This window comes from Mustela putorius, unplaced genomic scaffold, assembly GCF_011764305.1.
Source record: "Mustela putorius furo isolate JIRA1106 unplaced genomic scaffold, ASM1176430v1.1 tig00000198_pilon_pilon_pilon, whole genome shotgun sequence".
Classification (NCBI taxonomy): Eukaryota; Metazoa; Chordata; class Mammalia; order Carnivora; family Mustelidae; genus Mustela; species Mustela putorius.
The window spans coordinates 3,595,506-4,723,536 of record NW_025421311.1 but is presented as its reverse complement, the minus strand read 5'-3'; the positions used below and the strand labels follow the sequence as shown (position 1 = coordinate 4,723,536).

The window sequence follows — 1,128,031 nt, the reverse complement described above, 5'->3', positions numbered from 1 at the left end:
GAAACCAATCAACCCACTACAGGGCCAAGTCCACGGGGTTCTCTGCCCTGTTCTCTCAGGGCGGCCCATCTCTGTGTCACTCCCTTAACATGCCAAGTGTCATTAGAATTGCTCTCTTCAGATTTGGAGCAGTTCTGTGCCTCTGGAGTAGACTTTGATGGGGACAAGGACTTTGTCTTTGTTGGTTTTGCATCCCACCCCCACCTCCAGCATCTAATACATGGACTTGAAACTCTTGAACTCAGCTGCAGATTCACTATCCTGTCCATTGCAACTATTGGAGAACAAAGCAGTGGAAATGACAATTGGAATCTAAAATTAATAATATTGTGTCACAAGTGAATGAGATTGCTCATCTGTAGGAATCTTTTCGGAAGGAGATGGTTTGGATGAGTATTTCTGATAAGACTAGGGAGCTCTTAGCTCCCAGCCAGGGACCTCAGGGGCTTCCCCAGGCCCCCCAAAGAAGCCATTAATTTAGAATGTGACTCACGAAAGATAGGCGGTTATCTTGGAAAGAGTGACATGCCTATCTGGAGGGTACCTTGTAGCGACAGAAGTCTTCGGCAGCTGCTAACGAACATGGAAAAAGCAAGTGTTTGGGAAGAATCTGTGATTGCTAATCTGTCACTGTCAGAAACCCAGGGACACCGTGTGTGGTGGACGTGCGTTTTCCACACACATTCAAGCCACCCTACCCGGCGGGCTCGGGGCAGCGTCCAGAACTTGGGCAGGTTTCTTTGTTTGGAATCACACCCTTCTGGCAACAAGTTGGTATCCCAGGTAACGTGACAGCTGGAGTTGAGGTGAGGGACAGGGGCGGAGGAAGAGCTGTGCCCTGAGCAGTGGGCGTGAGTGCACCAGTCACCAGGAAGGTCCACTTTCCATCCAAACGGAACTGGCCCTCATGGTGAGGTCTTGTGCCGGCGTGTGACTGACCTTAGGAGAGCACAGCGAGCAGAACTGGCCGCCCCGGGGACCAGATCCTCATCTCTCAATTGTCCCTCTGGGAGGAGGCCCAGCTCTGGGCATCCCACCTCCCTCCTGTCAGCCCCTAAGGTTTGTGGTTCAGGAGGCGGGGGGGGGGGGGCGCGGAGCAGGGCAGGGTTGGGGGAAGCAGCAGCCCTCGGGAAGGGTCTAGCTGGATGACAGACCCTGCTGCTGAGGAAAGCAGGCATCAGATGTGGCAGAAGGAAAGAGAAGCGCCTCGGGAACATGGACGCAGTGTTGTAAATAGAAGGATGTACGGAGCTAAGGTTTCTGATGTTGCTTGAATGACAGAACATTCCTTCCTACAAGCACACATGTCCTCCGCAGAAAAATCCAAACCAGAACGAGATGGCGACCCGGAGGCCAGACTCACAGATAAGCATAGAAGACGGCCTGATCGCCAGGACGGCTTGAATTTTCCTATGCTAGATGCCTTAGCTCTGCTGGGCCCTAGCAGCAATAAGGAAACGCTCCTAGGTTTACAGTTACATTTCATCCACTTAAAAAGCCTGGGAGGAACGTGAGGAGAAGGAAGGAAGACGCGCTGGGCTCCATTCCAGCCCCTCGCCCTGGAAGCAGATGCATGTTCGACTGCAGACTTTGTTTTTTCCCCCAATTAGTCTCCAAATGAGTAACTCACAATTTCCATTTGCATGGTTCATTTTGTTTCCCAGGGAAGTAAATGATTATTTCTTAGTTCCAAGAACGTCTTTTCAAGGACGCCAGAGACCAGTAGCATTCTCATCCATTAAAAGTGAAAAACTTGGGGCGCCTGGGTGGCTCAGTTGGTTGGACGACTGCCTTCGGCTCAGGTCATGATCCTGGAGTCCCGGGATCGAGTCCCGCATCGGGCTCCCCGCTCCATGGGGAGTCTGCTTCTCCCTCTGACCTTCTCCTCACTCATGTTCTCGCTCACTGTCTCTCTCTCAAATAAATAAATAAAATCTTTAAAAAAAAAAAAAGTGAAAAACTTTTGCTTACAGTAGTAAAACCAAAGCTTTTAGATTGGGATTCCAAGTCACTTGTCTTTCCCCTCCCAGCAGCCCTGGGGTGTATAGATAGGTTGGTCCCATGTCTCTTAGGAAGACAGGTGGGGCAGCCAAGGGTCCCCATCTCTGAGGACTTTTCACCCACGGGCTGTCACCCCACAGACCTGTGAGGGGGTCTGGTGTGCTGAGCTCTGCTCATCGAGGAAGAGGCCAGGCAAGGCATCTAGCATAGGAAATATACAGAGTGGAAGACCAGAAAGCCAGTTGGAAGGTGGAAAAAACCACGGGTGAAGAAGAGCTGAATTATGTTAGGGGCAAAGCATTGGCCTGAAGATTCAGGAGGGGCTGGGGGAACCGCATCCTTCATCCTAGACCATCTTCCGTATGTAGAGGCCAACAAGTCCTCCGCCTGAGGTCTCATCACTTCTCCTGGTCCCACCTGTCTAGGTCCATTCCTGTTGAAGAGCTCTGCATTCAAGGTTGTCCCTTGGGCTCTGATGGTCTTCGTATTTGTTCATTTGTAACCAAGAGTGGGATTTACCAGCCTGAGTACCCAGGGCGTTCATGGGCAGAACAGGTTCCGTGGAAGCTTTCAAAGAGCACAGGACTCTCTTCCTCCGTCTCTCCGCTCATGCCGTCCCTGGGGCCTCCTCTGCTGGCTGCCTTTATCCTCGCGCTGATGGCAGCATGGCTCCCTGGAGTTCCTGGGGGGCACGTGCTTCTGCTGGAGGGGATTTCCCTTTCCTCCAGTTGCTGAAATGAGTCCCTGGTGCTCATGCAGATTTGATAACTTGGGTCCTGGACCAGTCCCTGTGACTGGGGATGGGCCAGTCCCGCCTTCGCTCCCTGGGAATTGTGGTAACTTCTCTCTTTGCTCCGCTCCCATTCGTTGCAGGCTCTTACTAGCCTAACACCATCAGTGGAGTCTGGGGCAATGACAACAAATCGAAAGTTCTTCCTCTTGTCCTTGTGTGATCTGACCCATGCCGGTTTCCCGGGTCATGTCTTGGCCCTTGTCCCTCCCTTTGCGCTCTATCCACACTGACTTCAGTTCCTCCCAAGGTCTGAAATCTTTCCCACCTCAAGGGCATCACCCAGGCCCCTGGGTCACGGTCTGATTGGAACTTTGTTTACCCACTCTTGCCTCTAGCTATCAGTGACATAAAGTTACAATTGAAAACAAGGGCAGCGTTTGAAGGAAAAGAGGATGGAGGGAAAACAAGTGGGAGGGGACCTAATTTAGGTTGGAGAGGGGCAGGAAGGAGCTTTCAGAAAAGGCCCTTCTAAGCTGATAAATGAAGGGCGAGCACCTCCCATTCCTTCCATACCTGTTTCTCCTGCTCAGCCGTGCTCTGTGACAACAAGACCCACCCTTAGGTGGTTCACAGCCTTCCCTGTAGTGCACAGGACGCTGCTGGCTGGTGGGCATGCAAAGTGTGTGTATGGATTGCCTGATACTCTGAACACCTCCCGAGGTCAGTGTTGTTCCCATATATCAGTGAGAACAGCACAGAACGGTAAGGCTGCTGGCCCGGTGTCAGCTGGACTTTGGTCTAGGAGGTGGCCTGGCCAGGGTTAGAAGCAAGGCCAGGGCTCTTCCCTCCTCCCTCCGGGGTCCCCTATAGGGAAGCTAGGTGGGTCTGTGCTCTAGGTCAAAGAGGCTAAGAACACTCTGGCCTCCCATCAAACTGGACAATGTTCCCATCATGTCCTGAATGTTCCCACTCCCGCCTCTCTGCCCCGTTTTGTTCTACTGGACACTTCCCCTCTTGCTGCGTCTGTCCAGATCTTACTCACTGCTCAGAGCTGCCTCAGATATGCCTTTTAGGCTCTGTTGGCCCTTTTGCTGTGATGCTACCATCTACTTTGTGTTAGGGTTATTTATACCTGTCTCTCTCCTGTCTTAATTCCCTCCTTGAGAGGGGACATATCCTCTCTGTGTCTGCAATCCTTAGAGCACTTAGCATAGTGCCTTATGTACAGCCAGCACTCTTTACAAGTGATAAACCTTCTCAGATATGCCTTTTAGGCTCTGTTGGCCCTTTTGCTGTGATGCTACCATCTACTTTGTGTTAGGGTTATTTATACCTGTCTCTCTCCTGTCTTAATTCCCTCCTTGAGAGGGGACATATCCTCTCTGTGTCTGCAATCCTTAGAGCACTTAGCATAGTGCCTTATGTACAGCCAGCACTCTTTACAAGTGATAAACCTTGAGTCTGAAGCCTTCCATGGTGCTCTCTTCTGTAGATGCCTTTCTAAGACCATGTGCATCATGGCGCCTCCCTGCTTACGAATGTGAACTAGAAAACCCCACGTGACCTCCGGACGTGCCCCTCTGATGACCAGGCAAGTCATTTAAGCTCTCAAGGTTTCTTATTTTTGTTTTTAAATCTTGGAACCTATGAGATAGTATATGTAAATAGAAATATAAGGCTATTGTGAAGTTTGACCATTGCCTCTTGAGGGTCCTGGAGCTGTTGGCTCGTCAAACACGTTGATAAACCAAGTTCTTGTTCCCACTGGCTCCTCACAGTGTTTTCCTCGCTCCTGCTCTTCAGCATCTAAGTGAATGTGTGGCTAATGGTGAGATAAGTATGGGGGAAATAATAATAATAATAATAATAAAGAATTCCATTCTTTTTTTAAAATTTTATTTATTTATTTATTTGAGAGAGAGAGAGAGAGATCACAAGCAGGCAGAGAGGCAGGCAGAGAGAGAGGCGAAAGCGGGCTCCCCGCTGAGCAGAGAGCCTGATGCGGGGCTCGATCCCAGGACCCTGAGATCATGACCTGGGCCAAAGGCAGAGGCTCAACCCATTGAGCCACCCAGGCACCCCAAGAATTCCATTCTTAACACTATAATAATCTTATACCAAATTCTCTCATGATCCAATTATTCCATTCTTGGTCATTAGGTTATAAACCAAGAAGCCAGACTAGATGGAGCCAGACCACCCATTTCTCAAGCTTGTCTGTTGGCAGAAAGCCCACCACGCGTGCGCACACACACTCACACACACACACACCCATCATCACCATCATCATCAACAACATCGTTATCATCATTAGGAATGGTCCGTGTGAATTCCTTGGTGACCAGTTGCTCAGGAAGTAGGCTAGGGCTGCCGTGGCGGACTGTATTCTCTGTGGCTTTCTTCCTCTGGGGACCTCTGTGCCTCCGGGATGGCAAGGCTATGGCCCAGAAAGAGGCTTTCCTTTGCCTCTGCAAAAAGCAGTCTCCTTTCACTGGCCGCATGTGATGCCTGACTGGAAAGTGTCCTGACTGTAGTCACGTCATCATGCTGGAGGCAGCTGTGAACATCATCAACCCCATAAAGGCAGTGTGATGACATGTATCACACTGATGCCCCGTGGGGAACCATCTGACCAGTTCTATTCATGAACAGAAATAAAGCTGTGCAGATTACTGCCATTCATTTTACGGGCCTTTGTTGTACTTGGCCATCAGAAAAGAAAGAAATCCCAAGTGAAACTTCCTGTAATATTGAGTTGGAATGACTCATACCCTTGCCTAACTGTTATTAAGCTTTTTGGTGGAATTCTCTCTGGTCCTAATAGAAGTTTATAGAACCTTCACCCTCAAATGCAATAAACCTGTCACCAAGAGGGACGCACTTTGCCCCAGAGGGCACAGCCTGACGTTGGAACACTTGTAATACACATAGGACTGATATTCTACAGAAGAGGCAAGGGGCTGGGGTCATTCCAGTGTCCGCTCCGGCGAGCACAGAGGCCACTGTCTAAGGGGAGGCCTGGCCTACAGCGCAGTGAAGGACGGGGAGGGATGGAAGACAAGGCCACCCCACACCTGGAGGTGCCTGCAAACTGTTATGCACTCACTTATCCAGTCTGCCCTTTCCCCTGCGCCTCCCCCAGACTTGATCACCAATGGGCTGGATACCCCAAAGAACATTTTATTAGGGGAGTCTGGACAGATATACCCCTGGAAGCTAATAAATGGTAACTGTAAATCTTATCTCAAAAGTACTACCTACTCATTGTAGGACATTTATTTGATAGAGATAACCAAAAAGAAAAGAAATTAAAGTCATCTGGTGACTCTACCACCCATCAGAAACGCCGTCTGCATATCCGTTAGGTCCCCGCTCTGCACAGTCATATGATTTCTTTTCAAAACATAGGCAGATCCGATCCATATGGTTTTGAAACTGCTGTTCACATGATACAGCATGAACACATTTCCCATTACTTGGAATCATAAAAAATTGTAATGCATGCGAGAGTATTCCATTTTTAGCAATGCGTAACTGTGTACCTTGGAAACCTTCTATTATTAAGCAGTTAGGTTGTTTTAAACTTCCATGTAAGTAATGGAAATCATTATTTAAAACCTTTTCCAAGTTGGATCAGGATAGTAACATTTTTAAAATTTGAATTTATTTTAAACCATGAGATTGTACAGATTGTCATGTTTTTGTAGCCACTTAAATGTTTCTTTTGTGATTTCCCCATTTACTATATTTATATTGATGTGTTCATTTTTTTGAATTGATTTCTAGAGATTTATACTCTGATAAAGATATCTGTATTTTACACACAAACACACATATATTATACCTGCATACCGTAACTATTATAAATGTTGCAATTTATATTCTGTTATTTATTTATTAATATATATTGTATTATTTGTTTAAGGTCTGGGATTCATCAGTCTTACACAATTCACAATACTCTCCATTGCATATGCCCTCCCCAATGTCTGTCACTCATCCACCCTATCCCAAACCAAAAGAGATTTAGAGTCTCTTTTGGTTTGTCTCCCTCTCTGGTTTCATCTTGTTTCATTTTTCCCTCGCTTCTCCTATGATCTGTCTTGTTTCTCAAATTACTCATATCAGTGAGATCATATGATAATTGATTTGTTTCACTTAACATAATACCCTCTAGTTCCATCTGCCTTGTTGAAAATGGCAAGATTTCGGGTTATTTGATAGCTGCATAATATCACATTGTGTATATATATACCACATCTTCTTCATCCATTCATCTGTTTGTGGACATCTGGGCTCTTTCCATAGTTCGGCTATTGTGGACATTGCTGCTGTACACATCAGGGTGCAGGTGCCCCTTTGGATCACTACATTTGTATCTTTAGGGTAAATACCCAGTAGTGCAATTGCTGAGTCATAGGGTAGCTCTATTTTCAGCTTTTTGAGGAACATCCATGCTGTTTTCCAGAGTGGCTGCACCAGCTTGCATTCCCACCAACAGTGTAGGAGGGTTCCCCTTTCTCTGCATCCTCGCCAACACCTGTTGTTTCCTGACCAATTTTAGCCATTCTGACTGGTGTGAGGTGGTATCTCACTGTGGTTTTGATTTGTATTTCCCTGTGGCCGAGAGATGTTGAGCATTTTTTTCATGTGTCTATTGGCCATTTGGATGTCTTCTTTGGAGAAGTATCTGATCATGTCTTCTGCCCATTTCTTGATTGGATTATTTTTCTTTCGGTGTTGAGTTTGATAAGTTCTTTCTAGATTTTGGATACTAGCCCTTTATCTGATAAGTCATTTGTAAATATCTTCTCCCATTCTCTTGGTTGTCTTTTGTTTTTTTTTGACTGTTTCCTTTGCTGTGCAGAAACTTTTGATCTTGATAAACTCCCAATAGTTCATTTTCACTTTTGTTTCCCTTGCCTTTGGCGATGTTTCTAGGAAGAAGTTGGTGTGGCTGAGGTCGAAGAGGTTGCTGCCGGTGTTGTCCTCAAGGATTTTGATGGATTCCTGTCTCACATTGAGGTCTTTCATCCATTTGGAGTCTATTTTTGTGTGTGATGTAAGGAAATGGTCCAGTTTCATTCTTTAGCATGTGGCTATCCAATTTCCCCAACACCATTTGTTGAAGAGACTGTCTTTTTTCTATTGGACATTCTTTCCTGGTTTGTTGAAGATTAGTTGACCATTGAGTTAAAGGTCCATTTCTGGGCTCTCTATTCTACTCCATTGACCTATGTGTCTGTTTTGTGGCAGTATCATACCATTTTGATGATTACAGATTTGTAATAGAGCTTAAGTCTGGAATTGTGATGCCACCAACTTTGCTTTTCTTTCTCAACATTCCTCTAGCTATTTGGGGTCTTTTCTGGTTCCATATAGATTTTAAGATTATTTGTTCCATTTCTGTGGAAAAAAGCTGGTAGGGGTTGCATTAAACATGTAGATTGCTCTAGGTAGCGTAGACATTTTCACAATATTTGTTCTTCCAATCCATGAGCAGGGGAACATTTTTCCATTTCTTTGTGTCTTCTTCAATTTCTTTCATGAGTACTTTATAGTTTTCTGAGTACAGGTTCTTTGCCTCTTTGGTTAGTTTTATTCCTACGTATCTTATGGTTTTGGGTGCAGTTGGATATGGAATTGACTTCTTAATTTCTCTTTCTTTTGTCCTGCTGTTGGTGTATAGAAATGCAACCGATTTCTGTGCATTGATTTTATATCCTGACACTTTACTGAATTCCTGTATGAGTTCTAGCAGTTTTGGAGTGGAGTCTTTTGGGTTTTCCACATAAAGTATCATATCGTCTACAAAGAGTGAGAGTTTGACAACTTCTTTGCCAGTTCAGATGCCTTTTACTTCTTTTTGTCGTCCGATTGCTGAGGCTAGGACTTCTAGTACTATGTTGAATAGCAGTGGGGATAGTGGACAGCCCTGCCGTGTTCCTGACTTTAGAGGAAAAGCTCTCAGTATGTCCCCATTGAGAATGATATTCACTGTGGGTTTTTCATAGATGGCTTTGATGATATTGAGGTATGTATCTTCTATCCCTTGAAGAGTTATGATCAAGAATGGATGCTGTTCTTTGTCAAATGCTTTTCAGCATCTGTTGAGAGTATCATATGGTTCTTGTTTTTTCCTTTATTAATGTATTATTATACATTGATTGATTTGTGGATGTTGAACCAACCTTGCAGTCCAGGAATAAATCCCACTTAGTTGTGGCAAATAATCCTTTTAATATACTGTTGGATTCTATTGGCTAGCATTTTGGTGTTCTGTGTTCATTAGGGATATTGGTCCGTAATTCTCCTTTTTGATGGGGTCTTTGTCTGGTTTGGGGATCAAGGTAATGCTGCTCTCATAAAATGAGATTGGAAGTTTTCCTTCCATTTCTATTTTTTGGAAGGGAGAATAGTATTAATTCTTTTTTAAATGTATGGTAGAATTCCTCTGGAAGCCATCTGATCCAGGGCTCTCTTTTGTTGGGAGATTTTTGATGACTGCTTTAATCTCTTTACTGGTTATGGGTCTGTTCAGGTTTTCTATTTCTTCCTGGTTCAGTTTTGGTAGTTTATATGTCTCCAGGAATGCATCCATTTCTTCCCGATTGTCAAATTTGCTGGTGTATAGTTGCTCATAATATGTCCTTATAATTGTATTTCTTTGGTGTTGGTAGTGCTCTCTCCTCTTTCATTAATGTTTTTCTTTGTTTGGGTCTATTGTCCTTTCTTTTTGATAAGCCTGGCCAGGGGTTTATCAATCTTATTCATTCTTTCAAAGAACCAGCTCTTAGTTTTGTTGATCTGTTCTACTGTTCTTTTGGTTTCTATTTCATTGATTTCTGCTCTGATCTTTATTATATCTCTTCTCCTGCTGGGTTTAGGGTTTCTTTGCTGTTCTTTCTCCAGCTCCTTTAGGTGTGGAACGTTTGGTTGTGTTTTTGAGACCTTTCTTGTTTCTTTCTTTCTTCATTTCTTTCTTTCTTTCTTTTTTTTTTTTTTTCCTACCTTGTTTCTTGAGAAAGGCTTGTATTGCTATATATTCTTCTTAGGACCACCTTTGCTGTGTCCCATGGATTTTGATCAGTTGTGTTTTCATTTTCATTTATTTCCATGAATTTTTTCAATTCTTCTTTAATTTCCTGGTTGACCCATTCATTCTTTAGTAGGATGCTCTTTAGCCTCCAGGTATTTGAGTTCTTTCCAACTTTCCTCTTATGACTGAGCTCTACTTTCAAGGGATTGTGGTATCAAAATATGCAGGGAATGATCCCAACCTTTTGGTACTGGTTGAAACCTGATTTATGATCCAGGATGTGATCTATTCTGGAGAATGTTCCATGTGTACTAGAGAAGAATGCGTATTCTGTTGCTTTGGGATGAAATGTTCTGAATATATCTGTGATGTCCATCTGGTCCAGTGTATCATTTAAAGCCTTTATTTGTTGATCTTTTGCTTAGATGATCTCTCCATTTCAGTGAGGGGGGTGTTTAAGTTCCCTACTATTACTGTATTATTGTCAATGTGTTTCTTTGATTTTGTTTATAACTGGTTTATATAAAACCAGTAACATGGTTTTATATAATGTTATATTATATGTATATAAAAAATATATATATATTTTATATATATTACAAATTAGATTTTAAGCCAAAGACTATAATAAGATGAGGAAAGATACTAAATCATAGTTAAAGGGTCTGTCCAACAAGATCCAATAATTTTAAATATCTATGCCCATAACATGGGAGCAGCCATTATATAAAACATTTTTTATATATATGTAAATATTTTATATTTTATTATATATATATAATGTTTTATATAATGGCTGCTCCCATTTATATATAATGTTTTATAAAACATTTTATATGTATATATTTTTTATTTTATAATATATATATTTTACATATATATATACACATAATATCTATAGTGTGTGTGTGTATATATATATATATATAATGTTTTATATAATGGCTGCTCTCATGTTATGGGCATAGATATTTAAAATTATTAGATCTTGTTGGACAGACCCTTTAACTATGATTTAGTGTCTTTCCTCATCTTATTATAGTCTTTGGCTTAAAATCTAATTTTTCTGATATAAGGATTGCCATTCCAGCTTTCTTTTGATGCCCATTAGCATGATAAATTGTTTCCCATCCCCTCACTTTAAGTCTGGAGGTCTAAATGAGTTTCTTTCAGATAGCATATAGATGAGTCTTGTTTGTCTTGTTTTTTGTTTTGTTTTGTTTTGTTTTGTTTTAAAGATTTTATTTATTTATTTGACAGACAGAGATCACAAGTAGGCAGAGAGAGAGAGAGAGAGAGAGAAGCAGGCTTCCTGCGGAGCAGACAGCCCAATGCGGGGCTCGATCCCAGGACCCTGAGATCATGACCCGAGCCGAAGGCAGCAGCGCAAACCACTGAGCCACCCAGGCGCCCCTGTTTTGTTTTGTTTTTTTAATCCATTCTGATACATGTTATCTTTTGATTGGGGCATTTAGCCTATTTACATTTAAGGTAACTATTGAAAGATATGAGGTTAGTGCCACTTTATTGCCTGTAAGGTGACTGTTACTGTATATTGTCTCTGTTCATTTCTGTTCTGTTCTGTTCCTTTTAGGCTCTCTCTTTGCTTAGAGGACCCTTTCAATATTTCCTGTAGGGCTGGTTTGGTGTCTGCAAATTCTTTTAGTTCTTGTCTGTCCTGTAATCTTTTTTATCTCTCCTTCTATTTTCATTGACAGCCTAGCTGGATATATGGATATTTTTCTCATTTAGTACTCTGGATATATCATACCAGCCCCTTCTGGCCTGCCAGGTCTCTGTGAATAGATCTGCTGCCAATCTAATATTTCTACCATTTTATGCTATAGACCTCTTGTCCCAAGCTGCTTTCAGGATTTTCTCTTTGTCACTGAGACTTGTAAGTTTTACTATTAGATGACGGGTGTTGACCTATTTTTATTGATTTTTGAGGAGGTTCTCTGTGCCTCCTGGATTTTGATGTGTGTTCCCTTTGCCAAATTAGGGAAATTCTTCGCTATAATTTGCTCCAATATACCTTCTGCCCCTCTCTCTCTTTCTTCTTCTTCTTGGACCCCAATTATTCTAATATTGTTTAGTCTTATGGTATCACTTATCTCTTGAATTCTCACCTCATGTTCCAGTACATGTTTATCTCTCCTTTTCTCAGCTTCTTTATTCTCCATCATTTGGTCTTCTGTATCACTAATTCTCTCTTCTGCCTCATTTATCCTAGCTGTAAGAGCCTCCATTTTTTATTGCACTACATTAATGGCTTTTTAAATTTTCAACTTGGTTAGATTTTAGTTCTTTTATTTCTTCCATGCTTTTTTTGAGCAAGCTAGTACCTTTATTCATCATTCTAAACTCTAGTTCTGACATCTTACTAATGTCAGTATTGATTAGGTCCCTAGCAGTCAGTAGTGCCTCTTTTTTTTTTTTTTTTTTGAGGTGAGTTTTTCCACCTTGTCATTTTATCCAGAGAAGAATAGGTGAATGACAGAACAAAATGCTAAAAGAGTAGCAACAACCCCAGAAAAATATACACTAACAAAATCGGAAGAGACCTGAAACCAGGAGAGAAGAAAGGGAAAAAAAGTATTATTAGGCTGGTGACTAGAACAGAGCCACACACTTGAGTTTGGGTATAGTTTGGTCTGTTAGAAGAAACTGCCTCCAAAAATTTTAAAGAAAAACATATATATACAAAAATAAGAGTAAACACGATGAAGGGATGAAATATAACTGTAAAGATGAAAATTTTTAAAAAAGATTTTTAAAAAAGAAATTGATAAGAAGTTGGTGGAAAAAAAGAAAAAAAAAGGAGAGAATGTGATCAGACTGGAGACTAGAACAAAGCCATATGCTAGATTTAGGGTATATTTTAGCCTGTTAGAAGAAACTTTGTACCACAATTTTAAAGAAAGAAAAACTGATATGTGTACAAAAAAAAATAAGGTTAAATACAATGAAGGGATAGAATATAAGTATAATAATGAAAATTTTTAAAGTTTTTTAACCCACTGATCCACCCAGGCACCCCATTTTTAAAGATTTATGTAATGGCTATATACCTATAAAGGTATTTATAAGATAAAATAGTTAAAACAGGTTAAAATAGGAAAGAGGAAAAATTTAAAAAAATATGAAAATTGAAAAAATTTTACTTTGCAAGACTAGAGAGTCATGGGGGAAAAAGCCATGAATTCTATATGTTGCTGTCCCCTATCTCTGGAGTTCAGCAGTTCTATTGGTAAACTTGGTCTTGGCTGGATGTCCTTGCTGATCTTCTGCGGGAGGGAGTCTGTTCCTGTGATTCTCAAGTGTCTTTGCCTCAGGCGGAATTGCTCCGCCCTTGCCAGACCTCAGCTATGCAGTTTTGGTCTCGGGAGCTTTTGTTCCCTGATCGCTTTCTACCACTTTGGAGGCTGGGAATGAAGATGGCGGCCGCCCAGTGTCCTGTCAGAGGAGCAGAGAGCTCAGGCCCCACTCTTCAGTGCGCCCTCAGAGGAAAGCTGTCAGTCCCTCCGTCTCCCTGGTCTCCGGCCCACTCTGAGCTCACCCGGCCTGTGACCGAGCATTTCTGTCTCTGGCGCCCGGCCCGTTTGGAGTCTCCAAACCCAGCAGATCCCTGCCATGTGCTCCTTAAGGTGAGTCACCCGGATCTGCCACTTGTGAGGTCCCTGCTTGAAGAGCAGTGGTCTGAATGTGCCTCGGATCGTGGTTTAAGGGAACCCCGAGCGGAGAGCCCCCCTTGGCCCCGTCTCTGCAGCGGCTTCCCCACTCTGATCCCGGGAAGCTCTGCCACACTCAGGCACCCCCAGTCTTTCTGTGACCCCGCGGGTCCTGAGATCACACTGTCCCCGTGAGAGCTCCACCCCTGCTTAGCCTCTAGAGCGCCATCCCTCTGATGAGCGGACTTGTAGAAGTTCCCATTTCCTGCTCCGATGCTCCACCGTTTGCCGGGAGCCGGCCCCTCCCCCCATGGTCTCTCTTCCCGTCTGTCGCCTCAGAATCACGTCTCCGCACGTCCTCCCTTCCAGAGAGTGGTCGCTTTTCTGTTCCTAGAGTTGCTGCTCTTCTTCTCTTCGATCTCCATTCTTTTTGTGAGGACATGAGATGGCTAAGTGCCTGTGTGATGAGGTAAAGTGACATGAATGGTGCAGGCATCATGACATGGTGTTAGGCGGCTGTTGACCTAATAATTCATCCGAGAAAGGCTCATGTGCTTCTGGATTCCTGTTGACCTCAGGTACATTTTTTTTTTTCTGGTGAATTATGCTCAACCCGTATTATGCTGGGTGTCCACAGAATACAGATCCAGTAAAAGGCACCTGCTTCTTGGCCCAGATCCTTCCACAGGTCCGGCCTGAGACATCTGAGAGTAGAGCTATACTTTGTTTTTTAATTTTACTTTGGGAGATTAAGAAAGAGCTATTGAAAAATTTAAAAATTAGGTAAAACTATCAACCTTTCTTTTTTCGTCTTTCTTAAGGTATAATTGACAAAATTATAACATTTTCCTTATGTTGTTTTTTCCTTTTGTGAAATGCTTAGAAAGCCTTCAATAATCAAAATTATTTAAATATTCACCTTTAGTTTGTTCTTAGTTCAATTGAAGTTCGCTTTTTTAAAAATTTAATTCCATCTAGAATTTATTTAGTGATGTGTGTGGTAGGTTTTTTACTGCATTTTATTGCATTGCATCCTAGATGTTCCAACACTGTTAATTGCATAATTCTGCATTCTCCACATTATTTGAAATTCTTCATTTATCATATATTACATTTTATATACAAGTTTCTTTTTTATTTATTTATATACAAGTTCCATTTTACTTGTTATTTGTAGAACTGGTTGGTTGTTGCTAAGAGCCATGATACATTGAAGAGAAAAAACAATAAACCCAGCTCAATTAATTGCCAATTTAAGGCCCTATATGAAAGCCAGAGACCTCTGGGATAGCTTTTCACTATTTCCCTGCAACTGAGGCCAAGACAGCTCAAGTCCAGGCCTGAGACCTAATCGTAAAATGGGCAGAACTTCACAGAAGGCTGAATGTGCCCTAGCAAATTGTTCGCACCAAAGTCAAGGCTCTTGTCAGAAGGAGCCCCTGGGACTGGAATTGGGGTCCTCTGAGAACCAGAAACCCCCACGTTCTGGGAAACTTCCAGGCCAGCAGAAGTGGTCTCCCACCTTCCACTGAAGATGGCAGCTTTGCCCCGTTCCCTGTGACCAGAGCTGAGCCACAGCCAGGAACTGCGGACCATCCTTGGGGTCTGCACCCACCTCCCAGCTTAGCCACCGGACCTCACCTGGGGGTTGCCGGGGGAAAGCAGGGCCCTGCTTGTTTGGGAGAGAGATTATTCCCCAAAGGGGCAGCAAGATGAGCATGGCTAGAAGCAGGGAGTGCTAGAAAGCTGGATAAGAGAGAGTGTGGAAATGGGAATTCTTTGGTTATGGGCAGGGAATATCCCACTTGGAGGATGGACAGGCCCCTAGCTGACATGATGGCTCTTCACAAGCAGGAGGCGCTGACGACCTCGATGGCATGGTTTGAGCTAGTTTGAGTGATTTCGAGCTGGAAGCATCTAGAGAACAGCCCAGAGTAGGCCCTCAGACATGCTGACTCAGTTCTGATCCTCATACCCAGCAACACCAGGTCAGGTTGGGTAGCTTCCCCTTACAAAGCCAGACTCATCAGGAGCTCATGGGTTTGACTCTGTACTTGGCTGCTGACATTGGACCTCAGGCAAGGTCTTTGTTTCCTTTGAGTTTCTTCATCTGTAAAACAATAATAGCTGTTTCACAGAATCTTAATGAAGCTTATTATTGCTGTCAAAGGAAGGCGGAGATAAGATAGATGCTGTCTCTAGTGCAGCCTGCAGAGGTCCATGTCCTCTTAGCCTCAGTATTTTTAAAAGTGACTTTTTTTTTTTTTTGTCCAGAAAAGTAATAATTGCTTACTTAAAAATTCTAAAAACTATTGGAAAAGATAAGAATTACTAACAATCCCACTAGGCTGATCAAGCAACACATGGTTGGCCTTCTAGGGAAGTGGTGTCCCTAGAGCAGAGAACCAGAGCTGTTTGTCCAGCTCTGTCTTCATGACTTTTCCAACATTGAACCAGTCTCCTCATCTTCCTGAGCCGTGGGGAGTGCCGACTTCCACAGGAGGGAAGAGAGAGCCTCCTCCCTAATCATGGAGGGCAGGCATTTGGCAATTTCACATCCCTGGAGGCCTAAAGAGAGTTTTTTTCTGGAGTGTTTCCTGTAGACCAGTCCAGGGGAACAGTATCCCTTTTATGCAATTCAGAATAATTCATAGGTGTCCAAAGGCGACATTATAGGCTGGGGCTCACTGCATTAATTTTCAGGCAGGCAGATGAAGTAATCTTTTTTTTTTTTTTTTTTTGGCTAACTGATACGCCAGGAGAATGCAAGCAATGTCTCCTATTTAATTCTGTTGGAACAATCTGATGCAGGAGGACACACATCCTGACCCTGCATTGTCTGCCTCTGAATGAGAATCCTTGGTGATTTCAAAAGGCAATTCAATTAGAGGTTGTTCCAGATTTTTAAAGCATAGAAACCAGCAAGTGCAGATGCACGGGGAAGTCTTTCTGGAGGCAGATGACTGCTTCCATGAACGAGCTGAAGGATCTGTTATTTGCCAAGGGGGTCACAGCTCTAGTGAATGGATGGGGACCTTTTCCAGAGTAAAGACCTACTTACTCTGGAAAAGAGTTAGTACAGATCCAGCCCAAAGAGCCCAAGAAGTCTTACACCAGAACACTCTCCAAATCTCCATCTTCCTCGCATGCCTAGATGGCCCTCACTTGCACCAATGTTCCTTTTCCTTAGCAACCTTACAGAGCAGAAGTTAACACCCACACTCCCTGGGAACTTCTGTTCCTCCCACATGCTATTGTCACTGCTCTGCCCTGGAATGTTCTTCTTTCCCATCTTTACCTCCCCAGATCCTCCCTAGCATTCGAGCTTCATCTTCAGGGTGACGATCATGGGGTGGGGAGGCTGTCTAAAGCCCTTCAGATGAGGTCGGATCTTCTGGGTTTTTTGTTTATTTTTTTTTTAATTTAAATTCAATTAACCAACATAAAGTACATCATTTGTTTTTGATGTAGTGTTCAAGTTTTCATTAGTTGCATATAATACCCAGTGCTCATCACATCATGTGCCCTTCTTAATGCCCATCACCTCCTTATTCCATCCCCCTACCCCTTCCCTTCTGTAATCCTCAATCTGTTTCCCAGAGTCTAGAGTCTCTTGTGATTTGTCTCCCTCTCTGATTTCTTCCCATTCAGTTTTCCCTCCCTTCCCCTGTGGTCCTCATTCTATTCTTATGTTCCACTTATGAGTGAAATCATATGATAATTGACTTTCTCCTATTGATTTATTTCACTTAGCATAATCCCCTCCAGTTCCATCCATGTCGGTGTAAAGGACAGGTAGACATCCTTTCTGATGGCTGAGTAATATTCCATTGTGTATATGAACCACATCTTTATCCATTCATCTGTTGAAGAATATCTTGGCTTCTTCCACAGTTTGGCTATTGTGGACATTGCTGCTATGAACATTGAGGTGCGGGTGCCCCTTCTTTTCACTACATACATGTCTTTCAGGTAAATATCCAGTACTACAATTGTTTGGTTGTAGGGTTGGGTAGCTCTGTTTTTAACATCTTGGGGAACCTCCATGCTCTTTTCCAGAGTGGCTGCACCAGCTTGCATTCCTACAAACAGTGTAAGAGGGATCTCCTTTCTCTGCATCCTCACCAACATTTGTTGTTTCCTGACTTGTTAATTTTAGCCTTTCTGACTGGTGTAACCTGGTATCTCATTGTGATTTTGATTTGTATTTTCCTGATGCTGAGTGAAGCGGATCATTTTTTTCATGTGTCTGTTGGCCATTTGTATATCTTCTTTGGAGAAGTATGTCTTCATGTCTTCTGCCCATTTCTTGATGGATGATTTGTTTTTTTGGGTGTTGAGTTTGATACATTCTTTATAGATCTCAAATACCAACCTTTTATCTGTTGTGTCATTTGCAGATACCTTCTCCCATTCCATCTGTCAGTTGCCTTTTAGTTTTGTTGATGGATCTTCTGTTTTATACTAGCAGAACTTCCTCCTAAACTTCCTGTTTGGTAGCATGGTTATACATATCACGACCTCCCTCAGCAGGAGATTCTCTTTTTAAAAATGTACATACTCTAGGGAAGGACTCTGTAGCCCAGGAAGAACTGTTTTGAAATTTAAAGCAGAAACAATTGATGTTGAGCTGCAAGGTTTGGTTTTCTGCCATTAGCAAAAGTGGGATCTTGGAAACTAAGCAAAGTCCGACGATTAAAAAAAGAAAATAAGTTATATTTTTGCAGATCAAAGCCCATCATTATGTGAAAGTCATACTCAAAAAACCACTCCCTTTAAAATCTGCATATTTACATAAGTCTGATGTTGGGTATCCAGGAAATGGGTTCTTGTCTTGGCTTTGTTTTTCCTACAGGTGTGCAGAGGACTTTGACACTCAGTGAGAGAACTAGGTCAGGCTGCTTGTTCAGAGTGAATGCCAAGATTAAGTCAGAATTTGGCTTTTCTTTATCCTGAGGCTTTGGAAAGAGAGAGAGGCAATACTTTTTATGGGATTTAGAAACATGATATAAGAATTCTTTTCCTAGATATCTGTTGTATTCATCAGCTTTAACAAAACCTATTACACTAAAATAAAAGGAAAGAAAGAAAAAAAAGGCAGACTCTAATAGGAACCGAAGAAGGCAGAGGGTTTGCAATTTGAATTAGAAGATAATTCTTGACAGCACAAAATCAGTTCTTTTCTTTAAGTTCTCGTTTATGGATCATTAGCCACTTGGCAAGAGAGATTGGAGGAAGACAAACTAGCCGCTAAAGCACCAAGGACAAATAGGCATTTGAAGATCAATCACAAATGAGAGAGAGCCTCTCGGTAACTGCCGTCCATCAGGAAAATATAATTCAATTTACAAAGTTATTGATTTAAATTCTTCTTTTGGAGAGTGGCAGGAGGGTGACCTTCTAGTACAATCACATATTTCTTACTTTGAAATTTCACCCAAAAATGTAGGAAACGCTCTTTCTATGGTAGCCTAGGGATCTGGCACCGTCTCCCCGACTTGCTGCGTAACCATCCCGTGATTGGTGTCACCCTGGAGAATATGTGGTTATACGATGGTCAGATTTATTATAACCAAGGTTTTTGTTTCTGTTCTGGTTTTTTGTTTTTTGTTTTTCTCTCCATTGCTTTTCAGTAGTATTTATGCAGCTTGGAGCTTGTCACCTTCTTGGGTTTCAGCTCTGTCATCATGAATGTGATTCCTACCTGTCCCATGTTGGACACTGTTTTCTCTTTGCCCGGGGGGTTACAGTGAGGTGCAGCTTGTGTTAAAGTTGTGGTCTGATACCCAGTGGAACAGCATTTTACCCTAACAACCCAAGAGCTGCCTTGCTATGCACTCTCCCTTCCCTCTCCTCTGCCACACTCTCCCTACCCCCAAATGTTGACTAACCCCACTAAGCTCTAAGCATTCGTCTCTGCCCAGGAGATACACGCTCCCCTTGAGTGGCGTGGGGAGGGTGGGAGTTGGGGGAGCTCACGTAGAGACCTCAGTGTGTTTGGAAGCCAGAAGAAGGATCTTGAAGAAGGGAGAGACCAAAGGGAGAAGAAAGGAGGGTATTAGTGGGAAAAGGCTTGAAGGAGGGGATGGAGCCGGGAGAGGAAAGGGAGGGGACAGAAGTGTCTAGAACACAGATAACTGTGTTGCCTTTAAACAGGGGCGAGTTTTCCTTTGTGAGGAGGTAGTCGGATAAGAGGGTAGATGTTTGTCTGGCCATTTTAATACGGCCGGTCAGACATGGTGATTCTCACAAAGTTAGAAGACGTGTTGAGAAATCTCCAAGTGAGGGCCTCCCGTGGGGTTGGAGGTGGGCACGGGGCCATGCACTGGCCACCATTACTGCGTGAGCAGTACCGCTCCCACTGCCGCACGGGGACAGTGGAACTTGGGGCCTCAGCTTTAACACACGTAGTGTACAGGTGAGCCCCAAGCCAATGAAATGATTTGGGCTCTTTGTTCTGAGGCCATCTTTGAGGTTTACATGGTCTTACCTCACGTGGGAGGTAAAGAGTTTGAAGAAATAAAGGAAGTTTGAAATCTCATTTGGCAAAATGTAGCCAGTGAAATGTGACTCTTTTCAGTCCTAATTATTCCCACTCAGTGAAACTTCTCTGCGGAAGTTTGAGGAGGAGAATAAAGATGCTTCATTACATCGCTCACCAGGCACGCCGGCTCACGCGGCGCGCGGGTCCTCCGTGGGAAGAGGAAGCAGGTAGCACCAGACTTGCTAACCCAGCCGTGTAATGCATGTTGTGAATCCATCCAAGGCATGACAAAATGTGCCTACATTTTTCCCCCCTGGAGAAAAAACCAGAAGCTACTAAATGAGAAAAGCATGCAAATGCAGATAGATCTGAAAATCCAAACCACAGTGCTTGTCAAAGGCAAAACTCTGATGGTGGTGGTGTTTATTTTGGGGGTCTCTCCCATCTCCATTTTTGGTCCCTTTTTCCTTGCTGGGCCTTTCCCCCCAGCCTTACTCCACATCTCTTGTCCCGATACTGACACTTGCTGGCCCCGATCCAGACGCCATGATGGCCATGATGACATATTCTCCACAAAACTTACATCCCATGGTTTAACAAGAGATTTGCAAATGTGTTTATGTGACAGCCATACAAATTATAATTAATTCTAGAAAGAGTTGTAAATATATAAATTCTGATTCAAAATGACCTCTCGGGGCACCTGGGTGGCTCAGTGGGTTAAGCCTCTGCCTTAAGCTCAGGTCATGATCCCAGGGTCCTGGGATCGAGCCCCACAGCGGGCTTTCTGCTCAGCAGGGAGCCTGCTTCACCCTCTCTCTCTCTGCCTGTCTCTCTGCCTCCTTGTGACCTCTGTTTGTCAAATAAATAAATAAAATCTTAAAAACAAACAAAAAAACCAAAATGGCCTCCCTTCTCATCCCCCTCCCCCCAACCAGGGACATTCCTTCTCTTCAGGCCACTAGTCTCACCTAAAATTGACTTGATGAAATGATGTGCTCTTGAGTGGTCCTGGCTGAAATGCCTGTGTATATTAGTGGTTTTTGTGTTTGTGTGTGTTTGTCCAGAATCTGTTTGGTCTTTTGGAGCATCTTTCCTTTTAGTCACTCGCTTCTCTAGGCCCACAGTCACAAGAAATAGATGGGAGTATATTTTCTGATTATTCTACATGCCTGGTGATAGGTCCAGGGATCGGTTCTGGGATAAAACCTAATCTAAATGGGCCAGAGTCCTCTCCTAGGAAATTTTTTTTTTAACTATCAGGATAATAATAGCTCTTTCTTCTCTGATACATGGGGGTCAGAAGGTAGAAGGCAGTAACAGCCGGCATCCAGGTCTTTTCTTGTAGGGACTGTGGAAGATGAAAAGCTGCCTCAGTTAAAGAAGACAGTCCTGGGGCCGCCAAGCCTCTGCCTTGTTTTGTCATGGGCCGAGTTCGACCTTGCCCCCTTAGTTGGCTCTTACTAGTCAAGAAATACCTGCTCCTCCTTCTCCTCCTATGTTCTCCTCACTTTGTTCTTAGATATTGGAAACCGCTCTAATACCATTCTGTAATGAGTTAACTCCAGCTGAGGCCTCTCAACTTCTACCCACCCCCTCTACTGCCTCTCACCAAAAAGGCAACTTTTGCCTAAAATCTTTTTGGGCCCTGGCAGGTTCATGAGCTGGGCCGCAGTGTCCAGCCACTTCCTGCGTGCTCTGAAGGAACCTGGAAAGAGAGGAAGTGAACCCGCACGAGGCCGTGCTCCTCACAGGCTGCCCTGTGGTCTGGTCTCCCCAACACCCATGTGCCTGCTTTGGTGCCAAAACTCAAGTGACAGTCGCCTGGAAAAGATCCATGTGCTGTCAGAGAGGATGGGACTATGGGCCGGCCATGCCCCAGATTTCTTTAGAGCCAATGAAGCTTTTCAGCTGAGCGGAGTAATTTATTTTTTCTTTTCCCAAAAGGAACCTCAGCTGGCCAGTTGTCCAGAAAATTCTCAAGTTTGGAGCCAAGGTTCCTGGGAATCACAGAGTCCCTTTCTGCCTTGGTGTCATTGAAGCTGACCTCTGCAAGTTCCCAGCTTAGGTCCCGGAGTGGATGGCAGACAGCTCGCTGCTAAACAGATCCGCTCGGAGCCGTGGTTAAAATCGTGAAGAGAGTTGCTGAGTGTGCTCCTTGGTCTTCCCGCCTGATAGCCTATTGGCTGTGGCTGGCTTTGAAATGTCCTTAGGGAGTCTGTGGTGACAACAAGGGAAAGGATTTCTGCATTCTTTCATGGTGGGAACGAGCCTCATGGAGCATAATGAAGAGTCCCCAGAGCGTCCTCTGAAGCTCTCCGTCAAGAAGGATCATGGCTATGGTGATGTTCTCTAGAAGCAGTATAGGTGCGATCAGAGCTCTCTGTGGGTGTAAAGTGATCATGTCCCAGTATCCAGCATGGTGTTCCCAAGGGAATAACGGCAATGTGACTTTCCTGAGCACCTGTCACGTGCCCGGTGCTCCTCTAACCATGTCACATGTACTTACTTCATTTAACTGTCACACCAGGTCTATTGGTATGCACCCTTATCACCTCCACTTTATGGATGGAGAAAATGAAGCACAGAGAACTGAAATACACGCCCAAGGTTACGACAGTAGCTTGTCCCTGATGTCTTGACTCTTTCCTGGCTGCTGTGACTCGCTCTTGACCAACAAATGGGGCCCAAGTGAGGTCACATGAACTCCTGGGATAGTTTCTAAGTATCCTTACAGATTCTGTTCCATTTTGGGGGAACACTTGCTCCTGGGATCTCCCTTTTGTAACCATGAAAGCTAATAATAAAGAATGATTTTTTTCAATCGCAAAGTTTTAGGGTGGTTTATTATACAACAGTCAATAACCAGAACACTTATAGGGCAGGTGAATGGCAGAGCTGGGGTTGAAACCCAGGCAGATACAAGTGTATAAGTCAACATAGTGGATTTGTAGAGAAGACACACAGACAAACACACACACACACACACACACACACACATAGTGGAATGTTTTATGCATGGGATTTTGAGGCAGGTGGATATAAGTTTGAACCTCAGCTTCACCACCTTCTAGTTTTGTGACCTTGAACAAGTTCCCACCAGTTGAGGTCTGATGATGGTGAGGGTCAGGTCCTCAAGTCAGAGCATAGAGTCAGTCACATCTGAAAGCTCTTCCTGTTCTGTTAGCACAAACTCAGGTGTCTTTGGGTGGCCATGCACTCCTTCACACCAGATCTTTTCTTTTTGAGATACCGCTTAACATGTGAAACAAAGACTCAGTGAATGAGATGTCCGGAGCCATGGGCACTATTAAAAGTAAGTATTTTGTTTTATATCATGACTGAAGGTACACATAGTTGGATTCATTTAAGCTAAATGTGTTTAGGAAGAGCCTCCACCCTACTTTTCTGTGCCTCAGTTTCCTTATATAATATGGGGATTAAATGAACTGCACAGGGGTCATGCGGCATTAAATTGAGACATTGTAAGAAGAGTGTCTGACACTTGCTTAATTCAGGGTAGAGGATCACTTGGGTGCTTTCAAGGCCTGGCAGGCTGCCTCACCACTTACTAGGTTCCTGTGGGGAGAAACATAGACTAGTGATACCGAAACAGATTTTTAAGGGACTTAAGAAATCAGTTTACTTCACTAAACCTTAGGTCACTTTGTCTTTTGTACCTCAGAGATCGACACGTTCACATGTGCAGTGTTTCCTGCTGTCTGGTGGATGAATCAAGACTGTGAGATGATAATCGCATAAACCAAGACTGTACTTGTACACTAATCATGTAGGAAGTAGTGTGTTCCCTGAGGGTCCAATTGTAACAAAGGTGGTGGTATTTTTCAATGTTATGCTCGATGCTTTGTAATTAATCTGGAGAAAACTCTGTGACAGGAATCTCTGCAAACTCTCTTGTGTGAAAAAGCAGTGGAAAGAGGAGATGGGGGAAGTATGTATGTCTAAGGTCCTCATTCCAGATTGCCGTACCTCTGGTTGTCAGAGCACTTGTTTGCTAGAATCCATCTGTCGTGTCTTCTGCTGTGTAATAAACCACCCCATACGCTCCTAACTTAAAATAGCAATCATGCATTACCACTCATGGTTTCTGCGGTCAAGAATTCAGATGAAGTACAATGGGGATGACTCGCCCTGCTTCACGTGCCCGAGGACTCAGCTGGAATACTGGAAGGCTGGTAGAAGAGTCATCTGCGTCTCCGGCACTCAGATGTCTGACAGCAGATGCTGGCTGTTGACTGGGGTCCTAGCCAGAGCTGAAAGCTGTGTCAGCTGGATCACCTACGTGTGGCCTGTGGTTCCTCACAACATGGCGGCTGGGCCCCAAGGGCAAGCATCTGAGAGAAACAGAGACAGAGACACGGACAGATGAAAGTTATAACTGCCTCCTCAGATCTAACTTTAGAAGCCAAACAGCATCACTTCTGCCATATTTGATCAGTTCCGATCAGCCCAAATTCAAGGGGGATGGGCAGCGTGGTAGAGATCAATCCTGCTTCTCAATGAAGAGGTGCCAGTGTCACTGTGCAGGAAGAGTGCTTGGAATGGGATGTGTGTCTAGTCTTTGGAAAACACAGTCTCCCTCCCCAAATATGAAGTGAGATTTTTGGGAGGTCCCACAGAAGTACCCTCATGCCTTATCTGATCCAGGGTCTGTCCCGGAACTTTAGGGCTGGATGGCTAAATGGTTGAGGCCACAGTAGCTGAAGCGATGGAAGGGGCCAGGTCTCTCCAACCCTGAGCTTTAGCAACAAGTGGAATGTATGAAAGATCGTGTTCAACTCGGAACAGTACGTTCAGTATTCAGTACTCTGGAAGAGCATTTCAGTGGCCAAGAGCATTGGAAGACGCCCCCCACCCCTGGGTCTCTCACAACATCTGAGCTCCTGCTGTTTCAGGGCCACAGAAGATGCCTGACGGGATCACAATGCAGGAGAGGATCTAAATTTGGCCCATCCGAAAGCATGGGGAGGAGTCAAAGGACTCGCTCAGGTGGAAGTCAGACATGAAATATCATGAATTTCGCTTCGTTTTTATTTTCTGTTAGCGCTCACCCAAGGGTGCTGCTCACTTTCTAGCCACCTGTGCCTGAGAAGCGTGCTTTAGTGTTGTCATTAAACTCTCCTTAAAGGAAACTACCATTTTAAAAAATCAAGTGAGATTGTCTATAAGGTAAGGCAAAGAAAGGTAGGGTTGTGAGTCAAACAGAGACAGGTTTGAATCCTGACTCTGCTATGCATTATCTGTGTGATCTTGGGTTGGTTCTTTTTTTTTTTTTTTTTAAGATTTTATTTATTTATTTGACAGACAGAGATCACAAGTAGGCAGAGAGGCAGGCAGAGAGAGAGGGAGAAGCAGGCCCCCTGCTGAGCAGAGAGCCCAACGTGGGTCTCGATCCCAGGACCCTGGGATCATGACCTGAGCTGAAGGCAGAGGCTTTAACCCACTGACCCACCCAGGCACCCTGGGTTAGTTCTTTTTTTAAAAAAAGATTTATTTCTTTATCTCAAAGAGAAAGAGTGGGGCAGGGGTGGGTTGGGAAGGGGCAGAGGGAAAGGGAGAGGGAGGTGGGGAGACTGAGTGATGGAGAGCTTCCTGGGCACGTGGCTGGGGCTGAGCCCATGTAAACACACTTACTGTCTCACCCACTCACATTGTCTTGCCTCCTCTGGCTGTCAGCATCACTACGAAAAGGACCTCCTATCTGAAAGATGAGAGGGCTCTGTACCAGTTGGCTCGAGCTGTTAGCAGTTTTTAGCAGCCTGATCTTCACTGGGCATTGTCCCTGCTACTGCCTTAAGAGAGCGTTCCTTAAGGTGGTGGGATGTCGGGAAATCAGCGTGAACCAGCGTGAGTTTTGTAGTTCCTCAGTGCGATGCGTGTCACTTTATTTTCCCCAGTTAAATTTATTCCTGCTAGTCGTTTAGTTGTTCATGCATTTATGATGCTGAGAAAAATTATCCAAGAGTTGGAAGTGAGGAAGGAAACAAAGGAGCACCTGGCATTCGCAAGGTAGCCTGGTGTGTGCGGTGAGGCCACAGGACTCCTAGTAGGTATAACTGATCTCAGAATTTCAACTTTGGACAAGGTTGCTCATAGTTAAAGGAGACCAAGGTTACTCTGATAAAGTAAGACAAAACAAGACCTTTTTTTTTTTCTTTTAAAGCACTGTGCTACTCACAAAATAGCAAATTTATTTTATTTTATTTATTTATTTCGGCCAAAATGGGTGTCTGCTGCTTCTTTACCGATTACAACTCTATCCTTGTTCTAGTTTCCCTCCCTGTAGATAAGATGTGGTGAGACCCCCCAGTCACAGACTTGCCCCTGCTTTCTGAGAGCAACCAATCCAGGGCCAACCCCGACTTTCTTAGATTCTCATGCCTCAACCCAAGCCCAAATCCTGCAAAGGATTCTTTCTCATGTCCTCCTACTGGGACACCCCACCGTCCCCTGTGGTGAGCATTCTCCCTCGGTGCAACAAGAAATAAACCAGCTTGTTCAACTGTAGATGTGCTTTTGGTGGACTTCGGCTGAAGGGTCCTGATAGAATTGGGGCACAAAGATGACTGTGACGTGGATCTTTGAATATCTTTTGACTCTCTGGGAGAGTCAACTCTGCGCAATTCATCAAACAGTTCTACAAATTTAAGAACATGTGTCAATTTTAGATGATTTTTTCCCATTTCTCTGTAGAGAAAATAGCCCTGAAGGTTCCGGTTCTTTGTGCTGAAGGATATTGACCAGCTTTGTCGTTAACACAGCATGCTAATTTCCGCATCCCTTTCTTTTCACTTACAGTAACAATCTTAGCTTCTCAAATTCTCTTCGAATCAATGTTTTTATTGTCTTGGTAGAGGCATTCATGCTCACTCTCCGTTTGTATGAAAATGATGTTTCTAACATCTTGAGACATCTACTTTGAGAGTTTGGACAATAAAACGAAATGCTGAAATGTTGAGATCTCTTGGGGGTGCAAAACCCCACGTTTCTTGTGCCTCACCTATTAACACAGGCTGTGAGCAGAGGTGTGAAGTGGGGAGGGAAGGGGGCACTGAGGGTGGTGAAGCAGCGGAGTTGATTTTTGACGATTTTAAGTGCTCCCTGATCCCATGCAGCGACCCTACACCATCGTTCCTGTGTGCCCAGTCCGTAGGTCCTGCCTCCAGCACCAAGGCTGGATGTGTTACAGTCTGTTACTAAATCACACTTGGACTTTTCTTCTTTGCTCTGAATAATGTAGGAACTCATCAAATGTGGATCCACATTTACACATCTGGGACAGTGTGCTGAGGTTTTAAAAAATGATTATATAAATGATGTGACTCTCACAGTGATCCTTGACCAAAAGCAATAAAATTTGAGATGAATTGAGAATGAGACGACTTAGAGCTTTATTCCCAAAGGACAGGGTACCTTCCTGGCTTCTTAGTACGTAGAACAGCATTGAGAATAAAAGCGCCATGGTTTCCCAGCAGAAAGTAGATGAATGTACACGCGGAAAACAGAGCTTTGAGGCACATAAACATGTCCTAGAAAGGGTCATTTAAGAAATGTTTTATATCCAGTTACTGTGGTGAAACTAGCAATCCTGTGCTCAGGCTGACACGCAGACAAATGGTGTGGAGGTTGGTGTCCTGGTGACTGAGACTCCCTCTTCCTTTCCTGGGAGCGGCTCTTCTGAAACTCTTCCCCAGGGGTTAGCATTGTGGAATTTCAGAGCCAGACTTCTCATCGAGGAGCCTTCACGGTACTTAGGCCAGGAACCCGGAAGACTTGGGCCCTAGGTCTACCAAAAACAAGTTGAAGTTCTTTGTTTTGTGTGTGAGATCTTTTCTTCTTTTTTCCCTTGTTGCAGTGGGACTGGGACAGATGACCTCATTGTAAATCAGGCTGTAGCACTCTGTATCTTGTCTAATTTGCCTGAGTCCCGGAGGTAACCTAAGACCAGCTTCTGATAGCCATGAGAGACATTATTATTTGCCTTTTTGTTGATTTAACACGTGCTGTTTGGACCTTACTAAAGTATCAGGCTTTGGCCTAGGCAATGGGAACAGGCTGGTAACCGAGATCAGCGGTTTATGGCCCTCTCGGAGATGAGCGGGGAAATAACAAAATGGTCCAACGCATCAACCCAACTCTAGAGACAGGTTACCTGGGCTCATACACCAATTTCTCCCCCTCCTGTTTCATGACCTCCTGTTCTATCATGCCATCTGTGTGTGTTTTAGACCATTCGGGCCCCTATAACAGAATACCATATACCGGGTGACTTACAAACAACAGAAACATTTGTGTCTCACAGTTCTGCAGGCTGGGAAGTCCCAAATCAAGCCAGTAGCAGATGTGGTGCCTGGTGAGGACGCTCTGACTAGTTCATATACACAGTGTCGCCGCCTTCTCACTCTGTCGCCATCGGTGTAGGGGCAAGAGAACTCTCTGGGGTCTTTTTTATTAGAGCATTAATCCCTCTTTTATATATTCGTTAGCTGTCTTCTGCAGTTTTTATAAGGACTCCCCTCTCATGAGTTAACCACCCCCCCCAAGCCCCTCGCCCAGTACCACTGCATTGGGAGCTAGGATTTCACCCTGTGAATTTCGAGGTGACACAGCATTCAGCCCACAACGGTGTATGTGACGGGAGTGATGCGCGGATTGACGGGGAAAGGAGGCACAGCTACTGAAACTGCATAAAAGAAGGACATCTACTAGACTGGAGACAGAGGTTCAGGAAGGCTCTTTATCAGAGGTAACAGCTAGGCTGTGACCTCAAGTGGCCGAGCAGTATCCAGGCCGAGTGGCAGGAAAGACAGTGGAGGGGAGGCTGTTACCTCCTGGCATCCAGGCTCACATCCCTTCCCCATACTACCATCAAGCCAGAATCTGCCAGTTGTCCCCGGGTGCATTTTCCCTTTGTTCTTCAGTCACAGAATTGTGGGATTTTAGCCAGGCACACGGCTGCCCCAAACAGAAAGTGCAGCTCTGGGCCTCCCTGGCGGTTAGGTGCTGCCTGTCACATGGTGGGTGATAGGTAAGCATGTGCGGTGGGAGCTGCTGCCGGGATGTCCTCTTAGAGGAAAGGGATATGTGCTCCTCACCCTCATGTTTCTTTCCTCCTCGGTGCCATGCACTTGTGATGACCAGAGCTACAGCAACCATTTTAGATCCTGGAGTAAACTGAGGCATAGAGGCTGCCCAGCGCAGAACCACAAGCCCTGACTCCTTGCCACTGTGTTCACAGCAGCCCTAGCTGGTGACTGGAGTATGTGAGCAGGAAACAGATGAGCTCATGTAAGTCCTTGTCACCAGCAGCAAATTCAGTTCTCACCAAATTATAGGTAAAATAAAGGCATTTAGAAAACCTGAAGGTGAGTGACAGCATGGTGCCTGCCTTCTCAGAACCAAAACTACTCGAGAAGGTACAGGCCAGCCTAAACTGAGTGCAGGTGTCAGCACGGGCAGGACATGGCTCCAGAATGTCCTGTCTGCCTTGATGAGGAGTTCGGACCTTATTCGGAGAATGTAAGGGATTATGGATGAGGTGGAAGCTGGGAATAACCTGACTGTGGTTATGATATGGAAAAAACGCTTGATGGTAATATGGGGAAGGGATGTGAGCCTGGATGCCAGGAGAGTTGTTGAGGGGCATGCGGCATCATTGTGGGGGGCGGGGAGCGATGCTGCTGGCCTGGGTGGGGGGCGGGCCGGAGTGGTGGCACAGGTCCGGAAAATCGCCTGAGGTCTCTCTGCTCAAGTAAGACCCTTTCAATGGATCTTTCCTTTGCCCTCTGTAATGGCCTCTCCTTTCCCTCTCTTTCCAGTTAGAAGGGGCTACTTACAGACTTGGGAAGATCATTTCCGCCCCGCACGTGCTCCTCCCCCAGGCAGCAGATGCTCCGCGAGCTCACTTGTCCACAGACACCTCTGTATTGATTCAACGGTCTGATTAGCATCCTGTTCTTCAAGGTGGATTTTTAAGAACCACAACTAAAATATTTCATGGGAGTGTTCTTTGTTCATCAGTTTCTTTAACAAGGAGTTGTGATTATACAAGTTTTATTAAAAACACTTTAAGCAGAGCCAAATCAAGAGCAGGTCAAGGAGGCAATTGGCTGCCATCAATTTCTAAGGGAGACTAAAGTATCTCTACAAGTCGAGCAGACCACACAGGATGGTTGTTTATTCAGAACATTTTCCAGGTGCCTAGGGGACGCTGTGGGCAGTCATTCTTTGTTAAGCTGCGCGCTCGTGATGGTTAATTTTATGTGCTGACTTGACTGGGCCCATGGGTTGCCCAGATAGTGGGCCGAGTGTTGCTCTGTGTGTTTCTGTGGGGGTGTCTAGGGATGATGTTAACATTTAGACAATGGGTGGATGGTTGGTCTGACGCTGGCGCGAGTCCGCAGAGGACAGGGAGGGAATGAGGGCCACTGCGCCGGCCGGGTCGGCCCAGGTTTAAGCAGCCGGGCGCTTACTCCCAAGGCTCGTGTTGGGCAGCCGCAAGAGGCCCTAACCCTAACCCTAACCCTAACCCTAACCCGGAATCCGACAGTTGACAGAGGGCTTACCAGGATTCAGTCTCCTGTACTGCAGGGACGGTCTCAGCACAACCTCCCTCTCTCGAGGTGATTCCTTGACAAGGGCTCCAGCTGTGGGAATGGCGGGCAGAAGGTGCGTTCCAAGGATGGGGGCAGGTGAGGAGCCTCCGACTGCCCTGTTCTCTCCGGGGTCAGCCAGCGGTCATGCCCTCAACGACCTTCTCTCAAGTGCACGAGAGCACATTGCTCTCCCTATCAGCTGAAGGCCTGAGCATGGCAGGAAGGCCTTCCGTGAGTCAGACTGCTTCCCAGCCTCACGACCTTCACACTGGGGCACTGGCCTTTTTTCCTGCCTTTGTACTTGAACTGAAATGTTGACCCTTGCTGGGTCTCCAGCGTGCTGGCCTCTCTGTGGGAACTCAGCCATCAGCTCTCTGCTCCTCAGGCCTTTGGATTCAGACTGGAACTGAACCATCGGTCCTCCTGGGTGACTCATCCTGCTGACTCTCCTGTAGGTTTGAGACTTGTCGCCCAATAATCACGTGAGTCAATCCTGAACTCTCTCTGTCTGTATGCACATGTATATATGTCTCCCCCGAGAACCCTGGCCGAAGCAATGCTTGCTTGGCCGCAGGTGACAGAGCATCTTCCGAGGATGGGGGACCCCATGTGAGCTGGGGCCGGGCCAGGTGCTTGGTGGAACATGGGGAGGACAGGACTTCTTGCTCCACTTTTGTCAGTTCAGATGCCTTCGACGAAAGTTAGAGAAAGTTGTTCTCCAACTATGGTAACCAGTAATGAAGTCCCCTCACGTGGCCTGAAGTCCGGGACTGGGGCAGGCTTTGCAGCTGGTGGATTTAGTGGCACGGGTGTGGCGTCCAGAACCTGGATTATTTTCTACGTCTTCCATCCACCGTGCACAGACCTGGTGCCACTGTGAGCCAGTCCCAATGCAGTAGTAATAGGGGCCGCTAGTAACAGCGCAGGAAGGCTCTGTGCTTCCTCATTCAGAGAGCGAGAGGGTGGGTGTGTGGGAGAGAAAGGGGCAAAACAGACAAGCCACCATGATAGACAATCATTTTCTGGACCAATTTAGGCCACAAGCCTCCCCCTGGAGCTTTAGCTGATGCTGCAGAAGCTGATGGCTTCTGCATCATGAGCTGATGGCCTACGGCGACATTCCTGGGGTTACCGTGATCGGCATAGGCCCATGGTTTTCACAGAAGGGACACTGTTCACTTCAGGGGAACTTGGAGATGTGTAGTGAAGTCTTGCGGCTGCCCTGATGATTGGGGCGCTTTGGCATTTAGTAGGAAGATGGTAAACGATGACAAACACCCTGTAAGTTCGGGACTGTTTCTCACAGTAAAACCGTTTCCTATTCCAAGCGGTTTCAAATGTCCTGAAACACGCAGTCTACTCTAAATATAACTATTGGTGGTATTTTTAGTCCATGAGATGAGCAATTTTTAGTAAAAATTACTTGAAATATGAAAAAACCGCACAGGTTTTTATGGAAAGAGGATTAAATGACGTAAAACACCAGCTAGGATGGGGTGGCACGTGGCAGACAAATACTTTCACTGAGAACTGCTGAAAATGGTAAAAGGAAGGAAAACCATGTGTTCAGGGGCCCTGGAGAGTCATTGAGGAAGTGAGGCTCCAAAGTCTTGATCCCAGAGACCAGGTGGGCGGACGCTGTGCCGCCGCTTCCGCCCTCCCAGCATCTCCCGGCTCTCGGCCAGGGGGCCAGCGTCTGGGAGTCTGGGCAGAAGGTGAAGCCTCCATCATCACCGTTAAACAAGGACCTCTGGCTTCCCTTTGTAACCGTAGCTGGCACGGACGTGAGCCTGTCGTTTTCTTTTTCCTCAGGAGCACTCACGAGCCTCCCGCCAACCGCCTTCTGCTCCACGTGGCCGTGGGTGAACGGGACAGGTGACTGGGGGCACAGGCTGCTGCGGGACACTGGCTGCTGGGGGGCAGTGGCTGCTGTGACCCCCTTACCCTCTGACACACTAAACTTCCGGATTTGGTTCCCAGAGTGGGTCAGATGAAGCGTCCACATTGCAGAACTTCATCCCAGGGAGAGGTTGCGAAGAGGATGTGGCCGGTGCGTGAGGATTATCTCAGCAACGAGGGAGGAGCCGGGGTATTTCTGCATCAGCTCCCGTGTGCTGTTCATGGGGAGATACTTGTGGGGGTGATCATCTCCCATCCCTTCTAGACTGCCATGGGTACACGGGATCCTTCTGCCATTCCAGAAAAGCCCCTCACGCAGAGAGAAGGGGATGAAACCAGTTAGAAATTGTCTACACCATAGTGAAGTGGTACAGACAAGGTCTGCAATGCCTGGGGGGCTGGTGCGCAGTGGTCACTTGGGCTCTGACTGTAAGATTTGGGAGGAGGGGAAGAAAATGGTGAGAATAATCTGTAAACGTTTTTGGAGGGGAATAATGGCTTTAAAGTGGAATAAAGCTGCTTCCGTGCATTCTTCTCCTAGAAAAAGAACAAAAACAACACAAAATTCAAGGCAAATCAAGGATAACAAGAAATAGGAACATTGTATCTTCAAACCAGCCTATGAGGATGAGAGGCCGGTGGAGGGGCGGTTAAGGAGCTGGGAGGCGGGGCGGAAGTCAAACTCAGGTCCAGACAGAGAGGACACAGATGGGAATAAGCCAATCTACTCAGCTGATCCCCAGAAAGCCTCATCACTGGGTACGCCGGGGGCCAGAAATGTGGGAGGCTAAAGGTGGGAAATGAGTTAGAAGCGGTTCTTGGAAAGTTGTGCAGAGAATGAGGCTCCTCACTCTGCCTCTTCTTGCTTAGCCAAGCTCCAGGATTCCAGGCGGGCAGGGGCAAGGCGTCAGACCTAAAATTGAGGATTCTCAATTTTAAATGCAAGAACAGAAAGATAAGGCTCGAGCCTTTTTCCCTAGGCAACTCTGGAACATGAAGAACAAATTCCAAAAAAATAGTAAAAAAATAAAGAATAGAAGAAATGATAGGCTATAGCTATTCATAAGTACGTTTTAGGAAGAGATAACCAGAAACAGGAAAGAACTCTTAAAAATTAAAAAAGTAACGTGTAAAACTTGAACAGATCATTGAAAATGAGGTTTTCAGAGTCAAAGAATAGACAGTAAGGCAGAAGAGTTAAGGAAATTTAAGAAGCAATTCAACGTGGGACAAGTACGGGTCGCAGGAGGGAAAGAGAGTCACAGGGATAAGACCAGGAGACCTGAGAGTTTCCCAGAAAGAGGAGTAAAAGAAGAGGTGATAGCAAAGCTGAAGGATAAGCCCAGGTGCTCCAGCATCATCATGGGGGGTTCCAGAAGATGAGCCGGAGGGAAGAAAGGGGCCCATGTAGTCATATTAAAACTTCCGTAAAGCTGAAACACGGGAATTTGTCAGTGGGAAATGCCTGCCGAGTCCCCAGCATGATGAAAGCAGAGGTCTCACACGGGGGCCCAATGTCGTGCAATTTTACAATGTAGGAGATGAAAGGAGATTTCAGAAGCTTCCAGAGAGACAACAGGAGCACATACAGAGGACTGGGAGTCGGAATAGCAATGCTTGACACTGGAAGATGGTGGGAAAGGTTTTCAACGTTGGGAAGGAACATCATTGTTCAACATGGAACTCGTAACAGAGCAAAATGATTGGTCTGGTCCACAGTAGAATAAAAAGATTTCAGGCACATACGATTTCAAAAATATGTCTCCCAAGAGCTCTATTTCAAGAAGATCTTGGTAGAAGCGCTCTATTCCACGGAAGGCTAACATGAGAGAGAGGAGGACGATGGACCCTGGAAACAGAGAATCCAGCACAGGAAGAGGCAAGGAGGCGTCCAAGTGGACACAGGGCTTGGGGCCAGCCAGTCCAGACTAGATCCAGAAGAGGGAGGACTCCAGGAAGAACATCTCCAGAGAGGAAATGGACTCAGTAGATGACCTGACAGGTTTGAGCAAGAGGGAATTTGTATTGAGCAGTATTTTTATGGAGTTTTCAGAGGACGTGGAAAGAAAATTAAGAAATGAAGAAAATTAGAGATCATTATTAACCCTGGGGGTGGGGGGGGGACACTTTTACAAGAAAAGAACTGTAATTCTAGTTTGCTACTTGGCTCAGCATAAAGCAAATAGTGACTAAAATTGGTGACTCAGAAATACTGATGATGTAGCGAGAGGTCTAAAGTTCTCTCGTCCTGTCGGACAGAGCAAGTCAGGAGATGCTGCTTACAGTGCGAGAGCCCCGCAGTGCATCCGTTATGCAGGGCAGCGGAGGTTACAAGAGGGGTAAGAGTGATGGGGGTGATGGCGTCTGTGGGTGAGATCCTGCTGTCTTCAGCCCCGGGCCGGACTGCATTATTCACCCGCATTATTGCCTTCGTAGACGGAGGAGCGGATGATGAGTTCAGTCCAGACACAGAGAGCGCGGACCCGCCCCTGCGCGTGGAGACCAGCCTGAGGAGCAGGAGGGCAACAGCTGGAGGGGAGAGCAGAGGGGGGCGCAGGTAGTGAGGCGGCTGGGGCCGAGGCAGAAGCAACTCTCCGTCCGAGTCTTTGGGACACGGAAGAGAGCCTAACACATAGTTGAACAGATGGAAAGTCTCCCCGAATCTGAGGCATCTCTGTCCTCACGGCCCCTGGCGCTGGATGACGCGGGGTCCACGCGGTGGCAGGTGGAGGGGGTGCGGCCCTGTGGCGGGCTCTCCACCGCGAACCGCTCTTCACGGGGACATCGCTTCCCGGGGCGGGCCCTGCAATGAGGCTTCGGTGTCCTCCGAGCTGACTTAGCGTCTCCTAGCAGGTCTCCAGCAGGACAGGGATGCGGAGACGGGGTCTGGAATGAACCTGCTTGTCACGTTTATCTTAAAGGCATTGAAGGAATTATTTCTTTCCTGGGCACAGCATCCTTGGACATGGTTAGAAGATTCTGGAGGGAGGACCCATGTGAGGGCAGGAAAGGAAAGGGAGAAACTTGTTGCTTCCCAGCCTGTGTCCTCTGTCTGTCACACAGGGTTGTGTGGTCGTGTCCTGTGCTGTCCTTCCCCACTTTAGAAAAGGCAGAATCCTCTACCCCTTTACCTTCTCATGTGCTAGACAAGACTGATTCCTTGTTTGAGTAGAAGCATGCAAATGCTTAAGGGAAAGCAGCTTCTAATACATCAGACCTTGAATCCATGGCTAATAGACGAAGCACCAATAACAGGAAATTGGTATTTTCTTGCCATATATATATAAAAAATCCCCCCCACCATCTATAGGAGCAAAATCTTTTACCAAATCTATGCTGCTTTCTTTATTTCAAAGAATCTTGTGGCAGAAAGGGCTTTTGTTAGAGTCTAGTGAACCGGTTTGCTGGGGGATCACAGAAGGCCTCCTAAGCTCTTTGGACTTGAGACTGTTTATCTATAAATGAGGATGTTAGATACAAGTTGTCACTTAAGATTCCTTTTTTAAATTTAGTGATTTAATAACATGAAGATGCAGAGACTGATTTCTGTGGCATAAATTTTCCAAAGATTATGTTCTAAAGGCATGAACTTGAACTTCTAGGTGGGATAAATATAGTATGTTGCTTTTTCATCCTTGGCAAGCAGGGAAACAGAGTCAGTTATGCATTGGAGTTAACTGGTTTTCATGGCAAAATACTCAGCTCTACTTTGTTATAATTCCTGTGACCCAGACCTGGGCCCCGCTAACCTCATCCAAACATGGCTAAGAAATACTGCCCCTTAGTCCATGGGTTGAAAAGAGGGGCCTACAAATAAGAGAAAAAGAAAAGAGAGGCCTCTTCTCCCTTGACAGCAACTTACTTTGACGCTTGTGAACAATAAGAACTTTTATTAAAATTTTGGTTTTAAGTGTCAGTAGATATACTTATCCTAGTGGATGTAGATGCCTAGTTGAAGGATACTTTTCCTTCAGTCTTGAATATAATAAACATTGGTTAAACATCTGCTGTGTTCTGGGTGTCACTGTGAATTTCCAGAAGAGACTGAGTCTGCACCATCATCTTTTTTTTTTTTTTTTTTAAGATTTTATTTATTTATTTGACAGAGAGAAATCACAAGTAGATGGAGAGGCAGGCAGAGAGAAGAGAGAGGGAAGCAGGCTCCCTGCTGAGCAGAGAGCCCGATGTGGGACTCGATCCCAGGACCCTGAGATCATGACCTGAGCCGAAGGCAGCGGCTTAACCCACTGAGCCACCCAGGCGCCCCTGCGCCATCATCTTGAGACTACCTAGAAATATAGAGGACACATGCCAGGCAAGACACAGGGAAATTGAACACCCTTTTGCAGATTATCTAAAAATAGTTTATCAACTCACATGCAAGACAGTCCCCACGGCTCAGAGTGTCCACTTTACAAAAGCAAAGAGCCAATTACAAAAATCAGATATTCCCTTGAGAATTTTAAAGATGGCTGCTCACTCAATAAGCTAACTAGCCTTCATCAAATCCTTTTTTCCCTACCACCCTGGCACTTTCTCATTTCATCTTCAACCTGGATACAATTATTATTTCTACTTTACACATTAGGGAACCCAGATGTGTAACTGCTGTGTATCAAGGTTAAGTATCTGGTCCAAGACCACCCTCGTTAGTGGTGGAGCTGGGAGTTGAAGCTGGATCTTTTTTGCTGTCACACCAGCCTGGGTTTTGTCCCCAAGTCTCTGCTGGTTATCATCCATGCAGCTCAGTAGGATCGCAATGAACTGTTGTGGCCAACTGTCACCAGAAACAGAGGATGGTCTCTGGTACTCAAACAACTGTATGCACAACGATCCGTGTCCTTGTCAGCCGTGTCATCCGTTAATCAACAAATGACAGCTTGGGTGCTGCTCATTGCTTTTCACTGCCTGTCCTGAGCTTTCGTTATCCGCAAGAACCCCGTTCCCCCTCAGCGAACGCCGCAATCACTAGGTCCCCCCTTCACTTCGCAGGGGTAACCAGCTCCGGCTGAAGGATGCTTCAGTTGTATGGGGACTCTTTCTAGTCCTCAGATCTGTAGGCCTGTGGACCAGAGATAAGCTAAAAAAAAATGTGCAAACTACTTTGTCGTTAGGGTTAATGTCCAGCTGATACTCTTCTTTCCACAACTCCCTGTCTGTGTGATGCTCTCAAGACACTGCTATCCGAAGCAAAAAATCAGATGTGAGAGCACTGTTCTTTTGTTGTACCCAGACGGTTTCTAGTTTCCAAACACACAGCCAATAAGAATTAATATCGGTGCTAAAATTTGTATAGTTTTCCGTACGGCTTACTTTAGTAAATCATGAAATCATTACAAGTCCCCTCTGAGGTAGGGATCATCCCCAGTTTTTTGGAGATGAAACAAAGGCTCCGAGGAGTCACATAATTAATTATTTATTTATTTGGCAATCTGCAGAATTGCCCAGTGTCAGGATCACAGGACTTGGAAATAGACCAAGCTCTTAATTAAATTTCTGGCCAGTTTGCTAGCTATGTGATGCCTTCCAAGTTTTCTAGCCCCTGTGAAACTTCAGTTTTCCTATCTGTGCTTTGGGGCTGATCCAAGCACCCACTCATAGGAATGTGGTGAGAAATTAAATATGGTAATTCATGTAAAACATTGAACACGGTATTTGGAACGTAGTGTTGCTCAATAAAAATGGTGGCCGATGTTGTTGTTGTATTAGTATTGCTGCTTTTTCATCTGCATTCTGGGCATTGTGCTAGGAGCTGGAGATGGAACAGGAAAAGACATAGTCTAGTAAGCGTGCATAAATATTCACCGCTAGTAGGTAGAAGACACAAGATGATGTTTTCTGTTTCTTAATCCTTAACCCAATTTCTTAATTCTTAAACCAGTTTCATTTTAAGTGCATTAATCTCTTTGCAGTGAAGAAAAAGTGAAAAATTCAAAGAAATGCAAATAAAAGCTAGTTAAGAAAATGCTGCTATCTCATCAGCTGTTCAAGGTAAAAATGTTGTCCCTGGGTTCCGGGCAGAATCCCTTTTCCTTGAAGTGGAGGCCATCCTGATTTCCAGCATGTGAACCTGCGTGCCGTGGGGTTTGTTGGCCCTGCAGCTGGCTGAGCCTTCCCCCACAGAGTCATCACAGATTTCCAGTGTCCTCAGCAGATGTTGAAATCCTGATTGAAACAAATTTATCGATGATGATTGCAAAGACTATCATCCCAAGGAAGATACCATGTTGCAGAGGGGCTTGTTTAACAGGCTTCCAGAGTAGTTATGGTTTCCATAGAAACAAGCCTAAATCCTTCCTTTCATGCAATCCTGGAGGTCTCCATAGACCTGAAAAATATGTTCGGAACCGTCAAAGCGCTGCTGCTGCTGAGAGAGCAGCATTTGTGGTCCGTCAAGCTGTCCCCGCCTGGCCCCACGCACTGGAAAGTTCAGTTAGGTTTCCGACTCTGACAAAGGAAACCCATCTTCCTCAAATGTTCTACTTGACGTGTCACTGCGCGTTCAATAGGCCAGTAAGCCAAAGAGTTAAATCCGGACCTCTCTTCTACACGGGACACGCAGCTTCTAGAAGAGGAGGTCTCTGCAGATCCACCTGCCACAGGTTCCTCATCACTGACTTGTCAGTTTCATAGTAATTACACCGTGTCCTCACCCTGCAGGCCAGGTCCTATCACTCAGTTTTCATTTGCTGGAAAGATGGCAGACCCTGGAGAATTTTAACCATCACGCTCCCAGAAAGCTCTTGGACGCGATTCATTCAAAATTCTTTCATTGTGAATCAACATCAAGATATTGACTGACTTTTTTTCCCCCCTATTCAGAACTGGGCGGTTTCTCTATTGATATGAGCATATGCAAACCTGAGGGATCACTTCCATAAAAGGTGATTTGTGCCAGAAAGCTTCATGTGAAGCCTACCAGATCACAGTCCCAGCAGGTCTGTGACACAGATGAGTCACTCTGTATTCTAATAAGTGAAACACTGTAGTGATCCCAGGTCCTGATGGGTATACAGCTATCCGGTAGGGCCACTTCGCCTCCAAACTGAGAAAGTCAGCAGTCTGGGGGCAGTGCAACGGTACACTCTCAGGCTGACTGGGAAGAGGGACCTTAGCTAACAAAGGATCACTAGCCACTGAGCAAACAGTGACATTTAACAAGAGTAAACTTTTCCTACTGTCTTCTCCAGCTCCCAAAGGTATTCAGTGCGGCATGATTGTAAACGGGATCACTGCAGTGCTCCTGCCCACCATCGTCAGGACTTCCCGTTTCTTCCTCATCCCCACCCACCCTTTCCACTTTATGTACAATACGTTCACCGCCAACAACACAAATTATTTTTAAAAGGCGACGTGAAAATTCTGTAAACTGGACCCAGCTCCAAACACATTAGTACCGTGAGCCGTGCCTTCCCAAAACACATACCTGAGTTTAGCTGCTCAAGAAAGTTGACAGCCACTACTCCATTCTTAAAGATTCCATTTATTTATTTGAGAGACAGAGATCACAAGTAGGCAGAGAGGCAGGCAGAGAGAGAAAAGGAAGCAGGCTCCCTGCTGAGCAGAGAGCCCAATGTGGGGCTCGATCCCAAGACCCTAGGATCATGTCCTGAGCCGAAGGCAGAGTCTTTAACCCACTGAGCCACCCAGGTGCCCTGCCATCACCGATTCTTGACTCCCTCCCCCAAGTCGAAGATGGTTTTTCCTGAACAGGAGTCTCAGGACTTAGACAAGCCATTGCTATCTTCAGTTCGTTTGTGCTTGACGATCAGCCACCCAAGAGATCCCTGACCAAGGACTTTGAAAAGTGGTGTTAGGGTAAGGAATATATGTCTAGGGCTCGGGGAGTGGCTCTAGGTCTTAGATGGTGCGAACTCACACGCTGTGGAGGGGTGTGGTGGGGTAACAGGAATCGAGATGGGCAGGGATTGTTCCCCTAAATTCTCCATGGTCCTGTATTCATGTGCAGCTTTCTGTTTCCTGGGGGTTTCCTTCCTCCTCAGACTAGCTCTGATCGGGAGGAAGTGTTGGGGGTTTGTGTGGTGGCAATTCTCCCTGACGTTGCTGGGGCTGGGGTCTTTGGGATGAGGATTGTGGCTGCACTGAGTGCATTTGTGTTCCTGATGGTCTGTACGTTCCCAGGGAGGCTCTGAAATAGAGAAGTAAGTTCAAGGGATGAAAAAAAAAATCACGCTTCAGTATTGTTTTTAAACCAAGGTAGAATGGGCGGTCCATTGGAAATGTTCAATTCCTGTGGAGAAGCAATAGTAAATTCTTATGGTGTGATTATGGTGGTAAGCCCAGCTCTTAGGGTAACCAAAACAGACATATAAGGCACGTAGAGCAGTAATCAACTAGAGAAGGCAGAAATGTTAATATACTGTTGCCGTGTGATTTTCAAGTTTATTTGTGCAATAGCCACTTCTGGACTAGGCCAATGACCTATTTGTGAATCATTTTTCCCCTTTATTAATTTTTTCTCCTTATATTTGGCTGGTTGTTAGTGTCCCATCACTCGAATGTTATTCCTCCCCCTCTTTTTTTTCTTTCCCTGTTTATAAAGGCAACACATACTTCTTGCCAAAAGATGTAGTGAAATTCAGTAAGTTACAAAGAAGAAAGTAAAGGCTGCCCATAATCTGATTACTAAATGGCTGTTTACTTCTTTGGTGTGCATTTTCTCAAAACTTATATATATATATATATATATATTCATATAAATGGACACATTTTTTTAAAAGACAAAAACAAGGACCATACTTTTTTGCAACCATTTCTCACTTAATATCTAAGTGGGGTTTTATATCAGTGAGTAAGGGCATACATATTTCGATGGATAAATACTATTCCATTCATTTAGTCATTCACGTAACAAGTAATTATTGCGCCCCTGGGACAGTTCTGAGACACAGTGATGGACAAGAATAAAAAGTCTCTAACTCAGTTTAACTACTCTCTTAGCAGTGGCTGATCAGATCGTTCCACCATCTTTAAATGGACTTTTGTTCTTGCCTGGAACACTTGACAACCGGCAACAGAATTGAGGGGAAGGTAAATTTAATTTGGAAAGCTCATTCAGTATTTTAAGGTATTGAGCAAAACCTCTAGAAAAGCCTTTGCTACCGTTCAAAACATTCAAATAAAATCCTTCTTCTCTCTATCCATTCCAACAATAATAGCAACAGTAGGCACTTACTAAATGCAGCCTCAATTCATTCCACTGATAGCTTTAGCCCTCACAATAATGCTAGGAAGGAGACGAAATTACCAGTTGCATTATTATCCCCACTCCACAGCTGAAGGAAAAGCAGAGCAGTGGATGCCCGAGATCACAAAACAAATAAAGAGAAGGAAGGGGGTTTGAGTCTGATGGCCTGACTCCAGAAGCTTTCCTGTAAGCTCTTATTAACACTGAGCTCAGTGCCCAACTGTATTACTGAAGGATTGCTCGTGTGGTGGTTGTATTTCATGTCTGGCTCCTGGACAGGAGCGTGAGCTTCTTGGGGGCTGAGCCCATGCCGTCTGTCAGGGATGTTGAGTAAACTGAAGAATGCAGGAATGCGTGCGCGGGCACTGTCCTGCAAACGTAACATAACTCCAAAGGGGGTAAGATTGGGTTGGACACTAGGTGTTCAGAAAATCTAATGAAAGTGCAAGCTTCTCATCAAAGCAATCCGTTCCACGAATCAGAGGCATCTCTATTCCAGGATGAGATGTGACCAGTGTCACACATACCTTTCCACTCTGGTGTGTACAACTTGAGGAAAAAAATTCTAGATGCAGCATCATCTGGCTGTCTATATGTTCCGTGGGTGTCCATTGTCTAGATGTTTGATGAAAGGTCTGTATTTGGAAGTAGTCAATGTTTCATGTCATGCTGGCAGCCCAGTCTTTATGCATGAACTTTAACTTCTCATCCTGAGATTTTTCCCTTCACAATTAATGCTATTTTTTAAAAGATTTTATTTATTTATTTGACAGACAGAGATCACAAGAAGGCAGAGAGGCAGGCAGAGAGCGAGGGAAGTAGGCACCCTGCTGAGCAGAGCCCAATGTGGGGCTCCATCCCAGGACCCTGGGACCATGACCTGGGCCAAAAGTAGAGGCTTTAACCCACTGAGCCACCCAGGCGCCCAATTAACGCTATTTTTAAGACTTGTTCAGGGCTAACTGATGAGACCCGTTTAGAAGTTAGAGCAAAAGCCGCAGCTTTCGGGTGGTGTTGGGTGTCTTTTCTTTTGGGATGGGGCCTCTATCCAAAGATGGCAGAGAAACCTCAGCCCCAGCTCCTGTTCTGGGCAGCAGGCCAAGGAGACAGGTGCTTCTTCACAGAGCCCCAACCAAATCCGTGGGAGGACTTGGTTGCCCCAGACCTGGGGGGCTGCTGCTGGCATTGCAGAGATCTGAGCCACAGACGCTAGACAGTCTGCTCTGTATGGGAAGCTGGCACAGTAGAGATTTGTCCCAAGACCCATTTGATTTAAATATTATAAAGGTGTTATTTTGTTATATGTGACCCCTTTTATTCACCTTTGGATGGCATCTGTACATAGACTGTTTTCGAATTTTTTGCTTAGAGAGTTAAGGGGCTTTAGAGAATATTTGTTTTAAAAGGGGAGCATTGGGTCTCTAAGGGTCAGACCATACATCTCCAGAGTAAAAGTGTTCTGGACCATTGCAGGATTTCATTTCTCATAGAATACTATTTTTTAGAAATGGAATTCCAGGTGAAGTTTAGTAGGGCGAGATGTTTTGTAAATATCCAGAGAGGATTCTTGAGCTAATGCTTGGACTGAGTCTCACCCGTGTTGAGTCTCTGCTTCCCCATGGAAGCTCTCTCCCTAGTGAATGTGCAATGTGACAGCATTTGGGGAGGGAGGGTTTTCTAAATGCAACAAGAAGGACATGGATTGTGTAGCCAGAAGCCTCCTGGCCTTATGCCTGACGTGCTCAGATCTTTTCTTGAGGAAGATAAATCTGGCAGCAGGATTTTCAGATAAGAAAAATCACAGCTCCCACACTGGGTCACTCACTCTGGAGGCAAGCAAAATTAAATAACGTTCGTCTTGTTTCCTTATACTTACTGATCCTTCTTTTCCCCTCTCATGATGCTTCCTGATTCTCAGGACTCTTTCATCTGCTCTCCTGAGATCTCAGAGCAGAGGAATCCCCCACAGGGAGTCTGTGGGTGAAGCGGTTGAACAGGTGATTACCTAGAACTGCCCCGGTCTTGGTGTCCCCTCACCTTCTCAACCTGCCCTGGAAGGTGAAGGCAAGCTTGTGTCTTTGCTTTTGGGGCTAACTCCTCTTCGGAGTGTGACTTCTTGGTGTCTTGGAGTCTGAGTCTGGTGTCTTGGAGTCTGACTTCTTGGATAGCTCGTGATTTCAGGATCTTCCCTATTGCCCTATTAGACTCTTAGAAATCATTCTCATTCTGAGAAATTCAGTCTGAGCCTCACCTTAGAGCACCTATGCTCCTTTCCGTCCCGGAAAAGCCATGCATGTCCTATCTTCTGGGTGGAGGAAGCTGGGTTGATAAGGAACGGACTCCATCCGGCTCCCCGCCGTGGGATAGTTTCAGTAAGCGGTAAGCAGGGTGCGCTGGAGCCGGAGGGCGGGGCCCACGCGGGCTGCACCCCTGACTCACATCCGGGGCTGCGCTTCTCCACACGCTTTACAGTGTTTGATGCCTCCTTTGTCCCCTCATGTTTACGGGAAGGTACACTTCGTTTACAAACACGTTTCACATACGCGTTCCTGTGAATTTTTGCGGTAGCATTTGTATTTTTGCAAGCAGACGTGGAGGTGAGAACGTGATGATGGTGAGCACAGAGCCGGGGAGGAGAGGAGCCAGAGGGCCCCCGAGACAGCTGGGATTCCAGTGTGGAGGGAAACCCATGTCCCACTGATGTCCGCATGAGCTCTTCTGCCAGGCTAAAACAAATCTCAAGCGCCCCCCCAACCCCCCACCTCTTGTCCTTCAGGTTTCAAAGTGTTAGTGAGGTACGGTCTGGGAAAGGAAATTCAATAATATATTAAATCCATCACACCTTTGATCAGATTAGCTGTACCTTAAGAGACCTTTGGGAAAGGGCATTGGAGGAGGGAAGGAGGAAGAGACGGGAAAGGCGCACAGGTGAGCTCCGCTGGGTGGGGGGGGACTCCGCAGGAAATTACCTGAGGGCAAGACTCTGGGGATGGGGGGGCAGGGAGTCCTTGGAAGGTTGGAAGGCACTGGGAGGATGAGAGACAAAGGGGTCAGGGAGGGTGCAGGGGTCAACTTCTCCAGCAGGTGCACTGGCAAGCAGAGTACATAGAGCCAACGCAGCCAGTCCTGCAGATTCCTCTCTCTCTTTCCCATGCAGCTTCCTCTAAAACAGGCCCATCCTGGGGCCTCTGCAGCCTCTGGACTGGACTAACAGTGCTTTGTGCTCCCGGCCCTCCCGAAGGGGTCAACTCTAGGACTCATGGTGGTGTCAGCCCTACCACTGGGCAGCCCCCCGGCTGGGACCTCCAGCCAGGCCCGCACAGCCTGCTCCCTGCCCATGTGCCCCTGAGGGATGTCATCCTCCCGGCCCCTGCCTCTCCTTCCGCCAGTTCTTGTGTCAGAGCAAGAGACACACACTCTTTAGGATCGAGGCACAGAGCTCTGTACATACGATCTAAAGCCCGATTTTGCATCCAATTGTCTCAAGTATTCTCAGATTATTTCATCCTAAGTAACTCAGTCTTGCAAAAAGTGTCAAGTTTGAAGCTAGGATATTAAAAAAAAAAAAAAAATCTGTCTTCCTCAAGAAATGCAGCTTAGAATTTTTGCTTTGGGAGGATAATTTCCTAGTGGAAATTTCCTGCCCAGCCCTCTGTCCTAATTTCACTTCCTCAAGCTGTTTTTTCTCCTGTAGGCTACCAGCTCAGCAGGCGAGTTCGGGTCTCCCTGGTACATAAGAAACTTAAGATTCAAAGAATCTTTTGACAGTTGATGAGCAGAAGGTACGAATCCAGAAGAGTTCTAGTTCTGCATGTGGCCTAAACATTCTTGTGGGCCCTTGGGAAAATCAGTTCCTGTCTGAGGAACTGGAAATTGAGGCCAACAGTGCCTCTCTGATCCCGGAGGACCACGCAGGGAACAAGACCAGAAGTGTGCACTTAAGTGCCTGTTTGTGGGTGTGCTGCCCCAAGCCCAGGATGGGGACCCCGTTTTCTCATCTGGGTTAATGCACATTGGGAAAATGCAGGTTGTACTCGGATTGGGAAGTCTGTGCTCTCTGTGACCATGTCTTTGTCCTCTTGAGTTTTCTTTGCTTTTCACTCTCTCATTAACCTTCCTGTTGAGAAAATCCCAACTTGCCATGTTTCACTAGGCTAAGAGGAAAGGAATTTTTCTACTCGCATCTCCCAAGTCAGCTACAACCCACATTCTGAGAGATTCTTGGAGGCACCTGGAGGGTGCTCAGTTGGTGAAGTGTCTGCCTTCAGCTCAGGTCATGATCCCGGGGTCCTGGGGTTGAGCTCTCTGCTCAACGGGAGTCTGCTTCTCCCTCTCCCTCTGCCTCTCTCCGCCGTTCCCACTCTATCTCTGACTCACATAAATAAATCAAAAAAGAAAGAAATTCTTGCGATTCATTTAAAAACTCTTTTCTTGAGTGAGTGTTAAAGCAATTCTCTATTCCATTCTCCCCCCCCCCCACTGTCATTCCTCACCACCTTCTTACTCCTTTTTCTGGATTTGGGTTAGAATCACAGTCTACTCACCTTGGATAATCTCTTCATTGTAAAATGTAATGACCCCTTTGTAATGGAAAAACAAAATGGGAATATTCTGTGGGAGGTGGGGAAGGGCGATTTTCTCCCTAGTTTCTGCCACCCTGAAGAATGGTGTGCAGATAATTCGAGAACCTGTGGAGGTGGGCTTACACCCCTTCTTCTGAAGTCGGCGGACAAGATGGCACATTTCATTTCCCTTGGTGTTAGCATCCCAGCGGGACTAGAAAGCTCTGGTCATTAGCGAAGCGATTCTCTAGTGTCCTGCGGAAGCAGCTTCTCTTCTGTCATCAGTTTGTGATAATCCAGCGGTTGGGCAGACGGGATTTCTCGTGTCTGGTTTCGCTATACATTGCAGAAATGTTCCTCCCCCACTCTCATGATGTGGTGGATAGTTCCACACAGAACGAGTGGACAAGCGGTGGGCCACACTTCCCAAAATAGAACAGGAAGTCTGTTTACCGATAAGAGAGCAGTGAGAAAAGCTCCAGTTGGCTTTGTCCCATGTTCATGAAGAGACCTGGCATTGTCCCGACCTTCTCTGGGTCCCCCCTTTTTTTTTTTTTTTTTGATTTGCAAGAAATGGTGTGGAAAAGAAACCTGTGACACACACTCGCACAAGCAGTAGTAGGAAAGGCAAGAAAAATCCTGCTGGACAGAACAGCAAACCCCATGGGGTTCCGCATACCTGGCTTCAGGTTGGCAGAGTCTGTCGGCTCCCCTTCTGCCATATGTCACTGCTGTTTTGGTGACATTACGCAGCCCATGGTAGCCAGAGAGGCTGGTCGGATGTTACCTTGGGTGAGGCCAGAGGAGTTGGCCCAACCACTTGGGGCTTAGCGAGGTGCTTCTCGTTCTCGGGAGAACTCCCCCTTCCTGAGCAGAGCTCTGCGGGATTCCCTGGGAGGCCAGACTTTGTTTTTAAGCATTTTGGCTTCAGCCAGAGCAGCTCTCTTAGTCTATGTTTTATATAAACTGGCATCCGATAAAATATTTGGTTTGAAACCTGCTCATCTCCCACTGCTTTTAGGAATGAACGTATCTTTACAAACAGCCCAGAACTTAATTTGTTTTCTGAAAATCAAACACATTCTGGAAGGGAACTCGTTATTTCAAGATAACCTCTTTAATTTATTCTTCTGAGAAGCAGAGTCATTTTGTAAGTTTAATGATGATTGCTAATTTTTTGTTTCCCTAAAAATCCCGATCTTTCTTTCTACGTTAAATTTGCCCGAAGGCTGGTGTGTACATCCAGATAGAACAGAGCCATGATGCAAGTCTCCCGCTTCCGTCTCTCCCCTCAGTCTTCACATTTGTCTACAGCTCCAGGCTTTTCTGAAACACTGACATGTCGCCTCCATCTCCTCACGCCCACATTTCTGCAGGGTCCAGCTAGAAATCCGCATCTTTAATGAGTATCTCCCACTGATAGACATCTTTTCTTCCTTTGCCTCTTAAATTTTGTTTTACCGTGGGTAGTATGTATGTGAGTGGAAGCCCTGATTTGTGGCTCCTTGGATGCTGTGTCGTTATTTATTACCCAACATCTCCACCCACACAGGAGAGAGGACAACATCCTCCTCAGGGACAGGGGAGTTAGTCGTCAGCAAGCGCGGACCCTGCAGTCCCTCTCTGCCTTGAAAGACGACCTCCTTGGCTTACCAGCTGGTGGCTTTGGACAAGCTTCTCCCTGGGCGTTAGTTATTATTCTAGCTGCAACTTGGAGCTAATAATAACCTATTTGGTTGTCATGAGGATTAAATTCAATTATAGGTGTCAAAGACTTAGAGCCCTCGGCACAGTGTCAGCTCTCAAAAATATGTTAAATATTTTTATTACCCCAAAGCTCCACTCGGGGAGGTAGACATTGTCTCTGTTTTGCAGGGGAAAAGCCGGGAGCTGAAGGTTAAAGAAGTGGGCCACATTTACATTAATCGGTGGTAGGGTCGGCCGGGTGACACACATCTCTCATCCCAGAGCTTCAGCTAACGACATTGCTTCAAATTTATGTGGAATCACCTCTGCCCTCCTGCCTCCTCACATCCTTTCCGTACCGCCTATTAACAGCTCGCTTAGAGGCAGCGAATGGATAAAGGTCAGTAAATACATGTTAATTAAATGAAGTCGTGAATGTGAAAGCATCCGGCAAAGTGCTTGAATCTTTTTCTTTCAGACACTATGAAGCGCCCCGGCTGGGAAGGGCCACCCCAGCAGTGTGCACGGTCCGTGCTCCGCGCGCCCCCCACGGTTAGCAGTGTGGTGGGAACACTGTGTGATCTTCAGGGCAAGATCCGAGGCCAGAATGTCGAATTCAAGGGATAGGTGGGTCGGTGGTTTTCAAGTATTTTTTAATCATGGAATCTTGTTGTTCTTGTTGTTACATTACATCTGTCCTGTAAGTCCACTTAATAATACAATAGGTCAAGGTGAAGTTCTTCTGGTTGGAACTGAATGGAGGGGCCATGTCATCTCTGGCCTAGGTCTCCCACTTCATTCTCGGAGACACCACCACAGAATCTTCAGGGGTTTCCAGACTTAATTCTACTTTTTTTTTTTTTTCCTCTTTTACTGTGAGGTAAACAGGGTTAAGCGAGGTAAAGTTGTTGGTCCCGGGGAAATCATGTGCAAACTCAAGAACTTGATTCTCTTCTGTCGTTCTGCCTCAAGGAGACACGTGTCACCTCTTCTGCTTTTCCTTGTCTACATTCTTGTGACCATTTCTGACCGTTGGCTTAAATGGAAGACAAAAGCTACCTCTCTCATGACCCAAGTAAGAATTTACAAAGGCAGCCACCACCCACGCATGTCAGAAGACAAGCGCCTTGAATGGTGTGGAGGCAGCGAATTACCAGTACCAGTTATCAAAGGATACCATGTTCTTAAAGTTGTTCATTTGATTTTTTTTTTTTCCTTTTCAAATGACGAAGCATTCAAGGTCTTGAAACGTGAGCTTGTGGGAATAATAAGGAAGGTGACTGAAACACCCCAGTTTTTAGTGGTCGAGTTCTGAGGCTTGTACTTCTCATGAATTCCCTCTTTTTGGTGTCACAGCTGGGAGGGATTTACGGATACTCAGCATCTTGAAGGGGTACAATAGTGACATACCTTGGAGGTAGCTGGGGTTTATTTAGTTCTAGATCGCTACAATAGAGCAGCTAGTGCGGCAAAGTGAGTCGAATGAATGTGTTGTCCCGCTGCATGTAGAAGTTACTTGCTCCGGTACATGTCAGTAACATTATGTCTAAGAAAACCCCAATGTACATGCCTTAATTTAAAAATACTTTATTGAGGGGCACCTGGGTGGCTCCGTCAGTGAAGCGTCTGCCTCGGCTCTGCTCATGATCCCAGGGTCCTGGGATCGAGCCCCACATCAGTCTCGCTACTCAGTGGGGAATTGGCTTCTCCCTCTCCCTCTGCCCCTCACCCTGCTTGTGCTCTCTTTCTGTCAAATGAATAAATAAAATCTTAAAAAATAAAAATACTTAATTGCTAACCAAATGCTACCCAGGACCTGAGCTTTGAGTGAGTGGCAGTCTTCTTAATGAGGGAGGGCCCTGCCTCGAGGCCAGTGGCTGACTGATTAGAGTGGCTGTTGCCAAAGGTTGGGGGTAGCCGTGGCAATTTCTCAAAGTAAGACAGCAGTAACGTTTGCTCGTGGATCGACTCCCTTTCGTGAGTGATTGCCGTGTGCCACGTTATGCTATTTGATGGCATTTTACCCCACCATAGAGCTTCTTTCAAAGTTGGAATCAGCCCTCTCACACCCTGATGCTGCCTTGTCAACCAGCCTTGTTGTGTTCTAAATCCTTCTGCCTTGTCAACTGTGTTTGTTATGTTCTAAATCCTTCCTTGTCGTCTACAAAGAGCCTAGCATTGGGGATTTCACGATGAAGAGAATCACGCACCTTGCCCTGAAAGAGCCCCGTCTCAGGTGATCTCTGTGCTAATCTCCAAGTTTTGTACACTGGAGACTGGGTGTAGGGTCATGATTCGAGCAGACTAGGGTACAGGCTCTGAAGAGAGTACGTGGGCTCGAGCTGTGTTGGAGCCACTGTGAGAAGAAGAGGGATCTTCAGTCAGAGGACTGTGCTCATCCCTTACCGACTGCGTGACTTTGAGAAAGACCTAGCTCCTCTGGGCCTTAGTTTCATTGCCTGTAAAGTGGAACTAATGCTAATACTATTTTTATAAGGTACCCTGGAGACGATTCAGATTATGAATAGGAAAGTGCCTTCTAAACTATTTTAATTCGGATGCCAGGTGGGACTTTTTCAGCCTTTGCTTTCCAGCAGCTCCTCCAAGCTTCTCCAAGCTGTAGCACTGACTCAGATGTGTAATGAAATGTAACAGAATGCCTTTGTGAATTCCTCCCCAAAGAATTTACCAGCACCTGTGTTCCATGTGGTTACAGGGAAGGGTCGCATCACACCCTCAAAAACATCTGGCCATTTTATTGTTTTTTTGTCCTTCTGTCCTGGGTTTCTTCTAGGAGCTCCAATTCCTTTGACTTCTATTACACAAAACAACTTTTTTCATTTGGGGAAGCATGGGTACCATGCCAGCTCTAGGGTCCTGGGGTTCAGCTCTTTTCCCATGCGCTTTTCAGTAAGTTTTTCCAGCAAGGTGTCTTTCTTCCTTAGACGAATGCAACACTACAAAGTATTAGAACACATTTTAGTATCTTGTGCTATTATAATTTTTTCTTTTTTTTTTTTTAAAGATTTTATTTATTTGACAGAGAGAGAGAAATCACGAGTAGGCAGAGAAGCAGGCAGAGAGAGAGAGAGAGAGAGGGGAGGAAGCAGGCTCCCTGCAGAGCAGAGAGCCGGACGTGGGGCTCGATCCCAGGACCCTGGGATCATGACCTGAGCCAAAGGCAGAGGCTTTAACCCACTGAGTCACCCAGGTGCCCCTATTATAATTTTTAATGTAACAAAAACATAACATAAAATTTACCACCTTTACCATGTTCAGCAGTTTTGAGTATATTATTGTGAAACACATCGCCATAACTTTTCATCTTGCAGCAAAACTCTATACCCGTAAAACTATAACTCTTCTTTCCTCTCTCCCTACCACAATCATTTTAAAAAAATATTTCAGTACAAGAGCAACATTTGGAATTTCTTTTTAAATAAGAATGATGTGACCAAGCAGGTGTGTTAAATGAATTTGAGGAAGGTGGAAAAATGTGTCCAGTCATAATTTGGATGAACGCATGAGTACGCAGTGAAAGAAGCGTTTGATTACTCTCGGCTTGGTCAGTGCTGTGCCAAGGAGAAATGTAATCTGAGATCAAGTATATCCATTAACACAAGTAATCCTGAATGCATGAATTAAACCAGAACCAAATTTCCATCTTACATCCAACTTATAAGTGGAATTTCCAGGTTCATGTTTCTCTTTTTTCTAGAGGCAGGTGACCTCTTGCAGAAATCAAATGATCCTAGGATTGAGGGGATGATAATTTTCTTAGTTGCAAGACATAGAAGTTTACCTCAGTCTCTTAATTAAAAAGGAGAGCTTGAGTATTTCTGTGAAACAGCTAAGATGTGCTCTAGCGGCCGTACTTTACATGGCCTCTGAGGAGAGAAATTTCCTCTCGGCCCCTGTGAGTGTTCGTAGAGGATCACCACTGGCTATGCTGTGTCCTGCCCTGCGACAGTCATTATTTCCAGGAGTGACACTATAGTTGGACAGCCCGGGTCATGGTGGAAGGGACAGCCCTCCATGATGGTGAGGGAGACAGGGACAGTTGGTCTTCCTGTCAAGGGAGGACTAGGTAGTTCCTTAAATAAAAAGGAATAAAAAAAGGGAGGAGGTAATAATGTGTAGTGCAGTGGGAGCCTGTAAGATTTTTTTAAAAAATTTGAGTAATTCAGAGGGTTATAGAGGACACAGCCATGGCCCAAATCCTTGGAAATTACACTCATGTTCCCACTCTACGTGGCGTCCCTAGTTTGCTATGTGTGTGGAAGTCACATGGCCCTATGTGCGTTCTTTTCTTGTGTATGAGTTTTCAAAGATCATTATTTTTTTTTAAAGATTATTTATTTATTTATTTGACAGAGAGAGGCAGGCAGAGAGAGAGAGAGGAGGAAGCAGGCTCCCTGCCGAGCAGAGAGCCCGATGCAGGACTCAATCCCAGGACCCTGAGATCATGACCCGAGCTGAAGGCAGCGGCTTAATCCACTGAGCCACCCAGGCGCCCCAAAGATCATTATTTTAAAGGATGAGGGTAACAATTATTATTATCACTCACAGGATGACTTTTCTATTTCAAACACAGAATCTCTGGCAATGTTTCTTTCATTTGGGGAATCCCTGGTTCCGTGGTGTCCCGTTCAACGGAGATTTTAGTAGGTAAAATCATCCCCCAAGTCCTCTGCATCTGTGAGGGAGGTTCTCTAGATCTGGAAAGGAGAATACCTTTCGTTTGTGGCTACAGCCACATCCTGAAGAACTTCCTAAGATATCCCCAAGACCTCCCCATCAGGCCCAGTCTGATTCTGAGGTCGTGTTCGTGACCCCTCCCACCTGCCCCAAACCCAGCAGCCTGGGCAGTGGGAGCTATGGCGGGTATATTAAATTAGGCCCTATTAGGCTTTTGCCTCTCTGCTTGTTGATTGTGCTTTATATTGTCAGGCCCGACTCTGACAACTAAATTCAGCTCTGCAGTTCTCTCTGCTCCAGAGTGCCCATTAGAAATTGAAGATTAGTTACCTGAGGGACCAATTAATTCAATTTGGAGCTCCAAGCTGCTCAGGCCATTTGCATGTGGTTTCATCTAAAGTGAAGTGGTCATGGGCTGCTTCTAGCCGCCCAGATGCAGACCAGGGAAAGTCAATTTGGTAGCAAGCATGACAGGATACTGTGTATATCTGCCATGGTGAGTGGAAGAATGTATTCACTGGGTATGCTTGGGCACAATCACAAAGATACAAAAGGGAATTTTCACCAGAACATTGTTCTTAAAAGTCAAAGATTGGAAACAATTTAACAATTTAAATTTCCAATGGTAGAGGAGACGCTCCTTAAATTATTTATGGTCGTGTTCACCAGACAAAATCCTGAAAGCAATTAAGTAAAAAAGTAAAAATGAGGAAAATGTATATTTAAATATACATGAGTATAAAATGGGATTGAGTTATTGATCATTCATTGACATAGATAATAAGGTGCTATGCATGATACAACTTCGTTTTTGTGTACACGGTTTCTTGGTATAAATTGTTTAGAGGAATGAGGTGAGAATTTGGTGCTGCTGTACTGTTGTGGTCAGAGGTGCAGGAATTTCGGATTTCTCCTGTTCTGATGGTGTGTCTTTCTCAGGGGTTACCAACCAAGACAAGGCTACTCAAGGAGCAACAGGAGATGATATTGTTTCCTAATAACTGGATAAGCATTTCATCCACCCTGGGAACTCGGTGTTGAAAGATCGGGAGAAAATACTCCAATCCAGAGATCTTTAAATGAGGTTTTCTGGATGAAAGATGGCTAGGTCTGTAGAGCCTGTTTGGCCTTAATTTAGTTATAGATGGGACACACACACACACACACACACACACACGCATGACCTTCGTAATCCTTGGTGTTCTCATACAGAATCATAGAAGGAGGTGAGCCAAAAGGGAGAGCTTAGGGTCTGTAAGGCATGATAATTCAGCCCATTAGTTAAATATAGCACAATGGCTATATGTGTGTGTGTGTGTATGTAGATATATAGATATATATATATATTTTCAAACAGTCTCTTCCCTCTTCTAGCCTGTGAGATTCTTGGAGATAGGGGCATGACTTAGGGTTGTCTCTCTGGCAATTGCTCTACTGTCTGTCCACTAGCAAGTGTTCAGCCAACACTAGTGAGTGTTTCACTAGCTGGCTACAGCGGATGAAACTGCACAAATTGCAAAGCTCCACAGACTCACTAGTAGGAGCCGAAGCTATACCCAAGGGACAGGCAAGCTTCTTCCAGTGATGTGACTGTGTAGGCGAAGTGTCCTCTTCAGGAACTGGCTCACTGACTTGCTCAGATGGCATGGTCCTGGGCTTAGTTATATGGAGAAGTTTTCAGGTAAAATCTCTACTTTCTAAGAACTTATAGTCTGAGGAGCCAGAAATGAAATTGCCACCGCATGTTGTTTATAAAGGAGGAAGCAGTTTTGTTCTGGGTTGAATACCAAGCTTGGCATTTTTGTGGGCTAGAAGAGGAAATGAGAGAACATAACCCAAAGGTTAAAAAGCCATTATGATTATTAAGTAAAAACAAACCTTACATGCATTGCTTTGCTTTTTTTCTTTGTAATTCACTGCATTATACAGAAATAATTCTGGATTTTTGTGGTAACAACAATAATGATTATAGTTAGCAGTTGTTGTCAACGATTTTAATTATTTATTTATTTTTATTTAAGTGCATTACATATCTATAGGCTCCTGGGTGACTCAGTCGGTTAAATGACTGCCTCCATTCAGGTCATTACACCATGGTCCTGAGATCAAGTCCCATGTCAGGCTCTCTGCTTAGGGGGGAATCATGCTTCTCCCTCTCCCTCTGTGTGCCACTACCCCTGCTTGTACTCTCTCTCTGTCAAATAAACAAATAAATAAACAAATAAATAAAATCTAAGTGAATTACATGTCTTATCTTACTTAGTCCCCCCAGTAATACTGAGGCAAATACTGTAATTATCCCCATGTGATAGATGTGTCTCCAGAGTTTTCCAAACAATGCAATTCATTTATTTTAATTATTTTATATATTTATTTTTAAAAGATTTTATTTATTTATTTGAGAGAGAGAGAGAGCACAAGCAAGGGGAGTGGGAGAGGGAGAAGCAGGCTCCCCCTGAGCAGGGAGTCCGGTACGGAGCTATAACCCAAGACCCTGGTATCATGACCTGAGCTGAAGGGAGACCCTTAACCTACTGAGCTACCCAGGTGCCCCATTTTAATTGACAAAATATTAAAATCATATTTCAGAATTCTGCAAAAAAAAAGGATAAAATATCTCATTGTATTCCAAATCCAGCATATTAAAATACTATCACTAAGTGCTTTACTCAGTTTTTCTTTCTCCAGTTGAACAGTATGACCTTGTAGCTAAGCCCATGAGGAGTTCAGAAGGGGACATTTCTTGGAGGAGATGACATTAAGTCAGTCCTTGAAAGATTTTTTTAAAAGCCAAGCTAATGTTTCTTAAAAGACATTTGATTTTCAGCTTTAAAAGCAGTCTATAATTGTGCACTTCTTTGTTCCTCATTGCTAACTGCAGAGGGGCAAGGGGTTCTGTGCAGGGGGAGTGATTCCTGCATAGGCTGTAGTGTTTATTATTTCCCAGGGTTGTCCATCATCACTGAGAATCATCACTGAGAACATCATGGGGCATCAGTTCCACAAATAAGGATCTTTCTCACGAATCTTCCCTAATTCCTCTAATTACATACCTAAAAATAAAGGCAAAACAGGTAGGAAGTGTGTGTTTAGTTACTGTCAGGAGAAGGAAGTAAAAAAACCAACCAAACAACCCATTGAAATACATACTAATTCTATGACGAGTGATCAGTGGAAATTCTGACGCATTGTGGTGAAGTGCTATTTTCTCCAGACTTTCTTTTAAATTATTAAGGATGTACACATTTTTCAACAGCCTTGGAAATGAATGGGAAGAGTGTCGGGTAGTTTAGCATTTGAGGTGAGTTTATGAAATGAAAAACAGATTTGATTCAGTTGAGAAAAACTTCCCAAGGTTATGCATGCTGACCCTTTGCAGAGGCGGTTGTGTCTCATTTCGTGTCTTCTTCTAGCTCAGGTATGAAAGGGGTATGCTAGTCAGGCGGTTTATCCCCATACTACACAGGAAGTATTTTACCACTGTCCCTGTGTTTAACCCTCTCTAACCCTGGGTCTACTGCAGCTTCCAGGACACACCAGGGGAGAGGAAGAGGTGCGTTAATCCTTGCATCCTGGGATATGAATTCAATTATCTAACATGGACAGTCTAATAGCAAAGGAGAATATTTCAGCAGAGGCACAAGGGATAAATGCTTGCCATACCCCATAAATTGGATTAGGGATGTATTTGTTATGTTTCTAACTTTAGATTTGAAATAAACCATCTAATTTTCCAAATGTCCAAAGACGAGACACTTGAAGCCACACAGTTTACCATGTTTGTTGGCTACACTAGACTTCAGCAGATCCCAATTCAACCATGAATATAAAAAATAGGCCCAAAAAGCAAAATAATTAGGCTTATGAAATATTCTACAACATTAAAAAAGAAGGGATGTTAACCTGAAGGTTCAAAGGCAAGGAAAACGCCTCAGAATTGCTTATGATTAGAAATAGAAGAGTATCAGGGCACCTGTGTGGATTGGTTGGTTAATCATTTACCTTCAGTTCAGGTCATGATCCCAGGGTTCTGGGATTGAAACCTGGGTCTGGCTCCGCGCTCAGCAAGGACTCTGCTTCTCCCTCTCTCTCTCCCCCTTCCCCCAACTTGTGCGCGCTCTCTCTCTCAAATAAAGAAATAAAATCTTAAAAGTAGAGAAATAGAAGAATATTTAGATAATCTTCCCACCCCCTTTTTTGGGGGGAGTGACAGAGAAGGGTAGGGAGGGGCAAAGGGAGAGAGAGAGAGAGAATCTTAAGCACCTTCCACACTCAGTGAACCTGACACAGCACTTGATCTCACATCCCTGAGATCATGATCTGAGCTGAAATCAAGAGTTGGACCCTTACTGAGCCACCCAAGTGCCCCATAGATAATCTATTCAGTGCTCTCAATGAAAGGTCGGAAGTTACAATCTTTAAGAAGCATGAGTAACTAATAAAAGAAAATGATCTGGGATAAAGGACACCATGAAATGGAATGTGGTAGTTATGAGAAAAAGAATGCAAGGAGTTTCAATACATACAATCACAAACAAATGACCTGTAGGAAGCAGAATTAACACTCTAGAAAATTTAATCACTGAGGTGAAGAAAAACTTTCAAAGTTTCACAGACTATGGTAGAAAAGGAAATATAAAAGAAAAAAAAACAATAGCAGAAATTGATAAATGGAGAGATTAATAATTTTAAATGATACAAAATAAGATCAAGATATATAGATCACAAACATTAATACATATTAAAATAGATATGGGGTTTCCTGTTATATCTAAAGAGATAACTGTTTTATATGTAATATTAAAGGTAATATATTTATAATGAGGCATGATAGAAGAAGAAATTTTTAATGTCAAGAGTAATAATTAAAAAAAAAAAAACCATGACCATCAAAGTGAAAAAGAAAATCCATTTTTTTTGCAAAAGAACAGGAAGTAATTTTACTTCATACTTTTAAGATACTACCTGCCATTAAAAAAATGAGGCAGCATAAACAGAAAGTACCCTGTAGAACTTCCATTAGTGATCATATATTAAGGCAACAGATAGATTTTTAATTTAGTCAGAGCTTTAGAATATGCCAGTTATGTAAGCTGCATGAAAAATATTTACTCAAAGGCATTCTTCTATTGAAAGATTCTTAATTAGAGATGAGTTATTTAAAAACAAAAATTAAAAAACAATGAAAAATCCCCTATATTTACAATATAATTATAGAGGTTAGAATAAAAAATTTCAAATAGAGTAACAAAATCCAAATGCTAAAATTCTTGAAAAGAATAACTATAGAAATAAGCATATTATAATACTAATCTGAAATTTGAATACCATATTATAGGCATTTTTGGTCCCAGTCACATTGAATTATTTGGTATTAGATTTAATCTCCTGTAGTAAACAACTAGAAACTGGAAAATACATATGAAACAACATTTTTGGTCATTAAACAGTGGACTACATAGGGCCACTGTCTGAGATAATAGAAGCATATGAGGTGAGATCTACATTCACTCAGTCTTTCTTTCAGGGGGCATTTTCTAAAATGTAGCAGTAAAGTAGAGCCCAAGCAGAGAACATTAGCCTCTCTAGGCAAAAAGTCAAATATTGCAGTTTGTGGTTGTTAAAACAGCTGATTTCAAAGGGTGGAGTGCCAGAGAGGAAGAAGCTGCAGAGTATTCAGAAATTTGTGTAAGGATTTCTCTTGGTTACCTGACAAGTCCTATTTGTGCATAAGCAGGACAAGACTATACAGGGCTAGCAGAGAACAGATGCTAGGATAGAAGACAGGTCATATAGTGCTAAAGACACATTGGTGTTCTGACACAGCCAGAGCAGAGCGATCTTAGTGTACTTCCTGATTACGTTTAAGACTTTAGAAAGGTTCTGCTGTAGGAACAGGTACCACTTTCAAAGAGTATGTGTTATTTTAGTTTTGAACTTCATCCCAGACATTTAAGAGTAAGTTCAACACTAAATTGATCAACTCTAAAACACCTTAAAATTAAATATCTGTGGGATCAAAGGGATCCACCAATAATTTGTGGTCTGCCAGACAAAATAATAGCCTTCATTCAAGGAAGATAATACAATCTACAGTCTCCATAGTGTTTTATTTACAGTGTCCATTATACAATTAAAAAATCACTGGATATGCAAAAAGAAGGTAACTGTGGCCCATAATCAAGAGAAAAGCCTGTCAATAAAAGAAGATCCAGAGATGATTAGTGTTGAAATTTGCAAAGACTTTAAAACTACCCTTATAGAAACATTATTTATGTAAATATAATTGGGAACAAATAATAGGTAAATGTAATTGAACAGGTGTGGTATTTTAGTAGAGAAAGGAAACTCTAAAAAGAAGTAAATGAAAATTTTAGAACTAAAAAAAAATACAATATCCAAAATAAGCATAAAACACAAAAGACAGTATCTGAGATCTCTGGCACAGTATAAAATGGTTTAATATATGTGTATTTGGAATTCCCTAAGGTGAGATGAGATAGAATATAGCAGAATAAATGAATATAGTTTTCCTAAAATTGGTAAAAGATATCAAAATTCATATCCTAAGCAGGAGAAATACAAAGAAAGCTGCACACATATTGTTCTAGATAAACTGCTGAAAACCAAAGATAAATTCCAAAGGCAGCCAGAGAAAAGGAACACAGTGTATTTAATAAAACAACTGATTTATAATTAAAAATAAAAAGGAAGGGGGTGCTTGGGTGTCTCAGTTGGTTGGGCAACTGCCTTCGGCTCAAGTCATGGTCCTGGAGTCCCAGGATCATGTCCTGCATTGGGCTCCCAGCTCCATGGGGAGTCTGCTTCTCCCTCTGACCTTCTCCCCTCTCATGCTCTCTCACTCTCTCTCTCAAATAAATAAATAAAATATTTTAAAAAAGATAAATAAAAAGGAAGATGGAAGAATAGAATGTGATCTTTAAAATCCTGAGAGAAATTAATATCACCAGAAATTCTACTTCATGTCAATATGTCCCTTAAAAATAAAAATAAAATTTTAAAATTTTCAGATAGGAAAACTGGGATAGTTTACTGCTATCAGAAGAAAGCCACAAAAAATAGAAAAAGAAGTTCTTTAGGCTGGAAAGAAATGATCCCAGATGGAAGCAGAGCATTGGAAGGTAAATATGTGCATTAAAAAAGCTATCAAAATGTATAAGATTGTTGATTGTTTAAAATAGAAATAATAAGAACATATGGTAGACTGTATACTGTGTAGAGGTAAAATGTATATGACAAAAGTGACATAAAAGGCAAGGAAAATTAAAAAGAATTTTACTATTACTATCTCATATTTTATGTGAAGTGGAATGACCTTAATTCAGTATAGGCTATGATTGTGAAAGATTAAAAATTCATATTATAATCTTTAGAACAATTTTTGAAGAAAATACAAGGCTATGGTAAAAAGACTAATAAAAAAAGTTAAAATAGAATACTAAAAGTATTAATCAACCTACCTATATTAGTAATTACATTAAATGTAAATTAACACTCTGTATAAAAGACAAACTTTGTCAGACTATTTTTTTAAAAATACAACTATATTCTGTTTGCAAGAGGTATAATCTTAAATAAAAGGACACAGATAAGGTGAACATGAAAAAATGGAAAAAACAAAAAAATATATACATACAAATACTAATCTTAAAAATAGTAATATAGTTTTAGTAATCTCAGACAAATTGATTTTTACCAGATATAAAGATGGATTCTTCATAAAGATAATATATTAAATACTAATATTAGTATTTTAAAAGGTAATAAGGCAATCTCCAAATATTTGGAAATTTAACAACCTATGTCCTAAAAACCCATGGAAATTAGAAAATATTTGAACTCTAACCATAATGTGTGGTTAGCATTTCCAAATTTGTGGGATTAAGTAAATTACTGCCTAGAAGGAAATTTATAGCTTTAAATGTACATATTAGAAAGGAAAGAAATGTTTAAAATCAATGATGTGAGCTTTTACTTCAGGATACTAGGAAAAATAGGAAATTAAATAGACAGAAGAAGGAATCAAAGGAAAGGGCAAAAATCAAACAATAGGGAAAATTAATAAATTCATTTTTCAAAAGATTTGTAAAGTTGAAAGAGAAAGAGAGGAAATACAAATCAGTAATAAAAATAAGAATGCCATTGAAGTTTCTACAGCACTTATAAACAACTTTTAGCCATCTATGAAAAACCCACAGTGAATATCATTCTCAATGGGGAAAAACTGAGAGTTTTTCCCCTAAAGTCAGGAACAGGGCAGGGCTGTCCACTATCACCACTGCTATTCAACATAGTACTAGAAGTCCTAGCCTCAGCAATCAGACGATGAAAAGAAATAAAAGACATCCAAATTGGCAAAGAAGAAGTCAAACTCTCACTCTCTGCAGATGATATGATACTTTATGTGGAAAACCCAAAAGCCTCTACTCCAAAACTGCTAGAACTCATACAAGAATTCAGTAAAGTGTCAGGATATAAAATCAATGCACAGAAATCAGTTGCATTTCTCTACACCAACAGCAAGACAGAAGAAAGAGAAATTAAGGAATCAATCCCATATACAACTATACCCCAAACCATAAGATATCTAGGAATAAACTTAACCAAAGAGGCAAAGAATCTGTACTCAGAGAACTATAGAGTACTCATGAATGAAATTGAGGAAGACACAAAGAAATGGAAAAATGTTCCATGCTCATGGATTGGAAGAACAAATATTGTGAAAATGTCTATGCTACCTAGAGCAATCTACACGTTTAATGCAATTCCTACCAAAATACCATCAACTTTTCCCCACAGAAATATAATCCTAAAATCCATATGGAACCAGAAATGACCCCAAACAGCTAGAAGAATGTTGAGAAAGAAAAGCAAAGTTGGTGGCATCACAATTCCAGACTTAAGCTCTATTACAAATTTGTAATCATCAAGACAGTATGATACTGCCACAAAACAGACACATAGATCAATGGAATAGAATAGAGAGCCCAGAAATGGAGCCTCAACTCTATGGTCAACTAATCTTTGATGAAGCAGGGAAAAATGTCCAGTGGAGAAAAGACAGTCTTTTCAACAAATAGTGTTGGGAAAACTGGACAGCCACATGCTAAAGAATGAAACTGGACCATTTACTTATACCACACACAAAAATAGACTTGAAATGGATGAAAGACCTCAATGTGAGACGAATCCATCAGAATCCTTGAGGACAACACGGGCAGCAACCTCTTCAACCTCAGCCACAGCAACTTCTTCCTGGAAACATTGCCAAAGGCAAGGGAAGCAGGGCAAAAATGAACTATTGGGACTTCATCAAGATCTAAAGCTTTTGCACAGCAAAGGGAACAATCAACAAAAGCAAAAGACTATGGACAACATAGGAGAAGATATTTACAAATAACATGTCAGATAAAGGGCTAGTATCCAAAATCTAGAAAGAACTTATCACACTCAACACCCAAAAAACAAATAATCCAATCAAGAAATGGGGAATGCAAGTTGGTGTAGCCTCTTTGAAGAACAGTGTGGAGATTCCTCAGAAATTAAAAATAGAGCTTCCCTATGACCCTGCCATTGCACTACTGGGTATTTACCCCAAAGATAGAGATGTAGTGAAAAGAAGGGCCATCTGTACCCCAATGTTTATAGCAGCAATGGCCACGATCACCAAACTGTGGAAAGAACCAAGATGCCCTTCAACGGATGAGTGGATAAGGAAGATGTGGTCCATATACACTATGGAGTATTATGCCTCCATCAGAAAGGATGAATACCCAACTTTTGTAGCAACATGGATGGGACTAGAAGAGATTATGCTGAGTGAAATAAGAGAGTAAGTTATCATATGGTTTCACTTATTTGTGGAGCATAACAAATAACATGGAGGACATGGGGAGTTAGAGAGGAGAAGGGAGTTGGGGAAAATTGGAAGGGGAGGTGAACCATGAGAGACTATGGACTCTGAAAAACAATCTGAGGGTTTTGAAGTGGTGGGGGGTGGGAGGTTGGGGGAACCAGGTAGTGGGTATTAGAGAGGGCACAGATTGCATGGAGCACTGAGTATGGTGCAAAAATAATGAATACTGTTATGCTGAAAATAAATAAAAGAAAAAAAAGACAAAAAAAAAAAAAAGAAATGGGCAGAAGACATCAACAGACATTTCTGCAGAGAAGACATCCAAATGACCAACAGACACATGAAAAACTGCTCCACATCACTGGGCAACAGGGAAATACAAATCAAAACCACAGTGAGATACCACCTCACACCAGTCAGAATGGCTAAAATTAACAAGTCAGGAAAAGATAGGTGTTGGTGAGGATATGGACAAAGGGGACCCTCCTACACTGTTGGTGGGAATGCAAGCTGGTGCAGCCACTCTGGAAAACAGTATGGAGATTCCTCCAAAAGTTAAAATAGAGCTACTTATGACTCAGCAATTGCACTACTGGGTATATACCATATACAAAGATATGAATGTAGTGATCCAAAGGGGCACGTGCACCCCAATGTTTATAGCAACAATGTCCACAATAGGCAAACTGTGGAAAAAGCCTAGATGTCCATCAGTAGGTGAATGCATAAAGATGTGGTATATATGTAAATATACAAAGGAATACTATGCAGCCATCAAAAATGAAAATCTTGCCATTTCCAACAACATAGTTGGAACCAGAGGGTATCATTCTAAGCAAAATAAGTCAATGAGAGAGAGAGAATTATCATATGATCTCACTGATATGAGGAATTTGAGAGACAAGACACAGGATCATAGGGGAAGGGAGGGAAAAATGAAATGGCATGAAACCAGAGAGGGAGACAAACCTTAAGAGACTCTTGGTCTCAGGAAACAAACTGAGGATTGTTGGAGTGGAGAGGGGTTAGACGGATGGGGTAGCGGGAACATTGGGGAGAGTATGTGCTATGGAGAGTGTTGTGAATTGTGTAAGACTGATGATCCCAGACCTGTACCCCTGAAACAAGTAATACATTATATATTAATAAAAAATAAACTTTCAAGCCAATAATTTCAACATATTAAGAAATGAATACATTCCTTAAAAACCCACTTTTCCCAAACTAACACAACAAATATAAGATATGAACACCTATAGAGTTGTTAAGGAAATTGAATTTCTTTTTTTTTTTTTAAAGATTTATTTATTTATTTATTTGACAGAGAGATCACAAGTAGACAGAGAGGCAGGCAGAGAGAGAGAGAAGCAGGCTCCCTGCTGAGCAGAGAGCCCAACATGGGACTCGATCCCAGGACCCCGAGATCATGACCCGAGCCGAAGGCAGCGGCCCAACCCACTGAGCCATCCAGGCGCCCAGGAAATTGAATTTCTGATTAAAAACCTTCTCTAATCCCAGATTACTTTACTGGTAAATTCTCCCAGAGATTTAATAAGGACATAATATCAATCATACAAAATCTTTCAGAGAATAGACAGTAAGTGAATGGTTTCTAATTCATTTTATAGGACCAACAAAATATTGCTTCAATAATCTGACAATATACCAGATATAGAACCAGTATCTTTTATAAACATAGATGCAAAACCCTTATAAAAAGTATGTGTGTGTGTGTGTGTGTATATATATATATATATATTTATATTATTGATTTTCATTATTTATGCTAATTGTGTTCTATAAAGTCACTGTAAATACTGACCTAGCCAAAAACTGCATCATTCTTCCTAGGGGACATATAGGGATAGATTCCTATGAGTCGCTGGTCACAGTATTTTTATCTGTGACCAGCATAAGTGCATAACTTTTAAAAATCTGTACTCTGCTTAAAATTTGTATATAGGGTTATTGTATAAATATATGGCTATACATTTATACTTCATATATATGTAGTTATTATATATAATATATAAGTAAACATATATATATACATATATATATATTTAATTAACATTGAAATAGACCAAACAGTGTTTTAACTCATGACTAACTGAAGCTTATTTAACAAATGTATTTTCTCCATAAGATACCGTAGCCTCTTGTGCTTTGGAACATTTGACAGCATTTCATCACTATGGATGAGGGCCGTTTTAAACAGCAAAATCCCTGACAAAAAAGTGCAAAATTGAAAAAAAAATACTAAATAGCCATAAAAAGGACACTTATTTAGTTTGAGAACTGAAACAAGAGGACACAGCATCTCTTTCTTTGACCTCAGCTGGGAATGTGCCTCTTGGCACCTTCAAATCAATTTTTTTGCTGCTCTGCACATGCCTGCAAATGACAATGAGGACACTGTGAGTATTGTTTTGGGTATTATAAATAAAGTGTAGTGAGTAAGTGCATTTGCAAACTCAGAATCCATGAATAATGAGGATGAACTCGGTCTATTTGTCTATCTATCATTTATTTTCTTGGCAAAATCTCATCAGGAGATCAAAAGACTCTTATAAACATGTAAAATGAAGTTCAAAAAGAAACAAAATTAGGGATAAACTCTAAGAAAGATGAAATGTTAGAATTATATTACTTTACAGTGATACTTTTCATATCTTAAAGTAATTGATCATTTTCTGAAATTGACATGGTATAGCTGAATAACTGTGGTACAAATTGAAAGTGTTTCCAAAGGGTTACCTCTCTGAAGTTTTTAAAGCAAAGTAACTGTCAATGTCTGTATCGAAAAGTTTCATTCAATTTAATAACCATTTCTTATCCTAAAAATAAATTCTTCTAAATTGGGCATACATATTTTTGTGGTAAGATAACAAAGCCAACAATAGATTTAGTTATGAAATATTACAGGCATTTCTATGTAAGTGAGAAACAAACTAATAATGTTAATTGTTTCAACATATGCTAGAATGTTTTTGAATTTCTAGTTGGTTTAGGATGGCCTGGAACAGACTATACATATACACATATGAAAAGAGAAAACATAATTATTATAATTTCCAGACAATATTTGTGTATCTTATTTGGAAATCCAGAAAAATAAACCAAGAAATTATTGAACTGAAGAAGTTTATTAAGGTACTGATATATAAAGTAAATATTCAGAAATCCTTTAATTTTCTTATACCAGAAAAAAATTATGACAATATGTGAAAATGAAGCAATAAAAATGGAATCACATAAGAAAAATATGTGTGGTGAAAATGAAGAAAAATATAAAATTGTATTGAGTGACACACACAAAAAAATCCAAAGTAATCTAAGAGTTTAATGCAATAAGATTTTTTTAACTTTCTAAATTTTCTTCAGTTCATTTTGAAGAATAAACAAATTAGAATATCTAAATAATAATGAATCAATAATGAAAGTATTGATAGGGTACACTGGAATGAAAATAGACGATTACTAGCTGAGATTCCATTCCTCATATTAAATGGGTGAGTAGAACTTATGATAAAATGAGCCTCACAAATCAGTGGAGAAGGGAGAAATTATTCAAGAAATGATGCTGGACAATCAATACCAGTTTTCAACTTACACTTCATTTCATAATTTGAGATTTAGAACTAATTTTGAAAATTAAAAAATGATAGAAGACCAGAATGCAGGAAGAATGCTTATAATTTAATCATTTGGCAATAAGAAGACAACATGGTTTCTTTTTTTCAAAAACGGCAAAGTTATTTGAAAAGGCACTTCATGATGCAGACGTATGAATGGAAAATGAGCAAAGGAAGAGACACTCAACAACATTAATTATTTGGAAATGCAAATGTAAATGGCAGGGAGATAGCTCTACCTACACACGAATGAGCACTCAGTGGGAAGAGAAGGCAAGTCCGAGGACAGCAGGTGAAAGTGGGTGGGGCTGTACAGGCCACGTTTAGGAACATATTCAAGAAGGTGGTACTAAGATCCGTACATGCTCAGATCTCACAAACTAGTGTTTGGTAAACTGTGGGCCAAAGGAAAAATCTATCCCACAACCTTATTTTGAATGGTCTGCCGATGAAGCATTTTTATTTATTACATTTTTAAAGGATTGGAAAAGAAAAAAAATCACAGGTACGTAAAGAGTAGCATGTCACAGACCACATGTGGCCCAGAAAGCATACAATATTTATTACATAATCTTCTATTTAAAAAAGTGTACATATTTCTATTATAAACAGTGAAACTAACTATAATGAACACTCTTTACCCTAAGATCCCTTGCTGAGAGAAACCTGCAGAAAGTACAATCCAAATTGAGCAGAAGAACCCTCGTAACAAAAGCAAATGTCGGTTTAGATAAGACTGAAACAGGAGAACAGAGCCAGCAGATCTTTGAAAATGCAATGCATATGCATTTTGCAACACTTCTGGGACAACACAAAGGAGAGATCCAGAACCAAGAATCTAGGAAAGTTTTTCTGGCCCACTCTCTCATATTAAGATTGTGGAAAATTTGTCACCCTTAAATGTGAGACCAGAAGAATAGTGTCTTCATTACTATTTAAAGCCATAAAGTTATTACCAGACAAGTGAGGAACAGAGTTAAATTCTTTGAGACAATGCTTCTAAGAATAAAGGAAATTCTTCACTTAATGTTTCAAAGTGAGCTTAAAGGAATTAAGAAATCAATGCAGAGGCGACGGGGTGGCTCAGTCAGTTAAGTGTCTGCCTTCAGTTCAGGTCATGATCTCAAGGTCCTGGGCTTGAGCCCCTCACTGGGCTCCCAGCTTGGTGGGAAGCCTGCTTCTCCCTCTCCCACTCCCGTGCTTGTGTTCCCTCTCTCGCTATGTCTCTCTTTGTCAAATAAATAAATAAAATCTCAAAAAAAAAAAAAAGTCAGCAAACACTGGGGCACCTGAGTGGCTCAGTTGGTTAAGCGTGGGGCTCTTGATCTCCTCCCCGGTCCTGATCTCGGGGTCATGTGTTCAAGCCCCATGTTGGGCTCCACGCAGCATGGAGCCTACTTACAAAAAAAAAAAAAGGAAACTACGAAAGAATAGAAATACAAACTACAAAAAGATACAAGAATACAAAAGAAAACAATAAAAACTGAAAACTAAAAAAAAAAAAATCCAAAATGAAGACTAGAAGGAACCAAAGGTAAATATGCACAATGTATAACATCTGAAGTGCATATAAGGTTAAAAGAAAAGGAAAGGGGGCACCTGGGTGGCTCAGTTGGTTAAGTGACTGTCTTCAGCTCAGGTCATGATCCTGGAGTCTTGGGGTCTAGTCCCGCATGGGGCTCCCTGCTTGGCTCAGGGAGTCTGCTTCTCCCTCTGACCTCCCCCTTCTCATGCTCTTTCTCATTCTCTCTCTCTCTCAAGTAAATAAATAAAATCTTAAAAAAAAAAAAAGGAAAGTTTTTAGGGAAATTAGAAATGAAGAAAGATTGAATGTATTTGAGAGAAAGTAACAGATATAGAAGCAGGGAAAGATGATCCAAAGTTAGAATCGAAACACTGAAAAGTCAAAGGACTGAAGCAGGAGAAAAACCAAACCAAAACAAAACACGTGTGTCTGTGATTATAATAATCCAAGAAAATTTTCTGAAATAAAAGATTTTAAAAATTAACAAAATAAAGAAAAGATAAAGCAAAATGTTAAAAATTTAGATGTAAATTTAGACATAAATAGAAATAACAGCAAAAGACAATCATAATAGGTGAAATTACAAAATCAGCAAGTGTTTTATGAAAATAGTCTGAAAGCAGGGGAATTGATAATCTTCTAAAAATACACAGTCTCACAAAATTAAGTCTACTAGAACCAGAAAGTGAAATAGGCTCTTTATAACCAAATGATCTAGTATTAAATTTCCACAGACACAAAAATATCTGGCCGGATGTTTTCATAGGAAAATTAACAAATGTTCTTGTTTTTCATGACCTTGACAGTCTTGAGGAGTATTGGTCAGGTATTTTGTAGATGTGCTTCTATTGGAATTTGTCTGATGTTTTTCTCATGGTTAGAATGGAGTTACAGGTTTTGGGGAATAAGATCACAGAGATAAAGTGCCATTTTCATCACTTCACATCGGGGATACATACCATCACTTCCTGCTGCCGATGTTGACCTTGACCATCACTTGCCTGAAGTAGTGGTTCTAAAGCTGTTCTTTACCCCCCATTTCCATGGAATAGTCTTTGGAAGAAAATGGCTATACACAGGCCACTCTTAAGTAATTGGGATTTATGCTCCATTTTCCTAAAAGCAAAATTTCTACATAACTCTTTTGGAATTCTTCTGCATGAGGGATATGTCTCTTTCCCCCAATTTATTAATTTATCTACTCTTTATATCAGTATAGATGGATAGATATTTATTTTATATTTCGGGTTATAACCTAATCCTATGTCTTGTTGCTCAGATTGTTCCAGATTTTGCCATTGGGAGCTCTTTCACTGTGTCCCTTTGAGACTACCATAAACAGTGTTTTTTTTTTTTAATTTAATTACATTTGGCTCTGCAAGTGGCTCCCACCTCATTTTGCATATTTTCTGTTCTAATTTAGTCCTAGAATCAGCCATTTTCTAAGGAACCCTGGTTTCTTTTATTGGACAACAGTATTAGAAACCAAAATGTGGGCACTAATTGGGCTCACCGTTACTGATATATGACTCTTTTATGCTCTCTCAGTTGACCTAACAAGGAAATATATGTGTCTATACTAACATATGTATGTACACATATCTATGTATATTTTTAGATGTGACTATTCATATCTATATTAAGATAAATACAGATGAAATACCTGAATGTGAGACAGGGGTCCATCAAAATCCTTGAGAACACAGGCAGCAACCTCTTCGACTTCAGCCACAGCAACTTCTTCCTAGACACATCACCAAAGACAAGGGAAACAAGTGAAAATGAACTATTGGGACTTCATCATATAAAAAGCTTTTACCAGCAAAGGAAACAGTCAATAAAACCAAAAGACAATGGACAGAATAGGAGAAGATATTTGCAAATGACATATCAGATAAAGAGCTAGTATCCAAAATCTAGAAAGACCTTATCACACTCAACACCCAAAGAACAAATAATCCAGTCAAGAAATGGGCAGAAGACATCAACAGACATTTCTGCAAAGAAGACATCCAGATGGCCAACAGACAAATGAAAAAGTGCTCCACATCACTCGGCAACAGGGAAATACAAATCAAAACCACAGAGAGATATCACCTCACACCACCTCAGAATGGCTAAAATCAACCAGTCAGGGAAGGACAGATGCTGGCGAGGATGCTTAGAAAGGGGAATCTCCTACACTGTTGGTGGGAATGCAAGCTGGTGCAGCCACTCTGGAAAACAGCATGGAGGGTTTCAAAAAGTTGAAAATAGAGCTACTCATGACTCAGCAACTGCACTACTGGGTATTTGCCCTAAAAATACAGATGTAGTGATCTGAAGGGGCATGTGCACCCCAATGTTTATAGCAACAATGTCCACAATAGCCAAACTGTGGGAAAAGCCTAGATGTCCATCAATAGGTAGAATGGATGAAGAAGATGTGGTATATGTGTGTGTACACACACACACACACACACACACACACACACACACACACAGGAATATTATGCAGCCATCAAAAATGAAATCTTGCCATTTGCAACGAGGTGGATTGAACTAGAGGGTATTATGCTAAGTGAAATAAGTCAATCAGTGAAAGATAATTATCACATGATCTTGCTGATATGTGGAATTTGAAAAAGTGGGCAGAGGATCATGGGGGAAGAGAGGAAAAAATGAAATGGTACAAAACCAGAGAGGGAGACAAACCATAAGACACTCTTAAACTCAGGAAACAAACTGAGGCTTTCCGGAGTGGAGGGGGTGCAAGGTGATGGGGCGGCAGGTGATGGACACTGGGGATGTGTGTGCTATGGTGAGCACTGTGAATTGTGTAAGACTGATGAATCCCAGACCTGTACCCCTAAAACAAATAATACATTATATATTAATAAAATTAAGAGGTGAAAAATATGAATTTATTTTGCTGTCTCCAATTGTAATCCATTACTCTAGCTCCTTTCCTTGCTCTCTGTAAATTCCCAATCCAACAGTGGGAAAGCTGACTCCTCTCATGCATCCTCCATTTACTCGATGCCAGGATACCTTATAACAGTATCAGAATTGTAAAGCCATATCCCTGTGGAAAGTAACTTCATCAGTTAGAATCCAGTTCTTGTGTGCAGTTATTTTTGCCTTTAGTCTTTTAGGAACCCACTCAGTTACAAAGTTCCTTAGGTCAGCACCATTTCCCCATTCAGTGAGACTGATTTTTATATTGATTACACAGTTAAATTTGCTTGTCACAGCCTGCATGCCTTTCTAGGATCCTCTGACCTCCTAAATAATTTTTAAAAAATTTTGCATGCCTTAAGTTTCAAACTCTTTATGCTCTAAAGTTCTGTGGGCTTGATAAATGCATGTCATATATCTACCTTTACTGATAATTAGTAGGTAAATTATGATCTTACCTTTGAATAGACAGTTTTAATTTTTCTTCCTAATCAGTATGGAGGAAAAATCTAGAATAAAAAGTATTTTGCTGGAAATGGCAGGAACCATCTCTGCTCTTCTCATCAGATGAAATTTTTCTTTGGCTTTACCGTATGCAGTTGGTTTCCCTTTCCTGTGTCCCAAAAGCTTTAAATAGGAGATTTTTATTTTGTTTTGTATTTTAGTATAAAGGAGCTTTTGTTATAAAAGAAGACTGCTTGGAACAATAACATTTTCTTTTCGGATCCAGTATTTTAAAAGGGAAAAAAATCCCTTAAATCTCATTTTCTTGGTTCAGCCTCATAAGGTTGAGTAACAGGCATAATGCAATCCTGTGACAAAACTTGGGATTTCCAGGTGAAAAATTGACTAGTGTCATTGACGATTAATATACCACAGGAAAAGGGCACAGTCACCACCAGTAGGGTCTTTGTCTTTTATGAATGCAAGGATCAGTGAATACGTGCTTCCCGGTTTGTAAAGGGTGCTCTTTATCTCAGATGTTCTGCCCATGCAGAGGAGCAAAGAAGAAAGCTTCCTACCCAGGCAGAGCTTGGATTTGTCAGGTGTGATTTATGGCTATTTATTTTAGTTGCTATATGAGTAATCAATTTTTTTCCCCTTGACAGTCTATACTACTATTTGTTTTGCCAAGTTTTTAATAATGAAAAGAACTGGCTTTGAAAATTGAAATGCCTCCAGCAGTGTATGTGAATGTGCCTGGAAAGAAATAAAGGAGAGGAAAGGAGTTCTCTAGAGGAGGAAACTGTGTCTGTTTTGACTTTCTGTTTCCTAGCACTTGAGACATAATAAGTGCTGAAAAAATGCCATCAGGTAAGTGAAAAAGTACTTATTACCTGGTGTTGTCATTATAGAAAGGTAGTAATGCATTATAGAATGGTAGTAATGCAGCAAACATACCCATTGCAATTATTTGATAATTCACAAATGGGATCAGTGAAGGTCTGACAACTTTTCTACCCCTGGAATAGCTCTTCTGTCTGCAAACTCAGGTAAGAGGCAGAAACATATTCATTGCAGGGAAAATGGTAGATTGGTTACTGCTATGGACTGAATGTTTGTGTGCCCCCCCCCAAATTTATATATTGAAGCCATAAACCTCAATGGGACTGTATATGGAGGTAGAGTGTTTGTAAAAGTAGTGTGTCATAAGGGTACGGCTCTGATCTGGTAGGATGAGTGTCCCTTAAAGAAGAGAAAGAAAGACCAGAGTTCACCCTCTCTCCTTGCATGCACCGAGGAAAGACCACGTGAAGACCCAGCAAGCAGGCAGCTCTCAGGGCACGCTGGGAAGAGAGATATTACTAGAACCAGTTTGGCCAGCACCTTGATCTCAGACTTCCCTGGCTCTAGAACTGTGGGGAATAAATTTCTGTTGTTTTCAAGGCTCTCAGTCTATGACATTTTGTTATAGCTGCCCACACAGATGAATACAGTCACTGAGTAGCAAAAGTAATGGTGTAACTCACAGTCTTAAAGGAAGAGACGTAGGAAGTCTAGCCTCAGGGAAAGCCACCGAGACTTGCTCAGTCAGGCTCTCTCTTTGTGTGTGTGCTGGTGCCTGCTTGACTTACCCTATTGAGAGACTCTCCCTATGGTGGAAAAAAACCACTCACACTCAGATTTACATTCTATTCCAGCAATCCCAACAGAAAGTTCTGTTTCCCATGTCTGAAAATCAGCCCTCGAGAAGGACTCTGAATAGCCCTGCTTAGAATGGGGGCTCACACTTTAGAATAAATGTTTCTCATTGAGAGGGTAATTAGTTACTTACAAGGTTGCATGCCCATTGCTGTCACCATGTAGAGAAGAGCCAGGCACGACCCCATCAAAACTCTGCATAAGGGGTTAGTGGTGGTGTTAAAGGAAAGGAGGAATAAATATGAAAGGACGTGGTCCACTTCATAGAGGCTGGCAGCCATATCTGTGATTTGGGGCAATCGAAGCATCTCCAAATTAATGTTCAGGGACTCAGAATCAAGTCCTATTTTGACTATACAACTCTGATGGTGCTTCCCATTTTCAGAAACTAGGCTTTTGTCTAGTTCCTGAAATCAAGTTATCATCCTGTACTTGGGTTGTGAGTGTTTTAACACGTTTTATCCCCATTTCCAGAGGCTATGGCAGGAGCACGTTTCCAGTATTCCTAGGTCCTCTTGGCTTGAAATTTGTCAGGAAGTAGAATTCCATGGTTGGATCTACTCCTTTGAGATCAGTTTTCTGCCTTTTTGATTCCCGAGCATCCTTTCCTTCTGGATTCCATATTGCCATGCTATGTCTACAGTATGTTTATTATAAAAACCTGTTTTCCTCATGTTAGCCTCTGTGAAGTTGGCTGATCTCCTGGAGTAATACTTACTACAATATCTGACCACACTGGAGGAGGACTGCAGATCTGCAGTGTCGTTGAGGTTCACCTTTTGTAGGTGCATTGACTCCAGATTCCTCTCAGTCCTTCTCTGCCTGTAATAGATTTACCTGAGATAGAAGAAACACCATTTATAATTTTTACAGCATGTATGCCATAACTTTTGATATTCACATTTTATGTAGTTTCCTCTAATATTAATTCTGGGCTTTGGCCAATGGGACATGAACGAACATGACACAAGCAGAGCTGGAAAATCATTTGTAGGGGCACCTGGGTGGCTCAGTGGGTGAAAGCCTCTGCCTTCGGTTCGGGTCATGATCTCAGGGTCCTGGGATGGAGCCCCGCATCAGGCTCTCTGCTTGGCGGGGAGCCTGCTTCCCCTTCACTCTCTCTGCCTGCCTCTCTGCCTACTTGTGATCTCTCTGTGTGTGTGTGTGTCAAATAAATAAATAAGTAAATAAAATCTTTATAAAAAAAAAAGAAAATCATTTGTATACTGGGGTATTGTACTCTTGGGCTATTCAATCTTAGATTCCTGAGGCACTAAATAAAGATGTCTGGCTGTGCTCTTGGAGAGACTGTGTGTGTGTGTTACAGGGAGAGAGAGAGAGGGAGAGATGGAGGCTAGGACAACTGGAACAGTGCCACTGGTTCCATCCATCCTAACTAAAGTACCATACTGGCAAAAGAAGTTATCTTGGATAATCTAGCCCCAGAAGAAATGCCAACTAAAGACTACCTAGACTGCAGAATTGTGAGAAACAAGGAATCATTATTGTTTTAAGCCCCTAAATCTTGCAACGGTTTATCATACATGAGAGATAATGAAACACACTGGTTTTTGTCAAATTTGGGGATTCCAATCTTTTGTCTTTGCCCTGCCTTGGTTCCATTCCAGAAGTAAGGATGAGCACTCATTATGAGCAGACATTCCTGCCACGTTTCTTTCTTTTTTTAAGATTTTATTTATTTATTTGAGAGACAGAGATCACAAGTAGGCAGAGAGGCAGGCAGAGAGAAAGAGAGAGGGAAGCAGGTTCCCTGCTGAGCAGAGAGCCCGATGTGGGGCTCCATCCCAGGACCCTGAGATCATGACCTGAGCCAAAGGCAGAGGCTTTAACCCACTGAGCCACCCAGGCGCCCCTCCTGCCACATTTCCGATGCAGTGAGGAGGTAGCGTGTCAATGAACCAAGAACCTTCCCTCTGCAGTGGAACTGGGAAAACCCAAGTCTGTTTTCTGTCCAATGGTGGCGACGTCTTGTCTGTTTTGTAGGCTGTGAGGTGTTGTCTATTACCGCTTTAGTGCTTTCATACAGTGGTTGAGAGAATTTAATGCAGTGATGGATATGAAGCATCAGGCCAAGACTTGGTAATCTATCCATAGTGGCTGTCATGTTTATCAATCTTTCTTCTTTCGTCTCAGGTTTTATAGACTCTCGAATTTTCTCTGTGGCCCTCAGAATGCAGCTACCTGACTAGGGGTTTGCCATTGGGGTGAGCCTCCGTCTCCAGCTATCTGACTGGGGATTTCAGTCTTCTGAGTCTAACTTTGTAGGCGCAACCTTTCTAGAAGGATCTGTCCAGGAAGCTGCTGCTGTTGTTGTTGTTTTCAGCTAATTTCTCTCTACACTTCTGGAACCACACTCCCACCATGTTCTCCTAGATGAGCTCTTCCTTCAGGCTTCTGCTGCCTGTTCTGTAATCAAAGTGAATGCTGAATTCCCATGTCTGGACTTCATCTTTTATTAACCAACAAATCATTACCATATGGATTTGGCTATTTTCCCAGCTTTGGTGGTTTAACTATGGCCGTGACTCCCAGCCGTGTTGCAAGCTACTCATGGAAATTATTTATGTGATTCAATGGCCTCACTCTCATCTGAAATATGATTTTTGACTGATTCACCCATAGCTCTGAAATATGTTATGGAAAGATAATTGCCTAATGCCCATGTAATAGCTATCTCTTCTTTGGGGGATTAGGTATCGAGAATATTTGAAAGAAATGAGCTGGCTAATGCATAGTATGATTATTAAATTTTTCCAAAGGTTATACTAGTCGAATATGCAATCTCAAATAATATTTAATTAAAAGTTAGAATTTCTAGTCCATGGTGTTTGCAGCATCAGAATTTTTAATTAAACCTGTCTTTGCACTGGTAAATTTTCAAGGGTTATTAACCAACAACACAATTTTTTAAAAACCTGATTTTTTCAATCAAGCCACTAACTAACTTTGTGCCTTTAAGTAGGTCACTTAACTTCTCTGGGCTTCAACCTGATCACTTATGAAAGAAAATGTTATGTACACCAATAAATTTGGAAAAAATCCTAAAAACTTAAAACCTAAAAAGAAATAGAAAGCCTCAATACTTTTATAATCATTATGTTAGTCTGCTGAGGCTTCTATTAAGAAAAGAAAACCACAGTCTACCTGGCTTAAACAACAGGAATTTATTTTCTTAAAATTCTGGAGGTTGGGAAGTCTAAGATTAAGGTGCTGCTCCTGGTGAGAATCGTTCCTGGCTAATAGACAGCTGCCTTCCGACTGTACTTTGACATGGCAGGAAAAAAAAATTAGCTGTTTAACAGCTCTTACAAGTACACTAATCCCTTAGGAACAGAACTCTACCCTTATGACATGATTTAACCTTAATTACTTTCTTACGCCAGATACAGACACATTGATTGGTAGGCCTTCAACATGCATTTGGAGGGAACATAATTCAGTCCATAGCAATCACTAAATTGCTAGGAAAATATTAAGAAAACGCAAGGAAAATATAGTTTCTGTGAAACTTTAAATGAAAAGTTCATTTTATTTTTAAAGATTTATTTGTTGAGAGAGAGCACGAGTTGGGGGGAGGGCAGAGGAAAGGGGAGAAGCAGACTCCCCTCCGAGCATGGAGTCTTACATGGAGCTCAGTTCTAGGACTTTGGGATCATGACGTGAGCCAAAGTCAGGTGCTTAACCAACTGAGCCACCCAGGTGACTAAAAGGTCATTTAAGCTTACATGAACTCTTAGAACCCAGGAAAAGGGTGAATATTTCCCACATCATTTAATGGAGCTAAATGCAACCTTCATTGTAAAATCAAGTGAGAATAGCCTGAGAAAGAAAATTATCTAGAAATCTCCCTTGTGAATATAAATGTATAAATTATAAAAAAAAATTATTAGCAAACCATATCAAACACTACATAAAATGATAATATAAACAAATTTTTGAAAAAAGTTTATGTATTTATTTGTCAGAGAGAAAGAGAAAGAGAGCACAAGCAGGGGAGTGGCAGGCAGCAGGGAGCCTGCTGAGCAAGGAGCCCAATGCGGGATTTGATCCCAGGACACTGAGATCGTGACCTGAGATAAAGTTAGATGCTTAACCAACTGAGCCACCCAGGGCCCTTATAATAAACAAATTTAGTCTAATAGAGGAATCTGAGAGTGGTTTAATATAAAAAAAATCTGCAAATGTCACTTATTAACAGATGAATGTGGAAGGTAATATATAACCACCTGAAAAAAAATGCAGACCTTTTTTTAAACATTTAATTTTTTTAAAGATTTTATTTATTTATTTATTATTATTTTTTTATTTGACACACAGAGGTCACAAGTAGGCAGAGAGGCAGGCAGAGAGAGGGAGAGGAGGAAGCAGGCTCCCCGCTGAGCAGAGAGCCTGATGTGGGGCCCCATCCCAGGACCCTGGGATCATGACCTAAGCCGAAGGCAGAGGCTTAACCCACTGAGCCACGCAGTCACCCCCAGACTTTTTTTTTTTTTTTTAAATCAGCATCCTTTCATGAGAAACACTTTAGTGAAAAATGACTATAAAGAAATTTTCTTAACTTAAAGATACCTAACAAAAATTGAATGCAAATATCCTTCTTCATAAAGTATTTGAAACATCTATTTAGAAATTAGAAATTAGGAATAATTTAGAGTTTTAGAAATTAGGAATAAGATACCGATGCCCATGTCTCCTTTTCTGGAGGGCATAGCTAGGGTAAGAAAACATATTGGACAAAATGCCTAAGAATTGGAATTAACAAATCTGTCAATGACGAAGGCGCCATGATTGAATACATAGAAAATGCAAAAGAATCTATGGTGAAATTATTAAAAAAAATAAAGGTGTTCATCTAAAAGTGGAGTCTGAGAAAGGGACTGGGATGCGTGGCTTGTTTTGGGTGGTGACCTCAGGGAAGTTGCAGTGCAGTGGCTGGGAGAAGGGGACAGGAGTAAGAGAAGCCAGACACGGTGTGTTATCGAGTTAGCTGTGGCTGCCGACACCTGCATTCTCATCCCACTGATGACTCTCTGAAGGTCTGTGTCGACTGTGACTTAGAACTATCCCTCCAAATATGGGATGTTGGTGGAGAGTCTCCAAAGTGTATGTCTGAGGTAGGATACTGGCAGGATATACATCAAATTGCCCACCACTGTTGTGCTAAAATTGGAAGCGGGATGACAAAATGTGGTTGGTGCAGAGCCCCGAGCATCTGTTGCAGTGACTGGATATAAGACCACTATAAAAAATAAATTGGATTTCTACATACAAAAATAAACAGAACACACAATTAAAATAATTAAATAATATATAATGTTAAATTATATCTCATGTTATATATTATATATATATTATTAACAAATATTACATTATTATGTTAAATACTTAAAATAATTAAAAATATGTGCTAGACATGTATAGAGAAAGTTATAAAAATTATAAACTTCCTTGGACGTCCATGTATGGCTAAATGAGTAGAAAGATTTATCATTTTCATGGAAAATAAATCCACAGTGTAATGGTGTAAATTCCCCTCAAAGTGATCCATAGAAAGGCAGTCCTGTCAATATATCATCCAGTGTTTTAAAAAAATGCTTCCTATGGATCTGATTTTTTTTACTTCCCCCAAATAATGAATGTTAGGGGATTTATAACAAAGTAACTTGATAAGGTGGAAAGAATATATACTTTGGAATAAAACTAAACATTATTTTTAGTGCTGTTGCTAGAAAATACTTAACCTCAGAGAAATCATTCATTTTATGAAGGAAGGGGTAATGCCTAAATTCAAAGAATTATGAGGACTAAATGAAAACAGAACAAAGTGATTAAATGAGAACATAAAGAAAGTGCCTGGCACATACTAGGTGTTTAGGCAGTTTTATAGTTCTCAGTATTTCCATTCTGCAGTCAACAAACTCAAAAAATTAGAATAGATTTTTACCAGGTGTGAAACTTTTTGGAGAATAAAGATATCAAGGGAAGAAGCATGAGCTTGAAATGTCTGTGTTCCCTTGACAACTGGACCTCTTTTTCCTACTTTACTATCACGTAAATCCCTGTTGTCACTTTCTTTATGATGTTCTTTTAGACATTCTTCTTTTTTTAAAATCTGAATTCAATTTAGTTAACATATGGTGTATTATTAGTTTCAGGGGCAGAATTTGGTGATTCATCAACTGCATAGAACACCCAGTGCTCATTACCTCAAGTGCCCTGCTTAATGCTCAACCCACCCCACTTCTATGACCCTATCCCTGCTCACCTCCCCTCAGTTTGTTTCCTAGAGTTAAGAGTCTCTTATGGTTTGTCTCCCTCTGTGTGTGTTTTTTTTAAAGATTTTGTCTATTTATTTGACAGACAGAGATCACAAATAGGCAGAGAGAGAGGGGGAAGCAGGCTCCCTGCTGAGCAGAGAGCCCGATGTGGGGCTCGACCCCAGGACCCTGGGATCATGACCTGAGCCGAAGGCAGAGGCTTAACCCACTGAGCCACCCAAGGGCCCCTCCCTCTGTGTTTTTATCTTATTTTATTTTTCCTTCCTTTCCCCTAAGTTCATTTGTTTTGTTTCTTAAATTCGGTATCTGAGTGAAATCATACGGTATTTGTGTTTCTCTTACTGACATTTCACTTAGCATAATACCTTCTAGTTCCATCCATGTCATTGCAAGTGGAAAGATTTCATCCTTTTTGTTGACTGCGTAATACATTCTTGATTTTAAAGTAACCAGTTCTATCAATCTTTTTCTTACGCTTAGTGCTTTCTTGGGTCTTATTCAATAAAATATGTTAATTATGACAGCTTTATAATAAATCTTGATGTCCAGGAGAACAAGTCTCCTGTATTATTCTTCTCAAATATTCTTGGGCCTTGGATCATTCATGTTAATTTTAGAATCAATTTGTGAAGTTTCTCAACAAACTATGTTAAGATTTTGATTGATATTACAGTATTCTGTAGGTTAATTTAAGTTGAATTTACATTTTTTAGAATATTGGGCTTATCTATCTGTGAACATAGAACAAATCTAATTTATTCAGCCTTAATGTTTTTTAAAAAATGTTTTTTTTTTTTAAGTTGAGTGTTGAGTTCGTGGGTGTGAATTTTGGGGCTATGCTTCATAACTTAAAGATATGCATTATGTATCAAATATAATCTTTTTAAAAATGAGGAAATATGCCTTATGTGGAATATAGCCATTAAAATTGATGGTAAAGTTACTGATATGGAAAGATCCACAGCATCTTAATAAGGAAGAAATGCTTTTTTCATAATAGCATATGTTTTAGGTAAATGCCATTTATTAAATACAAGTGAAATGATGAGTGAAGAATAAAGAGAGAAATCTGAAATATATTGAACATGCAGAATTGAAATCAAGAGTCAGGTAGAGAAGCACTTTGAAAATGATGAAGGAAGAACATTTGACAATCCCTTCCTCCTTCCAGAAAAGCAACAAGAACACTGACGAAAATGGTCAAAATTAGAATGTACAGAACTCTGGAAATGACAGGATTGTAGCATGTGAGGAGCGTCTGTTCCAGAAAGTCAACTGGATCACGGTAAGAAAATTGAGCTTTATGGTATCTTAACTTGCACTCACCTCTCTCTTTTTTAGATTTGCAACAACTTTGAAAACTGACACCCTGACACCAGCAAACTAATGGCTAGTGAAGGGGGTGATACGGGTTTGGAACTCTCTAAAAGTCCTGTTCCTAGAAATTTGACATTATTTGTCCTCTCCGGTAGCTCACTAAAAATGTCCATTCCCATGGCTTGTCTTTATATGCCTTCAGGACTCACTCTACGTCAATAATTCTATCCCTGGAGCATTTGTCAAAAATAATCAACAGCAATTGTTTAACACTGGCCAAGGTGGTAAATAACCAGTTAGGGCTAAAAAATGTAGTGGACAGAACTTAAAGGAAAAAGCTGAGAATGAGATGTCCATGCGGCATGAGCATGGATGTGTGCAAGCCTTGGAAAGGCCAGAAAAGGCCCTTGTTTCTCTGACCTCAAGGCTAGGAAGGCTAAGGAAGAGTTGTACACCGCCTGCCAGAGCTCGGGAGGCTTGCCCCGATACATGCACAGAACCATCCAGCACAGACAGAGACACTTACTGGTTCAAGACATGTAAGGAAATCTCTTTCCAGTCTTTAGCTGACCATTAAGTTACTCAAGTAGAGACTTCAGTGGCCCCATGTAACAAAGGATACAAACTTCACAGGACTAATTTCACTGAACAGGCAACAGCAACAAACCTTGGGCAGGGAGGATCAGATTTTTATAAAAGTAAATAAGCATGTCTCTTAAAATACCTAGTTTTTAAAGAAAATTAAGAAACACGCATAGAAATAAGAAAGTATGGCCCATACACAGAAAAACATGCCATCACTAGACACTACCCCTAGGAAAACCAGACATTTTTACTACACCAAGATTTTATTTTATTTATTTAAATTTAAGTTAGTTAACATGTAGTGTATTATTAGTTTCAGGGGTAGAATTTAGTGATTCATCAGCTGCATATAGCAGCCAGTGCTCATTCTAGCACATGCCCTCTGTAATGTCCACCCCCCAGATCCCCCACCCACCTCCTCTCCAGCAACCCTCTGTTTGTTCCCTACTGTCAGGAGTCGTTTATGGTTTGCCTCTCCTTCCCTTCCCCTGTGTTGATCAGTTTTATTTCTTAAATTCCACATATGAGTGAAATCATATGGTATTTGTGTTTCTTTGACTGACTTATTTCACTTAGCATAATACTCTCCGGTTCCGTCTGTGCCTGCAAATGACAAGATTTCATTCTTTTTGATGGCTAAATCATTTATTTATTCACAAAAAAATAAGTTATTTTAAATATGATCAATGAGCCAAAGGTAACCATGTCTAAAAAACTAAAGGAAAAAATGAGAACGATGTCTTGCCAAATAATGAATATCAATAAAGAGAGAGAAATTATCTAAAGGAACTAAATTCTGCAGTTGAAAAGTACAATAAATAAAATGCTAAATTCACTAGACGGGCTCTGTAGCATATTGAACAGGAAAAAGGATAAGGCAGAGAACTTGAAGATAGATTGATAGAGGTTATGCAATCTTAGGAACGGAAAGTAGAAAAGAATGAAAAAAAAAAAAACAGAAATTCAGCGGTCTGTGTGATATCACTATAGGCATAATGGAAATCCCCGAAAGAAAGGAGAGAGAAAACGGAGAAGAAAGAGTATTTGAAGAAATAGTGATTAAAAACTGTCAGGTTTTGAAATCCCCCAGACAGAGAATCTTAAGAGCAATAAGAGAAAAGTGACTCATTACATACCAGGGATTATCAGTAACTATCAGCTGACTCTTCTCATCAGGAACCGTGGACATCAGGGGCGCTTGGGTGGCTCAGTTAAGCATCTGCCTTGGGCTCAGGTCATGATCCTGGAGTCCTGGGATGGGGCCTGATGTCATGCTCCCTGCTCAGTGGGGAGTCTGCTTCTCTCTCTGCCTTTGCCCCTTCCCCCACTCATGTTCACTGTCTCTTCTCTCTCTCTCTCAAAAAAAAAAAAAAAAAAAGAGTGGAACCACGGACACCAGAAAGCAGTAAAATGAAATATTTAAAGTGCTGAAAGAAAAAGACTATTAACCAAGATTTCAATATCCAGCAAAACTATGATTCAAAAATGAAGGATAAATTAAGACATTTCCAGATAAATAAAAGCTGGAAACACTAAAGATTGTACATCAGATGGAAACAAAAGGATAATAGATATTATAGGTAATATATATCATATTATATATAATAGGATATAATAATACTATGAATCAACAGGAAGATAAAATAATACTGGTAAAGATAACTATGTAGATAAGTATAAAAGAAAGTATAAGTGTATTTGTATCTGTAATTCTTTTTTTTCTCCTACTGAAAACTGCATAAGACAATAATTATAATATTGTGTCACTGGACTTACAGTGTATAAAGATGCAGGTTTTATAACAAGAGCACAAAGGAGGTGAGGTTAAAGCTGTATTGCAGCAAAGCTTTTGTATACTATGGACTATGTGCTTATCTAACTCGAAGATTGTAAGTTAAATTAATTTACTAATTACTCATATCACTCAAAAAATCATAAAAGAAACAAGAGAATTGAAACCGTATACTAGGAACATCCCTGTGACGCATAATAGCAACAATGACGGAGGAAAAGAGAAACAAAAAAGATACATACTTACAGGAAACACATAGCAAAATGACAGAAATGTATCTTGCCTTTTCAGTAAGTATATTAAATGTAAGTGGACTGAACACTCCAACCCAAAGTCACAGAAATGAATGAAATATATAATCCAACTACATTCTCTGTATAAGAGGCACACTTTGGATAGCAAGATCAAATAGGTTAAAAATAAGAGGATAACAAAAGATACCATGTAGACAATACCCAAAAGATGGCTGATATGGCTTTACTAATATCAGCAAAATAGATTTTAACAACAGAAGAATGTGACCAGAGAAAACAAGGCTATTGCCCTTTTTAAGTGGGTCGGTCCATCCCCAAATTATTAGAGTGCAGGAAAATCAATGCCTAGAGGGAAATTTATTGCTGTGGTTATAAATTTAGGGCTGAAAACTAATAAATAAGTTGGTAAGGTTGCAGCGTACAATATCAGCACAGAAAAATCAATCATATTTCTATACACTAGCAATGAATAATTCAAAATAAAATTAAGAAAGGCAATTAAGATATTAAGGAAATGAAGAAAACTCTATTTACAATGGAATGAAAAAGAATAAATTACTTAGGAATAAATTTAACAAAAGAACAAAATTTAAAAAATATATATTTTTCTTTTTTTTTAAATAAATATATGAGATGATGGATATTAACTTAGTGTGGTGATCATTTCACAATATAGGTAAGTCAAATGATTGTTCCAAACACCTTAACTTTACAGTGCTGTATGTCATTTATATCTCAATAAAAGTAGAAAAAAGAAGTATATACACTGAAAACCAACAGACTGTTTTAAGAAGTAATGGTAAGAATGTGGAGACACTGCAATCCTTATAATCGCTGATGGAAAGTTGTAGCTGCATTGAAGAATAGTCCGCAGTTCCTCAAGAAGTTAAACAGAATTACCGTATGACCCAGCAATTCTAAGTATACATCCAAGAGCACTGAAACATATCTATATGGAAACTCGCACACAAATGTTCATACCTGTGATGCACATAAGACTAAAACATGGAAACAACTCCTATAAATATAGAAATAAAATGTATTATATTCATATAATGGAATATTATTCAGCTGTACAAAAAATGGTGTCCAATTCAAGCTACAACACACATAAGCCCTGAAGCCATTATGCTAAGTGAAATAAGTCAGTCACCAAAAGCATGTTATATTGTATGTCATTGCTTAGTTCCCATCTATATGGAATGTCCAGAATATGCAAATTCTTACAGACAGAAGATACATTAGTTGTTCCATGGGCTGCCGAGGGAGGAGAATAGGGAATGACTGATAGGTATAGGGTTTCTTTGGGGGTTGATGGAAATTTTCTTGAATTAGTTTGTGGTGATGGTTGCACAACTCTGTGAATAGACTGAAAACCACTGACTCATACGTATTAAGAAGGTGAATTTGATCTTATGTATATTGTGTCTTAATAAAGCTGTGATTTAAAAAAAGATGCATTCCAAGGTCCTCTTCAGGTCTGATGCTTTCTTTTAAGGCACATAACCCAAACGTAACAGTTAGCTATAGCAAACCTAATTAATCGCAGAATTGTCCAGGAAAGGAGGCTTCAGATGTTCAATACCCACAGAGAATTTCTTGCAGGGATTTTGCGCATACAAAAGCTGCTTGAAAGTCCCTTGCTGCAAACCAGACCAAAGGAGTGACTGCAGTTGGTGCAGTTGGTGGGCCGGACTCATTGCACAGTCCCAGAACTGGAAAATCACTGCCTATTGCCTATTTTTAAAAAATGTACAGATTCTATGCTCCTCGTTATGCTCAACTTCATCTCTGCTCAGATGAAGAGTTTCCTGTGGTTGCATCTGGGCGTTTCTGGGCTCCAGGCTCTGTGACCTCTTAATAGGGAAGAGCTCTTACAGGATAGCATAATGAACTTAAGTGATACAATAGAAAATTGTACAGCCTTTCCCCCCCCAATGTATGCACATATATTTATTTATTTATTTAGATTTATTTTTTATTTATTTTCAGCATAACAGTATTCATTGTTTTTGTGCCACACCCAGTGCTCCATGCAATCCATGCCTTCTCTAATACCCACCACCTGGTTCCCCCAACTTTCCACTCCCCCGCCACTTAAAACCCCTCAGATTGTTTTTTAGAGTCCATAGTCTCTCATGATTCACCTCCCCTTCCAATTTCCCCCAACTCCCTTCTCCTAACTCCCCGTGTCCACCATGCTATTTGTTATGCTCCACAAATAAGTGAAACCATATGATAATTGACTCTCTCTGCTTGACTTATTCCATCAGAAAGGACGAATACCCAACTTTTGTAGCAACATGGACGGGACTGGAGGAGATTGTGCTGAGTGAAATTGTACAGGATTTTAAAACAGCAATTTATTATATTAAAATGCATGGTAAAAATAATATGTGCACTTTTAAAAATATTCAACAAGTACAGAAGAAGAGTCCTACTTTGTCACAAAAACTACATTTTTGTGTTACTCTGCTGGACATTTGCCTTTGTGCCCTCGGATCCTGTCTCTCCTCTGTTCTGTGTTTGCGGGGAGCTCACTTCCCACCCTCTGGTTTATCCTCAGGTTTCTGGGAAGGTTTTCCTGATGGAATGTGCTGGCGGGACCCTGAGTGGTACCCTCTTGGCTTCAGATGGCATTTCTAAGGCAGGTGCCTCTCCTCTGTGGTCCTGTACCCTCTCAGGAGCCCATCACGGTCCCGGCTTCTCCGTGGTGGCTCTGGCACCTGGGACCTGCCCTCGGGTCATTGCACCTCCCTGGGTTTTGCCGAACTCGGCAGCGTCTCACCCTGCACCATCAGCATCTGAGCTTTTCTCATCATCTGTTCTGCAGGTGTGTTCGGTTCTTCTGTTGGAAATAATCTGCAGTAGTTTGTTCTCTGTCTGATAAGGAACATTCTTCCAGAAGTTTTCTATGATTATATATTCATATAGATAAAGAGCCTTTTTGTGCAAATAAGTTAATAATAGCGATGAGCTGCCTTTCTGTCCTACGGTATAGCCTGGAGAGCTTTCCTGCTAGCCTGCATAGACTGACAGCTATCCATTTTTAAATAGCCGCATGTTACTCCATCGTAGGGACATACCGTAGTGTATTTAACTGGTGTTCTGTTGGTGGAGTTGAAGTCCCCTCCAGTTTCATGTTATTAATAACACTGATACATGTATCCCTCATTATATGTCCAGGAACATTTGGAAATCTGAGAGAAATTGCCACGTTGGTTTCTGAAGAGATGATCTGAATTTCTACTCCAAGTCAATGTAGAGGCGTACTTGTTTCCTCATATTCTTACTCATTCTGCGTGTTATCAAACCTTCAATTCTTTCCAGTCTGATGGAGGTAGAAAAGGCCAGATCTCATTTTTTTAAGAGCAGTTTTCAAATAATGGATGTGCTTAAGGGGACCCATGTCCTTATGTAGAGGAAGTCAGAGATCAAACAAAGCAGGGGCTGCCATTGCCCACGTGACATCCAGAAGCCAGAACCGGGGCCTGTGCAGAGTTTTGAGTTGCTCTCTCTTAAGAATGGGCCCAGAGTGAACCGATGTGGAGGACACATGCTTGTCTTGTGGAAGTGTGGTGTGTGGGGATGTGCGGGTGCAATGGCATCTTGCTTCTGGTATATGGGACTTAATGTTCACTCCCTAGATCATGAGGGTCAAAGCCCCCCTAGGCCTTCTTGCTGGAGATCTTCTGTGCCTTAAGTAGCTTAGACCTCCAGAAGTATTAACTGCTGAAGAGGAGTGCCAAGTGAGACTGTGGTTTTCAGGGACCCAGTCAGTAGGATTTTTCTTCATGGGATTGAAAGTCCCACACAGGAGGTTCAATGAAAGGGTTATTCTCTCAAAAGAGAGCCAGGAAAGGAGATCAAGCCTGGGTCTGTGCTGGCAGCCTGGGAGTCCAAGTGTTGTGGTGGAGGGTGCCTGTAAGGGTAGAGGAGCTTGGGATGCAGGGAAGAAGCTTCCAGAAGGACAGCCCAGACGGAGTTTTTGGGAAAGATTCTACTTGAGAGAGGCTGATCTGTGCAACCCCACCATGCATGGGGCCTTCTTTGTCCGTGGCGCCCCCCACCGCCACCCCCACCCCCACCATGTAGGTTGGCCAGCGGAGGGAGAGAACAGGAAAAGTGGGACGGGGATTTTCTGAAGTTCCCATTTACCCACCTCGTGAATGTACTCTAGCCCCTGCCCCAGGACCCATCCAAATCTACAGACTGAGTGTTTCTCCATTTTAGGGTTGAGGTTGTTTTTTTTAATATCTTAGCAGAGAGCTCATTTTTGGCCTTGTATGTGGTCTTCCAATTAGCTTAAATTGGGGAGGGCGAGGAGCCTAGCAGAAAAGACTGGAAAACAGAAGAGATCTGAGGTTGGGGTGGAAGGGGGAGGGGGAGAGGAGGAAGAGGAGGAGGATCTACTGCCGGAAGTAGGTCTCTTGCCGAAGGCCAACCCCCGTTGTTGGAATTTGTCTCCCTGCCGGTTTAAGTCCGGCAGATGAGGTCCCCTTTATTCCTCTGCCGCTGTTCTTCCTCAGCTGCCTCTGATTTTGAAGAGCAAAGCCCTTCTGTCCCTAGGGTTAGAAGTATGATTGCTTCTCCGTTGTCTACATAGGTGCAGCTCTTTCTGAATATCTAAAACCTGTTCAGTCAGAAATTGCTACTTTCCCAAGCACTCTCTCTCACCCGCTTAAGGAATTAAGTAACTAACTGTGAAAACTGCCCTGCTTTCTGAGAGGTGATTTTGCAGTGACCTCAGAGCCACCTCTTGGCCTTGACTCCACAGAGACCATCTTCCGGGGGGGAGAAATCCATGGCCTGCTCTGATGGAACAGGGTAAAACTGGAAAGGAAATAAATGATATTTTCCTGCTTTTAGGAGCCTATTACAAAAATAGAAGCTGAAAGTTAAAACAAAACAAAAAAACAAAGAAGATTCTCTGCTGTAATGTGATGCATAGATTGAAATATCCCTTAAGAATTTTGGGTTCAGGGGCACCTGTGTGGCTCAGTGGGTTAAAGCCTCTGCCTTTAGCTCAGGTCATGATCCCAGGGTCCTGGGATCAAGCCCCGCATCAGGCTCTCTGTTCAGCGGGGAGCCTGCTTCCTCCTCTCTCTGCCTGCCTCTCTGCCTACTTGTGATCTCTGTCTGTCAAATAAATAAATAAAATCTTAAAAAAAAAAAAAAAGAACTTTGGCTTCAGGTAAACCATCCTTGCAACTTTTCACAATATCCTGAGTATGAGATATTGAAATCCTTAATAAATACCATCTTTTAATTCAGGAGAGCTGAGTCAACAAATGTGACTGTCACTCTTGGTTTCCTCCTCCTTGCCATCTTGCAAGTAAGAGGACTTTTCAGTGAGGCCGCCTGCAGTCCTTCCTGGCTAACCCTCAGTGGCTTTGGCCTCTAGGCTCGATATTGCTTCACTGGATGGCGCGCCATTTCAAATATTTTGCATACTCGCCTACTAGTTATTTAAAAACCAAAGCAGGGGCGCCTGGGTGGCTCAGTGGGTTAAAGCCTCTGCCTTCGGCTCGGGTCATGATCCCAGAGTCCTGGGATCGAGCCCCACATCGGGCTCTCTGCTCGACAGGGAGCCTGCTTCCTCCCCTCTCTCTGCCTGCCTCTCTGCCTACTTGTGATCTCTGTCTGTCAAATAAATAAATAAACAAAATCTTTAAAAAAAAAATAAAAAAAATAAAAAATAAAAACCAAAGCAATCGAGGCAACCAACCTATGATCCCTGCTCTTGCAATGAGAAAACACAGCTGCTCTAGGAAGCCTGTGAATTTCCACTGATACCATTTTCATGGTTGCATGAAACAGTGCACTTCCTGCTGGAGCTGGGACAAGGCAGACACCAGGCAGCTTGACTGTGAGGGATTGAGAGGTAATAGGTTGGCTGAGAAGCAGGGCCACGCTCCTCATGCCGGGGGACTGTGTGCAGCTGGACTTAGCACACATCTGATGAGATGTCACACTTTCAAAAGCACTGGGGAGGCATTTAACTCGGGCCAGATCTCTGCTGCGTGAGCTCCCTTTCCTGTCTGCGGTGAGCACCGAATTTATAAAACACCACAGTGAGGCTGGCAGGCTGACAGCCCGTGGGAACGGGAAAGAGAGGAGGTGAGATTGTCTGTGTTGTTGGGACCTGGTGGAAGTGGGCTTGGCCTCATCTGTCTCTTGCATTAAGGTGATGCTTAGGGGGTACTTTGGACGTGAATTACTTAGGGAGCGTCCTGGCAGCTGGTTCTGAACAAAACGTAGAATGCAAAGATGCGAAAAAGCTACATGTCCCCGGATACCATGTTTTAACCGGGAGCTTGCAAAGATACTCTTTATAGCTTTGCTGCCCAGCCTGGAAAGTGACACACGCTAGAGGTTTCAGGCAAGGACAGACAGGGTACTAGACTCACGTCGAGGGAGACGACTGACCAGGCCCCCATGCTGTCATCCCTGTAGCATCCTCCGCCCTCTGCAGGACAGTCCCTTAGCGCCTGCCTTGAGTATTGCAAAAACCGTTAACCTCGGTCCTGTCTCGGGTTTTTTCTATTCCGTGCTTCTGGCTGCAAACACACCGGGCTCTGTGCTGGGGCTATGTGTAGAGAGGCCGTCTCTTCCCTTAAGGCTCTGTGGTGCGTGGGGAAATCACCAGGAAAGGGACAATTAACTGCAATTCTAGAAGAGTCGCCAAAGACAGGGAATAAAGTTGTGGGAGACTGTCAAGCATTTTTTTTTCTTCAGGAAGCCCCTTAAGGTTATTAACTATTGATTTTAAAATCAGAAAGGTAGCTTCTTGATTTGTAAAGAGCCTATTAGAGTCTTAGGAGAAGTGGGGTTTATGGTCACCCATAGGCAGTGGTAGATAAAAACAGTCATCTCTAATTTATAAACTGGGAGCAAGGCATTCAAGGCCATGCATCAAAAAGTATATAAGTATATAAACATATGTCACTTATCATAAGCACATACATTTCTAGAGCTTACCAGGGGAATTCTAACTTAAAATTTCTCTTAAGCCTCTCTACTTATATTAATATAACTCAAGACAACTCTTCCCTTGTACTCATGGTTCCCTTAAATTTAATACATATCTACTAAATACGTATTTCCATGCGAAAGTCCATGGCAGGCACCAGCAGTGAACTGAAGAGGCAAGGACCAGTAGCTACACAGCTCTGGCCAGGAAGACAGAACCTTAGTTTTGGGATGGACTGATTCTCATTCTAGCCTATTAGGATCTGATGAATCGTTTAAATACATTTTTCATTAGACGCCCAAATAACCAGAAGACATATGGTGCTACCGTTCCACTGGCATTTATGAACAGAAGCAGCTGGTAAGCAGATTGAAATCTTTAAAAAGGGAACAAGAGAGCCTAAGGGGATCGAAATTGTTATCAATCAGTCCTGAATTCTTCAGCCTTCATGCAGGTCTTGAACTGGCCAGAAGGGGTTGAAAGAGTCCGCAGAACTGGCTTTGCTTTGAAGAGTCTGGCTGGGAGGGTGTCACCTGTCACAGGGACAGATGGGATCCTCTTTGGGCCCAGGGGCCTCCATTATGGCAATATATATGAACAGATCCTGTTTCTAGAGGCAAAATGATGTTCAAGGGGCTGCAGGGAAGACGGGAGGATGCTCGTTGGCTGCGTGGGTCGTGGGAGGGGTTCGTGGAAGGTGGTGCGGATTGATGAAACTGCCCGTGTGTTGCTCTTTTAGTTCTCAGAAGCAGTTCACGTCTCGTTTTGTAAATTTCAAGCCATGGCCACTACACTGGCTCAAGCCCGATCAGCCAACTGGAATGATTCACACCGTCATTAGGATTTAATTTTTTTTTCCTCAAAAAACTAATTTTAAACTATTAGGCTCTGTTTTGCATTTACCATCCAATCTGAGTCTTGCCGAGGGAAGTAAGGCTCAAAGAGGGTAGACGAGATGCCATCAAGCAGCAGAACCAGGATTTTAATCCCAGTTTCTCTTACTCCAAAGCCATTCTCTGATTCTTGTCATTCAGTATTGGAGAAGTCATAACTGCTGAGGTTTTTCCAGGACCCCAGTGTGATCGTAGACAAAGATCACCAAAGCTTGTGGATTCAAATGCTGAAAAGGAAGAGGACTCATTTTATGAAGGATTGGGTAGCCCTCAAAGGATTCAACGTGAGCGTTAGACTGAATTTTGCATCTTTGTAGGGGAGAGAAATCAGGGTAGCGCTACCTTAGGGCTCCTGGAAGTTTGACTGCAGGGAACAGGGTGCAGAGATCAAGGCTTGCTTGGAGTACATTCTTTGACTTGAGTCCTACAGCTAAATGAAGAAACTACCGCCAAAGTTTCAACTCCTGCCAGCTCTGGAAAATGTTTCATTCTCCTCCAAAGCCAGGTTTTAAACACATAGTGAGCAATCCTAAAAATGAAGATACAGCAATCATTCTTTTGAAAGGAATGCAACTTTAACATCCCCTAACCCCCCCCCCCCAAAAAAGTGCTCCACTAATCCACTGAAATAAATAAAATGATCAGCTGGTATCTTTATAAATCGTCCAAGACAGTGTTGCTGGCCTCGTTCGTCTTCATCCGAAGGTCCAGACAGGCAGCTTCATTTCCTTAGCTCTCAGTCTTTCTAAGGAGAGGACACCATTAGGACTGGTGCCTAATGGGGACCGGAGAAAGAGTCCTACTCTCCCAAGCCCTGTCTCAAAACATGCAGGGATGGCCCTACAGTCCATGTTTTCTGCTGCTTGATTTTGAGAACAAGTCACTGCTGACAACAGCTGACACACTTTGTCTGTCGGTGCAAGTGATCCCAGGATTTTGTTCTTGCCGAGGGTCCCGCTTCCTCCAATGACTCATGTCTCACCCTTTTATCCTTCCAGGTCTTTAAATAGTTCCAAGCACACTCTCTCATTCAGTCCTCACACTGACTCCACGGGGTGGAGGTTATAATCCTCAGATGATGAGACGAAGGCTCAAGGTCATAGAGCTTGTAAGACACAGGGCAGGAATGCCAACTCAGGACTGTCTGGCCCCAGAGGCAGGGCGTCATAGCCATGACACAACCCCTGTCTTTTCCAGCCCTCCCCAGTGGGGCTCGGGAAGGTGTGGCAGCCCACGTGGCACAGAACCAGTAACAGGGCACACACTCAAACCTTGTTTTTCATTCCAATGCCCTGCTTTCAAAAAGAAGGTGATACTATTTATATTTATTTATTTATTCATTCCTTTTTAAAAATGAGTTTTACTTTTTATGACAGTTTTTAGGTATACAGAAAGAGTATAAAGATGGTAGAAAGAGTTCCACATACATGTCACCCAGTTTCCCCATCATTAACATTTTACGTGAGTCTGGAACATCTGTTACCATCGATGAGCAAGTATTGATGCATTAGCAAGAACTGATGCCTCTATTTTATTCAGGTTTCCTTGGTTTTTACCTAATGTCCTTTTTTTTTTGTTTCAGGATCCCATCCACGATACCACATTGCCTTCACTAACCATGACTCTTTGGGCTTCTCTCGGCTGTGACCATTTTCTAGACTTTCCTTTTGATGACCTGGACACTTTTGAGAAATGGCGGTCAGGTGCGCTATAGGACAGCTTCCTATTGGGATTTGTCTGATATTTTTCTCAGACTTGTCTGTTATGGGTTTATGGAGGGAAGGTCTCCGGAAGGAAACTGCCATTTTCATCAAGATCTTATCAGGGATAGATCCTATCAATATAAATCATTCCTGTGGAAATTGACTTTGATCGCCCGACTGAGGTGGTTTACAGCAGGTTTCTTCACTGTAAAGACCCCCCCCCCATTCTTTATTGTACTCTTTGGAAGGAAGTCATGGCACAGCCCATGTTTAAGGGGTGCGGAGTTAAGCTCCATTTCTTTGAAGGTGGAAGATCTACATAAATAATTCGACATTTTTCCGCACAGGGAATTTGTCTCTTCTGCTCATTCATTTATTCATTTATTTACATCAGCGCGGATCTGTGGACATTTATTTACATCAGCATGGATCTGTGGACATTTATTTATTTTTGACACAAAAGTTTATCTTGTCTACTGCAGTAATAAAGTAGTTTAGTACAGCTGTGACGAGCTCTAGTTACGTAGTGTAAGTTTCTGGTTATTCTGAAGAGACAGTAGAGCATCTAGAGGGCACGGTCTATCTGTGGGCTGTTTCCTGACTCACCAAGCTTGGTGCTGGAAAGTATACTTTATTTACCAACGAGGAAATGTAGTACCAGTATGACGATACCACTGGTCCAGTTCATCTCACACTTGCTCCATTTCCCCACAGGGCCCCCACCTGGCCAGATACCAAGGGAGCCTAGTGTGTCCATTCCTGAGCTCAGTTAAGGCAAGCAGTTTACACCTCCAAGCTCCTACCCCAACCAGGATGCTCTCAACTTCGCAACATAATGAGGACAAGTAAGCCATGATCTTTCCTTTTAAAAGATTGAGTGATTGGTTGATTGATTGATGTATTTGAGAAAGGGGGGTGGGGGGAGCAGTAGAGGGGAAGGGCAGAGGGAAAGAATCTCCAGTAGACTCTCCCCTGAACATGGAGTGTGATGTGGGGCTTGATCTCATGACCCTGAGATCATGACCTGAGCTGAAATCACCAGTGGCCCCATGATCTTTCCTTTTAAAGCACTGAGGCAAGAACCACGTAATCTTTGATTTCCTGAATCTCCTTGAGGGATGAGAAGGATGTGGTGTTCTTCTTTTCCCTTAAGTACCTACTGTGTTGTGTGAGGCCCATTTTGGTAAGAAGAACCAAATATATCTGGGCAGGAACACTTAGTGTGATTTGTGCAGACTTTCAAATTGAAATGGTAAAACCTTGGGATCTGTACCAGCCCAGCATGGGAGAAACCAATTAGTAAATCTTGGCAGCAAGAGTGAAACCTTATCCACCTACCCTTGCTGTCCATATTAATCATCTGTGCCACGTACTGTCGTGAGCGGCATCTCGTCAGTGTGTTCTAACACTTGCCAGCACAAGGTGGAGTGGAGCCCTTCCCTTCCCTCCTCCCCCAAGGCTTTGGTAGAGGAAAAAGAGCTTGTATGAGGAAACAGAGATTTTCATTTGGAAAATCTCCATGCAGGGAGCCTGGATGGTACAGTCGGTTGGGCATCTGCCCTCAGCTCAGGTCATGGTCTCAGGGTCCTGGGATCAAGCCCCGCATCAGGCTCCCTGCTCCCTCCCTATAGGAGTCTGCTTCTCCCACTCCCTCTGCCTGCTGCTCTGCCTACTTGTGCCCTCTCTCTCTCTAATAAAAAACCAAAAACAAAAAAAAAAAAAAGAAAATTTCCATATACATGTAATTCTTACAAGAATAGTCTTGCCTTTCAAGTGTCCTCATTTCAGTAAGCTTACTCTGCTGATCTTGGACTTCCCCAAGGTGTCAGGGATTGCTACCCGCATTCCCTTTCTTGTCTGGCATGCTCCAGGAATGAAAATTTTTCATATCTTTATTTAAATGACATATGCTGCTTTTCTGAGACACATAAACTGTGGTCTGGTCCAGTGATGCAGACAGTCCTTTAGGGGCAGAAAGCTGGCAGATAATACTTGGATGTATTGGTGGAAGGCTGACCTTCAAAGAATGACGTGGGGCACCTCGGTCAACTGCACATGGGGAGTGGAGGGTTCTATCTAACAGTGCTGTCGGGCGGTATCGACTAGTGGGGAACCACTAATACATAAGTGACAGAGATTAGAGTTGCAATACTGCTCTTTCCATTAGCAACCAAGTGACCTTGGGCAGATACTGAACCTCTGTGAATCTCTGTTTTGAAATGCCGACTTTGTGATTTCTGTATGGATTAAGTGAGACAAGGTGTATCAGATGCCGGAAGCGTAGGAGCGGGTCTCTGTATGGTGATTGCTGTCATTCTCCTCATCGAGTCGTTGGCATTATATTCTCTGTGATTACAGTGCCAAGATTCTGAAATCCACATGGTCTAGTCCAACTCCTCTCACTCTGGGCTGGCTTCAGTAAGGAATTAACAAAGGAAAGTGTCTCTTCTGACCTACTATCAGCGCACCATCATTCTGAATTATTTTCCATGGGAGGCTAATTTGTTCAGGCATATTCTCTCTCCCTCCTGATTTTATTTATGTACAGCAATGAACATTTATAAGATCAGTGACCCTGAAAGTGATGTATTCATGGCTCAAATAAAGAAATGGGTATTGCTACATTAGGATTGAAACCAGGACCATGACTTCACCACTTGGAGTAGAGCTAAATTATCCTAGCCGGTATCGGCTTGTGGTGGATGAATGTCTCTGAGCCTGTAGAAGTTTCACTCACTTTCACCCCTTGGCATGCTTCCTCTTCCTCAGTCTTCCCAGAAACAACACAAGCTCACTTGTTCTTTTTGATGTATAATCTCTATTGGATCAAGGTTAAAATTGCTTTAAGGTCTTACCTGATACACAACCACAGCCTCTCAAGGCTCGTAGAGAGCTCCCTAGTACTTCAGTCCTAACTATCCCTATAATAATTTGGGGGATCACACAGAGACAGCTGGTGTGTGTTTTTCATTTTCTGCTGGGTTGGGCTACTTGGCATGAAAATGTTTTTGACTTTTATGTAACATAACATTTCTTAGCAACTTCTCCATATTTAAGGCCAGGGGCCTTTTTGTCAGGACCTCTTTTGTTTGACCTCCAAGCGAGTAGATACTCTGACTGTTCACTCTTTTTTTTTTTTTTTAAAGATTTTATTTATTTATTTGACAGAGAGAGATCACAAGTAGGCAGAGAGGCAGGCAGAGAGAGAGGAGGAAGCAGGCTCCCCGCTGAGCAGAGAGCCCGATGCGGGGCTCGATTCCAGGATCCTGTGATCATGACCCGAGCTGAAGGCAGCGGCTTAACCCACTGAGCCACCCAGGCGAAGTATTTAGGAGATAAAATTAATAGGATTTGGGAACTAATTGGATGTGTGTGCATGAACAGCACAGAACTGGGAATCCAAGAAAAGCCCTGGAGTTTGGGTGGCCATTGCTGCGTGTCACGACGGTCCCATGCTTCCGAGGGTCCCATGCTTCCAAGGGTCCCATGCGTCCGCGGGTTCCGTCTCACAGCGAGCTCTTATTCCACAGTCAGAGTCTGTCTGGGCATCGGTCTGTTTTGCTCAGCACAAGGACAGAATGGTTGGAGGTGTTTTCTTCTCAAAAGAATATGAGGCAAACGTTTTTCATCTGAATTTTTCATTCCTTTTTAAAAATGAGGGTTGGGGGGAAATATAAGAAGAAAAAGAGTCCCTCTGTTTTTATGAAAAGAGACACATTAAAAATGTTTTGAATAGAATTATAGTCTCTCTGGAGTCAAAGTATTATGGATTAACGGCCCAGATCAGTTTTAACTTTGGATGGGAAGAATTAAATGTTGGCAAGCAAACTATCTGTTACCAAAGGCGTAATTTGAACGTCTAAGTAGGTAAAACCCAAGGTGGTTAATTAGACTGAGTACTGCTGGGGATGGCTCTCCTTCGGAGTATCGCCAGAAAGGATGATTAAAGATTTAGAAAAATTAATTTTGCATCCAGGGAAAGGTGAAAGACACCCAATGATTCATTCAGTGGCTGTTAAGGACGTTTTGGCATCTGAGCTATAAAACAAAACGCTGTCTTTGTGTGAATTACATTGCCCTGTGCTTCCCTGGTGGACACTGCTATGGGCAGGGCTCCCGTTTCCTTCCACAAGTTCTTTCAGTGTGTCGGGGGGAGGGGGTGGATTATGAATAAATGAGAAAGGATTGGAGCAGGGACGCCTGGGTGGCTCAGTTGGTTGGACGACTGCCTTCGGCTCAGGTCATGATCCCGGAGTCCTGGAATCGAGTCCCGCATCGGGCTCCCAGCTGCATAGGGAGTCTGCTTCTTCCTCTGACCTTCTCCTCGCTCATGCTCTCTCTCACTGTCTCTCTCTCAAATAAATAAATAAAATCTTAAAAAAAATTAAAAAAAATAAAGGATTGGAGCAGCTGTGCTTATTTTAGGACCCCTTTATAGGGTGACACCTCTTTTCTCCTTAATAATGGTTTACATCATCATGTGATCTCGTTCCTGGTATCTATTCATTTTCCTCCTTTTTACTTTCTCTTCTCTCCTCTGTCGCCTCCCCTCTCTTTTCATAAACTCAGATACTGTCCAGTAAACTCAACACGTCAAACAGTATAAAAACCAGTTTATTTCACTTATGCAAAGTAAAGGGGGCACCGTCTGGTAGTTTGGGGCTCAAGAGCCCCGTGTTCTTGGCTATGCACCTTTCAGCAAGGTGATTTTTCTCTCTTAAATTCAGGAGTACTGGTGATAGTTTTTTAAAGTAAACCTCAATGTCTATGTGGTTATGCTTATTATATATTAACTTGACAAAGATATTAAAAAGTCCCCTAGGGAGTAAACTCACATTGATACATTCTAACTGTAAAAGATGTAACATTTACCTATTCAAAGTTCTCATAATTTCAGAGTAATTTCTTTAAGCAAATGCAATTAGAAAATGGTACTAATATGTCAACAGGACAATAGGTCTTTGAGTTAAAAAAAAAAAAAACAAAAAACACCTGCAAGAGCACGATGGTTTCATTGTTCAGTTCACAAACATGCTTCCCGTGGCTCTGAATGCCAATTAGTATGATGTAGGAACTGGTGACGCAAATGAGGGGTGTAAATGTCAACATCATTAATTACCTCTAGCAGTTAATTAGACAGTAGAGGCATTGCTAGAAAAACTCAGAATGTCCTAAATCTGTTAAATGAATGTTAAATAAGCTTTCATGTCCCCATTTTGATTCAGCAATGGAACCGTCAGTGAAAAGACACAATGGTACATACGAACAGAAATTTTATTATTATGCTCTCTTTGGATCCAATTAGTCATTTTTCTTCTTTGGTTGACTAATACCCTTGTCCCTTACCTAAAAACATCCTAATTTACTTTTAGAAAATAACCTCATTTTCATGGGGTATAATTTGATTGTAATGCTAAATTTGTGCATTGACCTTTCTAGCCAGAAGACTGGGCATTTGACATTTAGGTCTGTGATCCATTTTGAGTTAATTTTTGTGGAGGATGTAAGGACATTTTCACGCAGATGTCCAGTTGTTCCAGTGCAGTTGGTAGACAAGATGGTCTTTTCTCTGTTGTATGGCCTTTGATCCTTTGTCGAAGATCGGCTGACCGTGGTTATGTGGGTCCACTCCTGGGCTCTCTGTTCTGTTCTACAGATCACCAGTTCTTTCATCAATATCTAGCTCATATCACTAGCATCTGGAACAATACTGACGTATAAAAGGCACTCAGTAAACAGTTGCTGCATGAATGCATGCACATTACACGATGGAATTTCACAATTATTTACCTATAACTATTATCTGCTGATACATATTTAGTCTTTTGCAATTGATATCCTTGCATCCAGATGTGCAAACCTGGTGTTAGGGACAATTCCTAAGGGATATGTGCACTGGAGATTTTGAAAGATATCACCAAATTTTCTTCAAAGAGGTTGCAACAATTACATTCCTCTAATAATATATGAAAATATTCAATTTCCCATACCTTAATCTACATAAGGTGATCTTTACAATTGATAGGTAAATAAAACTTATTTCAGGTAGTCCTTCTTTAATTAGATGTAAGGTTGGACATCTGCACATGCGTGTATTCTGACTGATTTCCCTGTGTGGGGTTGTTAGCACTTTCTCCACATTTATTCAGCAAAGGTTTTTGAGACAATGTTATATTTAGGCACTTTTTAAAGTGCTAAAAATATAGCAGAGAACAAAACAGACCAAAAAATTTTATCTTCACAAAGCTTACATTGTAGTAGTGAGGAATAGACATGGAAGTAAAATATGTACTGTGCCAGGTGAGGGAAAAGGAGGGAAGAAAGGAGGCGCTGGGAGTAGGGTACGATTTGTGATGCTAAATGAGGATAGTCAGGGAAGGTCTCACTCGAGGAGGAAGGCAGGCCTAAAGAAGGTGAGAGCACAGCCCAGAAGGTGTGTACAGGGACGGAACACCGGGCAGAGATAGCCAGTGCAGCAGTGACAGGTGGGTCAAGCTCACAAGCTCGCAGTTAGACCAGTGTGGCCGGAGTAGAGAGAGTGAAGGAAGTAGGGGTTAGGGAAGACCTATTGTGTAGGGACTTGAAACATCTTTTTATCCTGGAAAAAGATAGGAAAACCAATAGAATAGGAAACCTTTGGAGATGTGTAAGCAGAAGAGTAGGTTGACAGAGTTTTAACGGGATCTCTCATCAGCTGCTGTTTGAGAATAGTTTGAAAGGAAGCAAGGGCAGAGAGAGAGACACCGGCGGGGCGGGGTGGGGGCCGGGCGGTGGAAATCATCCAGGTAAGATGTGATGGTGACGGGACCCAGGAAGCACCACGCACGTGACGAGAAATGCTCATATTCTAGCTTTATGTTAGAATTAGAGACAACAGGGGTTGGTAACATGATTCGATGTGGAACTTGAGACTTATTTCTACAATAATAAAATCAAACCTTTGTTACATGTGTTGGATAATTTTTATAGTATGTCACTATAATTTCTTTTTTCACCATTTACACATTTCAATTATTATGTGGTCTGTTTGATCCATTTCCTCCTTTACAATTTTAGGTTATGTGTGCTCCCTGTAAAAGCTACCCTCTCTATTTCAAGCCACACAAAACATCCACTCCTTTATTTCCATCTGGAATTTATGAGAATGTTGGGAGTGAATACTGTATTTTTTAATCCCCCCAAAATGGTCGTCTCAACCAGCCACTGAACAATCATATGTTACCTAATTAAATGTTATTGCCTGGTTACAATTTTTTTTGTTGTTGTTGAGATTGCATTGAATCTGCAGATAAATTTAGGTATATTTTACACCCTTTCTTTTATCCAAGAACAAGTCATAGCTCTATATTCATCTAAGTCTTAGCTAATGTTCCAAAAAAATTCTACCTTCCGATTTTTAGGTATTCCATTTTTCTATTGCTACAGTAAGTAGGATCTTTTATCAACGTATTTTTTAACAGTTTTATTAAAGTAGAATTATGCCATTGAACATAAAACTTATTCATTATAAGTATACAGTTTGATGATTTTTAATAGGTTTATACTTTGTTCAGTCATGACCCAAAAATTTCTCCCATGCCGATCTGCGGTCCGTTCCTCATGACTGATACACTGTCTCCATGGTTTTGCCTTTTTAAAAAATTTCTTATAAGTGGAATCATATAATATGTAATCTTTTATTCTTGTTTATTTTCATTTTTATATATTAATATCTTCAGTACTTACTATTTTTAAGAAAGAGCTCTATTGTTTATTATGTGTTATATATAGTAGGATTCATTTTCAAGGCATTAATCTTTTATCTGTATTAGTTATTTTATTCTCTTTTTTGTTGGCTTTATTTTTTGTTACATTCCTAAGTTTTGAGAAGAACTATATATTTATTTACCATTATTCTGCCTTGCTTAGTAATTAAGCACTGTGGTCTATGGGTATCTCTCAAAACCTTTTAAATAATATTCCATGGTCCATTGTTATCAATTTAATTTCTGAACTTTCTGAAATTGGTTTGGATTTTTCTCTTTGGCTCACATTGTTTGAGAAAGAGAATTTTATATTTTCAGGTGGTCAAGAAGTAATTTCCTTCTTTTTAAAAAAATTAATTTCTAGCTTTTCTATTTTTTTTTTAAATAAGGTCTTGGAATACACTGTTTTGTGAGACTCATAGCAAAGTTGGCTGCAAGTGATCCTTTGATCACTGCGAAAGCCTTCTATATTGTTACTCATTTGTGTTATGTACTTAATTTTTTATGAGCTGCGAGAGATGAATGAAAACTATATTAATATTATTCTACTTTCTGTTATTGTTTCGGTTGGCATTTTTAATGATGACACTCTATTATTTAATACAAATTCATGCTTTATTTTTTATCAATTGCCCTTTTTTACTCATTTTGAAACTTGTTTGATATTAATGTCTAACTAATATAGTTTCCTTATGTGCAAGTGTCTGTGTACTTGTATTCTCCTAGTATGATTTTGCCTATTTTTTTTTTTTTTACAATCTTTTTAAATGACTTTGCTGCGAATCCATTTCTTATGGACAGAAAATATTGAATCTTTTTTGAACTCAGTCTTGACCATGTTTTCCCTTTAATAGCTCAGTTTTTCTCATTTTATTTTGACATATATGTGATCTTGGGCTGTCATATTTTGGAAAAATGAGAATTCGTGTTGGCTTTAGACTTGGAAATTGTCAGAAGTGCTTCTATTTAATTCAGCTTGTCATAAACAGCTACAGCAGAGATCACTAATTATAAAACTTATCTCAACTACCAGAAGTTACTCTGAATTTTTATAGGCATGTCAAACAGGGCTTAATCCAAGGTAAAAAGAGGAGAGAGGAAAAGAAAGAAAATTTGCAATGAATTCTCTTGCATTTGAAATGACCCACTATGTACATACTAATGAGTTATCAAAATATTATATATTAACTAAGTTTATAGAATTATCTAAAATGCGTTTAAAAAACCTTGAATGGCATATCCCAGAATACCACTCCTTTCTCAGACTTATACAGGCATGCTATTCCGATAGCCAGCATCTATTTAAAGCATACAATTTGATAAATTTTGACATATGAGATAGACCCAAAACCATGGGCACAGTCAAGTAAATGAATACATCCATTGCCCCTCAAATTTCCTCTTGTCTTTTTGTCAGTTCTTCCTTTCTGTGCCCCCATCCTCACCTGCCAGCATCTGCGGTCAACTACCCATCTGCTTCCTAGTGCTATAAGTTACGTAGCATTTTCTAGAATTTTAAATAAATTAAACAATTCATTAGATACCCATGTCTATTTCCTGTCATGCAGCACATAATTATTTGAGATTCATTTATGTACAAGTTTTCAATGTGTAGGTCTTACATAACTTTTGGAAAACTTAGTCATAAGTATTTGTATTTTGGATGATTTTTAAGTGGGCTTATTTATTTAATTTTGATTCTGATTATTTATTGTTAGTATATAGAAATACATTAGATTTTAGGGGCACCTGGGTGGCTCAGTTGTTAAGCCTTTGCCTTCAGCTCAGGCTGTGATTCTGGGGTCCTGGGATCGAGCCCCACGTCGGCGAGAAGCCTGCTTCTCCCTCTCCCGCTCCCCCTGCTTGTATTCCCTCTCTTGCTGTGTCTCTCTCTGTCAAATAAGTAAATAAAATCTTTAAAAAAATAAAAGAAATACATCAGATTTTGTATATTTGTCTTATATCCTGAAACCTTACTAAATTCACTTATTAATCCTATACTTCCTTTTTTAGATTCCATTGAATTTTCTACATAAACTTAACATGTCATCAGCAAATAAATAGTTTGCTAAATAGTTTGCTCCTTTCTTACCTGGATCCTTTTACTTTCTTTTTTTGCTTGATTGCACAACTAGGAACTCCAGTACAATGTTTTAATTAGAGTAGTGAGGGTGGCCATTCTTGTCTGTTTTGTGATCTCAAGGGGAAAGCATTTCATCTTTCACCGTGAAGTATGGTATAACCTGTTACTTATAGATAACCTTCATTAGGTTGATGAAGTTCCTTTATATTCCTAGTTTGCTAAGAGATTCTATGAGGGATAGATATAGGATGTTCTCAAATGCATTTTTTCTCCATCTATTGAGGTTATAATGAAGTTTTTACATTGGTTTTACATTTTATAGTTTTATATTACATTGATTAATTTTCTAACATGTAAGCCAACTCTACATTAGTTTAATATTTTGTAGGATTAGATTGCTAAAATTAAAAATTGTAGTTATATTCATAAGCTTATTGGTCTAGAGTATTTTCCGTGTTTTTGGTAATGTGTTTGGTTTTGATATCAGGTTAACATTGGACTCAAAGAATGAATGAGAAAGTTACCTCTTTTTTTCAACTTTCTGAAGAGTTTGTGAAAAATTGATATTCCCTATCATTTTTGTGTGTGTGCAATGTAGTTACCAGTGAAATCACTTGGACCTGGAGTTCTCTTTGTGGGAAAGCTTTTAATTACAAATGTAATTTCATTATGAGATAGAGGGCTATTCATGCTGTTTATTTCTTCTTAAGTGAGCTTTGTCTTTCAAAGAATTTGCCCATTTCATCTAAGTTTTTAAATGCTTAGACATGGCATTCCCTTATCCTTTTAATTTCTCTTGAACCTATAGTGGTGTTACCTTTCTCATTCTTGATATTGGTAGTTAATCTTTCTCTTTTTTTCCTGATCAGTAGGCCAGAAGTTTATCAATTTTACTTATCTTCTCAAAGGACCAACTATGGTTTTGGTGATTTCTTATAAAGTTTTTTTTTTTTTTTAGATTTTATTTATTTATAGAGAGAGTGATCAGGGGGAGAAGGGAGGAAGGGAGAGAAAGAATCTCAAGCAGACTCTGTCCTGAACCCCGAGATTATGATCTGAGTTGAACTCAGAGTCAGATGCTTAACTGACTGGACCACCCAGGTGCCCCTCTTACATAGTTTTTCTACTTTATATTTCATTCATTTCCACTATTACCTGTATTAATTTATTCTCCTTACTTTGGGTATAATTCACTCTTCTTTTATATCTCTCATGTCTCTTCTTAATTGTTTAAACTATTGAATAGAGTTGTAGTAACAGTTTAATGTATTTGTCTGCTAATTCTAACATCTGTGGCAGTGCCTTGTGAATTTTGATTAATTTTCCTCATTATGTATCATGTTTTACTGCCTTTTTGCATGCCTGGTAATATTCAATTAGAGGCCAAACATTGTGAATTTTATTTTGTTTGTTGATAGATATTTTTTATTCTTATAAATATTCTCAGTCTTTATTTAGTGATTCAGTTAACTTACTTGGAAACAATTTAATTCTTCTCTGTCTTTTTGAATGATGTGTTTGGTAAGTCTGGAACAGTACTTAAGCTAGGACTAATTATTCCCTGCTATTGAGGTAAGACCTTCCTGAGGATTCTACATAATAATACCTAATGAATTATGAGTTTTATCCAATCTTGCTTTGAAAAGTGGCACCATTCTTGGCCCCATATGCACAGAAAGCACTGTTCTCTAATCATATTTAGATATTTTTTTCTGGGCTTCAGGTAGTTTCCTTACACAAGTGCTCTATCCACGGTCTGCTGAATAATAGAGAGGGACTTTCTGGGGTTCTCTCTCTGTCTCCAACAGTTTCTTCTTTCATTCTTTGTCCTGTTTGTGCCAGTTGTCTTAATCTCCTGTACTCTCAGTCCCATCTCAACATAGGGCATTTTCTGGCTCCATCTGTGTTCCCCATCCTTGCACAGTGACCTGGACATTTTAGGTATTAAGCTGGGACAGTTGTAGGTGTTATTGCTTTTGTTTCTTTTTTTTCTCAGGTATTATAGCCCTTCATTTCTTGTTGTCCAGTGATATGAAATCTATTGTTTCATGTATTTTGTCTTTTTGCTTTTTTTCCCTGAAAAGGGAAACTAAATCCAGCCTCTCTTATTCTGTCTTGGGCAGAAGTAGATGTCCTCACCAATCCCTTTACATTGTTTTTCCATCCATATTTTGGATGGTTGGGATTTCATAATTAATTTAAAGAATACCTTATCACATTTCCCAAGTCCTGGAATATTATTGCCTTTAAAAAGGAAGTTTAGCTCATTGTAACAGAAGATTTAAAGATATTCTTTTCCAGTCCTCTTGCTTGTGTGTTGCTGAGAAGTCTCATGCCAATTAGGGTTGATTTTTTTTCTTTCTTTCTGAATAGTCTAAATATTACATTTTAATGTTGAATTCCAGTAATTTTCTTGACCCAGAAATATCTTTCTGTATACTTTTCTCTATAATATGCCCCTCCTACATTAGACATGGTATGTTCTTTCATTTTTTTTCTTTTTAAGATTTTATTTATTTATTTGACAGAGAGATCACAAGTAGGCAGAGAGGCAGGCAGAGAGAGGGGGAAGCTGAGTCTCTACTGAGCGGCTAGCCCAATATGGGGCTTGATCCCAGGACCCTGAGATCATGACCTGGGCCGAAGGCAGAGGCTTAACCCACTGAGTCACCCAGGTGCCCCTGGTATGTTCTTTCAATCGGCAGATTCAAGTTTTCATTTTTTCCAAAGTTTCCTGCTATTGTATCCTTGAATATTTTACTTTCTGTTCCATTTGTTTTATTCTTATCTTCAGGGGCACTCATTAGACTTTTTTGGCTTTTGTATGTATTTTATATTTGTTATATTTAATTCTATTTAACTCTGGTCTTTTAGTTTATTTCCACTTTTTAAATTTAAACTCAATTAGCCAATATACAGCACATCATTAGTTTCAGATGTAGAGTTCAGTAATTTCTCAGTTGCCTGTAACACCTGGTGCTCATCACTGTCTTTTTGAATGATGTGTTTGGTAAGTCTGGAATAGTACTTAAGCTAGGACTAATTATTCCCTGCTATTGAGGTAAGACCTTCCTGAGGATTCTACATAATAATACCTAATGCCCGTCATCCAACTCTGGTCTTCTCAATTTTATTTTCTTCTACTTTACAGTGCTGTCTACCATGTGCTGGGCCTAACTATATCTATTCTCCTTATTGTGGCTTTCAATTTAATTTCATCTTGGTAATTAATTATTTTTCTCTTATGTTTCTTATTTGAGTTCGCAGCATCTCACTTTGAATCTACTTTGATAGATTATTATCTCCTACCTCTTTGAAATCTTTTTTTTTTCCCCCAGAGGGATGATACTTTGTTTAGTTCATGGGGAGATTCAAAGTTTTTCCATCTTTCTAATACTTTTGTTTACTTTTTAGCTATTTGCTTTTATTTTCTTATACAATATATGCACTGTTTCTTTGTCTTTGTTTCAGACATCATTGATCTTTAAACCAGGGCCATTTTTTTTTCCATGCCTGATATTTAAAGAAAAGCAATGTAAGGGAAGGGTTAAGGTACCCAACTTTTGCATCCACATAGACGGGACTGGAGGAGATTATGCTGAGTGAAATAAGTCAAACAGAGAAAGTCAATTATCATATGGTTTCACTTATTTGTGGAACATAAGGAATATCATAGAGGACATTAGGAGAAGGGAAAAACGAAGGGGGAGCAATCGGAGTGGAAGATGAACCATGAGAGACTACAGACTCTGAAAACAAACTGAGGGTTATGGAAGGAAGTGGAATGAGAAGACAGGTGAGCCCGGTGGTGGGTATTAAAGAGGATACGGGTTGTGTGGAGCACTGGGTGATATATGCAAACAATGACTCATGGAGCACTACATCAAAAACTAATGATGTCCTGTATGGTAAATAATAACACAATAAAAAAAAGGTAACAAGCTGGAGCAGAAAGCAAGGCTAATTATTAGTTGTGTTGCTGATAGGGTCTCTCAGTTATATATCTGCTCTGACTGACCAGATTATGACCTGGTTAATGGTGAAACTATGCATCTCATCAGCCCTTAATATTTTAGACAGTCTGGCATGGGCTTCTCTACAGGTTGCAGGACTGATGGCCACTTACTCCTCTTCTATGCTGCCTCACTCACAGTGATTTCTCTGACAGCTGGTAAGTCTGAATGAGTCCTCCTTGTGCCTTGTTTCTTCTCCGGCATGGCTCAGGGAGCTTCCAGGTGCTTAAACTCCTAGATCTTGCTACTTCAAGTGGTGAATCATTGGTTTGTTACATCATTTTTGCCACCCACTTTGGGAGCATTTGGGGCACTACCAAAGTTGTACAGAGACATTTCTGCTCTCAGCATTTTTCCTGGATTTGGTTGAAATTGTACTGTATTTGAACATTATTTACCACAGATTATGACCCTGGAGGTATAGCTTTTTCTAGTTGTATCAGAGATGAAGCGGGTTTTTTGGTTTTCATGTATTTTTTTGCTTCTCATTTTATTTCTTTTACTAGTTTTGGTTTCCGAAGGGACATTGTAAAAGGACAAAGACCACAAAATAGAACCTTTATTACTCCACTTTAGTTAGCTTTAAGATGTTGACATCATCTTTCTCTCTTCCTGTCTGTGTCAGCGTATGTTTAAGGAGAAATACAAAAGCAAAGAGAAGGGGGAAAACTTCACCATGAAGAACTTTGCAAGAATCTCTGTTCTACAGAGCAGGCCTCAGACTACCTAGTAGGGACCTTCTCTGCATGGATCCCATTTGTGCTCTGCAAAGATCACAGAACACTGTGTTTTATTAAACAGCTTGTCTCTAAGCCATCTGAAATGAAAAGGACTACAAGCTCCCAGGAAAGGCACACACACAAAGTTACAACTGACTCCTCAGTTTTCAGGAACCGTCCTTTTTGCACGTATAATACACTAGTGTCTGTTGTCCATTTAGTGTAGGTCATTTCTGGCACTCATTCCTCAAGTCTCAATCCCGTTGGCATGCATCTGGTGCACGTTTGCTTTCCAGCAGTCCCCCTGAACACCAGCAATCTTTACACAGCGTATGAAGAAACTGAAGTTGAGAGAGGTTAAATGACATACTCAAAGACATCAATCAGACATTTCAGAGCTAAGATTAAAACCCATCTTTTTAGACCCCAGTTGCTCTTATTTTATTTTAAAAATCATCACCTCTAGAAACTGTCCTACGAGGATTTTATTATTTCTGTGGGAACCGAATCAGAGAATATAAGTCACTTGCCTCAGGCCATGTGGATAATGCTAGAGCTGAGCTGGGGCTCAGATCTTCTGCCCTAAATCCAGGGTGCTTTCCACTGCAAAAGGCTGCATTCTGATCATGCTGATAAATCAGTGTTTTCTTCCTCTCTCAATCCAATAGCTCGAATTACACTTCCCTGGTTATATCACTGTATTTTTAAGTCATGTATATGCTATATGCTTTCCTCCGATAGTTTCTTGAATTAGTCAAGATGGAGTAGTTTAGATTTTTTTTTTTTCCTCAATTATGTCTGCAGGCTCTGGAACATTGTGCCTGCTGCTAGCGAATATTTAAAACTCTTCAGTCCCTTTTGCTCATACTAAGGGAGTTTTAGACTTTGAGTGAAGCCAATGGGGAAAATCTGTGCTTATTTATAAATGCTTTATTGATACTGCTCTAAAAAATCATCAAGGAATGGCAATTTCCCACCATAAGCAGGATATGGTAATTATCTAGCTGTGAGATACTGAGTTAGAGGGTCTACAAGTTAATAGTCTTGTGTTGTAAAGACTGCAGTACTGACTTTAATTTTCTAATCTTGATTCAATTTTCACCCTACCTTGAGAAGGACAGTACTATTGAGATGGTAACATTTCCATGAATTATCAGAAGTACTGTGTTATGTCTGATAGGTAGGGAAATTATTCCTTGAGATCTCTCAAAGGTATCTTTGAAAGATGTCCACCTGCATTTGGAGATATTAATAAAGGATCATAATATTTTGTGAAAGTCAGCTGATCTGAGGTCAGTACATGGGACAGGTCTCACTGTAACTCAGGTTCTGAAGGATGTAGGCTGAGGGGTTTGAACAACTATCTTAAACCAAATTCTACCACATTTGGTTAGATAAATCTTGAATCATTCCTACCCAAAGCATCGTTATTTTTACATTCAAATTAATTTCAACCTTAAAAGAAGTATTATTGGTTTTTACTTTCACTTACAGTTATCGGATTACAATGCCATTTGAAAAGGGTATTATCTTTTTGCTTTTAAAAAGGAGCATAGATGTGGATAGTAACTAGTGAGTTTAAAAGCTGTAACATCTGAATTGTGAATCAGTTTGGCTAAATGTGCTCTTTCTATTCTTGTCTAAACAAGACTCATTTCCAAGAGGGTCTAACACTAGTGGCAATGCCAAAACACTAAGATTCATATCAGGTTTTGTGTTTTTGTTTTGTCAAAACATCATTGCCTGATTTAAATGTATTTCTGGCCTTTCTAGTGTTCTGGATTTTATCATGCAGGCTTTCCAGTAATTTCTAGTCTAGTAATGTTTAAAGAGCTTTAGCTATTTCTCCAAAACTGAGCACATATAAATGATAGTCAGTTGCCTGTGAATGGTATTTGACTGCCACAATGCCTGATATATGACTGTACCAGATTTTTTTCATTTTGGTTTTCATATTGGACAACCCATGGAATTGGAATTGTTTGCCATGTCACAATCCCTTTTTGAAAAAAATAACCCCAAGGAGTTGCTTCTTAAGAAATTATTAGGCTTTGGGACAAAGATTCTGTTATCTTGGCTATAACACATTTATTGGAGTATCTGTGCCTTAATCAAAATAAACATCTGAGTGATTCCTAGCCTGAGGTCTGCAAATGGATTTCAGGGACATTTGTGCAAATTTTTTTGAGAGCGTCTATAGTTTTATTGAATTTTTGAAGGCAGTATTTCTTAAAATGTAGCTAATGTACAACTCAGAATCCTTGTCACACTATAGAGTACTCAGCAGGCTTTTGGCAATTTCAGAAAAAAAATTCATACGAATACATTATACATTTGGAATATAAGATTGCTCATATTTTGTAGAGAAATACACTATTCTTTATTTTAATCATTATGTCCTTCAACACAGTGGATGATTTAGGACTGCATTCATCAGTCTTTTTAAATATTCAATAATCAAGGAGAACTTTAAAATGGCTAACCTACTTTTACATCATTTGTATGCTATTGTTATGCCTGCTGAATTTACCTTTTTGCTATTACATTATATGAATTGCCTTATATAAGCGATTCACAAAAGATAAATCTGTATCTCAAAATGACAGTAATTTAAATACTATAAAGAATATTCCAAATGTACATAGTGAACAAGGCTCGGCTGCCAAGAAAGAGTGTGAGGGTTTGTGAACTTGAATAATAGAATATAAAGTGTGATAACTTTCTTAAGGATTAGTATAAGAAAAAAGAGTACAGTGAGAGATTGTCTGAAACCATCTGGCCTAGACCTTTATCACAAAATTTTGAAAGACACGGCATGAACCCTGAGAGGTTTTCATGTCATTTTCAAACAAAGCATGGTGACCTCTCCAGTAAAATCAAATTTTTCCAAAATAAGCATAACATTTTGCTTCCAGTATGAAATTGATATATTTTGATATTAAAGACAGAGATGAAACCAGAACAAAACAATAGATCATAAATGAAGTTATACTCCACATACCGTGAAAAAGATATATGTTTTTTGTATGGCCAAGAAACCTAAAACAAGTTGCAAATTTAAGTGAGGTGATTTTCCCAACACAGCAGACTGAAGCCACATCCCATTATATGGGATTATCAGATAACTCCAGGTTTTTGAAAAGTAAACTGGAAAAAATACTTCTGCATACCATCCTTAGAACTTGAAATGTAAATTTGTTTTCATTCACCTCAAGAATCCAACAGAGGTAGAAAAAAGTCACCCTTAAGAAATCAACCCCCCCCAGCACCTATATTAAAGAGACTGTCTTTTCCACTGTATATTTTGTCCTACTTTGTCCAAGATTATTTGATCATAGTGTTGAGGATCCATATCTGGGCTCTCTACTCTGTTTCACTGGTCTATGTGTCTGTTTTTGTGCCAGTACCGTGGTGTCTTGGTGATCACAGCTTTGTAGTAAAGCTTGAAATCAGGTAACGTGATGCCCCCAGTTTTGTTTTTCTTTTTCAACATTTCCTTAGCAATTCGGGGTCTCTTCTGATTCCATACAAATTTTAGGATTGTTTGCTCCATCCAGCTTTTTGAAAAATGCTGGTGGAATTTTGATCGGAATGGCATTGAAAGAAAAGAGTGCTCTAGGCAGTATAGACATCTTAACAACGTTTATTCTTCTGATCCAAGAGCATGGAATGGTCTTCTATCTTTTTGTATCTTCTTCAATTTCTTTCATGAGTGTTCTGTAGTTCCTCAAGTAAAGATCCTTTACCTCTTTAGTTAGGTTTTTCCCAGGTATCGTATGGTTCTTGGTGCTATAGTAAATGAAATCAATTCTCTAATTTTCCTTTCTGTATTTTCATTGTTAGTGTATAAAAAACAACTGATTTATGTATATTGATTTTGTATCCTGCCACATTTCTGAATTGCTGAATGAGTTCTAGTAGTTTGTGGGTGGAGTCTTTTGGTTTTTCCATATAAAGTATGGTGGAGTGCATAAACAATGAATTTTGGAACACTGAAAAGAAATTTTAAAAATAAATAAATGAATAAAATCCCCCCCTCCAGCCCATGGAAGGCTCAGTTATAAGTATTACACATGCTGCAAGTATATGAAATTGAGAAATAATTAATATAAAACTTCTCTGAGGGGCACCTGGGTGGCTCAGTGGGTTAAGCCGCTGCCTTCTGCTCAGGTCATGATCTTGGGGTCCCGGGAACGAGTCCTGCATCAGGCGTTCTGCTCAGCAGGGAGCCTGCTTCCTCCTCTCTCTCTCTCTGCCTCTCTGCCTACTTTTGATCTCTGTCTGTCAAATAAATAAATAAATAAATTTAAAAAAACTTCTCTGAAAAAACTTTCTTCATTTGGCCAGGATGGAGTAACTAGGATGAGATTTACTCACCCTAGATGAAACTTCTGAAAACAGACACAGTATAAGAATCAAAGGTTTTCATAACATTGGGTATTAGGCAGTTAAGAATGTTGATTTTTTTGGAAATATTTTATTTATTTATTTGACAGAGATCACAAGTAGGCAGAGAGGCAGGCAGAGAGAGAGGAGAAAGCAGGCTTCCTGCGGAGCAGAGAGCCCGATGTGGGGCTTGATCCCAGGACTCTGGGATCATGACCTGAGCCAAAGGCAGAGGCTTTAACCCACTGAGCCACCCAGGTGCCCCAAGAATGTTAATCTTTAGATATGAGAAAGACATTAAGTGAGCCTTGTGATTGCCCCAGCTTATTGCCTGGACAAGGCTCAGTGAGGGGAGCCTCCTCCTCCCTTAGTTGAGGAGACAGATGTGGAATTGTGGAGAGGTTAAGACAGCTAGAGTTTGCAGGACAGAATAACATAGAGAAGAAAACTGCACAGAGAGAAAACTTCAGAAATCACCAGAGACTTTCTTTCAGATATGCAGTACAGTACTGATCAGTACCTGCCTGTGAAAAAATTACCCAAAATGTGTGGAAGAAATACTTCAAATGAGTAGAGGGAAGAGTTATCTAGAGCTCATATGTGACAGGGAATAGTGTTTATGGCCAAGAATCAGAGTTAAAAACTTAGTAACTAATGGGGTATCAGTTGTGGGAAAATTTAACTCTAGATTAAATATTGCTTTGTTCCCATGTAACAAAGTTCAAAAGTTATACCCAAAAGGATGAAATAGTTTTTTTTTTAAAGATTTTATGTATTTATTTGACAGAGAGAAATCACAAGTAGATGGAGAGGCAGGCAGAAAGAGAGAGGGAAGCAGGCTCCCTGCTGAGGAGAGAGCCTGATGCGGGACTCGATCCCAGGACCCTGAGATCATGACCTGAACCAAAGGCAGCGGCTTAACCCACTGAGCCACCCAGGCGCCCCATGGGATGAAATAGTTTTTAAATAACTATGTTCCAGAGCAATGCTCAAAACTATTTATAGGAATACAAATGTATATAGCACCCAACAAGATAGAAAACACAATATCTTGCTTCTAAGTGAAATTACCAGCCATCCAAAGAAATAGTAAAATTCAGTCCTTAATAAGAAGAAAAATCAATCAATGAAAACAAACGCAGAAATGACACAATTGGTAAACTTAGTAAAAAGGACAGTAAAAGATTAATCATGACTATATTTTATATGTTCTAAAAGCTGGAGGGAAGACTGAGCAAATAAGTCTTCAGAAGATAAAAATAATGAACTCTGAGGTCAAAAATACACTGAATAAGATAACCAGAAGATTAGATAATAAATCACAAAATTCATGTTAATAAACTTGACATAGCTACAGAAAATATCCATAATGAAACACGGAGAAAAAAATATTTAAAAGTGAAAAAGCATCAGTGAACCATGAGACAGATTTAAGCAGCTTAGTATACATTAATTTTTTTAAAAGATTTTATTTATTTATTTGACAGAGATCACAAGCAGGCAGAGAAGCAGCAGAGAGAGAGAGAGAGAGAAGCAGGCTTCCCGCTGAGTAGAGAGCCCGATGCGGGGCTCCAGGATCCCAGGACTCTAAGATCATGACCTGAGCTGAAGGCAGAGGCTTTAACCCACTGAGCCACCCAGGCACCCCTAGTATACATTAATTAGAGTCCCCTAAGAACAGGGTGGAGACGGGAGACTGAAAAAAAAATTTGAAGAAAAAGTAGCTAAAACATATCCAAATTTGGTGAAAATTACAAATATGTAGACCCAAAAGTTAAAAGAATCTTAAGTACAAGAAACATGAAGAAAATTATACCAGGTCACATGATAATCACATTGCTTAAACCAGTGATAAAATTCAAAATCACTTAGAAAATATATACCTATGTTCAGAAGAACAAAGGTATAGATTTCTCACTACTAACAATAGAAGAAAAAAATAAAAGTGCAATATCTTTAAAGTACCGAAAGAAAAAAAAAATCTATCAGCCTGCAATTACATATCCATCAAAGCTATTCTTCAGAAAAGAATATTGGGATACCAATTTTGACTATTCACGGACTTCATTTGCTGAGTGTCAAAGTAAAACCAAATGGGCAAACTATATTAACAGAGTTTTTCTTGTGCACGTATTGAGAGATTCCGTAGGGAACTTTCTCGTGAATGAAAGTTTGTATCAAAAGGAATTTCTTCACATGACTTCTGGAGAAGGGAGCGTTTGTCTCATTCATTCATTTGAACATTGCAGTTTCAAACCTGTAGTATATCATGGAATTAATTTGGACCAAGCTATAAGGGAACTTATAATATTTCTAAAACAAGATGTCTCTTTAAGGACCAGCCGGCACCACCATTCAGAATTTATAAATGTGATAAACTGAAGATAACTCATCAAGCACATAAATCAAAGGCAAATTAACTTGTGTTTGAAAAATGACAAAACCCTGTTAAAAGAAGGCAGCACTCTCAAAACTGTGAGAATCCCCACTGAAACTGAAATTGCATTCTTCTGTGAAGAGGATTCTGAGAACTGCAAGGCTAATCCCATTTCATCCTAGTGAAAACTTCATGTGCGCTTCCTTTTCTGTATCCCTGTATTAAACTCTTTATTCCAGCAGTGAGGTTTTTGAAATTAACAAACTTAAGGCAATGTTAAAAACTTGTTTTATAATATTACTTTTTTCATGCATCTATAAGTTGCAATAATTCTTCACAAAGACACCTGCCGTGTAAGACATGTTAGGAGAAGTCCTTCAAGAAGACGTAGATTATATTAGCTGGAAACCTGGATCTGCAAACAGAAAGAGAAAACAACAGAAACAGTAAATACATGGGTAAATATAGGGACTTTTCTTTTTCACTTTAAACACTTTTCTTTAAAAGGTGTTTAACTCTTAAAAAGTAAGAATGCATTATAACATACATAAATAAAATGTATGAAAAGAAAAGGTAGAAAGTTGTAAACTCAAACTTTTGTAAAAAAAATTCTGTAATTTTCTTATATTATAAAAGAAATGATAAAATATCACCTCGAAGCAAATTGTGATAATTTTTTGATAAAATTTTAAAAATTTTTTAGATTTGGGGCGCCTGGGTGGCTCAGTCGGTTAAGCCGCTGCCTTCGGCTCAGGTCATGATCCCAGTGTCCTGGGATCGAGTCCCACATCGGGCTCTCTGCTCAGCCTGAGGCCTGCTTCTCCCCCCCCCCCCTCTGCCTTCCTCTCTGCCTACCTGTAATCTCTGTGTCTGTCAAATAAATAAATAAATAAAATTTTTTTTAGATTTTTAAAATTTGTTATTGGAAAAGAAAAACAATTCTTTAAATTAATGATCTTAATTTTCATCTATTAAGAAGCTAGGTAGGGATGCCTGGGTGGCTCAGTTGGTTAAGCAACTGCCTTTGGCTTGGGTCATGATCCTGGGGTTCTGGGATCGAACTCCACATGGGCCCCCTGCTTGGTGGGGAGCCTGCTTCTCCCTCTCCCTTTGCTGTTCTGCGTGTTGTACCCTCTCGCTCTCTCTGTCAAATAAGTAAATAAAATCTTTTAAAAAAAGAAGCTAGGTAAAGAAAAGCAAATGAAAAGTAACTTAAGCTAAAGAAAGAAAATAATAAAGGTCAAAGAAGAAGTGAATAATAATGAAAACATAAACCAAATAGAGAAAATCATTGAAAGTAAATGTTGATTATTTGAGAAGATCATTGATAAACCTCTAGCCAGAGTAATCAGGAAGCAGAGAAGATGCAAATCATTAATATGAGTATTGAGTTAAGTGGCATAACTATAGATTCTACAGCTATTAAAGATATTAAGAGAATACGTAAAAAACCTAAAGACAATGAATATGACAAGTTAAGTGAACAAATTTCCTGAAAATACAAACTTTCACTGCTCACAACACACACACACACACACACACACACACCCCAGATAACCAGAATAACCCTATATCTATCGAATAAATTAAATTTTGGTTAAAACCTTTAGTTAACCTTTCCATAGACATCCAGTTTCCAGTCTGACATGTAATGAGTGTGGAACTTATCATTCGGATCCTCACAATGAGAAAAAGCCACACAAATGGAAAATTAAAAATGTTTCTTGGACCTCTTAGCAAGGGGAAGTCTTAGGGCAAACTGCCACCCCCAAATCTGGAGAGATGGACACACCCAGAGAGATAAAGAAATCAAAATCTGCTTTCCTGGAAAAGAAACCACTGGAGACTTCAACTCTGTAGGAACACTTGCATGGTAATTTGAATGGGTTGCTGAAGACTGTGTGGACTTGAGGAAGAGGGAGAAATTCTTGGGGCCAAAGCATTAGGGCTGCGTTTAAAGTTAGTTATTTGGGAAATGCAAATTAGAACCACAATGGGATACCATGATATAATTATTAGGCTGGCTAAAATGAAAAGATTGTTCATACTAAGTGTCAACAAGTATGTGGATGAATTGGAATCATCATACATGGTTAGCAAGAATGTAAAATTGTATAACCACTTTGGAAAAAGTTTAGAAAATTTTAAAAATGTAAATATATACCTTTCATATTACCCCAGCCCTTCATTCCTAATATTTTTCTACAAAAAATGAAAGCATATGTCTATACAGAGTCTTGTACAAGAATGTCCATAGCAGCTTTATTTGTAATAGCTCCAAACTGAAAAATGTCAAGTGCCCACAGCAGGTGAATTGACAGATTGTAGAACATTCATACAGTGTTATACTACTCAGAAATCACAAGAAAGCAAGTATTGATTTTTTAAAAAAATTTATTTATTTATTTGACAGAAATCACAAGTAGGCAAAGAGGCAGGCAGAGAGAGAGAGAGAGAGAGAGAGAGAGAGAAAGAAGCAGGCTCCCCACTGAGCAGAGAGCCTGATGTGGGGCTCGATCCCAGAACCCTGAGATCATGACCAGAGCCGAAGGCAGAGGCTTTAGCCCACTGAGCCATCCAGGTCCCCTGCAAGTATTGATTTAAAACAATTTTTTAAAAAGACCCAGTTTGATTGAATCTTCTGCAATTATAGCTCAGTGAAAGAAACAAATCAACAAAGACTACATAATTTATGATTCCATTCATATAAGCATCTAGAAAATGCAAACTTATCTATTGTGGTGGAAAGCAGCTTAGTGGTTACATTGGGGAGAGGGGATGGAATGGAGTGTGGGTCAGGAGAAATGGATTGCAAATGGCACCATAAACTCTTTTAGGTGATGAATATGTTAATGATTTTGATTACAATAATAATTTTGTGAGTACATAAATAAATCAAAATTTATCAAATTGTTTACTTTATTCATGTGGCTTTTATTTTTATGCCAGTTGTATTTAATACAATTCTTAAAAGATTATTGATCTAGGACTAGTGAAGGTTTTGTAGCTTTTGCTATAGAAGTGCAGAACTTTATAGAACCGACTTTTCTACAATTCAGAATACTTGGGACTGTCCAGGAAAAAAATAGCCCTAGAAGAACATGTCACAGTAACAAAACAATGATAAACACTCTGTGTGTTGTATGGAAGTGCTGAATCACTATATCATGTACCTGAAACTAGTATTACATGTATGTTAACTAACTGGAATTTAAATTAAAAAAAGAGTGAATGTATTAAGTAGTAAATTAGATATAATTAAACAGAATTAACAAGACAAAATTGGCACTGAAGCAAGCCATATAGAGAACAGAACAAAGTGACTGAAAGTATTAAAGAATGACTGAGAGACATGGAAAACATAAGAGATGGGGCACCTGGGTGGCTCAGTCAGTTGAGCAGATGACTCTTGATTTTGGTTCAGGTCATGATTGCAGGGTCCTGGGTTGGAACCCCACATGATGCGCCATACTTAGCAGGGAGTCTGCTTGAGATCCTTTCCCTCTGCCCCCCCATTTGCTCATGCATGCACATACGTGCTCTCTTTTTCAAATGAATAAATAAATCTTTTTAAGTAAATGAATAAATACAAGAGAGATAATATGGAAAGAAGTAATGGGTAAGAACTTTACAGAAATCAACAATTCATTAGATGAATGAAGATAAATAGAAACCTGGAGACATAGTGAACTCACAGTACCTCGAAGAACAAGATATACCTTTTAAAAAGCCACCAGAGGGGCACCTGGCTGGCTGAGTGGGTTAAAGCCTCTGCCTTCAGCTCAGGTCATGATCTCCGGATCCTGGGATCAAGCCCTGCATTGGGCTCTCTGCTCGGCAGGCAGCCTGCTTCCTCCTCTCTCTCTCTCTGCCTGCCTCTCTGCCTACTTGTGATCTGTCTGTCAAATAAATAAACAAAATCTTTAAAAAAATAAATAAAAAGCCACCAGAAAAGAAAGATCATCCGGAAGAAGTACCAATTAGATTGACACCCGAGTTCTTCTTTTTTTTTTTTTTTTTAATTAACATATAATGTATTATTTGTTTCAGGATACAGGTCTGTGATTCATCAGTTTTATACAATTCATGGTACTCACCATAGCACATACCCTCCCCAACGTCCATCACCCAGCTACCCCATCCCTCTCACCCCCATCCCCTCCAGCGGTCCTCAGTTTCTTTCCTGAGATTAAGAGTCTCTTATGGTTTGTCTCCCTCTCTGGTTTCATCTTGTTTCATTTTTCCCTCCTTTCCCCTATGATCCTCTGTTTTGCTTCTCAAATTCCTCCTTTCAGTGAGATCATATGATAATTATCTTTCTCTGACTTATTTCATTTAGCATAATATCCTCTAGTTCCATCCACATCATTGCAAATGGTTTGATTTTCTGATGGCTGCATAGTATTCCTGTGTGTGTGTACACATTATGTGTATATATAGGTATATATGTACACACATATGTGTGTGCATATATGTACATATATGTGTGTACATATATGTACACATATGTGTACACACACATACACACACACATCACATCTTTATCCATTCATCTTTTGATGAACATCTAAGCTCTTTCCACAGTTTGGCTGTTGTGGACATTGTTGCTTTAAACATTGGGGTACATGTGCCCCTTCGGATCACTACATTTGTATCTTTAGGGTAAATACCCAGTAGTGCGATTACTGGTCATAGGGTAGCTCTATTTTCAACTTTTTGAGGAACCTCCATACTGTTTTTCAGAGTGGCTGCACCAGCTTGCATTCCTACCAGAAGTGTAGGAGGTTCCCCTTTCTCCACATCCTCACTAACATCTGCCGTTTCCTGACTGGTTAATTTTAGCTATCCTGGTTAATTTTAGCTACGACTGGTGTGAGGTGGTATCTCATTGGGGTTTTCATTTGTATTTTCCTGATGCCGAGTAATGTGGAGCACTTTTTCATATTTGACACCAGGGTTTAAAAAAAAAAAAAATCATCGCATAATGGAACTAGGCAGAATTAGACATATTTAGGGCATAATAGGGGAGTTTATTGAAAATGCTGAGCAAAAAATAACTATCAACTGAGGATTCTATATATGTCTGTACTATGTTCAAGAATAATAGTAAAAAAAAAAAAAGAGACAAAGCTGAGAGCTTACTAATCACAGATTAATCCCCCCTGGAAAATCCATTAAAATTTATTTCAGGGGGCGCCTGGGTGGCTTAGTGGGCTAAAGCCTCTGCTTTCAGCTCAGGTCATGATCCCAGGGTCCTGGGATCAAGCCCCACATCAGGCTCTCTGCTCAGCAGGGAGCCTGCTTCCCCCTCTCTCTCTGCCTGCCTCTCTGCCTACTTGTGATCTCTCTCTCTGCCAAATAAATAAATGAAAACTTTTTTTTATTTAAAAAAAAGTTTATTTCAGGATGAAGAGAATTGAATCAAGAAAGGAATGCAAAAGTATCTGAGTAAAGAAATTAGCCAATAGAGAGTTAAAACTAAATTAACACTGACTGTGGAAAACAATCTTTAATACTGATTAATTTGAGAATTAAAAAAAATAAGGTAGAAATAAAATGTAGATGAAAATATCACATGGACTTTGTGGAGCAGCAAAGCAAGACTTCCAATGTCAGAAAAATCTGTTTATTTAGTTTTCCTAATTTAAACCTATAAAAAAAGAAAAAATATGACTGTTTCAGTGGGTATAATAAGACATTGCATAACAGTCTACGAGCCATTTGTGTGAAAAACCTGGGCATAGAGGGTGAGATCCTCAATTTGGTAAGGATAATCTGTATAAAACCAACAGGAAATATCACTTAAAATGATTAATATTGGGGATGCCTGGGTGGCTCAGTCAGTTAAATGTCTGCCTTCAGCTCAGGTCATGATCCCAAGGTCCTGGGATCAAGTCCCATGTTGGGCTCCCTTGCTCAGCAGGGAGCCTGCTTCTCCCTCTGCCTGCTACTACCCCTGCTTGTGGGCGCTCACACACTCACTCTCTCTCTCTCTGACAAACAAATAAATAAAACCTTTAAAATGATGGATTTTATGCTCTCATTAAAGTCAGCAACAAAACAAGAATCCTTCTTGTTATTACTCCTGATACTGACTCCAGCCATTGAAATAAGATATGAAAATGGTTACAATTTATAGTTAAAAACAATGAAACAAAATTGTCATTATTTGCAGACTCTAATGCCTACATAGAAACTCCAAGATAATTGGCACATCATTAGAGTGAAGAGAATACAGCAAAGTTTCTTTCTTTAACAAAGATTTATTTAGTTATTTTAGAGAGAGAGAGAGAGGTATGCATGGGCTGCTGTTGGGGGTGGGGAAGGGGATGCTCAGAGAAAGAGGGAGAAAGAGAGTCTCAAGCAGACTCTGAGCTGATTGTGGAGCCTGATTTGGGGCTTGATCTCATGACCCTAAGACCAAGACCTGACTCAGAGTTGGGCGCTTTATCGACTCTCCCACCCAGGTACTACTTCCTTTTTTTTTTTTTTTTAAATGAGGTGATCTCTGCACCCAATGTGGGGCTCAAACTCACAGTCCAAAGCTCAAGATTTGCATGCTTTACCAACTGAGACACTCTGTATTATAAAATAACCCTGTATTCTGATAGCCCAGAAAAATTAAAAATAATTTTAAAAGGTTGATGTCTACCATGACAATAAAACTATACTGTACTTCGGAAAAACTTAAAAAAGAGATGGACAGAATAGAGTAGAGGGCTTGGAACCAGCTCAGATATTTACTGAAACTTGATATAGGGAAGATGGCATCTGGAGAGTGATATCTGTGTGTTTAAATTACATGTGAGGGCAGAGGTTATCCAGGAGGAAGCAAAGTGAAATGGGTCAGTGTTTCTAGTGTACAGTAACAAGTGAGGGAACTGGCTAAGTAGAAGATGGCATATGTCCTGCTAGACCTGATTTGGTTCAGAGAAGCACAGGGGGCGGGGCTACACAAAGAACTCCACAGACAAGCTCTGTTTGCAGCAAATAGTCCAATATTTTACCTTTATCTGCAGTGTTAATGTTGATGTCAACCCCGTGCCTCTTCAAGCTGGGAAACGTTTGTCATATTTTTCTTGCATTATTCTGTATGTTTAAAATATAAAAACAAAACGAACTCAACCTTAATGACCATTATTACATTTGAATAGGAAGCCAAATGGAAGTATTGGCAAAATTCCCTCACATTGGCCCCATTGTGGAGCAGCAGTAACTAATATGTTTGCACACTAGCATATCCTTTAGTTTAGGGTTGATTGAATCCCACAGGTCTCAGATTATAAATTAGATACGGATATATAGAGGGTGCTTGTGTAGGAAGTATCAATGATTTTGGTTGTTCTCTTCTCTATGAAAATGCTCCAGGGGGAGAGTTTTTTGGTTGGGATGAAGAAATATTAGGTGAGTCATAATTAAGACTAAAGAAAATAACTATATTTGAAGTGAGATTGGATTTATGATATGAATAAGGGGGTGTAGCCAAATGTGTATTTATATACACCTTTTTCATTTGAAGAATAATTGGTGTCTCTACTGTATCTCTTATTCTTGGCTCACTATTGATGATGCTATGATTTGATATACTGCCAGACGCTGTGCCTGACTTCTTGTCATCTTATGCAATGTCAAATCCAGACATCAAGGAACCTCGAGCTTATGCAATTTGGCAACGCTCTTGAAGAAAAATAATATGAAATTACAAATGCACAATTCAAAACCAAACTTTAATATTTTCATCATCTACATATTCTTGGATATTGTGATTCTTTTTGTGATTTTGACTATCAGAGGTTTTAATTTTTCTTTAAAATTCAGTAAAAGAATTTACGACATTTTGAAGCTTCTGCCTGCCTACAGATCAACACTGATAATATAGTATTGGGCATATTTTAAAATAAAATCACATTCACATGCTGTAATAGAGCATGAAGAAATACTTTTCAGAAGTGAATGCAGCCAAAGGAATCCAATTACTTCCATCATCTCTAAAGTTAAAATATTCAGTCTTCTGGCATATGAACATCATTTTTTAAATCTCTTTAATACCTTCTGGAATCAGTAGTTTCTAAATCGACATTCCATCTTAAAAGACAAAGCTATCCGGAAAAGAAAGACACTACATACTTCCTGCTATTCCCAATATTATTTCGAGTTTAGATTTTTAATTTTGTATAAGGAAAAATTAAGAAAAGAACCTTCCTGGATAAGAACCTATGTCTCAAGCTCTCAGTGGTCTGTATAAAAACCTATGATCTTACCTCTTACTAAAACAAGTAGCATTGTTAGTAAAATATTAATATGTAAAATATATGCTTTTATGATTTAAATGTATTGTGAGTCTCATAAAATGTTTACCTACAATTGTCATTGGAAGCATAGATACAAATGCTCATCTAATCATCCAGAGATATTAGGATTTTGAGAAGCAATCTTTATGTTTCTTGGGACGCCTGAGGCAGTAAGAACTACTCGGCGGCAGATTGCATTAAAGGTCTGTGGGGCGTCTGTCTTGATGGAAGGGTTGTGCCCAGTAGGGTGTATCATCATGGGTGAAGACTTCTTACCCACTAAGAATCTCTCTTTGGGGAAGATAAAATCCACGCAGAGGAAAGGCACTAGGCCATATTAGATGCAGGGGTATTAGGTAGTAGAAGTGAGTATTCACAGAAAGAAAGGTAAATAGGACACAGACAAGGCAGAAACACCAGGGTCTGAAATAACAGCTTGTTTCTGAGAAATGACACATTTACAGGGGGCGGAGCTGCCGTAGGATCATTGGGGTGATTTAGGTGGTCTGAAGGATATTGAATGATGTTCTCTTCCCACCAGCCCTCCTCCATGTCCCCAGTCCCAGAGCATGAGTGCTGGGATGGCTTCCTGTCTGACCTGCTGTTGTGGCTTTGTTAAATTAACCTTTGTTTAATGGGGCCCCAATGCGTCAGGTGCATTTAACAAAGGACCACAGAGAAAGTAAAAGAGAGACGTTTATTACTCCCAGGTCTTGGAGGAGGTACAGGGTGGGCCTGGCGGGATCACGTGGGGAGGTCGAGGCAGCATGCAGGCCGTGAGTGCCCAGCAGGGTCTGGGGCACCTGCCTTTATTACAGTCCAAGGGTGAAGTGCTTTGGGGCTCCCTGGCTAAGGACAGGTCGGTCAATACAAACCAGAAAGTGCTGGGTTTTGGTGAGCTTTGCAGGGGTCTTCTCAAAGGGATGCACGAAGGGGAGGCCCCAGGAGACAGGGAGAATGCTTATCTCAAGGGCCCAAGGGACAGTCAGAGCAGGAGATCACATTTGCTTGTGACTCTTGGCTGTTATCTAGGGTGTGCTCTGGGGCTGGGGAGCGCGGCTCATGTCCATTCACCACCCCTACAGGCCCCTCGTCCCCACAGAATGGAGGCCAAGTGGCCATGGTATGGGGCTGTGTCGCTGAATTCTCAGCGTTGGATCCACCCCTTAACGCTCCAGTATTCTCACTCGTTCAGAGCGACTGCTCCTTGCAGTCAGAGAGAACTTATTTAACACAGACGAACTCTCATGAGTAAAGCAGTCCTCTTAAAGTTCCTTTTGTGATGACACATGCCATATTTATAATCTTCGTCTTCACATTCTTCCCATTTTTTCTTTCCGCATTAATAATATTCAGATTTTGCTTTTATCCAGTAAATCCAGTTGTCTTTCTAGTGAGTTAAGGAAGTACTAAATTTATCTAAAATTAAAAATTGTACTTTAAACTGAAAGCTGAGGGACCTGAATCCAAAGGAGCTTTTGTGGGTAAGAGTGCTGTGAATTTGCTGGTGTTAGATTAACAGCATGTGTGTGTAAAATGGCCCAGGGCCAAAGAAAGGCAGCCTTAAAGCATCGTGAGATAGTAAGACATTGCCATTTATACCAATTAATGGACATGTTATGTCCAGTTTGATATGGAAGGGATTGTACAGCAAGGCGCAGTTATCAAAACTGGTCTTTGATCAGGACATGAAAGCTAAAAGCAATTATTAAAAGCTACATACTTCCATCCCTTCCCTTTGTGAACTCAGATTAGAGATAATTTACAGACACATTACAACGTAAACAGCCTACAAAGGGTCCCTTTCCAGAGTAATTTGAGTTTCAGAGGAGAAATATTTTTTTTTCCCAACATGATTGCCAGAAATACTTTAAGCACAACAAAGCTACCCATTAGACTTTGATGCTATCCACAGATTGGGTTGTTTTGGAAAGAAGTAAAATGTTATCTTCTCACAGAAGTCACAAGTCAACACTTCTCACACATATTCACGGGGTCACCTCCTGGCCTTCTCATCACAGGAAAGCACTTAGGGACACCCCCATGCTGGACCAGAAGAGGATGGGAGCTAGAGGGAGCAGTGCGGGGAAATAACTCGGATAACGTGGACCATTCTGTCAGAGGGGCCTTTTTCATAGGAAACATAAAGAGAGCGATCTCGTCAAGCAAAACTTGTGTTTACCAAAGGCATGGGGAGAAATGTCATAGGTACATAAGAATTTAAGACTCATGTCTTGTGGGGGGAGAAGAGAACTCATATCTCTTGGTTACTTGCTACGATTCGGGCACTTTCTATAGCCTATCACATTTAACGTACGGTTTCTCTGTTTTCCCTATGAAGACAGGTGACAGTTTTGGCTTAGCTGCCCTCATGAAATGTTGCCTTCACAAAGCATCAAAGCCTTTCTGGAAGCCACCAATGATTTTGCTTATAACCATTTACCTATTCATCTCCTCTGCTACACTGTCAGCCGTCGGGGGTGATGGGCTTTCCCTGGGTTGTCTGTGTGTCAGACATGTACATTGTCTGAACAAACAGGAAAACAGTCGGGCTCTCCAGGTGGTGATGTATATTATCAGCCTATGGAACTATCCATACAGTGATCCCTCCTCTAGCAGGATATTTGGGTCTGTCGTTAGAAAAACCCAGATACTCATCACTCCAACAGCCTGTGAGGTGGTCATCATTATCTTTTATAGACGAAGAAGCCCAGGTGCATAAGGGTAAAGTCAGTTTGCCAAGGCGACTCCATCACCAGTCAGTGAGGTGGGATTCAATAGCAGATCTGTCTGGCACCAAAGCCTTCCCACACTCCTCTTCCATACCAAACTCCCAGGAAGGCTTCCATTTTATGCTTTGGCTTCTTGAGGTTTCAACTCATGGAGCTTCTCAAGGAAGCATTTTCCAAATTGGGAATGGGGTCTGGGGGAGCAGGCAGTGAGTGGTGTTTCTGTTGTGTGTCAGGATAAAGGCCACCAACATCTTTGGGACTTTTACTCTTCTCTGGGAAACACAAGTCCTCTCTAACTTATTTAGTTAATGGCCTTTGATCCAGATACAAGTTCTTTCTGGGACTCTCTACAGTTCTCATTTGCCAAGACAGAATACTCTAAAAGTTGCCCTCAGCTTCTGACTCCCAGCCCAGTGCTGGCTCCTCTCTGCCTCCACTCTGAGAGGTCCACGAGCCGAGCATTTCTGAGTTTCGTTCTCCTCCACAGCTGACTGCAAGCAGTCCCTTAGGCAGTCTCCTACCCACCACTCTCATCTCGGGAGTGTGAGAAGAAATATGCAGAATTGGGGGGCCTGAGTGGCTCAGTGGGTTAAGCATCCAACTTCTGATTTCAGCTCAGATCATGATCTCAGTGTCTTGAGACTGACCCTTCAATGAGCTTTGCACTCGGTGGGGAGTGTGCTTGGTAGTCTCTCTCTCCCCCTCTACCTCTCCCCCAGCTCATGTGGTCTCTTTCAAATAAATAAATAAATAAATCTTTTAAAAAATATGAAGAATTGTTCTATCAGCTCTGACAATTCTAGCTGCTTCTCTCCATTTCCCGGTCATGTAGGAGCTACTTCCCATATTTTGCTACCTCCATGATACCTTTGCTCACTTTTCTGCCTCTGCACTTCTACAGTGCCTTATTGGTAATTCTCTATGGAAAATTCTTTCTGTGGAAGTTACTGGTGTGGGTTTTGCCTCATGACTGAATATTGACTGATATAGGGTTCAGCAGCAGGAGATTATAGAGCTCTTTCTTTTTCATCTAAAGGAAAACCATCACATTTACTCAGAAATTTTGTGAATCTAAGTTTTATTTTTTCAAGTATTCAGGAAAGACTGATGGATGTGTATCAGGGGGTCTACTCTGGGATCAATCAAGTCTGATAAATGGGAAAGGGTCAGGTGGTTAAAACATTTTCAGTGGGACCTGGCCCCAGAGAAGGAGGAATTATGTGAAGGGGATCTACTATGTCATTGTGGTTTGGGGTAATTCAACAGTCTTAAGGGACTCAGCCTTCTGAATCACAAAAGGAAGAGAACAGTATTCCCTGCAGATTTAATATTAATGCTATTATAACATATTCTATTTTTTTAAAATTGATAACATATATAAGAACATAATCTAACTTGCCACTGATAGGAAGAAATAGAGAAAGAGGGGATTGGGGGAAAGGAAGAAGAAAGAGAGAGAGAGGGAATATGAAGAACAGAGTAGTTAAGAATAATTTGGTTTTTATGTTTTGGTTTGCATATTTTCAGGACTTAAAGAGCCATGAATAACTCATGGATTTTCCTCACCAAACAAGTATCTCTGCGAGCTCATACCCAGTCATACCCAATCTAGTTAGTTTGGTGGGGGAAACAGTTGTAGGAAGTCTTGGAATTCATTAGTTCAAAATCATAGAACTTAAGAGCTAGAAGGAATCTTATGATTTAGGTCAATTTGTTCATTTGGCAAATAGAAAAACTGAAATCTAAGGAAGTTAAATAGCTTCCTTAAGGCCATCCTGTATGCTGGTGGAGATTTGAGACTACATAGAATCTCATCAAAGGAAGCTGAACATTTGATATTTGTTTTGCTTTGTGCTGTATCTATTTCTTTAAAAACATTAATTAACCATCTTTCAAAAAATACATAAAAGCAGAGAGAATAGTATACTGAGCCCTTATGTGCCTGTCATCCACCAGGAATAAAAAAAGCTCATTTTAGCTAATCCATAAACAAACCCTTTATCTATTCTTTCTTGAGCTTTGGTAGTTGATATATTTCAAGGAATTCATCCTTTTCTTCTCTTACTATTCTTTGAATAAATGGAAGATCTGTAGTGATGTCCTGCTCTTATTCCTGATATTGGTAATGTCTGTTTTATTGATCTGTTCAAAATGAGAGTCCTCCAATTTTGTTCTTTTTCACTATTATTTGGTTATCCTGGGTCCCATGAATTTTAGGAAATATAAATTTTAGGATCAGCATTTTTGTTTTACGGAAGCTGCACAACTGATTTCTTTATGTTGGTTTTGTATCCTGCAACTTTACAGAATTTGTTGATTAGTTCTGACAGTTTTTGACAGAGTCTTTAGGATTTTGTAAATATGAGATCATAGCATCTACAAATAAAGATAGTTTTATTTCTAGCTTTCTGATTTGGATGTCTTATATTTCTTTTTCTTTCCTAATTGCTATAGCTGGGACTCCCAGTACTGTTTCAAACAGGAGTGGTGAGAGTGGGCACTCGTGTTTTGTTTTCTGATCTTAGAGGAAAAGCTCTCTACTCTTCACCATTAAGTATGTTAGCTGTGAGCTTGTCTTATGTGGCCTTTATTTTGTTGGGATATGTTCCTACACCCACTTTGTTGAGAATTTTTATCATGAAAGGATGTTGTATTTTGTCAAATGCTTTTTCTGCACCTGTTGAGATGATCATATGGTTTTTATCTTTCCTTCTATTAATGTGGTGAATCACCTTTATTGACTTATGTAAGTTGAAACCTTCTTGTATCCCAGTGATAAATCCTGCTTGATCGTGGTGTATGACCCCCTTAATGAACCGTTGAATTCAGTTTGCTAATATTGTGTTGAAGACTTTTACATCTGTGTTTATCAGAGTCATTGACTTATAGTTCTCTTTTCCTGTGATGTCCTTTTCTGGCTTTGATATTCGAGTAGTGATGGCCTCAAAAAATTGGATTTGTGAGTGTTCTCTCCTCTTAAAGTTTTTGGAAAAGTTTGAGAAGGCTTGGAGCTAACTCTTTAAATGTTAGGAACAAAATTTTTTAACAGTGGGGGAAAAAAAAACCTTGGGAAGACTGTTTAATTAGAATCAATCTTATAATAGGGCCTATGATAGTGATTGACCTTGGACCTTGCAGAGGAAGCATGAAGAGGAATGTTGGTCCCAAGGTCCCAAGGAGCCAAAGGGAGAACATGCAAAGGGATTTTGTGGGTATCCGTTCACTAACCTGACATATCTGTGTAACTGCCTATTCCATATTGCCCAATTTCTCCTTCTTTCTTGAATCTGATTTCCATCAACACTTTGTTTCTACCACTGTATGCAGGTATCGTCCAATTTTCCCTTCCATATGCACTTTCCACCCTGTCCTCGTCCCAGAATGCTGATCCATACCAATAGGCTTCCTAGTCCTTAAGTTTCAAGCTGAACTTTGCTGATGGAGAATTGCAGGTGTTGGGGGTTGAGTGGGGTGGTGAGGTTAGAGTATTTATTTCCCTGGTTCCCTCTCTTCAGGGTCACCTTGGGCTTGTTGCTTCCTCCTCAAATGATGAAAGGCCACAGTACCTTCCACAGGGCCTTCTCCACAGAATTCTGTCTCCAGGTTCTAGTTATATCCCCATCTCCTCACCATCATCATTCTGTGTGATTTCCCTGATGCCTGCTCAAACCTTTGTATATAGCCCCTTTGTTAAACTCTCCACAGATTCTCCCATTTCAGTGCGCCAGCTGTTTCCTGCTGGGACCCTGACTGATATAATCACCATGCTCACCATCTTGCTGTCTTCCTCACTCTATTATCCATTCTTTATTTGAAGGAAACAAAGGATGAATGCCTTTTCTTTGCAACAGCATATGTTTTAGTTAGATTTTTTTGTTGTTGTTGGCCTGCTTTCTTGTTTCTAAGTTTCAAGTAGCTGAGACACACTCATGCTGCCTTAAGTAATATGAGTTTATTATGAGGACATCAATAAGATAGTAATTTCTATCACAAAGTTAGCCTTAAAAAGAAGAGCTGATTTTGCACAAAGCTAGATCTCAAGGGAACTGGAAGGCAGTCTAGTTTTTTAAAGTCATAACCCTGACTGAGCACCAGGGAATTCCATACATATTTTTCTAGGTTCTCTCTTGACCTTAACCTCTCCTTGGGAGATCTAGAGATCATACTCGCAGGCTTTAGAACCAATAAATTCAAAGCCATATGCTTAGTGGCTAGGTGTTCTGGATCATACCATCTGGTATCCCTGGCTTGAATCTTTAGTGACTTTAGTAACTGGCTGTGTGCCTTTGGGCAAAGTACTTCATATTTTCTTAGACTTAGTTAGGCCACTTGTAAAATGGGAATCATGCCCAATTTTACTTGATTCTTGAGAAAAGTTCAACTTGAAAAAGATGGGCAGGGTAAAGAAGAAATGCTCAACAAAGAAAAGTAAAGTCCTGCTACTGTCATTTTCATTAGAAGCAAAATCCTTATGGCAAAGACTTGGAGGAAAATAAATCACTGAACCCCCCTTGAGCTAAGAGCCCAAGACAATAGACAAGCCTCTGGTGCTTACATGCTATGATCAAGGACTGTGTATAAAGCTGCTGAAATGGGCAGAACCAGGGTCAAGATCAACTGTTGTTAGGACACCTTGGGAGACCGGTTACAGCAGCCGCTAAATAGTGAATACTGGTAAACTTTGTGTCTCAGTTGCTAGATGGGGCTTCTTCGCTCCTCCGTGGAGCTGGGTTGGAGTAGCATCTCAGCTCTAGGGAGCAGGTGTTCTCATTTGTCTCTCACAGCAGGAATTCTACCCTTTCTTCCCCTCCTCACCCTGATCCTTACCCCCCCTCTCTTCCCCTCCCCTTCCCTCTCCTCCCCTCCCTTGCCCCTCGACCCTGTCCCTTTCCCACCACTCTCCTCTCTTCCTCTCCCTTCCCCCACCTTCCCTTTCCTCCCCTCCCCTGCTCTCCTGTCTTCTAACCTCATCCTATCCCTTTAGGGTGATAACAGCTTCTCACTTTGTCTCTGCTATATTCTGGGTGTTGTCGTTTAGCTTTAAGGTCTTCAATTTTCTATGTCTTCTGTTTGGACTCTCAGAGAAGTATATGATCAGTACGGGAGGTCAGCACCCTCCTTACTGGGCAGAGCTTCCTTGTTAACTCATCCCATGGGCCAAGGGATTCCTGTGGACTGACTGCCTTTGGGTCTGGAGTCCATTCCTTATTAAGTCAGCTTTTTTTTTTTAATTTTTTTAATGATTTTATTTATTATTTGAGAGAGAGAGAGAGAGAGAGAGCATGAGAGGAGAGAGATCAGTGGGAAAAGCAGACTCCCTGCTTGGCAGGGAGGGGCTCGATCCCAGGACTCCAGGATCATGATCTGAGCCGAAGGCAGTTGCTTAACCAACTGAGCCACCCAGGTACCCCAAGTCAGCTCTTTCATAATTGGAGGTGCAATGTGGCTGTGACAGGATATGAAAGGAGCTAAGAAGGAAATCCTAGGCAGGAGTCCCTTAGAAGGAGCTTTGCACGTAATAGGTGTTTCAGAGATTTGGCCAACCTAGTAAAGAATATAAATTGTACCACCCAAGTGAATTTTATGGCATGTAAATCATACCCAAATAAAACTCTTTATTGGGAGTGGAGCAGAAAAGACAAATGAAACTGAATAAAGTGTGTGTGATGACCATTGGGGCATCCTTAACACCAAATATGTATTAACATCTACCACAGGTCAAATACCATATTAGCTGTTGAATATAATATTTAAATAGATATATCCCATGCCCTTGTTGAAATAATACTTGCATATTATACTGGGGTATTAAACCTATATTTCCTTTCTTGGTAGAAATGCAATGCAGATGGCATTGTAGCCTAGATTTTCTCTGGGCATGTGATGAAAAGCTGTATTTCTATGTCTTGTCCATTAAGTACAACAATATTTATGGAGTGACACAGAGTGTGTCAAGGAAAATGATGTTTCAGATCAGGCAAACTTTCCCTCTATGCTATCACTTCAAATATTGAGTAGAATTATAATTTTGGTAACTCAATAGCTAACTGACAATATAAAGCCAACTCTACATACTTTTTCATTTCCTGGAGATGTCAAAAAATAGTTCTTGCCCTCATGACAATGAAAATAATTTTAAAGCTGCTGTCATAGGTATGTAATATATTATTCTCACGGTCTTGAAGCAATCTGTTTAACCTGCCGTTTCCAAGTCTCACTCTTTCTTTCCTTCTTCCCTGCCCCCCTCCCTCTCTCCTTCCCTCTCTTCCTTCTTTCCTTCAGATCCGAGTAGGAAATGGGTGAGAGAATATATAAGAAATGGCATTTTGTTTTCCTAAAGGACCATTTCCAGCTCCTCTGTCCAGCAAAGATAGTCCGTACCTCTTCTTCTTCATACGGGTGTACGTGTTGATACTTCACCGTATGTACACGTTGCTTAACACTTCTTCACTTAACTGTTAAGGAACAGCGTTAGTACTTTCTTTGTGTCAGGGTGTGTTTTTACTACTGGATGTAAAAACACAAATGATGGTCCTTTTACAAGAAGAAATTCCTGTCCGTTGAGTGAGGACCAGTGTCCTGAAGGTGGGCTTCCCTTTCAATTTTGTCAGTACTTATGTGGCACGGTGTCTCAGTACAGGGAAATAAAAATTTAAGTCACAAAATCGTTCAGGAGCTCTACCATCCCACAGTCAAAGAGTGTCCACTCTCCTAGGAAGTGTGTGTCACCCGCCATGAGCTTGGGCCGCACGAGACTTGGCTGGTAGCTCATTGGTCTACTTTAGATACGGAATCTCAGGGATGCCAAGTGCCAGACATAAACTTCGGTAGTTAGGTCAAATTCCCCTCAAAACTGCTGTAGTAACCTGTGTTCCTCCCTAGGATGTACAAAACTGCACTTCTCATAAACTTGCCAATCCGGCATCCTAGCAATTTAGTGTGACATTTTAAGCTAAGCTGTGTGTAGACTGGATGGAGGCTGAGTTGTAGTTGAGATGAGAACCTTGCTGGGGAGGGCCGCAGCCCTGTCTAGTTGGCTTCCCCTCTCCCTTCCCTGTGGGTCCTTTGTGGCATCTCTCAGGAATCTCAGAACTCCATTAACCATGGTTTGAAAATCATGGTTTACTAGTCTGCCTTCATGGCTGTAATTGGTCGGTTCCTCATCAGTAATAGCAATACATGTTTTCTGGCATTGAAGCAAAGGTATTTTAGCTTTCAGATTAACAGTGTGTTTCTTTTGTTGGTAATCTTTGATTTAAAGTGGTATTTAAATATTATTTCCAGTTCTCTAGACACAGAGTAAAAAGTCATTATATGCTTGTGCATTGTTTTAAAAAATCACTAACCAGGATCTTGGTAGGATACCAATATAAAAAGGGTTATTATCATCAGTGCTCAAGAGCCACCCTCATTATAAGTTAGGCCATGTATGTCACATTAACTCTTTTAGGTCACAAGAGAAACATTTGGCAAACTCCAAGGGTAACATCTCTAAATTTAATACATTAGTGTATTCCACTGTGGCCTGGAAGGCTTTCCAAAGGACTGAACTAATGTCTTCAGAAATATTCAAGCTTAGGTTGAAAGGCCTATAAATACCAGGACAGTCCAGAGAATGCACAGGGTTCTAACTACACTGTTTAGTTTGGCCAAGGGTGGAATGTGGAGAGATATGTCAGTGACAGTGAATCTTTTGGATCATGCCCCCCACTTACCTTTTCCATGAAAGCACACCCTGAAATTGCATGAAGTCAGCATTGGCTATAAGCATGGTCTGAGGCACTGTGGTGTATTTCCTGGGTATGAATTCTCCTAAAAGGGGGTGGGATTCCAGTTCCTCCACACTTGGAAGAAATGTGGAGGAGAGAGCCATGGTCCCATGCCAATTCAGGAACTCAATGAAGTGACATAGAGCCATGGTCCCATGCCAATTCAGGAACTCAACAAAATGACATAGAGCAGTCGGCTAGCCTTACTTTCTGACATAAATGATTGTGTCAATGACTACACTAGAGGTAGCCTCTAGTGACCCCCACTTCCAGGCGTTTATACCGCTGTGCCATTCCCACTCAGTGACTGTGGGCTAGACTGAGGGGCTTACTCATAGGGAACAGAGGATGGCAGATTGTGAGGTGTTATTTGTGAGATATGTTTGTAAAAATACTGCACTTCTACCTTGGGTTCTCTCTCACTCACTTAGATGGTTTGTGTTGGGGTGAGGCCCTCCTGGTGAGAAACCAAGCCTTCTCAACAACTAGATGAATGGGATTGGAAGTGGACCCTTCAGTCCTCCTTCCATCAAGCCTTCAGATGAGACCACAGCCCCAGTTTACTCTTTGAATGCAACCCCGTGAGAGACCCTGGGACAGAGGCTCCCAACTAAGCCCCGCCTGGAATCCCGGCTCAAAGAAATTGCTCTTTTGTTGTTATTTTTAGCTGTTAAATTTTGGGGCTAATTACACAAGCAATAGATAAACAAATAGACTGTTTGAAAAATACAGGTGTTTTCTACAACATTCTGAAGAAGGTAAAGGTAAAGAAAGGTCTAGGCCGGGTGGTCTTCTGTTAGTAAAACTTCAGGGACCTTATCTTTGATGATAGCTCACCCAACAGAGAAGCAGTTCACTTGGCTACTATGATGGCTAGCCCACATTCCAGCAGAGCCATCGTCACTGCTCTTCTTACACACCTTGGGTGAGACTGACCTGACGAATACTTGACTGACATTACTTGAGGTCTTGTTGAAGACTATGGTCCCAGGTCCCAGGAGGTCACCTAGAGACTGCAACTTCCTCTCGTTTAGAGTTTAGAGTTCAGTAACCCCATGCTAGGGACGTCCTATACACTAGTGTGTTTAATCTTCGCAGGAGCTCCATGAAATAAGTATGATCACCATTATGTTAAGATGTAAAGATAAATTCAGAGATGTTAAAGGAACTGTGGAGAGTTGTAGAGTTCAGGTGTGCCTGGCTCCAAAGCCAGTGCCCTTTCCACTTTGCTATTTTCCCCTCACGTGCTGGGTGGAAGGCTGAGGTGCGCAGCATGAGCATGGCAGAGGTTATTCGGGGTAGAGAGGACTTTGAAGAGGTGAGCACATGTGTTGGTGTGGGGACCCAGGAGGCCTTCTGGGGAGGGGAGCATGCACTTCCCGAGAGACAGGATGAAGACTGGAATTCCTCAGTGCAGCTGAGAATGAAAGGAAATCAACCTAATCCCATTTGCTCGTGTGATCTGACACAGCTCGGCCAGTTCTAAGACAAAATGAACTGCCAGCTACACCCCATTTGGCCTCTGACTGTTCCTAATTTATTGTTCCTGAAGACCGGCCCTGAAGTAGGAGGTTGTTACAAATCTTCAAAAAATGCATCATCTTTACCACAAATCCTTCATTTACATCAAATGCCCTTCCATGCAGGCTTCGGCCTGTTCTGTTTCGTTGCGTGTTGTGAGCCAAAATTATCAGTGACAGTTTTCATAATTATTTTCCTTTTTTTTTTTTCCCAAGCAGTTGCAATCTTTATGAAATTGAATTTAAATAATTACATCTTTCTGGGACTTCTTTTTTAAAAAAGCATCGTGTGTAAGGCTAAATTTGTGATGCTTCATTTAACATTGCTGAAGGAAAGAACAGATACTAAAATATTTTGAGCCAGAGCTTTACATAGACAAAGAGAAACTTCAAATACTGATTACTAATTACATTCCTATTTTGCACCACAAAAAAATCAGGAGGAGCTGAAGATACATTTGACAAGACTCAAACTATGACATTAAATCCCTTATGGAATTTTAAAAATTTGAAGCTGATTTTTTCTTTTCTTTTCTTTTCTTTCTTTCCTTTTTTTTGTGGGGGGGGTATTAAGAGTCCCAGAAGGTGAATCCTAATCTGAGTGGCCCCCTCAGGAGTCCTGGGAAAATAGGGTGATCTATTAAGAGCTTTGTTAAATGAGGATGTAGGGCAGGCGACATGGCTGAGGGAGGTCCTCTAAAACACTGAGGCTGAGGTTTTAAAACAAAGTGGTGGTGGGCGGTGGGAAGAGTCAGTGCTGTTAGCAACCAGTAAAGTCAAGTCCGCTGAGTTGTCCTTCCCAAGCTCCCTCTTGGCATCTTGGACTTGAATGTGATTGGCTGTTGTGTCCTTTAAATGGTAATGACTTCAGCCTAGCCCAAAGTGCTCTACAATTGAAGGGCCAGCCTACCCTTCTGGAAGCTTAGTGAGTCACCTCTTCCTCTTTGTCTGCGATCTGGTCCAAGTGGTTGAGCTGGAGAGGATGGATTTAGCATGTCCAGTTTTGATGGGTATTGCTGGGACAGGACCTCTGGTTGTCTGAGTCGATGTCATGGATATTTCACGAACTTCAAGACAGCCTTCAGGTTCTCTTTCTTGGTGTCACCAAGCCAAGCCAACAGATACTTGTGCTGTCCTTCCGTGCAGACCCTTCACCCACCGCTGTTGATGGCCCGTCTTGGTGTTTAGTTTACCCCCATCTCTCAGGGGCATCACTCCTATCTCCGCAGGAGGAGGGAGGGCGTTCTTTTACACTAGCACTTGACAGGAAAAAACCTGAAAGTGTAATTGCTTATTTCTTAGGGTCAAGTTAAAATATGGAGCTGTGTCTGTATCTGTGAGATATTCTGTGAGAACATCCCGTATCTGGAAGGCACAGCTACTAAGAAAAGGCTCTCATATGTCGGAGCACAGGGTGCAGACAGCAGAACCCAGAAAGCAAAACAGCTTCTCGGGGGAGTGAGTCACTGGGCCACACCTCTTTACCCCTCCCCCTCTTCCCTTACACCCTCCTCCATACTCCCCGTGGTAGGTGGATGCAGCCTGTGGTCCCTTATGGAGGCTGGGGGTGAAGACAGGAGGCGCAGAAGCAGCTAGCGTTTGTCAAACATGCCAGGAGCTGTGCGAGCTCTGTATCCTTCCCACTTAATCCTCCCAAAACCCCACCGCCTAGACAAACACAGACCTCATTCAGGAAGACTAGAAATGGAGAGGGAAAGTCAAAATGATTCCTTAGTTACTGCTTGAGCCTGGTTTGAACTTGGGTTCATCCAACTCATGGTATCATCTCAAAAATTTGTGAAGGGATGTTTCTGACCCCTGGAAATGTCTGGGCATCCTGGAATTTTAGGAATGACGGTCTCGTAGGCTACCTTTGTGTGTATGTGTGTGTTTGAATGCACGTGTGTCTAATAGGTTGGATAAATGAATGGAAGCCCAGGGGATTGTGGGAGGCTGAGTTATTTAACAAGATCGATCATGGCAGATATGGGACTAAATCTTTACTGATTTGTTATCTCTTCTGGCTGAGCTGTAGAAAATAAAATTGATTCTCATTAACTTAGTTATCATGACTTAAAGGGTAATTGGCACTATCTTTAACTGTGGTTCTGATTTCTGCTTTGACAAAAGTCCCGCTCTAAGTTAGAAATGTTTTCTTGAGGACTGATTGCATGGTATTATTTTTCAGTCAAGTGTGGTCAAGGGGCAATAATTAGAATTGAGGAGAATGATGGTTTGAGGCAGATCATATAGATTAGCTGGCTGAATTATATTGGAAGGCCAAGGCAAAAGGCAAATTGGAAGTCTTGCCACTGTTGTTTATGCGTAGAAAGAACAAGAAGCAACAGCAGGAAGGGAAGAGAGGAGGAGATCAGGAAACAACTTCTACAAACACATTCTAATACTCGCCATTTTTGACCTCTTTTTTTCTATCTGATCTTTAAGCTTCTCTTTCTAAAAATTTTTTTTTTTTTTTTTTTTTTGACAGAGATCACAAGTAGGCAGAGAGGCAGGCGGTGGAGGGGGGGAAGCAGGCTCCCTGCTGAGCAGGGAGCCCAATGCGGGGCTCGATCCCAGGACCCCGTGATCATGACCTGAGCTGAAGGCAGAGGCTTCACCCACTGAGCCACCCAGGCGCCCCAGCTTTTCATTATCAATAGTCATTCATGCAGTTTTCAAACTCTATTTTTAATAGGGGGTATACATTTCTGAGTTTATTAGGGTTCTCCTGTTTATACTTGTGACTGTGGAAAAAAATTTAATCTCTCCCTTTCTTTCCCAAAAGTATCCCTGCTTGGGGGCACCTGGGTGGCTCAGTCAGTTAAGGATCTGTCTTTGGCTCAGGTCATGATCCCGGGGTCCTGGCATCAAGTCCCGCATCAGCGGGGAGTCTGCTTCTCCCTCTCCCTCTGCTGCTCCCCTTGCTTGTGCACTCTCTCTCTCTCTCTGTGTCAAATAAATAAATAAATAAAATCTAAAAAAAAAACACCTACTATCTCCAGGTATATGAGAGTGCCTGTTTTCCTGCACCTTCCTAAATACTGGTTATCATTAAATATTTTTATTTTAAGTTTTGCCTGTTCGGTCAGTAGGAAATGCTATCTCACTGTCTTTGAAAAATGACTTTTTTTTTTTTTTTTGTGGAACCATGAATAGGATTGAGATTTTTCCTTATGTCTATTAGTCTTTAATATTTTTATGTTTTCTTTTTAACCGTGTTTCCGCTGGGTCATTCTTTTCAATGTTGATTTATAGGAGTTCTTTGTGAAATAATTAATTTGTAATTAAGGAAAGTATGCCTGATGGGGCACCTGGGGGACTCAGAGGGCTAAGCGTCTGCCTTCAGCTCAAGTTATATTCCTGTGTCCCGGGATCGAGCCCCGTGTCAGGCCTCTGCTCAGCAGGGAGCCTGCCTCTCCCTCTCCCTCAGCCTCTCCTCCATGCTCATTTTGTCTCTCTCTCAAATGAATAAATAAATTTTTTTTTTAAAGGAAAGTATGTCTGGAGATACGGTAACAAATATGTTTTCCTAGCTTGCTGTTTTGCAACCCAGAGTTTTGATTTCCAAACAGTCATATTTATCACATTGGTCTTTATGGTGCCCAGATTTAAACAATGATTAAAAGAACTTTTCCACTTCCAGATTATAAATAAGTTATAAATAAACTCAACTATATTTTAATCTGGAACCGTTATTTTGAATAGTTTCAAGCAAGGAGATGATATGGTTTGATTTGTATTTTAAGAGCTCATGCTCGGTTTTGTGTGGACGTGTGGACCTGCAGAGAGCAGGGGTGGATGTGGAGAGAGACACTCGCTGTGTGGCACGTGGGTGGAAGGAGGTGGCGACGGCTGGCTTAACGTGGTACCCAGGGAGCTCTAGGTCAGTGTACAGTGGCAAGATATCTTGGAGATTGTGTTGCTAGGACTTGCTAATGTCCTGGATGTGGGGGCCGCAGGACAGGGAAGAATCAGGACTGACTCCTAGGTGTTTTGTCTTCTGCCGTTGGCGGATGTCATGTTACTCACTGGAACGAAGACAGCTGGTGTTGGCAGCAGGGGTGCTCTGTGAGAGAAAATCTGGTTCTAGTTTAGACATGTAACTTGTGACATCTCTGGGAGACATCAGGTTGTAGCTGTTCACTGGTAGGTGGGTAACGGAGTGTATCAGGCAGGAGCTCAGACACAAGGTGTCACTTGGGTGGTGTTTTAGTCACTGAGATCAAGCAGGGAAGAATCAGAGTCAGAAACTCTGGCTTAGGTGGGGTTAAAAGAGAAAGAGCCAACAGAAGAGTGTGGGAAAGAACAGTTGGAAAGAAGAGAAAGTCCCAGATAGAATGATATTGCTGAATCTAAGAGAGCGGATTGTATGAAGGAGGCAGGGAGGAGTCAAGCCCACAAGGTGCTAGTGAGAGGAGGAGTGTGCGAGGACTGGATTTGGCCCATGAGCCTTGCTGGTGATCTTCATGGAAACTCCCAGTGGGATTTGGGGCAGAAGCTAGAGTGGATGGATTAAACTGGATGGTGAACACATGTTGATTACATTATTCCATGTTGTCCAACACTCGGCATGTCCTCACGGTACCCTGTCAGCTTCATTTACAGGAATAATCTCCTTCTGATCATTGCCATGTCTTGTCTTTATGAGGTCCCTGGTTCCCTCTTGTCTTCTCATTCCCACACCCAGATTCTCATAAGCACCTGTGTATCTCCTATTACATTCTCTCCTGTCTCCTCAACTCCTGAAATCCCTCCACTGTGCCCTCTCAAAATCACAGTCCCTTAATGGCCAACGTTTGAATATCTTAATCATTTCTCTGAACACCCCTCTCTCCTTCCTGCTGTCACTGAAATCTGGCCCTCTCCAGAGGGTCCTGATTTCCCTACAGGGACCCTCCCTGGTGCTAGTGTTCACCCCCATGACCCCCGCAGGCTTGGAGAAGGGAGGGGAGCCCCATGTGTCCTCCACTGCTGTGTTCAAACAACAGTCTCTCTTCCCCTTCTAAAAATGTCTGTCTCTGACTCTCACGGTCATGTTACCCAGCACCACTCATCGTTCCTGTTATCTTCCTCCCCTGAAGCCTTTTCCTTACGTCTCCCTCCACCCAACCATTCTAGCTCCTGCCAAATTGGAACGCTTTCATGTGGCTCATCAGAACTGTTGGTTTTTTCCATATTTTAAAAATACCTGCACGCTCATCCCTTGGGGTTGTCTTCTCCAAGGGTCTGGCCCTGTACTCAAGCAGCACATGTCTCTGGCACATAACCTGGATCTCTTAACAGCGGTCCCTGCAACCCGTCCGTCATCTCCCTTTCCACCTCATTGCTTCCTACTCCCAATTTCAGTTCGCTCCACTAGGGTCACCAATCTACTGCTGGACTTTTACCTCCTTTTCATTGATCTTCATCCCCGTGATGTCCTCCCTACCGCCATTCCCCAGCTGACATCTTATGCTTAGTTATTATAGTCACTCCTTGTATGGTCTTGAACTCCCTCAGCCCTTTTGTTAAACTCACATCCTTGAACCCCAAGCATTCTCTTAGTACGGCTTGACACTCTGTTTTCAGTCATTTTCACACCCTTTAGACAATTATTTCAGACCTTTTCTCTCCTTAAACATTCAATGTCACCTTCCCCAAACTACTCCAGCTTACGAAATTTTCCATTTCACTGAAAAATGAAAGTGCTCAGACAGGATTTTACACAGGTTACCATTCCCACGTCTCTCAGCTCAGCCTTTGTCTACATTCTCTGCTCTCTCTCTCGTACCTATTCATAGTCAGACTGAAGATCAGTCTTGCTGTTTGCTAACTGCTCTCTTCCCTCACCCTCTCGCATACTCAGAGGTGTCGCTCCAACAACTCACCTTCTCTCCTACGTGAGCAGCTGTGTCTCTGCATGGGGACGTTCTCAGCAGCATGCACACGTGTTATTTCTCCTTTCACAGAAACATAGAAAAGGAAATGAGACAAAACTCCCTTCCAGACTTATTTACTTACATCCCCTTTTCAGGAGCGCTTCACGACAACTGTTTGCTCTCATGATTTCCACTATTTTCGGTTATTCTCTTTGTCTCCTAAACCAATTTCAAGTATGCTTTCACCTTCGCTAGTTCACCTAAACTACTCTCGTCAGTGTCACCAGTGGCCTTCCTGTGGCTGATTTCAGTAGTCCATTCTCTGTTCTCGTCCTGGCTGAATTTTTATCAGCACTTGGAATTGCTCATTCTGTTCTGCTTTGTGTATTTTCTTCCTTTGGACTTCAGTACAGTGCGCTATCTTGGTTTTCTTCCTACTTCTTGAGTCGCTTCTTTATAGACTTTGGGGATCGTCCTTTTCTCCTTCACCTCCTGATGTTGAGCTATTCCATGCCTCTGTCCTTTGTTCTCTTTATTTTCCTGTATGTATAGACTCCTTTGGCGATCGCTTGATGACAATGATTTCCAACTGCATTTCTCCAGTCTAGACCTCCCAAGCTCCAAATGTATGTATCCAACTACCAACTTGCCATGTTCACTGAGAGACCGCCGATTCAGTATGTCCCCAAACTGAACTCATTGCCCTCCCAAAGCTGCTCCACCTACAACACTCCTCATTTCAGCTGGTGGCAACATTATTTTGTTCAGGCAGCTGCTCAGCCCAAGATACAGTTTTTTAATGATTCTTTCCCCCCACTTAGTCCCCATATCCAATCTCTCAGATCCAGTTCTATCTTCAAAATACATACAAGATCAGACCATATCTCACTATCCCTAGTGCTATTATCTTTGTGTTTCTGCAGAGCCTCCTAACAGATCTGTTTCCGGTCTTCCCGGCATCCCTTGGTCCATTCTGAACACAGAAACCAAAGTAACACTTAGCAATGTTAGTCAGATTGTGTCACTCCTATGCTCAAAGACAGGCAGTGACCCTTTCTGTCACCACTTTACCCAGATATAACTCTTATGTCTTCCAAGACCCTACACGATCTGGACACCCAACTACCCCTCTTCCTTTTTGTTGTCCTTTCTCTATTAATTGGCATTTAGCTCAGACAAGCTAAAATGGCTTCTCTGATGTTCCTTGAACTTCCAGACATGGCTAAATCTCTCACTTCCTTCATGTGTTTGTTTTAATGTCAATAAAGCCTACCACAACCACCCTATTAAAAATGACAACCCCCTCATCTTTTTCTTTTTCTTTCATTTATTTATTTTTAGCATAACAGTATCATTATTTTTTCACCACACCCAGTGCTCCATGCAATCCGTGGTACCCCGACCTCCTGGTACCCCAACCTCCCACCCCCCGCCACTTCAAACCCCTCAGATTGTTTTTCAGAGTCCAAAGTCTCTCATGGTTCACCTCCCCTTCCAATTTCCCCCAACTCCCTTCTCCTCTCCATCTCCCCATGTCCTCCATATTTGTTATGCTCCACAAGTAAGTGAAACCATATGGTAATTGACTCTCTCTGCTTGACTTATTTCACTCAGCATAATCTCTTCCAGTCCCATCCATGTTGCTACAAAAGTTGGGTATTTGTCCTTTCTGATGGAGGCATAATACTCCATAGTGTATATCCAACCCCCTCATCTTACTGTCCCTTTCATTATACTCTATGATTCCCCCCCATTACACTCAACACATTTTAACCTGCCACATATAGTTACTTACCTCTTCATTTTAACTATAATTTATTCTTTCTTCCTGTTAGAATATAACCTCCTAAAGCATTTTAGTTCTTTGTTGGATCTCAAGTAGGTAAATAGTGCCTAGAACATTGCCAGTACTCAATACATATTTTTGAATGATTGAATATTATTTTTGAATGAATGAAAAAATTGCTCCACAGTTACTAGTCAGTGGCACCGTCAGGGTCCCATCCTGGTAGTCAGGGACTGGAGGCCAAACTCTTTCTTAAGCAGCAAATTTCACTTCCTTTCAAAGCCTGCATGAGACAGAGTAGGTGTTGTATGTACAAAGGCAAAGGAAATTGGATCAGACATTTATTACTCTGTAAGACATGACCAAATGGTCCTACTTATCATTCATAAAATCTCTAAAATCTATTAGGTTCTCTGGGGTCTGTTTGCTGAGATCAATATTACAAGCCACATTATTAAAGAATTATGATGGCAAAATTGAAGGCTGGAGTGCTTTTGGTGTACCGCCAAAGATGTGGGCAAGTGAAGCCAAAAGAAGACTCACTGCCCCCTTTTAATCTTTGTGATTGGTTACATGTGATCAGTGAATGTGAGTTCTTCCTAAAATATTTTCTTAACTGGAAAGGGAGAAAAACACATAGTATCCAAGATTATGAATCTGTGATTAAACTCGCCCAAGTGGCTCAGGAAGGTTGTGTAGACTAGACAGTCCTTCTCTCTACTCTCCTTTAAAGTGGTGAGGCTGATGACAGTGATGATGAAAACTCATATACCGACAAAGGAACAATTCAGTTCTGCCTTTTAGTCAGATATCTAGATAAACTGGAATATTTAAGTATCTCTCAATGCCAAGAGAGACTGTTTTCTTTCACACTGTCCTTGTAGATTAGACAGTGATTTGTTATTTTAGAAACAAATTTAGCAACACTTTTGAAATGGAAAACTTTTTCAAGTCAATCCCTAAGGTTCTAATCCCTATTCTTCCACCAGCGTGGGTGTGTACCTCTGTGTGTGATGGAGAATGTGGCATGCGGGTGGGTGGTGTTCGTTGTGTGTCAGATACACTTGCTATCACCCCTTTCCCAAATGCCTTCATAATCCACTAATTAATATTTATGCATTTCTGTGTTCCCCTGTGGGTAAATTTTCTGTAGTCCTTCACAACATACTTACCTTTAATGAGATATTCACCTAGCTGAAGGGCTGGAAGGCTGTGTGTGTGTGTGTGTGTGTGTGTGTGTGTTGGGGTAGAGACATTGAAGCTCATGCTTGGAACTTACAACACTTCAGGGAGAGGAAATCTGGATGGAGCCCTATAAAAATCACACTGGAATTATCTGGTGGTGTTGGGGAGTGCCAGGGATGGAAGGTCTAGAGTTTGGGATGTGGGAAAGGAAGGAAGAAAATATATTTAATAAATATGTGTTGAATAAATAGATTGTGTATCAATAAAAGAATGTGTGATCAGATATTCTCTGAGTCCAGAGGATGATAACAAAATTATCTGGCACATTTCATAGGATGTTTGTGAGTGTATATTTCAGAGATCACTGGTAATCCGTGAATCTCTTTCTGGGAGTGAGCAGAGCATTTTCAAGAGAAGTGGTTTGGCCTCTATTTTTCACCCTCAAATCTACAGAAACTATTTTACTTGTTCTAATGGCTTTTCCCCTAAAAGAATTTCTCTTTGTTAATGTTTTCAGACTTTTCCTTCTTCCTGATTGTGAGTCAGAAAGATCAGATGGCCAAGACCTAATAATTTTAAGTTGACCTTCCTTGCAGGCAAAAGATAGAAAAGAAGATGACTTTTAAAGCTCCCCCCTCTCTAAGTTTTAGAGTTGTTCCTTTGATTCTTGATCAAAGGTGATCTGTGGCTCTGAAGCTAAAATATAGAATAAAGTAGTGGTCACTCCTTTCTTGATGTGGAAATTTTAAAAAGATGCTCCTAGTTGTTTATGTTTATTATGGGCTTTCTCTCTCTCTATGTATATATTTATTATATATTATAAGTACTATAATAATGTGATTTTAGAAAAGAGAGGGTAGCAAGGATATTCAATTCTCAATTGTATATATATAGTAATATATATTTATTATTCTTACATACAGTATATATTATATATAATAAAAATATATAGAGAGAGCATTTGATTATATATTTATATTATCAATTTTATATATATTATAACATATAATGTATAATTATAATACATATAATTATAGATAATAAATATATATAGAGAGAATATTATAATTATATATACTTATATATATTCTAAAATACCTCAAAATCCACTAATTAATATTTAAGAATTCACATATATTATGTATGTGTGTGTATGTATGAAATATGTATTTTTTAACCTTTGGTATTCTATTGGAATAGGCAGAGGGGATAAATTCTTAAGATTTGTTCCTGAAGAAAACAAAGGCCAGGGCTTAGTTTTTCACTTTGCAAACCTCCAAAGCTGAGGTTTATCTTAGAATATTCATGAGGGGGCGCCTGGGTGGCTCAATGGGTTAAAGCCTCTGCCTTTGGCTTAGGTCATGATCCCCAGTCCTGGGATCAAGCCTCACATAGGGCTCTCTGTTCAGCAGGGAGCCTGCTTCCTCTTCTCTCTCTCTCTCTCTCTCTCTGCTTGCCTCTCTGCCTATTTGTGATCTCTGTCTGTCAAAAAAAAAAAAAATCTTTAAAAACAAGAATATTCATGAGGTTGTGTCTGGTTATACCACATTTGAAATAATTTGAGGGTCTTGTTATGGGTAAAACTAAGGGGAAGACTTGCACCTGAACAGAACTCCATCAAATTCTGAGAACTCTACCATAGTTCTTTTTCAGAGCTGACTGCATTCAGAATTTTCCCGACTCCAGAACAGCAGAATCATATTTCAGTCTTAGATATTAATACCCCTGCTTCTTAAATAAGGCAGGTTTCAGTTTAAATTTGAAGATGTTTCAATCTGTTTTATGAAGCATCTTGACAAAAGGGTATATTAGGGTTTTCAGGGAAACAGAATCAATAGTGTGTGTGTGTGTGTGTGTGTGTGTGTGTGTGTGTGTCTAAAGAGATTTGTTTTAAAGAATTCACCCATGCCATTATAGAGGCTATTAAGTCCCAAGATCCACAGTTGGCAAGCTGAGACTCAGCAGAGCTGATGTGGTGTTTTGCTCTAAAATGGGCAAGTTTGAGACACAGGAAGAACAGATATCACATTTCAAGTCTGAAGGCAGAAAAAAACCCCAGTGTCCCAGCTGGAACACAGTCAGACAGGACGAATTCTCTCTTTGTTGAGGGGTAGGGGTGGGGGAGAAGGGTTAGCTGTTTGTTCTCTTCAGCCTTTCACCTGATTGGATGAGATCCACCTACATCAGGAAAGGCAATCTGCTTACTTAGTTCATCAATTTAAATGTTAACCTCATCCAAAAACACCTTTACAGAAACATTCAGAATAATGTTTGACCCAATACCTGGGCATTCAGTGGTCCCAATTTGGCACCCACACACCGCTTCTTAAGCCGTCTGTAATCTCCAGGTGCAGATAATAGCAAGGTTATAATTCTGCCTACCACAATACAACAGTCTTGCATATGGGCAGAATATTAGGGACTGAATGTGTGTGTGTCCCTCAAATTCATACACTAAATCCCAGATCTCCAGGGCAGCTACATTTGAAAATGGGACTTCGAAGGAAGTAATTAAGTTAAATGAGGTCCTACAGGTGGGGCCCTCATCCTATAGGATTAGTGTCTTTAGCAGGAGTGGTCCGGACTGCTGTCTTGAGCGCTCTCTCCCCCTGCGTGCACATACCAAAGAAAGGCTGTAAGAGCACACAGCAGGAAGGTTACCCTCCCCAAGCTAGGAAGCAGCCCTTGCTAGAAGCCAGAGGCCAAAACCTTGACCATGGACTTCCAGCCTCTGGAACTGTAAGAAAATAAATTTCTGTTTAAGCCACCTGGTCTCTGGTATTTTGTTATGGCAGCCTGAGCAGAAGACGACTCAGGGAAATTTGTGGACAGAGGAAATCTATTTCTTCAGCTTTCTTGAGATCAGAGATTTTTTTTTTTAAAGATCACATTCCCTGCCGGTTTTATGACACATTAGGAAATGATGAAAGTCATTACAGAACAGCAGTGAGGGATCAAGAAATCCTGAGCAAGTGTTGCCGTCTGTACTTTGAACAAAATAGTAAGTTACAGACACTTCTTGGGTAAATGAGTGAATCATTTGAAATGAATATTGAACATTTATAAATAAAGTAATTCACATAAAAGCATTAAAACTTATCTTCAGGGGTGCCTGGGTGGCTCAGTGGGTTAAAGTCTCTGCCTTCGGCTCAGGTCATGATCTCAGGGTCCTGGGATCGAGTCCCACATAGGGCTCGCTGCTCAGTGGGGAGCCTGCTTCCCCTTCTCTCTCTGCCTGCCTCTCTGCCTACTTGTGATCTCTGTCTGTCAAATAAATAAATAAATAAATTCTTTAAAAAAAAAAGTTATCTTCACATGGATATTTCTTACATTGCTCTAAATAAGAATACAGCAGAAATGACCTCAGTTGTCTACCAGAAGAGGGAAGTTACATAATTTATCATTCATCTTTTTGGTAGAATCTTAGGTGATAACCAGATATGATGATTACGAAACCCACTTGGAAAATGGTTATCCTATATATATTAAAGAATAACATAAAATGTATTCTGCTATACTATACTTACTTAAAATTATACATGCATATGGACAAGATCTCTATTTGCTTTATAGCAATTTTATATTAGCACTGTTTTTACAATAATGTTTAAAAGAATATTTATTTAATGACCAAAGGGCCTCTGAGCTGCCCAGGTCTGTCACACTGTACAGCCTGTCCTTTGTCACCTTTGCTGGGCTTATGGATCCTGATGCCTGATGGGTCAGACGGCGACCATCCCTCACAGAGAACTGGGCTTCCCATCCGTCAGAGTCACACTAAGTGTTTGGTTACCTGTTTTTCTTTCTGTAAATCATCCTTATTAAGTACTTTCTCTAAAGAGCACAGCTTTCCCTTTTCCCTTTGCGGAAGCACATGTTACACTGAAGAAGAAGGGATGAAGATTAAAGTGGTTAAGTTATCCAGCAGGGAGAAAACTTCAATAAGTTGAACTGACATTTGGAATCATCATCGTTGTTGTTGGAGGAACAATAGTCGACTTTAGCATTAGATTATTGCTTCTTCATCTTTTTCTTTTTCAAATATTTTATTTATTTATTTGACACAGAAAGGGAGAGCACAAGCAGGGGGAGCAACAGAGGGATAGGGAACAACAAAGGGAGAAGGAGTAGCAGAGGGAGAAGGAGAAGCAGGCTTCCCGCTGAGCAGGGAGCCTGACATGGGGCTTGATTGCAGAACCTTGGGATCATGACCTGAGCCAAAGGTAGACACTTAACCAACTGAGCCACCCAGGCGCCCCTAGATCATTGCTTCTTTGCACACTCTCCTTTCCTACTCAGGCAGTTTCATTTAAGTACTTCTAAATGGCTCAACAGGTTCTTTGAGTTTATAGACTGGAATATTTAAAAGTACCTGCCATATCTTTTATGGTCATTCCAGACCCTTCCTACATGACTTTTGTGACTATCTCACCCAGGAGGTGACTCGGTTCCTGACATTGGCTTCAGGCCACCAGGGCCACAGGGATCTGTGAGATAAAGTTTAGGGACGTGTGCTGGTCTGACGGGACGCAGGGCTGGGGTTGGAGGTTATGGAGGACAGGACTGGACAGGTAACATGAACGCAGATAGTGTAGTGTGCCAAGTACACTTGAAGATTAGAGTCTTTAATATTTGTTTTATGTCACCAGAAAATATTCCGTATGCCTAGCTAGGAGGCTGGAAAGTCCCCAAAGGAAAAGGACAAGAATTTTAGGTCTCAGCACTGCAGATTTTCATAATTTCCATAACATATTGGTCAGTTTCATAGGTTTTTACCTTTTTTTTTTTTCCTGCAAAATTTCCTAATTGGGAACAATCTCCTTCAGATAGTCTGACTTTTCTCTATCTGACATTAAGAAGATGGGGGAGGGAATTCTCTGATATTGATGTTTCCTGGACATCTGGGGCACCATAGCTTGCTCACTCAGTTGAACTTTCCCAGCATCCACTGAAGATCCCTGATAGATAGTCACCAGGTGCTAATAGAGGCCAGGAAGCAATGGATAAAAATCCCCCTTTTACTGGAGCATGGATTTCATAGATAATGAAATTTAATCCTCAAAACCGGCTCAGTAGGTTATCATTACTATCTATATTTTTCTAAATAGGAAACCAAGGCTATGAGAGGTTAAGGGCCCTGCAGCAAGCTCGTGTAATTGGGAGAGCCCGGAATCTGTCCCTCGTCAGCCTGAACTGGGCGGCATGGGGGAAGGGGGTTCTTTCCTGCAGTTGGCCTGCACAAGAGTTTCCAGTGCCCGAAATGGTGAAGACAGGTATGGATGGCCTTTCCCAAAGCAGCGAAAATAACAGACAAAAATCAATGGGCTCAGGCCTCAGTGCAAGGAGCCCCGCTGGAGTTGGGGACACAGCAGCGATGGACATGACAGAACTAGACGGCAGTGGGGCGGGCAAGATGCAGACAATAAGCAAATGAACACATGTGTGTTTTGCCATCATGTGTATAGCATGTATATATCATGTGTATGATATGTGATGGAATTTCAGATAGTGATGAAGGCTTACTAAAAAATAAGGAAGGTACAGGAACATTCATGGACATGGCAGGAGTGTTTTTAATGTGTGGTGGAAACAGAAGACCTCTCTAGGAAGGACGTATCTGGGCAGAGGCCTGGAGGAAGTATGAGGCAGGCTATGAAATTGGAGGGGCAGGGGGAAGGGCACCAGGTAGAAGGGATGAGGCTGTGAGGGGTGAACTAACTTCCCATGTTTAAGGACCAGCATGGAGGGGAGAGTTGCTTGAGAGCAGTGAGTAGGGATTTGGGGAGGACGATGGAGTTTACAGTGCCTTCCCTCTATCTTAGGCTGATCCTGACTCGTGCATTAGGAGCTTTGAGTTCTATTTTGAGTGTAAGCGCAATCCAAAACAGAGCTTTAAGCAGAAGAACTATGTTATTTATATCCTACAAAGGGATTTTCTAATGAAGGGATTTTTTCATCAGAAACCCTGACCAGTTCCAACTGGCTCCTTGCTAGATAACTGAGTATTGCTTCCTAGAATAATTTGGAGGCATCCAGTCTCAAAAGCTTTTTGAGGATTTGATAGAAGGAAACATGACTAAAGGATTGAACAAGAAACTTCCTGAAGAGGAAAGTTTGAAGACCTTTTTTTCCTGCTTTATTGTGACACAGTTGCCATATATCACTGTGAAAGTGTAAGGGATACATTGTGTTGATTGATACACTTGTAAGGGGCAAAATCTTACCACTGCAGCCTTAGCTAACATTTCCATGGCATCACATAATTACTCTTTTTTTTTTTGTGGTGAGAACACTGAAGATGTACCTCTTTGCAAGTAGATGACACAATACTACTAACTCTAATAGCCAGGCTGTACACTAGCTCCCCAGAACTTGTTAATCTTCAAACTGGTATGTTCTACCCCTTGTCCAGTATCCCTCTGTTTCCCTCCCTTCCCGGCGGCCGGTAGCCACCTCTCGGTTCTGTCTCTATGACTTTGGTTTTTTTAGACTCCACATAGAAGTGATGCCATATGGTGTTTTTTTCCTCTGTCTGACTTACTTCGTTGGCATAATCTACCCAAGGTCCACTGACTTATATGGTTGCAAATGGCAGGATTTCCTTGTTTCTTGTGTCTCTTGTCATATCACATCTTTATCCATTCATGTATTGATGGACAGGTCAATTGTTTCTGCAAATGTCTGTGAATAACCTTGCAAAGGCTTTATGTGTTTATTTCCCAATGAAAATGGAAGGAGGTTTCTGCAGGAGCAGCTGTGCACAGGCACGAAAGGGAGGCCAGAATGCGTGTGGGTTTGGCTCTGTGGTTGGACTCTTTGGAGAGAAAGCTCCAGGTAGATGCTACTGAAGCTCTTGTAGCAAAGGTCTCTGAGACATGAGGTTGTAAGCTGTGCTTCTGCCCAGATGGGCAGCCTTGGGACCTAGCTCTGGAGCACTTGGTGAACACAAGTGTGGACACTCTTAGGGCGCTCTCCAGAGGGCGGAGGCATTGCCAGACTTGGATGGGGCAATTTCTGATGACAATGATGATGATTCATGTGCTCTCACCTGGAGGCCAGCAGGTGGGTGAGACCTGGAAACTTTGAAGCATAAGTTAGATATAGCCTGCTTTCCACTTTAATTGTAAGGTGAGATGCTTAATAAATAAGACCTCTATCAGCAGGGTGTTAGGGAGGAGCCAGGCCACAGAGTTGCATTAGACAGCCACACCAGTTTTAAGAGCTATCCCAATGGCAGAGACTTGAAAATGTGGAAGCAAAAAAACCTTCCCTAGAACCAAGGAAATCAGATGTGTAAGATGGGCTATATTATGAGGTGGTATACCTAATATAATGGCATATTTTACTTCCATCACTTGTAACAAAAGCTGGGAGTCAAAGAGACCCAAGTTTGTCTCTTTGCTCTTCAATGGCCATAAGTTACTGGAGGATTTGGTTAAGCTCCCCGCACCTCGATTTCCTTTTTGGTAAACTGAGATAATAACGATTAATTGAGCATCAGAAGAGAGAATTCTTGTAAAGCACTTAGCGTACTAAATGGCACGCAGTAAGGGCCCTAGACTGTTGTGATTCATAACAAGAAATATTATGTGTGGTCTCCGTTTCTGGCACAGAGCACCTAAAACCTTTGGCATTTCCTAAGTAATGAGAGCAATAAAGATGTCTTTTGTTATGTTAATTAGGGGACTTTTGGACCCCCTCCCCACCTAAGGGTAGGGCTGGTTGCCAGGAAAACCAACCACAAGATTAGAGGGTTGGAATTTCCTGCCTCACCCCTCCTTCTGACCTCCAGATGGAATGGGGGAAGGTGGAATCCATTGATTTAATCTATCGTAGGTATGTAATGACTCGGTAAAAACTCCAAAGGGCTTGGTTGGGAGAGCTTTTGGGTGGATGAGCTTGCAGAACTTTGGAGGGAAGTGGTGTACCTGGGGATTCTCCTTTCTCCATACCCTGCTCTCTGCTCCTTTTTCCATACCCTGCTCTCCGCCTCTTACCTCTGACTGCTTCTGAGATAACAGCCTTTCAGTATGCACTGGTAACTGAGTGTTGAAGTAGAATGTTTCTCTGAGTTCTGTGAGCTGCTCTAGCAAGATAAATGAACCCAAGGAGGGGATGGTGAGAACTTCTGTCATACAGCCAATCTGCCGGTTAACAACCTAGACCAGCAGCTGGTATCTGAAGTCTGGGGTGGGGGTTGTGGGAACCCCCAGTCTACAGCCACGTGGTCAGAAGCGCGGGAGGCCAGGGTGGGCTTGGAACTGGTGTCTGAAGTGGCGGAGTGAGCCCTTCACCCGCGGAACCCACCGCTCTCTTTGCAGGTGGGTAATGTCAGAACGAGCTGCATTCTCCTTGAACGCCCTTCTGGTGTCCCGGCGTCGTTTGTTGGCATGATGGACACCTCGCCACCCCCTCCTCGTCCCCGCCCCCACACTGGAATCCGGTCCAGGACCCAAAAGAGGTAAAAAATGATAATTATCGTATTTTGTTTCTGTGGAGCAGACAAAGTTTTACTAAATACCAAATCATGATTTAGAAAGGACGTGAACATTTGTGGGAGGATAGCTAGGCTGGGGAGGATCTATTAACCTCATAATACGAACAAGCGCTGAGAAGTTCCGAGTAATTTGCTCTGACTAAAGCAGGACGTAGATGGGTGAAGAAAAAAGGCATAATTGGTAGTGGCAAAAGGTGAAGTATTGTCAAGTATATAAAGTGGGGAACAGATTTGTGGTGTTTAAAAAAAAAAGCCTCAATTTTTGCAGGGTAAGCATTTTCATGCCTCTAGGACTAGGAATTTTAAAAATGCACAGAACTTTCTACTTCCTTCCCCAGACCAGGCTTTGTTGGAATAGGTCTGGTCACCCCTGCTCTTTTGGACCGACCACACACATACTGCTTCTCCTTCCTCTTGCTCATTTTGGGCTTTGGTGTGTATTGCTTGGAGCAAGAGTGAGACTGTCTGAGGTCAATGCCTTGGAAATTTGAAACCGTCCTGAGATAAATAGGATTGGCTCCTGGGTTGTTGCAGTGGCTTTCCTCAAGCTTTTCTGTCGGGTCTTTTTTTCTGGGGATAGTTAATCGGGAGGAGGTTGAGGCTCCGGAAGAACACAGTGAGTCCTGGCCGAGACCAGCTGCGTTTTTGTGCTCGTAATTGCCACAAATAGAACCTGAGAAACTTCCTCTATTCCCTCACACTTCAAGCTCCTTATCTGTAGAAGACAGAATAGAACACCTCCTGTAGGAGAGTGGTTTTCAGTCAGGTCTTATCAGATTGACAGCGCGCTGGAGTGAGCGGCAGGGAGAGAGGCAGGACTGGAGCGGGGACACTATTGTGATGCCAAGATCATGGGTGTATTTCACGGGTCTCCCCGGGTAGGGGTATCCTTTGTGACCGATGGTGAACACAGCATCTTACCCCTTAGATGCCAGCCATGGCCCTGGCAGCCCAGAGATGCTCTGTGGCAGAGCGCCGACTTTGTCTGTCTCTTTAACAAGCCTGACCCAAATGTGGCATCAAGGGCTCTGTGTGAAACTGACCAAGAGTCGTTTTTTCATAGTGGATAGTCACGTATCTCCCTCCGTCACGTTAATGACTGCATTTGAAGCGTGAGTTGGTGTGTAAATGTTGGCGATTCTGGGACGGGAACCAGCTCCCAGGCTTAAGGAGCTTGCAGAACAAAAATGAGGGCAAACACAAAGGCAAGAGAGAGGCATCACCAGTTGGAGCCTGGGACCGGGAAGCTTCATTGTCATCTGTGCACTGTTTCTGCGCAGTGAGTTCCATTGCTTCGGGCAGGTAGGTTAGCCAGAGCGCAAGGATGAGCACGGTGCCCAAGGAGCTGAGGGTCATTTTCTATGAGCCAGATGGGAGTCTGTGATATGGTCTCCCCCGACTGCAGAAGCAACGGGCTTGCAATGTTCTTGAGCTACAGAAGCATCTCGTCGTTTCTATGTACAATTAATTACACGCCACCAGCTTATTGTTTGCTATAAATAGCCACAGATTTGTCTTCATTTACATTTTGGAAGGCTTACTCTGCCCAGCAAGGCCTCATTTTTCATCACAGCGTGTTGGAGAGATCTCTAAGGGAGATGTGGCAAAATCCTGGTGGGTCTCTGGCATTTTGAAACAGTAACTCTGGATTTTCCAGGCTTTCCTGTATTGTAATCATTAGGAATCTCTTTTATTTCTTATCTCCATCAAGCATACCATGTTTTGAAAATTGTGTGTATGAAAAGCTGTATGCATGAAGTAAAATTTCTTCCCATTTTAATTAATAACAGCAGCTGTAATTCACAAGTTCTGATCAGTGATTAAAATTATCTCTAAGAAAGAAAATAAGAGCTATGTTTTAGTTAGGGTTTTGTTGACATTTTAGAGACATAAAGTATCATTTCCATGAATTATTCATTAAAAATAGTGAAAAACAGCTCTCCAGCTTTTATTAATGCCTTCCTGGTCCCACTAGGAGTCCAGGAACCCTAGACTATATGCAACTGCGAATTACCAGTATTCTAGTATCACATAGCTATTATATGATTACTAATTATTAATGTTAATTACACTTAACTGTAAAGTTTTTTCCGGCGAGATAAACACAACACCAGGCAAAGTGGGTGCAAGGCAAGATTTATTAAAAACGCTCTCCGGCGAAGTTTCAGGGCTCAGGAGAAGGGGAGCCAGGAAAGTTGCGCCGGGAGGAGGTGGGCACCCTCGGGCGAGGTTCCGCCACTCTGGAAAGCAGAGTGGCGGAAGTCGCACCCAAGGCAGGGAGGAGGGGGCTTTTAAGGGGTCTCGGAGGAAGCTCAGGGGTCTTTTGGAAGTTTCCCTTATTTGGATATCCCGCCTGCTCATCGGGATCCCATTGGTCCACAGGAGCCCGGGGCGGGGGTCTCAGATTCCTGCTTGGGCCTTTGTTCTCCTGTCCGAGCTCAGGTCTTGTGGTGGGAACTTTCGCCATCTTTGGTAGCCCCCTTCCTGCCAGCCCAACATTAACAATTTATACTTTTATACAAAATTTTCTTGATTTATTTAAGTCATCAGAATAACTCCTTCAGGTAATTATTTTGTTCCCATAATAGGAAGAAACTGGGAGTCAGAGACTAGAACTGACTCGAGCAGTAGCACTTGGCTTTCCCCACACTGCAGCTCCAGAGTCAGGTGCAAGGCTCTCTTCAAACATTTTGCTCATGTACATTCTAAAAGTTTTGAACAGCTCTGCAACCCTTCATGCACGAAGTGGTTCTGTTAAATTTAAACAGATATATAGAACTTTTCATCACAAGTTTCAGGAGTTACAATTGAAAAGTTCCCAGCATATTTTAAATGTTTCCATTTTAGCTAGAAAGCCATTACATCGGTCTTCTGAATGCATCTGATAGTATCTGGTGCTTGTGATCAGTATCCATTTACAAAACACCTGGACAATAATAAAAAATAATCACAAATTATGGGGATGCCTGGGTGGCTCAGTTGGTTAAGCATCTACCTTTGGCTCAGGTCATGATCCCAGGGTCCTGGGATCAAACCCCACTTCAGGTTCCCGGCTCAGGAGGGAGCCTGATTCTCTTCTGCCTGCTATTCCCCCTGCATGTATGCTCTCTCTCTGACAAAAAGATAAACAAAATCTTTTTAAAAAATCACAAATTATACATCTTTCTTTCTTTTAATTTTTTAAAAGATTTTATTTATTTATTTGACACACAGAGAGAGATCACCAATAGGCAGAGAGGCAGGGAGAGGCAGGCAGAGAGAGGGGGAAGCGGGCTCTTTGCTCAGCAGATACAGGACTCGATCCCAGGACCCTGAGACCATGACCTGAGCTGAAGGCAGAGGCTTAACCCATTGAGCCACCCAGGCACCGAACATATCATTCTTTCTTTTTTTTTTTTTAAGACTTGTGTTTTTATTCCATTTACCCATAGAATTTTTTAAATTTAATTTTATTTTTTCAGTGTTCCAAGATTCATTGATTATGCACCATATCCAGTGCTCCATGCAATCCGTGCCCTCCTTAGTACCCACCACCAGGCTCACCCAACCCCCCAACCCCCTCCCCTCCAAAACTCTCAATTTGTTTCTCAGAGTCCACAGTCTCTCATGATCCCTCTCCCCCTCCGATTTCCCCCAACTCCCTTCTCCTCTCCATCTCTCCCTGTCCTCCGTGTTATTCCTTATGCTCCACAAATAAGTGAAACCATATGATAGTTGACTCTCTCTGCTTGACTTATTTCACTCAGCATAATCTCCTCCAGTCCCGTCCATGTTGATTCAAAAGTTGGGTATTCGTCCTTTCTGATGGAAGTATAATACTCCATTGTGTATATGGACCATATCTTCTTTATCCATTCATCCATTGAAGGACATCTTGGCTCTTTCCACAGTTTGGCAATTGTGGCCATTGCTGAACATTAGGGTACATGTGGCCCTTCTTTTCAATGCATCTGTATCTTTGGGGTCTATACCCAGTAGTGCAATTGCAGGGTCATAGGGAAGCTCTATTTTTAATTTCTTGAGGGATCTCCACACTGTTCTCCAAAGAGGCTGCACCAACTTGCATTCCCACCAACAGTGTAAGAGGGTTCCCCTTTCTCCATATCCTCTCCAACACACGTTGTTTCTTGTCTTGTTAATTTTAGCCATTCTGACTGGTGTAAGGTGGTATCTCAATGTGGTTTTGATTTGAATCTCCCTGGTGGATTATGATGATGAACATTTTTTCATATGTCTCTTAGCCATTTGTATGTCTTCTTTGGAGAAGTGTCTGTTCATGTCTTTTACTCATTTTTTGATGAGATTATCGGTTTTTTGGGTGTCAAGTTTAAGGAGTTCTTTATAGATCTTGGATATCAACCCTTTGTCTGTAGTGTCATTTGTGAATATCTTCTCCCATTCCTTGGGTTGCCTCTTTGTTTTGTTGACTGTTTCCTTTGCTGTGCAGAAGCTTTTTATTCTGATGAAATCCCAAAGGTCATTTTCGCTTTTGTTTCCTTTGCCTTTGGAGACATGCCTTGAAAAAAGTTGCTGTGGCCAATGTCAAAGAGGTTACTGCCTATGTTTTTCCTCTAGGATTTTGATAGACTCCTGCCTCACATTGAGGGTTTTTTTTTTTTTTAATCTATTTTGAGTTTATCTTTGTGTGTGATGTGAGAGAATGCTTGAGTTTCATTCTTCTACACATAGCTGTCCAACTTGCCCAGCACCATTTATTGAAGAGACTCTCTTTTTCCCACTGTATATTTTTTCCTGCTTTGCCCCAGATTATTTGATCATAGAGTTGCGGGTCCATATCTGGGCTCTCTACTCTGTTCCACTTGTCTATGTGTCTGTTTTTGTGCCAGTACCATGCTGTCTTGGTGATCACAGCTTTGTAGTAAAGCTTGAAATCAGCAATGTGATGCCCCAGGTTTGTTTTTCTTTTTCAACATTTCCTTAGCAATTCAGGGTCTCTTCTGGTTCCATACAAATTTTAGGGTATTTTGTTCCAGCACTTTGAAAAATACTGGTGGAATTTTGATCAGAATGGTATTGAAAGTGTAGATTGCTGTTGGCAGTATAGACATTTCAATAATTTTATTCTTCTGATCCATGAGCATGGGGTTCTTTTCTATCTTTTTGTGTCTTCTTCAATTTCTTTCATGAGTGTTCTGTAGTTCCTCAAGTACAGACCCTTTACCTCTTGGGTTAGGTTCATTCCCAGGTATCTTATAGTTCTTGGTGCTATAGTAAATGGAATTGATTCTCTCATTTCCCTTCCTATATTTTCATTGTTAGTGTATAAGAAAGCAACTGGTTTCTGTACATTGATTTTGTATCCTACCACATCACTGAATTGCTGTATGAGTTCTAGTAGTTTGGGGGTGGAGTCTTGGGTTTTCCACATAAAGTATCATGTGAGAGATTGAGAGAGAGAGATTGACTTCTTTGCCAATTTGAATGCATTTTATTTCTTTTGTTGTCTGATTGCTGTTGCCAGTAGGACTTCTAGTATATGTTGAACAACAGTGGTGAGAGTGGGCATCCTTGTTGTGTTCCTAATCTCAAAGGGAAGGCTGTCAGTTTTTCCCCATTGAGAATAATATATGCTGTGGGTTCTTCATTTTATGAAGTTGAAGAATGTTCCCTCTATCCCTATATTTTGAAGAGTTTTAATCAGGAATGGATGCTATATCTTGTCAAATGCTTTTTCTTCATGAATTAAAAGGACCATGTGGTTCTTCTCTCTTTTCTACTGATAAGTTCTATCACATTGATTGACTTGTGAATGTTGAACTACCCTTGCATCCCAGGGATGAATCCCACCTGGTCATGGTGGATAATCTTTTTAATGTACTGTTGGATCCTGTTAGCTAGGATCTTGTTGAGAATCTTGGCATTCATATTCATCAGGGATATTAGTCTGAAATTCTCCTTTTTGAAGGGGTCTTTACCTGGTTTGGGGATCAGGGTAATGCTGCCCTCTATGAAGGCAGATTTCATAGAAACAGTCTGTAAGTTTTCCTTCTGTTTCTATTTTTTGAAAGAGCTTCAGGAGAATAGGTGTTATTTCTTTTTTGAATGTTTGCTAGAATTCTCCAGGGAATCAGTCAGGTCCTGGACTTTTGTTTTTTGGGAGGGTTTTGATCACTGTTTCAATCTCATTACTAGATATTGGTCTATTCAGGTTGTTGATTTCTTCCTGTTTCAGTCTAAGAAGTTTATAGGTTTCCAGGAATGCATCCATTTCTTCTATGTTGATTAAATTATTGGCATATAGCTGTTAATAATTTCTGATAATTTTTTCTATTTCCTTAGTGTTAGTCATGATGTCTCTCCTTTTATTCATACTTTTATTAATTTGGGTCCTCTCTCTTTACTTTTGGATTAATTTGGCCAGTGGTTTATCAATATTATTAATTCTTTCAAAGAGCCAGCTCCTGCTTTCATTGATGTGTTCTACTGTATCTCTATTTTCTTTTTTAAATTTTTACTTATTTATTTGACAGAGAAAGATCACAAGTAGGCAGAGAGGCAGCCAGAGAGGAAGAGAGGAGGAAGCAGACTCCGTGCTGAGCAGAGAGCCGGATGCGGGACTCGATCCCAGGACCCTGAGATCATGACCTCAGCCGAAGGCAGCGGCTTAACCCACTGAGCCACCAGGCGTCCTTTTTTTTTTTTTAATTTTTTTTAAGATCTTATTTATTTATTTATTTATTTGACAGACAAAGATCACAAGTAGGCAGAGTGGCAGGCAGAGAGAGAGAAGAGGAAGCAGGCTCCCCACTGAGCAGAGAGCCCGATATAGGGCTCGATCCCATGACCTAAGCTGAAGGCAGAGGCTTTAACCCACTGAGCCACCCAGGTGCCCTATATCTCTATTTTCTAATTCATTGATCTCTAATCTTAATTATTTCCCTTCTTGTGCATGGGATAGGCTTAATTTGTTGTTGATTTTCCAATTTCTTAAGGTGTAAAGAGACTTGGTGTATTTGGAATTTTTAAATTTTTTTGAGTGAGGCTTGGATGGCTATGTATTTCCCCCTTAGGACCACCTTTGCCGTATCCCATAGGTTTTGGACTGAAATGTCTTCCTTCTCATGTTTTCCATGAATTCAGTTCTTCTTTGATTTCCTGGTTGATCCAAACATTCTTGAGCAGGATATTCTTTAGCTTCCAATGTGTGTTTTCCTTCCAAACTTTTTCTTATGGTTGAGCTCCAGTTTCAAAGCATTGTGACCTAAGAATATGCAGGGAATAATCTCAATCTTTTGGTATCAGTTGAGCCCTGATTTGTGACACAGTATGTGCTCTATTCTGGAGAAATTTCCATGTGCGCTCAAGAAGAATGAGTATTCAGTTGTTTTAGGGTGGAACGTTCTGTATATATATATGGGGGTATAAGTATTTATGATTGTTAGATCTTTGTGGATAAACTCTTTTTAAGAATGATGTAGTGTCCTTCTGTATCTCTCACTACAGTCTTTAGCTTAAAATCTAATTTATCTAATATGAGAATTGCTATACCAGTTTTCTTTTGAGGTCCATTGGCATGAAAGATGTTTCTCCGTCCCTTCACTTTCAGTCTGGATGTATCTTTAGGTTCCAAATGTGTCCCGTGTAGACTGCATATGATTGGGTCCTGTCATTGTATCCAGTCAGCAACCCTGTGCCATTTTATGGGAGCATTTAGGCTATTCACATTGAGGGTGATTATTGAAAGATAAGTTATTGATATCATATTGCCTGTGAAATCCTTGTTTCTAAAGATTGTCTCTGTAAATTTGTGTTCTGTGTCACTCTTGGGTTCTTTTCTTCCTTTATAGAAACCCCCTTAATATTTCTTGTAGTGCCAACTTGGTGGTCACATACTCTTTCAAACCTTGCTGGTCTTGGAAGCTCTTTATCTCTCCATGCATTTTGAATGTCAGCCTTGCTGGATAAAGTATTCTTGGCTGCATGTTCTTCTCATTTAGTGTCCTGGATATGTCTTGCCAGTCCTTTTTGGCTTGCCAGTTTCTGTGGACAGGTCTGGTGTTATTCTGATGGACCTTCCTCTGTACATAAGGAATCTCTTACCCCTAGCTTCCCTTAGGAACTCTAGTCCAAAATTATGATTTGTGAATTTCCCAATTAAGTGTCTGGAGGTCTTTCTAGATTCACTGATTTTGTGGGGTATCCCTTCTGCCTCTAGGACACAAATACTTGTTCCATTCCCTAGACTAGGGAAATTTTCATCTAGAATTTATTCAGCTATATCTTCTAGTCTCCACACCCTCAGGGTTCTCAGTAATTCTGAGGTTGGAATACTTCATGGTGTCATTTATTTCCCTAATTCTGTTTTCATGGCTTCTAAGCTGTTTGTTACAGGCCTCCTCCTGATCCTTCTTTTCTATCAGTTTGTCTTCCAGATCACTAATTCAGTTTTCTTCCTCAGTTACCCTAGCTGTTAGAGTGCTTAGATTAGATTGGATCTCATTGGTAGCATTTTTTAGTACTGCCAGATCAGCCCTCCCTTCCGCCCTTAGAGTTTCTGTGTTGCCACTAATGGTCTTCTCCAGCCTAGCCATTGCCTGGATTATTGTTAGCCTGAATTCCCTTTCAGACATACTGTTTATGTCCATAGCCAATAGCTCTGATGGAGAGGGCATAGTCTTCTGTTGGGTGTCCCTCCTCCTAGTCATTTTGGTGAGAGGTGGTTGAGGGGATGTGTAGCTGAATATATCAGCCAGAATCCAGGCAAGGTGCACCCTGGAATGTTTCAGAGCAACTGGCAGTCACCACCAAAAAGAAAGAAAAAAGAAAAAAGAGAGAGAGAAAGAGAAAAAGATAGATGAGCCCCCAAAGTAAGATTTATAAGGTACATAAACAAAAATGAACAATCAAAAAGACCAATGAAAGTAAAAGATAAAAAGAAGAAAGAAAGCTCCAGCCAAAATGAACTCCAAGAAGAAGGTTGTATAGTACAAAAACAAATACACTGAAGCACTAACAGAAGAAGAAGGTGGGAAGATGGTTATAAACCCTTGATGGGAGCGAGGAAAGTTATTTTGGTTCTTCCTGGGTGAATTTTGTTGTCTTTGTTAAAGGACTCAACTTTCCAGAGATATAGGGGAATTAAAACTGGTTTATATATAGGCATAGTATTGAATAAGGAGAATGTATTACTTGAAGCTTATATTTATATGCATAAAAGAAAGAAAGAAAAGAAAAAGAAACACAGGTATATGTACAAAAAAATTCAAGATAAAAAGTTATTATGGAATATGTATTAAACCTCTAGTTGTAATGGTAAGTAGGTTAAAAAAATTAAAAGAACAAGAATCATGAGAATGAATTTAGAAAAAAAAAAGAAAAGAAGAAGAAAGAAAAGTTGTCTCTATGAAATATACAGGTTTGGGGGCAATACTGGGAACTTATTTTCCCCTGATGTTGGGGTTTTACAGTATGGGGACCCTGTAGAGATTTTCCTCTTGTTCTTTTAGCTTGTCTTCTGGGGGAGGGGCCTGCTGCTTCCCCGCCCCCCCCCCCCCCAGTCTTGCTTGGGCTGAGTCGCCCTGCCCCCTCTTAAGGGGCTGGGCTCTGTGGAAATGGTTTTTTAGGCTTTTGTTCTCTGGAGGTTTCTGTTCTTTGACAGCTTTTTGTGGCTTTTTAGAGGTTTATTAGAAAGTAAGTTGTCCGCACCCAGACCTCTGTCTTGAAGAGAAGCCTCAGTCTGCTCCCCTCTGGGTGGTCCAGAACACAAAGACTCCCCCTCTGCCAACTCCTGCTGAGCACTGCAGCCTGCCTCAGGCAGTGCACATCCCCAGCCACCCGTCCCAGTGGTCGCCCAAGGCCCCCCGCTCTGCACCCCGTGCCACTAAAACCAGGAGCAGTATTGGTGAGCCCCATCCTGGGTGGCTGCTGCTGTCAGCACTGTGGTCTGGGGTCCAGGCCCATGCTGGGTGCGCTTAAGGTTCAGGTCCTGGAAGGCTTTGGGCTGAAGGACCCCCACCTGACACCACGCGGGGATCTCTCAGGGGTGGGCTGGGAGCATTCCGGCTGCACTCAGACCCCTCCGCCAGTCGGAGAAGGCCGCAGGTCCAGAGACCACTGGCCGGCGTCCACACCAGGTTCTCTCAGGCGGAGTTGGGAGTGCGCCCAGCTGAGCAGGGGTGCAAGCAGCGGAAAGCGGGGGGCACGGGGACCATGCACTGGAGGCCCCGCTGCACTCTCTCTGGCACGGGTGGTCGCCGGTGGTGACCGTCCCAGGACTGCGGGCTTAGGCCTGTGCCCATGACCACCGGATTCCCCCAGTTGCCCCTTAAGATCATTTGCTCTTTTTGAGTGCTCTTAACCAGACTCCAAATTATTGCTGGTCCCAACCACAGGGCACTTTCCTGCTGGGGTATTTCTTTCCAATAGTTTGCTTCTGGTGGCTCCCTCCCCCTTCTATTTATCCTCTGATATCAGTCCAATCGCTCCCAGTACACTTTACCTCTCACTGGTGTCTTCTGCCCCCGTAGAGATCCAGAAGTGTATAATCCTACATCTCAGGCTGATTTCATGGGTGTTCAGAGTGTTCTGGTAGATAATTAGCTCACTTTAGGAAACCGGTTGAAACAGGGTCTCCTACTTCTCTGCCATCTTGCCCCTTCTCCTACCCATAAAAATATTATCATGAAGTTTTTATACTCACATTTTATTAATCATAATGTTCTGTGTCTTTGCAAACAAAATATACTTGCTTCTCATTATTTGCTGCTTTTGTATTTGCAAATTCACCTCCTCGCTAGAATTTGTTTATAAGCCCCACACAAATACTTGGGGCACTTTTTGCTGTAACAGAGTAGTGAAATCTGAGTTCCTCTTGGGGCATGCTCCCAGATGAGGCTGAAGGAGATGGTGCTCTGCCTTCTTGTTTCTGCTCTCATGTTACAGGCAATGGTCTTTTTCTCGGTCTGTTCAGTTGCTACATTTTTCACATTTTTGTGCCTTTTTTTTTTTTTTGGCGATTTCCCTGTTTAAAATAGTTCCCAAGTGTAATGCTAAAGTGCTGCGTTGTGTTCCTAAATTCACAGACACTATGCTATGCCCTCCTGGGGAGTATAGATATGTCAATAGGCTTTATCCAGGCACGAGCTGGCTGTTGGCCATGAGTTCAATGTTACCGAATCAACAATATATATTAATATATTTTTAAACAAAAACAACCAAAAAAAGTTATATTTTGTTGAGTTGATGAAAATGTTGTGACCAGAGGCTCATAGGAACTTAACTGCAGATTTCTCCTGGGAGCAGTGGTTTAACATTTGCTGATTCACTATTCCTAGCAAATTTACAGACCATGGCTAACACGAATAATGAGAATTGACTATATAGATATAATTTTAAAGTCTTTAAGAAATACCTTATAATCAGAAGCTCTAAGTGTTAATATATTTTTTCTGTACTGAACTATCATTAAAATTATTTTTAATATGTAATTAACATACACATATATTGTACTTATTAAGTCAGTTTTATAGTGTGGGCAATTAAGTAGGTAACTATAGTTACCAGACTGTTCATTAACTCTCCAGAACAATCCTTAATCAATTGATTGATTGTTCTGTGGAAGTAAATGTCCAATATCGTTATTAGGGATAAATTTTAGTGATGAGAAGTTTATGGGAATTATATCACCCAGTGGAAAAGAAGTGTTAGAAGCTGTGCGACTTTGTGTTTATGATTTGTCTTGTTTTAAGAAATCCTGCAAAGGAAAAATACTGCATCAAGCTGGTAAAGAAGAACCTTTATGTTCCAAAATTATTCTTTCCTCAGTCAAGTTGATTTGGTGCATTCCTTTTAAAATATGGATGCTTAGTACATTTATACAGGAATTGTGATCAATTAGAAATAGAACCTCTGTGAAAATGTATGATTAAAGATGTCATTTAATTCACATGAAAATATCACCCAACCTACAAAGTAATTGGGTATATTTTAAGAACGTATTTTATTACGTTAAATGAAAGAGTCTCTGCTTCTCCCAGGTTGTGTCATTTGCATTTACCCACATATGTTTCCTTTTAAAGGTAAATGAAATGGGTCCTTGGACTGTGTGGTCTTATACCCTATCCACGGTACAGTAAATCACATGCTGGGCAATACTGAAACGTATTCGTAACTCATGTAATCCTCATGCTTGAATTTGCAGGCCACCTTGACACAGATGCAAATAGAAATGATTTTGTAAATTACTGAGGTACCTAATTCAATCACATTCAATTATATGGTCATGTATGAGTAAATCTCATCCTGATAATTATATATGAGTAATCATGGTATTCAGAATCATAGTGTAGTTAACTATCTAAATTAGATCGAAAGAAATATCTATTTTGGATTGCATAGAACAAGTTTCATCTAACATTGAAAGGTCAGGCTGAAGACATTTTTAAATGGCACTTCCAAAAACTGTAGTGCTTTTATTGCCAAAAGACAGTAAAAAAATGCACTTCTCCACATAATTTTGCATGCAAAAAAGGAAATCAAAGAAATAAATTTCAGTTTCATCTTTTAGCTGAATGTCAGTGATCAGCAGGAATCTTTGCCTCAGTGTGTCTTCCTTAATAGCTTTGCGAGATGGTAGACCCACACGCTTCTGGTCTTTCTGAATGTGTTAACTTTCCTTATCTAGTTCCCAGCGATGCCTTTGGCACTTTCTGACTTTTGGCTTGCTGAGCCCCCAAACCAAAAAGTTATGTGAACACTTGGTTTGAGACTGGTCTTCTGTGAAAACAGTTACCCTGTGAGAAGTGGTTTGTTCAAGGAATCCACGGTAGTTCCAGACCCCATGGAGGTCCTTATTGCCTGGTTCACTCACTGGTCATGTCTGTCTCTTAGCCCAGTTTCTTTTGGCCTAAGCATAACTAGGAATAGTATGACTTATGCCTACAGTTTCAAAAACACAATAGGATGGGGAGAGCCTTTAGCCACAGTTTGCTAGACGACCACAAGATGGGGCTAAATTATAAGTAAGCCGGCTAATTGGGGGCTCTGTGAGAGCAAGCAGTTACCTCATTTTATTTTTGCCCTTCGTGCTGAGGTTGGGGAGGGAGGCTGAGTTTTTAACAATGTAAAGCTTACACATTTTAACTAGCAATCGAAATATTTTGAAACCAACTCTGAAAGAAGTATTTCTTCTTTCCAAATGATCTTAATTTTAGTGGATGTAGATCATTTTTTTCTTGCCAAATGTGTGTGTCTGAGTTTTTGCATTTACTATATAGACACCTTAAATTATTGTACTGACTGATTATGCCTCCTCATGTATAGCATAAAATGGTACTTCTAAAGAGATTTTTTATAGTCTTCCTTAAGATAAAATACCTTGTCCTAGCTTTCTTTCCCCATTCCTTCCCCTCTTTTCTCCCTCTCCCTTCCTATCCCTCCTCCTCCTCCTCCTCCTTCTTTTTCTGTCTCCTTTTCCATCTGTCTCCCATTTTTACCAGATGACTAATATGCTAAGGGTGTTTTTTTTCATTTCCTATATCTCCTCCTACCACTGAACGCGAAGGCTCAGCTAGCCGTGCGCCGATGGAAATGAGGGGGTTCTGTGGGTCACAAGGAGCAGGCATTGGAAGGGTTTGGGGGGGGTCTGCTCTTATGTGCCCAGTGTCGATGAAAATTAAATTATATTGATAATCATTGATTAATCAACTATTCATTGAACACGACTCTGAGCTAGGTATTATCTTATATAAATGCATTCGTTTTTGAGTATGTGTTACTTAATTATAGCTATAAGTATACATTAAGTTAATAGGACAGACATGGGTTCTTTTATAATCCAGTTTTTATAAACACACAGATAAATATTCTGGAGAATATATTTGTCTGTGGGGCCAACATCCAAGTCCAGATATGGACATTTCATCCCCCGAGGAAGTCCTCTCGTGTCCCTTCTGTCTATTTCAAGGCTTTTCCCCCTGAGCGCCCCGTGCCTGCAGCAACTATCCTGATTTCTATCCGTATAGATTAGTTTAGCCTTTTCTTGAACGTCACAGACATAGAGTGTGCTTTTTAAATATGTGACTTACTTCACTCAGCATAGCATTTTTGCAGTTTATCCATATTGTTGGGTAAATCAATAATGTGATTTTTTATTGTAATATTCTGTTGTATAAGTATACCACAAATCGCTTGTGTATTCTACTGGGGGATACTTTAGTTACTTACGGTGTTTGGCTATCACCACTAAGGATGTTGTGAACATTCTTGTACACACATCTTTTGCAGATATATACCTTCATTTCTTGGGGATATATAACTGAACGTGGAATTGCTGGATTGTAGCATATGTGTGTCTCTAACTCTATAAGAAATTGCCAATAGACTTACAAGGTGTTTATACCATTTTATCCCCCAACAATAATATAACAAGTTTCCACTCCCTCCACATCCTCAGCAGCATTTAGGAGACCGCGTTGTAATTTTAGCCACATTAGGGGGTATAAAGTAGCATTTCACTGTCAAGTTGCAGAGGTAAGTCAAATGCTAGCGATACCAACTGTAGCCATGGAGGGCGTGGTGGGGAAACTTGGTCAAGAGTGAAAAGAGGAATCTCGTAGAGAAAAAACAAAGTAGCATCCGAATAAGATTATTGGTGAGAGGGGATAGATGATCCGAGTCCTTCACGGTGAGTAGCCAAGTAAGACAAGTAAGCCAAGTCATTAAAAGTGCAGGTGGGGGGCGCCTGGGTGGCTCGTGGGTTAAGCCACTGCCTTCGGCTCAGGTCATGATCTCAGGGTCCTCGGATCAAGTCCCACATAGGGTTCCCTCCTCAGCAGGGAGCTTGCTTCCCTCTCTCTCTCTCTGCCTGCCTCTCTGTCTACTTGTGATCTCTCTCTGTCAAATAAATAAATAAAATAAAAAAAAAAAGTGCAGGTGGGAGCAGGGAGAGGCAGCACCTATGCGGTGTACTTAGCTCTGTGTAGCCCAGTTGGTAGTTGGAATGTTCAAATTGATAGCCCAGAACCTCTTCTTTGTCTAATTCATATAGTACCTTAAACTGTTGGTTATACTCTGTTAGAGTCATTAACCCACTGAGCCACCCAGGCGCCCCTCTGTTAGAGTCATTAAACCTAGTTATAGAAGACATTTCATCCTGAAGAGTATATCCTAATATATACTTCGTCGTTTACACAGTCTCACTTACAGATGGGATATTCTCTTTTGAAATCATCTTTTAATTTTTTAATCTTTTTCTTCTCCTAGTAAGATAAACATAATATCTACTTAAAGTAAAATACAGAATTTATTGCAATCATAGATCATCAAAACATTTTTTTTAAAGATTGTTATTTATTTATTTGACAGAGATACAGAGAGAGCACAAGTAGACAGAGCAGCAGAGAACCAGGCTCCCCATAGAGCAGGGACCCCGATGAGGGGCTCTATCCCAGGGCCCTGGGATCATGACCTGATCTGAAGGCAGATGCTTAACTGACTGAGCCACCCAGGCGTCCCGGTCATCAAAACATTTTAGCGGACTTTTATTAGCCATAGATATGATCGGTTAATCTATTTAGATCTTGGCATTAAAAAATCTCTTATCACTGTACTTACATTTCACAATCTCAAATGTTAAATTCTGAATTTTAAAACTTGCCAATGAACTTTATAAAAACATAAACATTTGGGGTGCTTGGGTGGTGCAGTCGTTTGAGCGATTGACTCTTGACCTCAGCTCAGGTCTTGATCTCAGAGTTGTTCGTTCAGGCCCTGCATGGAGCCTACTTAAAAAACAATAAAATAAAATAAAAAAATAAACACTTACTTTGGGATAATTTTAGATTTATGGAAAAGTTATGAAGATAATACAAGGGTCCCATATATCCTTCACTCAGATTTCCCTAACGTTAAAAACTTACATAATCGTGCTATGATTTCTAAAACTAAGAAGTTACCATTGACACTTGACCACTACTAAACTTCAGACTTTATGTCAGACTGTTATGTTAGAGGGACTGTTGATCTTGGGGTAGAAGTTCAAGCCCCTTGTTGGATATAGAGATTACTTAAAAATAAAACTAAAAAAAAAAAAAATAAACTTAAGACTTTATTTGGATTTCACCAGTTTTCCCACCAATGTCCTTTTTTATTCCAGGATCCAATCCAGAATATCCTATTGCATTTAGCTGTCATGTATCCTCAGATCCCCCAGATCCGTGACAATTTCTTAGTCTTTTCTTATTTTCCATGATCTTGATAGTTTTGAAGAGTCCTAATCAAAGATTTTGTAGCATGTCTCTCAGTTTGGGTTGTGTGATGTTTTTCACATGGTCAGGCAGGGATTATGGTTTGAGGGAACAAATATCACAGAGGTTCAGTGTCCTCAAGTCATTTCAGAGGTAGATGGATCAATATGACTTATCACCGGTGATGTTGAGCTTGGTTACTTGGACAAGGTGGGATCTGTCCTATTTCTCCATGTGAACTTCCATTTTTCCTGTTTCATACTCTGTTCTTTGGAAGTGGGTCATTAAACTCAGTCCACACTCAACACATGTATCCTTGCGGTAGAGGTTGGGGAGGGTGGACATTAAGTTTCATCTAATGGAGTGAGCGAAGATCTACTTATGCTATTTAGAATTCTTCCATAAAGAAAATGTATTTTCCCCCATTTATTTGTTTATTCAATAATTCATATCATGGGATGCCTGGGTGGCTCAGTCAGTAAGTGTCTATCTTCAGCTCAGGTCATGATCCCAGGGTGCTGGGATCGAGTCCTGCATTGGGCTCGGCGGGAAGCCTGCTTCTCCCTCAGCCTCCTGCTCCCCCTACTTTTGCTCTCTCTAACAAATAAATAAATAAAATCTTAAAATAATAATAATATTAATAATAATAATATTAATAATAATTTGTATCAGTATGGACCAATAATGTTGTTCTTCAGATTCATCCAGTGTTGATCATTGGGAGCTCTTTTGGACTGGCTCCAGTGTTCTTTGACCTACATACCCTCTATTTATTTGTTTATTTTCCTTTTCAGTGGTTTTTAATTTTTTGGCATGGAAGATGCTCTGGGATCATTTTGGTTTTTTTCTCAGCAACAACCCTAGAATCAGCTATTTCTTTGAGGATCCCTGGTTCCATTATTGGAAAATTATATTTAGGACATCAAGGTCTAAGCACTGGGTGTGCTTATCAATACTGAGGGGTCACTACCTCTAGGCTCTTGCTAAGGACAGAGTTAGGAAATACCTGTGCATATACTCAAAATATATAAACACCTATCTATTATGTATGTATGTATGTATGTATGTATGTATCTTTTTTTTAATCCATGTAGGCGACCACCCAGAACATGGGTTTATACTGATGTCTCCAACTCTAATGAAGTACCTCAGCATTTATCCTAGACTACACCCCGCCAACTGCTATTTGTAATTTCTTTCTCTGATAGTGAGAAACCTAGATCCTATTTATCTAGCACTTATAAGCTTGTTTTTTTCAATCCTAGTAGACATAAAAAATAGTTTCAGAATGTTAACTGATACTCCTCTGAGAAGCAAATTCACTAAGTAGCTAGCGTGCTGTGTTTATGTGCAGTTTCTTTTTTTAAGATTTTATTTGTTTATTTGAGAGAGAGAGAAATCAAGAGAGAGAGCAGGCATAAGCAGGGGGAATGCCAGGCAGAGGGGGAGCGAGACGCAGACTCCCTCCTGAGCAAGGATCCTGATGTGGGACTCGATTTCAGGATGCTGGGATCATGACCTAAGCCAAGGGCAGATGCTTAACCAACTGAGCCACCCAGGCATCCCTGTAAAAATACTGTTTTGCTACTTAGGTAAACTCTCTTTACCTCCACTGCCTTCAGGGAGGTTATGTCATATGTTTTTATTATAAGTAATTCATTAAGGCCTTCATCTGTTGTATCCAGATACTCACTCTTTTCTCCGTTGCTCTTCTTTTGTTGAGTTCTACATGTGTTCTGGTGTATAGGTACTCTTTATGTTTTCAAGAGATTTTAGTAGCCAAAGTAGAGTGGTCCTGGGCAGAGTAGCTGGATATGAATCTGAGGACTGACTCACGTACTTAACCTTCTCAGTGGAATTTAAGGTTTAATATGGACTTTTCCCTCACAGAAGTAGAATGTTCTCAATGGCTTGGGAAACACCTGGGCTTGAAATACAGTGGGAAATGCCAGTGTTATGAAAGGCACAAGACTGATGGAAAATACATATCCTGTGTCAGACATTCCTCCTGGAGTTCTTCTTTTGGTGGACACAGGTGTTATAGGCTTGACAAATCATTGCTAGAGCATTGGACTAATTTTTCAAATGAATGAATATGAGTTTTTAGTCTGAAAACTATCTCCACCACAAGTACTTTTTTCCACTAATTCTTTAGACCATTCCTTTGATTATTTGCCATCTTTTATCTTTTTTTTTTTATGTTTCCACATTTGACTCTTTTTTCTTTACCTGTAGGTCCTAATATTTTCACCACTTAAAAAAAAAAAAAAAAGACATAAAAAAAGCTAGAAATAAAACCCAACTTACATACCCAAAGCTATTTTCCACTTTCCACCAGCAATCAATCCAGCTGGTTAAACCAGATTATAGTCCACTGATGTTACTCCAGTGATGGTTACTAATGTCAGGGTCTCTGAGGCATTTCTCCTTTCATAGTGAATTTTGGGCATCTGGGGTCTTACTCCCTGTCAGTTATTCTGTTGTTGTTACTGTGCCTGCCTGAATTTTTCTTTTTCTGTGCATTTTTCTATACTGTAGGGCTTTGTTCTTGCTTTTTTTTTTTCTTTCTTCTATAGATTTTCTTCCTTCACATGTTCCAATTCCTTGGCCATCCTGTAGTATTTGATGCATACCCAGGACCTTTATTGGTTGGCTGTCACTTGTCAGAATAGTTGGGGAATATACATTTGTCCATATAAAGAAGTTATTAGGGGCGCCTGGGTGGCTCAGTGGGTTAAAGCCTCTGCTTTCGGCTCAGGTCATGATCCCAGGGTCCTGGGATCGAGCCCCGCATCGGGCTCTCTGCTCCTCGGAGAGCCTGCTTCCTCCTCTCTCTCTGTCTGCCTCTCTGCCTGCTTATGATCTCTGTCTGTCAAATAAATAAATAAATCTTTAAAATAAAATAAAGAAGTTATTAGTAGACCACTCTGCCATGCTTGACTGTTTTCTCCTCCATTCCTAAAATTCTATGACTTGACATTCACTTAATTCTGTCTGGTCTTTGTCTGATCAGTTTTCCTCTTTCTCTTCTGCTCTTAAAATTGGGTGTTGCTCAGGTATTTTGTTTCTATTTTCCCAGTAGTCTCTCCCTGCCTTGGTTTCCTTATTGCTGATTTAACAAATTAACAAGTTACTTAAAGTTTCGTTAGTTACTTACAACTTAGTGACTTAAAATAGCACAGATGAGCCTGGGTGGCTTAGTTTATTAAGTGTCTGCCTTTGGCTCACTTCATGATTTCAAGGTCCTGGGGTCGAGCGTTCCCACCTTGGTGGGCTCCCTGTTCCGAGGGGGTCTGCTTCTCCCTCTCCTTTTGCCCTGCCCTCCCCACACTCTAGCTCATTATCTCTCTCTCTCTCTCTCTCTCTCTCAAATAACAAACAAACAAAACCCAGCACAGATTCTTTGGGCTGGGGCAGGGGCATTATTCAGCCTCCGGCAGTCTTATCAGTCGCCTTTATTCTTCTGGTGTTGATTAAAACCCAAATGTTAATGACTCCCACCTCTGCATCTCCTATCCAGCTTGCTCTCCTGCCTTCAAGATCCATATTATCTCCCTGCTTGCTCAACGTTTTCCTCTGAATCTATTTCCAATTCAATTATAAGAAAGAGACCTTATCATCTTCACCAGACCATATCCTCTTCCTGTGTTCTCTTCATCCGTAGACGGTCTCCAAAACTGAAACAGGGGGTCATTCTTAAATCTCAGCCCTCTCTCACTGCCTGTATTAAATCAGCTGCTGTGTCCTGCTAACTTAACTTCTCTGTACTCCTCTAATCTTTCCGCTCTAATTCATCCTTATATTCACTTATCAGTTTTCTCATTTGCAAAATGGAGTGACAGTGCGAAATCCTGTTTTTAAAAAAGATTTATTTATTTTATTTGAGAGAGGGGGGAAAAAAATTCAAGGTGGGGGAGGGCTAGAGGGGATGGGAGAGAGCACGTCAACCGGACTCCCTGCTGGGCGCAGAGCCCCACAGGGGGCTCGATCCCACGATCCCAAGATCCCAAGATCAAGACCTGAGCTGAAACTAAGCCTTAGTCTTAACAGCCTGAGCCAGGCAGGCACCCCTATGGCTGTCGTTCTTGTAGGCATTATTATGCCACCTTTACAGATGAAGAAATTGAAGTGTAGGGAGACGAGGACCTTGTGTAAGGTTACCTAGTGAGAGAACTGGGATTTAACCATGGGGTCCAGCTTCTTTGGCTCTGTTAAACTCCTCTTACCTTTTCTGGGTTACTCCAATAGCCTCTGAACTGTTTTCCTTGATAACAGTTTAGGCTCTTCAAGGTGGTTCTTCATGGAGTCATATGATCTTTTAAATATGCAAATGCGACTCCTCACTGAGATATACCAGGGCCCCTGAGATCAGGACCTCTCTTCCTCTCCTGCCCTCTCCTGCCAAGCCCTGCTTTTATTCCACACTTCCGCAACGTGGACCTCCTTGTATTTCTTGATGCATACCTGCTGTTCTCAAGTTTGTGGCTTTAATCTGGTTAGTCCATTGCCTAGAATACCCAGCCCTTAACAGCACCGCCTTCAAAGTCCTATTGGTTCTGTGAAATTCAGCCCAGACATCTTCACTCCAAGAAGGCATTTGAACTTCTTTTTCTTCTGTATTTGTATTAGGTACTTCTCTGTATCATATGTGTATCTCCATTACTAAACCTACCATTAAAAAATGTTTGTCATTTTGTGTGTGTATTTCTTCCAAGCTGTTTTTTGTTTTTGTTTTTAAACTTGATTTCTGGATCCTTGAAGAAAAGACTGTTATACTCCTTTTTCTTTATAACACCTAGTCTAGTCCCTGATACAAAATGTTTATGAATGCTTGTAGAGGAAAGAATGAATCAAAAGGTGTATGTTGGTTTTATTATTTATTTCTCAATAAAACCAGAAATAGTCCTTGTGTTTTCTGCATGGAACCATTATCTCTAAGTCTTTATTTTATTTATTTATTTAAGATTTTATTTATTTATTTGACAGACAGAGATCACAAGTAGGCAGAGAGGCAGGCAGAGACAGAGAGAGGGGGAAGCAGGCTCCCCGCTGAGCAGAGAGCCCGATGCGGGGCTCCATCCCAGGACCCCGGGATCATGACCCGAGCCAAAGGCAGAGCCTTTAACTCACTGAGCCACCCAGGCACCCCATCTCTAAGTCTTTAAATAATAATTGTAGTAAAGGCAATTACCATGCTGGAGAAAAGGAAACTTAATTCCATCCTTGATATGGATTCCTGTTTTTATAAGGAATTGTTTTACACAAAATAACAAAAACAAATCATGACATTAACATTAAATAAGAGGAACAATGCTTTTATTACCCTTAAGAAAGCATTTTCTATTTTTTCCTGTTTAAATAAGTTGAAGGTTTAATGCAGAGCAAATATAAAGAACCTCTTTTCACACAATTTAGATTCCTCACAACTAACTAATGGTAGAAGTGGAACGTTTTCCCGTTTGTATATGCATCCATTCAAGATGAAATTATCAATAACTTGTTCCAAATGATCAGTTTATGTAACCGAAATACGTCTCTTTTGTAGCTTAGGAGCCAGGTAGGAATAACTTAGAGAAAAAGAAGAGCTTGTTTTTCTCTGTGACAAAACGTATAACTTTGCTTTAGAACATTGGAACTTGCCACAGTAGAATGCCAGCTTGTCCCTGACTGCTGCATTTCAGGACACTTAGGTGATAATCTAACTTTGCCAGTGCTGATGTTTACTTCATTCTCAAGTGTATGAAGAATATTATGATCTATTTTATAAATTGACACTGTTTTTTTTTTTAGTGATGACTATTGACTTCCCTTTAAATCTGGCCAGATTGCACAGAAATTATATTATGTCATTTGTATAATAAGAATAAGGGTATTGGTTTTTATTATTTTATGGTTTTTTGCTAATGGAAAGCTACCAACGGAAAGTCAAAAGGAAAGGTGTTCGTTTTTGAAATAGGACACCAGAAAGAGCAGGGAGAACTGAGGAAGATATTCTGCTAAGACAACTGGAAATCAAGGACACTGAGCATCTATGAGCTCATCAGCCTGGAGACAATTAATTTTATTATGGTTCATTACATAACCTCCTGGAAAATACAAGTGCCGCGTAAACTAAGACAAATGAAGGAACGGTGGGAGCTCCGGATGGGGAGCAAGGTGAGCGTTTCCCTCCGGGAGCTGGGATGCTTTTGATTTTGAAAGTACTTTAATCACCCCATGGAAAGAACAGTTTAGAAGCAATTAATTGTGATATTGGATGGGACATTTGGATTTATTCTCGAATCAAATTATTTGAAGAACTTTTGGAGGCACTTCTGAACAGAGTAGCAAATGGTGGCTCCTGCCTTCTAAACATGGACCGTGTTTATAGGACATTTGGGGGATGACCTCTTTAAAAAAAAAGAAAGAAAGGTTTTATTTATTTATTTGAGAGAGAGAGAGAGAGCAGGAATGAGGGGGTAGAGGAAGAAGCAGAGGACTCCCCACTGAGCAGGGAGCCCACAAGGGGACTTGATCATCCCCAAGGCTCAGGTGGTGTCAGATCTCTGTCCCACTCCCCTTACTAGCCAGGCCACCCAGGCACCCCCTGAGATGACTCTTGATTTCACATCCATCTTTCCCTTGTTTTCACACGCACACGTAACGAGCACTCAGTTGTGCTGTCCCTGAGCAGAGATCCCACTTGTGAAAATGCTCATTGATGCCTTCAGGGGTGCTGCTCCCTGAGATATTCTGCGTGTTGAGCTCAGTTGGCAAACCTGACTAGTTCGCATCAGTTTTCCTCCCAGTCTGGTCATTTCAGACACAGTGTCTTCCCTCCCGTTGGCCGACGTTTGTTCTAGTCTTGTACTCATGCTGATCGCATGATATCCGCCCCCCACCAGTTACCTTACAGTCATCTTGACAATTCCCAATGTTTACAGGGCCATCTTTCTATCCCTGTCCTATCTTTCTATCCCTCTCTCCTCCTTTCTGACTCTAGGGCCTTCGGGACCTGGCTCATGATTGCTTTCCAAATATGATTTGCGCTTGCCTGCTAACTGAAAGGAATTCCTGGGAGCCAATCTTTTCAGCTTGTGTGGATGAACGTTCTAATGCAGCTGAGGAAACCAAAGGCAGCAAGCTCACACCCTTCCTCTGATAGGAAAGGGAAATGTATTAGATCGAATGTGAGAGCACAATGTATTCACTCTCAGTCAGTGCACATGATTTTTCTTGACCACTCTGGTTTTTTAGAATCGTTTTCACTGAGTCAATCACATGACTGTCTCAAGACACCAAATGAAGGGATTTTGTGTTTGTCTGGGAGGTACAAGACACATCGCTGACCCTAACACAGGAGTGGCACTTATTGAGTCTTTTGGGGGTTCCATTTTTTAGAACATGTTTTCTATAGAGGCTAGCTTTCCTCCTATTGGTTTATTAATGACCGGTGTGCTTTGAAAATTGGTCCTTTTAGACGATAGGAAGCTGAAATAGGAAGTGATGTATTTTATTGACTTGGATTATATTCTTGGATCATATCATAGGCAAATAACAGGTAGCAAGTGTGCCCCAAACTTAAGTGATACAGATGATGGTTGTCTGTATGCATTGTGCGTGTGTGTGTGTGTGTGTGTGTATTTGGAGGGGAGAGATCACGAAGAGATGACATACTGTAGTTTTAATCACATGCAGCTGATTTCTTGGACAACTGAGGCAGTCTGTTTTACTGATTTATGTTCTTGGAAATAATGGACTGTAGAGAGGAGTGGTTAGTTGTATAACACCATCTTAACATCACTTCCCAGGCAAAAAGTTTTTTTTCAGGGGTTGCCCGACAAAGTCCAGAGTAAAGCCTTTTCCAGTCTGGTCTTTGTTTTCTTGTTCCATTTCCCATGATCCCTCAGTATTTATTTTCTTCCCCTTTTTGGACGGTATACCCCAAATACTCTCCCCCATGTCTAGTTCATGCCCTTCCATTTTTTGTGATGTTCCCCATTCTTCAAAGGCCCATTCGGGTCTCATTCCATTCATATGGAAATGGAGTTCATCTTTCTTTCCTTTTTTTTTTTTTCTTAAATACTGGAACTTCTTTTCCATAGGACCTCAAATCTGGTCCTATTTTGTACAACCATTTAAGTTTTGATATTAAATTTTCGTTATGCTTTTTAGAGTGTAAGTTCTCCAAAGGTACGGACCATGTTTTGTCTTTTTAATGTCCACTGTGCTTTATTTATTTATTTATTTATTTATTTATTTATTTTTAAGGATTTTATTTATTTATTTGACAGAGAGCACAAGTAGGCAGAGAGAGAGAGAGAGAGAGAGAAGCAGGCTCTGCACTGAGCAGAGAGCCTGATGCGGGGCTCGATCCCAGGACCCTGGGATCATGACCTGGGCCGAAGGCAGAGGCTTTAACCTGCTGAGCCACCCAGGTCCCCTGTGCTTGGTTTAATAATGTACCTTAAGCTCTCATATGTTGAGTATGAATGGATATGAGTGAATTAACTTAGCCATAGCGGGCATGTGCAACTGGATTAATGCAACCTATTTTTACTAGCTGAGAAAACAGCTCAGATACCATTCTTTACAAATAATGAGCCAGCCTTTTTTTCCCCCTCCCCAAGGGAGTCTTTTTCAGAAACAGTCTTCTACAATAGAGCTATGAAATGAGATTTTGCAGTGCTAAGAGCTCTACCTGTGATTAACTATGTACTCTTGGACCACGGACAGGTCCCTCAATCTCAGAACACCTTCGTTTCTCTATCAACAAATGCAATAAAGTTCTTTCTTTCCCCGGCTTGACAGCAGATGTTATAGGGAATAATGAGCCCTACCTTTGCCTTTCTTGTTTTTTGTTTTTTTTTCAAACAAAGAAAATTTTCAAGATTTCAGGGTCTGTTTTTAAAGGAAAAACATAAACAAGTATTTCATGAGATAATATTGTTCTGCTAAACTATTCACATATACAGCCTTTGGTAAAAAAAAAATCATATGTATAAAAATGAAAAAAATATGTATAAGGAATATCAAAAGCAAATATTCTATATGTCTTTCCAGATTATTTTATTTCTTACTAGGTAGTCAAAGCTTTAGTTGATAGACAATTAGCAGGTTGAAGTATTATACATTTTCAAATCATAGAGTAATGCCCTATGCATAAATCAATCATTTAGGTAATATTCTGTACACATATTTATTATAGCAGAAAATGGCATTAAAATGCATAATTTTCATTTTACATTTGTAAGCTCTTCATGTCTATTAACTCAGTTAGTGTTTATAATCAAGATAAAAGGGAAGCTTTTTTTAAGAACTTTGGAAGGGCTGAGTAGACCGACTCCTAGTTCCCGAATGGGGCAACAACAGTTTCTCGCATGCTGTGGTGAACTCACAGGAGCATAGGGGCAGATAGTGGACATTTGAGGGAAACAGACCTTTACTTCACACCTGTTGGAAACTGACTGGACTATTAGTCTGAAGTCGGTGAGAATTTTAATACTGGATGGTGCTCCATTATTTCACTCACTTCATGCATTTGTGAAGCTGGGTTTTGGAAGTTGCTGCGATAAAAAGCAAAAGCCACAGGAAAATCAGTGTAGAACAGGAAGTGGGGATGACCTTGCTCGGTCTCATCCCAAGGCTGGAGAAGCTGTGCAGTCCTCAACTTCATTAATTAGTTAGTTTAAAAAATTAATGAAATAATTACTATTATTTAAGAATGAAATCATTTTTCCCCCACTTTACATGTATTTTTATGTTCTACCCAGCTGTTAGGCTGTGGATGCTTATTACACTTCTTGGGTGCAGCTACCTTATACATTGAATTGTCAGCTACTTGTTTTGGTCTAGGGTGCTGTTAAAATTATATAGACAACCTGAAAACCAAGAAAATTTAGGATTTTAAAAAAGATTTTATTTACTTATTTGACAGAGAGAGAGAGAAATCACAAGCAGGCAGAGAGGCAGGCAGAGGGGAGGGGAAGCAGGCTCTCCACTGAGCAGAGAGCCCGATGCGGGGCTCGATCCCGGGACCCTGGGATCATGACCTGGGCCGAAGGCAGAGGCTTTAACCCACTGAGCCAGCCAGGCGCCTCTAGGATTTTTCTTGTCTGAGATGAAAGAGCCAATCTGGGGTGCCTGGGTGGGTCAGTTGATTAAGCATCTGCCTTTAGCTCAGGTCCTGATCTCCAGGTCCTGAAATCAAGCCCTGCCTTGGGTTGCCTGCTAAGCAGGGAGTCTGCTTCTCTTTCTCTCTCTCTCCCTCGACCCCCTCCCACTGCCTGTTCTCTCTCTCTCTAATTCAAATGAATAGAAAAAAATCTTAAAAAAAAAAAAAAGAAAGAAAAGAAAGAAAGTGCAGAAGCTTTTGGATTGAGCAGGGATAAGTACAGTTTATGTCTGCGTAATCTGGACAGAGACACAGAGTCACCTATGGGGCCTTGGTGCAGAGGACGTAGGCTTTGGATTTCCTGTCAGAAATCCTGTCTGCCTGGTTACATGATGCTTGTTCAGAAGTGAGGTCTCTGCTTCTATGGCCTTGATGAGACCTTACTGTGAAGTAGAGAAATGGAGCATTTTCTAGTTCACTGCGGTGGTACACACATCCATCTTTTTGGGTCCACCAAAAAAGAGGAATTAATGCCCATTTTTCTCTCTCTAAGGAGAACTGTCAGAAATGATGAAACATATGTTTATTTTAAAAGTTTCACATTTTTTGGTAGGGAAATGCTTTACAGTTGTTTTTTTTTTTTTTGCTTCAGAGTTATTTTAACCACTTTTTATGCTTGAAGTGATCTGTTCACTGCTGAGGTCACTCATTTCAATCTCGACCTTGAAACACTTTGCAGAAATGATTACAACAAGAGTACAAATTGTGATTTCTTAATTTCTTAAATAATTTTCTTCTATTAATTATTGTAAGGGATCTGAGTACATTACCAATTAATCATTAGTAGGAATGTTTATTTTATATCTAGTGACAAGGCACAACATTTGAATCTTAATGCTAAAACTTTTGAGAATTCTAGTATTTATATTAAAATTGAATTTTAAAAATAGATTCATTGTTTTAAGATGATGATTAAGTAACAGACTGCATAGTCATGACAAACTGGGCATATTTAAGTAAATGTCTGTTAACATTAACAAGGTTATATCAAGATAGTCTTACTGATAATTCATACTTATTATTGCTAGCTGTCAAGCTTAATAAGTTGCAGACAGGAAGATATGATTCCTTTCTATAATATAATAAAGCAGACAGAAGAATTAGGTTATGAAAAGACAGGGAGATGGTGAACATCTAACCAAATACAATTGAGTTGAAATCTTTTTTTTATCCATTTAATTCTATGGACCATGTTCATGGCAGCTTTGAGTCAGGAGAAGGTCTTAGGCAGTAAAGGAAGGGTCTGCAGAGGAACTGTGTTCCCAGAAAGGGTAAGATAGGGAGGAAGAGAAGCTGACCTTACGATGTGTGTGGGGGTGAGGGAAGTTTTTGAGGCACAAGGTACATCAGGAGTGAAAATGAGTAACAACAGAAATAGAAAAATTATAAAATCTTGGGGATTGATCATACTCTGGAGATTTTGGTTTAGAGGTGAGGGGTCTAGTCACGGAGAAGTTAAGCAACTTGCTTTTGGTCACCCCAGCTGGTTATTAGCAGAGCAGCTGCTAGAGAGCAGAGCTTCCACACACATCAGTGGTTTTCCATGATATTTTGTGCCAGGGAATAATTCCAACATGTTAATTGTGTATGCAGTATTTATTTGTAATGCCACAAACCACTCACATTGTGATTTTAATTCATCATATTTGTTTTTCTCTGTGTTTTTAGGACATTTGAGGATACTTAACAAGAGGGAGGCAGGAAACGTGTTTCAGTGGGCAAAGCATAGGCTCGGGACTCAGGACTGGAATGATGACTCGTGTTTATCACTCCATGACCCCCGCGAAGATGTTTGAAATCTCTGTGCAAGAATGTTCACATCTGTCATATCAGGATAATATGTCCAGTGGTGGCATTGAAAAGATTAAATGAAGCGAACGAACAGATCCTGGTCCATAGTAGGTTCTTGACAAATTTCAGTTCACCTTGGCTTACATAGATTTGGAAGGTGGTGGTCTGGAAATAATTTAGAATGTAAAAGGTTTGGGTAAAAGGGGGAGAGAGGTAGTTAGCAACGTGAGAAAAGGCGGGTAGACCACAACTGAATCATTTACTGACAAAATACTGCTCTTATTAGACTTCTAAGGACAATTTTGTGGTCTACAAAAACATGTAGAAAGCGGCACAATGATTTTGAAATGTAGTCTGCACTTAGTATGTGAAAAAGAATCGTAACTTAAGTCAAGTGTGTAGAGAACTAATGATGTTGAGGACAAAATGGCTGGGTATCATAGGAGGCATTGACTTCTAGGGTCTTTTAGAGGAGGATTGATTTCTGCACGGCATGATGGAGAAGAGCCATATAGAGCCACTTAAGAAAGAGAGGGTTGTCTATCAGAGGCACCAAAAGACACAGAATACTTTTCCCTTTCTCTTACTTTCTTGCCTATAGTAGCATCCACAAGAAGCAACCATCCCATTCATAACTCATAAGGATCTTTCTGGAACAAATTCTACTGAGTGTTGCATTAACTTTATTATTTTCCTTTCAGCACTAAGCCCCTTTGCGTTTTCTTGTTTTGAGTGACAAGTACTTCATTGTTTCAGCATGGTTTTATGATGGCGTAGAACCAGAGGATGGAGGTCTGCATTGTCTCCCATGTGTCCTTTCACATATGAACAAAGCAGACGGTTCTTCGCAAGTTGTTATGATCCTTAATATCTAGTTTCACTTACAAAATTATACAAAAACATGAAGCATAGTATCTTCACTCTTATTTGTTCACAGACTTTCACCAAAGAGGTGTGTTTGCCCTCTTTTCAGCAAGACAATGTGAGAAAGTGAGAGGTATAGACAGATCTCATTCAGGGAAATGTGTCTGTGGAGTTAAACTGCTGGTGAAGGGTGTGTGTGTGTGTGTGTGTGTGTGTGTGTGTGTGTAATTTTCTAGGTTAGGGATCCAGAAAAACTTGCCCTATTTAAGCATTCACCAGCTACTACATTTCATTAGAGAACTTGCTTTAATGTTACATGTACAGTTCCTGGGAGGAACCAGATTTATGTAAAGGCTGACTATAGGGAGAGATCTCCTCAGGTTTCTGATATCAGGAGGAGCTCTGCTCCAAGGAACACTTACACAGATGTTGCAAGTTTTCTTGCCGGAGACTTAGATGGATGAAAAGAAATTAGGAAAGAGTTTGAAGCTCTGAAATGCAAAGAATTGGGGGAGTGAGGACTGCCTGTAGTTTTTATTTGAATTTGATAGAGGTTGATTTTTTTTTTTTTTAACTATTCTGGGAAGGATGAACATCAAATTAAATGAGAAATGTAAATGACAGGAGTTTACAAATAATGGTGTTGTAGAGGAAGGTAAGGCACACACAACAGTGTTATGTTTAAAGGGGGCATAGTTACCATCTTAATTAAGGTGGAGAATCTGTTTGCTTTTTAAAAAATATTTTGGAGGGGCACCTGGGTGGCTCAGTGGGTTAAGCCTCTGCCTTCAGCTCAGGTCATGATCCCAGGGTCCTGGGATCGAGCCCCACATCGGGCTCTCTGCGCTGCAGGGAGCCTGCTTCCTCCTCTCTCTCTGCCTGCCTCTCTGCCTACTTGTGATCTCTGTCAGATAAATAAAGAAAAAATCTTAAAAAAATATTTTGGAGCATTCCTTCCTTTTTTATTGGTGCAAAATTGGTGTATAACATTATATTCATTTCGGGAGTACAGCCTAATGATTTGGTTTTTGTATATGCTACAAAGTGATTATTACCGTGAATCTAATGATCATCCATCACTACGCCGTTGACCCCCTTCACCCATTTTACCTACTCCCTCCTATCTCCCCCTCTGATAACGGCCAGTCTGTTCTCTGTATCAATGAGATTTGTTTAATTTCTTCCTTTGCTTCATTTTTCAAATTTTTGCATTTAAGTGAAGTCATATAGTATTTCTCTTTCTCTGTAGGAGTTATTTCACTTAGCATAATATCCTCAAGGTCCATCCATGTTGTTGTAAATGGCAAGATTTCATTCTTTTTTATGGCTGAGTAGTATTCAACTATATATATAACTATCTAACATCTTTATCCACTCCTCCTTTGGCGGACACTTAGGTTGGTTCCATATTGGCTATTCTAATAACACTGCAATTGAACATAGGGATACGTGTATATTTTTAGATTAGCGGTGGGTGGTTTTTTTTTTTTTTTTAAGATTTTGTTTGTTTGACAGAGAGAGAGAGAGAGAGAGCGTGAACACAAGCAGGGGCAGTGGGAGAGGGAGAAGCAGGCTTTCTCCTGAGCAGGGAGCCCGATGCAGGACTTGACTGCAGAATCCCAGGGTCATGACCTGAGCTGAAGACACACACTTAACTGACCAAGCCACCCAGGCACCCCTACATGAGTGTTTTTATTTTCTTTGGATAAGTACCCAGAAGTAGATTAGCTGGATCATATGGTAATTCCATTTTTACTTTTTTGTGGGACCTCCAGCCCTTTTCCATAGTGGCTGTACCAATTTACATTCCCACCAGCAGTGCTCAAAGGTTCTCCTCCAAATCCTCTCCAACACTTGCTGTTTCTTCTCTTTTTTGATAATAGCCATTTTAACAGTTACGAGGTGACAACTCACCACGGTCCTTATTTGCATTTCCCTAATAATGAGTGATGTTGAGCATCTTTTCATGTGTCTGTTGGCCATCTGTAGGTCTTCCTTGGGAAAATATTTAGATCCTCTGCCCACTTTTTTTTTAAATTTTTTATTTTTTATAAACATATATTTTTAGTCCCCAGGGGTACAGGTCTGTGAATCACCAGGTTTACACACTTCACAGCACTCACCAAAGCACATACCCTCCCCAATGTCCATAATCCCACCCCCTTCTCCCAAACCCCCTCCCCAGCAACCCTCAGTTTGTTTTGTGAGATTAAGAGTCACTTATGGTTTGTCTCCCTCCCATTCCCATCTTGTTTCATTTATTCTTCTCCTACCCACTTAAGCCCCCATGTTGCATCACCACTTCCTCATATCAGGGAGATCATATGATAGTTGTCTTTCTCTGCTTGACTTATTTCGCTAAGCATGATGCGCTCTAGTTCCATCCATGTTGTCGCAAATGGCAAGATTTCATTTCTTTTGATGGCTGCATAGTATTCCATTGTGTATATATACCACATCTTCTTGGTCCATTCATCTTTTGATGGACATCTAGGTTCTTTCCATAGTTTGGCTATTGTGGACATTGCTGCTATAAACATTCGGGTGCACGTGCCCCTTTGGATCACTACGTTTGTATCTTTAGGGTAAATACCCAATAGTGCAATTGCTGGGTCATAGGGCAGTTCTATTTTCAACATTTTGAGGAACCTCCATGCTGTTTTCCAGAGTGGCTGCACCAGCTTGCATTCCCACCAACAGTGTAGGAGGGTTCCCCTTTCTCCCTCTGCCCACTTTTTAATTGGGTTGTTTTGTTTTTGTTTTTGCTATTGAGTTGTTGGAGTACTTTATGTATTTTGGGTATTAATCCCTTATCAGATATATGATTTCCAAATATTTTCTCCCATTTAGTAGGTTGCCTTTTCATTTTGTTGATAGTTTGCTATGCAAAAGCTTTCCTATTTGAAGTTGTCTTGTTTGTTTTGGGTGTTGTTGCCTTTGTTTCTATTTTTTTTTTTAAGGTTTTTATTAATTTGAGATAGAGAAAGTACACGACTGCACAAGCAGGGGGAGCAGCAGAGGGAGAGGAACAAGTAGAATCCCTGATGAACCGGGAACCTGATATGGGGCTCGATCCCAGGACCTTGGTATCATGACCTAAGCCCAAGGCAGATGCTTAACCAACTGAGCCACCTAGGGCACCCCTTTTGCCTTTACTTTTAGTTAGAACCAAACATTCATTGCTAAGATGTCAAGGAGCTCACTATGTTTTCTTCTAAAAATTTTATGGTTTCAGGTCTCCTATTCACATCTAACTCATTTAGAGCTAATTTTTGTGTGTGGTGTAAGATGATGATCTTGTTTCGTTCCGTTCATGTGACTGTCCAGTTATCCCAACACCATTGAAATGTTCATTCGCATTGTGTATTCTTGGCTCCTCGGTCATAAATTAATTAACCGTGAGACTGTTTTCTTATTAAGGAATCCTTTCCAGTGCTTGATCAATCTGCAGTGAGTCCTCAGGTGCCCTCACCAGCCTCATTAACAAACCAACTACATTCCTGTATTTTCTTTCTCCAGTAGGAGACTGGGCTTTAAGGAATTTATTGAAGCATGATACGTCTAGCAGGACTAGACTTGTGGGCATAAGTCTGTGCAAGTTTCTTTTCCTAAAATCAGAACACAAACTCTTCCTTATAAGGCTTTTTTTTTTTTTTTAAATTATGAGAATAGTTTGCATTTCTTTTTGAGTATAGAACATAGCATTCTTCATACTGGGAGCTTTTGAACCCTAGTCCTGCACAGAAATACAAAGGAAACTCTTGAAAGTAATACAGATGATCTACTGTCTATATTTAGACCTCCATTTGTTTATAGTTTAAAAATCACTGGGAAAACCGTGATGAAAGGCAGGGTAATTTATACAGAAAATTGTGAGACTGCTTCATCTGGTACGTTCTGTAAGAGTCTTTGATGCAAATGGTTCACATAAAGCAAAAATGTCCCAGCGGTTCAGAGTTCTTTCTGGCGGTAAACTTCCAGTGTAAACAGGAAGACTTCTCAGGCCTCTTGTGGATTTTACAAACAAACGATGCTCATTGCTGTTGTACTCAGTCATTTTCACTGTGAGGCAAGAGGTGGAATGTTTAGGAAATGTTCTGATTTTAAGTTCAGCGTACAGGTATTTACCGTCACCGTGAAAGAACTTGTGCGCTCATGTGTGCGCTCAAGCAGAAGTTCAGAAGAGTGTGAAGGGCGTAGGTTACTTAGTATCCTTAGTAGAAGCTATGAAAGGCCATGACAGAAGAACTGACCAATTACATCATCATTATAAAGAAGCGAACTAAGAACCACCATTCACGCTGTGACGGATATTGCACAGCGAGATTATTGAACAGTTTCTCCCAAGTTAGAATAATGGAATTTTCAAAAGAACCATCCATTGTATTTCAGGGGAAAAAAGGGACCAGAGAAACTTTTTTTTGCAAAATTGATGACTATTCTTTATGATAAGAAGTATAACTTTTGTCTAATTTTCAGTGGAAACAAATACATATAGAGTTAAAGAAAGTAATGGGAAAATCAACAGGAGATATACTGCACAGTCAAAATAATCATAGTAATAATAATTATTATTATACATAATTATGTATAATAGTAACTGTAATTATAATAAACATTATTTTAAAAGAAAACGAGGCCTGAATTTCCAGTGCTAAGAGAACCTATGCAGTTAGTGATTTATTCAGTACGTTGAGAAAGAATATATATATTTTTGAAGGGACGTATGTGAGAGCACACACTTTTTATAACTTTAATGTCTATTTAAAATCTGAGAATAAGGGGTGTCTCTAAATTAACTGAGTGGATGTTTTCCAAAATATAAAAGGAAACCTCGAATAGCATTTCTATTTATTTGGGTCCTCATAAACAACTGGGAAGAATTAGAGTTTAAAAGCAAACGAGTTGGGTATAGAGCAAAGGTGTCTTTTGTGTGTGTGTGTGTGTGTGTGAGAGAGAGAGAGAGAGAGAGAGAGAGAGAGAGTAAATACACTCAGTAAACTTCATCTGCTTTCACCTTGGAAGGACTAGTTCTTTAAAAAACAAAACAAAACAAAACAAAACAAAACAAAACAAAAAACGCTTTGGCTTCTGTATCCTTGAGCAACTGAAGCTGGAGCCCCTGAACTTTTCTTTCCAGAGGAGTGGAGAAGGTCCTCATCTGCTTTGCTGCCAGGGGAAGCACAGTCTGGGACCCGTCTTGGCGACACCCTTATTTGCGCCTTCTTCCCATCCCTTTCCCTAATGTCAGAACAAATCCGAGGCTTTTCTGGAGCTAAATAAGCAGGCGCAGTGGGGCCGGGCGCTGAGAGCGGCTGCTGGTTTGCCAGGAGGCAAGCTTTGTGGAATGAAGCAGCCTCACCGCAAACTGGCGGCAAGAGATGAGCTCGCGCGGTGGCGAGTCCCTTCCCGAGCTTGGAAAAGCCTTTCTCCCCGTTCTCCTTAAGCTTTCGGAGCAGCACTGGGCAGCCAAGTGCAAACGGATCGCGTGTTCGGCGCACAGAGCAGGGAGAATGAGAGAGGGATGGAATCACTTCCTGGTGCTCCCCCGTCCGGGTCTTAGGTAGTGGAGGCTGCGGAGGAACTGTCCCCAGCCCGCGACGCCGGCCCACGCGGCTGCAGGTGGCACGCGGAGCTGTCCAGCACTCGTGCGGTGCCGGCGGGAGCCCCCAGCCCCGCGCTCCCAGCGCGCCGGTGCTCAGCAACAGGGCTTTCGCCCAGCAGATGCTGTCCTCATTCGCTGCCTCCCGGCCCTGGGCTCGCTCCGAGCCCACGCGGCCTCGACCCAGGCGAACGCTCAGCCCCCGGAGCTGCTACCGCAGGATGGGTGCCAACCCGTTGCCCCTTCACATCCCTGGGAAGCGTCTCCTCCGGAATGGGCGGGCTAGACCCACTGGCCTTTCTCCTTGCCACAGAACTTAAATAAACTCGGAGGAGGGCAGGAAAGGACAGCCATGAACCTGAACTCCCCCACTTCGCGCCCCCAGGCTTCCCAGAGGTGGCTCCGGAGGGAGGTCTTCCGCCGTCGCCCCGCGCCCCTCTCCCGCACGGCGCCCAGCGCGGCCGGACCGCTCCCGGCTGCCGCTCCCGCGGACCAGGGCTGGGGCATTTGGCGTTGGGGGCCCTTTGGACTGATCCAAGCCACCGTGCGCTCCTCCTCGGAGGAGGGAAAGGTGGGAGCGGGGAGGGCGCACAGAGGACGGCAACCAAGTGTCCTCGTTGCTCCTGAAACGTGGCGACAGGCGAGGCAGAGACTCGCAATGAGTATGATGGCGACACGTGATACCGGCGGAGGGAGCGCATGGGGGGGGGCGGGGGGGACGATAAAGGGAGAAGGAGGGAGGCGGGCAGCGAGGGGAGAGAGGCGGGAGGCGAGGGGCGGGAGGAGAGCGGGGAAGGGGGGCGCGATCGGCGCGCGGGCGGCAGAAGCTCTGCCTCCCAGACCGCACGGGCCGCAGCCCCGCCGCCCGGCCGCCCGCGGTCGCACGCTCGCAGCCTCCCCGCGACCGGAGCGCGGCGCACTGCCCGGCGCCCAGGCGAGCGCAGAGGCGGCGCCGCGCGAGCAGCAGCGGAGGCGGCGGCGGCCCCGAGCCCAGCCCGCTGCCCGCCACCCGCCGCCGCGCCCGGGCCCCAAGTTCCCGCCATGAGCAGCCGCCTCTGCGGGCTCCGCGGCTCCGGGGACTCCCTCCCGGCCGGGCGCCACCGCACAGCCCCGCGGCCCCGACGCGCCTAACGACGCCGCCCGCCGGTCCCCCTGCCGCCGCCGCCCGCGCCCCCGCCGCCGCCTCGGCCGCCGCAGCGCCGCCCGCAGCATGTCTCGGAGGAAGATCTCGTCCGAGTCCTTCAGCTCGCTGGGCTCCGACTACCTGGAGACCAGCCCCGAGGACGACGGGGAGTGCCCCCTGTCCAGGCTCTGCTGGAACGGCAGCCGCAGCCCGCCCGGGCCGCCCGAGCCCCGCGCGGCCGCCGCCGTCGCCCCGGCCCCGGCCGCCGCCGCCGCCGCCGCCGCCGCCGCCGCCGCCACGGCCGGGGCCAGGAGGGCGCAGCGCCGGAGGCGGGTCAACCTGGACTCGCTGGGCGAGAGCATCAGCCGCCTCACGGCGCCCTCGGTGAGCGGGGGGCCGGAGCCCCGGGGTCGGGAAAGTTGGCGCGGGGAGCGCGGGGGCGTGCACGCAGAGCCCGGCCGCTGGGGGGCGAGCCGGCCGCGCCCCGGGCCTCGGTGCCCCGCGGATCCCCGGCCTCCCCGGACCCCTGCGCCCGGCCGGAGGGGGGCGTGAGAGCGCGGCGGGCGCGGGAGGGGAGAATCACTCTGCCGGGGGTCCTCATTGGGGGCCCTGGACGCCCACCCCTAAAAAGCCGTGCGCTCGGCTTGGTGTGGGTCACCCCGGCGGCCCCGGAGCTCCTCCACACCCACCTGTTCTCTTTCCCCCAAACTTTCCCAGGCACTGTGTTCTGCACTTGCCCTTTCTGGGTCTTTCATCTCTGTTCTGCAGGATCCCAAAGGAGCCCCTACCCCTTCCAGGAAACTCTTCCGCTCTTTTTTCCCACACTCTCTTGGTCTTCGTGTGACCTTCTCTGACATCTCCGCATTCCACAGGCTCTCTGCCTTCTGTGTCGCATCCCCTTTCTCAAGAATCTTCAGGAACTGGCTGTCAGATACTTTTTTTTTTTTGAGTTGCTTTCAGATGATGAAACCTCTGGCCTCTTGTTTTCTCCCCACCCCACTGCCTTTTCTCCCCCCCGCCCCCCCTGAGCATTTACTGGCTCAACTTTCTTCTCTGGGCAAAGCCGGTGCCTGCTTTGCTAAACCCGTCTGGTGTTTCTTGCCCCCCTACCTCCTCCTTCACTTCCTTTTCCCTGGGCCTTTCAGTGCCCCCCCCCCTCATTTTGTCGTGGCTACCTTCTGTTAGACCCTTTATAACTATCTGTTCAATGAATCGCTGTCTCCCCAGCCCTCTCTAAACTTGTGTTCATTCGGGGTGTCTGTAGCAGCAGTTTGAGGTGTACTCCCGGCTCCCCCGCGTTCTAGACATTTTTCCGGAGCGCTTCTGCCTTTCCCTGCCTGGGTTATTGGGCTGCCCTTGACTTTTACCAATTCAGGGATGCCAGACCTCCGTTTTGGTCTTTCTGGGACCGATGGGCACTGTTTGGAAGGAATCCACTGCACTGCAGACAGAATCTTAAGGAGACGGACTGTCAAAGCTCCATTCACCTTTTATTCTCATGCCGGTCTCGGGTCCAAGGGCTTCAGTTCCTGACAGAACTTCTACCTATGCGCCCCTGGGACTCTTCTTACTTTCTCCCAGTTACCAAAAGTGAATGGGAACATTGATCTTGTTTGACTTCTCTGGAGTCTCACTTTTCAAAGCGCTCTTGCAGTCGAGGGTAGGAGGGACCTGAGAAACCTGGGGTTTCCGGGTCTGCAGGGACAGGGTATTAGTACCAGGCAGTCCTACGAATATCTCCATGGCTCTTGCATTAATGAAGAATGACCTTTTCTTTCTTTTAGCAGTGAATCATCTTATTTACTTGTGCATTTTCTCTTCAACGTATCTTTTTCCACCTCTTTCACTGATAACCTAGTAACAAAACTGGGATGGGATTCCCTACTCTTCCCTACTCTTCGCTCTTCTTTACTGCAAATATTTCCCAAGAAAGATGATCTTAGGAACTATTGGATGTGGCCAGCTGTTGAAATTATATGCCTTTAGGAAAGCAGGACAAGTCATCCTGCACGTCTGTGGTTTTGTGTTAGTATCTAAAGCAACATTTGTGCAATGTAGTAATTCGTCAGTACAACAGATTCGTATCTGATACTGTGATTTCACTAAAGATAATGAGGAGTTTGGGGAGGTTGTTTTTATAATCTTTGAGTTTTCCTTTTGCCTGCAAATCAGAATTTACAGATCTCCATGGCATGTACCCCTGGTAGTACCTGTATAATTGGAGATTCTTTTCAACAACTTATGTGAGAGGTGGATAGACTAAACTGAATCCCAGTATTTGCTGTCAGAGTAAGAAGGAGGAAATCGTTTCTGGCTTTTACCTTTACAAGTCAAATTTGAATGACGCTAGCTTTTTGATGGATAAAAAGCCTGTTCCCACATAACGGTTATGGTAACATAAGGATCAGAGGCTGTAGCTAGAATGCTATAACATACAGGTAAATAGAGTGTAAATCTTTTCAGTCTTAGAAGGTGTGGCTAAGAAATTTTGCATTGGCTAACTATATCACCTATGGACTTGGTAACACAAAGATGACAGCAAGGTTCTATTTCAGAGCAGTGGCTTATTTCTGGGATCTCCACCCCTGTGTTTTTATTTGGCGATCTAGAACACTGCTTCAAGAAGTTTCAGTAGAATCATTTTCCTACGTGGTCAGCATTCTGAACTTCTCTGGAAGCACTCAGGGAAACAAATGATGTCTTCTCCATTCTCTTTCATTAGAGCCGAATGGCTATTTTTTAAAGAAGTAATTTCATAAAGAATAGTTATAATTCAGCAACAACAAAAAAATAGCTGCAATTCAGAGGTGGGAATTTCGGGCTGTTTTGAGTGTTGGGAATCTTTCTACATTCTGTCACAGTATGCTTCGGGTGCAACTGTCCTTGCTGGGCAAGTTCCTGCCTTCTTAGTGGCCTCATCGTGGAAGGTTGTGTCAGTCACTGGAGATTGGTCCTTTGTTCAGAATAATCTGGAAGGAGGAAATTTAATAAACACGAGGATATTGCCAAGCAGTTAAGCTAGTCGTTTGATCATTGGAAAATCCTAACTCAGGTTTATGACGTTTTTGACAGTCATTTTCAGATGTATTGGGTATAAATATTGTAATACTTTCCACCATTTTAATGATAAAAGTAAAATGAATTGTAAACCTGGTGATTCACAGACCTGTACCCCTGGGGATAAAAATATAAAAAAAAATAAAAAATAAAAAAAAAAAAAAAAGTAAAATGAATTGATGAAACTGAAAAAATTCCAGAATTTGGGAGGCCTGGTCCTCTCATTCCATGTGCCTTGGATGGCTAGCTACTTTCATACCTCTGTGCACCTGACTTTCACATTTTAGAAGCCTTCTTGTCCATAAGGTGTTATAATTACGATCCTTCCCTACTCTCGCATTCTGTGAAGACATGTTTTTCAAGCTTTTGATAAACTGTTATAAGGGCATATAAAAGAAAAGCCTGCACCTATCAGTTTTAAAGCTTCTCACAGAATATATTACTTTCCTAAGTAGGGACATCAAGGTTCTATTAATTCCATGCAATTATTACAAAATATTTGTGGCTCTACTGAGTGGCAAATATTGTGCAAAGCTCTGGTAATACAAATTCCAAACAAAACATTCCCAGTCTTCGACCTCATGGCACTTCTTTAATTATAGCCTTTATTTTAAGGAAGCTGTATTGAAGGAAAACGGAAGAACTCCGATGGTCTTGGAGCTGTCTGGGGGGAAGTTCATTTATCATTCATTTTGGATAATTTTGTTCCCTCTGAATCTCTGGGGCACAGCCATAACAATAAAAATAAACCCTAACAACCTGGCTGAAGATACATAAATCGCTTATTACATTATTTATTTTGAAATCATTTACTTGGGAACACATATGGAGAAACAGCTGGGATTTTACATCAAGGGGGAATTTAGTAACTCATTTATTTCTATTTTGTTCTTATAAATGGGAGTTGCTGAGAACCCTATCACTCAGACCCCTGTTACTTATTGGTTTGGGGTTTGCTAATGTGAGCCTATCAGTGAAGATATTCCAGAAGCTCAATTTAAGATCACGGCTTCCCTAGTTTGCTCGTCAGGGAGCTATGGGTTGTTCAGCCGTGCAGGTGGCTCTGAAGACTCCAGAGGCCACGGGGAGGAGAATGACAGGAAGAAAACTCACAAGACTGGAAGGGTGGCACGTAAGGGGGGAAAAAACCACTGATGGAGAATAATCCAGGAAACTGAGAGAACAGTGTGGAAAGAAAATGGAAGGGAAGCCTGGTCTAAGTAGCAAAAAAGCCAGACATTGTTTCATTATTGGTGGAAAGGAAATGATGTTGATACATGCTTAGGAAAAGGACATAAAAAAAATTACATATTTAGCTTCCCCTGATACTAAATAAAGTGAATTCTCTGGATAAACCCTTCAAAAAAACCACAAAAAACAAAAAACAAAAAACCCCTTAGAATGTGACTGCGTTACTAACATGTAAATAATGAAAACTGAAGTATATTTGGGAGCTACGATGTTTCATCAATTTACATATCTTACTGAAATTTTTAATGATTAGGGGCTCAATTTGGCTGATAAAGTTCTGAGCAACACATTCATTAGAATTAAAAAGTCAGACAAGAACTATTCTAGTAGCTCTATGTTTTCATATTTGTAGAAATTAAATACTGCGATCTGACATCAGAACTTAACGGCCATCTAGGGCTCTTCCAGACCTCCTCCCTGGTCATTGGCAAACAGTGTGGCAGAGCTGAAGGACTGGGAATTTGATAGCTGTGGGTTTGAATAACTCTCTGATGAGCCCCTGACTAAGTGTGAGACCCTGCAAAGGCAACTCCTACCTTCTTAGAGCCTTAGCTTCATGTTCTGTGGTATATGGATAATAATTACCTTGTACATTTGTTGTGAAAGAGGAGCACTGTTCTTTGTGAGACGCCTTCAACTAGTCAAATGTTAGTTTCAGACCAAGGTCTATTAATTTCAGTCGAAGTTGAATGTCTCCAAATGATCTAAAAATTTTCCTTCTTCTGTTCATTCATTCTTTCTTCTTGTCCTTGTCCTTGTTCTTGTTGTTCTTCTGTTTCTCCTTATTTTTCTATAATTTACCTGGTAGTAACCTTATGGAAAGAGTTTGTGGGTTACCTGGTGTCATATACTTAAAAAAAAAAAAAGTGATAAGGAGGATTTTATAGTGTTGGCATTGCGCAGCCAACCCATTAAAAAAATTAAAACTGGAGTCCCATTTCGGTTCCCTGGCTAGCACTCCTGTGTGCGCACAAGCATCTGCAATCATTGCGGATCCAGATTTTTCCAGCAAACTGCTGAATGCTTATGTGGCAAAATGAAAACCACTCCTGTAAATTCTTTAAAAATACAAGGACATAGATATTTGGTGGAATGGGGGTATTTCACAATAAACCACTCCAATATTACAGAGAAAATAAGGAGGTGACAGAGAAACTGCTTATTTTATTTGCTGAGAATTTCAAGGGTTCCCCATCCATTGCATTCAAACTAGTTCGTATGTGTGTTCAGGGATTTAGGCAACTGTGAGGTGTGGCAGTTACCCCGGGAATGACATTGGTGTTTGGTGGACAGCGCTCGATTCTTGTTTGGCTGCTGGCTCAGTTGTTAAGCCTTTATTCTGAAGACAAATTTTGACAATGAAAAATGCCATCGTTGGCGATTATTAGTTTGTAGGCAGAGGTGATAAGTGAATATATATCCCTTCTTAGTATGTAATTTATCTACCTTGAAATACTGGGAGATGTGTGGGGAGAGTACTCTCACGTGTTTCCCTCTACGTCTTCATCCCTCTCGCCATTCTCCTTTATTTTGTCTCGTTCCCTGTATCATATGGAGCTGAAGGTAAAAATTGAAAAAAAACCCCACCATATTTCTTTGAGTATGATAGTAAAATAAATGCATTGTCTCTAGGTGTACACGGCATTGGCTGTGAGTGAGCAAGAGGATAGAATGATCTCTTTTGGAATTTCAGACCTATCTCGGAAGAAAAAAAATTAGGGGACGTAAGCAAGAGAATATTTGTGAGGGCTCTCCAGTGACTGAGTTTCTCGCAAGACCTTCTTTGATGCATGAGCTAGAGAGTTAGCTCAAAATTTAAAGTTCCGCTTTCTGAATTCTCGTACCTCATTGCTCTTATGTTTATCCCATATTTAGCACAGTGCCCAGTACCCGATGACTGTTCCGTAAGATGCTAGAACAAATGAATGGAAGCTCTTTGTTTACTTGTCCAATTACTTTATTTCTATTGTGTTTGATGTTTCTTGTGTTGTATTTGGTTCCACCGAAACAAAATATCTCGATTTTGTGCCCAGATACTTTCAAGTATGGAAACCTGTTGGAATTTTACCTACACCTACCACGTAAAGCAAAACTTCAGAATGCAGTCGTGTTCACAGAGAGCAGATGGAAGAATTTCCTCCTCCTGGAACTTGTTGAGTGGCCCTTTTGTATTTTAGGAAGTTAGGTAAATGTGATGACTCTCTTCCACTTTCCTTATATTTTCTGCTCAGACTTTTTGTACAGTTCTCTCCCCAATGAAAGAAAAATGTTTGTCAGCAAGTGGGCTACTGTTGCCAAAAATGCACTCTTAGGGGATGGAATGACATAATCTTATTCCTCAAATATTGCTTTGGGACAGGATCTGAAGACCCAGAAGTATGTGCTGTGAGCTCAGAGCACCTCATAAAACTGAAAATTCCAGACGCGAGTGACTTAGGAAGTAGGGGAGCTGGAAATATCTCCAAAGCCTGGAGATTTGTTGGGCTGTGGTGGGGAATTGAGAAACAGTGAACATTCCTATAAATAGAACAGTGAGAAGTCACTTTCTGTACAGGCTTTATTTGAGGCTTATTAAACCACACTTCCTTGAAGCTAGTGGTTGTCAAACCTCTGTGAACATAAGGAATCCCTGAAGAAAGGTATGAAAATGCAGATTCCTGGGCCTTTTCCTCAGGAGGACTGGTTTGTAGCTCTAGGGAGGGCCTGGGACTTTCAGTTTTAAACCATACTCCAGGTGATTTAGGCACACCAAAGTTGTGCCAAAAGGAGACTGAATTCTCTACCTTTGGGGTCATCAATCTGGGTTTGGTGAGCTCTTCAGACTGAGTTGGTATTTTTGTTTTGTTTTGTTTTGTTTTTGGAAGGAATGAATCTGGAAATAACTCCTTTGGGATGAATATGTCCCAGGCAATTACTGTTCTAAGAGGAACAGAATACAGGTGGTCACTTCGAGCCACCTCTCATGTTGTATCATTTGGGTTCAAAATAATCTTGTTGGTCGTGTGGTAGAAAGTCTCTGAAGTTTCGCTGTTTGTGGTATCGATTGTGACTCTCTCCCTGTTCTTCCCAAGGATGCTTTGTTAGCTACTTCAGGTTCCTGTTCAGTAGGTCACGTGTCAATGCTGTCAGTGTCCTGTGTTCTCTGGTTTCAGGATACAGAAACAGCTATTCAACACTGCCGGGGACGGTAGAGGAGAAGGGAGGAGAAGGGTTGTTCCAAGGGTCCACTTGACGTTACACTCAGCATCTGGTTTTCAGAGTGAGACTGACATGGCATTTCTTAAATGTTCCATCTACTGGTTCCTTTTGGAGCAATGACTTGTTTGTACGCCTGTACATTTTCTTTTTTAAAGGTGAAAGGAGAAAGAAACAGATCTGGAAGTCAGAAAAAATTTTTTTTCCTAGAAAAGAAGCAATTCAGATAGCAGACATAAAGAACCACCCTTCCAACCCTACCAAAACATGGAAGCTACAATAATGCTTGCTAATTTCTACATCTGTAGCTGATTAGTCTTCCTCTTTCATTCAGGGACTAAATTGGGTAGGAGTTCAGTTGAACTCTCCAAACACATGGTGATCCAACATTTCAAGAAATTTGCATTTGCAGAGAACTCTAGAACCAATCTGTCATGAGAGGAGGCTGTCTGTGTGGAAATCCTGATGTTATTTTAATTATAAGTCCTTGAAGTCACCTTGACTGCTTTTCCTTTCATGGCACTATGTTTGTTATGTGTGAGTCGGCTGTGTCCTGTGGAGGAAATAAAAATACATGCTTTCATTTCTTGTTGCTTTATGCCCGTTGCTCCTTCATGCATGAACCCTCCAATGTAATGTTGGGAGAGAACGGTTTTTCTAATTAGTCTCATGCACACACAACCACAGATAGAGCCACACCCATCTTGTTTCTTGTCACTGCAGTATTTTCCCTGTGGAGCGCTAAGTTACTGCTCACATCTCTGTAATAGGACTTACAGTGTTGTAATGGGATTCTGGTTTATTCTGCCTCTTCGAGACAGAGATCTATATATATGTTCCTGCCTAGCAGAAAGTCTGATTTATAAAGACACTCAATAAATGTTCACAGAATGAATAAATGTTGAATAAATCCTTACAGACTTTGTGGTGTATCCAGTAATGCTTTGTAGGTTACCATGATTTTGTGCTGCTGTATTTTATTATTATTATTTTTAAAGATTTTATTTATTCATTTGACAGAGAGAGAGTATACACAGGGGAGGGGCAGAGGGAGAGGGAGAAGCAGGCTCCTCGATGAGCAGGGAACCCAATGTGGGACTTGATCCCAGGACCCTGGGATCATGACCTGAGCTAAAGGCAGACGCTTAACCGACTGAGCCACCCAGGCGCCCCTTGCACTGCCATATTTTAGCTGATTATTTTAAATGTTCTGTTGGTAATTTTTGTTTAGTTACAAAGAAGAGTAAATATGGTATCAAAAACTAATGTCCCTCCATGTTGGCTAATTGAATTTTAAAAAAGGGTAGCTATAGGTATCACATATTTTAGAGTGCTTTAATATTTTCAGAGCCCTCCTGTATTGTGTGTTTTATTGTAGCTTCATAATAATCTATAGATTTTACACTAGTGAGTTATGCCAGTGAGTATGATTATGTTAAATTATCTTAAATTCCTAAACACACACGAACTGTTTGGTGGAGCATATGTGCTCTCACTTATAGGCGTTTGCGTATTTTCTGTTAGAGATGTGGATCTCTATAAGATACAAAGATAGTATCTCCACTGTGCTATTTTATTTATTATTATTTAAATGGATAAGAAATCCTGTATTCTCATAGATTCTATTAAATAAAAATCTTCACAACCAGCCGATCCCTGTACAGTAACTACTATAGGCAAATAATGGCACAGGGGGTCCCTGGGTGTCTCAGTTGGTTAAGTGTCAGACTCTTGATTTCCAGGTCATGCTCTCAGCATCGCTCCTTCTCCTCGTGTCCCTCCCCATGTTTATGTTTTCTCTCTTTCTGTCTCTAAAATAAATACATCAGTCTCTCCCTCTCTCTCTCTCTCTCTCTCTCTCTTTCAGCCCTGGAGAGATAGAGTCCTCGGGAAACTGATAAAGCTAGAAATTGTTGATAGAAGGAATGGAGAAGAAAACTGACCAGGATCTGGTAGAGATATTATTGGGTATTTTTTGAAGGCCCAGCTAAGGTTAGGGATAATGAATTTGTAGCTTAAACTGGATGGTGAGTATGACTTGGAGAGGTATGAAATGGTGAAGGTATGCATTGTATATTAGAAGGCCTATATCTCAGATTAAGTTTGAGGCGATTGGGGGCAGTCATTAAAGTGGAGGTTTTTGGTTTGTTTATTTGTTTTATCTTGGGAAATAATGAGAATGAATGCCAAATGGGGAAAGGCATTTCTAGCCATCTGATATCAAGCTTATTTAATTTATATCTGGGTCTTATTCTTTCCCTAGTGAATTGATTCTGTTAGAATAGTTGATTGGCCCCCAGGTCTCCTCCTCTCCCTCCAAAAAAAATCCCTCAGAATCAGGAACTCGTATCAAGTTAGTGATTGAGAAACTCAGTTCTAATTGCTTGATTAGAATTTACATGATGTTTTCAGTATTAGAATTAATCCTTGAAACACAGAAGAACATTCAGTTACATCATTCATTGCATTATTGATGGGTTCCTAGTTGCTACACAGTAAGGTTTCCGTCCACTCAGACTTGGTATGTGAGTAAGACAGCCTGTAGAATATAGAGTAATGGTGGCCACCAATACATCTCCTGTTACACTGGAGAAAACCGTATTTTTCCCCTCCATCCATCCCTCCCTCCGTCTCTCTCTCTTTCTCTTTTTCTTTTACCAGCAGACATTTTCTTACCTGAAAAGGTGAAAAATTATTTTTGGTCAACCAAACATTCTAAGCAAACTGTTAACATCTGCAGTAGCAATTTGTGAATAGATGAAATTCAATAAAATATCTTAAGGGTTATGCAATTCTTGTTGTGTTCATCAGCCTTTGAAAATCCCAGAGCCTGTCTTGAGGGTTTCAGTGCCTCACAGTCATCGTGATGCATTGTAATAACCGTCTTGCTGTAGGTGTGTGGACATTCTGGTGAGTGGAATATCCTCGATGATCAGATGCTTATTAACAGGACATTTCTTCCTCATGGGGGTCCCGGAGAGCTCCATGGTGCTTGTGGTCTCTGAGTTTCTCACACTCCAGTAGTGTCTCTTCAGCAAGGGGAGACAAAAGATGGGTAGAGTTTGAAAGAAGTTTTTAATTAGAGTTCTCTGTATCATTTGGCTAATGTGCCTGTCTTGTTTTGTTGAAATATGCCTGTGTGTGTGTGTGTGTGTGTGTGTGTGTGTGTGTAAACTACAATTCAATGAATGCTGCATTCTGATTTTTGTTTTAATTTGACTTTGGGGAAATAACTTCCGTCTCTGTTTTCCATCTCTAAAATCATAGGTACTAATGCGAACCTCTTACTTTAGGGTAAATATGTAAGAAAATTCAAGTAGTGAGTTGGAGACATTGTGTTGAACTATTATGAATTACATCATTGTGCTGCTACGCCGATTTTTTTGAGGAGCAAGACTTTGTTTAGATTCTTTTACTCCCTGCATTCTGGGGAAAAAAAACAGGTTTTGGAGTCAGACACGAACTGTGGTCATTATTTTGTGCATTCTTGGATAAGCCTCTAGGGGACTCAGCTTCTTATCTATGAAGTGATGGTAACCAGTGGCTGATTAGCTCAGTTGGTTAGAAAATGGTGCTGATAAAATGAAGGTAATACTTTATTGGATTATGAAGATGAGAAGGATAATGATAGAGTATTTTGAATACTGTAAATCATCAATGTTGCCGCCTTTCTCCAGCCCCCGCTTACCGGCTCTTTCCCAGTCTTCCTATTGTTAATCACATCTCCTGATGCCTTCAGTTACCTTCAGCCACGGTTTTTAGCAAAATGTCCAGATGCTCCCTTTCATCATAGGGAGTATCTTGTTCAGCATTCTTGTGCTCTTTATGGGAAATATTTTCAACATTTTTGGGGATGCAGCCTTTCAGGGTTATAAAATCTTCCAGGAATTCTGTTCTAGAAATCTGAAAACCAAACGGGATCTCCTTGGGCTCCTGTTCATTCATGCATTCCCTGACCTCTCACATTCATTCACTCAGAGAGCACGTATTTGGCAAATGAGCACTTAGTGATTCATTCAGCATGTGCGCGGTGTGCGGTAAACCACATGCATGAAGTAGGACATTCCGACAGAAATTCCATATGGCCCTTTTGGATTAAGAGAAAACATAAAACCACATTTTAAAAATTACCAAATAATGTCCATAGCTGTTCCTTTGGCCCCTCCCTCTGTATTTCCCTTTCATCGAACCCCAGTCTCTCCTTATTTGGCTTGATACCAAGGGTGGGTGGACCAGGGGAGGGTCTGTAGGTGAAAAGACCATTAGAAGCTACACTGATGATGATGGTGGTAGTAATAATGTGTTGACTCATCAAGCCCTTACCACACGCCGGGTGTCGCACTGAGCGCTGTGTACATTTTGTTTAATTAGATGCCCATACCCGTTCTGCAGGAGCCATGCCTCACCGTGGTCTAAAGGACATCAAAGAGCCGACCTTTCTGACCTCTAGCAGAGTCTGGGTTTAGAGAGGAACAATAGCTTTATTGCTTTGCAGGGGCAAAGGAGGCTGTAGCAGCTAAGGTGTTTAGACCTGCAAGCCTGGCCCCTGGGGATTTATCGGGAAATACAGGATCTGGTTGGTTTCTTTCTTTTCTTTTTTTAAAAAGATTTTATTTATTTGACAGGGAGAGAGAGCACGAGCAGGGGAACACAGGCAGGAGGGAGAGGGAGAAGCAGACTCCTTGCCCACCAGGGAGCCTGATGTGGGGCTCGATCCCAGGATCCTGGGGTCATGACCTGAGCCAAGGGCAGACGCTTAACTGACTTGAGCCGCCCAGGCGTCCCCAGGTCTAGTTGGTTTCGACAGGAATTGTGTATGTGCTGCATTGGTCATGTTTTCAGGGTGGTACCAGATTCCTGAAAGAGAAGGGTGAGGAGGGTGGAGGGGAGGTTGGGGGAAGAGAGAGGAAAAGGTTAGTTTGAAATGGAGCTTCCCTGAAGCGGCTACTTTGCTTTTCCTTCATCTTTCTGCTCTGAGGCCTGTCCGCAGACAGCAGCCCTCCCCACCAAGCTCCCCCACCTCCCTTTATTTTCATCAGGGCACTCTCCGTCAGAAGTAACCCTCTCCATTTACCCGTGTGCACATGTGTTCTCTGTCACTGAAGGCCGGCCCCGGGCAGAGGCGTCCACTGGGTTGCTCCCGGAGGGGTCAGTGGTCTTTGCAGTGCCTTGGAGGATCCTGGCTGGCGGGGGGGTGGGGGGGTGGGTTCCAGGGGCCTCTTGATGGACTGAATGAGCAAGTGTCATTTTAAAAGAAGTCATAACACTTGGAAGAGAAAGAACATAGTTAAGAAAACAAAACCAAACCCACTAAACTTCTAGGGTGGGGGGAAGAGAATTAACGAGTGTCAGGAGTTTTAAGTTTTCCTAATGTGCGTCTGTGAACTTGTAAAATAGTCTCATCAGAGATTCAGAGAAACGGAGTGACTTGCCTGGGACAGCAGTGAATGACGGACTTAGATTAGATTAGAATCTTGGCATGTTTGCCTCCGAGCTCTGTGTTCCTTGGGCTGTGTGGAGTGTTTTGAGCCTCTGCGAGCGTGGTGGACATTGTGATGAAGCAGATGCCCCTTTCGAAACCAAGGGCTTCTTCCCCTCGATGCCAGCCGTGCTGCTGACAGGCTCCCTCCGCTGTCAGCCGCCCCCCCCCCCCCCCCCGTGCACTGCGTGGACTGAAGACAGCTGCTGTGGCCACGGTCATGGCCCATTCCGGTGGCTGCAGAGCAGGGGGGCTCCGAAGGCTCCATCCTTCCATCCTGCTGGGCCAGCTCTGAAGGGGGAGCTCCATGGAGCGACCCCGGAGGCCTCCCTGGAGCCTGCATCACAGTCCAGCTCCTCCCTCTTTCCTACTCCGCCTCCTTCTGCGCTCTTCCTTGGGTATTGATCCCAGGTCACCCCCTCATAAGCATTCTTCCTGCTGATCTTCTCAGAGCTCGCTTCCCAGGGGGCCCAGCCCGCAGCCGTGGGTTTGAGAACCCCGAGAGCTCGCATGAAAGCTCCACCGTCAGCAACGGGGAGGTGGTATTTGGGAGGACCGTAATGATGACCTTGGATTTGGATTGTATTTTTGGAATTGAGGCCCAGTTGCTTGGCTCTCTCGTGCGAGTTCTTTGAGGGCACTTGGCGCTCCCAGATCACCCAGGGCCTGTCATGGGGTGAGCAAGCCGTTCAGTAAACCGACCTAGAGGTTTGGGATTGGGTTTTGGTAAAAACTCATGGAGGTAGTAGTTCATATCATGAAATCTGACAAGCTCTCTGACTGAAAGAGGCAGAAACACAATAATAGAGCACTGAGAAGAGCTAAACAAAGAGAACCGGCAGCATGTAGGTGCCCAGAAGCTTTTCTGCTTGCTTGCGGGCGTGGGAGGTGGGCTGGGGGCAGCGGGGAGCGAGGGCTGCAGCGGTTGACGTCGGAAGCCGTGAGAATTTAAGGATGGTATTTTCAAGTCCAGACCGAGACCGCTGGGGGCCTTAGAAGAACGACGTCCATCCTGCCTCCGAGATAGAAACCTCCTTAAAGAGGGAATCTGGTGAATACACAAAGGATTTCATAAGCGTGTTTCTCACCCAAGACTTTGGCAATACAAGGGAAAGGAGAGAAAGAGTTGGCAGGGCCTGTGAGGCCAAATCGAAGTGTATGAAAGAAGTGGAGACTCGTGTTTGAACACGATAGTCAAAACCTGTTGGAGGCGGATGAGAGAGATGAGCTTTGGGAGAGGGTGGGATTGATCCCGCGACGTTCGCGAGCCTCTTTGCCAAGCGCGAGGATCCTTTCTACCCAAGGGGAAAGCAAGACGGCGGGCGCACCATGGGGCAAAGGCAGTGGGCGGACTTTGGTTTTCCATACATCCGCTTTATTACAGTCTCGTCCTGAGTTTGTGACTCCGTGATCGGCCGGGAGTTTTCTTTATACCTAATTAGTGTTGAATTTAAATTGTCATACTATTTGCAGTTCTCCAGGTATATCTTAACTGTGGGGACTGCATTGATTCTGGGGCGTCGAATGAGGCCAGAAAGGCCACTCGTTCACCCCTCAGAAATTTTGTACTCAGATCATAAAGTACCTTTTTTTCATTTGTGTATTCTACTTCATATAACTTTTGGGTTGTTTCATCAATCTGAAAACGTCTGACTTCTCTTAATACATTTAGGGATCAGATTTTATAAGTCAAATAGCTTGTGGCAGGAACTGTTTCTTTCATCTGTGCTTGTATTAGTGTGTTCTCTTTCAGTTTTAAAGGTAATTTGAGATATATATGTGTGTATATATATATATAGTCTCTATTCTTCGCCTCGCCATGTCTGATATGACTTTGTTTAGTGTTAGAGCTCTTCTTGACCTTGATGGAAAGGTCACTCTTTCTTGATGGAAGGAACTCTCTGGGGATTAGGAGACAAGTGAATAGGACTCTGCTTTGTTGTTTTATCAAATGTATTTCACACAGTTGAGAGGCCGTGTGGAAGGTAAAATAAGGCCAGCCAGGGCACACACACGATCCGATGTAGCTTATTGGCTCTCTCCTTTTCCTCTTCTGGATGAATTTTGCTCAATTTCATCAAACAAGGATTTTTGTCTATTTTATATATGGCCATATTTGCAGTTTGCCAGCACCTGGCACATCGTAGCTGATCAATAAATATTTGTTACATGAATACATTTAGAGTGAATGTGAGAATATTTATTCTCACTGTACCGTACAAATGTTGTGAGAAATAAATGCGTTGATAAGTAGTGCACTTCAGGATTAAAACCAGGAGCCGTAAAAAACAAAAACAAAATAAGGCAGATTATACAGATGTAATTATTATGTCCTATTGTTTTTATTCCTTCACCCCGTGTTTACTATTTGTGCACTGTACATGCTCGACTTTTTTGAGTCATGAGCCAAAATAGAAGATCTATGGAGGAGAAAGTGTTGCTGGTGATCTTCAGAGTTCAAAATCACATAGTGTTGGGTTTTCCTAAGTCTGCTTACACGGGGGCCTGAGGAAGGAATAAATTTTTTCTACACGATCAAACCGTCTTCAAAGAAAAAAGAATTCAACACTACTTCATAAATAGGTATTTGTTGTTGGCTCTTTCTGTGCCAGAAACCAGAGATGTCTTAGTTCCATGGGAAGAGCGCTTGTAATCCCCCCTGCCCCATTTCTCTTGTGATTCTGTTGCAAACATTTCAGGATTGAAGCTTCAGAAAGATTTTATCTTTCTTCCAACCAATTTCTTGAGTAAAGTCTTCCCAAGGGAAAGCAAGAACTTTTGGAAGAAAAATTCACATTACCCCAACAGCAAATTTAAGGAGAACCTGCTGTTGTGCTAGTGAGAAGCCTGTCATTCCTGGAGACCACAACTAACCAAGAAAGTATCTTGTTTAGACGCCTGTGGACCGAATTCTCCCAGGACAGGGTTACCCTGTCTTCCAAATGCACGTTTTCCTTGTGTGATCGTTTTAATTTGTGTATGAGAGAGAGAGATGTCTTGATTTTTGAACGTTGGCTTATGAAATATTTGGTTTTTAATTTAAGGAATTTGTTTGTTTATTTGCTTTCCATGAAGGAGAAGATGCAGGGATTGTTTCAGATTGTATGTTCATTATGGTATGTTCATTATGTTCATTAAGATAGGAACTTAAAGTTATTTGAAGGGCACTTTTGATGTTTACCTATTTATCTCTACGTATCTCCGTTACAAAGGTATGTATGTATGTGAGTTCACAGGTGTGGATCTGGGCAGCTGTGTATCTCCTATTGATTATGTAGGGCAGAGGAGAGATGGCTCTGTCTTTGGATTCTGAATTTAAAAATGCCATTCAGTAGGAATCCGGAGTAGCTATAAATACCATCATTGTATCTTTTAAAAATTTGCCAGGAATAGTGAAAATGTCTTTTACCTCCTTAACAAAAGAATCTGCCTCTAAAGGCATTTATTGTAAGGGGTGATGATGATGAGATAATTGTGTTGTAATGGAACACAGCCTGAGGGAAAGAGTAAATGTTAGCGACTGACTGTTGTAATCCCATCTGAAGCTTCAGACACATAGGAGGGAGTTTCTGGCGTGGATGCTGGAGACAGAGGTTTATTATTCCCTCCTGAGACAAGGATCAATAAACACTCTTGGACCTGACAGTGTTTGCAAGCTATGAAGCCTCCTCTCTTCCCCCTCTCTCTTGTGTAAACTTACTGCCATTCTAAACACATTTCAAAGAAAACCAGTCTTTCCTTTTGTTCTGAATTAAATCCTCTCTCTAAAAGTGTGCTTGCAAAGCAGGAACCTAACTTGGGTGCTGAAGAAGAATGGATAGGATTTGGCCACAGCTTCCGAGGAGCCAACTGTGCAAAGTCTGATGTATGAGGCTGCTGCCTGCTGTTATTTTAAGCACTTGGGCACTTCAGTCCTTACTCAGCTGTGTTCTAGGGATGGGAGTCCGGGGAAGATGGAGGAAATCAAATACTGAGTTAAGTCCCAAGTTTGATTTTCCATTGTCAGTCTTGCATTCTTGACTGTTGAGAAAAATCTAGGTATCTAGTTAACACAGATATCCAATTATTCTGATTATAGCAATGGCATTAATGATGACAGTAATGAAAGAAATGACCAATTCCCTTAGATATATAATTGGAAATGGCATTTTACTACAAGTCACCTCAAGAGACATAATAATTTTTCAAAAAATACATATTAGTAAGTCACTTTCAAGTATGGGTCAACAAAAACATTAACCGTTTTTATGGTAAAACTATAAAATAGGAGGCTAAAGATGTGAATCTAAAAATAAGATCAGACTGACAGTTCTTGGCCATTAAATAAAGTATTCAGCTACTTTCTGTGATTTATATATCAAATCAAGATATGCCTGCCTGGAAACATCTTGAAAACCCAAGATAACAAAGTTCATTGTTTTGTTCTTCCGGAGTACCCAACAGAAATGAAAGTGAGGGCATATCAAAGTAGAGCGTATCCAAGTTTCTGCCTTGGTGTTTTGTAGTACTTTAAACCTGATATGTTAGGAGTTAAAGTTGGGAAAAATTGTAAAGTAGGGACATTTATTTCTGGTTGTCCCTATTCTTAACCTCTCTCTTATCAAAACCTCACTCCATAAAAATCTGCCATGAGTATCTCCCAGCAGACATGTTAGGCCATGTGTATTTTAAATATCTTACATCAAATTATTAGTTGAAAAATACCTCCCTTGATTTTTAAGCACCTTAAAGGAGTGGAATCTAAGTTTGGGGTAGAGAGGACTGGGAATGGATATGCTGGAGATCGCGCTCTTGGTACCCCCCCACCCCCCCGCCAATCCTCAGATCAGACCTGGCTGTCTGGTCCCACCACGCTCCAGTATGTATTGTTGGCTATGGGAGTGACGCCTGCCTGCTTCTTGGGCGGCCATCCGGAGACCTCCTAAAGCTATAAATTATCAGATATTCTTGGGCTGTAGAAATCAAGTAGGATACTGGGAGATATACACACAGACACACATATATATACAATTTTTGATTACATGGTACTATACTTATTAATTTGGTATCATACACTCTTGTGTGTATTTTATAGAGCTATTGCTGCTATGTCAGGGTTTGTTTGGAATAAAGCTCATATGGCCAAATGAGGCAGATGGTGTCCTTAGGTTTTATAATGCTTAGAGATTCTGGAGACTCTGTACCTTAAAGGAGTAAATTATGGACTGATATATGTCGTGCCCATTACGGAGGCCACTGCACTGGGGTGGCCTTGGAAATTGCTGTGAAAAGCCCTTCTTCACACGAGGAAATTAAAGGGTTTTTGAAGCTGGGAAGTACTGCCCGCTCTCCCGTCATACCTTGCTCCTAAGCATCGTATCAGTAAAATTCTGTGTTGTTTGGGGTGAATGTGTAGACATGACTTGTGCGGGTCAACATCTGAATGATGTTTGTAAAGCTGAATGGCAGAGGAAGACATTTAAACCTCGTGTAGTATTCTAGGAAGAAATTGAAGAAATAATACTCTGCCAGAAACATTTCTCTTCTTCTCTAGGCAGCTGTTCCCAATATCCCCTTCTTACTCACATCCTTTTGCCCCCCTCCTCCCTTTCCCAGTTACCAGTTTACTTTTCGGTAATGAGACAAACAAACGGCCAAGAACGACCACATAGCTAAAAGTTTGGTTCTCATGTGAGCAAGTTTTGATGTCTTTTGTTGATGTTCTTCTAAAATGGCCACAAAAATTCTTATTATGGTGCCTGTTTTTGTGATAAATGGCTTATCTTGGGGCACCTGGGTGGCTCAGTGGGTTAAGGCCTCTGTTTTCGGCTCGGGTCATGATCCCGAGGTCCTGGGATCGAGCCCCGCATCGGGCTCTCTGCTGGGCAGGGAGCCTGCTTCCTCCTCTCTCTCTGCCTGCCTCTCTGCCTACTTGTGATCTCTGTCTGTCAAATGAATAAATAAAATCTTTAAAAAAAAAAGGCTTATCTTATTAGTTTTTAGGGTAAGCCGACTTGAGGAGAGTTTTGAAAAATCAGGGGCTCTCACTGACTGTAATTTTTTTTAATGCCCAAGAATACAAGCGTTAGTGACATTTTTTTTCCTTCTTAATTTTCCGCACTTCAGGACCATGACGAATGATGGGCTGACCGACACTTTCCACGCCAAAAAGCCACTAGCAATGAGTGCGTCTGTTCAGAGTTTACAGAGTAGGTTTTGTTTTGTTTTTAAAGATTTATTTATTTATTTGACAGAGACCGAAGGAACACAAGCAGGGGGAGTGGGAGAGGGAGAAGCAGACTCCCCCTCCACCCCCAGCAGGGAGCTGGATGTGGGGCTCGATCCCAGGACCCTGGAATCATGACCTGAGCTGAAGGCAGATGCCCAACAACTGGGCCAGCCAGGTGCCCCGTCACAGAGCATGTTTTTAACGCACATTTTCCCCGGGGTTCATGCAGGGAGTGAATGAGATGGGCAGGGCAAGGATTATTATTAACTCCGATTTAAGGACAAGGAAACGGAAATTCAGAGAGGAGCAGCGACTTGCCCGAAGTGCAGAAGCCGGTGACCACATGCATTTTAGGGTCCAGTTCTCTTGTGTCTAGCTCCTTCCACCATGATGTGTCTGTCCACGTGCCCCCGCGTTGTCCCTTCCTCAACACACCACGTGCGCGCAGTGCAGCAGAGACTCTCTGTTTCGCGCCTCGTGTGCTCCTACTTGTGACTCGTGAAGGGATGGCCGGTAGGGACTTCCTGTTGGTCTTCCTGAACCTGAACTCGCCCCTCACCGCTTGTGGAGTTCCTGAGCGCACGGAGTCCTGCAGAGACCTGCGTTAGAGACCCCGGGGGCTCTTTCTAGCTCAGCGCTTTGCCCCCAGGCTGACCTCTCGGCCTGTGCAGGTGCGCTCCAGGCTCCCGGGGTGAAGCAGCTGTGAACGCAGTGACAGAAGCCACCGTCACGGCTCTGCCTTTGCCCCAGAGTCTGCCAAGAGTGATGGTGTCACTTTGTTTGGTTTCTGGGATGTGAAGGGAGGCGTGAGTACCCTAGAAATCGTTACCCTAATGAGGGAATGTATGTCCTTCACAGATTGCATATTGTTGTGCGTAACCCCGCACACACATGTCTTGGTGTCACTGAGTACTTGCTAGAAGGCATGGGGAAGCCGTGTAATAGTTATTATATAATGGAGTGATCCCTAGATTTAAAAAATGTGCTCATGTAGAGTTTAATGAAAAAATGTCAGGCTTTGCACATCACACTGTATTAGCGTTCTCATGCCTTCCTGTTTTTTCCAGAGTGACATGTGATGATTTTGTCCTCTGCTCGGAAATCTAGTGCATCATAAACACTGATGACGTCACCCTCATTATCCGCAGAGTCAGCACGTTTCATATCCGTTTGGATCATTGGATTGTAGTTAACACCAGATCTGATGATCTTCGCTGAGTTTTATCTTCCCGAGAGGTTGAGGCAGCAGCGCTGGGCAGGACCCCCGCGGGGTGGTGTTTGGATGGTTCTGCTTGGTTTGGCATCTGAGATTTTCAAACTCCAAGGACCTGCTCTTGTCAGTGTCCCGAAATCATCAGACTCACAGCCTCTGACTGGGTAAACAAAAGTGCCCCATGTCACTTGGGTTGGCATTTGCACGACAGTTCACTTATTTACAGTGAGCTGGGAACTGGGAGATGAGGCTGATTACTAAGTCTGTATGATCAGCACGTTCCTTACCTGTTCAGGCTCCATGACAAGCCAAGTCATCATTAAAAGTTTGCTTTAATGCACTTGGAGTCAAATCAAAATGAGTTTCATGCCGAATCCTTCCGTCGGGTGTAAAAGGAGCTAGCTCTCAGGTTGTAGGATTCAGCCTTGCTAGAGAGACCTGATAGTCCACTGCCCTTTTTAAGAGTCCCTTTTAGTTAAGATGGTTGGAGAATTTCTTTAGTTTGGGAATAATCTTCCTCAGTGTGACAGAGGGCCAGTATACCCCTGGACAGTGTTGAGTATAATGTTTCATAAACTATTCCCCTCCTTTCTCTTTCCTCTGGGGCCCTCTCTGACTTTGCCTTCTTCCCCAGGCCCTGTTTTTGGCCCCTTTACAAATGTTGCTTTGGAGGCTGGGTGGCCCACTTTTCCCAGGGCTGCACCTTGGGCTGGATGATTGGAGAGAACTCTCTGTTACTCCTTAATGAATTATTGTTGAAGCTGGTGCATTTAAGGTTGACAAAACAGTTCCTTGTTTTGTGTGTAAATTTTGTGATTTAACTGTCAGGCAGGAAATATTCCTTCTCTTATTTTCCAGGCTTTTGTTGGGAAAATACCATACTGTGGCTCCCAGCACTGGAAACAATAGGGAATTCTTTGGAAATACACAGGGGAGCTTGCAAAGAGCCTCTAAAGGGCTGGAAATGATTTCCTGACGGGAGGACCATTGCTGTCCAGTAGGGTGTTTAGGAACCAAAATGGCACTAATTAGCTTTGCAGCATCTAATTGGCATCTCTGGGCCGTGAGGCATGCCTGGCAACTGTCCTAGATGTTAGACACAGGCAGTTTAGTTCAATTTAGCAATTTTTTGACTACTTACTCATCAAGAGATTTTTTTTTTTTATAGAATCATCATATAGCCCATATACATATCATACTTTGTAGTTTTATCTCATTTTGACTTCAAACAACCCTGAGCAATAGTTATGCTAGAAGTTTCTCTATTTTATCAGAAAGGAAACTGAGGTTTAGGGGGAAAAAAAAAGGCTGTGTTCAAAATCACACCATCTAGCGAATAGTTAATCCCTTTCAACCGTAACCTTTTCTGCCTTGAAGACAGAAGACGGTATTTTAGTTCAGAAAAGCAGATGAAAAGCTTGGCTTTTTGGAGGCAGGCATAGAGAGATGAGACACATATGTAGACTTAGACACTACCTACGGGACTTTGGGCACGTTTTTTAACTTGTCTGGGATGAGTTTCTTCCACATTTATAGCATTGGGGTAATACTTCTTCCTCTCTTACAGGATTTTTGTGGGGACTGAATGAGGTATTACATGGAACATGCTCTCTTAGTGTTTCACAGCAGTCAACAACGTGTTTAATCCAGAAAGCCTAGCATTTGGAGGACAGCACGACCCGTTGCCTGAAAAGGTGTCTAGAACCAGGACCCTCTGTCTCAGGATTTTTGTTTGGCCATTGTTTTTATTCAGATGGCCAGGGGGACCAAGATGTGACCTGGAAAGCAGGTTTCTCCTGAAGTTACCTGATAAAGAAGTTAACGACCATACCAGAACTATTTAAATAACAGTAACTTTTGTGAATTTGGGAAAACAATACATTGTTTTCAGATCCATTGAAAACAAATAAAAGGAAACAAGGGACTTGGGAAAGATGCATGGAAGGCCATTTTAGTAGTCAGCAGAGCCCAGTAGGTTACTCATGCGGGAAGATGCAGAGGAAAGTCACGGGAGACCCAACTCTTTGCCTTGTTGGTGGCTCTTTCCAGTCCTGTCCCGAGGCAAAACTCACTTTCACCTCCCTGGACCTCCCTGTTTTCATCTGTAGAGTGTGGATAATTCTATCTGAGACTCACAAGGTGGTTGTGAACTTCTAATGAGCGGAAAGGAAAGAAAGTGATTGGTAAACTGTGAAGTGTTCTCCATACTGAAGGTGGTGGTGTTATTTGTTGAAAACACCCCAGATTCTTGGATAACTTAAATGTGCTCTTGCTGGAAGGTAGGGGACACACTGAATACATCATCCTTCGGCGCTCTTTCAGTTTGAGGAATGTGCTTTTTCAGCTTAAATGGGTATTCAGCTTAATGGGTATTAGTTCTTGTACATCAAATTGAAATTCAGTGGCTATTTTTGGAAAGGGGTTAAAATAACAAAGGGGGAAGTACTTGGAAAGCAAACATACTTTATATAGGAAGACTTAACTATACCATCCATTATATGGTAAGTATATTCAGCTATAATCCGTAATTACAATGATGATAACCATTGCACTTCGCTAATTAGAACATGCTTCTAATAAGGCCAAGGTCATCAGTTTGAATCCTTGTATGGGTCAATTAGCATAATGTCAACCTTTACCCTAAGTTCTCATGGGGTCACTCAATTGTATATTGTGTTCATAAGGAGAATAAAGTGGAGATTGAAGGAAATCATGCAGATTTTCAACCCGTGTGGGTAGGAAGAACTCTACGTTATTGTGTGTCTCTAGCTTTCATTTTTTTTTCCTTTAGCACACTTACTACTTTTGCTTTTTGTGATTAATTATCTGGACCACTGGTTTTATTTAGCAAATTACTAGCATCATTCACTTGAAATGGTACTGCCCGGCTTCCTGAGAGATGGCGGACTCTCCAGTGTGATTTGACCCTGTTTTCAAGTGCTTAACTTTGCAATGGTTTTCTTCAAAATGACCCTGAGAACTACGAACTTCTTACTAGCATTTTTCAGATGGGAAAATAGAGGCATTTTCCCCCCCAAGGTTTCCTACTCCCAGGTGAAGAGATGTTGGCTAATTTTATAAAAAGGTCAGTAGCACAGCTGGGCTTGAAATACAGAGGTCCTGACTCAAAGTTCTATATTTAATTTGCCATCTATTTTTTTTTTTCTTTTTTCGGGTTTATATGTAGTAAGTTTAGTCAGAGGCTGGGAAAGTGAATATTTTGTCTGCATATTTAGCAAGATGGATGATTACTGCAATTGCATCTCTTTCAGAAGTAGTTAAACCACTTGCCGGAAGTGACTTATTGTTGATGGACTAATTTTATTAAGGAACACCAATCATATCATTTGATTCATTGGTGTCTACAGGCTTAGCCATAAAGACAGGATAGCTAATTACAATTTTGGTCACATTCAGTGACGGAATTTGGCATATCATGTCCTAATATGAGAAATGCTCTCACGTCCTGGAGAATGTGGTCGTTCTGGTAGTGTGACCTAGAGGATGAGAAGTGCATCTCCCCACCATCCCCCCCAACCCCTTAACTCTCACTGAGAAGCCTGTTTACCGCAGTGCCGCTGTTAGTGGTTCAGACCATGTTTTATCATGGAGGGATGTTCATTTTTTACCATCATTTACCTTAGGACTAGAGATTGCATTTTTGAGGAAATGGAGGTATGACTCCTTCTGAGCACCCTCTGAGATCAGGATACTAAAGGGATTGAGAATTTTGATGAGAAAAGGAAGGGAAATATGCAATGGTGATTTCTGGACATCTGTTTTGGGAGTGTAGGTGATGGTGGTGGGGAGTTTGGCCCATCAGAACACAGCATCCGTATGGTAGATGCCCGGCTGCTGGGAAAGGGAAGGGGTGAGCCAGAGCAGGAGAAGCTGAGGGAGGGGAAGGGCGAGCATGCGTTAGACTTGGCGATTTTGCCTGCGCTTTCTTTGTGTGTGGAGGTTTGGTGGACAGAATGTTCCGTGTGTTCTCAAGAAGCAGACAACTAATTTGAATCCATGTGTTTCTTTAATTGTATGTTGACATTAAAAAAATGCTATCTGAGGACAGTTTCCGAAGGGAAGAGATGATTTTCTTTGCAAGGCAGGACTTGTCATGTCTCTAACTTTGGTTCTTTTTCCGTCAGATGGTGATCATGGCACCAGGCTGACTATTTGACTGGACTGATGCAAGGATCAGTTGTGATAACACGGATTAGAAACTGCCAACCGGAAAGTGCTCAACCCAGTACAGTTTTAAACGTTACATACGGTATAGGTTGGAGATGATGTGCTTGGATTCTGGAGCAGGTTACCTGAGACTCAACCCTGGTGTTGTCTCTTTTTACCTGTGTGGCCCAGGGCAACTCAAATACTGTGTGTCTCGCCTTTCTTAGCTGTAAAGTAATAACACCCATGAAGACGTGAAGGCTCACATGGAGGCAGTGTCACACGAGCCGTTATGTTGTGTATGCGAGCCTGCGCTAAATCGAATACCGACGTAAGCGCCTGGGAGTGAATTACATAGGAATTGAAAAAACCCTATATTTATGCCTCAAGCCACGTAGCTCTTTGTTTATCTAAGAAATTCATACTTGATTATAAGCCATTAGTGACAGTTAAGGAACAAACGCTTGAATCTGACAGTTGGGTGCGTCCACCTCCCAGAAGCTTCCTTCTCCTGATGCTTGAATAAAGAAACTGTTCTCATGAATGCTGACTTACTTGGTTCAAGTAAGGTTTCTGGAGGATTACTGGTCTTGATTATCATGTTTATACCTTAAACGAAAGGTTTTCAACCCTGACTGCCCACTGGAAGCAACCGGGTCTCCCAGACCGGTGGAATTGGAAAATTTGGAGGTGGAGCTCAGGCACTGGTGTTTTTTAGAAGGTCCCCAAGGTGATTTTAATGTGCAGAGAGAATAGAAATCCACTGGCTTAGAGCATTAGTAATTAAATGTATACCACTATTATTTAGTTTCTGGATATTTAATTTTCCCATGTTTAGGTAAATAAAATGATGTGGCTAGTTACAGGTATTTGTTTAAAGGAGAATGGATGTATGGTTTCCATTAATTGTGTAGCCTACCGGTCTGTGCTGTAAAGCAGAAATGAGAAGTTTGTTTTTAAGCTATCTGTGAAGTTGTGTCTATTTTTGGCACGATGAAGTGCTGTCAGTATTAAGGTAGAATCCCAGGATGTTCAAGGTCAGAGGGACCCTCCAGGCATCTAGCAGAAACAGGGTACACTCTGAAGCCAGTCCTGGCCTGCAGTGGTTTATTCACTCACTGGTTTTGTGATGCCGGGATACTTACTTAACCAGTCTGAGCCTCAGCTTCTTGATCTCTAAAATTGAGGTGAACGTGTGCCATCTATCTGGGGACAGGGGTTCCCATGCTCACATGTGCACAGGCGCGCACACTGGCGGCCTGGCTCCTCGCCTCCTGCTGGATCCTGGATCCATCTGGTGTGGGTCTGCAGAGCAGGGACTGTGCCCCAGGCTCCGCTTGCCGTCTGAGCCTGCAGGGCCAGCTGCTGGGAACGGCTTCCTCCCACTCCTCAGGGACCACTTCTCTGGCTCTGCTGGGACCGTTTCATGGCTGGCTGTTTGGATCCCATGACCTTCTGTGAGCATCACATTTAGTCTGCGGGGTCAGCACTGCTGGCCAAGCAGGGGGAAGCTATTCTGAGACCAGAGATGAAGATGGTTCCTGGTGGCTCCGTGATGGCAGCTTCTGAGTACCTTCTGTTTAACCCCATAGTATCCATGGTGGGACACAGACGGCCGCCTTGTCTGTCTGGCTGTCTCCCTGTTCAGTGCTCCTTGGTGTTGAGCAGGGATGGTAGGAGACCCCATCTCTATCTTAGTTTGGGGCGAGCAGAGAAGAATCACAGATCTGTCTTTTTGTTTTTTTTGTTTTTTTTTTTTAAAGATTTTATTTATTTATTCGACAGAGAGAGATCACAAGTAGGCAGAGAGGAAGGCAGAGAGAGAGGAGGAAGCAGGCTCCCTGCTGAGCAGAGAGCCCGATGCGGGACTCGATCCCAGGACCCTGAGATCATGACCTGAGCCGAAGGCAGCGGCTTAACCCACTGAGCCACCCAGGCGCCCAGATCTGTCTTTTTGTGAAAGGAAGAGTGCCTTTTTCTTTTTCCCCACCCGTGTCTCTCAGATCCTCCAGCCTCTGGCTATGAAGTTATAAGGCCACCTGGTTCTTCTGTTGCCCACTCTTTGTGTCCTGGGAAGGAGGCTCATGGCTTGTTTCTTATTTCTTATAAAGCTTAATGCCTGGGCTCCTTATCTCAGCTGTGGTGCCTCAGGGTCCTTTCCACATGCAAGCCTGCTTTCTAGATCTGTCCCCAATCTTCATTTTCAGAATTCTGCTTTTATTGCCATCTCTGGACTGATCTGAAGTTTTCATTGGAAATATTTATATGTTCTGCTACCATTTTTCTTTAATTGTTTCTTCTGTCTCCTGGATTCGGCACCCTCTTACGAGGGGAGGTCATGCTAGCTCTGTTGATTTTTTTGGGTGGTAAGGATCTCGAAGCATTACACTTAAGGGGCGGATGCTCTATGCTGTCCTCCACTGGACTATGAAATGCTCGGGGGTGGAAGCTGTGTTTTGCAGCTGAGCATGGTCATAACTATACGTTACTAGGTACCACCTGTGCACCAGAGACTGCTTTATTTCAATTAATTTCCATGAAAAGTAATGTCTACATAAGGAATCGTATCTCAGAGAGCTTAAGTGAACCACCCCGGCTCCTCTAGCTCATGAGTCACAGAGCTGGATTTTGAACTCACTTTGATATTAAATCTTCTTTTCTAAAATCATGTTTCTAAACTCCTTCTTAAAGGAGGGGACAGATACAGAGGAGGAAGGGAATCTTGGCCTGCGGAACTGTTGAGTGGGGGCCATGTGTAGAGTTACATTCTTAAAGAAGAGAAGGTCTGCCCATCTTCAGAACCCCTGTGTTTCCCACTCACACACTGGCTTGTGTCACTGATGTAATGTGGACACTCAGAAGTGTACTCAGACAGGCAGAAGTCACCCCTGTGGATGGCTGTGACCCCCATGTGGGTCTTCATGCTGTTGTATTCAGGGCAGAGAGACCCAGAGATTTCGTGAAGATGTCTCTCACTGATAAGAGCCATTGGTTGAGCAATCAGGCAGACTCTGAAGAAGGTTCATGAGTCCATGGCAATGAGATGTCCTGGGGAGTCAGGTGTGTGGGCAAGTCTGCCGTGGCTTGCTCTGCCCTCAGCTTCCATACTCCTCGTTTAGACCCTCAGAATGTGCCCACTGTCTTCGGCAGGCCACAGGAAGTGTATAAATGCTTTCCCAAGTTGAAGGCTGGTCAACTATGGCCAGAGAACATTTTCTTTTTAATGTATTTGGAAACTATAAATTTAACTCCCGCTGGGGAAGAAAAGTAATTGCTTTACAGAAGAAAAAAAAATCAGCTCTTTAAAAGGCTCAACTCCTCTTGCAAACATGTGCTTTTTAATGACTGGGAAATTCCTGGTGCAGGGAAAAAATGTCCCTTTGTACAAATGAGGTCATTCTGGTCTTTACTGGCTGGCCCTGTGCACTGGAGTTCCTGCTTTCTGTTCCATGTGTTGAGACCAGAGGTTACTGGAAGGTAATCCCGCTGTGCATATTCACTGCTTTTAGGGCGTGCGGCCAAAGAGAAAGTTGTCCTAGCTCACCAACTGCCAAGCCAGTGCAAGGGGCCCCGGTCCCAGGGGTCCTGAGCCCGTGACTGATAATGACTTGGTTTGTGTTGGCCGTGGGTCGAGTTTTGAAAGCAACTTTTCCTGCACACTAGGACTGCTGTGTCTGCTTCGTCCCCCTGAGATTTCTCAACAGCTCCACTGCTCTTGGCTCAGACGTGATGTTTTCCTTTCCTTAGGTACATTCTATTCACTCTGCTTTGATTCTGAGGTATCTGTGCAGGTTCGAAGCCTCACGTTCATCTTTTTAACGTAGTGCAAATGAAACCCGGCTGTTGAAAGCATTCGCCCTGTATCTATTTCCTTCAACACGGGGAGGCTGATTCCTCCTAAAATTAATTTCTGATTGCTTTGGCTTAAGGGAAGCCTTAGATTTGCTCAGTGAAAGGGCTTTCCTCAATGGTAGCGTAGAACAGATTGCAGGGGATGCCCTTGATTTAATCGAAGTTCACTTTCCTCTTGCTTTCGAATCAAATAACCCTTTCCTGTCAAGAAGGAGGCTGAAACTTGGAAGAGTCTTGGGTAAGGAGGCTGCTACCTCTGTCCTGGACATTTTCATAGAGAGGTGAACAGGGGAGGGGAGCAAGGGAACCTGGACGACCACCTCTGTCTGTAGCCTTTTTTAAAAAATTGCCTGTTTTTAAGACGGTGAGCTTTCTCGACCTCACCCAGATTTGTGTGGTTAATCAGGGGCAGAGCCATGAGATTGCCAACTGCCTGCTGCCTCCCATCTCGAGAAGAGAATGTCAAAGTCCTTATGTTCCTCTTAAAATTCATCCGTCGCTGTAATGAACCCATCTTTTGATAAGCCTGTGGAAGATTATTCTCTGTGCCTGAATGACTCTGCGTTTTTATATTTTAAAAAAAATTCACACTCTTGCCCCTGAAAAATTAGGTTCTTACCATAATTTCTTAATTAAATCTATGTTCTGGGATCTTCCCATCTCCCTCAGTCAGAAACTCCAAACTCAGGCTCTGTTGCCCAAGTTAGTCTAAGAAAAAATGTCTTGATCTGGAATTAAGAAACTCTATCTTCAGCTGTCATGGAGATGAAAGAATTCTACTGTTTGGTCAGGAATGACTTAGGTATTTGCCACACACCCCCTCCCTTGCCCATGAGGGAACCCTTGCTTGGAATCTCTTGGGTCCTTGAAGAAATCAGGTTTGACCTGGGCACAGCCACATTTCCTTTAGTACACCTCCCCTCCACTGCCCCCCATACCTTGGTTTATCGCCTGCAGATGTTTTGTTGAACCTAAGAGCCGGTATGGAAGAATTGGAAAAAATACAGCCAGGAAATGCTATCCTACTTGAAACCGAGAAATTCTGGGTAATTGCTGAGGGCCTTGTATTAGTTCCTGCGGGGAAAATACATGGCAGAATGTGTAATGGGTTAATATTGTAAAGCAAAAATGCATACGAGATCAGTCAGAAGGTGCATCTCTGCGTCTGATGCTCAGAATGAGAATGGCACTGATCGCTGATAATATATTTTGTTGTTGTTATTATTCTCCAGCCTCAAACAATACAGCAGACTCTCAAGAGGACCCTGCAGTATTACGAGCACCAAGTTATTGGGTAAGTAAAACAGATTTTGGTTATTATTTGGGGCAAATTAAAGATAATTACTCAAACATAGATGTTGAGCCTGTGGTTTTCTGCCACCCAGGCAGGTCTTATTTCAAACTGGCTCCCAGGGTGGGCTGGGGGCTCAGTGGGACCCCTGCAGGTTTTTCCTTGGGCCTATTTGTGTTTCATGCTTTTACATGAAATTCCCTTCTGGTATCCCCTTTTCTTTTTGTTTTTTCTTCCTGTGTTCTTACCCCCTTTTCCCATCCACTGAATCTGATGATTTTGCCCTGGGAATGTGGTAAGGTTTAATGACACCAATGGAGGGGCTTTATATGGGATTTCAGAATCCTTAGTTAAAGTCTCTTCAAAGTCATCACAAGCCTAACGTTTCAGTGAGGGGCACTGCTTTAGTTAGAGTCCTCATGCTACCTAGTTTTCTTTAATCTTCCCTTTCTGGACATTGTAAGAAGACAAGTTGAAGAAATGGGAGCTCACAGCCTCACCAGCACATAGAACTTTAAAGTAACTTTAAGTGTTTTGCAAAGGGTGATGATAATGGTGACGACTAATCCAGGATTAGACGCCGTGGGTGCATGAGGTCATCTCAGTGAGCGAATTCTGTACACAGAAAGCTCCAAATAAGAGTGAGGTATACTTTCAATTGGCTTGGGAGGAAGTGGTTGAAAATATAGAAGCCTAAATTCTGCTTTCTGTTGGAATCTAGCTTGAAATGAAGGAAGCAGATTCATTGACATGAGAGGTATTGCATATTTTTAATTCACATCGTTAACATTCTGTACGCACTATCGTGATTTATTTGTGTAAGAACTTTGTGGGGGTTAAGATTCAGACCCTGGTACCTCTTAAAATGCTGTCGAACATCATCTAACATTTGGGAATAATAGTCAATGCCATGGGGATCAGGATGCATTTTTGGTTATTGGGATATAGTGTAATTTAAAAAGAAAAAAACAGAAGAAAAGAAAAATTGGCGGAAAAATAATCTTGGTATCCAGTACAATGCCGTATAGTATAAGTGCTTGGTGATTATGTTAATTGTCATTTCAAAGGGAATTGCTTTGAAACATTGTCACATCAATTCTCCAAAGTGCAGTACTAGGAAAAGCATATTATTTAAACTCATGAGATGGCTTTTAGTTTGAGGCCATTAGTGATTTTAAATGGTTTATCCTAACGGAGGTAAATGATGTCAAATTAATCTCTCTCCACATATTCTAAAATAAAACTTAATCACTCTCATTGGATCTGCTGCTTCCACAGTGTGATGTTTGGATTAAATTAGTCAATAGACTTGGAACAGTTTCTTGCATATGGTGAACACTACATGTTTGCTTGCTCTTCTTATTTTTAATATTTTAAAGACACTACCAGTAATCTAATGCAGGCGTTTCCTGGAACAGTGAATGCCCTGTCTGTTTTGAAATGAAATCGTAACTGGTCCACGTCTCATTTGTGAACGAAGCTATGTCTTCACGGCAAATTGGGAGTCTTAGAACTATGTTCAGAAGAGGTAATTAAGCTATATTATCGGAATCAGAAAATTCTTTTTTCCATTAGTAACGTGTGATGTAGGAAAAGACATTAGGGTTTGAAGCTGATGGCCAAGAAAGAATTCTTGAGATGTCTCTGGTGCAAGAAGGTGGTTTTCTTAAAATATTGCCCCCCCCACCCCCCCAGGGGCAGAAAGAGCTGAACCGGGGTCAGGAGGTGTGGGCTACCCATGTGCGTCTAAGTTGGGAGGGGGTGAGGGATGATGGGGGTGAGGGGGTGAGGGGGTGAGGGACTTCTCTAAGGAAGTCAGGAAGCAAGGCTTCAGATGTTAGGGGCTAGCTGTGAGGGAGGCGTTTACCATCCCCTCATAAAACGAGTCAGGAGGCCCTTCAGGTGTCTGTCGGTGGGTCCCGTGCTTGGGAAGGACTGCCAGCAAGTATCGTGGCGGGTAGAGATGTTTATGTTAACATAGACTTCCAGGATCCCGGTGCTTGAGCTCGGAGTGCCTGTGGCCTTCAGCAGAGCTTTGACACGGAGGCAGCGGGGTCCCTACAGGACTGTCACTCTGCCTGTTTCAGCGACTTGCCAGTGGGCTGCAGATAGCAAGGAAATTTAGTAACTCGTCTTCTGCCTTTGTTTCCCACATCAAGACGGGGTTCTCTTTTATGGAAACCACGGCCTCCGGTCCCGTTCGCTCTGTATAGACTGAGCCTGGGGAGGTTCACGGCCCCAGAGGGTCTTTTCGAGTCCCGCTTCCTGCAGACGCGGGGGAGAGAAAACGGTGCACACGACCGGGATATGAAGAGGTGTCATGACGTCCGGCCGCTTCCAAAGAGACCTGTGAACGGACGTTCCCCCGGGCGCGGGCTGCTTCTGAGGACTCGAAGCGGGGTGCGCACTGCGGTTCCTCCTGCGTGTGCGCATGAAGGGAAAACCTGCGGGCGCAGCATTGTGACGTGTGCAGCGTTGTGACGTGTGCAGCGTTGTGACGTGTGCAGCGTTGTGACGTGTGCAGCGTTGTGACGTGTGCAGCGTTGTGACGTGTGCAGCATTGTGACGTGTGCTTTTCCTGACGGTGTCTTCCTCTTCCGTCAGTCCTGGCCTCCCTGTCCCCCTGCCCCTGTCCCAGCCGTTGAATTAAGTATTCGCACCTGTGCTCTGTTTGTCTTAGGGAGACGCAGCTAAGGGCTCTTTATCCCTAACTAGAGAGGAGCATGTTTCCTCCAGTTGAAGGGATTTCAGGCAATTGATAAGAAGTGCTGAGTATTCGTTACCTAGTTCTGGGGGCGGGGGGGGGGGCACGTGCCTTTCCAAACCCCTGAAATAAGGCTGTGCCTAAGGGTTGCCTTGAAGTCCTTCAGCTTTTAGGTGCCTTAGGCTGGGAGGACGAATCAGGTTGGGTAACAAGGAGTATAAGCTAGCCCTCCTGGTTTTTGGTTTTGGGTTTTTTTTTTTTTTAATATTTAAAAAAATTTAACTTTTTTAATTTAAGAATTTATTTCTTACAAAAAATTAAATTTTATTTTTTAAAGAAAAAGTGTAGATTCTAGTTGGCAGAGTAGTATCAGTTTGAGGTGTACAGTGCAGCGATTCGGCACTTTCCGGGCCGCCCGGCGCACCTGCTCCCGCCCCCCACCCACCGCCCCTGTTTTCTCGGTTTTCCGAGTCGTTTCTCGGTTTGTCTGTCTTCGCTTCCGACTCCCTCGTTTCGTGTCTGCGGTTCCGCACAGGCGTGAAATCATGTGGCGTGTCTCCTGCTGACTCAGGTCCCTGAGCCCGGCGTCCCCGGCTCCCTCCGCGTCCAGAAGGGCCCTGACCCTGTTTCCAGTCCGGAGCTCAGCCTCTCCTCGCGGCCTCCCAGCGCCCCTTCCTCTCCCCCGAAACCGCCGTGGGCCTCTCTGTCTCTCAGAGCCTCGGGGTCGCCCGCGCATCCCGCAGCGGAGGCGTCGGTCCCCGCAGTGGAGGCGTCGGTCCCCGCGAGGCCGCGAGCGCGGGGAGCAGCGGGGCGGCGGAGGTCGGGGAGCGAGTCCCCGCGGACCCCTCGGGGCGACGCAGCCTCCCTGCGCCCACGAAGTTCGTCTTTCAACATTTGTTCTGTTCCTCGACTTGTCCAGCCCCTTGTCCGCTCGTAGAGACCCTTCCGGTGGCTCCACGGTCACCGCGGCCTCTAGAGCCACCGCGACCCCGTGCTGGGGCTTCCCCTGCCCCGCGAGCTGGTCGGTCCAGGCCCGTCACGGGACCACCAGGTTAGACGGTGCCGCGGGTTCGCAGGTGCAGGCGTGCGGAGAATCCCCTGCAGCCCTGCTGAAGCTCGAGGGCTGGAAACCGCCCCGGGGCTTCTGACCCCATATATCCTGGGCGCTCAGAGGGCGGCGTTTCTGACCGGTTCGCGGGGGACCTGCCGACTGCCCCCGTGGCTCAGGTGTTACGCTGTGACATCCCTGCTTTCAGCCCTGTGGTGACTTACTGTCCTAGACCCAAATCTGAGCTGTTGCTGGGCTCTGCCTCCGCTCTCCTCTCTGGCTGTAACCCCTCCGCTTCCCCTTTCTACTCCCTGCCTGCCTGGCCAGGCGTCTGGGCTTTTCCCAACTGCTGCTTAGCCTCAGGGTCTCAGCTCGTCCCAACTCCATTTTCCTGGAATGCTCTATCCCCACATGTGCATGGGTCACCTTTTTTTATTTTTATTTTTTAAAATACGTTAATGTCTCTGTTGAAATGTCACTATCTTCAGAAAAACGTACTCTGGCCACTCATTCTAGGGAAACCCTCCATCCCCTGCTTCTACCTCCCGCCCCTATCATTTTGTGTTGTGTCCCTCTCTGATACTGCTTTTGGTAGAGCTTATCATAGCTTCTGTTGTTGACTTACCTGATGGATTTACCTTTATGCTCCTATGCCTTCATAATTGCTCAGTTCGTAGGAGGGACTAACCTTTTCTTGGGGGTGGGTGAGTAAATGAAGGATATGCACCTGGAGGTCTGTATATACGTGGAGGGGTATGCACCGTGGATGAAAGAGTAGATTGAGCTTGCAAGGGGCATAAGAGGTGGGCTTGAGACACTGCCCAGGCTCTAGTACAGTTCTAATGCCAAGAGCATACATTTTACTGACTTATGGGCTTAATTTCTTATTTATGTTTCATGTTCTGATGCTGTGTGTCAGATTGACTTGGTGTAAGCTTCTCATATTTTTAATTCCTTTTCTCCCCCTCGTAAATTGCATGAGCGCGTGCAGCTGGTCTTCTTGCCTCGGTGTAAAATGAGAACAGGGGTGCTGAGTGTACTTCTTCCTGCTTGTCTCTGTAACTCACCCTTCTAGGGGATGAGCTCACTTCTTGGATGGTGTGGCTGGGAAAGAACAGGGGGAACAAGAGGTGCAAGTAGGAGGCAGGCTGGGTTCACCTTCAGAATTCACAGGCACCGGGATTGAGGAAAGTCTGGTTTATGAGGGCTCTTTTCCTCTGCTGTCATTTTTATCATTATGCCCGGTGCCTCCTTGTCTCTGGGCATCTTGTCCCACGGTTTAGAACCGAGGGCAAATGAGCCGAGAAAATGTGCCTCGGGAGCAAAGCTACCATGTGGCAGATTTACTAGAGTTAAAGTCAGTCTCTGCCTTTGAATGACTTAGGGCACCTGACCTAACCTCCCTGAGGCTCTGTTTTCTCATGTTTAAGATGCTAGTAATAGCAGGGTTGGTTGGGCTGACGTTCAGTAAAAGTATAACGATAACATCAGGTCACAGAATCATGGAAAATACTACAGTGCTCGGTATACAAAACTTGTCAGTGTGTTCACTGAGTCATTATTATTATTCTTGCCACTCTTAGTCTCTGACTCCTCTGCACATCAGTGTTTGGTTGTCTGTCCGTTCACCCTCCCACTGCATTATTGCTCTGTCCACCCTGAGTTGCTAGAATTTTGGAATCTTCTTTACCGTTAGGAGCCAAACATGCTGAATTCGTCCTCTGGCTGTAACTTCTTGTACCTGGGAGGTAGCTTTTTTTTTTTTTTCTTCATCCAAATTTCTACCTCTAGAGTGCCTCACCGGCCACTCTGACTCATGTTTACACTATGTGACTCCTACTGGTCCGTAGCTGCTGGGCACAGATTAGCAGGACAGTGCAGACAAAGCAGAGATGTTTTTAAAATCACAATTGGAAAACACACGATAATCTGGCTTCCTGGGATGTGATGTTCCATCATTATATATTTTAAAAACTGAAGTATAAGAAATAGGTATTCAGACTCTTGCCACTCGTTTTGTACTTTTTTTTTCCCCCCAAGAATAAGCATCATTCTTCTCCTATCACAAGTGGGCCTGCTTGCCAACCTCCTATTAGTTTGGGACAACATTTCCTATAGTCATCTGAAATTAAATTGTTATTCCAATTATCACCATGGGCTCCGTGTTTGTTTTGTACACCCAAGCTTCTGTTCCTTTTTTCTTTAGACAGCTGAATAGGGTTAAGCTACAATGATTTCCATAGAACAAGAGAAGTGGGTAAACCCAGATTATTCTGGGAAATAAACTTGAATGATACTGCTTTTGCTGTTAGGGTCAGATTTGGGGGCTATCCAGTATTTTATCTAAAAAGTGATCAAGCTTCTTTTTGGTATATTTACATAGAGTATCTGAATGAATGAAAACAGTGAGATAAAAGCTACTATCCATCGATCGATTCAGTGTTTTTGAGGCAATGTACTGGGCACGTTAGGTCTCTTATGTTTTATGTAATGCTGACCATCTATTTCATAAGATCATTGTGTGAAGCTCATTTTACAAATAAGGAAATTGAGGCTATGAGAAAAAATACTTTGTCTAGGGGTCATTCCAGTTAAAACGTGGGAGCCTGATTTTACAAGTAAGCCTGTATTTGTCTGTTTTTAATAACTGCCTTCCCCATTCCACCTTTTATCAAGTGTCCTGCATTCAGGAAACTGTAGTATTTTGCCAGCCTGGTTTATTGGGGTCTGATCTCAGTGAGGTCTGCAGACCTGAGGCCATGTTATTTTTTCTCTTTGGTTATTTCAAACATGCGAGGATGGGTTTCCTTTGATGCTAGCTCAGGCAGATCGCCCGATTTCAGGGAATTTCCAGGAAGTACCAAGTCCACTCCAGGCGAGTCCACATCTTCAGCCCCCTGCCCAGTCTCACCCTTCCACCGCTGCGTCGGGCCTCGGTCTGAGCGACTGGGAATACAGCTTAGAGGGGGTATCCTGTGTTTTTTCACTCCTGGGGTCTAGGCTGCCCCCTTCTGGGTTCTTCTCTCTTCTGATGTATTTTTTTTTTTTTTTAAGATTTATTTATTTATTTGACAGACTGAGACCACAAGTAGGCAGAGAGGCAGGCAGAGAGAGAGGAGGAAGCAGGCTCCCCACTGAGCAGAGAGCCCAATGCGGGATTCGATCCCAGGACTCTGGGATCATGATCTGAACTGAAGGCAGAGGCTTTAAGCCACTGAGCCACCAGGCACCCCTCTTCTGATGTATTGTATCAGGCAGGAATGAAATGGAAAATGGCAGAAGCTTTTTCAGATTCACTGGTGGTTGGAACAGTCCTGTCCAACTGGTGCCCTCAGTCGGGTCCATGTACGGGTTGTACCTGGACAGTTTGAGAGGGCCCTCCTCCTGGCTCTGAGGACCGCACTCCAGTCTTGCCGGTGGGATCCATCTCCTGCTGGATGGGGAGGGTGGTCAGCAGGGACCACGAATGCTCCCCTCTCTTTCCTGGTATCTCCTCACCCATGGGCAACTCCTGTTTGCCAAATGGAGGTATGGTGCTGCTCCCATTGGCTTCTTGTCCTTTTCCCTGTTAGTAGCTCTTTCTGGAACTTCCCTCCTCTTAGGAATTATGCCACTTCAGCAGACGTTCATGGTGGATCGCGATACCCAGCCCCCAGTCTTAATCGGGGTGGACCCTCTTTCCCCAGCTGGGCTTCTGCAGGAAGCATGTCCTTTCTCTTTCTCTTGGAGAGGGGAGGGGTAAGAACAGCGCTGTCTCCCAGGCCACTTCCTCGCTCTTCTGAGGATTGCCTTTCAGATTTGTTTCATTCCTTGGTTTCTGTAACCTGGCAGAAGCAGGGACTCGAGTCCTTTCTTAAGTTCTGGTGGAAATGGCTACTCTAGGGGGGAACGTGGGAGCCTTAGGTCCCTATTATCTTGAGCGTTGGTGCCTTGGCTCCAATCCAGAGGCGACTGGAGAAGATCCAGGCGACACCTGATGACCCAGGCATTTCGTCATTCTGTCCTCGCAAGAACTTGGGCCTGGGGGTGGGGGGGTCTCATTTTATGAGGGGGGCAGGTTACACCCACGGACGTGAGTTCACTTCCCCACGTCTCACAGATGACGGGAAGACCAAAAGACTCCAGATGCTTGCTTCGCGAATTTGTACCATGAGTCAGGCTTTGTGCTCGACGTCTTCCTTGTAGGACCAGGTGACCCACCGGGGCGAAGCGCTCGGACAAGGAAGCCATCTCGGTATCGGCTGCGGACGGGCCGGTGTTTTCACCCGGCGCTGCCGTGTTGATTCCGGCCCCGGGTTCCCGGTCCACGCTGCGAACGCTCACGTTTGCAGCCACTTTTGCCAGAAACGGTGTCTAAAAGCTGCCATTATTTTAGAATGTGGCTACACCAGGGCACAGACGGCGTGTGCTCGTGTGTACGCATACTCGCGCGTGGTTTAAAAGTGGCCTCCGTGTGCTAATTCTGTTTTCTTCTTAGTTACAGGGATGCAGAAAGGAATTTCCACAGTATCTCTAACAGATGGTCCTATGCAGACCATTCCAGCAAAGAGGAAGTCGAAGACGTCTCAGGAATCCTTCAGTGCACCGCTAACATGCTCGGTACATTAACTCTGTATTCCTGTGGGGGACACGGCAGGAGGGGAAGGGGGCAGACGGTATAAACGTTTCATTTTCTGCTAATGGGAGGACTAGAGGTGAAGACAAAGGAAGGCGAAGACCTTGTCTTCAAGTGATTTAATGTCGACACTCCTGGAGATGTTTAAGTGCAAATTACGTGCCTGCCATTTACTTGGAGGGTGAAAAACACAATAATAATACTCGCCTTCCAGGAAAACCTGGAATTTGTATGTTGGGACTCGCCTCCTGTGATCCTTATTTTTCTGGCTCTGAACCTCGACTGAAGTTGGGGATCTTCCTGTCTGAGCCTGTGATTGTCCAGTCTCTAATAATTTCAGTATTGTTATCACTGTTGTTTGTGAGAGGCCGCGGCTGGAGCGGGAGGGCGGCTCACACGTCCTCCCAGGGGCGCAAGGACTCAGCAGTGAGGCAGGTCGTCTCCTGAGGTGTTTGTCTGTGTGTGCGTGTGTGTGTCCATCTTGAAGATCCCAGTGTTCGTGACGGCAGGACTGTTGTTGGATGCTCCCAGCATGGCTAGGGGGTGAAGTGAGCTGTACCGAATCATGCTGTCTTAAGGCACCCGGAGTGAGCTGTGCTATCTTACTGTCTGGTGTTGGTGGTGTGTGAGAGCTGCATTGTATTATATGTCACGTGGATACCATAGCAGGGATATTTTTTGCCCCAAAGTCTTACATGGGTTTTTAATTAAAAAAAAATATATCAAATTTTGGGGGAGCCCTCCCTTTTCCTTATTACTCAGACAGGGACCTGTGGAATGTTGGTAGGGAACAACCAGTCTTAGTGACTAACTCCGTATAGAACTCAGAATCCCCTTTCCCTCAGGGTCCGATCGTGAGGACTGGGACAAACTTGTTTGCCTGACTCTCTTTACCCCTTAGAGTAAGTGCTTTCATGGGAGACCTTGGGGTGCCTCCTACCACAGATTCCAGGTGACTTCAAACCACGAGTCTACCAGATTTTTCTAAACATACTGACTGCCAGAGGTAGCTCTGGCTTTTGTACGCTGGAGCCTTGATGACGTCTACCCGTTGATAACATTTTCATTCCGGGTAAACCCAGAATGTTCTGTGAAGAACTTGGACATTTTGTGAGGAATGGTTTGTCTATAATATAAGCAAGGGAGTGAGGGACAGTGAAAAGGAAGCCCACGGGTTCCCAGGGGGACTTAACCTTAGTCTCCCTTAATGTATATAGGGGCAGGGATGTCCTTCTACCCCAGGGAACTTAGTTATTGCAGAAGAGAAGGGATAAGAACAAATGGGGGCCAGGGCTTGGCGTGACCCAGACTATTTATAGTTTTGTCCGTTAGTTTAAAAAAAAAAAAAAAAGGAGCAAGTAAGGTTGCTAACTTGGAAAGGCAAGGGTAATTTGTTAAATGGATCATGTTTTTAATGCCACCATTATATAGAAGAAAGGACATCTTAACTCTCCCCCCAATAGGCCTAACCTCCAATAAAAGATGGGCATTTAAATAGAATAAACTTAGTTCAATGACCAAGAAAGAAAAGAAGTAAGGAAGGGAAGGAGGAAGCCTGAGCTCTGTCATCAACCTTCATTTCTCTGGAGACTTGGTGGGCTAAGATGGTGCCCCATGAAGGGATGCATGAGAATCTTGGCAGAGGGATGTTTACTATTTGGAAAAGCGGTTCTTGATTTGAGCAGTTCGTAAATATTTCCCTGCCCCTCACCATCTCCTTGCCTTGTGCTCCCCGCCTGGCCAGCGGGAGGGCGTGAAGTGTCCAGGGTAAAGCTGTGGGGGTGCTGAAGGTCTCTGCACCCGCTTGCTCTTGGGGCCGGCAGTTGGGCGAGTAACCACCAGGGGACGCTGTTGGCCCAGCACCGCGTCGTTGTCTGGCGTGTCCTGGAGCTGCAGATCCCCTCGTCAGAGGGAAGTCTCCCGAAAGTGCTACCTGATATTAGGGAAAGAGTGGTTTTAGTAGACTAGAGCAATTAGACTTTTTTCTTTTCTTTTATTTTTTTAAAAGATTTGATTTATTTATTTGACAGAGAGAGACCCAGCGAGAGAGGGAACACAAGCAGGGGGAGTGGAAGAGGGAGAAGCAGGCTTCCCGTGGAGCAGGGAGCCCGATGCGGGGCTCGATCCTAGGACCCTGGGATCATGACCCAAGCTGAAGGCAGGCACTTAACAACTGAGCCACCCAGGCAACCCCATTAGATAAAAAAAAAAATTATTTAAAAATATATTTATATATATATTTATTTATTTAATTTATATAAAAATTTTAATTTTTATATATTTAAAAAATATTAAAAAATTTTATTTATTGATTAGAGAACAAGAGCCAGGGGGAGGAGGAGCAGAGAAAGAAACAGACTTCCCACTCAGCAGGGAGCCCAGTGATGTGGGGCTCGATTCTCAGACCCAAGGATCATGACCTGAGCCCAAGGTAGACACTTAACTAACTGAGCCATCCAGGTGCCCTGAGTGATGAGATTTTATTTACCCCTTAGTAATAATGGTAATTTTTAAAATGTGCAATAATGGTAATTAGTAAAAATAATGGTAGAAAGGAGCCGTCTTTGGAGTGAGGGAGTTTGGCACAGAAATAGAGAGTCTTGGCCAGGTTCAGAGAATCCTTCTAGATGGGTACCTGTGGGAGATTTTCCAACAGTACGATACACATTCATCACCTTTGGGTGGCATGGTTAGAATATGGTGTATTTGGACAGGGAGTACATACTTCTCTTGTCTACTTCGTCAACCAGGAGCTAGTAGTAGAGACGAGAAATGGGTGTTGAGTTATCTGTGTGTTGCTTCACTTATTATCAAGAAAGACTAAAAGTCCTTAGGTCAGAAAATAGGACTAGGGAAGCCAGTTTTGCTTCTTGCAAAATGACCTTATCTGTCAGCTTAGTATGTATTCCTCTAGAGGGTTTGATCATGTGCTGGCTTTTTAGGTTGAAGTTTGAGTCGAGTGGTTGGCCTGCAATGAAAGGACCTGCAGAGTGGGAGAAATCTTGCTGCAGAAAACAGGCTTGGCCTCTGTCCCGTATTTGTTCTGTTGCTTCCTTCCTAGGACTCTCTGGAAACACATGTGTGGTGGAGTGGGTCATCCCTTTCCTAGTAATGGGACGGAATTGTTTCCAGATCAACATTTTGCCATTTATTTCTCTCTCTCTCTTTTTGGCTTCGAAACTGGTAGTTGCTATTTTTCGTCTCATCATTTACAAATTAGGGATATTAAGGACAGACTGCTCAGAGTCTATTATTCGCCTCCTTTTGGTGCTCTGGCCGTCCCCGTGGTAATGCGGGACCTCTCCAAAGAGGCTTTTAAACTCTGGGAAAGGCTATACAGAGAAAGATCGCTGTGAACTCTGCCCTCCCCGCTGGAGGCTTTCTGTGTGAAATTTACTGCTTTATTTGGAATAGATCTTCTGCTCACCAAAATGATCTAATTTTAGTTGCCTGAAAAATTATGGCTTTTCCAGTCATAATTTGCAAAACCCATTTTTAGCTCCAATTAAAAGTAGTACAATGTATTTATATTCTTAGGTGCAACATTGAGTATTTTCTTGGATATGGAAATGCTTCAGTGGTACAAAGGAGTGTCTATGAGAAAGTGCTGAAGGATCAGTATCATGTATCTGTGTTTGTTGCTGAAGTGTTAGCACCTGGTCTTGTGGTCTGGACTTAGGTAATGCTGGGGGACAGGGATAGAGGAGGGAGAGTTAAGGAAAAAAGATACCAAGTAGCTAGCTTCCTTACGTAATGCAACGCAGAATAAATGAGGGTTTTGGCTATTTCAGTCGTTTGTTTTCTTTGGGCTTTTTCTTACCAACCCAGGCAGAGTCTGGGACATTCCAGGATATGCGGGACAACAGAAGGATGGATAGCTAACTACTTGGGTGTGCCCCTTTGTTTTCCTTGCAACAAAGTAACCCTCTCTGTTCAGAAAAGCATCAGAGGACTATCGTCCTAAATAGGCAGGATAACAAGGCCTTAATCACCTTGGAGCAGTGCCTTTCCACATCCCCCTTTTAGCCTTGGAGATAGAAAGCAAGATGTTAAAGTGGCGTTAGGTTTGGTCCTATACTCTGGCAGGGCCGTCTCAGTCCTGGCCCGTTTGACTTCTGCAGAAGGGGTTGTGGGTGTGGCGTTTGGAGAACGTCTGGTGCTGTAGGATGGAGGAGGTGCGGAGGAAAAAGGTCCTTGCACAACCAGATACCTGGCATCTGGTTTCTGGTAGAAATCAGAAGTGAGCGCTTCATCCCAGCAAGGGGATGAAGCGCGAACTCGGGGCTGCTGGTTTGGTAGGAGCAGGTATGTATTGAGTATGAGCGAGTGTAGCCACCTGCTGCTTTCGCTACATGCATTTTCTCTCCAAAGAATCAAAGACCTGAAGGGTGGAAGAACGGCCATCCAAGTGTTCTCTCTCTTAAAAAAGAAGGTCTTCTGGGAGAGTGAGGCTTTATGGCCTGCAAAAACCCAGCATGTCTCAAGTCAGAATCAGGAGCAATGTCATGGGGATATTGATTGGGAAAGGGCTGGTGAGGAAGACGGAGGACCTGGCCTGTGGGGCGCAGAGCTCACGGCTTCTTCCTGGCGGCAGGGACTCTGAGACCCTCTGAAGGCAGAGCACTCTGTCCAGTGCCACCCATTCCAGAATCCTTAGCCGACAGAGAGTTTTATTTTGTTTTGCTTTATGAGCAATAATTTGTTGTTTATAGGTTAACTTGTCTGTGCTTTTTGGTTTATATCATGATGGGGAATGTGCACTTTGCAGCCTTCTAAATGACCATAAAACTGTGAAGGATTAGTCAGCCTACTTAGGGTTAAGCTTACTTTGGGGGTTTTCTTGGAATAAATCTAACGCATGCTCCAGTTCACTAAAGAATTACACGATTAACGTCTTTAGAGTCTTGGAGAACGAGTTGGTGCGATAACCACTTAATATTTTCATTGAAGAATTAGGATCAATGGCAGCAGATACATTCTACTGATATAATTCTTGTTACAGTAACTTGGTAACTGATAATTTTTCCTTTTTACTAAAAGTAAATCATGTCAGTATCTTTATAAAATGAATTAGAGTTAGTGTTTGGAGGAGACTTAATTTCTTAATTGATTTAATAATGGCATTATAATATACTAGTGGTTCAGAGCAAAAATGAGCCAGATTATTGAGGCTGAATTTGAAGTTTAGCTACTTAGTGGCTGTATGGATTTGAACGAGTTACTTCATCTTTCCCATACTTTACGTTTCTCATTTTGTAAGATGGTTATAATATAACTACTTACCTCCCACAGTCATTAGGAAGATGAAATAATTTAATTTATACAAAGTACTTAAAGCTGCCTGAGAAATAAGAAATGCTACACAAGCATTTGCTCTGAGTATTGGATATTCTCAGAATAAAATTTGCATCAGCCCTGGGAGGTCTGTATCGCTCACTTCTATGGCTGAGGAAGTGGGTACTTTGTTAACTTGTTAGGTTTCCTTGTCAGGGACAAGGAGCCACAGAAGCAGAATTTATACCCAGGTCAGTCTGATTCCCAACCTCTTGTTCTTTCCAGTGCTTTCTGCTGCCTTCTAGAGTTGTTGGATTGAGGCGGACTTTCTATCACTTCTCTTTTGCTAATTGCACAAGTCTTTCTGGGTCTGTGAACTGTGACTGTTTTACTTAGTTCATTCCTGTTCCAAAGTGTACCTGGGATATTTGCTTATATGTAGTAAGTAGTACCCAAAACATTTCTCCCTGGTCCTGAGGAGAGCACTTTTCTTTTTTTTTTTCATAATTTGGATCCTTTTCAGTTCAGAGATAGTATTTTCCTTTAGATTTCATGTGTTGACAATGCCAGTGAGGGGTGATGTGTTTGTACTCATGACACAAACAGGTTTCTCAGTTGAGCCTTTATAAAGATACACCAGTTCTGTTGGCTAAGATTTCAAGCTTATCTTGGCATTTACCTGGCTTAACATGTTAGACCTCACGGGTGGGGCACAAAGCCTCAAAAGGTGGTACTTCTCATAACATTGATTTTTTTTTTTTTTTAATGGATGTTGCCTTTTAAAGTTTAGGAACACTGTCATGGTATCTCATTAGGAAAGTCATTATAATATCTCATTGAATAACACAGATTAATAACATAATTTAATTCCTAACCAAGGTCTTGAGGAGCAGGTCTAGGTAAATTGGGAAGAACTCTGTTTTCTGTTCTCTGCTCACATACTTTGCCCGAAGTGCTTAGATAGGGCACGTGGGTCTAAGAAGGAATGAGACCACTCTGGGGGACACTAACTCCAATATGTGTCAAGTAAATACTGGAATAAAAATGGAATCTTCACTCCTGCATATCCGTTTCAGAAGATAGAAATAAGTTGAACAGAAATGTGAAATGCTTTCTCTCCTCCCAGAGACACTTTCTTATTTTAGGAGTATTTTCTTCTGACTCTTTCGACCAGCCTTTTCCCATTTGTCCTTTTTATTACTTTTTTTTTTCTTTCTTTTTTGTCTTCTCTGTTTATCTCTATTGCATTGTCTTCTGCCACTATTGACTTCATCTGGCGCTTCTCTGTATGGGAGGGCAACTTCTCACATCCTACATTCCTCACACTGTTACTCTCTTTCTGAATTCTTCAGGAGATAGGATTTTGTTTTTCTTTTCCCCTTAAATTTTAAAAAAATGATTAATTTCAGTATAGTTTTAGATTTATAGAAAAGCCATGAAGATAGTTTATAAATTTCTCATATATCCCACGTTCCTTTCTTCTGTTATTGATACCTGACATTACTGTGGTACTTGGGTCCCAGTTAGTGAGCAAGTATTCCTGTATTGTTACTGACTAAATTCCATGCTTTATTCAGGTATCTTTGGTTTTTATCTGTTTTCCGTTCCAGGATCTCACTTAAGATACCATAATACATTTGGTGGTCTTATCTTGCTAGACCCTCTTGTTTGTGACAGTTGCTCAGATTTTCCTTATTTTCAATGAACTTGATGGTTCTGAGGGGTACTGGTTGGTCTTGCAGTTGTCTGTTGGGGGCTCTGACGTGTGTGTGCGTGTGTGTGTGTGTGTGCGTGCGTGTGTGTGTGTGTGCGTGCGTGTGTGTGTGTGTATAACATTTCCTCCCTTTCTAACACTACAAGATGCCCCAGGCTCGTCTTGTGTATTTTCTGCCCCAGCCCTAGATTCAGCTGTCTATCCCAAGAGTCGTGGTTCCTTTCACTGGAGAATGGTGTTAGAAACCAAAATCTGGGTGCTAGGAGTACAGTTGCTACTGGTGTATTCTTGTTTCCAAGCCGTCGCAGATGACGGAGCAGGGAAATATGTCTGTGTCGATAACTCATGAATATATGCTTATCTGTGACTATTTCTGTAGGTGCTCCTCCGTATCTGTATTGCGCTAAATATGCGTCCATAGTGCTCCAACCGTGGGCGTCATTCTGACCCTTCCGCCTTGCTTGTCTGTAACCTCCTACTGCCCCAGTGGGAAACTTGGCTCTTACTGGCCATCCCTTCAGTCTGCTCAGTCGTAGGATTGCTGTATGCACGGACAGTTGTTCCAGAGAATACGTACACCCATGGGAGAAGGTGGTATCAGCCACAAGTGGAGTGTTAGTGTCCATTTTTGGAGTATGAAGCTACGTGTTGAGTTTTAGGGACTCCACTCATATCCAGTGTTAGGGCAGCAGCTTTCTCCTCCACCACCTCCAGCAAGGTGTTTCTCATACAATTATAAAATAGTAACATCCTTTTATCACACTCTTAATTCTGTCCTGTGATTCTGTGATAGCCTACAAAATAGAAAAAAATCTGTTACATGATAATATATAATATACAAATGTATTTCTCTATATATAATATATAATTTATGGGCGCCTGGGTGGCTCAGTGGGTTAAGCCGCTGCCTTCGGCTCAGGTCATGATCTCAGGGTCCTGGGATCGAGTCCCGCATTGGGTTCTCTGCTCCGCGGGGAGCCTGCTTCCTCCTCTCTCTCTCTCTACCTGCCTCTCTGCCTACTTGTGATCTCTCTGTGTCAAATGAATAAATAAAATCTTTAAAAATATATATATATAATTTATATTAATATAAAAGATAAAAATCTATTTAACTTGCGTATTAAGGTTTACATTCTGTGCTGGAAAATTCTGAGTATTGATAAATGCATAGTTTCATGTATCTATCATTAAAGTATCCTGTGGAGTCTTTGAACTGTCCTAAAAAAAAAAGTCCCCTACGCTTCACCCATTCAAACCTGACCTCCTCTCTGCATCAGACCCCTGGCAACTACAGATCTGTTTGTCCTTCTGTAGTTTTGTCTTTTTCAGAATGTCCTATAAATGGAATCACACAATACTTAAACTTTTTACATTTTTTTAATACTACATCAATAAATTATAGAAGTATACTTTTTTTCCTGTGGCTTAGCAGTAGGCATTTAGGATTAATACACAACTTTGTGTGGCTTGATGGTCGATTCCTTTTTAATCTCAGGATAGTATTTCATCCCACATGAAGGACCCCACTCTTGGCTTCTGCATTCACCTCTTGAAGGGCAGGCAGCCTGGTTGTTTCTGTTTTTGGCAACTATGAGTAAACCTGCAGTAAACATTCAACCGCAGGTTTTTATGTAGCCTGAGGTTTCATTTGGCCAATGTCTAGGAATAGGATTGCCACGTTTTGTTTGTTAGCTTTGTAAGAAACTGCTAAGATGCCTTCTCCAGTGGCTGTGCCATTTCTTGCTCCTCCTATCCAGAAATGGGTATTGTCAAGTTTTGTTTGGTCTGTTTTTAAAATTTTTGTCCTTCTAATTGACGGGCCTTTTCCCTTGACATTTCATAAACAGCACCTGCTGTCTTCTTAATAATTTCAATGTATACCAAGGAGAGTTAAGTATTTTGTTTTCCTGCTTTATCATCCTTTTTCAAGGTCTTAGGACTGAGTGGACACACCGCTTGAAAAATTCTGAATCGGGGCAGAGATTGTCCATGGTACTACTAGGTAGAATCTTTATCTTTGGTTTAGTAAAAATAAGTCCCGGAACAGAGTTAGTTAGAAATGTTAGGATTTGGATGTAAATTTAAGTGACATTAAGCCCACAAACAGTCCTGACGTCTTCTGTGCCCCCGGCCTGCAGAGTAATTCCTGAACTAACCTCCTAGTACTCAGGCCATTCTCAGAAGCGGGTTTCTCAAGCCTCTTCCACAATCCCTGTTACTCTTCTCAGGCAGTTGTATCTCTTGCATTTAGGATCTGCCGCGTTCCTACCAGGGGAACAAGTTAGGTGTGACTCAGAGCAGAGTGCGGGCAGGTCGGGCTGCTCACAGAGGGTCACCCCGTTAGCGCGTGGGGCGGCCGCGAGACCGTGAGGCTCCCACGTGAGAGGCTGCGGCATTGTCTGCAGAGCCCTCCACTGCCTCTGTGAGAAGAGAGTCATGGCTGTTTCCGTTTTTCCTCTGAGTTGGAAGGAAGCTTATTCTTCCGTTACTGTATGGGAGAGAGGAGTGGGAGCCCATAGCATTGCCTGGGTCAGACTCCAAGCCCATTTTTGTTGCCATCCTCGAACCCATGACCCATTTCATAGTGATCTGGCACGGTTCCTCTTTTAATCTAAACACCGTGTTTGGAGCCTTTTCACTCAAATGAACACCCCACCTCCCCTTCTGCCTTCGCTTTTTCCTTTTTATGTGACGACTTTTATTCGTCAGATAAATCATTTCTGTGTGGAGGTCTACTTTTAAAAAAATTTTTGGTACCTTATGTTCTGTTTTCATGGTGCTTTGCTACAGAGCTCGGACTGTGGGACTGCTATACATTTTAATAACTTGCCATGTAGTTATCCTGAGAATTAATGAAAAGTAAGATTAGAGTGAAATACAAACATCTTGGGTTGTGTGCTAGATGAATTGTCACTTTTACTGCCTTGAGTTCAGGTCTCGAGTCAGTGTTGAGTGTTCCTGACAGTATTTCTATGAGCTATTTATTTACATTGGTGAGTAGAGTTTTAGGAGTTAAATAAAAATGCTCCCCGAATTAAGGCTTTCTATGTGTGGTACATTCCTCTATTATCTCACTGTGAGTCTATTTTTAAAAAGCGAGAGTCTTCATCTCTTTTGATTTGTTGTTTGAGAGCCTGCCCAGTAAAAGATGCTCATATGTTTTATTTGCCATGCGGAGATCTGGGGAGATCTAGGGAGGATAAAACGTGGCCACCGAGGGAGGATTCTGGATCATGGATGATCTTTATAGGTGCTTTAGATTTTTGCCTATTTCTGTTACCCCTAATGATAGCTTGAGTGTTAGGAGACCCATTTCTGATGTAGCATGATTGAACCCCGAATTCCAGTTTCTGGCCTATCCTGTTTTTTTCCTATATTTCGATGCACTTGGGTCTTAACTTTGAAATAAGAAATGGTAATTTCCCTGTGTGGAGAGAGAAGCTGTAGACCTGAACATACTGGCTCCCTGTGCTATAAATGAATTTTATTGTAGCCCTTGTGCGCTGTGTGTACACTGATGGCCACCAAAGTTACCATCCAGATCTGGTTGGGGTAGGTTCTCCTTGGGGGAGAAATGGCTGGGGACTGGGGGCTTGGGCTTCACTTAGCACATTGAAAATGGGAGTGAGTAGAACCACAGTGGTGGGTCCCCCATGGAAAGGATGAAGCGGGGATGGGGTGTAGAGACTATGTTACTTGAAGGAAGGGGAGTGTTCGTGACAGATGCAAAGAGACCAATAGAGTGCTATTAGCAGTCAGTTGAAGAAAAAGCAGATGCGATGTTCATAAGCAAGGGCGCTGAGTTAATTCCTGCCTCCTACACACTGGCCAATATTGAACATTGTCCAGAGCTAATGAGGAAAAAAAAAAAAAGAGGAAAAGCCAGCTCCGAAAGTACCTATTTTTATTTTAACATTGATGAATGTATGCTTTGGTTTTTGCTAGGGAGATGTGTTTTGCATTATTGATTTGAATCCTAATCCCAGAATAATTATTTATAGTCTAGAGTCTAAAACAGTGGATTCCTCTAGTGAGGGTACAGTAGGAGCATCCGGAGACATTAATTAAAAAAAACAACAAAAGCAAAAAACACAGCAAAGGGTCCAGCCTGCAGACAGTATATATCCTGTAAACTCTCTACTCTGTAAATACCAAATAGTCTGATTCATCTAGGATTGGAACCAAGAATTTGTATATTTAAAAATGAGCTCCCCTGAGGGTTCTGGGGTGTGGGCATGTCTTGATCCCTTAATTCCAAGGCTAACCCTGCTCTTGGGCAAGTGTGCTTATTAGGACACTTCGCCGAATTCGTAGGGAATCTGATACCCAGTTAAATTTCTGTTAGTTGAGGTTCTAGAATCTCCGATGGTAGTTGCTGCCTTGTACACCACTTGGTTCTGTTCCTTACTCTGCTTCTCTTCAGGACTTGCAATTCTGCTTCTGAACCCCAAACAGGAATGGGGCCCCTGATTCCATCCTCTGTCCTTTGCCTTCCAGATAAAGGTTTAGTGTCTCTGGCTAGATGCTGTCTTCTCTAGTCAAGCTTTCTTCTTTTTTCCCTTTATCTCTTCGCCACATCTCTTTGATGCTGAGGACTGCTGGCTTTCACTGCCTCATTTGTATCCTACATTCATGATACCATGTTTTTTCCTGATTGTTCTCCTGTGTCTGCACCAATGGGCCTGTGAGTTAAGGGTCAGTTCTCCCTTTCTTCATCCTACAGAATTAGCTTTGCGAAGACATGTGGTAGGTGGTTCATCCAATGTTAGAAATTGTAGGTTTAGTAAAATGCCGGCTTTAGTAACCTTTTTTCTCTCTCATCATCCCAGCACCAGAAATCCTAATAATCATCTGAGGACAGAGTTGGCCTAGGGGGAGATAAAGTGGGCCGGAGAGTGAGTTCGCAGCTGCCGTGGGAAGCAGAAATGTATTCTTGTGTGCGAGCTTTCGTGGAGCAGAGTCATTGTACGATCTTTACAAAGGCGAGGGCAGGAGGGATTTCAGCCTCAGAACAAACAGAGCAGTGACAAATGATCCTGATTCTTCGGAGTTACTGTGCTGAGGAACTGGTGCCCAGAAACTTTTTCACTGAAGATACCCCTGATTGCCCTCAATTTTCGACTTTTCCTTCTGTTTTTCCTGAGTCTGTGTACTTCATGGAATGTCTCACACCCCGACTTCTCTGTGCACATCTGTACCTCTCACTGTTCCTTTCTCTGTTTGTGTTCACAACCTTTCTTCATTATCCCACTTCTCGGTCCTACCTATTAACGAAGCGAACAGTGCAAACCTGCCAAGCATTTAAAAATTGGGTTCTCTTAATTTGTCATTATTCTCTGTTTTTGTGTCCTATTTAAGCTTATTGTTTTAGATGGCAAATTAATCAGGAGACTCTAACTTGTTGCAAATCTAATAAAACTTGTTAACGTTCTCCATGATCTTTGGGATTGGAGCTGGGCCACACTGGATCAATGTTGAACTACAGGAAAAGGTTTACTAATCCCGAGATGTGTACGTGACGTTGTAGAGCATGTTTGTCTTCTGTAAGAGTTTGCAAGTATTTTGTTGCATCAGCGTGAACATTTAGGTGCCATTCTAGGCGCTGGTGATTCAGGGAGGAAAAGTAAGTGGGGAGGCTGACCAGAAACACACAAATAACAAAAACAGCAGCCTCAGAGAGATACATGCTGTGGAGAGAAACAAGACCATGGAATGTACAAGAGGGTAGGAAGGGCTTAAATAATGAATGTGTTCATAATAATTTTTAATTAATTTAAATAATTGTAATGGAATTTCTGTTTGACCAGAGTGTTTCAGTAGTATTTCTGGATTCAGAGTTTCAGGAATGATTTTTTTTTTTTTTTTAACCCTATGCCTTGGGGTGCAGGAGGTTGATGGAAGTTCAGGCTTCTCCTCTCTCGTCTCGGTAGCCATCACCTCGAGAAGGTGGCTGCAGTGCTGTGTCCTAGTATTTCGGGCAGGAAACGGTTCCAGCCGCTCTTAACAATCACACACGTACTTGGTGGGTGCTCTCTCTGTGCCAGGCCTGTGTGGCTTCTAGAGATCGGACAGTGAGGAAGGCAGACCTAATCTCTGCTCCCCTGGACCGTCCGTCTTAGGAAGCTTGCGGCAAGACCGATGACGTTAGGAATAGAACCTCACTGCTTAGTGCGCAAAGTGGAAGGTGCTGACGTGTGGCCGTTGGGAGACAGCCATTCCAGGAGAAGCGGGAACATCGCCCCCCAGAAAGGCTGAGAAATTTGGGATTCAGAACTCTTCTGTGTGATAATAGGGAGAACCCCAGTAGAAACAAAAATCCCAAGTCAAATCCATCCTTAGGCTTTCTCCTACACATTCCTGTAGTTGACCAATATCATTCTGTTCTACAGATGAAATCCTTAAAGCCCACATTGGAAGTGACTTACCCAAGATCACTTAGCTAATAAATGATGGAGGTTGGATTTGAACAGAGCTTTGATAACTATAAAAGAAGAAACCTGTTCTTCGTACCATGTCACATTTTTTGTTTCTGAAAATAGTAACTATAACACATCTCCTATTTAAAAGAACCATCCGTTTCTTAAAACAAAAACAAATCCCAAATCACCATGTGTGTGCACACACATGTATTACTGTAAACTGCCGTCTAGTACCCTACAGTACTTCAGTCAACACCTTGAACTAAAAAGCGTCTTATAAATAACCTTTGCTAATGATGATTCTGGCCATGGAAGTATTTTCCTATTGAGGTGGGGGGTGGGGGGAGGCACCCAGAGAGAAAGGGTTTTGAATTGCTAAAAATGGGAGGAATCCAGCTTCTCCTTCTACCTTAGCATGGTTCTTGGTGTGTTTCCTTATCATCTATTCATCTTTCTCTTCCCCTGTCCTGTGGGTACGTGGTACTTAGATGCTGTGTTTAATTCTTTGTAAGCACCCCAACAAGCCAGAGGGCCTGGAAGGGTAGGTGTCTGAGAAATGCTGCTTGAAGGACAAAGACTGAGGAGCTCTTCCAGAGGAAGGAAAACTAAGGACAGAACACAAATTCCATGAATAGTCCTGGGTTGGATCCTATACTGGGAAGTGGCTATGGAGAGAACATTATTGGGACAATGACCAAAACTGGAATATGGACTGTGGGTTAAATAATACTGTACCAGAGTTAAATTTCCTCATTTTAGAATTGTACTGTGGTGGGTTGCCTGGTGGCTCTCATTTGGTTCAGTGTCTCCCCTCGGCTCAGGTCATGATCCTGGGATTCTGGGATCGAGTCTTGGCTCAGGCTGCTGCTCAGTGGGGAGCCTGCTTCTTCCTCTCCCTCTGCCCCTTCCCCCGAAGTACATGTGCTCTCTCTCATCTTAAAAAAAATTAAATGTTATTGCGGTTATGTACAGGGGCTTCCCTATTAGGAAATACACACTGAAGTATTTAGGGGAAAAGGGGTGGGATGTGTGCCATTTAGTCTCAAATTGGGGGGAGGGTGGGGGTAGGGTGGGGGTAGGGAGAGAATGAGAATATAAACAGATGGGATAAACTGTTAACACGTTGGTGAATCTTGGTAAAAGACTACGCGAGTTTTTGGGACCATTCTTGCAGTTTTTCTCTAAGTTTGAAATCCTATCAAAATAAAATATTTCCAAAAGCTGTTGAATAAAATTATAATTAAGTAAGTCCAGAGGAAGTTTCTATTTCTATTTGGTTATAGTTCCAATTTAAAAAAATTCAAACTTAAACTAAAACCCATGAATGAGTTTCACTGTGTTTTATTTCTTCTAATTCCAACCATGGAAGCACCAAGTTTTACATGTAAAATCAGTGTCCAGATTGGAGCCCATTTATGGAGTGCATTTCCTCAGGTTTTGTGGTCTGACTTACTAACCTGATGCAGTGATAAGGACCTGGAGGATGAAATTAGAATAGTTTTCAGAACATAATCCCACTCTGTTTATCTAATATTGCAAAGAATTGATAGCACAATGGGTGATTCATTCCCCCGTCTCCCAGATCGTTTTACTGTTTTCCCACATAGACAAATACTCCAGAACGGGAGCTTCCATTTCCACACGATGCAGAGGCTCAAACCTCCATCTGCTCGTACTGCCTGTGGGCGCCCTGGCCGGGTGCTCTAGCAGATGACCCCTGCACCAGGACCCCCTCCTTTCTTCTCGTCATCCTTTTACTCCTAGCACATGTCTGGGCTTCCCAAATACTTTTGCCGATTTCAAAGGCCTCATCAGTCATTGACATAATCTCTTTTGTAGACTGTGATTTTTTTGGATTGCTTCCCTGACATTTTAAATACCCAGGGTAAATTATTTTCACAGTCCGTCTTCAGTCATTAGATGCTGTTGCTGTGGGCTCTACAAGTGTTTCCGTATTTAGCAGCAGTGCTTTCTGCCTCTCTCTCTAGTGGTGGGATGGTGAACCAGAGCGCTCATCCGAAGGGGATGTCACACAAAGTAGTTGTTGAACGTTTAAGTTCAGCGAATAGAAGTGTAAAGTGAACTATTTAGAAGGTGGTGGAAAATCCCGTGATGACCATTCTCTACGGTTACAATGACCGTAACAGGACACTTGTTCAAATTCATGACCGGTCAGAACATTGAGCACATGCTAGATGCTCATTTTCTTTCTTTTTGGGCACATGGAATACTTTCGGAAGACTGTATCCATATTAAATATCTATTTAATTCTTTAAAATCTTAATTGTTGCATAGAAATGGATTCTTGTCAAACGTAGTAAATTATACTCAAGTGTGAAACTTGGTCAGGATCGTAAGCAGCCTGTGAGGCAGAGACATGTCATTTCATGTCTTCTTGGGTCTTCTTAACCACCCCCCCCCGTCACCATCCCCACACACATTTTCATGTTGTTATGTACACCTTGGAATCTTGATCCTTACGGGGCACAGGTTTTAGTTAAGCGACGGGCTGATGCGAGGTGGAAGTCCAGGTAACAGTGGTCCTCAGAAACCAGTGTCTCTGTTCCCCCTTGCGGATGGTGAGCAAATGGGGGGGATCAGTGAGGCAGAGTAACCCCAGAGGAGCTGGCCTGCTCTTGGCTTCCTCCCTGTCTTATTTACCCAAGTGTTTGGGTAGTTCTGGTGAGTGAAATGGGGATGTGAACAAGTTCTCCTGCAGCATCGGTGCTGGGGACCACAGATGCTAAGTCTGTCGCTTAACTCTTTAAGAGAAGGTCTCCTGTGTTGTGAGATTCGCACTTACAACCAGGTCACCATAGTCACAAAGCTTAAAAAAAAAAAAAAGAAAAATCTATTTGCCTTTGACAGAACCAGGCCAACCACTCCATTGTCAGGGGGATAGAAAAAACAAACCATGTTGACCGTTGACCCCCTTCCGGACGCTGGAAAGGAAATAGAAGCATTTTGGCAAGTCCTGGGAATGGGCTGGAGAGAGAAGAGCCAGTGTTGGTTTTTGTATTTTTGTTTTTTCCTTTTGATTATGACTTTTTCTACAATGCACTCAACAAATGCTTTGAAAACTATGTGACATCTTTCGTTGATGATGAATTTGAGGTCTTACAGCTTGGTAATATCTTCTTCCTGTGAATTCCTCGATTTGGTTGACCTTTGGATGATGCATTTTTGTTTGCTTTCAAATATTAAAGATTTCTCATATAACCTTTTGTTTTCTTTAGGAGTTAAGGAGTGGTAGGGAAGTGATAAACATTTATGGGAAAAAGCAGGGCTCTGAATTCATACGTTTTTGTGTTACATCTCCTTTGGGTCAAATAGTTCCTAAACTGCTTATTAAGATATCTGTAAGAGTAAGCGAAGCCTTTGCTGCTCTTTTCTTCCTCCTGTGCCTCCTGCCTCATGTGGTTTTTCCTCCCTCCCCTCCCCGAGAAGTTGCGTGTCCTCCTCTTTGTCCTCCTCTGCTCTCTTTTGGTGTCCCCGGGGACAGGGCATGGGTTGGGTGAGCAGGACACGCTCATCAGGCACAGATGAGACCTACCTGATTGGAGAAATGATTCTTGCTGGGACAGTTTAATAAGAGACTAGATCACAGTGTTTGTAGGATCTGCTTTTGCATTTCCGTGGAAGTACCATGTTCAGCGTCACCTCTTTGTTCCTCATCTTCCCCAAACACAGTGATTGTGATTTTCAATAAAATCTTCCAGTCTCCGGCCCTCCGTCCCATGCATTTGTGGTATGTGACCTATTGTGGTCATAACAAATGTGGCTTACTGTGGCTGAGTGCTTTTATTATCTATTTATTATCTATTATTTTACTTCATTCCTTCTTAAATTTTCCTCTTCGGTCCCTCTGCTAGTTGCTACGTAGAAGAGGATTTAAAATATACCTACATGGGCTGTCACTGTTGCTGCCACCATCACTTTGGCTTTGGGGTTGTAACAATTAAAGAACTTGAAGGCAAAGACTTGTTAATATACAGTCCATGCTTTCTGCGTTACCTGCATCTCCCTATTGATGAGCCCCTTTATATTTCAGTTAACATTTAAAGCAACCTAAATATTCATTTTTTCATTCATACATTTATTCAACAAATATTCATTGCTCACTGGGCCCATTGTGTAGATTTTGATTTGCTCGGCCAAGTAGATGGAATGCTGTGTAGTTAATTGTAGACCATTCTGTTCTCTTCTTCTCTTTGGGCCTCTGAAGCATCCTTTTCTGAGTCTCAGGTCAAGAGGCTGTAATACAGAGAAGAGTCTGCCCTAGTTCCTTAGTGTATCTTACTGTTAGACTAGGCATCCGATATTATAATCTGTAAAGCTTTCGTATCAGTAGACAGGTCTTCTTAGTAATGCCCATGCTGGAGATTTTTGCAAAGAAAGAATTCAAAACAAGAAAAAGAAACCTTAAATAATGGCTTGGCGGTGTTTACTGAATGCTCTTCATAATGGCAAAATATTGGCAACAACCCGCGGTCAGACTATGAAGAAATGGTGAATTAAGAGACGATAAGTCTGCTTTCAAGCACATGACACAGCTGTTGTATCATGAGTGAGAGTGATGTGGCAAGAGGACGCTGTAGCCTGGGGGAATGTTGGTGATGTCGTAGCTCTGGTTCCCCAGAAAGAGACTCTGGTGAAGATTTGTGCTCAGGATCCCTCACTATCAATGGCCCAACCAGGCCAAAGTCATTAGGTTTCAAGTCCTGAGAATACCGTGAGCTCACGGCCTCCCCTCCAGTTGTTGTCCTTTCTGAGTGTTGGGTAGCGTGGGTTGGGTTGGCACCTTCCACATCTCACCAGACCACTTCCTTGTGAGGCTGGGAAGAAAACAGGATGGGTGCTGGGGGCACTGGGCCGGTGGGCGTGTGCAGTCACAGCCAGTCACAGCAAGGATCTTGGCTCAACTTTTCAGACTCGCCTTCCAGGAGGCGAGGAAGAGACTACCCTTGTATTCCAGCTCACCTCCAGCACCGGCCGCCTGGGGGTGCTCGCTGCCCTGGGGAGGGGACAGGACACCTGCCCAGGGAGCTTTCTTCAGCTGGAGGCAATTTCCAGAGCAAGACTCTGATGAGAGCTGACTGCTGTGACTACCTCCAGTGTGTGCTAGAGAGAAAATATTACATGAAAAGTGGCAAAAGCAGAGTGTTTTGGTGTACGTGATAAACCCAGCTGTGTAGAGAATGTGTGGGCGTATAGCAATCTGAGGGACACAGAGAACGGACATGGCTGTGTCATAAGAGGGAGAGAAGTCGAGAGAACATAACCGTCTCCCCAAATAAACCATGAATCCAAACAGAGTGTAGGTTTGCTTGTGATAACAGGAGATCTCTGGCGCATATGGTCTCCTCCTCTCTTGATTCAAGAAGATAACCGTTTCCATCAGTTCTTGCAGGGGTCAGGTTCTCCCTCGTGTGCTGCTCGTGGAACACGATGAACAGAGCTCAGGGTTCCTGTCAGATTCACGTCCAGATGGTAACAGCCACGAATAGTTGCTGTGCTCGAGATGTTTCCGTCATCCCTTCCTGGGGGACCTCCCCCCACAGAAGAGCCAGTGGTCATGGGTTCAGTCCCTACCTGGGCTGGTGGCACTGCCCCGCTCCCCACCCTGCCCCACAGCCCTGAATTGCTTCCCTACCCAGCCTAACTTCTCATCTACGCACGATCCAAAGATGTGGATGGAGCAGGGCGAATAAATCAAATACAGTCTGGAGCGTGTGCTCTAGTGAGGAGGAGTAAGTACAGACCCCCACTTCCCCGCGTCACAGCTCACACACGCACAGGAGTGCAAGCCCTGAGGAAAGGCCTCTCCCGTGGGCTCCCCGACCCGAAGCAGACCTCTTGTGTCTCTGCTGCCCGCCTGTCTCCTTCCACGTCACGACTCGCAGCGTCCTTCCCCATCACACCTGCCGTTATTTCTCCCGTGCGCTTGCCTTTCCTACCTACTCACAACGGCTCTCGTGAGCTGCCTTTAATGTGTTTTGAATTCGTTCTCTGAAAACAAGATGGGAAGGCGGAGGAGAGCCTGTGAGCTATTTTCAGGCGCCTTAAAGGGTTTCTGTGGGGGAGAGCAGAGGCTGTCCTAGAACCAGTGGACTCAAGTTGCAGGAATAGATTTTGCCTCAGTGGAAGAAGGAAAGAACTCTGTGACTCGTAGGGATGCTGTTGGGAGAGCAAGTTTCAGGAGCTCCTCCTGGGGAGGTGTGGGGAGTAGAGAAGGGGGACTATGTGTGAGGACCATTGGGTTTTCATGGAGGCTGGACGGCGCCAGTACAACTCCAGTGTGCCTGGTGACCCCGTGTGCTGATCTTCTGTGAAACCGTATCACTAGAAATTCTCTTTAAACAAACATAGACGTAATCTCATGCTGTTATCCTCCAGAAATATAAAACCATTAGGATTGCTTCTTTGGGAATCCTATGAAGTCTGCCATATGTTACTGTGAAAGTCACATTCGGATGTACGGTGCACTACTTTCTGTCACCCTTAAAATCTGATGCTATTTGGCTTAGGAGACACATATTTTTGCCTTTGGCTAACTTTTTATTACCTAATTCGTTTGGAAAGTTGTAAACATTTTCAGATTCCCATCGACTTTATTTCTTTACTACAACACCGCTTTCATTCCAGAAATGAATCCTTTCTGTACAAATTGGACAGAAGCACAGCTCCCAAGACCAGGTTGGAGCCATGGAGGAGGGTGAATCACAATTTAGCGATTGTAGAAGCATTAGGTATGATTAGCCCCTTTGATTCTGCCCTCTGCCCATCCATCTGGTGGAACTGAGGCTCTCCGGCTGCCGCTGTGGTGGCCTCCTTTGTGAGCAGGGCCGGTCACCACCCAGAGAAGCCGCAGTCCATGCACGTGCATCATAACCTCCTCCTCCACCTTCGTAGCCATCAGGGAAGGAGGAGTAGAGTGTGGGTATGAGAGAGGACGAGTACTTCTCTGCAGGGAGATTCCAAAGCCTGCAAGCCACTGCCGTATTCTTGCAGAAGCGGGGTGCCGGTGTGAATACTGGGCAGAGACTGGTGTGTGCCCAGCTCCTCTGGGAATTAGCGTGTGTGGGTGTTTCTCTGAATCTGCACCACCCTGCTGCTGGGCTTCGGGCTTACTGTCTTCCACTGCCGGGCGCTGGAATGCTTGGGAGGGAAGCCTGGAAAATGTGAGAAGCCCTTTGTCACCAGCCAGGTGGCCAGCTTGTGACAGCAAACATAGCGCAGAGCTCTGATAAGGTTGCCTGATGGCCCTGTGCTGACCTGAGTCTGTGCCCTCCCGGGTTCTCACCTGTGGCTGGCTGCTGGCAAAGGAACAAGCACTCCCGGTAAGCGCTCAAGCGCGCACACTTATCGCATCGCTCCTGCCGCAGCCCTTTGACACGCCCGTGCAGAAGGGCCTGCCGGCAGGTGGCAACACCACAAGAAAGCAACGGAAAAATTATACAAAGTAGTACAGTATAGTTTTTACATGTGTTATGTAATGTGCTCCTTATTTATTTTATGTATAAGTCTTGTGACACATGGTTGCATTTATTTATTATTTATTCTTTTATCTGTTAATTAAAAAAAAAAATCCACTATGGGCAAGCCAGTGTGCGAGTAATGAGCGTTCCAACACTGGTCTTCGCTTTGCTTCTCTGAAACTCCGTGTGAGTTTCTCTTCCAGGAACTTGGTGTCATGTTCTTTTTGTCTGGAATGGTTTCCTTGCTTTCTGTTTCTTCTGGGTTGCCTAGATGACTTATTTATCCCTCAGGTGTGTCACTTTTAAAGGACACTTTCTTTGACCCAGTGGACTGTACTGGGTCCCTGGTACGTGCTTTCAGGTGCTGTGCCCCTTACCATGACACTCACCATGTGGGTTCTGGATCATTGCTGGAGTGTACCTTCCCCTTCGGGATTGGTCCATCTTTCACGTAGCTCAGAAAAGGGAAGATCCTGGTCTGTGCTGGTCTCTGTAGTACTCCCAGTACTCAGCACTGAGACGGACACTGACCAGGTGTCCAGGTGACCAGGTGACCAGGTGTCTCTTATACAAATGAAAGAATAAATGTTGAATAGGATGTAACTCTTGTCTTCAGAGAGGTCAGGTCTGGTGGAGGAGTGGACAGACATGCAAATGTTGTGTGATAGATGCTAGAGGGTAATCACAATGTGCCGCAGAGGCCGCTATCTCAGGGTGAGTGTCAGGGAAAGCATGCTGGAGGAGCGGAGGTGCGAGGGTCTGTAAGGTGAGTCTTAGCAGACAGCTAGCTAAGTGGGTTAGGAGAACAGCATTCCGTTAGGGAAACAAAATAAAAAGCTAGCACATACAGGAGCCCATGTGGGAGACAAGGGTTGCTGGGCATGTTAGGAAAGTTCCCAGTGGTTCTTGGTGGTTGTGCGAGGATGTGAATTGGGCAAATTGGGGGAGATAAGGATCGGCCCAGAGAAAAGGCTGGGTCGAACTTTGCTGAGCTTGTATTTTATTCTAACGGCTGTGGATAATCCTGGGAGGGCTTAATGCAGAGAAATGACATGTAAGATTTATGATCCTGAAGAATGTATGGAGAATGGATTGCAGAGAGTTTGGAAAGCAGAAAAGTTAATTACGGGGCTGTTGAAATAATTCTAGTCTGTGGATCACAGTGACCTGAACAAAGTGTATGCACACATACACACACTCACATGTTTTTTTTTTTTTTAAAGATTTTTTATTTTTTATTTGAGAGAGACGACAAGTAGGCAGAGAGGCAGACAGAGAGAGAGGCGGGGAAGCAGGCTCCCCGCTGAGCAGAGAGCCCGATGCGGGGCTCGATCCCAGGACCCTGGGATCATGACCTGAGCCGAAGGCAGAGGCTTTAGCCCACTGAGCCACCCCGGTGCCCCCACCCACATTTTTATTAAAATAAAATTGTACTCTAAACATTATTCTGACAGTTTTAATTTAGCTTTGTATCTTACCAACTCAAATACATCTTTATGTCTTTTCCTGTGTTGGTTTGCCACTTTTAATTAAAGAATGCATGTACTCTCTTAGATTTTCATCTAGGTCTTGGTCTTTTACATCTTAACCTTCTAATTGATCTTAAATTTTGATTTTGTTTGTGATGTGAGATGGGATTTAATTTTGTTTTCCACATGGCTGGTGCCATTTATTAGGTAAACCATTCTTTCCCCATTGAATTAAAGTGCTATTTTGTGCTACATTAAAACTTCTCATATATACAGATTTACTTCTGAATTCTGTATTCTGACTCAGTGTCTTTGTTTATTCCTGTGGACATAACAAAGGTAGTTGGAGTGCATTTCATTTATTCTAGTATCTGGTTCCTCAAAGGAATCTTTCTATTTAAACATTTTGCAGCTATTCTAAGCATTTGTTCTTACATATGAATCTTAAAATGATTGTACTGGTTAGAAGCCTTGTTGAGACTATAATAAGAAATGCATTAAATTTATACATTAATTTTGGGAGAATTGGTAGTTTTATAATAGAAGGTCTTCATATTCTAAAATATGGAACATTTTCCCATTTGTTGGGTTTTGTTTGCTGTGTTAAGATTTTATAGTTTTCTTAATATAAGTTCTATGCCTTTCTCATGAAATATAGGACTTCAATGTTTTTATTTCTACTTTGAATATTTTCCCATTTCTACTTGTAGATTCTTACTGCTAATACGGAGAAAAGCTATTGATTCTATATTTCATATTCCGCTACTTTACTACAGTTTTAAAATTCTAGTGGTTTTCTTTCTCTAGAAAATGTGTTATAAATGTTTTGAGCACCTAAGGGGAGAGGAAAGAAAGCAAGTAAACAAGAGAAAGCCTCCAAATTAGAAGTATTTTAGTACAGTGTTTTTCATTATCAAAAAAATAATTTTACTCTTCAGTGTTATTATTTATTTACATATCTCCTAGAACTTGCTGGAAACTGCAACATAATATTGGATAATGGTGACAGGAAACACATCGATCTCATCTCTGATTTTAGTTGAAACATTTCTAGTGTTTTACCCTTAAAAGAAGCTTTGCTTCTGATTTTTGGAAAGCAACATTTATTATATTTAAGCAGTTTCTTTATATCCTTACTTTATTCAAAAACTTTTTAAAAAATTTTATTTTTTTCAGTGTTCAAAATTCATTGTTTATGCAGCACACCCAGTGCTCCATGCAATACGTGCCCTCCTGATACCCACCACCAGGCTCACACCCCCGCCCCCCCAAACCCTCAGGTGGTCTCTCAAGAGTTTTTTGGACGTTTCAAAAACTACTGATAAAATCATTTTCTCAATTTTTTGAATGTGATAATTTTTGCTGATAGATTTTCTGATATAGAACTATCTCTTTCTTTCTTTCTTTCTTTTTTTTTAAGTTTTTAAAAAAGTAATCTCTGTACTCAATGTAGTGGTTGACCCACGACCCCAAGATCGAGAGCTGCATTTTCCCCCGGACTGTGCCAGCCAGGCACACCATATACCTTTTCATTTCTGATATAAACAGTATTTGGTCAGAATGTATTTATCTATAAGTTTATAGATTCTATTTGCTACTGCTTCAGCAAAGACTGATAAGAGAAATTGGTTTTAGCATACTACATCAAGTTTTGGCATTAAAATTATGTGGCCTTAATAAAAATAATTGAGTAGTGGGCGCCTGGGTGGCTCAGTGGGTTAAAGCCTCTGCCTTTGGCTCAGGTCATGATCTCAGGATCCTGGGATCAAGTCCCGCATTGGGCACTCTGCTCAGCAGGGAGCCTGTTTCCCCCTCTCTCTCTCTCTGCCTGCCTCTCTGCCTACTTATGATCTCTCTCTGTCAAATAAATAAATAAAATCTTAAAAAAAAATAATTGAGTAGTTAAAATTTTTTTCTATGGCCTGCAAATATTTAAATAAGTTTCTAATTATTTATTTTAAAGACCAGGCAAAACTCAGATTGTCCATTTCTTGGTGAATTTTGGTCATTTATATTTTGCCTTAAAATTATCTATTTAACATTACATTTATATGTTTGATGGCAAAATGTGATTTTTTTGATTTCTCTATTTCTTCTTTGTAAGTACCTATGTCATCTTTCTCATTCCTAATTTAGTATATTTTTCTCTCAATTTCAACTTTTACCTATAAATTTTTTAAAAACTCAACACAGCTTTCTTAATTTGAAAGCTTTTTTTAAAAAATTAACATATAGTGTAGTGTTTGTTGCAGGGGTACAGGTCTGTGATTCATCAGGCTTACAGGATTCACAGCACTCACCATAGCACACACCCTCCGCAGTGGCCATCACCAGCCACCCTATCCCTCCAGCAACCCTCAGTTTGGAAGCTTTTTATTTGCTTTTTGCTGAAAACATTGATGACATAATCTTTGTTTTGAATACAGTTTTTGCTGTCAGGATTTGTATGAAGTAGTCTTTTCATTGATTTCTTAGAAGTTATCATTCCAATTTTGATTTTCTCTTTAATTCAAGAGAGAATTAAATTTCTCTTTAATTCAAGATGATTTTTGGTCATCTTTTTGTTATTTGTAAATATTTATTATTTTTATTACTATTAGAAAATGTGATCTACAAAATCTTTACTTAAAATATATTATGGAAATTTTCTGGCCCAGTTTTTGAGGAATTTTTGTAATTCTTCATATGTATACAAAGATATATATGCAAGTACACAGATTAGTACATTGTATACCTATACATATGTGTTTGAATTTTGCTTGTTAATAATTTTAATCTCATTTTTTCCTGTTTTGACTTTCTTATTAGTTTTTGCTTTTTATTGTTAATATGTATTCAATTAATCAATGACTTTGTTTTTTTAATCTCTGATCGTTTTGGTTCTGGAAAAGGCACATTCAGGTTTTCCAGTATAATTTTATTTTTTTAAATTTATTTATTGTTATGTTTTATGTATTTTTATTTACCTTCTCTATGATTTTGCTTTTTTGTCTATTAGAGCGATGGGGTCCTGAGAGATGTGTATTAAAGTTCCCCCAAGTAATTGTATAGAGTTCCTTTATTCTTAATTTTTTAAGTACATAAGTGCTTTACTGAAATATAAATCACATACCTTACAGTTCACCCATTTAAAGTGTATGCTTCAGGGTTTTTAGTATATTCATGAAGTTGTACAACCATCACTAAAGCAACTTGAGAACATATTTATCGCTCCATAAAAACCATGTATACATTAGCAATCAGTTCCTAATTGTTTTTGCTTTGTGTATTTATCTACAGTGTTGATTGGCTTATGCAGGTTTGTATCTCTGAGGTCTTTATAAATTGTGATTTTGTTATATAATGTCTCTCTTTATCCTGATTCACATTTTTAACTTTAATTCTACCTTGTTTGATATTAGTACCGCTCCTCGCTTGTAGTTTCTTGGAATTCTTTGCTACTGCCCACCTTTTATTTTTTAAATTGCTTCCTGTAAGTGGTACTCCTATGGGAGAAGTGAGATTTCCTGCCCCTGGATGGGAGGATTTGTTTACATTTACATAAGTATGTAATTTACTTGATTTTCTTTCTTCCATCTTGATTTCTGATTATTTATTTTACATCATTTTCCGTTATTTTTTCCCTCCATTGATGAAGCTGAATCAACATATGTATATATTTTTTTACCTTCATAATTTGAAAGTTTGCCTCTGCTTTCCCATTATTGGTTATCTTCCTTCTGCTGTTATTCAAATTAGACCCACATGTTTTCTCATTATTTTAAAACAATTTATTACTTATTTTCCTCCTAAGACTATATTTTGTCCCTACTCACCCAAATGCCATTGAAAAGAGACTTTCAGAATGCTCCTACTTCCTTCCTTTCAACTACTTCCTCTGTTTCCCTCCAGCTTCCCAGCCCCGGGATTTTACTGAGATGGTTTAGTTCCAAAGTATAGATAAAATGTACCCAACAGGAGTCAGTTCAGTAACTTTTATTTAACATTCATATTATAAATTTAAAGATAATCTGTCAGTGTCCTGTGTGTGTGTGTGTGTGTGTGTGTGTAGTGCATTTATCAATCCATATGATGTTCTAATTTTTAGATTTGGTTTCTGGGTGAAAAACATATTCAGTTTGGCTTCATCTGCATTGTGTGATGTTTCCCACTATTAAAATTTATATGCTATGCATATTTTAAAGCCTATCTTCGCATATTCTCAAAATTAAAAACTTGAGACTTAACCATCATAAATATTTTGGTCCCTAAAGCACTTAATATGCATCTGATAATGCCTCTTCCTTTGGGTATTCAAGGATTAATGTAAAATCTGTTAGAGGCTCCCCTGTTGTAATTCTTAGCAAATTCTTTAATAGCTCAAAGATATTAAAACCCTGTTTTTTTAAGAATCCGAGTGTATGTCCTGTTTTCTTTAAGTATATCATAAACTTTAAAACCATTAACTAATTTTAGTTCACTTAGACTTAAAAACAAATACGTAACATAAGTTGTGTTCTTTTTTGGAGGGGGACAGAGATGTCACAGAGTCATCAAAAGGAGAATGACATGTCTCCAAAATAGTAGAAAAGGATTGTTTAACTCTTCATAGATTGAGACCAAAATTGGTAGGGTCATTCCTTGCATTATTATCCTAGCATTTTTACTTCCTTAAGGACAGAGTACTCTGAAACTACAGAGGTTTGATATCACTCCAACAGAGATTCAAATGAAACTGTATTGATGGATCAGATTAAGAACAATTTTCTTAAAATTAGAATTTGGGCGCTAGGATTTGTTGAGAGCCTTTCTCCTTTGTTATTGTCTAGACCTATATGTATAATATTGACTGTTAAATATCCTCTGGGTGGAGATCAGCTTCAGTCATTTCTTTGTAGATCGGCATGATATTCGAATAATAGTTTCATAGAAGTGTCCTCAAATTAGCTGACAAAAACCTTAGGGGCTAGCTAGATAAAAAAGTTGTTTCTGGACAAGTGCCATATGCTATCACTTATGTATGTGGAATCTAAAAACGCCAAACTCTGAGAATGGTGGTCACCAGGGATTGGGAGATAGAGGAATTGGGGAGATGTCAGTCAAAGGGTACAAACTTCCAGTTAGAAGATGAGTAAGTTTTTTGGGAACTGATTGTACAACTTTGTGATTATTGTTAACAATAATGTATTACATACTTGAATGTCGTTAAAAGAGTGGATCATAAATGTTCTCACTACAAAAAAAAAAAAAAAGGGAATTAAGTGACCTGATGAAGGTGTTAGCTAACACAACAAGGGTAATCATTTTGCAACATAAATGTATCCAAAGAACACACTGCATGCCTGAAAGTTATACAGTGTTATGTGTCAGTTATAGCTGAGTAGAGGTGAAAAAAATTGTTTCTCTAAAAAGATAATTATCTCCTTAATATGTAGTGAAATCTCTTTATAAAGTTTGGACTTAAGATGTAGTTGTGCTTGAGTTACATTATTTAGATATTAGGTTGATGAGGCCTAAATAATTTAAAAAAAATTATGGGGTGTCTGCCAGTCACAGAAGCATGTAATTGCCAGGCACTTCCCATCCTCGGTTGAACTTTATGTTGCTTAAGGATACCCCTGTTGCTTTGGTGTTTCTCTGTGTTAGTGGAGACCAGTGTCCTTGTTGGGTGATAAGGATCTGGACTTAAAAACCTTCCTTTATTGATAGAGCTTCCCCTGAAGGAGCCAAGATCCTAGCCTGTGCTGTATCTTTGGTGCCTTCTCTTGCTATTTACTTGGTTCTCAATGAAAGCACCATTTTCCAAGTCTAGAGGTAGATTTATTATAGTTTTACAAAGTAAGTAATTTTATTATCCTAGCAATATTAATTCACATTCTGAATACTATTTGTTTATCTGCCACCCACTCCTTAACCCCTTACACCCTGTATTCTGCCCTTTCCCCTCCACTGTTATTGCTGTCCAAGGTCCCCAAAGTGCTGACCCATCCAATTTACAGTTTTCTGTCCTTACCTTACTTGACATTGCTGTGGCATTTGATAACTGTTGACTCTTCCTCATAACTCTTCTGTTGACTTCATTGATGCATTAGTTCATTCAACATCTAGTTAATATTTATTGAGCACCTACTAAAGGTCACACAGAATGCTGGGCGTTGATCATACAATGTTGAGCAAGACATGCATTTCCCACCTCCCACGCAGAGGTTTTTCTCTTTCGACACTGCGCTTATTTCACAAGGTGTAGTATTAGACAATCTTCACCTTGAGACCAACTTGGGCACCTTGAGAGAACTTGGGAAAAAATCTCTTAACATTTTTCATGTGTAAAATGAGGACAATCAAAAATACCTACCTGATAAGAATTTTTTAAGGTGTAAAGACATCTTTGAAAATGTTCGGGACATCGCTTAACATTCCTTTCACTGGGACTTCTCTAATTCCTATAATCTTTTAAAGACATTGCAGCCTCCCTCTGGGTGGTGTCTTTGATTCTGGTCTTGGCTCCCTTCAGTCCAGCCTCTACATTGCTCATGAGGTAACAACTCATCCCCTTACTCCTGTTCCCTGGATGTTACCCACTTACTGTTTGCCCTTCCCTGATCACGCCGGACTCTTCCATTTCTCTTGCTCATCTGTATTCCATTAGTGTCCATCCATTAATGTGATTGTTCCTTCATTACTGGGTTTTTGAACACCTGCTTTTTCTATCAGTCTCTGTCAGACATTATCTCTCACAGGAGAGAGTCAGACATTCTTGTCTGCATACTTTCATAGTATTCCCATGTGCCTCTGTTACAGCCTAACCCCACTGTGATTTAATTATCTGTAGAGTCTCATATCAGAAAAGAATGTGTCTAGTCATCTAGGTATCCTTAAACGTGACACACTGGAGCTTTAAAAGCTTGATTAAATTTTCAAACAAACACTGAGAGGCAAGCTTAGTTTCTATGAATGAAATCTTAGTGTCTGTGTGCCAGACATTATGTTAGTGATGGGTATGCAGACAGAAAGGGGATGATGTCCTTGTCCTTAAGATGTGCACAGTGTGAAGTCAGACGGAGAGCAGATGAGGGACAAAAGATTCATATCATCAGTGAATAGATTATTTCCAGCTAAAGGATGTCACGTTCAGGCTTTTCATTTTTCTAAAGAGGTGGATTAACAGTAATTTACAATTCCAACTTCTAACTTACTTGTTCTTGAAAGCAGTTTTTTTGGTAAGTTTTGCCCCTAGAGGATTGTATTCTTATAGACCCAAATGTCAGGCTGTCATAGCATTTTCTGGTGGGAGAAGATGAGCGTTGTCTATATGTGTCAAGTGAGTTACTGTAAGGAGGGTATTTGCAAGGTTTGAAATGTAAGTTCTGGCTATTGATTTATAGCATGTTTGCAAGAGTAACAGCGAATGTGTGCTAGATTTCCATGTTTCCAACTGGAAGTTTTTTCTTCTTTTATGATCTTGTACAGTTCCATAATAATTGTGAGAACAAAATTCTTTGTTAGTTAATCAAGGATTGTGATTTTATAGAAACGCCATGTATAGGATTTGAGTGTAATATTCAATATATTTCAGCTTCTCTTTATTGATTCAAGTCTCTCTAGCATCCTCCTAGGTCTTGGCGTCATCACTGAAGAATTCCTTGTACCGAAGTGCTTTGTAAGACAGTGAGGATTTCTAGCTGGTGGAATGCTGTACTCAGAGTAGTTTTTACTTTGTGCCCCTGGTGGATTTACTTGTTATTTTCTGGATGATTTGGGGGGATTCTGGCATTGGAAATAGAACATAAGCTTACCGTATTATGTTTATATATACATGTCCTTTAATAATTCTGAGGACATTTTCAGTGTTATGAAAAAAGCAAGTTAGAAGAAATTCTCTTTTCCTTTTCTATGCATAAAGACCCTGAATCCTTTTAAGATCAAACTCTTCAAAGAATAGAAGCAATCCATTAAATGTTTTTAGTGGCACATTGGATTATGTAGTTCATCAAGTATAGTCAGCTTAGAGGAATTTTTATTTGTTTGGAATTTAGTCTTTTTTTTTTTTTAAAGATTTTAATTTATTTATTTGACAGAGATCACAAGTAGGCAGAGAGGCGGGCAGAGAGAGAGGAGGAAGCAGGCTCCCTGCTGAGCAGAGAGCCCGATGCGGGACTCGATCCCAGGACCCTGGGATCATGACCTGAGCCGAAGGCAGAGGCTTTAACCCACTGAGCCACCCAGGCTTCCCTGGAATTTAGTCTTAATTAGACTTTTTTTTTTGTAAGGAAAACACTTAATAGCAACCAAGAACATAGTCTTTGAAGAGCTATCCATTTAATTTGTATTAGAACTTTTTAGTTATGCAGTGATGATGATACCAGGATTTGGCATAGGAAGATACTTTTGGAAGGAATTTTCAGACAGTCATCAAACCAAGAGAGCATGGTTTTAGAAGCCTAGAGAGAAGGGTGGCTTAGGACGATGAGATGATCAGTAGAGTCAAATTAAAAGAAAAACAACAAACATGGTAAACTAAGGTAGGGATTGAACAGCATGTATTGGCTGAAGCATTTATAAAAGTAGATTCATCAGAGCAGTTGGAACAGAAGCCAAATTGCAGTGAGAGTCAACCACCTGGCTTTTTTCCTTCTACACTGGAGGACTGGACAGAAGAACCCTATTATTATCAGTCTGGGCTGGCATTACTGTTAGGGAACTCAGCACAGCTGAAGGGCAGTCTTGTCCCATGACCACGTAGGATGTGTGGTCGTATTTTTATCCCAATGGGTGACTTTCTCAGCTGGACTTGCATGTCAGATCTATGAAACCAAAATTTAATGTGAAATTCTTCTTAATAAAAGACCTCTTTCTTACTTAGATTTTCTACTGCTTTCGTTTCACATTGCTTTTAAGGACTTTTTTGTCAAACTGACTTCTTCACTTGGCTTTCACAATGTTTATACTCTGTAGTACTCTCTCAAAAAATATTTGATGTGTTTGACTATTTTTCAAGGGTTATTGTTGACTGATTTGTCCCCAATTTCTGTGGGGAGAACCCCTAGAAATGACAAAGTAGGAACAGCAAACCAAGCCATAGGCAACCCAGACTGCTCTGCACTTGAACAGGATGCTAGCAAGGTGACCTGTGTCTTTTCCCAATCCTGCCCTAGCTTTAGGACCTCCTCATAAGATGCAGTAGACGAGGCAAGAAAATATGAATATGTGAACTTAGATGTATTGATTTCAGCCAACGTCCGAGGAGAAGCCGTAGCATGACTCCATGTGGAGGATTCCTTTGCCTACACAGTCAACTTTTGTATATGCACTGTAGACTTCCTCTTCGGGCCATAAATTCCCTCCATCTTTTTTCCTCAGGTGATCTTTAAGGGTGGATCATGTGTGACTGTTCTAATTTCTGCATGAAGCATTGTGTGTGTGTGTTTTGTTATAATTCCATTGCTATAACATAGAATTCCTTTGGCCATGATATGTGGAAGTATGAACTGAGAAAACAAAAGCTCTTAACTCTTCCTGGGGAGATTACTGCTCTCCTCTTGGCTACTCTCATTTTTGTGGGTAGAAGAATGCAACTCAGCCCACAGACCTGCCATTTTTAGTTCCTTGTTGGGTCTCTCTCACCGGGGCCCGACTTAATTCCTTCTCTTGACACTGGACAATCTGACGCCTTTCCACACTCAGGTACCATAAGTTCCTTCTCTGAATGATATATTCTACTTAACAAATGAACTTTGATAAGCAAGATAGTAATAGCACATGGGCACAATAGAGAAACAGTGCTCTAGTTGCTTCTGAAAAGTTGCTTTAACGAAGACGGAGATCGTTCAGATGGTCTTATTCATGCCAGTTATAACAAATGCTTCATGGTATTGGGAAGAAGAGTGAGCAGCTCGATGAGCAACGTGTGGACAGTTTGTGCTGTAGAGGTGGAGGGGAGGGACACGTGAGTCCGCAGAGCACAGAGGATTTCTAGAGCAGCAAAACTACTTTGTCTGATGCTCTCATGGTAGACACAGATCATGACACATTTATCCAAACCCAAGGGTGTGCACCACCAAGAGTCAACCCTAATGTAGACTGTGGACTCTGGGAGACGATACTGGGTCACTGTAGGTTCATGGATGGTAACAAAGGTACCACAGGGGCCTAGGACCAATAGCGGGGGAGGGGGAAGTTGTGTGTTTGTGAGGAGAGGGTTCTCTGGAAAATATCCATACTTTTTTGTTCAGATTTGCTGTGAATCCAAATCTGCTCTAAAAAGATGAGACTATTGAAAAATGAACAAAAAGACTCCGAAGTTTATGCGCCTTTCCATCTTAGAAGCCTCCAGAAGATGAAATGAAATTTACTTTCTCTAATTCAAACTGAAGTCATCACTTTGGGAATCTGTAGGCCCAAGGGCAATACTTCTCACTCGTTATCTCCTTTGATAAGCATTAAAAAAGCTATAAATTCGATAATTCTCTTCGACTTCCCTAACATTGCCTTCCTGTTTACCTCCAGGTTTGAAGTTTGAGGAAATCCAAGAGAGATTTGGTGAGGAGTTCTTCACTGTATGCTTCGATGAGAATGAGCGAGTCCTTCGAGCTGTGGGTGGCACCTTGCAGGATTTCTTTAACGGCTTCGACGCCTTGTTGGAACACATTAGAACTTCCTGCGGAAGACAGGCCACGCTGGAGTCGCCGTCGTTCCTGTGCAGGGAGCTCCCCGACCGTGCCCTGATGCTGCACTATTTCCACCCCCACCACACCGTGGGGTTCGCGATGCTGGGGATGATCAAGGCCGCAGCCAAGAAGATCTACCGGCTGGACGTGGCCGTGGAGCGGGTGGCCGCTGAGAAGCTGGGCTCCGACGCTTCGACCCCTGGCAACTGCAGCTGTCTTACTTTCCTTATCAAAGAACGGGAAAACACCAACGTCCCGAAGAACCTTCCCCAGGGTTCCTCCCACGTGCCCGCGGACCTCAGAATCAGCATCAGCACCTTCTGCAGAGCTTTCCCGTTCCACCTGATGTTTGATCCGCACATGTCCGTCCTCCAGCTGGGGGAAGGCCTGCGGAAACAGCTGCGGTGCGACACTCATAAAATGCTCCAGTTCCAGGACTGCTTCGAGATCGTGTCCCCGCGGGTGCAGGCCGCCTTCGACAGGGTCCTGCTGCGCCTGTCCACCCCCTTCGTGATCAGGACCAAGCCCGAGGCTTGTGGCACTGAGAACAAAGATAAGGTAAGTGGCCATGGGCTGGAACTGGGTGACGGGAGCTGGAAGAGTGCGTAATTATTCCAGTAAATTACGTGCTGGCTGGCTGTCCTGCTAATTATTTAGGCAAGAGAGCTTAAAGTGCCATTTCGGAAGTCACTAGTGGCTGGATATATGTAGAAAGGTTTGGCCTCCTTCCCAGCCATTTTGCATAGTGTCTGCCTCTTCCATTAATTTATTTCTGCATATAAAAAGAAGACACTTATTAATACCAGCCATAGTAATTACAGAAATGATAGGACTCCCTAAAAACCTGGTACTGTAAGCCCATGACTAGTTCACCGATTTTGAAGTCAACTTAAAAAGACAGATGGTAAAACCAAATCCCACATCCTGGGTCCTGCTTGTCTTCTCCTAAAAGAAATGGGGGTGAAAAGCTAGCTCCACTTCGAATGTGCTCTGCTTGAAATTTCATAATCGCGGAACATCTGATTTATATCCTATTTTTGGGTCAGTTTGCCAAAGAATGGATTTTCTAAAAGTTGGGAAACTAAGGGACGATCTCAAGCCTTCTTTTCTAAGTAGAGTTTTGTATTGAAACAGAAACTCCTTCCTTTAGAACATGACTGCTATGTGGAGAACACAGTGACCACTAAATTATTGTGAATTTCTTGGAAGCCCCTTTTTGGAAAGTCTGGGTTATAAATTATAAAGAAATGAAAAGCTAAAAGGTGAATCTTAAATCCGTTTACACAAATGTGTTCCTTCAGGTGAATTTTTATTTTAGGAGAAGTCAGCATTAAAATAATGAAATGTAAAGAAAAGTTAATCATTACTCTTTGAAATACAGTAGTAAACAATAAAGATGCTACTGTTCTGGAGTAGACGCATGCATGTATGTGAGTTCAGCTTCCCGTGGAGCCGGTCAGTATTTTGTATTGAGGACAGTAAAGCTCCTGTAGGTGATTCAGCGTCTTCCCAAGCATTCTGGGGGAAACCGTTGGCTTTTGGAAATGAACAGGCTGGTTTGGGCTAAAAGGGAGAGTTGTAGAGATGATTACAATGAATATTAAAATGAATGAATGAAAAATCCCATTTTCCAGAACACCTGCCATCAGAAGTAAACAAGGGAAAAGCCTCCTGGAAGCAGACCCAAGACATTTCTGAGGATTTTATATAGCATTCATGTTACAACTGATTTTTATCATTTTGAAATTAGTGGAAAAATTTTCAACAAAATGCTTGCAAGCTAGGGAACAATGCCCATTTCTTCAGGGTGACCGGGTCCTGTGATTTCTCATTTTTCATTATTTATGTTCAGTGATTTCAGAACACCTGCGGTTAAACCTGAAATTCCAGCTAGGCACATTTGGATATTTTAGTCTGAATGAATTGTTATTTTTTTCTATGTGATGACACAAGTTTTAAATCACATGTGCATATTTTTCTATACATTTACGTGTTTAGCGATTGCTACCCACTTTTGAAGCTGTTTAGAAAAGAGGAAAGCTGTTAAGTGTGTGTTTTTGCCCATAGTTGCAGTTGATTTAGAAGGGGAACTATTCTATCTTTATAATTTAGAGAATATTAAAGCTGTCTGTTCTGTTTTACAGAAGTGAAGTGTTTGGTTAGAAGGGTTTGAGCAGTTTTGGCCTTTGATGTCAAAGTTAATATTTTTGAAAATGTGCCCGAGGCGGATGGTATTATTACCCATGTTAATTGCTCTGTATATTTTGTAGAGTTGAGAAAAATTAATTCAGTTTAAAGGGATGGTTTCAGATTTTTCCCTCTATATTTCATCTGGCTTGTATTTCTGTTTAATTTGTATACCAGGGTAAGGGATCGGCATCGTGAAATGATGACTCAAATGTCAAGGCCCCTGCCAGTTCCAATAATAAGGCACAGTTCTTCTCATTGAGAAGGTGCAGTTATAACTTAAACATGGCTGTGGCAGTTGAGAAAGAAAGCAGTAGGCTGGGGTTTTAGTTAGAATGAAGGCGGCAGTCCTCTCATCCCTGTGTTTCCGCTTCTGTCCATTCACCTGGCTTCGCCACGTGGGACATTTGGGAAGCTGTTGTTGGCCCAAACTGAAGCTGTGGTCCATAAAGTTAGGACACGGAGTCTTAGCCAGATGGGAAACATTTTTGAATTACTGTTTCCAAATCCCAGATTTGCATTTTCTGAACACATGGAAAGAGGAAAGAGAATCAAGGTTAAAAGTTACGGATCTGTTGATAAATTTGACCTTGATATTCATTGCTTTACCCATAAGAGCTCTTGTTAATAAGTAACTCCATGTTGTCTGAAGCTTCTAACTGTTGACTGGGCCTTGATAAGAAAGGACAATTTTTAAAATGATTTAGGACGCCTGGGTGGCTCAGTTGGTTGGACGACTGCCTTCGGCTCAGGTCATGATCCTGGAGTCCTGGGACCGAGTCCCCCATCGGGCTCCCAGCTCCACGGGGAGTCTGCTTCTCCCTCTGACCTTCTCCTTGCTCATGCTCTCTCTCACTGTCTCTCTCTCAAATAAATAAATAAAATCTTTAAAAAAATGTTTTAGGATATTCCTTGGTCTAAAATGAAGGCTTTCAAGATAATTTTAACTATTTTGGCTATGCCCTTAATACCAATGAACTACCACTCCTGCAGTCAAAAAAAAACAAAACAAAAAACAAACAAACAAACAAAAAAAGCCCACAACACCCACACCCCAGAAAATGAAAACCTAGAAGCTACTCATGTAGTTGAGTGGCAGTGATTCATTTGCAGAATGAACTGTAAAGTGTTTGCTAAACCACGATCTTCGCCAGTCTGTGCGGTCAGTCATTGGTTAACTGTAGACTAGAGAGGCACAACATGCTTGTGAGCAGTTTCGTGATCCAGGAATGAAACAGAAAGCCAGCATCCTGGTTCCAGAGGATTCACATCTCGATTGTGCACTGATGAGTTACAAAGTCAGAACGGTTGGTTGCCAGAAGGGAGAATGTCACTGAGAGACATCTGACGCAGTCATCAGTGCAGGCTGCGACTCAACGGAGTTCCGAGAGCAGGAGGGACTCTTCTAGATGGACTGGCCGAGCTTTGGATCCCATCATTTGGCTCCCTGTGTGTCTTCTAAGCCATCACCCAGGCCTTCCATCATCTTCTCTCTCTTTTCTTGTCCTCCCACATGGCGTGGCTGTGTTTTTATCTTTCCTTAAAGCTCAACTTTTCATCATCTTCCCTTATCACATGTGAAGCATTACAGATGAATGAATTTGTTCATTATTTTAAAAAGTACAGATTCAGCATTGGGAATTAATGTTGTATTGTCCATCTACTTTAAGATTTTTTTTTTTTTTTTTTTTTTAAGAGAGAGAGAGCATGAGAGGGGAGAGGGCCAGAGGGAGAAGCGGACTCTCCGCTGAGCAGGGAGCCCAGCCTGATGCGGGACTTGATCCTGGGATTCCAGGATCATGGCCTGGGCGGAAAGCAGTTGCTTAACCAAAGTGAGCCACCCAGGCGCCCTGTCAATCTATTTTAATTTGTGCTGTGCCTCATTAGGTCATTCCGATCTCACCATTGTTCTGAAAATTTGGAAGTTTGTTACCTAAATCTTTTGAGGCATCATGGTGTGTTTAAGAAGAAATTTGTTGGAGTCTGAAGTGCACTTTGAGGGTTCCCGTCTAGTCCTATAAATCAAACATTGACATAGATTCCAAAGCCTGGTTGTGTGGAGGAGGCTGTGTTTGTAAATAGGGCTGTTAGACACTGGAGGAGTGGCACCCAGCCTCCTCCTCTGCTTTGTAAGGTGATGGTGTGTGAGGGGAGTGGCAGCAGCCTGGGGGAGGGGCGTCTCTACACCCGTGGTTTTGGCAAGTCCATATAATCTGAGCCTCAGATGAATACATATGGAAATTAAGGAACCTAGATGAATAATTACTATTTTTACCCCTTTACAAGTCATCTTGAACATGTGTACATTTATAGGAAGTCATTGGGTCATGAAACATCCATCATCCCTTGGATTGAATGAATTCAGGTACATTTCAAAGAGAAGCAGAGGGGATTCTGACTTCTCAACCATGAAGACCTCATCCTATTATCAGGACTAGGTTAAAGTAATTCTCTGACAGCTTAGGCTGCCTCCCTCAAATACTTATTTGGGAGGTTTAAATGACAGTCCATGTCACAGTTTTCTCTCTTCAGCCCCAGCGTGCATCACTGAATATTTGTTGATCATCACTTCTGCCATTATTGTCGTTCTGCACCCTTGCAGCCTTGGTCCTATCTGTTCTCCGCACTTACTGCCTTAGAGGAGAAACCACGACATCAGTAGCTTTAATGATTTTAGAGAAATAGCAAGCCTACCTCGTAGCATCTCCCTAAAATACAACTTGGGGATCTGCTTCTTTATAGACTGTTAGTTGTTTCACAATCACTGGTCTCCTTTTCAGATCCACTGAAGTTTGGAATCAAGTTTTTATTACCTGTGGTGGTGCCAGTAGGTTCCAAAGTAAAATGGGCTGGTTTGCCTAGGTGCAAACTGAAATAGCAGCAGGTTCGAGAAACAATAAACAACATGAGTTCTTTTGACATTTTTTTCTTAGTAGCAACGCTTCAGAGAACTTTAATAACGTTGTGGAGGGAGCCAGCTTCTGAAGCGCATCAGCCCTACAGTGGTGCCATGGCCTTGTTACTCCTCTTACCTTTGTTCTCAGGATGGGAACTGGGGAAAGGCATTAACCACAACACATTTCTTTGTCAATCCCTAGAAATAGTGTCATATTTGTCTTACTAATTAGAAGCTGCAAAACAAATGCTTGGAAATAGTTTCAAAGAATAAAGGAGGAATTAACCTCTGATTTTCTGTGGTCAGCTCAGGTTCCGAACTAGTCCTTTCTCTTTCCTGGACACGGCCCATCTTCTGACACGGTGATTGAAACATTGAAAATGTTTTTGTGAATCTTACCATACCATAATGACACCATTGGAAGACAGAGTTCACCTGGCTGTGAAGAGTACATATTTGAGGGGCACCTGGGTGGCTCAGTGGGTTAAGGCTCTGCCTTCGGCTCAGGTCATGATCTCAGGGTCCTGGGATCAAGCCCCGCATCAGGCTCTCTGTTCAGCGGGGAGCCTACTTCCTTCTCTCTCTCTCTCTCTCTCTTTTTCTCTGCCTGCCTCTCTGCCTACTTGTGATCTGTGTCTGTCAAATAAATAAAAAAAAAATACATATTTGACTTCAATGTAAACTTAATTTGGGAAAAGGTAAGCATTTCTCCTCTTTTCATGTCAAAACATTCTGCTACAGAATTTCAAATCTTGAACAATAATTTTCATGATGGACAAAATGCCATTGGGACTTTCTCTATAAATTAGTATTAGAGAACATAGACATCACTTCATGCAGAATTATTTGGAGTTTGCTTTGCTTTTGTAATTACAATTCAGGTCTTTACTTTTTGTTTGTTTGCTTATTTATTTTTCTCTGGAATTGCTCCCTGACCATAAGCTGCCTTTTCAAGTAGGTTGGACAAATACAGATTCTGAGGCAGGTGTTGCTGAAGTTCATCCTGGTTCTTTCAGTTTAAAATACCTATAATGTTAAAATCCCTGTACAGTGCTTGGTTACCGTATAGTTACTGAATTCTGTGTAGTCAGAGGACAAGGTCGATGTTACCTGGTGAATTATATATTCCCTGCGGTGATCTTCATGCTTCAAGTGCCCTTTTTATGTGTTTTTATTTTTGTTATCAGGAAAGATTGCACCCTTGAACTTACAAAGGAGCTGCCTTGTACCATAGATCAGACATTGCTGAGTTCTAGTATGGTATCTTCTGGGTGGGGAGGCCTGGCCCCTTTAGGCACAAATTGTTCAGAATCTTTAATTGCTCCTTTGGTTTTTAACTTAGAATCATTTCATTTTAGCTGATATCTTTCAGTCTCAGGAAATTAAAAGCTGAAAAGCTGTTTTGAATTCATTGCCTGCCTTCTCATTTTTAATGTGCTCTCTTGATTCACATGCATGTTTTTCATAAGTCTATGGTGCAGTGATTTTTAGTAAAGGTATGTCATTGTGCAACTCTCACAGTACAATCTTAGAACATTTTATCACCCTCCAGAGTTTCCTGTGCACATCTGTGCTCAGTCCTCGCTTGCACTCCTGACCCTAAGCGACCACTGGTCTGTTTGCATCTGTATACGTTTCTTAAAAATATAATCACACAAATATGTCATCTTTTCTTATCTGGCATAAGAATGTTTTTGAGGTTTATTCATGTCGTACGCATGAATAACTGTTCCTTTTTAGTGCAGTGTTCTGGTGCACAAACGTACTGCAGTTCTTTTTTGTTTTTTAACCCACTCACCAGTGGACGGACACTGGATTGTTTTCCGATTTGGGTTGGTAGGGATAATATTGCAGTGAACATGTGCATGGGAGTGTTTCTGTTGGATACATTTCCATTTCTCCTAGACCTGTTCCTAACAGAGGGATTGCTGTGTCATGCTAAGTTTAACTTTTTAAAGGAATTGCCTCACAGTCGGACAAAGAGGTTTTGCCGTTTCGCATCTGACCAACATAGGCAGGTTCAAGTTTCTTCACGTTCTCACCAATACAGGGTATTAGTACTCTTCTGGACCATGACTGTCCTGGTAAATATGAAGTAGAATCTTGGGTTTTAATTTACCTTTGCCCCGTGACTAATGATGTGAAGCATCTTTTCCTGTGCATATTAGCCATTGGTAGAATTTCTTTGATTAAATGTCTAATCAAATGTTTTGCCTATCTCTGTGTTGTTTGTCTTCCTATTGAATTATATATATTTTTAATCTATACATGCTGGATATTACATTGACTTCAAAAGTAACTAGATATTGACTTCAAAAGTAACTGTCTTTTGAAGCACAAAGGTGTTATGATGGTACTATTATTTGTTTTTGATCTGATAGCTAACAAGTCTTAGTCTAACTCAAGGCCATAGAGATTTTCCCCTTTGTTTTCTTCTAGATAGTTTATAATTTTAACTCTTATAATTAGATTTGTGATTCATTTTGAGGCATGCATTGTGTATACCACGAGGGTCCGAGATTTTGTTTTTATTTTTTAATTTTTTTGCACATGGACTTCCAGTTGTCCCAGCAGTTTTTGAGAAAAATGTTTTCACCATTGAATTGGCTTTGCAACCTTTTCAAGAATCAATTGTGACCAGACATTTTTTTCTAGCCTTTCTGTTTGTCTCCATTTTTAAAAAAATAGCTAACTGTATGGTGATAACACAGTGGGTCTTTTTTGTTTTTGTTTTTTTGTTTTTTAAGGATTTTATTTATTTATTTGACAGAGAGCACAAGTAGGCAGAGAGGCAGGCAGAGAGAGGGGGATGCAGGCTCCCCGCTGAGCAGAGAGCCTGATGGGGGGCTCAATCCCAGGACCCTGAGATCATGACCCGAGCCGAAGGCAGAGGCTTGACCCACTGAGCCACCCAGGCACCCAGTTATATATGTTCTTAATCAGGTTGAGCAAATTTCTTTCTGTTTCTAATTTGTTGAGACTTTTGATCATGAGTAGGTTTTAGATTGTGTCTAGTCTATTTTCTCTATCTATTAAAATGGTCTTATGGCTTTGCCCTTAATTCTTTTAATAGGACATATGATATTAACAATTTCCAGATGTTGAACTAAAAATAAAACCTTGGGATAAATTCCCCTTGGTCATGTTTACATGTTATAAACCTTTTTATATGTTGCTGAATTGGGGTTGCTAATATTTTGTTAAGGATTTTTGCATCTTTGTTCATGAGAGCTATTGGTATATAGACTTTATCATTTCTTTTAAAATTTTTTCCTGTGCCTATATGGGAACAGGGCTGCTGCACTTGAACCCTAAGGCCAACAGCGCCTTTGGATTTCCCTTTTTTCTCTGAGCAGCAGCTGAGTTAGGGACCGGTGGAGGACTCCAAGATCATTAGACAAACATTACTGCATGTCAGAGTTGTTACAGCCACACCACAGGATACATCCCCTAAGAGAACACACAACAGTTGTTGCAGTAAACTTGACCCCGTACTCCTCAAAGGAGGACCCCAGAGCCTGCTGATCTTGCTGTCACTTGTGTGGTAGGAAGACAGCTCGGGTGGTGCAGATAACGGCTGTCTTCCTGAAGACTGTGGAGGCCTGGCAACACAATAAACTGGATTGTCTTTCCTCCTTCAGACACATTTGTCTGTACTCCTCAAGGATTCTGGGATTTCTCGTTACTGAGTTCCACAACACCCATCGCAGCCTAGTTCTTGATTGCGGTAGCAACTTGTAAGTTGTTCTTTAAGCTATGTTGTCTTTCTTTTTTTCAAGTGGATTTTTTTTTTTTCAAGTGGATTTCATGACCGTGTATAATTATTCTGATTCTGATTGGAAGAGTTAGCTTTACACATGTCTTGGTTGGGCCTCTTCCTTGAGCAAGCGCCGAATGGGTGTGGAGAGGCAGTATTGTGTGTGGTTAAGATTGGAGGCTCCAGGACAGAACTTCCCAAGCTCAAACACTGTCTCTGTCATTCCCTAGTGGGATGACCTTGAGCAATGTAACTTTTAAAAAAACTTGTGTATCTTGCCAGCCTCACGGCCCTGGCTGGTGGACCTTTCTTGTCCGCTCTCATTTTCTTTGCAGCAACTATCACATTCTTCTGATGTTTACAAGTAACTTTACCACTTGTTTCCATTTTACCAATAAACTTACTTAATGTTTCCTTGGCGGTTTTCTGTATCATTAAATCTTGGTTTTGATGTAGCATACATTGGCTAATTGAATTAAGAGAAGTTGTGGTTTTGATTAAGCCCTACTCTCGTTCTTAAATTTGACTGTTATTCATTCTTAATGTGGTTTAATATTTAAAGTGTGTGTGTGTGTGTATTTATGCAAATCATTCAAACCATACTGGGATACTAAAAGATATTAAATGCCTTGTGTGAAAATACTCATAAGGTTGTGGAAACTGCCTTCAAATATTTGAAGAGCTATCACATAGAAGACGGATACTATTTATTCTGCTTTATTTCAGAAGGCAAAACCAGGATTGAATTGTAGGTGATAAGGGAGTAGATTTGGTTTAGGATTAAGGGGAACCTTTCCAACAATTAGATATATTTAAAGCAAAGTGAGTTGCCTTGTGAGATAGTCAGCTCTGCAGAGCTTGGGAGTTCCAAAATATCTTAAATGACGACCTCTTAGAGATATTTTATTGCAGATTCAGAGAAGGCACCCCAGGATCTTCATAGGTAAATAATACCATATTATTTTTATAATGCTGTTTTAGGAAGTGAGAGTAGTACCTGTCTTTTTCTTTTTCTTTTTGTCTATCAGTCACATCAGCTGACGTTTACTGTGCTTACCACTCGACAGGGAGCACTGTGCTCAGTTTTATGTTTTTAATTTTTTTTTTTTTTGTCTGAGTATAGTCAACACACAATATTACATTAGTTTCGGGTGTACAGTGTGATGATACAACAAGCTTGAACATGACCCTAGCTCACCAAAAGGGCAGCTACCATTACTCTGGACACTGCATCCCCCCTCCCCCCTGCTCGCTTTGCCTTCTCCCCTCCCCTCTGGCATCCTATAGTCTGCTCTCAGGGTTTACGTGTCTGTTCTCACTTTATGTTTGTGGATGTGTTTGTTTTTGCTTCTTGAGATCCCACATATGAGAGAGATCATACCATAGTTGTCTTTCTCAGTCTTTCTCAGTCTGACTGGCTTCACTTACAGGCGTTCTATGCTGTTACGAGGATCAACTTGGATACCGTTTTCTTTTCACTGAGGATATGATTTCACCTGGAGAACTCATGACTTTGTGAGATAGACAGTTTTGCAAAAGCTGTAATTCTACTGATCAGTCCTTGTTCTCTTAGAATGTAGTACGTGGTGCCCTGGAAAATTCAACTCACTAACGTAACTTTGACATGCCCCTTTGTTTGGCAGTCAGTTTCCACTCCTCAGAATGCAATGAAAATCTGATTTCCATGACCTGTTAGGGATAGGAAAATGTAGTAAAAGCTGCCTTTTTCAACTTACAGGTGTACTTTGTAAGAAAGTTATTTATTTATGCTTTTTAGTATCTGTGAAGTTGAGCCTTAGGCAATCTTGAAATAAGTCATTAGGAGACTTTCATAAGTTTATTGAGTCCTATTTGTTAGAAAATAACAATTTTCAGTTTCTAGTTTGTTGGTGGTTAAAGACTGATTTTTATTAGGTTGGTCTGTTTCTGTGGAACTTTTGAAAAATAAGATGGGGAACCCTTTGCTGTGTTTCACAGTGTTTCCTTGTTTTGTGAGAGAGGGAGTTGGAGTTCACCACATTGTGTTTTTCTGGAATGAATCACAGTATTTGTGTTTAAATCACATGGTTGTCTTGGTTTGTTTTTACTTTTCCTTTATGATGGTGTGTGTATTTTTCATGGAGGTTCAGAGGAGTCAAAATGTGATCTTAGCTCCAGAGACAAGCAGATAAAAGAAAATCCCTTAACTCTCTCCCTTGAAGGAGAGATCAAGAGCTGTACCTTGTTAGGACAGACTCATCTGTGGTGTTAATGATGGTGAATATCGAGAATGCTTATGACAACACCTACAACTCCTTAAAATGATTGAGATGTCAAGTTTTGTGTCTCAAAATAAGTGAGTGAGTGAATGGAATAGTGCTCTGTTGATCACTGAATGCCAGCTTCAGAAATACTACCACTTATTAATTATGTCCTAGAATCTATCTCCATCTACATACACAGAGAATTACACTAGGATCTGTGGTACCTCACATTTTCCCATTTTTCTAATTTAGAGATTACTAGAAATGCAACACATGTACCTCTAATACTAGAATTTGAGTAAACAAGTGTTAGAAAATTTTATAAGCTTTTTACATCGAAAGGATTGTTTGCTACTCAGGTGCATTTCCTAGGTAGGTTATACATTATTCTTATCTTATGATCTTTCTGAGACTAGTTACGGCAACTGTTTTTAGTGATTTAATTACCTCTCAAGTCTGCTCTGTAGTTTTTTTCCATACTATGAGTTTATTATTCTGTGAAATAGTTTGTATATTATTTTATACATAATATTTACATTTTATATAAACTGAAAAGGAAATAAAGTTTTGTGCAGTTAGAGCCCTTATTCGTAACCCCCCATTTACAGATAGAAATAATATCTAATAAATTATTGATGGATTCTGTTTTTGGTTTCTCTCTAATCCTTTTGATATATGTGACTGTATATTTCTTAGATTTTACATGTCTGTCAGTTTTTCCACTCATAAGTAGATACTTTTTAAAAATTTTATTGTGGTAAGAACATTTAACATAAGATGTACTCTTTAAAGGGTTTTTAAGTGTATGATACAATTTTTTAAGTTAACATAATGTATTATTTGCTTCAGGGGTACAGGTTTGTGAGTCATCAGTCTTACACAATTCACAGCGTAGTGAATGATACAATATTCTTAACCACAGGGCAATGTACAGCAGACCTTGAGAACTTAGTCCTCTTGCATTACTGAAACTTTATTCCCATGGCTCTGGCTTTTTAAACTCGAACCCATATTACTGAATTACAGAAGAGAATGAATAATTTTGTCTGTATGAGAAAAAGGATCCCAATGTTCTATTCCTGAGAAGGATCATTGGGCTCTATAAGAATTTGTTTGATTTTCTTAAAGAACATTATCCTGGAGACTTTACATCTCGTTTGGTCTCTTGAGCTTTCCCCAGACATTTCTTTGAAGAGAACTGCTGTCCTGCAGTGTGATCTCACAAGTGCCACCGATATTCAATTTCTATGGCTGCTTCTCACCACTATCCTATAACAATTTAAATTAATTTAATTTAAAAAATATGTTTTGAGAGTCTTCTTAACATCTAAATATAGAGTATATGTACATCTGCTTTGTTTCCCTTAACCACTAATTTAATAATTCCAAGGGGAAGAAATTATTAAGTGGGTCTGGTATGAAATGTTCTTTATAATTTGGACAAAGATCTGGTGTCATGTTTCCTGGAGCAAAGAATTTCTCAGAAATTTTGAAATGCTTCTGTTACGTGTACAAAAATTGGCTTAAGTACTTTATTATTTTCCTGTTTTTATCCTAATAGTTTTTGAGTTACAATACCTTAATTACATTTACTTTTAGCTATTATAGTATCAAAGGTATGAGGATTTTGTGGGTTAACTTTGGATTATATCCCCTTCACTCCTTATCTTAACAGTAATTGCCATCAACAAAATTTATGCTTTATTTTAAAATTTTAAAATTTATTTTGAGATATTCCACTCGCCAATTTGATCTGTCTCCTTTTCTGTTGTTTGTATTCAGTGTTTGGGTTGGTTTTCTTGGTTTGGCATAGCTGGGTTGACTATGACACCACTTTTACATATTGTAAATTTGAGTCAATTTTTCAAAAGCTCACTTTATGATTGAGAAGCCTTATAGTGTTCGTAGCACAGATGCCAAAAAGTCAGTCATTAGACTAGACATTGATTTATTATTAGACTAGACATTGATTTACAACATGTGTTGTAGTGTAGAAGGTATTTTTCTTTATGTTTAGTGTGAAATGTCAAAAATCATTTCATTTGCCTTGTCAAAAATTAGGGTAGAAAATTGTCTCTTCTATTTATTTTTCCCACGAGAATTAATCAAAACATTAAAAAATCTATTTTTATTTAACTTAAAGTGAGGCCTACAACTCCTAATACCATTTACCCTTCCAGAAGTAAGGATAATTTACAGTAGGTCTCAAACCTCTTGAAATAGAGTTGGCTCACAATAGGAGAAATAAGAATGGTCTCTAAAGTTCTATTACTAATGGTGCAGGAATTATTTATTGAAAGAGCGAGAGAGAGCACGAGCAGGGGGAGGGGCGCAGGGAGGGAGAGAAGCAGACTCCCGACTGAGCAGGGAACCCGATGCAGGGCTCCATCCCAGGACCCTGAGATCATGACCGGAGCTGATGGCAGATGCTTAACAACTGAGCCTCCAGGTGCCGTGGTTACTGTGAAGGATTAATGAAGTTAACCGAAGTTTAAAACTAATATGAATTTCTTTAGAATTAGTGACTTCCAGTTTCTCATCCAAAATCTTACTATATTAAAAAACAAACAAAACTCGATCTTTGGGACTAAGCCTTTTGAAAACTTTCTCAGGATTTTAATGTACTTTGGGAAAATAGCTTGTAATAGCCTGATGGATACATCATAGTTTTTTGCTACCCTTTTGAGGCTGATGTGACATATCACATGTCGCAATTGTGCCCTCTTCTCAACATTTTCTGTGTATGATCCCGTTTAGTTCTCGTAACAACTCTGTGCCGTAGGGGCTATTGCGAAGGGCCACTTCATAGACAGGTAAAGTGAAGTACAGGGATGCTGAGATCCTTGCCACGACTCCAGAGCTAGTTCCGGGCAAAGCCAGTATTCGAACCTGAACAGTCAGGTTCAGTGCTTCTCCTACAGTGTATGCCTCCGAATGGACTTCATCAGTGTAGTCTGCTGAAGGCTTATCAAAACAGCAGGTATTTTTTTAGCATTTACTGCAAAAGGGACTGTTTCAGGCACTTATACAGTTTGTATTCCCATACATCAACTTGGGAAATAAATATTTGTGAAGATTATAATTAATACAAAAGATACAAAGAAGTTACTGACTAACTTAATGTCAACGTGAGCTTATCATATTTTTTTGAGAGATGCTAAGTTTTTAAATATCGCATTTAAGTGATTCTTCTGATTGTCCTCTGAGCATGACTATGAATGATAACAAAGTAACCATATTGTCATCATCATCTTCATTACTATTGTTATTTTGTGGTATGAGCAAACTGTGTGTGCCGATTCAACTTTCTTATCTGTAATAAAATCACGTAGGAAATTCTAATAGTATCTTGATGGCTTTATAGGATATCCTTAACATCTTATGTCTACCATCCTCCTCTCTGTTTTATTCAGTAGAATTTTGATACGTTGTTACTACTCCCATTTCATATTTGATTATTTGTTAAAAGCAAAATTTTAAAGTCATTTCCAATGCATCTTTTTGTTGCATGTTTTTTTTAAAAAGTTCCCATAAGACCGGATTTTTCTGCCCATGATTCATGTTTTTTGACAATAGCGTGTTTAGGGCAATATGAGTTTGGGCTTTCCCGAGAAGCGCTGGCATGTGAGTTCATCCGAGCCAGTCACGTGTGTATAACCGGGCATCACGCTTTGTCTTCCCTTCACGTTAGAGTCAGACCTGCCAGTGTCTGTCCATCACGCCACCCCTGACAGTGAGCCCTTGTCTGGCATACAGCAGGCACTCAGGAAATGTCTGCTAAGGGAGGGAGTGAACAATTTTGTAATTCCTTCTGTTTTGTTAAGGCCAAAGTGTGAGGATACATGTCATGGCATTTTGTAAAGTGCTGTTGAAATAGGAAGTATTATTAGATAAAATTAATTCACTCTTTAATCAATGGTCTTATTTAAACTTTCACTGTTAATGGAAAATAATTAGACTACTTAAACAGTATTTCTGTAATTTTCTTGTCATCACAATCTGCCCGGCATAAAATGAAAAGGCCAAAAAAGGGTCACAAGTAAAATCCTAATAAAGGAATTTTCTGGTAATAGGTCCCCATTTATAGATTATTAGTCCAATTTCAGTCATTCCTTAAAACATAAGTAATTCAGTCTCACTACTACATACTTTTTCATCATCTGTCATGTTTCCACAGTGGATATTCCAAATTTTGACCTCCTGTCCCTTGTCCTGTTTATCTCCCTCCTTCCCTTACATCATGGCCTGTACCTATTTGCTCACTATGCAGGACAAGAACTCTCAGTCAACACTTACTTCATTTCCAGCCTGTGGGAATACACATCTGGATATGACACAGTTCCAGCCCTAAGGACTCTCTTATCGCTCATTACCCATATTGCATATATTTTTTATTGTTATTGTTTGTTCCTGTGTGTTTCCCTCATTAACTTGTGAGAGTAAGAACACAGACTCTATCTTACCCACCTGTATTTCTTCAGTACCCCCCATCACTGATGGAATGAATAAACTCACTGAGGCTTCATCCTTTATCGGGAGGGCACATGTAAAACCATTTCCTGCATAAAGCTCAGCACAGATTCTTCTTTCTCCGTCATGTCTGAAAGAGGGTAGGTATTTGTTACCACTGTTTTATTGTGGAAGAAATAGAGGGGCCCATGGTTGAAATGATTAACCTCATGTTGTGCTGATCCCAGAATCATTTCCACGAGGAAAGCAGCCTAAGCAAAGGCTAATTGTTCAGAACTGTTATAGGACGAATACTTTTTTTTGGAGTTGAACTGATGTGCTCCTGATGACCAGATTCTAACTGGAAAAAGAAATGAGCTTCTTCAGTTCAGTAACTGTACTATTCTTGAGAAGGTGCTTTGTACGAGTCACCAGCTTGTGCTCAATGGGAAGGACGTGTGATGAAGGAGCTGTCTGCCGCTAATGAGTCTCCGTCCCGGAGAAGGGCAGGACCACATTCGTGGTGGAAAATACCTAGTCCATTGTGGTAGTCCTTACATGGAAGGGGGTGTTTGTTCTGGCTTGTCTCCTTAGTTACTGTTCGTCAGGTGCTACCATGAGCAAGGCCTTGACCTGGACACATGGTTTCATTTAATTGTCCCAACAGCCCTCTAAGGTCAAACCACTATGCCCATTTCACAGTTAAGAAAATAGATTATGTGAATATTATTTTGTGAGATTATCAAAGACTGAGTAATAGGTTCTTTTTTTTTTTTAAGATTTTATTTATTTATTTGACAGAGATCACAGGTAGGCAGAGAGGCAGGCAGAGAGAGAGGGAGAAGCAGGCTCCCCGCTGAGCAGAGAGCCCAATGTGGGACTCAATCCCAGGACGCCGGGATCATGACCTGAGCTGAAGGCAGAGGCTGAACCCATTGAGCCATCCAGGTGCCCCATGGTAATAAGTTCTTAACAGAGGAATTAGAGAAGGAAATTGGGAATACAAGGAAGACATTATAATACTGCTCAAGGAAGAACCCTGAGAGATTAACTGAAAGCATATTCTTGGGGCACCTGGGGGGCTCAGTCGGTTAAATATCCAACTCTTGGCTTCGGCTCAGGTCATGATCTCAGAATCCTGAGATAGTCTTGCACTGGGCTCCATGCTCAGCTGGGAGTCTGCTTAAAGATTCTCTCCCTCTGCCCCTTCCTGCACTGGTGTTCTCTCTCTCCCGCTCAAATAAACAAATAAATAAATAAATCTACCAAAGAAAAAAAAGCAAGCAAGCAAGCATTTTCTTAATATGTGGCAGTATTACACCAGAATTACTCTAGTCTTTTAATCATCTTTGAAGCCGTGTTTGGATCCCAGTTTGTCTTAAGGATCGCGTTTCTGGCTTGCATCCCTGGGAACTTGAGGAAAGGCCATCTTAGAATGTTCCAGTTGGCTGAAAGTGTGGAAACATCTGAGGGATTTTTCTGGTCAGGTCCAGAAGGAACAGAAATCATACTCCAAGTTCTGGTCTTGGAGCATTTCAGGATATGGGAAATTGAGTTCAGTGAACATGGAAATAATGATGAGAAATCCATAAACAAGATTTAAAAATAGGTGACTTCCAAGCCCTGTCCCTGGCTTTTTCCCATGGTGTCCTGCAATCACATCACATGGCACATGGACCGTGTGAGACAGGGTAGATGCAGTTGGCCTTAGAACGTGCTACCTTTCCCTAGCTTCAGGATGTATTACATAAATAGATAATAAAAGACGAAAAGAAAAATCAAAACTAGACTCATCATAGGATTCAATGTAGTGCAAATTTCAGAGAAAGTAGAGGTTTCATGTCCATGCCTTCAGTAGTTAATGAAGCACTGAAATGTCATTATTTGAGCATAATTGCAATAAGGACAGTCTGAAGAAGGGGACTCATGAAATGGAGATGTTTTTAAAAAGAAGTGCAATTTTCTGACCCCCAACTTCATTCAGCATCGTGAAAGAAACCAACAGGTTAATTTTCTGCTACTCACTTGAGCTGTTAACAAAGTGTCAGTGAGAAGCAGCTTGTAGGACTTGCTCTCACGGCTATAAAATTGTCCTGTGTCATTATATTCCACGAATGGCGAACCATTGGAAATGGCGAAGCCATTAAACATGGTTGAGTCTCTTTTAATAGATTAAAATTGCCTGGAAACAGCAATCTTGCTTACACTTTTAATGAGATTTAATAAATTTACACTTCACCCACACTGATACAGTATACATTTTGAATGGATGGAATGTGATTTAATGACTTTTTCATTTATTTCCAGTGATAGACTTATAGCATTTAATCTGCATTTTTTTGGCGTGCTAATTAATTCAGTTCTGCTCTAATCCTGGTTATATCTGTCTGTCTTCAGTGTGTCGCCTTATGCTGGGTAAATATAGATAGCCTGACCTATTAAGTTACTTTTTGAAAGATCATGAAAATGCCGTAACTCTAAATCATTTTGGTGGGGGGTGGGGGAACTAAGAATTATAGATTTCTTAAGATCTTGCTCCTGTGATAGGGTTTTAAGAGGTTGCTTTATCCAGCCTGCTTCATCAACGGACGGGCTCTCATTTTATCCTGAAATGAATGCCATAGTCTAGATGTAGTCTGGGTTGGAAGGGTTGGGAACGCTTGACGTGGAAATCAGGGTTCTTCCATTAATGAACCTACTACTTCCTCCCGGGAAACGTATGCTTTGGGCTCCTGTTGGATTGGTAGTCAGTTTCTATGCCTAGACGTAAACTGTTTTAAAATCAAATCATCTGTTCGCCTTTGAATTTTGTCATTGTGTGAATTTTGTCATTGTGTGAATTATCACTGTGAAATCTCATCTTCTTAGTTTTAGCTTATTGTCTAGTTATTGGAATGTTTTTGAACATGATTCTGTCATTACTATATTAGAAATTCCTTGTGGAAGGGTGCATTTTGTCATATCTTCAAGAAGGGAAGAGAAACAGGGGAAAATGTAATAGGGAAATCCTATCAGAAACCTATCCAGTGATGGCATTGTGAAGGTTTGAAGAGTAATTGTGTAAATTGTGTATTACATAGTGTTTACTTCCCATTTCCAACAAGGTAAAAATCTCCATTCATATTTATACGTGCTCTCAGAGGTAATTACTAGTAATAATGCATCATAATTACATGATACATCTGTTCCAAGCATATACAACATCCTTGCTAAATATTTTTCTTTTCTACCGGCTAACCTATATTCCCTACTTTATTTATAAATATTTTTAACTGAATTTAGTAAAGGCGTTTCTGTGATTGTTGCCATGATTGACAGCTGAAAGCTCTTTTCCGTAATTACATTAGCGATGGCTTTCACAGCGCTTTTAATTCTCTTCACAAAATGCCATAAATTGCCAGTAGTAAGCAATAAATCAACCTCATTTCTCTGTAGTCTCTGGTTATGTACCCTTTGATCCTTCTTATTTTTTTTAATCTCCTGTAATTTAGTCCCTAGGGCTTTAATGTCTGCTTCCAGAAAAGATGTAAATAGATTATTGGATTATGCCCTGCCTCACCGGACCACATAGTGGGGAACCGCTAGCTGTCGTTCCGTGTTCGGGCGATGCCTCCCACCCCGTGGAGCTTTTCCTGACTCGGGTAAATTTGAACAACCACTCTGTCCTTAAATCTGCTCAATGCCACCCACATTTCTCACAGAGTACCTCTGTAATACTCAATGATACTCCCTACGTAGTCTCGTTATACAGCAGCGTAGAAACACCCTTGCATCTGTTTGTGCATCATCGGTCCAGTGTTACTTCCCCGGGTGATGGGCCACACCCTCGTCCTCTCTCTGTGCCGGTGCCCAGTCTAGTACCAGGTGCGCAGAAACACCCAGGACGTGACGTGAGTGAAGGGCCCTTCCCCTGCTCTCAGGTCTCTGCTCTAGGGCCCCACTGACATGGACTTACTCTGTTCTACATGTTTCTCATTTTTCACCTCCTGTTAATTCAGTTTTACCTCATTTTTCAATAGGAGAAATTTATTCTTGTTTTTTCTTGATAAATGTGAATCAGAAAAAAATAGAGTAATTCTTGGGTGGCTTTTTTGGGGAGGGGTCATGAAAAAAGCTTCTGTTTTTTCTCAAAAGGTTTACATTTGCTTTAAAATGTCACTGGGTCGTGAAGTTGGCTAAGAGGTACTTGTGGGCTTGTGCTGGTGACGATTAGGTTACTCTTACCAGCTGTTGCCTGAAAAAAATCAGTGCATGGCTGGCTAGGAGGGAGATTCCTACGTCTCTCTCTCTCTCTCTCATCTTTAGTATTTTAATATAAAGCACTTTTTCACCTTTAAAATAATGTCAGCCTCTTACACTTTAAAAAAATAAACATGTTGTACTCTAGTGTTAAGGAAGGTTTTTACAGTTTTCAGGAGGAGGAACGGAGGACTTCTCGGTGGGGGTGAACAGACTAGGGGGCCGGCCAGCTGGCAGACTGCGTGGGCTGAGCGGCTGCGGGCCTTGCTTTCTAAGGCCCACGTTGGCCCACATCGGCTGGGCAGGCTCTTGGCTGGGAGAAATGACCCCTAACATGTTGCAGATTTTCGCAAATAGATATAAAACTGCTATCGGTACAGTTCAGCAGCCCTATGGTGAGCAGGTGCGGCAAACAGGCAATTTTCAGGGAGCTGTAAAGACTCAGCCTGAGGCCTTGTGGGGCTGGTCCCCAGGAGAAGGTTATGAGTGACCAGTGGAAGTGTGTGTTATCTCTTCCTGCTGAGGACACTCACCAGCTATGCCTTTGGATCAACTTTCTGACCAGAAGTAGGTAAGGGACGGATGTGGGCTACGTAGAGAGAAAGGGACGGAGGGAAGCCTGCTTAAAGGACTGTCGCCCTCCAGGCCCTTCACCGATTCAGCATGCACTAAGTCAATCCTGTGGGTCAAGACATGGTGGCTAGACAGAATGTGGCTAATTTAATTCTTACCATATGGCTATGAGGCTTGATTTTTTTTTTCCTTTGTGACCGAGAACATTGGAACTCAATGAACTAAAGTGATTTCCGCAGGGCTCTGAAGACTACCGACTGTAGAGTTGGCTCTTTGGGCCCCAGTGCTGGAGCCCCCCTCACAGACATGCACAAGGATTTATAAGTGCTTACGTTTGTGGGGAATCTTTTCCTAAATTCGACATGGAAAAGGTACCTTCAGCATAAATGCTTTCTTTCTAAGAGCCGTGGACGTAGTCAGAGTCCTGGCTTGGAAGACTCCGAAGTGAATGTTTTCCTAAGATCTGTCCATACCACCAGACTGCCGACAGTCCTCATTGTTCAAGGGAACTAACTAGCAGTTACAGAAAAGAAAGACCCCAAATATATTGAGAGCTACTGTTTCTTGTGCCAACTGAAGGTGAATCCTTGACAAAGAGAGAGGAAGAAGTGTGAGCAGAAGAATCAAGTGTAATTGACAGTGCTAAGACCACTGTTGTTCTACACACTGTGGGTCATGACATCCGGGGTTACTGTTGTAGGAAGGAAGATGGTGCACATCTCAAAGACGCCAATGAGTGTGTGTAATAGCCCACTAAATGGCCTAACCAAAAGGTTTTTTTTTTTTTTTTTAAAAGATTTTATTTTTTTATCTGAGAGAAAGAGACACAGAGTAAGTGCACAACTCAGGGCTCCATTCCAGGACTCTGGGATAATTACCTGAGTCAAAGGCAGACACTTAGCCCACTGAGCCACCGAGGTGCCCCCAAGAAGTCTTTAACTGAATTTAAAGTGGTAATTAATGTAAAGCTTAGACGTGTCTTGGAAAATCAGGGGTCAGAAGGCAGGGGAAGAAGGATGCCTTTGTATAATAACTGACAGGAGAAAGCAGGGAAGAGGCGTCAAGAACAAGATTCACAGTTTCTGAGGGATGCACAGCGGTACGCATTTGGTGGGTCGTCGTAAATTGAAATAGGAAGCATGATACATCACAGTCCCGTGACTAGTTTTAACCAATAACTGGATTGTTACTCCATCGAAAGGTAAATTTTGTTTTAGGAGCCAGAAATAAGAGACACAGATGGACAAAGAAGTAGATGTCTATGTAAACCTATTAGGTAAAACATGGAAGCCTTACCCATACAGTTAGAGAGGAACTGAAGTGGTGATTTGATGGGGGGATACACTAAGCAGAAGATGGCCAGAAGATGTGACTGACACGTCCCCAGTGGAAATTGTTCGATGAACATCCAGCTCATTTCCATGCAGGCACCTCCGTTTTGCCAGTTTGGGCAGTGGCGGAAAGCACGGTGCATGGTGGAAGTCGTTTTACCTGCTTTGGTGAAAACTCACTCTTTTAGGATATGGGTATGAAAATACAGGAATGGGTGGATAGGTTCTTAGTCCTGTTTCTTGCTAGCAAGGAATGGCGGGTTATGGAAAGGAAAATGGTAAGAATCTTAGAAGAACCTGATCATATCCTTAAATTCGTAACAGAGAAGAAAACTGGGTAGAGCAGGAAAATACAAACCAGAAGTTCTGGAAAAGGTGAAAGAATAATTTCATGAAATAGGGTTCTAAAATACTATTTTATGGAAGACTGTCTCTCTCTTCCTCTCCCTCTCACGGTTTAGCCCACAGATACATATGGCCCCTCTTAGTGTTTAGGAAGACTGGAGTTAATGGGAACACTAAACAGTGAATAAAAAGAAAAAATGATCAAAAATCATTTGAAAAGTCCATATATACACTTTTATAGTTACTGAAGCTCATTCATGAATTTTTTCAGTATTCACTCATAAATTATAGAGCACCTATTACGTGTCAGGCATATAAAAATTAAGATGTTCATCTTTTAAAAGTATTTATTAAATAATCAGTTATGAATTGCTTTTAATCTGTTCCTTTTAGCTTCCCCAAACTATTGCTAATTTGGGATTTAAGGAGTCAGTTTAATTTAAAAATACATATTAAAATTAAGTTTTAGCAGTTATTAACATACTCTCTTTAAACTGAAGAATTATTTGGGAACTTTGAATTCATTTCCTTTATTTGTGTGAGTATTTGCCCTTTGTCTAGAAGTGGGAGTCACTGGATTGATTTTATAAAACTCCCCCAGCTTTAAAATAATCTGTATGATTTCAGTGTTAAATCTGGGCTAGATGGACCAAAATGTTAGTGTGAGGGATAGATTTTCTCTGAATACTTAAATGCCACCAAATACCAGTAAAAGTTTTCTTTTTTTTATACTAAGTAATTTTTAGTAAATGATATTCTATACAGACAGAAGAATATAATATGTAACATTAATGCCAGTTATGAAGAATAAAGGCAAGATGAAGGCCTGTGAATCTACCCCTTAATGTGACAACTAGAATGTTTCTGGTTTTCTACAAGGCAGCTTGCTGAGTCTGCTCTCCTGGCCCCGCCCTCTGAGCCCACATCACTCCACCTGCAAGGATATGATCGGTCCTCCTGGGTTCATGGTCAGCAGTCCTGGAAGTTTGGGTTTTGTTTTTAATGGCCTTCTAATAATATAAATATTATACTCGTATGGGTTTATATGTGTATATTTATCTCCTTAGTGTATAGTATTTCAGAGCCTTATTAGAATGTAATCACATCAGAGATTTTTGAGTTTAGGAATTAACTAGTTTACCATTCTCTAAGGAGGAATGAAACTGACGTCTTAAAATCACTTCTGTAAATATAATTGCTAATGATCGAGAGGGTACATTACGATCCTGGCCCAGGGCTCGATGCTTTAATTGATTACATTTAATAGTACAGCAGAATGAGAACGGTGTATATCTCTATTTCACCAATGGGGGATTAGAGAGTCAGTAAATTATAGTATTTATTTTGCATATACAGACTGATAACTTTGCAAGAATGAGATTTTTAAGATTTAGTTTTGGCTAAACAGATATCTTTTCCTGTGTAACTAAAATGGATCATGAACAGGGTTGATGTAACAGCAGCTGTCATTTGTGATGTATGAGGTAGTCTAAATTTAATATTTAACTTAAAAAGCAATTTATGTGTTTGACTAAGCTGTCAAATGAATCTTTTGTCTTTTAAGCTTTAATGAAAGGAGTACTTTTTGTGACCAGTGTTTGGAAAGCTGATTTCAGAAACAAAGTCACAGCTCTATGTGCTGATCTTGGTATATTTTGATCATGTTCCTTATGTATCTTAATTTCCCAAGAGCGTTTATTCCCCTTTATGTATTTTTGCAGTGAGAGTGGTGTCAACCATGAAAGATTAAATATTCTGTGTATGTAGAAGCTCCTCTGTTTCAGGGTAGGTTCCAGAAGGCTTCCCCGTCCCTGTCCAGTGTCGTTAAATAGATTTCAGCTTGTAAAGCTTAAATGTATTTCTCACAAACACGTGTGAGATTTCAAATGTACAAATAGTAGGAAATCTTAAAATCAGGCATAGTCTTCTTTTTTCCCTTGGTTTACATGGTTTATCTGTATTGAAATTGAGTTGAAGCACCAAGTCCCCTTTTTGGTGATCTCCAGAGGCGACTCAGAAATGCTTCAGTGGCTCCGGAGTCCCCAGCAAGACTGTCACCGAATTTCCTTCATGTTCAGGAATACGTGTTTACCTTACCCGGGATTAACATAAGAACCCTGCAATAAGCAATACTGTAGTCACGCTTGTAAAGATTTATTTATTTACTTTAGAAACCGAGAGATTGATGGTGGCAGTGGAGGAGGGCAGAGGGAGAGAGAGAGAAACCTCAGCAGGCTCTTTGCCCAGCAGGAAGCCCGATCTGCGGCTCGATCCCAGGACCCTGAGATCGTGACCTGAGCCAGAATCAAGAGTCCACTGCCCAACCAACTGAGCCACCAGGTGCTCCTTTTAGTCACACTTTTAAGTTTTTTTTTTCATGACAAATTGCTGATTACGTAAACATGACACTTGTCACATTTGTTGTGACTTCATCTTAGCGATTGCTTCCGATTTTGCGATACATGTTTACAATTAATTTTAAGTCCCCTTTCAAATAACACTATAGTCCTACACTTAGCACAGATAATTTATAGCCTTGTAACACTGTTGTCACTCATTGCACTTACCCATGTGCTGTATTCAGACAATACACCATTACTATTACTGTTTTGAATAAAGTTACCTGTTAGGTCAATTAGGAACAAGAAAAATCATTTTACATTTATTTATTATTTATCCAGCACTCTTATTTTCTTCAAAGGAATCCAAGTTTCTGACCTATATCATTTTGCTCCTCCATGAAGAACATCTTTTAACATTTTTCCTGTGGGGCAGGCGTGCTGGTAATGAATTCCCTCAGCCTTTGTTGTTCTGACAAAGTGTTAATGTCTCCTTTACTTTTGGAGGATGGCTGGATATAGAATTCTAGGTTGATTTTTTAAAAAAAATTTGATACTAAATATTTCACCCTCTTCTCTTCTTATTTGCATTATTTGATCCAAGAAAAGTTGTTGATTTTCAGTTTGTTGAGGTTTTTTTCTTGTTGGAAGGTGGGATGATTACTTCTGGACTCTTTACGTTCACAAAATTGAAGTCCCCTTGTGACTTACTCTTTTTCCTTCAACACACTTTTTACTGTTGGAAAATTCCAAACCTCATACAACAGTCTTAGTTTTCAGTAAAGTAAATCTTTATTTAATCCCCTGGTACTGATTTCTCTTTTTATTGGCACTTTTAATATTGTCACTGTATTTGCACTTAATGGACATGTCTAGTAATATTTTCAAAATGTCTCAAAATCAATCACAGAAACGACATGCCACTGGAGACTGTTGACTGTGTTAGTCGCCTTGTGTTAGTTGACTAGGGCAACTAACCAATGATTCCCATGTCTGTTAGCACCATTTGCTAATGGCACCAGAGTCACTCTGCAGTTAAATTTTATCTCTATAAAAATTTGAAATAGGGTCAATATCCCATTAATTATGTTGATCATAGTGGAGCTGTGGATGGATATTTCCTGAGAAGACCTGTGGGTTGGTGTGGTCTAGTAAGTTCAAGGGCATGTCTCTGGAAGTCTGTCTGTCTAGGCACTGATGCTCTCACAGTAAGTTAAGAGCTCCTACTGTATGCTTCCCTAGTGTTGGGCATATTTTTACTGTGCTGTATTTGCTTGTTTGACCTGCCAGTTTCCTGTGCTGACAGTTGTATTGCCCTTTCCCCATATCTGATATGGATCGACAATTTGACAAACATGAGGATTCTTCTGGTCTTTAGCCAAATGATACACAATAGACAGTACTCAATCAGGTTTAGTACATTTTCTATGTTGTGGCTAAGGGATATTTCGGCCCTCACATACAGAGTATTCTTACAGGAAATCCTATTTGAAATTTAAGAATAATTTACTGGGCTAAACTTCACGATTTTATTTAAATGATTTTGAGATTTGAGATAAAGCAGGTCATGACTAAATTTGTGTAGTACAATAGCTCTGCACATGTGTGGCGACTGGATTCATATTTTAAAGAACTGCATTTTGATGTGTTTCATAGAGGATACAAACGGTGTTGTAACATTCGCTTTTAGATATGATTCTATTAAAAAAAAATTCTGTAGCATAAGCCGAGTATCAATTTCCTTCTGTAACTGTGTGTAGAATGCTGTGTCTAAAGCCAGTACATTTCCCAGGGTTTGGCAAACATCTTCACAGTGGGTTTGCCAAATGCAAATAGATTGTATCTATATGATGCAAAAATATTCAGTTGTTAGGATGAATGTAAGGGCAGCAGTCGGTGTAGGAAGCAAGCCGACCCGGCTCCTAGCTGACTGTTTTTCCCTGCGCAGATGGTTCTGTGCTGTGCGGACAGAACTTCGCTCACCCAGGGAAACAACAGGTATCATTAGGGGGCACAGTTAACAATTTTTTTTTTCCCTCTCTTCAAAGGTTGGTATTTTATCTGCATCGTTTTAGTATCCTAGTGCTGTTTGGGCTTGGAGAGATCATTTAATCTATTCTTTTTTTTTTTTTTTTAAAGATTTTATTTATTTACTTGACAGAGACTCAGCGAGAGAGGGAACACAAGCCAGGGGTGTGGGAGAGGGAGAAGCAGGATTCCTGTTAAGCAGGGAGCCTGATGTGGGACTTGATCCCAGGACCCTGTGATCATGACCTGAGCTAAAGGCCGATGCTTAACAACTGAGCCACCCAGGTGTCCCATTAATTCATTTTTTAAAAAAATTAATTATTATTTTTTTTATTAATTTAAAAAATTTTTAATAAACATATAATGTATTTTTATCCCCAGGGGTACAGGTCTGTGAATCACCAGGTTTACATATTTCACAGCACTCAATCATAGCACATACCCTCCCCAATGTCCATAACCCAACCACCCTCTCCCGACTCCCTCCCCACAGCAACCCTCAGCCTGTTTTGTGAGATTGAGTCTTTCATGGTTTTTCTCCCTCCCGATCCCATCTTCTTTCATTTTTTCTTTTCCTACTCCCCAAACCCCCACATTGCATCTCCACTTCCTCATATCATGGAGATCATATGATAGTTGTCTTTCTCCAATTGACTTATTTCGCTAAGCGTAATACCCTCTAGTTCCATCCACGTTGTCGCAAATGGCAAGATTTCATTTCTTTTGATGGCTGCATAGTATTCCATTGTATATATATACCACATCTTCTTTATCCATTCATCTGTTGATGGGCATCTAGGTTCTTTCCATAGTTTGGCTATTGTAGACATTGCTGCTATAAATATTCGGGTGCACATGCCCCTTTGGAGCACCACCTTTGTATCTTTAGGGTAAATACCCAGTAGTGCAATTGCTGGGTTATAGGGTAGCTCTATTTTCAGCTTTTTGAGGAACTTCTATGCTGTTTTCCAGAGTGGTTGCACCAGGTTGCATTCCCACCAACAGTGGAGGAGGGTTCCCCTTTCTCCACATCCTTCCCAGCATCTGTCATTTCCTCACCTGTTAATTTTAGCTGTTCTGACTGGTGTGAGGTGGTATCTCATTGTGGTTTTTTTTTTTTTTTTTTTTTTAATTTTTTTATTTTTATAAACATATATTTTTATCCCCAGGGGTACAGGTCTGTGAATCACCAGGTTTACACACTTCACAGCACTCACCAAATCACATACCCTCCCCAATGTCCATAATCCCACCCCCTTCTCCCAAACCCCCTCCCCCCGGCAACCCTCAGTTTGTTTTGTGAGATTAAGAGTCACTTATGGTTTGTCTCCCTCCCAATCCCATCTTGTTTCATTTATTCTTCTACCCACTTAAGCCTCCATGTTGCATCACCACTTCCTCATATCAGGGAGATCATATGATAGTTGTCTTTCTCTGCTTGACTTATTTCGCTAAGCATGATACGCTCTAGTTCCATCCATGTTGTTGCAAATGGCAAGATTTCATTTCTTTTGATGGCTGCATAGTATTCCATTGTGTATATATACCACATCTTCTTGATCCATTCATCTGTTGATGGACATCTAGGTTCTTTCCATAGTTTGGCTATTGTGGACATTGCTGCTATAAACATTCGGGTGCATGTGTCCCTTTGGATCACTACATTTGTATCTTTAGGGTAAATACCCAATAGTGCAATTGCTGGGTCATAGGGCAGTTCTATTTTCAACATTTTGAGGAACCTCCATGCTGTTTTCCAGAGTGGCTGGACCAGCTTGCATTCCCACCAACAGTGGAGGAGGGTTCCCCTTTCTCCGCATCCTCGCCAGCATCTGTCATTTCCTGACTTGTTGATTTTAGCCATTCTGACTGGTGTGAGGTGATATCTCATTGTGGTTTTGATTTGTATTTCCCTGATGCCGAGTGATATGGAGCACTTTTTCATGTGTCTGTTGGCCATCTGGATGTCTTCTTTGCAGAAATGTCTGTTCATGTCTTCTGCCCATTTCTTGATTGGATTATTTGTTCTTTGGGTGTTGAGTTTGCTAAGTTCTTTATAGATTCTGGACACTAGTCCTTTATCTGATATGTCGTTTGCAAATATCTTCTCCCATTCTGTCAGTTGTCTTTTGATTTTGTTAACTGTTTCCTTTGCTGTGCAAAAGCTTTTGATCTTGATGAAATCCCAGTAGTTCATTTTTTCCCTTGCTTCCCTTGCCTTTTGCGTTGTTCCTAGGAGGATGTTGCTGCGGCAGAGGTCGAAGAGGTTGCTGCCCGTGTTCTCAAGGATTTTGATGGATTCCTTTCGTACATTGAGGTCCTTCATCCATTTTGAGTCTATTTTTGTGTGTGGTGTAAGGAAATGGTCCAATTTCATTTTTCTGCATGTGGCTGTCCAATTTTCCCAGCACCATTTATTGAAAAGGCTGTCTTTTTTCCATTGGACATTCTTTCCTGCTTTGTCGAAGATTAGTTGACCATAGATTTGAGGGTCTATTTCTGGGCTCTCTATTCTGTTCCATTGATCTATGTGTCTGTTTTTGTGCCAGTACCATGCTGTCTTGATGATGACAGCTTTGTAATAGAGCTTGAAGTCCGGAATTGTGATGCCACCAACGTTGGCTTTCTTTTTCAATATCCCTTTGGCTATTCGAGGTCTTTTCTGGTTCCATATAAATTTTAGAATTATTTGTTCCATTTCTTTGAAAAAGATGGATGGTACTTTGATAGGAATTGCATTAAATGCGTAGATTGCTTTAGGTAGCATAGACATTTTCACAATATTTATTCTTCCAATCCAGGAGCATGGAACATTTTTCCATTTCTTTGTGTCTTCCTCAATTTCTTTCATGAGTACTTTATAGTTTTCTGAGTATAGATTCTGTGTCTCTTTGGTTAGGTTTATTCCTAGGTATCTTATGGTTTTGGATGCAATTGTAAATGGGATTGACTCCTTAATATCTCTTTCTTCTGTCTTGCTGTTGGTGTAGAGAAATGCAACTGATTTCTGTGCATTGATTTTATATCCTGACACTTTACTGAATTCCTGTATAAGTTCTAGCAGTTTTGGAGTGCATTCTTTTGGGTTTTCCACATATAGTATCATATCATCTGCGAAGAGTGATAATTTGACTTCTTCTTTGCCGATTTGGATGCCTTTAATTTCCTTTTGTTGTCTGATTGCTGAGGCTAGGACCTCTAGTACAATGTTGAATAGCAGTGGTGATAATGGACATCCCTGCCGTGTTCCTGACCTTAGCGGAAAAGCTTTCAGTTTTTCTCCATTGAGAATGATATTTGCGGTGGGTTTTTCATAGATGGCTTTGATGATATTGAGGTATGTGCCCTCTATCCCTACACTTTGAAGAGTTTTGATCAGGAAGGGATGTTGTACTTTGTCAAATGCTTTTTCAGCATCTATTGAGAGTATCATATGGTTCTTGTTCTTTCTTTTATTGATGTGTTGTATCACATTGACTGATTTGCGGATGTTGAACCAACCTTGCAGCCCTGGAATAAATCCCACTTGGTCGTGGTGAATAATCTTTTTAATGTACTGTTGAATCCTATTGGCTAGTATTTTGTTGAGTATTTTCGCATCTGTGTTCATCAAGGATATCGGTCTATAGCTCTCTTTTTTGGTGGGATCCTTGTCTGGTTTGGGGATCAAGGTGATGCTGGCCTCATAAAATGAGTTTGGAAGTTTTCCTTCCATTTCTATTTTTTGGAACAGTTTCAGGAGAATAGGAATTAGTTCTTCTTTAAATGTTTGGTAGAATTCCCCCGGAAAGCCGTCTGGCCCTGGGCTTTTGTTTGTTTGGAGATTTTTAATGACTGTTTCAATCTCCTTACTGGTTATGGGTCTGTTCAGGCTTTCTATTTCTTCCTGGTTCAGTTGTGGTAGTTTATATGTTTCTAGGAATGCATCCATTTCTTCCAGATTGTCAAATTTATTGCCGTAGAGTTGCTCATAGTATGTTCTTATAATAGTTTGTATTTCTTTGGTGTTAGTTGTGATCTCTCCTCTTTCATTCATGATTTTATTTATTTGGGTCCTTTCTCTTTTCTTTTTGATAAGTCGGGCCAGGGGTTTATCAATTTTATTAATTCTTTCAAAGAACCAGCTCCTAGTTTCGTTGATTTGTTCTATTGTTTTTTTGGTTTCTATTTCATTGATTTCTGCTCTGATCTTTATGATTTCTCTTCTCCTGCTGGGCTTAGGGTTTCTTTCTTGTTCTTTCTCCAGCTCCTTTAGGTGTAGGGTTAGGTTGTGTACCTGAGACCTTTCTTGTTTCTTGAGAAAGGCTTGTACCGCTATATATTTTCCTCTCAGGACTGCCTTTGTTGTGTCCCACAGATTTTGAACCGTTGTGTTTTCATTATCATTTGTTTCCATGATTTTTTTCAATTCTTCTTTAATTTCCCGGTTGACCCATTCATTCTTTAGAAGGATACTGTTTAGTCTCCATGTATTTGGGTTCTTTCCAAACTTCCTTTTGTGGTTGAGTTCTAGCTTTAGAGCATTGTGGTCTGAAAATATGCAGGGAATGATCCCAATCTTTTGATACCGGTTGAGTCCTGATTTAGGACCGAGGATGTGATCTATTCTGGAGAATGTTCCATGTGCACTAGAGAAGAATGTGTATTCTGTTGCTTTGGGATGAAATATTCTGAATATATCTGTGATGTCCATCTGGTCCAGTGTGTCATTTAAGGCCTTTATATCCTTGCTGATCTTTTGCTTGGATGACCTGTCCATTTCAGTGAGGGGAGTGTTAAAGTCCCCTACTATCATTGTATTATTGTTGATGTGTTTCTTTGATTTTGTTATTAATTGGTTTATATAGTTGGCTGCTCCCACATTGGGGGCATAGATATTTAAAATTGTTAAATCTTCTTGTTGGACAGACCCTTTGAGTATGATATAGTGTCCTTCCTCATCTCTTATTATAGTCTTTGGCTTAAAATCTAATTGATCTGATATAAGGATTGCCACTCCTGCTTTCTTCTGATGTCCATTAGCATGGTAAATTCTTTTCCACCCCCTCACTTTAAATCTGGAGGTGTCTTCGGGCTTAAAATGTGTTTCTTGGAGGCAACATATAGATGGGTTTTGTTTTTTTATCCATTCTGATACCCTGTGTCTTTTGACAGGGGCATTTAGCCCATTCACATTCAGGGTAACTATTGAGAGATATGAATTTAGTGCCATTGTATTGCCTGTAAGGTGACTGTTACTGTATATGGTCTCTGTTCCTTTCTGATCTACCACTTGTAGGCTCTCTCTTTGCTTAGAGGACCCCTTTCAAGATTTCCTGTAGAGCTGGTTTGGTATTTGCAAATTCTTTCAGTTGTTGTTTGTCCTGGAAGCTTTTAATCTCTCCTTCTATTTTCAATGATAGCCTAGCTGGATTGAGCTGGCATGATATTTTCAGAGCACTAAACGAGAAAAACATGGAGCCAAGAATACTATATCATTGTGGTTTTGATTTGTATTTCCCTGATGCCGAGTGATGTGGAGCACTTTTTCATGTGTCTGTTGGCCATCTGTATGTCTTCTCTGCAGAAATGTCTGTTCAAGTCCTCTGCCCATTTCTTGATTGGATTATTTGTTCTTTGGGTATTGAGTTTATTAAGTTCATTATAGATTTTAGATACTAGCCCTTTATCTGATGTGTCGTTTGTGAATATCTTCTCCCATTCTGTCAGTTGTCTTTTGATTTTGTTAACTGTTTCCTTTGCTGTGCAAAAGCTTTTGATCTTGGTGAAATCCAGTAGTTCGTTTTTGCCCTTGCTTCCCTCACCTTCGGCGATGTTCCTAGGAAGATGTTGCTGCGGCTGAGGTCAAAGAGGTTGCTGCTTGTGTTCTCCTCAAGGATTTTGATGGATTCCTTTCTCACATTGAAGTCCTTCATCCACTTTGAGTCTATTTTCATGTGTGGTGTAAGGAAGTGGTCTAATTTCATTTTTCTGCATGTGGCTGTCCAATTTTCCCAACACCATTTATTGAAGAGGCTGTCTTTTTTCCATTGGACATTCTTTCCTGCTTTGTCGAAGATGAGTTGACCATAGAGTTGAGGGTCTATTTCTGGGCTCTCTGTTCTGTTCCATTGATCTGTATGTCTCTTTTTGTGCCAGTACCATACTGTCTTCATGATGACAGCTTTGTAAAAGAGCTTGAAGTCTGGAATTGTGATGCCACCAACTTTGGCTTTCTTTTTCAATATTCCTTTGGCTACTCGAGGTTTTTTCTGATTCCATATAAATTTTAGGATTATTTGTTCCATTTCTTTGAAAAAAATGGATGGGATTTTGATAGGGATTGCATTAAATGTGTAGATTGCTTTAGGTAGCATAGACATTTTCACAATATTTGTTCTTCCAATCCATGAGCATGGAGCATTTTTCCATTTCTTTGTGTCTTCCTCAATTTCTTTCATGAGTACTTTATAGTTTTCTGAGTATAGATTCTTAGCCTCTTTAGTTAGGTTTATTCCTAGGTATCTTATGGTTTTGGGTGCAATTGTAAATGGGATCGAGTCCTTAATTTCTCTTTCTTCTGTCTTGATGTTGGTGTAAAGAAATGCAACTGATTTCTGTGCATTGATTTTATATGCTGACACTTTACTGAATTCCTGTACAAGTTCTAGCAGTTTTGGAGTGGAGCCTTCTGGGTTTTCCACATATAGTATCATATCATCTGCAAAGAGTGATAGTTTGACTTCTTCTTTGATGATTTGGATGCCTTTTATTTCTTTTTGTTGTCTGATTGCTGAGGCCAAGACGTCTAGTACTATGTTGAATAGCAGTGGTGATAATGGACATCCTTGCCATGTTCCTGACCTTAGTGGTCATTTAATCTACCCTGCCGACAGGATTGTGCTGAGCCCCTTCACAAGCCTTCACTGTGATGGAAGATAGAGAATCACAGAGTCAAACCCAACCTTTACTGCAGTTATCTCAACTCAAAGAGGAATATTTAGTTTGTGTGTGTGTATAGGTAGAAAACAGGAATAGAGGTTTACCTTGTTCCCTATCCTTCAGGGATATCACTGATAGGGTTCAGGAGGGAATATTTTTTTAAATACAAACAATATCTGGGTTGCAGGGGAAGGCTTGGGTTTAATTCCTAGAGGAATTTTTTTTTTTTCCATGTCAAACCAAGGGCATAGTCAAGTATCTGTCTCTGGGTGGAACGAGCTGACTGGTTTCAGTGCAGGTAGAACCCTCTTCCTGCAGAGTCGGTGTATTAGCTAGGTTAAGCTATTGCTCTAACAACTGTCACCAATATAGGGTAGCTCAAGAAAAGTTGAAGTCCTTCTCCATTAACAGTGCCTTGCAAATGCTCCAGATCAGGAGAATGGGGATTTGCTCTTACTCATCACTGAGGGACCCAGATGGAGGCAAAGGCGTTTGGGTGTTTGCCACATCAGCCCACGTAAGAGGGCCGAAAGCACCGGGTGCTGTGCAGGAGAGGTTTATGGAGCAGACCTGGGACAGGGTACATAATTTCCCTATACATTTTATATTCACATATGCACACTAAGTGCAAGAAAAATATAAATGGAATCCAGTTCATTACCTAGAAAGAAGTGAGAAGTGGATTTTGATCTACAATTAAGGGTCCTGACCACATTCATGAATGACCATCTTGAGCCAGAACTTATCAGTAGCTTTCACAAAGATATGCTCTATGGTAACTAATTTTCGACTTAAAACTCTTAAAATGTAATTTCTGACCTTTGCATTCCCTAATTATAAAATATGCTCCTTCTCTTTGTAGATTTACTAATTACACACACACACACACACACACACACACACAGAATAGAGGACAAGTGGGGAAATCAGAACAAGATCGTTGGTGTGGACTGTATTAATGGCAATATTCAGTTTTTGCTAGTAAAGTTCTGCAAGATGTCGTCATTGAGGAAGCTGGACAAAGGGCATCTGAGATCTCTATTATTTCTTACAACTACATATTACTCTACAGTCATTTCAAAACAGTTTTCTCAAAAGCAATAATGTGTGCAAATTTATTGGGTAGCTTTAAAAGTTCTGTTGTTTGAGGTCTATTAAGCTTTTTTGTAGTTGTAATTAGGAAATTGTGCCTTTCTCAATCACTCCCTACTCTTCCTAGCTAGTAGTTAAACATTCAAAATACAGACAAGCCCTTTTATTCTTTCTTGTTCCCATAGTCTTACTTTTTAGCATTTTTTTTCCTACTATACTTGCAATCCCAAAAAAGAGTTCCTCATCCTCTAGCCCTGTTGTTTGGATATACGGTCATGAATCTTTCACTGACATTAGGGTAGCTCTGATCTCAGCCTGATTTTTGAAATCGGTGTTTTTGTTTTCTTTAGATATAGAGTAATTGCCAAGGGACTTCTGCAACGGTCCTGATTGTCTTAGTGCATAATGAACGCTCTGTACCTACAGATATGCTCTAGGTGAATAAGTTATGCTGTCAGGAGTGCTCCTTTATCAAAATAGAATCTTATTTCATTCACTTTTTTGTTTTACCAGTGGTTCTACACAGGAGAACTGAATTAATGATACTCCTTACATCGTCAGCTTTTAACCCTTTTGTGATCAGTCTGTGCAGAGCCCTTCTTTTCATTCTTTATTCATTTGATTATCATTTCTTCTTCATCACTGGCTCTGGCTCCCAGACTCCACATCCCACAGTCAGTTTTCTGCTTCAGGTACGGATGGGTTCTTACAGATGTAAGAATCTCTCGTGTGTTTTGTGTGTTCCAGAAGTTGTTACTGTGCCATATGTCTTATATCTGTTCACACGACGTCATTATTTTGGCGTCTCTCTTATTTCATCTAAATCTGAGTAAATTTGTTGAGTCCTTTAAAATAGTTATGTAGAAATATGGTTAGGGTTGCATGGAATTTTTAGATTAATTTGAGACAAATTGAGTTTATCCCTCTATTTGGTATATGCCTCCTACGGAAAGGTCTAAATGAGAGACAGTACACTTGATAATGTCTCTTTTGTAACAAGTGAGCCCAGTGTCATTTGCCTAATGTCTTTTTGATGGTGCTTTTAGTATCCAAGACTGATTTATTTTTACTGCATTTGGGGTGCATTTTACTGTACATACGCTAACATTTAGATAATTATTGTAATAGTTATATATAGGTTTCTGTTAAAATGCTTGTAAATGTTCCCTTATTATTGTTTTATAATAAATTTTAATTATGGCAGTCTCTCCAAAGGATCTTAAACTCTGTGTTTTCTTGAAATTGCTTGGGTAAGCTTCCTTGCATGACAATAACTGCTGCTGTGTTGTAACTCTAGTTAGAACCGTCCTGGGCAAATGGATTGTGGCTTATTTGGATGTCTTTTCTTTTTATACCAGTGATGTGTGGTGGTCTCAGTTCTCCAAGTGCCACAGACTGAATTATGTTGTCCCCCGCCCCCAAATTCATATGTTGAAGACCTACCCCCCTTCCTTGTGACTGTGTTGGAGAGAGAGCCTTTCAGTAGGTGATTTCCCAAGTCATGAGAGCAGAGTCCTGGTCCTACATGACCAGTGCAGCAGTAAGAACCAGACACCAGACCTCTCTGTGCCCTGTGAGCGCACAGTGAGGAGGAAGCCATCTGCAAGCCAGAAAGAGACCCCTCCGTAGGTCTCACCAACCACCTTACCATGCTGGCACCCAGATCTCAGACTTCTAGCCTCCAGAACTGGGGAAAAAAATAATAACTTCCTGTTGTTTACGCCACCCAGTCTATGGTATTTTGCAATGGCAGTTTGAGCTAACACACGAAGTCTGACATCCAAATGATGCCATATTAATTAATGCTCTGGCAGATAGAGTAATGAGTCAGCTTTCCATTAGAAATCATTTTATTAGAGTCTATTTTTGTTCTGTCGTGTTTAGGCGTTAAAGAAAATAAATGAGCCATGGGTTATATCTGTCCCTGTTCGCTGACTCCTGATGAACTACGTGAAATGGCAACGATGTTTTCTAGCCCCGTCTTGTGCCTCGTCTCGTGGTACGGCTCTCTGCATCGTTGCCTGGCTTTCCCGACACTCCAGCTATGAAATTATTTTGCTGTCTAATTTCTGTAGGTCACCTGAGACCCTGAGTAACCTAAGCTTCTGAAGTGCAAAACAGTAATGCTTCTACGTGTTTGTTTGTTTTTTTCCCCAGAATAGGGGCCATTTCAGAGTCAGAGCTACCTAGAACATTAGATCATTGCACTTTTATTGTTTTTGATAGCAATTGGTATTGTACCAATTTTTCCTCAAGGGACTATGTCGTAACAATCTGATGTTTTTCTCATATCTATTTTGAGACCTCACTTTCTGATTGAATATATTAAATCAGTAGTAGATTTGGGATTTAAATAAACCATGGGCTTGGAGTGCCTGGGTGGCACAGTTAGTTAAGCTTCTGCCTTTGGCTCAGGTCATGATCCCAGGGTCCTGGGACTGAGTTCCACATCTGGCTCCTTGAGCTGCTTCTTCCTCTGCCTGCAGCTCCCCGTGCTTGTGTGCTCTCTCTGACAAATAAATAAGTAAAATCTTAAACAAACAAACAAAAAAACATGGGCTTTGTCATAAGACGGTATAGAAATTTTGTCTTTATTTAGCTTTCTTTAACACCTTTTCCCATGCTTAAAATGTGTCAGGACAGTAGGTCGATGGTTATTTGTTATACATATAAAACAACTTAAAAAAAAAACTTTTCATATCAAAATTAATCTGTGTAAGAATTTATAGTATTCTGACTTTGAAGTGCTTCTCACAGAATAATAGTTATGGTAACTTCTCCAAAGAGGTTTGTGAAACCTTCTGAGTTATTAGGATAGAGATGTTTATTAACAAAATAATTGATGATTCCATATTCTAAACATCTAATCGACATAATGCAATATTGAGATGTTAAAGGAATTGAAAAGGTAAGGAAAGCAGGTGAGAAAACTTGTGATAAACACTTTCCAGGAGATTACTCGTCTCCATGTTGGATACGACACAGAGGAGGTCTGGAGAAGTACCCCAGATCTGCCCTCCATGCTGTGGGAAAGTGACCACAGCTTTACCCCCGAGGACAGCGTGCAGGTCAAGGGGAATAGTTTGTTTAGTGTTTTTGTTTGATTGTTTGGAGACTCAATGTTAGTAACTCTGGCTTTGTCTTGCTATCCAGTAAGTTTGATTGCTTAGAAAGAATCTTAGGTTCAGTCAACCACAATAGCCATAAGTGACTTGAAAGTTTTCTGCCTTGTGTAGTTAGTTTGTGATACAAAAAAGGGCTTTGAAGCTGGGATGGAAAAATGCTGCTTATCCTGCGTGAACATGTTCTACAATAGCTGTTTCATTTTTATATTATTACCTGGGAATTAAGAGGTACTTATTCCCCTTGTGAGTGTACTTACAAGAAGGCTTGCCAGCAATTACAGACAGTTCTACCCAAGTGTGACCATGCTATAGTTTGATGGTACATTAAGAGGTAATACTTCACAGAAAACCCTTGGTTTTTTTCTAGCATTTTCCCTGCCCTAGGGGATTTTGTTTCCTTTGCTATTTAGTTGATGATAGATTTTAGAATTTTTATTGAAAAAAAAATCCTACTCTCGTTCGTTGCCGGCAGGAGTGCAAAATGGTACAGACCTTTGGAAGACAGTTTGGTGATTTTGTACACAACTAAATGTAATCTCAGTGTGTGCTTGTTCCAGCAATCACACTCCTTGGTACTCAGAAGAGGTAGAACTTAAGTCCACACAAAAGCTTGCACGCAGTTGCTTACAGCGGCTTTATTCACACTTGACAAATTTGGAAACAACCAAGATGTCCTTTAGTAGGTGAGTGGGTAGATAAACTTGGGTACATCCAGACAATGGGATATTTTTCAGTGCTAAGAAGAAATGAACTATCAAGCCATGGCAAGACATGGAAGAAGCTTAAAGGCATAGTACTAAGAGAGGAGCTACTCTGAAAAGGCCACATAGTGTATACTTCCAGCTCAATGACTTTTTGAAAAAAGCAAAACCATGGAGACAATAAAAGGATCGGTGGTTGTCGGCGGTTTGGGAGGACAGGGGGGAGGAAAAGGCGAAGCATGGAGGATTTTTAGGGTCATGAAGCTACTCCGTATGATACCTTAATAAGAGATATACAGTAAGAATTGCCATAATAGGTACATATATCACTATGTATTTGTCGAAACCTGTAGAATTTGTGGCACCAAGTGTGAATGGTACTATAAGCTATGACTTGAGGTGATTATGGTGTCCCTGGAGGTTCATTAGTCATAACAGATCGATCACTTTGTTGGGGGGGGGCAAAATTAATAATGGGAGAGGCTGTAGATGTGTGAAGGCAAGGGGTATATGGAAAACCAAATATACCTTCCACTCACTATTGCTGTGAACCTAAAACAGTCCTACAAAGATGTTTTAAAGAAAATCCTGAATTTACATTTGAGTCGGTATCCAGCAGTTCCAAACTAGGTGGCTGGTGAAAAGCTGGCTTACCTTGGGGTTGGTGAGCTACGGATCCCATCAGTGCTGAGGACTATGAATATTAAAAATGAACCCTGACCAAACCATTCATGGTTTTGTCTGAAAAAGAAGTTCGGTTCTGGTTAAGTTGAAATTTATTGTGGGAAATTTATGGGAAACAAATACTTCTTTGGTATGGTAAACTGAAGTTAACTGGCCTCCAGGGGAAATTCTGTAAGATTCCCAGAGGCCTTGCTTTTGTGCCGTGGTGCATTATAAAGCCATCATGGGTCATGCAAAGATGAGATGTAATACAAAGAAATTCCGTATCTTTGTTTCTTTAGAGACAGTTCAGTTAAGATCAAATTTAGATTTGATCAAGATAGGGAAGTGGGGTGTTAGAATTTTCAAAACTGGATACAGGCAGGCAACAGTAGAATGAAGTGGAGTCATACAAAGCTTGAGAACTTGGTAATGAAAATTCTTTTTTAAAATAATCTCAATGGATATAATCACTGTTAAATACATTTATTTAAGACTCTTCAGTGTTTGGAACTTTCTACTTAATGTTATTCAGCTTTTATTTTTGTCCTTTGAAAGTTTCTTTCTAAAGAATGAAATCAGAATTTGAGGGACTCCTGGGTGACTGAGTCGGTTAAGCGTCTGCCTTCGGCTTGGGTCACGATCCGGGGGTTCTGGAATCGAGCCCCACATCGGGCTTCCTGCTCTGTGGGTAGCCTACTTCTCCCTCTCCCTCTGCCTGCAGCTCCCTCTGCTTGTGTGTGCTCTCTCTCTCTCTGTGTCAAACAAATAAATAAAAGTCTTTAAAAAATTTAAAAAAACAATTTGAGGATAGGTCACTGGACATGTGTTGGAGGTTGGGTTAAAACATGTGTATGTGAACAGACTTTGCAGGATTTCCCTTCGTAATTAAGATACATGTGAATGCTTTCATGACTGTAGTGGAAAATGGGCACTCCTGCACATCTGGTACAGTCACCACTGCCTTGATTTGTGTTAAGGTGACAGCAGTTTTTTCCATCACTGTTCCTTCACTATCTGTGAAAATGTCAACACTGCAAGTAAGGCACATAATGTCTCGATATTACTTTGAAAACAAGTTTTACCTATGGATGTCCTGAAGTTACTTCTAAAAATTTTGGAGGTCTGAGACTCACATTTTAAGTACGGAAGTTGTAGGTCTAGGATATCCAAAGAGAGGGGAAGGCATATTGTTTCTTTTTAGCTGTTCCTTCTGTTTGATTTTGAAAGTACAGCTCTCTTGTTTGAAAAGTCCCTAAATTCCATAGCCTCAGGATTGTTTATTTTCCTTAATGCCTAAATTTCCAGTTTTCTTCTTTAGAAGAATGACAGCTTTTTGGAAAAATAATATGTGTGCAGTGTTTTTGATTAAGTGTAAGACTCAACAGTGTTTTTTTTTTTTTGATTGGTGATGAAAATAAGTTTTATATATTTTCTTAAAACATACTGCATTTATATAGGCATCTCATGGGAGATTATAGCATAACCTGAAAATACAGATGTCCTAGGAAAAAAAGTGCCTTATCCTTAGAAAAATCAAGATTCTTCTTCAGATTTCCTATAGGTATTACGTGTTTATTTGAGTATAAATATTTTATTGTTAGTTTTTTCTAAATTGAGCCTTCCAATTATTTATGGCTAACAGATTCATAATTATGCATGTTTGGTTAAAATATGATAGCAGTTACCAAAAATCATACATTGACTGCATATATCATAGGTTCTTAATGAAAGACATATGGATATATTTTAGGAACTCATGGATTATTGATATGCAAAATTTGGTATATAACTTTATGAGGGGAAGGTCCATCTGATTATCAACATTTTCTTGTAAACACATAGTCCTGGCTTTTTAGTATTGAAGGAAGTGGCAACATATACCCTAAAGCAATTCTTTGGGGAAGAAAATGTGATTTTTAAAACAGAATAGATTAAAAAGCTGGTGGCTTGAATTTTCTCCCTATAACAGTTGTTTGGCGTTTTGCAGACAAAGTGCAAGTCCTTTAATTGTGTCTGAATTAATTTACAATACATGAAATTCACCCACACTTGTTCTATTTATTGCTCCATGGAAACCACATGCTTTGAGTTGCTACTAAATTTCCCACATGCAGGACATTTCCACTTTTATATTTAAAACTATGTTCTTCTAGAATACATTGTTTCATTTCAACTCTTTCTGGAGTTGCAGTAAAGCTTAATTATCTTTTTAAAAAATACATTCTGAATGACTCAGATTTTCATTGTGTGGATTGATTTCCCTGTCATACCATATTCCACTATTTTTTGCTGTCATGATATTTCTTGGTATCTTTTCCTTGAAAAAAATTCCCATTTGGGGACTTAAATGTTTTCTATGTACATATTTTATGATGCATTTTTATTGGAATAAACTTATTTATTGAAATATAACTTACATACAGCAACATGCCCAAATTTTAACTATGTGTTCTATGCATTAACTCAGTAGCCTGTTTTTAAGACAAATTTTAGGTTCATAGCAAAACCAAGTGGGAGGTACAGATATTTCCCATCCACTCTTTATATCTATACCTGTCCAGCCTTCTCCATCAACAGCATCCCCACCCAAGTGGTAGTTGTTATAAATGATGAACCCACATAGACACATAATAGTCACTCAAAGTCCATAGTTTACATTACCACTCATACTTGGTATTGTACATTCTATAGGTTTTGACAAATGTGTAGTAACATGCTTCCCCCACTATAACATCACACAGAGGGGTGTCACTGTCCTAAAAATGATCAGTGCTCTGCTTACCCATCCCTCCATTGTCCTCCATCCGTTAGCACCCACTGATCTCACTGTCTCCATAGCTTTGCCTATGAGGTGCCAAATAACTGGAAATATACAATAGCCTTTTCAGATTGGCTCCGTTCACTTGGTAATATGCCTTTATTCCTCTTGTCTCCTATTCCTTATTGTCTTGTCATGGCTTGATAGCGCACTGCTTTTATAGCACTGAATGGTATTCCATTGTCTGAAGGTACTGAAGTTTATTAGTCCATTCACCTACTGAGGGGCATCGTGATTGCTTCCAAGTGTGTCCGCTGGACATAAAACTGCTGTAAACTTTCATGTGCAGCTTTTGTGTGGACGTAAGTTCTCTACTCCTTTGAGTAAGTACCAAGGAGTACGATTGCTGGGTCAACCATATGGTAAGATTACATTTAGTTTTGTGGAAACCATCAAACTGTCTTCTGAAGAGGCTGTGCCATTTTGCTCCGCCCCCCACCTCCATGAATTAAAATAAAGTTTTTGTTGTGCAGCGTTTTTTTTTTTTTTCTTAAAGATTTTATTTATTTGACAGAAAGATTGAGATCACAAGTAGGCAGAGGGGCAGGCAGAGGGTGGGGGGGAAGCAGGCTCCCTGCTGAGCAGAGAGCCTGACATGGGGCTTGATCCCAGGACCCTGGGATCATGAACTGGGCCAAAGGCAGAGGCTTAACCCACAGAGCCACCCAGGCACCCCTGTTGGCCAGTGTTCTTGCCCACATTTTCAGTTGTCAGTGTTCTGGACTGGGGCTATTCTAGTAAATATGTGGTATCTCAATGTAGTTATGATTTGCATTTCTCTGATGATCTGTGGCTCATCTTTTTCATATGTTTATTTGCTACTTGTGTGTCTTTGGTGAGATGTCTGTTAAGGTGTTGGGCCATTTTAAAATCACATTGTGTTCTTATTGCTAAGTTATGAGTTGTCTTTAAATATTTTGTGTAAGAGCCACTATGAGATATGTATCTTATAAGTATTTTCACCGAAGCTTGACAGTGTCTTCCGTGGAGTAGAAATGTTTTATTTTAATGAAGTCTAGCTTATGAATTCTTTCTTTCATGAATCATGTCTTTGATGTTGTGTCTAAAAAGACATCACCAAAGCCATGGCAATCTAGATATATTCTCCCATTAACTTTTAGGAGTTTTATAGTTTTGAATTTTACGTTTAGGTTTGTGACCCATTCTGAGCTAGCACTGTGGAGGGTGTAATATCTGTGTTTAGTTTATTATTTCTTTGGCATGTGGCTGTCCAGTTGTTTGAACACCACTTGCTGAAAATACTGCCTTTTCTCCATTGTATTGTCTTTGCTTCTGTGTCAAAAATCAGTTGACTGTATTTATACAGGTGTGTTTCTGGGCTCTGTGTTTTGTTATATTATCTCTTTGTCTATTCTTTTTCTATTGCCACATTGTCTTGATTACTGTAGCTTTATAGTAAGCCTGGAAAGTTGGGTAGTGTCAGTCCTCCAACTTTACTGTCTCCTACAGTATCATATTGTCTATTTTGAGCCTTTTGCCTCTCTGTAGAACGTTGAGAATCAGTTTTTCAATAACCACAAAACAACTTGCTGAGGTTTTGATTGTGAGTGCATCACGGGTCAAGTTGGGAAAAGGTAACAGCATGATGGAGTCTTCCTGTCCTTGAACATGCAATATCTCTCCGTTTATTTCTTTGATTTTGATCAGAGAGTTTTCGTTTTCTTTTTACAGCTCTTGCATATACTTTGTTATATTTATACCTACTTTTTGTGGGGGGTGCTAATGTAAGTGGTATTGTGTTTTTAATTTCAAATTCCACTTGTTTTTTGCTGGTATATTGGAAAGTTATTGACTTCTGTGTTTTAACATTGTATCCTGTCACCTCACTATAATTGTTGATTAATTCCAGGAGTGTCCGAATGTCCTTTTAATTCTTAGAGATTTTATACATGGACAGTCATGTCATCTGTGAGCAAAGACAGTTTTATTTCTTTCCAGTCATTACAGTTTTTACTTCTCTTCTCTTCACCAGCTATAACTTTGAGTACATGGTTGAAAGGGAGTGGTAAGGAGGATGTCCTTGCCTTAGTTCCTGGTCTATTGTTTACCACCGAGTATGATGTTAACTGTAGGATTTTTTTAAGGTATTCGTTGTCAAGTTAAGGAAGTTTCTGTCTTTTCTTAGTTTACTGAGAATTCTTTTTAGCGTGAATAGGTACTGAGTTTTGTCACATAATTTTTCTTCATCTATTGATATGATCATTTTTTTTTCTTTTTAACCTGATGTGATGACGGCTTACGTTAACTGATTTTTGAATGTCGAACCACCTTACATACCACGGTTAAATCCCACTTGGTTGTGGTGTATAATTCTTATTATACATTGTTTCATTTGATTCATTAATATTTTGTTCAGGATTTTTGCATCTTTGTTCTTGGAAAATACTGGTTTATGGTTTCCTTGAAATGTCTTTATTATTATTTATTATTGTTGGTTTTATTATTAGGTATTAGTGTACTGCAGCTTCCTATAATGACTTAAGAATTCCCTCTGCTTCTGTCTTCTGAAACAGATTTTAGAGAACATACGTATAATTTCTAACTGTAATGTTTGGTGGATTCATTAGTGAATGCTTCTGGGCCAGGTGCATTCTGTTTTAAAAGGTTTTTAATTATTTATTCAGGTGCTTTAATAGATATAGGCCTATTCAGATCAGGTATTTTTTTCTTGTCTGAATTGTGTCTTTTAAGAAATTGGTCTGTTTAATTTAGATTATCAAATTTGTGGGCACTGAGTTCTTCATGGTATTCCTGTATTAGCCTTTTCATGTCTATACAATCTGTAATGCCGTTACCTTTCTCATTTTTGTATACTCTTTTTTTCCTTAGTAAGCCTGGCTAGAGGCTTATCAATTTTGTTGATTTTATCAAAGAACTAACTTTTGGTTTTGTAAATTTTCTTTATTAATTTCCTATTTTCAATTTCATTATTATTATAAAAAAAGATTTCTCTAATTTTTATTATATTGTTTTTCTGCTTACTCTGGATTTTTAAAAATGATTTATTAATTTGAGAGAAATAGAGAGAGAGATGGGGAGAGAGAGCATGAGTTGGGGGAGGTACAGAGGGAAGGAATCTTAAGTAGAACTCTCCAGGAGTCCGGAGCTCCCTGCAGGGCTCCATCCCACAGGACCCTGAGATCGTGACCTGAGTGGAAATCAGGAGTCAGATGCTTCACTGACTGAGCCGCCAGGCACCCCTGCTTACCCTGAATTTAATTTGTTCTTTTTTTTTTTTTCCTAGTTTTCTAATGTGGAAGCTTAGACTACTGGTTTTAGATCTCCTAGGTCTTTCTTTTCAATGTACGTGCTCAGTGTTATGTATGTCTTCCATGCACTGCTTTTACTGTATCCCACAAGTTTTGTTAAGTTGTGTTTTCATATTCATAGAGTGCAAAATATTTTAAAATTTCTCTTGAAATTTGTCACCTGTGTTTTTTAGAAGTGTTTTTGTCGACTCTCCAAGTATTTCAAGATTTCCTAGTTATCTATTACTGATTTCTTGTTTAATTCCATTGTGGTCTGAGAGCTGATGTCAATGATTTCTGTTCTTTCAAATTTGTTAAAATGTGTTTTGTGGCTCAAAATGTGGTCTGTGTTGGTGAACGTTCCCTGTGACCTTGAGAAGAATCTATATTCTGCTGTTTGATGAAGTAGTCTGTAGATTTCGGTTTACCGAGTTGACTGATGGTGTTGAGTTCGTATATGTCCCACTAATCCTGCCTCCTGGATCAATCCTTTTCCAACAGAGGGATGTTGAAATCTCCAACTGTAATAGTGGATTCGTGTATTTTTCTTCACAATTCTGTCAGTTTTGGCCTCATATATTTTGACACTCTGTTGTTAGGCACATACACGTTAGAGTGTTACGTCTTTTTGGAGAATTGATCCATTTATTGCTATAAAAATGCCCCTCTTTATCTCTGGTAACTTTCCTGGATATGAAGTCTTTTCTCTCTGAAATTAGTAAAGCTACTCCTGCTGTCTTTTGATCAGTGTTAATATGAAGGGTGTTTTTTCCCTTTACTGTTAATCTGTTTCTTTGTCTTTAAAGTGGATTTCTTGTAGACAAATTTAGTTGTCTTGGTCTTTTAAATACTGTCTGCCAATCTCTGTTTTTTAACTGGTGCATTTAGATCCCTGATGTTCAAGATGATTTTTAGTATAGTTGGATTAATATTTACCATATCTGTCATTGTTTTCTATTGTTGCCCTTATTATTTGTCTGTTTTTCTTGCAGTCTTTTTCTCCCTTTTCTGGTTTTAATTGAGCATTTCATATGGTTCCATTTTCTCTTACTTACTTGTTACTTTGTTATTTTATGTTTTAGTGGTTGGTCTAGAGTTTGCAATATACTTTTATAAGTCCAGAGCCCCTTTAAAACACTATATTTAAAACACTATATTGCTTTAAGGGTAACATGAGTACCTAGTAATTGGAAAATATTTCAAATTCCTCCCTCTCATCCCTTGTACCATTGCCATTATTATTCTCACTTATATGTAAGTAAACATAATCAGACACATTATTTCTGTTTTTCTGAACAAAGTGTTACCTATTAGAACAATTAAGACTCAGAAATTTAAGGTTTTTATTTTACCTCCATTGATTACTTTTCTAATGCCCACCCTTTCTTTATGTAGATCCAAGTTTCTGATCTATACCATTTGCTGTCTCTCTCAAGAATTTCTTCCAACATTTCTTGCAAGTCAGGTCTACTGACAATAAATTATTATAATTTTTGTTTGTCGAGGAAATATTTGTCTTTCAGTGTTGAAGGGTAATTTCACAGGGCACAGAATCTAGGTTAGTGGTCTTTTCTCTCTCAGAACTGAAGTATTTTACTCCACTTTCTTCTTTCCTGCTTGGTTTCTGAGATAAGTCAGATGTGATTCTTACCTTTGCTCCTCTCTAGGTTAAGTTCCCGCCACTCCCTTAGGATTTTTTCTTTGTTTTTCTGTAGATTGAATATAATATGTATATGCATAGTTTTTTGTTTTTCTGTTTTGTTTGTTTGTTTGACATTTATTCTGCTTCGTATACTCTGAGCTTCCTGGATCTGGGATTTGTGTAAATTCTCAGTTATTATTGCTTTATTATTATTATTATTTTTTTCAGTTCCTTCCTCTCTGTTTTCTTTCTGGTATTAGCATTACATGTATGTTACATTTTTTATAGCTATCCCTCAGTTCTTGGATGATTTTTTGGGGGGGGCAGTTTTTCCCCTCTTCCCTCTCTTACTGGAAGTTTCTATTGAGATATTTTCAAGCTCAGATTCTTTCTTCATCTTTGTCTGGTCTGCTTACAAAGCCATCATAGGCATTCTTCATTTATATCGTGGTGTTATTGATCTAGCTTTTTTTTTTTCTTGGTATTTCTATGTCTGCTTACATTGTGTATCTGGTCGGTCTTATATGATACCTACTTTATGCATGAGACATCACATGGCATTTTAATTAGAATTGCTTTAATTCCCTGGTTTGATGATTCCAGAATCCCTATCGTATCTGTATCTGGTTCTGATACTTGTTTAGTATCTGTAAACTGTGTTTCTTGCTTTTTAATATGCCTTGTAATTTTTTCCTGACAGCCAGACATGACGTCCTGGGTTAACTGGTCTGTAGTGACGCGGTGGTAAGGGGTGGGGGAGAGGAGACATTCTGTCTTCCTTTGATTAGCTCTCAGTCTTGTTGTGAGTCTGTGCCTCTGGACTATTAACTTCACAGATCTCAGTTTCCGTGTGCCCCCTCCCACCTTAGCTGAAACAGGGTGGTTCAAGCAGCCTGGAGTTGGGCTCTTCCTTTCTCCATGCGGAGGGCCAGAGTTGTCTGAGCTTGGGTCTTTCTCTTCCTGCATGTCAGTTAGGCTCTCATAAAGCCTCAGCTGGCTAGGCACAGGTAAAGTGGTTTCTCTGATGGGCAGGCCCTTGTTAAAAGAATGTTCTAGTATACTTCAAAATGGCTCATTTTTCCTTTTCTAGACTAGAAGCACTAGGGAATTTTTCTCTGATACTCTGTGAGAACCTGGTAGAGCTTCAGGAGGTAAAACTTATAAGATGACTCCCTCTACCCCTCCCCATGACTAGATTCCCTGTGAATTTTAATCTCTCAGACTTTAACACACTGAGCCTCTAGCAATTCATCCATTACAGTTGAGATTTTCCTACGCCACTGCCGGCTCTTGGAGATGTCTGCTCATGGGATTTTGCTATAGTTTGTTGTGCTTCTTTGTATTCATCTGCAAACCTCTCAAATTTTGGAAGCAGAAATTTGCCCTGGGATTTCACTTCTCTTTTGGATCTAAGAAGAGCTGACTTTTCAGTTTGTTTGGCATTATAATTGTCCAGGCAGAGTAGCAACTTCCAGACATCTTATATGCTGACCCAGAAACCAGAAGTCACCACCATATATTTTTAAACTTAGGTATCTCATGCTGTAATTTACAGTTTTGTATTTTACTATAGATGTCCCTTCCATTTGGCTTAGAGTTTAGGCCTATTGTATGACACAAATAGAAGAATGAAAAGAATTACTCGGAATATTGCTTCTCCCAGATATTGAAGAAGTATGTATTTTTTTCAAACACCAAACTGTTCATCTCTTGCTCTGTGAGAGTTTGGGTATTTCGAGTTTAGCCAAATGCCTTTAGGCCACATACTTTCTATTCAGCAATTATGAGTGAATATGTGGTGTTTCCACTGTCAGATCCTTTTCTGGATTTGTCTAAATTGTGTCTTTCGTGTGATGCTAGTCCCCTAGAGCTACAGGGAACTTCAGGGACGATCCTTAAAGATTATCTATCAAGGTTTTTGTTTGTGTACTTGAAATGTTGAAAAGAACAAACCATTTTAAAGTGCCCCTTAAGTATTTTCCCTGATACTTTCTGGAGAAAAGCATTTGATAAGTAAGTATCTTTGGGAATGCAAACTCCTATCAATTAAAAAAGAAAAGTAATGATTCTGCAATCCTGAAAGTAAGAAACAATTAGAAAATGTTCATTATAATCTGGCTAGCAGGATGGATGCAGATCTTTTGTCAGGCCAGGTGAAAGAGCCATTAGTCACGGGGAAACATCCCTAAATTTGTCATTTTTATTGACTGCATCACCATGGACAAGTCTATGTGCTGCCAGCAAACCATTGGGAAATGCAATAAATAACTATAATTAATTTTTTTAAACCACCATTTTCAATAATAATAAATAATTTCTAGGAAATATGTAGGCTACCTAGATATCTAGGAGGATAGCATAGCACCAAAATGCCTAGGAAACAATTAACAGAAGATGTACACGTTCTCTGCACTCAAGACTATAAAATTTTGCTTAGAGAGATAAGGGAATCTCTAAGCAGAATCTTCTAGATTGTGAAGTATGTGATGTTTCATGGATTTGGAAACTTATTACAATGTCAGTCTCTATACATTGATCTATCAGTTCAGGACATCTCAGTCAAAATACAGCTAGACGCAGATGATTCTAAAATTTATACAAAATGCAAAATGGCTAGAAGAGTTAAGATAGTCTTGAAGGAAAAGAACAACATTGGAGAACATGCCAGATTCAAGACTTACTATAGAGTGGCAATAATTATCACAGTTATTATTATATAATTAAATATTATTTTATTATTATATTATCACAGATAATTATCACTATAATAGACGAGTACATTCATAGAACAGAATTGAGTCTTCAGAAATAGACCCAAACATATATATGATTTTTGACAAAGGGCACCCAGAAAATTCCATAAGGAGCAAAAGGACTTTCAATGAAGTGGTATTGCAGTAATTGGATATTTTCTTTCTTTCTTTCTTTCTTTCTTTTTTAAGATTTTATTTATTTATTTGTTTAGAGAGAGAGAGAGAGAGAGAGCGAGCACAGGCAGAGTGGTAGGCAGAGGCAGCGGGAGAAGCAGGCTCCCCACTGAGCAAGGAGCCCAATCCCAGGACGCTGGGATCATGGCCTGAACCAAAGGCAGCTGCTTAACCAACTGAGCCATCCAGGTGTCCCAGTAATTGGATATTTTCATATGGGAAAAAAGTGAACCTTCACACTGATTTCCTATATAAATAAAAATTAATCCAAGATGGATTGTAAGGATGAATTTAAGTGCTAACATTATAAAAGTTCTAGAACAAACCACAAAATGGTTTCAAGAAGGTGAAGATTTCTTAAGGGCATAGTAAGCACTAACAATAATGGAAAACAATTTAAATAGGATTTCATCAAAATTAAAAGCATTTATTATCGGAAGGCAAAAAGTAAAAAGGCCATCCATAAGTTGGGAATGCATAGATCTAACAAAGGACCTGTATCTGTAGGATATGAGGAATTCCTGTATCTCAATAAAAAAGAAAACTAAAAACATGGTCCAAAATCTTGCTTGCACATTTTTGTTAAGTTGACAAAAAGTGTAGAAGACACTTAAAATGGTTGTCTTCAGGGGAATGTACCCTAAAACCACGATGATGTACCATTACAGAATAAGTCATATTAGAAAGACCAATGGTGGGCGCCTGGGTGGCTCAGTGGGTTAAGCTGCTGCCTTCGGCTCAGGTCGTGATCTCAGGGTCCTGGGATCGAGTCCCGCGTCGGGCTCTCTGCTCAGCCTCTCCATCTACTTGTGATTTCTCTCTGCCAAATAAATAAATAGAATCTTAAAAAAAAAAAATTAAAAAAAAAAAAAGAAAGAAAGACCAATGGTACTGAATGCTGGCAAGGATGGGGAGCAAATGAAACTCCATGCATACAAGAGACGACGGAGTTGGTTCAACCACTTTGCAACGCTTTTTTGGCAATGTTTAATAATGTTAAACATATTCCTATCCTATGACGTAATGATTTCATTACTGGGAATATGCCCAAGGGAAATAAATAAGGGTGATGTTCATAAAAGTATTTGCACAGGAATATTGCTAGTAGCTTTATTAACAACTGCACGAACCTGGAAATGACCCAAATGTTCTACAATAGGTTGCAGTGTTATAATGTTCTCTTTTTGCATTTTGTCCAACATTGCTATATGATCCAGCTTCAGTGGTTTCTCTAGACTTAAAAAAGCCGTCTTAATCAGAAGCCTAATGTTCTTCAAATAGGGTTTTTTATGATGTTTATGTAGGTATGCAGAGCTGAGAAGACTGCATTTACATGCGGGGTGATGTTGCAGGCGACTTCACTAGATGAAATTTTGTGCAAGAAGGGATTGGATAGCCTCCTGTCCAAGTGGTGCTGTTCTGTGGCCAGCAAAAATACAGTGCTGAAGGGTGAGAGGTTGAGGTCATGAACCAGCACCTACACAGGAAATCAGAATCTTGAACTTCCTAGAGTAGAGAAGCAATGCAATGGTGGTCATTTGCTCAGCCTTGGAGATAGCTCAGACTTTCCTTGGAAGGAGCGAAGAGGAGTCAGAGAACAAGAAAGAACCAGTGTGCTGACGGGTATCAGCGGAGCAGGAAAGGGTTGTGTAAGTGGTGCGCTCTTGCTGTTATTATTTGGTGGAGAAGCATAATAAAGGAGACGTCACAGGATTTAGGGAGGATAGGTTACTGACTATGCAAACAGAAATGTAAGACCAGTAAAACGTTTAGTGGAGCATTGAGTTTTAATGGAGGGATTTTATTAAGTATAGATAATAGATTAACAAATTTTGGCCTTAAAGACAGAAAACACAATGGCAGATTAAATGGCAGTAGACATCTGCTGACAATTTGTTATGACTTAATTGGGATGGTTAAAATGAGAAAAGACTGCCTGGGGCAGGTTCGGGTGACGAATGAGGTGATGATATTAAAGTCTACAGTGCAATAGGAACAGTATTGACGTATAATTGGAGACGCATCATTGTAGCAAATTGAGGGTCTGAGAGGTCAATACTTTTATTTACATAAGATGTGCTCCGTTTGAAAGTTTCTGTGAGCTTGCATGGTTTGGCAACTGCTTTTCAGTTATAAGTAAAAAACCTTCAGAACCCTATGAAAATAAGAAATTTCACATGCTTTGTCTCGCTGAAGAAACTTTGCTTGTAACACGGGTTTCTGTCTCAACACTTTTCAGTGAGTCATACAGGAATACATGTACAAGATGTCATTGGCCAATACTATGAAACATTTGAAAGTTTTATTAGAAATCAGGGCGTAAAGCACCCAAGACAGACAATAATTCTGTAGATATGTCAAGAGATGTTGAAATTTTAAAAATGGGCCCTTGAGTAAAATAAAAATCCTGTGTTTCATCTTTGCTCTAAAATTTCTTCAGGTTTCAGAGGTCCTGTAGTAAATAAGTCAGTGCTGCTAGAGTGAGCCTGGAGATAGCAGAAGTAGATTTTGCAATGCCTGAGACCAAGAGGTTGAAGCTTGCCATACGGGTCGGATTTAGGCAGACCTGAGATTAGAAAGCCAACATTCTGTACCTCTTCAGAAGTTTATGAGACTCTGTGACATGACCAAGTCATTTATTTGCTGTCATTTGATTTTTGATTTGTCCTCCTTCAAGCTTCTTCCTGAAACTTTAAAAATGTAGGGGAGCTCATCCTGGAGAAAAAACAAATTAGAGTACCAAAAAAAAAAAAAAATGATGATGCTAACCCTCTGTGAAATGTATAATGTGAGAGATGAGAGTTAAAGTACATTTTATCCAGGAAATACTATTAAATGACTTTAAATTATCAAGAAGAATAAGGAATAGAAAATGCAAACTCCAGAGGTATGACATTGAAAAACACTGAGAGGACCCAGTTTTCATTTAATTTACATGTATTGTGCGAAGAAGAGGTACAGTACACTGCAAATAATTTCTTTTTAGCTGATGGACAATTGGAGTCTTTTCTTAAAAATAAAAAATGCTGGATTAAAATACAACCTTATATGTTATACCTTTGAAGAGCACTTCTCTTGCTATCTCGAATAGCCATTTTGTACTATCTATAGCTCACGCTGCTCTGCTGTCCTCAATAAATCTTAAAAGAAATGGTTGTTCTAAAGTAGGGAATGGGCCAAAGTAGGAGGATACATCATGATGCCAAATTGGAAAGGAAATCAATTGCTTTTCCAATGATCGAGGAGAATAAGGCACCAAAGAAATGAACTTTTCCAACTATTCTTAGGAGACAAGCAAAAGATTGCCGTAACCACACTACCCAACAACCAGAAATGAAGAATTAGACATTTACTAAATCATTATCCTTATTGTGGCACAAACACCTGTTGGCTATAAAAGAAAAAGTATTTAGCCCTTAAATGAAAGCAAAGGCAAGGGAAACAAACGATTGTGTTACTTTCCCAACAGTACACAGTGATGAATTTCCTGAGCAGAGCCTGTGGACTAAAAATAGTGTGATCATTCAGTATCTGCATTAGGTCTGAGTGTGTTTACAATACTCTTTTCAGACAAGTTACCCTTAGAACATAGTAGATAGGGAAGGTGACTGTTCAATTTTTTCCCCCCTTCAAAGAGAGACTTTTTCAGGCAACTTTTGAAGTGATTTATCCAGAGTCAATGGGGTAATAACTGTCAGAATCTGATGAAGAACCAGGCAGGACTCCATCCCTACTGGCCAAAGATGAAGATGATCCTATAAATTATGGCAGCTGACAATCTCTAGTGGAGAAATGAGAATATAAGGCTAGGATTACTTCTGACTTAAGGGACTTAATTCTCTGGCTTTTCCCAAATGTCAAGATTTTAGAACATTCTAGAAAGGGGAAATGACCTGCTTTAGTTTTGATGCCTACCACTTAACCTCCGAGTCCTTCCCGCTGTCACCAGCTACCTAGTCTTACTCCGGTAGACCTAGCGTTGTAAGCAAATGATGAATTTGAACCAGGTGTAGCAATGAGGTAGGTGTGACATGACATAAAGATGAGAGGAATGAGGGCATTATACATGCAGGGGACGGTGATGGAAATGTGTGGGAGGAGGTCCGCCCTGGGTGGGAAAGGCAAGAAGTGGGTATGGGTTTACTGACTGGAGAAGAGCATGAAGTCGAGGGATTGGTTGCTTGAGTGTATGTTTGGTGGCCGGAAGGATGAGTGAGACGACTTTCAGATTTTGAGATTTAAGATCTCTGTCTCTGGATGATCCTGTCTAACTTGAGGCCATGTAAATGGAAAAAGGAAGGGCAATGAAATCAATGGTCATCCAGCTGAAGAGTAGAGCCGACTCCCAGTAATTAATCTGTTAATCAGTTCCTGAACATCTGTACGGGGCAATAAGCATGAAAGGAACTGGAAAAACATAGTGTTTATAATCTCTAAGATGGGTGGTAACAGATTAGGAAATCAGTCCCAGTATGCTTGAGGGTTACCATACAGATAGAGAGAGAGTACCTCCTACTCAGTAGATACTTAGATTTTTGTGGAAGGAATAAGCACATGCCTGAAGTCTTAAGGGCCCTGAAGAAACTAACCCAGCAAGGATAGCAGGGAACGACTGCAGGAGAGTGTCATGGAAAGACATCTAGTGGAGCTCAGATTTGAGCTGAATTCTGAAGGTCATTAGCCGTCTGCTGGCTGGAATTAGAGGCTGGAGAAGAACGCCTCTCTGTGTGCAGGTAGAGAGGCAGGTGAGGCTAGGTCCCGGGATGCTCATGCAAAACTCGCATGCAGGTCTTTCTGAAGGAAGGACCCGTGTGCCTGTTGTCGTATCGGACTTCATCTTCAAGGAACTAGAGCGCCGGTGGAGGGTTTTAAGATGAGAAGGGGTACCACCAGATTTGGGATTAGAATTTCAGTGACGGTTCTGTCAGCTGTGTAGAGATCTTATCAGAGAGTTTAACGCTGTTGCCCTCTCAGGGCATTCACGTCTGAAGTGTCTGTTCCACGAAACAGTCGAGTAGAAATAGTCTTTTTGTCTTTGTTTTACATTCAGGGGGTACAGATATGTGTACATGTATGTATTAATATTTGTGCTTGTGTCTGTAAGTGGTTGTGCGTGTAGACAGAGGTAATGTGAGCACACGCACTAATGGCTTGCCTGTGAATAACTGAAGACCCCAGATAACAAAGGTTTATTTCTCTCTCACGTGAAGAATGCGTAGGCTGTCTGGAGTCGGTATTTGTGTACCAGGAACCCAGACACCTTTTATCTTTTTGCTCCACTTCCCTCAGCATCCAGGTTCTTCTTTAAGAAATACTTAGGACCCAGATAGCGGCTTGCCTTTGAGCATCGTGGACACTTTCCAACTAACAGGAAGGACGAAGGGATGGAAGAAACAGATAACCTTTACTTTAAGAAGCCTTGTCCTCTGAGGACAGATTAAACCTGCTGTTTCAACTTACATCCCATTGACCAGAATTTAGCCGAACAGCCTCCCTTGGCTGCAAGAGAAACTATAAAACATTATCTGTTCTGGATGGCAGTACGCCCGGTTAGCAGTGATGGCTCCCCGGTGAGGAAGAAGGGAAGAAGGAACACGGCACGAGAGCGGGCAGCCCTGCCGCAGGGAAGCTCTAGTTTCTTCCCCCTCCAAGTCGTTCTCTCTAGACAATATAGGAGTGTGCGTGCGTGAAGGTGATGTGTTCTTAGAAGTTCATCTGTTTGGGGACACACCAAAACATACTTTATGGATAGTAGTAACATTTTGCAAGTACAAGCATTTTTCAAAACGATTTTTTAAGTAGCTGGCTTATCACATGCTGTAGGAGATGATCTGAGATGATCGTGGTCAATTGCATTTGTTATAGACACTGAAACATGTTTACAGAGTACATCCACACCTCACACATCCACCTCATATAATCTATGTAGCATTTCTAAAGTAAATAGGCTGATATTTACTATCCCCATTTTATTGCCAGAGAAATGGAATTCTATGGTTCGATGTTGAAACTGGAATTGGTGTTCATTGCCCCCTATTCTAGGGCTTAACATTAGTGAATAATGGCATGGAGTTTTGAAAACAGAGGATAATTAGAAAAAATTTATATTTTAGTTCGAATGAATGTATGCCAGTAATGGGTATGACGTTTGTCATTGGGAAATTTAGCATTCATGAATCTATTTTTTCCTCTCACTTACTTGAGCTGTGACATCCCGACCACAGAGCATCGCATTTTCTCATAGACGTGACTGTTTCCTTTTCCTACCAGGACAAACCACGTGTTTGGGGCTGCTCATGTACGTAAATATCAGTCATTTCCCTGTCTGGGCAACACACAAAATGTATCTCTGTATTAATTGTCGTCTTGATGTTTTCACTGTGCAAAATAATACGAAGGTTCAACGGTGTTTGTTCTACTACAGTATAAAGACCATTCCCAGGTCAATATTGTCACTATAGACGTGGCGTGAAAGGAAGACTTCCGGTAACTGACTTGGGTCCGTGGGTTTCGAGCTGATGCCATCTATTGCCTTGGGGCTGTAGTTTGTCATTTTTTGTCCGTGGATCCTTCTGGCGAGCCCAGAGTGTTTTTAGCCCTGTTACCTGCAGGAGTGAACTTTCTGAGGACACCTTTGTCTTAGAAGTAGCAAAGGGCAAGACAAGCCATTGAGTCACTGAATTTGTAGTGAAGACCTAAGTGATGTAGTTTAAATTTTCGTTAAGAACTTAAGCGACATGGTTTGAATTTTCAGCTCTCCTTTAATGAGAAGCATACTGACAAGTACTCACAAGCTCGGACAAGGTGATCTGGCATAGAGTTCCTCTGTTTGTTTTTAGTAAAGGGTGTATACGGTAGAAATGAGAAATACAGCTTTTTACTAACAACAACCATCTCCAACAACATTTGTCAGTCCTCATCACAACTCTCTATTTCCTAACATCAGCTCTTCCTAAATTCTCTCCACATGTGGAGACCCTTCTCCTCCCCCTCCCCTTGGTTTCTATAACTTTGCCTCCCCCCCCTTTCCAAAGACTTGCTTGCCCCTCCTTGGTTTACTCTATAGACTTATCCTTGTCCATGAAACCATGGGATGGGGCTGGTTTCTGAGCCCTTCTCCTTCCCTTGCTAACCACTTTTTGTTCTGTCTTGTCTTCCTCATCTCAGACCATTTGTGATGCCCTTCTGTTTGCCTGAAATACTCTTCTCTCACCTGGTTCACCTGGTTCGCTCCAGTTAGTCTCTTGGATACAAATTTAACTGGATGTCCAGAGACGCCCTCCTTGAACTCTGGTTAGTAAAGTTGCCTTTGTAGCTGTCATTGCATGATTCAGCTCTTCTAGACTTAACAGAGGCACATGTTCATGGAGACAGACTCCATATTGTTTTGCTCACCACTTAATCCCCAGTGTCTACAATGTTTGTCACACTCTAGGTTCACTGTAACTATTTGTCATGAGTGTATGAGTACCTTTTGTGTACTCTATACACTACCCATTATGAACACATCCTTTGTGTAAATTATACATGTGGAGATAAGTATATCCAGAAGTCTCCTCTCTTGTTGGCCAAGTTGAGATGGATGCGTAGTCAAAAAATGAAAGATGGATGGCAAATCTTTAGGTTCCAGGGTGATACGAAGGCTTATTCTACAGTGTTGTGGGACTGCAGAGATGAAGGTACAGAGCAGAATGAGTACAAAAGGTTAGGTAGCATCAACTTAGTCCCCTGTGAGAAGAATTCACTTTCTCTGGATACCTTCCATATGTAATATCAGAGGCAAATATCATTTTTCCTTACCTAAACATGGGCTTGTAAGAGCAGTCTGCCAATTAGGTGAAATGGTGACCCTCACAGACCCAGCTTTCATGTGTTTCTCTGGTCAGAGTCTGCGGGATTGAAGGATGACTTCTACAAGCCTGAGCCAGTTGAATAGTTCAGGGTCAGAACTGATGCAGTCTTCACATCACGTCTCTACTCAGCCTGTGAGTTGGTTACTGTCTTACACTCTTTCATTAGCAAGCGTATGATGTTTTCTCCGCTAGGGACAAATTTTATTCTTTTGGAGGCAAATATCAATGGCAAAAAAAAAAAAAATACACATTGTTGACAAGTATAATTTTCTGTGAAATGGTAGTGGGAAAATTGAAGATACTGTCAAATGAGAATGAACATGTGTGCTCAGCCTAACATTGAGGATAGTGTCTTCTGTAGATTAGATTTATGAAGTCCTAAGAGTATACTTTGTGCCTGTTTTGACTAGATATTTTCAGTCTTCAAGTCCACAGTTCCTCTTAACCTAGCCATTAGGAAATGGTAATTTAGTGATTGAACAATCCTTTATCTTTCTCCCCCCGAACCCTACCTTGTTTTAAGCTGCCTCTGATACATCATGGCCATGTTACATTTTTACATGAGTATTTTGGAAACTAGAGCCATTTGAGAAAAGTGAAATGCACTTTTGACAAATCATCTGAATAATTTGGCTCATGTAAAATTCCATTTTGAACAAGGCAAGCCCTATCCCACTCACTGTGTCTTCTCCTGAGCATCTCCAAAAGTTGCATAATAACCTTGAGTACATTCTTTGGCCACAAGGATGATGATGATGCGTCTCCAAACCTCCCACCTCCAGGTATCATGTACGGGAATGGAGCATGGGGAGCTGAGCCAGTTTTTATTTTCTTTTGGCAAATAAATAAGAGAAATGAAGAAAGAGAGAGAGAAAGAAGGAAAAGAAGGAAGAGGGAGGGGGGAAGGGAAGGAAAGGGCCCGAGGGAGGAAGAGAAGGAGAGGAAAGTGCTTGGCGGAAATCTCCAGTGGGGGGAAGTGACTCATGGTGCTTGGCCATTGATAAATCAGGGCAAAGTCTGGGGTGTTATGAGGAGCTTCTGACAGATGCTCTTCTCATATGTTGTGAGGACGTTTGTGCCGTGCCTCACTTGTTTTCAGGTGAGTTATATAACCATCAGTGGCAAGTCCATCCTTATTAGTGATTAACATTTCAGAAATCCTATGAAACAAAATGTGTTCATGCAGAGAATTTTGAAATGAATAAAACTGATATGTTAGAAATTATTCTGGACAATTCTGGAGGATTGGTTGCAATAATACTTATTTGACAGATTTCCATGTTTATTTTTTTGTCTTTCTTACTATTGAAAGGACGGTCTGTTAGCTCCGAGGAAGAGTGCAGTCAGGGGAGGAGTCTGAAGGGCTTCACACTTACTGTCCACGTTTCATTTCTTTAGGTGGATGATGGGTAAGTGGGTGTTTGTAGTCTTGTGCCTTTTCATGTGTAATAAAATTTTAATAAGAATACAAGATTTTAAGGCAGACTTAATAATCCCTAGTTTTGTGAAGTTGAGTTAGCAAAGTATAATCATTCTGGGTTGTATTGGACTTTATGTTAAAAAAAAACAACAACAACAAAGACAAAACAGTAAACATAACTCATGACGTCACATGGGCTGAGGTATGGCCATCTTTTGAGGACTACTCCAGTCGTGTGACCGATAATCAGAGCACTCGTAACTTATCTAACTTATCCTTTGAACCCTTACAGAGGAGCCAATGTTCATATGCAGTCGATGTGTAAGTAGCTCTTCTTTCTTCTCCATAAAGCTAGAAGACTTGGAACATTGAAAATGGAGCTGCCTTTTCTAGAGCCAAGTGTAATTGAAAATGAAAGTTGTTCATTGTCTGAACACAGTCCAAGCCACTGAGCAATTCGATTAATTCTGAGAAGATAGATTCATCAAAGGTTAGAGCTGGAAGAAACCTCAGAGATGATCTGATTTTCTTCTTCAGATATAAATGGGGAAATGATTACAGTCCCCAGAAGCTTTAGTCACACAGATAGATAGTGCAAGAGCTAGTACTCTAGAGATTCCAGAACTTTCTTCACTGTACTAGGAGTTCCCTCACTGTCGTCTCCGGAATTGTTGATGTGAATGAAACCAAAGCTAACAAACAACAGCAATAAAACTAGGATTCTGTGGCAAAGGAACTTTTTGACATATTGCCTCTTATACCCCTCTTGTGGATTTATAGGGCATGTTAGTGAGATAAAGCCTCTGAAAATCTCTACAGTAAAGTGTTCTATAATTGTTTAATCCACTGTTTCCCAAATTTTTCAACAAACCCCTCTTGTATGAACAGTACATTTTAAATAAGTTTCCTGTAAAATTAGCCAAATCACCTTTTCTTACACAGTCTAATCAAATGACAGATGAGTTTTTAAAGTTGGGTTAACTGATAGGGAGCCGATACATTGACCTTGATATACACAGGTAGTCTCTCAAAAAGGAGGTCAGTTTAAAAAAAAAATAAGGAGGTCAGTGTTCCAAAAGTGCTTGCCAAACTCTGTGTTCATGGCATAGCGAGGGGACTGAGGAGAGGGCATGAGGTTCTCTTCAATGAACACGGAACATGCTGATGAAAATGGTAGAAATTACGTTGTCAATATAGGTGGTAGGCTTGGGTGGCGGGAACAGACTGAAGAGAGAGAGAGAGAGGAGTCAGAGCCACTGCAAAGGGACAGGTGTCTGACCCTGAGCTTGGCTCGCTGGGGTGATCCCAGACCAAATAAAAATTCCAGAAAGTGTCATGAGGAAGATGGTTAGTTTGAGGGAAGTAGATAGGAAGGAAGGACATCAAACATAGGTGTGCTAAAGCTTAGTAGGACAATATGCCACTTCTGTGAGATTATCCCGGAATCGCACAAGAAAAGTCGTGCACATCTAAACTCCTAAAACTTTTCCTTCTTAACTTCGTCATTTTCCTTAGCCTGTCCTGGATTCTCGTGTCGTTGGTGGAGTATTTGTTTTTTCACTCCCAGGACAGTGTTTTAGGGGACAAGGACATTCGTTGTTCTTTTTACGAAGTCCCACAGGTTTTGGCACAGTATTCCGTAGGAGTCCTACTTCGGACGAGTGTCCGTGACTGACTAACCCGACAGAACCACCCGGCGCGCGTTGTGCACATCGTGCGTGACTCTAGTGGCGACGGTGAAGCGTTAGCTCCGGTGTTGCTTCTGTCGAGAGGTTTCGTGTCTACTCAAGACAGCACACTAAGAAAGAAAAAAACCAATTATCTAAGCCCTTGACAGAGAACGTTTCCCTAAGAGAGAGGTCAGAGATGTCTTCATGAAGAATGTGGTGTTGGAAATGGTCATAAGGAAGGTGGTGTTGGCGGGTATGTTCGTTTCTGACTGCCATCGTTAACTGTCACAAACCCAGGGTCTTAAAATGACACAGACTTACTAGCTTGCAGTCCTGGAGGTCCTTCTTAGGAGGCTAAAATGAAAGTACTTGTAGGGCTGCATTCCTTCTAGAGGCTCCTTGGAGGGAATCCATCCTCGACTTCTGTAGCTCCCAGAGACTTCCGGTATCCTTTGACTTACAGCCTTTTACTGTGTTTTTAATGCACATCCCTGCAACCTCTGCTTCCGCCTTAGGACCCTCCTGATTCTGTGCTAGAAGGAGCCTGTGGTTATACTGGGCCCACCTGGATAATCCAGAATAATCTCTTCATTTTAAGATCCTTAATGATACCTGCAAAATCCCTTTTTTCATAAAGGTAACATGTTCCCGGGTGTGGGGTTTAGGACAGGGAAATCTTTATGGACACATTTTTCTTCCTATCCTGGTAGGGAATATACATGAGCCAAGTTAGGGAAAGTAGGAAAGAGCATGGAAGTGTATAGTTGAACAGTAAAATGATGAAAACAAGACGTAGAGTACGTGTTAGGCACTGGGGTAAACAGACCGGCTACTGGCAGGTCTGAGGTGCAAAGGGCTTTAAAATCGAGGACGGGAGATTTAGGTTTCGTTCACTTACTACCAGGGAACCATTTCAACGGTGTGTAAAGCAGCTCGCCTTGTGAAAGAGTATTTACAAGCGATTGGGTAGGTGGGATTTGTGGAAGAGCCTGGCAGAAGGGGGAGTCAGAAGCCACGAGACCCGCAGGTACAGACTTGGACGTTTCCTTGCTGATCCTCCGCATGCGTGGACACTTAAGACACGTCTGCAGATCATTTGATCAAAGCCTTGAATTAGAGCGGCAGTCGAACATCTCACAAATCCATAATTTTAGGTCTTATCTGAATTTGCACACTGGTCATGGTTATTTCACGACCATGATGGTCTCTGAAGTGGAGCTCTAACTGAGGGGTCAGTCCGTGGTTTTCCCTTGGTTCCTCACAGTCTGGCCTTTCCCCCTGATACCTGTGTTTCACTGGCAAGTCTGAATGGGGCCCTTTTTCTCAAGTGGGGAACTCCCCCCTGTGGCTGTGGAAATAACTCGAATGAGCAGCTCTGTCTTTTGACATTACGCTGCGTTTTCTTCATCAGTTCTTATCTTCGTTCATTATCTTCCTATGCAGCAACTACTAGCCATATGGGGCTGTTTAATTTTAAATTAATGAATTGATTAATTCTTCGTGGATGGAAGTACTTCTATCAGACTGGATATTTAAATGCCTCTGACTGGAAGCTTTTGTTGTTTTTAACTGGAAAAGTTCAGGAGTTCATTGGATAAGAAGTAGCAGTGCTTCTGTGATGTGGTGTGTTTGTATGTGTGTGTTTGCGTTATTACAAAGCCATGGAGCCTGAATTCTGTTTAACACGAGTGTGAAGGGCCCCACGGGCTCTGGCCGCAGAAGGGGTGGGACCGCGCCGATGACGGATACTTCTAGCTTCTGCTTCCCTGGCCCTCTGGGCTCTCCCGTCCCTCGCCTGTTGCAGTGCAGGAGTTCGGCCCTTTCCCTAATCGCACTCTTGCTTGCCCGTTAGTGTCAGAGCCGTGAGTTCTGCAGCTGGCTTTTAACCCAGTGGCAGTCAGTGAGTGTTAGACCTGGGACGTTTGCGGGAGCGACAGGACGAGGTGTCCAGCTGGTGGTTCAGCTGGTAGGGTCTGAGTCTGGGCTTCTGAAAGTTGCCATTAGGGAGAGCTTCCCTTACAAGAAAGCCAATGCAGAGGAAAGAAAAGCTAGTGTGGAAAAGAAAGAAAAGAAAAGAAAGGGCCTTGGTCTTGGTGATAACTGTTCGAGCCCTAGGATCCAACTATGACTGCAGCCAAAACTCTTCCCTGCATTTTTGGTTTGTAAACCGGTATATTGTCTTTATTATTTAAACTGATTTTAGTCCTACATCTCTCCATCTCAGTCAGGGTTCCACTCGAATCCCTTACACACACAGCGCCTAGGATCTCACCGGGGATCCGCGCTCCCGTCAAGGTCCCCCCCCCCCCAATGCTGACCAAGGTCTTCAGACTGTTCGCCAGGCTTGCTCACCTTGTGCTCTCAGCGGGAGGGAGCGGGACTCCTCACTTCCTCCTGATAACTGGCAGTCATGAAGTCTCGCCAAATGGGAAAGTATTATTGGTGGCACCAATGAAAGCATTTCGGAAAGTAGAATTTCATGGTCTTAATGAGAGTTGGAACCTGGTTGGTGATTCTTCATCTAATATTTTTCCTGTTTATAGAATTATAAGAACAGACACATAAGTCCTTATTCAGTTCAACTGATTTAAATTTAATACCAGTCTAGCACAATTGTGTGTAGAGGTGCTTAAATATTCATTTTGTTTTTCTCTGTTATCAGCCCTTTCTGTTTTTGAGTCATCTGCAAGTTAGATAAACATACTCTGATATAAATTTTTGATAAAAATAGACAATTTCAAACCATGTATTACAGCATCGTGCAGAGAGCACTAGCACCCGTCAGGGGTGATAACAGGCAAAATATGCAATATGCAGTGTTTGGGGAATTTGGCTAATCAGTCCTAAGTTCACGTAAATCAGCTAATTAGGAGAACAGAAATATAAACTAGAAATAATGATAATGTTTAGTGCCGTTTTAAATCAAAGTACACTATGTCTTTGACATTATCCAGATCAAGCAGTGTAATAACCTTAAAGCAAATAGAGATATCGTCGGTTTGGCATCCCTTTTGTTCTCACCTAACATTTGGTAAGTCCCAGAAATTTCCATTTCATCTTCCATGTGAGTGTGACCTTATTTGGAAGTAGGGTCTTTGCTGTTGTGATCAAGTTGACATGAGGTCATTAGGGTGAGCCCAGTGTAACAGGTGTCCTTTTTGAAGGAGAGACCCAGAGACAGACACGTGGGAAGAATGCCATGTGACCGCTCAGGGATTTTGTGATGTGTCTACAAGCACAGGAATGCCAAGAATTGCCAGGAACTTCAGAGGCAAAGAGAAAGGCATGGAACAGTCTCCTCCTAAGCCTTTTGAGAGACCATGGCCCTGTCAAAACCTTGATTTAGAGTTTCTTGCTTCCAGAACTGTAAGAGAAAATGTTTCTGTTGTTTTAAGCCGCAGAGTTTAGGCTACTTGGTGTTAGAGCAGCTCTAGAAAACTCCTATATCTAGGCATGGACGTAAGTGTCCAGAATTCATTTGAACCCCCCTTTTGAAATTAGGCCCCTATAGACTCATCTCAATTCCTTTGGCAATGTTTTAGCTGTCTGTAATTCTCCAAAGATGATTGAAGATGAATTGATGATGACATTTCCAAGTATTTTAATCTTCTAGGATGTAATTTCTCTAGGTGTATGCAATTTTCAAGACGGGAGATCTATCGCCTCACTGTTCACTCATTTAAAGCTTTCAGTGGTTGCTAACTGTATATTTGGGAATTGGCTAGGCACTGGAGATACAGATACATTCCTGGGCTTGAAGAGTTTTTGGATAAATAAGGATGATAGGACAGTTAAAATATCAGTAGCATATAGAACATTGGGAAGAGAAATACCAGCAGTCCCGGGCAGGAGAAAGCATGAAGAATGTGCCTATCCAGGAACGCTCACCATAGGTTTGAATTTAGGTCTGAATGCAGTACAATGTGGGCAGTGGCCTAAGTCAAAAATAAATAAATAGGTAGATGAATATATTTATTAATTAATTAAAAATAAATCCAGGGAATAAAAGAGCATTAGATACAACATGGATATAGGAGCGACAAGAAGCTTTCTGGGAATTTAGGTAAGTAGCCACGTTAGGAATGCAGGGCAGGTGTCAGGAGAGAGCTGGAGAAGGTGGTCAGAGCTCGTTCATGGTAGAGTTTGGATTTCTTCCTGAAGGTCGTAAGCTGCCATTGAAGTGGCTATCAGCCCCTCCAAACAACTTGAGTACTAAGCCAGACTCTTCCCAAAGGAAACAAGTAGCAGTGAAAAACCAAAACAACTTTGTCAATCCCCAGTATTGATTTAAATTATTTTTGTTTTAACTTTAGTTATGCATAGACATAAAAGTGGAATTTTGGGGGTACCTGAGTGGTTCAGTCAGTTGAGCCTCTGGCTCTTGGTTTTGGCTCAGGTCATGATCTCTGGGGTTCTGGGATGGAGCCCTGTAGGGCTGCACACTCAGCGGGGAGTCTGCTTGCCGTTCTCTCCCTCTGCCCCTCCCCCTACTCCCTAGCTCTTTCTCTTTCTCTAAGGTGAATAAATAAATCTTTAAAAATAAGTGTCTGGAATTTATGTGCATATAACTCATATGCAGTGAAAATATATTCATAATCAAATACCATAACCCCATGAAACTAATCAATTTCAACTTAAAAAATTATGTTATATGAAAATAAATGATTTTCTGAGGCTAAATCATACCTACCATACTATAAATTATTTTTTTAATTTTTAATTAGGGCTTTTATATGAATAACATCTCTTCATGCAACACTGATAAAATCATGAACCTCTAGATGAAAATACACAACTTCTCCTCTGAGATTTCCCAACCTACCAAAAGCCAAGAGCATATCTGGCAATTTAATAAAATTTCATGAAAATCTGTAACAGAAATACATTTCTTTTATATTATAACTTTTGTAGTGGGACAAGAAAGAGTAAAAACTAACTCTATCCAAGGAAAATTCTTGACTATTTAACAAGAGGAAGTAGAAAAACCTAATAATTCAACAAGAGTTCTAGGTTTTTTCCAATTACACGGTTTAAAACCTGTAGTCAAACTAGTAGCATTATTGGTTCCACTATAGGTGTTACTACCGCATGTGGGGGGAATAAATCACTTCCAGCGTCAGCTTTTTCTCTGTGAGCCGCTGTAAAACCTTCACCGTCCCGTCCTTCTGATAACCTCTCTCTTTCACTTAGCACAGATGTAAGCCGTTTTTTCTCATTAATTAACCCATGACAAGAAAACAAAAATTGAAATACAAGAGCCCTTAAATTGTTTAACAACTCTTTATTATAACTCAAAATAGGCTTTTACCCAATGTATTCTATAACTCGAGTAATATTTTGTTAAAAAATTGGTTTGTCCATTGATCCTCTTTGGAAAAGATACTGTATTACAGCATTTTAAAGATTCTGTCTCTCTGTCTATCTGATAGATTGAGGGGGAGCAAGGGAAGAAGTAGAGGGGGAAGGAGTCTCACGTAGTCCCCGCACTAAGTTCAGAGCTGACGCGGGGCTTGATCTCATGACCTGAGACCATGATGTGAGCGTGAGCAAGAGGGTAGAGTCAGATGCTCAACCCACAGGGCTGCCCAGGCGCCTGCATAGGACGGCATTTTAAAGCATGTGTTCCTAAAGCAGCATTTTAGACTGGTCTTGCCTGTTTGCCGCCAGGTTCATTCTCCTCTTTCCAGTTTGAAGGTTTCCCAAGGTTGGCCAAGACTGAGTAATAAAATAAGCGAAATAGGAATATTTTCCTTCTTTTCTTTCATCCTTTAGCATTATGTATTTGTTCCCGTATACAGTAAGTGCTCAGGCATTCTGACACTTACTGAGGATATAGTGCGGGGTTAAAAATACCAGGGGTGGTTACAGAGAGGCAGGCAGAGAGAGAGGAGGAAGCAGGCTCTCTGCTGAGCAGAGAGCCCAATGCGGGGCTCGATCCCAGGACCCTGGGATCATGACCTGGGCCGAACGCAGAGGCTTTAACCCACTGAGCCACCCAGGCACCCCCATTTTATTTTAATATTGCTGTTCAAGGAAGATTACATTAAAATGAGTGCTTTTATATGTGAATCCCTTACGATTTGGTATCTGTATAGCTACTGCTATTTACAAAGATTATATATTTGAAATTGTTCTTTTTTTAATAAAATCTGAAATCCAATTTATGTTATCCAATCTATACAGTGTATCAAAAAACAAACCAGAGTTATTATTAACCAAAGCACTGAGTATAAACAGTACAATTTAGAATAACTGGAGTAAATAATAAAGTTTAATTTCAGGTAAAATTAATCTTTAGTATCAACTAAAACAAGTTTTAAGTATTTTATCCAGTTATGAGCCCACAATGCTTTATCAAGCCTGTAACCATCAGTATTGTCCAGTATAATAACCACTAACCACATGTGGCTACTGAGCATTGGAAATGTGGCTTGTGTAACCGAGGAGCTGAGTTTTAAATTTACTTTAATTAATTTAAAATTAAATAGCCCCATGTGGCTAGTAGTTATCAAATAGACAGTTCTGCACATTGAAAACTTACATAACTTATTATATAAGTATGTTAATTCTGCTCTCCAAAGACAATAGGCTCAGCACTGAAAGTGACTGACTCATTACCTATACAGCCTTAAACTTTGGGAATTTAACATACTTATATAATAAGTTATGTAAGTTTTCAATGTGCAGAACTGTCTATTTGATAACTACTAGCCACATGGGGCTATTTAATTTTAAATTAATTAAAGTAAATTTAAAACTCAGCTCCTCGGTTACACAAGCCACATTTCCAATGCTCAGTAGCCACATGTGGTTAGTGGTTATTATACTGGACAATACTGATGGTTACAGGCTTGATAAAGCATTGTGGGCTCATAACTGGATAAAATACTTAAAACTTGTTTTAGTTGATACTAAAGATTAATTTTACCTGAAATTAAACTTTATTATTTACTCCAGTTATTCTAAATTGTACTGTTTATACTCAGTGCTTTGGTTAATAATAACTCTGGTTTGTTTTTTGATACACTGTATAGATTGGATAACATAAATTGGATTTCAGATTTTATTAAAAAAAGAACAATTTCAAATATATAATCTTTGTAAATAGCAGTAGCTATACAGATACCAAATCGTAAGGGATTCACATATAAAAGCACTCATTTTAATGTAATCTTCCTTGAACAGCAATATTAAAATAAAATGGGGGTGCCTGGGTGGCTCAGTGGGTTAAAGCCTCTGCGTTCGGCCCAGGTCATGATCCCAGGGTCCTGGGATCGAGCCCCGCATTGGGCTCTCTGCTCAGCAGAGAGCCTGCTTCCTCCTCTCTCTCTGCCTGCCTCTCTGCCTACTTGTGATCTCTGTCAAATAAATAAATAAAACCTTTAAAAAAATAAAAAGAAAATAAAATGATTACAGGATAGGAGCTGAGTTAGAAAACTCTTGTTGAGAATTTCCTCCTTAGCTAATGTCACAGACCTAGACTTTGTAAGAACAGGATGTTCTTGAAGCAATATGGGAATTATAGAATTAAAAAAAATTATTTTTAAAATGTAGAAGGAAATTTTACTCTAATTCTGTTGATCTGCATGGAATTGGATACTTCTCAATGAGCTTTACATCCTTTAATTAAATATTTACAGTAAGTATAAAGATGTTCTAAAAGCTACCTGTCAGCAGTACACTAAGTTCAATGAGAATTTCAAAGACTGTGTCTGCGGTCATCACATTTACCTTTCAACATCACTGAATTCCTCTGGGACCTCTGCATATTCTCAAGCAGTATTTATGACCAAAATGGTGCTGCTTGTAAGGTTACATACGTGAATTGTAATTTTTCTCAACTGTAAGTCATTCACTGCAATCACTACACATCGCTTTCCTGCCCAGTTTTGCCTTTTCCAAATACAGGCATGACTTTGTAGCTCTCAGTTTTTATTTTTATATATCTATGTATGTATGTATTAATTTATTTAACTCTTTTTAGTTATCTTAGAGAGAGAGAGTGGGTGTGGAGTGAGGGGTGAGGGACAGAGGGAGAGAAACTCAGGCTGACTCCCGCACTGAGTGTGGAGCCGGATGTGGAGCTTGATCTCATGTTCCTGAGATCATCACCCGAGCCGAAACCAGGAGTTGACACTCAGCTGACTGAGCCAGCCAGACACCCCAGTAGCTATTAGTTTTTAGGTTACGTCCCCAGACCTGGATTTTATCTAGTTTTACCTAGCATTTTATCATGTTTCTCATGAAGTAAAGTAAGTCTGTATTTGTGACTCCGCAGGTTTCCTTTAGATTTGCTCTGAGTATCTGTAGCCAGACCGAGGAACAGTTCTTTGTGGGGGGAGGGAGTGACGGTGAGAGAAGGCAATTCTTACATAGATTCAAGAATAAATTGGAAATACATGTTATTCCATATCGAGACTAGCTAATAAATAATCCTCTGTTTACCAGCACCGAGCTACTGTAAGATGGGCGGCAGAAACACTTTAATCCCCCTTATGTTCTTCTCCTTTGTCTTGTGTTCTAGATGCTTCAGAAATTAGAAGAGGTATTCTTTAGATATGGTGGTTCAGCCAATGCACAGATCTCTTAATCTTTGGTATAAAATATCAAAGATATATAATATAAAATCTTAATCTTTGGTATAAAATCAACTGTACGTATATTCCTCTACATTAAAGTTCCATTTGGTCTAACTTTGTCTTGGAACTTTTAACTCAAACGGAGTAATCTGAACTTGAATTTTGCTTGTAAAGTGTTACAGTGGCCCTTCACATTCATATGGGGACTTCAAACTGGGATTTAATTTGTTCCATTTTATGTTAAATATGGTATAAGATGCTGGTTAAGAATTTTGAATCTTCAGTGACACAATACTGAAAATTAGCCAGTCTGAGTAAATTTTGCCTCTGGAGGATTCTGTGCTCACTGAGAGATTGAACTCAACCGATTTCCTCTAGGAAATGATTATATTTCCGTGTGTTCAGTGTGTGCCCTGCTTTCTGTTCCAAACTGGGGAGCCTCTCTGGCTCCTGGTTTATGTTAGTGCCTGATTATATGTATCTGTCTTCACACTGGAGGGTAGTAGAAAATAAGATTGGAGTTGAGACTGTAGCTTGGTAAATATCTAAATGTCTTTTATTTCCTCCCCTTCCATCCCCTCCTCTCATCTTCTCTTACCTTCTCTCTCTTTTTTAAAAAAAATTTTTAATTTTTTATAAACATACATTTTTATCCCCAGGGGTACAGGTCTGTGAATCAGCAGGCTTACACACTTCACAGCACTCACCATAGCACATACCCTCCCCAATGTCCATAACCCGACCCCCCTCTCCCGACGCCCCTCCCGCCAGCCACCCTCAGTTTGTCTTACCTTCTCTTTTTAAATAAGGCTTCACTCCTAGCATGGAACCCAAGGTGGGGTTTGACCTCATAACCCTGAGACCAGGAGCAGGGTGCTCAACTGACTGAGCCACCCAGGTCCCCTCCTTGTGTTGTGTTTACCAGGTACCATCCTTTGGATGAGGTTTCAAAAATAAATCCTACATTTTTATAGTAAGCCAACTATCGTGAACATCGATAATTGCATCCCTCTGAGAACCATCAGATATTTTGGTTTCCTAAAGGAGGGAGCCCGGTTGCACTTTCTTTTTAAGTAATTAATTAGCCAGTTCATTCATTTGGGGAAAATTTAAGTTAGGCATCAAAGTACATAGGGTGTCTTGGAAAGAAATAGTGGTTAACATTTGAACATAAGTGAAAGTATTTAAGGCTTGTGGAAATTTAGTGGACAGATAGCATCTTGGCTGTCTTTTAAAATAAATTTCGTGTATTGAGAAAGATTTTACTACTATCAGCTCGTAGCAACATAATTGATTGCTGGAGGTTGTTACTGCAAGATAAGATTCCTGTTATCTGCGTTTGGGAAAAGGCTCCTCTCCTGCCTTATTCCGTGGGCGGGGCAGAGCCACTGGAAACCAGGGAAGTGCACAGGCCCTACGCTGTGCATTTTAATCCACTGATTTGGCTCTTCAGCCTTATGAATTCCAAAGGCTGGGAGCTGAGTGGATGCTCAGGCCTTGGCAAATGAAGAGAAGGGTTCACGGCTACCACAGGCGGAATCAGAGAAGGTACAGATGCGAAAACTCAACGTAGCAGCGCCGTCTTGCAGAATGACTGGAAATCGGTGGTTTCCCTGGCTCATCCACATTCTTTGTCTTGCATCTGGCTGGGATGGAAAATTTTATTCTTGGTCCAAAGCCTTTTGAATTCACTAAACTCTGTCTTGAAACAGTGACAGTGACTTTCCCTTTCTCTGAAGCCATTAACTGCCAAGAATGCTTCCTCGGGGGGTTTTCTGTGACGGAATTCTGTCTGAGAGGAGTGGCCTTTCTCTCCTTCCTTCCTTCTCTCCCTCCCTCAGTCCCTCCCTCTTCCGTTTTAGAGCTCAAAGTTGAATTACAATAATCCAATTCACCTTTTTGAACTTGAGGCAGTGAAAGCCCAGATAGGTTGAGCAGTGCCAGGGTTAGAACTAGACCTTCCATTTTTTGATCCCGGTGTTTTTGCAGCGTACATGTTGCCTCCCTACGATACAAGCAAATGCTGCCTGCCTGAGCGCCTCCTGCGCGTAAGATGCTGCTGTAATCCGCGGGATGTGAATGAGACAAAAGCTGTTTGCTCCCCGTCTGTGTTCAACCAGCGGCAATAAGTCACATACATGTGATCATTGCCTTTTTTGTTTTAATCCTAGGGAAGCAGGATTTAAGTCTCGGTCATCTTTTACTTCCCCCGAATTTGTCTGATTACATCTCTCTGTGTTTCCTGCTCTCCCCGGAGCACAGGCAGTGAGTGGGCGGAGTCCGCGCCAGCCACACCCCCTCAGCACCTGGTGGGGCAGGTTTCAGAAGCGCTCTACAGCTGGAGAACCCCTCCCCCAGCTTTGTTTACAAGGTATAACACTGTTCAAAAGTTCCTGATTTCTCTAGGAGTCAAAAGAGAGTAACTATGGAAACATAGGAAAAAAGAAGCTTTTGCAGTGACTAAGTTCCTCACCCTCACGGATCTGAACGTCCAGCCGGAGGTGTGAGAGGAGTTTCCAGAGCCCCTCGGTACCTCCTTCTCTTCCATCCAAACCCCCAGAAAGGAACCGGAGAACTTCCTACTCCAGTTCCTCCTCATCCCACGTCGTGCTCAAGGAAAGGACTGGACCTGAATTTCTAGTTGCTGTGGCAAAACTGTGTTAATAGAGCATTAACTTTCTAAGGGAGAAAACAATTACTGCCTTTCTCTGGGCATCCGCGAGGATGCAGGATGCAAAGGAACTCTTAGGTATTTCTTCCCTCCCTCAGGGAGGGGGTGCCACTTCCTCTGGTTTTCACCACAGAGGCGTCTCTTCACAGAGAGTTCCCTGACATTGCAGAGCTGTCCCGAGAAGGAGATGCTTCTGGCTGGGCAAGCGAAGGTTGCTACGTGCTAACACCACCCCCAGCTTCCATCCCATTCAGCCTCCTTGCTGGTCCTGCAAACTGCTCCATTGTCTGTATTTTCTACATCTTACTTAATCCTCACCACAATTATATAAAAATGCTACTATAATTTCCATTTTGCAAATGAAACATTGGTGACATCTCTAAGGTCAATAGGCCTTAGAGGTCTTTGTTTCCAACAAGTATCTTCCCTGACTTCCAAGCCCCACCTTACATCCACTTTCCGCTCCCAGCCTTGCCCCTCTTGAACAGACTCCCCTTCTCTGTCTGCTGATGGGATCCCTGTGCCTCGCTTGCTGGTGCACTTGAGGACATCTCTGTACACTGTTGAAACAGCTTGCTGCTTCTTAGAAGGAAGAAAGAGGCCAACTACATAATTTCTCAGTTTTCGATTATTGTGTTTTATAAGCACAAATTTTTCTACAGTGCTCAGCAAGGAGGAAATCCAAATAAAATACCTAACAATTGCTTTTAGATATGTTCCTCTTTTCACTATTTGTCAGAGATCAATTTTATAGAAAATTTGGTGCGAGAAAATGCTTTTCTGTACATACAAGGGATGATTGTTATTCTATGCAAATTATACTTCAATTTTTAAAAGTAGAGTAAAGGTTAATTTTAGATAATAATAAACATTGTTAAGAGAATCAAAGGGGGGAAATGAGATGGAGCAAAGAAAACTTTTTTAAAAAGAAAACTTGGGAGATTTCCCTATATTTGTTTTTGAGCATTTCATTTTTTAATAGCTTGTTGGTTCAAGAAAAAAATTGCAATTATCATATTTTAAGCTTCAGTACACAGTATATAAAAGGAAATCCCAATTTTAAATGTTCTTCTTCCACACACATCTCTGCCTTCAGAATTAGCAATGTATTATCCTAAAAACTTGCTAATGATAGCTATTAACAATGATGCAGGACGAGGGAGCCCAAACTTGCATCTGAAGTTTGGTGCTTTGGGGAAGGGGAATTATTTTAGGACTGAAAATTGCAGGAGATGGAACCTACAAATGGCGAGGCGAGTTAATGGTAAGCAGAACGTCTTAGCAACAAAAAGAAACCCATCCACATCAGTAAGGGAAAAAAGAAAACTATCCTCACAGAGTGAATACAGCTGAGGATATGCATTATAGGTAGCCCACAAAACCCAGGAAGTCAGGATGACATTTCCTACAAAGTATACAGCAAAGTAGAAGAAAATGCAATAAAATGTCTCTCATTTCCTCCATTATCTCTCAGAATAGACTCCTAGATTAACTCTGGAGGTGATTTTACCTTGGGGGGTGGGGGGACCAGCAACATTGGCAACATGTTTGCATTGTTGATTTAGGGATTGGCTTTCTCTGGCTCCTGGAGAGATCTGTTTTCATTCTACTAGATTAGAGCAAGGACTCAAGTCCCCTTTGTTTTCAAGGAGACCTTTTCCAGAGAGAGAGAGAGAGAGAGAGAGAAAGAGAGAGAAAGAGAAGGCAGCTGCCTCCTTTCCCTTAGTAACCAAAGAAAATTCTTCATGTTCCTCCGTGTTGCCCCTCCTCTCCAGCCTCTCTCTCCTCCTCTCCTTTCTTCTCTTGCTTTTCTCTCTTGTCTTCCTCTTTATTCTCCTTAAGTTTGTCTTGACAGGAAGAGGGATGGAACCTTACTTTTCTGGTCTGTGACCCATCCTGTGGACTAGAGTCAAACTGAAACGCGGGTTGGCATGGCCACTTTTTAACTGAGCTCTCCATGGTGGATGGTACATCCAGGGGCAGCAAGAAGATGGACCCTTTTACTGTTTGTGGGTTAATTCAGCCGTTAGAACGATAAACAAAAGACGTTAACACTTGAAATGGAGCTGTGGTGTCTAACAGCCTCAGGTTTTCTGAATGCAGCCGAGTATGAGAAAGGCAGATAGCTCTAAGAAGCCAAAATACGGACCAGGAGACTCATGGTTCCCGTGCACTTGATCAGAGCCCGTTACACTTTCACAGGCTCTTCGTACATCATTTAACATGTTTGGTCTACTGAATCCACAGCCGAATAGATAAGACATGTTGAAAATGTGCTATGGTGGGCCAGAGGACTGTTTCTAATACCAGCAAGTATGACTGTGGGAAGCCTGATGTCAGTGCGGCAAAAAGGGAAAGACCCATAATCTGGAAGATGGGAACTCTAATGGTAGGGACAATAAAACATATTACTTCATGTAGACATAATACTTAAAGTGCTGGGTAAATATTTGATACTTAATTTACATTCTATTTTTCTTTTTCCTCTGGAAACATTGTCTGACATTTCAGCCCCCAAATCAGGGCTCGTAATATAGCCCTGAGTTTGGAGAGAAGTTTTATGATCAGGGCACCCCATTTAAAATAGCAGAGCCGTATATGGGTCCCATAATAAGCTCACTTTAGCCTGAAATGTTAACATGGAAACATATTTGGGTATTTAAAAATAGAACTATAGTGATTCATAAAATTCAGAAATGTTGAACAGTAATAATGGCTGCTCTTATTAAAAGCTATTTTAGGCACTTTATATGCAGTAACACATTTATTTATCATACTTATTCGGAATCAGGTGCAAGTCTTCTTTCCCCATCAGAGCTAGATTATTTCATTCTCTACCATGTATTAACGACTAATTGCTGAGTTTTGGATCACACTTTTTGCGTACTAGAAGCTTAGTAAATTTTGTGGGCATAATAATTAATTAAATCTACTGTAAAATTTCATTGGCACTCTGTCCTTTCTTGTAATTTATTTCTTAACACGGCAGGGGTAATATATGTATGAGGTTTAGCAGAACAAATACATAAATTAAGCATGGATGGCTAGCTCAAGTTAAGTATGAGACAATATTTATTAGCTTCTGTTGGTCATAAATTACTATTATTTAGGGCAGTTTAAATATTCACACAGAGGAAAAATAGGCCCTAAAATAAGACTTAATTCGGATTTAAAGCTGTCAGTTCAGAACAGCTTTGGTCCCAACTAGGAGTTTGATAATCTCATTTTAGATGCTGGCACATTTACCATTGCTGCCATCTTACCTTTCATTTAATCTGAATTCGTTAATTTTATATAATTTTATATAATGTCAGTAGTAGGTTAAATTACTGTAAGAATAATCTGTACTCCTTAAAATCGATGACAAACGAGGCCAGACCCAATTTTATATAGACATTTTATTTATTTTTTTTAAAAGATTTTATTTATTAATTTGACAGATCACAAGTAGGCAGAGAGGCAGGCAGAGAGAGAGAGGAAGTGAAGCAGGCTCCCTGCCGAGCAGAGAGCCCTATGCGGGGCTTGATCCCAGGACCCTGAGATCATGACCCAAGCTGAAGGCAGAGGCTTTAACCCACTGAGTCCCCAGGTGCCCCGAATACAGATGTTTTATTTATTTATTTATTTTTAAAAGATTTTATTTATTTATTTGACAGACAGAGTTCACAAGTAGGCAGAGAGGCAGGCAGAGAGAGAGGAGGAAGCAGGCTCCCTGCTGAGCAGAGAGCCAGATGCGGGGCCCGATCCCAGGACCCTGAGATCATGACCTGAGCCGAAGGCAGAGGCCTTAACCCACTAAGCCACCCAGGCGCCCCAATACAGATGTTTTAGATTCACAACCTGCTTACTCTTCCATGTGGTCGAGGACTCTTCAACTATTGACTGGTTGTGCTGCAGCAGATTTTATTGGAAGTCCGCTGCTTATGGTTTACATAGCAGCTGTCTGCTCCGATGACACGGTAACTTACTAGGTTCCAGCCTACTTTACAAAGCCCTATTATCTAAATAAGCGAGTGTGCATGGCTAACTTGGCGACCTCAAAAAGTGGCGGCAAGGAGTAGCGCGATGCTTTTGCTAGCTATTTTTAGATGTACGACTAGACCAAGTTTGAGACTAGTGAAGTTTATCAGGAACGGTTTCACTTTTCTATACTTCATCTGTCTTCTAAAATCTAGTGCTTCTCATCAGCCTTTAGGTGGCCAGTCATCGTAGAAGTTTAGAATTCTGACTCAGAGTTCAGATAGACCCAGGTTTAAATTCTGGCTCTGCCTCTTGGTGATGTGTCCTTAGACAAATTTCTCTTTTCTTTTTCTGTTTCTTTTCTTTTTTTCTCTTTTCTTTCTTTCTCCTTCCTTCTTTCCTTTGACTTTATTTATTTAGAGAGTGAGAGAGTGAGTGGGGGAAACGGTGGAGGGAGAGGGAGAGAGAAAGGATCTCAAGCAGACTCTGCACTGAGGGCAGAGCCTGACACAGGGCTGGATCTCATGACCTTGAGATCATGACCTGAGCTGAAATCAAGAGCTGGAGGCTCAACCAACTGAGCCACCCAGGCATCCCTTTAGACAAGTTTCTTAATCTCCCTTGATTCAGTTTTTTCTTCTATAACAAAGATAATAATCATACTTATTTCATAAGGTTGTCAAGATTCCTCTCTTGGACTTGTGCCTAGCACATACTAAGTATGTGATAATTGTTACCATTATGGTGCCCTAAGTCCTTTAGTACGGTATCCTGCCAAATCTTTTCAACTTTACAAATTGCTTCTCATTCTAAATGATCTTAATCTACCTTTTGTTTCCTGCCAAATAAAAGAACTCATTCTTCCAATGTAATGGATAGAGTTCAAGTGGAACTTAGAAGGAAAGCAATTTAATTATATTAATTTTTTCTAAGCTGTGAGTCACTGGGAGCCATAGTCCTTCAAGAATTATTTGTGTTTTAAGAAGAGATTTCTGATTTTCCTTTATATAATTAATTGTTGGAGATGGAGGCAAGGAATTAGGTCAAAAAGCAAGACTGTAGACAACTTAGGGAAAAGGTAGTTCTGGGGCATGTTGCCATCCAGGCTGATTGGCTCACCCAGGCATAGCTCACACTGAGCAATGAGAAGTTCAACCTTTTTGTCACCGTGTTTTTCTTTCTCCCTCTTCTGAAAGCAAACATTCTTCAAAAACTCTGACTTCTTTGGCAGAGGCAGTGAGATCTACAATGAAAGGAAGGGTTGGGAGGGCCAGATATGAACAGCATTGGTGGCTGATTTTATGTAGTCACATGTAAGTAGGGGACGAACTTTATTCTCAAGGGTACAGAAATCAATACTTCATGCTAGGTTTGGACATATAGGTAGATATGTAGCAGCTCCTTGGGCAATTATCTCGGTAGGAAATAGTCCATCTTAGGAAAAAAACATCAGTTATTTGGAGATTGGCTTTGTCTTCTTCTTTTTTTTTTTTTTTTAAGATTTTATTTATTTATTTGACAGACAGAGATCACAAGTAGGCAAAGAGGCAGGCAGAGAGAGAGGAGGAAGCAGGCTCCCTGCTGAGCAGAGAGCCTGATGTGGGGCTCGATCCCAGGACCCTGAGATCATGACCTGAGTGGAAGGCAAAGGCTTAACCCACGAGCCACCCAGGCGCCCCTTGGCTTTGTCTTCTTAACAGTGAAAAGTGTGATGGGGATTAGTCATCACTGTTGAGTTTAAGTGAAAATGGCTGATTTTCTCATAAAGACAATTTCATTGTTGAGTAGAGAACCTAGTGCCGTTCTGACTTCTGCTTTTGGTAGCAAAAGTTTTGGGAGAACGAATACTGGGAACAAAAGAAGTCAGGTAGGACTTGCCACAGGTATGCTTTTCTGGACACAATACACTGTGGTTGCCATGTTTGCCCCAGGGACGAAGGTGAAGGTACCAGGCCTGCTCTTCAGATACTGAAAATTCCATATGTCTGTGGACAGAATTTTCCATAGTAGATCCAAGAAGTCCTAAGCAGAGTAGGGTCTAGTGGAGTGGCACTTTCTGGTTACAGAATGCTTGTACATCTATTATTTCCACTTAATTTTTTAAAATAGTCCTTGAAAATAATGGAATGGATAGTTTTACATCTAAATTACAAACATGGAACATTAGATTGCCAAAAGTCGGTTTCTCAGTGGGAGATCCAAGGGAAAAAGGACAGGTCTTCTCTGTTCTCTGTGGATCTTTCTATTTTCACATTATCTTTAAATTTTTTTTTAAAATTTATTTAGTCAGAGAGAGAGAGCGAGAGCGAACACAGGCAGACAGAGTGGCAGGCAGAGTCAGAGGGAGAAGCAGGCTCCCCGTGGAGCAAGGAGCCCGATGTGGGACTCGATCCCAGGACACCGGGATCATGACCTGAGCCAAAGGCAGCCGCTTAACCAACTGAGCCACCCAGGCGTCCCTCACATTATCTTTATATAAAGCCAATGAAACAAAGCAATGCTTAGACTTCACTGGTGAATTCTACTGAACATTTAAAGGAGAATTAATACCAACACTTATAACCCCTTCAGAAAAATAGAAGAGGAGAGAAAACTGAAATATTTTATGAGGTCACTATGACTACCTTAATAACCAAAATCAGATGAAGACCTCTCAAGGCTCTAAGAGCACAGATTAATATCCGTTACAAATACAGATGCAAAATCCTTATCAGAAGACTAGTAAATTCAATGCAGCAACATTTAAAAATGATGATAAACCTGACCGAGTCCAGTTCATCACAGGAATATAGCGTTTGTCTAACATCTGAAAATCAGTTAGTGCAGTACACCTAAGTAATGGAATAAAAGGCAAAAGCCTCAGCAGCATCTTTATAAGGGCAGAGAAAGCATTTGACTAACCAGCATCCTTCCATGATAGTGATATTCAGGAAGCTAGCAGTAACAAGGCAGCTTCCTCAACCCACTAAAGGGAATCAGGCAAAAGTACATAGCTAATGTCGTAACTAACTGTGAGAGTGTCTGCCTTCCCCCTAACTTCAGGAACAACACAAATGTTTTTATTCAGCATCGCATGGGAAATTCTTAACTCAGATAATTCTTTAAGGAAAAGGTATAGTAGACATTCCAATTGGAAACGAAAAAAAAGTACAACAATCTCTATTCTTAGATGGTATAATCTTCTATAGAGAAACCCTATAGAAAATAGAAACCTATAGAAACCCTATAGAAAAATACACACACACACAATTACAACCAACAACTTCATCAAGGTTACAACAAGACAGATAGAATATCACTGTACATATATCGATTGCGCTTCTATAGATGACATGTGAACAATCCAGAAATGAGATTAGGGAAAGAATTGCACTTACAAGAGCCTCAAAATAAATAAAATACTTAGGGAAAAAGTATAACCAAAGAGGTGAAAGACTTGCACATAGAGAACTACAGAAAGGATTATTGAAAGAAATTAAAGACCTAAATAATGGAAAGGTATCTATGTTAATGCATTGCAAAACTTAATATTGTTCAGATGGGAATAGTAGGCATAGTGGTCTGCAAAATCCGTGTCATTGTAATTCCAGCTGCTTTTTGGGAAGACCTTGACAAGCCAATGCTAGAATTTATGAAATGCAGGGGAGCTCTTGAAATGTGAAGGACTCACATAGAATAAAGTTGAGAACCTAGAAATATCCTTACATTTATCGTGACTTGATTTTTGACCAAGATGCGAAGATTACAGGGAAAGAATAAGAATAGTCTTTTTAAGTAATTAGAAACAGCTGAATATGTGCATGGCAAAAGAATGAATTTGATCCCCCATCTCACACCGTAGAAACAAATGAACTCAAAATGGATCTTGGACCTGAATGTAAGAACTAAAGCAATAAAAGTCTTCAAGAAGACATGGTATATGGTTGCATTTGTGTGAAATGTCCCAAGGAGGCAAATGTACAAGTAGTAGGTGCCCTGGGAGGGGGAGGCGATGGAGAGGGGTAGGATTGACTGCTGATGAGTACAGAGTTTTTGAAGGGGGGATGACATGTTCTAAAATTGGTTTGTGATGATAATGCACAACTCTGAAATCCACTATAAAATCCACTGAATTATACTCCTTAAAGGGGTGACTTTTTTGATATATGGATAGTATCTAAATAAAACAGTTAAAAATGAAGACAATGAAGTCTCCTCACCTCTGTATCACGTATGTTAGCTTGTGAGTTTTTTTCCTAAATTTTCTCCAATATTTATGCCTAATTGAGACCAATTCCTAGTTCTGCTTTCACTGAAATGATCAGGTAGATTTGGTCATATGAGGTATTTCTCAAAAGAGAGCCTTCGATGGAAGCCGCCTTTCCTGTTCTGTAAATAGCTGCAGATAGTTGATCGAGGATTTAATTTTGGGTGGAAGGATGATTTACATTTTGTGGCCTGTGTTTTCTACTTTATTTCTTGAATTACAGCCTAATAAATTGACCATAACAGCTATTAACTAACTTGCAAATACAACAGCTGAATTCATGAGCCACAATGGTTGCTACCTCTTTGGAAACTCTGTGCCTTTTTCCGCCCAGACTTTGTCAGTTAGCATATGTAGGCTTGCATAGACTTCAATATGGAAATGCACATTTACGTATCTTATTCATAGTATGTATTCTATATACATAGCCTATATATTCCACTACATTTTAAATTTGTTAGTCCGAGGAGACAGAACTTCTTCAGTTTGTTGAAGACTTAGCAGTTCTCTCTGTCTCTCTGAGCTCACCAGTAAGAGTTTCAGTCGCATTTTTGATGTTTGAGTCTCTACACCAGGGAAGACACTTTGGGTATTAATCCCTGTGAGTGGCCTTTTTGGTATTTCAGAAAATTTTAGAATGGATGGAGATTACGGATGGTCTCTACCTTCTTACAAGGCTCATCATTTAGTGGCTAGCTTTTTTTACCCAGAATACGGTAACTCTTTGTGAAATACAGTCGGCCTAGGAGACTTTGACTCCCTCGAATTCTTCATAAGGTTCAAAATACAAGTTTTCCTCCTAGACATATTTCCAAGTCAAAAACAGTTGTAGACAGTACTTGACATTGGTTAAGTTTCTATACACATGCAAGGTGGAGCACAGCACGAAAGTGGAATTTTCCATAAATGACCAAACAAGCACATAGGCATCTTTCAGAGCACAGCAGGCAACGTGCTTTTTCAAGAATGGTGATGTTACAAAAGAATTTTTGAGTTTTCCTCTTGAAATTTTTATCAAATCCAGTGTGCAAATGACATGAGTAAGCCCTCTTAGTACTCTTTAATCATATGTGGCTTGTAACCAAAATTATATTATTCAAGTCAGTCACCTACTTTATTCTAGGTGTAGCTCAGAATCACTTTAGGGTGCTTCCCAAATTATATCCACTCACAAAGAAGGACGACACTTAAACATAACAGTTTTTTACAATGGGTTTTGAGCTCTGCCCTCCACCAAATGCATTTCTTGGCTCATTGCCAGGCACACAAGCACAGGTTCTCAGTTCAATGTTGCTTGATTGACTGCCTATCATGTTTATGTTACGTTGTATTACTTTAAGGAGAATAGGGCACCTGGGTGGCTCAGTGGGTTAAGCCGCTGCCTTCGGCTCAGGTCATGATCTCAGGGTCCTGGGATCAAGTCCCGCATCGGGCACTCTGCTCAGCAGGGAGCCTGCTTCCCTCTCTCTCTCTGCCTGCCTCTCTGCCTACTTGTGATTTCTCTCTGTCAAATAAATAAATAAAATCTTTAAAAAAAATAAGGAGAATAATACTCCTTTAACAATATCTTTATATGCTTTTCAAAAGTAAATTATTTCACATTCATCATATGCACATACTGGTTCTTTGCTTGCTGTTGGAACTCTTGTTTTTTTTTTTTCCTTCTCGTGAAATGCCTTGCCACCTATTTATATTGGCGTACGTTCTGTTCGTTTATCTCCTTTTGCCTCATCATGAGAACAGAATCTAATGACTGGAAGAAAACTGGCGGTGTGGTTCTCACCAGGCTTTCCTGCATTCCCAGTCTGATTGTAGAGCTGATGCCCTCAGCGCGTTTTGAAATATCTGTGCGGTGAACACCATTGCAGTGGGACTACAGGATTGAATGTACTTAATTAGTTCAAGTGATCAGCGTCCGGATCCTTCCCTATTTTGTTGTGGTTTCCTGCAATCTTACAGCAGCGGCTGCTGTTCTGGTAATTAGAGCTGACCTTCACAGAGTCAGAGTTAAAAGGTATTGCTGAAAGTCTGTAATTTTCTAGAGTCATTTATCATGTTCTTGCCTCGCCTTTTAATAAATTGGTGGCATTTCTCATTTTCAAAAAGTGTTTATTTCTTTTCATGTCTTTGAAAATGTGCTCTACATTGTTCTGCCTTTCCTTTCCTTTAGCCTCTTATTTCATGAAAAACAGACACATTTCCTGAAAAAAGGAAGAAAATAAAATGGATTTATAGATCTTTCACGTTTTTCTAGGGCTCTTCTTCCACAGACTCCAATGTTTAATTAACAGCTCATCTGTCTTTGGGCCACTGAAATTTACAAAGGGAATCTGGAAGGAAACCTCACCTCTTGATCATACCTCCATTGATGGAGCTCCGCTGAAATGATCTGCCCTTCCTTTGGGTCCCCAGAGCTCTCTTGGCTTTTTAAATATTTTGCCTTATTGGAGTTACATGTGTGTGGTTCCTAATCATCCTACATAATAACAAATTAAGAATGACTATTAATTAAACATTTCCTTAGAGCCAGACATTGATATAACTACCTTGTGGTGAAAGTGTTATAATCATCTTCACTTTATCTTATACATACATATATATGGCTATAGAGATTATATGTAAAACATTGTGTAGGTATAAATATTATTGATTTATATTTTATACATTTAAATATATATTTATAAACATAAATTATACACATGCATATATGTATGTGCCATGCCATTGTAGTTTTTGTAAAGAGTATTTCTACCCAGAACAAAAAGTCAAACAAATTATTCTGGGCAAAATAACCTGAGTCACATTTTTTTCACCTAAGGAATTTTTTCCCCTTGCATCTAATTCTTAGCAGGGATGTTTGAAACAAGCCTGGTTTTGATCCTTGAATGGCTGGCTTTCTTTCACTGCTCAAGTGCCCAAGAATTTTGTATTCGATCTTGAAGTTTAATGAGCTTTTTCTCTGATACATTGTGTGCCATTTCTGTCTGAAGATTGAATTCTCTCTTTATTTCACCTAAGATGTCCTGTGTTATATCTTCGAGTTGTTTTATATGTCATTTGTTTAATTCTCTATTTCAGGGAAATACAAAATGATTAGATGCTCAGTAGGTATTGGCAGTAGAAGGAGCAAAGAGTATGAACAAGTGTGATGTATAGTGTTTAAGGTCATTGAAGCTATTGAAAACATTAGACTGTCTGGGAAGTTGACCCAAAACACTTCCCCTGAATACCTCCTTAATGTCTGTTAACCGTCCTAGAATCCTTGCAACAACACAAATTGAGGACTGGTTCCTTTAACTGTTTTTTAAAATTAGTATTTAACAGTCATTTAGTGTGAATTTACTATGTGCCAGATTCTGCCAAGACATTAATACTCTAACTCAAAATCTGAAACTTTTTCCCATTTTTTATTAGAAAGCTTTAGGTTTTTTTTAAAGTTGGAAACTAGCAAAATGCAGTTTTGATATCTCGATTTACTGATTGTTAACACTGTACTATTTTTTAATGAGCCATCGTGAGTATCGATTTCACAAAACAATGAATGCTTGGTGTCAGGAAAGTAATACCATTTTACCTGTATTTGTAATATACATGTAGCTAGGGGTTTCTCATGTAATTAGAGTCATTTTTTCCAATCTCTGGTTTATATGATAGCATTTAAAAATTTGTTGTATGTCAAAATAATTTTTTTCTTCTTAAAATATTTTCTAATCTTAATAAATGCAGTTTTTATTTTGTTTCTAATTCCTTTTTAATCATAGCTAATGGGAGTATTAATACTGTGACACTAGGAGTAAAATACTCCTAATACTAAAATACTCCATAATACTCCTAATACTAAAATACTCCATAATACTCCTAATACTAACATACTCCATAATATTATATGGCTGAGTAATAGTCTGTTGTATTACTCAGTCATAAGAAAGAGTGAAATCTTTGTCATTTGCAACAACATGCATGGAGCCAGGGAGTGTAATACTAAGTGAAATCAGTCTGTCAGATGAAAACAAATACCATATGATTCCACTCATGTAGAATTTAAGAAAATGTATATTAGACATGTATATTAGGCCAATTTTTATATTTTCCTGCTGTGTCTGTTATGGGCTGACTGTGTTGAACACCTGATTAGGTGTTACATAGGGTGAGATTATATAGGGTCTTTTTATTTATTTTTTAAATTGTCATTTGATTTATTTAAACTAAAACAAAAAACAATTCACCATCTCTTCCACTTCTTTGCACACCCCACCTCTTGTGAATACCTGTCCATTCTCGGTGTTTATGAGCTTGGTGCTCTTGCTTTAAGATTGCCCATGGAAGAAAGATCATACGGTATTTGACTTTTTCTGAATTTTCTCTTACCCTAATGCCTTTGGGATCCATACACGATGTCACAAACGGCAGGATTTCTGTTGTTAGTGGTTGAGTTAAATATATATTCGTGTATACGCTCACCGCATCTCTCTTGCATCCGTGGATGGACACTTGGATTGTTTCCCTATGTGAGCGTTATGAATGTGCTGTGATTAAAACGGGGATGCGTTCGTCTTTTGAGTTAGTGATTTCATTTTCTTCAGATAGATATTCAGACGTGGAATTACTAGTTCTATTTTAATTTTTTGAGGCACCCCCATACTGTTTTCCATAGTGGTCGTTTCTACCAACAGTAAATGAAGTTTCCTTTTTCTCCATATCCTCATCAACACATGTTGCTTCTTGTGTTTTTGGTCCTAGCCTAACAGATGTGATAGCTCCGGGTTTGGATTTACATTTCCCTGATAACTGCTGTTTTGGGGCACCTCTCATGTACCTATTGGTTATATGTAGATCTTTGGAAAGTTTCTCTTTAGATCTTCTGCCCATTTTTTAATCAGGTTGTTTTGTTTTGTTTTGCTTTGCTATTGACTCTTATGAGTTCTTCATAAATTTTGGATATTAGCCCCTCATCAGATAACTGTTATGCACTTGTTTTCTCTCATTTAGTAGGTCGCCTTGTCATTTTGGTGGTGATCTCTTTTGCTGTGCACAATCTTTTTAGTTTGATGTAGTTCACTTGATTATTTTTGCTTTTGTTGCTTTTGGGGACATTGCCAGAACAGCATGGCCAAGAGCTGTGTCAAGGAACTTACCTCCCATGTTTTCTTCTGTGAATTTTACAGTTTCAGGTCTTAAGTTCAAGTGTTTGAGTTAACTTGTGGGTATCACATAAAGTAATGGTCCAGTTTTATTCTTCTGCATGTGGCTGTCCAGTTTTCCCAGCACCATTTTTTAAAAGACCGTCCTTTCCACATTGTACATTCTTGGCTTCTTTGTCATCAAATTAAGTGACCATGTATGTGTGAGTATATTTCTGGGCTATTTTCTGTTCCACTGATTTACATGTCTGTTTTTATGCCAAGACCCACTGTTTTAATTACTATGGCTTTCTAAAAAAGGCATTTTAACAGTTTATTTTGGAGGTCATTTTAAAAACAAAATTAAAGACAATCTGAGAAGAAAAAATCATACAGAATACACTCATTAAGTAAGGATGGTGATTAAATGAAAATAAGGAAACTATGTATTCTTCTGTAGTTCTGTAAATAAGTCCTATTGTCCTGAAAGGTTTATACTTCCAAAAAAGGGAAAACTCATGGTAATGAAAGCTGCCTCTTACTCATGTAAATCTACAGTAGGAACCAAATTTTTCCATTCTTACCAGTAAGTCAGTTTCGATCTTCAAACTGTGCCTTGTTTTTATTGTTTTTAATAATTTTTATTAACGTATAATATATCATTTGCCCCAGGGGTACAGGTCTGTGAGTCATCAAGCTTACACACTTCACAGCACTCACCGTAGCACATACCCTCCCCAATGTCCGTAACCCCACCCCCCTTTCTATACCTCCTCCCCCCAGCAACCCTCAGTTTGTTTTGCGAGATTAGAGTCTCTTATGGTTTGTCTCCCTCCTCATCCCATCTTGTTTCTGTGCCTTATTTTTTTTTAAAAAAGATACAATGCTAGAAATTTAGTGGGATTTGGTGGTCTTCCTTTTGCAAGCACAGAAGTTCCCGTTAACAAAATGGGCATAACTGTCTGATCCAGTTAGGTACAAGTTGGCAAAGACTAGAGAGCTGCTTTCTGTTTTGATGACCTTCCTGTAGGAGTCTTCTCCTTATCTACTATCCTGTCAACACTGTCTATGAGACAGTCCTTAGAGTGAGGGTTTTCTGGAACCTGCATCTCTCCCTTCATCATCTGCTCCAGTTCCTGTGTGTCTGGCAGACCATGCAAGACATAAACCTCAAAACCCAGTCTTGGTGGGGTGCCTGGGTGGCTCAGCAGGTTATGCATCTGCCTTTGGCTCAGGTCATCATCTCAGGGTCCTGAGATCGAGCCCTGCATCAGGTTCTCTGCTCAGCGGGGAGCCTGCTTCTCCCTCTCCTTCTGCCTGCCTCTCAGCCTATTTGTGCTCTCTCATTGTCAAATAAATACATAAAATATTAAACAAAACAAAACCCAGTCTTGGAAAAGAAACAGAACCATGAGAAACCTGGGAGATTTTAACACAAAGATGCTGGGATAGAGTCCAGTCCAGCCCCTGACCTTGCCCTTCAGGGCTGTCTGGGCACAGGAGACCCAGAAGGTAGAGGAGAAGGGTGGTGCAGTCGAAGACAAGGCGCCCGCATCGGGTCCGATGCTCCGTGGTCCTCCCAAGAACCTGGAGGAGGTGGGGAAGGACGGGTCGGGGAAAGGAACTGATTACCTGCACCCAAGCTGCTTGGTCTAAGAGCCCTGCTCTATGCCACCAGCTCTGAATACTATGGTTTCATAATATATATAATAGTTTGAAATAGGGGCATAGTGCGTCCAGTTTTGTTCTTCCTTCTCACGATTACTTTGGCTCTTTGGGTCTTTTTGGCATCCATACAATTTTTAGGATTGTTTGTCTTATTTCTGTGAAAAATACCATTGGAATGTTGACAGGGGTTGCACTGAATTTGTAGATTGCTTTGGGTAGTATGGACACTTTAACAATATTAATTTTTCCAGTCCATTACCATGGAATATCTTCCTATTTGTGTCCTCTTTAATTTCTTTCTTTAATGTCTGGTAGTTTTTTAATATACAGGCTTTTCACCTTCTTGGTTCAATGTATTCCTTGGTATTTCATTCTTTTTTATTGCCTTAAGTTTTTGTAGTAAATCAGACTGTTTTCTTAATTTCTCTTTTGTTTTCTTTTTTTTTTTTTTAAGATTTTATTTATTTATTTGACAGGGGGATCACAAGCAGGCAGAGAGAGAGGAGGAAGCAGACTCCCTGCTGTGCAGAGAGCCCGATGCGGGGCTGGATCCCAGGACCCTGAGATCATGACCCCAACTGAAGGCAGAGGCTTTAACCCACTGAGCCATCCAGGCGCCCCCTTAATTTCTCTTCTCAATAATTCATTACTAGTGTAAAGAAACACACAGATTTTTGTGCATTGATTTTTGTATCCTGCAACTTGACTGAATTTGTTTTTTAGTTTTGACAGTTTGGAGATGGAATCGTCAGGGTTTTCCATTATGTGATATCGTGTCGTCTGCAAATAGAGTTTTACTTCTTTAGTATTTGAATTTCAGTCCCACCACCCAATCCCTAGGATTTTAGCATCTCCCTCCTAGAGCCAAGTTTCACCTACACAGTCGCAATACCATTGTCAAACCCCCAAAGTTTAACTTGGAAAGTATATTATTTAAAATAGAGTTTATATTCAAATTTCCCTAGTTGTCCTCCAAATTTTATTTATTTCCCCTAGAATCCAATTGAGCATTATATGTCATATTTGGTTTTTGTGTTTTTTTAGCCACCTTTATTCTAAACAGACTGCGTGGGGACGCCCGGGTGGCTAAGTCAGTTAAGTGGCTGCCTTCGGCTCGGGTCATGATCCTGGGGTCCTGGGATCGAGCCCCACATCAGGCTCCCTGCTCAGTGGGGAGCCTGCTTCTCCCTCTCCCCCTCCTCCTGCTCATTCTCTCTCTGACTTGCTCTCAAATAAATAAATAGAATCTTAAAAAAAAAATAAAAAAGAACCTTATGACTATAACACACTTTCAGAAGTTCCGTGATCCAAATTTTTCTTGTTTCCTCATGAATAGGATTAGGTTAAAGGGGGTTTTTGGTTGGTTGTTTTTAATTATCACATCAAGTTTTTTTTTTTTTTAAGACCAGTTAAAATGCTTTCACAGCATTACCTGAGTATATTAAAACCAAAGAACCCGTTTTTGTTGTTGTTGTTATTTAAAATTATTTTTATTTTAATTCCACTATAATTGACATACGATGTAAAGTGAAGCTCAGGTGTACAATACAGTGACTCAGTACTTACATACTATTCCAACCCACACATCACTCCTTCATCCCCACCACCTGTTCCTCCATCCCCCTCACCCACCTCCCCTCTGGTCACCGTCAGTGTGTTCTCTGTCCTTTAGAGTCTGTTACTTGGCTTGTCTCTCTTGTGCTCTCTTTTTTTTCAGGGTAAGAAATACTGGCTAGGCGATACTGCATACTTCCTATTGTATCACACCAGGAGGCCCGTAATATCGGTTTATCCCATTCTTTGTACTATTAACTTAGATCACTTGGTTAAAGCTTTGGCTGCTAGATCTCTCCATTGTAAAGGTAACTTTTACTTGGTAATTAACCAGTGTTTTGTGGGGTGACACTCTGCACCATGTGAACATATCCTGTTCTCCAACAAACTTTTGCTCAGTGGATTTGAATTCATTAATGATGCTCTCCTGAATCCATTATTAGGTTGGCTGTGATACAATGGCAATTTTCTAATTCTGCCTCCTCGTCTTTTAAGCATAACTGTGACCTCATTAAGAAGCATCTCTGGCTGCCCCAAATATGCTGAGCTGCTTCTTTTTTTCTGTCTAGTGGATTAGTATGAGATCTCTTTAATAGAAAAGGCATAAGTGCTGATAGATGTCTGCTGTGCACCGGGAACACAGATAACATGCCCTTCTTGTAACCTGCGCTCTAACTCCCAATATGGGAGTGGATTTCAACCAGCATGTAAATAGTCTTCCGGGAAAGCAGAGACAATCTACATAGCATGTATTTCTCTGGTGCTAAGGCTTAGATCTGTTTATCTTCCTTCAAGTAAATAGTAAAGAAATACCACGTGCCAAATATTAAAGCCATCCCAAGAGATAAGGGAGACCAACACCCTAAGGACTCAGGGGCTGATTTGTTGTGGGGCAATAGAGACCGTATTTGAGAAAACATCTGCCTTAAGTTTTTGTTGTTGTCATTGTGTTTTGTTTTGGTTTTGTTGTTTTGTTTTGTTTGGCTCTTGTAAGTAAGAAGAGAACATCACCTCCATGAAACACAAGCAAGCTGCTTGCTCAGGTCCTGGGTGTGGTGGGGACCGGACCCCAGACACTGACCCCTGAATGTCTCTCTAGGAGACGTTAAGGTGCAGCCGGGATTGGGAGCCGTTAGGGGAAGAAGTAACTCCAGCTCGAAAGATGGGTGGAAGGTGGACATGTAGAGATGGAGGGAGATAGGGCCGTGAATACAGATGAACTGCCTGATGGCCAAGATTGTCTCTTCTTTTCCTTCTATGAAACCTTTTTTCTTGGCACGCCTACCTGAAAGGTAACTTGAAAGATAGTGTCATAAAGTTCACTCATTTGAAAGGCTCAGGCAGAAAGATCGCTGTGATTGCATCATTTAGAGAAGACGAAGGTGCTGTTCTGGATAATGTCCTCCAGCTTGTCCTTTGTAGCATAGCAAGCCCTGTCACCTCAGTCCTGGCAGGCCCATTCAAAGAAAGACATTACAGCCTTTGCTGGGTGGCAGGATAGTAAGCAAAACATGGTTTATTTTTATTGAGAATGTGTTCTGACATAGTCACGATACTGCAAAAGATCAAAAAAAGTCCAAGCTTGGTTTTCATGTTCCTGCTTTAGCCATGGGTTTGAAAAGTGGATTTCAAGCTTGTAAATACTGGTAATGAGACACAAGAAACAGAATGTAAATATTTTGAAGGGTTATTAATCAAGAGTGGTGAGTCACAGTTAGTGGATGAAAAGCATAAAACCAGCCATGTCAGGGCTTCAGATCAGAATAAAATTTCAATTCTGGTATCTATTGAAAATGGCCAAATTGAAGATGAATTATGAATAAATATTGATAATACAAACTATTGAATTTCTCTGGTGATAAATATTCCTTGGGTTTTGCACATATTCCTAATACAAAAAAAACATATATTATGTAAAAAGTTAGAAAGAAACCCTTTGAAAATGTTTCCTGTTCCTGTTTTTTTTTTTTTTAATTTATTTGACAAAGATCACAGGTAGACAGAGAGGCAGGCAGAGAGAGGAGGAAGCAGGCTTCCTGCTGAGCAGAGAGCCTGATGTGGGGCTCGATCCCAGGACCCTGAGATCATGACCTGAGGCGAAGGCAGAGAATTTAACCCACTGAGCTACCCAGGCACCCCACCTCTTCCTCTGTTTTCAGGAAAGCACAAGTTTACAAGTTTTAGAGAACCAAAGCAGAATAGCAGACAACATGGGGTCCTGAGCCTAAAAATATTTATGTCCACAGAGGAAAAGGTCAGCCAAATTTGAAACATAAACGCTATATTTTTCTTTGCATTTGCAAACATTACCTAGACCAATATCCACCCTTATAAGAAGGTAGTTCCCTTGAGTGCCCTCTGACAGGATTATAAGATGGTGACTCAGTGCTACACTCCTTTCCCTGGAAAGTACTCAGTGCCCCCAGATGGGTCTAGTCATACTGGGACTCAACAACCCATGTAAACAATGAATAGATTTTTCTCACAATTTTTAAAGCACCATAACATTCAAAAATAGAAATAAGAAAAAGAGAAGAAAAAAAAATCAGTCAGTAAAATGGTAAGACTAACTGGCTGTACTGTCAGGACCTAATTTCCAGTGGAGTGTCTGTCACCAGTTAGCTATGACTTTGAGTAAATCACCTCTTGATGTCACTTGCAAAGTGAGCATCAGGCCAGTTTGTAGTAGTTCATAAATATTTAAAGAATAAGAGTCACTCCCCCTTCCAGAATGAAATCTTATTTGGAAACCTACTATGTAAAAGAGTTGAAAGTAAAGGTGTTAGGGGAAGAAGTCCTTTCTCCCAGGCTCCTCCATCCTTCTGAGACCCACTGGAGTCATAACCATGGACACTGAAGGGAATTGACCCTCAGAATGTGGTCTAGAAGTGGCAGGAGGAGCAGCAGCTGGTTGGAAACACAGAACCTTAGAAGCTAGTGAGGAATGAGGAGTCTTAAACCTCTAAGGACTCAGTGAGTCAGAGTCTGCTTTCTAACAGATACAAGAGAGGTAGGTTCCACAGTGGAATTTGAGAAGCCCAGCTCTAGAGACTCCTAGAACTCCATATGAAAACTAACTACTCGAACTAGTTAACCCACAGAGATTGATGGTACTTCTTTGTCCTTTGGTACACCACACTGACCAGTCCTCAGCTGGAGAACCACTGGGCAAGAACAAGTAGTGATGAATGTTGTGCCATTTTTAGAGTCTTGGAGTCAAGATTGCAGAGTTGTATTTGGTTTCACAAGCAGGGCAGTGCTCTGTTCATTCCACAACATTGTTTCAAGGAGAGACTATGTGATGGTCTTTATGCATGGGATCTGTCAGTCAAGGGTGCAGCAGAAACTTAATGACACTCAACTGAGATAATGGACAAGCCTTTCTGATAGAAGGAGTACTTATAGAGTTGTGGGAGAGTCAAGAGATGGTGAAGTGTCCAATGACTAGCAGTGGTGCCAACCATTGACTTTCCTAATCTTCATGGAGGAAGGAATGGAAAGTGTCTTGGGGGAGCTTCAACTGCAGGAGGACCCCACTACAGGAAGGGTACAACAACTGCCAGACCACACATCAGCATGGAGCAGACCAGAAGAATAGATAATCTACACTTTTTCTCCTCTCTTACTCCCCTCCTGGTGGCTACCATTGGCCAAACCCAACTGGAAACCAGAGTGCAACTGTAGAACCACCTGATGGAGTCCATATAGCTCAGCCTCCTGGGGCACAGAGCAAGGTACAGAAGGTTAGTGAATGATTCTAGAGAGAACACATTTAGAATGCCAACACAGTAGCTTAGATGATTGGATTTGTACATTGGATAACAGGAAATAGAGTAAAACTTGTAATGGAAAGGTTTGTTTTGCTTGTTTGCATACATATTTGTACACAGATAGGTATATGGGTATATGTTATAACACAAATGTATATTAAACAGCAAGAGGAATTTTCTAGGAAAAAGTGAGATGTAGCAGGATGTGCATTTTGAAGAAGTGCTTTGAAAAGTTTTTATACTTTTGATACTTCTGCTTTGAAAAGTTTTAAAAAAACAGAATGATATTAATCTGTATTAAATGCGTGCTCTTTGATGGGTACTATTAAAGACACTAGGTCAAAACATGGACCCCATCTAAAGACTGCAATATAGGTTAAAAATACAAAATACATCTAGAATATACATAAAGTATATATTTAGTTGCATTTATTCAGCTAGTACTTACTAAGCATGTGCTGAATACCAAACAATATCTTTGTGACTAAAGTATAAAAAACAACTAGTCAAAAGCAATATGGTCCCTATCCACATGGAACTTCTAATCTCATTGGGAAGATTAATAATAGTTATAGCTCAAGTATGATGAAAAGAGAAACAGAGGATTATTTGGGACTTTATAAAAGATACATGTAATTTAGATGGGAGATCCAGAAGAAGACATCTTGAGGCTTTTGAGATCTGAAGTAGGAAAAGGAAGTCAGCCGGGTAACGGATGGTAGCGATGGAGAAGGATGGCTGAGGGAAGCAGCAGAGGTGAGCATGTGTGTGGGCATTGGAGAGAAGGCAGTGTGCGGTGCTCCAGCCAGAGCAGATCATAAGTTCAGAAGGCTTGGAAAGAACAGAGATTCTGCCATATTTAACAGACTGAAGATAATCTTATACGTGAAGGTATGGGACTATAAAGCCAATGTGAAGCTATGAAGTATTATAATTAGTGAATCACTTGATCAAATGGGAAAATTATGAATATAAAATATTGGGCTTACTATTACCACTTCATCTAAAACTCGAATTCATTTTCTACTGGAAGTTTTTCTGAAAAATAAGGACAGAAAGGCATTTTTCTCAAAATTTTCCCTACATTTAATTTTTTCCCTTGATGTAGGGAAATAGCTGAATCGTTCTGAAACTTCTGTCATATTTTGCTGTACACCAACCTAAGAATATCTCTTTAAAGGAAATTTATGACAGGGTTCTTTATTAACAGCCTTAGGAAGATAGAACCATATTTAATTTGTTATTGCCAAAGTAGGATAACAAAAGTATTGTCAAATTAGGTTGACAATTAGCAAATGTCATGTGTGTGTGTGTGTGTGTGTGTGTTTGTGTGTGTTTTATGCTTATCATTGAAAATTCTTCTCTTTTTCGGTAATAGAGCTCACCTTCAGGGTTGTTCATCACCCACCTCAGGCACTGGACATGTCTATATCAGTGCAGTCTCTTTGCCTTCTGGACAAGATACCTTATGGCTAATATGTATTTCTCTGAGTGCTAGCCAACTGAAAAGGACATAGAGTCTTTCTTGAGCTAGAATTATCTATTCAGACACTTCTATTTAATGGAAATTCTTACTGTAAAGATCCATCACAAGAGCACTATCAGAAGTGTTACAGAGCCTGACCGTGATCTTTGTCTCTATCTTACTTTTCCAAGAGTTTTCTTCTACCACTAGAGTAGACCTGATGGCGTCTGACCCAGGAAAATAAATAACACGATCAATAACACTTTATTTCTTTCATTACCAAGACTGTCATTGTTGTAGATGAGAGGTGAAATGCTATTCTCAGATACATGAGTCTCCACGTGTGTGGGCACGATTGAAGGAATTTTCCTTCTCTCCTCCTCTTTTCTTTCTTCTTCCTCTTCACTACTCAGTGATTTTAAATTTATTTTCAAGGTTATGAAACACCAGCAAAATCTAGTTTTACAACACCCCTGTGACCCTCAGAAAGGTCCTTCATGCCCACCAAAATCAGTTCCCAAAGCCACCCAGCACCTGGAAACTGTGACTCTACTTGCCAGCACTACAGATTGTAAAGGGATTTATACAATATGTGGCCCTTGTGCCTGGTTTCTGTAGTCAGCTTACTGTTTTTTGAGGTTAGTCCATGTTGTGGTGGGTATCAGCACTTTGTTCCTTTTTAGGGCTAAATAATATTCCTTTGTATGGTAAGCCCTCATTTTGTTTATCCATTCTCCAGTTGATGGACATTTGTGTAGTTTCCATATTTTGACAATGATTAATAATGCTGCTGTGAGCATTGTGTATAGGTTTTTGTGTAGACATGTTTTCTGTTCTCTTGGGTCTCTGCCTAGGGGTAGAATCACTGGGTCATAAGGAACTCTACTTACGCATTTGGAAAACTGCCTGGGTGGTTTTCCATGGTAGCTGCACCATTTCACATTCCCACTAGCAATGTATGATGGTCTCAATTTCACCACAGAAGAAATGATTTATCTATCTATCTATCTATCTCACCATTACACATACCCTCTCCAATGTCCATCACCCAGCCACCCCATCCCTCCTACTGTGCCCCCTCCAGCAACCCTTGGTTTGTTTCCTAAGATTAAAAGTCTCTCTCTCTCTTTTTTTCCCCCAAGATTTTATTTATTTATTTGAAAGAGAGAAAATGAGAGAGCACAACAGGGAAAAGAGTCAGAGGGAGAAGCAGACTCCCCACTGAGCTGGGAGTCCGATGCGGGACTTGATCCTGACACTCCAGGATCATGACCTGAGCCAAGGGCAGTCACCCAACCAATTGAGCCACCCAGGCGTCCCAGGTTAAGAGTCTCCTATGGTTTCTCTCCCTGTCTGGTTCCATCTTATTTCATTTTTCCCTCCCTTCCCCTGTGATCTTCTGTCTTATTTCTCCAAATTCCTCATATCAGTGAGATCATATGATAATTTTCTTTCTCTGATTGACTTATTTCGCTCAGCATAAAACCCTCTAGTTCCATTCCATCACTGCAAATGGCAAAATCTCGGGTTTACTGATGGCTGCATAGTATTCCATTGTGTATATATACCACATCTTCTTTACCCATTCACCTGTTGATGAACATCGAGGTTCTTTCCATAGTTTGGCTGTTGTGGACATTGCTGCTATAAACATTCAGATGCATGTGCCCTATTGGATCTCTACATTTGTATCTTTGGGGTAAATACCCAGTAGTGTAATTGCTGGGCTGTAGGGTAGCTGTATTTTCAACTTTTTGAGGAACCCCCATGCTGTTTTCCAGAGTGGCTCACCAGCTTGCATTCCTACCAACAATGTTGGAGGATTCCCCTTTCTCTGCATCTTCACCAGCGTCTGTCATTTCCTGACTTGTTAATTTTAGCCATTCTGACTGGTGTGAGGTGGTATCTCACTGTGGTTTTGATTTGTATTTCCCTGATACTGAGTGATGTGGAGCACTTTTTCATGGGTCTGTTGGCCATCCAGATGTCTTCTTTGTAGAAATTTCTGTTCATGTAGGAGGAATAATTTCTTAACTAGCTTATGGTGTCTTATTTTTCAAGCCTTATGGATTCAGTAGCTCATTTTAAATTATTTTATAGCAGATATTTTTCACATCATGAAGAGCACAGAAAAAGTATATAATAGACCCTGATCTTGCCAAATGTGGTATTTCTCTAATACTTAGTTTATAATAGATTAAATCATTTGGTCAGGGTCTCCATTTGCTTATAAAGATAGAATCCTATTGGCCCATTAGTTATTAGTTAAATATAATAATGGGTATATACTTATAAATACATACACAGTCTATATAGTTTGCAAGTGATTGATCCCTCTCATATTGTCCATAAAATTTTCCTTGTTTTATAGGTGTTTTCATTTCATAAATTAACACATTTATTCATTCCATGAATATTGAAGTCCTACTCTATGTAAAGTCCCATGTTAGGCTCTGTTTTTAAAGTTTACTCTTAAGAAGATCTTGTTTTTAACAAGCATAGAGTCTAATAGGGAGATGAGACGTCAGGAGTCATTGTAAGAGAGAATGAGCTAAGTTCCAAACGAGAACCTTGAGCGAAACCATTCTACTTCTGATGTAAGAGAGGTTGTTTCTACCTGGGAGGGTAGGGTTGGTGGCCAGGAACGATTTCCTAGAGAAAGTGACATTTGAAAAGCATTTCCCAGAAAGGATAGGACTGAGCCTGTTAGGATTAGAGAAAAGCACATTTTGTCTGCAAATAAATTATAAGGATAGCATATGTGCTTAGAACAGAGGGGTTTGGTTTTGTCAGGGGCATGGTGGAACTAAGGATGCAGAGTGTGCAGTGAGATTGGATCCTGGGAATGGTGTCTAGACTGCATGTTCTGCAAAAGGAAAATGACCACAACCTTAACTATTCCACAAAGTAACAGAGGTAGGTTTCTTAGGAAGAAGCTGAGAATGCCCTGGGGATTATTTATTTATATACTATTTATTTCACAAGAAAGAATTGTAGCGATGATTGCAAATTTATATGCCTTGATTTTTTTCACTCTGTTTTTCTCATCTATAATAATTTATCTTTTAAAATTACCTATATGGTTTATAAAACATTTTTCATTACATCATTGTTTCTTAAGCTTATCCAGTAAAAAATGAAATCATCTTGCTTGCTTGTACAAAAGTAGCACACTACAATTTCTATAAACATTTCATGTCCTATTTCATAGACCATGTAGTTTTTTAGATTTACCTCCTTTTTGTTCACCATCTGTTTTTCCATCGTGGATCATCCTTCTGGGTTTGTTTTCCTTTTTTTCCTCCCCAATATTGATATATTTTGTGAGTGTGTGTGTGTGTTAGTTTATTGTTCATAAATGCTGTTGGCTTGTGTTTATCTCATTAGCATTTTTAGAATATAGCTTTTTAAGAATGTACCATTCTAGGATGACTGTTTCTCAGTCCATCTGAAATATTATTGTATTGTCTCTGTCTCCTATTGTCTCCTTCATTTGCAGATTTCTCTTTACTCTTATAGTCTTTGTCAAAGCTGGGTATCTTGTAGGTTCATTACAAGTGTCTAGTTCTGGATTTCCTTGTATTTTAATTTCCGGACGGATATTGTGCTTGGTAATGTGGGTTGATCTTTTCTATTTGTCAGTAGATTCACAATCATTAGTGCTACAAATACTACCTTTACTTCTTCTCTAGTCTCTCCTCCAGGTACTCTGGCTAGAGTTAGTTCGATCTTTCACATTTTTTCCTTAAATATCCCTTGATCTGTCTTCTATATTTCCTGTCTTTGTGTCTCTCCATGTGACATGTTGCAGAATTTTCAGGTTAATTTTCTGCATTCCAATTCTAGTTTATCGACTTTTGGGGGTGGCATCTCATATTCCCTTTCACCCATCTGCCCTTTGGCTTTGTTTAAATTCAACCATTGTATTTTTCAGTTATAAACCTTATATTTTCTTCTTGTTCTATACCATCCTAGTCAGTTTTGGTCATCTCTCATTGCATGCTTGTGATGCTACCCTTTATTTCTTTAAACATTTCATACCTGTTTCTTAAGACTAAGTCTGAGATTTTAGTATCTGACGTCCTGGGTGGTCTATTTTTCATTTGCTCATTTCTTTCTTCCAAGTCTCATTTCTAGTGGTTAGTTTCCCTGAAGATTTTGTGATTGTTGACTCTTACCTTCTGTTTGAGATTATTTTATTGTGTAGAGGAACTTGGAGCCTGAATGCAGTGTGTATTCCATATGAGAGAAGGTTTGTGTGTTTCCACAGGGACCATGGGGCCATGGCAGACTGGGACCATTGGAACCCCTTTGAGGGTCTCTGGTATAATCCAAGCATCTAAGGTTCTGCCCCCAATCCCTGCTGCTAATGGAAAGCTGCATCTCCAGACCTGGATGCCAGTGTCGGTGTTTGCCCACCCACTACTTTTTTCCTTAGTTTGCACATGTAGTTCACAGTGAAGATTTTAGCTCAAGATGATGGCTTTTATTTTCGCTGAGGCCCCTTGGAGCTTTACTTCACCTACTTAAAGCTCAGCAATGTTATGAAAATTATGTTTTGTACAGGATCTACTTTTTTTTCTTTTCAAGATACTATTTTAGAACCTCAAACTTGGCCTTCTGCTGGAAGCTGAGTGATAGATCATTGTAGCCCAGTAACAACATGGGAATTACCAAAATAGTTTAGTCAACATAAATGAGACAAACAGGAATATTTTTGAATAAACACACACTAATTTGACATTTTAATTTGTCCAGTTTTGTTACTTATCCCAATTCTTGCTAGCTTGTGCCTTTCGGATATAACCCAAAATATTGTATTAATAAAATATTTGAAATGTTCCTGTTCTACAGAAGAAATAGCTGGGCCACTGGGAGACTAGAAGAATACTAGTGGATACGTCTTCTTCTTGAAATTTCTATTTGCCTTATTTTAATATGCTTTGGTATGTTCAAAGGAAGTGAAAAGAGGGTCGGTCTATTGAAAAACCTGAGATCTGTGAAGTCAGGCCAAAAGTGTCTTATGTCCATTCTTCCATTAGGTAATAGAAATTTTTATCCATTTATGCCTGATTCCTTTCATGTCAATTTATTTAATAATTTTGTTGATATTTATAGATTGCCCACTATATGGTACGTACTATTTCATATGGTAGAAAACACAGGAAATTGCACTATAGATCTTACATTCTGTTCTCAAGACAGACATAAGCAAGGAGGAGTTGGAAGACGGTGTGGGGGGATGGTAGGGGCAGCGGAGAGCAGTAGACGTGGCAAGAGGAGTCAAGTATCGTGGGGCTGAGATAAGAGATGGGTAGAGGGAGTTACTGGTTCTGAGCACTTTACTAATGAGCCTTAGCATCTGGTCTGACATGTCACGGAACACTCCCGTGGTTAGGGGAACAGATTGTTTAGGAAGTTGGTGTTATGGGTTCAGATGTGTCCTCCATAAAAGAGGAGTTAGAGGCCTCGCCCCCGGCACCTCAGAATGTGAATGTATTTGGAGATGGAGTCCTTACAGAAGTAATCGAGTTAAAGTGAGGTCATTAGGGTGGCCTTAATTCAGTATAACTGATGTCCTTAAAAACACAGAAAAGTTTGGACCCAGAGATGGGCATACACACAGAGATGGACATAAAGATAGAAAAGTTTGGAGACAGATATGGACTAGGAGGATGCCACTTAAGGATGAGGGTCATGCTACTCTAAGCCAAGGCTCTAGCAGAAGCTAGGAGACAGGCGTGTAGAGTGGCAGGGCCTTGGGTGTGCAGTTCTGGGTTCCAGAACTCTGGGACACTCAGCTTCTATTGTGCAAGCTCCTTAGATCAGCAGTACCATGTTACAGTAGCGCTCATGAGCCAATTCAGTCAGTAATTCATTGTGATTAAAGCTTCACGGGTATAGGACAATAGGAGATGACAAGCAAAAAGGTTGAAGGACTGCAGATAGCCCATTAGGAGCCAGGAGGTCTTTATTTAATGAATGTATAATGTCCATTATGTGCCAGTGACTTTTCTGGGTATTTGGCAAATATTAGCCAGTATGCATCCAAATAGCGATCCTACTACAGAGGTTCAGCCATTATTTCCATTTTAAAGACGTGGAGTGACATTTTGGTCATGCCGTCTCCTTCTCAAGAGAAGGAAAATGTTTGAACAAACATTACTTTACCATGCAGAGATTATTGGGCCTTGAATAAGAGATTTTCCTGAGGGTTTTCCTCACATGTGTAAACACGCAGTGTTTTGAAGTCCTGTTTCTGGTGATAGTGGAAGATTCTGGAAAAAAGCATGCCCAAGACAGGGACACCCATGTTCTAGTCCCATCTCTGTGTTTCCTTGGCCACATACCTGGGGCATATCACTTAGCCACCTTCTGTCTCCAGTCTTACACTTGGTCATATTAACTAGATAACTATAAAATCAAATCAGAGAATAAATTTAAATATCAAAATAAACAACAAAAAGAAATAGTCTCCAATCCATAGTTTGCCCTGGAGATTTTTATTTTTCAAGGAACTATCCCCTCCATATCTCCCAAACAATGTTTTAATTTATATACTGTAAACTTCAGATCTAAGAACTCATTTCACTTACTTATCATATACTTGGAAGGCTTTGATATCATCTCACTGGAATGAAAGATACACATGTGATCTTGTTTTAAAGAGTTCAAAAATTGATGGTAATTTATGATCCCTGTTGGGTAAGCATAACACCAGCCATAGGTTAGTCCTTTATGCAAAGCTTTGGATTCAGAATTATAAATTGAACTATGTATTAATCTCCAGACTCTTCTTGTAATTCACTTATGGCATAGAACCTTAAAGAGGGAGTGATATTTACTCCAACCTGAATAAAATCAGGTTGGGTGGGAAAGAACCATCATGGACTCTTTTCTCCAAGGTCATAGAATGAAGGTGGTGTAACTCCAGACAGAGCGGAGATGGGTGATCTTTTACCAAGACTTGGTGTATTAGTCAAGGTGAACAACACTGTGACAATCTTCAAATCCCACTCCCTAACACAGTGAAGATTGATTTCTTGCTCCCATCAGAGGTCTTGGGGTGGGGTAGGTATCTGAGCAGCCGGATTGCAAGAGAGACTTCAAAACTCAGGCTCCTTCTTCTTCTTCCACCATCTTGGACATGTGTCCTCCATGGTTACTGAGGAGCCCGGAGAGGGAGGACTGGAGAATCACATGGCTAGGCTCACATTCCAGTGGTCATGACTCACTTGCATGGCCTTGACCTAGCTAGACCCAAGTGCTGTGCTGTGATCAGTCTGGACCTTCTTGAGTGCCCTCAACCTGCTATGCTCTCTCTTCTCTCTGGGCCTTGGAACTTGCCTTCCTTTACCTTGAACACTTCCTTTGCTGTATGCCAACATCTGTGCTTTTGACGGTCTTAAACAGCCTCCAAGGCATGCTTCTTCAATTGAATGCTGTTATCCAGGCAAGGAATTCTTACACGTTGGTCACATTCCTGGTGATGTTAACAAAGACAAATACTGATTATGCATGTCTGAGAAATTTTGCCAGTGTAAAGTCAACCTTCATTGTGATATTTTAACTATGGTGGCATTTTGTGTGATTTGTGACACTTTTTTTTTAGTTGATGGGACACATAACTCATTTAAGTAGAAATCTATTACAGACATTTATGTTGTTTGCTATTTTTTTTACTGTTACTAAAAATGCTACAATGAATAAAGGGATGTAATTTTAACCCATATCCCATGCCTATTCAGTATCGCTTCATGAAATGTATTCTCATCATAATTTCTTCCAAATAATTGCATTATCATTTCTTATTTGTAGTGTGTCTCCAGGCCCATCATCATTACCATTGTCATAATGCTTCATAACAAGAGTAGCACTAATATAATAATAATCACTGAGTGCATGCTTCTGTGGGTACTAGGCTAGGCTCTTTATGCATATTACCTCATTTAAACTTCATCCTAATGCTATTCCATTAGAATTGTTATTATTCCTGTCTTACAGATGAGGTTGCTATAGCCCTGAGGGGCCTTATGATCTGGCTATGGTTACTCAGCCAGCAAGTGGTGGAACTAGGCTCTAAACTATCATTTTCCATTTCAGAGGTCTCACTTCTTTCATCCATTGCTCCACGCTATGTATGGAAAGACCATCAGTCTGGCCATCCAGGCTCCTGTCAGGGTTCCCTACCTACTGTGTGATCCCTGGACTGAGGCCTCCCTGGTCTCAGCTTTCCTAATTATAGTAACCTGGATTGTGCACTCCTTCTACTGTCAGCAAAGTGCAGCAGTGTCTGCAGAAACACTTTGAACCTTGTACAATTCCAAGGGATCATTAAGAGATATTACTGGGTCACAAGTAGGTTTTGTCAAGCAGACCGACGGCAGACATTAAGGGTACACCCAGAAAACTCAAATCTCTAAACTAGACAACTAAGCAAACATTGTTCTTGTAAAGTGTGGTGCTATCCCAGTGGAAAAAAATGTAAGCGAGCCCCTTTATGTCTTTAATGGTGTCACAAAAGTGGAGAAAAATCATTCTTAAAATTGTCGAAACAAGTACTGCCTAGAGCGTTTGTTGAAACAGCTTGTGATTCATCTTTGATTAATGTACTTGTGGGTTTCTTGATGTCCTAGCTTTGAGCCATCCCTGAATGTCCCATTCCTTTCTGCTTTATCCAGAACACATCTTCTGACACTGACTATCCCCGGCGAGGCTATCCATGTATGTTGAGTGCTCTGGTTCGAGTCCTTGCCCGTTCTCCACTGTGCCTGCTCCCTCACGCAAGCCGTCCTCCCCATGTGTCCTTTTCTTCATTTACTTGCACAAGATGGATGGATTGGACAAGATGACTTTTGAGACCGTAGTTCCCAAGTCTAACCAGTTTTCAGAATCACATCTAAGTCTTGTTTAAAAAAAAGAAAAAATCCGTTTCTGAGCCCAAACACTGGGGGTTCTGATTTAGGACCTTTGAGGCAGGATCAGAATCACAGTGAGGTTCCCTAGCAGTTACTGAAGGCTATTTTGTGCCAAATATTGTGCTCAACATGGTGTGTGGGATTTTCTGTCTCATTACAAGGGTTTGGGGTAAATGCTATTCTCATTCCCATCATGAGCTACACTGGGTTTTTAACTCCTCGCTCAGTCCTTACAGTCTCTAGGGGCATGCTTGTCTTTCAGATCGTATCCTTACTTATACGTATGTTGTACCTATAGGCTCTGAACCTGAGAATCCTGGAGATCTGACTCTTTGTTCATTGTTTCCATGCTGTTGCCCTTTGCTTGAGCATTTCATGTCAGGAGTCTGGAGAGCCTTAGATGGGGAGCGGTTAGCTGCCTGTGACTGAGGACCATGCCAGCCTTCTCTGAGAGTGGGGCTTCAGCTTGGAGCATGTCGTCAGGTTCCCTAAGCCATGTCCCAGGTCTCAGAGTCCCCAGAGAAGTGCCCTCTCCTCTGGCCTCTGAGGGCAGCTTCTCTCTGCCCCTCTCAGGGATCCAACTCAACATCTCAATTTGTTGTTGGCTTGCTTATTTCCTTTGTTTAGATTTGCTTGTTCCATTTTCTGGTGTGTGTCCGTAAGCACATCCTTGGAAACCTCTCCTGCTCTCCTAAGAGATCACCACTGTCTCCGCAGGGTGTTTTCATCATGACCTACTTGTTCTGTGGCAGGAGGGGTCCTCAGCTCTCCGTAACCTGTCCATTCTTTCTTCTTTTTTTAAACATGTGTCTCTTCTGATAGAGTGTAAGCTCCTTGAAGATAGAGACCTTGATTCTTTTAAACTCAGTTCTGTCTTTAGCACTGAGTAAAATTCCTACACATAATACTCTCCCAAACCTTCTGTGTGACCTTGTTAAAAGCAAAAGCTTCTCTGTGACCCAAATACCAATCCATTTCTTACCCACAAAGAGATGAAAAATGGTGTATGGACCAAATGATGGACTGAATCTCGGAGCCGTGAATATTTTATTTTATTTTATTTTATTTTATTTTATTTTATTTATTATTTGACAGAGGCACAGCAAGAGAGGGAATGCAAGCAGGGGTAGTGAGAGAGGGAGAAGCAGGCTTCCCGCCGAGCAGGGAGCCTGATGTGGGCTCGATCCCAGGACTCTGGGATCATGACCTGAGCCAAAGGCTGATGCTTAACCACTGAGCTACCCAGGCGCCCCTCAGAGGCATGAATTCTACTTCAGTGCTGTGGTGTCCAACACATTAGCTAGTAGCCTTATGTGGCTATGTGCAATTTAGTTTAAATTAATGAAAATCAAATAAAACTTAAAATTTAGTTCTTTGGTCATCCTCTTGTCATCATCTCAGAAAGATCTCCTGGATAGCAATCCTCTATTTAAGGTTTCAATAATCTGTACAAAAACTAGATTCTGCAGCTGTCCCTATGTGTTTTGCCATGATATACGCTCTATACTGGGCAACTGCTCGGTTATTACATTAGGAAATTCCTTCTGTACGCCAATATCCTTATTTCTGCTTTTCCAACAGTCCCAATTCTCCGTATGTAACAGCAGGTTTTGCCAACCTGAGTCTAAGCACAAACCCTAGTTATTTCTTTTTCAGTGTTAAGTGCAACTGAGTCAAAATGCAGAACACTATTTCTTTTCCACCCTTGATCTTCTGTTCAACCTCTGATTCATAAGAATGAAGTGAGGTATGGGAGAGCAAATACTTTAACATAAATGCACACACACACGCATCATGAACATAAATAACATAGAATTGAATAATTGGAAGTTAGGGTTTTGGGTTTTGTTTTGTTTTTTTTTCCCGAGGCCTTATCAGAATATTCTCACGCTAAGTGTGCTGGATAAGGATGCTAATATATTTTATAATCCAGATTCTTATTAATTTGTGCTGTGTTACCATGGGGAGGTTCCTTCACCCCTATGTAACAACGAGTTAGTGCTTTGTGCAGGATTATTTTTGTACTATTTCCTTAAAGAGAGTATAGAATTTCCCATCTTTGCAGAATATTTTAGTGGTGGTTCCAAAAATTTACTTCAGCTTTCTGAAGTGTAGTTTCATCAAATCGTTATCTAGGAATGTAAACAAAATCTCCCATGGGATGTGAAAGGGGCAGTGTGGTGACAGACGTGCCCCAGAGGTGAGGCTCACTGTGGGCTTTAAAGCAAGGAAGACTCAGTGCTATTCCTCAAATGTGTCTGATTTACTGATTGTGTGAATGTGATGAAAAATAAAATCATTTGCACTCTTGGGGAGAAAAGGCAGACTCTGCACGCTGGGGCTTCAAAACCATGTGTCAATTTCATATTCCCCACATCGTGTGAAATCGTTAAATTAAAAAAAAATGAATCCAAAAACAGAACATAAGCCTTTTACATTTGGAAAATTTGCACAACAGAATACCAAAACATTTGCTGATGCACTTCTTTCAACTATGAAGCATAAACCTATTTCCTTTAAATATTATGTGAATCCTGCTGTGATTTAAAAGGAAAAGTGGCATCTAATCATGGAACATTAAATCGACTTTGTTATGTGGTTTACTGGCTTATCTATCAAAACAGAATTCAAATCCATTTGTAGAATGAAGTTTTGAGATGGCAAGAATAGCAATGAGAGTAAATACCAACACATGGAGGGAAAAAGCAAGCATTCGTGTGCTAAGCATTTCTATTCTAGGATAAAATGTCCAGAGGGTTTTTTGTTTGTTTTTGTTTTTGTTTTTTGCTGATTTCATCAATAAACAGTATGAATTTTATTGTGTCTTATTTGAGTCTACAGAATAAGTATCATAATTAACCTCAGATGTTAATATTTCCCCAGATACATATACTTTACTATTGAATTTACTGTTTAATTCACTAAAACTACAAAGATGTTCTTCTTAATTCCTGCTTATCTAAAGTGAGTAGCATAGTACTGATAGGTCGTAGATACTAAGTAAATATTTGTAAATCAGATGAACAGATAAATAAGTGAATGCTTTTAATTTCTTTTATATTTAGTGTACTTAAGAATTTCCATATTCCCTCTTTAAAGAAGAATATTCATTGAAGGAGTCTTGTCAGAGACAATCAAGACAAATTTTGCAATTTTTAAAAAATTGTAGTTATTACAAATGCAGATAGTAGGTTGGAATTTTGAAAAACCAATAACCTCCTGGGAGAAAATTGGTTTTATTTCAAAATACTTTATTTCCCTGGATAATTATAGTCTAAGAAAGCATAAACAAGTGAATGATAAAAATAAGCAAAGCAGGAAAATGAGAACTCTGCTATTTTATTAACTGAACAATTTTTCACTTAGCATAATTCCCTATAGATTAATCCACAATTTTGCATACGTCAGTAGAATAGTCTTTATATTGCTAAATAGTATTCTGTGTTAGTTTAACCATTTACCCACTAAAATACATCTGGATTATTTCCAGTTTGGGCCACTGCAAATATGTCTTACGGCTAATGATTTCTGCTTTTATTCCGTGTAGAACAGGTTATGTATAATTTCAATTTAAAAAACATTTTTTTAAAAGATTTTATTTATTTATTTGTTAGAGTGAGCAGAGGCAGACAGAGTGGCAGGCAGAGGCAGACGGAGAAGCAGGCTCCTGCTGAGCAAGGAGCCCAATGTAGGACTCAATCCCAGGACGCTGGAATCATGATCTGAGCCAAAGGCAGCGGCTTAACCAACTGAGCCACCCAGGCATCCCTAAAAAACATTTTTTTAAAAAGATTTTATTTATGTATTATGTATTTATTTAGTGTGTGTGAGCAGGGATGGGGTGAGTGACAGGGAAGGAATCTCAAGCAGGGAACCCACTGAGCGTGGAGCCCGACACGGGGCTTGATCTCACAACCCTGAAATGGTGACCTGAGTATTGTGGTGGGTTTTTTTTAATGTGGCCCAGGATATGGTCCGGCTTAGAGTGTGTTCCAGGAGTCCTTGACAGAAATGTGTACGTGTTCCTGTTAGGGGGAATCAGTCTGTATCTGTCAGTAACATCCTTTTGGCTGATTTGGTTGTTTCAATATGTAGCAGTGTCTCACGGTTACTTTAACCAATTACCACAGACTTGAGAATGTGTAACAATTTATTCCTATACAGTCCTGAAGGTCTGAGTCTGAAATCACAGAATGGGTAGGGCCATGGTCTCTGCAGAGGGTTTGGGAGAGATCTGTTCCTTGAGTCTTCTGACTCCTGGTGGCTGCTGGCGCGTCTTGGTATTTCTTGACTTGTAGTGACGTTACTCCCTGTGTCTCCTTCCACAGCCTTGTGCGGTGTGTGTGTGTGTGTGTGTGTGTGTTGTATATAATCTCCTTGTGCTTCTCTCTTATAACGGCACTTGGGATGAGTGCAGATGTTGTTACAATTTTTGTTTCATTCGTTATGTATAATTTAGAGGAGAAGGGTGCTCTGTGGTAATTACCCATATTTCTAGTCTTTCTCTTTTTTATTTTTTTTTTCCCCTTCCTGATGCTCTAAGATTTCTTCTCTTATTATCCTTCTGGCTGAAAATTTTTCTTTGGCCATTCTTTAAGGATAGGTCTGTTAGGACACAGACTTTTAGTTTTTCTTCAGCTGTGTATGTGTTTATTTTCCCAAGTTCTTCAAAAATAGTTTCCTCAGAAGTAGGATTCACATGGGCACTTCTTCTCTTCTGACATTCAGGAAAGCCTGCTCCTTTCTTCTGGTCCCCATCCTTCCAGAGGAGAAACCCGGTTCCATTCAAATTTGAGTTCCCTGCAAGTAATGCACCCTTTCCCTCTGGCTGCTTGCAAGATATTCTCTTTGAATTTAGTTTTCAGAAGTTCAATTAGGGTGTGGATTGAAGTGGGTTTCTTTGCAATTACCTTATCTGCAGTTCACATTGCTCACTGAACCTGTGAATTTATAGTGTTCATCAAATTAGAGACTTTTTAAAAATTTTTTAATTTTTTAATTACTTTTCAGTGTACTAGAATTCATTGTTTATGCACCACACCCAGTGGTCTGTGCAGTCCGTGCCCTCCCTAATACCCACCACCAGGCTTCCCCAACCTCCCACCCCCTGCCCCTTCAAAACCCGCAGATTGTTTTTCAGAGTCCACAGTCTCTCATGGTTCGTCTTCCCCTCCGATTTCCCCCAACTCTCTTCTCTCCATCTCCCAATGTCCTCCGTGTTATTCCTTATGCTCCACAAGTAAGTGAAACCATATGATAATTGACTCTTTCTGCTTGACTCATTTCACTCAGCATAATCTCCTCCAGTCCCGTCCATGGTGACACAAAAGTTGGGTATTCGTCCTTTCTGATGGAGGTATCATACTCCATAGTGTATATGGACTTTTCAGCCATTGTGTTTCCAAATGCTTTTTCCAGTCCTCTTCTTCCTCCTTTCCTCCTGGGACTCCCATGATACAAAGTTGGATTTTTGTTGCTCTTGTTATTCTTCTGCAGGTCGCTGAGGCTCTGTTTATATTTATTTATTTGTGTATGTTGGTCCATTTTCTCTCTGTTCAGACTGAGTAAATTCTCTTGAACTACCCCCAGATTCACTGACTCTGTCCCATCATGTCTGCTCTCGTTTTGAGCCCATTCCACAAATTTTCTGTTTTTGCGGCATCATTTTTTTTTTTTTTAGCTCTGTGATGAACATTTGGTTATTATTGTATCTTTGATTGCTTTACTAAGATTGTCTCATTTTTTGTAATCCTCCAGAGAATTTGAGTTGCTCATTGAAGCATCTTTTTGAAGAGGTCTTTAAAATTCTTGACAGATAATTCCAATATCCGATCCATTTCAGCTGTGGCATTGATTGGTGGTCTTTTCTCATTGAAGATGTGATTTTTCCTGGTTTGCATTATGATGTGTGGCTTCCTACTGCGGCCTAGATGGTTTGGCTATTAGGTGAGAAGACAGCAGAGCCTGTTAGAATTTTTTATTTTCACAAGCGGTCGCTCTGCTTGCGTTTGGCAGGCGGGTCCTGGCCTACTTCTTGGGCAGTGACTGCGAGGACAGTGTAATTTGCAGAGCTGGTGTGGAGCTCTTTTCATCTGTGGCATTTATTTAATGCGTCTGGGGCTCCCACTGGCTCTTGTTAATGCTGCTTGAGGGGAAAGAACAAGCTCCCAGAGGCGGGGTGCCCTGGTACCTTTGTGCAAAAGAGGAGGTTTTCTCCCTGCATGTGGGAAGCAAGGACTTCCTGCAGGGCGCTGGTGGCAAGATCCTTATTCCTGGTGGTTCCAGCCATGTGGTCCCTCAGGAGGGGCCTTGAGAGCTGGAGAATCTCAAGGCCACGAGGACATGCAGGTTTCTCAGGCTGCCCCTGTGTCTGGTAGTGGTAGTTCCCTTCCTTCCTTCCCTCCCTCCTTCCTTCCTCTCTGAGAACAAAGGCCCACCTGGACGCCAGGGACGTATCATTCTGCCTGTGCTTTTGTGAGTCCTGTCTTAAAGATCAGCAATCTCTGGAATCACATCTAGAAGTGATCGCGCATGGTGCTGGTGTGGGTCGAGAGGACGTAGGTAGCTGCAGAAATCCGCATCCAGAGCAGCTTCTGTCTTTTCTCCTGCCTGTTGTGGGAATCTTAATGCTATTTTGCCCTCACGTTGGTTTGCGTGTAGAATTCTTGTTGTCCCTAGACCCCCACCTGACACCCTTACCCATCCTGCTGAGTCAGTGGCCGAGAGCATGCCCCCTGGGGCCCGTCCAGCTTGGGTTTAAATACTGACCCTGCTGTGCATTCAGAGCAGGTACCTTACTTCCCTAAATCTCGTCTAAACAACGAGGACGGCAATAGGATAAAGTCCACTTTAATAGCAACACGTGTGTGACATTCTCAGCACACTGCGTCGCTCGTGGCAGGCACCCAGCCGGTGTGATGGCTTAGCTCGGGGTGCCTCCTCATCTATACCATTGTCATTTCATCTCCGTTTTAGAGAAAAACCAAAGCTTGGAAGTAGAGGTAGCTGCACGCGGTCACTTTGCCCACTTACGTGTCAGGAGAGCTGAAGTTCAGACTTCATTCCTGACCGTTGCGTGCAAGCTGCCGGTGATGGCCTTGCAAGGTCTGAGTCTTGTGGGAGCCCGGGTCAGTCCCTGTTCAGCTTATGCAAAAGTATAAGATGGTACAGTTATATGAGCCGGACATACTCAATTTTCAGTTAATTATGGATGATAGTGGAAAGTATTTTTATAAAGCTATCTATGTATAGAAATAAAAATAACCCAGCTAGTCTAATAGAGCCTGACCAAGGATGACTTTGAACCCTTTTGTCCTGTCAAATACTCCTTTTGATGATGCTTACCAACTTCTGAAATCTGATAGATTTTAAAAACAGTTCATGGCAGTCTGCTCTTTCATTTAGATTTTTGTGTAGTTTGAGATGCAGTAAAAACTTGGGTGTTTCCATTTATGCAGTTTGCCACAAATCGTCTTCTCCATAAGACTGCATAGTTTTGCACATTGCTAAATGAACAAATGAGGGTCATGGTGAATTCCTGAGTTTATGATTGTAATGGAACAAAAGCAAATCAAGAGGAATAATTTATGTTATTACCAATTAGACTAAAAATGCATTTATGGTAGAGAAATGCTCCAGAAACTCCAGTTGTGTTTGCCCGTTTATTAAGGAAGGGAAAATTTTTCCAATGAAAAACATAAAAAAGGGCAGTTATTTACAGTGTACATTAGGGCTTCTTTTATGGGCTGGTATTTTGTGGGGTAGGAGGTAAGCAGTTACTTTTTCCTCTCAGGCTCTGCTGATTCAGAGATTGTTTTAAAAAAAAAGGAGAGAAAGAAAAAGAACAACCAATGGCCACATATAGATCAAGAACCTATTTATGTTTTATAGTTTTGAGCTAGGAATATGAGATGTTTGACTCAGCTTCTTTGTGAGTTAAATGAAAACACTATTTATTATATATAGCAAATAATATGTAACGTTGTGAGTGTGTATGCACATAGGCTGATTCCACGGTTGACATAAAAAGAGGGATGGACAAAAAGAAGAGGGTCCGTTGGTGATGGGACATGTGGAGGGTGATGCCTCGGAAGGGGAAGCAAAGAGAAAGATGCCGTGAGGACAGAAGTGGGGGAAGTGCCTGGGGGAGAGGGAGACAGGCAGCAGGACAGACGAAGACCTAGTGGAGAGAGGATCCTGGAAGGAAGTGTGAGTCCACAGAACTGAAGGGAGAAGGGAGAAGAAAGCTTGGTGGAGAGGAAGAACAACAACTAGAAATGGGAGGGGACACAGAGAGACCACACACAAGTCTAAATCCCTGACCATCGGACGTTTGCTTTTACCTTAAGTCCGAGGAATTAATTGAATATGCCCAGTTATGAGCTACCACGTTGAACATTTTGTGTATCTTCTCACAACACCTTCACCATCCCAACGGTGGGAAAGTGCGTGTCATTAACAACACCCTTCCCCCAGAAAGCATACCAGGCACATTGGAAACAACCTGGAAATTCATCTCATAAGAATTATTTCCGTCTGTATCAGACCCAGCCTGCAGGCATGGGGCCCACCTTGCGTGATGGCTGTGGGCGGGGAGGCCTGGACATGTCTCCGCACACGGTTCTCTGCCTGCCCCATCCTGTGGTATCTCTGAGAATGGAGCTCTTCTTTTATCTTTTTATGCTTATCACCCAGAACAGTGCGAGTGAAGAGACAGCAATAAATACCTCAACAAACAAGAGTATTATGTACCAGAGGAGGAAATACTAGCAGAAACTTCACATGAGATAAAGTGAACATTTCATTTTGTAAAAATTATAGCATCAGGCAAGGACTGAATTTTATTTCCTTGCCTGTATTGGAGTCTGGTGAATGGTACAGGGTTGGGGGGGAGACAAAATACGACATAGATGTAAGCCTCAGAATCCAAATGTGTGTGGTTTTACTGTGTGTTTCTTCTGTGGCTCTCATTTCATCAACCAGCCTAACTACTTCATGCTTAGGAAGAATAAAGGAAAATGGGACGCTTGGGTGGCTCCGTGGGTTAAGCGTCTGCCTTCAGCTCAGGTCATGATCCAAGGTCCTGGGATCGTGTCCAGCATCGGGCTCCTTGCTCAGTGGGGAGCCTGTTTCTCCCTCTGCTTGTGAGCTCGTGCTCTCTCTCTCTCTCTGACAAATAAATAACTAAGATCTTTTAAAAATATTTCAAAAAAATATTATATATGTTTATTGAGCACATTCCATGTGGCAGTGGAAGACGACTTAAAAGATGGGCAGTCTTAGCTGGTCAACTACTAGGCTGTCCTTTCTAGGTCATTCCACCACTGTCCTCTCCCAGTGTGCTGAGACACCTTACTCTGACCCAGATAACAATATTTGTGTAGCCACATCCTAAGTGAATTTCCTTTCCTGCGGCTGCTCCTTACCTCGGAGGGCCTGGGAGGGCACTGAGCTGAGAAAGAATCAATCTCTTTCCTAATGGAAAGCACAAAACATCAGTCCCCCAAGTTCTCCAGTCAAAGAGCATGGAAAGGAGGGACCAATGTAAAGTATTACTTCTTCAGATTCTTTATCTTCTTCTTCTTCTTCTTCTTCTTCTTCTTCTTCTTTTTTTTTTAAGATTTTATTTATTTATTTGACAGAGACACAGTGAGAAAGGAAACACAAGGCAGGGGAGAGGGAGAGGAAAAAGCAGACTTCCCACAGAGCAGGGAGCCTGATACAGGCTCGATTCTAAGACCCTGGGATCATCACCTGACCCGAAGGCAGACGCTAAACAACCGAGCCCCCCAGGCGCCCCTCCTTATCTTCTTAACTGAATTCCTTCAGTGCTCTTCTGATTTGGGGGGTTTATTTTCAGCCTATAGTGAACATGCCAGCTGACTGATAGTTACTTCCTAATCATACTGACTTCATCACTTCTAGTTTTAATTTTTATTTTTAAGAGCAAGTGAATTGTCCCCTTATCTGTTCAAGAAGTATTACATATTCAGAGGTCTACAGACTGTTTGAAAAATGACTTACGTAAAGCCAAATAATTATTTTGATTTATTTTAATCTCCTGGACTTTTTTCCTGGGTGTTATTTTAATGACAATTGAATATAGTTTTTGTGACAGATGGATTTGTCCTGATTTTATTATTAAGCAAGTTGAAAGGTGTTAAACTGACTCATGAGCCCATTTCGTGATGTGCCTGAGTGTAATTTCATTTTGAATAAAAATCTTTCCCAGGTTCATTTCTTGTCGATCATACTCTGTTTCATCGTTGTCCTTAAAATGTGGCAAAGTGGGGCACGGTAACAAAGATGTCCATTCAGAACTGTGGATTTCACACAGGCGGTAAACCACATTGAAATTTGCTCCTACAAACGTAGAAATGCAGCATAGCTCATGGTCCATTTCTCGTTTCTCCTCCTCATCAGATAGTAAGCCAGCTTTGTTGTGACCCTACTGTGTGAAGAGCACAGATTACGATTTCGTGTTCATTCTGCAGGTGATGGAAGTCAAAGGCCAGATGATCCACGTCCCAGAGTCCAACTCCATCTTGTTCTTGGGCTCCCCGTGTGTGGACAAGCTGGACGAGCTCATGGGCCGGGGGCTGCACCTCTCCGACATCCCGATCCATGATGCCACCCGAGACGTCATTCTGGTTGGCGAGCAGGCAAAGGCCCAGGACGGCTTGAAGAAGAGGATGGATAAATTAAAGGCAACTTTGGAAAGAACCCACCAGGCCCTGGAAGAAGAAAAAAAGAAAACAGTCGATCTTCTATATTCTATTTTCCCCGGTGACGTCGCCCAGCTCTTGTGGCAAGGACAGCAGGTGCAGGCCAGGAAGTTTGACGATGTCACCATGCTCTTCTCGGACATTGTTGGCTTCACGGCCATCTGTGCCCAGTGTACCCCCATGCAGGTGATCAGCATGCTGAATGAGCTGTACACCAGGTTCGACCACCAGTGTGGATTTTTGGATATTTATAAGGTAAGGATATATAAGGATATTATAAGGTAAAGGGGTTTAGTTACTCATTGTGTGTGTGTGTGTGTGTGTGTCTGTTATTACTATTGATACATAATGTATTATTTGTTTCGGGGGTACAGGCCTGCGATTCGTCAGTCTTACAATACACAGCGCTCACCACAGCATGTCCTCCCCGGTGTCCATCCCCCACCCCAACCCTCCCACCCCCCTCACTCCTCCCACCCCCCTCACTCCTCCCACCCCCCTCACTCCTCCCACCCCCCCACTCCAACAACATCCACAAATATTTTTTAATCATAAATTATCTTAAATTGCAAGGATGCACTTTTTTTTTTCCTTTCTTAAATTAAACTTGGTAATAAATGATGGAAATCTCTGTAGTTTAGAATTCTTACCCAGAATACAGGTATTTCTGTTTCATGAGTAAATTTCCATTATGGGTTAGCTGATCGCATTGACATACCATGGGTAACTGAATCATAATATTGCTCGGTAAGGCAAAAGGCTGTAGAGCTTGTGCTTCAAGTTCATTATTATTACTGAATTAAATTGCTGAGTTCTAGGCAACTTTTCACAACATAATTAGTCTTTCTTAGAGAATAGGTTTCCAATATAAACTAAGAATTTTCATTTGACAGTTAATAAGAAGTAAGTTATATTAAAATATGCATTGCATTATCAGTTAAATCATGATTAATCAGTGTTTTGCACTGTTGTCAGGTAAAGAGGGTCCCTCTAATTCTGAAGGAACACTTGTAAATATTCTAGCTGTTACCAAATGACCAGTGGTTTGTAGTGGAAGCAGTTTAATTTTCCAAGCTAAGGAGTTTACTAGATTTGAAAATGGGTATCCATCACCATTTTTTGAGTCTGATTTGGTGAACTCCTAAGGAATTTCTTACTCTAAACAGAGCAATCTCTTGAGTAATTCAGCCTCATCTCTACCTAATGAATAACTCTGTAACTTTACGTAATTTCACATGGATTACACAATGTTAGGGTATATACATATATATGTATTTTTGCATATAAAGGATAGAAAGTGCTTTTAGGGTAAACAGTAGTGAACTGTAGGCTGCTCCTTTTTATAGTATGATCTATACATAAGAAGACTTGGAAAGGAACACTGTAGTTTAATCTTATTATCCTGAAGGATGTTTTCATTAAGGTGTCTCTCCTTTAGAGAAACATGCTCTCTAGTTCCATTATGTATAAGGTGCAGCCAGGGCTAAATATTTTAGTGCGTCCCTTCAGAGGGATGAACATTCACTGTGCTGTGTGGAGGACGGATTTGCCTAGTACAAAATAAATTCTTATAAATTATCTTCAACTTCCTTATAACTTTTTGTTCTATAATTTCTGGGGGAGGTAGCCGAAGGTTGGCTCCTAAACCAGAGAGACACTATCAGGAGTTTGTCACTGCTAGACTTCGTCATTTCCCGGAAGTAGAGCAACTGGCCTGAATCTGCCGGCGCCGTCCGGTCTCCAGGCTGCTGCTGTCCTGCGCTGATCTGGGCAACGACCAGCACCCTTCCTCTGTGAACCCCTGATTTGCTGTGTTAGCTTTCTTGGCCTAAAGTGGTCATGTGACTTTGGCCCTAAACTCTTACAACGAAATGAGAATGACAAACAGATCTTCTTTGGAAAAACTAGGGAACCCCTAATTAAATATAAGCATTAGGTTTTAAGAAAAGAAGAAACACGATGTCTTCTGAGGATACCACAACAGCTTCAAGGTTTAAAAATACGGATTTCATACATCGAGTTTCCTTTCCCTTGAGAAAAGCTAGGACACCTCACGGAAAAAGAAAATGCATGGCAATATACTGCACGATCCTCACATTTTTCTGTGTTTTTTATACCATGGACAGTTCCATACAGTTCTACATAATGAACTTATAAAATGGATTTACAATTATCCCGATACTCAAAACTGGCTTTCCATCCTTCATGGATAAACAAAGCACTCCTGGTTCACAAATTCAGGTTTTTAAGCAGAACCTGATTATGAAATTTCAGCAATAAATGTATAAAGTTATACAGTTTCAAGCCAGGTGTTTTTAATATCCCTTTGATGCTCGGATGTGTCTGTATCTTGAATAGGCTTCTGAGGCAACTTTCATGTTTACTCAGGTTTATGGAGGTTGAGTTTAGGGTCCAGACAAAGGAACCTATTATGTGCTGAAGCAGGAGTGATGATGGCATGGCCCGAGAGGGGGAAGGACAAAATAGAGTCTGTTACCCTGGCATAGGATAAAACAATGTACGTTACAGGAAATGCATTAGGAGGAATATAAATTAGATATCCTCTGACATGCCTCATTTGAGATTATTCTAATCATCATAAACAGAGTAGCTTATTTTTTGAAAGTTTACGCAGGGCTGTTTTATACGATGAGCTATCTGCTAGATTTTTAATGGCCATTGAAAAGAGAAATCCCACAGTAGAATTTTTAAAGGCCCATATACCTGCTGGTTTCATAAAATAGACTTTTGCCAGACTTCAAGTGCATTTAGAATATTTGTGGAATAATCACACCGCAGAGAAAAATATGCTGGAGCCCATTTTTATGTTAGAAATGTGAAAGGCAACCAGGCGGACCTGAATGCCAAGAGAAACCTAGACAGAGGTGCCCCACAGGGGAAGCATTGAAAGTCTGCTCCTGCCCAGTGAGACTCCACTTTTCCAAACTGATGCTTCTCCTTTTCTTGATCATCCTATTATTTCCTGTTTACTTGTCATTAGGGAAGATGATGCAGAGAAAGACCGTAATTCCGGGGTAGAATTTAGCTAAATTAGGCCATAACGAGAAATGCGCCTTCTGTACAGAAGCATGTGTGGAAGGAAGCTATAGATCGTACTGTGCCTGTCTGAGGCATTGAGAACATGAAAGCCTTTACAGTGCTCGGCTGCCGAGGTGTGACAGGTGTATGAGTACTAAGTCAATGCTAGGTAAATTGAGCGAAGCATCGGTTATAATTTTGATCCTCTTATAATTAGAAAAGCAAATATTAAGGAAAATGTCAACATCAACGTGCACTATACTACTGTTTTCCTCCTCGGGTTTTATAGGGTCAAAGGGATGAACAAAGAACTGGTAAATCTAACTTTTCTTATTATTGGCGTATAGATAATGATAGTGATGGGGATGGGGCTGGCATTGGATACTGAAGCAACCTAATGGAGGCTTTGCCTTATTTTACATTTTTGCCTCTGGAAAGCCCATTAGTTTGAAATAAGGGAGACGCAAGAAGGGTTAGTGAGCCCTGCATGCTTCACTCACTCCACTGAGCCAAGGCTGTAGCAACCCAGTGCGATCCCAGATGCACCCCTTAGATATCTCTTCTTTATACCTGTAAAGACTTTTCTCCATGTCTGTCACCTGTAATTCAAAATACTAAATGTCGCCATCTCAGAGTTTTGTTGTATTTCAGTGAGCTTCGGGAGGCAGTGAGTGTAGACCAGTAGGGGGCGTGTAGTAGCGAATGCCCACGGGAGCTGGCCTTGTTAGCTCCCTGCAGGCGCGTCTGGACCTATGGGAGGGTGCCTGTGTGACTGGTCTGTGCGTTTTTGTATGTGTGTAACAGTGCACCCCAACAGTGCCCGATGACAGAAGGATAAATATCATCTCACTTCGTCTCCCATGATTAACCTGCAGGGTTGTTGCATTATGTCCATTGGGAAAGGTCAAATTATCCAGACAACGTGACTCATAAAGCAGAATTTGAGCTACGGTTTGTCTGATTCCAAAGCCTATAATATTTTCATGAGTCTGAGCTATGATGTAGACAAAGATAAAATAATAAAAAGTGGAACTGGTTTTAAAATTATGTTATTTGATCAGTAACAATAGTTAGGCTGTCAGCGGTTGAAGAAAAGTCCTATGATCATGTTGCCCAAATCTGTCCACTTCCCTTTTGGTAGCAAATAGTTCAGAGTTTTGAGAAGCTGTGTTTAAAAATAGGGAACTCTCAGGGCATCTGGGTGGCTCCGTCGGTTAAGCTTCTGCCTTCGGCTCAGGTCATGTTCCCAGGGTCCTGGGATCCAGCCCTGCATCGGGCTCCCTGCTCAGCAGGGGGTCTGCTGCTTCTTCTCCCTCTGCCCTCCCACCCCCCACTGCCACTCAGTCTTCTCTCTCCCACACTCTATGTCTCTCTCTCTCTCTCAAATAAATAAATAAATAAATAGATAGATAAAATCTTAAAAAAAAAGCGAGGAACTCTCAGGGTGCCTGGGTGGCTGAGTTGGTTAAGGATCTGACTCTTGATTTCAGCTCGGGTTGTGATCTCAGGGTGGTGAGATCAAGCCCCACATTGGGCTCTGCCCTGGGTGTGGAGTCTGCTTAAGATTCTCTGTCCCTCTCCCTCTACCCCTCTCTTACCGCTCACTCTCTTTCTTTCAAAAAAAAATAAAAAATAAAAATAAACAGCTGGGGACTCTCCCGTCTGCTGTCCTTCCTTTTTTGTTAGAAACCAGTTGCATCTTCTCTCTTAATTCCTTAAAAGGAGAAATAACATCAAAGAATGGATCAGTGATCTCAGGTACAGGCCATAGGCTATGTAATTTTAAAATAATGAAAGGAATAAAATCTGATTCTTAAAAATCATTTCATCCAGGGAAACCCATAAAAAATATTAGTAATAAAATCCTTTCTTCTTTTGTGGTGGGGGTAGAAAGAAAAATTTCCATTGCAAACTCCAAGCTGGGTTTGCCGATGTCATTGAAGCTAAACATTCAGTATCACTGTCACACTTGGGTTGGGGAGAAGGCATAGAAAAACAAGACGGAGCAGCTGGAAGTGCCAGGAGAAGATCTGTCAGATCAAGGAACCTGATATGGATCATCTGAAAAACAGCACAAAGTTGATACGGGCAAAGGAATGCAAGTATTCTAAGTTCACGTGGAAAGCTGAGTACGGCGAAGTAGGAAGGAACAGAAATGCAGACTCACTGTTAGGGGAGCAAGACCTCAGCACCAAGCATAAGGAGACTGTGTTCCAGGAACTGGAAAGCAGGCATTGTGTCCAGGCAGCAGGTGTGAAGACAGGCATCAGAACCAGAGTCTTCCTTCTCCAGGACAGCCTTAATGCCGGAGGATGTCTAGGACCACCCCCCGCCCTGGACCCAGAGTCAATGGGTATAGAGATGTGCACTGAGCTTTTAAATGCTGAAACAGGAATTAGACCTACAGAGAAGCTGGAGTTGGTAGGTTAATTGTATCTATTCTTGAAAATGAATAGAACAGAACATATTCAGGGACACTCTTGACATTAATATAATTTAGAAATTGGCAGATAGCTTGAGTTCTGAAAATCTCTGAAAGCCAGTGGAAACCCTGTTGACTTCATAACCTCCACATAACTATAAATACGATACAATAAAAAATCTAGAAAGCCATTAAGATCATATGCATTTCACATAATTTATATAAGCAGATGGTTCTGCTTTGGTCTATGAACTGTAGAATCCATTTAACTGTAGCTCCTTAACAGTTTTGTGGAAAAACCTATACATCCTAAAAAACAAATACAGAGTGCAGAAGTAAATGGTGATTAATGTCCACAAGAGAAAGGTTTCTCTATCAGATGGACAGAGCTCAGTTTTGAGTCGGCATGTTAATACCCCAGGGAAACAGAAAGTCAGGAACCCCTTTGAATTCAGGCGTCTTGGTGAAAATGCTGGTAAGATGGTGGTCTGTAAACTGGAGAAGGAGCTATCCATCGTTAACCTTTGTCATCAGAGCTGAGAGCAGGCGTTTCGCATGTAAACTTACCAGGCTACAGAGCTCGATGCCTCGAGAATTTTTATTTGTCTTGTCTTTGACAATATGGAGCTACTAAGCCTTTGCTCACTGGACCTTCAGCTACCTTTGAGAAAATGAAGCAGAATCCCAAGGATATCACTCCAGTGTGAACTGGATTCTGCAGGCAAGACCAAAAAAAAAAAAAAAAAAAAAAAAAACAATAAACCTGAAATGCCTCCCTTCCCCCTTGGTTTGTTTTATGATAAAATAGCCTTTTAAAATACTTAACTATTTAGGTTATTCTTGGAATTTTAGGAATATGTGTATATCATCTTACTCCCATTTCCCAGCACAGAATGCCAGTCCCATTTGGTAACGAGTGAGTGGCTGGTTCATTTCCCCCCAGATTTATGTATTTTCTGCTTATTGATCAGTGCACATACTTCTGAAATTAAAAGTTACCAAAGATGTGTACCAGTTATTCTCAGTGGTTTCCGTCAACATCAGTGCTACTAATTTTTGCTAGAAATGAAGTCTTTGTGTCATCTCCTAAGTCTAGAAAACAGAAATTTCAGAAGTGAATACACACACATACACACACACACACACACACACAATTTTCCACATTCATTCACTTAATAAACATTTTTGACTCGCTTGGTAACAGGGTATGACTCCTATGGAAGCCTATAACACGTTATGGAAATTAGTATATATTTTTAGCCCAATTTTAATGAGTAGAGAAGAACTAATTTATATGCTTTATAAGGTAAGGTGAAAGTCACAGATAAGCATGCTGTTGTGATATCTTTCCTACTAGGGGGATTGTATTGTTACTTTCAAAATACATTAATGGCCTAAAAATTACCTGCCCAGGGTTTTGCCTCATTTGAATTTTTGCCTTGGGCAGATACTTAGGCTGGAGATCAGGGAGAAACAGGGATAAGGGTCGATGCTCCTCCCGTTTCTGCATTCAGCTAAAACTGCTGGAGCCCTTGCACCTGCCCCTGCCCCTGCACTCCTGGGAGTTCTGTCTGGCTATATTTAACCCCTTACTTACCATCTCTGCTCGAGTTTCGCCATCCATAAAGAGACTAATTTCGTCTACTTCACAGTTATGTTTTATAAGCTTTTAAATGAAAAGCCTGTAAAGTGCTTATTTCAGTGTCTGGTCCATTGTAGTAAACATCCACGCTAACTCTCCTTTCTCAAATAGGTGTTTCTGGGCATAGGTGGTGAGTAGGTGTGTGTTTTCTCTGCACATGCCTGTATGTACATGTGTTTGTATATAAGTACTATGTAGCCAGTGCTTATTAGAAATAGATGAAATGCTCATTTGCTTGGGTTCATTCTTTCAGGTTATTAAAATTACGTTGTACATCAGGAGAAAGATATGAGGGAGGGTATGGAGAGAGGTCAAAGCTGGGCTAAGAGAGAAGCTCCCCGAAGTGCATTGCTTGTAGCATCATCACTGGGTCCTGTGGATCCTCATTCCTGAGGATGGGTCTGTGCTCTGCCTTCATTTTTATAAGAATAACCCATGTTATAAAATGGAATTGATGAAGACGGTGATTTCTTTCAGTGATACTGACTTGTACAATGTCTACGACCAACACTATGAAACTGAACCTAAAATTTTTTTTTAATGTTTTAACCTGACATCCTGAGTGATGTTCCTTCTATGATGAAACATTTTCTTTTAGTGTTGTAGCAAATTCTGAAACAGAGAGAAGGCTACAAGAACTTGGATTACCAAGCAGAAATCAAAATTGATGAAGTGTCTTGCTGACTTTATCAAAGAAAGTGGGGGTGCTCTTTTTATCCCTATTGATTTTTAATCTTCTAAAGAATGGTGGCAGCTGCTAAGAGATTGATGTTTTTGATTTTTATACTATCAGGTATTATGGACTGAATGTCCTCCCAAAGCTCATTTATTGAGACACTAATCTGCAATGTGATGGTATTTGAAAGTGGGGCCTTTGGAAGGGTAATTAGGTTTAGATAGGGTTCTGAGGAAGGAACCCTCTGATGGTATCAGGGTCCTTATAAGAAGAAGAGGAAACTAGAGTTCGCAGTCTTTCTGCCAAGTGAGGGATGGGGAAGACAGCCATCTGCAAGCCCAGAGGTGCGCCCTCACCTGGGGACTGAATTAGGCAGTGCCTTGATCTTGGGTTTTCCAGTCTGCCAATGCTGTGAGAAAGTCCTCTTTTTCTGCACCATTTCCTTACACCGCACACAAAAATATACTCCACATGGGTGAAAGACGTCAATGTGGGACAAGAATCCATCAAAATCCTTGAAGACAACACAGGCAGCACCTATTCAACCTCAGCTGCAACAACTTCTTCCTAGAAACATCACCAAAGGCAAGGGAAGCAAGGGCAAAATGGACTATTGGGACTTCATCAAGATCAAAAACTTTTTTTTTTTTTTAAAGATTTTATTTATTTATCAGAGAGAGAGAGGGAGAGAGCACAGGCAGACAGAATGGCAGGCAGAGGCAGAGGGAGAAGCAGGTTCCCTGCCGAGCAAGGAGCCCGATGTGGGACTCGATCCCAGGACGCTGGGATCATGACCTGAGCCGAAGGCAGCTGCCCAACTAACTGAGCCACCCAGGCGTCCCAGATCAAAAACTTTTGCACAGCAAAGGAAACAGTCAACAAAACCAAAAGACAGCTGACAGAATGGGAGAAGATATTTGCAAATGACATATCAGAGAAAGGGCTAGTGTCCAAAATCTACAATGAACTTAAGAAACTCAACACCCAAAGAACAAATAATCCAATCAAGAAATGGGCAGAAGACATGAACAGACATTTCTGCAAAGAAGACATCCAGATGGCCAACAGACACATGAAAAAGTGCTCCACATCACTCAGCATCAGGGAAATAAAAATCAAAACCACAATGAGCTACCACCTTACACCAGTCAGAATGGCTAAAATTAACGAGTCAGGAAACAACAGGTGTTGGCGAGGATGCAGAGAAAGGGGAACCTCCTCCACTGTTGGTGGGAGTGCAAGCTGGTACAGCCACTATGGAAAACAGCATGGAGGCTCCTCAAAAAGTCAGAAATAGAACTACCGTACGACCCAGCAATTGCACTACTTGGTATTTACCCCAAAGATACAAATGTAGTGATCCGGAGGGTCATGTGCACCCAAATGTTTATACCAGCAGTGTTCACAACAGCCAAACTATGGAAAGAACCTAGATGTCCAACAACAGATAAATAGGTAAAAAAGACATGGTATATATACACAATGGAATACTATGCAGCCATCAAAAGAAATGAAATCTTGCCATTTGCAACGATGTGGATGGAACTAAAGGATATTATGCTGAGCAACATAAGTCAGTTAGAGAACGTCAATCACATGATCTCACTGATATGAGGAGTCTGAGAAACAAGACAGAGGATTATAGGGAGGAGAAAGAAAAATGAAACAAGACGAAACCAGAGAGGGAGACAAACCATAAGAGACTCTTAATCTCAGGCAACAAACGGAGAGTTGCTGGAGGGGAGGAGGGAGGGAAGGATAGGGTGGCTGGGTGATGGACATTGGGGAGGGTATGTGCTATGGCGAGCGCTATGAATTGTGGAAGCCTGACGAATCCCAGACTTGTATGCCTGAAACAAATAATACATTGTGTGTTAATTTTTTAAAAATCCTGTTTTTTTGAGCCACCTAATCCTTTTTTAGAGTAGCCTGAGTGGAATAGGACACCAAGGAAACATCTATCAACTCTAAAAACAGCCTGAAAATGTACGATACAAGTCTCTAGCAAGTTTTCTTAGTATACTAAGCGCATGTTGCTAGAATTTCCTATTTCTATAAGGGTAAATGCTACCCTGTGGAACAAGTGAAAAGATTTTTCACTAGCCTTTTATGGAGCTTCTGTTATTACAGAGTGTCTGTCTGTTGTGTATCAATAAACTCTAAAATAGTTAAGCTCTGAGCTCACCACCATGTTTGCCCTTGATACTGACACCTTGAGAGCATTGTGAGAACCTAGCTTTTACTTGGTATCCATTTTTGCAGTTAAAGCTTACCCCCAGTCAGTGAGTTACTCCAGTATGTTTATTTTAAAAATTACATTTTAGAAAATTTCAATTTTTTCTTTGTAAAAAATTATTGTCATTACATAATCATTCCTGTTACCTGAGGCCATTTAGCAAGCTTTTCTGGCAAGCTTTAGAATGTGACTATGTCAGTTATACTCCCATCGAAGTCTGTAATACCTAGGTATTAGAGGAGTTTGCTAAAAAATTAATCTTCTAGATAGGACAGCTGTCTGTCACTTACTTACCTGATTGGGTAGCCTCAGTGCAGTCGTAAATCTTTTTGAATTAGATTGTTTCTGTTACCTTCCTGACCAACACTCAGTTACTGTCTGTTATGCAGTAGAGATGTGGCACGTGATTCTCCCATTTCTATCACTGAAAACACAGTGATTTAAAAAACGAAAATTCCCGAAAGCAAAATGGAACTAAAAAAATGGAATTCCCACATACTAAATATAAACTGTGTTCCAAACACAGTGCTAAATGCCCTAATCGTGATGTCTTACATATTTTCCAGAACACTGTAGCACTGGGGTGCGTATGCCCCTTTTGAAGATGAGTTTCAGTGAGTGGCAGTGTTATTTGAATTTAGTTCTGATTCAGCTAAAAGTTTATATTGTAGAAAACAGTGGTTGAAATCATTCAGGTATCAGATAGTTTCATTCCTAATTAGATGCAGAAGTAGGATCAAAGATTGTTTCAGCTTTTATGTATGTGTACTTCATGAATTGGTGTCCTGCATCCCAGAACTGACAGTCACAAAACAAATTTCATACCTTTACAGTGAGAACGTTGGGTATGTCCCAGGATTGCTGAGAGAGCAAAAAGAACTAACAGCCAAAACCCTTTGTCATGAACATGAGGCTCTTGAGATAATAGCTGAAGGATGAGCTTGAAATTTTAAATTGCCATTTGAATTTTAGCCTAGAGTTAAGAATATAACTAGGTTTCCTTTTTCAAGGCATTCAACAAATCTGTACCATTTTTTATTATGCATTGGACTTCATAAAGACTCGGTCTATTTGGCTCTGGGAGGCTAAAGAGAATCTTTATGCTGACGTTAAAAAAAAAATACTTTAAGCACACTAGAAAGGTATAAAAGGTATAAAATTATGAGAGTCAGTGTTTCCCAAAATGAAATAGATTGGCCAGAGCTGTATGCTGTGGTCACTGGAGTGATTCATACACAAACTATAGTCTTTGATGGGCCAGGCAGAAGGAAGTCTCAAAAGGTTACTTCATTCCATGGGATTCTGAGATTCTAAATATTCCATGTTAGAGTGGTACGTAGTTGGCCAGGAAAATGTTCCCAATGTGAAAATCAACCCTGCTGATTGTCTACGAATAGGTTATTCATATATGGCAAATCAGAAATGGTTTGGGTTTCTGTTTGTAAAGGTTTCTTAAGGTGGAAAAATGAGAATTTAAATTTGTTATCTTAAATTCAAGTATTTAATTATAAGCATTTGCATATTTTGATGCATTTTTCAAGCCTTGACGTTGTTCACAGGACTTTTGATAATCTAGAAAACTATAAGAAATCAGCTGAAGCAAAATGCTTATTGTACTGCTTATCCAGCTTTGTTCCAAATGTTGGAATGTATGAAAGCTGCCTGTTAAAATAATGCTGTTCTTAAAATACTCCAAAGCAGTATTTTTTGATTTCCTATTTTCCTTGGATACTTGAATTTTGGTATTGTATAGATTTCTTCTGTCATGGAGGGAAAACTTTTCCTTCTCCCTTTTTCCACTTAACCTTCATTACTCCTATCACTGCCTCATCGTAGGGCGTATGTCAGCCCTCCAAAGCATGAAGTTTCTTTGACTCTCCTAGGGAGGCCAGATGAGACTGTTGAATTTGCTTATGGTTGTGCAGTGACATTTAAGTGAAGGGGAAGGGTACCGGATATCAAGCCTGAAAAGCTCATTTTAATTCTGTCTTTATCATTTAATTAAGTCACATCACGTACTTGTGCCTACCTTCTGCTTCTGCAAAGTGGGAACAGTAGTAAGGATCTAACATTTTTGTCACAATCAACACATAAATTGTGCTCAGCAGATTATTGTTGTTAGGACTTTTTTCTATCCATGATTTGAAATATAACACTGTCTCTAGTTAATACCTTGTGAACTAATGAACAGTGCAAGCAGCTGACTCCATCCCCACTCAAATGAAAGAAGGTCAGGGCTAGAGAGTGTCCTAGGAAGTTTGCTGGGAAGGGAGGGAAGAGTAAGTCCATCTGGATTGCTCTGACAAAAATACCAAAGACCAGGTTGCTTGTAAACAACAGAATTTTATTCCTCCCAGTTCTGGAGGCTGAGATTTCCAAGATCAAGTGTCACCAAATTCAGCATCTAGTGAGAGCCCTCTCCCTGGTTTATCGGTGACTCTCTTCTTGCCTGTCCCCACATAATAGAAGGAACAAGGATGCTCACCTTCTGTGGTTTCTCTTATAAGGATTCTAATCTTCATGCATGAGGGTAGAGCCTCGCAAAGGTCTCGGATCACTTCCCCAAAGTCCTATATCCCAGTATCATTACACTGGGAATTAGGTTTCACGATAGGAATTTGGGGCAACACAAATATTCAGTCTACATTGATATTTGTTGAATGCCTACTGTGTGTCAGGTACCATGCTAAATTCTTTATATATGCTTATTGATTTGTTTTATCTTCAACAAATAATTATTGATCACCTACTGTGTTCTACATACTAAGCTAATAAGCCTCGGAGCATAGTGGTATGTAAGACAGGCATGGTCCAAATTCTTAGGTGCTTATGATTGAGCACTGAGATTAAACATTAAACAAATAATTACATAGACAGTTAATGATTAATTAAAATTATGGTTATCACTAGAAAGGTATAAAATTAGAACTTGTTTGAGGTCACAAAGATAATAGATAGGGGATTGAGCATTGCTCAGGCTTTTTCCATTCCTGAAGGGTGTTTGGGGAGATCTGAAGAGTTCATGATCTTAAGGAGGTCCACAGCTTGACCAACTACTTTCACCCATTTATACCTTAAAGAAATGCTTCTTGAACACATACCACGTGTCAGGCATCACACGTCTTAGTGCAAAATGGACATGACCACTTTCTCCATGAAGTTCACAGTGTAATGAGGAAGACTGATTAATCACTACTCAAAAAAATATGTAATTATAAATTACCATAAGAATGACTGAGAAAAAATTATGCGGTGTTATCACATAACCTATGGTAGAGACACCTATTTTAGTCTAGGAGTTCAAGAAGGCATCCTCAAGGAGAAGACATTTAAATAGAGATCTGAAGTATGAGAAGGAGATAACTGGGTAGGAAAAATGGTGGGAGTAGAGGATTCCATCCAGTAGGGTGAGAATGTGTAAAAGCTAAGTCAGAAAGGAACATGATGAAATTGGAACAACTACAGGAAGATCACCATGGTCAAACTTCAGTAATGCAAGAGTAGCACAAGGTAAAGATAGAGAAGTAGATAGAAGCTAGAACCTATAGGTGTTTTAGGAATTTTGGTCTTAATCATCAGAACAAATGAAGTTATTGAAGGATTTTGAATAGAGGAGTGACACAAATAGATTTGCTTCATAAAAATCACCTTGAAAGTCATGTGGGGTATAGATCTCAGGTGGGGAGTTGGCAATAGCAGAACACAGGGGTATTTATACCATCATTCAAGTAAGAAATGGTGGTAGCATTTCCTGGGATGACAGGTGTGTATGTGAGGCTTGAGTCAATTTTGGAAACCTGAAGATCGTGGTTAATTTTGTCTGCTTAATGGAAATACTTCCATTATTCATGCAAATCGCCTTATCACCTGAATATGTTCTTGATTTGGCATTATGTAACCTCAATCTGAGTTGATTGTTAACAATGACTTTGATTTTGAAAGGTAATTTATACATTATTGATATTGACTAGCTCTTGGTAGAGATGTTTATTTTTTTTTATTGTGTTATGTTAGTTACCATAAAATGCGTCATTAGTTTCTGATGGAGTGTTCCAAGATCCATTGTTTGATGCAGCCATAATTCTTTAAGCATCTACTGTGCTAGCACTCTGTTAGCCCCTGCAGGACTTAGAATGATAACCAGGATATTATCCTTCCTTCAAAAGTAAATGACCTAGTAATCTAGGCAGGGTGATCATAATGTACACACACAGATGACTGTGGTGTAAGATATGCTGAAGCCAAGTTTTACTGAGTTTCTACAAAAAGCAAAGATAACATTCTACTGAAGGATTTGAAGGATCAGAAAAGATACAGCATATAAATGGACTTGGAAGCATGTGACACATTTGACTCCTGGAAGAGAAGTTATGGAAGGCTTGTTTTCGAAACTAAATCTAGCAGGATAAAAGATAATAATTCCACTGATAACTGAGGCTGTTAGGATTTATGGAGACCAGATTGTCTTCCTTTAAGAAACAAGTTTGTAATGACATATTTCCATTTGATTTGCTTATTGGGCTGCACTCTTCACTTTGTAAGAGAAGACTTAATTTTTATAGAGCAGTTTTAAGTTTACTGTACAATTGAGAGGAAGGTATAGAAATTTCCCATATACTCCCTGCCCCTGTAGCCTTACCCATTATCAGTATCACTCATCAGAATGGTACATTTTTACCAAGGATGAACTTGCATTGACACATCATAATAACCGTAAGTCCATGGTTTGCCTCACAGTTCTCCTTGTATTGCACATTCTGTGGGTTTGGGCAAATGTATAAGGACGTGTCTTCATCATTATAGTTTCATACAGAGTATCGTCACTGCCTTAAAAATCCTTTGCGTTCTGCCTAGTCATCCTCCCCTTATCTGTCCGTTACCATCTCTCATTGATCTTTTTATTGTCTCTGTCCTGTTACCTTTTCCAGCGTGTCACGTAGTTGGGATCACACAGTATGTCGCCTTTTCAGATTGGCGTCTTTTATTTAGTAAGAGGCATTGAAGTCTCTGTATCTTACCATGGTTCAATCATTTCTTTTTAGTGCTGAACAGTATTCCGTTCCTGGATGTTCTACTCTTTATTTTTTTAAATTTACCTACTGAAGGATATTTTGGTTGCTCCCAAGTTTTGGCAGTTATGGATAAAGCTTCTATAAACATCTGTGGGTAGGTTTTCATGTAGGCCTAGGTTTTCATTTCCTTCGGTAAACACCCAGAAGTGCAGTTGCTGGATCAGTCATATGGTGCCAGTCATACAGAATCTGCAGTTGTGTAAGAAACCATCAAAATGTCTTTCAAAGAGGCTTTACCATTTTGCATTCCGAACAGCAACGCGTGATCTCCTTTTGTTTCACGTCCTTGTCAGCATTTGGTGGTGTCAGTGTTCTGTCTATTCTAATAGGCATGTAGTACTGGCTCATTATTGTTTTAATTTGCATTTCTTTGATGACGTGTGATGTGATGTATCTTTTCATATTCTTATTTGCCATTTCTTCTTAGGTATGATCTTAGGTAAGATCTCAGTATCTTCTTTGGTGAGGTGTCTATTAAAGTGTTTGGCCCATTTTTTAATTAGGTCATTTGTTTTTTTGTTGTTGAGTTTTAAGAGTTTTATGAGTCCTTTATAGCATAAGTCTATTGAAAATATTTTCTGTCAGTCTCTGGCTTGTCTTCTCATTTCTCTTGATACTATCTTTTATAGAGCAGAAGGCTTTAATTTTAATGAAGTGCAATTTCAGCTTATCATTTATTTCTTTCATAGATGATGTCTTTGGTATTGTATCTAAAAAGGCATCAGTCACCGTCCCCAAGGTCATCTAGGTTTTCTCCTATCTTCTAGGAGTTTTATAGCTTTCCAGTTTACATTTAGCTCTGTGGACCATTTTGAGTTAATTTTTTTGTGGACTGTGTAAGGTCTGTGTCTAGATTTATGTTTTGCATATGGATGTCCATTTGTTTCAGTATGATTTGTTGAGAGACTATATTTGGTCCATTGTGTTGCCCCTGCTCCTTTGCCAAAGATCTGTTGCCTATATTAATGGGCATCTACATCGATGTGTTTGTCTATTCCTTCAATATTATTGTACCTTGATTATTATAGCTTTATTGTAAGTCCTGAAACTATTTATTGTTGTGACATCAACTCAACAATATTTAACACGTTATGTATTTATGAAAATATAGCAGACATTCAGTATTCTCTAGGGAGAGTGTTCTGTCAAATCAGGAATCCCTGGAAAATTTTTCTTGAAAATAATAGAGTCAGTAATTATTTTATAAAAAGTGAATAGGTGATTTCAAGTAGAACAGTAACTCAGTATAGACATGGTAGTGACAGATACAGAAAGTTTCCAAAGAACTTTGAGTTACTCATTTTGACTGGAGCACAGAGTCAATTAAAGTGGTAGTGGGGGATGAAAGTGGAAAGTTGGGAGCCCTGTCACTGATGACCCTACAGGACAGACTACTGGACAGCAGAAAGAAATTTTCAGTTGCCCACATCTAACTTGAAGATTTAGAAAGAAATTTTGACTGGGTATTTCAATGTATTCTTCTTTGTTCATATGACTCAGTATTCGATAACTTTTATGGTAGATAACCTGGTGCCTGTCAACAGCATTTTCCACATGGTTGAGATTCCTGGGAAGAAAGTGGAGTTTACGTTGATGGATCTACTGAGTGTTTTATCAGGAAAAAAACTTTCTTTGATAGGCAGTCATTTGGAATCTATTTTCCCTCATTTGGGAGTAGTTCCCGGGCCAAATCACTGTTCTATTTATATCCATGACCTCCTTTCCGGTGCTGTATCGTCTGAGCACTGTAGAGACATTCTTTTAAAAAGTTGTATTTGGGTCAGAAAATCAACCAAAATGAATATAATTAGACAGATTTTTTTTTTTTAAGAGTGAGGGATTTTTTGAAGTGGTTTTATGAGTAAATTCTTAAAGTTGTTTCCATTTGAATTGCTAAACCTTTATACACAATTGACTTAGATGTATTTAAGTAAACTCAGCAAACTTTCTTTGGGTCATTGAGTACCTACTGTGCTAAACGACTCTTAACATTTTGTGTGTGTTGGCTAGGTGGAGGGTATGTCTGGGCTACAAGTTGTAGTTTAAAGTTCTGGCAGATAAGGAAATGTCTAGAGAAGTTTACTGCCCTATGGATAAGGTAGAAGACAGGGCAGGAGTATATGGGATGGCTGCGGTTCAAGAGTAGGAGTGCTTTTCTTTCCTTTCTTCTTTTCAAGAGCTGATTGGGTCTTGAAAAAAAGAGTATTATAGTGTTTTTTAGCTCACATAATCTACCAGAAGTCTTCAAACTTTGGAAATCATAAAATATACCTGAGAGCGCACGAAAATGAAGATAGCTGGGTCTTATACCTGTATTTGATTTAGTAGATCTGGATGTGAGGCCTTGGGGATCTCACTTGAACCTTCTGGGTGATTTTTATGTAGGTGGTCTAGACTTCTCTATTTGGAAACTTGACAGTTCCAATCTATAAGTATAGAAATTAGACACAATTTAAAACATTCAATAAAACTCTTAAAGACCATCCTGCTAAAATGCTAGGGTTCAGGTGTAGAAAAAGTTAAGTAAGTATCTAGTAGGTGGAGGGTATAGACACACACACAAACATGCCCACATACACTATCATGGCATCATGCTAAAGAGGGAACTTGACCTATTGGCTGTGTGTATTGCAGTTACAGACCCAGAAGGAGGGGCGGGAGGGGGGAAACCCCTTGAAATCAAGGGCTCCTTCTTGAGCTAGGCTTTGTTTGTCTAGTTTGCTGTGATGGGAGCATGCCCTAACATCTGTATACCCAGTGAGATAGAAATAGTTTTTCTTCTTCTCTTTGTGAGCCATCTTTCAAAATAATGAGCATATCCATGAGGTTTTCAAGGCTTCAAAAGAGTAAATAAACCTCGTTTCAACCTATCCTCTGAGTCAGGATCTCTGAAGATAATCAGGCTGTGACTTGAAAGCAGTCCTGGGGAAAACAGCAAGCCACTGATCGCAATGACAATGGACTTTAGGAGCGGATGACCTTTTATTTTCCTGAGAGTGTGCAAAGAGTCAGTGTCCGTGTACGGAGACTCCTGTCTGAAGTGCCAATCTGGTTAATGACTCTGCCATATGAGTTCCTGTGTGACAAGGGGTAACATCGCTAGAAAGTTAGAAGTAGTATGAGGTCACTCAAATGACTCATCACACCTTAGTTCTTCTTGCCGTTGATGGCACAGGGACCAGTCCAGAGTGCTAACCTTTGCAGCATTAACTCATTAATACATCAAAATAATTTCCAGGATCTCAACCTTTAACGTCATAAAATAAGACCCGATGGTGAAGGTGCTCATGTTGGATGACTAAAAGATTCTTTACAAAAACTGAAAAGGACAGCTGAATAATTTTGCTTTCTGGTAATCATATTGTATGGGAAAGAAATTAATATGTGGAGGTGGATTCCCAACACTGTGTCTAATTAAATTAAGTTAAAGAGGTATAGGCTGCTGCTTGACACCGCCCCCCACCCACCCCATGGAAGATGGAGCCTCTTCTTGCTGAGTTGAAGTTACTGTCTAATCCCAGGAACTGAGACCAGTGGTGCCCCCTCCTTTAGAGCTGGGGTGGCAGGGGATAGCAGTACCCACTGCCCCATCCTGCCAGCATCACCCGTGAAGTGTCCGTTTTGTCCTGTACCTCTGGTACTGGTGAGCGACTACATTCAGGAGGGGCTCCCTACCACACCCTGGTACTACTGGGGGGAGTGCCTGCAGAGATCTGGTTCACGGGGTCCTAGAGGTCTCGGGTATGACTGACGTGTACACCTTCTTCATGGCGGCAGAAGCAAGTAGTGGATGGAAAGCTGAAGGAGAGACGGGAGTGCCAAAGAAGGAAAGAGTGAAGGAGAGCACCGAGGAGGAGAGAAGGGAGTGATGTTGGTGAGAAGGGAATAGAGGTGGCGAAGGAAAATGAAACAGGAGGTGCAGGGGGTGGCAAGGCCCCGGCCCCTGAATGTGTCTATTCAAGGACTCTCTTGAGTGTGGAGCAGGGACAGTGTGTGCCCAGGCTGACAGGGCCTTCCTCCGGCTGGAGCCCAGGTTGGGGTGAATACAGTGGCCCCTGGGTGAGGCCACAAGATTCGTCAACCCGAATTTTCCCGCGTTGTGGGACCCCACCTGTTGAACTACCCCCCACCTAACAGCCATGCTTAAGGGCCATAAAGCAGATTGGCTAAGGTTTAAACTGATTACTGATGAAAGAGTTCAGACATCTCAGGACAGGCTACAAGTTCAAGGTCTCTTTTGAACAAACTCTTAGTGCAGAAACAAGGTGATTGTTAAACAATACGATGAGGTCAGATCTTCTGGACAAATGTTATTTCCTTCCACTCTGAGCATAAGGTCAGGACACCATGCTCACGGCCGTCTTCTGTAGGAGCAGGAGCAGGAGCAGCTGTAGCTTCTTCCCCTTCTTCCCCTCAGACTGTCCCTGAATCTGGCAGAAGGGCTGTTGTTACCGAAGGGGAACTGTGGCCCAGTTCTTACAAAACTACCTACTGTGTGAAGGGAAATCAGACTACTTTCAGCAGGGAAGCCCATGGAGATACTCAAGCTATTTGGGTACTAGTGTGATTCACCTAGTTGTTCTTGTCAGACCTCTGTGTGACCAGTGGTGACATGTATGTGCTGTCCTGTCTGCATCATGGTGCCTCTGCTCCTTCGGTGCTCCCATCCACAAGAATGTAGCTTTTGTGGACATGGCCATCGTTCCGTCTAAGCCAAGGAAATGATGCAGAAGACAGCAGCACCTTCCTCTATACTGCTTGAACCTTTGTCTGATTCGGGGCCTTCCCACCTGCTGCTGCTGCTTTTTCTTCTTTTTAAGATTTATTTATTTGAGAGAGAGAGAGAGAGAGAGAGCATGTGCTGGAGCTGGGGAGTGGAGGGCAGAGGGAGAGGGAGAAGCAAACTCCCCACTGAGCAGGGAGCCTGATGCGGGGCTCTATCCCAGGATCCTGAGATCATGACCTGAGCCAAAGGCAGATGCCACCCAATGGAGCCACCCATCTGCTTCTAATGTAGGTACTTTGGAGCCATATTTAAAGAGGATCATTGTGTCTTCAAGAACCACAACCTCAAGACCAATGAAAAGCTAGGTTCACATTTAATGTCTGTGGCAAGTTGCTTGTATTCCAGGGACTAATTCCATGGCCCTAAAACCTCTGGTTGGCAACTACCACCTGAGTTTTAATCTTTGGCCAGCAGCCCCTTTCACCCACACTGCTGAGTATCTGGGAAAACTGGGACATAAAATCTGTGGAGAGCTGCCGAGCCCATGTGCGGTGGTAGACCTAAGTCTACCCAAGACCAAAGTTCTTCCTGATTTTTTGCTATTGATAAGTCTTCATGAATGTCTGTTCCATGCTCTGCCTTTTCTCACCAGTGTTTTGGATAATCTCTGTCCAGATCACCAGCAACCCCATTGGTTTAAAGGTGATGGAGACCTTCAGAACCTCCTATGGATTCAGACTTCCTACCAACCACCAGAAAACTCTTCTGTCTAGCCCCTGTCCTTCAGGAGACATACCTGGGGACAGACAAGTGATTGGGCGGGCAGGTGTGGCCTCATGCTCTCAGCAAGGGTGAATGTGGTACCCTTTCTGGGAATCACATTTTCTTAGCCACATCCAATGAGCCCCTGAAGAATGTGGCATGTTTCTTAGCCCCGTTTCACCCACGTGACTGTGACTGGGTGACCAAGGGCTTGGGGAGATACCAGGAGAGAAAAGATGTTTCATCTGTAGGCGTCGTCAGTCCGCCTGCACCTCATTTCAACACCTCTCTTCTCGTCTCTGTCCCTCTCTCCTCCTTCCTCTCCTGCTCTTTCTGTTTTTAATCACTTTAGGGACCAAAAGCAGAGGGCAACAACTAGACGGCAGACTTTCTCATGTGCTTCTCCTCTTGATGCTATCTAGAGGGGGAGAGGGAGGTTGTCCAGTAAGATAGGCTGCCAGAGCTCTCTGACCCTCTGTTCTTCTACCTCCTCCCCAAGCTTTCTTTTACAACTCCTATGAAGTTCAAAAGAAGACAGACCCAAGACTGTGGGATTGAAGCACCGAGGTGGGTGTGAGTCCCAGAGGGCAGGGATTATTCATTGCCTCGTTACATGTAGTGCTCTTCTAGGCTCATCCTATCCCAGTACCACAACACACACACACACGCTGGCCTCCTCAATGTGCCCACATTTCCAAGAAACCTCAGATATTTCATGAGCATTAGCCTGGAGAGGAGGGTAAAGAATGTAACAGAAGCAAGATTCTATTAGGGGCTCTAATAGTTCTATTAGGAACTAAAATTCTTTTAAATGATTACTTTAAAATGAAGTAAAATAAATAAAAAGGATGAGTGCACAGCTCTAAGAAGTTTACGTACATCACCCTTATTTTTGGAATAATGTGAAGACTTTTTTACTATGAAGGTTTGAAAAGATGATAATCCCAGCTGGGTAAATTTTTTAGTATGATAAAACCAGCTATAATAATATGTGGGGCGACAGTTGTACGTAATATTTTTAGAACATAAACCTCTTCTATGCTCAGAAAAGGATGCAGGGACTGTCCTTTCCATCTCGATGACTAAGTTAGCCATCTTGATTCTTCTCTAATGTCATTCGAGAACAGGTTGGAGATGTCAAAAATAACTGAGATGCATTATTTTAGATGGTGTCTGTTGTATTTAAGATCTTATTTAAAAAACACTGAGTCAATTGCAAAAGAATTGAGAACATCATCAACTTTTCAGACAGGTTTTTTGGTTTTGTCTTTTTAGTATGTTTCCAGTGTCCCCCTGTTTAACTGGCTTAACTCAAGGCAACAGCCCAGGAGCAAATGTAATGGCTGTCTAATGTTTTCACTTTTTCTGCTCCCTGGGAAGCAAAATCAGGTAATATTTTTGAAGGGAATCTGCTAAAATTTGCACATACACTTAATTCTGCTGAACTTGCCCAGACCTGAATTGGATGAAGGGAGAGGACAGAACAGACCTTTTGTGGAAAGTTGCATTACTAAAGTGGTGGCATTTTGGTCAAGATTTTCAGGTTAAGAAGCTGAATATATCTTTAAGGAAAGAGAAAATATCATATATTACCTGCCCTTCACGGACATCTGGATGTTTGAAAAATTTAAGCTATTTAAAGCTGTTACCTATTCTTTTGTGTGCTTACTAGTGCTGCTCGTCAAATATTTCTGGCTCGCGTCTAGGCACAAGGGTGGTTGACTTTTCCCATCCTCTTTACATTAAGCATGGCTGTGTGACTTGCTCTGGTGAATGAGTCTTGAGCAGCTCTGTATGTCACCCTTGGGAGAAAGCTGCATAGGCTAGCAAACAGTTTGTCAGCCCCTCTCTTTCCCTGCTGTGACAACCAGGTGGGGAGGTTCTGTGAGCCTTGTTCCTAGAGTTAAGAGACATGACACCATGTTTCTCGCCTGTCCTCTAAGCCTGTAACCCACACAAATTCATAGCATGAATCAAAAATAAGCTTTTGTTACTTTAAGGCCTGCAGATTTGGAAGTGAGATTGTGACTGCAACATAATCTTGCCTAGCATGATGGAACCATCGTTTATAGTTTTTATATGTGTTAGGTGTTCATTAGGAGTTGTACATCTTGATATAGGCCATTATTTTTTGACATTTGTTTCTTGCCTAGTTCTTGATCGTATTGTTTCTGAGAGTTAAATTGACTTCAGATATTTGGGAACTAAGTAGTGTAAAAGCTTGCATGATCACATATAGATTTTAATGTGAATTTGCTCTTTCGTATATACATTTAGCTTACACTTTATTAGATTCTGTGTCATATCCACTGGAAACCTATTGGTCCATCTCCTCCATAGTGTTACATTACACACTGCTGAAAGAGAAAGTGCTACATATAACTCACCTGTTTTCTTATGGTACAAATTCTAGAAATACATATTTCATGGAAACTCAATAAACTTTTACTGAAATGATAATGAGGATGATAGTTGTTGCGGAAGATAGGATTTCAAGATGTGGTCATGCTTCAGAAACATGCATATTCACTGGGGCTATAAAGCAGTTTGTTTATACAAATCATTTATTGCCTATGTGTTCTGATACCTGAAAATCAGAAGTTAGTTTCAAAGCACATAGCTCACAGCATGTGGTATCTGTACACAATGGAATATTACTCAGCTATGAAAAAGAACAAAATCTTGCCATTTGCAACAACTTGGATGGAACTAGAGGGTATTATGCTAAGCAAAGTAAGTCAGAGAAAGACCAATACCATATGATTTCACTCATATGTGGAGTTTAAGAAACAAAACAAGTGGGCCAAGGGGGAAAGAAAGGGACAAACCAAGAAACAGACTCCTAGCTACAGAGAACACATTGCTGGTCACCAGAGGGAGGTGGGTGGAGGGTGGGGGGCACAGGTGATGGAGATGAAGGAGTGCCCCATCATGATGGACACTGGGTGATATATGGAAGTGTTGAATCACTCCGTTATGCACCTGAAACAATATTACACTATACGTTACCTGGCATTTATATAAAAACATAAAAAAATCAGTGTATAGAAACACAAAAGGATGAGATAATTATGAGGATTAGAAGAAATTGTTGTTTCTAGGGGGACAATGGTAGGTTGACACATTTTAGAGATTATTTACTGGTTATCTTTCTCGGTGGGAATTCTTTGAGGGAAATATATTTCAGCCTTCAGAGTAAAACCTTTGCTGACTCAGAATGCATTGTTTTTCTTTTCTTACCCTATGATTTTATTTCCATTTTTTCTGGCACAAGAAGACAGGTCTTGAAGTGAAAATGTTGAAAATCATGATAGGTCTGAGGATGTTGGAAAAAAATTTAATGTATATTTCCTTATAAGATTTTGGTGATCAGATGGCCTTTTTGGCATTCCTAGCTTAACTGTTCTCACCATATTCCCTAAATTAGCACCTACAGAACTTAATTCAGTGCATATTTTCATTCGACATGAAATCTAATTATGGCTATTAAATCTTTAATAACATATTTTTTAAGTTTTGGTATATTTATGATAGAAGCATCTCTAGTCATTCAGAGGCATTTTTTTTCCTGCACACATGTACATGGTGTTCATGAAATGAATGGTGACAATGAATACACAATTAGAATGACTTACTAAAATCATGGTAAACATGGTTGATTAATTTGTTCATTTGGTAGATGTTTACTAAATAGCTGTATTTTAGAAACCATGGTAAGCATTATGAATACAGAGATGAAAAATCATGGTCCCATTCTTAAAAAGCTGACATCACAGTTGCGGATACATCTTGATTATAAATGAAAGCCTGTAGTAAAAAGGTATGAAAAGTGCTGTTGAGGCAGAACAGAGGAAATGGTTAATTCTGCTAAAAACCAATGGAAGGACTCTGGAGGGTTCCATAGACCAAGTATTATTGGATTTGGACATTTACTAAAATATTTCATCACTTTGCTCTAATTAAAATATTAGAATTATGGAGGATTTTATCACCAGATACTTTTTTAAAAATTTGAGTATAGTTGACACACAGTGTTACATTAGTTTCAGGTGTTCAGCTGAGTGATTTGACGGGTTTATACATCATGCTGTGCTGACCACAGTGTAGCGGCCCGTTGCATTGCTGTATTCCTCATGTTCTTTTAATTCCCTTCACTTACTCATTTCTTACTGGAGGCCTCTATCTCCCGCTCCTCTTCACCCATTTTACCCACCTCCCCTCCCCTTCCGCTCTGGCAACCAATAGCCCTCTATATTTATAGTTCTGCTTCTGCTTTTTGTTTGTTTATTCATTTTTTTAAGATTCCACTTATGATTGGAATCATAAGGTATTTGTCTTTCTCTGACTTACTTTCACTTAGCATAAGACCCTCTAGGTCCGTCCGTGTTGCCTCAAATGGCACAATCCCATCTTTTCTATGGCTTGTAATATTCTAGGGTGTATATATCCTATGTTTTCCTTATCTTTTCACCTACTGATGGACACTTAGGTTGCCTTTATGTCTTGACTCTGTAAATAATGCTGCAGTAAACATTCATGTGCATATATTTTTTGAATTAGTATTTTCCTTTGCCTTCGGTAAATACCCAACAGTGGAACTATTGGATCATATGGGGTTTCTATCTTTGAGTGTTTGAGGATGCTTCATACTGTTTTCTGCAGTGGCTGCACCAATACACATTCCCATCAACAGTGCATGAGGGTTCCTCTTTCTCCACATCCTCATCAGCACTTGTTACTTCTTGTCTTTTTTATTTGGGCCGTTCTTACAGGTGTGAGGTGGTATCTCATTGTAGGTTCGATTTGGATTTCCCTGAATGATGAGTGATGATGAGCATCTTTTCATGGGTGTGTTGACCATCTATATGTTTTTTTGGGGGGAAAGTGTTTCATGCAGTCCTCTGCCCATTTTTATATCAGATTATTTGGGTTCTTTAGTGTTCGGTTGTGGGAGTTCTTTATATTTTTTGGATATTAACCCCTTATTAGTTATATCATTTGCAAAGTATCCAATAGTATACCACCATATATTTTGGATAATTAGAGTACTTTCCTCTGAAAATTAGTTGTGCCTAGTTTTTATACTGTGCTTTATGCTTTGGAAATTTGGGGATTTTACCCAGGGGTAAATACTTAATCTATTTAACAAAAGCAATGAATATTCAGAATGGATGCTGACAATAAAATTAGAATAGGGTCTGAAAAAACTCTGGTAGTGTCTGTTAAGTCTTTAATTGTAAGATTATGTATGGGTTTCTGCACTTCAGCTTCTCATCTCTCAAACATAAGCAATATTGGAAGTTTGAAGGAAACAAGAGCGTGGCTTTGTACAAGGTCATTATTTGGAAATTGGTCAGGCAAAATACTGGCAGTTTTTTGTTTGTTTGTGTGTGGTGTGTGTGGTGTGTGTGGTGTGTGTGTGTGTAGTATAATTGTTCTGTATTCCAGTTGTTCCCAATTTCAATGATCATCTATGGTGATAACGTTGATGAACAGCCCTAGAGTGATGACTGTGTTTGACGGTAGCTATTTGCAAACTCTGCTGTGATTACACTCAGTTGTCTAATTGCTTAATTTATTGATGTTCTGCTGACATGTTTTCAGCAACATTTGTGATTGCACATAACTAATGATTTCTCTTAAGGCTCATTATCATATGTTTGCATTTGATTTGTCTGCTGGTTGCAGGTGGAAACAATAGGTGATGCCTACTGTGTTGCTGCAGGACTCCACCGGAAAAGCCTCTGCCATGCCAAGCCCATCGCTCTGATGGCCCTCAAGATGATGGAGCTTTCAGAAGAGGTGCTGACACCTGATGGAAGACCAATTCAGGTAACCCTCTCTGCAATTTGATTTGAGTAGTAACATACCTTTTACTGGGAGGGGCAAGACATCCCATTCTGAGTTCTACCTATGTAACTTACACATTAGACAAGTAGATTGGATAACCTCAAAGATGAGGTTAACTAGAGATAACTCATAGATCCAGGGAAAGAACACAAGGAATGATGTCAGAAATGGGAAAATGTATGTGAAAGGCTCATCACCATGGAGAAAAGAAAGAGCTAAAGGACTAGACCAAGGAAACACTTGTCAGTGACCAACTCAACACTGCCAAGCAAGGATGGTAGTGAGAATCAGAATTGGAGAGATAACCCAAAAAAGCACAAAATGAAGAGGAAAGAAAATGGCAGATCTTATCTTTCAGGTAGTGTACAGGTGTTCCTCATGAAGCCTCTGCACTCAGGGTTACTTCTGCATTTTTTTTTTTTTAATGTGGCAGAGCTTGAAGGTTGGAGCCAGTAACTAAGAAAATTTAGAAGTGGTAGATAATTATCTCCAGGTACACTGGACTCCTTTTGGTACTGATGGCTTTCCACAACCTAAGATCTGCCTCAAAGAATGGATGAGGTCACCTGCCTGTAGTCTTGCCAGGACCCCGTGGATCCCAAGAGTATTATCACTGTGAACTCTTATAAACCAGAAATTGTGCATTTGGAGAAGTAACCATGAATGTAAGGTGGTCCTTTTATAATAGCTCATCAATCTTGAGTTAAAAATATAGACAAAAGAAAGCCTCAAAATGTGGTACGTTCCTGATATTCTGAGTGTCCCTTCTGACTAAAATTATTAAAGTGCTTTTAAAAATGTAAAGAAATATTTAACACTATTTAGCATGTTTAAACCTATTGAGCATCTCACTGAACTATTGGGAAAGAAACATGCCAGTTACCTTATTACATGTGTGAACTGACAAAATCTAAGGGTGAATTTAGAGTAGCTGCTGTCATGAGCTTTGATAACAGGAAACTAAAACAGCACTTTTTTTCTGGAGGAAGTCAGCTTCGATCCCATCTTCAAAGAATTTCCACAGGTAAACACTCTGGGAAATGAATGGCTAATACTAAAAACAAAACAACCCCTTCACCACCACCCCCCAAAAAAACCCCAAACCCACACCTTCTCAAAAGAATTCAAAGTATTATGGTGAGACCGAGTGGGAACAACAGATAAGAAAAACAGTGAAGTGTTGTCAGATACCAAAATTTTCAGAGGAAATCAAAATGACAATGTTTGATATAATTAAAGAAAAAAAGAAGAAGCTTAATAATATGAGGCAGGAACTGTAGATTTGAAAAAGAACCAGAGGACTGCTAAGCCAGCAACATAATACTTCAGAAAGAAAATGGTCAGTGGTTGAGTTTAAAAGTAGACACAGCCGAAGGAAAAATTAGTACTCTGGAAGTGAGAACTGAAGAAATTACCCATAATTAGGTCCAGAGAGTTAAAAATGTAATATAGATAATGTAATACAGATAATATAGATAAAAATGTAATGTAATAGATAAAATGTAATATAGGTAATATTGATAATAAAGATAATGTAAAATATAAAATATGTGGGAGGTATAGAGTACAGAGTGTAAAAATGAATATTCAGTTGGGCTTCCAAATGTAGGTACAGAGGGAATGCATAAAAGGGATTTTTTTTCTGGAACAATTAAAAGACATTAATCAGTTCTCAGACACAGTAATCCTAAAGGGATTCTACGAAGGTAAATCATAAGAATTAAAAACTAAACATGTCTTGATACTGCCATACTGCATCAGAGAAAGGGGGAGTGACTAAATGACAAAGGTGACATTTTAATTAGGCAAAGGATGGGCTGTTCCAGGAAGGGTTGGGAAGAGCTGGTTATGCACATGGACAGAAGTATTAAAACTGGATCTCTACTTCATGAGTCTGTACATTAAGTAATCCCAGTTGGGTTAATTATGAAGGGCCATACTATTAAACAATAAATCTATAATTTGGAGTTTTTAACTTAGTGGAAGGAATAAATTTTTTCATAAACCACTCTAGTTAAAAGTTATTAAATTGTAAAGGAAAATATATGTAAGTCTTACTACACTAAAATTAAAACCTTCCTGTTTATCAGATAACACCTTAAAAGGATAAAAATATGATCTCCCTGATATGAGGAAGTGGTGATGCAACATGGGGGCTTAAGTGGGTAGGAGAAGAATCAATGAAACAAGATGGGATTGGGAGGGAGACAAAACCATAAGTGACTCTTAATCTCACAAAACAAACTGAGGGTTGCTGGGGGGAGGGGGGTTGGGAGAAAGGGGGTGGGGTTATGGACATTGGGGAGGGTATGTGCTTTGGTGAGCGCTGTGAAGTGTGTAAACCTGGCAATTCACAGACCTGTACCCCTGGGGATAAAAATATATGTTTATAAAAAATAAAAAAATTTTAAAAAAAAGATAACCACAGACTAGGAGAATATTTTAAAAAGATTTTGTTTGTTTATTAGCACAAGTAGGAGGATGGGCAGAGGGTAAAGGTTCCTCGCTGAGCAGGGAGCCCATTGTGGGACTTGATCCCAGAATCTTGGGATCGTGATCTGAGCCAACTGAGTCATCCAGGCACCCCTAGGAGAATATTTTTGCAACATATTTAACCACTTAAAATATCTTTGCTTAACCTCATGAGTAAGTGAAAGGATGCATACTGATGGCACCCTACTCCGGCTTTCCCACCTACTAGTTTGGTTCAGCTTTGAAGCCATGACCATGCAATTGTCAGCGAGGGTCTGGAGCAGCAGGAAATCATGTACAGCTGGTGGCAGTGTGAATGGTGCCGTGTCCGTGACATTTACTAGGGAAGTTTCATTTGTGCTTTGCCTACCACACAACAATCCCTTCCCTAGGTGTTTGCCTAGGGAAGTAGGAGGAGGTGTGGCAGAAGTCCTAAGAGTGTTCACAGCAGTACTTTGATAGGTGCCTCAAATGGAAATAAGTCAAATAACTGTCCAATAGAGTAGATTGACTGTGATAGATCCATGCCATGGTATACCATACAGTTGGGAAAGTGACTACATGGATGGATGTCAGAACTTCCCAGTGAACAAAAGAAGCAAATCATAGAAGAATGCTATAGTACTTTTCCATTTAAGTAAGTTTCAGAACTGGGGGCATTGAAACAATATGTTATTTAGAAATATCCACATCAGTGGGAAGGTGTAAGGGATAAAAAAGTGAATGATTCATACAAATTCAACGTGGTGCTTCCCTCCAAGGGAGAGGAAGAAGATTGGGGCAGGGTTCATTCGGGAGGGTGCAGGCAGGGGTTGAGGACAGAATGACTCCTTTTACCGCTGCTGTGTATACAATACATTTACATTTGGGGATTTTTAAAATGCAGAAAGAGAGTTTTCTAACCATTCCTATCAGTAGTGAAAATAGGAAAGCATGGAGCATTGAAAAAATAGTTTCAGTCCCCTCAGGACGTAATTAACAAGTTATTCGAGTGTGTGCACGACACTTCTCCCATGGGCAGCGAAAACAAACAGGAAGGATACAGCCTCAGATATGCTGCCTGCTCCAAATATACACACTCCAGATTGAATTCCTATCAGTTCTTAAATTTTCAAGAATACTACCTGGGCAGTCTTGCCCAGGGTTGTTTTTCTACGTTGATTTTCTTTTATAGGAGATAGAAGGTTTGTATTGATTCAGCCCTGTCAAAGCAAAGTTAAATGACCATAGAGCAAATGGTGTTTCTCATGGGCTCATCCCTATTTTCATTTGCGGGATATAACATTACTCTGTCTTATGAATTAGATAGTCTTATTAAATCAGAAGGGGAAATGTCTATAAAGATTTAATAAGAATGCAGAGAGAGAGTGTAAAATCATAAAACCACCTTAATAATTTTAGCTTCATTACTAATTCATATTATTTGTGTGGTTTGGGATTGTTTTTGGCATATTAATTTGACTTTGAATTGGCTTCTGACTTGGTGCCATGGGAACATTTCTAGACTTATTGAAAGAATCTTTTATTAAAAATGCTTGGGCGTGCAGTAGGGTTGTTATGTGATCAGCTGACTGTTTACTTCCAGCTGTGTAAGTTTTAGGCTGTTTAAAATTTAAGCTCTTTGAGCTGCAAGAATTACTCAAAAGAAAACTTCCCCAAACCTCTCATATTTTGAAAAATAAATTGATAATGTTTATATGACTTTATAAACCTTCCAGGCACCCCTCATGACAGGAAATTAGGTACCTGAATTACCATTTATAATTACTCCCAAATGACTGGTAATGTCCTTGAATCACTAACTGTAAAAATGGGTTACTTAAAAATTTTTTTAAAGTGAAAAAAGAACATAATTTCATTTATTCACTTTGTGATACTCAAGCAAATTAGTCTTTATAAATAGTGAAACTCAGAGGCTAGTTATAGACCACAGGTCTATCTACAAAGCATACACAAACATGGTCTATTTATCTATTTATTTAACAAATCTGAAAGACCAGCCAAAGTGATTTTAATGAAGCTTCAGAGAAAACCAACCCTGTTCACACCTTCATCTTGGACTTCTAGCCCCCAGAACTATGAGAAAAACTTTTGCTTAAGCCATTCACTCTTTTTTTTTTTTTTTTAATGGCAACCCTGGTAAACTAATACAGCCTCTTAAAATATCTTATTGTTCCAGCAATGATAGATTTTGCTAATATATATCTAGATTTTCTTAAATCTCTAGTTATTCACAGTTCTTGTAGCCATGATGTCAGCAGATTTTAATTATTAATATTTATTAAAAGTGCTACCAGTAAAAAAAAAAAAAAGAGTCCTTTTAAAAATGATGATGAGCATTTTTAATACTTTCTCAATACAGTGTTTATTCTATTGGCTGAATTTATAGAGGTGTCAGCATTATTCTTACTCCATTTTTTCCCTCCCTGGAGGAAATCTGATTTTCTTACATCTTCAAGAGTAGACACTTGACAAAAAGTAATACCAAATTTATATTCTTTCTCCTGTGAGCTAGCCATATTGTGATTTTATTAGAAAATTGTATGATTTCATGCTGTTCTTTAGCCTTGTGGCCCTAATCTTACCAAAGTATTTTGAATAGTTTTAAGGCAGAAAGACTAACTTTCATTAATAATTTAGCCACTATTTAATGACTATTACAAAATATTTATCACTGCCTACACTTTAATCCTTGAAAATGAAAATGTTAATAGGGAAAGAGAAGCTGAACTGAGAATTGAGTAGGAAATGTGATTAAATATATTTTGGGAAGACAAGTGACATTTTCATGACTTAAGGCTTTTGAAGAAGATTGAGTTAGTGTGTCCGACTATCTGGGTTTTACTTTGGGACTTCAGTTTTTAAAAAATATTTTCATCGAATTTTATCATATAGGCACACAGATTCAAATTTGCTTCATCCATTTAGAGAACACGGTACATTTTATGTAATGAGGCAATTATACAGAGATGGTGAAAGAGACTTAAAAAAACAATGTATGAACATGTTGACGTGTTGTAATACTAATATGTTTAGCAATCTTAATTGCAGATTAGGGAAATGCTGTGAATCATTTCTAACTGCCTAGTCCAAAAGCAGGAATATTAACACACAATTTACATATACTTACAATTTGCATGTAATAAAGTAAATTGTACCTCCTTTAAGCTTCAACTTCATCTTCTAATGAGCTTATAGGATTTCTTGAGATTATAAAATAATTCTCTAATTAATTTTTAAATGCTTATTATTTATAAAGGAAGTCTGATATTGTTACTTTCATATTTGGAGGGATTTATTCTTTGCACATATTGGCAGTATTAAATTAACCCCATGAGAATAGGGCCCAAGACTGTATTTAGAAAAAAAGAAAAGCTATTGATAATTGTTTATGGATAAAATTGTAGTTCGTGCGTTTAACCTGAAGTATGTATACTTACTTGAAATGTTCTACCTCCAGAACTTAACTCTAAGGGGTCAGAAAGAACTAGTTAGGCATTATGTGAATTCACTGTTGGGACACGGAGCCCAACTATTCTCACATCCCACGTTTATGCAGTAGATACCTTTGAAATTACTTTTGATCTTTTAGGTAACGCAAATAGTTATAATTTTAGTAAATGACTGTTTTATTGCGGGAATAATGCACAAAATTACTATAGAAGTTTTTTATAGTACTTACAGTATAGTGATTTTACCGGCGAAATTTATGGCTAACTATATTTGCTAATCTGTTTTGTTCAGTGTATTTATTTGGTACTAGAAAGAGGTTTCTGTTTTGTGAAGAATGTGTTTATTCACTGAAAGTTTACCAGTAAATGAGGTGATAATAGAGTCTCCTCCGTCATGTGCTGCTGTTTAATTACTAGAACTCGAGTCTTTATCTTCTGCCCAGGTCCTCTCACTAATACTCCCCTCAGCTGGTTATGAAACTTCTCCGTTCAACCCATCCACTTCACACTTCACGTGACAGCAGTGTGCAGTTGTTTAAGTCCCCACTCATCTGACAAAAATTTTCATACTGTTTTTATTTATTTCCTTGACTCTGTCAGCTGCCGTTACCTTTAAATTCTTGGCTTGATAAATCTCTTCTCTAGAGTCTTGTGGTTCATTATATTATCTGTCCTTTCACTTAATTTTTGGCCATGTTACATCTCTTCTGTGCCTAAATTATTGATATTTTTTGTTGGAGAGTTAGCGATTGCGTATAAAAATACTGTAGAAATAATTTCCCTCCTGTGGGGAAATTTCCCTCCTGTGGGGAAATTTTCTTTTCTGGTGTAAAGAGTTGTAGGAGCTCTAACAACAGGGATCAGATGATTTAATGCTTGGATGTATTTTCTGGGGGGGCCAGCTTACTGCAATTCAACTTCTGTTTCTGGTATCACCCTCCTACCTTTGGTGCTGGCTTTGAGGTCTCATCTCAGAGTATGGCGGGTTTACCAAGCCTTCTCCCTCTCAGTCCTCAGACTCTGGATCTGGTCTCCACGGTTCCGCAAGCCCTGCTGCAGTACCAAATGTCCTGCTCAGTTCCTTAACCCTTCTGAAATCAGAAGATGCCCACAGGAGACAATCACACTCTGATGTCGCGCTCACTTCTCCTTGACGTTCATTCCCCTCCCTATCTTGGTGTAAGATTCTTTCAGTGCCTTGTGAGCTGACCTGCCAAGGGGTGTTGAGATGATATAACTGCTCTTACTAGAAACAGATGTTCAAAGTCATGTACGTTTTGATCAGTTTTATTTTACTAATAACGATTTATCCTCACTAATCTACATTTGTGCCTATTTCCAACCCACATCACAGATAACATTATTTTTAAACAGAAAAGATAAAAACATCCAACTGTATTGAAACTGTCTGTTGCAGAGTGACGATAAATAAACATCTACTGAAACACTTAACCGTATGCCAGGCAGCACTGATCCAAGGCCTTGCCAGGTAATAGCTCTTCTGAGTCTCAGATCAAGGAGGACTGTATTGCTGTTAGTTCCGTTTTACAGTTGAAAAAAAGAATAAGAAATCTAGCTAACAAGCACTCCTAATTTCTGCGCACCACAGACTTATTAAATGGAAGTGGGGTAAATAAATTTCACGTTGTCTAATTTTTCTTACTGCTTGAGTATCCCATTACCTAATAAATTAGACTTTTCATGGCTGTAGTCAACAGGTGAACTTGTATTAGATGTCCCCTTCAAGAGAATGGAAATGAGTAATGTGTTTTAGAGATATTCCATCCAAAATGATTTATTTTTAAAATTATTAAGTGAGAGAGGTAAGCTCAGTGCTGCGTGCGTGGGCGGGGGATGGCTGTGCTTCCTTCCCTGTTTCAGAAATTAGAATCACCAGCCGGACCGATCAGACATGTCCACCAGCCAATTTACTGCATCCTTTTTTCTGCTTACATTCCCTTTGTTTATTGTGGATTTTAATGCAGAAGACACATATTTCAAAATGTTATATTTACGTTTTTTCACACGGTAGTCTTTGAACTTAAAGGTTGTGTTTTCTGCGCTAACTGGTTATTTCTATATGTTGTGCCAGATATTTGTTTTCATCACAGAATTCTCTTCTGGCGCGATGCTGAAGTACTGAGCTGTGATAGCGTATGCTTACTGCCGTACAATCCTCCTACAAAATGTTGGCCTAATGATTTAATAGACACTATTATTTGTGCAATGAGATGGAATTCCCTTACTAGTTGATTTTGGCTTTTATCTTTAATCATGATTGATTCTAATATAATTTAATTAAGACTATTGATCGCCTTTTCAATCTGTGAAAAAAGTAGTTTATCAGGCTCACACTTTGGAAAGTGCTGGTCTTGCTGAAGAGTTTTGTTATGATTTTTGTCAAAGAGATTTTCCAAGGAGTCCTTTTGTGAAAGTATTTGCCTGTTTTCGCTGCGTGAAAAAAATAGCAATAGTAAGTTTGTGAAAGGGAAAACAAAACCAGACAATGGAAGGGAGCGCTAAATTGATTTGCATGAAACTGTGCATAAAAAAATACAAAATTGTGTACCTTGTTTTTGTGTACCAGTCTTCACACCTGCACATTTTCAGAAGAGAAATGCATTCCTTCGTGGAGACATAGTTTAAATGTTTTATAAAGTTGCTGTTAGGTAGTATCACTATGGGGTAAACACTCTTCAAGAGGTTATAATCCGTTTCATTTGCTGTAGGCTGTCTGCAGAGAGCATGCCTCCCAGGTCAGGTGTGTTTGTACAATGTCCTAAGAGGAGGTTTAAAATTATGTTGGAAAATGCATTCATTTTTTAAAAAAATTTAATAGCAGAATCTTTAATGCATTAACTTTTATATAACACAATTCTTGGTATGTTATGAAACACACTGTCCAGTTTACCTGATAATCATCAGATTTTCTCAGTGAACAAAGTAATGAGTTGATTTAGATTCTGGTGCAATCTTTTTCTTTTTTCTTTTTTTTTAAATTTTATTTTATTTTTAGTTGATTCTTGTGTGGTATGTTTAGAAGTGTAGAGCCTCCGAGTAGTTAGGGAGCTCATGTTTTTGTTTATCTGAGTTTTATGGAATGAATACGAATCTTTGTTTGCCAAGTCTTGCCCCTAAGAAAGACACTAATTTGTGATTTTGCCAACCCATTTTGGGGGAGTAAGTTAGCCTATTATATTTTTAGAATATGGTCTCTTTCTCTGGCATTATTAAACAAGAGAGCTTTTGTTATTTATTTATTGCTGCTACAAAAGCTTTTCTTTATTTTTTTCATATGTTCAGTTAGCGACTGTAGAGTCCATAATTAGTCCTTGATGTGGTGTTTATCTTTCACTGCCAATTGAACTTAATTTCTTTTAGAGTTAATTGGGGCATTCACGTATGCCAACACCAGCAGCGCGAATCTTAGAAGACCAAGAATGATGTGAAAGTAGCAAGATGGACTAATGTGTACGAGAGTAACGTGCTCTCTGTGTGCTAACCCCACTATTAGCATGACAAACCAGAAACAGAAATCCTATCTTGAAATCTAATATCTAGCTCCAAATACAAATTTAAAGATTGCTTTGAAGTAATTTTTTTTTCTTCATTTCCAAAACTACAGGAGGTAAAATGGCCTCTGAAACCTGACTCGGGGGAGAGAGTCCGGCCACCTGTAATTTACTGACAAATCGTCACCACATATTGAATTGTGTTGCATATTCTTAAAGGCTTTTATTTTTTTTTTTCTGTGACTATACAAACACCCAGAAATAGAGTTTACAGACTTGAAAAGTAAATTCTTTTAAGATGGAATGGACTTTATTCGGTGAAATGAAGTTAGGCGACTTTGTACCATAGACATGCCTGCCTCCGAAATACACAGAAGAGACTTGGGAAGTCCTAGGAAACATCTCCCATCGTGTTTAACTCACTTTGATTTTGCATTTTCCTGTTCTGGCCATTGAAATTGTCAAGTCACAGAAAGGCAACTAATCTTGAATCGCCTGAGTTGCAAATCTGGTAGGAACCATTCAGTGTGTCAGGAACGCTTTGAAAAAATCTGTTGTGCCTTGTGTTGAAGCCATGTCCGGCATATGTTAATTGTCTGGGTCACCACTATAGTATTCCTTATTTGGAGTGTGGTTTCCTAGCAACTCTTGCTTTTTCCTAATGGCTGAATTGATTTCTGCACATTTGTAATGCTTCCCACTGCATCAGAAATTGTCACCTTGTGTATAAATGTTACAACAGCAAATTTACACGTAGTGTCCATTCTAAGAAATTATTCTGCTTTATCATTTGCCTTTAATGTGCTCATTCAAAGGTTAATCCGACCATAAAAAATAGATTTAGGGGTGCCTGGGTGGCTCAGTGGGTTAAGCCTCTGCCTTCGGCTCAGGTCATGATCTCAGGGTTCTGGGATCGAGTCCCGCATCGGGTTCTCTGCTCAGCAGAGAGACTGCTTCCTTCTCTCTCTCTCTGCCTGCCTCTCTGCCTACTTGTGATCTCTCTCTGTCAAATAAATAAATAAAATCTTTTAAAAAAATAGATTTAGTAAAACCTGTTGAATTCAGATTGCAGTCTTTGGGGGACATATGGTGGTTCTGATGGCAATGTCCAAAATACTTGCAAATAGTTCCTAGCGGGGGGCCTTGGTGAGGTTGAAGGAACAGAGTAATTCTGATGGTCAAATGACCGGTAATCAGCAGGTTGCTGGGAACATAGGCCTAGACTCTGCTCTGAATGTCTCAGGAGCTGAAAGCCTTTTTCTTTGGAGGCAGTCTGCAGTTGGCTAATTCTGTGTGGTCCTGGCTGGAGCATTGCCAGGAGTAACTTTTATTCGTGTTCAACAAATGTTTTCTGAATACTTATTATTTTCTGGACCACTGGTTAGGCACTGGGGATGTAAGGGCGATTAAGCCAGATATGGCCCTGACCCTCCCAGAAACTACAGGCTATGGAACCCACACCTATAAGTGAATGACTGGGTTACTGAGTGGAAACAGACACGTGGATTTTTCGCAGTACTGTTTCCATCTTGAGTGAGCACTTTTTGTCAGGTTCTTGAAAATATTTGGCAAAGACTTAAATCCTTCTTAGAATATTCAAGCTATTGTTGCTGTACATTCGGACCTACATTATTGTAGTGGCTGTAGATTTTGTATGGACCTACGGAAGTGGAGTAGAAAGACAATGAAAACCAAGTATGTGCTGGAAGCTTGTTGATAGTTTATGTACCGTCTCATTCAGTCTATGCACCAGTCCTGTGAAGCTCCCAGGTACAGTTTTTATATATTTTAAAGATGAAATAAAATGTCAAGGGCTAAAGAATCTGTGTATGATCCCGGAAAAAATAACCTATGTATTGTACGTCTTTCATACAACATCATCTTCAGACTTCATGCCAGAGGCTTTATACATAATTCATCCCTTTTAATCCTGCCCACACCCAAAACCCTGCCACATACATTTAATTCTTTAATCTTATTTTACATTTAAAGAATTTGAGACTCAGAAGTTGACATGATTTGGGCACCCGGGTGGCTCAGTGGGTTAAGTGTCTGCCTTTGGCTCAGGTCATGATCTCAGGGTCCTGGGGTCGAGTCCCACGTTGGGCTCCCTGCTCAGCGGGGAGCCTGCTTCTCCCTCTGCCTGCTGCTCTGCCTACTGGTGCTCTCTGTCTATCAAATAAATAAATAGATAGAACTTTATATGATTTGGCCAAGATAATGCAGCTGGTCAATTGCAGAACTAAATTTGAACATGAATCTGTCTGCTTTGGAAAAAAAAAAAAAAAGAAATCCTTGAACTTCTTTATACCAAACTGGCCAGAACCTCGCCAGAATGCCGACTGCAACCCTGTGATCTCAGCATTTATCAGGAGTTGCCTCTCACCGAGCACTGACTATGCGCCTGGCATTATGTGGAGCTAGAGTGTGTGCATGCTTACTCTTTCTCTCATCTGTCTGTACACATACATGTTTGCATGTACATGTGTGTGACTTACGTGTGTGCATGTGTGTTACAACCATGCCTTCATATCTGTGATATAGACAGATAGTGAATATTATCAGGGAAGCCCTACAACAATCACAGACCATGAATAAGATGCCATCCTTATTTACAAATGAGAAAACCGGGCCTCAGGATAAGGGATTTACTGTCAAATAAGAGTAAATAGGTAAAAAGAGTAGATTCCGAATTAGAATTTAAATCTATTTGACTTCGAAGTCCACAATCTTTACCCATCTCCCTCCACTGCCTCTACAATATAATAAGTATGATTTTCTAATCTTACGACTAAGCTAATAACTGTAATTTCCCTTGGGGAAAAAAAATACTGCTTTTCTGTCTTCCTTAAGAAATGTTCAGATCCGGAAGCAGTGCAATGACTTGAAAGCGTTCTAATTTGGGGTAAACTCTATTGCCTATAACTGTCCATGAAGATGGCGAAATAATGAGGATAATTATGTCTGCATTTAAAAATAGGGAGCCAAAAATTGGTAGTTCTATAAAATTTCAAAATCTCTGGAGGAAAAATTAATTTTGGAATAATATTGAAATATGAACTTCTGTAATATTAGCTTCTTCTGAAAAAAAAAAAATGTGATCTCTTCTTTGCAGCAATATAAGAATACCAAACCAGTAAAACAGAGATTTAAGACCATAGTAGAGAGTCCAAAAGAAATATTGTTCTTTAAGACATATTCTTTTCCATGGGGCGCCTGGGTGGCTCAGTCATTAAGCGTCTGCCTTTCTTTGGCTCAGGTCGTGATCTCAGGATCCTGGGATCGTGCCCTGCAAGAAGTCTACTTCTCCCTCTCCCACCCCCCCTGCTTGGATCCCTCTCTTGCTGTGTCTCTCTCTGCCAAATAAATAATTTTAAAAATCTTAAAAAAAAAAAAACATTTTCCAGATGGTATCAGTTGATTCTTTTGTATATTAAGTTATCCAAGATCACTTTTTTATATTTACGATAACCAAAGCACTGACGGGAAGTGGAAAAAATGTAGTAAAATGGTTTGATCACCCAGCCAGCAAGTATTTACTGAATGTCTCTCATGTACAAGACTACATAATCGAGTTGCAGACTCCATGGTGGGAGTGCCAAATACTAATCTACTTTTTTCTTGGCTCTCATTAAGTAAAAATTCTGTCTACACAATACCATAACATCTGGTCACTTAAATCCATTCAGTCAAAAATGCAATCAGCCGCCCAGATTTTCAGACTCTAGGATTCCATTCAACTTGTTTGCTTTAATTATTAGTTTATCTGAAAGTGATGTTAAGTAGTCAGTTGCCTGCATGTAGTTATTTTAACGTGCTTGGCAAGCAGCTCACCTCAGGAAAGGTGCAGACATGGAAGAGAGAAAAAGCAAGTCCTGCTTCTTGGGAACCGGTGCACAGACCCGTGTAGTGTTCTCTGCTGTCTGTTCTGTTTCTCATGAGGTCGTTTTCCCCGTCCCTAGCCCACGTGACCCCGGGGACCCCCCACACCACCACCACCATGTTCCCTTTCTCTGCCCATTTCATAAAAGTGCTTGTCATTCTCCCTTGGTGTCTGTTAGAATTACTTACACGAAGTAATATCGTAATGACTAATGTGCATAAAATTGTTGAGACCGGTTCACTTAGGAAATGGGGCTTTTTCCACCTTTCACCTTGAAGTTGTATATTTGCCTAAACTTTGTACATATGGGTATGCATTACTTTATGCGTTCGTTTTTACTGTCCTTCGTAGTTACCAGGCAGTGCTAACACAGACTGCTTTTCTTTCCTTCTTTATAGGTATCTGTAATCTTAAAAGCATAAATATAGTTTCAAAATGAAGAAAGCACAGATGTTCATTGATGTATTCCGTTCATAAGGAGTCATCAGTGGATCATGCCTAAAACTGAACAGAGTAGAAAAATTTTATTGGCTAGAAATGAGGAGGAACATCAAATCTTTGGCAAAATTGTGCACCGGCATTTGGCCAGGAAAATGAGGGCGGGCAAAGTAATGGTCATAAAAGAAAGCAAAGCGGGCAGAAATGAATATCTGCCGAATTGACTTACAAATCATCACTATACATTTTAAATGGGAAGGAATTGATGCCAGTTAAAATGTTTTCAGAGGAATACAATTAGAAATGTAAAGTATTAGAATCAGTTTAACTGTTATATAAAGAATAGATCAAGGCATTACATTTACTTAATGGCAGTTAGTTCAGAAAATAATTCTTCGTGACAAACTTTCAGCATTGGTAAATTGCTGCCTTCATTTGTTGTATTTCTTTGCGGGCATCCAGATGCCTCAAACTCGAACTGTCTTATTAGTCATAGGACTTATTTGATGTTCGAGACATCTATGCTCAGTAAATGGAATTAAATTTTGCCAAGGGGGGGAAGGGGCAAGTAGAGACTTTAGTCCTTATGATAGTGAGAGCCGCTCTCTCGTCTTCGTTTGTCCCGATGTCGCTTCCTATCTCTGACCCTTCATCGTACAAGTCACTCTACTTTTATGTTTGCACATCTTTTGCCACGTCACTTACCTGGTGTACAGGTGGATGCACTGACTTTTGGTGTTTGCGTGAATGTAGAGTGGTCTCTATTTCTCGGACCTTCTCACATTCCTCTGTTGTTTCCTAAGTGTTTGTGTCAGAATCACATCTTCTTCAAGTGCTCACTGTATCCCAGGCTCGTATTTCACCCGCTTCAGGCAGAAATTAGTAAGGATACTATCAGAAATATAGTGAAACAAGGTAGAACTTGTTCATCATGCTGACCTTGAGAATGTGTATTATGGGGTTACGATCCAGTGTGATGATGTCTGTGCATGAGACAGAACGTTCTGTACTGTATGGAAACCATTCTACTCTAGCTATGCTATTATAGCAAGCAATAGCCAAACATTATTGCCTATAAATGTTCTTTTCCATTTCTTTATTTTTAACTCTAAGTTATGAAAATGCTTATTATTTTATGATTAAGAAAGCATGCTCAGGGAAGCAGGAGTCATACAAGCCATGTCCTCTGTCGGGAGTCTGAGCACAATATATTGGCCACAAGCAACAAATACAAAGCTTCCTTTTAAGGTGAGTGCTTCAAGGGTTGTTTATGACTTCAAATATTTGCTCCCGAATCACTGATCCTTATTTTCAGTTGGATGAGTTAGTAGGGCATTAATAGGTTAGTATTTTGATTTGCAAAATTATTGAAAGTGAACGCTTCTCTCCAGCTCTCTGGCATTATCCAAATGGCCAATTAATGCCAGATTCTAGAGCCAAATACATTTGTCTGAAGATTCCAGATGTTTTCCGATGTGCTTCTGCCGTCTGGTAAAACCATACAATATTAATTTAATTTCAGCTTTTTGGCTTTACTAAGCTAGAGATCAAATGACTTTCTTCCTCCCTCCCTTCCTTCTTTCCTTCCTTTTTTCCTTTCTTCTAATCTACTTTAGCCAGAACCAACCAGAGATCATTTACAAAAGGATAATTATATGGGTGCTTAGGAAATTTGGTTATGAATAATTAACGATTGGTAATTGTTGATTTTAAAAATTAGGAACTTTGAAGGACAGTTCTCTCATTCTACAGGCAATAAAACAGGTATAAAAAATTAGGTAACTAGTTAGCAGTGGGATCTCAACATCTGAGAATTACCAAGAAAGCTAATGAAGAAAAATAAGGCCAGACGGAAGCAGGAGAAATAATTTTTCAGTTTCTGCTTTTTGTCCCAGCAATGGCTCATTGTGTTAGAAGAAATATCACTTGGAGTCTTTTTGACTTTTAGAGGTTATTACATTAAAGAAGTAAGAAACATTATATAAAGCTGTGTCAGGAAGATCAGTTATTTTGACCTCTTGAGTGTCATCTCTGTCTATTAACAGAATAGTCCCATTTTTACCATTTCACTTAATTCTTGTAAAAACTATTTCCTCCTAGTTCCTGGGTCTTCCTTCTGTGAGAGACTCTCATTATGATTTTGGGGGCAACTATTCCTACAGAACTCGGTCAAAGTTGACAACTCGATTTCTTCTTCTTTTTTTTTTTTTTTTTTTAAAGATTTTATTTATTTGACAGAGAGAGAAATCACAAGTAGGCAGAGAGGCAGGCAGAGAGAGAGGAGGAAGCAGGCTCCCCATGGAGCAGAGAGCCCGACATGGGGCTCGATCCCAGGACCCTAGGCTCACGACCCGAAGGCAGAGGCTTTAACCCACTGAGCCACCCAGGCACCCCTCGATTTCTTCTTTTAACCTTCAGCTTTTCCTACTGTTAGGCTGGGTCAGTTGTTAGTTTGCAAAACACCAGTACATGAGTACCCTTCTGAGTCCCCCATGCCCCTTCCGTCTCCTCTCTAACAACGTATTTATTTTTGAAAATAGTAGAGTGTCGTGATGAGTCTTGGGGTGTGAACATTTGTCATATGTCTTATGTCTTATATTTGTTGTCACCTTCAAATTTACTGAAGAAATTCAGTACAGAACAATTATTTTTAGACACTTTACCTAATCAAGTTGCAAATACTAGGAACTTATTAGAAGAAGCTATTCTAAGGAAAAATGATGACATTTAAAAAACATGAGCTCACATGAATGGTAATTCTACATTAGCCTGTTGTTAGAACCCGCCTTAGAAAGCCACATACAGCCTTGCCTGGAGCTGCTCTAATTCCTGGCATTCCGCCCTATCACAGTCTCTTGTTCTCCCGCCATTTTGTGTCCCCCATTCCCACTGAGCACCGTGACCTCCAAGCTTCATCCATTCAGAACTTTTCAGTCTATAATTTGTCTTCTGGCTGTTTGTCCTCTGTGTTAGTTTGCTGCGGCTGCCGTCACAAAGCACCACAAATTGGGTGTCTTAAAATACCAGCACTTTATTGTCTCACACTTTTGAGGCTAGAAATCTGAAATCAAGGCATTGACAGGGCCAGGAAGTCCCTCTGACGACACTCGGAAAAGGTCCCGTCTGTAGTCCTTTGGCCCGTGACAGCGTAGCTGCAAGTCTCCACATGCGTTCTCCCTGATTGCCTGTTGGACTGTGTCCAAGTCTCTTCTTTTTATCAGAGCATCAGTCTTTCTGGATTGGAGGACCCCACCCTACTCCAGTATGACCTCTTCTTAACCACTTCCATGTGCAATGACCCTATTTCCTACATTATATTACATTCTGAGGTACTGGGGTTTAGGACTTCAACATATGAATTTGGTGGGACACAGTCCAACCCATCCATAACCACCGGAATGAGCCAGGATGCCATCGTCCCATAGCGCACTCAATGATGGTCCTAACAGCCTTCTAGTTTTTATCCCCCCCTTTTTTAATCCCCCTTCTTTGTCCCCCTCACACTGGACTACCAGCATATACCATTCTGGGTCTGGAATTAATGAGCATTTTTTGAGAAAATGACACACTCATGGTAATTAAATATTCATTACAAATGCGCACCTTTGAATGCATTTGGTCCCTAAATTTTCCGGGATATTATTTTACTATCCCTTCTCGGTGACTCTTGCTGACATTTTTAAATCTTTAAAAGGGGTTGTCTCTTACCCCTTGCCATTTTGATTCTCAATAGACTCTCGCTGTCCCAATTGAATGAATTGTTGGAAAACGAATGATGTTACCTTTGCTTCCGTACTGCTCTCCAGTCATTTGTTCAAGTGTTTTCTCCTTTGCTTCTTTCATCTCTCCTCCTCAGCTGATCCCCGTGTGTCAGCACAATTTCTTCTATCATTAATCTGAAATTTTCATTTTCTTTGAAAGCTTTCCTAACTATGCTGTATTCTGCTCTTCTGTTTGTGACCAAACAACAACAAAGCCATTCAGTTGGCTCTTGATTTCCTGTCAGATAAGGACTGTACCCTCATCAGTACCTCCAGTCTGTCCCCCGGTTATCTTTTCAGACCTCAATCCAGTTGAATAAGTAACATCGCAACACAGTATTATGGCATTAAGTATACCAGGCTCATTGCTGTTCTTTACAATGCATCGTGTGTTTGTTTCTCCTATTCTCTCCATCCTTCCTGGCCCAGATTAACTCCTCTAAAGTCATCACTGACACTTGCATTCTCTTAATGGCAATTACTTGATGCTGCTTTAGGAAATCTGTAACTTTTGTCCCATTTAACTATTGATATTTTTCATACACTGTCTTGCAAATGCATTGTCTATGTGTGTTAGCGTCACCAATTATGGGCTCTGTAGTAAAATGTCCTGCTGCGCAGCAAATTTAAAATAATAACTTTTGGGAATTACCATTGAAAATTGTTGACATACATTCCTGTGTATTATGAATTAGACTACGAATGTTCATTATTGGAATTGTGTCTTCAACTTTGTACATTATACTGCAAGCAATTATAATATTGTTGAATTAAGTTAAAACTGATACACTAATGTAGAATATACATTCTGACAAATAGAGACAATAATATATACTTTCTCATTCTTTGTTTTTTCATACATTGCTATTCCATTTAAAATATTTATCAAGACACTACTCTGTGTTTGATACCAGATACTCAATAGGTATAGAAAAATGCAATTTATTATATAATTTCATTCTATAAATAAATCCATAATGATAGCATTTAGAGCATTTGGAGAGCATACGTGACTTTATATTTAATTTTTTATTAACATATAATGTATTATTTGCTTCAGGGGTACAGGTCTGTGAATCATCAGTCTTACACAATTCACAGCACTCACTGTAGCACATACCTCCCCAGTGTCCATCACCCAGGCACCCTATCCCTACTCAGCCACTCCCCAGCAACCCTCAGTTTGTTTCCTGACATTAAGAGCCTCTTATGCTTTGTCTTCCTCCCGACCCCATCTTTTCATTTTTTCCCTCCCTACCCCCCCAACCTCCTACCTTGTCTCTCAAATTCCTCATATCAGAGAGATCATATAATTGTCTTACTCTGATTGACATATTTTGCACAGCATAATACTCTCTAGTTCCATCCGTGTTGTTGCAAATGGCAAGATTTCATTTCTTTTGATGGCTGCATAGTATTCCATTCACATCTTCTTTATCCATTCATCTGTTGATGGACATCTCGGTCCTTTCCATAGTTTGGCTATTGTGGACATTGCTGCTATAAACACTGGGGTGCACGTGACCCTTCAGATCACTACATTTGTATCTTTAGGGTAAATACCCGGTAGGGTGATTTCTGGGTCATAGGATAGCTCTGTTTTCAACTTTTGAGGAACCTTCATGCTGTTTTCCAGAGTGGCTGCACCAGCTTGCATTCCCACCAACAGTGTAGGAGGGTTCCCTTTTCTCTGCATCCTCGCCAACGCCTGTTGTTTACTGACTCATTAATTTTTGCCATTCTTACTGGTGTGAGGTGGTATATCACTGTGGTTTTGATTAGTATTTCCTTGATTCCAAATGATGTTGAGCACTTTTTCAAGTGTTTGTTGGCGATCTGGATGTTTTCTTTGCAGAAATGTCTGTTCATGTCTTCTGCCCCTTTTCTTGATTGGATTATTTGTTCTTTGGGTGTTGAGTTTGATAAATTCTTTATAAATTTTGGATCCTAACCCTTAATCTGATATGTCATTCATGACTTTAAATTTTAAATTAAAACAAAAAAGTTTATAATTTTTTCTAGACATGCATCTAATTGAATGTATTTGTGAACTTTTATAACTTTATCTTGTATATATTAATGATTATTTTGCACGACCCCTCTACCTTCCCCCATATTTTTCTTTTAGTTTTTTATTCAAGTATACTTAGGATGCAGTGTTATGTTAGTTTCGGGTCTACAATATAATAAGTCAATAATTCTACATTACTCGGTGCTCGTCTCCATGATAAGTGTGTTCTTAAATCCCATCACCTATTTCCCCCATCCTCCTACCCACCTTCCTTCTAGAGACCATGAATTGTAGTTTGTCTTTGTGGTTTGTCTCTTTTTTCTCCCCTTTGTTCACCTGTTTTCTTAAATTCCCCATATTAGTAAAATCATATGGTATTTGTCTATTACTTCACAGAGCATGTTACCCTCCCATTCCATCTGTGCTATCAAGAATGGCAAGCACTCATTCTTTTTTCGTGGCTAATATTCCATTGTGTTTATATGCCCCATCTTTTTTATGGATTCAACTATGGATGGACATGTGGGTTGCTTCCATATCTTGGCTTTTGTAAATAATGCTTCCATAAACATAGGGGTGCATCTGTCTTTTCAAAGTTTATTTTTTAAAATACCAGAAAATTTTTGTGATGTTTGCATGTGGTCTTTTAATAACCATAGCTTAGGACCCTGGTTGTAACATCATACTATTGGTATCAGTAGTCAGACACATTGGAAACCAGGTCCCTGTGTCAAGTCTGATGAAGGGACTCCCTCAGGGAATGAAAAAGTAATTGTGATGGGTGGGTGATGCTTGGAAATACAGAATCTCTGGATTACACACCTGAAACTGATATACCACGGTACATTAACTAACTAGAGTGGAAAAGGGGGAAAAAAAAATAAAGGAAAGTGATATAATCTAATGACCAGATCAATGCCACTAACCAAAGGAGAGCAAAACATCCTAAGAGTCTCATAAACTGGGCTTAATTAAATGATCATGTCCATTTCTACTGTACATCCTTTACTAGTAGCCTAAGCTGACAAGACTCTGGAAATAGAACAGATTCTTCCTTTTGATTTGTCTACATATTTATTTATTTATTTATTTATTTATTTATTTAATATTTTATTTATTTATTTGACAGACAGAGATTACAAGTAGGCAGAGAGGCAGGCAGAGAGAGAGGAGGAAGCAGGCTCCCTGCTGAGTAGAGAGCCCAATGTGGGGCTCTATCTCAGGACTTTGAGATCATGAGCTGAAGGCAGAGGCTTTAACCCACTGAGCCTCCCAGGTGCCCCTGATTTGTCTACATTTTTAAAAAAGAGTTTATTTATTTATTTGACATACTGAGACCATAAGTAGGCAGAGAGAGGGCTGGGGTTGGGGGGGAGCAGGCTCCCCGCTGAGCAGAGATCCCAATGCGGGCCTCAATCCCAGGACACTAGGATCATGACCTGAACAGAAGGTAGAGGCTTTAACCCACTAAGCCACCCAGGTGCCCCGATTTGTATACATTTTCATGTCTTAAAGGCCACTTGTGAAATTCACTGAAGTTATCAAAGACTGAATAATTAGCCCTTTCTCTCATCAACTATTATTAGAGTCATTATCAACCCTTTGCAGTGAAAAGTACAAAATGTACCAGTGGTTGGGCTATTCAAACATTTTACAGGGCAACATTATCCTATTAGGACAGTATCCTTAAACAGGAGACATGTGAATTAACATGCAGGGACACAGAATTAAGCAGGCATCATTTTTTCATTTAAGGAAATGATTCAATTTCAGAGTTAGAAATTCATCCTTGTAAGTTAAACTTTAGCAGAATAATGGATTTTATTTTATAGCTGTCAGCTTGATTGACAAGTAGGGCCCGTCGAGTATGTTTCTCTTCTTGTAATTCAGGGGCACCTTGAAAATAGTTCCTGAGAGGAAAGAAATATATGGAGGGGGAAAAAAGGGAAACAGCCTTTCTGATTAAAACATATTCAAGATAAAATATAGACATTTTCTATATCCTCTATGGTGCTAAAACCACTAGACTGGAAACTGTGTCAGTAGTGGGGTGATTGGTATAAATCAAATACTTCATTCTTACTTGGCAACCATTTATAGGACTGCATAATTCACTTAATTTTTAGTGGTGTCATTCTGTATTTTCATGGAGTTGGAACTGGTACTTTATTTTGTAATTGTAGGAAGGGCTTATCTTTCCTGTACAAGAATTCAGAATTTAAGTTTTGTAATAGCTTCCTGAAATAGTCACTATTTCATTGTGTTGTTAGTACTGGTACCTTTTGCCCTCTGTTTGCATCTGGCTGTCCTGTGCTGGGGGTCATCTCAGCCGTGTGAGCAGATGTCTTCATCCGCCACTTCCTCAGTGAGACTGAGAGACAGACAGACAGACAGACTTACAGCTCTGGAGCTTGTGCTCTCTGTGGCATTTTACTGCTCCGTGTCCTCCTGTCTTATAAGAAGGATGGGAACTTGAATACTGTATTTTTTTAAATGAGATTTTTAAAATCTCATTTTTAAAAATGAGGTTTAGTTAGTATATGGTAACATTTACCTTTTAAAAGTTTACAGTTTGGTGATTTTTAGTACACTGAATTAGTAGTCAGTGTGGTTCCACCATCACCCTGGGATTCCAGAACATTTTCGTTGCCTCAGGAGGAACTCTCCTCACCAGCACTCACTGCCCATTTCCACACCCTCTCCCTGCCTGACGACCGTTGATCATTCTCTCTGTGGATTTGCCTCGCTCTGACATTTCACATAAGCGGAATCATACACTACGTGGCCTTTTGTGACTGGCTTCTTGCACTTAGCCTGACGTTTGCAAGGCTGATCTCCGTCTGCACTCCGTCTGTTTGTGGGACTGAATGGGGCTCCATCGTGTGGCTGGGCCTGCCACATTTTGTTCGGTCATTCATCCACTGATTGCGGTTTTGGGTTCCTTTTTTGTTTGTTTGTTTATTTATTTATGTTATTATTATTTTTTCCACTATAAATATTGCTGCTCTGAACATTCCTGTACGAGCTGCGGTGTGAACAGGTTATTTTCAACTCTCTTGAGAACGTGTCTGGGGACACAGCTGCCGGCTCACAGGGAACCCTGTGACTTCTCGAGCAGTTGTCACACTGTTGTCCAAAGCAGCTGCACCATTGTGCATTCTGACCAGCGACATTAATATTCACTCATCCTCCCCAACCTTCCTCATTACTGTCCCATAAATGCCACATTTTTTAGTAATAATTTCATTTAGCGCTTGCGTGATCTTTCTTGCTTATGGATTTTGAGGAACTCCTAGCTTCTTTTAGAAGCGTACATTTCTTTTAGAGATTTATTTTGGTTGGCGGTTATTTTTTCAATCCTTTTGAAATATAATGTCACTCTAAAAATGGTGATGCTCAGTCTCTTCCATAAAACTTTTTGAAGAAAGGCTTGTTGTGCATTATTTAAGACGAGCGCTTTGGTGGTTCTCTGGAGAGCTGCCAGCGAGACTGCGGAGTGCGTTTCTTTACCTCACAGATACTGAACTTCCCCACCTGCTTTGCGAATAAGAGCACATGGTGATAGGATTTCAGTGTCTCTCAAGCTTCCTCTCCTGCACTTACAAAAACAGATCGAAGGAAACATATCCTTTCACACGGACAAACAACCAACAGAAACATTCAGGCCTCTTTTGTATTTTTCTTATTTCACCTTATTAGTGACAATAATAAGTAGACGGGTAGAGTCTTTCTAGAATATTTCCATAAAAATTTAGCTGCATGATAAGTACTTGGGGAAAACCGTGCGTGGTCCTTCCCGGCCTCTGAGAAGTATTTACTACTAAATGTCAGCGCAGCTGGCAGAAGTGTGAGGGTAGTTGGACATACGGCTGCTTTGAAAGACAAACAGAAGACCCTTTATCAGTGAAGTTAGCGCAGGTTGGATCCTGCAAATAGATGACTTCTCGGGTTGCTTCCAAACTTAGTGCTTGATAATTCTGGGTTGAAATGCAGATGTAATGGCACGAGTTCCTTGCAAGAGGAGTCTGAGGAAGACCTTGGGTGTAGGTGGTTGTTTCGGAAGGTGCTACTCGGGGTCAGGAATGAGAGTAGAGAATGAAACCAAGAAGAAGGCAGAACGACGTAAGGTTACATTTTCAAGGTTGCACTCCTGTGAGTAGTGTGGACTGGATTCTGCTGCGCGTTCCTCGCAGAGGGCACAGGGAATGCCTCTGAGATTCTCTGTCTAGGGAAGGGCAGGCAAAAGCATAGATTCACGATCTCCATCCCAAAGGGCCTGAAGGTTACCCCAAGGGCATGAATTCCCTCTCACTTCCAGGCTGCACGAAATCACCCCAGTGAACACCACAGTATTAGAGAAACTTCAGAGGAAAAAACAAAACAGACACAGATAGGTGTGAGGTTAGCAATGCAAAGTGAGTCTCAGAGCTTCTAGAATTGTCCACTAAAACTACCGCTGACCTCAGTGGTGGCCCAGAGGCTGCAAGGCAGGGCACTGGAGGGATCTGATAGGGATTGTTGCTGATTCCACAGCACAAATGAAAACTTGACACCCAAATAACACCTAAAACAACACATTACAAATATTTTTTTTCCTATGAAAAACAGTAAGAACAAAACATAAGTCATGAATCTACTGGGCATACAAAGACAAAAATTTGTTTAACAATGTATACCTTTAACTGTATACAAAGCGATCTTAATATGTTCTGTTCTGTACTGTGCTGTTATTTTGTTCTGTTTTGTTCTTAATTTCAAACATGCAGTTCATAACTCTCTAAATTAATTTTTGAAATTAACCCATAGTTTGGAAAACACTGGCTGAAAAGATAATTAAACTAATTTACTAAGAAGTTAAAAAATTGCAGGCTAGTATAATAAAAATCATTAGAACTGGAGCCATATACAAGGAAATTTTTAGAAATCAAGGTCATACTATCAAGGTCAGTTAAAAGAGTAGGCTGAATTCTCAAGAAATTAGGAAATAGGGTTGCTTGGGTTCATGTTCCATGGTTCTAAATTTCATCTGTCAGTGTTTCAGAATCTATAAATGTGGAAAGAACATCCAGCTCCCTCAGAGAACGAACAGAGTGGGAACACAGAAGGGCTGAATAATGAGGTGCTGTGTCTCCTGTTTTCTCCCTCGGCTGCTTTGTTTCCTGCTGTCCCAGTGCATGTGTATACAGGAGGAGACATGGTGCTCAGGGTGCGTAGGTCCGTGCATCTATTCACAGCCAGCTGTATGCTGCTTATCGCTAGAGCCGGCTGGTCTATTACCTGAGGATCCTTTTGCATTTTTATATGTTTGTTTAGGTTTATTGTTTTGACAGTTGTCATGTTTTAAAGCTTCTCTTGTCCTCTCATAGAGGAAGAGCTTTTAGTCTCATAAGAGCAGAGCTCTATTATCATAATCACCTTTCAGAAAGGAGAAAATTACCTGTAATTTTTATGCTCTGAAGGTGTATCATCATAATTCAACCACCCACCTTACCCTGAAAATCAAATGGTGCTTTTCTTGAAAAAGAAACTTCTTCGTTCTCTCCTGTTTCTTCATGTTCTTTGGAGGAAATGAGAGATTGAGAATCTGGGAAATCCCACCAAGCTTCCGTGAGCTTCGCATGCCTCTGCTCGAGGTCAGCTCTTGGGATTAAGAATATCGCTGCTGTGGGCTGGGGTGCCTGGCTGGCTTGGTCTGTCGGGCGCCCAGCTCTTGATTTCAGCTCAGGCCATGATCTCGGGGTCATGGGGCTGGTGGTGATAGAAACGGAGATCTCCCTCTGCCCCTGCCCTGATGTCCCCTGCCTACACACCCTCTAAAAAAAATTAGGAAAAAAAATCATTGTCATGGGAATCCACAAGGAACAACAGTTGTAACGCATTCTAATAAAAAAGCACTGTTCAAGGTGATAGGAACCCTCACATCAGCCGTGACCCTTCCATAAGGTCTTTCACATATAGAAACAACACCTTTGCTGGTGTAGACAGTCCCTTCTGGGAGTTCCCCCAGCAGCACTCCTGGAAATCCATCTCCTGGGAAATGAAAGATAACAGATGAATACACGGGTGTGCAGGCCACACAGCGCGGGCGCGATCACACACACACACGCCACTAAATATGCACATTACTTATCAGTATTAAGACCTCACAAAATTTCAGTTGTAATTGATTATCTTCTAGTGTTGGAGGAAAAAAAAAAAAGATTGGTGGGGGGAGGGGAAGCACCTTTTACCACTTGTTGCTGGATGTCCTCTGCAACTGGGATCGCCGTGTTTCTAAGAAGCTTCTGTAGTAGGAACCCTTGGGCAGGTGTTGCCTTCTTCACCTTACAGTGCCTCTGCCAGTACAGCTACCCTGAACCTGACTGCCTGTGGCGTCGTCTGGGTGTCCTTTGAAACTCGAGTTCGGTCATGAAGTGACTTCGGGAGGGGCCGCCTACTGCCTGAGCGTTTGTGAAGCAGGAGGGCATTTTCGAGATTCTGACCAGTCTCAGGGTGAAGAAGTTTGACTTTTTAAACCTAGTGTTTCCCAAATATATTATTTCATAAACCATCCTTTGACATCTTGAAAGACAGTGCTTATTTGCATAATTCAGAATGGAAAACAGGGTTGGAACGAGTGCCATTTTGTTTCTTCCTGGGTGACTTTGCCATCGCTTTTTCTACAATGCTTTCTTATCTTCAGTTGACTTGGAAACTTTCTCTTCCCTTCGAACAACAAGCCTTCCTCTCCTGGATCACTGCTCTTTTGTACCGCCCCAGTGTACTTCAGTGCTATCAGCTATAAACACCACAGCCGTGGCCATTAGTACATGTAGATTTGAGAAGTTCTGATATTGATTCCTGATTCTTGTCCTTTGATTCACTCGGCACGTCAGTGTGGCTTTTCATGCGCTAGCGGAGTGCACGCCTCCTCTGCCCCCCCCCCCCGCCCCCAGCGGTCCTGGATCACTGTGAAAGCCGGACAGACTTCGGGTGCTGGAGGGTGAGGGGCTGCAGTGCTGAGAAGGCCAACAGGGAACATAGATGTGTGTCTGGCTGTTTCCTTACTTCGATGATGATGGTCTCCGTTGATGCGATCAGACGTCGTCATCGCCATCACCATCATCATCTCGTTAGTGGGAGGACTGGATGTTGGTTGACGGCTCACTTCATGCCGAGCATATGTGAGAACATAGGTCAGTGTTAATTTTCTCGAGTTCTCTTGGCGCCCCCATAAGGTACACCTTGCTTTCCTCTTTCTAAGTAGGCTCAGATCAATAACGTGACTTGCCCACTCGCACAGTGCTACATGGCAGAGCCAGAAACCAAACCTCAGCCATTAGAGCACAGAGCTCCCCTCCCCCACCATGACCTCCCAGTACTTATCACCCCTGAAGTGCCCGGTGCTGACATGCTCCCCGATGTCATTAGCTTGCCTCATGGTTCTGCTTTCCTGGGACGGTGCCTCAACTTGGAGCCAAAAAGAAAACACTTCCGTTCTTGAATCCTAACCACGGGGCTTAAGATGGAAGCTCACCGTGGCTTTCTCAAACGGATACTGAAGATGACTGTCAAAATAACTGAAAAGATACAATTTTGAAAACAAAGTCCCCGAAAAGGGTATCATTAGAGTTACATTAGATGGTAAACATATCTTCTGGGCTCAAAATGCATCCCTTTGATTGTTGTTAGTGAAGAGCCGAGGTAGTGTTTAAGGAATGCTTGAGGAACTTCTTGGCGAAAGATAGAAATTGCTATCCAGATGCAAGAGATCACATCGACTATGAGGGGCCAACGTCGCAAGTACATATTAGGGCAGTCTTGTTGCACATTAGGCAGTCTTCCTGTATGGTTACTTGTTATTTATTGAGTGTCTGTTGTGTACAAATGGGTGACTAGTTAAAAGGAAGTATCCTTTTATTGTTACAGAATAAACACTGACTAATGTTTATGCCATGTCATAAAAGGCATTTTAATATGAAAATCTCAGCCAACTGAAATACTGGTATGTAGCAAGAAGGGATAATTAAAATAAATATTTGATAAGATTTTATTGTTTAAAAATGGGATGCAATTTAATGAGGGATGTAATACACAGTGGTGTACTAAAGTGGCTAATAAATAACTATGTATTTTTGGGAGGAAGGAAAAACCAATTAGACAAAACATTTCTCGTGTATTTTTTAAAAGTGTGTGTGTGTGTGTGTGTGTGTGTCTACAACTCTCACTACACATTACCCAAGAATTGTGGAGTTCAGTAAGACCCCTTTAAGTACAGATATCATTAAATAAAAATACAAGAGCTAAATAATTTTTAATGTGAATATTGTATTCTGGTAGTTGCTAGTCCCACTTTCTGTGAACTGTGTGGGATGCGCAGCTCTATGCTGAACAGCTCAATCCTGCCTTTACTTCTTACTTACTCTGTTAACTAGTGGAGAATAGAACTTAACGTTTCTCTTTCCACAATCTAATTGTGTTTATTCTTTGTCTTTATGATTAACAATGTTTTAGCATTTTAAATAATTTTATACCAAGAGGTTTACACTCAGGAGCTTACCAAGAACAAGAAAATATTTGGTTGGACAAGCTTTTTGGAAGCATCAAAGTGGAAACATAATTTAAAAAGTAGAAGTTTAAGGACAAAGAAAAGTCAATCCTGATCCACTTTTGACAATGTTAAGTACATACTGAGATGCAGTTTTTGATGAAGTATGTAATTACCTGCTTTTCTGTGGACTGTGAAATGAGCTCTGCCCTGGCCCCCAGATCATCATTCTGTGATGACTAACATGATTTTCAAACGTTAAGGAGGTCTCAGCTGCCTCTGTTTTCACTCAGTAGTACAGGTTCTCAATTACTCTTCAAACAGCTCGTAAAACAGGCTCATTCTATGACATGACAAGGAAAGCTCTTCTATGCGCTCCCTTTCAGAAGCTTCTCTTTCAAAAAGGCCTAAGAAAATGTAAGGGTCAGAAGAATAAGGTGGAGAAAGTGTGTACAAAATAAGTTAAATTCTTCAGGAAGGCAACAGATCTGATCATTAAAAACCAAACCAAACCCCTCATTTTGATGAACACACAGGGCAATATTTGCTAAATGAAAGCTTCCAAAGATTCCTACACGCTCACCAACTGCCTTGTCTTCAGTGCGCTTTTTGGGCCCGAGTGATTGCGAACCACATTTCCTCCACTTAATGCAGGAGTGGGTGATGGGTGCGGATACTCACCGTCTAAAACTGATGTACATTGTTCATCCAGGGCTTGCTTGGTAGTTCAAGTCTGACTTAGTTTCTAAATTGGAACATGATTCATCTAAGATTGGGGGGAGATTCTTAAACTTAGGAACATAAAAAAAAGGTAATCTTTCAGTTTCCAGAATATTATATTAAACTGTGGAGTTTTGTTTCCATCTCTGGGCATGTTCATAGATTTAATTCGTTTTGACAGACATACTTTGTGCCTTACTTGGGTGTGAAACACTCTTCTGAGGCGTGGGTTTCTGAATGGAAAGGGTCTTGGTGTATATTATGTGAGAAACCAAAGATTTAAAAAACATGAATGACTTTCTCTGATCTCAGTGAGCTCACAAACTAGTGGGAGAGACAGCCGTATAAACCCATGATGATGTGTAAGTGGAAAATTAGTGTGTGGCTAACACAGGAGAGCTCAGGGAGGACCCAAATCCAAGCTACGGTCAGGGAAAACCCAGGTTCAGTGTTAGCACAGAGGGAACGGGGGGCTCTGTGGCCAGGCTGAGGGCATGACTTTTTCCAAGTGGAGAAAAGACCACTCGGGAAGCAGTGTGGCTCGACTTTGAAGGGAGAACTCGAGAAAGAAAGATAAATTAGGAGATTTTTGTAGGAATCCATGAGAGATGATGCGAGTCTGAAGTAAAGCAGTCGTGTCAGAGGAGATGAGGAAGGGTCAAAACCACATTTGACTCCGCACTGACAGCTGTCACTGTTGGATGACACGGGGTGCGCGCGGGACGGGAGAGGGCCCCCGGCATGCCGGCGTGGGGGGCCACCTGTGAGGGTGCGACACTGTGACCCTAACTGGAACCTGTCAAAGGCCAAAAGACCGTTTTTATTTACTTTTCTTTATTATTAAAACATAAAGAAAAAAAAAAGTAAAGAAAATTTGCAGGTTAACAGACAAATACCAAAGGAAAAAAATACCAAAGGAAAGTTGGGTCTTCGTGGAAAGAGGACTTCTGAGTCTCCCTACGGCGAGCCGCCTCTGCTCACTTCACGCCGGAGTGGATGACCGGGCGGGCGCGGGAGAGGAGCGGCCGAAATTCCGGACGCCCGGTTGTCTGGTTTTTGTTTTCGTTTTGCCTCCACTTATTATCTGGTTTTGCCGAATGTATTTCGATAAGAACGTGAACTGTGGCAGAAGAGCTCAAACGACAGTCACTGGAAAGACCCTAAGTGCTGAGTCAGTCACACGACGCAAACGTGGGGGGGTCGTTTCTTCTTCTCAAGTAATACATGTATTGGGTTAGCCCGAGGAGAGGCTACGGGGCGGCTTCTTCCATGTCCGTGTGTGCTGACTGTGTTCTTGAGCCCGGACACACTGCACAGAAATGAGTATCCGTCCAGTGCAGGAAGCGGTTACCTACAGAAGGACTAAAAGGATTCGGTGCACAAGACGGTGACATTTTTATTTAATGGTAAAATTCATCATGTTGGCTGTGATTGTGTTCGCACAAGGAGAGGTCCCATGTACTGCCGTGACCACAGTACATTTTTTTCTCCGTGATTATACGTGGGTGGTGCCAGAAGAGGCCCCGCGCTTTGCCGAAAGCGTTCTGTTTCTGTCCTAAAGAGTAACTTGACAGCGGTACAGAGCTGCCACCGCTGTGTCCCTCCCAACCTCTGGTTCCACTTCCTTCTCTCTTTCTTCTAAGGAAACACCGTCTCTGATTCTTGAAAGCTCAACTTCTATGGTGGTTTTCTGTTTTTCCTCCTTCCTTCTCCCGCGACGTACAGTGTCCTCACACCTCGCCGGTCGCCTTGTTGCACAGCCGCGTTCACTTGGTGACAACGGACGACCTGTCGCCGCCCCTGGGAGCGCCGGTGCGACGGTCTGGAGCTGCTCTGCCCCGTGCTCCGCCCCGAGCCACGGTGGTGAGTGGGCACTTTGGGCGTAGCTACTCCCAACCGAGACGTGCTGTGAATGAAAAGCACCAGATTGCAGATGCTCGCTATGCCCGGCGCTGTGACCGGCCATCATTCAGCTGAGCCCCTGACTCGGTTTCTGCTCAGGTCAGGAGCTGGCTGGTTGTGAGATCGAGCCCCACGTCGGGCTCCAGGCTCACTGCGGGGTCTGCCTCTCTCTCCTCTCTGCCCTTCCCCCCGCTTGTTCTCTTCCTCAAAAAACAAAAACAAGGGGTGCCTGCGTGGCTCAGTGGGTTAATCCTCTGCCTTCGGCTCAGGTCATGATCTCAGGGTCCTGGGATTGAGCGGGGGCCTGCTTCCTCCTCTCTGCCTGTGTCTCTGCCTACTTGTGATCTCTGTCTGTCAAATAAATAAATAAAATCTTTAAAAACAAAAACAAAAACAAGTACTTCCTATTAAAAAAAAGGAATATAACATCGCAGTTTTCAATTTGTTTACGCTTTGAATGGTTGTATTGTGGGTATATCAGGTTAAATAAAATAGACACTGACCTGCTTCTGATTTTTCATTTGACTACTAGAAAATTTTACATTTCGTATGTGCGTGCGTTGCGATGAATGCTGCTGGCATTAGAGAAGGCGCACTTTCTGCTCTGAGGCAACAGAACTAGAGGCGAGGCGACACCATCGTCCTCATGTGGTCAGATCCACCGAAGGGACTGAAGAGGACAGTGCATCTTTGCTTCTCAGAAGCACCTGAGGAGGGGTTTTGGATCATCCTAAGAGCAAGACATCAGCATTTCAGTAGAGAAAACCTCGTGCCAGGAAAGGCCTGGTGACAAAAAAGGCTGCCGAAGTAGGTTCCTCAGGTTTACTGATCCCATCTCCTTAGAAACCGAACTTCCGTCTGGGAAGTATTTCCAGGCCTTACCAGTGGCCCTGCTCAGCCGGTGTCTCCCCGGCCCTGCCTGCCTCCTGCCTCAGCCCTGCGGGTGAGGACGCAGGTCCGGGACGGCCGTCTGTGGCCCGTGGTTCTGTGGGGCTCACCTTGGGGTGTGGCTCCTAAAAGGAGAAGACCGGATACAGCTCACCCGACAGCTGTGGGTCATCCCGCCAGGGAAGGCGGAGAGGACTGGAGGACTGCTAGCCATGTGTCTCCTGCGAGTGAGGACCGCTTAGTGGTCACCACAAAGTATCTCATGAGTGAGGAAGGTGAACACAAGAAACAGAAATGTCATGTTGTTACTTTACCGGTGACACAAACCCAACTCTAGATACTTTGATCCATAAACCATTTCAAGATGATTTGAAGAAAGACTATGAGTCTTAGTGATTGTTTGCAAATGATCCTTTGTTCATATTTTGGCAAAATCCTGACGTTTCAACATTCGAGCTTGCCGAGGAGTAGAGCCTGTGTGGTCGGAGAGGGTGACACAGATGAGACCGCGTGGACAGCAGTCGTTTGGCAGATGAGTCAGAAGAATCTGAGTCTGAACAGGAGGAACCCTTAGGAATAGTTTCCCCAATTACTTGGCTCCTCCTTTTTTTTAATGGGTGTGCAGAGAGAGAGAGTGATAAAAAATTCATCTCTAAGTGTGAAGAAATATTTTGGTATCTGTTGTAGGAAATTCTAAGAGATAAAAAAGCATTATGTTCTGGTTTAATTGCTTGTGGGTTTTTTTTTTTCCTTTCTTAGTGGTACATAAACTAATTATGCATCTTATAATATATGGAGTCTTCAAATTCATGAAATACAGTATTTTTTTCCAGTCTGTTGTGAATAATTTCATCAGGTTTACAGGATATTCTTAGTGTGGCCAAATGCCGTGGCCAGCCAAGGGCAAAGCCATGAAGTGAGGAAAGTGTATCTTTGATTTGGGTTCCTTTTGTTCTTTCTCAAATGGAAAAGCAGGTCAGTACAACCAAAGGGCAAAGGATTTGGAGTGCAAAGACCCAGGTTTTTAGTTCTTGTTTCAATAATTGCTGGATTTTTGAGCTGGTGTGGGTCATAGCCCCTCTGGGTTTTCTCTGGGGAAAATGATATACCCACTTTGTGTTCCTTAGAAAGTGGTTACATAAAAAGCACATCTGAAAGGCACTCCACAATATTAGTCACTATTACACGGTCCTTCTTTTACAGATAAAATAGGAACTCAGACTCAAAATGTATTGTTGTCTGTTCACACCCACAGTCATAACGCTGGGACCAGTCAATCTCCAGCCTGTATGTGGCGCAGTGTTTCAGTCTCCAGCACTTAGAGGAGAGCATTCTCAGAAGACTGACAGTGTTTCTGAGAGGTGCTCCTTGATTTCCTGTGCTGCTCATGTTAGGACATTGCTTTGCTAAGGTTCCTCCTCCCGGCCCGGCGTGCTCACTGTTTCCTTCTGGCTGTTGAGGAGACCAGGGTCCCTGCCCCTTCCTTTACCAGTTACTGTCCCTTGCTGGGTCCCTACCGCTGGCTCTCTCGTTAGGAAGCCATGATGTTTGTGCTCAGTATCTCCCTCTCTCTTTCTCGCTTTCTCTCTCTCTCTCTCTTTCTTTCTTTCTTTCTCAGTATCTTACTCCCTTGGAGCCAGTCTTTCTGGGGCTTCAGTCTGTTAAATAGTTAACATTATAAAGTAGACTTTTTAAATCATCTCATTTTAATAGAGCTCACTACTTTAAAAACGATCTTGAAGCAGACTCTTTTTCAGTCTTAAAGAAGTATTCATGGAAGTGGGGAGATACTGCTCAAGGGGTATCAACTTTGAGTTATCAGAGGAATAAATTTAGGGATCTAACACACTGCATGGTGATTATAGCAGACAGTACAGCGTCATGTGCCCGACTTGTTGCTAAGAGAGCAGACCTGAGATGTCCTTATCGCAAGAAGGAGAGGGTAAGCACGTCTGAAGCGAGATGATAGCTAATCATGTGGCGGTAAATCCAGACGACCAGTTACCTTGAAGCTCCCCCGTTCTGTGTCAGTCGTATCTCAGTAATATGGCAGGGGGCGCTAGTGGTGAGACTGTCAGAGGCGGGAAGAGCATGGTGCCTTGGCCAGTGTTGGGGAATTAACTTGCTGAGGAAATAGTGCCTGGTGTCTTCCACCAACTTATTATAAGCCTTCCTTACTTCATTTATACCTTGAGTTCATCTTGCCTCAGGGGATTTAAACAGTCCCATTAAACATAGTTAATGTATTCATGTTCTTTAAAATGATGGCTTTCAAATGGTCTAACTGTAAGGCATAGTAAAAATTTTACACCTTGACCCACAGCACACATATATGTTCACGTGGTATGTAAGGTGCGCATAATGAAAGCAAAAGAATAATAAAACTTAACTTTACAACTCACTAAAAGATTGGCACCAGCAGTTTAAAAAGCACTGATTTTTTAAAATAATTCTTTTGGCAAACTTGATCAGAAATATGTTTGGTAGCCTAGAAGTGACTTTATGGAAAAGAAGTATTTCAGAAAGCATTACAGTGCTAAAATGTAACAAATAATCTTAGATCAGTCATCTGTCCCAGTTCTGAATTTTCCATTCCCGCATTACTTTTGTCTGAGGGACCAAATTTCTGCACATGATTTTGTAGCAGATAAATGAGAGACAGAAAGTAAGGATACTGTTTTTATCAAGTTTAGTCTATACGTTCTGCTCTCTGTGATCCTATCTTATGTTTCCTTCTTACTTGGCTAAAGGAGTCCAGGCTCTCTTACAATAGTGAGAAAAATCATTCATCCTAAAGTCAGAGCTTGAAGGGTTTCCTGCTCTCCATATTGGTTTTTCACTAAGTCTGACCCCATTAAACATTTCAGGGTTAGAGATAACATCTTTTTTCCTTAAAGGAAAAGCTTCATCATCATCATTTTTTGCCTAAATATTTTGCTGGCGGTATGGAAACACAATCATGATATCTGATATTTAATGTCATAGGTTAAGGATTGATTATTCCATTTTGTCATCATGAGCAAATTCAGCAAAGGTAGTAAGGTCTTGTGAAGCTAACTGTATGTACCTAAAACTGAAGACTGTGAATACAAAAATAGACCAGTTTGATTAAAGGAGGTTGTTCAGCCATTTAAGGAGTGACTTCTCTTCCTTATCACTTTAGAATAATATGCTTGATTAAGCCAGTGTAGAAAATACAGAAAGATAACTTCTGGGGATTAAAGGTACACATGGGCACAAGAAGATTACAGTCTAGAATAGGAACACCAGGCTTATAAAAATAATTGAAGTACAGTGTGATCAATGAACCATCGAAATATGTACAGAGTACGGTGATACTAAAATATCATGAGAGAAGTGTCCAAAACATGGGTTCCTTACACTGAATCTTGGAGGAATGTAGAGAGGAAATTATTCCAAAGGAAGGGATAGTTGTGGGAAACTCTCAAGCTGTTTTCCATCTTCCTAGCCTGGCCATAATTAACTGTGATGATGCTGGCAGGTATGACATCCTCTAAACTTATAAAAAGAGCTAATTTATCATTAAGGAGTCATTTTTCCCCCTGCTGGTTTTACAATGATTGGCTGGCTTGTGTCATTGTAGAAATGGTCTCTAATTAAATTGTACTGAATTTCTAAAGGGCAGTTTCCACTAAATGACTATGTATGTTTTCCCCTTAGGTTTCCTGAGCTTAGTCTCTCCCTGTGACAGAAGTAAGACCTTTTTACCTCTCAGTTTCCTGGCGAGGTTGCTTGTTTGCTAAGTCACACACCCAGCCCAGAGAAATGAAAAATCGTTTTAGTCATTAAGTTGGCAATGCTATTTCTACAAATCGGCTCAGAGCACTACAAGGAATTGAAAAATACTCAAGATCTGAAATGGCAAAGCTCAGAGTCGGTACTGTGTGATGGCGGTAGAGAGCAGAGAGCAGACCAGTCCTTCCCTCCTAACTTCAACCCCCCATATCAAAGTTTTTAATCAGGTTTTAAAAAAAATAAAAACATGAATTTGTGGCAGCATGAGATTTTTATTTGCTTATTCTATGTCCATTAAGATGCAGATGTCATCAAAGCAGAGACCTCATCTGACTGTTTTTATTCCTATCTCTTCAATACATAGAACCTTGTGTAGCATATATTAAGAACCCCACAAATGTTTGGCTTGTGAATGAATATCTAAATGAAATAAACCTAGACTGAATGAATTGCACCTTTTCTTCTGGCAGTTATACTATGTATGAATAGGAAGACACAGTTATATTCTCAAAACCAGGGTAGAAGGAAATGAGCATTTTGTGATTTTGTTTTTCTTAAACATTGCAATGGAATTTTAGGTATTTGGTTCATTTATTCATTTAAAATTTGTTGAACACTTACTGTTTCTCACACAAAAATAAATGGACACAGTCTCTCTTCTCATGGAATATAGATTTCGATGGGTAGCAAATGTTTAAACAAGTTAAGTGCTATAATATTGATTCTTGGTATTTTAACATTTACATTCTCAGTTTTAATTATTCACCAGTGAGTACAGAGTAGGTAGACATCGTAAATATTTTCCCCTCTGTATTTAAATGACCCATGCTACACGAGTGGTCAGTGAGCTTGAATTGTTCACTATCTACACATTCATCTGGATTAACGTGCTGTGTCTCTTCTTTTAGAAAAAATTTTAAATTAAAATTAAATTTTTTTAGGGTTGGGGGGAAGAGGGAGAGATAGAGTCTTAAGCAGGCTCCATGCTGAGTGCAGAGCCTGGTGATGCAGGTCTCAGTCTCACAACCCGGAGATCATGAGCTGAAATCAAGAGTCTGATGCTCAACTGAGCCACCTAGGTTCCCTCTCCATTTTTTTAGAGGGGGGAGGGGCAGAGGGGGAGAGAGAGAGTCTCTCCTTAAATAAACATTTTCGGGAGAAACTATTTGACAATGTAGTATCGTGAATTTAGGGATTTCCAAAGATTTGTTTAGATTACGAAAGAAAGGCCCTTTTCATCTCTTCAGTAAAATTTTAAGAGTCTCCTGTCGTGTATATGTGGGCAAAGGAGAAGAGTGTAAAAGAACCAAGACACCAGAGAGAATGGAATCATCCTCTGCTGAAGGGTGGGAGGAGGGGAGGTCAAGAGAGCAGGGAATTCTTTATTAAGAAGGAATTTCAAATGAGTAATGAGGATTAAATAAAATTAATAGGAATTTCTCAGGTAGTTGAGGTATGGAGAACAATACAAGCAGAAGAAATAACATATACCAAATCCCAGAAAAGTGAATTATTCAGTGAATTTAGAAAACAGCAAAGCACAGGGTCTTTTAAGAGCAAAAATTACAAATAGTATCAGATGAAATGGGACCATTGTCGAGGTCAAGAAAAATACAAATTCTTTGCAAAGGGGTTTGGATATTATAAGTAATTTCAGTGTACCACATCTAGTTTCTGAATAGGAGTTGTTTTTCTTTTTAAGAGATCTGTGATATTTTTTCCCAAAAGTGTTACAGTATTTTTCCTCTTGTGGAATTCTTTTAAAATGGCTGGGGCAAAGGAACAATTCAAAAATGTGACCCTTGTGCTGTGTTTAGTAGATTGAACATTCTTCTGAGGCTTAAGAAATTAAGAATGTATGTGGTTTCCTTCCAAGATCAAGAGACGAAGGTCATCTAATTGAGAAGCTCATGTCTTCCATTGCATGTTCTCATCTTGCAGATGTGGGGAAAATGCCAGTGGCTGGATTTTTGTTAGCCAGATTCAGTGAGTCTGGTTCAGGGGACTCTGAGCAAGGAAACTCTCCAGATGGGCTTTCTCAGGACATGTCTTGAATTTGGTCTCCCATTGTCAGAATGGGTCCCCGAGTCCTTGCTCACACAACATGGTTGTCCTTCCTACCTGTCGTCTTCTTTCTCCAGAACTTAGGCAGCTCTACTAAGGGACTGACTCTTATTTTGAGAGATTTTCTTTATTATCAAAATCCCCCTTTTTTTCATTGCCTGAAACTTTATTACTTGAATCCTCATGCATCACCGACTTCTTGGTTTTGTCCTGCCATTTTGCTCTGATCTACTTCTACCTTTGCCTGCTCTACAGCTTCAGACCCTTGACTTGGATTCAGATCTTTGGCTTTACTTTGATTATGAATCTTTTCAATATTTTTGTTCTTCAAAACTGTTTAAGTAGCTTTTTTTTTTCTTCCCCCATGGTTCACTGGTCAATTTGCCAAAGCCAAGGCTTCTAAAACTGCTTCAGAGCTGGTATCTCCCATTCAAATCTAACTCATGCTTAATGCTCCCATTCAGATCTTCATCCCACCCAAAGGAAGGTCTTCTTTCTTCTTTAGCCTTATTTCAATCCATGACACCCAGCACACTAATCCAGAGTTTGGGGCATCCTCCCCTATAATTCTTCTTTTATCCTTACCTGTATTCACTCACCAAGTCAGTTGGCCACCTACCCGTCTCTCTAAGAAGGCTCTGTGTTTCCATCAGCATTATCACTCTCACATTTTACAAAGAACTCCTTTAGCCTGTAGTCTTTGTGGCTTAGCCAGAAGTCTAAACTCATTTTCCATCCTGAGGCCCATATTAATACTCTAAGTCAGAAATATAATATGCCAGTGTACAACTTGAGTTTTGCTTGTTTACCTAATACATAAATATTTGTCAGTCACCTGTTTGTAAGACCGATAGAATTGAGTCTCAGTCTCTGGGTGGTTTTCTGCAGTCCTTGTCATACTTAAAATGCACAGCCTAGTCTGTCTGCCTGTCGAAACAATGGGAATCATACTGGACAAGATATGCTTTTATTTGGCTTTTCCCCCCTAAAAGGTCCTGCATTGTCCAGAGGGACAGAATCTGGTGTCAGAAGCTAGGGTCCACTGCTGTCACTGTGATATTCCCTGGACATTCAGGCACTTAATGAAACATGCAGATGTCTCTTACCGACTACCTATTAAGTTCATAATATAAATAGGTATCTTAATATTTCCGCTGTTTTCTTCAGAGTACTCTGAAATGCTTCTGATTCCTTTCGGGGAGAATATAGTCTTCATTAATATTATGACCGAAAGTAATTACCTATTGAAATGTGTTATTTTATACTAAAAAATGATATTCTACCATGGCTTGATTTTTGTTTTGATAATACCCTTTTCTAATTAAAATAACTTAAATATACACATACATGCACACACACACACACGTGTAAATAAAATTGCAGTTGTTTGGTATAATTTTGGTAATTGTTAGTTATCTCCGTCCCCTGCCATACGCTAAACAGACATCACAGCCCCATACGTCAGTGGCTGCGTTTTGCTGCGTCCCAACTCGTGGTTACAGCGCTCACAGGCAGCCCCTAGATCGTTCCACAGGGCGAGTGCCTTTGCTCGGATACACTCACGTAACCTGACTTGGTTACTTCTGTTTACTCATGAGATTGTTTTTAACTTGGTAAGAGAAGTAAAGTGAAAAGGAGTGGAGGAATACCTTTGGCAAGTTTCTGGCAAATTATTCTTTACTTAGATCCATTTTTTTAGGACATTTCTTTTATGAAGAGGAACAATTGAAGGAAACAAAACACATTTCAAATATCTAATTCAGAAGGCTTAGTAAGATTCTGAAGTATTTAAAGAAACGATTTATTCATATTTTACTTCAGTATTTATTGAGCTACTACTATGTGCAGGAATGTTTTAGTAGGTGCTGGGGTGGAACAGAGAGCTAGACAGATGCAATCCTTGTTTTCCCAGATTTAGCACCAAGTAGAGAAGACAGATAATGAAAAAAAATTAATAAAATGTAGTAACTGTTAGGGGAAACACTGGGACTACAGTTCATGCCAGCGAGCCCAATCTTCCCGATGAGAGGCTGCCTGGGAGAAGTGACGTACGGGCTGTGGTCTGAAAGACGAGAAGCCATCCGGAGAGATCCAGAATTAAGGAAAGCAGAGGGAGCACTTACGCACAGGCATGGGCCACAGATGGTGGTTAAGCTGGGTGTATGAAGAATGGGAATGACCCCAGAGAAGTGGGAGAAGGGAGTCAGATCAAGGAAGAACTAACGATAAAGGCCGAGGGGAGTGAAGTCAGCTTGGTGTTTTTAGGAACCTGTAGGTCACTTGGTACTATAAGAAAATATATCAAAAGAACTATATATACATATATTTTATATATATGTGTACATATATATTATATATATAGTTTTATAAAGTCATAAAGTGATAAACACAAAATAAGAATCAGAAATCCTTTTTTTTTTTTAAACTATAAAATGGTTTGGTTCAAGCTACCGAGTTCTTATCCTGCATTTCATGTGCTCAGAAAATGGATTCAGAACAAATTCATAAATACTGTTCTAGGAATTCTATGTGTGAAGAGATCCCCTATAGTTAGCATTGTGTGTGTGTATCACACGCGTGTGCACGCGCACACACACACACACAGAATTTGCTCTTTGATGACTGGCTTTGTATATATTCATTTATCATTACCTTTTTGAAGAAAAAAGTTTCCCACTCTTTTTTCTTTTGCTTGCTTGGACGGCATCAGTGCCACTAATTAGAAGCAAATATTACAAAGCCTTTCATTCCAAACCTTAGAGCTTTCTCTCAAAGCCCAGGTTAACAGCAGAGCCCTGGTTCGAAGAGCTGACTTACTCCAGTCCACGGACTCACTGATTCGTGAGAGCCTGTTTTCCTTAGATTTTGTACAAGAGAAGACCATCAAACATAAAAACATCAAAGCTGGACTGGAGCAGCCCAAAAAGAACAATTTTGAGATTTGAGTAGTAGTTTTAGTTCCAGTTGCTAAGCTTTTTATGTTCTTTTTGCGGTCATTCTCTAGTTCCTACTCATTTTTAGCCTGATTTGCGATGATCTAAAGATGCTTGTAAAGTTCTGAAATGATGTTACTTTATCAGTCACTAGACTAAAAAGACAAGCAGAGGCAGGACTTAGATATAAAGATTGAAGGTCCCCTGTTTAAAAGATGCTTTTCATTTGTAGTTTGCAAATATTGATGACGGACACAAAGATAAGTAAGTATCCAGTAACTTGAGTGGTAAAAATGCACTGCGGTAAGTTATTCAAGGAAAGAAAGAGTGACGTTTGTGTTCAGTGTAGAATTTCCTCTCATTCATTCTTCTGATCCGTTCACTTATTCAGTCAACAAACTTTTAAAGATTGTGTACTAAATACAAAATTCAGTGGTAGATGAAGATACAGACGTGGTTTGAAACTGAAGGGAATAGTAAAGTAAATGGTTCTCAAATACTGCAGTATCCATGCCTCTTTCAAAAAGCTGATAAAGACGATGGATACAGTAGACATGCACATCTTGGAGACCTGTGGTTGCCTCGAAGGTGACCGTTGGACCCCTTGGGATCAGTGAAGCCTGCGTAGTGATTTCTTAATTTCTAGTTTTGTTCGTTGTTTGCATTTTGTCTCCCAACCCAAGGTTTATTTAAAAGAGTTTACCTTTAAAATTAATATTGGGCCAAATCTTCCAGAAACACCTCCAGTTGAGGTATCTGTGGTTGATATTCAAAAGCCAACCTGCTCAGTAAAGCGAGCGTGAGCGCCATCTAATGCCCAGATGAAATAAACGTTGGTAACAGCCGTAGTAACACAATGGGATTAGGGCGTGTAACATTTGTAAAGATTAAAAAAAAGGTTGTACATTTGTGCTGTTATCTGTGCAGGATCATACATGATTTAAACTTTAAAATAAACTTTTTATTTACTAACACTTCTGGATTTTCAGAATAATCACAAAGATAGTACAGAGTTCCCAAAACTCTATACCCAGTTTTCCCCCCAAATAGTATGGCACTATCGTTATAATTAATAAACTGACATGGATACATTATTATCAGCCAAAATCTATAATTTATTCATATTTCTTCAATTTTTCCTTACTGTCCTTTCCCTGTCCCAAGATTCCATCTAGGATAGCACACTGCATTTAATGGTCACTTTCCTTAGGCTTAGTTATGATTGTTGTTATATTTGAATTTTACTGTAGCTTCCTGTTACTTTGCAAAATATTTCTTCAAAGTTTTCAGAAAACAATTTTTGTTATTCCTTTGATAACACGTGTAACTATTTAAACAGATTTTGTGGAGGTTTGTATAAATATAAATTACCCTTGTGCATTTTCATCTCTTGTAATGATGAAAAAAGAATAAGAAGGAGCAGTACCAAGATGTGATTATAAAGACTCATGCAGTAGAAACTGTAAGAATCCTGTTTCCATTTGGAGTGTAACCCTCACTAGCTATGTTCTTTGGCACACCACTCACACTTTTGCTTTAGTTTCCATATTTGTGGAATAAGGTCTGTGAACCAAGAAATTCCCCAGCCCTTGCACTATGAGAGGATTAAAAAAATATTTTCCCAGTGCAAGTTATAATCCTAGTGTTTCGTATTGGATATGAGTGAAGATTTATTAGTATGCACCTACTAAGCCGATGCATTATCTCGATATTATAGATGAGAAAATGTAGAGAAGTAATTGCCCATGACCATTTAGCAAGTAAGCAATGGGTCAGATTCCCAGTATAACAACTTCCAAAGAGACAGCACCCCTTTCCGAACCCATAACCCTACAGTGCTCTCCACCCGCTGCCGTGCTTATGCTAGGCTCCTCCAGTGATCAACGCTCCAGGATGAGATGGTTTCTCTTTATAGTTCTTTTGCCACTCGTTGTGTGAAACTCCATAAAATGCCATATATGAGCCTTTGTCTCCAACCTACTAAAAGCATTAAGTCTGAGGCATATTCACAGTTCTACTCTATTGGCTAATTTTTAAAAAATATTTTATTTATTGATTAGAGAGAGAGAGACAGAGAGAGCGAGCTCATGGTGGGGGAGGGGCAGAGGGAGAAGGAAAGGAAGACCCCCTGGTGAGCAGGGAGCACAAGGAGGGGCTCAATCCCAGGACCCTGAGATCCTGACCTGAGCCAGAGGCAGATGCTTAACTGATTGAACCACCCAGGTGCCTCACTATTTGCTGACATTTTAATAAAACATGTATTTTTAGTCTTTTCAAAAGTCTTCGAGAGATACACAGGAATACTGTCTTCTGGAAGCAAGATGGAATATTGTGTTTCCTTTTCAAGGCTGCACGGAATTAGTGTGCATGTGAATCTTGAAGGCTCAGGGCGTGAGCTGGGAAGCAGGGAGGCCTCTGGAGCGACCAGGCTCCTGTGGTACTGATGACCCGTTAGTGTGTGTGAGAGACGTAGCAAGTCCAGAGTTAAAAGTCCCAAGACCCACATCTTATTTCGAACTCATTACATCAGAATCTTGGGAAGCGAGAACCAAACAGCAATTTTAAAGCGCCCTAGTTGATTTCGAAGTGTTGCCAAGAGTTACACATTGTAACTCAGGAGTTGGTTACTTTCCTTTTATTTGGGGGTAAACTTGTCCTTGTCATCAATTCTTACAAAGGAGAAAGGTGTGGCTTACAAAAGAGGATAATTAGTAAAGATTTTTTACTGAACACATCTATCAAGTGCATTTTTTCTATCTCAGACATAGAACTTTTGAGATGTGAAATGAATTAAATTTGGCCTAAAGAAATTTGATTATCAGCAGTAGGCACGGACATCACAATATAGTATATGCCATTTCCTCATAGAAGAACTGGGTTTTAAGTAGTATTTAAGTGGAAAATCATGTATCTGCAAATTTTGTTTTTAATTTTTTTAACAATAATTTTAATATCTAGAATCTGAAGGTGGTATTTATTGACCACGTGTATGTTTTTCTTAAATAAGATTCCTATCTTTGCTTTGTAAGATCTGAGCTTCATTGAAGTGAATAAAGTCTTTGTGTCCTTCTTGTCCTCCACAGTGCCTAGCAAGTGTCCGAGATCGAATTGTTAGGTGAGGACTTTAGATGAGAGAGCGGGGCACAAAGGGAAAGGAAGAGATGGGAGCTGAGGAAGGAATGAGGAGTGGAAGAGGGCAAACATGGTCTCACATTTTGCATTTTTTTTTAATTTCTTTTCAGCATAACAGTATTCATTGTTTTTGCACCACACCCAGTGCTCCATGCAATCCGTGCCCTCTCTAATACCCACCACCTGGTGCCCCCAACTCCCACCCCGCCCCTTCAAGATCCTCAGGTTGCATTTTATAATTCCTTTAAGGTATGAAAAAGCAGGGGTTATTTTCTATTCTTTGAAATTGCGCATTTCCCAGGTTACTATCAAAAGGGCTCAAACTTCGGGATATTTTTGTTGAAAGGAAAGTAATTCTATTGGCTGACTTTGGTCCTTGGTCTTGAGAATAAGATATACATAAATAGATAAAAATAATAAAAATAGAAATAAATAAAAAATATAGTTTAGATGGTTTAATTTATAAATTGATAATTACACACTCCATGCTGTTAGAATTCTTTGCTAAATCCCATTATCCCATTTCTACATATTTAAACTTTTTTAAAATAATTTTTTTGAGTCCACAATATTGTAGTTTCTTGTAGACTAGAAATTTGCTCCAGATTATCTGTTAAGATCTGCATTTTGACAGTAAATGATTTACATCAGTTAACAGAGAGAATTAGTAGCAATACTTTTTAGTAGTAGTCTTAAAATAGAAGCTTCTAAGAGCTTTGACGTTTTAGCAATTTATAGACTTTGTTGGTTACAAACGAAACCATTAACAAGGAATGCCTTTATGATATGAGAAATAAATTTCAATCTGTGTGATTAAATAGTAAAGATGTATGTAATACAATGATTTGGTTAATGTTATGGATATGATTAGTAGAGTGTTTCCTTAGCATCCTGGATAGACGGCCAAGGATTGGATGTTTCTTAAAGAAAAAGGTTTTGAATTATTTTCCACATATTAGAATGAAAATCAAATGCTGGTAGAAAATAGTATCTATCACTTTCTCAAATTTCTAAAATATTCCTTTTAATTCTGCTTTTGTTATTATAATGAGCAGTTCCTTATGTTTTTAATTACAATACTATGTTAAGTGATGTATCTTGTCCACATTTCTGGCACAAAATGGTGTGTTTCTCAACTGCAAAATTATATGTATTCCTAAATATAGGCACATTTAACTTAAATATGTCAGTTGATTTAAATCAGTTTCTTTCTTTAAAAACAATTCTTAAAGCATTTTTTTCTGCACAAAGATCAACTTTCAAATCCAACTTAGAGGCCTATTTAATAATAACTCTCCTACAAGTTCAGTCAAATTTAAAATATTAGGCATCCAGTGTATTTAAATAATCACAGTGGTTCTTGGTACACAGTAACGGTACACAGTAACAGTATCATAAGTGGTGGTGGTGCTGGGCCATATTGCTGAACCCCCTTCACAGCCTCCAGTAACATGTTCAGTGGTGTCTGTTGGAGGATTCCAGGCATGCCCTCCTAATCATCTCTGGTAAGGTCCTGTCTTTCCCCTCAAAAACACATAAACAAGATTACAAACTCACTTTCTCCCCTAACTCGAAAGGACCTATTATTTGAAATGTCACCATTTTATTTTATAGAAATAATTCTCTTTCTTGTGTCTGAAGTTATAGGTTACCATACTGGTGATGGGAGCCTTTTTTGGGGAGTAGGGGGTCAAATATTTTCTGTAAATTGAAATTTGTCTATGAATAGTACTTCTGTGATGTTTAAAGTAAACACAGTAAGACATTTTTGCCCAAAGTGCTGTTTGTTCAAGTATATGACTTGAGAATGCGACATCCTGACACCACCATTTGGAGGCTGAGTCCCCTGATAGAAGGGAAAATGCCACATATCGACAGAGATTATTTCTCCCTGTTTTCTTGGACATGGGGTAAACAAGGAGAAGTTGTTTAAAAAACAAAACTACCTACGTTTTATGAGTTGATTCTATTCTGCCTAAGAATCTTGAGCTTTAAAATAAGAATTTAAAACATTAATTGGTATTTTCCTGTCAGGGAGATAGTGATTATTAATAAAAACATGATAAAAATGTGAAGATCAATTTCACTTATCTCATTTTATTAGGGAAGGGAATATTTTATGATAAAACCTATAATGCATGGTAATATGGGAGAAGGATGAAGTACTTGCTTCCCTCCCCATTTCCTAATCATGTGAATCATGATTTTAGTGGCCTGACTATTCAAACAGTTAATTAACTATTTTTAACAGCTTAAAATCTTAACAACATGAATCTAAGAATGAAACTTAAATGCAGACATGAGTAAACTGCTAACTGGCATTTTCTACCAGAAGTCTTGGTTTGGTTTTGTTTTTTTTGTTTTGTTTTGTTTTTTTTTACTATAGACCTTCTGTTTGAATGTGGACATTCTGTCTTGCTCAAATAGGACTATTTCAACACAAACTGGTATTTGTTTAATAACTTGCTGGCTCGGAACTCATGTTAATCATGGTTTCAGTTGGATTTGGACATTGGGGAATTAGTAAACGTATTGACTGAATTATAAACGGGTCTGTAGCGTTGCCTTTGATGCCGCAAGCAGTGTAGTTGGGTACCGTGGCGTATGGGAAGAGAACTGACCATTTTTGGAAGTGCTGACTGTGGGCTAATTGCTCTTTTTCATTGTGCTCCTCTGGACTTCAGTTTATTTGTGAAATGAGGAGCCAGACTAATGAATCCGTTGCTGTCTTCCAACCCAAAGATTTCTGTTGACTAAACCAGGGAGTTTTGGCTGAGATTGAACTACATAAGCCTTCTATTTTTAGGAGTCGTGGGAGAAATGTCTAAAAATGCAGTTGTGTTTGTGCCTCAGCTAATGAACGATCGGTACAGTATTATAAGAATAATGGCATTTTTTGATAATTGGGGACTTTGATGTTTCCCGGGGTTGTGTAGTGTTTCACACATACAGGTGCAGGAGGCGGGGTAACAGATATCCTAACCTCAGGATAGATCCAGAAGTTACTGTGTTTTTCAGTGATTCCCTAGGACAAACACGATTTTTTCTTCTTCGTAAGTGTCCTCTAAAAAGTGAAGTCTGGTGTTACACATCAAAGCTTTGATCTGATACATGCATTTATTATTTTGCATTTGTGCTGGTCTTCTAAGTATCAGTTGCTGGAAGTCTGTTCAGTGCAGGTTTTCTCGGACTCCGCACTGCTGATACTTTGGACTGGAAAATCCTTTGTTGTGGGGAAGCTGTCCTGGGCATCCCTAGCTCGACTGAGCAGATGCCTGTAGCAGCTCCCCATCCCAGCGGTGAAAATAAAAAAATGTCTCAAGACATTGCCAGATGTTGACTGAAGGGCGGAAATGTCCCTAGGTAACGACCCCTGGTTTAGTGCGCAGCCCCCACCCCTTTAGTTAGGATACAAAGTTAGGAGGTACTGGGCAGATTGATGCTGATGGTACTGAGTGGTTAAATTATTTAAATAATGTTAAAGCTCTTCAAAGTGAATCTATATTCCTCATTGAGCATTAAATGTGTCTATTTTGTGTACCTTCTAGATGTTCTTGATATACTCTGAGTGAGGCAATCACTTATTTCCATAGATAGGCAATAATTCCTCGGAAATCTCAATAAGTTGTCAGAGGAGATGCAAATTAAAAGAGTCTGATGATTTCATTTGTAAGTTCCCATGAGATCTCCTTACTTCCACAATTAAATAATTCTCCGAATTTCATTTTATTATATGGTAGAGACAAGGACAACAGGTCTCTGCTCTTTGTGTGGTTGTTGATATGTTTGTGTATGTTGTCAGTGGCCTTCTAAAAGATAATTTTTTTAAATGACCACTTCTCCATCCACCCACCCCAAGATATCAGGGTTTTGATGATGAATATTTTTCAGGTTATAATAATTCTCATTTTGATAATTTGGTTTAAAAAAACCCTCAGGTCTTTTGAAAGGAAGCATTGGTGGAACCATATAAGCTTTCCATGTAGTTGGTGTGGGGTATGGAGTCTTTTTCTCAAACAAAAAGCACAGAATAAAGAGGCTGTGAGATGTGTCAATGTGATATTCACTTCTTTGGGCCTCCTGCTTAAAGGGACCAGTACAGTGATTATAGGCCCAAACTGACAATCTTTGTATCTGAGGTCTGAGTGTTTTTCAGGCAAGCCTGCATTACACAGGGAGCTGAATATAAATAGGTCTTGTAAAAGCAGAAAGAAACTTAAAGAAATATAATAATATTGCAAAATCCTTTGCTAACTTTAGAGAAAGGTGGCTTATAATTATCTTGATTAAAAGGACTATTATTACTCAGCATTTTTTTAACCTTTTTAAACCCAAATAGATAGTAACTTATCAGAAACAGGCCTACATTTTTCAGAAAGATAGGCTTCTTAAAAAAAAAAAAAGTATTATCTAACTTCTCCCATTTAATATAGAATAACAGAGACTGGATTTATACTTCTACCTTAAACGATTAAAAATCTGGAGGAAAAAAATATAGTAGAACAGTGTATGACACTGGCCACTGGGCAGTAGAAAGCAGTGATCCCTGAGATAGGAAACAAATGAGATGAGACATACGATTTCCCTGATTTATTGCTTTGGGAACATCCAGGCTGTGGTGCAAGGAGAAGCAAACCAGGAGGCATCCAATGAACTCCTGGAGTGGAAGAGACAGAGCTGAGAGTCTGGGGAGATCAGAGAAGTCAGAGGTCACAGACAGAGTACCGGCAAGGAGAAAGTTGCACAAAACCCACAGAGATCTTGCAGAGCCTCCTATGTGTTCTGCACAGCCCTGATTACTGTTTGCATCTGAGGAAACCACTGAGTCTAATAGGGAAAAACACCTGGAAGGATTAGAGCAAAAGGTTCTTGGCATTCACACAGGACCTGCGGGGAAAAATGCTTGCTCCCATCAGTAAGACGGGAGTACCTCCTAAAACATGGGCACTGGGTCCATTCTTGCCTTAGTGGTGTGGAATAACAAGCCCTACATGAAATACTCCTCAGGCCTTGCCCAGCAAATCTTAAAAAAGCAAGACTCAAAAAGAACAAATTATTTCCAAATAATCTGACTACATCCCTAAGTAGAACTCAGGAATATTTACAAGATTATGAAAAATAGGGGCACCTAGGTGGCTCAGTGGGTTAAGTGTCTGTGTTTGGCTCAGGTCATGATCTCAGGGTCCTGGGATCAAGCCTCACATCAGACTCCCTACTGAGCGGGGAGTCCGCTTCTCCCTCTCCTTCTGCTACTCTTCCCTGCTTGTGCTCGTTCACTCTCTCTCTCAGATAAAATAAAATCTTAAAGGAATATAAAAAAAATCCAGCATTCAACAAAGTCAAATTAATGATACCGAACATCCAACCAAAAATTACTAGCGTATTGTAAAACTGAAAAATATGACCCATAATGATGAGAAAGACCAATCAAAACTGAAACAGACTCACAGTTGTTTGAATTAGTGAAGTATTAAAACAGTTATTTTAACTGTATTCCATATGTTCAAAAGGTAATTTGATACCTGAAAAAGAATTTCCAAATTGAACTTCTAGAGATGAAAAACACAATTTCTGAGATGAAACATGCCCTGAATAAGGTTAACAAAAGATTAGACATTCCAAAAGAAAAGATTAGCAAATTTGAAGGCATTACAACAGAAGTTATCCAAAATAAACAGAAAAAAATATTTTAAATGAGTAAATTAGTCAACCATGGAAATAGTTTTCAGTATCCCAATAGATATGTACTTGGAGTCTCTGAGAGAGAAAGGTGGATATAAAACATATTTGAAGAATAGCTGAAATTCTTCCAAATTTGATGAAAACTATAAAACCACAGATCCAAGACACCCAACAAACCCCACATGTAAGAAACATGAAGAAAACAACATCAAGAGAAATCGAAACTAAATTTTGCAAAACTAGCAAAAAATAGAAAAAACTCAAAACAACCAGAAGAAAAAAAAGATCTTTTACATATAAAGGAATTAAGAAAGGAATGGCAGTAGTGTTTTCATAGGTAACAATGCAAAGGAGACAATGCCATACTAAAGTATGGCAAGGATGGGGGAAAAACCCTGTCAACCTAGAATTCTATACCCAGCGAAAATATCTGTCAGATAGGAAGACAAAATAAAGACTTTATCAAATGTACAAAAGCCAAAAGAATTCATCATCATAAACCTATCATGCAAAAATTGTTTAAGAAATTCTTTTAGACAGAAGGAAAATGAAGATCACCTGAAAAGGCAACATCATGACCTTTCCCCTGGGCAGGAAGGGTCTATTTTGCCCCATTATGAGTTTGAACATGAGGGTGCTCCTGATTCAGCTTCAGGTTTCCCAGTAAGGAATAGGTGACAAGCATGAGGAGAAAACTGGTGATAAGGAACTGGTCCCTGACCGAACAGAGCTTCCTGACCATATGGATCACTCACCCTGGAAATTGTTACTGAGAGACTGATCAAAGTACACTCTTTAGGATTTCTGTGTTTTAGAGTATTTTTGATACTGCACATTGACCCTTATCTTAAAACAATTACTTTTAAAGCTGTAAAGTTGCCTTCTACATTAAGATCTTTAATCTACTTGGAATTTTTTTTTTCAACATGAAGATACATTCGATCCAGAGCAGCCCAATGGAAATACTATCTTGTTCTCACTAACCTGAAATGCCAACCCTATCATATATCAACCACCTATATATGCATGGAAGTCTTCCTGGGCGATCTCTTCTGTTAGTCTGTTTCTCTGTCTAGACACCAGTATTATGATATCCACGTACTAATTAGATACATTTATACAAGTAAGAAAATATTCTTTCTTCTTTCTGAAATTTACCTTGATTCTTCCTAGCCTGTTGAATTTCCAAATTAGTGTTAGGATCATTTTTTAAAAAATAGATGAAGAGGTTTATTAAGAATTCCAGCCAGATCACCTTAGTTTCAACCTGTCTTACTAACACTTGATAAGTACTAAACTCTCCAGTCCATGACAAAAGTCAGTCACAGAATGACTTCTTGTCTTCACAACTACAGGGCCAAAAGCAGATGTGGTGGTGAAGGGTGACATTTCACTTAGGTAGTAGGCATCTAGGGGTCAGATCTCTTCCTTCTCTTCCACATTCCCTTAGCAGTAAGGATAACATTTCCCACTGGGTCAACATTAGCTTCAGTTATTTTGGTGTAGACTTTGTAGATACAGTGTCATTGCTGTAATCACATTTAAGTACATACCAACTGCACATGGAAGGCATGGGTCAGACTATATTTATCAGATTCACAATGTAAAATACACAGCACTTAATATATTTTCCAGGGTTTTCAGTAGATACTTCTTGGCTGACTCGAGGGTTAAATTCTCTTTAACTTCATTAACTTCATTTTAATATAATGTTGAAGAATTCTGACAATTTATCAACATTTATCATTTACTGTTGAGGGCCTACTTTGCTCTAAGTACAATACTAAGTACTGAATATTCAGCAGTTGAGAAATAGATATGGATTGCTTCTTTGTTTTTTGATTTTGATGAAGTCCCAAAAGTTTATTTTTGCTTTTGTTTCCTTTGCCTTTGGAGACATATCTCGAAAGAAGTTGCTGTGGCTGATATCGAAGAGATTATTGCCTATGTTCTCCTCTAGGATTCTGATGGATTCCTGTCTCACGTTGAGGTCTTTTATCCATTTTGAGTTTATCTTTGTGTACTGTGTAAGAGAATGGTCGAATTTCATTCTTCTACAAATAGCTGTCCCGTTTTCCCAGCACCATTTATTGAAGAGACTGTCTTTTTTCCACTGTATATTTTTTCCTGTTTTGTCGAAGATTAATTTACCATAGAGTTGAGGGTCCATATCTGGGCTCTCTACTTTATTCCACTGGTTTATGTGTCTTTTTTATGCCAGCAAAGGAAACAGTCAAAAAAACAAAGAGGCAACCCACGGAATGGGAAAAGATATTTGCAAATGACAGTACAGACAAAAGGTTGATATCCAGGATCTATAATGAACTCCTCAAACTCAACACACACAAAACAGGCAATCATATAAAAAAAAATGGGCAAAAGACATGAACAGACACTTCTCCAATGAAGACAAACAAATGGCTATCAGACACATGAAAAAATGTTCATCATCACTAGCCCTCAGGGAGATTCAAATTAAAACCACATTGAAATATCACCTTACACCAGTTAGAATGGCCAAAATTAACAAGACAGGAAACAACATGTGTTGGAGGGGATGTGGAGAAAGGGGAACCCTCTTCCACTGTTGGTGGGAATGCAAGTTGGTGCAGCCTCTTTGGAGAACAGTGTGGAGATTCCTCAAGAAATTAAAAATAGAACTTCCCTATGACCCTGCAATTGCACTCCTGGGTATGTACCCCAAAGATACAGATGTCGTGAAAAGAAGGGCCATCTGTACCCAATGTTTATAGCAGCAATGGCCACGGTCGCCAAACTATGGAAAGAACCAAGATGCCCTTCAACGGACGAATGGATAAGGAAGATGTGGTCCATATACACTATGGAGTATGATACCTCCATCAGAAAGGATGAATACCCAACTTTTGCAGCAACATGGACGGGACTGGAGGAGATGATGCTGAGTGAAATAAGTCAAGCAGAGAGAGTCAATTATCATATGGTTTCACTTATTTGTGGAGCATAACAAATAGCATGGAGGACATGGGGAATTAGAGAGGAGAAGGGAGTTGGGGGAAATTGGAAGGGGAGGTGAATCATGAGAGACTATGGACTCTGAAAAACAATCTGAGGGGTTTGAAGTGGCGGGGGTGGTGGGAGGTTGGGGTACCAGGTGGTGGGTATTATAGAGGGCATGGATTGCATGGAGCACTGGGTGTGATGCAAAAATAATGAATACTGTTATGCTGAAAATAAATAAATTTAATTAAAAAAATAGATATGGATCCTTCTCTCAGGACAATCTAACATTTAAACAAAATAAACAGAAATATAATTTATAATTGTGCTTAATTCTATGAAGGGAAAAATAGGGTTGTATATAAGAATAACTAGAGGGAGAATATACATTTTTTATATATTACAAAAGACTCTGTACAGAAGAAATGTGATTTGACTTATTACCAGATTTATATAGCAAATTAAACATAATTTTTTCTTGTAGTAAATTAATGTACTCATTGGTTCCACGGTATTCATGTTCATTGGCACTATAATGATCCAGATATCAGGCTCACAAAAATGGCCAGGGCCCAGTTCCTGTCTTTGAGGAGATCCAAGTTCAGTGGCTTACAAAATTACTTTTCACTAAAAGAACTGCATGCCGAAAGAAAGCATAAATATATTCTTTTTATTTTTCTTTCTTTTTTTTAGATGAGGATAGGCATTCACTCGGGTTCTGTGCTCGCTGGAGTTGTCGGGGTGAGAATGCCACGATATTGCCTGTTTGGGAATAATGTCACTCTGGCAAGCAAATTCGAATCAGGAAGTCACCCTCGGCGCATCAACGTCAGCCCCACCACTTACCAGTAAGTGTTCTCTGACCTCTCCTCCTCCTCCTGTCTTTGGCCTTGGCTTGAGCTAACATCCTGTCATTTGTGAGACCCTGTATTTATTTATACTGTTTTTGATAATGTCATTCTCTAAGGTGATAGGAGTAGGTCCACCCAGTCTGAAAGATAGCAATTGTCACATAAATGTTTATATGCGCACCAGGAGAGAGGGCACGAGGAGCCTGACTTGACTGAGAGGTAAACATAGGTTTGTCATTTCCCACAGTTGCCCTTCTTCTGAGGTACACCTGTTTGAATACAGGAGAGCAAGTGTTGGAGATTTCGGCATCACACCCAGAGTCCTCACATTTTCCAAATGTTCCTCAATATTTATAAAAGTCCGGGGAATGAGAGAGAAAAGACATTTTTGTCTGCTTTTATTCTTTGGAATAATTAAGGCAAATAATGAATCTCTAAAGTTAAATATATATTGGGCAAAGAGTTAAACTTCAAACTATCTTAAAGGTCATATTTAACAACTCTACACCCACAGCTGACAGCTGAACACATCTGTATTTTGTACCTGGTAGATGTCCGTTCACCTACTGGTTACTGCACTTCCTAGGTACGGGGACCACATCTTTTCTAGCTCATCATTATATTCCCAGAACTTGCAGAACATGCGTAACACATATAAGTACTCTTTAAATATTTGTTGAATTAATGAATAAATGCATTGGTAGGATGCACTTTTCTAGATTAAGATGACTATCTCCTGTATGTTAGATTTTGGTTTTATGCTTGGCATTGTTCTGCAAGCTAATTGGTGCCGTGGTTTGGAAACTAAGAAATCATATTGTAAAACTGTTGAGTGGAAATAATGACCATTGATATTTTTTCTTTTTCTATTTTTATTGAAGTATAATTAACATACAATGTGATATTAATTTCAAGCATATAACAAATTACTTTGACAATTCTATACATTACTCAGTGTTCACACGGTAAGTGCAATCATAAGTCATCGTAAAATGTTTTTATAATATTATTGACTATATTTCCTATGCTGTAGTTTTCATCTCCATGACTTATTTTATATTGGGACTCTGTGGTTCTTTATCCTCTTTATTTCACCTACCCTCCCACCTACATCCCTGATGGCACCCGGCAGTTCGTTCTCTGTACTTAAGCATCAGTTTTTTGGTCCCTTTTCTTCGTTTTGGTTTTTAGGTGCCACATACAAATGAAATCCTATGGTATTGGTTGTTCTGTGACTTATTTCATTTAGTGTCATATGTTCTAGTGTCTCCCAATCAGATGGGGGCCTCCAGATGTGGGGCAATGATCAGCTGGAAGCTGGGGGCAGGGGAGAGGAAAGAATTCACTGAGGCAGAACAAAGGAGATAGATATTTACTGAATATACCCATAGTGAGTGCTGAGCAGGACAACAGAGGAGGGTTGTCTGCCACAAGGCAGTGGACTGCTTTTAAAGAGAGAAAGTGAGGAGCTATGGTGGCATATAGAATTCTTCTTTTGATCACTGTGCTTGGTTTTAAGTAACCCATGGGTCAGCTAGGACCTATGGATGTTTTAGGGTTGGTTGGGGGGGTGGTCACCTGATGGGCCTGTCTGTAGTCAGCCAGGTGGTCACTCTGGTCCTTTCTGCATTCCATTGCTAAAACCTGTTTGCCTAAAAGTGGCCTCTGTACTTAGGTCCATTAATGTTGTTGAAAATGGCAAAAGCACATTCTATTTTATGGCCGAATAGTACTCCGTTATAAATATATATGCATATATATGATATATACACACACACACATATATATGCCCCGTATTGATCCATTCATCTGTCGACGAACACTTGGGTCGCTTCCATATTTGGCAATTGTAAATAATGCTTCCATAAGCACAGGGATGCTTGTATCTTTTTGAATTAGTCTTTTTTCTTTTTCTTGGGGTAAAGACTCGAGAGTGGAATTACTGGATCATATGGCATTTCTGTTTTTAACATTTGGAGGAAACTCCACATTATCGTCCACAGTGGGCTGCAGCTGTGTACATTCCTACCAACAGTGACAAGGTTTCCCTTTTCTCCACATCCTTGCCAGCACTTGCTGTTCTCAGCATTTTGATAGTAGCTGTCTGCCTGGTATAAGGTGATATCTCACCGTGTCTGGGTGTCTTGTTTGGTTTTGGTTGGGGGGACTGTTTGGCATTTCCCTGGTGATGAGTGATGCTGAGCATCTTCCCATGTGTTTGTTGGCCATCCATGTGTCTCTTTGGAAAGTTGGAAAAATGTCTGTTCAGGTCCTCTGCCCATTTTTTAATCAGATTGTTTTTGTGATGCTGAGTTCTATAAGTTCTTTCTAGATTTTGGATATTAACCCTTTATCAGATAGATCATTTGCAAATATCTTCTCTCATTGGTAGGTTACTCTCTCATTTTGCTTATGGTTCCTTTGCTTTACAAAAACTTTTTATTTTGGTGGGGTCCCAAGTTTATATTTGCTTTTCTTTCCCTTGCCTTAGGAGACATATGTAGAAAAATGTTGCTAAAGCCAATGGCAAAGAGATTACTCTCTGTTTTCCTCTAGGAGTCTTATGGTTTCAGGTGTCTCATTTAGGCCTTTTATCCATTTCGAGATTATTTTTGTGTGTGATATATGAAAGTGGTTCAGTTTTACTCTTTTGCATGTAGCTACACAGTTTCTCAAAAATGTTTTGTGAAAATTCTGTCTTTTTCCCATTGTATATTGCCTCCTCTGTTACTTATTAATCAACCATATACGTTTAGGTTTATTTCTGGGTTCTATCCTGTTCCATTGATCTGTGTGTCTTTTTTGGTGCCAGTGCCTTATTGTTTTGGTTATTACAGATTTGTAAGTGCATCTTGAAATCTGAGATGTGTAACCTCCAGCTTTGTTCTTCTTTCTCAAGATTGGTTTGGCCATTCACGGCCTTTTCTGGTTCTTCACAAATTTTATTTGTTCTAGTTGTGGGAAAAATGCTCTAGATGTTTTAAAGGAGATTGCATTTAATCTATATATTGCTTTGGATAATATAGACATTTTAACAATAATAATTCTTCAAATCCATAAGCCTGCTATGATTTTACATTTGTTTTATCTTCCATTTCTTTCAGTAATGTTTTGTAGGTTTCAGAGATTAGAACTTTCACCTGTGTGGCTAAATTTATTCCTAGGTATTTTATCCTTTGGTGCAACTGTAAATTGAATTGTTTCCTTAATTTTTTCTTCTGCTACTTTGTTACTAGCATATAGAGACATGACACGCTTTATATTGATTTTGTGTCCTGCGACTTGACTGGATTCATTTATCATTTCTAATAGTTTTTGGTGGTTTCTTTAGGGTTTTCTGTATATAGTATAGATAGTAACACGTCATCTACAAAGACTGACAGCTTTATTTCTTCCTTAGCAATTTGGAGCTCTTTCGTTTCTTTTTCTAGTCTGATTACTATGGCTGGGACTTCCAGCACTACGTTGAATGAAAGTGGCAGGAATGGAACCCTTGTTTTGTTCCTGATCTTAGAGAGAAGGTTCTCAGTTTTTCACCACTGAGTATGATGTTAGTTGTGGGTTGGTTATATACGGCCTTTATTATGTTGAGTTCTGTTCCCTCTGCACCCACATTGTTGAGAGTTCTCATCATGAAAGAATGTTGAAAATATCAAATGCATCTCTTCAGATGACTCTATGGTTTTATCCCGTTGTTAATGTGATGTATCATACTTGACCGACTTGCACCATTACATACCTGGAAAAAATCCCCCTTGATCACCGTGAATAATTTTTTGTGTGTTGCTGCATTGGGTGTAATAATCATTTGAGGATTTTTGCATCTATGTTCATCAGATATATTGGCCTGTAGTTGGTTGGTTGGTTGTTTTGCACTTTTTTTTTTTTAAAGATTTCATTTTTCCAGGGTAAGGGGGGAAAAGAGGGAGGGGCACAAGCAGACTACCTTGAGTGTGAAGCCTGACGTGTGGCTTGATATTAGGACCCTGAGATCATGACTTGAGCCAAAACCAAGAGTCAGACCCTTAACTGACTGGGCCACTGAGGTGAACTGATTTTGTTTAATTTTGTGGTGTTTTCGGTCTGGTTTTGGTATCTCACAATAATGCTGGCCTTGTAGACTGAGTTAGGAAGTTTTCATCACTTTCATTTTTTGGAACAGTTTGTGAAGAATAGGTATTAACTCTTCTTTAAATGTTTAGTGGACTTCACCTGTGAAGCCATGTGGTCTGGAACTTTTATTTGTTGGGAGTTTGTTGATTACTGATTCAATTTCCTTACTAGTAATTGCTCAGCTCAAATCTTCTATTTCTTCCTGATTCAGTTTTAGAAGACGGTATGTTTCTGGAATTTATCCATTTGACTAAGTCCTCCAGTATGTGAGCATTGAACTTTTCATAATATGTTCTTGTAATACTTTGTATTTCTGTGGCGTCAGCTGCTATTTCTTCTCCTTCATTTATGATGTTATTTGAATCCTCTTTCTTCTTTGATGAATCTGGCTAAAATTTTTTCAGTGTTGTTGATCTTTTTAGAAAACCAACTCTTGGTTTCATTTGATCTTTTACATTGTCCATTTAGTCTCTGTTTTGTTCATTTCTGCACAGATCTTTATTTCTTTCCTTCTTCTAACCTTGGGTTTGTTTGTACTTTTTTTTCCTTTGTAGCTCCTCAGGTGTAAAGTTAGGTTTTTTGAGAATTTCTTGTTTTTTGAGCAGGCCTGTATTGCTGTCAAGTTCCCTACGACTGCTTGTGTTGCATCCCGTTTTGCATCCCATGGTTTCGGACTGCCGTGTTCTCATTTTCATTTGTCCCATGTATTCCTTGATTTTTTTTTCTTTGGTTTCTTGGTTGACCCACTAATTGTTGAACAGCATGTTGTTTACCCTCTGCATGTTTGTGGTTTTTTTCTGGATTTTTCTTATAATTGATTTCTGGTATCATACTGTTATGATTGGAAAACATACTTTATATGATCTCAATTTTCTTAAATTTACTGAAGCTTATTTTATGGTCTCTCATGTAATCTGTCTTGGAGAGTGTTCCTTATGCACGTATAGAATTTTTATTCCGCTGTTTGAGGATGGAATATTCTTTATATATGTCAGGTTCATCTGGTTTGATGTGAGTTTTGAAGCCACTCTTCCCTTTTTGATTTTCTGTGTGGGTAATCGATCCGTTGATGTAAGTGGGGTGTTAAAGCCCCAAGTAGTAGTATATTACTGTCCATTTGTTTCTGTCTGTTAATATTTGCTTTATATATTTTGGTGCTCCTGGGTTGTGTCTGCAGGTATTTACAAACTGTTACCTCCTCTTCATGGGTTGTTCCCTTTATCATGATGTAACGCCCTGCACTGCTTCTTGCTACAGTCTTTGTTTTGAAGTTTATTTTGTCTGATACAAGAAGTGCTACCCTTTGTGCACTTTCATTGCATGGCATATGTTTTTCTATTCCTTCACTTTTTGCCTGCATGTGTTTGTAGGTTTGAATTGAAATTTGTAGGCAGGATGCATATGGGTCTTGTTTTTTAATTCATTTAGTCATCCTCTGTGTTTTAATAGGAACATTTAGATCATTTACATTGAAAATGGTTGATAGGCATGTACTTGTTAATTGTTTTCTGGTTGTTCTTCTGGTTCTTCTATGTTTCTTCTTCTCTTGCTCCTATCCCTTATGGTTTGACGGCTTTGAACAGTGTTATGCTTGAATTTCTATTTTTTGCATCTGTATTATAAGCTTTTGATTTGTGGTTACCATGTGTTCATATCTAACACCTTATGTGTGCAGTGGTCTGTATTTAAAGTTACAGTTCCTTAAGTTCAAACACACTGCAAGGACTGAATTTTTATTCCTCCTCCATTTTTTGTGATTATGATATTATATTTTATGTATTCTTGAATTTTTGTAGATATGATTGATTTCATTACCACTTTTTTTGTTTTAACCTGAATACTGTAAGTGATTGATCTATTTCTACTATATATTTGCTTTTATCAGTGAAATTTTTTCCTTTCATAATTTTGTTCCAGTTATGGCCTTACCTTTATACTTAGAGAATTCTCTTTAACATTTTGTATAAGGCTGGTTTGGTGATGAATCCCTTTAATTTTTAATTGGGAAACACTTTTTCTGTCCTTCTGTTCTAGATGATAGTCTAGCTGGATAGAGTACTTTTGGTGTTTGTGTTTTTGTTTTTTTTGTTTTGTTTTTTGTTTTTAACCTTTAGCACTTTGAATTTATCCTGCCACTTTCTTCTGGTGTGCAGAGTTTCTGTGGATAGCCTTATGGGGTTTCCCTCGCATTTTGATTGTGTGTTTTTGTATTGTAGCTGTAAGATACTTGATCATTGCTTTTGCTGTTTTGTTTGTTATTTGCCATGGTATGGACCTACTGGGTTTATCTTGTTAGGGGTTCTCTGTTTCTTGGACCTGGATGTCTGTTTCCTTCCCCATATTTGGGGAGTTTTCAGCTATTATTTCTTCTAATAAATTTTCTCCCCCACCCCATTTTTTAAAAAGATTTTATTTACTTATTTGTCAGAGAAATAGAGAGAGTACAAGCAGGGGGAATAACAGGCAGAGGGAGAAGCAGGCTGACGGCTGAGCAGGGAGCCCCAGGCAGGACTAGATCTCAGGACCCTGGGATTATGAGCAGAGCCGAAGGCAGATGCTTAACTGACTGAGCCACCCAGGCATGCATCCCTGTTTGCCTGCCTTTCTTTCTTTTTCTTCCTTCCTTCCTTTCTTTGTATCTTTCTTCATTTAACAGAGAGAGAGAAATCACAAATAGGCAGAGAGGCAGGCAGACAGAGAGAGGGGAGGAAGCAGGCTCCCTGCAGAGCAGAGAGCCCGACGTGGGGCTCGATCCCAGGACTCTGGGATCATGACCTGAGCCGAAGGCAGAGGCTTTAACCCACTGAGCCACCCAGGCGCCCCCCTATTTTCCCTTCTTTATCTCTTCTCCTTCTGGGATCCCTATAATACTGATGTTATTATACTTGATGTTGCTGAGCTCCTTTAACTTTTTTCATTTATTAATATTTTTTGTGTTTCTTGTTCAGCGTGGTTGCTTTCCATTACCTGGTTTTCCAGATTGCTGATGCACTCTTCTGCTGTTGATTCCATGTAGTCAATTTTTTGATTCCATTAATTGAATTTCTTATTGCTGAGAGGTTATTTTTTTCCATATTTCTGTCTTCCTGTTGACATTCTCATTATTCCATCCACTCTTGTCTCAAATCCAGAGACTATCTTTATGATCACTGCTTGGAATTCAGTATTAGGCACGTTGCTAATCTCTGTTCCATGTAGTTATTTTACTGTGACTGTTTCTTGTTCTTTCATATGGGACATATTCTTTTATCTCCTTGTTCTGTCTGACTCTTCGTGTTTGTTTCTATGTCTTGGGGAAGTCAGTTATGTCACCTGGTCTTTAAAGTAATGATCTTGTGTAGAAGAGGCCCTGTGGTGTCCTATAGGGATATCCCCTTGGTCACCCAAACTAGGTGCTCCAGGGGTGTCGCCCTTGTGGGCCACATGTCCTTTCCGTTGTGGCTGAGCCACGATTGCCTCTAGCCCAGCCTGCTACAATGACCTGCTCTACCTAGTGTCGGGGCACTGCGCGGTGTTTAGTTTCCCCGCCGTTGAGAGACTCGAGGCTGCTGTGGGCCCATGAGTGGGCAAGTTTCGAAGTCGGGCTGAGTGTCTGCACCCAGGCTTTCTGCCAGAACTGTACATAGTACCAAAGGGCAGGGTTTGCTTCCTGGAAGCCTGAGAGTTCTCATCAGTGTGTGAGCATCTCTGCCACAGCTGCTGGCACCCTGAATGGCGGGGCTTACTGCCTCTGCAGACAGCTGTGAGACCAAGATGCTGGAATACAGAGGTCATCTTACCCCTTCCCCAGAGCAGTGGGAGTGGCCTTGACCCCTGCTGGAGCTATTTACAAAGTGTGGCAGGTCTGCTAAGTTTGGTGGGTTGAATTGTGGTGACCACAAAGGGAATTGGGGGGCTGGGTATGCGACTCTCGCAATGTGGATAGAAAGTGTTGGTTTGGGCTCCTGTAAGTGTCCAGCGACCTAGGCTCGGGGAGGGGAAGAAAAATGACGCCCACCAGCACTTTCCTCCTCGGAGAAATCTCTTTAAGATCCCTGCCCATGCAGAACGTAGCTGGGATTAGTGAATAAGTCTCCTTCTCATAAACCCCAAGTTCTTTTCACACTGCTGTTTCTCTGTTGTTTCTCAGGGTGAGTCATTCTGCCACCTCCTGAAGTGCGGGGTCCCCATTTGCTCTTGCTCTCCGGGTCGTGATACCCCTTCCGTTGGTAGTTAGTCTTGCTGGGAGTTGGATTCCCAACTGCATCTCCACCCCTCCTGCCCTGTTCAGTGTGGCCTCTCCTTGAGGATTAACTGTGCAGGGTCTGCTCTGTCAGTCTTCTGGTCATTTCCAGAGTTAGTAGTGCAGATACAGCTGTTACCTCAGTGTGTCCTTGGGTCCGAGTGAGCTCAGGATCCTCCTACCCTTCAGTCTATCCTGAATGTCCCTTGAGTTTTAAAATTATATCTTAAAAAAAAGAAGCAAAGAAATTTGTATATATAGATAGAAGTTGATAATAATGGTGATTTTTGAAAATTTTGATATATCTAGAGAGAAAATTACTCCCAGAGGAAAGATATCTAGATTTCTGAGGTGATGAGAAAGGGAACTGCAGGTTGCTTAAAAACTACCTGTCAGTTAGAGGGTATTTATATAAGGGTTTTGCCTCTTTTAAACTTATTCCACTTTTTTGAACACAATTCTGGGCATAATACAGATGATCTGACAGTTCCCATGTTAACATTTTTCTATTTAAAAAATGACATGGAAAGAATGAATTAACTATTTGAGGAGTTCATGCCGCCATGAGCTGAGACACGATGGCTGTGGATGGCTTTGTTTACACGTGAGCAGAAAGGAGACCCTCTCTGTGCAAGCCACACAGGCCCGGCGTCCTGCCCCTTCCATACTCCTCAGTGAGGTGCTCAATAAGGTCTTCAGGCCCGAATCATTTCAACCATTGCAGGCACCAGAACATTGTGTGGTGTGTCGTCTGCCTCTGCCCAACCCACAAACAAACCAAACAGAGCCGGGGACAGACAGATTCAGATTTGAAAAGGTATTTTTTTCTGATTGGTCCCCAAGCATGTCATTCCTATTAGTACTTTATAAGAATATTTTTACATTTACCTAATTAAAAAGCAAACCTTTTCTGGCTATTTCCCTGCGTTCCCCCCTCCTTCCCTTCTTTCAACAAACGCTTGTTCAGAACCTCCTGTATTCCAAGCAGTGTGACGGGCCCTGCAGTACCAGTGACGAGCGGCATGCGCAGGCTCCCTGCCCTGATGGGCAAGACCAGAGCGTGTATCACCATGGGCGTGATACGTGCACCTCCGCCAGACAGTGAATCACAGTCAAGGGGCGCTGAGTGGAAGTAACCCCAACTAGAGTGTTAGAGCAAGAGGGAGCTGAGATGATGCTGGAAGGTCGTGGGAACAGTTTTCAGCCTAAGAGCAAGAAAAGATACTGAAGACTTTCTTTTTTAAAGCTTTTATTTATTTTTTTGAGAGGGAGAGCACAAGCGCGGGGGAGGAGTAGAGGGCGAGGCGGACTCCCTGCTGAGCAAGGAGCCCAGCGGGAGAATCAGTCCAGGGCCCTGGAATCATGATGAGCTGAAGACAGAGGCTTAACCGAGTGAGCCCCCAGGTGCCTGGGGACATGGAAATTGGTTCTAATTTGGTTTGTTTGTGGGTTGGGCGGGGGCAGACGACATACAACGACACACAACGCAATGTTCTGGTGCCTGCAATGGTTGAAATGATTCGGGCTTGAAGACCTTATTGAGCACCTCACTGAGGAGTATGGAAGATTGAAGACTGTTAAACAGAGGAGTGACTTGACCAGATTGTGCCTTAAAATTCACCGAGGTTGTGGAAAGGAAGCCAGCTCAGGGCGTGCAGAGGGCCGGCTCTCCACTGACTGAGCGCAGGTGGTCTTATCCCCACTGCGTTGATGGGGCACAGCTTAAGGATACTGCCGAATCCTTTTACTGTTGCTGCTTGTCTTCCCGCGCTTCGGAAGAGCAGTTGGCCTCACTGACCTTTGACTTCCATATAGATCCGGGCACCACTAAAAACAATGCGCCTTGACTCCTGGCCGTGATCTTGCTGTGACTGAGTATCTTCTGTTGGTTCAGTCCATGCTGACCCGCACGGCTCGGTTGTGGGTAATTGCTCTGTTCATCGCTGCAGGTACAGAATGTACTTCCCTTTTCCAAGGAACCTGCAAGTTAAACACCAGGATTGAATTCTTGGGGACATTCTCTATAAAGAGGCAGGTTGCACTTTTTTAAAGCAAATGGAAATTTGAAAAATTAAATGGAAAGTCTAGCTCATGAGAGCTTGAAATTTCCAGTTTTCTTCCTGAATTAAATCCCATAGACTATCCAATATTGTCTGAAATATTAGTATTACCTTCAAATCTTCAGAGAGGTTTATACTGACTTTATTTTTAGTAAGACTATATGATAAACACTGAATAGATTATTTGCACATATGATAACTAAAATAATCTTCTGAATTGTTCATTCCAAATACATTTTGCCTGAAATAGCATTTTTTTAAATCAATGAACTTTTATAATATTTTGAAGCACTAAAAATCAACAAGAGTAATACCCATGATACCAGCGCGGGTTTAATACTATATTTGCCTCAGCCTTTGGAATTCTTACTGCCTTCCATGGTGACAAACACCCTAATAATTTTGGTGTGTTTAAAGGTTACTGTTCTATGCATTAACTTTCTCAAACACAATAGAATTTTATGTATTATAATCTCTATGTGATATCTCACTATAGGAAAATTTCTCTAACATTGGTTATTATTTAAACAAAAATTTGTATGTTTAAGTTCAGTACTATGATGAGACTTGTTCATCATTTTATTATACAACTTTCCATTATATTCTAATATTTTTTGTCTGTTCCTCTGTTGATCAACTTTTGTTTTTTTCCTAATTTTTAACCATTACAAAGTGTGTTCCTATGAATATTATTACTTACATGTAATTACTTAAGTCACTTTACATTTCTTATCAGACAAACTGAGTTTCTTATACAAGAGTTGGAGAAACAATTGGGTATTTGCTCAAAATTTTTTAGACATAAGGAATAAAGTTTTAAAAATTGAAGTTATAGCTTCTATATGATAAGTCTTCATTTTTTAGACTTTTCCCAAATAAGTCATCTTTGTTATAACCAGTAATGGCCAAGGACCATTCCTCCTTCACGTAGAGCAGTTTATTTCTGGAAAAAAAAATAGTTAATGAGTTTCTAGTTTTCCATGTTTGATGTTTTCCCCCTTTTTCTCCAATAAATGTGAAGTTTATACCCATCTTTATTCTCACTCATCCCAGTTTTGCAGTAGTGCACACATAATAAACACCTCTCTTTTCTTTATGTTACTGACCTGTGAAACTATAATAATTGATTATATTCAGGCTAGTGTTAGCAGATTTTGAAATGGCATGAGTTATCAAACAATTGGCCTAAGCAAAAGACTCTATAACTACAGTGATAGGAAATTTTCCTTAACCTTCAAATGATTTTTGCTTTTCTCATTTTATAATTGATCTACTTCTCCTGCTCTTCCGCAGCATGTCCAGTCAGGTCCACTGGCCAGTTTCTGAAATCAGATCTGTTTTGATGTTGACTTGTATAACTTCTTTATTTTGGTTACTAGCCCTGATCAGATACATCATTCGCAAATACCTTCTCCCACCAAGTAGGCTGCCTTTTTTTACTGTGCAAAAGGTTATTTTTGTATAGTTCTGTCACTTCTTGATTTTGTCTTTTTTGCCTGAGGTAACATATCTAGAAAAATGTTAATAAGGTTGACATCAAAGATATTGCCACCTGAATTTCTTCTGAAAGTTTTATAGGGTTGTGTCCCCCATTTAGATCTTCAGTGAATTTTGAGTGTGTATGGTGTAAGAAAGTGGTCCAGTTTTCCTAGTCCTTTTTATTGAAGAAACTGTCTTTACCCCATTGTATGCATACTTGTCTTGTCACAGATCAATTCCATATATTTCTGGAGTCTCTATCCTGTTACATTGATCTGTGTTGTTTTGAACAAGATAGCTTTATAGTAGAACTTTAAATCTATGATGGCTATATCTCCGGTATTGCTCCTTTTCAAGGTTATTTGGGGTATTCAAGGTCTTTTGTGGTTCCATATAAATTTTAGGACAATCTGTTGTAGTTTTGAAAAAATGCTACTGGTATTTTGATATGGATTGCACTGGATCTTTAGATTGCCTTGTGTAGTGTGGATTTTAACATTTTAATACTAATTCTTCCACTCCATAATCCTGGTAGCTCTGTCTTTCCTTTTTATCCCCCATTGTCTTGAATTTCTTCCATCAGGTTTTTTTTTTTTTTTTTTTTTTTTTTTATGTTTTTCAGAGTATAGGTTTTTTACTTCCGTGGTTGAGTTTATTCCCGCGTATTTGATTCCTTTTGGTGCAGATGTAAATGGACTTCTCTTTCTGTTACTTTGTTATGTGTATAGAAATGCAGCTGATTTCTCTGTTAATTTTGTATCTTGCCACTGTATTGAATGCATTTAGCAGTTCTCATAGCTTTTGGTATTGTCTTTAGGGTTTTCTATATGTATTATCATGTCTTCAGCAGTAGGGACAGTTTTACTTCTTCCTAATTAATCTGGATGACTTTTATTTCTTCTTCTTCTTTTTTTTTTTTTCTTGTTTGATAGTGTCATTAGGACTTTACACTGAATGCAAGTGGCAAGAGTGTACATCTTTGTTTTGCTCCTGATCTTAGAGGAAAAACTCTGCTTTTCACCATTTAGTATGATGTAAGCTGTGGGTTTTTCATATATGGACTTTTTTTGTTGTTGAAGTGTGTTCCCCCTAAAACTGCTTTGTGGAGTTGTATCATGAAGAGATGTAGAATTTCTTCAGATGTTTTTCCACATCTACTAAGAGGAGCATTCACTCCTCTTAGTAGAGGAGCATTGTAACTGTTGTGTAGCGACGGATTGGATTGCAGATATTGAACCATCCTTGCATCCCTGAAATAAATCCCACTTGATCCTGGTGAACGAGCCTTCTAATGTATTGTTGAATAAGGCTTGCTAAATGTCACATTGAGGACTTTTATATCTACATTCATCAGAGATATTGGCTTGTAATTTTCTTTTTTGCGGAGTCTTTGTCTGGTTTTGGTATCAGGGTAATAATGCTGTCCTTGTAGAATATATTTGGAAGTTTTTCTTACTCCTCTACTTTTTGGAATAGTTTGAGAGCAATTAGCATTACCTTTCTTCAAATGTGAGGTAGAATTCATCTCTGAATCTACCTGGTCCTCAACATTTTGTTTTGTTTGTTTTTTATTAGTAAGAAAATTGAATTGGTAATCAGTCTGTTCAGATTTTCTATTTCGATGTGATTCACTTTTGGGAGACTGTATACATCGAGGAATTTATCCATTTGTCTAGGCTGTCCAATTTATTGCCATGTAATTTTTTTGGCCAAGTGTCTTAAAGTTCTTTCTGTTTCTGTGGTGTAGGTTGTTCTTTATCCCCTTTCCTTTCTGAGTTTCATTATTTGGGCACTCTCTGTTTTACCTGATGAGTCTGAGTAAAGACTTAGCAGTTTTGTTTATCTTTTCAAAGAATTAGTTCTTTTACTGATCTTTTTCATATTCTTTTTACTGTTTCCACTTTGATCTTTATTATTTCCTTCCTCTATTAATTCTGGCTTTATTTATTCTTTTTTTCCCAGTTCCTTCAGGTGTAAGATTAGATTGTTTGAGATTTTTCCTGTTTCTTGAAGTAGGCCTCTCTCACTGTTAATTTCCATCTTAAAAGTTCTTTCACTGTGTCTCAAAGATTTGGAACCATTGTGTTTTCATTTTCATTTGCCTCCACATATTCTTTAATTTCTCCTTGGATTTCTTACTGATTCATTTTTTATTTAATAGCATGTTGTTTAATCTCCATGTGTCTGTGTTTTTTCTAATTTATTTTTCTTATAAGTGCAGTCAGAGAAGAGACTTGGTATGATTGCAGTCTTCTTAAATTTTCAAGCCTTGGGGCTGCCTGGGTGGCTCAGTGGGTTAAGCCTCTGCCTTCAGCTCAGATCATGATCTCAGGGTCCTGAGATTGAGTCCCGCATCGGGCTCTCTGCTAGGCAGGGAGCCTGCTCCTTCCTCTCTCTCTCTACTTGTGATCTCTCTCTGTGAAATAAGTAAAATGTTTTAAAAAATTTTTTTTCGAGCCTTGTTTTGTGGCTTAACCTATGATCTGTCGTGGAGAATGGTCTGTGCACTTGGAAAGAATTTATGTTGTGCTGTTTTTGGATAGAGTGTTCTGTGTATATCTGTCAAGTCCGTCTAGTCTAATGTGGCATTTAGAGACACTGTTCCCTTATTTATTTCCTGCCTAGATGATCTGTCCCTTGATGTAAACAGGGTGTTAAAGTCCCCTGCTATTTCTGGATTATGGCCAATTTCTCTCTTTATGTCTGCTAATAGTTGCTTTATGTATGTAGGTGCTCTGTGAATGCACAGATGTTTATATTTATTCTATTCCTTACCAGTATTTACTGCCGCCTTTGTCTCTCTGCTGTTGTACACAGCATATAGGTGGGTCTTGTTTTTTCATTCATTTTGTCACCCTGGATGTGTAGAGCATTTCAACCATTTTCATTTAAAGTAACAATTGGTAGGTATGTACTTACTGGCATTTAGTTGTTTTGTGGTGGTTGTGTAGTTCTCTGTTGCTTTTCTTGTCTCTTGCTCTCTTCCCTTGCAATTGGTGACTTCTTTAGTGTCGTGCTTGGCTGTATTTTGTATCTATTATAGGTTTTTGTTTTTTCATTACCGTGAGGCTCATGTATGATATTCTAAGCACATGGCAGTCTCTGTTACACAGATGGTCAGTGAAGTTTAACACATTCTGAAAACTTCATTTTTACTCCTGGCCTCCATGGTTCATGTATTTGTTGTCCAATTTGACATCTAAGGTTCTGAGTCCCCTTAACTGGTTTTACTGATTTTAAATTGATTTTACTACTTTTATTTCTGAACCATAGTACTAGCTTTATAAATTACTGCTCTGCCTCCTTTACTGTATGTTAGCTTAGATACATGAAAGTTTTTCTTTCATAATTTTGGCCTTTTCTTTAACATTTCTCCTAAGACATGTTTAGTGACAAAGTCCTTAATTTCTTCGTGCCTGAAATGCTATTTTTCCTTCTGTTGCAAGTGATAACTTTGCCATGTAGAGCATTCTTAGTTGTCTTTTTGGGGGGTTTTTTCCTTTTAACACTTTGACTCTGTGCTGTCAGTCTCCTCTGGCCTGCAGAGTTTCTCCAGAAAAATAGCTTCTGCGGTCTGTAACTAGCTGCTTGTCACGTGTGCAGTTTTAAATTCTCTCCTTCTGTTCCATGGCGCGTACCTCCTGGGGTTGTTTGGAATTCGTGTGCTTCCTGGACCTGGATGTCTGTTTCCTTTCCCTGCTTAGGGAAATTCTTAGACTTTCTGTGTCTTTTCTCACTCTGGGACCTTTGTACTGTGAATGTTTGTTCACTTGTTGTCCTGGAGGTGCTTGAACCTCTCCTCATTTCTCTTTCTTCTTCTTTCTTACTGTAGTTCCGCTTTGGTGCTCTCCAGTAGCCTATCTTCCCGAGAGCTGATCTGTTCTTCTGCCTCCTCTAATGTACTGTTGCTTCCCTGTGTTTTTCAGCTTTGGTTCTTGTTGTATATCTTCTATTCTTCAAGTTCTCACTGAGTTCATCCACTGTTCTCTCCAGTCCGGTGAGCATCTTTTTGCCCGTCCTCAGTTAGATAGCTTGTCTCCACCTATTAATTCTTTTTCTTTGGTTTTGTCTTGTTCTTCCATTTGCAACATTTTGCTCTTTCCTTATTTTGCTGGATCCTCTATGTTTCCAGCAACCTGTCCTATATGCACAGGAATGGTCTTATGTATGCTGGTGTCCTGTGTAAACTGCATGTGCTTGGTAACTTAGGCGGGCTGGAGCTTTGGCTCTGATGGACAGGGGACCTCGGGGCACTTCAGGCTGGGGCATCGCTGGTGGGATATATGGCGCTGCCAGAGCAGGCCGAGGCAGTTCCGGGCTCTCTGCCGAGAGTGCCCTGGCAAGACAGCCGGAGCTGAAGTGGGTGCAGACGGGGGCAATCCTGGGCCCCTCCACACAAAGGACAGAGGAGTACTGAAGCTGAAGTGGGTGCAAGGCAGGGCTCTCGGCACAGGGTGTGGTCTGCAGTGTGCAAGGGCTGTAGCGAGCACTGACCAGGGCTGCTCTCAAGGTGGTGGGGAGCAGAAATAGTGATGCCCTTCAGCCCCTCCAAACCAGGAAGGGTTCCAGCAGCCTCCTCCCCTCTCCCGCCCCTGCAATTTGGCAGGCTTCTAGGACTGGTTTCTTTGTATTCTAGGTGCCCTTTTCTGTCGGGTGCTCGGTGTTCCTCATACTGTTCCTCCCCACGGCAGCTCCCAGCGCTGCGATGGGCTTCCCTTCCTTACCGTGTCTGGCTCTCTTGCCCTTCTCTCTGGGGTCTGTGTTCTGTGTGCAGAAGCTGTTCAGTAGCTGCAGTTCTTCTGCAGGGGGAAATGCTCTGTAAGTCAGTGTAGACGTGGTGTGTTCATGGCGGAGGCAAGTTCAGGGTCTTCCCGCATCGCCATCTGGGCCCGGAACTCCATCCTGTGGTGTACATGAAGGAACAGATCATCTTATTACTGGGCTGGAGTCTCACTGTAGAAGGTTAGCCATGTTGGATGATGTGTGAGAGCTGGATTACAGGCCTCATGTGGCAATCCCAAGGAAACAGTGTGTCTGGTATTTTGGCCAAAGCCATTTTAAGCCATGACTCAGAACTGAGCTAGCAATCAGCTTAATCAAGTTTTTATTAGCAAAGGCCTCTTCCTGATGACTAAGTTATAGTAATGTGATTTTTAAAAAATTTCTTATTTTTCGGCAAATCGCCAGATTTAAGCAGAGGTACCTAGATTACTATGGACTTTTTGCTTAAATGATACAAGTTATTTTGCAGTTTTGCAGAACAGAATTCTAACATGGGTCTCTCTGGGCTCAAAGCAGGTTGTCATGATGACTGCATTCTTTTCTGGAAGTTCTAGAAGATAATCAAGGCCATCTGTATTCCTTGGTTCACTGCTTCTCTCCTCCATCATAAAGCTGGGAATCTCGCGTCTTTCTAATGCGGCTTCCATTGTCACAGGTCTTTAATCGAACTCTTCTTCCTCCCTCTTCCACTTTGAGGTCCACCGGGTAACCCTGCAACCTTAATTCACCTGGGCCAGTATTCTGACGTACTCTGCTTCCAGACGCTAGGACAGGGGCATTCTTTTAGTGAGGGAGTGGTTTATTCTGCCAGTAACAAGGGAAAAATCCAAGGACTAAAGCTGCCTAGAACTATGGCCCTGTCCTTTCATGCTGCTGTAACAAAGTCTGGGAAGTGACAACTGAAATGTATTTCTCACAGCTGTGGATGGTGGAGCCCAAGATCTAGGGCCAGCATGGTCGCTTCTGGTGCGCGCTCGCTTAGGGCTCTCAGATGGCTGGCCTCTCCTGTTATGCTCATGTCGTGGAAAGAGAGGGGAAGCCAGCTCTCCGGTGACTCCTGTGAGGGCACTAATCCCATCCATGAGGGCTTCCGCCTCATGACCTCCCCTGCTCCTAACTCCTTCCCGACGGGGCCCCCTGCGGGACCATCACCCGGCAAGGTGAGTTTTGAACCAATGAAGTCAGTCCGTCGCGAGGCCTGCATTACACTTCTCCATGTAAAATGTAGTGGAGACCTTTGCTGGAGGAGAAGATTAGGGAGCGGTTCTGAGAAACGGAATTTTTGTGAAGGGGACTGCGGTTTCCTCACTTCCCAATCGGTTTGCAGCTCTTCTGAACTTGTGACCCTTAATTTAAAAGCAGCAAGGCTAAACCTTCACAGACCATGTTGTGGAAGCTTGATCCTGCTACGGTACCGAGACCCGGTTCTCCAGAGCTGTGGCTAGGAAATCTCATCTTGGTTCAGGGATTACTTTGCTGTGTAATTTTGGGCAAACAAGGTGAAATTCCTGGGTTGGTCTCTTCATGTCTATAATGATGGCGGTGACCAAGATTCTCTCTAAAATATCTTTATCTTTAAAAGGTGATGGCAGATGTTTTTTGAATTACTTTTTCTCTGGAAGCAATTCATTCACATCATCACCTCATTAATCTTCACAGCAAGCACATGAGTGTCTTTTTTTTGAGGTAAGAGGAGAGTGAAACTTTGATTAAATCAGTTGACAAGGAGTCAGAGCTAAGTCAATGTGGGAGTCAGAATTCAAGTTTATACTCCAGAGTTAACTGGCTGCCTGTAGTCAACTTACTTTTCATAAAGATTCTTCATGTGAGGGAAGAGAGCCAAAGAGCTTCAGCAAATTCCTATCTAGTAGTTTACTAGTAGCCTTCTGTTTTTAAAAAATCAAAATGCTCACCCGCACCAGTCAGCGGATGTTTAAGGAAAATAAGTATTGGGGCTGTTATTTGATGCTGTCTGGTCAGCCTCAGAAACTGGCTTTATCGATCACTGTATTCCCTACAGAAGGATCAGAACAGTAAACACTATGTTTTATGAGAGAAAAATACCCATTGAAGACAAATGACTTAATGGTTTTCCCAAAAGGAAAAACTTGAGTTGTGCCACAAGAATTACATTTCTCGGTTTCCAGTTAGAGACAGCAACAGTAACACCGCCCTGTTGCATGTGCCAGTCAGAGTCCCACCTGGCGGAACTGGATTCTCAGCCTGCACTAAATGTCAGAGCCATAGCTAAGCTTTGAAATACATTAGAGCAAAATATTTCTTCTTCCGTAAGGAACTTGCGAACCAGGGAATTTAAGTGATTTAACCAAGGTTATTTGCTAATTTGCTCCGTGTCACCTGGATGGGGGGAGGGATGCTAAGATTTCAGAGCTCAGATTTACGTAGTTCACCTAACAGCCTCTTCTCCAGTGTCATTTCTGTTACTCCCTTACCGTACTTTCTCTCCACAAAAATTAGTATTTTTGAGAAGCATGACTTTAGGGGAGATCGTGAGGAATGTTTGCTATAAAATATTGTTCAAAAAATGTAGGTTTAAGCTCTTGAGGAAAAGGAAGATGTTTGCTGTCTGTTTTTAGCTTCTAAATATTTTCCTCATGCTGTCTTGCCTTTTTTGGGCCTGAAGTCATTAAAACTCTTTATATGTCTCCTTACACTTTATCTAGGCTAATACTACATCTGATTGGTTCAGGAGTATTTATTTTTTTTTAAAGATTTTATTTATTTATTTGACAGAGATCACAAGCAGGCAGAGAGGCAGGCAGAGAGAGAGGAGGAAGCAGGCTCCCTGCTGAGCAGAGAGCCCAACGTGGGGCTCGATCCCAGGACCCTGGGATCATGACCTGAGCCGAAGGCAGAGGCTTTAACTCACTGAGCCACCCAGGTGCCCCAGTTCAGGAGTATTTAAAGTAGAGAACCTAGACTTCCTTAAAATTGATCACAGTCATGATTTTTTAAATAATGAAATCAATGGAGAGTTGTCCATTTTTCAAAATAAATGTGCATATGTTGTGTCTGCTCCGTCCCTTCCGTACAGACTGGCCAGTGTGATGATGGGCTTGTTTTTAAGAAATAGTTTTGGTCAGAGAGAAGTGAAAAATGTGAGGTGATTATTTAATTGACAAGAGCTGACCACAGTTTTCTGTTCTAATCTCTCATTTGTCATCTCTTTTGAAAGTTCTTCTTTTAGACATGGGAAACTTTTGAGTGTTTGAATTTTAAATCTCTGTGGTGTTTGGTCTGTTAGATGGAGTTTCTAGGCCGGTAAAGGTCAGAGTTGACCATGTGCACAGGATCCACCGGGCTGAGGCATCGTTAGATCCTGGGGTTCATGAAGTAAAGAGGCATTTGTTGTGACGGTCAAGTAGCAAGTGCGCGCAGAATGTGCTTGCTCTCAGAGACGCGGGGCATGCAGACGGCGGAAGCCAGAGGACGCACTTTCTGTCAGTATTTAACTATGGGGGCTTGCAGAAAAATGTGTCACAGTGTCAGAGTACAGAGAACATACAGGAGGATTATCCGTTTTTGACAACTTAACCTGAATTTCAGTGCCCGTAAATTGATAATCCTATAGAATTGCCACAAAATCTGCAATTTCTAGTGTCTGTAACCTTAAAATGCATACACATTTGGTGAGATCCTTCTCTTCTCACAGTGAGCTACGTGAAGTGTTATTTTCAGAGCATGAATTATTGAATTTCAAGGGATTTCAGGCCTTCTGGCTGACTGAATAACTATAGTTTCACCGGCCCGATCTTCCAACGGCAGCAGATCACAGAGCGGCAAAGCACGAAGCTAAAATACAGAGCAGACTGGCGCTTCCTCTGCTCAGTTGGAAAGAAGATGAATAGGAAAAATTCAAGACCTGTAGGACACTTAGAAAAACACAAAGAATCTCCATCTATTCTTTGCCAGCGTTCAAAGGCGTAGTGTCCAAGGCCATTATAGTAGAGGCCAAATACATTCCTTCTCACAAAGATATTCAGATGACTAATTGGCAAAAGAGACTTGACTTCTTTTATATGCTTACCATCGTTTTACTGTTATTTTGGAAAAAAATAATTGATATTTGATAAATGATAAATCAATTTTTTTTTCCAAAATAACAGTAAAACAATGGTAAGCATATAAAAGAGGTACAGTCCTCTCCCAACATACAAGGCTGGAAGACGGCAAGACAGAATAGATTTTGAAAGGACAGGTGACTCTAGAAGGATGTATGAGGTCTGCGTTCCCTGAGATGTTGAACCAAATGGCTCTAAATTTATGCAGGTGACTCGGGGGGATTAAACAAAAATCCATATACTGAACAGTGAGATTTCTAGCTCATTTTCTCCGTGCTGCTTCCAGAATGCTAGAAACTAGGTGTAATGCAGTGGGCGTGATTACAACATTAGTACTCGGACAAATTAGCCCAATGGAAAGGCACTAAATGTCTTTATATTTTAGAGAGCATAATGACATGGTCAGGGGAAACCTACAATTCCACACAATCTAGCTAAATTTATCATAAAGCTTCCAATCAGGTTTTAATGCCTCACAGTTAAATAGAAAGAGATTTCCACGCATATTATTCATTTCTTGAATTCTTTTAACATGAAAGAAAGACCAAAATAAACAAGAAAACAGTAACTAACCAATAAACATCTGGAGAAGCAAAAACAATACAGAGAGAAACAACCAAAGCCAAAAGTCAATAAAAAGATGATTAGTATCGTCATAGGTTTCAGATGCTAATTAAGAGCACAGCAGAGTTAAAAAGAAACAAGTCATTTACCATGAGTGAACTTTGGAAAGTAAAAATGTGATATATGAACTTTTAAAATTCTATAAAAGAATGAGAAGATAATACTGAAGGCCATCTCGCAACGAGTAGAGAGTAGATCAGAGAGAAAGGAAAACAAATGGAAGAATCACTACCAAGTCTGGTATCTGACTAAGCAGAAATCCGAGAAAGGACACAGGCAGAAAAAGCCAAAGAAATCATCAGAGAATTAACAAATTTTCCAGACCTAAAAGATACAACGTGCTATATCAAAAGGTTCCACTAGGGGTCATTTTAATGATTAAAAAAGGTGCACTGAGGGGCACTGTGGACCAAGATGGAGATGCAGGGAGACTCCACTCCTGTCCTCTGCGGGCGCCCCAGACCTGCATCCATCTGCCCTCCTCCGGAAGAACTGAGGGCTGACCGGACAGCATCTGCATAACGAGGGCCAGACCACAGAGGAGAATGGCAAGAGAAACAGAGACGGGGTAAGGAAGGGACTGCCCACCCCCCTACCACAAACTGCAGCGGGAGGAACAGGACCAAAGAAGGTGACCTAGAATATAAAGGAAGCAGAACCCAGCCCGGGCCCCTGCCATATGGCGGAGGGGCTGGCGAGGGCCACTGTTTGCCTTCCGTCTCCTACCAGATAGCACGGAAAGGACAGAGTCTGGGTGTCACCGTCAGTCTGCTGCTCGGTGGGAGCGGGTTCCTAGCCCACTACAGCCGTAGCGATCCGGAGGCACGGGGAAAAAGACGTGGTTTCAGAGGACACCTCGAGTATAAGGGATCCGGCCCTAGGGCACTGGCAAACGCTGGGGGAGCGGCTGGCACTCTCTGCAGGTGGAAGGGCCAGCAGGTACCATAGCTCCCCTCCCCATCCCCTTACACACCTTGACGGCAAAGGTGAGAGCATTGTCTGGGCCTTCTTGCCAGCTACCTCCTCGGTGACTCGGCATCAAGCCCACGCTAGCCTCACCTGTGCTCCCTAGGCCACCCCCCCGTATGGCACACAGCAACAGATGCCCCGATCAGCGATCAGTGTAGGTCCAGCCACCTCACCGAGGTGACAGACGCAAAGTGGCCCAGAACATTCCAGGTCTGCAGCACTTTGGCTCCCAGCAGAGTACCCCACAATCCCTCATCATGTCTGTTTCGGCTCCAGCCAGCAGGCGAGAGGGCTTCTGCATGGAGTGGCCCAGGTGCTTCCCTCCCACACACCTGCCTCTGATCCACCTGCTCCACCACCAGGGCACCCCTGTGCAAGGCACTCAGGGTTGTCCCGGCTCCAGCTAGCCCGCCAGGGTGGCCCCGGTACAGGGCCCTCCAGGACTCTGGCCTTGTACGCACTTCTGCGTCACCTGTCTTTCCAGGGGCCTTCTGCCTAAAGAGCCCCAGGTCCGCTCTGAGCAGTGACCACTTCTGCTGTCCTGCCAGATTGCCCTTTGTGTAGAGAGCACTGGGATGCCCTGGCTTGTACCCACGTCAGCTTCAGCTGTCTGGCCAGCGTGCCCTTTGTGCAGAGAGCCCCAGGCCCTTGCCAGCCTGCATCCGCTTCAGCTCCAGCCGCTCCTGCAGGGCGGCCCCAACTCAGAATGCCCTGGAACTCTCAGGCTGTGACAGCTACAGTTCCCACCAGGTCACCGAAGTCCCCAGGCACACACAGTGTACAGGAGATGACCATAGAAAGATCATTCCTTCAGGTTTAGAAGTAGGTGTTCAGCCTGACTCAAGAACCAAACAGAAAATCCAGAAAAATGGAGAGAGGAATGTGCTCCAAATGAAAGAATAGGGCAAAATCTCAGAAAAATAACTAAATGAAATAGAGATAAGCCATCTACCTGATAAGTAGTTCCAAATGATGTTCATAACGATGCTCACTGGACTGGAGAAGAGTGGATAGACTCCATGAGAACAACAAAGAGAAAATATAAAGAAGAGCCGAAATCGACAAATACAATAACTGAAACAGACCAGAAAGAATGTGCAGCGTTATTAAAGGATGCAGAAAAATGGATCCGCATCTGGGAGACAGGGAGCTGAAAAGCACCCAAGCTGCACAGCAAAAAGAAAAAGAACTTTTAAAATAGGAAAGGTAAGGATCTTTTGAAGTCAAAAAACATTTGCATTATAGAGGGTCACAAAAAGAAGAGAAAGGAGCAAAGTGTTGTTTGGTAAAATAAGAGCAGAAAACTTAGCTAATTTATATCCAGGTTTAGGAAGTGAACCAAGGAAGTTCATCTTGGACCCATCATGGACCAAAGGAGGACAACACCATGAAACGATCATTAAAATGTCACAGATGAGTAAAGATGGAAAAGCAACTAGTTATGGACTGTGAAAACTTTAGAAGCCCATCATCTGATTTTTCAGCAGAATCTTCGCAGGCTGGAAGGAAGGGGCGGGATATCGGCACAGGTGCTGCAGGGGGACACCCTGTGGCCGGCGGTGGGACACGCAGCGAGATGTTCATTCGGGGTGAAAGAGAAATGAAGTTTCCCAGACAAACAAAAATTAAAGGACTTAATCACTAAACATGCCTTAGCAGAAATATTGAAGGGATTTACTAAAGTGGAAATGAAAACGCCATATTCTGAACGCAAAGAATTGCAGTCATTTATAAAACTAGTATGAAGGTTAAAAATGAAAGTAGTAAAAGCAGTTCCATTGAAAATTAGTTAACGGGACTCACAAAATAAGATGTAAAATACAACATGTACATGAAATATGGAGTCGGGTAGAAAAAATGAAGTTCTTTCAGAATGTGTTCAAACTTGACCGACCATCAGCTTAATACGGAGTGTTGTACACTTAGGAAGGATGTTCTATATGACCTCGTGGTGACCACAAAGCAAAAACCTACAGCAGACACAACAAAGAACCAAGCATAACACTGAGGGAGCCACGACTCACAAGGAAGGAGAAGGAAGAGCAAAAACCAGAAAACAAGTAACAAAAAGCCAGTAAGTACACACTTGTCATTAGTTTACATGTAAATGGTCTAAACGCTCTCATCAGAATGCAGAGGGTGACAGAACGGAGGAAAACACAAGACCCCTCCATCCGCTGCCTACGACAGACTCACGTCAGACCCACGTCAGACCCACGTCAGACCCACGTCAGACCCACGTCAGACCCACGTCAGACCCACGTCAGACTGAGAGACCTATGGGCTGAAAGCGAAGGGACGGTAAAGGAGTTTAAAGCAAATGCACATGGAGAAAAAGGCTAGGAAGTAAAACTTCTGTCAGACAAAAGAGACTTTAAACAAAGACTGTGACAAGAGACCGAGGCGGGAACCACATAATGATAAATGGGTCAACCGCATAAGGAGATAAAACAATTGTAAATATCTATGCAGCCAGTGTTGGAGCACCGAGATACATAAAGCAAATATTAACAGACATAAACGGAGGAATTGACCATAATGCAGTAATAGGAGGAGATTTTAATACCCCGCTTACACCAGTGGATACAGCGTCCAGAGAATCACTGAGGAAACACTGCCTTTGAATGATACATTAGACCAGATGGACTGAACATATATCCAGAACGTTCGGTCCAAAACCAACAGAATATATACTCTTTTCAAGTGCCCATGGACCATTCCACAAGATAGACCACATGTTGGGTGACAAAAGAACTCTCAATAAATTTAAGAATCATATCAGGCACCTTTTCTGACCATAACCATGGGAAACTAGAAATCAGTTCTAAGAAAAAACTGGAAAAAGGCCTACATGTGGAGGGTAAACAAGACATTATGAAGCAACCAATATGTCAGCTAAAAATCAAAGAGGAAATTAAAAAAAATATACACACACACACATATATATATATATAGATATATATATGGAGGGAAATGAAAATACAATGGTGCAAAATCTTTGGGACGAAGTCCAAGCAGTTCTAACAGGGAAATCAATGGTGATACAGGCCTACCTCGAGAAACAAGAAAAATCTCAAATAATCTAAGCTTATATCTAAAGGACTTTAGAAAGAATAAACAGAGCCCAAAGTCAGAAGAAGAAAGTAAATAAAAGACCAGAGTGGAAATAAGAAATTGAGACTAAAAAGCAATAGAAAAGATCCATGCAAAGAGGAGTTGGTTCTTTGAAAAGGCAAAATTATCAAAATTAATAAAGCTTCAGCTAACCTCAAGAAAAAAAGGGAATCAAATAAATCCAAGAATGCAGAAATGAACCTTTATCACAGACCTACAAAGGATTGTAGGTATGAAAAATTGTATGCTAACAAACTGGACAATTTCAAAGAAATGGATAAATTTCTGGTAACATGCAATCTTCCAAATGGAATCAGGAAAAAACAGAAAATCCAAATAGACCAATAACTAGTTCCAAAATTGAAACAGTAACTTAAAAACTACCAAAAAACTGAAGTCCAGGACCAGATCTATTCTCAGGTGAGTTCTACCCAGTACTTAAGAAGAATTCATACCAATTCTCTTCAACTAGTCCAAAAAAGATGTAAGACAAAATCTTCCACATGCATTTTATGAGGCCAGCAAAACCAGAAAAGGACACCACAAAAAGAAAATAAAGGGGGGTGGGGGAGAATTAATTATAGGCCAATATCCCTGAAGAAGATAGATGCAAAAATCCTGAACAAAATGCCACATTCAGCAATACAGTGAGAGGATCGTTCACCACAACCAGATTAAGCTTATTCTGGGGGGTAAGGATGATTTAGTATCTGCAAATCAATCAATACACCACGGTAATGAAATGAGTAAAAATCATATGCTCATCTCAGTAGCTGCAGAAGAATCACTTAACAAAACGCAACATCCTTTCAGGACAAAAGCTCTCAAAAAAGTGGATTTTAGAGGGAACATATCTAATAAGGGCCATGTATAACAATCACACAAGTAACATTTACTCAATGGTGAAAACCCCAGAGCCTTTCCTCTAAGACAAAGATGTCCATTCTCACCCCCTTTGTCAGCATTGTACTGGAAGTTCTAGTCAGCAATTAGACAAGAAATAGAAGGATCCACATGGGTAAGGAAGGAGCAAAACTGCCAGTAGCTACAGATGGTATGACATACAGAAGATACGGAAAACCCTAACGACACCACCAAAAAAGTGTTGGAGGTAATAAATAAATAATGTTGTAAGATCCAAAACTGAGATTTCACCTGTATTTTTATACCCGAATAATGAAGTTGCAGAAAGACAAATTAAGAAAACAATTCCATTTACACTGGCACCAAAAAGAATAAGATATGTGGGAATAAGTAGAACCAAGGAATTTAAAGCCCTGTACCCAACAGTGATAAAAGGCTGATGAAAGTAATTGCAAAGGACACAAAGAAATGGCAAGACTTACAATGCTCATGGATTGGAAGAATAAATATTGTCAAAATGTCCATACTACAGAAAGCGAGCTGTGGACTCGGTTGATGTCCACAGAAATAGCAACAGCATTTTCCAAATAGGCAATAACTCTAAAAAAAAATTTTTTTAAAGATTTTATTTATTTATTTGACAGAGAGAGATCACAAGTAGACAGGCAGGCAGAGAGAGAGGCAGGGATGTGGATGTGGATGAGAGGAAGGAATCCGGAATGCCGGATGCGGGACTCAATCCCAGGACTCTGAGATCATGACCTGAGCCGAAGGCAGCGGCTTAACCCACTGAGCCACCCAGGTGCCCAATAACTCTAAAATTTGTATGGAACCACAAAACACTCTTATTAGCCAAAGCTATTTTGAGAAAGAAACAAAGCTGGAGTTATCACAATCCCAGATTTCAAGATACACCACAAAGCTACACTAATCAAAACTATATGGTAGTGGCAAAAAAGAAACACATAGATCAAGAGAATAGAGAGCCTAGAAATAAATCCACGCTTACATGGTCAATTAATGTACAGTATATAATGGAGAAAATACCATCTCTTCAACAAAATCTATTAGGAAAACTGAACAGCTGCACACAAAAGAAGGAAACTAGACCACTTTCTTACACCAGGCACAAGAATAAAAGCCAAGCGGAGACCTCAGTGTGAGACCTCAAACCATAAAACATTCAGATGAAAACATAGGCAGCAATCTCTTTGACATCAGCCTGAGCAACATTTTTTCTAGATTGTCTCTTTGAGCAAAGGAAACCAAAATAAACTATTGGGACTACTCCAAAATAAAAACCTTTTGCATAGCAAAGAAACCATCAACAAAACAACAGGCGGCCTGCTGAATGAGAGAAGGCATCTGCAAATGATATGTCTGATAAAGCAGTAATATCCAGAATATAGACAGAATTCAACACCAGAAAACAGTCTGACTAAAAACTGTGCAGAAGATCTGACTTTTTTATTTATTTGATAGACAGAGATCACAAGTAGGCAGAGAGGCAGGCAGAGAGAGAGAGAGAGAGAGAGAGGAGGAAGCAGGCTCCCTGTTGAGCAGAGAGCCCGATGTGGGGCTCAATCTCAGGACTCTGGGATCATGACCTGAGCTGAAGGCAGAGGCTTTAACCCACTGAGCCACTCAGGCGCCCCAAGATCTGACTTTTTTAAGGCAAGACACAGAGAGCCGACAGACGTGAGAAGATGCTGAACATCGCTAATAACGCAGAAAACGCAAATCAGAGCCACAATGAGTTTTCACCTTCCACCTGTCTGAAGAGCTAGTGTTACAAAGAGAAGAAATAACGAGAGTCGACGAGATGGGGACATGACAGATCTTTCATGCACTGTTGATGGGGATGTAAATGCTGCAGCCACTGTGGAAAGCAGCATGGAGCTTCCTCAGAAAGTTCCAGTTAGAAATACTGTAAGATCCAGTAATTCCTCTACTGGGTGTTTACCCAAAGAAAACTCCTATGGTTCTGCATTACTTACAGTAACCAAGTTATGGACGCGCCCTAAGTATCCACAGATGAATATGAAGAATGCGTGTGTGTGTGTGTGTGTGTGTGAGAGAGAGAGAGAGAGAGAGAGAGAGAGAGAGTGACTCCATAATGTAACAGAACGCCATCCTGCCGTCTGCAATGACATGAGTGGACCTAGACGGTATTCTGCTAAGTGAAGTCAGTCAGAGAAAGACAAATACCATAGGATTTCACTTATATGTGGAATCAAAAAATGAATAAAGATGAAAAGCAGAAACAGATGCATATGGGTGCCTCAGTGGGTTAAAGCCTCTGCCCTTGACTCAGGTCATGATCCCGGGGTCCTGGGATCGAGCCCCGCATCTAGCTCTGCTCAGCGGGGAGCCTGCTTCCTCCTCTCTCTCTCCTCCTGTCTCTCTGCCTACTTGTGATCTGTCTGTCAAAAAGAAACAGATGCATAAATCCATAAAACCATCTGGTGGTTGCCATAGAGGAGGGAGTTTGGCAAAAAGGAGTAGAGGGGAGTGGGAGGTACAGCCCTCTGCTAAGGGAGTAAGTCACGGCAGTAAAAGGTACAGTATGGGGAATATAGTCAGTAGCACGATGGTAGCCTTCTTTGGCGACAGAGAGTAGCCCACACCTGTGGGAAACAAGCCTAACATGTAGAGTTGTCCAAACACTGACTTGTACACTGGAAACCAATGTCATATTGTGTGTCAACTATACTTCAACTAAAAAGAGAGAAAAAGTTATATTGAGATATATTGCCATTAATTTTCCTAATACCAGAGACAGAAAGAGGATGAGACAGACTAAGAGACATAGGAGGAAAAAAGTCATATCCACTGGAATAGAAAACAGAATGACATCTGGATTTCTAGCAGCAAATTCTGAGGGGAAAAGAATAATTTTCAGACAAGAACTTAATGCCTAATGAAACCAATCAAGCTGAGAGTGATCCAAAGACATTTCAGACATCCAAAACCTTTACAAGGTCACTTTCCAGGTATTCCTTCCAGCCCAGAGCTCTGAAAGATGCAAAATATACTACTTTACCTTGCCTCGGTCTTGAAGCATCTTTTGGTAATACAGTAATTAGCAGCCAAGCCAGTGAGCCTCTGGTGGGTCACATTCTGGGTGGTCACTGTACATCACATGGGCTCTGTACATCACGTGGGCCTTTTTGGTTGTCGAAACTAAGATTTTCCAACCTCACGTGGTGACATCATACAGGCAGGTCTGAGAGGACCGCGTATATTAGCTGGTTCCGATCCGAGGCTGCAGCTAGCTGTGTTCATTTCAGCAAGGTTCGTTGTGTCTAGGGAGTTGTCCATGGTGTCTACTCACTGAGCAAACGCTGAATGAAGACAAAGAAAAGGGCACGACTGGTTATCTTCCCTAATTCTGTAGTCTAGAGCAGTACGGGAAATGCACATATCAAATGGCCAAGAAGACCACCCTAATTCACAATGAAATCAGTGTATGTAATTTGGTACAACTATACAGAAGTGTATAGAAGAATCAAAGACTGAATTCTGACCTTACCCTATGGAGGACCAAGCTGTACTTTATATAAGCCAACTTAAGTATGATCTGCAGAAGATAATAAATCCTAGAATAAGTTGCCTGATATGCCACTGTTATAATTCTGCTACCTTTTTAAAACTCAGAGTCCAGCGTTAAAAATGCAAATGACATTTAGGTCATTTGTACCTCAGTGTGAGTAAGTTTCATGTCCCTTTACAGAGAGAGTGGATAGAGCACAGAGCTCGGTGCAAACGGGCAGAAGTGGGCATGCAGACAAGAACTGTGCAAGGCAGAAATGGGCTTCATTTCTGTAGCAGTGAGGGTGCAGGTCCATGGACCTCCAAAGTATTAAGCTTCCCGCACATGCAGGGATCCAAAGCAGCAGTGAATTCTCATCATGAAAATCCATTGGTAGGAAAAACTTTGTTGACAGGAGGAATAGTGACGGGCAGGTGAGCCAGGATTTGTGTGGCTGCCAAATGCTTATTAAACATGTTGCCCAAACTCCCAGGTTGTGTATCAACCAGCTGGGGATTAATTTAGATTTGTGTAGAATCCAAGCTTCCCTATCGGTCCTGACTTGAAGAAAGAGCTTTAGAGCCAGCCCAGGGACTTGGACTTAATAAGGCATTTCAGAGGGGATCAGAGGTTCTGGGGTGATCAGGGTATAAATTCCTAATACCTGTCTACTTACTCAGTCCCACGACTCATCACCACCAGGCAGGCTGTGTGAAACGTTTCCCCTGACCTCCTGCACAGCTGCACCAGGAGCCCATGCAGATCGGCCTCTCAGAAACTGTCTGAATGCCGCATTTGAATGTGCATTTATACAGAGGCTGCTAAACCCCGGATATCACGGGAGCTTGGATCAGTTTACCCTTAGGTGCTCTCATTTATATTATTCAAATTTAAAACTGCATTTAGTTTATTCATACCAAAATGGTTAGCTGGGAAAGAATAAAGCCCCGTGGGAGCCGCTGTCTTTGTCATTTAGCAGAGTCAATAGGAGACGTATTGGAAATGTTGAGAGATCAACTCATTGTGAAGAGTTTCCTACCAAGGTGCAGCGAATTATTTGGAAGTCCTGGCATCCGAAGCAGCTAGGGGCCCCATCTTTCCAGTCATGTACAAGTACTAACGGAGGCATCAGCTCACTGTCTGAATCTCTCAGTCACAGCAAAATATAAAGACCTTTGTGAGTCAAATACAGCATGAGAAAAAAATGGCTTAACATAGAAGGGGAGAAGAGTGAGTCCTACCCAAGAGGGCCTTTAAGGAGGCTTGTTTGAAAGGTTGGGGTTTTGCTTTATTTTATCACAGGTAAGGATGAACTTTATTGCTCTGCTTCTTGACTTTTATATTAAGACCCATAGTCCTCATTTCTGCATTGATCCTACAGAATTTACTCCTTTGGATTTTGTCCTGTGTGTTCCCATATGCTGCCTGGCAATGCTGCTAATTTGTTCCTGTCAGTATTTCATGCCCTTTTAGTTCTGTATTAACTTGTTCTGTGCACCCCCACTCCCTCTCTCCTCCGTTCGGAGGACTCTTAGAGCGTGTCACCAGCCCTCAACACGTTTGCTGACGGACATCACTGACACCCACATCTCACATGAATGGCTGTTCTATCTGAGCTAAGGAAAACTACTGTGGAATTCAATGCTAAATTTAGCTATTGTTTAGGAAACTCTACATTTTATGATGGATTATATATTCCACATAAAGAAAGCTGACATCCGTGAAAAGAGAAAGCAGACAGTACCAACACTTTCATTCTGATTGTCATTAATGCCTCACCTACATCTCAGTTCTGTGAAAGAAAGTGATCGTAGTGTAGTCTTACTATTCATTGTAGAGCTGAGCTGGACTCGGAGTTACCCAATCCCATTCTAGTCCCAATGCCCTTGCTGTACCACTGCTCCTGTGAGCAAATCACTCCAGCTGATTCTGGACTTTTCCCCTTCATAAATTTGTCAGAGGCCATGATTAGATTTTTGAATAGGGTTGAATGGATGAAATAATTCTGAAATATCAGCGCCTCGTTTCTTTATATTCCAAGTTAGTGTAATCATTGTAGAATACTTTCAAAGAAATGGTCAATTAAAACTTGAAACAAAAATCCTTGATAAAGAAAAATGGCACAACTCCCATTCATAAACGTAAATAGAGATCGCTCCTACTATAAGAATTCTTAGCGCTACCAACTGTTGTTTTGGACATTTTTATGAAGACCCAAAGATTTCTTCCCTTTCAGTTGTAAAGGTAGTGGTGACTCTGTGTTTCCGCCCCCTCCGCTCTCCTCGCCTTCGCGCCTCCCTCACTCCGCCTCCCCCTGCGGCTCCGCCCCCGACCCCTGCTCCCACACAGGAGCTGCAACTGCGGTGAACCTCCACCTGTCTTAGGAAAAGGAGTTGTTTTTAGGGAAAAGGGGATGATGGGTTTGGCTCCACTGTGCCTTCCAAATAAAAGCCTAAACATTTAGTTTAGGATTTCAAAACCTCATCCTACCCTTCTGCGTCCCCTTCATGCTCGCTTTCCTCCCTCCCCTAATGCTACCAAATGGCTGGACACGTGCGGACACAGATCGTCAGTTTCTGGATTCCTACGGGCTTTTGTTTGCTTTTCAGTCTTTATTTTCGGCTTCTTTAATTCCTTATTTCTATCGCTCTTGACAAAACATGGCGTTCTGTTCAACCGTGTGTGTCTGAGAACACATAGGAGATCGTTCTCGGCCAGTGAGAAGCAGCCCGTAAGAGCTGCTGCATTAGGGTGAATTGCTGGGCCACATTTTTAGGTCTTGGAATCAAACTTATGTGTCATGGACCTGGACAAGATTAAATCTCTAGCATTAGTGTTTCTAGAAAGAGTCTTTACGTGTGACTAGAAGGGAAGAGTCATGCTGTCTGACCAATAAATGCTGGAGCTCATGAAAGACAAGCGGCTGGAAACCAGACACTTGGAGGAGTGAGTGTTGTCTGTGATGCTCAACGACTGAGTGTCTGAGTGTCTGAGGTCTCTGACAGGCAGGAGACACCTTTAAAGCCTGTGGAGAGTCTACAGAACATAAAAGGTACGTCAGAATTTAGTTGAGTTTTTATCACATGATCTCCCTGATATGAGGAAGTGGTGATGCAACATGGGGGCTTAAGTGGGTAGGAGAAGAATCAATGAAACAAGATGGGGTCGGGAGGGAGACAAACCATAAGTGACTCTTAATCTCACAAAACAAACTCAGGGTTGCTGGGGGAGGGGGGTCGGGAGAGGGTGGCTGGGTTATGGACATTGGGGAGGGTATGTGCTTTGGTGAGTGCTGTGAAGTGTGTAAGCCTGGCAATTCACAGACCTGTACCCCTGGGGATAAAAATACATTATATGTCTATAACAAAATAATTAAAAATTTAGTTATGTTTTAAAAACAGAAAGGTTAAATATTACATGTTCAAATAAATATTTCATTATTTGGTTTCCTTCATTCTTTGTTTAGGGAAAAAAATCAAACTTGAAAAAAAATTTAACTGGCCCTGCTTATTTTTGTTGTTGTTGCTATAATAACATGAAGGGATCTTTCCTGAGAAACACTTCCTAGCATCTGGAGCCCTGTGAACACCACATCTACTCGAAGAAATAGGAGTGTTAACTTGAGCCTTATCTTTGATGATTCCTGAGTCTTTAAATTTTCTGTTCATTCATTCTCATTGGCCCTGTCTATTTGATTCACACTGTCTGTGTTTTCTCCTTAGATTATTAAAGCGGGAAGAAAGTTTCACATTCATCCCTCGGTCCCGTGAAGAGCTTCCCGATAACTTTCCAAAGGAAATCCCTGGGATCTGCTATTTCCTGGAGGTAAGGACTGGTCCTAAGCAGCCAAAGCCTTCTCTTTCCTCCTCAAGGATAAAAAAAGTTTCCTACAACATTGGCACCATGTTCCTCCGGGAGACAAGCCTCTGAGACCTACTGCAGATCAAAGACTCCTCCAAAAAGCACAAGCCCAGAACACGGGTCATGACGGGAGAGTAGAACAAGATGGTTTCTCTTCCACTACTTGCCTGAGAACAAGCAGCGGAATTTCTGTGCTGTGTGAGGCAAGAACAAGGTGGATAATGACTGTCAGCTAAAAAAAAAAAAAAAAAAAAAATGGAAGGGGGGTAATGTGTCCATCCCTGTGAGTGTTTTTGGTCATATATATATATATATATATATATATATACACACACACACACATGCGTGTGCACACACAAATATATATATCTATATTTTAAGTAGGGGCCCCCTTTCAAAACTAATAGATTCTGTGTTTCTTGTTTGTCACACATACAGGTATCTTCCCCCATTTATCTAGATCACTTTTGAGAGCCAGTTTTGAGGATATAGTCCTCCGTTTAGTGAGTTGGTATGTGAGGACTATTTTCTAATTTTGTTTTTCTGAACAGACATTTCATACACATCATGGCAGTGTGGTTGTCTTCCCAGCAGGAAGAACTCTAACTCAGCAAAATATTTTAGGGATATTACCTATTTTTCTACATCTCTCTTCTCCTAGATAATTACATTTCACACAACATTACTCCATTTTCCGAATCTGCTACTGTGTAGTTGGTGTCTTATGTAACTGTAACCTACTAATCAAATAGAGTTTCGCTCATTTAGACAGATGGGTGCTCGGACGGGGCATACATATAACCAGGGACTGCAGATGCCGAGAAAGCGTTGTCTGTCTGCTTAGCAAATACATCTTTTAGATTTAATTACTGTAGCACGGAATCCAGAGGAAATAGCGTTTCCCACTAAAAGACTCGTCTGTCACCAGAACTACCGAAAGTCTTGCTGCTGTCTTCTGACAAATGTCGGATAAAACAAAATGCTTTGCTGCACTGGACCCTTTTCAATGTAGCACTTGCAAAATGGGTACCTTGTACGATGTACTCAGCTATATTCTAATAAACAGCGTCCCCATCCCGTGGCTCATTACTCTTCCCCCCACCTCTGCCCACTCCGCCTGCCGGATGCCTCCTGAGGGCTACTTGCCACTCTGGGAGAAAACTGCCAGATACTGGCATTAGGGAGGAAGAGGCTGTAGGCTGTTTCCCAAGAACGTTATTTCTTCTTGCAAAATAAGGGGTGGGGGGAACCCTGTGTTTTATGGCTTTGAGATTTAAAAAATGATAGTAATTCTTTTCTTCTGCAGTTTGATTTATGTGGCTCTTAAATTCAGTGAATCACCTTCATGAACCTCTTAAATTCATGAATCACCTCCAGACCTACTAAAGTAGGTCTGTCCCCTAGGCCCCATCATCGCCATAGTGACAGACAGGCTTCCATCACGTGTGGTCCTAAAATGAAGATCTGTTCCCGCTAATTAGCACTGCATGAAAATATTAACGCAGGCTCCCCCTGAAATCTGGAGCACAGTACATCCAGAGTTTTCCTATTTTGGATCTAATATAAAACCCAAGTTTCTGCTGAGGTTAATGAACTGGAAATCGATGTGTTTCCCTGAAACCTTGGAATGGCCGTTTTCTTCCAAACGGTGTACTCCTTGAAAGCTTGCGTCTACTGAACGTGACCGAGAGATTCCTCTGGGCATGCACGGGGGCTGCGTTAGGATTCATTCATGCCGCAACTCAGCTACGGAGCGTATTAATAGTGTCCAGTGTAGCCTGGGAGACTGACTAGTGCTTTTAAGTTCTCTAAGTGTGTGCTAGAAAACATTTATAGATACATAAAATATTTGTTATAATGATGATCTCTTCTGTAATTGCTGAACTGTTTTCACCCCAAGGCTCATGAGGATGCTAGTGCCGCACACAGTGTGGAGATGGGATCTAGAACCTGAGCTTTCGGAAGCCTCGCCTGCCTCCCTCCTCCTTGGGTCCAGGTCTCTGTTTTTAACAACACGGGGGGCCAGAAGGCCAGTGTGTTTATTTGAGGGGAGTTTTATAGACTGGGGACAAGGTGCTCTAGTGGGGGTAGTTACAAAGGAATTCTTCAGGGGACTGGGAAATTAACCCACTCCCTTCACAGGGAAGAAGGGGGAGGTTCCCAGTTACTGTGAACAGAACAGGCCGGGCACACCTCAGTACTCGTGCTGAAGACAGACTTCAGCTGTGTATTCAAAAGAATAACAAACTCTCTTACAGCCCAGGAACATGGGGGAGAAAACCAAGCTTCACTGAAGTAATTTATACTTATTCTGCATAGGAATTTAGAGCTTATTATGATAAACTAAATCAATCAATGTTTTGGTATAAGCAATGTGTTTCATAACCGTAAGACTGCAAGGGACTCCCAGTAATCATCCGACCTATTTCTCTGCTTTTCGTGAGGATTTGTCTAAGCAACTATTCTAGATATACGATCTTTCTCCCTATACTTAAGAATATCTGTGGGAAGCATATTTTTCAAACATCGCTGGAAACCCACTTCATTACCCAGTCATTTGTAATAGGGCCCAAGAAACGAATTGTATATACATTCAATTTGTCGAAAGAATAACAAACTCTCTTAGTTTATATGGCTCTACTTAGACAACAAGTAGCCATTTACATTGTCACAAATGTCACCATGAAAAATACACCAGAGATCTATTATATATTGTAGGCTGTAGACTACACTTTTCAAACAATGTAATTTAAATATATCTTGGAAGCTATAGTCTGAGGCAACAGTCTAGTCTGCTGCCATTTTGCCAACCTACTACTGTTGGTTATTAGTTACACTATTGCTATGTAATTGCAAGTTACTGCAGACAATGGCTTTTCATGCTAGCTGCACTCGTAGAAGTTAGAAGCTATGAACAACTATTACATTATTTGTCCTACATAATACAGTCTACATATCCTCCATTTAGGAATTGTCACTGCAACATTGGGTCACAGTATTTCAGCTAATATCTGTACAGTATTCTTACCTAAAAATGATAGCAAACATCATATTTTTAGTGTGGCAGTTTAAAAAGGATGTAAATGGATGTCCTATTACAAATCAAGTGGTATTAAATTAGGGAAATGGCTTTAACCCACTCTGAAAGGGTTACATTAAAATATAATCCAGCACTTACAGCTCCTCTGTTTAGTATTTTTTGAGGCAACTAATCTGAAGTCACTTTAAGACTAGGCATTGGTATGAGAGATTCACATTGGCATCAGTGTTATTTTGATAGAAACAAAGTCATTTGGAAATAAATCAGTTACCCAACAAGGTCACACACCGCCATGTGTACCTCCAGAGAGCACACAGTATGCACCTTGGGGACCTTAATAAATAAGTCACATTAGCCATAATGAAAAGAATACTTCTCAATGCCTGTAGAACACATGTCTTTGGGGAAGAAGATAAAGCTTCTATGTAACAGGTGACCAAACTGTCTAAAACCTGCCCCAATACGCATGTCTTCTACTTTAAATTATTTTGGATTTCCCTTTTAATATATGACCCTGTGGAGTCCGTGAGCCATGCCCTAAATGACTCTGATTCAATGCTTCAGAGGGGAATTGTCACGGCCCCACGCTTGGTTCTCTTGCCCAGGGTTAACAGTATCAAGAGACGCGGCGTTCTGTGGTTCAAGTGCAAAGTGCACTCTCCAGGACACACAGAGTAAAGCAAGGCCACAACTTAGACAAAACCTCATTCACAAGTGCAGCGAGGCTTTCAGTTTTGCAAAACGTGCCAAAGATTTCCAGCAATAAAGCCAAATTAAGTTGACTGATGCATACAAAGGGCAAAGCCGCAGGGTTTGGAAAACCACCAGGCTCTGTGTTCTGTACAGAAATATTGCTACCAATTGAAATCACGTATTTGAGTTGTGAGATATCAGGGAGGACCTCAAGATCCAGACTGTCATTAAATACATTCACCGAAGGCCCCGGGTGTCCTGCATGCTCAGGGCAGGTGTTACAGATCATTAGGGCAGAGAATGAAACGTGTACCATAGCTTTCCGTCTTATCACGCATTTTGAGCACTACTGAGCTCTTGCCCAGCCCGTCTGCACCACGCCGTCCGTGGAAACCCTCTCTCTCAAACCTCCCCAGCAAACACTAGCCTCTCCACACCTCCGAACCTCACATGGCCACAGCGAGAGTGGCTGATGCCGGTCTCAGACAGACAGGGACACCCACCCAACCCCAGGCCAAGTGACAGCGCACCTCGGAAGTGAACTAACTGTTCCCAGCTGTGCTGGGGCCTGTTACCATCTGCAGCTTTTCCCTGTGCTTTTTCTCCCCAAAACACTCCGACTCCAAGCACTTGGTGTAGCTTTACCAAAAATTCATTCAAAAGGAACTACACATGACCCTGAAGAGGCTTTGGGCGACAACAGAGGCCTTTTAGCCAACAATACCCAGAAACCCAAGTCCAAGAACCAAGAACCAATCAATTGCAACCTAGGTATTATTAGGTTAGAGATCCTCAGCTACAAAAATCGTGAAATTTCTGTAAGCATATCCTACCAGATACAGCGGGAAAAACATGGTGCATGAGACACTGAGTAATGAGAATTTAACCTATGACCTCCAGCACGGCAGTCCCTTATGGGCAGCTCTCGGATGCAACACTTCACTCGCAAGCAGCTGATTTCCTGTCTGCACAAACAGAGTTGCAGTGACTGAACTAGCTCTACTGTTTCATGGGTACTCCGGCCCCAGCACGGTGAGGGCCCGCGAGGTGGTGAAGTACAGACCCTGATACTATAGCAGATAAACAGGAATCTGGTCAGAATATACCGAGATAGTGTGCAAAATTCCTTCCTCACACTTGAAACCTAACTACTGTCTTGCCGCTCCTCTGTTTCCTTCCTCTGTTCCTTTTTTACTTTCATAAAGAAAAAAAAAAAAAAAGCCAGTGATAGTCAATCTCACACTGTAAAATAGCTCATTTTATAAAGTAATGAATCCTCGATGTGGGGGGGGTGGGGTCGGGATGTGCGTGTGTGTGCTGTATGTAGATATTACGTGATTAAAAGGAGGGACATCTTGGAAGGACCTGGAATGTCAGGAAGTAAAATTTGCATTTTTATTTCCAATACGTCATGACTGGAACACGACTTCAGTCGAGGGCTTCACTGCATTCCTCTCCTAGTAAGAAATGCTCCCGTCCAGCGGTTCAGCTCATCAGCGTGGCCGGATCCGGCTGCCTGTGGACAAGGTACCCAGGAAGCCTTCCGAAATACAAACTGCCGAGCTCCGGCGCCTGCCCAGATTTGGGCTCAGTGCGTAGCAGGTGTGGCCTCGACACTGTATTTAGGAAACCACTCTAGGTAATGAGAATAGAAATCCAGACTGGGGCATCGCTGAAGAGTATTCAAATAACCCAATCACCAGGAATAAGTACAAGTTGACTCAGAGAGTCGTGTATTATTTCATCTGTGGTTAATTTGGAAAGCTAAGTGGTTTGGGCTTTGTAGCATTATTTCTTTCACAAGTCTTAATTTTAGCTTTGGTCTTAAATTTACAATCTGCTTTCGGAGCAGGAGATTTCAAACTTATTAGAAACAGCATGAATAAGCAGGAGGGAGGAACACTGCTCACTATAGGGCTCCTGGCACAGTGGACCCAGTTCCGTTTGCTGAGTCATTGCCGGAGTTGTCCGTATCCCACATACTTGCTGATCTGCCCCACCAGGCTATGAACTACACACTTTTGGACACAGCCTGATTTCTGAATGATCCGTTTTTATGTTGTCAAGAAATCACCAGCTTAATACTTAGTCTCACTCTGTACTTTTCACATTGAACTGCACACTCATCTAAAAATGATTTCCTAGCAATACTTTAAAACAACCTTTCAAGCAATAATTTAAGCCATGGTATGAGGCTGTATGAAACCTGTACTTCTGTGCACTTCATGGAACCTTTAGGGAAATAGAGGCATATTTTATACAAGCAATAATATAGCGGGTGTGGACTTCCAAAAGATATTCGCAACTCCAGCAAAATGAGCGGCAGCAAGCGAAAACTTGGATAAAAATGACCTGTGCAAACGACATGGTTCATGCATCTCAGAAGCTACTCATTTGGATACATGCTATGAAGTCACAGACTCCCACCATGCTCTTTCTGTTGTATGATTTGAAAAATACCTATCATAATAGGATTTCTATTCCTCTGTGAAGAGATCTGTGTATGTAATGTTGCCCAGGTTTTGGGATCTTTGTAGAATTGAACAGTGAGGAGTGTTTAAGGATGGGTCCATGAGTGAAGGTGCAACACAGGTTGGATGAGGTGACTGAGAATGTAGGCTTTGCAGAAATATGGATGGGTCTTGGGAAAAGTGAATTCAACTCTTGGTAAGGTCTTAGAAGATGAAAGAGAGATAAACTAGATTAAAAGTGCTCATTGCTACTGTTTTCTGTGATGGCAAATACTTGGGAAATAGAACAGTATTTTGGCTCCTGAATACGATTGGCTGGATGTCATCTGAGGTAGAATTAATGCACATCTGAAAACGATCCTGTAGCCATATTGAAAATAACCTGCCCTTCTCAACTCTCTTGATGAAAGTACTGAAGCTTCTACATTTCAAAATGAGTAATTAACATTTTTAGTCTTGAAATGTAATTTTTTAAAAATGTGGAATAGTCTATAATAATCAGTCCTTTAATAGTCAAATTACTCCTCTATCATTTAGCATAACGTACTAGGATTACAGCTCAAGGCAGGTGGTAAACTCACGTTCCGGTGAGGAACTTCTAAACACCAGGTTGTTATTTAGCAAAGTCATATAAACTTAGGATCCCCTACTCCTAAACCTCTGAATCGGCTTACAGCCCCTATTACTGCCTCCCCCCACCGGGAAAACTCTCTTCTAGTCGTGAATCTGAATACAGTTGCATTTGTATTTGCTGCTACGTTACCTTCCTGTTAACCACTGCAAAACTTAAGGTAGCATCCTTTTGCTCGCACTTTAGAAAATCCCCCTGTAAAAATCCAACAGGATCGTTGATTCCCCGAGAAAGTTTTTTTTGATAATTATCTTTTTTGCATATCATTGGAGGCTTAATTCTTAATAAACATACTTTTCATTGTGAATAAACAGAAAATACTTAATTTGAACCTATTATAGTGACTCTTTTGATGCACAATTTAAAAATAAAGGAATCAGTTAATATTCAGCCTTCTTCTGTGGCCTTTTCACTATCTGGAGATAAAGAGAGGATTCTCCTAAATATATTTTTACTGTGGTCTATTAAATGTAATTAAATATGAGGACCGTAATGCATTAATCGGTAATACCAGAAATGTACAAAATTGCTTTACACCACCCCACTTTTTAAAGACGAGCCTCCACTTTTTCTGCCTAGCAGATGCACATCAGACCCGGGACCAGGGACAGATGGAGACGGTGGGGGTGGGCAAGAGCTTTAGCAGAGATGGAGCAAAAAGATTTGATTTTTTTCTGCAGGAAGGTATAGATGCTCTTAAAGGAGAGGCAGTTTCCACAGTGGACTTAACGAAAGCCAGATGACTTATTTGACCACTGGTCATTCTTATATTAAAGAGACAAGAGGAAAATAAACTCCTTCACAAGCCATTTTCAGTTTCCTTGGGAGGGAGCTTCAAGCCCGTCAGCACTGGTGCAGATCAGGGTTAGACCTCACGGAGCTACAAACAGAAACTCTCGAAGGCAGCCGAGAGAACCAGCCTCCGTGAAGGTCAATGGAGGTGTCAGATGTCTGGCCTGAAGGAACAAAGGAGGCCAAACACCAGCTCTGCCTTGTGTCGTAGAAGAGCCTGCTACGATTAGCTCTGAGAACCGACTACCAGCGTGCAAAGTGCCTATTCAAACATTTTGCCCCACTTACAATGCGCCCTCAGTGAGAATATGGTTTGATCTCATGCACCCTTTCTCTGAGTGTGTTCTGACATTCTAGAAGTGATATCTTTCCCTCATTGGGAAATTTCGTCCCAAAGAATAGAAAATGCCCTGTGTTCTAAAATCAGTAAAATCACTTTTGGAGCTAGACTCTATTCCATAGTTTTCTTCACATCGTCCTCAAGGGCGGCCTGGGTTGCTGGCAGAACAAGGGTTGGGCTTTAGATAGACCCAAGCCCACCCTTCTGACCCCGAGCCCACCAAGCTCCTGAGGGTTGGGGCTGCGGAGAGTCACCCAGCATTGATGGTTCTGCGGGAGAGAAGGGGTATTCCCTGGCTTGGGAGATTAGAAGTGGTTAGGTGGCCTCTTACCCTCATCGGAAGGTGTTTCACTTTTACGTAACGGGTTAATTCAGGCAGAGATTGTTTGGAACAGAAAACATTTTAAGGGGAGAAACAAATCTGAATCACTTTTAGTTGGAATTATCAGCTAGAAAAAGGATTTAGGACAAAGATTTCTGTCTTGAAAGAGTCAACTTACATCCCAAAGTCACAATGCTAGACCCCTTTGAAGGCTTTCTAAATGTATCCATTTCTTCAGCACTGAGAAAGAAAAATAAATTTTTTGACGGATTAAGTTCCTATCCCCTGGAAATAACGTATAATCATAAAATGCATTTGAATCATCTTTTTCTCTATGTTTTCCATTTGTGGCAGAATAGATACATAGGATGTCACAAAAACAGACTTAAAAATCATGGCATTAAGCCATGGTGTGCAAATTTGGCAACATTCTTTTACTTAAAATACTAAGCTGTTTTTAATGACATGAGGGATAAGAATAAGAGTCAAATAATACTGGATTAAGACTCGTTCACACTGGGGTTATTCATATCCATATTCCTATTATTCTCAGAATAAAATCTAAGTCAGAGCTAATTGATATTCAAGTCATTTGAACAGTAAATATACACATTCTGCATCACCTCTGACTAACAAGAATCTATATACATTCCCGAACCCAACGAAACATCAAATCCTAGAACAACTCTGCTTTTATGGCCTCTCCTTTGTGCTCGGTGTCGCTAACTTTCAAGGCCAGCAAGAGAAACAGCTTTCTTCTGAGGTTCGGGGTGGTGGGATCAAATCTGGATCGATAGTATATTTATGTAGAGCCACTTGAAACATTTCTGTTTACTTGTTTTCATTCAAATCTCCATGAAGTGAAGCAAAATACTAGAGTGGCCAGAGGGTTGATCAACAACGTGAAACCCCCCCGCCTTCCAGCGCTGATTGGTATAAATTACCACGTTGAAATGAAAGTCACAGTGTGCCTTGGTGTCTCAGATGAATTGTTTGAGTCTGTTTCAACTGTGTCATCGGGTGCTCGTAACGTCCGTCCCTTTCTTTGTTACAGCACTCGGTGACCTGCAGTAACAGGTACCATCGCCTTTTCTGTTAATCGTTCAAAACACTTCCTTCCCTATCTAAAAAGAATTCTTCTGCTAACACGCAGACGTATACCTGACTACAGGACGTGCCCTGTTTCATGAGATCCGTGCAAGGTGCCGGAGCAAGGACCGCAACAGGGAAGGTGAAGAGAGACAGGAAAATCCAGCTTTGCCCACATTACAGTCATGTCTCTGGCTCGCCCAACCCCGTGAACCCAGAAGAAAGCTTAAAAAAAGGAGGGGGGAGGGACTGATTATAGATTTTTAAATAGAGTTTTCACACTTCACAGAATGTCAAAGTTCATCACGTCAAAACTTTGATTAACAAGAAACTTAAAAAACATGCTCATCAGAATGAATCTTTTCTCAAGTCTGAGAACTTCTTGCCTTATAGATTCTGCCCATCCGCCCCCCGCCCCAGCTCCGTGCAGAGTTGGTCCTCTGCTGGGAGAATGTGGTCCTGTGCCTGTTGGTATTCGCCGTATGTGCTCACTAAACAGCATTACAGTCTTTAGGATAATGAGAAACAGCGAAAGGGCCCGGGTCTCAAGTGTGGCTGTAACTTGAGCATCAGCATAACTGGCAGCTGTGTTGGAGGAAGGCTCTTGGCAAGCACGAAAGGCGCGGCCTCTGTGCAGGAAGCTCACCAGGCCCCGGAGGTGGCCAGCACCTGCCGCTTCGCTTCTTTTCCTTTCCTTCCCCTCCCCCGCTCCTCTCGCCTTCCTACCTTCCTTCCTTCTTTTCTTAAGAAAGATGTGAAAATCGTGTTTCTCTCTTTGGGCTGGGGCTTCTCTTTCCGGCCTGCATCCCACTGGGCACAGGGTGGCTGAGGAGGGCAGGGAGCAAGGGCGCACCTAGAGATCGTTGGGGCTGCGAATGACTGAGCTCGCGGAGGCCTTGCCTTGACCTCCCTCAAAACAGGAGATTAAAATACTTCCCTGTTTGTTCTTTCACACTGAACCCAAACACTTTCTCAAGAAGCATCCTGGCCAACCTTTTGGACAACGTCCTATTTTTGCCCCTACAGAGATCTTCCTTTAGCAAAATCCTCTTATTTTCAAAGAGTAAATTTTCACTTGGGGACCACACTGCTCATCACTGAAATAGGAAAGACGCATCTTCTACTTGTAAGGAGATTGTTTTTTAAAAACGACTTTCCAGTAAGGCCAGTACACCCAGTGCTAGTTGGTTTTACTGGCTCTCTATCAAGAGATGACCGTTACACTGTCTTGCTTCCTGTGCACCCCTCTGTAACTCGGCTTGGGTTTGGGGTCCTTCTGAGTGTCTAAAAACATTTGCCATCAATTGTGAGAGTCTACTGAATTGAAAAAGCAATATACAATGTATTCCGTGTTTCTTAGCTCTCCGCCTTGGAGATCCTAGTGTGTATTCAGATACCTGTTTATAACCACAATTTCTACTTACGCACCAGAATTAACTAATTACCATGCTCTTAAATATGGAAAGATCACAGGTTGGATCCTTGACAAGTCCCAATTCAAAGCCATTTTTTTTTTCAGGGAAAATTCAATCATTTCTAGCAAAGTATTTTATTCTTAAGGGGAAAGAAATAAATTATCTTACTTAAAAGAATGAAAATGAGGAAGATATTATGCCTTTTCATTTTAGGTGTTCTCAACACTAGAATAATTTGAGCAAGTATCGAATAGATTTAAAGAATCTTTAATCCCTCAACATTTTCATTTTTTGTTAGTGCATTAATAATACAGTCAAGCTCTTTATCAAGTAGTCTCTGTGATTTAAGTTTGTGTTCATTAAGAGAAAATTATAAGAAATAATACAGCTTTTGTACTTTTGTATTTTTCTGGAAAGATATGCTTCTATAAGTCAAATATCTTTGAATTTTGGTTCTCACTAATTTAGACTTTTTTTTTTTTTTTTAAATACATCTCAAGGGTCTTCTACTCTAACAGATTGAGTAGTCAGTACAGGGAAGGGATATGACAACTTCAGAAAAATTAAAAACTTGAAAAGGGTAAATTTCAATGTCAGTTGACATTTATTTATTTCACACTAACTTATTGTGAAATTGTGAAGAAAGAGGCAGCTACCATATAAATTGACACTTACAAAAATACAAAATACTTTCTTCCTGTGATTTCAGTGTTAAAGAAAGGCTGTCTGTGTCTTGAGATAATACACAATATTAATACTTATTTGCCTTCAATGCCTTTACCATTTTTATTTCTTGATGGAAATATGTTTAATAATCACCATAGAAATAGAATAGATGTGGTTAAGGAAAACAGGAGAAATTAAGATCAAGTGTGAACAGCCGTGACCCACAGTCCTATTTTCTCCCTTTTGTTCTTCCTGCCGAATTGGCATCTAAGGCCCAGGTTGGCAAAGTTTACAAGCTACTAATCACTGTCTCCTTTAAGAATCTGGAGATAAGGATGAATTATTCCAACTACGTGGATATTAATTCAGCCATCCTGGCAGGTTTTGACTACCACGAAAATCAGGTTGGGTTCAAATTTGAAAAATGGACCATGGAGAGAAAGACTTTCTGATTTTTCTTAGAGATGAAGAAACAGCCCTTCCCTTATTTTAAAAAACAAAAAAAATCTTCCTGGGAGTTTGGCCTTGGAAAAACTCTGACATTTTCTAACATCTGCCTGCAACTCCATTATAACTTTGGTAATCAAGTCACAGAACTGTCTCATCATGCTTTTGAAATGTACCGATTAAGTGCATTCCAGAAATAAACACATATCATTCTTCATTTCAAAATCATCCTACCTGAATTCTGACTCCTAGACTGTGAGTAGCCATTTTACAAAACCAAAGGGTCTCATTTCCCAAAACTGTACTTTAGATAAAAAATTTAAAAAAAAACAAAACCCACCAAAAAACAAAAATCTTGCCTGTTCATTTCAGTGTATAAGATGAAGAGCCAGTGCATTTCCATCAACATTCTGGCTCTATACGGTCAACGGTAAACTTCCCAGCTCAATACAAACACATAGCTAGAATGTGCTAGGCCTTCATCTGCTTCCGCTGCATGGGGTACGTTTTATGTAACCAGATACCTGAACTATTTTATAATCCTTTGGCCAATTCATTTGCTGTAATTTCATGAGTCTAAATTTTTGGTTTGGCTTGCAGTATAAATACTATTGTACATGTGCTATTTTGCTATCAGAGTATACTTTGTGAGTCATTTCTTTAAAAAATCTAGTTATCACAAACTTGAATTACAAGGTCATTAACAATATCAGGTAAATATACTAATATATCTGTAAGGCATGGTTAAATTGCATATATTTTGAAATGTCAAGCTATTTTTTTTTAACGATGAATGCATCTCTAAAACCTGTACCATTCATTACAAAGTTTCATTTGTTATTTCATATTATGTTTTAAAATGTTTTCCCTTATCCAGCAGTACAGGTTTAGAGGACCTTTTTCTGAATGAAATGATAAAATACGCCTCATTTCACTAGAATTTTAAGAATACTAGTACGTGTAAAAGTATATAAGCACTTTCAGGATTATAAACAGCCACTGTATCTTCTATTTAGTTTTCATGTAACACCATTTTTTACTCGTGATTATTTTTACTTGTAATTATTATTAATCATGCACAGTGTAAGTAGCATGTTTCATTACAAAAAATGTCTTTGTATCTACAGACTGCAGAATATGGTAAATCTGTATATGAAAAATGATGGATGAAAGCCTGGGATTCTTTTACAACAAAGTGGAAATGACAGTTCTGTGTTATAGTTACACAATTCATTACAAAAAAAAGTCATGCATTTATTTCCTTTCTAAGTCCAAACTGTCACTTATAAAATATTTAAATCAATAAATGATACCAAAAAAGAGGAGTCTGCAGATTCTTTCTAGCATATTCTTTAATGACCTGAGTGAAGAATAAATGAATGTTTTCAATGAGTTATCATTATGGTTGTAGATGATGTCTATGACACAACTATTTATTTTTACAATATAAAATCTCTTAATTCTCTTACAAAACCAATGGTACAGGTCACCATTTCTGTACTTTTAGGCACCCTGAATATCTATCACACAGAAAAGGCATGATTCACTTGCCTTACGGTCAGTTTGCTCTCTGGAAAGGACCGAGAAATGGGATCGTTTTATTGTCATTATTAAATGTCAGCTCAACACCCACTGGGTGGGTGCCTCATCCAACAGTTAGATTAGATGCTGCACGGAGCTAAAAGAAGACTATTTAAACCCCATGTTCCTACATTTCTTCAGTGAATAGATACAATCAAGTTATCTTTGTTACTGTATTGCGCTCTCCTCCATAACCATGAGGTCTCAACTCTACAAATCTATTTCTGGCAGTTCTCAAGGGGGGTGTCCATCCTTTGTCCACAAACAGAGCTGTGCTCATCTTCTGCTATTGTGTTCTGAGAGATATATGCCGTTTTGAGGTCTTGCCACTGAGAGTTACTTTTCTATCCCTCTGACACTGAGGCAGAAAAAAGCAGAGAAAGTATGTGCACATACAAACACGTGCACACACATGCATAATTCCAATGAAAACTTCCTCAGGAAATAGTAAAAATTTCCCAGATGCGCAGCAGCACGGGAAGTCCTTCCTCTGGCTACACCTGATGGGCTATGGGCAGCTATCCGTCGTTGACTATGTCTCCCTGTTTAAAACAGAGCTGGGATCTTTCAGAAACCATGTCTATGATACTAGCCGTGAGGCTGTTTTGGTTCTCTAATTCTCAGGGACAGAGACATTCTGAACAAGTTAATGATTAGTATCTGCCAACACCACCCCGCAATAAAGCATCTGACCAGACCATAGATCCCCACAGGGGTCCCAGATTACGGTTGAGAGGCCTCTCCTAATCAGGAAGGGAAGCCATTGCAGAGACCAACATGAGTATCTCTTTCAAGACAAGGTAAACCCCCTTTTTACTTCTTGAATTTATTTTCACCTGTAACTTATCTGATGCCCTGACTTCAAAGAAGGCACTGGCTTCCATTTTGTAAATATTCTTTGACGGTAGATCCCTGACTGATAAGACTTTCGTCTCTCCATGCAGAATGGTTGAGGGGCCAACTCAAAATCACTGCCAAAGGAATGGGGAACAATCTGTTGACTTCAAGTCAACTGGGTACAGACCTCTTCTGACAACATTAGTGAGAGATTTGGGGCACCGCAGTTTCAGTATTCCTCCTCGGGTTTGTTGTTGCTGGAATGAGGAAGTGAACTACTCAAGACTTGACCAATTACTCTTGTTCCAGAGGATCAAGTTACAATATTGACTGTCTTCAAATGATAATACCCAAGATTTACTTACGTGGTACCCTCTATGCAACCAAGTAAGTGCTGGTTCAGAGGAATTAACAGGGAGTAAATAATCAGAGTACGGTTGCCCCTCAGTGCTTAGACCTACCGTATCTTATTTCGATCTACCCCTTAACCAAACTGAAATATACTGTATTATTCTACATATCACCTATGTTTATAGTGCATTTGTGCTGGATAAATACCAAATATCTTGTTCTTCAATTATCTGAACTGCGCCACAGAATAAGATCCCAGGACCCTGAGATCATGACCTGAGCAGAAGGCAGACGCGTAACGACAGAGCCACCTGGGCGCCCTCCGAGGTCCTTTACATCACACTGTGTAGGCAGGCTCCCCTCTGTGAAGGGACTTACTACACTGGGCGGCTTACCCACTGCTAAATCACACCACTTTTAAATTACTAACCACACTGAGGGCGGAGGCTTGGGATAGAACCCACCATGTGAAGGGATATTAAAATCTTAATCAAAACAGATCTTTTAAAAGATTCTCTTCCTTCCTTCGGCTCGCCATCTTTAGGCTGGAAGAATGCCGGCACACTGTCTCTGGGAGGAGGTTCATGTTCAAGGGGACACTGAGCTTGTGGGAACAGCTGTCCCTGTATGGCCAGAGGGCTGAGTTTTCTCAGGATCACAGGGGAAGCACTTCATCAAGATAATGTCACTCTGAGCTTATTAGTGCTAATGTGAGAGAGTGAGAAGTGACTGAAAGGCTTAATATTAACACTTTCTAATATAGAACAAGCTTCTCAGCCCGTGAGATGAAGTGAAATCTTCAACGAGCCTCTGCTCTTCTCCCTGCTTCTGCACAGTTAATCAGGACTCCGAGGTGGGAAGTACTTAACCGGCAGCTCCTCCAGCCCCCAGCTCTAGCCAGGATGACTCAAACCCACCGGGCCTCTTCCCAGTGGCCCCAGACGCAGCAGCCTCCAGCAGAAGCCAACAAATCCCAACCTCACTGGTCCATTTCTGCACATCTGCATACTTGGGAGCCCCCCCCACTCCACCCCCCACTGGAGTAAATTCTCTTCTATAGTTTCCCAGAAGGAGAAGGGCTAAGGCTATTAGCAAATCTGGACCATGTGCTGGGTCCCACTGTGTATTCTTTAATTTACTTATTTCACAACAACCTTAGCAGGTGAGCTTTAGTGTCAAAACACAGACAGAGAGAAAGACAATGGGCAACACTTCCAAAATCACTCGCTGAATCATCGCGCTAACCATGATTTAGTGCCCTTCCTCGTATTTGTCCAATACTCCCGGAGGGACGCTGTTTTTCCTTTTTACATTTCTTCATCTTAAGATCAGCTTCAGTTTTCCTCCCCTGACAGTCCAGAGCCTCCATCCCAGCACCTGAATGTCGTCTGCTGAGGTTTCATCATCCCCGGGCTCTTCATTGATTCATCGGCTAGTTACTGAACATAAACTCTGGGCCTGAAACCGCACTTGGTTCTGGGACTACTGTGAGGAAGCAGACTCTACGTGTCTTGTCTCACAAGGAAGCTGAGCAAATGGTGGGGGAGACCAAGACTCACCAGAACTGCGCAGGGATTCATGATTAATAACTGCAAATAGCGTGGAGCAGAAAACTTAGAAACGGCAGTCCAGCTTACAATAGAGATGGAGACCTACATCAGTGAGGATGTAAATGTTGAGCTGAGAATGGACGGGTGAGTCAGAATGCTATAGAAAATATTAGGAGATGTCTAGCCCTGGGATAGAGGAGAAAACTGGAAAGCACTCTTCTTTAAAAACAAAAACAAAAAGAACCCAAACTAGAAATGAGGGATAAAGTGGATAGCTTGGGTAAGAAAGTAAGAAGATGAAGTAAAATCCCAAAGTAAAAACACCATGTGAGCACGCTGCAGGAGGTCCAGGGGTGGGTGGTGCGGGGGCAGGGGTTGGGAGGGGGAGGGGACCCATGGAGATGCTAAAAAAAGGACTTTAATACCCAGCAGGCATGAGGATAAGCCACAGGGAAATTTATACCCTCCGGATAAAGCCAGAACTCACATGGGATCACACTATCAATAAAAAGTGAACCAGGAAAAAAAAAATCTACCCGCAACTGGAAAATTGCACGGAGGAAGTTTTTCTGTCTCAGTATTGTTCTGGTGGGACAAGCATTAAAGTTTCCTTTAAGAATTGATAACCAGAGGCCACAGTTAGTGTTTTTAAATTCTTTTTTAAATTTAAGCATTGTATGTTTTAAACGCTGAACTACTGTAAAAAGTTTCCTTTCCTGGTGACATCCCCCGTGCTTCCCTCAAGAGAAAATGCAAAACATCTCTGGAGTAACCACATTTCAACCCAGGGTAAGGTAATGCTTTCCTAAACAAAGCTTTCGCAAACCTAGCTCCCAATCTAAAGTCTTAAAACAGAGAGGGAGGGGGACTCTGCCACCAGGAAGAAACAAAACCAGACCAGAGGGGGAAAACATGGAGGGAGAGGGGTTCTAGGTCTCAGTGAACAGAACAGAATCCTCTTACACAAGCACAGAACTTAAAAGCAACTTGAGGGGAAAAGGCAGATGTCCCACAAGGAAGTAAGAATTAGACAAATGGTGTGTTTCTCAGTAGCCACGACATAAGCCAGAAAGAGGTGGGCACATGTCCGTGTGCCGAGAGAAAAAGATCGTTAATTTAGAATTCAGGCAGAATATGCCTCTCTGCCTACTTGTGATCTCTGCCTGTCAAATAAATAAATAAAATGTTAAAAAAAAAAAAGAATTCAGGCAGAATAAAGACATTTTTACATAAAGATGAACCCATTAGAAGAGCTTAATAATATACTTCTGGAAAAAAGGAAAGGACCTCAGAGAAACTTTCTGAGATGTCAGAAGAATAAGCGGCAAACATACCAGCGTGTCTGTTGGTGAATCCAAACAGGCACGGTCTGTATAAGTAAATAATAACCATAACACCAATTAAAGAGATTTTTAAAAGTCGAGGTGGAATTCATACAATAAGTAATGACGGGGAGGTGGGAGTAAGTGATCAGAGTGGACGACACGAAGGTCTTACAACTGTGTGAGAGAGGATGTGGGTGTTAGCGCCAGATTTTCGCAGCTGACATCTGTCTGAATTGAAGAGTAAACTTGGAAGGAACAGAAATGAGTTGTAAGCCTGCCAAGTATATCAGGAGGAAAGAGGGGAGAAAGAATGAAAATTTGGTTCATGTAAAGAAAAGATGAAAGAGCCTGGTGGAGACAAGGTACAGAGTAGGATGTACCTAAATCCAATCTAAGACCAAGGGTGGTGGCGCGCCTCAACGTCACCAGTTTGCATAATGGGAACTTTCACCCTCATACTGAAGCAAAGTGTTGAGTTTGTTCAGTTTCTAGAAATACAGCACTTTGTGTACCTGGGCCCTTCTGTGGGAAACTAAAAAAAATAATCTGATATATATCAGTATCGTGCATATGGAAACATATATGTCATATGTATATGGGGACAGGATCATATTCTTAAATACAGCCGACTTTCCTCTTTAACACATCACTCCGCCCATGAAAATGGACATTTGGGAGTCGAGAACTTGTAACATCAGAAAACAGAAGATGAATCCGTGTTTTACTGTGTCAACTCAAAGGCACAGAGCCATACCGTTAATGTAAGGGTGAACTAATGCATGATTTCCTCCCGCCCGATCCCACCAACCGGAAAACAGCAAACACGTCTATCACTCTCATTCACTACTGTTGAGTGGAGGAGGAAATACAAATCTCCTTGAGCACTTAAAGCCGTATTATGATTCCGACACAGGTGTGTAAGCCAAAGTGAAACCAAGAGTTATTATTATTTTTTCCCAAACCAAGAATTATTTTGAGTCATCTGAGGCTGGTTCTTCCAAGCTCCTGAGAAGCAGATAGAAACATTTTCTACAGGAACTTACCTTTGCCCTGGCCATAAAAACTTTTGATCAGTTAAGTTTCAAGGAAAGTAGTATCTCACGGAAAAACATAACCAAATGCACAAGGAAACAAAGGCACTATTATGAGAAAGCAGCAGCAGAAAAAAAGTGGCAAAGCCGATAATGTGAAACCTTTGGATGATGGAATTAATGCCAAAAAATATAACATGAGTATATTTAATATGTTTCAGGAAATTGAAAGCTTTATAGGAAGAATAAACAGCAAACAAAATTTAAACAAAACTAAGAAAAATTTATAGAAATGCATCATACAATAATGTAACTTAAAACTCAGTCTTTGGTCAAACAGCAGAACGGACACATTTAACAAAGAATAGTGAAGGGGAACATAAAGAGATTAAGGGAAGACAGACCAGAAGAACAAAGAAACAGAAATATAAAATGGAGACCAGGTGCAGGGAGGTCAGAGTTAGAAGCATTAACGCGTCTTAACCGGAACAGCGCCCCGCGGGTGGAGGGGGCAGAAGCACCACATCAACACAGAACGACTTAGACTTCTCAGAACAAGCAGAAGCCGAAAAACACCAAGGAGGAACGGGTAAGAAGAAGCGTAGAAGCAGACAGAACTTTGGATACAATGATTTTTACATTAGTGAGAAAAGAAAAAGAGGTTGCCTCTTCACCAAGGAGTGAAAAGTAGCCAACAGTGGAAGTCACAAGACCATGGACGGCTTCCACCGTAGGCAGACGGAGGACAAACGTCAGTCTACTGAGAGTTCAGGTCAACACTAAGTTTTCTCAAGAACAAATGCAAAAGAACCTTTTTATAAGGCAAGAGAAAATGGACCAAGTTTGTCTCTGGCAGAAACGTATTAAGAAAAATACCAAAGGACGTTCTCCAAGTAAGAGGAAAATAAACCCAGAAAAAAAAAAATCTGAGATGCCACAATAAATTAAAAATAAATAAATAAGGTGAGAAACTTGGCTAAATAAAAACAAACATTTGCCATGTAAAGCTATTATAACAGCATTTTGAGGTTGTAAAACATAAGGTAAAACCAAAATACCAGACAACAACGGCATATAGGTTGGGACAGGTTGATCAGAGAGAAAATATAGAGGATATTTGTTTATCTAGTGTTCTAACATTAGATCCTTGTGTTATTTGCTAGAGTCTAAATAAAGGCATTGATTAACCTGAGATTTGGGGAAGTTGCATCTTATCTTTAAATTTATAGAATAACATTAAAATACTTAGACAAGATTATAAAATAACCAAATCAGCAAATCAAAAATAAAATGAAAAAATAAAACAGTCAATCAAGGCAAGAAAATAAAGAAAAAGAAATAGAAAATGCTGGGCAAAGAAAACACAAAATGATATTAGAAATAAATCTAAATGCACCAGTAATTGTAATAAAGTAAAGTGAAGTTATTAAATGAGAAAAACTCTCAGGACTGGGAAAAGGTGCATCTGTAAATTATTTACATAAAATATGTTTACAATAGGGGCACCTGGGTGGCTCAGTGGGTTAAGCCTCTGCCTTAACTTCTGCCTTAAGGATCCCAGGGTCCTGCCGGTCCTGGGATCCAGCCCTTCATTGGGCTCTCTGCTCACCAGGGAGCCTGCTTCTCCCTCTCTCTCTCTCTGCCTGCCTCTCTGCCTATTTGTGATCTCTGTCAAATAAATAAATAAAATCTTTTTTTTTAAGTGATTTTCATAATCATAAAATGTTTATTCATCTCAGGAAAGTAAAATGATAAACTGGCATTTTGTTAAAAATAAAGATACTATCTATGCTAAAAAGAAATAGGATTATAATTATATATAAAAGAACAGACATATACATTCCAGTAAAAATTGGAAGAATTAAGAATTAAAATAAGAAAATCAACAATTATAGTGAAAGATTTTTTTGACATTGCTCAGTAATTGATGGATCAAGCAGATAAAACATCCTCAGGGAATGGAACATTTAAATAAAACATAACACCAATTGAACACTTTACCTAATTGCTATAAAATAGTATTCTTTTTCCAGTTTGAAATTATACCACACTGGGCCACAGGATGTCTCAACAAATGCCAAAGGAATAGTTTTCAGTTTTAAATGTGAGTCCAAGTCCCTTAACATTTGTTCTTTGACCTATAAATCATTGAATTTTGTAATTTCAAAACTGTAAAACTTTTCCACTGATCCTATAATATTCATGTTGAAAATTTAACTCAGACTTCATATCATACACAAGCACCCCAGGTGCTTTAAAGATTTAAATGTACAAGGAAAAACTATAAAACTTTGAGAGTAAAATAGAGCAGAAAATGTGTATGATCTTAGGTCAGCAAAGGCTTTCTTAATGAGACACGAAAAGTGTCAGAGAAAAATACTGGTACATTCATCTGCATGAAATTCTGTTCATTTTAAGAATCACAAACTGGAAAATCAAGGTCAAATTGGAAGAGTCCAACTTCAGTGCATATAGTCAACAGAACGTTTATAACTAGCATACATTAAAGAACTCCAACACATAAGAGAACAGTAAATAAACAAAAGGGAAAGGAATTTCACAAAAGAGTACACCGGACTCAAATACAGGAAGAGTGCTAAATCTCATGAACAGTTAGAGACACATAAATCAGAACCACCATGTGATTTTCCATCCTTCAGAGTGGCACAATTTACAAGTCAAACATTATCAAGTGATGGCTGGAACGTGTGGGAGAATAGAAATCTTCATCCACTTCTGATGGGAATGTAAAACAGTAAAGCTATTTTGAAAACCAGTTTGAATCACTAATTCAGTTGAAAATAAATGCACAACAAACCTATACCCTCAGACTTATTAATTTCACTATTGTGTGTATACCTTAGAGAATTTTTTTCCCACATGCACTACCAGTCAGGGTCAAGAATATTTACAGAAGCTTTGTTTAAAGGAAAACCAAAACAAAACTCTAACTAGCCAATTGCCCATCAACCATGGAAAAACTGAGTCTCTTGTGATATAGTCTTAAAATTATCTACAACAAAGTATGTAAAGTTAATGAAATTGGTTCAACACTGATGCATCACTAAAACCTTATGTTGACCAAAATAAACATGTCTCAAAAAATTCATGTAATAAGATTTTAGTTCCAAAAAGCTCAAAGGAGATAAATCTAAAAATGTACTGTTTGGGGATATACAAATATGTGGTTGGGTTTTGAAACTACCAAGGAAAAGCGGATTAAGATAATGAAGATATCCCATTTCAAGTCCAGATGTTGGCAAAAATTACAAGTGTCACAAAACCACGATTTGGCAAGGATATAAAGCCAAGTTAAAGTTTCAGATGCCCACATCCCCAGATCCAGCAATTCCAAATCTAGGTTCATATCCAGGGGAAAATTCATGTATATGAGCACAAGAAGACATGCACAAAAGTAAAGGATGATAAATTTACATTAGCATCATTCTAAGTAGCTAGGACTGGAATTGTAAGAATCAACAAGGTTACGTCTCAAATTTGCCACAGTGACTACCTCTGATGACTGATGGTCAAGTACAGATGCCCTTACAGATGCCCACTTTATCTGTGTGGTCTAATATTTTATTTCTTAAGAGAGAGTGATGGGAAGCAGGTTAGGCAAAAATGATAGGCTCTGATAAAGTTAGATGATGAGATGGTAGATGGTATCTGTAATATTATTCTCTATACAATGTCACGTGTTTGAAATATAGATGAATAAGAATATTGTATAAGGGCAAGGATAAAAATAGGAAGACACAGCGGGATACCACTGATGGGTACCGGCAACAGCACAGACTATTCTGGGATCCTGATCTGACTTCTCTATCATGTGAAATCAGACTCATCCTCAAAATTCACCTGAAATATCGATCATCCCATTTGTGACCGGTTTCCGAGGCCCACAGAAACAAACACCAGCTATCCTAACTACACAGCTGCACGGGATCTACCACACTGAGACATGGGTCTATCACCATGTGCAAGATGCACAGTAGTTTCAAGGAAGGGCTGTGTCCTCACTGCTTGTTTTCCTAGCATCCAACACAGAGTGTTTGGAACAGAGAAGACAGTCAACCAACAATGGTCACGCACAGGAGGATGATGGGGCTACATTTCATGAAAAATAGAACAATTGTAAGATCTGTGTTTCCCTGAGGATCCTAAGCCTGCTCTCAAGTCTATAAGGCAAATTAGTTATCTCTCTGTATTCCATTGTATCAGTTAAGAAAATATATTGATTACCTATGTCCGCCCCAGGAAATTCAAGGTACAGCAAAACATTCAGGTCACTAACAAACCATACATTTCTTTTATGATTCGATGGTAAACTACCTATAGATAAAGAATTAATCCTGTAACCCAAAATACCTTGATGTTTCAACATAGTGCCATGTAATGTATTTAGAGCTTAATAGGAGTACCATGGGGGCCAGGGAAATGGCCCCACCTGGAGTCTTGGGACTGGTGTCCATTCTGATGGAGTTGCAGCTGGTGCTGCCCTGTTAAATCCTCTGACCATCACTCCTCCTTTTAATAGGATGCTTTAATCCACCATTTTAGTTAGCATAAATTCCTGTAGACACCACTCAAAAACTATCAGGTTATAAATAGGTCAAATGAGATGTATTCCATCTTAAAGCTTTATCTGAATAAATGCAGATTTTCCATTTTAAATTTTTTTGGTGGTTCCAGTATTTTTTCATGTCTTAAAGGGCTTCAGGGATATTTAATGTAGCACAATATCTGGTTGAACAGAAAAGTAGGCTCACAGAACCTTTTAATTCAGAGTCCACTGCTGGATGCATTAAATTATTAACATCATCTTGCACTGTATGCCCGTGTGAACAGCTGGAAGCAGAAGCAGAACGAAGACCGAGATTTAACGTCCAAGCTTTGATTGAGCTCCTAAGTTTCTTATGGTACATTTTACAACCTCTTGGTAAGTGAGGGAAAGGCAAAAGGTCAGCTGTCACAAATTCAATACCAGAAGGTTGAGAAATCAGAAACAGAAGTTTCTCTTCTAAAATCTAGAAAAACAAGGCTTTTCCTGAGGAGCTGGTTTTAGATGAGAACCTGACATGCTACACCTAGGATGGACTGGGGGTCCCTGAAGAGAACCAAAAGGATCAAAAGCTTCCCTGAGAGGAGTTAAAGGAAGAGGCTGGAAATGTCAAAAGCACATTAAGGGCCGAGAATGGGAACACTTCTGCTGTGAAAAGTGTTCGGGAAATTTTGCGACAGAGGGGTCTCAGCTTTTTCTGTTCAAAGCCAATGTTCTATACTCAGAGAGATGACTCCCACGAACCCAAATCTCAATGGCCAGTCATGGGGCCAGAGTGTGCCCAGAGAAAGAGACTCTGAGGAAGCTTCCACAGAGTCCATAGATATGACTCAAGCACAGAATTTTCTGACGCCAGAAGTGCTGACAACAATAGATCAAGTACAGGAGTTTATCTGAGAGGGTGATTGCCTTTTCATGACTCCCCTCATCAAGCTCTGGAACTGTGTGCAAGAGAGAATGGAAGTATCTGAGTGGTGGAGAGGGATGAAGATAAAATGGAACATCTTATCTCCCACTGCAGGTCTGGAACCTGTGCAGGGGAGGTTAGGGCTGGTGACCTCTAGGATGGCAGGGCTGGTGGATTTCTCTTGAAGCAGCATTTGTATACAAGCACTCTGGTTTTACGTATTGCTTCTATGGGAAGTAGAGACCTACATCTTCTAACATTATTATCCTCATTATCACTGTATCATTATTTGACAGAACTGTGTTACTGATGGAGATTATGGACATTGCCTGGCATTGCCAGGCCCCAGAATCCAAAAAGCTGAATTAGTGTCTAAGAGAGAGACAGGTGAAGGAAAGTTAAAATCTGGACACTGGGTAATTCAAATGCATGAGTCTAGTCCTCTCCTCTCAAAGGAGGTGCACAATAGGGTAACGTTACATTTTGAGTATGTTGTGCCAGTAGGGTTTTCTGCATATATTAGGTACAGGAAGTGATAATGACATTGGGTCTCCTTTAAATGTTTAAACATTTTAGATGTACAAAAAAACAAAACATAGTGAAAGCCCCCTGTTACAGCCAGCCAAAATCAACAAGTTATTTTCAGAATGGCTTCATCTACAATTTTGTGGTCGTATTTGATTTTTTACTTATAATTTATATGCAATGAAATGTACAAATCCTGTGTGCAAAATTCTAAGTCTTGATGAATGCGTAAGCTCATGTGATTCACTGTCTTATCAATGAAGCTCTATTACCCCAGAAGTTCTCTCATATGCCCATTAATTAATTCTCACTTCCCAGAGGCAACCAGCTCTTTGATTCCCATTCCAAAAGATTAGTTTTTTGTTCTAGAACCTTATATAAAGATTCAGTAATTAGCCTGATTTATCTCACCTCTTAGCTCAGAAAAGTATTTGTGAGATTTATCAATACAGTTGCACATACCAATTCTTTTCTTATTGCTGAGCAGAAATTCATTAAATGAATGTATCAGTTAATCCATTCTCCCAATGAAATTTTGTTTTTTAGATTTTAGCTATTACAAATAAAGACTTATATAAGCATACAGTACAAGTTTTTGTGGATATGTAGTTTTAGTTCTCTAGAGTAAATACCAGGAAGTGGAACTGTCAATCGATAGGGCAGAGGTATGTTTGAATTGGAAATAATTTTCCAAGTTGGCTTTCCAACATTTCACCTCACCAGCAATGTGTGAGAGCTCTGATGTCCTGCACACTCATCAAAACTTGGTGATGTCAATTTTATTAATATTACCCATTTTAGTGTGTGTGTAGCTGTGTCTCACTGTGGTTTCCATATGAATTCTCCTGACAACTGATGTTTGGAATGATTTCATAAGCTTAACAGCCATTCCCTTTGAAGTACTCTTTAATTATTTTTAGTTTTTTTTTGGAATTTTATTATTGAATTTAAGAGTTCTTTACATACTGTGGATATAAATTCTTTGTCAGATATACAGATATAAATATATATATTTACATATAAATATACATAATACATATATACACACACATCTATAAATATAAAATATTTTCTATTTCCCTCCAATTGGAAGAAATGTTCCCATTTTCTTCTAATACATATGATTATCTTCTTCCAAGTTATGAATGGTCTACTCATTTTCTTGATATGTTTTTTTCCTGAACAGATTATAAGTTTAACAAAGTTCAAAATACTTCTCTGTGTCCTAAGAAATCTTTTGCCTATATCCAAATTTTGAAGATATTCTCCTTTGTTTTATTGGAGAAGAATGCTACAATCCATCTCAAATTATTTTTGAAAATTACGGTTAAAATTTAGTTTTCCATATAGATATACAACCATTCCAAAATCTGTTGTTGAAAAGACTGTCCTTTTCCATAGCTGCTTTTGGTGCCTTTGTCAAAAGCCAACAGACTGTATAAGTATGGGTCATTTACTGGACCGCTATTCCATTTCACTGATTTATAATGTTTTCCTTACATCAATATCCCACTGCCTTGATTAATGTTGTTTATAGTAAGTCTTATAAATTATGCAGCATAAGGTAGTGCAAATCTTTTGATTTTGTATTTAAAATTGACTTAATCAAGATATTTGAGATCATTTGCATTTTAGAATCACCTTGAGAATTTCTACAAAAGGTCTCCTGATATTTTGAATGTGACTGGTATTGCTGTAAATTAATGAAGCAACTTGAGAATAATTTAAATCTTAATAATATTAACTCATCCAAACCATAACTATGATACAGCTCTCCATTTATATAATTTTCCTTTATTGTCTATCACTGATATATTTAAATATAAAAATCTTACTCATCTTTTATGAATCATTATTTAATAATTTTGATGTTAGTGTAAATGGTATTTTTCTCATTTAATTTTCTAAATGTTTGTTGATGGTACACAAAAATGGGTTTAATTTTTGTATATTGACTTTGTATACTAAAATCTTGTGCAACTGACACATATAAGTTCTAGTAGTTTTTTTGTAGATTCCTTAAGATTTTCTAAGCACACAATCATGCCTTTTGCAAAAAGGAGAATTTTTTTTCCCCAGGATTTTATTATACCTTTATTTTTTCCTTTAAACTATTCATTTTTGTTCATGTAGATCTGTCTGGTCTATACAGCTTTCCTTCCTCCTAAAGAATTTCTTTTAACTTTTCTTGCAGGGAGGCCTGCTGGAAATTCCCTTAATTTGGGGTGCAGGGGAGTCTAGGAAAGATTTTTATTGTCTTCACTTTTGAAAAATATACTGGATATACAATTATAGACTGCTTTTAACACTTTAAATATCTCCATTCTCCAGCAAAGAAGTTGTCAAACTCTTACTCTTTGCAGATGATATGATATTTTATGTGGAAAACCCAAAAAACTCTACCCCCAAAATTCTAGAACTCATACAGGAATTCAGTTAAGTGTCAGGATATAAAATCAATGCACAGAAATCAGTTGCATTTCTGTACACCAACAGCAAGGCAGAAGAAAGATAAATTAAGGAGTCGATTCCATTTATAACTGCATCCAAAACCATAAGATACCTAGGAATAAACCTAACCAAAGAGGCAAAGAATCTGTACTCAGAAAATTATAGAGTACTCATGGAAGAAATTGAGGAAGACACAAAGAAATGAAAGAATGTTCCATGCTCATGGATTGGAAGAACAAATGTTGTGAAAATGTCTATGCTACCTAAAGCAATCTATATATTTAAAGCAATCCCTATCAAAATGCCACCAACTTTTTTCAAATAAATGGAACAAATAATCCTAAAATTTATATATTGAACCAGAAAAGACCCCCAAAGAGCCAGAAGAATGTTGAAAAAGAAAACCAAAGCTGATAGCATCACAATTCCAGACTTCAGGCTCTATTAGAAAGCTATAATCATCAAGACAGCATGGTACTGGCACAAAAATAGACACGATCAGTGGAACAGAATAGAGAGCCTACATATGGACTCACAGCTCTATGGTCAACTAATCTTCAACAAAGCAGGTAAGAATGTCCAATGGAAAAAAGACAGTCTTTTTTTTTTTTTAAGATTTTATTTATTTGACAGAGGGAGGGAGGGAGGGAGAGAGAGAGAGAGAGAGAGAGATGGAGATCAAAAGCAGGCAGGCAAAGAGAGAGCGGGGGAAGCAGGCTCCCTGCCAAGCAGAAAGCCCGATGTGGGGCTCCATCCCAGGGCTCTGAGATCATGACCTGAGCTGAAAGCAGAGGCTTAACCCTCTGAGCCACCCAGGCGCCACAAAAGACAGTCTCTTCAACAGATGGTGCTGGGAAAATTGGACAGCCACATGCAGAAAAATGAAACTGGACCATTTCCTTACAACACACACAAAAATAGACTCAAAATGGATGAAAGACCCCAATGTGAAACAGGAATCTATCAAAATCCTTGAAAATACAGACAACAATCTCTTTGACCTCAGCTACAGCAACTTCTTCCTAGACACATCACCAAAGGCAAGGGAAGCAAAGGCAAAAATGAACTATTGGGACTTCATCAAGATCAGAAGCTTGTACACAGCAAAGGAAACAGTCAATAAAACCAAAAGACAACTGACAGAATGGGAGAAGATATTTGCAAATGACATATCAGATAAAGGGCTAGTATCCAAAATCTAGAAAGAACTTATCAAACTCAATATCCAAAGAACAAATAATCCAATCAAGAAATGGGCAGAAGACATGAACAGACATTTCTGCAAAGACGACAACCAAATGGCCAACAGACACATGAAAAAGTGCTCAACCTCACTCAGCATCAAGGAAATACAAATCAAAACCACAGTGAGATACCACCTCACACCAGTCAGAATGGCTAAAATTAACAAGTCAGGAAACAACAGAGGCTGGTGAGGATGTGGAGAAAGGGGAACCCTCCTACACTGTTGGTGGGACCGCCAGCTGGTACAGCCATTCTGGAAAACAGTATGGGGGTTCCTCAAAAAGCTGAAAATAGAGCTACCCTACGACCCAGCAATTGCACTACTGGGTATTTACCCTAAACATACAGATGTAGTGATCTGAAGGGATACATGCACCCCAGTGTTTATAGCAGCAATGTCCACAGTAGTCAAACTATGGAAAGAGACTAGATGTCCTTCAACAGATGAATGGATAAAGAAGAATACACACACACACACACACACACACACACACACATATATATGTATATGTATATATACACACAATTATATATACATATACATATATATATAATGGAATATTATGGAATATATATAATAATATGGAATATTATGCAGCCATTAAGAAAGAAAACTGAAATCTTGCCATTTGGAATGACGTGGATGGAACTAAGGGGCATTTTACTAAGCAAACTAAGTCAATCAAAGAAAGACAATTATCATATGATCTCTCTGCTATGAAGAATTTGAGAGGCAGGGTGGGGGAGTCATGGAGGCAAGGGAAGGAAAAAAATGAAAGAAAATGGGACCCGGGAGGGAAACAAACCACAAGAGACTCTTAATCTCATGAAACAAACTGAGGGTTGCTGGGGTGGGGGGTTGTGGAGAGGGTGGTTGGGTTATGGACACTGGGGAGGGTATGTGCTTTGGTGAGTGCTGTGAATTGTGTAAGACTGATGACTCACAGACATGTACCCCTGAAGCAAATAATACATTATATGATAATTAAAAAAAAAAGCTTAACCCTTGGAACATTATTACCATCCACATGGTTGTTAGTGTACTTCGAGATTCTCCACATACCTCTTTCAACGGCTGTGTTCATGGGTCACTGACTTGCATGATGGTTTTATTTGAACCACATAAGATATTTAAATTACTAATTTGAGATGAATGCTTTCACCAGCCCTTCTTGCTTTTTTTTTTTTTTTTTTTAAACACCAAATTGCTTCTCTTCTAAAGTATTACCTACATTAAGTCCCTGTAATTGTCTCTAACAAATCATCTTAGATCCCTGACTTTGGTCTAAATAAACCGCTTGGTGACTCAATTCCACTCACGCGCTGTCTCCTTGAGCACTCTGGCCCCCCCTTTATCGCAGTTTGGTTTATGTTGACAAAAATCATTTTGTAAGATGCAACGAATGGATCTTGGTGTCTGGCTGCAGTGAACTGAATTTAAACTCTTCCGAAATAAATCTGAACCTATTAGATTGAATAGGGTATGTCTCTACCAAAAAGACTTGCAGGGAGCTGCTATTTCCATTCTAGTCAGCCACTAATTGGCCCCGTTACCCGCAGCACTTGTCCTCTGACACACGCCGCTCGGTGGTTTGTAAAAGGGGTGTCCTTTGGGTCTTTACAGAAATATTCCTGAAGTAGTTTCTCTACACACTTGGAAATGTCCATGTCTACCTAGGCCTTCTAGACTTCACCGTGGTAACATGTGATTGCGGCTATTCCTGCTTACAAAAATGACACTGAATTTGTGTGCTTCTTTTCCCTTCCAGCTCACAAGCAAATTCTTGGCTAGCTTCATATCCTCTCCATTCCGCCTTTCGAAATGACTCCAAAACCCCAGGCCTGGGATGGCGGGCAGGGCCTTGAAGAATGAAGAGAATGAGGCAGTCCAGAACGGAGATCTGTCAAACTGATTTCATTTCTATCAGCTCCCACCGTCCTTAACAGATGCGTGAGACACAGAAACCGAGGTGGAAACCCAAGCTTAATGCCGGCCTGATCGGTGCACAGCGCAGAAAGCCAAGACCTGCCCTTACCACCAATGTCGTTATACCCAAAATTCTAATACTGATTGATTATTTCTTCAAATTAAACTAGATTTTGGCCACAAATAATTTACATGTCAGTGAGTGAAGAGAAGCGAATCTGAAGAATTTTCACCTCTGGTTTATGAGATTTTAAAATACTTTCTCAAGTGTTGGTTTTAAAGGAAGTATTGTCTGACCTAACTTGCCGTGGACACTGAATGCTGGTTGAACTTTGGTATGTATACACGCATATTTGTATCAAACCTGCTCCATAGTTTTTTTTTTTTTTAAGATTTTATTTATTTATTTGACAGACAGAGATCACAAGTAGGCAGAGAGGCAGGCGGAGAGAGGGAGGGAGAGAGAGAGAGAGAGAGGGAGGAGGAAGCAGGCTCTCTGCTAAGCAGAGAGCACGATGTGGGGCTCGATCCCAGGACCCTGGGATCATGACCTGAGCTGAAGGCAGAGGCTTTAACCCACTGAGCCACCCAGGTGGCCCTGCTCCATAGTTTTTTAACAGAATTTTTACTCTGGTGGGTATATAGTGAGCCTAGATGTGAAGTTAATTTTTTCTGTAAATTCTGGACACAGAGTGCCCGGGTGTTTGTTTAAACGTTATTCTAGGTCTGCCAGAGGGTTTGGGGGCGAGCCTAACATTTGGGTCAGCAGATTGAGGAACAGATCGCCTTGAGCAGCATATGCAGCCCTCGTCCAATCTGCTCGAGGCTCGAATGGAACAAAAAGTTCAACAAGGAAGAAGTGGCTCCTGGCCTGATGGTCTCGAGCTAGGACAGAGGTCCGGTCCCGCCTCAGGACCAGACAGGCGCTCACACCACTATTTCCAGGCCTTTACACTGCAGACCTATAACCTACAATACATCCTTCTTCTCTCTCTATAAATGGTGGATGAATAAAGCTACCTATTGAGACTGATCAATCAGCCAGCCAGCTGGCCTACCTACCTTCTGTCTGTTCTGTTTCCCTGAAGAACACTAAGTCAGTAGATGAGCCCTAGATCTTCAAATGGCCCAGAAGAGCTCGTTGCACGTCCTGTTTGTGCATGTAACTGGATTTGAGGAGGGGGGCACAGAGCCAGCCACAAGAACCTGAATAACTTTGGGCTATTAAATGCTGTATTTCTTCTCCTTCCTTCTTTTTTTTTTTTTTTTAAGATTTTATATATTTATTTAACAGAGAGAGATAGCAAGAGAGCAAGAGAGAGCACAAGCAGGGGAGCGACAGGCAGAAGGAGAGGGCGAAGCAGGCTTCGTGCTGAGCCAGAGTCTGACACAGGACTTGATTCCCAGGACCCCAGGATCACCACCCCAGCCAAAGGCAGTTGCTTAACCAACTGAGCCACGCAGGTGCCCCTAAACATTCTATTTCATTAATATCTATGACATTAAAGATGACAATAGACTCAGAGTAAGATATTATTTTATATTGTAAGCACAGGATGCTGTATTTAGAAACGAGTCAAGCTCGGTGCTGAAGCACACGGATCCACACGCAGCCACAGGCCGCGTTGGGGGGGCGGGGGAGGGGCGTCTGTGGCCTGATGTATTCACAGAGATGCTTTGCTAGCACAGTCTCTCCATGAAAGCATTTTTAATGACAAAATCATTAAGGATGCACCAAATTGTCCATTTGTCAATTTGCTGTTCCGTAGGGGAGAAAATGATATATAATAAATGCTCATTGTAATGACTGTGTTCCCCCCAGAGCATGTTCAGGTCGTGAATGCTGCTTTGGGCACAAAGCCCTGGTGCCTATTTCCACCGAGTGCTCACTGCTCCTTATTTTCTCTCCTGCCTGATTAGAAGAAGAAACAAATATTTCAGCCCACATTTAAAATCAACTCATAATGGGGAGAATAAACGACACGCTGGCTAGGAATGGCTCACAATGCATGGGATAGATGACCTGGATGCTTCCTGACAGTGGGCAGACTCAGGGGCCAAGGACCTGAGGAGGTCTGTTCAGGACCTTAGGTGTGGCCAGAGGACTGGGAAATGGAGAAGGTGCAACTGTCCACACAGGGAAACAGGGAATGTGGGTATAACAAAAACATCTGTGACTTTGTAACAGAGCTACATGATGCCTTCAAACATACCTAAACAGGGGATGCAAGAAAAGGAGTCCTAAGTGAGAAGTTCATAACAATAAATACTTATTTCAATAAACAAGAAAAATCTCAAATAAATAACCTAACTTTATACCTCGAGGAACTAGAAAAAAACAGGCAAAGCTCAGTTAATAGGAGGAAGGAAATACCAAGGATCAGAGAAGATACAGATGAAACAGAGACGAAAAAGATAATAGAAAAGATCAATGAATCCAAGAGATGGTTCTATGAAAAGACAGAATTAACAAATCTTTATCTGGAATTACCAAGAAAATAAGGGGACCCCTACCCTGGTATAATCAGAAATAAACAAGGAGAAGTTACAACTGGCATCATGGAAATGGAGATCATAAGGGACAACTAAATGCAATTATGTGTCAACAAACTGGACAATCTAGAGGAGATGGATAAATTCTTAGAAACTTACAAACTTGTAATACTGAATTGTGAAGCAACAGAAAATCTGCACAGACCAATTACTAATAAGGAGATTCAACAAGTAATCAAAAACTTCCTCAAAACAAAAACCCAGAGCCAGACAGCTTCACTGGTCAACTCTATCAAACATTCAACGAATTAACACCAATCTTTTTCAAACTCTTCCAACAGAGAGAAGGGGAGGGAACACTTCAAACTCATTTTACAAAAGCCAAACAAGGACAGTACAAAAAAAGGAAGATTACAGGTCAATTTCCTTGATGAACATAAAAGCAAAAATCCTCAATAGAATATTAACAAACTGAATTCAATAGTAATTTAAAAGAATTGTATACTTGATCAAGTGTGATTTATTCCAAGGATCCAAGGATGGTCTGACAGCTGCAAATCAGTGCGGTGCATACACTTTTTAAAAATGAAGGATAAAAATCATATGATCATCCCAACAGATGCAGGAAAGATAGTGGACCAAACTCAACATCCATTTATGCTAAAAACTCAATAAAATGGGTGTAGAGAGAACATGCCTCAACATAATAAAGCCTTATATGACAAGCGCACAGCTAACATCATGCTCAATGGAGTAAAAGTTGAAACCATTTCCTCTCAGATCAGGAAGAAGACAGGATGTCCACTCTTGCTGCTTTTACTCAAGATCATACTGGAATCCTAGCCAGGGAACTTAGGCAAGAAAAAGAAGTAAAATGCATCCAATTCAAAAAGAAGAAGTAAAATCATCACTATTGGCAGATGAACTATCATATATGAAAAACCTTAAAGACTCCCTCAAAAACTGTCAGAATAAATGAACTCTGTGAAGTTCCAGAGTATAATATCGATATGTAGAAATCTGTGTTTCTATACACTACTAACAAATTATGAGAAAGAGGAATTAAGGGAAAAAATCCTATTTATAATTCCACTAAGAAGAATAAAATACCTAGGAATAAATTTAACCAAGAAGGTGAAAGACCTGTCCCCTGAAAACTTTAACACATGGATGAAAGAAATTGAAGAGGACACACTAAGAGGACAGAATAATATAATTAAAATGTCATACTATCCTAAGCAATCTATGCAATCCATACCAAAATTCCAAAGGCATGTTTTTCACAGAAATAGAGTAATTTTATAAAATCTGTAAGAAACCATAAAGTGTAAAACTTTAAGCATCATATTTGTGGGGTAGTTTCTGTTACCACATTTGCAACAGAGAACAGAGAGCAGAAGAGACCTAACTTAGACATCACAGAATACTTCCCAATGTAAAACCTACAGGAAGCAAAGGATTATTCGTCGATTATTTCGTGACATGCAATGTATTTCACGGATCTTCAACTGGGTGTGTGGGTTATTATCCTTAAATTACACACAAAGATATCGACTCAGAGAGCTTATGCTATTTGAATCATGTCCCACAACTAGTCAGTGGCAGAGCCCTGATTCAAACACAGACGTTCTGACCTCATTCTTGCACGCTTTCCTTGCACGCCTCCTTTCTGCTGTGAAAGACAATGCAGTATGAAATCATCTTTTAACATATGCTGAAAATAGTCTTCTCAGCCTGGATTTTTATGATCTAGTAGTATTGTCATAAAGAGAGTTGATAGCAGACATCAATGGCATCTATTATAAAATGCTATAGCCATTTTCTTAATGTTGCGCTGGGGCACTCAGATGATTTTTTGTAGGACAGGAGTTAAGATACCTTTGGGAGGCTTTCGTCATCAAGATGGCCTGAGTGCTGTGGTCAGTCGGGCATCAGACTCTTGATCTGAGCTTGGGTCTTGGTCTCAGGATGGTGAGAATGAGCCCTGCCTTAGGCTCCCTGCTCAGAACAAATTCTGCTTGGGATTTTCTCCCTTTCCCTCTGCCCTTCTGCCCATCCTTGTCCTTCCTCTCTCTTAGAAAAAAAAGAATGGATTAATAAGGCTTTAATCATTACTTCTCTCAATTAGTATTTATTAATAACATGCAGTATACAATGCTTTATAAATGTTGAGGATCTGATGGTAAAGAGAGCCGCTGAAATCCTTGACTCACAGTTTTACATTCCAGTCCAAGAGACAGCTGACCAAACCCATGAAATAAGCAAGCCCTCGGGGTCGTTTAGGACAGAAATCAATCCCACCGAGAGCAAAACGTAGAGAGAGACGGTCTGTATGCATGTGGTGATGGTGGTATGGACTACACACTTTTCCCAGGGAAGGCGTGGATGAATTTGGGACATCTGAAGGGACACCTGAATGACCAAAAGAAACTAGACATGAAAACTTCTTTCAAGGAGTTCTGGGAGAGACCGAGTACAGAGTTTTTTGTTTGTTTTTAGAGAGAGGGGGAAGGACAGACAGGGAGGGAGAGAGAGAATCTTAAGTAGGCTCTAGGCCCAAACCAGGGCTGGATCCTATGACCCTGAGATCATGACCTGAGCTGAAATCAAGAGTTGGACACTTAACTGATTGAATCACCCAAGGACCCCAAATGCAGAGTTCTTGTTGTGGGAACAACTGTTGATCTTACAATGAAGTCTTGCTGTTTGACAAACTCCATCCATGTTTCCAGTCAACATTTTTATTGTCTGCTTCTTAAATATAAATGGACAACCCAACATCACCTATAATTTGGGGGAAAATTTCAACATGAAAGAAAAATAACGCACATACACACATGCATGGCAAAAAAAAATAATGACCTGAGGTAAAACAAGTGTTAATTCAAGGCAGGAGAGGGACTGTTGCTTTAAAGGCAAGTAACTCAAATACGTATTCTTAGTTAGACTAACAGATATCTTACCTATAAATCAGGAAGAGGGTGCTGGGTAAAGGAATAATCAGACAAAGAGGTCCTGAAACTTACTGTACAGGGAATGCCGGGAAGTATTCACAGGGGAGCCATCTTTCGAGTTGAGTGTCTAGTCTGTCGTACGGTTCCCCCAGAGTCACGTAACCCCCATGTAAAATAAACCCACTGTGTCCCACTCCCAACATTTCAATCTAATAAAGCATGGAGAGAGGGGCTGGATTCTAAGAACACTTTCTAAATGAGGTCAGGTGTGGGTAAAGCTCTGTGGGTAGGAGTCCTATGCACGGGAACACATGTGAACTCAAGTGACGTTAGCTGCCCAGCCACTCCCCGATAAGCAACGATGAGAGAGGGACAAGAGGCGCCACAGAGCCATTCTCTTTACCCGGAGGAAGAGCCCGGGAGCAGACTGCAGCCACTCATCCCCAACAAATGGGAACTTTGGCCGGGAACACGTTGCCAGCTCCCAAAAAGGGCCCATCCCGCTCCTTGGATAGGAGTCACTCTACAATGCCTCTGAGTCATTCTTCATTTTCCATAAGAAATAACCCATTTCATAGCCTTCTCAGACAGCTTCCCGTCCATAAGGATTTAGGGCCCCTAAAACCTTCTTACATTTTGAATAGCCTCTCACTATCACAGTCCCAAAGGACTGGGACTCCCTCAGCCTTCTGGGATTCCAAAGATAATCTGCTCATCTAGATGAAAGCCACACCCACACATGTCTCACAGACAGGGCCCTCTGTCTTGGATGTAGTGTTAGGGTGCTAGGAAACAACACCCTTCAGGTTTTCAAAGCCCCTATAGGCACTGAGAGGGCCTATAGGGGACTAGCTTTGAGATCTTGAGCGGAAGATCACAGTATAACGGAAAGACTCTGAACTTCCCATTTCCCTCAAAGCTATTTCTTGCGTGGAGATTCTTTTTCCAGGGACCCAGAAGGTTCTGACTTGGAAATGTCTCCTCTGTCTGCCTAAAAGTCTAACAGTTCCCGCTTAGGTTTGTCGTGCTCTATATCCACATCTTACTACGTGAAGCTGAAGGACACAGCAGGGCTGCTAACGTCACGCCTGGAAATTCCCTCAGTCCAATCGGCCGAGTCTGTGCGGTACAGCTTCTATGTCCACATTAACACCGAGGACAGCTGACGCGCCCACTGTCTCACATGACATGGGTCTCCGTGACTGCAGCCTCCTCGCCTGTGTGTGCTGCCTGAGCTCAAAGCCAATGCCACACGTTTAGGGTTTTGCTAGAGCGGCAGCCCAGCTCCAAGTTCTGCTTTAGTTATCTATGGCCACCCAAGAAACTATCCGAAACTTAGTGGCTTAAAGTGACACCTGATTGTCTCTCATGGTTCTGTGGAGGGACCGGATTCAGTGTGTAGTTCCTGGGCTGGCTGTCTCATGCGCTCACCGTTGGACAGCATCCCAAGAGAGGCTCAGACCTGTCTCTTCCACGTGGCCTCTCCAGCTGTCTCTCCAGCAGGGGAGCTACACATGGCTCGGAAATCTCAAATGCACCAAAGTGGAAACTTCAAAGCCTCCTTAATGCTTAGGCCTAGAAGTGACCCATGTGCCCTCCACCACATTTATGGGGACAAGTTAGTCATAGGGGAGGCCACATTCACTGCTGCAGGCACCTGTATAAAATTCCTAGAGACCCAGCCCATTGCTGGCCGTTTCTGAAGTCCAGCTACCACATGGATGTTACCATTTGTTTCTAAGTTGTTGTTTTTTTTTTGTGTGTTTTTTTTTTTTTTAATTTAAGAATGTGTTTGTGACATTCATTCATGTGGTTCCACATAGTTGGGAGTTCAAGGTCTTTTTATGGCCATGCCGTATTTCATTGCACGAATATGTCACAATTTACTGTTGAGTTCATTTGGGTTGATTCTAGTTTTTGTATATTATGAGTAATGCTGTCCTGAGTTTTCTGCCTGTCCTTTTAGTGCATTTTTAAAATTTTTTTTTTTAATTCTAATTTTTTCTTTCAGCACACTTGTTAACACACTTTCTGTGTCCATAACTAAGCATGGAATGGCAGGGTCTAGGATATACTTATGTTCGACCTTAGTAGATAATGCCAAGCATTTTCCAAAACTACCTGCCTGCTTCAAATCTGGCTCCCTACAATTCAACCTGCACATAGCAGCCGGTTTGTATTTTTAACTAAGCTTAGTTATGTCTCTACTCTGCTTAAAAACCCTCAAATGAATCATCAACATTTAGAATAAAGCCCACACTTCTTACCCTTTCTTATAAAGCCCTCCAGGCTTCCTTCTTCTGACCTCTGCAAGACAACTTCATACAACTTCCCCTCCCCCTGAGTTAGGGGGTTCAGCTACACTGATTTTCTTTCAATTTCATAAAAATGCCAAGGTCACACCCACCTAAGTTCTTCTCTTTAATTGTTCTCTAACTCTGGAATGCTACTTTCCTTGACTTCTTATAAAGGGCTTTTGTTCAATTCGTGCAAGAATTATTTACTGAACAGACACTACCTTAGGTTATCAGGATACACCAGTGAACAAAAGATACAAAAATTGCTGTCTTCTCAGAGCTTACATTCTAGCAGAATAGACAAAATGAGTAACACAGGTAAATTACGTAATTCCTTAGGAGATGAAACATCCTATAGAAAAGTAATCAAGGAGATTTTGTGTCAAGGGACAAAACTCAGAGCAAGAATAGAAATACAGAGTGAAGGGGATATTATAGTTTTAAATACCAACTTCATGTTAGGCCTCTTTAAGAAAGTAACATGTGAGCAGAGTTCTGACGGAGGAGCCAGATTTCAGATATTTGGGGGGAAAACATCCTAGCAGAGGGCAGAGACTGTGTGCAACAGCCTTAAGGTAGAAGCCTGTGTGTTCGGTGAAGACCAAGAAGTCCAGCGTTGATAAAGCCAACTGTGGCAGTTCGAGGGAGAGATCGTGCGGCTTATGCTACGGCCGTAACAACGGGCTGGTATGAAGCATCCTTGACGGTTGAATGTAGAGCCCAGATGTATGTGGGAGACAGTAGAACCAGAGGTTTTGGGATGAGCAACTGGAAAGACGCAGATGTCATCCACTGGCATGGAAAAGGCTGTAGGTAGGTCTAGGGAAGATAAAGAGATTAACTTGGTATATCTGCAATGAAAATTTGACAGACATTTTGATAGAAATTTTGATAGAAATCAAACCAGAGATAGGCAATGGGATATATAAGCCTAGTATTCCAGGGGTCGGGGGAATGTGAGATATAAATTTGGGAGTCTATTGCCCTATCAGTGTTATTTATTTATTTATTTATTTATTTATAGGATTTTCTTTATTTGAGAGAGAGAGGGGGAGAGCATGAGCAAGGGCAGGGGCAGAGGGAGGAGCAGACTCCCTGTTGAGTGTGGAGCCTGCTGGAGAGGAGGCTCAATTCCATGACCCTGGGATTCATGACCTGAGCCAAAGGCAGATGCTTAACTGACTGAGCCCCCCCAGGAGCTCCTACCAGTGTTATTGAAAGGCAGGAGACGGGATGAAGTCCTTCCGGGAATGAGTATGAGATGAGCAGCAAGGAAAACCAAGGATGTGAGCTTGTACAGCAGCTCTGATATTCACTAGATTTCTGTGTTACTTACCCTCTCTGTGCTTTAGTTTAATCTGTATAATGAGGCTAACCAGGGTGTGCTAGAGAGTAAACGAGTCAATAATACAGAATATATAAATATGTGGGACATGACTAGCAGTATAGGCACTCTATAAATATTACTTATTATCTGGTAAAACATAAATCCACTCATAGCAGGGATCTTTCTTTGTATTTTGTTTATTGCTATGTTCTTTAGGACATAGGACTTAGCACTTAGGACTTCGTGCTTATAATAGGATTTAGCACTTGGGATAGTTTATAATCTAGAGTTGGCACTTAAGATACTTGGTAAATGAATTTTTGGACCTGATTATAATGATGAAATCCAGATAACTGGTGATATTAGGTAATGAGGGAAGATAATTTCTTAGAGGTATTATTATGATTTTTAAAGTACAATTGTTTCTACATGAGCATTTGTTTCTATCTGAGTTAGAGGTGAGGGAAAGATGGTGAACAGTCACAGTTCTGAAATGGAAAAGCAGAGGCTCACCAAGGAAACAAGTCAGTTTGGAAGAGGGTCTGGGACCACAGAGTATTGGCTTAGGATTCTTTTTTTTTTTTTAAATATTTTATTTATTTATTTGACAGAGGGAGATCACAAGTAGGCAGAGAGGCAGGCAGAGAGAGAGAGGAGGAAGCAGGCTCCCTGCTGAGCAGAGAGCCCGATGTGGGACTCGATCCCAGGACCCTGAGATCATGACCTGAGCCGAAGGCAGCGGCTTAACCCACTGAGCCACCCAGGCGCCCTTGGCTTAGGATTCTTATCTAATTCTCATTTGGAATCTCAATTTAAAGAAAGTCTCGCCTTCTCTACTCACTGGTAGGATACCTATTTAATAAGCAGGTAGACATAGTATTGTCCTTCTTGTTGCCACATGCGTAACACCAACTTCTCTCAAGTTTGCATGCTTATAGTTTTGTTTTACTTGTATGAGAAAGCCTCCAGCTGGAATTTATGGTATTCCCTATAATAAAATTATACTCATGGGCTTTTTTTTTTTTAAATCCCAGAATGCTTACAGTGACTCTTGGAAATGAACTGATTTTAATAATGCTTGAAATCTGCAGGTTTGTACAACTGGAGGACAGAGTCTATGGTGCTGGCCAATCTACCAAGGAGTCATGGTCTTGGTTTCCGTAACTGGAAGGTCAAGTTCAAGACTTTTATAAAATAGTACACATGAAATTGTTGGCATTTGAGTCGGAATCAAGATGGAATGTGACTATGGAATGTGACAAAAGGCTGGTTACCAGAGAGATGGGGGGTGAGGGTCTGGGGGAAGGAATGAAGGAGGAGGACGAGGTGATGTAAGCAAGTCACGAACCACTACATTCTACACCTGAAACTAATATTACACGGTATGTTAATTAACTGGAATTTAAATAAAAACTTAAATACCAAAACTAAATGAGTTCAGCAAGGTTGCAACATACAAGGTCAGTATGCTAAAATAAATCGTATGTTTATATATTAGCCATGAACAACTGGAAACTGCTTTGTTTCTAAAAAATAAACTGCTGAAAAAAAGATGGCACGTGGAGCCAATCTGTTTCAACAGAAGATCGCAGCTATTATATCGTTTCTCTCACTTTTGCATCTGTGTTAGCAAACATCTGTTTTTGGCAAGCTTATTTGATATCAGGTAGTCAATTATGCTATACCACATTGGCATCTAAATTTTAATCTCCTTTAAAGAGCAAAAGACGGAAGAGCCAATGGACTTGAACTACACCTGGCATCATTTGAAAAAACCTGTACCTCTAATCACCATTGGTGAGCAAACTCAGCAGCTGGCATTAAAGCAGCTAATGAACTGCAGAAACGCATCTGGCAGTTCCCTTTGGTGTACTGCTGTTCAGAGAGAAGATCTCAATGTTTACCAAACCAAGTCCTGTTTATGCATGAATACTCTGAGTTCTGCTGTGGGAGTGCCATCTCTGAGTGTCCTGAGGGGTAGGAAAAACACAACATAAAGAAACAAGAGCCCTGGGTTATAGACTTGGATGTGCCCCTAAGATTTTGATCAAGTTACTTTCTTTCGAGGACTTTTATTCCCTAATCAATCAAATAAGCCATGGAACTGCTCATCTATAAAGAGTTCTAGATCTTTATGTCCAGCTGATTACACATCTACACTTTCATGTCCAAATCTCAAAATATAGCAAGTTCTACATCATTCTCATTACATATCTTCCTCTTACTTTATTGTAGTTATACCTGAGCCCTCAATGGTGTGAGCTAGCAATCTAGAATTGTACTTAATTGTGTCATCTCTCCAGTCCTACCCTCTAGGCTGTGATCACCACTGTCTGAATTTTACCTCAGAAATTTGTCTCCATTCTGTTATCCTCTGCTATGGTCTCAGTGTTTGCATCAGCTCCAAAATTTATACCTAGAAATCTAGTACCCAACATGATGGTATTAGGAAGTGGGCATGTAGGTGGGTCTTAGGCCAAGAGGGTGGAGCCCTCATGAATGGGATTAGTGCCCTTATAAAAGAGACCTCACAGAGACAGCTTGCTTCTTCCAAGTGAGGTTAGAGCTAGAAGTACCATCTGTAAACCAGAAAGTGGACCCTCACCAGATATCAAATCTGCAAGTGCCTTCATCTGGGACTTCACAGCCTCCAAAATGGGAAGCAATAAATGTTTGCAGTTTTAAGCCAACCAGTCTCTGGAATTCTGTTATAAGAACCCACACTGACTAAGACACATTCCATTTGCACTAGTACTATATTAGTCAAAGGCAATAAATAAATAAATATTTATTTTCTATCCCGCACTTGTACTCGTGGCGGGCTTTGATAACACATCAACTCTTCTCTCCTGCTTAATCTCTGCAGCCTGAGAATTCTATTGAATATGGTCAGGTAGCCAATACCATGTTTCTTAAACATGCTTATTCTCAAATTTGGGGGCAGTATAAAACCTTTATCTGACAAATAGCTAGAGTTATATACATGTAAAAAAATTAACTACTAAGAATAAGACAATCCAATAAAATGGGTCAAAGTTTTGAAAAGACCCTCAACTCTATGGTCAACTAATGTCTGACAAAGCAGGAAGACCATCCAATGGAAAAAAGACAGTCTCTTCAATAAATGATGCTGGGAAAATGGGACGGCCACATGCAGAAGAATGAGACTGGACCATATCTTACACCACATATAAAGATAAACTCAAAATATATGAAAGACCTAAATGTGAGACAGGAATCCATCAGAATCCTAGAGGAGAATACAAGCAGCAACCTCTTTGACCTCAGCCACAGCAATTTCTTGCAAGACACAATCCCTAAAAGCAAGAGAAACAAAAGCAAAAATGAACTACTGGGATTTCATCAAAATAAAAAGCTTCTGCACAGCAAAGGAAACAGTTGACAAAACTAACAGGCAACCTACAGAATGGGAAAAGATATTTGCAAATGACATAACAGATAAAGGGATAGTATCCAAAATCTATAAAGAACTTCTCAAACTCAACACCCAAAGAACAAATAATCCAGTCAAGAAATGAGCAAAAGACATGAACAGACACGTCTCCAAAGAAGACATACAAGCGGCCAACAGACACATGAAAAAACACTTCACATCCCTTGGCATCAGGGAAATACAAATCAAAAGCACAATGACATACCACCCTACACTAGATAGAATGGCAAAAATTAACAAGACAGCAAATGTTGGTGAGGATGTGGAGAAAGGGGAACCCTCTCACACTGTTGGTGGGAATGCAAGCTGGTAGAGCCACTTTGGAAAACAGTATGGAGTTTCCTCAAGAAGTTAAATATAGAGCTACACTAAGACCCGGCAATTTCACAATGAAGTATTTACCCCAAAGATACAGAGCTAGTGAAAAGAAAGGGCACTTGCACCCCAATGTTCATAGCAGCAATGTCCACAATAGCCAAACTGTGAAAGGAGCCAAGATGCACTTCAGCAGATGAATGGACAAAGAAGATATATAGTGGAATATTACTCAGCCATCAGGAAGAATGAATACCTTCTATTTACAATGATATGGATGGAACTAGAGGGGATTATGCTGAGCAAAATAAGTCAATCAGAGAAAGACAATGATCCTATGGTTTCATTCATAGGTGGAACATAACAAATGCTGCAGAGGATCATCGGGGAAGGGAAGGAAAATTGGGAAGAAATCAGAGAGGGAGAAAAACCATGAGAGACTCTTGACTCTAGGAAACAAACTGAGGGTTGTGGAAAGGGAGGTGGGTGGAGGGATGGGGCAAGTGGGTGACGGGCATTAAGAAGGGCAGGTGATGCGATGAGCACTGGGTGTTATATACAACTAATGAATCACTGAACACTACCTCAAAGACTAATGATGTACTATATGTTGGCTAATTGAATTTAAATTTAAAAAATGACACTTCACAAAGATATAGAAATGATCAATATGCACATAAAATTCTGCTTAACTTCAATACTCATCAGGAAAATGCCAGTTAAGCCACCCATAGATGATACTGTGGACCCATCAGAATGGCCAAAATTTAATAGACTAACAACTGCAAAACTAGTGAAAATATCAAATAACTGGGATCTTCATACAGTGTTTGGTGGGGATGTACATGGAACACAACCACTTTGAGCAACGATTTCACTGTTTTTTTTTTTTTAATAAAACTGAACATGTACCCATCTATGACCCTAAAATTCCACTCCTAGGCATTTCCTGAAAAGAAATAGACATGTGTTTATTTACAAAAAGTGACTTCCCCAAGAATGTTCACATCAGTTTTCTCAATACTAACCAACTATGGAAACAGTTTGGTGTCCCTCAATAGGAAAACATATTTAAAAATGTGGTATATTTCCTCATACAGAGGACTATCACTACAGTGAAAAGGAAAGTGCTCGTAATACATACAAGGGTATGGATAAGTCTCAGAAGTTATGCTGAGTGGGACAAACCATAAATTAAAAAGTACATATTATATAATTTTATTGGTATGAAATTCTAGAATAGCCCAAATATCTATGGTCGAAAAAAAATCAGGCAGGGTGTGTATCTAGCAGTGGACACAGGAGTTGACTGGGCTGTGGTAGGAGGCGCTTTTTCTGAAGAAAGGGGTAATGTCTTACTGGAGAGGGGTTAAATAACTACAGGTATTTTACAAAATTCAGTAAAGTACATTTAAGGTTGGTGTAATTCATTATACATAAATGTTACTTCAAAAGGTAAAAGTGTGGGGCACCTGGGTGGCTCAGTGGGTTAAAGCCTCTGCCTTCGGCTCAGGTCATGATCCCAAGGTCCTGGGATCGAGCCCCGCATCGGGCTCTCTGCTCAGCAGAGATCCTTCTTCCTTCTCTCTCTGCCTGCCTCTCTGCCTACTTGTGATCTCTGTCAAATAAATAAAATCTTTAAAAAAAAAAAAAAGGTAAAAGTATATCAAACACTGAACTCTGGGGAACAACATGCATACCAGATAGGGAGAAGGCATGTGTATGGAATTCAGAACAACTAAAAAAGTGAAAGGAATGGTTGAAGAAAGGAATGACTGTATGGATATGTAACAAAGCAAGTTTAGTCAAATGTTAATGATAATGCGTAGCTGGTGGACATATGGATGTTCACTGGAAAATTCTTTCAAGTTTTCTGTTTATTTGAAATTTTCAAAATGTTTTGGAAAAGTTCTTAGCTGCCCAGAGTTCAGACCCTCTTTATCATTCATGTTGACTTCTGCCTCCATCTCTTATCTGACATCCCCACCGCTGATCTGTATTTTCTCTGATGCATGTTCACACTGGTGCCAGAGTCTTCCAATGAAAAAGAAAACCATCCCATTCATTTCAGCTTGAGATAAAAGGTCCTTCAAAATCTAAGTCCTTTCTAAGTCTTGCATTCAGCTACTCTGACTCTCCCCCCAACACACTGTGCACCAGCCAGATGGAACCTCCGTGACTTCAGGGTACATCAAGGTTCAGAAGATAATCTAAGAAATGTCCCTACTTATCTTTCCCAGGCCAGATCAAATGTTAACTTTGATGTGAAACCTGCTCGACCCTTTTGGCGACCTTTTCCTTTGGGTTTTTACGTCACATACTCAACACTATTCTTAGAGCCCAGATTATAGGTGCTGTGCTGTCATCTGTGTATGTTCCCATCTCCCCTATTAGCCCAGTCACTAGTCCCCCAACTAGAGCATGCACCAGAATCACCCAGAGGGTTTGTTAACATGCAAATTGCTAGAGAATCACCTTTAAGGGTTTCTGATTCTGTAGGTCTTAGATGAGGCTCATGAATGTGCATTTCTATCAAGATCCCTGGTGATGGTGATGGATCCAAAGACCACACTTTGAACACCCCTATATTGAATAATCACTTCCTTGAAGGGAGATGCTAAAGTTATTCATTTTTGTATCCCCAGAGTGTACGGCAATGCTTGGAAGAGAGCCAACACTGAATAAATCCATGATGAATTCGCAAATAGCAATTTATGTGGTGAAGAATTTAAAAAATAATGATAATATTGAATATGGAATATACAGTGAGCTCCTGGGACCTATAAATTGGTTCCAGAGGGCTGGGAGTGCTGTGAGTGTTCTGTAACACAGGCACTTGGGCTATGCCAAGCCAAGACATCTGCAATCCCATCTTGACAATTTTTTGTGGCCATGACTTTGGTTGTCTAGGGAAGACATCCACTTTTTGAAAAGTCAGACCCAACACTTTCCAAGTTAGGCAGACTAGAAGAGAACAAATATCGAACCCTCCCCCCCCCCCATAAACATGGCCAGGCTTAATAAAATTCACATATGGGAATTGCTGATTCCTCTTCACAGGTAACAGTGATCGGTGAGCATTCTTAGAGATGGCTGTTCTGTGCAGACGGCCACAAACTAGACAGCCTGCCCGCAATGAATGGATGGCAGGGGAGGGGGGTAAGGACCCACAAACAGCTACCACCTTCCCTTCCATCCGTAATTACAGCACAGACTTGTTATAGGGGTGAGGCAGTTAGGCCAAGGCAAAAACTTGGAAGACTTATAGGGCTGTTGTATGGCCCTTCCCCAGGGCAGTCCACATCCCAATTTCTAAAATCTGTGATTATAATACCTTACCTGTCAAAAGGGACCTGGTAATTAAGGAACTGTCTGGAGAGAAGGAGATTATCCTGGATTATACAAGGGAGTCCCATAATAATAGCACGAGGGGTCTTACAGGAGGAGGCAGGAAGACTAGAGTCAGAGAACAAAGGATGAAAGAGAAGCAGAGGTTGGAGTGATGCTCAGCCATGAGCCGAGGAGCGTAGGCACCCTCCAGGAGCCAGACAAGACAAGGCAATGCGTTTGCTCCTTGATCATTCAGAAATATGGCAGCTCTGCTGATTTTAGCCCACAGATCTCCAGATTTTCAAGATAATAAATGTGTTTCATTTTAAGCCACTCAATTTCTGCTTAACTTGTCACAGCAGCAATAAGGAGCTAATACTCCCTGTCTGATAAAGCTGTTCATGGCACTGTAGTCTTCTTGTCAAGAGATTTAATGACATCCACCGGTTTATAGTTTAGCAGGTTTCAGAATTAACCCCAGGCCTGAAGCCAAGTACCAAAAATTCAAGTTTAAACCCCTGGAGTTCCCAGTGTTTTTCATGTAAAGTACAATACATTTGCATGCAAACAGAATCCCTGTGGTATCATGACAGGAGCCTGGAATGAAATAAAAGTGAAAGGATCCCTGCCAAGGTCCAAATACCTGTGTGCTTGGGCAAATCGTTCCTACTCCCAGACCTCCTCAGAAAACGCAGGGATTAGAGTACAAGTAAACTTTTCTTAACGGCACATCTAGCACATTTGTTTATCAGAAATGGGATGGATTATTTGCCCACATTTATGCCAGCTAATTGGGAGAATAAATGAAGGTTCTAAATAGCTCACAGCTCTACAGCTCACGGGAGCTAAATGCCACGGAATTAGAAATTCATGAAGAGTGGTAAGAAGAGAAGATATTTAGGATGTTCCTCATTATCATTACAGTAGAGAAACAAGCTTACAAAACCTCACAGAGAAAAGCGAAATTTCGACATTACCACCAGCATAATTAATAAAAACCGTCTTAGCCCAGGGAAGAAAAAAAATCGGGCAGTTCATTGCAATAAAATATCAGTGCCTACCTTCCTACGTTAGAGAAATTATATACTTATTCTGATACCACTTCAATTATTCCATCTGTGTTCCACTTGAGTTTCATTTTTCAAGTCCTATCAAGTGGAACCTTCATCTCGTCTCCCTTGGCTGGGTCAAGGGGGAACTCCTCGGGCAGCTAATGACCCCGTGAAGGTAAAATCCTTTCTCCACTCCGTCTCATGCTTCTCTTCCCCTGCTTTCGTAGACGTTCCTCCATAGCAGCCGATTATATCTGGGTCCAGGAATGAATTCTGGGGTTTTGTCCCCTGGACAAGGCACAAAAGGAGCTGTTTATTTTTCCATCCACCTGGTCCCTTGGCTCTTATATTCTGCCCATTTTGAACTGTGGTTCTCTCACCCATCCATCTGGTTGTTGCACAAGGAGATCAGCGTAGAGAGACAGCGGAAGGTGTGAGAGCACAGCGAGAGACGAAAGGGGCATGTGAATGACAGCCACATACATTTGAGATAGGGAGGCAGCAGGAATGTCACCCTGTCAGTCTGCCCTCTGCCTTCCAATAATTCTGGTAACTGCTACTGTGTATCGAAGGATTATAATCTGTAGGATGCTGCCCCCACCTTGGGCATGGTGAAGACTTGCACACAGATCCTATCTCTTTTTATGGCTCTGGGAGCAGGATACCAGCGTTTTCTAACTCCTGCTGCTTAGAGCACCAAGGGCCAGAAGGATTATGGAACACTCCACAGTTAGTAAACGACAGTAGTTACTATTGTTAACCACTTACCAGCCGAGCCCCCCATCTACCCATAGCCCTTCGGAGCCTGTGGTCTCGCCCCTGCAGAGCCACCTGCAAACCGCCTCTAATCTACACATCCTCCACTCACGTCCTCAGGTTCCACGGATGTTCTTGCTGTGCTCGCCCCTGCCATTCTCAACCTCCCGCATTTTCCTGGCATTTTCAAGTGTACTGAAAGGGACATTTCAGAGAGCATGGCTGGAGAAACTGGCTCCACTTGCCACACACTGTGTTCCACATTTTTGACAACCGAATTTGGAAAAATAAATGAATAAACTACACAGGTTCGAACTCTCAGGACTCCAAATTTCCCATATGTAAATGAGCAGCTACGCTGCGTTTTCCTGCTGAGATTATCCTTGTCTGAGATCTAGGACCACCACGACACAGGTAAAGGGTACACCTGTGTCTCGGGACCTTTGAGACTAAATGCCTCTAGTCCCTCTTTCATTCTTCCTTTTCCTTAATTTGCTTCTACCCCACCATCTATTGGAGAAAAATGTCAGGGTTAGGTTCAGAAGAAACTGAAACTCAGAGAATTCAAAAGATGATACCATGGATAAGCTCTCTCCCAAGATCTTGATATAGAAGGCTTTGGGTTACCACAAACATGGTCTGGACGATGGAGGCATCTCAGTACCAGACAGACAAAGGCAGGAGGAAAAAGGGAAGATGAAGCGAGCAGCCCCTCTGTACCACGATGCACTTTAGTCCCTAGTTCCACCCCAGGAAGCTAATATTTCTTGACATATTCAAAGTTATTTCTTGACCATATGCCACTTATTAGGCATGGTTCTATGTGCTAGGGATACTGCAATGATCAAGATAAGTCCGATTCCAGCTCTTACGGTTCTCATACTGGGTGGAATCATAGGATAAGAAAGAAAAGAAAGTGTTTCTGAGAAAGCAAACTTAAAGTTCAAACTCAAATGAGAAGAAGGTCCTGGTCATGAGTTGATCTAAGTGCTGGATGTCCTAGGTAGAGGGCAAAGACCCTACAGGTCCTGCATTCTAGGACTGACCGAGTGCCTATAGTATAATGAAGGGAAGGTGAAGTGAGTCAAGCCAGAGACTCATGGGAAGGTCAGGTGGGCCTTATAGGTCAGTGTTTCTCAAAGGTACATAAGAATTATCTGGACATCTTGTTAAGAAACAATAACCACTTCAGGAACTCTGTGGTAGGGCCTGCAATTCTGATGTTGCAGTTCTTCATAAGAAGTTAATACAAAATTACAAGTGTCACTGAAGCCACAGAGGGCTTTAAAGAGACAATGAATGGACAGGATTTACTTTTCAAAAGTGTACTCTGGATGATAGCTTTTAGAAACGCAAGAGTAAAGCATGAGACAGATAATGATACAGAAGAAACCAGTGCTGAGAAACGTTCAATAATTCACCAAGGTCTTGCTATAGATTCACAATGCGTGTCCAGGATTCTGTGACCCAAAGCCTGGGTGGGGTCCTTTATCCCTACACCGTTTGCCCGGACAGGAGAATGCTTGTCTTAGAAGATGCACCCTCATGTGATGGGAGCAGCAGAAGGCAAAGCCAGATGGGTTCATTGGCTTTACCGTGATGCTTTTTAATAGTGATCTGCCCAACAAGCACCATTCGCTGGGAAGTAGGAGCACGTTGTTCATTCTCATTGTTTGTGGTGCGGACACCCTATGTTCCAGGCACACTAGAGAAGAGGCCAGCTTCTAAGCATGGGGAACCCACTCTTTTTACCCATCTTGGTGCAGGTGGATCTTCCAACAACTCCCAAAGGTGTCTCTGATAGCTGAGCTGTTTATTTCTTTGTCGCCGTGACCACCCAGCAGGCATGAAATCCAATCAGAACCAGAGGGAGCGTCCGCAACGATCTAGCAGCCGCACGGGGTAATGATCCAGCAGCTGCGCCGGGTAGCAGAGACACTGCTCCAGCTCCCTCTGAGCGACAGGAGGGTTAGGACAACAAAACACATGTCCAAGAATCTGGTCTCTTCTCCAGAAATGCCTACATCGCTACTTCCTTTACGTGCTTCTTCTAGACTTTCTCACTTACATTTTTCCTCACCTCGAACAAATCGATGTAAGACTATGACTTCTTTATATGCTTACGTAGCAAGCACTTTATGTGAAGCACTGTGCTTAATGCTCTGCGAATTTTATCTTATTTAAACTTCACAGGAGTCCCGACCCAAAAAAACACAAAAGCCAATTCAAAGGGGTACATGCATTCTGATATTTACTGCAACATTATCTACAATAGCCAAATTATGGAAGCAGCCCAGGTGTCCACTGAGAGCTGAATGGATGGAGACGCGGTGTGTATACCCAATGGGCGGTAACTCGGCCGTCAGACAGGCTGAGACCTTGCCATCTGCAATGACGCGGATGGAGCCCGAGAGTGTGATGCGACGTGAGGTAAGTCGGTCAGAGAAAGACAAATACCACATGGCTTCACTCAGGTATGGAATTTAAGAAACAAAGCAAATGATCACGGGGTGGTGGGGGGGCGGGGAAGAGAGCAAGAGAGGAGCAAACCAAGAAACAGACTCGTAGCTGTAGAGAACACGGGGACGGTGACCACAGGGGAGGTGGAGAAAGGATGAAACAGGAGACGGGGAGGTGGAGGAGGGCATGCTGAGGACAGCACTGGTCATGATGAGCACTGAGTCAAGCACAAAGCCACTGAATCACTACACTGTGCACCTGAGACTAATATAACACTGTACGCTCACTAGAATATAAAAACAATTGAAAAATAAAATAAACTTCATAGGAGCCCAGAAAAGGAGGTTCTGTCTATTGCACAGCTAAGGAAGCTGCAGTTTTCACTCAGCTCTGTAGGTTGCCCAAGTTCTCACAGGTGGGGGCGAAATGGTGAGAACTGTGACCTGAATGCTACTGCCCCCTTGCCACTTTGTACCAGCAGACCAGCGGACCTTCCAAACCGGTTCCTGGATCTTCAGCGTCAGCACTGACTAGGAACCTGTTAGAAATGCAAATTCTCAAGTTCTATCTCAGACCTTCTGAATCCAAGACTCTGGGGGTGGCAGTCAGTTTTAGAAAACCCTCCAGATGACAAGCTAAAATCTGACCACCTCTGATCTAAACCAGGGTCTGCAGACGGAGGACAGAGAGAAATCTAGCTAGCAATCTTACTGTAGGGTAGTGAGACAAGAATGGTCTTCATGATTTTAAAGATGGCCCAAAATAAACAAGAATGTATGACAGAGAATTTATGTGGCCAGTGGGGCCTAGAATGCTTACCGTCTGGCCTTCGAAGAGGGGTTAGCTCAAGCTAAGCCCTGACCTAAATTATGCTTTTCGGGGGTGGGGGCTGGACTTGACTTAGTCCGATTACTCAGTTTCCAGTGACTGGGAACTAGCGATTCCCGACACCGCCTCCCTCACCTCCTCGACTCTACAGTTTTCACCGCAGTATTTTTAACAAAGCGCCAGCACTCTGTTTTCTAGTTTACTGTCCCTTTATACTGACAGATCTTTACAGACAGGAGTCCGCAGGAAGTGTTCTAGAACTGGTTTACCTCGTCTGAGGCACTCTGCTTTCAAGCCTGCTACTTCCCTGGTGGCCTGGAGAACTTTGTTATGGCCGTCTCCTTTGTCCTCCTAAGCTCCTACAGTATTTAGCATATAGTTATGGAATGGATATATTTTTTCTCATGCAAAGAGACACATAAGAAAGTAAAGTAAGTGTTCTTATAAAGTAAGTACTCTTTTCATAGATTCTAAAACCTACGAGGTTCTGGTACATCTTAAGTCTCTGGAATAAGGACACATGTTAAAATCCATGGCGCTCACAGCTCTTTGGGACCAGGTAGAAGTCATGCCGTTGTCTACAGGGATGGACTAGGACACAGCTACTCACATTTCTGGAGTTATGGACACTGGCAGTACTACCTGTGAGGAGTTTAATCTAAAATGTAATAAAAGATTACAAGGTGGGTTTTTAGAGGAGAAAAACCTTCTCCTTATGCAAAATGATAACAAAAAGAAATGAGTGAAGCAAATTCCCATTATTTGGAGACTAACTACAATTCTGTATTGTCTTTCAGAATAATGACCATGTGCTGTTATAGGATCAAAGAAAGGAAGACAGTTGTGAGTAGATGAAGATGTGGTACATCTGTTTGTGAAAAACGCAAACTGTCTCGAACAGTGAAAGTTGGGGAAAACCACATGATCCTTAGAACAGAGGACAGTAACAGCTTCCAAGCAATAGGAAGCTGTGTCAACAATTCATGCATCATTGAAAATCTTCTTTAATGTACTGTGCTATATTTTATTTGGCAGATTTTTGTTTTTCTTAGGGGTTCATAAAATAATAGTGGGTCCTGCAACTGATCTCTTACATTTTAAGAAGCAGAGTCCTAAAAAATGTATGAATGAGTGTTGCTAAATATTGTACAATTATATGCTAATTAAAGCAACCTGAATTTAATAGTGCCTATTTTTAAAATGCCAATATTTGGATGCTACTTAGCCCACATTCAAACAACTACAATCAAGGTTGCCCACAAATACAGATATCACCAAGGATGGCTCAATTAGCTGAACTCATTCTAACTTAATTAGAATTTTTTTTATTCTAAATCTCGTTAAGTTGTATATTTTTCCTGAAGTGAAAAGGGCCAGTCAGCTCTTCAGTCTGGGTCAAACTCTTGCAGGCTGCATGGTTTTATTTTGATTTACATCCTATTTTCAAGCAAGACTTTTTAGAGTAGGATCATTTTAAATGATGTTTTTTTTTTCTTTTTCATTCAAATTCAGTTAGCTAACATACAGTACGTCATCAGTTCTGACTGAATGTTCAGTGATGCACCAGTTGCATGTAACACCCGGTGCTCATCACGTTGCCCGCCAGACTAACTACCTGCCCATGATCCGCCTGAAGAAAGGTCTAGATTACTTTCCCACAGGAGCCATTTTCCATTCTACCTTCGTCATCTGGGAGCAGAAACAAAGACAAAGATCGTTCACTGTCCTGAACACACTGGCTCTTGTACAAGCTCACCGTGATATATTTCACATTATTTCACCTTAAATATAAAGGAGGTGGCTACCCACCCTCTCTGTCAGCCTGACTAATTGAGAAGACATCATTGCTTCAACCATTTATTTGACATTTGTCCCCTTGCAAACCATCACATGGTGACTTCTTAATGCTGCTTAGCAGTAGGAGGGGGAAAAAAAAAAACCAAACCAAAGGTCAAAATCTACCAATTAATTCATATTTAAAAGGAGCATGCATTTTTAAAATGAGAATATGTTGATCTTTGCAAAAAGAACACTAACATTTGAACCCACTCAATGCCCCCTACTTGAATCAAGAGAAATCCACAGCTTATTTCCTCCTTGACCCTCCAAATCACTATGGAGCAAATTGCACCACGAACGTGGATGGGTGATAATTTAAGACGCATATGCTGTCCTGATCATGGTGTAGGACAATGTGAGTGCTTCTGAGTGAGAGAAGATGTGTCCTTACACTTGCAATTACAAGACAAGTAGCACTTGAGTTTTGTGAGTAGAGACTGGCACTGGTAAACCAATAGCCTCCTAGCTTTAGCTCATCTGCTCTGAATTTCATTTAAGAGCGTACTTTGCAATAAAAGTTGTCCTGATGCAATTGCCACCTGCGGAAGGATTGAGGCAGAAAGGAGATGAACACTGCTTGAAAAACACCTCCAATGGAGAAAAATACGTACAGCATTTCAATGTTAGCATTTCCACGATGCGAATAATAGAAAAGTAAGTCCCTTCCTGATTCAGGTACCTCTTGTCTGTCCCACAAAAGCTCTGTGAGGGAGGTCATTTTCTCTGCTTAGTTTCCTCAACAACAGTCTTATAATATGAAGGAAAAACTGTGACTCTGAAGACACCCATCTTTCAGAAGTGTGGGCACAAATGTACATTAGAATGGAGCAAGAGGCTTGAAATATTCTTCATTTTCTCCACTGTATGGTAGCAATACATGGACGATTTGTCCAGTACTTTAAACATTTTTAGGTAAGTCCTTTAAGGTTTCCTCGATTAGCCTTTAATGAATAAAATACATGGCCATTTGGTCAGCTGATTAGGCTTCCCTTGATAAGATCCTACCCCATCATTTCCTATTAGGTAACTGGTGTACACGCCTGTTACAACCATGGCACACAGAACAAAATGCTGATAGAAAGATAGGAAGGTAGAAAGGTAAAATGGGAGAAATAGAAGGGGGTGGGGGAAGAGTTAAGTGAGAAGAAAGGAAGATAAGAAGGGGGAGGATAGAGAAGGGAGGGAGAGAAGAAGGGGAGAAAATGCTAATTCAGAATGTGTTAGACAAATACTTAACATTTTAGCTGATTTTCCACAATATGTTGACTTATGTAACAACAGAATCAAAACTAATTGTAAAGAGAGAGCTGACTTTGGCTATTTCAATTACTGATCATAGACTGGAAACAAGCCATGGGCCGATTTCTGGCAGAGGTCTGGGACTCGGAGATCAGGCACACTGTGAACACCCACACATCTCTACTTTCGGTGGGTGTGTCATAACCCTCATGAGATGTCTGAACTTTGTGTTCACCTACGGGGGGACACCAAATCCAGAATTACATATGAGTTGAGGCTGGGTTTAGTTTTGCTCCTTGAGCAAGACTAAAACTTGTTTTATCTTTGGCTCTTTGGGAAATCTGTGGGGGGCTACACGGACAGGATTCTGCACCAGGTGGGTGTTGGAAGCCCCTGCCCAGAGGGGCTGGGAGCAGCACCCCTCGCGCTCTAACCCTTGTCTCCTCGCTGTCAGTTGGTCCTTCAGCGTTGCTGGAACCCGAGGACTTGACGAGGTTTGGGGGTCGGTTCACTACTTAGCAGTCCTCTGAATTGTTTCGGTGTCAAGTAAAACACATTGGTGTGACTACTTTACGATTTCTGAAGTTGAACAAACACAGCAATGCTAATAGTTGCGACTTAAAATACATTTGGCAAACTGCAGCCCGTTTTGCATAATTTGATGTATTTGAAAATGATGTCAGTTTTCGCTTTCATGTAAAGTCCTCGCCGAGTTCACCCAAGCTAGGACTGATAAAGACAGAGAGGAAAACATTAAGAGGAAAATATAAAAAGGATGTAACAAAATACTGAATAAGAAAGGCATTTTTAAAAAGACACACAGAAATTCCTTGTTAAGCTCATTAAAAATTCTAATAGAACAGTTTTTCCAAATTTCACATAAAATGAGCAGTGGGTAAAATGTATCATCAGATAGAAATTTAAACATTGGACTCTGCTCCCCATATGTGAACACCTCTTTTTACTTTATTAAAAGTCTGATGTTTCAGCATATATGGCATTCTTAGTGTTGAGTCTGTCCACATTATACATTTTACTGTTGGTATATTTGGAACCTTGAGTATTTTATGAATTCCAAAATGTTAGTTATTTTTTCATTGCAGATTACTGATTCTCAGAAATGAGAACTTAAAAATCACTGACAATAGGGTGCGCCTGAGTGGCTCAGTCGGTTAAGCATCTACCTTCAGCTCAGGTCATGATCCCCGGATTCTGGGATGGAGCTCCAGGTGGGGCTCCCTGCACAGTGGGAAGCCTGCTTCTCCCTCTCCCACTCCCCCTACTTGTGTTCCCTCTCTCACTGTGTCTCTCTGCCAAATAAATAAATAAATAAAATCTTAAAAATAAATACATAAATAAAAATTGCTGACATTTACAGTTTGCCATGTGAGATGACATACATTAGCATCGGTGTTAAAAAGAAAACCACAGGCCCCTAGACGGAGTCACTTATGTTAGGGCCTTCATCGGAAAAACCAAGATTTAACACCCTGCTTCACTGAAGTTCCAGATCCCCGGGAATGTGACCTTTCCCCAGGCAGCCCGGAGTTTCCTGCTCTGCGCTAGGAGGAGATCCAAGGCAAGACCATTTCTGTTCCCCTCAGGATGGAAATGTTACCTAAAACAAGGATCCTGGGCTAATAATCTCCTTTTCTCTTTTCCTTCTCTGCCTTTAAAAACCTGCTCTTTCCTGGCAGCTCAACCCAGCTCCTTTATTTTTCTAGATGGAATGCTGCCTAAATCAGGCATCATGTAATAAAGCTGATTCGATCTTCAAATGTATTTGTTATCTAACACCAGTCTTCATGGTAACTGTGCCAAGTGAGTTTCTTTAGCTTTATTTTATACTGACAGTACGTAGTACACAGTATAGGGAAGAGGATGGGGTTCATCCTCTCACAGACCTGGGTTCAAATCCCCACTTGTCTCCCTCCCTCTGACGTCAGACAAAGGATCTAAGGCCTCCCTCAAATTCGTCATTCATGAGATGGAACGATCAGTACTTAGCTCACAGGTGCTTTGTAAGAATCAAACGACAATGGGCTGGCACACAGCGACTGCACAACATAGCTCAGTTAGAATTTAAAGTACCCTGAGGAAGACCCCAGAATTCGTAAGTAGCACTTTCAGGAATCAAATTTGGACTTATTTGCCCTCAAAATGAAAAATCACGTTTTCAACTATACCACACCACTCAGACATTTAAGGGATGCAATGAGTAATACATAAATTCAGTACCCTGCAGGTATGGAGTGAAAGAAATAAATTCCTATACACCATCAGTGCTTTGTTACCAGATTAAAAAAATAATAATATGTCTTAGAGTCCAAAGGATTTCATATGGCTTACCATGAGTACTAGTTATTAAAACCTGAGATTGCCTTTAACGACACACCTGAAAATAAATGTGACTGAGTTCATTTGCAAAAAAAACTTGTCAGATAAAATTATGAATGGGGTAAGTTCTTAAAATAAGGGTAATGAAATATAGTTCTTTTAGAGGTCCTTAGTTTCTGCATGGTGTTATGCTAGGCCTTTTAATACCCTCTCTCAACTGTACTTCCAAATACAATTCACGAGGAAGTTCACATAGACCTCCCAAATCGTGGCTGTGGAGGCGTGAAGTCCAATAACCCAGCCAAGTGGCAAAGCCAAGATATGAGTCCAAATGGGCCTGATGCCTAATACTAGGTTTTGGGGGTTGTGGCTCATTGTTTGGTATTTTCAGACAAATTTTATTCTGCTAACATATTTTTATATTCATCACAGGGTCACTTTAACAATGAGTGTTTTCATGTGTTTTTAAGTCAGGGTATGGAAAAATGAAAGCCTGGTTTCTAATCTTAAAGCAAAAGTAAATTCAATGGGATGTTTTAATTAAGGCACAAGAATTATTCATAGTTCTGGATAGAATCAGATGGGAATATGTTCAGATGTTCATCCCCAGATATCTTAAAGGAAAGAAGTTCTAAATTACCTACAAGGGGCACCTGACTGCCTCACTTGATAGAGCATGCAACTCTTGATCTTGGGGTTGGGAGTTCGAGCCCCACATTGGGTGAAGTGTTTAATTAAGTCTTTTAAAAAATGAAATAAAGAATAAATTACTTATGCAACTATCAAAAGAGAACTATTGCATTCAAGGGCCATTTTTACCCAGCTTCTTCTGGGCTCCCAGCCATCTGGGTCCTCTCCCCAAGATGCTCCAGGCCTCTCTGGTTAAACACTGAGAAGCTGTGGCAGACCCAGTCACCATGGGCTGTAGCTCCAGCTCCAGGTCAGCCTCCCTGCCCATCACTTCCTATGGACAGTTTTCTTCACTGGCTGAAAATGGTCACTAAGTAACTTCCAGACCTCCTGTGGGACAAAGGCAACCTAATCATTTCATCTTGTGTCTCAAGCTACCTGGGACCTGAGCTCTCAAGGTAGTCACCCACCTAGCAGCCCTGTCATTACTACCACTGACCACAGTGTGTGTTATTCTTCAACTCACGAAAACACTGCTGTGAGAGAGAAGCAGAGAACTCTTTCCAGGCTGTTAGGACTGATCCTTGATGTACTAGTTGATACTGCTGCCTTCTCAACCTTTCCTCAAGTTTGTCTCAACCTCCTGCCCTTCCTTTATACTGACAAAGCTCTTAGGACAATATCTATCTTTCACATTGTTCATTAAAATTTGGATATGCTGGGGTGCCTGGGTGGCTCAGTGGGTTAAAGCCTCTGCCTTCGGCTCAGGTCAGGATCTCAGGGTCCTGGGATCAAGCCCCGCATCAGGCTCTCTGCCCAGCGAGGAGCCTGCTTCCGCCTCCTGTCTGCCTGCCTCACTTGTGAACTCACTGCCTGCCTCACTTATGATCACTGCCTACTTATGATCTCTTTCAAATACATAAAAAATAAAATCTTTAAAAAAAAATTTGGATATGCTTACTATTATCTCCCTCACAGATCCTCTCCACGGCCATACCTCCCTGCATTGTCCGCCTCCATGTATTCAACTGGCTGGAATGGGTTTAGAGGACCACAGGCAGATTCTCTAATGTTCCATGACGTCTCTTAGCTCAGGGTCTCTCTCTCTCTCCCATATGGGGCTTCCCAGTTCCCTTTTTTAATTTCCCAGTTTTTAAAGCTTAGCACCTGCATCATTTCCCCTTGAAAAGTCAATTCTAACCATTCTATAGGAAAATGAACACTCCCTCCTTTATATCCTTGCTTAGCCCATGTGTATTTCCTTTTAGTACTTAGAACACTTTGTTGCACTTATTTGTACTCCTCTCCTCTGTAACTAGAGGACGAATTCATTAGCTTCTCCTGGAGACCAGCTGTAATCTGCACTTTGTGAGGTTAACTCTCTCCGTCCTCCTTCACTCCACCCTGAGCCCCCCCAGATGTAGCCAGTGCTCCCGGAAGTCTTCCATGCACACGCGTCTACACTGATAATATCTGGAATTCTATAAATGTTTACATACTTAAAACAGTATACAAATAGGTCTGAAGCTTACTTTTTAGATACGTTTCACACCATCACGGACATCTTCCCGTGTCGATATAGTGTCTCAAATAACTCTGTGACGATCTGTCGTACACAGATACATTACTTAAACAGAAGGAATGGCTCTCACTCATTTTCAAAGGGTGCTTAGTACCCAGAGCCCACATCACAAATGTGAGGGGGATCACCAGTGCCATTATTCAAACAGAAACACAAGCCTTTTCCACTCCCATGAGGTGGCCTTTTGCTTGAACAAAGTCCCAGCAGTTTACCCCGGTTCCTTCTAGACTCTGCCTTCCAGTTCCTGACTTTTTTTGGAACACGGTGTGGGACTGAATAACCATGACTTTATCCTTTGAGTATCAGATGAAGCCTGGCTTTTTCATTCCTTTCTTTATTTTTTAAAGAGGAATACCATCTGGACAAAAACACAATACCTGATTCAGAAACTGTTCCCCAGCCCCAGGACCACGTGCGCACGACACCCCGGAAAGGAGGATGCGCAGCATGGCCGGACCGTCTGCTCTACTCAGATTGTGGCTCCAGGCAAGCACACGCACATTCGACCTGGTGGTCGTCTTAGTCAGCTCGGGGGGCCATGCCTGAAAGCCACAGATGAGGCGACTTGAAACAACAGCTGGAGGCCACAGGTCTAACAGCGAGGTGCTCACGGGGCTGCTTTCTGCGGAGCTCTCAGGGCCTGCCTCGATGGCCTCACTTCACCTCCACTGCCTCCTTAAAGGCCCTGGGCTCAAACGTGCTCAGTCTGGGGGTGAAGGCTTCCATCTAGGAAATTCTGGGAGACACAGTGCAGCCTGGAAGTGAGAACACATCGGCGGTGGTGGGACGTCCTGGCTGCCCGAGACGGCTCCCACCCCGTCTGGCAGCCAGTGTTGCATTCACCGAGCAGCCCTCGCGTGGTCAATAGCTGTGGCCAGCCTGAGCGTCCCTCTCTCCTGAAGGCCGTGCTCGCTTGGTGCGACGAGACATAAATTCAACTGTGGAACCTCACAAGCATCATTCCACGCCTGACGTCCCTGCCTCTTTGGTACAACTATGTCGTTTCAGTCTATCAAGTGGCTTGTAAAGCACAGATCAAGCCTGTTGTCTCTGCGTGGCCTGTTACTTCTGTTTATTTCACTCGTCCTGCCAGTTATTTTTCCTTTTGTCTTGAGGTGATTCTGGCTTCGCCCTCGCTCTGGCAAGCCTTTCTCAGGGAGAGGCCTCAGGTGTCCCAGTGTGGACTAGAGGCTCTCTGTGAGCACGGATGGGCATGAGACGGCTGTCTACGTTCCAGAGCCTTTCCACACGTGATCCCCAATATCCCTGCATCACTTGTGCTTCCGACTTGGACTGCTGGTCTCTTCAGTCTTTGCAGGGCTTCTTATTTTCTTCCTGCCTTTCCTTCCTCCCCCACTCTTCTTCCTCCCCCTGTTCCTTCTTCAGCGGTGTGTTCACTTTGGGATTCCAAGCCACGCTCTCCTTTCCCCAGCCCCAGCCCTCTCTCCAAACACTGGCCCGGTTCCCAGACCTTTCGCACTGCGCTCTTCGTAGATTTCGCTGACAGGGACCACACTGAGGCTCTCACCGGCTTCCACCACTGAGCCCGAGCCTGAACCTTTGGTAGCTCCTGCTCTCCAGTGACAGGAAGGAACACCTCTGAGGGCGACCCATGCTTTCATGCAGAATGTGTCTTTACCTGGCCTACAACTGGATTCTATGAATTGGCTGCTCCTGATGAAATAAGAGTTTCCCAAACACTCATAAAATTAAAGGGAATGTAAAAATTCAACGAGATTTCCAGTCTCACTATTGAAGATTGGTAAGACACCCCCCCCCCCGCCCCTGGGTGCTAATAGACTCAGCACCATATATAAAATAGGAAACTAACCATTTGTCTTGACCAAGTGTTACTGCAGTAGTGCAACAGTATTTTCACATCCATTTGTTCCTTTGTTCTTTCAGTGCATAGTTACTGAACACCTACTACAGTGTGCTAGGCACTATTCTAGGTGCTGGGGATCCACTGGTAAATAGGATAAAGACATAGTGTGTGCCCAGAAGGAACTTGGAATAAGCAAGAAGAGTAAAAATTAAATCCATTATTAGAGCATAATAATGTTGGGATCCCCAAAAGGAGGCACTAAACCCAACATGGTAGCATTAAATCTCGTTTAGTCTTGAGTAAGTCTATACCTCTTGGAGGCCCTTTGGTTCACAGACTGGGAAAGCAATCAAGTACTGTGGGTCAGAGTAAATGGGCAAATATTTCTGCATGTGTAGTGCAGTAATTCTAGCCACCAGTTACACGTAGTTAGGAGGCACTTGAAATGTAGCTAGTGCACTTGAGGGATTGCCTTTTTATTTTATTTCAATATATTCCTACTTAATTTGAAAATGTGAAGCAGTATAAATATTTTCAGTTAAACCAAACTTTGTTTTGATAGGACTCCGCTTCGCTTTAATCATGGATATTTAGCACTTACACTGAGAGGTGCTATAAGTGAAAATACCAGATTTCCAAATTTGGTTCAAGAAAAAATATTAACAATTATATTAGAAAGTGATATATGAGTAATTGCTATATTTACTACTTGCTGAAATAAAAATTTTATACATTGGATTAAATATATTAAAATTAATTTCATCTTTTTAAACTTTTTAAAATATGGCTGCACCATCACACCTACTGGACTGGCAAAGACAAAAGCAAACACCCCACTGCCAAGCGCTAGCAACAACAGAAAACCACTGCAACTCTCATCCAGTAAGAGAATGTAATATGGGGCAGCCATTTGGGGAAGCGATTTGACAATTTCTTGTGAAGTTAAATGTAACACTTGGTCTATGATTCACCAATCCTGAGTATTATCTAAGAGAAATTAAAACTTATGTTCACAGCAAAATGTCTGTGAGAATGTCTATAGCATCTTTATTCATAATCACCCCAAGGGGAAATGACCCTATTTTCTTCCACCAACAAATACATGAATAACTGTGATGTAGTCATACAGTTGAACAAAAAGGAATGAACTACTGATACACATTACGACCCCTATGAATCTCAAATGCACTGTGTTAAAACAAAAGTAGCCATATTCAAAATGCTGCACACAGTGAATGACGGCCAAAGACCATGTGCAGAATAGACAGATGTGTGGAGAGATGGAGACTCGTGACCATCCAGGGCCAAGGGTGGGAGACTGGCGCAAAATGGCAAGTGACAGCTAATTGCTCAAGGGTTTCTTCTGAGGATGATGAAAATATTTCAAAATTGATTCTGTTGATTATTGCACAATTCTGTCAGTATGCTAAGAAACACTGAATCTTGGGTTTTAAACGGGTGAATTATACGATAGAACAATTTTATATCAATAAAGCTAATAAAAAAATTAATAAACAAGTAAATAAAAATGAATAATTAAAAGGCACCTGGGTAGCTCAGTCAGTTAAGCATTGGGACTCTTGATTTTGGCTCAGGTCATGGTCTCTGGGTCATGAGACAGAGCCCAGGTCTGGCTCCAGGCTCAGCAGGGAGTCTGCTTCTCTCTCTCTTTCTCTTTGTCTATGTCTGCCCACACTCAGGCTCTCTCTCTCTCTCTCAAATAAATAAATCTTCTAAAAAGTGAATTATTACAGTACAAGTCACTAATAGAATATTTTAAATTTCATATGTGGAAAAAATTTTTTATTTATTTGTGTGGCTTTTTATGTTCTTACTGGGAATAGCTTGCCTAACATTTAATTGGTACTAGAGTGAAGCAAACTCTGGGAGTAGGAAGAAAAATGCAGTGGTAAATCGGACACATGTTTCTCACCTTCTGTCTGTCTCTGTTTTTTAAGGTTTTATTTATTGTTAGAGAGAGAAAGAGAGAGCAAGTGGGGAGGAGAGTCAGAGGGAGACAGCGAAGCCGACTTCCGGGTGAGCAGGGAGCCTGACATGGGGCTTGATCCCAGGACCCCGGGATTATGTGCTGAGCCAAAGGCAGACGCTTACCTGGCTGAGCCGCCCGGGTATCCTTTGTTCCTCACTTTCCTAATCATATCACTTACTCCTCTTTTCCTGTGTTCTTCCCTATACTTTTGAGAATGTGATTCTACTAGAATCCAGAAATGGTAAATGGGTTAACTAATTGAATGACCAATGAGCCCTTTATGAAGACTTTTTTATGATAATTACAAAAAAGAGTTAAGTCACAAAACAGAAGGACATACTACCATTTAAAACAGTGTTACGAGTGTTTAAAGTTCATCAATTTCTAAAATGAAGAAGTGAGACAGAGTTAAAGATCACCATTTCTATTATTTAACTCCAGCTGATTTAATAACACAAATGAAATCACAAATCTGAGAAGGTAAATGAAGCTAGCTAAAGAATTTCTTTAGGTCACTATTGGGTATAATAATTGTAGTCACTATTTAGCTGGCGTTTTCTTGGTTTTAGGTAAATGTGATAGCTGGTATTTAAGTTAGCATTCATAGCAATCTTTACAGCAAAAATCCTATGTAGGTTTACAGAACTCTTAACCTATTACATGTGTAACCAGTCTGCAGCCTGGATGCCACAAGGATGGAAAATCAGAACAGGTGGCCAAAGAAGGCCCAAACCGCAGGTGATAGAACATGATCCAGAAAGCCAGGCTGGTGTCATGGAGATCTCAAAGTACGCAGGAAGAATTCAGTGAAGATAGGCCAAAAGCCACATAAGGAAATGATGAAAGCAGGAAACAGGCAGATGACTAGAGAGGGAGGCAGACTGCTCCAAAGGTCTAGAAGTAAGTCACAAGGACCCAACCAAAGTAGCCAGGGTTCAGGAGCACAGAACTACCTCCTGACTGGAGAGAAGCTATAAAAGGTTTCCATTATCAAAGAACTGGAACTGTAGACAGCTCTTGTCATAACAATGGAGGTATATTCTCGAAAACCTAACCCCAAAATAAATACATTGAAAGTAATTTTTCCATGAGAGACGGTAGTGACTGTTATTTAATTTTTAAGGTACAAGATACAGAGATACATTCATTGCCTAAGGATCAACTAACATGACTCATCCTAGACCTAGCCCCCCCACCCAGGGGAGTCATTAACACACATTAGATCAATTACCCTCTTATTAGTCAGCTTCCTTTTACAGTCAAATATCTCTCTCTCTCTCTCTCTCACACACACACAATGAAAGATGCCTCCACTTCTTTACCTTTGATCCACTCAAATACAGATTCTACTACACCATCACAACCAAAGCTGTTGTCCTAGTGGTCACCAATGACTTAAACATTGCCAAATCTAATGGTAACTTCTTTGTCTTCCTCTTATTCAGCCCTTCAGCAACATTCACCGTCGCTGACTACTACTGTTCTGCTTTAATACAGTCTCCTCTCAATTTCCCTTGGTCCTGGTAACCAATCTCTCCCCTTTCTGGCCATTCTTTCTCAATGTCTTTGGCCAGTGGCTACAACTCCTGCACCCAAGTCTAAATAAAAGGAGCACTCGGGATTTGATTCATGCTTTTTTTCCCTCTATCTACAGATTGTGTTACATAATTTCATTTATTTTTTTAAAGATTTTATTTATTTATTTGACAGAGAGAGATCACAAGTAGGCAGAGAGGCAGGCAGAGAAAGAGGAAGGGAAGCAGGCTCCCTGCTGAGCAGAGAGCCCGATGCGGGGCTCCATCCCAGGACCCTGAGATCATGACCTGAGCCGAAGGCAGAGGCTTAACACACTGAGCCATCCAGGCGCCCCCATAATCTCATTTATATCTGTGACTTTGAATAGCTCATAAATGCTAATGATGTCTAGATTTTGATGGGCAGCTTAGATCTCCTCTGCACTTCATACACATTATCTCAACCAGCCCGCATCCCTCTCAATCCAGAGGCATCCTCCCAACCCCTACGTCTCAGTCAGCTAGGTCTGACATGACTAAAACATCATAGGCTGGGCATCTTAAACAACAGGTATTTATTTCTCAGAAAGACATAGAAGTCCAAGATGAAGTTTCAACCAATATGGTTTCTGATGAGAGCTCTCTTCCTGCCTAGCAGACTACCATCTACTCACTATGTCCTCATGTGGCAGAGAGAAAGAGAATTCTAGGTTCTCTTCCTCTTCTTCTAAGGGATCTAGGCCTACCCCTTACGACCTCATACCTTTACCACATCCTCACAAGGCCCTGTCCCATGACAGTCACCTGGGGTACTAGGACTTCAACATGGGAATGTGAGGGGGCACAGTTCTGCTCAGAGCATGCATTTCCATCAATCTTCCCCATCTCAGCCGTTGGCACAACAATGCACCCAACAGCTTCAACCCCATTGATGGTTTTTGCTTCTGTTACACTCATAAAGAATAGAATGGTGACAGGCTAGATAGATACACTCCCGAGGGGTCTTCCATCCACTCACTATTTCTTGTTCCCATGGTTCCCACCCTAATTTAAAGTCACTTACTGCATTTTCCCTCTTGACACTATTCCATTCCAGGGATGAGGTCACAGCATCCTGGCTCAGAATGCATGAATAGTTTTCAACTGTACCAGAGATGGAGCCCCAGCCCCTTAATGTGGATTTGGAGCTCAGGCTACTGTGACCGGTCTTGCCTTCATCCGCTTTATAGAGCTTTCTATGGGCCAGCTACTTTGGCTTTTCAGTTCCCCAAATATAAAATTTTTCTTCCTCCTTCACAACCACCCTCTTAACTCCTACTTAACATTTATTTCTTTACCTAAATGTTTTTTCCAGAAAAGGTGTTCTTTGATCCCCAACCTCAGTTATGCCTTCCTCTTCTCCTTCTCACAGCTCTCTTCATACGAACAGGATCTATGTGACCGTCTTCCCCACTGAGCTGAAGTAGGGACTGTACTATTCTGACTTACATCTGTATTCCCATTTCTAGCAGAGTGCTTGGTATATAGTAGGTGTTTGATAAACACTTATAAAACATCTGTTGCTTCATTGAGTGAATAGCTAAATAAATGAATAAATAAAATTAAATCCACCAATCATTTGCTCACTTAAAAAAAAAAAAAAAAGCCCAGCCTTAGTAGTTGGCATTTCCTTCAGTGTTAGCTGCCACAGATACTCAGGAGTGACATGGGCACTGCATAGCCAGGAGACACTCAGCGTGCACAATTTCCAAAATGAGGCCAAACTATTTCCACGCCGAGGACTGAGTTATTGGCCACAGATTACATCTCCTGGCTGGAGATAAAGAAACTGAAAGATCTTTCTAACCTTCCCTACCCCACCTCAGATCCTGAGCTTTCAAGGAACAAGCCAAGTTGGTTAAAAGCAAATAAATAAATTGTGAAACTAAGTTTCATTACACTCCTAAGTGATGATAGCTACACCTTGAAAAGTCTAAAAATTTATTTATTTTTTAACTCCATTTTTAAATATTTTTTAATATTTTTATTTGCCGGTGAAAGAAAGTGAGAGAGAGAGAGAACACAAGTAGGGGGAATGGCAGCGGAGAAAGAAGTAGGCTCTCTGCTGAGCAAAGAGCTTGAGTTGGGACTTGATTCCAGGACCCTGGGATAATGACATAAATCAAAGTCAGATGCTCAACCAAGTGAGCCTCCCTGAAATCCTGAAAAGTCTAAAAATTTAAATGGAAATTTTACACATTAAGAGAATATAAGATATTAAGAAAATTAAGATAAAAATCACCCTATATTTTCCACTCCCACAATATTAAAGCCAAGAAAACATGTGAAAAGAAATCTAATTTTTTCATTGCATTGCTGACTTTTCTTCATCCTTCTTGAATACCTTAGGAAAAGCAGTTAGTCCTTCCTGGAAATGGATCATATACGCCCTGTGTAAATCTCTAGCAGCAAGCACACATCAGAATATGTAATTTTTACAAAAACTAACTCTGAAGTGACTAAAAATAACTAATAGTTGTTTTTCCTTTAAGTAAGAGAAAATAAACTGAACATTCTAACTTTAGAGAAAAAATTAGCTAGAAGATCAAATCAAAACCACAGAAAAGCAGGTCAACCAAATATTAAGATTTTAATTACTGCATTGGCCCTTATATATTCTGAGAAGCTCAGTAAGACCCAAATGCATGATGCTTTGGAAATCTTTACATTTTCTGGCAAAATCCAAATGCATTCTTATCATTATCAATGTAAAACATAAGTAACTCGTCACTTCAGATTTGGCTGAAAGGAGTGTTAACGAGAAACATGTTAGAGCAGTATAAATCTTCATTAGGGGAATGGAGCCATCTAAGCTCAAAGGCCTTTTAATACAGAAAGGATGGATATTAGAAACATCATCCAGTTTTTAAAAATAAACTCTCATTGAAGGAGATGGAAAACTCCGGTTGTGGCCTCAACACTGTCATCGAAAGCTGGTTCTCTTATTTCCTGAATTTCATACTTCTCTGGGAGAGAATGGGAGAAAAGAGCTAGCACTTTGGGCATCTTTACACAGGTCCATACCAGATACAATAATTTTAAATAATTTGTGTCAAGTTGTTATGTAAACATTCTGGAAGCAATCACCCAGGCCACCCTACCTTTTCTGGAATGTATCCCCCTCACAGCCCCTTTTGTAGGAAGTGACCCCTCACCCCTAACCCTGACCTTGCTAGGGTTAAATGCAACCACGAGAAGAACTAATGAAGGGAGTGAGTTCAACTAATAAGAGTGTTTCTCTTGAGAAATTGTACTTGGGAGACTTAGGGTATTATTTAGATGGTAATGGACAATGGAAATGTCAGGGCAAGCAGAGGAATGTGGACCCACATGAAACTCAGCAAGAGAAAAAAGAAGCAGATATAAGAGAGAATCTCGTGCTTTAAGAATCCAAAGAATGAGTGTCCAAAAGATTTTTCTGTTTTAGTGTTTGTCCCCAGGTAGCAAGGCTCTATTTAATTTCTTATCCTTACACGCCCATGAGGTTGCCTTTTTTAGGCTGAAACTAAATTCTCCTTACCTTAAGCTAGTTTAAATGAGCTTTATTCCTTGCAACTGGTGATCCTAGAGTGATAGGTTAATTTCCAGAAAAGTCTGTGGCTGAAAGTAACTAGCTCCCCGTCCTCTAACCACCATGGGTGTGCAGACATGGCTTGAATGTGTGTAAGTGGACTCTTGTCTCCTCTTATCAACAGCATCACTTCTACTGGCCAGTCCTCACACTTACAAATTGACAACAGCCATGCAAGAGAATTTTCCAGAATCAGGCAAACTCTCATCCTACTTCACCCCTGCAGATACACAATTCAAGAAACATCCTTTAGAAACAGCAGGAATGAGTTATTGCCTCTGGGGTTTGGGACTCTCAATATCACTCTCCCAGCACTGGTAGGTGAGGCCCTTTGAAGCTTTCTCCTAAAATGGCAGTGCTCTAAATAACATAGCCGAGACCTACTGAGACGCATTCGCAACTGTCTACACAAGAAATCTATTGACGTCAATGGGAGTTTATCCCGAGGGCCTAAGAATTAGGTGAGTATTAATAAATTTTGCTGAGTTATTTCCATCTTATATGAAAGCTTTAGCTTTCTCCTCCCCGAGAGTGGGTGAGAGAAGAGGAGGACGTGACGATGTGGGAACACGTTGATGCTCCCCATGTCTTACTTAAGAGATTTTACTTAGGAAGTTCAAGTTGGACAAGACTTAGCACAGCTTCCTATTCCTCTGTGCTCTGCTTCGCCCCTCCCTCCCCTCCCTCCCTGACCTCTTTCTCATCTTGTTGCATTTCTCTTGCATGATTTCAATTTGTACTGATTCTCAGCAAAACTCTGAAAATGACATCTGCATTTAAAAGCAGATGGCCCTACAGATGTTGAATATTTTCTCAAAAGGTTTGGGAGTTTGGGTGTACTTGGCCTTTTCCTAAATTTTTTATTTATTTTTATTTTTTAAGAAGTCAGCTTGTTTTTTTTTTTTTTAGCAGATTGCGCATGAGCACTCAAACTGATTAATTTCAGTGGAACTATTAAATTAGGCCAAACCTTTTACATACGGAGAAAGAAGAAAAGCTTATAACCTAAAAGAAAAGCTAGAGTTTTTGAAAATGCATACTTTTTTCCCCTAACAATATGCATGTGAATAAGCTATTCTCCATTCACCCAGTTGATTTTTTTTTTTTTTTTTGAGACTGAGGGAGAGGGAGAGAATCTTAAGCAGGCTCCATCTCATGGCCTGAGATCATGAATTGAGCTCAAATCAAGAGTGGGTGCTTAATCCACTGACCTACCCAGCACCCCCCCACACAACTGGAAATTCTGATTGCATGGACTAATATTCATCATTAGAAAGACGTATTTCTCTAATGTTTTAGGCGTCTAACAAAATAATGCTAAAAATATACATAAACTCATAACTTACTGCTCAAATAGGAAAGTTTGGGAATGAAATTGTACTATTAAGAATACACAGGGGGCCTGGGATGCCTGTGTGGCTCAGTGGGCTAAGCGTCTACCTTCAGCTCAGGTCATGATCTCAGGGTCCTGGGATCGAGCCCCACATCAGGCTCTCTGCTCAGCAGGGAGCCTGCTTCCTGCCCCCAACTCTGCCTGCCTCTCTGCACATTTGTGATCTCTTGTCTGTGAAATAAATAAATAAAATCTTTTAAAAAAGAAAGATAGAAAGAAAAAATACACTGGGGGGTGGCTCAGTGGGTTAAGCATCTGCCTTCAGCTCCGGTCATGATCTTAGGGTCCTGGGATGGAGCCCCTCATTGGGCTCTCTGCTGGATGAGCAGCCTGCTTCCTCCTCTCTCTCTGCCTCTCTGCCTACTTGTGATCTCTTTCTCTGTCAAATAAATAAATAAAATCTTAAAAAAAAAAAAAAGAAACAATACACTGGGACAAGAGGTATAAACCAGTTTATCTCACAAATGAGGTCCAGGCTATCATCACTTGCCAATAAAAAAGATCAAAATCAATGACAACAGTTCTAGCTTTCTAAATAAAATGACTGAAATATTCTTTACTTAGTTCAATTTCAATTTCAATAAAATTTCCTCACTAGAGACAACTTGAAATTCACATTGCTTCAGTTTTTAATTTAGCGTTAATTCTATTTTTTTCTACCAGTGATTCAGCCTTCCTAATTTCATTGTTTGATGTTGGATTATGGTTTATTATGAATTATTATAGACATACAAAAGTACATAAAATACAAGTGTTTTGCAACTAAAAAGAAAACACGTATATAGTCGTCTCGCCAGTAAAGAGATGGAACATTGTCATGTCTTTGAAGCCCCTAGAAGGCATTTCCCAATAAAATCCTGTCACCTTCAGAGGAAACCACATCTATACTAAGGAAATTAATTAAATATTTGACTTTTTTTTGTAGTAACTCTGAAGTATGAATCCCTAAGTATCAGTATTTTAGACTCATCCAGTTTATTTGAAATGCATATAAATGAACATGTTTTGTGTATGGGTCTGTCTTCCTTTGTTCAATACTACATTTTAAAGAATCATCTATATTGTGCTATGTAGACTCACATGTACATTACTATATTATTATTGCTGTATGTTATTTCATTATTTGAACACGCCACAAATTGTTTTGTCATTCTACTACTGGTGGGTATTTGGGTTGTTTTTAGTTTTTGGTCATTAAAAATAATACTGCAGGGTGCCTGGGTGGCTCATTCCATTAAGTGTCTGCCTTTGGCTCAGGTCATGATCTCAGGGTCCTGAGTTTGAGTCCCACACAGGTTCCCTGCTCCGTGGGGAATCTTCTTCTCCCTCTCCCTCTGCTTGCCATTCCCCCTGCTTGTGTGCTCTCTCTGTCTGTCAAATAAATAAATAAAAACCTAAAAAAAAATAATAATACTGCAAAGAAACATTCTATTCAGGTTTCCTGGTACATAAAAGTATGAATTTTTGTAGGAAACATACTGGGGGAAAATTGTTGGGTAATCACATATAACCACCTTCTGCAGCTAGCACGGAACAGGTTTCCAAAAGGATCCTGCCCAGTGCATTCCCACACTTGCGTTATCAGCACCAGCTGGGGACATGTGACAGATACACACTCAAAGACCTTTCTCCAGGACAGCTGAATCAGGAATGCGAAGGATGGAGCTGAGCAATATTTGTTTGAACCATTCCTCTAGGTTTTTCTGATGTAAGCTCAAGTCCCTCAACTGTATTGAATGGTAGAATTATTTTGGGGGTGGGGGGTCCTTGGGAAAAAACTCCCAATGCCTAGTTTCCTTGTACCAGATAATCTGATTTAGTTGGTACAGGAAATACATCACCTGGACCTCAGGACTGAGAGAGTAGTTCTCAATCTCTGTGTTAAATTAAAATCATCCTGAGAACTTTAAAAAATAAACTAAAACTAAAAAAACCCTTCCCCTTGCCAAGATTCTGATATAGTTGTCCTTGGGGGATGAGGAGCTTAGGTACTGATCTTTGTTTTGTGGTTTTCACTGAAAATGAATTAAAATTAAAAATGAATCCCTTGGTAGTTTTAACATGCAGCCAGGATTCAGACCTCCGCCTTAAAGTGGTTGGTGACAGCACTGTAGTCAATGCTCCAGTCTTCTCAGTGAGCTCTCCTCTCTCCACTCCCTTCCCATTATCCACTGTTACTTTCTTCAGTACAGTTCAGCTCAGACTGGGGAAAAAAAAGAAAAAGGGCAAAAAAACCCCAGAAAACTAAACCATACAAATGCATGCACTACAAAGAGCTTCAGAGTCCTCGAGTTATCTATTATTTAATACTGAATTATCTAAAATGAATTTCTAATTGGCAGAAATTCAGGTAGAATTTAAAAATGAAATAAAGGGTAATTTGGAGCAGAAATAGCTATACACCAGCTCTTAAATCACATAAAACATGTTCCATTTGAGAATGTGATAACTTTTTTCTTTAAAGTGTCCTCTTCTAATTTCTTTTGTAATCTTGTGGAGACTGTTATCTCTCAGTTGGCTCTTTCCCATGGAAAGACGTCCCCATTCCCTTCAACAAGCCATTTGATGGAACACTTTGATAACGTAAAGTACTTTATGCACCTTAGTAGAAAAAAGAATCATGTAAATTCAGGCTATTTCAAAAAGATATATGGGTATCGACTTTCCACCATTTACATCCAAGGTAATGATTTTAAAAATTAGATACAAAAATCAACTGGGCTAAATTTTCAAAAAAGTAAAAAAAAAAAAAATTGTTTAGAATTTGACCTATTATTAAAGGTGGCTCCTAAATTCAAAATTATTTATCTTATTTCTGCAACTCTATGATCCACATAATGTTCAAAGCTAAAGACAGAGTTCTATTTCAGCATGTTTGTCCCAAGTTTGGGAGTGAAAACTGTATCCAATAACTTCATAAAAGGCTTCGTTACAGTCCTACTGATTCAATCAACATCTTTCAACAGGATAGAGCATTCAAGATTCTTAACTAAAACCACGTATGTCGTAGCTATGGGACAATTTGCTAGTGAGGACTGGTCTGTGGAGGTTGGATCACATTCTCCTCTCTCATTGCTGCTTGAAAGCTCTAACATGGGCCCAGATCCCTTGCCATTGTTGACGTAAAAAATGCAAGAATGCGACAAAGTATTAGCAAATTGTATAAAAGTATAAAAAGAATTATGTACCACAACCAAGCGGGGTTTACCTCAGGTATGTAAAGCTAGTTCAACAACTGAGAATCAATATATGTTCCATTACATTAACAGACAAAAAAATAAAGATCACATGATCCTATCAAAAGTTTCAGAAAAAGCAAGTGACAAATCCAACATCCATTCATGATCAAAACTCTTAGTAAACTAGGAATAGAACAGAACTTCCTTGACTTGATAAAAAGTATCTATAAAACAATGTAGTTATCATAATTAATGGTGAGAAACTCAAAGCTTTCCTAATAAGATCAGGTACCAGGCAGGGATGTCCCCCCTCACCCCTCCTTCTCAACATCACAGTGGAAGTTCTAGCTAATACCATAGGGCACGAAAAGGAAATATATATACATATATATACTCACACACACATATTAGAAAGAAAAGAACAAAAATTGACTCTGTCCACAGAAGATATAACTGTCTATATGGAAAATTAGAAAGAATCTACCAAAAAACTCCTGGAAATAATAAACAAGATTTATAAATAATAATAAATAATAAAAAAGGTAATTATAGTAAGGTTGTAGGATATAAGGTTAATATATAAAAGTTAACTATTTCCCTATATACCAGCAATGAAAAGTGGAATTTGAAATTAAAAACACAATACATTTACATTAGCACTCCAATATATAAAATTCCAAAGTATAAATCTAACTGGATAAGAAGACTCAGTATTGTCAAGATGTCAGTTCTTCCCATCTGTAACTTCAATGCAATCCTAATAAAAATATCAGCAAGTTATTTTATGGATATTGACAAACTCTCTTCTACAGTTTATATGGAAAGGCAGTAAAGACCCAAAGTAGCCAATACAATATTGAAGGAAAAGAAAAACTTAGAAGACTGACCTGACCTAACTTCAAATTTACTATAGAGCTATAGTAATCAACACAGTGTGGAATTGGTGGAACAATCAACAAATACATCAATGGGACAGAAGAGAGAGCTCAGAAATATGCCCACCTACATAAGGTTAACTTATCTTTGACAAACGACCAGAGGAAATACAATGGAGTAAAGAAAGTTTTTTCAAGAAATAATGCTGGAACAAAAGGCAACCACATGCAGAGAAAAAAGAAGGAAAGAGAAAAAGAAAGAAGGAAAGAAAGAAAGAGAAAAAGAAAGGAAGAAAGGAGAAAGAATGAATCTAGACAAACACCTTATACTCTTCTCAAAAAAAAAAAATCAAAGTGAACCACATACATAATGTAAAATCTAAAATTATAATTATAATACTCTTAGAAGATAACATAAAAGAAAATCTAGATGTCTTTTTAGATAAAACACCAAAGGCAGAAACCATGAAAGAGAGAACTGATAAGCCAGACTTCATTTAAATGAAAAACTTCTCTTATCTTCAAGACAATGTCAAGAAAATGGAAGATAAGCCACAGGGTGGGAAGAAAATATTTGCAAAGACATATCTTATAGAAGATAGTTATTGCAAATAAATAAAGAACTCTTAAAACTCAATAATAAAAAATCACTCAGATTTAAAAAATGGGCTAAAGATCTTATCAGACACCTCACTAAAAAAGATACTATACCACATGCCATTAGGAAAATTCAAATTAAAACAACAACGTCATGCCATTACTCACCTAATAGAATGGTCAAAATCTAAGACACTGATAACACCAAATGCTGGTTAAGAATATGGAGCAACAGAAACTCTTAGTTCACTGCTGGTGGGAATGCAAAAGGTATAAGCACTTTGGAATGGTATAGCCAATGCAAAATGGCACCAGCATACATCTCCAAATGGGATGATGGGAATCAGATGGACTACTGCCTTTCCATTGTTGTTGGTCCTGGCCAAAACATTTCTAACCCTGGGTGGCTCAGTTTGTTAAGCAGCTGCCTTCGGCTCAGGTCATGATCCCAGGGCCCTGGGATCGAGTCCCACATCGGGCTCCTTGCTCGGCAGGGAGCCTGCTTCTCCCTCTGCCTCTGCCTGCCTCTCTCTTCTGCCTGTGCTCGCTCACTCTCTCTCCCTCTGTCTCTGACAAATAAATAAAAATCTTTAAAAAAAAAAAAAGAAGAAGAAAAAGCAGATTCAGGTTCTCACCAAAATTAAGAGAAAATTATTGAAATTTCCTATATGCTTCCCTACTCCCATACTATGACATTTTATTTTTTATTGTGGTAAAATATACCTAACATAAAATCTACTAAATTTACCTGTACAGTTCATGGGCATTAAGTACATACACATCATTATACAACTATCAACAATATCTATTTCTGGAACTTTCTCACCATCACAAACTGTAACCCTGTACACATTGAAAGGTAAATCCCCATACCTCCTTCCCACCAGTCCCTAGTAACCATTGTTCTACTTTCTGTCTCTATGGATTTGACTTCTTTATACCTATATATTCCATATACCTCATTTAAGTGGAATAATACAGTAACTGTCCTTTGGTGTATGGCTTATTTTGCTTACCATAATTTTTTAAAGATTCATGCATGTTTTAACATGTATCAGAATTCCAAATTCCTTTGAAAGGCTGAATAATATTCCAACACATGCACCTACCACATTTTGTTTATCTGTTTATCAAGTGATGGACACTTGGGTTGCTTCCATATTATGGCTATTGGGAATAATGCTGGCATGGACATAGGTGTAAAAATATCTGAGTTCTTGCTTGAAATTCTTTTGAGTATAAACCCAGAAGTAGAATTGCTAGATAAAATGATAGTTCTGTTCTGGCATGGACATAGGTGTAAAAATATCTGAGTTCTTGCTTGAAATTCTTTTGAGTATAAACCCAGAAGTAGAATTGCTAGATAAAATGACAGTTCTGTTTTTAATATTTTTGAGAGACTGCCATGCTGTTTTCATTAGTAGCTGCCCCGTTTTACATTCTGACCACTAATGCACACGGATTCCAACTTCTCTACAACCTCACCAACTCTCAGTTTTTAAATTTTTTTTTTCCTTTTTAAAAATAGGTAGCCTAGTGGGTGTGAAGTGGTAACATATTGTGATTTTGATTTGCATTTTCCTAATGATTAGTGATATTGGACATCTTCTCATGTACTTATTTTGCCATCGGTGTATCTTTTGTGGAGAAATACCTGTTCAGTCTTTGCCCATTTTTTATATTGAGTTGTGGGGTTTTTTAAAATGAGTTGTAGAAGTTTTCTCCATATATTCTAGATAGTAATCCTTTGTCAAATATATGATTTGCAAATACTTACTCCTATTCTGTAGATTGTAGACACCCCATTGACTGAGTTCTTTAAAGTATAGAAATTTTAAATTTTGAGATAGTCCTATTGATTTATTCTTTTTTGTTCCTTTTGTCTGTGCTTCTGTTGTCATATCCAAAAAATCATTGGCAGGTCCAATGCCATGCATGAAGCTTTACTCCTATGTTTAATTCTAACAGTTTTACAGTTTCAGCTTCTCTGGTTAGGTCTTTGACTCATTCAGTCAATTTTTTGTATATGGTGTAACATAAGGGTCTAACATAATGTTTTTGCATGGTTTTCAATGCCCAGTTTTCCTACAATCATCTTTTAAAGGTTTTATTTATCTGAAAGAAAGAGAAACAGAGACAGCACAAGTGGGGAGAGGCAGAGGGAGAAGAATAGGGAGGGATGGGGAGAGGTAGAGAGAGAGAGAGAGAGAAGCAGACGCCCTGCTGAGTATGGAGCCTGAGGTGGGGCTTGATTCTAGGACCCTGAGATCACGACCTGAGCTGAAGTCAGACACTTTTGTCAAAAATCATCTGACCATACGTATAAGGGTTTATTTATGAATTGTTAGCACTAGTCCATTGGTCTATACACCTTTTGCCACTACCACAGTGTTTCCACAAGTGTAGCTTTGCATTAAGTTTTGAAATCAGGAAGTGTGAGATCCCCAACTTTTTTTTTTTTTTTAAGATTGTTTGTTATGTAGGGCCTTTGCAACTCTGTATGAATTTTATGATAAATTTGTCTATGTCTGCCAAAAAATGTTATTGGGATTTTAATAGGATTGCTTTGAATATGTAGATCATTTTGAATAGTACTGAAATTTTAACACTTTAACTCCTCTAGTGCCTGAGCATGGGATGTCTTTCCATTAAAGGCATATGTCATTTCATTGTGCTTCACAAATACTGCTTTTTCTTTAATAAACAAAAACTTTGTATCAACCCTGAATCAAGTAAGTCTACTGATGCCATTTCCCAACAAGATTCCCTTACTTCCTGTCTCCATGTCACATTTTGTCAATCTCACAATTTCAAATCATTTCATTATCACAGTACTGCAATCTGATGATAAAACTTGAATGGATACAGAGTTGTTTCTTAAGAATGAGCAAAGAAAGTGGTTTCTTGAAATGGAAGCTATTCCTGGTGAAGATGCTGTGAAGATTGTTGAAATGACAACAAATGACTTTGAATATTGCATAAACTTTGCTGATAAAGCCTCAGCAGGGTTTGAGAAGACTGACTCCCATTTTGAAAGATATTCTACTGTGAGTAAAATACTATCATTACATTATTACATGCTACAGAAGACTAGCTCATGAGAAGAGTCAATCCACATGTCAAACTTCATTGTTGTTACATTTTAACGAATTGCCATAGCCACTCGAGCCTTCGGCAACCACCACCCTGATCATTCAACAGCCATCAGCATTGAGGCAAGACCCTCTACCAGCAAGAAGACAACTCTCTGGAAGCTGGATGATGATTACACTGCTTAGCAATAAAGGATTTTAAATTAAGGTATATACATTGTTTTTTATACATAATGTTATTTCATTCTTAATGGCCTACTCTATAGTATAATCATAACTTTTATATGCCTTGGGAAGCAAAAAAAATTGACTCCTGTAATTGCAGTGATCTGGAACTGAACCTGCAGTATCTCTCAAGTACGCTCCTATTTGTTTCTTCTTTGATTTCTTTCAGCTATGTTTGTAGCGTTCAGTATAAAATCTGTCTCCTCCTTGGTTAAGTTTGTTCTTAAGTATTATTCTTTTTGAGGCTAGTGTAAGTAGAATGATTTTCTTCATTTTCTTTTTGGATTGTTCATTGTTAATATATAAGAACACAACTAACTTTTGCAGGTTGATTCTGTTTCCTGCAACACTGCTCCATTTTTCTTGTTAGTTTGAACAGTTTTCCTAACAGGTTTTATGTATGCATGTGATTGTGTATCTTCAGCACTGTCAAGTGTAAAATCATGTCATCTGCAAACAGAAATAATTTTACTTCTTTCCTTCCAGTTTGAATAACTATTTCTTTTTCTTGTGTACTTGCTCTGCCTAGAACTCACAATACTATGTTGAATATAGGTGGCAAAGGCATCATCCTCTCTTGTTCCTGACCTTAAAGGAAAAACTTTCACTCTTTCCCCAAGGGTATGATGAACATAAAACACATACATAAATGTAACAAAATACTTATCAGTTACCTATGAAAAACTTCATCACATTGCTGTGAAAACTTAGAGGAGACCTGAATGTATGCAGCATGACTAGCAAGGTCACCAATGGGGAAAGATTGAAAACATCCATTTCAAGTTTACATTAAAAGAAAAATCTAAAAAAAAATTAAGCTCTAGTTAATGATATATATACAGAAATATTTAGGAGTTATATTGCAGAATCTCTTGTTTACTTTAAAATGCATGGACAATAAAATAGATAAAAGAATAGATGTTTGGATAGATGAACGATCTAATGAGTGCTGTTAAATGGTAATGGCAGAATCTCCATGGTGGGTCTACGGGTGTTTACTGTGAAGTTCATTCAATACTGATGGTATGTTTTAAAGACCTCATAATAAAATGTTATATAAGTATAAATACATCAATGAACTGATGCTTGCCTATGCACAGAATACTTTGGGAAGCATATCGGAGAAGCCAGTAACCATGGTGGTTGTCTCCTAGGGGTGGACTATACTGCTAAACACCAAGGTGGAACAGAGAGACTTTCTTTTAACTGTATGTCTTCCGGTACTTCTGAATAGATATCGTATGCATGGACGATAGATATCAAATGGAAAAAGGGTATCTCTAAGCAGTCTCCACACCAAGACATAATCCATAAATTACTATTATCTTACCTACATTATCTTTATGATGCATGACATTACAATGAGGAGAATGAAGGCAAGAGAAATGTAGATAAAATTAAATTTCCTTACAACTTGCAGCCCATTGATAAATACCTGTGACATGTAGAGTCTGACATTCTTCAAATTACTCACAGCTGCCTTCATGTCAATGCTTTGCCAGAGACCAAAATCAACCTTAGCTGGATAATAGCCAGATCTCCAGTGCAGCCCTTTCTGTCCACAGCTCCTGTCCCTGGGCTAGAACAAAAAGCACCTGTTTGCACTGTACAACATCTCCAGAACTCTCTCTTGACCACTGTGCTCAGTAACCCAGCATCGTATTTCCAGTGGGCTGTACACACAGGGTCTTCCCTGCGTCTTCTTTCATCTGGACTTTGAGCCTCAGCGCAAACTCAGGGAGTTACTCCCTCTTCTCTTCTTACTTTCACTTCAGGGGCTTTCGAGGAGTACAGTGTTACTGGAACACTTTCATGTCCATTGTTTAGGCTGCAAGTCCTCTAGTCCATGGCTACTCTATGGAACAAAAGCCTGCTAGAAAGGTCTGGAAGCTAGTACCTTGGCCAAAATGGTAATAAGACCCAGATACTTGATGACCACTCCTTATTCCTATTCTTATAAAAAGCTGTCTTTCTTCGGCATGGGATAGTCCTTAAGTCACTAGTTGCTAATCTCAAGACTCTGTAAGGCTACCTCCTCTTTGGTCTAATGTGATCCCCTCCACATACCTGGTCTAGCCACTTCTGGCCAAGAGATCTCCACTTGGAGCTGGCTGAAACTAGTACCCAATCCAATTAAAACTCAATCAGGGACCGTTTCCTAGGGTTATCTGCTGTAATGACTACTTGTTTTGGAATGTCATTTAGGCCATGGTGGATTTCCATTTTTACTATTATCTGTCTATGTCCCCTACTGACTACTTAGATTGTAACAGTAGGTATCTTCTCCTATTCTTAACATTTCCATGCATTAAAATGGCAGCCTCTCTCGGTCTATCCACCAGCACCTATTGTGTCCCAGGAAAAACAACAGGGAATAAAAGTGACATCGAAATCCCTTCAGTAGGACAATCCTTTCAGTAGGACAAGGACATCTCTGGCTGCTTTGAACACTAGGGACCCTTGAAATTTCCTGAGTAGGCTATGACCCAGGAGTTGGGCAGGGGATGGATTACGGTAATGGACATTTTTTCTTCTCTAGTCCTCAAGGACTCCACCGTGGAATCTTAATTGTCTCACTGGAGCCAATTTGGATTGCAAGATATAAATAAAAACTTATCTTCTAATATAACACTCAGCCTCAATACTGCTTCAGAAACAAGGAAAGATGGCCCATTAATGGGTTCTTAAACCTCAGTTCTATTTCTGCCAAGATGCCGTACATGCCTCCCACTTATTCGTGAATTACTTATTTCATTTTTGTTTGCTTCTTTCTCAAGATCTGAAATATATGTTGAGAAAACTAGGCCTGACTCTTGAATGGGGGTTCTTCTCCCTCATTCATTTCCCAGGTTAACGGCTATGATCACTGGAGCCAATTGTCTGGATAGTCTACCTGGGGATAGGGACTCTATAGAATATTCCCAAGAGTTGCCAAAACTCCTTGTTTTGGGGAGTTTCCCTGTCTTCTCCTATCTGACATGGACTGCTTATTTTCACTTTTTGCTGGTGGAAAGAAAACAGGGTCATCTGTCAGTGCTGACAAGTTTTAGGGCTAAGAATTCTTTCTCTCTGCCTTCTAGGCTCTGTTCTGCCTCTAGCCTTACCAGCACCACCTCACCCCTTCAGCCTCTCCTCCCCATATCCTGCTTCTGTACCACCATGGGTATGGCTTGCATAACCTGCCTCTGTACCATCCTCTGTGCCTCTTGTGCCACTCACAGTGCTCCTCCTACCCTAGCTATCAACAAGGAAAAAGCACCCCAAGCTATTGGGATACCTCCTTATGAGGTTCAAGCTGGAACACCTCCCTAAATCAATATGAAGGGGTCCAGAGACCCTTCCCCGGATTTAAACCACCTACTTAGATTTTCCCACAGGCACCCATGTAAGAATTGACAGTGGGGGACAAATTGATTGATTTTTTTTGGGGGGGGGTAAAGATTTATTTATTTATTCCCGAGAGAGAGAGCTGGGTCAAAGGGCAGAGGGAGAGAGAGAATTCCAAGCAGACTCCACATTGAGTAAGGAGTCCAATGTGGGGCTTGATCTAGGACCCTGAGACCATGACCTGGACCGAAATCAAGAGATCTGGCTGCTTAAATGACTGAGACACCCAGGTGCCCCAAGTTGCATGACTTTTAAGTGGACATAGGTGTAACATATTCTGTATTTCAACTAATTAATGCTTATTACTTTAATTAAGATAGATATGTTTTTAGGGGCGCCTGGGTGGCTCAGTGGATTAAGCCGCTGCCTTCAGCTCAGGTCATGATCTCAGGGTCCTGGGATCGAGTCCCACGTCGGGCTCTCTGCTCGGCAGGGAGCCTGCTTCCCTCTTTCTCTCTCTCTCTCTGCCAGCCTCTCTAGCTACCTGTGATCTCTCTCTGTCAAATAAATAAATAAAATCCTTAAAAAAAAATAGATAGATATGTTTTTAGAATTATCAGCTTCAAATACAAAACTTTAATTCTACCAAGATTTACTAAAGGTCAAATAAGCTTATGTTATTTCTGCTGCAATTTGTCAGCAAAAAGATGACTTAAAATGATGATTAACTTTGTCTCAAAGTTTTCATGGGTCATTGTTAAAAAACAAGTAGGCTGAGTAAGTAAAATGGTTCTAGGTTTCAAAATATTTGGTAACCTTCAACTTTAAACTTTTGCTATGTTAGATGATAAATTGGACTGAATTCATTGGATATCTAAGTCTTCTCCAAATAAGACAAAACACTAAATCACAGGTTACTAAATGTAGGGTTGTGCTTTTGGCTTCTTATTTCAGAGAAATTGAAGATTCTTACGTCTGTTGGTAAACATGCTTTGTGCTATAAGGCTGTACTCTGGAAAAGCATGTTTTGAGGTATTATAAAATATATTTATAAATCTCAGAGAGAATTCAGATGGAATAGACAGTTCAAAATTGGTTATCACTTAATTTTCACCAGAGACATGTTTCTGAGAGTTACAGTTTCGATAAATATGGTTGACACTGCTGGGGATAAGGGGGGAAGCAACACTGTATGTAGGAAAATAGGTAATATAAGAAAGCTATGAGGAATAGGAATCCATTTTGTTGAGGGAAAAAGACAGTAACTTAATCCTAAAACGAGACTGATTATTTAGAGAGAAAAATCTTAGGACCAAATGTAAATGAAAAAGAAAGTTGTAGAAGGATTGTGAAAGGAAATCTTTGCAAAAGGATTTTAAGTATGATCAGGACTAAGGTTGAAATGAATGGACTTTAAAAGTGCACTGGTATAACACTAAAATTCTGCTTTTCTCCCAGTTTAAAAAAAGTTTTCTTGGATTGTAGGTCAGTTTTAGACTGCGGGCTAAAAAAAAAGTCTATGTGATGGCTGACACCACCTGCTGGATTGTAGGTCAGTTCTTGATTTGGAAAACAAAAAACAAAAAAACAAAAAACTTTGTTTATAAAGCCTCATCTGCCCAGAAAACCAAGGTTTCTATGTTTGGGCTTTTTAAGTCTTTAATTACTTAGTAAAGTGAAAAGTTCCTCAATATTAAAGAAGCTAAGTTTTACTAACATGATATAACCCCTGTAGAATCTTTTATTGCCACGTAAATACCGATTTTATAATCATCTGCAATCCTACTTAGGGATGAGCTTTAAAATTTTCTGAGGGCTTTAACAAACTTCATGAGATTTGAATTGTAAATGAAGTTTTTGACTAATTAGACTTGTTTATTTCATACGTTAAGTTACTTGGGAAGCACTGTCAAATAAATTATGATAAGCCTTAGGTTGTATTGTTGGGATAAATGGTATCACTGCTCCAGAAATTATATACAATTTCTAAAGTTTTAATATGTTCAGGTATAAGATCATCACTTGATATTCTGATTAGTGGGGTGTTATATGTCACAGAAATAACCAGATTTCCTTGTCAGCTATATTATAATGAACTCTCGTATCAGATATTTAACCATATCCATTTTTTATTCATTTCTCATTTATAGTTATTTTTCTTATTCTCTTGCAAAATGTGTTTCATCTTCAAGGAGATTCATGAAAATGACTTTTGACAAGTACAGGTTTTTGATATCTTTGAAATCATCTAACTAAAACAGCTAACAATTTCCAGAACTAATGGGAAAAGCTGCATTCAAGCTGAACAAGAAAGAGTAACATGGAAATAAATGAGATGAGGAAGATGATTACAGTTTTTGTAACTCTTATTTGAAACAATTCTCATTCTCTAATGTTCGCTCTTCCAGATTAATGAAACTTTCTCTTAAGATATCCAAAAGCATGATAGAAGATTCATTTCTGAACAAACTGAAGCATTTAACTTTTCTCCCTGAACCCTCTGCAACTCAGAGACTCTGCGTGAGTATTCTTTCTTCCATGGCAATTATAATCATTTGCAGAAGTTTAATGAGAATCTGTTCTTGCAACAGGGCTCCACTGGAAACACTGGTTATACTACCAAGACTTCAACTAGAATGTCACATTTGAGAGAGGTATACACAGACTCAGACATGATCAGACAGCTTTAAGGAACTAAGGCTGACCTTATGAAAGGTCAAGGGCTAGCCTCATCCCTTGCTTACAGTTTCCAGCAAACTTACCAGGTGAGTAGAAAATCTCACTTCCTGGTCGGTGCAGGAACCTCAGAATATGTGGGGGCCCTTGAGAAGAGGACTTTGCCCAACTCTAATAGGAACTGCCGGCAAGCTTGATGACAAGCATTTGGCTCCACTTCCGGCCCCAGGAGGTGATTAACAGTTCAATCTAGAGAGTTCTTATAAACAGTTCCAGCAAAATAGATTTTAAAAGTTCTGTATGCTCAATTAATAGTCTTGCTAAGCTTCTGTAAATAATTAGGCCAAGTTTATTAAAACTGGACTTGTTTTATGAACAAATTAGTTTTGATTTGGCTAGCTTTGGTAAAAATGAGAATGATTATAGAGAGAAAATACATGTCAGTAACATATCTTCGTAGATACTAGATTTTAATTACTGTTTACAGTAAACTGGACTAGATTCTGAATTCTTTCAAATGCCTGGCTACGGTCTCCAAACTAAGGTTTCCAGTCTTCTTCCACTCTAACTTAATGTCATTAAAAACTAAGACTGCCATTTTTTACTCAAGCCTTGAAAACTGTTGCTGGACAACTTGAGGTTGGCTCCAGAGAAATTACCACAAAACTCACATATACACAGTCTTTGTACCTGTTGCTCTGTGCGTGGTTCCAAAGGATCACCAAAGACATTGGAATTACAAACCAGAAAAACCCATCTGATCTCCACTGCCTGTTCCTGCTCCATCTGAGGACTCTTCAGGCCCAACCTTTAAAAGTCCCACAGGCTGCGCTGGAAACTCAGACGCTGGGTTTGTCATTTGTTCTGACCATTAAGTTTTCCTTTTGTTTCCATAGAAGTTCCTCTTCGTTACCTGGCTGCTTGCTAAACAAAACAGAGTTTGTATGATGGCTGACACCACCTGCTGCACAATTAAGGCCTTAAGTGACTCTCGAAATAGCTTTACAGTATCAAACACTGAAATGACTCATATGTGTAGGGCAGTTCTACAAAATCGAGTGGCCTTGGACATCTTGATGGCAGCACAAGGAGCAACATGAGCCATTGTTAAAACAGCATGTTGAGTATACTCTAGATTGTCATAAAAATGTAACAGGATTGCTCAAAGACATGGATGGACATTTTAAATGATCTCTCACTACTTTAGTGACTGGTGAAACTCCTGGACTGGAGGTGGGTTTGGGACAACTATCAGGCCTTCTAATTGGGCTTCTTTTTCTCATAATCACATTCATCTTATTTTGTTGTGTTTTCTGATGTCTCTTTGCCTGGTGCCAGGACTCCTTCATTGCCATAACTTCCAGCTGACAGATGATCCTTTCTACTCAAAGAGGTTCGTATATGTTGTCTGCCTTGGATTTGGCTGCCTCTGCCTTTAGTAGCTCTGATATACGAAGTCCCTACCTGCCCAATATTGACCCACAGGTGGGGATATCTCTACGGCCCTACTCAGGAGGAAAAAGTTATGGGCGATAAGACCTTCCATCCCCATCAACCTTAAAGACTGAAGGGTCAAAATTTCTCAGGGGAGAAAATGAGGAGAACAAAGGCCAAGAGACCATAGATAAAATTAAATTTCCTTACAACTTGCAGCCCATTGAAAAATACCCAAGACGTGCAGCGTCTGATGTTCCTCAAGGAACTCAAAGCTGCCTTAATGCTTAATGCTTTGCTAGACACCAAAATCAATCTTACCTTGACAATAGCAAGACTTCCAGGATCTTCTAGGGGTTTTTTAACATATGGAAATCCCTTTGGAGACTTAAGTTATCTTTACCCAACCCACTCACCCCAACTTAAAATTATATAATCATCTATACACACCTCACAATCCTCATAGGGGGTCTTGTCCCTGCGCTATAATAAAAAGCACCTTTTTGCATCATAAAATGTCTCGAGAACTCCTTCTTGACCACTGCACTCAACGACCCCACACCAGTTACACTCTATCTTTGTGGTTAGCATGTTTGCTGTCTGGTTTCCACAGTAAAATGGAAGCGTGTTGATGGCAGAGACAGTTTCTTGCTCAGTCCTGTGTCATCGGTCCCTAGCTCAATACAGACATGGTCTCAATGAAGAAAAACAAAAACAACAACAAGGAAACCTGACTATTTGCTATTCTCAAGACAGCAGAGAGGGGAAGATACTCATTTATTCTGTGAGCAGGCCGGGCCAGAAAGCCAAAGGGTTCTGGCCCTCTGGATGGCTGTTGGCACAGGAGAGGGGGCTAGGAGGACAGAACGTGGGAGAAAACCAAACACAGATGTCTTTACCGTCTCTGAAGCTGGAACTCAATTTGTATGTACTTTTGACACTGATGTGTCTACCTTAGGGCACATACTGGGTAGAGCCTAGGATCCCAGATAGTCCACGGAGGGGTTTGGAGGTTTTTTCTCCCTCTGAATTCATTCCACTATGGCTGCTGATTATCACACTTTAACATTCTAGGCTGCTGATGAAGCTGTATTTCAGATCTGAACAATGGAGGCTATTCCCCCCGGGAAGCCTGTCTTGGCTCTCATTTGAAACCTTCAAATCCTTTCTCTCTTTCTCAATATAGTACATTTCCTGAGGGCTACATTCTAGTTAAATAAAGACCAAATCCCAAGTTCTCTCTGCTTCCTATTTCCAACCTTTGTGGCCCCATGCTGCCCTCGGATGCTGGGTTACCTCAAGCAGCTGCACACACCCACAGGGTGGGGAGACTCTTGCTCTCTTGCCGGCTAAACTTGAGAACAAAGTTTTGATTTCTTTGACAACCTTGATTTATTTTTAGAGATATTAGGATGACTCACCTCTCCTGACATTTGTTTCTATAAAAACTAACTTTAAAATGTCACACTTCTAACTCTGTACAAAGAGCCAGAGTAAAGCTGCAAAAGCAATTGAACCCGTGGAGGATGTCACCTGAGGGGGCTTTCATCCTACCTTCTCTGCCCTCCCTCCCCTTCCCTTCTGATATCTGCGCCCCTCTCCTCACTACCCCCACACAGCCGTATCCTGCAGGTGTTGGCTTGTGTGAGTGACCTGACCAGGAGCCTCGAGGAGCCAAAATACAAGCCAAAATAAAATGAGCCCATGTTGGCATCACTGCCTGTGCATGGAAATTACTGACTACAATATTAGTAACGGAGTTTACATCTGGTTCACAGAAATGTTAACAGTAATTGTGCGAAGGATATACGACACCACAGAAATTTGTTCCTGATAGAATATGCTCAGTACTCGGCATCTCCCTTTTATTTCATTTAAACCTCTCAGGAGAATTTGACAGACTCAAAGCCGAGGGGATAAAGAAGAATAGGAGGGAACTGGTAAGTATGTCATCAAAAATTTCCATATGAAGTGGAAAAGAGAGAAGCACACTCCAGAATGAATAGATAAAACCAGAAGGGAGAAATGGACAAAAATGCAATGATACGTCCAGATGCCAAGTTTATTGTGAAGCTGGAATTATAAATATTTTCTTTTCTCTGGCAAAAATTTCTAATTTCCATGTGTTACTTTTAATTTTTTTTTAATTTTTATTCATTTGACAGAGAGAGAGAGAAAGAGATAGTGAGAGCAGGAGCACAAGCAGGGGGAGCTGCAGAGGAAGAAGCAGGTTTCCCGCTGAGCAGGGAACCCGATGTGGGGCTCAACCCCAGAACCCCGGGATCACGACCTGAGCCAAAGGCAGAGACTTAACCAACTGAGCCACCCAGGCGCCCCTCCATGTGTCACTTTTTTTTAAATGAAAAGAAAATGTGTAACAAACTTGAAAAAAAATGCTATTTTAACAATGTTCTCTAAATAAATACATGTGTGTATATCTGAAATGGATTTACTTCTAATCCTTGTGAATTCCTGGATCGATTACATTAAAGGATTCAAGGTGTCCAGTAACCAAATGGTAGAAACAGAAGCCTACTCTGGCTTAGTGCGCCAAAGAGCCATTACAGGAGCGAGTTGGGAGAATGGAGAGTGGCTCTGGCTGGCGGACAGATGCAATACAAGTCTGAAACTACTGAGCAAGGTCTTCTCATACATCCAGATTAACCAAGAATCAAGAGGGTAAGTCAACTGGAGTTCTAACCTGGGGAGAGTAATCCTACTAAGCAGCAAACAGATTTGAAATATTTGCCAAGAACTTATCATATGCCAAATCACCAGACCTAAGTTCCATGAGGAAGACACAAAGACTGACAAAGGGTGCCAGTTTTTAAGGTACGCACAATCTGGAAATTCTACTGAGAGCCACTCTTCAAGGCTTAAAAGATGGGAGGCCATTTTATATGCAAAGGAATCTCAGGTAAGGGAAACAGAGGAATAGGGGATTCCAAAAACCCTAGGTGAGAGGGGGACTTTTCCTGAATCTTGAATGATGGGAAAAAGGTGAGGTTCTGGAATGAATAGTCAAGGAAGAATTCTGGGTACATCTTTGGTGCAAAAAGGTTGCTTTTAATAAAGTAACGGGCAGGACCTGTGGGCAGAAAGAGGTATCCTGGGGTTATGGGCAGGAATGACTGATTACATACTTTCAAGTTGGGAGGGCATTAGGGATACCTTAAGTCTCCAAGGAATTTTGAAAACAAGGTTTCCAGGACCTTGAGGTGTTGTGAGGAAAAGTTCATTTACTACTGTCTAGTCAAAACTTAGACATGAGAGCCTTCAGATTTGTACCAGTGGGCCATATGCTTTGGATATGATTGCTAACATATATCTTGGGGGGCAGAGATAAAGAAAGTTTCCAAAGGAATTATTATATGTTAAAGTAGACTTACAGGATCCTGAGGTCAGGCTAATGTTAAGCTTAGGTTGCCTTTTTCCCTTAGCAAAATATTAACAGTGAGGCAGTTGAGTTCCCAGAGGAAGGTCGCTCTGCCTATTTCAAGGGCTTACCAATGAATGGGCTGTAAGTTGTAAGGACATTTAATTTTTTTCTTTTGCTTTTGTTTTCTGAGGACAAGTGGAAGAAGGAATAGTATTAGAAGTGGGAAAACCAATGTGCCTTATTATGGATGGATAGTACTATATTTTAAGATCATCTGCATTTCAGTGTATTTAGTTTCCAAAGACATTCACAAACTCTCAATAAAGATGGTATTATAAATGAGTGAATGAATAAGCAAATGAGTAAAGAGTAAGTACACTGCTAAGTGCAGTGTGTGTGTTTAAAGAGGGAGGTGAGGTTTGAAAACTTGTGCATACTCCGCCTCTGACACTCTGCTCATCCCTAGCAGGGATGCCATGAGCGTTCAAGTCTATGACTCTTACACTGAGGATCAGGAACTTCTCAAGTCCCTGTTTTCCAGCATCCGATTCAAAAGGTCTTTTCTCAGAAGCCCTTTGTTCTTCAAGTGTCCCCCTACCTTTCTATTCTTTATCTATGATTGCTTGATTTGTTGACTCGTTTTAGGTTGTGTCCAGCCTAGAATTTTCTGGACAATGCCTTCACGCTCCCATCATCTCTCATGCTGCAAGAATGGGACAGGGACAATGCCACTACTGTTGTTGTGCCCTGGTTTGCAGTGCCCCGCTCTCAGAATCTTGTCTGGAAAAAGTTTCCAAAATTGGGCTAGGAATCCACTCCACTGAAGCCATGGCTAGTCTGCCGGGATAGGAGGCTGGATTATAGCTACACTGACTCCATTAATTAATTCCAGGCTCTATAATTCAGTTGTGAACAAGACAGATATAGTCTCTCCCTCATGGAATTTACATTCCCATGAAGGAGAAGAGGAGGGACACAATGATAAGTCTGGAGTTAAATGAAAGACATCATTGAAGGGTGTTAGGTTTAGTGGTGACATAATCCCCATTATTTTCTAAGGGATTACTCTGCTACTGTGCAAAGGATATGAGTTGAGGGGGCTAGAAGTGGACGGTAGATGGTCACTTAGGTGACCTTAAAGTAAACCAAAGTAGAAAAGATGGTAGTTCAGACAGAGAGTGGAGATGGAGGTATGAGTATATTCAACAGGTATTTGGAAGGTAAATTTGACAAGACTTATCACTGCAATGGATTTGGGTGACAGGAGGCAAGGACAATGATTCTTGGGACATCAGTGGAGTCTCAGGGGTCTATTGGCTTGGTATTTGACTGACAGTAGCAAGGCAAGAGAGACTTAAATATTAATATTACAACCAGTCAGCCTCACCCACCAAGTTTTCAGTGTAAGTCACTGCCCTGATGTAAGTAAGCAAATTTCATATCTCTGTAGTTTGGCGGTACTTAGACTAGATCTCTGTCCAAAACTGTGAACATACAGTGCCCAGATTCAAGACCATCTGTTGGGTGGGATACAACTCACTCAGAAGCAGATCATCTAGATTTAGCAGTGGCCAGATGCCAAACACAGATGAGACAATTATAAACCAAGGAAGCAGTTGGTGTTTCCCTGAGAGAGGTGATTTTTGAAGAAAGGTCATAGCAATTCCTACTCTTTGAATTGTTTCCTCTAGTGACTTTAAGAAAAAAAAAAAAAGAAAACAATTATAGGAAGCTCTTTGAAATAGCAGGGTGAGTGACACCTGTCTTGGTCTATGAAAATATTTTGGCAGCCTGGTTGACTTTTTATTTAAAAGACAATTATCTCCAGGTTATCATTTCTGCTAAGGGGTCATGACCAAATTCACAGATGTCAGTACCCTGGCATCTACAGTGGATCTCCATCCTCTGGGATATAACATGGTTACAGAAAAAAATCCCTTCTGTACACTGGGGATACCACATTTTGTCATGAAGACCCCAAATATTGAACAGTGAGAGGAAATCTCTTCAGCTCACTTGATCTATACTGTCAAGGCTAAACATGATTTTTTTTTCCTTGTCTCTCCAGAAGTTCTAAAGAATACAGAGGGGATATGAGAAAATGTGTTCTCCTTCAGTTCCAGGGCCCCACTCTACAAGTGGTCAACTTTAAAAAAAAATTATTTTACAGTACTCAAGAAAGACAGTCAGGCAGAAAGGCAGTAATGCCAGTATTAGGGTGACAGAAACGGGGAGAGATCACTTTGAAGGTTAGGGGGTGATAATACTACTTCCATTACCAGAGTGTCTGCTATGCACTAGGTCATGTTAGAAACTTTACATCTGTTTTTCCTGCTTAAATTTCAAAGTAACCCTTTAAAATAACTGTTGTTTCCATTTTGTAAAAGAGGAATGGAAGGTTCAATCTCTCTACAGACCCAAGGACTGAAGGAAAGTATTCTACTTGAGTCAAATGAATAAGAAATATATACATAAAAATCCCAATTTGCAATAAATATCAGGGTTAGGGTACTAATTGTTCTTTTGGAGCCCCAGGTAACCCTAAGGTATTGTCTGAGAGAAAGCTGCCTTTATGGGATTTCATGCCTCTCCAAGCAAACTATGCCATGGCAGTTATTCTTACTCAGATGGTCGAGATGATGTGAACAAAACAACTCAGATTATTTTAGTCTCTCTACCCATTTGCTTAATGTGTAGCAATTTGATAAATACATTAATCCCCTCTCTAGCATGTAAAAGTTCATGCTTGTCACTATAGCATTATAGTGTCTTGCTAGAATAAAGGTTTTCCCAACTCTGGATTTATTCAAATAGAAGCCATTGTTAATATATAAATGTTACCTTCTAAAAGTAAAAAAAAAAAAAAAGAAAAGATGAAATAGGTAGTTTTAAACATATTGGTTACCTTAGTTTTAACAAAGTAAAGAACAAGAACCAGAAGCAAGAACAGTGTGTGTTGTGGAATGGGGGCTAGGACAGGTGGGATAGCAGGTTACTCAGGATTTAGTGTCAGAACAGGCAGGAGTGGAGGAGGGAGCGAGGGAGCGACAGAGTGACAGGGGAAGGAGGGAGAGGGGAGGAATGAGAGAGAGAAGAGGGTAGGAGGCAAGGAAAGAGAGTAAGAGCACGGAGTCCAAGATGCCCTGACTCACAAGTTTTGTGTAAATTGCTCAGTGCACAAAAACAATGACACTTGATTCTTGAGCTCTTCAGTGTTCAGACTCTGCTCTCTTCTTAAGGACCAATGTTACACAATCAGTGTGCTTTTTAAAAAGGGGTGTATTACTTTTAAAACAATTATCTCTGAAAATATACTACAATGAAGACTAATCTGTGAGGCTGTAGGTTAAATATAATCTTTGCTCCTTTGAAATTTCATTAGTCATTCTTGAGAATGGATGCTGCCATTTTAAGTTTGCACACCAGGAGAAGAGGAAGAGAAAGGAAGAAGAATCATTAATCTGCTTAGATTTACCCTGGCCTAGGGTACTAGCCCTAGCACTTTCCAGGGCTGACGTATATATATAATTTTCCTCCAATGATCTAAGACATAAGAAGATAACACTCGTAGGAGAGGTTATCCTAGTGCTGGTAGTTTTGTCTTGCAGTTTTGTATTCTGCTAGAGAAAACATGTTATTTCTTGAGATTGTTGAAGTCTGAGAGACCCACTTATACTGTCATGGGTTTCCAGGCTCACTGAAATGTGACTTACTATTCTTTCCTTTCTGTTCAAGCAGGACCAAGAATTTTCTTCAAAAAATATTTATGGACTGTCACCAAATGCCAGGAGAAGACTCAGTGTTAAGACTGAAATAATCCATAAGGCATAATTTCTGTCTTTAAGGAGCTCTGTTAATTGTACCCAATATTTAAGGTTCCTTCATGCCTAAGAATTATGTAGGTTTTCTTGCTAATTTATAGCTCAGTGCTGCAGTGGAAGCCTAAGGAAATTGACGATTCTCCCTTGGATACTTCCTTTGTAGTTGACCCATGGCCAATGGTTCTATGGTAATACCATATACATTTTGGTGACTGGAATGAGATGAGCAGCAAAACCTGAACTCTTGTCTGTTACTCATCAGTGTCAGCCCCCAACGGCGGCCATGAATCTAGCCTTTTCTAGCTCGCAGATTTCAGGATTAGTGTCTATTAAATACAACTGTGAAACTCCACTGAGCAGGAGTAGGAAAGTGATCATTTTTGCCCGTCATACTGGGTCAATCAAGATAAAGCACAATATAACTATGATTGCTTGATAAAAGATTGAAATGAAGAGATCTGCTTTATAACCTATTTGATGTTCCCATCTAGTACTTCAAGGAGCTAATTTATGACAAGGTTTCTAATAATTAAGCAAGCTAGTGATAAAAGGAAAAATTCAATGATACAGGAGAGATGTGCAACATCTGGAGTGGAATATTTCAGTACATTTTTATCAGTAACTTACAGACCAAGAAGACAACAAAAAGTCACCAAGACTAAATACAGAACACCCATATTCACAAAACTGACCTAAGGCACTATGTACAACACTGTATATCAAGATCTAGAATACTCACTCTTTGTAAGTGTACATGAACAGATTTGGGGAGATTCAAATCATACCATGTATATTCTTGGACTACTGTAGAATGGAATGATATTAAAAATCAAACTAGAAAATTCTATCATATTTGGAAATTCTAAAATGTACTTTTAAATAACTCATGATTCAATGAAGAAATCACAATGATTAAAAAATTTTTGAGCTGAGGGGGAGGAGTCAAGATGGCGGAGAAGTAGCAGGCTGAGACTACTTCAGCTAGCCGGAGATCAGCTAGATAGCTTATCTAAAGATTGCAAACACCTGAAAATCCATCGGCAGATCGAAAAGAAGAAGAACAGCAATTCTGGAAACAGAAAACAACCACTTTCTGAAAGGTAGGACCGGCGGAGAAGTGAATCCAAAGCGACGGGAAGATAGACCCCGGGGGGAGGGGCCGGCTCCCGGCAAGCGGCGGAGCAACCACGCACAAAATCAGGACTTTTAAAAGTCTGTTCCGCTGAGGGACATCGCTCCAGAGGCTACCCGGGGCAAAGCCCACACGGGGTCAGCGTGGCCTCAGGTCCCGCAGGGTCACAGTAGGATCGGGGGTGTCTCAGTGTCGCAGAGCTTGCGGGTATTGGAACGGGAAAGCCGGCTACAGAGACAGAGCCGACAGTAAGCTCGCAGCTCGGGGTGACCTTGAACCGGTCGCAGGCTCGGTGAGCTCGGAGCGCGGCCGGAGGTCAGGCAGACGGGAGTAATTGGGCGCGGTTCTCTGAGCGCGCACTGAGGAGTGCGGCCCTGGGCTCTCGGCTCCTCCGGGCCGGAGACCAGGAGGCCGCCATTTGTATTCCTGTCCTCCGGAACTCTACAGAAAGCGCTCAGGGAACAAAAGCTCCTGAAAGCAAACCCAAGCGGATTACTCACCCCGGCCCGGGTAAGGGCAGAGCAATTCCGCCTGGGGCAAAGACACTTGAGAATCACTACAACAGGCCCCTCCCCCAGAAGATCAACCAAGAAATCCAGCGGAGACCAAGTTCACCTACCAAAGAGTGCGGTTTTAATACCAAGGAGAACAGCAGAATTCTAGAGGAGGAGAAAGCAAAGCACGGAACTCATGGCTTTTGCCCTGTGATTTTTTTGAGTCTTGCGGTTAATTTAATTTTTTTCTTTTTCATTTTTTGTTTCTTTTTCTCACCTTCGGGTAAAATTTTTTTTTAACTGTTACCTTTTTCTTTTTTAACGATTTTTTACTAGTTTATCTAATACATATATTTTTTCTTTTTTATATTTTTCTTAGGTGTTTTCTTTTTTTTTTTTAAATTCTTTTCTTTTTTTTTCTTTCTTTTTTCTTTTTTTTTTCTTTTTTTTCTTTCTTCCTTTTTGAACCTCTTTTTATCCCCTTTCTCCCCCCTCACGATTTGGGATCTCTTCTAATTTGGTTAAAGCATATTTTCCTGGGGTTGTTGCCACCCTTTTAGTATTTTACTTGCCCCCTCATATACTCTTCTCTGGACAAAATGACAAGACGGAAAAATTCAACACAAAAAAAAGAACAAGAGGCAGTACCGAAGGCTAGGGACCTAATCAATACAGACATTGGTAATATGTCAGATCTAGACTTCAGAATGACAATTCTCAAGGTTCTAGCCAGGCTCGAAAAAAGCATGGAAGATATTAGAGAAACCCTCTCGAGAGATATAAAAGCCCTTTCTGGAGAAATAAAAGAACTAAAATCTAACCAAGTTGAAATCAAAAAAGCTATTAATGAGGTGCAATCAAAAATGGAGGCTCTCACTGCTAGAATAAATGAGGCAGAAGAAAGAATTAGTGATATAGAAGACCAAATAACAGAGAATAAAGAAGCTGAGCAAAAGAGGGACAAACAGATACTGGACCACGAGGGGAGAATTCGAGAGATAAGTGACACCATAAGACGAAACAACATTAGAATAATTGGGATTCCAGAAGAAGAAGAAAGAGAGAGGGGAGCAGAAGGTATACTAAAGAGAATTATTGGGGAGAATTTCCCCAATATGGCAAAGGGAACGAGCATCAAAATTCAGGAGATTCAGAGAACACCCCTCAAAATCAATAAGAATAGACCCACACCCCGTCACCTAATAGTAAAATTTACAAGTCTCAGTGACAAAGAGAAAATCCTGAAAGCAGCCCGGGAAAAGAAGTCTGTAACATACAATGGTAAAAATATTAGATTGGCAGCTGACTTATCCACAGAGACCTGGCAGGCCAGAAAGAGCTGGCATGATATTTTCAGAGCACTAAATGAGAAAAACATGCAGCCCAGAATACTATATCCAGCTAGGCTGTCATTGAAAATAGAAGGAGAGATTAAAAGCTTTCAGGACAAACAACAACGGAAAGAATTTGCAAACACCAAACCAGCTCTACAGGAAATCTTGAAAGGGGTCCTCTAAGCAAAGAGACAGCCTACAAGTGGTAGATCAGAAAGGAACAGAGACCATATACAGTAACAGTCACCTTACAGGCAAAACGATGGCACTAAATTCATATCTCTCAATAGTTACCCTGAATGTTAATGGGCTAAATGCCCCTGTCAAAAGACACAGGGTATCAGAATGGATAAAAAAACAAAACCCATCTATATGTTGCCTCCAAGAAACGCATTTTAAGCCCGAAGACACCTCCAGATTTAAAGTGAGGGGGTGGAAAAGAATTTACCATGCTAATGGACATCAGAAGAAAGCAGGAGTGGCAATCCTTATATCAGATCAATTAGATTTTAAGCCAAAGACTATAATAAGAGATGAGGAAGGACACTATATCATACTCAAAGGGTCTGTCCAACAAGAAGATTTAACAATGTTAAATATCTATGCCCCCAACGTGGGAGCAGCCAACTATATAAACCATTAATAACAAAATCAAAGAAACACATCAACAATAATACAATAATAGTAGGGGACTTTAACACTTCCCCTCACTGAAATGGACAGATCATCCAAGCAAAAGATCAGCAAGGAAATAAAGGCCTTAAACAACACACTGGACCAGATGGACATCACAGATATATTCAGAACATTTCATCCCAAAGCAACAGAATACACATTCTTCTCTAGTGCACAAGGAACATTCTCCAGAATAGATCACATCCTCGGTCCTAAATCAGGACTCAACCGGTATCAAAAGATTGGGATCATTCCCTGCATATTTTCAGACCACAATGCTCTAAAGCTAGAACTCAACCACAAAAGGAAGTTTGGAAAGAACCCAAATACATGGAGACTAAACAGCATCCTTCTAAAGAATGAATGGGTCAACCGGGAAATTAAAGAAGAATTGAAAAAAATCATGGAAACAAATGATAATGAAAATACAATGGTTCAAAATCTGTGGGACACAACAAAGGCAGTCCTGAGAGGAAAATATATAGCGGTACAAGCCTTTCTCAAGAAACAAGAAAGGTCTCAGGTACACAATCTAACCCTACACCTAAAGGAGCTGGAGAAAGAACAAGAAAGAAACCATAAGCCTAGCAGGAGAAGAGAAATCATAAAGATCAGAGCAGAAATCAATGAAATAGAAACCAAAAAAACAATAGAACAAATCAAAGAAAGTAGGAGCTGGTTCTTTGAAAGAATTAATAAAATTGATAAACCCCTGGCCCGACTTATCAAAAAGAAAAGAGAAAGGACCCAAATAAATAAAATCATGAATGAAAGAGGAGAGATCACAACTAACACCAAAGAAATACAAACTATTATAAGAACATACTATGAGCCACTCTACGGCAATAAATTTGACAATCTGGAAGAAATGGATGCATTCCTAGAAACATATAAACTACCACAACTGAACCAGGAAGAAATAGAAAGCCTGAACAGACCCATAACCAGTAAGGAGATTGAAACAGTCATTAAAATCTCCAAACAAACAAAAGCCCAGGGCCAGATGGCTTCCCGGGGGAATTCTACCAAACATTTAAAGAAGAACTAATTCCTATTCTCCTAAAACTGTTCCAAAAAATAGAAATGGAAGGAAAACTTCCAAACTCATTTTATGAGGCCAGCATCACCTTGATCCCCAAACCAGACAAGGATCCCACCAAAAAAGAGAGCTATAGACCAATATCCTTGATGAACACAGATGCGAAAATACTCAACAAAATACTAGCCAATAGGATTCAACAGTACATTAAAAAGATTATTCACCACGACCAAGTGGGATTTATTCCAGGGCTGCAAGGTTGGTTCAACATCCGCAAATCAGTCAATGTGATACAACACATCAATAAAAGAAAGAACAAGAACCATATGATACTCTCAATAGATGCTGAAAAAGCATTTGACAAAGTACAGCATCCCTTCCTGATCAAAACTCTTCAAAGTGTAGGGATAGAGGGCACATACCTCAATATCATCAAAGCCATCTATGAAAAACCCACCGCAAATATCATTCTCAATGGAGAAAAACTGAAAGCTTTTCCACTAAGGTCAGGAACACGGCAGGGATGTCCATTATCACCACTGCTATTCAACATAGTACTAGAGGTCCTAGCCTCAGCAATCAGACAACAAAAGGAAATTAAAGGCATCCAAATCGGCAAAGGAGAAGTCAAATTATCACTCTTCGCAGATGATATGACACTATATGTGGAAAACCCAAAAGACTCCACTCCAAAACTGCTAGAACTTATACAGGAATTCATTAAAGTGTCAGGATATAAAATCAATGCACAGAAATCAGTTGCATTTCTCTACACCAACAGCAAGACAGAAGAAAGGGAAATTAAGGAGTCAATCCCATTTACAATTGCACCCAAAACCATAAGATGCCTAGGAATAAACCTAACCAAAGAGGCACAGAATCTATACTCAGAAAACTATAAAGTACTCATGAAAGAGATTGAGGAAGACACAAAGAAATGGAAAAATGTTCCATGCTCCTGGATTGGAAGAATAAATATTGTGAAAATGTCTATGCTACCTAAAGCAATCTACACATTTAATGCAATTCCTATCAAAGTACGATCCATCTTTTTCAAAGAAATGGAACAAATAATTCTAAAATTTATATGGAACCAGAAAAGACCTCGAATAGCTAAAGGGATATTGAAAAAGAAAGCCAACGTTGGTGGCATCACAATCCCGGACTTCAAGCTCTATTACAAAGCTGTCATCAAGACAGCATGGTACTGGCACAAAAACAGACACATAGATCAATGGAACAGAATAGAGAGCCCAGAAATAGACCCTCAACTCTATGGTCAACTAATCTACGACAAAGCAGGAAAGAATGTCCAATGGAAAAAAGACAGCCTCTTCAATAAATGGTGCTGGGAAAATTGGACAGCCACATGCAGAAAAATGAAATTGGACCATTTCCTTACACCACACACAAAAATAGACTCAAAATGGATGAAGGACCTCAATGTGCGAAAGGAATCCATCAAAATCCTTGAGGAGAACACAGGCAGCAACCTCTTCGACCTCAGCCGCAGCAACATCTACCTAGGAACAACGCAAAAGGCAAGGGAAGCAAGGGCAAAAATGAACTATTGGGATTTCATCAAGATCAAAAGCTTTTGCACAGCAAAGGAAACAGTTAACAAAATCAAAAGACAACTGACAGAATGGGAGAAGATATTTGCAAACGACATATCAGATAAAGGACTAGTGTCCAAAATCTATAAAGAACTTAGCAAACTTAACACCCAAAGAACAAATAATCCAATCAAGAAATGGGCAGAGGACATGAGCAGACATTTCTGCAAAGAAGACATCCAGATGGCCAACAGACACATGAAAAAGTGCTCCATATCACTCGGCATCAGGGAAATACAAATCAAAACCACAATGAGATATCACCTCACACCAGTCAGAATGGCTAAAATCAACAAGTCAGGAAATGACAGATGCTGGCGAGGATGCGGAGAAAGGGGAACCCTCCTACACTGTTGGTGGGAATGCAAGCTGGTGCAAGCTCTCTGGAAAACAGCATGGAGGTTCCTCAAAATGTTGAAAATAGAACTGCCCTATGACCCAGCAATTGCACTATTGGGTATTTACCCTAAAGATACAAACGTAGTGATCCAAAGGGGCACGTGTACTCGAATGTTTATAGCAGCAATGTCCACAATAGCCAAACTATGGAAAGAACCTAGATGTCCATCAACAGATGAATGGATCAAGAAGATGTGGTATATATACACAATGGAATACTATGCAGCCATCAAAAGAAATGAAATCTTGCCATTTGCGACAACATGGATGGAACTAGAGCGTATCATGCTTAGCGAAATAAGTCAAGCGGAGAAAGACAACTATCCTATGATCTCCCTGATATGAGGAAGTGGTGATGCAACATGGGCGCTTAAGTGGGTACGAGAAGAATAAATGAAAGAAGATGGGATTGGGAGGGAGACAAACCATAAGTGACTCTTAATCTCACAAAACAAACTGAGGGTTATTGGGGGGAGGGGGTTTGGGAGAAGGGGGTGGGATTATGGACATTGGGGAGGGTATGTGCTTTGGTGAGTGCTGTGTAGTGTGTAAACCTGGTGATTCACAGACCTGTACCCCTGGGGATAAAAATATATGTTTATAAAAAATAAAAAAATTAAAATTAAAATAAAAAATTAAAAAAAAATTCCATTTCCAATTGAATGGAAAAGAAGAACCTAGGAATAAATTTAACCTAGGAGGTGAAAGACCTACACATTGAAAATTTATTTTAAGACACTGATGAAAGAAATTGATGATGACACAGACAAATGGAAAGATACACCATGCTCAAAGAATGAGGAAGGTCATGACAATGTCCATATTCCCAAAAAAATCTATAATTTAATTGAAATCTCTATCAAAATACCAAAACAATTTTTGGTAAAATTTGAACAAATAATCTTTAAATGTCTACAGAACCACGAAAGACCTCAAATAGCCAAAACACTCTTGAGAAAAAAAGATCAAGGCTGATGGTATCAGAATCCCAGATTTCAAAATACACCACAAAATTACCATAATCCAGACAGTATGGCACTGGCACAAAAATACAGAGATCAGTGTAACATGATAGAGAGTCTAGAAATTAACCCACATGTATATGGTCACTTAATCTATGATAAAGGAGGCAAGAATGTAAAATGGAAAAAAGATAGAATCTTTAATAAATGGACCTGGGAAGCCTGGACAGACATGTGCACAAGAATGAACCTGGATCACTTTCTCACACTACACACAAAAATAAACTCAAAACTGATTAAAGACCTAAATCTATGACTTGAAACCATAAACTTGTTAACATCATTTTTCTAGATATGTCTCTGATATTTCCCTTGTCTCTAAACACAAGGCAAGGAGAAAGCAAGCAAAAATAAACTATCAGGACTAAACCAAAATAAAAAGCTTCTGCACAGCAACAAAATGAAAGGTAGTCTACCAAATGGAAGAAGATGTTTGCAAATGAGATATCCAATAAAGGATTAATATCAGAAATTCACAAAGAACTTATACAATTCAAAACCAAAAAACAATTCTATTAAAAATGATAGAGGACCTGAACAGACATATTTCCAAAGGAGACATTACAGATGGTCCACAGACACATGGAAAGACTTTTGCCAAACATCATGGAAACGTAAATCAAAACTACAATGACATATTCCCTCACACCTATCAGAATGGCTAGTATCAAAAGACAAGAAATAACATGTATTGGTTAGGATGTGGAGAAAAAGGGATTTCATGTACTGTTGGTGGGAATATAAAGTGGCACAGCCACTGTGGAAAACAGTACGGAGGTCTCTCAAAAAAATAAAAAATAGAAATACAATATGTTCCAATAATTCCACTACTGGGTATCTACCCAAAGAAAAAGAAAATACTTATCTGAAAATATATATGCACTCCTATGTGTATTGCAGTATTTGTATTGTAATGGAGTACACAAACACACAGGATTATTACTGAGTAATAAAAGAATGAGATCTTCCTATTTATGTCAACATGGATGGACCTAGAATGTATTATGCTAAGTGAATTAAGTTAGAGCATGACAAATACCATATAATTTCATTTATATGTAGAATCTAAAAAACAAAACAAACAAAAAAAGAAACAAAAACAGATTCTTAAATATAGAGAAAAATCTGGTGGTTATCAAAGGTGAAGGAGTGGGGGAATGGGTAAAATAAAGAGATTAAAAGGTTATAAGTGTCTAGTTATAAAGTAAATAATGGTGATAAAAAGTACAATATAAGGAATACAGTCAATAATATTGGATAATGATGTATGATGGCTATACTCAGAGTGGTGAGCACTGAGTAATGTATAGAGTTATTGAATCAATGTTATATACCTGAAACTAATGTAACACTGTATGTTAATTATGCTTCAATTAAAAAAATTTTTTTAAAGATGCCACATATAAAAGAACTTATAGTGACTTAATCCATTTATAAAATTTTCATTGACATTTTATTCCATAATTTATATATGCAGTTACAACAATAAATCAATCCATAGAGTTGCAAGATTTACAAGGATTATTGCAATATCTTATCCAGGAGACTATAAAGGTCTCTTCTAGAATCATAGCAGCTGGAAAACAAAAAAGTGTTGGCCACTGGGGAAGAAAGGAAATTAAACAAATTTTAAGTTTCCCTGAATTTGTGTGTCTGCAGTGCATTTTTTTATTGTCTTAACCGACACACTCATACACAGTATGTCTAATGATGGATTGATAACCAGCTTTCCAAATAAAAAGAGACCCTCACTTGTAGCACTTACTGATTTCCATAGTGTAAATATTCCCAACAAGGCCAATTTCTAGTTGTCCAATGGGATGTCACTGAACCCAAGGTTGGGAAGAGAAACATATAACCAGCTTGTCTGGGATTGTTGGAACCAGCTCCAGTATACACTGAAGGGAAGCCATCATTAATAACACACTGAAGACCTCACAAGTGGTGTCCCACAATTTTAAATTAAAAATTCTTCCAGCATAACGGGTTAGAAGCCATTTTGTGTTGTTTGTAATGAAAGAATTTGTTGAAGAAATTCAGGTAAAGGATATTGAGGGGTATAGTGATAGTGTAGCACAGTGGAAAAGGCAAAATACAGGGAGTCGAAACCCTAAAGCAAGCATCACTTATGGTTGTAACATTTTCAACACTTACTCTATTTCTGGGAACACACCTGCACAATTCTGGCGTGCACTGGCAGGTGATTTTGCAGGCATGGCAATTTACAATAACATGCATTCTCTTAATAATTTACTTCCTTTTTGGGTTTTAATTCCTTTTGTACAATGTTTGATTTACCCTTTCCTGTTAGTATATTGTCCTTAATGGCAGAGAAGAGAGAATTAAAGTAAGGGTTGAGTCACTCTACTTACTCTGTCATTTGCTAAAATTATAGCTTACTCAAGCAAGGGATCTATACGATCTCATTGATCTGAAAGTAGTTGTGAGAACGTTTAAGTTGTTACTCAGAGTTTTACATGTCCGCTTACTCAGTGCCTGGTGGAGAGGTCCACACTTAGGATGCATCCAGTGAAACAAAGTATTTGTCAGAATAAACACAAGAGAGGAAATATAAATAAATAAATCAAAAGGGGAGATGAACCATGAGAGACTGTGGACTCTGAGAAACAAACAGAGTTTTGAGGGGAAGGGGGTGGAGGGTTGGGTGAGCCTGCTGGTGGGTATTAAGGAGGGCACGGATTGCATGGAGCACTGGGTGTGGTACATAAAAATGGATCTTGGAACACTGAAAAAATAAAATTAAATTAAAATTAATCAATCAATTAATTCTGCATTCTAATATTCACACTTACTCAAATAAGTCTGTGTCACTTAGCTCTAGTTTTCCTTAGCCAACTGTAAGCCATGTTCTGTACGTGATCTATTAAAATTTTAGCAAAATGGAATGATCACTCCTTAGCAACCAAGGATTCTTTCATTTATTTCTCCCTTCCAAAAATTATTACGGTAAAACTATTTATACAAGTATCGATTTTATCCTGTGGAGATATTTTCTCTATTGGGATCTTTGCCTGTGGGAGTAGACAGAATCAGTCTCTTCATTTTTTCAGTCTGCTTTTTTGAAGTGTAGGTAAGTGGTTTAGGAAATTAGCATCAGAGGTAATTCACAGTGTAACTAAAGATTCCCTTAGATCAATAATTCCAAGTCTTGGCATTTTATCAAAATCACCTTTTAAATTTTTTAGCAATTCCTAGATCTCTCCTTCAAAGAGTTGCTTCTGATCAATCTGGCCTGGGAGCCTGGCATGTGCATGGTTTTGGGGTGACTGGGGTATACACAGTCGGAGTTGAGCAGGGCTTCTCAAACTTTATAGGCATATACCTCATCTGTGATCTTGGTAAAGGTCAAATTCTAATTTCAGAGATTATTTTAAAATTCCAATAAGCTCTTGGTTGATCTCTTTGAGATTATAAGAGTTTAAATTAAACATATCATTTCATTGGTTTGAATTGGGGTATGACTGCATGTGTTAGGACAACAGAATGGACTGCTGTTTGTATTTTACACACAAGAGTACCCAGGACTCAATGAACATACAGTAATTGCTAAAGGCAGGATATTTGAGCAAATGAGTGTTCTTCTGGGTTTTTTTTTCTTTAAAAAATTTCCCTCAAGAAAAATACCAAAAGATAAATAGATGGATGGATGGTTTAACAGGGCCATGTCCAATTAATTCATTCAATTGTTATGAATGTAAAAAAATACTTATGGAACGCTTCAGATATAACTTGTAACTACTCTAGGGTTTCGGTGGTTTCACTGATACAATCTGGTTATTCCTTTAGGAAATCAGTCTTGCTTATCGCATGCAATTCATTAATATGCAATAACTCTTAAGGAAGCTTTCGAGAACAAAACTTTTTTTTTTAGGGGAGGAAAAGAGAGAAATTATTAAAAGCCACCAAAATTAACACAGCTTCTCAGATTTTAAATAGCACCAATGAAAACCACAAGAAAAGGAATTTGTAATTATTTACTAATTGTCTCACTTGGAGGCATAATTAGAGGTGATTACTGGAAGTAATAGTACAATAGAAAGTGTAGAAAAAGTTTCCCTGTGACCGCCCAGCAACTTGCAGACAATGAATTCTAACAGGATACAGCACTGAAGCATGTAGCTTGAAAATAAGGGATGGAAATAATTCACGCTGGTGAGTTCCCACTGCAGAAAAATGTGTGTGCCTGTGTGCTAGGCGGGGCAGTGTGGTGAGCGGGAATTTATCTTTTATCCTTGGCCTTTAGAACAGTGATTTATATACAGTGGATCTGCATTATGCTTCTAGAGAACCTGACCAATAATTAATAATCAAATTTGTCTAGCATTCATTTGTCTACCATACCCATGAATTAAACAGACTGTGGGCTGGATTTTTGTGTACTCAGTGACAACATATTCCTTGTTCAGCAGCGGCAAACCAAGAACAAAGAAAGCAGGAAGAGCTCATAATCAAGGAGAGCTCATTGTGTACCAAGCTGTATGTTAATACTTCACATTAACTGTAACTTTTAGTACTTACGACATCCCTAATAAGACAGTCGGATGCAAAGAATATCAGGGGTTCTCTCAGTAAGAAAGTAAAACCACAGAAAGAGGGTCTGCTGTGGGACATTTGGAAGCAGGGACCTTATTTTCTCCATGGGGGGGGGCGGTGGAATTAACTCCATTTTCTTCTGCAAGATAAGGATGCTGCTCTATTAATATTTGTTATGGTTCAAAAACCAAGAGAGTTCTGGATACCTGCGATATGTTCATTTAAAATATATTAATTTCTAACCACTTTCACAGAAGTTTCCTCAGTAATGATCACTTTGAACTTCACTGGAGCCCCTTATAATCCCAGAAAGCAGCAATCATTCAAGGAACTCCCCTACCCCTTTTGTACTAGGAAATAAGTGATCTACCACAAGAAGCCAAGATTCCTAAATGTCTTGGAAAGAACCCTGAATAACCAGCCCTGTTGTTCACATTAGAACAAAGCCTAGCACAGAGCCTCCCAAATCCCAATTTTTACTCAATCGATGATTAGCTGAGTTATTTGTTCCCACTGGTCAATAGTAACACAATGCTTGTGAATTTTACTTTGATTCTCTTCTCGCTGCATGACCTTGAACTTTACCCAGAGCCTGATCCAGTAAGATCAGGCAGAACTGATCTTCCTTAGGACCCCTCCCATGCATCTCTGTCCTGCCAACTCCTCTGGGTTCTTTCTAGCCTCACTTAGTCCTCCTTATGTAAGAAAGGCCCTTTTCTGTCTGACCTTGAGATACTTAGAGTTTCTCCTTATCCCCATATTCTTTATAGATGCAGTCTCTCATTAAATTTTGGATTTGTCTTTATTTCAGACATGTCTCCCTGCCTCTAGGAAGACCTCTCCCATCTGTCGGCCATACTTCCACAAGGCACACGATTTCAGGGGACATCGTTTCCATGGGAGCAAGGTGAATGACATTCCCTGAACCTGTACAAGCAAAATGTCCCAGGTCATACACGATAGTTTGAGCCTCAGGAGTGATGTCTTTCAGTCTCATGTTGACCACTTTGCTCCCCAGCCTGGAACTATGTCAGTGACTCTAAAGTCTCAGTAGGAAGAGTCCAAACTCCTTGGTTGGACTTAGAGGGACTTTTACCAGTTGGGTCCCACTTACTTCTCTGATTACATCTCCTGCCACTCTTTCTGTTGCTTTTTCAATAATCTCGGGATCCCTCATTCCCAGTCAACTCTCTGTCATTGAGCCTACTCTTGTCTCTGCCTAAAATTCCTGTTCCTTCATTTCTAACTGGCACACTCGGGCTCTTCACTCGAGGTTATGTGTGAGAGTGCCCACCCCAGTGAAGCCTTTCTTTAATCCTCTCTGTGACTTCCGGTCAGAGCTGGGCACTCCAGAACAAGACTAACTATATCCTAAAACATTAAAAAGTAGTCCACAGACATATTATTAGAATTGACCACTGAATTTAGCAAGGCCGCTGGATACCAGGGTAATATTTAAACAACAACTGTACCTCTCTCTATACCAGAAAAAGTAAACAGAATAAAGAAATATTAAAGATGTATTCTATCATAGTATTAAAAAACATCAAACCTCTAGGAATAAATAAATTTCATGTGAGACCTTACATAGAACACTTCAAGACAAACTGCAGGAAGATAAAGGAAGAGACGTCCTTTCCAGCTATGCTAGATTAACGGATTTCTTTTTATATGTAAGTAGAGAGAAAAATGAAAATGATGTATGTGGAATGTTAAAAAAACACACACACACAAAAAACCAGTTTCAAAGAAAGAGAACAGAGTGGTGGTAGCCAAGGGCTATGGGAGAGAGATATGGGGAGAGTTAAGTCAAAGGACACAAACTTTCAGTTATAAGAAGAATCCGTTCTGAGGACTGAATAGGAAGCACGGCCACTGCAGTCCACAATCCCGCGTCGCATACCTGGGAGTTCCGAGATTAAATCTCAGGACTTCTCCCACAGCAACGACAGAAAGCTGACCACGTGAGCTGACAGATGTTTACTTATCTTGATCTGGACTATCGCCCTCAAGGCCTTTGTGTGTCAGTCATCATGTGGTATACTTTCAATGTATGCAACTGTACTTGTCTATTATTCCTCAAAGCTGGGGGAAAAAAGAGAGAAGAGGAAACAGTACAGAAGACCAGTATTGGGCAACAGGTAGCACAGGATAGAAAATAAACTAAAAAGAAGTTTTGTTAGTTGCAAAGCAAGTTATGCACATTTCTGAAGCTTGCCTATGTCCTTGTACTAACCCCATAGGAAAATATGCTGTTTCCTACAATCAAGTGCACTATGTATTTTAGGAAGTAAATGAGAATGCCAGCAGTATTTACTATCATCGAAAGCTGAACACATGACGTGGAGGAAAAGGAACCCTCGTGCACTGTGGGGAGGAATGCACACTGGGGCAGCTGGTGTGGAAAAACAGTATGGAGGTTCCTCAGAAAGTTAAAAGTAGAGCTACCCTACGATCCAGCAACTGCACTGCTGCAGAGTTATGGAAAGAATATTGGAACATGAAATCAAAGGGATACACCCACCCTGAGTTTTCTAGCAGAATTATTGACAATACCCAAGTTAGAGAAGCATCAATGGATGTCTGGATAAAGAAGATGTGGTACACACACATGCACACACACACACACACACACACACACACAGGAATATTATTGAGCAGCAAAAAAGAATGGAGTCACACCATTTGCAAGGACGGGGCTAGAGCTAGAGAGGATAACGCTGAGCAAAACCAGTCAGAGAGGGGTGCCTGGGTGGCTCAGTCGTTAAGTGTCTGCCTTTGGCTCCGATCATGATCCCAGGACCCTGGATCATCATGCTCCTTGCTCAGCGGGAAGCCTGCTTCTCCCTCTCCCACTCCTCATGCTTGCGTTCCCTCTCTCACTGTCTCTCTCTCTCTGTCAAATAAATAAATAAAATCTTTAAAAAAGAGAGAGAGAGAAAGACAAATGCCATATGATTACATTCAGAGGTGGAATTTAAGAAACAAAACAAAGGAGCAAAGGAGGAAAAGAGAGAGAGAGAGAGAAGCAAACCAAGAGACAGACTCTTAACTACAGATGGTCACCTGAGGGGAGATGAGCGGAAAACACGATGGGGATGAAGGAGGGCCCCTCTCGTGATGAGCACTGGGTGTTACATGGAACGTGTGGAATCACCACACTTAACACCTGAAACCAATATTACACTGTATGTTAACTAACTGGGATATACATACAAGCTTTAAAAAAGTTAAGGAAAACCCTTGTATTTCTAAAAAAGTAAAAAACAAAACAAAACACAGTAACCAATAAGCTAACAATTCCACTTTTGGTGCATATACAATAGGTTGTGCCGTGCTGTGTTGTGTTGTGTTGACCAACGACCTGCGCTAGAATGTTACTAGCAGCACAGTAACTCAAACCAGAAATACTCAAATACCACTAACAATGGGAAGAATAAACGAGCCATCACATACTGCATGGCAATGAAAACACAGACTACAACTACAGTCAACAACGTGGATCCAGCTTACAAAAGTAACACTGAAAAAAGAAGTCTGTTACCAAAATACTGAATATGATTTCATCGCACTTCTTTAAAGTTTAAAAAAAAAAAAAAAAGCGAAAGTAATCAGGAAGCAGCCCAAATAGTACTCATTCTTGACAACAGATAGTGAGTAGAAGGGAGCACAAAAAAGACCCGTTAATGCTTGAAATATTCAACTTTGGGGTCTGGGTAATCTTGACACTAGTGTGTTTAATTTGTGAAGTTAACTGAACTGTAGCTTTATAATAAATGCAATTTCCTGTATTTAAATTATGCTTCAATAATATAAGACATAAGGAATTTCTACACAGTTAAAATTAGTTCTAGTAAACTTACTGATGTTTTAAATAACTGAACTGTGAAATCTCTCAAACTTTTCAAAAGCATGCAATTAACAACTATCTGCCTCATATTCCAAATGCCTGACAGGGATTTTTCTGTCAGTGCCTGCTAAAGAACAAGAGAAATAATTTGGCACATGTCATCCACTCATTAAAATGTACCACCTTTTTATCCCTTTGTCATTCAGTTGAATGCTTAACCTCGAGAAGTCTGGATTGGTTTGAGCTCATTCCCACATTTATATTTTTTACAAGCCCAGTGTATTTTATCAAGTGGTGTTTTCCCTGTGCTGGTGTGTATATCCTGTTGTTTTTGCCCCATAATATATACTCCTTCTTCCAGAAATGACATCGCCCATCTTTCAGGGAGCTAATCCTCCCTCTCCACCTGAAGAAAAAGAGACTGACAATGTCAAGTGTCAGTAAGGACGCGATCCATCGGAACTCTCACTGTGGTCTGAATGGGAGGCTGAGGACAGCACCTGTCCTGGGAGAAATCAAGGAACATGTCGTACAGAATACACTGGAGTCATCTTGGAGCTTACATTTTAGTCAGAGAGAGCGATAATAAGAAAAATATAGAGTGTGGGAGGTGGTAATAAATGCTTTACTAAAAAAAGCATATTAGTTTGACCAACATACCTCTTGTGGGGGGACACAGGTAACAGGGAAGGTCGTGTTTGTGGCAGATAGAGTGTATATGGGAAATCTCTATGCCAGCCTCTCAATTTTGCTGTCAATCTAATACTGCTCTGGAAAAAAAAAAATGCCTTAAAAAAATGGAAGAAGGAGAGGGAATGCTGGAGTTCGGGAAGTGTGGTTTTAAGATACTAACAAAGAAGACCTTCTTGAGGTGACATGGTGCAGAAAGCAAAGGGAATGTAGGAGTGAGCTAAGGGGATGTGCTAAGGAAGAGTGTTCTGGAAGAGAACAGAGTAAATACAAAGAGTCTGACATAGGACAAAGCCTGGTGTCTTCAAGGACTAGAGAAGAGGTCACTGTTACTAAAGAGAATGAATGAACTGCATGATTAGCTTTATTTCCCTTGTTTGCTTCATTGTTACAACAAGTATCTGTTAAACATAAATTGTGTACAGGTCCATCAGGCAGGTACTAATGATGCAGGGATAACAAAGCCAGCAATTGTAGTTCAAGAAAGTGCTTTAGAGCATTCAAGTCTCCAAAAAGCTTTTAGAAAAAGGTCTAAGTCCTTGGAGAAAACTAAAAGCAGTTCACATGCTCACCTGGGCCTCCCCCCTCTGCAGGTTCATTAGTGGAACAAGGGGTCCACTCTGTTCCACTGATTCTAAGCTACCATTTCTTATTGTCTCACAGGTTTTTTTCTTAACCTTTATTAATGTTTGTCCAGTTGAAAAATCTCTTTTTATTACCAGAATTCTAAAAAAAAAAAAAAAAAGCTCCAGTTAAAGACTTGCATATATGGTGGTGGTAATGAGGGAGCAGAGGGCAAGCTGAAGAAGACAAAGCCTAAGGGGACCCTGGAACCTCCCCTTCCTGACGCCACACATACTCCTGAGTGGGACATTCTTTGAGAGAACTCCCAACTAAATGTTAATACCTTGCTATTGGGGAAAATCACCTTAACTTGATAATGGCAAGACCTCTGTTATCTTGTAGGTATCTAGTGGGTTGGTCCTCTTTAGCATATGAAAGCCCTTTTGAAACCTCCCTTTTCCTTACTTCCCCCAACTCCCAAGTATACAATCAGTCACTTCTCAAACTCCCCCCCCCAACAGCTCTTTCTGCCCCTGGGTCCTGTCACCATGCTTTAATAAACCACCATTCTGCACCAAAGACGTCTCAAGAAATCTTGATCATTGGCTCCAGACCTCACCCCACTGAACCTCCCCTATATTCCAAAACCCCATCAGTGGCAAGAAGGGTAATGAGGTAAGACTTTGAGGAAAAAATACATCCAGGCTTAATGGGAAACAGAGAGCCTACTTCAGGAACAGTAACTGTCACTGTGTTAGTGTCTTTTGTTCTCCAGAAGCTTCTTTTGGCTCCTCTCTACTTCTGACATTTTTCTCTGCTCACACATAGTTTCTAATCTTGCAGCATGGTGGCTTACAAATGACTCTCGTTTGCTTCCTTCTCTCCAGCTTATGTCAGCCTCACCACATGTCCTACTGGAGCAATAAACCCTCACCACGTAGACACCATCATGAATATACTCTTCTTTGCTGACGTTCTTGGGAGACTATCTTCCCGATCTGCAGGTGACATGAGAGAAAGTCTGGCATACCAGGCAAAATGTGAGTATACTGCACCCTCAGTGTCTCCTCTATTTGGCTTATTGGAAGGAATGTGGTTATGAGGAGTGTGATACAGAGCCTGATCTCCATTCTGCTACTTATTTACATTGTAACTTTGACCCATCTATCTGATCTTGTTTCTACATGTAGAAAATGCACCATCCAAGGTTATAGTGAGAATTAAATAAGATTATAAAGTGCCTTGCATGGGGTCTGGCTCATAGTGAATATTCCTAAAATATGAAATCACTCTTTCTTTTAATCTACACATTTCAGCTCTAGTATTTTCTGATCTTGTAAATCTGCTGGTATTTCTTCCCAACATCACACAGAATTATAAATTACTTCTTTCTGTGTGCTATTATAACACTTTTCACTGTTTATCTTTTTTTTTTTTAAAGATTTTATTTATTTATCAGAGAGAGAGTGGGGGGGAGAGAGCGAGCACAGGCAGACAGAATGACAGGCAGAGGCAGAGGGAGAAGCAGGCTCCCCGCCGAGCAAGGAGCCCGATGTGGGACTCGATCTCAGGACGCTGGGATCATGACCCGAGCCGAAGGCAGCTGCTTAACCAACTGAGCCACCCAGGCGTCCCGTTCACTGTTTATCTTAATGTGTTAATGTATTGATTATTAAATTACTACACTTTCTGTGGTTTTCTTCTCCACCATTGTGAAAATAACTTGAGGGCAGAACCATTTTCTCTTTCATCCCTATATCCTCACAGCCAACATGTTGTTTAGCATATCATAGAAATTCAACAAATACTTCTGCAATAAATATGTGAGTGGATGGAAATGAGTGCCAGTGGAATAAGGCCAGCCACCGTATAGGGTAATGCCACTGGTCACCTGTGAGGTTAACATTCTTCTCCTCCCCACTGTGAAAGGAAGCAACTCCAAAGACCAAGCCTGAGTCCCTGTTCACAAACAGAATACTTTCTATCAAGGGCATCACATTCTACTTCAAAATATTTTCCTTCCAAATGGAAGCCCAGGAGGCAAAGAGGCCAAATAAAGAGCTCCTTAGGCTATAAAGAAGAAACGGAAACTTGGGAGTCATGAACTAAGCCCTATTTCAACTTCAGATGAAACACTAGTAAGGCTTTCTGTGCTCATGAGGGAGAGTCTTATAAAAAACTGGAAGCTCTGAAAATGTGAACATCACATTTTCATATTTAAAAAAAATCTTTTAATCCTCTAGAGATTTCAGTGTTTTGGGTTTTTTTTTTTTTTAAAGTATTTGCTGTATTCCTACTCCATCTAAATCTGCTAGTGTCCTACTTCAAACTAAAGAGATAAACATTGCATTTTCATGGGTGAAAATAGGAAATCAATGAACACTGACCATCCTGAACTTGGGATTTCTCAACCAGCACTGGGGATGATTCAGGCTGGATAATTCTTTGTTGTGGGGATCTACTCACTGGATGCTAGCAGCACACTCAACCCCTGACTTGTGATGACAAAAGAATGACTCCAGACATTTTCAAGTATCTTCTGGAAGGCAAAATCACCCTCAATTAAGAACCACCTTATTAACCATTTGATAGACAATTATTTAGAACAACTGATCTTCCTTTTTCTCCGTCAACCAAGTCATATTTTTAGTGCCAAAATAGTATTGAGATGGCATCTAGTCTCTCCTCTGATTTTCCAGGGAGATCACACCTACTGGTAATCTAACCCACACTGGCCATGTTACTGAAGGACGTTTTATTTTAATCATGAAGGATTCTGGCAGAAGTAGTGTTTGAGAATGTGAGGGGGAAGGAGCTTGTAGCTAAAACCTTCAAGAAGTAAAGAGTTACAAAAAGCCAACAGATCATGGAGACAAGCAAGCTTTGTGGGTGATGCTGTTCAATGACATGAGATTGACAGTTGGTATGTTCATGAGAAAAGGGACAGGAGAATAATGTGGATGAGGAAGTAAGGAGCCCCCACCTCTAGGTCCACAGTAAGAGGGGTGTGGGAGAGAACACATCTACCCTACCTTCCTTTTAATTTCACTGTGAACACAGAAATAATCAAGAGAAGTTTCCTCCCCACTCCTACAGTACGTTTCTCTCCTGCCTGTATCCGCATCCACAGAATCAGATCCCCCTTCTCTCTGTATGGGTATCAGTGATTCTACCAAGTACCACACCTAGTGCTTGAGCAGCAGACCACAGACCTTCCTTCACTCAAGGGTACTGCCCCAGTGATTCACTGGATCTTTTCTATCAGCCAACAAACATACTTTTGTTATCTCTATCTTTTTTTTTTTTTAAGATTTTATTTACTTATTTGACACAGAGAGAGATCACAAATAGGCAGAGCGGCAGGCAGCAGGGGGAAGCAGGCTCCCCACTGAGCAGAGAGCCCCATGCGGGGCTCGATTCCAGGGTCCTGAGATCATGACCTGAGCTGAAGGCAGGGGCTTAACCCACTGAGCTACCCAGGCGCCCCTTGTTATCTGTATCTTTAAAAAAATGTCTCTTTGATTTCATTTTCTTCTCTTCTTTCTATAGCAAAGATCCTTGGAAAACCTTTCTGTACTTTGTTACCAATTTTTCAACTCTCATTCTATCTTAAAGCCATTCTAATCTTGTGTTCTTTTAGAACACGCCACTAAAACCCCTTTGATCAAGCTCACCAGTGACCTCTAGAGTGCTAAATCCAAGAGTTCTCTTATTTCAGCTGTAGCATTTGACATGGTTGATTATTTCCTGTTCCCTATTCCTGAGATACTTGCTTCATGGGTCTGCCAGACCTCTCTTCTGGATTTCTTTCTGTCCCTCAGCTACTCCACCTCAATCTCTTGTACTGGTTCCTTCTAATTCATCACTTGTTAAGGTCAGCATGTGATTGGGCTTAGTGCTTAGACTTCTACTTTTCCCAATTTATATCCATTTCCTTGGTGACCTCATGATATCATGGCTTTAGGTGCAATCGTATGCTGATAATTCTGAAATTTACTCAAATCTAGATTCTCCAATTTGGTTGTGTTCTCATGTGGCACAGAGAGAGGAAGCAAGCACTCTTGTCTCTTCTATTCAAGAGCACTAACCCACTGAGCTCCACTCCCATGACCTAATTACCTACCAAAGGCATCATCACCAAAAACCATCATACTGGGGATTAGGGTTTCAACATGTGGATTTCAAACATTCAGTCCATAGCAAAAACTACCTCAGCTCTTAGCACTCCTCTGTTGAACCACCTCTCCCATTCCTCAACAGATTTCAAATGGACTGTGAGAAAAAGTCTAAATTCATGGGAAGGCCTGAGAATCTTACACAACTTGCTCCCTTTTACCTCTCTCCCCTTACGTCCCGTTCTTCTCTACTATACTCATCTCTAAGCACAAAAGTTCCTTAAACTTTCCAGGCAAGCATCTCTAGACTTACTATTCCTTCTGATTGTTCATTGTTTTCCAAATAACTGCAAGTCCCTCACTTTCTTTGGGCCAATGTTATCACCTCAATCCACCTCTGACCACACTAACTCAAACTTCCCCTTCTTAAAAACAATCCTTGATGTTTTCCTCTGCTTTGTCTCTTTATCACTTGTCCCAATGGGGCATTTTATAAATTCATTTATTTAACTGGTTTTATTTGCTTTCCCTTCCAGAAATTAAATTAAATAATACTGGCCTCTAATGTACATTTTATGTAGGTTTAGTTTGGGTTAATATTTTCATCAGTAACAGAAAGCAGCCTAAAAGGGAAAGCTACCATTGCTGGCAAAACTAACAAAAAACAAAAAACAAAAAAAAACACCCACTCATGTTGCCAAGGTTTTAAATTTGCCATCAGTGATCAGAGTTCCAAGTTCTACTTAAAAATACCATTTTGCATGTCATCATTTACAGAAGTCTTATGAAATAAGTGATTTATTCTGTCAGTTTTCGATTAGTATGGTAAGTCAAATGCAGAAAGAAATCATGAGGAAGAAAAACATTTGAAGATGTAGGCTAATAAAAAAGATGAGTTTTTCAGCTGAAGTTTTAAATAAAGCAAAGTAGAAATATCAAGAAACAAAATAAGAGGGACAGAAATATGCTATGTGTCAATTTTGTAAAAATAAAACAAGTTGTAGATCTGAGAAGCCATAAAGACAGTAGAGCCTGGAAGAAGTTTGGTCTAGTTCAAATCATTGCTTTAATTACTTAAAGACAAAGAGAAAAAAGCTGGTAGCTTGACACAAACATCTGATAAGAAGACTTACAGTTTGGCAGTAGACTGTCTTCATGTATATAAACATATAAAATATATACATGCAATCTTATATAAGGGGAAGCTAAAAAATGATAGTTTAGTGTTTTTATTATATCTTCCTATACTTTATAGTAAAAAATATACTCTCGGTGCTATAAAAGAAAAAAATCAGATGAATGTGCTAGGTTTAAAATACACAGAGACTCATAACAAAGCTTTTTAAGTGTAATGATAATGAATGAGATCATCAAGAACATTAGGGGAGTTAAGAGCAAGGATCCAGAGGTGCCTGGATGGCTCAGTCTGTTAAGCGTCCAACCCTTGATTTTGGCTCAGGTCATGGTCTCAGGATCATGAGATCAATCCCCAAGTTGGACTCCATGCTTAACGTAGAACCTGCTTAAGATTCTCTCTCTCCCTTTTCGTCTGCCCCTCCCCTAACCCATGTTCATGCTCTTCTTCTAAAATAGATTAAATCTTAAAATAATGATAATAATAAAGAATAATGATCCAAAGACCAAGACTTCTGATCCTTGAGGCTGGGAGAGAGGAGATACTGGCAATGTGACCTGAAAATGTCTACCCTGAGTGATAAGAAGCCTGGAGAATTGTGTTTTGGCAGGCAAAGAAGGCTTGTTTTGTTTTGCTGCTTGAGATTAGAAATCAACCATGTGAAATATTGCTCTTAGTTCATGGAAGATGAAAATGGAGAATTTATACTTGTATTTAGCAAAGTTGAGATATTTTTGTAACTGTTGATAATAGCAAATCTGATAAAGGCAGATTAGAATGGGATTCAAGAGAATATCAAGGAGAGATATTGGAGAAAGTAAGGAATATGACTGCATGGGGGAGAAGAGAGATGTCACTGTAGATGAATAAGAAGTAACTGTCAAGAGGGTTTTTTTTTTAAAAAAATAGGAATATTAAAAGCAGGTTTTTAAGCTGATGAAGAAGACAGAGGAATGAAAAATTGTTGATGCAGGAAATTAAAAGAATTTCTGGGCAATGTTTATGAATAGAAAAGAAAGTGATGTCCAGAGTTTGGAATGTGTAACAGGAGAGAAGTCAGAGACTATGGGTATAGAAACAAGCAATTTAGTAGATGTAATGGTGGGAATTTATGGACATTTTCCTAATGATTTTCTTGATTCTCCTCCAAGAAGATACAGTTTGTCAGAGCTTAAGAAACCCATTAGTTGACTCTTATAACTTCATGATGATGCATTCTGTCATATTTATGTGCCTCTATATGAGCTTTTATATTTTCTATATTAATATGACAATACCTTCAGCATGGGAACATCTTTAACTGATCATTTTCTCTTTCTCTTCAGTTACCTGGATCACAGAACTTAAAACACAGAGTGTGTTCTCCTGCATTACATTGCCTGTGTAATTCCATTGCAGAATAATATCTTTTGAAATCCCTATTATATAATAAATGGAGACCTGTCTTTGGGGGAGCATCAAACATTGGTCTCTAAAAGACTATTATTCAAGGAAGATGGTACATGAAACACAATGGTCTGCTCAACTAGCTGGCCCACAATAAACCTGAGTCTAAGGGGCCAAAATAATCAAGTTTCAAAAACAGTGAATTCACTTCTGGCCAAGATAGAATAACCAGGACTGGATTTACCCTTCCAACTGACACAACTAAATGAACTGAACAAACTAGGAAAATCAAAGGCTTGGACATGAGACCAAAAAGGCAGTGATTTGGGGAGAGGAGAAGTAAAGGAGATGAATCCTCTAACTGCTCCAGCTTAATGTCCCAAGTTTGTTTTTATGTTTGGTTGCCGGAGGGCAGGGAGGAAAACCAAGGTAGACCTGGACACAGCGCCAGAATTATGTACAGAGAAGTATGAAGAAGCCAACAGCAGCCTGCTGAGGGCGGAGCATTGGAAATAAGGAAGGCATGGAGAGGAGTCACTCCAGAGACAGACACAGGCTCCTCCCAACAATCGCAGGTGAGAACTTACAAGCACAACCTTGTGGAGAAAACTTCGAAGGCCCAGAAAAGACCAATCTGAGGGAAATTTAGAAAAGAATGTTTAAAATATCCCAGACATTCAAGAAACCAGAGGAAAACATTGAGTAGAAACAGCAAATATATTTTACAATGAAGCAAACCAAACTTTTGGAAATAAAAACTATCATGTCTAAATTGAAAAATACAGTGGATAAAATTGACAGCAGATTGAACATTGCAGAAGAAACACATAGTGGACTTAAGGATGTAGCAATAAAAAGTGTCCAAATGAAGCATAGAGAAGAAAAAAACTGAAGAGAAATGAAAAGAGAATCAGTAAGTCATGCGGAAAGTTCAAGCAGTCCAATATATGTGTAATTGAAGACAAAATTATATGATGCATTTGGGGTGCCTGGGTGGCTTAGTTGGTTTATGTCTGCCTTCAGTTCAGGTCATGATCTCAGAGTTCTGGGATCAAGTCCTGCATTAGGCTCTCTACTTAGCTAGGAGACTGCTCCTCCCTCTGCTCCCTGCTTGTACTCTATCTCTGTCATTATCTGTCTCTTTCTCTCTCTCATAAATAAATAAATAAATAAATAAATTCTTTTAAGAAATTGTATGATGTATTTAAATAGGACTAAAACTTTTCCAAATTTTAAACCCAACAGATCCATGAATCACAGCAAACCTATTAGAATGGCTGAAACGATAAAAGATATCTATTACAAGCATTAGTAGGATGTGGAGGAACAGGAACTCTTACAATGCTGATGGAAATAAACGTAGTACCTCCACTGTGGAAAACAGTTTGGGAGTTTCTTAATATTAATGTGAAACACACAATATTTATCCTAGGTATTTATCCAAAAGGAATGAACACTCATATGCTCAAATAAAAGCACAGGAGTATCCACAGCAATTTATTTGTAATAGCCCCAGTGTCAATCATGAGTGAATAAATTTTGGAATATTTGTAAAAAGAAATTGTTTTGGTCTATCTATAAAATGGAATAATACTTGGCAACAACAAGGAATGAAGTATTAATACATGCAACAACTATGCTCTGTCTCAATATATTTTTACCACATGAAAGTAGATAGACAAGATAGAGTACATATTTTTTATTCCATTATATAGAATCACAGAAAGTGCAAACTAATTTACAGAAATTAATCTGATCTCAGTGGTTGCCTTGAAATCAGAAAAATGGATGGTTCATAGTAATGAGGGATTAAAAACCACCAGGAGGAGCATTTTGGTGGTGATGGGTATCTTCATTTCCATGACTATTGTAAAGCTACATGGGTATATCACATGTCAAAATTTATCAAATGGCACAGTACCCTGTATGTTCATTATATTTCAATAAAGCTATCCAAAGAAATTAACGTAACATTCCAACAGCACATTTTCTTTCACATGCACACACACACACACACACAGAGCAAAAATCAGGAGGCTTGAATCACCTCTTCTATTACTATGTTTTTCTGTTCACCTACCTTGGGTTAAAAGCTGTGCTATATATATTTAATATAATATGAATCGGATGTAATTATATGACTGCAATACACAGTCATATTGCCACTCCTGTAATCCTGGGACCATCTGGGAGCTGAGATTATGTCAATCTAATTTGTTGCTTTATCTCAAGATTTCTCAGCTCCAGTACTTTTATTCCTAGGAGCTGAAGAAGTCTTTGTTATAGAGAGCGGTCCTTGGCACTGTAGGATGTTCAGCAGCATCCTTGGTTTTTACACACTTACATGTGCTAGCATTCCTCCCCACCCCAGCCGAGACACCCAAACATACCAAGTGTGTCCTGGAGACAAGACTGCTCCCAAGTAAAAACCATCACTCTAGTTCTAGTCCATAGCACAATGATGGCAACATGGGTGCTCAGTGTATGTTTTTTTCAAAGGATAAAAGATTTCATTTGTACAGACTTCATCAATCTCATTAGTAATGAAACAAATGTCTATTTAAACAGTATTTTCCTTAAATATTTTTTAAAAAGAGACGACAAATAAAGTTCACAAGGTTAGAAATGGTCAATGCATAGATATTTGCAATGTAGATTGGTTAGAATCCTTGTGGGAAGTAATTTGGTAATGCAATTGATCCATTTATATGTCTCTTAGGAAAATAAAAATCTTCAAAACTTTATATATATGCACATTCATATATAAGTACTATTCATTTCAATAAAAACAATTGAGAAATCCTACAGAAAAAGGAAATCACTAAATGAAGCTATATTTATTTATACTTATTTCATATCTTAAAATGAGATCATAGTGTAATTTTTTTGAATTTATGTTAATATGGTTTTTAATAAAATGGAGACATGATTTTGATATGAGGTTAACTGAAAAATTAAAGTACGCTTGTAATGTAAACTACGTGGGGGAAATTTTTAGTAGCGATGTTTTCAAATATCTAAAAATTACATTGGAAGAAACATTTTAACTGTGGATGCCCTAAGTAATTATTGGTTTATTAGGTTATTCTTAAAATATCACTGGTAAATATGTTTGGGGAAACTATTATGTTAGGAATTTAGTTTTTCCTCTTTGAAATAGATAGCTTATCCAACTGAGTTAAAGGAGATTTTGTATTTATCCAAATGACTCCATAAGAGACTTTATTTTGCTCTAAAACTCTATTGTAAATATTAACTGATACATCATTTCTAACATCAAAGAACAGAACAGGGGAAAAGAAGAAATACTGACAGGTCCATTTCCCTGACTCTTAGATAAATTTTAGATTTTAAATGTCACTGGTAATATTAGCAAGGAGCTAAGAAACATAAAAATCAATAAAAAAAAAGCTACAGAGTATTTCTAAAATATGCAAAGTTTCTGAAAAGTTAATTATTCATTAGGCTACAATATGATACATCAAAGGGTTGAAATAAAACTGGGTATTTAATAGCTGTACTATAGACTCATATCAACTTTAAAGGTCAAATTATTCCCTCTAATCTTCACGACGCACAGTGAAGACTGTTTTAACACAGAATATGCTGGTATATGGTAGCAAAATAGGTCCTTTTCACTCTGTGCAAAGATAAGAATTATATGTTATGAAACACAGAAATAAAATTCTGAACTTCTAAATTCTAAAATAAGTTTTTCTTTTTAATTTTATAATCAATCATCTTTTATTATGCACATACTCTGTACTTAGGCTGTATGAGGCTCTGTGGATGTCAAGGGGTAGGAGAGCCCAAGCCTAGGAGAAAGACAAAGATATAAATAATTTAATCATAGAATCCACCACAAGCACACATACATGTGATGGTAGGGAGACATGTACTCAAAGCTGGAAGTTAGAAGGGGAGAGGTCAGGAAACACACTTCCAAAGCTGAAGATAACTGAATGGAGTTTACAAGGAATAGTGGGATGCAGCAAGGTCAAGAAGGAGGAAGGGCAGGAAGAAAAAAACCACCTGAGCCAAGGAAACAAGAATGGCGAGCTGGGTATCATGGCATATTTCAGGCTTTGAAAATAGTCCTAAGAAAATGGTCTTTAGTAGCAGTCGCATTGTTATCATTCATTTTGGTGTTTAGAGGCTGGGCTAAGAACTGGCTTCATGAACATGCAGTACTGTGCAGTCTCATTAACCCCACATTTAGAAAGACCCTATGTTTGGTTTAACACTTTTCTATCCTCATCTTGAAATTCTGAATACTTCAGTAAGTCGCCTGTATTTCCATTGTGTGGTGGGCCCCACAAATGCTGTGCCACTTACAGCTGGAACACAAGTTAGCCTGAGCAAGGGTGAGGGCCGCAAGAGCCCAGCTCAGAACATGGCTCCAGGAGCACAGTTTAGAATTTGAGTTTTCCTTAGAAACCAACAGGTGCTAATAAAAAGGATAACTTAAGATGTGGGTGAACATAATCACAATTATGTTCATATAATCATAAAAACATAAATTGTATATTTTGTAGCACAAGCACTGACAGAAGTATAGAGGACGAACTAAATGTGGGCAAGCCTGAAGGTAGGGGGGTAATGAGGAAGCAACCACAGTGGTTCAGAAAGGAATGATTACTACATGCAATCATGCAGTGGCAGCAGAAAAAAAAGGAAATAAAAAATTTCCAGAAATATTTAGGTGGTATAATCAAAAGCCTTGTTGACCAAACAGTGTAAATAAGAGAAGAGTTAGAAATTATTCTATACCATGCTATTCACCAAAACAAAATATTCACGAAAAGGCAGACTTTGGGAAAAGACAATGTCCTTTAAACTCTTGGAATCCAGCTGAATTCACAATACAGGAGTGAGATGCTCCTGCCTACATGATGTGGTCTCAGAAGCTCCTAATGTTCCAGCTCCGATCTATGGCCACAGGGATGGCTGATGGCGGGTGTCATTATTAACCACTGTCCTTTGGGTGAAAGCATTGGGTAAAGAAGGCCTCCGGCAAAAGTGCAGATATGTTACCTGACAGTGATCATCATCAGCTTCCCATTACTGTTGGAAGTTGATTGGGGGAAGGGGTAGGGTGACTAGATGTGGGAGCAGCCATAAGCATGATTCTGTTGTATGGTGGGATAGGTACGTAGAACTGGGAAAAAAAAAATCTAAGAGAAGCAAATGAAAGACTAATCTGCATGATAATGTGACTCTTCATAAAATAGGTTTTTGGAGAACACGGTACAAGGACCATTTCAATTTGCTTACTAAATTATCCACTAGTCTAACTAATTATCCACTAGTCCCAACACAACCAAGAACTTTAATATCTTTGTCCTTCCTTTAGGAAACATGTATCTTAATTTAGATTCTACCATAAAAACCATAAATATTTGGCTATTCTGAACAGTACACTATGGAGAAACACCAATGAAAAAAATCTTAACTGTAGATGGAACTGAATTAGGAATGTGGGAGAGTTAAAGAATTTACAAAGGCATTTTGTCCGTAAACATGTTTACCATCTATGCATTTCGAATCTTATACACACAAATACACCCACATTCATCACGAGTCCCCTCCTTTAGAGACTATCATGGAAAAATCTCCAAAAAAAAAATAAATAAATAAATAAATAAATAAGAAAACAAAGAGCATGACTGAAAAAAGGGTGAAAAAAAAATAGAAAAAATTTAAGGTCAATTTTATGGTTTCTAAAAGGGAAGATAAGACTTCCAGAAAAATAGAATAGCTATCTAAAGGGAGCAAATTACCAAATAATACATTAGGACAGATTACTAACACTGAAAAATCAAAGTTACCAGATTGAAAGTACCCTTCAGTTGTCTGGCAAAATGGATGAGAAAAGCACACAAAACATACATCATCATGAAATTTGAGACCACTGTGGACAAAGAGAAGATCCTAAAATCTGAAACACAGAAATATACATGAGAGAGGATGAGAGGAGGTAGGGGAGGGAGTGAGGGAAGGATTATGTCCAAAGTGTCTAGAATTAAAATGCTTTCAAATTTATAATGATAAATGTGGAAGCTACATTAATATGGTTCAGTGCTTTTGAACTTTTGAGGAAAAATTATTTCAACACAGAATTCTATATATAGCCAAAGTAATCAAGAGTTAGGTTGGAGGGACCATAGTTTCTGTCACAAAAGCTCTTTACAACTAATCATGCATGCAATTTTGGAGAGTTTATATGGGAGAACACAAAGAGAAAGGAAGATACTAAATTATGCACTGGAGAGAAGGAAAGAGAAACCCCAAGAAGATGGTGAAGAGATGTCCAAACTTAACAGAGTTGCCACATTTCTGGAAAACAGCCTTTCTAGATTGTACTCAGAGAGATAAGACTCCAGAGGAATATTTCAAAGAAGAAGATGAGATGGATACATTATTCAATATCTTTAAGCATAACAGTGAGATTTGTATCAATGGCAGAGAAATTATTGATAAGCATTCAGAAAACACAGCGACTAAGAATCAACCAATTATTAGGTCCATGGAAAAGAAAAGAATATGCAAGAAAACAAGATGTACCCTGTGTGGCTTAGTTGTTATTAATCTTTCCATTGTTATAATAACGTACATGCTGAGGAGTTTTACACTAAAACTTATAAGCATATAAACTATCTTCGAAACATGGAGAAGAGAGGGAAAGTGTAAATGGACAGAGAAGGAAGCTCCCGTAGTGGGAAGCCAGTAAGGAGGAATGAAAATAAAAATAGAAAGTAAAATGGAAGGGTACAAATTTTATATGGGACAGTATTGATATATATATCCTAAGAGGCAGCCCCAGCAGCTGAGAGCCGGTACCTCTGGGAAGCAGAGATAAGACTGAAGATAGGTAAGGACAGTCTGTTTTTAAAATGATACTATTAAATTAATGGATAGAAACTAAAATTTTAAAGTGAGGCACTGATGGGACAATTATGGGTGTGGCCTCCCTGCCGAGGGAACAGCACGAACAGAGGAAAAAGTATGACAGTAAATGGTATCATTAGTCACAGTCATGTGTGACCCAAATAAAGGGCCAAATAGGGAAAACAAGTCGTCAAACATGATGCTGAAGACAGAGGTTGAGACCAGGTCACTGAGACATGTGAATACTGTCTGAAAGAGTTTGGGCTTTTACTCATGGATGTGATGGCCTCTCTGTTCTGCATCACCCTTCTCTTAGAACCGTCCGCCAGCCTCCCCAGGAGAAGACTCCAAGAAGCATGTTTCTGCCAGTTCACCCTGGAATCATAGCTGACCACTGAAGGGTGGATTTGCTGATCCTTTTTTGGGCAAATGATGCTTCTTAAGATTTCAGAATGTGAAATTTGGAAATGCAGGGGTAAGAAGGATTGGTAACTGCCTAACATTACTTGGAATATTTAGAGGAAAGATCTACAGACTCATTAAACTCCCACAGATGCTTTGATTCCTGTTTTCCCCAAGCCTGCTCTCAAGTTTTTATACAGAAATACTCCATCAATATATTTATTTTGTATTTTAGCTCTCAAAGTCTGTTTCTGTTATTTATGTCCTAACTAATGCACAGGCAAATGAAAACATGGTTTTTCATACTAAAACATAAATACTGAACATAACTGAACATACTCTTCCTTTCCATGATATCAGTTCCTTAGAATGCTCATAGCCCCTGTAAGTGAGCTCCCTATCACCAGAGGTATCCAAGTTGAAACAGGATGACCTCTTGGCAGGAATCCTAGAGAGGGGTTATTCAGAATCTGCAGGCATCCTTCAGTGTCTGAATAGATCCAGAGCCTCACTCACACCCTAAAAAACCAACAGCCTGCTGCAATGTTTCCCAAGACTAACCCTGAGTTAAGAATCTCTTCTTCTCATGGTGGGTGCAAAGTCCATCACTTTCATACTTTTCACGGGTCCATTGCTCAGGGACTGTGGTACATCTATATAGTTCAAAGGTTTAGGGCTTCCCACATCTGCTTCCTCTTCGAAGAGAAATAGCTCCACCTAGGGCATAGCTGAAGGGATAATGACTAAATTTTGTCCCAGAATATATTGGCCCCTTAGTCACAGACTGTCAGACAAAGTTGGACACTTGACCTAAGCACAGTAAGCCAATTGGCAAGCCAATAAATCACTGTACAATCTATAATTTTACATCCATGGCTTAGTATGAAAGGTATACTGAGGCAATCACTTTCCTCTCTAGGAATTACTGCATTGAAAATATCAGAGAGATGACAAAATTTGTCTAGATGGATCCCATGAGGGAGATCCAGGCTAGAATGGTCATGATAAGGCAAAGTTGAAATTGTGAAGAATCAGAATGTTTACAAGTACAAAAAGTGCTGATTCACACAGAGAGGTGCCTAAAGCAGATTCCCAGAGTAAAGTAAAGAAGCTCAAAGAGGACACTGTGGTAACAAAGTGGATAGCCAGTCCCTAGAGCTGCCTTACTCCCTGCTAATGTTTACTTCCTAGTTCACTGGTATTTGTAGTATAAGGATCCTTTCCTTGACTTAGTGTGAGAATATGTTTGTTTATAGCAGACAAATGAACCATCAACTTTAAGCAACCAACGACCCTATTAAGTTTTAATGTAACCTACAGTCATTTGTTTACATTCAGGCAGCAGGCAAGGTTACTGGTACAGTGGGGCAGGGATGATGAATAGAGTTTTACTTGTTTGGAGTTAAGGATGCATTTAATAGAAAAGTTTTACATAATAGTACATTGTTAAAAGCAATGAGCTAAAACAGTCAGGGCCAGTTTTCTTAAATCAGCCCATTTCAGGAAAAATAGTCAAGGAGGTGAACTCCTGAATCAATGAAAATAATTGAGAATATGGGATTCCACTGGACAGAGTAAAAAATAAATAGTAATGAGGAACATTACAAATGGATTTTTAAAAAAGGAGCAGTGAATAAATTGAATTAACCAATATTTTTGTTTGGGAATGGGTAAGTCACACTAAAATGAGAAGTCTGAAGTCTAGATTACTGTAAATAAAATAAATGTCTTCAAAATCTGTAGTTTTCAATACTTAATGACTGACTTATATCAGGAATGGACTTGTTTTGGACACTTCATCAATGACTTGTTTGTGGAACACCAAGAGACAAAGACTCAGGTAAGATCTAGCTATGTTTTAGAAGGGGAGAACAAGAAACACTTGAGCAGAAAGTCTTATGGTGGTTCAGCCTTAGGACTGGCTCACTGTTGGGTTGGTAAGCCACTGAGCTATGTGGGTTAGCATGAGAGGACAGGATCTGACGTTTAGGAGACACTAGGTAAGGAACCCCAAGGCAATGTACCAAACCATCTTTCTCCTCTTACTTCTACCCAGTCCCTACTCCAGCGTTTGTCAGTCTATGAACTGCAGAATTTCACTGGCTGTTCAGTGCCTTTCACTTGTTCTTCTTATGGTCAGGCATTCTCCCTGATTTATTTTTTTCCCCAAAGCCAATATCAAGTCCCATCTCTTTTAGAATGCCTCTCTGGCATATCCCCTTTCCTGGGATAAAAAGAAATCTGTCCATTTCTAAGTTTTTCAGAACTCACTGTTCTTAACTTCTCTCTTGAAAACTCTATATTTTACTTTTCAAAGCATTTCTTTTTTTGTTAATTTTAAGAGTAGCTTGGGTGTTGACTTTTCCCATTTGACTTTTTCATACAGTCAGCCTTGTTTTATGTATCTAAGGTGATTTTAAGTACCCTTGATGTTACACGCTCCTAAATATAGGCCCTAGCCCAATGCCCACCATATGGTTGTTAGTGTTGATCCAGAACCCATGCTCTGAAAGAAGGTAGCACACCACCTAGTACATTCCACTCTAAATCCACTGCTGTTTCAGGGTGATTCCAAGCCCATTACGTTCTCAGGTTACAGGAAATGTGCCTAAATCTGTGTTCCTGATGGATATGGTTCAAGGTCGGCTTTTGTTATTCATGTAGGCAGTCCTTGGCCTACAGCTTTTGTTTCCATGGCTTCTCATTTTTCTGCTGAAAGAGAATCAGTATTATCTAGAGTCTGTCTAATTCCCTGAAGTAACTGGAGTAGTACTTGCCCTCATTTTGCTAATTTTTATACTACTTAACCTGGAATAAATTTCAGCACTCAAATCTCAAACTTTACATGAGAGCATGACTTTCAGAGCTTTCTGTTCAATTTAACTTAATTTAACTCTATTAAAATTAATGTAACTGGGAGACTGGAAACCACCTCCCCACTTCCACACCAGGCTGGAAAAAAGGTCAGTACTGCGTCTGGAGGCATAACTGGGTCTTTACAAATTACAGTTTTAAAGCCATGACATGAACTCTCTATAGCTAAGGGATATATCATTAAAGGGTATGTAACTCACAGACTCTTTTTATTTTTTCTAGTATGTTCAGCAATACTTACTTTGGACCAACATGCCACTGAGGAGAAGGAACTACCACCACCCTGCATGATAATATAAAGGACCAGCTGACCAAGTGGAGAAGCTGAGTTGCAGTTATGAAGTAGTTAAGGATAGTTTTCCCCCCTCAGTAGACTATGAAATGGTAGAGTATTAGTGATAATCCTTGGGAGGAGGGTGTGTGTGTGTGTACCTACGCCTCTATGTGAGATCCAATAGCTTTACTCAGACTTAGAGAAATGAACCACGATAATTATAATTTACCATCAACTTCCCAGAATGTGCCATTGTGGCATGTCAATCATTCTAAGTTGAAGACAATAAAGGCCCAGCAGATTTAGGGACAGCTTTAACCACCTCCTTAACTGACTGAAAGAATTTAGATTCCTGTACCAGGAAGAAAGCTATTACCAGGGTGGGTCGGGGTGGAGGAGGTGTGAGTGTATTGTATCAGGAAGACATCTGCATTGCACGGCAAACATCTGTTTACCCAACATTTGCTCTTCTCATTTCCCTGTGAATTGCTTTCCTCCATTTTCAAGCTATGGACAACTACCATCTACTTCTTAGCTCCACAGCTCAGGATGGTATGTGAGTCTCAATTACCTGACTGCGAGGGAGTCATATTTCTACAGGGCTACCATAGATACAAAATTTGTTTGTTTTTCCTCCTGTTAATCTATCTTATGTCTACTGTCTCGTTTGACCAGCCAAAGAATCAAGGGAGGAGGAGAGAGTTTTCTACCTCTATGTGTGGACTTTAACAAATCACATGTCAGAATAAAGCTAGAAAGACATTATTTCCTGTCTTATCATTCCATTTACTTTCTCCTCCTTTCACCTGTTCATGAAGTTTGAAATAACAGTACAACTTTGGAGACAGGCGGAGTCAAGACGGCAGAGGAGTAGCAGGCTGAGACGACCTCAGGTAGCAGGAGATCAGCTAGATAGTTTATCAAACCATTCGGACCACCTACAAATCCAACAGGAGATCGGAGAGAAGAGGAACAATTCTAGAAACAGAAAATCAACCACTTTCTGAAAGGTAGGACCAGCGGAGAAGTGAATCCAAGCGACGGGAAGACAGACGGCAGGGGAAGGTACCAGCTGCCGGCAAGCACCGGAGCAATGGAGCACAAAATCAGGACTTTTAAAAGTCTGCTCCACTGAGGGACATCACTCCAGAGGCTAAACCAGGGTGAAGCCCACACGGGGACAGTGTGGCCCCAGGTCCCATGGGATCACAGAGGATCGGGGGTGTCTGAGTGTCGCAGAGCTCTCAGGTATTAGAGTGGGGAAGCCGGCTACAGAGACAGAGCCGAGGAGTGAGCTCTCAGTTCATGGTTACCTTGAACCGTAATCCATGGCACAGGCCACTGCTCTGTGAGTGGGGTCCCCACAAGATCCGGGGAGACACCCCCTGGGGGAGATCAGGGATCTGCGGGGTTCAGAGAGTCCAGGCGGAGCTGCATGCCAGAGACAGAGACGCTTGGTCACAGGCTGGGTGAGCTCGGAGCACAGCCGGAGGCCAGGGAGATGGGATTGATGAGCGCTTTTCCTTGAGGGCGCTCTGAGGAGTGGGGCCCTGAGCCCTCATCTCCTCTGGGCCAGAGACCAGGAGGCCGCCATTTGTATTCCCGTCCTCCGGAACTCTACAGAAAGCCCTCAGGGAACAAAAGCTCCTGAAAGCAAACCCGAGCAGATTACTCAGCCCGGCCCCTGGTAAAGGTTTTGCAATTCTGCCTCAGGCAAAGACACTTGAGAATCATTACAACAGGCCCTTCCCCCAGAAGATCAACAAGAAATCCAGCCAAGACCAAGTTCACTTACCAAGGAGAACAGCAGAATTCCAGAGGAGGAGAAAGCAAAGCATAGAATTCAAGGCTTTCTCCCCATGATTCTTTAGTATTGCAAAGTTAATAAACTTTTTAATTTTACTTTTTTCTCTTCCACTAAATTTTTTTTAACTTTTACCCTTTCCTCTTCTAATGCTTTTTTAAACTAGTTTACCTTAACAATACCTTTCATAAAAAAATAATCTTTTTTGAACCTTCATTATTATAGTTAAATTTTATCCTTCATTGTGTCTAACTTTATTTTCTGTATACACATAGGAGTTTTTTCTTCTAAAAAATTTTGGAGTACAACTTCTTCTACTAGATCAAAATACACCTTAAGTCTAACCCAGGCTTTTTCTAGTCTCCAGCCCAACCAAATTCTCTCCACTTTCTTTTTCTTTATTCTCCCAACCAACTTAATCAACTCCTTTTTTAGAAATTAAAAAAAAAATTTTCATCTTTATAGTCATATTCCAACCCTTCATTGTGTTTACCCTTATATATGCTTTTTATTCTTTAAAATGTTGGAAGGTAGTTTCTTCTAAGAGACCAAAATACTCCCAAAATTAAGTGGGTGACCCTGTTCTAGTCACCAGTCTAATATATATATTTTTTCTTTTTTCTTTACTTGTTTTCTTTTTTTAATTGTTTTTCTGAACTTCTTTTTACGCCCTTCCTCCCCCCAACGATTTGGGGGTCTCTTCTGATTTGGTTAAAACATATTTTCCTGAGGTCTTTGCCACCCTTTTAGTATTTTATTTGCTCCTTCATATACTCTTATCTGGACAAAATGACAAGGTGGAAAAAATTACCACAAAAAAGAGAACAAGAGGCAATACCGAAGGCTAGGGACCTAATCAATATGGACATTGGTAATATGTCAGATCTAGAGTTCAGAATGATGATTCTCAAGGTTCTAACCAGGCTTGAAAAAAGCATGGAAGATATTAAGAGACACCCTGTCCGGAGAAATAAAAGCCCTTTCTGGAGAAATAAAAGAACTAAAGTCTAACCAAGTTGAAATTAAAAAATCTATTAATGAGGTACAATAAAAAGTGGAGGCTCTTACTGCTAGGATAAATAGGGCAGAAGAAAGAATTTGTGATATAAAAGACCAAATGATGGGGAATAAAGAAGCTGAGCAAAAGAGAGACAAACAACTACTGGACCACAAGGGGAGAATGAGAGAGATAAGTGATACCATAAGAAGAAACAACATTAGAATAATTGAGATTCCAGAAGAAGAAAAAAGAGAGAGGGGAGCAGAAGGCATATTGGAGAGAATTATTGGAGAGAATTTCCCTAATATGGCAAAGGGAACAAGCATCAAAATCCAGGAGGTGCAGAGAACCCCCCTCAAAATCAATAAGAATAGGTCCACACCCCTTCACCTAATAGTAAAATTTACAAGTCTCAGTGACAAAGAGAAAATCCTGAAAGCAGCCCGGGAAAAGAAGTCTGTAACATACAATGGTAAAAATATTAGATTGGCAGGCAAAGACCTGGCAGGCCAGAAAGAACTGGCATGATATATTCAGAGCACTAAATGAGAAAAATGTGCAGCCAAGAATACTATATCCAGCTAGGCTATCCTTGAAAATAGAAGGAGAGATAAAAAGCTTCCAGAAAAAAAAAAAAAAAAAAAAAACTGAAAGAATTTGCAAACACCAAACCAGCTCTACAGGAGAAATCAGAGAGAAATCATCTCTCTAAGCAAAGAGAGAGCCTAAAAGTAGTAGATCAGAAAGGAATAGAGACATATACAGTAGCAGTCACCTTACAGGCAATACAGTGGCACAAAATTCATATCTCTCAATAGTTACCCCGAATGTTAATGGGCTAAATGCCCCAATCAAAAGACACAGGGTATCAGAATGGATAAAAAACCAAAACCCATCAATAAGCTGCCTACAAGAAACTCATGTTAGACCCAGAGACACCTCCAGATTTAAAGTAAGGGGGTGGAAAACAATTTACCCTGCTAATGGACATCAAAAGAAAGCTGGGGTGGCAATCCTTATATCAGATCAATTAGATTTTAAGCCAAAGACTATAATAAGAGATGAGACAGGACCCTATATCATAATCAAAGGGTCTGTCCAACAAGAAGATCTAATCATTTTAAATATGCCCCTAACATGGGAGCTACCAACTAAATAAACCAATTAATAACAAAATCAAAGAAACACATAAATAATAATAAAATAATAGTAGGGGACTTTAACACTCCTGTCACTGAAATGGACAGATCATCCAAGCAAAAGATCAACAAGGAAATAAAGGCCTTAAATGACACACTGGACCAGATAGACATCACAGATATATTCAGAACATTCCATACTAAAGCAACAGAATACACATTCTTCTCTAGTGCACATGGAACATTCTCCAGAATAGATCACATCCTGGGTCATAAATCAGGACTCAACCGGTATCAAAAGATTGGGATCATTCCCTACATATTTTCAGACCACAATGCTCTGAAGCTACAACTCAGCCACATAAGGAAATTTGGAAAGAACCCAAATACATGGAGACTAAACAGCATTCTTCTAAAGAATGAATGGGTCAACCAGGTAATTAAAGAAGAATTGAAAAAATAAATGGAAACAAATGATAATGAAAACATAATGGTTCAAAATCTGTGAGACACAGCAAAGGCAGTCCTGAGAGGAAAATATATAGCAGTACAAGCCTTTCTCAAGAAATAAGAAAGGTTTCAAATACACAACCTAACCCTCCACCTAAAGAAGCTAGAGAAAAAACAACAAAGAAAGCCTAAACCCAGCAGGAGAAGAGAAATCATAAAGATCAGAGCAGAAATCAATGAAATAGAAACCAAAAAAAAACAACAGAACAAACCAATGAAACTAAGAGCTGGTTCTTTGAAAGAATTAATAAGATTGATAAATCCCTGGGCAGACTTATCAAAAAGAAAAGAGAAAGGACCCAAATAAGTAAAATCATGAATGAAAGAGGAGAGATGACAACCAACACCAAAGAAATACAAACAATTATAAGGTCATATTATGAACAACTCTACGCCAACAAATCTGGAAGAAACAGATGCATTCCTAGAGACATATAAACTACCACAACTGAACCAGGAAGAAATAGAAAACCTGAACAGACCCATAACCAGTAAGGAGATTGAAACATTCATCAAAAATCTCCAAATAAAAGCCCAGGGCCAGACAGCAGCTTCCCAGGGGAATTCTACCAAACATTTAAAGAAGAATTAATTCCTATTCTCCTGAAACTGTTCCAAAAAATAGAAATGGAAGGAAAACTTCCAAACTCATTTTATGAGGCCAGCATCACCTTGATCCCCAAACCAGACAAGGATCCCATCAAAAAAGAGAATTACAGATCAATATCCTTGATGAACACATAAGTGAAAATTCTCACCGAAATACTAGCCAATAGGATCCAACAGTACATTGAAAGGATTATTCACCACGACCAAGTGGGATTTATTCCAGGGCTGCAAGGTTGGTTCAACATCCACAAACCAATCAATGTGATACAATACATTAATAAAAGAAAGAACAAGAACCACGATACTCTCAATAGATGCTGAAAAAGTATTAGAAAAAGTACAGCATCCCTTCCTGATCAAAACTCTTCAAAGTGTAGGGACAGAGGGCACATACCTCAATATTATCAAAGCCATCTACGAAAAACCCACTGCAAATACCATTCTCAATGGAGAAAAACTGAGAGCTTTTCTGCTAATGTCAGAACATGGCAGGGGCGTCCATTATCACCACTGCTATTCAACATAGTACTAGAAGTCCTAGCCTCAGCAATCAGACAACAAAAAGAAATTAAAGGCATCCAAATCGGCAAAGAAGTCAAACTCTTCACTCTTCGCAGATGATATGATACTATATGTGGAAAACCCAAAATACTCCACTCCAAATCTACTAGATCTTGTATAGGAATTCAGTAAAGTGTCAAGATATAAAATCAATGCACAGAAACCAGTTGCATTTCACCACACCAACAACAAGACAGAAGAAAGAGATATTAAGGAGTCAATCCCATTTACAATCACACCGAAAACCACAGGAGACCTAGGAATAAACCTAACCAAAGAGGCAAAGAATATATACTCAGAAAACTATAAAGTACTCATAAAAGAACCTAAGGAAGACACAAAGAAATGGAAAAATGTTCCATGCTCATGGATTGGAAGAACAAATATTGTGAAAATGTCTATGCCTCCTAAAGCAATCTACACACTTAATGCAATTCCTATCAAAATACCATCCATTTTTTCAAAGAAATGGAACAAATAATCCTAAAATTTAGATGGAACCAGAAAAATCCTCAAATAGCCAAAGGAATATTGAAAAAGAAAGCCAACGTTGGTGGCATCACAATTCCAGACTTTAAGCTCTATTACAAAGCTGTCATCATCAAGACAGTATGGTACTGGCACAAAAACAGACACATAGATCAATGGAACAAAATTGAGAGCCCAGAAATAGACCCTCAACTCTATGGTCAATTAATCTTCAACAAAGCAGGAAAGAGTGTCCAGTGGAAAAAAGCCTCTTCAACAAATGGTGTTGGGAAAATTGGGCAGCCACAATTTTTGTTTGGTGTAAGGAAATGTTTGGACGATTTCCTTATACCACACACGAAAATAGACTCAAAATGGATGAAGGATCAATGTGAGAAAGGAATCCGTCAAAATCCTTGAGGAGAACACAGGCAGCAACCTCTTCGACCTCAGCTGCAGCAACATCTTCCTAGAAACATCGCCAAAGGCAAGGGAAGCAAGGGCAAAAATGAACTATTGGGATTTCATCAAGATCAAAAAGCTTTTGCACTGCAAAGGAAACAGTTAACAAAATCAAAAGACAACTGACAGAATGGGAGAAGATATTTGCAAATGACATATCAGATAAAGGGCTAGTGTCCAAAATCTATAAAGAGTTTAGCAAACTCAACACCCAAAGAACAAATAATCCAATCAAGAAAATGGGCAGAAGATATGAACAGACATTTCAGCAAAGAAGAGTTCCAGATGGCCAACAGACACATGAAAAAGTGCTCAACATCACTGAGCATCAGGGAAATACAAATCAAAAATCAAAACCACAGTGAAATACCACCTCACACCAGTCAGAATGGCTAAAATTAACAAGTGAGGAAACGACAGATGCTGGCGAGGATGCGGAGAAAGGGGAACCCTCCTACACTGTTGGTGGGAATGCAACCTGGTGCAACCACTCTGGAAAACAGCATGGAGGTTCCTCAATAAGTTGAAAATAGAGCTGCCCTATGACCCAGCAATTGCACTACTGGGTATTTACTCTAAAGATACAAACATCGTGATCCGAAGGGGCATGTGCACGTAATGTTTATAGCAGCAATGTCTATAATAGACAAGATATGGAAAGAACCTAGATGTCCATCAACAGATAAATGGATAAAGAAGATGTTACACACACACACACACACACACACACACGATGAAATACTATGCAGCCATCAAAAGAAATGAAATCTTGCCATTTGTGACGACGTGGATGCAACTAGAGGGTATCATGCTTAGCGAAATAAGTCAATCAGAGAAAGACAACTATTGTATGATCTCCCTGATATGAGAAAGTGGAGATGCAAAGTAGGGTTTTTGGGGGTAGGAAGGGAGGGAGACAAACCATAAGAGACCCTTAATCTCACACAAAACAAACTGAGGGTTGCCAGGGCGGGGGGTAGGGAAAGGGTGGTGGGGTTATGGACATTGTGGGGGGGGGGCGGTATGTGCTATGGTGAGTGCTGTGAAGTGTGCAAACCTGGCAATTCACAGACCTATATCCCTGGGGATAATAATACATTATATGTTTATAAAAAAATAAAAAACAAACAAACAAACAAAAAAAACAATACAACTTTGTGTGGTAGTGGGTAACAATGAGATTTAAGGATGGCCTGTGGGAACTCCCAGTCCACAGCCAGGAGCCAGGAGGCAGTGGTGGCCCGTGGCACAGTGCAGAGGTTTGGGAGACACGGAGAAACAATGTAGAGGCTCCACCAACCCTAACCCACCTCCTTCCTTCAACAACCATCTGTATTTTGTCAGAGCTCTCTCATTTACCACCTTCCTCTTTGGCTGCAGTAGTTTAAAACAATGTCCAGCTGTCATGTTTTTCACTCCCAGGTATCTCAACACTTGGAGGTGGCCAGGGACTTCTTACAGCATCATGATGTCATTGGTGTCACCTCTACACTTATCAACAATTCTTTAATATCACCTAATGCCCAATTCATATTAAAATTTACCCAAGTAGTCCCCAGACTGCCTTTTTAGTTAATTTCCTTGCATCATGCTTTTTAGAAGTCGGCTTAAAAGCCATTTTAATCTGTTTTATTCTCATTTAAACCTGCTATAATCATGTTCTAAAACACTACTGAGGTGTTGAAGGAATCGCAGCAGACCATATTCTGGATTTGGGTTAATACTTCCCCTGGTATCATCTGACTTGTTTTCTATCTCCTGTGTTTCTTGTTGACTGGAGACAAGATTTAAAGTCTTGCTCTATGCATGTATATTATACATTATAATACAGTGATATATTAGTGTGTATTATACATACATTATCATATAAAATACATAATTATATAATATATACACACAGATCTATGCACTGATTTTGCAAGAATGCATCATAATGTTGAGTTCTTCATCCTGCCTCATTATAGAAGGCGCATTAGGTCTGATTGGTCTCACTGTCAGACTCCTGAGCATAGGATGACCTGACATGCCTTTGTCTGGGTTGCCTCAGTGCATGCCTCTTGTCTTGCATAATTATTCATAGTACACCCTTCACATGCAAAATGTCTCTGTTTGGACAACAATTACTCATAAACCTTACATTTAATAATTTTATCCTCTACGGATAATGATTCCCTGTTAGGCACTTCAAAAAGGGTTGCATAACGATTTTCTAATTCCATCATTCTTTCTGCATTTAGTAACTGGGAACCCTTCTATATGAAGTTCTTCCTACATCCATAGGATCTGTGGGATACCCTGAAATACCATTTATTTCCAGATGGCAAGGTAAATGTTGAGTTCATTCCCTTCAGTTACCAATTTTGAGAATACTGAGTGGTGCTCAGACAGTCTCTAATGGATGTCCAAAATTCAGTGAGTTTTGGGTTGTTTTTCTCACTGTTTAAGATACAATTATGAATTTATCCCTTTTTGTATATTAAATGTGTTTTAATCAGTTGCAATTATTATTATTTTTGAAACTCAAATTGTCCCTTCTTTGGGCAGTAAGGTTCTATTTGAGAGGATCATGGGTCATTTAGAGAATACTTCATTTCCGTTCACAGTCCTCTTACTTTCTGGAAAATGACTTTCCAGGCTTATCCTTCTATATTTTACTTGAACCTAAAATCAAGTATTCCACAGGAGCAGAGATTAAAGAGATAAGGTAGAAGAGAGCTTCAGGCAACCTCTCTCCTGCTTCTCTCAAATATTAGAAGAAAAAAGCCTTTAAGGAAAAAGAAAGAGAAAAGAAAACGGACTCTTGGGTTAGTATCAGCACTCCACTGGGAGAATATATAAAGCCAGAGAGTGGCAAGAGAGCTACAAACAGAACAGACACAGTCTGTGTCTTTAAAAAGTTTTAGGTTAAAAGGAAAATCAGACTTCTTGTGGTAATTGTAGATGAATTTAGTGTGTTTTAAGCCCTCCAGCACTGCAGAATTAGAAAAATTTTACTTAATTCATTTGTCTATAAATAGCATACACTCATGTTTTGATTCTCTACTAAGTGACTTAATCATTTCCCCCTAAAGTATGGTTTTGATGTTTCCTTGGCTGAATAACTCAGTAGGGGATTTACAGTCTTCTCTTTAAACAGATGAGAAAATGTATATATTCACTGCCTTTCCTTCTGACTTTTCCAACTCTTATAAATATTTACAAAGAAGCTACCAGTTTACATAGAAGATGTCAGAGGCCTCGTCTACTGAGAGAAATAAACAAGTGTCTTTCATTATCTCGAAAACATTACGATGACAGGGATTTTTGCCCACCACACTTCTCCCTCTGAGAGTGAATCCAAAACCTCAAATGAAAAATCTCAGAAATGACTGCTTTTTAGTAGTTAGAAAAACAAGGAAATATTCCCTTCTCTAGTAAGTCTTCAGTTCTCATGACCAAGAGCTTTGTAGAAGTCATGGCTTTTGTATGAGGGTGGGGGAAATCTGCTGAACCACAAGGGATGGCTTCGGCTTCTTCAGGGTTAAAATACGCTCTAGTGTTCGCCACCATCAGACTCTGCCCTGGACACCCCAGCTCGGCAGTGGAGGCCTCTTTAAACTCACAGGCGTTTGGTTGGCTCTGAGAACTGGTGTGGGAGCCTTGGAATGAGTGGCAGGGATGAAAACAGAGCCAGCCTCTCCTTTCAGTCTTAGGCTCCCAGCTGTTTCACACTCATTCTCTGCTGTCCTTCCTACCATTGTCTCAGCAACAAGGACAAAATAACCAATCCAAGTCTTACAGGAAATAAAGGCTAGAGCTCGTAACGGAAAAAATGTAATTGACAGCATGTATTCTGTTATTCACCCCATGAGACAGAATTTTGCTCATTCAGTTTTTTCCTTGCATTCATTCACTCAGATGGCCTGTACCCACTTAAAAATGATTTATGATAACGTTAGTCCATTGCACCAGATGCTATACATGGCATTCAGAATAAAAGACTTGGTAACACACAATTCCTGTCTTTGAGGTACTCAGGGACACGTGTGAGACTTAAATGGCGTCAATATTATCAAGGAGCGTGGTAGTACTCTGCTTAGGGAGGCCAGATAAGGCTTTACGGAGCTGGCACTATGGTGAGCTGGGTGGGAAGAACAAGCAGAAGACACCAGATGAAAAGGGGCTCCGTGATTAGTCGGCAGGTATGGCAAAAGCTATTTATGTCAAGCTACTTACAAAACAGGCCATTAAAATAAATAAACAAACAAACAAACAAATAAAAATTAAAAAAAAAAATAAAACAGGCCATTAAGTATAAACCAGAATTTCAAATATTTGAGACTGCGCTCTAATAAGCCTGAACCATATGTCCTTAAAAAAAAAAAAAAGTCATTTAATAGATAATGAAGAGGAAAAAAGGAAGACTGTTTTCCTTCTCATATGCTATTTTGGAAACAATTGACAGGGGAAATCTTCATTAAAATGACTAAACTTAGAATTATAAAGACCACTGTGTGAAAGAATGAATTAAAGCAATTCAATATTTCTTCCACAAAGCACTTATTTTACATCATAATCCTTGTTTTGCTTTTCCTTGGTAAACCATGAAGGGATTATTTACTTAGTGAAGGGGGCCTTCTCCCTAGCAGGTGCACGCTCTCTCTTTTGCTTTCTTTCTCTCTCTCTGTCATAGAGATTTTCTCAACTTTGCCTCAAGTGGGAGAAAAACAAAGAAACTGATTTTTCTTCTAGCTGCCTTTTACAAGCTATCTTGTCTTTCTTGCAATGAAAACTGAGATATAACTCCCTTATCCTTTTTTAAGTTTAAAATTTGCCTGTTAGTTTAAAATTTGTTAGTCTAGGATTAAAGCTCTGAGTGCTTATAGTGCTAAGATCTTGAAACAGATCTATATAAACTCTCTTAATTTCTTTAATTATAAAATAGAGATTTTGTTTTCTTACAAAGCTGGCAAGTCAAGAGTATCTTCATAAAGGTTGGTGCCTTCTCCTTCTAACATTTTATAGAACTTGAAATCTGAATTTAGTGGTTTCTGTAGCAACCACCATTTTCTGACGAGATGTTTGCAGATCAAAATTTAGGCTGAAAAAAATTGTTTCTTGAAAGCATCTTTATTTAATTTTTTTTTTTTTTTTTTGCCAGGAGGTCATTTAAAACAAATATTTCAGTAGACACAATATTATATTTTAAACATGCATGTTGGTCTTTAAGACACAAACTTGGAATATGGGGACTATGGTCTTAATTTTTAAAAATAAGATTTCTAAATCTTTTTTGAGTAATGACAACACTATTTTAACAAAACAGAATTTTCAGGATTAGATTTGAATGGGTACTATTTGATATTTATTTGAAGGATGAAGTTTGAATATTTTTTATATTCCATAAGGGGGGGGAGAGCCTAACTTTTATTCAAACCCGTCATTTACATTTTTGACATTTATTTACCGTGTGAATTAGGAAACATATATACAATTTATTACTTTATTAATGAAAAATTCTTCTATAAACAAAGTGAATTTTGGTACAGCAGAAGGTGGCATCAGTGAATGAAAGAATATAAACTATGAAGTTAGCAGCCCTGGAATTAGATCCTATTTTCCATGCTTACCGAACTGAGCACCTGTTTCTTCATCTTTTAAATTGAGAAATATAGCTATTCCTTACAGTGGACTCCTTCCCCCCTCCCTTTCTTCCTTCCTCCTTCCCTTCCTTCTTCCCCTAACATCAACCCTGTTCTCATATTTTGGGATAGTTCTTTTTGGCAAGTGCCACAATCTCTGCCTTTGAGAACCAGAGACTTGACACAAGCCCTAGGCTGAGCCAACCAGATGCCCTTGGGAAAAGCTCTGAACCTTGATCAAATAACTCAGAGGCACAAATTTGATTACAATTTATTCACACTGACATTGTCCTGAGGCAGAACATTCCAACTGCAAAGCCGTCCCCCTCTTTGTTCTTCACCATTTTCCCAAACTGAATCTCAGGTCTCCAGTTGTCAGCTTCCAGTAGCTTCCTGCAATAGACTGCTGTTCTATGGCAACCAGGGTCAATTTCTATTGCTTACAAGCAAATGCCCTCACTGACACACTACAGTAGTCGGCTGAATGACCACCCAAGGATATGAAGATCCAATCCCTGGGACTTGTAAATATTGACTTGGGAAAAGGGTCTTTGCAGATGGAATTAAAGAGTGGGGATTTTGACATGAGAGAACAAGTGTTTTCACAAAAGAGAGGGCAGAGAAAGACATACAAGGAAGAGTCTGTGAAGATAGAGGCAGCAATTGGAAAAATACAGCCACATGCTAAGGACCAGTGAAGCTGCAAGAGGTCAGGAATGCAGTCTCCTGTAGAGCCTCTGGCGAAGGCACAGCCCTGCTCCAACACGGAGAGTGGATTTCTGAGTTACAGAAAAAGAATTTCTTGTGAAAGAAAGTTGTGAAAAGAATTTCTGCTATTTTAAGACTACACTCCTAATTTTGGTATTATGTAACTATAGAGAGAGTGACTAGGTTCCAAATCAGAGCCACTGGGCTTCAAAGACAGAAGTTTTTTCCCCCCTAGATTTTGGTTTTTCAACTCCAGCAGTGATGAAGTCTGGAAGTTTGGGAAGAACTAGCTGATTAAATGGAAGAGTTAATCTGAGAAAGCAGGATTGTTGAAATCTGAGACTCTTGATGAACCATGACAAATTGAGCGTATTTATTTCATCTTTTTCTCCAAATCTCACCAAAGTGATAGTAAATCCATATAAAAATATTAAGTCTTACAGAATAATTTGAGGAGAAAACAGCAGGTAAGAAGTTGCGGGCTACAGAAAACATACTTGTGAATGACAACTATTAACAGAGACAGTAAAAGCTAAGTGCGTGGGGATGGGTGGCAGGCTTGGGTGGGAAACGGGATAATGTGAGAGAATGGAGCCCCCAAGGGGATTTCTTCAAAGCAAAGTTTGAAGGTATCTCTCAAAAGTGCAGCTGGAAGTAGACTTAAACAGTTGGAACTCAGTTTCTTCTATTCTTACCAAACAGGACCTTACTTTGTCTCTGCCCTGGCAGAAGACAGAAGTTTATGGTCTAGAGAAGTTGAACCGAAGGAGCAAATAACTCAGGCATACAAGACACAGAAGCAGCTGTGGACAAGGGTGAGGAGAATACTGACGATGACGACAACAAAAAAATAGATGGATTTTATACATGCAAGAACAAGAAATTAACCTTTCTCTCATTTCCTTGGTTCTCAGAATGCAGATATTTCGACCTCGGTATTGAATGAAGTGGCACAATTTGGGTAAAGATGGATGTATTATTAGCTCGGGTGGTAAAAATATGGGAAATTTCCTTTTTACATCAATTTTCTCAATGATGTGTGTGTGTGTGTGTGTGTGTCTGTGTGTGTGTGTATGCTTCCTTTTCACATTTACTTGATGATTTTGCCCCACTGTGTGCATGTATGAATGTATTTGTTGTGTGTGTGTGTATTCACACCCAAATATATGTGTATATCTATGCAAAATCCATCAAGTAAATATGAAAAGGAAGCAAGCATCAGGGTGATAACATTTGAAGAGAAAAGGGAAGGCATAAAATTGCCATTTGAAGAGTAGAAATTAGAACACAGGAGGAAAAATTAGAGGCTGATTCATGGTGAGGAAGTGTTAGATAAATGGATCAATACCCAGATCTTGGATTATCTAAAATCATTCTCTAATACAAGAAACCAGGGCTCCGTGGAGAAAAGGCTAATTCTAAACCTAGAGCAAGAAGTATGTAAGATGAGACTGAAGCATCCTGTAGTACTAGAAAGTAATAAAGTGCTACAAGAGAAAATAGAATGATGAGAGGTAGGTCAAAAGGACAAGGAAGCCAAGTGAAAGAGATTATAATGGCCACAGCTAGAACACTTTGAACAATAAAATAAACACATAGCTCTGAGGGGCAAACTATGCAATAGGAAAATGTCTCTTCAACAAATTGTTGGGAAAACTGAACAGCTACCTGCAAAAGAGAAACTGAACCACTTTCTCATACCACATGCAAAAATGAATTCAAAATGGATTAAAGACCTAAATGTGAGATACCTGAAACCATAAAAGTCCTAGTAGAGAGCACAAGCAGTAATTTCTCTGGCATCAGGCAAAGCAATATTTTTCTAGATAAGGCTCTGAGGCAAGAGAAATAAAACCAAAAATGAGCTCTTAGGACTACATCAAAATCAAAAGCTTCTGCATAGTGAAGAAAACAATTAACAAAACTAAAAGACAACCTATGGAATGGGAGAAAATATTTACAAATAAATATCTGATAAAGAGTTAGTATCTAGGGGCGCCTGGGTGGTTCAGTGGGTTAAAGCCTCTGCCTTCAGTGGGTTAAAGCCTCTGCCTTCTACTCAGGTCATGATCTACTCAGGTCATGATCTCAGGGACCTGGGATTGAGCCCGCCTCGGGCTCTCTGCTCAGCGGGGAGCCTGCTTTCTCCTCTCTCTCTGTCTACTTGAGATCTCTGCCTATCAAATAAATAAATAAAATCTTAAAAATAAAAGAGTGAGTATCCAATATAGATAAAGAACTATATATATATATATATATAGATAGATAGATAGATAGATAAAGATAGATAAAGAACTCAACACCCAAGAATGAATACTCCAATTTAAAATTGAATGGAGAACATGAACAGACGTTTCTCCAAAGAAGACAGCAAGGTGGTCAGTAGACTCATGAAAAGATGCTGAAATCACTCATCATCAGGGAAAGGCAAATCAACACTACGATCTGTCAAGATGACTAAAATCAAAATCACAAGAAAAAGCAAGTGTTGGCAAGGATGTGGAACAAGAGGAATCTTTGTACACTGTTGGTGGGAATGCAAACTGAGGTAGTCACTCTGGAAAACAGTATGGAGGTTCCTCAAAAAGTTAAAAATAGGACTACCCTAACAACGCAGAAATTGCACTACTGGGTATTTAGCAAAGAATACAGAAGCACTAAATTTTAAGGGATACATACATACACCCTTATGTTTATTGCAGCATTATTTACACTAGCCAAATTATGGACTCAAGTTAAGTATCCCTTGACAGAAGAATAGATTAAGAAGATTTTGCTTATGTATACAATGGAATATTGTTCAGCCATAAAAATGAATGATATTTTGCCATTTGCAACAACATGGATGCAGCAAAAGAGCCTAAGGCTAAATGCAATAAATCAATCAGAGAAAGATAAATGCTGTATGATTTCATTCACATGTAGAATTTAAGAAACAAAACAAATGAACAAAGGAAATAAAAAAGAAAGAAATGTAGTGAAAAGAAGGGCCATCTGTACCCCAATGTTTATAGCAGCAATGGCCACGGTCGCCAAACTGTGGAAAGAACCAAGATGCCCTTCAAGGGACGAATGGATAAGGAAGATGTGGTCCATATATACTATGGAGTATTATGCCTCCATCAGAAAGGACGAATACCCAATTTTTGTAGCAACATGGACGGGACTGGAAGAGATTATGCTGAGTGAAATAAGTCAAGCATAGAGAGTCAAGTATCATATGGTTTCACTTATTTGTGGAGCATAACAAATAGCATGGTGGACATGGGGAGTTAGGAGAAGGGAGTTGGGGGAAATGGGAAGGGGAGGTGAACCATGAGAGACTATGGCCTCTGAAAAACAATCTGAGGGGTTTGAAGTGGCGGGGGGGGGGTAGAAGGTTGGGGTACCAGGTGGTGGGTATTATAGAGGGCATGATTGCATGGAGCACTGGGTGTGGTGCAAAAATAATGAATACTGTTATGCTGAAAATAAATGAATGAATGAATGAATGAATGAATGAATGAAAAAGAAACAAACCAAGAGACAGACTCTTAACTATAGAGGACAAAGTGATGGCGACAAGATGGAAGGTGATGGGGGGATGGGTGAAACAGGTGATGGGGAATAAGGAGTGATGTATGGTTGGCTGATGTACGGAAGTGAATCACTATATTGTAACCTGAAACTAATATTATACTGTATATTAACTATACTGGAATTAAAACACTTTAAAAAATATGTAGCTTTGAATTATAACCCAAAGTAAAAAATAAGTATCCATGGTTTATACTGATGTAAACAAATGATTAAGTCAATATGGAAGAGATCATCTCCAGAAGAATTCCAAATAATTTATATAGATACTCCAACCTCAAGGAGATGGAGTATAACTCCTCATTCAATTGTGGGGTGTGCATTGACTTTCTTCCAAGGAATACAGTATGGGAAAGGGAGAAAAAGTTAACAAATGGTACTTCAGTCAAGTGATCATGGCTAATATCAACAGCAAAATGTCATGTTGATAAGAAGTATCCTTGACATAAGGGATGAGAATGAGAAGAGTGCTTCACCTCTCTGGTCTTCCTCCCCAAAACTCACAACCTTATTCTAATCAGATAAATCTGTATCCTTCAAAATACCAGACCAGGACTCATCAAAACTGTCAAGGAAAGTCTCAGAAACTGTCATAGGCAAGGGAGCCTAAGGACATAAGACCAAATGTATTAAGATATACTGTATGGAATCTTTAAAGAGAAAATTACCACTTAGTAAAAACTAAGGCACTCTCACAGAGTATACACAGTATCCTAATAATATATCAATACTGGTTCAATTACAACAAGTAAAATAATAATAGGGGAAACTAGGTGTGGGGTAGATGAGAACTCTATTCTCTTCACCATTTTTCTATAAATCTATCCTGAGTTTAAAGTTCATTTAAAAACAAGTACATAAAAGAAAAAAGAAAAAGGTCATCAGAGAGTGAATAATTACTAGAATGAAACTAACAAATTAGGTAAGCTGTAAGGACAGGTGGTAGTAATCAGAGAAGTCAATATTATAGAAGTGGGATGTTGTTTGAAAACCATGATTCAGGGAGGAGTGCTTTATGGGGAGGCTACTGAGGACCAGATATGTGAAAAATTCAGAGGCTAAAAAAATAAAATAATATCATTCTCCTGAATATTGAAGCTGTCTAGAATGATACGAGAAGAAATGCTGGCAAAGAATATTGGGTATTTACCCTAAAGATACAAACATAGTAGTCCAAAGGGGCACGTGAACCCGAATGTTTATAGCAGCAATGTCCACAATAGCCAAACTATGGAAAGAACCTAGATGTCCATCAACAGATGAATGGATCAAGAAGATGTGGTATATATACACAATGGAATACTATGCAGCCATCTAAAGAAACGAAATCTTGCCATTTGCGACAACATGGATGGAACTAGAGTGCATCATGCTTAGCGAAATAAGTCAAGCGGAGAAAGACAACTATCCTATGATCTCCCTGATATGAGGAAGTGGTGATGCAACATGGGGGCTTAAGTGGGTACGAGAAGAATAAATGAAACAAGATGGGATTGGGAGGGAGACAAACCATAAGTGACTCTTAAACTCACAAAACAAACTGAGGGTTGCTGGGGGGAGGGGGTTTGGGAGAAGGGGGTGGGATTATGGACATTGGGGAGGGTATGTGCTTTGGTGAATGCTGTGAAGTGTGTAAACCTGGTGATTCACAGACCTGTACCCCTGGGGATAAAAATATATGTTTATAAAAAAAAAAAGAATGTGGGGCATTCATATATCACTGGAAAATGATCTTAGAGAATGTTTTTGAGTACAACACACAGAACTATATGAGGGGGAGCTCTTGTCCCCTGAATGAAATGCTAATTCCTAATTAAAACTCATCCACAAGTAATTTTAAGTAACTTCAGCTAGCCTTCAAGGACGTGGACAATGTCTGATTTACCAGAGTAGCAGATTATCAAAACTAGCAGTGAAGTCAGCTGTTTTTCTCCATATGGGATGCTTAAGCAGGAGCATATGTTGATGTTTGATACTCAGTCAGCCTTCTGCAATATGGCAGCAAATTCAAGCTCTAGCAGTACAGAGAAAATAAGCTTTTAAAATTTTTTTTGGTTATTGTTTACACAAGTAGAGTCACAGCAGTTAAAAGGTCCTTTGAAATGGTTTTCCTTCTAACTTCTTGCTCTCGATCTTGGACAACTAAGAGTTGTTAAAAAAAAAAAAAAAGTGCCAAATTGATGCCAGCAAGTTCAACTATTATTTTATCTAGTTTCTGATACTTTTAAAATAACTTTTCACTGGAGTCTCAACTTTAAAACACTTTACAGTTTTCATGGGTTTGATAATAATACTTATCAGAGGTAGAAAGAATAGATACTATTGTCCCAATTTCACTAATGTGAAAAGAGGAGCCGAGAGGAGTTCCATGACTCTCTCAATGTCAGCACAGCTAGTAAGGCACAGATTCAGACCTGGAATGCACATCCTGATTTTTTTTTTTAAACTGGATTACCAATTTATTGTAGAGGATGTCACTCCAGGGACAGCCAGATACAAGGGGGTTCCTACAGCAAAGTATGGGGAAAGGGGGATGAAATTTCACGCCACTTCTCAATGCACCAGGCTCCCCACATCTCCACCTATTCACCAGCCTACAAACTCTCTGAACTCCATTTCTGTTTTGTAATGGAAGCTTTATTACACAGACACAGTTGATTAAATCACTGGCCATTGGTGACTGATCCAAACTCTAGCCCCTTCCCTGGAGGTTTGGGAGGTGAAGCAGAAGTTTCAACCCTTCAATCATATCCACTGATTTCAATTCAGTGTTTTCTTCCCATTACAGTATAGAATCCTTCATTAGTCATTAAAAATTTCTACCTTATTAAGTATTCATCTACTATGTCTTTATTAGGTCTTTTTTATGGAAAATAAAACAGATGTTAATAAAAGATTTAGAAATGTTTATATGATTCTCATTTTAAAATCATTATCACCAGTCTTACATACTCCTTAATATAAAGAACCCTTGTTTGGTTATTATAAACTCTCCACAGTTGAGCCCTGACCTTCACATGGCAGGAACTCAGTAGATAGTGAACAGATAAATATATTTTCAAAGTGTTTTTTAAAAATCTTTGAATATTCAACAATAGTAATTATGCCTTGAATATTCTGAGGCAGTGTATTTCTATTAAAAATAACATTGAGCTTTGGTTCAGACATAGGTTCCATATGTTTTATCAGCTTCCTCATCTAAAAAGATCTTTAATAGCTTTGGCATTAAATTCTACAATATAATAAAATAGGTATTATGATTTCATCAATGTTTGTGGTAGATTGGATTATTGGCCCTAAACTACCCTTCCCTGTAACTACTCCTTTGTTATTTAACTTGGAAATTCCTCACCAAAAGTGTTCTTTGATACAGGGCTCAACTATGTGACTTGCTTTGGCCAATGGAATGTAAGCACACATGGAACAACAGGGCATTGACACTGGCTTGCACAATAGAGCATATCCTTCTTGCACATCTGCCATCCTCACAAGAACATCTCCTGGCTAGAGCTGGTTCCAGGAGGAACATCAGCTAACATGCAGCAGTATTTTACTAGTAACCTGTTCTATCCTGTCCAATTAAAAAGACCATTCTTGGGGCACCTGGGTGGCTCAGTGGGTTAAGCCTCTGCTTTCAGCTCAGGTCATGGTCTCAGGGTCCTGGGTTCGAGCCCCACATTGGGTTCTCTGCTCAGCGGGGAGCCTGCTTCCTCCTCTCTCTCTGCCTGCCTCTCTAACTACTTGTGATCTGTCAAATAAATAAATTAAATCTTAAAAAAAAAATCATTCTTGGCTGTTGCAGTATTTTCCTAGATGTATCTCATCAGCCAAGGGAAACTAAACCAAAAATAAACTATTGGGCTTACACCAAAATAAAGAGCTTTTTCACAGCAAACCATCAACATAATGAAAAGGCAAACCACTGAATGAGAGAAGATATTTGCAAATAATACATCTGATAAAGGGTTAATATCCAAAATATATAAGGAAAACTCACACAAGCCACACTAAAAAAATCTGATTAAAAAATGAGGACCCAAATAGGAGTTTTTCCAAAAAGTTATACAGATGGTCAACCGACACATGAAGAGTTGCTAATTGCCACCAATCATCGGTGGAATGCAAATCTAAACCCGAAAGAGCTGTCACTCTAAACCTGTCAGAATGCCTCAAATCAAAAAGACAAGAAGTAAAAAGTGTGGGCAAGGATGGGAAGAAAAAGGAACCCTCATGCCCTGTTGTGGGAATGCTAACTGTTGCAGCCAGTGTGGAGAACAGTATGGAGGTTCCTCAAAAAAATTAAAAATACCAAGTGATACAGTAATCCCACTACTAGGTCTTTACACAAAGAAACTGAAAACACTAATTTGAAAAGATACACCCCCATATTTATCGCAGCATTATTTACAGTAGCCAAGATATGGAAACAGCCCAAGTGTACATCGATAGATGAATGGATAAAGATGTGTGTGTGTGTGTGTGTGTGTGTGTGTGAGAGAGACAGAGAGGGAGAGGGGGGGGAATATTATTCAGTCATAAAAAAGAATGAGATCTTGCCATTTGGGACAACCCGGGTGCCTCTAGAGGTATAATGCTAAGTGAAATAAGACAAAACAAATGTGTCAACTACAAAAAAAGGGCCATTCTCCATTATATAGGAATTGAGAGGTGGAAAAAAATGAGCTCAGAATGTTTTTACTTATTCTAATCTTTAATAGTATTCTATCTGTCCCATGTACTAGAACTTTGTTCATGAAAACTTCAGCAAGACTCAAAGTTTTGTCACTATGTCCTTGGTTAAAATACCCTTTCTTACACCCAATATACAGGCCCCTTGAAAATGTGAGTGCCTTTGACAATTCTTTATAAATCTCCCACTTCTCTTTCCCACCCAGAACCAGTTTGAGAACCTCCCCTTCCTCCACATCTATCTTCCCTTTATAGGTTTATGCTTTTCCATGATCTGTGTTATATATGTTACTCTGTCATCTTGGACACCTGTTTCCTGTCCTAGCTAATACACGGCTGACCTGGAAAAGCTTTCAAGTTCCCACTCTTGGGCCATCCATACCCATCGACTCTCCGGGGCGAATGGGATCAGAAAATCTCTTTTGACAATTTCTCTTCAAAGGATTCTTGTACAGCAATTCTCCCCCCAACAATGTGGCCCAGTTTTCGTGTCTATCAGAACTAAAGAATGCCATCATGATCTCTTTCCCCTAGTATTGCCCTCATTCCCTCTTTACTCACTTGTTCTTTCTTGTTTATCAGGGAAGAGACTAGTAAAGGATGTTTCTTTCTCTTCTTTGGACAGAAGAGTATTTCTAGTAAATATGTATGAATAGTTAATGTCTTAGATCACTGTTCTAATTTCACTGTGAGATATCTTTATTTTTTTTTTATTAGAAAAGCCCTGCCCATAGTATCTCTCTATTCAGGCATTCTGATATCTTTTTTGGATTACTTTTATGTCTATTGTTTCTACTTTCTAGTTTATTGGTTTCCTATCCCTCAAAAAAAAAAAAAAATCGGGTCTTTTACCTGTATGAATTCATTCAATCTATGAAAACGTATAAGGACATGCAGGCAAACTAACCCCAATTTGCAGATGAGGACACCAAGACTCAGATTGTAGTCTCTTGTTCCACAGTGTGCAATTTACAATCAGCATAGTTACGTTTAAATCAAGGCCCGTTTTATTCCAAAAGACCATCTTTCTACCGTGCCACACTGTCTATATGCTAAGTTAAATTGAAATTACACTTACAATCCCTTGTTTCTAAGACAACTTGTTTGATTTTAAATATATATGAAATAAAGTTGCTCTTCCTATATATATCATGAAAATTTTATCTTACGTGTACATCTATATATACTATACAATTCCGATTGCTAAAAAAAACTATTTAGAATCTTCCAGCTAAAATATAAAAAGCAACAGTTTGAAAAGAGCAGCACGCAAATCAAGGCTGTTAATATCAAAATGCCCCAAATAAGCCAATACTTTATACCTTCCTTCATCCTCTAGTTCCCCCTGATTTAATTATTGCCACTCAGCCTCAGGAGTGTATTTACCAGTCAGACATGGGTGCTATTTGTGTGAACATTCCAGATGAACGGCAAGTGGACCTCAATGTAGCAAAAAGGATATCCTTGAAAATTTCAAGCTCCTGCTTTTTCTGGTAGGTTCTCAAGTTCTAACATTTAGAAAATATCACATTCAAGCATCAAGGAAATTAGTTATTGATAGGGAAAATGACCTATATAATGACCACTTTTCTAAAATTGTGAGGGCCTATTTCTCTTGGTTTGTTCTTTTCGAAAGAGAAGCAGTGACCCCCATTAAAAATATTCATCGCTTAGAAATATGCCGAGCGCTCACTGATTTAGTCCAGGCATTATCAGTCTCCTGGGTTGTTTGTTCTCCGAACTGTTCATGCATCTAGTTTCTCTTTCTGCCTGATTCTCTCTCCCTCTGGTTCATTACCCACCTCATTAACACTTCCATCAAGGAGAGGACACCTAACTCAATGCTGTCACTTGTTAACTGCTCTTCTGGCTGCAGAATATGTTGGCAAACAAAAAGCAACGGCTGAGGTGTGTTGGGCCTCAGTTTTATTTTCACGTTTTCATTATGAGCTAAGGAGCAGCATATGCTCTTTGAGTGAACATTGTGTTCAAGGTGGTCCATCAAGGAAAACTGAATTCCAGATCGCTCCGTCCATAAGGAGCTTGTAATAAAGAATAGAGGAGACTGGATTTTATGCACTGGGCAATGAAAAAGGCGAAGGTTTAACAGATGTGCTTATGCATATGTGTTTGAACATGTGCTCTGAATGCAAATAAATACCATCAGGCTTGACGTACATGCATAAGGATGGATGTACTGAAAAGAATTCCTCTAGGACCAGCAACATAAATGGAGTGCGATGGCAATCCTGCCAAAGCAGAGATCGGACACGAAAGATTTAAGGAATAAGAAAAGACGATGGTAAATAGATTGAAAATTGCAGCCAGCCCACAGGTGCTGTGTGATCTCTGGGTCAACGAAGGGAACCCAGAAAAAGTGATTAAAAGCAATACAGCCCTGTGGCTATTTCCACCCTCTCTGCAGCCCCCCTCCCCCACCCACCCCCTGTCCCTTATTTTCAGGGGCTTTAAACACATTTGATGAGTTCTGGGAGCAAATATAAGCCAATGTAATCACCAAAATAGATCAGTACTCTTTTTTCTTAAAACGAAAACCTGACATTATCTGTGTTCTGAAATTAGGAAGAAATCTAGAAATTATCTGGCCCCGAATCCTATAAATTAGAACAATACTTTGGGCGATGAAGAAACTTGCTAAGCCTGCCCCCTGCCCCAGGTTCTCATTTCTTCATGTCGCCCTGCCCCCCATCAGAGCACTGAGAACTTCTGCAACTGTGATTACAGAAAACTTTAGTCATCTTTGAGATAACACCAAAAAGGACAGAGAAGCCAGAGACTGAAGACTCGTTATTTTTCACCAGTGACTCTGATGTTGATCCATATCTCACGTGTTCTAAAAGTAATGACCCAAAATAAGAGGATCAAAGATGAATTCACTTACTGTGATCCAATTCAAACCAACCTTTTCTTCTTCCCAATTTTTATTACGTTAGCAAAGAGCCTATCAAAAGAAAGAATGCAAGTCCCTGATCAGGTATGTAATTTGCAAATATTCTCTCTCAGTCTGTGCCTTGGAAGAGCTGGAGAACTTCATTTTGATGAAATCCAATTTGTCAATTGTTTTCTACATGGATTGTTCTTTTGTGTTAAATTTAAGGAGCCTTTCCCTTACCCAGGGTCACAAATAATTCCTATTTTCTTCTAGAAGTTTCACAGTTTTAGATTTCATATTGAGGTCTATAATGCACTAAGTTAATTTTCGGATAGGATATGAGATGTAGACAGATTTCTTTTTTCTTAACAAAATTGCACATGCAATTGCTCTTCCACCATGTGCTGAAAATACCATCCTTTCTTCATAAAAACGTTTTTGTACATTGATCAAAAATTAACTGATCTTATATGCTGTATTAGTCTGCTCAGACTGCCTTAACAAAGTACCTTATACTGGGTGGCTTAAGCAACAGAAATTTATTTTCTCTAAGTTCTGGAGGTGAGCTGTCCGAGATCAAGGTTTCAGGTGATTTGGTTTCTGGTGAGAGCTCTCCTCCTGGCTTGCAGACACTTTAGAGATCGCTTCTTATAAGGGCACTAATTCTATCGGATTAGGGTCCCATCTATATGACCTGATTTAACATTACTTCCCTCTTTATAGCCCCTATCTCAAAATACAGACACACTAGGAGTTAGGGCTTCAACATATGAATTTCAGGGGGACACATTCAGTCCATAACATATATGTTAATTTTTTCTGGCCCATTTATTATTATGATCCATTTTCTACCTTGATGCCAACACCAGCTGTCTTATTATAGTTGCTTTATTATAAATTTTGAACCTGGGCATGTAAGTCTACTAAATCTGTCCTTTTCTAAAGTTTGTTTTTAATTATTTAAAAAAATTTTTTTTCAGTATTCCAAAATCCAAAGTTGTTTTGCATTTACATATGAATCAGCTTTGAATGTCTACAAAAAATTCTGCTTGAATTTTTATTGATTTGCATGAATCTATAAGTAAACTTAGTCATTTGAAATTTTAACAATATTGAGTTTTCCAATTCATGAACACATTTAGTCTTCCTTAATTTCTTTCAGCAATATTTTATAGTTTTCAGGCCTTGCACATCTTTCGTCAGAAATATCTGTAAGAATTTTATATTTTGATGTTATTGTAAATTAGTTTCTTAAATTGCTGGTATACAGATATATGCTTGATTTTTTCTTGTATGGATGTTATTTTGCCAATGTTGCTAAACTCACTTATTAGTTTCAATAGCTTTTTCTGCAGATTCCATAGGATCTTCCATGTAAACAATCAAGACATCTGTGAATGAGCAATTTTATATCTTCCCTTTGAATCTGGATGCATTTTACTATCTTCTCTTACCTTAGTGCACTGGTTAGAGGTTCAGTACAATATTGAGAAGCATTGATGAGAATGGGTATTCATTCTTGATTTTAGGAGGAAAGCTGATATCATTAAATATATTAGTTTAGGTTAGTTTCAAAATTCCCTTCTATTCCATTTATTAAATGATCTTATCATAAATAGATGATAAATATTAAACACTGTCAAATACTTTCAATCTATTGTGATGGTCAAAGTTTTTTTCTTTTCCAGAAAGATTATGTTAGATAATGAATTAAATTGATTTTTAAATATTCAGTCAGCCTTGAATTCTGGAAATAAATCATGCTTTGTTGCGATGTATTATTATTTCTATACTTTTGGTTTGAAAGAGTTACAATTCTGCTAAAAAAATTTTTTTTATCCATATTCATCATGGATGTTTGCTTATTGTTATTTTTTCATTCAAAGTTTCTGTGTGTTTTGGGAATCAGAATAATGATGACCCTATTGAATTAATTGGGAAAATTTCACATCTCTTCAATTTCTGGGGAAAAAATGAGTACAACTGGTCTTATTTCTTTTTCAAATGTTTGGTAGACCTATCAGTTAAGTACTGAGATTTTCTTTGCGGAAAAAAAATTATTAAAATATAAATTCAGTTTTGTCAGTAGATACAAGACTACTCAGGTTATATAATTCATCTTGAATGAGTTCTGAGAGCTTGTGTTTTTCAAGGAGTATCTATTTCTTCAATTTTTTAAGTTTATTGATAAAATTTGTTGATAATAGTCCCTTATTAAACTTTTAAAATATTTATAGATTCTGTAATGATATTACCTCTAATCATTCCTAATATTAGAATTTTTTTTCTCATCAGTCACGCCAATCATTTAATAGTTTATAGTGAACTTCTCAAAGAAATAATTTTTGTTTTTATCAGTTTTCTCTGTACTTTTTTTCTATTTCATTGGTTTTCCCTCTGGTTTTTCATATTAATTTCTTCTGCTTTTTTGGAAGGGGAGGAGGAGAATGTTATTTACTCTTCTTTTTCTAGTTAGTTGAGTCAGAATCTGAGGTCATTATGCTGATACTTTTCTTTCTAGAATACATATTTAATGCCATAATTTTCCACATTTTGCTTTAGCAAGTCATAAATATTGATAGTGACTTCATTTTCAGTTTAAAACATTTTCAAACTTTCCTACTGATAACTTTGATACAGTGTTACTTAAAAGTATGTACCTTTCCAAGTATTTCTTCATTTTTCAGAAATATTTCAGTAATTTTTAAATAATTTAATGCTATTGTGGTAAAATAACATACTTTGGATGGCTTGAATATCTTTGAATCTATTGATACTTACTTTCGGGGCAAGAATGAGGTCTGTCGTGTTAAACATTCCTTGCACTTTTGAGAAAAATAAAAAAACTATGCTTTGGTTGGATGAAGAGTTCTTTAAGTGTCAGGTCAAGTTGTTCGCTAGTGTTGCTCAAGTTTCCTGTATATTCATTTTTCTTTCCACTTTTTCTATCAATTTTTGGAAGTGGTTGGACTTTTTTCTTTTGCTTTATGTTATTTGTTTCATGTATTTTGTGGGATTTTTTGCTTATTTTATTCAACTGACGTAAACTAAAAAAACTTTCACCCATTTATCCCACCACCCACTCCCTGCCTCTGGAAACCACCAAACTATTCTCCACATCTAAGGAGCATAATTAATATAAATATTTAGCTTCCACATATATGAGAGATCACATGGTATTTATCTTTTTCTGACATTTCATTTAGATTCACGTTATTGTAAGTGGCAAGATTTCTTTCTTTTTTATGGTGAGTAATATTCCTGTGTGTGTGTGTGTGTGTGTATGTGTGTGTGTATTTATCATAGTTTCTTTATCTGCTTATCCACTGATGGACACTTAGGTTGTTTCCATATATTTGCTATTATAAATAATGCCACAATAAACATGGGGGATGCATGTATTTTTTTCAAATTAGTGTTTTTGTTTTCTTCAGCTAAATACCAACAAGTGGGACTGATGAATCCTAAGGTAGTTCTATTTTTCATTTCTGAGGAGCACTAATACTGTCTTCCACAGTGGCTGCATCAGTTTGCATTCCCTCCAACTGTGTATAAATGTTCCCTTTTCTCCATATTCTTGCCAACACTTGTTATTTCTTCTCATTTTGGTAACTGCCATTCTAACAAGTGTCAGGTGATAGCTCATTATGATTCTGATTTGTATTTCCCTAATGATTAATTACGTTGATCGTCTTTTCATGCATCTTGTTCATTTGGAATGTTTGCTTTGGAAAAATGCCTATTCATAACTTCTGACCATTTTTTGATCAGTTTTTTTATGCTTTGGACTATGCAAGTTCTTTATATGTTTTGAGTATTTCCTGTTTATCAAATATGTGATTTTTAATTGTTCTCTCCAATTCAGGGAGTTGTCTTTTCACTCTACTAATATTTCCTTTGTTGTACAGAAGCTTTTTGTTTGACGTAATCACACTTATTTTTGATTTTGCCACTGGAATCAGATTAAGAAAAAATCATTACCATTTGTTTTCTTCCATGAGTTCTATGGTTTCAGGTACGACATTTAAGTTTTAAATCTATTTTGAGTTAGTTTTTGTGCATGATGTAAGACAGAGGTCCAGTTTCATTTTTTAGGATGTGCCTGTCCAATGTTCCCAATACCATTTATCGAGATTGTACTTTCCCCATTGTATGTTCTTATATTAGTTCACCTTACGCACATAGATTTATTTCTAGGCTGTCTATTCTGTTCCATTGACGTTGTATCTGTATTTGTGCCCAAACTTCACTGTTTTAATTATCATAGTTCTGTAATATAGTTTGAAATCAGGAAACATGATATCTCCAGCTTTGCTGTTCTTTCTCAAGATTGCTTTGGCTATTCACGGTCTTATAGTTTCATACAAATGTTAGTACTTTTATTCTAGTTCTATGAAAAATATTAGAATTTTGATAGTGATTATACTGAATCCATAGATTGCTTTGGGTAGTACATTTTAATAACAATAACTCTTTCAATCCATGAACATAGAATATCTTTCCATTATTTTGTGTAATCTTCAATTTCTTTCATCAATGTCTTTCTGTTTCAAAATTCAGGTAGTCTACCTCCCTGATTAAATTGATTCCTAGGTATTTCCTTTTTTTGATGCAATTATAGATGAGACTGTTTTTCATTTTCTCTGACAGTTCATTATTAGTGTACAGAAATTGTAGAGCTTTTTTTTTTTTTTTAGAAATGCAATAGACTTTTTGTATTGATTTTGATTTTGTATCCTGCAACTTGACTAAATTGATTTATTGGTCCTCAAGTTTCTGAAGGATACTATAGGGTTTTCTACATATAACATTGTGTCATCTGCAATAAGTGACAGTTTTCCTTCTTCATTTCCAATTCAGATATGTTTTATTTCTTTTTCCTGTTTAGTTTCTCTGGATAGGACTTCCAATATAATGCTGAATACAACTGGTCAGAGTGAGCATCCTTGTCTTGCCTCTGATTTTAAAGGAAAAATTTGCAGCTTTACATCTTTGTGTATGATGTTAGCTGTAGGCTTATCATATAGACCCTTATTATGCTGAAGTACATTTCCTCTGTATCTACTTTATTGAGAGCTTTTAATCACTGAAGGATATTGAATTTTGCTAAATGCTTTCTGTGCATCTTTGGAGAAGATCATGTAATATTTATCTTGTATTTTGTTAATGTGTATATATATTGACTGCTTTGTGGATGTCAAATATCCTTGGATCCCTGGAATTAATCCCATTTGATCAGATATATAATCGTTTTAATGTATTGATAAATTCAATTTACTAATATTTTGTTGAGGGTTTGGCATCTATGCTCATCAGGGATATTAGCCTGTAATTTTCTTTGGTATCAGAGTAATATCAACCTTATAAAATGAGTTTGGAGCATCCTCTTCTATTTTTTGGAACAGTTTGATAAAGACGTATTCTTCTTTGAATGTTTGTTAGAATGCTTCAGTGAAGCCATCTGGTCTTAGACTTTTGTTTGCTGGGAAGTTTTGGGTTTATATATATATATACATATTTTTTTTCTTTTAAGATTTTATTTATTTATTTATTTGACAGAGATAGAGATCACAAGCAGGCGGAGAGGCAGGCAGAGAGGGGGGGAGGACCCCTGAGATCATGACCTGAGCTGAAGGCAACGGCTTAACCCACTGAGCCACCCAGGTGCCCTTGCTGCGAAGTTTTTGATTAGATTCATTATCTTTACTAATAACTGGTCTGTTCTGAGTATCTATTTCATCACAGTTCAGTCTTGATAGCTTGTGGTGTTTCCAGAAATTTACCCATTTCTCCTAGGTTGCCCAATTTGTTAGGATATAATTGTTCCCGGTAGTCTTTTATGATTTTTTTCTTCTGGTGTTATGTGTAACATCTCTTTTATTTGTGAATTTATTTATTTCATCTTGTTTTTTCGTGGTGATAGTCTAGTCAAAGCTTGGCAATTTAGTTTATCTTTTCAAAGAACCAATCCTTATTTCAATTTACCTTTTTCCATTGTCTTTTTAGTCTTTATTTCTTCTTTCATCTTTGTTATTTCCTTACTTCCACTATATGCGGAATTTATTTATACTTTTTCTAGACACCTGAAGTGAAAAGTTTTTCACTTTAGACTTTTTTGTTTTTTGAGGTAGGCATTTACTGCTATGAATGTTATTTTGCAACTTTCATTTGTCTCAAAGTATTTTATTTCTCTTTTGATTTCTTTTTGACCCACTGATTGTCCAGAAACATGTTGTTTAATCTCCAAATATTTGTGAATTTCTCAGTTTTCCCTGTGTAATTAATTTCTAATTTCATAATACTGTGGTGAAAAAGATTCTTGATATGGTTTCAAATCTCTTAAATTTATTAAGACTTGTTTTGTGGCCTAACATGACCTACCTTGAAAAATCTTTCTTGAGCACTTGAGAAGAATTTGTATTCTATTGCTTTTAGATGGAACAGTCTGTAAATATCTGTTAATTCCAACTGGATTAGTATCCTGTTTAAGGCCAACCTTTCCTTATTGATGTTTGTCTGAATATTTTATCTATTGATTTAAAGTCTCTGACTATTCTTATATTGTGGTCTATTTCTCCTTTTAGGTCTGCTAATATTATATATATATATTTTTTTAATTTTTTTCTTTTTTTATTTTAGAGATTGAGACAGAAAGCAGAGCAGGGGGAAGGCCAGAGGGAGAGGGATAAGCAGACTCCACACTCAGTGCCAGGGTAGAACACAGGAAAGGTGTGGTGTAGGAGGATCTAGAGCCCACCTTGTAAGATGGACACCTTGTAAGAAAACAGCGACTCTCTGCAACTAACTCTAAAAATGATCGAAGACTGGCAGAACAGACCTTCCACACTTAATCACAGAGAGGATGCCGCATTGAAAAGAGTAGTAGTGATAAAGATGTCGCTGGGAACCAAAGTCCTGGTGAGACCACAAATGGGAGCAATATCACAAGCATGGAGTAGGGAGCTGACAGGACCTCTCCACTAAGCACTGCTGGCACTGGGGACATGAACTGGTAAGATAAGACCCATACCATCTGGCTTTAAAAACCACCAAGGCTCTTCTCCTACCCACTTAAGCCCCCATGTTGCATCACCACTTCCTCATATCAGGGAGATCATATGATAGTTGTCTTTCTCTGCTTGACTTATTTCACTAAGCATGATATGCTCTAGTTCCATCCATGTTGTCGCAAATGGCAAGATTTCATTTCTTTTGATGGCTGCATAGTATTCCATTGTGTATATATACCACATCTTCTTGATCCATTCATCTGTTGATGGACATCTAGGAGACAAACCATAAGTGACTCTTAATCTCACAAAACAAACTGAGGGTTGCTGGGGGGAGGGGTTTGGGAGAAGGGGGTGGGATTATGGACATTGGGAAGGGTATGTGCTTTGGTGAGTGCTGTGAAGTGTGTAAACCTGGTGATTCACAGACCTGTACCCCTGGGGATAAAAATATATGTTTATAAAAAAATTAAAAAAAAATAAAAATAAAATAAAAACCACAAAGGCTTAACTTTAGGAGCATTTGAAATCAGTGGGGCTCAACTCTGGAATAGACAGAAGGTAATAGTAAACTGAGTCTCTGCCCTTAAAGGGCTAGCATAAAAACTTGACCTAAGACACAGCAAAAAACAGCAATTTGAAAAGTGCCTGGGGTATAAATTATTAGCTAATATTAGGATATGAGTGCTATAGGGGCAGGGAATTTTGTATTTCTCTGGGAACAAAAAGGTTGGCAGGCACCATTTCTCTTCTTCTCCCCAGCCTAGCTAGAAAGCCAGATACTTGCAAGAGCCAGGAATAACACTCTTTCTTTCTCATCTACTTTGTTAGCACCGCACGCTATGCCACCACATCCCCCTGCAAAACTGTACTATTCAACCCACTCACCTCAGTAGAAATCCTTCCAAAGTAGCTCCTTCCCCACCACCTCCTGCAGGCAGCCCTGGGAGAGACTGGTGCCATTCCTAAATGTCTCCTTCCCTGGATGCTGGGGGGTAGATAACTCACACAAAAGCATACCTGCAATTCCAGCAGCTTGGCCTCTCATTTGGCCATGCAGGGAGAAAACCATGCTCTTTGTGATGCCAGAAAATGTGACACTGAGCATCATTGCAGACACCTAGACTGACTGTTGGCTTCACTTTCTTACAAGCCCAATGGCGGCCTCAGACAAGCCTCTCAAGAGCATGGGGACCAAAACCTGCTTGCTCTGGCACTGGCAGAATAGGCCACTGAGGCAGGCTGGGTTGGGGGCAATCACACCTTAGCCGGAATAGGGCACATACAGACCATACAAGTAGAAAGGAAAGGCCATAAGAAGAATCATAAGAGAAAATAATTTCCAGGTAAAATCAAACAAATAACAAAGGTATCAGATTACACACTTATAAAGCCAATACAAAGATTAAAACATCAAAGTTGCAAAATCTAATAAAATTAGTGAAGGGGTATACAACGTAAAAAGATTTTAAATATGGCATTCTATATTTAAAATATGGAGGAGGAAAGAGTAAAAATTTAGTGCTTTTAGTGTTTGAACTTAAGTGACCGTCAAATTAATATAGACTGTTATACATATATAGCAATATATAGCAACAATATAGACTGCTAAACCCAATGGCAGCTACAGATCAAAAACCTGTAATTGGCACAGACACAAAACCAAAGAGAAAGGAATCCAAGCCTAAAACTAAAGAAAGCCATCAAACCATGAGGGAAGAGAGCAGAGAGCCACAAAAATAACCAGAAAACAATGAACAAATGGCAATAAGTACATATGTATCAATAATTACTTTAACTGTAAATAATCTAAATGCTCCAATCAAGACATATAATGACTGGATATGTAAAAAAACAAGGCCTTTCTCTATGCCACCTACAAGAGACTCACTTCAGACCTAAAGATTTATAAACTAAAAATGAATGAACATAAAAGCATACACTACGTAAATAGGAGTAAAAAAAAATAAAAGTTGGACTAGCAATGCTCATATCCAAAAAAACCATACTTTAAAACAAAGAGTTTAGCAAGAAACAAAGAAGGCATTATTCAATGAAAAAGGCAGGGGAACCTGGGTGGCTCAGTGGGTTAAAGCCTCTGCCTTCAGCTCAGGTCATTATCCCAGGGTCCTGGGATCCAGCCCCGTATCAGGCTCTCTGTTCAGCGGGGAGCCTGCTTCCCCCCCCCACTCTGCCTGCCTCTCTGCCCACTTGTGATCTCTCTCTCTCTGTCAAATAAACAAATAAAATCTTTAAAAAAAAGAAAAAGAAAAAGGCAGCAATACAACATGAGAATTTAGCAATTGTAAATATCTATGCACAAAACATTGCAGCACATAAATACATAAAGCAAATATTAACAGGCATAAAGGGATAAATTAAAAAAACAGTAATAATATATGATTTTAACACCTCACTTACATCAATAGATAATCTATACAAAAAATAAACAATAAAAAAAACCCCAGGGTCTTTGAACAACTCATTAGACCAGATGGACCTAACAAATACATATAGGACATGCCATCTAAAAACAGAATACATATTCTTTTTTTTTAAATTTTTTATTTTTTATAAACATATATGTTTATCCCCAGGGGTACAGGACTGTGAATCACCAGGTTTACACACTTCACAGCACTCACCAAAGCACACACCCTCCCCAATGTCCATAATCCCACCCCCTTCTCCAACCCCCTCCCCCCAGCAACCCTCAGTTTGTTTTGTGAGATTAAGAGTCACTTATGGTTTGTCTCCCTCCTTCTCAAGTGCACAGATAACACTTTTTAGGATAGATCACATGTTATCTAACAAAATAAGTCTCAATAAATTTAAGAAGACTGAGATCGTATCAAGCATCTTTTTCAACCACAATAGAATCAAACTAAAGATCAATCACACACACACACAAGATCTGGGAAAAAGCACAGACATGTAGAGCTAAACAACATACTACTAAACAACATCTGAGTCAACCAAGACATCAAAGAAAGTAAAAAAAAAACACAGAGAAAAACAAAAATGAAAACACAATGGTTGAAAATCCTTAGGATGCAGCAGAAGTTCTAAAAGGGAAGTTCATAATGATACAGGACTACTTCAAGAAATAAGTAACACCTCAAATAACTTAACCTTATATCTAAAGGAGCTAGAAAAAGAAGAACAAACAAAACCCCAAGTAAGTGGAAGAAATTAAGATTAAATTATAGCAGAAATAAAAATATACGTTTACAAAAAATAAAAAATTCAAAAATTATAGCAGAAATAAATGAAATAGAGACTAAAAAAATACTAGGAAAAATAAATGAAAACAAAAGCTAACTCTTTGGTAAGATAAAATTGATAAACCATAAAGAAAAAAGAGAAATTACTCAAATAAAATTTAAAAAAAAAGGAGGAGGAGAATAACAACAACCTCAAAGTACTAAAAAGGATTATAAGTGAATATAGTGGAAAAAAAGAGGGTATGTGCTTTGGTGAGTGCTGTGAAGTGTGTAAACCTGGTGATTCACAGACCTGTACCCCTGGGGATAAAAATATATGTTTATAAAAAATAAAAAATTATATTAAAAAAAAGAATATTGTGAAGAATTATATGCCAATAAATCAGAAAATTCAGAAATGGGTAAATCCTAAAAACATACAATCTTCCAAAAGTGAATCAGAAAAAAAAAAACCCAGAAAATTTGAATATACTGCTTACTAGTAATGAAATTAAAATCAGTAATCAAAAAGTTCCCAAATACAATAATTCAGGACCAGATGGTTTCACAGCTGAATTCTACCAAACACTTACAAAGAGGTAACAGCTATGCTTCTTAAACTCGTCCAAAAAATATGAAGAAGAAAAACTTCCAGGTTCATTCATGAAACCAACATTACCCCAATACCAAAACCAAAGACACATACACACATATACAAACAAAAGCAAAACCATAAACACACACACACACACACACACACACACACACACACACTCTCCAGGCCAGTATCTCTGAGGAATATAGATACAAAAATCCTGAACAAAATACTAACAAACTGAGTTCAACAGCACATTAAGAAATTTTTTCATGAGGGTCAAGTGGGATTTACTCTAGGGATCCAGGAGTGGTAAATAATCACAAATCAATCAACGTGATACATCATCTTAACAAGAGGAAGATTAAAAAGCATATGATCATTTCAATGGATATATAAAAATACAATATCCATTCATGACAAAAACTCAAAAAAGCGGGCTTAGAGGGAATACAATATCCATTCATGACAAAAACTCAACAAAGTGGGCTTAGAGGGAACATGACTTTTTTTTTTTTTTGAAGATTTTATTTATTTATTCGACAGACAGAGATCACAAGTAGGCAGAGAGGCAGGCAGAGAGAGAGAGAGAGAGAGAAGGGGAAACAGGCTCCCCACTGAGCAGAGAGCCTGATGTGGGGCTCGATCCCAGAACCCTGGGATCATGACCTGAGCTGAAGGCAGAGGCTTTAACCCACTGAGCCACCCAGGTGCCCCAAGGGAACATGACTTTAACAACATATTTATAGATATGTTTCCTCAGGCAAAGGAAACAAAAGCAAAAAAATAAATTACTGAGATTATCTCAAAATAAAAAGCTTTTGCACAGCAAAAGAAACCATGAACAAAATGAAAAGGCAACCTATTGAATGGGTAAAGATATTTGCAAATGACATATCTAATAAAGGGTTGATACATAAAATATATAAAGAACTTACACAACTCAACATCAAAAAAAAATATGAAAGTAAAAATGAGCAGAGAGCCTAACTAAACATTTTACCAAGTGGCCAACAGTCACATGAAAAGATGCTCAACGTCACTCATCATTAGGTATATACAAATGAAATAATAATGAAATAATGAAAATCATAATGAGATATTACTTCTTAACAGTCAGAATGGTAGTTTGGAAAAGACAAGAAATAAGTGTTGGTGAGGAGGTGGAGAAAAGGAACACTTGTGTACTGCTGGTGGGAATATACATTGATAAAACCACTGTGGAAATAAATATAGGAGTTCCTTAAAAAATTAAAAACAGAAATACCATATGACCTAGTAAATCCACTACTGGGTATTTACTCAAGGAAAAGAAAACACTAATTTAAAAAGATATATGCATTCCTCTGCTTATGGGAGCATTATTAGTAATTATCAAGATATGGAAGCAACTTTAATGTCCATTGGTAGATGGATGTTTAAAGAAGATGTGGTATTCATATATAAAGGAGTATTGGCCAGCCATAAAAAGGATGAGATCTTGCCATTTTCCACAACATGGATGGACCTAGAGGGTATTGTGCTAAGTGAAATAAGTCATCAGGCAAAGATAAATACTGGATGATTTCACTTATAAGTGGAATCTAAGAAACAAAACAAATTCAAAACAACAAAAAGAAAAAAGATATTCTTAAATACAGAGATCTGGTATTTGCCATAATGTAGGTGAATGAGGAGATGGGGAAAAAAGATAAAGGGAATTGATACATACATACTTCCAATTATCAAATAAATAAGTATGGAGAAGAAAAGTACAGCATAAGGAATATAATCATTTGATATTGTAATCATGTTATATGCTAACAGATGGTGAGTATAGTTAATGTGATGGGCATTGAATCAGTATGTTGTATACCTGAAACTAATAGAGCATTCTATGCTAATTATACTTCAATTTTTGAAAAGTCAAGGTGTCAGAAGGGCTGTGTTAACTTCTGGAGGCTAGGAGAGAACCCATTTCCTTCCCTTTTCAAGCCTCTAGAGGACACTCATATTCTTTGACTCATGGCCCTTACTGTATAAATCAAGCCAGCATCATCTGATCATTCTCTCATACTCATACCTCTCCTTTTTTCTCTTCCCTCTTCCACATTTAAGGAAATCATGATTCCATTGGTCCAACCCAGATATATTAGGTCAGGTGACTAACAATCTTATACCTTATACCTGCAAACTTAATTATTGTTGTCCTGTAATGTAACATACAATGTGGCCATCCTTAAAAAGTCATTATTCTGCTCACCACACCTACACAATCTAATATAGTGTAACCAATCTAGCTTCCTTTTGGTTTATGTTTGTATGCTTTACTTTTGTTTTTTTCTTTTACATTTTACCTTTTTGTGTTTTTATATTTTTAGGGGGTTTCTTCTAGGCACCATGTACTTGGGTCTTGACTTTTATATTCATTTTCACAATCTATCCCTTATTACATTATTTCATTTCGTTTTTTAAAAGTAAGATCTATTCCCATCATGGGGTTTGAACCCAACACTCTGAGATCAAGAGTTACATGTTCTACTGACTGAGCCAGCCAGGTGGACCCTGACAATCTATCTTTTAAAGGAAATTTGGGTTATTTACATTTAGTGTGATAACTGATGTTTTAATAATACTATCCTACTTGAAATGGTTAATTTTGTCAATTGGACTGGCCCACAGGGTACTCAGATGTTTGGTTAAATACTATTTCTGCATATGTCTGTGAAGATATTTCTGGATGAGATTAAATTTGAATCAGTTGACAGTGTGAAGCAGATTGCCCTCCTCATTGTGGTTGTACCTCATCGAATCCACTGAAGGACTGAACAGACTAAAAGGTTAAGTAGGCAAGAATTCACCTTCATTGTCTTCAAGCTGTGTCATCAGTATTCTCCTCACTTTGGATTTAGAGTAGAACTTAGATTATTGGCTCTCCTGGTTCTCAGGCCTTCAGACTCAAATTAGAATTTACAGTGTAAACTCTCTTGCTCTCAGGCCTTTGGTTTATATCATAAACTCTCCTGGTCTGGATTTTCCAGTTTCCACAACTGTGTGAGCCTATTACACAAACACATCACACACAGATATTGATTAATATTCTGCTATATGTTTTCTATTTGTTATTCATTTCTTTTTTAAATTTTTTTCTGCATTTTTTGGTTAATTATTATAATTTCACTTTTTTCCTCCAGTGGTATATTTGCTATAACTATTTATTGTGTCACTTTAGTGGTTTTTTTTTTTAAGGTTAAAGCATAAATCTTTAATTTAGCTTAAATGACAGCATTCCACACTTAAAATCCTTGAAACTGTGTATTTCCAATATCCCCTTCCAGCTTTTGCAGGTTTTTCATACTTCTAAGTTTGCAATTATAATGTTATAAGTTTCTAATTATAATGTTATTATTTTTATTTTGAAAAGTTCATTTTTTAAAAGAGATTTAAATTTTAAAAAGTCTTCGTATTTACCCAGGTAATTACCACTTTTGGTGCAAGGACACCAGGCGTTGTCTCTGTAATGCTTTTGAGTGGTTCTCTCCCTGCCTTGAGTGATTTTTCTCATGCATGTGCACTGACTAGTACTTAACCAGATACACAAGGGAAATTACCTGCTGATATCCAGAGTTTTCCTTTTGCGTGGCTCTCCCCTCTTGGACTTAGTGAATTCTAGCTTCCTTGCCTTTCCTGGATACACAAATCCTTAAATCAGGGAGACTTCCTCTATTCCCTTCCCTGTTCTGTGGCCTAGAAGCTTTCAACTAGTGGTATGCTCAGCCAAGTGTAGGGCTCAAACCCTCTGTTTTCATCTCACAGGCTTTGTCATCTTCTGTTGCCTAATGATCAATGTCTTGAGTATCACTGTTTCATAGATTTTGTGTTTTTGGTAATTCATGCTAGAGGGTAAATATATTCCCTTTTACTTTTGATATTTTAAGGCTTTAAAGTATCCAAATGGCAAGCAGAGACTGGGAATAATGATTTTAACAATATTCCCCTTGAATAATTCCTCAAGTATTTCTTGTTCCCCAATCATATTGTGCATATCTTTCTAAAGGAGTACTCCAACTCTGGACATAATTTATAGAGCCCTAACATGCAATCCAAGAAAAATTAATGTCCTAGTGTATTTTACCCTAGTCAGATCATATCTGGAGATTTTTATTCTAGCAAGTCTGGTTTTAAAAAGAACATTGACAGCAGGAACCATTCTAGAGAAGAACTGTTGAAATGGAGAGTGGTTTATAGAGTGGTTTACTATCTTTGTGGAATGACTGAAACAATGACAGTTGGCTTTGATAAGGGATGACTTTAAGAAAGCACTATATCACATCAAGGAGGGTTGGTGACTTAGTCTGTACCATAAAATCTATGCAACTGCTTTGGCTCAGTATACTAGCAGATTTGGTCACAAAGGTAAATGGTTGGGTGAAAAACATTATGGCTCCAGAAATATTCAGAGAGATATTTATATGGTCATACATCAAGGAAGCTATGGAGAGGAATGTAAAAAAGTGAAGAAGCTAGCTAGAATGCCCTATGATTTTTTTCTTAGTTTCTGAGGTCTGGTGTTCTCTGACTTGTGCTTGTCAGCATAGGAGTTCTGAGTTCTTTCAGAGACTACACTGTGGGCTAGAGGATTATTATGGGGATGTTAAAGGGGAATTAAGCGGGGGTTGGGATGTTAAAGGGGACCTTCCCATTCTCACTTCCTACTTCTACTCCAGTCAGGGAACCACAGCTTCACATTGCTTTATCTATTGATTTTTGTTGTGAAGAAGTGAAGATTATGAAGAAAGAAGTGCATGGATACAAAGACCTGAAAATCCAGAGAAGTAGTTGTATGAATTTATCTTCTGATTCTTTAGTTAGTAATAATTCTAAAGACATTTATACTGGAATGATAAAATGTTGCAAAACCAGAAAGCTCATTTATTTTCTGGTCACTTTGGGATTGGTGCTAAATAAAATTGTCACATCATTTAAAAGCATAAAAGGTACAATTCACACAGTACAATGAACTGGATTTGATGGTGGCATTTCCAAGAATAATTCTTTTGTTTAACTCAAAATGGGGATAATTTTTCCATTTCACCTCCATTAGAGAATGTGTTTTTAAAAGTCACATAAGAAATGTCTATGATAAAAGGGCACAGAAATTACTCAGGTGAATTCAGAGCTCATTCAGGGAAAATCTCAAAGAAAGAGTTGAACCCAGTGTTGTGAGGAAGAAAACCAATGTCCTCTTCCTACCAGGATTGTAAGCAGAGATCCAAAGTTCACAGGACACCCTGCACCGCTACAAGATATTTGTGTTGTAAGGAAAGAACCCTTTTTAGTACAAAAGCTTTTGTTTGTCCAGTTAAGAAGGTGTTCTATCCTTCAAATACACAATTTTCATCACAGTCAAAACAGCTTTGAAACTACAGAAGTAAAAATACAGCAAAAGGACACAGGGTCCAGCTTCTGGATAACACAGCCCTTGTTCAAATGCGGCTGTACAGAAATGGTCATATACGGATTTAGTATACTCAGTTCAACACTCATTACTAGCAACTTTTTTGGCTTCTGCATTTCAAATATATCTATTCTGTTCTGCAGATAACAAAGGCTTTCTAACATTCACCAAAAGATGAATAATAATTAATGTATTTTACAATTAGTGCTTTAAAAATGGGAGAAAAAACTAGATTTGCTACTTTTAGGTATGTGGATTTGGGGATTCTAATTTTATATGAAGATCAGTTTCTTAATCTATGAGAGTTTTCACATTTATAATAAATAGCTACAATATAATAAATGCCCCATGATTTCTAGTATTGTTATTATTTATAGTTTATTCTATTGTTCTTGTTTGCCTAAAATTCAAGAACTCTTTTTGAACATTTTAATCGTTGGACTATACTTGCTTCTTGGACATAATGAATATATTTTATATTTACTTTTGTTTGCCAGTGACCAATTTAGCAAACCCTTAAATATAAATAGTACACTATTAAGTTCAAAAAATTATAAGTAAAATGTGTATCTCCACCTTATTTTCAGATGATTCCTTTCACCATTTCAGTTATTTCCTCCATGACCACAAATCACAATGAAACAAGACTTTGTCCACAGGCATGACCTAGTATCCCAAGTATTTCATTTCATCTCTTTTTTCATTTTTTAGTTGTGAAATGATGTTGATGAAGAATACATGTCAAGTGATACAACTGAAGTACGCAAAATGCTGTTACTGTTATGTATATTACCTGTTTGATAACATATTCCAATAGAATTAGAATAACATTGTATTGGATTATATTACCATCCTTCCAGAACTGTTTACATACTTACAGAGAATTTCTAAAAGCTAATATATATTACATTTTGGAGGATAATTTGAATTACAGAAACACACACCTAAACCAGGCTCCTTGCTTTAAAATAAAATTGTATCTAGGGGGAAGCAGCAGTTCTATAGGAGGGACAGAGTCCTGAAAAAGTCTGAGAACTTCACAAGAGTAAGTGTAGTGACTGAAACAGGAGATGATGTTGGAGAGTTGAAGAGCAATTAATACTACAGTGCAGGACTCAAATTTCATACCAAAGACAACAGGAACATTGTAGGACTTCCGGAAGGAATGGACTCTGATCCAATTTCCACTGTTGAAACCTCACCTCAGCAGTAGTGCAGAAGATGGTAGACACAGGAAAACAGTTAAAGCCAAGAACGAAAATAGTAAGAATGTGTTCTATGAAAGAAGGAGAGGGTACTTGCAGGAGGAAACCAACTGAAGGATTATCTGGAAACTAACCTGAGAGGCCTTAACAAGTTGAAAATAATACAGAATTAAAAAAAGCTTGGAATATTGTATGCTGTAATTCACTTAAATTGGGAAATACAAAACAAGAAAACATTTTTGTAGTGCAGGAAATGATGAGTTTAGGTTTGAATAAACTGAGCTTCTGATTCTGCTTGGAACCCTAAATTAGGAATATGTAATAGGCAGTTGGATACATAGATCTGACATTTATACGAACATTTTGGAGTGATCAATATATAGCTAATATCAGTAGGATATTATCAGAAAAGAGTAGTGTTAAAAAAAGACCCAAAATAATTTCAGAAAAATACTAATGTTTGGAAAAGAACAAAGTCCAGGAAATAAATCTCAGGAATGACAACAAAAACAGATCACCAAGGAAGTGCCACAAATACCAAAGAAGAGAATTCCTAATCTCCTCTAAGAGGTCAGGTAAAACATGGACAGCAGAGTCAACTGTATTTGACAATTAAATAGCCTGTGGCCACCATGGTGAGAGTGGTTACAAAAGTGTTGTGAGAGAAAAAGTCAGAAAACAGGGTGAACTGAAGAGTAAACCTCCTGAGAGCTGACCTAGGGAAGAATGGACAATTCACCAACTGAGCCAGTAAGTAGCAAAGAGGAAGCTGAGAGGAAATGTATTTCAGAACTGAATGTATGATAAAAAGAAAAAATCTCTTTAGCTCAAAGAGAGGCTTTAAAAAGAATAAAATGGGAAGCAGAGGGAAAAGCGTGCCTTAAGGGACGAATCTCTTTAACAGAGGAGGCACCCTGATTTACATAGACCATGGCTGAGCTTTCTATATTTTGAATTTTTTCACTTTAAAATAGATTGGTGGAAAAAAAAATAGATTGGTGGCCCCAAAGATACTGTCCCGTCATCAGACTCACTGCTGGTATCTTCCTCACAGAGACACCCAGAGTTTGTTGAAGCAACAAAAGACAAGGGTGTACCACTTTGAGGACTGTTATCAGGGTTCCTGGAGGGAAATTAAAGGCATTTCTCTTTAAAAGAGAAGGGGGAAAAAAAGCTATCAGCAGCCTCTGGGATCTTAACGTATGGAACTGCTTACTGTTCATCTAAAGATCCTCCCGCCTACCATGCCAACTGTCTGAGCCAGAAACATCGTTGAGGGCACTGTGGCCAGTTCTGGGAAAATCAATTCTCCTCATTTCTGCCCAGTTCTTGGCAACGTCAAATATTAAATGCCCACACACTCCAAACAACTTGTTCCTTTGTGTAATTTGAGGAGAGTGTTGATGAGTGTGGAGTTTGCATTTTCTGGTATAATCTGTAAAAGGCATGGCATTCATAAAAGAGTACCAGTGCTATTCTTTGGGGGTTTGGGAAAAAGACAAAATGAAAACACCCTACGAGCTAAAGTTCCATGATTTCTCATCTTTAATTTGTTGTTCTCTTCAGAAACAAGCTATATCAAGCAAGGTATTTGGGGTTGCAAAGAACATAAATCCAACTCAAAATAGCTTTAGCAAACTTTAGGGTTTGGATAATCCGACCATGTACAAGCAGGAGGAGGTTTGTTCTTAGAAATGTCTGGATCCAGATACTACAAAACTTCCCATCACACACTTATATTTCTCTCAGTTTACTGGCTTTGTGGTCTTCAACTTTAATTGTACTTTCTCCAAGGGGAACCCTCTTACACTGTGGGAGTGCAAGTTGGTGCAGCCACTTTGGAAAACAGTATGGAGATTCCTTAAGAAATTAAAAATAGAACTTCCCTATGACCCTGCAATTGCACTACTGGGTACTTACCCCAAAGATACAGATGTAGTGAAAAGAAGGGCCATCTGTACCCCGATGTCCATAGCAACAATGGCCACAGTCACCAAACTGTGGAAAGAACCAAGATGCTCTTCAACAGACAAATGGATAAAGAAGATCTGGTCCATGTATACAATGGAGTATTATGCCTCCATCAGAAAGGATGAATACCCAACTTTTGTGGCAACATGGATGGGACTGGAAGAGATGATGCTGAGTGAAATAAGTCAAGCAGAGAGAGTCAGTTATCATATGGTTTCACTTACTTGTGGAGCATAAGGAATAACACTGAGGACATTGGGAGATGGAGAGTGAGCTGGGGGAAATTGGAGGGGGAGACAAACCATAAGAAACTGTGGACTCTGAGAAACAAACTGAGGGCTGTGGAGGGAAGGGGGTTGGGAGGTTGGGTGAGCCTGGTGGTAGGTATTATGGAGGCCACGTATTGCGTGAAGCACTGGGTGTGGTACATAAACAATGGATTATGGAACACTGAAAAGAGATAAAATAAAATGAAAAAAAAAGTGTACTTTCTCCATTAGCTTGGTAACATGACTTTAGCTACTGTTTGCCAGAGACATATGTCATCTTCGCCATATCCTTCAAGGGAAAAGCTCAATGTTGCCCCCTATAGGTCATATATCTACCTACCCCTAGAACCAATCACTGTGTCCAGGCAGGTGAGACCCGTATGTGGCCCAGCTTGGGTGGTGTTCCACATTTGTGGTGGTAGTTGCCGGGTGTGTTGCCATAAAAGGGAACACAAGCAAGGTCACTCAGAGAAGCCTCATCAGACAGATCAACCTCTATTTGTGCCTAATCCAGGATTAAAGACCAATGTATGTACCAGTATTCACAGAGAATGTAACCCCTCTTTTTTTTTTTTTCTTTTAAAGATTAAGGAAGCACTTGTAAGACTAAAAATTACTCATTAAGCAGATGCCTTTCATCAAGTGCCGGGTAAGAAGAAAGACAAAAGCAACCTAGCTAGCAAAAGAGAGAAAGTCCCTGATAGGGAATCAGAGAAACCTGGGCTGTGTGCTTATGCTTTTGTGACGGTAAGCAAATCATTTAATTCTTCTAAGTCTGTTTTCTTAAAGGTAACAATTCTGCATTAAATACCCAACCCCTAAGTTTTTTTTAAACAATTAAGCAAACTAATGAATGTAAACTTTCCAGACAGAAGCCTAGCTGTAAATATGCTCCACATAGTTCCTTTCTCTCTCTGATATGCCCCTCTGGGGCGATGGAGAACCTAACTGTGTCCTGGGTAGCATTTTCATGTACTGATGCTAAGATTATCCCACCAATAGAATCTTTCAACTTGTTCTAGAGGCAGGTGCCTAATAAATTCACACTGCCTTTACTAAATGTATATGCATATGACACTGCTCAGTTTTGACCCTGATTAATCTCATCATGTTACCATCTTTCTCATTAGAAAGAGATGCCACTGTCCTCCTTGTGGGCAGTGAAGCCGAGAAAAGCAATGGGGAGAGGAAGCTTTCCACGGAGAGGAAATATGCTTTCCATGGGATGTGAATGGCTGCATTAACTTGTGTCATTTAGAGTCCTAGCCCATAAGATAAACATATAATATCCATATCTTGGAATGATGTGCAATGAAAGTGGAATGGCATAGAATTCTGAGTTTTTCTGCTACAGAATTAATCCTTGGCTCTCTATTACTAATAGGTGACCTCAGGAAAGTTGCTTAGCTATTTTGAGACCCAGTGTCCACATCTGCCAAAAAGGACATAATAATAACTGTCTTAGAAGGGATGGAAATATTAAAGAGATACTGAATAGAATATATGCATGACTTCTGAACTGAAATCCAGCAAAAGTTGCCAAGAGTTTTAATCCCTCAGGGACACAGGGAACCAGCACCCAAAAAGACCCACAGGTAACAAAAAGAACCAGCCTCACAGGACCATGACTTCTGCCCCAAATGTGAAGACAAAAAACTTTCCTGGAACTGTAGCCTTCACCAGGCTTCTTTATAAATGATGAGAAAGAAGCAGAGACGGCTCAGGCAGGACATGCATGAAGCTGCTGCTGGTTAAGAACCTGTATTTGTGATATTCTAAAAGAAGAAAGCTTGCAAGCATCCACTTAATACCTGAATTTGAGTGAGGGACATTCTCTAGATGAAGATAACTATCAGATCAACAGATATGAAAACAAATTAGAAAGGAGAAGAAAAAAATCCTTTTACTCAAGGCTCACAATAAAATCAATAAGCACAACAGCCAACAAAGTCAACAATGAGGAAACTTTATTGGAATTCAGGGTAAGACCATGATCTCTGCATATACTAGTTTTGCATCCCAGACCCAAGTTCTTAAGAACACATTAGTTAACCTCCTTGTATCTTGAGTTTTCTCATCTATGAAATAGACATAAAATAGCATCTGCTGGATAGAGTTGTTGCCTAGATGCTATTACAGAACTCTATGTATTCTTATAATTTGGCTTTGAGGAAATCTGCTCTGGTGTGCTATTTTGTATTTTTATTTATATAACAAGCCAGAACTTAAAATTATTCATTCAAAATCCTTGCAGAAAAAGAACAAAGTTGTAAAACAAAATCAGAGCAGAAAATATATTATGTATTATAAATAAAAAAGGAAGAAAATAGAGAAAAGAAAAAACAGAAGGGGAAAACAGAAAACAAATAGCAAAAGGATAGATTTAAACCTAACAATATCAACAAGCACATAAAACCTAAATGGTCTAAAAGTTAAATGAAAGACAGATATTGTGTAACTAGAATTTTTAAAAAGATCTAATTGTGTCATACTTACAAGAGTCTCATTATAAATGGAAAAATACAAATAGGTTACAAGTAAAAGGAAGGTGAATGATCCACCGAATGTAGTAGATTGAATTGTAGCACCCAAATGATATTTCCATCTACGACTTTAGAATGGTGCATTATCTGGAATAAGGGGCTTTGCAGATGTAATTAAGGTAAAGAAATCGAAATGAGGTCATCCTAGACTAGAGTGAGTCCTAAATGCAATGAGAAGTCCTTATAAGAAAGAAGAGGAAGCAGAACAAGACACAACAAAGGGAAGGCCATGTGAAAGAGTCAGAGATTGAAGTGCTGTGTTTACAAGCCAAGGAATCCTAATAATGGCCACTTGTTGGTACCAACTAGAAGCTAGGAGAAACGCAAGTAATGGATTCTCCCTCAGAGCCTAGAGGAAAAAAACTGACCTTGCTCACACCTTGATTTTGGATTTCTGACCTCTAGAACTGTCAAAAGAGTACGTTTCTGTTGTTTTAGGCCATCTTGTTTGTGTTAATGTTACAGAATTTCTTAAAAACAATACACCACATTAATACAAATCAAAAAAAGTTGGTGTGGCTATATATTACAAGACAATGTGGATTTCAGAGCGAGGAATATAAGCAGGGATAAAGAAGTCTATTTCATAAAAATGAAGGGGTTAGCTCATCAGAAGGACCTAACAACCCATGGCATTTATGCCTCTAATAACAGCTCCAAATCTGTAAGAAAAATTGATGCAAATGCAAGGACAAATAGGTAAGTCCATCAGAAATTCAGAGATTTCATTATCTCTCTCTCAAAAATTAAAAAAGCAAGCAGATGGAAATCATAAGCATGTACAGAACTTGAAAAAAATCAACCAACTTGACCTAAATGACATTTAAAGAATAATTCACTCAAAAATAACATTTACAGACTATTTCAACAACCTGAGAACATCTACCAAGGTAAACCATATTCTGGGTTAAAAACAATTCACATCAAAGTTTGCTCTTCACCTATAATAGAATTAAATTGAAATCTTTATCCGAAAGATTTTTTGGAAATTCTCCAGATAGGAGCTAAATCATACACATCAAAAAACAAACAAACAGGGGGGAGGAGTCAAGATGGCGGAGAAGTAGCAGGCCGAGACTACTTCAGCTAGCCGGAGATCAGCTAGATAGCTTATGTAAAGATTGCAAACACCTGAAAATCCATCGGCAGATCGAAGAGAAGAAGAACAGCAATTCTGGAAACAGAAAAACAACCACTTTCTGAAAGGTAGGACCGGCGGAGAAGTGAATCCAAAGCGACGGGAAGATAGAACCCCGGGGGGAGGGGCCGGCTCCCGGCAAGCGGCGGAGCAACCACGCACAAAATCAGGACTTTTAAAAGTCTGTTCCGCTGAGGGACATCGCTCCAGAGGCTAAACCAGGGCGAAGCCCACGCGGGGTCAGCGTGGCCTCAGGTCCCGCAGGGTCAGAGAAGGATCGGGGGTGTCTGAGTGTCGCAGAGCTTGCGGGTATTGGAACGGGAAAGCCGGCTACAGAGACAGAGCTGACAGTAAGCTCGCAGCTCGGGGTGACCTTGAACCGGTCGCAGGCTCGGTGAGCTCGGAGCGCGGCCGGAGGTCAGGCAGACGGGAGTAATTGGGCGCGGTTCTCTGAGCGCGCACTGAGGAGTGCGGCCCTGGGCTCTCGGCTCCTCCGGGCCGGAGACCAGGAGGCCGCCATTTGTATTCCCGTCCTCCCGAACTCTACGGAAAGCGCTCAGGGAACAAAAGCTCCTGAAAGCAAACCCGAGCGGATTACCCACCCCGGCCCCGGGTAAGGGCGGTGCAATTCCGCCTGGGGCAAAGACACTTGAGAATCACTACAACAGGCCCCTCCCCCAGAAGATCAACCAAGAAATCCAGCGGAGACCAAGTTCACCTACCAAAGAGTGCGGTTTTAATACCAAGGAGAACAGCAGAATTCTAGAGGAGGAGAAAGCAAAGCAAGGAACTCATGGCTTTTTCCCTGTGATTTTTTTTAGTCTTGCGGTTAATTTAATTTTTTAATTTTTTTCTTTTTCATTTTTTGTTTTTTTTTCTCGCCTTTGGGTAAAATTTTTTTTAATTGTTACCTTTTTCTTTTTTAACGATTTTTTACTAGTTTATCTAATACATATATTTTTTCTTTTTTATATTTTTCTTAGGTGTTTTCTTTTTTTTTTTAAATTCTTTTCCTTTTTCTTTTTTTTTTTTTCTTCCTTTTTGAACCTCTTTTTATCCACTTTCTCCCCCCTGACGATTTGGGATCTCTACTAATTTGGATAAAGCATATTTTCCTGGGGTTGTTGCCACCCTTTTAGTATTTTACTTGCCCCTTCATATACTCTTCTCTGGACAAAATGACAAGACGGAAAAATTCAACACAAAAAAAAGAACAAGAGGCAGTACCGAAGGCTAGGGACCTAATCAATACAGACATTGGTAATATGTCAGATCTAGAGTTCAGAATGACAATTCTCAAGGCTCTAGCTGGGCTCGAAAAAGGCATGGAAGATATTAGAGAAACCCTCTCGAGAGATATAAAAGACCTTTCTGGAGAAATAAAAGAACTAAAATCTAACCAAGTTGAAATCAAAAAAGCTATTAATGAGGTGCAATCAAAAATGGAGGCTCTCACTGCTAGGATAAATGAGGCAGAAGAAAGAATTAGTGATATAGAAGACCAAATGACAGAGAATAAAGAAGCTGAGCAAAAGAGGGACAAACAGATACTGGACCACGAGGGGAGAATTCGAGAGATAAGTGACACCATAAGACGAAACAACATTAGAATAATTGGGATCCCAGAAGAAGAAGAGAGAGGGGAGCAGAAGGTATACTAGAGAGAATTAATGGGGAGAATTTCCCCAATATGGCAAAGGGAACGAGCATCAAAATTCAGGAGGTTCAGAGAACGCCCCTCAAAATCAATAAGAATAGGCCCACACCCCGTCACCTAATAGTAAAATTTACAAGTCTCAGTGACAAAGAGAAAATCCTGAAAGCAGCCCGGGAAAAGAAGTCTGTAACATACAATGGTAAAAATATTAGATTGGCAGCTGACTTATCCACAGAGACCTGGCAGGCCAGAAAGAGCTGGCATGATATTTTCAGAGCACTAAACGAGAAAAACATGCAGCCCAGAATACTATATCCAGCTAGGCTGTCATTGAAAATAGAAGGAGAGATTAAAAGCTTTCAGGACAAACAACAACGGAAAGAATTTGCAAACACCAAACCAGCTCTACAGGAAATCTTGAAAGGGGTCCTCTAAGCATAGAGAGAGCCTAAAAGTGGTAGATCAGAAAGGAACAGAGACCATATACAGTAACAATCACCTTACAGGCAATACAATGGCACTAAATTCATATCTCTCAATAGTTACCCTGAATGTTAATGGGCTAAATGCTCCTGTCAAAAGACACAGAGTATCAGAATGGATAAAAAAACAAAACCCATCTATATGTTGCCTCCAAGAAACTCATTTTAAGCCCGAAGACACCTCCAGATTTAAAGTGAGGGGGTGGAAAAGAATTTACCATGCTAATGGACATCAGAAGAAAGCAGGAGTGGCAATCCTTATATCAGATCAATTAGATTTTAAGCCAAAGACTATAATAAGAGATGAGGAAGGACACTATATCATACTCAAAGGGTCTGTCCAACAAGAAGATTTAACAATTTTAAATATCTATGCCCCCAACGTGGGAGCAGCCAACTATATAAACCAATTAATAACAAAATCAAAGAAACACATCAACAATAATACAATAATAGTAGGGGACTTTAACACTCCCCTCACTGAAATGGACAGATCATCCAAGCAAAAGATCAGCAAGGAAATAAAGGCCTTAAACAACACACTGGACCAGATGGACATCACAGATATATTCAGAACATTTCATCCCAAAGCAACAGAATACACATTCTTCTCTAGTGCACATGGAACATTCTCCAGAATAGATCATATCCTCGGTCCTAAAACAGGACTCAACCGGTATCAAAAGATTGGGATCATTCCCTGCATATTTTCAGACCACAATGCTCTAAAGCTAGAACTCAACCACAAAAGGAAGTTTGAAAAGAACCAAAATACATGGAGACTAAACAGCATCCTTCTAAAGAATAAATGGGTCAACCGGGAAATTAAAGAAGAATTGAAAAAAATCATAGAAACAAATGATAATGAAAATACAACGGTTCAAAATCTGTGGGACACAACAAAGGCAGTCCTGAGAGGAAAATATATAGCGGTACAAGCCTTTCTCAAGAAACAAGAAAGGTCTCAGGTACACAATCTAACCCTACACCTAAAGGAGCTGGAGAAAGAACAAGAAAGAAACCATAAGCCTAGCAGGAGAAGAGAAATCATAAAGATCAGAGCAGAAATCAATGAAATAGAAACCAAAAAGACAATAGAACAAATCAACGAAACTAGGAGCTGGTTCTTTGAAAGAATTAATAAAATTGATAAACCCCTGGCCAGACTTATCAAAAAGAAAAGAGAAAGGACCCAAATAAATAAAATCATGAATGAAAGAGGAGAGATCACAACTAACACCAAAGAAATACAAACTATTATAAGAACATACTATGAGCAACTCTATGCCAATAAAATTGACAATCTGGAAGAAATGGATGCATTCCTAGAAACATATAAACTACCACAACTGAACCAGGAAGAAATAGAAAGCCTGAACAGACCCATAACCAGTAAGGAGATTGAAACAGTCATTAAAAATCTCCAAACAAACAAAAGCCCAGGGCCAGACGGCTTCCCGGGGGAATTCTACCAAACATTTAAAGAAGAACTAATTCCTATTCTCCTAAAACTGTTCCAAAAAATAGAAATGGAAGGAAAACTTCCAAACTCATTTTATGAGGCCAGCATCACCTTGATCCCAAAACCAGACAAGGATCCCACCAAAAAAGAGAGCTATAGACCAATATCCTTGATGAACACAGATGCGAAAATTCTCACCAAAATACTAGCCAATAGGATTCAACAGTACATTAAAAAGATTATTCACCACGACCAAGTGGGATTTATTCCAGGGTTGCAAGGTTGGTTCAACATCCGCAAATCAGTCAATGTGATACAACACATCAATAAAAGAAAGAACAAGAACCATATGATACTCTCAATAGATGCTGAAAAAGCATTTGACAAAGTACAGCATCCCTTCCTGATCAAAACTCTTCAAAGTGTAGGGATAGAGGGCACATACCTCAATATCATCAAAGCCATCTATGAAAAACCCACCGCAAATATCATTCTCAATGGAGAAAAACTGAAAGCTTTTCTGCTAAGGTCAGGAACACGGCAGGGATGTCCATTATCACCACTGCTATTCAACATAGTACTAGAGGTCCTAGCCTCAGCAATCAGACAACAAAAGGAAATAAAGGCATCCAAACCAGCAAAGAAGAAGTCAAATTATCACTCTTCGCAGATGATATGATACTATATGTGGAAAACCCAAAAGACTCCACTCCAAAACTGCTAGAACTTATACAGGAATTCAGTAAAGTGTCAGGATATAAAATCAATGCACAGAAATCAGTTGTATTTCTCTACACCAACAGCAAGACAGAAGAAAGAGAAATTAAGGAGTCCATCCCATTTACAATTGCACCCAAAACCGTAAGATACCGAGGAATAAACCTAACCAAAGAGGCACAGAATCTATACTCAGAAAACTATAAAGTACTCATGAAAGAAATTGAAGAAGACACAAAGAAATGGAAAAATGTTCCATGCTCCTGGATTGGAAGAATAAATATTGTGAAAATGTCTATGCTACCTAAAGCAATCTACACATTTAATGAAATTCCTATCAAAGTACCATCCATCTTTTTCAAAGAAATGGAACAAATAATTCTAAAATTTATATGGAACCAGAAAAGACCTCGAATAGCTAAAGGGATATTGAAAAAGAAAGCCAACGTTGGTGGCATCACAATTCCGGACTTCAAGCTCTATTACAAAGCTGTCATCATCAAGACAGCATGGTACTGGCACAAAAACAGACCCATAGATCAATGGAACAGAATAGAGAGCCCAGAAATAGACCCTCAACTCTATGGTCAACTAATCTTCGACAAAGCAGGAAAGAATGTCCAATGGAAAAAAGACAGCCTCTTCAATAAATGGTGCTTGGAAAATTGGACAGCCACATGCAGAAAAATTAAATTGGACCATTTCCTTACACCACACACGAAAATAGACTCAAAATGGATGAAGGACCTCAATGTGCGAAAGGAATCCATTAAAATCCTTGAGGAGAACACAGGCAGCAACCTCTTCGACCTCAGCTGCAGCAACATCTTCCTAGGAACAATGCAAAAGGCAAGGGAAGCAAGGGCAAAAATGAACTATTGGGATTTCATCAAGATCAAAAGCTTTTGCACAGCAAAGGAAACAGTTAACAAAATCAAAAGACAACTGACAGAATGGGAGAAGATATTTGCAAACGACATATCAGATAAAGGACTAATGTCCAGAATCTATAAAGAACTTAGCAAACTCAACACCCAAAGAACAAATAATCCAATCAAGAAATGGGCAGAGGACATGAACAGACATTTCTGCAAAGAAGACATCCAGATGGCCAACAGACACATGAAAAAGTGCTCCATATCACTCGGCATCAGAGAAATACAAATCAAAACCACAATGAGATATCACCTCACACCAGTCAGAATGGCTAAAATCAACAAGTCAGGAAATGACAGATGCTGGCGAGGATGCGGAGAAAGGGGAACCCTCCTACACTGTTGGTGGGAATGCAAGCTGGTGCAACCTCTCTGGAAAACAGCATGGAGATTCCTCAAAATGTTGAAAATAGAACTGCCCTATGACCCAGCAATTGCACTATTGGGTATTTACCCTAAAGATACAAACGTAGTGATCCAAAGGGGCACGTGTACTCGAATGTTTATAGCAGCAATGTCCACAATAGCCAAACTATGGAAAGAACCTAGATGTCCATCAACAGATGAATGGATCAAGAAGATGTGGTATATATACACAATGGAATACTATGCAGCCATCAAAAGAAATGAAATCTTGCCATTTGCGACAACATGGATGGAACTAGAGCGTATCATGCTTAGCGAAATAAGTCAAGCGGAGAAAGACAACTATCCTATGATCTCCCTGATATGAGGAAGTGGTGATGCAACATGGGGGCTTAAGTGGGTATGAGAAGAATAAATGAAAGAAGATGGAATTGGGAGGGAGACAAACCATAAGTGACTCTTAATCTCACAAAACAAACTGAGGGTTGCTGGGGGGAGGGGGTTTGGGAGAAAGGGGTGGTATTATGGACATTGGGGAGGGTATGTGTTTTGGTGAGTGCTGTGAAGTGTGTAAACCTGGTGATTCACAGACCTGTACCCCTGGGGATAAAAATATATGTTTATAAAAAATAAAAAATATTAAAAAACAAACAAACAAACAAATAAACAAAACCTATAGGTCAACAAATTAGCCTGAATGAAAAGTAGTTTGAACTAAATGAAAATGAAAATACAATATCCTAAGATTTATGGGATGCTCATAAAGAAGGAACTGAGAGAAAACTTGGAGCTCTAAGTGCCTTTATTGGAAAAGAAGGAATCATTCAAGCACTTCAGTTTCCTCTTTATGAAGCTAAGAAAGAAAGGTCAAATGAAACTCCGAGTAAATAAAAGAAAGAAAACAGGGTTGCCTGGGTGGCTCAGTTGGGCAACTGTCTGACTCTTGATTATGGCTCATGGCATCATCTCAGGTCATGAGACCCAGCCCTGCCTTGGGCTCTGCCCTGGGCATGGAGCCTGCTTGGGATTCTCTCTCTCCATTTCCCTCTGCCCCTCCGCTCAGTTGCTCTCCCTAAAAAGAAAGAAAGAAAGAAAGAAACAAACAAACAAACAATAACAGGAAAGAAAAGAAAGAAAGAAAGAAAAAAAGAAAGAAAACCAAGAAGATCTGAATTGAAATCATGAAACAACAACAAGAAAGAAAATTGAGGAAAACAAAAGCTGTTTCTTTGAGACCAATAATTGATAACCTCTGGTCATAGAGATGAGGGGGAATAAAAGAAAAGCAAGTTACCAATATCAGGAAGAGAAAATGGCGTTATTATATATATATTAAAAGGGTAGAGAGGATATATTATGAACAAGTTCATGCCAATAATTCCAACAAATTTAGGTGAAATGGATGAATCCCTGAAAGAAACTACCAGAGCTCCTTCAAGAAGAAATAAATAACCCAAGTAATTCTATACCTATTGAAAGAACTGAGTTTTTAGTTAATATCATTTCCACAAAGAAAACTTCAGGCTGAGATGGATTCACTTTTTAATTGTAACAGACATTTAAGAAATAAATAATACCAACTCTCAATAAACCTGACCAGAAATTGAGGAAACCATCATTAACCTGATACCAAAACCTGACCTAAACCATTTCAAGAATAGAAAACTACAAATATCCTTCATGAATACATGCAAAAATTCCAACAAAAATTTAAACAACAGATTCAATGTATAGAAAGGTGAATTCATCATGACCAAGCAGATTTTTTTCTTGCAAATACAAGGTTGATTTAAAATTTAAAAATTAATCAAGGCAATTCACCCTAAGAACAAACAAATAAGAAAAAGCTAGTGCTAATTCTCAACAGAAACCACAGTGCTTTCAACAAAACCAAGTTCTCTCCTAAAATACAAACAAGCTACCAACCAACCAACCAAACCACACCACACCCCCCACCCCCAGCAACCCAGGAATAGGAAGGAATTTCCTAGAACAGATAAAAGGCATTCATACACAAATCTCCAGTTATTACATTTAATTGTGAAATACTGAATGCTTTCCTCCAAAGATTAACAAGAGAAAAATGTGTCCCCCCCACCACACCCCCTCCAACTACAGCATTGACTGGCACCCCTAACCGGTGAAATAAGCTAAGATAAACAAATAAACGCATCCAGACTGGAAAGAAAGAATTAAACTGTATTTGTAGATGACATGACCATCTATGTGGAAAATCCAATGGACTTAAAAAACATGACAAGAACTAGCAAGTCAATTCAGCAAGGCTGTAGGATGTGAGGTCAGTATTAAAAAATCAATTGTATTTATATACAGTTGCAATGAACAATCAGACATTGAAATAAATATTATATTTACATAGAATTATGAACATAAAATACTTAGGGATAAACCTGACAAAACACATGGAAGACCTGTACACCAAAAAGTAGAAAACAGTCTTAAAAGAAGTTAAAACTTAAACAAATGTAGATACCTAACACATTAATGGATTTGAGTGTCTACTGCTGTAAAGATATCCACTGTACCCAAATCTAACTATAAATAAAATGCTATCTAAACCAAATACCCCAGCAGTATCTTTATAAAAGTCTGCATGTTAATTCTAAGATTTGTATAAAAATCCAAAGGATCTGATGGTTGAAACCATTTCAACAAAAATAACAATATTGGAGGACTTGGGCCAACTTTTCTTCAAGATATATTCATAAACAGCCATAGACATCAACATACATATTGGAATAATGATCATCATACAACTCTGTGGAACAGAATAGAGTCCACATATATATTGCCAACTGATTTTCATTTTGACAGTCAATGTAATTCAATGGGTAACAGAAAGTTTATTTCAAGTGGAGCTGGAGCAATGGCATAGCCACACTATGAACAAATAATCTCAACCTCTTTCACACAAAATAGGCAAAATTAATTTTAAATGGATTACTGACCGAATCATAAAGCTTCTAGAAGAAAACAGGGAATAAAATTGATAGTTTCAGGTAGGCAAATATTACACAGAACACAAAAGTATGAAACATAAAAAATTAAATTGATGAGCTGGAATTTATCAAGTAGTATAGACTATATACCCTTCATAGAATGCTTGTTAAGAATATGCAAACTTAAGTTGCAGACTATGGGAAAATAGTAGAAACTCCTATATCTGACATGGGAAATTTACCTAGAATACAGAGAGAGTTCTCAGAAATCAATGAGAGGACACCCCAACATATAAATAATAAAAAAATTTGAACAGACATTTCACAAATGAACTTATGCCAGTAATGGCCAATGAGCACACACATAAAAATGCTCAGTGTCATTAGTAATAAAAAAATAAAAATAAAAACTACATCAAGATAACATTTTTTAACCCATGAAAATGACTAAAAGTAGAAAGACTAGCAATTCCAGGAGTTGGCAAGACCTAGAACAACTGGAACTCTCATAAGCTGCTGATGAGAGTATAAGGGATATTAAGCTACCAAATAACATGGAGGAACATAGAGTTGATATTTGAAATCTTAAGCTCGATTCTTGGCACTGATTTTCACCAGCTTTCTAAAATATTTTTGAGCAAGTTACTGAACTAGCAATGTATATCTTCATGATTCACAGACTCATGAAGCAAATAATACATTATATGTTAATTTAAAAAAAGACAACTGATAACAACTTGAGATCCAGATGCGCAAGCCTATTCCAGCAAGTACTCCTCCTACGCAAACAAGTACTCCTTTATCAAAACAATTTCCTCATTGTTTGAACATAGTAAAAATAGCTGCTTATTGATACTTTTATTCCATATGATTATTTTAATACTTCTGCTCCCTTCATTATGATAAAACTTTATAAAGTGGGATTTAATAGAACAAAGAAATGCTACTTTATGTCCTTTCCCCCTTTGTAATGTGTATTTATCGGTTAGCAGATTTGAAATTTCATGGTCTGTTTAATTCGGTGTTGCTGTTTGTGATTCCACCGTGCTCAGGAACATCACTGTACATTTCAGGCACATCCACATGACCTAGTTCACGAATGCCCTCACTGCTCTGAGCAGATTATGCTGATGATATATGGTGCTCAGGCCAGAGCATAGGATGAGGCCTAAGAAGGGCTCATTTTCTCTCTTAGCTACTGATTTGCTATGTAAACTTCAATATTATTGAGTGTCCTAAGTCTAAACTCCTCCCTGGCACAAGACTAATAATAACAGAGTATTTGACAATGAAGTACTTTGGCAACCTTGTTGGAAAAGCATTGGGAGTACACATATTTATTATTTATAAGGCCTAAGAAATATTTAATGACAACTATTTGTTATTCTACAAACATTATTTCCATAGAAATGGATCAACCAATACTGAACTTAATATAGAAAACCCACTGAAAAAGATAAATAGTATCATCTTGGTGATTATCTTCAGCATTAATTTTAGTCTATTATTCATACATCGTGTTCATTTCATGTCACCAGTGATTTATCTACCATCTATCAAGATAAATGTTCATGTCTGATTAATAGTAAGCATGAAGTAAAAAAACAAAAAACACTACCACAATAGAAATAGCAGTTGCATTAAACTATGCTAACAACAAATGCAACAAATGTAATAAATAAGTACCTATTTAGTTGTTAACATTGATTAGATTAGCTATTGGAAAACTGATTTATTACCAGCTATTAACTGGCTATTTTGTGTATCTGGTCATATCCAAAGTTCTGTTTTCCTGTGTCAACAGATGGTCATATTCACAACACCAACTATTCCATAATATACTCCTCTCTTAGCTTATAATATACTCCTCAGCTTATAATGTCTGTGGTTGGCATTATTCAATAAAAATTTAAGCAAAAACTTTAACTTGTACCTTTCTCTGAGGAACTAGGTATGTTACTGGGAAATCTGTAGGACCTATGATGGAGATTTTCATCACTGTGGCCTGAGTCAAAATGTAAAATTTCCTTTTTCTTCACACATATAGAATGGTAGATAAAGATAAATTTCACTTAATAACATGCATTAGGAGGATTAAAATTAAGTGCCAGGATTTAAAAGGTAACTTATAAATAAGGGTGTAAGAAGTTCAAGTTTTCTGGCTAAAAATTAACCAAACCAGGGATAGAGAGGTTGGGTTAGAAGTTTTGATGACCACATGGAATAGATGAACATTGAGCTACAGATCCTGTGCTCAAAAAAGGGTCTAGAACTTCAACACAGAAGTCTAGGAATAGTTATCTCACCCATGAATATTGACTTGGAAACCTTAGCTCTCAAGTTCAAAGATTGGTGATTTGGGGCTCTGATAATAACAGAAGTGGCAGTTTATTCAGAATGCAACTTTTGAACCATAGGTCTTGCTTAAACTGTGGGAAATGCTGGAACCTAAAGCAAAGAAATTAATATTTAAAAATAAACTAGAAACAACAAATTAAAGAGTATTATTAGCATGATCCCATATGAAATCATGTCACAGGAGTACTGTCAAATTCATGACTCACAGAAAGTCCCTGGAGAAGTTATTTGTCAATGAAGATGAGCCATCAGACAAAATTACAAAGTAAGCAGTGAAATCCATTGCCATGAAATATACATAGCTGATATAAAGGTCAAACTCATGACACAATGGAAGAGACTGTGGGATAAGGATTTCAAAATGGTAAGAAATATTAAAAGTAATGAGGCAAAAAATAGCATATTTCAAGTAAATAAAATGAAAGCCTAAGAAATGCAAAAATGCAGAAATGTGAAAGGTGAAATTTTAAAAAATACTCAGTGGTTCTTTAAACAATATAGTTGACACAACTGAAGAGCAAATTACTGAATTGAAAAATACATCTGAGTACATCACCCAAAAAGAAGCAGAGAGAGATTGTTTTTCTTTTTCCTTTTTTTGAAAGTCTGAAAAATTATATGAGGCTTGGAGAACAGACTGAGAACTGCCAAGTTACATCTAATGTTGTTTCAGAAGAAAAGGCAATATTCAAAGAATTAACTAGGGACAAATATGAAGAAAGATGGAATCCTTGGAGGAAGATGCCATGACCTAAATAAGTAAATAAATTAGCAAACCCACAGCCACATGAAATGATTAACTTAAAAACAACAACAACAACAAAGGAGAAAACCTGTTTTAAAACTCCAGAGTTAGGAAAACAAAAGAATGACTACCCAAAGAATGGAATATTTCTCATGCAAAACACTAAATGATATAAAATGACATTGTAATGCTCAATGAATTATAATTACATACCCAAATATATTATTATTGATAGGTGGATTGATAGGAATGCAAAGACTTTTTCAAGAAAGCAAAAATGAAAAGTTTTATTGCTGATGGACCATTACAGAGCTACTTCTCAGTATGGCACCACAGCAAGAGAAAAAGAAGGAGCACAAAGAAAAAGATTTCAGGAAGAGATAATAAGGGTCTCTAAATACATATATATATATTTTTTTTTCCCACTTAAAATGCCATCAATTCATCTATTTTTGGTGGGATCTGAAATATTCTTTTATATGTTTATTCTCTGTTTTTTATCATTCTTACTCTTAACAAAGTAATATTACTTTGTAATAAGAAAACAGAACAGATTTTCTTAGGAATTTATCACTGGGAATCCTCAGCCTCTGCTATAGGCCTATCACCTTGGAAATTCTTTGGTTTTCTGAGAAGTGATGACATAGTACCACTGGAGCTGCTTGGGTGGTAGAATCAAAATTGACATGGGATGAATTTCAAAATAATCTATCATGAAAGTAAAAGCACTAATAATCAGAGAAGTTATTCCATGTCAAAGGATATGGATAGCTCTACAGTAAAAGAGAAAAATACTTAGATCAAATATACCACTATGGGAAAAAAAAATATACCACTATGAGACTTCACAGGAGATTGAAAAAATACATAAGAAAATACATAATAAAATGTCCTGCTTATGTCCTGGGATGTTGCCATGCTAAAAGGTCATGGCAGAAGTAGTATTTGATGGGATTATGGGAATAACTAAGGAACCAGAGCATCCCAACCCATCATGAAGTCAGCCAGGCCTTTCCACACCAGAACAAGAGCCCTAAGTCCTGCTTCCTTCTATAGTTTTGGTGGGAGTACAAATCCAGGTAGACAAGTTGACACTCTCTTACATCACATTTTCCCATTTTTAGTCAAAAAACAATGTAAGGAAGCAGTGTAAAGAAGCACCTTCAGGGCACCTAGTCCATCTAATTTCATGACTATCAAGCCTTGAGAACATTTTCCTTGGCTTTAGAGTCCTAAACATCCCCAGGAGTAATCTTTGCTGTGTGGAAGAGCAAAATGGATATTTAAGCCCTGTTCTCTTCAGCTTTGGGCAGAAAATAATAGAAAACCATAGGACATCTTAAGCAAAAACAAAGGGATGTGTTGTAAGGATTGTTGTAAAAACAGGGCAGATTCTCAGAGACCACATCAAGCCTGTTGCAGCAGTATTCCATGGGGAAAGCTCTTGGACACAGAGCACCAGCCCTGCTTCTAGTGTGATCAAGGGCTGAGTCCAAGCCTTGCTCTTGACTACTGTTAACTGCTTTAAGCAGAAATTCGTGGGTTTCTGTTAGGAGGCCAACTCCTTTTCTGAATCCAGCCTGCAAAGAATCAATCAAATTAATCCTCACCTCTCAAAGATATAATACATATTTCAAAGACAATCATTAGAGAGAATAGCCAGGCATAGCAGTGGTTTAAGTCAAGAACAGAGAAGCTGCCAGAAATCAAGGCAGCCTTCTCCCTTCTTCCCTCCCCATGTTTCTTATCTCTTCTCTGCTTCCCTATGTATACTCATCTCTTCTCACTTTGAAGACTAGCCTTCTTAGCATCTCGTGAATTTTTATGTTCTCAGTTTCAGCAATAAGTACAGTCCCAGTCCGAATTTCACCAAGAGTATCACTGGCTTTGACTCAAGAGTTCATCCCTGTTCGGGCGCCTGGGTGGCTCAGTGGGTTAAAGCCTCTGCCTTCAGCTCAGGTCATGATCCCAGGGTTCTGGGATCGAGCCCCACATCGGGCTCTCCACTCAGCGGGGAGCCTGCTTCCTCCTCTCTCTCTCTGCCTGCCTCTCTGCCTACTTGTGATCTCTGTCTGTCAAATAAATAAATAAAATCTTTAAAAAAAAAAAAAAAAGAGTTCATCCCTGTTCAATAAACTGTGGCCCAGGGAGATAGGGTAACATACTACACGTGTATGCCTTCTAGGAGTGGGAAATCGTAGTGCTTGGAGAAAGCACACGGCTATAGCTGGAGAGGGACAGCTCTGTCATCAAACCTGACCCCAACTAGGTCTTATCTCAATGAATTTTAATCAGTTTTGACCCAAGCCAGACACATGAGCATGATTTCCCCTCTTCTTTTATCCTTATCTTCCCTATATAATCAATCACTAAATCCTATAAATGCTGTATCTTTAATATTTTTCAAACTACCTATAGTCTAAGAATACCTTTATAGTCTAAGAAAACCTTAAGTGCAGCATGTCTTCTCATCCAACTCTACAGGCCAGAGCTCCTCACATTATAACCTCTGAAGGAGCAAAGCTAGGATATCCAAGTCAACTGTGAGAAAATCTTTTTTATTTTATTTTATTTTTTTTTTAGCCACCCAACTCACCATTGTAGCTTTTTGTGTGCATAGAAGTATTATAAAGAGAATTCTGCTTCTCCCTTTCCCTCTGCCTATGTGATCTCTCTCTCTCTCTCTCTCAAATAAAGAAATAAGATCTTTGAAAAGCCACCGGGGTGGCTCAGTCAGCAGTGTCTATCTTCTGCTCTGGTCATGATCTCAGGGTCCTGGGATAGAGCCCCACATTGGGCTCTCTGCTCAGCAGGTAGTTTGCTTTTCCTTCTTCCTCTGCTTGTGTGATCTCTCTCTCTCTCTCTCTCTCTCAAATAAGTAAAATCTTTTAAAAAGAAAGAAGTATCATAAAGATCATTAGACATGAAATTAGTCTTAACTTCAAGAACTTTCACTGTGACGTGGGAAATTCGCATATATTCTCTGGGCTACTTTCTTCACTCAAATTCAACCTCTTCATCAGGACTTCCAAAAAGTAAACTTTTGAAAATGTCACTTCTCTGTCAAATTATTCCTCTCCATAATTTGTGCCATTATGACTTTGGCTGAAAAGGGACAGAAATCCAACCAAATATGCTCATGGAATTTTTTAAGGGTTAAAAAACCAAAATACCTTCCAGGTTTCATCTCATACAGGTTCTACCCCAGAGAGGGGAACTAACTGTTCCAGTTTGGAAGATCTTGAGTTGGAAGATCTCCTCTAAGCCAGTAGACAGCAAGGTAGTGGAGGATGTCCTCTCAAAACAATAGGCTCAGGGGGGCGCCTGGGTGGCTCAGTGGGTTAAAGCCTCTGCCTTCAGCTCAGGTCATGATCCCAGCATCCTGGGATCGAGCCCCACATTGGGCTCTCTGCTCTGCGGGGAGCCTGCTTCCTCCTCTCTCTCTGCCTGCCTCTCTGTCTACTTGTGATCTCTGTCTGTCAAATAAATAAAATCTTTAAAAAAAACAAACAAACAAACAATAGGCTCAGGAAAAGCTATGTAGACAACAGGGTCATTCCAGAGGGATTAAGAATGTGTCTCGGGGCAGATACATTCTACATCACAAGGTCCACAGAGACAGGCACTATTTAACTTGCACTTCAGGAGAGGAGAAAGGGAAACAGTGACAATTCCTTGCTTATGCTCAACATGTTTCAAAAAGAGTACCTATTTGACATTCACAGTACTATGAGGAAGACAGGATCATTTCAGGAAATTGAAAATTAGAGAAGCAAAATATAATCACCTAGCTTAGACTTTGGATCTCAGTTGGTGTCATTCCAAAGTCCATTCTCTTTTTATTGTATTATCCTTTCCCTTATTATATTCCAGGACTTCCTGGACACTCAAATACTTTCAAGTTGGTGGAGAGGAGACATTTTTCTCTTTTTTGTTCCAAGGGTATAAAATGAAACATAATTTGCATAAGCAATGGCAGTCAGGTCACCCAGACAGCCACATGTGCGAGTGCATGGTTCCAGCAGACCTCATGAGCAGATGTGTATGCCTGTGGGGCCCAGGTTGCAGAACTTACAGAGAAAGACCTCAGCAAATATCCCCTGATGGACTATGAAATAATCTGTCAACCGGTAGCCCTGTCTGTTCCATTGTCATGTGTCATTTCACTGGCAGTCCCAGGGATACTTAAGAGGCGCTGGCCTTCTTGAAACTTATTCAAGACTCTTGGAGCTAAGGAGACCCTAATGCATTATTCCACTTCATCGGTGTTAATATTTCTCATGCAAAGGCACCATGATGAAACAAAGTAAGTCCAGTGATGATAAACAGCTCATGAAAACTACAGAGGAACTAAAAATATTGTTAAGGTGTAAAAGTTATTTATCAATAGCTGGTGACATTGTATGTTAAACAACTTATAAATTCACCTCTGTGCTCATAAATTACTTCTGAAACATGTAATTAAACATTTGATCAAAAAAATTCAATTAACACACCCTCAATTAATAAAAATGTGAGCAATGAGAAACTCATAATTTATAATGATAATGTGGTCCTAACATGTTTCACCTTGAAAATGATTCACAAGTTACAGAAGATTTCTTTCCCAATAGACATGTCTGTATTCAGTTTAATCACAATTCTTTTGTTCTAAAGACACTGCTGCCACAAGATGAAAATATTACAGAATTAGCTCTCATTCAACAGTTTCATTCAACAAATTGTTACTGAGTGACTTACTAGGCACTGAACACTGAAGGTTACAAATACTATGATTTAATTCTTTGATTTTATATTTTTTTTCCTTTTTGATTCAGTAAAATCTTTCTCCTATAATGCTAAGATCCAAGTAACTACTATAATCTATGTTTAATTGAGTGTTAGTATTTGTCCTTTTTATTGTTTAATTACATAAGTTTTGATCATTACATACAGTCTTGTAAGAACTACCATCATGACCAAGGTACTAATTAGTCAAAAATTCCTTCGTGACCCTGCCCTAACCCTTGGAAACTACTTATGAGCTTTTTCTTTCTATAAATATATCTATTCCATAATGTAATATAAATGGAATCACACATTATGTAACTGAATATAACCTTTTGAGTCAGTTATTTTGCCTCACCATAATGTTTTTGAGATTCACCCACATTGTGGCACACATTAATAACTCATTCCTTCTACTGCTGAGGAGTATTCTATTCTATACTAGATAATAAATATTTGGACTGTTCTCAGTTTTGGAGAATCATGAATAAAACTTCTACAAACATTTGTGTACAAGTGCTTATATCTACATATGGTTTCATTTCACTTGAGCAAATACCCAGAAGTAGGATGGCTGGGTCTTATGCAAGTGTGTATTTAACTGTAAGAAACTGTACTGGGGTGGCTGGGTAACTCAGTCAGTTAAACATCTGACTACCTAATTTTGGCCTGGGTCATGATTTTGGGGTTTTGAACTCAAGCTCCACACTGGGCTCCATGCTCAGCAGGGAGTCTGCTCCAGATTCTCCCACTCCCTCTGCCCTTCCCCCCCACTTCTGCTCTCTCTCTCTCTCTAATATATAAAAAATAAAAATAAAATCTTTTAAAAAGAATAATTTTTTTTAATTGCACTGGTTTTCAAAGTTGTTGTACAATTTTGCATTCCCAAACCAATGTATGAGACTTCAAGTTGCTCCATAAATTCACCAATTTGTTTTTGTTTAAAGATTTATTTATTTGGGGTGCCTGGGTGGCTCCTTGGGTTAAAGCCTCTGCCTTCAGCTCAAGTCATGATCCCAGGGGCCTGGGATCGAGCCCCATATCAAGCTCTCTGCTCAGCAGGAGGCCTGCTTCCTCTTCTCTCTGCCTGCCTCTCTGCCTACTTGTGATCTCTATCTGTCAAATAAATAAATAAAATCTTAAAAAAAACTGTCAAAAAATTTATTTATTTAAGAAAGAGAGAGAGAGAGAGAGAGAGAGAGAGAGAGAAAGCATGAGCAGGGGAAGGGGCAGAAAGAGAGGGAAACAATGTGATGCCCCACTTAGCGGGGAGCGCAACGCCTTCATCCCCAGGACCATGAGATCATGACCTGATCTGAAATCAAGAATCGGTTGCTTAACCAACTGAGTCACCCAAGTAGGTACCCTAGTTTGTTTTTTAAGCTGCTTCAAGGTTATCTAAGCTTATGAAATAGTGATAATGAATTTAATTTGCATTTCTTAATATCTAATGACAGTGAGATTCTTTTAATATGGTTGTTTGTCATCTCTGTATCATCTTTGGTGAAGTGTTCAAATATGTTTTTCTTAGTTTGTATGGGTTTGTTTAATTTCTAGGTATTGAGCTATAAAAGTTCCTTATGTATTTTTTATATAATTTTCAAATATTTTCTTCCAGTCTGCTCTTTGTCTTTTTATTCTCTCAACTGTGTTTTGAGAAGCAAAGTCCTTAATTCTGAAAACATCCAAATTTTATCAATTTTTATGGATTGTGCCTTTTGTGTTTTACCTAAGACATTTTTGTCTAATCCCAAGTGACCAAGTCTTCCTTGTGTTTTCCTTAACAAGTTTTAAAGCTATACGTTTTGCATTTAGATGTGTGACCCATTCTGAAATAATATTTGTATTTGATGTGATGTATGTATCATGTGAGTTTATCATGAGGGCTGGTTTTCTTTACATACATATTCCAGCATCACTTAGTGTGACGAATATTTTTTCTGCACTTATTTGCATTTACACCTTATGAAAATCAATTAGACATATATGTGTGGATCTAATTCTAGTTTGTTATTTTCATTCATGTGTCTTTCCTTTTGTCAACACTGTCCTAATTCCCACAGCCTGATTTCAAGACTTGAAATCAATAGTATGAATTCCTCTACTTTGTTCTTCCAAGGAATTTATTTAACTCTTCTAGAGTCTTTCTTTTGAAATAGGAATTTTATAATGAGCTTCTTCATTTCAATTAAAAATACTACAAGATTTGATTGTGATTGCATTAAATCTACAGATAAGTCTAATACCTCAACAACACTGAGTCTTCCCATCCATGAACACTGCATATTGCTCTATTTATTTAGGTCTTAAACTCCTTTCTTCTATGTTTTGTAGTTGTTAACAGGTCTTGCACATACAAGTACTTATGTTTAGATTTCCACGTCTGTGAAGGTAGATAGATGTACTTTTCCCTGATTGTCACACTCACACACAACTCAACATCTTGGACATTATATCTAAAATAAACATATGAAGGTTCTGAAAGGTAGAGAGAAGAATGAAGACAAGCCAGGGAGCTTGGGACCAAGGAACAAGACAGTGGCGAGTTCCTTCGTTTTTCTTTTTGACTTACATATCCCAGACACTGAAGAATCCAGCAACCAGAAATACCAATGGGGATAGACCAGACAAAAAGGAAAAAGCCCAAATAAATCCAGCTCTGTTTTAAGGACCAGGAGAGAAGCAGCAGAGCAAGATAACAACAACTGGATGCCAGCCAGACATCATGGAGGTGGGAAACTGGGGCCCACTCCCAGCCACAGCAACAAAAGCAGTGTGACAAGGGAAAAAGGTGACACAAATTACCCGAATCAGGAATTAGAGGGCATTAATACAGACCTCATAGACACATGGATGACATTAAGGAAATACTACAAACAACTCTATGCACATAAATTTGACAACTCAAATAAAATGGTCACATTTCTTGAAAAGGGCACAATACAGAACATGAAAAATGTATTTTAATAACCCTATAATGAATCAGGAAATTGAGGTCATAATTTAAAAGCTCCTAATAAAATCACTAGGCTGAGATGGTTTCCCTGAAGAATTCTACCAAATGTTTTTAAAATAATGTACAGAAATCCTCTACCAACTCTTTAAGAAAATGCAAGAGACACTTCCTAATTCTATTTTTGAAACTAGAATTCCCGATACCAAAACCAGATCAGCACAGCTCAAAAAGGGAAATCTATAGTCCGGTTTGCTCACAAATACAGATGTAAATATTCCTAAAAGATAAAATTCTGCAATATACAAAAAGAACTACAGGCAGTATCTGAGTTGGATTTATTCCAGTGATGCAAAGCTTTTCAATATTTGAAAATAAATCACATCATTCCACCATAATAATAGGTAGAGAAGAAAAATCACATGGTTATATCAACTGATGCAAATACCACAAAGCGTTAGAAAAAAGTTACGTATATTTATAAAATCTCTCAGAAAACTAGGCATATAGAATTTCAATTTGGTTAAAAACAACACCAATTTACAGCTAACATCGTACTCAAAGTTGAAAAACTGAAAGCTTTCCTCATAAGAGTTCCCCTCCTAAGACTTTCCACTTAGTACTGGAAGCTCTGGCCAGCACAAGAAGGTAGGAAAAGCAAATAAATCACATACAGATTGGAATGGAAGAAAACAGGACAACCATGGGTGTAAACCAAAAGTAATGTTTGCAAAAATATTTCAAATTTTACTGGAAGGGTTTACTAATGTAACATTAGGCAAAATGAGAACATTTTCTCATGTGTGTATGTATATACACAAGTGTTAACTTTGTTAAAAATACATTAACACTAAAAAATGTATATGTCAAAATAAACATGTCAGGTTTGCCTTGCAGTGGAGGGATCATTGGTAAATATTTTTCCTCTTCTTGCCATTTTCTGGCATTATTTTTTTCTTTTTACAGCTAGAAAAAAAGTTTAAAAATGTATAAATATTCTAGTCACCATTTTCTGTTCTTAATTCCTAACTTAGTTTTCTTTGGTATCCTTATCAAATCATAAGTATCTTTATCACAGTTGTGCTAAGCAGGATAAGACCAATTTAGAAATGGTAACTAGTCACCTAGAAGCATTTATTACAACAAACATATTATGGATATCACTCATTTTAATATGCCCTGAGAAGTAAAAATAAATGAGATATGGAAATTCTTCTTAAGGACTTCAATGTATATTAGGGAAATAAATACTCTGTATATGAGGGGAAATAAAAAGAAGCCAGACGGTAACTGAATTTGAGCACTAAAGGTTTACACAAAGTTCTAAGCAAAGTTGAGAAGAGAAGAATACACTTTAAAAGCAAAGACTGGATATTTCAAAAAGAAGAAACTGAATAAACTCTACATTTCTGCAGAAGCAGTATTTGGTAGGTGATTGTCTGATGATTACGGTGAGCAATGGGGATGATCAGGACACAGACACTGTTTTAAACATATTATCTCATTTAATTTTCACAATGGCTTTATGAAGTAGAGACTGCTATTACATAGGTTTAACATAGGAGGAAGCTAAAATTTAGAAACACTAAGCAAGCTGTCCTAGGTCCTATAGCTTGCACAGAGCTGGGCAAGGATTCAAATCAAATCCAACAGATTCTAGGGTTGGTATCTTAACCGTTATCCCATCCGCATGGATGCAAACACACAAAAGCACACGCACAGAAATCACTACTGACGTATCAGTCAATTAGATCCAGGCATTAACAATAAATAAAGGGGAGTCCCATGAACAACCCATGAAGACCCGATACGGTCATTTCACCTGCTAAATTTTGTCTCCCTGTGCCCAAACAGCTGAAATACAGGAGATCTGAGGTATGGCATACAACAAAAACACCATACCGTAAGCTCACTAATATTTTAAAGTGGTTCTCCTATGTGTGTTCGCAAATTACTGCCTCCCTCTGTCAAGTTAAGATGCTCCACGAAAACGGAATCTGTCCTGGGACTGAGGCTCTTCAGAAATCAGGTCCAGCATTTACCAGCTGACGCTAACCCAGAGTGCCTACTTCGGAGTTTTCTCCAAATCAAGCAATCAACCGATACTGAAAGATGCTGAAGGCTTCAACATGATAATTTTTGTTCAAAAAGGGACTGATAATTGGATACTAAGTTCAAGGGCTTTAGCTCCAGGATATTAGACATTTATATAAATAGGCATTTAATTTGATAGGTCTCATTTTTTTTTAAAGACCATAATTTCTCAGATCTTCACTACGTGCTCAGTCACACGAGGTTGTATCTATTTTACAGAGAAATGCTGGATCAGAAGTCTGTTGAGCTGAGCTGCTCCTAGAACAGATCCCTCCTTTATTCCCTTTGCTGTCAGTGTACCTCCCAAACTGATGTGTGAAATTCTTGAGGGAAGTCTCAGGCTCTGTTATGTCCTGTGCACTTGCTGCCTATAAATGAACCAGCTCTTCGCTCTCAGTTTTTAACCTGTTCTCACTCTTGTTTCCTCTGTCAAAAGTTGGGGCCCCAGAACACTTATTCTAATGTACTTTCATTTGGTTTTCAGGAGGAAAAAAAAAATGACCCAGTAATGGGTGCCTGGGTGGCTCAGTGGGTTAAGCCACTGCCTTTGGCTCAGGTCATGATCTCAAGGTCCTGGGATCGAGTCCCGCATCGGGCTCTCTGCTCAGCAGGGAGCCTGCTTCCCTCTCTCTCTCTCTCTCTGCCTCTCTCTCTCTGTCTACTTGTGATCTCTCTCTGTCAAATAAATAAATAAAATCTTTAAAAAAAAAATGACCCAGTAACTTTCTGAACTTCTAGTTCAGTAGGAAATGGCTTACCTTTCTATCACCCCCCACTCTGAATTATGCTTTTCCTGCTAATTGGGGATTGTGACTCATGAGTACTAGACTAGTGCTTTCCAAAAGCAGGCTTGTTATGAATAGGCTAATGGCTAAGTTAAATTGGAAAGACTTTTAAAAATATTTGCCAAAAAAGAGTAAACAGAAACAAGCAAAGCTTAGAAACTGTCAAATGAAAGGAAAACACAAAAGGCCTTTCTTTTCACTTAAATGGGCAGCTTTGTCTTGCTCCCGGGATGGGCTATGCAGCGAGCCACACTTCTCTGGCCCTGTGGGAGTCACCCACGCATTCATTCCACAGTTAGGGCAGAAGACCAGGCTCTGGCACTAACCAATGGCATTGTGAACCCTGTAATTCTCACCCTGCTTAGGATTACTGAGATATTTTAAAAATATTCCATACTGAGCCTCTCTGGGCCCCAAGTTGTAATGGGCCTGTAAAAATTTAACAGACCAGGAAGTTCCTATAAATAAGCAGAATTTTGCAAAGCCTCAGAAATGTATATTTTCTCTCAATTTTCTGTAAATATGCAACTTCAGCTATCTTTTAGATTTTGTTTTTTCTTTCAGGTGTAGAATTTAGTGACTCAAAACTTACATATAAGACCAGTGCTCATCCCAAGTGCCCTCCTTATATTTGGTCCATCACCCCGCCCACCTCCCCGCCAGCAACCCTCAGTTTGTTCTCTATAGTTAAGAGTCTGTTTTCTGGTTTGCCTCTCTTTTTTTCCCACCATGCTCATGTGTTTTGTTTCTTAAATTCTACATAGGAATGAGATCATACGGTATTTGTCTTTCTCTAACTGCCTTATTTCACTTAGCATAACACCATCTAGCCCTATCCATGTCATTGCAAATGGCAAGATTTCATTCTTTTTTTTTTAAGTGAGTAATATTCCATTGTATAAATATACCACCTCTTCCTTATCCATTCATCAGTCGATGGACATTGGGCTGCTTCCATAATGTGGCTATCGTTAATAATGTTGCAATAATTATCAGGGTGCATGCGTTCCTTTGAATCTGTATTTTTGCATCCTTTGGGTACATACCCAGTAGTGGGATTGCTGGGTCATAGGGTAGCTCTATTTTTATCTTTTTGAGGAACCTCCATGCTGTTTTCCAGAGTGGCTGTGCCAGTTTGCATTTTGTACCTTTTAGGATTTCTTTATTTATTGATGTATTTAGTTCTTTTGTTTTGTTAAACAGTAGAGAAACCTAAAATACATAAAAAATATCACTTTCTAATTCTGTTTGAAGCAAAACTGTAAAGCAAACACTCATCATTAAGGACTACTGACACTTGGCCTCAGTGACAGTAGCACAGTCAGAAATAGTGAGAATTATTAAATTATTATTAAAGTGAAGAGTACAGGATATAATCTACTTTACACAGTATTATACTATACTCTGCTAGCCTACTCTGAAGCTGAGACCCAACTGACCTGTTTTTCTTAAAAACAAAACAAAACAAAATAATACCCAGGTCAGAGCTCACATTTTTTTCTAAAAAAGCTACAAAATTCAAAAATATGTGTGAAGTAAGTTGATTTTAAAGTGTTGGCAATTAATTGACAAATAAGATGAAAACGTTATGCAAGGTCACATAATATCAGCAAAATGTGTGTTTTTAGGCCTTCTTATTGCCCGTGGAATGCCGGGTTAAACTGTAGGGGAACTGCCTACCATAGACTGTCAGGTCAGGCCTGAGTCCAAATCTCAGTTCTGTCACCTACCGGCAACACCTGACTTATAGTAAATGCTCAGTGAAAGTGCCTACTTAATATTCTGTAATTTTTCTTCTCTAACAATCTAAGTCCTGATCTTAATCTTTTCACATTAGGATTTCCTTAGAACTTACATGGAATCTAAGCAACTGGAAAGTGGAAAGAACCAGATATGTCTGTACATTTTATGTATTCCTCACATTTTATTTTTATGAAAAGAGATGGATAACGAGGATTTATTCAAACAAGCCTCTCTCATTCCTCTGACATCCAGTCTCAAGAAATAATGTTTTTATAAAATGACTCTTGCTTCCTAACATATGTTAACACATCAATTCAAAACAGTAAATAATATTAAGTATTTTAGCATTAAATGCATTTACTGTGTTCCAATAGTTTGAGCAACAATTAAAATTTCTCTATTGCTAAATATAATCAGATAACCCCCAAGATTTATGGATAACTAGAAACTTAGACACTTTGTTTCTAGTAGGGGAGAGAAAGTACAGTTTTTCTATTAAGTTTCTCGGAAGAAGAAGCCACAGCAAAAATATGTCTATTACATCAGGCTTCTTTCCTTTCTAAGCCCAAAGGGATATTTAAGTATAGATTCAAGAAAAATAGTGAAGCCACTCTGAAATTGTCTTCTATTTCCTGATTGAGAGTTTAGAATGAAGTCTGAAGACACAAGAGAAATCAGTATAGGGAGACCCTGACCCTTAGAATGAAAGGAAGAGCGCCCACCCAGAATAGGGCAGGGGGCAGTCCTGTTTGTGGTCTCACTTGCCCCCTTCCATAAACCAAGCACTCAACGTTTCTCCACTCCTGCTGACACCACCCTTCTCCACCTCTTGACTTAAGGCCTTGGGTTCCCTGTTCCCAGTTATTTGCTGTACTGTAGGCAGAGTAACACTTCCCTTTTCCCCACCACCTTTGAAAGCCTTCAAGATCCCTGTTTCAGTCTCACACAAAATCTGAAACTCCCTCAGTTCCTGGCTCTGGTCCAGCTTCCCCACTTCACCTCCTGCCATGCCGAATCTCTCATGGGGAGCCTCGTCCAGGTCTACAATTTCTGGTCTCCCGCAACATCTCTATGATCTCTTCTGTGTTCATGTCTTGACTTTAAAAAACCCTTCTCCTCTTAAAGCATTCTTTCTCCTGCCCTTTAACCTCATTTTTCCTATTTCAGGTCTCAGGTGGTATCTATTGCTTTTAAAAGTGTTTCCCAGCAACCCTCCCGGAATGCCTAGTACTTCCCCTAGCATAAACGCTGAAGGCACTTACACGCATTTGCCATTCCTGGCTCATATTCTCAACTGGACTGTCAACTCCGGAGACACATACTCCATCTTATTCCCCCAGGGTCAACTCTAGAGCCTGGAACATAGAAATATCTGATACATGTTTATGACTGAGCATATAATGCTGACTTTCTCCATGAATAGGACCATGTGAGAACATTGTATATTATGTCTGTACTTCACAGGCTTTGGTTTATATATTATGGAGCATAATATCTAAATTATGTTCTAGAAGCAATTCCTTTTATAGATAGAGAGTGTCATAGTTTTCCAATAGCTTTTCATGCCATGCAGGTCTCACAGATATTCCAAGAGCAAGTTCAGGGCAGTTGCTCTTATCTGCACATAATAGTCAAGGAGAGGGAGGCTCGAAAAGACCATGTGACTTAATTAAAGGAAGGAGCAAGGTCTCCACCTCCAATCTTTTGTTTCTAAGAAAAAAATGTTTTTCCTCATGGCAATGCATGGAATTTCCCCTGCTCATTATTTTTGTTTGTCCTGGGGATACGTGCGTCTGTATCCGTAGCAGTTCATCTCCCTTCTCAATTATGTCTAGCTTAACTGATATTAAAATGAGTGTTCAGAGAGCACATATCAAATCAGAGCAGCAAGGCAATCAAGACTTGTTCTACGTGATGGCAGGAGGTGTTCTGGAATCTAAATGCTAGCCAGAGAAAATCCGTCAGATAAGTGAGCCACAAGCAGAAAATCAGGAAGTGAATCTTGTCTCCATAAAGATTCTGTATATCCACAAACTACCTTTCCCCCATGATTCTGTATACAGTGCAGTTTTATAAGTATATCCTAAAGATATAACTTCTGGTCTACCTCAGCCTCATACATTCCTTCTTTCCTTCCTTCCTCCATCCATCTGTCCATCCATCCATCCACCCATCCATCCATTTATTCAAAATTACCTCATTAATCTATCTCCCCCAGAACTATCTACTTCCCTTTGGAGAGATTATGTTCTAGTGGAAGAGATAAACTATAGATGAGATAATTACGGAATGAATACCTTCTTCAGAGCCAGGAGAGAGGGTGAGGTACAGAAGAGGAGGAAGACATTGATCAGATGGAAGGCTTCTCTTCCTGGAGACAATTGGGGCTGAAACCTGGCAGAGGACAAGGAACTCGAGTGGGAATAGTCAGAAACATTCCAGACAGGCGGAGGAGCAGGTGAAGATCCCTGACACAGAAAAGAGAAACTTAGCTTTTCTTTGTATATTGCAGTGTTGGTTCAAGATCCTGGGAAAGGGCAAGGGAAAAAGACCTTTCCCACCTCCAACCCAGAGGCAAGTGATTTTGAGGCTGTGGACAAGAATAGTGTCCAGTGATTCCTGTGATTTACTTCTTGTTTCATTTCCCTGGGTGCCTCCAGATTACATTCTTTGGGAAGGGAGTCAGTACTCATCCACTCTTCCCAACGTTTAAAAGTACGGGACGAGTTGCAGTTATATAACTTGGAGCTATAAAATACACAGACACACTTGGAAAACTCAGGTGTTCCCCACCTTTTTTGTAAATTAAATTCAGATTCAAAAACCTTGAGGAAACCTGTAAGAGTAAGTAAGAGAAAAATATTTCTTTTATATTAAAACAACTTCATGCTGCATCTGTTCAATTAAATTGTCTTTTACTAGGCTCCTTTAAGAGCAGGAAAAATCTTGAAGGGCGCTGACCCTCTTATCTTTAATGGCATGCAAGTCAAGACAGCCTGGGACATAGTACATAGTTTTCCTCCAGAGTCAGTTTCCTGGGACATGAAACATTAGAACAACTGAGAAGTTCACAAATATAATCCCCTCACAGTTAAGTTCTGACAAGATTTCCTACGTTAAGCCAAAGGAAGCACACTAAGTACTGCGGAGTTCATTTTTAAAGGTGCCATGTGCATGGTTCACAAGTCACCATTATTTGAGTCATTCGCTCAACTGGATTTCATCTCTAAGTAATGTGAAAATAGGAGACAATGAGAAATTACAAATCTCAGTGTTGAACTTGATTACAAAAGAGGCCATTTCCAAGTTCTGTCTCCTGAAGAGACTTACTCTGTTTAGTTTCATTACTTATCTACTGGAGCCGTCTATAACACTTGAGCCTTGCCTGACCAGGAAGGCCATTCTAAGAGTTGTGTATCCAAACTTGGCAAAATCAGTGATCCATCACCTCCTGCTGAGTTTAATCACAGTCACTTCAGGAAACTATTTGCCTTGGGACTATTCAGTCTGTTGTGGTGTTATAATTTATTATTTGAGGCAAAGTACTCATTTATACACTGCCAGCAAATCCTCCAGGGAAAAAATGATAAATATTACACTGTTTCCAAGCCTAAATCAACATTTTTATCATTTAAACATGTCACATCTCTGTAATATACAAGACAAAGCAAATAAGAAACAGGGAGAAAATATAGCAAAACCCTAGATATAAAACATAAATTTTAAGTGTATTTAAGATATTATAGAAAACACTCAGTCCTGTTCACTTGATCCTTACAACAATCTCAGCATGTAGGTATTGCTATTCCCATTTTACAGGAAGAAAAACGGGCCACAGGAGACCCCAAAGTAGTGTCAAGATTACACCATAAGAAGAAGCCCATATTTGTTCCCATTATTCTGAATAGCTTTTCATGCAAATGGGGAAGAATATGCAGAAAAGTTATAAAACAAATATAAAAATGATGTATGAACTAGTGTAGGAATGATACTGGGTAAGAGCAAGAATTTAAGAATCTTCATAGGTTTTCATAGAATTCCATCCACTTCTCCCTCCCCAGAGTGAGGAACTTTGACAGAGTTTTGGTTCTCTGGGAGACCCCAGATATTAAAAGGCCCATGGTGAAATCCTTTGGTAAATCTTATGCTCAGGCCTGGTGCTTATTTTTCCCCATAGCAGGTACCTGCTCACTGGAGGCGCTGCCTCATGGTAGGCATGGGGTCCCTACAAGGCATTTTATTTATCTACTGCTTCTAGTGTCCAGCTTAATAGTGTAGAAAAACAGCTATGTCATTATTTGTCTACGTCATGGTTCTTTGCATTGACTAGGCTCAATTAGGTGGTTCTCTGCTCCTTGTGATTTCAGCAATGGGCCAGAGTCGTCTGGGGGCTTATTCATTGGAATGTCAAGTGGGCTGGCAGTGGATGCCGGCTCTCAACTGGGAGTTCACGTGAGATGCCAAATGGAGCAGCACGGCTTCTCCATGGAGCTTGGGCTTCTCACAGTATGGAGACTGGGTTCTAAGAGGGATCATTCTGATAATAATTCCCACTTTGCCACTTCTCTGTTTTCTGTTGGCTAGTTTCTACTTAGGGAGAAAAAAATAAGCTCTTTCTCTTGGCATGACCATCAGCATGAACATACAGAGGGGAAAAAATGGTTGGAGTCTATCTTTCAGTCCAGCTCCCATAAAAGATCATACCTTCACTATAGAGAAGCTATAGACATGACCCTCTAATAATGCCTCCCCAACATCTTCCCCTTAGGTCAATGTAATGTGCATTGAATGTCAGGGTACACTGTTAATATATAGTCGAAAACTATTAGAACCAGGTCAAAATTATGGAAGACTTTTTGGAGAAGGTAATATTTTAAGGCTCATCTGACGGAGATGGTTTATGAATTGAACAACTTTAGTGAGGTAATAGCTTATGTTTATATAATATAAGCAAACCAGACTGTAATCCATAATAGTAATATTTGCCCAAGTTGATCTTTTGAGCATAGCAAAAAGCAGCGTGTGTGTGTGTGTGTGTGTGTGTGTGTGTGTGTGTGTGTTTGAGTGAGTTTTATTGTAAAGACAAGCTGGAGCAAGTCAGACAGACTATATTTTGAGGTTATGTACTAAGGTAGATTCTTATAAAGCCCTATGAATCAATCTGGATCAAACTTTAATGGTAACCAACTAGCATATTTGTGACAGATGGTGGACCAGATGACTGAATATGCATCACATTGGTTCCTTGCCAAACAACTTTTAAATACACAGCCTGTCAAGCAACTAAAAATGAGTCATGGATTTATAGAATATGTTATATTCATAATAAAATAAAACTAAAAAAGATTTATAGAGGCCAAAAGAGCATCCTCTGCAGGGAAAAAAAATCCTGGACAATGCAATGTAGCATATATCCTTGGAAAAATTCTATACGGTTATTTAAAAGTCATGGCCAGAGGCTGCAGTGAGCACACTGTTAGCATTTTGATAAGAAGAGACAGAGCCAGAATACCAAGCAGGTGTGAGGCAAGCATGGTCTCAGAAACAGTCAGCTATGAGGGCAAAGAAAAAGGGGGGATGATAAACAAGGAAATGATTAAAATTACCCAGGGTGGATACTCTCAAAAAGATTCAATCTCAAAGCTAAAACTTTAAGAATAAGATGCTTCCCCTTAGAAAGTATAAATTTCTAATTACTTAGTTATTACTAATACAGTTAATTTTTTAAAACAGCTATTTTAAAAGTCCAAACAAAGGAGATTATTGTTAGTATTATTATTGTTTTGTTGAAGATGAGGCAGGACTAGAGAATGATAAAGGATACTGAGAGGTAGGAGGACCTGATTAGTTTTATGGTTTTCAATGCAGTGCAGATGATTACACATACACATTCATTCTCACAATACATACCTGGAAGACAGGGGGGGGGGTGTGGTCGGTAGTTTATCTACAGAGAACTCCTACATTAGATAGACCACTCAAGTCCTTCCCCAGTGGGGCTCATCTGTCTCCTCCAGAAAAGGTCACCAGATAATGATACTCTCATTGTTCCTTCTCCACCCCAATGCCCATCCAAGAACTCGCTCCTTCCCACAAGGTGCTCTGCATGGTGAGAGCAGCCTAGCTCTGTGGTTAAGGCACATACTGGTTTAGCTACCAGTGGAGAGCCTGTATGGGGCTGGGAAGGTTGAAGGGGATAGCCTTATTTTAATGCTTTAGATTCACTGGGAGTGCTGTGTCTCCTCCCCAACACAAGTTAGACACTTGTAAATATAGTATGAGTCTCAAGACAGATGAGGGGTGAACACTTCATACAACAATACCAGCAACTGGCTACCCACTCAGTTCACAGATCCGTGCAAATTCCCATTCTAGTGGGTGGCTGTAAACCTGGGGTTTTATCAACTCTCTTTGCAGAACTGCAGGCCTGTTACAGTCATAAAGACAGAGGGAAAGGTTTGTGCCCTGGACAAGATAAGAGTCGAGTCACCTGGCCTGCTGCCACCTACACACTGGACAGAAACCCAAAAGCAAGGTCACCTCACTGCTGGACTTGAGCAGTTAGAATGGCTTTATGACCACATGGCCTGTGAGTCTGCTATTAATGGGGAAGGAGAGGTGGAAGTATCCAATCTTAACATGAGAAAACCATGAAAAAGACCAATTTTATATGAAAATGATCTTTCTTTCTGCTGTTTCTGCTATAGAGGCTCAACAGGGCACAGTGTACCACAGGTCCTCCTCCCACCCCAGGTGCCACGAATAGTCCACCACTAAAGGAGGCAGGCAGCTCGCTTTAGCACCTGAGTCAACTGTGAGGGACTGCTCAGGACTGAACCTCCCCATTCCCAGATCCCTACCGGAGGTCACCAGCCAAAGAAAAGCAGCATTCAGAGAGGACAACAGGGGCATAGAAGGAAATGGAAGTGATCCCAAATACAGTGCAAGGTTGAGTGCTCTCCACATGGGACTAGCATTTTATTTTATTTTTTTTAAAGATTTTATTTATTTATTTGACAGAGAGAAATCACAAGTAGATGGAGAGGCAGGCAGAGAGAGAGAGAGAGAGAGAGAGGGAAGCAGGCTCCCTGCTGAGCAGAGAGCCCGACACGGGACTCGATCCCAGGACCCTGAGATCATGACCTGAGCTGAAGGCAGCGGCTCAACCCACTGAGCCACCCAGGCGCCCAAGAGACTAGCATTTTAATTCAGGATGGGTGACTAGGTGAACCAGAAACTCAAGAACTCAAACTCACATCGGTAGATCCCCTTTGGGTGGGCCTCACAAAGCTGACTGATGAGAGGAGTGCTCACAAGGAATGCCAGATAGGAGGGAAGGACTTGTAGCAAACAAGCCCAGCTTCTAGGTGGTCTATTCCTATGGGAGAAAACCTGAGCCCCTGAATACAAGAATGACCCCATTCTGAGGAATCTCCTCTCACAAGGAGTGAAGATAATGATTCCCTTTTGGCGGCTGAGAAGAGCATGGAGGAGGGAGCAGTAACAAGAACTTTAAGATCTCTGATGATAGTCCTTTTCCTCAGAGAGATCTCCCTGAATCTACAATCTAGTATAACCTCTTCCCTGTAATCTATAATAACCTTCTTCAATGCATTTGTCACTCTCTGATATTTACTTGTTTGTTATTTCTTTCCACTAAGTGTAAATGTCAAGAGAACTGTGCCCTTATCGGTCTTCTTTCACTGATTTCTCACAGTTACTCAAACAGAACATGGAACAAAATGAACATTTAGCAAATATTTTTATGTTTGCTTCCCTTTCATTTTTCCTTGCATGAATATTTATACATATTTGCAATTACTTTGTTTTTATCATTTTTACATCCTTTTCTGCTAAGTATTGTATGCATTTATTCACAAAGCCACACAACCTTTATAGTGGTAACTTGAAATGACTGCTTAGTATTCTGAGTGATGTGAGCATACAGCGATTTCCTGGTATCTAGTTTACTTCCACTTCCTAGATTATTGCACCAAAATTTATAATAAACATATAACTTAGTATCTTTTGCATATGATTTTTATATTCTCTTGAATTATTTCTTTAGAATAAATGAGATGACTAAATAGATGGATTTAAACATTTTAACGATCCTTGATTCATCGCAACCAACTCCTTTCCCAAAGAGTTGTAGCAATTTAACAGACTCAAGGCATGAGGTAAAGCATTTTCACACAAAGAATTCCTAGTGCAGTGGCGCTTTTCTTTCTTCAGCGTTCACGTCCTCTCAAATAACTCTGACAGTGAGGGCAGACAAACATCTCTCGCATTCATCCATATGGTAGGCAAGCATGGAGACTCTTCTTCTGCTGAGGAAGTCCTACCTGAGATAGGACCTTCATTTATGTAACCACATTCAGGCCTATGTGTTGACTATAAGAAGAATTAGAGCTCACAAGACATAGTAGGGAAATCATGTGGGACCACATTTCTCTGGGCACAAAATGGCTACCAGAAGCCTGAAAATGATGACTGGAGGCAGTTACAAAGATAACCTCCTGCCTTGAGCTGTCCCATACAGCTTGGAGAATAGTTTCAAGCCTTGCAAGAGCTTTTCTAAGAGTTACATGACAGATGTTTTCACTTTTCTTATCCTATAGTCCATGAATTTCCTTAGTCCTGAATGGCATATTCCAAGAGGACACCCTGCCAGACTCCCATGTCAAGAGTTAACTGAATAAGAGGTGAGTGTTTCCATTTACTGTGAGCTGAAGGCTTGAAGTTATCCTGTGAATTTATATTACCTTTCCTCTGAGGGCCATGAAGGGCTTCTTATATATTAGTTTGTTTGTCCTTGGTGCAACAGGGTGGTAGAAAAGCATAATTATCTCCATTTTTCATGTTTGTTGAAGTGAACTTAGAGAGGAGCCAAAAAAAAAAAAAAAAAAAAAAAGCCAGCTAGCTTCTATTCTTGAGTTCCAGTCCAGGATGTATTTTATTCCACTTCATTTATTAATTTTAGTATAAGATCATTGGTCCTCAAAATTTCCTACTTCTAAACCTCATCACTCTTGTTTAATTGACTTCCCTTGGAGAAAAACAGTGACTACAACAGTGATATCTAATACTCGGCATTCTGAACAACACTGAGTATTGAATAATCTACAAGTCTCTTCAATTTCATAAAAAATAATTCACATGGAGCTAATTTCTCAGCCTAACAATTAGATATGGTTTTGCTTGAATATCGTGCACTTACACTCTTGTCTTTTCACTGATTTTCTTTTATTCTGTAAGAATACATCTAATTTTCTAAATTAATATTGATTAAAGTTTAGCCAACATAAAAATACATCTTCTCCAACCTCCTGGAACCTAACGTCTGAATATTTCCCTATTTTTCTCTCTTAAGTGTGAATCATTTGTCAGTCCTCCTTTGGACCACATAGTAACCATTTAGATAGGATTCAGAACCAGCCATCAGAGACTTAGAAAACCCCAGAAGTCTTATCTTCTATACTTTGTGGCTCTGGAAATTACAAACTGACTATCAGATGGAAGTACTTTTAACTTCTATTCCCTTTCACTTATTTTTGCAGGACAGACTTCAGATACTGATATTGATAAAGGACACTATGCTATACTGAAAAAAAAATCAAAATCCTGGCTTGTTACCACTCAAGCCTCTCCATGCTGATAATGAGTTCTAATTAAATTTATTTCAGTCATGTCACAACACAATAAAAAAAAAATCCACTAATATACAGTGGTCATGGTTATCTGGCTAGAGTCAAATTTGCCAGAGCAAAGTTCACCAGCTGAAAACAAGAAATGCTTTTGCTTACAGTCGTTTTTATTGGCTTTCAAAATCTTCTTTTCACCCTGACTTCCCTTGGGCCTTTTTATAGCTTCATACATTTACTGGCTAAATGACTATTACGGTCAGTAAATGAATTTCTACTCGTAAGTTGAGAAGGAAAGAACTCATTGTTTCCACATGAAAAAACATCAATTTAGTTTTCAAGGAGGCTAAATTAACTCTCAACTCTCAGGAAGGAGCTCACTCTCCCTTAACCATACCTTCAAGTCAGGAACAAATATGTCCAAACAACATCATCCTAACAACAGCTCAGTGAGTAGGAAAAGATCTGAGAACAATGAGTGGAGTCTGGGAAGGGCTGAAAACAGCCAGGCTTTCCATGCTTTCCCTTGATTTTCCTTCTGCTGAAGGTGCTCTGACAGATCCCAAGGATGGCATTGGGTGTCCAGAAGACAAAATAGGAGAACATTTTAAATTACTCCCTCTCCTGATCTATTAGGAACTTAATGGCATTGTGAATGGTAGTGAATAAGCAATTTTTAAGAGCTAGAATACTCTTTTTCCCAACAGCTATAGAATCACTTCTATAATATAATGAACCCAAAGCCAGTTATAGTAAAAGTAAAAATTTCTGGCACAGTGTGCAACTCTTCTTTTTAAACTTTCATCCTTCATCTTTGGCATTTCATATCACCTCTGCAAATGCATCTGGGAAATAATTCTAGCTTTAGACTCGGGCCCAGCTGTTGTCCTTAGACTACCATTAACTTCTTCATGGCATTCATCAACGTTGCATTCCCATGATTGTCTGATGACTCACTGCCTCTCCAGATTCTAAGATCTTTGGGCAAAGGAACCAGGTTTTGTCATATCCACTGTCATAACTCCAGTCTAGAACACCAGGAGGCATGCTCTAAGTATTTCTGAATAGATAAAAAGGACATGGAATAAATAAATATATATACAGAAAAAAGGTCAGTCCAAGTCTGAAAGATTTCCATACACCCCATGGAATGCACAGTAATAGTTCTGAACACAAAAAGAGATAAAGATACAAACACACAAAAATATGTCATCTTCAAGCTGATTTGTAAGGTGTCTGGCAAATATCTGAACCTTCATCAAATGTCTTATCCTTAATCAAAAACAAATACCTGTTCTCAAAAGCTTCCTTCCCTGTATGTGTGTATATTTTACCACAGGTGCACTAAAATGTGGGGAGCCATGTAACAGCTGCTAGAGGTCACGTAGACGGATGTGTCTGAGGAGGCAAGGCTGTGAATGATCAACCCAAGGTATTTGGGTGCGTTCATAGGTGATGTACAATCTATACTGGGAGTCTTAATAGAGGTACATAATTAACCAGGAGTTATAGGAAAGGCACAAAAACAGAATGAACAATAAGTTTCGGGGGCTCACGTCAGTAGGCACAAGCTCCCTGCGTGATCTGGATTGAAGTCACCTATATCCCTTCTGATTGGATGTCATAGTAGCTGTGCTATATGGTGATTGGTTATCTTCTATCCACTGTATCCTATAACTTGGGGCTGTAATTGATGTTCGGGGTCCCGGGGCTGAAGACTGAATAAAGAAGTTTGCCACTCAACCTCGTCTGCGGGTCGTTCTTGCGGGTCGAGAGCGACATCTGGTGCCGAAACCCAGGAACCTGACGCTGGACGTGGACCAAGGGTTGGGGTAAGAGCAACGATCAGGAAAGTGCATGCCTATTTCCTATCTTTAGACAGGGGAAAAAATTCTCTGGGGACGATCCTGAAGGGCTAACATTTTAAGTTCCTCAGAGGGGGGTAGTTTCCAGAATGGGAAACGAATTAGCCCGATATAAGATGGAAGGACCATTAAGGGATATTCTGAAAGCTAACGGCACTCCTTTGAAGTCTCAGACTGCTCGTGCCTTTTTAAAAGAGGCCGGTGAAATTGCTCCTTGGTTTCTGGAGGAAGGGCTCTTGAATGTACCACAGTGGGAACATCTTGGGGAAGAATTACGGCGCAGCACTACTGTTACTGCCGGAACTCTTGCGGTATGGTCTTTGGTCAAAGTATGCTTGCAGTCGTCGCGAGAGCGTCTGAAACAGGTGGTACAACAAGGGGGGGAAATTCTGGAGCAGCTAAAGGAAGAATCCCTTGGAGACTCCTCGCGGGCCTCCGATGTGGAAGATAATAGTTCTGATGAGTCTTCCGATACACCGTCTCCGGGTACAATAAAATGCCCTGAAAAGGCTAGGAAGCAAGTGGCCTTTTTATACACAATTTTCCAATTCTGTAACAATATAGTCAGACATTTCAACCTGAGAGCACCTGGAGGAGTTTTAGAGAAGAGCCCTTGCTTTTCTTCTCCTTTCTCTTCCCCACAATACCATAGAACTCATGCTTTGTTCATTTTAAACAGCCTCCAATCTATATTGATCCTGGATTCATATGTTTACTCAGTCTGGAAAAAAGAAGTGTTTCTACACTGCTGATTGCAAATACAAATTAAGCACCAGCTGGGCCTATGAGTCAGTGTTTAAGTATTACTGCAGCCTTATATCATGGCATAATTCCAGTTGTAAGATCAATCATGTGTAATAAATACTCAGCATAAACTGAAGGTTTTCTCTGAAGAGTTTCAGAAATTAGCACGGAAAGTTCTAAGCAAAAATAAAGTTGATGAAGGACATCTTTAGCCCTCTCCACTGATGTTTTAACTTTCCTGATTTTAACAGGCTGTTCCTTTTCTAAAGAGTGGTGAAAACACATTGGCAGAATAATAACACCATTCGTCTGACTCACTGCAGTCCGGGAGGAACGGTGAAAAGACAACAGTTGAATGCAGAGGAGCTGATAAGCCCCCGCTCTTCTGCTGCTTCTCTTGTTTTATAACTCTCAACAACTTCTCAACACCTTTGAGCCTAAGCAAGCCCCTTCCTCTGTCAGAGCCCGAGCCCTGCCTCTAGCTGGGTAACTGTGAACCAATTACTCAACCCTGTAGGGCTGTTTCCTTATCCATAAAATGGGGTGCTTTACCTTACCCATCTCAGAGGGCTGGAGTGAGGACCGAATGGCTATTTGTAGAGCACTCAGAACACAGGTTGGAACACAATTAACACTCTGTAAATAGACATCACTATCATTCCTGTTACATATTCTCTGTGAACAGAACAATGTGCATTCTGCTTTTCCATGAGTTTAAAGCACACTAAAATCTGATTATTTCATTCACTTACGTAGGCAGAATTTGGGGCCAGAGGCGGTCTGTAATTCCCCCTTTCCCTGCTCTACTGGCCCTAAAGCCTCATACGGTATTTGCAAAACCTTAGAACACTACATTAGTCTTAACCATGACAAAGCAACCCCAGGCTGGGGCTTACAGGAGTGGGTTTTCCCACAGCTCTGGAGGCTACAAGTCCCAGATCAGGGGTCAGCAGGGTTGGTTTCTCCTAAGGCCTCTCTCCTTGGCCTGTAAATGTCCGTCTTCTCACTGTGTCTTCACATAGCCTTTTCTCGAGCATGCGTGTGTCCTAAACTCCTCTTGTGACAAGGACTCTAGTCGTGGTAGATTTGGGGCCAATCCCAAAGACTTCATCTCAACTTATTCCCCTCTTGAAAACCTTCTCTCCCGATATGGTAACTTTCTGAGGTGCTGTGAATATAGGAATCTAGGGGACACCATTCAGCCCACAAAACCCACTGACTTCAGTCTAGCTCTTCGTCGTGGGTCTCTGTTTCAAGTCAGTCCTGGTAAGCACTGAGTTCCTTCCCCGTTGCTGGTCTCTTGGAATGGGACTAGCATGGAAGGATAAGCTCAACCTGCAAGGTGAACACAGAGGCATTATCCTGCAAGAAGCAATGACTTCCGGCAGCACTTTTCAATGACCTGGAACTGAGAATGGAGGAAAGAAAATGCAGAAATTAAGTTTACTTTGTGCCTCCAACAGAAGCTGCATTGCTGCTCAAACCGCCCATCCTTTTAAAGTCCGCTTCCTTCAGACAAGTTTCCAAGGCCCAAGAGCCAGGCTTCAGCATGCCAATGTCAGAAGTCTGCTCGGAGTTCACATTTTCCACCAGTGGCTAGAAAGTGACAAACCAGTTAATCCCACATAGACATCAAGGCCTTGACCCTTTCCTCGGGGATTTGCCCCCGGAGATTCCGGGGAGCCCCGCTCCGGCGAATCTCCCAGAGCTGTTGCTCCTCTTTCTCAGATGTGGTCTTGGTCTCCACTGAATTTCCTGCTGCCACCTCAGCCTTGCTGTTCCCTTGGGGATGAGCTGCCTGTGTGCTGGTCTTCACTCTCGTCAAGAAGGTGCTGAAACCCTTGGCAGAGTTTGTTGTTGTATTTAGTTCTCCATAAGAGAGAGCATAACCCTAAGCTTTGCCCCCAGGAAGCCTGCCCCGCGGTAGCTTCATTCCATCATCTGGAGCACCTCCTTTCTTCATATTGTAGGAGGCTTGAGAATCACTCCTAGAGCAGCTAAGTCATTTCTGCAGAAACCTGTTGCACAAAAGCCAGCTCCGTATTGTGTAGGTATGTGCATTCCATAGATAGAGTTCATCTAAATTATCTTTCTGGAATATAGTGAATAAAAAATACATAGGATACTTTTGAAGATGGCGGAGAAGTAGCAAGCTGAGACTGCTTCAGCTAGCCGGAGATCAGCTAGATAGCTTATCTAAAGATTGCAAACACCTGAAAATCCATCGGCAGATCGAAGAGAAGAAGAACAGCAATTCTGGAAACAGAAAAACAACCACTTTCTGAAAGGTAGGACCGGCGGAGAAGTGAATCCAAAGCGACGGGAAGATAGACCCCGGGGGGAGGGGCCGGCTCCCGGCAAGCGGCGGAGCAACCGCACACAAAATCAGGACTTTTAAAAGTCTGTTCCGCTGAGGGACATCGCTCCAGAGGCTAAACCGGGGCGAAGCCCACGCGGGGTCAGCGTGGCCTCAGGTCCCGCAGGGTCACAGAAGGATCAGGGGTGTCTGAGTGTCGCAGAGCTTGCGGGTATTGGAACGGGAAAGCCGGCTACAGAGACAGAGCTGACAGTAAGCTCACAGCTCCGTGTTACCTTGAACCGGTCGCAGGCTCGGTGAGCTCGGAGCGCGGCCGGAGGTCAGGCAGACGGGAGTAACTGGGCACTGTTCTCTGAGGGCGCACTGAGGAGTGGGGCCCTGGGCTCTCGGCTCCTCCGGGCCGGAGACCAGGAGGCCGCCATTTGTATTCCCATCCTCTGGAACTCTACGGAAAGCGCTCAGGGAACAAAAGCTCCTGAAAGCAAACCCGAGCAGATTACTCACCCCGGCCCCGGGTAAGGGCGGTGTAATTCCGCCTGGGGCAAAGACAATTGAGAATCACTACAACAGGCCCCTCCCCCAGAAGATCAACAAGAAATCCAGCCGAGACCAAGTTCACCTACCAAGGAGTGCGGTTTAAATACCAAGGAGAGCAGCAGAATTCCAGAGGAGGAGAAAGCCAAGCACGGAACTCATGGCTTTTTTCCTGTGATTTTTTTTAGTCTTGCAGTTAATTTAATTTTTTCTTTTTCATTTTTTTTTTTCTCGCCTTCGGGTAAAATTTTTTTTAACTGTTACCTTTTTCTTTTTTAACGATTTTTTAATAGTTTATCTAATATATATATATTTTTTTACATTTTTCTTAGGTGTTTTCTTTTTTTAAAAATTCTTTTCTTTTCTTTTCTTTTTGTTTTCTTTTTCTTTTCTTTTTGTTTTTTTTTTTCTTTCTTCCTTTTTGAACCTCTTTTTATCCCCTTTCTCCCCACTCACGATTTTGGATCTCTTCTAATTTGGTTAAAGCATATTTTCCTGGGGTTGTTGCCACCCTTTTAGTATTTTACTTGCCCCGTCATTTACTCTTATCTGGACAAAATGACAAGACGTAAAAATTCAACACAAAAAAAAGAACAAGAGGCAGTACCGAAGGCTAGGGACCTAATCAATACAGACATTGGTAATATGTCAGATCTAGAGTTCAGAATGACAATTCTCAAGGTTCTAGCCGGACTCGAAAAAGGCATGGAAGATATTAGAGAAACCCTCTCGAGAGATATAAAAGCCCTTTCTGGAGAAATAAAAGAACTAAAATCTAACTAAGGTGAAATCAAAAAAGCTATTAATGAGGTGCAATCAAAAATGGAGGCTCTAACTGCTAGGATAAATGAGGCAGAAGAAAGAATTAGTGATATAGAAGACCAAATGACAGAGAATAAAGAAGCTGAGCAAAAGAGGGACAAACAGCTACTGGACCACGAGGGGAGAATTCGAGAGATAAGTGACACCATAAGACGAAACAACATTAGAATAATTGGGATTCCAGAAGAAGAAGAAAGTGAGAGGGGAGCAGAAGGTATACTGGAGAGAATTATTGGGGAGAATTTCCCCAATACGGCAAAGGGAACGAGCATCAAAATTCAGGAGGTTCAGAGAATGCCCCTCAAAATCAATAAGAATAGGCCCACACCCCCCCTCACCTAATAGTAAAATTTACAAGTCTCAATGACAAAGAGAAAATCCTGAAAGCAGCCCGGGAAAAGAAGTCTGTAACATACAATGGTAAAAATATTAGATTGGCAGCTGACTTATCCACAGAGACCTGGCAGGCCAGAAAGAGCTGGCATGATATTTTCAGAGCACTAAACGAGAAAAACATGCAGCCAAGAATACTATATCCAGCTAGGCTATCATTGAAAATAGAAGGAGAGATTAAAAGCTTCCAGGACAAACAACAACTGAAAGAATTTGCAAATACCAAACCAGCTCTCCAGGAAATATTGAAAGGGGTCCTCTAAGCAAAGAGAGAGCCTACAAGTGGTAGATCAGAAAGGAACAGAGACCATATACAGTAACAGTCACCTTACAGGCAATACAATGGCACTAAATTCATATCTCTCAATAGTTACCCTGAATGTTAATGGGCTAAATGCCCCTGTCAAAAGACACAGGGTATCAGAATGGATAAAAAAACAAAACCCATCTATATGTTGCCTCCAAGAAACACATTTTAAGCCCGAAGACACCTCCAGATTTAAAGTGAGGGGGTGGAAAAGAATTTACCATGCTAATGGACATCAGAAGAAAGCAGGAGTGGCAATCCTTATATCAGACCAATTAGATTTTAAGCCAAAGACTATAATAAGAGATGAGGAAGGACACTATATCATACTCAAAGGGTCTGTCCAACAAGAAGATTTAACAATTTTAAATATCTATGCCCCCAATGTGGGAGCAGCCAACTATATAAACCAATTAATAACAAAATCAAAGAAACACATCGACAATAATACAATAATAGTAGGGGACTTTAACACTCCCCTCACTGAAATGGACAGGTCATCCAAGCAAAAGATCAGCAAGGAAATAAAGGCCTTAAATGACACACTGGACCAGATGGACATCACAGATATATTCAGAATATTTCATCCCAAAGCAACAGAATACACATTCTTCTCTAGTGCACATGGAACATTCTCCAGAATAGATCACATCCTCGGTCCTAAATCAGGACTCAACCGGTATCAAAAGATTGGGATCATTCCCTGCATATTTTCAGACCACAATGCTCTAAAGCTAGAACTCAACCACAAAAGGAAGTTTGGAAAGAACCCAAATACATGGAGACTAAACAGTATCCTTCTAAAGAATGAATGGGTCAACCGGGAAATTAAAGAAGAATTGAAAAAAATCATGGAAACAAATGATAATGAAAATACAACGGTTCAAAATCTGTGGGACACAACAAAGGCAGTCCTGAGAGGAAAATATATAGCGGTACAAGCCTTTCTCAAGAAACAAGAAAGGTCTCAGGTACACAACCTAACCCTACACCTAAAGGAGCTGGAGAAAGAACAAGAAAGAAACCCTAAGCCCAGCAGGAGAAGAGAAATCATAAAGATCAGAGCAGAAATCAATGAAATAGAAACCAAAAAAAAAAAAAATACATAGGCTCTGGGATTCAAAGAACTGATTCAATTTTGGTTCACCTACTTTATTCTCTTTTGGAATGAGTTCTTGGCAAGAGCCTACTATGTGCCCTGCAGCTGTGACCTTGAGTAACTTTAATACTCTGCACTTCCGTTTTTTATCCACAAAATGAACATATACTGCCTTGCATGGTTCTTACAAAAATTTAATGGCATCAGGAATGGAAAGGCCTTGGCTTACATTGGAGATCTTCAATAAATAGTAATTAGTATTATTACTGATGCTGGTGTTATTATTTTGCGCAGATTAATGGTGAACATCAGCAAATAGACCCATAATACTTTGTACTGGACATGCCATCTTATCAGCATTGGTTCTTTTTTTCTTTTCATTTATTTAAAATAATTTATTTTTTTTATAAACATATAATGTAGTATTAGCCCCAGGGGTACAGGTCTGTGCATTGCCAGGTTTACACACTTCATAGCACTCACCATAGCACACACCCTCCCCAACATCCATAACCCCACCACCTTCTTCCTACCCCCTCCCCATGGCAACCCTCAGTTTGTTTTGTGAGATTAAGAGTCACTTATGGTTTGTCTCCCTCCCGACCCCATCTTGTTTCATTTAGTCTTTTCCTAGTCCCCAAACCACCCCACGTTGCATCTCCACTTCCTCAAATCAGGGAGATCTGGCTGACTTATTTCGCTAAGCATAATACCCTCTAGTTCCATCCACGTCATCGCTAATGGCAAGATTTCATTTCTTTTGATGGCTGCACAGTATTCCATTGTATATATATACCACATCTTCTTTATCCATTCATCTGTTGATGGACGTCTTAGGTTCTTTCCATAGTTTGGCTATTGTGACATTGCTATCAGCACTGGTTCTTAACACCCCTTTCAGTGAGGTCTTCTTTTCTCTACATTTCCTTCAACATTTCTCATTTGCCCATTCAACATACACATTTTAAATGTCAACTCTGCCCCAGGACAAAGCCAAACCCCAGGGGTTACAACAGTGAACAAAAAAGGCATAGTTCCTGCAAACAAGAGTCTTACTGGGATGTGGAAAACACAGACATTCAGCAAGCGATTTCAGATGTGGTATATGCTATGTAGGGCTATGGAGTGCTTTGAGGACCTTCACCGATAGGATCCATGTGAGAGACACAGGAGCCCCTTCCAGGTGACACCTCCAGCTGTCACATAACATCAGGTTAAGAAAACACCTATACTCTCCAAACTACATACGAAGGCGGGTAAGAGTTAAAGGCGAGCTAAGTAGTATCTGCATTCTGGCAGTAAATTCTGCTTTCTGGATTTTCCCACGACTTGTGTACATTCTTCCAAAGTGACAGTGATAGGAAAGGCATGTCCTGTCACTCCTGGGAATATATGTGTTGTTGTTTCATGAGGCTTGGCTTCTGCAAAAGAAATGATGAAGACCTGACATGGCCTTTTGTTACGAGAACATTCTTTCCGGGCCCATTCCTGGCATTAACATTTCATTTCTGCAAAGGCTTCCTAGTACATACCACGTTAACCCAGCCAGAATGGAGGTAAAAGATTGTTCATATTGAAAACCACAGCCAGTTTTCCAATCAAAACAAATGAGGATGAACCCAGACTTATGCTTCCAGTCCTTCCCATGACCCTTACACATCTAAATTATAGTTTGGATTTGTTTGGTCAAGGTTTTTTTTTGGGCAGGGGGGCTTTGTTTTTGTCTCATTTCCTCTTTTTGTTGCTGTTTGAGTACTATTAGAAAGAATTGAGAAGTCAAAATGGGGTCGCAGAGACAAGAGCAATGGGTCCTGACTTAACACTTTCTGGAAAATACATGGCAAATTGTCACCCACCCGAGTGGGGCAATGGACGGTTACCACCAGTCATCCATTTAGGGACCCACATCTCTCCAAGGAGAAACAGGAAACAATCAACACCAAGTAATTGTAGCAGAGTAGTTCTGCAATAGCTCTTCGCTTATTAAAGGGGATAAGCAAGCAGGAATGTAAATCGCATAAGCCAAATGAAAGCATGAATGGCTAGAACCGCTTACACACTATGACTGTGTATGTGGCTTAAGATCCTCTTGGACATACAAGGCATATAAGTAGGTCTTCCAGGAGGTGCCAAAGAGGGTTAATTTTCCACACTATGATCTCCATCTGATAACAGATAACAGTCGATCTCCTTGACAACAAGGAAGAAAGGTGTTTACAGAATAGCTAAAAACCTGTTTTGTAAAACAAACCCATAAGGATCATTTTGAAAAAAAAAAAAAAAAAACCTTTTCTTTTTATTATGAAATTAATATACCTGAAAATACTTTCTAAATATAGTTAAGAAAATTTGAAGATACATTGAAGAATACTTTTAAAATATAGTGAGATAAGAAGAAAAACAATATATATGGGTATATAAACTCTCATGCGTTTATAGGCTTTTCCCATCTTTTTTTTTTCTGATTGAATAAAGATCCTTTGTATGGAAGTAACATAATTTAATTAACCACCCCTGCATTGATAGATATTCAATTATAATTTTTCTCCCTTATAATTAAGGCTACAATAACTACTGCTTCGCTGAACAGCTATTAGTTGGTCTCCACTGAATTTCCTGCTGCCACCTCAGCCTTGCTGTTCCTTTGGGGAACAGTTCTGATTATTTCTAATGACATTTAAAAAAAAAAAGTTTATTTATTTATTTGAGAGAGAGAGAGAGAGAGCGCATGCATGAGCAGGGGGAGGGGCGAAGGGAGAGGGAGAGAGAGTCTCAAGCAATCCTCCCACTGAGCATGGACCCCCTGATGTTGGGCTCGATCCTGAGACCCGGAAATCGTGACCAGAGATGAAACCAAGAGCCAGCCGCTTAACTGAGCGAACTTCCCAGGCACCACAGTTCTGATTATTTCTTATGATACTTTTCTAAAAATGGAATTGCTGGGTCAAAAATGTATACATTCGAAAAGCGCTCAGATAATTACTGGCAGATTTCTCTGCAGAGGGGTACTTATTTCCCCTCTCGGCAGCACAGTCTATGAAACTCCACATTTCCTGGGGACATGTTCTAAAGAAAAAGTGATTTCCATTTTATGTCTTATTTCTTATGCACAAACACAAACCAGCTCTTGCTCATTTTTTCCCCTGCTAGTTCTCCTACCTTACTTCCTTTCAGACTGCTGCTTGAAATTCTTCCCACCAAATTCTGTGTGTGGTCTAATGGACCGGCCCTTTTCTGTGCAGACACTTTATTCTTTATCAGGGAGGAATACCATGCTTCATCTGACCCTGACTTGACAGCTCTGAGGTTTGGCAATAAACTCTTTTTTATCTTGCTTATCGGATCTGAAGGTCAGAGGTTAGGTTGCAAATCCAAGTGCTACTTTTGACACCGAAAACCAAACATTCACTGTTCATTAGAATCTTCACAAGCCTTCTTTGTTCTCTTTCACTAAATGCACTTCTGGGAACCCTTGATTTATTGTATTCGTCTCTCAGTCCTGTGTAATGACCTGCTACTATGTGATAAGCAAAGATTGATTTTGCTTCCCTCTTGTAAAAGAAAACACAACTTCCCTATTTGAAAAAGTGTCCATGCTAAGAGCTGGGAACTGTGGTACCTCCTAGCACCAGCTCTCTTTGACCTTGGCACCAATTAGCAGGAGTACTCCTGAAGTCATGGCCTCCTGTCCACCACCACAGCAGGAAACATGGAGTTAACAGACGTACTATCCAATCCAGGAGGCATTAGCCACATGGGACAATTGGAGCTCAAATTAATTATTAAATAAATTTGAAAATCAGTTCCTCACCAGCTCGACTCACATGTCAAGTGATCAATCGCTCAGTGTGGCTAGTGGCTACTGTGTCGAACAATGCAGATTACAGAACACTTCCATCTACAGAGAAAATTCTATCAGACACCAACCATCTACAGATTCATTTTTGGTAATCACCAGAAAAGGGCTGAGGGTAAATTGAGAAACAGAATTTGTACTTTACTGCTTTAGTCAGGCTCAGGGATTTTTTTGCCTATATTTTCCTCCCTTCCAAGTACAAGTGTTTCTTCTTCCAAGGCATCCTAACCTCCTTAACTCTAACGCTGCATCTCTGGTCCACACCCTGGTTGGGAAGGAGTATTTACCCATTATTGGCAGTGAAGAAATTTTATTATAGCAACAAGAGGTAATAAAACACAAGAGACAAATTCACAGTGTCAGCAACATATCCATCCCAGACCAATATTCCTAACTCTGGATCTTATCTCTCTTACTTTCTGCATCCTTACCATGAACCACCAGTCTCAGAGGAAGCCTCAGGACAAGGCTGCTAGTCTCAGTTTTGGAGCCACGCATTTAGCAAACTCCGTTTAGCAAATGGAGAATTTATTTTCACCTTAGACTCCAAACTCTATTTCACACTCATTCAGCTTGGAGAACCTTCCATCTTCCATTCATAAATATCCCTTTGTTCTCCATTAATGCCTGCTTTAACATGCTACTTTCAAAAGAGAACTTAACTAGGTTAACAGAATCAGAATTATCACTCCCAGGTAAAGAAGAAATTGTTCTTTCCGTAAGATCTACATTACAGGAAATACGTGTCTATTTCAAGCCAAATTCATAATAACCAGAAGGCTAGCTTTGCAGAGTTCATGGTGTGTACCACAGACATAGGATGGAGGCACCAATGCTTCAAAGGTGAGCTTCTGACAAAACCTGCAATCGTTTTTACTCTCTGTCCAAATCTAGAAAATGCTGCTTCTGAAAAGACATTAATTAACCAGAGTAGATGGAAATATGATGTCATGGGAAAGTGGAATTCATACGGTGTTTTTAGGATTTACTCAAAGAAAGTCCTTATGACCACTGTCTCCGCCCCTCCACTCCCCCACCCCACCCCGTGGATAAGTGTATGTGAACTTATTTCAGATGCTACTGTGATGCTACTGGGGTCAGAAAGAAACAGGTTTTGCTGGTTCCTTTCCCTATCAACAGACATTCAGTTTCAAGGGATGAACACGTGTGGGAATCTGTTCAAAAAGAAGAATGCTAAATCACTCTGAAGACATAAAAAGGAAAGTCTCAATGCTGCTGGAATATTTGATAATGCAAAAGCCTTCCAGGTTATCTGAAGCTTCGGATTAATTGAAACTGATGACGAGCTGCCAATTCCCTGACGAGAAACAATATGACTCTCTGTTGGATAACGGATGAGAAAAGTGTTAGGCTAAATATAGCCCCTGTTTTTACCATGTTCAAAGGCATCGTTTTCATCTGCACACACCTACATTTATACTTGCTGATTAAATTCCTTATTTAATCTTATATCACAATACTAATATTCGAAGTAGTGTAAGCAGTGCTTCGGGTGAAAGATCTTTTTCAGACCTACAAATACTGGGAAAATAGTCTCTGTGAAAGGCTTTATTTCTTTAGGGATGTGACAGGGACCTTCTGCTGCTGTTACGCATGGGCAAGAGCAAATCACTGATAAAGGTATCTGTGTTACTGCTTATTCATGTGGTAATTCAGTATGTTCGTTCTGCTCAAGCTTTCTAATTTGTGCATTACCTTTTTACTCAGCGAACATTTACTGAGTGCCCACTTTTCATCTAGGCGATGAAAACTCTGCCTTTTTAAGAAACAGAAATAGTGCTGACACCATTCATAATAAATATAAATTAGTGACTGCTTTTCATCTATACGTGATGCTCTCCTAGACATCACATTGGGTCAATGGTCTCTACTGTCTCAGAGTTTATCAAATGAACACAGCAGGTGTTTACCTTATCTATAGGCAAGGCATAATTCACTCTCAAATTCAAAAGGGGTCATAAAGAATATTATGGATTGTTTTGCAGCTGTTAACTTTTAGATTTCTGAATATTATAAATGTTGTTTTCCAATGTCACTAAATACACTGGCTTAAGATCAGAAAGGCACTGAGACCTTGGTTGAGAATGGTATGTGCATAACTTCCAAGGATGTAGTAGAAATCTCTCATTACTCGGATCCGCTCTCTTGTTTCCTTCCCATCCTTGTAATTTCATCCACCCTGATAACTGACCCATATGGATTCCAAATACAGTTGTTCCTGACTTGCTCTTGATGGACTGAAATGCTTTAAGAGATACAAACAAGCTGGAGTTACTCTTTTCCTCCTAGCATGAAAACCTTTACTCATTTTTCCTTCAATCACAATGTGTAGAGCTTAGAGTAAACACAGCTGTGTGTGTGTTCATCAAAGATTATTCATAAAATGTGGCTCATCCCTAATCTAACTGAATAAAATATTAATGTACATCAGAATGATGGGACTTTAAACATACACACAAATGTTCCTTAAAAAAAGGACAAACATATCCATCATAAATGCTTATATTCATGGCTACAAAGCTTACACTGAAAGCAAGGGGCTAGGGAGGCATGCTGAAGACAAGAACACATGGCATTCATGACTGCGGGATTTGCCAGCCCAGAACCTCAGGCACAATGGCTCTAAAGACCCACATCCATGCACGAATAACCATTCTCTGGGGAACTACTTTATGCTTCTTTAGAAATAGGATTCTTGACTTCAAACCATGCAACGTTCCTTCTCCTTGGTCACTGATTACTTTCTTCACACGGATAAAGCAATATCAAAATTAAAGCATGGGCTTTAAAATAATTAAAATTGGCATTTGAGTAACTTTAAGGACTAATTTCACACGTGCTTTATCTTTGGCGTGACTCAATGAGATAACTGATACTGTAGGGGCCAAAGGCAGATGGCCCTAAGATGGGTCAGTGGGGCATAAAGATGATATTGAGCTGAAGGCAACCCACACCCTGTGGGCTCGAGAGAAATGTTTGCCCCTCCCTTAAGTACATGTCAGAACCTAACTGGGAATCTTTCCCAGAATAAGATTATTACCAGAGACAAATTTTATCTGAGTGACCTACCTGCACAAAAAAAGTCTCATTACCAAACACCTGCCCCATGAAATGCATCCCCCTCCTCTGACGTTCCAAACCTCCTAGCCCCTTCTTCTTAGTTTCAGATGGCATATTTACTTCATATTGCCGGACTGTCTTTGGGATTTCCATGTCTGTGTAGATTCCCCATCGTACAAAATTAAATTTTACTTTCTCCTATTAACTGGTCTCCTGTCAATCTGATTCTTACTCCAGCTAGTAGGACCTTGAAAGGGACAGGATATTCTGGCTCCAGGACAACATTAATAATTCTGTTTCCCTGAGAAAAGAAAACTGGGACATAGGGAAAGTAGTTCAAGACTGTCTATTCAGGGACAAAATCAGAGTTTCAGTACATGTCCTTAGGCTTGGTAGCAACTGTTTGGTGAGGCACACTCTTTTGTGAATAGAATTTTGTATGAAAAAGAGCACCAGATGTAGTGAAAAGAAGGGCCATCTCTACCCCAATGTTTATAGCAGCAATGGCCACGGTCGCCCAACTGTGGAAAGAACCAAGATGCCCTTCAGCGGATGAATGGATAAGGAAGATGTGGTCCATATACACTATGGAGTATTATGCCTCCATCAGAAAGGACGAATACCCAACTTTTGTAGCAACATGGATGGGACTGGAAGAGATTATGCTGAGTGAAATAAGTCAAGCAGGGAGTCAATTATCATATGGTTTCACTTATTTGTGGAGCATAACAAAAAGCATGGAGGACATGAGGAATTAGAGAGAAGGGGGTTGGGGTAAATTGGAAGGGGAGGTGAATCATGAGAGACTATGGACTCTGAAAAACAATCTGAGGGGTTTGAAGTGGCGGGGGGGTGGTGGGAGGTCGGGGTACCAGGTGGTGAGTATTATAGAGGGCAAGAATTGCATGGAGCACTGGGTGTGGTGAAAAAATAATGATACTGTTATGCTGAAAATAAATAAATAAATAAATAAATAAATAAATAAATAAAAGAGCACCAAAGATTCATTAGTTGTCTGAGTGTAATCTTTTTAAAGATTTTATTTTATTTTATTTTTTTAAGATTTTATTTGTTTATTTGACAGAGAGAAATCACAAGTAGATGGAGAGGCAGGCAGAGAGAGAGAGAGGGAAGCAGGCTCTCTGCTGAGCAGAGAGCCCGATGCGGGACTCGATCCCAGGACTCTAAGATCATGACCTGAGCCGAAGGCAGTGGCTTAACCCACTGAGCCACCCAGGCGCCCCAATTGTCTGAGTGTAATCTTAATCATAAATAATCCTGACTATGACCACAAACTCAACAAGTTTTCCTTATGTTCTTCCAAGATAGTAAGACACAGGTGAGAGTGTGAAGTTTTCTTGGGTACCAACCCGCTGCTACATTAGCTATACAATACAGGGAATCATGGCACTGTTGCCTTGGTAACAAGATGCAAGGAAAGCTGCCTGGAGCACCTCCACACCTCTCCCTGTGTTCTTTTGACAAGACAACAGGATGTGGGTAAGTGTGCACAACTCGAAGCCAGCCTCCTCTGAGCGCTTGCTGTTAAAAAAGGAGAAGGTTTGGAAGAATAATATCACTGATTATCTGTGTGAATGCTTTGTATTCTTCAAACCCAGTCATGCTAAGTTCTAGGGAAAAAAAGGCTAAGTTAACCCAGTATCACTGCTGAGTGCTCAATTAATAGGGTCATAAAAACTCGGTCAAATGTGTAATCATGTCCAAAACCTATTGTCAAAATTATAGAATAAAATGTAGTATCTTAGAACTGAGAAAATCCTAAGTAGTCATAATTTAGAAAAATAAAAATGACAAAGTTCTTCCTCTTAATGTATAAACTATTCCTAAAACTGGCAGAGAAATCTGTACTTAAATGCAACTTTTGCCACTTAACTAGCCACGTGACATCGTGAGACATTAAGTGGCTCTCTAGGCCATGATACAACAGAACTAAAAATACTTACCCCACAGTACCATGAAAAGGATTTAATGCAATGTTTATCAGTGGTTCCTCATAAAGAGACATATGGCAATATATAGTATAGTACATTCAATTATTTGTTGGATATCTACTAGAAGCACTACAACATAAGGAAAATACAAAGGATTATAATTTCCTAATATGAGAATTACCTTGAAAAATACTAAATAAAGGAAAAGCTTAGCAATAACGCATGGGAAACATGATTAAGACACAAGAAGTGGCAATCAACTTCCAAAATGGCAGTGACCACAGGAAACTCCTCTCCTTCAGTAACAATAAAAATATGGGCAAAACAATGAAAAAAATATTTTCAGGATGTGAGCAATTAACTAAAAGTACAAATAAAACTAAGAATCATGTATCCAAAAGAGCTAATGAACCTTAATGAGACAGTACATTCTGTAACATTTTACCTGGGAATTAACCCCATCTCCCTTTCCTTTCCAGCTCAGGAATTCAGTAGCTAAAAGCCAGCAGAACTGCAGACAACAGTGAGATCCAATTACTTTTTGAACTTTGTGAAAAGTACCCTCAAAGAAATTCAAACTTTTGTCCAAACCTGTAGATCCCTAGGAAAATGGGCATTCTCAGCATGTGATGGCTATTTGATGTGACACAGAGTTCAGTTTAGAAGAGGAGCAGGGAAGAAGTAGGTAATCTTTTAAAACTCCCACATATCTCTGAGGATCTAGAAGGCTGAGCACCTGCAAGGCTCTGTACATACCCAGGAAAGATCTAAGAAAAGAAAAATCCTTAGTCACTCATCTTTTCTTGATCTTGAGGCCATGACCAAGCAGGAAATGAAAGCTGAAGGTACTATGTAAACTATTGTTGGCAAAAAGTGAAGGATACAGGAAGGGCATTTAAGGAAATCTTTTGACCAATCATTGACTAACCACTAAATTATACTGACCAACAAGTCACCCTAGGAAGCCACATTTAAAAATAAAGATAAAAACATTTCTTAAAAATCTAGCAGAGAAATGACTAACCACATATAGGATGGAAGACAGAATCTGTAGAATTAGCCCAGGAAAGTAACTAAACAAATAAGCAGCAACAGAGAAAACTAAAACAATATAAAACAACAACAACAATAAGTCTTGATGGGGTAGGAATATTATCGTTACAATATATTACTGTCCAATTTTCCACAAAAAATTATGAAATGTGGGGCACTTGGGTGGCTCAGTGGGTTAAAGCCTCTGCCTTCGGCTCAGGTCATGAGCCCAGGATCCTGGGATCAAGCCCTGCATCGGGTTCTCTGCTCAGCAGGGAGCCTGCTTCCTCCTCTCTCCCTCTCTGCCTACTTGTGATCTGTCAATAAATAAATAAATCTTTAAAAAAATTATGAAATGTGCAAACAAATGTAAAGTATGTCACATATACAGAGGAAAGTGTACCCCCAAAAAAATATTGCTAAGGAAGCCCTGGGTATTGATTTAATATATAAGGACAAAATCAGCTACTATAGATATGTTCAAAGAACTAAAGGAAAACATGTCTTAAAAAATTAGAGGGAAATATGGTCATGATATCTCACTAAATAGATAATATGAATGAAGACACAGAAATTAAAAAGAACCAAGAAGAAATGAGACTCCAGAAAGAGGAGAGAGATGAAATGGCAACAAAATAAAAAACTAAAAATTAAAAAATAAAAAAACAAACTAAACTAAAAAACACAAAACTGAAAACCCACATATATTTGAAGAAATAATGATCAAAAACTTTCCAATTTTTGTGAAAAATTTATCAACACATTCAAAAATCTTAATGATATCCAAATAGAATAAATTCAGAGATCAAAGAATATAACGTATCTTAGCCCAATTGACAAAATTAAAAATTACAAGAGAAAAACTTGAAAATAGAGAAAAAAATGAAATACAAGAGATCCACAATAAAATTAACAGCTGTTTTATCATCAGAAACCACAGAAGCCTGAAAACAGTGCAAATGACATTTCAAAATGTTGAAAGAAATGCTGTCACCCAACAATTCTGTATACTGATAAACCATCCTTCAAAAACTTACAAAAATTAGGACATTGCCAGATAAATAAAAACAGAATTAATTGCTAACAGACCTGCCTTGCAGGAAATCTCAAAGGAGATCTTCAGGATGATATAAAATGACAATAGACAGTACCCTGAATTTATATGAAGACATAAGGGCACTAATTGAATTAGCTATGTAGGTATTATGAAAAGACAACAGAGATGTACTTTTGTTTATAGCTGTTCCATTTTCTTAAAAAATTTTCACTTAAAAATTTACAAATTTATATTGAAGTGTTTATAACATAGTTTATATGATATGATAATAGTACAAAGGAGGAGTGAGGAATGGAGTTATATTAAAGCAAAGTTTCTTGAATACTACTGAAATTAGGTCAGCAATATTTAAAAGCATATTTTAATTTTAAGCTCAACTTATTTTTTAAAGATTTTATTTATTTGAGAGAGAAAGAATGCACAAGCAAGGGAAGTGGCAGAGAGAGAGAGAAGCAGGGTCCCCACTGAGCAGGGAGCCTAATGTGGGATTCAATCCCAGGACCCTGTTATCATGACCTAAGCCAAAGGCAGATGCTTAACTAACTGAGCCACCCAGGCATCCTTCATTTAGGTTTTATTTAAGATGCTAATGGTAACTCCCAGGATACCCATATTAAGAAAATAACTCAAAAAATATATTAAAAGTAACAAAAAAGAAATAAAAAAGGTAGGTGATATTCATTTAATGCTTAGAAGATACAATTTCAGGGATGGTGGAACAAAAAAGACCTACAAAAAACAAGTAGCAAAATAGCAGATGTTTTCTTACCTTATCAGTAATCATATTAAATGTAAATGAATTAAATTCTCCAAAGAGAAGACAAAGACTAGAAAAATGTATTTTAAAATATGTTCTGGCTCAACCTTTAGATTCAAAGACAGAAATAAGTTAAAAATAAAAGTCTAGAACAAGATTACGATGCAAGAAGTAAAAAAGAAAGGTGGCATAGCAATAGTAGTATCAGAGAGAATGCATTTTAAGATCAAAACTGCTGCTTAAAGACAAATGACATTTAATGATGATAAGAAGTTAAATTCATCAGGAATATATTTTGATTACAAACATGCATGTGCCTAATAGCAGGGCACCAAAATACGTGAGACAAAACCGGACAGAATTGAAGGGAATAATATAATTTAATCATAATAATAAGACACTTCAAAATTCAACTTTGAATAATGAACTGGGCAATGAAGCTGATTATGGGCAAGAAAACGGAATATTTAAATTACATTATAAACCAACCATATCTAACAGACCTACACTGAACACTCCTTTCAAAAGCAGCAGAGAGTGTATTTTTTTCCTCAATTATACATGAGACATTCTCCAATGTCTAAAAAATAAAACGAGACATAATAAAACTTAAAGGATTAAAACATACTATGTTCTCTCTGACCACAATAAAATTAAATTAGAAATCAACAGAAGAAAACTTGGGAAATTCACAAATATAAATAAGCAATAAACTCCTAAATAAGCAAAGAAGATAAAATAGTCCTAAATAGTCAAAAAAGAAATCACAAGGGAAGTCAGAAAATACTTTGAGACACATTAAAACAACAACTAAACATACCAAAACTTATGGAAAGCAGCTAAGCAGTTCTTGGAGAACATTTTATAATTGCAAATGCCTACATTAAAAAAAGAAATCAAGTCAATAACCTAACCTTTTATCCTAGATGGTTAGAAAAGTAAAATTAAGAAATGACAAGGTAGAAGGAAATAATGATTAGAGTGAAAATGAATAAAGGAATTTTTAAAAAATAGAGTATAAAAAAATAAGTAGGCACAGTTTTAACTAGATTAGCAACAAACATAAACAAACAAAAAAACCCAAAACATCAGGAAAAGATGAAAAGACTCAAATTATTAAAATCAGTAAACAAAAGGGGACTACTGACCTTGCAGAAACAAAAAGGACTCTAAAAGAACATGACGAATAACTGTATGACAACAAATGAGGTAGATGAGAAGAAGTGGACACATATGTAGAAGGTCACAAGCTACAGAAAGTGACTCAAATAGAAATTTTTTAAAAATCTTAATAAATGTATCACAAATAGACTGATTAAGTAATTTTTTTTAAGATTTTATTTATTTATTTGTCAGAGAGAGAGGAGCAAGAGTGAGCACAAGCAGACAGAGTGGTAAGCAGAGGCAGAGGGAGAAGCAGGCTCCCGGCTGAGCAAGGAGCCCAATGGGGGACTCGATCCCAGGACGCTGGGATCATGACCTGAGCCGCTTAACCAGCTGAGCCACCCAGGCGTCCCTGATTAAGTAATTTTAAAACTTCCAACAAAGGAATGCATAGGACAGATGACTTCACTAGTAACCTCTACTAAACGTTTAATAAAGAATAATATTTCTTCACCAACTCTTCTAAAAAGAGAAGAGAGAACACTTCCCAGCTCGTTCTGAGGCCAGTATTCCACAGTTGCCAGAATCAGAGAAAGATATCACAAGAAAATGACAAACCAATATTCTTATAAATATATATGCAAAAATCCTAGTGCATCAAATCCCACAACGTACAGGATTATACCCCATGGCCAAGTGAGATTTATCAGAGGACTGCAAAGTTCGTTTAGCATATGAAAATCAATCAACAGATACAGAGAAAGCACCTGATAAAATCCCACACACTTTTATGGTAAAAATATTCAATAAACTAGGAACAGAAGGAGCACCCTCAAACTGATACAGGATATGTATGAAAACATATAGGTAGCATCAAACATACTATAGAAAAGACTGAGCAGTGTTGCCACTAAGATCAATACCATGCCAAAAGGGTTCAATTTCACTTCTATTCAATGTTCCAGATGTTCTAGCCAACATAATTAGATAATAAAAAGAGATAAAGGCATCCAAATTGGAAAAAGTTAAACTATTTGCAGAGGACATGATCAAAATTCTGAGGAATTCACTAAGAAACTACTGAAACTAATACGAGACTTCAGCAGTATGATAGGGTACAAGATCAAGATAAAAAAATCACTGGTAGTTCTATATGTTAGTAATGAGTAATCTGAAAATGAAATTAAGAAAACTATCCCATTTATTATAGCAACAAAAATTAAAAAGTACTTAGAATTAAATTTAACAAAGAAGTTTGAAACTTATACACTGACAACTATAAATGTTGGAAAAAAATTAAAGGTCTACGTAAATGGAAAAACATCCTAGATGCTAGATCAATGATCTAGTTCATAGATTAGAAGACTTAACACTGTTAAGATTACAATATTCCCCCCAAGAGATCTCCATAGTCAATGTAATCTACCAACATCCCAGATGAGGGTTTTTTTGGCAGATACTGACAATCTGACCTTAAAGTTCATATGTAAATGCAAGTAACCCAGAAAAACCAAACTAATCTTAAAAGGAAAAGTGAAGTTGGAAGACTTTCATGTCCTAATATCAAAACTATAAATCTATAGTAATTAAGAGAATATGGTACAGGCATAAGAGTAGATACATAGATCAATGGAACAGTTGGACAATTCAGATAGATATAAACTTCCATTCATGGGTGACTGATTTTTGACAGTGGACTCAAGGAAATTAAATGGGAAGGAAAAATCTTTTCAACAAACATTTGTGGGAGGACTGGATATTCATATGGAAAATAATGAATTTGGGACTCTTGTCATTCCACATGAAAAATATTAATTAAAAATATTAATTAATCGGGACGCCTGGGTGGCTCAGTTGGTTAAGCAGCTGCCTTCGGCTCAGGTCATGATCCCAGCGTCCTGGGATCGAGTCCCACATCGGGCTCCTTGCTTGGCAGGGAGCCTGCTTCTCCCTCTGCCTCTGCCTGCCATTCTGTCTGCCTGTGCTCGCTCTCTCTCCCTCTCTCTCTGACAAATAAATAAATTAAAAAAAAAATTAATTAATCATTGACCTAACTGTAAGATCTGAAACTATGAAACACCTGGAAGAAAATAAAGGATAAACTTTCATGACTTTGATCTCCAACTAGGCAATGAGTTCTTAGAAATGACACCGAAAGCAAAAGCAACAAAAGAAAAAAATCCATATTGGAGTACCTGGGTGGCTCAGTGGGTTAAGCCACTGCCTCCAGCTTGGGTCATGATCTCAGTGTCCTAGGATCGAGCCCCACATCGGGCTCTCTGCTCAGGGGAAGCCTGCTTTCCCCCCTCTCCGTACCTGCCTCTCTGCCTACTTGTGATCTCTCTCTCTGTCAAATAAATAAAAAAAAAAATCCTAAAAGCAAAGAATACATAAATTTAATTTTATTAAAATTAAAAACTCATGCATCAAAAGACATCATTAAAGTAAAAAACCAGTCTTCCTAAAGGGAGAAAATATTTGAAAATCTTTTATCTGCCAAAGGATCTGTGTCCAGCATATATAAAGAACTTTTCCAATTCAACAACAACAAGACACATATCACAATGGATAATGTGGCAAAGGATTTGAATAGACCTATCTCCAAAGACAATATACACATGTCCAATAAACAAATGAAAAAATGCTCAACATCCTTAGTCATTAGGGAAAGGGGAAATCAAAACCAAAGTGAGGTATTACTTTACATCCATGAGAATGGCTAAAATAAAAAAGATACATGATAACAGTTATTGACAAAGAGGTAGAAAAATGGCATCGTCACATATTGCTAGTGATAACATAAAATGGTGCAGCCATGAGAAAGAGTTTGGCCCTTCCTCACAAAGTGAAAAACACAGTTACCACATGATCCAGTAATTCCATCCCTCAGTATATAACTTAGAGAAAAGAAAACATATCTACACATAAACTTGTACATGAGTGTTCATGAAACATTCGTAATAGCAAAATGTATGAACAACCTAAATTTTTATCAACTGGTAAGTGGTATATTTATACTATAGTATGTTATTTGGAAATAAAAATAAATGAGGTGCTGACACACACTAACCTTGAAAACGTTATGATAAAGGAGAGACTCACAAAAGACCATTTATTGTATGTTTCTATGCATGTGACTTGTCTACAGCAGGAATTCAGAGACAGAAAGCAGGTTAGTAGTTGCCAGGAAGCAGGGATGGTGACGGATGGGGCATGACCATTAATATATATGGGGCTGCTCTATGGAGTCTTGAAGATATTCTAAAATTAGAGGGTGGTGATGGTTCTATAACATGGGATAGACTAATAATCAATCAACCATATACTTTGAACAGGTGAATTTTACAGTATGTGAAATGGACCTCACAAAGCTGTCATAAAGAATCAAGAGAAAGAAATGCTTTCGAGAGTGGGAGAATCAAAGAAATCATGAAAAAGTGAGAAAAGTAAGATACATGGAAGACTTGAAGTAGGGGTATGGTGCATGCTATCATGCCTCTGAGCCTGTGTGAATCACATTTGTCTCTTTGGAGTGCCTGTCATTTCTTTTCTACACTTGGGCCTTGAACAAAACCAGCTCAACTGTTAGCTCTTTCCTATTTCACAGATAAATGATCACTGTGGAAAACATGTCAGAAGGGGGAGGAGTCCACCATGTCAGCTAGATTCTTAGTAAGACAAATACTCAACTGAGGAATCCTAAGTATAAACTCAATTAGCTGGAACAGAAACCAAGAGCATTGGTTTTCTCAACACACGCAACTGGGAGAATCAAAGGCGGGAATTGGAGGTACTATTGGTTCATGGGTTCGTTCGTTCATTCATTCATTCATTCATTCATTCTTTTCAATGCTGCCTACGTCAAACTCTGGAAGAATGGAGACAGAGGACAGACCTCAATCTTGACCTTACACTTACAAATCTGTTGGAGTTTCTTAACCATGACTCTTGATAAAAACAAAAATATTCAACTCAAGGGGTCTCCTTAAACAAACAAACAGAAGAAGAAGAAGAAGAAGAAGAAGAAGAAGAAAAGAAAGAAAGAAAGAAAGAAAAAAGAAAGAAAGAAAATAAATAAATAAATTTCAAAGTCAGAACTTGGAAGTGCAGGATAAAGGACTTCAGACAAGCCAGACAAGCCTTATTCCAGGAGCTCAGTGCTGTCAGGGCTCAGTCTCTCCTTTCTCTCTCCTGGTTTCTACTTCTCTTCCCTGCCATTCTTGAACTGGTCTTGCTCAAAGGCCAGAAGATTGGCTACCAATTTTTTTTCAGCTATTTCATTTTCCTTATAAGTTAATAAGTTGATCCCAGAGAAGTTTCCTGTTGGCCTTAGTCATGGGCTTACTTACCCTCTTTTCAAGTTGTTGGTGGTGGGCATGTGAGTTGGGAGGAATGGGGAGGGTCAGGACACAAGACTGGCAGCCCCAGCACACCAGGCAAGAAAGAACCATAACCACTACTCTCTACTCCAAGACATTCGTGCAGTGTCTACAGTGGGGTGAATTAAATTCTAGTAGGGTATGGAGGAACAGAAAATCTCTTCTCACTGCAGGTTTTCAGCAAAGGAGGTAGGATTTTAATTTGGAACTAACATGAACACCAATATAAACTTCCAGCAGACGAGTGGGGGAGAATAACAAGACAGTCCCGCTGTTGAGTGGGACTCTCACAGACTGTGTGGAAGGACATGTCACAGTGCCTTGTGTCATCACAAGGGTGATGGGATTGCTCCAACACAAAAAGTAGAGAAGGGAGAACCATTCCCATGGCTGCCCTCCTGGGACACCCTCCTTTTTCTAGAGTAAGAAATCGATGAGATTTTCTATTTTTACTCAGTTCTTTTCTCTTAAGCTGACCCCCTCGTCTTCCCGACCTGCTCACCATAAGCAGAAGTGTCATGAAGACCCAAGTGGGAAAACCAATAGAATTTTCTGGAGGAAACAAGTTTCACGTGTAATGGCCTTGAGGAGCTGCTGGGCTCTTCCCTGAGTGTGAGGCTAACCCAGATGGGCTACCACCAATCCACAGCAAGGAGCTGACACATACAGGGTGACTGAACTCCAGCGAACTGGCACAGGGCATTGGTCTAAAGCTATCAGACTCGCATTATAGCTTCACTGATTTTTTTTACAGGGGAAATGGACATTGCTGGACTTCTGAGTCGTACCGCACTGCCCGCAAGTTAGATGCCTCGTTTTGTTCACTTTGAGGATAAAATGTCTAAGCGGAGGTTCTTGCTACCATAGAAGATTCCCCATCCATCTCATCCTCCTTCTCCTTCCCATATATTTCTCTATTGATTTTTTTTTTTTTTTTAATTTGAGAGAGAGCAAATGAGTGAGTGCAGAGGGAGGAGGAGAGAGGCTCTTAAGCAGGCTCCAGGCCTAGCACGGAACCCAATGTGGGGCTTGATCTCACAACCCTGAGGTTATGACAAATATGAGCAGAATTCAGGAGTCCAATGCTCAAAGGACTGAGCCACCCAGGTGGCCTGAAAATAGCTTTTATCCTAAGCCACCCCACGAGTTCATATTCCTTCATTTCTTTCTCACTTTAACAAAGAAAAAGGGAATTTCTGTATTTAAATCCTAGCTCTACCATTGAACAGGTTCTGGCCTTGGGCAAATTATTTTAGATTTTCATTTTCGTTTCCTTTTATTAAAATAAGGCTAATAATAGTACTTGTCTCATAGGGTTGCTATGAATACTGAATGAGTTAGGTCGTGTAAAATCTTTAAAAACAGGTTGATAATAAGCACAAAAACTTAATGATGTCTATTATTTAGCACAAGAATATTTTCATCCCTTCTGAGTGTCTCACTAAGGCCTTTGGTGGCTTGTAGGAACTGAGACTGGACCTGAACTAAATAATTCTTCAAGAAGCAGCCTGAGTCCGTGGCTCGGCCAGCCCCACCCCACCCTACCCCGTCCTGTAATTACATACATGTAAGGGCTGTCAGCTGCAAACAGAGAAAAATCACAGAACCATGAGGACTGCAATCAGAACGGGGTTGATGATGCAAGCTTAACGGAGGCCTCTGCACTGTGTCCCGGGTTTCTTCCCCTGCCTTTTCCAATCCTGATCGCAGCTGCTCCAGCCTTTCACAGCTTGTCCCAAAACCTTTACTGTGGGAGGGCCTGATGGGCAGGGGTGAACACATACTTAGCACACCAGCAGGGCTGACACTCCGGGAAGGAAAAAGAGAAAAACAGGAAATCTGCAGAAAGGCCTCTTTTGGTGTCAGCACGTATAAAAAATTTCTATCCCTTCGAGACAAATTCTGTTTTACAAAATTGAGATTCCCTGTCGATCTGCAAATAAAAAGGGTGCAAGGGTGCGGTGACAGAGGCAGATCGTTCAGCACTTAGTGCCTTAAAGTCTTCAGTCCTTTCCTTCCTGATAGAGGAGCCTCTCCATTTTACTGCACAGAAACAATGAAGAAGGTCAGAGATGAACTCACTCTGTCTCCAAACCTCTCATCTTCGAATGCATCTGCACTCACACAGCTGCCTCCTTTTTTCATGCTAGTTGCAGAGTAGAAAAGGTCCTGCCCTGTGCCTGGGTTTCATCTAATGCCACTTCTCTGTCTCTTTCTGCCTTATTCTTCCAGCTGCTTCTCTGCTTATCAAATAGGCTCACGTGTCTCCTGCTTTTGGACACATGCTACATCCCTCCCAAGGTCTGACCGCATCTCCTTGCCCTGTTCTGCAGCAACGTTAAATGATCTGTTATCCCTAAGTGTTGCCTTCTCTCGCTTACCCTTCTGGTTTCCCTCATGGACTAGGAGAAGCGGGCTTGCTGCTCTCAGCACCCCACTGAAACTGCGCTCTGAAAGTTAGTAGCAGCTCTCTGGTCCTTATCCCAGAGCCTCTGGGGCTCTCACTGACCTCGCTGAGGCATCCAATTCCCTCTGTCGACATCTGTTTCTCCCTTGGCTTTCAAATTAATAACCCCCATTTGATCTATGCCTTACCTGGATTTACTTCTCTCCTTTGCACACTCCTTTCTTACTTATGCAAGGCTCTGCCCTGGTCCCAGTAACTCAGAAATCTTTGAGAATAGGTCTTAACCATTTATATTTTTACACAAGATCCCCAGGTCATTCTTACAGACAACAGCTCTACTCCCGGTCACGATGCCAGTCGTTCCTCCTCCCATCCGTTCTCCATATGGCTACCATTATGTTCTCTAATAAACACAAGCCAGACCCAATCCTATACTATTTAAAACCCGCAACCACTGTCCATCACAGAGCGAAGTCTGAACTCATTAACATGACCAGTAACATGACCCTTCAAATCTAGCAGTTTCCCACTCTTCAGCATTTTCTCTCTCTACTTCTTTGGGTTCTTAAGCTCAGGTTGTGCACAGTTGTGATTTCCCAAAACATGTAGTATACTTCTGTGCCGTTCAATCCATTATTTTCTCAATGAGTCTTATTTTTCTTTCTAAGTACTCTGTATTACCTTTCCTGATTACCACATCTATCTGGCTTCCTCTTTACAATGTGATCTTATCTTTGGGATAAGACATATGTCATCCTTAATTGATCCCTAAGTATCAATTGCAGAAATGGCATTTCTTAGTTTTTCAACATTGCTTTGATAGGTCTGATGAATGTATGAATAAATGAAAGTATGAGAAGAATGACAGCTAATACTCACTGAGCACTTAGTACGGTCTAGGCATATACACATTGGCAAGTCTGTTCCTCATGACAGCTTCAGGAGGTGGATAATACACAGACCAAGAAAGTGAGGCTTCAAGAGTAAATTTCTCTCTCAAGGTCACATGGTAATGGTTGAAACTAAAATTTTAACGTAGGCCAAGTCTACTGTCACAGTGCATGCTCTCAACTCATTGCTTTATTGAGTTAATAAGTTAAAACGTTGAGTCTCCTCATTAAAAATTGGGTTAACATGAATCAGAGTTTGAAGCAGAATAATTTTCATTTAATAAATAGAATTTATCAAAGAATACCCCATAACAAAAAATGAAGACTCAAGGTTTTACAGAGGGCCTCTACTGAATGCTCAAAAATGAGTTAATCCTAAATCATTAATCCTCCAAGAGCAAAGAAAAAGATAAATCCAATGAAGTTTCTGCCTTATACTTTTACTCTATGTGTCAGTTGTGAGTATCAGTGCAAAATACCTCAATATTAGTAAATATGATTTAATACCACATAAATAATTATTCACCATGACCAGGAGATATATTCCCAAATATTAGGATAGTTCAAAATTTAAGTAATTATACTTAACTTCAACATCTCAATATATCCAAGGAGAAAAATCACATGATAGAGACTTTAAAAACTTTGACAGAATTAAATACTTATTCTTGATTGAAAAAAAACTGTCAACTATGTTGTCATCTAGAAACCCCAGAGGCATTTTCATTTTCACAGTGTTTAGACAACATCACAATGAACACTCTACCTGGGCACTCCTCACCAGGTTTAAACAAGCACTGGAGGTGCAGTCAATGAAGAGAGACCAGAAAGAACTACCGAAGACAGAATAGGTAAAGAGGACGTACAACCATACGTGTTTGTATAGGATAGTATACTTTAAAATACCCAATAGGGCCAAAAATGATGCTAATAAAAATAAGGTATTAAATAAAGTAGGATATAAACTACAAAAATCGATAGCCCTCATATATACATTTAATAACCAGTGTAAGAGCTCAGCGAAAGAGGAAAACCACAGAATAACAAGAGTAGTGATAAAAAAAAAATAGCAGGAAAAAAGAAATAAACTAACAATTTTTTTAACATGTGGAAACATAAGAGGAAACTTAATCACTCCTGAAAGACAAAAAATGAGATCTGACCAAGAAAGACACCCTTCCTCATAAAAAGAATCACTTGACGTTGTCAAGATATCAGTCCTCCCCAAACTGATATGTACATTTAACATCATGTCTATTTAAAAAAAAAAAAGAGAGCAAGTTAATTTTCTGGAGCTAGACAAATCTCTTGGAAAGTGTGAGAGTGTGTGTGTGTGTGTGTACATGCAAGAGTAAGAATAGCAAGAAAAATTGATTGTGGGATTAAAAAAAAGCAATGAGGAGTGGCTAGCTCTGCCAGATTTAAGACACTACAAAACCTCTTTATTTAAAACTGCCATGAACTGACACATGAGCAGACAGACAAAACACTAGAAGAGAACAGAAGCCCTGCAAAGTTACCCAAATACATTTGGAAACTTACTGTATAATGAAGGGATTTCTCAATCCCTTCTCGATAAGTACACTGGAACTAATAGCCTTTAGAAAACAGTAACACTATTGCCATAACTCAGACCATATTTCAATAAACTCCACACAAATGAAAGATTTTAATGGAATGAAGGAAACCATATACCAGTAGCAGCAAAAGACATCCCTTTAAAACTGGGTTCCAGTAGGGGCACCTGGGTGGCTCAGTGGGTTAAGCCTCTGCCTTCGGCTCAGTTCGTGATCTCAAGGTCCTGGGACCAAGTCCCACATCAGGCTCTCTGCTCAGCAGGGAGCCTGCTTCCTCCTCTCTCTCTCTCTGCCTGCCTCTCTGCCTCCTTGTGATCTCTGTCAAATAAATTAAATAAATAAATAAAATCTTTAAAAAAACAAAAAAGACTGGGCTCCAGTATGGATTTCTAACTTGATTCAAAAACTAGAAAGAAAATGCACAAATTCTGCCATGTAGAAGTAAAATATTATGGCATAAAACATGTCAAAGTCAAAATATACCTAAGTGGGTGAATATTTCTAATTTATATTAGAAATTCATCTAATCTCTTTAATTCTTAAAGACATCTAACAATAAGCATACCCAGTAACAATAAGTCTAGAGTCCAGATCTTTTTTTGTGTGTATCAGTCCCTACTAAAAGAAATCAAAGCCTCTTGGAGAAATGGTTGTTCTTAGATAGAATACAAGATAAGCCTAGAACATATGGCCCTGCCAGAAAACAAACCAAGAAATTCCTCAACAGCTACTGAAGTCTTGTTGGAACAAGATGGAGACTATCTGAAGGGGCTTCCACTGGCTATACAATATTTTTAGAATCTAAAAGAATAATAAAAATTATTCAATTTTTAAAAAGATTTTATTTATTTATTTGACGGAGAGAGACACAGTGAGAGGGAACATAAGCAGGCTAAGTGGGAGAGGGAGAAGCAGGCTCCCCGAGGAGCAGGGAGTCTGATGCAGAGCTCTACCCCAGGACCCTGGGATCATGACCTAAGCTGAAGGCAGCCGCTTAATGACTGAGCCACCCAGGTGCCCCATAAAAATTATTCTTGAATCAAGAATCCATAAATCCAAATCAACACACACATGTACACACAACACAGGTTAAAAAGCCACTGGGGGGGGTGATTAGGTTACTAACACAATCTCAAAATATTCCTGAATAGATGGTTTGCTACCTACCCAAGAAAAATACATCTTTAAAAATGAAGAGGTGTAGCTCTCACCACCCTAACCAAGCGACAAGTCTTAGCATCACCAATATGAGACAAACTAGCATTATATTTAGTTGGGCATTTACTGCATCAACAGCAAGAGGATACAACATCATTTAAGAAGTGTTTTCTCCAACAGCCTTTTCTTTTTTGTAAAGATTTCATTTATTTATTCATGAAAGAAAGAGAGAGAGAGTCAGAGGGAGATGGAGAAGTAGGCTCCCCATTGAGCAGTAGTCCGAAGCGGGACTCGATCCCAGGACTCCAGGATCAGAACCTGAGCTGAAGGCAGACGCTTAACTATCGGAGCCGCCCAGGCACGCCCGACACCCAACATCCCTTAACTGGAAGCACATCAGGGGGAAACAATCAGACAAACTCATATGTAGAATATGCAATGATCTACAAGCCACGGGGTATGGACTCATTTTGGTATCATGAAAATTTAAATTAAAAAAACACATTTTGGGGGGTTATGGGAGGGTATGTGCTATGGTGAGTGCTGTGAAAGGTGTAAGCCCGATGATTCACAGACCTGCACCCCTGGGGCAAGTAATACATTATATGTTAATAAAAATAATTAGAAAAAAACCACATATTGCGGGCAACTGAGAAAATTCAAATATGAATTGTATATTAGATAATGTTGAGTGGTTTTCTTAAGTGTGACAGAGGTGAAAATGATGTGACTGTTCTGTCAAAGCCCATCTTAATCTTGGAATATGTTTGATGACATGTCAGTCTCTTACCTTCAAAGAGTTAAAAAAGAGAGTATATGTGTTTGTGTACATAGATGTGTGAATGGCCCCCCCGGCCTAATTTTATATTCAGCATAAAAAAGAATAAAAAATGTAATTCAGAAAGAAAGCACAAGCAAATATGGCAAAAAGTTATAATGAACCTAGGTAGGGGGTAATATGAACATACACTGTATTATTTTTTAATGTTTTCCTTAGAGTCAAAAATTTTCAAAATTAAAAAAAAATAGAGATAGTAGAATGAAAAATTCTAGAAGTGCAAATAAATCACTGCTCAGTGAACTCCACGGGAGAAAAAACACCTTGATGACTACAAACCGACATTTTCATACCCCATTAACTTCTTAGATTTGGCTTTAGGGTGACCAAATGTGACAGACATCTTCAAACCAAATTTCAAAGCTCTGTTTAATACACACTGCTCAATTCACCTTATTCGTATATCTTTACATTTCATTGCTTAGAAGTATATTATTGCACTCTCCTATGAGAACAACTCTTACAAAAGATAAAATGAGACAGGAACAGGAAAGTAATCCCTCACTTTACAAAAACATATGATGAACTGTTGCTTTAGATAATGAGCTTTTTTAGTGCCCTTTGAAAAGTCCTTTAGCAGGGCAATGGATAAAGCAAGGTATATACCCACCAAATCTGTATGTATTCGAGAAGATGCTTTGGGGGAAAATACTGCCTAATATACTCAGGGAAACTGATTCTCTTATTGAAGATCTCATCAAATCACTTCTTTAATATTTTTGTTTTTACACAGATTACTTGTGTAAAAATGAATCTATTCTTAGCCAATTTCATTAAGGTGAATTTTTTTTTTCTTCGTGCCTACTCCACTTCAGAATGGACGGGTTGGTGGAAAGAGGGAGGTGGGGGGAAAACATTTCTCCTGGCTTTGCAGAAGTTAGTGAAGGCAATATTCCTTAGGGCTGATGCCAGCCAGTGGTGTTCGTGTTCAGTCGATCCAGCGTTTACATTTAATGTGATGTTTTGTATGGGTGTCCTTGTGGCTAAACTCAAGGGTCACGGATAAGACCATTCCTACCTTTACTTTTTGGTGAGATGTTTACATTTCTAATTTTAAAGTGCCATTTCCTGACTTATGATCTGCTTTCTCCTTGGCTGCTCTGAATGATTGCTTTCCTTTCTGGTACAATCTGCATAAAGCTGCTAACCATCACAGGGATATTTATTGTTTTAAAATGTGCTCATAGATCAAGTCAACAGCACAGATTTTATTTTCACTCCCTTCAACTTTCCAATTTGCCTTTTAGACCACTGCTATTTATATACTACCTCATCTTTGAGGAGCTCAGAAACTCTTTACTTTGTACATTTCAGGTAATGGAAATGTCAGTGGGAAGCTAGGTGGTAGGACATACGGGACTAGGCTATTTAATACAAGCTTCACTCCTTGATTTATTTAGTTGTCTCTAACCCCAAACAGTAAAGGCCTAGAAAAAAAAATAAAAAATAAAAGTACAAATATGTATGCCTCGTTAGAAAAGGAGTCTTCATTCTTAAAATCTAGAAACTAAGAGTTATGTAACAGCAAAACCATATATGAAATTATACCATCTTATGTATCAAACAATATTCCTTCTGTTGTTTTGGATTTAAAGTCTCCAGTGTCTTTTCCTCCACTGGAGAAAAAGAAATTCATTCAGCTCCTCTAAGGAGGGGACTTTCTACTCAAATCTGTGAACTGAAACCCAGTGAGATTAAAAGCTGAAGGATTTTCCCAGAACAATTTCTGTAACTTCCCTGAACTCCACACACCCTTCTGCCTGCCTTGCATTTTCATCTTATCTTTGTCATTCTCCTACAGATTCTTCACAAATGACCCACAAGATGACTTTTACGGAGATTACTTTCAACTTGCTCAAGCAATTTGGAAGCACTTTGGACAGTCTTTAAATAAATAGTTTTCATAAGTAACCAAGATGGAGAGTTTGCTAGTTTGATTCCTAAATTTTACCAATGATGAATCCTCTTTGTCTTTTTCCATGAAGTATTCCTTCCTTACATAAAAACCCTTAACAGATTTTAAAGTAAATCGAGCCAACATTTCTTAAAAACCATAAACTTGTATTTCCTAATCTGACTTATGAAAAAATTTCCTTCCTCCAAAACATCTGAACTCTTTTCTTAATTCACTCTACTTACATCCAAAAAAAACTTTGTGTCAAGTACTATACATGGTATTTTCAGTTCTTATTTTTTTAATGTTTGTCTAACATTATACACCTCCTGTAATACTACAGAAAGCCTGTAGGAGGGACATTTCATTCCACTAACATAGACATATATAAATCATTGAAAAACATTACTAATAAAGCAATAAAAACTATACTGAATTGGCCACTAAAATGTCAAAATTTCTTGAAACCCTGATAGAGACATTTACTAAGCTATTACTTAATTTATGAAAGACTAGATTGAATATCAGAGTCTGATTCCGTGGGTGAGTAGCATACAGAGAACAGTGTAACTCTAGGGAATTCCGGAATAGGTATTTATGATGCACCATTGCAGCAGCCTTAAGGAATTAAATCAGCCTTACATGGTGACAGGGAGCTAGAGCAGGCTCAAGCACGTTTTGCCTAAATTGTCTGGAATGATTTATGTTTCAGAGTTTAATGCTCAAAATCCTGGTGGCATGATGTTTGGGGTAATAAGCAGTTAATTTTATGGTGCTTCTTCTGTGTTCTCCAGCACACATACAGATTGTCACCTGTGCATGTAACCTGCAGCTCACATTATGAGGCACCACAACTCTATCCGTGGATACTCTGCATTACCCATCTTTGCCAGAAGAAAGATCAGGAATCGGCAGTGCAGAAAGTGGTTGCAGCGCGCGCACACACACACACACACAGAAAAGAGTATGGAATCTTCAACAAAATGTAAAATTATACAGTGGAAATGAGTCAGCACTTCTGTGTTTGAGAAATCAGAAACCCAACTCAAATTAAACTTTGAGGGGAAAAAAGGTCTTTCCTACTCATCTTACTGAGATACCGAAGAGGCATCTTATGCTCCTAACCCTAACGCAGCTGGCTCTCAGTTCTCAAATATCATGTGATCCATGTCTTTAGCCCCTTATCTGGTCTCTGTTGGCCTCAGGAGTGAGCAAGCCTTCTCTCCGAGCAGAGAAGGTGACTCAGGGCAGTTCCAGGTGAGGCAGTCATTAGCGCTTACACTCTCAGAAGGATCAGGACGCTTTTTCCCTTCTGTGTCCACATCAGGCCTGTCCAAAGGACTCTGGCCTGGCTCTGTCTGGCCCACAAGCCCATCCCTGATCCAATCACGGTGCCGGGGGGTGCGGGGGGGATGGACTGAAAGAGGAGAGACAGGTCACAAAAGGCTGGCAGACATAAACAGATAGATAGATTACAGATGGACAGGAAAGAGAGAAATAGCCAGTAAAATCCTGTGTCTAGATTTAGACCATACAGTCTGGTATTAAGCCTATGAAAAATGCCTTTGATGTTTCCTCATTCTGGTTTCCTGCTGTATTTTTCTATTATGTCTCTGTGTGTTTAAATACTGGAGCTGCCTAGTGGTCGGAGCAGTCTTCAGAGTCAGACAGAGAAGCTTTTGAATCCTCTGCCAGAGACCAGCTATCAGACCAAGGCCACGTTATTCTGTCCCTGGAAGCTTCCATTTTTGTCTTGGTGGAACAGGGATCACCATATTTACTTCCTAAGGGATTTACAAAGATTACATGGGATAGTCCAAACAAAATGTTTAGCAGAGCACCTGGCAGAGAGAAAATAGTCATTCCATAGATACTAGCATTAGTACAATTACTGCCTGATTTCCATACATGCGTTCTTGATATGCGGTGGACATCATGAAGCCCACTCACTGCTATTTAGACATAAAAGCAAAGGCATTGCTGGTGTATGCATCAGTAATGCCCTCATTATGCCCCAGAACCGTGGACACCAGGGAAGTGCTCTCCAATGTCTAGTGGCCAAACAGAAACACTCATGCCGTCATGCTGGGTATTTTCAATTATGCACACGAAATGGAGTAGGGCATGCAGTTTTCACAATCAGGGATACCTGTTGGGGGTAATTATTTTCTTTACTGATTTAATTTGTTCAAGTTCATGAAAGAAGATAAAAATTATAAAGTTGTTTTCAGTGTGAAAGATACGCTTGCATTGGGAAAGAATTGCTTCCGTAAGTACTGGAACGTGTGTACTTTGGAGAAGGGAAGTTTTCTTTGGGGGAATTTAGCTGTCGACATTCTGATGGATCTGCCCAGCTTGATTTTGAGACACTGCCCTTTTGGCAAGAAAAACAACAAATCTGTTCATTGTAACCATGATATAAAAGGGCTTCTTCCAGATTGCCTTTTCAGAATTCAGTCTTAAACTTGAGATTCACTTCCATTTAAAGAAAAATACTTTCTTTTCCAGCAAAGAATTGCTGCTCTGCATTTATTTAAATTGGTTCATGATTTCATTTCCATCCTCTTTTCTACTGCTCAAGTGGGAGAAATCTAGTGAAAGCGTAATCTAAGGACTAATGAGCAAACTGCTAAGTGCTGGTTTAGTGAAAGTTGATTTTTCAGTATTTCACTGGTTGGAAAAAGTGCACTTTTAAAGATTTTTACCAAGTGTATCACTAATATTGTGTCAGCTATTTTCCAGTGATCTGGATATGGCCAGAAGATTGAAGTTGCAAGGGAAGAGGACGTAACTGAAATCCTAAACACTCTTCGAGGCCATTTCCCACCACTGTAAGTACTCTAAATGATGGCTGCAAGGTATGCTTCCAAAAAGATCAGGAAATATACTAAAATGTGAGTACTGATTATTTTTCAGTGAGTAAATTTTAAGAAATGAAAATGCTACTTCCCATAGCTCAGGGTAAATAAATTTAAAAACCTATACAAAACAGAGAATTACCTGGGATAACACAATTGACCAAAACAATCAAAAGTGCAACAAGATAATTCCCGCATTTATTAAGGTAGAATAACTGGATTTTTAAAAAGCTCTTCTTTAGAGTCGTTCAACAAAGATATTAAGTTCCAGAACTAAACATCTTGCCTTTTGCAGCAACATGCACGGAACTAGAGAGTATTATGCTCAGTGAAATAAGTCAATCAGAAAAGGACAATTACCATATGCTCTCACTCACATGTGGAATTTAAGAAACAAAACAGAGGATCATAGAGGAAGAGAGAAGAAAATAAAAGAAGATGAAATCAAAGAGGGATACAAAATGTAAGAGACTTTTTTTTTTAATGAATACACTTTTTTAAAAGATTTTATTTATGTTGCATCACCACTTCCTCATATCAGGGAGATCATATGACAGACCTGTACCCCTGGGGATAAAAATATATGTTTATAAAAAATAAAAAAAAGATTTTATTTATTTATTTGACAGAGACACAGAGAGAGAAGGAACACAAGCATGGGATTGGGAGAGGGAGAAGCAGGCTTCCTGTTGAGCAGGGAGCCCGCTGTGGGGCTTGATGAGGGGCTCGATCCCAGGACCCCGAGACCGTGCCCCAAGCCAAAGTCAGATGCTTAACCAAGTGAGCCACCCCATAAGAGACTTTTAATCATAGGAAACAGAAAACAGAATTGCTGGAGGGGTGGGAAGTAGGGGGTTGGGATAACCAGGTGATGGACATTAAGGAGGGTATGTGATGTAATAAGCACTGGGTGTCTAATAAGACTGATACATCACTGAACTCTAGCCCTGAAACTAATAATAAACCATGTGTTAATTAGCTGAATTTAAATACAAAAAATTTAAAAAGGAAATATGGGGAAAAAATGAAACAAAAGTCTTGCTTCTCTTTTCCTAAAATTATTCCTAGAACCTGATGGCTTTTATTGCAATTCTAAATGACATATTTTTAAAATTATTTTTTCTATCTCATTGTTGATGATATATAGAAATAAAATTGACTTAAATATATCGATCTCACAGGCAACTAATTTGTTTACCTCTTAAAATTTCTAATGATTTGTCTTAAAGGTTTGGTGGTTCTCTATGCAGATGATCATATATTTCAAAATTTCAGTTTATATATTTTTTATTTTTATTTATTTATTTGACAGAGAGAAAGAGCACAAGCAGGGGACCAGCCCACAGAGGGAGAGGCTGGCTCCCCATTAAGCAGGAAGCCCCATCCATGTGGGACTCAATGCCAGGACCCTGAGATCATGACCTGAGCAAAAGCTAGACACTTAACTGACTGAGCCACCCAGGAACCCCTATTTTTTTTAAAAAAAATAAGCTTTATGAACAATGTGGGCCTTGAACTCAAGGCTCTGAAGTCAAGAGTCCCATGCTCTACTGACTAAGCCAGCCAGGCAACCCAGGATGATTGTATTTTGATTTATGAGGGAATTGTTCAAATCCCTCCAATTCTTCCTTGCACCTTCATTTTTATTGTTTTACCTCACTAGCTAGTGCAGCACCTCTAGGACCTCCAGTGCAATGTCAACTAGAAGCAGTGATAGCAAGAACGCTTCTGACATCTCATATAGTAAGAATGGATACTTGCTGTAAGGTTTTCAGTCATAAACAGAAATTGAATTTTATAAGACACTTTGCTGCATGCCTTGAGATAATCATATTTCTTTCCTTTAAACAATTTTAGTGTTGAATCAAGCTATTCCAAAAAGAAGCCCAACTTACACATAATGAATTATGTTTATATGGCCAGAATTGCTAAAACTATTTAGAATGTTGATCTATATTAATGAGTAAGATTAGCTTATGATTTCCATTTGTCATACTGTGTATACTTTGTTATAAATGTAAAAGTCATCTATTAAAATGAATAGGGAGTTATAAACTTTTTTTCTCTGAAATCTTTTGCAGAGAATTAGATTTGTTTGTTTCATGGAATTTTTCTAGAACTTCTCTATAAAACAACGTGACAATCTGATAAATGCATATATTGCCAAATGATTACCACAATAAGGTTAGTTAACACATCTATTGCTTCGTATAATTATCCTTGTCAGGGGAGTGGGTGGGAGAGGGATCGAGAACTTTTAGGATTTACTCTTAGCAACTTCTAAAGTATATAATACAGTACTGTTAGCTAAAGTTGTCATGCTTTAGGTCAGAACTCCAGAACTTACCTTACTCAACGTTTTTACCGTCTTCCCACCTTCTTTTACCCAATTCCCCCACCTCACCCCAGCAGCCACCAATCTACTCTCTGTTTAAATGAGTTAAGGTGTTTTATATTCTATATGCAAATGAGATCGTGCAGTATTTGTCTGTGTCTGACTTTTGTCACTTCATCATGTCGCCAGGTTCCATCCATGTTGTCGCAAACGAAGGAGTCCCTTCTTTTCTGGCTGAATAACATTCGTGTGTGTGTGTCTTTATTCATCCCTCCATGGACACTTAGGTTGTCTCCATATCTGGGCTGCTGTAATAATGCTTTCATGAATAAGGGGGAACAGATATCTCTTCAAGACAGTGATCTCGTTTCATTCAGATATATATGCAGAGGTAGAATTGCGGGATCACGTGGTAGCTCGGCGTTTACTTTACCGAGGGACCTCTGCCCTATCTTCCACAATGGCTGCCCCAGTTTGCATTCCCACCAATAGTGCATCACAATGGCTTTTTCTCCACATCTTTATCAGCAGCAGTTATTAGCCTATTTCTTTTTGAATAACCACCGTTAAGTGATATTTTTCCTAGTAATTTGCCAAAATAGACCTTGTTGGCATAACGTTGTTTGCCTTATACTTTTTTTTTACACTCTACTGCCTGCGGTCATGTTCATTTTTCAGTTTTAATATCTGTACCTTTTCTCTTTTATTCTTAAACTCGATGGCAGTTGAACTACTTTTTTACTGTTTTCAAAGCACTTTTGGTTTTATATCTATATAATTTTAGATGCATACACATTTATATCATTTAACTTTCCTGATTCAATTCAAATTTTTAGTATTATGCAATAACTTTTCCAATATCTAAAATTGCTTTTTATCTTAAAGTCACTTTTGTCTGAACTTCACATCGCTCTCCAAGTTTATTTTAATTAGCATTTAAGACCGATGTGTTATTTCTATCTCTTTAGTATTTGTCTGTTTTCATGAGTATTTATGAATCCCCAGTTGGGATTATGAGGGGTCAGAGGGGTTATGAAATCAATGCCTTATATTTTGTCTTGAGCTTTTCATTTGTTCTCCTTTTAAGCCTTAAGAATTTTTAGGTTGCTTTATTATTTTTAAACCATTCATTTTTTTCTACTCATTTGAAAACTATATCCCCTCTATTTTTGTTAGTTATCATAGAAGCTCATTATACATTCTAATTTAATGTTTGAAGCTAATATAATTCTCACCTCTAAACAATGTAAGAAAATACTTAACACCATATTCAAATCAATCTTCTACATTTTACATGCATTTTTTGGTTCAATCATTTAGTGCTGTCCTTTTTCCAACTTCCCCAAATTAGATATTATTTTATTTAAAAACATTTGTTGCGGGGCGCCTGGGTGGCTAAGTGGGTTAAGCCGCTGCCTTTGGCTCAGATCATGATCTCAGGGTCCTGGGATCGAGCCCCACATTGGGCCCTCTGCTCAGCAGGGAGCCTGCTTCCTCCTCTCTTTCTGCCTGCTTGTCATCTCTCTCTGTCAGATAAATAAATAAAATCTTAAAAAAACAACAACAACAACAACAAAACACATTTGTTTGGATTTATCTACATATTCATCGATTTCTTTTTCACTATTCCTTCCAGAATCATGGACCTGTCTTCTGAGATCATTGATTATCTCACAAAAGTTCTTCAGCAAGTCCCTTGATGTAGACTTATTTATGGCAATCTCTTTATATATAAATAAAATATGTATTTCATCTGAAAATATGTTTAGTCTGTCTTCCCTTTTGATTTTTTTTTTTCAGGAATACAGAAGTTGAAGGTAGTTTTCTCCTAGCCCTTCAAATGTATTATTCCCTGCTCCCTTTTATTGTTGCTATTGAGAAATCTGTTTTCAGTCTAATTGGTAAACTTTCATAGGGACCTTGGGACTGTTTTGTTCAGGGTAGGTAAGTGGGAGAGATGGGCATCATTCCAGGTTGAGACAGTGACAAGGCTTGTGTCATTCTCTACACCCTTCTTCCTTTTCCAGAACAAACGTGGCAACTTCAGGTCAAGATGGCAGAGAGATTCAAGATCAGAACAGTTTAGATTATTGACTTACTGAATGAAAAACAGAGGCAAGCATCATCTTGACTGAAGCCAACTTTTGTTGTACTAAACCACTAAGATGTGGGGGTTGCTTCATTACAGTATGAGCTAGAAATAGAAAGATCAATGTACGGCATTCCTGAGTATGTTGCCTTTCTTCTATTATCTCCATACTGGACTTCTGGGAATTCAGCTAAGCATACACTATAACCCCTATTCTATCCTCCATCTATCTTAAACTGTCATGGTTATCATCTCCTACTTCTGTGTTGTGTTTTGTGCTACTTCTGAATATGTTTCTCAGTTTGCTAAATTTCTCTCCAGCTAGATCTTACTTAGTTTCTGTTTTGTAATATTTTTTATGATAAAAGTTCTATTTTGTGTTTTTCCAATGTGTCAACTATTAGTTTTCATCATTTTCACATACTCTTTTTTTGTACATCATTTATTTCTATCTGAAAATTAAAAAGTTTGAGTTCTTTAGAGATCTCTGGTCTTTGTTGTTTGTTTGGGTTTTTTTCTGCTGGCTTTCATTCATGGTAGTTTATTTCCTTGTGTATATGATGATTATCTGGAAGCCATACATCTTAATCTATGGAAAACCTATAAGACGAAAGTTATGGTGCTTTCTTCCAGTGGGGATTTAACTCTATTTCCTTTTGAATCCTGCTTTTGCTACAGACTGGGACTATTTCATTACCATTCTAAGTCCATTTCTGGAGGCTCATTTTCTGTTCCCCCACTCTGTAGCTAATCCAGTGTTTAGTCTCTTGGTTACAAAGCTATCAGTTATTTACCTCCAGGGGAAATCTGATTTAAAGCTTACTGTTCATCAAGCATCAACCTGTTTTGATTGTTAGCCATTTGGCCATCTCCCTCACATCTGTGGCCCAGAAAAATGGTAAAATATATTTTATGCTACATGTGGGTGTTTTATAGAAGGTGGGTTCCTGGCAAATCCATTTTGTTATTCAGCCCCACCTCCTATTTTTTAAAAAGATATTTATTTGCATATGTATATATATGTGTATGTATGTATGTATGCATGCATGCATGTATGTATTCATTTGAGGATGGAGAGAGAAGGGGAGAAGGTGGGCAGAAGGAGCAGAAGGAGAGGGACAAGCAGACTCCCCAATTCAGCATGGAGCCTGAAGAAGGGCTTGATCTCAAGACCCTGAGATCATGACCTGAGGAGAAACCAAGAATCAGATGTTTAACCCATGAGCCACCAAGACACCATCCCCCCACCTCCTATTTTTAATACTTCTTTCAATTGCTATTATCACTGGTAAAAGACAGAAAGGTATAAATTTAGGAAAGTTTCAGCTAAAACTGTTTCAGAAGGTTGAAAAAGAAATTAAAACTCTCATGCTTTGAGATGCCTGGGTGGCTCAGTCCATTAAGCGTCTGACTCTTGATTTCAGCTCAGGTCATGATCTCAGGGTCATGAGTTCAAGCTCTGGGTAGGGCTCCATGCTGAGTGTGAAGCCTATTTGGGATTCTCTCTCTGCCCCTGATTTCCCTCTCTGAAAACAAAAATCAGGTTTTAATGGATAATATGCAAGTTTTAAACTCAGATAAACATCTTAAATCTTCGAGTTGTGACTTTGGGCAAATTACTAATAGCCCATGAGCCATAATTTTCTCACTCTTAAACAGAAATAATAAAAGATTTTTTGTGTTATTGAGAGAATACATATATACAGAGAAAGACCATGTGCATCTGATATATAGACAATAAATGGCAGGTACTTTTATTCATGGTACATATTTTCCCTTGCATGTTGTGTACAATTGAGAATGCTGTTAGAGTAAATTAGAATACACTGTGCAGAAGACAAGAGCTTTTCTTTAGCTGCTATACTGAATGAGAGATTAATTTCCCACTCTTATTTTGCCTATCTATATACACCATAAAACTGGAACTTGTGTATTAGTTTAAAATGGTATCAGTATGACATATTAATATGGAAATATGAAAATCTCTAAAACAATCTCCAAGATGTTTGTTGCTAGCCAAGGCTGTTGCTAGCCTTCCTTGTAGGTTTTCTTCTTCTAAAGCAACCTGAACAGCTAACTAGGTGCTCTTGTTAGTATTCAGGTAACAAAGTCATTTTTCTCTCTCTGCTAAATAAAGCCAAGGAACCTAATATGGTTATGAACTGAAGGTATTCGCATTGCAGTCCTGTTTGCTGTTGCATGCTTAATCAAAATTCAAAATGACAATATTGACAGAAACAGTCCATGCAATAAGCGAATGTTGCAAATGGAAATATAACACTGACCTCAGAGAAATGTGATTCTGATTATTTGACAAATCAGCTAGGTTTGTCATAGGGAAACTATAAAATCAGGTAATATAAAAGCTTTGCAAAAAGTCTAGTATCTACTTTCTTTTTTGTGTTCTTTGGCTTTGGATGCTTAGCAAGCTAATTGGTGCTGGGGTGGGTGGGGTGATTTCTGTTGGATGTATAGGTGGTAGAAAGATCACATTGTAATAAAACCAAACTAATGCATATTAAACTGTCTGGATAAATCTTTCCTGCCATAATTGTGACTTTCATGTGTGCCAGACTTTCTGTGGCACACATGAAAGTCTAATCCTAAATATCAGGATTAGACTTCTAATGGTAAGTTCAAAAATAAAAATAGTACACATGTAATATTTTCCTGCATCATTTCATTTAAGTCCACAATACCTATAAAGTAGGTACTATCAAACCCTCTCATCTACATATGAGAAAAGAGGGACAGAGAATGTTAATGACAAAATTAAGTAGCCCCTAAGAGCATTTTCCAACCAACCTCACCACCATCCTGTACACATTGGTTCTATCTGCAGCTCTTAATTCACTTCCCCCAGAACCCTGGCATTTTTGTTAGATAATTTCAGTGGATGTTCAAATAGAATTCTTATCCAGTAACTCAGAGCTGAGTGGGCCAGTGAGTTCATGGCATTAAAAAAATCAAGATTATCAAAGATTTTAGCAGGCTGAAGTAACAAACTAAATCTAGTATGAAAAAATACTGAACTTTGGTCAAAAAAGAATCATAAAAATGAAAAAGGACAGACATGTGCTTTAGCAGCCACTTTCCTAATGTGAGGATTTTATTTTCATTTAAGATAGATGGTGATAACAATATAGAGACAGGTAGAAGAGATGCCTACAAAGAAAGAACCCCTGTTCCCCTAACAAGCCAAGAAGGAAAGCACAGTTACAAACTTGAAATTACTCCAAAGAAACTTAGCAAAGGAGAAGACTCCAGCACGGGAGCATATGTGGCATGAACCTGAGCAAGGTCAGAAAGCAGGTTGGTCCGACAGGTGTTCACGCTTCAGGTAAGTCTGGAGACAGACACAGAGAGCGTCATCAGAACCACCCTGGCGCATCGGGTGTACAGTGATGGCAATGGAACAAGGAGGAGGCTGGGGAGACGGGGCATACGAACAGATCTGCTTGATGCACGACTGCCCATGAGTGGTGAACTAAATGGTAAATATGACATTGGTCTTCTGGCTCGGGAGATTCCACGGGTGCCAAGTGTCCCATTCTTCCAGGATCATTCCTTCATTTAATTGTCAAATACAATGTCTGAAGTTCCCATGCACAAAGCCCAGTCTTCTCTCTCTTGTCACATCTGCAAGAGGACCACTGCTTAGGGCAGCTCTACTGACCCATCCTGCCTCACTGTCGGAATCAGGATGGCAGTGGGGTTCTGAGCATAGGCTGGGGTGCTCGGACCAACTAATTTAAGTACTGGACCTACCACTTCCCATTTGCATGCCACACCTTCTCAACTGCTTTCCTAGGCTGTTCATCCCTCCCTCTAGTCCTCAGGTACTTAACCATCACCCACAAGGCCTCATTGTATCAAATTCCCATATACCCTGCCCCTTAGGAGAAGAATGATTAAAATCCTAACAATGTTCCCAGCTAAATATGATGACCTCTTCCCTTATTGTGTAGAGAAATTTTGCTCTTCTTTGTCTCAGTTTGAGACTTGTACTGGAAAAAAAAGACTATTTCAGTGTTTTCTCAGGAAGAAACAAAAAAGCAGATGCCTCCACAACCTCCCTCACTCTCTCCCTTCTTTCTCCTCCCCTCCACCTTCTCTCCCGCTACCCCCACTCACATGCGCTCATGTATGCGTGCACGCGCACACACACCACACACACACCTCTCACAACTTCTACACTGGAAATGCTTACTGGCAGGCTTTCTTAATGTCACACTGTTCTCCATTACACTATTAATTATGTTGAGAACCAGCACAATGGGACAGGGTGTGTCTGTGTGAGTGCGTGCGTGTGTGTGTATACACACACGCACACACACACACACACACACACACACACATACTCATCCATATATATATGGATGAGAATTATGGGTAGTTTGCGATTTGAGTTTCAAATGCCAGTAGTACTGCTTTACAAAATTATTCAGAAGGTATTTAAGTAAGAAACATAAGTGCTCTTGTTTTTTTTTATATATAGCCCCATAAACTATATTTGAAATTGATCTTGAGACACTAAACTCACAATGAGTGATTAACAAATGCTAGTTGAGTCGTTTGAAATTAAGAGGTCTGGGTCTCAAACGACTAAGTGTTACTGGGAAAAGCAAACAAAACCATGTCAAATTAATCCAAGAGAATTCTATTCACTCTGCATATTATAAGTTGTCAATTGCTCTAGGTTATTCATTAATAATTCTGAATTCAGGGGTGCCTGGGTGGCTCAGTCTTTAAGCGACTGTCTTTGGCTCATCAAAGATGGCTCATAGCTCATCATCAGAGGTCCTCAGTGATCTGGCATTCCTTCCCTTGTCTATTACTTACTTCCTTAGATATTCTAAGGCCCAGGGCATCTGAAAATCCCATACCTCTATTGTTACCTTTTAATTCCAATTCGTTCCCAAATCTAGAAAACCTGACTTCCTCTGAACTCCAAACATTCAGCTCATCTCTATTAATCAAAGGCCATATTTCCCAAAAGATCTTATTGCTGATTTGAAATAAACTGGCTTATCTACTTTCCCTTTTCTGATCTTTGCTTTTACCTAAATATGGTACAATCCCCTCTCTCTCTGGGCCACCAAGATGGCTGATATAAATCTGTCATGATCACACAGAGCTTATATACTCTCCAGGAATGAGAAATTTTATCTCATTTCCCCCATAGTTCCTGGCATGCAATAGATATACAACATATGTTTGTTAAAAGACCAGAAATTTGCCTGTTGTTCAGACCAAATAAAATTAGTTCAAAACTGATTTCTTAAACATACTCTTAGATTTACCAGGATTATTACTGAATTATTTATTCTAATGATTGCCTATACCGTGGCATTTTCTAGAAAACATTAGACTCCATTTCATCCCAAGGAACTGTAGAAACAATTTCAGCACCTCAAGGATTTCTCAAGAAGCCATGACTAACACAACGAGGCCAATCGAGAGGAAAATAAAAAAGTCAGGACTTACGGCCCTCACTAATTCTATGAGAGTCTCAGACCCCATTTTTTAAAGAACTGATTTTGGAATACACAATGCGACAGAACTTCTCAGTTGAATGTTTTCAGCTTCAAACGCCCACAAGATTTAATAGAAGTCATCCAAAAGCACAATACCCTGTCTGGGGTCTCCAGTGGGTGTACTGAATGTTGTGACAGGCTGCCCAGGTCCTCCCGGTAGGACCAGGGAGTACATTCCTCCAGGAGCCGTGAGTACTGGCCTCAGGCGGTCCTCAGCCACGTCTCCTTGCAGCAACTGCTATCCACTAGAGGGAGCCCAGCCCGTGATCACGTCTCATCCCCAGGGGCCCGTCTATAGCCCATCCCTGCCGGACAGTAAAGAACTACTGCCGAACAGATCAGTCCCTGAAGGCCCATTCAGCTCCAAAACTCCGTGTGAGACTAAGTTCTGTCGTCATTGTACCAGAACTCAACTGCCCCTTAGACCTTTCTGCTTCCCTCGATTCTGCGTAACATGTCCCCCTACACCACCTGTGCACAAGTTGAAGTATCCAGTCTTTTCCCAGGGAAGCCAGCCTAAGACAGTGGGGAAATCAGGGTTAAGTAAATACGCCATAAATGTACTTCAGACAATAAAGTCTTTAAATTGCTTTCCGCTACACCATACAAAGTAAGTAATTTCAACACAACTACCGGAAAGAGACCCTTCTGTAAATGTTTATTAAGGGGATTTTCATATATTTTTAACTGAATTATAACAAACACACATATTCCTATTAGCTCCAGGTATACACGATAGTGATTTGACATTTTCGTACATTATGAAATGACTCCCACAGTACGTCTAGTCACTATCTGTCACCACACAGTATTACAGTATCACTGGCTATGTTCCCTATGCTATCACAGCCCTGTGACTTGTTTCTTTCTCAATTCCCCTCACCTATTTCACCTGCTCCCCCCAAACCCTCACCACTATGGTAACCCCCAGGTTGCTTCCTTTGTCTCTGAGCTCCTTTCTGTTTTATTTTGAATGGTATTTTAATTTCCAGTCCATGACTCACACTACCTAAGCACAAGCTTCAGAAATGTCCATTGGTCAAATACATACACACAAACACAAAACCATCAAACAAACGGAGGGACATCTAGTCAAATTCTAAAAAACTGAAATAGTGGTATTAAATCACTCCAGCTATCCCAACATCTACAATGGTGTTAGCAGTTTCTTTGTGTACACACACACACACACACACACACACACACATGAGTGCATCACGAAGAAAATGCAAATAGGAAAAGTATTTTACTAAAAGCAAAGCTGCCATGGAAATGTGAGGGGACTTAAAACGGCTCATTTCCTTAGGTCCCACCCTCTCTCCTTTATTTCTCTGAGCTGTCTTCTGCTCACTAACTGTCGTCTCTCAAGTTCTTCCCACAGCTAAATGCAATTTACCATTTCCGGGTTATCACCTTCCATTTTATTTTTTTAATTGGAGCAATAAGCATGACTATTTAAAATGCATATATATTGGAAAATAAACAATGAGGATTGGTGAAATTGCATAAAAACTTTTTTTTAAAAAACGATTTTATGTATCCATTTGTCAGAGAGAGACAGAGAGCACAAGCAGGGGAGCGGCAGGCAGAGGGAGAGGAGGAAGCAAGCTCACCACTGAGCAAGGAGCCCGATGTGGGACTCAGTTCCAGAACTCTGGGATCATGACCCTGGCTGCAGGCAGATGCTTAACCAACTGAGCCACTCAGGCGTCCCTATAAATGCTCTTCTAAGAATACCTGCCATGTCCATTGGGGGAAAAAAAATTGCAATGACCTGAAAGCATTTAGAGAGATATAAAAAGTAATCCTAAATATATTTTAGTAACTCTCATTTATTGAGCAAAACACCAGGATGAAATGGTAGAAAAACAGAATTTATGATCCCACTGCAATATTGCTGCTACCTGCCCTCCTTACAGCAGGTGAGTTGTGATGTCACGACGCAGAAGGCGAGCAGTTCAGAAAGATCAGAGGGAAGCTTACACGAGGAGGCATGATTCATAGGAAAAAAATTTTCACCCCATGTGAAGGCATTGAAGTGCTGCTTGATCATTCCTATGTCACTTACAACATTTTATGACAAGCTCAGCTTAGAAAACATCGCCATGTGTTTCAGTTCGTTGCCTGCTCTCTTATATTAAACTGTGTGGGGGAAAAAAAAAGAAGACTGGCAGAGGAGAAAGGACATAATACTATGTTGTCATGGGGGCGCCTGGGTGGCTCAGTGGTTAAGCCGCTGCCTTCGGCTCAGGTCATGATCTCAGGGTCCTGGGATCGAGTCCCGCATCGGGCTCTCTGCTCAGCAGGGAGCCTGCTTCCTCCTCTCTCTCTCTCTGCCTGCCTCTCTACCTACTTGTGATTTCTCTCTGTCAAATAAATAAATAAAGTCTTTAAAAAAAAATACTATGTTGTCTTGGATTTAACTTTAAAAATGACGATCCACGGATGAAAGCATTAGGGCAATTTTGTGAACGCACAGATTATCTTCCTTTTACAGCCTGGGCTGATGACGAAGCAGTTGTTCTTGATCAACCTGAGATGAATCTAGATATAGGCCCTGGAGGCTGCTGGGATTCAGAGATTTATCCTTCCATCACACACGGTACCCTCAAAACAGTTATACACACACACACACACACACACGCAGTGCCCCACAACCGAAACAGAAAGTAAAGGCCCCACCATCTGGCACGAGCAGGCAGTGAATCAGGTAATACCAGGCAGAGAATGACTGGCAAAAATTGATATGTGGATGGCACGTATGCTGCATGTATGGTATGCTGCATTTTGGTGCATTAATTCCCTCTCAGTAATGCTGTACCAAAAATTTAAATTTAAATCCCCAGGAGATTATCAGTCCCCAACAGTGTGGTAGGGACGGAATCAATCAAAATTGGGTTGTAAAAATCACAAGTGCATGGCTATGAGTCGTACACTTATGTCCAAGCGGGACTCCAGGACACTCCGATTGGGTCTTTGTGTTCTCCATCGGTCAGTTCTAGTTCATAGTTCTTCTACAAACTTTGACCTCCCGACCTGATGATTTTTAGAAGGAAACATTGATGAATTTGTTCTGGTTTCTACTCCTTCTGATTTAACCTTTTGACAGTTAGCAAAAGAAGTTAATGGAAGGAATATGTGAGAGTTCCCCTTTCTCCACAATTTTGCAACATCTGTTGTTTCCTAACTTGTCAATTTTAGCCATCCTGACAGGTGTGAGGTGGCAGCCACTCTGGAAAACAGTATGGAGTTTCCTCAAAAAGTTGAAAATAGAGCTACCCTACGACCCTGCAATCACACTACTGAGTATTTACCCCAAAGATACAAATGTAGCAATCCAAAGGGGCACGTGCACCCCAATGTCTATAGCAGCAATGTCCACAATAGCCAAACTATAGAAAGAGCTCAACTGTCGATTGACAGATGAATGGATAAAGAAAATGTGGTCCATATATTATGGACCATCAAAAATGAAATATTATGCAGCCATCAAAAATGAAATCTTGCTATTTGCAACAACATGGATGGAACTAAGAGGGTATTATGCTAAGTAAGATAAGTCAATCAGAGAAAGATAACTGTCATATGATCTCATTCATATGCAGAATATAAGAATCAAGGCAGAGGATCCTAAGACACTCTTAATCTTAGGAAACAAACTTAAGGTTGGTGGAGGGGAAAGGCGGTGGGAGGGCAGGGTAATGGAGAGGGACTCTGGGGTGGGTATGTGTTGCAATGAGCACTGGGTAATATAGAAGACTGATGTATCACAGACCTATACCCATGAAACAAATAATATGTTATACATTAATTGAATTTAAATTTTCTGAAAAATGGTAAAAATTTTAATTAATATTTTGTAATTAAAAAATTTTTTTAAATCACAGAAAAAGAAGGGAGGTGTGACTCATGTATTAGTAAGCACTGAGCTAGGGTCATAATCCAAAACACAGTAGCTCTAAGAGTCTGAGATCCATCCTGCTTTTCATCTTCGCCTTTACATCGTGACTGGCTTAGCAGCCTGCTGGCTGGCCTCCCTACCTCCGGTCCCCTCCACCCAAACTTCCAATTCATCCTTCACATTTTTATAGCCCTCATTGCTTTGCACCAGAATTTCCTGTTTGCCCTGTTGTATATTTCCCTGGGAAAAGATTTCTTGAGGGAAGGAATTAATACATCATGTGCTTCTGCACCCCATTATACACCAGACTGTCCAAGGCATGAAGAGGCGGTGCTCCTTCAAGCTTCAGGCAGTAGCTGGGGAGTTGAGACCTACACAGACAGCTGGGAAGGCGGCATCTGAGGACGGAGCAAGGACAAGAATGAGGCAGGTGATCCACCACAGGTCTGCACTCATCAGGGCTTCCTTCAGATTGACATCTGAACCTTAAAACCCATCTTGGACTTGAACAGAAATTACACTAAATTGACAAACGTGCAAAGGAGTGGTTTGCCAGTAGTAAGTCACACAATCAGTTGGCTCAGGTAGTAAAGTGAGCGTGGCTGCACTCTTCCTTTCCTTGGTGCCTGTTCCAGATTGGACCCTAGGGACTCAGTGTCTTGAAGTGGCCCCCTGGACACAGAATCCTCTTGTCCTACCGGCCTCTTGTCCTTGCCAAGGCTGCACAGAACCATTCCTATCTGATATGCGTTTCACAAAAATGAACATATCTACTGATTTGGCATGAAGTGTAAGTGGATGGTAATTCATTTGTGTTTATTTCTCCCCCACAACTCTGGCATTTTAGAAGCAATCTCAGTGCCTTAATTGTAACTTGAGCCCTGCCAACTTGGTTTCCAGCGCCATCTCTGCCTCGCCCTCATATAACTCCACCCACCCACCCAGAACCACATGGAATGTCCAGAGGACTGTCCAGTATCCCTCATCAGCCTACAACACTCTTCTCCGCTTAATGACACTCAGCTCAAGCACTGTGTCCCTGCCAGTGACGAAGTGGGCTTAGCCCACATTCCTCGTGCATCCCCACACCTGGTACTCTGTGTTTATTGTCGTGTTTTTTCATACTGTATTGTGCCTACCATCTGCTTGTCTGGCACCTCTAGTAGGACATAAGATCTTGATTCTCAGAACTGTGTTTTATTATTTTGGTCTTTCCAGCACTTGGCAGCATTGAGCATGCTACACAAATATTTACTGAATAAATGACTAAGTGAGTAGTACAGAGTAGTAATTAAGGAGGACATTTAACAGAACTTGGGGGGGAGTGATGCCAGGTGACACCAAAAGTCCCTTTTGTGGCTCATCCCTTCCACCAACATTTACCTTATCTCTCAACGCACAAAACTCACATTACTCCTTGTTACCTAAACACCCCACTTGGCTCAGACTCCCAGTGTGAAATAGTGGATAGCTGATCTATTTTTGTTTGTTTGATTTTATTTCTCTCCTGGGCTTCTCACCAACCAGTGAGAGATAGTAGAGGCTTAAGTAATATTATACTAAAACTTTTTTTTTTTTCATTTCTTGTCTAACTGCTTCAGGTGGGCAAAGCTTGCCTCTTCTGTAATTAGGTACAGATTATACATTAGGGTCCAGATGTGATTCTTCTGTTTGGTCTTACTTGTATCTAGCACAGTGCTGGGCATAGGGTAAATTCCAAAATCGAGTAGCTGTAGGGCTCTGGGGATCAGGAATGCCTGGGCATGTTGGAATCTGGTTTTTCTCAGCACATTTAACAGACTCTGAATTCCAGACTGCCAGCCTACCTCTGAGAGCATACTCTGAGTGATGTGGCCATCTGGAAATGCACTTTTTAATTTCTCTGTGCAATGGAGGTGAAATGAAAGTTCAGATGCAGAATTAAATGTCTTTAATATCATAGAGGCTCTTAAATATTTAAATTTGAATTAAACTGACATTTGTGTAGTGAAAAGCAAGCTGCTGAACCTGGGGAAATGAGCCCCGGTTTCTATCCCAGCTCCATTTTGTCTCTGACTTCCCTGTGTGGGAGCTCAGAGAACCACCCAGGATCTTAAAGAAAGTACCCATATTCGAGGCAAATTTCCCCATTCCATACAGTTAATAGAAGAATTGGAGATTAGTATGTGGCTAACTCTTCCACCCATATATTAGAAATAAGGAGGAGTTTTGAGACCCAGAGAGTAAGACGGCAGAAACACATGGTGATGCCCTCTGGGACTGAGCAAACTCTGAGAAAGAATGGCTTTCTTGCTCCTCCTGAGCTCATAACGGTGGGGTCCTCTGCCCTGAATCCAAGCATACTGTCAAAAGCTTAGGCATGAATGCTCTGTGCTGTTCATGCCTCAGCACTTTGGCTTCTCTACTTTCTTCTCTGTGAAATGCTCTCCTAGAATGTTCTTCCCTTCCGGATTCCTTGAGTGACAGCCACTCAGGCTTCAAGGCTTTGTTCGTCGTGAGCTCCTACAGCAATCTCTCCCTGGCCCCTCCTCCAGGCTCTTCTAGTACTCAGAAGTGAGAGCTGGCTCACTGTGTGGCAGTAATGTTTTGCTATTAACAATTTTTGTAAGCTTCCCTCTGATCTTTTTGAGTCAGGAACTCTTTCAGATTCATTACCCAGTATCGTGCCTGGCACATCATAGATGCGCAATGACTGCTAAACTGAACAGTAGAAAATTTCCCATTTATCTTTAATGTCTTTTCTTCCCCACTATTTTTCTTCTCATTAGAAGCCCTGTCTTTAGGGTCCAGTAACTGGGAGTTTTTGAGGTCCTTCAAGATCTCCAGCACACACCACCCTGGCACTGACTCCTGGTCCTCGCTCATCTTCTCGTGCATGTTCTCATCACACTCACAGTAAGAGACATAACACTCTCTTTTTTCACAGCCCGGATTCAGCAGATGACCCAGAGATAAGAGTCTCACAGCTGACCCTGCCAGTTAGTGATCCTACTCGTAGAGCCCAGTTCTAGCACGTTTAATTCCAAACTCTTCATACTCTCCATGTCGTTTTTCCTGTGACCTGCTCCTCAAGATGGGCTGAATTACTCAATATATAATGTTCTAATTCTTGCTATGAACTGGACTAATCCTAAAGAAATAATGCCCCTCTAATAGTGGGAATATCAGGAATCATGACAATATGTAGGTAGATGATGACGCCTCGCATCACACGAAGTAGACAGATTCCTACTTTATACTTAATATCATTGTGTTTACTGAGCTCTTTGAGGAAGATGGACGGCAAAGACTTTGGGCTTCACTGGTGAAGTTAAAGATTGGGAACAGCAGATGTTGAAAAGGAGACAGTGACTTGTGAAAATATCCTTATCTGCCAAAGGAGACTTTCAATCAAAAGAGACCTAAAAAAAACTTCTGAAGACGTTAGTGTTTATCCTCTAAAATTTGAGGGCACAAAGATGTCAAAAATGCTGCCCAAGTCTAGGAATAATAAAGGAGAATTTCAACAAGTATGAAAACTTTTGTCCAATGAGCACCAGGGAAATCAGGATAGATCACCTGAAACTAAAAGTCTTGACTATTTTTTTTTTAATCTTGCTGTTGGTATGACTAGTTTGCAAAGAATAAAGCCAAGAGGTTTTTTTTTTTTTTTTTTTTTCTCTCCCTTTCTGCATTTTTCACTAATGGAAAAGACAGAATTCTTCCAAGAGGTTTTTTGAGGGGTGACATTGTTTTTGGCTTTTTGGTGGAATTTCACTTCTGGATCTACTTTGCCATTAATAGGATGGCGATCATCCAGGGACCATCGCCAGAAGGAAGGATTCCATGCTGGGATTCAACAGCGTGTTTGCTTCAACTTCAGAATCTGATGAGGTGCAAAAGTAGAGCAGTGGCAAGACTTAGACCAGCTATGCTGGATTCATGCTTCCATATTCACTAACCTGTATAAAATACTTAATGAAAAACAGCTTGTTTGTAAATTATTTATGAAAAGATGATTTTCCCTTGATGGAAACATCTGCATTAAGGACAAAAGTCATGAATGTTTTTGTAGATTGCAAAATTACCCTAGATTTCCTAGATCCCTTTTAACAGTAAGGGGAGTCTCCTTCCCTGCCTCTTAAATCTGGGCAGCCTTGTGACTTTCTTTGACCAACAGAATGCACTAGAAGAAACCACTGGATGGCTTCCAAGCCTGGGCCTCAAGAGACTTCTCTGTTTGTTCTCTTATGCTGATAACTGTTCTACTACTCTGTGAACTAGTCCAGGCTAGCCTGCTGATTGATAAAAGACTCCATGAAAAGAGGCTCCAGCCATTCCAGATAGTCTGTCCATCTCTGCTGGGAGGCTTCAGAGGCATGAGGCATATTAAGTAGTTGTTTTAAGTCACTAACTTTTGAGATAGTTTGTTAATAGCAAAAGTTGTATGATATAAATGCCTTACTTTGAACTTATTATTTGGTTCCTCAATGGGGTCTAATGTCTAGCCTGATGTATAGGTGTGCCTAAAAATTGGCCCTTTTTATTTATTTGAGATTTTCTGGGATGAGAACAGTTGCCTGTCCATGTAAGCACGCCCAGCAGCAATGGGCTCCTAACTTGGACTACAGAAGCAAGAATGGATGGACAACTAATCCTTTCCCATCAAACTGGGTTCCTCCTAGAGGACCAGGACATAAGCTTCCAAATCACGGAACTTCTCAAATGAACAAAGAGGTTTTTTGATGAAATCTACCCCCAGGAGTGATGACCCTGCTGGGACACTGGATTCATTTTAGTTCAAATTCCAAATTGATTCTGGTTCAATGCCTCTGGTTCCAGAGGCAAGAATGTCCTCTGGAGATCATATTCCCCCAAACCAATTGTGTGCAAAATGTTTGCTCATTAAGATGACGAGACACCCCATGTTAATCCAAATATAGTTTTATTTTAAGACGACTATTTAGAAATGAAGTAGATACTGCCCATCACTTGATATTTTTGTGGGGCTTATTCTAGCTGAGACCAGATGGAACAGAGTAAATCATATGCCAGCACCCATAGTGCTGACCAGGTGGTCCAGGATTGATGAGTGGCGATCAGCAGAAAAGTATTTGGATGGATTTAGTGATCTATGAAACAATGATTTAAATAAGAACACGTGAACAACTTAGTATATGGCTAGAGAGAAGAGGGAAAACTCAAGTCCATTCTCTCATTTTTTCAATTATTATTTGACAACTATTTTGCTCAATGCTAAGCATTTGTAGAGGTTTAATCCAACTGTACTGACTTACACTAGTTGAACACTGTGTCCTTTCATAAAGTATTGGATATGGATTAGCCACTTGAGGTTTCTGTATTTGTTTGCTTTCTCTCTGAGAAAATGCTTTCAAAACCACTCCAGGCCACAGATTTTTAATCTGTTAGACTGGGCATTTTAAAAAAAAAATGAACTTCCTTCATACTCTCAGAATCTCTGATTTATTCTTGGATCACTGCTTCCTATTTTATTCATTCATGAAAAGTGTTCTGAGAAAGCTGCTGGGTGGGGCTGATTTTTGGAAATCCTGAGAACAGTATCCATAATTATCAGGTATAATTATTCACTGTATCTTAGGGATTAGCACTGCATTTCAGGAGACATCTTCCCCGTAAAAAACCTAAGAATTCTATTGAGAAGGTCAATGAGATGCACACTTGCAGGAAGGATTGTGGACTGAAGACGGTGTCCCAAGCCTTCCACATACCTTACCCCTCATTTCACCATCACCACATTTCTGTGAGGGAGACACTGTGTTCTATCCTACATGACAGATAAAGAATTGGAGACTCCAAGAAAGTGGGTCATTTTCCTAGGGCCTACTATCACACCAAGAACAGAGGCAGGTTCTCCATCCCCACAGCAAAACCCCACCTCATTCAGACCATCATCTCCTCTCAACTGAACCACTGTGATCAAGTCTGTTTTCATCTTACCCCCAAAGTGCATTCTCCTCACTGTAGCCAGTGATACTCTCAAGAACAAGTGGTATGGTATCATACCCTGATGAACAATACCCTTCAGTGGTTTCCCGCTAACCACAGAATACAACCCAAAGTCGTCCCCCGGCTCTTTGGGGACCCCCATCACCTCCAGGCTCTGCATCTTTTACAGTAATACTCCTCATGACACTGGCCTTTTTGAAAGGACTCACACATCTTTGTTCTCTCTGTTTTCAGTGCCTGGAATATTTTCCCCTCAATCTTCATGTAGCTGTCTGCATCTCTTTACTTCTATGTCCCCTTCAGTCTCAACCCCATTACCTATGTTATTTTTTAATGACACAATTTGATACATAAAGAGCATTATTAATTTTTGCTCTACTAAAATATAAGCTCCAACTCTTACTCCAACACTTAGAACAGTGTCTAGTACAAAGAAAATGCTAAGTAGAATTGTTTTATAAAGCATAGAATTGATCTAAGCATGTAGAAAGTGAGTTGAAGCCTGTCCGTCCATCCATTTCCTCTTCCATCTATCACTTGAAGTTTAAACACACAAACAAACCAAAAATACATGAAGTGAGTCCTTTTAAAACATTCCTCCTAACAAGAAAACGGAGTACACAGAAGAGAAACCTGTTCATAAAATACTTTCTTCTAAAAAAAAAAAAAAAACAAGCAAGCAAGCAAGCAAGCAAACAGAAAGCATGAGTTTATAATGTGGAAGCCCCCTAGGGCCTGTAGTTAAAACTTTAGGTTTCGGCTTCAGGCCCACCGGGACAGCCAGGGCATAATGGCTGCCTGACTCTTCTACTCACAAGCTGTGACCTTGGAAGCCCTATGTCACTTCTCTCTAGCTCAATTTCTTCATCTGAAAAAATGTAGATCTCAAGAGTATGGGCCTCTCAGGATTTCTATAGAAAATAAATTCATGCATGATGCAGTATAAGTAGCACACTTGATAAACTAGCTTTGTAGAAAACAAATCAAACTCCTTCTTCTCCCCTTCAAAAATCCTGATTTAGTAATGTTTACCCATTTCCATGGTGCAAGTACCATGGCTGAGTTTAAGCTATCAATGGTTTCATAATCGGCTTGTAAAAATTCCTGAATATTCCAAAAACACCTCCCATTATCCTCTCTACAACAGCTCCAACCCACCATTGATGATGCTTAACTAGGAAGCAAGAAGATGGAGTTTCATAAAAAGGCAAACTAGTAAAAACAATATAATGAAACCAACACAGTATACAATATTAAATACAAAGAGTTTTCACCTCAATCATTTGCCAGGGTAGCAAATGTGCAAGCCAAGAGTATGACAATAATGACTGTAGGAATCATATCAAACCCTCCATGAGTATTCTTAACCTGTCTTGCCCCTTAAGGTTCTAGATTTTGCCTCTGATTCCCATTTCCCAGTCATTATTATGATCTTCAGAGTTGGTTTTTTTCCCCTTCCTGAATTTTGAGGCTTATCTTCCTTCAAAGACTCTGACTTAGTATCCTGCTCTTCTCTGTGTCAAGACTAACCCCTCCAATGTATTCATTCATATCTACTGGATCAAACTCTCAGCTCGTGGTTAGTCCCCAGAACTCACAGCCAGGACTTAGTTTCTGTTAGGAAGAAAAGCGACACCTGCTAGACCTTCAGACCCACTCAGAGGGTAGCCACAGTGGTCTCCTGGTACTGGGTCCCTTGACTCTATGCACCAGGATCGCTCTTCTTTCTTCACCTTTGACTTGCTTAGAACCCTCTTTCCACCTGTCCTCAACTAGCTATACCTTATTCTTCATTCGTGTGTGAGACACCACTATGTTTCGGAGGCCTTTCCTCCTTACCCAAAGGCTCACTTAGCTGACATACTGACACCTTGTATTGTGCCTTGTAGGCTGCAATGTAAATTCTTGGCTCCTCCTCTCTGCAAGTCCACTACCCTTAAGATCCTTGTTGGTAGAAATTCTGCCCTGTGAAGCGTTTTCTTCCCAGTGCCCAGTAGTGCCTGGCACGAGAAGCTATACACTATTTTATGTGATTATGGAGCTAGCTGTCTCATACTCCTGAGTTCTGCCTCTGAAATACCTCTGGGACCTTGTTCTAGGTATACAAAGTCAAGAAGGGCAGATGACAAGAGGCCATGGCAGGCTGCTCTTTGAACGGCGACTGGCTGGCTCTCTGGACCTGTCCACCCCCAGCCATGCGCCCCCATCTTGAGCGCCACCTGGGACTCACTCCACGCTGGCTGCAGGCATGTGGGTTTCTACCAGCTTCAAGAGCAGGACCCCAGTGGCCCTGTGAGGTTCAATTCTAGCTCACAGTGTAGGAAATATCAGAGGCAGGCCCCTGGCCAGGGTGGCCTCCGCCATTAAAAGATGGCGCCTGGCTAGTTGTCAGGTTAGGATTGCCTCGTGAGACTAAGCAGAACGCCCAAAGAGGAAGTAAACAGCATTGGTTGCTAGCGAAGTTGTTCGTTTAGGTGCACAGCCTGATTCGCACCCTCCTGTACCCTGCTCGCTGATTGGTTACGTAAACGTATGTAAGTGTGTAGACTTGTGGAAATAAAGAGAAGATACATCTGAACTGGGGCTTCTTGTCGTCCTTGCGGGTCAAGGGTGATAAATGGTGCCGAAACCCGGGAACTAAATAAAGGAATCTTGCAAGGTAATCCACAGGTAAGCAGGGACATTAGCCACATTCAAAAGTGGGAATTCCGCGGTAAAGCAGGGAGTAAAGGTCGACTGAAGTATATGCATGTAAAAAGTTAATGTACTAGTTAGTGGCTTTAACGTCCGCGTCTGTTGTCTGTGTGTTCATACTGGGATCTGAAGTATCTAAAGTGCGGTTGGAAGGGTCTTTAAAAGACCTTCTGAAAGCCAATGGAACTCCACTAAAAGCAAAAACTGCTCGGGCCTTTTTGAAAACAGTGGAAAAGGCGGCTCCATGGTTCCTAGATGAAGGCTTGCTAAACATACCTCAATGGGACCACCTGTGATCCAGGGTTTGGCCCCTGTGAAACCTCTTAATGCCTCGGGGCCATATCAACCTTTTAAGTTGCCCAGGAGCACCAATAACAGGGTATGGCCACCGGAGTGGTCTGGATGTCAGAGTACCTTGCGCTCAGTTTACATCAATGAAATGCATAGCTTTACATTCACTCCACGCTTTCCTACTTATAAAAATAATACCTTTACAGGGTACAATTATTCCTTTCAAAATCCTAAGCAAGGCAATCCCTCCTCTCCCTTAGATGCATGGCAGGTCTGTAACTTGCTAGGAGCATGTACTGATATCTCAGCAGTGTCCATGTTAAATGGTGGCAAATTCCTCAACTGTTCTTATAAACAAAATGACTCTAGTGCCTTTGAGACAATAGTTAATGTGTCTTGTCCCAATAATATTACTTATCAGCCCACTCCCATATGCATCTCGCCACCATTCGTTTCCTCGTAACAAATGCTAGTGAGCTGAATGATACGTTGAATTGCAGTAAGAATTGCTATCTTTCCCAGTGCTGGAATGTCACGGCCTTCAAGCTGGCTGTGATTATGCGTATCCCTACCCATGTTCCTATCCCAGTTTCCATTCCAGAGGACAAGTTACCGGTGGTGCTATCCAGAAAGAAGAGAGATTTTGGTATCACAGCCGCCGTTGTGACAGCATTGGCTATATCTACAGCAGCTGCCACGGCAGCAGCAGTCTCGCTTGCTGCAACTATACCCACTGCAGAAGCTGTGAACACCCTTGCAGAAGGAATGGTGGCTGCCCTTCAAACACAGACTCAGATCAATGCACATCTGCAAGCAGGAATCCTCATAGTCAACCAGAGAGTGGATTTGGTTCAAAAACAAGTGGACATATTGGGGGCCCTATTGGGATGTATAGCACCCTTCCTGGCAATTTGTGTAACTCCCATAGCCTATACTAATATGAGTGACTTACAGAATGTCTCCCGACAGCTCTCCCAATACTTGCAGGGGAATTAGTCCACAGAATTCCAAAACTACACTCAGCACCTGCTACTAGGCATAACAAGGATAAATAACACCAGAGTTGAGCTTGCAACCCTCCCAGAGATAATCAAAACATTGCAAGATGTGTTAACCTTTACAAAACAATGGGCTAGCATAATTGGTCTGATGACAATCCTCATAGTGGGCTTGATTCTACTAGTAAGGAAACTGCAAATTTGGAGGCGACAGCAACCTAGGCAACAGCAAGCCATGGTGCAGGCCTTGTTAGCCGTCGAGGCTGGAAAATCCCCCCAAGTGTGGCTAAGTATGCTGGATCGGTAGTGAATGACAGGTAAGATTGGTGGGGGAAATATACCAACCTAAGACAGGACGCAGATCATTGATATCCGCCGTCTGATGACAGGTAAGGATATTCCCCGCCACTGACAACCTAAGACAGGCACGATCCCTGCCATAAAAGAAAAAAGGGGGTGATGTTGGAGGCAGGCCCCTGGCCAGGGCAGCCTCCGCCATTAAAAGATGGCGCCTGGCTAGTTGCCAGGTTAGGATTGTCTCGTGAGACTAAGCGGAACGCCCAAAGAGGAAGTAAACAGCATTGGTTGCTAGCAAAGTTGTTCGTTTAGGTGCACAGCCTGATTCGCTCCCTCCTGTACCCTGCTCGCTGATTGGTCATGTAAGCATATATAAGTGTGTAGACTTGCGGAAATAAGGAGAGAGAAGATACATCTGAACTGGGGCTTCTTGTCGTCCTTGCGGGTCGAGGGTGATAGGAAGAGCTGACATTATTATTTCTAGTCTACAGGATCACATTTTGCTGATTCAGAAGATGAGAATAGCTTTGTTAAATATCTGTTGTTCTATATATAAAGGGTCCCAGTTCAAAGTTCAAGGAAAAGTTAATTTTCAAATCTGGAAACAACAACGACTCTCCTCATCCCATCAAGCTCAAACATAATTGTGACAATATTTCCAAGGGCTATGTGCGGAAGTTAACCTAGCAGACAAGGCTTGAACTGCAAAGTTCTACAATTTAGGGAAGAACTACTGTCTCAGCTCCCCTTGTGTGAACCAGATTTCTTTAAGGGCAAATTAAAGGAATGAGGGCCTTCTGGGCAACACAGTAGGCAAACATGACCGAGATGAGGAGGGAAAGCCCCTGTCCACTTATGCAAGGTATAAAGTAAATCGTAAATTTCCGTTTTTGTCAGCCTAAACTTATGATTAGGTTTCTAGTTCATGAGAACTTTTTCTATTAGACCTTTTCTACTGAAACGGAGCCTTGGGCTCTCCAGTTCATTAGACGGCTTTGCCTTCTGTGTGGCCTGCTGAAACAGCCCAGTCAGTTCCTCTTCATTCAGAATAAAAGGTAGGTTTCAGTACCAGTATCACCTTTCCAGAATATACATTTCTTGCCCCAAACCTTAGTCAACCTTTCAGTTCTATCTCCCCGAGGTTCTTTTATATAATTATGCTTCTCTGTTGTTCCTTACCTTTGCAGACTTAGGATTTCTCTTCCCTGATTTATCTGGCGAGGACATGTTCTTCTTTTGAAAAGCCCCTCTCAAGAGATTCTCAGTTTGTTCTTTCTTTTTCTAGTCCTGAGCCACGTTGCTTAGCCCTTTACCAAATAATATCCCTCCCTCTCCTCTCTAGTTAAAGGTCACTCATGTCTTCTCCTGAGCTACTGACCTGCTTTCAGTCAGGCCAAGAGAAGCTTCACATGGTTTCAGCACGATCTGTTTACATATGGGTCTCCCACAGTAGGTGCCAGGCTCCTTACGAAAATTTCTGGGCTTCTTTGCCTTTGTGTCCCCATCCTAGCCCCTCACATGGCACATAAATTCTCAGTTACCTTGACTGAAATGTGTTATTCTGTGAAATGGTCTAAATGAATACCAGCTAGGGGTCCCTGGTGTGTTAAAGGACTTTGTGATCAAATATGCTAGTATTCCGTGCAACAACAGTAATTTTAAACAAGTACACACTTCCTTATGGTATATTATTCACCTTCTAGCTTTAAGAATGCAAAAGGAATATTAAACCTTATAAGACATGGAGAGAATTTGACAACTGGCACACACTCACAAAATTAAAAAGCAATCAACTCTAAAATAATAGAAGTTCTTCAGGGTTTCAACTCACTGGTACTGTTCAAATGTATCTCTTGAGTAAACCTTCCAATGAGGAGCCTATCTTACTTCACCAAAAATTGTTAAGTCTATTCTGTAAATTATATCTCAGGCAAATAATTTACTTCATACAGATTTTTAAAAATGGAGAGAACCGGGGGGAGGAGTCAAGATGGCGGAGAAGTAGCAGGCTGAGACTACTTCAGCTAGCCGGAGATCAGCTAGATAGCTTATCTAAAGATTGCAAACACCGGAAAGTCCATTGGCAGATCGAAGAGAAGAAGAACTCAATTCTGGAAACAGCAAAACAACCACTTTCTGAAAGGTAGGACCAGCGGAGAAGTGAATCCAAAGCGACGGAAGACAGACCCCGGTGGGGAGGGGCCGGCTCCCGGCAAGCGGCAGAGCAACGGCGCACAAAATCAGGACTTTTAAAAGTCTGTTCCGCTGAGGGACATCGCTCCAGAGGCTAAACCGGGGCGAAGCCCACACGGGGTCAGCGTGGCCTCAGGTCCCACAGGGTCACAGAAGGATCGGGGGTGTCTGAGTGGTGCAGAGCTTGCGGGTATTGGAACGGGAAAGCCGGCTACAGAGACGGAGCCGACAGTAAGCTCACAGCTCAGTGTTACCTTGAACCGGTCGCAGGCTCGGTGAGCTCGGAGCGCGGCCGGAGGTCAGGCAGACGGGAGTAACTGGGCGCTGTTCTCAGAGGGTGCACTGAGGAGTGGGGCCCCGGGCTCTCAGCTCCTCCAGGCCGGAGACCAGGAGGCCGCCATTTGTATTCCCGTCCTCTGAAACTCTACCGAAAGCACTCAGGGTACAAAAGCTCCTGAAAGTGAACCTGAGCAGATTACTCAGCCCGGCCCCTGGTAAGGGCGGTGCAATTCCACCTGGGGCAAAGGCACTTGAGAATCACTACAACAGGCCCCTTCCCCAGAAGATCAACAAGAAATCCAGCCGAGACCAAGTTCACCTACGAAGGAGTGCGGTTTAAATACCAAGGAGAGCAGCAGAATTCCAGAGGAGGAGAAAGCCAAGCACGGAACTCATGGCTTTTTCCCTGTGATTTTTTTTAGTCTTGCAGTTAATTTGATTTTTTTCTTTTTGATTTTTTGTTTTTTTTTTTCTCGCCTTCTGGTAAAATTTTTTTTTAACTTTTACCTTTTTCTTTTTTAACGTTTTTTAACCAGTTTATCTAATATATATATATTTTCTTTTTTATATTTATCTTATTTGTTTTCTTTTTAAAAAATTCTTTTCTTTTTTTTCTCTTTTTCCTTTTCTTTTTTTTTTCTTTCTTTATTCCTTTTTGAACCTCTTTTTATCCCCTTTCTCGCCCCTCACGATTTGGGATCTCTTCTAATTTGGTTAAAGCATATTTTCCTGGGGTTTTTGCCACCCTTTTAGTATTTTCCTTGCTCCTTCATATGCTCTTATCTGGACAAAATGACAAGACGGAAGAATTCAACACAAAAAAAAGAACAAGAGGCAGTACCGAAGGCTAGGGACCTAATCAATACAGACATTGGTAATATGTCAGATCTAGAGTTCAGAATGACAATTCTCAAGGTTCTAGCCAGGCTCGAAAAAGGCATGGAAGATATTAGAGAAACCCTCTCGAGAGATATAAAAGCCCTTTCTGGAGAAATAAAAGAACTAAAATCTAACCAAGTTGAAATCAAAAAAGCTATTAATGAGGTACAATCAAAAATGGAGGCTCTCACTGCTAGAATAAATGAGGCAGAAGAAAGAATTAGTGATATAGAAGACCAAATGACAGAGAATAAAGAAGCTGAGCAAAAGAGGGACAAACAGCTACTGGACCACGAGGGGAGAATTCGAGAGATAAGTGACACCGTAAGATGAAACAACATTAGAATAATTGGGATTACAGAAGAAGAAGAAAGAGAGAGGGGAGCAGAAGGTATACTGGAGAGAATTATTGGGGAAAATTTCCCCAATGTGGCAAAGGGAACGAGCATCAAAATTCAGGAGGTTCAGAGAATGCCCCTCAAAATCAATAAGAATAGGGCCACACCCCGTCACCTAATAGTAAAATTTACAAGTCTCAGTGACAAAGAGAAAATCCTGAAAGCAGCCCGGGAAAAGAAGTCTGTAACATACAATGGTAAAAATATTAGATTGGCAGCTGACTTATCCACAGAGACCTGGCAGGCCAGAAAGAGCTGGCATGATATTTTCAGAGCACTAAACGAGAAAAACATGCAGCCAAGAATACTATATCCAGCTAGGCTATCCTTGAAAATAGAAGGAGAGATTAAAAGCTTCCAGGACAAACAAAAACTGAAAGAATTTGCAAACACCAAACCAGCTCTACAGGAAATACTGAAAGGGGTCCTCTAAGCAAAAAGACAGCCTACAAGTGGTAGATCAGAAAGGAACAGAGACCATATACCGTAACAGTCACCTTACTGGCAATACAATGGCACTAAATTAATATCTCTCAATAGTTACCCTGAATGTTAATGGGCTAAATGCCCCTCTCAAAAGACACAAGGTATCAGAATGGATAAAAAAACAAAACTCATCTATATGTTGTCTCCAAGAAACTCATTTTAAGCCTGAAGACACCTCCAGATTTAAAGTGAGGGGGTGGAAAAGAATTTACCATGCTAATGGACATCAGAAGAAAGCAGGAGTGGCAATCCTTATATCAGATCAATTAGATTTTAAGCTAAAGACTATAATAAGAGATGAGGAAGGACACTATATCATACTCAAAGGGTCTGTCCAACAAGAAGATTTAAAAATTTTAAATATCTATGCCCCCAACGTGGGAGCAGCCAACTATATAAACCAATTAATAACAAAATCAAAGAAACACATAAACAATAATACAATAATAGTAGGGGACTTTAACACTCCCCTCACTGAAATGAACAGATCATCCAAGCAAAAGATCAGCAAGGAAATAAAGGCCTTAAATGACACACTGGACCAGATGGACATCACAGATATATTCAGAACATTTCATCCCAAAGCAACAGAATACACATTCTTCTCTAGTGCACATGGAACATTCTCCAGAATAGATCACATCCTCGGTCCTAAATCAGGACTCAACCGGTATCAAAAGATTGAGATCATTCCCTGCATATTTTCAGACCACAATGCTCTAAAGCTAGAACTCAACCACAAAAGGAAGTTTGGAAAGAAGCCAAATACATGGAGACTAAACAGCATCCTTCTAAAGAATAAATGGGTCAACCAGGAAATTAAAGAAGAATTGAAAAAAATCATGGAAACAAATGATAATGAAAATACAACAGTTCAAAATCTGTGGGACACAACAAAGGCAGTCCTGAGAGGAAAATATATAGCGGTACAAGCCTTTCTCAAGAAACAAGAAAGGTCTCAGGTACACAACCTAACCCTACACCTAAAGGAGCTGGAGAAAGAACAAGAAAGAAACCCTAAACCCAGCAGGAGAAGAAAAATCATAAAGATCAGAGCAGAAATCAATGAAATAGAAACCAAAAAGACAATAGAACAAATCAACGAAACTAGGAGCTGGTTCTTTGAAAGAATTAATAAAATTGATAAACCCCTGGCTCGACTTATCAAAAAGAAAAGAGAAAGGACCCAAATAAATAAAATCATGAATGAAAGAGGAGAGATCACAACTAACACCAAAGAAATACAAACTATTATAAGAAAATACTATGAGCAACTCTATGCCAATAAATTTGACAATCTGGAAGAAATGGATGCATTCCTAGAAACATATAAACTACCACAACTGAACCAGGAAGAAATAGAAAGCCTGAACAGACCCATAACCAGTAAGGAGATTGAAACAGTCATTAAAAATCTCCAAACAAACAAAAGCCCAGGGCCAGATGGCTTCCCGGGGGAATTCTACCAAACATTTAAAGAAGAACTAATTCCTATTCTCCTACAACTGTTCCAAAAAATAGAAATGGAAGGAAAACTTCCAAACTCATTTTATGAGGCCAGCATCACCTTGATCCCAAAACCAGACAAGGATCCCATCAAAAAAGAGAGCTATAAACCAATATCCTTGATGAACACAGGTGCGAAAATACTCAACAAAATACTAGCCAATAGGATTCAACAGTACATTAAAAGGATTATTCACCACGACCAAGTGGGATTTATTCCAGGGCTGCAAGGTTGGTTCAACATCCGCAAATCAGTCAATGTGATACAACACATCAATAAAAGAAAGAACAAGAACCATATGATACTCTCAATAGATGCTGAAAAAGCATTTGACAAAGTACAGCATCCCTTCCTGATCAAAACTCTTCAAAGTGTAGGGATAGAGGGCACATACCTCAATATCATCAAAGCCATCTATGAAAAACCCACCGCAAATATCATTCTCAATGGAGAAAAACTGAAAGCTTTTCCGCTAAGGTCAGGAACACGGCAGGGATGTCCATTATCACCACTGTTATTCAACATAGTACTAGAGGTCCTAGCCTCAGCAATCAGACAACAAAAGGAAATTAAAGGCATCCAAATCGGCAAAGAAGAAGTCAAATTATCACTCTTCGCAGATGATATGATACTATATGTGGAAAACCCAAAAGACTCCACTCCAAAACTGCTAGAACTTATACAGGAATTCAGTAAAGTGTCAGGATATAAAATCAATGCACAGAAATCAGTTGCATTTCTCTACACCAACAGCAAGACAGAAGAAAGAGAAATTAAGGAGTCCATCCCATTTACAATTGCACCCAAAACCATAAGATACCTAGGAATAAACCTAACCAAAGAGGCACAGAATCTATACTCAGAAAACTATAAAGTACTCATGAAAGAAATTGAGGAAGACACAAAGAAATGGAAAAATGTTCCATGCTCCTGGATTGGAAGACTAAATATTGTGAAAATGCCTATGCTACCTAAAGCAATCTACACATTTAATGCAATTCCTATCAAAGTACCATCCATCTTTTTCAAAGAAATGGAACAAATAATTCTAAAATTTATATGGAACCAGAAAAGACCTCGAATAGCCAAAGGGATATTGAAAAAGAAAGCCAATGTTGGTGGCATCACAATTCCGGACTTCAAGCTCTATTACAAAGCTGTCATCATCAAGACAGCATGGTACTGGCACAAAAACAGACCCATAGATCAATGGAACAGAATAGAGAGCCCAGAAATAGACCCTCAACTCTATGGTCAACTAATCTTCGACAAAGCAGGAAAGAATGTCCAATGGAAAAAAGACAGCCTCTTCAATAAATGGTGTTGGGAAAATTGGACAGCCACATGCAGAAAAAATGAAATTGGACCATTTCCTTACACCACACACGAAAATAGACTCAAAATGGATGAAGGACCTCAATGTGCGAAAGGAATCCATCAAAATCCTTGAGGAGAACACAGGCAGCAATCTCTTCGACCTCAGCCACAGCAACATCTTCCTAGGAACAACGCCAAAGGCAAGGGAAGCAAGGGCAAAAATGAACTATTGGGATTTCATCAAGATCAAAAGCTTTTGCACAGCAAAGGAAACAGTTAACAAAATCAAAAGACAACTGACAGAATGGGAGAAGATATTTGCAAACGACATATCAGATAAAGGACTAGTGTCCAGAATCTATAAAGAACTTAGCAAACTCAACACCCAAAGAACAAATAATCCAATCAAGAAATGGGCAGAGGACATGAACAGACATTTCTGCAAAGAAGACATCCAGATGGCCAACAGACACATGAAAAAGTACTCCATATCACTCGGCATCAGGGAAATACAAATCAAAACCACAATGAGCTATCACCTCACACCAGTCAGAATGGCTAAAATCAACAAGTCAGGAAATGACAGATGCTGGCGAGGATGTGGAGAAAGGGGAACCCTCCTACACTGTTGGTGGGAATGCAAGCTGGTGCAGCCACTCTGGAAAACAGCATGGAGGTTCCTCAAAATGTTGAAAATAGAACTGCCCTATGACCCAGCAATTGCACTATTGGGTATTTACCCTAAAGATACAAACGTAGTGATCCAAAGGGGCATGTGCACCCGAATGTTTATAGCAGCAATGTCCACAATAGCCAAACTATGGAAGAACCTAGATGTCCATCAACAGATGAATGGAACAAGAAGATGTGGTATATATACACAATGGAATACTATGCAGCCATCAAAAGAAATGAAATCTTGCCATTTGCGACAACATGGATGGAACTAGAGCGCATCATGCTTAGCGAAATAAGTCAAGCAGAGAAAGACAACTATCCTATGATCTCCCTGATATGAGGATGTGGTGATGCAACATGGGCGCTTAAGTGGGTAGGAGAAGAATCAATGAAACAAGATGGAATTGGGAGGGAGACAAATCATAAGTGACTCTTAATCTCACAAAACCAACTGAGGGTTGCTGGGGGGAGGGGGTTTGGGAGAACGGGGTGGGATTATGGACATTGGGGAGGGTATGTGCTTTGGTGAGTGCTGTGAAGTGTGTAAACCTGGTGATTCACAGACCTGTACCCCTGGTGATAAAAATATATGTTTATAAAAAATAAAAAATTTTTAAAAAAATAGAACCATATGGATTTTGCAATGTTTCTAAGTGCCCATTATTTGTAAGAAAATCCAACTGCTCTAGTTTCTTAAAAGACAGTAATTCAAAACTGACAATCAAATTTCAGATGACCTTGACCTCTGGGGCATCACAACCTCTGGAGGAGGTTGAAATCTAGTATCATTCTAATGTTACTTTCCATTAATGATTATGCTGATTTTTTTTATTATTCCTACAATTCTTCAAACCAAATGGGGAAAACACAGTGTACCTGAGGAAAGGTAGCTTGGGAAGAAATAAACGTATCACAGGAATTATGTGTCATTCCAGTTCTTGGCCTCAGTAGGTATATTCTGAACCTCCTTGTTTACCCTGTGCATGCCAGATTCCTCAAGGAAAGGACAAAGATGACCAAATACCACCCCTGTGCTTTAAGAGCTCCTATTTTAGTAATACCAAGAGGCAAGAGAAAAACATTCCAAGAGATTAATGCTTATATAAAATATATCCAAATTGCCATGGAAATATGAAAAGAGAGGAAAGCATGTCAAGTACAGACTACAGGATTAGGGAGAGCTTCTACAGAACGGTGACATTTAACCAGAGAGATGAAGAAAGATAGGACTATCTATGTCCAAGAGCAGAAAAGTGACAAGGAGCTCTCCTGGAAAGTGAAAGAAAAAGAGACAAGATACAGAGATAAGAAGAAACAAGGCATTCAAGGAAAGGGAATGATTTAGTGCGGGTGGAAGGGGAGATGCACAGGATGGAAGAAATGATAAGGGCGAAATGGTGGCGGTGGTCCTGAAGATGATGATGATGGCGGTGGTGATGGTGATGATTGTGAAAGGCCTCATCACGAGGTGTAATGGTTCTGCCAGTAAATATGAAACAGGAGAGAAAGGCTTAAGATGTGGGGATGCAGGACTAGAACCTCATTCTAATCCAGTTAAGAAATGAGGAAGGAGAGTAGTGGCATGGGAAGACATGGAAAGGAAAGAATTCAAGAGAGATTTGGAGATGAAGACAATCTTCCCTGGCATCTGTAGGACTAAGTTTGTTACCAAGAGAACAGGTGTGGAGAGAAAGATATATTTAAAATGTTAAAACCACTTGGTGCATGATTAGTCATGATCATTTCATTTAAAAAAGACATCTGTAAGGCCCCAAGTAGACAGATTAAAAAAAAAAAAATCTGCTTTCAAGTAATATGTTACCCAGAGGAGGAGAAAATATGGGTGTCAATAATGATAGCATGTTATGGGTTCCATAATAAAGCAAAATAATAACAAGCTCACAAGAGGTGTGACCACATTTGATCAGCAAATAGAAAATATATTGAAAAGAGTTTCTAAGCTGTGTTTGAGATTCAAATACAGGCAGATTCTCTATCTGCCTAGATTAATGTTGTGGGTGCCTAATGAATATGTTGGTTAGCAAAAGGTAAGTGGTAAGAATTGATTAATTTTTCCAATATTTGTTTCTGTTTTGTAAAATTTATCACAATAACTAGTAGACAGGGTGAGCAACTCCAAGTTTGCTAGGGACTAAGGGGTTTCCTGGAATGCTGTTGGTCACCTTCTCACAAATGTGTCCTAGAAATGTCATTTAGTCTCTCCCAAACTGATCAGAAAGCTCTATGTCCCTAGAATTTGTGAGATTATACTCCCTACCGAGTTGTAAAGGCCATATGGAACTCCAGGGACATCTGTGTTCATCAAAAAAAAATCCAAAGACATGCTGAGAAAGCATGCAAGGCTCCAGACTAAGGGCGGGCAGTGGTTTGAAGTGTGTGGGGGGACAGGTATATAGAGAAATGGTGGGTGGAAGATGAGTATGGATTGCAGGGGAAGGAGGGCAGCGGGGAAAACCGAAAACTATTCATGGACTTACTGATTACTGGATACAAATCACTAATTTCTCTGCAGAACTAAACAGATATTAGCATCTAAAATTTATGTGGAAAATGACTGACAAAAAAAAAAAAGACTGACTACAAGTATAAGAGCAAATCAGGCACTAGAAGCTGCAAATTTTTCTATGTTCAATTACATGTATAGCTTGATTTGAAACACTAATCTGCACTTAAAAATTATTCGTGGTATTATATTTATCCTGTCCTCAGAAATGGAGTCAATTAAAAAACAGTAATTCTGGTATTGTGAACTTCATTTTCTCTAGGATTCACAATCTTGACTTTAATACATGTAAACAATAAAGATTATCCATGCATTGTGTTCAGGCTAAATCATCTATGCTTTACTAAGTGTACACATGGTTCAGTGCTGAGAGATTCACAATACATATAAAACATGACCCTTTATATGCTAAACAATAAGACAACCAACAACGTAAGTGATATGCCACAATGACTGCACTCAGTTGCATCATGGGATAAAGAAGATTCTCAGATTTGACAAGAGAAAGGACATCACTGACAGATAAACGACACAGGTAGACAATAAAGTGCTGTTAGAACATGGAGCATATCACCAAAGGGTGAAGCCCAAATTCTGGATACTAAGACTCAAGTCTGAATTCTCAACATAAGCCACGCTCTCAGATTACATGATGACACATAGATAACAATTACCTACATGTGTATTTGCCTGAAAAATGGGCCAGGCAAAATATGGAAATATACAACAGTTGCCATTCTAAAAACAAACAACCTCTCCCCCTAAATTTAAAAATAGATCAAATTATATGAGCATTAGAGTATCTGCTGGAAAACTGAAAGTTTGCAGTTTCAAGCTTTTTCTCCAAGATACTAACATAATTCCTTCAGAATTCCATAAGTTGTTTACCATTTTTTGCACTAGTTAGTTTGAATTGGGATAGAAACGCCGCTGCCGTGAGTGGAGGAACGTGGAGTAGTACCACATGGCACCTGTAGGTGGCTCCACGTGGGATCCTGATCACCTTGGAAGGGCTCCCACATCCAAGGGGATGCCTCCCTTCTCCACCACGGCCTTTGCTATTTTATCTATTGAAAGCAGCCCTCAAGAAATCATCAGAAACTGGTTTGTACTAAGTCAGTAACTAACAATAGCTTCAACTGGTTTTGCGTTTTCTAGATCTCAGAACGTGAAGCTTAAAGTTTATTAGTATCAGGAGTCAGGAACCTATAGCACTTCTTTTTCCAATGAAAGTTAGCCTAATATGAGTTTACGTTAGTCCTCCTTGTATAATGAAACTGCCCCCAGGGAATCGTGGACAGAATTAGGCCACATGTTGAGTGTTATGACAGACCAGAAAACAAAGAAAAATGAGTAAGGATCTAATATATTATGCATTAACCTTAAGTAACACTTAATCTCTCCATATGATGTGGTTTTGTTATCCCCCATGCAAATGAGTTCAGGAGAAAACTTGAGCTGTTGGAGAACATGTCTGTTTTCTAAGGGATGAAGAAAGGAAAGATTCAGAAAAGACGAAGTTACAAGAAATTGTTGCAGCCGCCATACTCTGTGGTGTGTCTGCTGTGAACAAGAACATGTGCTTGGGGAGGGGCGGGGTGACTCAGTGGGTTAAAGCCTCTGCCTTCGGCTCAGGTCATGATCCCAGAGTCCTGGGACTGAGCCCTTGAGCTCGGCATCACGCTCCCTGCTCAGTGGGGAGCCTGCTTCTCTGTCCCCCTCGCCCCTCCCCTGCTTGTGCACCTACTCACTTGCTCTCTCTAAAATAAATACATAAAATCTTTTTAAAAAATGTGTTTTATACTTTATTCCCAGAATTATCACAGGAGACCATTAAGGAAGATCTACTGTGTCCCATTCTACTGGTCAAAAAACTATGAGTGTTTCTGTAATTTGCTCAGATGTCACACAGCTAATAAGTAGAGACAAAATTTAAAACTATCTTGAAAAGCTTCAAAGCTATACTCTTCATTCCACTAAGTTAGATAGAATTTTACAATTATGCAGTCAAATATTTTCAGAGATGTCCTATATGGGCTTGTCTATATGATTACACACCTAAGGGCAGACACTGCTATATCTTCAGGAAAGTTTTTTCTATGAACCTTTGGACTTTTAAACCTAAAACAACTATAAAATTTCAGGTTCAACTAAGACTAATCCTAATAATTAGGAGGAGCCATTCTTCACACTGTTTTCCAACCAGTCTCTGTGAAGCATTATCATGAGGATTCTAAGAAGACGCTTAACCGCATTTTTGGCAACCACAGGACAGACAATTTAGAAGATCTCATTTTTACTTATTTAATTCTTTTCTGTGCTCCTTTTAAATATGTGGCCACACATGCCTGCTTCCAGTGTATGCCTCATCTATTCTTTATGAATCTTGGGCCTTCGATCTTTCTTCAACTGCTATTAGGGTTGCCGTATCGCTCCACATAGGCCTACAAGGTCATTTTGACAAGAAGGACGCAGGTTCATTATGTGGGTGGCCAGTTAAGCTATTATTGCTCTTTCTGTGTCATGTAATATAATGGGAGCACGAAAATGCTGTCTTGTTTGATAAAAATACTTCCGGACTTTGCACTTCTTTGTGTGTGTGACTTCCTGCAATGCATTAGAGCAGACTGGGAAATCTGAAGGCCTGAATTGTAATAAAAATCCTTACAAATATTGGGTTATAGAACCTTGTGAAAATAATGACAATGATGGCTTCATTCATGCATATATGCATTTTTAAAAAGTGAACAAGTATTTATCTCCCGGGCACTGTGAGAGCCCCTGGGGATGTATCAGGGAACAAGACACAGCTTCTGCCCATTAGGGAACAGAGACTGCAGAAGGGGATACAGACAAATTTAAGAAGACACAATTCAGAAACATGCTAAAATAGGCGTGAGCACAGAGACTGACTATAGGGACCCTTAGGACAAGCACTTAGTACAATCTTGTATAGTTAGGAGAAAATTCATTTGACTGTATCATAGCATATCATTAGTGAGAGATGAGCCTGGAGGAGAAAGCCAGGGACTCTCACGGAGACTGCACACAGTGCTGAGGAATTTGGACTTTCTCCAGTGAGAAATGGGGAGCCACTAAAAGGTTTTTTAATCAGGAAAGTGACATGAATAGTACTGCAGCTTTACTAAGACATCCCAGCTCCATTAAGGAGAATGTAGATACATTCCGTCTTTAGAGATGCAATGCCTTGGAATATAGTCACCCTGGAAAAAAGTAGAGAGGGGAGTAAAATATATCTCAATTAAGATAAGTGAGGTAAGGATGGTCTTGGATCTGGGCTCAGATAAGGTGAAGACCTTACTTCCCACTGTCTAGGTACACAGAAGGTGGATCAGGGAGCATTAGGACTAAGAAAGACCATTTCCAGAGAGGACAAAGTGGGCACAAGTTGAGGGAAAAGGTAGCCTCAACTGGCAATAGAGAAAGTACTGTTAGGAGGAGAGAAATTATCTCCTGCAACACATTCTTAAGCTCCTATGTTATTATACCTTATGTGACTACATTTCTAAATCCAAAATATGCCTTCAGAATAGATACCTTTCATTGATAGAGTGGGCATTATTTTAAGTTAAAAAGGGAAGACTGGATAAGAGACTCTTAATCTCAGGAAACAAACTGAGGGCTGCTGGAGCGGAGGAGTGTGGGAGGGATGGGGTGATGGGTGACAGACATTGGGGAGGGCGTGTGCTATGGTGAGTGCTGTGAATTGTGTAAGCCTGATGATTCACAGACCTGTGTCCCTGAAATAATATGTGGTAATAAAAAAACATTAATTTAAAAAACATTATCACATACTTAACTTTCTGCTCACATCTTTCTCCCTATATATACCACAAGGTTCACCAACTTAACATGAATAAGCTACCCCATTTCCTCTGTACTCCTCAAACCCACTCCTTATCTCTTATTTCTGTTACTCGAGCCAGAACCCTGGATCACTCAAGCTTTCTCCCTCAACCATGACTTTACCACCAATTTACTTTAAGTCCTTGTCATACTAATTCTTACTCATCTCCCTGATCTGTCCTCTCTTCTCCAACCCTGCAAGATCTGATCTGTCCAACCAGCCATATCTCCATAGTTTTCTAACTAATCTGCCAACTTCTCATTCCTGCCCTCGTACTGCTGCCAGAGAAACCCTTCCAAACCATACACCTATTCAAGTAGTTCCTCTCTTTGGACCTCTACCATGGTTGTATCCCAACTACAGGAACAAGTGCCACCAGCTCTATTTAATACACAGCGCCTCTCTCCGTGTGACCCACAACTGCTTCCTAGACTCAGAGCGGACTCCCCTCACCACAAAGTATGACACTCCTGTTATGTGATAAGCTTCTCTCCCCTCACTACATGATCCGAATGTAAACACATGCACTGCTCCCTTCCCGAGATGCTCTTGTTCTCATTGCTCTTGCCCGGCTGCCAACAATATCATCCCTTTCAACCAGAGGCTCAAGTGTTAACTTTCTAGGAAATCTCAGAGTCCCCCAAGTCAGTCCAAGTTTATTTTCTGTTCTTACATATACTGAATGGCAGTGAGCCCTACAGAGAAATCGCAGGCTTCAGTTAGATCCCTACTGGAATACTAAACCCATCACTTAGCATGTGCCCTGAGGGCAAGCTACCTAACTTTTCTGAACCTTATTTTCTTGCCAAAATAATTCAAAATTATTTTGTAGGATTCTGTTAACAATCAGATTGCAGATTTACATCGCATCTTCTCAGTAAATAAATGGTACTGTTATCACCAATAATATCAAGTATGTATTTTATCTGTTGTCTCACTGAATTGAAATGACAGAAAACAAAGATTTACATGGTGTCTTAAAACTTATACTAGCACTCAAAATTATCAAATTAATCATATTAGCTAAAGCGAAAGATGTGAAAATATAATAGAATTTAAGAATGGAAAGTTAATTAGAGGTCATAATGTAAATTTCATACTGAAGAGTTTGAAATCTTACTGCAGTATAATGGAAAACTATCGAAAATTTAAGGGCAAGTGATTGCACTATAGCCAAGATCGTGGTACTCAATTTTTGTCTAATTGTGTACCCTCATTTCACCTGGGTAACTCTGCCCTTCAGGATTTCAAGGGTATTAGCAAAATATTATGAAGATGTGTATGCTGAAAACTACAAAATACTACAGAAACCAAAAAAGATCTAAACAGACATACTTTGTTTATGGATTGCAAGATTCAATATTATTAGGATCTCAGTTCTCCCTAAGTTGACTCATAGACTAAACACAATCACAGTAAGATTCCAGTAAGGATTTATAGATAATGGCAAGCTGATTCCAAAACTTACATGGCAGGGGAAGAACTTTAAAAGACGAAAATTCTGAAAAAGGACAAAATTGGAGAAGTTACACTGTCTAAATTCAAGACTTAATATCAAGTCTTTAATCAACTTTAATCAAGACGGTGTGATGCTAACAAATACAGATCAAAAGAACACAACAGACAACTCAGAAATAGGCCACATAAACATAGTCAACTGATTTTTGACAAGGGTGCCAAGGCAATACAATGGAGAAAGAACAGTCATTTCAACAAACGGTGTTAGAATAACTAAAAATCCTCATACTAAACTAAATAAATATGGTTGAGATGTATTTCACATTGTATACAAATTTAACTCAAAAGCATCAAATATGAAAATGTAAAACTAAAATTAAAATTTTGTATTAGAAAACCAAAGAAAATCTCTGTGACCTCGTTTGGCAATGAGTTCTTTAGAAACACACAACACCAAAAGCATGATCCATGAAAGGAAAAAACTCATCTACTGAGCCTTGTTAGAGTTCAGGAATTTTGTTCTGCAAAGTACACAGTAAAGAAAATAAGAGTAAGTTGGGATGCGTGGGTGGCTCAGTAGGTTAAGCGACTATGTTCAGCTCGGGCCATGATCCTGGAGTCCAAGGATCGAGTCGCACATAGGGTTCCCTGCCCAGCTGGGAGTTAAGGAGTCATACCAAGCATATAGGAAGAACACTCAGAACTCAATAATAAGCAAGCAAAAAAAAAATTTTTTTTTAAAGTGGTAAAAGATATAAACAGAGACTTCACTAAAAAACTGTATGAAAATGGAAAAGTAAGCATATAAGGGTCTGGTCATGATCAGTCGTCATTAGGAAAATGCAGATGAAAATCAAAATGGGATACTACTACCTACCTAAATAGATTTTAAAAATAGATTTTAAAACACCACCAAATGCTTCCAAGGATGTGAAGCAACAATAATGCTCCTTCATTGCTGGTGAGAAAACAAAATGGTACAGCCACTTAAGAAAACAGTTTAGCAGATTTTATAAAGTCAAACATATACTTACCATATGATCTAGCTATCATGCACCTAAATGTTAATCCAAATGAATTGAAAACCCATGCACGCACACACACACATACCACCACCACCACCACCACCACCATAATCATCATCATCATACTTTCATGCAAATGTTTATAGCAGCTTTTTAAAATAACCCCAAACTGGAAACAATCTAGAAATTCATCCATAAGTGAAATGATAGGAAAACTATGGTAAACTATTGAATGGAAGTATTAAATAGCAATGAAAAAGAACAAGTTGTTGATCTTAAATGCACTTTGGTGATTTCAGGGGGCTGATTTCAGGCTTTTTCTTCTATTATCTAGATGGCATTATTGAAAAGGCAAACTATAGGGATAGAGAATCACTCTTCTGGCTATTAGGGTTAGAGAAGTGGAAAGGAGTGATGGACTACTGCAGGGCGATCTTCACAATGATGGAACAGCTCTGTATGGTACTAGGGAGACAGATAGAGGACTTTAAGAATTTTTCAAGCCCATAGAATTGTTCATTAAAAGGAATTAACACTGTTGTAGGCATGTTTTTAAGAAGGAGCCAGGAAGTGAGGGAATACCGAGGTAAAATGCAAACAGTGAGAAAGAAATCTAACTGCATTACAAAAACACAAAACAATGGCACTGAAAATATTAGAGAAAAAAGGATCTGACCTAAGAAGTTTTGGCAATGGCATTTTGGTCAGACATGGTATGGCTAAAGACATAAAAACTGCATGTAAACACTGTAGATATTTGACAATTTTTTTTTCTCACAGAGGTCGGAGTTTGCAATTCTGAAATTACTTTACATGTATACTAGGACTAAAGAAGTAAATAAATTATAGATGATGGGAGCCAATTTGTCACTGACATAGATAGAAGGTACAAGTAAGGGGAGAAGTCTAGAACAAACCTTATAGTGGTTAATCAGAGTTGCAAAAGTAACTATGAGTATATGTTTATTTTAATGTATGTGCAGATATCCAGATGTAAAAATAATTACAGATGTGAGTGTTCACGTGGGTTACTACACATACATATATATTCCAGAGTTGTCCACTGAGGACAGCGAGCCCCAGGAGTAACAAGAAGACCTAGTTTCCAGATCTTGGTGTCTAAATACCATTCTCCAACAGAGGGAACCAGGAAACCTTAGAGAAATGGCTGATTCTCAGTCTGGGATAGGGGAAATACGTAATAAGCCAGCAGCATCTTGCCATGCCAGAAAGAAAGAAATGCCTTTTTTTCTTTTTTAAGATTTTATTTATTTATTTGACAGACAGAGAGATCACAAGTAGGCAGAGAGGCAGGCAGAGAGAGAGGGGGGAAGCAGGCTCTTTGCCAAGCAGTGAGCCCAATGTGGGGCTCAATCCCAGAACCCTAGGATCATGACCTGAGCCGAAGGCAGAGACTTAACCCACTGAGCCACTCAGGCGCCCCAAGAAATGATGTTTTTAAGCAGTGATGGTGATATGTCTTAAAGACAAAGGAACTAACCCAAAGGAGCCAAAGCTGAAATAATTTAAGCAGCAAAATAAATGATGTATTAGATAACCCTGTAGCAGGCAAAATAATGACCTCCCAAATATGACCATATCCTAATCCTCAGAATCTGTGAATAGGTTACATTACATGGCAAAGGGAATTAAAGTTGCAAATCAGCTGATCTCAAGACGGAGAACTTGTGATGGATTTTATGGATAGGCCCGACGTAATCACAGAAGTTCGTATGAGTGGAAAAGGAAATCAGAAGGGTCAGTCTCTGAGCATTGCACTGTGATAAAGACTCAATTAGACATTGTTGCCCTGAAGATGAGAGGGGTCCAGGAAAAGAAATGCAAATGGTCTCTAGAAGCCTTTTCAGTCCAATAATTATGTGAGTCAATTCCTTATAGTAAATATCTTCCAGTGTAGACAGATGCATAGATAGATAGATAGATGATAGAGTAGACAGACACAGAACAATCAAGCTCTCTCTTATTGGCTCTATTCCTCTAGAGAACCGAAACTAAAACATCTAGTATTTCTATAATAGCAAAGATCCTTGAATATTTTGTGTATCAGATTCACCCAGAATTCTGATTTTTAAGCAAGACTCTCAGGCAATTCGGAAGTGTACCAAAGTATGAGAACCATAGCATATTATTCTGTCCTTCAGTCACCTTCTGAACACAGAGATCTTAGAAAATTCAGGAACACTTGTCTTTCCACTACTACTACCTAATGTTCTGTAATCACTAAATGCCAGGCTCTGTTGAGAGTGGTTTACTTCTATTAACTCATTTACTCATCAAAACATCCCTGATGCAGGTACTATTATCATGTCTATCTCAGCAATGCAGAGACTAAGACACAAAGAGGTCAGATGCCATGCCCAGGCTCACACAGCTTGTAAGTGACTGAGCTGAGGTTGGAACACGGACACTGAGCCTGAGAAGATCACACCATTAGCCACTCTGCTCCCTGTCTCTCCATTAAGAATCGATTTCACAAAAAGCTATTGGACAGCAATCTGGCACTGCACTTCGGAATAATACACCCCCTTAGCCCAAATCTTAAGGTTTGGTGTGCTTTCTCCTGCCACACTTGACACTCCCCAGAGTGAAGTCTACACTCTGTGTTCTCTAACCACCCATAGATCAGCTTCGCTACCCCAACTGAGAAGCAACTATAAATCATTATTCATATGGCTTAATAAAATTAAGGTAAGTAGAATACAGATATCATTTTCTGAGTACTTAATATAGGCTTAAGATGGTGTGAGGTTCTTTTCCAACATTTTGTCACTGAAGACTCTCTCCCGTGTCTATCCTTCCTTTGGTGTTTACTATACGGTCCCAGTGGTTCTCATCCCTTCTAGTACGTGAGAATCGCCCAGGAGCATTCGGCAGCTACAAACCCCAGGTCCCAGCTCCAGAAATTCTGAGCTTGTCTGGACTGAGGTGGGGCACAGTAAGTATCTGCAACCTTCCCCAGTTGGTCCCAGGGTGCGGCCAGAGTTGAAAACCACTAGGCACTCCCCAGGCTTTACATAGATATTTTCTTTAATCCTTAAAAAACCCAGTGAGGTTGGTGCTATTTTCCTGACTTAATGAGAAAACATGTCCAGAGAGGCTAAGTAACTTGGCCTGCGAGAAAGCAGCTGTGCTGGGGATTTGAACCCGCATCTTAAAAAGACTTTAAAAAAAGGTCTGTTGCCATAACCAGTGCATTATTCTTCTCTTCAGGAGTGCTCCCATTCGTGGAATTCAATTACGTTTCCAGCCTGGCTGGGACTGCACTTCTAATGGTCTCGGGCCATTTGCCTTCTGATAAACACCCACCACAAGCTTTCCTCTCCAATGGACTTACTTAAAAGCTTATGCCATTTCACATTATTTGGGCTTTATTGGCTGAGCAGTCAAGTTAGGACATCTTTCCAGATGGCAGCCAAGCTCCTGTCTAGAGCAAAGCAAAACTAGCCCCAGGGGAAGGTTGCATTCTCTCTACTTAAGTATATTCTTTTGGTGTGAATAGTGTGCCTCACGCTCAGAGTAAATCAGTTTAGTCAGGTCCGAGTAGAGACCCAAGGGGGAGATGTGTGGATTCAGGCCGCTGGCCAGAACGCGGCTGCCCCCAAGTATTTTCATAAATCTTCACGCTGCTAATATTACACCCAGAGGTCTTCTCGGAGCTCAGCTTTTTGTTTTACAATGTCACTCAGAAGTAATTTTTGCAGTGAAAACTAAAAACAACAACAACAAAAGCCAACACAGAATTTCACATGTGACTCCCCTTAAGTCATCACGGACTCAAGCCAAGACACCCTCTGTCTGGGAGCACGATGAAGACGAGGTGGTCTTCAGTCTCCAGACCCGGCTTAACCACCCCTCTTAAGAACCACCTTCACATCTGTACTCGTTAAAGTCATGTCACACATGTGGCCTCATGAGTGCGCAGGTGACTCTAGGAAGCTAAATTTCCATACTGTATTTTTAGAATAAAATAAAGTTTTTAATAAACTATAATCAAAAAGCCAAGGTTCCAAAACAGAAGGGAGGGAGGGAGGAGAGGGAAGGACAGAAATCTGGGACCCGCGGGCCCTCGCCAACAGTACAAAGCAAACATCATGAGGTGCTGTTTCTCCAGCTCTGCTCTTCTCACTGTTCTCTTGCTGGCCACTGCCCTCCCTCCTGCCCCCCACCCCCCGCACACGTATTTCGCGTATGAGCTAACAAGGACACAGAGTTTATGCAAGTTGCAGACAGAGGCGGCAGAGCCAGCGTTTGATACCTGCTGGAGAGCTCTGGTCCCCCGACTTTTAACCCCACACGGCCTCCCACACGGACTCCAGCTCCTTCCAGTATCCGGAGCTGGGGCGTGGAGCACGGGCACAAGTGCTTTCCACACTTGTGCGGGCTGAACCTTAAAGTCCTTCAACATGCTAGAGCTCCAGTAGGAGGAGGCGTGGTCCCCACATCGTCTTCCACAGTTTTCTGTCACCAAATATATATAAGGATTTTTAATTATCACAGTTAAAAATAAAGTTCCTGTCCTAGTCATGGCAAAAATGCTCAAGGTCTTTACACTTGCTGGAAACAAATTCTGAGATGGTTAGTTCACCATCTTTTCTCTACCACACCTTTGACTTCCGGCCTGGCTATGGCCATCGGAACACCAAACTTGGGTGCCTGTGGTGGAGAGGAAGGGGAGAGAAGGGGAGGGCGAGGCAGGAGAGGAGAGAACTTGTCCGAGGGAAATGTCATCTTAGAGGGAAGGTATTTTTCAGTGATTTCTGATCACTGGGCTTAGATTTCATCTGTAGGCATGTATTCCTACAGTTTATTTTAAAAAATAATAAAATAGTTCCTGGCACTCTTTCCTAGATGCCTGGTAACAGCAGCTGATTCCGGACGTGCTTTTCAGAACCTTCCTGGCCCTCTGTTCCTGAAAACAAGCACCGCTGGTCAGGTGTGGTTTGTGCTGGACAGGTTTTACAGGATTTGGCTTATAGATAAAGGACTCTGTCTTGCTCAATGCAGAGTCTCAAAATCCTAGGAACTTATGTCCCTGTGTTCTTGGGACATGAAGATGCAAGGCAGAGAATCAAATCAGTATCCTAACGAAAAAAAATGGCCAAGTGCATGCCTGATGTAAAACCAGTAGAGCCCACTTCTTTTGGTCATCCACCCTGCTTCCACTCACCCTCTGAATCTCCTTAGTGACAGCTGTCCTCCCCCTGTATGGCCTCCCCTTGGATGGAAACTCGGGTCGTCTGTTGGCTTTTCTGATCCCTCTTAATGTCACTATGTCACTGAGACATTGTCAACACTGTATCACAGAATGGACTTCGAATTGCGAAATTAAGACTTCAGTTCAACACAACCCACACTTCAAGACCTGTCCACGCCACCCCACATGCAGACACAGTTGTGCTATCTTCAGAGAAGAGCCTTCGGGGAGGAACAAGGTGGGCTTGCATCCTGGGTCTCCCTCCTGACTCTGACAGCCTCATGGGTACATCCCAAGGATCTTTGGTGCTGGGGCCCCCATGTAGCGGCTTGGTCATAGCTAGGGACTCTCCGTCAGCTCGCCCCTCCTCCAGCCGCTCAGCATCACCCTGGGTGGAAAACCCGTAGTTTCCAGGGTCCCACTTACCCTGACAGTTTAAACAGTCCTTGGGGTTAATGTCCCACTGGTGGTTCCATGTCTGCTCTCTGGGACCTAAGTGCCTTTGACCCCCCAGTCACAGGAGAATTAGGTGACATTACGGATGCAGGACCCTATCTGAAACCATCCTTTCCTCTGTTGCTGTCACTAACCATGAGACACATACCAATCCCTACATCTTCCAACTGCAGGGAACACTTGTCAAGCTTCTGAAAGGTCCCGATGACATGCCTGATGAGCCACTGGGCTTGAAAAAGGGCAGCACCCCTTCTACTTCCCACAGTTCCCTCACCGAGGAAGTCACCTTCCAAGAGGCTCTTTTCATCTTCACTTCTGCATCTGTTTATTTCCCTCTTCTTGACGGTCATTTCTAGAACTGTAACACCAACTGTCCAATATTTCTTTGAAAATCTGTGTGCTGCCTGGGCATCTCATCTTGGAATTCCCCATCTTTGTATCTGAATGCTTCAGTTGAAATGCCCTATTTATTATTCTGTGACAGAATAAGGAATGAGTGTGTCTAGCTCTCAAATGGCCGAGCTGGTCGCACACACACAGAGGAAGCCGTTCTCTTTATTCTGTAGCAGGTGCTGGGGATTCACCAGCGAGACTAGGAAGGAATCCTATCAGTGACTGCCAGGTGAGGAAGGGAGATTGGTGCCCCAGCAGGGACGGTGGGCAGGCAATGTGCATGTGTCCCCTTCCACAGAACAACGGTGTCCTATTCATTCTGCTTCTGGGACTGAGAAACTCAAAAGCAGCCTGTTCTATTCACAATAAGTAGAGTGAGCAATGGGAGTACTTCACTGCAGAGCCCCCAGGAGGGAATTCAGAGCTGCACACAGGCCTTGAGCTTTTCAAAGGCAAGAAGCAGACTATTTTCTAGGAGAGATACTCATTTAAAATAATTCTATCAGTAGGAAATCCTGGAACCTGAGGACCCACATGGCTGCAGGCTATCTCAGAAGGAGACCATGGAGGGCGCCTGGGTGGCTCAGTGGGTTGAGCCGCTGCCTTCGGCTCAGGTCATGATCTCAGGGTCCTGGGATCGAGTCCCGCATCGGGCTCTCTGCTCAGCAGGGAGCCTGCTTCCCTCTCTCTCTCTCTGCCTGCCTCTCAGTCTACTTGAATAAATAAAATCTTTAAAAAAAAATTTAAAAAAAAAAAAAAAGAAGGAGACCATGGAAAGCTGACATGATGATGCAGGGACCTGAACAGTAGCACCCGGTTTTCGCATTTTTGTCAAAGCCTGAAATCTCTTTTAACATATTTTACCATATTGCATGCAACAACCTTTAAGGAAAAAAAAAATCAATTTGAAGGTGAGAAAATCTTATTTATTCAATATTAATAAGTACAACTGTAAAGGGAAAAAATCAGCTATGTGACAGAGCCTTCAAAACTCTTCTGAATAAATATGGAAATATATTTGGAAGCAGAATATTAGACTTACTGAGTTCTATTGTAAAAAAAAAAAAAGAGTCTTCTAAAATAGCTATTGTGATAGACAATTTTATTGTGAAAATTGCCTGGAAATAGGAGGTTGACACAGAAACATGACAACCATTAGTAAAACCTAATTAATTTTCAACCCCGCGTGGTCTTTCTCTCTCTGATTTTTTTTCCCACTTAAGGCTTTTCAACCTTTGTGCGCCTTGTAAGTAAATAGTTTATATGTGGAGGAATGGATTTAGAAATTAAGCTGGGGTTTATATTTAAAATATAATTTTATGACCAAATCCAAACTGCATTATATTCAGCATCAGAATTAAGGTGTTGAATACTTCCCCTTTCTAACTCTTACAAGGTAACATAACGGAGGCAGGATAGAGACAAGTAGGGACTAATCTCCTCCCCACCCGAAAAGTAGATCAGAAAACTACAACCTGCCTATCGATGCCTCTTGTTTCTCCATCCCTGGGTAAACATGACTTACAAGGACCCTATGGGATGACTGAACGGACATGGCAATGGATCGCTAGGTGACTCTACTACAGTCAGGGTACTTTCCTGTTTCATTTGTTAGAATATCCTATAATTTCCCCTCATCAGAGTGAATAAAGGCAGGGACCTTTATTTTCCAAGTTTCTGTGCTGATTCAGGATACAGGCACTTTCCTCAGAGCTACATAACTAAGTCTTTCAAACGAATTTAACATTTTCATCTTTCCTGGCTCATAGAAAGAAATTAACATACTAACGCTAAGTGAACAAAAGAGGGCCATAGAGAAGTAAAGAAAAGTGGGCAAATGATTCTGCAGGTTTTGTTTTTTTCTTTTAAACATGAGTGCCAGACCTGCCTTAAAAAGCCATAATAGCTGTAATTTCTTTAGAAATACTGACTCTAAAGGGCTACGCTGAGAATGAACTCTGGCAGGCTCTCACTAAGGTCTTGGATGCCCATGTGATTCTTTCTCTGGGAAGATGGTTCCGTCTTGATGTTTGACCCCTTGCTCTCCAATTGTCCCTGCATATGAATTATGTGGTGACCTCAGAACACTATGACCTACCCTCATGACTAAGGTCACACCAGAATCTTGGCCTTATTTCCTTTAATATGCCCATTTCACATCCACACCACACAAGCATCGGGTAGCCCAACCAGGGAGGACAGAGGCCATGTCTATGCTTCTTTCCAGCAGACCACATAGTCCTATGAAGGCAGAAACAAGTAAAGCTTGAAGAGTAATTGCAGACAACCCATCTAACCCCATTGATTTTAAATGTCCCTCACAAAGATGACCATCCTGCAGTGTATAACTAGGTGTTGAACCAAGAATGGAGGGTGTTCTGCCCCCTCTCAGTACTATTCATTTGCTATTCCCTGTTACTTTGAGTACCTTCCAGGTCTCCTAAATCCACCTGCCCAATTTTCACCATTCATCTTTCTCCTGTTTCAGGTCAAGAACTACATGGTCTCCAAATACTTCCCTGATGGCGTCAGGCAGAATGGGGTATTGTATTTGTTCTACCACTGTACCTTATGCAAACCACCACGATGTCAATTTTTAATATAGGTTGTGATTGTTTGCAGGTCCATATTAGGGACAGAATTTCCATTCATTCATGTTGGCCTCAATCCCTAACACAGTGACTGGAACATAGTGGCATTCAATACTCAATGAAGGTCAGACACAAAGTCTATGAGCCTCATGTCCCCCCGTCATACTGCTAGGGAGGGGGCAATGTTGTCTGTCCAGGCCAGAGGTGTTTGATTCCAGAAACTCACCTAGCATGGTTACCAGGCACCCAACCTGTCTGTCTCATCTTGTCTCACAAAGGTTTCTGTGGCTTGTCTATTTTCCTCAGTGCTATTTAAATTGCCCCTGATGCTGTGAACGTTGTCTCTCTCGCCTTCTCACTGTGGTCACGTCCATCAGCATGCTAGCATAGCTGCCCCACAGATGGCGCTTCCCCAAGGGTGTTTCCTTGGCCATTGACTTTTCTTCCCGGCAGCGCTTCTCAACAGAGGGGCAGCACTGCTCCCCGGGAGATATATGCCAGTGTCTGGAATAGGGGAGAACACACACACACACACACACACACACACGCATGCTCCTGGCAGTTAGTGAGTAGGCCAGTGATGCTGTTAAAAATTCTGCAGTGCAGAGCTCAGCCCCACAGCACGTAGCCAGTGCAAACTGCCAACAGTGCAGAGGTTAGAAACCTTGCCCCAACATGAGGAAGAGTCACCCCCACAGCACTGCTGCACTTCTACTTGGTTTCCCAAAGAGAGTCTGACTGTAAGTTTCCTCACAACCTTTTTCTTTTTACTTATTTGTTTGTTGTTTGTTTCCCCAATTTAGAGCAAAACCTTCCCAGGGCTGAATTGTAGAATATTAACATTCTATCAGCAACTGCCTAAATAAATGGAACCCCTACTCTTGGCCCCAATGTTTGCCCCAAGACAAAAAAGTCTGATATCATTACTTTACTGAATAATGGAGTCCATTTCCTGTCTACGCCCCAGACTCGAAATTTCTTTTTTTTTTAATGTTTTTTTTTTTTTAATTTGACAGAGAGAGTATAAGCAGGGGGAGCAGCAAGCAGAGGGAGAGGGAGAAGGGGACCCCTTGCTGAGCAGAGAGCCCAATGCTGGACTTGATCCCAGAATCCTGAGATCATGACCTGAGCTGAAGGCAGATGCTTAACCTACTGAGCCACCCAGGTGCCCTGAGACTTGAAATTTCAAGTCTTTATTTCACCACTGGCTCATCCCTGGTCTTTCTGTAGGACTTTTTTTTTTCTGTAGGATTTTAAACCACACAGGGATCAGCCTGTGGTTCCAAAGCTTGCTTCAGCATTTCTTCCAGCCAACATGTAGGATACCATAAAAATAGAACACCTGGTGCCCCATCATAACCCAGCAGAGCTGCTAAAGCAGAAGCACAAATAGGATCTCCTGAATCACTTGCTACCTAAGTACTGACAGTCAAGAATTGCTCTGCAATGTTTCTCAAGAAAAACACAGAGAATGATACTATGTACACAGAGCACCAAAGTCAACAGGCTCTCAAAACCCCAGGGCCATGCCTAACCATGATGGGGCTAGAGATAAACCACATGTCTGCAACCCATAAGTCATTCATGTCATGGTTGATAACTACACCATGAACTTCTGGGGGTTAAAATCTGCCATGCAGAGGGACGCTACAGATTTGAAGGGTAAAGGGATAAGATGAGGGTCCCCCAGAAACTTTCCATCTTAAAGTGATAGGCATGGACCAAAGAAGGAAAGCCATACTTCTCAGGCCCAGACCCTTCTTAATTGAATCAGAGAAGGAAGAGAGAGAGAGAGAGCATGTGGGTCAAAGCCAGTTGTCACACTCCTCTCTCTGGAGCTTCTGTGATGAAAGCAAAGTCCAAAAGTAGGTTTTGCTCTCACTGTAACACAAGAGGTTCTACTTGGCTCCAAGTGATAAATGTTTACAGCACTGTCATTTCTCGTTGAAGGAAAACAATCCTTGGATAGATACTAGAAGAACTTATATTAGAAGCACAGGTTATGTCCTAAGCTATCAAATATGGAAGTTAACAGTAGAAAGCATCTTGAAATTCTATCTTGAGTAATATCGAGTATTATCAGGTGCATATAGATACTGATGCTGGTATCTCAGAACACCCAGGGAATGCACCACTGGGCATTTACTCAGAGAAAATGAAAACACTTAATTCAGAAAGATGGATATGTGCCAACACTAATCCAGAAAGATGGATATATGTGTTATGTGTGATATGTGTGTTAATAGCTACATTATTTATAATAGCCAACACTTAGGAAGCAACCTAAGTGTCCATCAGCAGATGAATGAATAAAGAAGTGGTACATATATACAATGGAGTATCATGGGCATAAAAAAGGAAGATCTCGCCATCTGCAACAATACAGACGGACCTACCTCTAAGTACAGTATTGCCTACAGAGTATTATGCTCAAATAAGCCAGTTAGAAAAAGGCAAATACCAAATGATTTCACTCATGTACAAAATGAACAACCCCAAAGCCCCAGATTTGTAAACAGAGAGAATACGCTGGTAGTTGGTGGAGGGGAGAGAAGTGGAGGGATGGGTGAAATAGAGGAGTTTAAGGGTACAAACTTCCAGTTATACAATGAATAGGTCAAGGAAACGGAAAACAGAGCAATATAGTAAATAATACTATAATAACACTGTACGGTGACTACACTTATGTGGTGAACACTGAGTATAGATTTGTCAAATCAATATTCCAGACACCTGAAACTAATAACATTACGTGTCAACTATAATTTTTTTAATTAAGAAATCAAACCAAAAAGAATACGTAGTTAATGAAGATGGTAAAGAGGGTAAAGAGAATGAATGGTAGGCATGGTTAGGTGACATGAAGGGAAACTAAGGCTCCATTCACACAGAGAAAGATTGAGAAAGCACTCAGGAATGCCAGAGATCTGCTGACCCATCAGTGCTGGGACGGGACATAAGCAGTGTCCCGGAAGAAGAGACCTTCTCCTCACCCCCCAAATCTTCTACTCAGACTGCTGAATTGCATCAATTTCCTGATCGCCACAATCTATTCCGTATACTTAAAAAAAAAAAAAAAAAACCTCTCAAATGCCCAAGATTCTTTTAAGTGCTAAACCTTTCATCTTTTAATTAATAATTGAAAAAAATAGAAAATCTTATCTTTTGAAGCACTTAGCAGCAAATAATCTTTTGGTTAAATGCCATCAGTCAATAAATTAACTAGCATGGCTGATTGTAATAACTCTTCCCAGTTGTGTTTTGTACTTTATAAAGGTATTCACTACCTTGTTCAATTCTCTCGGTATCCCTTTGAGGAAATCAGTTACTTCCTTATCTCATAGAGCAGGAAACGGAGGTTCATAGTAGTTAGGTGATTAAAAACTCAACCCAGCTGAACCACAACAAAAATACTCTCATTCATTTATACCTGAAGTTGATTAACCAAATCTTGTCCCCACCACATTAAACTATTAGAATTTTGAACATAACACTCATTTGTCAAGTATTTGTCGTCTATTGTGTGCCCAGCACAAGGGGGAACCGTAGTGATTTACTCTCACAGAGCTCAGAGTTCATCATAGAGGCATCCGAGCATCTATTTTGGCATCGTGAGTTAAGTACTCTGATATGGGAGGTCCAGGGTATTTTCAGATCACATAGGAGAGTCACCTATTCCAGAGCCAGTGGTGAGGAGGTGGTAACAGGGAAGGCTTCCTGCAGGAAATGATGTCTAGGTCTAGATCTGGAGGATTAGTAGGAGTCATCAAGTTGACAGGTTAAGGAAGGAGAGATATTCCCAGCAGAGGAAGCAGCATGAAAGTCAGGGGCTGAATTTGCACTACAGAGAACTCAACAGGGATGAAACAAAAGCACAAAACAATGGAGTAGAACTCGACCTGAGAGAGAAGCCTGACTGGATTGTACAGAGGTTTGTAGAGCGTTCTTAAGGGATTTGCCATCTACCTTGCAGGCCTTAAAGAGACTTGGAAAGGTTTTTAGTAGTGGGAAGAAAATAATTAGTTTACATTGAAGAAAGATTATCTGGTATGCCTTGTGGGGAATGGATTTGATTAACAGAACCTCTGGAAACAAAACATGTTGGAATAAACTGCACTGAACTCTAAATGAGTTGTCAGAATTGGCAGAAGGGTGACTTTAACTCAGTTTTTTTTTTTAATATTTTATTTATTTATTTGACAGAGACAGATCACAAATAGGCAGGCAGAGAGAGGGAAGGAAGCAGGCTCCCTACTGAGCAGAGAGCCCGATGCTGGGCTCAATCCCAGGACGCTGGGATCATGACCTGAGCCGAAGGCAAAGGCTTTAACCCACCGAGCCACCCAGTCACCACTTTAACTCAGTTTTGTAAGACAGGTCTAAATATCGATCCGGGACCTGGCACAGATATAGGAAGACATCATTCCTACACTGCTGATCATTTGGTCATCTCTGGACAGACTGTTGCATAGGCCCATAATCAGGAAGATTCCTTCTCTCTCTGCAAGGACAAGTGAGACCTAAAGTTCTGCTACCATGGTTTGAGAAAGGATAGGCAGGAGACCATCCTTTCCCCACTGAATATTCGTAGCTCCCTGTCAAATATCCATTCCCTGTGAGGCTGGAGTTTATTTCCCGGCTCTCTATTGTGTTCTATAGGTCTCTGTGTGTGTTTTTCATAAAGCCATGCCATGCCATTGGATTTTTAGAGTTTTGTAGCATTGTCTGAAATCAGTAAGTGTGATGCCTCCATCTTTATTCTTTCCTAGAATTGCTTTAGCTATACAGGGTCTTTTGTGATTTCAGACTTATTTTAGGATTTTTCTATTTCTGTGAAAAATGCCACTGAAATATTGACAGACGTTTAGTCTACAGATGGCTTTCAGTAGCATGGACATTGTAACAATAGCAAGTCTTCTGATCCATCAACAGAGGTTATCTTAACATTTTTTAAAAAGATTTTATTTATTTATCAGAGAGAGAGAAGGAGAGAACAAGCACAGGCAGACAGAGAGGCAGGCAGAGGCAGAGGGAGAAGCAGGCTCCCTGCTGAGCAAGAAGCCCGATGTGAGACTCGATCCCAGGACGCTGGGATCATGACCTGAGCCGAAGGCAGCTGCTTAACCAACTGAGCCACCCAGGCGTCCCATCTTAACATTTTTAAAATAATTTTTTTATTATGTTAGTCACCACACAGTACATCACTAGTTTTTGATGTAGTGTTCCATGATTCATTGTTTGCGTCAAACACCCAGTGCTCCATGCAATCCGTGCCCTCCTTAATACCCATCACCAGGCTCACCCAACCCTCCACCCCCGTCCCCTCTAAAACCCTCAGTTTGATTCCTGGAGTCCTGGATTGCTGGAGTCTCTCATGGTTCATCTGATTTCCCCTCCTTCATTTTTTCCTTCTTTCTCCTAATGTCCTCCATGTGATCCCTTATGTTCCACAAATAAGTGAAACTATATGACAACTGTCTTTCTTTGACTTATTTCACTCAGCATAATACCCTCCAGTCCCACCCATGTTGATGCAAATGTTGGGTATTAATCCTTTCTGATGGCTGAGTAATATTCCATTATATATATGGATCACATCTTTATCCATTCATCTGTCAAAGAGCATATCTTAACATTTCTTTGAATATTTAATTTCTGTTATCAAAGTCCTGTAGTTTTAGGTATATGAATCTTTCACCTCCTTGATTAAATTTATTTCTAAGTATTTTATTGTTTTGGATGCTCTTGTGAATGGGTTTTCTTAGTATTTTTCAGATATTTTGTTTATGTGTAGATATGTAATTGTTATTTGAATGCTGGTTTTATATCCTGCAACTTTAATTAATTTGTTGATTAGTTACAACAGCTTTTTGGTTGAGTCTTTAAGGCTTTCTATGTGTAAGATCTTATCATTTGCAAATAAAGACAATTTTATTTCTTCCTTACTGATTTGGCTGACTTTTATCTATCTTGCCTGAATGCGCTGGCTAGGATTTCCAATACTATGTTCACCAGGAATGTCACAGTGGGGCACCCCTGAGTCTCTTCAGTAAGTGATGTTGGGGAAACTGGGCGACCACACGCAGAAAAGTGAAATCAGACTTCTATCTTAAAGAGTCACAACACTTAACTTTAAGTGGATTCCAGACACAAATGTAAGACGTGAAACTGTAAAACTTCTAGAAGAAAACACAGAGGAAAAGCTCTTGGGTACTGATCTTGATAATAACATTTTGGATCTGACACAAAAAGCAAAAGCAACAAAGAAAAAAATGAATAAATGGGACTACAGCTAATTAAAAAGCTTCTGTACACCAAAAGATCAACTAACAAAATAGAAACACAACTTATAGAATGGGAGGAAGTGTTAGCTAAACATATCTGATTAGGGGTTAATATATATACATATACGTATATAAATAAGCACATATATGTATACATATAAAATATATACACATACATACATATGGAATTCATGCAATTCAACAGAAACTAAGGAATTTAATTAAAAACCTGGACAGAAAAAATAGACCTTTTTCCAAAGAAGACATAAAGATAGCCAACAAGTGCTTGAAAAGGTGCTCAACATCACCAGTCATCAAGGAAATGCCAGTCAAAAATCACAGTGAGATCTCAACTCACATCAATGACACAAGAAGTAACAGGTGTTGGTGAGGATGTGCAGAGAAGAGAACACTGTGCACTTTTAGTGAAAATGTAAACTGGTAACAGCTACTATGGAAACAGTATGGAGGTTACTTAAAATATTAAAAATAAAAATCCTCAAATCCCACTTCATATATATATATATATATGCACCCCTGTATTTATTGCAGCATTATTGCAATAGCCAAGATGTGGAAGCAAGCCAAGTGTACATAAGGAGAAGAATGGATACACACCAGACACACACACACACACACACACACACACACAAACACACACTATGTGTATGTATATACAGTGTGTATGTATATACAGTATGTATATGTATATATGTGTGTATATACACACACATACACACACACACTGGAATATTACTGAGCCATTAAAAAAAGGAGATCTAGTCATCTGCAATGACATGGATGGGCCTAGAGGGTATTGTGGTAAGTGAAGTGAGTCAGAAAAAGCCAAACACCCTATGTTTTTACTTAAATGTAGAATCTAAAAAACAGAACAAATGAATAAAAAGCAAACTCTTAGAAAACAAACTCATGGCTGGCAGAGGCTGGGTCAGTGGGGGTGAAATCAAGAGTATTAGGAGGCACAAACCTCCTAGTAAGTCACAGAGATGCATAGTATAGTAAAGGGAATACAGTCAATATATCTAATAGCATTGTACGGTGAAAGATGGTGACGACACTTAGCATGATAGGCACTAATATAGAGAGTTATCGTATCAGTGTTGTATACTTGAAACTAATAGATCCTTGTATGTGAATTATACTTCAATAAAAAACACAAAAATTATGAATGCTGCTTTACAGAATAAAAACGGTTCTGTATTATATACTTGAAAAGTGTAAACAGAGTAAATCTTCAAGTTTCTCAATGCAAAAACTATAGTAATTATGTGATGTGAATGAGTTATTAACTAAAGGCATGGTAGTGATTATATTGCAATATGTAAGCCTATCCCATCAACTCAATGTACGCCTTAACCTTGTACTCATTTGTGTCAGTTTATTTCAATACAGCTAGAAAAAAATAAGGTGGTAACCACTGACAAGATTGAGTTGCTGACTGCAAAGACAAAAACCAACAATCTTCTAGTTAGTTCCCAGGTCCTCTTCATTGACAGCTTCTGGGGGCAGTGATAGCAATTAGCCAGAGGACTCTGAAGAGCTCATCATTTAGGGTTAAAAAGAACCCTGGGATTCAGGAAATTACCATGGTGAGAGCTGGTAGAAGAATCGGAGGATGGGAAGAGCAGTGCGCAATGCGGGTGGGAGAGAAACCTGAAGAGTGTTTTCAGTGGTGACCATAGATGGAGAGGCATGGACAGGAGTAACTGGGCTGAGGACCTCTGAGTGGAAATTGGTTAGGGAGCTGTATAAAATGGCTGTGCTTCAGTATACTGCCACCAAAGTGGTAATGGAACATTGCTTAGATCTCACATGTGTCAAGATGTAGATAGCTCCTGCAGAGAAGTTAGAAAAAAGAAGAGAGATGTAGTGTGTAATATTGGGAGAGATCATTTGCAAAGCCCAAACACTCCTTACAACTGTTTCATGGGAATTTGAACTGATGCCTCTTCCTTTTTGAGATAAATGTGTCTAAACGAGTCATTTTAAAAAAAAAAAGTGGTAATAAAAAAAAAAAGATCAAAGTTTGGGCCCAAACCTGCAAAGGTTTTAAAGATCCAGTATCATGTACCCTCTAATCTCTACTCTTAATATGATTGGGCTATTCATTAGTTACAAGAAAAAGATTTAAAACCTTCCTAGTTTGGAAGTCTCTAAGCATACGACCAACTGACTCAAAGGCCAAGAAGAAACCATAAGGCAAACACAAAATACTTACATTGGAAAGGTATTGAAAAACTTGATAGCACAACTTCTGAACCATAGCTAAATCAATACTAAAGGAAATTTACAACCTTATAGGTTCATATGAGAAAAGCAGAAAGGACAAAAGTCAGTAAGCTAAGCATACAACTTGAGAAGTTAAAAAAATATCAACTAAAAAGGACAGAGAGAATTAAATAAAGAAGGGCAATAATTAATGAAAAAGAAAAGAAAGCCAAAAACAGACAGAACAAAGCAACCCAAGCTAATATATTGAAAACATTTCTAAAACTTGTCTGACAAACCTTAGGTTAAGACTAAGAATAGGGGAGAAAAAGGGAGAGAGAAATGACACATATAAATGACAAATAATTAAGATTTAAAAGAGATTTTCAACAGTATCACAAATAAAAAGATGTAAAAGAAATTTTAATAATAATACTGTAAAAATCTTCATGCCATAAATTAGCAGAGAAAATGGGCATATTCTTAGAAAAACAAATTTGTAAAACAGACTCAATATTAAGAAAAAAATTCTCATAGGACATTAAAGAAAATTAGTCATTCAATAACTGTCCAAAAGAACTTACATGAAACTCTCAAAATAAATTCAATGGACACAAACCCTTTCTGAGAGAAGGAAAAATGTTCTATTACACACAACCATAAGGCTGCTCACCTAACAAAATTAGTTATGGGCAACATGAAAAAGGAAAGACCACATTACTTGTGTATATAAGGGCAACAATGTTAACAAAATGTTAGCAAATTAAATGTGGAACTATATTTTTTAAAGATTTATTTATTTATTGAACAGAGAGAGAGAGAGAAAGAGATCACAAGCAGGCAGAGAGGCAGGCAGAGAGAGAGGGGGAAGCAGGCTCCCTGCTGAGCAGAGAGCCCAGTGTGGGGCTCGATCCCAGGAACCTGGGATCATGACCTTAGCCGAAGGCAGAGGCTTAACCCACTGAGCCACCCAGGTGCCCCTGTGGAACTATATTTTTTTAAGTATTGCGCATCGCAATTAATTTGAATTCATCCCAGGAATGCAAGATTGGTTCAATGCCAGAAAATACATTACATTAATTAATAATTAATTAATAATTACATTAACAGATTAAAGAGGACAACTTTTTAAACTAAAATTGTTCACTCTGGACTTGCTTTCTCTTTTCTCCTTCCCTGAGCTGCAATGTGGGTATGTTAATTGTGTGGCAAAACCATACAATGGAAGAAATCTGGATATTCGAATGATCTCCTGATTTCTGAACTGCCAACCCATCACTGAAATGTTTCATTTTGGTTTCTTGGGGCAGCATCAAATATGCCCCAGTTAACACAGAGAGACAAGAGAAGCTTTAAGAAAAATAGGTAAAATCTGACACACTTTCTCTTCTCCATTGCATATGGGAGTATGGAGAAAGAGGAGTGGAAAGAAAACTTTATGAAAAGAAAACTAAACTTTAGGGGGACACCCAGCTTTGAATCCAAGGTCTACCACACGCTGAGCGTCCGACTTTGACCAGGTCAACCTCTCCGATCCTCAGATTCCCCAGGAATAACATGGTAAATGTCTCCCTCCCGACACATGCAGGTTCTTTTCAGAATGTGGATAGCAAAGAGGGGGAATTGGCACTCTCTGGGGAGGAAACTTAGGAGTTACAGAACACTGATCTTTTTTTTTTTTTTCTGTAAAGCTGTCAGACAAAATACAGGAAATCCAGTGAAATTTGAGGTTTCTTATAAGCAGTATGTTTTAGGATAGTATGGTATGTCCCAAAGGTTGTGTGCCACAAAGTTGAACTACAAAGTACTGTTGTTTATTGGAAACTCATAATTTTCTTATTTGTTTTTCTAACTCTAGCAATCGTATCTGAAGGAGAGAAGAATGTAGACTTCTTTGGACTGGTCTGAACCATAACTGAGAGATAGAAGCAGTAAGAAATGAGTCATCCCCAGCACAAGACTGGGCAGGTCACCCATCCAGCTGCTGTGGAGCAAGTGGTCACTGTGACCAAACAGACAAGGACGGACTCAAAACAGTGTCAGAAACCCATGGATTTGGCCACAGTGATGCACAGGTTCACAGCCAAAAAACCAGAACACAAGCTTAGTGAAAATGGGAAAAAAATGCATGTGTGGGAGACATCCAAACATTTCCAAAATTCCTCCGTCTGCTTCTGAACCATCTCCGTGTGACAGATGAAGAGGACGGGCCTGGAGGTCTGAGTAAAATGTTGTCTTTATTATAGTCCAGCATCTCACCTTTGTACTTCCAGAAAAACCCAGAGGGAGGTGGTGGGGTAAGAACACCTGTGCTGGAAAGACGGAGACAGGAAGACTCCTCTTTCAGAGTTGTTCAAAGAATTAAGACAAGGTGAAGTCTGTAAAGGCTTAGCATAACATCAGACCTCCAGTAAGGACTCCATCACCAACGTTAGTTCTGTTTGTCTCCTCTGTTCCCTGTTCCCCCTCCCCTACATTCCTGAGGCTCACCATGTCCTGAAGTCGTCCTGGATTCTGGACCAACATCCTGAAGTCATCTCGTCCCGAAGTCAACCCATCAGAAAGTTGTTGCAATTCTCTACCTTACATACCTGACGCGCTACGACCTCATTCTTCCGAGTGGCAGATATCTAAATCTCATTATAGGTCATGCACTTTGCTATAGATAGTGATGATGGAGTGAGCAAGACAAAGAAGCCTTCACATCAAAAAGGCCATCACATCACATCCAAGTGACTACTTAAAAATAACTGGAGGACCACATGAACATTCCGGAGCAACATCCTCCAAACCTTAATCCAAAGAGCAAGGGATGAGTAGCCTCCATTTAATGTCCTTTGACATTTCCCCACTTCTGACCTGAGGTCTTCTTACACTGGTGCTGATGATGGTGAGGAGGCTAACTGCTGATGAAGTTCAGTAGGCTTTACCTTTTAAGGTCCTCTGCATGTGAATCCCTTACCCCCAATGAAGAAATCGCAAATAGCGGTAAATCAGGCATCAGTGATGGCCTGATAGGGTGGTGTGCCAAGAGGAGCCTGTGTGGCGCCCTCAACACTAGATCACAGAACCAGATGTCAACTCCACCTATACAAGAATAAGAAGCATAGCAAGGCACAGACCTATAGTAATGTGCCTATTTTCTGGTCTCTGGAATCATTTGTACTCACAAAAATCATTGAGGACCCCAAATGGTAACCATATTTGAAGTTAAACCCAAAAAGTATTTTTATAAATTTATTTAAAATTAACAATAAACAACTAATGTGTTCATACAATATATATTTTTATGAATATTTATGAAAGCAAAAACATATAGTGAGAAGAGAGATTATTTTACCTCTTACAAGTGATAAAAGCCTTATTAGAAAGAATAAAATTCTCTTCTGTTTCTGTATTCAATCTGTTAGTATATGATACTGGAAAACTCCACTGTACATTCATGAGAAACTGAGAAGGAGAAAAATGTACATGACATGTGTGCGTTATTATTAACACCTTTGGCCTTATAAGCTCCCTGAAAAGGTTTCAGGACTGGGCCATGCTAAAGGACCACTCACCTAAAGCATGAGAAATTGCCTATGGATGCCCCCCATGCCTCCACCCAAGTGACACGCTACTGAGGAATCAAGAAGAAGGCGGGAGAACAACTCTGAAAAAAACGCTCACCACTTTACATTTCTCCCTGAGCCTGATCTTCCTACGAGTTTCTCTGTCTGCTGTTAGTGATTCTACGTGTCCTCAAATGTAGTCATGTTACTGAGCTTTCAAGCTATGACTTGAAGCTGAAACCAGCTTCCTGGTCTACATTCCACTCTTAAACAGAGCTCAAGTCTGGAGACAAAATAAAGGAGAAACCCAGTAACCTTAAAGTTCACTCATCTCCTAAAAGTAGCCACAGACACCGCTCAAAGGAGTCTTGTATCTACCATCCTCTCTCCCAAACCCACTCACTCCATCACATTATCTCCAACCACAGTTCTTTGGACTTTGATCAGTTTTCCTCTTTTTCCTTCCTGCCTTCAGATCAATGTGTTTTCAGTCTAGTGAGTTGACTCTAGATTTTGCTTAACTTCCTTTTACTCTGGGCACCTACTTACTGCCGCTCCCCGGAAGCAGGTGACACTTCAGTGTCTGGAAGCTCAAATCAGAGTCCCCAATTCCTTCCCATCATGCCCCTCCCTTTGCCAGAGGAATTTAAATATAATTAGCATCATGTGGGGATTCTGAATCTCAGAAAGTCAAGAAACCATTCCACCCTGAAAAAAACAAAAAGGAAAAAAAAAAAAAACCCAAGAAATTCAGACCTGTTATTAAACTTTCATTACAACTTACACGAAGTATTTTTCTCCTTCAGAATACGTGTTTGTGTAGCATTATATTTTGTAAAGTTTGTCTATTTGCTCCAAGCATAAGGTAATTTTGGTGGACTAAACACCCTCTTTCTAATTAGGTAGAAGTCTACTGTCTTATAATTGCATGTAAGCGAGTAAGGACTGGCTGAGCTAGAGTAATTGGACGAGGGCAGCATACTTTGACCTTGGCGTCTGAAACTGCTTTAGAATCTCAGAGGTTCAGATACAGTGACCTGATAGGAAGAAATTGTGAAACAATCACTGTGGAGGCTGATTTTAATTAGACTGCAGAAGTTAGGGAAGAAGACGTTCTGATTAATGCAAAGCATCTCGGCACTGTGGCATCTCTGTCATATTTTTAACCAGTCATGACAGGTAGTTATTATATTTAAGTTTCAAATTTCCTTAATTCCTGTTATTGCTAAATCAGATCTTAATAAAGCCTCTTGGGATGGGTTAGACAGGTGAGATGCAAAGAAATATTCCACCACAATAAAAGAAGCAAAGCACCCTCAGTCTTTGCATCTACCTAGACAAAAGCACAACAACAAGAAAAGCTACAGAACAACCTTACTTCACCAGGTCTTGTGATCCTGCTTGGTCACTGCACCCAAGGAGCTTGGAGGGCAAAAAGGGAGCCACCACTGGTGGCTGCTGGGTAACTCAGGGAGATCTTGAATAGATTCTTCAACAAAATGGCAGCATAAAGACCCCAGTTAAGTGAACAGGAGAGCCACCCATCCCCCAGGGGCAGCCATCTCTCAAGAGAGCCTCTGTCATTTAACGGACAGTGTGGGGCACAGGTAAGCTACAGGTTTGTTTACTGTAACAAGACAGGAGTCACATGGAGTGCTACAGTCAATGATAATGAGACATTAGTCAGGCTTATAAGTTGAAGAATTCCGGAGGCAGGTTATCAATCCTCCTCTAACTACCCAACCATACTCAAAGTTGGTATAATTTCTTCTAAGTGAGCTATGACATATGTGACATGAGATCAATGAATTTAGAATTGCTAGAAGGGCATGGAATTTTCCACCACTGTAGTGACTCAGGAGCTCTTGGTTTACACCATATTCTCCCTATATTTTCCCCCTATCAGCAGGTGAGAATCTCTATGAACAACAACAACAAAATTATAAAATCCTATGGTCAAATAATAATTGTTCTGTATTTCTCTAGACACATCTAAGGAAAGGCAAAGCCCGGAGATGGATTTCACTGAGAGGAGACACAGACCATAACTGAAGAATGCCAGCTGTCTGTTGAGTGAATCAGTGTGGTGGCCAGACATGGGGAGAGGAAGAGGCAGACCAGGGAAGAAAGAGAAGAGCAGAGTAGGGAGGCAGATTCACAGAGGCCAGGTCTTCAAGAAGAGTCCATTCGAGTCATGGACGGGAGGGTCGACGTTAGGAACATGTATATATAAGAACCATACCAGAGGGGTAAAGCCAGCAGGTTACACGTAGGGTTTTGCAGTCAAGGAAGCAGCAATCCGCCCCAGAAGGAATGGGGATCCAGAGATGGGAGCCCCAGGACGGGGATGCTCAAGACCACTTCGGATCGACATGCCATAGTAGCCCCTTGTTCTCCCTTCGACCCAGACTCATTTCACCAACACAGTGCTGCTTCATTTCCCCCAGCAAAGGATTTAAAAATACCAACAAGATTTCATCAGAAAAACCAAGCTTGGAAAACACGAGATCTAATTCCAAAAAGATAAATTCTATTTTAGGATCCCTAACAGCGGCCAGGAGGATGAGGACCCTCCGAAGTCAGATCCACAGAGAGACAAATGATGTGACGCCCGAAGTGCACTGGCCCAGCCTTCTCTGATGGAGCTGCCCACTCCGCCGGGTGAGAGGCTGAAGGGGCAGGAGCTCGACAGCCCAGAACGACGCCCTGTAGCAGAGCCTTGTAGAAAAGGGTTTCATCAACAGGACTTCCTCCGCTTTTAACTTGACTCTCCTTTCCCTATCCTGCTCTGATTATTTTGTTTGATTTCTTAACAACCTTGCAGTTTTCTACTACGATTCCTCTGCTGTAATTGTCTACCATTCTCGACGTTCAAAGACCTGAGAAAAAGCTTCCACTGCAAGCGAGAGAGAAATTGGTTTCATTACTTTTTTTCCTCACCATCTGGTAAATCACCAGCGTGGGTAATTACAATAATTTCCAGCTTAGCATGTACCTTCTCTCCACGTAATAAGATTAGAACCCAGCCTGTCATGCCACCCTGTTACAGTTTATGGATGGAACTTTTCTTCCACTATCTGTATTTGATTAAACACTATTTTCACTGCAGCTCTGACTTTATCTATTTTCCTTGTTATCCCACAAGGGATTCTGCAGCACATCCCTTTTTCCCTCTACGGGAAGCAAAGCCTTATGTCTGAGATGTAGCATGCTGTAGGACTCATCATATTTCCATGTGCTGTAGATCTCTGACGTTTTTTTTTTTTTTAATTGGACATCTTTCTTCTTTTTTATGATGAAAAAAGAGAATCATTTTCAGGGGAAAAAACCATAAATGAGAAAAGGATTTATTTGGTCTCTTTAGATGAGTTAAGTGTTTTAATTGTGCCAATAAATCCTCCTTTCCTGCTGATCAGTATCAATCAGCCTAGAAAACAGTGTAATTCACAAGAAGAAATTTTCAGATTGATCCCTGAGTGTAGGGTAGGCGAGTTTAGTATAATCCATAAGCATACGTACATGTATATGTGCAGGTATATGTGTCATATATATATGTGTATATAATACACATATATATTTGTGTTAATTTATGCTATTTCAGGAGTATGTTAATATAAATCAAGGTGTAGATAACCATTCAAATTAATGAGACCCTCTTTTTAAGAAGCAGGACTATGTCCCATTTGGCAATGCTATTAGTGTGGATAACATTATTTCCAAAAAGAAAATAGTGTCGGAGCAGGTAAATGAAGAATCCTCAGCATTAGACAGAGAGACTCAACTGAATCCTATTTCCCTTTTAAATTTCCTTGGACTCTTTTACAACTTTATAAAATGATTTTGAAGTATAATTTGGGATCGACGGTGGCTCTCTCATGTTGACTATACCCTATCACCAGGGTCCAAGTCCCATTTGGAAACCTAATCCTCCTAATAGTACTTCCTCCTGGAAACAGCTTGGGACGCGCATGCTACGGCCAAAGCAAAGCCTCACACCTCTCTCTGCTCACCCAACCCTGCTGTGACTTGCTCATATCCTAGCAGCACTTATAGTTATAGAAATGTTATCGAAAAAGTTATAGAAATGGAAGTGTTCCGGAAAGAGGAAAACTAATCACTATTCTCCAGTCTTTAAATTACCTAAGACACTAAATTCTATAACGGCTTCCACTTCCATTAGTCTTAAAACTCACCAAAATGTAGAAAAACTGGAAAAGAAAGTATGGAGGTATAACTTCACCTTGCTCACCAGAAGACTAGGAAAATGCTTCATGAAAAATCCTTTAAAATGTCCAACTCTACATCAAATTAATCTGAATAGTCCATAGGGAATGCCTCTCTTTATTTTTTCATTGTGTCTTTAAGTGCTGAGGGCCTCTTTGTCTTTGTCCTCCTGCCCAGTGTCCCTGTCCCCCAAGGAGCCGCTGTCCTAAGCCACTGCAAGGTCAACAGTTAACGGCTTGGCTGTTTTCCCTTGCATGAGGTCTAATGGTTTTTCTTGCATTTTCCTATGTGACAAAAAACACTCATTCACTTATCAAATATTTATTGACATCCACTATCTGCCAGGCAATGTTCTAAACATTTTGCTGCTCTTGGAGAGACTAACATTCTAATGGGATATCTAAAATGATAATCAACTCTTCCTGGTTTGCCCATGACTTTCTGAGTTTTAAAACTCATAGACCTATGTCCTAGGGATCCCCTCAGTCTTGGGTAAATCAAGCTTGTTGGTTACCCTAGAGAGCATCATAGTAAACAAGCCTTAAAACTCTGGGGGAAGGGGACAAAACAAAACAAAACAAAACACCCCAACATCTTTTCCAGTGATAGTTCAAGTTGGTGATTATGGAAGAATCTTGTAGATACTGGCATACATACTGAATTCCACAGTGGGTGGACCTTGTTCTCTAAAAAAAAGCAAGTTTCCTTTAAATTCTAATTTCTTACCTGGCATGCAGGGTGGAGCTAACATAAAATTTTAAATAAGAAAATTTGTCTTTTTGATCCTTCTGCTCCCGTATCTTTTCAGTAAATGATATTCCCACACCCTCATCCTTCATGCCATGCCAACGGACCATGCCAACAGTCCAAGGCATGATCACTGGAGCACGGATGTCAACATACTCTTTCCCATATATGCAATTTCATGCCTCCAAGCCTTGGAACACAAAAGCCCTCTTCCTCCATATGGCAGCGTGCTACCAGTTCTTCTAGGCTTGGATCAGCCACTGTGTTTTTAGTAATGCCTTTCCCCATTTGGGTCCAGTGGGATGAAAATCTACCTGTATTCTCTTCATATGGCAGTTTTTACTAGCCTTTAACAGAGTAGTGATCACTCTTGAACATAATTACATGTTTCTGCATCTACCTTAGAATTTGTGTTATACCAAGCAAGGAAAATCTATCATTTATCCATTTCCCCAGTAACTGATACAGAGAAAATGCTTGCTACATGCTTTTGGACTTTTGTTTCTAGAAATGTGAAAAGCTGAACACCCTGAAAAGCACCCTTCAAAATACTGGATAAACATGACAAACATTATTTTAAACGCAATTCTAGATGTCAGGAAAGCAAGAGAAATGTTCAGAGGTCAGGAACAAAAAACAAAAGAAGTTGGAGCGGTTAGTGTGAACTAACGTTGGAACCACCCTAGGGAATTTTCCAGCCTTGGTACCAAAGAGCATACTTGTGAAGGCTACATGAGGATAGAAAAATAAGCCTTGGTTCTGAGCAAGATCAGGAGTTGTAACTGAAATGTCTAGAAAGTTTAACCCCTGAAATGCTGTAACTCCACTGAAGGAGTAGACAATCCATAACAAGATTTTTTATCACAGAAGTTTGTCTATTCAAGAAAGGCAGTTGGTCATACACATATTATATATATAATAAAATAAAAGGTCTCCCTGAGAAAATCACAGACCTGTTCTCACATGATTTTAAAGTATGGATATATATTACCTCTAGGGTCCAGGAACCCCTAAACCAATAAATTAATAAGAAGAAACATTACTTTTCTCTTTCCATCTTCCCTGGTCTCTCTGTCACCAGTACAAATCACTGTACTGGTTCCTATTAGCTTCAGTTCTTATCCCGGAGGTGACACATATCAGACCTGAGAGTCTGATGTTAATTCCTACACATATTGGGGTCTACTGCAGGCAAGAAACCACAAGAATATGAAACTAGGGATTTGTATAGGAGAGAGAAAATCATCTCCTCTCCTAATAGGAAGGGAGAAAACTTTCTGCTCCTTGGACAGGATCCAAAGTCCTTATTATCATCCTTATGAAGGTAAATAAATCCTTTTATTTTTTTTTAAAGATTTATTTATTTGACAGAGAGAAATCACAAGTAGACAGAGAGGCAGCCAGAGAGAGAGAGAGAGAGGGAAGCAGGCTCCCTGCTGAGCAGAGAGCCCGATGCGGGACTCGATCCCAGGACCCTGAGATCATGACCTGAGCTGAAGGCAGCAGCTTAATCCACTGAGCCACCCAGGCGCCCCTAAATAAATCCTTTTAAAAGAGAAGAGAGGTCCAAGGTCTTTAGCTTTACTGCTAAAAGGAGGTCTTCATGGTCCTGAATCTAAACTTTGAAAAATTATTAGAATTTTAAGAGTTCAGTAAAATATGTATTTACAAACTCAGGTTATTTATTTTTTTTTAAAGATTTACTTATTATAAAGAAAGAGAGCATACTCATGAGTGAGCAGAGGAATACCATCTTCAAATAGACTCCCTGCTGAGCACGGAGCCCTTCCAGGATTGGATCTGATGGCCCCTAAGGTCATGACCTGAACTGAAATCAAGAATCATGGTTCAACCAACTGAGCCACTCAAGTGCCCCTCAAGTAATTCTTACATGTCATAAAAGAATGATTACAGAATGCAATTTTATAAAGATATAACAACAGTATCAGTAGAAATATGAGGCAGACAAAAATAGGCTTACTGAAAACCTATTAAAAGACCTTTATGCAGAAATAGATGACATTCTAAAGGAAGACTTCTTTAAAGATCTAAATGGAGAGATAAAATCTAGACATGAATTTTAAGACTTTTTTATTATTATGTTCATTTAGCCAACATATAGCACATCATTAGATTTGATGTAGTGCCCAATGATTCATTAGTTGTGTGAAGATGTCAGTCTTCTTAATGTTTTTCTACAAGTCCTATATAATTCCAATCAAAATATCAATAGGTTTTTTTTTAATAAGTTGTAACTTTAGGGTTTTTTTTTTTTAAGATTTTATTTATTTATTTGTCAGAGAGAGAGTGAGTGAGAGCGAGCACAGGCAGACAGAGTGGAAGGAAGAGTCAGAGGGAGAAGCAGGCTCCCTGCAGAGCAAGGAGCCCGATGTGGGACTCGATCCCAGGACGCTGGGATCATGACGTGAGCCGAAGGCAGCTGCTTAACCAACTGAGCCACCCAGGCGTCCCTATCAATAGGTGTTTTTACTGGAAGTTATCACTATCTGAAATTCACAAGTAAGAGCAAGTAGGCAAAAATAACCAAGAAAATTTAGAGAGCTAGGTGGTTGGGACTCCAATCAAGAGTTAATTTTAAGTTATAATGCAGAAGATCCCACTAATCTAGGGATAGACAAGAGAGTTAATGCATATATACAAAGAAGTAGCACTACAAATCAGCACAGAAATGATCATCTAGTCTGTAAAATAAGACTGAATTTCAGATATAATAAACTCTAAATGTGAGAGCTTAACTTTTCAATAAAAAATTCAAGTAAATATATTCAAGCCCTTGCAACGTGGAAGAATTAGTTAAGAGCCCAAAAGCAAAACTAAGAAAAATATGGACAAGTTCAACTTCATTAAAATTAAAAACATATACAAAGGAATACATTCTTAAAAATTTCATTAGAGGGAGGAGTCAAGATGGCGGAGAAGTAGCAAGCTGAGACTGCTTCAGCTAGCCGGAGATCAGCTAGATAGCTTATCTAAAGATTGCAAACACCTGAAAATCCATCGGCAGATCGAAGAGAAGAAGAACAGCAATTCTGGAAACAGAAAATCAACCACTTTCTGAAAGGTAGGACCGGCGGAGAAGTGAATCCAAAGCGACGGGAAGATAGACCCCGGGGGGAGGGGCCGGCTCCCGGCAAGCGGCGGAGCAACCGCGCACAAAATCAGGACTTTTAAAAGTCTGTTCCGCTGAGGGACATCGCTCCAGAGGCTAAACCGGGGCGAAGCCCACGCGGGGTCAGCGTGGCCTCAGGTCCCGCAGGGTCACAGCAGGATCGGGGGTGTCTGAGTGTCGCAGAGCTTGCGGGTATTGGAACGGGAAAGCCGGCTACAGAGACAGAGCTGACAGTAAGCTCGCAGCTCCGTGTTACCTTGAACCGGTCGCAGGCTCGGTGAGCTCGGAGCGCGGCCGGAGGTCAGGCAGACGGGAGTAACTGGGCGCTGTTCTCTGAGGGCGCACTGAGGAGTGGGGCCCTGGGCTCTCGGCTCCTCCGGGCCGGAGACCAGGAGGCCGCCATTTGTATTCCCGTCCTCTGGAACTCTAAGGAAAGCGCTCAGGGAACAAAAGCTCCTGAAAGCAAACCCGAGCGGATTACTCACCCCGGCCCCGGGTAAGGGCGGTGTAATTCCGCCTGGGGCAAAGACACTTGAGAATCACTACAACAGGCCCCTCCCCCAGAAGATCAACAAGAAATCCAGCCGAGACCAAGTTCACCTACCAAGGAGTGTGGTTTCAATACCAAGGAGAGCAGCAGAATTCCAGAGGAGGAGAAAGCCAAGCACGGAACTCATGGCTTTTTTCCTGTGATTTTTTTTAGTCTTGCAGTTAATTTAATTTTTTCTTTTTCATTTTTTTTTTCTTTTTTTTTTTTTTTTCTCGCCTTCGGGTAAAATTTTTTTTTTTTTTAACTGTTACCTTTTTCTTTTTTTAACGATTTTTTACTAGTTTATCTAATATATATATATATATATATATATATATATATATTTTACATTTTTCTTAGGTGTTTTCTTTTTTTAAAATTCTTTTCTTTTCTTTTCTTTTTTTTTTTTTCTTTTTCTTTTTTCTCTCTTCCTTTTTGAACCTCTTTTTATCCCCTTTCTCCCCACTCACGATTTTGGATCTCTTCTAATTTGGTTAAAGCATATTTTCCTGGGGTTGTTGCCACCCTTTTAGTATTTTACTTGCCCCTTCATTTACTCTTATCTGGACAAAATGACAAGACGTAAAAATTCAACACAAAAAAAAGAACAAGAGGCAGTACCGAAGGCTAGGGACCTAATCAATACAGACATCGGTAATATGTCAGATCTAGAGTTCAGAATGACAATTCTCAAGGTTCTAGCCGGGCTCGAAAAAGGCATGGAAGATATTAGAGAAACCCTCTCGAGAGATATAAAAGCCCTTTCTGGAGAAATAAAAGAACTAAAATCTAACCAAGTTGAAATCAAAAAAGCTATTAATGAGGTGCAATCAAAAATGGAGGCTCTCACTGCTAGGATAAATGAGGCAGAAGAAAGAATTAGTGATATAGAAGACCAAATGACAGAGAATAAAGAAGCTGATCAAAAGAGGGACAAACAGCTACTGGACCACGAGGGGAGAATTCGAGAGATAAGTGACACCATAAGACGAAACAACATTAGAATAATTGGGATTCCAGAAGAAGAAGAAAGTGAGAGGGGAGCAGAAGGTATACTGGAGAGAATTATTGGGGAGAATTTCCCCAATATGGCAAAGGGAACGAGCATCAAAATTCAGGAGGTTCAGAGAATGCCCCTCAAAATCAATAAGAATAGGCCCACACCCCGTCACCTAATAGTAAAATTTACAAGTCTCAATGACAAAGAGAAAATCCTGAAAGCAGCCCGGGAAAAGAAGTCTGTAACATACAATGGTAAAAATATTAGATTGGCAGCTGACTTATCCACAGAGACCTGGCAGGCCAGAAAGAGCTGGCATGATATTTTCAGAGCACTAAACGAGAAAAACATGCAGCCAAGAATACTATATCCAGCTAGGCTATCATTGAAAATAGAAGGAGAGATTAAAAGCTTCCAGGACAAACAACAACTGAAAGAATTTGCAAATACCAAACCAGCTCTACAGGAAATCTTGAAAGGGGTCCTCTAAGCAAAGAGAGAGCCTACAAGTGGTAGATCAGAAAGGAACAGAGACCATATACAGTAACAGTCACCTTACAGGCAATACAATGGCACTAAATTCATATCTCTCAATAGTTACCCTGAATGTGAATGGGCTAAATGCCCCTGTCAAAAGACACAGGGTATCAGAATGGATAAAAAAACAAAACCCATCTATATGTTGCCTCCAAGAAACACATTTTAAAGCCCGAAGACACCTCCAGATTTAAAGTGAGGGGGTGGAAAAGAATTTACCATGCTAATGGACATCAGAAGAAAGCAGGAGTGGCAATCCTTATATCAGATCAATTAGATTTTAAGCCAAAGACTATAATAAGAGATGAGGAAGGACACTATATCATACTCAAAGGGTCTGTCCAACAAGAAGATTTAACAATTTTAAATATCTATGCCCCCAATGTGGGAGCAGCCAACTATATAAACCAATTAATAACAAAAATCAAAGAAACACATCAACAATAATACAATGATAGTAGGGGACTTTAACACTCCCCTCACTGAAATGGACAGGTCATCCAAGCAAAAGATCAGCAAGGATATAAAGGCCTTAAATGACACACTGGACCAGATGGACATCACAGATATATTCAGAATATTTCATCCCAAAGCAACAGAATACACATTCTTCTCTAGTGCACATGGAACATTCTCCAGAATAGATCACATCCTCGGTCCTAAATCAGGACTCAACCGGTATCAAAAGATTGGGATCATTCCCTGCATATTTTCAGACCACAATGCTCTAAAGCTAGAACTCAACCACAAAAGGAAGTTTGGAAAGAACCCAAATACATGGAGACTAAACAGTATCCTTCTAAAGAATGAATGGGTCAACCGGGAAATTAAAGAAGAATTGAAAAAAAAATCATGGAAACAAATGATAATGAAAACACAAACGGTTCAAAATCTGTGGGACACAACAAAGGCAGTCCTGAGAGGAAAATATATAGCGGTACAAGCCTTTCTCAAGAAACAAGAAAGGTCTCAGGTACACAACCTAACCCTACACCTAAAGGAGCTGGAGAAAGAACAAGAAAGAAACCCTAAGCCCAGCAGGAGAAGAGAAATCATAAAGATCAGAGCAGAAATCAATGAAATAGAAAACCAAAAAAAACAATAGAACAAATCAACGAAACTAGGAGCTGGTTCTTTGAAAGAATTAATAAATTGATAAAACCCCTGGCCCGACTTATCAAAAAGAAAAGAGAAAGGACCCAAATAAATAAAATCATGAATGAAAGAGGAGAGATCACAACTAACACCAAAGAAATACAAACTATTATAAGAACATACTATGAGCAACTCTACGGCAATAAATTTGACAATCTGGAAGAAATGGATGCATTCCTAGAAACATATAAACTACCACAACTGAACCAGGAAGAAATAGAAAGCCTGAACAGACCCATAACCAGTAAGGAGATTGAAACAGTCATTAAAAATCTCCAAACAAACAAAAGCCCAGGGCCAGACGGCTTCCCGGGGGAATTCTACCAAACATTTAAAGAAGAACTAATTCCTATTCTCCTGAAACTGTTCCAAAAAATAGAAATGGAAGGAAAACTTCCAAACTCATTTTATGAGGCCAGCATCACCTTGATCCCAAAACCAGACAAGGATCCCACCAAAAAAGAGAGCTATAGACCGATATCCTTGATGAACACAGATGCGAAAATACTCAACAAAATACTAGCCAATAGGATTCAACAGTACATTAAAAAGATTATTCACCACGACCAAGTGGGATTTATTCCAGGGCTGCAAGGTTGGTTCAACATCCGCAAATCAGTCAATGTGATACAACACATCAATAAAAGTAAGAACAAGAACCATATGATACTCTCAATAGATGCTGAAAAAGCATTTGACAAAGTACAACATCCCTTCCTGATCAAAACTCTTCAAAGTGTAGGATAGAGGGCACATACCTCAATATCATCAAAGCCATCTATGAAAAACCCACCGCAAATATCATTCTCAATGGAGAAAAAACTGAAAGCTTTTCCGCTAAGGTCAGGAACACGGCAGGGATGTCCATTATCACCACTGCTATTCAACATCGTACTAGAGGTCCTAGCCTCAGCAATCAGACAACAAAAGGAAATTAAAGGCATCCAAATCGGCAAAGAAGAAGTCAAATTATCACTCTTCGCAGATGATATGATACTATATGTGGAAAACCCAAAAGACTGCACTCCAAAACTGCTAGAACTTATACAGGAATTCAGTAAAGTGTCAGGATATAAAATCAATGCACAGAAATCAGTTGCATTTCTCTACACCAACAGCAAGACAGAAGAAAGAGATATTAAGGAGTCAATCCCATTTACAATTGCATCCAAAACCATAAGATACCTAGGAATAAACCTAACCAAAGAGACACAGAATCTATACTCAGAAAACTATAAAGTACTCATGAAAGAAATTGAGGAAGACACAAAGAAATGGAAAAATGTTCCATGCTCCTGGATTGGAAGAATAAATATTGTGAAAATGTCTATGCTACCTAAAGCAATCTACACATTTAATGCAATTCCTGTCAAAGTACCATCCATCTTTTTCAAAGAAATGGAACAAATAATTCTAAAATTTATATGGAACCAGAAAAGACCTCGAATAGCCAAAGGGATATTGAAAAAGAAAGCCAACGTTGGTGGCATCACAATTCCGGACTTCAGGCTCTATTACAAAGCTGTCATCATCAAGACAGCATGGTACTGGCACAAAAACAGACACATAGATCAATGGAACAGAATAGAGAGCCCAGAAATAGACCCTCAAATCTATGGTCAACTAATCTTCGACAAAGCAGGAAAGAATGTCCAATGGAAAAAAGACAGCCTTTTCAATAAATGGTGCTGGGAAAATTGGACAGCCACATGCAGAAAAATGAAATTGGACCATTTCCTTACACCACACACAAAAATAGACTCAAAATGGATGAAGGACCTCAATGTACGAAAGGAATCCATCAAAATCCTTGAGGAGAACACGGGCAGCAACCTCTTCGACCTCTGCCGCAGCAACATCTTCCTAGGAACAACGCAAAAGGCAAGGGAAGCAAGGGCAAAAATGAACTATTGGGATTTCATCAAGATCAAAAGCTTTTGCACAGCAAAGAAAACAGTTAACAAAATCAAAAGACAACTGACAGAATGGGAGAAGATATTTGCAAACGACATATCAGATAAAGGACTAGTGTCCAGAATCTATAAAGAACTTAGCAAACTCAACACCCAAAGAACAAATAATCCAATCAAGAAATGGGCAGAAGACATGAACAGACATTTCTGCAAAGAAGACATCCAGATGGCCAACAGACACATGAAAAAGTGCTCCATATCACTCGGCATCAGGGAAATACAAATCAAAACCACAATGAGATATCACCTCACACCAGTCAGAATGGCTAAAATCAACAAGTCAGGAAATGACAGATGCTGGCGAGGATGCGGAGAAAGGGGAACCCTCCTACACTGTTGGTGGGAATGCAAGCTGGTGCAGCCACTCTGGAAAACAGCATGGAGGTTCCTCAAAATGTTGAAAATAGAACTGCCCTATGACCCAGCAATTGCACTATTGGGTATTTACCCTAAAGATACAAATGTAGTGATCCAAAGGGACACATGCACCCGAATGTTTATAGCAGCAATGTCCACAATAGCCAAACTATGGAAAGAACCTAGATGTCCATCAACAGATGAATGGATCAAGAAGATGTGGTATATATACACAATGGAATACTATGCAGCCATCAAAAGAAATGAAATCTTGCCATTTGCAACAACGTGGATGGAACTAGAGCGTATCATGCTTAGCGAAATAAGTCAAGCAGAGAAAGACAACTATCATATGATCTCCCTGATATGAGGAAGTGGTGATGCAACATGGAGGCTTAAGTGGGTAGAAGAATAAATGAAACAAGATGGGATTGGGAGGGAGACAAACCATAAGTGACTCTTAATCTCACAACAAACTGAGGGTTGCCGGGGGGAGGGGGTTTGGGAGAAGGGGGTGGGATTATGGACATTGGGGAGGGTATGTGATTTGGTGAGTGCTGTGAAGTGTGTAAACCTGGTGATTCACAGACCTGTACCCCTGGGGATAAAAATATATGTTTATAAAAAATTAAAAAAAAAAAAAAAAAAAAAAAAAAAAAGATTTCTAGGGGCGCCTGGGTGGCTCAGTGGGTTAAAGCCTCTGCCTTCGGCTCAGGTCATGGTCCCAGAGTCCTGGGATCGAGCCCCGCATCCGGCTCTCTGCTTGGCAGGGAGCCTGCTTCCTCCTCTCTCTCTCTCTGCCTGCCTCTCTGCCTACTTGTAATCTCTGCCTGCCAAATAAATAAATAAAATCTTTAAAAAAAAAAAAAAAAAAAAAAAAAAAAAAAAAATTTCATTAGATAAGCTACATTTTAGTAGAAATTATTTGCAATGTTCATGACCAAGACAGAATGAGTATTTAGTCTTTATAAGGAATTATTTCAAGTAATAAGAGGGCAAACAATCTAAAAGAAATATAACTAATGGAGGGAAAAAGAAATACACTTTTGATAAAAACTCAATCTCACTATTAACTAGCAAAATGCAAAATTAAATACTATTTAACAAATAACATATTCTCAAAAATTAAATATTTGGGTAATAGCAACTGTTAGGGAGGACAGAGTACCTAGTACCAAGAAATAAGTGTATTCATTCAGAATCAGATGGCCTGGGTTCAAATCTCAGCTCTGCTGCTTACTGGTTGAGTGACCCTGAACAAGCTCCTTGATTTCTGTGCCTCATCTTCTTATACTTAAAATGAGAATAATAGTGGTACCCAAACCTCTGAGACGGTTACAACCGGAGTTGATGTGTGCAAAAATAATTAGTACAATTCAAACACATAATGACACACAACAAAGGTTACTCTGTTGGAGTATAAATTGGTACAACCCATCAGAGTATTATTTGTCAATATTTAGTCAAAATGCACAAACTCAAAACACAGCATTTGACACACAAGTATAAACCCTTATAAACCTTGTCCTCTTACCATCCTTAACTGACTTTGACAAGAGGCTCAGTGACTTTTTGTGTTTTTTGCTTCCTAGTCCTCATGCACACTCTCATGGGACATTTTGAACTAGCTATTGACAAATACTCGACTAATAATTACTTGGATTAACTTGACTAATATTTACAAGGAGTCACCATAAACTTGTCTGAACAATGCTCAGGGGATGACTGCAAATGAAACACAGGAAAACAAATCTCATTAAATGAAGCAAAGGTGGGTCTAGATCCTACCATCTATGACAAATATGTGAAGAACATTTAACTGACTAGCACATCTGGTTTTTAGTCTTTGCTCTACTTTCTAGTTTTTATAACCTTAGAGAAGTCATTTCACTTCCCTTACCTGTGCTCCTTCTTCCATTAAATGATATGATTTTTAAAGTCATTTCCAACCTAACAAGCAATTCTTGGAGGCAGAAGAATGCACTTTAGAAGAAGCCAATGTTTTTCAACAGAGCTCGTGAAGGAGCTGTCCCTCAGTGTTAACAACCTCAATGTTCACCCCCTCAAGCAACCTTCCCAAAGGTTCTCATAGTCCAGAGATACAGGATTATTTCTAAGAGCTTGAGCCTTTTAATGTGTCTTCATTTACCAAGGTAGAAAACCCCCTTCAAAGATTCAAGGAAACAAGCTACTATGGAAACTGGAAAATTCCATTGCTTCAGTTCCCTTGTGTGACAAAAAAAAAAAGGAAATTCACGACTGCTACCTGGAAGATCATCCCCTAATACAATAAACATCTGGAAACTGCCCAAATGCCTTTCTTTCACAACTGTTTAGAAAAGAAGATGATCACGAACATACTCATAGTAGGTTTCGGAATTTCTATTAGATACGGTTATCACCACTAAAATGGCAGACTTGGAGAACACAGACACATGAAAACATCCAGCCTCTGGGCAAGACTTGTGTCCCATCATGCTGCCTACACGAAAATTTTTCCATCAACAAGATTTCAGTTTAAGAGTTTAAATAGAAAAGCTAGAGGGAGCCATAAATAAGAGCTTTCTCCAGTGGGTTTCTTTTTTAAATAGAAACTCATATTAAAAGTTAAGCATCCTTATTATTAGCCAATTAATATAATCCTGTCTACTGAGAGTAGTGGTGGTTTTTCCCCTACCTTCTGGTAGCTGTCTGGAGCAGTCACACGATGTAGATGACGCTTGATTTCTGGAAGTGTCTAAAATTGAAGGGAAGAGCCACCTGGAAGAGAAATCAATGATTTCTGTGTATATTACATTAATGATATTTGCTATTCATTCAGCCCAGTTCTCTCTGTGTTCTCCAACTCTCAACCCTGAAACAAGCTTTACTGGGAAAGAAAAAAATGTTGACTCCTGTTTCCATCAATATTAATGGCAACAGCCTAATGAGGTGCAGTAACTGTGACCTAAGTCTTTTCAATCAGAACACCTGGACAGTCTCAGCTTTTCTTGACAAATATTATTCTGTAGCACAGAGTTGCGTTGGCATTTCTCAGGTCAGGAAGGGCTTAATGAAAGAGGAAATTGGAGAATATTCAACACAAAGGACTTACATCAATGCTCCATAATGTATTTCTTCATTCTACCTGCAGGGCCTCTTACAGAGTTGTTCAAGAATTTACTATCATAGGTCATCGAACCTCCAATGGAATGTATGTTCTCTGTCCAATATTATCAACTGAGGGGCAATTAGGGAATTTGACTGCTATTATGTAGTTGTGTAACAACCTGAGCCCTTCAGGAGACTGAAGTGGTCTTTTTTCCCCACTTCTTACACATGGAAAATGGGGGCAGTCCTTTAATTATGAGCCTTATGTTCAACTACTGCTCAGTTGGTGTCAAGTAATTGAATATTATAGATAATATATTTTTTCATATCATATAATTTATTGCAGATAGCACACAGTTTAAAAATTCACCAACACACCGATAGTACAAAACAAAACAGGATTATAAGATATTCTTCCCTCAGGAAAATAAAACATACTATGATTGTCAAAGCTAGATGTCCATCTAAGTTTTACAACAATGGCAAAGTGTGAAACTAATAAAAGGAAAAAGCCATCACTTATAATGACCACAAAAAGAAAATCCAAGAAAGTCAGTTTTCTCACACATTCATTTTCTCCTCTAACAATTATTCTAACATAAACTGTGTTTAAGAAAACTAGAAACTCTTCAAATAAGTAAAGATAATGCTCCAAGGCCATTTTCACGCCTTTATTTGTTTGCTTTAAATGCCATTAGAGCCAAATTAACACACATTTGACCAAGTATTTCCAAAACAGTCCAGCAACACAGAATGGAGTTTTCCATTCAGTATCTTAAGCACAAATATAGGCTGTGTTTACAGTAGTTAAGGCAATCAAATTTTAAACAAAAGCAATTAAAAGAGTGGACAGCAAAAATTTTCCATGCTATTCCCATAAACCTCATCTGTAAGTACAAGACAGGAAAACAAACCCTGTGCAAAATGCTCTTGCATTTATTATATATATATATATATATATATATATATATAATATTATATTTATATTATATATTATCTGGTCATTAAAACCACACTTTAGGTTGCAGCCTTTGCTGACCAGATACACACGGTCTACTGACCCCCTTCCCCCACCCTCCCCAAGTCAACTGAGGCCAGCCGGTCCTTTTAGCCTGGAGCTTTTTCAGTCCTTAGAATCTTTCCTAGAGTTGGGGGCAGCGGAGGCAGGGGTAGGATGAAGCAGGGAAGGTAGGGTAAGGGAGAAGGGAAGAAAAAGAAAGGAAGCCCCCCCAAAAGAAGAGAGAATAAATTCAAAAGTCAGGTACACTTTGGTAACTAAGAATTCCAATATTCTGTTAATCTTGCATGCATCTAAATAAAGTTACATACAAAAATGATTTTTAAAGATAATTTAGCTATGCTTAGGCGTTCTTGCCCTGAATAGAGAACAGATGGAAATTACAGAAATTTTTTAAGATTCAAATTTGTGTGAGCACTGTGCTAGTAGACAAGATAGGCATGTTCCCTGCCTTCATGGAGCACATAGACTAGTAATTATGAAAATGTGATTCTTGGGAAAAGAACAGGAAGAACCTGCTCTCCTCTGAACCCAGAGGGCCACATGACCCTAAGCACACAATTTAGTTTTCAGCTTTGTGTGTTCCTAAAAATATCCTTTCAAAAAGATGATGTGGCATCCCCAAAGATCATTTTCTGGCAAAGGAAAATCAGTGTTTTTCAGGAGGGAAAAAAAAAATCTTTCCATAATCCTTAAATCAAGAAATCAAAGCAAATGACAAGAAATTCTTCTTTCTCAAACAAGTATGAATTTTATTTTAAAATCAAGAATGTACCCTATTTGGCACAAAATGTGGAACTACTAATTATCTAAAGGATTTTTCCTAAAAGGAGATGAATTTTCTCTTTTCTTTTTATCATGAATAGCTCCATATTCCAAGTGAAAAGATGCAAAAACAAGAAGAAAATTGGTAGAACACATCGCTATGGGAAAGGCGACTATACCTTTCAGCTCAAAGCAATTCTGGCTTCAGAGAATGCAGAGAATACCAATGACATCTTAATGTGCTCAGTCAAACAGAGTTAGATAATAGGAGTTGCTGGATTTTTCTGTGTCCTAAAATTCCTCTCTGTAGCCCCTGATGCACAAAGCTTTTCTCTTTATTAATTATTTATCTACAAAAGTATATTCCTCTTCTGACAAATTTAATTTTTCCTCAGGACACAATACAGTCAGAATGAATGTATCTTTTCTAATAAGTACAATTTGAAACATTATGAATGAATATAATTTTATGTTTTAGACTAGATTAGCCTTTTCAATAAGGGGTAATGATTTGTAATTTTAAAATTCACTTCTGTTTTTCTTCCAGAAATAATTTATTTCTAAAGAACTTTGCAAAGCTTGTCTTTCTTATTTGACAGAATCAAGATCCCAATGAGATGCTATTTGTCATTCATATAATGTAGCCCAAGAAAGTGAAAATTGAAAAAAATCATAACTGTTTCTCGAAATTACAGGGAACAAGAAATTGACACAATACCTCTAAAGAAATACTTGTCTGAAACAAAATTACTTTTGCTTGCTACTGCTGATTTAAGTATTACTAAAGGAAAAAAAAAACAGTTTTAAATGTTGTTTATCCCATTTACTGCTGAATTCACATCTAATTCACACTTTTCAACAGATTTCCTTGTAAAAAATTATGATCCCATGAATTCTAATTCATGTTTATATTCTAAAATTCTTGAAAAATTATGAAACAGTTAAATTAGTATTTTAATGAATTACAACACACAGAAGGTGAAATCCGTATCCTAGTACAGGGTCCAAAGAAATAACTATATGCAACGTTTTTAGGGCTTGAATTGTTGTACTCTAACATGCATTTTACATGCTTCGTCTCACAGTAATCCTTATGAAAACCCCACAGATACATATTGTTAACTATCTCCTCACTAGATGAGGAAAAGTGTACTTGGACAAGTTGGTAAGGTCAGCCAAAGTCACCCAGCTAGTAATGGCAATATTGGTCCCCAGACCTAGCAGACACCCAGTCCCCTTCTCCTAGCCCCTTCCCTCAACTATTTTGGAAGTACGTGCTTAGCAAATTCTCTGCCTCCAGAAGTCCTCTGCAAATCTTGTCTCTAGACTTCATGTAGGCCAGGAAGGAGACAAGGAGTCGAGCCAACTGGCAGATATGAAATTTTAATTTCTGTTGGTCCAAAAGGTAGTTTTACCTTGCAATCCCTTCATATCTTCTTTCCTCATTAAATTTCTTAAACTGTCATGCACTCCGTATTTGGAAGCAAATGATAAAAACCTCCAGAAAGTTCTGTCATGACCTGAACTGCACCCCCAAAATAGCCATGTCGAAGTCCTAACCCCTATACCTGTGAATGTGACCTTATTGGGAAATGAGGTTCTGTAGTTGCAATCAGACTGAAGTAAGGCCATGAGGATGGGCCTTAATTCACAATGACTGGTGCCACAATAAGAAGAGGGAGATGTGGACAAAGACACATGCAGAGGAGAAGGGCAAGTAAAGACACAGAGAAAATGGCAACACCGAGACAGAGGCAGAGGATGAAGGCATACTGCCTGAGGGCAAAGGCATGTAAGCCTACCAGGTCCATGAAGAAAAGGAATGACCCGCTCCCCCCAGAGTACTGGTAGAAGCTTGAGATCCGACATCCAGCCTCTAGAACCCAAGAAAGACTGTATTTCTGTTGTTGTGAACCACTGTGGTAATTCGATATGACAGGCCTCAGACAGGAGTACAAACCCAAGGAAGAAAAGATGGGAACTATATGGGCCATGACATCCCCTTCTCCCCTATTAGGGCTGAACTTCACATTTCACTGGTCAATTCAGAACAGTATTTGATTGAGATTAGCTTTATCTGTAGCTACTGGAGCTGAGACATAAGATTTATATTATTGTTATTATATATACCTAGTCCACATTGAAAATTTAGTGTTCCTGATGAACTGTCTTAGGTAATCTGGCCTGTTCTCACTGATTACCGTAGACTGACTGGTTTCTGAACAGCAGGAACTTATTTCTCATGGTTCTGCAGGCTGGGAAGTCCAAGATCAAGGCACCAGGAAATTCGGCATCTGGCAAGACAACCATTTTCTTGCTGGGTCATTACATGGGGGTTTGGGGTAGCTCTCTGGGGTCTCCTCTACAAGGACACTAACCCCCTCCAGGAGGTTCCATCCTCATGATCGAGTCACTTCCTAAAAGCCTCACCTCCAGATACCATCAAACTGGGGATTCAGTTTCGTCGCATGGATTTGGGAGATGACAGAAGCATCCGGCCTCTAGCAGAAACTTGTTAAGGAGATTTCACACATCATCTGCGTTCTGCCTGTATTACCTACAGTTTGACAATCACCCATGAACAGTTGCCATGCAGTGATGCCATCACTCCCTGCTCCCTTCCTCCTGACATTTTCATTAATTCCAGGCCTTATTGAGAGCAAAGTTCAATTACTCCCTCTCAGAAGATTGTCCCTGGACATCTAATTCTGTCACATTACTATGATCCAAACTCAAAGCTCTCCAGAAAATCCAGATGCACAAGCAAGACTGGAGCGAGCTCTTCAGACTTTCAGGCCACACCCCCAGGTCCCACGCAAACTCTCCATTCTTTCCTGATAGGAGCCAAAGGGGAGGATAGGATTGGAGGGTGGCGGAAGAGGGAATGTGTGTATAAATATTTACCTCGTCGCTGCTTTATACTTCAGACCTTTTATATTTTGCATACTCTGCCTCATTTCATTCAAAAGGGCAAAATCATTTCAACTTTATGAAAATGAGGAGGCTGAGGCATGGAGGAGATTCTTGGTTTTCCCCAAATACCAGCATTTGTTAATGCCAGACTGGGGAGGAGAGATCAGGGGTCCTAAATCCTAGTCTAGTGTATTCTCTGCTACTGAGTCTCATGCATAGATTCTCTTTAACTCCTCAAGAAATACAGCACTGGCGTACACAGCAAGTGCCCAGCCCAGGGCTTTGGCATGCCACGAGCACCCCGTGAAAGAGAGGCCGCTGCCCTTCTTCAGCCTGCATCCGAGGCACTCAGACTCGCACCTGGCCCCAGACACTCACGTGGGGCAGCAGAGGTCCATCACAAAGGCACTCTGCCCTCTCAGAGTTACCCTGGACCTTAGCCACCTTACCTCAAGGAGAACCCATTAGGACACTGGAGCAGCGTGCGTTTCCACTGAACCCCAAGTCTCTTCAGAGCAGTAAGACGAGGAGGACATAAAAAACTTCATTGTTAAAGCTAATGCAAAATAAAATCATCCCATATCGCCCCTCCTTTGCCTCAGGTAACCTGAGCCTTTTCTCTCGAAACATTATGCACTTTTAAATAATTTGGCCTTTCTAATGTCGTTCCATGCTTGAAGCATTAGCTTTGAAGAAGCAACATAAAGAACGTCATTTTAATTCAATGTGGGGTTTCCTTTAATGAATATGCATTAACTTCATAAGAAGTATTTATTTTACCAGCATGAAAGTTCAGATGAATTTTAAAAACAGGACATAAAATGATCTACAACACCAATATGCATTGCTTTAAAATCCACCCTTTCTGGGGCACCTGGGTGGCTCAGTAGGTTAAAGCCTCTGCCTTCAGCTCAGGTCATGATCTCAGGGTCTCTGCTCAGCAGGAAGCCTGCTTCCCCCTCTCTCTCTGCCTGCCTCTCTGCCTACTTGTGATCTCTGCCAAATAAATAAAATATTTTTTAAAAAATTTAAAATAAGTAAAGTAAATAAAATCCACCCTTTCTGGGCATTAATCAATATATAATATGTGAAGTTCAGAAGAGCCAGCTTTTCAATCTCTGTGTCACGAATACATAGTATTCGATGTCTCTGAAGCTACAACAATAGGTTTAATGTTACCTTGAAGAACACTGAGCAGTCTAGGGTTCCCAGTAAATGTCCACATCCAAGAACACCTTTGGGCAGCTCCTAGCTAGCACCCGGCACTACCTGTGCTCAACTTTTCCCAAGCAGTGTGGCCTTGAGCACAGAGGAGCAGAGCCCTGGCCCAGCTCCAATGGGTTCTTCCAAACCTGGGGCACAAAGACACTTTGCCTGTCCTCTGTATCCATGAAGGAGCAACAGCAATCCACCCGAAAATGCTGGATAAATTCTCTCCAAGAATATTTTGCCTACCACTAAGCACACACAACTCAGCAAAAGTGTCGAGGGCTAAGCCCTTCGATGGCCTGTGTGTTGTCCAATCATTCCACATAAACACAAAATTTTCCAAGATTTAGTAAACTTCATGCACACACAGTGTCTCAGGACAGTAACAGGCTTTAACTGAGAGAGCCGTCCTTAATTTGCTTTATTGTGATAATTGGGAACAAGAAGACAAAATGATCTACAACAGTGGTTTTTTGGGAGGGCTGCCTGCCAAAATATATAGCTTGTAAAAACGAAGTTCATAATCAGTTGAGAGAGAGAGACATTATCAAATAATTGATGATTTTTTCATTTGAAATAGGTACTAATTCATCCAAAAGATAGATTTTGAGAGTCTGCTATGCCCAAGGCACTGTGGTAAGTGTATATAAAAGCATGTCCTTCCATTCCCTGAGCTTACCATCTAGCACAGTGTACAAGACATGTACACAGAACATAAAATAGAAAGAGTGTTGACAAGGACCAGAAGGGGTGATCTTTGAACCTGAATGATGGGTCAGATTCTAATGCGTGGATAATGAAGCCAAGAGTGATCCTGAAAGATATAAGAAATAAAGATCACACTAAGATATAAAAGCTTAGACAAGAAAAATGTTAATTGAGCTAAACAGTGTCCGTGAAGGGTTTAGAGGAAAATGCACTGAAGGAAGTGGGAACGTGTCAGGATGGACCTTCCTGTAAGTCTAGGATGAGGTGCTGCATTTATCTAAATAAGGGAGTACACAACCAGAGCTATGGCATCCCAGAGTTTTCCAAGGAACATAACATAATGCATGAGAGACGAACAGAAGCGAAGCCATTAGAGCACCACTGGGCCAGCCCAGTGAAGGTGGGGATACAAAGCAAAGAATGAGCTCAGGTCTGTTACAGTTCATAAGGACGTAAACCCCATCTGTGGGGTGGGCAAAAGAAGACAGAGACTCAAGGGACCCTCTTCCACTTGAAACCTGGGTAACCAGCAGGAGGGTGAGACCAGGAACAGAAGTGGGTGACTCAGGTCAGGAATTAACAGAATGGAGATGGACTCCACATATTCAAGGTGATTCCCAAGGAGGAAATCTAGGTGAAGAGACTGAAGAGAGAGAGAAAACACAGAACTGGAGCTCAACAGATAGATCATGGTCGACATAGAACTCCTGAGAATGGATTAGATTTTCAGGAGGAGATTTAGATGTTCCAAGGCAGACCTCTGGGGCATTAGCTTCATGGGTATGCCCTGACATAATACCACAAACAGGGTGATTTAAAATAACCTCTCACAATTCTGAAGGCTAGAAGTCTGAAATCCAGCTGTTGGCAGGTCATGCTCCATCTGAAAGCTGTAAGAAGGAATTCATTTTGCCTCTTCTAGTTTCTGATGGCTGCTGGCCAACTCTAGGGTCCCTTGGCCTGGGACAACATCACTGTTGGATGCTCCTGATCCATGACAACCTCACCTTAACTCGATTCCATCTGCAATGACTCTACTTGCAAATAAAGTCTTGTTTCTATTTGTGGACCAGATGTCACCCCCTCCACTTGCACTGAAACACAAAGGTGTCTTATCCCCTGTCCCTTTTGAGAATGACTGATGTGAACCTTGCATCATTTTGATCGTTGCTAACTGTATGACTCCTTGCTAAACAAAGGAGAAACATGTTAAAAAAAAAAAAAAAGTCCTAAGGAAAATGTCTATACTCATTTACTCATTTTTCATAAGTTAAGCCTATCAAATAGTAAATAAAACACCCCCAAGAAATCCTTGCTGTTTAAGTTATCCTCACAGAACTGGGCTTATGGTGCTTGTCTTTTGCTTCAAAATTCCATAAAGAAGGTAGAGCAAATGTCATGATTTGCATTTTACAGGTAAGCTTCAGAGAGGCCTCATCCCACACCACACAGAGAAGCACAGAAGGCCCGGAGGCCCCAGGATGGGGGCCCTACTGTGACATTACAAATTCACTCGTCTTTTATGGCCTTCAAAGTTTTCATTTCACATTGATCGGCACCTGCTTTTCATGGGGAAATGACTCATTCACTAATATAACCTCAAGAAGACTGAGCCTGATCAATTTAAAGATCTTAATAACATTAAGCTGCTGCAACATTTGAATAGATGGAAGCATCTGAAGCCTTATACCACAAGGCATGTTAATTAAAAGGAGTACACTCGATCATAAAACAAATTCTCAAAAACAACTGAGGAATATGTATAGCGAGATTATGTTGTCTGAAGAGTGTACTAAATTGGACATCACAATCAAAATGAATCAACTGAAAATCAAAACCAAAATGAAAAGTTTTCGTGTAAAAAAAAAAAAATTCAGAATGGAAATTTATTTTTAGAATTAAGTCCCAGTGATGGCTCTGAACATCAAACTTGGAGAACACAGTAAAGGTAGTAAAAGAAAATAACATCTTAAAATGTTAGAATAAAAGAATGACTGGAAAGTTATTAACTAAGTCTGAATATGAGTGACAGATCAAAACCAAAAAAAAAAAAAAAAAGAAGGAACTAATAAAAGACGGTTTTTCTGTTTTCCCATCTATCCATCTCCTTGATAGGGATAATGGAATATCAGGAATGAGCACGGAGTCCAACAACAAGAAACCCAGAATTGCTCTATGGAGCCACGGGATTTCTAAGACATCTATTTAAAATGCTTTCAGCATGACTTGGAAGAAGAAACGTTGGGCCCTGAAACTGGATGGCACAATTAAATGCTTTCTTATCAGGATGGTGTTCCATACTGGTTTTCCTTAAAAAGCCAATTATAACTGCATTTTCAAAATGCAAAACTATCTAGAGAAATGTAAAATTAAAATTACTTTTCACACCACATCTAAAATGTAAAATACACAGGAGAAAATGAAATGTATATTAGACTTTTTATAATTTCTAGGACTTGTGAGGAATTACCATAATTCTCAATTACTTTACATTTTCTGTCCCGGTAGAGTGACAGAAGACACCAGGCGCATGACATTCTAACTTCAAACCACATCATCCCCAGAGACAGCTTACTGGCCAATGGAGCTCATGACTTCTGGTGGGCAACGGCAAAGAAAAAGAAGGATGAAAATGCAACGCTAACGCAAACCAACGGTGTAACATCACATCACAACTGTCCAACCCCACAGAACCGAGGAAACTGGGCAACCCGGGAGATGAGCAAAGCAAAATAGTTCAAGCGCACAGAAGAGCGACCCTAACGGCTATTGGCTCAAGGTGGCCTGTTAATCGCAGGAAAACTTCTTAGCTCTTTCAGCATTTCAGTTCCTATTTGACATATTATACAGAGACATTGTCTCCCATGTGCTGCCTTATCACTCGATATGCACCTCCGTAATCCACTCATTTGTAGTATTTTTATCATCTGTTGGAGGTCTGCCACCCCTGGGCTGCCTCTAGAATCACTCAGCAGGTAGGATGTGGTCTGTGCACACTATGTGTGCTCCATTTCAGGATCACGTGTGGCAGGAGGAGGGGCGGGGCCCTTGGAACCACGCCCAGCCCACGCCCACAGAGGGAGCCCAAAGGTTTGCAGAAGAGGAAAGTGGGGGAGGGGAGGGGAGCAAGAGGCACCCAGAGCCATCAGTCAGGAAAGGGAAGGCAGTGTGGAGGGGAGGTAAATGGCCTGCCAAGAGCCAAAGGGGAGGAATTGTAGCTTCACATGAAGCGAGCAGTCAGGATAAACAAAATAAAAAAACACAGAAAGCACAGACAGTAATTTGTAGTCCCAGCATCTGGACTGTTTTGGATTTTTGACTTTATAATAGGAAAAAAAAAAAAACATGCCACACCTGTGCCTACCAGGTATTGCGCTCCGAATGCGGGACGATTGCTGATAGTGTGGGATAGAGCATCCATGTGCACCTTAGTTAGCTGGTTTTCTCCTCCTATAAATTGGCCCCCAAAGGGCTTTGTTTCAGACACACGGGAAACATGTGCAACACAGCCCGTTTCCGGACATCTCCAGATATCCGTGTCTAGTGGAGCAGCTCTGTAATAATATGTAGAATGAGTGTCTTTTTTAAATTTTATTTTATTTATTTGACAGACAGAGATCACAAGTAGGCAGAGAGGCAGGCGGTGGGGGGGGGGGGAGCAGGCTCCCTGCTGAGCAGAGAGCCCAATGTGGGGCTCCATCCCAGGACCCTGGGCTCATGACCTAAGCTGAAGGGAGAGGCTTTAACCCACTGAGCCACCCAGGCACCCCAGAACAAATGTCTTTTAAGGTCACAAGGCTTCAGTAAGAACTGAAAACGTCACGGGACAAGGGAGAAGGACAGAAACGGGTCACACGTGTGTCCATCCCTGTGTACCAGTGCTTCCATTGGGTTTCAAAAGTCCTCGGTGCTTAGAAATGAGTAAACCTATACAAGGTAGAATCCTTCTTCTTTTCTTTAAAATGGCTTAAAATGGGGGCGCCTGGGTGGCTCAGTGGGTTAAGCCACTGCCTTCAGCTCAGGTCATGATCTCAGGGTCCTGGGATCGAGTCCCGCATCGGGCTCTCTGCTCAGCAGGGAGCCTGCTTCCTCCTCTCTCTCTCTCTCTGCCTACTTGTAATCTCTCTCTGTCAAATAAATAAATAAAATCTTTTTAAAAAAATAAAAAATAAAAATAAATAAATAAATAAAATGGCTTAAAATGACAAATGAGTTTATGTGAATGACACTGTGCTCAACAACACCTATAAAGGACATTGCATATTTATGGGGGAGTGTGCAGAGGCTTGGCTCTGTAAATACCTCAGCCGTAGAGGTGGCCGACAGCTCCCACCTATAATGTGCTTCATAAAGAATTATCTACTAAATCCAGAGAGCCAGCATATGACTGCAGACCATCAGTGCCTTAGATCTCCCACTTTTACCGTGGTTTCTAGAATGTTTCACTTTTGTGCTGGGGGGAATGATGTGTATAGCATAAAATATATCCTCTCTCTGTCACTTAAGACAAATGTGTGGAATATGGATTGCTAGACCTGTAGAGAAACATACACATTACACAAGTGCCAGATAACAAATATGACGAGGGAAAAAGAAGACGGGCTACATTACACATCAGCCCTTCCACCAATGAGAGCACCAACCCAGTGGGCACCCGCTCATCCCTGGCCAGGTCCCGTGCAAAGGGTGACGGACCTGCTCGTCGTGGTACAGCTGTGAACGCCAGAGGCAGGATCTCGATCCACGTCTGCCCCACAGATATAATTTTTTCATACATACTCCACTGTCATTTCAGCTTATCCTTATCCCAGCCCTGGCATTCAGCCAAGCAATCGTAACTGAATTATTCCTTCATCCACAGTACGCTCACGTGTTCATCCCGAACGTGCGGAGGGCCGACTATGCACCTGTCATCGTATTTTAGTGGCTGAAGAGACTGACGTCTGAAGAAGTGAAGTCTCCCGATGGAGATTCTCTCCCCATTCTATGGTTTGTGCTTTTTCAAAACATACTGTACTGACGACCTACATTCAGTGCAGAGGAAGGCAGCTTAATTATTTAGGCATCTGTATTGTTACAGAGAGTCTGCATGGGAGACACATCATCAGGTGACGGGCCCAGCAGAGGAGTAGCAGGCCCCAGTGAGCAGAAGCTGCGGGAGGGAGGCCGCTTCCCCTCTCGCCAGATGCAACAGGAGACTGCATGTGGCGTGTCGGTTAAAAAGGTGGAATGCATTCAGTGTCACCTTGGTGATGCTGCAACATGAGAAGCTACTTCTTCTTGTGTAACTTTCCGACAGACAGTCATTATCTGCCTCCCTCTAAATACCCTCCTCCACCAGGACACTGCTTGATGGTATCCGATCTCAGGGACAGAGCTCTGAAAGGAGAGAACCCACTGTTGTTCAGTTGTGGGCCAAGTGCCTGTAGGGCACGAGGTAAGTACTAAGGCAGTTCCGGACAAGCTTTCCTGCCTTTGTCATGTGAATGACAGGTGACCAAGGATGATCTGGGGGCCACTCCTCACTGAATTCCGAGCCACGTCTCGGAAGTTGGAGGGGAAGAAGAACGTAGCTGGCCACTGGAACATTCGCGACAGAGTTCACGGGAACTGCCAGGCGGCAGGGCTACTGAGGGAGAGCACTGAGACTGGGAAGAGGTAAAGACTGACTAGCCCTAAGAGAAAAGGGAGCCGTTTTCTATTTGAAGAGAAGGAATTTCCTACCTGAGTGTCAACACCCAAGCCACAGCTGGGCAGCCTGGAGACAGGAGTTGTGATGTTTCCCTTCCCTTGTGAGGGGCGAATCTGGATTTGCATACAGATCACAACCCCTCACCTTTGGAAGTGCTTAAGCACTTTGGAAGTGCTCAATCTCCTGCTTTCTATTTTTTTATGCTAATGTGTCATTTCATGTTTATTGTAATTATTTCTCTGGAAGCAGGGCCTCTAGCTTCTGACACCCCATTTACTTACTGTTTCTTTGTTAAATTGTAATACATTTTGTATTACAAATTACAATTTGCATTACAATTTGTATTACGAATTACAAAGTACAAATTACAATTGTACAAATTATAATATTTGTTAATTTTAATACAATTAACCATTTTGTTTACAATATTCAAAATGTACCAACACACACTACAATAGGTAGAGCCAGTGGGTTTTTGAGTGTTCTCCAAGTATTTATGATCACACTTCTACTTTTAAGACATTTCCTAAGAAATATTTTGAGATAAAAAAAATAATAAATTGATAAACATGGGCAAAAGGCAGGAAAGTAGATGGTGAACGAAGTAGATGGTGAACTCGAAGAGCCCGGAATTTAAATTTGAGTTTCATCACAAAACACTGGGGACCATAGTGAGTGTGTTTCTTCAGCATAAAGTTCTATAAATTCTTCAGCTATAGGTACAATTGCTCTGCATTGACTAATGACTAATAAGTCACTAATTCTGCCTCTGTTTCCTTAGAAGACCACACTCAAGTCTCATCCAGTTATTTTTGCAAGTCCTTGGCTGGGTCTCCAACAGGACCCAGACCACATCTGCTAGCTATGGTGCACATAGCTGCCCTCCCCTCTATGCCAAGGCCTCCCTGCCCACTGCACTGCTGCTGAAACCTGCACGTCCATTCCCAAGGTTGTCCCTCCTATCATTTTAAAAACTGCAGCCTCTCCAGCTGCCAGAGAGCCCAGAGTCTCAAGCAAAAGTGACACAATCCTTCACTGAGGCACCAAGGCCTCGGGCATCTCAAAGGGACATTGGGGAAGACTGTTTCTCCACCCAACTGTTACCACTCTGAACAGCCCAGTGGGGCTTCCTGTCTCATAGATTCCAACAAAAATTCACTCCTCCAGCTTCCGCCACCATCCCTTTCTCCACAGAGCTCCCAGTGAGTCCCAAGGGATGGCCCACCCAGGATATGTCTTCAGAGTGTTGACCTCAAAGTTTGGAGTGCAGGCCACCCTGCATTTTTTTATTGTCCTTAATCATAAACTATCCTCTTCAAGCCACACCACTGGCCAAGGGTATCAAGAAACTCGGGTCAGTCCTCTTCATGGCCACCTCTCTTCCTGTAGGTTTTTTCTGAATCTGGTAGCTTCCATACTTCAGGAGAAACCAGGGAAAACCCTGGTTTTCCGTTCAGGGCATCACACTTCATTGGGTCTTATGCAGGTCCACAGAGTGAGGTTAAGGTGGTTGGCTGCTTTCCTGTACTAGCTCTGCTCTTGCTACGCTGATCTCTGCTTTGGGGAGTCTGCGGAGATCTCCCAGAGTTTTGTACCGACACCTCTAAAGGTGCCCTTAGAGGTGAGTAGGACTCAGATTAGCCACTTGCAGAGGCTGCCCCTCTTTGGTCCTCTGAGTTTTAAGGCGCTTCATGACCTTTCCACCCTCTCATGCTCCCTTTCTCCCCTCTTTGACAGTATTAGAACCACCTCCCTCCTGCCTCAAACGATCCAAGTTGAACGGGACAGACCAGACATCAGTCAAACAGATGCACCTGTTTCATCCACAAAGTAGTTTATAACTTTTGAACACACACTAACAATTAGATTTTCGCTTTAGAATTCATGACTTGTGATTTCTGCCAATCAGAAAGAGCTACCCAGTTGGGCTCACATCCGTGCACGTTAAGAGTGAGCAGTAAGAGCAGCACTTCCACCTACAGCACACACCCTCTACTTCTCCACAGTCCTCACTACCCTCTGCTGTGTTACTTTCCTCTCTCTTCATTCATTTATGTTACTTGGTTGGCTGCTGTAGTCACTAGATTCCCCTGCCTAGACCTTGTCCATAAAGACTCTGTGGCAAAGCTATCTTTTGTAGTCTGGCTCTATCTGGCAATTTTCAGCTCTGAAACAGAAAGACTCAGTGTTCCTTCAGGACAAGAGAATTCAGAAATCCAGAACATGGGACCTAGCTGTTCCATGGTCTAGGTGAGGAAGTGAAAACCCATGCCTCATTCTTTAGCTACTGAGTCCAAAGTGCCATGTTTTATATGCCAAATCACAAAATAAGACTCTATCACACCTTTATTTCTCCTACACTCCTATAATACACATTATTATGTCCCCACCCAGCATCAATATACCCTCCAACAAGCATCATTCCCTACACGGGAACCACCATGTGCCCGCCCTGCCAATCCTCAACTTGTACCTGCATCGACATGATGCCAGCAGTGGGTTCCTGGCCTCAGCAATAATTATCATGCCTGCGTCTGAGATACAGGAATTAGGTGAAATCCTACGTGTCATGTCTCTCTGGGTTAAGCCTTTGCTTTGCCTGAACTCCCCAATGCTTACCGCCATTTCCAATTGCAATAGCCCATCTGTTCAAATTTTTCAGTGTACTAAATTGGCTGAAAAAACAGATGGATAATTAAAGCTGATAAAAAAAATATAGGGGCTATTAAGTATCCCCTGGACACATCTCCAAACTCTGTCCTTAGAACACTGGAGGAAGAATCCAGGATATGGATTTGCAAGCTAAGAGTCATTCTTCTGGAAATCTGAAAAGTAAATTCAAGTCACAAGCCTGAGATTTGAAGGCATTACCCAGCAGAGCTCAAAGAGGGTTGCACCGAACTTTAATCTTTGCTGAGTGACATCAACAAAGACACAACCCACCTCTTCAGATTGTACAATAATGAGAAAACAAGTGGAAGCTGTCAAAGGAAGAGCACATGACTTGCAGCTGTGCAAGAAATTAATCAACCTGACTGTATCTTGGAAAAGAAAAGTTAAAAAGTGAGCCTGTCTAACTTCCTGTAAACTTTCTCCAAAAGATAGCAGTGAAATTCAGGGCATTTCAAGTTACTGGAAATCAAACGATGTTAAACCATTACTTATCTGTATTAGTTCTAAACCAATATCCTCTCTGTGGCATGTCTGAAGAAATGTCCCCCCAGTATGCTCTCTGAAGAAATGTCTCTGCCCTTTTCTAAAGCTAATTTCTTCACCTGTATCCTTGACCCCCCTCTTCTTATCTCCCCATTAGACTCACTCTATCAATACATTTTCTCTTTCCTCCTATTCCACCCTCCCACCCCCGCACTGTTGGGTATGTGAGGTTCTCCACAAACTTCTCCACATAAACCAATTAAACCTTCTCCTAAATTATAAACATACACACACACACACACACACACAGAGAGAGAGAGAGAGAGCGCGAGCTGCATTTTGTCTCCTCTGAGACAGATACTTCCATGTCTACCTAGATCCCTTCCAACCATACAGGCAGGCTACTTGGAAAAACAGTTGACTTACAGCCTCCACCTTCTCATGTCCTACTTGTTAACCCAAGACACCACCGAACTACTCTTGACTAGTAATTCATTTGCCCATTTATATTTTGTCGCTAACATGGACTCTGTTTCATTCTTATTCTAGTTAACATCTTCACACAAATGAACATTTCCTCTTTGACACTCTACCTTCTCTTTGAGGGCATTGTGTCCTGACATCTGGGTTCTCCCACATTTGTTTAATCTGTTTTCAATCTGCGCTGTTAGCTTCTGTTCTTTACTTTTCTCCATAAACGGTGGTGGTAGCAAAGGTTCCGTCCTCTAAGTATTCACTTCAATAATCCCACCCCCCTGTACACAATCTCACCCAAGTGAAGACAGTTAACTGTTCCTTCCACCCTGGTAACCTGCCCATCCACACACATCCCCACCTCGGGTGTCGTTCCTGTTATTCAGAACTAGTATCCTCTTGTCTGGTACACATTATCCCGAGACACTGCACCTCCGGAGAAGGAGAACTAACTACATTTGCTTTTCTTTTTATGATCCCTACACGGAGAACTGGCACCACCATTTAACTCCACTCACCTAAGCAAGGTAGCCCGAAGCAATCCTGGATTCCTCTCTCTCTCCTTTATACCATATTGATCAGTAAGTTCTTCCAATTCTACTTACCCCAAAATGTGCCCTCATGACTGCCCAGACTGTGTGACCATTTCTTAAGAGATATTCCTGGTTTCACTGTTTCTTTCCTCCCATTCATCCTCCATACGAAAGCCGTGGCTTACTCTCTCATGTTACTTCCATACGTAAAACTTTACAATTCCTGGGGTGCCGGGGTGGCTCCATGGGTTAACACCTCTGCTTTAGGCTCGGGTCATGATCTCAGGGTCCTGGGATCAAGCCCCACATCGGGCTCTCTGCTCAGCGGGGAGCCTGCTTCCCCTTCTCTTTCTGCCTGCCTCTCTGCCTACTTGTGATATCCGTCTGTCAAATAAATAAATAAAAATCTTAAAAAAAAAAAAAAAAGCTTTACAATTCCTTTAAGGTCAAAAGCTGTAGCAAAGTTCTCTGGAACTTTTTGATCTGACTTCTAGTTATCTGTCCAATCCCATCACTTTCCTTTTCACAGACACCCAGGAGCGTGTGACTTCTATGAATATACCATTTCACTGCATGGCTTCATGTCTTTGCCCATATTCTCTTTGACCATCACTTATCCCCAGTCTCCTTCTCTATGAAGAGATGACCTACTCTCTCCTTTCTCTTCGTAGACACGCCTCCTGACCTCCTCCCCTCTGCTCACCATTACCACCAGAAGGCTGAACATTCTGTCACTTGTGCCCCACCCTAAATCCATGCCTATCAGACCACCAATCTCACTGAATTTGACAATTATACATCCAGGTATCTGCTTCCATTTTAATACTAAGATGCTGGGCCCCTGGGGGGCTCAGTCGTTAAGCGTCTGCCTTCAGCTCAGGTCATGATCCCAGGGTCCTGGGATTGAGCCCCACGTCCAGCTCCCTGCTCTTCGGGGAGTCTGCTTCTCCCACTCCCACTCCCTCTGCTTGTGTTCCCTTGCTCACTCTCTCTGTCAAATAAATAATTTAAAAATAATAATAATAAAATAGAACAAAGATGCCTCAGAAAGAAGCTTTGTGTTTTGTCTTTGGCTCTCCAGTGCCCCACAGAGACCTATCTGGCAGCAAACAAAATTTGAGGAACAGACGGATCATTTCAAATTAGCAGATAGACGTAAAGAACTTTACAAGATGCTTTTGAACTAAGGGAATGAGACTCAATTAGTACTCTGAAGAACTAGCAGTCTAGACAAACATGTGGATCAGCAGACTTACACAAAGGAAACACACAATAGAAAATGCTGGATGTATTGTCACTAGTATGACCGGACAGTGAATTGAAATGAACTACTGTGATTTTTTTGTTATTACAAAAATCCAGATTTGCATAAAAGATATGGAACAGTATCTGCTTTTTACAAAGATTATTTAGTAGTACATTTACTGTAAGGTATCTTGAAATTACCATACTCTATGAAATAATGTGTTTTATAATAAGTCCCTTACTTACTATAGTAAGATTATAGGAGATTGCATAAAGCGAGTGCACTACATCTCCTATAGGTTGGGTAGCTCTTTTCTTACATCATTTATAGGACATTCAAAACCGATGCTCAAATAATTTCTCAACAGACTTCTAAAGTAAACATTGGGTCAGGTCAAAATCGAAGGGCTCAAGTTAAGAGTCCACATAAAAAATTATTCCCCAGGATTTAAGGGCTGGCATGCTGAAAACAAAACTAACATCTACAGAACTTTGAAGCTATTCCTTCACAGAGATTCCAGAAATATGCACTGTATTAAACATATGAATATATTTATTAATATTTATATATGAATGCATGATTCATGCATTAATTAAACATTTATTAAAGTGATACAGTTTGGGACAAAATATACATCTGCTTGCCATCATAAATCACAGTTCCAATAAATTAGGATACGTGCCATGTCACAGGAGGGGTGGAGAGGAGGTGCTGTGAGAGCACTTAGGAGAGACAGTCAACCCATGAGAGGTGAGAGAAAAGTCCAGGGAGGTTTTCCAGGAAGACATGGGTGTCCTAACGGAGTCTGAAGTTCATTCGTTCAACTGTCTTCACTGAACAACCACTACTCTGTGTAGCAAAACAAGATCAGGGGTTGCCAGAGCAAAGGTAGAAGAGAAACGTGGAATGCATAAAGGAAATCAAAAGGTACCAACTTCCTATTATAAAACAGGTCAGACCTGGGATGTAAAATGCATCATGGTGACTATACTTAATACTGTATTGCATATCTGAAAGTTATTAAGGATGTAGAATTTTAAACTTCTCATCCAAAGAAAAGCATTTTTTAAGGATGTGTGGTGACGGATGTTAACCAGATATATTGTGGTGATCTTTTCACAACATATACAAATATCTAATAATCATTATGTTGTACACCAGAAAGTAATAAAATGCTATATGTCAATTACACCTCAAAAACTTTTTTGAAAGATGTAAGATGATAAAAAATGAACTTAATAGTTTGGTGTACTATTTTCTATAGGAGGTTCCTGAGAAAAACTAAGTATTTAGCTAACAGGTTTGTCCATGCATCAGTGACAAGCTTTTGCTAACTCTGTCCTAAGCAGTATTTATGTATGTTAGCATAAGGTTATTATCCAACCTTTCTCCAGACAATACCAACTCAGAAGGCAAACAGCAATTTCCAGGAAGGTCAATAAGAAATTCTCTTGTTAAGTTGTGCCCACATTTTAGGGTCAAGAAAATGCTAAGGGATCTTGAATAGCTTTGACCCTATTGTCCGGGTTGTTTGATTATGAAAAAGACCCTATTGGTGTGATTTCTTTTCCCCTACTTCCCCCAACAGTCTTGTTTACTTCCAAAATGCATTTTTAACTCATCCAATTAATATGTTCTCCATGTGTTGTGTAATGACTTATTATGATTTCAAGCTCATATTTTGACAAAACAGATGAACATAAGAGAAGGAAAGGAAAAATAAAACAAAAACAGAGAGGGAGACACAAACCATAAGAGACTCTTAACTGGAAGGGAGTCAAGATGGCGGAGAAGTAGCAGGCTGAGATGAAATCAGGTAGCAGGAGATCAGCTAGATAGCTTATCTAAAGATTGCAAACACCTGCAAATCCAATGGGAGATTGAAGACAAGAAGAACAGCAACTCTAGAAACAGAAAATCGACCACTTTCTGAAAGGTGAGACCGGCGGAGACGTGAATCCAAAGCGATGAGAAGATAGACTGCGGGGGGGGGGGGGGGGAAAGAGAGGCCAGCTCCTGGCAATTGGCGGAGCAACTGAGCACAAAATTGGGACTTTTAAAAGTCTGCTCCATGGAGGGACATCGCTCCTGAGGCTAAACTGGGGTGACGCCCATACAGGGTCAGCATGGCTCCAGGTCCTGTGGGATCATGGAAGGATCAGGGGTGTCTGAGTGTTGCAGAGCTTGCAGGTATTAGAGCGGGGAAGCCAGCAACAGAGACAGAGCCAACAGTAAGCTCTCAGCCTGGGGTTACCTTGAATCGGTCGCAGCCTGGTGAGCTCGGAGCGCAGCTGGAAGCCAGGGAGACAGGAGTGATGGGGCTCTTTTCTCTGAGGGCGCACAGAGGAGTGGGGCCCCCAGCTCTCAGCCCCTCCAGGCCGGAGACTGGGCGGCCGCCATTTTCATTCCCGTCCTCCGGAATTCTACAGAAAGCACTCAGGGAACAAAAGCTCCCAAAAGCAAACCCAAGCGGATTACTCAGCCCGGCTCCTGGTAAGGGTGGTGCAATTCCCCCTCCAGCAAAGACACTTGAGAATCACTGAACAGGCCGCTCCCCAAGAAGATCAACAAGAAATCCAGCCAGGACCAAATTCACCTACCAAGGAGAACAACAGAATTCCAGAGGAGGAGAAAGCAAAGCATGGAACTCATGGCTTTCTCCCCATGATTCTTTAGTCTTGCGGTTAATGTAATTTTTTTTTTTCTTCTGCTACATTTTTTTTAACTTTTACTCTTTTTTTTTAACATTTTTTAACCAGTTTGTCATATATATATATATATATATATATATATATATATATATATATATTTAATTTGTTGTTGTTATCGTTTTCTTTTAAATTTTTTTTTATTTTTCTGAACTTCTTTTTATCCCCTTTCTCCCCCTACGATTTGGGGTCTCTTCTGATTTGGTTAAAGCACATTTTCATGGGGTCTTTGCCACCCTTTTAGTATTTTATTTGCTCCTTCATATACTCTTATCTGGATAAAATGACAAGACGGAAAAACTCACCACAAAAAAAAAGAACAAGAGGCAGTACCGAAGGCTAGGGACCTAATCAATACAGACATTGGTAATATGTTGATCTAGAGTTCAGAATGACAATTCTCAAGGTTCTAGCCGGGCTCAAAAAAGGCATGGAAGATATTAGAGAAACCCTCTCTGTAGAGATAAAAGCCCTTTCTGGGGAAATAAAAGAACTAAAATCTAACCAAGTTGAAATAAAAAAAGCTATTAATGAGGTGCAATCAAAAATGGAGGCTCTATTACTGGATATCCTAAAGATACAAATGTGGTGCTCTGAAGGGACACGTGCACCCAAATGTTTATCGCAGCAATGTCCACAATAGCCAAATTATGCAAAGAACCTAGATGTCCATCAACAGATGAATGGATAAAGAAGATTTGGTATATATACACAATGGAATACTATGCAGCCATCAAAAGAAATGAAATCTTGCCATTTGCAACAATGTGGATGGAACTAGAGGGTATTACACTTAGAGAAATAGGTCAATCAGTGAAAGACAACTATCATATGATCTCCCTGATATGAGGAAGTGGATATGCAATGTGGGGGGATTGGGGGGGTTAGAAAAAGAAAAAATGAAAGAAGGTGGGATAGGGAGGGAGACAAACCATAAAAGACTCAATCTCAAAAAACAGACTGAGGGTTGCTGAGGGGAGGGGGGACGGAAGAGGGTGGTGGGGATATGGACATTGGGGAGGGTATATGCTATGATGAGTGTTGTGAAATGGGTAAACCTGGTGATTCACAGACATGTACCCCTGGGGATAAAAACACATTATATGTTTATTAAAAAAATAAATAAAAGGAAAAAATGGAGGCTCTTACTGCTAGGATAAATGAGGCAGAAGAAAGTATTAGTGATATAGAAGACCAAATGACAGAGAATAAAGACGCTGAGCAAAGCAGGGACAAACAGCTACTGGACCATGAGGGGAGAATTCGAGAGGTAAGTGACACCATAAGATGAAACAACATTGGAATAATTGGGATTCCAGAAGAAGAAGAAAGAGAGAGGGGAGCAGAAGGTATACTGGAGAGAATTACTGGTGAGAATTTCCCTAATATGGCAAAGGGAACAAGCATCAAAATCCAGGAGGTGCAGAGAACCCCCCTCGAAATCAACAAGAATAGGTCCACACCCCGTCACCTAATAGTAAAATTTATAAGTCTTAGTGACAAAGAAAAAGTACTGAAAGCAGCCCAGGAAAAGAAGTCTGTAACATACAATGGTAAAAATATTAGATTGGCAGCAGACTTATTCACAGAGACCTGGCAGGCCAGAAAGAACTGGCATGATATATTCAGAGCACTAAACGAGAAAAACATGCAGCCAAGAATACTATATCCAGCTAGGCTATCCTTGAAAATAGAAGGAGAGATTAAAAGCTTCCAGGACAAACAAAAACTGAAAGAATTTGCAAACACCAAACCAGCTCTACAGGAAACATTGAAAGGGGTCCTCTAAGCAAAGAGAAACCCTAAAAGTAGTAGATCAGAAAGGAACAGAGACAATATACAGTAACAGTCACCTTACAGGCAATACAATGGCACTAAATTCATATCTCTCAATAGTTACCCTGAATGTAAATGGGCTAAATGTCCCAATCAAAAGACACAGGATATCAGAATGGATAAGAAAACAAAACCCATCAATATACTGCCTACAAGAAACTCATTTTAGACCCAAAGACACCTCCAGATTTAAAGTGATGGAAAACAATTTACCATGCTAATGGACATCAGAAGAAAGCTGGGGTGGCAATCCTTATATCAGATCAATTAGATTTTAAGCCAAAGCCTATAATAAGAGATGAGGCAGGACACTATATCATACTCAAAGGATCTGTCCAACAAAAAGACCTCACAGTTTTAAATATATATGCCCCTAACGTGGGAGCAACCAACTATATACACCAATTAATAACAAAATCAAAGAAAGACATCAATAATAATACAATAATAGTAGGAGACTTTAACACTCCCCTCACTGAAATGGACAGATCATCCAAGCAAAAGATCAACAAAGAAATAAAGGCCTTAAATGACACACTGGACCAGATGGACATCACAGATATATTCAAAACATTTCATCCCAAAGCAACAGAATACACATTCTTCTCTAGTGCACATGGAACATTCTCCAGAATAGATCACGTCCTTGGTCCTCAATCAGGTCTCAACTGGTATCAAAAGATTGGGATCATTCCCTTTATATTTGCATACCACAGTGCTCTGAAGCTAGAACTGAATCACAAGAGGAAATTTGGAAAGAACACAAACACATGGAGATTAAACAGCATCCTTCTAAAGAATGAATGGGTCAACCAGGAAATTAAAGAAGAATTGAAAAAATTCATGGAAACAAATGATAATAAAAACACAACAGTTCAAAATCTGTGGGACACAGCAAAGGCAGTCCTGAGAGGAAAATATATAGTGGTACAATCCTTTCTCGAGAAACAAGAAAGGTCTCAAATGCACAACCTAACCCTAAACCTAAAGGAGTTGAGAAAGAACAAGAAAGAAACCCTAACCCAGCAGGAGAAGAAAAATCATAAAGATCAGAGCAGAAATCAATGAGACAGAAACCAAAAAAATGATAGAACAAATCAACGAAACTAGGAGCTGGATCTTTGAAAGAATTAATAAGATTGATAAATCCCTGGCCAGACTTACCAAAAAGAAAAGAGAAAGGACCCAAATAAATAAAATCATGAATGAAAGAGGAGAGATCACAACTAACACCAAAGAAATACAAAGAATTATAAGAACATACTATGAGCAACTCTCCGCCAACAAACTTGACAATCCGGAAGAAATGGATGCATTCCTAGAGACATATAAACTACCACAACTGAACCAGGAAGAAATAGAGAACCTGAACAGACCCATAACCAGTAAGGAGATTGAAACAGTCATCAAAAATCTCCAAACAAAAGCTCAGAGCCAGACGCCTTCCCAGAGGAATTCTACCAAACATTTAAAGAAGAACTAATCCCTATTCTCCTGAAACTGTTCCAAAAAAACAGAAATGGAAGGAAAACTTCCAAACTCATTTTATGAGGCCAGCAACACCTTGATCCCCAAACCAGACAAGGATCCCATCAAAAAAGAGAATTACAGACCAAATCCTTGATGAACACAGATGCGAAAATTCTCACCAAAATACTAACCAATAGGATTCAACAGTACATTAAAAGGATTATTCTACAAGACCAAGTGGGATTTATTCCAGGGCTGCAAGGCTGGTTCAACATCCTCAAATCAATCGATGTGATACAACACATTAATAAAAGAAAGAACAAGAACCATATGATACTCTCAATAGATGCTGAAAAAGCATTTGACAAAGTACAGCATCCCTTCCTGATCAAAACTCTTAAAAGTGTAGAGATAGAGGGGGCACATACCTCAATATTATCAAAGCCATCTATGAAAAACCCACCGCAAATATCATTCTCAATGGAGAAAAACTGAAAGCTTTTCCGCTAAGGTCAGGAGCACAGCAGGGATGTCCATTATCACGACTGCTATTCAACATAATACTGGAAGTCCTAGCCTCGGCAATCAGACAACAAAAAGAAATTAAAGGCAAATTTAATTAAAGGCATCCAAATTGGCAAAGAAGAAGTCAAACTATCACTCTTCACACACGATATGATACTATATGTGGAAAACCCAAAAGACTCCACTCCAAAACTGTTAGAACTTGTACAAGAATTTAGTAAAGTGTCAGGATATAAAATCAATGCACCGAAATCAGTTGCAGTTCTCTACACCAACAAGACAGATAAAAGAGAAATTAAGGAGCCAATCCCATTTACAATTGCACCCAAAACTATAAGTACCTAGGAATAAACCTAACCAAAGAGGCCAAGAATCTATTCTCAGAAAACTATAAAGTACTTAAGAAAGAAATTGAGGAAGACACAAAGAAATGGAAAAATGTTCCATGCTCCTGGATTGGAAGAACAAATATTGTGAAAAGGTCTATGCTACCTAAAGCAATCTACACATTTAATGCAATCCCTATCAAAATCCAACCCATTTTTTTTTTCAAAGAAATGGAACAAATAATCCTAAAATTTTATGGAACCAGAAAAGACCTCGAATAGCCAGAGGAATATTGAAAAAGAAAGCCAAAGTTGGTGGCATCACAATTCTGGACTTCAAGCTCTATTACAAAGCTGTCATCATCAAGACAGCATGGTACTGGCACAAAAACAGAAAAATAGATTAATGGAACAGAATAGAGATCCCAGAAATAGACCCTCAACTCTATGGTCAACTAATCTTCGACAAAGCAGGAAAGAATGTCCATTGGAAAAAAGACAGCCTCTTCAATAAATGGTGCTGGGAAAATTGGACAGCCCCATGCAGAAAAATGAAATTGGACCATTTCCTTACACCACATACAAAAATAGACTCAAAATGGATGAAGGACCTCAGTATGAGAAAGGACCCCATCAAAATCCTTGAGAACACAGGCAGCGACCTCTTCGACCTCAGCCGCAGCAACATCTTCCTAGGAACATCGCCAAAGGCAAGGGAAGCAAGGGCAAAAATGAACTATTGGGATTTCATCAAGATCAAAAGCTTTTGCACAGCAAAGGAAACCATTAACAAAACCAAAAGATAACTGACAGAATGGGAGAAGATATTCGCAAACAATGTATCAAATAAAAAGCTAGTGTCCAAAATCTATAAATAATTTATCAAACTCAACACCCAAAGAACAAATAATCCAATCAAGAAATGGGCAGAAGACATGATCAGACATTTCTGCAGAGAAGACATCCAGATGGCCAACAGACATATGAAAAAGTGCTCCACATCACTGGGCATCAGGGAAATACAAATCAAAACCACAATGAGATATCACCTCACACCAGTCAGAATAGCTAAAATTAACAATTTAGGAAATGACAGATGGTGGCGAGGATGCAGAGAAAGGGGAACCATCCTACACTGTTGGTGGGAATGCAAGCTGGTGCAGCCACTCTGGAAAACAGCATGAAGGTTCCTCAAAACGTTGAAAAAAGAACTACCCTATGACCCAGCAGTTGCACTACTGGGTATTTACCCTAAAGATACGAACGTAGTGATCCAAAGGGGCACGTGCACCTGAATGTTTATAGCAGCAATGTCCACAATAGCCAAACTATGGAAAGAACCTAGATGTCCATCAACAGATGAATGGATCAAGAAGATGTGGTATATATACACAATGGAATACTATGCAGCCATCAAAACAAATGAAATCTTGCCATTTGCAATGACGTGGAGGGAACTAGAGGGTATCATGCTTAGTGAAATAAGTCAATTGGCGAAAGACAACTATCACATGATCTCCCTGATATGAGGAAGTGGGGATGCAACATGGGGGGTTTTGGGGGGTAGGAGAAGAATCAATGAAACAAGATGCAATTGGGAGGGAGACAAAAGATAAGTGACTCTTAATCTCACAAAACAAACTGAGGGTTGCTGGGGGGAGGTGGGTCGGGAGATGGGGGTGTGGTTATGGACATTGGGGAGGGTGTGTGCTATGGTGAGTGCTATGAAGTGTTTAAACCTGGAGATTCACAGACCTGTACCCCTGGGGATAAAAATACATGATATGTTTATAAAAAATAATAATAATAAATTTAAAAATTTTAAAAAAAACTCTTTAGGCAACTAACTGAGGATTGCTAAGGGGGTGGTTTGTGGGGGGATGGGGTAACTGGGTGATGGGCATTAAGGAGGGCATGTGATGTAATGAGCACTGGGTGTTGTATGCAACTGATGAATCACTAAATTCTACCCCTGAAACTAATAATACACTGTATTATTATTAAATCAAATTTAAATTTTTATAAAGTTCATGTTTTGGGGCACCTGGGTGGCTCAGTTGTTAAGCATGTGTCTTCAGCTCAGGTCATGATCCCAGGGTCCTGGGATCAAGCCCTGCATCGGGCTCCCTGCTCAGTGGGGAGTCTGCCTCTCCCTCTCCCACTCCCCCTGCTTGTGTTCCCTCTCTCACTGTGTCTCTGTCAAGTAAATAAAATCTTTTATAAAATAAATAAAAATTTGGGGCCACTTGGGTGGCTCAGTGGGTTAAGCCTCTGCCTTCAGCTCAGGTCATGATCTCAGGGACCTGGGATTGAGTCCTGCATCGGGCTCTCTGCTTGGCGAGGAGCCTGTTTCCTCCTCCTCTCTCTCTGCCTGCCTCTCTGCCTACTTGTGATCTCTGTCTGTCAAATAAATAAATAAAATCTTTAAAAAATAAAGTAATTAAATATAATAAAATAAATAAAAATTCAGAAGTTCCTGTTTTGAAACCTTCAAAAAAAATTCTCCGTAGTCTAAATTTTTGAGTAACTTGCTTTTATGAAATTATTTTGAAGTAGGATATTAGGACCCTTTCATCAAACTCTGGCACCTGATATGAAAAGGACCATTACAGCATTGACATCCTAGTGTGGACAGTGTGTCCTTCACAGGAAAATTTTTAAAATTTAAAAACCAAAAGTTTTGACCAGCAACTTGAGAGTATGTGGCTCACCTCAGTAGCTCTCCAGCGATCTTAAGACACTTGGCTCCTGCTATGGCCAGGCTACTCATGGTCAGCAGTGTTGGTAAACCATAGGGAAGGAACGTCTGTTTCTGTTTTAGCAGAGATCCTCCCCCATTCCCCTGGCCGAAGGCAGGTCTGTGAGCCATCTAACAGTCCACGGCGTAACAACCTTTAAACCAGCCCACCTTGCTCGCCTGATGCCTGTGATCTACTAACTATGGGCCCCAGCGATGAGGGACCCAAGCCAACAGTTAATACCCAGTTTCTAGTTAGAAAGATGGACTCTACCAAGAACCAACTTGCAAACCAGCGTACCTCAACTAAATTTGGGCTTTCTATCTTCCATCTCCCCTTTGCCTGAAACAAGAGTGCAATTAGTCTCTCATTGTTCTGGGGTATATTGTTATTTTCACTGACTTAGTAAGAGGCATTATCCTGTGTGCTACTGACTTGTGAAGTATTATGGTAATGCCCACAGTGAACCCGTGTTAAACTATTAGCATGCATGGAGCACTGGGTGTGGTGAAAAAATAATGATACTGTTATGCTGAAAATAAATAAATGAAAAAAAAAACTATTAGCAAACACAGTCTCAGTACCTGAGCATAATTTTGCCCAGAAGAAAACAATTCAACCTTACCCAAACTAATAATTAAAATTTGTCAGTGCTAGGGGATATACCATCCTGCAAGGTAATATTTGAAAACATGTTGATAAATTATGTGGAATTTATAATTAACAAAAATCTGGTAAAGCCCATTGCTGGGCTGACAAACTTTAAACTTACTATACTGTTTACCATCTACGGTATCCTATTGAAATTACAAACACCCTATAAATGGACAGAATTGACAGAGCTGTTATAGTTCAGATGCTAACACTGCCCACCATATTTATCTTAATACTGCTCCACACCATATTATAAACAATTCGGAACATTCTATTAAACATCTCTATAATAAAATAGACCTCGAACACTGTTGTCAAAGACAGGAGGACAACAGCGAATATGCTTCATTCACTGACGTCACCAAAATTACTCAAGAAGTAGCTGAGGAGTACCCTGGATTATTTATTAACTTCAGAGGACCCCTGGAGATGTGAAGATTTAGCCTAGACACAACTTAAAATTAAGGAAATTCCAGATGTTGAGCTAATCAATTAACCCAGTGATTTGTATCCTATATTAAAAAGAGCAAATAAGAAATCCCAATGCTCTCATTAGGATGCAAACAAACAGAAAATGAAGGCTATAGCCTGAAATCTTTTCTCTGGAGTAGGAGGAAACCCAGACCCTTTTGCTCCCAAGAGCACCAATTGACACTCCAAAGATGATTATTATAATTCTTTTGACTCTGGTAACTTTAACCTACTAGAAATTAAGCCCCTGAGAATAGACAAAAATACAACAAATGACAATATGAAACTAATCAGAGTTATTGAACAGAAAGCTTCTACTAGACAAGAAATGACAAAAACTAGGATGCAATTCCAACCAACTGATTTGGACACTGGAAACCAGTGGCTATTAGAATTATCGACCAAAGGGGAGTAAAACTTGATCCTCCCAGGACCAGAGACTGTGCAACTCAGACCCATTACCATGGATGCTGAACTTACTCAACACCTTTGAGTATTTGGAGAAAATTATACTGATTTATAAAAACCTTTGGTTGTAGCAATCTAGAAATTAAAATAGCCTATACCTAATATATTATCCTTTAAAAACCCCAGTGGAAAGCAGCAGGGGAAGCTAATAATAATGAAATTAAGAGCACTGGCTATGATGTGCTACAGGGCACAGACAGGTTATGTGTAATGCAACAGAACAAATTTAAAAGGTCTCCCAAAAGCTGCGCCCCACAGGACAGAACAGCAGGGTTTATAATAATTGGAGGTGCCAGAAACACAGAACTTATTGACTTGATCAGAACAGCTGAGAAACTGAGTCAAGGTAAAGGCTACAGCTTCAGCACTAATGTATATAGACATAAAGGGCCGAAACCTAATGTAAACAAACTTAATTGAACAAAACCTCTCAGGCCCTTTTGGCCACTAAACTGTATAAACCACCACCCTTTAATCCTAATTATGAAAACAGAAACACAAACAGAAACCCCAAAAACTACTTACAGTGGCAAAGAAATAAAAACCACCAACCTTTGAGGGGAAACAGACCCACCAACCCATATATGCCAGCCCTTCCACAAAGCCTATAGATGAACTACTGACAAATTAAATAGAGAAAGTTCGAATAACACCCCTAGAGGGGCTCAGCAGTCTGTCTCTTGGACCAAGCCAGAGAAAACTGCCCATATGTCATAATAGTCGCTTCAACAGAAACTCTTTTATAAATAAAAATATTTTTATACTACATTATGCTATTGTATACTGGGTCCCAAGTAACAATGATACAGGGAAAACCCAGTAAGACAGAAAATTAAAAAACATGGTGGGGCCAACTGAAGGATTAGAAGGAAAATTAACCCCAGGAACATGGGCAGGTAGATGCCAACAATTGATGAAATTATGACCACCATCAGGAAAATAAAAATGTCTCATAGAACCCAATTTAGAAATCACAGAACCCAATTTAGAAATCATCCCAGTAATGGATGTAATAGGACAACATGTGAATAACTAAGGTATAGCTATCCCAAAGAACAGTTTAACTACAGGAAAGTGACTACAGTTGAGCTACCTGCCCCTCTAAATTAACAAATGTACCTCAATATAATCTTAGGGAGGACACACAAAGAAATGCAGGAACTCCTGAAGGAACAAATTTTTGTGCCTACTATAGATTTACAGTAGATTACAGGAATTTAAACACTCTCCCCAGATTGAAAAGAACAGTCCCAGCTAAAGATAGTAATACAAGCAGCACAACCACGGGATCAAAACTTTCTTTATGATGACATACTTCTCTGATATGTTCTTTGTTATACACATTGATGAGAGAGCCAACACATGACTGCATTCACACGGGAAGGTAGAAAATATCAGTTTACTAGCTCATCACAAAGACCCCTTAACAAACTAATGATAACCCACAGCCTTCATGAACAAGACATGCAAGCCCTTCAGGAAAACAAAACAAACACGAACCATGATTTCCTAAATTGATGACATCTTTATTTGTAGTAATAACTTGGAAGACTAGGCAAGGGTCAAGACAGAGTTAACTGAATTCCTCATACTCAAAGGATGATTTATTTACTCAGGTAAGTTCTAAGAGCCCCAAACTACAGTAAAATTTCTAGGCATAATTTGGTCTTCTACACAATTACACAATAGATTATAACCCAACTCCTATCATAATAGAAGAATCTCAGAAATTGATTACTGTATGAATACTGGTAACAGCATGTAACACATATGGGGAAAATTTTAAAACCCATCCATGAAGTAAATAGGCAGAATCGGGGACTTAGATGGGAAGACACAAGATGCAGACTTTTCTGAAATGCTTTCAGAACTTTAAACTTATTGGTGTCAGCTAATGAAGATTCTGACTACACACTAGAATGCTTATCCCCTCAAGAGTTTGCAACCTGGTCACAGTGGACTAAAACACTCCATGACCTCAAACTTCACCTGACAGCATTTGGACCAAAAGTTCTTGTAGTCCAAGAATAGATACCAACCAAGTGAAAAGCTAATCTGGTAGCTCTCTGAAACCCTACAAAATGCAGAGCTACTAGAAAATAAGCCAATTATTCTTCAACTCCAACATCCTATTCTAGACTGGGAACAGCAGACCTCTAATAAGTAGAGGGGAACTACCCCTGACCATAAAGTCCCAACATGGAAATGGTGTATTTCCTAGTGGTACATATAGATAGATGGTCGACCCTCTGCTTCAGCTGAGGAAATTTCAGCAATGCCAATAATCTACTTGCTAGAGTTTTGAGGGGTGAGCCTATTGAAGCTGGAGCAGCTGGGCAAGAGGGATCACTCAGGCCCACAGTGCTCAAAAACGCACTGGTTTTCAGATGTATCATTCTCCATGACACCACCTGGGTATGCTGGTAGGCCATGGCCTTGAGGAGTAATGACAGCCTAACCTTGACAGAATCAAGCTTGGGAGAGTCCGTACAATATGATGAATTAAGAGTCATAAAATTGGCCATTGAGCAACTGTTTAAAATCAGAATGAGGTGTATCTATTCTCAGACTCCTGACAGTAGCTAACGTAATAGCTACTTGGTCAAGAACAAGGAAAGAAAATGAAAATAAGAAATAAAGATATGTGGGGTGTGGACACATATCAGAAAACAGCACAGGCTGATATTTCCAGATTTGTCCCACATGTCTCAGCTCACCAGAGAGATGACTGTGTGCTGAGTATAGTAATCAGGTAGACAAATCACCAGCAAACCAATGAGGCTAGAATTCCTAAAACCAGTCTCTAAAAAACCCACATCGATTCACAGTTTAAAAAACAGCGTATTCAAAATATTCTTGTGCATAAAGTAAAGGAATAATGGGAAATAAAAGAGGAAGGCATAGATATGCCAATTGAAGAACTATTATATGGACACATCATCAGGACACTAAAACATAGCATAATGTTAAAACCTGGTTAGAAAACAGAAACCTAATACCAACTCAATAGCTACAGTATCACACTAAAAAAAAAGAGAAAGGGGGAATTTTGGAACATTTAAAACTTAGAAATCTTTAATCCACACTTCAAAGTTGAGGCTGATAAACTCTTCCCAAGAATTCAGATTGACTACATAGGACCACTGCCAGTATCACAAAATGTACCCATGCCCCAGAATACATGCATGGTCAAGAAAAAGATTACCCTATCCCTGCAAGAAGTACGATCAAAGGTCAACAGTCAAAGTGCTAAAGTTATGGATAGCATGCTGTAGCACATCCGTCATCACAAAATCCGATCAGGGCACTCACTTCACAGGAAAGCCAACACAAGAATGACGCAAGACCAAGATGGATGGAGGACTCCCAGCAGTGGCAGTCACTCTTGTCATAGACCTCCTTGAACAGCAAAAAGAACGAGGAAGGGGCAGAGATTTATAAAAGCACCATCTTTAGCATTTGCACAAATGAACGCATTATGCATCTTAAACCCTACAACTGATGGTAAGCGGGTCAGTGGGACCTGTGACCTATCGAGCACACCATTCACGAGTGGGAATACCACGCTCATCGCAGCTACGGATACTCTGACAGTTCCAGCAGCAGCTGTTCCACCACTCCAGATTTCACCACATTTAGCTAATCTTACCAAGATGACTACAGACCAGGAGATAGGACCAAGGCAAAGCTATCTGGTAACCCAGGGAGAAGACCAGTAGTATATACACAGAAAAAAAAAAATTAGCGTAGTAATGAAGAAAGAAGCTGAGCCAAGGAAAGAAGAGTCAAGTGCTATGCGATGCCTTCATGTGCTCTGATCCCACACTCAGTGTGTCTACAAGACCAGAGAGTTTCAGACCTTTAATTCTCATAGTGAAAGGATATAAACTATTAACTTGGTGTTGTAAAACAAAACAAAACAAAAAAACAACACATATAAATAATTCAATGCCACTCATAGACCAAGACTTGATCTTTACCTTCCAAAATAATACTTAATCACTATGTACAGATGCAACAAACAGCACAACTTTGAACCAAACATTATGGTGGCCCATGAGTAAGGTTGCTATAAAAGTTTAAATTTTACAAACATGTTCTTGAACAGACGTGACATGACATACAGACAAGCCAAGTGTCAATGGCAGGCAGAGGGCTCCTCTAGTGATGAGGGAGAAATCTCAGAACCTGCATGTACATGCACTGGGACGTACAAAGAACAACATAGATAGAAATATCACTAGATGAGAGGTAGAAGCATGGTCAGATCAATGTAGAAAACATTTATTATACTGATAATATACCAAAAATTACCAATTAGAGCAGAATCATGATGTATTTATGGAATAGAACATGTCAAGAATAAAGAGATGACTAGCAGAAACCAAGAGTGAGAACAACATTAGGTAGAAAAATTGGGGACAACCTAGAAAAACTAAAAACTTATAAAGATCCATTTGCCACATGGAATACTTACTATGTACTCCCAGCCGTGGGTACTAGTACTTCAGGAACAGATACGTCAAGTCATATCCACATGACAATGCGGCAGTAATATCTTTAAATATAAATATTCCTAATGACTTACTAATTTTGGCCATTCTAACTGATGTAAGGTGTGGCTTTAATTTGAATCTCCCTGATGCATCTCAATGTGATTTTAATTTGAATCTCCCTGATTGCTAGTAGTGATGAACTATTTCTACACCCCCAACTTACACTGTTTAATCTGTAGCCCTCTTGTAGAAACACAGCAATAGATCCATAGACACTACATTCATATATTTAAAAAAAAAAAAACAAAAACAGAGATACATTGAAGGTGCATTGAGGTCACAAATGAAACTTAACACAAAGCACAGATCATTGCCTTGGGTGGCACACATCAGGTTTCTTCTCACACCACCGATCTCTACCTCAAAAATATGGAAATGATGCTAATATAGCTTTTCATGATCATATTGGAACCTACAACAGTAGCCTGTAGCTTGAAATTAAATTTGATTTTCATGCCAGACACACATTCTCAAATTGTGCTCAGTTTTACCAATCTTCATTTACACTCAGTTTACAACCTATACCAAAAATAGGTTTTAAAAAAAAAAAAGCCTTATAGTTTCTTATTGAACTGGTAGGTTTAATTAGAGACACAATGGCAGCTATGTTTTCTCAATTCCAATTTGATCAAATCGTATTCAATTTTAAAAACTTTGAAACCAAGCCATCTCAGTTTAACATGTGTGCAATGGTAGCTCCGTCCTCTTTGGATAAACAGATGGATAAAATTACCAGTATATTATAAAAAAATTACAGATGGAAGTAAAGCAATGTAAACTCTACAGAAAGCAGTGGGAGAAAACACTAAAAGTACAAAGCAATGACATAAGAGATGTATGTCTTAAGTGTAGACTGTCAGTTGGTGCAGTTCAGAGTAGTTGATATCTGGAATACTCTTAAAACAGCTATAATCTTCTCTGTCTTCTAGTATTAGAGAATAACGAAGAGAAACCTGGCCTGATTTTTGTTTCTTTGGTTTCGTTGTGACATTTGGGTGTGGGAGAAACAGGATAAGTTCTACTTTTGATATTGTGAGTTTGAGGGGATCACGATCATTAAGTAGTGTTGACCATTACATAGTGATGTCTGGAGTGCCAGAGAGATTTGGACTGAAGATCCAAAGGTTCATCATGTAGAAGGGAGTTGAAATCACGTGATGGAATGAGATTTTGTAAGGAGACAGAGTTGCTTCTGTTGATTTATTCCAGCTCTTTTCTCTTTATAAAATTGAACATAATGAGAAAAATACTTAACTTTAATATAGGCTATAGCAATGAGTTTTGAGCAAGTTTTCAATATAGTTTATATCTACTTCAGTACACCTGGGAATTCCAAAATTTCTGTAAAGAACTGTAGATACCATAATAATTTTTCTTGAATTCTGTAAAACCCACAACAACGTGTTATGCTCCTCTTATTGAACAATGACGAGATAGCATGGTATTACAACTAGAGTCCGAGACTTGAATCGGTACAGACATACCTCGTTTTATTGTGCTTTGCTCTGTTTTCCTTCATAGGTAGTATGTTCTTTACAAATTGAATGTTTGTGGCAAACTTGTTGAACAAGTCTGTCAGTGCTGTTTTCTGATAGCGTTTGCTCGCTTTTGTCACATTTTGGTAATTCTCACAGTATTTTGGACTTTATTATATTTGTTATGGTGATCTGTGATCAGTAATCAGTAATTACTGTGATCAGTAATTACAATTACCATCGTAATTGTTTTGGGGGCACCACCAACTGCACCCATATAGGACAGCAAAGTTAATAAAAGTGTGTGTTCTGACTGCTAAAAAACAAACAAACAAACAAACAAAAAACAGCTATAATTTTGGGGCAATACTGGCACCCAAGGTAACAGACAACCCAACCAGAAGTACAGTAGATAGCACACACCTTAATGGCTGTGATTCCCTGAGTAACCATTATATTAAAACACTGGCACTTAAAAAACCAAACAGGAAATTGTGTTACCACATTTTTACAGTCAAAAGGGTGTGTGGAACCACATACCACAGAGAGTTGCCTTGTGGTGGAACAAAGTATGGTAAGAACAAAGTGTTCCTAAGGATATGCTGGTGGGATAGAACCAAAGTATCTTTTTCACAGCAAGACATTTGAATAGACCCATGGTTAAAGTACCCATGACTACAGCCTTGATAGCTCCTCAACCAGTTGTATGTAACTGGGGAAACTGAACCATAATAGCCTGCTCTAAGTCAAACCCTACCCCAGCCTATTAGAAAGGGCAAACATGGTGGGATGTGGAAAAATAGAACAAGTAAGGAATGTGACAATAAAGGGGGAAGGATCTTATTTGAAGTCAATAGAAAATAGAGGAACACAAAATAACTCAAGGCATATTCCACCCTGAATCTCCTAAAATTAATATAATAAATATAAATCATACATTAGAAACCTTTAGACAAGTAAAAGAACATCTAGAAGATGCAACTAATAAGTCTGCAGGAATTGAAAAAAGAACAAAAGCATGCTTCTACCAAAATTATGACAGCTTTTAATTCTGATGTAATAGCAATTCAGTCTGTGCTTAGAGATGCTATGCGAGCTGATAACTGTGGAATTTGATAAAAATATTTGCCTGGAAACCTAACTGTCAAGGAAGTTAATTGACTGGTTTAAGGAGCTTAACCTTTGGTCATTTGGTGATTAGACAGGCATCCCGTTAAAGAGTTCTCTACTATGCTTGGATTGATAACACCAGGAATACAGTTGCTTAAACAGGTCATCCAAGTGTAGAATATGTGTCAAAGGAAAAATATGACTGGATTTTGGATTAAGATTATAAATATTTCAGTATTCAAGTGTGAATGGATACATCTGTGAACTTAGATTTGTTAAGGACATTAGGTCTTTATGTAAGCCTCTGAAATCTCAAGGGAGATTTTTACATACTGACTTATTTCAAACCCCCATTTTAGTAGAAGCTTGTTTTGGACAAAATTGTTTGAACTGTTTTTTTTTTTTTAATTTTATTTATTTATCAGAGAGAGAGAGGGGAAGAGAGCGAGCACAGGCAGACAGAGAGGCAGGCAGAGGCAGAGGGAGAAGCAGGCTCCCTGCTGAGCAAGGAGCCCGATGCGGGACTCGATCCCAGGACGCTGGGATCATGACCTGAGCCAAAGGCAGCTGCTCAACCAACTGAGCCACCCAGGCGTCCCTGAACTGGTTTTAAATAACTTGTTTTTGTGAAATTGTTCTGAAGTTGGGTATTAGGACTTCTTTGTCTAACTCTTTCACCTGGCATGAAGACCACCATGTTGTGCTGCCCATTATGTGTTGGAGCTGTGAGCTCCAAAAACCAAGATGTCTGATGAGCAACTTCAGAGTACTCCATCTAAGGCTATTCTTTGCTGACGGAAAGAACTTTCCAAAGATCTTGAGATAACTGTCCTGACCAAGTTACGCTTGGTCATCTCATCTCAGGAAGAGAAGGGACATCTGATTACACTCTGCTGGAGCTACCTCTCATAAACAGTAGTGCAAGGTATGTAATGGTTTTTGGAGTAATGTTCTTCAGAACAGCCCACCTTGCCTGCCAACACCAATGCCATCATCACCTGCTAGCAGGTGTCTCAGCAGTCAGGGACCTAAACCGGAAACTCATAACCAGCTCAGTTGAAAGGATGGACTCTACTGAGAACCAAATCATAAAAACCTGCACCTCAAGGGCACCTGGGTATCTCAGTCAGTTAAGCATCACACTCTTGGTTTCGGTTCAGGTCACGATCTCAGGGTCATGAGGTCAAGTTTGTTTTAACATGATGCCATATCTAATCACCACTGGGCTCCATGTTCAGCAAGAAATCTGCTTGAAGATTCTCTCCCTCTACCCCTCCACCAACACAAGTACCCTTGCTCTCTCAATTAATTAAATCTTAAAAAAAAAAAAAAAGCCCCTTGACTAAATTTAGACTTCATTTATCTCCTCTTTGTCTGGAAGAACAGTGCACTTAGTTTATCATTGGCCTGGGGTACACGATTTCTTTATTGTCTTAACAGACATTATCTTGTATGCTACCGCCTTGTGAAATATTCTAATTCCTGCAGTGAACCTGTGTTAAATAAATCATCGGCAAAGGCAATCTCAGTCTTTGAGCATCATTTGCCCCTGACAAAACACCCCTGTCACCTCAAGAAAATTACGCTCAGCTATTGCATGAACTACTGAAAAGTGTCCCAACTGGCTCTTACCTCTACTCCTGCCCAGATCAGCAGCTGGCATGAATACTCTGGAACCATGAATCTGATCCTAGTTTTCCCTTATTTGAAACTCTTGAGGAGCTTCTGAATGAGCTCGAGATCAAAATCGAAATCCTTATAGGACCCAAAGGAAACCATCTGTTCCCTCCAACTTCTGTTCCCACCAGCTTATCACCCAACAGTCCCTCAAACATGCATCATACACACACTCTAGAACCCTGTGCCCCAGTTATACCACTCTTGTCTTTTTTTTTTTATATATTTTTTACTTTAAAGATTTTTTTTTTATTTGACAGATCAGAAGTAGGTAGAGAGGCAGGCAGAGAGAGAGAGGAGGAGGAGGCAGGCTCCCTGCTGAGCAGAGAGCCTGATGTGAGGCTTGATCCCAGGACCCTGGGATCATGACCTGAGCCGAAGGCAGAGGCTTTAACCACTGAGCCACCCAGGTGCCCCACACACTTGTCTCTTCTAAGGACTTTACCTTACTTTCCGCTGCCTCGGTGCTCTTCTGCTGACTCTGCACTTTTGTTAATTTGGGGTCAGATTATGAGATAGAAATTTACAAAGGAGACTTTCTCTCTAATTCCTTGGACTGTATTAGGTCTACATGTTATCTGCTTCTTTAGCTCCAGATTCTTTACCTTGTGCTCTTTTCATAGTATCTAGTTATACATTTGAGGACTTTTAAGTCCATGTTTATCTCCCTTACTTGACTCCAAGCTCTGTGAAGGCTGGGCCATGGTTATCTGGTTTCTTATTAAATCCAGAATTTAGTATGGGGACTGGAGCATAGTAAGCATTTCATATGAATACAACAATATGCAAATAAACTAGTGAGCCTTTCTCAAAAAATTCAGCCATGCCTCTTTAAGTATTGTTTTTTTGCCATTCACCAGGTCATTTTTAAAAATTTTTAGAGATTTGTCAGGAGAGAGAGAAAGCACAAGCAGGAGGAGTGCCAGAAGGAAATGGAGAAGCAGACTCTCCATTGAGCAGGTAGCCCAGTGTGGGACTCAATCCCATGACCCTGAGATCATGACCTGAGCCAGAGAGAGATGATTAATTGAGCCACCCAGATGTGCCAAGGTCATATTTGGAAGAAAAAAATGCTTAGCTCTCCCACCCACTAGCGTGACTATAAAGCAAGTCACATACATCTCTGTTTCTTAATATATTCCTCCACACTTAATTTACCCATTAATAATCTTGGGCGACAATTTTTTCACTCCTGTGAATTTTACAAGTCTTTTTTAAATGAATACATTTGGCCCTTCTCTTAATTACCCAAAGGAGAAATTACTTGCTTTTATTTGGTACCAAGCTAACGGTTGAACATCATAAAACCCATTCAACAGAAGTCATTTGCTTTTTTTCCTTACCTTTTATCCTCCTTAGTATTTTTCTCCAGAAAAAAATTAGCTCAAAATGCATGCATGTTGGAATAAGTCTGTTACCATGGCAATAACTAGAAATAAAAGGAATATGAAAGCGTGGTGCAGTCTTTCTATTAGAGTAACGAATGAAATCTAAGGAGAATTCAAAATTAAAAACCTTTCTAAAGTGAAAGCAAATTTCTAGTATAAGAATTTTGCACACAGTCTACCTTTTTCATCCTTACTTTAGACAAACCAGAATTTCAGTAAAGAATCAGAAATCATTCAAAATTATTTTTATATATGGAATATCAGCAAAGTATGCGCTGGTTGTGCTTTTCCTGCTCAAATTTGCACGGAGAGTCTCTAATCCAGGAAAATGGAGGCTTGGTACCACTTGCAGCTGCTAAATTTGTGCTCAGAGCAACATCAAGTTAGATCATGTTTGCAGTCTCTTTTGTAGAATTACCCAAAGGGGAGCCCATAGAAACGCACAGTGCAGCAGCTCAGGCTGTGCTGAGGTTTGCCGACACGTCAAACACTGTGCTGTAAATGGTGTGTGCTGTGGTAAATAAGTGATGGTCCTGTCCCCAAGGTGTGCACGTGGAGGACAAACATTCGTAACAGTGTGGGACAGGAAAAGGTGCAGGTATGCACAAAGACCCAGTGCAGCATGAGAGGAGGACTAAGGAAAGAAGGCTAGGGAATGCTTTACTGGAACCTTGAAGCTCAAGGGGAATGCTTTACTGAAACCTTGAAGCCCAAGTAGGATTCCCCTAGAAAAGAATGGAGTTAACATCCATCATCTCATACAGATCCCGAATTTAAAAAAAAAAAAAAATTGTCCCCTGTGATGAGAACTCCTCTAATTTACTCTTAAAAACTTTCAAAATACACCAGACACCAGTGTTAACTAGCACCAGCATGTTGTGTGTTGCATCCCTTGCATTTTGTTTTTATCTTATCTTTTAAGTCAAAGTTGGTACCTTTTGACTACCTGCAACCAGTTCCCCTTTATATAGTTCTGAGAACAAGGCCACTTCCCCCACCAAAGCAAGAGGTGAATCTCTCTCAAGTATTGAGCGTATGGGGTCCTGGTGCCTCACTCCATTGAGTATCCAACTCTTTACTTCAGCTCCGCTCTCGATCTTGGGGTTGGGAGTTTGAGCCCCATGTTAGGTTCCATACCCAGCATGGATTCTCTGCTTAAGAATCTCTCTCTCCCAGGCATCTGGGTGGCTCAGTTGTGTAAGCATCTGCCTTTGGCTCAGGTCATGATCTCGGGGATCGAGATCATGAATTGGGTCGAGCCCTGAGTTGGCCTCCCCACTCAATAGAAAGTGTGCTTCTCCCTTACCTCCACCCCTCCCCCACCGGCTTGTGCCCTTGCTCTCAAATAAATAAATAAAATCTTTAAAAAAAAGTCTTTCTTTCCCTCTGCTCCTCCTCTCCCCCTCCCCAAGCCTCTGCTCTCTTTCATGTTCTCTCTCAAGATAAAAACAAGAGTGCTATCTTTACCTTCATTGTAATTGGTGATAGATGTGGTGATGTTTGGTGATGTTTCTACCATCTTAGCACTTCCTGTTTCAATTCTTTACATTTCTCTTCCCTCTTTTCTTGGCTTTAATGAATTACAACACGGTTTTGATTTCATATTTCATCTGTTTACTGATTTGGAAATTATATGGTATTTCTTTTATTTTAGTTGTTCTCCCTCAAGTCTTGCCATGCAAAATTAACCAAGTCTGAAGGTAACTAATATCTTAGCCTCCCAAACTTTACAAGGACACTGGAACATAAAATTCTAATCACCCTCCTTATGACTTACTTGGTACCACTGCACAGTATTCTGTTCGCCTGATTTTTATTTTAAAGATTTTTATTTAGGCAGAGAGGCAGGCAGAGAGAGAGGGGGAAGCAGGCTCCCTGCTGAGCAGAGAACCGGATGTGGGACTCAATTCCAGGACCCTAAGATCATGATCTGAGCCAAAGGCAGAGAGGCTTTAACCCACTGAGCCACCCAGGTGCCCCTCTGTTCCTGATTTTTAATCCCTCAAATTATACTTCTGTTCCAACCAATGTTTACATTTACAGAGAATTTACTTTTATTCCTTTTTGTTTTTCAGACCTCCTTCAGAGATCATTTCCTTATTCCTTTTTTTTTTAAGATTTATTTATTTAGTTATTTGACAGAGATCACAAGTAGCAGAGAGGCAGTGAGTGAGGGGAATCAGGCTCCCCGCTGAGCAGAGAGCCCGATGTGGGGCTCGATCCCAGGACCCCGGGATCATGACCTGAACTGAAGGCAGAGGCTTTAGCCCATTGAGCCACCAAGGCGCTCCCATTTCCTTATTCCTAAAATGTATTTTTTTTTTAATTTTCATACTTACACTGCTGGCAATAAACGGTCTCAATTTTTACTTGGTTTACCTTGCTGGACAGAGTTTGGAGGCCATGACAATCCAGCTGTTGGTAGATAACAGGACACAAACAGTCTAAGCCCTTAAGTGGCAAAGCAGGTTTTTTTTTTTTTAATTATGACCCATGGCCTCATCAATTAAACATGTGCTTTGAAAAGACGCTGAACAGTTATCACATAACACATAAATGCTGTGGAGCAATCAGCCCACTTCACACCACACTCGAAGCTAAGCTAAGAGCCAGTGTCAGGTTTAGAAGTCTTCCTTCAAGGCATGGTCAAGAGTACAGTGAGGTTTTATCATTTCCCCTATAAAGCCTCTTATTTCTTGCAGTTACAGGACTGATGTCATTTGAAAATTAGATGAAGAGTAGGATTCAAAAGCGTGTCACGACAATGCAAGTGGAACTCACTACCTTGCAGGTTTCTGACCCAAAAAAGGTGGGCAGTTTCTGTGGAAGAGCGCAAACATCCAAGGATCTGAGATAATCCAGAGGAATCTGAGTATCCTGAGCCAGTGGACCTCCTTACCAGCAGAAACCACCCCTTCTCTGCTATGTGAACAGTATGGTCTTGCTTGGCTCCCAACTCGGCCATGATCTTGCCTTAGTATTTTCTTGCCCAAGAATGTCAACTGCTCTTAGACCTAAAAATCTCCTTTATTTCTCCAGACCTATGTCCAGTCAGATCAAGACACACCCCTAAGGAGCAAGTACAGAGTCCCCCCTGTAAGGAGAGGACACACACAACGAAAGGACATACGAGTTTGCTAATTGGTATCAGTAGAAACCACGAAAATGTGTGAGGTTGCATCCTGAAGCTGTTACACCAAGGAGGAAGGAAGGAGATTTTACATTGAACAGAATTTGTCAGCATGAACTTGGCACAAATTCTGGGTTCAATATGCCTGTTTGAGCAGAATCATGTTACAGTACCTGACAGGCTTTTTAAATTCTGTTTTTATCTCTCAGCAACATACACAACATTCACTGGTACTGCTTTGACCCATTTACCAAATAAGAGATGAGCTCTCGGCACTGTCAAAGACAAATTATCAGGATGGAGTTATATAGGCAAGAAGATTTTATTCAAGGCTATTAGCATATGGGGGTGGTGGGAAGACTCAACTCTACCCTTGAAATAAGAGGAGTTGGAGTATGTCGGTGGAAAAGTACTAAAAGACCTCCATGGGGAGGCTGGTCCTTATGATTAGACATTTTGCATTTGCTAATTGTTGCTTATCAAAACCAGGCACCTACCCACCACAGAGACTGTAAGAGAGAGACAGAATCATCAAAAGAGATAATGTCTTTAAGTGATGGCCCCCAAGTCCTTTGGAAAGACATTCATAGAGGACAGAATTCCAGGGGACTGGGGGGAAAATGTCATCTCAAGGGGGCAGAGGAAATTTATAATTACAAGTTTTCTCTAGTAAATGCTATATAAAAAAAGGGAGGTCAAGGATGTATCATCATTAAGACATCAGGGCAAAGTTCAGTCAAGTCCAGGAGACTAGCTTAGCATGCCACAAGCAAGAGGAGCTTCCTTGGTGTTTCAGACCCCAGGGAGCAATCCCACCACTGGGGACCCAGGAGCCTGCAGACCCAATGGGGCTTGAAGTACCTGCAGATTTCAATGCTACAGGGAGCAAGCACCACTACAACAATCTAAGAATAGTTACCTGAGAATTCTGTGGCTAAGTTATACCATCATTGGTGAATAATGTTTCTCATTTGAGGAAAATGACTGCTGACCACTCTCTGGTTTTGGTAGAGTCAGTACCTAGCCATGGGCTGAAAAATGAACATGAAGCAGGAGGTTTTTCCTCTTGAACTGGGTATCAACTGATCACAAAGTCATAAAATTGGGCTTGCACCAAAGCACTCCATCATGAGGAGACCGAGATTGGATACAAGGGTGCACTTTGTTTAATTAGAAGTTTGGGTGATACTTTCATGGCAAATGATTTATTAGTGTTGGACTATAATGGAATTCTGAATGGTCCTATTAATAATAAACTAAACCATTATGATCCATAAATTGTGAAGAACAATTCTAATCCAGTGCTTAATATATTAGAATTCTCAAAGTCTGGCAAATTTAAAGAAAACAATCTCTTAGACTCCATTTTAAAATCACTTTTCCTTCATTTTTGGTGTTCATAAATCAGTTCAAGTCTATAAGACCTCAAGCTTCATAAATCTTCAAAGATTCTACTCCTGCTGTATTATTGCTAGCTCTCAGTTTCTGAGAGTTCAAGGAGCTGTTCTTTACCAATTCCGTCTTCTTTCAGAAGACGATACATTCTGCACAGACCACTGTACTACCTGCTATTCAATCATTTGTTAATTCATGCTGGCCAATCACTCATTTTCAAAGGTCTCCACTTTCCAGGTACTCTTTGTATCCAAAGACACAGAGACCAAGAAGGCATGGCCCTTGGCCATGTGCAATCGCAGACTGAAAAGGAAGACGGGCCGGCAAGCCAAGCAACTCCCTTCCGCTCTCTGGACTAGCTGAGAGATCAGGTTGTGCAATCAATATACCACATGAAATTTTAGCACCCACTTTGTTCCTATTTTCCATACATTGTCGGATTAGTGTCTTTCAACCCAATATTATACAAGAAAAATATCCATAAGACAACCTCAAAGCCATATGATATAGCATACTAGAAATATAGGTCACAGTACAACCACTTACTCTCACAGTAGACAGCTGCTGAGCGTCTATGTTGGGGTGGTTTTAAAGAGAAACATGGCCCAGAATCTTCAAAGAACATGTTCGTTTCTTGACCCCCACATGCTTAGTTTAACAACCATCCCTGTTCTCTGCTCCCTTTTCTAGCAAAATCTAACCACCCGCCATCCAAAAATAAAAAATAAAAAACTCTGTGCCTATACTCCACATTTCTTCTCTGATTGTCTCTTGACCTCTCTCCACACAGGCTTCAAATTCCTCTCTGTGCTGTGAAAACCATTCTCACCAAGGCTCCCAATAACCCCTATGTCGTTAAATCCTACAGTCAGTCTGTTTCCTACATCTACCTTATCTTAAGGCAGAATTTTACATCGTTCCTTCCTTCTGAAACACTTTCCATTTCCACTACTGGTCCAAGGCTCCACCATCTTTCATCTAGAGATGTAAAAAAGCCCCCTAATTTGTGTTCTTAACTCCTGTGAACAATTTTCTGAGGCCAACATGACCCTGTAAAAGGTGAGTATCTTCCCTCTGCCTCTATGCTCAAAACCTGCAAGTAGCATCGCTTCTCACTCAGGTCCTTAGAAAGGACTGCAAACCCCATCACTTCCCTTTATAATCCACTGCCCATCACTCTCTGTTTATCTTTTCCTTCTCTCCCTTCTTGCTACCTTGTTTCAGTCACAGGGGCCTCCGTGTTTTCCCTGGAACACCCCAAATGCATTCCCATTTCAAGGTATTTTCATAAGGTGTTCCCTCTGAATGAAAAGTTTACTACAGAGGCACCTGGGTGGCTCGGCATTAAGCATCTGTCTTTGGCTCAGGTCATGATCCCAGGGTCTTGGGATCAAGCCACAGGGGCTCCCTGTTCTGCAAGAAGCCTGCTTCTCCCTCTCTCACTCCCCCTGCTTGTATTCTCTCCCTCCCTGTCTCTGTCAAATAAAATCTTCTTTAAAAGAAAGAACGAACAGAAAAGCTTACTACAACATAGGCATCCTCACATGACGAGCAAGACCCTCCCTTACCGCCTGTATGAAACACCATTTCCCTTCCAACCCACATTCTCTATTTCTGCTGTTCTGCTACATTCATCTATTTCTGCTATTTCTGTTTTGTTTTTCTCTATAGCATTAACCATCTGGCACCCTATATATTTGCTTATTTGTTAATTGTCTGACTGCTCCCTTAGAACATCAGCACCAAATAGGAACATATTTCTTCTCTTTTGTTCCAGGCTTTACCCTAAAACAGTGCTGGCTTCCGACGAGGGGCTCCATTAGTAGCCCAGGAATAAATGAACAACTTCAAAGAACTCAAACTTCCAGGGGTGCCTGGGGGGCTCAGTGGGTTAAGCCGCTGCCTTCAGCTCAGGTCATGATCTCAGGGTCCTGGGATCAAGTCCCGCATCGGGCTCTCTGCTCAGCAGGGAGCCTGCTTCCCTCTCTCTCTCTCTGCCTGCCTCTCTGCCTACTTGTGATCTCTGTCTGTCAAATAAATAAATTAAATCTTTAAAAAAAAAAAACTCAAACTTCCAGCTGTGTCTGGAAAGATGGACAGAATTTAGGTGGTAATCGAATGTATTAGTCCTCCAGGTAAAGACGTATAAAAACAACTGGAGAAACCGAAACTCCCCACAAATGACCTAAGGACAGGATAGGGGAAGGGCGTGAGCATGGGAGGAAGAGATCAAGGAAAAGGCAAGTCTGGGGTTAAGAGTATCTTTCAAATACTTCCTGATAATTCTGTAATGATAGAAACATGTGGGTTTGCTTGGTAGCTCTCAAGACGGAAGGGGCAGCGTCCCTGCCAAAGCCCCATTTGTAAGGTACACTGTTCCCATAGCTCCCAGCCATCAGCTCCCAACCTCCAACAAAGACCTCTCCTCTACGAATTACACAGAACAGGCCCCCAGATGCTGGCTCAGTGTCTGGGTAAGTCAGAGGGAATGTGTTACTCTTCTGCCATGAAACCACTCAACGATGGCTTCTACCTTCCACGGACACCCAGGAGTCCCTTAGGAGATGGGGATGGTGACGTTTATTTTGGTGATTATGCACATAGCCAGATTAACTAGTTACCTAGCTCCTGTGCGAGGTGTCTAGCACTGAAGGGCCTGGCTGACCCAGGACAGCCAAGTGATTCTTCCTGGGACATAGCTTCTTTACACAAAGAAAATATCCAGCACTCATCCGCCCCTCCTACCTACTTTTCACTGTAAGACAGTATTTCTCTGCCCTGATTGTTCCAGGCCAGACCCTTAAAAACTAGGGGCTCACCCATTCCTTCCCAGAAGAACCACAGGCAAGGCTTTCGAAAGGTGTCCTTGTTCGCTCTCTGCCTGTGGCCAACCCCAGGTTCTCCAGCCTGGCCCTGTCTGACATGCCCACTCCCTTCCCTCTTGGGACCTTTCCACTGGCATTGAAATAAATGTCACAAGTAATAAACTACCTTTTCAACGGCATCCATCTCCTCCTTTGTTCACATCATACCTGAGCAACAAAATGCCAGGTGTGCCCAGCGATGCTTTAAGCTGACAATTTCCAAGCTTAACAATACCCCTTTGAGCTGCACGTCCCCCAGCAGCTAGAATATTTTATCAGGAATCTGGTCTGCAGGCACGCTCTGTCACTTAGTCCTTGCTCCTCCTGTCACCGGCGGACCCATCTCTAACCCAGCTCCCCCTTTCCTCACCTCACCCAGCTCCACCACCCCCGACCCAGTACCAGAGCGCCCCCTGCCGCTCATCTGTGACTGTTCTAGCAAGGCAGGAGACTCTTTGGGTCTGCCTGCGGGAGGCCAGCCGGACCCTAAGGGCATAGACTAGGAGATCAATCAGGAAGAGGCAGATAGGACCCCAGGTGATTCCAGAAATCCCTCAATTAAACAGCACAGCCTCAGTGCTGCCTCTGCTCACAAACTCTCTCAGGAATCCGTGAAACTGGAAAGACATCTCCCACACGAAACTGCTTTTTGTGCATGTAAATGAGCATAGTGGGTGGTTAGACAGCTAGAGCTCGTGTCTCACTTGAAGCCAAATACAGTGAGGATGGAACTCTGTCTTTTTTTTTTTTGAAGCAAAAACGAAGACAAATGTCTGTACAATGCGGAGTGCTGAATTTCAGCATTAATTAGTTTTATAGCATATGTTAATATCAAAAGGTTACTCTCACTAATGATTCCCTCAATAAAATAACAAATTCCAAGATCCTTTGAAATCCACCCTGCAACATGACGACTGCCCTTTTCACTGTGGGGCTGCCAAGCCTCCAGAGGAAGCCCATCACCCTCCAGGTTAGGCTTGTGGAAAGCTGGTGTTTCAGGGGCCCCTGGAGCCTCCACGCTCAGATGCTCTACTTCTGATCGATCTTTCACAGTCTGCTGAGAAAGATGCCAGACTCCTAGGAACAAAGTGTGACAGGACATCTTGGTGAAGCAAGGTGACATCTACCTAGCCTTGCCATCATCTGTATCATCTGAAACCAGGGTCTTAGCAAAGAAGCTGAAACTTCTCTATATAAATCAGTTCTACTCTGGCCTGTTGGAATGTCTGGACTGTAATTAGTGGAGAGAATTTGAATAGAATTTGGAAGAACCGACTAGTCCGTTTTTGGCCCAACTGACAAGTAATTTGGAAACGGCAAGAAAAATTCACGGAGAGTACTTAAAGCACAGCCTAGAGCTTAGTAAGTATTCAATTATCATTAACTATTAATGGACATGCTGTCTGCTGTGCACTGTGGCTATCTATCTGGATTTCTCAAGACTCATTCCGAACCTAAGAGACTACTTGGTTATTGAAAGGAGACTGGGTTCGGAGCCATTTGAAATGATCACAATAGATCAATCTTTCAGCCACTGTGTCCTAAAGTATCTCTACATACAAAGCAGGGTATTTTCACAGAGCTGAAAATTAGAAACATAAACATAGCACCTATTAACTAAGCACAGAAATTAATTGCCAGATAAAACATTAAAAGCTCCCCAGATCTTAGGTCTGTACCCTGCCCAGTGAAAGGCAGGCCGAAGGAAACTTGAAATGCTCGTTTTCCTGGCCTGTAGCTGGTTCTTATCTCTGTCAGGACAGTAGCCACCCCACCCCTGCCCCCCCCACACACACACACCCAACACACACAGAGTGTCTTTCCTCACTGACAAACTGGTACACTTATGTTCATTGCAAAAACATCATAGCCTTGGGACACCTGGGTGGCTCAGTTGGTTAAGCAGCTGCCTTCGGCTCAGGTCACGATCCCAGCATCCTGGGATCAAGTCCCACATCGGGCTCCTTGCTCCGCAGGGAGCCTGCTTCTCCCTCTGACTCTGCCTTCCACTCTGTCTGCCTGTGCTCGCTCTCGCTTGCTCTCTCTCTGATAAATAAATAAATAAAATCTTTAAAAAAAAAAAAAAAAAAAAAACATCATAGCCTTTTCCGGGCGCCTGGGTGGCTCAGTGGATTAAAGCCTCTGCCTTCAGCTCAGGTCATGATCTCAGGGTCCCGGGATTGAGCCCCACATCGGGCTCTCTGCTCAGCAGGGAGTCTGCTTCCCCTCCTCTCACTCTGCCTGCCTCTCTGCCTACTTGTGATCTCTGTCAAATAAATAAATAAAAATTTAAAAAAAAAAACATTATAGCCTTTTGAAATTATAAAGACCTGGATTTAAATTCCATTTCTGCTCTTTTTTCCTTTATGTGTAAAATACAGATAAGAGGTACCTCAAGTGAATGCTATGGAAATTCAGAGAGACAGATTAAAAAGTCTAGCATAAAATAAGGTACAGACTAGATGCATAACAATTCCTTTTCCATGATTTCTTTCTTTCTCTTATAGAACTTCTTTTTTTTTTTTAATTTGTTAGTAGGCTTCAAGGAGAATTCAATGTTGAATCACAGTAATTATACTAACTTTGCCTTGGGTTATACTTTTCTATTCCTCTGTTTACACTGGGACACACATTTAACCCATACAATGTTTTAATTTTAGTGTAGTATGGTGTTGATGTGCAATGTTCTGGAGAAAGGACCCATCACTCTCAAAGGGGATGATGTCCCACAGAGGTTTAAGAATAGGATATTCAAAGTATTTTTTGCTCTCCCACTTCTAATATCATTTTTGTTTTAGTCATTTCAAGTTTTTTCCCATCAGTTTTAGGATTTAGGCAGGGCATGTCTTAATAGTTCATTAATACAAGATTGAAGGAATGTCTCTACCTCTTATTCTATCCACTTCCTGTTTCTACTTAGAAAGATTCGGTGGATGGGACAGTTTTCTATTACTGCTGTCTCTACCCTACGAAGTCCTAACTGGCTATTATTGGACACTGTGTCGATCATTCGTCTTTAACCCTTTCTAGGCCATTGAGTTGTAAGCAGAAGTAGAATAAATTCATCTTTCTGTTGCCCGTAACAAGGCCAAGAGCTCAGAGAGATTTGGTTACCTTATAGTTGACTCACAATCCATTCCATACATACATAGCAAAATAAATCTTTTCTTAAAGGGTATATCTGAATTGTTGCACAAAGTTGTTGTTGTTGTTGTTGTTTTAAACAGATTTAATGGCCAGATACTGTTAAAGATATTAGAAATACCACAATGAGGAAAATAAATGAAACTGTCCCCTCACTGAGCTTATTTTCCAGGGACAGAGTCTCTTAGTAAGCCTTAAGTCACTAAACGCTAAATCGTGCCTGATGGTGATAAAGGTCATCATGAAACATGAAGCAGTGTTTCCAGAGCAAGGGGAGAGATACCAGGGTCACGATTTTAGATGGAGTGGTCACGGAGGCCTCTCCAGTAAAGCATAGTTGAGCCAAGATATGCAGAAAGGGTGGGACACCCACAGGAAGAATTTTCTCAAAAAGAGGAAACCAAGTGCAAAGGCCTTGAGGCAGAGCTTACCTGGGTGGGTTCCAGGGAGAGAGGTGATAGGTGTGCTGAAGCCAGGTATGGGAGGAGGAGGAGAGCAGAGGAGACAAGAAATGCAGTAAGTGGGCCCAGAGCTCACCTGTCTCGGGTGAGCGTCCAACCTGAGAGAGATACCAAAGTTCCTGGAAGATGACCGAAATCCAGCACGGATTTTAAAGGAATTCAGAAAATGCCAGATACTCCTTGTATGGGATATTTTGTCCTCCGCCTACTTGTACCAGGTATCTGAGAGCACTTACAAGAAATAGCAACCAGGGGCACCTGGGTGGCTCAGTGGGTTAAAGCCTCTGCCTTCGACTCTGGTCATGATCTCAGGGTCCTGGGATCGAAACCTGCACTGGGCTCTCTCAGGGTCCTGGGATCGAAACCTGCACTGGGCTCTCTGCTCAGCAGGGAGCCGGTTTCCCCCTCTCTCTGCCTGCCTACCTCTCTGCCTACTTGTGATCTCTGTCAAATAAATAAAAAAAATCTTAAGAAAAAAAAAAAAGTAGCAACCATTTCTCCCATTCTTTAGGGAGTAAAGAGTAAAACCTGAGAAAGGGGAGGCCCTCAGATCGTAAGCTCTTCCTACCCTGGGAAAGAATGGGCAGCCCGTCAATATTCACGCACTCACTAAGCTGTTGATAGGTGGACTTTTTAATTTAGGGACTGTTTTTTGTTCTTGTTATTATACATAAAATTTCCTTCAAACGTTTGCTCCTGAATAGGATTCAAGAGACTATGCCCTTTCATTTCCTGAGCAGGATTGTTTAGAACATCCTAACAGAACCAAGACTTTGGTAATAAATCACAGGTTAAGTTGGAGTAAGAGGTGTAGTTCAAACGAAGGCAGACAGGAAACAGAGAAATCAGAGCGGGGTGACAGGAAAGAAAAACCAGGAAAACAAGCATTGCTCCTAATTCATTGATAAAGCCTCACCTACAAGTCCAGACCCCTGTTTCCTTTGAGCCCCTAGTCCCTAGCTCTGGGCAGCTGCCCCAGGGCCCCTGATGGGCTGTGAGACATTAAGCCTTGTCTGCAGGCAAGGGGGGGCCATGGGGCCAGACTGCAGATGACAAGCAGCTCCAAAAGCAGCAGCAACGAGACGGAGCCTACTCAAAGGCAGTCCATTCGCTGAATGCGATTAGGTTTCAAAGCTTTTCTCTACTGAAGCAATGTGTTTAGATTCATTTACTTGCACTGACATCATTGTGTCTCTCAAGCCTTTGTATAGAAGGAAGCCTGGAAAAGATGATGTTTTAAGACATTTAAAAAAAAAAAAACAGTTATGACAAAGTGCTTCGGGTCTCAGTGTGAACAAAGCAGCAAACAATGAGCGCCTTTGATTTGGAACCCACAGGATGTTACTTCAAGCCTCACGGGGTATGTAGAGCATAAAACTGTGGGCAGATTTGTGAGATGTATTTATAAATCTCAATGTCAGAGAGAGATCCTACGTAAAGAAACCTCTGGGTCATATTTAATGGAACCTATTGCCAAGCAGGTACAAACCAATGGGATGTCTTCCCCCTCTTTTGAAAGGTCTAACTATTTTAATGCTTTGAATAAAGGTGTCCTGAAGGACACGCCCCTTCGGCCTGGTCGGATGGTTCCAGGGATGGAAGACCGTTTTTCTAGAGAAAGCCTTCAGAAGGCCCCTGAACTTTTAGGATTTAACCTAAAAGTGGAAGAAAGACAACATGCTGTGGAAGAAATTTCCCTGGTCAGGGAGAGACCCATGTTCTGGCCTGCCTACAGAAATAAGCGAGGATTTATCAAGCTCTTTTCAGCTACTCAGGGCTGACTGCATTTAGCAATCAAAGGCTTCATCTAGGACCAGTCTTGAGGGTCTGCTCTGGGTCTGAGAAGCATGCCGGCAGATGCACCAGAGCAAACCAGGCATTCCCGAGCTGTCCCAGCACTTTACTGTTTGTTCAGGGATCTTCTATAGTTGATCTGAGATGAAAAAAAAAAAAAAGGAAAGGAGTTTTCACAATTATCCATCAACAACAAAAACAGGCAGCTACTGAAAAGTCATGAAAATTTCAACTTAAAAACCCCACCAACAACACTGAAAGTTCATCAGGCTTAAAGAGAAAAACTGAGAACCTGCAGAACAGGGTAGGTATTAGCAAAAGAGCTTGCAGTATTTCTGGAACATGCTTTTTAGGGGACAGTGCTAGGAGACAGTTCAGAGCCTAGAAGCTCAAGGGCAGAGGGGCCAGTCTCTGCCAAAGGCTCAAACTTGTGTTTCAGGCATGCACAATTTATTCCCACTCATGTGCTTATTTGCATTGAAAAATCCCCTCAAATTCATCAGAAGAGTACAGGAAGAACCAAATTAATTTTAAAAAATAACTCAAAGGGGGATTTACTCATCAAGTATTCATAATAATTACAACAGAAACTGATGCCCGGGCAGAGCAGACACAGCCCACAGCAGGTCCCAGGGGCCCAGAGCCATAAATACTCGGTCTGTCACAGAGGTGGCCTCCCTCCCGGGGTGAGGGGTGCTCACAGGCTATGTGGGGCTGGCACAGTGAAGTCCCCATGTGGGAACACAGATTGGTCTTTATACCTTACATGTGTGCTACACTAAGCTCTAGATTCTCTCTCCCTTTCTCTCCCCCTCCCTCCCTTTCACTCTCTCCCTTTGTCTCTTTTCTCTTTCTCCGTTGTCTGTTTCCCTCTCTCTCTCTCTCTCTCTCTCTCTCTCACAAACACACACACACACACACACACACACACAAGCAGGAAGGGGAGGGTGAGGAGTTTTCATAAGCAAAACACCAAGTACTGAAACCATGCAGACAGTGCATACACATCACTATATTAAACTTATTTCTCAAATAGTAAGTGACCATTTAAAATTTTTCCCAATATATGCTTAAAAATAATCTCTAATATTTTACTGATTCATAAATAAAATCTGATTACTCCATCAGAAAAATGTAGAGATTTATTCCTTCATTCATTCGACATATGTTAAGCCTTTATCCTATGTCACCTGCCATCTAAACCTGACCCCACAGAAAACAGAAGCACACATTAATGCATATATAATGGAAGTCAAGTAAGCATCACAGAAAATAAAAATATAAACCCAGCACCAGGATGAAGTTGAGAACGATTTTATCAAAGGTAGTGGGAGAAGGCCTCTTCTACTCCAGTAATTAACAAAAAATGAAACCAAATGGCCCATTTACAAACACTTCACTGGACAATCCCTGTCAAAGTACCAATGACATTTTTCACAAAACTACAACAAATGATCCTAAAATGTGTATGGAACCACGAAAGCCCTGAATAGCCTAAGCAATCTTAAGAACCTCTAAGCTGGAGGTATGACCTCTCATTTCAAGCTGTACTACAGAACTAGAGTGATTAGAACAGTAAAAAACAGACATCACAGAGCAGAATAAACTCAAGTTCATCTGGTCAGTTAATCTACAACAAAGAAGACAAGATTTACAATGGGGAAAAGAAAGTCATTTCAACAAACAGTGCTGGGAAAACTAGGCAGCTACATGGAAGGAAATGAAAGTGGACCACTATCTTATTTCATATACATAATAAACTCAAAATGGATTAAAGATCAAAGACCTAAAACATTAAGACTCCTGAGAGAAAACAGGCAGAAGCCTTAGATATTGGTCTCAATAATATTTCTTTGGACCTGTCTCCTCAAGTAAAGGCAACAAAACCTAAAATAATCCACTGGGATTAGATCAAACTAACAAACTTCTCACAGCAAAGGAAAGCAAGACTAAAAACAAAGGCAGGTTACTGAACGGGAGAATAGATTTGCCAAGGATAGACATAATAAAGGGTTAATGTCCAAAATATATGCAGAAAACTACAATCCGATTAAAAATGGACAGAAGATCTAAATGGGCATTTTTCCAAGAAGATATGCAGATGGCCAACACATACACAGGAGAAGACACAAATCAACACAGTAAGATATCCTCTCACACCTGTCAGAATGGCAAGAAGTAACAAGTTTTGAGAAGTGGAGGAAGGGGAACCAGGGGAACCCTGGTAGGAAGGTAAATTGGCAAACAGTATGGAGGTTTCTCAAAAAGTTAAAACTAGAAAAACCATGTTATCCAGCAACTCCATTCTGGGTATTTATCCAAAGAAAATGAAAACACTAATTCAGAAAGATACAGGCACCCATGTTCGTTGCAGCTTTATCGACAATAGCCAAGATATGGAAGCAAGTGTCCATCGACAGATGGATGGATAAAGAATATGTGGCAGGTACTTATGTACAAATATATACATGCAGAGAGAATTATAGAAAGGAGGAGTTCTTGCCATTTTCAGCAACACAGATATACTTAGAGGATTTTATGTTATGTGAATTAAGTCCAAGAAAGACAAATATTGTATTTTACTTTTATGTGGAATCCGAAAAACAAAATATTGCTCAGTCATTAAAAAAAGGAGTAAAACCTTACCAACTGTGCCAACATGGGTGGACCTAGAGAGTATTAAGCTAAGTGAAATAAGTCAGACAGAGAGAAACAAATACAGTATCATTTCACTTATAGAGATGAAATCTAAATCCAGAAACAAAAAACAAAATAGAAACAAACTCATAAATATAGAGAACAAACTGATAGTTCAGGAAGTTGGGAAAAGAGATGGATAAAATAGGTCATGAGGACTAGGACATATGAACTTACAGCTCAAAGTCACGAGCTTTTAAGCAGAGCACAGGGAATGTGGTTGATAATATTATAAGGATTATGTATAGTGACAGGTGCTCATCAGACCTAACATGGTGATCATTTCATAATGTATATAATCAAATCACTATGTTATACACTTAAAACTAATAGTATTTTATGTCAAGTACACTTTAATTAGGAAAAAAAAAGTCTACAAGGAAAAAAAGACACTAGTATTCGTGGAAATGCCTATGTAAATATTGCAATATAAATTTCTTCCCCAAATTAGTAGTTGAAAGCAATTTTAAAATCGGTCATTGGTCAGAGTCAGAGAAACACTTATATATGGAAGGTAAATTAGCTTTCACACAGACTCAAAAATTTCTGTAAGAGGTAAATATGAAAAGCATGTTTCCTTGAAATTCTAAATAAAGCAAAACATAAAATGCTTCACAACTAAGGAAAAAAGCAAAATACCTTTAATCCTAACACCCTTGAGAGTTTTTTAAAGTATATATTCTACTCTAGTCTTTATTAGTTATTATCATGCACAAAAACTCACCAAAAGCAAAATACCTTTAATCCTAACACCCTTGAGAGTTTTTTAAAGTATATATTCTACTCTAGTCTTTATTAGTTATTATCATGCACAAAAACTCACCAATTTTTTGAACTAGCACTTTATATCACACATTTTCTTGTGTAGCAACAATACCTATAATTATATTAGCTAAGTAAGATGTCAATGATGGATACACACACTCCCACCCTGTTGAATTTCTTGATCTGTAGTCAACTGCTAACAGCAAAGCTGACAGATTTACTCCTAGTATAAATTCTTCAGCCACATTCTGTATGTAAAAACCAACAAAAATCTATTAAGTCAACAAAATTTGCCCCCCCCAAAAATAAAGAAAATAAAATTTCCCCACCAGTGTTTGTAGTCATGCAAAATCTAATTCAGTATTTACAGAATTACGTGAAATATAATAATAAAGTTTAGAACCTTCTTTAGGTGGTCTTCCTCAATTACAGACAAAATTTATATCCCATACCACTGGGGATGTATGTAATTTCCTGTCATGTCATGATTTATAAAAATGGCTGAGAAACGCAGAAATTATATTCAAACATTTCTTTGAAGATTGATAGAAAACAATGCTAAAGATTTGAACAAACGTGTATTAGAACATTTACAGTGTGAGAAGTATGTTGTAAGAGTTGGCTCAAATTTGAAAATGTCTCAGCTTATGATACTTGCTAAGTACTGTTTTAAGAATGCAATAGCTTTCTCTGAACTATTAAAGGAAAGCTATATTACAGAGGATATATTATCAAACTAAAACAATTTTTAAGAACTGTGGAAGTGTTGTCACTGTTGATAAAATAGATTTCAGCCAGTTCTCTTTCAGAATTATCCTGGATAAAACTGCAACCATAATAGTATATTTAAAATTAATTTACTGTAACACTAGAAAGTCCTTTCACCACACAAGTTGCAACCTGACATTTAGAAAGCGCTCCAGGGAAGGGGGAGGAGCAAGGTGGAGGAGGAGCAGGAGACTAAATATCACCAGGTCCCAGGAGTTCAGCGAGGTAGTTATCAAACCATTCCCAACCCCGACAAACTCAACAGGAAATTAAAGAGGAGAAGAGCAACAATTCTAGGAACAGAAAATCGGCCACTTTCTGGAAGGCAGGACATGCAGAGAAGTAATTCCGAGGGGCTATGTGGGAAGATGGACTGCGAGGGGAGGGGCCGGCTCCCGGCAAGTGGTGGAGCAGCGGAGCGCAGAATCGGAACTTGTAGAAGTCGGCTCCACTGAGGTATGTGGCTCCAGAGGCTAAGCAGGGGTGGAGCCCTCTTGGGGACGGTGTGGTCTCAGGACCTGTGGGGTCACAGAAAGACTGCGGTGTCTGAGTGCGGCAGAGCTGCCAGGGACAGGAGCTGGGAAGCTGCCAGCAGAGACGGAGCTGGGGCGGGGGGCGTCAGCTGGGGGTTACCTTAACCCGAGATCCAAGGCACAGTTGGGCCACTACTCTTCGAGCAGGGACCTTACAAGTGGCAGATCCATGGAGACCCCTACTTCCTCCTCCAGGAGGAGCAGTGCGACAGGGCACAGTAGAAATCTGCTGGATTTGGAGACTCCAAACGAGGCCGTGCGCCAGAGACAGAGACACTCGGTCACAGGCCGGGTGAGCTCAGAGCGCGCCGGAGACCAGGGAGATGGGAGGGATTGAGGGCTTTTCTCTGAGGGCGCACTGAGGAGTGGGGCCCCAGCCCTCTGCTCCTCCCAGCCAGAGACTGGGCGGCCGCCATCTTCATTCCCGGCCTCCAAAGCGGTAGGGAAAGGGATCAGGGAACAAAAACTCCCCAGACCAAAACAGAACAGAATACTTAGCCCGGCCCCTGGCAAGGGCGGTGCAATTCTGCCTTGGGCAAAGACAGGTGAGAATCACTGCAGTAGGCCTCGCTCCCAGAACATCAACAAGAACACCCAGCCAAGACCAAGTTTACTGAGAACTGCGGAACTCCAGAGCTAGGGGAAGGCAACACAGAATTCATGGCTTTCTTACCAAGATCCTTTAGTCTATCAAAGTTAAATGTTTTTCTTATTCTATTTTTAATTTTCCTCTTTTCTATTTTTACAATTTTTAACTATGTTATCTTATCAATACCTTTTTTTAAAAAAAGATTTTATTTATTTATTTGACAGAGAGAGAGAGATAGAGGCAGAAGCAGGCTCCCCACTGAGCAGAGAGCCCAATGCAGGGCTCGATCCCAGGACCCTGAGTTCAGGACCCAAGCCGAAGGCAGAGGCTTAACCCACTGGGCCTCCCAGGCATCCCTTATCAATACCTTTTTAAAAATTTTTTAAAAATTTTTATAAAACCACAGTGAGATACCACTTTACACCAGTCAGAATGGCTAAAATTAGCAAGTCAGGAAACAATAGATGTTGGCAAAGATGCAGAGAAAGGGGAACCTTTGTGCACTGTTGGTGGGAATGCAACCTGGTGAAGCCACTCTGGACAATTCCTCAAAAAGCTGAGTATGGAGACTCCTCAAAAAGTTGAAAATAGGGCTACCCTATGACCCAGCGATCACACTACTGGGAATTTACCCTAAAGATACAAATGTAGTGATCCGAAGGGGCACGTGCACCCAAATGTTTAGAGCAGCAATGTGCACAATAGCCAAACTATGGGAAGAACCTAGAGGTCCATCAATAGATGAATGATTAAAGAAGATGTGGTCTATATATTCAACGGAATACTATGCAGCCATCAAAAAAACCCCACAAAATATTGCCATTTGCAATGATGTGGATGGAACTAGAGGGTATTATGCTGAGCGAAATAAGTCAATCAGAGAAAGACAATTATCATATGATCTGTCTGATATGAGGAATCTGAGAGGCTCGACAGGGGGTCGTGGGGGAAAGGAGGGAAAAAATGAAGCAAGATGGGACCAGGGAAGGAGACAAACCATAAAAGACTCTTAATCTCAAGAAACAAACTGAGGGTTGCTGGGGCGGGGGTGAGGGGGAGGGATAGGGTGGGTGGGTTATAGACATTGGGGAGGGGATGTGTTATGGGGAGTGCTATGAATTATGTAAGACTGAGGATTCATAGACCTATACCCTTGAGGCAAGTAATACATTATATGTTAATAAAATTTTAAAAATCTTCAAATTACAGTAGAGTCCTTATAATAATAAATAGGAAACAACCTTAAAAATCTTTTTTCTATAACAAAAAGATTTTCTGGCTGATTTATGCACAAAAACTTAGATCTGTCAAGCAAACAAAGGTGCATAACTAATTTGCATTCTATAAAAAGATGTAATTTTGTATTTTAAATTTCCATAATAAAAAAACTGCTACCAAGTAATTTCAGAAAAGCATTAAATATTAAAATTCAAGATGACATTTAATCAATAAAGGAGAATAGCTAAAGGCATTTCTAAGTTTTTGAAACGATGTTTGGAAATGTTTTAATCGTTAAGTGATTTTAATGCCCAAAACAATGCGTATCACCTATAAAATGCTTAAAACACTCACAAGCAGAATTTTCTTATTTGCTTACAAATATTTCAGTAGGAAATAATAAAGAGCTTCATTGGATTTTATATACTTATCATAAATATAATGATTTAATGACTTATAGTTAATTTGTAATGTCAAAAGACTGAACATGAAGGCAGATTGAAATTTCAACAACACCAATTATCTGTTTGGTGAATAGTTTGGAAAATGAGTAGAACAATTCAACAAATGAAATCAGTATTACATTCCATTTCAGTCAATTTAATGTTTTGTGAGATAACTCTTTCAAGAATGACAAGCATTAAAAGTAAATGTCAATCAGTCAGTTATTAGATTAATAAATGGAATATAAACAAATGAATTATTGATACAGGATCAACACAGATACATCTCAAAATCGCTTATCCGAGTGAAAGGAGCCATGGAAAGGAAGGAAGGGGGCGAGGGATAAAGAGAGAGAGAAAAAAGAGAAATAAAAAGGAAGGAAGGAAAAGAGAAAGAAACAGAAAGAAAGAAAGAAAGAAAGATACTGTGTGATTTAATTTATACAAAATCTAGTCAAACTAACATTTAGTGATAGAAAGCAGGTCGCTAGTTGCCTGGAGATGGGATGGCAGGAGGGATAGTTTGCAGAGGAGCACAACGAAATTTCCTGTGGAGGGAGTCATAGAAATCTCTGTCATCCTGACTGTGATGATGGTTTTCAGGGTGTATTTGTCACACATTATCCCACCCTTTGACTTATCTCAAAGCAGTAAAAATGACCTCAGTAACGTTGTAATGAAACACACACACACACACACACACACACAAACTACAAATGCAAAAAAAAAATAAACTGAATTTAATAAAAATTAAAACTTCTTACCTTTCATATGACACTACAAAAATTCAAAGGATGTGCCACAAACCCTGAATAAATACTTGTAAAATAGCTATCTAATAAAGTACTTGTATTCAGTATATGTAAAGAGCTTTAAAAAATCAGTAAGAGTTAGGGGTGCCTGGGTGAGTCAGTCAGTTAAGAGTCTGACTTGATTTCAGTTCAGGTCATGACCTCCCGGGTTGTGAGTTGAGGTCTGCATTGTGCTCTGTGCTCATCAGGGAGTCTACCTGAGATTCTTCCCCTCTCCCTCTACCCCTCCCCTTGCTTGTGGTCTCTCTAAAATAAATAAATAAATAAATAAAATATTTAAAAACAAAAACAAGAACAAAACTTCAGCAAGATACCTTTATATGTTGTACTAGTTTTCTAGGGCTGACATAATGAAGCACCATAGACCGGGGGGCTTCCCCAACAAAACTCCATTTTCTCCCTATTCTAGAGGCTGAAAGCACACGACATCAAGGGCCATCCACAGGGTTGGCTTCTTTTGAGGCCATTCTTTCCCCACATCTTGACTTGGCCTCTTCACTCTCTGTGTACCTGGGGCCTAATCTCCCCTGCTATTAAGGATAAGGAGAATGTTGGATTTGGGTCCAGCCTCATGATATCATTTTACTTTAATTTACATCTTGAGAGGCCCTGTCCCCAGATACAGCCACATTCCCCAAGTGCAGGGGGTAAGACCTGAACACGTGAATTGGAGGAGTACAGCGTTCAGACACATGGCTCCACCACTAACATCCACCCATCAAATTGACCAAAAGCTTAAGAAGGAAAAAAAAAAAAAAAAAGACCCACAAAGTGCTAGTGAATATGAGAAGAAATGGGCTTCTTACTCACTCTGGTGGGAATTCTCAATAGGATGCCCACTCTGGAAAACACCCACTTGCCATAGAAGCCACCAATATCTCTCCTACTATTCACCCAAGAGCATTTAGAACATACCCTCCCATCGATACTGGACACAGATGTTTATTGTAATTTCACTCAGGAGAGCCCCAAATATCACAGAACCAAGATATGCACCAACTGGTGAATGAATCGCAGTTCATCCAACAAGCAACAACGCTCCAAAACGAGGAGAAAGTTCAGTACATGTTCAACAATCTGGACAGTATTGAGTACTGTATGCGTTTGCTTAAAGTAGCTGAGCACAGAAGGCTAAGTGAAAGAAGACACATGAGACAGCACAACATATGTGGCTCTGGAAAAGGCAAAACTGCAGGGATAAAAATTCGAACAAGACTGCCGGGGCTCTGGCTGAGAACAGGGAATGGACTTTGAAGAGGTCTTGTATGGAAAGGGGGTGAGGTATTAGTGAGTTTAGGGAAGTGTTCTTTTTCTTGACTGTGGCAATGGTTACAGAACTGCAAACATCTCTGGAAACAAATCGTGCTCCTAAAAACAGCGAATTTTACTGTACACAAATTTTCCTTCAATACATGTAACCTTGACAGTCATCTCAAGAGCAGACCATGGAATTACCAAAACATAAAATGTTATACCAGTGAGTTTAAAGAATTTAAGGCACAGTCAATCACAATGATCTTACTTAAAAATAGTATCGACAACATTTTTAATTCATCCTTCAGTCTCTAATTGTGAATGTCAGCATACCATCCATGCTACCATGCCAGTACATGTGTATAATTTATACCTAAGTCACTAGGTCTGTAAAGGACATGAATGCTCCAATTTTGTTTTACCCTAGGGCATAAATGCTCAAATAGTTTAGATAGGACTTATCTAGTTTGCTCCCCATTTTTCACTATCACCAAAAGTAATTCTCAAACTTCCATCTCTGCTTAGAGCTTTTATCTTTATGGTGTTCTTTTCTCTTAGAAAACAAAAATGAAAAAACTTGGACTTATCAGTGCAAAAAATCATGAGATTTATATATTCTGATGCTTTCCAAAGTTGTCAAACCAGTGAAACGAAGTCCATTTTACTCTATTCTTGTGAGCACTGCCTGATGGAATTTTTTAAATCAAATTACTTTTAGCAAATGTCTCTCAGCAGTTATTAAAATCTTACAAACATTGGTTTCATCTGTATTATATCCACTGAGTTTCTTTCATTAAACCACCTTAAGTCCCCAAATAGGACAGACAGACAATTTAGAGTATTTGCTGCTGAAGTTGCCCCAGTGGTTTGTGGTGGGCAATGGCGAATCCTAGACGTAAGCGGCTGATTCCCAGTTACCTCTTCTCCTAAAACCCAGTCCTTCATGTGCATCTATTTTCTTCTGGATGCTACCTTCCCTTATTCTTTAAAGAAGCTGTTTTTATTTCTCCATCTTCCAAAGTGGCCCTTTTCTTCAACTCCTTGAAAATGGTTGCCTGCTCTCCACTTACTGAACACTGAGCAGGTCCTGTGCCACATTTATGACCCATTATTTCCCGGAGCAGAAGCGGCTTTCCCTCTGGGGAGTGCAGGGTTCTGTACTGAAACCATGAGCTTTCGCAGAGCCCATGAAGTGCCGATCAACTACCCACTGAGTAATGCAGCCTAGATTTCAGTTTGTATCAGAGAGTCCAGAGCTCCTGTGTGATGGTTTTAGCCTCGGTCCTTCCCACGTGAGAACTTCCATGAACACAGAAGAACCAAGTGGAATACATATCAAAACGTGACTCAATTCTCAGCCATCCCAAAGAGTGAAAGCCAACAGCAGTGCCACAAGGAATAAGCAAACGAGCCAATAAAGGAAATGGTCTTTGGTCCTTAACACCTGGCTGAAGAACATTAAGACCCTTAGACTATCTGTTCAGTCGGCTGTCTGACACCAACAATACAGAACTGCCGATGCTAGTTAAATCAAGTTCACGCTTGCCCTGGGGAAACACATCTACAATTCTCAGTTCTGACTATACATCTAAACAGTCTATAAAACTTAACATGCACACTTGGGTCCCAACATTCAGATATTCTTTTCATGGGTCTGGGATGAAAACTGGACATCTACTCTTAGAAAAGTTCCATGTACTATTCTGATGCCGAACCAAAATTTCAGACCATTGGTTTTAATTCTCAGGACCACATGGGCTCTGGAAAATATTCCTTTTCAGAAAACTTAACCCAAAGAAGAAATCCTAAAATCTGAAAGTTACCTGATCCTTATTTTCAGGGAGTTAATCAGTTTATGCCTCAGTTAAGACTAATGGAACCTATTACCAAGGATTAAGCCATCTTGACACAAGTTCCAGAGTTTCTCTGTATGAGATAAAATGGTGTATTAAGTAAAATGGGTATTTTCTGTAGGTTGTATCCATCCTGCCTGTTCATTTCTACCAGTGCAAAGCCAGACAAATGACAGAATGTGCATTCCCTTTGACAAGGCAATCCTTCCCTTAGAAGGGACATCTTGGTTTAATTATGCAAGGCATAATATTTGGAAGGCCCAGAAAGAAGACAAAATGATTTGGAAAGTTTGGAAAGTGAAATAATGTCAAGTGTTATTAAACTCATCTGTTCAGCTGTGCTGTACTTCCAGTGTGTGTGTGTGTGGGGGGGGGGGGGTTGCGCAACTATGCTCTAGAGGGCGGCCATATCCAGAAGACCCATGAGTGGGCTGGATCAGGCAAAGGCTGGACCCAGAGAGACAGGTGCAGATGTAGTTAGCCTCCTGTGCTGGGAAACAGAGGGGAGAGCACAGTACCAGAAGTTCAACAATTTGGGAAGGACCGTTAGCTCTCCATGGACAACCTGAAGAGGGGGAATCTCTTTCCAAGGTTACTGTAATCCGAAGTGACCTTTCTTTGCCAGAAGAGTGGCTGAAACTTTAGTGCTATGGCCACGTGAAGATGTTAGGACTTCAGAAAAAGACCACTGTCTCTGCAGACAGAGCCCTTATGCCTGGAGAGCAAGTCAGGGTCACTAAATAATTCACGCTGGGGGTTCTAATAGCACAGGTAATTCAACTCAATAGAAGTCAGGATAATTCAACCAGAAAACAGCTCCTGAGGCAGGTCCTACCTCACATGGGATTTATTGCTGGTATGATTTTCAAGGTGGTCATGTTTCCTTTGCACAACAGGGATGCAGAATTTTACACATGGTTTTCCAGCTCCAAACCCATTGTTCTTCGTCTATTCTTCTGTGGCCCTGCAAGCTACTGCTCACCAACTTCAAAGTTAGCTGATTTCCTCCTGGTTTCTGCCGACAGAATACCCTGGAGCAGGCTCACAGGGTTTTTTCCTGTGGTTTTTCCTGTTCCTGTCAGCTTCCTTCCTGCTTCCAGCTTCCCTCGGCACTTCCAGACCACCCTCGGTTCACTCTCAGAGCTGTTGGCAGTAGCCAAGGATGTCTCTTCCTCAGAAGTCCCGGGTTCTAGGCTCTAGTGACCCCACACCACTCCTGAGGGTACTCCTAAGGGTCCTAGCTGCTTCCAGCAGTCACTCTCTGCGCCCCCTGCGGGCTCCCCTTCTCTTTCCACCTTTCCAAAGCCTGTGTAACTAACTACCTGGATCAGGATCCCCTCTGTCGGAAATACTTTGTCTAGTTTTTGTCTCCCTGACTGGACCCTGCCCTGTGCGGGAGGGCAACAGGTGATTTGGCCATTATATTCAAAAGGGAAGCAGAAAAACATTAATTCTGCTTTTGTTATACCTGATCTGTTCAAGCAACAAGCGTTCACTAGGCATCTGGCCACAGATGAGGGACTCGGGCTAAAAAGTGATGACTTAATTCAACCATGCAAGTAAAAGTCAATAATAAAATTTATTAGAAAACATAAAATATAAAGGAAAAGTGTCCTACTAAAATATTTACTTCATCAGACCTATGGACGGTAACTGCTGCTATTTCAACTACCACTGTGCTTCTGAGTCCTCACCCAAAGGCTCGCCGTGTTCTGACAGTATCAGCCTCTCTAGATCCCACGGCCCTGGACCCCATTTCCTTTACGTCTCCCACCAAGCCCACAGCCTCCTTGTATCCAGGCCCTAGAGAGGAGCAGCTGGTAATGGTCCTTGGTTCCCGGGTACCAAGACCCACTATGGGCTAACCCCCAGCCCCTCAGTGGACCTGGAGCATTCCTGCAGAAATCGTTAATGTTCGCACTCCGGAAATTTTAATGGGACCCTGGTGTGGACTGGACTACTTTCTTATACTCCACGGAGGGCTCAGTGTGAAAGAGATCTCTAATTCAGAGCTCACAGTAAGTAAGATAACTTTCCTCACAGTCCAAGTCTAACACTGGGTGATGGGAGGTGAGTAATTTCTGCACAAAACCCACCCTCTCAACTTGGAGATTTCCCACTCACAGCTCGATTCTCCCATTCTCCCCCTTATTTGTCCACCCAGCCTCCCACTTTTTCCTTCAATGCTTGGAGCCCCTGGATTTTCTAACAAGCCATGTAGAAGGAATTTATACCCTACTGCGCTTCTTTTCTCAAGCTTTATTTTGAATTTTAAACAACTTGGAACTAGTGTACTCATCAGAGCTCATAAGAGCTCAACATTAAAAAAAACTTGTGCAGTTTTTAAAGTACAAAGTTATTACTGATGCCGAGAAGGGTTTCTTTCTTAAACTTCTAGAATGAGCACAATACAGGGGAAATTCTAGAATATATTTTGCCTTCAGATAAAAATATATTTATGTTTTCTGATAATTTATTTGAGGTGTCTTTGAGGCAGTGCCAAAATTCTACACAGTAGCTATGGGTTTCCAATTACGTTCTCTGACTTTCTTCAGAAAATTAAAATGTATTCATTCACTCAACAATTATTCGAAGTGCATATGTGTGAGTGGGTAGGAGAGGGAATCCAGTTAAACAAGTAACATCTACCCACCTCAAAGAGAGCGAGCAAAAGAAATGCAGTCTCAGAAGTGCCTTTCAGATATGAAAAGATTTTTATGGGTTCTATGTTACTTACTAAGTATATTATTTAGTAAGAGTTTCTTAAAGGCTTTCCATTGCCTTTAAAATAAAAGTAAATTTAACATGATCTAAAAACCCCCTTATGAATAATCCAGTCCTCCCTGCCTGCCCAACCTCATTGGTTTCTACTCTCCCCCTTGCCTTGTACACTCCAGCCATGCTGGTCTTAATTCTGGGCTCAAACATGCAAAACTCATTTCAGCCTTATTTTTTTTTTTAAAGATTTTATTTACTTATCAGAGAGAGAGAGAGAGAGTGAGCACAGGCAGACAGAATGGCAGGCAGAGGGAGAAGCAGGCTCCCTGCTGAGCAAGGAGCCCGATGTGGGACTTGATCCCAGGATGCTGGGATCATGACCTGAGCCAAAGGCAGCGGCTTAACCAACTGAGCCACCCAGGCGTCCCTTGTTTCAGCCTTATTGAGGACACTTATCCCTCTACTAATAGAGCTCTGCCCCAGGTTTCATGCTGGCACATTTGCATCTTAAAGTCTCACCTCAATGGTCACTTCCTAAGAAAGGGTTTCCCTCATTCTGCAACTATAACTCTTCACAAAGGAGCAAATGCATACTCTTTACAGCCCCTTCGCACTCTGTGCCATTGTATTTCTCCTGGGTATGTTTGCTTCCTTTCTCAACCGTATGGGTCCCATTCAGTAGTGTCGTCTGATACCCAGAACACTATCTAGCAAACACTGAATTTTTCCTTATGCAAGGAAATTTTTCCTTATGCAGACGGGACACAAAACAGAGAGGGACAGCTCTTTCACTGTAGGGGGAAGAAAAGAAAAAGATGATGGTACAAATACAAATAACTTGGCCCATTTGGGGACAGACACTAAAGGAAGCCTCCACTTTGGAGCTTCTTTCTGTGACACAGGAATGAGCTGTGGCTGGATGTCTTGTTACCATTAACAATGATAAGTCAAAGAGCGACGGGATTATAAAAAGCACAGACACCAATTAAGTGACACCCTATCCATGTTCAGAGAAAGAATAACGGTCATGGAGAGAACAGGAATTTGCAGCATCAAACAACCGGCTCTCCACTGATAACTGACACCCTTCCTCTCCATCTACTCAGAGATAAACCCTTGGATTAGTCATCACCACTTGCACACTGTTTCCTCCAAACCTAGGCCAACTGCCTTGATGGTGACATCATTGATTATGCAGCAGAAAGGCGTAATAGTGAAAGAGAGTATGGGTAGATCAGTGCAAACACTAGAAAACAATTATTTGGGGGAGCAGTGGAGGTCATTTCTTAATTTGAACGCTTGTATAGGCATCAAACCCAGTAAAAAAAATGAACTATTCCTCTGCTTTCAAGGCAAGAGGATAGATCTAGATTGCTTTATCTGGAAATGTTATCAAGCCCATCCTGCTATGGGGTACACATACCTCTTGCTGCCCTAGATGCCAACAGGCATACAGTGTACAGACTGTTCATTTTTGGTGCCCTCCAAGAATGGTACTCACAGAACATGAAACAAAGAAGAGACAGGGGTGCCTGGGCATCCCCTCTGCGCAAATGTATTTCTGGGAACACCAATCGTGACAGAGGTGGAAGCCCTGTCATTCCATTGAAGAACCCACAGTCCACAGCTCATGAAATTCCCATAGCATACTTATGTGAGAGGGAAACTATGGAAGTCAAGAAAGAATGAACCAAAAGGTTTTATGTCTCCAGTGGAAATTGGTTTAAAATGCGTAAGAAAGCAAGTTAAGTTTAAAGCAAGAGCTTTTCTAAGTTGTAATTACTGATCTGGTCACTTAGAGGGTGGTTTTCCCTAACACTCATGAAACACTGTCAAAAAGGAAGCTTGGGGACCCCTGGGTGGCTCAGTTGGTTGGACGACTGCCTTCAGCTCAGGTCATGATCCCGGAGTCCCGGGATCGAGTCCCGCATCGGGCTCCCAGCTCCACAGGGAGTCTGCTTCTCCCTCTGACTTTCTCCTTGCTCATGCTCTCTCTCACTGTCTCTCTCTCAAATAAATAAATAAAATCTTTAAAAAAAAAAAAAAAAAGGAAGCTTGGACTGGAAAAGAGGAATGGTACCTGGAAATATGGACAAGCAATGGTGAAGATCAGAAAGAAGTTCCGGGACACAACTTTAAATTATGTTCAGCCTTGCTAAAACATAGCTCCTTTCAGAATGTGACTCATGATCTGCTCTATGTAATCACTCTAAGAAATCACAGGTAATACAAAATACAATACTGTTCAAGAAGTCTTTCTTTTTAAAGGTTTGTGATTGATTTACCATTGAGTTACAATTCCTTAACTAATCAGAATTGATTATCTTACCACCAACCAGTGATGTGTATCTTCTCTTTGATAAAACAAAAATATTCCATTTTGTTAATACTCTTATTTTACCAATGAATTCCAAGCTGTTCATCTAGATGGTATTTTTCAGTTCACGTCTTCACTGTGTTATACAGCATTTGATAAAGCAACATACTCCTGTCTGGACAAAGTCTTTCTCGTCTTCCATGACTATTGTAGCTCTCTAGCTATTTCGGTCATCTTCCCCCTGAAAGCTGACAACCCCAGAGATGCTATTGCAGACCCTCCTCTCTTCTCATTCTACACATCTGGGCTTGCACAGAGCCTAGAATACAGTTGAGCGGATTCTAAACCTTGGATTAATAAATCCAATCCCTCAAATTCCATTCATTTCTCCTTTCAAATCCAAACTACATGCATATTTAAAGAATAGCCCACAAAAAAATCAGTTTTAGAATTCAATAAAGTTTTAAACTTATATTCATTTGGCTGGGCATAGCTAATTTTTGAGATTACAGTTTTTAATAAATATAGTTGCAAATTTGCATCTATTACAATCGACTCAACTGTTTAGGACTTCAGCAAGACTATAAGCTTCATGAGGGCAGAGAAAGTGTCTCTTTTTATTCCCTATTCTCTTTCCAACACCAGCACAAATCAGTCTGTCTGTGTTCCACTAATGTTTTTGTATAATTTGTAGAATGAATGAAAGAATGACAATCTTCTATCTCATTTTGCACCAGGCTTGCCTGAAAGGCTCCATGTTGGGTCAACAGACCAAAGTATCCAAGTGCAGAGCAATGCTCTGAGCCAAGAGGTGAGCCCGGGCGGAAGGGGTGATGAAAGGGTCAGCTCAGGGCCTCCTACTGAATACAGCTCCTGAGTGGAGCAGGAGGCAGAGGAGGGCACAGGAAAGTGGTTACACCCACTCGAGGGATTTCTGTCCTCAGAAGTGGAGGACAGAATCATGCATCACTGAAACCTGCATAACCAGGACTGACCTGCGACAGCGTGGTAGGTCCCAAGAAGGCATTTCAAAACGCCCAGTTGTTGGAAGAGAAGTGAGGACTAATATAGCCTGGTTCTGGAAGGAAGGTCCACGCACCCATGTTAGACTCTTCCAGAGCTGGACAGAAGGGAGCCAACCTCTGGAGCAGCCAGGACCTGGTGAAACCAAAATCGCTCTGAACTAAAAGCATCATCTTTCTGCTCTTTAAGTGTTCCTGGCCCACTGGAGGCTGCATCTGGGCCGTATCCGATTGTTGTTTTTTTCCTTGCACTTCCTTTTGTTAATGTGGTGTCCTAGAAGAACATCTTCAATGAGGTCCATGGCCTAGTCCTTCCAAATCCGATCTCTGAAATCTGATGATCCACACCTCCCCCATTAGACCTTCCCACCCACCGGACTAACTGATTCACCGCGCTGAGAATCTGCATTTCCCAGCCTTTGCTTGCTTCCCAAATGCTTTTAAGAAAACTGTTCAAGGCAAGGGTCAGGAAGCTCTGCAGGACCACAAATACAGCAAAGAGCAAGACAGTGCAGTACTTGGTTCCAAGATACTCAACAAGTACTCTGTGCAGACCTGCTGAACACAACAGCACCGTGAGCTGAATTTCTTATTTTCTTACTTTACTCATTTACAATTGAGCAATCAGAGAATCCAGGAAACTTACATTTTCCAAGATCACACAGACTTAAGAATGTGTGTATTCACTCAACAAACACAGAATGAGGGCTGACGACATGCCTGCGCCGTAAGCATATATACCCTGCTGCTCCCCACTGGCTGGACCAATGCTGTTTCACTCAAACCAGTCTACCCATTATTTTAAAGCATTTTTATTTCTAAGCCTGTGCCCTCATGACTGAAAAGTCCTTTTCTCTCTTGGATTTCATCTTATCTTTCCTTCAAGTTTCCTTTGAAACCATCCTGATCCGTGAAGCATTCCTCCCCTTTTTCCAAGGATGGCGACTTCTCAGGTCTCTGCTGACTACTACACATAGTATCTCTAAAATCTAATCTCTGCATGGCAATGCTTTTTCATGATTTCCAAGTGCAGGTCAATAGACAATAAACCATGGAATGGCTGGAATTTTATTCCCTCTTCCTTTATGTCCTCCATGGGGGCTCAACACTACCAGACTCTTGTAAGTCTTGTAAGTCACTGCAAGTTTCTTGTAAGTTCTAGATTAGAACTATGCTCTATGTATTTTACTTTGAAGAAGATCGTCTACAGATTCTCTGCTGTTTAAAGGGTGCCTGGGTGGTTCAGTCATTAAGTGTCTGCTTTCAGCTCAGGTCATGATCCCAGGGTCCCGGGATTGAGCCCCGTATCAGGCCCCCTGCTCAATGAGGAGTCTGCTTCTCCCTCCCCAACTCCCTCTGCTTGTGTTCCCTCTCTTGCTGTCTCTTTCTCTCTCTCCATCAAATAAATAAATATAATCTTAAAAAAATAAAAAAATAAAGAGTGCTTTCTCACTTTACCTGTACTTGATTCTTGATACTTAGTCTAGGTTTTTAAAAGAAAAAATATTTTAAATCCTCTTTTTCAAAACTGGGTCATTAAAGATGTAGAGAAGCTACTCAGAAGGTATGTTTGAGATGAAGGAGAGCCTTGAAGCTTGGCCATCTTTCCCCTTTTCATGATACATGATATTGTTAGGAGTGAAAGGAGATGAAAAGGAAGGTATCTTTTTAGTTTCTGTACCTAAATTAATTTAATGCCATGCTCAAAAGAAAAATGCCTTTGAAGCAAAAGATATATTTCACTATTATTATTGAACTCAAGATACAGCCATCCTCCAAAATGGGCCTGATTCTCTTTAAATTGATTTCAAAGATTTCATAGTAACTTTGTTGTTTTTTTTAATTATACATGTCCATCTACTTTCTAAGCCCTTTTATTTGACTTAAAATATTCTTATTTTCTGATAGTGCTCTAATCTGTTGTAAGCTTCTTAGAGAAATTTAGTGACATTCTCTGTCACAGAAAAGCACATGCCCACGGCCCCAATATCCCTGGACATGGGGAGCTGCTGATTCTCTGGTTGTGTTAGACCCTGGCACCTAAATTTCCTTTTCCAGGCTGCTGACAGCTACCTTTGAGTGCTTTCCCTGTTAACTTTGGTCTCCAGACATTCAGGTCAAGTAAGGTTCAGTAGTTGGCAAGATTCCTCCACTCTCCTTCCCCACAGCCAAGGTTGTGTGCTCTAAGACTGACAGCCAGAGCAAGGAGCAGATGGAGGCTCTCTTCTTGGCTGATAACGGATTTATGATGAACAATTTTAACAAAAGACTGATTCAGAAGGAGCCTGGGACTCAGACGGTGACTGGAGCTGGGGGTGAGCATCTCCCTCCCGCTCCTCCGCATTTGTGCAACCTGCGGGCAAGTCAACAACCCCCTCAGGGCTTCCGTGCAAAGTCGTGGGAAACAAACGTGACAACACCAATGTAGCTGCACCAATTACATAAACTAATACATCCCCCCAAAAGAAAACAAATAAATGGGAGCAGAAAAATTATAAACTTGACTCCCAAATGTGAGGATTTTCCCATTTTCTTTTACTTCACCACCAAAACAGAAATAGATCAACACATGTCCTCCCAGCTAGAATCAACTGGGATGAATTAGGGCACCCGCGTGGCTCAGTTGGTTGGGCGGCTGCCTTCGGCTCAGGTCATGATCCCAGCATCCTGGCATCGAGTCCCAATCGGGCTCCTAGCTTGGCAGAGAGCCTGCTTCTCCCTAGCCTCTGCCTGCCATTCTGTCCTCCTGTGGTCGGCCTCTCTCTATCTCTTTCTCTGACAAATAATAAGTAAATTTTTAAAAATCTTTAAAAATATATAAGTAAATAAATAAATAAATAAATAAAATCAACTGGGATGAACTAAAACCATTCAGAAGTTAAACCACTCAGGGTAGCCTAGAAATTCAGAGGCACTGAAGTTGTACAAACTCTAAAAAACTGAAGAAGAAGTGAGTCTTAACTAATAACTTGTGCCAGAAAAATCGTTTTACTTCTTCACCACACAGGCTTCGCACCTTTCTGTCCCTCCATTTTGGCAGTTATGCCTGGAGGAAGGCAGGAGAGGGCCAGGCGCAGGGTGAGGGGATCCTATCAAGACAGAACACGTAATAACTCTGTCTCCATTAAAAGGACGCTGACTTAATCTTACAGATTTGTAAGGCACCTTGCAGCTAGTGCAGCACTTCGTTACGTTTTCTGTTCGTAGGAGTCATTTTATATAGTTGTGTCCAGACAGCGTGCCCCAGTGTATCCCCGGCGTTGCCAATTCCAAGCCCCTCGGAAGTCCAATAGATCCTGCTCCCACTCTTCTCTTATGGCTAGGTGTCCCCAAGGACAGTCACGTACCTTCTCAGCGTATCAACTAACTGGCCACGGCTAAAGGGCACAGATTTCTAGCAGCCTATCTAGGCGGATCATGTCCAAAGCAGGAACGTGGGCAAAGTCCCCTTTGAGTGGTGACCCCAGAGGCAAGGGTGACATCAATCCCCATGACACGAGTTTTCAAGGCAGAGGTGGCCAATCCGAGTGTTCCATTCACGGTACGGAGCCCCCTGGCCAGGGCTGTCTAGATTAAAGCTATTTTACTTTGTGCTGCCTCCTCGCCGTGAGACAGAGTACTTATTACTCTGATTGCTGCTCTTTGGGTAAAAAGAGGTACGAGAATACAGAAGCAGCAGAGTCCAAGAAGTCTCAAGTTTCCAGATGCTCGAGGTCAAGGACTCACAGCAGAGCAAGAGAGGATAGATCTCCTGAACCAGTTCTGCACGAACGCTGGAGCTCCACTCTGTCCTTCCCCAGGAAGTCCTAGATGCCCGTTAGACATGGGATCACCCAGCGAACCCTCGACCTAAGTAAGAGTCAGCAGAACAAATCAATCCCTACCTCAGGAAGTTTGCACTGGTTATTGAGAACACCATGGTGCTTCAAAGGGCTAGGGGGAGACTCACTAGCTCAGTGGCAGGACCCCTAAACACTAGTAGACCCAGCTACAGTGTTGTATTTTTTTTTTTCCCCAACTTGGCAAGCCCCTATTTTAATTCCTCAACAGCTGCATGTTTTTATTCCCAAATATCTGTTAGCCTATCCTGAAAGCCTTGTTAGTCAACTCTCTGGCAGGGGAGCCCACGTGTCATTTCAACTGGGTTTTACAGAAAACCCAATTTTCAGAGAGGCTATGTTACTGTGTCAGTAAACTATCTGTACACCATTGAATCCCCAACTCCCAAAGCAGAATGTGTGTCAAAATAAAGATTATCAAGTGCAAAAATTTAACCAAGACTAAGACGATAGTAAGTGGACTTAGGGGTCGAACTCTTCTCTTCTGATCCCAGTATGCATTCCAAATGCACAGAATAGCTTCCTGCTCTAATACATTAGTGTGTAGGATCCTGGAGTCTTAGAAGGGATCTTAGAGCTCATTTAGTCTCCCTATACACCTAAGTATGAGCAATAAAATATTCTGTGCAGGACTATCTTGTATGTGCTCGAAGGTTCATAGCCATTTTCAGGTAAAGAAAAATTACCAGAAATGGGATCTTTGAAATAAACCTGTATAAAGCAGGAAAAAAGAATACTACTTTCTGATCCAATTATTTTTTTGAGTTGGGGTGCCGCTTCATACTAGAAGGTCTATTTTCTATCTAAGGTAGTTGGGAAAATTCCAGTATCAAGAAATTCCAGTAATCATCCCTTTTCTATATTATCTAAGGTAGTTATGAAAATTCCAGTATCAGGAAAAATGTTTTAGCTATACCATCTGAATTCCAGTCATGTTTATGACTGGATTCCAGTTTATGTTTCATGTTTCATGATTCCAGTTTCTTGTTTCTTGTTTATGACTGGAATTTTTAGGCAAAAATATTTGCCTAAAAATGTTCGGCTTCGGTAAGATGCACGTAGTTCACTCATTTGTCCTACCTAAGCAGTTCTCTAGGGTGATTTAAGCAATCATATATTCCTTAAATGACTTACGTACTAGGCTCTGAGGTAGGCAGCGGGAGAGTCTATCAAGGTAAATTTAGAGAGTAATGGTCACTGAAAACAAAACAAAAGACTATCATACAAATGATACCAATCACAGACTTAAGAATTCTACATAATTACCACATAAGGGGAATTATAGTGAATGTCTATACATTTGACTTTTAAGATGAACTTTGAAGAGGACTATGATTCACTAAAATTGTAAAGAACCTATTCATTCACTCACTCACTCAATAAGTACTTACTAAGCCCTAGTTTCCAACAGGAAACTGTAGATACAGTGATCAACACAATACACAATACCCATGCCTCCATAGAGTTAATGGACTAAGCAACAGAGGTCAATAATGAATGGGTGATTATAACAAAATAAGCCAATTGCAAAATAAATAGTGTTTTGAGAAAACACAGGAGCCCAAATTGATTTCAGGGCATCAGGCAAGGCCAACTCAAGTACCTGATGATTAAGCTGAAAACTGAAAGTTGAGTAAATGAAGAGAAGCAGATAAAGTATTCCAGACAGAAGAAACAGTATATGCCAAACATCCAGAAGTGAAGGAGAACATGTGACTTCCAGCAACAGAACTCAACTCCGAATGCTAGCTCAAAAGCATCAAGAGGTGCCAGGAGATACGACTGGAGGCTGAGCTAGCACGGACTGGTCAGTTTCACTTCCAGAGAGCTATGGAACCAACCTAACACCATCATGGGTGGATTTGTGAAGAAGCACTCCAGCTCTGGGAAGCCAAGAGATGAGTGAGTTTTATGAAGTCATCCAGGTCTAGATGACATGTCATGGGGTCCAGGACCAGAGTGACAGCAGTGGTAGTGAAGAGTAGTGGACAGACTCAGGAGGTATTAGTGGTAGTAAAAATCAACAGAACATGGTAAGGGACTGAATCAAGGGGTGTGGGGGTGGGGAGGTGTTAAGAGCAGCTCTGTTTTCTCAAGTTCTCAACAGAGAGAGAGAAGACTGGGAGAGATCTATAGGGAGGGGAGAGAACTTTGGTGGCTTTTGTTTGGATGAGGCCACTGAGTTTTCTGAAAAAAAAGGGAGGGAGTGGGACATCAGTGAAGGATGAAGATGTGGAGAAGATGGAGGCCTCTTTCCAGAGAGTATGGCTGGCAAGTAAGGGGTTCAACATTGATATGCAACCAAGTCCAGAAGCAGACGCTAGTGGGCCTGGACAGCCTGGTCAGAGCCGAGCACACAGTCATTCAAATGAGAACATCACGAAGACTCCCACCCACTCCACCCTCCCTGTAGGAAAGGAGTGAAAAGGTCAGTCTCCTAAAGCAGCTAGGGTCTATATTGAAAAGAACCCCAGGAACTTATCAAGCGTCTCAAAAAGTTATTTTTTTTTCTCCTACTTTTTGATCAGAAAAAACTTAGAGCATTCTCGGTAGGGCTAAATTTTTCACCCTGGCAATCATGATTTTGTCCCTTTTTAGAGAAGCCTGCATTTCAGATCAGTTCTGGCGCACATGACTACCTCCATCAGCATTTTCAAGTATTATCTTCCTGCCTTCAATTTGAGCTCCTTTTCACCCCTTCTGGTCCTGGTAACTTCTCGGCTTTTAGTCATAAAGATGAATTCCTACATTTACAACATACATCCTCAGGTGTTACCTATTTTTAATCATCACAGATATTATCAGAAGTAGGAGAGCAGCAGTAATTAGTTGGTTTAAAAATAACAGGAAACCAAGGGTTTAGGGACATCGAGTGACTCATCCAAGGACACAGACCCATCAGGACAGGAAAGCAGCCCTTCTGATGCTGATGGTGAGACTTTATCCACTCTCCTGATAAGGAGCTAGGGCGTCTGCATGCCATCCATCAGAAATATAGACTACACTGTGCACATGCTATTAAATTCCACTTCCTATAGGTACAATGAACATCAATTATCAATTATCGCACTCTTCCCCACTGATTCCAGAAGCAACCTCCAAATCCTTGTCAACAAAATAACTCAAATAGCTACTACTAATAGGATCTGAGTTGGCATAGGAGGAAATCTGTTTTCAGTGCTTACCTGAGGTCCTTACATCTTTCATCGGGACTCTGACATGCCTAAAAGCCTTAGTATGCATTAAGCCACGACTTCCTGTTTGTACACCAAGTAGGTCTGTGACCTCGAGATGTCACTTTGCAGAGCTAAAGCCTCGCTACAAAAGCCTCGCTTTCTCACTTGCAGAATGGGTGACACGTCTCTTCCAGTTCTGACAGTCAACTTTATGGAAGTCCCAGGTGTGCTAACAGGAGGGTCTACTCTGAAGAATGTCACCTTCTGGGGCGCCTGGGTGGCTCAGTGGCTTAAGCCTCTCTCTTCGGCTCAGGTCATGATCTCAGGGTCTTGGGATCGAGCCCCACATCAGGCTCTTTGCTCAGCCGGGAGCCTGCTTCCCCCTCTCTCTCTGCCTGCCTCTATGCCTGCTTGTGATCTCTCTCTCTGTCGAATAAATAAAATAAAATCTTAAAAAAGAAAAAAGAACAAAAGAAATGTGAAGTGAGATCTTTGGTTCTAGACCTAATCTAGACCTAATCCTCTGATGACTTGTAAATACTTAGTATTAACAGATCCTACCCCATTCCCCCAACCTCTGCTATAAAAACAAAGTTTTGTGGCATATCATCTTTGACATTCATTCACCCAAGGTCTGAGATCCCTGCAGAACACACCCACCCTCCCACAGCCACACAAGTGGGAACTTGTTCTCCACAGGGATTCTGATGGCTCCCAGGCTAACCCCGTGCCTGCTTGCCTGTATGCTGTTCTGCTATTAAGATGTAAAGGGTTAGGCGTTAGTACAACATCTTCATGGGGAAGGAGGCTTTGCTGAAAGACTAAACAAAAAATAGAAGCTTAAACTAAACATATTCACTGAAGCATTTGTAGGTTTTCTAACTGTAAGTTTGAAAATTAGGTATCATTTAGGGGGACACAATACCTTCAGATCCTAGTGAAATGAGCTAAGCCTATGTGAAGCAGACCGATGAGAAAACCCAGTTTTTGACAGAAGTAGGCACAACTCCTAGAGCTCTGCTGGCCAAGGAGCAGGGAGCGGCTGCTGGGTGTGGGGCAGGCAGCAAGCGGCAGTCCTGTATCCCAGCCCTGCCTCTAACTGCCCAAGAGCCCGAGGGCACGTCATCCATTTGGCAGGTCTTTGATTTCTCTAGCTGTTAAAGGTGGACAACCCTTCAGCAATACGGAGAGCCATACAAAAGTGAGGGCATCAAAGATTTAGAAAGTACCGTGCACGTGAGGTGAGAAAACAAAATCCATTGATATATTTATGTAGTTGGGACTGGCCAGGACTGGATGAGCACTACTTTAGGGCTTTCTGCCCAAATGTCCCATATACTCCAAGGACAGATCTCCTCTGGCATTTCCAGTTCCAATCATTTGGGATTTTCTTTCTTGGGATGATAGCACTGTGTCTCTAACAATCCTCTTTTTATAACTGAATCAGCCTACAGAGGAATAAGGTGTTAACTAACACTTGTCTCCCAATATATTTGTGTATGAAGCAAGGACCTAATGATAAGGGACCAAGAGAGATGGGTCCAGATGGACATGGTAGGGGAAGGTAGGTTAGGAGTAGGAGGCATTGTACTAAAGGTGAGCTCAGGTGACCTAAGCAGGTGACGGGGGGAAAAGGCAGAAGAGTTCTAGAAAGCTGGAGTCTAAGCAGTATAGACAGCAGATCAGCAGAGCAAAATAACTTTAAAGGTAACCCAAGAGGATGAAGCTCAGGGATTCCTTTACAGTTGCCACATTTCTGCCCTGAAGTCAAGGAATCCAACCAGACTACCAGATCAAAATGGTGCTATGCTTTTCCATGACACAGTACCAGAGCTGTGAGATGGAGAGGAGCCTCCTCCCTCTGTCTTGGTTCTTCCATTTATAAGGCCAGGAGATTAATCTCTCTGGGACCCTTCCCAAGGCTCACATATTAGGTCTTTCTTTGTCAATAACACATGAACTACTAGTACCTGAAGGCTTCCTCCACACAGAACTAGACATCAGTTACCCATAAGGATAAGCTTCTGCTGAGCTCAGACACAGCCTTGGGATCCTCTTCAAGGAGGCAACCACTAATCATCTATCAGGGATGTCCCAGAGTTGAAATGTATTCACCATCACGGATACATACATTTCAATTCAAAATTATCTCCAAGACTTGTACGAGTGGTAACAACGGCTCCAAAACACGGATTCCCTTCCCCTTCTGATGGAGATTATGTGGGTGGAGCCAGCCATAGAAGCAGAGAAAGGCAGACACTGTCCACTGGTGCCCAAGGGATTGGAAGGAATGCCTGCAGAGATGGTTTCCCCTTGCCCCTCACTTTCCCACAGCTGCTGCCTCCTTCCAAAGCTCCATGTCACCTCTGAAATGAAAACTCTCGGAAAGTAGTCCAAAAAGGGAGACAACACCATGTGCATAAGAATTCAAACACTCGGGTTACATTTGACAGCGTGATCTTGTAATTCAACTCTAAGCTTTAGCCACCCTATCTTTAAACTGCAGATGAAAATACTTTATAGGGTTCCTGCAAAGGTAAGAGAGATAAAGTGAACGAGCTTTGAAAAAATACACTAGCATCATATTTTTGTATATTGATAAGCCCTTCATCAGCTAATACCATTGAGGACTTGACAACCAATTAAGATTTTAAAATGAACCACCAGGCAGATACTCTCATGCCAGGGAAAGCAAAGGGCTGTGACAAGGAAGATAGGAGAACACCAAACCCACATTTATCAATGGCGATGTTGCTTTAGTGATTTTATTTATCAAGGTGAGGCCTCTGATGTTCCTCATGAAATAAATGTCAAGACTTTAATGTCCTCAAATACAGTCTTTTTCATTAATTCTGCTGCACTTGTTTCCTAGTCCTCTTCACTTCGAGGTGCTCCTGCAGTTGATGGAAAACACACAAACTCCAGGCTCCCTGCCACAACTTGGGAAGTTCAGCAGCACAATGTCAATGAACAATGTTTGGAATTTTAAGCCAATAATAAACTGAGTGAATTCTGTGTGGATCTTAAAAGTTCTTTTCCTGATGCTATTTGGCAAGATGTTGGCTGGGAAACATGGCCTCCATCTTTCCCTCCATGTGCTTGGGAGATCTGGTTCAGTCTGAAACACATCAATGGAGCCTGGGAAATCATGTCCCCATCAGTTCCAGAAAGAAATCCTGAGAGCTGTACATAGGTCAGGAAAGATTCCATTAACCAGAATTTTAAGTAACTCCCTTATCGTGTCCTATAGCTATCTGGTGGGAGCAGTGCTCTGGGAAACTTCTGCTGCAAACAAAAGACATCCTGAAACGGTAGAGAGGAAAGTCTGAGACAAAGATAAAAGGACATAAATCCAAGCCACTGTTAGTTCTTATTGTATATAACCCCACCGAGCACAGCTTAAACATGGCACAGACTTAAGTAAATGATCCTCAAGAATGTTTTATGCACCCTGGGGAGGGTATGTGCTATGGTGCAAAAATTTAAAAAATGTTTTAGGAATGGAAAAAGATATTTGCTAAGGACATAGCCAATAAGGAGTCAGTATCCAAAATATGTAAGAACGGATACAACTCAACATTCAAAAAATAAATAATCCAATTAGAAAATGGGCAGAAAACACGAATAGATATTTCTCCAAGGAAGACAGACAGATGGCCAATAGACACATGAAAAGATGCTCACCATCACTCACCATCAGGGAAATGCAAATTGAAACCACAATGAGCTGTCACCTCACACCTGTCAGAATGGCCAAAATCAACACAAGAAACAAAAGACGTTGGCGAGGATGTGGAGAGAGAGAAACTCTCATGCAGTGTTGGCGGGAATGCAAACTGGTACAGCCCCTTTGGTAAACAGTATGGAAGTCTCTCAAAAAACAAACAAAAAATATAATTACCATATAATCTAATAATTCCCCAACTGGATATTCAGCCAAAGAACACAAAAGACCACTAATTCCAAATGACACACGCACCCTTGTGTTATTGTGGCATGACTGATGAGAGTACAATTACAGAAGCAGCCCAAGTGTCCGTCAACAGACAAATGGATAAAGATGCGGTGCACAGGCACAATGGACGACTATTCAGCCATAAAAAATGAAATCTTGTCACTTCCAACAACACGAATTGCTCTAGCGAGTATAATGCTAAGTGAGATAAGTCAGAGAATTACCATTGCCAGATGACTTCACTCATATTTAAGGAACAATGGAAGAAAGAGACAAACGGACTCTTAAATACAGAGAACTGCTGGTGGCCAGAGGGGAGGGGTGAGTGGTGGAACAGATGACGAGGATTAAGCACACCTAGGGGAGCACGGACTCTGCAAGGAGTTGCTGCATCCCTGCATGGCACCCCGGAAACTAGTCCAATACTGCGTGATTTATACTTCTCTTTTCGGAGCAATGTTTTATACATTAGAGACTGAAATAGAAAAAAAATAAAACAGGCTAAGGGATCTTGCATCAAAGATGCCATCTCTCCATTTTAAGACTGTTCAGATAGAACAGGACTCTGTATCAGTTGACCTAAATCTTGTTTGGTTCAGTTTATTATTCCCCTTGTCGGGATTGAGACTAATGAGCCCCAGAGTCATAGCGCAGCTGACTGAGGACTGATGGTAAGAGTTTCCCTATAGCTCCTGCCACTTCATCAGAAGTTAAGAGCCCAACAGATTGCGTGACTTCCTAGAAGTCAGGAGTAGAGAGAAGCAGCCTATCAGAGACACAAGGTTCTGCCGACCTATTAGACACAGGGCCTCCTATTTATATATATTTTCAAGAGTGCATGTGGAGAACATATACGCAATCCCCTTTAGGAAACTGTGGAATACCCAGGGCACTAGTGAGCTATCTGCTCCCAACCCGTTTTCACTGCTGCCAACAAACATTTCTGCAGCGAAGATTTCAGTGTGACCGTCCAGCCATCCAACAGGATCCGTCCACGTGGCAGCGTCCTCTGTTTGGTCCTTTTCATCCTGCCACCAGGGGGATGGAACACAGAGGTTTGCAGCAACATGGTCAACATGAGTTAGCGGCAGGTCTCAGATAGTAGAGAAGAAATTATAAGTAGAATTTTACCGCAAATAGAACATTCTAAAAGTGTAAATCTAACAATGTGAATAGAACCAAGGCAAGTAGAGTTGAATATATTCAACTCTATAATCTTCCCTGCTCCTGGCACAGTGCTTAGTAGACACTAAAGTAGGCATGTTTTAATTGACTTTAATTTGATCAACTAAGATCAGAAAGGGTTTTCTGATGGCTCAGCCACAGCTGTTCATAAATTAAAAGAGGCTCCCCATAGAAAATATTAGCATCCACAAAAGGATTCCAGAAAAACCATATGACTTTCAAAAGCATAGTAAACCAATAAATTTTCCAGAAAAAAAAGGAATGAGAATAGTCTATAAAGAGCCTGTGAGATCAAAAAGAAGTTAACCTTTTGGGAATTCAATTTTGACTTTGGGTTAACAGGGTTGTGATTAGGTCTTTCGCAGATTGAACACTGTACAACTCCAAATAATTTGTGTCTGAGTAGCTATTTTTAAACACAGCAAAAATTTTCTTGGACTTCTCTATTCTGGAGACAGAACAGCTTGGGTCTATTTGAGACTTCACCACGTTGATAACCCTGATCTCTTTTCAATGTGGAATTCAGGAAATGTTAACTCTGAGATAATTTCAGCTCTGTGGGGAAAGTTACACTGTAGCTTGGGAATGACCTCACTATTGCTTCTCAGATAGTCTATGAGACAAGTATTCAGAATACCAGTTCAACACTGGGACTTCAGATATCAATTCAGTTTCCAAATAGTGGCTCCTGGTGATTTCTCTTTGTGTCACACCAAGAGAACTCGGTCAACATCCTTTGTCTCTAGGAAAGCTCAAATTCAAGTGAGGCATTCAAACTTGCAAGTAACAAAATAATGCAGAATTCTAGGCATCTTCATAAAACCAGTCAATTTCATAAAAAGAGCTCAAGTGGCACAGAGGAAGAAAGAGGGTCTCTACCTCAAGAGGCCATCTCACCTGTTCACGTGTCAAGCATGGACACCTAGAGCTTAAAAAAAAAAAAAAGGAGGAAAATGCCCAAGACTAATTTTACTAGGTTAATAAAGCCTGTGTGTCCTGAAAGGAAAGTTGAGACCTTTAGCTTTCGGAGCAAAACCTGAGTTGGATTTGAATACTTGTTCTGTCTTAGATTAGACGTGTCTTAGACTAACCACTCTCAAGCTTTGTTGCCAGTGTACCAAAAACAAAGAGAAATATCTATTTGACTTGGTCATTGCATGGTCAAATTAAGACTGTTAAGGAGACCAGGTCTAAAATATGGGGGACACATTAATCAGAATTAGAAGAAAAATCCCATTGGGAGGGAGACAAACCATAAGTGACTCTTAATCTTACAAAACAAACTGAGGGTTGCTGGGGGGAGGGGGTTTGGGAGAAGGGGGTGGGATTATGGACATTGGGGAGGGTATGTGCTTTGGTAAGTGCTGTGAAGTGTGTAAACTTGGCGATTCACAGACCTGTACCCCTCGGGATAAAAATACATGTTTATTAAAAAAAAAAAAAGAAGAAGAAGAAAAATCCCACTTTATTTTCCTCCTATGGTTGATAATTTCCATATAAACTCTCCCTTAGTTGTTTTGTGTAGTCAATCTCCTGGTCTGGGCTTCTCTCCACAAAGACGGACAGGTCCTATCAGAAACAAGGAGTTAATCCAAAACCAATTTTGCAGTATACACTCTTATAAAACTTTAATGGCAACATTTAGAGGAATTTAAGCACTGTCTCATAGATAGATGTGTCTCGCAGGTAGATCTAAAAAGAAAAAAGGTAACTAAGAAAAAATACATAACTAGTGTTGGTTTGATCATCAAGCTTAGGAACAACTATAAAGAAAATTCAAACTGGAGAATATACCTGAAATGCTATTCTGTGATATTTCGTGCAGAAAAAGATGAGCTGGAATCAATTCTGTTTAGAATATGATGCTATATATAAACACACTTAAATGCTTTCAAATCTTTTAAAAAAATATTTTGAGAAGGAGAGAGTTTAGGAGAGAGTGAGTAGAGGGAGAAGAGGGAGAGAAACAGACTCCCATTTGAGTGTGGAGCCTGTCACAGGGCTCAATCTCAAGACCCTGAGATGGTGACCTGAGCCAAAACCGAGTCAGGAGCTTAACCAACTGAACCACCCAGGTGTCCCTATTTTCAAATCTCTCAAGGCTCACATGAAAGTAAAAATCTGGGGAAGATGGTCCTCACAAGGACATGTTATTTTTAGGTTGCTATTATCCAGCTATAGCCCACCTAACTTGAGGCAACTCTGATCCATTAAAAAAAAATTTTTCCTGAAATATATCTAAAAACCTTAATGAGCACCTACAGGTTTGCACTGACAATGATAAGGGCTCAGATCTTTGCTCTTGCACTTGATTTTAAAATCCCAGTATCTAAAAGTAATGAAGCCGGTGGAATTCATGGTCTAGGATAAAAGTCAAACTTCAGCTCTGGAAGAATTCTATATTTAGTTTTTTTTGAAGTAAAGATTCGAAGACTGTAGATCCCATGTGCTATCTTCTAGTCTCCTTCCGGAATCTATTTCAACAAATCATTTAACATAAGTTATTATGTAATCTAGAACAGTAACCTTTTGTGGATTTGAACTAACTGGGCTGTCAATTAAATTCTGCTATGTAACTGATGGTCTAGCCATCAGTAGGGAGCTGGCTCTTTTGACTACAAACATAAAGCAAATCCATTGACAAATAGGACAGGTCACCTTTAAACAAACCTATCTTAAAATGTTTTAAAAGGTTGGGTTCTTTGTTTCTGTAAGTAAGAGTATCTGATGTTTACTTTAGAAGCAGAGTTATGGAAAGAATAGGAAAGACCATCCCTGGATGATTCAAATTTGGTCCATGAAATATGAGGTTAACTGGCAAATTGGCTTTGAGTAAGTCCCTTTGCTTGCTTACATTCTTCACGTTTCAGTGATGTGTCTGTAAGAAAATATGAAATTCCATCTGGCTCCAAATTATATTATTATTTAAGATATTAAGAATCCTAACTATTTCATCTATCCATCTCTGAAGGATATTTGCTTATCCATTCTTTAACAAACATGTTTACAGTTACTACATATCTAACAAATATTTGTTGAACCTAATATGCACTAGGCACATAGTTACTACATATTTACCAATACATGATCCAAAGTAAAAAATCTCTGCTGCCCTGACACAGACATTCTTACTTGGGGGTGAGGGGGAATAAAAGTCAGAGGGTGTGAAGCAGAGAAATTCAAAACAAGGAAGCAAAAACAATAGTTGAATTGAATAAGGTGTGACAATTCAAACAGCAGCCCTCACTAAAAAGGTGACATTTAACCAAATAAATGAAGGCGATAAGGAAGAGAGATACGTGGGTACTTGAAGGCAGAAGACACTAAGGAAAGTCAACTGGAAGTGAAAACAACCTCAGACAAGAGCCAGTGTGTTCGTGTTCCAGGAAAAGCGGGGAGCCCTTGTGAGTGGGATGAGAGAAGACATGAGTAGGACATGAGGTTGGAGAGAAAAGGTGGAGATGAGCCAGTAAAGCCTTGCGGGTCATTGTGCAGATGGCGTCTTTTGCTCGGAGACGGAAAACCACTGGGGTACTTCGGGCAGAAGATGTAAAATGATCTGCCTCTCCCTGTCTGCTGTGTTGAGATAGAGGGAAGATCAATTAGAGGAAGATTTCTAATAGTCCAAGGAGGAATAATGCTGGGACCAAAACTGTAGCAGTGTCAGAGCTAAGTGGTCAGATTCTGGATAGATTATCAAAACACTGGCAACAGGATTTGCTATTGGATCGGAAGTGGACATAGAAGAGAAATCCTTTTTTTGGATGATGTCAAAATGTTTGGCTTCAGGAACTGGAAGGGTACTCACGCTCGGACCGGAATGAGGCTCTGCCGGCCCTGCCACTCGGACACAGGGCAAGTCAATAGGTCTCTCCATTGTTTACTATAAGCTGGCGTAAGAATACTTACCTTATATGAAGTTTTTTGTGATTATTAGTGTTAATAAAAAGCTCTTCAAATATTACCCAACACAAAGGCCCAATGTAAATGTTTGCTACTGCTGTCATCATTATGTTGAGAAGACCCATGGGGACCAGATCTGGGGAAGGAAGCTCAAGATTTAGATCTGGGACGTGTTAAATTTGAGATGAGATATTTATCAGCAATCCAAGGAGAGACGTTGAGGAGTCGGACTTATTATACCTTCACGTATGGATGAATCAAGAGATTCAGTCTCCATGTTATTAATGCACAGGGGGTGTTTAAAGCCCAATAGTAGATGAGATCACCAAGAAAGGGCAGGGATCTGAAGAGACAGCCCTAGAACATTCAACACAATGGGGAAGGAGCCGTAAGAAGGTCCTAGAAGCCAAACCAATTCTTTCAAGGACGAGGGAGCAAAGAACTCAATCAAATGCTTCTGGTTCATTAAGTACAAAAAAGACTGAGAATTTATTGCTGGATTCGGCCACGTGAAGGTCATCTAGAGCTTTCTGGTAGAGTGATAAGGGTGAAGGCCTCAGAGGGGTCCCTGGGGAGAAAAAGAAAAACTGGAGACAAAGAATAAAACCAAGTTTTCCCAAAGGTTTTGCTGTGAAAGGCAATGAAGAACTATGTCAGCAACTGAAACAAAGTGAAATCAACAAACATTCTGTTAATGTGCAGGAAATAGCACATTGGTGTGCTGACAGGAATGACCCAACAGCGAGGTCAGAGGAAAAGTAATTATTGCCAGCCCAGCCCTGCAAGTGGGGAGCAGGGAAAGCTGATCCAAGAAAAGCTACAGTGTGATTTGGGACCCTCCACACTGGGAGTTCCCATGCCCCCCTGGAACTGCAAATTTGAGTGAGGATTTCCCACCACCGCAAGAACTCTTCATTACTTCTGCCTTCCAAGTAATAGGAAAAATACCATAATTATCATTCATCTAGTGTATTATTCTCTGGGTTAGAACAAAAAGCCAACAGAGAATGGAGGTCTTGGCCCCCAGGACGTCTCACTCCAAAGTGTCCAAGCCCCTACCTCCCTTTTATAGGAATACTGCCCTTTCTTTGGCAGTAATCAGTAACAGTCCTGCCAAGTGCCAGGGCCTTTACAAGATTAACTAATTCAACCCACAGCGTACTAATGAGAGGACTATTATAATTCTACTTTGGAGAAGAGGGAACTGAGATTCTTTGTGGGTAAGTTAAGTACTCAGGAGATTTGAACTGAGATCTCATAGACCACTGAGCCTGAGCCTTTCCTACACAAACCCCCTGCTTTACCATCCATCCCATTCTGTTCCACAGCAGTCTTGCTGAAGGCCACACAGCAGGGACATAGAAGGGGAACTGAATCAGACACTCGCTCACTCCCCACCACTCCATCCCTAAAGTAAATGATGTGCACACAGAGTTCCTTGAATGAAAAGGGTGATCACTAATATAGATTGATGTGTTTATGTAAAACTGGGACCCAATTTTACTGTGTAATTAGTCAGCGAACACTGATAAATGTGAATTTCACGGCACCTTCGAAAAGCTATTTGCATGCCTTCTTGGTATCACAGAAACTTCAGAGCCCAGTTGTGATGTGAAAGCCATCACTGCACCTTGCAGCTGTACAACATTTTGAAAGGAAAATTCACAAAAAGTGCAGATCTGGAGCTGGTGTCAAGTTTGACATCCGCCTGGGTGTATGAGAATCCAACAAGAAAGTCACATACTCAGAGAACATAGGAAACAGGGGCCTGGATTCTTTCTGACAGTAGCACTAGATCTCTCACTAGATCCCAGAGCTCTCCTTAAGAGGAACACACAGCTGCATCCATCAATTAACACCTATCAGATCCCCTACTATATGCCACGTGCTATTCTAGATGGGACACATTCATGTTCTGCCCTTTGTGTAAATTCAGTCAATAGAACCTATCAGGTTTCAGTTTCTCCTTCTACAACATGAAGACCATAGGACTGGACCGAAGGGGCGTGAAAGAATCCCAGGGTGGGCCGTCTGAGACTCCTTTGTAATTCTCACATCAGTGAACAGAGGGGAACCACACAGAAGTTCCTCCTTATTTACCACTTGCCATAGACCACTGAGCCCTAGACACAGAAGAGGGACTCAGTAAATTATTTCCTCTCTCATCTACCATTTCCATGCGATGCTGGAATGATCATAGTACCCACTTCTAAGCATTGGTGAGGCTTAAAACACATGAATCATGTAAACCACCCAGTTTAAAGTCTAGCATCTTCAATTAATTGCTTTCTTAAAGTGCTTTGAACTCTTCAAATTAAGGCTATGTTAAATATCTATTACTCTTAAATTCTCTCTTTCCAGTTTTACAGTCCGCCATGTTCGAATGGAGCAAAGGGAAGCAGATTTCTCATTCACACCTAACCTCTTCGGAATTCCCAGATCCCATTCATTGGCTCCAGTAACAAAACAATGTGCATTAAGCCCTCACTAACATTTTTTTCTTTCTTAAATGGGTTATCAGGGAGCTCAATACATTTGCATTGTCCATTGTATCTCAAATGGCTTAATTCAGATTTGGCATGCAAAACAGTCCTAGAACATAATGCACAAAGAAAAAACAAAATATTATTTTAAATGCTTTCTCAGCTTTGATTGTCTCACCATAGGGCAAAGTTTGAATTTTAAGAAATAGATATGCTCAACCTATGTGTCCTTTTACTGTGAGTTTTAAGAGATACATATTCTCAATCTATGCATTCTTATACTTTATTTTGAGGGAGGTTGAGTTTTGTCAAGACAATATCCGGGCTTTAAATGGCAGATTTCAGGGTATTTACCTGTTTCATCTCCTTTAATTTTCAAGAAGGGCAAAATACTATCATTCTCTATTTTTACTACTATGTAAACTGAAATTCGAGGAAATGATACAACCTGCTCACAGCCACAAAACCAGCTTACTGGGAGATTCAAACCCTTAACGTCTAACTCTCACTAGTCTTTTCACTAAAGCTAGTCAATGACTTCTGAAGACTTTTGAAGCTCTCATCACCTCATTCACTATGTCCATGGTAGGTCTTACCTAGCAGCATTACTTTTTTAAATGATTTCATTAAGTATTGCTCCTCTCTTATTAGGTAGGATGCTGGGACCTCATAATATCCACCAACAGACATCACTGCAGAAATGCATTTAAGCTTAGAATTGGGATGAGTGTTGAAGAACTCCATGATGCTGTGGAAACACATAATGAGGACATTTCATTTAGTCAGGGCAGTGAGGCCAGAAATGCTTCCAGAAGGAGCGACAATGAAGCTGAAATTTGAAAAGTAAGTGGCAGCCACCCAGGCAAAAGGAAAGTATCCCCAGCAGAGGAAAGAACACAGGAGAGTGGAAGCAGCATAGAAGAGTGTGTCACAAAGAATTTCAAGGGAAAACAGAAACAAAAAACAGGGAAGCCAGAACAGAACCAAGATGGGGACAGTATAGTGGGAGACAAAACAGCCCACAATATGCATTTTCAGCACCGTCCTAGGAAGGTATATTTACCTTCTTCTCCTGCTGCTCTAACACATATTGACAGAGCACTCCTCGCCTACCAGGCACAATACAGTAAGTGCCGGGGGAGCCAGGGAACAGATAATGGTCTCTGCATGAGGGGACTTCAAGTCTCTACCGGAACACAACAGACAGGTAATCAAGATTCAGTTCTGTGACAGAGAAATGCAGGTTGCTAGAGGCAGGCCTAGAAAGGACACCTAACCCAAACCAGGAGATCAGGAGCACACCAGCCAGGACCTAGAAGTGGAGGAGTGTCAGCCAGGTGAAGGGGGCGGGGGTGCATTATAAGTCAAGGGAACAGATTAGGAGAAGATCCAAAGTAGAAAGGGAGGATGATTGAACTACAGAGTGGAAGAGAAGTTTCGAGAGGAAGATGGGGATTTCTGCAGGAGTGTGGACCCCATAAGCCATGTCAGAGAATGCGTGATTTGCCCTAAGTCACGGGACCTTTTAGCAAAGAAGGAATCAGATTGCCTTAAGTGCTGGAAAGTTCTCTCTGGCTTCAGAAACGAAAATGGACAGAATGGAACAGCACAGAAGGTAGGCGCTTACCTGAGCAAGTTACTGCTCTCATCTAAACAAGAAATGGTGGTTATTTCAACTATAGCAGTGATGATGGGGACTGAGAGTCACTGATGGAGGGGCGCTCTGTCTTCAAGGGAGGATCAACAGGGTGCCCTTTTCTCAGCACATTTCCCGCCATCCTCAGCCCCTTCCCACAGAAATAATTTCTCTCATAGCCTCTGCCGAAGAGACCATCCTATTCTGCTCTCTGTGATCCCACCACCAGCAGGCCCAGGTGACTGGAGAAGAGGCATCTTGGGAGATGGAAGTGGAGTATGTGGCCCACGGCTGGGATAAAGTCTGCCTTTAAGAAATTCATGTTGCAGAGGCACCTGGATGGCTCAGAGGGTTAAAGCCTCTGCCTTCAGCTCAGGTCATGACTCCAAGTTCCTGGGATTGAGCCCCGCATCAGGCTGTCTGCTCAGCAGGGAGACTGCTTCCCCTTCTCTCTCTCTGCCTGCCTCTCTGACTACTTGTGTCTGTCAAATAAATAAATAAAACCTTAAAAAAAAAAAAAAAGAAGGAAATTCATGTTGATGTTCATGGGAATAAAAGTTAAGAAATACAAAGACTATATGGTAAGTAGCAAAGTAAAATGTAAGATGGTAAGGAAGCCAAGACACACGGGATGTGACATTAAGTTGGGAGTCTTGGAATAAAAAGCCATATATCCCTTAAGCCCCCTGGGACCCAGAACGACCCTCAGACTCCTGTTCTTCTCAGTCTGTGTGGCTCTTTCTCAACTCCCATGCCTGTATATTCAAATACAGTAATAACCTGAGTTAGTCTCAATCCTTAGACCTCAATCTGAACCAGTACCATCTACCATCAATCTTTGAAGATGTATCATATACCAAACATCCTCAAGAGTACTGAGAATCATGTTTTTATTTCAAAAATCATTCCCAGAGTGCGAGCACTGTTTAACTGGTAGTTATCTTCAAGCGCACACAGTAAGATGAAATGTAATGGCAGTGACAGGCTATGCTGTATTTTCAATGATAAATACAGAAGGTTAAAGGCATGTAGACCAAATTTACTTTAAAATAATGTTTTTGTTTGTTTTTACACACTGAAAATACTACAGAAGAACCCTTCTCTGGATGAAAAAGACAGCAAGTCATTTTAGAGAAGAACATTTTTCAAATTGAAGTTCAATGTACACATCCCCAAGGCTCCCTGTACCACGATGGTTGCATGAACAGCAACCGAGAACCAGGTCATCAGCTCTGCTGGACCCAGAGGCCCAGGGAGCCATTTCGCAAACGTGGGCAGGCTGCAAATCTTATTGTGTATTGTGGGAGGGACAGTCATGAAAAACCTCAAGATCAGCATTTAGGTTCAGAATACTTCCACTGAAGTCTCTACTCCACCCAGTGTAAATTTCCATGTTAGAATCTATGAAGGGGAAATACCAATCCTCAGAATATCTGTATTAAGTATTTCTAACAGTTACCATGCAGAAAAGCATCATGTGAGTTGGACATCCCTACATGTTCTTCATATTTGTGATAAGAAGAGTTTTCTTACAGAATAAGGAGAACTAGTAGCAAAGTTCATTTAGGAGTTAAGAATGCCGACTTGGGAATCCTGGAGACCTAACTTTGAGACGGCCATTTTTAAATCACTCACCATTTAATATTGAACAAGTTACTACCAAGCTTCAGTCCTAGTAGCTCTAAAAGGGGGTAAAAGAGCACTTAAGCCCCTAAGCTGATGTGATTTTCAATTACATCACACAAGATCATGAGTATAAAGCATTGAGCTCCAGGATTCACACTTCTTATATGCCCCCAACGTAATAGTAGTGGACACTGCTGTAAGTGGTATTTCCAATAGTACTTAGAAAAAGAGCATCATCCCAGATCCAGAAATATCTGGAATTACCTATTCCTAAGAAGTAAATGAGCATGGGAAACCCTGACTATGAAATCAGTTTTAATATCAACTAGCAAGTGGTTTCATTCAGGTAACTCATCAGGTAGCTCAGCTTTCCACTAACTTATCATGCTAATAGCAAAAGGAAATTAAATGAAGCCAGCTTCTCCAGCCACAAACACGGAACTGTCCTTTAAGGACAATGGAGGACTTGCAGACAACAATGACAAAATCCATGTTAACATTGGTGTTCATTTTGTTGTTTCAAGTCTTCAAGTTTAGCCTACAGAGAAGGCCGGTATCTGGCAGGAAGAAAACAGGTTGTCATAAATGACCACTTCTGTCCTCTGGAGTTGTCATTTTGACTCCTAAAGTATCTTTTCCTTTATCTAGTCATTTAACCAGTATTTACTGACCTAGGATTAAACATGAGGTATTTAACAGTAAGCAAGGTACATCTGGTCCCTATCTTTTATAGCTCACAGCCCACTGAATGCACAGTTGAGATAACCAGCAATTATAATCTCGCGTAACAGTCATGATCGGAAAAATGGGCTTTGCAAATTCCTAGAAAAGAAGTCCTCCCAGATTGACAAGGAAGCGTTTCCATGATATCAGGACACTGAACTGGGCTCTTCTCCCCTATTAAATTTTAATTCCTGATTAAAGAATCTGGCTTACTCGCCTCTGCATCCTCCATACCTATTACTTTACACAGGTGCTTGCCTGGCTTGTGTCCAGAGGACTGGGTCACTCGACATCTAGTCCAACCTCCTTGTATTATCCTTCAAGGCTGGAAAGCTTAAACAACATTCCCCAGATTCACTTGTCTGCCTGGATATGGAGGTGTGTTTTGTTTTGTTTTGTTTTGTTTTGTTGCTTGTTACTGGCACAGCCTGAGAGTTGTTTTAGAAATGAGTTAAAGGGAGGCAGCTGCAGGCCCTCAACCATCCCTTAGTTCCGTGAATTTTAGTGGGCGCATGGGGCTGGCGCCACCAACTCCAGCAGTGACTTGCTGGATTATGGCCAAGGAGGATGAACCTAGGGCCAACTGTTTGCAAAGCAGCTTCCTAATCTCCCAGTGTGGGAGCTGTGACAGGACTTCAATTCTGGTGAGACAGCTCCGCAACCTCACTCCCATTCTGGAAGTTCTTCCCAGAGGCTCAGCGAAAGGGCTGCTCCTCCAGTATTCCGAGCAACGCTACCCCTAACTAATGCCCTATATGAAGTCCCTTCCTGCTCAAACTGGCTGGGACAGTTTCTGTTATCTCTAACCAAACCTTACTGCCATTTTCGAACAAAATGGAATTTGTCAGAAAGAGAGACCAAGGGCGCCTGGGTGGCTCAGTGGGTTAAGCCTCTGCCTTCGGCTCAGGTTATGATCCCAGGGTCCTGGGATCTAGCCCCACATCGGGCTCTGCTCAGCAGGGAGCCTGCTTCCTCCTCTCTCTCTCTGCCTGCCTCTCTGCCTACTTGTGATCTGTCAAATAAATAAATAAATCTTTAAAAAAAAAAAAAAAAGAGAGAGAGAGAGAGAGACCAGACTCCACAGTCAGTCAATCAAGCACTAGAAAGTAAGAGGAAGACAGACACTGTGTGTACCGATATTAAGAATGAGCACACTGTGGCCAGACTGGACGGCTTAAATCAGGCTGCTTCCGATGGTGGGGGAAACGCAGCATTTGTCAGTCATCCGGAGACAATCAAGGCCCATCATGACATCTGTATCTTTGGGGTAAATACCCAGGAGTGCAATTGCAGGGTCATAGGGAAGTTCTATTTTTATTTTCTTGAGGAATCGCCACACTGTTCTCCAAAGAGGCTGCACCAACTTGCATTCCCACCAACAGTGTAAGAGGGTTCCCCTTTCTCCACATCCTCTCCAACACATGTTGTTTCCTGTTTTGTTAATTTTGACCATTCTAACTGGTGTAAGGTGATATCTCAATGTGGTCGCCAAACTATGGAAAGAACCAAGATGCCCTTCAACGGACGAATGGATAAGGAAGATGTGGTCCATACACACTATGGAGTATTATGTCTCCATCAGAAAGGATGAATACCCAACTTTTGTGGCAACATGGACGGGACTGGAAGAGATTATGCTGAGTGAAATAAGTCAAGCAGAGAGAGTCAATTATCATATGGTTTCACTTATTTGTGGAGCATAACAAATAGCATGGAGGACACGGGGAGATAGAGAGGAGAAGGGAGTTGGGGGAAATTGGAAGGGGAGGTGAATCATGAGAGACTATGGACTCTGAAAAACAGTCTGAGGGGGTTGAAGTAGCGGGGGGGTGGGAGGTTGGAGTACCAGGTGGTGGGTACTAGAGAGGGCACGGATTGCATGGAGCACTGGGTGTGGTGAAAAAATAATGAATACTGTTTTTCTGAAAATAAATAAATTAAAAAAAAAAAAAGAATGTGTTGTGGTCACCACAAGATCTCGAAAGAAGGAAGTCAAGGAGAAGGCACAGGTCAATGTGTCTTTGACACAGGACAGAAGATGGGAATCTGACTAGCAGACAAGACCAGCTTCCTTTAAAAAGCACGACTGTAGAGTACTGAATAAGGACACTCATCAAGTAGGTGCTCTACCTAACTCCTCAGGCTCTGCTCACAGAATCTTTGAGTTTGAGAAGACCTGGCCGGGCACCGACCATGTGGGGATTACTTTGCACACACACATTCATGCTCTTCTCTGACTCTCCTCCTAAATCCATTTTATAGACAAAAGGCTACATGAAGGCTACAGCTCATGAAGGTAATGACAGATCCTGTGTCTTGTAGCCAGTGGTTTGCAAAGCCAGGATTCTCCGGCTCTGTAACTCTGTGTACAAATTCCTGAAAGACAAGTCTCATTCCGCCGCCTGCTACGAAGAAGTTCCTTCAGGGTGAGAACGCACTGGCCAACTGCCATTATTATTCAGGTCCTCCGGCCAGTCACAGTTTCTGGAAAATAATTCTATCAGGTTATAAAACGCCTTGTGAATGGAGATAACCAGGTTTTTCAGGCCCCATCTACTCCCTCAAATGTAACTCATCAGTCAGGTAAACTGAAGGAACGGACCACCTCAAGCCCAGCTCCAAAAGCGGCCATCCCTGGGGTCCCAGCCCGGCGGCCTCTCTCTATACCCCGTCTATCTGAAGGCTGCAGCCCCCTTGCTCATTCTCCTCCCTCCATCCTCAGAAGGCTGCTGTGGTGAATGCAGAAGGCTCTTGGGGTTCACTGTGACACGGATTTCTAAGCTATTTTGGTTAGAGGATTGTCCCATGTTGTCCTCGCATGAAAGATTTTTCCAAACGTTGCATAATTCCACAGCTCAGTCTTATCCTGACTAGCCCCTAAAGTGCAAGTTGAAGCAAGACAGGAAACTTAGCAGCAGCTGTTGTGATAGAATTCTGGGGTCAACAAGAAGGCATCTCTGGCTCTCATAACAGTAGGTCTCCATCCCTTAATGAGGTCTCAACATTCACAGATTTGTTCCTTTAAGCTGTGGCTTCCTGCATTTTCCGCATGTCAAATACCCCTAGGAATCCAGTGTATCAAGCTTTGTCAGTCATTGACACCCTGCTGGGCCTGCACTTATCCTGTCCTCCACCTGCTGTAAGTTTTTAAAAAGTCAGACGGGAGGATGGGGGGGGTGGGGGGGTTAGGGGGGTGGGGGGGTGGGAAGGTGGTGTCCTCTGCCTTTCTGGAACCCAGCTTTGGGAATGGGAAGGTCAAATGCCAGGTTTACAGTCACTCCCTCCAGGGAGTCCCCCATCCCCCACCCTCAGTCCCTAGGCCATCTGAATAATCTTTTTGTTTTTCAGTAAGGACTTCACATGGAGCTTGTATTCCCTGCTCAGTACTAGACAACAATGTAGAAATTCAACTTTGTGAAATCCAAATGCCAGTTCTACCTCTTACTAGCTTTGTCAACTGATATTCCTACTTTGCTTAGCTCTCTACCATCTTGCACCTACCATCACCCTCTGCGTTGTCGCTCAGCTATAAGCTCCCTAAGGGAAGGGACCGTACTCACCACTGTGTCCCAAGCCCCAGCAACTGGGACTGCCAGTGTCTGTACTCAATGAGCATTTGTTGGGGGTAAAAAAAAAAAAAAAAAGTTCTTAAAGTAACAATGACCTTCCAGTTCTTTTCCAGTTACCCTCATTCCCATTCTTGGAACCCTCTCTCCCTTGATACTGCTGTTCCCAGGCCTTTCTGGTGAGGTGGAGTGGCGGTACACAGATCAGGAGTTGAGACTCCGGAATCAAATTGTGCTCCAACTCGACGTCTTTTTTTTTTTTTAATTTTTTATAAACATATATTTTTATCCCCAGGGGTACAGGTCTGTGAATCGCCAGGTTTACACACTTCACAGCACTCACCATAGCACGTACCCTCCCCAGTGTCCATAACCCCACCCCCCTTCTCCCAAGCCCCCTCCCCCCAACAACCCTGTTTGTTTTGTGAGATTGAGTCACTTATGGTTTGTCTCCCTCCCGATCCCATCTTGTTTCATTGATTCTTCTCCTACCCACTTAAGCCCCCATGTTGCATCACCACTTCCTCATATCAGGGAAATCATATGATAGTTGTCTTTCTCCGCTTGACATATTTCGCTAAGCATAATACCCTCTAGTTCCATCCATGTTGCTGCAAATGGTAAGATTTCATTTCTTTTGTTGGCTGCATAGTATTCCATTGTGTATATATACCACGTCTTCTTGGTCCATTCATCTGTTGATGGACATCTAGGTTCTTTCCATAGTTTGGCTATTGTGGACATTGCTGCTATAAACATTCGGGTGCACGTGCCCCTTCAGATCACTACGTTTGTATCTTTAGGGTAAATACCCAGTAGTGCAATTGCTGGGTCATAGGGCAGTTCTATTTTCAACATTCTGAGGAACCTCCATGCTGTTTTCCAGAGCAGTTGCACCAGCTTGCATTCCCACCAACAGTGTAGGAGTGTTCCCCTTTCTCCACATCCTCGCCAGCATCTGTCATTTCCTGATTTGTTGATTTTAGCCATTCTGACTGGTGTGAGGTGATATCTCATTGTGGTTTTGATTTGTATTTCCCTGATTCCGAGTGATAGGGAGCACTTTTCCAGACACAAGCTGAACTCCCTGGTCGGATTTCTTCGTGAAAAGCATCTGGCTCTGATGATACGTCCTCACCAGAGTAGGAAGACCGTGTGAAATAATCACGGTCAGGGCACCTGGTGACTTAGCCGGTTAAGCACCTGACTCCCAGGTTCAGCTCAGATCGTGGTCTCAGGGTCACAGATGGAGACCCGGCTCGGCTCCATGCTCAGCGTACAGTGTGCCCGAAATTACTCCCTCCCTTCCTCCACGTGCGCTCTGAAACACATGCGTTCTTAAAATCAGATAATGCTGCACAGCATCATATACTTGATACACAATAATTACATGTTAACGCTGTTTGGTTTCTACTTCTGTTCCTCCTTGTCTACCAGTCACTTAAATATTTACTGAGAAAACTCACTGCTCCTCAGAGTTCCCTGTCTTGTTCTTAATTCTACTCTCTGTAAATTCCCATCTACTTTGTAGCCCCCTTCAACCATTCTAGCTGATTTGATGCTGGATCCTACAGCCCTGGTCCACATCTCATTTCTGAATCCTAAACCCCTAACAGCAGGCGCGGCTGCTTCCACTGCCAGGCTTCCTCTCCTGTCCTCCCTCGTAGTTCTGCACAGCAAGGGCAGTGAACTCTGTCAATGAAACAGAGCACAGGTGTACTCAAGGCGCCCAGAGGACTGGCCCATCAGACACTTTCCATGGGTGCTTCCATTCCTTCTCTCCTCCCACGGCTGGCCGAGGCAGATCCTCTAGGAACGAATATGGTAACGAGAAGCCAGGAAGGCAGCCCAGCAGCCAGGCATACCTGCACTGGTCTCTGCATAAGCAAGTAAGCAACTTTTCATGGGTTGAGAGATCAAGTTTTGGGAAGATTTTTTATTAGAGCACCTAGCGTTCCTTATCCCGAAGAACATACGCTTTACCTACTTGCCTGGTACACGTGGTCATTAAGCTGCTCCCCCTCCAGTTTGCACGTGGCACGGGTCAAAGGCCAGGCAGACCTGCTGAAAGGCTGACAACATCTCCCTGGACAAATGATCCCAGTGGGAGGGGCTTCCCAGGCTGCCCACTCCCCTCCTGGAACAGCACAGCATGGCTGGGTCCACCTCAGTGCTGGGTCCGCCTTCACAGCTAAGAACAACTGCCAGCCTCCCAAGAGTGACTAAGTTTCTCACAAGCAATGTCCCATTAGACCAGATTGCAAGGCAAATTAACGATTTATAAAGTGCAGGAAGAACTGCCAAGTCAATGGCTATTTGATACTCCCTCCCCAGCACTCTCTGTTAGGAATACTACACGTAGGGGCACCTGGGTGGCTCAGTGGGTTAAAGCCTCTGCCTTCGGCTCAGGTCATGATCCCAGGGTCCTGGGATCGAGCCCCACATTGGGTTCTCTGCTCAGCAGGGAGCCTGCTTCCTCCTCTCTCTCTGCCTGCCTCTCTGCCTACTTGTCATCTCTGTCTGTCAAATAAATAAATAAAATATTTTTTAAAAAAAGGAATACTACACATAACTCAGAAACACCCCAAGATACATCCTGAATTAAAGCAACAGGAATTTCTTTAGGGATTTGGGAAGGTGGCTAAGCTGACCTCTGATAGTCTGAATTACATCATCTAGTAACGTTAATATAGATTTTCCCTCCCTCATTCTCCCCTGTATCCCACCAATACTTTATTCTTTGTTGAAGCTCTTACCTTCTGTCCTTTTCCCAATGTTAACAATATCCTAAACCAGACCCTCCCCATCCAAATCTCCAACCTAACAACTTCACGTCCCTACCTACACTTTTACTCCATTTTAAATCAATGCTCTACCAATCTAATACTCACCACTGTTAAAATGCATGTCAAACAGTCTCTCTAGTCTAAAAATCCATCAATATTTTTCATTAGTATAAAATTAAAAGACCATATGTGACTTAAGCTCTCTCTTGAACTGCCTCCTGCCTACCTCTCCAACCTCATTTACTGCCAATTCCCCCATGCTGCAGCCATGCTAAAATCTTGGCAATTCTCCCTGAATGGGACAGGCTCTTTCCTATTGTACAAGCAGTGTCCTTTCCATATAACAACGTTCTCCTCCTTTCTTCCTTCCGGACTCCTCCCCACACTGGCTTTGGTACCTCTTCAACATGCTTCCTGGAATCCTGAAGGACCATCTGCTATTCACCGGTCACAGATCCTCTGTTTATCGACAATCTCTTAGATCTAGCAGAGCTCCTAGCATACTCTAGTCTCTTGTTTACTGATTTATCTTCCGGTAAATAGTGGGCTACTGAGCAAAAGGACTTTTCTATATTCCTATCATGTCACTAACTTAGTATACTAAGTAGCACACAGCTGCCTGGCAAATATTTACAGAATGAATCAATTAATAGTGAATTAAATGGGCCAATCACTTTTGATCAGTCACTCTTCTGGGTACTTCCAATATATTATATCATTATTTAATTTCTACAGCAAAGGTTTTTTTTCCCCCAAAATAGTTTATATTTTCCCCATTTTGTTTTTGAAGAAATAATTTTGAGAGTTAATTTTCCCCAAGGTCCATATCTAGCAAACTGAAAGCCAAGATGTGAACACAGATCTGACTCTAGAAGTACCTTATCTGCTGGACCATTCTTTGTGCAACTGACTGTAGGTTCAAAGGGAGTTCAGAGGAGGGTTAGCTGGCCTGGAACCAGACAAAGCTTCGTGTAAAAATTGAGTTCTTAATTAGAATTGGAAAATGGGACAGGTTTAGATACATTCATAGTTGAAGACTAAATCTTTCCAAGGAAGAAGGTCTACCCCAAGAAAACCGTCCCCAAATCAATCCATGCATTTGTGAGAGCACGATGTCTTCTTACTTTTTATTGAAGGGACTTAATCCCAGCCCTCCCTCTATGAAATTAATCTCTGATTTTAAATAGAATGTTTGCAATCCTGAACTTAGAAAAACGATGTAATTGCGGTTGCAGAGAAAATGATAGTATTTTTTATTGCAAAGAAGTAACTTCTAAACTATTCACTTCTAGAGAAAGAGCAGAAAAATTCAATGCTCACAACAAATCAGTTATTACATCAGCTTTCAGTGACTTTCCAGTTCCAGCCAAGGGAAGATTTTTACCAACATATCATCATATTCATCCATTGTGAGAATTTAAAGCACTGAATTACCCTAAGAAGCTTGGGGATAGAAATAATAAAATGTTTTACAATGTCAGAAACTTGGAATGGATTTCAATTTCATTCTTAAGCAGTCTGGGGCTCTTACCGGTTTCTTAGCTTATTTCTCCTCTATGTACATAGCACTGAACACAGGCCTGAAATAGCTCACTTTTTCCAGCTGCTCATTCCTAAATGCAAAGAGAACGCTGAAAAACAGAGCCACCCCTACCCTTGATTGAGGAGCAGATCCACCATGGAAGAGTTGAAGGGACACAAGTAGGGGGAGGCCAATCTCTGTGAACATCTAACTGAGAACGTCTGCTTACTGGGATGGCCCTTCTCACAGGCAGCACACCCTAGTCTTAGTTAATAAACACAGCGGACGGAATAACTTACCCAACAGCCCCCAGAGAACATGACTAAGTCAAGGCTAACACTTATTTTGTACTTTGTGCTCGAACTTCGGGGACACTTACCCACCCATCACTCCCTCCTTCCATTTCGATGTTAACTAAGAGCAGATATACTCAAGGAATCAAACAGGTGGGCCAAGGTGCATTTACAGGTATTGGCTGCTAACAAGGCTGAACTGAGCGCACGTGGGGCCTCCCTGTCCCCTCCATAAAGCTGGCCTTTCAACGCACAGGACATAGAAGTCTCCACCGAATGGCTGGAGGTGGGCAGAGGAGAAAAGAGCTGACTGGTTAGAAAGGAGACCTGCTTCATCTGCCACCTCAAGGAGTAAGAATAACACACACCGTTTTGAGAAAAGGCAGGTCTGACGAAGCGAGAACAATGGCTCAGCTTGCCCACATCACGAGAGAAGGGCCTGCCTCCCACCTTGCGTGACCTATCGGGTGCCAGTCATTCCTCGAAAGGGGAGAACAAGTGGAAAAGTGAAGGTAGTGTTGCACCTCGGAGGAGTGCAAGTTCATGAAAAAGAGAAGCAAGAGTCACGACCACCCATAAGCCTTCTCCGGGTGTTCGCTCACACTCAATTTCCACGGCGTGCTTTAAGTCTGGCGTATTCCAAGTTCTGTGGAGTACTGCAAGTGTGCATTGTAAGACTATTTTAGGTCTTAAAATCGTGATCCGAAGTTGATCAAAGCAACACAGAAGCCCCATAGCATGGGAAGAGCAAACTCCAAGAACACTTTTTTACTGTAGCACGTGCACTCACTGATTCTGCACATATAAATTATATAATATGTATTTCACTATTATATATTGAACTTTCATTATCATAACATACATTCATATTCTATATTAGATGTTATATGTAATTATATAACATATCCTACAATTACTTTTGAGAATTAAGTGTTATTCCTCTCAAATATTACAAAAACAAAGTAATTTCAGGTGCTTTTCTGCCCAAGAAGATTAGAAACAGGTTTTTTTATTTGTGTTCCCTACAAATCAGCAAATCAGTGTTAGGACATTCAGAAAATGTGCAACTGAACCAAACTACTAGAAGGTTAATATGCCTGAATTCTGACCATATAAAGGGTTTTTCAGCAGGTTCCACACCTAATCTGGGGCTTGAACTCATGACCTTCAGATCAAAAGTCACATGCTTCACTGACTGAGCCAGCCAGGGGCTCACTGATGTATTTTTATTTTTGCTTCACCAACACCCCCACCATATCGAGCAGGGTATATTTAGGGGATGAATGAATGCTTGATAAAGAAACACAGAACCTAGAGAAAGACTGGCCTCTTCAGAAAGCCCATGTTGTGTCCTCAAGGATTTGTTGCCATTCTGGAAAATACTGTTAAGTACGGTGTACATGGAACCATCCCAGCTCATCCCTATTGTTTAGATTTTGTTCCTGAAGTCTCAACTCCTCTGGTCTACCTACATCTTACTCTTTTTCCCCAGATCCTCTAGCTACCTACTTACAGATTTTTTTTTGCCATCTGTCCTCTCCTCTTCCAGCTTGACACACAGTACACTTTTTCTGAGAACTATACTTTTATTCATCTCCTTAGGTGGAGTCTTCAAAGGTATCCTCCATAATAGCACACATATGATTTCTACCAGTTCCTTGGGATCACCTCCATCTCCCTGAGCTTCTCACCAAAAATAGTCTGACCAAGCTTTGTGGCCAGAGTAGAAAATGGTCTTCTATGTCAAAGAAACACTATCTAAAACACGTATTAGTTCTCTCCTCGGCAAGAGCTACATAACCCAACGTTGGCCAGTTTGCCATTTTGCCAGAAAAGGTCACAGCTGCTTGCCTGTGTAACTGTTAAGTATCCGTAATCTTTCTGTACTTTTTAGATTTTTGTGTAATTTAGCTGTCAGTGATAACCCATCTTGTAATTGTTATCACAATAATCCAAATAAATAACCAGTGTAGACCTCTTAACATTTGCTTTCTTAAGCTGTGTGTGTATATATAGTTTTTGTGGTTGGTGTGGTTTTCCCTATTTTTTAAGTAAATAAATTGGACTGCTTAAGGTTTAAACTATTTGACCAAGGTCTGATTAAAATTCGCCTCAAATCCTCACTTCCGAGGCTTTCAAAGTCCCAAGTCGATCCTGACAGTTTCTCAGGATTCCTGGGTGTTTCACACTCCCAAAGCCCTGTCAGTTCCTGAGGTCTTGCTCTCTTTTTTGATACAACTCACGGTGCCCACTCTTGAGACCTTACAAAACCAGTCACATACCTGATCTCACCTTCCTTGATTAGAACAAGGAATGAAACTTGAGAGCTGGAGAAGACACACCTCAAAATGTCAGTTACATTCTTAACAGAGCTGACTGGAGAAAACATCTTTACATCTACAGCCAAATGCATTCACTAATTATCTCCTCTAGAATGCCACGGGTCCATCCACCCAGAAAAGCCACCATCTGTCCCTGACATTCTCTGTGAGTTTACTTCATGAAGGAACTGAAAGAATAGATTCTCAAGAAAACTAAGAAGAGCACCCAGGAGAGTCTAAATTCACTTCTAGCTCACCCAGCAGGAAGTCACTCTCCTGCTGCTGGAGAGAGGTGAAGCGTATTTCCAGTGGAAGCCCTTCTTCCTGGAGACATGACACAAGCCAAGTGAAGGTTCTCCCTAAAAGCCAGACATGAAACTTGAACCATTCTTCAATTTTCATGCACTTAGGTTTTATTAAAATTTGGGTGGGGAGAGGTGGGCACCTGGGGGGCTCAGTAAGTGCCTGCCTTCTACTCAAGTCATGATCCCAGAGTCCCAGGATGGAGCCCCACATCGGGCTCCCTGCCCAGCAGAGAGCTGTTTACCCTGCTCCCTCCACCTGCTGTCTGCCTTCTTGTGCCCTCTGTCAAATAAATAAAATCTTAAAACAAAACTTGGGGGTAAATAAAAACGGGGTTATATACAACAATACTGCAGCCTAATTTTTCATATATATATATATATATATATATATATATATATATATAATTTTTTTTTTTTTTTTTCCCCACAGACAGAGATCACAAGTAGGCAGAGAGGCAGGCAGAGAGACAGGGGGAAGCAGGCTCCCTGCTGAGTAGAGAGCCCAATTCCGGGCTTAATCTCAGAACACTGGGATCATGACCTGAGCTGAAGGCAGAGGCTTTAACTCACTGATCCACCCAGGCGCCCCATCTAATTTTATATTTTTAAACACTTGTTCTACAAGTGTTTAAAAATACAGCAATAAGGATTCCTGCTATATTCCCATCCAACCTTTATTTTCAAGAGTTGGGTGTTATGATGGGCTTAACTGAACAAACTTGCTTTCAGTAAGTTTTGAAGTAGATATAGTAAAATCCAAAGTTACTGTCTTGAACTAATGAGCAAGTGTACTTGGACACTTTACCAACTGGAGGTCAACCAGGTCAAACCCGATGATCCCACATCATGAAACCCCATGGAAACAGTGGATGGAGCCACCGAAAAGGGGCAGAGATAAGCCCCAAATCTATACATGTCTGAATTCCTTCAGTTATGACAAAATTCTTTTAATTGTTCAACATAATATTTGATATTTTCATTTGGTTTGCTCAATATACAGAAAAATAAACTTTGTTAAATTTTTATACTGTGGGATTTTCTCAGGCAAGAAAATGACTAGTGCTGTAGTCTGGGGGAAAAAATAACCTAGTGGATTAGTTAAATAGGGTAACTTATCTCCAATGTCATTAATTCACATATGTGCTTTAAATAAAAAGTTCTTTAAGAATTTTTGTGGCACATGAATCTTCCAACTACCTCTGAGAAGTGAGAGTTACTAATACTCTATCAGGCTTGTGGTCACAAATGTCCACGAAGGGCCTACTGGTGCAAAGAGAAGGAAAAAGGTCCTAAAATGAAAAGCAAAAGTATTATCAATATTCTGAGAGTACGTTTAGTAAGAGAAAATCAGGGACTCTTTGGTCAAAACTCTAGTCATAAATATGAAGTTTAAAAATATGTATAGTTGTAAGAAACACAAAAATACTTTAATTGGTTATGGTGGGCCAATAATGAATGCGCTCTACTCCCCAGAAGATGTTTACACCCTAATCTGCTGGATGCTTTGAACAGATGCAGCCGAAAGCAAAAAGTACATTCTATGTTCATCAAGGTTGGGTATTCTCCTAACCCGTCTAGGTGAGCCCAGTGCAATTACATGAGCTTTACAAGCAGAGAACATGCTCTGGCTGGAGTCGGAGATGCTGTGGAAGGAGGCAGAACTCTGTGGTAGAAAGGGAACTCAGCCAGATCAGACAGAAGAGAAAGTCAGAGGAGAAATTCAAATTATGAGAAGGACCCAGTCTGCCATAAGTAGTTTGAAGGACCAGGTAACACAGCAAAGGAACACAGGTAACCTCTGGAAACCTAAAAGGACTCCCAACCAACAACCAGCAAGAACACAGGACTTCATTCCACCAACCACAACCAATTCATGTTCAGCCAGTCATGAATACCTGCCAACAACCCAAAGCAGCGTGGAACTGGATTCCATCCATAACCTCAGATACATGCTCAGTTCAGCACACACTTTGATTTGTTTTAGGAGACTTAAAGCAGAGAACCTAGTCATGTTTTGGGGAATTAAAAAAAGAAAAGTCAAATTAAGGAATAGTGGACTCAATTTAGCTCAGCAGTTTCTTTGTAGTGGGTTTAATAATGTCCCCCCAAAATTCATGTCCACCTTTAACCTCAGAATAGGATATTATTTGGAAATAGGATCTTTGTAAATGTAATGGGAAGGATCTAGATGGAAGCATACTAAATTAGGGTAGTCCCTGAATCCAAGGAGAATGTCCTTCTAAAAGAGAGTCAAGGACACACAGAGGCACAGGGTAGACAGCCACGTGATGACACAAGTGAAGACTGGAGTTAAGCCACCAGGAGCAATCACAAGCTCCCAGAGGCAAGGAAATGCTCAGCCCTAGAGCCTTCACAGGGAGCAAGGTTCTGCCAGCACCTGAATTTCACACCTCTGACCTCCAAGAACAGTAAGAACCAAATCCTGATGTTTCAGATCCTCAAGCTTGAGGTCCTTTCAACCTTAGGAAACTAACACACCTTTCAGCACAAAAAACTATCCTTACACCCTTTGCTGCCTTCCTTTCCTAGGGCTCTACCCTTCACCACCCAGATACCTGAATACTGGGTGCTGATTCTGCACAGTTCTACCTATCTGTTTCATGCCAATTGTACAAAGAACAAAATTAACACTTGAATCACTGCAATTGATAGCTTTTCCTCCTCCGCCCTTTTTTGCAAGTTGCTGAGAAGGACAGACTTCATAGGAACTCTCCCTTGTCTTTAAGTGTTTATGGTCCCATGAGGAGAGGTGTTCAGATTCTGTGGGGTTTTCCACTTCACTAATCTGGCAAACCCAGCTGGAGTGGTCCTTGAAAACCCATCCAGATTACAAGGAAGGGGGGTAGAATTTGTGGGGGCAGAGTGGCGAGAACAAGGGTTGCTCTGGTCTTAGGACAGAGGAGAGGCTCTATCTCCAGATCTTGTCTGGCAGCTTCTCATCATTTCTAGGTCTTTATAAAACTTGATTTTGTTTTTAAGTTGTTTTCCTCATATGGTTGCATTACCCTTCTGAATTTTCCTGCAGCCTATGGAGTTTCAGTAAACGGCTCTTTTGCGGAGGCCTGGGGTGGCAGAGCGCGTTCGGCCTCTGACTCTTGGTTTCGGCCAGGGTGGTAATCTCAGGGTCCTGGGATCAAGCCTGGTGTCAGGCTCTGTGCTCAGCAGGGAGTCTGCTGGAGAGGCTCACTCCCTCCCCCTCCGCTCCTCCCTGCCCAGGACACATGCACCCTCTCTCAAACGTATCAGCCTTTAAAAAAAACAGCTGTTTTCAATTCTTCGTTGGGTAAGTCCCTAATCTCCATGTCCTTGGGTTCAGTTGCTGCCGATGACGATGACCTTTTGGTGATGTGTTAATCCTTTCACCATTTATGCTCCTCTAAATTCTGTTGGCATCTTTGCATTTTAAGCAGTCCCCTCCTTCAGTATTAACTAACTGCTTTTGGGAGAGAGAGACTTTGTTGGCCTTACCAAGACCCTGAGGCTATCTGAAACCTCCTAGGAGTATCAAGCACTTCCTGGCCCTGGGCAGAATTCTTAAGCTTGTGTGCCTTTGCTGGACGCTAAAATGCACCAATCCATATGCTGATAGATCTGCTTTTCTGTTTTCCAGAAAGACAGTCTGAAGCCCAGGGTGTTTGTGTTCTTGCCCTGGCCAGGACTCAGATCGGCTGCGTGCCCAGCTGCATGCCAAGCCCACTCCCACCACTGCTTTCGGGGTTGTGCACAGGGACAGTTACAGAACGGGGAGGGTCACTGGCAGGTTCTGGATGGAGTCTGGTATGCAGCTGGTAGGATCTGAATCCCTTTAATGCCTTCTGAGGATCCCATGCGCCCCTCTCCCAGTCCCCTCCTTCCCCTAGTCACATAGCTCATGATGTAGTACTCCGGATGGAAGGCAAGAGACAGGAGCTTTTTCAGCCTCACCTTGCACAGATGGGGAAGCTAGGGACTCATTTGATGAGGGAGCAGGAGGCTGGCTGAGAACGGAGCAGGGGCTGGCACCTTGCACCCCCTCTCCACCCACTCCCCTTGGTAATATGTGTGACATTTCACAGGCACCCCTGACTGCCCTAAAAGAAGAGCAAATGGTTATCTTGCAGAGATCACAGTCCTGCAAGGCAAGAGTCTCTCTTGGTTTACAAATGTCCTTGAGATTTACAACAAAGAAGTTGCCTTATCAATAGCCCAATTTCCAAAGATACATAACTCAGTTCCTCAAGCCCTAACGTCACCCTCCCCTCCATAAAAAAACCGAAGGAGATGGAGGTAGAAGGAAAAGTAAATAAAGTTAAATTTCTTTTAAGACCTAAATCTCACTAACAAGGACGTTTGATAGCAGGAATGTAACATTCCACCAGGAGACTCCCAATTGTCTTTATGTTAGTGCCTCATTAGAGGGAAAGTAGCCTTGGCTTGATAGTAACCAGGCCTTCCATATCCTGACAGTCTTCTTTATCCCAATAGCCCTTCTGAACAACCCTTTGTCCTCACCTACCCAACTCCTGTGTATATAACCAGCCACTCCTCACAACCCGGGGCAGCAGCTCTTCCTGCCCACGGGTCCTGTCCCCGTGCTTTAATAAACCACCATTTTGCACCAAAGATGTCTTAAGAATTCTTTCTTTAGTCGTCAGCTCCGAACCTCACCCCACCAAACATGACTTAGGTTCTGGAACTTCATCACATTCACATGAGCTCTTTCCCCTGTGGGAGAAATCGTGGGCGGAGGAAGAGCTCTCTTAGCCCTAAGCTGAGCTGTGTTGGCGAGAGAGTGTGGGCAAAGTGAAGCTGGGCCTCTCTTGTACTCCTGTGCACCCCAACTCCTGTGTTTTGCTCCCATGAAGTGCTGGAACTTCTCTGGAAGCCAACCCTAAAAGGCTCCTTGGCCCATGGGTGATTATTTAAGACAATGTTTTCCAGGGGCACCCTCACTGCAGCCCCAAGGGCCTGGAGCTGGCTTAGACACTGCCACAGAGTCCACATCTAGGACCAAGGTCTGTGTGCCTGTTGTCCAAATGTAAGTAGGTCATGTAAGCAAGACTCCTCCCAGTCCTTAGGTGTCTAGTGCTGAATCCCACAGCTCCCTCAAAGTCCCAGCTGTCTGTGGACGGATGCCACGTTTTGTGAAGGTTTCAAAAATGATGGCTGTCTTCTGTTACCACGGAGCTGGCACTTTTATAAATATTTTATATACTTATTTGCAAATATAATCCAGAAATATTTTTTAAGTTACCTTTAATCACCAAATTCCTTAAAGAAATGGAAGTTCAATTTTAGGAAATCTTTTTCCTATGAAAAAGAAATTAAGGAAAAGGATATCATCAGCTTGGTTGTCGTCTAAAGGCAGAAAACCAATGACAGCTGATGAACCCTGCAGGAAAACCGAGGTGGGAACACCCTCCAGCAGACACCACTGCCTATCAACAGTCATTCTACCCCCACACCCTAGATGTTAATATGCACAACCCTCATTTGGTTCCATTCTTCACCCTTCTGTTTGCTCAGAGAATGTGACCACACCCTCCCTCATTTCAGAGGGTAAACCATGGTTTAATTTTGTATCATAGCTGTTGCTTTTCCTTTATCATGAGTCCATCTGTAGATGAACACAAAACAATATCCTGGCCACTGGGCTATAATCTGTTGGAGATTTAGGAAAGATTTTCCTCACTAACAAAATAATATGGGGAAAGAAACCCACTTTTTCTCATTACCAGATATGTTTGGGCCTTTATGTGAGAACAGAAATTACAATAGCCATCTGGCCGTCATTAGGCTTGACATCCCAACAAACTCAAGATGGCAGAGCAGATTGTACTCGCACACCTGACGACAGACTTCTTGAGTCACCAAATTCACTCTAGAACGCTGCCTTTCAATACATTATGTAAGGATAGCTTTTCCTCACTGTTCATGCAAATTTTAGCTGGATTTTTGTTATTTATGCCATTATAACTGATACATTCTCTTTATCTGGTTCAGGATAAAAATCAAAACAAAAAGCAAAAACATTAAGAGCATGCCCAATTTGGAGGTAACAAAGGGATTCTGGTTGTTGAATATTGCATCACATTGTTTTATAAGAATTAGCCAACAGAAATAGAAAAATCATCATTTACAGATGAGGTAAGTAGATAATTGGAAAATCTCAAATTCTGAGCTATGAAACCATTAGAAGTTATACTTAGCTAAATGCTAATGTACACAGATGACAAATAATCAGGATAATTTAAAACAAAATCCTATTTATAACAGCAACTATAACTACTACCAAAATTCCTAGAAACCAACTCAGTATCTGAACCACAAAATTGTAATACAGGTCACAAGATTTGATTAGAAGGATTTATACTTGCTCTTTAAGTATTCAATTCCATATCAACAGTATATACTCCTCATCAAAACACCAAAAACATGTTTAAGTGACAAGATTATTCTGAAGTTTAAAGAATCAGCAGAGAACATCTGAAAAAAATTCTGCAAGTGTCAAGAAGGAAAGGCTACCCTACATCGAAACAGGTGATAATTCTACAGTAATTCCAAGAGCATGGTAGACGATAGAGATTGACAAATGATCTAGGAGTTAGAAGTATTTCATAAAATTGGCACTTAAGGAGGATTAGAGTCATCAATGAATGGTTTCTGGTCAAAGAGTACACCATTCTGGAAAACAAAACTGGATCCCTATATCAGCATATAAAAATACATCCTTTTAAGTAAAAGAATTCAATGTAAATATTAAAAGTAATATTCCTAATTTAAGATCATAGGGTACATGTGTAACACCTAAGCTCTCCAAAAAACAAGAAGGGAAAAGTCATTGTTCCCATAAAAGGCTGGTCATTCTAAAAGCCACCGTGGTTAAGAGGGATGAATGTGGACTGTTTCTCAGTGGATCAGGAAGAGAATCAGACCAAGTACTTGGAGAAGAGCCTGTGTTTCCCAGCCAGTCCCCAGGTGACACACAGAGGGCAGCAACTGGGTAAAGCCACTGAAAGTGGATCTGTCACCCATCCATGAAAGGACGTGAGCACAGGAATCACCTTCTCTAGAAATAGTAAGTCACCTTCAAGGATCAGAAACTCAAGCTAAGAAACATACCCAAGGCTAGTTGGAGCCATGCCTCATGTGTTAGATGCTAAGACCATGACCAGTGCAGCTCCTTGGCACATGATTATGATACCTTCCAGTATCATAACAATCACCAAGCAGCAAAGTCAAGTAGCACTATAAAAAAAAAAAAAAAAAAAAAAAAAAAAAAATCAAGAAATATTCGCCTCACTTTGAAGAACTTAAAACTCCAGAAAGTCAGAGTAGAGGGTTCAGAAAACTTTGGGATAAGCACTTTTAACATTTTCTGAATTAAAGTAGTCAATGGGAAGCAAACAAACAGAAGGACGGAAGGGTAATAAAAAAAATAGGTAATAAAAATGAGTAGTTGGTTATTTTAAGAGAACCCATTAAAAATTTTAGAGTCATTTACAATAGAACTTTAACTATCAGTAAAGGGATATAGATCTATTCAATAAAAAGTTAACAGCAAATCCAAGTTGTTAATCAAAATGAGGCAGACTTTCATAAAATTGAATGAAGATACATATATATATATATATTTATTAAAGGTGGCAAGACAATTAAGGAATACATTTGAATAGGACCAAATGTTCCAATATAACTAGTGAGATTATCAGGACACAGGATGGTGGTAGTTGGGCAATGTTTAAAGAAAAATACTGAGAATTCCTACCACTGAAGAAGGACAAGTCCTGAATATTGAAGAAGTTTTCAAATAACAAGGAGGACTAATTTTCCAGTCTTATACATAGACCCATTATGATAAAACCTTTGAAATTGATAATCATAAAAACAATAAAAGTAAAATCAGATTATCTACAAAGAGGAATTAATATCAGCTTTTTCACTAGGAACTTTGGATATCAAAGACAATGGATAAATTTATCTTCAAAATTGTGAGCAAAATAACTGAGAACATTGAACTCTATATCCATCCAAATAGCCATTCAAGAACAAGGAATAAAGATACATGAAGACCAAAAAATTCAGACAGTTTATCCTCCACAAACCCCAATCATAAAACTACAGAAGAATATATTCAACAAGAAAAATAACCTTAGAGGCAGAATACAAAATATGTGACAAAAGCTGTATAATCTGTGGCTAATTAGGAATAAGACATGAAATAAATGACAATTTTCAGAGGGATAATACCAGGTTGGTATGTAATTTTTAAAATTCACTAACACAGAAATTTTGGAGAGCTAGCTCAGAGAAGTAATAGCCAACTGAAGATTTTATGTTGCTCAGAATAAAAATAAACTTAAGACATTATTAGGAAACATTTTTCTTAAAGATTATTTATTTATTTGACAGAGAGAGATCACAAGTAGGCAGAGAGGCAGGCAGAGAGAGAGGGGGAAGCAGGCTCCCCGCTGAGCAGAGAGCCTGATATGGGGCTTGATCCCAGGACCCTGGGATCATGACCCTGAGCCAAAGGCAGAGGCTTTAGCCCTCTGAGCCTACCAGGTGCCCCAGGAAACATTTTTAAAATGCTTTTTTTTTTTTTTTAAACTAAGCCCTAACTTACAAACTATTAAGGGAAAATTAAGCACGTGTTTTTTAAAAATATTGGAAGGAGAGCGCGAGCACGAGTGAGGGCGAGCGTGAGCACCTAGGCATGATCAGTGGGGAGCAGCAGAGGGAGAGGGAGAAGCAGGACTGGATCCCAGGACCTGATCTGAAGGCAGACACTTGACCGACTGAGCCTCCCAGGTGTCCTGAAGCACCTAATTTTTTTGTTGTTGTTCAAAGTTCCAGCAGTCTGACAGAAGACAGGAAAAGAGTAAAAGAAATATCACAAGGCATGAAACAGGATGATAGAAGGTCAAATTTATCCCTAGACAACGTTATTTTAAAGCGTTAAATGCATCCTAAAAATATTCTAAATATTCTAATATTCTATATATCCTAAAAGTATTCTGGGCCACATGAGTGATTCAGTTGGGTAAATGTTCAACTCTTGATTTCAGCTCAGTTCATGATCTAGGGGTTCTGAGATCAAATCCTGAATTGGGCTCTGCACCTAGTGGGGCATTTCCTTCAGATTCTCTCTCCCTCTCCCTCTGCCCCTGCTATCCCCGGTCACGCACACACTGGTGCACACATGCTCTCTCCATCAATCAAAATACAAAAAAAAAAAAGACCAACAAAAAAAAACACAAGAGGAACACTCAAAACAGAAGGACACCAAAAAAAGTTTAAATTAAATACATGGAAAATGTTAAACTAGGTAAATACCAACTAAATTAATATAATTTAGATCATAATTGAAGATTTACCTCTTTGAAACTAATAAAAACATGACACATATAATCAATAACAGGACAGAAAACATAAATGGCCTCCAATAGTGAATCTACTTGCTTTGAAGCAAGCAAAATCATTAATACTGACCGAAGACTACATTTCAAAGGAAATCTCAATAAATCATGATTTTTAACAGCATTCACTTATCACGGTACAATTATCAATAAACCTCAAAAAAAACCTCCAAAGTCTACAAATTTACAAAACAAAGAAAGGAATTCTATCTCGACTGTGGATTTATAAACGACATCAGAAGAGAAAATTGGAAAAGATTTTGTACAGAGTGACAACCCAATTAGCATCTATGAAAGGTCTTTGGCGTAGAGCTCAAGTGGTACTTATGGCCTTCAACATACTAGAAAGCAAGAAAGACTGGAAACAAGTTAGGTTTGCTATTCAATGAGAAGGACAAGTTCACAGGAATGCGAACGATTTTTTTTTAAACTAGCGATGATAAAAGCCACAAATAATTTCAAAAACAAAAGCAATGCAGATGATCAGCAAACAAAACACTGATTCTTTAAAATATGAAATAAAAACAAATCTCTGGGAAGAAACACCAAGGGAAAAAAGACAATATTAAGATGGGAAAATGGAAAGTGACTATAAAAAACTTTTACATTCCCCCCACTAAAAATGCTGTAAATAAGTTGATGTTAATATGAAAAACTTGAAAATTGGGAAAATCTGAACAGATCAATAACCATTAAAATATGTAAATACATAAAAATATGTAAAACATAATTATAAATGGATAGACAACCTGAATAGACATTTTTCCAAAAGGGACATATAGATGGTTGACAGATACATGAAAGAATGTTCAACATCACTGAGCAGGGATGCCGATCAAAATCACAGCAAGGTATCATCTCACACTTGTCAGAAGGGCTAGTAGCAAGCCAAGAAATGAGGTGTCAGCGGGTATGTGGTGAAAGGGACAATCTCATGCATTGTGAGTGGGAATGCAAACTGGGGCAGCCCCAGTACAGAACAGTCTGGAGGCTCCTCAAAAAATTAAAAATAGAAATACCTTACAATCCATAAATTCCATGACTGGAACTTTACCCAAATAAAACCAAAACACCAATATGAAAAGATGCATGCACGTCTCTATCAATTAAAGGATTACTTACAATAGCAGACATACAGGCACAAACCCAGTGTCCATTCACTGATGAATGGATGAAGACCTAGTAAAACATGAATACATAGTAAAACAGTGGGACCTTGCCATGAACAACCACGTCGATGGACCTAGAGTATATTACACTAAGTGAAGCAGGTCAGACAGATCAAAGACAAATACCATAGGATTTCACTTTGTATGCAATTTAAAAAACAAAAAAAAATAGACTCTTAGATACAGAGAACTAGTGGTTGTCAGAAGGCGCATGGATGGGGTGGAGCAGGAAAATAAAGGGGATTAGGAGGTGCGAACCTCCAGTTAGAAATGAAGTCCCAGAGATGAATAGCACAGCATCGGGAATATAGTCAATGATACGATAATCATCGTGCAGTAATGGTGACCGCCTATCATGGTGAGCACTGAGTAATGTGTAGAATTTAATCAATGTTGTTCACCTGAAACTAACATTGTATGTTATTGGGGGGAAAAAACCCAAAACCTCAATGTGTTATTTAAACAGAACCATTATTTAGCACAGATGTTCCCGGACTGCACTTCCCTGACACAAACGTCTTTACTTATAGATCAAAACCAAGTTCATGTCCACCTCTCCACACCGTATGGGGACCTACCAGAATCTGGAATATGGCAAGGGAGAAGAGAGAAATGGTCCAGTATAGAGGCAGAAATCCATCCGTACAGGGCTATGATGAAAGTGGAGGAATCCTCTGCCTCCCAGGGAAAAACCCCAGGCTAAGCCTTTAACAGCCAGAGTCCTGGTCTGTCCACATAGATAACATCTTAAAATAGGAGCACACTCAGATTTCACGATCAGCAGTTTTAAGAAATAAGGAAGAGGAGAAAGGGGAATTCTGGAGGAGGAGGAGAATTTTCTGAATCACATAGGACTCTGGACAAAGCCACCGTAGCAGTTAGTTGGGCCAGGTTAATGTTATAATACCTGAGCTACCTGCCCCCCACCAAGACACCTGAAGTTAATATAATCACAGAAAGTCAAAAAGTAAACGAGATTCTCTCCCTCAAGAAAAGGTACCAGGCCCAGATACTTTACAAAAATTTCTATCAAACGTACAAACAATCCTTATTTTATGCAAAATGGCCCAACTCATTTTACAGTTCTGGAAAACCACTGATGTCCAAACTAGGTAACCTGAAAAAAACATTGTTCACTCTCACTCGTGGGATCAAACATGTTTTCTCAATAAACGAAATTCAGCATTTACCAAAAAACAAAATGTTTTAGGCAAGAGGCCTATATCAATAATCCAAACTGATTCAACAATTTAAGGAATCAAGTCATTGATCATACTAACAGATTAAATGAAAAAAAAAAAAAAACCTAAAATTTTAGGAAAAAGTATTCAAATTACCTCAACCATCAACAGCACATTTTCATGATTAAAAAATAAAACTTGTGGCATACTAAGAACAAAATGAACTTAATTAAGTTAGTATCTATCAAAATCTCACAGCAAATGTTGGAAACATTTCCACAAAAGTCAAAAAGAAGATAAAGATACCCCTTATCACTGCTAGCATTCAATATGGCTTTGGAGGGCTTAGCCGACAGCTAAGACAAGAAAAACAAGTGTAAGTCTTAGAAAGAACAAAATAATACCTGTAGAGGCTCTTCTTTTTTTGTGTGTGGACATCTTCTCTCTAGCCTATGTGTTGGTTTGCACATGACTCCTACACACAGGGGGCAAGGAGAGACCCAGGAAAGAGGCAAGTCCCTCCAGACAGGGCGGGTCTATAAGCTTGGGAACTCACCAGGCTCGTCCTGAGCTGCGCAAAGACAAGGAAAACACTGCACCCACCCACCAAAGCTTTGGAGTTTATATAGAGGCCTTAATTGGCTTCACACATTCGGTCCAGGTGATCTCAATAACGCATCACACTCTCAAAGCCACCTCCTTGAAAATGGCTCCAGCTGTGGGCGTGGTGAATGGAACAAACATTGGCCAGAGAAAGGAGAGGGACAGAACCTTCAACTGCCCGGGTCCGGCTTACAGGGCAATTAGATGTCACGTCCTCTAGAAGACCTCCTCCAACATGACGGTATCAAACCCCACTCTCAATGTGCATAGGACTGTGTTCACAGTCCCAAAGGGGGCAGTCCTAGAACCCTATAACCTTAACCATGTTCATGATGCAATATCAGCATGAGTAGTAAGCCAGATCAGCCTTTTTCTGTAATTTTTTGTAAGGCTGGCTCTCTTCTTTACTCACAGAGCTAAAAGGTAATTAATTTGGCTACAAACAACTGCATCCCTTGGATGTAAAGTCATTTACAGTAAAAGCAAATGAAGCCAAGTACAAATGAGCAAAGTTAAAAAAATAAAAGCAGCATCTTAAAAGCACTGATGTCTGTTAGCCATTTGTATGTCTTCATTGGAGAAGTGTCTGTTCATGTTTTCTGCCCATTTTTTGACATGATTATCTGTTTTGTGTGTGTTGAGTCTGAGGAGTTCTTTATAGATCCTGGGTATCAGCCCTTTGTCTGGATTGTCATTTCTGAATATCTTCTCCCATTCCGTGGGTTGCCTCTTTGCTTTCTTGACTGTTTCCTCTGCTGTGCAGAAGCTGTTGATCTTGATGAAGTCCCAAAAATTCATTTTCGCTTTTGTTTCTTTTGCCTTTAGAAACATACCTTGAAATAAGTTGCTGTGGCCGATGTTAAAGAGGTTACTGCCTATGTTCTACTCTAGGATTCTGATGGGTTGCTGCCTGATGTTGAGGTCTTTTATCCATTTCGAGTTTGTCTTTGTTTATGGTGTAAGTAAATGGTGCAGTTTCATTCTTCTACACATAGCTGTCCAGTTTTCCCAGCATACAAATGGCTAACAGACACATGAAAAAATGTTCATCATCACTAGCCATCAGGGAGATTCAAATCAAAACCACATAGAGATATCACTTTACACCAGTTAGAATGGCCAAAATTAATAAGACTGTAAACAACGTGTGTTGGAGGGGATGTGGAGAAAGCGGAACCCTCATACACTGTTGGTGGGAATGCAAGTTGGTGCAGCCACTTTGGAAAACAGTGAGGAGAATCCTTAAAAAATTAAAAATAGAGCTTCCCTATGACCCTGCAATTGCACTATGGGTATTTACTCCAAAGATACAGATGTAAAGAAGGGCCATCTGTGCCCCAGTGTTCATAGCAGCAATGGCCACAGTCACCAAAGTCTGGAAAGAACCAAGATGCCCTTCAACAGATGAATGGATAAGGAAGATGTGGTCCATACACACTATGGAGTATGATGCCTCCATCAGAAAGGACGAATACCCAACTTTTGTATCAACATGGACGGGACTGGAAGAGATGATGCTGAGTGAAATAAGTCAAGCAGAGAGAGTCAATTATCATATGGTTTCGCTTATTTGTGGAGCATAGGAATAACACGGAGGACATGGGGAGATGGAGAGGAGAAGGGAGTTGGGGGAAATCTGAGGGGGACTGGAACCATGAGAGACTGTGGACTCTGAGAAAAATATCTGAGGGTTTTGGAGGGGCGGGAGGTGGGAGTTGGGTAAGCCTGGCGGTGGATATTAAGGAGGGCATGTATTACATGGAACACTGGGTGTGGTGCATAAACAATGAAGTCTGGAATACTGAAAAGAAATTTTAAAAATAAAAATTTTAAAAAATAAAATTACTTAGGCTAACTGATAACAAATGCAAAAAAATGAAATAAATGTTTTGGAATATTTAAAAAACAAAAAGCACTGATGTCCTGGTTCTGGTCCTTCTGAGCAAGGGATCAAGTGGCTCCGGAAAAATACTTACTCTTCCCATTCTACAGACCTTTAATTCCTTCTCTGCATCATGTTTTGTCCCTGGAAACCGGGAAATGGCAGGACAACCTGTATGAATTCTAATCCAGGCATGTTGCCACAGGTTTACCTAGTTCTTAGATCTCTCTTTCAATGGTGCACACTTCTCCAATATCTTTTCATAAAGTCCTGAATAATGCTCTTTGTGGTTTTCTATATTTAGGCAAAAATACATGCAAATATATTTTCAGAGATTTCCTATGAGGGTTAAGTGATGTTGGGACTCAGGGAAGCAAAAGGTCTGACATCTAATGATTATCATTTACTATAAATGGTATGCTAAGTAATTTAGATATACGGTCTCATTTTCACAACGGTACTGCATGGTAAGCATTACGATCTCCATTTTACCCATGAGTAAACTGAGCTTCAAAAATATAAAATAAATTTCCTGATGTCATATAACTACTTAGTATGGAGAATTCTCGAACCCTAGGAAATTTGGTTTCAAGGTCAATAATCTTTCCAATATACCACGGGTTAGAGTGAACCTGATAGAAATGTAACAAAAATGGAGTTTGGGGCGCCTGGGTGGCTCAGTGGGTTAAAGCCTCTGCCTTCGGCTCAGGTCATGATCCCAGGGTCCTGGGATCGAGTCCCACATCAGGTTCTCTGCTCAGCAGGAAGCCTGCTTCCCCTTCTCTCTCTGCCTGCCTCTCTGCCTACTTGTGATCTGTCAAACAAATAAAATCTTTTTTTAAAAATGGAGTTTAAGGGCACCTCGGTGGCTCAGTTGGTTGGACGACTGCCTTCAGCTCAGGTCATGATCCTGGAGTCCGGGGATCGAGTCCCACATCGGGCTCCCAGCTCCATGGAGAGTTTGCTTCTCCCTCTGACCTCCTCGCTCATGTTCTCTCTCACTGTCTCTCTCTCAAATAAATAAATAAAATCTTTTAAAAAAAATGTGGAGTTTAATTAGCAACCACCTTCAATTCTCATCACCATTAGAAAAAAATACCTATGACTCCTTGGGATTTTAGTATTTCTCTTTGGCTTAAAGAGTTAAAAAATTTCTCCCAATAAGTGCAGAAGAGAAAGCAGATGGAGTCTTGTTGAAATTTAACCTGTATTCTGTCCAGCTGGTGCCAGTTTGGTTTCTTAATCTGCTTGAGGAAGTTACTCTATTTTTGTCTTTAATCAAGATAAATTCGAGTTCTTTCTGGGTCTCTTTGACACTTCCTCTAGGTCTTTTTTTCTCCTCAAATTCATGAAATGCCCAAATTGCCCAAAGTACTATCATTGATCTTATTTTCTTCTTCAGATGTATTTTATTACTCAGCAAATTCAGAAATTCTCATGGCTTCAAACACCATATCCTAACAGGTATTTACCAAATCATCACTTGGCATGAATGCCCTCAAAACTCAAGTCCCACGTACACAATTGCAACACACACAACCAGACATGACAACAATACTCTAAAACCAGCAAAATCAAATCTGAGCACAGTTTTCCCACCAAGCAAGTTTATGTGTGTGTGTGTGTGTGTGTGTGTGTGTTAGAGAGTTGTTGCCTTTTGATCTGACTCACTCCCTCATAGCACTTAGTCCGTGACGTCATTTTCTCTCCTCTCCCATAACGACGGCTGCTCAATTTTATTCATTTGTTGCCTTGCCTAGTTCTCTCACATTCATTATCTCCATTCCATTACTAGTTCAAGCCTTCCTGACTCACTTAGAGAACTTTTTTTTAACTTCCCTAACTTATCTACATATGCCCAGTATCCTGTGTCTCCACTTCCCATCTGTCCTTCAACTCCTGCAATCCATTCATTCAACAAATAATTATTGAGCAGAAACTATGTCTCAGGTACTGTGCCAGGTTCTGGTCATACACAAATGAATAGGATATAAGTAAGCAAACTTACAAGAACCACGTAACTCCGTACTGCAGGTGATGTTCCAAGAGGGCCAAGAGGAGGACTAACACTTTGGGGGGTTCAGAGGTGGTTTCCCAGTAGAAGGGATGTTTGAGCTGAGTCTTCAGAGATACACGTGAATCCTATAGGCTACTTCTCTACACGTGCTCAGGGGTAGTTTGGGGCCTTATTTCATAATTCTTTCAGTTGGGTCTATGCCTGTGAATAGATGATTTTCTTTCTCTAGTGGAATATCCCTTCTACTGCCTCTTCTGTATTTCTCGGATTTAAATAGTTTCTGGATACCAATGGATTTAAGCAATTCTTCATGGAATGAATTTAAGGGGGAAGAGTTAATCACGGGTCATGTCATGCATTCAGCTACTTAGATCTCCACAACCACACAAAGTTGGGATTTTCTGCCCACTGGGGGAGACTACTCCTTATAAACCTACTTGTTCCCTGTTTTACATGTCTCTTTTCATCCTCGTCCCACCATCTGCATTAAGCACTCCTGTAAAACTAATCAAGTTTCCATCAACTAGCTGTTATATGTTATAAAATATTCATTCTTAGTTGCAAAATGTCAATGATTTACTCCTTCGCCAATTCGTGCTGCTCTGCAGAGATGCTGGCTCTAGTCCATGGTGTCTAGGTGCAAGGGTCTAGGTGCAAAGGGTAGAGGGAAGACAGCTGGAGATGAGCTCTGGTTCTGTGAATAGACGGATGGCAGGGGAATACTGGTGAGTTCCCCCCACAGGGTTTCTAGAAGCACCTGGATGGTCCACTTGAGAATTTCTCTCTGAGGCTTAACATAAAGAAACTGTACATGGGAATAACACTCCTCTATTGACATAACTTTACATTTCCTGTGAATTAATACCTTGATTTTAGTGTGCAGTTTTTTCCCTCTCTACTCTGAGTTATATCGTTAAGGTTTGTACCTTAACTTGACATTGAAATGTACCAGCCCAAGTCCTTTTCTTTCAATTCTTAGGAAGTATGTAGGAAGAAGAGTCTGCATTGCCTAGACTATGAACTCCTAGGCATGAGGAACCATGATTCTCCTCCACTTGGCCAGAATTTAGTGGTCTCGCACATATAGTTGCTCAGTGAATACTGGAGGAAGGAATGGGTGCAGACATCCTGCAGCCTGCCAGCGCCTCTCCCATGAAAACTGCTGTCCCACTGCCCTTCCTCATACTGTCCTATCTCAGGCCCACTGTAAGAAAATCTGTAGAACAAAATCTAGATTTGTGTCTAGATTGTCAACCTGAGTTAAAATCACCAAGGGTCTTGGGAGCAAACAGATAGGAGGCAGAAACTGTACTTTATTAAATAAAGTCACAGAAACCAATTTTAAAAGAGTTATTTATGAGCCACCTTCGGCACTAAATATTACTGCTGATTTAAGGGACTAACTTTTATCTCAAAGCAATATCCCATGCCTGAAAAAAATAAGACATCCAGTGCTCTGGGGTCAATATTGACAGTGTCATGGAAAACAAAAAATCCCTATTGCTTTTGGATGCAAATGAGAGAAAGTGAAAAGCCTGAACACAGGCTGTGGGAATATTTTCTCATGTTAACATGTGCTGCATCTTTTTTTTAAATTCAGGCATAATTGACACTATAACATCTTTTTAGTGTCATGTGTGTGACATAGTGATTCACTCTCTGTCTAGATGCAAAATGATCACCACAACATGTCTAGTTAACACCCATCCCCACACAGAGTTACAAAATTTTCTTATGATGAGAACTTTTGAGATTTATTCTCTTAGTAACTTTCAAATGTAAAATACAGTATATCTAACTGTTGTCACCATACTGTATATCACCATGACTTATTTATTTTATAAGTGGAAATATTTGTCCCCTTTAACCCCTTTCACCTACTTCGCTCACCTCCCCCAACCCCCTGGCCTCTGGTAACCACCACTCCGTTCTTTGCAAGCTCAGTTTGAATTTTGGTTTTTGAGCTTTGATTTGTTTGGATTCCACATATAAGTGAGGTCATACAGCACTGTGTCTTTTCCCTGTCTGACTTATTTCACTTAGCCTAACGCCTTCGAGGTCCTTCCACATTGTCACAAATGGCAGGATTTTCTTTTGATGGCTGAATATTATTCCATTGGGTGTATACATACCACTTTTTCTTCACGCATTCACCCGTCAATGGACATTTAGGTAATTTCCATTGTAAATAATGCTACGGTGAACATGGAGGTGCATCTATCTTTTCAAATTGGGGTTTTCATTTTCTTTGCATAAATACCAAGAAGAGGATTAGAAGATGGCAGTGAAAGGTGTTTCTGGACAAGGCTGGTTGTGATGGAATGTGAGTCAGGGCCTCCTTAGAAGTAGAGAAGGCGTAGGGATTATGGACATTGGAGAAGGTATGTGCTATGGTGAGTGCTGTGAAGTGTGTAAACCTAGTGATTCACAGACCTGTACCCCTGGGGCTGATAATACATTATATGTTAATTAAAAAATGATTCAAAAAAAAAAAGGGAAGAAGAAGAAGAAGTAGAGAAGGCGATGTGCCAGGAGTAGAAGGTTCTAGACTCCGAAGCCCTCATTGGTGAAAATGACCAGTAGCTGTTATTACAGCAGGTGAATGGGGATGAGAGTGGGATTACCAGGCAGTGAGGAATTCAACCTCATGTATGTTGACTTTATACCAGGATTTACAACTATAACTTCAGCCCTGCCCTGGAGTCAAATGAATCCTTCAATTTCAGTCTTTTAGAAAGACTATCAATGTCCCAGCTGACCCATATGCCACCCCCTTTCCCATTTTTTTTATCCTTCCAGTTTAACCTCAACTTGTAAACCTCCAGTGACAGGAGATCAAATTTCTTACAGGAAAGAATATCCTATTTTGGGGTAGATAACATTAAATTAGAGGCAAAAATAATCTTTGACCTTCTAAACTAGGTGTTATTTTTTGGTTGATCTGTGTTTCCATAGGGTTGTGTAGACATTTCTAAGGAGCTTTCATCTCATTGTGCCGCTTTGTCTGTTCCCTTGACTTTCCTACCAAAAGTTAAAATCACTGAGGGAAATTAGAATCTTACTCATCTTTGTATCTCTGGGCACAGCAGACTAGCTGACAGAGAATGACCACTCAATATGTGTTTCTTAAATTAACTTAAATTGAACTGACACACATCTACCTATTGGTGCTCTTAATTTAAGAACCAAAAACAGGGGGCGCCTGGGTGGCTCAGTGGGTTAAGCCTCTGCCTTCGGCTCAGGTCATGATCTCAGGGTCCTGGGATCGAGTCCCACTTCGGGCTCTCTGCTCAGCAGGGAGCCTGCTTCCTCCTGTCTCTCTGCCTGCCTCTCTGCCTGCTTGTGATCTCTGTCTGTCAAATAAATAAAAACATTAAAAAAAAAAAAGAACCAAAAACAGTAAGTGTAACCCCTCTTCCACGTGATCCCCCCATTACGGCATGGCTTTGAGAATCTTCCGGAAAAACTGAAACACCATGAAGACTGTTCTCAAGAAGACCCAGAAGACAACAAAAGGTATATATGACATGAGAAGACCAAACAATTATGATTCATCACACCTTCCAAAGCACGAAGAATGATTTAGACCTCCTTGATAACTAGTAGAGGAGAGAAAAGGATGAACTGAGCATAATACAAAACATTCTTCATCTTACTGCTGAGAGACAAGAATTAAATGTTAAAAAGGTTACAATAAGTGTCTCCATTCCTCTTACCAGAGTAGAACAGAGGCTGTGTTTATGTGGGTGAACACATAAAGCAAAGCAATGAAGACTCCTTTAGCAACATGGTGGGCCTAGCCACGTTGCTCAGCCAATCAGCAAACGGACTTTCTGGCATAACTTCATTGACAAGAATTACCACAGAGGTTGATCGACCTCCAGAAGCAGCAGCCAGAGGTAGGTGAATCCTGACTACTACTCTTTTGGCAAAGTGAGTAGGAAGAAAGGCTTTGACTCTATGGCTTGTCTTCTTCAAAGTCAATCTGCATCTTAACTACCACACACTTTGGCCACTTTGAGGAAACTTCTGGGACATGCCTAATTACAAGGCATGTAATTACTGATACTCAAAAGGACCGCAGACTCCCTTTTACCATGCACACAGGTCAAGGAAAACATGCCCCAAAAGTACTTTTACTTTTCTCAGAGAAATTCTGCCACTGTAAAAATAAGGGGTGAGCTCCACAGTGTACATAGAGATTCTGTATTTTTACTTGAAAGAATAATTTCTTTAGTGCTGTTTATAGACTATCGATCAAAAAAAAAAACAAATAACTTCTAATGTGCCATCAGTTAGTCACGACATGGTTTTAATATATTTGAGGAAATAACTCCATGCCAGATGAACACAGTTCAAAGATTACATTCATTTTATTCTACAAATAGCTATTTAATCCACTTAACCTGCTTATAGGATCATCCTGTGTTCCAAATGTCGATTTCTCATCAGAGTCCAAATTTTATACTGACTTAAAATCTTCCAATCTTGTCTAATTTCCTGATAAACATTATGATGCAAAATGTGAGTTTTGACATAATGCATACCACATCCAGATATTCAGGACATGCTCATGAAACAAAACTAGAAGTGTTCTTCATTTCCTTTTAGAAGCTCCAAAGGGAGCTGATAATGAAGCCACTCAATCCCAAAAGCATTGTAGTATCTCCTTAATCAGAATATTTCATAGTTCATTTTCTTGTAACTATGTCTAAACTGGCTTTTGCTCTACTCAATCTCTCCTTTAAATGAGAAACAAATGGGGCAGAGCTCCATCTTGTATTGGATTCATTCTTGCTCCTTAAAATATTTTCCAGAGGAATCCATTTTTCTAAAGGAAAGCTATATTTCTTTGTTCCAAATTTGGAGCTCAAAGCCAACTGGACAGTGTTGATGAGACATTGACCATACATCAATTCCACATATCCTCCTGTTTACAAAACTGAACTTCTCAATTTTGTTTTTTTTATTCTTTAGCTTGCTCCTGCTTCACCTCGCTCATTTACACCATCACAATACTTTCCTGACTGACTTCTGTATCTCCAGTCTACCCTCTATTGCTATGTCTTATGCACTAAAATCAAAACCTATTTCTGAAACACAGAGCTGATCGCATCCCTTCCTTTTATGAAATCTTCCAATAAGTTCTCATTGTTGACATGAAGAATCAAGAACCATGCAATGTTTCTAGGCTAAAAGCATGCCAGGCACACCTACTCTGTGGTCAGTAAGTATTTGTTGAATGTATCTATTACCCCCAAACCCCATAACTTACTGTATCCTGAGAATTGTCTCATGCGCTAAATAGAGTAATGGCCTCCAGAGATGTCCGTGTCCTGATTCCCAGAACTTATGATTATGTGGCTGGATGACAAGGGGGAATCAAGCCTGCAGATTGAATTAAGGTTGCTAATGAGCTGACCTTAAAATAGGGTCAGTTACCTTGGATGATCTGGGTGGGACCTCTGGGTCCTTATAAGTGAAAGAGAAAAGCAAGAGTGTCCATGTCAGAGTGAGGCAGCCTGAGAAACACTACTGGCCATTGCTGCTTTAAAGATGGAGAGAAGGGACACCTGGGTGGCTCAGTGGATAAAGATGGAGAGAAGCCAGGAAATGTGGGTTGCAAACACTGGAAAAGAAAAGGAAACAAAGCCCTGCCAATATCTTGACTTTTGCCCTTTGGGGCCATTTTGGACTTCAAACTCTAAGATAATAAATTTACCCTGTCTTTAGCTACTAAATGTGTGGCAATCTGTTATAGCAGCAATAGAAAAATATACACCTCGTTACAGAGCACGAAACATGGTTCTCAAGTGATATGTATGTGCCTCTCATCTTGGACATGGAGGCAGACTCATTCACTGTGGTACACTCAAACCCAAACTGGTTATAATTAAGGTTCTACTTATTGGATTACATGAATTTGTTTAGAAGGGTTTTTTTCCCCAACATTTTCAGAATTTCTTAAGGATCTGAGGTCAACTAAACTTCCACAAATACTGAACATCAATTTCTTACAACCTTTCAAATTGTCATTGTTCTCACTTAGTTGACCATCATATAGTCTATGTATTTATTCAAGCTGTTTATTTTATTTTTCTTTATACATTTGCAGACTTTCATGTTTCCCTTCTTCAGGAAAGTCATCATTCCCAAGATGGGAATTACATCCTCGTTGTCCTATTCTAAGGGCCATAAGGCTCTTCACTTAACTCTACCTGTTCTGTCTTTGTTCTACATAATCTTACTCAACTAATTCCAATTCTGTTTTGTTTGGGGTAATTCAGATAGTCTCTGTTGTTGACTTTCATCCTGCCCATGGCCTCTCTTAAGAAAGACTGTCTCTCTCTCTCCCCTACCCTAGATTTTTATCTTAACCTTGATTAAGAGCATGTAGGTAGGACACAGTGCAGAGCACACTTGCTTGATCCTGGGATCAATTCCCCTACAGCCCATAATATTCCCATTGTCCACATCGCCTACTTCCTTTGCGAGTACCCCTCTATTATTCCTATTATCGGACCTCGGCCTGGGCCCTCCACTCTGCCATCTTCTCTGCATACTCCTGTAAGTTTTCCTTTCTGGCTTTCAAAAATCTCTTCTCCTCTTTCCTAGGGGATTTCAGTTAGAGCTGTCAGAACTTAAAGTTTACCCCCTGTCTGGTTTCTGTCTGGATTTATCTGCTGCGTTAAAGGTTAAACAGAGAAGTGGACTCAGCTCCCTCCTTGGGACTGAAATGTGAACTCCCTCTATGTTTTCTCTCTTTTCTTACAGTGCCATGAAAAGTGCCACCACCAATGAAATGGTGTATCTCTTGGTGGGAGCCATGCATCACTGTTATGCAGGTAAACTGACAAAAGAATCTGATTGATAAGCCTTGTCTATTTGCCTATGTTACATACATACCTACAAAGACCCTTTTAATCTTGTCCCCCATTTTTCAACTGCTTTGCACCTTTTGAAATAAATACCCATCACTCTTACTGGATTTTTCTTCACTTTTTAACTATAGCACCATTCATTTTTCCTTTGTGTCCACTTTATATGACGTTGTACTTTGTTTCATTGTTTCCTGTTTCAAGAATAATTTTCACAAATTTCAAATGTTGCCACTTCTTTTCTTATCACGAGAGTGACATCATCTGGAAGTTATAACAGGACTCAGACTATCAACACTAACTTTGATCCTTATTCGTTGCATCTCTTCAGTTTAAAATTAATTTTTGTTAGAGAAAAAGATTCTCCACGACCACACATTCATCAACTGACTGACTGTATTTTTCTTCTCCCATTGTTTCCCTTATTTCTTTCTCCCATTTACACATAAAAATGTAAATTACCTTGGTTTATATGTCTTAACATATATTGGTGGTTTGCCTATTTGGCAGTTATGATTTAATGAGATATCAATCTGGTTTCTGTTTTCACTGTCCTGGCATAAATTCTTCCCCCAATAAATGACTGTAGCCAAGCGTTATGATGCGGAGTGTGAGTGGCTTGCATTTTTGAGGAATGGCTGCAGAGACACGTGAGAGAAGAGGATTATAAATTTTATACTACAGAGTATGGCAGTTTGGATCCTCTAGAATGCTGACACCAAGAGAAATTTACAAGTCCAAGTAGGTCCTGTAAAGGATGAGGGTGCGTGGGGGTCAACTGGAGAGCTTCAGAATGTGATGCAAGCCTGACATATGTGAGGGGAAGAAGGGGATGATGGATGATTGGATCCCACAGCAGCTCACAGTAAGTCTTATCTAGGCCAGTGGGGCAACCCAGAGCAAATACTGCCCATTGGAGAAGTCCAGCACAGGGCAGGAAGGGCCCAGCTCTAGTACCCCGCCATGCTCAGTCATTGGCTAGGAGCGGCCAGAGGAGTGTGGGCCCTGGTGCGAACATGGGACTGGCTGGGTTCTGACGGTGTGCCAGCTGAAGGCTATATCCTAACCCTGCGTCAAATTCTTGCTTGAAGGGAAATCTGGGAGGCATACTCCCATGGCTGACGCAGCCCAAAACAGAAGCTACTGGCCATGCAATGGACAGTCACCACCCAACGTTTTGAAGGTGGAAAGAAGTCTAAGTTGAAAAATGAGCTAACCTGAGAAGGTGCGTGAAATTTACTCTTCTTTGTTATCACCAAATTTCAGGAAGTGGTGACACACAGAACCCAACCCACATTTAGCACCACGTCCTAAGTGAGAGGCGACTATAGCACTGTAGAGAGGTTGGACCCCATGCTGACAGATGAGCCACGAGGGTATATAACCTAGAGGGGAGTCTGCAGCCAACAGTGAGTTCCTCGGACCAGGACATCGCAGTATTCCCACAGCAGGATCTTCCCTCAGAGCTCAAGAACCAAAATCTGCAAGCAACCTTAGATAGCAGAAGGAGAAACCCAAAGATAGCTGACCTCCACGGACAGACACCATTTCTGCCATACAGTAGAAGCCTGAGTTTATCGCAAATCCTTGTGAAAAGAAGCACTACAGAAGTAATTGGAACTGAATTCACTAGAGCCCAGTATGGCAGGAGGGCTCAGAGCAGGTGCGATGGAACTGATGATGCACAGGGAGCGATCGGGGCTGTGGGATGAATGTGGCGGGGTGGTACGTGCGTGACCCCTGGGTGAATGTGTGCCTGGGGATGTAGTCTCAGCAGATCAGAGCGGCTAGCTGCTGCTCTGTGGTCTCTGCCCTGGGCTGCCTCCTCCTGCGCTGCTGCCAAGGGACCCCACAGTTACCTTCTTCAACCAGGGACAGCCTCTCCTAGACCTCTCCTTTCCCATGCCATTGTTGCTGTGCGCATGGCTGCCCATCTCATACAAACCTCTCCTGCCCCACAGGCTTCTGGCAGAAGGGGCTTTACTGTGTCATGTGACCACCTGTTCCATAACTGCGTCTTTCAGGAGAACCTTCAGATCTCCCGGAACGTCATTTTCTTTTTGTTTTCTTATGTAACAGCCTTCTCCTTTCCAGACTGCACAAATAATCCAGGATGAGAAGGTTGCAGAACTGAGTAGGTGGCTAGTCAGGTACAACTTCAAACAGTGTGTGAACATGTCATTAAGTTAAACTCTCAGGTCTAAAACCCACCCTTTTTTGTGGGGTGCCTGGATGGCTCAGTGGGTTAAACCCTCTGCCTTTGGCTCAGGTCATGATCTCAGGGTCCTGGGATCGAGCCCCACATCGGGATCTCTGCTTGGCAGGGAGCCTGCTTCCTCCTCTCTCTCTCTGCCTACTTGTGATCTCTGTCTGTCAAATAAAAAATTAAAACAAAACAAACAAACAAACAAACAAAAAGACACCACCCTTTTTTGTGATTTTTGTGATTTTAGAGCTCAGCCAGCCAAGTTCTCTTCTTTGCCAGTTGGGTCAATGTTAGGCTCTGCCACTAGGGGCCGCTAGAGAGAGAGAGAGAGAGAGAGAGACAGAGACAGAGAAAGAGAGAGTGCCTCTACAAGGAGGAAGGGTAAAAGAGCTTTTCCTTCTTTCACTTGGTGCTTGCCAGTTGAATGGGTCATCCTGAGTTGGTTCCAGAAGAAGTCAAGAAAGCAGGGGTGGCTTTCACACTTCTGCATGAAGAGGACCCCAACAAGCTTCCTCCCTAGAGGGGTAGGTGGTGTGTTTCTGCAACAGCAGCCACACTCTCTGCTGAGAGGTCTCAGCTTTGCAGGGTCCTCCCCTCTCTAAGTACCATCTTTATCCATCTCAGCTCTAGGGGCAGTGGCTGCTTTCTGCAATTGCCACATTTATTATACCTGACAATTTTTTTCCACTTTTCTAAAGTTAACTGTCATTTGCATAGTTAATAATTCTCGATAGCAAGCTTTCCCTGTTCAAGTTTCTGTGAGCCTAACTCATGTCCATCACACACGCTGAGCTTAGCCAGCATATGCAAACTGTGACATATGTCCACTTCCCTTTGTGTCCTCTTTATCTCTCTTTTCAATCCAGCTTCCTTTTAAGACCCACTAGTTAGTATGTCTCTGAATTCTAACCTTGGAAAGAGTTCAGTCGCATTGTACCAAGGCAGTACAAATCATGTAAATTAGTATTTCTGTGCAAAATTTTATTGTCATTAAACAATCTTTTTTTTCCTTAAGATTGTTTAGAGAGAGAGCTTGCATGAGTGGGGGAAGGGGCAGAAGGAGAAGGAGAGAGAATCCTCAAGCAGACTCCCCACTGAGCCCAGAGGCAGGGCTCGAACCCAAGACCGTGAGATGACGATCCCAGCCGAAATTGAGAGCAAGGTGCTTCACTGAATGAGCCATTCAGGTGTCCCTATACAATTTTTTTATAGGTAAGTAACCTCCTAAGTAAAAAATATAAAAATAACTAGCTCGAGCCCATGAAAAGGAGAACATTACATTAAGTTCTACAAACACTGAAAAGATAATGAGGTATTATTGATGAATTTCTACCAATAAATTTGAAAATGTAGGTTAAATAAATTATCAGAAAAAATATATGACTCATAAAAACCAACTCAAGAAACAAAAGTACTTAAATTGTCTTATAACTCTTAAAGAAACTGAGTCAGAAGAAGAACATCTTTGTATAAAAAAATTTCAAATTCAAGTGGCTTCACACTGAATACTTAAACACACTCAAGAAGCAAATATGGTAATCTTGCCAAAATAATTCCAGAGCACATAAAAGTAGGGTCTCTTCCAATTCATTTCTGAGGCAAGCATTTTGAGAAGATAACTGTGGGGTAATCAATAGAGAAGACAGATGGTGCCCACAATAGAGAGACTGCAGAAGAGGAGCGTCGTGTACGCAGTTTATCTCAGGGGCAAAGAAGAGTGGGTTCTAGACAGTATACAGGCTTATACTACCTAAGGACAATGTGACAAAAACTCACAGTGAGGTGTTAAATCAAAACCAATAAGGTGTAAAATAGATAATACTTTATGGTCACATAAGAATTATCCTAGAAATACATGATTGTGATTTAATAATCAAAAATGTTGAAATTCTTCATGTTAACAGATTAAAGAAAAAAATATCATTTTAATAGATGCCCAAAAAGCATTTGCTAAAAACCAAAATTAATGAATAACTTAAAAAAAAAACCCTAGCAAATGTAAAATGGAAACAACTACCTTTAATTGATTATCAAAAATTTTTGATATATTGAGTATTTTGAAATATTGAGTATTTTCCCTTTCAGAACACAGACAAGTCAAGTGGGCTTATCACTGCCTCTTTTGTTCAACACTGTGCTGGAGCGCCTAGCCCAGGAATGCACTAGGTGTTATTTCTCAAAATGTGTATAATTCTGTGCTGCAAGTACCATGACCCACTTCCCATGGGGCCTTCCCACCACAGAGACCCTCAATCCCATGCTGCCTCTAGAACCCAAAAACATCCCCCAGGCATGGTGCTTCCTGGAACCTGAGTGAGAGAGAGCAACTGACTATAGGAAACCAAGCCACCATGTGCCTGGAATGGGCTATCAAGAATGGGACCCTATGGGACCATCAAGGTCAAAGAGTGGCGCAGACCCACCAGAAATCTGTCTTTTTGAGAAGGGGCCCATCTCAAATCAAGCAGGAGCAGCACCACCAGTCCACAGCCCATGGGCACCCATCTGTTTCTCTAGCTTATTCCTATGGCTATATGGGGTGCCCCATACAACCGGATGAAGGAGGAACAAAAAGTCTGAGTCAGTTTACAAGTGTGCAGACTTGACAGGCACATGTTGATTCAGGGATAGATTTGAAAGACAATGGTGATTTAAAAACTCCTCCCGCTGGGTAGAATTTTCAGTGGTATAACCAGTCATCCGCTTTATGTGGAAGGAGAAGTGGCCCCACGTTGGAGTATACTAACTCGGGAGCAGTGGCAGAGAGCCTGGCCTGCTGCTCAGGGACTTGAAAGGAAAGAGCCAAAACAATGACGGACAAGGAGGTCCGGGGTAGACACTTGTGGATGGACACAGAGGACTGAGCAGAAAGTGTGAAGGTCTCGGTATGACATGTAATGGCTTCCAGAAAGCAATGACCGTGGAAAAGGCAATAAATGGCCAAGTCAACAAATGTCTCAGCCCAATTACATCATCCAGCTTCTATCACTGGCCACACCAGCAATGGCACTGTGAGCAGATGAACAACGTCTCCATGGCAACAGAGATGGATATGACACATGGACTCCTGCTTTTGCAGTCTTATCGAGTTTCCCCACCTGCCTATTGTCCAACCCACAAACCACACTTAACCATCACAGAGTCCACAGTAGGCTACCCTTCCTCAAAGAGAACAATGAACCGGTTTGTGGCCACCTAGTGGCCCATCCCATGCTTGCAAAAGCCAGCATGGTATTTCCAAAAGAGAAAACTGAATTTTCATTTTTTTTTCAGTTGCAGGTTGGCCTTTTCTGCCCTCTGGGCTTCAGCCAGTACCACGGTCCTTAGGCTTATGGACTGTTTACCCACTGACACAGCATCCCAAATAACATCTCGTCGGACACGACCCACTTCACAGCAGGAGGAGGTGCGAGAGTGAGCCCATAATCCTCGGATTCCTTGGCTGTATCACATACAGTGCTGCCCAGAAACTGTCAGCCACTGTAGGGACCTCCTGCACAAAGCACAGTGGCCATGTCATGCTGGAGGCAATATTCTGCAAGAACGAGAACCATCTCCCTCATGCAGTATATGCATTGGATCAAAGACCTTCCTGTCATGCTGTGCCTTCAACAGAAAGAGTGCTTGTGCTCAGGAATGAAGGGCTAGAAGCAGCAGCTGCCCCACATCTCTTTGCTTCCTATGGCTCACTGGAAAATTTAAGTTTTTAGGACTGGCTTTAAAATGTCTTTTAAAAAAATAATCAAAGTCCAATTATAGTGGCAAAATTAAATTAGAATGACAAAAATGGCGAAGAATTCATTTAATTTAAAATTACGAAGAAAAGAACATTTTTGGCATTTTTGCTGTTGAGCCTCTCCGTTACACTCTATTAGATAAACTTCCTTCAAAATCAAGACAGAGCCAGCTCATTTATCTTTGTCAGAGTCACTGGTGATTTTCCAAAGATAAAGACAGGCAAACACATTCTTTCTTAGCTAAGTTTTCCTGAGAATCCCTTTCTCAAGGAAGCACCATGTGAGGCCACTCCAACATACTGAGTTCATGCATCCTGGAGCCATGTTTGTGAGTCAGTGACATTTATTCTGGTCTTCCTCAACATTTGTTCAAGAGTTGATAGGGACAATACCATGTTTTAGCTGGCTGAGTCTAAATTATAGAAACAGGAAGCCCCTCCTCCACTGTCTACCCACCCCTCCACTGAGGCTTGCGGGCTGTCTCCCACACAGCTGTTGCCTCTGTTGTGCAACTAGATTGGTCTTTTTGGTTCCCTATCTTAACACACACACTGAAATATCCTCATTAACTCAACATATTTTGGAGTAACCACTGTTTCTCTCCTGGTGGGTGACTGTGAAAGTATATAACAGAGGGGCAAACTGGGGTTCTCTGCCAATTTACCTAGCCTAGATTGGATTTTGTTCACCTCTAAAATGGAGCTGAAAACAAGCCAGGAAACAACAGTGTTGGTGAGGATGTGGAGAAAGGGGAACCCTCCTACACTGTTGGTGGGGATGCAAGCTGGTGCAGCCACTCTGGAAAACAGCATGGAGGTTCCTCAAAATGTTGAAAATAGAGCTGCCCTATGACCCAGCAATCGCACTACTAGGTATTTACCCTAAAGATACAAATGTAGAGATCCGAAGGGGCATGTGCACCCCAATGTTCATAGCAGCAATGTCCACAATAGCCAAACTGTGGAAAGAACCTAGATGTCCATCAACAGATGACTGGATAAAGAAGATGTGGTGTATATATAGACAATGGAGTACTATGCAGCCATCAAATAATCTTAACAATGCGCAACAAGGTGGATGGAACTAGAGGGTATTATGCTAAGTGAATAGGTTGGGCAGGGAATCCTGGGGGTTGGGAGAAAAAAATGAAACAAGATGGGACAGGGAGGGAGACAAACCATAAGAGACTCTTAATCTAAAAAAAAAAAAAAAAAAAAAGTGAGAGAGAGACTCTTAATCTCAGGAAACAAACTGAAGGTTGCTGGAGGGGATGGGGAGGAAGGGGAAGGGACAGGGTGACCGGGTGATGGACACTGGGGAGGGTATGTGCTATGGTGAGTGCTGTGAAATGTGTAAGCCTGACGATTCACAGATCTGTACCCCTGGGGCAAATAATACATTATATGTTAATAAAATATAAATAAATAAATAAATAAAATGGAGCTGATACCCCCTACCTTTGCAGTTGGCAAGGGTTTGGAGAGATATACGTAAGGTACTTGTGGAGATTAAATGAGATAGTTAGAGCAGAGCTCGGCACAGGATCAGTGGGATATCTTATCGGAAAGCCAGAAGTCCCAGAAGCCTTATAATACTGAATTCCAAGAAAATCATGTGTAATGCCCTGCAACCTCCCTTACTTCAATTCAATGGTTTTTAAAAGTCTTCAATATGGTAGTATTTTCAAATTTGAAAGAATACTACAATAAATGTGCACATATCCTCTGCCTACATTTAAGAATTATCATTTACCACATTTACTTAATCTTTTCTGTTCCTGCTTTGCACTTTCCTTGTCGAAAAATTTGAAAATCACCTGCAAACAGCATGAGACCTCACAGACAGTTCAACATGGTCTTCCTCAGGACATCTTCATATGTGACTACAATAACGTCGTCACTCCGAAGAAAATTAACCACGGTTCCATAAAATCCTTCTACCATTCTGTCTTCAAAGTAAATATTCCTTTTTTTAATAACATCAAAAAAGGTCCAATTACAGGGGTAAAATTAAACTTGAGTAATAAAAATGGCTAAAAAATTAAGTTGGATTAAAATAATTTAAAGTTAAAATGACACAGGAAAGAACATGTTTGACATTTTTTTCTATGGAGCCTCTCTGTTACACTGGATTAGGTAAGCCGAGGAGCATTTCTTTTCTTCAATACCCAAACAGACCTGTGTAGGGTACACAAAGTTCATCGATCCTTAAAAAACAAGTAAGAATAACCAACTTCCTTGAGTAACTGTAAATTATAAACTCTCCTTAAATTCTAGGCAACAGCCCACATCAGGGCACAAAAGCCAACACTCACAGCTTGCTTTATGCCAAAATTAAGCATTCCACCTTCATAATCATAGACAATAGTGTGACAACTTCTCCAAGGGAAGACAGGAACATAAGTCAAGTCGACAGTATGGACCAAAATGGGGTCTTTGCTCCTGTCCCAGAAGCCCCTGGGGTTAAGCACACAATGACACGCCTGCCTGGAAAGGGACAGAGCAAATGGGGGAAATGGTTAGTTAACATGTCGAAAAACGACCCTGCCACTCATTCCTGTCTTCCTGTCATCACTATGTCCCTTGGGTTTTTAGATAAAAGAACCTGGCTAATTTAAACGTAAAGGTGCTGTGTCCCATGATATGAGAAGCCCAGAGGATCCCCAAGAAGGCTGGGAGGACCAGACCTGGAATGTGCAAATATTAGGAACGGCATCCAAAATTTACAACAAAATGGGTCTATCCCGTGAAGATACTTGTCCCCCTGGGCACAGGTGCCTCTGCTGTTAGGGCTCCTGGAAGTTGCTGTGGCTTCTCAGGCTCCCTCTCCACACCAGAACAGCTTCTGAGCAGCCCCGACTCTTCAGATCATAACTCCTGAGTCCGAACCCAGGATGGGCGCCTCTCCTGAGCACAGCCCAGACTCCAGCCTGCCTGCGTCCTGACAACAGGAATGACCAGGAAAGGCTTTTCAGCCATGGGATCAGTGCTGCTGCTCTCTGCCATGACCCCAAAGAGAGTCGATCCCCTGAACAGTGTCTCTGACCCAGCTGACACCGCCTGTGCCCTAGATCCTGGCCCTGGGCCTCACTTCTCTGACAGAGCCGGGGGATAAGGGCTCACATTTTTCCTGTGAACACAAAGCACACAGTGACGCTGTCTCCAGACCTCCAGCCCCCATCGTCTCTGCATGTTCCTCCTTCCCGTGTGGGAGTGAGGCTCGGGTGTGGTCTCCAGAAGAAGACTCTGTAGCTCTGCCCCCTGGGGTTCCACCCGGGCTTCTCCAGGGACCCCATTACACACCCCAGGGGCACAAGCCAGTTAATGTCTCAGGGGACAGATTTTGAATGATAAGCAACATAAGCTGGCAAGAATCCAGCTGGCAAACGCTTGCCACTCTTTTCCTGGAAAAATGGTTCTGAGGGTCAATAACTCTGGAAGGTCTCTCCGGGAATGTCCTGGGGGCTGAGCACCCAGCTGAGTGGATTTGAGAAGCTCTGGCCAGCTTGATACCACATCTCCTGGGCTAGCTTCCCCCACCTTCCTGCCTCACGTGCCTATTCCTGCCACTCTCACATGCCGGAGGCTTTAGGAAAGTGCTCACCCCGCAGCTGGGTCTGGACTCTGCCTCCTACAGGATGGGCTAAGGCGCATGGCATGGGGCGGGGAAGTGGCAGGGATCCGAACGTCCCAAGGCCCATGGCGCCGCAACTCTGAAAGCGGGGCACGTTTTCCAGATGACAGAAGTCGGGTGCAGAGGGATTCAATCACCGCGTGTCAGTGACAACGTCAGGGTTCGAAATTGAGTAAGAGGGAGTGTGGCTCCTGTTTCCGTCTTGGCAAGCGCTCCCCGCCTGTGCGCTTCCACTGCAGAGGAGGCGAGCAACACAGGAAGGCTCCATATGGACAGTCTCGAAGGGACGTCTCGGACACCGAAGTGGTTTTTCCTCACATGCTGGGCACTAGGGCCTCAGAGGAGTCTAGGAGCTTCTCTGACCCTTCTTTCCAAACCTCTTCCATGGGGTGGGCGGGCCGCTGGGTGGGTTGAGCCGGAACGAACAGCACTAGCAGAGGGTTCATAGAACAAGACGCTTACCGGCTCTGAGGGAAAGATGGCAAGAAAGGAAATAGGATTTAAGAACATGGAAGCACTTCCAGAGAAAGAACATTGTACAGGGATTTCCCATTCCGAGCTAGGGCTCCGCCAGCCAGAGGTCCAGCTTCTGCCTCTAACCAACCAGAGGCAAACGAATCGCTTCACACCTCCATTTGCCCCTCTGCGAAGTGGGGCTGTCTGGAGTCTCAGTCAGCCCATAGCTAAGTACTTCGTCAATGTAGGCAGAAGAAAAGAAGATGATGCCGTTATTAGAGCTAAGGAAGAGTGGTAAGAAGGAACCCAGCATCTTCTGGCGAGCCCCCCCCCTCCCCGAGAGCCCTATACCCCCCCCCACTCTGCCCCGAAGACAGAATCCGGACCACGCGGCGCCCTGGTCCCCTGATCCCCTTGCAGGACAAAGCATGACACTTGGCTTTCACCTGTCAGGAACGTGCACACAAGATGGCAAGTTGTGAGTGAGCAGCCTAAAGAAAGAGGCTTGGAGGAGGCGTCATCTCTCTGACACCAGTGACGGGGACAGTGAAGGCAATGTCCTCATCCATGTCCCACTGGCGGACTCAGGGTCCCGGCCTCCAGGGTACAAGGAGGAGCGGTGACAGCAGGCCAGTCTGTTACCTTGCTGGTTCTGCAGTGTTTCTGATGCTCGATCTCCAAAGCTCGGGCTGGCTCCCAGCCTGTTTTTCTTGACCCATCAACATAGACCGTGGCTGCCTAATATCTTTTTAAAATTTGCTTCTTCCATCCTTAAAGAGCCAGGGTGTACCATCTCTTTGCAACAAACAATCCTTTTGGAGACAGAGGTGCTAATATCTATCACACTCCCGTCCAAGAGATTCTGACATCATTAGCATTTTAATTTTACAGATGAAGAAACCAGGGCTTGGTAAGGTTAAATGACAGATCATCTAGCAAACCCCCATTCATTTGGCATAATGAAATACGGCTATGTCACCATAAAATGCCAAGTGTTACTCTTAATAAACAATTTCACGGAAAAGCCGCTGTCCCTGTGTGGACTCTTAATCAGCATCATTTACTAGCAAAGACTTGAGAGGAAGGAGGGAAAAAACTATCTTTCAGCAGGTCTGAAGCCCATGGAAAATAGCCAAGTAAATTTTTCAAAGAAAATTCATGTCTTTATGAATTTGCCTCTAGGTGGTAAACGCACAAATCAACAGGCAGAATACATTGCCTCTCACAGGAAAACACTGAAATTCTAATAACGATCAGCCCGACAGCTCAATTGTCTCTCCTTTCCTTGTCCTTCTCCTGTTATTGCGATGATCTGCCCACATCCATGCCCATCTTATTACATTTTGTGATCCTTCAGGCACTTTCTAACTTTCTATTAAGGTATTTGTTATGGAAAGCTCCAAATTTTGCAAGTAAGTGGAGAGAAGTGTATCACGAATGCCTGCCCACCTGTCACCCTCCTCAAACCATTATCCACTCAAGACCAATTGTGCTTTGCCTATTTTCCTACATACTTTCCCCTCCTCCAGATTATTCTGAAACCATTTCTGGACATCAGTATCATTTCCAGCCACAAATGTCAACACATATCTTTAAAAGACAGTTATCTTTGTAAAATATAATCACAATTCCATTATCCCTGCTAGTAATTAGGTAATTCACTAATTTCAGGAAATGTCCAGGTGGTACTCACATTTCCCTGTTTCAGATACATTTTGTACCATGTCCTCATTAATGGGGATTGCCACAAAGCCCATAAACCACAGACGGTAGACAGGTCTCTTTCATAAACCACAGAGTTTCTTTCCCTCCTATTCTCTTTCCCTGTAATTTATGTGTTGAAGAAACTGGCTTATCCATCTTTATGAGCCAAGCTTCTGCTAACTGCTTCACCATGAGGTCATATAAAACGTTCCCTGACCCCTTGTATTTGCTATAAATTAGGTCTAGAAACTTACCAGAAACAGATTAGAATTTCTGGCAATATGACTTCAAAGGTAATAATGTCTACATCTATTAGGAGATGTTTATGTTCTGGTCTTCTCTCTCTGATATTAGCAGTCATGGATGATCGCAGTTTAGAATCATTACTTTGCTAGGAAATTGCGTTTTTCTGGTAGGGCTGCCATCACAAAATACCACAGGCCCAGCGGCTTCTACCACAGAAATGCCTCTTCTCACAGTTCTGTAGGCTGGGAGTCCGGGAGGCAAGGTTGCAGCCAATTTGGTTCCTGGACAGAACTCTCTTCGTGGCTTACAGGTCACCCCCTCGCTGTGTCCTCACGTGGCAGAAAGAACAAGTGAGCTCCAGTGTCTCTTTCTCTTCTTATAGGAGCCCCAGCTCTGTCAGATTAGCATCCTACTCTAGGACCTCGTGTGTGTGTGTGTGTGTGTGTGTGTGTGTGTGTGTGTGTTTCACAATATAGTAACACTGAGGATACTGGGGGTAGGGTTTCTACATAAGAATTTGGGGGAGACATAACTTGAGTTCATAGCAGCATTGTAAAATTGGACCTTCTGACCCAATTATCACTTATTCTGCATTTATTAGCCTAAATACCCCTAAAAGAAAAACTCCTTCTCATCGACTATTTGGATACACTGAGGAATACTTTATAATCAGAAAGATGAGGGTTCTTTCCCTCTCTTGCTGGTTTCTAAAATATGTGTTTGCGTATTATTCATCTTTGTTTTCCAGTGCTTTTAATATATCTGACATACAGCGTTAGCAAATGTTGAGTTGAGTTGCTCTCATATTGCCTTAACAGACAATACTAAACTTGCTGAAATCCCAATTTTCTTGAGAACATTTTCTCTCTAAAAATAAAATATTATTATGTTTACTCCAGATAAGATCTTCTTTTACACCCTTTAGAGCAAATATGTTGCTTAAGGATACATGATTAAGACGCTCTGAGGTCTCAATCGGAATGTGGACAATAGATCTCAAGAAATCCCTCCAAAACACAACCCTATAACCCATCTACAGACGTTGATCAGCACTTTATCTGGTTAAGATGTCATCCAACATGCAGATTTTCTTTGAGATGTAATATTCGCCACCTCACACCTCACACTACAGAGACCGGAGCCCACCATCTGTATGTCACGCTGGGACGAAGCAGGAAGGAGTCCGTGAGAACAGAAACAAAGCAACGATCGCGTTTACAAAGGCTCTAGTTTCAATGACAGGAAATTAACTCCAGGGAAGACAACCAGGAGTCCGGCAGCAATCCCACTGGATCCTAGCTCTGGTCGCGCCAATCTTCCTTCTCAACTTCCAAGCACAGGCACACACACACACATACACACAGGCTCAAGCATACACATCTCCCCCACAGTTTCACTGAGGCTGCACACAGATTCCCTGACAGCCAAAATCAAAGGTAAAGCACGGGACTCCTGAGATCACTACGTTGTAGCATCACTCTATTCCCACTCCAGATTACAAGACCCTTCCCTCCTCTATCTCAGCTTCTGCAAGCAACCTCGAGTCCCTCCTCCAAACAGGTAGGACAATCTCCAAACAGGTAGGGACAATTGAAGTTTATATATATACATATAAAATTCATTTTTTTGCTTATTCAATATACATTATGGATATACACTAGAATGTGTGTATGTGTATTCCCACATGTCTCTCTCTCTATATATATATGTATAATTTTCTCTTCTTTTCCATTGGATCCCATGATCACTACATTGTAGGTATATAATAGATATGAATTAAATTAGTGAATCAACTTCTACAAACAGACCTGAATGAATGTGAGAGCAAGTAAGTGTGGGGATAGAGGGAGAAAACCATGTTAGTCAATTTGCTTTCAGAATTACTCACCTTAGGTCAGCAATTCCATTTCTTCAATAAATATTTTGAATAACACGTGGTGAATGAGTGATTGCATCATAAGGCTAAAATGACTCAGTGTAGCTAATCCATCCCCTGGATATACAATTATGCAAATGACTCCTATAAAGCACCCTGAAATAGGAACATACAAGCAAAGAGTGCCCCGCGGAAAGCAGGATGTCCCCCTAAGAGAGCGCCCAACGGTCCTGACACCTGATCAAATTATTGCTCCCTGTCCTGCTCTATTTTTTGTTCCTTATTATGAAAGAAAACACAATCTTGAAGATTTTTTCTAAAAATCATGGAGAGGTGAAGAGAAAGATCTGAATATCTATACAGTATCATTTTGTTGGTCTAGTTTGGTTTCACTTTATTTTATTTGAGGACTTTTGTGTTTGGGGAGGGGGTAAGTTTCCATTCAAAAGGGAGGAGAAGAAGGGAATTTAGAGACTATGCACCTGCCATGGGTCAAACACAATACCAGCTGGTTCCTTTCAAGAGAACGCTGTCAAGATATATAGATATAAATAATGATAATTATTTGTAAAATAAAGAAATAGAAACTCAGAGGTCAAGTAGCTTTCTCAAAGTCGAAAAGCAACAGAAGTGGAAAAGCCAAAGTCTGATCTAGGTCTGTGGGCTTCAGAGCCCCAGGGTCTTTCAAGACATGGCTTCGTACCTCCTCTCAGGCACAATGATGCTTTGGCACAAAGACGCTTTATTTCCCATTAAGGGAGCACACCCATGTGCCCAGAGTTCGTAGTTTAATATCTCCTAAGTGCCCTCAAAGAGTTCAAAGAGTTTGCAGAGGCCGAATAAAACAGGTATGCAGCTTTGCTCTTCGCGTGACCTGTCCCTTCTGATAACACATGGGGGGAGCACGAAAATAGCAACAGAAATAATATCATACAATGCAAAACTTGGACATGAGAAAATACAGTAGAACGATATGCACTCAGAAGGAAACTATGAGTGTTCAAACATCACACTGTCTGTCCTTTAAAGGGCCATGGATTTATGGACACGTATTCGGGGTTTTCTGGTCACCTCCCACAGCTAAGTGTCCGAGTTCTAAGCCAGTCAACACTGGAACACTAATGCTTCAGCCAAAATCACCACACTGGCCAGCAACCGACAGGGCAATCAGTTTCACTAGCGATGAAATGCCTATAGAAAGAAAGTCATTTTAACTTAATGAGTTTACACCATTTCTGTTTCCAAAAATATCTACCATCATGCAATGATCCTTTCAGAGTTGTTCTTCCCCAGCGATGGCGCCATTTAATCACAGGGCACTGCGACTCAAGCTGAACTCGGCTTTGTTGGTGTCCAAACAGCATTTGGCTGGATAGGCTTTCCCCTATGTTCACGTTCTGTCACTGAATATGGAAGTGTAGGTGTGTCTATTTGCAAAACACTCATCGCTACAAAGTCAAAAGAAATTTTTATCTTCTTTTTACCGCTAGACAACCTAGAAAGTGTTCACTCATTCATCCAACAAACTCTCTTCAGGGGGCTTACCAATGTCATTCCTGGCCCTCACCACAACCTGCCACAGCAAGTTCGACAAATTCTACTTGCCCAGAGTCAGGCAGGCACCACTTGGAAAGGTCAAGACTCCACTCACATCTGTCTGAATACCCAACTATCATACTATCATATCAATATAATATCTATAATATCTATATAACTATAATATCTATATTATATATCTATATAATATCTATATAACTATAATGTCTATAATATCTAATAACTATAATATCAACTATCCTGTCCTATGACAATCTACCTATCTGAACATTGTATATGAAATTATTTTCAACTGAAAACAAGAAACTGGGGTGCCTCAGTTTGTGAAGCGTCTGTCTTTTCCTCAGGTCATGATCCCGGGGTCCTGGGATGGAGCCCTGCAGCCGCCGGGAGCCTGCTTATCCCTCTCCCTCTGCCTGCCATTCTGGCTGCTTCTGATTTCTCTGTCAAATAAATAAATAAAATCTTTTAAAAAAATAAATAAAAATAAAAACAAGAAACAAAATCAATACCACATCAGTGAAAACACTAAAAAAGGAAAGATTATGGATATGAGGACCCAAAGTAAATTATAAAATGTAACCTTTTACCCTTATGATCTCTGCTTTCTAGCCCTACTGTTCTGTTTTTATGGAAATATCCAGATTATAAGTAGAATGACTACAACCTTGGGCAGGTTTGGGGATCCGTAAAGCCCGATAATCTAGAGTAATAGCAGGGATTGCACTCAAGAAGACACTATTATTCATTCATCAAATTCAGGAAAGAAGCTTTCTAGCATCATGCAAAAATTATTTTTGGCCTCAGCAATGATTAAAATCTTCACATCATTTTTATCTCCCTCCAATACCCAAGAGAAATGAAGCCCTATGACCTTCTAGTACAATACTAAAACCTGGTATTGGCTGCCAGTTTGCACAGAGCACCAGAGAAGCAGTAATAAGGGTGGGGAGGGGCTCAACATACCATCGTATCAATAACACGCTGGTTTCACCTCCAAAGCCAGTATCAACCCACTGACAGTGGCTGCCTAGAATGCCGTACTTGGGAGAGGTACCAGCTTTATCAGAGTTCAGGAATCAATTAGCAATTAGGCAGAAGAGTGACTGCTGTCTTACCATGGATAGTGGGTTGAATGGTGTCCCCCTAAAAGATTCGTCCACATCCCACTTGGAAGCACTGCAAATATTACCATATGGTAAGAGAATGAAATTACACTAATGTGATTAAATTAAGGATTATAAGAAGCATCCTCTACCTGGATTATCAGGGTGGGACACCCGTCCTTCGAAGAGTGAGGCAGAAGGAAATTTAATGGATGAGAAAGACACAACATAACAAGGCAGAGATTGGAGTCAAGGTCAAGGAACGCCAATGGCCACCAGAAGCTGGGAGAAGCCAAGAATGGATTCGCCCCGGAGACCCTGGAAGAACACAGCTCTACGGACACCTTGATTTCGGACTTCCGGCCCTCCTAAGTGGGAGAAAAAAGCATTTCTGGGGTTTTCAGCCATGCAGTTTGTGGTCATGTGTCAGGGCCGCCACAGGTAAGTAACGGACCACGTGTCTATCATTTCTGTAACTCGAGCTCCGTCATGTTAAAGACGGCAGGAGAGCGGGCACTGGGCAAACACTGCACAGGTGTGCTGAGAGGAAGGACGAAGTTTGCAAAGGGAGAAATGGCCGGCTTCAGGCGTCAGCAGAAATTGGTAACTGGGTCACACGTAAGCACAGAAACCAAGAAACTAACTGACACTGACCCAGCAGCCTGGAGTCGCGCAGGGAGAAAGCAGGGCACAGCGACGGGGCACGCGGGCTCCGGAGACACAAGCCTGAGGTCGAACTCACTTTCGCTAGAAGCCTGACCTTGTTCCAGTGCCCAAACTCTATCTTCCAGTTTCCTCATGTCTAAAGTAAGTAAAGTACCTATGTCGCGGGGCTGCGGTGGGGATTAGCTGAGATGATGCATGGAAAGGAAAGGCACTCCTTGGGGGTTTGGCTCAGTTCCGCACCACTGCAATAAAGCGGCTGTTCCAATAAATCCCATCAAACGATACTCTTGGTTTCCCAGTTCATATAAAAGTTATATGTTTATACTATATTGTAGTCCATGAAGTGTGTAATGGTCTACTAAGTATATAAAAACAATGCGCATATAACACAATATAAAATTACTTGATTGCTAAAAGCTGTTAAGCGTCATCTGAGCTTTTAGGAAGTCATGATTTTCTTGCTGGTGGAAGGTCCTGCCTCAGTGCTGGGGGCTGCTGAAGGCTGGGGCAGCCGCGGCAATTTCTCCAAATAAGATAACAGTGCAACGGGCCTCACGGATCAATGCTCACCCACGATTTCTCCGTAGTGTGCGATGCTGTTTGATAGCATTTCACCTACAGCCAAGCTTCTTTCAAAACCGGACTCCGTTCTCTCAAACCTGCCGTTGCTTTATCATCTCTGCGTCTGTCAGACTCCCAGTCCTCTGCTGTCATTTCAACAATCTTCCCCGCACCTTCAGCAGCAGGAGACCCCATCCCATGGAACCACGGTCTCTGATCATCCACAAGAAGCAAATTCTCCCCCGTTCGAGTTGGATCACGACCCGGCAGCCCGTCAGCCCCATCGCCGGGTCCCACTTCCGATTCTAGCGCCCCCGCTGTTTCTACCCCATCTACAGCCACTTCCTGCCCCAAGCTCCCGAACCTTGTAAAACTGTCCAAAGCCCAGTCTCTGAGCAGCATGACACAGGGAAGCGCAATACAAAGAGACAGGCCTCTATTCAGAAGACTGTCCGGCACGTGGCTCATATTCCGGCCACTTTAGCATTTACCATCATCAGTGTCAGTGTCATTGGCATTAGGATTTTTATCACGCTGACAGAAGCAGGAGCCAGGAAACCAGACAAGAGATCAAATGATAAATACACAAACCACAGATATAAATCTGCTGTGTGTACCACCAAGTTTCTTTAATTCCTTCCTGTTTATCTCATTTCTGTCTCCCTGGACATTAAAGGGGACAAACAGCTTCTGACTACTTTGGCAAGCCTTTGGAAGAGAAGTTTGTGTGGGCATTTTAACAAATACCTTTGAATGTCTTCTATCAACCTGGACACCGGGGCTCTGTGCTCAGCCCTCCTCACAGAGGAAGGGTCATGGCTGACGCCCCCATATGGATTCCCTGCCTCACCTTCCCACACAGCCTCTTTGTTGCCACCTCCTTGTAGGGGTCAGTCTGTCTGCTGCCGCAAGATTATAAAATGTTAAAAGCTACAACCCAACCACTCCTGTTGCTTGAATGCAGAGATGAACACACCGAGGCCCAAGGAAACACAGGACTTTCCCAAATTCCACACCTAGTTAGAGGTACAGTCAGATTCTCTTATGATCACAAAATAACAAGGATTCTTTAGGAAGGCACAGGAGAATATTCCTCTCTGGAGGATTCTAATAAGTTCCCTCCTCACTTTCTAGTAGGGAGAAATGACAGTGGCCTCACCTTTATGCTCTGGTGTCCAATCACATCTCAACAAAGCAGCACAATGATTCAACCTGAGTGAAAACTGTTTCTAGGACAAACACACCAGCAGATTATTTTAACTTGTCCTCCTCTGGTGTAATATTCACAAAACACCTAGGAACTAATTAGGCTGGTTCTGGCACATTTCAGAATCAGTGGACAGCCAGTACTATTCTGTTTTATACTGTATCATTGAAATATATTTGAAATCAAGACATAAGATGCTTCCAGCTTTGTTCTTTTTTCTCAAGATTTCTTTGGCCATTCTGGATCTTCCATGCTTCCACATAACTTTTAGGGTTTTTTTTTTTTTCTATTTCTGTAAAAGCTGCCATTAGGGTTTTGAGGGGAACAGCAATCAATCTGTAGATCACTTTGGGTAGCAGGAATACTTTAACATTATCAAGCCTTCCAAATGATGAATGTGAATGTCTTTCCATTTGCTTTTGTCTTACTTAATTTCTACCATCAATGTACTGGCATAAAGACAAACCTACAAACCAATGAAACAGAATAAAAGCCCAGAAATAAACCTGCACATATACAGTCATCTGATCTTCACTGAGAGTGCTAAGAACACACAATGGGGAAAAGGACAATGGGGATTCCCTGTCTTCAACAAACGGTGTTGGGAAGACTGTATATCCAGGTACTAGAGATTGAAATTGGATCTAATCATACACCAGACACAACAATCAACTCTTAATGGCTTAAAGATGTAAACACAAAACTGTAACTCTCTAAAAAAACAAACAAACAAACAAACAAAAACAAAAAACACACACAGGAGAAGAAAAACACCGTCTTGGCAATGATTTCCTGGCTATGACTCCAAAAGCACAGGCAACAAATGAAAACAGACAAGTGGGACTACATCAAACTAATAAGCTTCTGCACAGCAGAAGGGAAAAGACAACCCACAGAATGGGAGAAAGGACTAGCAAACCACATTTCTGGTAAGGGGCTAATTTCAAAAATGTATAAGGAACTCATACAACTGAACAGCAAAAATAAAATAAAGATAACCCAGTTAAGCCATCTAGATAGGAAAGGAAGAAGTAAAACTCATTATTTGTAGATAATCTAATATTACATACAGGAAACTATAAAGACTCTGCCAAAAAACTGTTAGGACTAATAAATAAGTTCAATAAAGCTGCAGCGTACAAAATCAATATGTAAATACCTATTGCATTTTTAACACTAACAATGAGCTATCAAATAGACAAATTAAGGGGTGCCTGGGCGGCTCAGTGGGTTAAGCCGCTGCCTTCGGCTCAGGTCATGATCTCAGAGTCCTGGGATCGAGTCCCGCATTGGGCTCTCTGCTCAGCGGGGAGCCTGCTACCCTCTCTTTCTCTCTCTCCCTCTCTGTCTGCCTCTCCATCTACTTGTGATTTCTCTGTCAAATAAATAAATAAAATCTTTAAAAAAAAATAGACAAATTAAGAAAAACAATCCCACTTAAACTGCATCAGAAAGAATAAAATTTCTATGGAAACACAAAAGATCCCAAATAGCCAAAGCAATCTTGAGAAAAAAAGATGAAGCTGGAGGCATCACACTCTGTGACTTTAAACGACATTACAAAGCTGTAGTAGTCCAAACAGACACACAGATGACTGGAACAGTGGATCCATAAATAAACCTATGCATACGGGGTCATTTGATTTATGACAACGGAGGTGAGAGTAATTCATGGGGAAAGGGCTGTCTTTTCAATAACCAGTGTTCAGAAAACTGAACAGCCATATGCGAAAGAATGAGACAGGATCATTGCCTTAACACCAGATATAAAAATTAACTAAAAATGGAATAAAGATTTGAATGTAAGACCAGAAATTATAAAACTCCCAGAAAAAACCATAGGGGGTAAGCTCCATGACATCACTCTTGGCAGGGTTTTATTTGTTTGGTTGGTTGCTTTTTTTGATCTGACTCTAAGGGCAATGGCAACAAAGGCAAAAATAAATAAATGGGAAAACACCAAACTAAGGAGCTTCTGCACAGTAGGGAAAAAACAACAACAAAATGAAAAGGCAACCTACTGAATAGGAGAAGATATTTGCAGGTGCTATATCTGATAAGGGATTAATATAAAAATATATATAAAGAGCTCATACAACTCAATAACAAAAAAAGTCTCATTTAAAAATTTTAAAAAGTGGTCTCTGAATAGAAATTTTTCTGAAGAAGATAAACAAATGGCTTACGGGCACATGAAGAAACACTTTAACATCACTAATTATCAGGGAAATGCAAATCAGAACCACATTGTGATATCTTACAACCATCGGAATGGCTACTATCAAGAAGACAATACTGGGTGTTATACACAAACGATGAATCAAGGAAACTACATCAGAAACTTTCACGACTCATCAGTCTCATGTGCTAACGAGGGGTCAGAGCCAGCGTGAGAAAGATGTAAAGATGTGCTTGCCTGGAAGAAGGACAGAGGAGCGGAGCTCTACACAGTGATTACAGATGTGACACGGCCTCTTTGAGGAACCGGAAAGCTGAAAGGAGTCAGAGGGAAGGAAAAAGGGGGGTTGGGGGGGTCTGAGAAAGAGGAGAAAGGGGGACCCAGGAAAAGGTGGTCCATGGAAAGGAGATCAGACAGGAGCTCACAAAGCCACGTTACTGTAAAAAGACAGATTCCAAAGGCAGGACATGTAAGTGGGAACACGGTCTAAGGAAATAGCATTTCCAGTGACAGTCATGCTTTCTACCCTAACGTTGTTCTAGAAGGGAGGAAAAGAACACAATAAAACTACAAAGGATATGGGGTGCCTGGGTGGCTCAGTCGTTGAGTGTCTGCCTTCAGCTCAGGTCATGATCCCAGGGTCCTGAGATGGAGCCCCGCATTGGGTTCCCTGTTCAGTGGGGAGCCTGCTTCTCCCTCTCCCACTCCTCCTGCTTCTGTTCCCTCTCTCACTGTGTCTCTCTCTGTCAAAAATAAATAAAATCTTAAAAAACACTACAAAGGAGCAAAGATGGTTTCATTTTTAAAGAGAAACAATAGGTAATTTCTCAATGATTTTCAAAGTAAGCGGCATAATGTAAAGATATTATTTTTAAATTTTAAATTAAAAAAAATTTTTTTAAATAATTTTTTAGAGAGAGAGTGAGTGAGTAGGGGGAGGAGCAGAGGGAAAAGGAGAGAATCTCAAGCAGACGCCCTCTGAGCGCAGAGCCCAATGTAGGACTCAATCCCATGACTCTGAGATCATGACCTGAGCTGAAATCGAGAGTTCAACACTTGACCAACTGAGCCAGCCAGGGACCCCAAATGACATAAAGACTTTTTAAAAAAGAGTAAGAGCAGAGGGGAAAGAAAGCAGGGTGGGGGGTGTTGACAGCTGAGTTTGCCACTCACCTGGGGTGAGTGATTTAACTCATCTGCTCTTCAGTGTCCTGGTCTGATGACAGGGTTAACGGCAGACCCCCTGTAAGCAGTGAGTGGATGACAAGCCCAAAGAACTCAGCATAGAAAGCTAACCTTTACTGAACAAAAACTGTTTGCCAGGGCTCACATGAAAGGCCTTCTACAGAATATTTAAATTAATCAAAAATTATTATTACCCTGAGGGATATGAGGTATGAAAAAGAAGGGATTGTTATAAGTTACTGAACTAAATCTAGACATTTTCAAAACTAATGAAAATCAATGCATGAGATAGGCTATGTCACTGTCCAGAGAAATTTCGAGATTATTCAAAATGTTACCCCATTCGAGAACCCTTCCCACATCAGAATGCAAATACCTTGTTACTCCTATTACAACAGCCACCCTTACAGAAAGAACCTGACATACGGAAGATGTTCACAGACAATAAAATGACTACAAGTTTGAAGACTGCACCCTTTATCTTCCTAGGAAATCATTGGAAAAAAAATCACTAATCCATTTTGTGTGTGTGAAAACAGGAACAAGCTAACACCCTAGAAGTCAACATTGGTATAGAAGCTGTCAAAAACAGTGAAGACTGAGCAGAAATGTGAGTGGGAAGAAGTCGAGAGAAAAAGCCAAGATGGAACAGAAAGAACAAGAAAAACAAGTTTCTCAAAGGGAAGGAAGTGAAAGGAGAGAAGCCCACCGGGAAGTAAAGAACCTTCCTGGGATGAGAGAAACAAGATGAGCGTGTGACAGGAGGGTCACGTCCACGCAAGTCACAGCGGCAGGGACCCATTGTGTCAGGGACAGACTGGGAAGAAAGGCTTTTCGCTGTGGAAAATACATACATGTGTGTATATATATATGTATATATATCATAGATCCTATATCCACTGATGGGGAAGTAAATTCCCAAGAAGCTCACATGCACAAAATCATCAACAATTATTTCAACTAACCCAGAACAGAGTTCTGGCCCCCCTCAGGACACGTTTTAGGGAAACATAAAAAAGTTCACATAGGTCAAAAACTGATAATCAAAAGGAACCAGGGGTGTCTGCGTGGCTCAGTCAAGTAAGTGTCTGACTCTTGATCTCAGCTCAGATGTTTATCTCAGGGTCATGAGTTCAAGCCCTGTGTTGGGCTCCATGCTGGGTATGGACCCTACTTTAAAAAGTCGTGGGGTTGGGCTGGAGACCAGTACAGGATCAATTCAAACCCACCACAAGAAAAGAAGATCAAATTAAAAGGAGGGAAAGAAGACACCAGATAAAGAAAGGACAAAAGGCAGAAAAACATAGTCACAGAGCAGTTGAAAGTTTGACCATATCTTACAAAATAGATTTTTAAATTAACAAAATGCTGCCATTTAGAAAGAAGTGGAGTCAAGATTCAAGAACTAAGCTAAAGAAGACGAAAAGCTGAGGGAAAGCAAAGAGAAAGGAAGAAACAGGAGATAAAGCATGAACTGACGAAGCTCAGGAAAAAAAAAAACCAGAAGAAAAATTAAACCATCACAGAAATGAAGACAAAAGTGGGAGAGACACAATGAAGTATATCAATAATTAAAATGAAGTAGGAGATAAAGAGTGCAGAAAAAATAAAATCAAGCAAAATAAAACATAAATGCAACAAAATTGTGAAAAAAAATTGGAGAGGTTCATTTCTACCTAGATTGTAAAGACTGAAGAAGACCCTCATTCTTGTGGCAGAAAAGATGAGGAAAAAAGCAGATAAATGGGGGAAAATGTGTTTTTCTTTAAAGTCACTGAAGAGGCTCCGTAGCTCAGGGGTTAGAGCACTGGTCTCGTAAAGTCACTGAAGATCTGTGGGATCAAAGAACTCTAGAAAAATTGTAAGGGGCACCTAGGGGGTTCAGTCAGTGAAGCATCTGCATTCAGCTCAGGTCATAATCCTGGGGTCCTGGAATGGAGTTCCACATTGGGCTCCCTGCTCAGTGGGGAGTCAGCTTCTCTCTCTGCCCCTCCCTCCTACTCTGCACACTCTCTCTCTCAAATAAATAAATAAAATCTTAAGAAATTTTAAATTATAAAAAGGAACCAGCCCTTCTGTAGGTGAGCAGAGATGCAAGTCCCTGTTTCCTCTGTGGGGCTGGAAGCATGGAGAAGTGGAAAAGGAGCCCCACGGAAGGCAGCGGACCTGCAGGGAGACAAGCAGAAACCAGCTTAACTCACAAGAGCCATGTGCTATCTGGTGCGGCGGCGGCAGAAATCCAGGGCTGGTGTTTCCCATATGCCAATTCTCTTCTACAAGACCTTGCCGAGTAAACAGTGGTATGGGGACGTGTCTGGTCGTACAGACGTGCACTGGTCAGATCCAAAAGAAATACGAAAGAACAATGGTGGAGAATTTCCTGAACAGGATAAAGATGTTAACTTCACAGTCAAGTTTAGCAAATCTCAAGCAGGATAAATGAAGGATTACAGTCCTAGGTATATCAGCATGACAATTAAAGGTAAAAGGAAAATCTTATAGGCAACCAAGAAAAAAAGAAAAAGACATTAAAGTCAGGGTTAAAAAAAAAACAAAAAATAATTATAGTTGACTTCTCATCAAAATAATGGAAACCATGACAGAAGGAAAGGTATCTTTAAAATGTTGATATGAGGGGCCCCTGGGTGTCTCAGTCAATTAAGAATCCAACTCTTGATTTTGGCTCAGGTCATGATCTTGGGGTCATGAGACTGTGCCCTGTGCCGGCCAAAAATCAAGGTGGTTTTGTTTTTCATACCTTATAATATAAATTTCAAATGGATAAAATATTATAATGAAATCACACAGCACTGGAACAATCTAGAGAGAAAACGTTTGTTAATCTGAACATGGGCAAGAACTTTGTAATATGACTTTAATACCAAGAGAATAAAATTTTGAGGTTTGACTCACAAAATTCAAATGTTTATACTTGGATGAGACATAAAGCCAAAAGGCATCCAAGAAATTAGGGGGAACTTGCTTTTGTAAATCATATCATAGACAAAGGGGTAGTTATGGTTAAAAAAAAAAAAAGATGCTACAAATCAGTATGACTAAAAATCTAGCTGAGAAAGAGTCAGAGGCCATAAAAGGCCATTAAAGACCAGGCACAGAGAAAGCCATGACAAGGTGCTCTACTTTACAGATAATAAGAATGCAAATTAAAATTTGACAGAAAGATCATTTTTCACCAAAGGTGGTCACTGTCTCTTCATCTAAAAGATCCACGCTCTTTTTGGCAAGGCTTTGGCAACAACCTGTCTCATGACTGCTTATGAAAGTTGGAAGCCGACACATCCTTTCAGATAGCAAATTAGTATGCATAGAAGTTACAAATAAATGTATCTCGGATCCAGCAATGCCATTTCTAAAAAATGTAGCCTATAGAACCAATCAAGCAAGTACCAATTTAGCCAATGAAACTATCATTTGTCAAAGCAAATGAATAGAAATAACCCAAACACCTGTCAGTAAGAGAGCCGATGCATTCATCAGCGTCAATCACTGTAAAAGAACACTACAGCCATAAAAATGAGGACGCACTTTATGCCTTGATACAGACAGTCCTTAACTTGACAACATACGCTGGGAAGTAAAAAAAAAACAAACAAACTAATAAACTGCAAAACGGTGTAGATTACAGAACATTAATAAAAAGGAAGGAAATGGGGTTATGGACATTGGGGAGGGTATGTGTTTTGGTGAGTGCTGTGAAGTGTGTAAACCTGGTGATTCACAGACCTGTGCCTGGTGTTCACAGACCTGTGCCCCTGGGGATAAAAATACATGTTAATTAAAAAAAAAAAATGACAAAAAAAATCAGTGAGAAAAAAAAATAAAAATAAAAAGGAAGGAAAGAAAAATATTTTTCCTCGATTATGCATAAATATCTGGAAGGAGATGCTGGGCTGATATCAGTGAAAATCTTCCAGAGAGGTGGAGAGCAGGGGCAGCACAGATCAAAGATTGGATTGCTTTGGTGAATTCCCTGCAATAAAAATGTTGGCCAGTACAGGTCCTCATCTGCGGCTCTATTGGAGAAGGCTCCACTTCCAAGCTCAGATGGTAATTAGCAGTGTTCTGTTCTTGCAGGCTGCCAAACTGAAGTTCTCTGTGTCTTGCTGGCCAGAGATCACCCCCAGTTGCTTGCCAAGTGGCTCTTTCCACTGGGAAGTACACAAGATGGCAGCTTGCTCTTCAAGGCCAACAAGGAGGAAAGCATCTCCTTCCAGACTGGAGTTCTATTTATCCAATATCCAATATGCAATAACCCTATCTACATAATCCCGTATAGCCTGACCCCTTTGAGGTATTCTCTTAGCTGGAAGCAAGTCACAGGCTCCTTCCCTACCCAAGAGGAAGGGACTACACAAAGGGGAAAATGGTAGGAGGCAGAGGTCCTGGAGGCCTCTTTGGAATCTGCTCACCACATTGAGAAGCACAAAAGAAAAACAAATTAGTATTTTCTTTTTTTTTTTTTTTAAAGATTTTATTTATTTATTTGACAGAGAGAGAGATCACAAGTAGGCAGAGAGGCAGGCAGAGAGAGAGAGAGAGGAGGAAGCAGGCTCCCTGCTGAGCAGAGAGCCCGATGCGGGACTCTATCCCAGGACCCTGAGATCATGACCTGAGCCGAAGGCAGCGGCTTAACCCACTGAGCCACCCAGGCGCCCAACAAATTAGTATTTTCTAACCTTAAATCTTACCATTGATCTTCAAGTAGCTGTTGGACTTCCCTCTTTAAAAATTCATCTCCTGCTAGCCTGCTTTCTGAATTCAGCTGAATTGTAAGTACTCTCTAGGTTGCAGATGGTTTGATGGCCTGTTGGCTGGTTGGCTGAACTCTGGGTTGGTAATCCACACCTCACGTCCATTCTACCCCCTACTAGTTCCGTTGAGTGTCTGAAAACTCTTGGTCAAATGCATTTCTTTATGCATTTCTTTATCTAACACCACAGATGATATGGTGTTAGATTGGAGAGCAGTGTTAGATATTAACGAAGTGCCTTGGGAAGAAGTTGCTGGAAGGCAGATATAGGAGAAAACAGTGGGTCCTGTACTTAAAATCAAGGCATCTATATTTAGAGGGGACAATGGTACTTCTACCACATGGCTAATGCCAACATCACATTCATCTTATTTCCAGGAGTAGAAAGTAAGAAAGCACCTGAATTGAATGTTTCAGTCGGCCAATGCAGAAATGTCCTTGAAGAACTATTTTTAATGTTACATTTGTTCTTAAGACGTTTTAGAAATTCTGAATCCACCTCCATCAAGAAATTGTCTGAGAACATGATTCCTCCCTATGAAAAAATTATTACAAGTTTTCTTTTGTAGAAACACTACCTCCCCAACGTTTCCAGCAGTGTTGTTTGTTTTTAGATAGCAAAACTCACCGTGTGCTTTTCCATTCAATTGTGGGCAAAACAATAGCAGTAACATGAATAAATCCCATTTCTTTTTTTTTTTTTTAAGATTGTATTTATCCACTTGTGAGAGAGAGAGAACGAGAGAGAGCACAAGGGAGAGCACAGCAGGGGGATGGGCAGAGGGAGCAGCAGACCCCCCGCTGAGCAAGGAGCCCAATGTGGGGCTCGATCCCAGGACTGTGGAATCACGACCTGAGCCGAAGGGAGACACTTGACTGACTGAGTCACCCAGGCGCCCTGAATAAATCCATTTCTAAACCAGTCCCCGTACAGACTGGTCCATTCTAGCAAGAGGTCTTATCCAGCAAAAGAAATTGCTGGCTCTCCATCTTCCTACACGTTCTTTCTTAATTCTTGTTCTATTAAGACCTTTATGTGAAGATTTCTTTAACCACAAAACAACTACATCTAAAAAAAATTACTGAACTCAAATAATGTCCTTGAGGCTCTTCCAACGGTAAACAAAACATCTGAGCATATCAGAAACAAGTGTTCAACTCATTGTTTGTTCATTGCCATTTCTCCTGCTCATTTTCTTCCCTTTCTTTATTTCCCAACTCTTGAAAGGTATTACTCCATATTTCTCTGCCACTATTCCTAAATGAGCATTTTAAACTGATTTTACTATGAGCTAGAGCTGAATATATATTGGTATACGAAAATGTTCACCCTAGAGTAAGGGGAACAGAAATCAGAAAACTTACAGCAGGAGTCCAGATTTTGTGTTTATATATGTATGCATAATAAATTATGGTAAATACATATTTACTTTTCCTGACACTTAAATCTATTTTAACCTATTAGCATATTAATATATTTATGATGGAAGAGAAAATAGATTAAAATGCGAGGAAGAGGGGCACCTGGGTGGCTCAGTGGGTTAAAGCCTCTGCCTTCAGCTTAGGTCATGATCTCAGGGTCCTGGGATAGAGCCCCTCATCGGGCTCTCTGCTCAGTGGGGAGCCTGCTTCCTCCTCTCTCTCTGCCTGCCTCTCTGCCTACTTGTGATCTCTGTCTGTCAAATAAATAAATAAAATCTTTAAAAAAAAAAATGTGAGGAAGACACCCATCAAATTTTCCGCACAGCAATGTGGGGAAAGATGACAACTGGAAAAAATGGGCCATTCAGTTGATAGCTATGAATTTCTTTGCTTTTTGAAAATAAATGTCTGCTACTTTTACAAAGAAAAAAGTTAACGCTTTCAAATGGTCTCTATTTGCACAATATGCCATTTTCCCCAAAGCCGCCTAATCCGGTTCTGCCCCTGACCGAGGCGCGGCAGGACTTTGACAAGGATGGAGTTCGGTGGTGACTGCTGGCCCGTCTCTTGCCGCAAAATGACACTGCCTCATTGCCGCTACCCATGGAGCACACCTAAATGCGAGCACCTTCCTCCTGGGACCAGGGGGCGTGCGGCACCCAGCCCCACAGAGCGCTCCGGCCCCCGCCCTCAGCGTGATACCTGCCCGCAACTGTGAGGTTTAGGACCTCAGTCAGTGCTTCTCCCGGGAAAGCTCATCAGCCGCTTAAAAAAACGCGATTATAAAAAAAATCACCGTACACATGGGAGCCCAAGGAATAATTTCTAAAACAACAATAACTGAAGTCATAAAACCTTGGAGAGTACTTTACACTTCTCGCTCTGCTTTCTTGCCCCTCCTCTCTCCTGATTCTCGCAATAATTCCGTGAGCTAAGAGAGGCAAGTACAGGGAGCCCCTGTTGTGGCCACTTTGCATTTCCCCCATGCGCTCACGCGTCTCGCTAAAATCCTTACACTTCGTTTTTTTGCTGATTAATTTGCTTCATCATCAGCTCACCTGCAACTTCCAAAAAAAGCTCTAGGCTTTTCTATCTAGGGAACAGAGCTGAAATAAGCATTTTCCTTCTCCGGGGAAGAAACACAGTACAGGAGGAGGACGGTTGGAGTCAGAAAGACTTCTGATCTAATCTTGGTTCTGCTACTAAGTAGCTCATGCAGCCTTGGCCAAATTACTTAACCCTCCAAGCCTCAATCTTCCCACCATGAAACAGGGATCATAATTCCTATTGAATGGGGCTGTTATAAGAATGATATGAGAACCCGGGACAAAGCAGCTGGCTCTAAGAGACCTCATAAAACATTTGGAACTTGGCAAAATCCTTTCCCTGGCCCCACCTGCTGGAGACAGAGAGTCAAGTCATGGCTATAACTAAGGAAAACAGTTCCTAGTCTGAAGCTGTTCTTGGACTCACATCAGGTACAGAAATTCTTAATATTGAAAAGCAGGAATTGACTGTATCAATTTTTCTGTGTCAGAGTAAAGGGAACAGAGGGATCCAACTCAGAGCCATGCAGCTCACCGATAACAGACCTTCAGACCTGGAGTCCACAGACCCCACCCAGAAGATGTATGCCTGCGTCGTCTAGAAGGACGTTAAGACAGGTTTCCACTTCTGGCTCTGTTTCTGTTTTAAGTGAAGCCTCTCTCCTGCCTCGGAAGCCTTGGCTCCTTTCTACCTATCCTATTCCAACAAAGAGAGGCATTTCTGTGTTTTTCAAACTCTGCCGTGGGTCTACAGTTACAAATGGCTGCCACTGAAACTGAGGAGTGGACATCCATGCTCTAGCAAGTTCTCCAGGAAATTGACACCAGCAATTCCTCAAGAGGAGCCTCTCTCCGGAGACTCCAGCTGCCCACCATACAGCTTGGACCCCTTTCTCCCTTGAGTCTATACTGCCTCCAATTCCTTCACTTTATTTTCCAGAAAATGTCACATTTCCATCTGCTCCTCAGCCTTGGACCGGTGTCTCACAACCACATGTTCATTACCAAGGCCCGCTAAAATCCAGGCCCATTCATTCTGAGATGAGAGGCACTGCCCGAGAAGTCAGTTTCGGTTGTTTCTTCCCCTCCATACCCAAAAGCCTCTGTAAATAAAAGGGCACAGTACAGATATTCACATGCCCCCCACAATAAACAGGGTCAGCTCTCCCCACAGTCTCTCCTTAAACCTCCAAACCTAAAATACAAAACCTGTAATAGTTACATTGCATTTTTTAACTGCATTGTTTTCATCCCACTACTCAAAGAAACAATACAGAGTGAGCCTGATGACCTATGAACGTTAAAGACGGAAGAGAAGTCAAAAATAATATATCACCAAACTCAGGGAATTGGAAGGAGAAGCCAACAAGAGGCCCGGCGAGCTGCTGAGTTTTGTGAACTGTGGGTCTGAAATCCCTGGCACGGACCGCACAGACGTCCCCAGCAGTGAGCCGGGACATGCAGGGCAGGAGGAGGAGTGAAGACGGGAGCTTAGGTGACACACAACATACAAGAGATGACTAAGACGACAGGACAAGCTGTGCTCCTCAAAGAAAAGCAAGGAAAGAACAAAGCTTGAGCCCTAGGCAATGCCTGAAGCTGGCAGAAAGGGAAAAACAATGACCAGAAGAACCCTAGGTATGGTAGAGATGGGAAGAGCATCAAAAGAGAATCAAAACAATGTGCTGTCACAAAAGGCACAGCAATGAGAACTCCAAGGTCAGAAGTCCTGGGTAGGTCAAAGATAATTGCTTCATAAGGTCTGCAAAGGGCTGACTCTCTTACTCCTTGAGTTCTTCCGTGTGCTGGGAATAAAAATCAGACTGCAAGATGGTAGGAGTGTCAGCAACACTGCCGAACATCGACGAAGCACTTCACCTCTGCCCTGGGTTCCCAGATGAAATCCTGCATGCTCATCTAAATTTGAATTTTAGGTAAATAGGAATAATTTTTGGTGTATCTTCCATTTCATATGAATAATTTTTTAACATAGGCATGTCCAATTTCAGATAAAAAATCTGAAATTCAAAATTAACCGGGCATCCTGTATTTTTATCTTACAATCCTACCTACACACACTCTATGTGAAGCACTTTACATATATAACTCATTTAATCCTTCTAGCATTCAATTCGTTTGGAAAGTGTGCCGTTTTTTGTTTCTCCCTCCTCTAAAAAAATCAAAAAGAAGCTGTACTTACAATAGGGAATTTTACATTTTGCATCAATTAATATAGCTACAAGTTTGTGCTGGAAATACAACAGGGAACAAAACAGACACTATTTCTCCCTTATGGAGTATGGGCACTGAAATCCAGAATTAAATGCTGTGTCTAGAACTATACCATACACATGATCAGCACTGGCAAGGGTGCTAGGAACATTCAAATCCTCTCCTATTCCATGTAAGTAATTATTTAGAAGGTGAAGGTAGAATAGAGAGTTTAGAGAATGGGTATTTCTAGATTACCTTAAAAGTATAAAAAAGTAAATAGCAATGTTGAATATAACTTGATCCAGTATATAATATATAATATATAATATATAATATAACTTGATCCAGTAACCTTATTTATTAAAAAGCCTTGCATTTCACCCTACATATGTAAGCCAAACAGAGGTCTCTAAACTGGTACCATGTTACTGGTTTGAGAACTGCTGAACACATTAGAGCTTCTAGTTCAGTGTCTTAATAAGCAACACTGTGAACAGAGATCTCAGAACTTACATTATGAGCCATTTAAGCAGTGGACTCTGATACACACTGTTCTACAACTTTTATCGAAGAGTTAATTCTTAATTATAGAGGTGCTTAGGGATATGGCAAAAGGAGCCTGGAATTAAGTATAAAACAACCCAAAATAGTTTTACTGCATCAGCACTTCCTAACCTTCTAATTTCGGTAAGTTACGCTTCCTCTTTGAGCCTAAATTTTTTTATCTGTAGCAATCCTTGCCTATTATGAATGGTCATTGTACAAGCTTGGATACAATAAAACTTTCCCATAAACTGTATGGAGCACCTAGGTGGCTTAGTATGTGACTCTTGGTCTTGGCTCAGGTCATGACCTTAGGGTTGTGGGTCCTTGTTGAGCATATGAAGCCTGCTTAAGATTCTCTCTCTCCTTTTCTCTCTGCCCCTCCCCCACTGCTTACACCACACACTGAAAGAGAATAAAAGTTTCCCATAAATTGTAAATACTATACAAATACAAGAAGGCCTCATTATTGTTGCTCTCAAGTATAAAAGGAAGTATAGTTCATGTAATACAAACTGGATTAAGACATGATTTTGGAATTCACCTGAAGCAAACTAATTTTGCATTTAACAATGTGATACTGCAATTATCATATGGTTTCACTCACACGTGGAACATAAGGAATCACACAGAAGACCAGAGGGGAAGGGGTGGGAAACTGAAGGGCAGAATGAGAGAGGGAGACAAACCATGAAAGACTTTGGACTCTGGGAAACAAACCAAGAGTTACAGAAGGGAGGGGGAGGGGAGGATGGGGTAACTGGGTGATGGGTATTAAGGAGGTCACGTGTTGTGATGAGCACTAGGTGTTATACGCAACTAATGAATTGTTGAATACTACATCTGAAACAAATGATGTACTATTGTGGTGGCTAACCTAATAAAAAAATAAAAAAATAAATAGAGCAGACTCAAAACAATAAAAAGATTAAAAAACTAAAAGCTACCAGTACATTAAATTTTGTAAGTGAATAGGTATTTATCTAATCAACAAAACTCTTGCTTATATTAAAAAAAAATGAAATATTTAAAAAGTATCATAGTATGGTATAAAGCATTTGTCTCATTTTATCCTCTAACTAGCTGTATTAACAGTTCCTCATCCGAAAAATAAGATTTATTATACTCTGCAGTCTTTCCAAGACCTGTTCCTCTCTATCACATCTAAATCTGCAACGACTGTAGGACAGGATGGACCCAAACATTTCTAGATATTGATGTAAGGTTAGCCTAGATTTAAATTTTTTAGCAGAGGATTCACAAAGTGATAATTCACACATGGGTCATGAAATTAAAATTCTAAAATCTCAACAGAAGGCAAAGCTTTGACTCCTTCTGTCTCAGATATCTCTCTCTAGTAGAATTTAGCCTGATAACTTGTTTATCTTGCAAATGTTTAGGAAACCAACTCAATAATAGATTTTTCTCTCCCTCTCCCTCTGCCCCTCCCCATGCTCATGTTCTCTTGTTTCTCTCTCTGTGTAGAACAAACAAATTTGGGGGGAAAAAAATAAAGGCTTAACATTGTATACTATGATTTCTCAACTTTATCTTTCTTCTTAAAAATAGATTAGGCTATTCAAGTTCCATTTCTTTTTCATAAAATGTTGGAATCATGTCATCTATGAGATAATATAATGAAAGATCAGTTTGGAGAGATACAACATCTTACATATGTTGAAACTTCCAATCTATTTACATGGTGTGTATCTTCAATTATTTGGATCTTTTATTTCTTTCACCAGTGTTTTGCAGTTTTCAGCATACAGGTCTTCCCTCTTTTTTAAAACGCCCATTATAAATGGCAGTATGCAAATTTTGGTTTAAAGGTTTTCATTGCTTTATTTAAAGAAATGTACGACTTTTTTGTGTTCACCTTGTGTCTTACAATATTACTAAATTCACTTGTTCTAGGAATATTTTGTAGATTATTTGAGAGAGCCTACCTAAGTAATCATGTCTGTGAATAGAGACAGCTTTATTTATTTATTTTCCAAACTGGATTGGGGTTGTTTGTTTGCTTATTTGCCTGTTTCTTTAATTTCCTTACTTTGCTGGCTAGAACTTCTAGTATGATGTTAAGAATGGAGAGAGTGGACATTCCCCTAGGGGAAAGCAGGAGTCTACTAACATTAAGTCCCAGTAGTTGTGGGTTTTTCTTAGATGCTCATTATCAAGCTGAGAAAGTTCCCTTTTATTCCAAGTATACTGAAATATATTATCGTGAAGTATTGTTGAGTTTTGTCAAATTACATTCCTTCATTAATTGATATGATCACACGGTTTTTCTTTAGACGGTTAATATGGTGGATTATACTCAGTGAATTATTTTCCTAATTCTCTATGGTGAAAGTATAGATGATGGATTTTGGACTCCTCTTTCTAACAAATACTTTTAAAAACATGAATTTTCATAGAGTACAATTTTAGCTGCATCCCAGGAATTCTGATTATGTTGTGTTTTCATTTTCATTCGGTATGAAGTATTTCTAATTTTCTTGTGATTTCTTTAGTGTCCCACAGGTTATTTAGCTGTGCACTCTTTAATTTACAAATATTTGGTGTTACACTGGTATTCTTCTATTATTGAAAGCTGAGTTTTATTGTGGTCAGAGAATATAATCTGTATGATTTCAATCTTTTTAAAGTTAATGAGACTTTTCAAAGAGCGAGGGTATAGTCTAGCTTGGTGAATATTCCTTGTGGATTTGAAAATATGCAGTACAGTTGGCAAAGCATTCTGCATAGCCGCCACTTGGGTTACGTTGGTTGATGGTGTTGCTCATGTCTCCTTCTATATTCTCCTGGTTGTCTTTCTACATGTTCTATCAATTATTTAAAAGGATCATTGCAGTCTTTAAATAGAATCATGAATTTATCCATATTCTTTTCATGTTATCAGTTTTTCTTCATATGTTGTGAAATCTGTAATTCAGTTCATACAATTTAGTGTTATTTATTTATTTATTTATTTTATAAATTGAATCTTTTATTGTTGTAAAACAGCTCTCATCATCTGTGGTAATAATGCCTTATTCTAAAGGCTACATTGTTTGAAGTTAATATATCCACTGTGCCTGTTTTATAATTAGTATTGCATAGTATATCTTTTCCAACCTTTTATTTTTAATTTATTTGTATCTCACATTTAAGCTGGGTTTTCTTCTCTTCTGCAACTGCACATCTCTGCCTTTTAATTGTAATATATATTTATACTTTAAAATATTTTTACATTTAATATTAGATCCATTCTTTGTTCTTGCTAAAGTATACTTCTACATGTGTTGTGAAGCTAACAATGCACTGAATTATACTTACTTTAAATAAAATAAAATAAAATAACAGAAATATATTTACCAATAGATGACCATTTCTAATTTTTATCCTTCTTCTGTCCAAGTTCATCTGTTATAACTCATTTTTTTAAAAAGATTTTATTTATTTATTTGATAGAGATCCCAAGTAGGCAAATAGGCAGGCAGAGAGAGAGAGGAGGAAGCAGGTTTTCTGCTGAGCAGAGAGCCTGATGCGGGGCTCGATCCCAGGACACTAAGATCATGACCCGAGCCGAAGGCAAAGCTTTTAACCCACTGAGGCACCCAGGTGCCCCTGTTACAACTCATTTTTGCATTAAAAATTTAACAGCTTTCAGTGTAAATTTGCTGGAAATTCTCTCACCTCAGAAAAAAAATACTTTGCTGTTATTTTTAAAGGTATTTTTCACTTGGTTTATTGTCATTTGATTTGTATAGTTTCTTATACAATGTCTGCTGTAATTCTTTGTCCCTTTTTATGTAATGTCTTTTTCTCCTTTTGCTATTTTTTAGACTTTCTCTTCATCAATTTTTTGGAAATGTGTCTAGCTGTGGTTTTACCCTTGTTTAACCTGCTTGAAGCTTGTTGAGTTTCTTGGACCTCTGAGTTTACAGTTTTCATCAAATTTGCAAAGATTTATCTCAAATATTTTTCATGTTCCCTGCTCTCATATCATTCTTGGAGTCCAATTACATATATTTAGATTTATTATCTAAAGATCACTGATATTTTGTTCATCTCATATAGTCTTTTTTTGTGTGTATGCTTTATTTTGGGAAGTTTCTACTTCTGTCTTCAAGTTTACTGATGATCTATTCTACGTCTAATCTACTGTTAAGTGCAGATGTTTTGTTCTGAAGTCTAACCTGCTGTTAATTTTTCATTTCATTTGATGTGTATCTTTACTGTGCTTCCTCTCTATATATTTTCTTTTAAATTCTTGAAAATGTTTATAATCACTATTTCAACATGCATGTTTGCTAATTCTGTCTGCATTATTTCTGAGTCTGTACATATTAACTAACCTTTCTCTTGATGAAAGTCATTTTTCCCTGCTTCTTGGTATGTCCAAGTGGTTTTTTCATTAGATGCTAAACATCACAAATTTTATGTTATTAGTTTGTGGACTGTGGTATTTTTATTTAAAGAGTTTTGGGGTTTTCTGATAAGCAATTAAAGTTATTTGCAGTTCCTTTACTTTAGGGATAGATTATCCCCACTACTGAAGCAAGGCTCATCTGGGGCCACTACTGAATGTCTGCAAATAGTCAGCAAAGACTCCTTCCTCCAGCTGATGGAAAAATCAAATGATTTCCATTCCTGCATGAGTTCTGGGTACCATTCAACTCACAATTTCCCAGTCACTCTATTTTCCAACTTCATGGAGTTTCATCTGATGTACTCATTTCTTCATATTCAGCAAAATTCACAGAAATACATCTTCAGATTATGGAGCTCTTCTGTGTAATTTCCTCTGCTCCAGAATTCTGCTCTGCAACTTCCAGCTGCTTCAAACCCCCTGACCTCTGATCTCCATCTCAACCCAGAAGACCACGATGAGCTACTTGGAATGTCTCTTTCTGCTACCTGTTCGGGAAGGTGTCCGTAGGCAAAAGCCAGTGTAGTCATCAGGCTCAACTCATTTGTTTCCCTTCAGGGGTCATGATCCTATGATTTCTGTTGTTTAATGAAACAACAGAAAATAGTTGCTTCATAGATTTTGTCAAGTTTTTTTTTTTTTTTAAGTTTCATTTATTTATTCATTTATTTGAGAGAGCTAGAGAGTACACAAGTGGGGCAGGGGGTGAAGAAGAAGGATACACAGAGAGAGAGTCTGAAACAGGCTCCATGCTGAATGTGGAGCCTGATGCAGGGCTCATCTCATGACCATGAGATCGTGACCCGAACTGAAACCAGGAGTTGGACGATCAACTAACTGAGCACCCCAGGTGCCCCTCTCAAGTTTTCTAATCATTTAAGACAGGAAATTAAATCCAGTCCCTTTACTCTTTCATGGGCAGAAATGGAATCTTTTTTTATACTGGAATAATTCTTCCATCTTTCCTTGTTTTTCATGACATGGTCACTTTAAAAGAGGACAGCTTTTTTTTAACAGGACAGCTGTTTTAAAACTGACATTCAATTGGTTTCTCTAATCATTTCTTCATTATTACATTAAAATCATGCACTCTTGTTAAGAAAACTACAAAATGATTCTGTGATCCTTTGGAAGGCATATAATAACCTCACTCATTGTTTTCAACATATATTTGGATTCTTTTCATACCTTGAAATTATTCATACCCTCAAGTTCAGACCAGGGACTTTTTTTCCTGATAAAATTTCTCATTTTTCCAAAATTGTTAGGCTTTTCCTGGTGTCTATTCATCTCTATACAGTAGAGGATATACTTTTTTTTTTCTAGACAGTTACATACTGAGAAGAAATGGATATTTTCATATTTTGATATACATTATCTTGAAAATATGATTTTCTGTAGTATGATAAATAGTATGCTATTAACATTTATTATACTAGAAAGTTATTTTTGCTTTCTATATTTCTCTATATAAAACAAAAAATATGATTTATATTTTTATTTGACCCGGGTTTGATTTCTTTCCCCACTCTGATTTATAGCCCTTGATAGATAAGAGGTTCTCAACAGTCAGTGTCTGCACTGCCCCATTTACCCTGGCAGTTTTCATTAAAAATTATAAATGAGGATATAAAGTCTCTTAAAAGCATCACTGAATAATGGACTCAGATAAATTGCTAAGATAATCAGCTGCTATAGTTTTTCCACAGAAAAACAGAAAATTATTTAACATAGTTCTTAGCACAGCATTTGCCTTAACTAAACACCAGTTCTCTTATTCACCCTTTCCTCTTTCTCTTGGCAGAGAGATGCAATGCCCCCAAATGCTTGATTCTGAGACCTGTGTTCTCTTTCAACACTGATGTTGCTTGCAGTTAAGATTTGATACCAAACTAGCCCAACACTGCTGTCTTCACGAATTCTCATTTGTGGTGGGCTACAGCCCTTCGTGGCATGGGGAGCACCAGCTGCACGTTGCAGCGAACTCTCCCAACTATGAAAATGAAGCTCTAACATCTGTAATTAGAAAGGATCTCACTGTAAATCATTTGACACGAATAAGCATCCTCATTGCACTTTAGGAAAGTCTTTTTAATTAACAAGGTCTAATAATTTTAAAGGCTTAATGAGCAATTACACTAAAACCAATGATAGCACTAAGAAGATTCATCATAATTTATTGTTTTTTCTCAGATGTGACTTCTAATTATAGCATAAGCAAGATCATGATGGTTCTACCCTTATCAATATATCATTTTCATTAAAAAATGAATCTTCCCATTGCTTAAAGCTATGCATTCTAACTAGTGGGTAGGAGAAAGAAGAGAACGGATATTTATTAAAGACAATATCAGGATTTTCTTATATATTAACTCATCTAATTTATATCTAAATAGCACTGTATAATAAATATTATCATTATTATTTATTATGCATATTATTATATCCACATTTCTAATATGAGGAAACATAGGCTCCAGTATATTCAGGAACTTCTCCAAAGATCAGAAAAATAATGTTAGAAAGAATTTCAGTTGGACACAGATTAACAGACTTTAAACCCAGTATCTTTCCCACTGTATTACAGTATCTCTTTTTTATACCACTGTAGCTACATACTGTTATTAATTCAGTGTCTAAAGCTAGGATTTTAACTTCTATTCATGTTTATGCATTTTGATAAAAAATTGATATATTAATATGCATCTTGTATTTTTAAATTTTTGAGGTGATTTTATCTGATTCCCATGGAAGATACTATGTCTTTATTTGGCAAGTCATATCATGCATGTTTGATGTCAAACTAATTTATAAATGTAATAATTTAACAAATAATTTATAATTTATAATTATTAACAAATAATTTATATTTGTTAATAGCTATCCATTGTATTTCTGTTACACCTGCTACTGCCTTCACCGCACCTATCACTTCTGCTCATTGCCTGAACACATGAAGGAAAGATGCTTTCCTGAGTCTCCTTATAATATCCACCGGTGCCTTGTGATCCCCCAAAATCTCTTACAATCACTTGTTTTTCCTTCTTCTCACCATGAAGTCAGTTCATTAACTTTATGCAAACATATAGAGGTACATAATGAAAAATATTAAGATCATTTTATTTGGGGGACCCAAGAGCAGAAATTAGCAGCAAATCTTAGCTCAGGATAGTCAATGTCTTTTTTGGTGTTTGTTTTGTTTTTCACTATCTTTTGTCTATTTTGATCACAATAATATTAAATGAACTGAATGAATCTGCGGGTCCTCACTTCCTGCCTTCTCATCTGGAAGGCTTGTATTATAAAATGAAACTACCACGAATCCCAGAACACGTAAATGTTGCTAGTAAGGACTTATCAGAATCAATATTTTAGAATTTGTCCCTATCCTAATTTAAGTCTTCCAAACCATGGTCATCTGAGTAATAACCAAGTAAATAAAATTTTCATTGTTTATTCTATCTTTTGGGGGAACTTAAGTAATGTCAATAAAATCAGATCTTAGCCTGCAAGACTATGTAGAAGGAATTGGGCAAAAAACATCAGAAAAATTCACTTCCAAATGCATTCATTGTCCCAGTGCCAGACACAAATGTATCAGTTGGGGAAATCTAATCTCTCCAGAGGACCAAGGTCATCAAGTGTTGTGAGTTCTATGAGAAGCTTAACATTTTATTTTAAATTGACGCACTGCCCCTCAAGTTGAAACTCCACAGCTCATGTACAAGTGCCATTTAGTTTATGTTCTTATTCAACCAACTCAAAACACTTTAAAATGAAACCAATCATTCTGAAAGAAATTAGAAAATGTGCTCTGGAAATGAAAATGGTAAAATAAAAACAATGGATCTAATATTTTCAAAAAGTCCGAGAATCCATCCAAAAAAGAAAGGCTCACGGGACAGTAATATCAACATTAACCACCTTGCTTAACAGCTCCCCACAGAGTGAAGACTAATTAAAAACTAGCCAATCCATATTTCTACTAAATGAATACATGATATTACGGAAGGACAGATGGTTAAACCTTCTTCATGCAGCTCCATATGAATACAAGGAAACTAGCCCTTCACTATATAGAAATCTGCCAAGATTTCATGTTAGCCAAACCATACCTGTTTAATGACAAGTGAGCATTAAAAAGGAAACTTAGATCCCGGATCCCTATGTCCACAACAAGAAAGACAAAGACTATAGATCCTGCCTCTCACCTGACCTAACCCTTGCCCTGCCTTCTAATCTCTCCCTAGTTCACTGGTATATTTTAGTTAATAGACAAACACAATGTCAGGTACTACAACAATATAAAAGTATACAAGACATGGTCCTTAATTTGTTTTTATGCATTTTATAGTTTGTAGGTAAAGGAAAAGAGAGAAGGAGAGAAAACTGGCTTTTATCTCTAACACAAAGGAAGGATATGAGCCCCCAATTCAGACCATTCTGTGTTCACATCCCAACACTACCACTTACTGGCACTGTGACCATGAGAGGATTACATAACTATGCCTCACTTTCCTTACCTGTGTAATGGAATGTTAATAGGATCCTCTAGGCTCAATAAGAGACAAAAACAGGGAAACACATGATATAAGGCCTCACTAAATATTAACTATTGTCATTGGTTATTCCATATTTAGTACCATACTAAGGGCTTTTGAATACATTCACTTTTGGCTTCACATCACGCATTGTGGTAGTTACTCAATTATACAGATGAGAAAACTGACAAGCAGACCATTCAAATTCATTGTCCAATGACAAACATTAAGTGATGTTGCTAAGATTGGGATTCAGATCTAATTACAAAGCTTGTATTCTTACCACTATGTATGCCTGATTTATTTTAAGGCATTTACAAGATGCCAGTTTTAATACTTTTTAAAAGGGCTAGAGGAATCCAATCAATGATTCCATACTTAAAAAAAAAAAATTTGATGCTTTTAAAACTTGGCTTAACAAGATTTCCCCTTCCATTTAAGTTGGATCTAATTAACTCATGTCCTAATTAACTATCATATAAGTGGATTGCAAATTAATTTGGTCTTCTTCTCTCCATACTGATCATGTTCCTCTCTTGTTATCAAGAATACATTTTTAGAATAATTATAATTGGCCATACAAATATTTTTTAGAAAACTGAGTTTTCAAAACCTGCTGTATCAAGAAAATAAAACTACAACTCATCCTCCCATATAAGATGATGGATATGACAAACCACCCGGGGTTCACAGCATATGATTGGCATCCAAACTTACATTTGCCCCTATATCTGGCTCGTGGCCCAGGTTGTATACTACTTGTCACTTCTTCCATCCCTTAGTCTTCCCAACGGCTGACCTCTCCCTCTACCCCTCCCTCATGGCTCATGCTCTCGTGCGTGCCCTCTCTCTCTCTCTGTCTTAAGTAAATAAATAAAATCTTAAAAAAAAAAAAAAATATATATATATATATGAAGTCAATCATATGTTGTGTATAAGAAACTCTTGAGACAAAACAACTTGCAAAAATTTCAAAGGTTGAATATGAAAAGATTTTTTAATTGTGAAGCAAATATGAAACAGAAAAAGCAATATTATTATCTGATAAGATATAAGGAAGGCAAAAAGCTGCACAAAGGAATATTACATGCTGGTAAAAGGAACGATAGAACAAGATGACATACTCCTATTGACATCATTGCACCTAGGAATGGGGCTTGAAAATATGTCAAGTAGCAATGACATAATTAAAGAAAGAAATATATAAATGAGTAATAATAATTGGAGATTTAATACAGTCATCTCAGAAAATGAGACATGAAAGAGACAAAAAATAAACAGACATCAGGATTTGAAGTATTATAAATATACTGATGCTAACATACACACCAACACACAAAGAAATCTACATGTAACATAAATTATACTTATGTATAATTATAGTATACATACTGTAGACTTACATATATAGTATACTTACCATGATGAGCATTGAGTAATGTATAGAATTCTGAACCACTACATTGTACACCTGAAACTAATATAAACACTGTATGTTAAGTATACAGGAATAAAAGTAAAAACTCGATAGGAAAAAAAATCTATAACTAACAAAGCAGGACACTCATGGAACATATACAAAAACAGGCCATATATTAAGAAAAAGAAATCACCAATAAAAGCCCAGTATCATTATTATTTAGACTATATATATACTGACCATAATACAACAGGATTAAAAAATGAAAACAAAATAGAACTTAAAAATTTATGTATTTGAAAAAGACTAAATAGGATATTTCTAAGAAAGTTAAAATCATATATGAAATTCAATACTTTGTATTAGTGATTATAAAAAACAATGTATTAAAATTGGGCAGATGTAGCTAAAAAGAGTAAGATTTTTCTTAACTCCCAAAGAGCCAATTTTCACCCTTTTGGAGGTGACATCACCCCCCGTGAGAATACACACCCTAAATAATCTACCGATTTACAGGAATTGAAGGGCACAGAGGGACATATGAAATCATACAACAGGGATGCAATTAACAAAAGCTAGAGAGTGCTTATAAATATATATGTAAATGAAAGGATAAAATAAGAACACCTTTTAAATACTTAACTATAAGAAGGGGAAAATTAATAAGGTAGAAAGGACAGGGATAGAAGTTTAAGTTATCTTAATATATCTTGTTTTGTAAAATTTACTTTGCAACTACTGATTTCCCTAATTAAAAGCAAAATTAAATTTAGAGACTAGTGCCCACAATTTGAAAGAAAAACAAAAAAATTAACTTCTAGGGCAATTTAAACCACACGAACGACTCAATTTCTTCAAAAAATGCATAGCAAGAAAAAAAACTGAAGGGGAATATATAGTTCAGAAGTACATTAAAAGACAGTTAACAAACTGCAACATGGGGAACATTTTTCCATACTAATTCAAACAAACTATCAAAAAAAGTTCCTCAGACAACTGGGGAAATAAAAGGGATAAGAGACTTTTGCGAACAATTACAAGTCAACAAATTGGATCACCTAGAAGAAATGGCCACATTCCTAGAAACATACAAGCTACCAAAACTGAGTCATGAAGAAATAGAAAATCTTAACAAACCTATAATTGGAAAGAAGATTGAATCAGTCATCAAATATCTCCCAAGAGAGAAAAGCCCAGAACCAGATGTCTGTACCATTGAATTCCACCAAACATTTAAAGAAGAATTAACAGCAGCTTTCCCAAACTCTTTCCAAAAAATTAAACAGCAAAGAATACTCCCAAATTCATTTTATGAAATCAGCATTACCCTATTTACAAAGTCATAAAAATAAAAAGACTACAAGAGAAGAAAACTACAGGTCATTATCTTTGATGAACAAAGATGCAAAAATCCTCAACAAAATAGCAGCAAACCAAATTTAACAACACATTTAAAAAATAATATACGTCAACCAAGTAGGGCTTTATCCTTGGGATGCAAAGAATATGGAAATCATTCTATGTGATATGTCATTTTACAGAATGAAGGATGAAAATCATAGGATCATCTCAATAGAGGCAGAAAAGTCATCTGATAAAACTGAATGTCTTTTCTGGATAAAAACTCTCAATAAACTAGAAATAAAAGGAGATTACATCAATTTAAGGAAGTACATGTATGAAAGTCTACAGCAAACAGCATACTCAATGGTAAAAAATGGGAAGCTTTTCCTCCTGGATCAGGAACAAGACAAGGATATCCATTCCCACCATTCCTATTTATCACAGTACTGTAAGTTCTAGCCACCAAAACTGAGCAATAAAAAGAAATAAAAGCATCCAAATAGGAAAGGAAGGAGCAGAACTACCTGTTTACAGATCACATGATCTTATATGTAGAAAACCCTAAAGATTTCACCAAAACATTGTTAGATCTAATAAGCAAATTCAATGATATTGCAGGATACAAATCTACATGAAACCAGTTATGTTTCTATATTCTAACAATGAACTACCCAAAAAAGAAAGTAAGAAAGGAATCTCCTGTGTGATTCATTAAAAGAACAAAATACATAGGAATAAACTTAACTACAGACGTAAAACACTTGTATACTGAAAATTACAATACACTGATAAATTAAAAATACAAATAAATGGAAAGATATCTAGTGTTCATAGATTGGAAGACTTAATATTGTTAAAATGTTCATACTACCCAAAGAGATCTACATCCACTGCAATACCTATTAAAGGTTCAGTAACATTTTTCACAGAAATAGAAAAAGCAATCTTAAAATTCATATGGACCCAGAGAGGACGTCAAATAGCCAAAACAATCTTGAGAAAGAAGAATAAAGCTGGAGATATCACATTTCCTGATTTCACAATATATTACAAAGCTATAGTACCTAAAACAATATGGTACTGTCTTAAAGACAGACATATACACCACCTAAACATACCAGAGAACCCAGAAATAACCTACACATATTTAGTCAACTGATCTTCAAACAAGGGTGCCAAGAATACACAATGAGGAAAGGATAGTGTCTTCGGCAAATGGTGTTGGGGAAACCGGATATCCATGTGTGAAAAAGTGAAATTGGATTCTTACCTTACATCATACACAAAATCAACTCAAAACTGATTAAAGAATTTGATGCAACACACGAAACTGAAAAACTCCTAAAAGAAAATGTAGGAGGCGCGCCTGAGTGGCTCAATGGGTTAAAGCCTCTGCCTTCAGCTCAGGTCATGATCTCAGGGTCCCGGGATCGAGTCCCGGGTCATGATCTCAGGGTCCCGGGATCGAGTCCCGCATCGGGCTCTCTGCTCAGCAGGGAGCCTGCTTCCTCCTCTCTCTCTGCCTGCCTCTCTGCCTACTTGTAATCTCTGTCTGTCAAATAAATAAATAAAATCTTAAAGAAAACAAAAAAAACTAGGAAAAACATCTCATTGGCATCGGTCTTGGCAACAGTTTGATGGATATAACATTAATAGCATAGACATTAAAAGAAAAAAAGTAGGATTACAACAAACTAAAAAGTTTCTGCACAGCAAAGGTAACAATCAAAGAAGGAAAAGGCAGCCTGTAGGGTGGGAGAAAATACTGGCAAACTGTCTGATAAAGGGTTAATCTCTAAAATAGATAGGGAACTCCTACAACTCTACAGAAAAAAATCAAATAACCCTATTAAAATGGACAAAGGGATTTTAAATAGACATTTCTTAAAGAAAGACATACAGATGGTTTAGGAATAATCTTCTGCTACACCAACAATATATAGGATAAGATGCCCAACATCACTGACCATCAGGGACATGCAAAAAAACCAGTGTTGGATATTATTTATAAATATATTAATAGATTTCAGGGGTGCCTGGGTGGCTCAGCCAGTTAAGTGTCTGCCTTCGGCTCAGGTCATGATCCCAGGGTCCTAATATAAAATGACAAAAATGGAATACTATGCAGCCACCAAAAAATGAAATCTTGCCTTTGGCAATGATATGGATGGAACTAGAGGGCAATCAAATAAAGACAATTATCATATGATCTCCCTAATATGAGGAATTTGAGAAATAAGACAGAGACCCATAGGGGAAGGGAAGGAAAAATGAAACAAGATGAAACCAGAGATGGAGACAAACCATAAGAGACTCTTGATCTCAGGGAAAAAAAAAAAAACACACACACACAAAAACTGAGGGTTGCTGGAGGGGAAGAGCATAGGAAGGATTTGGTGGCAGGGTAATGGACATTGGGGAGGGTATGTGCTATGGTGAGTGCTATGAATTGTATAAGACTAATGAATGATAGATCTGTACCCCTGAAACAAATAATACATTATGAATTAATTTATTAATTTTTTTTATAAAGATTTTTATTTATTTATTTGCAGAGACAGAGGGTGAGAGAGCGAGTGAGCACAGGCAGACAGAGAGGCAGGCAGAGGCAGAGGGAGAAGCAGGTTCCCTGCCGAGCAAGAAGCCCGATGTGGGACTCGATCCCAGAACCCCGGGATCATGACCTGAGCCGAAGGCAGCTGCTTAACCAACTGAGCCACCCAGGCGTCCCTTTTATGAATTAATTAAAAAAAAACTATTACAAACAGCTTACACTAATAAATTTGAAAACAAAGATGAAATGGAAACACTTCTAGAAATGTGTCAAATGTAAAAATTGGTGCAAGAAAGAGAATTTCAAGAGAGCAGTTAAGTATTAAAAGAATTAGAATGGTAATCACACACTGTTTCTCCCCTAAACCCAGGCAATTTTGTCCTTAAAGGAGAATTCTACCAAATTTTCAAGGAATAATTCTTCACTATTTTATATGTTTATATAAATTTATGTATAATCATATAACCATATAATTTATTTAAATTTATACATAATATAATAAATATATTTTTATGTATTTATATAAATTTATATATAATATAATATATATTAAATTTAATATAAATTTATTGTAAATTTATATATAACTATTTTTTAAATGGAAAAAAGATGCCCAGCTCTTTTTATGAAGTTAACGTAATCTTGATTCCACTGTCAGAAAAGGAAACATCAGAGAAAGAACATTTTAGGTCCGTTCTGTTTATACATGTAGTATAAAAGATCCTTAAATAATACGTTAGCTAGTACCGTGTTCATTAATTAAATCTAAAAGTATCTTCAAAAAAGTAATAATAATAAACTGCAGAGGGTTTATCCAAGGAATATAAGAATGATTCACCTCAGAAATATTAGAGCAATTCCTCATCTCAATAAACTAAAGGAAAAAAAAATCATGATTATCTCAGCTGATGCTCAAAAAGACATGACCAAATTTAACATGTGTTTAAAATCTTATTTTTACGAAGACCAAGCTATAATTAGAAGAAAATCCTCTTTTATAAGTAATGAACAATACCATTACAAAAGTTCATCTTTGGTGTTAGTTACCGTATCAGACACTATGTGATAGGCTTTAAAAATCTCATTAAATCCTTACAGAAATACTATGAATACTAAGAAGTACATGTAGAGAGATTAATTTATTTCTCTAAGATCATAAAGCTAAAAGGTGGCAAAGGATAGACTCAGAACCAGGGCTGTCCAATGACAAAGCCAAATATGTTTCCATACTCCATGCTGATTCCTGTACAAGAACCAAGCCAATTTGTTTACCATAAAGACTTAAAGCTACCCTGTAATGAAATTTTTTGTCCCGAGGAGAGGTCAGTGTTCACAATTATCTTCAATGGTTGTGTTTATATATTGTCTTGGAAGAATGCCAAACAGCCCCAAGAGACAAATAAGCCTCATCCAAAAAATAATTAAAGAGACAACAGAGAAAACACTGACTCTGATCCAGGTGGGCCTGAGTGTGGTAAAGCAGATTCTGCAGAGAGAAAGATCCACGGCTTGGCCTCGATCCAGAGCATGGTGACATATGGTACACTGATTTCAGAAAGAGTGAGAGGAGGACAAACATATCACTCATGAACAGCCATAAAAATCACTGCAATGCAATTTACTGAAAAGCAACTGTAGGTTGGTACTGCTTAACAATTAAACCTCCGTCTAGAGCAGAAGAGGCGGAGGGAGGGTTGTCCTGACGTTTCATGTGGGCACAGGGCAGCTAAGGTCAGAACCTCAGAGGGAAGATCTAGAGACGGAACTCTTATTGTGGCCAGTCCTCCCAGTTCTGCTTGCTCAAACTGACAGAGATGGTCTAGGGAGGCAGAGAAAGGATAGGTCTGCCTGGAAAACTGGTCCTGGCAAACGGACCTTGGACAGCACTCTGAGTGAGCGCTCGGACAGGACGCTGAGGCTGCATTTTGCTGGCAAGCAGGAGAGGAGCTGGAAATCTACAGAATAGTCAACAGATGGCTAGACTCTACAAACAAACCCAAAACTCAAAGGCAGAAGGTGCTACTCAAGGGACCACACAGGATTCCCGCCCCGAATATTACCATTGGCAACACTTCGGTGAGGACCTGAAGACCAGGGCCTGTTGCTACTCGGATCCTAATTTACTTTTGTCTCCCCTGCTCTAAGAAGCATGTGCACATTTAGTTATATTCTTTTCCTGAATTTAAGGAACGTGTTTTCCTTTCCAATATGTATCAGTATCGTTCTGTTAATCATATCACAATGCCCTTATGACAACATCATAGGAAGGGAAGTCTCAGATCTCACTCAATTCTATTAGGATTTAACAAAGAATGCTCACTAATATTTAGTTCCTACTACTCCTGACTTACCTACAATGCTACTTATTAAAATATTAAATATTTTATAATAAAAAATAGTTGTGAAATAAAAGAAGTGATTTTGGATCATTTATTAACCATTATCTGCCTAGTCAATATATAGTTATTTCTAACACTTAGAGCAAAGCATTCTATAGAGAACATAACTTTTACAATGCCTATGGTTGAAAGATTACATTTTTCAGATACATTTTCAGTTTTAGGGATATCTATGACATATGTTTTAGCCTATGATATAAAACAAAATACTGTATGAAACTTCTAGGAAATCTTCTTAAAAGAAAGGGCACATGCCATTCTTTGTTTCATCCACTCTGTTAATTCATGTGATTGCTGGAACTCCATTAGCCATTTTGGATCATGAAGACAAGGAACACACTATACAGTGAGGAATCATAGAACTCGTTCCTATTCATATTATGAGGACTCCTCTATTCCATAACTCTGATCTTCCCCTGTTTAAGATTCTTTAAATATAATTTAGCCAGCACTGATTTTGTGTTTTTATTATATATAGGAAAATCTGATCCTAACAGGTACAAGAACATACGATTCCAAGTTCACATATCTAGTAGGTGATAAAATCAGGACTAAAACATGCTCCAAAACCAGATATATATGATGCCAAAATTTAAGAGCTCTAGAAAATAATCCAGTGAAGAAACATGCATCTTAAATTTGGTTCTCCAGGAAACAGACTCTGAGTTGGAAATTGGAGATTTGCATAGAATAAACTACTGGTGAATTGTCTCAGGAATCACCTTCATGAGTACTGGACAGTGGGAAAAGTGGAACCATGATTCACTTGCAAGATCTCAATCAGAACCATGGGATGCTTCAAAGCAGGGATGGCCCTTCAGAAATGTCTGACTGAGGTAAGGGGGCAGGGTATTTGAACTTCAACTCAGCCAATCACTGAATGCCAGCTCTCTCCAGGTAAGGTCAATTCTAGGGCTGAAGTACCTTCTGGAAAGGGGCTCAGCTATGAGCCAGACTGTGAGCTAACACACCCAACTGGAGGAATGAATTCCTTTGTTCTATAAATGTCTCTAGAGCCTCCACTGTGATGTGTTTATTATTAAAGAGATATGAAAAGGATTTAAATCTGTTTCAGATACATCTGTGAACCTCTGTTCATAGTCATCCATTCATCTCAATATGGTATATACTTCAGTACCTAATATGTATAAGGTGCCATGCTGAGTGCTATAATAAATATGAAGATGATTTAGATATATGTCCTGTATCAAAAGTCAATATGGAGATAATAATGACCTAACTATCAAGCAGGGTTAAGAATGTCATTTTTTTCCCTAAAGATATGTATGTATGTATGTATTTAGAGAGCACAATGGTGAGAAGAGGCAGAGGGAGAGAGAGAGAGAGAATCTCAAGACTCTATGATGAGCTCAGAGCTCAAAATGGAGCTCTATTTCAAGACCTTGAGATCATGACCTGAGCCGAAATCAAGAGTCAGATGCTGAGCTACCCAGGCACCCTTAGAAACTCATTTGTAGTCAGAGAAATAAGCACACGCCCTGGGAATTCAGAGGTGCAAGAAATTATTTCCATGTGGAGAATAAGGAATATTTTATAAAAATATGAGCTGGATCTTGGAAGTGAGTAAGATATGGATATATAAAGATAAGAGTGGGACTAAAAGAGGTATTTCAAGGTAAGGAAAAAAATGGGATTATAATGAGTAAGAAGAAACAAGTTTCATCTGACTCATGTACAAAAGCAGTGAAAGGAGATAGTAAAACTCCCCTGACAAAGGAGTTTGAGGAATATTTTGCTGAGTTGTAAATGCCTGAAATTAATTCCATAAGCGAGTGACCTATTAATGTACTTTGGACTAGAATGACACACCAAAAACTCAATTTCAGGAAAATTAAACTGGATTACAGGAAGTGCTAGATTTCCAAAGTCATTGTCATCTGCTTTAGTGAAGAAGAAACACTGTCTTTGCCAGACAATTCCTTTATATGTTGTACCATATAAATCAATGCTATGCTTTTTTTCATGAGACAATCCCTTTTCTTCCCATTGAGTTAATATTTCAGTCCTGGATTCTTTTCTTTTTTCTTTTTTTTTTAAGATTTTATTTATTTTATTTGACAGACAGAGATTACAAGTAGGCAGAGAGGCAGGCGGAGAGAGAGAGGAGGAAGCAGGCTCCCTGCTGAGCAGAGAGCCCGATGTGGGCCTCGATCCCAGGACCCTGAGATCATGACCTGAGCCGAAGGCAGCGGCTTAACCCACTGAGCCACCCAGGCGCCCTCAGTCCTGGATTCTAATCTTCCTTCAAATAGGTATTTTTTAATCAAAACTGCTTCTTTCAGTAACTAGTCTAATCGCGCACTGTAATCACTAGGATGGGCCCAGGGGTCTCATTCACCCCCTGTCTAATGGGGGTTAAGGACCAAATGGAGACCCAGCAGAGACAAAACTAGCCTTGCAAGTGGGGGGGAGTCACAGAAGTGGAAGAGGAATGGACAAGTAAAACACAAACCATGGTGCCCACAACCTTCCTAGAGGAAAAATATGTATTATTAGAGATATGCTAGAAAATCAATATGTTTATTGATAAGTGGGTCACCATTCTTTTATTTTTGTAACAGGTAAAAATAAAAATGAACCAAACCAAAACAAAAAGAAGACACTCTAATTCAGCGATGATGACACTTCAGTCTCTACGTGCAGTGGTTAGAAGTAGAGGCTCTGGAGTTACATCCAAATTTACAACCTATAGTACACATCCAAGTTGCCAGACAGCTCTGTGCCTCATTTTTCATTTGCAAAACGGGGTCACTAATTGTATCTGCCTTGAGCGTTTTGGGAAGATTAAATGAGTTAATGTATATTCTTACAAAAGTGCCTGACACAGAGTAAGCACCCAATAAATGTTAATGATCACCATCACCATCACCACCATCACTACCACCATCACCATCATCACCACCATCATCATCATCACCATCCACACCACCATCACTATCATCATCACCATCCACACCATCACCACCATCCTGCTAATGCAAGTCACCCACTCATGCAACTTTTTATGGAGACACATTTCTATAGCTTTGCATCGCATAGCATAAGCATTTCTTACTAGCATTCAGTTATTCAGTATGAAGGTATTAGTCAACTATTTTTCTTTGTTGATAACTCAGATTATTTTAAAATAATACGGACATGAAAATGCTTCCTTTTCAACCATGAAAACCCCTCTAGTTGTATTTCTCTAGCAGCATCTTTCCATCTGCTGCTGCCTCACTCCCCTTCCCACAATTTGCTTAGAATTAATGGAATAGCTTAAGTGAGAGTCATCAAAATTCTTCAATCCACACAGGGCTTTGTCCTAGTGCAAAACACACCGATGGCACTCAGGCCAACACAACCCTCCCCCAACCTAACCCCAAGGTGTGGCTCATTTCCCTGAGGTCTGTGTCACCATAAAGGGGATGAGGCTGGGTAGAAGAAAGGAGGAAGATTAGAGTCATGTTTGTCTGTGAGGTCTTCTTTTTCTCATGCTCCCACCTACAGCGATGGCCATGCAGAAAAGGCCAAGGAGGACCACAGGAAAGGTGTGAACACTCATGTGCTAAAGAAGCCAGGCACGTGGATGACGCTCACGAGCTGTCCAGCTGTGTGCGTGCAGTCAGAAGAACCCCGTGGTGGTTCCACCAGCAAGGCCAGAGCCCACACAGCCCTTCTTCAGGACCTCTTTCCAGGTATAGGGACCCCAAAATTTCCTTCCCCAGTGGCACCAAACTGCTTCTAGGTCAGGCTCAGTTCTCTTCACTCAGTTGGCAAAACTGTCCACGCAGCGAAGACAGAGAGTGGACGTGTGGACCACAGAGCCTGCCCAGAATGCAAATCTCCTCTTGGGACGGATGGAACCAAGGGTGTGTGAAAAGTACGCAGCAGGCACAGGCGTTGGCCAGGGCTTGGGCAACAGAGGCTAGCTCCCTAGCGCTGCCACATCCCAGCACGGAACTCTCAGGAAGCCAAGAATTCTCAACTCAAATTTGGCCTCCCAGCTATTGTGGAGAGAGAAATAAGGTAGATGGATAGCACTGTTTTAAACAGCTTTTCAGTTTGGCTAATGAGTTTTTGAATATTGACACATGTGGGTCCCCATTTGGACTCGTGTACCACATCACACACATGGTAACATGAGCATTTGCCTGCGTCTACTTCTATTCTCAAAGAACCAAGCATTAGCCTAAAAAGGTGACGGATTCCTCCCAACAAACCGTACTAAGACCAGGAAGAACAGGGACTGTGAAATGCCTAGGTTGATCACTCACATATCTTTGTAGTCCAGCAAATATCACAGTGCCTCACAAATACTTGTTGAATGAGAAATGAAGGAATAGAGAACTTGAACCCTCTCGAAGACTGGGAAAACTCGAGAAATGGGAACACAACTTTCTTTTTGAAAGCAGCATTATTGCTAATATGTACAGGTGCCTTTAGCATGAGGTATAGTGAGCTGATAAACAATCACAAAAGCTGTAAAACCTGCATAAAATGCATATAGAAAGAAACACTTTCTGCCTCTTAACAATACACTGAGGTACCCACATATGTAAACCAGGGAAGTTATACTTGAAAATAAGTGCCACTTATGCTCAGCTCCTTGATTACATATTCAAATAAATGTACACAGCTTTATTTGAATGTGTAATCCTGTGTGAATGGGAACATTCAAACAAACTCATTTGGTCCATTTATTTAGATCTCAGATGGCTCATTCTAGTAAAATGCATGCACTTTCCCCATTTTTCCTCTCTACACCATTAACTGGAAGAAACACAATTTAAAACATTCTGTTAAAATAGCAATAAGGATGGCGGGTTATGTTTTCTTTCTTCATGGTGCTGTTCCACTGAACTGTGATACACAGAAATATATGAACACATCTCCAACCACATGAATCTATATTACGTACAACCTCAATAACATTCAACTGAGTAAAAGACCCTATTATGTAGCCATGAGTGTTTTTATGTGTAAAGGAAGAAAAAATGGATTCCCCTAGAAATAAAGGGAGATGTTCTTCCTTGCCTCCCTGTTGCTTCTGCTATGGGGACTGCAGGATCAGGCTGGGGGGGGAGATGGAAAGGAAGCCTTTATCATCACAGAAAGGATGAGCAGGTCATGGAGGGGAAAACAGGAAATGAGAAAAATGCTCTTTTGTTGGGCATATGGCTTTTCTAATACTGATCATTGTCCTCCAGAGCCACTGATATGGGGCGTCTTATAAAGCTGCGTTTCCAGAAGGTTAACCTGAGAGCAGGGTATAAACAAGAAAGAAAGGAGAGATGAGGCGGGAAGGCAGGTGGCCCATGAGAGTCTCCATGAGAGTAATGCGGACATGGAGGGGGCCACGGCAAAGGCAATGGGAGTGGGATGTGGTCAACAGGTACTGATGACAGAGGAGGAACAAGACAATGGCAACCGAATGGTTGATACTGCCCTCTCCTGAACCACAGAGCCTTGTTCCAGCATACTCGTGGACTGACGCATGGTGCTATTCAGAAAGTCAAAGTCCACATGATCCACCCAAATTGACCATCTTCTCTACCTGGTTCTTTGACACACCTTAGAGCTCTGGGAAAACCTCCCTGCTCCTAACAAACAATCCTTTAATACTGCTGCTCTGGGAAACCCATGGTCTCATTCATTTGTTATCTGGTCTTTCTGTGATTGGTCACAGACAATATGAAAATGAACATTTGAGAGAAGGAGCAAGATGGTAGAGAACTAGGAGACAAAGATATCATCAGGTCCTAGGAGCTCAGTGTGATGGTTATTAAACCATTCTGAACACCTACAAACTCAACAGGAGATCAAAGAGAAGAGGAGCACCAATTCTAGGAACAGAAAATCAACGACTTTCCAGAAGGTAGGATGTGCAGAGAAGTGAGTCCAAAGTGACAGGAAAACAGACCACAGGGGAGGGGCTGGCTCCTGGCAAGTGGTGGAGCAGTGGCACACAAAACTGGAACTTTTATAAGTCTGTTCCACGGAGGAACATTGCTGCAGAAGCTAAGTGGGGGTAGAGTGCTCCCGGAGACAGTGTGGTCTCAGGATCTTCAGGGTCACAGAAAGACTGGGGGTGGCTGAGTGTGGCAGAACGCCCAAGTATCAGAGCGGGGTAGCCACTGCAGAGATGGAACCAAGAATGGGTCTCTAGGCTAGGGTTACATTAAACCGAGATCTGAGGCACAGTCTGGCCACTGCTCTACGAGCAGGGACCCCACAAGTGGCAGATCCAGAGAGACTCATCCTCTTCTGGGAGGAAAGGCAGGAGAGCAGGCAGCATGAATCTGCTAGGTCCAGAAACTCCAAACGGGGCCACGCGCCAAAGATGGAAACCCTTGGTCACAGGCCAGGTGAGCTCAGAGTGCAGCCAGAGACCGGGGAGACAGGAGGGACGGACTGCTTTTCTCTGACGGCGCACTAAGGACTGGGAACCGAAGCTCTCGGCTCCTCTGGTGGGAGACTGGGCGGCCGCCATTTTCATTCCCGTCCTCCAAAGCCGTATAGAAGGCGCTTAGGAAATGAAAGCTACAAAGCATGAACCCAAGCAGTTTACTTAGCCCAGCCCTGGCAAGGGCAGTGCAATTCAGCCTCAGGCAAAAACACTTGAGAGTCATGGCAATAGGCCCCTTCCCCAGAAGATCAGCAAGAACATCCAGCCCAGACCAAGTTCTTTGATTGAGGAGAACAGCAGAACTCCAGAGACAGGGGAAAGCAACACAAAGAATTCATGGTTTTCCCATGATCTTTTAGTCTTTCAAAGTTAAATCATTGAAGTTATATTTTTTTCTTATTCTGTTTTTTAATTTTTCCTCTTTCCTATTTTAATATTTAACTATTTCATCAATAACTTTTTAAAAATCTTTGATTTTCATATTTCATAGTCATATTTTATCCCTTCATTGTATTTAAACTCATTTCTTGCATACATATAGGTTTTTTTCTTTAAAATTTTGGGACACAACTTCTTCTAATAGATCAAAATATACCCTACATCTAGTGTATAGCGTTGTTCTAGTCTCCAGCCTGATCACATTTTTTCTTCTTTTTCTTTATTCAGCCTACTTCTTGTCATATCAATTCCTTTTTTAGAACCTTTAAATTTTCATCTTTATAGTAACATTGCACCCCTTCATCACGTTTACCCATATATATACATATATATATATGGGTAAAGTATATACATATATATGTATATGTATATATATATGGGTAAACGTGATGAAGGGGTGCAATGAAAAAACAATAAAAAACATATATATATATACATATGTTTTTTATTGTTTTTTCTTTCTTTAAAATTTTGGGAGGTAGTTTCTTCTAACAGACCAAAATATACCCAAAATCAAGTGTGTGCCTCGGTTCTATTCCATATATATACATATATAAATTTTTCACTTTTTTTCATTTTTTCTCTCCCATTCTTCATCTCCCCCTAGTTTCAGGTCTCTTCTGATTTGGTAAGTGTATATTTTTCTGGGATTGTTATTACCCTTTTAGTATTTTTTTCTCCCATTCATCCTATTCCTATCTGGATAAAATGAAAAGGTGGAAAAAAACACCACAAAAAAAACAAAAGGCAGTACCGACGGCTAAGGACCTAATCAATACGGACATTGGTAATACATCAGAAATAGAGTTCAGAATGACAATTATCAAGGCACTGGCTGAGCTCAAAAAAAGCATGGAAGATTAATTAGAGAATCCCTTTCTGGAGATATAAAAGAACTAAAATCTAATGAAGTTGAAATCAAAAAAGCTATTACTGAGGTGCAATAAAAAACAGAGGCTCTTATTGCTAGGATAAATGAGGCAGAAGAGAGAATTAGTGATATAGAAGACCAAAAGACAGAATAAAGAAGCTGAGCAAAAGAGAGACAAACGACTACTGAGTCATGAGGGGAGAATTTGAGAGATTAGTGATACTGTAAGATGAAACAATATTAGAATAAATTGGGATTCCAGAAGAAGAAAAAAGAGAGAAAGGGGAAGAAGGTATATTGGAGCAAATTATACCAGATAATTCCCCTAATTTGGCCTAGGGAACAAGCATCAAAATCCAGGAGGCACAGAGAACCCACCTCAAAATCAATAAAAATAAGTCCATACCCTGTGATCTAATAGTAAAACGTACAAGTCTCAGTGACAAAGAGAAAATCCTGAAAGCAGCTCGGGACAAGAGATCTGTAACATACAACAACAGAAATACTAGATTTGCAGCAGACCTATCCAAAGAGACCTGGCAGGCCAGAAAGGGCCGGTATGATATATTCAGAGCACTAAACAAGAAAAATATGCAGCCAAGAATACTATATCCAGCTAGGCTATCATTGAAAATAGAAAGAGAGATAAAAAGCTTCCAGGACAAACAAAATTTAAAAGAATATTCAAACACCAAACCAGCCCTACAAGAAATATTTAAAGTGGTCCTCTAAGCAAAGAGAGAGCCTAAAAGTAACAGACCAGAAAGGAACTGAGACAATATACAATAACAGTCAACTTATAGGCAATAGAATGGCACTAAATTCATATCTTTCAATAGTTACACTGAATGTAAATGAGCTAAATCTAAATGCCCCAATCAAAAGACACAGGGTATCAGAATGGATAAAAACCCAAAACCCATCAATATACTATCTACAAGAAACTCATTTTAGACCCAAAGACACCTCCAGATTTAAAGTGAAGGGGTGGAAGACAATTTACCATGCTAATGGACATCAAAAGAAAGCTGGGGTGGCAAGCTTTATATGAGATCAATTAGATTTTAAGCTAAAGACTATAATAAGAGATGAGAAAGGTCACTGTATCATACTTAAAGGGCCTGTCCAACAAGAAGATCTAACAATTTTAAATATCTATGCCCCTAACATGGGAGCAGCCAACTATACAAACCAATTAATAATGAAATCAAAGAAACACATCGACAACAATACAATAATAGTAGGCGACTTTAACTGAAATGGACAGATCATCTGAGCAAAAGATCAACAAGGAAATATAATATAGGTTTTAAATGACACACTGGACCAAATGGACATCACAGATATATTCAGAACACTCCATCCCAAAGCAACAGAATACACGCTCTTCTCTAGTGCACATGTAACATTCTCCAGAATAGATCACATTCTCGGTCACAAATCAGGTCTAAACCAGTACCAAAAGATTGGGATCATTCCCTGCATATTTTCAGACCACAATGTTCTGAAGCTAGAACTCAATCACAAAAGGAAAGTAGGAAAGAACTCAAATACATGGAGGCTAAAGAGCATCCTACTAAAGAATAAATGGGGCAACCAGGAAATTAAAGAATTGAAAAAATTCATGGAAACAAATGAAAATGCAAACACAACTGTTCAAAATCTTTGGGACACAGCAAAGGCGGTCCTGAAAGTATAGAGAGATGCAAGCCTTTCTCAAGAAACAAGAAAGTGCTCAAGTACACACCTAACCCTGCACACCTAAAGAAGCTGGAGAAAGGGCAGCAAAGAAAGCCTAATCCCAGTAGGAGAAAAGAAGTAATAAAGATCAGAGTAGAGGGGGTCTGGGTGGCTCAGTGTTTTGAGCCTCTGCTTTCAGCTCAGTTCATGATCTCAGGGTCCTGGGATCAAGCCCCATATCAGGCTCTCTGCTCAGTGGGGAGCCTGCTTCCCCTTCTCTGTCTCTGCCTGCCTCTCTGCCTACTTGTGATCTCTCTCTGTCAAATAAATAAATAAAATCTTAAAAAAAAAATCAGAGCAGAAATCAATGGAATAGAAAACAAAAGAACAGTACAACAAATCAACAAAACTAGGAGCTGGTTCTTTGCAAGATTTAGTAAGATTGATAAACCCCTAGCCAGACTTTTCAAAACAAAGAGAGAGAATTTTATTTAAAAATTAATAAAATCATGAAGGAAAGAGGAGAGATCACAACCGACACCAAAGAGAGACAAACAATTATAAGAACATATTATAAGCAACCACATACCAGCAAATTTGACAATCTGGAAGAAATGGATGCATTCCTAGAGACATATGAACTACCAAAACTGAACCAGGAGGAAATAGAAAACCTGAACAGACCCATAACCAGTAAGGAGATTGAAGCAGTCATCAAAAATATCCCAAAACAAACAAGAGCCCAGGGCCAGACAGCTTCCCGGGGGGAATCTACCAAACATTTAAAGAATTAGTGGCATCGAAATTCCCACTCCAAGCTCTATTACAAAGCTGTAATCATCAAGACAATATGGTACTGGCAGAAAAACAGACACAAAGATCAATGGAACAGAATAGAGAGCCCAGAAATAGACACTCAACTCCACGGTCAACTCATCTTCGACAAAGCAGGAAAGAATGCCCAATGGAAAAAAGATGATCTCTTCAACAAATGGTGTTGAAAAATTGAAGACATGCAGACGAATGAAAAAAGACCACCTCCTTACACCACACACAAAAATGGACTCAAAATGGGTGAAAGAACTCAATGTGAGACAGGAATCCATCAAAATCCTTGAGGAGTAAACAGGCAGCAAGCTCTTCAACCTCAGCCGCACCAACTTCTTCCTAGAGACACTGCCAAAGGCAAGGGAAGCAAGGGCAAAAATGAACTACTGGGAATTCATCAAGATCAAAAACTTTTGCACAGTAAAGGAAACAGTCAACAAAACCAAAAGACAACTGATAGAATGGGAGAAGATATTCGCAAATGACATATCAGATAAAGGTCTAGTATCCAAAATCTAGAAAGAACTTATCAAACTCAACACCCAAAGAACAAATAATCCAATCAAAAAATGGGCAGACGACATAAACAGACACTTCAAGAAAGAAGACATCCAAATGGCCAAAAGACACATGAAAAAGTGCTCTGCATCACTGGGCATCAGGGAAATACAAATCAAAACGACAGTGAGGGGGCACCTGGGTGGCTCAGTGGTTTAGGCCTCTGCCTTCGGCTCAGGTCATGATCTCAGGTTCCTGGGATCGAGCCCCACATTGGGCTCTCTGCTCAGCGGGGAGCCTGCTTCCCCCGTTCTCTCTCTGCCTGCCTCTCTGCCTACTTGTGATCTCTCTCTGTCTATCAAATAAATAAATAAAAATCTTTAAAAAAAAAAAAAAAACAGTGAGATCCCACCTCACACCAGTCAGAATGGCTAAAATTAACAAGTCAGGAAATTAAAGATGTTGGCGAGGATGCAGAGAAAGGGGAACCCTCCTTCACTGTTGGTGGGAATGCAAGCTGGTGCAGCCACTCTGAAAAACAGCATGGAGGTTCCTCATAAAGTTGAAAATAGAGCTACCCTATGACCCAGCAATCACACTACTGGGTATTTACCCTAAAGATACAAATGTAGTGATCTGAAGTGTACCTGCATGTTTATGGCAGCAATGTTCACAACAGCCAAACTATGGGAAGAACCTAGATGTCCATCAACAGATGAATGGATAAAGAAGATGTGATATATATATATATATATATATATATATATATATATATACACACACACACACACACACACACACACACATACATACACACACACACACACACAATGGACTACTATGCAGCCATCAAAAGAAATGAAATCTTGCCATTTGCAATTATATGGATGGAACTAGAGGGTATTATGCTAAGCAAAATAAGTGAATTCAAGAAAGACAATTATCATATGATCTCTGATATGAGCAATTTGGGAGGCAGGGGTTGGGGGAGTAGGGAGGGAAAAAAATGAAACATGATGGGATCGGGAGGGAGACAAATCATGAGAGACTCTTAATATCTCATGAAACAAATTGAGGGTTGCCGGGGTGGGGAGGGATGGAGTGGTGGGGTTATGGAGTGGTGGAGATTATGTGCTATGGTAAGTGCTGTGAAATGTGTAAGACTGGTGATTCACAGACCTGTACACCTGGGGCAAATAATACATTATATGTTAAGCAAATTAAAAAGAAAGAAAATGAACACTTGACAGGAGAGGTAAAAATATTACGAACATCTCCCCACCTGCCTTGTGGGCTTCTCTGTTTTCTTTCTGGCCCTTCTCAGATAGTAGAAGACATAAGGTCATTTAACCGGGAGGATGACTCTGCAGTTTGAAAAGGGCCAGGGTAGGCCCAGAGGACCCACAGGGGCCAGTTCAAGCTCCCTCTAGCCTCATTAGAGTGACACACAAAATAAGAACTGGAGCCAAGCACTTCTCAAAAACAAAGTGTACTCCTAGGGGCGACAGTAGTCTCACCTTTGAGTAAGTACAGGCTGGAAAGATGGTACATTTATCAGCATCTGGGCCAGCGGGAACGAGAGAACCCCACCAGCTGAGAAACCTCATCTACGCACGCCTCTACCCAGTGACATCTAGATCTAGCTTCCTTTCCCATTATTTTGTTGAAACAGCTCCAGTTAATGGCCCTCATCTTCAGTTCTTGTGGACTCTGTCCACCCCATGCCACGTGGCCCTCCACAGGGGCTGCTGGGCACACGGGCTTCCCTGAGCTCCGAGTGCTGTCTGGCTCACCTCACTCTCTCGGGCTGCTCCTGGACCACCCACCCATCAGGCTTCTCTTCATCAGTCTTGCCTAATTGGCCTGCCTTTGACATTCTTCTCTCGTGGGTATTTTCTCCACTGGAACTCTCCATTTATCATACAGCTCCATAATTCCCATTTCCCGAGAAGACTCGGAAGTCTCTGTCTCTGGATCTGAAATCCACCTGCTGTTCCATTCCCAGCTGTTTAGGGGGTCCCCTAATATCAACTGTCTTCTCCAAAGGAGTGCCCCGAAAATGAAACCCATCAGCCTCCCTCCCAAACCTGCTTGTTCTCTGAATTTCCCTTCAACACAATTCTCCCAGAGATTCCAGGTCTCATGCTTATTTATTTATTCACAGAAAAACAAAAAACAAAACCTAATCGAGCATCTGTCATGCACCAGGCACCAGGGACTGGGCCAGCTGCTGGGCATCTGTTCTTGTCACACTCAACTTCAATTCCTCTTTCCTTTCTGGTACAACCCAGGGCTAAGTCCACCTAACTCATGGGATCTTCCAGATAGGTTCTGTCCTATGTGTTCCAGCTTCTGCTATTCAAACTCAGAGCCTCATGACTTCTGAGATGGACTTTTGCTGTACTTTCTCACTGGGATGCTTTCTGTCCTCCTTTCTGACTCATTTTATAAGCCTACACCAGATTAATCTTCTCAAAGCATGTTTATCACTGATCAGAAGCCAACATGGAGAGATAGAAAGACAGCCCCATCTCGGCTAGCGGGGTGGCTCCGAGCAAATCACTCAGGTTTTCTAAGTCTGTTCAATTCCTTTGTAAAACAATGCCTTCTTCATTGGAGATGGTCAGGATTAAGGAAATGGTAACACTGTTCTAAGCACTTTATACCTAGTATTTCACAAAATTCTTGCCACATTATAGCGTTTCTGCCATTGTCTTCCTTTCATAAATAAGAAAACTGAGGCCCAAGTCATAACTGCTAAGAAGCATCAAAGCATCAAAGCCAGGATTGGGACTCAGACCATCTGATTCTAGAATATAGGCTTTTACCACACACATAGTAGGTACAGAACCGATGTCAGCTCCCATCACCTTCCCAGGTTAATACAGGAGCTCATGTTTTCCTGTGTTAACTAGATAGTGTTACATTTCTGACACTTGCAAAGGAAAGAATCTTAATATGTCTGCCAAACTGATAGATATCATCCTCAGTGAATATTAGGGAGGAAAAAGATAGTCTCTTCTCAACAACAAATCCAACTTTTTATGCAAAACATGTAACTCATTAATCAACTCTTTCAAATGCATACAAATATTTTGTTTAATGGAACAAAGCATAGAGTCCAACAAAAGCCTCTATCTCAAGTTTATCTCTAAGCAAACACTCATATGTTTACTCAAAAACATAGAATTTCTGGGACGTCTGGGTGGCTCAGTCAGTTGAGCGGCTGCCTTCAGCTCGGGTCGTGATCCCAGTGTCCTGGGATCGAGTCTCACATCGGGCTCCTTACTCGGCAGGGAGCCTGCTTCTCCCTCTGCCTCTGCCTGCCACTCTGCCTACCTGTGCACGCGTGCTCTCTCTCTCTCTCTCACACAAATAAATAAATTAAAAAAAAAAACATATAACTTCTAAACCTCTGGTTTATAGTTGGTTTGCAGTGTACAGGTCAGATTTCGAGCCTCTTCAGTCAGCTCAAGGGTTGCAAACCACACCCCATGGTGTCTTCGGACTGCCAAATAAATACTTCATTCACTAAGAGTTTTGTCTATTTCTCTTCTTAACCACCCTGACACCAGACTGTACTTTTACTTCTCAAATCCTCCCTCCCCAATCGCAGAAGGGACCCAGGCTTCAGCCCAAAGAACACTCTCAGCAACTCTTCTTCGCATGGGACTTAGTCTGGGAGACAGCACTTGGATCGGGCCCAGGTTTCTCTTTGTCTTTGTCCTCTGGCTTTGCATTGCATATACAGAATTTCTTTTTGAAGCGTACACTTTGTTAAGCAGGTTCAGCTACACGTGGTGTTTTAAGCAGTGAATCCAGCAAAGGAGAAATGACTTCTGAATTGTTCCTCATAGGGTTTCTGCACATAAAGCTGATAAATGCTGGGCTGGCTTTACAAGAATATTGTACAAAAATAAACCAACTAAATGAGCCTAATGCAAATCAGATAAAACAACAATACCCATGGTTATGTTTAATTTTACAGGGTCCCCATAGTTCATATTGGGTTTTCAATATTAGGATAAAATCAATCAATGAGTCAATTAATTAATTAGATAAACAAACAACAGAAAAAGTCTTGAGGTTTGAGCAGGAATGTGTAACCAGTGTCTTTCTCTAATCTTTAGGGTTACACAAAGCTGAGCTGGATGCTTTGTTTGGATTAGCATTAATCTTTGGGCAGGGAGATGGGTTTTTATTTTCAAACATTTTATTTGAACTTTTTCATCTCTAAGTCAGCCTCGTTAAGATTTATGAGATCTGTAAATACTCCTAAAGATTTGTATTGAGCCACAGAAGTGCCCAAGGAGCATTCAGTCCCAAGCTGGGGAAAACAATAAACAGGTAACCGGGTCAGTTCCATGTAATCTGACAGTGAGAGAGTGGATCTGTCAATAAAGAAGCTCATCTCCTTTTTTAAGACATAAGCTATTTTGAAATTCACCTATTTGCCAATAACAAATGAGTACACTGAAAGGAGGAAGCACCTGATTGAAGAGTTTCATTAAAACTCCCCTTTTGAGTCAGAGGGGACTCAGGCAAAGCTGGAGGGGATACTTTTAAGCAATAATACACTGTTTATTCACCATCAAAGTCATTCACTGCTTAAAATCCTTCCAATGGCTTCTAATAATCTATAGAATAAAACTCAAATCACTTACCCTAATAAACTGTAGATGACCATGACCCTACCCACCATTCACAACCCACTGTGGCCTTCCTTGCAGCCGAACTGTGAACCTTAGAAGCTACTACTCCTCTGCCTAATCCACCTACACCCAACACAGGCAGCCAATGTTCAAGCGGTTTCCTCTCTCTGTACCTTTGCAGCTGCTTCATGCTGACGTCTCCCTTCTTCTAGCCTGACAAATAACACTTTCTCATGACTTGGGCAAGGGGCACCTGGGTGATTCAAGTCAGTTAAACAACTGACTCCTAATTTCATCTCAGGTTATGAACTCGGGGTCTTGAGCTTGAGCCCTGCATCAGGCTCTGTGATCAATGAGGAGTTGGCTTGAGATTCTTTCTCTCCCTCTCTCTGCCCCTCCCTGTTAATCACTCAAGCTCTCTCTCTTTCTAAAATAAATAAATAAATTTAAGGAGTGCCTGGGTGGCTCAGTCAGTTAAGCAGCTACCTTTGGCTCAGGTCAGAGCCCCGTGTCAGGCTCCCTGTGGAGTGGGGAGCCTGCTTCTCTCTCTCCACCCTCTCACATGCTCACACACTCTCTCTCTCAAGTAAATAAATAAATGAAATCCTTTCCCAAAAAAAAAAAAAAAAAGAATTGAGTCTGTTGGACAAGCTAGAAAGAGAAAATCTGAATATTGTACCTGAATGTTTATAGCAGCAATGTCCATAATAGTCAAACTATGGAAACAGCCTAGAAGTCCATCAATAGATGAATGGATAAAGAAGATGTGATACACACACACACACACACACACACACACACACACAAAATGGAATACTATGCAGCCATCAAGAGAAATGAAATCTTGCCATTTGCAATGACATGGATGGAACTATAGGGTATTATGCTGAGCAAAATAAGTCAATCAGAGAAGGACATAAGTCAATCAGAGAAGGACAATTATCATATGATCTCGCTGATATGAGCAAGTTGAGAGGAAGGACAGGGGGTCATGGGAGGTAGGGAAGGAAAAAAAATGAAACAAGATGAGATAGGAAGGGAGACAAACCATAAGAGCCTCTCAATCTCAGGAAATAAACTAAGGGTTGCTTGGGGGGTGGGGGGGTAGGGATAGGGTGGCTGGGTTATGGACATTGGGGAGGATATGTGTTAACTGAGTGCTGTTAATTATGTAAGACTGATGATTCACAGACCTGTACCCCTGGGGCAAATAGTACATTATATGTTAATTAAAAAGAAAAAAGAAAGAAAATCTGAACAGACCAATAATGGCTAAGAAGATTAAATTACTAATAAAAAAACCTCCCAACAAAGAAAAGCCCAGAACCAGATGGCTTCACTGGCAAAGTCTACCTAACATTTAAACAAGAATTAATATCAACTCTTTACACAATGTCTCCCAAAAAAAAAAAAAAAAAAAAAAGGAAGAAAGAAAAAAGAAAGGACGGGATATTCAGCACTACCCTTACACTAAAGCCAGACAAGGCCACTACAAGAACAGAAAATTATAGGCTAATATTCCTAATGAACATAGATGCAAAAATTCTAATTAAAATGATGTGAATTCAATAACACATCAAAAGGATCATATAACATCTTCAAGTGGAGATATAGTCCAGGGATGCAAAGATGGTTCAACATACACAAATCAATAAATGTGATATACCATTGTAATAGAATGAAAGATAAAAATCATATAATTATGGATCCCAAAGAATTTCAAATTCAAAACCCTCAATAAATCAGATATAAAAGTAATTTACTTCAACATAATAAAGGACACATATGACAAGCCCACAGCTAATATCAAACTCAACAGTAAAAGCTGAAGGCTTTTTCCACAAGATCAGGAGCAAGGCAAGGGTGCCCACTCTCTCCACTTCTATTCAACATGGTACTGAAAGTCCTACCAGAGCACTCAGGCAAGAAAAAGAAATAAAAGACATCCAAATCGGAAAGGAAAAAGTAAAATTGCCTATTTGCAAATAAAATGATCTGATATAGAGAAAACTCAAAACACTACGCCAAAAAAAACCACACGGACGTGCTGCTCCTGCGTTACCCAAGTCACTGCATTTCAAGGGCAAACCTTGGCCATATGCTGTTCCATCCATTAGGCGGCTACAGTAGCTGCTCTTCCAAAGCACTTTATCTGCTGCATCTGCAAGAGTCCGGGTCCGTTGCAAGGGCTTTCACCCAAGCTAAGGCCCCAGCCTCCTGAGTACCAGGGGCTGTCAGTGCTTTATGGCCATGAGGACAGGGAGACTAAAGGCTTTAGGAACTTGTCTTGGTTGTCACCCATCCTGCGGGACATTCCATTGCAAACCTGGGTAGATAACAGCTTTCCCAGGTGTTATGGGACTGAGTGCTCTCTGCGGCATAGCACGTGATCCACAGTGAGAGGTAGGCCACGGCAGCCTCCCTAGACTGTCATACTGTTACAGTACTGGGAGTCTCAGCAGGGGTCCCCCATCTCAAATATGGGACAATGGGCTGTACTGGTTGATCATTCAAATGCAACTGTGATAGCACCTTAGTATACCTGGCCAAGCTGGTTTGCCCTGTCTGCTGCAGGTGCGCCTTCCCAAGCTCCCCAGATGTTTCCTCAAGTCCAAACACACCTCTTCTCTCCCCTTGGCTTATCCTCAGAGTCCCAGGTACTGTTCCTGGGGGCTGGGACTGTTCTCCCCCCTTCCTGACAGTTCTTAGAACTGGAGAGTTTCTTTTCTAATGCAAACCTAAGGACCCATTTATACATGACTTTCTGAACCCCAAATCTTATTACTGCAAAACACATTCTTGCTTTGAAAATGACTTCAGGTGACAAATAACCCAAACATTCACTGGTTTATCTCATTAGGACTCTAAGCCCTATTGATTACATCACACCTGTGCTCTGCTCTCCACACAAGCAGCAGCCCATTTGCTTCAGGAAGCAAACTACGGGCCTGAGAATCTGATCAGTCCTAACAACAGCAGTTTCAGAATATGTACATAGACTTCCCTATGGGGTAATTAACATCAGTAAGTGAATCAATGTAAGATGTTGTGGCAATAAGTCCCACACAGTACTAATTTCACATGTGTTGGAGAATTTTTCTTAACAATCAAAGGAATGCTATTATGGGGTTTTCAGCAAGTTTTTAACAATGTAGAGGAATTTACAGATCCTCATACATGTCAGTTTACTAAGATATTATTTTATTCCCTTAGCAATGGAGCCCTAAGTCCCTCCAGATCAGACAATAGGTCATGTTACAATTTCTTTGTTGTCTCGTGCAACTTTTCCACAATCTATGAGGTTTTCTGAAGGTGACAGAATTAGATCCATTTGCAACAGAAAGTATATGGGTTTCTATTTCTATCTATCATGAGTCAAATGTTCAAACAATAGCTTTTTCTGAGATTAGGGCCACAAGGGCAAAATAGTTCATCTCCAGTAGAGCCTAACACAGAGAATTCCTTCCCCTCTTTTCTTGCCAGAGAAGTAGGCTCTGCTTGGAGAGGTCTGGGTGTTTTTACTTGTCTTCACTAATTTCACTAGGAAACAGACGCATAGTTTATATGTGGGTATAAATTCATAAAACTGTAGAATATAAGAGCCAGAACAGACTAAGAAGTCAACCTCCTTGTTCCAGGTCAGTTGCAAAAATGAGACTATAACGGGCTCTGTTCTGTTTCATAAAATCACTTCAATTGCTTTAAAAAAAAAGAAAAAACATATATATATATATTTATATATGACGTATCTACTTTGTGTAAAGGATGCATCTTTTTAAACATGTTTCTGAAGATTGTCCCAAATATCTGCTACAAATCCTTTTCAATATAAACCATCTCTTTTCTTTTATAACAAGTCCAGACTTTTATTTCTTTGAGACAAGAGACCATAAAATTCTTCTGACAAATTAAAGTCACTTGACACTTATTCTCCATCCCTGTACACACTAGTCATGGACACAGGAGAAGTGCCTTTGTCTCCTTTTCTCTTGTATTTTTCGCATTTGTCTGTTCCCTTAAGTTGGAACTATTTTAAAAATTTACATCTTATTTATTTTTGTCTTTCCTCTTTTTATTAACATATAATGTATTATTTGTCCCAGGGGTACAGGTCTGTGAATCATCAGTCTTACATAATTCACAGCACTCATCACAACACATGCTCTCCCTGATGTCCATCGCCCATTGACCCCATCCCCCCCATCCCACGTCCCTCCAGCAACCCTCAGTTTGTTTCCTGAGATTAAGAGTTTCTTATGGTTTGTCTTCCTTTCTGGTTTCATCGTTTCATTTTTTTTCTCTCTTCCCCTACGATCCCCTGCCTTGTTTCTCAAATTCCTCATATCAGAAAGATCATATGATAATTGCCTTCCTCTGATTGACTTATTCCACTCAGCATAATACTTTCCATAGTTTGGCTATTGTGGACATTGCTGCTATAAACATTGGGGTGCAGGTGTCTCTTCACATCACTACATCTGTGTCTTTGGGGTAAATACCCAGTAGTGCAATTGCTGGGTCATAGGGTAGCTCTGTTTTCAACTTTTTGAGGAACCTCCATGCTCTTTTCCAGGGTGGCTGCACCAGCTGGCATCCCCACCAACAGTGTAGGAGGGTTCCCCTTTCTCCACATCCTCGCCAACACCTGTCCTTTCCTGACCTATAATACGATTTCTTGATAAAGTTTTTGTTAAAATATATAACCAGTAGCAATAACATAATCTAAAAAGAGAAATTATTACTTGTCCACCCATGTACTCATTCAATAAGTAGATCAATTATGAAGCATATATTAAGAGTCCTACTAAGCGGGGCGCCTGGGTGGCTCAGTGGGTTAAAGCCTCGGCTTTCGGCTCAGGTCATGATCCCAGGGTCCTGGGATCGAGCCCCGCATCGGGCTCTCTGCTCAGTGCAGAGCCTGCTTCTCTCTCTCTCTCTGCCTGCCTCTCTGTCTACTTGTGATCTCTGTCAAATGAATTAAAAAAAAAAAAAAAAGAGTCCTACTAAGCCAGCCACAACTAAGTCTAAGGACAAGTAGACCAGCAAGAGATGGCTGAGGAATTTACTGGCTAGTGGGGAGACAGAGGTATCAACTAATGAGTAACAACATACAAATTACAATCAAGACCAGGAAATGCTATCACAGTGGTTTAACATTTATCCTGAAGGAAGTCAATAAGGGAATATTAGTGATGGATTCTGAAACATGTCTGGTCGCCTCTCTTTCAGGTTTGAGTGCACTTAATGGGCCCCTACCTGTGCCATGCCTGAGTTACCAACCATCGGGTGCAAGAGGAAGTTCACTCATTCCACATCTCTCAAACCCTTTCCTCTTTCATATATCAAAGCAACAGTGGTTTTTTGTTTTGTCCTAACCCAGTTTGCCCACTAGTTCATGGCAACTGGTATGTATGTATGTATGTATGAATGTATTTATTTAAAGTGTAATGTATTTACTTATTTAAAGTGTAATGTATTTATTTATTTAAAGTCTTATTTATTTGACAGAGAGAGAGAGCACAAGCCGGCAGAAAGGCAGGCAGAGAGAGGGAGAGAAGCAGGCTCCCTGCTGAGCAAGGAGCCTGATGTGGGGCTGGGTCCCAGAACCCTGGGACCATGACCTGAGCCGAAGGCAGACGCTTGACTGACTGAGCCACGCAGGCATCCCGGCAACTGGTATTTAAAAAGTGGCATTAGAGGCTATGTTGGAAGCATGGTACTTGGGGTTCAGCAGCTATTCTAAGGAGTACGGCAGCATCTCAGCACAGCTGTAAGTGTCTTGGAGGACGGAAGAACCTAGTCCCCAGCACTGCGCTCAGAGAAGGGGCCTGGCCGCCGAGGATCAATGCTCTGTCACCCCCTCACCTATGCACATTCACAAGGCACATGGCAGCCCCAGTGTGGGGGTGTCAAGCCAGATTGGAAAGTGCCTGTCATCTCAGGGGCTTCAGCTGTGAGGGGAAGCTTTTTAGGAATAATGGCAAGAACTGAAGAGAAGACTGGAGGTGGCCACAGCTCTGCACAGGAAACATTCTCCAAAGGCTCTATGAGGAAGGTTATACAGTTCAACTGAGATGGTATCTTGCCCTCATAGGCCCAGTTTTGCAAGCTTTCCTGAGCCAGTTGTTCAGGTCACCTGTCCAGGTGCTGACGGGAGAGCAACCTGGCCAGGTTAGCACGAGCTGCAGGGTTTGCTGCATCATGGAAGCAGACCACTCTCTTTGCTTCTTGGCACAACTCAGCTACTTCTGGCCCAGGCTCTCATTGTGACAGTAAGAGTCCTCCTCTCTCTCCAACACGAAGAGTGCACCAGAATATGAAATCATAACTCAGTTCTTTCTTCCTGGAAGGTTCACATACTCCTTTACCCATACCCAGTCAACACTGTCTCCACCATGAAGGGGAGCTGGCTTCCATAAGTCAAATCAAAGTCTCTATCCACCTTTTCTACTTAACACAACTTCTGTCTCTAAGCAGCACAGCACTATGATTACAAGCACAGCCTTTACAGCCAGACCCCTAGAGGTTAAAATATCCTGGCTCCACCACTTATTACCTGTGTAATTTTAAACCTCCTGTGTCAACTTATCTGTAAAATAAAGCAATAATGTAGGTAAAGCATTTAGATCAGAGTAAGCACACTCTGAGAGGGATGATTATTATTTTCCTAAGAGAGGAAAATCTCTCTGACAGAAGGCTGTGTCACAAAAAGATTTTCTTAAAACTGCTAAGCAAACAACATTCAAGACATCTCAGAGGAAAGACTTAAGGTAAAGGTATGAAGGTGTTCAATCTTCCAACAAGCATTTAGTGGGGTCCAGTTCAAAGCAACAGGGATATAGCCATTCACAGAACATACCACAATCTCCGCCCTCAGGGAGCTAATCCTTAATGAAGGAAGAGAGGAGGAGATAATTGACAAAAATAGAAGCAAAATGATATATGAGCTCAGGATGAGTATGGGAAATAGAAGTTAGGACAGGTGTACTTTTAGTCAGGGCGGTCAGGGAAAGCCTTACTGGTAAGACAGTATTTGCTCAAGGGGCAGGAGGAGGGAAGGAAGTGATCCATGTGGACACCTGGGAAACGCTTGCCAAGTTTCTTGCAAAGTTTCTGAGATTAAAAACTTGGTGGGTTTGAAGAACAGCAAAGAGGTAATACAGGTGGTGTGGAGCAAGGGAAGAAGAAACCAGTAGAAAATATGATCAAAGAGGTATCCAGGGGTGGGCAGATAAGATCTCCTGAGCCGTGGTAATGACTTTGGGTTTTAGTTTGGGCGAGTTGGAAGACAATGCAGAGTTTTGAGTGCAAGAATAACATAATCAGACTTCAGTTTTTAAAGGACGATTTTGTTTCGTGTTAAAAAACAAACTAAGTTAAAGAGGGAGAAAGTAGGGTATCAATGAGAAGGCTGCTGCAATGTTCTTGGTGAAGAATGATGGTAGCTTAGCCCAGGGTGGTAATTTCAGAAATGATGAAAAGCAGCCCGACTTGAAGTATTTTTAAGGTAAGGCCAACGGCACCTGCTGACAGACTGGATATGAGGGTAGGGTAGAAAACAAAGTAGGGAGTCCAAAGAACTCTAAGATTTTTAAACCAAACACCTGGAAAAACAAAACTTATATTTACTATGGAGAGATGACAGTGGAATCAGTTTCTAGAGGGTGAAGGTTTTGATTTCAAATATAATGTATTTAAGATGACAGGAGGACCTACAAGAGAAGATGTCAAGTAGAGAAATAGATGAGTTCAGGGGGAGGGCTGGGCTGCAAAGGGAGATGTGAGAATCATCAGTGAAAAATGTACTTCAGAGAGTGGTAACAGAGAAAAGAAGAGATGAGAGGACTGAGACCTGGGAGCTTCCAACATTTAGGGTTTGGGGAGACAACAGGACCCAGCAGAGAGACTGAGTGAACATGGACAGTATGGGAGAGGAGACCAACTGATGGGGAATCCTGCAAGCCAACAGAGGAAGCCACATCAACTGATCAGTTATGGCTAATCTGACAGAATACCGTCGGTGGTATGGGGGCCTAAAAAACACAAATTTATTTCTCACAGTTCTGGAGTCTGGAAGTCTGAGATCAGGGAGCAGCATGGGCAGATTCTGGGGAGAGCTCTCTTCTGGGGTGCCGATTTCTTCTTATGTCCTTATGTGGCAAAAGCAGAAAAAGGAGACAAGCTCTTTCTTGTCTCTTCTTCCAAGGGCACTAATCGCATCCATAAGGACCGCACCCTCAGGAACACATCTAATAATGTCCCACCTGCTGATATCATCACATTGAGGGGAGTAGAATTTTAACATATAAATTGAGGGAAGGACCCAAACAGTCAGTCCCCACCAGAGAGCATCCACACTGAGCTAAATGTGTTGACAGGTCAAGTAAGACAAAGACTATGAATAAAGAATGAAGGCTAGTACTGTCCCCCAAAACAGGGAGCAAAATGGTCTTTGTTATCTTTGAAAAAAAGAAGACTGATTTGAAGCTTCTAGAGGCCATGGATGAGAGAAACTGGAAATAATGAATTTGTCTCCAGTTCTGACAGAAAAGGAGAACAAAAACATGGGATGGTATCTAAGGGTGACCGACAGGATCTCAAAAGAGGGATTTTCTTCTTATGGGAAGAGCCATAACATGTTTCTATGCTTTGGGGGATGCGGTAGTAAAGAGGGGATATGGACATGCCCAGGAGGTAAGAAATACCAAAGTAAGGGGGAAGGAATTGAATCTTATGAATCTAACTGAATCTAATACAAGGCGGGAGGGGCTGGCCTCAGGCAGGGGCATGGACAATCCCTCTCTAGCAGCAGGAGGGAAGGCAGAGCGAAGGGGAACAGTGCAGCACGATGGGTGGATGTGATGGAGGGAGCATGGGGTAGCTGGGGAAGGTCTCCTCAAAAGGATTGTTTTTTTCAGTGCAATAGGGAACAAAGGAATCCGCTGAGAATAAGGATGGAGGCTGATGTAAACTGAGCGGGGGGCGGAGAGAGGTGTGGAACAGTCATCCCAGGGAGTGGACCCAAGAAACGCGGTATGACTGCAGAGCAGCTCTAGAGCCCATTCGACAGCAGTGGTTGCAAGTGGAACTGAAACCGAGAAGCTGGAAAGGGCAGGAACAGAAGCGGCAGAGAGTGAAGAGCTGGAGGTTGTGGTGAGCCGTGAGGACCTGGTGTGGCTCAGCAGCAGTGTGGTGGGGACAGCCGAGGAAGGAAGACACAGAGGGGCTGGGACTGGAGTGCTGGATGCCCTGTGAAGGATTTTATACTTGAACCTACAAGATCAGAGGGATCTAATCCTACTTTTCAAGCAGGGCAATGGCAGTATTTAATTTGGTCTGCCAGAGAGAAAATTCTGGTAGGTATGAATATGTCGGGCTCGAAGTTTTTATTGGAAAATACTGACTTGGTGGTAGCTAAAACTCCTTCTTAGAACCAGAAAATATGGTGCACTCTATAAAACAAACCTGGTAAACAAAAGCTTTCTTGACACAACGTTGTTGAAAAATCCAAACCCATCATGAGTCCCCAATAAACTTTTTATCTGAGTGGCTTTCTTAACTTCCTAGGTTCCTCATAAATATGGGCCATGTGCTCTGACAAATCTGCCTCAAGGTTATCAGAAAGAAAAATCTTCTATGATGTGGCTTGTTAAAAAGGAAAGGAAAGAAAATTCATGTGAAATAAATCAACTATTTCTCATGATGGAAAATCTGCATGATTATTTTGGACAGAAGTGTATTGCGTTTGTTTCTGGTTGACTTTTTCTAAATTACTGAAGCTTTTAAATGACCAAATACTTCACATTTTCCACACACACACCCCCACACACCCACAAATAGTATAAAACACAAATGAATAGGATATAACATAAACACACTAAGAGCACAGAAGACTGATTTTCCTGTAAATTGTAAAATAACTACTTTGGGAACACTATTTGATAACTTCACAAAAAAATTTTTCTTGACTTATAATTTATCAACCATTTTTAGAAATACTGTTTTTAATGATCATTCTAAACACAAATGTGAGTAGGTTTCAGAAGGAGGTAAACATGTTTTCTCTTCAGTAAATTCATCATGCCCAAAAGCTGAAAGGAGATCAGCTCTGCAGACTATTCCAAGCGACAACAGTATTGAAATTGGAACGACCATTTCTATGACAGTAGATTCACTGAGGCTGTATGGTTGACTCAAAATCACATGCCATTTTTGGAGGGAACCCCAGAAACTCTTTTCCACACGATGACTGCCATCCAGGAATTGTCCTCTTTTTTACTGATGAAAAGGAAGTTTTAAACCATCTTTATCATGACTCTAGGATCTGGCTTTTCTAGTCTAGCTCAGTTCTAAAGTGGTCTTAATTAATTTCCTTCAGGTTACTTATCTTAACCCTGAATACCCGAATAAAAGATAGACCTCAAATTAATTCTTTGATCACTAAAGAAAAATAGGTCTACAACAAAGATATATACCAAACCTTACTAGCTAAGATAGTATGCTCATCTCTTCCACATAACTATAAGATAAATGCTTTCATTCAACTTAATGGTCAACTTAACATATGAGGGGTTTCTAAGGAACCAACAGTAGTTTATGCTTAGAAGATTCAGGCTGTTTCTCTGTGTTAGTTATCTGTCATTACAGTTATGTTACGGTCTACAGGTTTATCCTAGACTGATTTTAAGTCCCTAAATCAACATCAGACTCCAAAAGTATTGATTTATTATCTAAGCCTTTAGCTCCTTCGTAAGCTGCATTTGCTTTGAACAAAATTTGTTTGGCTAAGAGGGTCTGGTCTTCTATGTTTAGGAGCAATGCAGATGCAGAAAGAGAGAACCAACAGCTTCCTCATACACAACTTAAAAGCCATCTTTGTGCCCTGATGTCAGTTTAAAACAACCCCGAAGTGGTCACTCAATCAACATCCATGAGCTCAGAGCAGTGGTCTGGAAGAACCAAGTGAAGACTGGAGCTCATCAGGTCTGAGGAGCCACATGGGGACCGGTCGTATTGCCATCTGCAGATCAAGACGAAAAGAACTGACACCCATGTCCCTGTCGATTTAATGACTGCACAACTTGTATGCAGTGGAAATAAACTTTTTAATGCAAACATGATATACTTTTCCAAGCAAAGCTCATTCTAAAATACAAGTATCTGTGGAGAAGAATTTTAAATTTCTGTTTTCAGCTGCACTGAAATAGAGAACGATATTCTCCTAACTATAAATAACTGACTTTCAAAGCCTACGATGGTTTTTCACTGAGAGCTCTGGCATGTTATCAAGAACACGTATTAAACCCTTATAACAAAAGCAATGACCTTTTCCTCTATATTTTAGAATAAAATAACAGCTATTGCCTTGACATTATGAATTCATTGTATAATTCTGACCTCTTAAATAGGAAACAAACTTTCTTAGTATTCTTAGTTGCTAAATTTTGCAAAGGAAAGAATAAATTTAGATAATCATTAAGGATAACATAAACTGCAGCAGTTAAAAAAAAAAAAAAAAAAAGACAGGAGATTCAAATTCAACCTGTGGGTATAATTACTCAGATTCTAAATTTACTCCCATTTCCTGAAATGTGACACCAACTTTAAAGGTACTACTGCGTCTAAGATATAAGGTGGAAGACTGTGTGGCAGGAAAGGAAGTGGGCTTTTGAGCCCAAGAGAGCCAAGTTAAAACCAGAATGACCCCATTTACTAGGCCTGTGACCTCAGAAACATGACTTACTCTCTTTTGAGCCTCAGGTTTTATATTCTTAAAACGAGAGGAATCATACTTAGCTTAGAGGGAGGTCCTGATGTTCAAGCTAAGAATGTAATTCAAGTGCTTTTGTTTTTTGTTTTTTCGCTTTTTATTTTTAGGATTTTATTTGTTATTTGAGAAAGAGACAGTGAGAGAGGGAACACCGCAGGGGGAGAGGGAGAAGCAGGCTTCCCGCTGAGCAAGGACCCTAATGCAGGGCTCGATCCCAGGACCCCAGAAATGACCTGCGCCAAAGGCAGATGCTTAATGACTGAGCCACCCAGGCTCCCTTGTAATTCAAGTGTTAGCACAAGGCCAGGAACTGAGAACCTGGAGGTAGAGGGAAGAGACAAGCACTGTTACATAGAGTATAGTTACAACTTGGGATAAGAGCAAATGGGATTAGCACTGGATGGGCACATAACGGGGGGCAAAGGAAGCAGAAAAAAAACACATCTGAGAAGTGCCTACATAGGTACCACAGAGAAACCTGTTATGGAATGAATATGCCCACAAAACTCATACGTTGAAATCCTAGCTGCCCTGGTGACTGTGTTTGGATATCGATCCTAACAGGCGTGGTGAAGGTCAAATGAGTCACTGGGGTGGTTTGAATCCAAAATAAGCGGCGTCCTTCCGAGAGAAGAGTAGGCACCGGCACACAGAAGGAAGAACGTGTGAGGGGCAAGAAGGAGGTGGTCCCCAAGCCAGAACTCCACCCTGCCCACACCTCGATCTAAGCTGTGAGAAAATAAACTGTTGCTGAAGTCACCCAGTCCACAGGACTTTATTATGGCTGCCCTGCAAATGAATACAAAATCCCAACATCGACTCCCTCAGCAAATGGTTTCTGAACCTTCCAATGAGCCAGGCACAGTTGCAGGACGCCAGGGACAGAGCAGTGAACAGAGCTGGTGTGGTCCTTGAACGCCAGGACGCCTATAGCCTGGCAGGGACCGCAGCACCAGACAGACAGGAAGCAAGGAAGAAAATGGGGGATGCGAAGTACCAAGGAGAAATGAAATCTGGGAAGCGAGGTCAGCTGTTGGGGTAGGTCAAAGAGCCATTTTCAGTCAGATATTGTAGTTGGGAAAGGCCCTGCTCATCAGGTGATGTCTGAGCAAAGGCAGGATGGGAATGAGGAGTCGTGGCTATGTGGGAGAATATTCCAGACAGAGGTGACGTGAGTGCAAAGCCCTGAAGCGGGAGTGTGCCCAGCATGCTCAGAGAACAAGGAGGGGGCACAGTGACTGCCGCAGAGGGAACAAGGGTCTGCTGAGAGGAGAGGAGATTGGGGTGGGGTGGGGGGGTGGGGAACGGGCTCCAGAGGATGGGGAGGACGTGTGCAGTACGCTGGTGGAGTTGTGAGTCTGGAGACATTAAGAGCTGTGGGCAAAAGACCAACCCAGCCTTGGAGGCCCCAGCAGGCCTAGGTGAGAAGTCAGAGCTGAGCTCTTACAGGAATGGGTATGGCTGGAAGTCAGACAAGGTGCCAGGACCAAGACTGGGTCTCTCCTACAATTTATGAAGATGAGGAGGAAGCAATAGAGATGTCGGTAAGCCATGGCCCTGGGCGTGGGAGGAGGAGAGAGTAACCAGCCACGTCCTTCCAGCCACGTGGGGGAAAAAGTGTCTTTTCAAGAAGGGAATAGGGGCACCTGGGTGGCTCCTTCTGGTAAGTGTCTGCCTCGGGCTCAGGTCATGATCTCAGTGTCCTGGGATCAAGTCCTGTGTTGGGCTCCCTGCTCAGTGGGGCATCTGTCTGCTTCTCCCTCTGCTTGCAGTCTGTCAAATAGAGAAATAAAATCTTTTAAAAAAGAAAAGGAATAATTACCATGTCTGTAAAATGGTGTCAATGAGTTAAATCAGAGCATGAGACGTCACTGTGAGCTTTATGATATCATTCATAAACAAGGGAAGAAGCCCCTCTTAAGGGTAAGCAAGCGGGAGAGCATCCCTGCCCAGACTCGGATTTAAGAGAGGATGACGAAAGGATCCGCAGGCACCAGGTGCAAACAGTGCTACAAGGTAAAATGAGTACAAGGGTGGTGGCAGGTGGAAGTTCACCGTTTCCCTCAGGCAGGCGAAACAGCGACCTACCACAGAGGATGGCCCCCATCAGAAAAAAGGGGGGAACGGCTGGAGCCATGCTTCTGCCGAGGGAGAGAGGGCGGAGGTGGCTTACCACTGCTGCGGTTAGCACAAGGCTGCACTGCAGGGACAGGACCCAAGCCAGAGCTGTGCGAACAGCTGTAGGTGGGCAGGTGTGAGGTTGCTGAGAGTGGGGCTGCCAAACACTGCAGAATCCTCCATCCTCTCTGCCCACAGAACTCTGTCACCGTCAGGACTTTGATAGTGACACACTCAAGAAACAACATCGACATCTCCACTGGGATCCCGGAAGTCCTCTGACAACGGCCATCCCCACCACCTTCCCACCTGGCTCTTGCTTGTCTGCTCGCCATTTCTCGAATATTGTCATCTCAAGAATGTTATACACATAGAATCATATGGCACGCAACCTTCCAGGATTTGCTTTTTCCCCGTCCGCATCATTCTCTGGAGATTCGTTCAGGTTGTAATGTGTATCAGTAGTGTGTTCCTTTTCATCGCTCATTGGTTAGAATCCCATGGTACGCAGCTGGCACCGATAACCATTTCCCTATTAAAGGACGTCTTGTAGGAGGCTGGATAATGGCCATCAGAGAAATCAAATCCTAATACCTGGGATCTGGGTCCCATCCTTCGGATTTATGTAAGGATTTTGAATCCTGGATTATCTGGCTGAGCCCTCAATGGAATCCCAAGTATCCTTCTAAAAGAGAGGCAAAGGGAGATTTGACAAAAGAGGTGGTAGTGCGTCCATGGAGACAGGCTGGAGGGATGTGGACTCAAGCCAAGGGAAGATGGCAGGCACACAGAGCTACCCGAGGCGAGGAGCAGACTGTCCCTGGAGCCCTGAGTCTCCAGAGGAAGGACAGCTCTGCTAACCCCTTCGTCTCAGTCCAGAGAAGCCAATTTTTGGATTTCTGGCCTCCAGAACTGTGAAAGAGTATGTGTCCACTCCTGTAAGCCACCTGGTTTATGGTAAAGGAGCAGATGTATGGGAAAAGATCCACATTCCCATCTCCCTCCGACTTCGGAGTCTTACCTTCATAGCACGCCAGGGAGGTTCTGACACTTCAACCTCCTCAACTGGAGGCAGTCATCCGGTCACTACTGCCACCATCCCCAGGTTCGCACATTTCCTGTGGGAGTACATCTATGTCAATGTCTGGTGCACCTTAGATCATCCCTCTTGGTTTAACAGTCCTAGAACCCAGTCCCACACTTGCTCCCCAGACTCCTCCCAGTGTGAAGTGATCTCCTGCAACTCTTCTGCACAGGCACCTTCCCTTGGCCCCGATCCTGTATTGTTTGGGGGTGCCGGCAGCCTGTCACGTTCCAGGAAATAAATATGGGTGACTGTCCTGCATCCCGAGCATCGCTGTTATCCCTCATGACAGAACTGTCTTAGGGGAAGTCCTTGAAACCTTCTGTGTTGGGGGCCTGGGGCAGCGGGGGCCTGGGGCACGTCCCTCGGACAGGAGGAGCTGCTTCTGCCGCCACAAAACAGAAGATCCCCCCCCCCAATGCTGCCTGAAGTTTTCCACGGCTCGCCCTAACCTCGCCCTTGCTTTCAATCCCTCCTGCTTCCCGTGTGCATGTCCAAAACAGCCACCTCCCCGACCCGCCCAGGCTCTGTAACCCCACCACGGCCAGTGACGCCACGTCACAGCCCTCAGCGCGCCCAACCAGCACTCGTGAGAACGTGAGCAAACGTCGAGTCCCGGATGTCCATTCCCATCCGCAAGGAAGCTACGAGTCTCTCCGTCCAAGAGAAGCGCCGGCCCACCCAGAACCCCCCGGAGGCAGTTTCCCCGCGCTGCTCCCGGTCTGAGTTCCTGCACACTGAGGGACGCAGAGGCCGGTGGGGAGGGCGCGGACGAGGCTGGAGGCCGCCCGGCGGAGACGGAGACGCTGCATGCTGCACGAGCTGCTCGAGCGAGAAGTACCTGCCAAGAAGGCGAGGCGAGGAGTGGCTCCTGAGCCCGAGAGGTCGGCACCGGCAGGTGAGGACGAGCTCCGAGGGGTCCTACAGGGCGCGTGCGGCTCGTCGCTCCGCATGCAAACGCAGGCCGCAGCCAGCATAAAGCAGAGATGAACCCCTCGGAACGGTAACTGGGAGCAAGCGGGACAGCACAGCGCCAGGACGCAGCGGCGTGGACCCGACTCCCGCTCACCCTACCTTCACCGCCGCGCTCACCCGTCAGGGCACCGTGTGAGACAGGAACACGGCTCCGCGCGATGACGTCAGCACGCGCCACGGCTCTGTGACGTCGTAAAGGCTCCTCGCTCTCCACCCTCGCGGAGCTTCCTCGTGCTTCTTCAGATGATCGCCCGCTCACCTGCTTCCCGTCCGGGCTGAGTGCAGAACTGAAACCACCAGAACCGACCGTGGAGGAAGGGGATGGCCCAGTGCAGCCCCAGGCCATGGTCCGGCAGGGGGACGGGGGGACAAACACCCTGAACGCTTCCTTCCCGCCCCGTCTTCGCCTAATGGCCTCTCCCGTCTGCAAAAGCCAACAGGGCAAGGGGACTCTGGTTAATACAGTGCAAGTAATTAATGAAACTCTGGCGTAGTGAGCAGGGTGAAGGCCGGAAAGTGGTGTAAGGGGGGCTCCCTGCTTATCCTGCACGAGCAGGAGCACGGAAAAGTGCAAAGTAGCCACAGACGAAAAAAGGGTGCCGTCAGGATCTCCACTTTCTTGCATGGCCTCACCCCTCCACGCTGGGCCGTCTTGAGCTGGAAGATGTGCAAATGTAACAGCTAGGGACAACACTGTTTCCCAGATGCTAGCACACCACAGCGCACCCTGAGAAGTCTGGGTCCAGTGAGCTCGTTATTCCACATGGTTACACTTCTAAATAACACCCAGAGATCTGATCCTGGTATTTCCACCCTAACAGGAAAATACAGGACGTGAGTACAGGACACTACACATTCTGTAAGGTACATACCTAAGGGGTTCAGTGCAAACAATGACCAGTGAGAGAGGCTGTCCCTGGTGAGGGCAGGCCTAAGGGGGAGAGCATGGGAGGTCTTCAGCTGCATGTGTGTGTGGGGGAGCAATCTGAAGTAAATACTGCAAAACACAGTTAAGCTACGGTTACCACGTGGCACTATTTCATGAAATCAGCACCAGCTACCAGTAAAGGCCCCCAGCAACCTCCCTGCCTGAGGAGTGCTTGTTAGAACACTTACTGGCATGCCCCTGAATTCTGTAGATTAGAGTTCAGACTCTGTATCTAGTCTATCTGGTCCAAATATTGAGTCTGCTATTCCACGGATGCAGGATTTTTAACTAAGTCCTTAACATCACGCTACCTTTTATTCCCCATCAATAAAAAGGTTCTGAGGGCTGACTAGCTCGACACTTCTGAAGCACTTACCAAGGGAGAGAGCCGGTCTACATATGAATGAATACCTTGGGACAGAGAAGCCACTTGATATTAACTGGACATATGTCCAAAGACCTCTGCTAACCTCACATCCACAAACTCTATGATGACATATTTAGTTCCGCCATAAAATGAAATTAGCTCTATCTCCCCTTTAATTGAATGTTGTTTGATTAACTGTTTTCAGACGTATTTTTGATCAAAGATGCATGTACCTACATACTTACGTATGAACCTATTTCATCTTCAAGTTCGGATGGCAATAGTTCAGCCGGTGAGGAGCTATTGGGTTACCCAAATCGAACTGGTTTCTGATACTGAGTAGTAAGGATAATGAAAAACTTAATTGAAAATTTATCCAAATCTACTTGATTCCCGAGTTTTAAACTGTAAGGGGTACATGAATATGCACACATACCTAATAGATCCATTTCTCAAATCAATCCATCAGTTCCTATGCAAGAAACTATTAACAGAAACCAATGAAACTTGAGCAGTACAGTATAATGCAAATAATGGTTTTGGACTCAGCAAAACATAGTTAAGGATCAACAGCACTGTGGTCCAGCGCAGCAGAGGATTCAACAATTAGCAGGACCAAATACTGGGCTTTTGTGGTGAGGGAAATAGAGCATCTGTGTCGGCAGCAGCTAAGTCTCTTACCACTAAGGAGAATGACCTTCCTCGTATAAAGTCTCGAAATGTTATCTCCCTTGTCCCCGTTGTTCTTAGGAAGCTACCTGAGGATATGCTAAGACAGGAGACAGAGGACATGGGAAATCTGGGAATCCAATGGAGGGGAGAGGCAATTTCAGGATGATGGCTATAGCAGCCACAGAAGTGACCAAGTCCAGACTGGACAAAACACATCGCCCCAGAAACAATTTCTTTCAGAAAATAGATGAAACCGATAATATTGACAAGTCCCTATATCTAGCAGAGTTTGTGGTCACATCAGCAGTAAGCTTGTAGGAACCTATGCAAACAAAGTCAACTGTTAACTCAGGGAACTCAAAATGCGGTATGGGGTGAGAGAACACCCCACCACTCCGCTGTACACAGTGTTACATCATCTTCTAAGTCAGTCTAATAGCGTGAGCGCAAAATTACAACCTAGTTCCGCTGGGGCCAAGCAGAGCAGGAAGGGAGCCCCCAGTGGACTGGGAGCAGAGGAGCAAACCTGACACTAGGAATTTGTGCCTCCAGTTGAGAATTCAAGTAAAAGCAAAAGAAACACATTATTGAAAGATACAGGCATGGTGACAAGAAGAGCCTGCTCTGGGAGGGGGGTAGGAAGGTGGGGAATGAGGTCAAGGGGGTAGTATTTTTCATTCAGAAGAACAAATCAATAGATCCATTTGACTCTGTAAACTGTGTAACTTCAAGAAACAGAAAAACAAAAACATGAGAGCCAGTGCCTGGCTCATAAAAATTCAGGAAAGGTAACTGCTTTATTGTCATGACAAGACAGATGACAGGTTTTCACTTCACCATTACATTCATGCTAGGGACAACACTGTTTCCCACTCCAGAGGCTATGTGGTCTTTTAAAAACACTTATTTACTAAGCTTGGGATATTTGGGCATGCTTAATAAAATTTTTAAAAAATTACAAAACATTCCTTTTTTTTTCTTTTTTTTACTGAGCAAAGTACCTAATTTTATACAATTTACACACAATTTTTAATTTTAGTAACAAACAATGATGTCATTTCACTTATTGATATTTAACAGTAACAAGACTTGCACTCCCCAAGACATGCACTACAGCCAGAAAAGAGTCTGTCGTCGACAGGACGGTCTTGGCATCTTACATATTGTTCCCACAAATTCTATTTGCTAGATTTTAAAAGACGCAAAGACAATGAACAGATGGCTCATAAAAGAGGAATAAAAACAGCCAATAACAACACTGATGTATCAATCTCATTTATGATTAAAGAAATACAAATCAAAAAAATAAGATACCATTTTCCACTTATATTGGCAAAGATTAAATTAAAAAAGGGCTCCTATCTATAGCTGAGCAGGGAAAACGTAGCTGGGGGTGAAGGCTGGTCACACACCTGATACTGTGGACATGGAAATCACAGGGCCTTTATTTATCAAAGCTCTAAGAGCACCCAAGCCTTGGGAACCAACTTGCAGAATTTTTCTTAAGGACAGAAATAAGCACGTACACTTCATAACACGGTTGCAAGGACAACCACTGCACCAATGCCCATCGTAAAAACTGCAATCAGAACGCCCAACCCGGGGCAAGGAATCTGTGCACCATGGCGCACCCCACTTAGGCCTCAGGCAATGGGATGGACACCCCCCAACCCCCGCCCCGGCCATACCCCCTACCGCGCCTCGGTCTCCTCCTTACCCAGAGTCCACTTCCCACAGAGGCAGATACTGCTGGAGAACAGCTTTCTCAGGACCTGAGTCAGCAGGAACTGAGGGGAGACGCGGGGCTTGGGGGAGTCCTCTTCACAGACAGAAATGAGATGTGAGAGGAGACCCGGCCCTCACTGCTGGTCAGATGCAAGTCTATGAATGTGAAGCTGAAAGTTACAAGAGCGGCTCTTACAATGAGGGAGAGAAGCTGAAGGCAAACCCGGCAAACAGGCTCAGGCAAACCAAGTGTCCTGAAGGGCACCTGTGCCCTGTATGTGAGGTCAGATGAGAAATGCCCCAGGCTACTGAGGTTCATTACAGCCGGACATTGTTACCTCTGGTCAAAAACATCCTGGCTGTTATTTACTGTATGGCAGAAGCCTCTAGCGCCTGTCGGTTATGCCACAAACGCATGGCAACAACCAGAGGAGCAATTAAGACAATAAAAAGATAACACTATGTTTCCACTAAAAAAAAAAGTGTACTAATACGGATTCATGATGGCTGAAAGATTAAGAGTTTAAATGGTTCCTCCGCATATTTGCATTTTCTATTTTCTACAATGAGCACTTACCACTTTAGGATTCTGATACCTTTTCTACTCCTTGCATCAACCCAGTGTGATGGGGGGGGGGCACACAGATATTCTAGTGAGCTATCCTCAACTGACAGCCTGCTGTTTCTAATAGGAAAACTTGTTTGTTTTTTTAAACTGGTTTTTGAAATAAAATTTGATACTATCAGGCATTTTTTTTTTAGTGAATACAGAAGATTACAAACAGTTTTCATTTTCCTTTGTTACTCAGGGAATCCTATCATGACTTTGTACCATTTCGTATTGGAATTTCTTCTGTGAAGCAAAAACAGTCCCAAAATGAAGGATCTTCAGGGGTCATAGGAACAGCAGATGATATTAAATCATTAAAGGTGAGAATAGTGAACTGCCTCTGAGTTGGTTTAGAATCATCCTGAGATGGAACCTATAAGGGAAAAGAATAGATTACCTCATTGTTTTACCGCATGTTCACCTTACGATCAACTTCATGATTAGGAAAAAGAGAAGACAGACCAATTACAGGTCAGTAATATTAAGTTATAACAGAACAGGATTTCTAGATAATTGCAATCATCCCTCATGTCAGTGTTGCCAACATAACAAGTTAAGAAAAGTTAACAAATAACCTGGCCCTTGAACTTTTTTGGTTCATAACCTGTGCTATTTGTTTCAAATGTAGCTTTCTGAGCCACATCCAAAAATTCTAAGAGATGAGTTAAAAGGATCCCCAAAAATATGTCACTTTTAATATGCAGCGAGGTTTTTCTGATGAGGTGGGCCATAACAAACTTCTGAGACCTCTTCTGAGGGCAGATCTGATAAAGTTCCCATCAACACACAGCACTCAGTGTGCCCTCGGTTTCGTTCTCAGAGAGAGCCCCCATTCACAACTAACCCAGTGGAGACATTCTTTACCATCTCATCTCCTCTCTGAGGGCAAGACGTGGGTTTCCTACTGTACACTAACAAAGCCCAGTACAATTTTGCATGATTTGTCTCACAGCTAAGCTGATGGCACTGTTATCCCAATTTTACAGATGGGTAAACTGAGGCTCAGGAAGATCCAGCACTCTGCAAGCTCACCCAGGTTAACATGGCATACTTGGGCCTAGAAGCCGGGTCTTCCTAACAGCATGCTTGTCCTTGAGAGACAGCCTACAGCGCTCTGCAGCATAAAGCTGAGACTTACCCACAGGACAGGTAACCTGGGCCAGAACAGCTTCAGGTAACGTCCGTGTGTAACTAACTTAATGTCCCCTGTAACTAAGTTATGAAGACTTTAAATCCTTGGCTAACGATCAGAGGCAGGGTCTGTGTGCAGAGCTATTATTCCAGTCCCGCTATGGTTCCTCACGCGGGTTCCCTAAAAACAGGGACATGCACACGGCTCCAATTCTTCTAACACTACCAGGATTCTTTAACACATTATTTCCGCAGAATCACAACTCTGTATGTGGAGGTCAGGGGTCCCTGACTGGAGGGTCTTTCTGTCTCATTTCCTCATGTAACAATTAACAGCAGAAGCAAGCAACCGCAGACTGTGATGGGAAGAACAGAGCCCCATATTCTGCTCCAACATGACACACAGCCCCCATGTGTGTCAGCCTGTAACTCTGGGAATAATTCAGGAGATCGCTATAAAAGGGGGAGGGGGCTCAACCTGCCAGATAATGCCATTACTCAGCACCCCTCAGCTGGTACCTTTCTATTCCACACAGCCCCAGGGCACCCGGAAATAAACCACTGCTAAGGGGACTAAGACGGGCTATCTGGAGTTTCTATGGAAATAGAAGTACGAGGACAATACTAACAAAATTTCTCCTTTGTAATATTCTTGAATATGAAGAAACAGGTAATACGCTCTTTAAAAATTTCTGTGAATTCCGAGATGATATTGAGGATTTGATAATGAAAAAACACTTCTAAATCCATAATCTTAAACAGACACCTCTAACATGATAGAAACCAGATGACTGTTTCCATCAATAAAGAACAAGTCCACACTGATTCATGCTTTTTAGAAAAAAGTAAGAGAAATCTTAAAATCTTACATCCTGATGTCTGGATCCATCCGGTTTCCTAAGAGCCACGGCAACAAAATGGTGTTCATCTATTTTGCTTTCCTGAAAAATAAAAAGTAGTTAATAACATCACTAAATGTGCAAACTCCGATGTTGTTTGGTCTTTATTTTTCAATCTCCTTTCCCTCTCTCTCTGTATACACAGGAACATGCCTCCTCTGACCCATTTACGACATCACCTGGACTGTGGCCCCTTACTTGTGAATAATACTTCAGTATGTACTTCCTACTCAGGACATTCTCTCATGTAACCACACGAGTTAACAGCTTCAGGAAATTTACATTGAGAGAGAGGAGTTCAATCTACCACCTGTACTGCAATGTTTGTGACTGAATCCAGGAATGTCCTTTCCAGCATTCCCACCTTCTAGCACCAGAGCCCATGGAGAGTCAAAGTCTGCTTTCAGTTGTCTTGTCTTGCTAGCCCTTGTGTCTTTTATGACAGCATTTTAAAATATAGGCCCCATTACTGTCCCTCCTTTATTAACAGAGCATTGCTCATTTTTTTTTGGTCTGACTATGCTTTTTCAACCAGAAAACGAACTAGACGGAGTGCCCTATCTGGCGACCCATCAAGACAGTCCTCGGCCTCGGCCGTCACTGGTGTTTATTCTGGACATACTTCAAGCACTCACGTAAAAAACTCAGACCACAACCCTGGTTTGTAATCATTTCGTGAATTATGGAGTACAGCCTGTGGGAACTTCGTGGGAACTCATAGGTAAGCCTGAAAGAACACGTAGTTTTCTGCCCTCTGCTAGGTCTGAAACGTGGGGATGGGGCTTAGAATAGGACAGATACTGAGGTAATAGTTTGGATGTTTTAATAGTTTCTAATAGTTTATAAAGATATTGCAGTTACCTCAATATAAATAATATTTATTATATACGTATAATAATATATAAATAATATAAATTATAAATAAAACCACCCCAACTATTAAAGTTTCCAATGAAAAGCCACTTACTAAGGGATTCTTCCATAAGGTACCAGTCTGAAATAGGAAACTAATAGTCAGAAATAGTATCTTCTTCGTATCTTCACAACTTAAGGTACCCAAATTAGCAAAAAATAAATGAGATTGAGTAAGGGACAGGTATGTTTAAAAGAAGAAAAAACTTAGAAGTGAAATGTCAGAAGACTAAACTGGTCGAAGGGGTTTTCCCTTTAACGAAAGGCAAGCTCACAGTATTTGTAATTATAGACACAACTGCCCTTACTGATGTGCTGCCTTCCCTTCCTCACTGTGAATACACGGACACATGCACTTCCTAACACAGGCACACTTCAGCTGTAATCACTTTTACAAAACCACTGACCACTAGGTAAAAGCTCTGCGGTGTCTGCACCTGAGGGGACTATCAGAAGGAATCATAGGCGACCACCAGTCCGCCTTCTGTCCGCCTGCTAGAACACCAGGATGCCCTGCTCGACCCACCTATATATCTCGCCAGAAGCCACAACTCAGTGACGTGAATTTCAAAATACAGCTTCCTCCTACCTAATGAGACCTCATAAGCGCCATGTAAATATGAAACACGACACAAAAAACACCGCTTGACAATGAGTGACTCAATCACAGTACACCCACACTCAGTGAGACGCTGCAACAGCAGCTCTGTGAGGGGAGAACTTTGCCCCTATGTCCTTTCTATCAAAGACGACATACAAGAAATATCAGATGAAATAAAAAAAAGGAACCAGCAACTTAGCTACCTACTTAAACCAAGCTCATTCAGTGCTCCTGAATTTAAGATTTAACTTCTAAAGACTCTCCAAATTTTCAAGACTTTCTCCTAAGCTTACAAATTTTATCCATAAAATTACTGTGAATATCAGAAATTCCCTATAATCGCCAACAAACCAAAAGGGAGCAAGAACATTTTATCTTTTTAGGAGATAGTTTAGTGTAAAGATTACAAAGATCAATCATCTGCAGTGAGAGTGCATGTTATTTTCTTTATAACGTAGCCCATTTTTAAACAAAGACAAGAGTTTAAGCTGGAACTTAAAAATTCAAATTTTGTAATTTTTTTCAAATGGCAAAGCTGAAAATGTATCTGTCCTAAATATTAATACTTCTAATTCTTTAAGCACTTTCCTTTCAATGCAAATATTTTTCTTTCAATCTAACCTCATCAGTTGGAACTTTTTGGTGGTGACCTTCTATGGAAACTGAGAGCCTACAAAAGAGGACATCCTTCTTGACCTAAGATTCCATTTTTCTAGAGGATTATTCTTCCAGGTATGGAATACAATATTTAAGTGAAAGTCCTTTGTATTTGTTACAATAAATAATGGATTCTTGAGTATGTCCAAGCTAGCATTTTGGTCTATAATAAACTGAGCCGGGTCATATAGAAAGAAAAAGGTAAAAGAAAAAAAAAATCTGAGTTTTCTAGTCCTGAATTCTAGTTATTTCTGAAGCCCCATAAAGTGAATCCCTCCAATAGGCCATAATACTGCATTTCTGGTTTAAATGAGTTTGTGTTGGGTTCCTTCCTCTAATGACCAAGAATTGCTAATGAGAGACCAAATATAGAGAGAGACCAAAATCTTTAACTCAACTAATTATGGCCACATGATCGTGGTCGTCTAACCTGGACTCTCTCTCTCAAATCCCCTCATCATGGGATTTCCCTTCCCATTTTACTGAACTCCCTGTGACTGACCTTTCAAGTATCAGCCTAAAATCGGTAGGTTCTCACAGCTTCCCTCACCCCGCTCAGAGCACCAACAGTGGATTCCAGCCGTGTCTCATTTCAATGACCAGACCCCAAACTCATCTCGTAGACATGAACACAGTATGGAGAATCTTAAAGTTAGAGCTAGTGTGATAAATTTCTTACTTCAAATGCCCATTCTTTTTCTTCTTCCCCATCCAGGAACAAACGTGTTTCCTTATAAACTTGGCCAATATCCAGATTTAATGGGGAAATATCGAATTCAAGCCGTTGCAATTCAAAGCCTAGTCCAACACCAATGGCCTTTATGAAGCTTTCTTTGAGTGCCTAAAATACAGAGATATTTTCTATTAGAGCATTCAGCAAGCAAAATTTTTCATAAACTTTACAGGCCCAACGCAACTGGAGTTTTAACTCTATGCTACATTAGGGCTGTAAATTATTACTATTTTGGGAGGTGCCTAGGTGGCTCAGTTGGCTGAACATCTGCCTCTGGCTTAGGTCATGATCTTGGAGTCCCAAGTTCACAGTCAGCGGGGAGTTTGCTTCTCTGTCTGCAACTCTGTGCTCCCCCACCACCTGGCTCATGCTCTCTCTCACTCACTCTCTCTCAAATAAAATCTCAAAAAAAAAAAAAATTACTATTTTTACACTTACAGTAGCAAAGAGACAAACCAGATGTGTGATCTTAAGGTCAATCATTTAATCTCTTGGTGCCTCCATTCTGTCACATGTAACAGGAGATACTAATGGTACCTTCCTCACAGCACTGTCATGATAATTAAATGAACTACCACGTGAAGAACATATGTTACATTAGAGCATATTACATTAGTATTTGTTAAATAATATGTCTCCTGGCATGTAGCAAATATTACATTAGTGCTCGTTAAGTAAGGCCTCATGTGTATGAGCTCCTTTGAAAACAAAAACATTAAATATTATTTAGAATTTTAAACAGTGATAAAAGGTCTTGTTTTAACTTTAGAGCAGGTACCTTCTGAGAACTGAATATATATTCAATTTTCTTAAATATGATTATAGCAATGATGCATAAAAATCATGAAGTTTCCAAGTAGTCACCCATTTATTCCAAACACTCTTAAGAACTACTGGGTAACCAAAGGACTTTTGCTTCCGTTTTTAGTGAGGCTAATGGATCACCCTAGGCTTTTATTCTCATAATTAGAAAGAAATTATACCCAGTTCCTGTAAAACATGTCAAGTTGAGTCCATTCATCCTTAAAGCTTCTGATCGTTTCCCATTCTTTGTTGGTGAACTTTCTTTTCATAATATGAAAGAATTCTGGAATTGAACCACGACCTGCCAATTGAGGAAATACAAAATTAAAAATAGCTATTCTGTTAACCAAAACCGTCAAAGAGCACAAAGAGAAAGCTACAGGTCAACCTCACTTTTGAATATAATCACAATAATCCTAAACAAAATGTCAGCAAATCAAAGGTGGGAATTAAAATAAGATTCCGTAACCAGCAGGGGTTATCCCATAAATGGAAGCATAGTTTAAAAGAAATTGTGAAATTCTGTGGAATATTAAATAATTAAGGGGAAAAAAACCACATATGGTCATATGAATAGGTACCTTCTGAAAATCTGATACAATTTAGCAGCCAAATGAGCTATAAATTCTAAGTAACTAGGAGGAAATTTCCTATATGTGGTAAAGCATCAGAAATCCATAAAAAACACTCTTAAAAGAGATACTCTCTAGGGTTTACATTTTTTACTTTGCTACAGAACAGGGGGGAAAAAAAGCAATTTCCTTATTAGAAGTTTTTAAGAACCACGAAAAAGCTGAGGATCTTTGTTATTACTCTTAAGTCACCACTTTGCAAAATTAACATATGCTCATTTCCTTCAAAATAGTGCTCTTTCAACAGGTTTCCTAATTTGACATCTCCAAAAGAAAAAGATTTTAATTTCTGTCTTTTCAGGGATGCTCCTGTGAAATAAGTGCATTAAAAAAAAAAAAAAGAAAGAAAGAAAAAGAAACTGAGACCCAGTCCTACTGCCTCTTTACAGAACATTCTCAACAGGAATAATAGAAGAATTCAGAGAATCCGATTCTCAGAATTAAGTGCTAAGATGCAAATTAAAAATACAACATGTGCCTTTCGTATTATACTTTTCCAAAATATGACTATTTTGTTTGTCTACCTTTACCCCTAAGCAGGACGTTTCCATCATCGTTCATTTACTTACTGTACAAATATGCAGATTATGTATAAACATTACACAGACATGTAGAGACCTAATGGTTACAAACGTCAATCCTGGTTCCTGGCCTCACACACCGACAGCCCAACTGGCCCATCAGAGAGCCTGGCCCTAGGGAGATGAATCACAAACGTCTACTGTATGAATAAATGAACTTAGCCATTATTTGTTTACTTCCCAATGCCCTACTGCCCTATGTACTTCCTTCAAGACTACATATTTTGCAGAAATACCACCTCCTCTACTGTCAAGGCAGTCCCTCTGTAGATTGTGATAACACAGTTTATCTACTGTAACTCCAATTTCCATTTCCAGAATACCCAGCTCTAAAATCCGCGTGCCCAACTGGCTGACCACCACTCTTGAAGTGACAGCCGCCACTATACTCTTTAAGGGCATTAGAAACTTGTCTAGGGAAAAAAGATGTCAAATCCCCCTGCTGAACCTTTCCCTGGCATTTCATTGCTAACTCACCTAACTCATAAGGATTCAACAGCTGGGCTCCTATGACGATCCTTTCCCCTGCAAACATCCCAGTGCTAGATGCCAGGGACATGCCAAGGAGCAGAACAGACCTGCGCTCACCTCCACAGGGGGCTTACAGTTTCTCCTGCAGTAACCATCTATCATTCCCAAAGCTCTGTCAAGGGTAGAACCCCATAAAAGCCAATTCTTCCACATGACTGTTTATGATTCTCCTACCATTCCCACTTCAACAGTCAACAGTCTCTTCTTGTTAAGCCAGGAAATATTTCTGATGACCTTACAATGAGTGATATGTGGTCCTTTACAAATCAAGACAAACACTCATTTATTTTCAAGTTCATCAGACTCATTTAATTCATCTGTCTACTCCCTGGCACTCTATTCTTCTCAAGAATACCTTTGAACACATTTTATGAATTCAACTAATATTTACTGTCTGTATCTATTCATATTGTTAAAAGACTGCTATTTCCTAAAATCAGCCCAGCAAAGCTATAAAGTCATTTCATGTAACAGCACTGAAATAGTAAACTGATCTAGAAGTCCCAGGGAAGGGGATTCTTCTTCAGGCCATGGACCCCTTACTCTTCAACACCTTCTTTAAGCCCCTGAATAAACACGGTCTTGTTAAAAAGCAAACAGAACTAGTATATAACTGGCTTGAGAAAGAACATGCTTAAGACAGCAGGCTTGCAAAAGTGATAAGAGAAAAACTGGTATTTTAAATGCTGGGAGTGTTGTTATCTACATAAATCATCAACTGTTACCTCTTTAACAAATCCTGGCACAGAGCAATAACAATGGGGAAAAGCTACCTTGGATTTGGGAGACAGCATTGCATTGCATATTTTGAGTAGAACTGTAGTTTTAATGGAACACTACCCAAAAAGCCATATTTAAAAATACATGCCTGTTGTCAACTACACTGTCATTTTGTTTGCTGGTTTCTTCATAACCTTCAAAAAGCCCTCTGATTTTTTTTAACTAAATAAGATGGGGCAATCATGAAAGAAAAAAGATTTAAATATGCATGCTAATAAAAAACAAACTGATTAACATAAAAAGCAATCTAGCACAATCACTGAAAGCAATCACAAACTGATTATGTACAGCTAAAAAAGTATCCAATGAGTGTGTTTTCATATACTTTTGAGAGCATTTTATCCATTCCACAAAATAAGAGATTTGAGAGCAACAGGAAAAGAGGATTTTGTAAATATTCAGCCAAAGCACGACAGCGCCACGGTGTGGCACGTGGTAGAAATACATAGTGGGGAACAGTCTGTCTAGGAAACTGGAATTTAAAGGAAAAAAACAAAAAACAGTATGAAATACCAGAACACCACACCTGTCCCTCAGACTATCTGAAGGCAACACAACTATCAGCCATATAATCTGGCAAATCTTCCTAATACAATCTTCGACTTAATCATACCAGATATTTAAGAATTTACATATAAAGATAAAATGACTCAAAAATTAACATTGTTCTAGATTAACCAAGTTTACAGAAACCAGAGGAAAAGCATCATTAGATATTCACCATTCCACAATGACCAACTAACTACTCAAGACTACAGAGCAACCGGGAAGTTCATTGAACAATTAAACAGTAACAACCTACAACCAAGTAATTTACATTAAGAGCCTCCAGCTGCTGTTGCCAGCCTATGGAAAAAAATCCTATTAGTGCCACAACCGACATCAATCTGTCCCCCAAACAAGGTCACTAATGTGTATCTGGACCAGCATCTCAGATGAAGTTCACTTTTCTTCCTTAAGAAAAGGGATCGGTTATTGGGGCGGGGGAGGGCAGGAGCTGAGCAAAGTCCAACTGCGTGCGTAGGAAATACATTTAGTTTTTGATAGTAGGTCATATTAGAAATTCCAGTAGTGGGGCGCCTGGGTGGCTCAGCAGGTTAAAGCCTCTGCCTTCGGCCCAGGTCATGATCCCAGGACCCTGGGATTGAGCCCCGCATCAGGCTCTCTGCTCAGTGCAGAGCCTGCTTCTCTCTCTCTCTGCCTGCCTCTCTACCTACTTGTGTTCTCTGTCAAATAAATAAATAAAATCTTAAAAAAAAAAAAAAATTCCAGTAGTGTCATTTTCTGGATTACATACATTCTCGCTTCCATGGGAGGGGACAGATTTTTAAAATCTGAGTTAGTATGTACACAATGATGTGTGATTTACAAGCTTACCTGTTGGGGAATTTATCCAGACACAAACCCAGAATAAAGCAAACTGCACAAGCAACTCCTACTAGGTTTCACGAGCTCAAGGGACCCTTCCCAGATGTGCTGTAGGGCAGAAACACTGGACCAAAAGGCAGCTACCTGGGCTGAGGCCCTCCCTGTTGGTAGCCCTGAACCCTGGCTGCTCTCCGTGTTTCTGTGAACACTTTTTTCAACACACACGTGTCAACACACACATAGGAAACAGGCCTACAGAGCCAGGACAGGATTCTGTGGCTGTAAATGTGCTTTCTTTTAGAGAATCTTTTTTTAAAAAGATTTATTTGACAGAGAGAGAGAGAGAGATAACAAGCAGGCAGAGCAGCAGGCAGAGAAAGAGAAGGGAAAGCAGGCTCCCCACTGAGCAGAAAGCCCAATGCAGGACTTGATCCCAAGACCCTGAGATCATGACTTGAGTAGAAGGCAGAGGCTTAACCCACTGAGCCACCCAGGCGCCCCTGTAAATGCGCTTTTAAAGATCCTGAGGGCAAGGTGGAGGGTCAGGAGGGTGAGACCGCCCCAGGGACCAGAACACGGAACATAAGAGACCCCAGGGCCTAGTTGTACACCTTGAAACTTTAGGTCATTTGTCCTGCTGGGTTGCACACTTGCTTGGAACCCATGCCTCCCTTTTATTTTCCAACTTCTCCCCTCTGAAGTGGGAAAGTCTACCCTACACCTGTTCTACCTCCTGTGGGAGGAGATGGTCTGTTTTCTAGCTGAACAGGCCCGCTGAAGAAAGAGGACTTCTGCTCCACCAGGGAGCATACCCACCTCACCTCTATCGGACTTAGATCAGATGATGACATCTGGAACTTTCTGAGTTGACGATGTTCATAAGAATCTTGGAGTCGGATGGAATAGGCTAAGATCTGGAGAGGCTGGGATAGGATGACTTTATTTTGTATGTGGGAAAGACAGAAACTGGAGGAGGAGGAGGCAGAGGATGGACTGTGCTGGGTTGGACAGTGTCTCCCCCAATTCATGCCCACCCAGAACCTAGGAAATGGACCCTTCCGTGCACACGGTGCAAATGTTATCAAGCCAAGAAGAGGTCACACTGCGTCAGGGTGGGCCCCGTATCTACTGACTGCCGTCTTTTCTTTTTTTTTTTAAAGATTTTATTTATTTGTCATAGAGAAACGAGAGCAAGCACAGGCAGACAAAGTGGCAGGCAGAGGCAGAGGGAGAAGCAGGCTCTCTGCCAAGCAAGGAGCCCGATGTGGGACTCGATCCCAGGACGCTGGGATCATGACCTGAGCCGAAGGCAGCCGCTTAACCAACTGAGCCACCCAGGCGTCCCCGACTACCGTCTTTCTGAGGGGAACGCTGAGACAGAGGATGCAGGAGAGAAGGCCGCGCGAAGATGAAGGTAAAACCAAAGTGATGGAGCTACAAGCCAAGGAATGGCGGGGACCGCCGGGGGACCAGGACGGGGTGACGAAGGATTCTTCTCTGGAACAAGAGAGGGAGCGCGGCCCCGTCAACACGCTGACTGACTCGCTGCTCTCGGAACACACGGAGTTCTGTGGTGGCAGACACAGGACTTCGCCGTCCTCCGCCAGGGGCCCTGGCAACCGACACCCATGTCCCCCAGGGCACGTCACACGCAGCCGCACCGCTGCGCTCCTGGGACTGAGCGCCGCGCCCGCGCCAAACGTCCCCACGGGCCTCCAGCACCTCCTGGCTGGTACCCACGGACGTCGGGGGTCTCTGACGCTTCGGGCGGGGAGTTGCGGAGACGGAGGAATACGCGAGCGACGTGCCGGCAACCCTTGAGCACGAGGACGCGGAAGCTCTGCCCTGGCTGCGGCCGCTCCCGCAGCCGGGTGTCCTGCGTCGTGTGCGGCTCCTCCGTCCCCAGCCCGTCCCTTCACCGAGGGAGGCCCAAGCGCTTCTCCCACCGAGACTTCCAAGCATTTTACACTGCAGCCATATGAACCTCCGTCAACCAAGGGTGCCACAACGCAGTCCCGCATTCGTGACTGAGAAGACTGACGGAAACCGACCTTCCGCGGACCTCGTGGCTCCTTCCGGCCTTTGGGAGCCTGACAGAAAGCCGTCCTCCGGACGTCTGACGAAGCGGACTCGTCCCTGGACTCTAGACCATTAGAAGCTAGCTCTCCTGGCGCTCCGCAGCGCGAGACGGGGTCTGACGGCGCCGCACTACAAACAGCGAGAGCGCGGCGTACAGCGTCCCCACGTCAGCACGTCGGCCACGCCCCCAAGCAGTGCGCAAGCACAGAAGCCGCCTGCGCTCTCAGAAGTTCTGTGCCAGCGGGTGCGGAGTGGCTGTCGCGGCGTCTGCCGTTGCAGCAGCATCCCGACCCGTATCAGAAGCACTACTCCATACACGCCACAGCAGCGACGGGCACAACCACCTTAGAGTGAGCGTTTCGTAAGAAGGTTCTTAGTGGGATGCCTGGGTGGCTCAGTTGGTTAAGCAACTGCCTTCGGCTCAGGTCATGATCCCAGCGTCGTGGGATCGAGTCCCACATCGGGCTCCTTGCTTGGCAGGGAGCCTGCTTCTCCCTCTGCCTCTGTCTGCCTGTGCTCACCCCTCCCCCGCCCCCGATAAATAAATAAAATCTTAAAAAAAAAAAAAAAAAAAAAAAAGAAGGTTCTTAGTAACGTCAGCCCTTCCCAGGTTTAGGCCCTGATCTACCCAGCACTGCTGGTGGCAGAACTGTTAAGCCCTTAGAATGTGAAACACAATACACACACAAATTCTAGAGGAACGAAAGATTTAAATGTACAAATAATTTTAGAACAAAATCTAGTAGACTCTATGGGTAGAGTAAATCTTTCATCAATTATTTTTTCCAAACAAGACAATTCAGAACTTATCAAGGAAGAGAGAGATGCATTTAATTAAAAAATAAACTCATATGGCCAAAAATAGAAGTTTAAAAGATAAATATAGAATGGGGAAGATCCAACAAATTTGGTCAATAGACTGTTAATATCCATAATATGTAAAAAATCTTTTATATAACAATTAGAAAGTATGGATATGTAGTTTACACACAAAAAATTCAAAGTCAATAAGCTATTGACTATGGATCACTCTTGTTATCAGAGTAATGTACATTTAATAAATTATCTTTAACCACTGAACTACTCTATGTAAATAACTCTTAACGCTCTTAGCTGACTATTCTTCTGCTGATACCTCGCTTTTGTTTACAATATCTAACGCAGCTGCAGAAAATGGTAAAGCCAGTCCCTCTCACTGTATTTCTCATCCTCTTAAGACATCAGTACCTCCAGGGAAACCAGGGTGGCTCAGTGGGTTGAGCCTCTGCCTTTGGCTTAGGTCATGATCTCAGGGTTCTGGGATCGAGCCCCTCATTAGGCTCTCTGCTTAGTGGGGAGCCTCCTTCTCCATCTCTCTCTGCCTACTTGTGATCTCTCTCTGTCAAATAAAATCTCAAAAAAAAATAAAAAAATAAAAAAGGAATCAGTACCTCCATAAAAACGTTAAATTCATTTGACCCAGTTCACAGAATTTTTCATACACTTTTGTGCTGGCAAGTCCTTACACAGCTATCAACAAAATGTAGTAGTGAGAATCAGTGGCTCGATATGTGGGCTCTGTATTTGTGGCTACAAAGCCATGATCTTCTATTTTTGAGCTGTCACCTTGGGCCAGAGTCTTAATCTATTCTTTTTTTTTTTTTAATATATTTATTTGAGATAGAGAGATAGCAAGAGAGAGAAGGTGCAAGCGCACACACGAGTGGGGGGAAAGAAGGGAGAAGGAGAGAGAATATCAAGTGGACTCCACACCCACACCAAATGCAGAGTCAGATGTGGGGGAGGAACTCATGACCCTGAGATCACGAACTGAGCCAACTGAGCCCCCCTGGCACCCGTCTTACTCTTTTGTATACAGTAAAAGGAGTACTTACATCCTAGGCTTAAGCAGATGAAGAAAACATTTAAGAGGCTCTAACAAAGTGTCACAAAGAAGAAATGCTCCGTAAACACTAGCTCCACACTACACACCCCATCAAATCCTCTGCATAGAGAAGACCTGTCCTGTATCCAGGCAGGGGGAAAGCTCCCTGCAGGCAAAGACCTGGTTCTCCTGTAAGAAGGTCAAAGAACAAAAGGAAGAGTGAGTTACTGAAGGTGCCTGCAGGCTGTGTCTCCAAGCTTAAGAAAAATGCTTTAAGCATATCCAGCAAAACACAGGTCCAGGCAAAGAGAGACCAGTCTATGTGCAAACGACAGAGGAATAGACTGTACAAGCAATACCGATGAAAGCTGAAGCCGAGAAAGGGAGGGGGTGAAGAAGAGAAGCAGCGGGGGTAGATCCATGGATGTTGAAGATTAAGACCCAAAGAAGAACTACTTGTGATTGTAATTCAGAACAGTTTATATTCCAGCTAGAATCTCAGATGAGTAACATTTTCTGTTGTGGCTGTGTACTCATTTTTTTATTCTTCAACAAACACAGTCGGTAAAACCTAGAACCCAGACCCTCTGTACATGCAGTAAATAGTCATGGAGCACTTGCTCTGTGCCACACACTCGGGTAAGTCCCAGGTCCTCGACAGCGAAGACAAGCCAGCCATGGTTCCTGACCTCTGGTGCGGGAAAACAACGTTCCAGTAACTAAGCTACAAGCACAAATCAGAAGGGCCACAGAGGGTCAGAGAATCTTTTCTAAAGAGGTACTCGCTCTGTCTCACCCTTCAGGTCTCAGCTACTGAAGAAAAAAGACAGGGCAGAAGAACAGGCAGAAGGAAGGACTCTGAACAGGAAAACATCTGCTGCACGGGAGGTAATGAAAGATGAGTGTGGACAGCTCTGAGCAAGGAGAGCGACCAGAAATGTGGAGAGAGAGGGATATGAGATCAAGACGATAGGGTCATATTAAGGTGACTGGGCTTATTAAGAACCAACCCAAGAGTTTTGAGAAAACTGCTGTAGGAGTTTTTTAAAAGATTTTATTTATTTATTTGACAGACAGGGATCACAGGTAGGCAGGCAGGCAGAGAGAGAGGAAGGGAAGCAGGCTCCCCGCTGAGCAGAGAGCCCAATGTGGGGCTCCATCCCATGACCCTGGAATCATGACCTGAGCCAAAAGGCAGAAGCTTTAACCCACTGAGCCACCCAGGCGCCCCCTGCTGTAGGAATTTTTAAAGACCACTGTCTTCTGTACAGAGAAATGTACTACCCCTGTGGGGACAAAAGTGAAAGAGGTAACTAATTATAATAATGCAGGGAATGGTATGATGGAAACAGACAAACTCTACCACCTTCCTACTTATAATACCACTTCTCACTTTATACTTACTGTACTTAATTCACAGAGCAGCTCTTCTAGAAAGCAGTTCTTTGGCAGTCATTTCAAAGCTGTTAAATTAGTATTAAATCTCAAAATATAGTTACTCTGTCCCTCCAATTAATATCCAGCCATGTTTATAATAAAAATGGAAATATGAAAATGTAAAACCATGGCGAAAAAGAATTGATTTTGGTCTTTTCCCAGATATAAATCATAATTTTTATAGTTTATCTATTTTATCCTGCCTTAAACATGACAACAAAATTACACAATTCATAAAACTATCTTTTTTTTATACTTATAAAAGCCTTTAATGCTGGATAAAAAATTAGAAAATGAAGCAAAAAAAAAAAAAAGGAGCAAAAACCAATTTCCCAATTGGGGGTAGTAGCAAGCTATAATGATGACCTACAGAAGTCCTTCCCCACCTGGGTTAGAAAGGTACTGCACTGGCACCTTCCTTCCAGCAGGGTCCCCAATATCTTCTAATCCCTCTTCTCTGGATAGTCATTTCTTGAGTGCAAACCATGCACGAGCTACTTTGGTATAAGGCTCTTTTCTCCATTAAAAAGAGAATCAAGTGGCAGATGCAACAGTGTCCCCAACCATGAACATCTGGCTGGAAGAGGTCCAGAGCCCCCAGATCCATCAGCCATCCCACAGCAGCCATGGAGGGGACCAGAGAGCAAGGGCAAGCACCTGCTTCCGCTGGAAGGCAAGGCTCTGCAAGTCCCTACATGCCACTCGCAGGGACAGGAGAACGAAGGACAACACAGAACTGAGTCTTTCAAGGTACCCTTGACGCGCCAAAGGCTGACTCCATCTTGAGAGCGGACGATCTAATAATGATGTCCGACACAGGGTATTAAGCTGTATCCTCCATCACTCGGCAGCTCACCTCACTGACTCAGGTACGCAGAGCAATTCTAATGAAAGCCAGCGAAGTAGAACAGTGTGTACTCCCCCACGTGATGAAACCGTGTGCACTCATACTTCAGAAATGAGGGACACGATCACAACACTAGGGACAAATGGAAAAGATCTCTTCCTCATGTGAGATGTATCAACAGGTCTTTGGCAATGAAGCAAAGAAAGTAAAAGGTCTGGACACTGAGACCAGCCAAATAAAATCAGTCAAAATAAGTATGGGGGGAGGGCTCTAATAAAATACAATTAACAGGAAACCGAGTTTTCAATTTTTGCTCAATTACCTTATCAATGATTAAAAGTTTCAATTAGCAATTACTTGTTTATCCAGTACCAACCATAAGCCAACACTGTTCATGAAGCCAACTGGTAATAAATTCTGTCTCACAGGCCTAATTTCAAGGCAGATATTAACCTGACGAGCCAGCGGTCACTGTAATTGTGCTGACTGCACTGTATGGACCAGTGGCCTCTCAGATGATTTCTGATTTTTGGATTCAGGACAAAAGAAAGCTATGAAAGCATACGCGTTTGTTCCCATGCTCACCTTTTCTGAGTAAGCTGCCTTTTATTTCTTTTCTTAAAGATCTTATTTATTTGCGAGAGAACACAAGCACAAGCAAGCAGAGGCAGAGGGAGAAGCAGACGCCCCACTGAGCAAGAAGCCCGACGTGGGGACTGATCCTAGGACCCCAGGATCATGACCTGAGCCGAAGGCAGACGCTTCCCTGACTGAGCCGCCCAGGGGCCCCTTATTAGCTATAATCCTGCTGAAAAGCGGATCCTCTCCAGAGAAAACCATGTGCATATTCATATGAAATGTAGTAAACAATATTAAGGGGGTTAAAAAAATGCCTTGATGCTTACCCAGGGATTTCTGGGTCAAGCCCCCATTCCTATGAGAGCTTCCTGAGCAAAGTTAAGAACCGAGCTCTCATGGAGAGGCTCACGAGAAGGTCAGGAAGAAAGGAAGTGGTGGGAGAATGCGAGTAAATACACTGACCGCAACAGTGAGAGGAGAGTCACCTGGTCCTCTGAAGCCCCAGTGGGGCAGCACAGGGCACGGCGGCATCTGTCTGACAAAATACTTAGCGGGCCCTCTGGCCACTACACAACGTCGGGGCAGAGACGTGGGCGGCCACCAATCTCGGAAGGAGCGCACAGTTCTTGCTCTCCTGCAGCTTGTAAGGACCATGAGTGACAATCACGTATCCTGACAAATCGTCAGGAGCTGAGACAGGTTACTGGCATGAAGGAAATGTCTCTTACGAGAGCCTATCGCTAAAGAATCTAGCTACAACAGAGGGTTCACAGAGCCTTACAGAGTGAGACTGAGGTAACAGCCAACCAGTCCATGGTCATCTCTGCAGAAACAGGGGTGGGGTGAAGTTAACACAAATCTTCCTGACTAAGGGTAATGGAAGATTCTGTGCGGAGACATTGCCAAGACGTGGAAGCCACACTCTGAAGTTAGGAAGGTGCTGGTTCTCTTCGCCTGCTCCTTACCTCCTGCCAACTGTACTAACGCATTCACAGGGGTTTTGGGGGGGGGGGGAGCCTGAAACCATGAAATCGGACACTTTCCATAGAGCACCGGGTACAATGCGCTGGCAGAGAGGAAGCGCTCAGTGTGAGCGACGCTGAAAATCACAGAGCGGTGAAGAGAACCTGTGCTCTGCTAAATACAGTCTGGGTACACCAACCCCACAGTCAATGTGAAAAGTTCCTACAGCCACCAATTATGAATTTCTAAAGCAAAATACAGGCAGCTTAAATATTTTACTAACTGCTTGCTCTTTGTTTTCACTAATGTAGTAAATGGGATGCACTGAACTGTATTTAGATATAACACAAATCTCTACCCAAGGCCTAGAATATACTTCACCATTGAGATTTTTTTTTTTTTTTTTTTTTAAGCAAAACAACTTCCTGATGAATTCTGGAGAACACTTGAGTGAAACAAAGTTCTTACAATATAATTATTAAGTTTTCTGAATGGAATGCTCTTGAAAATTGATGAATTCGGTTTAACATCTGTTATTTAAATCAAAGACAAACAGCTATTTAAAAACTGCTCTTTAAAAAATTTGACCACCTTGGAAAACAGTTTCAAATTTAGTCTTATTTAACAAACGGAGGTATAACCCAAAAAGAAAACCCTCATATTTTCACTCTGCCTCCAGGCAAAGCATTACATGCATCCCCAGTACTTGCCTTTACACAGAAGTCTGTTGATGTTCACTGAAAAGGGGAAACACACCCTTTTCAGATTCATGCTCTCTCAGATACACCACCGTTGAGTACTGAGCACATTTTCCCTAAGTTTTAGTAACTGTAATCCACCTCCTGGCCTGAGATTTCAGAACAGATAAGAACTGAGAAAACAAGACACTTAGCACCACGAAAATGCAACATTACCTGGAAAACTGGTCTTCATTACATCGATTCCAACTTGTAGCTCAGGTTCAGCAGCGAGCACTGCATAGTCCCCTTGATGAGAGACATTAAAGTTGAAGTTGGGGTAGGGATTCAAGGAGTCTTTTGCAAGAACTGGTTTTCCCTTTGCAGTTCTTTGCAAACGAATATTATTCCAAGGAATATTCAATTTCTCTGCAACTAATTTCCTTATCATCAGACGACCAGCCTGTTAAGGAAGTAAAACATGTGGTATGTATTGAAGTCTACTAAAGACTCAGATACCCTGCCTGTAACATACAAAATCTATTTTTGTGGTTTCTAAAATAAATTCATTTTTAAGTGTTTAAAAGTATATTATTAAACTTGCTGTGCTAAGATTTAAGCAATGCTTAAGAAAGTAGAAGAGGGGCGCCTGGTGGCTCAGTGGGTTAAAGCCTCTGTCTTCAGCTCAGGTCATGATCCCAGGGTCTTGGGATAGAGTTCTGCATCGGGCTCTCTGCTCAGCAGGGAATATGCTCCCTCCCCTGCCTGCTTCTTTGCCTCCCTGTCATCTCTCTCTCTCTGTCAAATAAATAAATAAAATCTTAAAAAAAAAAAAAAAAGAAAGAAAGTAGAAGAAAAAGTTAAAGTCCCTCTTTAGCAATTCCCTCCCCTCAACAAATAACCAATGTTAACAATTCTGCATCTTTCTGTTCTTCTAAGTATCTATATACCTTTTCATTTAGATATGCTTTTTTTTTTTAAATGTAGATATATATATTTGAGATCCTACTATAAGGAGTACTGCCACCAGGCCTAAGCTTTATAACTTGCAAGTGTTGGGGATTATTTCATGTCTGTACCTACTATGAGTCCGCTCTGCCTTTTAAGTGTAGTCTAATATTTCACAATATCAAGATACTCCTCTTGATGGACTACTCCGCTACTACTGGGCTTGTAGGCTGGCTCTAGTTTAGCTACTATGAAAAATTTCCCAGTGAACAGACCTATTCTACCTACATGTCTGTACGTATGTCCAAGTACTTCTAGATCCCATATACCCACCACTCAGCTTCAATAATTAGCGATGCATGACTTGTTTCACATACACCCTTCCTCCCACTGTCCCTCTTCCATGAATTATGAAAAAACAAACTACTCAAATCATACAAAAATGCCCAAGAGCAGGAAATAACAAAGTCTGTAATAATTTATAAAATGCCTTTCCGGATGTCTCCCCTTCCATTCTAACATTCTAACCTTGACTTTCAAAATCTGCACGACGTTATGAATTACACAATTTCTTACAAACTATAAAAAAGTTAAAAGAAATTCACCACTCTGCCTTCAAAACACTATCAATTAGTCCACAGCCCAAACGAAAAGGTGTTTCTATCCGGGGCACTTTCGAGCAATGGCGGTCTTGGAAGCGACGATCACCAGAGGCGACTTCAAACTGCACCCTGCGGCCGAGGTAATTCTGAAACCCAACATTCCCTTTGTTGCTTGGAAAGGCCTAACCACAAGCAACACCTCATTTACAACGGCGTTCCCCGAGCGACGCAGTCGCGGAGGGAAGCCCGAGCGGCGTCCCCCCGCCGGGCCGGCTTCTCCGGGACGAGAAGGCCGGCCCGGGCCTCCTCCCGCGACCCCAGCCTCCCGTCGCGGTGTGCCGGGGCCTGTCCGTGCCGGCGCGGGGTCGCGCGGCGGAGCGCCGGCGTGGCCCGCAGACACGCTGCCCGCGGGACGCGCCGCACGGCCGCCAGCCCGCCCCGACACACAAAGGGCCCTCCGCGCCCCAGACCCGAGTAGTACCATGGCCGCCTTAGCGTCCCGGGCAAAGACGAACTGGCCGATGCGCTCCTTCTCCTCGGGCTGGATCGACCGCACGGCCAGCAGCCACTCCGCGCGGCTCGGCAGCCAGGTGCCGCACGAAAACGCCCAGCGCACGCCCTCCATGGCCGGCACCAAGCGGGACCGCGGCGCGGGCGAGACCATGCACCGAGAAAGGACCTCGCCGCTAGCCAGGCTCTGATGGCGCGGACGCTGGCGTGGCCCCGCCCCCTTCTTCCCGGCGTCGCGGCGGGGGGGGGCGGTGCGGACGGCGACGCGCACGACGCCCCGCCCACCGCGAGCGCAGGTTTCCCCGGCCCAGCCCCCGTCTCCAGGAGAGATGGACTAGGGGCGGAGACAGAGGCCGGCCTCTGCGCTCCGCGCTCTGCGGCAGCTCGTGACGTCACGAGGGGCGGGGCCTAGCGGCTTGCAGAGGGAGGGACCAAGGCCGAGAGACCCCTAATTACGCCAGTCACACTCGGAGAAGCGCTAACGGGACAGCGGTTCAGGCCAATCGCAGTCAGGGCTGCGGAAGCAGCGAGACTAGGGTGGAGACTTCGGAGACTGCAGTTGCAGGTGGGTGAGCTCTGGGGTCTGAGGGAGGAGTGGGATGGCAGCGCCGGGTGCTGGGGGTCCGCGGAGGAGGGGACCCCCGGGGCTCTGGCCGCCCCTTGGGTCGTCCGTGTGCCGGGTGGGGGAGGGCTATGGGCGACGGGGAGCGCGCCGCTCGGGGACCCCGGAGCTCTGCCCCGCGGCCGCCCCGACCTGGCCTCCCCGCCGGCCCTGGGACCCCTCGCTGCGGCCGTGCGGCGGCCGGGGCACCGGGGGCCCTAGGAGCGGCGGAGCGCACTTAGCTCAGCAGCCTTCCTCGGGGGCTCCGTGCCTCGGCTCGGTGGTTTTCCCAGGCCTGACCGAGGGCCGTCTGGACGCCTCTGGGGGACCCTCGTGACCTCAGCCCCTGCGGTACTGGCCTCTGCGGAGCCCTGTCGATGCCCAGCTTCGCGGCCGATGAAATGCCATCTGCTGAGATGGAGACGGTCCCCTCCGCCCTTTGGCGGCCAGGGGACGTCAGTCCAGGGCCAGCAGTAGTCATTACACAGCGACCTAAGGATTATTTCCACCCTCTTTAAGATGGCTTCTATTCTGTTTTTATCTATGCTTGTTTCTGTAAGTTTTCCTGATCTCACAAGCCCCTTCCAACCCTTTGCAGGTAGGTGGGGTTCTGAACGCCCAACACACACAAATCCGCAAAGGGATGTAACGTACTGTCTTGATAGATCAACTTGGGTAATACTAAGAGCCTGTGTCAGGGGCGCTATGTAAGATCTGCTTGCCACCTGAAGAGAGCTTACAGTCTGGCCAGGCAGAGGGAACATGTGCCAAAACCCCGCAGTAACTGAAAATGTGTAGGTACGTGCAGTATACGGTGCCTACTAATTCTCCTGTCCCCGATGATCCCAACTCCGTTCTCCATTTTTAACTTTATGTATCTGAGCATATGGTAACTTCACTCTTGGCTTTTTGAACTGATCTTTTTAAATTCCACTGTTTCCAAAACACTTCCATGCTCTGTGCAGTAGTAATTATTGTTACTGATGGAGAATCTGAGGTGAGAAAGAGAAATCTGTGGGACGATTTCAAAACAGGTTTAGGAATTCATAGTCCAATCTTTTAGCATTGAACTGAGCTCTGTGTATTCATCTGTACAGCCTCGTAGACAGATAGTGCAGTGGTTATTCGTACTTGCTTTCTCTGCCTAGAATATTCTGTCCTCCCGTCATCACATTTCTTGTTCCTCTGTGTCATTCCGGTCTCGGCTCAAATGTCATACCTAGGAGAATGTCTATGTACAAGCTCAGTCTCCCCACTCCCTTCTATCCCTGGTACTACAGTGGACATTCTTTTTAGGTTTGTTTAATGGAATCCCCTTACTTGTCTACTTTGTAAATTCTTACTTGTCCTTCAAGGCTTAGGGCAAACCCGACCTTTTCTTGAGGACAACCCCGGAGTTTTTGTTTTTTTTTTTTCTTTTTAATTCTCTGTTTAATTCATTTGGCAACTATTCTTACACAGTCTTATGGCATCTATTATCCCGAATTATTTTTATGTGTGTCAGAATATAAACTACTTGAGAGGAAATTTAATGCATACCTTACGTTTTACAAATAGTATACACATGTTTTGATGAACTTTTACAATAGATTTTACTTCTATTATAAGCTAACATTGGTATTTTTAGTCTGTCTACCTTTACTTCCCTCATTTTATTTCTTAAGGAAATATAAAGTGTGCCTAACTATATTCAGGAATCCCAAACATATTATTGTGATTTTTTTTTTTATTGCATTGGTGAGGGGAAGAGGAGGACTGAAGTGTTAGGGGTTCAGCAAGCTTGTAATAGTCAACTTGCCAGATTCTGAGCTGTCGCTTCTTAGTGGAATTCTGAGAAACCTGCCTGTGTTCTTTTTCCATTTCCACCACCAGTTATCTGTGTGACTTTGAGAAAATCACATAATCTCTCCCGGGTTTCAATTTGATTGGAAAAGCATCAAATGAAATCCTCTAAGTTTCATCGCTTTTAGGGAGCAGGGGAGATAATGTTCATTAGCTTCTTATTGGGACACAACTTTACTCCATTGCAAAGCTTAACTTTTCAAGACTTTAATAAATATATTTTTAATTCTACCAGTTACCCAAGAAAGAAATCTTGCAACCTTTCCCCCCTCAGTTTGCATATCCAATCTATTATCCATTCTATCGGTTCTGCGTCTAAGCTAGAGTTACCATCTAAATTTCTCCTTCTCCACTGCTAACACTCTGGTCTTAACCACCATCCTGTCTCACCGGCAAGACTGAATCATTATCTAGCCTGCAGCAGACAGGGCAACATTGTTTTCCTAAGTCCTCCCTGCCATCAGCACTTCTGAAGCAGCGGGTCTTCAGAGCTAGTTCTCCAAGTCCACGCCCTTGAGCACTGCATCATATGTGCTTCTGACCAGGCAGTGTAGGAGAGGCCAGCAAGATAGGAATCCTGAAGACCGTTGTGCTCCAGAAACTAGAGATGTGTGTTGCAAGAAGGGGGGACTAGTTAGCAACGTGAGTTAACTAGAACGTGGAGAGAGAAGACGAGAGCACGGTGTGGTGACACTGACTCAGCAGGATGTTGGGTGAGACGACTGGACAGCAGCGGGCTCAGATGGCCACTGCATGGAAAGCTGTTACAGACTTTCTGGGTCAGAGAGTGGGAAACCGAGATGGTCAGTAGAGGGTAATGAAAGTTCAAAGGACAGATTTTTGTTTGATATTTAAAGATGGGAGATATTACAATGTGTCTGCTGATGGAATCTGTCCAGTGCAGGGGAGAATGTGTTGATGCAGGAGAGGTGGTAGTTGTGTGGGTGTGGGTGTGCGCGTGTGTGCGTGGTACTCTAGAGTGTACTCCAGAGTGGGGGACCCTGTCTCCACTGGTTTTGGCCATACGCCCAGTAGTTAGAACAGTACTTGCCAAAGTAATAGCTACTCTGTAAACTTTTTAATATCTGTTGAATAAATGATTAACTTGGACACTATTTCTCTTACCTCCTTTTTAAAAAATTAATTCTTCACACATCAGCCAGAAAGATACTTTTAAAAAATAAATCAGACCATGTCACTGCGCAGTGCGAAGGCTTCTGTGGTCCCAACTGCACGTAGAATGGAATTCCAGCACCCTGTAGCCTATCGGGTCCCACATGAGGTGATGCCCGCCTTCTGGAGCCCTACCTCCCCTGCATTCTTCTCTCCTTAACTGAATTCTAGTGATGCTGGCCTTCTTTCATGTCCTCAAACAGAAGGACTCCTTCCCACATTAGGGCTTTATACAGGATTTCTCCCCCCCCCCCGCCAAACTTCTTGTCTTGACATCATTCAGGTGTCCCCTTAAATGACACCTTCTGAGAAGACACTCCCTGAGACTGTAGTGAACCAGAGCAAAATCTCCTGGAGCCACGTGGTCCTGGGCCAGCTCCCTGGGACCTGCCATATAACCTTGAGCAAACTGCAGAAGGTCTTAAGGCCCCAGCTCCCCTTCCTGTGAAGTATAGACCATAGCAATATCTGGTTTACACACTCCTTTTGAAGACTCAAGAGTATATGGAGCAGCAGTACAGAGTGAACCCTCTGTAAGTGTTACCAGGGTCACTCCCTGAAGCTGAATATCCCCCATTGTTCGTTTCTGTTCCTTTCCCAGCGGTTTCTTCACTGTTTTTGCAACAATGTCTAATTTATCAGTCTTCCTCACTAGATAGGAAGCACCAGGAAAGCAAGGATCAAGTCGGCCTCTATCCTCCATGCCTTCCTGACTAATTCCCTACCTGGCACACAGTGAGCAGCCTGTGACAAATAATAATTAGGTTAGGCCAGAAATCACGCTCGGTTTTGAAACTCCAGTGACCAAACTCGCATCACTGGAGAGCCTGACGGAATCAAAGCCCAGACCAGTCTTGGTGCAGCCTCGGTGGAATCCCGCACTCCTGTCCAGCACCTGCATTTTCTGTCCTTACTTTGTATCAATCTTGTCAGACTTGATTGTTGTGCTTTTATTGATTCAATTATTTAAATCAAATTTTAATGGAAGATGTTAAAAGGAAGAAGGAAACAATAGTATTAAAAATTGATTCAGTGTTTTGAGCAGGAAGGAGTTTTGTTGAAACTAAGATGCACCCTTACACACCACTGTCTCATGCACTTTGAAGAAAGAAAACACTGCCATCCTCAGCTCCATACAACTCCTTATCGCGTGGTATTTTTCATACTCAAGGAAAGCCCTTTTAAAATTTTCATATATCACCCCAGTACACACGCAAAATTAGCTGGCTGAGATACTCTTAAAACATTTTCACATTCAGAATCCAGTGCTTCAAATTCACCCGCAACTCAGAATCTCGAAGTCCCATGTTTTTCTACATAATATTCTGTTATCAAGAGCATTAGTGATGCATCATTTCTTTTTTTTTTAAGATTTTATTTATTTATTTATTTAACAGATCACAAGTTGGCAGAGAGGCAGGCAGAGAGAGGGGGGAAGCAGGCTCCCCGCTGAGCAGAGAGCCCAATGTGGGGCTCGATCCCAGGACCCTGAGATCATGACCTGAGCCAAAGGCAGAGGCTTAACCCACTGAGCCACCCAGGTGCCCCTGATGCATCATTTCTTAAATGACTATCTGTTATTATCTCCAGGGCTGTATTTTAAGACATGGATAACCATTCTTCACATTCTGATGCACAGTTTGATGCACATAGGGACAAACAGGTCATGTTGCTCCCTGGCCAGAAGCAATAAGATACCTGTCAATTTCAGATATGTTTAGGGTGGGAAAAAATGTGCCTTAAAATTAGTGAAATATTAGGGGCACCTGGGTGGCTTAGTGGGTTAAGCCTCTGCCTTCGGCTTGGGTCATGATTTTAGGGTCCTGGGATCAAACCCTGCATCGGGCTCTCTGCTCAGCGGGGAGCCTGCTTCCCCCACTCTCTCTCTCTCTGCCTGCCTCTCTGCCTGCTTGTGATCTCTCTCTCTGTCAAATAAAATCTTTTTTAAAAAATCAGTGAAATATTATATTGAATTTGCAGAGTATTTGAAGAAAAAATTGCCTTATATATCTTTTAACAAGATTTAAGAATTGTTTTAACAATAATGTTATTAAGTACATGTTATTACTGAGTTTAACCATTAATATTGATACACCACCTGACAATATTGATTTATTATTTATGACATAGCTTAAGCATCACAACAGTACGATGTATTGGTGTGTCTGCCTTGAACACAAGGAAGCTAAAGCCTTAGAGAGCCTCCATAGGTGCCGCAGTATGGTGATGGGCTACTTAGGACCCTATTCCTTCAGCCTGAGTCCTGAATTCTTGGTTATATGCAAAATACACTACTACTATGAGTGCACATTTACTCCAACCAAATTTAAGAAATGAAGATTTCAGCTTCTTTGCTCTTTCATTCTGTACAGAATATACACGGCAGGTTTTATCTTTTAACAGTGTCATAAAAGTGAATATCTATATATGACTCTAATATGTTTGAGATACTTATTCTTTTTTTTAAGATTTTATTTATTTGAAAGAGAGCGTGAGAGTACACACACAAGCCGAGTAAGAGGCAGAGGGAGAAGTAGGCTCCCCACTGAGTGGGAGCCTGACTCAGGCTCGATCCCAGGACCCTGGGATCATGACCTGAACCGAAGGCAGATACTCAACCGACGGAGACACCTAGGTGCTCTGAAACATAAAAATTTTTAGTAAAATTTGCTTTTTGTTACTATTTATAGAAATGAGAATTCTTTATATCTCCATCATTGGATTCAATGAACAGTGAGCCTCAAGAGACTTAATCCAACACAAGGTCCTAATTCAATACATATTTTTAATGATAATAAAGTTAATTAAAATATGTTTGTGGCTGACGTTTCTTAAAATTTATTTCCTCAAGACTCACATCACTATATACAAATACAGTTTTTATCCTTTTTAAAGTCTCAGGTTTGAGTACCTTTTAGCTTTTTTGTTTTATATTCAACTTCTCTTTTGAAAACCGAGGAACAGGCCACCTGGATGGCTCAGTTGGTTAAGCATCGGACCCTTGATTTTGGCTCAGGTCATGATCTCTGGGTCATAGGGTTGGGCTCTACACCAGGTGTGGAGTCTGCTTGGGGTTCTCTATATGCCGGGGGCCTTCCTGCTTGTGCTTACTCTCTCTCAAGTAAATAAATAAATCTTAAAAAAAAAACTTACACTAAAAAAGAAAACAATGTTTTCTTTGCATTTTTAAAGTGTTTTGAACAAGAACAAAACTGGGATATCAGTTTTTAAACTAAATTTCTATTTTGTGGTCTTTAATTTTTATTTTGAAATAATCACATATATATATACAAGTTACAAAAATAGTATGAAGCAGTCCCAGGTGCCCTTTACACAGTTTCCCCAGGGCAGCATCTTCCACAGTTATTGCCTAAAATCAAAATCAGGAACTTGACTTTGGTGCACTGTGTAGGGACAGTCCTGTGTCATTTTATCACATGTATAGATGCCTATAGCTGATCAAGTCACAGATTATTACAATTCACTGCAGAAGTGTCCCTATGCATTCCTGCCCCTCCACCCCCACCACGTTCCTCAGCCCCGGAAACCACTAATATGTTGTCCATCTCTATCATTTTGTCATTTCAAGAACGTTCTAGAAATGGAAACATACAGTATGTGACCTTTTGAGACTGCCCTTTTTCACTCAACATAATGCTCTTGAAATTCCTCTAAGTTGTGATTGTACATCAGTGGCCTGTTCCTTTTTAATGGTGGGCAGTCTTCTGTGGTATGGAGGTACGACAGTCAGTATACTTGTCCATATGTTGAGCAACATTTTGGATGTTTATGGTTTTTGACAATACAATTCTAAGGGCTATGATAAACCATGTACAGATTTGTATTTCTCTAGGATAAATGTGTTCATATCAGTGATTATTGGCTAATATAATGTATACTTAGTTCCCCATTTTTATTGAGATGTAACTGACATATAACATTGTGTTAGTTTTAGGTGTACAACAGAATGACTTGATATTTATAAATATTATGGAATGAATACCACAATAAGTATAGTTAACATCCATTGCCTTGCAGAATTTTTTCTTTTGCTGATGGCTTTTAAGATTTACTCCCAGAGCAACGTCCAAATATAGAACTCAGCATTGTTAACTGTAGTCCTCATGCTGTACATTACATCTCCAGAATTTGGTTCTCTTATAACTGGAAATTTGTACTTTCACCCCCTTCCCTCAGTTCCCCTACCCCCAGCCCCTCTGGCAAACTCCAACCTTTTCTCTGTTCCCATGAGGGTTTTTTTCTTCTTCAAGATTCCACATTTAAGTGACATTCTACAGTCTACATTTATTATTTCACTTAGCATAATACCCTCAAGGTCCATCTGTGCTGTTGCAAATGGCAGGATTCCTTCTTTTTTATGGCTAATGCTCTACTGTGTGTGTGTGTGTGTGTACACTTCACATTTTCTTTATCCATTTATCAATCTACAGACACTTAAGTCATTTCCTTCTCTCGGCTGTTGTGAATATGCTGCTGGAACACAGCAGATAGATGCCTCTTCAGGATAGTGATTTAATGTCCTTTCAGTTCACACCTAGAAGCTGAATTGGTTACGATCATATTGTAGTTTCATTTAAAATTTTTGAGAAACTGCCATACTATTTTCTATATTGGTTGCACCAGTTTTCATTCACACCAAAAGGATACAAGGTTCCCTTTTATTCACATCCCCAACAGCACTTGCTGTCTCTTATCTTTTTGACAAAAGCCAGACTGACAAGTGTGAGTTTGTATCTCGGGGTTTTGATTAGCCTTTTCCTGATGATTAGTGACAATGAGCATCACCTCATGTACCTGTTAAACCATGTGAATAGCTTTGGAAAAATATCTATTCATGTTCACTGCCCGTTTATTTTTATTTTTTTTAATTTTTAAAGATTTTATTTATTCATTTGACACAGAGAGAGAGAGATCACAAGCAGGCAGAGAGAGAGGGAGAAACAGGCTCCCTGCTGAGCAGAGAGCCCGATGTGGGGCTCGATCCCAAGACCCTGAGACCATGACCCAAGCCGAAGGCAGAGGCCTAACTCTCTGAGTCACCCAGGCACCCCTCACTGCCCATTTTTAATTGGATTACTTGGAGGGTTTTTTTTTGTTTTGTTTTGGTTTTTTTTTTGCTCTTGAGTTCTAGAAGTTCCTTACAAATTTTGGATATTAACACCTTATCAGATGCGTGGGTTAAGAACATTTTCTCCCAGTCTGTAGGCTGACCTTTCATTTGGTTGATCACTTATTTTATAGTGTAGAAATTTTGTAGCTGATGTAGTCCCACTTCTTTATTTTTTATTTTGTTGCTTGTGCCTTATGTGTCTTATCCACCACCACCACCCCCCAAAATAATTGCTATTACCAATGTCAAGGAGCTTATTCCCTACTTTTTCTTCTAGGAGTTTTATAGTTTCTGGTCTCACATTAAATATTTAACTGACTTAATTGTTGTGAATGGTGTGAGATACGGGTCCGGTTCCATTCTTTTGCATGTGAATATCCAATTTTCCTAGTGTGATTTATTGAAGAAACTATCTTTTCACCATTGAGTACTCATGCCATCGTTGTTATATAATAGTTGTCCATTTATGTGTGAATTTACTTCTGGTCTCTCAGTTCTCTTCCATTAGTCCATGTGTCTGTCTTTATGCCAGTGCCATACTGTCTTGATTACTATAGCTTTGTAATATAATTTAAAATCAGGAAGTGTAGGGGCGTCTGGGTGGCACAGTCAGTTAAACATCTGCCTTTGGTTCAGGATCGCAGGGTTCTAGGATCAAGCCCCATATCAGGCTCCCTGTTCAATGGAGAGTCTGCTGTTCCATTCCTCCTCTCTCCCCCACCATCCTCTTCTGCTCTCTCTCATACACACTCTCAAATAAGTAAATAAAATCTTTTTAAAAAATCAGGAAGTGTGATGCATCTAGCCTTGCTATTCTTTCTCAGGATTACTTTGGCTATTGCAGGATTACTCTGGCTGTGTAGATAGTTCTTTATGAATTTTAAGATTATTTTTCTATTTTTATGAAAAATGCCTTAGGTATCTTGATAGGGATTACATTCAATTTACAGAGGCGTTTAGGTAGTATGGAAATTTTAATAATATTAATTTTTCCAATCCATGAACACAGGGTGTATTTCCATTTATTTATATTTTCTCTGATTTCTTTCAACAATGTTTTATAGTTTTTAATTTATAAGCCATTGACCTACTTGGTTAAATTTATTCCTAAGTATTTTATTGTTTTTGACACTGTTGTAAATGAGATTGTTTTCTTTATTTTAAATTTTAGTTTGTTAGTATATAGAAATGTTACTGATTTTTACATGTTGATTTTGTATCCTAGAGCTTCACTGAAGTCATTTATTAGTTGTTACATGTTTTTTTGGTGTAGTCTTTAGGATTTTCTGTATACAAAACATCATCTGCAAACAAAGACAATTTTACTATTTTCCTTTCCAATTCTGATTCCATTTATTTGTTTTTCTTGCCTCATTGCTCTGGCTAGAACTTCCAGTACTGTGTTAAATAGTGATGAGAGTGGACAACCTTCACTCAGTCCTAATATTAGAGGAAAAACTTTCAACCTTTCACCATTGAGTTTGATGTTAGTTGTGGGTTGTCATGTACGGCCTTTTATTATTTGAGAATTCTATGCCCAATTTGCTTCTATGCCTAAATGAGAATTTTTATAATGAATTGATGCTGAATTTTTAAATGTTTTTCTCCATCTGTGGGGATGCTCATATGACTTTAATCTTTTTAATTATTGTGGTAAATTACAATTTTTGATTTGCATATGTTCACTCATCCTTGCCTCCTAGGAATGAATCCTAATTGATCATGGTGTATTATCCTTTTAGTGTGCTGTTGGATTCAGTTTGCTAGAATTTTGTTGAGACTTTTTGCATCTTTAGTCACCAGAGATATTGGCTTGTAAGTTGTTTTGTTTTGTTTTATTTTTCTCTTGTTTTTGTAGTGGCCTTATCTGGCTTTGATATCATGGTAATGCTGGCTCAGTTGGTTAAGGACTGCCTTCAGCTCAGGTTGAGTTCCTGCTCAACTGGGAGTCTGCTTCCTCCTCAACTCCCCCAACCCCTCCTCCAACTTCCTCCCCCAACTTCCTCCTCAGCTCCCCCAACCCCTTCCCTGGCTCCATGCTCCCTTTCTCTCTCTTGCTCTCTTTCTCTCTCAAATAAAATACTTAAAATTTTTTAAATATATTTGCAAATTTTCCCATTATTGACTTCTGCTTTTATATGATTGTTGCTAGAAAATATAGTTGGTGTAATTTCAGTCTTCTTATATTTGCTACAACTTGTATTATGGCCTAACATTTGCTCTATCTTACAAAATGTTCTGTGTCTGTATATGTCACTTAAGTCCTTGTGATTTATAATGCTATTCAAATCTACTCTTTCCTTACTGATTCTCTGGATGGTATATCCATTGCTGAGTAGGATATTAAAGTCTCCAGTTATTATTTTATTGCTATTTATTTCTGTCAGTTCTGCTAGTATTTGCTTTATATATTTGGTTCTCTGATATTGGGTACATAAACATTTACAATTATGTATTTTTAATGGATTGACTCCATTATCATTATATAAGGACCTTCCTCATCTCTTCTATTTTTAAAGTCTCTTTTGTCTGATATGAGTATAGCATCTCTGCTTTCTTTTGGTTACAATTTGTGTGAAATATTTTTTTCCCATTCCTTCACTCTCAGTCTGCATGTGTTTTTAAAACTACAGGGAGGGATGCCCTCATGGCTCAGTTGGTTAAGTGGCTGCCTTCGGCTCAGGTCATGATCCGAGGGTCCTGGGTTTGAGTTCCATATTAGGCTCCTTGCTCAGCAGGGAACCTGCTTCTCCCTCTGCCTGCAGCTCTACCTGCTTGTGTGCTCTCTCTTTGACAAATAAGTTAAAAAATAAAATAAAATAAATAAAGCTACAGGAAATCTCTTGTAGGCAGCTTATTATTGGATCTTGTATTTTTCTCTATTCAGTTATCCTGTGTCTCTTGATTGGAGAATTTAATCCATTTACACTTAAATTGTTAATATGTCAAGACTTACTACTACTATTTTGTTAACTGTGTTCTATTTTGTAGATACTTTATTGCTTCTTTGTGGTTTGATGACTTTTTGTGGCAATATTTTGTCATTTTTTTATCATAATCTTTCATGTGACCACTTCAGGGTTTTCTTTTTGGCTACTGTGATGCTAACATAAAATCTATTTATAACATTCTATTTTAAGTTGATAACAACTCAATTTTACTAACATAAACTTTAAATTTTTACTTCTCCCTCACTCACAGTTCCAGTTATTAATGTTTCAGTATATATGTTCATATATATATGTATATGTGAATATATATATAGTATTTTCAGGATTTTATTTCTACGTAATCTCTGCACCCATTGTGGGACTCACACTCACAAACCTGAGATCAAGAGTCACATACTCCACTGACTGAGCAAGTCAGGCACCCCTCAGTTTACATATATTTTATATTATGTATCCAAAAATAAATTATCATAGTTAAAACTAGAGTTGTAAATAAATTACATATTTGAGAATATAATTCCCCAATATTGGAGAATCTTATTTTGACTGTATTTACTATTACCAGTTCTACAAACATTTATATATTTTTATGATGTTAATTAGCATCATTTTATTTCTCCTTGAAAAACTACCTTAGTATTGCTTGTAAGGCAGATGTAATGCTAATTAACTTCCTTACCTTTTATTTGTTGAGAAATTCTTTACCTCTCATTCATTTTTGAAAGACTACTTCACCAGCTATACTATTCTTAGTTAACAGCTTCTGCTTCTCTTTCAGTACTTTGAATATATCACCTCATTCTCTCCTGATTGAAAAGTTGCTATTGAGAAATCTGTCCATAGTCTTATGGGAGGGATCACACATCACTGTGATGTGTCAGTCTTTTGCTGCTTTCAAAATTCTTTGTGACTTTTGACAATTATAATATGTCTCTATGTAGCCCTTTTTGGATTCAATCTATTTGGGGTCTTTTGGCTGTCATTATTCTGATATCCATTTCTCTCCTCATGTATGGGAAGTTTTCAACCATTATTGTTTTTAAATACTTTCTGTCCCCTTTTCCCCACTCTCTTCTACTTTGGGGTTCTTACAATGCATGTTTATTCTTTAGATGGTGTCCTAGGAGTCCTGTATGCTTTCTTTACTCTTTTTAATTCTTTCTTTTTGCTGTTCTGACTGGAAAATTTCACGTGCCCTATTTTATAGTTCACTGATTCTTCTGCTTGATGGAGTCTGCTGTTTAAGTTCTTTTTTTTTTTTTTTTTAACTTAAAAGATTTTACTTATTTATTTGACAGAGATCACAAGTAGGCAGAGAGGCAGGCAGAGAGAGAGGGAGGAAGCAGGCTCTCTGCTGAGCAGAGAGCCCAATTGTGGAGCTCGATCCCAGGACCCTGAGATCATGACCTGAGCCGAAGGCAGAGGCTTTAACCCACTGAGCCACCCAGGTGCCCCTACAGTTGAAGTTCTCAATTGAATTCTTCAGGGAAGTCACTGAATTCTTTACTTATAGGATTTCTTTCCTTCTTCTTTCTTTCTTTTTGTGGTTTCTATTTCTTGTTGAACTTTTCATTTTGTTCATGCATTTCCCCCCCAATTTTGTTTAGTGATTTGTGTTTTCCTGTAGTTAACTGGACTTCTTTAAGAGGAATAATCTGAATTACTTGCAGACAATTCACAGATCTCCCATTTCTTTAAAGTCAATTATTGGAGCTTTATTACCCCCCTATGGTAATGTCAATGATTATCTGATTCTTTATCATCCTTGCTTCTTTGTGTTGTTATCTGCATATTTGAGTAAGCAGTCTCCTCTTCCATACTTTACAGGTTGTCTTCTCCAGAAATGGCCTTCCCCCAGTCAGTTCACCTTGATTCTGGACCAGTCAGCAGGCAGCATCCTTGGTCAGGTGGGGCTTGCTGACAGGGTCTCTGTTTGGGCAAGGCTGCTGCCTGAGCTCTGAGGTCAGGCTGGGTGCCTCTGGCTGGTGGGTTCCTGCCTACACGAAGCTGTGGGATGCGCTCTGGAGGAATTCTCTGGCTAAACTTCCTACTCAGGTAGGACTGGTGCTATACTCAGCAGCTAGGAAGGGCTACAAATATGCTTCCTTGCCTGAGTGGAGTTGTAAGACAGTCTCCATGGCCCTTTAGCTTGATGTTTGGGGATCTGTATCCAGCAGAGCTACCCACCAAACTCCTGGGTCAGACAGTGCCACCAGCTGTGCTCTGCAGATGGAAAGCCCAACTGGCTTGGTGTTCCACTCAGGTGCTGTTGTATACTTAGGTGTAGGTTGGGCTACACAGCTTCCCAGGTGTTCTGGTTAGGCTTGCTCATTGGGAAGGGCTGAAGGCTATCTTCAGTGCCAAGCAGGGCTTCAGATTTGCTTCCCCACATGGGGAAAGGCTGTATAACAGCCTCCACAGCCAGGTGGACTTGGTAGTCAGGGACATGAGTAAGGCAAAACACACTGAGCTCCCCAGACAGATGGAGTCACCACGTGGGCTCCGCAGAAGGGCAGGCACCCTGCTTAGGTACTCTCTCAAGTGCTGCTGAGCTACTCGGTTTCCCAGATGCTCCAGTCAGGTTTCCTGGTGGCATGAAGCTGGGGGCTGCACTCAGCAGTAAGCAGGGCTATGAATTAGCTTTTCTGCCAGGCAGGGTGGCAAAAATAGGCTCTAAGGCCAGCAGGGCTCATTGTTTGGGTTCTTGAATCAGGCAGAACTGCACCCTGAGTTCCCTGACCAGATGGAGTCACCATGTCATGGTTAGCTTTTTAAAAAACTTCCAAATAATTTATATTAGCAACATGTGAATGATACAGTGTCTCTCTGGCTTCTCAACCATTTGATATTATCAGTATCTTTTTATTAGCCATAGGAAGGAAGGATAGGATAGGAAGTGCGATTTCATTGTGGTTTTAATTTTGTATTTCCATGACTAATGATATTGAACATGCCTTCATGTGTTCATTTCTGTATTTTCTTTGGTGAAATATTTCTCCATATCTTCTGCCCATTTTTTAATTGAATTGTTTGGTTTTTTTTACTGATGGATTTTGAGAATTCCTTATATATTGTAGATATTAATCTTTTATCAGATTTCATTTGCAAATATTTTCTCCCAGGCTATAGATTGTCTTTTCTTCTTAACAGAGTCTTTCACAGAGGAAACGTTTTCAGTTTGGTAACATTCAACTAGCATTTTTCCTCTGTTTAATGGATTGTGCTTTTATTTTATTATTATTTTTTTAATTTATCTATTTGACAGAGAGAGATCACAAATAAGCAGAGAGGCAGGCAGAGAGAGAAAGGAGGAAGCAGGCTCTCTGCAGAGAGCCCGATGTGGGGCTCGATCCCAGGACCCTGGGATCATGACCTGAGCCGAAGGCAGAGGCTTTAACCCACTGAGCCACCCAGGCACCCCTGGATTGTGCTTTTAATATCATAGATCTAAGAATTGAGATCTAAGAACTTCCAGTACTATGATTAATAGCAATAATAAAAAGTGGACATATTTGCCATTTTCATCATCTTAGAGAAAAAGGATTCAGTCTCCTGCCATTTAGTTTTGTATATTTCTTTGTTTTTATATTGTCTTTGTCTGGGGCACCACAGTTGTACGGACTTACTTGGGAAGTGTTCCCTCCTCTTCTGTATTCTGGAGGAAATTGTACAGATTTAGTATTCACTTTTTAAAAAACTTCTGTAAACTCAATGTCTTTAATAGTTACAGGGCTGTTCAAATTTTACATTTCATCTTGAGTGGGTTGTGGTAATACATGGGTTCTTTGGGAAATTAGTCCATTTCATCTGTCCTATTGCACTGTTACATGTAGAGTTGTTTATAATATTCCTTTCCCTTTCTTTCTGATTATCTTCAAGGTCTGTAGTGATTCCCCTCTTTCATTCCTGATATTAGTAATGCATGTCTTCTTTCCTTCATTCCTTGTTAATCTTGCTCAAGTTTGTCTATTTCATTGAACTTTTCAAAGAATTGAACTTTCGTTGATTTTCTCTGTGGTTTTCCATTTATTTCATAGAGTTCTGCTCTTTATCATTTCCTTTCACATAACTTTATTGAGTTTATTTTGCCCTTCTCATAGTTTCTTCAGGTTGAAGCAAAAATTATAACACTGCCTAATGTAGATATCAGCATATGTAAGGAATTACTTAAAACGATTATATAAGAAAGATATGAGGGAGTGTAAAGGGAAGTAAAAGAGTGTAAAGTTTATACACTTTATTCACACTGGTAAAATATTTGCACAAATATTATTATAACATATATTATACACACACACACATATATACACACATATAAATGTAATACATAGAACAACCACTAAAAAGTCCATACAAAGCGGTACACTCATAGCCACTATAGCTAAATCAAAATGGAATTCTGCAAAGGGTTAAGTAACTTAAGTATCTCATAGGAAAGGCAGAAAGCAACTCACAGGAATCTGAGTAAAGAAAGTTACTCCAAGTAACTCATAGGAAGGCAGAAAGAAGAAAAATAAATTAATTAAAAACAGAAATCACAGAAAATAACAAAAAAGCAGACCTAAGTATTAATGTATCAATAATTGTACTAAATATAAATGGTCTATATATGCCAGTTAAAAGACAGAGATTAGCAGAGTAGATTTTCAAAAAATGATCCAATTTTATACAATTCCTATAAGTTATTCACTTCAAATGGAATGACAGAAGTAAGTTCAAAGTCAACAAGCAGGTTGAAAATATACTATGCAAGCATTAATTAAAAGTAAACAGGTAAGGTTATATCAATATTAGACAAAATGGATGTCAGCAAAGAAAATTATGAGGGACAGAGAGGAATATTACATGTCAGCCCACCAAGAAGTCACAGCAAACCTAATTGTCTAGGTACCAAACAACAGAGCTGCAAAATATGTGAAGCAAAAACTGATGGAACTGTTAAGAAAAACAGACAAATATACTTAACAGCTGGATACTTTACTATTTTCCTGTCTTAAATTAATAGAACAAGAAGAGAGTAAGAAATGACACAGAACACAATACCATCAATCAATAGAATCAAATCAACATTAATAGAAAACTCCACCTAACAAAAGAACACACAGTATTTTCAACTGTCATGGAACATATACTGAGTAACCATATCCTTATGCACAAAACAAACCTCAAATGACTGAAAAGAATAAAAGTCACACAGACTTTGCCATTACTCATTGAGGCATCTCTGTGAGGGCTGCTTTAAAATTCTTGGTAGATAATTCTGACATCTGTGTCATCTCTGTTCATATCTTTTGATTGTCTTTTCAACTTGACATATACCTGATTTTGGATATATTGGATATTATGTGGTAAGATTCTAGATCATATTTAAATCCTGTGTTTTAGGTTTTTGTGTTTTGGGTTTTGTTTTTTTTTTTAATTGTTGTTGTTCTGTTGGGTCAAGGTCACCACCTCATTACTGCTAGGTTGGGATGGAAGTCCTGATTTTCCACCCCACCTTTGTGGACACCTGGGAGAGGGGGGCTGCTGGACAGAGTTGGGAGTTAAGTTTCCCCTCTTTGCGTCCTCTGATACCACTGTGGCTGGGAGAGGGAAGCGCACATCGTTGCTACTCTCCATGAGGTCTCCACTGACATCATGTGGGGTAGCCTTCAGGCTTGAATATCACGTTATAACTACAAAAGTTAAGAGTCTCTCAGCATTTATTTGCCTACCAATGTGTACCTTTTAACAGAAATGGAAGTTTTGTCATATGGTATTGTTCTCTGATTCATTGGTTAAAAGGTCCAGAAAGATTTGCTTTGGAACACAGACACAGATGGCAGATTTAGACTGTTGTAATCAGTGATCAAAATTTGCCTCCCTAAAAAATAATTGCCTCCCTGGCTCCACTTTCTCCTCAGTGTATTAACATGCTCAGGTCTCAAATAAAAGAAAACAAAATTTCCTACAATTCACCTATTCCTCAAGTCCTTACCTCACTGAACTTCTTTAAAAAATAATTTATACAAATTGTGTCCATTATTTCCTCATTAAGCTACTGTAGTGTGGCCTCTCCTCACCCCACCCCCAAATCATCAGTGATGTTTTCTCAGTTCTTACCTCAGCTTTGGATGATGTGTGACTATTTCCTACATGGAAATTCTCTTCCTTTGCCCTCCACCGCCTCTCCTACTTTTCCTCCATTTCTGTCCCTATTCTTCATGAGTTCTTCCTTAGCCAACAAACTTTGTCACCTGTGTCTTCCACAAATTTCTGCTATATTTTCAGTTCATCTAGACATCACCTGGTAGGTAGCTGTTAAACACAAATAATTCTTCAACTAAGTGGTCTATGCCTTAAGGTTAGTTATCCTCAGTGTTCTACTCCTGGACCTCTTCTTTTCTAATTTTGTTTATTTTCTTTGATTGATTTTTATCTGTTTCAATGGCTTTAGTTATCTTGTGGACTGAGTTCCCCTATCCCCTTCATAAACCTTCCCATACCCTTTCTCTTTGATAGCACTTAACTTTATCATGATTAAATAAAGTCTACATATACAAAAGTACTCAAACCAAGTTAAGAAAATAGAAAATTTCAGCTTCTCTGCTTGGCCATTCTATATGGAGTAAACATGGCAGGCTTGAACTTATAACAACTTCATCAAAATAAATACCTGTGCATAATGCAAATATATAAATTTGATACTTGAAAGTTACTTTTTTTTAAAGATTTTATTTATTTATTTATTTGACAGACAGAGATCACAAGTAGGCAGAGAGGCAGGCAGAGAGAGAGGAGGGGAAGCAGGCTCCCCACTGAGCAGAAAGCCCAATGCGGGACTCGATCCCAGGGTCAACTCGATCCCAGGAACCTGGGATCATGACCTGAGCTGAAGGCAGAGGCTTTAACCCACTGAGCCACCCAGGCACCCTGATAATTGAAAGTTTCTACTAAGTTCTTTTACTTATATTACTAGTCACAGACAAAATTACTGTATACATATATCATTGGGTTCACCTTTGACCTGTGAACTATAAGCTTCAATAGTTGATTTACTCCAATAAGTCACTTATATATACTGATATTAAAAAGTATTGCAAACCATTATTGCCTTTATTAAACATTGTAGCTACTTAGCTACAGTAGCTACATAGCTACTTCTGTAGTAAAAGAAAGAAACAGTATCTGTAAAAAATAGAAAAAAAAACAAGCCCCATTTGTTACAAATGATGTAATTTTTATGCAGAAAACACTGAAGAATCAACAGAAAAATATTTAGATTAAGAATGTGCTTAAGAAAAAAAAATGTGTTTGAGTTACTGGGATTAAAATTCATATGCATTAATTAAAATAACCCTATTTATTGTAATAGACACACCTCAGTGACTTAATAATTTTTTATCCAAAAAAAATCCCAAAATCAAAAACCAGTGTTGGCATCTTTTTAAATTGACATTCCTCATGCCAGTGAACCTTAGATAGTAAGCTCCATGAGAATAAGAGCCACATCTTAGTCATTTACTGCTGGTATTCTGAGCAGAATGATCTTTCTAAAATGTAAAGCCATGGTGTAGTGCCTCTCCAACTTCAAGTCCTTCTAAATATTCCTCATTACTTCTAGAATGAAAGCCACGCCCCCTCGCATGGCATGCAGCTTTGCATGAGCCGGTCCACTTCAGCTTTATCTACCCCATATCTGCTCCTCAACACTGCTTCTCCCAAGGGGCTGTGGTAACTCTTTCATCCATGCCTCTCCACTTACACTTTTTTCTCTTGGAAATGTCTTTCTCATCTTCTTTGGTAATCAGTCATCTTTAATTTTTCTTTAACAGCTCAAATACCATCAGAATGTCTTCCTCTGTCCTCCCCCCCTCTCTGCTCTCTCTGCTCTGTCCTCCTCACCCCTGGGATCAAGTCTGAGCTTTGTCCTTCCTTCCTGCCTCCACAACACTCTTCGTATCTCTACTAGGATGCTTACTTGTTACTTCTTTCTCTCCACACCAGCCTGTGAGCAGGCAAGAGCAGGGACCCTGTGACTCCTCTGTCTTTAGATTCCCAATGCCTGCACAGGTTAGAAGCCCAGGAGATATTCAGTAAAAGTTTACAGAAGAGGGAAGATCAGAGTGGAGGCAATTGAAGTGAGAACAATGACACATTTATCTCAAAGAGTGGCTGTCGGGGTGAAGAAAAGGTAGTGGTTTTAAAATAGATATGGCTGGTGCAGGAGGACCTCTGAGTGCCTGGCTTGGGAAATAGGAGCATCTCCATGGGAAATCCAAAAAGAATAGCGTTATGGAGGGGGGTGGTGCGGGGGATCAGAATGCTATTACTTAAACTTCAGTAGTTTTCATTGGTAATTATGGCCACACTGAAGAATTGAAAAATAGAGATTTTTTAATGCCCAATAAAACATATGTTTTAAAATTGAAATTAAATTTGTATGTACGACACACACACACAATCAGATACAGAACAAAAGTATTGTGGAATGAGTTTTCAGCATCTAGCCACGGTCTTCTCCTCTCTCTCTCCTTGATTAAATGGCTTGAAGGCCAAGGTAGTAATTTCTGCTTTATATTGTCCCATGGGGATCACAGAGCCTTGTCAGTACCAATACTCCCAAACTTTGAACTTCTGAAAACCAAGAAGAGTCTACGATTGTAGGAGAGAAATGTATCTTTCCATCTACATCTAAGTTCCTCTGCCAGAGGCATTTAATACATTTCTAAATGGATGAGGATTTAGAGCAGTTCCGAAAGGTGTGCAGGCTGTGTGTGCTGAGTGTCCCCACCACTCCTGTGGTCCTCTGAGGCAGCCGTGGGGAGACCCTGCGTTGCTGCTACAGATGTCCAGCTCTCCAGCCCATGGCCAGACTTAAGAAACAGCCCAGGAGATACACCTGGTTTGTGTGCTTGAGAAAATGCTATGACCCTCTGCACAGCATTACATCATATCTGTCTGTCAAGTCCAGATGAGGCTGCTTATTTGCTCTGTGTACCGTTTTGTGTACTGTACATGCTCCCTGGTCTCTCCCCTTAAATATTCCTTTCCAGCATTCTGGAGTCAGTACAAGAGGCTAGCTTAGGTCTCAACCAGTGTGTCTTTCTCTCCCCTGACTCCCTGGTCCTGGCACTTCACATGAACTATGTCACAGTGACACTGCTTGTGCTCGACTTTTCTCTTATGCCTTAGGAGCTCTTAGAGTCTGCTTTTTCCCCCACCAGCTTATTAGGCATGTAAACCTTCTGATCAGTGTCAATTAAAGGGCTTCCTTGGCTTTTATGTTAAATGTTTAGTAGAAGAAAAAAAAATGGGAATCAAAGACTAGAAGCTCCTTGCCTCAACTATATCCCAGGTAAAGTGCTGGAGTAGCACTGGAGCCGTGTGTCTGATCCCAAAGCCCTGCTCGTCCCGCTTCCTCACATGACATCGTTCCCCTGGGAAGGTGGATGATTTGTAGTTACTAGAAAAGGAGGGAAAAACATCCATACTTCTAAAAACAGAGTTTTACAAGTGACTTAAGAGGCATGCCTTGTGAAGTGACGAATGACTCTTGGGATGGCAGCCATATGTAATTGTCTGTGTACACCACTCTTTGGCCTTAAATATTCTTTTCCGCCTTAGGTCACACATTAACAACATTCTTAAGTAAAGATTTATAGTGTTGTGGTGATTCATGTATTGTATCAACTGAACTGGACCACAGGATTCCCAGACATTTGGTCAAACATTATTCGCTGTGTTTCTATAAGGATGTTTCTAGATGGACTGAGTGAAGCAGGTTGTCCTCCCTAATGAAGGTGGGCCTCACCCAATCAGTTGAAGACCTGGATAGGACAAAATTGCTAAGTAAGAGGAAACTTATTTGAGTGCTGAGTTGAGAAAAATCATTTCCTGCCTTTGGACTCAAATTAAAAAATCATCTGTTTCCAGGTCTCCAGGCTGTCAGCTTTCAAACTACCCTGGGTCTCCCGCTTGCCAACCACAGATCTTGGGACCTCCATAATTTTGTGAACCAATTCCTTATTTTTTATAGACACACACACACACACACACACACACAAACTATATGTACCAGTGTGTGTGTGTGTGTGTGTGTGTGTGTGTGTACCTCTGTACACAAAAACAATAGGCTTGTAGCCTATTGGTTCACTGGTTCTGTTTCTCCAGAGAACTCTCACTAGTGCAACTCTTTTCTGCCTTCCTTTTCTTTGGAACTGCCCCCAAGCCTCTCATTATCTCTCTCCTTTCATGGCACCCACTCTCATTATGTCTCCCTCCTTACAGCTGCTTTAGAACGCTGCTCACAGAATCACTGAAGGGAACTTGTTTTTCCAGGAACACTGCCAGTCACATCCTATTACCCTCCCCCACTTGTACACGCTCACCATCCCTCCCATGCACGTGTGTACACACTGGCCTCCCCACAGTACATCAGCCATCCAGTGGATCTTCCCGTGATGATGAAAATATTTCAGATTTCTGCTGAACAATGTAATAGCTGCTGCCGTATGTGACAATGCAGTTCTCCGGAGAAACAGAACCAACTGGAGAGATGGATAGACAGACAGATTTACACTAGGAAGCTGGCTTCTGTGATCATGGAGTCTGAGAAACCCAGAGATCTGCAGCCGGCATGCTGCCAGGAGAGCCAGCAAGAGAGCCAGTGGGACAGGGACAGTCCTAAGTCTCAGTCCGAAGGTAGGAGAAGCCCAACGCCCAAATTCCAACACAGTGCAGCAGACAGAAAGAATTCTTTCTTACTTGGCCTTGTGTTCTGTCTGGCTTTCAAAAGGAATGGATGAGCCCCATTCACATGAGGGAGGGCACTCTGCTTTACTGAGTTTCACACTTCAAATGTTAACATCCACAAATGCCCTCACAGACATCCCCCAAATTAATGCCTAGCTACTACGTATCTGGGCACTCCCTGGCTCAGTCATGCTGACACATGAAAGTAACCATCACACTACATGTGGCTACTGATTACTTAAAATAGGGTTAGAGCAACCAAAGAACCAAATTTTTAATTTAATTTAATCAGATGATTTAAATTTAAATAGCAGTACATGGCTTATGATTACTGTATTGGACAACATAGCAGTAGATGGTCTTAGTCCTAGACTAGAGCTTTAACTGATGTTCTAGGACCATTCCGACTACTTCTCTGTGTATAGCTTCCACCTGGGCTTGAAACAATCCCTCTGGGAGAACCAAGCCACCGTGTAAGAAGTCCAACTACCCAGAGACCGCCATGTTGTGAGGAAGTGTAAGCTAGCCCACATGGAGAGAGTGCATTGAGAGACACACACAAAGACAGACAGAGACCTGTCTGTTCTAGGCATCCCATTTGAAGAATCAGAAATGTACGAAAAGGAACCATATTGGACCTGGAGCCCAGTCAGGCCTTCAAATGACTTCAGCCAGAGCTGCCACCTGATTCTAAGCATATTAAAGCCTCAAGCAAGAAGCTCCAATTAAACCCACAGAACCATGAGAGAGAGTAAATTGTTCTCACAAGCTACTAAGTTTTCTGGTGATTTACAAAGCAACAGATAACCAGAATAAAAACATACTAAGAGAATCAAGGTTCCCTATTTCTCTGGCTTCCTTAGTTCCCAATCTTCTCTCCCTTTCTGTTTCCCACCTCCTTGCTTTTTGGTGGGGTAAAGTTGTGTGCATAGAACTGAATTTGGGAAAGTCACAATGATCTGGCCTTCAACTATCTTGGATTTCTGATCTCATGTTTAAAAGGCCTTTTTAAATAAAGTTACACTTTTTTCTGTCATGCTTTCAAATAGGACAATTTGGCTTAAGAGAGAGAGAGAGAGAGAAAGGACTCAAAATCACAAATGAGAGGGGAGAAATAATAACCAACACCACAGAAAGACAAACAATCGTAAGAGAATTTTAATGATAAACTATGCCAACAAACTGGACAACCTGGAAGAAATGGATAACTGCCTAGAAACATATAAATTACCAAAACTGATATAGGAAGAAATAGGAAACTTGAACAGACCAAAGCAAATAGACTGAATCAGTGATCAAAAAACTCCCAAGAAACAGAAGTACAGGACCAGATTGGCTTCACAAGAGGAATTATACCAAACGTTTAAAGAAGAGTTAATGCCTGTCTTATCAAACTATTCCAAAAGAAATAGAAAAGGAAGGAAAACTTCTAAATTCACTCTATGAAGCCAGCATTACCCTCATACCAAAACAGGATAAAGAGTCCACTAAAATTTAAAGAGAACTACAGGTCAATATCCCTGATAAAAATAGAAGCAAAAATCTCGATAAAATAGTAACAAGCCAAATTCAACAATACATTAGGAAAATCATTCACCATGATCAAGAGGGATTTATCCCTGAGTTGCCAGGGTGGTTCAATATTCACAAACCAGTCAACGTCATATGTCACATCAGTAAGAGAAGATAAGAACCATAGGATCACCTTAATAGATGCAGAAAAAAGCATTCAACAAAGTTCATCCAGTCATGATAAAAACCCTCAACAAAGGTTTAGAGGGAACATACCTCCATATAATAAAGGCCATATATGAAAACCCACAGCTAGTATCATCCTAAATGGGGAAAAATGGAGAACTTTTTAAGGTCAGGAATAAAACAAGGAGGTCCTGTCTTACCACTCTGATTCAATGTAGTACTGGAAGTCCTAGCCACAAGCAATCAGACAAGGAAAAGAAATAAAAGGCAACCATATAGGCCAACTTGGACTGATGTTTGCCTTTCTTTCCATACTAAAGGCCATAACCAGTTAATACAGTCTAACACTCTGGTCTTTTTTTGGTGTTTATCTCTGAAAAGCTGAACCCCAGAAGGCATATATCTGTGCTTCAAGATCAGTGTTTTAACATTTTCTTTGCTGCTAGAAGAAAATGGATGTGAGGGGACAGGGATGTGCTGGGTGTACAGCCATGTGAGAACTACGGGGTACATAATACGTCTTACATACAAGACTAGTCATGTAGTGAGAGCCTATGTGTGTACACATACAATTTTAAAATTGTGCTATTTGACACAATTATATAGCCCTGAACTGTATCCTTCCATCTGATGGTACTTTTTATTCCAGGAATCTCAATATTTATAAACATTCAGAAGAAGTTTATTATTAAATGTCCTGAAAACAAATGTTTAGAACAAGTTTACTATGTTACAGTTGTTCTCAGTATAAATGACACTGAACAGACTTTGGATCTGAAATGTCATCAGGACTCACCACAACAGTGTTTTTTCTTTTCCATTCCAGTTCTAAGAACAAAAGGAATTGGCTATGGATAATTCATATCATTTCAATCAACGAAACTCACTTAATGGACTTCCACCTGACAAGAAAAACAACTTCCTTGTATCTGAAGATCATGGACAGAAAATCTTAAGTGTACTGCAGAATTTTAGAGAACAAAATGTCTTTTATGATTTTGAAATAATCATGAAAGATGAAATAATCCCATGTCATCGCTGTGTCTTAGCAGCGTGCAGTGACTTTTTCAGGTACTTTGCCTTCTGTGTGTGCCTCAGATTTTGTGTTATTAAGTTATGTTTCATAACTACTGAATTTCTCCCCTACAGGAGCACGGAATGGTAATTTTTAATTCTTAAAATAAAAACTAATTTGAACCTAGATTAACTAGTGAATTTTTAATATGAAAATTTAAGACTACCTTTTTTTTTTAAGATTTTTTATTATTTCTTTGACAGAGAGAGAGAGAGGAAGGGAGGGAACACAAGCAGAGGGAGTGGGAGAGGGAGAAGCAGGCCTCCCACCAAGCAGGGAGTCCAATTCGGGCCTCGATCCCAGGACCCCAAGACCAAGACCCAAGCTGAAGGCAGATGCCCAATGACTGAGCCACCCAGGCACCCTAAGGCTACCTTTTTAAATAGTTAGGTCTTCCCAGGTCAGCATTTCCTAAGGTTGTATGGACCACTGGTCTCTTGGGAAAAAAACTGTTTTGATCTAGAGCCAGTTTTGTTTGGAGGAGTTCTTACACTGTGTTGTATAGAAAAAAAGGAGAGGACAAATGGATTAAAAAGTATAAGTATAAGTCAAAGGAAATGAACTTGAGAGGAAAACTGAGTTTAGTCATGTATCTGTGCGCTAAACAAGGGAGAAGGACTCACACAGAGGATTTCAAGATTTCTTCTCTCTTTAACAGAGAGAGTTCTATATGGGAAAAGTACTTCCAGGAGCATTTCTGGAGAACTCCCAACTTGTTCTGATTCCAGGCAACCTTCTGAATATAACTTGGTTCCCCCACAGATCATCCTACAGGGAATGTCCTCGTAATGACACTGTTCCAACCCCCTGTGGTGACAGTGGGTTTCTGATTCTGCAAGGGCAAGTGCCAGACGCAGAACCTCAGTACCGTGGCAACCATATCAAGGTCATACCCGCCTGTGAGTCCTCTTGGTCAGATGCATGAACCTCTCCTGGTGACATCCTGGCCTCAGCCCTCCCAGTCTCACTGCAATAAATTTAATCCTAATTGCAGTATTTGCATTATGTTCAGTTATAGAAACAATTTTTATTCAAAATAAGCAGGACTTAAATCTCTAGTAAATAAAATTTATAAAAACAGAGTAAGATTTAAAATACAAATATACTAGGTGCAAGGTAACTTACACTGCTTTTAATCCTTAATTAAAACTGCTACTTTGCCACCGGCATCTGATTAGACCTCACCCCTGTTGCTCTGGAGTCAATCAGCAAAAGTGTATTGATAGTCACTGCTCGCTGAACTCCCGTGCCTGGGGGGTTTCCTGCTTGAGTGGGGAGCAGTGGCTTGGTGCTGTGTCCCACATCACCGGGGACATGGAGGCTACACCTTCTCCCCACCCAGACACTAGTTCTTTCTCTGCTCTTTTCATGTCTTCTCTCTGGTAACCTAAGCTGTTCTTTGAACTCCACTGGGCCCCTCACTGTCCTTGTGCTCTGCCTCTCGGTGGTGCCACCAGTTTCTCCCCAGCTCTGTTCCATTCCAGTTTTCTTCTAGTAGCTCCATTCTGTTCCCCCATCTTCTGCCACCTCCTCCGTTAGAGCTGGATGCTCTAACGGTTAAGTACCTGGCCTCTTGGGGCACCTGGGTGGCTCAGTGGGTTAAGCCGCTGCCTTCGGCTCAGGTCATGATCTCAGAGTCCTGGGATCAAGTCCCGCATCGGGCTCTCTGCTCAGCGGAGAGCCTGCTTCCCTCTCTCTCTCTGCCTGCCTCTCCATCTACTTGTGATTTCTCTCTGCCAAATAAATAAATAAATAAATAAATAAATAAAGTACCTGGCCTCTTAATACACAGGCCCTAAATCTAAATCCTGGTTCTGCCACTAATCAGACATGACCTTAAACAAGTGACTTAATTTCTTCAAGTCTCGGGTTCCCTATTTGTAAAAATAAATAAGAACCTAACTTACCGAGTCATTATGAGGGTTAAATGAAATAATGTATATGCACTGTTTAGAATGCTGTCCACTACTTTCAACTAACACTAGATGCTATGATTACTCTTATTTCCAAAGCAAAAAATGGACGTAATCTGGTGCAAACACCCAGCTTGATTTCCCTATCATGTTAACGAAATAAGAAGTTCCTGTGAGCATTTGGATTGCAGGCCTCTAGTCTTCATGTAGAGCTTATTTATTAAATGTATCTGCACATAATTTCTGCACAATATTTTGTTCATCCTACTCCTAACTTTTATGGATCTGCTTTACATTTTTTAAAAGTCCTGTTAAAACAATTAGGGGCGCCTGGGTGGCTCAGTGGGTTAAAGCCTCTGCCTTTGGCTTAGGTCATGATCCCAGGGTCCTGGGATCGAGCCCCGCATCGGGCTCTCTGCTCAGTGGGGAGCCTGCTTCCTCCAATCTCTCTCTCTGCCTGCCTCTCTGCCTGTCAAATAAATAAATAAAAATCTTTAAAAAAAAAAAAAAAAAGAACAATTAAAATCTTCTCCCTGCTTTGATGTAACACAAATGTCCATGTTATAATGTCCTAGATCTTTTATTATATATAGTATTTTACTAAAGGAATACCCAGTTCATAACAAAATGGAAACAAATAAAGACTGAAATTCTGTAATTTACATTCTTGAGTGATGAGGCCACTAATTCATAGTATTTGTGTTATCAAGTTCACTGAAGTACTGGGAGGAAGAATGTAAAACAGCAGGCCAGTGTGCAATGCATGAGAAGTGCACTTTATGATTTTGGAAAATAAAAGTTATGAGATGTAAAGTCACAGAAGACTAAAGAGGAGTTTCACATATTGTACAACCACTTTCTGGTAATATGGCAAATTTGAAATGGATGGTAACCGGATACTTTAAGGATGAACAGGAGCAAGTACAGAAATATGACCTTACTTGCATCTTCTCAAAGAAAATGTGGAAGCTGTTGATAAACTAAAAATGTATAGCATCTGACAGAAAACATTTTCCTAAAATAATGATAGTACCTAATACTTTGCATTGATTAATTCATTGATGCCCCTGAACACTCAGTGAAATAGATACTACAAGTATCCCCATTTTCAGATGAGGAACTGGAAGCACAATGAAGCCCTCCCCACGAAGGTCACAGAGCTATTAAGTGACAATGGCCAGACACCCACCCAGGTAGCCATATTCTAGAGGTCTGGCTCTTAATATTACCCTAAACTGATGATCCATGTCTTCATAATCCAATATAATTGTCATCACAGTTTCATATTGCTCAGCTGACATTACTGAGATAACTGTACATGATGCAGAACATGTACATAATTTGTTTAACTATATCCACTCCAGTAGCCTAGGGGGCAAGTGTCATCCTTCCTTGTCCTGAGGGGTGTTCCCGTATTTGGAGGGCTCCTCATACTTCTCAGTCGGATACTAGTGCTTCCTGAATAGCTTTGCTTACCCTCTAGAACAGACTCTAAGAACTAAACTGGTCCCCCCCAGAGTACTTAAGCACCTCAGGGCACTGCTCACACAGGTATCCTGGACAATAATGGTACGGACGCAAACGAGTATTAAACCAGAACCCACACCAGTCAGTCCAGTCCTACCAAAGGTACAGCTACTGGTGGTCCTTAGTTCTTTCTTGTAGCTGTTTCTCTTTAATCTCAGCCTCCGCTCGCTGTCCACTGACAACTGCCATAGCAGGTCTGTGTGAAAATGAATCATGCTGGATATGAAGTCAATAGAAGGATGGGTGGCAAGATTGGTCTACCAAAACCAAAAGTAAAATACGTCTTAGTTTCCTGCCCAAACACTTACAAATAAGTTACATTTTCACTTAAATTGAACCCCTAAAGTTCCCACTTCCTTAGACTCTATCCTCTTGGCCAGGTGGGGATGAATTACAGCTTAGAAGAACTCAGAAGAACTTAAATCTGGGGACCACCTCCATCTCTCAGTGGCTGTCTGTTCGAAAACTTACTTTTAGCCTTTTGGGTTGGTGTTTAGCTCCACGAAATCACATTCCCTTTTGTTCCTAAAGTGCTGCATGAAATGTGTCTCTTTCAGGGTGTATTTAAATATATCTCATGTGATGGATTTCCCACATAGACTCCTTGGGGACATGCAATACCTCACAGCATTCCACCTTCACCATGTTTGACTGCTGCCAAGCTGAAAATTACTGTGCAAGATACTTTTAAACCCTAAACTCAGAAGCATTGTGTATTTTAAGTACTCCTAGTTATCACCTGCAGAGTTGATACTAATTAACTCAAAAAAAAAAAAAAGAAATTCAGCCATTAGAGAGATTTTACCCTAATTTTATGAATAATATTTAAAAGCATGTAATTAGTTCACCAAACGTGACTCTTCTACAGTCTTCTCTGGATGAGTTGCAATAGCTTGGCTATCATGTGTGTATTCTGTAGTATGGGAGTTATGTTTAAAGATAAACAATGCGGTATACTACTCTTCTAGATAATTCATAAAGATAAACTTGACATGTCTGAAATATATTTTAAATCAACCTAAGGGTCAAGGAAGCGTCTGGAAGGTAATGTTGACAGCTAGCACGGAATGACCTCTTCCCACGTGTTCTTCTCTGTTCTTCACTGTTGCAGGGCTATGTTTGAAGTAAACATGAGAGAGAGAGATGGTGGGAGTGTCACCATCACGAATCTGTCCTCCAAAGCTGTGAAGGCGTTCCTTGACTACGCCTATACCGGGAAAACACAGATAACAGATGAGAATGTGGAAATGTTCTTCCAGTTGTCCTCATTTCTTCAAGTCTCCTTCCTGGCCAAAGCTTGCAGTGACTTTTTAATAAAAAGCATTAACCTTGTCAACTGTCTACAGTTACTATCTATATCAGACAGCTATGGCTCCCCTCGCTTGTTCGATCACGCCCTCTACTTTGTACAGAACCACTTTTCCTTGCTATTTAAATCCAGTGATTTCTTAGAGATGAATTTTGGAGTCCTGCAAAAATGTCTAGAATCAGATGACTTAAATGTCCCCGAGGAAGAAACTGTCCTGAAAGTTGTCCTTAGTTGGACCAAACATAACCTAGAATCAAGGCAAAAGCATCTGCCTTATTTGATTAAAAAAGTCCGATTACATCAGTTATCTGAGGAGACGCTTCGAGACTGTCTGCTCAACGAGGAATGTTTACTCAAGAGCACGAACTGTTTTGACGTGGTCATGGATGCCGTGAAGTGCGTGCAAGGTTCTGGCGGACTCTTCCCTGACGCTCGGCCATCCACCACCGAGAAATACATCTTTGTCCACAAAACCGAGGAGAACGGAGGCGACCAATACACATTTTGCTACAACATCAACAGTGACTCGTGGAAAGTACTGCCACAGTCGCATCTGATCGATCTGCCAGGGTCTAGTCTGTCTAGTTATGGTGAGAAGATATTCCTGACCGGGGGCTGCAAGGGGCCGTGCTGCAGAACCGTGCGGCTTCACATCGCAGAGTCCTACCACGACGCGACTGACCAAACCTGGTGCTACTGTCCGGTTAAAAACGATTTCTTCCTGGTATCAACTATGAAGACCCCAAGAACCATGCATACGTCTGTTCTGGCTCTCAACAGGTTATTTGTCATAGGTGGAAAGACCAGAGGGTCTCAAGACATTAAAAGTCTCTTAGACGTTGAGTCTTACAACCCTCTTTCCAAAGAATGGATGTCTGTTAGCCCCTTACCCAGGGGCATATACTACCCCGAAGCCAGCGCATGCCAGAATGTCATCTATGTCCTTGGGTCGGAGGTAGAGATTACAGATGCCTTTAACCCGTCGCTCGACTGCTTTTTTAAATACAACGCGACCACTGACCAGTGGTCTGAACTAGTAGCAGAGTTCGGGCAGTTTTTTCATGCAACGCTGATCAAAGCTGTCCCAGTAAACTGCACACTGTACATATGTGACCTTTCCACCTACAAGGTGTATAGTTTTTGTCCAGATACTTGCGTCTGGAAGGGGGAAGGCTCTTTTGAGTGTGCGGGCTTCAACGCAGGCGCGGTTGGGATTGAAGATAAAATTTACATCTTGGGCGGCGATTACGCCCCGGACGAAATCACAGATGAAGTCCAAGTCTACCACAGCAGCAGGTCAGAGTGGGAGGAAGTCGCTCCGATGCCAAGAGCCTTAACAGAATTCTACTGTCAGGTGATTCAGTTCAATAAATACAGAGACCCATGGTTTTCTAACCATTTTTGAAAGGAGCATGTGCTTAGACATTCTAAAACTATTCCAGTTCTAGAAACCTACCGTAAATCTACTAACCGTAATAGTTGGTAACAAGGCCTTTACCTCTTAGTAAAATAAAATGTACCGTCTGTTAGAGAATCACTATGAATGTAAGCATATATGACTTAGCAGTTGCCAGAAATTTCAAAGACAAAATACATTCACCAAACATTATACTGAATATAACTGAATCTTGGAGAATCCAGAACACTTAGTATTCTCATCTGTAAATAAAACTCGTAGGCATTGCTGTCTTGATTTTTAGAGTACTTTATCCATAAAAGACTAGTAAGAACAAATCAGTGTTCACAGATTTGTACTATCTAGGTGGGGAAAATCTCTTAAGGTAGTGAAAATGGATTATTTGCACATTATATTAGGTGAAGTGAAATTTTAATTAGAAAGAGGTAAGAAGCCTGCCCCGTTACTACAGGAGTAAGAGTTGCTGAATTCTTACCCTTTCTGATCCTGGCTTAGCTTCTTTTCAGCCCTTCCTTTTTTCTTTTCCCTCCTCTTTTTTGGGGGGTTAGGTAAACTTTTCTAAAATGCTGTGTATTTCCCTAGGCTTCTAAGCTGTACACTCAACATGGCTTGACTTTTTTTATGATTCAACTCTTCATTAAAGCATAATGTCCCATGCTACAATGCCATAATGCCAATGGCAGTTACTGAAATGCTTTTAAAATTGATTCTTCTATTAGATCCCAGTGTTTGTTGGTTTTAGTTTCTAGCAGTATCATTATCTTTCTCATTTTCTGGCTCAGGCTCAGTAAATTAACATTCTTGATTTAATTATTAGTTCTAAGTTACAACCAATCTGAGTCTATCATAACCTTCTGAGTGAAGTTCTTGGATTCCAAGATGGTGGTCCTCAAATACTTATTCTCTATCCTTGCCAGGTTCCAACATAATTGAGGATGTAGGAAATCTGGCCTCTAGATCAGTGTGTCCTTATGTTGATTTTCATAATTTTTTAAATGTTCAAATTTGAGTTGCAGTAAGAAATTTCAACATTAAGAAAAAAGAAAAGAAATTTCAACATTTAAATTAGTACCATATCAGTTTCCTTTGATGATATATATCAACCATAAAGCATCGTGTTGGTTTACAACTTATGTAACTTGGTCACAGTGATTTATTTTCTAAATTTTTTAAAATGACTAGGTTTTTGGTGTTGCTCAAATTCACAACTTGCTGTAACTGTTTAGATGCTTCATCATCTTTCACCCAAACAAAGAAAGAGTATCAATCATCCTTGTTCTCAGGTAGGATGATTCTGGGTTGTAAGAGAGTATGTTTCTTTCATTAGTTTAAAAGATATAACTATTTTAGGTTGTAAAAGTAGAAATAAACCTAAATAAAGGTCCTTCCACTATACCATGTAAGTTTATGCAATCATAAGCTTCAAATATATATATTTTTTCAAAATAGAACAGAATATTGGACTACATGATCATGCATTTCCAAAATTGGACTGTCCCTAATCAGATGGCTGTTGCATAAAAAGTATTCTGTAGAATTGTGGGCTGTCCCTCCTAAGTGGGCTCTGCCCTTTCCCATATGTATGTGTTTATGTGTTTGTGTCTGTGTGTCTGTGTGTGCAAGAAAAAAGGAAGTTCAGTGAATGCTTTTGTGTGTATACTTGTGGCTATGAAAAAATTATTTAGGGAAGACCATAACACAGTGGGTCACCTACCTGGATTTACTGAACTGTTAACTTAAACATATATAAATAATTAAAGTATGTTTAAAATAAATATTAATTACTGACTCTAGGAATTGTTCATCTCTTCCAGAAAGGAAAAACTAAGGCGAAACAATCCCTTCCTGATCTTGATTCATTATCAGATTATCTTGATGTCTGCCAATCTTCTCATTAGCTGTTGGTTCATGGTAATGTTTCTAGAAACAAGGCCTAGGAAGCTCCCCCTGCATTTGATTTAATACACTTTCTAACACACGAGGCTTTTTTTCTACAGTTGCTGCACTTGACTTGTTGATCATGTTTTTCTCATTGCCATCCCTTTACATCCACAACTGGGTGCTCTTTGTCAGTTACAACACCAAGAAAAGTACTCCATCTAGTCATCAACACCTGAATTCTTCCTTTATTTACTATGGGTTTTTTGTTTTGTTTTTTGTTTTTTTACTTTGATCCTTGGCATCAGAGCACAGACTGCTGGGCTGGGCTTGGCTCCATTAATGACTGATCTTGTTCTAATTTTACATCTTCTTGTAAAGGTGGCACTTTCATTATCTGTCTGCCATATTGACAAAATGGTTGTCTGTGTCCCGCACCCTCGAGGAACCCAGCCACATGCACACGTGGTAAGTGACTGAACTGGGTATAGCCTTCTCATCTTGCCGATCCCTGGCTTTACAGTCCGAGAACCATGCCTGTCGTTCTGGCCTGACTCCATTCTGGATCTCCGACAGGCAAGTATCTGATCTTTCAAGGTTATTCTCAGAACCCCCAGAAAGAACTGCTATATTCCTGTCTGTAAAGTTAGGTCAGAGGAAACAACACATCCCTTTATCTATGGCCTCTTCCCCAAGTCTTTTTTTTTTTTTCTCTAAAGTCTGCTTTCCCTTCATGATCCTTGTTCAGCCAATAATGCAATGTAAGAGACAAAATAATTGTGCTCATTACCTAGGTTGCTTTCGTTCTTGTGGAAAAATTCTGTTAAACATTTCTAAGTCCTTTATCATTTGGATTATGTACACACACACACACACACAAAATCTAATACATCTTCTAAAATTGAAAGTAGGTCTCTGGCATTATTATATATGAAGACGATTCCATTGAACATTTATATGAGATCAGTTCAAAGTGAATGGGCACGCCCAGAGTGATCCACAAACTTGATTTCAAATGTGGAGCACCTTTTGTTCATTTATTGCTTGAAAAACTGGGCAGTAGGAAGAATATTTGCATAATCAAAATTAACTACCTTCCCAGCACACTCCGCTCTGGTTCTGGGTGGGAAGTCTTTATCATGGCAGTATTTGATCTGCTACTCTGGAAAGCGAGTGTGCTTTGAGAGTGACCACATCTGGTATCGAGAGCAACTGGATTGGAGCATGGTATGCCTCGCTTAAGGGGACCATTCAGAAAATCAGACTCAAGTAGAGAGAAACATGTATTGACATTCCAAGATAGGGAAGCAGTAAATACAATCTAACGATCAAGTATGGTGTGGACCATGTAGTGTTACTGTTAGGTGCTCATTCTCAGTTTAATTGGATCTTGTGTGTGGAAAGTCTTTGATATTTAGAGTTGGAAATGGCTTCCATGGGCAGCCCTGGAGGGCAACCTAAAAAGAAAGGCTAGACTTCATAGGGAAGCAGATTTCCATTCAACGTAAGAAATCACTTGACTCCCCTTTGAAAAACCATATTTAGAGTAAGACACGTCCTCAGACAGGCCTTGTGGCCCATGGTCCACCCCGTTAAGTCCAATACAGCAGTCAACAACCAAAGATTTCTACATGCTCTTTACACTTTCCCATTTTTCTAGTTTTCTGATGTATAACTGATGACTGCCTCCTCTGATTTATTGAGCATTTTAGATTCTAAGGAACTTGATCTCAGTAGCTCAGTAGCTCTGCACATGCAAGGTTTCAGTAGGACCAGAGTCTAACAACTACGCCAGTTTAGGACCAGTCTTATTGGAGACGATCTGTTCTTCATTCTTTTTTTTTTTTTTTTCTTTTTAATCACTCAGGAAAAATCTATCAATGGTGCTGATGTTTTTAGTGCACTGCTAATAGGGCCTTTTCCTCCTCTCTCCTGTGGATGCACATCTGTTTCACGGAGAACAGACACTGAAAGACCAGCACCTAAAATTTTCTCCTGAATTAGTGCCTGTTTTGCTGCAAATGTTGCTGTCTAGTTAAATGTAGTGATTCTAGTTAAAGAGTATTTGATTTAAAAGAATATCTTTATATCTTAAAAACCTAGATGTGTTTACAAATCGATTCTGTTGGATGGCACTAATAATGCTTAATTAAATTTAATATCTCGTTAGGGAATATAATCACAGGATGGTACTATTATACATTGATCAAAAGATAACTTCTAAATCCTAGACTCCTATTCCAACTTGAAAATAGCCTTAGAATCTAACACAGCTTCTGACATGCTGGAGACAAAGCCCCTCTAAATTACAAAACACACTGACAGGTGATTCACCCTGACAAATGATTTTTTTTTCCAATTTCTAATTCAGTTCTTTCAGGAATAAAGAGCTCAATGCCTTCATTTTTTAAAAGTTCTATTACTGCTCACATAGAAAGATCTGCTTCCTCCCAGCATTAACTTCCTGCCCCTGTCTCTCCACAAGTATTTCAAACTGTAGCATGTCTCCCCTTCCTGTAAAAACAAGGTGTTATTTTCCTTCCTGTTGAAATGCTTAGCACTTTAAAACCTGCCACAACGGCTGGGGTTACATGCCTTTTCTTACAGGTGCCTCAGAAAATCTATCCTAATTCTCTCACCTTTTCTGTGGGTTAAGCATGACCAGCATTGTGGAATCTCTTGATAATTCAGGCATTTTCATCCCCGAACCTGCTCTAGTTGTTACAAATCCATTCTGAACTAGAGCCCAGCTGAGTCTTTCTCCTTTTAAGCCCCCCCCCAACCATCAACATAAACTACAAATACAAGTTTTCTGGGAGAGGAATTCTAAAGCCAAATTTTAGTAAGTCTTTCAATCATTTGCCATTAGCTAGGGTTTTCAGACTCTTAAAACCACTTCTAATAAAGACCTCAAAAAGTATACAGAAATAGAAAGAAACCAAAGCAGTCACATCCTTGGTGGGTAATGAGAGGACAATTTGCTTACAAATCAATGAAGATTAGCCTTATGGTAACAGCGATCTAAGTGCTGAGCTTCACCTGTACTGTTAGTCTGGTTGGCTAGAGCATGCCCTCTCCCTATAACGACGCCGCTGCTGAACAATGCTATGAGCCAGGCAGCTCTACTCATCCCATTGACTTGGACAGCATTCCCCACCACAGCTGTCTAACTAGTTCACCAAATGATGCTGTTGGTTTCAAGGGAAACAAGGCGGCTGGCGTAACAGTACAGTTCCCTGAGTATCACCGTTGTGGTCTAAATATTTCTTTTTGTGTCTGTTTTCCTCATTTAATTGGAAGCTCTTAGGAATAGGGACAATGTATTCATCATTTCTGGACCTAGCAATTAGCATAGTGCCTGCATATAATTAGACATCCAGTAAACTGCTATTCTGTTGACCCAATATGTGAAACAAAGATTTGTTACAACTATATTGTTACTGAGTAGGTACATTATAGCTGTACATTTTGCAACTTATTTCCACGGACAAAGGAAATCATTTTGATCTACTTCAGGATCTGACCTCTTAGAAGGATAGCACATCAGACTTCAGTTATGAATGTGTGTGTTCTTTTTGTAATATCTGAGACCTGTCTCATGGTCAAAGTCCGAGAAGCCTGGGTTAGGGGATTTACATGGCTGTAGTTTTTGTTAGTTTGGGAGAGCTAACACTGAAGCATTTGTTGAGAGCGAGACGCAGAGCCCTGTTGGAGAACACGGACGGCTGCGCCATATATGCACGGTTGGTTCCTGGAAGTAGAATTACAGGTCCAGTCATTTATCTACCTGCTTTTTTAGTGCTTAGGAACTGTTTGTTCTCAGTGAATTTTGTATCTAATTCTGTGCTTCCTTTCAAAGGTGATCATATATAAGACAATGACTGCAAAGTTCCTTAGCAGACATGCAACCCACTTTCGTCCCCTATTAGAACCCAATAGTTCAGCGACATCCTCGGCACGGGAGGAGCCAGTGCTCCGGTTACTGAACCCTGTGTATGCAAACAAGTTTCTTCATTTCCCTATTGTGGAATGTGGGCTTTTGCGATATGCTTCGAGAAACAAAATCAGAATTTCTGCAGGTCCATGTGAACCATATTACCATGTAGTGAACATTTCAATTCTGTAAAATAATTTATTAAAATGTATCTCAGAAAAGAACACATTCTGTGTGTACCTGTGGTTACTGGAAAGGAAAGCAGTGGGCGCAGGTGGGTGCTGAGCTGCTCATTTTCTCGCCACCTCCGCTCCCCAGATGCCCTGAGTGCTCTGATCAGACTCGGGGTTCCAGGGTATGGTGGCGGGAGTTTGGGGGGAGGGTTTCCGAAGGGACCTCTAGCTCTGAGAAAGGGCCCTGCATGCGCTTCAAGGCGGACACCCCCATCCGAGAGAGCACAGCACCCCTCAGACTTCAGAGGAGTCACAGGTGTGTGAGACCCCCACCCCCAGACCCTAAGAGCTAAGGAAGAAGAAACCAAAGGTCCCTGAGCCACAAATGACAGCAGCAGACACCAGCCGGCTGTGCACGGCCCCGGACCTGGCCATCCCTGCCTCCCTGGATCAAGGCACACATGCAACAGCCAGCTTCTGGGCAATAAGCCTCCTCCCTAACTCATAAGCCCAGATGCCTGGGGGAAGCTAGGAAGGGGGCCCGAAGATGGACTCGGACCATGGAAAGATTGTTCATGTGTTTACACTGGACAAATGTGTCAGTTCCAATTCCTGTCATGTTTCCTCTTTCTGCATAGGCCCATTTTCCATCATGTCTCTGGCCTTCCTATGTGGTGATTTCTTCCTATGTGTCATTTACTAATGACATTGACCTTGGCTCCCAGGTTCCTCTCTGCACTACTGTCCAGGTGGAAACAGAGTTCCTCCTCAGAAACCCAACCGTTGAAAAACCAAGTCCGTCCCTATCCCACAGGACTGCATAAGGCCAGCTGCCTTCTCTGAATTTCTAAAGCTCTCTGGCACTCCCGTTAACCGCTGGTCCAGACTCACTGCTCCAAACAGTCTCTTCTTGCCTCCAATTCCCCATCTGCCTCCAGCTTCTGCTATTCCCTTTGTCCCTCAAACCTGGAATCATTCCTTCTCTTTAATCCCCTACACAGAAGACTCTCAAAAGCTTATTAGAAACATCAAGGTAGGAGTGCCTAGGTGGCTCAGTTGGTTAAGTATCTGACTCCTGGTCTCAGCTCAGGTGACGATCTTGGGGTTGTGAGATCAAGCCCCACGTCAGGCTCTGTGCTCAGTGTGGAGTCTGCTTAAGATTCTCTCTCTCCCTCTCCCTCTGCCCTCTGCTTGCTTGTTCTCTCTCTCTCTCACACACATACACACAAAAGAAAGAAGAAGGAAGGAAGAAAGGGAAAGGAAAGGAATGGAACGGAAAGGAAAGGAATGGAACGGAAAGAAAAGGAAAGGAATAAAGAAAGAGAAAGGAAGGGAAGCTTTGTTCTTAGGTCATGAAACAAAATGTCCGTCTGACGTGCTGCCATTTCAAGTTCTTTCCCCAATTCTAAATCTACCCGAATTTGTCCTCCCTGCCCCCATAATAAGAAAAAAAAGAGAGAGAGAGAGAGAAAAGCCCCTCAGGGACAAAGTGTAACTCCGTACTTACAGAAAATAAATTGCAAAGGACACTTAAACTAGCAGTTGATCCCCTTTCCAATCACTCAGCGTCAGTCACTACTCTGCTACGGGGCCTCACGCATTTACCGAATGAAGTACCCAGTATATTCTAGCAAAAACTACTTGGAGCAATTTAGCCAATAAACAGATTTTCATTGACTTATAGGTATATTTTACAGAGAAAAATAATAGTCCTAAAAATTAATACCACTTTTACGATGACCATAGAGTCAAAATAATGTTTATAAAGTGTTTTGAAGTTTTTGAAACTAAAAAATGATGTTTTTTTAGGCAATGTGACACTAAACCAATCAATTAATGAGGCTTAATTAATTAAAACTGCAGGCTGTATTTTTAAATACTTGTATAAAACCCATGTTTCCATGGGTGCCTGGGTGGCTCAGTTGGTTAGGCGACTGCCATTGGCTCAGGTCATGATCCCAGAGTCCCGGGGTCGAGTCCTGCATCGGGCTCCCAGCTCCATGGTGAGTTTGCTTCTCCCTCTGACCTTCTCCCCTCCTATATGCTCCCTCACTTTCTCTCTCTCTCTCAAATAAATAAATAAAATCTTTAAAAAAAATGTTTCCAGGATAAAATTTGTTTGCATTTATTAAATTTTGCAATCTTAAAGACTCTACAAAGCTTGATGAAACTAGACCCAAGATAGCAAACTTAGTAATATCCAGAAAAAAAATTAAGAAATCTGTGGGACTTAAAATAGAATGTAGGCATTAATATTAAACAGATCATCCTAATATTTATAGTTTTAGATTCTACTGCACTGCACCTGATAAATATTTTTGCATTTCTTCCAAGTTCAAGGTTTGTGTAGCCTGATTTGGCGCTAGTGTTAATTAGTGAATCTTCCATAGGAAGTTAATTACCCTTCCCTAACCCTGACCAAAATATATGCTGTAAAATGAGCTAAATTTTTTAATCAAGAAAAGGCTTTCCCTGTGGGCTTTTCAGATTTAAAAATCCAATTAGCCTTAATGTTTTCCTTTTAGAGATTAACCATCCTTTTATGTTATGAAACATTAATTGGAATTCAAACTATTTATAGATCTTTTTTAAACAACCTTTAAACAAATCAGTGAATTTTTTGTTTCTTTTACAAATAGTATTCACCTTGTATCTATTCCTAAAGAAATAAAATACAGAGTTCATGTTCCTTCTTAAGGATCACAAGCTATACTCATGTTTCTAGGAATTTTTATGCAGAAAATTATTCAACAGTTCAAAGCATTGAACGTTCTTCCATGCATAAGTAACATATTGAAGCTCTAACCAGTAATTTTAGTAATGGGATAGCCACCGGGAGCATATAGCATCCGTAGTGTACCTTAAACTTGCTTTTAAAAAAGGCCATCATCTAGAGTGCCAGTTAAAGATACAGAATCCAGGATCTCCTTGTTGGTTATTTTGATTCAATAAGCCTAGATTCGGGTCCTGGGAACTCATATTTTCCATAAGCACTGCAAATACTTCTTACTTCTTAACAGTAAGCCAGTCGGGAAACCTGTGGCTCAGGCGGACGAGGCCGGCTCTCAGTGGACCACCGACAGTGGTTTAAAAGCTGCATTAACTTGACAAAGTTACTTTAAAGTCTGTGCCCAGCTTCTTCATCAGTAAAACCGGGCTACTGGTTGTAGCTCCCACAAAATGTTGTGAGAATCAAGACAGCGGGTGTGATACGCTTGACATAGTGCCTGCTGGTGGGAAATGTTCAGTACAATGCCCATGTCTCCTCTGCTACTTTTTCTTCCTTCGTTTCAGCAGGACCAACTTCCCCTAACCTTTCACTGTGCTACCAGTCTTAAATCCAACAGTTAGAGATAAAATTTTAAGTCTAAGAAATACCACTTCTACCTCGGCAGAGGGAATGGTGGACAAAGTAAAACATGGCTAATGCCTGACAGAGCTTGGACTTGGCCCTAACTATTCCTTCCTAGGTTCAACCACAAGGTTCTCATCTAGTCATCTGTTCATTCAACCGCCGCTTCTTGTCCCACCGACGTGTGTCATGACCGTACAAGGCATGGAGGTATAACAGCAAGAAAATCAGAAGTGTTTTTCCAGATGGGGTTTTGGCCCCATTTTTGGTTTTCTCTCTCCTCTTCTCCCTTCTCCCTCCCCCACTCTGCCTTGACTTCCACATCTGCCCGCACAGATGAGAATTCCCTTATGCTCCCTGACCCACAGCTTTCAAGGTCAAGCTCAGCTCCTGTGGCTGATGCCAGAAGGAGAATGAAGCCCACTTTCCTGCACACACATGAGCAGAAGGTCAGACAAGCCAAGACCCCAGAACCCTAGAACAGCCCCCAAATGGGTGAGGGCTCTTAGGAGTCTACAAGGACTCTCAGATATAGTGAATATTTTATTTGCACAAAATGTAATGCAGAAAAATGTGTAAATTTTGGAATGAACAAAGTCTTCTCAATAATCCCCTCCCCTGGGGTCCATACCCAGCCCTACACAATGTGTCACAGAGTGTGCAGGGGACAGCTTTAACATTTTCCCCCCGCCAGTTGAGGGAGAGTACCATTTCTCATCTGTTCCCCAAGTACATCCTCACCAAAATAAAGCACAGACTTGAGAAAGGGTGTGGCGGTCAGCCAATGGACATTTGGAAAGGAAGCATGACAATGGTCAGGAGGGAAAAATTCCACTCAGGTAAAATGATCCCTTTCATTAATAATTCACGGGCCCGCCTTGACCCTGCAGATGTCGTTTATGCAGCATCGGGGCAGTAAAGGAGAGCAGAGACAAGGAGCATCAGTTCCCTGTGACCAAGGACACCAGGGAACCCACAGGATGCGGAGTCAGCACCTCAGCAACAAGGGAGTTGGTGCTGGGAGTAGAAACCGGTGCTTCTCAGAGGAGTCAGGCCAGAGGAGTCAGGCCAACAGCTGTAAACAATCCTGGCTCCATCCTGCTCTCCAGCCACCCCCACTGGCCTTAAGTGGGCTACACTGAAAACCAAGACAGGACCTTGAGGGAAAACAAAACAAAACAGAAAAGGAAGGTGTCCTGTGGGGTGGAGGAGGGAGCAGGGCTCCCAGGAAGAGGCCCTCAAATGCAGCAGCGGGGCCCAAACATCCTGGTTCTGCCTTGTTCCTCCATGGGCCACTGGGGTTTTCTGAGCAGGAGACCCTCGTCCATAATAAGTGAGAAGGTTTCTCCTCACCCGTTCTACTTCCAGCACCTTCATTCCTTCCACTGGGCCTGTGCAGTCAGCGCTTCCGCGGAGTAACCCTTAGGGCCTGTGAGGGGGAAGGCATGAGGCAGGAAGGTGTGGCAGGCCTTGCTGGAGGGCAGGCCCTTCTCGCCACCGTCTTCACCAGTCACCTACTGGTCAGCTCCCGTGACAAGCTCCCTCAAATTCAGTGGCTGAAGACAGCCTTCTTGCTCCTGCTGCTGCAGGGTTAGCGAGGACAGCTCATCTCTGCTCCACACGCTGGTGGCTGGAGGGGTTCACCCAGGGCTGGGGGCCCCACCCCGCACGGCAGCAGGGGGCTGGCTTCCCCGGGGGATGCTCCGTCTCCGTTCACACGGCCGCGGTGTCTGTTTCCGCGAGGACCGCGCAGTCCCCCACAGGAAGCGCCAGCCGCACGTGGCTATTTACACCAAAAATAATACCGATGAAAATGGCTGGAAGCCCAAGAGCCCGTTTCTCAGCTACCAGCCCCATGGCAAGGGCTGAGGAGCCCCGCGTGGCCAGCGTCTACCGCACGGGCCAGCGCAGGGCCACGGCTAGGGCCTCCCCCCAGGGGGCTGACTCCCCGACACCGCAGAGCCTCGAGGCCTCAAGACCTGGCCTCGGACAGCCCCGACGCCACTTCTGCATTCTGCTGGCTGAAGCCCTTCACAAAATAACAGATTTAAGGACGGAAAATCGACTCTGAATCAAGAAATACCACAGAGGCCACAGCGGCAGGGAGGGAGGATTGACCTCATGCCATTTTTAACACTCAACCTCCACAGCTGACTTAACCTTGTGTTCTCTCACCACAGAACGTGGCCCCCTTCCGGCCTCGCCTCTCCTCCCCTGCTGCCTTGCATTTGTGTCGCTCTCTGCGTGGCAGCCACGTTCCCTCCAAGCTCTGCTTCTGTATCCCCTTTCCGTTACGACTGTGAGGTAACACTACGTGTGCCACTGTCAGACTTTCGGATGGCTCCCAGGATCACACGCTCCAATCCTTTGCCCCTGTCTTGCTCTGTCACGCTTGGCAAAATCAAAACTCGGCACAAGTGGTCTGATGAGAACATCTCTAAATTCCCACCACCAATCACACCTACCCACTACCAGCATCCCTCTGTCTCTACCCACCAGCGCCCCACTCCCAGGGCCCCAGGGGAGGCCTGAAACCAAATCCTAGTATATTGTGTTTCTCCCTACATATCTCATTTACAAACAAGGCACAGAGATTAACAAGAATAACTAGTGACAGAATAGAACTATAACAATACACTGTAATGAAAGAATATGGTGTGTCTCTCTCTCAATACTTCATCATACTGGACTCACCATTCTTCCTGGGATCTTGGGAGATGGGAAAACCCCTGCATGGCGAGAGGCGTGAGGTGGGCACTGAGGTAGCGTCAGTTCATCAGGAGGAAGGTCATCGGGTTCTGGCCACGGGCGACCACAGTACCTGGGGATCACAAGGGAGGGGGGCTGTGGTAGATGCCGTGTTCTTGTGAGATTACACCCCCTGTCACCTCGGCAATCCTTCCTCCTTCCATCTCCCAGCTCCATGGATCACTCCTACCAGCACACAGACATGGGGACGCCATATGCCTTCCAGCAACTGACCCACTTCTCTGCATGTGTCCATTTCTTATCTTTCTTTGCTCAGGCTTCTGCCAATGACTTCACCACAACTGCTTCTGTCAAGAGCACCAGTGGCCTCCAGATACTTCTCCTGCCTGACCTGTCAGCCGCTTCTTACTTTCCTTGTGGGGCTTCCAGAACCTCACCCTCTTCTGGCTTTCCTGCGGCCTCACTCCAGCTCAGTCTGCTATGCATGCTCCCTCCCTTGTCTCAGATCTTCTGAAGTGAGGGTGCCCTTGGGACCAGCTTGAGACTATCTGCTCCCTCCACACCATCTCCCTGGGTGACCTCATCCAGTGTCAGGACCATCCATTCGCCCATGGCTTCCAAACGCATACTTCTAATCCATACCTCTTCTGAAGTTCCTACATCAAAATTCCTGCATATTATCTCCTGTCACGTCTAACAGACGTCAAAAAACTTAAGGTTTCCAATGCTCAACTCCTACTACCCTTTCTTACAACCCAGACATTGTGCTTCCATTTCCTCACGCCAAAGGTTTTGCAGACATCTTCAACTCGCCTTGCTAACCCTTATGTCCCATGCGTCAGGAATTCCCGTAAGCTCTACCTTCAGAAAACCACCGGCATCACCACCTCCTCTGCCCTGACCTGGGCCACTGCCATCTCTTATGTGGAGTATCCTAGTAGCCTCCTGACTAGTCTTTCTGCTTCCACTCAGAGCCCTACAGTCTGTTCTTAACACTGGAGCCAGAGTGGTCCTGTTGGATCTCTGTGGATCAGGTCATTTCATTCTTTTGCCCAGAACCTTCAGATGGTTCCAAGTTTCTCTAAAAAAACCAAAGCCTGTGCCACAGACCCACTGTCTCCTACCGACCTCCTCACCTACTACATTCTCCCTCCACTCACTCAGCACAGGAGGCCCCTTCTCAGGGCTTCCATGCTGAGGGCTTCCTTTGCAGGAAGGCTCTCTCCCAGCTCCCCCTCCCTCTTCAAAGCTCAGCAGAAATGTCAGTTTGTGAACGACGCGTACCTTACCCGAGCACGCTAAACCTGCCACCACCCCAGTCCCCAGAGCCTCCAACCCTGACACTCTGTTCTTCCTTTATCCACTGCTCATCTTCTAATATACTGTATTATATATATAATATACATAGATTATGCACATATACATACATATATTATATACATACATATATAGTATATATCATGTACAGTGTATTATTACACAGTGTATAGTTATATTTTATGTTTTCTTCTGCTTAAGTTACATTAAGGCAGGTTTCTTAAGTACCTACTACTGGGTACATGCTTAACAAATACTTGTCAAGGGACACCTGGCAGGCTCAGTTAGTAAAGCAGGAGATTCTTGATCTCAGGGTCGTTGAGTTCAAGCCCCATACTGAGAGGAGAGATGAGTTAAAAAAAAAAAAAAGTCACGGGTGCCTGAGTGGCTCAGTGGGTTAAGCCGCTGCCTTCGGCTCAGGTTATGATCTCAGGGTCCTGGGATCGAGCCCCGCATCAGGCTCTCTGCTTCCTCCTCTCTCTCTGCCTGCCTCTCTGATACTTATGATCTCTGTCAGACAAATCAATAAAATCTTAAAAAAAAAAGTCAAATAATGAAATTAGGTATTTGTACCCTGCATATTTTGTCTGTACCAGTACCAGAACGATGCCAAAACAAATTTAAATACATTAGAACAGTTGGATAATCAAGAGTAACTACTCCAGGTGGTGAAATTATGAATTAGGTTAAATCATCTCTTTCCTATGACCACTTCCAGGTCAAACTGTCAGGACACATTAATTACCCTTTTCCCCTCCATTAGCTTTCCCTCTTTATTTTTCCGACCTATGTCCCATGTCTAAAGAAATCTGCTACAGAGAGTCTGTTAATGCACTAATCCATAATGGGTTAAAGTAGGTACTTCATAAGGAAAACGCCTATAACTATTTTATTTCCAAAAGTCATTTTTTAAAAAACCGGTGTTTGTCTTATACTTTCAGTTGTCCTTTAGTTGTACTTTAGTCTTATTTGTGACAATTTGAGAGGTTTACATATCAGTTTTGCAATGTGAAATTATTTTTATTTGAATACGTCATTCCTCCTCCACCCTTAATTCCCATCACTAGGAATTTGGTATAAGGAGCAAAACTCTGTCATGAAGCTATTTACTACCTCAGTGACTCTGTTTCTATCTCTGGAAAATGGGAAGAATAATTGTGTCCTTACCACATGGTCACTGTCAGAATTCTGTGTGTTTAACATATGCAGAATCTTCCCAGTAATGTCAGGTCCGGAAAAGTACCATGGGAGGGTTTGTTGTTGAAACTCTAATTTTGAAAATTATTTTTAAGTCCTATTTATTTGTTAATTTATTTATTTGTTTGTTTGTTTGTTTGTTTATTTGAAGGAGAAAGAGAGAGGCTGGGAGGGGTGGAGGGTGAGGGAGAGGGAGAGCAGACTCCATGCTCAACATAGAGCCTGATGCAGGGCTCGATCTCATGACCCTCAAGATTACAACCTTAGTTGAAGTCAAGAGTTGAACATTTAACTGACTGAGCCACTCAGGGACCCCTAATTTTGAACTTTAAGTTGTATATTTATTTTCAAATACAATTCTCTGGCTTTTAAACTTACGGTGCAGATTTAAAGATAAGAAGAGTATGAAGTAACAGTTTTTTAAATAGTAGCTTTGCTCTACGATCCAATAAATTATATACTTAACATTAAATAAAACAATATATTTGTGTTATACCTGATGTGTATTTCATTCTAAACTTTCTAAGGGCAAAAACTGCTCTAATTAAAATTATATTAGTTCACCAAAGAAGATACAAAAGGATGGAAAAACATTCCATGTTCATGGATCAGAAGAAAAAACGTCATTAAAATGACTATGCTGCCCAGGGTAATCTATATACTTTTAACATCTTCCTAATCAAAATACCAACGGCATTTTTCAAAATGCTGGAACAAACAATCCTAAAATTTGTATGGAAGCAGAAAAGACCCTGAATTGCCAAGGAAATGTTGATTTCAAACTATATTACAAAGCTGTGATCACCAAGACAGCATGGTACTGGCACAAAAACAGACACATAGATCAGTGGAACAGAATAGAGAGCCCAGATATGAACCCTCAATTCTCTGGTCAAATAATCTTCAACAAAGCAGGGAAAATACAAGTGGAAAAAAATAGTCTCTTTCAATAAATGGTGCTGGGAAAATTGGACAGCTATGTATAGAAGAATGAAACTCGACCCTTGTGTTATACCATACACAAATATAAACTCTAAATGAATGAAAATGGAAATATCTTCTCCTATTCTGTCAGTTGTCTCTTGGTTTTGTTGACTGTTCCTTTGCTGCGCAAAAGCTTTTTATCTTGGTGAAGTCCCAATAGTTCATTTTTGCCCTTGCTTCCCTTGCCTTTGGTGATGTGTCTAGGAAGAAGTTGCTGCAGCTGAGGTCAAGAAATGGGCAGAAGACATGAATACACATTTCTGCAAAGAAGACATCCAAATGGCCAACAGACACATGAAAAAGTGCTCCACCAGGGAAATACAAATCAAAACCGCAGTGAGATACCACCTCACACCAGTCAGTCAGAATGACTAAAATTAACAAGTCGGGAAATGACAGGTGTTGGCGAGGATGTGGAGAAAGGGGAATCCTCCTACACCATTGGTGGGAATGCAAGCTGGTGCAGCCACTCTGGAAAACAGTATGGAGGTTCCTCAAAAAGTTGAAAATAGAGCTACCCTATGACCCAGCAATTGCACTACTGGGTATTTACCCTAAAGATATAAATGTAGTGATCTGAAGGGGCACATAGACCTGAATGTTTATAGCAGCAATGTCCATAATAGCCAAACCATGGAAAGAGCCTATATGTCCATCAACAGATGAATAGATAAAGAAAATGTGGGGTGTGTGTACACACACACACACACACACACACACACACACACGGAATACTATGCAGCCATCAAAAATGAAATCTTGCCATTTGCAATGACATGGATGGAACTAGAGGTTATTACGCTAAGTGAAATAAGAGAAAGATAATTATCATATGACCTCACTGATATGAGGAATTTGAGAAACAAGACAGAGGACCATATGAGAAGGGAGAGAAAAATGAAACAAAATGAAACCAAAGAGGGAGACAAACCATAAGAGATTTTTTTTTCCTTATAGAGAGAGATCACAAGTAGGCAGAGAGGCAGGCAGAGAGATGGGGGGGAAGCAGGAGTGGAGTGGAGAGCCCGATGTGGGGCTTGATCCCAAGACCCTGAGATCATGACCTGAGCTGAAGACAGAGGCCTAAACCACTGAGCCACCCAGGCGCCCTGAGAGATTTTTAATCTCGGGAAACAATCTGAGGGTTACTGGAGGGGTGGGGGGTGAGAGGAATGCGGTAGCTGGGTAATGGACATTGGGGAGGGTATGTGCTATGTTGAGAAGAAGAAAAACAAAACTCTAGAGGAGAACATAGGCAGTAACCTCTTCAACATTAGCCACAGCAACTTCTTTCAAGATACATCTCCAAAGGCAAGGGAAACAAATGTGAAAATGAACTTTTAGGACTTCATCAAGATAACAAGCTTCTGCACAACAAAAGAAATGTCAACAAAACAAAGAGGCAACCCAGGAAATGGGAGAAGATATTTGCAAATGACACTAAAGACAAAGGCTGATTGCCAAGATCTATAAAGAACTTCTCAAACTCAACACCCAAAATAGAGATAATCAAGTCAAAAAATGAGAAGACATGAGCAGACAGTTCTCCAAAGAATACATACAAATGGCTAACAGACACACGAAAAAGTGCTTAACATCATTAGCCATCAAGGAAATTCAAATCAAAACCACATAGAGATACCACCTTACACCAGTCAGAATGGCCAAAATCGACAAGGCAAGAAACAACAAACATTGGAGAGGATGCGGAGAAGGGGAAACCCTCTTACACTGTTGGTGGGAATGCAAACTGGTGCAGCCGCTTTGGAAAGCAGCATGGAAGTTCCTCAAAAAGTTAAAAATAGAGCTACCCTATGACCCAGCAATTGCACTACTGGGTATTTACCCCAAAGGTACAGATGTAGTTAAAGGAAGTGTCATATGCACCCAATGTTCATAGCAGCAATGTTCACAATAGCCAAACTGTGGAAGGAGCCAACATGCCGTTCGACAGACGAAGGGATAAAGATGTGGTCCATATACACAATGGAATATTATTCAGCCAACAGAAAGGATGAATACCCAACTTTTACATCAACATGGATGCGTCTGGAGGAGATTATGCTGAGTGAAATAAGTCAAGCAGAGAAAATCAATTATTATATGATTTTAGTTATTTGTGGAACATAAGGAACAGCACTAAGGACATTAGGCAAAGGAAAGCAAAATGAAGGGGGGTGGAATCAGAAGGAGAGACCAACCATGAGAGACTGTGGACTCTGAGAAACAAACTGACGGTTTTGGAGGGGACGGGGGTGGGGGGGTTGGGTGAGCCCGGTGGTGGGTATTAAGGAGGGCACGGATTGCATGGAGCACTGGGTGTTATAAGCAAACAATGAATCATGGAACAGTACATCAAGAACTAATGATGTACTGTACAGTGACTAATAAAATAAAATAAAATAAAAATTACAGTGGTTCCAAAGTACCAAAGAGAGTACAGGCTGTCTCGTGGCTGTTCAGTAACCATTTAGTGATAACACTTCAGCATTCTCCAAAAGGGCAGTTAGAGTTCTGGTATCTTGTGGCAAAGTGAACTGTATTCTTGACCATCGTGTCTTTCAGCAGTAAAGGCTGTATATACAAACGGCATTTGCAAGGGTAAATCTATTTAAAACCAAGGACACGTTTAGCCTTTCCTCTGAACATTTTATCCCTTGACTAAATGCATTCATCAAAAACAGCATAGATTTGTAGCTCTGCTACCTCATAGCTTAATGGATTTTTGTTTGATTACTGTATTGATTTAATTTTTTAAAGATGCAAATATACATGGCCTACTTGCTGAAACATTTTTTCTTAAAGGGAATAAAATTCAGGGCACTGTTTTCTTCCTTCCCCTTTCTGTTCTCATTCCTTTTTAACCACATTAGAAAGATAAATTGAAGAGCCATCTTATAGCTGGGCTGGGTCCACACAGCTGTGTGCTACCCTCAAGGCAAGCCTGGCCCCAGAGGTGACCTGGGAGTCCACACAGGAGGGGACTTCACAGTCACAGACTCGCAGATGCTAAACAAGGAAACCATCTACAGGCAACCTGGAATCTTTAGATGCAGGGTCCCTAGGCTTGGGAGGGAGGTTGTACTCACTGGGAGATTCATCATAAGGAAGGGCAGGTCACGAGATTCCTGTTCGTGCACAGCTACACAGTCTGGGACTGTTAAATAAGAGACACAAGAATCAAGGGTCTACACGAAGTGTGGTGTGTGCTTGCTGGGGGTCCAGGGATATGGGAGAAGGACCATATGCAAGAAGGCCGCCTGGTCTCTGCAAGCTCTTCTGGCCCCTGAGCAGCTGTGCGCAGGTATGGGGTAGCCTGGAGTGGGTCAAGTCTCCATTAGCCAAGCCCAAGGAAAGCTTATCTAGAAGAACGGGACCCAAGAAAAATGACAATACACGTTGCCCTTTGCAGGAGCCTCTGGTGAAACGGTGGGTCCCTGACCCATCAGCAGCAGTAACAAGCAGTGTGAATAAGACTGGCAACAGCAGGGCCCCTGGGCGGCTCAGTCAGTGAAGTGTCTGCCTTTGGCTCAGGTCATGATCCTGGGGTCCCCTGATGGAGCCCCACATTGGGCTCCCTGCTCCATGGGGATTCTACTTCTCCCTCTCCCTCGACCCCTCCCCTCAACTTCCCTCCTGCTCATGCTCTCTCTCAAATAAATAAACAAAATCTTCAAAAAAGAAATAGAGAAAGAGACCAGCAGCAAGGATGATGTCAGTGACAACAGCAGCGACGCGGCTAGCCTGGCTTCTGACATGGACATCACAGCAACACGCGCCGGGAAAGCCATGGACAGAGAGCACCATGGCCGGTGCCCATGTGCACATCCCATTCACCCCCCCAGTCACAAAGATGCCCCAGCTCCCTGGCAGGAGGGAAGAGATGTGTGAGCAAGGCTGAGATGGTGGCACACCTTGCCCAGAGACACACAGCTGGTGAGACAAGTTCATGATGGCACCAGGACTGTTTTCTTGAAACCACATTGTCTCTCTCAGAAAAGCTTGATCAACCAGGTTACTGAACTGACAGGAACGCTCAATATTGGGAGAGTGCTGCGAAGTCCCAGTTTGGAAATTTTATTTGGTGCATGTTTTCTATCTTATTAGCGGAACAAATTCAGCTGCAGTTCAACATTATAAGGTTATCATCTGTGAGAATTACTATGGAAAAGTGAGCCCTTCCTTCATTACGGGGAATGCCTCAAAGCTTGAGAATGAGCTACATTACTGATCAATTCTGCAGATCAGGAGTCTACCAGCTGACCATAAATTAAAAATATGCTTGCTCTACAAAGATAAAAACAAAGAGCCAATACAAGTTTACTGCTTTTTAAATTTCTCCTTTACTTTTCTATTATTTAGAGAAGCACAATTGATTTTTATTTCCTCTTTCAAATTACCTTCGTCAAGAAACAATGAGCCATAGGATCCCTTTAAGGGTTTTTGATTTGTTCACATGATTGGAAAATCATTTTGTTGCTGTAAAAAAAAAAAAAAAAAAAAAAAAAAGTAGGGATGCTTTCCAATCACATGGGGCTTTGGAAGGAAGAATGCTAGTCCTTGATTAAAAGATTGTTTTTAAGATAACACAATGGGGCAATTTCTGTTTCCGACAAGATATCCCACCCAAACTGGAAGCGACCACCGAGGCTGCAGGCGCGGCCACTGACCCATCTCGAAGCCCCGGGCGAGCTTCCGTGGCAAAGAGCCCTCTCCCCTGAAGGGGCACACACAGTCGGATTCTGTCCTTCAAGGGGCAGTGACGTCACCGCCCGCGGCCTTCCCGACCCGCCACACCCGCCCCATCCTTGCCAGAGCCTCACGGCCAGCACTTGAGGCAGGCCAGCGGGCAAGGACCAGCGCCCGCCCGCGCGGGGCCGAAGGAGGCCCTTGCAGAGGCAGGGGTGGCAGCAACCACCTAGGAGCCTGGCACCGTCCCCTGCGGCCGTGTGACATGCTCCCCATGCTCCGCGGTGACCGCCACCACTGCGTCTGCCTCCCGCATTCCGTGGATTCCAGAAGGGTCGGCTCTGGGCATCTGCCACCCACGGAGCACGCGCCGCGCAGGGTTGCGGGTTCCCCCGGCTTCTGGGCTCCTCACCCTCCCCCATGCGGCTGCGCACCTGCCGGCGTCTGCGGGGCCGCGCGGCTCCCCCCGGGGGCTCCCCGCACCCGGGCTTCACGGCACTGGGCAGCGGTGGCCGCATGTTCTTCCGACGGCCCGGCCACCCTGCGGAGCAGACCCCAAGGCCGCCAGGCCCACCTGGGCCCGGCCCCGTCGCAGCTGGTTTCCTGGCTTCCGGGACAGCTGCCGGGTTTCGGGTTTGGCTTCCGTCAAGGCAGCCTCGGACGTGCCCAGAGTCACGGAGGAGACACGGACTCCTGGGCGGCGCTGTGGCGAGGTCACACGCGAGAAGGGTGTGGGCAGGAGGCACTGCTGCCGGGTGTTTGGAAAACCCCATTATCCGCCCCAGCGGATCGGAGTCTGTCCGCAGCGGTGTCCCCAGCACACCCGACCGCTCCGCAGAAGCACAAGGAGGCAGCACGGGCGCGACTCCGACCCGCAGGTGGCCTGTGCTACGCCGTCGTCCACGCCTCCCGCAGCACGGAGGGCGTCCGGTCCTTCTCCCGAGCAGGTGGACTTAACTGTGCTTCGACACTGGGCCCAAACCTGCTCTGAACACAGGTTCTGAATACACCGTCGTGTTGCTGCAATCGTGACAGCGTTCACCTAATCACCGGCACGTCCCCACCCCGCCGGGTGACACCTGACACCTGTCCCTGAGCTGGAGTTCGTCCTCCTGGGCAGGCGGACTCGACTCTCCCGTCTACTCTTCTCACCAGCGCTCACGGCTCGTCTAAGGTACCTAACCCGCCTTCCTGCCAGACACACGGGACCCCTCCCGCTCCAAGGCAGTGCAGCCTGACACCATGTGACCCGTCCCCCTTTCCACTAGGCAAGCGACACAAATGGACAAAAATCTTCACAGGTATAAACTCCCAGCTCAACAGTCTCGGCAGGGATAAAGAATTCAGCTGGATAAGGAAACACAATGAAGTCCCTTGCAAGGACTCAGAAGCGACACGGGAGCTACCGGCATGGCAGGATGTGGGTGGAGGCGCTCAAGGAAGAGTCACAGGACAGGCATCCGCTGCACGAGGAGAGATGTGCAGCGGTGCACAAACGGGCGGAGCTGAGGCCGGGATTATTTGAGGGTCCTGCCTCTCTCCAGGCAAAAGAGATGGAGAATCAGAACACAAAGGAGATGGAATGAGACGGTTTTGAGAAAACACTGAAGAACGAAAACCAGAAAGACTGATCAGATTTGGGGAAACACAACCAGCCGCGTCAGAATGTTCAGTGGGGCCTGTCTCTCCTTAGTGGGAAGGAACTCCCTGTGGATTCTTTTATGCTGAAGAGAACAACCTTCGATGACCTTGCCTCCCTGCAAAAGTGGGGCCCTGTGCTTTTGAAAAGTGTCTTGAAATAACAGTTATTACTTTAGTCACTGAGGCTGCAAAAACCATTTTGTTTTCTGCACAAAACAAAAATCATGTTTGGCTTTCTTTATGGCATAATTTAAAATAAATGTCCACAGTCCACATGCATGAATGGAAACAAAGGTAATCAAGCGGCCAATACAGAGAGAGCCGGGAGCTTTGCTTCTTAATATCCGTCCTCTGTGGTGTGTGGCTGTCACTTTGGCAAGGGGATACAACACCATTGTGAGGTTCTAGCATTTGTGTATCATTTCTTCTTTTCCTTACTTACTCTCCCAGTGCTGAGGTTGTGTCTTTTGGGTTTTTGTTGTTACTTTGTTTTCTAAGAAACCTTACCAAACTTCTGTTCATTTGTATTTGATATTATTGTTTACAGGGAAAATAAGGAAATAGAAAAAAATTGCAAGTTGAATGACCAAAAAAAAGCACAAAACATAAAAAGTGGATAAAAATGTTTTCATTTAGAGATCTTTTTACTGTGATAGAACAGCAGCTCTTACACATGGTAAGCTAAGGAAACTTTCAAAACATCTTCTATGTGGAACAGACGCAAGCACCTCGCTGACAATCAGCCACTTACTGGGGCATGAAACTGACAGAAATCGGGCTGAGTCAATTTTAAATAAATTCAAAGCAAATTCAGGACTTGTACGTATCTAAGTCAGTGACACAGGTCCGGGAGCGGGGGGGTGTATGTTCACGAGGACAGATTTTTGTTTGTGTGTTCACATGGTCAATCCCCAGCACATTTTTGTGGAATAAATGTGGCAGTTGAAAGAGAAAAACAGCAGATGGTTTGGTTACGGTGCTATTGGGGACACCTCATTTCCTATCTAGAATACTGTATGTCACAATTTGAAAGAGATCATGAGAGTATCCCAAAGGACCAAGGCATGAAGAGGCTTAAAATCCCATGATGAGAATTAACTAAACAAACCGGGAAGACAGGAAATTCTTTGTGATGCTGGGACACGGAAACATTCAAGGATTTGATCTCCGTCTCTACAGGGACCTTCCACTTCTGGGATTCGATGGCTCCCATGTTAACATTTGGAACATCAGGTATCCGCTTTCTACAGAATTTTTCAAAAAGATAACATGACAACCATGTTATTTTTACCTGGTGGGTTAACTGCAATGCCTAGATTAGATGGCAAAACTCGTTACTTGTGTGAGGTGTGATAGTACGTACTCCTTCCAGAAACACATTTTGAAACATGTATGGATGAATGCAAAACAAAGTTCAAATGAAGGTGTTGCAAGAAAAACAACCAGTGTACAGCGATCTATGTCATAAATGGAGTCATCTCTCAGGAACCAAACTTGGAAATTCTTTTCTTTCACCTCCCCTCAACCCTCTCTAGAGCTGTTCATCTTCCGCACAGGATGGACGTGCCCTCTCCAGTTCATTAAACGAAACTTGCAGGAAGAATGACTGAGCCATTTCTCAAAACTTGGTCTCTTACTGTTGGTCTTTGAGGCATTCCCAAACCCAGGGCTGTTTCTCAGTTCTTAGTGGCTCAAAGGCTCTACTTTTTTGTATGGACAAGGGCAAGATCTGAGTCACCTACATAGTGAGTTATTAAAGGTTAATAAAATTGGAAGTTCATCAACCAAAATGAGCACATCATGAGGTCATGGGCGGCTGACTTCACCACACTGCACACGTCCTCTGTGTGTGTGGGCAAAGGCTCCTCACTGGAACCCCCAAACTTCCTAGAGGAGAAGTTGTAATTATTGAATCTTATGTGTTGGTTTGACTTGGCTGTGGTTTTTGATTGCTCTAATTATCTGTAGAATTTTTACTTTCATTGATGGTGTTTTGGTGTTTTAATGATGGCTGATTCTCCTTTCTATAGTTATTTTGTATATGTTCAATATGATGGTGGAGTTCTTCTGCTCACTAGATAGTACAGAAGCTGTAGTGGGTGAGGGAAAAGTTTTTAAATGGAAATTTTCTGGGACAAATCAAAAGCATCTCCCAGCCATTGCTCTAGTAAAGCTCACTTCTGTTATGTAGATACGGGAGGTGAATTAGTTTCCAAAGGCTGCTCTAACAACACAAAGGTGATGGTTTAAGACAACCCAAATTTATCCTCTTAGGGTTCTGGAGTTCAGAATTCCAAAACCATAGTCACTGGGTTAAAATCCAATTCCTTGCTTTTCTAGATTCTCAAGGGTTCCTCAGCTCCTGGTTCCCTTTTCCTCTTCAAGGTCAGCAGTGGATGGCCATCTGCTCACATGCAATCCCTCTGACACACTCCTCCCCACTCCATTACTTATAAAGACTGCTATAATTAAGTTGGGCACACCAAGACAATCCAGAATAATTCCCTCATCCATCCCATGACCAAGGATCCTTAACCACACTTGGACAGCCCATCCTGCCACGTACAGTGATATATCCACATGTTCTGACAATGCGTACATGCTCCTGCCTCCACAGAAGTACTGTGAGCCAGCCCCTCTCTGGTATCTAAGAATATTTTCTGTTGCCAGAACTGTCATTATGGCCAGTGGAGATGAACTGAAATCCTGAGATAGAAACGGAAGTGAAATTCGAACAAGCAAAACAAAATTATGAGAGAGACTGAGAATTATGGAAGTGGTACTGTTATTTTCCCAGCTGAGGCACAGCTGGCCTCACAGGCATTTTTGCTGGTCACCCCAAAACTTAACTACCACTTAGCACATTGCTTCTGTAGCATAAATGTGACTGGACTTCACAAAGTCCCCTCCTAAATGAACCTAAAGGTCGTCACTTCTGAAGTAGCTGATACTGAGAAGAGTGACCCCTGGACCACTGTGTCTATTCACACATTACTTCAAATTGGATGTCTTGGTCACTTAGTAAAGAGTCTCAGAAGTACCTCAAAAGGAATATCTGGGTGGCTCAGGCCGTTAAGCATCTGACTCTTGGTTTCAATTCAGAGCATGGGATAGAGCTCTGCACTCAGAGGGGTGTCAGCTTGGGATTCTCTCTTCAAGAGAATCTCTTGGAGAGATTCTCTCTCAAACAAACAAAAACAAAAACAAAAACCACACACACCTAAGAGAGGGAAGATAGCAGAGTAGTAGCAGACTGAAATGACATCAGATCCCAGGAGTTCAGCTAGATAGATATCAAACCATTCCAAACACCTACAAACTCAACAAGAGATAGAAGAAAAGAAGAGCAGCAATTTTAGGAACAGAAAATCGACCACTTTCTGGAAGGTAGGACATGCAGAGAAATGAATCCAAAGCAACAGGAAGACAGCACAGGGAAGGACCGGCTCCCAGCAAGTGGTAGAACAGTAGAGCACAAAACCAGAACTTTTAGAAGTCTGCTCCACTAAGGGACATTGCTCCAGAAGCTAAGACGGGGGGAGGGGGGGGCTCACAGAGACCATGTCATCTCAAGTCCTGTGGGGTCACAGAAAGATTGGGGGTGTCTGTGTGCGGCAGAGCTCCCAGGTATCAAAACCAGGAAGCCAGCTGCAGAGACGGAGCCAAGGAGTGAGCTTTCAGATTAGGGTTACCTTAAACCATGATCTGAGGCACAGTCAGCCCACTGCTTTTTTTTTTTTTTAGCCCACTGCTTTTTGAGTAGGGACCCCACATGTGGCAGATCCAGGGAGACTCACCTTCCTTCCCCAGGAGGAGCAGCACAGCAGGAATCTGATGGGTTTGGAGACTCCAAACAGGGCCGTGCGCCAGAGACAGAAACTCACTCACAGGCCAGGTGAGCACAGAGCCCAGCCAGAGACCAGGGAGATGGAGGGATTGACGGCTTTTCTCTGAGGGCGCACTGAGGAGTGGGGCCAAGCTCTCGGCTCCTCCGGTGGGACACTGGGCGGCCGCCATCTTCATTCCCATCCTCCAAAGCCATAAGGAAAGCGATCAGGGAACAAAAGCTCCCTAGAGCGAACCCGTGCAGATTACTTAGCCCGGCCCCTGACAAGGGCGGTGTGATTCCCACTGGGACAAAGATGTGTGAGAATCACTCCAACAGGCCCCTCCCACAGATGATCAGCAAGGACATCCAGCCAAGACCAAGTTCACCAATTGATGAGAACTATGGAACTCCAGAGTTAGAGAAAAGCAGTGCACAGAATTCATGGCTTTTTCCCCATGATCCTTTAATCTTCCAAAGATAAAGTGTTTTAAATTTTTTTTCTTATTCTATTTTTTAACTTGTTAAAAAACATTAAAAGAGGAACGAAGACAAGTTTATCTTAATAATACCTGCCTAAAAAAGTCTTCTTAAACCTTCATTGTTATAGTCATAATTTATCCCTTCATTTTATTTAATTTATATTTTGTATACATATAGGATTTTTTTCTAAAAAATTTTGGGATAAAATTCCTTCTAATAGATCAAAATATACCCTAATCTAGCACAAGGCTTTGTTCTAGTCTCCAGCCTGAGCACATTCCCATCTCTCTCTCTCTCTCTCTCTTTTTTTTTCATCATCAAACCAACTTATCAATTCCTTTTCTAGAATATTTTTTTAAATTTTCATCTTACAGACATATTCCATCCCTTGATCAAGTTTACCCTTATTTTTGTATATATGTAAGTTTTTATTTCTTTAAAATTTTGGGAGGTAGTTTCTTCTAAGAGACCAAAATACACCCAAAATCAAGTGGGTGGCCCTGTTCTATTCACCAGTCTAATATATATATGTATGTATGTATATATATATTTTTTTTTTAATTTCTTTTTTCCTCCTTTCTTCTCCCCCCGGTTTTGGATCTCTTCTGATTTGGTTAGTGTACATTTTTCTGAGATCTTTGCTACCCTTTCAGTATTTTATTCTCTCATTCATTCATTCTTATCTTGATGAAATTACAAGGCAGAAAAACTCACCAAAAAAAAAAAAAAGAACATGAGGCAGTACTGACAGCTAGGGACCTAAACAATAAGGACATTGGTAATATGTCAGAACTAGAGTTCAGAACAACGATTCTCAAGGTGCTAGCTGGGCTCAAAAGAGGCATGGAAGATATTAGAGAAACCCTTTCTGGAGAAATAAAATCCTTTCTGGAGGAATAAAATCCTTTCTGGAGGAATAAAAGAACTAAAGTCTAACCAAGTTGAAATTTACAAAGCTGTCAATGAGGTGCAGTCAATAAATGGAGGCTCTTACTGCTAGGATAAATGAGGCAGAAGAGAGAATTAGTGATATAGAAGACAAAATGATGGAGAATAAAGAAGCTGAGAAAAAGAGAGATAAACAACTCCTGGACCACAAGGGGAGAATTCAAGAGATAAGTGATATCATAATACAAAACAATATTAGAATTGGGATTCCAGAAGGAGAAGAACAACAGAGAGGGGCAAAACATATATTGAAGCAAATTATAGTAGAGAATTTCCCTAATATGGCAAAGCGAACAAGCATCAAAATCCAGGAGGCATAGAGAACTGCCCTGAAAATCAATAAAAATAGGTCCACACCCCATCATCTAATAGTAAAACTTACAAGTCTTAGTGCCAAAGAGAAAATCCTTAAAGCAGCTCAGGAGAAGACGTCTGTAACATACAATGATAAAAATATTAGACTGGCAGCAGACTTTTCTACAGAGACCTGGCAGGTCTGAAAGAACTGGCATGATATATTCAGAGCACTAAATGAGAAAAATATGCAGCCAAAAATACTATATCCAGCTAGGCTAACATTGAAAATAGAAGAAGAGATACAAAGCTTCCAGGACAAACAAAAATTAAAAGAATTTGCAAACACCAAACCAGCCCTAGAGGAAATGTTGAAAGGGGTGCTCTAAGCAAAGAGAGAGCCTCAAAGTAGAAGATCAGGAAGGAACAGAGACAATATACAGTAACAGTCACCTTACAGGCATTACAATGGCACTAAATTCATATCTTTCAGTAGTTACCCTGAATATAAATGGGTTAAATGCCCCAATCAAAAGACAAGGGGTATCAGAATGCATAAAAAGCTAAAACCCGGGCGCCTGGGTGGCTCAGTGGGTTAAGCCGCTGCCTTAGGCTCAGGTCATGATCTCAGGGTCCTGGGATCGAGTCACGCATGGGGCTCTCTGCTCAGCAGGGAACCTGCTTCCTCCTCTCTCTCTCTCTCTGCCTGCCTCTCTGACTGCTTGTGATTTCTCTCTGTCAAATAAATAAATAAAATCTTAAAAAAAAAAAGCTAAAACCCATCAATATACTATCTATAAGAAACTCATTTGAGATCCAAAGAAAACTCCAGATTTAAAGTAAGGGGGTGGAAAACAATTTACCATACTAATGGGCATCAAAAGAAAGCTGGGGTGGCCATCCTTATATCAGATCAATTAAATTTTAAGCCAAAGACTATAATAAGAGATGAGGAAGGACACCATATCATACTCAAAGGGTCTGTCCAACAAGAAGATCTAACAATTTTAAATATCTACGCCCCTGACATGGAAGCAGCCAAATATATAAACCAATTAATAACAAAAATCAAAGAAACACATCAACAATAATACAACAGTAGTAGGAGACTTTAACACTCCCCTCACTGAAATGGACAGATTATCCAAGCAGAAGATCAACAAGGAAAAAAAGATTTTAAATGAAACACTGGACCAATGGACATCACAGATATATTCAGAACATTCCATCCTAAAGCAACAGAATATACACTCTTCTCTAGTGCACATGGAACATTCTCCAGAATAGATCACATCCTGGGTCATAAATCAAGTCTCAACTGGTACCAAAAGGTTGGGATCATTCTCTGCACATTTTGATACCACAATGCTCTGAAGCTAGAATTCAATCACATGAGGAAAGTTGAAAAGAACTCAAATACATGGAGGCTAAAGTGCAGCCCACTAAAGAACGAATGGGTCAAACAGGAAATTAAAGAAAAATTGAAAAAATTCATGGAAAACAATGAAAATGAAAACACAACTGTTCAAAATCTGTGGGACACAGCAAAGGCAGTCCTGAGAGGAAAGTATAGAGCAATGCAAGCCTTTCTCAAGGAACAAGAAAGGTATCAAGTACACAACCTAACCCTGCACCTAAAGGAGCTGGAGAAAGAACAGGAAAGAAAGCCTAAACCCAGAGGAGAAGAGAAACCATAAAGATCAGAGCAGAAATTAATGTAATAGAAGCCAAAAGAACAGTAGAACAGATCAACAAAACTAGGAGCTGGTTCTTTGAAAGAATTAATAAGATTGATAAACCCCTGGCCAAACTTATCAAAAAGAAAAGAGAAAAGACCCAAATAAATAAAATTATGAATGAAAGAGGAGAGATCCCAACCAACACCAAAGAAATACAAAGAATTATAAGAATATATTATGAGCAACTATATACCAGCAAATTTGACAATCTGGAAGAAATGGATGCATTCCTAGAGAAGTATAAACTACCAAAACTGAACCAGTAAGAAATGGAAAACCCAAACAAACCTGGAACCAGTAAGGAGACTGAAGCAGTCATCAAAAAACCTCCCAACAAACAAGAGCCCAGGGCCAGATGGCTTCCCAAGGGAATTCTACCAAACATTTAAAGAAGAACTAAAACCTATTCTCCTGAAACTATTCCAAAAAATAGAAATGGAGGAAAAATTTCCAAACTCATTTTATGAGGCCAGCATTATCTTGAACTCAAAACCAGAAAAAGACCCCATCAAAAAGGAGAATTATAGAACAATATCCTTGATGAACACAGATGTGAAAATGCTCACCAAAATACAAGCCAATAGGATCCAACAGTACATTAAAGGATTACTCACCACAACCAAGTGGGATTTATTCCTTGGCTGTAAGGTTGGTTCAACATCCACAAATCAATCAATGTTGTACAATAAATTAATAAAAGAAAGAACAAGAACCATATGATCCTCTCAATAGATGCTGAAAAAGCATCTGACAAAGTACAGCATCCTTTCTTGATCAAAACTCTTCACAATGGAGGCATAGAGAGTATATACCTCAATATCATCAAAGCTGTCTATGAAAAACCCAGAGCAAATATCATTCTCAATGGGGAAAAACTGAGAGCTTTTCCTCTAAGGTCAAGAACATGACAGGGATGTCTACTATCACCACTGCTATTCAACATAGTACTAGAAGTCCTAGTCTCGGCAATCAGACAACAAAAAGAAATAAAAGACATCTGAATCAGCGAAAAAGAAATCAAACTCTCACTCTTTGCAGATGATATGATACTTTATGTGGAAAACCCAAAAGATTCCACTCCAAATCTACTAGAACTCATACAGGAATTCAGTAAAGTGTCACGATATAAAATCAATGCACAGAAATCAGGTGCATTTCTATATACCAACAGCAAGACAGAAGAAAGAGAAATTAAGGAGTCAATCCCATTTACAATTGCACCCAAAGCCATAAGATACCTAGGAATAAACCTAACCAAAGAGGCAAAGAATCTGTACTCATAAAACTATAAAGTACTTAAGAAAGAAATTGAGGAAGACACAAAGAAATGGGAAAATGTTCCATCCTCATGGATTGGAAGAACAAATAGTGTGCAAATATCTATGCTACCAGAGCAATCTACATATTTAATGCAATCCCTATCAAAATACCATCCATTTTTTTCAAAGAAATGGAACAAACAATTCTAAAATTTATATGGAATCAGAAAAGACCTCAAACAGCCACAGGAATGTTGAAAAAGAAAGCCAAAGTTGGTGGCATCACAATTCCAGACTTCAAGGTTTATTACCAAGCTGTAATCATCAAGGTAGTATGGCACTGGCACAAAATGGACACAAAGATCAATGGAACAACATAGAGAGCCCAGAAAAGGACCCTCAACTCTATAGTCAACTACTCTTCAACAAAGCAGGAAAGAATGTCCAATGGTAAAAGACAGTCTCTTTGACAAATGGTGTTGGGATAATTGGACACCATATGCAGAAGAATGAAACTGAACCATTTCCTAATACCACATACAAAAATAGACTCAAAATGGATGAAAGACCTCAATGTGGACAGGACTCCATCAAAATCCTTGAGGAGAACATAGGCAGGAAACTCTTCGACCTTAGCCACACTGACTTCTTCCTAGGAACATCGCCAAAGGAAGGGAAGCAAGGGCAAAAATTAACTATTGGGACTTCATCAAGATCAAAAGCTTTTGCACAGCAAAGGAAACAGTCAACAAAACCAAAGACAACTGACAGAATGGGAGAAGATATTCGCAAATGACATATTAGAGAAAGGGCTAGTATCCAAAATCTATAATGAATTTATGAAACTCAACACCCAAAGAACAAATAATCCAATCAAGAAATGGGCAGAAGACATGAACAGACATTTCTGCAAAGAGGACACCCAGATGGCCAACAGACACATGAAAAAGTGCTCCACATCACTGGAAATAAGGGAAATACAAATCAAAACCACAATGAGACCACATCACACCAGTCAGAATGGCTAAAATTAACAAATCAGGAAACGACAGATGTTGGAGAGGATGCAGAGAAAGGGGAACCCTCCTTCACTGTTGGTGGGAATGCAAGCTGGTGCAGCTACTCTGGAAAACAGTATGGAGGTTTCTCAAAATGTTGAAAACAGAGCTACCCTATGACCCAGCAATTGCACTACCGGGTATTTACCCTAAAGTTATAAATGTAGTGATATGAAGGGGCACATGCACACAAATATTTATAGCAGCAATGTCCACAACAGCCAAACTACAGAAAGAACCAAGATGTCCAACCACAGATGAATGGATAAAGCAGGTGTGCACACGCATGTGCACACACACACACACATACACACACAGTGGAATACTATGCAGCCATCAAAAGAAATGAAATCTTGCCATTTGCAACAATGTGGATGGAACTAAAAGGGCATTATGCTGAGTGAAATAAGTGAATCCAAGAAAGACAATTATCATATGATCTCCCTGATATGAGGAATTTGAGAGGCAGAGTAGAGGGTTTGGTGGGTAGGGAAGGAAAAAATGAAACAAGATGGGATTAGAAGGGAGAGAAACCATAAGAGACTCCTAATCTCACAAAACAAACTGAGGGTTGCTGAGAGGTGGGGGGAGGGTAGGGAGAGAATGGCTGGGTTATGGACATTGGGGAGGGTATGTGCTATGGTGAGTGCTGTAAAGTGTGTAAGCCTGACAATTCACAGACCTGTACCCCTGGGGCAAATAATACATTATATGTTAATAAAAATATTTAATTAAAAAAAGTATACCAGAAAAATCACACACACCTAAACAAAGGATATCATTTGATGGAAGCTCATTCACTCAATTAAGATTTATTATATCCTACTATGAGCCAGGCACTGTACTAGGAACAGCATTTTCAAACGTGACAGTGACCATGGCTCATGTTCTCCCCACTCTGGTGGAAGTAATCAGGGGAAGAGGAACAGAAAGGCAGAAATCAAGGTCACTGGTCAGTTGTGGGATGGGGGGGGCCTGATAAGTTACTAGGAGAATGATTTGTCCAGGAGGGGATGGACGAAGGGGAAGAGGCTGCTAGAAAGTGCAGGAAGGTAATCAAGGGGCTGGCATCAACCACTGCCTGCTTTTCTGACCTCGCCTGCTTTCCCTGGCAGGGGCAGGCCCTCAAGGGCTGCCACTCAGAAGAAAAGTTTTCCATTTCGATGGGGGCAGAATTCACTATTTTCAGGAGCTCAGAAAAAATGGTTTGAAATAGCATGAAATGATAATACAGACATGCCTTAAACTCCACACTTCAATTTCCCTGACTGCAAATAAAAGGAATGCTCATTTGAACAGAAATGAGAATTTCTACTTCCCATATATAGCTTTTTTGTGGACTCTGTGGACTTCTTATTAAATAATAGAGAGTAAAGCAAATTGCTTTCATCTCTTGAAGGGCTTCTTTCTTTCTTAAATGACTTTGAACTTTTTCTCCCCTTTTTGAGCATTCATACTGACGAGTACATTTTAAAAACTGACCAGAAGGGAACAGTAAACATATTTGGGAAAGCAACTGATTGTTACTATGACAACCTGGAATGTGTCTGACATTTAGTCTTTCCATTATTCCCTGTTGCTATAGTAATGAAACCTTGTATTCTGACACCATTTCCAAATTCAATTAAAATAAAACCCCTCTCACCCTGCAAGGAGAAGGGAGGGCCTAACTATTAATGCCCAAGATGCATGAGAATGTTCTCTAGCACTGGGATACACATGATAGGAGGCACACTTTACTGCACTTTAATCAACCTGGAAAAAAAAACAAATGGAAACATAGGCAAAAACTCAGTACAACAAAAGAAAAGCAGGTTTTTCTTATTAAAAGTCAGCTTTTTGGGGCACCTGGCTGGTTCAGTCAGTGGAGTGTGCAACCCTCGATCTCGGGGTTGTGAGTTCGAGCCCCATGTTGGGTGGAGAGATTACTTAAAAGAAAATCAACCTTTTAAACGCATATATACATCCCCTTAATTTATGAGATGTTGAAGTTTAACCTCAAATAGTAATGGATAAAGGAGAACTTTTGTTTCTTTTTAGGAGAAATACATAGTAGGATGATGGCAACTAAGGGTCCACCAAAATTAGTAAAGAAATTACTTGGGGTTTTCAGGGGCTTTTTGTGTTGAAGAAAATATGATAAAATCTGTTACTTGTCCACTCTGAAACTTATGACTAGCAACCAGATTATTACTAATTATTCAATCACGAGATACAAGAGTAGAAACATGCTTCAGTATGCATTTTTGATTAATGAGAAAAAAGGGAGAGATTTAGAAGAAAATGCAGGGGAGAGAGTGGTGAGAATGCCATGCAGAAGGAGGGGTACAAAAAGGAAGGTTAGTACCCCTCCTCCATTGTTGGTGGGAATGCAAGCTGGTGCAACCACTCTGGAAAACAGTGTGGAGGTTCCTCAAAAAACTGAAAATAGAGCTACCCTATGACCCAGCAATTGCACTACTAGGTATATACCCTAAAGATACAAACATGGTGCTCTGAAGGGGCTCGTGCACCCGAATGCTTACAGTAGCAATGTCCACAATAGCCAAACTATGGAAAGAACCTAGATGTCCATCAACAGATGAATGGATAAAGAAGATGCGATATATATATATGTGTATACTCACACACACACACACACACACAAACACACACACACACACACTGGACTACTATGCAGCCATCAAAAGAAATGAAATCTTGCCATTTGCAAAGACATGGATGGAACTAGAGGGTATTATGCTTAGCGAAATAAGTCAATTGGAGAAAGACAACCATCATATGACTTCCCTGATATGAGGAAGTGGAGATGCAACATGGGGCGTTTAGGGGGTTGAAAAAGAAAAAAATGAAAGAAGATGGGATTGGGAGGGAGACAAACCATAAAAGACCCAATCTCAAAAAACAGACTGAGGGTTGCTGCGGGGAGAGGGGTCAGGAGAGAGGGTGGTGGGGATATGGACTTTGGGGAGTGTATGTGCTATGGTGAGTGCTATGAAATGTGTAAACCTGGCGATTCAGAGACCTGTACCCCTGGGGATAAAAGTACATTGCATGTTTATTTAAAAATTTTTAAACTTAATTAAAAAATAAAATTAAAAAAAAAAAAAAGGAAGGTTAGTGATCCACAGTGGAGAGCTAAGGGTAGTTCAAGAACCAAAACCCGGAAAAGGTAGAGAATCTGGAAGGGGATGGCATGGAGCCTCTGAGAGGGCGGTCTGGACCTACAGCTCACGCTGCAGGAGTTGCTGGTACGTTATCAACAGCTCTGTAAGGGGCCACTGCTTTCTGCTTTTTTCAGCTCAGTGGTAACTTGGGAAAATCGTTTCTCGCCCAGAGAGGAAGTCTTCACAAGGGTTTGGGGAAACAAGGGGCTGGATCCGTGCAGGGGGTCTCAGTAACCCCACAGCCTTGCTGTGTGACCTGAAGATAACCTCCTAATTCCTAAGCCTCCATTTCCTCTCTCATAAAATGCTGATGTGTCCTCAACTCCATGCCTCAGTTTCCCTAATTGTAAGCCCCTTATAAAAGACGAGATGAGTGAAGTACTTACTACTGTCTGGTGCCTGGTCAGCATCGAGCAAGTGTAGCTATGGTATTTTCCAGCTAGGAATGAAGGGGATGGGAGGAATTGGGGAGAGACACAACACGGGTGAATTTTATCTTCTGTTTTTTTGTCTTTTGTCTTCCATATCATTACGTTTTTGAGAAATCAAATAGTTTGATATGCTCTCTGAAGTGGCAGAACAGGATTCTCTGAAGCTGACCATGGGAGAAGGGAGGGAAACCAGACCTGGGGGCCAGGCTCCTGCTGATGTGGTCTCAGGCCGACCACTGCTTAGTGACCAGACAAGTCACAAACCACTCTTTCTTATAAGACAGACCCAAAAGGATGACATCGTGAGGACAGAAATAAAAGACAGAGATTATAAAGGAAGTAGGATTACAAAGTCTTCTGTATTTATCTTTTTATGAAGTTAGAAATCATTTTGAAAAATGGCAAATAACCTGGATCCCCTGTAACCACCTTGTTAACTATGGTTTAAATCTGTACTCTCATTTCTTGGCCTTGCAGACAGTGAACCGTGCTCAAGGGTATTAAGAAAGTGTGTGTTTGGGAATGGGAGACAAGCTAAAATTTGAGGTGCTCTCTGTTACTAGATCCTGTGAAATGCTCCCCCCACCCGCACCGCCCCGTGTCCCTTCAGCCTTTTTCCTTATTTCCAAAAAGTCTCACCAGCAATCACGGCTCCTGTCTTAAAAATTTAAATGAGTGGCGTCTGACTGGCTCAGTCAGGACAGCCTGTGACTCTTGATCTCAAGGTCATGAGTTCCAGCCCCACACTGGGGACAGAGAGCACTTAAAGAAAAACAATTAAATGAGCAGAGTCACCGAAGGCAAGTTGTCTGGGCCAACTCAGGATCCCACTTACATCTGTGTTAGTGTTAATGTGTTCTGACCACAGCCATTACTCCTCCTCACGGACAAATGATCGGAACAGGAAAAAAGTCAAGAACAAACTTTGCCTAGAGACAATACAGCTCTGGTATTCAGAAGGTTCTCCATGGAAAATGGCGAAAAAGTGAAGTAAAAGCAACAGACAGTGTAGTACAGAGCAGCTGTCAGTCAGCCCCTAACTACTGATGGATTTCCTGGCGAAGGCCACGGCTCCAGGGGATTCTACGACCATCATCCATGCCACAAGCCCAAATCAAAACGTGTTTGGGAACAAACAGTGAATGCAAGGTCTGTGCTGGGGATAAGAGATAAGGGACATGATCCCTGCCTTTGAGGAGCTTATAACACAGTCCAGTAATGTTTGGGAAAAGATGTTATTTGGTATGTATGGTGGAGAGGAGTCGTCTCTCTCTACTCCTCTATAATCTTTCTGAATGTCCTGGCAGGGAGCCGTAACACCTGCTGTGAGTGAGGGCCCAGCACGGGGTGTGAGTGTGGGGACCACCTGGGCTTAAATGCGAGTTCCCTTGTGCAGCCTGGGAGACACACTTTCCAGCATTCAGCCTCAGGTCCCTCCCCTACAAACTGGAAGGAATAGAAAGGTTCTTGTAATAGTGAAATAGACTCATGCAGAGGAAGCCCTTAGGGCAATGGCTGGCATGGAATAGTATTCAATAATTATTTTCAAAATGAGATGAAGAAAGAGAACTGGCCAGTGACTGATGAGCTCCCGGCTCCAAAACTCAGTACAATTCTTATAGAAGGAACTCAAGAATGTGCATCCACATAAAACAACCAAGAGGTTACAAAAAGTCATAGTAATTTCTCAAACTGAGAAAACAATGTGATTAATCTTTATTATTAAAATGACATTTCTGCAGTTTTTCTGTTGATATATAATGCAAAAAAGGGTCAGATCAATTTCACTACACATTCAGTATATATTTGGAATGGGGCAATTTAAAATATAGGCTATTTTGCACGAATAAAACTCATTCTGCAGGGGACTCAAAGAGACAGATGGTCAACCCACAAAACCGTTAAAACTGTTTTCAACAAGAGGCCTCTCTGACTGCCAAACGGGAGAGAAAAACCAAAAGTGTATATACACCAAGAGTGAATTTTTAAAACGGACTCCAAATAGAAAGTGACCAGGGCACACATTCCAAATCACAAGAATAGATTTGGAATCAATCTGTTTCTCCCATGGGCAACTCCCTGTACAGGTGATTTTCTGGAAGACTATTATGAATGACTTTTCTAATAAGCACTGGCCCACACTATTTCATAGGCTACTCCAGTAGGAACCAAACCTCCCACCATAAACAAAATGGCGACCCAGCCTCAGCCAATGCTGGCCAGAACACCAGGACCCAACTACTTCTCAAGATCTGGTACCAGAATGATCTTCAAAGTTAAAATCTGCTCTCTCTACCTCTTGCTGTTATAAGTACCATTTTTTAAAAGCCTGTGTTCTAACATTTCCTATTTTTTCCAGTTATAAGAGAAAAACCAAAGGAGAGGAACCACAACACTTTCTTTAAGAACCACACTGGCTTTCCATTCAATGTAAAAGTTTCTAGAAACATGAAATTTGTGCCGGAAGACATTCAATATCATTTTATACCCCCTTATAATTTAACTGAGGGATGACAAAAATTGCAGGTAAGTTGGTGGAACATCACAGAGGACAAAATACAGTAAGTTTTGCTTTGTCAATGTTCAGTTCAAGTCAACAAATACACTTCTGTCAGCCCAACAGGTGCTAGGTGCTAGCGCTCAGTGGGAGACAGGGCGGGCAGGACGGTGAACATCTAAACAGAGTATGTATTAAGCACAGAACTCTTAAGAGAAAGGCCAAGTTGATCTGTTCTCAGGTTGTCAGGAAAAAGAAGGTTTTGCGGAATAAGAGTACCACATGGGCCAGGAAGAAGCAGGCCATGTGCAGGCAAACCTGGAGGGCAGAGACAGCGTGATGAGGTGACTGTTCATATATAATGTTAAGTTCTATCATGGGAACTGGGTGACTTGTTTCTTAACTAAACTGCATTTGGAGGAAAGACAGCACTTGTGACTTTCTTCTTTCTGTTTGATTAAATAATAGGTAGTGAAATAGAAATATTTTAGCTAACGATTACATTCTCATTCTGAGACTTTTAATAAGCTGTGGCCACACACAACCTAGAACAGCCTGTCTAACAGAAATATAATGCAAACCACATGTATAAGATTAAATTTCCTATTAGCCTCAATTTAAAAAGTACAAAAACAAATCACAGGCAAAATTCATTTTAAGAATATATTTTCCTTAACCCAATTATGCAAAATTTTATCATTTAACTTGTAATCAGTATGAAAATCATCAATGAGGCATTGTACATTTTTAAACTAAATCTCTGAAATCCTGTGTTTATTTTACTCTTACAGTACCTCTCAGTTCGGATGCTAATTTATCAGAAATCCTGTCTGTACGTATGCACGTATATATGTATTTAAGTAAGCAAGTAAGCAAGCGCTATCCCCAGTGTAGTATTGAACGCTTGACCCTAGGATCAAGAGGCACAGGTTCTACCACCTTAAGCCAGCCAGGCATCCCTATTCCATCTGTAATTAAATTTTTTAAAAATTTACAGTTCAAAAAGTAGATTCACATAACTCAAGTTTTCCAAACATTTCCAGTGACTGAATTGAATTGTTTTTAAGCTAAAATTAATTAAAATCAAATAGAACTAAACTTCAGTTATTCAGTTCTACTAGCCACATTTCTGGCTAGCAGCTACAACAGTTGGACAGCTCAGTTCTAGAATAAGTGTGTAAGAACGCTGGGGTTTTACCTCTACTCTGAAATCAGTAAAAACAAAAATCAAATCAGTTAACAGACTATCAGGTTCATAACAGGGTCCTAGTATTAGGCATAAAAAGATTACCTTCCATGACCCCTTGTTGGTCCACATGCACTCCTGCAAGTCATAGCTGAGAAAAAACAGTGAGGCTACCTGGAAAAGGCCTTGCAAAGAGATGGAGATTTGATTGCAGGAACCTTCGAGAGTTCCTCTGAAAGCAGAAGGGTCTTAATACTTACTGCCACGGTCTAGGTGTTATCCATGTTCATGAAGCCCATGAACAGACTCAAGAAGCGAACAGACTCAAGAAGCGGACAGACTCTGAAAGGGAACAGAGAGAAAGCGGTCATCATTGGGATGGATAGTTTTCTCACCTTCTCACCGCACTCACCCGGGAAACACCCACCCAAACAAAAGTCAAAATTCTAAAAATCTAAGTTCTTGTAATTTTCAGGAAAACATGTTTATGTCCTACTTAGGCAAAAGTGTAGGCACGCTTCTTACACAGACTCGCCAGTGAAACTCGGCAAGATTAAACGGATCAGCCCATCTCCAGGAGTGTATCTCACCGGGGCTTCGCTTTTATGGGCGCGACCTTCCGGGAATCCCGACAACAGGCACCGCTCCCCCGGAATGTTCCATTATTGACCCACCAGAGCCTTCTGCGTGCCTCGCACACTCCAGGCACCGCGTAGGCCGAGACAGGACCACAGTGCACTAGGAAGACCCACCGCAGGGCCCAGGGGACAGGAGCTGTCCGAGGCGAGGGGCGCGCCGGGGCAGGGCTGCAGCAGGACGGAACAGGTACAGAGCGGGGACGCACGTGCAGCCTTGGGCAACACCCGGCGGCACGCGTTCTCAGGAGCCCCAGAGCTGGAGATGGGACTGAGCATCGGCCTGCCGGGCCGCCCACACCCGAGACCGCTTGGAAGGAGGCCGGCGAGCGGAGACAAAGGAGGGCTTCCTTCTGACAGAACTGCCAGCCCAGGCCTCCCCGGCAGGGAAGAGGCAGCGAGAGGCCTTTCCCGGCAGAGGCCCCGCGGTGAGCACACGGCGTCCCAGGGCCACTCTCCAGGCTGGGGACTGAGAGCCGAGACGTGGGGGAAGGAGAGAGGGAGAAGCGGGGCATGTGGCTCGGAGACGAAGCCCAAGTGAAGCCAGAGAGAAATGCAGCCCAGCTCCTGGGAGACGGTCTGCACTTCCTGTCAGGAGTGTGGCTGCGCCCAGGGACGCCCAGACGCCCGCCCCGGCGACAGCGGGAAGGAGGGACCACAGACACAGCCCTCAGGGACGCTAGAGCCGGGGCGGGCAGCCAGCACTGGGCCGCCAGGGAGGAAGGCGAGGAGCGCGGGAAACCAGCAAGAGCTGGTCAACGGGCCCAGGGACTCTGGAGGCAAGTGTGAGGACCGGCTGAGGTGTGAGGAAACCACGGGCATTTCGCTGAGGCCAAACTAAGCCCCACTTGCTGGAGCAGAAGGTGAAAGAAACCCTGAAAGTACCTGGGGCAACGCCAGGGTTTTCCTCTCCAACTTTCCCCCCCCCCCCCCGCCTCTTCGCCCTTTTAATAGGTGAGGGTCAAGGACAGGGGTAGAGTTTGGAGGCGGGATGGCCAGGGACCCAATCAGGCGGAAAAGCGCCGCAGGCTGATCGCCAGGAGCCAATCGGTTTCTAGAGCCCACTTGAGTGACAGAGCCTCACGCCAACGCCTGAGCGCAGAGCTGGAGGCCGCGAATCGCAAGGGGGCGGAATTCCAGGGCACTAACCCGGAACCGGTTGGGGACTCGATTCCCATTGTGAGGCCAGACCTGGGGCGGGCCCTCAGCCAAAATGGCAATACCATCCGGACCAATGGGTGAGCCGTCTAGAACGAGTGGCAGCTGCGCCAGCCAGTGGGTGGCGGCAAGGGGGCGGGCGAAGTTAGTGGGCGGGGCATCAATGAAGCATCTTTTTTTCCTAGCCCCTTCAGAGGCGATCGGGCGGAGGTGCCGCCGGGGTCGCAGGTGAGAGAGTCTGTCCCGGAGGAGGCGGCAGCTCCGCGGACGGTGGGTGCCCTCGCAGCGGGGAAGGTCCCGGCGGGGCTCAGCGGCAGGTGGCGGTCCCCATGGGGCCGGCCTTGGCCCCGCATCTGCGTCGCAGCGGGACCACGACGCTCCTAGAAGTAGCGGCCCGCCCGGGGCCGGTGGGAGGGCTGTGGCCGCTGAACCCAGGCTGCGGGACTTTCCCGCGCACCGAGTCGGGACTCTGCTTTAGTAAACAGAAAGAAGACTTGCCTTCCAGGTCGCCACCTCTCCCAGCAGGTGCGGCCGCCGCGCTGTGGCAGAGGCGGGCGGGCGCCACCTCCCCCGGGGTGGCCTCCAGGGAGCTCCGAGTCCCCGGGTCTTCCCGGCGGCCCTGCCGGGGCGGTCCCGCAGAAGGCGGTGGGGCCGGGGGACAGGTGTCCTCTCATTCTGGTAACAGGTGGCCCCCAAGTAAACTTCACTTACCTACCGCAAGTTTCCGAGAAGAGCGCATCCTGGTCGGCAGGGACGGGAATTTCCTAGAAGGAGATGTGGGCGCGGGGAGGAGGGGGCTGGGGAAAGTTTGGATATTCTGTGATGCTTTCCTTTTCTGACCTGCCTACCGAATTTACAAATATTATTTTGGGGGGGAGAGGGGGACCCAGAATTGACGGCGCCTGATTTCCCTCGGACCTCTTCATTCTGCCCTATCACACAGTATTTAGGAACTTCATTCTCAAGTGTTAGTCCGCGAAAAAACAACGGCCCCAGTTATTTTAGGCCTTCGGTGGATTACATCAGTCAACTACTTATACCCCTGTCCGACCTGGAAAGGCTGTGTTAGGGCATGCCAGATCTATGGGTTTTTAGAGGTTGCAGTTGCCGAATTCCCTTCGGTAAAGACAGGGAACACAACCGATATAAACGGGGTAGTATTTGACATCTAAAATGGCATCTTTTCCCGCTCTGTGACGTGTTCTATCCCCAGCACTGGGAACAGGGACTATGCGCGTGGCACATAGGAGGAGCCCAATCAATATTTGAGTAAGTTACTAGGTGGTGGATGACAGAACCCCAAGCTGTTATATAAGCATCAAAATACAAAGGAAAGGACAGGGGAAAAAAAGATCTTGGAAACATAGCTTAGCTTCTCTCTGTGCAAAAATCGCGACCAAATTTCAACTCAGGGTGCACTGATTTGGGTACTTTCTTACAGTAATCAGAAGATGTCAGAGGTTTTCACATAATTACGTCAAAACTGTCTGGAAATCTAAGATAGGTGTACACAGGAATAATGTTGGGCTAAGCCATATCCATCCTCTAACATAATATTTACTGCACGTATGCCCCTGTGTCGCTGTGTGTAGTTTATTCATCTCATCTCCTGGTAAATATTTTTATTTTTATCATGCTTTTACCTTAAAAATACGGTGGCACTTTTTAATTGGTTCAAGAAACTATTGAAATGCTCTGAAACATTCTTTATCTTTTGGAAACAAAAAGCCATGAATACATTGTATTTAATATGATACAGAATTTGATATTATTTTAGCTCTCTGTTCTATTTTTAAGGACATCTAACTTGCTGATTCCATACTGAAAATATGTCTTTGATAACCTACGTACTCATCATTGGTCCATACAGACTATAGTAGCAACAAAGCCTTTTTACTTAGAATTTTCTCCTTACAATGTTTTTTTATAAATATCACAGACTTTTTAAAAAAGATTTTAGTTATTTATTTGATAGAAATCACAAGTAGACAGAGAGGCAGGCAGAGAGAGAGAGAGGGAAGCAGGCTCCCTGCTGAGCAGAGAGCCCTATGCGGGACTCCCAGGACCCTGTGATCATGACCTGAGCCGAAGGCAGAGGCTTAACCCACTGAGCCACCCAGGCGCCCCTCTCCTTACAATGTTTTATGACTTGTTAGGTTCTCACATTTTTTGGCATAATCAAGGGTGGGGAATTTATCTAAAGGCTTCACTTAGTTTCACAAACTGATTCTTGCCCATACTGTCTGGGGCTGCCTTTTCCTTTTAAACATTTCCTTTTAAACATTTTAAACAATGCTTTGCCTATTGAAGTTTGTTTTGTTAGCTTACCTTCCTTGTGTTACTTTCTTTCATTTTCTGTCTTTTCCCAACCCCAATCACCTTGTTTTAAGTTGTATTTGTACCTCCTGTTTGTTAGGCATATTGTTACATATTGAGGATACCTCCCTTGGAACAAGTAGGCTATCCTCTCCCAGATCCCACTAGTGCTGAAACAGATGGTAGAGGAAGGCAAAAGCCAAGTTTGCACTTCAGTAGTTCTCTGAAGTGAGCTGCGACATAGGTACTAAGAAGTACATTTGGGCTGGTGTGACAATGTATAAGTCACTTTGCTTCTGTCCTTTTTTATAAGTATATGTAGGAAATATATATTTTAATATAAATTACATAAGGAATGGTAGGCCAGAGTACTAATTAAATGTGATCCTTTACCAGTGTTTTAGAATGTTCACTCAGCAACTTGGGATCTAATGTGAAGGCAGGGCGTTCATTTCTGGCAGGTGCCCACCTCCCCAGCCGAGGCACCCATGTGCAACAGAGGCCCGGAACAGGGGAGGAGGGTGACGATGGGTGACGGGAAGCCGGCCGGTGGGGTGGGAAGAGAGAATGGCTTGGGAGTGGAGAAGCAGGGGTGGCCAAGGGTGACAAGTGGGGGTCAGGCGCCAGGGCAGGAGCCCAGGTGAGGGAACCGCGGGGAGGTGGTCGGGTCAGAGCCAGAGCAGAGCTGTGTGCTTGTCTTCGGCCAGGGGTATGGCTCCCTGCGTGAACGCTGCAGGCTGATGGCTTTGACCTCTTTCTCCTCAGGAACATCCCGCCCGCCTGTGCTCCTAGATGAGCGGAAGACTCTGATGTGAACAAAGGGCCAGCCGGGGGGTGCCCTTGGTTCTTGTGCTTTGTCGCATTTCCCGGCTTTTCACATCTTCTTTGCACTTACGTTGGGAAAATGAAGCAGTTGAAAAGGAAAAGGAAAAGCAATTTTAGTGTCCAAGAAACTCAGACCCTTTTGAAAGAAATCACGAAACGGAAAGAAGTCATTTTTTCCAAGCAGCTCAACACGACCATTAACGTGATGAAGCGGATGGCGTGGGAGGAGATCGCGCAGTGCGTGAACGCGGTCGGGGAGGGCGAGCAGAGGACGGGGACCGAGGTGAAGCGGCGGTACCTGGACTGGCGGGCCCTTATGAAGAGGAAGAGGATGAAGGCGAACATTAAGCTGGTCGGCTCGGGGTTTCCCCTCCCCACATCCGACCTGGATGACTCTCTCACCGAAGAGATCGATGAAAAGATTGGATTCCGCAATGATACGAATTTCGATTGGCAGAACGTGGCGGATTTCCGGGACGCAGGTGGATCCTTAACTGAGGTCAAAGTGGAAGAGGAAGAAAGAGATCCCCAGAGTCCCGAAGTAAGTAGTAGCTCGGGAGTCCGCGTTCTCTTTTCGCTCCTTTAGTTCTGATGTTGGAGTTCAGGGTAGTTTAGGAACAGTAAAGGTCCCAGTTGTCAAGCTCACTTAAAAGTAGTTCCTAAGAAAGTCATTCCATTTTTTCTTCCTCCATAACATTAATCTGTCTTTGAACCTAAATATGTTTCTCTTAATGATGCATATAGGTGGGGCGCCTCGGTGGCTCAGTGGGTTAAAGCCTCTGCCTTCGGCTCAGGTCATGATCTCAGGGTCCTGGGATCGAGTCCAGCATCGGGCTCTCTGCTCAGTGGGGAGTCTCCCTCTGCCTGCCTCTCTGCCTACTTGTGATCTCTCTGTCAAATAATTAAATAAAATCTTAAAAAAAAAATTTTTTTTTTAAATGATGCATACAGGTGACCCTTGAGCGACATGGGGGCTGGGGCGGGCGGGCGGGGGGGGGGGGTGGGGCACACTGGCTTCGCAAGTGGAAAAGCCGTAAGTTTTCGCTGCCCCTCAAACTTAACTCCCAGTAGCCTGCTGTGGACCCACAGCCTTAACAGTAACACAAACCCTTGATGACCTCCTGTTTTTTCCTACATTTATCACGTGTGGTATTCTTAATGTAAGCTACAGAAAAGAAAATCATAAGAGAAAATACATTTCCAGTGCTGTACTGTATTTAGCAAAAAAAAAAAAAGGGGGGGGGGGAACAGGTGGACCCGCCCAGCTCAAGGTGTTCAAGGGTCAGCTGTATTAGTCACATCAGGTAATTTATTATAAATATTTTTCAAGATTCAAAAGAAATGACTTTCTCAAAACAATACAGAAACTCTGAAGGACGCGTTTAGACACATGAACAAAGGTGAAATCGAAATAAAAACTGAAAGTTGCTTTTTCCTTTTAGTTTGAGATTGAGGAGGAGGAAGAAATGTTGTCGTCCGTCATACCGGATTCCAGGAGGGAAAACGAACTCCCCGACTTCCCCCACATCGACGAGTTTTTTACCCTGAACTCCACGCCGTCCAGGTCGGCCTACGACGAGCCCCACCTGCTGGTGAACATCGAGAAACAGAAGCTGGAGCTCGAGAAGCGGCGCCTGGACATTGAGGCGGAGCGGCTGCAGGTGGAGAAGGAGCGGCTGCAGGTGGAGAAGGAGCGGCTGCGGCACCTGGACCTGGAGCACGAGCGGCTGCAGCTGGAGAAGGAGCGGCTGCAGGTCGAGCGCGAGAAGCTGAGGCTGCAGATCGTGGGCGCGGAGAAAGCGGCCCCGGAGAACGAACTCGGCCAGGGGGAAAAGGCCGTGCTTCAGCCGCAGGACATAGAAGCAGAGAAGCTAAAACTGGAGAGAGAACGCTTGCAGCTGGAGAAAGATCGGCTGCAGTTTTTGAAATTCGAGTCGGAGAAGCTGCAGATTGAAAAGGAACGCTTGCAAGTGGAGAAGGAGAGACTCCGAATTCAGAAGGAGGGACACTTGCCCTGATTGATCTCGGTTCCAAGGTGCGCGGACGTGTGGAAACCATAGATTTTTCTCTGTATCCAGTAATATAAAAATGGTTGCAAGATTAGCTCTGGTTTTTCTCCTGTTTAATGTCTGTGTTTGGGATAGGAAAAAGACAATTAAGTGTGGGTTCCTGTATACTGAAGTCGTGTGTTCCATAGCAGCGGCAGGCCCTAGCATAGACAGTATAGCAGAAACCCTTGTGCTCTACTCCTTGAATGAGTAAAATAACATAGCGTCTTGTATCATCTGTACACTCAGAGTTGACAAGTTACCATCCACGTACAATTCTAGCTCGGTTCCCAGAAGGGGGTGATTCTGCCCCCCGGAAGACCTGTGACAACAGCTAGAGATATTTTTGGTTGTCCGCTACTGGCATGGAGCGAGTAGAGCCCACCTGGCCTACCTGTGTCCTGCCGTGCACAGGGCTCCCGCCTCCAGATGGTCCCGCACAAAACAGCAGTACTGCTGAGGGGCAGAAACCCTTTCCTAGCCTGATTCCCCCTCGAGAGCTTTGGTTGTAGTTTCAGAATATTAAAAACCTCAGATATTTAAATGGGTAGTTACTTAAATGGCCAAAACCTTTAACTATGTAACATTCGTGTGTAGTATATTGAACGTAGGGAGTGACGAAGATGTTTAGGTATTTTATCCCCGTGTCTATATCTCTAACCTGAGACTCCGAGCATAGTGCAGGGAATATCAGTTTACCCAAGGTGGGTCACTTTGAAAAGCAGTTCATTCCTCTAGCTGTTGATGCTTTCAAAGCTGCACGTGCTGCATAAGGTTTAGTTCCCTTTTTTCTTTGAATTCATAATCTTAAGTTTCAGTAGAAAAATGCTCATTTCAACCATGTACTTAAATCTTAATGTAAATGAAGGTGGAAGCTAGTAAAAATGGTACCGATATAGAAATGGTACCAGTAGTCCATGAGCTTTAAATCAATGAATGGTTACTTTTTAAATAAGTCCTAGTAGCTATGTGGGCTTGGGGGTGGGGGAGGGGGAGTATGTCCTCTGTGTCAGTTGGTGATGATGACGATGATGGTAGTAGCTGTGTGTAAATGGTTTAGGGATGCACTTACCACGCACTGTCTGACCTACTCTGTACTATGGAGTATTATTCTTGGGTCTGAGACTCAGAAAAGGAACACTGAAAGTCTGTGGTATATATTGTCTCCACCCCCTCCCTGAGGAACAGAGTTTTGTATCTTCAGTCCCTGGGGTATGTGTTCTGAGACCAAGGGCTTGCTTTTAAACTGGTGGCTTGCCTTCAGTCCCCCTGCAGGTGCTGTTTCCACAGTCCAGGTGGTCTCCCTGTGCACTAACCTTGAGACTCTCTATGTGAGATCATTTTGTATTCTCTGATTTCCAGGGCTGACAGTGTAGCTTTAATCCATCTCTTCTGTTGGCAGATATGACCTGGATTCTGCATTTGTTCCTTGTTAATTTAAGAATGTCTTGATACCATGTGTGAGATTGGACTAGGGACCTCTAAGGAGAAAATATACTTCTGCTTCATTACTTTGACTTTGAAATAGTGTTATTTTTTTATAACCAAAATAAATGCTTCTGCCATAGAAATGAAATCTGCCTATACTAACTATCTGAAAGTTTACCGTTTACAGTGATATCAGCGTTCTGAGGACTGAGGTTTTTTAAGCCTGTAAGAGAGCCTCATCTGTGAGTGCTCACATCTGGGGCAGGCACTGTGCTCGGGGCTCTTCCTACATGATTTTATTCGCTCTCCAGAACAACTCTTGAGCTAAGTCATATTATCCCTACTTTTACAAGAAAGGAAAAATTGCCTCATCAATTCGGTTACATTCTTGAAAAAGGAAATGCCAATATTGACCGTAAGGCCTCCCAGCAGGAGTGAAAGTCTGCGGTGCAGTCATAAGCAGGGCTTTCGAGGGCAGCTCTGCCGCAGACCATGTGTGAGAAGTCCTTTCACACGCCCCACGGTGGCATCTCCTCATCTGTACAGTGGGCACCGCGACACCTGCCCCACCTGTGTTCGTAGTTTGCTTTAAAACCCTATCTAACCTCTAACCTGCTACTTAAATGCAAGGTGCTGTCAGCATTTGGACTGAAGGTCAGTAGGCTGCAATTCCCTAGAAGCAAACATGAAGACTGTTTTGGGTGGCCAATCTTTAAGTTCCTGGAGGAGATTTTTTTTTTTCAAGCAGCCGCTTCCTGTCTTCCAGAGCCTTGGTTGAAGAGCCTTGGCTTTCCTTAACCTTCCCCCAGGATTGGATTGGTCCCTCCACTAGAAAACCTGGCTGGCACACTTGGGCAGGCACACTTGGAATGCATCCCAGGGGGTTCGCAGCTCCTCTTTCATCACCACAAGGGTGCTCCGTGGCTCCCGTTGCTCTGCATTTTAAAGGAAACGAGACTGAACTCCTGTGGGTGGCTTGGGTCTCGGCTGGGTTCCTCTGGTCTACAGGTTGGCCGGGGGTTCACGGAAACTCAGTCTGTGGTCAGCCTGCTCCTGAGGATACCCTTCAGTCAAGATGCTGAGTTAGAAGAAGGAAGGGCCCGTCCATCTGCAGGGACAGAGCATGCTCTCAGGCTTTTTCTTGGAAACTGAACACTCGGTCTTTGTAACTGGAGAGAATTCTTGCTTCGCTTCTCTCACCTTCTGCCTCATTTGTCCATTTTATCCGGCTTTGCTACTCCCCTCTTTTCATGCCTCTACCTCTTCATGCTTCGTCACTTCTATCCTGAGTAGAAAAACAGATCCTAGTGCTCTGAGAATACTTCATTTCAAATGAATAGCTACCTTTTCCTGCCTTTCTGGCCTTCACAATTTTTTTTTTTTAATTATGTCACTTGTAATTTGTCCAGGCTTTCCAGTCGCTCTTCTTGGACCACAAGTTGTACCTCCTAAAGCTCCCAGAATACTAACCGCCTGTTTGCTTTTTCAATCTCTAACTTTCTTTCTGACCTGTGTGCTCCTTTATACACATATACTCCAGGAGGTTTAGAGGCTTCATTAAAATCCAGAGGAGGAAGGTGGAATATATCTCTTTGGGGTGCATATCAGAAAGGGTTTAGCATATGTACACCGAAGAGACAACCAGAGAAGACCTATCTTCGGGGGGGTTGGGAGGGAAGGTGGCTAAATGCTAAATTGGCTGCCGAAGTCTCCAGAGATTAATTTACCCCCATCCAGAGAGGCATCGTGACCAGCGAGACATGAGAAAAGATGATGATTACACAATTTGAATTTTGATAAAAGAAGTTCTAATAACTTTCTTAATGAATTTCATTAGGAAATACCTTCATTACTATTATTATTATTATTATTATTATTTTTACCATTTTTCTGATGTGACCCATTCACCTTTAAAAAAATGAGTAAGTTGGAATATAAAATCCATCTGCACCTCCAACCTCCCAGGTCGTCCTTAGCGCAGTGGCATTGACCGTCAATTCCAGAAGCTTCCTGCCTCTTCCTTTCTAATCCTCCCTGCATGACACTTCCTGAATAGATTTCCCCAAGAACTGCTTTCGTTACATCCTGAGAATCAACGGAACACGAGATCATGAAAGACAAGAGTTCTGGAAAAGACCACAGGTCCCGTCTCAGTGCTCTTCTATCAGCGGGGGCGTGGCGGGCCCTCAGTGTGTCTAAGTCGCTGCCTCCTTATTAGTCAGCTTAAAACTACAAATCAGCTCAAAGATACTAGAAACTCGTCTTCCCTCTCACGAGTCCCCCTTCCCTCTGAATCAAATGAAATGTCCTCAAACGTTCTTTGCCCTGTTTAAGATGTTCTCCTACCTACATCACTAAAATACATTTGTCAAGCTGCTCTCCAAACACTTCACACATTTCCCTTCCCTTTGCCTTTGATCATGTAGCTTTCACCCTCGACCTTTTCATTTTCTATCCCAGAGTGACCATCAACAGAGCAAAGCTTTTTCAGATCCAGGGACTTTGTCATTTCCATCACTCAATACCATAATTTTAAAATACTGAAATTAATTTCACTGAATAAAATTAGAATATTTTATCATATAAAAAATGGTATCTCTATGTCTTTCAAAGTCTCCCTGAAGATCTTTCGAGTTAAAATGTTAAAATGCCAGTCCACCCAGCTTATGGCTCATTGCCAGCTGTCTGAGAAGTGCTCCCTAACCGCAGGGCAGGCCCTGGCAGCCAAGCGTGCGTTCAGGGACTCTGTTCATTGGGTCGCACAGTACACAATGCACTGGGGGCAGACCAGGCTTAGCCTTGCAGCCTCTCAGCTAATGGGACCATCCAGAGGATTTTCTTTCCTATTAAAGATGACCTGGGTCCCGCCCCAGAGCTCATGAGCCTTTGATGGTTCTGCGAATAAACAGGATGATAAAGATTTCCGTTCTGACATACTCGCCCTGTAGAGGCCTTTAAAAATCCCCCACTTCATCCCAAGGGTGCTGCTAAAATGGAACATTTGACGTGGGCCAAGATGTGAGAGAGGGTACTTTAGTGAAAGGACTGTGTAAGGTAACCAAACTGGAACTGGTGATACCTGTCTACTCCACTTGTTAAACAATTGTGTATAACTTCCTGTCTGCCCAGCTAAGCTAGTCTCTACTGAGAGGAAGAGGACTCTGGACTCTCTTACTATTGTGACCAAAGTACTCGTACCAGGAATGTGAAAAATTTTAACTAATGGACATTTTTTTGGATGCCCAGCATCTATGTCCCCTTCCTGGGTTTACTGATCCCCCCCACCCCACCGCCCAGGAATCATTGTTATCTCTCATCTTCAGAGTCCAAGAAGGGATGTCAATTTGTTAATTTGATGTCACACTGTAGGAGTAGATATGATGGGCTCAAGGCCATCCACATATCCACTCTCCTGTGACAATGGTTAGTTCAAATTCAAGCACATAACCCATTCAAAACCAGTGTATTTGTTGGACCTTCTGTGAAAGACAAGTTTCCATGCTTTCTATTGACATCTAAGCTCTCCATAAAGATGAGCTGTCTGGGCAGGTATAAAGCTGTTTTGGCTACATGGAAGGGGGCAGTTGGGAAGTCTCTGCATAGAGCCTGTCAGGGAAGACTGAATAGGGAGGATGAATTTGAGTCCTTGAGGATGTCATCTGAACTGCTGGATCAAACCTCACCTAATACTGGACATGAATCTGAATTTTCAGCCTTACAAATCAATGACTTTCTCCCTGTTTTGCCTTTTCTTGGATTTGGTGATTTGTCCCTTTGTCACCACAAGGTCAATTACATGAATCATATCTTCTAGTTTTCCATTTTCTTCATGCTCTGGCCTTTGTCATCTGGGGAGAGACTCTCCCTCCCCTGACTAGCCAGTTCTCAGGGGCTGTGCAGTCTTGGGCTGGAACAGGCCTTTCACATGCAAACCAACCAATGCCCAGACCCCCAGGACTTGCTTTATCAAACTCACACAGACCAAGCCAGTATTGTTGCCTACCTGCAATCAACCCGGTGTCAGGAGTCAGGCACCTAGAGACAGGCCCAGCGCGTAGGTCCTGCTGCCATATTCAGACTGGCCACTCCAGAAGTGTTGACCTGCCCTGCTTCATCTCTCTGGCAGAAACTCCTACAGAAGCTGGGCCTTGGCTTTTTAATCCCTCTTACTTCTGCCTCCATATGGAACCTGCTGCTTTCCCGGTGGTCCTTCATGGTGCAGTGTGGAAACATCATTACTAAAAGCCTTTCATTGGTCTCAGTCAAGCCTTGATAAATTAAATCCTGGTTTAAATTTTAGAACACCCCCCCCCACCATCACCTGGGTGGGGTGATTAAGTTGTTTGAGTTGGAGTTTCTATGACTTAAAACTAAAGAGTATAGACTTACGTAGCCAGATCAAGAAAAAAGTAGGTGACCCCACAGTTCTTTTCATCTGATAACTGTGTATGTCCTTCTCGCTCTCTCTCTCTTTTTTTAAAGATTTTATGCATTTATTTGGCAGACAGATCACAAGCAGGCAGACAGACAGGCAGAGACAGAGAGAGAGAGAAGCAGGCTATTGGCTGAGCAGAGAGCCTGATGTGGGGCTTGATCCCAGGACCCTGAGATCATGACCTGAGCTGAAGGCAGAGGCTTAATTCACTGAGTCACCTAGGCGCCCTGAAATTTTGAATATTTTTTTGACCACCTTAATATTCTACAATAAAGCTAACCATCAAACATAAAAAACCACGTAAAAAGGGACACATTTTTTTTCTTTAACATTGGTTCAGATGGTTTACCTGAAACTCTAGATTTTCTATGTATTTGAATTTTAGACACATTTTACAAAAATTCTGATGCTTAAAAATATTTAAAATGTTATTTACCTTGATTATTGACTTTTTGGTTCGGCCTTAAATTTCACTCTTGCAGCAAATGCCTCTTTGACCTCATTGGCCCTGGAAGAGAAGTTCAATTCCTTTAAAGAAATAACCTATTTTTCATGCTCAACCCCATTATAAACGCTTTTTGAGTGAGTGAATGGTTTAAAACGGTAATGGTTCGCTGAAACTGCCCAGTCCGGTCTAGAAGCTAACATTTGAGCTCAGGTCTTGCCCCCCGTGTAACCCAGCGCGCAGGAGACTCGGGAGGCTTCCTTCTGTGAGTCTGTCGCCTCACACAGAGCCCTCTGAGCTGCTGGTTCCCCGATGTGTGGCTCTTTCCGCACACGTGGGATCCCCCACGACGCCCGCTGCGCGTCTATCCGGCGACCCTGTGCTGACCACCGCATCAGGTCCCGCAGGTCCAGCGCCGACGCCCACGAGCCGCCCCCGCACTGCAGGCAGCGCGGCTGGCGGGTCCCCCGGCTCCCAGCGCCTCCGTCAGGTTCGGCCACGAGTCCGAGGCTCTCACTAGCCGCTGCTCCTCGGACTCCCTCCTTCGCTGGGCGCGCACAGCCGGCGGGACGAGGCGCACTTGGTCCGTCCGCGTCACAGAGGAGTGGCCAAGAGCGGCTGCCGGGAGCCGGGTCTGGGCGGCTCCGCGGTGCAGCAGCCCCGGTCTCTGGGGCTGGGGTGCGTCACCCGCCCCCCCGCAAGGTGGATGTGTTCCCTGTCCCGGAAGCTCTCGGAAGCCCTTGCTCGGGGATCTGTCCCGCGGGTAACCAGTGGTCACCTCGGTGCGGCCCCGCCGGCGGCCCCGCGGATGCCCCAACTCGTCCCCCACCCCCCCGCTTTCCCGCGCGCAGGCAGGTGCTCCCGCCACCAGCCCGCGGGCCCGCGCTCACTCCCCTCTGCGGACCCCAGCCCGGTCCCGGCAGGCCCCCTTCCCTTCCGCTCCCAGCCCGCAGGGTGGGACGTCCTGAAGCCTCCCATCACCTCAAGCAAACTGGAGTCTGTCTCGGGGGATAAGTTCCTGCGGGGACAGAGGACGAGGGCTCCCGCTCCTGCTGCAGAAGCAGGGACGTCTTCCTGCCGCGGAGACAGAACCGTCTGCCGGTCTCCTCGGGGCCCTGGACTAACGATTTGTAGAGAGAGCGGCCTGGGAAGTCAGGCCGGGCATTTGGGGTGTGTCCCTGCGCCCCTGCCCCGGAGGTGGAGGTGCCGGTGTCCTCCCGCACCACTGCTCCACCCATCACGGGGGTCTCTGTCCCGGCTTCGGCTCTCGCCTCCCTCTTTCTTCTGAACACTCAGTCGAGGGTCATGAAAAAAGGCTTCGGCGTGAGTTCAGTTTCTCTCGGTCCAGTGTCCTCCACTCCTTCCCCCTGCGTCACAGCCACACCGGCTGGGCCTTTCAGAATCTGCCAATATGTGAGCTCAGGTCTTGCTCACAGTGTCAGGAGCTGGGCCGCAGCCCTCCTCCTGCTGAGGGGAGCGAACTACCCGGGTATCCCATTTCTCCTTGAAGGGACTTGTCCTTCTCTGGAATTCGGTTTACTGGAGCCACTTTCTGAGTCACACGAGAAAAGTTATGATTGCAGACACTATTTGGCTTTTGAGAAAATGACTCCCCCGCCTTCTGTTTCCCAGGCAGAAGCAGAAGCGGATGTAGTGTTGTTTACAGGGCTCCCACTGAGCTCCCGTGCTGTGATGCGCAACCCGTAAACATTCATTTTCGATTTCACAGAAAGATCACACGCTCCGTATTCTTGTCCCCATTCTACGGACGAAGCCACGGGCATCTTCCAGGGGCCCAACGGTAAGTGCAGAACAAGGATTTCCACCGCACTTTGCCTGGCTCTCCAGCTCACAACGCAGCCTCTGCACTCCCCATTTCTGTCAGTGCCCCAAGTCTGGAGAGATCAGGTGGAGACATTTCTAAAAATAATCGCGAAAACAGTGGTCTAAGTCTCCACGGAGGTGAGCACAAGATCCAGGGAAAGGAAGAGTGATCTCCAAGCTCAGGGATCAGGGCTCTGTGCCTGAGATGATTTCTACAACACTTCTTGATGGACAAGCAGGTATTAGACATAAAGAAACAGGAGAGATAAATGTGCCCATTTAGCTCCTTTCAACTTCTTATATTTATTCTCCAAATAGTGCTTCCCTAAGGTGGAAGCTAGTGCTTAGTTTCCATGTCTCCCTCGCTGCTAGATTCCAGGCAAGCGAGCACCATGACGGAGGTTTGATGTGATAGAAGCCGCCCGTGGAGCCCGTTTCCTAAGAAGGAAACAGCATGGGTGGGAGAGACCCTGGGCTCAGAGACGTACAAACAGAAGCTCCTTGCTCAGTGTCCCTGCTTCTTACATACATGTCTTCTGGAAGCTGGACATGGCTTGGGGGAAGATCAGTGATGTAATTTTGGTATCGGTCTCGCCTGCTTTGCCTTCAGCCAGATGCTCCGTCCTTCCCAGAGGTTCTGGAACTATCCAGTATCCGCTAATGAATGCACTTGCTGCTTAACTGAGTGAGAGTGGGCTCCGCTGGTTACAGCTCAGACCCCTGTCTGAGGCAGGGGCATTGGGGGAAAGGTAACAATCCGCAAACTTCGAAGGAGAAGAACATGAGACACTCAAACCTGGAGCTGTGGGCAGGAATTAGGTGTTACTGGAGTGGAAAGTGAGAGAAGGGGCGCCTAGGTGGCTCAGTGGGTTAGGCCTCTGACTTCAGGTCGAGTCATGATCCAGGGTTCTGGGATCGAGGCCCCAATTGGGCTCACTGCTCAGCAGGGGGCCTCCTCTCTCTCTCTCTCTGCCTGCCTCTCTGCCTACTTGTGATCTCTCTCTGTCAAATAAATAAATAAAATCTTTAAAAAAAAAAAGTGAGAGAAGATACTAGAGATATTGACAGATGTTCTATGACACACTCTGAGTTGTTTTAATCAGGAAGGTGACAGCGTCAGATGTGTGGTTTAGGAAAATCACCCTCGCAGCTGTGTGGAGAATGGACTCAGAGAAGATACCAGGGGCACAAGAAGAAAGGGGACCTGCCGGGAGACAACTGTGGAAACAACAGTGAGAAATCATGAGTCTCCGAAATGTTGGCCCTTGTAGAGATGAAGGGTACAGGATGCAGTAGGAAGGTATTTGGCAAGAAATTTAAGATGTGTTTGGCTGGATGTGAGAAAGATGCAGAAAGGGGGTTCTAGAATGACCCCTCTGCTGTGATGTGTGAGATTAGGTAGACAGTACTGAGCCTCCCTGAGACAGGGAGTTTAAGAGGCAGCAGGGATGTAGACTAGAAGATGAGGTGTTTCAGCTGAGAAGTAAAAAAAAAAATGATCCACATGAGGTTGGATGGGTGGGACCGAGTGAAAAAGAGAGATTTCTGAGCGAGTGGCGTGTGCGTGGTCGTGACAGTGGTCAGATCAACCAGGTGGATTATGGGCTATATGAGACGTGCGAGCGGGCGGATACCACACTGGGCAATACCAGTTAATTTGGTTGGAGGAAATGAGGAACATAAAACAGATGGAGAAAGAGTAGAGAATTAGGGGGGAAACTAAAGAATGAAGAGATTGGTTGGTTTAGTTCGCTATTGAAATGTTCACTTACTATGGCCATGTGAGAAAGGCCTCTCTTTTCAGTGACCAGGGTATGAAAGGAAGGAGGGAAGTCAGTCAGCATTTGGAGTAAGATGAACAGGTGAATGATCCTAAGATTGGCCATGTGTCTGCTGGTGTGGGTGAGTTAATTCCCACAGGCAGGGACCAATGGGAAGTCAAGAAACTGCAGGGCTGGGGCTTAAATGAAGTACCTCCACCAGTCTTGAAGTCAGTCAAGATGTTACTAGAACTTGGGTGCAGGGCAAGAATGAGCCCAATGCTGAAATCGCTGAATGTGGAGCAGTGGCCGAGAATCCAGCAGACACAACGGATAGGTGGGTGGTCCATCTGACAGCATGGTGGGGGCATACACATGAAAAAGGAGGGTTTGCACCCTTGGGGCCAGAGGTGTGACTGCCAGGATGGTCATTCCTCTCCCTTCCAAGCTGGTGGTATGTGGAGGGATGACATCGTGGCACTGGGCCATGCTCCGGGGGACAGGTTGAGGATGCTGGGAGTGAGGGCACTGGGAAGAATGGTGTCAAGGTCAGGGACAGAGGTGGACAGTGGGGAGATGAATGGGAGGAGGAGGAGAAACACAGGAGTGTACTGAAGGGCAGTGTGGGTCGAGAGAGGGACAGTATCCCTGTGTGGCTGAGACAAAGAGGCTGTGATGGAGGCCAAATGGACCAAACCTCGAGATCCTGAGCAGGTCTGAGGCCCAGGATCCACAGGCCACCTGCTCTGACTGTGGTCCTGGAAGATTCATGGAGCCACCACACTGTAATTGCGCTTAGATTTAGAGACAGAATGCCAGTGGGAACCATGGCTCTGGGAAATTTCTCAGACAGATGGAACTCCTCAATCTTAACTCTTTAGACATCTGAAAAATACCAATTTTAGGTGACTGAAGGATGAGGTCATTCTTTTTTTTTTTTAAAGATTTTATTTGTTTATTTGACAGAGAGAGATCACAAGCAGACAGAGAGGCAGGCAGAGAGGGAGATAGACGGAAGTAGGCCCCCCGCTGAGCAGAGAGCCCGATGCAGGACTCGATCCCAGGCCCCGAGATCATGACCCGAGCCGAAGGCAGTGGCTTAATCCACTGAGCCACCCAGGCGCCCAGGATGAGGTCATTCTTTAGGAGAAGCCAGCTATGGCCTAAGTCATTCCAAATCTCTTCTTTGTTACCAAATGTTGAGGGCATTCATGTTTATGCTGGAAAACTCACTTTCTCCTGAAACAGGAGAAACAGTTGTCTCCTGACAACTTTTTCCGAGGGTCTCCACTCAGCCCTTTATTCATTTAGCCAATCAGTTCATTCAATCATATGTTGAAACTCTGATTGCCATGACTACAGACCTATTCTGCTTGAGCAATGAGTCTCTAGAAAGTTTTCAGCTGCTGCTAGATGTTTAGGAACTTTAAAAGTGTTGATCCAATGAAAAGACATGGAGAAGAAAGTCATAATAATCTGTTTGAGCAGGCTCCCATTGTGTTCAGGATTCCAGGATTCCAAATATCCTAAGTCACCCCCTCAAGGGAGCCATGATTGAGGCATTATAATTTAATATTTATAAATTTTATTTATGTTTATATTTTAATATTTATAATTATATAACAATAATACATAGGTATAATATAAATAATATATATTTAATATCAATATAGTCATTTATTATATAAATTTACTTGTCAATAAATTATTGATAAATATATAAATTCACTCTTATATTTAATATCAAGTTAATAAAATATATATACTATGTAATGTGATATAAATATAATACAAATAAATGTTATATAATTTAATATTCACAATATTTATAAGTATATATTTATATAGGAATTTAATTGTATGTAATAATATATAGTAATAATTTATAATATTAATAAATAAAATATTTATGTATGTGTGTATCATAGAGGTCCTCTCACACCTACCATCTTCTCCAGATCCGGAAAACATTTGAACAAGACTTCCCTCTTTGCCAAGTGGAAGGACAAGTCCCAATCTAGATTTCTGCCCATTTCTGTGGGAAGGAGACATGTTATTAGGGTTATTTCTGGCCTAGCATCAACCCAATTATGGGATTTAGAATTTTTTCCTTGACTCCCTTTAATCTGACCACAAGTACCAGCCTGCAGCTCATAAGAAACTTTGTAAGCAGGTCGTGGGAAGAGGAATTTATCAGGCATTCATTACACACCTAACAGAGGAAAACCATTTGTCAAACAGCCCTGTTCTCCTTGGTTCTTTGGGCCACCCAGGGCTGTACTTCTGGCCTTTTGCCAACTTTCTGCTTTCTTTATGTCTCCTTTGCCTTAGCTCTTATTTTCCCTCACTCCCCTGAGCACCTGCCGTTTCCTCCAAGGACAGTAAAATCAAAGTATGATCAATCAACAGGTTATTCTATTTCATGGGAAACAATTTAGTTCTCTGTTATTTTTGAGGTATAGTTTCCAAATTTCGTCTTTTGCTCTAATTGATCGACATCATTTCTTAAAGCAGCACAGTCCCCTTTCGACAAGACCACCGGTACTAGCTGTTCAGGAACTCGATATGCCTTCCATCTACCACACGGGTGTCTGGTCTGACAACTGCTAAGCACGGTAGCCTGCCACACCACCTGAAATGAAAAGCTGTTTATGAACATGCTTGGGAAGGCACACTTTTCATGCAGCCTCAAACTAAGAAGACAAAAGAATCCACACAATCCCAATCTGTCTTTTCAGAAACTCCCCCAACATCACTTTCATTTAATGCTTATTTCTATTTTTTTTAAAAGATTTTATTTATTTATTTGATAGAGAGAAATCACAAGTAGATGGAGAGGCAGACAGAGAGAGAGAGGGGAAGAGAGAGGGGAAGCAGGCTCCCCGCTGAGCAGAGAGCCCGATGCGGGACTCGACCCCAGGACCCTGAGATCATGACCTGAGCCGAAGGCAGCGGCCCAACCCACTGAGCCACCCAGGTGCCCCTTAATGCTTATTTCTAGTTGGACTTCATCAGTGTTGCAAGTTGGGATATTCTGTTCTCTGGGAAAATTAGTAGAGCATGGTTTGCTCATGCACACTGACATAATAGCTGAAGTTGTGTTAATGCCTTGAAAAATGTGTATTTTATACCTACCATGTGCTTTGCCCTGGGGGACTGGATGAATGAGTTGACGGTCAGCCGGTGGTGGGACCAGGGAGCCGCCCAAAGCAAGCCCGAAGCTAGCGCTGGGAAGGGTAGGGCTGGCATTTTTAATAGGTAGCTATCGACTTGAGTGTAACAAAGTGGTTCCCTTGAGGGTTCTTTATAGCTTCCAAATGCGGTCATTGTGTACATTTAACCAGCTTGATAGAGCTTCAGAAGTGGTTTTACCAGATTCAGGAAATTATGCACTCGATGGTAGTCTTGCTTGCTTGATAATTTAGTTCTTTATGGAACATTTAAATTAAATGTTCTTAATTTAAACATAAATATTTTAAAATCACATTACCTAGCTTTAAAGCATTTCTTCAGATTGTAGCCTGGAGAGGGTGTCCCATTGTACTGATTTTGGTTTTGGCAGAATTATTCCATGAGAAATAGAGAAATTTCACTATATGATACTATTACTAATATAGAAAGAAAACAACACAAAACAAAAAGAAATTAAACTATGAGAAATACAACTTTTTTAATGTTGCTTCACTTATCCACTCCA

At 40.9% G+C, this 1,128,031-nt stretch overlaps 6 protein-coding genes, 4 long non-coding RNA genes and 1 pseudogene across 23 annotated transcripts; 6 read left to right on the top strand and 5 right to left on the bottom strand.

Annotated features, from left to right (window-relative positions):
• The first annotated feature begins 71,686 nt into the window (after positions 1-71,686).
• Positions 71,687-93,370, top strand: LOC123391329. The gene is made up of 4 exons (XR_006605976.1): positions 71,687-71,885; positions 80,184-80,297; positions 92,409-92,529; positions 93,244-93,370. It is a non-coding gene; the product is annotated as an uncharacterized LOC123391329 (long non-coding RNA).
• A 20,301-nt stretch (positions 93,371-113,671) lies between these two features.
• On the top strand, positions 113,672-114,034 carry LOC123391328 (annotated as a pseudogene).
• Positions 114,035-187,239: 73,205 nt separating this feature from the next.
• GUCY1A2 (guanylate cyclase 1 soluble subunit alpha 2) lies at positions 187,240-515,082 on the top strand. Of its 2 annotated transcripts, XM_045077525.1 has the most exons (9): positions 187,240-187,612; positions 216,883-216,944; positions 225,171-225,292; positions 258,148-258,866; positions 371,244-371,729; positions 397,738-397,881; positions 450,705-450,859; positions 484,426-484,528; positions 514,607-515,082. In XM_045077525.1, the coding sequence occupies exons 1-9, from the start codon at positions 187,316-187,318 to the stop codon at positions 514,661-514,663; spliced, it is 2,145 nt and encodes a 714-aa protein (XP_044933460.1). In that variant the 5' UTR covers positions 187,240-187,315; the 3' UTR covers positions 514,664-515,082. The 2 variants fall into 2 exon arrangements, with proteins under 2 accessions (XP_044933460.1, XP_044933459.1); XM_045077524.1 differs by lacking the exon at positions 514,607-515,082 and having other exon boundaries at positions 187,241-187,612; positions 484,426-495,914.
• On the bottom strand, positions 344,245-369,387 carry LOC123391322 (protein dpy-30 homolog). The gene is given in 2 exon segments (XM_045077574.1): positions 344,245-344,519; positions 369,321-369,387. Coding segments are annotated over 2 exon segments (342 nt in total).
• Positions 515,083-522,273: 7,191 nt separating the features above from the next.
• On the bottom strand, positions 522,274-1,015,507 carry LOC101680314. 6 transcript variants are annotated; one of them, XR_001181505.2, is made up of 3 exons: positions 1,011,853-1,015,507; positions 806,807-806,889; positions 522,274-523,327 (listed from the first exon to the last, which is right to left on the bottom strand). XR_001181505.2 is itself a non-coding variant. In XM_013062402.2 (3 exons), exons 1-2 carry the CDS (start codon positions 1,013,513-1,013,515, stop codon positions 1,011,893-1,011,895), a joined length of 816 nt encoding a protein of 271 aa, XP_012917856.1. In that variant the 5' UTR covers positions 1,013,516-1,015,507; the 3' UTR covers positions 889,684-889,836; positions 1,011,853-1,011,892. The 6 variants fall into 6 exon arrangements, 2 of the variants coding, with proteins under 2 accessions (XP_012917856.1, XP_044933454.1); XM_013062402.2 differs by lacking the exons at positions 522,274-523,327; positions 806,807-806,889 and adding an exon at positions 889,684-889,836 and having other exon boundaries at positions 1,011,853-1,011,949; positions 1,012,757-1,015,507; XR_001181502.2 differs by lacking the exons at positions 522,274-523,327; positions 806,807-806,889 and adding exons at positions 939,869-941,009; positions 942,127-942,623.
• Positions 729,460-733,212, top strand: LOC106007033. The gene is made up of 3 exons (XR_001181514.2): positions 729,460-729,500; positions 731,119-731,221; positions 733,009-733,212. It is a non-coding gene; the product is annotated as an uncharacterized LOC106007033 (long non-coding RNA).
• A 128-nt stretch (positions 1,015,508-1,015,635) lies between the features above and the next one.
• AASDHPPT (aminoadipate-semialdehyde dehydrogenase-phosphopantetheinyl transferase) lies at positions 1,015,636-1,037,563 on the bottom strand. 4 transcript variants are annotated; one of them, XM_045077522.1, is made up of 8 exons: positions 1,037,299-1,037,371; positions 1,036,821-1,036,963; positions 1,035,505-1,035,730; positions 1,023,109-1,023,230; positions 1,022,072-1,022,233; positions 1,019,193-1,019,264; positions 1,017,415-1,017,565; positions 1,015,636-1,016,738 (listed from the first exon to the last, which is right to left on the bottom strand). In XM_045077522.1, exons 3-8 carry the CDS (start codon positions 1,035,716-1,035,718, stop codon positions 1,016,635-1,016,637), a joined length of 825 nt encoding a protein of 274 aa, XP_044933457.1. In that variant the 5' UTR covers positions 1,035,719-1,035,730; positions 1,036,821-1,036,963; positions 1,037,299-1,037,371; the 3' UTR covers positions 1,015,636-1,016,634. The 4 variants fall into 4 exon arrangements, with proteins under 4 accessions (XP_044933457.1, XP_044933456.1, XP_044933455.1 ...); XM_045077521.1 differs by lacking the exon at positions 1,036,821-1,036,963 and having other exon boundaries at positions 1,015,636-1,016,752; positions 1,037,299-1,037,563; XM_045077520.1 differs by lacking the exon at positions 1,036,821-1,036,963 and having other exon boundaries at positions 1,037,299-1,037,563.
• Positions 1,037,564-1,037,685: 122 nt separating this feature from the next.
• KBTBD3 (kelch repeat and BTB domain containing 3) lies at positions 1,037,686-1,074,734 on the top strand. Of its 3 annotated transcripts, none has more exons than XM_004764430.3 (4): positions 1,037,686-1,037,892; positions 1,050,853-1,050,932; positions 1,062,284-1,062,528; positions 1,067,084-1,074,734. In XM_004764430.3, the coding sequence occupies exons 3-4, from the start codon at positions 1,062,308-1,062,310 to the stop codon at positions 1,068,684-1,068,686; spliced, it is 1,824 nt and encodes a 607-aa protein (XP_004764487.1). In that variant the 5' UTR covers positions 1,037,686-1,037,892; positions 1,050,853-1,050,932; positions 1,062,284-1,062,307; the 3' UTR covers positions 1,068,687-1,074,734. The 3 variants fall into 3 exon arrangements, with proteins under 3 accessions (XP_004764487.1, XP_004764486.1, XP_004764488.1); XM_004764429.3 differs by having other exon boundaries at positions 1,050,853-1,051,080; XM_004764431.3 differs by lacking the exon at positions 1,050,853-1,050,932.
• A 5,821-nt stretch (positions 1,074,735-1,080,555) lies between these two features.
• Positions 1,080,556-1,109,022, bottom strand: LOC101682427. The gene is made up of 3 exons (XR_001181532.2): positions 1,108,981-1,109,022; positions 1,107,721-1,107,802; positions 1,080,556-1,080,856 (listed from the first exon to the last, which is right to left on the bottom strand). It is a non-coding gene; the product is annotated as an uncharacterized LOC101682427 (long non-coding RNA).
• Positions 1,109,023-1,109,377: 355 nt separating this feature from the next.
• MSANTD4 (Myb/SANT DNA binding domain containing 4 with coiled-coils) lies at positions 1,109,378-1,116,018 on the top strand. Of its 3 annotated transcripts, none has more exons than XM_004764432.3 (3): positions 1,109,378-1,109,481; positions 1,112,335-1,112,935; positions 1,113,837-1,116,018. In XM_004764432.3, exons 2-3 carry the CDS (start codon positions 1,112,474-1,112,476, stop codon positions 1,114,410-1,114,412), a joined length of 1,038 nt encoding a protein of 345 aa, XP_004764489.1. In that variant the 5' UTR covers positions 1,109,378-1,109,481; positions 1,112,335-1,112,473; the 3' UTR covers positions 1,114,413-1,116,018. The 3 variants fall into 3 exon arrangements, with proteins under 3 accessions (XP_004764489.1, XP_004764491.1, XP_004764490.1); XM_004764434.3 differs by having other exon boundaries at positions 1,109,423-1,109,523; XM_004764433.3 differs by lacking the exon at positions 1,109,378-1,109,481 and adding an exon at positions 1,109,534-1,109,778.
• Positions 1,114,437-1,121,338, bottom strand: LOC106007042. The gene is made up of 4 exons (XR_006605954.1): positions 1,121,138-1,121,338; positions 1,120,742-1,120,813; positions 1,119,874-1,120,079; positions 1,114,437-1,114,523 (listed from the first exon to the last, which is right to left on the bottom strand). It is a non-coding gene; the product is annotated as an uncharacterized LOC106007042 (long non-coding RNA).
• Between the last annotated feature and the right edge of the window lie 6,693 nt (positions 1,121,339-1,128,031).

What these genes read in the sequence shown, in the direction of transcription:
- GUCY1A2 (XM_045077524.1), top strand. Translation starts at nt 187,316, where the DNA reads ATGTCTCGGAGGAAGATCTCGTCCGAGTCCTTCAGCTCGCTGGGCTCC. An exon ending in GCCGCCTCACGGCGCCCTCG is followed by an intron (nt 187,613 to 216,882) that starts GTGAGCGGGGGG and finishes ATTATTCTCCAG; the next exon opens with CCTCAAACAATACAGCAGAC. An exon ending in GTGCACCGCTAACATGCTCG is followed by an intron (nt 225,293 to 258,147) that starts GTACATTAACTC and finishes GTTTACCTCCAG; the next exon opens with GTTTGAAGTTTGAGGAAATC.
- LOC101680314 (XM_013062402.2), bottom strand. Translation starts at nt 1,013,515, where the DNA reads ATGCAAGAAAGTGGAGATCCTGACGGCACCCTTTTTTCGTCTGTGGCT. An exon ending in TCGCCTCGCCTTCTTGGCAG is followed by an intron (nt 1,011,950 to 1,012,756) that starts GTACTTCTCGCT and finishes GTACTCCCACAG; the next exon opens with GAAATGTGCGAACCTGGGGA.
- AASDHPPT (XM_045077520.1), bottom strand. Translation starts at nt 1,037,481, where the DNA reads ATGGTCTCGCCCGCGCCGCGGTCCCGCTTGGTGCCGGCCATGGAGGGC. An exon ending in GGGACGCTAAGGCGGCCATG is followed by an intron (nt 1,035,731 to 1,037,298) that starts GTACTACTCGGG and finishes CTTCCTTAACAG; the next exon opens with GCTGGTCGTCTGATGATAAG. An exon ending in AAAAAGAATGGGCATTTGAA is followed by an intron (nt 1,019,265 to 1,022,071) that starts GTAAGAAATTTA and finishes TTTATTTTTCAG; the next exon opens with GAAAGCAAAATAGATGAACA.
- KBTBD3 (XM_004764431.3), top strand. Translation starts at nt 1,062,308, where the DNA reads ATGGATAATTCATATCATTTCAATCAACGAAACTCACTTAATGGACTT. An exon ending in GCGTGCAGTGACTTTTTCAG is followed by an intron (nt 1,062,529 to 1,067,083) that starts GTACTTTGCCTT and finishes TCACTGTTGCAG; the next exon opens with GGCTATGTTTGAAGTAAACA.
- MSANTD4 (XM_004764432.3), top strand. Translation starts at nt 1,112,474, where the DNA reads ATGAAGCAGTTGAAAAGGAAAAGGAAAAGCAATTTTAGTGTCCAAGAA. An exon ending in GAGATCCCCAGAGTCCCGAA is followed by an intron (nt 1,112,936 to 1,113,836) that starts GTAAGTAGTAGC and finishes TTTTCCTTTTAG; the next exon opens with TTTGAGATTGAGGAGGAGGA.